The 1,114,616-nt window shown below is 40.9% G+C and overlaps 103 protein-coding genes, 3 long non-coding RNA genes and 5 other non-coding genes across 211 annotated transcripts in view; 52 read left to right on the forward strand and 59 right to left on the reverse strand.

Annotated features, from left to right (window-relative positions):
- Positions 1-15,500: 15,500 nt before the first annotated feature.
- LOC135938398 (cysteine-rich with EGF-like domain protein 2-B) lies at positions 15,501-18,557 on the reverse strand. The gene is given in 4 exon segments (XM_065482017.1): positions 15,501-15,754; positions 15,757-15,859; positions 16,333-16,587; positions 18,546-18,557. Coding segments are annotated over 4 exon segments (624 nt in total).
- Positions 18,558-23,330: 4,773 nt separating this feature from the next.
- Positions 23,331-33,316, reverse strand: LOC135940014 (cysteine-rich with EGF-like domain protein 2). Its single transcript, XM_065484653.1, has 3 exons — positions 32,817-33,316; positions 31,876-32,306; positions 23,331-24,012 (listed from the first exon to the last, which is right to left on the reverse strand). The coding sequence occupies exons 1-3, from the start codon at positions 33,165-33,167 to the stop codon at positions 23,718-23,720; spliced, it is 1,077 nt and encodes a 358-aa protein (XP_065340725.1). The 5' UTR covers positions 33,168-33,316; the 3' UTR covers positions 23,331-23,717.
- Positions 33,317-33,470: 154 nt separating this feature from the next.
- On the forward strand, positions 33,471-35,375 carry LOC135940015 (cytoplasmic dynein 2 light intermediate chain 1). Of its 2 annotated transcripts, none has more exons than XM_065484655.1 (8): positions 33,471-33,593; positions 33,870-34,002; positions 34,060-34,161; positions 34,219-34,479; positions 34,533-34,601; positions 34,652-34,809; positions 34,864-35,116; positions 35,171-35,375. In XM_065484655.1, exons 2-8 carry the CDS (start codon positions 33,874-33,876, stop codon positions 35,234-35,236), a joined length of 1,038 nt encoding a protein of 345 aa, XP_065340727.1. In that variant the 5' UTR covers positions 33,471-33,593; positions 33,870-33,873; the 3' UTR covers positions 35,237-35,375. The 2 variants fall into 2 exon arrangements, with proteins under 2 accessions (XP_065340727.1, XP_065340726.1); XM_065484654.1 differs by lacking the exon at positions 33,471-33,593 and adding an exon at positions 33,606-33,742.
- Positions 35,376-36,375: 1,000 nt separating this feature from the next.
- numb (NUMB endocytic adaptor protein) lies at positions 36,376-66,278 on the forward strand. Of its 9 annotated transcripts, XM_065487085.1 has the most exons (12): positions 36,376-36,589; positions 39,732-39,825; positions 58,351-58,512; positions 58,950-59,021; positions 59,080-59,157; positions 59,217-59,363; positions 59,700-59,889; positions 60,401-60,694; positions 61,161-61,247; positions 61,678-61,826; positions 61,887-61,950; positions 63,174-66,278. In XM_065487085.1, exons 3-12 carry the CDS (start codon positions 58,378-58,380, stop codon positions 63,734-63,736), a joined length of 1,779 nt encoding a protein of 592 aa, XP_065343157.1. In that variant the 5' UTR covers positions 36,376-36,589; positions 39,732-39,825; positions 58,351-58,377; the 3' UTR covers positions 63,737-66,278. The 9 variants fall into 9 exon arrangements, with proteins under 9 accessions (XP_065343157.1, XP_065343153.1, XP_065343150.1 ...); XM_065487081.1 differs by lacking the exons at positions 36,376-36,589; positions 39,732-39,825 and adding an exon at positions 40,706-41,092 and having other exon boundaries at positions 61,690-61,826; XM_065487078.1 differs by lacking the exons at positions 36,376-36,589; positions 39,732-39,825 and adding an exon at positions 40,707-41,092.
- A 16,584-nt stretch (positions 66,279-82,862) lies between these two features.
- Positions 82,863-280,669, forward strand: LOC135940092 (kinesin-like protein CG14535). 2 transcript variants are annotated; one of them, XM_065484827.1, is made up of 17 exons: positions 82,863-83,108; positions 101,957-102,184; positions 136,203-136,311; positions 153,323-153,609; positions 212,548-212,722; positions 261,156-261,401; positions 265,851-265,944; positions 268,415-268,609; positions 269,162-269,398; positions 269,912-270,050; positions 272,581-272,743; positions 272,805-273,188; positions 273,655-274,273; positions 275,361-275,518; positions 275,582-275,708; positions 276,083-276,684; positions 279,074-280,669. In XM_065484827.1, exons 2-17 carry the CDS (start codon positions 101,985-101,987, stop codon positions 279,638-279,640), a joined length of 4,302 nt encoding a protein of 1,433 aa, XP_065340899.1. In that variant the 5' UTR covers positions 82,863-83,108; positions 101,957-101,984; the 3' UTR covers positions 279,641-280,669. The 2 variants fall into 2 exon arrangements, with proteins under 2 accessions (XP_065340899.1, XP_065340900.1); XM_065484828.1 differs by lacking the exons at positions 82,863-83,108; positions 101,957-102,184; positions 136,203-136,311; positions 153,323-153,609 and adding an exon at positions 187,093-187,224.
- Positions 280,658-298,444, reverse strand: LOC135940091 (TOG array regulator of axonemal microtubules protein 1). Its single transcript, XM_065484826.1, has 21 exons — positions 298,013-298,444; positions 297,075-297,529; positions 296,380-297,022; positions 295,794-296,315; positions 293,701-294,156; positions 293,369-293,642; positions 293,052-293,208; positions 292,361-292,577; positions 289,379-289,463; positions 288,723-288,797; positions 288,485-288,646; positions 288,218-288,366; positions 288,062-288,156; positions 283,933-284,102; positions 283,484-283,875; positions 282,778-282,977; positions 282,278-282,442; positions 282,034-282,226; positions 281,830-281,978; positions 281,072-281,233; positions 280,658-281,015 (listed from the first exon to the last, which is right to left on the reverse strand). Exons 1-21 carry the CDS (start codon positions 298,145-298,147, stop codon positions 280,871-280,873), a joined length of 5,001 nt encoding a protein of 1,666 aa, XP_065340898.1. The 5' UTR covers positions 298,148-298,444; the 3' UTR covers positions 280,658-280,870.
- On the forward strand, positions 290,820-291,504 carry LOC135940099 (uncharacterized). Its single transcript, XR_010574820.1, has 3 exons — positions 290,820-290,981; positions 291,047-291,220; positions 291,281-291,504. It is a non-coding gene; the product is annotated as an uncharacterized LOC135940099 (long non-coding RNA).
- A 1,421-nt stretch (positions 298,445-299,865) lies between the features above and the next one.
- Positions 299,866-302,335, reverse strand: LOC135940094 (serine/threonine-protein phosphatase 2A regulatory subunit B'' subunit gamma-like). Of its 2 annotated transcripts, XM_065484835.1 has the most exons (10): positions 302,232-302,335; positions 301,933-302,171; positions 301,748-301,852; positions 301,571-301,683; positions 301,348-301,516; positions 301,099-301,287; positions 300,552-300,688; positions 300,285-300,498; positions 300,099-300,226; positions 299,866-300,044 (listed from the first exon to the last, which is right to left on the reverse strand). In XM_065484835.1, exons 2-10 carry the CDS (start codon positions 302,110-302,112, stop codon positions 299,936-299,938), a joined length of 1,344 nt encoding a protein of 447 aa, XP_065340907.1. In that variant the 5' UTR covers positions 302,113-302,171; positions 302,232-302,335; the 3' UTR covers positions 299,866-299,935. The 2 variants fall into 2 exon arrangements, with proteins under 2 accessions (XP_065340907.1, XP_065340904.1); XM_065484832.1 differs by having other exon boundaries at positions 301,933-302,260.
- Positions 302,336-302,463: 128 nt separating this feature from the next.
- Positions 302,464-307,381, forward strand: RanBPM (Ran-binding protein M). Of its 3 annotated transcripts, none has more exons than XM_065484829.1 (11): positions 302,464-302,660; positions 303,188-303,299; positions 303,362-303,414; positions 303,669-303,859; positions 303,911-304,095; positions 304,144-304,256; positions 304,315-304,487; positions 304,554-304,671; positions 304,712-304,834; positions 304,889-305,149; positions 306,329-307,381. In XM_065484829.1, the coding sequence occupies exons 1-11, from the start codon at positions 302,489-302,491 to the stop codon at positions 306,463-306,465; spliced, it is 1,638 nt and encodes a 545-aa protein (XP_065340901.1). In that variant the 5' UTR covers positions 302,464-302,488; the 3' UTR covers positions 306,466-307,381. The 3 variants fall into 3 exon arrangements, with proteins under 3 accessions (XP_065340901.1, XP_065340902.1, XP_065340903.1); XM_065484830.1 differs by having other exon boundaries at positions 304,724-304,834; XM_065484831.1 differs by lacking the exon at positions 302,464-302,660 and adding an exon at positions 303,007-303,124.
- A 381-nt stretch (positions 307,382-307,762) lies between these two features.
- Galphao (G protein alpha o subunit) lies at positions 307,763-342,857 on the forward strand. Its single transcript, XM_065484836.1, has 9 exons — positions 307,763-308,259; positions 314,928-314,970; positions 315,315-315,462; positions 321,023-321,183; positions 333,033-333,161; positions 334,887-335,016; positions 339,308-339,461; positions 339,526-339,731; positions 339,798-342,857. The coding sequence occupies exons 1-8, from the start codon at positions 308,142-308,144 to the stop codon at positions 339,711-339,713; spliced, it is 1,071 nt and encodes a 356-aa protein (XP_065340908.1). The 5' UTR covers positions 307,763-308,141; the 3' UTR covers positions 339,714-339,731; positions 339,798-342,857.
- On the reverse strand, positions 342,842-344,621 carry LOC135940096 (uncharacterized). The gene is made up of 5 exons (XM_065484837.1): positions 344,381-344,621; positions 344,171-344,298; positions 343,811-343,953; positions 343,286-343,342; positions 342,842-343,229 (listed from the first exon to the last, which is right to left on the reverse strand). Exons 1-5 carry the CDS (start codon positions 344,548-344,550, stop codon positions 342,924-342,926), a joined length of 804 nt encoding a protein of 267 aa, XP_065340909.1. The 5' UTR covers positions 344,551-344,621; the 3' UTR covers positions 342,842-342,923.
- A 2,276-nt stretch (positions 344,622-346,897) lies between these two features.
- Positions 346,898-367,083, forward strand: Rab23 (RAS oncogene family member Rab23). Of its 2 annotated transcripts, XM_065484838.1 has the most exons (7): positions 346,898-347,202; positions 357,800-357,946; positions 364,297-364,418; positions 365,255-365,417; positions 365,674-365,753; positions 366,344-366,516; positions 366,640-367,083. In XM_065484838.1, exons 2-7 carry the CDS (start codon positions 357,914-357,916, stop codon positions 366,792-366,794), a joined length of 726 nt encoding a protein of 241 aa, XP_065340910.1. In that variant the 5' UTR covers positions 346,898-347,202; positions 357,800-357,913; the 3' UTR covers positions 366,795-367,083. The 2 variants fall into 2 exon arrangements, with proteins under 2 accessions (XP_065340910.1, XP_065340911.1); XM_065484839.1 differs by lacking the exons at positions 346,898-347,202; positions 357,800-357,946 and adding an exon at positions 359,219-359,396.
- Positions 349,750-349,822, reverse strand: TRNAM-CAU (transfer RNA methionine (anticodon CAU)). The gene has a single exon. It is a non-coding gene; the product is annotated as a tRNA-Met (tRNA).
- A 77-nt stretch (positions 367,084-367,160) lies between the features above and the next one.
- On the reverse strand, positions 367,161-368,638 carry LOC135940098 (BAG family molecular chaperone regulator 2). Its single transcript, XM_065484840.1, has 3 exons — positions 368,167-368,638; positions 367,984-368,096; positions 367,161-367,812 (listed from the first exon to the last, which is right to left on the reverse strand). The coding sequence occupies exons 1-3, from the start codon at positions 368,471-368,473 to the stop codon at positions 367,546-367,548; spliced, it is 687 nt and encodes a 228-aa protein (XP_065340912.1). The 5' UTR covers positions 368,474-368,638; the 3' UTR covers positions 367,161-367,545.
- Positions 368,639-370,188: 1,550 nt separating this feature from the next.
- Positions 370,189-370,931, reverse strand: l(2)37Cg (RNA polymerases I and III subunit AC2 l(2)37Cg). Its single transcript, XM_065484137.1, has 4 exons — positions 370,788-370,931; positions 370,597-370,694; positions 370,386-370,542; positions 370,189-370,328 (listed from the first exon to the last, which is right to left on the reverse strand). The coding sequence occupies exons 1-4, from the start codon at positions 370,929-370,931 to the stop codon at positions 370,275-370,277; spliced, it is 453 nt and encodes a 150-aa protein (XP_065340209.1). The 3' UTR covers positions 370,189-370,274.
- A 146-nt stretch (positions 370,932-371,077) lies between these two features.
- shrb (charged multivesicular body protein shrub) lies at positions 371,078-372,511 on the forward strand. The gene is made up of 5 exons (XM_065484136.1): positions 371,078-371,258; positions 371,385-371,562; positions 371,619-371,733; positions 371,853-371,985; positions 372,040-372,511. Exons 1-5 carry the CDS (start codon positions 371,078-371,080, stop codon positions 372,093-372,095), a joined length of 663 nt encoding a protein of 220 aa, XP_065340208.1. The 3' UTR covers positions 372,096-372,511.
- Positions 372,487-376,312, reverse strand: Cdc10 (cyclin-dependent kinase 10). The gene is made up of 8 exons (XM_065484135.1): positions 376,171-376,312; positions 375,882-376,015; positions 375,751-375,823; positions 375,313-375,690; positions 373,282-373,464; positions 372,961-373,224; positions 372,804-372,907; positions 372,487-372,605 (listed from the first exon to the last, which is right to left on the reverse strand). The coding sequence occupies exons 1-8, from the start codon at positions 376,178-376,180 to the stop codon at positions 372,573-372,575; spliced, it is 1,179 nt and encodes a 392-aa protein (XP_065340207.1). The 5' UTR covers positions 376,181-376,312; the 3' UTR covers positions 372,487-372,572.
- Positions 376,313-378,341: 2,029 nt separating this feature from the next.
- Dhit (Double hit) lies at positions 378,342-422,573 on the forward strand. 3 transcript variants are annotated; one of them, XM_065486718.1, is made up of 6 exons: positions 378,342-379,153; positions 397,185-397,648; positions 415,992-416,078; positions 416,710-416,771; positions 417,173-417,339; positions 418,277-422,573. In XM_065486718.1, exons 1-6 carry the CDS (start codon positions 379,106-379,108, stop codon positions 418,547-418,549), a joined length of 1,101 nt encoding a protein of 366 aa, XP_065342790.1. In that variant the 5' UTR covers positions 378,342-379,105; the 3' UTR covers positions 418,550-422,573. The 3 variants fall into 3 exon arrangements, with proteins under 3 accessions (XP_065342790.1, XP_065342788.1, XP_065342789.1); XM_065486716.1 differs by lacking the exon at positions 378,342-379,153 and adding an exon at positions 395,616-395,738; XM_065486717.1 differs by lacking the exon at positions 378,342-379,153 and adding an exon at positions 395,752-395,772.
- On the reverse strand, positions 394,034-394,106 carry TRNAK-CUU (transfer RNA lysine (anticodon CUU)). Its single transcript has one exon. It is a non-coding gene; the product is annotated as a tRNA-Lys (tRNA).
- TRNAK-CUU (transfer RNA lysine (anticodon CUU)) lies at positions 399,295-399,367 on the forward strand. The gene has a single exon. It is a non-coding gene; the product is annotated as a tRNA-Lys (tRNA).
- A 68-nt stretch (positions 422,574-422,641) lies between the features above and the next one.
- On the reverse strand, positions 422,642-441,025 carry LOC135941330 (transmembrane protein 235). 2 transcript variants are annotated; one of them, XM_065486720.1, is made up of 7 exons: positions 440,805-441,025; positions 434,812-434,935; positions 426,615-426,725; positions 425,778-425,915; positions 425,363-425,460; positions 424,522-424,687; positions 422,642-423,295 (listed from the first exon to the last, which is right to left on the reverse strand). In XM_065486720.1, the coding sequence occupies exons 1-7, from the start codon at positions 440,928-440,930 to the stop codon at positions 423,201-423,203; spliced, it is 858 nt and encodes a 285-aa protein (XP_065342792.1). In that variant the 5' UTR covers positions 440,931-441,025; the 3' UTR covers positions 422,642-423,200. The 2 variants fall into 2 exon arrangements, with proteins under 2 accessions (XP_065342792.1, XP_065342791.1); XM_065486719.1 differs by lacking the exon at positions 424,522-424,687 and adding an exon at positions 424,343-424,508 and having other exon boundaries at positions 440,805-441,022.
- Positions 441,026-442,517: 1,492 nt separating this feature from the next.
- On the reverse strand, positions 442,518-445,520 carry LOC135939207 (nudC domain-containing protein 3). Its single transcript, XM_065483455.1, has 6 exons — positions 445,089-445,520; positions 444,898-445,017; positions 444,580-444,720; positions 443,998-444,105; positions 443,514-443,943; positions 442,518-443,455 (listed from the first exon to the last, which is right to left on the reverse strand). The coding sequence occupies exons 1-6, from the start codon at positions 445,184-445,186 to the stop codon at positions 443,363-443,365; spliced, it is 990 nt and encodes a 329-aa protein (XP_065339527.1). The 5' UTR covers positions 445,187-445,520; the 3' UTR covers positions 442,518-443,362.
- A 913-nt stretch (positions 445,521-446,433) lies between these two features.
- LOC135939208 (glutathione S-transferase 1-like) lies at positions 446,434-447,704 on the reverse strand. The gene is made up of 6 exons (XM_065483456.1): positions 447,550-447,704; positions 447,351-447,495; positions 447,242-447,300; positions 447,038-447,182; positions 446,864-446,978; positions 446,434-446,810 (listed from the first exon to the last, which is right to left on the reverse strand). Exons 2-6 carry the CDS (start codon positions 447,492-447,494, stop codon positions 446,572-446,574), a joined length of 702 nt encoding a protein of 233 aa, XP_065339528.1. The 5' UTR covers position 447,495; positions 447,550-447,704; the 3' UTR covers positions 446,434-446,571.
- A 156-nt stretch (positions 447,705-447,860) lies between these two features.
- Positions 447,861-463,679, reverse strand: LOC135939205 (uncharacterized). The gene is made up of 11 exons (XM_065483454.1): positions 463,522-463,679; positions 455,950-456,039; positions 453,349-453,522; positions 452,324-452,562; positions 452,038-452,153; positions 451,835-451,984; positions 451,388-451,496; positions 451,170-451,328; positions 450,993-451,115; positions 450,579-450,943; positions 447,861-450,398 (listed from the first exon to the last, which is right to left on the reverse strand). The coding sequence occupies exons 1-11, from the start codon at positions 463,523-463,525 to the stop codon at positions 448,373-448,375; spliced, it is 3,555 nt and encodes a 1,184-aa protein (XP_065339526.1). The 5' UTR covers positions 463,526-463,679; the 3' UTR covers positions 447,861-448,372.
- Positions 463,680-474,415: 10,736 nt separating this feature from the next.
- agt (O-6-alkylguanine-DNA alkyltransferase) lies at positions 474,416-475,767 on the forward strand. The gene is made up of 4 exons (XM_065485283.1): positions 474,416-474,667; positions 475,100-475,254; positions 475,411-475,509; positions 475,571-475,767. Exons 1-4 carry the CDS (start codon positions 474,525-474,527, stop codon positions 475,765-475,767), a joined length of 594 nt encoding a protein of 197 aa, XP_065341355.1. The 5' UTR covers positions 474,416-474,524.
- LOC135940408 (serine proteinase stubble-like) lies at positions 475,288-479,321 on the reverse strand. Of its 3 annotated transcripts, none has more exons than XM_065485280.1 (10): positions 479,217-479,321; positions 478,899-479,149; positions 478,664-478,838; positions 478,474-478,597; positions 477,312-478,192; positions 477,086-477,256; positions 476,889-477,010; positions 476,557-476,718; positions 476,345-476,498; positions 475,288-476,063 (listed from the first exon to the last, which is right to left on the reverse strand). In XM_065485280.1, exons 2-10 carry the CDS (start codon positions 479,142-479,144, stop codon positions 475,867-475,869), a joined length of 2,232 nt encoding a protein of 743 aa, XP_065341352.1. In that variant the 5' UTR covers positions 479,145-479,149; positions 479,217-479,321; the 3' UTR covers positions 475,288-475,866. The 3 variants fall into 3 exon arrangements, with proteins under 3 accessions (XP_065341352.1, XP_065341351.1, XP_065341353.1); XM_065485279.1 differs by having other exon boundaries at positions 478,893-479,149; XM_065485281.1 differs by lacking the exons at positions 475,288-476,063; positions 476,345-476,498; positions 476,557-476,718; ... (2 more) ...; positions 478,899-479,149; positions 479,217-479,321 and having other exon boundaries at positions 477,117-477,256.
- A 1,172-nt stretch (positions 479,322-480,493) lies between these two features.
- On the reverse strand, positions 480,494-483,827 carry LOC135940277 (serine protease gd-like). Of its 2 annotated transcripts, none has more exons than XM_065485094.1 (10): positions 483,667-483,827; positions 483,261-483,535; positions 483,028-483,202; positions 482,812-482,974; positions 482,582-482,679; positions 482,346-482,516; positions 482,126-482,244; positions 481,765-481,923; positions 481,546-481,702; positions 480,494-481,368 (listed from the first exon to the last, which is right to left on the reverse strand). In XM_065485094.1, the coding sequence occupies exons 2-10, from the start codon at positions 483,528-483,530 to the stop codon at positions 481,172-481,174; spliced, it is 1,509 nt and encodes a 502-aa protein (XP_065341166.1). In that variant the 5' UTR covers positions 483,531-483,535; positions 483,667-483,827; the 3' UTR covers positions 480,494-481,171. The 2 variants fall into 2 exon arrangements, with proteins under 2 accessions (XP_065341166.1, XP_065341165.1); XM_065485093.1 differs by having other exon boundaries at positions 483,028-483,205.
- A 1,229-nt stretch (positions 483,828-485,056) lies between these two features.
- On the reverse strand, positions 485,057-490,729 carry LOC135939635 (titin-like). Its single transcript, XM_065484116.1, has 5 exons — positions 490,496-490,729; positions 488,913-488,988; positions 488,386-488,471; positions 486,804-487,868; positions 485,057-486,539 (listed from the first exon to the last, which is right to left on the reverse strand). The coding sequence occupies exons 2-5, from the start codon at positions 488,947-488,949 to the stop codon at positions 485,193-485,195; spliced, it is 2,535 nt and encodes an 844-aa protein (XP_065340188.1). The 5' UTR covers positions 488,950-488,988; positions 490,496-490,729; the 3' UTR covers positions 485,057-485,192.
- Positions 490,730-494,985: 4,256 nt separating this feature from the next.
- Positions 494,986-497,953, reverse strand: bisc (biscotti). The gene is made up of 3 exons (XM_065482213.1): positions 497,681-497,953; positions 496,900-496,981; positions 494,986-495,815 (listed from the first exon to the last, which is right to left on the reverse strand). Exons 1-3 carry the CDS (start codon positions 497,856-497,858, stop codon positions 495,536-495,538), a joined length of 540 nt encoding a protein of 179 aa, XP_065338285.1. The 5' UTR covers positions 497,859-497,953; the 3' UTR covers positions 494,986-495,535.
- A 374-nt stretch (positions 497,954-498,327) lies between these two features.
- On the forward strand, positions 498,328-542,406 carry pnt (pointed). 7 transcript variants are annotated; one of them, XM_065482206.1, is made up of 13 exons: positions 498,328-498,493; positions 502,840-502,956; positions 509,584-509,734; positions 527,502-527,618; positions 531,027-531,227; positions 531,568-531,843; positions 537,817-537,963; positions 539,304-539,573; positions 539,685-539,720; positions 539,817-540,032; positions 541,236-541,295; positions 541,346-541,652; positions 541,885-542,406. In XM_065482206.1, exons 2-13 carry the CDS (start codon positions 502,846-502,848, stop codon positions 541,949-541,951), a joined length of 1,959 nt encoding a protein of 652 aa, XP_065338278.1. In that variant the 5' UTR covers positions 498,328-498,493; positions 502,840-502,845; the 3' UTR covers positions 541,952-542,406. The 7 variants fall into 7 exon arrangements, with proteins under 7 accessions (XP_065338278.1, XP_065338279.1, XP_065338280.1 ...); XM_065482207.1 differs by lacking the exon at positions 539,685-539,720 and having other exon boundaries at positions 498,333-498,493; XM_065482208.1 differs by lacking the exon at positions 541,236-541,295 and having other exon boundaries at positions 498,334-498,493.
- A 2,626-nt stretch (positions 542,407-545,032) lies between these two features.
- LOC135938510 (uncharacterized) lies at positions 545,033-549,624 on the forward strand. 2 transcript variants are annotated; one of them, XM_065482173.1, is made up of 8 exons: positions 545,033-545,373; positions 545,434-545,514; positions 545,657-545,827; positions 546,530-546,871; positions 546,985-547,338; positions 547,405-547,487; positions 547,585-547,742; positions 548,439-549,624. In XM_065482173.1, the coding sequence occupies exons 1-8, from the start codon at positions 545,298-545,300 to the stop codon at positions 548,737-548,739; spliced, it is 1,566 nt and encodes a 521-aa protein (XP_065338245.1). In that variant the 5' UTR covers positions 545,033-545,297; the 3' UTR covers positions 548,740-549,624. The 2 variants fall into 2 exon arrangements, with proteins under 2 accessions (XP_065338245.1, XP_065338246.1); XM_065482174.1 differs by having other exon boundaries at positions 545,037-545,373; positions 547,544-547,742.
- Positions 549,296-553,639, reverse strand: Arpc2 (Actin-related protein 2/3 complex, subunit 2). Its single transcript, XM_065482175.1, has 7 exons — positions 553,451-553,639; positions 552,929-553,022; positions 552,768-552,867; positions 552,524-552,710; positions 552,188-552,408; positions 551,927-552,128; positions 549,296-550,291 (listed from the first exon to the last, which is right to left on the reverse strand). Exons 1-7 carry the CDS (start codon positions 553,522-553,524, stop codon positions 550,264-550,266), a joined length of 906 nt encoding a protein of 301 aa, XP_065338247.1. The 5' UTR covers positions 553,525-553,639; the 3' UTR covers positions 549,296-550,263.
- Positions 553,640-554,009: 370 nt separating this feature from the next.
- Positions 554,010-559,951, forward strand: mtRNApol (mitochondrial RNA polymerase). Its single transcript, XM_065482171.1, has 23 exons — positions 554,010-554,247; positions 554,331-554,447; positions 554,506-554,752; positions 554,802-554,928; positions 554,987-555,121; positions 555,172-555,336; positions 555,398-555,562; positions 555,617-555,766; positions 555,822-555,992; positions 556,044-556,132; positions 556,211-556,373; positions 556,462-556,583; positions 556,642-556,857; positions 556,917-557,037; positions 557,096-557,320; positions 558,139-558,414; positions 558,470-558,715; positions 558,771-558,930; positions 558,984-559,090; positions 559,145-559,326; positions 559,388-559,559; positions 559,614-559,705; positions 559,764-559,951. Exons 1-23 carry the CDS (start codon positions 554,115-554,117, stop codon positions 559,876-559,878), a joined length of 3,696 nt encoding a protein of 1,231 aa, XP_065338243.1. The 5' UTR covers positions 554,010-554,114; the 3' UTR covers positions 559,879-559,951.
- Positions 559,952-560,366: 415 nt separating this feature from the next.
- dor (vacuolar protein sorting-associated protein 18 dor) lies at positions 560,367-565,588 on the forward strand. Its single transcript, XM_065486937.1, has 16 exons — positions 560,367-560,666; positions 560,730-560,913; positions 560,975-561,309; positions 561,362-561,560; positions 561,617-561,738; positions 561,791-561,994; positions 562,052-562,281; positions 562,332-562,443; positions 562,495-562,671; positions 562,724-562,868; positions 562,929-563,243; positions 564,357-564,575; positions 564,630-564,781; positions 564,838-565,104; positions 565,156-565,295; positions 565,347-565,588. Exons 1-16 carry the CDS (start codon positions 560,607-560,609, stop codon positions 565,408-565,410), a joined length of 2,925 nt encoding a protein of 974 aa, XP_065343009.1. The 5' UTR covers positions 560,367-560,606; the 3' UTR covers positions 565,411-565,588.
- Positions 565,589-567,113: 1,525 nt separating this feature from the next.
- LOC135941424 (uncharacterized) lies at positions 567,114-573,398 on the reverse strand. 2 transcript variants are annotated; one of them, XM_065486940.1, is made up of 12 exons: positions 573,297-573,398; positions 572,605-572,713; positions 572,209-572,296; positions 571,853-571,956; positions 570,402-570,707; positions 570,124-570,331; positions 569,835-570,046; positions 569,521-569,763; positions 568,859-568,897; positions 568,713-568,793; positions 568,414-568,546; positions 567,114-568,225 (listed from the first exon to the last, which is right to left on the reverse strand). In XM_065486940.1, the coding sequence occupies exons 1-8, from the start codon at positions 573,327-573,329 to the stop codon at positions 569,525-569,527; spliced, it is 1,299 nt and encodes a 432-aa protein (XP_065343012.1). In that variant the 5' UTR covers positions 573,330-573,398; the 3' UTR covers positions 567,114-568,225; positions 568,414-568,546; positions 568,713-568,793; positions 568,859-568,897; positions 569,521-569,524. The 2 variants fall into 2 exon arrangements, with proteins under 2 accessions (XP_065343012.1, XP_065343011.1); XM_065486939.1 differs by having other exon boundaries at positions 568,713-568,897.
- Positions 573,399-574,152: 754 nt separating this feature from the next.
- LOC135941425 (uncharacterized) lies at positions 574,153-584,208 on the reverse strand. The gene is made up of 9 exons (XM_065486941.1): positions 584,090-584,208; positions 577,733-577,798; positions 577,330-577,423; positions 577,022-577,110; positions 575,882-575,965; positions 575,350-575,501; positions 574,960-575,119; positions 574,668-574,798; positions 574,153-574,481 (listed from the first exon to the last, which is right to left on the reverse strand). Exons 2-6 carry the CDS (start codon positions 577,785-577,787, stop codon positions 575,359-575,361), a joined length of 465 nt encoding a protein of 154 aa, XP_065343013.1. The 5' UTR covers positions 577,788-577,798; positions 584,090-584,208; the 3' UTR covers positions 574,153-574,481; positions 574,668-574,798; positions 574,960-575,119; positions 575,350-575,358.
- A 169-nt stretch (positions 584,209-584,377) lies between these two features.
- LOC135941423 (uncharacterized) lies at positions 584,378-589,819 on the forward strand. Its single transcript, XM_065486938.1, has 8 exons — positions 584,378-584,527; positions 584,853-585,077; positions 585,135-585,561; positions 585,619-585,971; positions 586,764-586,936; positions 586,992-587,051; positions 588,331-588,558; positions 589,211-589,819. Coding segments are annotated over exons 1-8 (1,764 nt in total). The 5' UTR covers positions 584,378-584,525; the 3' UTR covers positions 589,507-589,819.
- Positions 589,820-590,218: 399 nt separating this feature from the next.
- On the reverse strand, positions 590,219-591,017 carry ATPsynD (ATP synthase, subunit D). The gene is made up of 3 exons (XM_065484637.1): positions 590,807-591,017; positions 590,578-590,746; positions 590,219-590,520 (listed from the first exon to the last, which is right to left on the reverse strand). Exons 1-3 carry the CDS (start codon positions 590,926-590,928, stop codon positions 590,302-590,304), a joined length of 510 nt encoding a protein of 169 aa, XP_065340709.1. The 5' UTR covers positions 590,929-591,017; the 3' UTR covers positions 590,219-590,301.
- Positions 591,018-591,823: 806 nt separating this feature from the next.
- slv (saliva) lies at positions 591,824-608,036 on the forward strand. Of its 3 annotated transcripts, none has more exons than XM_065484635.1 (7): positions 591,824-591,835; positions 606,824-606,916; positions 606,975-607,052; positions 607,104-607,227; positions 607,288-607,446; positions 607,497-607,616; positions 607,679-608,036. In XM_065484635.1, the coding sequence occupies exons 2-7, from the start codon at positions 606,840-606,842 to the stop codon at positions 607,781-607,783; spliced, it is 663 nt and encodes a 220-aa protein (XP_065340707.1). In that variant the 5' UTR covers positions 591,824-591,835; positions 606,824-606,839; the 3' UTR covers positions 607,784-608,036. The 3 variants fall into 3 exon arrangements, with proteins under 3 accessions (XP_065340707.1, XP_065340705.1, XP_065340706.1); XM_065484633.1 differs by lacking the exon at positions 591,824-591,835 and adding an exon at positions 606,284-606,365 and having other exon boundaries at positions 606,704-606,916; XM_065484634.1 differs by lacking the exon at positions 591,824-591,835 and adding an exon at positions 606,325-606,430 and having other exon boundaries at positions 606,704-606,916.
- Positions 593,624-603,432, forward strand: LOC135939489 (uncharacterized). The gene is made up of 13 exons (XM_065483898.1): positions 593,624-594,224; positions 596,477-596,602; positions 596,665-596,968; positions 597,278-597,552; positions 597,609-597,978; positions 598,206-598,677; positions 598,741-598,949; positions 599,265-599,412; positions 599,473-599,677; positions 599,736-600,088; positions 600,406-600,779; positions 600,837-601,202; positions 602,068-603,432. Exons 1-13 carry the CDS (start codon positions 594,013-594,015, stop codon positions 602,584-602,586), a joined length of 3,933 nt encoding a protein of 1,310 aa, XP_065339970.1. The 5' UTR covers positions 593,624-594,012; the 3' UTR covers positions 602,587-603,432.
- Positions 604,003-604,886, forward strand: LOC135940340 (transmembrane protein 107-like). Its single transcript, XM_065485187.1, has 4 exons — positions 604,003-604,304; positions 604,359-604,426; positions 604,485-604,585; positions 604,669-604,886. Exons 1-4 carry the CDS (start codon positions 604,212-604,214, stop codon positions 604,827-604,829), a joined length of 423 nt encoding a protein of 140 aa, XP_065341259.1. The 5' UTR covers positions 604,003-604,211; the 3' UTR covers positions 604,830-604,886.
- elm (calcineurin like EF-hand protein 1 elm) lies at positions 604,880-606,202 on the reverse strand. Its single transcript, XM_065485186.1, has 4 exons — positions 606,041-606,202; positions 605,590-605,856; positions 605,442-605,535; positions 604,880-605,303 (listed from the first exon to the last, which is right to left on the reverse strand). Exons 1-4 carry the CDS (start codon positions 606,105-606,107, stop codon positions 605,159-605,161), a joined length of 573 nt encoding a protein of 190 aa, XP_065341258.1. The 5' UTR covers positions 606,108-606,202; the 3' UTR covers positions 604,880-605,158.
- Positions 608,037-608,794: 758 nt separating the features above from the next.
- Positions 608,795-615,112, forward strand: Chro (chromator). The gene is made up of 10 exons (XM_065483879.1): positions 608,795-609,139; positions 609,195-609,340; positions 609,945-610,020; positions 610,507-610,631; positions 610,687-610,836; positions 610,895-611,004; positions 611,061-611,150; positions 611,207-611,271; positions 611,327-612,532; positions 612,994-615,112. Exons 1-10 carry the CDS (start codon positions 609,064-609,066, stop codon positions 613,107-613,109), a joined length of 2,160 nt encoding a protein of 719 aa, XP_065339951.1. The 5' UTR covers positions 608,795-609,063; the 3' UTR covers positions 613,110-615,112.
- Positions 613,141-615,101, reverse strand: LOC135939476 (inactive peptidyl-prolyl cis-trans isomerase FKBP6-like). The gene is made up of 8 exons (XM_065483880.1): positions 614,947-615,101; positions 614,629-614,878; positions 614,308-614,569; positions 614,075-614,255; positions 613,826-614,026; positions 613,659-613,770; positions 613,470-613,604; positions 613,141-613,415 (listed from the first exon to the last, which is right to left on the reverse strand). Exons 1-8 carry the CDS (start codon positions 615,099-615,101, stop codon positions 613,194-613,196), a joined length of 1,518 nt encoding a protein of 505 aa, XP_065339952.1. The 3' UTR covers positions 613,141-613,193.
- Positions 615,113-615,823: 711 nt separating the features above from the next.
- Positions 615,824-621,472, forward strand: LOC135939478 (uncharacterized). 2 transcript variants are annotated; one of them, XM_065483882.1, is made up of 7 exons: positions 615,824-615,959; positions 619,414-619,532; positions 619,601-619,934; positions 620,239-620,345; positions 620,403-620,520; positions 620,594-620,648; positions 621,109-621,472. In XM_065483882.1, exons 2-7 carry the CDS (start codon positions 619,423-619,425, stop codon positions 621,207-621,209), a joined length of 825 nt encoding a protein of 274 aa, XP_065339954.1. In that variant the 5' UTR covers positions 615,824-615,959; positions 619,414-619,422; the 3' UTR covers positions 621,210-621,472. The 2 variants fall into 2 exon arrangements, with proteins under 2 accessions (XP_065339954.1, XP_065339953.1); XM_065483881.1 differs by lacking the exon at positions 615,824-615,959 and adding an exon at positions 618,558-619,302.
- Positions 616,586-618,419, forward strand: Naa40 (N-alpha-acetyltransferase 40). The gene is made up of 6 exons (XM_065483883.1): positions 616,586-616,814; positions 617,094-617,192; positions 617,263-617,408; positions 617,469-617,630; positions 618,027-618,185; positions 618,244-618,419. The coding sequence occupies exons 1-6, from the start codon at positions 616,809-616,811 to the stop codon at positions 618,338-618,340; spliced, it is 669 nt and encodes a 222-aa protein (XP_065339955.1). The 5' UTR covers positions 616,586-616,808; the 3' UTR covers positions 618,341-618,419.
- Positions 621,473-621,958: 486 nt separating the features above from the next.
- On the forward strand, positions 621,959-623,506 carry LOC135940870 (uncharacterized). Its single transcript, XM_065485966.1, has 4 exons — positions 621,959-622,151; positions 622,217-622,581; positions 622,966-623,244; positions 623,299-623,506. Exons 2-4 carry the CDS (start codon positions 622,219-622,221, stop codon positions 623,446-623,448), a joined length of 792 nt encoding a protein of 263 aa, XP_065342038.1. The 5' UTR covers positions 621,959-622,151; positions 622,217-622,218; the 3' UTR covers positions 623,449-623,506.
- A 250-nt stretch (positions 623,507-623,756) lies between these two features.
- Positions 623,757-627,810, reverse strand: LOC135940871 (ras-related protein Rab-1A). Its single transcript, XM_065485968.1, has 6 exons — positions 627,649-627,810; positions 626,803-626,875; positions 626,700-626,747; positions 626,036-626,311; positions 625,763-625,974; positions 623,757-624,372 (listed from the first exon to the last, which is right to left on the reverse strand). Exons 1-5 carry the CDS (start codon positions 627,660-627,662, stop codon positions 625,777-625,779), a joined length of 609 nt encoding a protein of 202 aa, XP_065342040.1. The 5' UTR covers positions 627,663-627,810; the 3' UTR covers positions 623,757-624,372; positions 625,763-625,776.
- A 526-nt stretch (positions 627,811-628,336) lies between these two features.
- On the forward strand, positions 628,337-630,885 carry Uba3 (Ubiquitin-like activating enzyme 3). Its single transcript, XM_065485965.1, has 8 exons — positions 628,337-628,495; positions 628,604-628,666; positions 628,781-629,120; positions 629,176-629,265; positions 629,317-629,494; positions 629,553-629,730; positions 629,783-629,988; positions 630,523-630,885. The coding sequence occupies exons 2-8, from the start codon at positions 628,630-628,632 to the stop codon at positions 630,826-630,828; spliced, it is 1,335 nt and encodes a 444-aa protein (XP_065342037.1). The 5' UTR covers positions 628,337-628,495; positions 628,604-628,629; the 3' UTR covers positions 630,829-630,885.
- On the reverse strand, positions 630,863-636,681 carry PKD (serine/threonine-protein kinase D3). Of its 4 annotated transcripts, none has more exons than XM_065485956.1 (16): positions 636,611-636,681; positions 635,886-636,005; positions 635,713-635,832; positions 635,519-635,657; positions 635,176-635,462; positions 634,542-634,797; positions 634,358-634,479; positions 634,251-634,306; positions 634,067-634,193; positions 633,703-633,835; positions 633,459-633,650; positions 633,018-633,403; positions 632,778-632,961; positions 632,540-632,722; positions 632,399-632,484; positions 630,863-632,343 (listed from the first exon to the last, which is right to left on the reverse strand). In XM_065485956.1, the coding sequence occupies exons 3-16, from the start codon at positions 635,830-635,832 to the stop codon at positions 632,215-632,217; spliced, it is 2,400 nt and encodes a 799-aa protein (XP_065342028.1). In that variant the 5' UTR covers positions 635,886-636,005; positions 636,611-636,681; the 3' UTR covers positions 630,863-632,214. The 4 variants fall into 4 exon arrangements, with proteins under 4 accessions (XP_065342028.1, XP_065342030.1, XP_065342027.1 ...); XM_065485958.1 differs by having other exon boundaries at positions 633,465-633,650; positions 636,456-636,640; XM_065485955.1 differs by having other exon boundaries at positions 636,456-636,640.
- Positions 636,682-636,784: 103 nt separating this feature from the next.
- On the forward strand, positions 636,785-646,179 carry LOC135940868 (uncharacterized). The gene is made up of 6 exons (XM_065485964.1): positions 636,785-640,099; positions 642,155-642,331; positions 643,315-643,410; positions 643,720-643,862; positions 643,913-644,249; positions 644,303-646,179. The coding sequence occupies exons 3-6, from the start codon at positions 643,394-643,396 to the stop codon at positions 645,270-645,272; spliced, it is 1,467 nt and encodes a 488-aa protein (XP_065342036.1). The 5' UTR covers positions 636,785-640,099; positions 642,155-642,331; positions 643,315-643,393; the 3' UTR covers positions 645,273-646,179.
- An 828-nt stretch (positions 646,180-647,007) lies between these two features.
- On the forward strand, positions 647,008-650,770 carry LOC135940866 (uncharacterized). 5 transcript variants are annotated; one of them, XM_065485961.1, is made up of 5 exons: positions 647,008-647,025; positions 648,489-648,589; positions 648,904-649,046; positions 649,097-649,433; positions 649,489-650,770. In XM_065485961.1, the coding sequence occupies exons 2-5, from the start codon at positions 648,573-648,575 to the stop codon at positions 650,456-650,458; spliced, it is 1,467 nt and encodes a 488-aa protein (XP_065342033.1). In that variant the 5' UTR covers positions 647,008-647,025; positions 648,489-648,572; the 3' UTR covers positions 650,459-650,770. The 5 variants fall into 5 exon arrangements, with proteins under 5 accessions (XP_065342033.1, XP_065342035.1, XP_065342031.1 ...); XM_065485963.1 differs by lacking the exon at positions 647,008-647,025 and adding an exon at positions 647,046-647,061; XM_065485959.1 differs by lacking the exon at positions 647,008-647,025 and adding an exon at positions 647,068-647,263.
- Positions 650,771-651,537: 767 nt separating this feature from the next.
- On the forward strand, positions 651,538-656,286 carry eIF3d1 (eukaryotic translation initiation factor 3 subunit d1). 2 transcript variants are annotated; one of them, XM_065486647.1, is made up of 11 exons: positions 651,538-651,799; positions 651,862-651,907; positions 651,966-652,182; positions 652,305-652,499; positions 652,559-652,691; positions 653,310-653,457; positions 653,510-653,862; positions 653,917-654,059; positions 654,773-654,965; positions 655,025-655,100; positions 655,237-656,120. In XM_065486647.1, exons 1-11 carry the CDS (start codon positions 651,662-651,664, stop codon positions 655,269-655,271), a joined length of 1,677 nt encoding a protein of 558 aa, XP_065342719.1. In that variant the 5' UTR covers positions 651,538-651,661; the 3' UTR covers positions 655,272-656,120. The 2 variants fall into 2 exon arrangements, with proteins under 2 accessions (XP_065342719.1, XP_065342720.1); XM_065486648.1 differs by lacking the exon at positions 655,237-656,120 and adding an exon at positions 656,162-656,286 and having other exon boundaries at positions 651,539-651,799.
- Positions 656,287-656,323: 37 nt separating this feature from the next.
- On the reverse strand, positions 656,324-716,447 carry vn (vein). 6 transcript variants are annotated; one of them, XM_065486650.1, is made up of 8 exons: positions 715,443-716,447; positions 671,889-672,051; positions 669,081-669,274; positions 664,577-664,694; positions 663,410-663,471; positions 662,166-662,347; positions 659,393-659,655; positions 656,324-657,905 (listed from the first exon to the last, which is right to left on the reverse strand). In XM_065486650.1, exons 1-6 carry the CDS (start codon positions 716,035-716,037, stop codon positions 662,193-662,195), a joined length of 1,287 nt encoding a protein of 428 aa, XP_065342722.1. In that variant the 5' UTR covers positions 716,038-716,447; the 3' UTR covers positions 656,324-657,905; positions 659,393-659,655; positions 662,166-662,192. The 6 variants fall into 6 exon arrangements, with proteins under 6 accessions (XP_065342722.1, XP_065342721.1, XP_065342724.1 ...); XM_065486649.1 differs by having other exon boundaries at positions 659,393-660,565; positions 715,443-716,446; XM_065486652.1 differs by lacking the exon at positions 662,166-662,347 and having other exon boundaries at positions 715,443-716,443.
- A 17,553-nt stretch (positions 716,448-734,000) lies between these two features.
- Positions 734,001-737,686, forward strand: LOC135940858 (uncharacterized). The gene is made up of 2 exons (XR_010574922.1): positions 734,001-736,504; positions 736,679-737,686. It is a non-coding gene; the product is annotated as an uncharacterized LOC135940858 (long non-coding RNA).
- A 5,595-nt stretch (positions 737,687-743,281) lies between these two features.
- Mrm2 (Mitochondrial rRNA methyltransferase 2) lies at positions 743,282-744,376 on the reverse strand. Its single transcript, XM_065486499.1, has 4 exons — positions 744,071-744,376; positions 743,873-744,015; positions 743,671-743,811; positions 743,282-743,616 (listed from the first exon to the last, which is right to left on the reverse strand). The coding sequence occupies exons 1-4, from the start codon at positions 744,265-744,267 to the stop codon at positions 743,324-743,326; spliced, it is 774 nt and encodes a 257-aa protein (XP_065342571.1). The 5' UTR covers positions 744,268-744,376; the 3' UTR covers positions 743,282-743,323.
- A 354-nt stretch (positions 744,377-744,730) lies between these two features.
- On the forward strand, positions 744,731-750,070 carry SMC5 (structural maintenance of chromosomes 5). Its single transcript, XM_065486472.1, has 21 exons — positions 744,731-744,953; positions 745,016-745,077; positions 745,397-745,538; positions 745,641-745,808; positions 745,867-746,000; positions 746,053-746,172; positions 746,224-746,341; positions 746,397-746,525; positions 746,574-746,766; positions 746,821-746,955; positions 747,252-747,412; positions 747,474-747,679; positions 747,732-747,895; positions 747,951-748,083; positions 748,141-748,387; positions 748,438-748,614; positions 748,789-749,013; positions 749,072-749,299; positions 749,352-749,534; positions 749,594-749,689; positions 749,745-750,070. Exons 2-21 carry the CDS (start codon positions 745,037-745,039, stop codon positions 749,925-749,927), a joined length of 3,183 nt encoding a protein of 1,060 aa, XP_065342544.1. The 5' UTR covers positions 744,731-744,953; positions 745,016-745,036; the 3' UTR covers positions 749,928-750,070.
- Positions 750,071-750,140: 70 nt separating this feature from the next.
- On the reverse strand, positions 750,141-752,031 carry LOC135941173 (dehydrogenase/reductase SDR family member 7). The gene is made up of 7 exons (XM_065486497.1): positions 751,738-752,031; positions 751,528-751,677; positions 751,364-751,473; positions 751,065-751,313; positions 750,896-751,015; positions 750,671-750,837; positions 750,141-750,616 (listed from the first exon to the last, which is right to left on the reverse strand). The coding sequence occupies exons 1-7, from the start codon at positions 751,859-751,861 to the stop codon at positions 750,523-750,525; spliced, it is 1,014 nt and encodes a 337-aa protein (XP_065342569.1). The 5' UTR covers positions 751,862-752,031; the 3' UTR covers positions 750,141-750,522.
- A 52-nt stretch (positions 752,032-752,083) lies between these two features.
- On the forward strand, positions 752,084-754,285 carry LOC135941167 (AP-4 complex accessory subunit Tepsin-like). The gene is made up of 8 exons (XM_065486484.1): positions 752,084-752,276; positions 752,332-752,404; positions 752,841-752,932; positions 752,982-753,312; positions 753,373-753,582; positions 753,636-753,753; positions 753,804-753,905; positions 753,958-754,285. The coding sequence occupies exons 1-8, from the start codon at positions 752,220-752,222 to the stop codon at positions 754,235-754,237; spliced, it is 1,263 nt and encodes a 420-aa protein (XP_065342556.1). The 5' UTR covers positions 752,084-752,219; the 3' UTR covers positions 754,238-754,285.
- Positions 754,270-756,138, reverse strand: LOC135941169 (developmentally-regulated GTP-binding protein 2). The gene is made up of 7 exons (XM_065486487.1): positions 755,964-756,138; positions 755,725-755,882; positions 755,341-755,655; positions 755,165-755,272; positions 754,952-755,109; positions 754,443-754,644; positions 754,270-754,388 (listed from the first exon to the last, which is right to left on the reverse strand). Exons 1-7 carry the CDS (start codon positions 756,025-756,027, stop codon positions 754,302-754,304), a joined length of 1,092 nt encoding a protein of 363 aa, XP_065342559.1. The 5' UTR covers positions 756,028-756,138; the 3' UTR covers positions 754,270-754,301.
- Positions 756,139-756,252: 114 nt separating this feature from the next.
- maf-S lies at positions 756,253-758,120 on the forward strand. Its single transcript, XM_065486507.1, has 3 exons — positions 756,253-756,412; positions 756,502-756,665; positions 757,135-758,120. Exons 1-3 carry the CDS (start codon positions 756,275-756,277, stop codon positions 757,334-757,336), a joined length of 504 nt encoding a protein of 167 aa, XP_065342579.1. The 5' UTR covers positions 756,253-756,274; the 3' UTR covers positions 757,337-758,120.
- On the reverse strand, positions 758,114-759,890 carry Mt2 (methyltransferase 2). 3 transcript variants are annotated; one of them, XM_065486495.1, is made up of 6 exons: positions 759,817-759,890; positions 759,519-759,702; positions 759,264-759,450; positions 758,798-759,086; positions 758,576-758,731; positions 758,114-758,524 (listed from the first exon to the last, which is right to left on the reverse strand). In XM_065486495.1, exons 2-6 carry the CDS (start codon positions 759,589-759,591, stop codon positions 758,180-758,182), a joined length of 1,050 nt encoding a protein of 349 aa, XP_065342567.1. In that variant the 5' UTR covers positions 759,592-759,702; positions 759,817-759,890; the 3' UTR covers positions 758,114-758,179. The 3 variants fall into 3 exon arrangements, with proteins under 3 accessions (XP_065342567.1, XP_065342568.1, XP_065342565.1); XM_065486496.1 differs by having other exon boundaries at positions 759,754-759,855; XM_065486493.1 differs by having other exon boundaries at positions 759,519-759,846.
- Positions 759,891-760,060: 170 nt separating this feature from the next.
- LOC135941164 (uncharacterized) lies at positions 760,061-765,202 on the forward strand. Its single transcript, XM_065486473.1, has 10 exons — positions 760,061-760,278; positions 760,490-760,579; positions 760,634-760,762; positions 760,818-761,205; positions 761,258-761,553; positions 762,153-762,335; positions 762,393-762,509; positions 763,570-763,759; positions 763,815-764,036; positions 764,090-765,202. Exons 1-10 carry the CDS (start codon positions 760,147-760,149, stop codon positions 764,467-764,469), a joined length of 2,127 nt encoding a protein of 708 aa, XP_065342545.1. The 5' UTR covers positions 760,061-760,146; the 3' UTR covers positions 764,470-765,202.
- Positions 764,517-791,667, reverse strand: LOC135941174 (serine/threonine-protein phosphatase alpha-2 isoform-like). Its single transcript, XM_065486498.1, has 9 exons — positions 791,445-791,667; positions 786,624-786,835; positions 770,061-770,168; positions 769,918-770,006; positions 769,775-769,845; positions 769,268-769,345; positions 769,039-769,173; positions 765,369-765,491; positions 764,517-765,307 (listed from the first exon to the last, which is right to left on the reverse strand). The coding sequence occupies exons 1-9, from the start codon at positions 791,532-791,534 to the stop codon at positions 765,269-765,271; spliced, it is 945 nt and encodes a 314-aa protein (XP_065342570.1). The 5' UTR covers positions 791,535-791,667; the 3' UTR covers positions 764,517-765,268.
- LOC135939585 (uncharacterized) lies at positions 774,815-776,476 on the forward strand. Its single transcript, XR_010574761.1, has 2 exons — positions 774,815-775,895; positions 776,317-776,476. It is a non-coding gene; the product is annotated as an uncharacterized LOC135939585 (long non-coding RNA).
- Positions 791,668-793,607: 1,940 nt separating the features above from the next.
- bur (GMP synthase burgundy) lies at positions 793,608-800,049 on the reverse strand. Of its 4 annotated transcripts, none has more exons than XM_065486477.1 (13): positions 799,912-800,049; positions 798,264-798,469; positions 796,842-796,936; positions 796,669-796,786; positions 796,451-796,604; positions 796,249-796,392; positions 796,025-796,190; positions 795,818-795,969; positions 794,889-795,284; positions 794,711-794,836; positions 794,377-794,607; positions 794,129-794,317; positions 793,608-794,030 (listed from the first exon to the last, which is right to left on the reverse strand). In XM_065486477.1, the coding sequence occupies exons 2-13, from the start codon at positions 798,452-798,454 to the stop codon at positions 793,929-793,931; spliced, it is 2,064 nt and encodes a 687-aa protein (XP_065342549.1). In that variant the 5' UTR covers positions 798,455-798,469; positions 799,912-800,049; the 3' UTR covers positions 793,608-793,928. The 4 variants fall into 4 exon arrangements, with proteins under 4 accessions (XP_065342549.1, XP_065342550.1, XP_065342548.1 ...); XM_065486478.1 differs by having other exon boundaries at positions 798,264-798,472; positions 799,912-800,047; XM_065486476.1 differs by lacking the exon at positions 799,912-800,049 and adding an exon at positions 798,703-798,845.
- A 1,005-nt stretch (positions 800,050-801,054) lies between these two features.
- RpI135 (RNA polymerase I subunit Rpl135) lies at positions 801,055-806,661 on the reverse strand. Its single transcript, XM_065486471.1, has 17 exons — positions 806,482-806,661; positions 806,188-806,425; positions 805,886-806,080; positions 805,229-805,468; positions 805,004-805,176; positions 804,795-804,944; positions 804,482-804,741; positions 804,318-804,431; positions 804,134-804,262; positions 803,468-804,048; positions 803,106-803,282; positions 802,951-803,052; positions 802,791-802,900; positions 802,588-802,738; positions 802,376-802,532; positions 802,191-802,316; positions 801,055-801,604 (listed from the first exon to the last, which is right to left on the reverse strand). The coding sequence occupies exons 2-17, from the start codon at positions 806,404-806,406 to the stop codon at positions 801,111-801,113; spliced, it is 3,378 nt and encodes a 1,125-aa protein (XP_065342543.1). The 5' UTR covers positions 806,407-806,425; positions 806,482-806,661; the 3' UTR covers positions 801,055-801,110.
- A 153-nt stretch (positions 806,662-806,814) lies between these two features.
- Positions 806,815-808,005, forward strand: LOC135941179 (uncharacterized protein C1orf131). Of its 2 annotated transcripts, XM_065486505.1 has the most exons (4): positions 806,815-806,926; positions 807,224-807,529; positions 807,581-807,797; positions 807,851-808,005. In XM_065486505.1, exons 2-4 carry the CDS (start codon positions 807,225-807,227, stop codon positions 807,950-807,952), a joined length of 624 nt encoding a protein of 207 aa, XP_065342577.1. In that variant the 5' UTR covers positions 806,815-806,926; position 807,224; the 3' UTR covers positions 807,953-808,005. The 2 variants fall into 2 exon arrangements, with proteins under 2 accessions (XP_065342577.1, XP_065342576.1); XM_065486504.1 differs by lacking the exon at positions 806,815-806,926 and having other exon boundaries at positions 807,036-807,529.
- A 1,060-nt stretch (positions 808,006-809,065) lies between these two features.
- Positions 809,066-811,076, forward strand: SmB (small ribonucleoprotein particle protein SmB). The gene is made up of 5 exons (XM_065486503.1): positions 809,066-809,202; positions 809,270-809,636; positions 809,972-810,139; positions 810,769-810,834; positions 810,893-811,076. The coding sequence occupies exons 1-5, from the start codon at positions 809,200-809,202 to the stop codon at positions 810,910-810,912; spliced, it is 624 nt and encodes a 207-aa protein (XP_065342575.1). The 5' UTR covers positions 809,066-809,199; the 3' UTR covers positions 810,913-811,076.
- A 1,795-nt stretch (positions 811,077-812,871) lies between these two features.
- On the reverse strand, positions 812,872-818,600 carry LOC135939146 (Krueppel homolog 1-like). 2 transcript variants are annotated; one of them, XM_065483362.1, is made up of 4 exons: positions 818,389-818,600; positions 815,745-816,253; positions 815,338-815,679; positions 812,872-814,918 (listed from the first exon to the last, which is right to left on the reverse strand). In XM_065483362.1, exons 2-4 carry the CDS (start codon positions 816,225-816,227, stop codon positions 814,268-814,270), a joined length of 1,476 nt encoding a protein of 491 aa, XP_065339434.1. In that variant the 5' UTR covers positions 816,228-816,253; positions 818,389-818,600; the 3' UTR covers positions 812,872-814,267. The 2 variants fall into 2 exon arrangements, with proteins under 2 accessions (XP_065339434.1, XP_065339433.1); XM_065483361.1 differs by lacking the exon at positions 818,389-818,600 and adding an exon at positions 817,113-817,484.
- A 16,108-nt stretch (positions 818,601-834,708) lies between these two features.
- On the forward strand, positions 834,709-838,028 carry LOC135940271 (three-prime repair exonuclease 1-like). 2 transcript variants are annotated; one of them, XM_065485084.1, is made up of 5 exons: positions 834,709-834,902; positions 835,277-835,346; positions 835,898-836,317; positions 836,733-836,864; positions 836,923-838,028. In XM_065485084.1, the coding sequence occupies exons 1-5, from the start codon at positions 834,883-834,885 to the stop codon at positions 837,265-837,267; spliced, it is 987 nt and encodes a 328-aa protein (XP_065341156.1). In that variant the 5' UTR covers positions 834,709-834,882; the 3' UTR covers positions 837,268-838,028. The 2 variants fall into 2 exon arrangements, with proteins under 2 accessions (XP_065341156.1, XP_065341157.1); XM_065485085.1 differs by lacking the exon at positions 835,277-835,346 and having other exon boundaries at positions 834,743-834,902.
- A 579-nt stretch (positions 838,029-838,607) lies between these two features.
- On the forward strand, positions 838,608-842,039 carry LOC135940273 (three-prime repair exonuclease 1-like). 2 transcript variants are annotated; one of them, XM_065485086.1, is made up of 5 exons: positions 838,608-838,656; positions 840,303-840,719; positions 841,133-841,264; positions 841,331-841,662; positions 841,726-842,039. In XM_065485086.1, the coding sequence occupies exons 1-5, from the start codon at positions 838,618-838,620 to the stop codon at positions 841,742-841,744; spliced, it is 939 nt and encodes a 312-aa protein (XP_065341158.1). In that variant the 5' UTR covers positions 838,608-838,617; the 3' UTR covers positions 841,745-842,039. The 2 variants fall into 2 exon arrangements, with proteins under 2 accessions (XP_065341158.1, XP_065341159.1); XM_065485087.1 differs by lacking the exon at positions 838,608-838,656 and adding an exon at positions 838,990-839,591.
- A 1,083-nt stretch (positions 842,040-843,122) lies between these two features.
- LOC135939536 (uncharacterized) lies at positions 843,123-845,106 on the forward strand. Its single transcript, XM_065483998.1, has 4 exons — positions 843,123-843,150; positions 843,667-844,083; positions 844,513-844,647; positions 844,711-845,106. Exons 2-4 carry the CDS (start codon positions 843,676-843,678, stop codon positions 845,044-845,046), a joined length of 879 nt encoding a protein of 292 aa, XP_065340070.1. The 5' UTR covers positions 843,123-843,150; positions 843,667-843,675; the 3' UTR covers positions 845,047-845,106.
- Positions 845,107-853,486: 8,380 nt separating this feature from the next.
- LOC135941160 (puratrophin-1-like) lies at positions 853,487-893,808 on the reverse strand. 4 transcript variants are annotated; one of them, XM_065486468.1, is made up of 25 exons: positions 893,651-893,807; positions 892,838-892,933; positions 890,085-890,264; positions 882,408-882,771; positions 879,419-879,505; positions 878,004-878,118; positions 877,354-877,465; positions 877,002-877,097; positions 876,357-876,467; positions 876,060-876,181; positions 875,709-875,790; positions 872,329-872,448; positions 857,413-857,601; positions 857,197-857,361; positions 856,663-856,811; positions 856,454-856,597; positions 856,274-856,349; positions 856,045-856,218; positions 855,897-855,986; positions 855,627-855,842; positions 855,421-855,567; positions 855,052-855,265; positions 854,879-854,995; positions 853,876-854,049; positions 853,487-853,813 (listed from the first exon to the last, which is right to left on the reverse strand). In XM_065486468.1, the coding sequence occupies exons 1-25, from the start codon at positions 893,741-893,743 to the stop codon at positions 853,731-853,733; spliced, it is 3,516 nt and encodes a 1,171-aa protein (XP_065342540.1). In that variant the 5' UTR covers positions 893,744-893,807; the 3' UTR covers positions 853,487-853,730. The 4 variants fall into 4 exon arrangements, with proteins under 4 accessions (XP_065342540.1, XP_065342539.1, XP_065342542.1 ...); XM_065486467.1 differs by having other exon boundaries at positions 856,454-856,600; XM_065486469.1 differs by lacking the exons at positions 853,487-853,813; positions 853,876-854,049 and adding an exon at positions 854,140-854,532 and having other exon boundaries at positions 856,454-856,600; positions 893,651-893,808.
- Positions 893,809-894,951: 1,143 nt separating this feature from the next.
- LOC135941176 (U6 snRNA phosphodiesterase 1) lies at positions 894,952-897,021 on the reverse strand. 3 transcript variants are annotated; one of them, XM_065486501.1, is made up of 6 exons: positions 896,911-897,021; positions 896,540-896,773; positions 896,253-896,480; positions 895,881-896,197; positions 895,331-895,496; positions 894,952-895,272 (listed from the first exon to the last, which is right to left on the reverse strand). In XM_065486501.1, exons 2-4 carry the CDS (start codon positions 896,747-896,749, stop codon positions 895,883-895,885), a joined length of 753 nt encoding a protein of 250 aa, XP_065342573.1. In that variant the 5' UTR covers positions 896,750-896,773; positions 896,911-897,021; the 3' UTR covers positions 894,952-895,272; positions 895,331-895,496; positions 895,881-895,882. The 3 variants fall into 3 exon arrangements, with proteins under 3 accessions (XP_065342573.1, XP_065342572.1, XP_065342574.1); XM_065486500.1 differs by having other exon boundaries at positions 895,331-895,800; XM_065486502.1 differs by lacking the exon at positions 896,911-897,021 and adding an exon at positions 896,867-896,889 and having other exon boundaries at positions 895,331-895,800; positions 896,540-896,729.
- Positions 897,022-897,423: 402 nt separating this feature from the next.
- Positions 897,424-899,208, forward strand: LOC135941183 (uncharacterized). Its single transcript, XM_065486509.1, has 5 exons — positions 897,424-897,568; positions 897,614-897,741; positions 897,799-897,913; positions 898,170-898,284; positions 898,904-899,208. The coding sequence occupies exons 1-4, from the start codon at positions 897,560-897,562 to the stop codon at positions 898,281-898,283; spliced, it is 366 nt and encodes a 121-aa protein (XP_065342581.1). The 5' UTR covers positions 897,424-897,559; the 3' UTR covers position 898,284; positions 898,904-899,208.
- Positions 899,209-899,645: 437 nt separating this feature from the next.
- On the reverse strand, positions 899,646-910,765 carry LOC135941181 (uncharacterized). 17 transcript variants are annotated; one of them, XR_010574953.1, is made up of 12 exons: positions 910,338-910,765; positions 910,165-910,292; positions 909,819-909,933; positions 909,620-909,759; positions 908,926-909,040; positions 907,148-907,262; positions 905,665-905,779; positions 903,953-904,099; positions 902,401-902,517; positions 901,401-901,540; positions 901,020-901,181; positions 899,646-900,968 (listed from the first exon to the last, which is right to left on the reverse strand). XR_010574953.1 is itself a non-coding variant. In XM_065486508.1 (4 exons), exons 1-4 carry the CDS (start codon positions 910,344-910,346, stop codon positions 905,759-905,761), a joined length of 273 nt encoding a protein of 90 aa, XP_065342580.1. In that variant the 5' UTR covers positions 910,347-910,765; the 3' UTR covers positions 905,184-905,758. The 17 variants fall into 17 exon arrangements, 1 of the variants encoding a protein (XP_065342580.1); XR_010574954.1 differs by having other exon boundaries at positions 899,646-900,771; positions 900,853-900,968; positions 907,148-909,040; XR_010574955.1 differs by adding an exon at positions 902,836-903,138 and having other exon boundaries at positions 907,148-909,040.
- Positions 910,766-910,776: 11 nt separating this feature from the next.
- On the forward strand, positions 910,777-917,440 carry LOC135941168 (nuclear receptor coactivator 5-like). The gene is made up of 5 exons (XM_065486486.1): positions 910,777-910,938; positions 911,081-911,224; positions 911,310-911,747; positions 911,800-912,115; positions 912,403-917,440. The coding sequence occupies exons 2-5, from the start codon at positions 911,090-911,092 to the stop codon at positions 912,621-912,623; spliced, it is 1,110 nt and encodes a 369-aa protein (XP_065342558.1). The 5' UTR covers positions 910,777-910,938; positions 911,081-911,089; the 3' UTR covers positions 912,624-917,440.
- LOC135941170 (uncharacterized) lies at positions 912,685-918,224 on the reverse strand. Of its 5 annotated transcripts, none has more exons than XM_065486491.1 (9): positions 918,066-918,224; positions 917,119-917,250; positions 916,115-916,273; positions 915,969-916,047; positions 914,496-914,603; positions 913,447-913,598; positions 913,186-913,385; positions 913,042-913,128; positions 912,685-912,986 (listed from the first exon to the last, which is right to left on the reverse strand). In XM_065486491.1, the coding sequence occupies exons 1-8, from the start codon at positions 918,163-918,165 to the stop codon at positions 913,045-913,047; spliced, it is 1,014 nt and encodes a 337-aa protein (XP_065342563.1). In that variant the 5' UTR covers positions 918,166-918,224; the 3' UTR covers positions 912,685-912,986; positions 913,042-913,044. The 5 variants fall into 5 exon arrangements, with proteins under 5 accessions (XP_065342563.1, XP_065342561.1, XP_065342562.1 ...); XM_065486489.1 differs by having other exon boundaries at positions 913,447-913,640; XM_065486490.1 differs by having other exon boundaries at positions 915,969-916,050.
- Positions 918,225-918,281: 57 nt separating this feature from the next.
- On the reverse strand, positions 918,282-923,583 carry MESR6 (misexpression suppressor of ras 6). Of its 6 annotated transcripts, none has more exons than XM_065486479.1 (11): positions 923,431-923,581; positions 923,133-923,372; positions 921,577-921,749; positions 921,316-921,514; positions 921,156-921,263; positions 920,944-921,069; positions 920,475-920,885; positions 919,537-919,723; positions 919,304-919,484; positions 919,143-919,251; positions 918,282-918,693 (listed from the first exon to the last, which is right to left on the reverse strand). In XM_065486479.1, the coding sequence occupies exons 2-11, from the start codon at positions 923,253-923,255 to the stop codon at positions 918,412-918,414; spliced, it is 1,899 nt and encodes a 632-aa protein (XP_065342551.1). In that variant the 5' UTR covers positions 923,256-923,372; positions 923,431-923,581; the 3' UTR covers positions 918,282-918,411. The 6 variants fall into 6 exon arrangements, 5 of the variants coding, with proteins under 5 accessions (XP_065342551.1, XP_065342552.1, XP_065342553.1 ...); XM_065486480.1 differs by having other exon boundaries at positions 923,133-923,390; positions 923,455-923,563; XM_065486481.1 differs by lacking the exon at positions 923,431-923,581 and having other exon boundaries at positions 923,133-923,406.
- A 209-nt stretch (positions 923,584-923,792) lies between these two features.
- Positions 923,793-927,111, forward strand: LOC135938252 (gastrula zinc finger protein XlCGF49.1-like). Of its 4 annotated transcripts, none has more exons than XM_065481814.1 (5): positions 923,793-923,992; positions 924,145-924,248; positions 924,312-924,656; positions 924,771-925,058; positions 925,992-927,111. In XM_065481814.1, exons 2-5 carry the CDS (start codon positions 924,216-924,218, stop codon positions 926,229-926,231), a joined length of 906 nt encoding a protein of 301 aa, XP_065337886.1. In that variant the 5' UTR covers positions 923,793-923,992; positions 924,145-924,215; the 3' UTR covers positions 926,232-927,111. The 4 variants fall into 4 exon arrangements, with proteins under 4 accessions (XP_065337886.1, XP_065337888.1, XP_065337887.1 ...); XM_065481816.1 differs by having other exon boundaries at positions 924,312-924,608; XM_065481815.1 differs by having other exon boundaries at positions 924,148-924,248.
- On the reverse strand, positions 927,000-930,514 carry LOC135938250 (dynein intermediate chain 3, ciliary-like). Its single transcript, XM_065481809.1, has 9 exons — positions 930,241-930,514; positions 930,029-930,190; positions 929,327-929,591; positions 928,997-929,250; positions 928,716-928,875; positions 928,467-928,659; positions 928,134-928,416; positions 927,252-927,449; positions 927,000-927,193 (listed from the first exon to the last, which is right to left on the reverse strand). The coding sequence occupies exons 1-9, from the start codon at positions 930,433-930,435 to the stop codon at positions 927,131-927,133; spliced, it is 1,773 nt and encodes a 590-aa protein (XP_065337881.1). The 5' UTR covers positions 930,436-930,514; the 3' UTR covers positions 927,000-927,130.
- Positions 930,515-930,543: 29 nt separating this feature from the next.
- On the reverse strand, positions 930,544-939,824 carry SamDC (S-adenosylmethionine decarboxylase). Of its 2 annotated transcripts, XM_065481810.1 has the most exons (7): positions 939,616-939,824; positions 935,026-935,112; positions 932,735-932,964; positions 932,266-932,555; positions 932,162-932,182; positions 931,821-931,976; positions 930,544-931,474 (listed from the first exon to the last, which is right to left on the reverse strand). In XM_065481810.1, exons 1-7 carry the CDS (start codon positions 939,744-939,746, stop codon positions 931,337-931,339), a joined length of 1,053 nt encoding a protein of 350 aa, XP_065337882.1. In that variant the 5' UTR covers positions 939,747-939,824; the 3' UTR covers positions 930,544-931,336. The 2 variants fall into 2 exon arrangements, with proteins under 2 accessions (XP_065337882.1, XP_065337883.1); XM_065481811.1 differs by lacking the exon at positions 932,162-932,182 and having other exon boundaries at positions 939,616-939,823.
- Positions 939,825-941,725: 1,901 nt separating this feature from the next.
- On the forward strand, positions 941,726-944,080 carry LOC135938254 (dynein regulatory complex subunit 3-like). Its single transcript, XM_065481820.1, has 9 exons — positions 941,726-942,130; positions 942,189-942,472; positions 942,527-942,696; positions 942,754-942,960; positions 943,018-943,158; positions 943,218-943,422; positions 943,483-943,692; positions 943,740-943,879; positions 943,931-944,080. The coding sequence occupies exons 1-9, from the start codon at positions 942,004-942,006 to the stop codon at positions 944,049-944,051; spliced, it is 1,605 nt and encodes a 534-aa protein (XP_065337892.1). The 5' UTR covers positions 941,726-942,003; the 3' UTR covers positions 944,052-944,080.
- A 10-nt stretch (positions 944,081-944,090) lies between these two features.
- On the reverse strand, positions 944,091-947,092 carry LOC135938256 (enoyl-CoA delta isomerase 1, mitochondrial-like). 2 transcript variants are annotated; one of them, XM_065481822.1, is made up of 7 exons: positions 946,956-947,092; positions 946,450-946,567; positions 945,343-945,464; positions 945,166-945,293; positions 944,964-945,110; positions 944,394-944,691; positions 944,091-944,339 (listed from the first exon to the last, which is right to left on the reverse strand). In XM_065481822.1, exons 1-7 carry the CDS (start codon positions 947,014-947,016, stop codon positions 944,170-944,172), a joined length of 1,044 nt encoding a protein of 347 aa, XP_065337894.1. In that variant the 5' UTR covers positions 947,017-947,092; the 3' UTR covers positions 944,091-944,169. The 2 variants fall into 2 exon arrangements, with proteins under 2 accessions (XP_065337894.1, XP_065337895.1); XM_065481823.1 differs by lacking the exon at positions 946,956-947,092 and having other exon boundaries at positions 946,380-946,529.
- Positions 947,073-948,955, forward strand: TSG101 (tumor susceptibility gene 101). Its single transcript, XM_065481821.1, has 3 exons — positions 947,073-947,369; positions 947,544-948,221; positions 948,499-948,955. Exons 1-3 carry the CDS (start codon positions 947,073-947,075, stop codon positions 948,760-948,762), a joined length of 1,239 nt encoding a protein of 412 aa, XP_065337893.1. The 3' UTR covers positions 948,763-948,955.
- Tmf (TATA element modulatory factor) lies at positions 948,940-953,801 on the reverse strand. Of its 2 annotated transcripts, XM_065481818.1 has the most exons (13): positions 953,569-953,801; positions 953,294-953,509; positions 952,978-953,239; positions 952,561-952,801; positions 952,368-952,397; positions 952,084-952,313; positions 951,649-952,032; positions 951,446-951,593; positions 951,183-951,376; positions 950,568-950,780; positions 949,968-950,513; positions 949,710-949,914; positions 948,940-949,653 (listed from the first exon to the last, which is right to left on the reverse strand). In XM_065481818.1, the coding sequence occupies exons 1-13, from the start codon at positions 953,681-953,683 to the stop codon at positions 949,171-949,173; spliced, it is 3,267 nt and encodes a 1,088-aa protein (XP_065337890.1). In that variant the 5' UTR covers positions 953,684-953,801; the 3' UTR covers positions 948,940-949,170. The 2 variants fall into 2 exon arrangements, with proteins under 2 accessions (XP_065337890.1, XP_065337891.1); XM_065481819.1 differs by lacking the exon at positions 952,368-952,397.
- Positions 953,802-953,893: 92 nt separating this feature from the next.
- Positions 953,894-957,266, forward strand: Cdc23 (cell division cycle protein 23). Its single transcript, XM_065481824.1, has 10 exons — positions 953,894-954,081; positions 954,277-954,414; positions 954,470-954,585; positions 954,642-954,907; positions 954,961-955,138; positions 955,194-955,373; positions 955,435-955,599; positions 955,654-955,900; positions 956,608-956,833; positions 956,886-957,266. The coding sequence occupies exons 1-10, from the start codon at positions 953,978-953,980 to the stop codon at positions 957,183-957,185; spliced, it is 1,920 nt and encodes a 639-aa protein (XP_065337896.1). The 5' UTR covers positions 953,894-953,977; the 3' UTR covers positions 957,186-957,266.
- Positions 957,267-958,807: 1,541 nt separating this feature from the next.
- On the forward strand, positions 958,808-959,986 carry LOC135939390 (cuticle protein 7-like). The gene is made up of 2 exons (XM_065483725.1): positions 958,808-958,936; positions 959,290-959,986. Exons 1-2 carry the CDS (start codon positions 958,928-958,930, stop codon positions 959,836-959,838), a joined length of 558 nt encoding a protein of 185 aa, XP_065339797.1. The 5' UTR covers positions 958,808-958,927; the 3' UTR covers positions 959,839-959,986.
- Positions 959,987-961,636: 1,650 nt separating this feature from the next.
- LOC135939672 (cuticle protein 7-like) lies at positions 961,637-962,548 on the reverse strand. Its single transcript, XM_065484170.1, has 3 exons — positions 962,391-962,548; positions 962,233-962,322; positions 961,637-962,174 (listed from the first exon to the last, which is right to left on the reverse strand). The coding sequence occupies exons 1-3, from the start codon at positions 962,400-962,402 to the stop codon at positions 961,785-961,787; spliced, it is 492 nt and encodes a 163-aa protein (XP_065340242.1). The 5' UTR covers positions 962,403-962,548; the 3' UTR covers positions 961,637-961,784.
- Positions 962,549-967,555: 5,007 nt separating this feature from the next.
- On the reverse strand, positions 967,556-968,386 carry LOC135939673 (cuticle protein 7-like). Its single transcript, XM_065484172.1, has 3 exons — positions 968,335-968,386; positions 968,177-968,266; positions 967,556-968,106 (listed from the first exon to the last, which is right to left on the reverse strand). The coding sequence occupies exons 1-3, from the start codon at positions 968,344-968,346 to the stop codon at positions 967,720-967,722; spliced, it is 489 nt and encodes a 162-aa protein (XP_065340244.1). The 5' UTR covers positions 968,347-968,386; the 3' UTR covers positions 967,556-967,719.
- A 1,742-nt stretch (positions 968,387-970,128) lies between these two features.
- On the reverse strand, positions 970,129-974,667 carry LOC135939671 (cuticle protein 7-like). The gene is made up of 4 exons (XM_065484169.1): positions 974,658-974,667; positions 970,915-970,951; positions 970,766-970,849; positions 970,129-970,695 (listed from the first exon to the last, which is right to left on the reverse strand). Exons 2-4 carry the CDS (start codon positions 970,924-970,926, stop codon positions 970,291-970,293), a joined length of 501 nt encoding a protein of 166 aa, XP_065340241.1. The 5' UTR covers positions 970,927-970,951; positions 974,658-974,667; the 3' UTR covers positions 970,129-970,290.
- On the reverse strand, positions 973,808-977,370 carry LOC135939669 (cuticle protein 7-like). 3 transcript variants are annotated; one of them, XM_065484167.1, is made up of 3 exons: positions 977,237-977,287; positions 974,464-974,547; positions 973,808-974,393 (listed from the first exon to the last, which is right to left on the reverse strand). In XM_065484167.1, exons 1-3 carry the CDS (start codon positions 977,246-977,248, stop codon positions 973,971-973,973), a joined length of 519 nt encoding a protein of 172 aa, XP_065340239.1. In that variant the 5' UTR covers positions 977,249-977,287; the 3' UTR covers positions 973,808-973,970. The 3 variants fall into 3 exon arrangements, with proteins under 3 accessions (XP_065340239.1, XP_065340238.1, XP_065340237.1); XM_065484166.1 differs by lacking the exon at positions 977,237-977,287 and adding an exon at positions 974,616-974,666; XM_065484165.1 differs by lacking the exons at positions 973,808-974,393; positions 974,464-974,547 and adding exons at positions 976,437-977,015; positions 977,086-977,172 and having other exon boundaries at positions 977,237-977,370.
- Positions 977,371-979,642: 2,272 nt separating this feature from the next.
- Positions 979,643-980,590, reverse strand: LOC135939670 (cuticle protein 7-like). The gene is made up of 3 exons (XM_065484168.1): positions 980,437-980,590; positions 980,279-980,368; positions 979,643-980,208 (listed from the first exon to the last, which is right to left on the reverse strand). Exons 1-3 carry the CDS (start codon positions 980,446-980,448, stop codon positions 979,804-979,806), a joined length of 507 nt encoding a protein of 168 aa, XP_065340240.1. The 5' UTR covers positions 980,449-980,590; the 3' UTR covers positions 979,643-979,803.
- Positions 980,591-982,544: 1,954 nt separating this feature from the next.
- Positions 982,545-983,528, reverse strand: LOC135939668 (cuticle protein 8-like). The gene is made up of 2 exons (XM_065484164.1): positions 983,343-983,528; positions 982,545-983,244 (listed from the first exon to the last, which is right to left on the reverse strand). Exons 1-2 carry the CDS (start codon positions 983,511-983,513, stop codon positions 982,699-982,701), a joined length of 717 nt encoding a protein of 238 aa, XP_065340236.1. The 5' UTR covers positions 983,514-983,528; the 3' UTR covers positions 982,545-982,698.
- A 4,555-nt stretch (positions 983,529-988,083) lies between these two features.
- On the reverse strand, positions 988,084-988,155 carry TRNAE-CUC (transfer RNA glutamic acid (anticodon CUC)). The gene has a single exon. It is a non-coding gene; the product is annotated as a tRNA-Glu (tRNA).
- Positions 988,156-992,001: 3,846 nt separating this feature from the next.
- Positions 992,002-1,026,372, reverse strand: LOC135940366 (signal-induced proliferation-associated 1-like protein 1). Of its 5 annotated transcripts, none has more exons than XM_065485215.1 (20): positions 1,026,036-1,026,372; positions 1,025,256-1,025,294; positions 1,001,755-1,002,102; positions 1,001,335-1,001,613; positions 1,000,748-1,001,142; positions 1,000,419-1,000,687; positions 1,000,213-1,000,364; positions 1,000,037-1,000,152; positions 999,745-999,983; positions 999,586-999,689; positions 999,134-999,533; positions 998,821-999,073; positions 997,957-998,328; positions 997,753-997,896; positions 997,620-997,664; positions 996,540-996,993; positions 996,269-996,434; positions 994,317-994,881; positions 993,594-993,851; positions 992,002-992,693 (listed from the first exon to the last, which is right to left on the reverse strand). In XM_065485215.1, the coding sequence occupies exons 3-20, from the start codon at positions 1,002,076-1,002,078 to the stop codon at positions 992,474-992,476; spliced, it is 4,755 nt and encodes a 1,584-aa protein (XP_065341287.1). In that variant the 5' UTR covers positions 1,002,079-1,002,102; positions 1,025,256-1,025,294; positions 1,026,036-1,026,372; the 3' UTR covers positions 992,002-992,473. The 5 variants fall into 5 exon arrangements, 3 of the variants coding, with proteins under 3 accessions (XP_065341287.1, XP_065341285.1, XP_065341286.1); XR_010574844.1 differs by lacking the exons at positions 1,025,256-1,025,294; positions 1,026,036-1,026,372 and adding exons at positions 993,212-993,357; positions 1,009,753-1,010,268 and having other exon boundaries at positions 992,556-992,693; XR_010574843.1 differs by lacking the exons at positions 1,025,256-1,025,294; positions 1,026,036-1,026,372 and adding exons at positions 993,212-993,381; positions 1,009,753-1,010,268 and having other exon boundaries at positions 992,556-992,693.
- TRNAE-CUC (transfer RNA glutamic acid (anticodon CUC)) lies at positions 995,483-995,554 on the reverse strand. The gene has a single exon. It is a non-coding gene; the product is annotated as a tRNA-Glu (tRNA).
- A 376-nt stretch (positions 1,026,373-1,026,748) lies between the features above and the next one.
- Positions 1,026,749-1,030,283, forward strand: Dbp21E2 (putative ATP-dependent RNA helicase Dbp21E2). Of its 2 annotated transcripts, XM_065482220.1 has the most exons (12): positions 1,026,749-1,026,950; positions 1,027,008-1,027,139; positions 1,027,206-1,027,352; positions 1,027,410-1,027,520; positions 1,027,614-1,027,808; positions 1,027,858-1,028,115; positions 1,028,168-1,028,281; positions 1,028,334-1,028,491; positions 1,028,963-1,029,146; positions 1,029,197-1,029,349; positions 1,029,404-1,029,550; positions 1,029,596-1,030,283. In XM_065482220.1, exons 1-11 carry the CDS (start codon positions 1,026,852-1,026,854, stop codon positions 1,029,527-1,029,529), a joined length of 1,677 nt encoding a protein of 558 aa, XP_065338292.1. In that variant the 5' UTR covers positions 1,026,749-1,026,851; the 3' UTR covers positions 1,029,530-1,029,550; positions 1,029,596-1,030,283. The 2 variants fall into 2 exon arrangements, with proteins under 2 accessions (XP_065338292.1, XP_065338291.1); XM_065482219.1 differs by lacking the exon at positions 1,029,596-1,030,283 and having other exon boundaries at positions 1,029,404-1,029,555.
- On the reverse strand, positions 1,029,522-1,031,005 carry Ogg1 (8-oxoguanine DNA glycosylase). Its single transcript, XM_065482221.1, has 6 exons — positions 1,030,857-1,031,005; positions 1,030,684-1,030,792; positions 1,030,289-1,030,624; positions 1,029,954-1,030,231; positions 1,029,707-1,029,906; positions 1,029,522-1,029,656 (listed from the first exon to the last, which is right to left on the reverse strand). The coding sequence occupies exons 2-6, from the start codon at positions 1,030,755-1,030,757 to the stop codon at positions 1,029,558-1,029,560; spliced, it is 987 nt and encodes a 328-aa protein (XP_065338293.1). The 5' UTR covers positions 1,030,758-1,030,792; positions 1,030,857-1,031,005; the 3' UTR covers positions 1,029,522-1,029,557.
- A 100-nt stretch (positions 1,031,006-1,031,105) lies between these two features.
- LOC135938537 (snake venom 5'-nucleotidase) lies at positions 1,031,106-1,039,277 on the forward strand. 3 transcript variants are annotated; one of them, XM_065482215.1, is made up of 13 exons: positions 1,031,121-1,031,255; positions 1,034,119-1,034,314; positions 1,034,977-1,035,307; positions 1,035,367-1,035,515; positions 1,035,570-1,035,686; positions 1,035,738-1,035,860; positions 1,035,917-1,036,082; positions 1,036,136-1,036,399; positions 1,036,455-1,036,705; positions 1,036,769-1,036,896; positions 1,037,019-1,037,099; positions 1,037,648-1,037,852; positions 1,037,908-1,039,277. In XM_065482215.1, the coding sequence occupies exons 2-13, from the start codon at positions 1,034,189-1,034,191 to the stop codon at positions 1,038,010-1,038,012; spliced, it is 2,046 nt and encodes a 681-aa protein (XP_065338287.1). In that variant the 5' UTR covers positions 1,031,121-1,031,255; positions 1,034,119-1,034,188; the 3' UTR covers positions 1,038,013-1,039,277. The 3 variants fall into 3 exon arrangements, with proteins under 3 accessions (XP_065338290.1, XP_065338287.1, XP_065338288.1); XM_065482218.1 differs by lacking the exon at positions 1,034,119-1,034,314 and having other exon boundaries at positions 1,031,106-1,031,255; XM_065482216.1 differs by lacking the exon at positions 1,037,019-1,037,099.
- An 89-nt stretch (positions 1,039,278-1,039,366) lies between these two features.
- On the forward strand, positions 1,039,367-1,042,324 carry LOC135939592 (uncharacterized). Its single transcript, XM_065484061.1, has 8 exons — positions 1,039,367-1,039,722; positions 1,040,408-1,040,560; positions 1,040,611-1,040,777; positions 1,040,832-1,040,940; positions 1,041,000-1,041,214; positions 1,041,274-1,041,391; positions 1,041,889-1,042,041; positions 1,042,097-1,042,324. Exons 1-8 carry the CDS (start codon positions 1,039,437-1,039,439, stop codon positions 1,042,198-1,042,200), a joined length of 1,305 nt encoding a protein of 434 aa, XP_065340133.1. The 5' UTR covers positions 1,039,367-1,039,436; the 3' UTR covers positions 1,042,201-1,042,324.
- Positions 1,042,325-1,043,062: 738 nt separating this feature from the next.
- Tsp66E (Tetraspanin 66E) lies at positions 1,043,063-1,057,289 on the forward strand. The gene is made up of 8 exons (XM_065484432.1): positions 1,043,063-1,043,238; positions 1,044,220-1,044,321; positions 1,044,380-1,044,481; positions 1,044,991-1,045,119; positions 1,053,553-1,053,627; positions 1,053,683-1,053,790; positions 1,053,855-1,054,031; positions 1,056,158-1,057,289. Exons 2-8 carry the CDS (start codon positions 1,044,256-1,044,258, stop codon positions 1,056,290-1,056,292), a joined length of 792 nt encoding a protein of 263 aa, XP_065340504.1. The 5' UTR covers positions 1,043,063-1,043,238; positions 1,044,220-1,044,255; the 3' UTR covers positions 1,056,293-1,057,289.
- A 1,653-nt stretch (positions 1,057,290-1,058,942) lies between these two features.
- LOC135939534 (sphingomyelin phosphodiesterase-like) lies at positions 1,058,943-1,073,800 on the forward strand. The gene is made up of 12 exons (XM_065483995.1): positions 1,058,943-1,059,083; positions 1,062,453-1,062,575; positions 1,070,086-1,070,315; positions 1,070,466-1,070,690; positions 1,070,877-1,071,044; positions 1,071,109-1,071,360; positions 1,071,420-1,071,592; positions 1,072,106-1,072,303; positions 1,072,712-1,072,882; positions 1,072,942-1,073,146; positions 1,073,204-1,073,397; positions 1,073,455-1,073,800. The coding sequence occupies exons 2-12, from the start codon at positions 1,062,509-1,062,511 to the stop codon at positions 1,073,600-1,073,602; spliced, it is 2,031 nt and encodes a 676-aa protein (XP_065340067.1). The 5' UTR covers positions 1,058,943-1,059,083; positions 1,062,453-1,062,508; the 3' UTR covers positions 1,073,603-1,073,800.
- Positions 1,073,801-1,073,841: 41 nt separating this feature from the next.
- On the reverse strand, positions 1,073,842-1,074,631 carry SmF (small ribonucleoprotein particle protein SmF). The gene is made up of 3 exons (XM_065483996.1): positions 1,074,491-1,074,631; positions 1,074,117-1,074,242; positions 1,073,842-1,074,062 (listed from the first exon to the last, which is right to left on the reverse strand). Exons 1-3 carry the CDS (start codon positions 1,074,494-1,074,496, stop codon positions 1,073,931-1,073,933), a joined length of 264 nt encoding a protein of 87 aa, XP_065340068.1. The 5' UTR covers positions 1,074,497-1,074,631; the 3' UTR covers positions 1,073,842-1,073,930.
- A 225-nt stretch (positions 1,074,632-1,074,856) lies between these two features.
- On the forward strand, positions 1,074,857-1,079,899 carry vtd (RAD21 cohesin complex component verthandi). Its single transcript, XM_065484024.1, has 9 exons — positions 1,074,857-1,075,012; positions 1,075,375-1,075,528; positions 1,075,613-1,075,842; positions 1,075,896-1,076,115; positions 1,076,173-1,076,668; positions 1,077,131-1,077,453; positions 1,077,511-1,077,774; positions 1,078,511-1,079,107; positions 1,079,184-1,079,899. The coding sequence occupies exons 2-9, from the start codon at positions 1,075,385-1,075,387 to the stop codon at positions 1,079,310-1,079,312; spliced, it is 2,403 nt and encodes an 800-aa protein (XP_065340096.1). The 5' UTR covers positions 1,074,857-1,075,012; positions 1,075,375-1,075,384; the 3' UTR covers positions 1,079,313-1,079,899.
- Positions 1,079,900-1,080,534: 635 nt separating this feature from the next.
- On the forward strand, positions 1,080,535-1,081,847 carry Nf-YB (nuclear factor Y-box B). The gene is made up of 5 exons (XM_065484601.1): positions 1,080,535-1,080,790; positions 1,080,847-1,081,010; positions 1,081,078-1,081,275; positions 1,081,329-1,081,416; positions 1,081,658-1,081,847. The coding sequence occupies exons 1-5, from the start codon at positions 1,080,715-1,080,717 to the stop codon at positions 1,081,747-1,081,749; spliced, it is 618 nt and encodes a 205-aa protein (XP_065340673.1). The 5' UTR covers positions 1,080,535-1,080,714; the 3' UTR covers positions 1,081,750-1,081,847.
- Positions 1,081,848-1,081,857: 10 nt separating this feature from the next.
- noi (splicing factor 3a subunit 3 noi) lies at positions 1,081,858-1,084,467 on the reverse strand. Its single transcript, XM_065484600.1, has 11 exons — positions 1,084,217-1,084,467; positions 1,083,997-1,084,155; positions 1,083,868-1,083,940; positions 1,083,720-1,083,811; positions 1,083,442-1,083,663; positions 1,083,250-1,083,386; positions 1,082,858-1,083,016; positions 1,082,620-1,082,803; positions 1,082,249-1,082,359; positions 1,082,102-1,082,192; positions 1,081,858-1,082,048 (listed from the first exon to the last, which is right to left on the reverse strand). Exons 1-11 carry the CDS (start codon positions 1,084,358-1,084,360, stop codon positions 1,081,915-1,081,917), a joined length of 1,506 nt encoding a protein of 501 aa, XP_065340672.1. The 5' UTR covers positions 1,084,361-1,084,467; the 3' UTR covers positions 1,081,858-1,081,914.
- A 624-nt stretch (positions 1,084,468-1,085,091) lies between these two features.
- Positions 1,085,092-1,094,299, reverse strand: LOC135939747 (pancreatic triacylglycerol lipase-like). Of its 2 annotated transcripts, XM_065484296.1 has the most exons (12): positions 1,094,129-1,094,299; positions 1,093,530-1,093,625; positions 1,090,798-1,091,013; positions 1,090,359-1,090,513; positions 1,089,188-1,089,307; positions 1,088,548-1,088,803; positions 1,088,345-1,088,461; positions 1,088,040-1,088,284; positions 1,087,833-1,087,971; positions 1,086,366-1,086,492; positions 1,086,084-1,086,293; positions 1,085,092-1,085,881 (listed from the first exon to the last, which is right to left on the reverse strand). In XM_065484296.1, the coding sequence occupies exons 3-12, from the start codon at positions 1,090,982-1,090,984 to the stop codon at positions 1,085,770-1,085,772; spliced, it is 1,668 nt and encodes a 555-aa protein (XP_065340368.1). In that variant the 5' UTR covers positions 1,090,985-1,091,013; positions 1,093,530-1,093,625; positions 1,094,129-1,094,299; the 3' UTR covers positions 1,085,092-1,085,769. The 2 variants fall into 2 exon arrangements, with proteins under 2 accessions (XP_065340368.1, XP_065340367.1); XM_065484295.1 differs by lacking the exons at positions 1,093,530-1,093,625; positions 1,094,129-1,094,299 and adding an exon at positions 1,091,690-1,091,933.
- Positions 1,094,300-1,107,086: 12,787 nt separating this feature from the next.
- On the reverse strand, positions 1,107,087-1,112,316 carry LOC135940369 (pancreatic triacylglycerol lipase-like). The gene is made up of 10 exons (XM_065485219.1): positions 1,112,099-1,112,316; positions 1,111,567-1,111,712; positions 1,111,389-1,111,502; positions 1,110,590-1,110,736; positions 1,110,177-1,110,300; positions 1,108,786-1,109,022; positions 1,108,472-1,108,723; positions 1,108,286-1,108,418; positions 1,107,990-1,108,181; positions 1,107,087-1,107,658 (listed from the first exon to the last, which is right to left on the reverse strand). Exons 1-10 carry the CDS (start codon positions 1,112,310-1,112,312, stop codon positions 1,107,532-1,107,534), a joined length of 1,686 nt encoding a protein of 561 aa, XP_065341291.1. The 5' UTR covers positions 1,112,313-1,112,316; the 3' UTR covers positions 1,107,087-1,107,531.
- Positions 1,112,317-1,112,554: 238 nt separating this feature from the next.
- The window catches only part of Set (NAP domain-containing protein SET), a 2,264-nt gene continuing 202 nt past the window's right edge, over positions 1,112,555-1,114,616 (reverse strand). Inside the window, exons 1-4 of one of the 2 annotated variants that reach the window (XM_065485224.1) lie at positions 1,114,363-1,114,499; positions 1,113,324-1,113,753; positions 1,113,005-1,113,262; positions 1,112,555-1,112,951 (exon numbers count right to left, since the gene is read on the reverse strand). In XM_065485224.1, the coding sequence (XP_065341296.1) occupies positions 1,112,796-1,112,951; positions 1,113,005-1,113,262; positions 1,113,324-1,113,731 (822 nt within the window). In that variant the 5' untranslated portion in view covers positions 1,113,732-1,113,753; positions 1,114,363-1,114,499 and the 3' untranslated portion in view covers positions 1,112,555-1,112,795. Of the gene's footprint in view, positions 1,112,952-1,113,004; positions 1,113,263-1,113,323; positions 1,113,754-1,114,362; positions 1,114,500-1,114,616 lie in introns of those variants that run through there. The other variant, XM_065485223.1, reaches the window with a different exon arrangement.

Below are 1,114,616 nucleotides of genomic sequence, written 5' to 3' on the forward strand. Positions count from 1 at the left end.
ATATTCAACAGCGTTCTAATAACGACTGGAGGTGGAGGAAATAAATACAGCTTCCGAGGTAAATTAAAAATAAGTCTCTCATTTGCTCAAACAGTCGTAAGGTTTAATTAATGTGTCTTTCCAGCTTTGAGCACTCCTCTGCTATGGTAGTGCATTCTGCACTGCAAAATGCACATCTCTACCCTGAATGCACAAATAAGTGGAAAGCTTTACACATGCAACACTCTGTGCATCAATGAAATAATTTTTATCTTCAGTTGATGTACATGTAGCAATAATGTTTATTTCACGACTGCAACAAAGAGCACCATTCAAGCTATTATCACTTCTTATTAATCTTTAACTCGCTACTTGCACCTTTCCAGCATGCGTGATTTGGCTTCACGGGACGAATGTCTATAGTTTCAAAAAGTCCTTGGTGCGGAGGCAAGGGGCCCTTCAGTGGGCTGGGTCCCTGTGCGGCCTGGTGCGCCTATGTTATCCGTTCGCGGTGTTATTGCGACCCGGGTTTCAGCATTGGTGCTAGTGCAGTTTGCGTCTTTTCCGGTACTCAAACAGGGATTGAAAAGCAAGCAAAAATTAATAATAAAAAAATTAATTCAGTTGTCATATTAATTTGTCACTAATAAATAAATTGTTTGATTACATAACACATTTGACACAATATGCCTGACACAGTGCCTAATACTCCAGCTCCTGATCCTAATACTTCTAGCAACGTGCAAAGTAATAATGCCACTGCACCTGATTTACCTCCCAAAAAAGTTTTAAAAGAATGCAGTTCTGCTAAAAGCTTCTGCATTTAGCATGTTGTTTGCTATTAAATAATGCTTTATTTATATTATGTTTCTTCTGTTTTATTAGAAAAAATCGTTTCCCTCCCGAAAGCGATCTATATAGTCGCGAAAACTCGCGCGAATATGGGCGGTCGTCGTCGTTATAGTCGACAACGCCATCAGCATTGTCGTCGCTAAATGATGTTAAATTGACGCCGTCACACAAGTCGTAGGTTTGTTTTAAAATGTAAAACGAGGTGATATTGGCCGGTGCAACACGTGTTCGCATAGTTGTGCAACATATCGACAAAGTAAAATTTGTTTGGGTCTCTACGTTTCACTAACATCGTCGCGAAAGAATAAAATTGATGCACGAAACCACTGTCGAAAATTCCCAGTACAGAAATAGACTATTCTGCATTAATTGGTTGAAACGCTTTACACACTTGTCACATGAAATCACATATGCTGAGCATTGTTGGTTTGCGCGAGTTACGTGATAAGAATGATGAAGTCACTTTAATAATAAGAAGCCGGCTACCATGCGAGCGTTTTTGGTTGACGCGTAGGAAATAAATAAATTGTCCCGCTGCCCGCTGGGCATATCACTCTTCTTCAAAAATTTCCCCTTGAAAATGTCAATCATATATCACACTAATCACTCGTAAATCACTATAGCTGACATTTACAAAACGTTTGAGATATTTGCGGAGCAAAAAGGGAAAGATAATAAAAAGTGACGAAAAAGTCTTTTATTTTTTCACAATTTACGTGTATTTTCCTGACCGATTAAACTATTTACCTTATACCCGTTATAAGTTGAACTGAAAAATCTATTTCATAATGGCTATGAGATTGCAAATACTCGGGCTAAAGTCCATGCGGCTGATAGATAAGTAAATAAAAGAATAGCTCGCTGCAAATTAACTGTAGGATTCTCACACTCGCCTTTAGTGTAAATTGCCATGTAATGCGAGACTCTTATGAGCAAATTTAACTAAAAAAATTAGCTTAGGATCCCGTCTAAAAGAAGGGTAAATGATGCACGGAGAATTATTCATAGTTTATAGTTCTATCCAAGAATGGCTATTTCAAGGATGGTTAACAAAGCGCCGCGCCAGGTTGACTACCAAAGCTGTTTAGTGGTCTTTTCCCCACCTTCTTTCATTCATTCATGTGTAGAGTAGCTGTATCGGTAGTAGTTTCGTGACCGTGCATTTTTTAGCAAGCGTGTATGTTTTTTCAATAAGCGTCCGTGATATATTTTTCAGGAAACATGCAAAAAGCTGCAATTTGACCTTCTGTGCGCTCAAAAATTGCCTGTTGTGTAGGTGTAGTCTAGAGTGTAAGGGGTAGTTAGCATTTACGAAAGTAAAGAGAAATTTGGTGCGAGAGGAATGAGATGGGCTTCGTAGAGGCAAGCGCCAGAGAGAAAAAAGGGTATAAATAGCTTCAGCCCCTCCAAGGGCAAGGTGTCAACCGCTGGTCATAGGGGAGGGCTCCCTCGCTCAGGGTGTGGCTCGGAACCAGGCCTCCTTTTTGTAGCCTCGCTCAAGGTGTTGGAGAGCGGAGAAATTACACAGAAAATTAGAGTTTGAGTTCGGGGTGTACTGGAAGGACTGGCGAACAAGGGAGAGAAGAAAGCAACTCAACGTGTGTGTGTGTGTGTGTGTGTGTGTGTGTGTGTGTGTGTGTGTGTGTGTGTGTGTGTGTGTGTGTGTGTGTGTGTGTGTGTGTGTGTGTGTGTGTGTGTGTGTGTGTGTGTGTGTGTGTGTGTGTGTGTGTGTGTGTGTGTGTGTGTGTGTGTGTGTGTGTGTGTGTGACGAAAGCCGGCTCGGCTTGGCTCGGCGGTCGCTCGCCCAGCGCGTCAGCTTCTGCAGGCAAGGCTCGGGGGGTGCTAAACGGCACGGCTCTCCCTTTCTTCCTTGGTGCGGAGATCTGAACTCTCGCTACTCTCTCAGCGGGTGTCTTTAGAATATTTCTTTCTGATTCTGATAAGTCTCTTTTGCCAACTAACTTTCCTCGCCTGAATAGGAAAGCACCTTTGCGTTGATTTGGCCGTCCTGTGAGACTTCACCACTAGTTTTCCACGCATTAAATGGGAAAACACATTTACGTCAAACTTATCAATTTCTTTCAAAAGTTTGAGCAGAATGGATATATAACGGTGGGACAGAAACGAACGAATTTTGAGTTTACAAACTTTGGAAAAAATGGTTTATTTCACACAAACTATTCGAGCGATACAGCAATGTTTTAAGAATATGTAAAACTAGACAAATGTTACAATTATGGAAAGGTTACGAACAATTATTGAAATAAATATTGAAATAGGCACTTTGGAGTATTAATGTGTTTTAGTGTGATATTAACTCTCGGAACAAACGGAACTTAACGGAAAAATCAACGGAAACTGTTGAATTAATCAGAATACGCCGAGTATCTAAGGTTCGTGAATAGGTTTGACGCCTGTCTTGTTGGGTTGGAAACGAATTACGGTAAACGTGGGTAATGACGCGAATGTCTTGTCAGGGGAACTAATCGAGGTGTAAGTGTACTTACAAGAGAACAAGGAAGATAATGGGCTGCATGTGTGTGTCCCGGTTGTCAGCGAATTAGGGTGGAATGCAGCACTGAGGGGTGCTCAGTGCCCAAGTTGACTGGTGTTCGGTTTCTCGTAATGACAGGGTGATGTTACGGCCAATATACAAGTCACGGGGTGATGTAGAGAAACAACCTGCTGCCTCAAGTCCCGCCCGTGTGTATGCATGTCTGGACTCGGCGCCCCATAACTCAGGCGGGTTTTTGACATTTTTGGTCCATTTGCCGCTTGTTTTTGTCTATGATTGCGACACCCTCACTCTTTGTCGGGCCGTGTATAGGCCCTGTGTTTCTTCTTGGAGGGGGAACAACTGACATGATTAATGGGAGGTGACCCAATCAGCTTCGAAATGAGCCGCCCGTCATCTTGTCTGACAGCTACTATGGCGTCGAGAGAGGCCGTTGCCCTTGCTCTATGGCACGTGCACCGATGCACCTGTGTTAGCCGTGTCGCTCGCTCGGCCCTAGGCCTGGGTTGCAATCGCTCTTGTATCTACTCAGTTGTCTCGGCTCCGTGAGTGAGCGATCACAAGATTGATTTTAGTAATTCGCAAGTTGTATGGCTGGCAAAAGTGACGACACGCTATGAGCATGATTTTACTGGTATGAAAATGGACCTCTTACGGGCGTTCCGAGAAAGCACGCAAACAGGGGTCGGAGCAAAAGGGGGGCTGGTGCTTGCAAGAGCTGAAAGTGAATCATAAAATGTAGCTCATGCAGTGAGTCTACACTTTTAAATCAACCCAAGTTACAAAGTTGCAAAAATTGGCCAACTTGGCTGGCCACTTTTTTGCATCTCAGCACCGCGCACCAAACTTCTTTATCTGCTTTGCAACGTTAGATCTAAAGTTAAGACTTAATTTAAAAGTTTCATAACCATCAAAATAGGTTGAATAGGTTGAAAATTAAATGAATCAAACATGCAGCTATATTTTTGTATGAAAATTTTTTGTTCGAAGATATAGAGCCAAACAATATGATTTCTAGCCTATTTGAAAAATGGTTTTTGCATCTCACCGCGCGCATTAATCTGCGTGCAATAAGCAATAAGCGGAATCTGAGCGGAGTGGGGAAGCACGCCAGTGGTTTGAGCTCATCCTGTTTTACGCTAAGACACCGGCTGCGCTATCAACCTGTTGCTTTTCATTATTCAGAAGCGCACTGCACCCCGTGTGAAGTCACCGCTGTTTCCCTCCTGTCACCGTTCCCTTTCTGCATTCACCGCTGAAGCTGCAACCTGCACTCTTTGGCTAGTGTATTATCAACTGGACCCTACCCTACACGCATACCAACCTCCACCTTGGTCAGTTCGGTGCCCGTCTTTCTTCTCTGACCAAGACAGGCATTTCCACGGCTAATCGTCATTGAAGAGTACAATAATTGAACATAACACACCGCAGAGTTTTTGTGAAAAGCTATATTTGTATTACTTAATTTTTCTAATTTTATCTACGATATGATACAGCTTCACCGCAATTAATATTGGTATCAACTGTTCTTTGCTTGCAGAAAACATCTCACAGCTTCAAGATGGCAGATCCAGTACCTAACGATGCTCCAAATGAAAATGCACCAAACGCCGCGAACTCCTCAAATAGTACTCCAGATTTTCAAATATCATCTAAAAAAAACCCGCAAAAAAGTGACGAAAGAAAATACATCTGCAAAACAATTCCTGGATTCTATGGTAACATAATAATATACGGGTGCACATATCAACATAGAATTATACAAAAGCCAAATGTGGTTGGAATTAAAATTATTCCGCATTTTACAACGACCCCACAATTAAGAAAAACACTGTAAGCCTTTTGTGTACCCTACCTGTGAATGGTACATTTAACAAACTATTTTTAAGACTGAATTTGAAAATTAAGAATAAGCCCAAATTACAATATAACCCATAATCTACATGGGCCCATTCCAGCCAATGTTTCCCAGGACATTGTTGCGTAGTTTATTGTTCATAATACTCCTCTGCTGGTAGTGCATTCTGCACTGCAAAATGCGCATCTCTACCCTGAATGCACAAATAAGCACAAAAGAAATGTGTCTTCGGTGGGCACATTATGATCCGTCGTCGTTCTTTATTTCCGAGAATGCGCGTGTGTTTGTATTTGACCGGCGGAAAATACTTCGCAACTCGCAACTGCAACCGGCGGGGTCTCTATATTTTGCTGGCTCGTGTTTCGTGTATGCGAAACTCTCCCACAGCAAAGAATACAGGCATGATATATGCATACCGCCTGCCCGCTTATAATTGGCCTGTGTCGGCTGCAGCAAGACAGAAAAAACTCAACGCGCGTTGAAAGAAATCACTTTGCAGTTTCTTGCCCTGCTGCTTTGCCTGCAAAAATAATACAAACAGTTGAAAAGATAATTTTCGGATGGGATAATTTGCTATTAACGCATGAGGCAATACCTATTTGCGTGAAAAGATGGTCTTCAAAGTTTTCTCTTATTCTCAAACGATTTTTTTATTGAAATGTAAATAGTTAATTGCGTTTGAAGCTAATTGCTGGTTTACTAAAGATGGATAGATATCGAAATTGTGATTTGAAAAAAATTAATAATGCGCTCATCTTGTTCTGCGAATTGGCTTTTTCTGTTCTGTCGGCTCCAAAGTCCTCATCATTAGTAAAATTCTTTTCCTCCAACCTCCAACCCTCCAAAACAAAATTAAAACAAAATGCCCTTCTTGCAGAGTCGGCAATGGTTGAAAACATCGGACTTAACTCATTTGCTGAGCGACAATCGAAAAGAGGAAATGAGTGACGAAATCGTAGTAACACCATACCTAGCGAAAATTGCAACAGCGTCTATGACAACGGCAGCTCCATTACAATTCTTCGTCTGGCGCCCGCGCTCGAGCAGGAGCGAGCGCACCGCGTTGACATTTCGACGCTGAAATAAAACGGCGTGATTCTTAGGTAGCGGCCGGATTGGCCGCGCGCCGCGACTTGGGTCTGGAGGCGCGCGTTGGGGCAGTTCAGGCCGATAAGTAGTGTCACGACATAACACCATACCCAATCTGTAATTTTTCCTCGCTGTGTAGATCTTTTCTTAATTTTGAAATCATTGCCAACTTTTATTATTATAATGGGTCAACAGCAGAAAATTTTTTGTTCAACGCTCATATATGCGGAACGAGAAAGAAGAACATGTAATGTTAAAAATACTCTATGATATTAGTTTTATTGTTATGCAGTAAGTAAAAATAATGAAGATAAGTTAGAAATCTGGAATTTAAATTATTTTTAAGACTCACAATCAGCGTGAAATCATAAACTTATTACGAGTAAATATCATACTTGAATGAATATTTTCCCGTCAACTGTTTTATCCTGCTACCTGAACGAGCAAATGAAAATTAATTGGGTTAATTTGTGTTAATAATGTGAGCGTGTGCTCACAGTGGTGATCAGCACGTGTTTTTTCCCTGGTCTAGTATTTCCTTCTAATTTCAGCTTGTTATTCGGTCGCAGAGTTCTTTCTGCTTGCGGGAGAGACACACGATTCAGACCTTCGACTTGCAATCAATCGTCAACTCATTAAAAGAATTTTGCTTTGCGAATATGTTTGAAAAATTTTCTAGAGTGGTTATCAATTATTAGAAAATTGCTCTACATATATGATTGCGCGATTCAACTCTGTTGGTTCATTGATAATTGAAAACATTTTAAAAAGGATAAATATGGGAAAAAGATTGTCCAGGAGGACAATTACCGGGCCAATCCATTAGGAAATAGTTGAAATATCCATCGATCAGGAAGGATTCATTGCGTGTGTGTTTGTGTTTTTACATATAAAAGCTGTGCCATTTTTCTAAAGTTAGTGAGAGATTAATAAATATTGAAAATAAAAGTTACGCGCATCCAGTGGTGAGCGGCTCACCTGACGAGGTCAATCGAAAAATGCAAAAGTGGCGTGATTCCTTTAGTGACGCAAAGGAGTGCGCGCGAGGGAGAGGAGTGCGTGGAACATAACGACAAAAGAGTAACGCCTTTATATTAACATGGTACTTCACTGGCAAAATATTTTAAAATTGAAAAAAAACTCAAGGATTGGCGTCTTTTCAAATCCTACATCAAATCTTCAGACAAATCGATTTGTGTTTGAAAATCGCTCAGTTTGATTGATAATTCTGAAGTGGACTGCAACAAATCCTCAAGAAATTTACAAGCAATTAAAAATCAGTTTTTTAGAACTAATTAGTGATTGTAAAGAAGCTGAAGAGAACCAATTAATGACTCGAATCCCATAATACGGCCGGTTAAAAGTTAAAGTATAAATAATCCTTGTTTGCGGCGTTAGCGCTTTCGCATTCACACTTCCCCATGCATTACCCCCACTCTGCACTGCCAACATACGAGACGCGCGCGAGGGTTTAGTTTGTTTGTTTAAAGGATTTTAAACAACGGGAGTTGGAGTAAATGTTCTCCTTATTGTTAGTTTTGAGGCAGTAACAGCAATATAGTGTCGTATCACCTTAAGAGCAGTTTCAGCAGTACAAAGGTCAGTAATGGAATAGTTAATTATGTTGTTTCTAATAATTCTTGCTCTAGTCATATACAATAAAATGCGATAAGATACAATAAATTATCAGGTCATACACAGCAAGAAAGGGCAAAAAGTACTAGCGAAAAATTGCTAAAACGATCCATCACTGAGCCGCAAATTAATTAATTAAGCTGGCTGGTTGCATTTAGATACTTTTGTTTCCACGGTTAGCCGTTCCCCTGAGACAATGATAGATTGCCTAATTTGATCGATGAAACAAGTGCAAATTTAAATGATTCAAGACAAATATTGAATTGCCTCTCTTCTATCATAATTATAGTCACCGAACCTACTTCCAATGAACAATCTTAATGCTGTATTGACGAGAGAGCCAGACAAGTTTTCAAATTATAAATTATTGCAACTTTGAAATTTTGCGGTTCCAGGGTGTAATTCAGTCTGAATTTGATGTTGTGACTGATTGTAAGTGGTGCCATAAGTAATAGTTTTTTAACTATCAAGAAAAAGACCGTCGTGAGTTTACTTTTTTGTGAACCAAGGTTGCGGAGAGACTGCCAGCTGCAAATAGTGTGTCATGATACAGACTTCATTCATAGCTTTTGCATTCATTGGTTGTAGCAGTGTTTTCAGCCAGCGTGCTTTTTCCTTGGTACAACCGTTGAACGATCTGCCACCAGAGCTCAAGGACTGCACCGTAGCAGAATTTCCCACCCTTTGCAAAACGCACTAGTGGCAAGTGTATAGTGATAGTGATCGGTAGTAGCATAATTTTATTTGCGGCTCAGAGCGGCGTAATAATACTTTGTAATGCTGGATCGTTTTAGATTTATTTTGCTGGTACTGTTCGCTATTTCTTGCTTTTAAATTTTTATGTAATAATTTATACAGTTTCACATTTAATTTATTTACTGTATTGACCCTTGCAAGAATAAACAAGAATAACAATAAAAAACAAAACTGTCGCAAGTGATTCAGAAAAAGTATTTAGTGCTATAGAGTTGACCAAGAATTTAATTTTAAGGCGCATATTTATTAAACATGATTTTAAAAGTTGCGAAAAATTGTAGTTATTCATTTTTACGCACAAAATTATTTATAGAATGAAGACTAGGGTGGCAGCATTAATGTTCATGTTTATTAATGGGGAAATTAAATCTTTAATTTTTGTGTTTGATGTTCTAGAACTTTAATTTGTTAACCTTTTTCTCTGTATATCTGCTCCAGCGTTGCAAATTTGTGCGTAGCCATTCTCAACATTTCCAGCTTATTAGGGAGCTATAACACTCGCTCGAGAGACGATTATTTTGTTAACAACAAAGTGTTCCTACAGCGAATTAAAATGATTGTATATCTCACTATCAATTTTATGATTTAAACGAATATTTTTCTTGTAAATTTGTTATGTGACTTAGCTGATGGATCAGCGATATTATTGACTCATTTGAAGGATCCTTTGCAAATTTTGATCCAATAAAATAAAAGAACTCTGAATCTGAATCTGTTACCTCCCATGTGTCAGTGGCGGATTCTCGAAATCGTAAGATTTACATGCTAAATTTGCACAATAAACTTCCAGCGCAGATACGAGGTGAGCCGCAGTATGAAGAGTTCGAGAAAAAGTTAAAAACTCAGGTTTGTGTGCTAACAAATTTTATAATTAAGATGAGTTTCTTGATTACAGGGCTTCCGTGTAGTAAAAACATGCACACTTGCTTGTCACACAAACAATTTGATATTTATGCATTATATTTATTTTTCATCGATCCTTTAAATATGGCGTTTTACTATTTTGTAAATACGCGGATAGGAATGGAGGAGCTTAACTTCCTGTACCGTGTTGTATGAATGCAAATAAATTTAACTAAACTAAACTAATGCGGTGCCCGTCATTGGCGTCAATCATTGTGCCTTCGGTGGGCACATTATGATCCGTCGTCGTTCTTTATTTCCGAGAATACACGTGTGTTTGTCTTTGACCGGCGATGCTGCTGCATAGGAAAATATTTTGCGATTGCAAACGGTGGGGTCTCTATATTTTGCGGTTTGGCTTCTGATCTTTTGGCTCTTGTTTCGTGTGTGCGAGACGCATCCGACAGGAAAAAATATAGACATATATACTATAGCGAAAGCCCGATTATAATTGGTCTGTGTCGACAGCAGCAAGACAGGCAAAAACTCAACGCGCGGAAAGAAAACACTTGCGGATTCGTTTCTTGCCCTGCTACTTTGCGTGAAAAATAATGCTAACAGTTGGAAGGTTATTTTCTGATGGGATTTGCTATTAAAGCAAGAGGCAATTTATATTTACGTGAATTTTCTCTGATTCTCAAACGATTTTTTTTATTGAAATTCAAATTGTTAATTGCATTTGTAGCTATTTGCTGGTTTACTAAGGATGGATGGATATCGAAATACTGAGACCAAAAAATAAATGATACTGTACATCTGTTCTGTGAATTGGCTTTTTCGGTTCTATTGACTCCAAAGTCCTCATCATTAGTAAAATTCTTTTCCTCCAATTCCCCAAAACAAAATTCACTACTTCTTGCAGAGGATTCTGAGTGGGCAATGGTTGAAAACATATATCGGACTTAACTCATTATTCTGAGCAACAATCGAAAAGAGGAAATGAGTGACGAAATCGTTCTAACACCATACCCTATCTATAGCGAAAATTGCGATAGCGGCTATGACAACGGCAGCTCCATTACAATTCTTCGTCTGGCGCCCGCGCTCGAATTAAAAATCACCTCCAGGGGTGCGCGGCAATGTGCCGCTTCAGCCCGAGCCCGGAGCGCTCGGCTACCAGTCCGCTGAAGCTTGGCTCATAATTGGCGGTGTCCGTGTTTTCAAAAGAGAAAAACGGCGTATTTTTACGCTGAAAATTTTCAAAGTCTGAACCGTGTCCTCTCGCTAAAAATGGGGATTTTGGAAGAGCAAGGTGGCCCCATGCCTCCACGAGTCACTGCGGAGAACAGAGCGTTCGAATCGTGGCTGCCGGTCCATCAGCAAGAAGAGCCGGCGGCGGCCGTAATCCCTAACGAGACACCAGAACCACCACTCGTGCGCATCGCGCAAGGCAAGCCAGCACCGTCAACGAGCAAGCAAGGCAGCGCGAATCAACCACAGATGAGCACCGAATTTTCCCGGGAACAGCTGCGGAGGGAATTCGCAGTAATTCGGTCTCGCCTTTGTACATCGGCCAGAGGCGCAGGAGCGAGCGCGCCTCGTCGGCATTTCGACGCTGAAATAAAACAGCGTGGTTCTTGGGTGGCGGCCGGATCGGCCGCGCGCTGCGACTTGGGTCTGCAGGCGCGCGTTGGGGCAGTTCAGGCCGATAAGTTGCGTCACGACGTAACACCATACCCAATCTGTAATTTTTCCTCGCTGTGTAGATTTTTCTTAATCTTGAAATCATTGCCAACTTTTATTATTATAATGGGTCAATAGCAGAAACTTTTGTTCAACGCTCATATGCGGAACGAGAAAGAAGAACATGTAATGTTAAATACTCTATGATATTATTTTTTTATGCAGTAAGTAAGAATAATAAAGATAAATTAGAAATCTCGAATTTTAATTATTTTAAGAGAAAAAAATTTTAAGAATCACAATCAGCAAAAAATTGTGAACTTATAACAAGTTAATATCATACTTGAATGAATATTTTTCCGTCAACTGTTTTATCCTGTTACCTGAACGAGGAAATGAAAAATAATTGTGGTTATATGAATAGCTAATTGAATAAGAGAATATTACGTAGGCCAGCAGGAGCATTTGCTCATATTGTCAGTTGTGAGGGCTGGTCTCTTTGAAGGTGAATTGGCCACGAATGTCGTATTGTGGATTCAATTCAAGCGCGATTGAGATGATCGTAAACCTTGTCCATATTTAAATCTTAAACTGTCGGCAGTGTAAATGCCACCGTGATTCTACTTTAATTTTTTGTCGAGAATTTGGCTGTCTAGCACACCGACGAACGGATTTGCAAGAGACGTCGTGCGAGACACCGTTTGAAGATCTTCGTGTTGAATGTTTAATTGTATGAATTTGTAAATTATTTACTGTCTGCACAGTGTTATTTAAATCAGCTATGTTTGATTTTCTGTTCCAAAATTCAACGAATTTAATAAATCTATCATAATTGTAGTCGTTCTACCTCCTTTCAGTTAAAAATTTTACTGTATTGTATTCACGAGGAAGCAAGACAAGTTTCCAAAATGTTAAAATTGCAAAAATATCATTTAGAGTGAACTGAAAGAAGGCCAAGTGGGTCGAAAATAAGGGAAAGTCTTACATTTGGCCGCAGAAACCATAAAATAAGCTATCAAAAAACTATAAAATAAATAACACAAAGTAGTTTTTATGAACAAAGCATTAATTGTAATTAAATTATTGTTATTTCCATCAAATTTTGTGGTATTCTTGCTTTGCTTAGGAAATTATATTGTTGCTATAGTTGACCACAGACAACAATTAACCGACACTGTCGTGATCGGAACGCGTTTTTTTCCCTGGTCTAGTATTTTCTTCTAATTTCGGATTGCTTTTCGTTCGCAGCGTTCTTTTTTTTGCGGCAGACACACAATTCAGACCTTCGACTTGCAAATTATCGTCAACTCTTTAAAAGAATTTTGCTCTGCGAATATGTTTGGAAAATTTTCTAGAAGGATGTATGATTTAACTGAAAATTGAAAAAAAATCACATGAATCCAATGAGCGATTTACCCGACGAGGTAAATCGAAAAATAAGTAAGTGGCGTAATGCCTTTTGTGACGCATAGGAGAGCGCGAGGCAAGACTGACAGGAGACTCAGGAGAGGAGTGAGCGGCACGTAATGATGCAAGAGTAACGCCTATATAGCTATATTAACAATATACTTCACTGGCAAAATGTTTTTAGAAAAAACAAAGTTCTAATCCTACATCAAATCTTCGGACAAACAGATTTGTGAGTGATAATCACTCAGTTTGATTGAGACAGCTGAAGCGGATTGCAACAAATAATTATCCTGAAGAAAACTATTGAAATTGAGGTATTTATAATTAATTAGTGGTTCTAAAGAGGCTGAAGGGAGCCACTCGAATCATAAAATATCATTTTTTTATCATACTACGACCGATAAAAAAGATAAATAAATGGTCAAGCAAAAAATATCTTTTGTGAGAATACAAATTCACATTCACGCTCCTTCCCTAATGTGGGGTGCGTCATCCAGCGGATTTGAATATGCGAATTCCTTTGAGTAGTTGATTTATTGAAGTTAGGAAATTAGACGTTTAGACTGGAATATAAATTTACAACAATTACAATCATGCAAATAGCAAGTCATTAATAATAACAATAATTATCAAAGTTAGTTTAGTCTTACCCCGGTATAGTCTTCGGGTCTAACAATTACAATAAGGTATTTGCTTCTCGCTTGTGCGGCTCCTGGCCAGGGAGCGTGAGAGTAACACATGACCGGTTGCGAATAAGGGTGAGCGGTCAGTAATGAGAATCATACAGGGTAAAGGAGAAAAGCTTATCATAGTAACAGCGACATCTATAGGTCGAGATCGATACAAACTTAGTGACCGCGACACTTACATCTAATCCCCGCTCTCGCGCTGAGCGGTGAGCTGAGCGGCGAGCTGAGGGTCGCTGAGCGGCGAGCTGAGCGGCGAGCTGAGCAGCGAGCTGAGGGGCGCTGAGCGGCGAGTTGAGGGGTGCTGAGCGGAGAGTTGAGCGCACACGTGCAACATGCAAACTTCTTTTTGAGGCAGTGGCAGTATATATAGTGTCAGCGTCAGAAGTAGTTGGGTGCAGTGTCGCATCACTTTGAGAGCAGTCTATTACCGCGTTTTCAGCAGTACACAGGTAAGTGAAGGAAAAAGTGTACGTCGTTGTTGGCTTCATTTCGATATTTTTTGCTATAACGGTAAGCAGAGCCTCTGAGACAATAATAGATTGCCTAATTTCATCATTGAAATTAGTGAAAATTTAATTTTTTGAAGACAAATTGAAGTGCCTCTTCTATCTTAATAAGTCACCATGCATCTCCTTCCAATTAAAAGTTTTAATGCTGCATTGAGAAGAAAGCCAGAAAAGTTTTTAAATGTTAAAATTGCAATTTTGAAATATCATTCAGAGTGAACTGAAAGGCCCAATTGGTCGATAGGGGAGAAATAAAGGCGATTGCATTTGGCCGCTGCAATCGTTCCTTTACGCACTAAAAAAGCTATTGTATGTTTTAAATATTTTAAATTATTTCATTTTATGGGTGACTCTAGTGCAACTTCTGGGCCACTTCGTTCGTGCCGCGGAAGTTTGGTTAGAAGCCCGTAAGATTGCTCTACTTATTTATATGTCAGCGACGCGGTGCAGTGGCCGCCCACGTCAATCATCCCTGCCGGCGCGCCACTGATAAGTGGAGGAGTGGAGGCACCGGCGAGATCTCTAGTGCGAGCAGGTCGCGCGCTCGAGAGAGGAAGGCTCTTGCGGTGCCTTTATTGATACCTGCGTTTTTCCTCCGCTCACCCCTTTGGGCGCCCGAAAATTCACGTCATTAACACGACAATTATTAATGCAATCATAATCTCGTCAAGTAAAAATCCAGACATTATAATTTTCAACGAGAGCATATAGTTGCGCAATCAAACCTTTAAAATTTGGATGTGAGAAAGAATAGGATGAAAACGATACTTCTTCCACCTTCTACAAACGAGTTTGTCGCTTTTCTCAGGACTGGCGTTTCCTGCCAATTTCGGCTTGCTAATCGCTCGCAACGTTCTTTCTTCTTTCTGCTTGCGGCAGAGACAAAATCATTCAGACCTTCGACTTGCAATCCCTCATCATCTCTCTAAGAGAATTTTGTTTTGCGAATGCGTTTGGAACCTTTTCTAGAGGGACGTACAATTTATCAGAAAGTTGCTCTACGTAAATGTTTGTGCGATATAGCTCTGATAATTTGAAACATTTTCAAGAGCTCCTTTGTGCGTGAAGTTTTAAAGAAATTGATTTCTTCTCATACGCTTCTGACGGCGTCTCTGCTAGCGTAATTAATAGGAATAAATCATGAAAATGTTTTTAATATTTGCAGGAGACATTTGAAAATGGCAGAGCCAATTGGAGAGAGACCTCCCGGAGGACAAGAAGTTGTTCCAGTGAAACCAAAAAAAGTGGCCAAGATACATACGTCAGCAACTTGTTTCAATCATGGAACAAACTGAATCTACGGGTTCTATAAACTGTGTGGTTGTTCTGAGTGCCTAATTGTTGCGCCGCAGCGAAACATGTAATTTGCATTGATTTAAAATAAATATCATGGAAACCACAATGATTGTCTTTAACTCTTGCAGTTATTGCACCAGATGTTGGCATTTGCTTTTAAAACTATTTAAGCATAACTCTATTTTCTATATATTGATTAATATTGATCAGCGTGTGTAGGATAGAAAAAAATATGAAGCAAATAAAGTCAAATCGAGTTATTGTCACTATAAAAAATTCCACTCGTGTTTTATTGCAAGATGTATTAAGTACTAAATTTTTGGAGCTTAACCGTTTGATAGTTAAAAAATTCTAAAATTACCACCTTAAACCCTAATGAGGAAAAAAACTTACCCATCACACGAGCAGTCACATTCCAAGCAGGAGTAGGATCCTTCAGTGTTAACACAGAACTGATTTGCACCACAAGCACCGGTGAACTCGATGCACTCGTTCATGTCATGGCAGCCAAATTCGTCAGAAGATTCCCAGCCATCTTTGCACGCTCTGCAGCCCAGTGGGCCGGCACCAGAGCACGTGTCCTTGCAAGCGATGAAGCAAGGTGAGCAGATCAGATTTTTGCTGTCTCGAAATGACTCGTAGTGCCATCCCCGCTGCACTTGCCGTTACCACTGCAGGTGCCAGTGCCACCATGGTGCTCAGGACACGGTGAACAGGCTGGCCCAAAGTGACCTCTTGGACAGCATACCTGGAGGAAGAAAAACTTGGAATTTAGGAAAAGTATGGTGCTAGTAGTGGAAATAGTTTATTTTTAACTTTTGGATTAACACGAACAAAAATGAAATAAAATACTGATTGATAAATGATTTACATAGCATTCAAAAGGTTGAAAAGAGTGATTAAATTCACATATAAATTTTATCAGGGACGATAAATTCATTTGAAATTCAAATGAGGATGGGCAATCACATTTTGAATTCAACCTAAACCAAAAAGTATGTGCGATACATACTAACAAAGCAATTAATTATTCTTAAATTCCAAACATTTCAGCACAACTGAAAATTAAGACTATAATATATATGAATTTATTCCAGCCAAAGGTTAAAGCAATAATTTGATAATGAGTTCATATTATGCTTTACAAAAATGGCCACTGCTTCAACGATACGTCATACTTTTAATCTTTACAGCCTCCTTAATTTACATATATGTATTTACCTGGAGCTTGTCCTGACAGAGCCACTCAGAAAGGTCCAGCTGACGGTCAGAGGCCCACCACTGATCAACATGCGACCTGTGATTGAGGGCGCTGTCCTTGCACTGCTTCTCGCTGCGTCCGATGCCGTCGCATGTCCTCCGGTGCACCTCGTCCAGGTTGAGGCCACCGTCTGCACTCCTGGCCGTTGCGTCCACTCTTTTCAGGAATGCAGTCCCATACAGCTTGCACGACTCGTCGACCTTTTTGCTGGCGGCCTTTTGAGTGCACGGCAAGGGACAGATAAATTTACGTGTATGTTCCTCACCGATTTACCTTAAATCCGATATAAGCTCAACTGAATATTATTTTTCATAGTTGCAAATAAGCGCGCAGTCTATGCGGCAGATTAGTAAATAAAAGAAGAAATCTCGCTGCAAATTAACTGTACGATTCTCGCATTCGCGTTTAACATAGATTGCTATAAAAGACGAGAATCTTATAAGCAATTTTCAAATAAAAAATTTGCTTTAAGCAAATGATGCATGGAGAAATATTCAGTTTATGAGATTTTATTTTTGTTCACCCATAGTCTTTCAAGGATGGCTAACTCACCGCCGCGCCAGGTAGAGTGGTCTTTCCCCCCACCTTTTTTCTTTCATTCAGTGAGTAGAATAACAGTATCGGTAGTAATTTCCTGACTGAGCATTTTCAGCAAGGAAGTGTTTTTTTCAAAAAGCGTGTAAATGGTAAATTTTTTTCAGGAAACGTGCAAAAAGCTCCAATTTGACCTTCTGTGCGCAGCCTGAGCGCTAAAAAATTGCCTGATGTGTAGGCGAAGTCTAGAGTCTAGGGGTTACTTAGCATTTACGATAGTTTACTTGTGGCAGAAATTTTAGCGTGTTGTGAATTTGTTTTAGTATAGGCCTTGTCCGACTCGACTGTCTTTTGATTTGCCGACGTTTCAGCGACATGTTCGCTTTGTACAATAATTATGTGCCTTTTCAACTTTTTTATACTTCTGTTGACATCAGTGAAATAAATAAATAAATTAATAAATAGTAAAGATAAATACTGGCTACCCAATGTCAGAGATGGTAAAAAGGGGTTAGTTTAGTGACTCGAATTGCTCAAATTGCTCAACGGGCTGGGAGGCGTACCGGCGCTGACTCGCTACTTGCTGGTTTGCACCTTTCCAGCATGCGTGATTTGGCTTCACGGGACGAATGTCTAGCGTTTCAATGCAGTCCTCGGTGCGGAGGCAAGTGGCCCTTGAGTGGGCTGGGTCCCTGTGCGGCCTGGTGCGCCCATGTTATCCGTTCGTGGTTTTATTGGGACCCGAGTTTCAGCATTCGTGCTAGTGCAGTGCGCGCCCTTCCCGGTCCTCCGGTCCTCGGACAGGGATAAAAAGAGCAAAAAAAAAATGAAATGGGCTTCGTAGAGGCAAGCGCCTAAGGGAAAATAAGGTAATTCATAGCTTCAGCCCTCCAAGAAGGGCACAGTGCCAACCTCTGGTCACTGTGGTCACAGGCAACGTTAGACCTAAAGAAAAGACTTAATTTAAAAGCTACATACCGTCGAACCAGATTTAACAGGCAGAAAATTAAATTAATTAATTAAACAGCTACATTTTTGCAGGAAATTTTTTCGTTCGAAGATATTAGAAAATTGTGGAAAATACACGTGGCTGACAGTCTCACAATGGTCAGCTGCCAATTTGAAAAAGGGTTATTGCTTGACGCGTATTAATCTGCGATAAATAGTAGGGATGGGCTAGGGGTGCCAGACTAGACCAAAGCTAAAACCCGGAGATTTTGGACTCGAAACCCCGGAGATCCCTATACTCCCCGTGTTAAATTTTCAGTCCCAAACCCGGAGATCCCTATAATCCCGTGTTAAATTTTTCAGTCCCAACCCCGAGATCTCCGGTCGAAACCCGGAGAGTGGCAGCCCTAGGATGGGAGGAGTCTGGAAGCTGTGTGTGCAGCGGCGGTAGTTCTGTTGTTTATTCTCAGTTACGCAGAGACACTCCGCCTCCGCCACCGCGCTATCAACCTGTTGCTTCTCATTCAGAACCCTGTGCGAAGACGCCGCTGCTTCCCCCCTGTCACCATCCCCTTTCTGCATTCACCGCTGAAGCTGCAACCCACACTCTTTGGCTGGTAAAATCAACTGGACCCAACCGGCACACCAACCTCCGCCCTGGTCAGTTCAGTGCGCGCTTTTCGTCTCTGACCAAGACAGGCATTTCCACAGCTAATTAGAGCAGGGTACGAGTGTTACTTATTTCGACGCCGCTGCTTTTCTCCGTCGTCTACAACTCACAATCAGCTCCGCCGCCAGCTCCGCGGATTTTAAGTCAAAATTCCTCGACTCCACTGCCGACACAGAAACTTAGGACTTAAGCAAGTGGAAACCTTCACACGAGTTAACGGGTCCCCGATCAAGTGAGAATTGCCGTCTGTTGCATCTATAAGTGTACAATAATTAACAGGGTGAGTCCTCATTTTAACTTATTTTTTTAAGTTACGTATTATTTAAGAACGTATAATTTTACTCCAGACATTATTTGGTCCGGCAATATTTATAGTGGAACCAAGCAAAATGCAGGATGCGACTATAACGTTCGTGAATATTAAATGGGAAGAATTTTAATATTAAAATTTTCGCTTCAATTTTACAATCCCTAAAATAGAAACTACACAAGCTTTTCGTATTATAGTACTTAAACTTGTATATAGAGTCTTTATTTAGTATTCAAATAAATATCATGCAGCTAAAAATCCCATCTGGCTGTGCATTTCGAATTCATCACAATTAATCTACGCTGTTGTCCTTATATATGATATGAGCTACGATTGCTTTCAAAACGTGTATCGTGAAAAAGGAGGCCAGTTTCGAGACGGCATGCCGTTGACATTTCAGTTTCATTTTCGGTGAGGACGAGGAGCGACGCAGCCAGCACCTAGGTGCATGATGTCATCACCTCTTCTCTGGTTAGGGGAACCATAGAGTTGTCGATTTTTCACAACCCTCAGTTGTATTGATAATGAGTGCTTATTCGCTCTCTGACCCTCACGCGGTTAAAATTATTTTACTATTGAAATGATTAGTTTAAAACAAAGCGCAAGAGTGCTTAATTTTCAGGCCGTATATTAGATTTAATTCGGAAAACTACACACGTTGGGTGTTGTTGGGTCGAGTGAGAGTCTATCTAGACAAGATATTCAGTTGGACACAGGCAGGCTAAATAATATATTTATGGTAGGGAGAACGGGTGTCTCGACAATCTTCTTCTCGCTTTGTTTTTGTATTAATTTTAGCTTCTGTATACGTGAGATTTATTAACTGCCGCGCCACTTTGATAAAAGTGCGCCGCGCCGCGACGCGCGGCCGGCCGCCGGCTTGTTTTCTGCAGGAAATGATTTCTTCTCCCGATGTGTGTGCAAGCAAAACGTCACCGCTCGCAACGCTTATCCGAAATAATGAAATAATCACGAACAGACATGCTCACTCAATGTGCATAAATCTCAATCACGTTTAGGTAACCACGGAGTTGGTTTAATTTCGGAAAATTTCATTCATGCTGTAATGATCGCGCAGTGCTTGTCCCAATCTAAATAAAGATCCGTGGTGGGAAATTAGCAACCACTAATTGTGCGCAGTAATTAATAACTCTCTCATAATAATAGCGCTGCTGATGTGCTTCTCCTCTTAAGAGTGAGAAAAAGACACTTCTGATAACACAGCTTTTTGATTACGTGACTAAATAACGATTTTAGCCCTAGCAGCTTATTGAATTATTGCAAAAGCTTACCTTTCCTCCAGCCCCTTATCTCGCACCCTCAATTTCGTCTTTTAGCTTGCACGTGACACCTAAATTGTTGCACTTAAGGAATTCTCCCTTATCTTAAAAAGTAGCGCTTTTTGGCAGAACGCCGGTGTGATGAAAAACATTAACACGCCCAAGCGTGTGACTTTTCAAAAGTCGAACTTTTAAGCAAAAAGTGACTAATATGTGTACTATACGTTTTATTATCTCCCCTTATAGCCTTTATTATTGTTCTCTTAAATAATTTATCTTGCACACATGGAACGGGAAAAGGAGATGATGGAAATCTGTCAAGGTAAAATATACAAAAATTCATCCGTTTCACATTTGAAACACAAATCGGGGATTTTCCAATTTACTCTTGCATCAATTTTCTAGCATAATATGGAACAACCAACCTAGAGTGTTGAAATCTTAACGGAGATCATATTTTGTGTTTTACATTTGTGTGCGGAAATCCACCCTGCGAACTCAAGAAGCAGAGCTAACATTTTAACATGGATTAAACCATTCCTATCTAAAAGAAGCATTTTGCACCTCTGAAACTAAATAGACTCTCAGACGCGCATTTAAGCGGCATATTTATCCCTATGCGTATGAAATAAGGATAACATGCGTACTCTATCTTCTTGTGAACTGTTTTTGAGTGTATATTTAAATTTCTCATTAATCAAGACGACAATAGTCGCGTGCGCTAAAAGGCGCTCAAGACATTATTTCGATAATACTTTATACTTAAGTATTTGTATGTGCTTCGCAAAAGTAATTAGAATTGAATAACCCCCGACAAAGACTTTCAATCGTTGCAACATTTACACCCCAAAGCACTGAAGAGTACAATTTATTAAAGCGAAGTTTTTGTGAAAAGCTATAATTGTATTACTTAAATTTTGAATTTTAATTACGACACTATGATACAGCTTCAGCAATTAATATTGGTAACTGTTCTTTGCTTTCAGAACACCTCTTACAACTTCAAGATGGCAGATTCAGTACCTGACGATGCTCCAAATCAAAATGCAACAAACGCCGCACACTACTCAAATGCTACTGCAGATGATCAAACTTTACCATCTCCACAAAAACCTCGCAAAAAAGTGGCGAAAGAGAATACGTCTGCAAAACAATTCCAGGATTCTGTGGTAACACAGTAATATACGGGTGCACACAAATGTAGAACTAAACAAAAATCAAATGTAGTTGGAATTAAAATTGTTTTCGCGTTTTTAAAACGACCGATCAACGTACACATTTTTAACACAACACGAATTATGTAGAATATGAAGTTCAATAAAACATTGTTCACAAAAAAAAAAAAAAATTTTCACGAAATTTTTAAATTGCGAAAGGAAGACAGCTCTACCCGCAACACACAACACAGGAATTATGTATTATACTGCTGATTGCGTAGCGCCTGAGGCTAACCTTTTGCTGCATGTGTCGTGCGTGGTTCAGAAATTCTGCTTAAAAACAAGTAAGGCCAGTGACAGCTCACAATAATTGTTAATTTTCAACAACGGCAGTGCTAGGCTTCGCTCTGTGGTTCAGTGATATCATTGATATACAGATCAGTTGTTAAACGTCGGAAGAATCTCCAAAGATATTTTATTTTCATTTGTGCTATGAAGCCTATGAACCACGCTCTCTGCATTTTCTCACAGCCTATTAATTTCGGAAACCATCAAATGACTACGCCAAGAATATTCAGGTTGGGTTTCTTCGTAAGGACTAGATTAAGCGTAGTTGACTTCAAGGTAGGTGCATGGTAGCATGTCATCTCATCTGCATCCAATTTCGCTAAAGAATCTAACAGCAGAAGCGGAGAATCAGGTGCGTAATAAAATTAAAAAGAGTGATCCCAAATTAATTTAGAAATTTAAAAAATCACATTTAGAAAAATCGGAAAAATATAAGATTAAATTTCTGTAAATCTTATTGTTAAAGAATTTAGTTGATTGTTTTATGTTGAATAAGCGAGAATATGCAGAAGTCCATGGGTCCAGGATGGAACTCAGCAGGGGTGAAAGTAAAATTTACGTCATAAATCCGCTGATGGAGGATCGAGTGGACACTAGTCGGCTCAATGACGTTCCTCCCATTACTTTATGACGTCAGAAAATGTGTTAAATTTTGTACAAAATCTTAAAGATATCAACAAAAACTCTTGAAATTGAAATCTTACTATTAAAGAAGGCTTCATTAAGCACAAAAATAACCACAAAAATAATTTGTTTCATCGGCCTACATCGACCGAGTTTAAAGACAAATTTAAAATTTTGCGCTGCAAAGCTGAGCCGCTCTCTCCCTCTCTATCTCTCTCTCGCACGACGTTTATGTGCTCTTACGCGATGTGTAGAGCATATGATTTCTACCCCTTTCAATTTTTGTAGCTTTTAACAAGAATGAATGTAATGTTAGAACGGTTCAGTTAGAACGTGGAAATATAAAAACAACTTGAATGCCATTAAAATTTGGCTCGCTTTGATGAGGGAATGCGTATCGTGCACGTTGCAATGCGAGAATCAGAACGATGTTCGGGGTCGAGTTCAGGCTAGTTTTGCACCCACGTTTGGTTCCTTGAGTTGCAATGACGAATCAATTCAGATTTGGGATGCTTGCGAAATGTTTCTGACTTCCTACTTGTTATTGCTCCTTTCCAGCAAAGTGGATTAATTTCACGGGACGAATGTCTATAGCGTTTCAATAAAAGACCCCGCAGGAACAGGAGCTGGCACTTTCCTGGACTGGGCTTCCTCCAATGAGGCCCGGGAGCCCATTAGATGATATTGGAACGCGAAGTTATTCTCTATTAAAGGGTCGCCCATCTAAAGAGGTGAATCAATACAAAATCGACTTCATTGTTACAGGAAAATTGTGCTCCCATTCAACTACTTTATAGCGGCTAAGAAATCGATGGCGAATTAAAATCGGTAATGAAATTCAAAGAGAAAAGAGAGGAAACTTAATATTCTCAAGTCCAAATAGTCAGCAGCAGCTATCAAAAACAAGTTTTACAGAAATTATATAATATAAAAACAATTTATTTTTGGTTTGAAGATCCAAAATATCCTAATAAAAACCTGATTGGCAATCACATATGGCTCGGAAAGGAACAAAAATATTACTATTGCCAACAATTCATTCAAATTTTCTGCAGGCGGGTACTTAAAATAAAATATCTTATTTAGTTGTGATTGACAAAAATTGAGATTTTTAGTTTTATTCAGATGCGACTACACATGACTAGATTATTTTATCATCAAACTTTGACTAGACGACCTAATACACTTAAATTGCGCATATAAACAAAAGTGAAATTTAACATCCCAATTTAATTCAAAAATTAATACACGCTGACAAGAGAATGCTATAAAAATGGTACATTTTCAATGGTTGAACTTTGTTAGAAATTGGGAAACACACGACGACCTTTAATATTTCTCACCTGTGCTGTGCACCAATCCACAAAACCACTCAAATTCAAACCATAATTGCGAGCTTGATATATCAGTTTAAAACAGTTCATAAACAATTTTCGAAATAAATGCTTTCTTAATGCGGCTCGAACCAAATTATTCATTCCGAATTTTTGAGCATTTTCGCGAGAGAACCAAGGTCCCAATTTGTTTCGCCGTACATGTATTCAGCAACTGTTATGTAGACGGATACTGCTGCACCGACTACCATCGCGACCAGAGTATTTTTGTTGAAAATGATGAAAGTGGCCACACAAAGTCCTGCGTAGGTCACATATCGCGTAAAAGTCGCCTGCTCGGTCTGCTGTTGCTGGTTAACCTCAGCGCAAACACCCTGCGCGTCCTTGAAGCCCTCGGCGCACTTTTCGCACATGTCAGGACCATCGCCATTGCACCTGCAACAACATAACAGCACTTTATTAAAGGAGCGGAATAATTCCATTCAATAAATTGGTAAACTGCCGTCCGATATCTAATGTGACAAATATTTGAAAAGTATCTCGAAATATTCCTAACCAGCTACTTAAAGCGAATTTTCAATATATTTCTCTCTATATATAAACAATGAGGAATTTATACATTATGTATTTTTCATCGATCCTTTAAATATGGCGTTTTACTAGTTTGTAAATACGCGGATAGGAATGGAGGAACTTAACTTTCCGTACCGTGTTGTATGAATGCAAATAAATTTAACTAAACTAAACTAATGCAGTGCCCGTCATTATTTGGCAGAAAGGTAAAACTTCTTGCCGCTTATCGCCCTTTGAGTGCTCACAATCAACACCGGATCGCGATAAATAATGTGCCTTCGGTGGGCACATTATGATCCGTCGTCGTTCTTTATTTCCGAGAATGCGCGTGTGTTTGTCTCTAACCGGCGGTGCTGCTGCATAGGAAAATATTTCGCAACTGCAAACGGCGGAGTCTCTATATTTTGCTGGCTTGTGTTTCGTGAATGCGAGACTCTCCAACAGGAAAGAATACAGTCATAATAATATGTATAGCGCCTGCCCGATTATAATTGGCTTTGTCGGCAGCAGCAAGATAGAAAAAATCGACGCGCGCTGAAAACACTTGCAGTTTCTAGCCCTGCTGCTTTGCCTGCAAAAATAATACAAACAGTTGAAAAGATTATTTTCGGATGGGATAATTAAACTGACCTGTGATAACATGAATGTACTTTGACAAATTGTGAGAATAAACAGCTAATAATAATTTGCTATTAATGCATGAGGCAATTTATATTTACGTGAAAAGATGGTCTTCAAAGGCCAAGAAATTTTCTCTGATTCTCAAACGATTTTTTTTATTGAAATTTAAATCGTTAATTGCGTTTGAAGCTATTTGCTGGTTTACAAACAATAAGGATGGATAGATATCGAAATTCTGATTTGAAAAAATAATAATTAATACGCTCATCTTCTTCTGCGAATTGGCTTTTTCTGTCCTGTCGGCTGCAATCAGTAGTAAAATTATTTTCTTCCAAAACAAAAGTAAAACAAATTGAACTTCTTGCAGAGGATTCTGCGTCGGCAAAGATCGAAAACGTCGGACCTTACTCATTATGCTGAGCAGTAATCAAACAGAGGAAATGAGTTTCGAATGTTAACACCACCCAATCTGTAATTTTTCCTCGCTGGGCGATTTAGATGATCGTAAGCCACGTCAATATTTGAAACCTCGCCAGGCACCGTGATTCTACTTTAATTTGTTGTCGATACTACAGATTTTAGAATTTGGCTGTCTAAATATTCATCATTTGTCTAATTATTATTTATGCTCTTACGGACGGATTTGTAAGAGACGTGCGAGACACCGTTTGAAGATCTTCGTGTTGAATGTTGAATTGTATGAATTTGTTAATTATTTACTGTCTGCACAGCAGTGCTATTTAAATCAGCATGTTTGATTTTCTGTTCCAAAATTCATCGAAAGAAGGCCAAGTGGGTCGAAAATAAGGGCAAGTCTTACATTGGGCCGCAGCAACCATGAAATGAGCTATTAACAACCAACAAAATAAATAGCACAAAGTAGTTTTTATGAACGACGCATTAATTGTAATTAAATGATTGTCTCTATCAGATTTGTTGGTATTCTGGCGTTGATTAGGAAATTATTAATTGTTGTTAGTTGACCACAGAAAACATATAGGAATTAGCGACACAGTCGTGATCGGCTTGCGTTTTTTCTTTTTCCCCTGGTCTAGAGTTTTCTTCGGTTTGCTATTCGTTCGAAGCGTTCCTTCCGCTTGCGGCAGAGACACGCACCATTCAGAATTCAGATCTTCGACTTGAAATCTGTCGTCAACTCATTAAAAGAATTTTGGTTTGTGAATATGTTTGGTAAATTTTCTAGAGGGATTATCATTTATCAGAAAATTGCTTTACATAAATGATTGCGCGATTTAACTCTATTGGTTCATTGAAAATTTGAAACATTTTTAAAAGGATGAGAAAAAAGGACAATCATTATTACCGGACCAATCCATTAAGAAATAGTTGAAATATCCATCGATCAGGAAGGATACATCGTGTGTGTGTTTTAACATATAAAGCTTTGCCATGCATTTTTCTAAAATTAGTGAGAGGTTAATAAAAATTGGAAATACAAGTTACGCGCATCCAGTGGTGAGCGGTTCACCTGACGAGGTCAATGCAAAAGTGGCGTGATTCCTTTAGTGACTCAAAGGAGTGCGCACGGGGGAGAGGAGTGCGTGGCACATAACGATTAAAGAGTAACGCCTATATTAACAGGGTACTTCACTGGCAAAATGTTTTAAAATAGAAACAACAAGGATTGGTGTCTTTTCAAATCCTACGTCACATCTACAGACAAATAGATTTTGTGTATGATACTCGCTCAGTTTGATTGATAATAATTCTGAAGTGGATCGACTGCAATAAATGCTTGCGCTTGCTCACACCAGGAGCCTCTGTGCCTCTCGCGGTCGCGGCACTGGCGGCACGCGAGACTCAGCTATCTTTGAGAGTAAAAAACCAGCAGCACTGTGAAGCAGTTTACTACCGCGGTTCCAGCAGTTCAGAGGTAAAGTGTACATTGTTTCCAGTTAAGTTGGTTGCATTTCAATATTTGTTTCCACTGTTAGCAATCCCCTGAGACAATAATAGATTGCCTAATTTGATCGTTGAAACAAGTGCAAATTTAAATGTTTCGAGACAAATTGAATTGTCTCTCTTCCATCATAATAATTACAGTCACCAGTTACCGCCTCCTTCCTTTTAAAAGTTTTAATGCTGTATTGACGAGGAAGCCAGATAAGTTTTCAAATTTTAAAATAGCAATTTTGAAATGTATCATTTAGAGTGAACTGAAAGGCCCAGAGGGGCGATAGGGGACAAATGAGGGGAAGTCTTACATTTGGCCGCTGCAACGATGCTTTACGCATTAAAAAGCTATGAAAACTCAACAAAGAATTAACACAAGGTAGTTTTTTGTGAGCGACGCAATCATTGTAATTAAATTATTGTATCCATCGGTTTTTTGGTATTCTGCCTTTGCTTGTTAGGAAATGATTACTTATTGTGAGTAGGAAGGCTGACAATGAGCGGCACAGTTGTGATCGGAAAATTAGCACTCTGCATATTGACGACTGTTAAGACGTAAAAAAATATCTTTTTAATTATTGTTTCATTTTATAGGCGACTCGAATGCAACTCTTGGGCCATTTGTAAATAAATGTTCCAGTGCCTATGCATTCTTTCAAAGTCATATCTATCGTTTGTCGAACAATTTGTCGCCGAATTTCTTCTGTATGAATGAGAACTCAAGGGCAAACAAAAATTCATCGTCAGTCTTAACATGGTATTTTTTATCAACACTTATAACTGACTTTCTCTCTTTGTCCAAAAGATAATTGTTGATGTCTTTTTGACGTGGGATAACATCACTGCTGATCCGTATCCGCATAAGCAAATTTTTATCTAAATTAGACCGGTCTCGGACGGTAATTCCAATACCACTGCCTTAGTTGCCCACCGATTGCCCGCAGGGACGGATGTGAGATGTCGCAATAGCCAGACGATATAGCCAAACGCACGTTTAAAAGAAAACTTGGCACCTGTTTTATTCAGCGAATAAACATTGTTAAGTGAATAACCAATTCGTATCGTTGCTTTGTGCTTTAAAAATCCGAGTAAAAACCTACATGGGAAAAGCTGGAAGCTTTAGACGATCGCTGATTCAGAATCCTCTAAAGCTACATAATACTGCGGCTACGATTTTTTTAAGGTGAACCATACTGCTGATCCGAGGTATGGGGGGCCGAAACAGCTGCTGAACAGTATGAGAACCTGTTATTTGATTTATCTTCATGAAATTTTCACTAATAGGTGACCATCCAAATTGAATTTTCCAATTTGGAGCCATTTAGTTTCTTAAAATTTAAATTTTTTCGTTTACTTCCTCGTTGAGGAGCCTGATTATTACTAAACTTCATCACCTCTCTTCATCCACGGTTTTTTAACATTAATTTATTGTAATATGCCATGATGATTTTGGTTTCATTGCAGTTTTAGAGTTTTATATTGAGGGATGTCTCGTTAGATCTAATCTATAGTGACGCAATCAAACCCTTTTAAAAACTTGCATGTGATATAAAATAGAATGAAAACGAAAAAAGATGCACACACTTCCTCTTTGTACGCGTTTGTCACTTTTTCTCTGGACTGGCGCTTCCTGCCAAGTTCGGCTTGCTATTCGCTCGCAACATTCTTTCTTCTTTCTACTTGCGGCAGAGACAAAACCGTTCAGACTTTCGACTTGCAATTTCTCTTCATCTCTTTTAAAAGAATTTTGATTTGCGTTTGGAACATTTTCTAGAGGGACGTACAATTTATCAGAAAGTTGCTCTACAAAAATGTTTGCGCGATTTAACTCTGGTAGTTCATTGATAATTCGAAACATTTTAAAAAGGAAGGGAAAATGAATGTCCCGAAGGACAATTACCGGACCAATCCATTAGGAAATAGGTGAAATATCCATCGATCAGGAAGGTTGCATCGAGTGTGTGTTTTTACATTTAAAAGCTGTGCCATTTCTCTAAAATTAGTGAGAGGTTACTAATATTGAAAACACAAGTTACGCGCATCCAGTGGCGAGTGGTTCACCTGACGAGCCCAATCGAAAAATGCAAAACTAGTGTGATTCCTTTTGTGACGCAAAGGAGTGCGCGCGCGGGAGAGGAATGCGTGGCACATTACGGTGAAAGAGTATAACTTCTATATTAACAGGCTACTAGACTGGCAAAATGTTTTAAAATACAAACAACAAGGTTTAGTGTCTTTTTAAATAATCCTACATACATCAAATCTTCAGACAAACAGGTTTGTGAATGATAATCGCTCAGTTTGATTGAAAATGCTGAAGTGGACTGCAAGAAATAATTATCCTGAATAAAGCTATTTAAATTCAGGTTTTTAGAACTAATTTTTTTTGCTCATTTTATCCCTGTCCGAGGACCAGAGGACCGGGAAGGGCGCGCACTGCACTAGCACGAATGCTGAAACCCGGGTCCCAATAACACCGCGAACGGATAACATGGGCGCACCAGGCCGCACAGGGACCCAGCCCCCTTAAGGGCCACTTGCCTCCACACCGAGGACTGCATTGAAACGCTAGACATTCGTCCCGTGAAGCCAAATCACGCATGCTGGAAAGGTGCAAACCAGCAAGTAGCGAGTCGGCGTCGGTGCGCCTCCCAGCCCGTTGAGCAATTTGAGCATTTCAAGTCACTAAACTAACCACTTTTTGCCATCTCCGACATTGGGTAGCCAGTATTAGATCTCCGGCTCAAATACCTCCCATAGCTTTGACACTCCTGAGAGTGCCTTAACAATGCGAGCCAACGGGCACTAATTGGTGGTTATAGATAGGCTGAAGGGAGCCGTTCGAACCCTAAAATATTATTTGTCATACTACGGCCGATAAAAAAGACAAAGTCGCGTAAATATCCTTTTGTCGAATGCGATCCGCACTCACGCTCTTTCCCTACCACCTAATCTCCACTCTCCACTGTGTACGCGTCACCGCTTTATGCCTAATTGTGCGCGAGCGAGAAGCGAGAGCGAGCAGTCGTCGTGAGACGCACACGTGCATCTTGACTTTTTGAGGCAGTATAGTGTCAGCAGCGTCGGAAGAAGTGTGCAGTGGTAGTGTCGCTTCACTTTGAAAGCAGTCTACTACCGTGTTTTAAGCAGTACAGCGGTGAGCGAAGGAAAAGTGTTCGTCGTTTCCAATTAAGTTGGCTTCATATCGATATTTTTTGCTATCACGGTAAGCAGATCCCCCCGAGACAATAATAGACTGCCTAATTTGATCATTGAAACTAGTGCAAATTTAAATGTTTGAAGACAAATTAAATCATCTCTTCTATCATATTTGTAGTCACCACGCACCTCCTTCCAATTAAAAGTTATAATGCTGTATTGACAAGAAAGCCAGAAAAGTTTTCAAATGTTAAAATTGCAATTTTGAAATATCATTTAGAGTGAACTGAATGGTGGCTGATATATATTGTACAGCGGCGAGGAGTAGCAAATTATGGGTTTTGCGGTTCCTCCCGCTCTTGTCAGTTGCGACACAAATAGTCAAAATAATCACACTAAACTTTGATATATATATACACACATATATATATATGGTCCGGAAAATCTACTGAAACGGGTTGTTTTGATCCGTTTCGGTAGAAAAATACGACTTCCGGACCGTAATGGTCTAATAGTAGTAGTTGTCGCAACTTTTATATTCAGGTTGCCAAGGGAGGAGAGAGCGCCACCCCGTGGCGGCCACCATAGGCCTCCAATGGGTCGACAGAGGAGGGATAAGGTCAAGTTTTACATTTGGCCGCTGCAACCGTTTCTTTCCGAACCAAAAAAGCTCTTAAAACACAACAAAGAACTAACACAAGGTAGTTTTTTTTATGAATAAAGCCATATTTATAGTTATATTATTGTATTCATCGTTTTTTTGGTATTCTGGCTATGCTTAGGAAAAATGATTACTTTTATTGTGAGTAGGAAAGCTGAGCGTCACAGTCATTGTTGGGAAAAAAACCCGTAAATATGCTGTATGCTGACCGTTGAGACGAAAAAAATGTTTTTAATTGTTTAAGTTTATGGACGTGTATTTATTCGCCGCTGCAGTCGACTCTAGTGCAATTCCTGGGCCATTTCGTTCGTGCCGCGGAAGTTTGGTAAGAAGCCCGTAAGATCGCGCGCCACTTATTTATAATTTTCAACAAGAGCATCTAGTTGCGCAATCAAAACTTTAAAATTTCCATGTAAGAAAGAATAGGATGAAAACGATACTTCCTCCTTGTACAAACGAGTTTGTCGCTTTTTCTCTGGACTGCGTTTCCTGCCAATTTCGGCTTGCTAATCGCTCCAAACATTCTTTCTTCTTTCTGCTTGCGGCAGAGACAAAATCATTCAGACCTTCGACATGCAATCTCTCGTCATATCTTTAAGAGAATTTTGATTTATGTTTGGAAAATTGACTAAAGTGATGTATAAATTATCAGAAAATTGCTCTACATAAATGTTTGCGCAATTTAACTCTGGCAGTGTTCATTGATAATTTGAAACATTTTTTTGGTGTGCGTGAAATTTTAAAGAAATTGATTTTTTTCTCATACGCTTCTAGCGGCGTCTTTGCTATCGTAATTAAAAGGAATACATAATCATGAAAATGTTTTTAATATTTGCAGGAGGCATTTGAAAATGGCAGAGCCAATTGGAGAGAGACCTCCCGGAGGACAAGAAGTTGTTCCAGTGAAACCAAAAAAAGTGGCCAAGATACATACGTCAGCAACTTGTTTCAATCATGGAACAAACTGAATCTACAGATTCTAAAAAACTGTGTGTGGTTGTTCTGAGTGCCTAATTGCTGCGCCGCATCGAAGCATGTAATTTGCATTGATTTAAAATCAATATCATGGAAACCACAATGATTGTCTTTAACTCTTGCAGTTTTTGCACCAGATGTTGGCATTTGCTTTTAAAGCTATTTAAGAATAACTATATTTTCTATATATTGATTAATATTGATCAGCGTGTGTAGGATAGAAAAAAATATGAAGAAAATAAAGTCAAATCGAGTTTTAGTGTCACTATAAAAAATTCCACTCGTGTTTTAATGCAAGATGTAAGTACTAAATTTTTGGAGCTTAACCGTTTGATAGTTAAAAAATTCTAAAATTACCACCTTTAACCCTGATGAGAAAAAATGCTTGAACTTACCCGTCGCACGAGCGGTCACAATCCAAGCAGGAGTAGGATCCTTCAGTGTTGACACAGAACTGATTTGCACCACAAGCACCGGTGAACTCGATGCACTCGTTTATGTCATGGCAGCCAAATTCGTCAGAAGATTCCCAGCCATCTTTGCACGCTCTGCAGCCCAGTGGGCCGGCACCAGAGCACGTGTCCTTGCAAGCGATGAAGCAAGGTGAGCAGATCAGATTTTTGCTGTCTCGAAAGGACTCGTAGTATCCTTCAATGCATGTATCACACATCACACCTTTATAGCCTCTATCACAAATGCAGCTTCCGTCACCAGAACGAGTGCCATCCCCGCTGCACTTGCCGTTACCACTGCAGGTGCCAGTGCCACCATGGTGCTCAGGACACGGTGAACAGGATGGCCCAAAGTGACCTCTTGGACAGCATACCTGGAGGAAGAAAAACTTGGAATTTAGGAAAAGTATGGTGCTAGTAGTGGAAATAGTTTATTTTTAACTTTTGGATTAACACGAACAAAAATTAAAATATAAATACTGATTGATAAATGATTTACATAGCATTCAAAATTCAAAAGGTTGAAAAGGGTGATTAAATTCACATATAAATTTTAGCAGGAGCAAAAATTAATTTGCAATTCAAATGGGGATGGGCAATCACATTTTGAATTCAAAACCTAAACCAAAAAGTATGCGCGATACATACTAACAAAACAATTAGTCAATCTTAAATTCAAAACATTTCAGCACAATTGAAAAATATAAGACTATGTATAATATAAATTTATTTCAGCCGAAGGTTAAAGCAATAGTTTAGATAATTTGATAATGTTTGACCTATGAGTTCATATTATGCTTTACATAAAAGGCCACTGCTTCAACGATACGTCATACATACTTTTAATCTTTACAGCCTCCTTAATTTACATATATGTATTTTACCTGGAGCTTATCCTGACAGAGCCACTCAGAAAGGTCCAGCTGACGGTCAGAGGCCCACCACTGATCAACATGCGACCTGTGATTGAGGGCGCTGTCCTTGCACTGCTTCTCGCTGCGTCCGATGCCGTCGCATGTCCTCCGGTGCACCTCGTCCAGGTTGAGGCCACCGTCTGCACTCCTGGCCGTTGCATCCACTCTTTTCAGGAATGCAGTCACATACAGCTTGCACGACTCGCACGGTGGTAGCTTGGCCGCTCTGGCCGCCTCGTCGTCCTTTTTGCTGGCGGCCTCTGAGTGCACGGCGAGGGACAGCGCACAGATGGAAATGAAAGTTATTGTTTTAACGCACATTTCAGAGGTCAAATTCGGGCGAGATGAGCGATGAGGAACCTTGAAGAGCGAGATCAGCTGATTGATCAAACAGAAACAACCCCTAGCGCTGGCAAACTGCTTGAGTTCATTAACATCAGCCTCGACTTTGACTCGCGTCTTGCTACAGATAAGTTGCCTTGTGATTTTCAGAGCAAATTTTATCAGAATTAAGTTAATTAATTTTTGTTAGATTTTTTAATCTTATGTCATCTCTCAAAATTTGGCCGCCGGCCTCGGGCCACTTGCTTTTTTGTTGATGTTGTTAGGGCAGGGCTAGGGCCGCGCCCCCCTTAGCGTTCTGCGCTGTGATTGGTCAGCAACTTAAGTTCGTTCCTCCAGCTGTTTGTTTACATTTAACATTACCACTTAACACAATCACGAACGGCTTCTGTTTGTTTGTATTTTGTACGTACATACATACTTAAGTTCATTAATTGGGAATCATAGGATTCATGAGTACAGTCATGCAACTACAGTCCCGGATAATCTTTCGAGATTTGACTGAATCGGAATTTTCCGCAAAAATTCAAAATTCATTGTAAAAAGTATAAAATGTGAGGTTATTATATCATACATACGATATACATAGTCGCTATTGTTTTAAATTATTATAATATGTAGTGCACGTGCCGGTGTGAGTAAAATAAATTAACATAGATTTATCAATTAATCTGATTATAGAGAGATGGCAGCTAAGCCACTTTCGCCCGAGTTCCAAAGCTTGCTGGACATGGCCATCAGCTCATCAAAACAACGCTACACAGAGAAGGAGAGCGTTAAAAACACCGTGTTTTTCATCGGTAACAAAGGCGGGGTAAGTCTGGAGATTTTTCCAGCAGTATTTAAATAATGTCATTGTGCTAAATTACAGGGCAAATCAACTCTAATAAATCTTCTACTGGATCGAAATGAAAATACGAAGCCAACGCTAGCCATGGACTATTATTTTGGACGCAGATCGAGCCGCTCATTGGTAATACGGGGTTGATTTTTTTAAATTTAAATTGTAAAATAAAATTCCTAATTTAAGTGGAGCGACGTGTGCCACATATTTGAACTTGGAGGCGGCACAATGTACACGGACCTGCTTACTGCTCCGATCTCAACTGCTAGCGTTGAACATCTGACTATTTTCCTAATTCTGGATTTATCACAACCAAGTGAGATGTGGGACACTATAGAATGCGTGGCTAGTGACGTCCGGAAACTAGTAAAAACTGCAGCAAAGACGGAGTATAAAGTCAGTCAAATAAAAGAGGCTGCAAAAGCTAGGCTCGGACAAAACTTTGAAGTAAGAAAATGCCACATTTATTATAATGAGATGCTGGCAATTTGTTTCATCAGGGAGAGCCCTTTATTGAGCCATTTCCTGTTCCACTGGTCATCATTGGCACCAAATATGATGTGTTTGAGGTAATTCTTTTAAAGCTAATTTTGAACCAAAATAATGCTTTTGCTTATAGACATTTGACAGCGAGAAGAAAAATGTAATTTGCCGCTGCCTTCGATTTGCTGCTTTATCTCTTGGCGCTTCTCTTTACTTCAGCACGACCAAAGATGCAGCGGTTATGAAAAAAATCAGGGAGATGCTGGTGGTCCAATCATTTGAAACTCAATCACCGTGAGTATAATTGTATTAAATCAAAGCAACTATAGATATTAAAAATCCTCTCAGCAAGTACACTTGTCAAGACGTGAGCAAGCCACTGGCCATTCCTTGCGGTAAAGACTCCGTGCAGCTGATTGGAGGACCTGGCACCACGGTCAACTTCAAAAACTGTGTCACAGCTTTAACTCGTTGGAAGCAAACATGCATGGCCCTCTATCCAAATGATGAAAAAGCAGCTGTGGGCATTAACGTTGACCCAGCTAGAGATCCAAACTATTTTGAGCCGGAAATTGACAGCCTTCGAGAACAAAAGGATGTGGTATGTGTGTTGGATTCTCAATTTGCAGTGTATTCAGATTAAATTTTTTTATAGGAACTCGACAAATACAAGCAGCAAGTATTTTATAACAGAAGAAGAGACGGGAAAAAAGAGCCATAAATTTTGGCTTTAAAATTAAAGAAATTTCCGTCCAAACTTAAAAAATGTGACCTTAAAGCACCGTGTCTTGAAATGTATTTATCTGTCTGATGCATCAATTAAGTATGATTTCTTCTGATTTGGGGAAATAATGTCGGTTTTAAGACTATTATCAGATTGAAGAACATTATAATTATTTCTTTATGCCATCCAGTTGGTTTAATTGACAATTCATGACATGAAATAATAAAAAAAGAGCATAAATCGGAAAAAAACTGAATTTTTCTACAATTATTTCTCACACTTCTATTTCAAGAGTGTAATCGTAATCCGTCTAGGTAGCGCTTAGCTCAACAACCAAACGCAAATTTTGCAAAAAAGTTCGTTGATCAATGCACAATTTCAGCGCTACCACAACGAATTAGTTAGATAATATTATCTATCTGAATTGTGAATTCAATTATTGATCTGCCAAATTTGATTATAATTTTCATTTAAATAAAATAAATAATATTCAAATGAAAGAAAATAATTTTCAATTGTTGGAAGTTGCCCAATTTTACCGGAACCAGGACACGATATTATGTAGTTTATTGAGCCATTTTTATTTTGTGAAATTTAGCAGCAGTAACTGTTGTTAATTACTGTTATTTTATTTCTACAAAATGTGCAATAATCAAAATAAAGACCGAGGAACAGTTAAATTCAGATTTTGCAAAGTTCCCCGTTTTATTTAGCTTGATTTCGATCTCTCTCGTCGCGATCTTCTCAATGATGAGCGAATTTCAGGTTAATTTGAATTGTGAAATAAATCGTGGTCTTGCAGTAGAGGGACACACAAGTGCTTGATTTGCATATAATTATTATTATTTATGCAAAATTTTGAGCCGAATTTCTCACAAATTTAAACGGCAACACCTGGATTTTTAGCTTGTTCCTATTAATTAGCTTATTTAGAGAGTATTTTCAAGGAAAGGTAAGACTAATTTTTTTTTTTGACAAAAAAATTTCTCTCGAACTTATAATAATATCATACTTAAAATTCAATGTGAGAGGCGAACATGTGGTGTCAGCTCGGTCCGATAGATGGCGCGCAGAGCATCGTTGCTGCACGTCTTTGGCTTGGATCTTTTGCTCTTTCTCTTTTATTGCTCTGATTTTGCGCAGATTCGACGTTCGACGCTGCTCGCTGCTGTACCAAGGCGGAAAGTGTGTTGTATTGTAGCATTGCTTGGAGAACAACATCAGTGCGATTAACCTGTGCGTGGTGCCGAAATTTCGTTTGGATCGGCGCTCGGACTGTGCCAAAAGAAGGTGACACTCTTCCGATTCGCAGATCAACCTCCCACTTTCGAAGCACCTTTTACCGAACAGGTGAGTTTCCCAGACATCAAGTGAAAAGTCCAGGTGACAGGTGAGAGAGACGGTGCGCGTTAGGGGCTATTTAACTCGCTCGCCGTTCTCAGCAGTCTTTCTCGCGCAAATAAATTATTCAAATTAGCATTGGTTCGAGGGAAAAAGATGCCAGGCGTAGGGGCGGACTGGTCCTCTCCAGTTTGCCTGTTTGCAGACCCGCTGCGGCGGTCGCCAGACGCAGATTTCTCGCAACTCGCGGTGCATATAAGGCGTTTTTAATGAAAGGCAGGCCGATCATTAAAATGCACGAATTAGCCACTTTCACTTTGTATTCGCGGCTTTGGACATTTCGAATTTGGCGCTGCAACTCTCGCGTGTGGGGTGCGGGTTGTTTGGGCTCGTCGAGGATATTGATTTTCCGGGCGGGAAAGCAGCATGCTTGTGTAGTTTCCGAGTAGAAACAGAGGCGTCACGCTGAGGAAGGAAATCAAGAGTTCAAACATCCAGCTCTATTTTATTATTTCTGTTTAAATGGAATCTCAAAACTATTGAAATTCGTACAAATTTTCTTTTGTGCTGGAGGGGGTCGAAAATTAAATTATATTACTTTTTTAGGAAACCTCAATTTTTGCCCTGTTATCGATCGTTTGAAATTAGTTTGTAAAGGTCAACAACACACGCATACCAAACTTATTCTTAAACAGTAGATTTCGTGACCAGATTAATTCATAGAAATTCCAACCTCTTGATTTGCAATGAATAATTTTATTAAATACTTGCGCACTATTTGAATATTAGGTCGATATTACTGTAAATTTATGTTTAATGATGGTTAAAGTAACTCAGCAAAAGTTACTCATTATTTTAAACAAATAATTTATAGGTTAAAACTGCTTTCTTTTGGATTTTACTGCTATTTTTTGTTGATCTATTCTGGTATCTCAAGTTGAAATTATTCTGTTGGCATCAAATTCGTGAAATATCGTCTTGAATACTAAAGAGGATTGATACTGCAAAATCCTCGTTGCCAATGGATGAACTGAGCCCTTAGGATTCAGTTGAAGCCAAAATTGACAAAAGTATCGTATCACTGTATCAGTATAATTTATTTAGAAAAGTGGCTGCAAAGTTAGCATGCTTTTTAAACGGTGATGACTGTCTCCCTACTTAAAATCTGATTTTATTTCAAAACAAATCGTTTCTCCAAAAAGTGACATGCACTATTAAATAAATCTCGACGAGAGGAATCGAAATCTGCCAAAATATGTTGTCAAGCGCTGGAGAATATTTTAAATTTTGACTGTAGCAAGGTCCTTCTTTGACTGTTGCAAATTTTAGAACAAAGCTTATCGATCATCTGATTATTGCATCCAACAATTGAAATATTAAAGTAAAGTAGAGTTGCCTCGCCAATTCAGAGTCAAATTAAATTCAATCACGAAGCTGTTTTAAAAAAATTAATCCGCTCAAACTGATAGGAGCAAGAGTGGTACAATAATTATAAAAAATCGCTAATTTTGGAGGCTGAATCTCTATGTCTAATTGTTAAGCAAGGGCGTCAGGCACCTATATTACAAATAATTAGCACAGACTAGTTCTCGTACGCGCATTAATTCATGCTAACAGTAGTGACGAGTGGCCCCTGGAGACGGTGGCGCGAGTCTGTGTCTGTTCCACATGCTCATTTTATCAGCTCGGCTCTCGGCTCTGTCTGTTATTTCAAGCGGAGCAGTTTCGCTGGCGAAGCAGCCTTTGATGAAATAATTATTGCTCACCACCGATACCGAGATAAAACGTGCATGCATTATTATACATTATTTGCAAGTCGAGTGTTTTTGCAATAATTGCTGCCATTCAAGTCGTTTAAATGTGGTTTGCTCTGCTTTGTTTCATTGTTTTGATTGCTGTTTGAGATTTTTCCGACCACAAATCAAAATTTACTGCCATCCATGATGTGATGCTTTGCTCACAGTTGTTTGTGCAGCTAACAATTACAATCGCATGTTATGCATTATGCATGACATTGAAAGTTTTTGCACGATGTTTTTTGACGGTAGAACGGTAGAACATAATAATATTTGTTTCCAAACAAAGCGCTGCTTGTAAAACGAACGTCATTCCGTAGAGGAATGCTGGAAATAACATTTGATTCTAAAAAGAGCCCGAAAAACAATAAATATGAATTTTTAATTCTTATTCCCCTTTTCTATTTATTTTCAGATATCGAAATTCACGGAAATATATCGCAACAGAAAATATTTCAATTAAAGATAATGTTGCTCCTTTACGTCATAGGCGTTTCTTTTTCCACCTACTTTAACAGCATTGGCGTAGAATAACAAGAAATAAATAATACTACTTGTTAATTTTTACTGCATTGAAATTAACAGTTTTTCTGATAACTATGCCTTAAACTATATTTTAATCTAAAGACCGATTATCTAACAATAAGTGTTATTTTCCTTATTCGAATAGTTCTTAAATACATATAAAAGAGACACGAAATATTGAATTGATTATTGAAGCATTGATAGTATTTTTTTCAGCCTAAATATTTTTTTAATCCTTGCTAGTAGTTGGCAGTTGTTATGATTATTTAATTTTAATTTGTTGCACTCACAGAAAAATTTTTCACTGGTTACGATCAACTCTCTTTTCTTTTACAAAATTATTTAGATTTTGTTTCCGGGGTTTTCATAAATCTTTTGGACGTGCTTCGCGGTTTTGCTAGGAAAAAATGAAACAATGACTTGTCTTGGAGTTTATTGGTTAGATGGATTGCACGAAAGGACAGTGGTTGCCTTGTGCCTTGGTCGTTTTTCTAACAAACGACAGGAGCTTTTGTCTCGCCAATGTGAGCAGCAAACTCATTGAAATGAAACTGAGGAATGAGGTATATGGGCATCGGATACTGCACGATATGGTGACATGGCGGGAGCCAGGTCACAGACCCTGCTGGGTGCTCGAGTGTGTGCCGAGGTCGTCCGAGCACCAATATATCTCACTGCCCGAAGCTCTCCTCGCCTTTTGAGTCTTTCACATAACGCCAGCTTTGGTTTTATGAATAAACATGCGACAGAAATTACTTTGGAAAGTGAAACTACCAGAGTGCGAGGATGAGAACAAATAAGAACTGTTTCTTATATTAATAATTTTACAGGATGGGCGAAGGATGGTTGCTCAGATGCGCAGGGACACCCCTGAAATGAAGCGATAAATCAGCGTTTCTTTGGTAGAATCTTCCTGATATTTGTGTAAGTACTGTTTTCCATATTTCTTTTATCCGCTACGACTTATTGTTAGAGCTTGAGGATTTCAACCGTTGCAAAGGTCGAGAAGGCACCTGATTTTTTCTCTACCACCTGGATGGCTGTTCTCATCCAATTAGAATTATAACCGAAATCGGTGGCGAGGCAGGTGTCTGTGATTTCTTGAAAATCAAACCGTCACTCGCGTTTTCCTGCGGAATGAGGGCGAGGTTTTGAAAATCATGCTTTAGAAATATAAGTGTATATTATTTTCAAGCTGTATGATTGTAAAATTCTGAATCGCAGGTAGTCAAATATTTTTCCAATATTAAACTAATATATTAGTTTAATTTTTGATTTTGTTTTAGTTCACGGCTTCAATATTTTATTTATTTTATATTGGTGTTTATTGCTCATGATTTATGATTATGAAAAATACGTGAAGTGCCTGTAAAATTATTCAAATGCCTGCACTATAATACTAATTAAATACTACCATCAGTGACTGAATTAATTACAAACTAAACCAAACGCTTTAGTAATAAAAGTGCCACAAATTAACTGAAGACAAAGCTGTTCGACGAAGCAAAATAAATTCAGAGAAAAAGCTCGCGTTTTTCTCTGGTCAAAACAACAATCAGTCTCCAAAAGTGTTCTAAAGAAGTAGTTGATTGTCGATTTCACGTTACACCCAGGGTGGTGGTGGTTGTCGCATGCGTTTGTTTTGAAAACCGTTACCCCGCCTCTCCGTGTCTCTTCCATACGGATTGCGCCAGCATTAAAAATACACGGCGCACGCTAATACAATACGTTATAAAAGAGCTGGGAAAATTCTCATACCCCCCTATTTGCTGGCCTCCCCCCTCCCGGTGCTGGCCAAAGCAAGCAAACGGCTGCCGGGCAGGCTGCGTTGCTTGGAACTCACCTCGGCAGTTCGCGGTGCATGAGCCAAAGGTGAGCAAGCTCCACGCTCGCCGAGCCCTCCCTTAAATAGGCTCACTCCAGTCCGGTTTGGTCTACGACCTAGGACGACCCAAGGAACAAGGTGTCTTTACTTCGGAGGACTCACCAACCGGCGTTCAAGTCTCCGCAAAAGTGCCTGAGAAAGTGTTCGCGAGTGCCATGAGGTGTTGAGGAGCGCCGAAATCCGGGATTAATCGCGGAATTTTATTTTGGCAACATGGGTGCCGCCAACTCAGCCCCTCAACACGAGCCCTTGGGCCGCACCAGGTCCTTTGCCCACGGACGCAGCAGTTTTCGTAGCCCCAGCAAGGTATGTGACCGGATAGCCTTGAATTCTCTCTCTCATCTTCCCCTCCGCGGCGCGACGGACACTTTTACCTACCTATACCTGGTCTGGCGGCGGCTCCATTATGTTGTTTCCACACGATCACGAGAGCCAGCCAGTCAGCCAGCTTGCCTGCCTGCCTGCCTGCTTGGCTTTTTGTGTTGACGATCGTGTGGCCTTCGCTGAATTATTATTACGCATTCTGCTCGATCGCTGGCTCGTTCGATGCCCACGGAATTATTGTTTTATGGTCCCAGACAGACGCTGGGGTTTGCCGAGACGCGCAGATATTTATTATTCAAATTTAAATTGGCTCATTTGCTGTGAAAATGTTCCCATCAAATCGGTCCGGTTCGTCGAAGTGCATCAGGAAAAGCCTGAGTGCCAATTCAGGTGATTCATGCAAACAGGAATAAAATTGTCCGAAATGCAACGCCGAGTCATGCTACTCGATAGTTTGCGGAAAGCGAAATTAACTGCATGATATCACTGGCGTTTGAGCGGATGACGTCATCTAGCGTATAACTTAATTCAAATCCGCGCTTAGTTACCTATATAGCGAGCTGACGTCTTCACCCGCGGTGCACCCTTTTAAAGAATCGCGTGGTAGAAAAACAAACGGTTTGCCAAATCTCGTCTTTCTCAACTGCTCCGAAGGTGTGAAACGTTGAGCTGTCACAATCACTGCTCCTCCACCCTTTGTTGACTTCTGACCCTGTCAATCGCGAGGTGCACTCTCACGTTCGAGATGGTATCTCGCGTGGAAATGTGAAAATGGATCGTCTGATTTGCTTGCACACAAATTAGAACGTTCGTCTGGCGTGACGGAGATGAACGCCAATTTGAATTTAAATGGAAATGGACAGCAGCAGCTTTTGACGATCTCGTTGCTCTAAATTAATGTGAGAAAGAAGGAGTAGTGTTTCCGCTTGGAGCGTGAAGTCCGCAAATATTTTTCTAAATTAGGAATGTTTGAAAACAGGATGCCGCAGGTAAACACTGAAATTTGCCGTTTGCTAGATAAATATAGCAACGAGTTGAACGCACTTGACATTCCACTCGTGTCCGCCTCGGCGGGCGTATTCTCTTACCATGCGGTGATATTTTATATTCTGCAGCCGCTTTCTCTCTTCGATTGATAATGAAACGCATTCTCTGGCTCGTGTTGGAGGCCTTCCTTTCAGCGCCGCTGTACTAAACGCTATTCAAATGATGCAATTGGCCAAAAATGATTCCTGCTTTGTTTGATTACATAATAATGTAGGAAGAGTTTCGTCTCGACTTTGTCCTAATTGACCGACAAGGGAAGCAAGGAGGAAGAGCTGAACGGTCGGTTGGAACACGTGCCCAAAATTGTTTCCCTCCCACCCCCATCGTTCAAAAAGTTGCAGCTGCTTTTTATTCAGCACATGCTCATCTGCTCAACCTTGTGCGGCGCACGTCATTTCCGCCTGTGCTGCTGAGGGTTGTTATCCTATTTCTGCACAATGAAGGTATTCTTCACCCTCTGAACAATACGGAAAATTCAAAAAATCTGACAATCATGCTATGTTTTGTTTTCCTCAATTTCGAAAATATTTTTTTCGATACCAAGTTGGATAGAGAAAAGAGTAAATATTTACGGCCTATAACAATAGCATTTTATTAATGAGTTGATAACACTCAGACTTGTCAGTAAATCTAAAAATAAATCGTCGATTTAAACAGTTAAGAATTTTAATTTGTCGCGCTTCTAATGCACTGAATTATTAATTATGTAAGGCCACTGACGTTATATTTTTTATCTGTAATGTAATGTGTGTTTGTCTCTGTGGCAGAGGTGATAATGGCGCATTGTTTGACGCGAACCTGGGCTTAAGTGCACTTGCCGAGGCATTCTTCCTTAATACCGCTGCCGAGTGTCTTCAGTCCCAAGAGAAATATACAGGGTGCATGTTTATTTCGTTCTTTTATCGCACGTGTGCCGCACGGCCCCACAGAGACTACTTGAAATGCGAAGCCACTTTGGTGAACACTAAGTCACGGCATCTAACGCTACTCCAGAGCCGTGTACATCATTTTCAAATATATTGTATTTTACAAATTTCCGTATTTTGTATTTAGGCTCCTCCAAATACATCATTAAAAATAAACAATAATATAATACATTTTTTGCGAGGTGATTTGCTGTGTAATTTTATGCAAAAAGAATTATTTGGTAGAAAAGAAAATCTGTAAAATATGATTTTGTAAGTTTTTGAATGTAAAGGGAATACGTTAAGCGTTATATTGATTATTCTTGATTGTTATCAATGAGTTGTGGTAGATTATTTTGCAAATTGGATCACCGCTGCTTTTGTCAACAGAGTGGTTTTGACTGTTAAGCCTGGACAGGAGAATTAATTGCTATCAAATTAATTGCAAAAAATCATTCCCCATCCCCACTTTTTCTTTTACTAAGTGTTCAGGGAAATATTGTTCCAACTCATACAAATTTTAGATTGCAATGATTTTTATCCATTGAATTTCACCACAAGAACGTATCTTTTCCCCAGTCCAAAAAGTTTATTGGAATATGAAATAAGTTATTTATATTCATGTGCAGAATTTTGTTTTGCAGCAGTCCAAGTGACATGATTTAGCAATAAAAAAGGACGCGAAAAGTTTTAAAGAACACTTTCGAGATGGGGAAATAATGACATTGGACCTTCACCTAGTTTTTGCCAAGCGCTGCGGTTTCTGATATAATTAATAATCACCGCAGACATGGCGAAACGAGGAAACAAAATTTGGCGGCTGAAAAGGCAGAAGGTTTATTTTCTCTCGTGATCATGCGAAGTGATTAAACCATTTAGCTTGATGACGCATTTATATAGTGAGCCCGATAATTAAACAGCTGTGCTAAAGTGTCGCGTGTGCCAAATCCCGTGAAAAAATACGCGTCGTCATGTTGATTATTGCTATATCGAACGTGCTCATTGTGTGTCTCATCAGCTCTTAATCCTCAATTAGCCACTTCAAATAGATTTGCTACCGTCCAAAGTCCAAACCGGGCATGAAATGATACGCAATCACACAGTGTTCGCACAAACGGACACAGAGAATTTGAATGGGAACAAAGGAAGCAGCATCAAGTGCTTGTGGCCGGAACAATGCCGATATTATTTTCACACGCACTCCTCGGCGGGGTAGTCGGTGCATTTCTCGGCCGTGCATATAGGGGAGCGTGAGAATCGGCTGGCCCAACCCTCGAGTATCCCACGATCTACCCCATCCCCTTCGCCTTGGCTGGACTCGCTCACGATGTCAAATCCTCCGCGGCGGCTCCTTTCGCACGGCAAAAAATTCGAGTAACGAGGGAAGATGCATCCGAGTGCATTTTCACACGCAAGTTTTCTTTTTCCTTCCCTGCCTACCTATGATTTTGGATCGATTTTTTCATTCATGCATCAAACGCGACTGCTTTCTCTGAAAAGGGGAGAGTCAAAGAATTCTGACCATAATTTGAGTCTGCATAATATGTGATCTAGATAATGAACGTGAACTTCAGCGTATGAGGGGTAAAATATGTATAATATATATATTTATGAAAAGAAGAAAATTTATAAAAAGATTTTCTTAGAGTTGACACTCACAGAGGAGAATGCTGGCCGAGTCAAATATTAATCCTCCTTTATAACTCATGTATTTTTCAAACAACATGAAAGCATGCTATTGCTATATGCGAGCTTTTAAATGGAATTTACGAAGTGACCAAACAACCATGACTGGCCACAGAAAAAATTATTTCCTCTCTACCATTTATTTGTATGAAATTGCGGAAATTGCGATATTTTCATCCTGTAATCATTAAATTGCGTCAAGCTAGAAATGATTTTTCACAAAAAAGACGCAAATCCAATTCGACAATGACAGTTCCGATGCACACAGGCGGAATAGTAATCGGAACGAAACCTAATTCGCGAGGTTGTCTGATCTTTCAACTGGAATTTGAAATGTGGAGTGGAAATCGTGCGGTTTGCCGAGGAAAGCAAGTCGAGATACTGTTCTCGCATATCCGAATAATCATGCTGTGCATGCAGCCACCAGCCACTGAGCAGATGTATAGGAAAAGAGCAGATGTGCTTGCGAGAGAGCGGCGGGCGAATGTGGGGAACAACTTCTCGTACATACCTGCCCCCGCATTTAAAGGAGACACATTGAGAAGGAGGGCGGTAGAGGAAATGAAGCGCACAAAAAACGATGCCTTTCCTGAGATAAAATCGCCTCGCGCTTCTCAGGCCTCCAGTGCGTGGCTGCCGAGTAAAAGGCTTTTTTAAAGCTCTCTCTTTCTCTAATGGCAGAGAGATTGACTCTGAATTATGAAAATAGAGTCGTGGGACCAGCATCGCTGACAGCGTGGGGTCTTTAGTTAGTGACCAGCATAATTTTATGGCTTAGTTTAGTGGGCTCTCGCTGTGGTATTTAAAGGGAGAAACAGATGCTCTGTTTGACACTCGAATTTCAATCTTTTAATCCCAGACGCTGGCGATATTCAAATAGAAAGCTTCACCGAATTTGAGTTTGGATATACGGGCTGGGATATAATAACTGACTTGAGGTATAAATGGGACCAATCATCATAATCATATTCATTTGGAATCAAATATGATCACTCTTCTGGAAAGCATCAAAATGGCTTATTGCTCAACAAGTATTAAATTTGGAGGTGCACATATCCATATTATAACCAGCTGAGTAAACATGCAATAACTGTGTAGATATATAATGCGTTTTTTTGTCTTGCCTCTTAAACACCCTCAACGCCTCAACCAACTCAACATGATGGCTTTTATAAGCTTAAGTTAAAAGTGAGAGGGCGACGTCGTTCTAATCGTGACGCATGAAGCAGGTATTAATTTCGTGATGTCATGACGCGAAACGTCACCAGTGCAAGACGTGGTTTTTAAAGTCGTTTCATTCATAGCGTCTCTTGAGGCAACAGTGATAAAGATTTAAAATTTGATTATCCAGCCGATTTAAGCGAGTCACGTGCATCTGGGCAATTCTGATCAAGACAGTAAAAAAAGGAATTGACTTTGCTCTGTACTTTGTTATTGAATTATAACAAAATATCGAGAAAGTATTTTTCTTTTCGACAATTCTTCAAACTTAAATAACACTGATATGAAGAAATAATTATTTGTAAGTTGTTCATATCTGATCCCATGCTCACAAAGTACTTGCTATACATTTTTCCAGACATATTTTGTACAAAATATTCGGCTCAATTGTTACTTCCCTTTTTTAGTTTCTTGTGCGGCTCAGTGCGGCGTGATATTTCTTTGTAAAGGATCGTTTTAGCTTTATTTTGCTAGAACTGTTCGCCATTCCTTGCTTTTAAAATTTGTATTCAATGTATTTATTCTATTGACTATATTACAAGAATAAACAAGAATATAAAAAAATACTGTTAATTAATTTCACCGGCAGATGGGAAACCGCCCAACCTCAAACACGTATTCAGGAAATCGGTTATCTCGGGTGCCAATTCCCCCCACAAGAATTTGATCGTCCCATTCCGCACACCGTCCGGACCGGGCGCTTTACCATTTTTCATACCCTTTAATGCCAGCTCAATTTCATCAGTCAAAAATAGTTTAATGTTATCGCTCCTTGGAAAGTTGGACATCAGAGATTTTAGGTTTAAACTGCCTGTTTTCTAAATAGACATGTTTTCACCAGGCACGCCTGTCACGATTATCATTATGTTTACTGTACTAACAAGAAATATCATTGTAAGGCCGGTTTCGATTGCAAATGTGTATACTGTGATGAATATGTGAAGTTCTACCACTTTTTGGAATGCAAGAAGATCCCATTGACTCTCATGCGTGCTAGTGTACTGTAATATTTATGCATGTCTATATCTGTTGTACACCATTGGTGTTTCTTTAAATAAATATATAATTAATTTCACCGCAAGAAAGGAAATGAAATAATTTCACTAACGTAATTACGATATCGTCGTCAAGGTCACCTGCTAATTGCGGCCTCATTGTTTACCAGCTGACTTACTACGCTCTTTATAAACGTATTTCCCCCGCCCCACAATTTAGTAAGATATTTTGCCACGAACGTCGAGAAAAGTTGGCAGAATAGTCTTAAGTGACGATGATAGAGCATTCTACGCTTTTACTGCAAATAGATATATGTACCCAACAAAAATAAAAAAAAGCAACTGAAGCAGGAAAAGATCGTGTCGCCAACTTTGATACTCAAAACTTTTTCAGTGCACGCAGACACAAATTTCCTTTGACCTAACAAAGTTTCAATTTCCTCCTTTGAAAGCTTGCTCCCCTTTTTTAATCGCACTGTACCGACACAAATTTCGCTCGTAGACGAAATGTGATCCGCATTCTCGGTCCCTTGAGACTCCAGCCGCGGATCAGATTCGGCTTTGACGCTCTTGCCACGCATTCGAATTTGATCTGCTGCAATAATCGTGTTGGGTAGCTCCCTCGTGGCTATAAAAAACTTCATTAAAAGCCCAGTCGAAATTTGGGTGGCCGCAACACCGTACCTCATATCAAATCGCCAGCAAGGATTGAGACACAATATAAAATGTTGGTATCACAAAAGGCGGGTGCTCGCTTGGTTGCTTCCTTGTCGCGATATTGATTCCCGCCGGCTCAAATTTAAGGCTTCCGTGAGTGAGTTTGCGGGCAGGCACACATACAAGGTTTTCCAGCAGCCCATTTATGAGCTGATCCTACATATTCATAAGCTCTCAGCGTGGAAGTTTTCAGAGGGATAAACGGATGAAATCAGCTCAGTGGTGGGCGTTTATACAAATAATGCAGGTTTTCCTCTTGCCGGTAGAACGCATTTTGAAAGGTTTTGACGAGTAGCAAGCTGATTAATGGGATATTTATCCTCTGGAAATATACAAGCCTATTTTTGCTATGTTTGTAGGATATTATCCCCTGATTATAAACGGAAAATCTTTTCATGCTACTTTAATTTCCCAACAGGATTGAAAATAAAATTCAATCGATCGATTTATAAGGTGCATCCCAAATCCGAATTTGCAACGCAAGCCGAAAAACCAGTCTTTTGTTGCAAAGCGCAGGCTCGAGTTATCCGCGCGGCTGCTGATGCTGTTACAGACCTCGCTGGTTAGGCAACCGTAATAGTTCGCGAGTTGTGCGTGTCACGTAACTCTCGTGTCGTCTGCTCACTCATTCGATTCTCTTGTCTCGGTCGGCTGCTCGAGATGTGATAAACGCCCTCGCCGCTTTTGCCTCCTTTAGCTGTTCTGCGAGCCAACTTTTACAATTCCATCCTAGGATGGGGTTCAAAACGTCACATTTCAAAAAAAGCTGATTAAGCAGGGAAACAAAAGGTCAAGAGTTCAGCCAGAAGCCAAAAGAGGGGATACTCTCTCATGAATATTCATTGCGGGATGCGAATGGTCCTTCACAGGAACTAGAAACCGATTCAACTGGATTAAAACAGAAATCGCGTTTCCGGAGACTGAGCAATTTTCTACTCCGCGTTACCCGTGCTTGTTTCAACGGCTTTTTTGAAACAGAAAACACAATATTTTGAGTGTCAACTTCCCACGCCACATGGGATTCGATGTTATCGGCTCTAGGAGGTAGATAAGCCAGTCGGTAGTAGTGGCTGTGCTTTTTACAGTGCAGCGTGCTTTACCTGGTGCTTTGCTCCCACACATGCGTGTGCGTGAGCTTTCTATTTAAAGGGCCGCCCGTGGCATGGAAGGGTTGCCTGTGCCGGAGACACGGTCGACCGAGCAGAGCACCACCAGAAAAAAAAAGAGACGAGACCAGAAACTTGGATCTAACGAGTGAAGAGATCCACCGCACCGTAGCATCACCATTTCGTGTGAATAAAATGCCGCACAGGGATGGGATTTTAAAGGAACTTTTTACGGGAAACTGAGATTCCAAAGGTTTTTTTAAATTTAAAAACGTTAAATAACAATAATATTATTTTATCTTAGAGTTGAAACAATGATATTACAATCCAAGTACAGATTTTTTAGTGAGAAAAAATGTTTCCTTTTTAAGGAAATAATATCCCTGTTGAATACAGCGAGAATTCTGCCATTCCTTGTACGCGGGTACAAGGCCATTTCCAAGAAATTCCAAATTGAGCCCTTTGAGCAGAGCTTTGACTAAAATAACCTTGCCTTTTCTTTCCCACAATCACGTTCGATGAGAAGAAGCTGTTAAAATACATATATGTGAGCCCGCAGCTCAAAGAGGGATGAAAAGTCGTCGGGCCGCCATCCCCCAAAGGGACAAATTTATCAATAGAGATTTACGAGCACCATACGCCGACGTGATTCTGTGAGGTCTCGTTCGGAGCGTGTCAAATTAGTTTCAAATGAAATACGCCTTGTGTGGAGCAACAAGCTGTACATTTTTGATGATGATAATTATCATTTCCCCGTGCGCACCGTGAGTAATTACCACGCCCACGGTTGTCTGCTATTTTATGGTGATACACGTCTGATTGTTCTATTGTTCCGCCGGAAAGATCATAATTACAATTTAAACGCACGAAAAATTAAAGGCTTTTGTGTGTTAGACAGAAAGTCGTCTAATTGATTGACTCCATCATTTATTTTTCTCTCACTTGACCTTTCGCCCGTGGAGCATCAGACAGTGAACTCTGGAAAGGGCTCGGAGTGTAATTAAGTTAGCTGGCCTGGTGCTGCTGATGCTGAATCGACCATGTGAAACTTGACTTGTTCAGAAATCGAAGAGTAGACAGAAACTGCGGTGGGACATTAACCTAATTTATAAAATTAATTTTTTTTAAGTTTTCATGGTAAAATTTTTCATGAATTGAAAAACCGTCAAGTTTAATTTTTATTTATATTTATTTTAAATATTGATCAATATGGAAGCAAAGTGGGTATACTTAGGTTTCTTTATCCACTCCTGACATCAATTTTGTAAATAAACAATTTAATTTATCCTTTCATGCGCATAGTAAGCACTTAAAGCTCGTTGAAATATATTTAACCGAGTGTCTGTTGCTGACTGTGATAAAATCAACGTCAGGGAAATCCAATTAAAGCAACTGCGCCGCTCACTAACCCGTCGGGAGTTGATTGCATATTGAGGAATGACAAAGAGAGTGAAAAGCCGATTCGAAAGGATGCAAATACAATCAATCAGAGGCTCGATTAATCAGGTAACAGGTGGACGGTGCCCTTTGTTGAATTGCAGCCTGGGTGAACTTTGTTTCGCTGGATACGGCAGCGGAGAACGCAAACTGTTCGTTGTTTCTCTTATGCAAGTGAATTCTAAACTTAAGCACAATAGTCTGCGCAGTTTTAATTGAATGGCTTGGCGACTGCTGCTGATTAAGAGTCCATTAGGACACAATACCGATCGCTGCACTCAGGTCAAAATGTTAAAGAACGCTGTATAGATAAAATTTTAGTTGGAAATTGCTGATAAACTTTTTATTCCCTATTGTTAGATTGTATCGGTCAATCCGCATTGTTATTTATCTAATTAGAGATATATTTTTATCTTCCATATTTTTTCCCTCATATATTTTTATTTATTTGTGTAATAAAGCAAATCCCAATATGCTTGTGAGCCTTGGTCCATATTTCGTGAATTTTCTCTTTAAAACGGGATCAGTGCTGACTAATATATTTAAAACACTGATAATTTGAAGAGTTTAATCTTACTAGCTGGTTTTGGTTTTCTTTGACTAAGAGTTCTAGAAACATTTTGCTGCTCCTCTGGCGTGTCATTCTGTGCGGCGCAAATTTCGGTGAATATGTAACAGTAAATAAGTGAAGCTCTCAAGCCCTCATTATTGATCGATGCGAAAAATGTCGATAAAATATAAGGTCGAGTTATAAGAGAAACAATTGCATCATCGTTGGGTGGGCGGTTAACTCACAGCCTCAAATAGCGGTGTGCGTGCGTGCCAGAGTCTCACATCAGCGGCGGCGGCGAAAGTGCCGCTGCTCGGTCTGGAAATCGCGAGCGTGGGTGGCGAATCGATATGGGAGGAAATTCGAGCAGCGAAATGACGTTCTTGTTGGCAGCGGTGCGTCTTCGTCGAATGTGAAATTATTTTCCAGTACGCCGCCTGTTTGCATTCATGTTCTTGCCGCCTGTTCGCGAATATATTGCGCCGCCACTTCACCCGACTAATTGCAATGCATAAACGAGCTGTCGGGACTCTTTTTGTGCGTGTTACCAGGGCGGCAAAGGTTGAATGTCATGCTCGCATCACAACCGCGTTCTCCAAACGACTCGATAAGTGAATTTCCATTACCGTTTCCATTGTGACTGCTGGATTTCTGGATGCAGTGGAATTTGCGAGAGTCGGTTACTGCACTTTTGTTGGCAAGCTACGCGGCAGCCAAGAATAAATAATGCCAGTGGAGGCAAGGCACAATAAGTGCATGCTTTCTAGAGCAAATGGAAAAAGCTCGCAACGCAAAATAAGTAACCGTCTGGTTTGTGTTTGTTTGTTTTTCCATATTTGCTAACAGGGGCTTAAACAGATTTATTGACTGTAATTGGATCCGGCCAGCTTCCGTATAATTACTTTGTTGGTCACCTAGGAGCAACTTTATCCCAATTGAGCATGCACTGGAGATCCCAAGAGAAATGAATGCTTATTAGGGCCATCTATATTGCTATTTCACAGTCTCTTCCATATTTGTTTATCCGCCCACTTCTTGGAGAGGAAATTCGCTTATTCCGCTGTGATGAGAATCAATTTTATATAATATGGAGGAAATCGAAAATGTAATCTAATCAGCAAGAATCCGCAGAACCCAAATCCACAATGCAAACATATTACAGGCTTGATTTTTTTATTTTATTTTTTATGGCCTCGAGAGAGTAGGTAGACGCAATATTAATAATTGCTTTTAGTTTACTAAATAAAACAACCTCAAGCGATTAGAAAAAAAAGAAAGAGAAGCCACACGCAAAGAAAAAAAACACGACAGCACTCTGTCAGAAAACGTGGCACCTCACGCCAGGAGCACATGAACCGCTAGTAGGTGTTCGCCACACGTTTGCGCGGTCGTTCGCTCCGCCGTCGAAGGGGGAGGCGCGACCGCCAAGTTTTTTTCTTTGCATTGCAGGGAAACGAAGGTGGCAATGCGCGAGTAAGTGCGCAAAATTATTCAAAAGTTTTGCCCGGCGCTCATGATGCCAAAAGAGGTCGTCAAGAGAGTTGGTATTAAATTTTCACGCATGCTCAAAAATGGAGATTTTCACTGACTTGAATTTCCTTCCAGAAAAATGGAAAGTCCGGTAGCCTAATATGACGTTTAATATTTTTTTTATAATTGTGTCAAGTGCAAGTGCTGGTCTCGGGTTGATGGGGAAATACTAATGCTGCTATAGTACTTATAAAAATGAACTTAATGTCTCCTTCACTTGAACTGTCGAATAAATCTGGAAAGGCTGTTTCGTTTAAGCCACAAAACGACCGGTAATGTCAGAGAGAAATGTTTCCTTCCTCTATGATGACATATTCGCACAGCCTTCTTCTTTCAAGAGATAAATTGGAGTGTTTAAACAAACAAAATAGTTACATCCGAGGCCAGTTGTTCTATTCGGATCCTCGCTTGTTTCGCACAGTGATGTTCGCAAGGCCGCTCATCGCCAGAGCGGAAAACCAAACAAATCCTCGTGGTAAAACGACTCGCACGCGGCTTGCTCAGCCAGAGAAGAATTACAAATGCACCGGCCAGCTGACGTCAGAAGGGTTTTTACGCGCTCTGTACACTTTTGCAGCAGCCGTCGCGCGGTGTGCTATTTATTGTCTCATTGCAATGCATCTCACATTCAGGGAAGAAAAGAAGCGCCTTCTTTACCCTCACTCCGGTGCCGCGCGGGTTAAAAATAACAAAGCGCTATGCCAGTGAGATTTATCGATTGGCTCTTTGGGAAACACGCTTCGTGTGAGGTGATAAATAAGGAATCCGCCGTCTTCGTTGATTGCGCTGAAAAAGCTGAGTTTATTGACACGCATTGCAGATCGTGGCTCAACCACCCGTTTCATTTTTTGCCAAAAAACAGCATTTACGAAGTAAACACTTTGCTATTTCAAGCAAACAGTGAATCAACGTGTCGGTAGATACAGATTATTATTGCTGATTCCTGATACGCACGTGGTCAAAAATGCAAAATATACAAGGACAATCTAATAAATTACAATTAGAAGAAAGGCATAAAAAAGTAACAATCAAAATTATTTTCGCGGTTGCAATGCACTTTAATTCTGGTCCAAATTTTACGCCTTGTTTGACGAAACAAATATGCAAATATATCGTTGCGTTAGTCATGAGGCAACCCGTCCAAGCCTTCATTACAAGGATCCACTTTTACAAAACCATGTATTTTATTGCATAATAAATGACAATGCTCCCTAGCAACCACAACAATCACAACTGCTTTATAACCTTGTCAACCGGTCTGTCTAGGTCTGTCTTAACCAGAGAAAATAATATTTTCACGCAGCCTTCAATTTACGATCTCACTAAAACCAATTTTGGAAAGCTGTATGAAAATAAACTGCATGAGTCACTGACTGAAAGAAATAAACACACCAAAATTTATGCAATACGCTAAAAAGATGTTTATTTCTAGAAGAAAATCAAGCCGTCCAACGTCACTTTCTGCTTGCTCGTCTTCTTCGTCTCTTCCTCCTCCTCCGCCTGTCAATATTTCCTTCACCTTCTTCAGGTGGAGGATTGCGGACTTGATCCCGCAGCATGTCCACCTCAACGGCGTTTTCAGAAATATAGAGAGCCTCTCGCAGCCGCTCAACCTGCTCCCCGTTGAGGGTGATTTGCAGGGTCATTCCGTTTCTGGTCGCTGGGGCCCTTTGCGTGGACGTGGTCCCAGCAGTCCTCCTTGCAGACGTTCGTTTAGTCGGAGCCATTTCCTTAAAGATTTTTAAACGTTGCTTTTCAAATAATTAATTCAACAATGAGTAAATTCGAAAAGATCACCGCTTCTATATAACGTCCGACAACAATTAGCTTAAAACAAAGCCCTAAGAACATTTCAATAGTTTACATTAACTTCATTATATCCACTATACATGGATTCCCTTTTGGATAAAAACAGCAAGATTCTCGTCTCGTCATTTAGCTTGAGATGTAATTTGACGTTTGAAATTATTAAAAAATATATGTTTCACTTGTGTTATTTGGGCTGATTTCTAACTTACAATCTTATTCGATGCGCAAAAGATACATTAAGCACAATGCAGCTGGCGTGATTTCATTATAACTGAAAGCCTTCGTGCCAAACAGAGAAATCGGTCCATTAAACTCAAGCTTCTCTTAACATGACGAACACAGTTAACAATTCCCACTTAGACGTTCCCCTCGCTGTTTATAGTGTAAAAGAGGTTGATGCTCTTTCACTCTTATGATGGAAGGTCAGATTTTATGCTCACAAGAACCATCAATAATAAAATTGGAGAACTTTATGGTTTAATTAATAAAAAAATGTTTTTAGTGGCATCGTTAAAATGGCAACATCCAAACAGCGGTATTGAATTATTTATCTTTCGCCTTCCTTTTGTCAATATTAGCTGTTGGAGTTACCAGAGTTTTCTTTCCCCCCCACGGCCAAAGTTTGTTTCGCATTCAGCTCCAGCCCCTGCCATTTCTCAGCAAAAACGGCCATTTCATATTCATTTTTCGCACAAATTCCTAAGCTACAGCAGCGAATTTTGCTTGCGGATTTATCGTGAACGTTCGCATGCATCCCATGCGCTCGTTTGCTGGCTTTTCTATGCAAATTGCGATCGTTATTTGGTGCTTGTCGAGTAAAACGGTCTCTGATCTGGAGCAGTGGTCGGCGGAATTGGATCTCTCCGCCACCATAGGAACGTCCAATTACTCTCGTCCGACCATTTGCCACCGATAACAGCAGGGCCAGATGTTTTGAGTTAAATGTATGGGAATAATTATCATTCTAGGCCTCAGCACTCAATTCGGCCCCTTTCATTAGCTTTAAATTGTCATCAATGACTCCCATTGCTCCAGATTAAGATGTATGACTGCTGGACCTTTTTTTAGAGTAAAATTGTTAATGGAGTGAATGCTCTTTGACATTTTTGGTTAATAACCTCACTTCTAAAGTTTATTAAAACCACAGGCATTGTGGAATTTCCCATCACCGTCACTATCCTGGATTTGAAACTCATTGTCAGTGAAATAATAAGGAAAGCAACAAATTAGACTGAGCACCACTCAAAAGTGAGCATTAGTCATACCATGCTTCGAGCTAGAATAAGTCACCGTTTTGCTTATCTTATCAAAAAATGTCAAGCTTCCTTTTTCGGGTTAGCAAAATATCTAGAAGCGCCCTCAAACTTCGGAGAAGATGCAAAATGAAAATTTCTTGACCAAACTTCCTCATTGATCAATGACCGAAATTATTCACGCGTCCAAAGGTTTGAACCTTTGAGCCACGCAATCGGATAAAACCTATTTGCATATACGTTATGCAAGATATAGACTGAACCTCAATGGAAAGCCTTTCAGTGCGGCAGTGTAATTTGATTTGCGTCGGCACGCTATCTCTGCTATTACTGCAAAGCAGCGGACGACCAAGTTTGGTATTTGGAAACAAAGGCTCGTGCGAGCCGCTGCCTTATATTTATCTAGGGCGTGCAGAGTGAACGACACTGGCCAGTGCAGTGGAAATGAAAGCAGTGGGAAACAAGACAAGAAAGTAAATATTGTGCGCGACAATGAGACACAGTACTCAAGACGAATAGAACGGTTTATTATTGAGTCATTTCTTCCAGTTAGACGGCCTAAGATAAGAAAGTTCTTTAAAGCTAAAGGCTAATTTGCAGGGCATTGGGAGTAGAATGGATAATCTGCGTTCGAAATATTTAACCAAACAGGTTGTGTTGCTTCTACCAAGCAACTGATATTATTTTGATATATAAACTTTCCTCAACTTCGCTTATGAGGTTTTTTTTCAATTTAAAGCAACGCATCCCATGGTAAAGGTGGCATTTGGATTGTGATTATTTATCCTGTACACAAGATTCCCGTGAAGCAGATAATGTGCGGCGAGCCACTCCGGCCGTGGTTTTCGCTTGCAAGAAATGCAAAACGGAACGCGCTTTCCGTTTCTATGTCACCTGGTGCCAGAGAAAAAAACGTCTGGGTCTGGAGCCCAATTCACGCCACCGAGCGTGATAAGTGCAGCGATGCCTTTCGGTCTGCTAAGCTCGTCGACCATTCGCATCTATAAAAATACAGTATGAGAGGCGAAAAAGCTTATCACATTTAGTCTGCTTCCCCGGAGAGATAAAAGCGGAAAAAAAATAATAAACGCGACGTGGCAACGCTCGCTCACGGGGCCCCGCGCGGAATTCCAAGAGTCAGTCGAGCGCCGCTCGCCGAGCCGTGCGCACATCCAAGCCGCGTTCGCTCTCCGCTGGCCAAGGACAATTAGCATTTTTTGCCCGCAAAACATCATTCAAATCAGGTTGATGAACCTCGTGCAAATTGCCGGCAATTAGTCTCGCTCGCTGTCTGCCCTGAAGCCTGATACCTTGCTCGCTGTTGCGCAGTTGCCTTGAACCACGCAAACCATGAGCACCGGGGTGCTTTCCGCCCCTTACCCTGGGGCGCCGTTGAAGAAGTACGCCCCAACGCAACCTGCTCAGGCAGAGCCTTCCAAAGAGGTAAAATATCCTTTCCGATGCCAGGAAAGTAAATATTTTTTTACTGAAGAAAGTTACTAGAAATGTTGGAGCGGGAAAATGATTCCTCGTAGAGGATAATTAAATAGTTACCAGCGTATGTGGGACGATGTTTATGCTTCTAATGTGCACTAATGAATTCCAGCAAATGAGTCGGGTGGTTGGTTCACTAAGCAAACAGCCACGTTCTGCTTGTGTTTATTTTAAGTAGAATGGAATTGTCCTGGAGCTCGCTTGTTTCTGGGAATCACTTGTTCTGTACAAATTTGCAGTCAAGGCTGAGATGAGGCATTTAAATTCCGATGTAAAGATGTATAGGCAAGTGAATTCTAAAATAAGCATTTGTATGATGCAGCAGATGATATTGATTTTGTTTTTTGTGAATCGGCCTTGACCCCCGTTCAGATTAACAGTTTTTTGCTCTCTGTTTTACATAATGAATTGCTGATAAGGATTTTTTACTTCAAGTTCTGATGAGCTCCATTTAAATTCATGATATCAACATGCAATCTCAATTAAAATAAATTCTTTTTTTTTTTTGGCCAAGATAGAAGATAACCGCAAGAGAAATTTTAAAATTCTGTACTTAATTGTATGACCAAAGCCTATTGCCCGTGTCTTGGGCTTAATAAACACCGGAGGAAACCCTGAACTTCTCTAAACTGAGAAAGGGAAAGGGCGATACGACAAAACTATACTATATCTCATATAACTAATGGGATCCACGTTATGTGGAAAGTAAGCGCATTTTGCTACTTGCTTCGTGCAGATAAATGAAACAAAACTTGCAATGCGCGCAAGTGGCAGTTGATGCAAGCCGTACATGTTTCGCCCTGATCGATAGAGGTCTCCAGTGCAGATTCAATCACAGCGCAATTAAATTGGAGCACATTCTGCATATCATGCAAACGTACTTCATTCGTTCGATTCATCCCGAGTGACGGGAGACTTAAGCTTTTAGCGACCGCAAGATGAACTCGTTTGCACGGAGCGATTGTGATGAGTTGAAATCAAAGCACTCGGCTGTAATCCCACACGGTGCGTCTTTTTTACGCCAGCAGCATCAGCATCAGCAGCCGAGAAGTGCAAATGAAAAGTGATTCTCGCGGCGGGAGAGGCAATAAAAAGGCAGGCGTTGCGTGCAGCTAACCGCACCAAGTGCAAAATCATCTTGCCAAGCGTAAAAACCCTTTAATCCTCGAGAAAAATCATCACGCCACCTCGCGAAGACAAAATTGAGTGTTTAAAACAAGTTTCGTTAATGTTTAGGCCTCCAATAAACGGAATACAAAAAAATAGGATGCTCAAAAATGAACTAAAAACGGATTTTTTTAATTCTCTCTAAATCGTGGTCAAAAGATGCCGTAACTTTGATACAGCCTTTGATAAGAGGGAAGAATGAAAATGTTTATTTTTCCTCCGCTCTATCTTCTACTACACGACAATCTTGAAATGAATAACAAGATAAAGCGTTCAGGTGTCTCACTCAGCAACAATGATGATGAATTCTTATTGTGTTTCAGTCTGGCGGTGTCGGAGGCCCGCGAAGGATGGACCGTCTGAGGAGAAGCCTGCGTGACTCTTTTCGCCGCCGCAAGGACCATGTGCCCGAAAGTTCCAAGCCACACATGTGGCAGGCTGATGAGGCTGCCGTCAGGGCTGGTACCTGCAGCTTCAACGTCAAGGTACATTTGTACTCGATCTCCCCAGTATACCCACATTTCGATAAGTCGCAACCGTAAAAAAAACAAATATCCACAAGTTAAGCATTGATATTAGTTCGGTTATAGTTGAGGATGCCCATCGTGGTTTTAAAAAAATCACAGGTGACGTAAGTAGGGCAAGTTGTCAATCTGTGCTGTTATGTTCCTAACATTCTTGCTGATAGGCTGTGAAAAATCAAATCAGTTGAGTGATAAGATTTCTGTGTGCATATTCAAAGAGCTCGGCTGCTTTGCACATTGCCTCATGCAAGCTGTGGATTAAAGGAAACCACAATTTATTTTGGTAAAATAATTCAAGATGTAATAAAACAAGGAAATGGTTTGAAATTATTCGCAGCCCTGTATTGTTGTCCACACAAAGTGAAATACATTCTAAATTTATCTTTCTTTTTTTACAGTACATGGGCTGCGTGGAGGTGTTTGAATCTCGCGGAATGCAGGTCTGCGAAGAAGCACTAAAAGTGTTGAGGGTGAGAAAGCAAACACGCGCTTAATTAAAACGTGGGGCTGACGAAATGAATTTTGCAGGCGTCTCGGCGGCGGCCCATCAAGGCGATTCTTTACGTCTCTGGAGACGGACTGAGGGTGGTCGAAGACGAGACCAAGGTAATTAAAAACAAACAACTCCCTTGTTGCCTTGCCACCAACCACCGAAATCTGTCCAGGGTTTGATCGTGGACCAGACGATAGAAAAGGTGTCGTTCTGTGCACCGGACCGGAACCACGAAAAGGGCTTCTCTTACATCTGCAGGGATGGCACCACTAGAAGATGGATGTGCCACGGATTTTTGGCCATCAAGGAAACTGTAAGTGTAAGCATTCATTCGCCAACATCGGGCGTTTCTCTCAATCAATCTGTGTGACACAGGCCAAAGTTTGTAAGTTACCAAGCAGCAGACTTCTCCCAAAAAAGAAATCCTGCCTCTAGTAACTGTCATGCACCGAGCAATCCCCTCTGCACCTCCAAAAGAGAATGTAAAGCACTGGATTAGATCAGCTCTTTCGCAAAGCACTCTCCTCTTTGTCTTTATCGAAGTAGATTTGCGAGGTTATGGCATGTGCCTGTTGTCTCAAAATTTGGAACCATTCTAAGGAATTTTTCCAAAGTACTTGTGTGATCAGATTGTCTAATTTTAATTTCGTTGCAGGGTGAACGTTTGAGCCACGCAGTAGGCTGTGCGTTTGCCGCTTGTCTGGAGCGCAAACAAAAGAGGGACAAAGAATGCGGGGTCACCATGACGTTTGACGCCAAAAACTCTACGTTCACGAGGAGCGGCAGTTTCAGGCAAACCTCCATCACCGAAAGGCTGCAAGACCCTCAAGAGTGCAAACCGACTGGTAAACACGGATGCTCGCTTGCCACTTCGCTAATTAGATTTTGAGCAATACACTCTATTCCCATGGCTTCTTAAGTCTTTCTAATAATAAGCACAGCAAACATGATCTGTCCGACATGATGCCAAATGAACCGAGCTAATTTAAAAGCTTATGTTTCTCATTATTAGGCATCGTAATTTGCTGCTGCAAACTTTCTGTCTTTTTCTTGGTCATGTTGAAGGGTTTTTGGTGTAGTTAAATTACTATCTCTTCATAGGAATCAGTTTCACGCTTTTTTATTAACTACAAGTTTGATGTACATCGGTAAAATGGGTTCCAAATTGGAAATTCTGTGACTAATGGATAAATCTGGGGAACTGTCCTAAAAACCAGAGCCATATATTTAGCGCTAGAATTACTTCATATTAATCAGGAATGTACAAATGACTAATACCAGTTGTTGTTGTGTGTTTTGTTTCGCCTCTCCTCTGTCTGTCTATCTGTTTTTATTTCGTTTTTCTCCTCTATCCAGAAGTGGACCCCTTTGTTCCTATTTCTCCGCCACCCACATCCAAAGAACCTGATGTTACAGAACCACCCCCAGTAAAGCAAGTGCACAACCCCTTCGCGATTGAGCGGCCGCACGCCACCCCTTCGATGCTGGAGCGCCAGGGCTCGTTCCGAGGATTCAACACGCTCAGCAACGCATCACCCTTCAAAAGACAGCTCTCCCTCAGACTCAGCGACCTGCCGTCCAACCTTGAGAGGCAGCAGCGCTCCCTCAGCCTAGAGTCCTCAAATAACAGAGCACCGCCCCGACCCTCAGGTCAGTTTAATTGTGTCACTTTCTTTGTGCTAACATTTTACATCAATATTTTGGCTCAAATTCAACCATTTTTAAAATTTCCGAGCTAAGAATGATCCAAAAATAGTCGCCAAATTTACTGATTTGAAATTGAGCCTAATCAATCATTTCTAAATCCATCAGCTGCACCTCTAAAAGCTTTGGATTTGTCATCATCGAGCTAATTGTCTTCTGTCTAACCCAATAAATCTGTGGGCATGCTGTTAAATGTTCTCTTTTGTGCACACAATAATTGTTCTCTCTCTCTTCGGGCACGACTCAGATGAGATCCGCTTTATGGCAGGAGCTTACTCTAACGAATATAACACACAAAAAATAATGCAGCTTTTCCCACCTCGATACAAATTCTGGGGTTTCGCTCTTTCAATCGGTGGCCGGGTTGAGAAAATTATGGAGCGAGATTTTGAGCGTGTGCTGCCTTGCTTAGTTGCCGTTGGTGTGGCCTCCGCGAGTCCGCAACCTCCTCCCAGGACCCAGCGTAACCGGCTGCACTCTCTGCCGAACGCCATCAACAGTGAGTTACACACCTAATTGAACACAAAAACCGAATGCACACTTGCAGCTACTTAAAATCCATGGGCATGCACTTTTAGTTAGTACTAGCTAGCCTTTGCAACGTCCTTTTCAAAGCTTCCATAGTTCGGCTTGCAAGTCCTCTTTTTCGATCATGTGTTGTCCACCCTTATTTCAGAATTTCTCCCTTTCTTGGCGACTTTGGAGATGCAGAGGCGTAGTAATTCTTGAAAATTTGTTCCTCCAGGGAAGAAGCAGGACAAATGCGCTTCTCTAGAAATCAGTAGCAAAGAGTACTTCTTTTTAACCAGCCAGACTGATTTGCTTGCTTTGGAGAATTCTCGAGACCCAATATAAATTACCGCTCAGCGTCTGGCTAGTTTCCAGCGGTGTAATTTGCAGTAAACGCGTCGGTCTAATGTCCTATGCTGGTCTGTACGCAGTGAGCCCGATCCCCGAGGTGTCTCCCATGAGCGACAAGTCTGCTTCCATCGACCCCCTCAGCGCCCTTTGTCAGCAGGTTTCACAGGGTATGTCCTTGCTCACATCCGCGGACGATCCCTTCCCTAACCTTAACGAGGTAATGATTACTTAAAACGATGCACAACATAATTTTAATATTGGATTTTATTATTTTCAGTCATCTCAGATATCGACTAGCTTAGCAACAAAGCCACCACTGCACACACAAATATTTTCAAATGGTAAGCATTATTGACATCAATTTATTTGGGGATCTTTTGCACTGGGATTAAAAGGCTTTTATGTTGAGATGCTCAGAAAAAATCCAGAATGATGGGTTGTCTATACAGGGACTTATTGTGATGTTGTTAAACAAAATTAAAAGCAGCTTCCTTGGTGTTTAGTTTATTTTTCCTTATTTATAAAGATTGACCTGCTATATACTTTTTTGGAATGTGTCCCATTGTTAAGCTCACTGCCTAATATTTATAAATGATTTATTTATGAAAACATAATTTTTCTTATTCAAAGAAATATGTGTTTGATCTGAAGTTTACACAACTAAAAAGTCCTCTTCTGTTGCAAATTTTATAAATATTTCTGGTGCTTGCCCAACTATGATTTTTTTAATGAATATTAATGCAGTCGACAAGAATTTTAAGCTACAAATATCTAAAAGTTGATTTTCCCCAAATTTCCTGGAAAAATATGTAGTACTTATTGGAACATTTAAAAATCTAAAATCGTTATTTTCTCGAATTGTAGCAAGGCTATAACTATAAAATTTACTAAGATAAATCGTAAAATTACCCTATGAAAATTCACAATTTTTTTTTAATTGTTTCCTTGCATGGAAAAAAACTAGGTCATTTCAGATGCAGCACGTTGTCATGCATTGGAGAAGCATTCTTATCAGTCAATGCGATATTTGAGATTTTCGGTGATCTAAAAGCAAGAGTCCAAAGTCAGACATGGTGAATGCTGGTTAATTTAGTGACTAAGAAATGCTAAAACATCTTAACGGGTTAGTTTTCGCACTTACCTAGAGTGCGGGAAGGCGAAAATATGGCCACGATTGGGCCCAAGCTCCTCTGCGGCCTTCAGGCCCCATGTTATCCGCTTGTTGGTGTTATTGTTGAGACCCAGTGAGCTCATATCCCACGGGATGTGCTAAGCAGAGGTTAAAAACACACCTAACTACTGTGTTAAAATTTATTTGTGTCATTTCTCGCGCTGCTAAGATACGTGATATCGTTAAAACAAGGAAACCATGCTTCTTGTAATTGTTAACCTCGTCTATTAACATGTTAGTGAGGTTGTGAAGAACTCTTGACCAGTAAAATATTTTTTAAATTAAATCTTTTGGCAGTTACCGTTTTCTATAATTTCGTTACATAAGTGAGGAGCAGAGCAAAATGCAATTAGAATTCTTGGTAACTAACTAACTCCTCTCCATGATTTGCAGATCCAACCAAGCCGTACGTGGACCCAATCAAGCTGTACAACCCGTGGATGAACGACTCGCCGAAAAGCACTGCAAAAACATCAACTGCAGCCGTCACCACGTCCTCCTTGGTGGCTACCAACAACCTGAACAACAACCTTGGCTCGTCAACGACGTCCTGGAGCTCTGAAGTAGTTGTGGCCCCCACGATTCCCACCTCTTCCGAGGCCATCGACATTCCGCAGCCAGACGTGGTGCTCGAGGCAGCAGCCATAACGACGCCGGCCGTGTTAGAGGTTGCCGGACCCACCCTGACGGGCTCCCCCCTGCCCAAGCCCGACCAGTGGCTCACCAGTCTGACGGCCGCGCCCCCAAAGCGTCCACCGCCGCTGGCCAGCCTGCGGGCGCAGTCGCTGGGCACGGCCGAGTCGGCCATGATCGGGACACGCGCCGGTTGGAACCGCAGCGACCCGTTTGACGCCGAGTGGGCTGCCTCGGAGGCGCAACGCACGCAGCAGCAGCCCTCCTCCACCAACCCCTTTGCCCAGGCGGGCACCGTCAAAGCGTTCGAGGTTCACATGTAGCGCAAGCGAGTTTGTTGTGCACAAAATTTTGAAATTCGACGAGCGGCCGTGAAGATAGATTTATTCTTATTTATCAGTTGTTGACTCGTTTGTTGTTGTTGGCGCCAGGGAGTGAGTTTTATATTCCTTCTGATGGTTTGCGCGAAAGTCTGATTGGGCAGCAGCTGGTGACGGTCAGTAAGCTCTGAATGAGAGAAATTTACTTAAGAACCAGATTTTACTCTTTTGTGCTTTTTCAGTTTCATTTTCAAGAGCACCTACAAGTTTAAATCCTCTCAAATTTTATATTTACTATGTCTGACAAGGAATCGAGTTGGTTTTTGGCAAAATTATTATAATAGTTTAGTATCTAAAAAGTTTAAAGAGATATTCATTAGTGATTTTTAGTTTGATGCAATAATTGGCAAGTTATGAGTTGAAATTTTTATGGGATTAAACGAGTGAAATCATCCTCAATCGAATTTTGAAGCCAGTTTTCATTCAGTAGACTCTACTTGACAGGACAAATCGATCGGCGGGTCATTTTTGCAATAATTTTTGTCAAATACGACTCGCCAATCGATACGTCTCACTCAACAGAGTCTACAAATCAAATTTCGGTTAAATTGAATAAAAACTGTATAGTTTCAAACGATTTTGAAGTTTTGGGCCTTATCTAAATATCTCCAAAAATCACAAAAATTGTCAAATTAAAAAAATTTCATCACTGTTTATGTGGTTCAATCAAAAAATGCTACACGAATCTAATGTATTTGCCAAAAATTTAAACGTCAAAAACCTTGTGTGTCAATCTGACCGTATATAGGGGGTTGATGAGTTAATTGGTGCTGCTTGAAATGGAACTGTGAAAAGCTTTTAAGTCTTAAGCATGACTTTGTTCAAGTCTTCCTGTCAAAAAATGTTTTTAAACAATTTGATGATTTCATCTTTATCTGTCCTGTCCAAATTTTACTCCCTGGTTTTCAACCTTGTTGATGTGTACATAAAATGGCTTTAAATTGCTGAAATAGAAAGAGGCTCGTTCCAGACCCTCATTCTGGCGGATTGTAAATTTTGTTGATCAACAGAGAAGTACTTAACTATAATTAATGGTAACACAAGATCATTAATCGTGCACTGCTGTCTGTGTAAAATATATTCCACTGTGTAGCTGAAAAAGTAAAAATTTGAAAGTAGCAGAATAACCGACAAATAGCTGTCTTTAATGTTCCAACAACTACAAGCAATTAATTGACTTAATACCGACCATAAAACTGCATTCCACCCCTTTCGCCTCACAAAATTTATTTTTTTCTTGCATTCTTGAGTTTGTCTCGAATGATGAGAGGTGTTAGGGAACAAATTTGGAGTTATTTTTGTGTCCAGAGAGTTTTATAATGTTCAATTTTGGTGTGCCATTGCTTTAATTTCATGCTCATCGGTCATGTTGTGAACTAACTCTCCGCCGTCACACCTCTACTGCACAATTTTTTCAAATCCCACATGTGGCACACAATGCACCATGTTATAAATTATATATGAATGTTAAAAAAGCGGCTGATTTTCATGATGCACTCACTGATACAGATATAGAAAAGTAGTTGCAGAGACCAACTGCAGACGCGGCTGATTCTCCATCATTTGCATCACAGGCAAATTGTTTTTAGACAGCAGTACATTCAACGAAAGGTGTTCAAGTGCATTTGATGTGGAATCAGTCCGTTTAGCCAGAGTGCTGCTCCAGATGCGTTAGTCGAGGGCGAGAAAATATAACACTTAAATATACTCATGTAACTGATGTTGTTACTTGTTAGCAAAAGACTACACACACACACACACATGATGAGAGTAACCAAACTATTAAATCGCAGTGCAGAATAAAATAAAATAGTGCCTGAAAAAATATATTAACCAGTGGATTGAATGGAGGATTAATCACACTTTAGCGTAAAGAAATTGACAAACAACTGCTAGTTGCATGAATTATTTATAATTTTTTAAAAAGGCCTGTACTTAAAGAGATAACACAAAGTGGTGAAAATCAGCCTTGCAATTAGTTTCTACGCCGGGAGAGGCAGCTTTCATAGGCCTGCCTTTTGCCGGACTGGAAAATGAGGAAGACTGACTTTGAACACACTCTGGAGACGTGGATTTACTTCAGCGCACCTTACCTAGAATGTTGTTATGGATGTATTCATAGCTGAGAAACATATCATCGTTCAATTCGAATCTCTGATTACGAGCAACAATTTTATTTCAATCACTTCCATTTGACAAAACAGAAAATATCTTGCGGACTCTTTCACCTCTATTACTTAAAAAACCGTGTAAACTAATTAAGTTCCGAGACCAATGAGATGTGCAATAAGTGAAGAAAAATCAGATTTTTTAGTGAAATTGCAAATAAAATACTAATCTTAAAGTGGGTAATTGTGTATAAATTAATACAACCCATTCAGGTTCAAAATTTCGCAAAATGTGCTCCTGTATTGGTGTTTTATTTGCGATGAAGGTGCAAGAACGTTGGAAGAAATAAAAATATATTAAGTATTACACCATAAAAGTGCATTTTATTCTTTTTCGTCATTGAATTGGATGCCTTCAGCTAAATTTGAATTTTGCCAAAAAAAACGGGACTCGCGGGCCCTGCGCTGGGGCCCTTTGAGGCTTCAAACCGTTCAAACTCTAGATACGGATTCTACTAACCGAGACGAAACTAGTGGGGTGCGGGTATCCAAAATCAGGCCCATGCGCTCAGGACGAAGTTTGCCCATTTGATACCCTGAGTACCTTTCTTCGGGGCTGGCTCCGGCGGGGGTTGGACGAGAAACCTCAAATTAAATCAAACTGCAAAATTTGGTTGCGCATCTTTTGAGACCAATTACGGCCCGATTGGACAAACAAACTGAGATGAAATAGTTTTCAAAGATAAAAAAATGACCAAATTTAGAATTCACAGAGGAAATACATGTAATCTCGCTTTTTCTCGACTTCCAACTCCTAGTTTCGTTGGAAAAGGATGCAAAACCGAGTTTGAAATTACTCCAGCCCATACACGAATTACGGCGATTGTTTGAAATTTACGGCTTTTGGGCTGAAATTAGGGATTTTGGGGAAATTCTCTGTCTCATGCCGACGACAATGCACATGTTGAGAAACGCAACTTGCAACCGGCAATGCGTGCGTGTTGCTGGCAGCGAGCGGACGAGTGCGCACGGCCGCACGGCGCTGGACTGCGTGCAACCAGGATTGAACTGGGAGGCGACCTACGGCTACCAGGCCGCCACCGATCGAGGACCACAGCCGACCCGCGGCCGACGGCCACACCGACGGATGGACGAATTTTCGAGTGAGTACCTATTGTATTTTGGAGAGATGAGAATTCTCGGAAACCAGTTAATATTGTTAGATTGCCAAGATTTTTTCACATATTTTTGTTAATATTTCGCAAAACCCGCAAATCAGATTTGATGTTTTTCGGTTTCATTTTAACAACGCCAACTCGCCGGCTCGAAGGATCGAATTCACCATTGTAGCATTAGTTTTAATGGGATAGGTTAAGGATAGGTAAGCTGCAGATCAGATACAGGTCAGATGTAGGTGAATATTGGGTGCGATCGAACCTTTTCAGTTTTTGTGATTCACTCGATAACCACTTGACGGATTTAAATAATTTTTGTCTCATTTTGACCAGTTTGACTCAGTAAACATTGCGGCCGAACTAGCGGCTGAATTTCGGCCCGATGCGCTGCCGAATGGCGTTTTCATGCGTTTTGAGGCAAAAAATGCACACTGTGCCGCAATACCAAGGTCAGCGACAAAGGCTTTTTGGTTTTAATTTTGTATCAATTTGGTGTTGTTCTTGCGGCTTTTGCTCAAGACCCCCCCCCCCCTCTCTCTCTACACATCCAGATAGGAACTTTCAAGCGGCCCTACAGACAGCAAATTTTTGCTAAATATTGCCACCGGCGCAAATCAAAAAGTGAATTTTACCTGCAGCGTATTTTTATAATTCTCTTCCATTTAAATTTTTATCAAGAAATGGACTTTAGATGTTAATATGGCAATAAATGATTTGGAATGTAATAAATTGACACTCTGGGCAACGAAGAGATACAGTGTACGGAATTAAATTATAAAAATCTAAGAATTTTTTACAACTAATTTTATTTTCTGTGTTTTAAATGAAACAAATTTTCCGTTTAGATTATTTTTGATTGATTATATTTCGACAAATAAAGGTTCCATAATATACCTTATTGTGATCATGTTATCTTTTTTGATGCGAGAAAAATTAGGATAGCAGCAATTTTAGAAAAATGGGATTTTCAATGTTTCATTTTTTTTTTTGCTCTTTTAATCCCTGTCCGAGGACCGGAGGACCGGGAAGGGCGCGCACTGCACTAGCACGAATGCTGAAACCCGGGTCCCAATAACACCGCGAACGGATAACATGAGCGCACCAGGCCGCACAGGGACCCAGCCCACTCAAGGGCCACTTGCCTCCGCACCGAGGATTGCATTGAAACGCTAGACATTCGTCCCGTGAAGCCAAATCACGCATGCTGGAAAGGTGCAAACCAGCAAGTAGCGAGTCGGCGCCGGTGCGCCTCCCAGCCCGTTGAGCAATTTGAGCATTTCGAGTCACTAAACTAATCACTTTTTGCCATCTCTGACATTGGGTAGCCAGTATTAGAATGGCCCTTTTAGATTCCCTTTTGGAAAGATAAATGTTTTGTAGTAATTTTTGGCTCGTCACCGGCAAAGTTGCTTTAACCTCAAGTTATTGCCAGACCGAGCCATATTACTCGGCTTGATATATCAGTGGCAGAATACTAAAAAAACTTCATCCCTTCATGCATCGCAGCAACAAAGCGAGTGAGTGCAGACAACAACCAACACTAGCAAACCTTTAACAACATTCCATGCAGTGAACACGTTGTGCATACATGCGCGAAAGTGTTTAATGAATCAGTTAATGCGAAAGGAAGAGAGTGGAAAACAATGCACGCGCGGGCTGTGTTGTGTGCGTTGGCAATAAATAAATAACCCGGCCGTGCGGCAGTCGGGATGCGTGCGGGCGGCTCTCGACAACAAACTCTAATTACTCTCGCGGAGCACTCGGCGCGATAAAATATTTCATTGTTCGCCAACACACAGCAGAGCAGAAGCGCAGCAGCCCCGACCGACACCACACGAGAGAGGATTCACTGCGCGTGTGGGTTGTGCGGCACAACAGGGTGTTGAAAAATCCGGCCCTGCAAAACTCTCTCTCTCTCTCTCTCTCTCTCTCTCTCTCTCTCTCTCTCTCTCTCTCTCTCGCTAATCCATCCGCGGCAGTGTCTCAAACAGGGCAATTCCCTTGATTGCTCTGCCAATTGTCTGCTGCTTTCCTGTTACTTATTTTCAATCCTCCAGCTTATTTGATAATATGAGTGAAAGGGGTTTTTCCTGTGCGACGAGCAATTTCTGACGGCGCGAAGCAATTCCATATTTATGCCTCGTCCCCTGCAATTACGGCAATTATATTTTAATGAAGCCATTAATATTACATTTGTCTCGAGTAAAAACTCGATGGTGAGCTTTTTGCATGAGTAATTAAGGAATTGCATTATGTGTAGTCATTTTTCTGTAATTGATGTTAATTTTCCATGGTTTTATTACACCATTTAAAAGCTGAGAATTGTGCATCTTTGGCAAAATCTGTGCTGACGTGTAATATCAGGGTTCCCAAAAACTCGCATTCTCCCGGAAAAACCATTACATCGTCAAAAACATTTTTGCAGGGTTTTCCGCAATTTTGCACATTTTTCCGAAACTCACGTGCACATTATTTGAATTATACAAATTTACTGGTAGATGACCATATTTTTTTAAAACCATTTTCCATACTACCTGTTATAAGAATCAAAACTCGTAATTAAGTCGTACGCTGAAGGTGTCCATGTCCAACAAATAAATAATATTAAAAAAAACAATTCTAGTGCCACTCGAAGCCAATGCAAACCTCGGTTTGAATATTACAATTAACGAAAAAAATATGTTTACAAAATCATGAGTCTGAAAATAGAAAAAAACCTATTTAATTTTAGATGCCAAAATATTCTCTGGTGAAATTACCTAGAGTTTTAATATTTTAATTCAATGTTTTAACGATTCCATCGGTATTTACTCTCAAATTATGGTTCGTATTTACTAGGGAAGGCATTATTCCCTTGAAATTATTATTTTAACTTAAATATTCAAATTATACATGCTATAGCTTGATGTAAAATTAATTTTTGTCATTCAAATGTATTTTTGTAGATTTTTATAGGGACAAGAATACGATCCATCGATAAATTCTTATCTGTTTACGTAACTCATGTTCACTATGAAATATTAAGGGATGACGGGAAATCACGTTAATAACGATAAGCTGCTCTATCGCGGGGAAAGCCCATGACTATAAGGTAATCAAAACTACAAACATCTCTCGCCCCTTCACAGAATAAATCTGCTCACCGAAACTGACAAACTCGTTCTCGGAATTCCACCCCAAAAGCAATAAAAAAGTGAATTTCTCCCACGGAACACGAAGCGATGTTCACAGGAAGAGAAAAGCGAAGCAAAACAGGGGATATCAAGCAAACCATTTCTTTTTCTACCCCATTTCCCTTTGCAGGGCAAGAAAAGCGTCTGCGAAATTATTGAATCACTTAGAGGCGGCGGCGGGCAGCAAAAAATGGCCACAACCACCCTGTGTGCAAGATCCGTTTGTTCGCGCCGCTTTGGCTCTGCTCCAAATCTTGCTTCCAATTCTTTCGTCGACCGCCGGAGACTTTGCTTTTGGCGTGCGAAATGAAACCACCGACTGCTGTGTTGGTATTTCATTTTAACAACTCCGACCATGGCTCCGACGACTTTCTTTTCGGCCGCCACAAACAGCGTCCGGGTGATTTATTTTCTTTCGCACGCTGAATTTCAATTTCGCGCCCGCGCTCGCTGATTGACACATGTTCAGAGCTAAGTTTTTTCTCCGTTTCGGCATGGAAAATAAATAGCACATTTTTGGTTAGTTCAACAACCTTGCTAGAAGTGGGATCGTTTCCAGAATAAACAACTCATTCGCGAACTTTAAAAAACCTGTTCCAGAGACTCTCACGACTTTAAATTAAGATTTTTTTTAAATTGTTCAGAAAATAAATTTTAAAATTTAATTTACGTAGTCCTAAGTGAAAATTAATCTCCCTCGTCAGGTTCTCGGACACTTGGAAGCCTGACAAGTATGTTATCTCGTTGTAAATCACGAAAACCGCGTTACACAAAAGCAAGGGATTTGGCACGGAAAGCAGACGCTCATTAGACAGAGAATATAGTGAGCCTGCACGCAGCCCCCCATTTTTTTCCTCCTTGCTGACTTGTCACTCCTAATTTCGGCTGAGAAACCAGATAGGGTGGCTGTTTGGCTTTTCGGCTCGCCCGCCGACATGACTGACGAACCCTTTCTTGCGGCACATAACGAAAAGCATTACGTTCTTTTAAAGAGCCCCGTCGATTTAGTAGCTAATTTGCGAAACACAATACTCTTAAAGAGAACCCTCACTCTCGAGGCCCGACAGGAAGCGAAACGAATGTTTACATTGTGTAAATTGCAGCGTGTGCATGTTATGTGCTCTACCCTAAACGTAAGGGAAGCGTTTGACACTTGATCACATTTATTTGGCACCTCGAATAGTCACGATTAAAAAATGAGAATGTAAAAATACCCTTTTGTGAGAACGTGATTGTTTTTTAACTATTTATTTGGAGCAAAATTAAAGACGTGTTTTAGTGGTTTCTGATGGTTTAAGACGGTCTTATAACACAATCTGCAGGATAAATATGTTTTTACCCTTGGTTTCATTTTAGGAAAAATTAATTTTGGCATCATTAATAATTAAAAGGGTTTGTTGAAGAAAAACTGATTTTATACTGTTTTAGAATTGCATGATTCACGCTTTTTAATTATCTAAATGCCACTTGGAACTTAAATCTATTAAAATTGTAACAGGGGGTTGAAAGGGGTGGGGTAAGCACTCCCCTAAACCCTTCAGCTTGTCAGGGGAGGTCAAAATGAGTCTAACGGTGGATAGATTTTGCAATTTTGGTTGCTCGAACTTGAGATTTAGAGTTGGCAATATATTAGCAAAACACGAAAAAATCGAAAAACCTTGTTTTTCAAGTTTTGAAATGGAATTTTAGAAAACAAAAATACCAACCACTCTAAAAAATTTCACAATATAAAAAGTTTACATATGTCGAGGGAAAGCTTTTAAAGTTAAAAAATCTTGAACTCATTTCCAAAAATTTAATTAGAAACCAAAATTAATAAAATGATATTTGAACTTGACCTAGGACATCAATTTTGGTGTTAGTTCCATCGGGCTCGGCGAGAGGAATCCAAAGTAAACCTTATTTATTAATATTACACTGCGGTGAGGTCTCAAAGTTTTCCAAAATCCCTTAAAACCCTAAAAATGAATATGAAAAAACATATGGAACTGCCCGATTCTGACGATGAGTTGGTAAGAGAGAAATTTGAATCTCTATTTATACTTTAAGTTTTTTTAAATATATAGACTCTATGGATGCTTAACTTCAGACAAACAATAAGTGATACGAAATTCTGCATGCAAAAATATACAAAACAGGGTGTTTTAATTAGAAACTAAGCCTGCAGCCCGTGTAGACAAATAAATTAATTGGTCGGCGCGTAATATGCAAGTGCAATTAGCGCAGAGAGCAGAGTAACACTGGTGCGTACGCATGCATGCGACGGTTTTGTTTTAGGGGTGGCGCAAGGTGAGACACACGCGGGAACAAGAGGGAGGCCTGCCCGAACAACCCGGCGCTACGTAAGCAGAAAAAAGGTGCTCGGACGACGGGTTTTGTGCTTTCCATATACCGTAAATACTGTTTCTGAGCTCGCGAGATGGCGAAAAGCGAGCCGAGTCGCTGGCTGGCTGGCGCGTTGTCGCGAGGGCGAGTCGTGCAGCGAGGAAGGGTTGCTTAAGTGGCAAATACTACTCTTTTTACTCTTTTCAACCCCGGCGAGAGGGGGTGGCTCGAGAGGGTGCCGGGGAAGCCAAATGAGCCGGCAGGCACAAGCAAAATTTTCATTTTCTGCTGCGCCCACCGAACACAAAAATAATGCACGCGGATAATATGCCGAATTCATTTGCATCTTTCAAATCGAGAGATACACATACGGTGCGTAATTAAAATTAATTTATTTCGACGAGTCGCCTTTTTATTATGTTTGCGCGCGGCTTTGATCATCTCTCGAAATGAGGAGGGGGCCGCCGCCAGATTAATTATTTGGCGCGCAAATTCGGAGTGAGGTTCATTAAATCTTTGATTAATCAAAAGTTTCAACGCCCGCACTAACGAGAGATTAAGTAAGAAATGCAGTTCAAGTGTTTACGCAATTACTGCGACGAGTGCGAATTGCGAATTGTGAAATTCGCTCAATTTTGAAAATAAAAGGGAAGAAAGGTCTTCATTGCCATCAAAAGACAAAATTTTAATTTGACGGGTTCAACTCCCCCTCACCCCAAGTTGAATTAGATTTGAAAATCCATAATACGTCCCCACCGTTTTAATATCAAATCCCATCACGGATTGCTTGAATTTTAATTGCTTGGTGAATCTATAATGAGTAATGGAGCATCAAATAAATGGGTTTAAATTGAGAGGTTTAATTTTTGTTCACGAAATCCAAGATTTTTCTTAATTAATATTCATGAGCGTTAGATGATCTGCAATTTACTTAAAACGAAAATCTCAAAATGAAATTGTATTTATTGTGGATTTTCAATCCCATATACATCCTCACATTCAATAGAATTCAACAATATACAAATGAATAAATTTGAAATGGGAGAAACACTTCTCTCTTTAGTATTTTGAAGGAAAAAAACAAAAATCTTTGTTTGAACTTTGAAAACCTGCTCAAAGCGACTCTGTTGTGCATGACCCATTGAAAATGAAATCAAAGTTTTCACGACCAATTTTCTCAGGAACACTAAATTGAACCATTTGAGGTCAAGTACAATCGCCATGGTCCAACTCTAAGGTGACCATGAGGATCCTACAACATTGAGTTTGGTGTAACTTCAAAGTATTTTGACCTTTTGGAGTTTTTGATTTTTGTATTATTTATTAAAATAGTTTCAACCAAAACGTTGGCTCGCATTGTTAAGGCATTTTTCAGGCGTGTCAAAGCAATGGGAGGTATTTGAGCAGTTCAGAGATCTAATACTGGCTACCCAATGTCAGAGATGGCAAAAAGTGGTTAGTTTAGTGACTCGAAATGTTCAAATTGCTCAACGGGCTGGGAGGCGACTCGCTACTTGCTGCTTTGCACCTTTCCAGTATGCGTGATTTGGCTTGACGGGACGAATGTCTTGCGTTTCAATGCAGTCCTCGGTGCGGAGGCAAGTGGCCCTTGAGTGGGCTGGGTCCCTGTGCGGTCTGGTGCGCCCATGTTATCCGTTCGCGGTGTTATTGGGACCCGGGGTTTCAGCATTCGTGCCAGTGCAGTGCGCGCCCTTCCCGGTCCTCGGACAAGCATAAAAAGAGCAAAAAAGTGAAATAAAAAAATCAGCAACTGGAAAAACTGGTCCTTTTGTTTATACAAAAATTGGACATAAGTAACAGTTTTACTCTTATAAAATGAATTAGCAGCTGAATTTCATGAAGCTTGTTCCTGCTAAAAATCAAATTGGACACCAGAAAGTTTCTTCACGAGCGTCACTATTCTGAAACCAAAGACTACTTTTCTCAATCAATCTGTGCACCTCTTTCTCAATCTCATTGTCAGAATGAATGCATAGAATCTGCTTGAAAACCTCGTCTGACCTGACGAGTGGGCACTCGAGAAATAATTGCAAAACTAGTCAAGAGGTTCCCTTCTCAAATTTGAACCTTTTCATTTCAAGAAAAAGGGTGACGGAGATTTTTTCTGGCCGTGTGTGCGGTTGGCTGCTCCGGCACCCAGTACACATCGTTATGCAAAATCTGCAGTTGCGTGCGCTGGCTGGGCCGTGACACTCGCACAAACACACTCACACATACACGCTGTGTGGCCGCCTCTCGCTCTCTTTTGTGTCTCTCTTTCGCTCTCTCTGCCCAGGCATCTTTTTCTCCTGCTCAATATTATATGGGCGCCCCCGCTTTTGAACTTGCTTGCTTGCTTTCCTGCTGATGAAGATTTTGCACCTTGACACGCTTCTTTTTGTGCGGTTCACGAGCATTTTGCATCATCGGGCATTATATTTGTCTCCTGCGCGCGCTCGGGCTCTCGCTATCTCTCGCGGCGGGTACTTTCCGAAATTAAACGCGCTCGCTTTTCATCAGCACCATCATCATCAGATGCCGAACGTGATGTTTCCACGGCCAGGATTTATACATTTTTTAAGCATCGGCACACGCGCTTTTTCGCTCTGTGCACACACACTTTGGCACGCCTGCGAAAACGCGTTTGAGGATGCCCTCAAGAAAGATTATGACAATGCACGCGATGCCGAGACGAAAGGAACAAGTAGTAGTGCGTTCTCAAACACTCGCCGAAAACACGTTTTTCGCGCCTTCAAAGGATTAGAAATGATCAAAAGGATGGCATACTGAAACTTGGCTCTATTTCGTGTTTTACTGGTTTTAATGAACTATTCTATAAAAAGATGAAATCAGCCTTTTACGTTTAGAAACTAAATATTGAGGAAGCTATAATTTGTAATGTTCCTTGGGATGGAGCAACCTTTATGTGTTTAATTAATTAAACAATACAGGACAAAAATGAACAATACTTTTTATTTTTGGCTCTAGCAAGTTGTCCGTTTTAATCGATTGTTTGTGGAATTTAAAAATTAAAAAAAAATACGGCACGTGACGACGACGAATCAATTTTTTGCTTCGGGCGTTTATGCAGATACTGCTTGTCATTTTTTGCCATTGTTCATTAATTTCAATAATTTATGCAATAAAAAAGAGCAATAAATAGTAAAATTGTCAGGGTATTACCCCCAACTCTGACATACATAATAACAAATTAGGAACGAGTTACAAATGAAACCCAGTTTATTCATCCAAGAAAATAAAATCATGATTTTCAGTAGCGCTCGCTGCTTGATTAGCGTACAAACTAAAGCTGTGTTTCTCTAATATGCAACACATAAGCAGTAAGTAATATCTTGCTTTAATACGGCATAGTCTGTGAAGAGAAAGAAATAGAGAGGTGCATCGAATAAATTGAATAAAACTATATTTTAATATTCTTGTGTATTAGTAAAAGAATTTTTCTTGAAAACTGTCGTGCACAAATCCACTTAACCAATAGCAGCTTTTTTAATTTGTTACTGATAAAGGTTCCAACTAAGCATAATTATATAATATGTTTCTCAGCTGAAATCACGCTTTTAGCCCTAATGAAAAACAAGCATGGCTAAAATTAAAATCTTACAGTCGGAACGAGTGATGAGAGCTTATGATTTGTTGCCGGGAATTATGAATGCGCTACCCTCGCCTCTCCGCCAAGACACCGTTTTCCCCTGCGCGGTGCCGCGCGCCCATTGGAAAGACAAAGTGACGAAGACAAATGGGGACAAATCTGAGCTAGCAGAGCGACAAATGAGCCAGATGCGCGAGGAAACGAAGAAGCTCCCACACATTAAAAGTCCCGCGTCCGGATAAATGGGGCGTACTTTGAACTTTTAACGTCTTAACTCTTAAATTATATGTTTTTTTCGCATTTCGTGAGGCAGCGAAGAAGCAAAGTTCCGAAAAGTTTTCTTCCTCCTGGGGAAGCGGCGGGAAAACATTAACAAGCCGCTGAAATGTTTTGTTCTCGTGATGAGACCGAGGAACTCAATTAGACTTCAACGTCGGACCGTAGCATCAATTATTTGTGACCGCATTATTGTTTTGTCCCTCTTGGCTTTTGACGAACGACGTGATTAAAAAAAGCAGATTACGCACGCCTTTCTTCTCCGAGATTTTCTGTGATTGATTAAACCCGAGCTTCTTTTCGTAACAAGAAAGGCCTAGCTCCTAGCCGCCACGGCCACGGGCGACATGAAAGCAGAAAGGTTTGTGGTCACTGCTCAATACTCGATTTCCGTTTCTACTTAAAAGGCAATTCCAATTAGCTTCAAGGCTGCCCAGCCGCCGGTTTCGATAATTTTTTGCTCGCTGTAATCACACCGCATGCTCAAGAGTTTTGTGTTGCACATGTACGGACAACTTTGGTGTTTCCCTCGGTTATTCGAGAAATACAGGGACGACCCTCTTTAACCCTGAGAACTTTGCTGGTGAAGATGACACTTTTCTTGGTATATGCTCAGCGCCGCCCGCGCTTGTCGCCGTCGTAAAATAATATTCTCCCAAAATTCCGGGGCTGTTGCTGAAAAAGCGGTAAATTTCGTGTTTGTGGTCCAGCAGCTTCCCTTTCCTTCGTGCTGTCTGTCTGTGTGTACTTTACGAGTGCGTGTGTGTTGGTCGGCGGAGTAAATATTAACCATCAGGCCCACTGCTTTCAGTTGGATGCATCCCGCGCCAGAAAGAGTGCTGCTGCGGCGACGATGCCGGTGCATAATTTCTATTTTCGGGTGGGAAACTCGAGTCACAGATACGTTCAATAATACACGCAGGGCAGACGAAACTAAACGTGGAATTAAAAAAAAAATATATTTCTGCAAACTACAAAATTTATACATAATATTTTGTGACCTTTAAATTTATATAAATTTGGCAACACCTAGGGGAATTTTTCTAATTGGACAAAAATGGAAAACATACTTTGACTGAGAATGAGAATTTTATTACTAATTAATGAAGAACTTAATCTTTTTTCCGGTCTTTATTTTGACAGACCCACGCACGCATTCTTTATCGAATTTAGAAAAGCATTATTGAATAAAGTTAACAGCCCCGTTGATGTAGACATTGATGCTGCTTATTCTGGGCAATATTACACGGAGGCATTTGTACGTGGAGAGCGCACGATGATCTCGCGTTGGAATATCCCCTTTTAAATATTAGGCCAACGTGCACATGTGCCTCATAAAGAAGAGCAGATCAGAAAGTGCACATTACACGAGCGCGCAAGAACCGCCCCTTTGAGCCGCCAGTTTTGTTTATTATGCACAACGCGCGCCACCAAATGCATTTTCCGCCTTGATGGACAACATCAATCCTCGGGCGTGCGCTCCCCGAAAGTGCACTCCTTTGCGGGATACGGCGAATTTTCAGACCGTATTATTGCAGCTCCAAATGGTTTAAAAGCTCTCGCCTTTCAAAAATTTCTGTGGCCTGTTTAAAATACAAAATTTGGACTTGAAACTATTAACTGGCAGTGATTAAGTGAATTTTTTTCTTGCAATCAAAACAAGATAGATAGTGACCACAGCTCTGAACATGTTAAACCAATTTGTACACATTTTTAAACATGTTAAAACTGTAAAATGAACTTAAATTAAAGTATCAGTGACGGAAATGTCTCCTCCGTTTCGCGGTGAGGTGAAACCAATAGAAAATTGTCAAATTTTATGATTTTCAAGTACAATTAGGGGGTTGAAGGGTTGGTAACTCTAGATTACCTCGGCTATCTAGGGTAGGTTGGGAATAATCTTAGCGGTTTTTGGTAATCTGTCAATAAGAAGTTGATATTAGGGTTTGCAAACATTTAAAAAAACCAAACAGAACACCACATTTTTATTTTTGTATATTTAAATGAAGATCTGAGTCAAAACGCCATTCTAGATTTTGGTTCATGTTGCTTCCCCTAAAACACATTAATGGGAGAAATTTCGGGGTTTTCGCAGTGGCTTTTTCAGTCAAATTAAAAAAAAAGCTTCATGACCCCTGTATCGTTCATGGAATTTAATTTTTACTTTCCAACAATTCCAACACAAAATATATTTTTGATCCATTATTTATTTTACTAATGCAAAAAGGATCTTACATAATGCTATTCTCTGTGGAGTTCTAAGGATCGATGGCTCTTATATCACGACCAAAGAGAGAAAAGAAAGTGATGAAGTCTTATAAGACAAAGTCATTCTAAACTTTTTGCAGGCAATGCTGCAGCGTTAATTTTGTTAAACGGGTTAAGGGGCCGAGATGAAGGCGGTTCAATATTAGAGAGCGTGCCTCCCTTTCCAAATTTTCACTATCAGCCGTACAAATATATAGTATTTTTAAAATTGTTTTATTTTTGATCTGCTAGCATAATTCTTGAATGCTTTTTGCGTTTTTTAATCTAAAAAAATTTCAAATTAAAATAGCAACGTCAGAAATGTTATGCAGGACGTGGAATTTCCACCTTTTTATTCGTTAAAGCCAAGCACAAAATGTTAACACATAGAGAATACATTGTTTTCACAGAACAATTTTTTATAATTACAATGACAAAAGCAGTTATATATACAGAATGGAAAAAGCACGAAGGCTGCTGGTGGAAATTCTGCATGTGCCTGGTATTCAGTATAAAACACACCTCATTATAATTCAATCTGACACGCGGCGGCGTATGATAAATAAAATGAGAATGAATAGCACTCTGGCTGACTCTGCGCGCGTTGACAATAATTCCGGGCCTTGTGTGACTGCGTGAATGCAGCTGCTTGCCGTTCACGCGAGCGCGCGGCATTTTTGCGAGCTCTCTCGCGAAACATACTCGCCGCGAGTGCGCCGCGCCCCCTGAAATGTAATATAAATCCACGCGCAGGTCGATATTAATTTTACTTCTTGCTCATTTTCCCCGCACGCATGCTGTTGTTTTTGTCACTTGGAGTACGCATTTTTTCGCGCTCGGCGACTGTCGCTGAAAAGCTGCTCAGCGTGCCGACGGGATATCTTTCTTTCTTCTCTCGCACTGCTCGCGGATTAATGAGATTTCGTATTGATTTTCCATACATTTTCTGTTTGTTTTTCTCCTCTCGCGTGTGCAAATATTGGGGATAACGGCAGATTTCAAAAATTCGAAAGTACGTTTAACGGTAGACTTTTTGGTTAAACATGGTCGAAGACTAAATCATTTCAACAAAATAGACGAGCCATTTAAAAAAAACGTTTAAAGATCTTGTTAAGATTTGTAGCGAGATTTCAAATTAAATTTAATACTATATATAGAGAGAAATAAAACAAACAGAAAAGAAATGACATTTTGCTTTTAAAATATATGTCTTGTACAGAATTTTATCAATTTAATTTCGATAAAATTTTCTAATTCAACTAAAAATAAATTTTAATTCATATATTTTTGCAAATAAATTTTTTTTTTTAATATCAGTTGCTTATTTGATAATAAAAACTTACATATTTTAAAGCAAAATCAATTAATGCATTTTGAGTGTTTTTGAATAATTAATTTTTATTTTTATTAAAAAACCCTAGTCAGCATTTAATATATTTTAATAACACTAGATGTTACTCCGTCTCCAATGTAACTTTTAAGTTGCTCTAACACTAACACTAAGATAAATTAAAGAATTGAAGTATTCTGAATTGAATTTGACATTATCTTACACATTTATGCTGAAAAAAACTGAATATATATATTCATGTTGATAAACTTTCAGTATTTGAATATTTTGCAATTTGCCAGATCTAATTAAACAATTAATTAATGTATTAGAATTTCGTAAATGATTTCTTGGCTTTTGACTCTGAAGTGTAGAAGGAAAGGAATGGGCAGAAGAAGCTCGAATGGTAATTGCTTTTTTATTATGAGCCGGGACGTTTTGAAAGTCGCATAATTGCCAGGCTCACGATTCTTCGCTGCGCCAGCGACGCTCCTTTTTGGACCAAAAGAAAAAGGCACAGGAAAGGTAGCGAGCCCGAAGTGGAGGAGACAGCACAGATTAATGCATGAAGCAGAAGAGACGTCGTTGGAACTTTTGAATGGCCAATTAATGCAGAGATTAATTAACTCGAATTCTTGGCTGATTAACTTCAACGTACTGACACAGGAGTGGCGCGAATTTTGCCAACTTCCAACGAAAAATAAGCTGAAAGAGTGGAAATCGATGAACATATAAAAATAGAGATTGCAAAACTTTAACAAAGAGATTTTTTAATCAAGAGTCAAGAGACGAGGCCCGGAACTGCCGCTGCGTCGGTTTTTCCACTCGTGTACTCAGGCGGCCATTGAAAAGCAAAATGAAAATAAGAAAAAAACCGTGCTGGCAAGAGTTAATGGTGTTATCCAAACAAAGTATGTAAATGCTGTCCAGGCAGATAAAATCCGAAACCCAGCACGAAGTAACAACAAACGCGTAGCTGGCTGCAATGAATAGCAGAAGATGAGATAATGCCGTTTCAGAAGCATAAAGGTGAATGTATAGCTCGTGTCCAAGCACAAGCAACTTGTTGACATGCTGGCCGAGATGACAGGTGAAAGAAGAGTTATAATAAAAAAGCAACCTGAAAAGAAAATATAGCTCGCAGAAGCAATATCATGATGAATGGCCGCAAAGCGATTGTCTGACGGTAAGTGTCCAATCACCCGCCAAATGGATTTCTATGGGAAAGATTCGCTCGCATGAGCCGAGAGGTGATTGGACGACGAGCGCAGAATATACATAAGACCGCGCGGAGTCGCTGTCAGCAGGACGTCTGTCTGCAAACGCTGCTTCGAGTGATGGATCTGATTTTGCTCCACTTCGTGACAAGCACCAAAATAAATTTATGCCGGCTCAATGCGCGAACAGCAGCACTTTGCGCAGGTAAAGTGGTGTGGTTAAGTGTATGGGACAAATCATGACTTTACAATTAGAAACGACCCATAGGTGAATTTCGTGAATTTGTGTGTTTTTCGTAATGTGCGCAATAAAATGCGAGTTTTCCGAGTAAATTATTTAGGGGGTAGGCCAACAAGTAAGAATATTTTGCATACAAAGCCCATTCAATCACCAATTTGTACGAAGAGCAGAATCATAATAGTAATACGGCTCGCCACTTGCTGGTTTGTACCCTTCCAACATGCGTGAATAAAGTTCACAAAACGAATATCTATAGTGTTTTATTGAAAGACCCTGGCGCGGGGGCAGTAACATGAGGTGACCCATTTCTGGACTGGGCTTCCTCCAATGAGGCTTGTGAACCCTAACGATTTTTCCACAGATTTTGGTCATAAATGAGAGAAAAAACAATTTTTTTTGCATAGATATATCAATTTAAAAGCTCAATTTTCCTTAACAGAAGCAAAATAATTTATAAAATATGAATAATTGATTATTTTCTACAGTCTTTAGAGGGTATATGTTGTAAATTTAAATAGTAAATATTTGCGTACACGTAAAATGAGAAAATATCACCAATTTTACGAGTATATGTAGGTAAATATTTATTACTCAAATTAACAATACCTTGTTACACTATTATAATTTCGAGAGAGATTTTTGTTTGAAAAAAACCCATATATAAATATGAAATTTAACTTATGAGAAAGATGTTGGATTGTTTAAATTTTAATAAAGAATTTTGGGTTCCAAAATAACCTGACAAACATCATATTCTGAGGTTGTCGTATCTCCTCGTAATTATCAATGAACGCAGACTCAATGGGATGATCAAATTGGATGCTGCCTGATCAGATACTGAGCTTATTCATTACTAACAGTGGTTGCCGGACAGCAGGCTGAAAACCTCCAATAATCAATTCTAATTCAACATTCGAAAGTTGTAAAAAGTTGCTGCACAGGTTGCCGAATATTTTTGCGGGATGAAAAAATCGATCTCCCTCGCAAATTTCCCTGGAGGCAGCGGCGTAAAATTTGCTTGGCTCTACAGACACACGAGGTTCATTGTCTGTCCAGACGGAATTAATGAACGGCCCGAGAATTTGTCGTGGCAGCCGCTTACATTCAAGTGATGATTAAAGCATGGCCCGGCGATTATTACGCGTGTAACCCGCCGTTGATCATTACTCGCGGTGATTCTGCGTGCGTGGTGCGTGGTGCGTGGAGTGCCAAAGTGTTGTGTTTTAATGTAGCATTATGTATGCATGCATATATATAGGGAGCAAGCAGAGGCACGTCGGCGGCTGCTGCGAGAGCGCCCTGGGCCAGCTGCTTTTTCACTGGCGTTGATTTGTGAGAGGAGAGAATCAGTCTCTCGCGCACTGCCGAGTGGCGAGGTCGTTCGCGTCGTTCTCCGATCCCGCTCCGCGCGCGCCGTGTTGTGTTCCCAGTGTCTCTGATCGTTCTGTGCGTCAGTGCACGAACCCGCCACCTAAGACTGCGACTCTCGAATTTCGAGCCGATTTTCCGCGAACTTTTTACACCCCAAGCCCCTACGACCCCTGTTCTGCACGAATTCGGACTTAGCACGCCGCCGAATTGGCACAGTACTTTGGAAAGCTGTTTGCCCACAAGTAAGCACTCTTTTCAATTGGATTTTCTTTCGAAATCGAAGAATATGCACAAGAAACTTTTGTGTCGGAAGTCGGAAGAGAAGAAGTGATTATTATTTGCAGGTGCTTCAACTTTAGGAGCCAAATAGACTGGATTTATGATTACAGGACGAATAATTTTTACTGTTGAACATTTTACTCAATTCTCTATATAGGGTGCAATCCAAGTGACTCAGTATAAACATGATCCGAACCATAATCAAACTGACAAAATTTTTTGAAATTCTTTAGAGTTAATTTCCATGTCTTACACCCTGACAAGCCACTGCTTTCTGCAGCCCACGCACAATTGATTTTTGCACTAGGAGAAGAAGCAGATTGTCTTACCAGTCTGGTGCACCTTTCTCCTCCACGCACTTTGAAGAGCACGATCCTCCCCTCAGGGTCAGTTCCTTTTAGGCTTTTAAATTTTTCAAATGAAAGGTTGGATCGCAAGGAGGGTGAGTGGTGGTGTTTCACACAGGATTTCTCTTTTTGATTCTAGCTCAGCAGTAAATCGTTTTCAACGGCTGTTGTTCAGAATCGAGATAGCTGTTAATTCTGTTTTGTTATGCGCGCTGGGGAATAAAATACAGCTGAAGAGGCTTAAGGGGACAAAATAAGAGAACATTTTTTTATTGATTCAATGTTTCTTTTTCCCCGTTCTGATTTAAAAACATTTTTTTTGTTTTGTGTCTGTGCTCCCCCAATTTGGATTTCCTCGATTTCAACATACAAATTTAAATATTGAGCGGAATAAAATTTATTTTGTTTCTAAATCTTCATTAAATAGCATTAATTCTAATTCTAAGCAAATCATTTTAGTGATCAAATTGTGAGATATTCAGCCTGCGTACGTCTAGTATTTTAGGTTTATCATAGGCGACTTGAAGAGACTAACTATAGAGAAACCAGATTTTAATATTACTCTTAGAACCACTTCAAGACAAACCAATCAAATTTCCCACTCTATACGCTCCCGTTTCAACCGAAAGAATAGCCCTCCCAAAAGCGAGATTTGCCAACAACTGACTCTCCCCGTCTTTCCCGTCTCATCCATAAAAATCCGAGTGTCAATCACGGCCCCCCAAGTACGAATCTCATCGTGTAAAGTGTCTTATTTTGATAAAACTCAATAAAGGGTGTGTGTTTGCACAGCGAGTAATTGTACAGTACACACGCACATTCTCATCGCAACGCGCGCTGTGTAAATAATTCGGTGATATGCCGCGCTATATGCATTCCGAGCGTGGCGCCAGATTTCGATTTGTGGTGTCCATTGGACAAACAGGCTTTTAGTCGGCTTTGAAGTCCACCGCACTCCAGCTCATTCATTCCTTTTCCATATCTCACTAAGCATGCTTTTCACCACGTGATCATTGTTATTGCACTGGGAGACGTTTTCTAGAACACTGCTTTTTATCTAGGCATGCCGAGTCGAAAAATTTTAAGTGCTTTTGTTAATTGCGACTGCACAACCGTGTTGATAGCACTTAAATGCTTTGCAATTACATGTCTCACATTGTCTTTTTCATATATTGAAGTTTATAATTCTGATCATGTTCACCGGAGATATTTATTGTGATAGTCAATACCGAACATGTTTTCTTGGTAAAGATTCATTTTCCAAATTAATTTTCCGAGAAGATCGTTCGGAGCTTTTAGGGTTTCTTTTCGACGAAACATTCTAGCTCTCTTTAGTTGCAAAATGGCACGGATTTTGTCAAGCGCTTTGAGCAGCCTCTCATTTCGCTGCTGTTTTCATCTAAAAGCTTATGTCGTAGTCTTTCTGCGATCGACAACCGCCACCGTCTTTCTTTTTCCAAAGGATCTTACGCTTCAACTTTGTAACAAAAAGTAGAGCAACGACTGAGCAGTAGCACACAAAAGAGGCGAAAAATATCCTTGCGGATAAAAAATGCTTCTCTGGCTGTTGTGTGATGTCGATGTGCAAAACCACAGGCTCAGATATGTATCGAATATTGAAAATATCATGTTCTGCGCTCCGCGCGGAAAAAATCTGTTGATTCGGCAAAACAAAACCGCAAGTGATATCACTTGCACAAAAAATCGCTTTTTCGCATTCGCGCTTGCCAAACAAAGCAACGAGCGAATAATTTTTTTGCCAGCTTTCGCATTGGGACATTTCGCCTTGCCAAAATCGATAATTTCTCGATGCGTGGACGTCGACACCCAATCAGTTAAAAAAAGTTTGCTGGCATCAGGAAGCAGATCGGAGAAGTGGCCAACGAATAAAGCGGCTTGTTACTTTGTCTGCGCCGATGAAAAAGAATTTTTCAGCGCTGGCCGCGATTGTGGTTTTTTACGGCAAATTATCCTATTGTACTCATGCCGTGTTGAGGAAAATGCCTTTCTTATATTAACAAGAGAGAAAATTTCCTCGGCTGCATAACTTTAGTTTCGCAGAAAATGCAATAAAGTGCTTGTAATACCGAGGTTTATGCTCGTCAAATTAATTGCAATACATGCCCAAGTGCTTATAAATTCGCGGCTCACGCAGTAATTTCTGTACGGCTGCTTTGAAGTGGAGTCAAACTTTTTGACCTTATTTAATCCGAGACTTTTTGTTGCGAATTCATCGAAACCAGTTCGGGAGATTACGAGTTGCGAAAATGTCCGACTGGCACGACAGAGATTAAAAGAAGAAAGAACTTTATTCGCATCGTCTGGCTTTCCAGACAAAAATATGCTCTCTTCAGCAGCAGTTGCTGGATTGCTTCGCGCGGCATATGGGCGATGAGAAATGAAACTTTGCTCTCGTGTGTTCATTTTTCACATTTTTGTCTGTCCTAATTGCGACGGCTAATTGTTTCGCATTAATTCATCGTCGAATGACAAGCGAAATTTCTCAAAACAGGCATTAAATTTAATCGCTTCCAGGCGCATATGTTCGAAAAATCACCATTTCCAAGCAATAAATTAGCGCGCTGGTCATGCTGTTTTACGACTCGTTAGCAAATTCGTCTTCATTGAAGCCTATTTAAATTTTAATTCCTTTGTTGCGCGCATTAGGGCAGCTGGACTGTTTCATTCGAGGCAAGAAGGGGAGGTATAAAGGTGCGAGTGACAAATGAGACGAAGGCACGATCTGTGTTAATTTGGCCGCACACAAGACACGCTCAGTGGGCTGGGGTTGTGACAAGTGGTCAACTGCAACAACTAATTTTATTTCAAGAGATATGAACTTATAAAATAATTGCTAGTTTTTTCTTAAAATAAGGAAAAAATGTATTTCATGATGCGAAACTTGCTAATTACATTTAAGAAAATTTACCATGACGTGAAGTTAACAAATAAAATGGAAGAGCACCTCCGATCAGGGTCGTCGTATAATTGGATATTTGAAAATATTTTTCTTTGAGATTAATTGATAGTTGGGAAGCAACCTAATTAACAAAATGAAAAGCAATCTTTTTATAAAGTTTAAAAACTAAAAACCGTTTTTCACGTCCCTGTCTGGGTTAAACCACACACTGACTGTTTGCTGCTGGCTTAGAGTTGTAAATTGTGATTCGATGATGTCGGCTGATATGAAATTGCGGTCTAATTCTGCCGTTTCCGCTGTTAATTGGCCCACTCTGCTCTCATAGATCTGTCTTTGCCACAACACATTTTTCATTATCAATGAGCCTGACGTCACGCAGAAGGCGTTTTTACTCCAGACGTCCAGTTTAGCACTAATTGCCTAATTAAAAAGGCAAATCTGTTGCGAAATCCATTGAAAACGGTGTCTGGCCAAAATAACCGTTCACACCGCGCGTGCAATAACTTCCACTTTCAAATTACTGGCGTGGCGGCTTATATGCAAAAGTAAAATTTACAGACACCGTCGTTGCGCCATTCTTTAAAAGCAAAAGCTTGTATGTAGCGACATTTAACTCTCTTATAACGCATATTTTTACATCCGTGCGCTAGCTTTTTGAAAATTCAAATCGTGGCCTCAATTGGAGCTGGCGGACGGCAATTGAGCCTCAATAAATCACAACTCGCCACAGGATTAATGATGTTGCGACTCGCGCATAATAAATTACCAATCAAACCTCAACCCTTTATTTCAATTTGTTTCTCGCTCGGCCGACGGGAGAGCTGATCAAACGCGCTGTGTGTGCGTGCGTGTGTTTGCCTTTCCCACAAGCGTGCAAGCAAAACAATAAGCGCAAACATGCACACGAACAGACAGCAGCCGCCGATAAACGGGCCAATAAAACAACAAAATATTGTATTTGCCGCACGTGGTGTTTGCCGAATAATGAAATTTATCTGACGGGAAGCTCTGTGTGGATATTTTATCTGGCCCGCTCAATCAAATTGCAGCCGTCAGGTTTGTTTGCAGAGGCAAATCAGTTCGGACAGGCGGTCGCCACGTGGCACGTCAGTCTCACTCATTGTCAGCAAGTGCGATACAGTTTCGGTCAACCAACCAGAAAATTTTTAATTAGCAACCTTTGTGTGGTTATGTTACTAATCAGCTCCCGTTGACTGAGTTTGACTTGATTTTGATCTGATCAACATCATTGGGAAATTAGGATTTTATATTGGCTCATAAAAGAGTAAAGTTTTCATTTTTAAATATCTTCTTTGTTTTTCCTAGATTTATTTCTATTTGTAAAGGAAAGAAGGCACTGCCCAAAACTAAATTTTTTTAATTTAATATTTTAGAGGGTAAAAATTTGTTTAAATCAAGCCATCATAATAATTTTCAATTTAAAGAAAGATGTGTTTGTCGTCAAATTAAGACTTAGTATCTTATAAGTAAATTTTAGAGCCCAAATTTTTAGCCTCTATAATATGAAAATAATTAACAACCTGTTTGTATTTGTTATTTTCACATAAATTATAATGCTGGGTTTCAGCATTCGTGCTAGTGCAGTGCGCACCCTTCCCGGTCCTCGGACAGGGATAAAAAGAGCAAAAAAATTATGTATTAGACTTTAACACATTGTTTAAAATAATAAACTTATTATTTTTTCATCCTCGTTGATTTCAGAGTAATTTTATTTATATTTTTAGAGAAGCAGAAATTATAACAAAAACCCGCAAAGGAATTTATATTTATGTATATAATTGTATATTTTTGCTTCATTTTATAAACGTTACTCACTCTTAAAGATGATTTAAAATTTCTTCTAGTTATGGGGACAAGAATTAATAATGAAGGGCATGAAAAATACTGATTGGCTGGAGCAAAATTGCCTCTTATTGAGAAAAATCAATATTTTTCAATTCTGCAATCGTTTTTGTCTGAAATATAGATGAATTAACTCACAACAATTTTACAGCCTTCACTCTTAAAACAGAATTCTAAAATAATGAATTACCAAAAGTTTTTTTGTACGTGCAGAGCTTTTATCGAAATTCCCCATCCATACTCATTCTGCAGCTTTTTAGGAAAAATTTTTCGCTTAAAGCGATGGCCAACCTGTTCAAAACTCACTCATAAAACTGCTGTCGCCCTAATGGTGCGATTCATCCAAGCGTTCAAATTAAAGCCAAATTAAAAGTGCGTGCAGCAGAGCCGAGTTGCGCGCCTGCAAAATGCTTTGTAAATAATCCGAGGAGCTTAATTTATGCTAATATGGTGAGAGCGGTGTCGCAAATTTTGGAGGAAGAAAAACCACGAGCAGGAGCGAGGCACCCATGTTCCTTTACTCGATTTTAATCCGGCTGCACACAGCACTTTGAAGTCCAGAAAGCAGCCAGCATAGCGTGAATATGGCATTTTCTGCGAATAAACGTGACAAAGAGCATAAAACAGCAGCAGCACACGGTATAATTTTCAATGTTTGTGCACCTTTGGTGTCAAGTTGGGGCTGGGAAAAAAAACGACCGCCGCCTGTCTGTCTGCTGCAGTGGACGCGGACGGACGCCCGGCGAGGAAAAATATTGAGTTACGAAACTTTTTCATTTGTGTGGCCAGAGGTGTAGTCCGGCAAAGGGAATTTTTAACTCGCGGCCGACCTTTTTTGCTTGTGCCCAAGCAAATATTGGGTGTCCTGGGGAAGGGAGAGATCTTATTCTAATAATGAGATATGAAAATCCTTCTTAACATTGGTACGCTGACGGTGGACTCGCAGCGCAGGCTGCTTTCATTTGTGAGTAAGCCTGGGAATGAAAAAAAAAAGAAGAAGCAGAAGGCTGGTCCAGCTTGCCAGATGTGCGAGCAGATAAGATGATTTCGGATGAAAAAATTTATACAAATCGGGTTCGCTCTTTTAAAGGGTTATTAGATAAAAAATCATGATGTATCAGAAACACATGATCAAGTTGTTGAGCTTTAATTGCTGGCATTAAATTTTATTGCGATTTTACTATGCAAAGAGTGTGTAGTGTGTATACTGACATAAATCTTTTATTTTATTTTTTTAAATTTATTGTGCAGGTATCAAACCAATTAATTTTTAAAATTCTTCAAATACATATATGGTAGATAATAAAGTCGCATAAAATGTTTCAAACTGTCTGAAAAACAGCTGATGTCAAATCATATTAGTTTTGCGTGCGATTTCAATTCATAGCAAATATATGGATTTATGAATGAATTTATTATTAAACGCATATGCGTGTGACACTAATCCTACAATCAATTCTTACAACTCTTTGCTGCTTCTCTTAAACTATGTAATTCTTTTTGCTAAACATTTCAAAATATGATACTTTTCACACTGTTCACCACAAAATCTACATTTACAAATATCCTGAGGTTCATAATGATACATATAAATGGATTTACGGCAAGAACAAAGAACTGTGTTATGTAATACAAAAAATAAATTAAGAAGAAATTAAAATTAATAATATCAGACTGATGCCATATATCGCATCTCATATTAATTTAAACATGCTGTTTTTGCCTGACAAAAAGATAAAATTTTATTTACTTTTAAAAAGAGGCAGAAATAATAAAATAAAAATGTTTCCTGCCAAAAATCAATACATGAGATACATTCCTGTTGTTAGATCTCAACCAAGTTAAAGTAAAATTGGCAGTATATACGTTGTAACAAAAATATAAAATGAAACAAAGCTATCGAAAAATAAAAATATACAAAGTTGTTACGTTCGACATAAACGAGAATAATCGAAAATTTCCTTCATAGAGTCTTCGATCTCATTCAGGAACCTATGCAATCACATTGCGTGGATCCATTTCAAGAGCAGTTATGGCACTCATTGAAAGCATCTGTTTGTCATCTAGATGCCCTTAACGCTCAGTCAAATTCCTTTGTCCGGCCGCGCTTGCTTTAAACGTCCGAATACTCAAGCATGTATGGTTTATCCGTCTGAGCTAGTCGTAGATCATGAAAGTCAAGTGCCTGCTTTTAAAGAGATGCACGCACCAGAACTCAGCCACCCTCTTGTCGAGCAAGAAAGAAAGGAAGAGGCAGTGAATCATCCGGCTCACTCATTGTCAGATTAATTTTTCCCAAGCAACCTCGTCGTTATTGTGTGCACAATAATCCAAAAGTAGATATGGAAAAAAGCAGGGGTGCGTTGCGCATACACGAACAGTAGAAGACGCACGGACGAGAGTTGGTTTTTTTTTTGCCCTACATGCGATATCAGATTGCAACTCCTCTGTCTTTAAGCACCACTTTCTCACCCTCTGGGGGGTCGCTGGCGAGGGGTGGCGGCGGCGGCGGCGGCAACGGAGGCAGGGTCACTGCTATTCTTACTGACATTGGATACACGACAAAATTAATACACGCTATTACCAGTGTTTTGGCTTGAGCGCGACAGCTGCTATTCAAAAAAGGCTGAGTGAGTGACTAAACATACGGACAAATGAGACATGGCTCGGTTTCACCAGCATGGGCGCTTCTTGATTTCATGCCTGCTAAAAATGTGATCAACCTCGATTATTCCTGCCTATGTGACTTGGCGTAAAATTAGATGACATTCACTTTTGATGCCTCGTTTCGCCTTATTAATTACGCGCATATGTCGCGCTGGCTGATGTGTGTGGGATGCGGGATGGAGTTTTCATACTGTCGGCACATTATTTACGCACGCTGGTTGTCCTGATTTTAGAAATGTTTGATGTTAAGCAGTTAGTACCGTGAAAACAGTGAAAATGAGATGTTTTTATTAGTCTTAATTTTACGCTCAGTATTTTGATGTTAGACGGTCCTACGTGCAGACTAACTCTCAATACCAATTTATTCCTAGTAGTTTCTTTTTGCAAAACATTTGTTTCTTTGCTATAAATGAGCTACAATTTATATTTTTAAATAATAGCGCTGGCTTTGTAATAACGCGAAAACATTTTAATTCGACATTTGCGAAACAAACGGCGCCAGCGTATACTTTCGATTTTTAGACACGTCCGCTGCGATTTAAGACTCAATCAAACCTGCTGCCGTGCATTTAACCCCTAAATAGATCTCTTTTGATGTGCTTAGCACAACATAAATCATTTTAAGAGCAGAAGGCTCAGCAGCAGGATTGAATCCTAAATCGCAGCAAATTGTACCTTAAAATCGAAAGTAGCCGCTAGTGCCATCTATTTGTGGCTTCGAACATTAAGGGGCTTTTGCGACTGGTGAATTCAAATGGCCAATAAATAATAAAACGCAAACTCGATAAAAATTTCTCATTTTGTTTCTAAAATAATTTCAGTAGAGAAAACTAGTAATTTACAATGTTGACACGGAGACAGTTTTAGACGATTTTCAAGCTCGAATTCATTTGACAATTCATTAAATGTTCACGATAACGGTTGGAAGCTTAGAAAATAAACAAATAAATTGTATAGCTGTGCAATATTCCAGTGAATATAAATATTTATTTATTTATTAATGGTGTCCGTCTCCCTGATTGCATAGAACAGCTCTCATTTAATAGACAGCTCCAAAGCTTGACAATTGAAGCAGCTGACAACGCACCTATGAAATGACGTGGGAATAATAGATTTCAGACTATTTTCTAGTTCATTTCATTCAACCGCATTTTCATATCAACCGAATCGCACAGTCAGCCCGTCCATAATGGAAATTCAAATAAAACCGTGGCGATGGAACAAAAGTCACGTCTGCGGGCGTTTTCATAGAGAAGTGTGGCAAATATTGAAAAGTAGTCATTGTGCATCGCCTCTCTCACGGGGATCTGCGTGCATATAAAAAGCAGCGAGATAAATACACAGAGAGGCTCATTCATTTTTCGCTGGCACGAGTCATTGTACGCTTGTCGAGCGTCGAACACCACAATAGGTGAAACTCGTTCAACCCTTGGAGTGTTGCTGCATGGCTGGTTGAAAATGTGTATCAGCAGAAATGCACGCTGAATAGAAGGAGCTCGATGCCCCAGTGACTCAGTCAATGCGAACAAATCTCATTCATTGCACACCGCTGACTTTGTCGTAACTCTCGCTGAAATTTGCGTCTCTTTTGCAATGAACCAGCATGGAAATTAAATTTCACTTAAATTGTTACATAAAAATGAAAATGGCTAATGTTAATGTTGTTATTTTATTAACTCTTTAAATTGCACGTAAAATATTGTAGTTTATTACCTTATTTGCATATTAAAATATTGCATTTATTCCTTTTTCATTTTTACGATTCATAAAGCAATTAAAAATTCATGCCGATTGTTATCTGCAATTAATTTCACTCGAGCGCACAATAGGCGATTCGAGTGACCTTTTACATAATAATTACGCACGATAATCGCATGGTGCGGACGTGTAATAAAACCCACCCCGTTCGCAAATGCCCCTCTCATTATTCATTTGAAAATTCATAGTCGTTTACAGCGCGTGGTGCGTGCACGATATATAAAAATAAAGTTGCCGGTGGCGCGGGAAATGCTTGATTCGAGCTCTATGAAAATACTGCGGCCTGAAATAAATTTATGTGGCAGCCATCTGGTTCGGCAGCCTAAATGGACCGCCGACTGCTGTTGGTTGGTAGGGGTGCGTTACAGCAGGCCTAAAGCGCAGCACCTGTCCTTCAAAATTAGCGCGACGAGCACACGCCTTCTTCACTCGTAATTGCACGTTGAAATTTGACGCCCGAAAACGAGACAGCAGAGTCGGCTTGAAAAAGTAGCCGTGATCCTATTACGACTCAAGTGGAAAAAATGGTTGGTAACATAACGCAAGATTAGCAGCTCTTATAGCTAAATGGATTATTTACTGGGAGGTGGGTTGCTGCAGTGACTTATTTTAAGAAAAAATAAATCCAGTTTGCTCGAGGTTGTTTGCATTTTACCAGTGAAGTTTAAATGATTAAAATAGGAGTGTCTTGGTCTTAAAGATTTTTATACATGTTTGACTTGGGAAATTTTGTAATTAAAATGTAAATCTTTATAATTCTAAATAGTTTTCGGCTTTGCTTTTTGCATTACAAAAAAAGGCACAGGTCTTAAAAACAGGTTTAAATAAAAGTGCAATACACTGTCGCAGGGGAAGCGTAGAAGCACACGTACTATAGTTAAAAAAATTAAATGAGGATTAAGACTGTTCTTGGATAAAAAAAACCGATATTAAAATCTAATTTTCAATGGTTGCAAACAAAATTGTAAGCAATAATTGCTGTTTAATGCGTATTTACAGCTGATTTTTCGATTTGAAGCTTGACAGACCTAATCTGGCAAGTCTCCGATTTAATTTAAAATTTGGGGTGTCTGGCATATTAGGAGGAATGGTTTTGAGTATTTTTGGAAGAACCTTATATGGAGCATGAAAAGCGATTTTCGGTGTTAATAGACGAGCGGGTGAGTGTTTTGGGGAAGTAAGCACTTGTTCGTTAATATCGTGTATATGTGTGCTTTTGGAGAAAATTTATTGCCCTGTTCATGGCGGATGGAAGCAGCAGAAGAAGGTTTTAAAAAGTGCTTCCGAGAGTTGCCTTATGCCAGGGAAGCCATTTTAAATCACAAATACGAACCACATTTAGAGATGAAACAAAATTATTGTTGTTGTAAAATAAAAGATCAATTAAAAATTCTCAAATCCCTTGAATGCTTCAAAATACCTTTTTGTATATTTGATTGGTACAAATTCAACCCTCATTCGATCCCCAAACATCACTCGGGCTTTTAATATTTTTTTATTCACTCTAGTTTAGAATTTTGCTCCGTAAATTCAAACACAGCTGGATGCAATTATAAAACAACTTAACCTGAATGCATCAAGCGGATAATGAATGCAGTGCAACGCGATTCATAACTTTCCGCATGAAAACAGAGTCGTTCCGTGTGTTTTAATTAATTAAAAAAGGTGCAAACTCGTCGTTCCAAACACATATACATCGACGCAGCAGCAACACGGCTCTTCATCAACGCGGGTGTTCATCAGCAGCCAGCAGAGAGCAGCTGGAAAATAATGAAGAGCACCACCGACTCTCAACGTCAGCTCAGCGGCGAATATGAAAATGCACACGTACTTGAACGCCAGCCTCGGGCTGCACATTCTTTGGATACGGATCTGCCGGTCGCATGCATCACAATTACGATTACTCCCTGTCGCCACCCGCGACCCCCTTACGTTGTAAGAGTTGTCCCATTCCGTACACACCCCTCATTTGCCCATGCATGCATAACGAAGAAACAAGCAGCCAACGAATGTTTATCGCGCGACGTGAACATTTTTTTGCACCTGAGAGCCGGGTCGGGGGTGCTTGCTCTCTTTCTGGAGTGATACTAAGTGTGCCTTGAGCAGCATTTCCGTATTTCAATGCACGACAATTCACACCTTTTTGCTGAATTGATTTTTGCTGAGCTCCATTTTTTGCAGATCGATTGCTGCTGGAAGCTAAAATGTAGCAAAAATTGACATGCAGCTCATGTTCTCTTCAAACATCTTGAGGCCTTTTAAAACGCGAGGATGAGCAAAATGTATTGAAAAATAATCAACTTGGCATGCCTGGCACAGCTGCAAAATTAATGCAGCGAGAGAGTATATGAGAGAGATTCGAGATTCAGAGCCGGCCGACATTCTGAATAGCATTCAATACACACTGAAATAAAAGTGGCTTCATATAGGCAACCAGCCAGCCATCAATCGAGTCGGCACGGCGGTTCGGGGCACAAGCATCGTCGAGAGCGCAAGCGAGTGAGAGGCTTAAATTCGTAATACGCGCGCGTAATATGCATATTTGGGCCGCTGAATTATTGATGCGATCAAAACAGCGGAGAGGCAGGCACTGCTGCACTACATTTACATCCCACTAGTGTATGTGTATTGTATGTACACACACTCACAAAAGTCGCTCAAGAGACTAAGTGCACCATCTGGCTGATTACGATTACTCGAACAGCACATTACCGTGCACATTCAGACGGCCCGACGACGACGACGCCAATTGGATGGATATTAATCATAGCGTGCCTGTTAAATCTGACAACATAAATAGCTTGAAACGTTTCTGCTGTTGTTTGTTCCTGGTTTATGGATTTCTAGACGCATTAAGACTAATTTGACGTCGTTTAAAACATGGTTTCCACGTTCAGATGATATCAATTAAGTACTACTTGAGACGTCGAGGATAATAGTGGCGGAGTAAAAATCTTGCTGCAAAACAATTCTGTGAGTTGCAAAATAATTTTAATGCATTTTGTCCTGGAATTTCACCGAACAAATTTAAACAAAAAAATATTTCAGCTCATGTGACAGAGAACATGGGAATTGAAAATGTCGAGCAAGGTAAAAAGGCAGTTTTTGCAACAAAGTTTAACCCTCGTGCGGAAATCGCTACACGCATTGAGCGTACAATCAACTGCACACATCGCGGTATGTGCAATTTGCGATTAGCTGCTGGCGTGCTGCTTGTGTGGCGTATTATTACGAAGGGAGTCCCTCAAGAGGCTCGGTTGGTACAAGGGTCCCGGCGTGTCCTTTGTCTGAATTCCGCGCCACAGAGCGGGCGTTTCAAGAGACGTGGCGTTCAAATTCAAAACTTCCTCCGCACCACGTGAGACTTTTTAATAGAAAGGGAATCTCTTTCCGCGCCGCGACTCCTAGCTCTCGTGTTCCTCATATAATACGCTCATAATCCATGTTGCACGCTCGACTAAGTATAAATACACGCGAAAAGGGAAGATGACTGTGAGTAAGTAGCAGCAGCAGCAGCATCCGATTTTTATTGAAATGCGTGCCGGCTCAGCTGCAAGCGATTTTGCGCCACGATGAACAGTTTGAGTGTATTGAGCTAATTTGTGTTCAGTATGTGACTCACTCGTCGCGAGTGCTTGCTTGCCTTCATTGACGGCTGGTGCCGCGACATGTCAAATTAATACTTTTCCCCCGCCTACAATTTCAAGTCTAAGCCATTGTTATTAAACAAATGAAAACCAATCTACATCACGCCATTTTAAATATTTTAAAGTCCTGAATTAAACAGCTCTTTTAGAAAATTGTGCAACCTCCCATCAAAATATAAACAATTATTCTTCCATTCCATTCATCACCACTAAAAAAATTAAGCCTGTAATTTCAGGTATGCAATTTTTTCAATTTTCAAAATCGTTTAAATAACTGCACCTCTTATTATGTCAAATAAACGTAGCTTTTTTGATTAAATAATACATTTTAAACTTAACATCATGCAAATTTAAATAAATAGTTTGGTCTATAGAGCGTCTAGCTGTTCACGGATGCGTTTCGTTTGGTTTTTTGTACAAACAAACGCTCCTTGACCAAGTATATAAATATATAAAGGCTGCTTTTGCACACTGGACGTGCATTGCGTCGAGCGCTTGAATGGAGCCCATTTTATCGGAGACGCGGCTGTAGAAAAAACTCATTCTGCATGCCGAACTAGCTTTAGTCTCTTCTTTCTGCCTACCTACAGCAGAGCCGCGCGTCTGTCTCATACTCGCTTGTTTCTTTGTAAAGGGTCCATTCTGTGTGTTCGTTTGAGATCTGGTGTCCCTCATTCGCGTCCGCGTGTCAGCTCCAAACTAATATATTACGCATTCACCGGCAGTTTGTTTTTGTAGGCAGACTCGCAGGCAGCTTGTATAGAAAATACTGTGCCTGCTGTTCTTTGGTCTCGGCGCCTATTAGGCAAGAATTTGCTGAAAAGAAGCGAGAGGTGCTCTTGAGCGCATGTTTCTGCTCCGCAGCGTTGACCAGCGGCAGGGCTTGGTTTTTATCTAAACAATGCGCGTGTATGCTGCTGTTGAATAAATTTGATCACTGCCGCAGCTCCTTTTGTGTGAAATGAGGAAACTTTGCATTGCAAATTCATCGGCTTATTAAAAACTAATTTTGGCGTGTGTGCTGCCCTTGGGCGTATTCATCCTGCAGTGAATGTAATTCAAGTCTGCGTGGGCTGCTGAATTTACCTTTAAAGGACGGCACACCGTTCATGACACCTTTCAATCGCAAATCGACTGGTTAATGCACTTTACGTGCTCCATCAAACAATATCATATCTTGGGTAGTTGAAGCCTTTGATCATCAGAGCAGCTAAGGACTCCGCAAGCAAGTTAAATGCAGATTCAATTGGGGTGAGAAAATTGTGTTGATTTTAAACCATTTACTCTGTAATTGCGTACACCGATTTTACAAATTATACCAAATGAAATCGAAGATTGCGTTGTAAATGATCAAAGTTTGGTTTAAAGAAAATAAATTATATGAAAATTAGCCCAGGATTGCGGGAAGCGATCCTCCTATTGACCCAAAACAGCGGTCAAGTACCTTCCAAACAATATCTTAAACCATTATAACCAATTTTCACTATAATACGGGCTGGGTTTTCGGCTTAAAATCATTCAGCAGTCCGTAATCTCAATTAGGTTAGTCAGCAAGAAAAAATTTTCAAGAGCGATGACGTAAAAACTTCCTCTCCAGCAGCAGGCCCGGCAATCGGCTCTAGAATTAAGCGAATAAAAGCACCACCTCTTGAGACCTCTAGCTCATCCGAGTCTATAACAGAAGGATGACCAAATAAAACAGAAATAGGCTAGTCGAGTTTCGGCGGCGACGATATATATAAAAAAGACCTAAGTCAATATCATAAGGGTTGCTTGTTGAGCCAATAAAGCAGTAGATTTCAAGCGCGGGCAAACAGCGGAGTGTGTGTGTGTCTCTCTCCATCTTTAAATACATTTTGGCTTTGTCCTCGCGTTTGCTCAGCAATTATCAGCGGCGGGCACTTATTTGCTTAAGAAATTTAGACGGGCAAAAAATGATCTGGACGCAGGCTGCTCTTTTGTTTACAAGCATTGAATGCCGGAGTCATTTTTGCGATTGTTTTAGTTTTGCAAGAGATTAAAGCAACAAAACTGCCATTTATTTCGTATTCGATGGCGTCGTTTTTGTCAATTAAACAATGACTCTAAGTCGGAGCGATAAAAACACGTAATCGGCGTTTGTGTTATGCAGCATTCAGTCATTATTTGTCGTTGCCCCCCGTAGGCACGCGGAAATCAAGTTTGCAGATACACATCTGATTGGATTAAACGGCAGAGCGGCACGTTTAACTGCCGCCCGCGCGCAGCCAGCCACCCCCGAGCTAATTTTGCCCCTTTAGCCGATCCCGAATAGAAACAACTAGTGTGTGTCCCCCGACCGTGCAAATAAAAATCAGATTTCGCAAAAGCATTGTTCATTTTCGCAAAAGCGACCACGTGGCTGCTGCCGCCGCAGCGAGGGGCGCGAGGCACGCAGCCTCTCGACAGGGGGAGGAATTGTACCGCGGGGGTGCCCGCGTTTTACGAGGCGGCAGGCAGACGCTATGGTGTAGGAAATTTTCATCCCTCTGATACACGCGCGATGAGAGGAGAGCTGCGTTGGAAGAAAGCAAAAAAAAAATGCTTTTAGCCGCGCGCGATAATTATCTAAAAAGCGAGCTCTAGCGAACGAGCAGCTGAAAAAAGCAGAAGTCATTTCGGTTTCATTTGATCTAGAAATTAGATAAGTAGGCGTGAATTTTTAATTTGACCGCCGACACTTTTCTATAAACCCTAATTGCCCGCTCTTTCTATCTCGCCTGCTTGCGCAGCGACGCGTGTTTTCCCTGGTTTTATGCTATGAAGATGAAAGCCATGAATATTTCGTTAGATGCACCCCCGAGTACGCGCAACTATTTATCCGCACTCGTTGAAACGAAAGTGCATTTTATCGCCCATTTTACGACACAATAAAATGCTGCCGAGTCGCGCGTGGAATCGTAAAATTCTATTTATCATCCAAAACGCGTGTCACCACTCTCCTGCCTTGCCAAGATTAACATTGGTTGCGACAAACAACACTGGTCCCGCTTGAATAATTGCATTTCAGAAGAAATCTATTTTCATTAATTCGGTATCTTTCAAAAGAAATTTAATTTAGAATGTTAAAAAAGTGTATGTTCTTTCCACCGCTGGTTTGAACAGTGTTTTCATGAGCGATATTTGCAAGAGACGAAAGTTTTTACTGCAAAACAGAACACAAAAGCTGCTATTTTGATAAGATTGTAATTTTATTTCTTCTTTGAACAGGCTGCTATATCTAAATAATTTTTCTTTTACAATTTTAATCATTTTTCGTCTCTTTACCATCTATATTAAGACTGTTAGATAGAATGATTAAAAAACTCAAACCAAAAATTTCAGTGCGCTTTAAAACTGGTTAAATAATTTTTCTTTCTTTGTTTGCTTTACTGTATTTTAGAATCATTTCATGTTATTCAAAGTCATTTTTCAGTCTTTTTTAAAAAATCCTAATATAATCTGAGATTTTCATCCCCTGTGGATCCTTCTTAACTAACTTAAGAATTCCTTCGAATGGCACACTTCTCTCAAAAGACATCTATTAGCTTTATACATATTGAAACTGCTGTTTGTGAGTCACAATTTCTCACGAGAAAAATGTCAAAGCGAAAGGTGTTGCTCGAGAAAATCCATTAAATTTTTCACAAAAAGAGACGGCGCAGAAAAAATGCCTAGCGCGGCTGTTGATCATTTTGGGCACGCTGAAAGTTTTGTGAAAATTCTCGCAGCTGCTTTTAGCGTATGATTCAGGCCGATGCTTCTTCAATACCAACTCTCGGAGCACAATACGCGCATGGAGTAGATGAAAGAATGATATAAAAAGGATTTATCAAATGTGTGCGTGCGCGTGTGTATAAAGAAAGTGATCGAGAAAGCGCCGCTAACAATGGAGTGTACATGAAAATGGCGCGAGAAACATAAAGCAAGAGGAGTGCGAAAGAGCAGTGATGGATTTTTAATGTCTTTGCGCCCAGCACATGATCTTACACTTTTACGCACGCACCCATCAACGCGTATACAACATAAGTCGACTGCTTTCGTTGGCTTTTCCTCGCGTTTTTTTCTCTCTCTCGCTCAGTCAAAGATGTACGCACCCTCGCGTTATCTATATTCCTTTTTTTTTTTTTTGAACAATTCCACGTGATCCGCTGTAACAATGAGAGAAATTGAATAATGCACTGAGGGGTGATCCGATCAGGGCGGATTTGATCAGCTGAGCACCGAATCGATTTGCAAAATGACACTTCCAATCGAACCCAATCAAGCCGCTTAAAAAATGTTCATTTCACATAATTGAAGCTCTTCAAATCTCGTGCTCTCCCCTTCTGCTTTCAAAAATGTCGTGGCGCAAGTCACAATAAATGTCACATGGAGTTTTTGACGTAGTGGCGCACGCTCTTCTAAATCAAGAATGACAAAACAACATGACACATAGCATGAGGGTTCGTGGCTTATGCTGGACAACAGCATTTGCCCTACGACCACCATATTATTAAAGAGGAACAGAGATGCTCGACTCAGTTTGTGAACAGAAAAGCAACTGGGGGATTGAACAAATTTCAGTGGGATATTTTTAAAAAAGTAATTTGAGAAGAAAATTACATTTAATCCGAATTTTTAAATACATCATTCCAATGATATTCTCAAAAGCTATAAACAATGACATTTGTGAATTTTTCACAAAACTTTTACCTTAGAGCAAGCATAAAACATAAAAATTTGAGAGCTAATGAATAAAACGTTTTATTTTAAATAGTTAATGTTTCGACATGGGTTTAAATTGCGAACTTGTAGATGTCTTTTATGTTATTTTAAGGCACATTTCGCTTCGATTTCCCATTCACAATCCTGCTCAGTATGCAAAAACCCGCATTTTTCTGGAAAACCCAACTGTATTACAAAACACTTTTTTAGCGTGTTTTCCTGCAATTTTACGAATTTTTCCGAAACACATGCATTTTTATTGAAGATCCAAAATTCTGATGGATTACCAAAAATAGGAATTTTTACAAATTCAGGAACCCACTGTTTTTTTTTTTGCAATTGGATGTGTGTGACTCAGTTTTTTTGCTATATTGACATATATACATGCCAAATACCCCAATAAAGATAAATTAAATTATTAAACGAAATTTAATTCACCAAAATGCGGAAAAAACAAAGACTATTGTTTTTTCCAGCTGTGTTTTTCTTGCGCAAAAAACAGTAATGTATTTCTGCGCATTGCAAAACTGGTGAACCTTGATCCTGCTGCTGTGCATTCTACTTCTAGAATTATTTCTTTAGACGTGCTGAAAACAAAAATCAGTCCAGCTGATCGCTGTAGAAACGTCAGCAAAGAGGTTCTATTTTGAAAAATATTTTTTCACGTTTACGACAGCTGGCCAGACCGATTTTTTGTTAAGGACATGTACAGAAATAATTTTAATTTCAGAATCCCTGTGACATGATTGATTGTGAAATCGGAGCGGAATATTGCTTAAAATCGAAGGTAGCCGCTGGTGCTATCTATCAACAGCTTAATGCTTTCGCAACTGGTGATATGATACAAAAAATAGACTGGATCAGTGACCCATAATATACTAAATCTGATCTCCATATTTTTGCAGACATCGCGGCAACGGCCAAGTTGGCGAGATGGACTTGGTGGTGGCCACCCCGGGGCAGCGGGTGCTGCCGCAGGCGTCGGCCGGGCGCAAGGCGGGCCTGCTGGGACCGCCGGGATCGCGGGCCGGGCCCCAGCGGCGCCGCCACACGCCCATCCCGGTGCCGCCGCCGCGGATTCCGTCTCCGATGCCGCCCCCGGGCTCGTTCAACAAACACCCCCACCCGAACAGGTAAGCGAGCAATTAGCATTCAGGCGGAAATGTGTCTTTCAGCCTTCAGCCGGCGTCTCTTATATCCAGCGACTTTTCTGGATTTTAATTAAGAGTGCGTCGCTGCTTCTCACTCGGAAAAATAAGCGGGAATTTGTGTCGGTGCCCACTTGACGCGGAGCAACGACATCGCGCTCGAGGGTTACTACCCTACCAGCTCATCAAGAGGGCCTTTCAATAGGGTTTTTATGTGGGGCAGCAACAGCAAGCAACTCTCGCTCGCCTCTCGTTTTACCCCATTTTTCCACTGCTTCGTAGCGCATTTCTGCCAGAGCTGCCGTAAACGGTAAAAGAGCTTGCGACACTTTATTTTTTGCTGAAATTATTTTTACCGCGCATCATGTATCAGCGCGCGGATTTTATGACCTGGAAAATCTGGTTTCGGCAATTTTGGACATTCAGTACAGATTAATTTGCATCGGAATTTTATCACGTTTTTACTCTTTCGGGCACATTTTGCACATTCCCACGTAAAGTGGACGCATTATAGCTTTCCAAAATAGGGAAATATTCCAACGAGGAAGCTTTTAAAATGGACTTGTCTACTTTTTAACCAGAAATGCAGATAGTTTTGTATCCAAAAAACATTATTTAGGTTAGGCTTTTTGAGGCTACTCACATTCTCAGTGTGGGTAATTCATTCAATCCTAAGCGGAGAAACGTTTGAAGGAGGCATGTTTCGTGGAATTATTTAGCACAAAATGCAAATAATGCAAGATTGAATGGATGACATCAGGGATACCGCACCATTCAGCTTGCTTTCTATATACCTGACTTTTAAGAGAATTTTCGAAAGGATCAAGATTTTGAAGTTGCTGTACTGTCAGTATTTTTGTGTGATGCTAATGGCATATTATACGTGTCAGTAAAAGAGGATGCGGCACTATTTATTTCCACCAAATCCGTCGCACAATGGCCGAGGATTACCTTAAACCCAAGCATGTTCAAGGCGCAGATCACGCGCAATATATTCAATCCCAAAATGCTACTCTCAGCGTTGAAGAAGCTCGGAAAGGGTCGAGTGTTGCATAATTTTAATTAAAATCTCCCTCTTTGGTGAAAAACAATTTTGAATTTGTCTCGAGAAACTTCTTACTACGAGTTGTAGCTGGGCAAAGTCTCAGCCCTTTGACTTCGTCATGTCTCAATCCTTATAGTAGAATAATGAACAAGACTGTATGCAAGACAGACGGATTTTTTTTTCAAAACTGTATGCGAGACGTCGTTTTTGTGGAGGTTGTGGAGGAAGAAAATATGCGGCGCGGTGTGCATGTGCGTCTCTCGTGTGTTTATTTGCTCGAGAGCAAGATCGGAAAGGCTGAAACACGTGCCCTTCCTTGCTCTTTGGCTCGTACTTTCTGCGCTCACACAAGACCCACGCTCTCGCTGCTTTTATTCCGGGTATAAATACATGAAAGGGAACAAGATAAAAAGAGGATAAAACCCGACATTTTTATCGAGTGTTTGTTTGCTTGATGCGTCTCAGGCTGTTTTATAATTTCTCGACTCTCAACAGCGGAAATGCAGAGGAGTGGGCTATTGATTTTTGAAAATATGTATTTTCGGCTCAGCCAAAATGGAAACATGTGCTAACTCGGAATTTTATTTCACCCCTATCCAATCTCAATGTTTTTCATTTATTTTCCTTAACACGTAAGTGGTCGCTTTTCACGACTCTGATCAAATTAAAATATCAGATTAGCTGGTGATTAATGAAAAGAAACTTTGCATTTCCTTCCTCTTCTCCTTTTTTGTTCCTGCGTGGCTAACGAGATTGTGAAGTGCTCGGTAGCATGACTGGCATTTGGCAACATGCACATACGAGCAATAATTAGCGTTCATATAGCTGTCAACGCAAATTAAACGCGTGTGCACTCTCGACGTCAAAAGTGCGCGCGCGGACAAAGCATATTCCGTTTTATTAGCGTCCCCCAGTGGCAGTAGCCGAGTTGAAATCGAATCCAGCATGCGCGCATGTTTGTAAATTGAATATTGCCATAAATATTAATTGACTCCAATTACTTCAAATTAAAATCGCCGGTTTGTTCGTGCCCAGTGGAACATACGCCGGCATGCTGGTCTGCACGAGCACTTGAATGCAACCGGGCAGGCGCGGGCGAAGAAATTGAGAGTTTGTTCCAAGTTTGACTAATTAGAGCAGATTTGTGGGAGGTTCCGAGGGGTTGAGCAAACGATTCGTTAGTTTCAACTCAGCGATCACAAATGAAAATGAAAAAACCATTCGAGAATTGAATTTTATATTTCCAGAATAACAAAAATTATTAGCAACTCTCATCTCAGTGTATTCTCTCCGTCCAAACATAAATAGTGAATATGTATGAGAATTAATTATTACTGATCTGAGAGCTGTGAGTTCATCCTAATTAATTAAAGCTTCCCATTGGTAATTCATTAAATTAATTGAAGGACTGTGTTTTGTTGCGTGGTGAGGAGTGCATAGTTTATTGTGGAATAAACAACACAACAGGACTTTGTTAAACCTAATAATTTATTAAATTTAATACATATGCTTACAATAAATAATATATGGACGAAAAAATATAGACAGTAAAATTTATTTATATGACATTTTATGAAAACGCTCTATGATCTCATTTGTACGTGTAGTCGTTTGAAAGTGCAACCCTTGAAAAAAATCAAGCTCTATTCGACCTTTTGATCAAAGCAAGCGGCTTTTCAAATCGTCCAGCAGCTCATCAAAAACGAGGCTGGAGAATCACAGAGCAACAGCACCAGCATCAGCTTTGCTCTCACAACGAGACGGTCTGTTCTAATTTATTCCTACTGGACTTTGCTTGTTAAAAATAGCAGACGATGCGATGCTGCCCGTGTTTGTGTGTATATTATGCAGTGTGGTGTAGCAGTAGTTTTCCCATGTGCGTCTGCTTGTGTTTGCCCCTGTCCGCATTTAACATCGAATCGGACCTGCCTGATTTTCGACCTGACTCGGAATAAATTATATTCGACACGAGAGTTAGCCCATTTCTGTTATTCATCTCACGCGCCGCGCGCCGCATTTTTCATGCGGTCGAAGCGTAATGGAGTTTGACCAGCGCCGAGAGAATAAATGTATTTATCCGTGAGCGCGCGCGTTGTTTTCTTTTTTTTATTCGGCCAGCCACACCCTACTTAGTCTCGGCTAATTATTTAAATTGTCTCGGGAACTTGTTGAGCCTGTGCCAGATAGAGTCGGAAAGCGCGGGAGGTCCATTCGGCACCAGATCTCCGCGCGCTACTTAGGTGGTTTCTTCGGCACCGTTTGACTGACACTTTCAGCCATTTGTGTGATTGGCTGCTGGCAAATAAACTGCTACGGTTGTTTATCAACTCGCAGTGGGCCATTGGGATTCTAATTATGGGCTGTTAATGGCTTGGGATTGTATTCACTCGATTGTAAACACATTTGTTTTTCGCAAGATTGAAACAAAAACATCAAATCCTTTGAGTTCTATAAAAAAGCTGTTTTTTCAGATTGCTAAAATTACACCAAAACCCCAGATCTTTTACGTATGTTTGGACTGTATTCTGCTGTTTGATTATTTTGGTTGTGCATTTATGAATATTTATGGGAACATGATAAAAAATAAAGTCACACCAGTTGCGAAACTCCCTTAGTGTTAGATGGCGACAGCGGTTACTTTCAATTTTAAGGCACTTCCGTTGCGATTTAAGACTCAATCTACGCATTTTTCTCTTTAAATGCTTTATTGTGATGTGCTGAAAACCAAAATAAGTCCAGCCAATCACAAATGTAGGGTAAGTTATTTTATTTTTAAAAATTGTTTTTCATGTTTACTGGACAGATTTTGATTTTCAGCTCACCAAATGAAATCATTTAAAGGGCTGCATGCACAGCAGAAGAATTCAGTCTTATATTGCAACGGACGTGCATTAAAATTGGAAGTATTCGGTGATGCCATCTGTCGATGGCTTTCGCAAATAGTAAATTCTTTTTGATGAATAATTTTTTATCGACCGGGTGACCAGCCAAAAATTCATTGGAATGTTAGAACAAATGTTTAGTTTCTTAGTTTTCAAGTGGTTTTAAGAGGCAATATAAAAAACCTTTTATATCGTTTTGCATCATTTTCTTAGAAGGTATCGTAAGAATATAATCCAGGAAAAGGCAAAGATTTAATAGGAATTGTGTGTACTTAAACTTCTGTTGTTGAATCATACAAAGATATAAGATAAAACATCGTTTTTGTGATGTAACAGGTAAGTGCTCAAAATTCCAAAAATTCCAAACGAACCTGTTACATCATAGATCTCCTGGCTTACAATGAGATATAATACATGGTACGCGTTTTAACAAAGCTGATTTTTTTTTTTTTTTTTTTTTTTTTTTTTTGAAACGACGCAAGTATAACTACAACAAACCTATAGGGAATTCCAACATTCAATTGTAAACAAAGTTCCTGGAGTAAAAAGAATTTTATTTACATGGAGTTTTGCTCTTTTTAACAATTTTACTACACAAACAAGAATATTAAAAGCTGCTCGGCACAAATTGCACTGACCCCCGGGAGCTATAAACGCCGGAGCCATGAATTGCGGATAAAAATTTTAGCACACTAAGAAATTAATTTTTCATCTCCCCTATTAGAGCTCCGTATGTAAAGCACAGATTTTTGAAGAGCTCGCGCGCACAAGTCGAATTTCCGGCACGGCCGGCGGCTTCTCGAGAGGGCTCGTAAAGTTTTTACGCCGCGTGCTGCAGCATGTTTCAAACTCGCGCACACGTGATAATTTTTCGTCCGAAGAGACAGATGTCTGGACACGCGTTTATCTGCCTAACCCGCCGACGACGAGACACTTGAGAAATTATTGGCGCGGCGCGATTCGAAAGGGGCCAAGGCCGCTCACCGGCGAAAATACAAACTCTGTTTAACGGTCGTTTTCAATTTGCTCGGCAAATGTGTTCTTAACAGGAATATAATAATCGTGCGAACTAGCTGCTAATCACGGCGAAAGGCGTTTTTTTCTTCGCCGGCCTCTGACTGATTATTAAAGAATAAATTTAGAGGAGCCCTTTTTGTCTGTGTGATGTTGAGGGCGTGTTTTGTTTTCCGATCCGGCTGCTTGGCTGGAATATTCTGAAAGACAAAAGGCGTTTTTTTCGAGCCGAGGAGATGACGAGCTGCCGCGGGAGGAAACTCATCAACCCTCTGGTTGTTTATAAGTAGAGTGAAAAAGCAGGGTAGCCCCGTGATAATAACACGCTCTCTGCATGCCTGTGACTGCGAGACCACTTATTATCCCGGGGAGCGGAAAATTAGTCAAATCGATCAGAAAAATGAAGGCGCGAGAGCATGCGTGTTCTTTTTTTCCCGAAAATGGAGGAAATATGCACAGCGAGTCTTTAAACGACTCAGCGAGTGGAAAATAGAAATTTGATGAGACTTAATGACGTGCGAAATGGATTGGTTATCATATATTCCATTATCATAATTGCACAAAAAGGGTGATTTTTTCGCATCTTCTTCGGCAGTCTTTTCGCAAGTCTCAATAAATTGAGTTCGGTCAAATCAATACGGACAGAAAGCCACTAAAAACATATCTGCAGATGCAAATATAAAAAATACTCATTTGTGTTCATTATACATTAAAATTAAGCGGAGAGCTTGAACCCTAATTTGAATTTTTTAATGCAATGCTAGTTAAACGAAAAATTGTTTTAATTTTTCAGCGTAAATTCGGTTTGAAATTTTATAATTTTGCAACTTGATTTGATATTTAAGCACATTATTGTTTGTTAAACCGGTTAAACCTAAATCTAATTCCTCAAACTCATTTCTCTCAACCTTTTAACACGGAGCACATTGCTAGCTGGTCCTCCGTAAATCCGCTCTCACTCATCTGCCCCATTTGCTGAGCGAGTTTAAACAATATGTGTCAGGCCGTGATTATTTGTACGCGTGTCTAATCAAGCGTCCTGCAAGATTTACAGCAGCACGCTCCCGAGGGAGCACCCTTTCCTCTCCAGCAGTCCAGAGTTCTCGAAAGCTTTCCTCCAGTTTAGAGTTATAACCATTAATAAAATTTCCTTTGGTGCGGAGCAGCCAATTCTCGCAATTAACATAATTCAACGGTCAACGCGAGCAAGCTGAAATATGGTCGGCCGCTGATTTACATAAAACAGCAGCAGCAACCTCTCGAAATTACGTGCGGTGGTTAATCAGGAAAAAACAAGTTGGTGGCAGAGCGCGGAAACTAGCAGTCGTGTATCATGCCACCGTGGAACAAGCAGAAATTTGTTTACAACTCGAGAGAGTGACGAAAATTTATATGTAAATGTTGATTGCATTTTTATTGCCGGCGACATTAATTTAACGGCTAGCGAGTCGCGGAATGAATTCGATTTTTATGCAAAAGTTGTTTGCGCGCGTAATTTAATTTGTTTGCCCAGCCGTAAAATATTTATTGAAATTTAACAGCCCGCGGGAGCTTTTAAATTCGGCGCTGCAATTGAATATCTGGAAATCTGTCCGGCGAGTGCGGTGCAATTACACGACGTACAAAGTGTACTCATGCGGGAGGTTTTGAGCGCCAATGAATTATGAATTATTGTGCAGGCGTAGAAGCAGGCTCACCGGCCGTGAAGTAAGAGAGGCATTTCTCCAATCTGCGGTTCAACTCTGCGCTCTCGTGTTGCATAATTTAGAGGAGAACCATTAAGCGCCAGTTCTAACGCGCAGCGTGTTGGCATCGCACTCCATCAACATCCTAGCCGGCGTTCGCGAATTTGTAACTCTGCGTCGAATGGGCCATTCGTTCACCTTAAGGACTTCTTACCTGCAGTGAAATTTGGGTCAAAAAAGCCGAAGGTAAATAATATATTAAAAGTGGATAGAGGGACGTTTGGAATTTTATATGCTTGCTTATAATTTATTTAGTTTGAAGTGGTTTCTTTTGAAATGTTGGAAAGGTGGTTTTACTTCAGCAATTTTTACGGTCTCTCCTTTGCAAATATTTCTTAAACGAGCCTTTAAACATGGGGATGCATAAATTCACAACATGACACCTTCTTCTTGCAAGGTTGAAACTATTTGGAAATCAATTAGACCAACATTTCTAAATAGCGTTTCGACCAAAAGAATGAACGAGACACTCATTCGTAAAAAGTAGAGGCTGCTAATTAAAATGTCAAAAATATTTGCTTTTATGTTTATAATCGAAATGAATGGCTGAAATCTGTTTGTACACAATTAAAAAGAAAAATAATCTCGCACGTTCTTGAACTGGACATTGGGGACAATAAAAATAGCTATAAATAGCTGCTTCGGCTAAAGAAAATCCGTGCTTTTTTATAGAATTCTGAATCTCTGGAAAAGATTAATTGTACTCATTGTTGAATGAGAACGAGTAAAACAGCACCACTCCGTGAGCCTTTCTTGAAGGCTGCTGTAGCCCACTCAAGAGGATTCGTTGACTCAAAATAGTTCCTATGAAAATATTGTCTTGTTAGGGAATTTAAATTTGAAAATAAGCACAATTTTCTGTTCGCCTTTAATAATTCAGCCGTTTTCTCGCATTATGAATAAGGCAAATGGGAGAAATTTGAGCAAATTGGTGATCTATGTCAATGGTTAATTTAGTAACTTTGATATGCTCAAATGGTTCAACGGGCGCCACTTGCTGGCTTTCGCGCCTTTCCAGCGGTTTTACGAAAAAATGTCTGGCGTTTCAAGAAAAGACGTCCGTGAGGTGAGGCGAAAAGATGGTCTTACTCGGCCCAAGCTCCTTTGCGGCCACATGAGCCCCATGTTATCGACTAGGTGGTGTTATTATTGGGACCCGGTGACCTCATAGCCCACGGGACGTGCTGAGAAAAAAAGATGAATTAACGGTCCAAACTTCAATGGTTGTCTTCCTGACATTTCCACAGCCAATGAGCATAAATCCTGTTGACCGTCTGCGCGTCCTTTTGTTTCATGAGCAAATTTAGTCGTGTGTAATGAGCGCGGCAGATCCGAATCGCAGCTCAGTGACGATTACAATCGAAATGTTGCCCAATTACCAAGTGCTCTGCTCTAGCTGTCTCGCGGACACTCATGCGCCGGGGCAGTCGCGAATTCCGTGCATTTCTGCCAAGGCCTTAATTTGCATGCCGCGCCTGAAAATAAACGGCGCCATTATTTCTGCGCTCAGAGTAAGCAACGCACAGAGCGCTCGCGTTATTTTACGAGCAGTTGGCCAATTTGGCGAGAGCAGCAACAGCAAACAAGTGAGTCACTATCGAGAAATGCCGCTGCCGCTGCTGCAAAAGCGCCTTTGTGTTCTGCTTTTGTATGCACGCCTGTAAGGCCGAATTATCTAGAGATCCACTCCATGCCTGCACACTACACAGCCAGTGTATATTCAACCCAGACTAAATGACTGCAATGATGAGAGAGAGAAATTTGTTCCCGGAATAATGGAGTTGTGCTAATACAAATTGGTCTCTATAGAGCATTCTTTTCTAGTTTGTTGGAAATTGCCCTTTCTTTTGCAGGTATTTTTACGAGATTGGCTGCTACTATGGCTTAATAACAACTTGCCCAGAGCATTGTCGTAAATAGTACTGATGTTCTTTATAGAGCAAAAACAAAAAAGCCATTGTATCCAATAAATGTTGCATTCTTTTTTAAATTTAGAAATAGAAAACTAGTACTCTATATGATTACCAATTACTTTTTGTCTGTTTATGCCAGGTATGTGCAGTACACAATTATAGTTCCACATCGTTAAAAATGAATTCGGTTCGTTTTATCTAATCTATATCCACATGCAAATATACTTGAGAGGCTGAATGTGGGCGAAAGCATGGTGCCTAGAAATAAAGACTTTTTTATCGATTGCATTTCCGAATTAGGTCAAGCAATCAGAGGTATCAAATAAAAAATAAATGTATGATATTTGGTAATTATTCTTGGAGATGCGCCAATTAGTAAAGATTGTTAAAATAGTTTCAAACTGCAATTAATATTATAATTACCAGTTCTTACTGATGTTAATTGATCTATTCCCAATTCTTAAACTAATAAAAATATGCATTTTTCAGTTCATTAACTTCGAGCCACTCATGCCTTATTTTATTTGCTTTTCTTATCGGGGTGGCTATTTTTTTTTGCTCTTTTTATCCCTGTCCGAGGACCGGAGGACCGGGAAGGGCGCGCACTGCACTAGCACGAATGCTGAAACCCGGGTCCCAATAACACCGCGAACGGATAACCTGGGCGCACCAGGCCGCACAGGGACCCAGCCCACTCAAGGGCCACTTGCCTCCGCACCGAGGACTGCATTGAAACGCTAGAAATTCGTCCCGTGAAGCCAAATCACGCATGCTGGAAAGGTGCAAACCAGCAAGTGGCGAGTTGGCGCCGGTGCGCCTCCCAGCCCGTTGAGCAATTTGAGCAATTCGAGTCACTAAACTAACCACTTTTTGCCATTTCTGACATTGGGTAGCCAGTATTAGATCTCCGAACTGCTCAAATACCTCTCATTGCTGTGACACTCCTGAGAGTGCCTTAACAATGCGAGCCAATTTCATAATCTATTTTTAAATTAACTCGTTTAGTTTACTTGTAACGAAAGGAATTAATCTAAAATCCAACCAGTGTAACATGAACATTTAAATTCAATCAGCGCAATAAAATAAGAATAACGCAACCCACATCAATTATTAATGGGCTCCAGGCACTTGAGAAACCATTCCGAGATGACAAAAAGAAGCCGCCGCGCGTCCATCTCATCCGCTCAAATCTCGAATCATAGTAACGAGCGGCACGGCGTCGTTTGGTCGAGCAGCCGGCGTTGCCGTGCAAATACGGGTCCGATTAAAATGAATGGCTGGTGCAGAGAGAAGTGTCTGCACTCGCGCACACTACTACCTGCGAGTGACGGAGAAAGATAGACGTGCGCGACTAGAGAGCTGCAAATCATTTTCATTTGCGCCGTATAAGGAATAAAAATTACGATCGGCAGTGATAATGCTCAACACTTTCTTCTCTGACCCGCATTGGCCGCCTCGGGCACCTCGTAATAAAAAACACACATTACCCGGCCGGTGCCGCCGAGCAGATGAAGTAACAGCCAGCCGGGACAAATCGGTCACCACCTGGACCGAAAACGAGCCTGTTCTGGGCCCCGGAAGTCGCTCGGCGCCCGCGATTCAAATCCGGGACTCTGAGGGCCTGAAAGAAGCAGCAGGAGAAGTTTCAGGCCCTTCGGAGGACAGTTTGGGCCCCGTTTGCATTCGCTGGGCGTCGGGAGAGATATTTATGCAGCGACTGATTGAGCAGCTCACTATTTATTGGTGGCCCACGGCGGCCGCTGCTTTTAATTTACATTTGTTCTATTATCTCTCGGCAGCGATCACTGCCCAAGCAGGTTTGCTGTGCGGGTGACATAATTTTGTTAATGGCATTTTGTGTGTCTCCGGCTTATCAGGTTTTTTTGTCTGATTCACTTTCTACTCTGTGATAGCGCTTAAGCGCTAATGAGATTAACCGCTTTTGATTCTGTTGGCCCGGCACACACCACATTAATTGTGGAGCCGGTTGGCCTCAATTGCCAAGCTCTTTAACGAGGATAAAATAAGCCACTGAACATTTAAACAAAGTTTTTTTTCAAGCAAACACAGAGAGCAAAGAGTGTTTTATAATTTTAGAGAAAGTAGACAATTAATTATTATTAATTTATAAATTAAAACTTAATTAGCTAACCGAAATTTCTAATGAGCAAAAAATACGTGGTGAATTGTAGTATAGTTAAAATCAGATTTTGTACAAGGATCCAGGCACTGCCGAAAATCTCAACCCCTTTACGTTTCCCACCCTTCGTGCATGCTGCCCTCTGCTCTGATGTTGCTCTCCGCCGCTTTTAGTCGCAGGGACGAGGTGGCAGCACGCTGACAATATTTTCCCATCTCGTCTCTCCGCTCATATTTCTCTTCACCAAGCAATCCTCGATTTTATTTCTCTTTCCTGTGTGTCCCTGGCATGTTGAGAACACGTTACAATGCCAATTTTTTTGATTCAGTTAATTACAATCAAGCATTTTTTCATAAAAGGTTTAATCATTATTGTTTTGCATTTTTTTTATCCCGCGCTTAATCTTGCAAAAAATACACTACTGGTAAAATAATTAATTTATATTTTTTACGCAGAATAAACCTCATTAAGGCCAAAGAGGCATAAAAATTAGCATGTTACAGAGTGTTGGAAGCAGCTGCTTATGCTTCTGGGGACAGCCAAGTAGAGAGAGGGAAAAAAAGTAAAATATGAACCTCAACTTGTCAGATCAATAAATTTTCTGAGGCCGTTTCAATTTATTATATTCCAAGAAGCTAAGTGCTGGTTCAATTTTAGAGCGAGAGCAAAAAATAAACGCGATACGGTAAGAGAGATGATGGTGGTTTCTAACTCTCGAGCAGCAGCAGCAGCAGCGCAGAGCGAGGAACAGTCTCAATTAATGCAGAAGCCGAAATATCTTTTCATCGAGACAGGGAATACGCACGATAAATCTCCTTCAGCTCTGTGTGTCGATTTAAAACAGGCTCCTTGTTGCGTTTTTGCACTCTTGACAGGATATAAAATGGAACACTTCACTCCCCAAGCACATACGCTTCTTTGATTGAGAGTCACGGAATACAGAAGAGTAACTCGATCTGGACATCAACATGTAATTTACGTATGTAGAGTGGAATAATATGTTTGAGAGCAAAATATTCAGCGATTAATCAAAGATAACCGATGGGTTAAATTAAACATGCAGCGAAAATTAATATTAAATAATATAAATTTAAATAGAGGTCCTCCTTAAAGCTATGCGTTATATTTTTTCTTTTATCAATCATATGTCGCGTGCAATAAGATTTTTAACCAGAAATTCGTGTCTTTATTTAACTCGACAACTTGATCTTGGGATGACGAGCAAGAAACCGACGTTTCTTAGGGAAACATAGTCTTGCGATCGTTATTGTTTGATAATATTTGCCGACGAGCGAGCTGATATTGGGTGATGACGATGTTGTTTCCTCCCTTATTTGGTGTCTCTTCGGTGGTTTATCCCGCCGCTTGCTGGTGCTGTCTGCAGGTTTTATTGCTGTTTGTCCATAAAAGGCAATATAAAAAGCTCCAGCCAGGCGATGTCTATCTCTCTCGAAAAAGCAACGACAGACAGACACAGCGCTCTTTTTATTGTAATAATACCTCTTTTCCTATCTCACTTCATTTTTCTGCTTCTTCGTATTGGATTGTTTTATTCTGCACCTCTTTTCAGCCAAGCAGTAAAAGCACATTGCTATTTTCCTGGAAATTCTTATTCAGTATACCAATCAATAAATCAAGGATTCCGCACTTTATATCGCAATAATTATGTTAATTTCGTACGTGAAATAATAGTTACGCAAAAACAATACTTTCAAATAAAATCGCCAATGCTTTGCAGGAAAGAAAGTAATATGGGCAAAATCAATCAATAATTTTTTTAACTATTGAACTGTTTCTCTGCAATTTACATTTTTCTCAATGCGAACTCTCACTTGGTTGTAATTTAGCAGGTGGTAACTCAGTGTCAATGTCACGGAACTCGCACAGCACTAACTCGGAATGAAAAGTTGATAAACGTTCGGTGCGGAGGCAGCAGGACAGGCAGCAGCTAGCTCTCTCACGCACACAATGGCAAAATCAATCTTGCTGCTCGGCGTCAGTCAACAAAGTTGCATAAATTGGCGGCGATAAATTTCCTGATTGGCGCGCGGCCAAGCGACCCAGGCCGGTACTGGCCGTGGGCAACTGCAGCAGATAAGCAAGTGCGCATTTATTATATTGTGAGTGAGGTGAGTCGAGGTGTCGTCTGCCGGCCGGGATGAAAAATCTGCGCCGAGTGACGGGACGGGCCGTATCAAAAGTGCGGGCCCGGCTTTGGCTTTGGGGAACAATGCCCGGTGTGATTGGGCCCCTGCGCGCGCGATCCGGCGTGCGTGCACAAAAGCGCCACTCGCTCGGATCGAATCGCCAGGCGGCGAGATTTATTCCTTTGCACCTGACACCTCTTTCTCTATCTCATCTCGATGACAATAAACATGTGTACACAATGAGAAAGAAAATCCACTCGGCCGAGCGTAAATATTTTCGCCCAGCTGGCGCACTCGCGCAATAAAATATGTTTTATGTACTCTTATGCTGCTTTTTCTCTGTCTGTATCGCCGCGCGCTCTCATGAGTGCTGCCTGCGTATCTCTCCGCGTACGTTACATGGCGCATGTTTTACACGATTCTTCGTGCAGATAAACCATTGGAGAAAAGTGCATTTATTTTATTTATGTGGGCTGTGTCCCTCTCCAAGCCGGCTCTTTATGATGAATTGCGACGCAGATACTTTATATGCGCCGATTACGCTCTGGGAAAAATCTGCTTGGTTCTAATTTTCCTTTTGGAACGCTGGAGTGTTGAAAGTAGAGATCCACGCGGTCGCAGTGTGTTTTTACAGCGATGGACGCAGAAATAGCAAATGTTGAATTACTAAAAATATCGTCAGCAGGACCTTTTGAAATGTGCGTCAGTGGGGAAACGAATTTATGAGCAGGAACAGTCCTGTAATGAGTTTTGTACCCACACAGCACCACTATGAGAGGATAATTTGGATTTATTTAGTCTTACCAGTTTTAATTTTACTGCTCTGTAATTTTAAAAAAGAAAAGCTTTTTATTATTTTTCGTTAATTTGAGATAGCGAACAACTTGCGTAAACTCCGTGTCCCAGTGTAACATCTAATGGGCTCACGGGCCTCATTGGAGGAAGCATAGTTCATGTTTCTGCCCCCGCAGCACCTGGGGTCTTTTATTGAAACGCTCATTCGTCCCGTGAAATTAATCCACGCATACTGGAAAAGTGCAGAGCAGCAAGTTGCTAAAGCACTCCTCCCAAATCCGAATGGACTCTTCAAAATGCAAATCAAGAAGTGCTGGAAGTGAGGAAAGAATTAATCACACGAGAAATTAAATTTTATTCGAGATCTTCTGCTCACAACTGCAACTCACTGTTACATCATCTCTCCATACGCTGCACAACACGAGGGCTCGATCGAAACATAAATTCACAAGAAATTACGCTACTGGATGTGGTGGCTCGATGGTATCGCCGTCGATTTTAACGAACTTATCTCCATTAATCAGTTATGATGTGGTCTATAATTTAGCTCACACAAATATTATTAAATTATCATTGGTTCTGTTGGTGATGTGTACGTTGATAATTGTCCCAATTCGTCCCTATTTACCTGTACAACTTGATAATTTTATATTCAATTATATCAATGTCGCCTTTTGCTCGCTCTTGTTACTGAGTGGCCTTACAAAACTGCCTGTTTGACAGGAATCGCGTGAGTGTATCAGATACATCATCCTGATTAAATTATACACACACCATTTCAATAGCTCTTTCATTATTATCATAATTAATTTACTTGATGATTTAAATCAGTCTTGCAAATAATCTGGTTTTGTTGAGGCGAGAAGTAAGTTTGTGTCAAGAATCCAATCCAATGTTAACTGGCGATTTGAAGATTTGGCAACGGCTTGATCATTGAAGGCTTTAAAGAGTCATCATCATCACGACTTGATTACAACATTAACCAAAAAGCATTGTTCACTGATCAGCACGCAAATACAATATGTATTTGCGACTTAAGCCTCTCTCTCTCTCTCTCTCTCTCACCAAGGCATTTTAGCAATATGAATATTGGTCGAGGTAGCGCAACGATGGAGATTTGTGCTGGTCCATCGGCGTCATATTTGAGGCGTATAAATCAAACAGCGCTCGTTGCAGGTTCGTTTTGTCTCTTGACGTCGTTCAGCTCACAGGTGCAATTAATATTCATGAGCCGGTCGTCGCGTCGGTTTGGCAGCTTGGGAAAGTGGCGTGTGTGTGTGTGATGTCGGTTGTCCGAGTGGCCAGGTGCGGACACCCTATCCGCCTCTAGAGCTCGTTGGGCTAATTAATTAAGCATCCGCGCCGCCGTGCCAGTGAAAGCCAAATTAAAGTTGTGATTTGTAATTAGCAACGCCGTTTTAATTGGAATCGCGCGAATTTGCAATGCAGATTTGCTGCTCGACACTTAACCTTTAATTTGCTTCCAGCACTCTCTCGCCCGTTGCGTCAGCTCGCGCTGATACACCTCACCACGACGGTGAATGCCACTTTTAAGTGGATTGGCACTTAATAAATTTGAATAATATTACACGCTCGTGTCATCTAGTTTAATTTGGACCAGTATAAACACACGTGTAACAACACGAGCATCGCATACTAATTATTTCAGATTTAATATGGTTTAAATTTATACAAAAATATCATTCATTAAAGAATCTCTATTTAACTTGTACTTTTAATATCAATTGCTGGCTTTTAATTTAAGGAAAAACTGTGGAAATTTAAAAAGCATGCACCAATTAAAAAATTTGGCAGGTTCCTCATTTTTTCTCTAAAATGTACATTATGGAATAACACGTGTATAATAACTACTGTATTTTAACTGTCAAAGCTTGCGTTTTAACTTGCTGGGGAAAAGCTTGGAAACTGCTCTCTAGAAGTTTAACGCCTTCTTGGAGTGTAGCCCTCTCCAAGAGCACAATTGCCAAGTCTGTGCCACTCATATATGTGCGCAAGAGTGCTGAGAAAAAGTTTTACCAGCCAGTTGGCGAGATCTTTTGCTCACCAAAAGCTGATTCAATTCTCTGGTGGAAAACAAAAACAGCAAAAAGCCATCGAGTCGCTGTCAGGCGATTTGACATTATTCTCTAGACAGCGGTTTCACTGTCACTTTTCGAGATCCCGCTCCTGGCGCAGCAGTTGTATTATATGGAATAACCGGCGCGGGCCCGCTAATCCGACACGTCTCCAGACTAAATAGATCGGTCGAGGCCGATAATGAGGTAAATATTTTTATTAATGAACGTCAAAATATCCCTTTTAACAGCTCAAAGGATTTTCCAACTACTATTGCCGCTCGAATCTAGGCCACATACCAGCACAGCTACGTTTGTTCTTATTTACTTTTTTCGCTTCATTCAATTTGACGCATGAAATTAATGCCACTTTGTGATTAGGGCTAGTTTTGCTGCTGTAAGCTGAGCTTAATGTGTGTGTTTAAGAAGGCAATTTTGTCTGCTTTCATTCTTGAAATTGCTGCCGCGGGGGAAACTGTCATGTCCATCACGGTTTTGAAGTTGAAATCTCAACTCCTGTTATTTTAGGTCTACGCTCTGCTGGCCTTTCTCTTAATTAGAAAATTGGATTTTCGTTTATCAGCCGAAACTCACATCAGGCATAATTTGATAATATTCTCATTAGCTTGAAAAAACTCCTGGAGGATTAAAAATAAATCAGAGTTATTATTATTATCACTCTCCACATGATCAATTTTCCATCGAGATTAATTTTGCGTGACTGACACTGCTTTTTACGTGTCATCTCCCAATTATACCTTCCATTAGCGTTTCTAATGAATAGCAAAAAGGGACCCGCAGATTATAAGCTCAACGGAAAGTCAACTCTTCTTGGCTTTCAGTTAGTTATATAGTTGAATCACTCTCGAAAGCTGCGGAGCTGAAAAAAACTGCTTTGCATTCGCCAGAGCAAAATCCCCGGCACGGCAACTCTTTTTAATAATTAATCCACGCGCTTGAAACTCGCGGGCTTTTAGCATTTCGCCATGTATAAAATTTTCTAATCGAATTACACACCTGAATGAATTTTCAACATCAAACGAGGCATGCTCTTTCCGACCAGCGGAATCATTATTTTTTGCTCGCGCGCCGCGCATTCGCTTGCTGCCGGGTATTTGGATTTTTCCTTTACGCCCCAATGGCGTTCATCATCCACCTGCCGCCGCCACTGCTGCTGGGAAAAGGTGCGGCGCGTGAACGCACTCACAGAAAGTGAGACTTTTGATTTCGTAATAGGTGTCATCGTTCACACTTTGATTTCACGCACCAATGGCGCAATTGATCGCTTCAGAACGGGGCTCATCACTTTTTTTGCGTGCAGTGATACGCAAATGTGTGACGGCTCTTAATAGTTTAATTTTTGCCATTTTATATTTTTTATGTAATTTTTGAGAACCGTAATGCAGCTCCTTACTGGCTAAGTAAATTAACAAAGCTCATTTTGTGTGTTTATTATTATTGCCATTTATTAAAGGCAATGAAGTTAAAGTGAAGAGCCCTCTGTAAATTATACCAACCTTCGCTGTTTGGCTCTTGAATAACATGAAAAGCGGCGTACTTTTTTGGTTAGGGGCGAAGGAAGAGCGTGAAATCCGACACTTTTAATTGGGCGGGCTTTGATTCGCGTTGCTGATAATTTCGTTTAGTTATAGAAGTGAGTTTCACTAAACCGCGATCCCCAGCCCTTTAATTGGTACATGACGATTTTATCGCCGAAATTTTCGCTCCTTTGAAGCCGCGATCCATCGGGCCAATAGTTGTGTTTGCGATTTTACGATCACGTTTGCTTAACTCTTACGGTGACTTTATTGCTTGACCGCAGCGAATGATTGATCTCTTATTCGAATTATCAATCTGTGTGAAGATATATAAAAGAGAAAGAGCGACCGATGTCTCAATTGAAAACTGGTTGGCGTGTATGTACCATTGCGCAAATTCGATGAAAAATAAGTAATGTGATGCCAGCTGAAGTCATTGCAGTTTATGGGCCTGGTCACAAAAGGAATTTTTTTATTTATGCACTGTGTCAGTCGGCGCGAGCTGGAGGAATAAATTTTAATTTGCACCGTCGGAACAAATGAGCAAAGTTCACATGAGTCAGTTTCGCAAACAAAAAAGAAAGGCATCTGGGCGCCTATTCAGTTGTTTTTGTTGGCTGCAGGAAAATTAATTGCCTCGAATGACAGATTAGTGCGTCTGAATATTAAAAAAAGCCGCGTGGACACACCTTCGACGGTCCCCAATTCATAATAGTGGCATTACACATTGTGTACATTCTGGCGAGCGCCGAGCATGATTTAAGCCCGATTTGAACTTTCATTTCATCCGTAAAACACGTTTAATATGGGGATTAGTGCCGTGCACGAGGATAAATTTATATTTATTCACTCGCAGTTACAGAGGAATGCTCTTACATCGTGTCTTCTCGCTCAAGAGCCGTTCCTAATAACAACTTCTGAACAAGATTTCCGATTTGTGCGATAGCGATTTTTTTATCAAACGGTTATTTCGCATCCTACTTGAAACTTCTCGCACAAAATTCTTTGAATGCTAAAATGAAGGACTTTACAAGGCGGTCCTGACACTAAATTAAACGTTTCTCGCTATTTTAGTACTTTTTCTGATAATTGGGTCTCCCGCGGGAATGTATTTGTAGATAATATCTAATGTATGCCCAAAACGCTGAGGATTCTTTCGCTCAGCGTGACGTCTTTTTCTCTCCTCTCTTCAAAAAGGTCAATCGCCCTTCGTGTGCGCGTCTCCCTAGGTGAATTTAAAATCAAACTCCAATTAAAATGGAATACGTGGCAGATAATGGCACTCAGGAGAGCGTAATCATCCCCAAGCCGCGAGACAGATCCGAGAAAATTTGAAAACAGGCGGGGGCCAATTATTTTTTGTCTAATCTGATTGATATAAACACGAGCATGAGAATTTCCAAAGCATTGTTTTCACGCGCGGCTGAGGTGTATTTACATACGCGTGAGACACACGCGGCTTTACAGAATTATAAATTATTCATCCTCAGCCAACGTCATTAAGCTAATTGCAACGTGTTATTAGGCAGAATTACATGTGGATATACACTGCAGACCAGAAAGAGAGACAGATATACGAGAGCGCGTTATTAAGCAATTCAGAGTCAGTCTCATCCTTCCTTGAGAGATTATTTTAATTTAGTTTTGATTCGCTGTGTGGGAAGCAAACAACATACCGCAAGCTTAATCTTTGGAATTATGGTGTCGGAGAGTTAAAACTTCTTCTGCATGGCTTTCGATTTATCTTGAAACTCGGCAACTGCTGAGTTAACGCTGTCACCGCCGTTTAGCAGGTGAATATTTGATGTAACAGAACAGTTTTAAATATTACCTAGATGTAGTTAGGGTCAATTACATCCCCAAAAAATTCCTCTGTATGGATGTGAATTAAAATTAATTAAAAAGAGAAAATAATATTTGCAAAAGAAATCATATTTATTGCCTCTTTTCACAGACGATTCGTTAACCAATTAAATATAAATTCTTTTAAAGTGAGAGGTAATATCTCTTTCTCTCTCGCATCGTTTGTTTGTTTTACGAGACTTTTGGTGGCCCCACCAGCCGAAAAAGTGATAAATTTATTGCCTCGCGCTCACAATTAATTACGAGAGAAATGTTTGCATTTTTATGGTAATGAGATTTGCTTCTTGAAATATCCCTTTTGCACCGAAGGCTTGATTTTAATGCCTTCTCTCCTTCTTGTTTGTTTGCATTAAGAGACTTATTCAATATTTTTACCTCCCGAGTTTGTATAATTTCCCGTCTGCTGCTTCTTAAAACCACGCATTCGCTTTTTGCTCGAGAATTTGCATGGCTGTATAAGAAAAGAAGCATGCAATGGAAGTATTTACGGCCTGAGCAATTTAAATTTGCACCACAATGAGGCCGTAAAGAAGAATTATTATATCGGAGTGCTCTGCAATAAATAAGCCATATTTTTACTGATGTCAGGGCTTATTTTCACGACCAGGAGGCAGCTCAGCACAAAATGAAGCAATACAATAGAGAAACTCCGCAGCCGTGTAATTTAAATTGGTTTTAAAAGAAAATTAATATCTTTTAATAGCTACATATATATAGGAAATGAATTTCGAAAAAGTAATTAAATATTAAGGTTTCAACACCTATCTGCATAAATCTGAAAACGCAATCGCGAAACAAATTTGGTCCGTTTTTAATTGGATAATTACAAGGTTGCGATCCTTGGAATGATAATTTTCGTAATTTTTAGGTTAAAGACCAAAACCCGAAACAAACACGTACACATTCGTGGTCCATTTGGGAGAACCAGTAGCCAGGGGCAGCGGAGGTGGCACCCGTACGAAAAACGTTGCGGGGGCGGTTAATCACCGGGTTTCAGTCAGCTCGTGTAAATCAAAGTGTGCGCAAGACCGCCTCATTTGCATCATGCAAATGATACAACACACCGAGTTGGCCTGCTGCAAGAAAGACGAGTCCCACTTGATTCTGACCTTTTTAAATATCCAGGTGTTTTAATTCAATAAGGTTGAATGATGGGCGAGGATCGCTTTCTGTCAGCTTTGATCATGTTTGGGTGGCGTCACTTGGCTTGTATCAATTCGATTATTGTGCGCGGCATCTGCTAATGGGATTTCCAAACGCTCACTTCTTGATATATATGAAGTTGTCAAACACTAGTTGGCAAATTTTTATTGCCAAATTTATCTGGGCCATGCGAATAGAATCCTATTGCCCAGCCGCTGCGAAATATGTTAGTTTTTATTCTGTTTTATCGGGAAAATAAATTAAAACATCAACAATAGTAGGATCTTTTCTGCTCAGGGATAGAGAGTGTAATGAATAATGAACGTAATCGGATTTATGAGTTAGGATTGCTGGCGCTAGAAAATACTTTATTTATAATATTGGTTTTACAATAGCTAATCCCATTGGTGAACAAAGAGCCACATAGTAAAATCAATTTTATAAATTAGATCACCGCATGTTCTTTTATATTTTTTTCTTTTAAAAAATAATGAGAACAAAATATTTTATTAATTTAAACGCCTTTTACAGCAACAGAAAAAATTATTTCTCTCCAAGGATTAAAGGAGAGCTAACAATTTTGTGAAATTTAGCAACAGTTTATCTGTAAAATGTGCAATAATGAAATCAGGACTGAGGAACAATTCAGCTTTTGCCTAATTTCTGAAAGTTAAATTATTATTTCGTTTGATTTCGATCCCTCTCAATGCAATCTATCCAATGGTGAGCGAATTTGGTTGAAAAATTTCTGAAATTTTGAAATAAATCGTGGAGACAGTTGATGCCCGCCCCTTGATTAGCATGACAACTTTGGCGCCGATTTTCTCGAAAATTTTAAACAGCAACCTGAGAAGGTCTTAGCTTTTTCCTAATTTTTAGATAGTTTATCAAGTAAAGCTGATAAAGATTTTTCACAAATTTTCTGTAAAGCTCAACACGATGACGATGCATGCTAAATAGTTTGGTCTAGATTTAAAATGTACTCTTTGCTTCCTATTTAGTGTGGGAAGGGCGACCGAAATAGATTGCATCCCCGAAAAATACATCTGCTGTCCCAATTTCCTGACAAGGTTTCTGATAAACTAAACTGCTCTCGCCAGATTGTAAATTAATCGCACGGAACGAGAGTTTGTTGACACAAAGGGTTGAACGCCCTGGCGCTCTGCTCTGAGAGATATGTGCCGCACGCTATAAAGACTTCATCTAAGCAACAAGCCCATAAAGCGTGTAGTACGGCATTTTTTGTTTACACTCTCAACACCTTTCTTTCTTCTTCCCTGCGAGACGTGACCATTCCACGGCATAAATAACAGACGCGCGCTGAAAAATGATCCGCAGCTCCGCATCTAAGATTTCCTGCCCGCTTCTTTTATTGCCCTCTCAGCTGATCGTCGCGGCGCCGATTTTATCAGCGGGAAATTCATGGCTTGACCTTTTTTCATATTCGACCCTGTATAGGAATTTTCTGCTCTCGCATTGCAAATGATGGCTAATGTGCCGCTTATTGGACATGCCGTGCGGCACTGAATTCCGCGCGCGAGAGAAACGCGCGGCACGAGATTTACGCGTGACTCCATGTGCTCATTAATAATTTTGCCTGCATGGGCAGATCGCATTCCTGCAAGTAGATAGATATCTCAATGGTGATTTATTTTTTATGGCCGTTTTGAAATATTTGCGTTATGTATTTAAGGTGTCGAATTCATTGTCTCTGAGAAAAATTGTTGTAAGTAATAAGCAATTTAAATATTAAAAAAATCAAAATGTTTCATGTATCAAATTTAGTATACTCTTTTTTTAAGTCAAAATTAGCATTCTGCCATAAGAAAAATAGTGGTTCAAGATGAAGCACACAATTTGGGCTCACAAAATGACCCCTAGGTAATATTTACGGAATGGCTGGACAAATTTGAACCGGAAGTTTTCGTGAATAATACTCTGGGCGTACGAAATTGAACGAGTGAGATAGACGATTTAGAACATTTTAATCCATCCATTCATTTTTAAATGCAAAAAACGGCATTGTGGTTGGTGGGGTTAGTATATAACCCCTCGTTTTCTCTATAGGTATGGAAAAGAATTCAACATTATTCAAAAAGGTTGGTTAAAAATATCAAATATTTTCTGCAAAAAAAAAACAAGGATTTACGTTTAAAAAAGAATGTGGTAAAGAAAGCAGAAAAAATTTTAACGAGCAATATTATTCAAATTTAGTGATTGTGCGGTTAAGTCCATAGCCTTGCTCCTGCACATTTGGAAATATATACAACTTTTAAAAATAGATTACAACTGAGCTACGACTTGTACAAAAATTCATTTCTATTTTAAGAGAAGTCATGTTGAACTGTACAGTATAAGTCTTTTATCTGTTCCACTTTTGAATTTTTTTATATTCATTCCCTTTTTGTAGTTCGTGTATTTGACACGCAATAAAACGAATCCACTTAATTAATTAAACGTTTTAGCAGCTGGACCATGAACGTTGATGGATTATAAATCAAGTTGAAAGTGCAAGAGTTCCCGTGTGGCGCGACCATTTGGCTGCTTACTCAATGATACACTGCCTATTAAAAACCGATCAAAACAGGATTTATTTGCCGCAATATTGCACCATCGGAGTTTTCTCGAAAAATGCACTAACCCGGCGCACCTGGTGAGGACAATTTTCCATATTTGGCATCGATCTCGCCTCTCACTGTGCAACACACGCATAAATATAATGCGAAGTCTTGCCGATTAAGCATGTCAAGGTCTCGAAAAGTGCCACGCCGGCGAGAGTGTCGGATTAAAGTGTGCACATGGCTGCGAATGACGACTCCAGCCGGCGCCGAGCAGATGGATTGAAGCGCGTGCGATACACAATCAACTCTGCCGCGTGCATAAATTTGCCGCAAAAGTTTTGAAAAGTGCTGACATTGCACGACACGAACGATCCTTTTTTATTCGCTGCTCTACAGCAGGAAAGGGTAATAAAGAGATGAGAGGAGCGGGAGCGGATTGCTAAATCTAGAGGAGATTTATTAACCCGCGTCACGTCGCGAATAATAAAATGTAAAATATTCGGCCCCGAGGTGGATTTTGCGCTCGGAAGGCGTGGGCGAAGTTGTGCCTGAGTAATTGGAGCGCTAATTTATTTTGTTAGCACAACTGAATGGAGAAAGAGCAGAGAGAACAGTGTGAAATGTGTGGCGAAAAAGAAGTTTAAAGACTCTGCTTGAGCGGAAAATTCACCAGGGGAAAAGCAAGCCGTGAATGCAAATTTTGCGGTCGTCTGCCAAGGACGGGAGCGATAATTTTCACGTAAACTCAAGATCATAGATGAATAATTGAAACTCACACACTAGCCGAAAGGAGACAAAAACTTGTTCTTGGAGCAAAAAGCAATAATGTGATTTGGGCAGAAATACCAGTTTTTGTTGAGAACAACTCGAATAGTAAACGAAATTCTTTCTCAGCATTCTCCCTTGCTTTCAATTTCACGATAAAATCGCTTTAAAAGAGCAGCAAAGGCAGGTTGCCGGAATGAAAAGATAGCGAGAGGTGACTTTCGCATAACAGTATATCTAAGAGTCAATCTCTTTTGGAGCATTCATCAGTGCGCGGCGGTAGACGATCCCCATTCCATTATGCTGATAAAAAAATAAGGCTTGGGAGAATAAGCGCCAAGGATGACGTTCCAAAGGTACGAGCAGAATGTCCAAAACTCAGGTCTAATTTAACAGTAAATATCATGGTGTCTTAAGAAGAAAATTAATGTAGCCATTCTAGACTTCCGTTGTCAATTTTGTATCGCAGTGGCTTAACATAAATTTACTTTTAAAGGCCGAGATATTAAAGTCAGTAGTTGCATAACTTACAAAATACACGTAATTCTCTGGTCGATCGGCATGCAGGCGAGAGATCCGGAGATCAGATTCGAGATAAGTGCCGTGCATAATGTGCGCACATTGATTTTAGAAAGTTGAATTTCAGTTCGGGCTTCATAAATCATGGGCCGAACGGTATTTATAGTCCGGCAGATTAAAACAACAAAGTTACTCCCTCCTGCGCAGCTCGGCAACCTTCAAAATACAGTTCCCGAAAAGGATATTGATATTATTATACTTGTTTATTTTCATCTAAGTCAAAAATACATATACAATGTACAGGTCAATAATTACAGATGAAAAAAGGCTACAACGCTAGCGGAAAACCGATAAAACAGACCGTAGTCATCGCGATGCGCCGGTTCGAATTAACTATAAATTATTGCACTCGATTATTCCAATGAATATGTATTGTTTGGATTTCAATTTGTAAGGTTCGTTCTTTTTTAATTGTAGATCAAATGCGTCTGCGCTTGAGGTTTGTTCCTCTATACTAAAAGAAAATGCCATATTATTTCTGCGTCAAATTAGCGCCTTTATTGCACGGAAAAATAAATTATTAATCAATTAAAAATAATACGCAACGAACTAAAATTTTAAACTCATTTTAACTATTTCACGAATGGCTTCAGAAAACAGATTAAAAATTAGTTGCACCGAAGCTGCATTATTCCTCTTACATTTGGATCTAATTTTGTATTTTTTCTCCACTCGGAGTTTTGCTCTTTGTACGAATGGGCTAAGCAAGAGAAGACAAAAACAAACAGCATCATAAGCAGGCCCGGCTTACACTTGGGCTGGCGGCAAACAAATGCACCCAATTTAAATGCGGCTGCTGTGGGGCGAAGAGACGAAAGCAAAGGAGCCTGGTAGTCTCTCGCGCTGATTAATTATTCAAAAGGCCAGCCGCCGTCAGGCACCTTTTACCAAATAAAGAGACGGACCCAAACAAAAACAAAATGCAAATTCTCGTCAGACGCACGAGGAGCGTTGTAAAAATACAAACGAGTGCGTGTGTGTTGCTGCAAATTGATTGATCGCAATCTCGCACGGCAACGGCTGACAGGCCGCTGGAAAATACATAAAATTTAAAATCACGCCTTCCAATCTGATATAAAAATAATACTCGTGAAATTCCTCCTGTGCTCGGAAAACAATAAAAGCTGCCTGGGAATTGAATTGTCTGCTGATTTCGGACGAGCGATTAAATAACGCACACCGCCAATATTTAAGGCCGTTTTATCAGTTTGGAAGCTTTCGCGCTTGCCAACGCTCGAGACAGACGTGCATGGGAAAACGAGCGGAATGATTGTTTTGCGCTCGAGATGCAGTCGAGATTGCATCTTGGGCTTCAAGTGCTTGGTGTGAGTGTGAGTGTGTTTTCGTCTCGAGTTCAATGCCGACCACGGTTGGAATGAGAAATGCCCGCTGGAGAGAAAAATGAATCGGCGGCAACGCGGCAATTATATTGTCATGACGATGGTACTCACGTCTGGCCGAGATTGATTCGTTCCGACTGATAAAATTATTTATGCACGAAAGGAGATGTTTTTAGCGAGGTTTGTTTATTGATGAATTGGAATATGTACACGTCTTGTCATCTCTCCTGATGTTGATGGCGAATTCATATGTAAAGTTATTTTCTTTTTTAATTTGATATAAAGTAAATTGCTTTTTTTTTAAATCTGAGTGGTTAGTAAAAATTTGAAAACTAGTTCGGATTTTTTAGTGGGAATGGAAATATTTCTTAATTGCGTTTTCGATCAAATAATTTTCATTAAAATAATTTTAAATATCCTCAAACCGCTGCCGCAGATCTATGTTCGGTTCCTGGACGTATGCTCACATCTACTTTATAATAAAATTGGAATCGTTTGAATCTTTTAAGTTTCAATTGTATTGTCTATACAATACATGAAAGTACAGATTACAGAATTATTCACATAAACATCTACTTTATTATACAGTAAATTGGAATAAACGAATTTAGAACATACACCATGTAACATAAAATAAATTTGATAAAATAGAGTAACTATAATTCGTAAATTATATCAATTTAACCAGTATAATTGAATTCCCTGTGTTTATGAATACACAATGCCCCTGTTTTCAAAACAAATTGATCATTTTATCTTAACCGAATACCTATTCTTCTAGTTTGCTCTCAATAGAGTGTGCAATTTAATTATAATGAAACTTAATAACTTGAGAAACGAGCATTAGTGCGTTATTTGCGATCGTGACTCGTTATCCTCTGTGAGAGTTACTATGAAAGGAAATTTCACGACGACGCACGGATTTCATACAAATTGTAAGTGCGTCTGCGGGATTATCATCAAAATCATCATGCAAATAAGTGGGAAACGTGGCGCAAATTGCAGAGTCGCGCTTGTATTCAAAGCGAAGAGAAGTGCAAGCCGATCCTGATTAAAGAGAAGAAGTCTCAATTTCCATCACGGCAGCAAGCCTCTTACTAGTAGCCTGTACATGAAATTATAATTGGGAATAAAGGGGCGAATTTTTTCTTTGCACGAACAGAAAATAATTTGACAAAATTTATTGACTCGTTTTAAGGGATAGAAAATAATAGCTTGTCTTTTCTAAATAATTTTTATGACTTTAGAAAATTCGTGCCGTGAATAAAACGCTTTGAAACAAGAATTTGTACCGATTAATATCCTAAAATAATATTTTGGGAAATCTAAAACAGCTAAAAAGGCGTGCACACATTTTAGGCCAAGATAGTTCTGTTCGTCTCGCGTACATATCGAAGTTTCATCTCCGTTTTCGGCGAGTGTGCGATATTTCACTTTCAAATCTTTTAACCGCTCGAATAACTCAACAACCGCGGACATCGGGGTCACCGCGTGTTGGAACAGTACACCCATCAAGTTATATTACGGTCGCCGGGACAGGCCAGCGAGCGGGCAGGCGCGAAATTATTTAACACCTCAGCACCCACACCACATAATACACACACTGCTCAGGCCAAATGTGGCGACTGATGATGCAAATAAATGCCGCCCATTTGTTTGTTTCGCCAGCCAGCCAGCCCTCCAGTTGTGCTCTTTTTCAGATAAATTCGCTGCACCTTTGACCCCGCGGCGCGCTCGATTAAATAAATAAACACCTGAGAGAGGCGAGTGGCGAAATGAGATGCGGGCAAAAGCAAAACGAATTTGATGGGCTTCCTGCTACGTTTTTGCATCATGGGGGATGCGAAATAATATTATTGCACAAACAAATTTGAAAGGAGCATTTTTCAACTCTAAATTGGTCAATTTTCGAAAGTATTCAAATTTTATGAAATGAAAATTACTGAGCTTTCACAACACTTGACGTAATTATGCAAATTATTATATCTAATAATTGGTCGTGTCTCAACTCGTGCTTAACTCGACCATAGCATTAAAGGAGCAAATTAAAATAATAGTAAAACGCTGGTTCCATTGAATTTTAAAGTCCATTTAAATATTTTTTGCACGAAACAGGTTCAGAATAAATCCAGAGCAGGGCTCTAGAAGAATCCATTCCTACCACCATTGTTTTTCATTTCACTGGCAAGACTTCGACACAGATAACAGCAGTTCACACCTTTGGCGAATAATTAAAAATTCGTGTTTTCCATAACAGACCCGTCAACGTCGAATGTGTTCAGTTACAAGCAAATCGTGAGTTCCCGGTTTGGAATCCTCTCTCTTCCGAGGTGAAAAATATTGCTCACGAAAAAATTAAGTGCAACGGTGTTAAGCGACGATTATGTTGCTTTCTTCTCTCTGCGATCCTTATAAATTGTTGTTTAACAGGTTCAATTACATCGCAAGGGGCGTAATTTGCGGCCGTCTTCTTAATTTCTTTTCGAAATCGGCAAAGAGAGGCCGCGGTCAGCGCGCTAATAAGATAAGCGAGCAGCAGGCGCCTGGCATAATGGCACGGTGGGTTCTCCTGCAGCCTCAAGGCCGAACCGAATTATTCGCTCGCTCTCGGTGATTGATGTGTGTGCACCAATTACATGCAAAGCGTGTGAGAAACGGCCGCACTCGGTCATTATCTTCTATTAAGACGTGTTCGAAATTGTGTGCTTCTATTATTGCCTATATTTTCCACAGATTTGTGCAAATTGATGTAAATTGCCTCATTAGAAACGATTTGAAAATGAGGAAACAGAATGAAAACGTGATAACCTTAATTGATAGTGGATTGATGTCTAAAAATTAAATATAAATTTTTAAAAAAATTTTAGATCGTTGAAAATAATCTAAAAGAGATTGACAAGGTTCTTGATGATTGGCCTGATTGTATGCATCGATCGATTTGAAATTGTTTTTCAATTCAATTTAGAAAAGGATCGTGAAAAAAATCTAACGAGAAAATAATCTTTAAGCGTTATATCAATAAAAAGTATAACAGATAAAAGTTTAATAAGAAATTGCAATAAAGATTCTGAAATAATTTTACGTATTTTTAAATTTTTAAAGTAATTAAAATGACTGTAAAATTTGTTTATTGTTATTCAGTTTAGAATTTTAATAAAATATATAAAAAAGTTAATTTTGATGTGGCGATTTATAATCAGAATTAAAAAAAATCAATAAATTATAATTTTTTCGCAGTATCTGAGTTACATTCATCACTAGAGGGAACTAGCAAACCGATTGCACACATCGCAGTTGTCAGCACAAAATGAAATATTCGTGCTCATCGTTCTCTTTTGAAAATAAATTTCACGAGATCACGAAGTTCGTTACGAGTCAGGCGCAACACCTGCAAAGTCTTCGTCACAATACCCGTCATGCTCATTATTTTAACTAATTACCCGCAGAGAGCAGCTCGATCTGCAGCCAGCGTGATTTATACGCGTCGGGCCGAAAATCTGGAGCCGCGTCCAAAGCGAAATACCCTTTGTGAATTTATTAGGGTCATCGGCCGCTCTCGTTGCTGATCGTCCGCTGATTGTTGCGCCTGCAAATCCTCCTGACGCGATTTCCGCCCTCGATAAAATTTGCGATCGCCAGATTTCGAAACGACACATACGAGGAAGATGAGCAGTGCCGATTTATCTTCCATCTCGCTTTGGGAACTTTCTCTGCCAGAAAAATCGGCACCGCCAAACTCTGACGCGGACACATATGTTCCACGTCTGATGGGCTGCAGCTTCGCCAGTTCGATCGACTGCAAAGATCATCGCTGATTGCGCGTGTGATGCACAAGGGTCTCCATTCTTTTGAATTTTAGCCTTTAATAGATTTATCGTTGGTTTATACGGTATATTAGAAAAAACTATTTGGAACTTTTAATTTTTAACATTCATGTTATGTCATGAAAATAATTATCTGTCAATCAACTTAGGCAGCCAAAAATGTGTTACAGTAGAGAAATATCCAGAAAAGAGGACATCTCCTACAAAAAGGGGTTGTTCGTTATGCTCATTAGGCAATGTGCAGTTGCCCAAAGTGAAGCGAGTTGCCTATCTTTCATGTATTAGGTAATCAATTCTATTTTGATTTTGTTGCACTCCTTGCCCTAAATGTCTGATTCTCTTGCTTGAGAGTTCTAAATCCGATTATTGTTGCGAAATCAGATTTTCCGCTCGTTTCTTTTCCCTCCTCTCCATTCGCGCACACGTACGGACAAAGTGCATATTGTGTGTGTGTGCAGCGTCGCTTTTTCGATCTGTTTGGATGAATACATTACTGAGAAGTTCTCAATTTAACTTTTTACACGCACGCCTGATCCCCTCTCAATATTCGCGCTGACTGATTTATGAGGATTCGGGAAATCTTGTTAAAGACGGCGGCGCTCCTTGCAAGAGGGGATAATAAGAAAGAGTCGCTTTTGCTCGCTCCTTTGGCTGCGAATCGCGCCGCTGAGAGCTGGAATATAAAGAAAGCGCCACTACATGCGCGACCGTGGAGATAATCTAACGCTAATTTAGGAGCCAATTTTGCCACAGAGCGGTTGGAATTTTTAAATTGATCCCGCGCGCGCGGTAGCAATTGCCACACTGGACCAGAATGACAGTCTGGAAACAAACAATTCGGTGATAATCGAAGATAAACCAAAATTGACTCCCGTGTTGGAATTGACCTTGTTTCAGAGGCTTTATTTAGGGAAAGAGTGCTCGTTAGAAATTTAGGTTCTTTCACAAACATTGCCAAATTTCCAGATTGGACAACCATATTTGATAAACTTTTCTTCGGTTTTTGATATTTGAAAACAGGAAATGGAGAAATTACACATACATAAAAAATGGCTTATTTTCCTTTCGTTATTCAAGAATCAGATATTCCTGTAGTTGTAGATTTTGTTTTGCGCATTACATTTTTCTGTTTCATGAAAATTATCTCAGTTTTGGTAAAATTTAGCGGAAACTTCTCTTTTGCAGAGAAATAAATATTTTTTCATGTATCTCGTATCATTCAGGCGTGTTCCTTTAGTAGATATTTGAAGTAAAACGCTTTGCACGCACCGTGCACCTCGGACACCCTGCACGTTTGGTTTCGCTCGGTAAAGAGATCAAACTACCCCTCAACTTTTCGCATGCAGACGCGAGCCTCGAAATTTTTCCATAGTGCGGGTGAACACAGACATCACACACGCGCGCGCCTCGCGTCAGGGCCCGCAATATTTCCCAATATGGAAAAGTGTATAGTTGTAGTTGAGGCGACATTCCGTTTTATACCGGGCGACGTGAGCGGAATACCGCGCAGACATTCTTCATAAATGTTCAGCGGCGGCACATCTATTTATTGATCGGCGCCGGTGATTTGCATTTTGGCCCATTGCAAGTGGCGAGACAGAGCCGCGGATAATGCTCCATTTATCATGCGGAAAGTGTTCCAAAGCCACCTAGAGAGTATAATGACACCGACTTCTTGCCAGCAGCAGACGGCAATTTTTCAGACGGTAAGAAGTGCACCTCGCGGAATACACGTAATTCACCGCGCACTTGTCCCCGTCCCCCTGCTTGAACTCGGATGAGTGAGTTGCGGCACCGCGCGGAGCGAGTGGAAGATTTTCATACACACAAACGTTACACTTTATTTCACACAGGAGAGAGGAATGCCAATATTAGAGGAAAAGAAGTGCCGCCGCGCAATAATTTTATTTTGCATGCGACGAGCGTCTCAGCCGAGGAGAAAAAAAGAGGGAAATTCGCGCGTATATGCATACACGCGGGGAATTTCGTGCAGATGTAAATTAAATCTTGATTAAATGGAGTGCTCACAAGGGAAATGGAGCCGCGCCAAAAGTGTTTATTAAAAAGACGAAATTCGGCTTGCTTTACGCGCCTGCTTGGCGCGAATGAACGCAATGAAGGGAAAATCCTGCTTTCCGAACGAGAAAAACCGATTACAAAAGCAGATTGTATTGTGCTCTTTGTGCTCGCAGAGGGAGGGAGCCGTAATATAGCAAGCAACTCTTTGAAAAATCAACTTATCTCCGATTCTAAAAGCAATATTTGACAAAGCTTTTAGCCGCCCGTTAATGCCGCGGGTATTACTCTCAAGTGTCCGCGTGTGTGTGTCTGTCGGTGCACGAATTTTATGTGTTTGTATAAGCACTCTTAATTTATTGTCACCATAAAAAAGTATATATTCCCCTAGGCTCAGTGCGACTTATAGTTTATACCTTCAAATTGCCTCTGTCCACGCGAATGCCGGATTACCATACAACGAACACGTGTGTGTTCTCCATGCTACGCGCTTTATATACGGAATCAATATTTGGAGCCGCAGACGTATAAATTATTTATTACCGCCTGAATAGCCCTAAAATCATTCTGAACGAAGAGCACCTGCTTTCCGAGTCACGTTCAAATCGTTACTAGTAATGTGAAATAATTTCCGAAAGCGATGAAATTTGGTTTACTCTATTCAAGAAATTCACGTACGTCATTCAGTATATTTCCATGCATTAACAGAAGTCATAACAAGCTGTTTCAGGAGGATTGTTAAAGCTTTACAGGCCAACATTTAAGAACATATTTTGCATTCATTGAGTTTATCGTTTGTGAGATTTAGCAACGGTCTATCACTAAATTGTGCACTAATGAAATAAGGACCAATGAACATTTGAATTCCTAATTTTGTCAAATTTCTCGATGAATTAAACGGGTTTTCAATGATTTTTTGCTTGATTTTGTTCCCTATCGTCGCGATCCATTGGCGTGCGAATTTTGAGGAAATTGTGAAATAAAACGTGATCTTTCAGTAGGAATAAAATGCTTGTTTAGCATGCTAAAACGTTTGAGCTAATTTTTCCACAAATCAAACGGCAAACTTGGAAATTTTTAGCTTTTTCCTAATTTTTAGATAGTGTTTAGAGTGAAGATAAAAAAGATATTTCACAAGTTTTCTGTAAAGTTGTTCTTTAAATCCTACAATCTAAACAATTTTTTTCCTGGTTGGACATTCTCATAAAAAATCACATCCAATGCTAATCAGCAGGGCAAGTTTGCTCAGTTCCGAACAGAAAGGAACAAAATTAAAAAATGATTGGAAGTGTAGATGATGATGCAGTAAAATTAGATAATATATTTTCTTCTCATTTTTGAAGCTAAAAGGTTTGAGACAAAACATCATTCTATAGCCTGAGCCAAAAACTAAATTAGAAAAGCACCATTTGAAAACAGGCCAATTTAGCTTCAGGAGTAGCTGTTTTCGAAATCTGCGATCGGCGTGCGTGTTTTGATGTGTCGATAGGCGCGTCATAAATTTGCACACGCCATTCAAAAGGCGGGCTGCCGAGATGAGTCTGCTTTCAATATTCCAATCAACGAGTTGCCATTGTGGCGTCGATAAAAGCATCTCTTTGTGGGTAGCTGCGTCGAGGAGGTTTCCAACCTCTTAATCCCCAATTAATTTAGCACCGCCGCGACGATAGAATCTTTCGTTTACTGCTTTACACGTACTGCCAGCCAGCCAGCCAGCGTCCGACGAGCTCTTTAGTTCTCAGCGTCCCGGGACGGGAGTGGCGGTCGACCGGGTGAATTTATCTCGCGTCGTCTCAGTAGCAGCTGGCGATCATAAAGATACACTTTGTTTCTCTCGGTTCACCTTGAGGTCGGCTAATTGCGAACCGGCTCTTTCGACGCCGTAAAGTGGCCGCGAACTCTGCCACTCTTACTGACCTAACCCCATCATCCTACTTTATTCTGAACTTTTTACACTCGCGGGTTGCGTGTGCACCGTTTTCTCTGCTTTTCGAAAAATTATTTTAAAATAAGGAACAGTCATAGCCCTAATGAATTTTTTGCCCCAGCCAGACAGGAGCCACCAATCAAGAAACTATGTATTCATGTCCTATTGAATCGGCCGCGACACAATCATCAATTTGCTATCCATCCACCGTTCAATTATAATTAATTAAAGTTTGTATCATCGCTCGTCCGAGTTCCCCTCCAACGAGCGATGAGAGAAAAAACTAATTGATTTCTCGCTGATAGGCCAACGACCACGCGAAAGAGGTAACGAGCGTCAGGTCTGTCTGCTTTTCTCGGCTCTCTGATTTCGTGTGAAAATTATATTCCGCGTGGGAGGTGGAAATATGTACATGTTATAATTACTCTATCCACACAGGAGCTGCCTCTAATTGAACTCACCCGAGAGTGTTTTAACGCATGATTGGATCGCTGAGCTATTCGCTCGCGCACATACACACGTCTCTCTTTTCTAAACGCGTGCATCATTTTAATGAGACCTAGTTTGATTGATGGCGGTGTTACAGTCGACCGAGTGACAAATCTATGTTAATTCACTCGATTTGGTCTTTTCATTTGACATTTTTCTAATCGCATCGCTTTTGACGTTTACCTTTCCTTGTATGTTCCAGCCAACTCAACGTGAAGAACCAAGAGAACCACCATCACAGGAAAGACCAACACCAGAAATGCCACATGGACGAGAATGGGGTGTCTTGGATAAACCCACGCATCTATGGAGTGAGTATCGATTTTAACTAAAAATAATTAATTAAACAATATTTTGAAAGCAAATTAGCGTTTTTCAAATTTAAATTTTGTTTCTTTTAAATTTCCACATAGTATTATTTCTTTAAACGAAGTCACCTTTCAAAAAGTCCTGTGGGCTCTGTTTCATTTCTGCAGTGCAGCAGCCACAAATATTTATATCTTTTCTGAATAGATTTTTGAACAAGCCCTTTTGATAAATTATTATTAGTCTAAAATATTTTACAAAACTTTCAAAATAAAATAAATTTAGCACTTTGTGCATCGAAAAATCACTTAAAAATAATTAATAAAATCTATTCCAGCGAGTATCAAATAAAACTTTAAATTACAAAAGTTAAGTGATAAAATTTAATTAAAAACTTCGGTCTTGCAGATTTACGAATATAAACTAGATCAGTCGGTTCACTCCAGTAATGGGTTGATGAGCCGGTTGCACACAATCCGTCTAATTCAGTCTCGACATCAGCAGTGCACATTGGAAACAGGCGCCACGAAGTTGGCATTAGTTCCCTGCTGGTCTGGTCGGTGGATGCATGTCAGTCAGTAAGTCGGGAGCATGTTTCGCAACATCTCTCGGCTAATTAGTGCGTCCATTGTTCCTGTAATTGATGGAGAGGCGAACACGGAGCTGGAAGTAGCGACGAGCGGCTGCATTCCGCTTTTTATCCGCCAGCCAGCCGGAGCCCCGGAGAGCATGTTGTGTGCACCTCGCAATGCACCCGGCTCTATGTGCATTTCCACCTGAAACACACCTGGCCGGACTGATCCGTGCTCACGACGCGCACTTTGAACACAGTTTCCATGCGAGTGTAATTACTTCGAGGTGGAGCACTCGTGTGCGATATTGCATGTCGGAGGCGAGCTCTAATTGAATAATTAATTGGATTATTAACCTTTAGACGCGTCCGTGAAGTATGCATTCAGAGTCAGGGAATACTTCGGTTGCTGTCACTTTTTAAACTGAAAGGAATTGATAATTTAATATGTGTATCTAGCAATTTCAAAACAGCAGATTAAGTGCAAATCTTAACAAACTAATTGTAGCCAATTGGTATGCAAGAGTATTTATTTTTAATTTTGAAATTCAGCTAGCAAAATTTTATGTTTCGACTTATTCCAAAACCAAGATAATAAATTTTTCTGATTATAGAATAAAAAGAATTTTTAATCGAACTTTTGAATTTGTCCAAAAAGTCCAAAAACGTCGGTTTATTAATGATTACAATAGGTAAATTATTTATATAAAAGTATAATTTAAATTTCACGCATTTGCCAGAGAACAAGCACAAATAATTAGCATCAACCTTAAAACAACCTTAATAAAAAAACACATCCAGCAAGTGCGAAGATGATAAGAAAAAATATGAATTATTCATTCTCATACAGCATCCTCTGACTCTTGAATTGTTTTCCTTATCTAACGTGTTTATTTTACTGTACTCCCACAATCTTTATTGCCGCATAGCTAAAAATTTGATTAGCTGAGGTTCCCATCCCAAGAAATAATGAACACACAATTAAAACAAATTGCCCGCCCGCGCAAGCACCTTTGGCGTGATTTTCGCCTCCGCTGATGCGATGAGCCAGTTCAGGTAGCCGCTCGGAAAAAACAATTCGTGTGTGTTATTTGTCTCTGAGGATCATTAAACCATCATTGTGCTCGTCTTTGTATCCTCCTACAAGCGTGAGTTATTATCCCAGAGCAGTTCCTCCTATTGTCTCGCGTGCATTAGTTGATTAAGCTGCAGCCAAAAGAGCATGGTAATTAGGAGCCGGCCCTGATGACGGGCCATTGTCAACACGCGGCCTCTTTGGCTTTTGGACGGAAAGGGCGTGTGTGGACCCGATATAATTGAATCGCGCGCGCAGGATTATTTACGATTTTTGGGACCACTCCGGCGTGACTCACACAATTACCGAGAATACCGCCACACTCGACAGGGCTGCAGATTACATAGAGATGTTCGGGTGGGTCGGGCGGTCCGCGTGTGTTGCGCCAAATTGCAGAAAAAGTGCTGCACTAAATCTTCTGACTCATGCGGCGTTGGGAAATTCGTGGAAAACCCCCCTGAAAAAGAAGGCGTCCGGTATCATTTGCCAAAACGGCGTTGAAGTTTCCGTGAAAAAAGAAAGAAGATGGAAGGATACCACAAATGGAATGGAATAGATATTGATTAATAAATATCATTGAATGTGATGGTTATGAAAAGGAACGTGAATTTTAGAGGGTTTTTGCAGGAAATTGTAAACTTTTTTTTAGACTTCTGTCCGTGCAAATTAGACGGTATTTTGAGACATCATTTCAAAAATTACAAAAAACCTTTTTGTAGAAAAATTGCGAGTTTTTTGTATTTACCGTCTAACCTGATAAACAGTGTCAAATAAAACGAATGGTGATTTTCTATTTTGAGAATGAATGGAACCCTTTATGTTTGTCTGAAAAACTGATAAAAAACCTAAATTATGCGAGCAAAATTTCCAAGCGATTAATAAGCACCTTTTCTTGGCTTTTAGCCAATTTATAGTTTTGATAGTTTTAAATAATTGTGTGGATTAAATTGCAAGATTCGTGTTTATTTGCTGGTCCAGCGACAATTTGCAGCTCAGAAAAGTCTAAATTTCACAGCCTACTTAGATTTTATAGGAAAATATATTTTAAAAGAGAATTTAAAAGAAATTCTTACTACTTTAAAAATTAATTTACAGATTTAAACTAGAAAAGACTGGAAAAATGAGGGTTAACAATTTAAATTTAATTTGAACCGTAAAAGTAACAATTTTTAGCTGCAAAATATGTTTTTCTTAAATGTTGTGGCCAAATAGAGCTTTTTTATCAGGGGCTCCGTGGTTGCATTCCACTATCTGGACGACAAAGCAGATTTAGAATTTTCCGCAAGCCTCTACGGGAAGCTCCACACAGCTTTATTTCACGCAGACAACGAACCGCAGAAATTTAAGCGGCGTGTTTTTGTGTTTTTATCAAGCAGACACGATTGCGCCCCATTCCGCCCCGAGAAAGGGGTGCTCGCAAATTTCCTGTTGGTAAGCAAGCAGTGCTCTCTGTACCGACAACGAGCTGATAAACTGAGCACGGCTCTGTGTGTCTGGCCATAAAATATGTCGCTGGCAAATGAGTTCAAGTGCACGCCGACGCACTCCCTTGGCTGAGGAAACCGCGCTGATGACTGAAGGTATGCAAGCAGCAAGCAGGCAAGCGAGCCATACGTCTCGCAAACTGCGACAAATCACCCCCGAGCGATCGGCCGGGAATGGAAAATTTTATCTCTGGCGCGCGCCCTGCCCCTTATGACAATGAGCGAGCGAGCGGAGTGTCCCCTTCGCTCAATTTTGCATCAGCAGCGCCTACGGTCTTGTAATACTGCTCTCGCGCACAGATAAAATTTGTAGTTTACCTCGGAAAAGAAAGAAGAAAAGGATGATCATACCGAGTGAATTTACGTGCGGGCGCAGGACCGAACTCACCCCGTGGCAGTCTAACCCTCGCCCCCCTTCGCTTACACCCTTTAACTGCTTTTCGAGAGACGCGGAGGAGAAACACTGCTGCTTTCGGCTGCCAAGTTCAAGATTTTATTATTTGTCGGTAAATATCCCTGATATTTAAGCTGATTTAAACAAAGAAATTTATAGCAAACATTGAATTCCTCTGGCTCCGCAGCTCACGGTTTAATTTAATTTTAATGGCATTTTTTCTTTCGAATTTGTCCAACATTTTCCGTGTATTTTGCAGGATTGCTTCTGTCCAAACAAATGTTTAATTATTTTTCACCGCATGTTTTCATGTAGATATTTGATTGACAATGAATTTTCTTACTGTCAAATTGTGAGTAATGGTGTGACGTACGGACAGCAACCAACAGGAAGCTCGTATCTTACACCCTGGCACGTGCAGATGGGACTTTTGGCTCCCGATTCGAATAATTTAGTTGAAGAGGCACATCTGGCCACGTCATCCAGATTCTTTGTTTTTAATCATCAGGCCCGCAAGTCCAGCCGCGAAATACGTCCAGGGGGAAGTACAAAGCGAGATCGAGTGGGTTTGATAATTTTTACGACGTCCTGTACAAAAAGACATTATTTGACGGTGTGAATAACATTCTTTCCGCTCTCACTGGGATTGCAACGTTCAATCTTTGTTTCAATTGTTGCAATAGTCACCTTGCAGGACAAGATATTAAATTATTCCATCTTAAATAAAATCAGCTTAGAAAAGGCACATTTGGCACATCCGCATAATTAATTTACATTGAATTGGTCAATAAATTTCGCGCATACGATCAGTATTCCATCGACGCAGCACTGTGAAATGCGAATTTATAATCAGCTGCTATGGGTCATACACGGCTCCGCCTAACTGAATAATGCCATTCGGCAGTGTGTTTTATGACTTCGCACGCGGACGAGGCATCGCAAACCAACTGCCTATTAATATCGCAAAACCGCTGGAAGGATGATGCACGTGGGCACACGACAGTCAAAACTGTCATCGTGAATCACTTTTTGCCTTTTCGATACATACCAATTGGACATTGCTGACTGCAATAAAAATCCAAAGACGCTTTGTAAAACAACGTACAAAGAAATTTCATACGAAATATCATTGATTTAGGAGCAAGCTTCCTCGCTGCCTCCCAATTTATTTCTCCGACTTATTTGTGATTTATGTCAGCAATTTGACCAAAAGGGAGTGCATTTTGCCGGCATGAGTTCGCAACTTGTCTCGGAAGTCGCAGGGACGATCAAACAAAAATGACACTCGACTTCCCGCACGCGGAAACAAACCATCAGCAAACCAACCGACGCAGCCCTCGCCTTCCACCCACCCACTCTTTCAATTCCGATGTGTTACTCTCCGCGCGCGCGCTTATTGCTTTGCCCGGCGAGCTCTGAGATTCAGCAGCCGCTCTTTTGCACATTAGCGTGTGCAGGGGGAAAATATAAAAGAGTTTTCTCTGCGCTGCCACGGGTGGAAGTGGGAGTGTCGGTGCGTCTCTCTGATTTCCTGGTTCCTTCTCCGAAAGCCGCGCCGGTTCCTCTGATGTGAGCGTCAGGCGAAGACAATGGGAAAATGGATTACTTACAGTTTGTCTGCGCTGCAGATGACGATTGTTTTGCCAGAGTAGAGAGTGCACTGTTTCTTTTCGTTAGAATGGCAGTCACAATCAGGCAAAAACTCCTCTGAAGTAAAAAATAGCCTGTTGGCTCGTATTGTTAAGGCATTCTTCGGAGTATCACAGCAATAATGGGAGATATTAAATACTTTGTTGAGCATTTCTGGGATCTAATAATGGCTTCCGAATGTCAGAGGTGGCAAAAAGTGGTTAGTTTAATGATTTGAAATGCTCAACGAGCTCAACGGGCTGGTTGGAGGCGCCACTTGCTGGTTTTTGCACCTTTCCCGCGGATTATGGGACAAATATCTGGCGTTTCAAGATAGGACCCTGGTGCGTGTGAGCTCATAGCCCACGGGATGGGCTGACAATGAGCAGAGGCTCTAAAAAGTATTTTTTCCATGACAAAAAATAAGAACATACAATTAATTCCCGTCATTTCTATAGTTTACTGGATTTCTCATCTGTCCTCTTTCTGGTTATTTATAAAAACCAATTTTCTAGAAAGATATCTAATCGGTACACAATTAATCTTGGTAGGGATGTTTTTTCTGTAGACAACCCTTTCCCCAAACTCAATTTCCGCGTAGCCCCCTCACAAACATGGTGGAGATGGCAACTTTTTCACCAGACCGTCTCAATTTGCACACTTGGCTGCTTAGCTTAATTTCCCTGCTCGGGTCGATGCGGAGAGAAGCTTCCCAATTTGAGATAAACCGGCCCTGCGTGTGTTTTATCGCGGAAATTACGTATTTATGCAGCTGCTATTCCGAAAACGCCACTTCTTATACGTCATTAAGCATCACCATTTCATCTCGGGCCGCTCGCCCCCGCCAACAAAAGGAGTATAATGTGATTACAGAGCAGCTCACCGAAAGAGAGAGAGAGAGAGAAAAGGAAAAGCGAGAGGGGCTGCCGCGAAAATCACAACGCGCCGCATGCAAAGTGCAAAAAGCAGCGAAAAGAAGCCAGTCTACTTTTCGCAGTTGACACTACATTAATCTTGCTGGCACACTCGCTGCTTGTGTCTAAATTATTCCACCCTCATTTCTTTAAAACGCGCCAGACAGGGTATCCGTAATACAGGCGCAGCCACTTTCGGCGCAGCTTTTCATTTCTCACGTGAAGCTAAAGCGAATATGCAGTCGAACGGCTTTTTCATAACCCTCCCTTCACTCTCTTTTCTTCCTTTTTACTTCACGCTTAAACTTTCCAGTGCAGTTTGAATTTAAAATCGTGAGGAAATGAAAATAACATGAATATTTTCTTTTAAATTGAGATTTGACATTTTACGTTACAAGAATTTTCTTCAAATATCAAACTTTTGAAACTGTGCCTTACAATCAGAGAAAAATTTCCAATGGATAAATTTAAACATGACATTTAACGTGCCGATCACGTTCTCTCCCATTAAAATATTAAAAAAGCGCCTGTGCAGTGCAAGAAATGCTTTCGAAGCCGCCTCTATCAGCCGAAGAATCGTACACGCACATTCGATTAGCCTTGATGTGCGTGGAGAACAATAGGAATTACGAGGGGCATCCCATTATAGTTCGCGCCCATTCTTCCTGGGGCGAAAATGCTAATGACGCGAGAAAGAAGTAATTGATTTTATCCGACGAGTGCGTACACGGCATTATTTTTCAAAGTTGAAATGCTGCGACTGCAATAGAAAATGAGTAATTCATGACGGCAGCGATTTTTATTGTGGTCACGCAGTCGAGGGCCCAATAAAACTGTACAATGGCTACTTTATTTTTGATCGATGGCGAGGATGAGGCGATTTATTCCGGCCTAAGAGAAAGATGCATCCGCGCGGCCAAACGCTCAGCGCAGCTTTCCTCCCGGTTTATTCACTTATGAAAATTGAATGACTGAATACATGTCCCTCCCAAGTACATAATATACATTTATATACATGGTTGTGGGCCTATGTGTTTATTGACGCTGGCTGCGCGGCTCGGAAAATCAAAACAGTTTTTATCGCACGGTGATTAGTCACTTCAGCAGGTGGATAAATGCATAGAAAATTGAACGAGGATCTGTCTCTCTATCTCGCTTTCAAATTACTCATACTGTGCCACGAGAGTTCTTTGACCAACGGTCCATGGCGTGCAAGTCTGCTTATCCTATCGTATTGTAGTGGTGCGGCCACAAAATTGTCGACTCATAAGTAATTTACATAATTGTTTCCTACTCAGACTTCACGGATAAATGATTTTCTCTCTGTAACAATGAAACTTTTATATCGAAACTTAACTTTAATTCTTTATGGATAGACTTGGATTTTTAGTCAGCTTATTGGCTATCTCTTAATTTCTTTACTAGGCTAAAATAGGGATGAAAATATATTTTTTTTTTTTAAATTAGAGCTTTACATGACTAAAGTTAAGATTTTTTTGCATAGTTTACTATAGAAAGTGGTTCATGGAGACCATTTTTGTGGATTTCAGCAATAGTTTATCTCTACAACTTAAGTTAAACATTCAAAAATTAAATAAAACCCTTCATCCTCACATTGAACATCAAAGGGTTTCTTGCAGTGCATGTATTAATTTCAAATAATTAAGTGCAATCTGCATAGAATAAAAACACAAATAAAGCGATGGTCCGTATCATTTGCTTGTTTACGCAGTGAACAAAGACAATAGAGATGCTATCAGAATTAATCAGTTGCGCCAATTTCGCCGAAACGCAAAAGGGGAGGAGGGCTGAGCATGCTGATTAATTGGCGCGAGGATTGCCGAGCGTTGGTACGTTTTTCAATTAATTTGGTGAGAGAGACGCGCACGAATGTCTCCGTGCATAATTTCAGCGGAGGAGCTGTTTGAAAACAAACGGCGCAGTGCGCGCAAGGAGAAAACTCTTTCGGGCCGCGTCAAAGTCACCCCTGGCTGTTTTCATCTTTGCATCATCACCCTCCCCCGCCCGCACCCAAGTGCACGGCGTACGCATACCGAGGGTGCGAGTAATGATGTCCAATCTCGCTCTGGGGTGCATTGATGAAAGTATAACCAAAACATCTGGGGTAAGGTTAACGTGATAAAGCGCTGTGATTGTCGCGAATCGGATTAAATTTGCAGACGCAGACGCGATCTCTGCGGGGTTGGTTGGCCCACCCTGCGTGATTAATTACTCTGCAAATATAATATGCATATATAAGTAAAATGTTAAACGCGGGAATAAACAAAAACCCTTTTATTGTCAGGATGGATGACATTAGAGTAAAGCTTTAGAGAAAATTGGTGCAAAATCCTTTTTACCTTACATTTTACTTAGTAGTAGCAGATAAAAATATTGCTGAATTTCACAAACAATAAACTCAATAAACTACTTGTAATTGTCAGCAATGCAAAATTTTCTAAATTTTAGACCCGCAAAGCTGCACACTTTAAATTTAATTGTTTTATTACATAGCACCTATATTGTACAATACGAGATGAACAAAAGCAAATTGTTTTGTTTTTGTGTGCATACAAGCATTGAAAATACGGCACCTTACGATAGTAATTTCCACTCGTGTTAAGATCTCAATTGCCCCTATTTACATCTGTTTGGTGGTTATAAACACAGTTAGTTGTCCATATGAGGAGTGAAAACTCAATTTCCTTTAACACAGTCACGCGTGTTGACAAAGCGAGCGGTGAACGCGATACCCCTTGGCTGAAATCGAATCGCTCCAACACGTGCTTGCTGTTTCAAAAATGATGAGCGGTTTGTAATAATATTTTATCGGTCGTTAAATTAGCTTTCGTGTATACCTGGATATTAATTTCGACGCGAGGAAAGCATCGTCACTCTCGCGTGTGTCACTCGTGCTTCTTTATTTCGTATCCGTTCGTAAATTAATTTGCTGACTGAGAGCCGCGTGTGTGTATGCGTGAGTCGGCAATGCGATATGTGGGTTGTAATTTCATACTCGTCAAGAGGCTCATTAAGCGAGACTGCGTGCGTTTTGCAATGGAAATTTTATTTATACTTCAAAGTCGTAAAATGTGCAATGCGTCGACTTGTGTTTATTGGCGGCTGCCTTTTGCAGCATTGCCAGCGTACGCAAAGAGAGCACACAAGAGATGTTGAATTGCCACAGTACCTAGAAGTGATGTTAATAAGTTAATTGACCGTGACATTTCGTGACATGTGATTAATTCCGTTTCCAATGAAAACATGGTAATTTGGAGTCGTTTCTTACTTCCTACAGCTTCTACTTGGAATAAAATAACCGCCACTTCGCTCTCTTGTAATAGGTTTCTTTGCCGAGTTTATAAATGCATCTGAATTTAATTTCTGGAAAATAAATTTAAAGATCAAACTTTCAGCACATCAAATGACAGGGTAGATTTGCTGAAAAATAGAAGAAATTGATACAGGTGGTAAAATTAAAGTCCGGATGAAATAAAAATCAATTTATTTTTAAACCATCTCATGTGTTTAAAGTCAACCACAGACTCTTTTCTGATATCTGTTAAACATTATTGTCAGCAAGTAACAAATAGAAACATTTTTTTAATTGAAAGTCGAAATAATAATTAAAAAAGCTAGTCCCATCTCTCATCTCTTTTTTGTCTTATTGGAGATTTTCTTTGTACCTGCCTCCACTTTGGGTCCGCAATGATTTGCATCTGCATCGATAACTTAAGAGTACATATACAGACTGAACGCAGAGAGCAGAACAATGAGAAAACGTCGTGGATTGGCTTTAACATTCATGCATGTATATGTGTGAGGCAGTGTGCGACAAAACCGGCTTTTGAGAGGGCAAAGCCGAAAATAAGCCGAGCCGCGCAGCCAAGCAAGAACGGCGCTTATCTTCTTTTATCTGATGCACTCTGATAATTTATTCGCTTTTTAATTGCTCTGCGTAGTGGACTCTGTAATAAAATAAAGAAATCGTTTCGAGGAAACTGTTGATTATCGACACCGGCATCATGATTGTAATAATAATAATTATTACTTTGCCCTTTTGGAAGATTTCCATTCAAGCTAGTACTATAACTTTTCTTGAAAATATACGAGTCGGTTATAGTTTATGCCATAATGGAGGCTTGCGGAGGCGTATCAAAAGTCCACGGGATGCCAATCACGTGTCAAAAGTGACAATTAGAAGGGAATAACGGCGAACTCGTTTATGTGATATCCTTCTTTACTGTCTTCGTTTACTCCACAACAAAAGTGCAATTTTCCCCGGTCATGAAAGTATATACGCGCGCGCCGCTCGTCAGACCTCTTGATTGGCTCACAATGCCGTGCGTGGACATAAATTCACTTTAATCCCGCATTATATTGTCTGCATGCGCTGGTCATTTGCTCGTCCTTCTTCTTCTGCACCACAGCGGGAAAAATTGTGCGCAAGCTTAACTTGATTGTGGCCATTATTATTATTAGTCGACGTGCACGATGCAACGGGGGAGAGCTCTGCATTTCGCCAGATCAAATGAAGATTAATTGATTATCATTAGCCCCCTCTGGAACCCAAGATTTTTATTGTCTGCGTGTCGTCTGGGTGCTTTGTGTCCCCCGCGGATAAGCAGACTCACTAAACCAACCGACGAGTTGTGCATTGTGAAAATATTAACAGTGCGAGGAAAGTTAAGAGCGCGTCAAGAAACTCAATCGAAAGTTAAGGTTACTAAAATTCTGTTTTTGACAGAGATAAATTGCTCATTCATAATTTTTAAGAGGATTTTATTTCTTAAATGTGAAGCATTGTCAACGGATTATAAGACAGCAATCACGATTACACTTTTTTACTCAACACGATCTACTTCGCAAGAAACAAATTTAATTCGCAATCTCGCCATCAGGACATTCGGAATCGAATTTCCTGCGGTTGTAATGACAACAATAAATGGATTGTACCAGCTGATCCTGTCAACGGGCAAATGGCTTTTGTTGTAATGCGAGAGAGATCGATTATTTGACTTGCACGGGATCGAGGCAGCGCGGGTGTTTCGCACTTTTATCTGATAAGCCGGCCGACATGAGCAAAGGGAATTATTATCTGCAGACGGCGCCGATCTCTGCTTGTATTTGTTTCAGTTACGCCCTTTAGCTAATTCCGATCGATCGCGATGAAAAGTTGCACCTACAACTCTCTGGAACACAAGAGCGTGTAACACACTCAAGCTGCAATTACAACAGTTTAAGAGGCACACACACCGTATCAGCTGGAGGAAATGAAATGTTGCATAACGAACATTCCCGCAGCAATTAAAAGATAGCATCAAAGATTGTAATGTGGCCAGATTTCCTTTTTTTATTGCGCGTAGCCGACAGATTTGAATTGGTAATTTAATTATTGTTACACCTGCACAAGTTCACAAACGAATAGTAAAAGTGAAATGTCGGCCATGTTTTGGAGATTTTTTAACAACAAATGTTTGAAAAATCGTCATGAAATATTATTTGACTTCACTGTAACAGCGCATAAATTTAAATCCCTTCGACCAAATCTTCATTGTCGTCCTAACTCATGAGAAATTTATGTTATTTAGATGAAATTTATTTTACTCAGCATCCGATATACTTTTTGGCATCAAGTAAGAACGAAGTTTAGTTTCCAATGCGAAAATTTGGTCAGGAAATCACTACGTTAATTTCGATGGATTTTTTTATCAGAAAAATATGGTAGAGACACGCATGAATATTTTTTTTTAAGAAAATTCCAATGATCTTTTTGACTTACGCAGTTGGTTTTCAACCTAAACAGAGCTTGAAAAAATGTTTTAGGCTAATATTCAAGTTAAATAAAGAATTCTTTTTTAAATTGATCGAAGCTCTTCAATGGTACCATCTGAATTTGAAATTAATGTTTCATTTTTAGCCTGAAATATTGCAATCCCAGAAAATGCGAATATATTGGCAAGAAATCTCTGGGAAAAATTATTTCAAACCTAAAAAGACTTTTGGATATTTGCCCGTGTCATCGTTGAAAACGCAATATTTTCTGCTCCAACTGCGTTTCGAGGTGATTTTAATGAAAGAATCCAGCAGGGCCGTAGGAGAAATCGAAATGATCTGAACTTTTGGCGGCACAATAGAACGTACGACACCCCAGAGGCACCCCTGGCTGCTGATCAACAGGATCGGAGTCTTTCATTCGACCCGAGTGCAGTAATCATCGGATCGAGCAGAATTAGTGTTACACTCTCCTCTGCGCGCTGCCTGCGAGACAAAAATCATTAAAACGCGCCGATCCGTCGTGCCAGCCAGCCAGCCGGCGCTTCTGGCTGAGTGGATGCGCGCGCGAAGTGTCGCGCCTACTTTGCTTCGTTGTTTCGAAAACACATTTGGCGGATTACGCGCTGTTAAGATGGGAGAGAACTGGGATGATGGTGATTGAAAAGGTGCTCTCTCGACGCCTTTTCAATTTGATCAAAGGCAGCGTCGCCTCCCTTTCTCTTGCACCGCGCGCTTTCATCTGCCGCCGCTACAGCCACGCATAGCTGCGTGCGCGGATTATGATTATTTATCTGCCGCTGCGAGAAAGAAAAGCAAAAGATGCATTATTTGCACTAACAGCCAGGATATATCCACGCATGCACTGCTACGCTGCTCTCGCTCTGATTTATCTCATTGCAGCGTAAATGCGTGTTCGCACCACACTTTCGCTCTCCGGGGATAAGAAATGCAAAATATATCACGGAAACTTAAAAAAAGAGATTTTTATACATAAAATTTAATGAAATCCAGGCTGATGTATCATTGTGACCCTGTTTCAAGCTGCTATAAAATAAAAAAACATTGATATCCTTAAATTTATCTTATCTGTTGTACATTTTTAATGTTTAATAAATCTTTAATTAAAAAAGCAAGGCTAAAAGCATGCTTAAAATTCGATGGCAGTTAAAACAGAGCATTATTTTTATTATAGAGTTCTATCCTTGCCTTTGTTTCAGTTCACAAATGAGCTCGAGTGGCGAGCGATCTTTGCGATTTACTCAGTATCAATAATAGGAAAACGATATGATCAATGGCCTCATTAGTTGCTCGCTCTTAATACAATGAATGCTCCTTTAGCCATCGTCTCCAATTAGCGCAAGAAAAATAATCCGAGCCAAAGAAGGAGAGCAGCTTCTCATTTTCATACACAATCCCACTGCGCGGAAATTATCTCGAATCTGATCTGAATTATAAAACAGTATGCAAATAGAGTCAATTTTCCAAACTAATTATACAAGTTTGCCGAGAGTGGAGGATAAATAAATACGTCGTGTTGGCTGATTGAAATACGCCTGCAGATCTGCAGTTTGTGCAGCAAGCGCGATTAATGATTCAATTGAAATTAACAACTCGCCGCTGATTTTATATATAAATATATACACAAATATACCATAAACAAACAGAACACAGCACTGCCATTCCAGCTCGAGACATTCTCTCTGCTGGAAAATAATACGTCTTTTTGCCCCGGTGAAGTGTGCAAGAGTAAAAATCGTAACTCGCTTAGTGAGAGAACCACGTTTGTGCTCAACACACACAGCACACAGCTTGCGGTGCAATAAAGCTGGCGTAGCCTACTTCCTTTTGCTCTTGTTAAGTCTTTTTTGTTTTTGTGAACTGAAATTTACTCGACCCGTTGATTCGCTGCATCGCTGTATGTGAAGGGAACACCAACACATCACTTGCAGCGTTCAAGATCAAGTTGAAAGCCACTCAAATGGATCTAATATTAAAAAAAATTTAAATACATAATCTTTTATTGAAATTATTGGCTACTAGTTTAACATGACAGGCATCTCATCCAATTTGCACCCAAGCAAAAGCTGAAATAAGACTTTAAAAATAATTTACATAAATTAAGAAATTCAAGCCTGGAACAAAATGACGTATTGGTGGAGTTCCCTCACATGCATAACGCCAAGATTTATTCCGATGTTCGGAACGATTGGCAGAGCGGAAAACAATTAACCTGCTTGGTGTTATTGCGAGCAGAATAAATATGAACTGAGAGAAGAGGTGTGTGTGTCTCCAATAAGAGGTAAACAGTCTGTTGATGTCGATCGTAAACGACGAGACGACGCTAGCTCGCGGCTGCTTTCGCTCGTCGATGGAGATAATCGAAAATGAGATGCACCGCACACGCTATTTCGGGTTCGTTCAATCCCACGCTCGGATGCACGTGCTTTTTACCTTCGTCGTCGTCGTCCTCACAATTAAATTATACGCCGCACACTTGATTCTTTTCGAGTGTGTGCCTGTGTTTGCGCGCAGCAAAACAAGCAAATAAGTCAGCAGCCCACGACTGCTTTATTGGCTTCTCCGGTTTCGATTTGCAACAGTCGCGCGGCAAAAACTCGACTTTGGCGGCAAATGTCACTCTGCTCCTCTCTGTGGCTTTTAGACACTTATTATTACAGATGTGGACCACAAGCTCTTCTAAAAATGAAAATTAGTCTTAGGTGACACATATAAACACTTGCCGCAATTTAAAAAGGTGTTTTATTACATATTTTTTAGGTGCTCATAGTCAACAGTGGAGCAGTAAGATATTTAACGATAAAATGTTGTAAATTTGTTATGAGCAATCCGTAAAATTTTCACATTTTGTTTATTATATAGCCAAAGAGATGCGGAATTTGCGAAATTCTTTTAGCATTGCGTATCAGAAGCTATATTTTGCTGCGTATTTTTCTCGTTACCAATTAAGACAGCTTAGCCTTGACAAATTTTCTTGTCGAAATTAAGGAATGTCAAAATGGAGAATTTCGCCGGAAAAATACTTCAATTAATTATGGCTGAAAATTCTCTTAATTGTGTTCATTTCCAGCCGCTTAGACTCGAATAAAGCTCTTTTAATGCCTCTTCTCCTTCTGCGAATCTGCTGAAAAAGGCGTTTCATCAGGCGGAGATGAAAACACAAGTGTTCACGATTTTCTTTTCTAATTTGAGAGTTATTTCATCAGCTCCTTATACGCCTCGCATATAAAATGTTGAGCAGCGCACGAAGACGCAGAGAGCAGCGCAGGAATTATCAAAGCAAAAGGCAGCAGATGCACGCATGAAACGTTTCTCATCCTTTTGAGAGAACGCGCGCAGAATCTTCCTCTCGCTCCTTAGCTCATTGCCCGGCAATTTGCGGCGCTAATTAAAACGACGAGAGGCAGGCGAAATTAAACAAGCCCACGCAGCCTTGGAGTATATAGTGAAGAGAGAGCGCTGAAAAAACAATCCGGGAAGAGATAACGCGCGTACACACACTCACTTGATTTTATGAATCAAGAGTGTGTTCGCGACCGTCGTCGGCGCACCACATCGGTTATTTCTCGGAATTCGGCGTGCAGTGTTAATGGATTCACCACAGCCGGTTTTCGCGCCGATACAAACACACTTTTTATTATTTAATGCACAATCAAAAGGAGGTGTGCAAGATGAAATAGGGCCCGTAAACGTCACTCGAGCAGCCCTTTTCTTTCACCTGTTCTCGAGTCAATTAAGACGTCGCAGCGCAGACAGCACCTCTCTTTAATATACGCGTTTGCTTTTTGTTTCATTTATGCCCCAGTTCACCTTCGCGCGTTGACACATCTTCTTCACTTGGGCTTGTCTCGTGCTAATTTGTGCGAGTAGACACAGCACTTTCCTCCTTAAACAGCTCTCGCGCTAAGTCGTAATTTAGACTGGCGTTTAGATTTTTAAGTCGACCACGGCCTTTTTAGCCCTGCCCTGCCGCCAGTTTTAAAATCCTTGAATTCACGACTACCTTCAACCTTGTTCAACTATGTTTTCTAATACATAAAGAGAAATTTTCGTTTTGTTTTATTTCTTCTAAACAAATTTGAATTTCAATTAAATAAAAATACGATTATTTGCCTCCGTCATCGACTAGAGCGATTGTTTTTCAATGTATAAAGACGCAAAAATTGCTTTAAGTCGCTTTCAAAGTATTAATTTTAACCTGAAGCTTTCAATATTTTTGCTATAAGAGAATATGAGTATGTAAATTTAAGTTTTTTCTCCTCCCATGGTTGTCATTTCCTTTTATGTAAAGACAAACGATTCCATCTTGACATTTCTATCAATTGCGTATGCCAATTTTGCAATGAAGTCTGTATAGATATGTACCATTTGCTCAAGTGTAAAAATAGTACCTTTACCTTATTTCAAGCTGCTAAATATAAGAAAGTGTTTTCAAAATAATTTTGTTATACTCTATGTGTTGTGCACCGTTGGTGTCTAAAATACAATAATTATAATCAAATTTTTTCTCACCTTTAATAATTATTTCTGGCTCCTGAGAAGCTTCACATACAAAACAATTTATATTGAGTCGAATATATTAAAAAGAAAAAATGCACGTTCATATTTAGGGCTGATAATTTTAGACAGTTTAATTTATTATAAACAGTCGACTATTTCTAGACTGTTTTTTCGAGTTATATATGGTTTGTGCAGATTTAGATGGTTTAAAAATAAGAAAAATAGTATATTATAATAAAAATCACAGCTCTATTCATATAGTTTGCTGCATTTTTGTTTTCAATACATCATAAATATACCAACTCATATTTTTTACCTAAAAACAAATACTGCAGCCTATAAGGAGAGTAAAACTGCAGCCGAATCCATTTCAGTCCAATTTGTCAACAATTATTATTAATAAATATTTACTGTCCAAACAAACTGAATTATTTTCAACTATGTAGAAGAAAGAACATGATATTTGTCACAAATATTTTTTACGAATTTTCTGTTTACCTTTATTAAGTGACTTTGTTTATTCTTGTACTGATAGAAAATTGCTAAATGAAAATAATTTATATGTTAAAAATGTTTCCTTCCGATGATGGTTAGTGTGTTATAGTTCTGCATTCAAGGAACCAACATTTGTCTAATAAGTAACGAAATTTCAGGTGAGCCTGGGCCCTGAGCTGTCGCTGATGCAGCACCCGAAGGGCGGCCCGCGTGCCGCGGCGCTGGCATCGGCCATGAGGAGCGGCTCGAGTCTCAACAGCGGCCGAGGAGACTCCGGCTCAGTCGTGTTGGACCCGGCCTCGCTGCTCGCAGGCATGCACGCCTCGTCGTACAAGCTGGGCCGCTACCCGGAGCACCACCACCTCGCCTATGTGCCGCCGATGTGCAGCAACGGGCCGCAGGGGGCCGTCATGCAGGCCTCGGCCGCCGCCGCTTTTTTCGCAAGGTAGGTGCACGCCACAAAAAACGCATGCCCGTGTCTATTTGAATTTTCGGCGGAAACGAGAGCCGCACACGTGCAGTGCGATGGACTACCTGTGGATTTTGTTTTGCCCCCATGCAGCCCAACCGGAGGACGTTGTCTTTTTTGCCGGTGATTTAATGGCCGTTGTTCTCGCCGGGCGCTGTGTTTGACTTCTGGCAGGGAGCGCAGCCGCCAGTTGTGTGATTTTTGCGGTAGGCTTTCTCTGCTTCCGCCGTGTGAAATCAAACAATCGTAATGGCTGGTTTTCGCGAGAGGTAATGAGGAAGACGTATCAGATGAGATCCTGACGAAGTGAACGCTGGTTCCCACTGCATTATGTATTATGCAACAAGACAAAAAGCAATGCGTATTCCAATTAATTAAAGTATTTTAATCTTCCACTTGCGCTGTTTAAACCATTTTTATTTTAATAAAAAATTAGCAAACTATTTAAAACTTTAGAAGCATAACAAGCTTTAAATATTAAATTAATTTTATTTACTTAATTATTTAATTAATAATTTTGTAATCAAAGACGTAGTTTTTATTAAATTTAAAAAATATTAAATTTGTGTTTCCTTTTTTTGCGCCTAATAGATTTATATTATAAATACTGTGCTCAATTTCACTCCTTTTAATTAACTTTGAAAAAGTATATGAATCCTTCATCCTTGAATTTCATAAATCAATTTAAACTGATAAGCATATCATTCGATTATGCTTTATGCTGGCTCAAATAAATCGCACTTAATTGAATGTTAAATACCGTAAAAAATTTCTTGTTATAAGGCTATCAAGCTTCATCAGAAAGTGAGCATTATCTAATCAACCCTGCAATGTAAACCAGCATAAAAATAATTTGAAAATAATATGAGTTTATTGGATAGACAACTGGCAAATAGCAGAAGTATTTCGGAAAGCATTTTTAATGTCATATATGATTGTTTAATACAAGAGAAACCAAATCATAAATGAATATCTGCCAGTAATCTGCCCGTAAAAATACTTTCAATATTATTATTTTTTAAATTTTTTTAAATTAAAATGTTAAGTAACTAATGATTTGAATATCAATGAAACGCTTTTTCACATATGAAAAATAGTTATTATTCTTGTTTTGATGCATCTTTCCGGTGTTAATTTGGCAAGAGACGTGCCTGATTGGGTAGAAGAGAGGAACTGCGCTGGTGGCGTGCAATCAGTAGCAAGGAATACGCAGAAATAAAGGTGCGCAGGCCGTGCATCATGAGACGGTAAAGTGCGCTTCTTAACTGTCAGTGCGATCGTAATTTAAAATCCAGTCGGGCAGCCACCGAGCCGTGCGCTATCAAGCAGCATGGCACACACACACACACACACTCACTACTTGCTACTTCAAGTAGTATAGGAAACCAAAGTACTGCACCGCAAAAGTAAATAAAATCAGACCGCTTTTTCAGCGAGAGAGAGCACTCAGGCGCAATTATTTCGCCGCCACAACCACTTTTATTATGGTGTGTGTGTTATTGAATAAATGTATATATGTATGGATAAAAGCAGCACATCAATTGAGCGCTCGCATAAATTCTCAAACGCGGTAGCGTCCGCGACTGGTTCGCATAAATCGCAGCCATCCAGCTCGCTTTTCAAGAAAAACGAGCGGTTCGTCGTCTTATCGGTCTGCGGCCGCTCGTTGCTTTTTGTTGTTGATTAATTGAACCTTTTAATTGCGCGACGTTTTCCGATTTGTGCGGGACCGCCGCCGACGCCGACGCCACGTCAAGTGAGAACGTGACGCAGGCAAATGATGAAAATTTCCGAGTCGTTTCTCTCAAAAGCGCGCAGAGCAGAGAGCTTAGGAAGTTACTAACTTGAGGGGAGAGAGAGCCGACTGCGTGGGAGAGGGGTAGGCAACCCGCGCGTCGCTCCAGTCTAGCAAATAGCATACGTTGCTCCAAGACTATAGGGATGAGAACAAGAGCCGTCATTTTGGATGCTTTAATTTAAGAAAAGTTTGATAGTAAATATGTTTTATAAAAAAGTTAGCTGGATATGAAATATAATTTTTTTCTTCCTATTACTGTAAAAGAAATTAGCTGGTTAATCACGGTAATTGCAAAAAACACGAGTCCTCGCTTGAATTGACGTAACATGATGATAAAAATCCTCACATATTAAATAATTTAATATTAAAAAGAGTTTTCTTGCATTCTAATAATCCTTATAAGTTCAAAGAATTTTGAATTGAGCGGCAAGTTACTGTGTCACAAAAGTGCACCCTATTTCACGAGCAAATCATTTCTTCAGATAATATATCACTAGTAAAATGGATCAAAATGATAATATATTATAATAAATAAAAAATTCAAAGCCAAGAAAAATCAAATAAAGCTTTAAAATAAGTGGGAAAAGTCATATTTTTCCTTTTCCTGTAAACTATTTAAATTTATGAAAACATGTATGCTTGTAACGAAGGCACCCTAGCAATTTTGAGAGAGGATTAATTTTAAACCTGAATTAAATATCCTCTCAAGCAATTTGTCACTATTTAAAATTTTCATCAATAGATCTTTTCATGATTAATTAGCGGCGTTCAGGACCGTTTTGTAAACACTCGGTGCAAACAAATGGGAAATATCAAAGGCGAAAAATCCTGTTAGTCACTGGCGGGGAACGACTTTGTTTCGAGTGAATGCGCGCTTTGAATTCCTAGAAGCGAATTCGTGAGTCTATTGGGACTGGGAGAATGAAAAGGCTAACACAATGAAGTCAGCGGCTGACATTAAGAAGTCTGTCTTCATTTTTTACCGGCCGACCTTTGTGGCAGCTGTGTGTTTTGATCGGCTTTGTCAGAACGAATGTTGCACTATTTATTAGGCCGGCTCACTTTCTAATTGAAAAATGGACCGATTCAGCTGCCACTTTTATTTCACTGAATGGCGCTACTGAACGTTGTAACGCGGACAATACACGCTCACACACCACGCTTGTGGGTGTAAGTGAGCAGGCTTTGCAGTTGGCCCAACGTTATTATTGTTCAGGTGGGCTGACCTTCTCTGCAGACCTCACAATATGAGTGGCAGAGAAATAAAGAAAGAAAAAATGCTCCATTAAGCACGCATTTTTGCAACAGTACCCGGCTCAAGTGACTCACAAGCTGCTAGGCAATTTGTTTTTCTCGTATTTACATTACCGTCGAGAAATTCAAGTGCGAACAATTTTGCAACGCCAAACATCCTGTCCTCTTGAAAACCTTTTTATTAAAGGGGGGTCCTTTTAAAGTAAAAACATTGGAAAATTTTGGAAATAACATTTAAGTAGTTTTCCGGGAGACGAAATGTCAGTTAAAATTTTCCGAAACCCCAATTTGTGACTGAGTGTATCAGTTAATTATCAGATTTTGCCAACATTAAACGGTTTGCCAATGAATATTTCGCTTAACTTCGATCCCTCTAGTCGCGATCTATCCAATGGTCTGCGAATTTCAAGGAAAAATTCGCTAAATTGCGAAATAAATCGTGATTTTACAGTAGGGAGACAATGCTGATTAGCATGCTAACATTTGAGCCGATTTTCTCAAAAATTTAAGCGGCAACCAGGGAAAATATTAGCTCGTTCCCAATTTAAACTTAATGATTTTGTGCAAATCTGCTTTGAATTAGATTTAAAATACCAAACCCGACAATAATTACGCCGCCGGCAAAGCAAAAAACCAAATTGGCTTTTTGCAACGTGTGCCGACGCACCACCTTTTTGTTTTTCTTAAAGAGAGTCGAAAATTAATTAAGCCTCGCCCCTGCCTGCACTCTCACGTTTTTTGTTCTTGCCGAAGAAAATGGGTCACCCAGCCCCTTGCCCTTTGTTCCCCGCACTCGGCAGCAGGTGAATAAAACAAAAATCTTCGTCGGCCCGCGGCAATCCAATTCATTCACGTGTGTGTGTGCTGTGTCTCGCAAAGATTTCATCTCCCGCTGGAAAACGAACGACATTATTACATTTTTACATCTGGCAGCTAAATCTGCGCCACGCACTCGTAAAAAGAAAAAAAGAGAACTGGAGCTGCTCCCTGAAATTTGTTGCCTAACGACCGCGTGCCGAATTAATTTGCAAGCGCAGTAAAATATTTATTGTGCGCGTCTATTTCGGGAGGGGAATGTAATTTTTATGGGGCTGCACCAGAAGATGTAATTACAATAGTACGTCTCTGCTTTTTATTATTCATGCGCCGACGGAAAGCAATTTCGACGCTCGCTCTTCTCGCGTCGACATTAGCATGCTAATTGCCATATTATGCTAAATTAATTAGCGGCTGTCGCTTCTTCATAGACACCTGCCTTCAAATCCGGAATTATTTACGGACGCGAAGAAACCCGACTCTCTCTTTGCAGACGGCAGTCATTATTCACGCGAAGTTGCGAAGAACTTGAGTGCAAAGCCGCGGTTTTAGAAGTAATTACCTTAAGCGTGAAAGATGGATGGCAGCTTTGATTTGTTGTTTTTCATACTTTGTAAGAAGTTCCGCATACCTTGGAAAATTAAATGATTTTATCATTGTAGTCAAAGTGCAGCTGCTGAGTGAGGCATTATATAAAAATCTCACACGATTCTAATTATTTCGGAACACCCGTTCCCCGGCTGCTTCTCATATTCAGAAGTTATTATCGAAGAGGACAGTTGTAATAAAATACCTCAAAGAGCATACTTAAATGCCAATTCAGATGGCGTGATAAAAAAAAGTGGGCGCAGCACACTGCTTTATGCTCTGAATTATGCAAGATGAGATTCGCTCGGCGGGGAGTTTGGTTTTTTATACACGAGCCTCTGCAACTCGTTCTCTTGTCGACTGTGAGCAGATCCGATTTTAGCTCTGAGATACATATTTTTAGCCAACATAAACCAACTGACAGTCATTTTTGCAAATGAACTTGTCAACACTCTTTAGTTAAACAAAATTCGTTCATGGCAGCAGATAAATTAGATTAAAATCGCATTTTCCAGCCAATCGGTATGAGTTATGAATGAAGAAGATACATATGATCAAATAACAGTCAGCAGGTTATGCACAATATGTATTGCGATATATTTTGAACCGAGAAATTGAATTAAAATATCGCAGCAAGTGCTTCTCGTAATTGAGAGATCAACTTGCTCGCTAAGTGGATGCCTTGGCACAAAATTTCGCCACGAACGAAGCGCTCAATTAAGGCTAGATGTGGCCCGGAATGTTTGTTGCCGAATGACTTCATTAAAATATTTGCTTTTGATTTAGCGGGTCGTGACCAAGTGCGTCTCGAGGATTACAGAGAAGCAAGCACACAGCTGAGCGCCGGCGAGAGAAAGTACACAAAAAGAAGAAGTGTTGTTTAACTTGGGTCAGGTCGAGTGTAGCGTGTATGTGTGCGTTGCAGCTTTTTTACAGTCAACCAGCTGCCAGTTATAAAAAGGCAATAAGCGCTTATATAGCAAATAAAAGACTAGGTTTTTACCTGGCTCGTTGCGAAGCTGGTCTGAATGGTAAAATTTTTACAATGCAAGTGACATTATCTTTACGCTCGAAATGAATTATGTGTGAAAGGCTCTCGAAGCAGCTGGTGCACAATTATTTAGGTTAACACCATTTATATATTATGAAACTCTGGAGCATTGTCTTGGCACAGCTCGGCGAGGGCGGATCACCGCGTAGATAAAGCTCGGCGAAAAGAAAATCTGCGTGCCCGTTGAATTAAAAATAACAAAAAGACGAAGGCCGCGCGCTGACGCTGGCTCGCACACAACGCTGCTGCATACACACATTACACATCCTGATCTGCGGCCCTCGATAAGACGGCCCAGAGGAGATTTGCATAATGTAATTGTAATGATGCAATTTGGTACCAAGCAAACAATGAGAGCCGGCCGGTGAAATTTCGATTTCTCAAATTTCCCATTGTGCTGACGTTTGCTGCTCATGATGGTAGGAATGATTTGAATCGAATTGGTGCCTCGGGCCAAGATGGAAAGTAACAGTTTTGATCGCAAGTTCAATTTATTGGGTAATAAACATTCGATAAATAATTCATAGCTAGAGAGTAAAGAGAAATAAATTGATTGAATGAATTGCCATCGGTAACAGGCATTGTGCTGCGTTCTATTTTTTTTGGTCCATCAGTAATATTAAAAACATTATAGTTTCTAATTAATTAAAACTGTTGTTATAGTGTTTACAAAACAATGCCAACTTTATTTGAATTAAAGTTAACCATGTCTGCGGTACAGTGACGAAATATAAGAATTTGCGAATTTTGCACGCCTCCCTTATGATTTAATACCTGTGGAAATTTCAATAAGTGCCTTGCCCGCAATTTGGACCAGTTACATTAGCTTTTGCCCTCATTCCAGAAAATTATGCAAACCTATTTTCAAAGTAAGCGTCTCTATCGATATTGCTTTCTAAAAAGGCTTTGCAAAGAATTTTATCCTTTCAAACCGCTTTCTATCAATGCAAACAAGACGCGCGCGTGTCCAATAAATGGTTGATTTATGGGCTCGCAAAAGCGCAGACTTAAAATCATATCAATGCGCGGAATTTATTCGCACTAAAAGCTTAGACGACAGTGAACAAAAGCAGAAAGGCTAAATCAATAAGCTGCGGGGAGAGCGAGGCAGGCAGCGAGTGTGTGGCAAAAGCCATAAATCGACAAGTACCACCAGCGGAAAAGCCCACGTGAACACGAAGAGACGCGGGCGATCGGTTTCATTCAATATTCGGATTAAGTGCCATCACAAAGGGCGAGCCACGCCAAAATAAACGCATTAACTGAGATATTTTGTTTTATAAATCACACCTACCCGCAGTCGAAACGAAAGCTATCTCTCTTTCCTCCTTATTTACTTACAATACACACGCGAGTAAATGAGCGCTCGCTGCGGGGATGTGAAAGATAAAGATAATCGGATTACTATCATTTGGCCCATTTTTGTTTGAATGATTTGAATTGTCAAATAATAAATTGATTTTTTAGGTTAGTAAGATAAACATTAAAAAGTGTGAGAATATCTGGCTGATGTCCAGATTTGATTATTGGCGGTTGACTCAATTAAAAGAGCATGAAAAACACACCTCAATGAATTTAACTACCATATGTTTTTTAGCCCCCATTGAAGAATTTTATTGTTATGTACAAAATTCAGTGTTTTTTCGGCTGTGGACTCCAAGCTCAACGCCTGATGAACCTTTTTCACGGCCCCGGAATACGTCCCCCGCTTTCGTACTTGATTTACTCTCAGGCGCTGCGTTTTGTTTCTCTCTTTCCTGCTGCTCGGGCTGCGGCCAGCCGAAACAATTAGCCCGAGCTGGCCATTAAATCAGAAATACAGAGTGCTGCTGACGAGTTGTGGTTGCTTTTGAGATTTATTTTTATTGCCAGCGTTGAACGGCCACTGGAAAGGAAATCTCTTGAGAGACAGCGATTAATTCCACGGATAATAGACCGAGTTTCCACAAAAAGTCTCTCATCAAATCACTGGTCAGTATATTGGTTGCCCTCTCGTTAAAACGCGTTTATGCGTGGGACGCTCTTTGCGCAAAGAGGCAAAAAAGCTCAGCCGCGTATATAAATTCAAATGTCACGCGTTGAAGAGAAAAATTAGGCGCAATGAAGACTCTTTGTTGCCGCAAGTGGAAAAATCTGTACCACTCAGCCGTGCTTTTCGTGGTAAATGTTAATTTTATTCTAGAACGAAAATAAATTTTGAAACTCAACACGGGAGCTGGTCGAGCAATAAATAAGTTTTATTGTAGCAAAGCAGCTGACGGGAGAGGTTCCCAATAAGTCAGGCAGTCGTAAATTTTCCGATTCGGGTCCAGTGAATGCAGCTCGCCCTGCCGCCGTATGATGAAATGCACGTCTCGGTGGCCGACACTTTTCAATAAATCAAACAGACGGAGAAATAATAAACGAGACGCGACCTTTTATCGTGCGCCTATATATGTGCAAGTGTAGAGCATCGAGAGCCAGAGCCGCAGCGAGCAGCAGCTAGAGAATTGATTTATGCATTCCATCGCACACACGGCGGTTATCTGATCGTCAGCGAGAGAGAAAGAGAGAGAGACCGACGAGCGGCTCTAATTTAATTAAATCATCAGCCGAGAGAGAAAAGACGACGCCAAACGAGCCTCTGAGCTCTCGGCTAAGCGTTTTGATAGTAAAATGTACTTTCGCCGGCTGAGGCAGTTTTATTGCTGCTTGAGCCGCCACGCGGGCCGCCTTAAATAATGAAATAAAAGTGCCATTCAATAAAACAGCACACGCACTGATGCACGCCAATAAAAGCGCGTGGTGCAGAAAAAACTCGTCTTCGCGTGGACCTTTTATACCGCCGTTTTATGCTGAAATTTAAATAAAATTAACCAAAAAGCCAGGCTATTTGTGTTTTAGTAGGAATTTGCTGATTTTTAGGGACAGCTGAATCAGTTTGGACATTCGTGATCAGTTTTTAGAAGAATACTAGTTGCAAAGACTTCATGATTTTAATTAAATAAATTTTATGCCATTAAAAAGGGTTTTTCGAATAAGAAAATAAAGAAGACGCTCCTAAAAATCACTGTATAGCATCATGGGGAGTCGAAAAGCATGTAGTTTTTGCAACTATTAACAAATTGAATCTGGTTTTGGTGGTTCTTATTTCTCTTTATTTATTCAGCAGTCGAAGCAGTAGCGTGTGGGTTAACCAAATCAAGCTTGAATTTCATATATTGCACACACTGTTTGCCTCGTCTAATCGTTTACATTTTGAACGTTGTCGTATTATTTGTTCTACGACCAATCTGGACTGATTGATCTGAGATAACTTGGGTAATTTGGTGTTTTTTCAACTCTGTTGTCAAGTAAAAAAAAACTACTTACTAACATTTTAAGATCCCAAGACATCTGCCAGGGACTTTTGCTGTCATTACTAAATTTTTTTGAGGATTTGACGAGTATTAACTTAATATATAAAAAATGCACATATCTCTCAACAATAAAACTATATATAATTTTTTGATGAGATGAATTTAAAATTTCGTCCTAATTTCCAAAGTTTTGAACCAGCTGGGGAGCTGTCGTGAAGCAGCCTGGCGTCGACGCAAGTTTCAGCATTTGTCTTTCATGCTGATTGCAGCAGACAGTGCACGGATTCAGCAGTCGTATCTCTGTCCGAAATGCGAGTTGCGAGTGACGTATGCGTGCGTGTGTTTGCGCGCAAGTTAAACGTGGTAATTAATTTGATGCACTTGCTCTCAGTCGACCAACCCCAGGCGCAAGTGGAGCTTTTTCGTCGTGCGGCGGGCAGATTTATGCGCCACAAGAGAGACGCGCGCGCGGCGGCTGCACAACGGCTGAGGCTGATGGCATGCCAGATAAAATCGCACAAATGCAACAACTGGCAGATTGCTTAATTAAAAATTTACGCATGCCTTGATGACACTCGCGCCTGGTGCCGAGATTTATGCTGCGGAATAATGAGTCCGAGCAAGACACCCATAATTCATCGCTCGGTGGGCCCGGAATTAAAATTTGAGAGGAACAACTCTAACAACTCTCTCACTCTCTCTCCCGCTCAAAGTTTGCGGCCGCTTTCCACGCAGCTTTTTTCCGCCGCCGCGGCCTGCGTGACTTGTAATTACGTTTTGCGTCTTGCTCTTCAATTATTAATAAATATAAAATTACGCTCGTTTAAAATGCCACAGCGCGGGCTTGTCATGTTATACGTTGTACTCGGCGGCGCAGACACCGGATTCCGCCGTAAAATTGCGAATTAAAAAATGTATGCCCGCAACACAAACCAGTTTGATGCTAATTAATGGAGGCAGTGCTGGTTGTGTGTATGCTGCCTTGCTGCCGGGAATCACGGTCTCTGCAGCCTCACCGAGGAAGAAAATAAGGCACTTGTTCGCGTTGCAAAAACTTCGGCTGGCCATCTCCGCGAGAGACTAATTAATTTCATGAACGAACGTGCAGCATGCTGTTGTTGGAAAGCGAAAACTGGCTTTTTCACCTGCAATGCTTCATTGAGCAGACTGAACTTCTGACCTGCAAACCTAAATCATAAAATTGCTACTGTTGCTCGCTTCTTCATCACGACCACTTACAAAATTATATGTAAATTAAACAAAAAATGACGTTCATTTCACAAAGTGCAAAATTGAAGAGGATTTATTATCTACCTCGTGCTCAGAGTGGAGAGTATCGGTGTCGACACCGAAGAGTTGCTCCACCGCATCAGCAAAACAAAACAATGCAGTGGAATTTGGATTCATCAGCCATTGAGAACAATTGATTGCACTCTCTGCCTGGGTACCAGAATATGTATAGGAAGGCAATGGAATGTCGCCAATCATCCTGCCTAGCTGTGGCACAACTCCTCCTCACAAAATTTACATATTTTTAGTTTTTTTTAGTTTTAGCTTTTTATTTTGATTAAGTCAATATTTACAGGGGTGACTTATTAAAATACGTCAATTTTATCCTAACCTACATTACATACTAACATACTAATATTAACTATATTATAAAATCACAGGCAAAATATTCAGACATATCGTAGAATTGGTATTTCCATACAATGGCTTTTATGGCTTTAAGAAATGTTTGGTCTTCCTCAATCAGTTTTATCTCTACCGGTAAATTGTTAAAAATTCTAGGGATCATAATTGATGGACTCTGGTTTGAAATGTTTAGGGAGCACGCTTCTACATGTAAGTCACTGGGAGAGAGATTAGTAGCCGCACGCCTGGTACGTGGGCCAATGGGGGGTTGGTCTCGCGCCAGGGTGAATTTGTTCCTATATTTGACCAAATATTTCATGCACTCCAGAATATACAATGAATAAACAGTAAGAATTTCATATTTTGTAAAAAGTGGACGGCATGAGTCCAGTGCGGTGTTTTTCCGCCAGTATCTCATGCCAGCCATGGCTTGCACAACCCTTTTTTGCGCCACAAAGACATTTTTGAGAGATGGTGACCCGCCCCAAATAATGATCGAGTACAAGATGATTAAGAAGAAGATTAAATATTCATCTATTTTGCAGATGACAAAATCCTGCTTCCGCCTGCTCAAAGAAACTATTTTGAAATTGAATATATTTGTTGGCTTGAATTGCTACAGACATTCTTCACAATGCAATGAAATATATTTGAGCATTTATATGATCTAATACTGGTAGCCAATGTCAGAGATGGCAAAAGATGGTTAGTTAAGTGACTCGAAATGCTCAAATAGCTCAAGGGGCTGGTAGGAGGCGCCACTAGCTGGTTTTCGCACCTTTCCAGCGGCTTTAAGGACAAATTCCGGGCATTTGAATAAAAAACCTAGGTGCATGGAGGCGAAAAGATTGCAAAATTGGGCCTAAACTCCTCATAGCACACGGGTGCTGAGCAGAGGTTAAAAATATGCTATTTTTCTTTCAATTTCATTTCTATATCTGTTTCTTCCACCTTTTTCGTTTTTATTTTTTTTTCGTTCTAATACTTCCTCGCAGTGAGGATTAAAGATGTTATCCTTCCTCTCGTTTTGATTTTTGAACCTATTATCTGCTGGGAATATTGGAAACGGGCCCGAAGCGAGGTATGCTCGAAATCGATGCAACGGACGCGTTATCGTAATTACAATCGCCGCACGCGCGAACTAATAGGTGTACACGAGTCGTAAAGTTTTGCATAAAGCATACGTGACGAATCAGCAGCGCCTAAGTAACGAGTTGCGCTTGATTAAACGGCCGAATAAAGAGCTCAGCCAGGCTTGCGCGATGATCATAAAACTGAAAGTATGAAAACCTAGCTCCCTCTCGTCTCCGTTCCCCTTGAGCAACGGGAGCAGGGGGTGTAATAAATAATAATAGAGGCTGCCGCCGAGAAAATAAGCAAGGCGAGGGTATTTATGGCATATTGTCTCTGTTTTAGCACCCATAAAAATATTATTCATTACACCGTGTGCCGCGGGTAAACAAAGCAGGAGAGAACACGCGTGCTCGCAGTCAAAATTAGCTCGCTGAGAAAATTTGGCTCGTAAAATTTTTGATCGGTCTGCTACCAAATTGAATGGCTGCCGCCGCTCTCCGAGTCCAGATAGCATCGCATCTAATTTTTCTCAGTTTATTAATTGCACTTGGAGCGTGGTCACGCATGCAGCGATCGCCAGATTGGTGAACCTGTGTGCCATTCTTCATGGCCCCCCGGCCACGCTACTCTACTTTTTCTTGCACCGTTCGTGTGACCCCAGATGTTCAGACGCCGGTCATAAATCATGTTTGTGCGCAAGTACTTCATGCAGGCGTAAATTTTATTGGCCCCTCGCCTCCGAGGAAATTATTTTCCCGTTTATTCTTGCTGGCAGAGTGCTTTGATATACAAGTCAAGACAATTAAGCTCAAATGCAGACTTTAAATTTGATATAGACAAAGATATATGGTTGAACACAGAAATTAAGCAATTTACAGACCGAGGTATACATTTTTGCAAGACGCTTGTTTCAACGGAAATTTATCGAATATTTTTTACTAAAAAATATAGAGTAATAACGAATAATGAGCGTGGAAATGAAACCAGGATAATATTTCCAGGCCATTTTTGGTCGATTTCAGATTGTTGGCATCTGGGTGGTCTTAGACTGTTTATTTGTATCGTTTTGAAGCCAAATTCTATGCGTTTTTTTGCTTGGAACCTCTTACGTAAAAACTCTTTAGTTTTGTCATTGTTTTAAAATAGAGCTTAACAGGCCAAAAATTAATAACATTTTGAATTTTTGACTATAGTTAGTATAGTTTTTAGCTCTTTCCTAATTTTTAGAAAGAATTTCAAGTAAAGGTAAAAAAGATTATTCAGTCTTTCTGTTAAGCTTTACTTTAAGGAGCTTCATTGCACCAGAGAGGCACATATTGTTTAAAATGCAACACCCAAAACTGAATTTCGACAGTGAATCCGAATTTTTCTCTGCTTAATTGCAGATTGCAATTCTAGATAAACAAACTATGGTTTTCTTTCTCATTTGATTTAAATTCTAACTCTGTTTAAAATAATCGATAAAATTTCTTAACCATTTTGACAATTTGTTTTGCAATTGTGATTAAATAAAAAGATAAATAATCAAATTAAAAGAGTCAACCTTAGACAAAAGAGACTCTAAAAACAAGTAACACGCGAGACTCTCGTTGATTTAGACTATTTTCATGTGCTCTAAGTATTGAAAAATTGGCTAAAAATTACGAGACTCGTGGTTTTGGAACATGGTCCCATCTTGATCGTTAAAATTTCAGATTCGCCAAGATTCAAATTTATTTAAACTAATTACGCACATATTTTATTATGAACGTTTGTTCAAAGTAAATGTGTACTGTCACGATCATCTCCACTCTTTGTGTCTGTGTGTTTTGCTGAAAGGCTCAAGCTCCTTTCATGAAGTCAAGGCTTGTTAGTGAAACCAGCAAGTTCATTGCTGCACATAAATTACCATTTCATGAATTTCACCGATGCAACGATTTCACAGCACAAAATACAATGTATCGAAGAGCCAATTTTAGCCCTGAACCCCTCGTGCTGGTGTGCTGCACGCCTCATTTCAGTGGCGCATGCATTCCGCCTCTCAGGGGATCTCGCACAAGAAGCGCGAGCGGCCTGTGCTTCTTATTCCCAACTCGGATTTCTTTTCTCACATATGCACATAGTGAAAAGCGTTGCGCAAACAATACATATTTGCCGCTGCTGGGTCTCTCGGCGTCGCACACGAGAGAGTCATCTCGCGCACTGTCAAGTGAGGCTATACATCTCCCTGGCTCGGTTGCAGAGCAGGTGCAGCCTCTTCTCCTGCCAAATGCATATTATCGCAGGACGCCGCACAAGAGAAAAGAAAAGTGCAATAAATGCATGGCACACACACACACTGGGCTCGTCCCGCAGGAATACCAAACGCATATAAGCGGCGCAAAATGCTCGTGGAATACTTAAAATACGAATTTGCTTCTCAGAATTTCCACAGATTTGTTTTGAATGAAAATGCACTCGACAAACACTATCCATCTTTTGCATTTTTATGCATGATTGTTTTTCAATTTGAGTGCGCATGCAGTCATTGGGAATAACTGCTGAATAAATTGGCATAAAAAAGGTGTGTGTGTGCGCGCGCGTAAATAGAATATGCAAATGAAATTATAATCGCGCTCGCACTTGTTTCGCCTCGGCGTCTCTCCGCTTGCAAAATGAGTCTTGTGTGTCGAGGAAAATAAATTCTGTGAGTGGAAAACACGAGCCACTCTTAATAGAAACTTCACGTCAGGTTTATATTTGCATTTTATGCTGATTGTGGGTGCTCATGCCGCAGAAAAGGTGAACGCCGTCTTCCGTAAAATGAACAGGAACAGGTCCAACAAAAGCTGAGTGAAAATGAAATTTCATCGATCCGAATCAGAAACAAACCAATCATTTGTTTGAAAAGGTCTCTTGTCTACTCCATAATACTGCACGAAGCAAGGAAGATCATTATTTTCAAAACCGGTAATTTATGCAGCATGCAGATTAGCTGTTTCAGTGCAAAATGGGCACTTTGATCGAGGAGTCCCTCGTATTCTCGAACACAGGAATGCACCAAGCGAGCTTTGTTATCGTTGAGATGCTCGGTTGCACGTGTGTGCATGTTCAATTGCAAACCGATGCATATTATATTTGATGTTCAGTCTCCAAAGGGAGATAGACAGACTTACTCCCTTGTGGTCAATACATGTCGGATGAAATGTTTATGCAAATGCGAGTGGGAAGCGCACAAGAGTTGGACTTGGCCAACTGGAATTGCAGTCTGCACTAATGGCAAGTTGGAAATCAAAATGTTTGTACAATGATTTCCTCGGGCTTGAAAACAAATTTCAACGCTGATATACAATTATCCTGATCAAAAATAAACTTTAAATTAAATAAAAGATCAATTTAAACTCCCGAGATCTCATAAGACGCTTTTAAGTGTTTGTAATATTTCATAAAGTATTTTTTATTTTTTTTTTCCAAAATTAGATCTGAAATTGATAGTCTTTATAAATTCACGATTTACTGTTTAAATTTAAGAGCTGAAAATTCATAATGTGCGTGGCGCACGCACGGAGCTGCATAGTTCGTGGGAGTTCTCGCAGATCGCAGCACTGAAAGCGATACAAGCAAGAAGAGATAAAACCAACAGTAACGCAGCATCAGAGACTTCTCCCGCATCATCTCGCGCTGCAGCATTTACATTTTCTCTACGGGGAAAGAGTAAAGCAAAAACCTAATTACCGCACGTCCAATAAAAAAGAAATAATTTTTTATCGACTAGCTAATCGAGAACGACTATTCTGCTTATGAAGTTTTTTTTAATGCTCCCATGATTTTGAAGCGAGATAATTTGTAATGAGACAGAAAACTCTTATTGCTCCGCCAAGTGATTTATGCGAGCAATAAATATTCACCGCACATATATTAATAACGGGCAGGATGCAGAGACGTGAATCAAAGGCGTCTCTTTTGAAATAGCAGCACAGAGAGCGCAGGAGAGATTTGCCACACACGAGAGCGATATAATACACACTCCTTTTCAGGTGTAATTACGCATGCAAACGACCTGCATTGAAAAATAAACATCTCGACAGAAATGTAAGAGCTGTTAATTAATTATGAAACTCAATACCAAGGAGGAAGGCCGGGACCCTTTTCCCGCAGCAGCGCGTCATGCGGTAATGAGCGTGCGCGACAACAAGTTCTTATCCTATTTGCTACCGACACACTTTGTCATAATAATATTAACGCATAAAGATAATATTTTATGGATCAACTCTTCTGAAATATATACAGGCAAATCTGAGTTGCATAATATATCTGACTGAAAAAGAGAAAGAATGTTTGATAAGGAAATTTTTGTTACTTAATTTGAGCATCATTGTGAAGGATTGACTTGAACAGAGACATGACAAACTTTGAGGTTTATTATTTTTATCGATTTTTCTAGCAATTTGTAACAAAGCTTTTTAGCCGATTGAGAACGTATGATTTATTTTTGGGAAGTAAAACTCAAAGCAACCTGTTTGATATGCAGCACAAAAGAGTATATAGAGCATATTGTATATGTTATTTTAATTTGGCATTGAAATGCGCTCGATTTGGTGAAAAGTCGTGTCTCTAGGCGGTTCTGCGCGTCTCGCTTGTCATTTTACGTGCACAAAATGTCTCGCAGCCACTGTTGCGCGTCTTATTGGGGAAAAGTCGCAGATTTTGATGTGCGTATTATCATATGCGGTTGCCAAGCAACGATGCGATCTGCCCGTAAGTGTCGCAGCTCTCGGCGAGATCAGGCAAATGAGCACCACTGCTGGCGGCGCGTATGTATTTTTAAATCTTCTCTCTCCCGCATTGCCATGAAATGCTGACTTTTATCCCGCAAACAAAACGAAACGAGATTTATTCATTAAATGAATATATATCTGTCGCATGTGCTGAGCATCAAGGATGGCGTTGCGGAGCACCACAAATCAATATTCTAAAAGATTGTTATTAGAGTATACATTAATTATTTTCCAGCATCAAGCGGCTCTCTCCTTTTTTTTGTTTAAATTTTTTCCTCTGCTAAGCAAGCAAGGCAAAAGGGTTGCAATAATAGCGAAAAAAAGGAGCGTGCCGTTTGAAAGGTCATCAAAGAGAAAGACAAAAGGGGCAATTTGGAAAAAGAAAACTACCGTCCAGTTGGATGGTTCGTTTTCCGACTGTCAGGTCATCTCTTTGGGAAATTCGTCTCTTTCTCTCGGGCTAGCTTTTTCCTTATCTACTCATCAGCAGCCGAGGCAGCCGCCACGAGAGCGAAAAAGAGTGATCGATGCAAAGGAACGTGAGCATTGTGCAGATTAGATGTTGGTCGGTGGCTGCGAGAATGGCACACACATACTGACGAGCACCGGCACCGCACCCGGAGGAATAAAATGAGCGAAGATGTCGCCCGAGCGGCGAAATAAGGAGCGTGCAGCCGGGAGGAGCAAGAAATGCCGGGTCCGAGACACAAGCAGCCCTTTCTCTGCTTGTGCTCGTCAACTTTCCCGAGCGGAAAGAGTGGTGAACGCTGCTGCTGTGTGTCTTTTTTCCGTGGAAAGCCACGTTTTTACTGAAACCATTAATGATGCGGCTATTTGTTAGCAATCACGTTTTAACCGTAATAAATTAAATAACCGCGTGAAATTTTTAGACTAGAATTTTCAAAGTTACAAAACTTTCAAAAATTTCGAATGTATTGCCATTGCAGATATTTTTTAAAAAAAATCACATATCCTTATAATTATTTCAATGTGTATTTAAGGTATTTAAAGCACACGTATAATAACATCATATTGATATAAATACCTGTTTTTAGATTATTCCTTGATAAATAAATATATTTTCAATCTCTGCGACGACTATGCGATTGGCATGGGGTCAAGCAAACTCAACGAAATTGCTAGTAGATTGAGTCAAAAAATGTTTTAGACAAAAAATTCATTTTTACGGGGTTGCAGGACAATTAGAGAAAACTTTGAGACCGCATTATCTTAAAATTAAAAAGTTGTGCATTGGATTCCTCTCGCTGAGCACGATCGAACTGGAACCAAATTTTATGTCCTAGCTCAAGGTCAAAGGTCACAACTGGTAATTTTGGTTTCTAATTTAATTTTTGGAATTTTGAAAATGTGCTTAAAAGTTGTTCCAACACATGTGTGGACTTCTGCAAAAATTCCAGGTATTATATTTAGTTTTTCGATTTTTGTCGTGTTTTGAAAATGTTGCCAACTTTAAATCTCGGGTTCTAGCCATCCGAATTGGAAAAACTGAACACCATTTGACTCGTCTTGATATCTCCTGACCAGCCAAAGCATTTATAGGGTGTTTACCCTCCACCCTTTCAAACCCGTACTATCTTTTTAATAGCGAAAATGTCCCACTAAGCATGCGTCGATTTAAATATATTTAAAATTTACCTAAAACTCACTCTAAAGGACCACCACATATTGAATTAAGACAATTAAATATTGCATGTAAATCAATTAACAAATTATATATCAATATTGCCAAAATTTTGACTTACAATATATTCGCAGTCTCTACAAGCAACGTTATACAGCTATAAACCTTTTGTATGTATTGCACTAGCGTGAATGGTACAATGTATGATATTTATTGCACATAATGGCTCCTAAGCCGCGAGTCGTATTTTCGCAGCTATAGCTTTTATCCCGCCAGAGGCGAGATGAAAGAAAGAGGCTTCTGAGTAGCAAAATATCGGAGCTGAGGCCAGCTACTTTTAGCCCCTTTGACAAAGGCTGCTTCGCTCGCACTGACCAAAAGCAGGTTAATACATCCTGCTCGAGTGATACGCTTCATCCATTCGCACGCTGCGAGAAGAAACATCAAAAGCCAGATTATCTAGCGCAGCGCCGATGAGCCGGTGCGAAAACCCGCCTTTTTCCCTTACTTTTTCTATCCCCGGGAAAATAGACCAGCACACGCATACACTCGGAATGATACAGAAACACGTCAGCAGAAAAGGATTGTCTGTCTGCGCCCATCATTTCTAGAGGTGCTTTGCGAGAAAATAAGACTGCCAGCGAGCGCAAATGGTCCTTTTATTTGGAAATATGACCGACGGCGGGTCGTTTCCCAACAGCCATTGTTATGATGCGGTGGACAATCTGATCCTCTACGCGCATTTTATATCATTCTTAAGCCTCGGAAGGACTGCGGCGTTGCAAATAACGGCTGGATGCAAACATATTTCGTGATTTATTCAGTGAGTGCTATCTATTCAGTATTCAAAACGCGAAACTACAATATTAAACTAGGTTTTGCCACTTTTTTACTACCTGAGAAAACATACTTGATTGTTATTGATCTGATTTCCACGTAACCAGATATTTTTGAGTAAAATATATTTATTCAAGAATAAAGCAAACAGAAATTTACTGTGCGACTCAACATCTTCTCACAAAATTAAAAAAATATGCATTCTCCTTGAAAAAACAATTTGGTATTTGATTCCAAAACACATTCAGAAGAGTCATTTTAAATCTATAGTTAATTTAAATTCTTTTGCCTGAGAATCAGTAAATTTTTATTCCCCTCTTACATTTATTGTAAAAATGCAGTAAAATTACGCCCATGGAGAGTTACCATTGGGCATTGGCGGCCTATTACAAAGTGTTTGCCACGCCACGTGCATATTTTAGGCGAAACATAATAATTCATCAGGTACATGGCAAATTATCTGGCCGTCGTGACACTTCTATTTGATAATGCGCGTGCTGCATCTGTGCCGCCAGAGTAACAAATGGCCCGAGAGATAAATTATGTAGGAGGAAACACGCTCTTTCTCTCCATCCGCCGCCTCCACCTCTCGTGTGGGCGAAAAGAGAAAGAAGTCGGCCGGCTTGGGGGTTGCAAAGTAAAGAAGAAGAGATTTTCTTCTGAGAAGAGGAGCTTAAACAAGTTAGTTTTGCTGCCTCCTTAGGCTCAAATGCGCTGCTAACTTCATTATCTTAGTGAAAGGGCTGACTTAAGTTTCGCTCACGCAATTGTTTAAACTCGGCAAATTTGGGGCCTCCTATATCGTACACACTTAATTTGGAGGAATAAAGAGCGCTTGATTTGGAATCTTCAAAAGCGAAATTCTGGAAAAATCTAGCTCTTGCCAGTCTCATGGAGATTAATGGGGCCTGTCCTCAGAGGCAGAATTATGAGGATAATTTGTATTAATTGAACAAAAATTTTGTTTTATCTTTCCCTTTCCTATATTCACGTTTTTTTAGATTTTTTCCTTGAAATGATAGTACATTTTTTGGCCTCAAAATAAAAATTAATAAAATTAAAGTATTTTAGGCATATTCATATTAACTTGCCATTTTGAATTTTTCAATTGGGTAAATTTTTTGCCTGTGCGGTAGGACAAACCGAGCAGCTGTGGGTTTTGAACTTTAATTGCTGTCGCTATGAGCGGCGGTAATTTGCATCCGCGTCACATAATGGATTATCCTATTATCGCGTGCATTAATCAGCGTCAGCTTTTGCTGCGTTATTTTTCTCTCTGCACAGCGTGTGCGGCGGAGGCACAAATTGGAGTCTTTCTTCTCACGTGTCGTGCGTTTTGTGCGCGCATTTCACTCTAATGCCAGCAGGCAAAGGGCGCGTGGCACAAAACCGCATTGCCGGCGATTCGCTTCATTGCACCAACGAATGGAGGACCGAAAAATTCCATTTTTTTGTTTTTGCCTGCCGTGACTCTCTTGGCGAGCAAATGACTCGTGGCCTCCTCCCCCGTCCTCTCGCGACAAATGACTCGGAAATAAAGGGAAAGAGACGCAACATTGCTTCTCGCGCCTTTTACGGCGGATGGCACTCGCTAAGAGGCCAATTGCTAAATAACAAGACTTCATTGTTGACTGAAATATTGTCAGGCCAAATTAGCTCAAATGACGCGCAATTTAAAAGGATAATTTCCTTGAAAGTCGAGCTGAATCGAAATAGGCTTTAATATTTTAAGGGTGGGATTAAAAATAGGATGAGTTGCATCAGAGTGAATATATTGTTCAAATCAAGTTTCATACATTCATAAATTCTACATGATCCATCATGTTGCTAATTTTTTTTGCCGAGCAAACGTCTTGAAAGCTTTTGTCCATGTTACTCACCGATTCATCTGACAACCTCATATTTCCAACCGCAAACTGGTATGTGAGGAAACACGCAGATCAATAAATACGTCCAATTCAAGCCATATTCCTGTCGGGGGCTTGACCTTTTAAGGCGGCAAGCAGGCCTGAAACCGTTTAAGAGCGTGAAATCCGCTCATTTCGATAAGATCCGCAGCGCTAAAACCCAATTAACGTCGAATTCACGAGATGAGATGTCTGAAGTGGCATATCTCGCTAAGCGGGTTTTCAATTAGAAACGCACGGGATTTAAAATTCCTGACCAGATTATAGCAGTAAGCAAACGCACGAAGGAAAGGTTTCATCCGCGAGCAGCAGACGACAGATGATTGGTGCCTGCGATAAAATATATATGCGGCAGTTGCGACTCCTCCATTATTTACTCTCGCGCGCGCGGATTACAAAACGAGAGTCATCAAATAATGATATGCGCGTATTGAATGACAACTTGAATAAATGCACGGCACGCTCATTAAAATGCATCACCTCCACACAAGACAATATTTCCACTCTTTATATTTATGACGAGCGAGCTGAGTTGCTGGCGAATGCAGCAACATTATATTATATTGCGTCCAACACAGTAAAATAGTCAATTTGTCAGCGTGACAACCACATGCTAGTAATAACTGTATTTTAAAACATGATCTACCAACCGTATGACTCTTTCTTACAAAATTGGGCAAGTGTATAGTGCGTGAGTTAGATGCGTTCATAATAGTTCACTTAAATCAAAGATCCCACGGGATGCTGTAAAATTACAAATCATAATCAATGATCACTTGTTGCCCTTGAAGGTCTTTGCAAATATCTATCGATATATGATTTTTTCATTTTCTTCTTGCCCTTCACATGTTTTCCTGAACAATGTCAATGAATCGTTTTATGCTAATAACATTTTTCATTGTTTTGTTGCAGGTGAGTTTCTCTTCTCTGGTCTTGCCTCGATATAAGAAACCGCGTGTGCTTCTGTAGATGTTGTGTAATGGGTAAGTGAGAGAGGCAGCTAATTGTAATTCGTTTTTATTGCCACTTCAACGAGATCCAGGATATTGAGCGCCTGAACATGTGCAGTATTCACTGGAATGCGCAATCCCATAACTTTTATGTTTCTATTCATGATGGTTATGGCAATATTGCGACACTCAAGATAATGAAACGATGCTTCTCCATACAATTGAACAAGTAGTTTTTAATCTACAAATCAAATGCATTCCATTGAATCGAAAATAGGATATTTTAAGATTTCCCTCTATAGAAATCGAGATTTTCAAGCAGATTAATTACTTTTTAAATTTAATTATAATCACGAATAATTTAAATTTGAAAATTTTGTGCCAAACTATAGTAGTTTTGACATTTATTGTTAAGACATTGTCTGAGAATGCGGGACGATGAGCAAAACTATTTGTGTTGTTGGCTTTAAGCGAGTTAAGACCACTACTTGAAAGGAGTACCTGCTTCATTAGTTTCACTTTTACTCCCCCGTGCGCAGCTCTCGTTGTGCATATTTCGGCGGCTGCAAGATGGATTCTTTCGTCAAGGGGAGCAGACACGGTGCGCGCCGTTAATAGTTGTTATAGTGTTGCTTTTAAACGTCTCTTGGCACGGCGCGGGGGTGGATGGGATGAGTTGGTCTCCGCCGCTTCAAGTGCCACCCCACAACGCGCACTCCCTTTATTGCGAAAGTGCGCGCAAACACATTTAGAAAGACGGATGCTGCCGGCCGAAATGAGCAACCTCTTCAAATTCTGGTGGCGTTCCGGCCGTTAATTTGCATGAATGTGCGCCCCCCACACCCACACCCACGCTGGCCTAGAGTTCATTAGTTTTTATTGAAACTAATTGGATGACGCTTTCAGACAAATGCGGTTAACTGCAAATTAGAAAAGCTGTGGTGCTAACTTGATGAATCCAGCATTTCGAAGTGTTGGCAAAATTTAACGAGGTGAAACTAATTTTTGGGTCAGAAAACTGTGTGTTTTCTTTTGTAAAACTCGCAATTGAATCTATTGACAAAGCGCTTTCGCCAAATTCTCATATTTCAAATCCGTCTGCGCCGATCAATCACGGCGTGATGATTTCTGTGTCAGCGCTCGGGTCAACAGCTGTTTCGCCACCTCACGCCGCGGCCACCTGTCAATGATTCGAGGCCAATCAATTTGTCTCTCTTATTTATGGGCCAGCGCACACGCCCGGCCGTCGCTCTAGCAAAAACAAAAGCTCGATTTTTCACCGCCAGTTCACTTACATTGTACCACTTTTTTCATTGCTGTTTTGTTGCTCTCCGCCGAGCCGACCGACTTGGTCCCTGGCAAGTGTCGAAAAAAGGCAGCACCGAAGCGGGTTTCAGAACCCTGACCTGCCGTCACGCGAACATGATTGATCACCTGGCTCTGCCACTCTTCCACGCAGATAATCGGTCGCCGTGCGCAAACACACACCGTTTTTGTGACACTCTACACCGTTCCGTTTTCCTTCAGAATCACAGTTGGCAAGATTTAGTGCACGCGGCACGGAATGTGTCACAGTTAGGCCATTTTTTATTCAAATCACTCAACACAGAAAATAAAACTGCTCTGTTATTTCAGTTTAATTCGTTGTGTGAATTAAATAGGAAAGAAAAATAAAACTCCACGTTTAGAAAAAATAATTAATAAAATTTATTTTCCTTATATTTGATTTAAATATTCCTATAAATAATACATCCGGTCCAGAGTTGATTCCATAAGGTTCATTCGGCCCAAAATCCAGAAATAACGCTAAATATCCCTGCGCCCTCCAAAAATCCACTGTAGAGGAGCGAATATGGAGGTGATAAATCATCAATTATCCATTTGTCACAACAGACTTCTCTCATTCCTCTAAAAATAGTCTCACAAGCCGAAGAATCGATTTAATTATCTCCGCGTTTTCATGTATAAAAAATGGAGGAAAACGATGCATGTGGGTCAGGATTTTACGGTTTGTTTTGACTTGTCTTGATGAGCGAGTGACATTAATCAGCCGCGCGCACAACACCGATCAAATTTGATGGATAGAGGATGGAGTTGAGTATGTTTTTTCTTGGCCAACGGGTGCTCCATTCTCTCCACGGGCTCAATGAGTGCTTTGGACTATTTTTAAAAGTCCTAAAAAATGTAGGTTTGCCTCTCGAAAGAACGAGAGTGACTAATCAAAACTTTCGCACTCGTGATTCGTCGGAGAAAAAAAATGTTTTCTACAAGAACATGCAACGTGCTTTATTTTGAGCAGAGCTCCAGAGGGTGCATTTTATTTGCTGTGAGCCACCCCATCGCGCCCCACCAGCAGCAGTCTGGCCCGAGTGTGTCGTAATTCTTGGCTGCAATTGAGCCATCTGCAGAGGACCTGGCCTCTTTTCTGATGAAATTGCACTTCTTAATTGCCTCTAATTTATCTCCCCCGTCTGCAAACAAAAGGCTGCCGGGATTATCAAGCGCACAAAATCAATTATTTCATTTGGCTCAGAGTTACTGCCGCCATTGTGACGTTCTTATTTACCACTCACCGATTGCTCTCCACTGTGCTCAACAATGAGGTCTGCAATTTGCTTTGAGAGCCTAGAGGGGAAAATGGTTTTCACGTAAATTGATGTGCGTTTGAAAAATATTTCTCAAAATAAGCATATTAAAAATATAGGCGGTTCTTTTAAGGAACATTTATTAGACAGTAAAATTGAAATTTAATTTAAGCAATAAAAATCATCCATCCGTTTGTCAATTAAGTATTAATGAATTGACAGCATTTATTTAATGTCCTCAACAGACTGGGGTTAAGAGTCACGAAAATTTCAACTCTAGGTTGGCCGTTTATTTCGAGTGTTTATGACCTGCTGTGGGATTTGATTTTTTAAGCGATGGCCGTTAACAGTCAACACCTCGGAGACAAAAGGTGCGCGTGTGTGCCGTAATTTGAAAACACACAGTGCTGCAGTGCACGAGCGCCGGTGGTGTGGTAGTTACATTTTGGGCCCTTACACGATGAATGATGACACTCCTGGGAGAAAAATAGGGAGGGGCCAACCGGTAATATAGCAGCAAGCACTGCAGCTATTATACGCGGCGCGCGTGGCGTCGGGCTTTGCAGCAGCCGGAAAAGCTGTTCGGCCGAGCAGGTTGTGTGTTTTGCGAGCTAAAAGTCAGCCGCGTCGCCAATTTATCGCGCCCGGGCAGCGATAATTGATTGCCCTCTCCTCCTCTGTGCCATGTTTCGGCAATTTTTCGGACACCAGAGGTCTTGGAAATTGATAAATGTGGGCTAAAAGGGTCAGCGTATGAAAACTTAACGCTGTGTAACCTCACAAATTTCATCCAATCTTCTTTCCACACGTGATGTTTCTTGGGTGTAAAAAGACTGGGATGACCTTTCTCAATGTAATAGCAAGATTTATTTATATGTTTCTCCTGTACCTAAAAAGGAGAAAAGGTCCCTTCAGTATGTAGAAGTTGTAAACATAAAAATCAAATTAAATTAATCGTCAAAATATATTTAATCCCTCTTCAAAAGGGATACAGGGAAACTATTAAAGCTAGGAGAATAGAGAAACTATAAAATACATTATTTACTGTTTTTGAGACCGTTTAATTGAGGGATGAGAAGGAAAAGCACTGTTTTGCATCATAATATGTTCAATTTTGTCAAATTTGTAGTAAAAATTGTTATTCGAATAATTTACAAGTATCAAAGTCTTAAGTATCCTACCACAAATTAAAAATCAAAAAATTCTTGCGTTTCAAGCATTAAATTTTGTAATTTCATTTGGTGGACATTTCAATCCACTGTATTTTTGTTTAATATTAAAAAATATCAATAATTTATGAGATGACCAAATGGAAACTGTTCGAAAGTTATTATATTTTATAATTTCGCACCCTTCGCATAATACAGCGCGCAGCTTTATTTGAGCGACTGGGCCCCTGTCACGTATGCAACACGCGTGAGTGTACGCACTCAATATTACACGGCTGGATGGGGAGAGAGAAATAAAGTCGCCGGGTATAAATAATGGGCAGGCATCAAGTTTGACGGGTGCATTTCTTGTTTTTAAGCGAGAAAAAACGTGGACGCATTGAGAGCGACGGCTCCTCTGTTTTTGTTTCTATGGCAACTCCAATTCCACCAGGGTAATTTTTCATTTTCCAGATGTCTTCACTTGGGCCGTGCGATAGTAACCAACCATGGGATAAGCCTGGTTTTGAAATCTGGAAATTTGGAGATAGTACATAAACCAAGTACCTATACGGACTTGCAGCAATCAGCGCCGCTTCTTTATGGAAAATTCGTGAGAGGTGGAATGGAGGTTTTAAGTCAGTGACTCCTCAGACACCTCTCTAAATGCAAATTTCCTAATTAAAGAGCAGACTTACAGCAATTGGAAGTTTGGAGATGAGAAAAATGGGCAAGAGGTCCCGAAGGAGCGGCCGTTCCAGAAAAATGAAATGAATTGGCGAAATTGAATTACAAAAGATCCAGGCGCCTGAAAGTAAGCAGCTTATGCAACCGGCACAGCCGCCGGAGATTAGCGTTGTAGAGAGAGCGTTCTCCGCGTGTTTTAGTCCTCGGGAGAATGAGTTGCTGCTCTCTGCTGCCGTATCAAAGGATATATTTTGATTAAGCCACATATTCGTGCTTAATTATTTCGGCTGAGGCGTGTACAAAGAAAACAAAAAGAACGAGAGGCCTGCGCCGCGGCTGTGATCAAAAGAGCATGCCGAGAATTACCAAGAGCTGCTATTTTTCATATATATGTTGAATTATTTTCCTCTTTTTGGAGTTGGCATTAATGAAAGCTTTGCGAGTTCATAATTGCGAAAATAATAAATTAAAGCTAGAGGCGCCTCAAAATTTGTACGCTGCTTTTTTAGCTTCAAACGATCACGCCACACGGAACAATTTTTAATTAACTCTTTGCTGTTTTTAAAAAGCAAAGTTAGAAAAATCTAATTTAAAAAAAATATTTTACTTTTCTCTTGCCAGCTCAATTCAAATTTTGAGTTCGTAGCAATGACTAGACGCCACCCCTAAAAAGTCATATCTTTACTTTGAGATTTACATTTAGTGTCGTCATGAAAAATGCCTTGGAAAATTTTGCTCCTGCAGATTCCGCAGTGGCAGTGGTGAAATTTGATATATGTGGTGAGATTTATCGGAATTTTCCGTCGGATTTACCGGTTTTTCCGACCGCGGAAAGGATGGCGAGGCAGAACCTTAGCTGAGCTGCCGCGTGTTTAAGAGGCTGGCTGGAGGATCGCACTTTCGTCTTCGCAAACAGCACTTCTCGCGGGCAACATCTGGTGCCAACTGCCTCCGTCTGCCTCCGCTTCCCACCCCCGCCCCACCTCCAACCCTAATGGGCTGCCTCAAGCCGGCCGATATTGGCTCTTATACAAGCTTACAATGGCATTTTGCAGTGATTTTGTCCCGGAAGAAATTCTCCTGCGTTTTATTGAATTGTTTTGCCCAAAAACAACTACATTTTGTGCGTGCTTCCAAAAATAACGTTCAAACTAGCTGATAAAATCATTGCTTGAGGCTACAATACTTAGTATGGCCTCTTATTTTAAGAAGATAAAAATTTGTTTTCCTTTTTTCTCCCAAGAATAAATAAAGTATAAAATTTTCTTTCGGCACGTGCTACATTAATTAATTTTTTATGAAATTTCTATTCTTTGAAAAAACTCGGTAAAAAGAAACGCCTCTTGATAATAATGAAGTTAACTTAAGTGGTAGGTGGAAATTTAATAACAAGCCTGCTCGTTATGGAGACAGGGAGCTTTATATCTGAGCGACTTAAAAATCAAGCTTTTTTATGAGAGGATCTCATGCACCGCCCCCGGAGGCCACTCGTTTTAATTACCAAGCGCCTAGGAATGGCCTCATTAACTTCAAATTAAGTTGCTCTTTTTTCGTCGGAGGAAATTCTCCAGCTCTCGAGCGAGCGAGCAAGCAGTGCTTGCACACAATTCCTCCATTAAACAAGCCAGGGAGCAGAAGTTGCCCTCGGGCATTTCGCATTTCGTCATTCAGAGTCAAAGGTCAAGTTTGCAAAACGAAGTTACACTCTAACAATTAAAGGCGGAAAGAATCGGCCGAGAAACAGCGCAGACAAAGCGGAGCAGCGCGGCTTGACCCCGCGGCTGTTTTCCGCCGCTCGAACACAAAGGGCGTGCTGCCGCTGCTTAGTTTTCCGCCCCTTGGTTTTGGCCCAAGAGTGGTGACCATGCCGAGTGATATATTTGACCTAGCCCCTGCTTCACGTCTGGCCCCAACCCCTGGCCAGCCAGCCAGCCGGCAATATTTCTCCCACTTTGCTGAAACAATTGTCTGCCGAGGCCGACCGGCCGGACGCTGAGAGCATTTTTATGGACGCATTAATGGAAATTATCAATTTTTGTCATGATCCACGAGACGGCTCAATCTTCATCAAGCTGAAAATCCGCAGCAAATGCCCTGTGACGTTGTTATTAAATCCATATAGCCGCTGCGGGGGCTGAAACAGGGACTAACTTGGACTTAGGCCTTACATGCTGTATACGGTTATGTGTTTTATTTCAATGTAAAATAGAGGCGGAACGTATCATATCAGAATAAAAACTACAATTAATATCAGAATTGAAGGCCAATTTTTCGGACTCACCCATTCAAATTAAAAATGGTTCATAAAATCATTTTGAAGATAGACATGTATTTACTCGATTTGCATGCCATGGAATTCACTATTTGTTCTGTGCAACTCAGATGTACCATTATGAACCTCAGGAGATTTGTAAATGTAGATTTTGTGGAGAACAGTGTGAAAAATACCATATTTTGAAATGTGTAGTAAAAAGAATTAGTTTAAGAACAGCAGCGAAGACTTGTAAGAATTGATTGTATAGGATTAGCGTCGCACGCATATATGCGTTTAATAATAAATTCATTCATTCAAAATCATTTTGAATATGCTTTTGTTTTTAATTTGCTATTGTAACAAAATAAAAATAATTCAAGTTTTCAACAACTTCTGCAAAAAGCTTAAAACTCTCATAAATTCATTAAAAACGATATAATACACACCATTTTTATAGTTTTATACGTTTCCTACGATTAATTTTTATTAACAAATATTTCACAAAATTGTGTTTCCTAAGAAATAAGTTGAAATTCAAAATATTTTCTGCACTTTAAATTTTTGTGACTCAATGCAAAATTTCAAATCTATCTGATTTACACAAAATTAATAAGACGTAACAAATATAAGTTTAAGTTGAGTTAAAATATTTCAGATTTATTTAAATCATGTAGTCAAAATCACAATAGTGATTCATGGGGAGTATAGCATAATAATACATTTACTCACAAAGCCATACATATAACATTGATCCTTTGAAAAGAGATGGACCGAAAAATATTAATTACATTTATCCAGCTTCCAAGCTTGCCAATCAAAAAGAGATTAAAGCGAGAACAGCACGAAGCTGGTGCAATTTGCATTCGAGAGCGCATTTTGGTTGATGAATTTCTCCTCGGGAAGAATTAATAAAAGAACTACTGCGAGGGGAAGTTTTGTGCTGCACTTGGGGCGCGCGTAAGAAAAAGAAACGAGCCGGAGCGGGCAGAGAGGGTGGCTTTCGCCGACCGACCGGCCGGCCGGCCAAATGGGAGGAAGCACTTATCGCAATACATTTTATTTGCGAGCGTCCCTCATACAGGGATCGAGAATTAAGTGCGGAAAAGAGAGTAGAAAGTGGCCGGATTTTTTATTCGCCCCTCGCCTCCGCGCCTTGTTGGTTGGTCACAGTTAGTTAGCCGCACTTTTTTCATGCAATCAGGCAATGGGGCGGATTGAATTTATGGCCGACGACAAATTGAATTTATTACCCCCGCCAGTCTAATCGCGGAAATTCGAGCAAACAACGTTTCTTCTAAAGCGGCGCTGCGTTTAGTGGTGAGCAGCCGGCGTAATTAGTCAAAAACGTTCTCCGGCCGTGCTGTGGACCAGATCGTCGCGTCGGAAACTTTGTTTGCGCCTTTCTTTGATGGCCTTTTCCCAAATTAACTGTTTTAAAAATTTAGAGGAGTTGCTCAGCGTAAATATCTTTTTACCTTATTGGAGGAATATTCAGCAGTTCTCTCACCATTCAAAAATCCTCATCTTTGAAATTAAAAATATTTAAATTCAAACAATAATTTAACTTAAACATTATAGTTCAGCAAGCAAAATTAAAGCATAATTGTATATTATGGGATGATGCAAATACAGGGCGTGATGATTTATTAATTATATTAATAAAATATCTAACAAGAGCATGAAAGTAATCTGAAAGAGCAAAATTTTAAAATTTTAATTCTCGATGCACTTTTAAAATTGGAATCAAAATTTTGAAATTTTTTTTTTTTATTTTAACTGTCTGAAGATTCATTATCCACATTGAATTGAGACATCTGGTGTGATTTAGAAATATGTTTCTCTGCTCCTTGGCCTAGTTAAACTTTTGCAATACGCTCCTCATTAACCTAAAAATATTGCGACACGCGCATTCATTCAAAACGTGATTCGCAACTCTCGACTGCTCGCGTCAAAAGAGGAAATACCAAGTACCTCTGTAAGAAAGCAAACAGTCTTGGTGAGCTGAGGACAAAAGCACCCTCTTCGCATTTTTCCCGGTTTGTCCGTAATGCGGAATTAATTAAAAAAGAAAACAAGCTTAGAGCAGAATGAGGGCGTCTTAATTAAACGCCTTGCCAGAGTCAAGTGCTTTTTCTCCGGCAAGAATCGCTGCCTAGGTATTTGCGCTTGCTCTGATTGCGCTCTCAGAAATCGGCTCACCCCTTTTTGTCTGTCGTGGCCGACAGGGTGTGAGGGCTGAGAGAGATCAGAAATTCCTGTAGGGTCATTATTATTGCACCCTCGGAAGAGTGAGTGCCGCCCTTGTAGTCAACCACTCGCGTTTTTGCCAAAACAGTTCAATTGTCATTGAAATCTATTGGAAAAGTTATCTCATTAGTATGGAAATTCCTGAAATGCAAATCGAATTCACGGCCTCTGGAGCTGCGTGGCGAGCGGCACTTTTGAATAAGTCAAATGTCGACCACCCTGCAGGGGTGGCATAGCTGAAGGATTTGAAAAGCGCTGCCGTCCTCCTCGAAAACAGCTTCCAACTGCTCGCCTCCAATTGAGACCCGCAATCAAGATGTTGGAATTATTTAAGCCAAAAGCCGCCACCAACGAAGCGCCCTGATAAAATCCTCTCATCAAAAGCATGCGATCTACAGGTTTGCCGAAAGACGGAATTCGCCTTATTTGCATATTATCGCCCGCCAAAAGTGAGTTGCGCTAGGAGATGAAGAAAAAAAAATCAAGCCCAGATATTTGCACCATTTGCCCTGTGAAACCGACATTTCACGTTTGGTGGGGACATCAAAGTGGTGGTTTCGGCTTCTGACTAATTTGTGGGCCAAGACAAACAAAGCCGCTGATAGCCCCCGCCCTCCTTGAGAGTGTCCTTTTTGCGAAAGCCGCCCTTCAAAGGATTCTTGCGGCGCATTCAACGTTGAAATTGCAAAGTCGGCCCGGCGAATATGTGTGTGTGACAGCCATATCGGGGTGGGCGCATTAGCCAAATGCGTGCAGCCCGCCGCCGTCGCTGCCGCCGAGGGCCATGCGAACGAGGCAGCGGCCAAACAGAGTTTTATCTCTCGGACGGCTGCGGCCCTCATCATCATACTTGTCTAATATTGCGCGCCGGATTTTCGACCGTCACTCACGGCTGCAGTCGTTGTCTGCGGGCCCTTAAGTTTTGGGTTGTGGATATGAGCCTGGCAGCTAATATTTAAATTTTTATTGACAAAATAAAATTGTTTTAAAATAATTTTATAATATATATTTTACCACAAAGCAACATAATTTATTTATCTTGTCAAAATTTACTTTTTTATTCTTAAATATACGTAAGTTTTAATTAATATTTTAGTGTTTAGTTTATTATGGCCTGATTTTTACATTTTAGGAAATAATACATATAATCAAATTGTAGTATTATTGAACGTATGAATAATTGATGCCACTGAAATAATTGATGGAAATTTTATAAAAGAAAATAGGTTGCTATGTATTTGTAGATTTGCAATGGAGAATTAGCAGAGAAATGTAAATTATGAAAATGATTGATTTATTCACTTTTAAAACTCCGGCGGGAAACGACAAAATTGCTCAACGTGCATCCACTAACAGCTGCTCAAATTTCGGTACTACTAACGTTGGATTTAAAAAAAAAATAATGAATAATATGTAAATCAATCATTTTCATAATTTACATGTCTCCGCTAATTCTACAATACAATGTTACACTAACATAATGAAATGGATCGATACAGGGTGAAAATTAAAAATTATTTTGTTGAATGCAATAGCAGTTGGTGGATTAACAATTTGTTCTACAATTTACAATAATTAAAAAAGGACCTTCCTAACTGTTAAAATTAAAATTTTCTCCAAAATTTACAGCGCTTGAACACATTTTCTTGGCAAATTTCGATTCCTCTCGTCGAGATCTGTCCAACAGCGTATGAAACCTTTAAAGGAAAATCTTTGTTGTGAAATAAAATAAAATTTCAAGTTGGGAGACAGTTCTCACCATTTAAAGAGCATAATAACTTTGCAGCCACCTTTTTTTTTTAAAAAAATTACGGTACTGCTTATGTCAATTTTGGCTTCAACTGAATCCTAAGGGGTTCATGTATTGGCAACAACGATTTTGCAGAAACAATCCTCTTTAAATCAGCAATGCTCAAGAAGTACGAGCATCAAAATGGGCAAGAAGTGAGTGTGAGTGCATTTAAGATCAGTTGATAACGAATGTGTCGTGGCATTTTCAAAGAAATGCTGTGAATATATTTAAAAATGCCAATGCTAACACAACAACTGCAGAAAGTATTTTTTCTAGACGAAATGCGGTGTTTTTGCCTGGCTTTAATTCTTCACAAGATAGATGGAGATGATTATATTCCAGTACCCATGGCTGCACATCTTGAATAATTAACCCAGGAGCTGGATTGTTTTGCTGTATAATTACTGCGCAGCTCCTTTGACAGCGTGTAATTTGAGAGATGAACTCTTTGATTTTAATTATACAAGCACATGTTGTAAATGAGCCATAACTGTTCACTTAACTTTGTCAAGATCAAGTGAAATCTTGTCTTCAGATGAAACATCTGTTTCTACGGATTTGCCACATTAACCGCATCTCCCATCTAACTCGAAATAACACTGATAGTCATAGGTTTTTTGAATTGCTAAAATATTTTCTATTCTTGTGTTGCAGGTAAGACCGCATGGCAACCTTTTGTGTCTGGGGAAAAAATTCAACCAAGGTAGGGTTGAATAAAAACTCCGCATCCTTTGAAGTGAAAATAAGCTGTGAATAATTGCTTAATGAATACGTAAACTGAAACTCTGCTTCGTCGGAGCGCACGTATACTGCAAATAAACCTTTAAATAATTGATCACGCCCGAGCAGGCCGAGTGTATTGGCGAGCAATGCACACGACAATTCAATGCACGCGGGAAGGCTGGGGAAACCAATCAAAGAGCCGATTAATAATCGTCTTTGGCAGAGTGCATGCGGTGCCATTATACATGCTACAATTCGCAAGGTGCACTGCAGTCGGTGAATGTGTGGAGAGAGCGAGCGAGAAAACTAACTCATAAAGTTCACCATAACGGGGCGCGTGCTCCGCTCTGATCGATGATGGAGCGGGCGGGTTGGCGGGCGCGCGGCTCGCCGGCCGATCCCTCCGTTGGGTTCAGTATTCCTCAGTCAGGCCGCCGGTGCGGACACCCTCTCAGTGCTCCCTCCGACATGAACGCACCACGTGCCGTCTGATTATGGACATCAGGGAACCCCCGGACACGCCCACCAGGTAGGATGCGGGCTACCTTAATTATCAAGATTCGTAGTTATGTCTCGGTATTTTTTGCCATTATCATTTTTTAATATGTAAATTTAAATTAAATATTAAATATGTACATCATGTTCATTTGGTATTGGAAAGTGGTGTTAAAAATATTGTGAAAAATCCAAATGCATAATTAAAAACATTTTAATTTAAATTTTAATAACTTATACTGAATATTTATTATTTCTATTATTTTTTTCTAAACCCTATATATATTGTATGTTTTATAAATGTGTAAATTTTTGACGTTAAGATTATAGTAAATATTATTATTATTATTATTATAATGAAATTGGAAGGCCGGCTCTCATATGTAGGGTTAATATAACAGATTAAATAATCAACCCAATTCGAAATTAATCAAAAACCTACTCGCGCTGGAAATACGAATTTAGATAATAGTTCATGACTTTATTTAAAAACACTATTTAACAAAAATATTGTAAAAGATGTTTGGAATAGCGCGGCGTCAAAAAAAATAGGAATAGGGCTGTTGTAATAACTTTTTCCTTCCTTTCCTGTCTTTTTTTAATTTAAAAAAAAAATGATTGCCCACCCATTGAAATAATAACGAGCCGTATGGTGCTCTCTATTATCCAGTCAGAGTGGCGATAAGCGATCCGGAAACGAGCGATTTTCCGCACTGTGAGAGAAAAGAGTTTTACGAGGTCAAATTGGCGATTGTCTGTGCCGGTCGGTGGCAAGTTGTTATTTCGCGGTTGCGGCGCTGGAAATGCGAGAGCCGGGGCGGGGTTGGGCGCGTGCGGTGTCGGCGGTAATTAGCATACGGGAGCAGCCAGTTTTTGGCGCATTGGCAGCAGGGTCACGTCCTGGCAGGACGGGACGCGACCTGCGGCACCCCGACCGCCAAACAAACGTCAGCAGCGTGCCCGAGCGCTGCACGCAGCCAACGCCAAGTTTTAATTCAATCAAAACTCGCTCGCACTTCCCGCGGCTGCAATTGGCCCTTTTTAATCTCGCTGTCCGGCCGATGCGTCCCGAATTTTAATTTTTTTGCCCTGCGGCTGTTGCGATTTTTTGGGAAAAAACGGGATAAAAACTTTTTAATTGCATTACTATCAACTGGGTAAGTTTGGGGAATTCCCCTCTGCAAAGCATTGCGGCATGATTGCAGTGACAGATTTTTAAAAATTCAAGTAAATCCAGTTTCGTGTCGTTAATTTTTATTGCAAACTTTCAGCTTTTTGGGTTTTTACAAGAGTCAACTTCAACAAAAATTGTTTGACTCTCATACTAGAGTTGTTCGAGACTTTTTCTCCTTGAAAATTGCTCTTTATCATGATTCAGACGAATTACATTTGATAATTCCTTTTTGATTGTTTATTTAATCAAAAATTTGAGTATACAGTACAGTAAAAATATTAAAAAAACACGCACGTTTGGTGTTATTTTAAAAATGGACGTATTTTATGTTTAGATCTAAAATTTACCTTAAAATAGCGTTAATGAAAAGTGATGCAGAGAAAATATTGTTTTCGTTTATTTACAGATGAATTATCAACAGGGATAATTTTCAGATTTAGTTTCAAATGATCTTTATAATGGTTCTACAGGGCTATTTTGCCATTACATCCAGACAATAAAATTCAAATAGGAGCATAGTCCTTAAGGACAATAAGTGATACATAAGTTCAATATTTATTTAAAGATTAATTGATTAAGATTAATTTAAAATTTATTGATTAATTTTTACGGCTGTTAACCTGTTTTCAAGGCACGCACTGCAAATATTTGTACACAAAATAGAAACGTTTAATTTTCAAATCAATTATTGCTGTTCGATACTTAAAGCTGCCTACTCCATAAACAATTAATTTGTTTTCAAAGAAATTTACTCGAAACAGAATTAATGGTATTTTACAGACGCAGTATACGAGAGTCAAACAGGAAAGAGCAAGAATGAATTCATTAATTTTCCTAATGGCGCCTCCAGGCACAATCTAGGCATTTTTATCTTAAGAAATACTACTATACGCTCGAAATGCACAGCAGGATAGAAAGCACACACGTCAAACACATAGAGAGCTTTCAGGGAAAAATTTAAAGACGGTAATTAGCGCGTGAGAGGCGAGCGACTAGCACGATGTTTTGTTTTGTTTTTTCAGACGGTCGGTGCATTAATTTATTTTTAATTCGGGGTGTGGTGGCTTTGGACGCTCTCGGCGAACGAAAAGCTGTGCTCGAAACGAGATCAGTTCTCGTCCTCAAGCTGCAAGCGAATCTCGTCTCTGTTTGTGTGTGTTGTTGTGCAAAAGACTTAAACGCAGCAAGCGAGGCGGGCCTGGATTAGCCCCGAGTTCGTAAGAGCCGGCGAATGTTTAATCCGCGATGCGTGCCGTGTTTCGGTTTTTGCGCCGTGCGGCTCGTTTTCCTTCCGGTTGCTACGGGCAACCCTGATCCTTCTCAGGTCACCTGCCGGCAAACGCTCTCATATTTTCCTCCTCGATAAGGACATTTATTATTTATGCCCGGTGAACATCCATCTAGAGATGATTCGATCAAAACGGCCGACCAGAAAAAGGCCGTTACTTGGAAAACTGTTTTGGTCATTCTGTTTGGGATGATGAATTATTGTTATTACCCCTGCGCCGCCAACGCCGCCTCCAGACCACCTTGCGTTCTGTTTTTTCGTGAAATTGGTTCCATCTTGGACAGAAAGAAATACCTGTTAAAAGATAATAATTACAAAATTTTTGAATTTAAGATATTTAAAATTTTTAAATAAAAACTATGTAATATAATAGTTTTTTAGTTAACAATTAATTTAATTTGTACATAATATTAATGATAAAAATTATTAGTTTTCTTTTGTTGTAATCACGGAATGTATTTAAAATCCCATAGTTTTCAAATTTACTTGAATAGCTAAGTAGCAAAAACGATGAAATCGCTTTTGAAAGCCCCTTAGTGTTTGAAGCTACCAATATATTATGTTAATTATGTACTTACGATTTTAAAGCACCTCCGTTGAGATTTAGGACTCAGTCCTGCTGCTGTGCATGCAGCCTTTAATATTATTTATTTTGAAACTCTGGAAACAAAAATTGGTTCAGCCAATCGCCATAGAAACGGAATTTTTTTAAATAAAATGTTTTAGCTGACGTTCCCATCGCGATTAGCTGAACTAATTTTTGTTTCCAGTCCAACGAAATAAATTATTTCAAGCAAAGGATGAGCGCAGAATTGAGTCTTAAATCACAGCGGAAGTACATTAAAATCGGAAGCAAACCGCTGGCGCCATCAAGGCTATTGCAACGTTTTGTTTAAATTTGACGCGATTTGACGAAAAATATTGTTTTCAGTTTTTTTTTTCAAAGTTATTCTTTTAGAAATATTTATTATTTTTTCTTCCTTTTATAGCAGACGCAGATTAGCGTGGCATTTTAGAAGTCAAGAGTTGAGCTTGCAGTTTTTCCACGATCAATATGAAATTTTCCGCTCGATTTCCCACCGAAAAATCCTTTCTACGCGGGCTTGCAGAGTCACTCCTGCACATGATGCCTGCGCCAAAATGAGTAAAAAAATTAATCACCTGCCTGCACCCCTCGTATTTTCAGGCAGATTTTTGTTAGAAGTGATGCCGAGGAGGAAAACAAATTGCTCACTCATTTTGGTGGTTAAATATTAAGTTCGCCGCGTTTAATTTATAAAATGTTAGATTAGTGAAATTTTAATCTAAATTAATGATGAATAATTACTCATGAAAAGAGAGAAAGTCTTCGAGGAGAACTTTTAATTAGTGCGTGTGCGTGCAAAAAAATCTGGAGAGGGCCGAGATGAGATAAGGGAGCAAGTTTATTCTATTATTTTTAGCGCGCAGCTCGGTGGTAATTCAGTTTACGAGCACCTCCTTAATTATGCCTCTCGTCACTTTTTGTGCGTCGGTAGGTGGGCGTGCGAAAGTTGATTACCAACTACTCCCGCGCGCGTCCGCCGTCCGCCCCCTCGCCGGGAACACGGGGGTAAAGGATTTTTGGCGTGAAAAACGGGTCGTCGCTCGCTCTGGCCGCAATCGATTGATTGCCAATATATTTCATGGATGTTCGCATCCAATTTTACGTTATCTTGAGATTCAGGATGTGGCCCATCTGGCCGACGTGACTTGGGAATACAAAAGCGGCTCCGCACGCGTTTTGTGATGTATAATATTGCAATAGGGGGAAGCGAGCGGCGGCCGGAGCTGCAGCCGCAGAATTTCTTGCTCGCGCTGCTTTGTATGTACGCAGGTCGTTGGTGCGGATGCTGCGGTGCACCCTTACGGCTCAGCTTTCTTTCTTTCTTGCCATTGCACCATCACGACTGCGGCGAAAGGTGCTTGTGACCGGCACCAAACTTATGGCCCCAACTGCAGGAACAGTTCGTGTGGATAACTCTGGATCATTTGACCTGAGCACTCCAAGCACCCACGATATGTTGTTCCATCTTGACACAATTTAAATCTTTGAGAAAAGTGTAAAAATATATTAATGAAATTTGTTCAATCCCATTGCTAACTAAGTGAAAATTTAAAGAGAAAATAATTGAAGTAAATATTTATGTTCTCTTTTTAGGCTTGTGAATACTGAAAAAGGAGTTTTTTCACCAGGTAAATGAGTAAATCTTTATTTTCTGAACATTGCTTAACTCAGTTATTAAAATATCATAAAAAGTAGTCTCAGAAAAGAGATTTGTTAGTGTAATAATTTCAGACCTGTGCTTGTTTTGTTTTCAAGAAATTCGACTTCAAATTTTGGTAAAAATAAAAATAATTCCTTGTATTCTGAAGAGCAAATTTCAGCAGCTTTATTAATGCAAATCTCACACACTATTCGACTTTTCTCGACATTCCCTGCAATTTAAACTAGTTTATTTTTTAATTGTGGAAAAAATATTAGATTTTAAAAGCGACTCACTAAATTTTACTTACAGCAATGTTTAGGAGACAAATTAAGTATTTTAAATCCTTAGCAGTCTTTCAATACCTGCTGAAAGGTCGGAATTGCCTGCATTTGCCATTTTATCGAAGAGCTAGTTTGTCGATTGTAATCTATTGTTAATCGTGGTGTGTAACAAAAACAACAATGGTCATTGTGCGATGAGAGCATTTTGCGCCTCTGCTACCGCTGCGGAAGAGTGAGCGAGTTTATTTATATAATCTCCACCGGTTGATGGATCAATATAGGGGAGAGTCGAGCACATGCAGTTTTATTTAGTTGGGCAGTGCAAAGTGAGTGTACGAGCGATTTTTCCTGTTCCGCCGCGTACGGCCAACACCAGGACCGTCGTTCATACATGTGCGGTAGTGAGGGAGTTTGTTTTGTTCTGTTTTTTTGGCATCGAATAAAGCGAATAAAGAGCGCTTTTATTGCACGCGCGTTTTGTGGCGGTGAGCGAGTTTTATTGTGTGGCAAAATTTTCAGATGGGTGGGAAAAATGAGGTGCCACCGCGTAGGCAATCAGATTGTGGCGATTTTTAGCGGTTTCCGTTGGGAAATGAACGCTAATGACTTTATTTTATTTGAAATGCGGGAAATAATGCTGTTTGATTGAGCCGCTTGACGTTGAGCTCATAATCCTCGCGATTAGGACAGTTTGGGCTTTCCCGTTTTGACCATTCAACGGCTGGATTTTAGCCTAGATTATTTGTATTTCCGTACAACTACAGCTTTTAACTAAAAGCAGCTAGAATTAACTATTGTATTCCTTTCGAAATACTCCATATTATATGACATGTATTTTAAATTTTTTCGATTTTTAAAGTCACGGTTAAAAGATTAAGCCGCTTGAAAAAATATTTCACATAGTTTTAGACACCTGTAGGTCACCTAAATGGGTAACTTTCAGGTATTTCCTTTCAAGGGAGGCATGCACACGCCTCCAAATTTGTTTCATGTAGTTCATGGGCTTTTTCGCATTTTTTTTTTAAATCAATCATGTAGATACCCCTTTTTAGCGTCCGTTGTATCGGACAGGGCCCTTGATTGGCAGTGGCTTGATGCGCCAAACAAAGCAGTCCGTCGGTACTGGCTTGAAAAAATGCGGGCTCAAAAGTGAGAGCTGGCAGGCCGGGATCAAAAAGCGGCGCCGCTGATGATAAAGCCCGGCGCGCATAGAGTGAAATCGGGTGCGTATTTAATCAAATACCAGCGTTGGTTAGCCCACATTTGCGCCACAATCAATCAAGCGGATCGTTCGTTCGTTCGTTCGCAGCGATAGCACCTGCTTAGCGTGATCGAGTTATAAGGCTGCTCATTCTGCCGCGCGCTAAACTGCTTATTAAGCGGTGGTGCAATCTTTGAAGACTCCCCAGAGGAGGAGCAAGAAGAAGAAGAGGAAGCTCTCTAACTCATCTCAGCAATAAGGCGGCGATATTAAGCAAAGTGCCGTAATTAGGATCGCGTTATGCGCCTTTAATAATATCCTGGCTGCCTGGAAACGGCTTGCGGCCCCGTTTTAAATTAATTCTCCGCTCGCGGCTAAAAATGTATACACACGCACATACGCGCTGGCTGCTTTAATTTCACTTCTCTCTCTTTCTCATTCGAGTGCATTGCGGGCTCGGCTTTTTCTTGCGTATTTATTGCAACAGAGAAGCAGATGTGCCATAAGTTAGAAAGCTATGTGCTTTCCACTCTCATTTTTGCTGCAAAACAAACTTTGCATCTAACTCTTTCGCGTTTATTAAACGTTACGGCGCAAGCAGGCTGTTGCTTTTCACGCAATATGCGGAAACAAAGTTGTAAAAGCTACAATAGACAACGATTTCAAACCAAATGAAGTGTTGCTTTATAAATCGATGAAACAAATTGATAATTTCCTACTAGTTATGCAATTTGCCGAACACGTGTAAGGCGCGGTGCCTAATCTCAAAGGGGCTTTCACAGGCCAGCGTGAATAAGGCAAAAGGAGTCGGTCGGGTCTTTTAATTCGTCTATCCATTAATCATGGTAGAACAAATCGAGAAAAGAAAGAAGAAGGCAAAGTTCCAGCCGGTGTCCGTGATTAGGCCGTGCCACCGCCTTATTCTTCTCCGCGCCACGTACACGCTGCCTGGCTGAAATTCAAACAATCCGGGAAAGCTGCAGCGGCTCCAAATCACCTTCATTAAGGGGGCTGATACGCGTCTTTTTTCCCGTTCGCCGCCGGAATAATGTCATTGTTTGAGTTAGCAGCAGCTAACGAGCAGACGCGCTGAATAAATTTCTAAAGTTAGGCAGGCCAATTAAAGATTCACGCACCGCCGCCGCTGTTTCTTCCCGAACGTGTATGCCATGCCGTCTGTTATCAGGCCGAGACATCGGCGCCCCGCCGGCAATCGCACTAATCCCTGCGCGTGCATATGAGCAGCGCAAAGAGCAAGAGAGAGCAGCTATCACGGGCTGATCGGGGTGTTAATTATTATTCGCGGGCGTCTACATTGCGTGCGAGACGCACGTGCCACACGACCAGCCAGTTTGGCTAGTTTGTGTTTTGTTGTGGACACGCAGGAATTTGATGAAATGTGTGGAATTCAGTCGTTCTGGTAAACAGGATTAAGAAGGGCCTGTTGGCCTAGAATAACAATGAGAAGGAATTTCTGGGGGTGAGAGACTCCTTGACAATGCAGGTGTTATTTTATGCGATTAAAAATCACGACTTTTTAAAAATATTTTGTTTCTACATTTGATTAAAAAAGAGCATTAAAGGCCAACAATTAAGAATGTTTTGCATAGTTGATTAAGTTTTTGAGATGTGCAAATGATAAATTTGATTAAATTAATTTTATATATGTATTATTTCAAGTAAAGGTAAAGCGAGGATTTTTCACAAATTTTATGCTTAGCTTCACTGAGATTTTGCCCAATATTTTATTGGAAATTTTAATATTCAGTTGGTAAATGCGGACGATGGATAGACTCGGGAAATTTAGTCGATTAATTTCAATCCCATACTCTGTAGAAGGCAACTGATGACGTAATTAAATTTATTATAAACTTTGAAAATTAAAAAAGCGTCCTGAAATTTTATTTTCCAAAACTAAATCGATTTTATTGACAAATACAATACTCTATCGCTTGAATGTGGACAAACAATTATTTTTAATTTTCCCTCCAGCAATCATGATTTACGCTTGAGAAATTCATGAAAATTATTTAAAAAAAGGGTATGAAAAAAATATTAAAGCGGAAGAAATGCAATGCGAAAATCCTATATTAAAATGCTTCAATTTCCCATTGCAGTCCCCAATTTCCTCATGAAGGACGTTATAATGAGCAAAATCCTATTTACCCGGCCGCTACCCTAAGTCCCGTCTTCTTTTTGTTCCGACGGGCGGGCACACACTGGCCGCACGTCAGCTTTTTGATATAAATTTCATTTCGTTCTCCAACATTTGTCGAGAAGGCAGCAGCAGCAGCACACACACACACACACACAATAGACAGACAGATAGATGAGCCAGCGCCACCAGAACAAACAGACACTTTTTTCTCTCTATCCCTCCGCCTTGGCCGAAAAAAGGCATCCTTTTGATGTTTCCATCTGGCGGCATCCCTGCTTAGGCTCGTGTCTTTTCATATCTTATAAATTTTCCACCCAATTACATGTCAATATCCCATCAATGTAATACCGCAACGGCCGTTTTCTCCCTGCTCGCTCGCTCCGCACTCGGTTTCATTGTGTGCCAACAACACACAAAAGGGGAAAATCAATAATTTTGTAACAAAAGGAGCGCACACCACGACTCACTCAACCGGCGGCTCTGTGTGCGTATTATTCTGAATAATGCATCGCCGAGTGGTGAGTTGGTATTAAAATTTCAAGCCCTCTTCGTCCGGCACAGATCACTCTCTCAGCAGTCACACGCGCGCCGTAATTCACTCACTCGCGCGATAACATCAAAGACGTTGCAAAAAGCACTCGCGCCTTGCAGAAGCTTTCGCTGAAAACACATGTATGAGCGTGCAAAAAGTGTTTTGTATCGGTTTCCGATTTGAAGCTGAAAAGCGGCCGCCGCGGGAAATGCACTCTTCAGCCTTCAGTCGCCGCAAAGCGTTTTCCTTCCTCTCTTTCCCGCAATCGGCGAGTGCGCGAAAGGTGTCTGCACCCACTCGATCTGCATAAATTTGAGGCAAGTTTGCAAAGTGGACACGACTGAACGGGCGAAATGCGCTGTGACATTGGTTGGAAAGTGTGTAAAAGATGGTCTATTCTCACATTTACAGGTTTGTAGATTTGCAAATTATTTAAAATATAAATGTTAAAAATTTGTTTTTGCAATTTATAAAGTTTTAATCTTTTATAAAGATATTAATCATTTTAACTCTACAATCAATGATTTTTTTAATTTAATTCAAAAATTTCATTTTAAAGAAAAGAGTCGCTTTTTATAATACCAGTACAGAACTTAATTTTGTTTTAAAAAAATACATAAAATCACACCGCAGACACTAATAATATCAGAATAGTTACCTAGCTTGTCACCAATGTGAGGGGGGTTTTATTGAAATGGAGATATAATGCGTCTTAATTCCTTTCGTCTGTCATTTATTTTTGAGTGTAGAAATTAGAATAATTTGGACCCGTGTGTATCCGGGTCGAAAGTTATTAAAAATACATCGCAGTATATAGCTTCTGTTATACGCATGACATAATTTCCCGGCTGGAGAGCGAGTAAGCGACATGACCATTGCGTTCGGAGGTTGATCGGTCAGTAAAAGGTGGCAGGTTGAGAAGCGCTTATCATACAGTGATAGCGGCATCTCTAGGTTTGAGATTGATACAAACTAGTTTACGCCAGCATGTGCGGGAACCGCTACACCAGCATTTATGGAAATCACAGTTTCTACATCATCAATATCAGTGCCTAAAAATTATCAAAAATAAAAATTCAAAACAAACTTAATTTGGCAACTCTCTTGAGCTCTTGGGCCCTGATCCACAAGGGAAAGAAGACAACTCTCGCTTTAATTTCCAATGAACGTTCAAAAGCTCCGACCGAGGCATGCCTGCAGTAATTATCTATCCGTTGCCGTGTGCTTAATGCTACTATTCGGATGGCGTATTTCCCGGCCAGCAGCTGTACGCGCCAACTCCCTCGACATTTCAGGCCGGAATTGAGCGCGCGAGAGAGAAAGACAGAGTAGCAGAAGATACCCTAATAATGACAAATGATTGTCGAAATCTCTGCGCGCAGCAGCTCGCCCGGCAAAGACGGAACTAAATTGAATTAGCGGCAAAAACAATTTGACGAGCGCGCTGATTTACAAGTGAGTACGTGGCCTGCAAGCTAAAATACGCCGCCATTCGTGACTCTGGCGTCTTAATTAAGTTGTGCCGCCGTCACCGCGCTCGACGGCGCGGATACAAAGGGTTCCGCCGCGCCTGGCTATTTATTTTGCACACTGCTTCGCCGAATCGTTCGTTTTGCAATTTGTTCCGTCGAGGGAATGAACATTAATGAATCTGACTCTTAGTGGTTAACGAACGGCTTATTTTATTAACTTCAAACTAGATCACAAAAGAAGTAAATTTTAATGGTTGCAAATAAAAAATAAATAAAATGCAGCAAAATCTATCAGGCAAAAAAGATAAATCCAAATCAATGCAAATTTAAATACTCAATTTAATGGACTTACCGTCGAAATATTTTTAAATCCTGTGTTAAAAAACGATTATTTTAATTACTTCTTTAATTTTAAAAACATTTATATCTGTTTTTCCCAATGGGAAATTGTTTGTAACCATCAGAAATTTTGACTGAGCATAGAAAAATAGTGTTTGAAGCCGCCAATAGATGGTGCCAGCGGTTAATTTGGATTTAATTCACTTAATTCTGCTGCGATTTAAGACTCAATCATGCTTCTACGCATTCCACACACTTAAAATTATTATTTATTTTGACTCGCTGAAAACAAAAATTAGTCTAGCCAAGACCCGTAGAAATATCAGTATTTTTTATTTCTAAATATTGTTTTGTATGTTTCTACGGCGATTGGCGGAACTAATTTTGATTTTCAGAACATCAAAAGATATCATTTAAAGGGCTGAATGCACAGCAGCAGGATTGGGTGTTAAATTGCACCGGAAAGTGCCTTAAAATCTGATGTGTACGGTGTTGCCATCTTTTGGCGGCTTTCACAATTGGTGGATTTAATAAAATAATTGTTAATATATTTAAAAAAAATTCTTCACTTACTTTAGGGATGAAACCGACAGTGTACAAGTTCTCAGCAAGCGCTTGAAGAAACGAATTAACAGACACCGCTACACTACTCCCCCCCCCCTCCTTCTCAACCCTTTGCCGGCATTCTCCTTGACAGCGTGGCGCAGAAGTTGGCAATTTCACGAATGGCCAACAGACAGAAAAACTAACTCTTTGCCCTTCTAATTTCTCGTCGAGGTGTTTCCCGGAGCGGCAGCCGCTGCTATTGCTGCACCCTTTTTGCCAGAGATTCCGTCGGTGAATGCACCCCTGAAACCGCACCTCGCTGTTTACTTCATAAATCTTTGGTCGCGCGGAGGAGAAAAACCCTTGCCGCTTGCCGGCACTCCTTCCTTCTCATTTCTTGGCGCACGCGACACCTTTCACTGCAACTTTTTTGCCGCCAAAACACGAGAAACGAATCTCGTGCTTTTGTAAGAGGCTTGTATCCTTGTGTTTAAAGTTCTTAAGCACGAGAGTCGTTCCGTCTGCAAATGTTGTGAGTAAGATTAATGTTAATTTAGCCAAACTGCACCCAAGACGTGTGTACATGAAGAGTTCGTGCGCTAAAACAGTGGACCTAAATGGACTTTATGCAAAGAGGAGGCATTTCTTGCGGTACTTGCGAATGGAGTGCAAGCTCTAATTTTGAGAGTTAGTAATGTGACGACGGGTTAAAATAAATATATTTTTTTATCAATGAATTTCGGCAAAAAAAGAAGAATTTCTACAGTTTCACAAAAAGGTTTCCAGGAAATTTAATCAAGCTGCAAAGAATTTTGCTCTTTTTTACGATGGGCAGAAGTTCTCATTTTTTGCTCCCTTGTTGGGAATTACGCAAAAGTATAGATAAGACCCTGGGCGAAATTTTACGTGCAACATGAGAGATAAGAATGAGATGGCGAAAAAGAACTGAGAGCTCTGTCACGCATAAAAAGTGTCATAAATTTTTTAACTTTATATCAATCTCATGCCTCATTAATGTTGGCGAGTGGCTTGTCGGCTCGGCCGGGCGGAACAGGGGTGGATGCTGGTTTAGCTCGTGAAATTTTTACAGCCGGTAATCGATGGATGCAGCGGGCGCTGCAAGAAAAAGGAGCTGAATGCTCGTAAACTGTCCACTAATTAAGCCCGAGCCATGGCTGTTATTACTCGGCGGTTGTAATATAAAACGAGCCGTTTTATCATCGCCCGAGTTGTAAACCACGGGGCCCGATTCGCAGCCCCCCAAAGTGAAAATGGCCGCCGACCGGCGCTCGCCGCCTATTTTATACGAAATATACTGTGTGCGTAATGAGACTTTTGGAACTGCCAGATGAAAAGATTAAAAGGCGGTTTCGACGGGATTGCGCCCGAAAAATGAAAAAGCGGGTAAGAGGCTTTGCACGCAAGCTGCGTTTTCCTGGACCCATTTTACCGGAACTTATTTCGTCTGACTTTTTGGCAAAAGTTGCTCCTTTTTTGGAAGTCACAAATGAACCAGAAAAATTTTAAGAACCGGAAACTCGAAATAAAGATTACTCTATTGTAATTCAACAGTTGCGAAAGCCTTTTAATGCTTGAAACCGCAAATAGATGGCACCAGCGGTTACTTTCGATTTTAATGCACTTCCACTGCCATTCAAGATTAAATTCTGCTCTTTAAATGATTGCTTTTGATGTGCTGAAAATAAAAAAAAACAGTCCAGCCAGTCACCGTAAAAACGTCGGGAACGATTTTTTAATTTAAAATATTGCTATTCACGTTTCTACGGCAATAGGCTGAACCGATTTTGGTTTTTAGCACTTCAAAAGAAATCATTTTAAAGGCTGATTGCATAGCAGCAGGATTGGGTCCTAAATCGCAGCATAAGTGAATTCCATACTTCTGCACTCTCGGTGCCATAGGTGAAGGCTGTGAATTGATTTGTATCAATCAACTATTTTTTTGCCATTAATAAAAGAAAACCTCTGCTTTTCAACTTAAATAGCAATAAAAACAAAAACACAATAAAAATAGATCGCTCCGATTTCGGCTGCATTACATTCCCTCTCTTTGGCATCTCAACAGGTATACAAATAATTTTAAAGTGGACTAACCCACCACAAAGAAAATAAAATTTTATTAATAATGAATACATCGTTTGAACCGTCAAGACATAACAACTGCAAATTTGTGTGAAGATATAAACAAGTCTCATCCAAAGTTGCATCTCGATGCGACTTCTTCCTTGAATTACTAATAGGAAACAGGCTGCCGCGTTTGTAGCACACAAATCACTCGTGCTGGGCAAGGAGTCGATCTGACGTTTAAAAATGACGCGTGCCTCCAGAGTGGGCTGCTTTTTTGCTTTGCTCCCTGCGCGCTTACAGTCAGTGGCAACATCTGGAGGCGATGAAGTCACCTGTCTGACAGTATTAATACTTTGCACCCAACAGCTACACATTATAAATCACCAAGTCGCAAACAACAAACAAGGCGCGCGCAATCGTCGTGTCTGCTTGCCCTGGCTGCTGGCGCATGAAAAAAAGCGGAAAAATGCTGCCGGCCGCGGCTCTCGGCACGCGTTTTGACGGAAAATCGAAGCGGACACGGCTCGCAAAGCAAACACCCACATTTTGGCGGCAAAGGCTGCTTGCCGGCGAGGGCTTTATGCGGCGCTAATTGGCCGGCGATGGCGCACATACGCGCAGCGCGTGTAATTATTCTCTTTGCGCCGGCTGTCGGCACCGACGGGATCGCGGGTCGTTGTGCGCACTCAAGACTTCAAAGCACAAGTGCGTATGTTCGCTATTCTCTATAGTTGCAACTTTAAAATAATGATGTCCGCTCGCTCTTTCAGCGAATGCGAGCCGAAGTTGTTAAACGCTCTCTCGCAAAAGGTGAAAGTGAAGAGAGGCTTTCGTTGCTTTGATGGATTATTTTTTGGAGAGCACTCTCTCGCCCTACCTCTTTCACTCTCTGTCTCTGAAACTGCTTTTCAGCCTCCACTGTCGTCAACGAATATAATGCGATCAAGCAATGCCATACTCGTTCAACTGCACTTAAAGACGGTTTTGCAAAACAGTCCCAATTTACATGTGAATTTTCAAGAATGATCCTGTAGTAAAATTGCATTCATGTGGAGTTTATGATTCTTTTACCTTTGTTAAGATATAGATTTTGCAAAAATTCTTTCATTTTTTAAGCATATATGATATTCAATTTCATCAATTTGTCGATTTTTTGGCTTTGAATCATAAACTGGACGATTTTGATTTTATTTAGTTTCAATTCGGTTTTTTTAAATGTAACAAGTTCAAATTCCCCTTTTGAAGCCTATCCCATATTGACATTTGGGAGTATAATTTAACCCTGGGTATTTAAAAAATATTTATTTACTCTCGCGACTAAAAGGTACGAGTTAAAATGGGATGTTTTAGTTTACACTCAAAAATTCCATGCATATTTCGAACAAAGGAACTTTTTATATGTAACTAAATTGCAACAACTTCTAATTTAATTTCCTTTATTTGCATTACACAGCGGTACAAAAATCGAAGCTTCTCCATTTCTGTCCGCGCATTTACAAATGAGTCTTAAACAACAAAATAATTAATAACAATAAAGAAGAAACATAGTGTTAACATTTCGTTATGTTTGTGTAACAAGCGAGTGTGTGTGTTTTGCTAAATTTGATGCTCTGAAATTGAGATATTCATCATAAGTATAAAATTTGTTAGCATAAACAAAATTCTTTAACTGCTTTTCGTATTCGTCTAACTGCTGCTCGCCCCGAATCTGCTCAGGAAGTTTATTATACAAATTTAGCATGTAAATTTTTGGATTTCGAGAAGCCGCCGCTGACACCTGGGAGGGCACAAAATAATTATCTCTTGAGCGAGTGTTGTATCCGTGCACCTCCCTAACTAGCTGAAAATAGTGATGATGACGACGCACAAATTTGCAACATTGCAATAGAAATATGGAAAAGACAGGCAACAAATCAAACTTCTCGAACCATGGTTTCGCTGACTCAAGCGGCACAGGAGAGCGCCAATAACGAACTCCAGCCATCGCCCGAATGAGACGCTTCTGCGCAACAAACACTTCCTGACGTACTTTGGGGCATGAACCCCAAAAAATCACAGCATACTGGAGATGGGAGTACGCGAAAGCATAGTACACATTAAGCACTTGTTTGAAATCAACAATTTTTAAAAGCGAAGTCACCATAAACGTCGCTGAGTGCAGCTTTTCAACGACGTACTCTCCATGACGCTTCCAGGAAAAATCAACTAATATTATTGACAGCTATTTTACAAAATTTCACTACCCATTTCAATTGATACATGAAATTTTTTAAATTAACTAGATAAAATATCTGATTCGTCATTATCATGATTGTGTTGAACCTCGATCGTGACGATTAAATAGTCATTTTAATTTTATCTGATTTTAATAGCACTTCAGTTATGATCATTATTTCAGTCCTTCCATGCAGCGTCTCCCTTTTCCGCAGATTGTTTTTGTACGGCCTGCGGAGGCTGGAGGAACGGATAATAAAATCAATATCACCTCATTGTTCGCTTCCGCCCGTTTTTTTCACTCCTCCTGCCGAAAGGTGTAAACAATAGGAAGTGAGCAAGAAAAATAATAAGTCTCTTCACTCGCACACACTCACGCGAACAATGAGAAATACCCACACTCACACACGTTATTATTTTCGCACGCGTGGCAGATCCGCCCGTAATTGAGAGATTTATGTGGGGAGACGCCGCGGCTCCAAGGAGTGAAAAGAGCAAACTCTGCACGCATCGACAGCGCATAATGGAAATTATGTGGTGATAATTATTGCGAAAACGCGATTTTCCGATAAAATTTGCCGGCACAAAGAGCCTTTTGTGGCACGGGGGGAGCAGAGCAGCTTTTTGCAATTATGAAAATGGATTTTATTTGGAGCCGAGCAAAAGACAGCCTGTTTGAAGAGCCCTCCGCTCTCGCCATTTCAGCTTTATTTTACAACCAAATGTGCCTCAAATGAATTTGCCGCCCCGAAATGTGTCACGAAGGCAGGGAAGCGGATTCGCGAGAGCATGTGATTCGCAACGTCGTCCACGCACGCGGCAACCGACTAATTCCACCTGTTGGGGGCGGCGGCGAGGGGTGTGCGGGGGCGGCCTCTCCATGGCAACCCTTTAGGGTCGCGATCATTCCGCTGCATGACGCGAAAAACAGGATTGCTGGCTGGGCACGACTCCGACGGCCGGGACAAGGGTAACATTTTTTCTTGCTTCGAAAATGAGTCGAAAAACACTGGTGGATGAATTTTAATAAGGTTAATGGAGTGGGTTTAGCTTTTGAACCGTGTCTGGGCATCCATCACATCGCTCCCTTTTATTGTTTCCATAAATTGCGGATCCAATATGCCCAGGCGGCGCTGGCTTATATCCGGCCCGTCTTTGCATAATGGCGAATGCGACACTCTTCTTTATGGGGGAGGCGAGCGCATAAAAAAGAAGGAAGCAGGGTGCAAATCATAACCTAGAGTGGAGCATGAATAATTTGGCCGCCGTAAACCAGCAGATTTCCTCATTCAGCAAATGTCAGATTAAGAGCAGCAGCCGGCACACCTCTTGCGCGATTGAATATTTTTCGCATTTTTTCCCGGATCATCTTCGCCTTTATTCTCACTCTGTCGCTCGATCTAATTTATCCGCTACATTATTATTCGCAGCCACCGCTCTGTCGTTTGATGGAAAAAGTTTGCGGCGATAACTTTTGAGAAGAGGTTCGTTTGGGGGGCTTAGAGGACTTGTCCCGTCGCATGAAAATGAAGTTTAGCCGCTGGATGTTTATGGGGAAAATTTGCTTGATCTATTGATATCCTCTTGAAGGTATTCCAAGGGCAAACCAAGCTAGAGGAGCACTTGAATTAAAGGGGAGAGAGCTGTATTGTTTGTAAAATTTATTATTTGCGTTTGGAAGAACTGAATTTTCAATTTAATTTTTTTCGAAATTCAGACAGTTAAAAAATGCTGTATAAGTTAAGATTTTTAAATCCTAAAGATATTTAGAGCGGATAACATGGAACATGAGTGTCCGAAGAGGAGCTTGGGCCCAATGTGGTCATCTTTTCGCATCCCCACACCGTGGTCTTTGATTTAAATGCCAGACATTTGTCCCTAAAGCCGCTGGAAAGCTGCGAAAACCAGCTAGTGGCGCCTCTCCTACCAGGCCGTTGAGCTATTTTATAATTTAGAGTCATTTAACCTTTCACCTTTAGCAATCTCTGATATTGGGCAGCCAGAAATATATTCCTGATAAGCTGAAAAATCATCCATTGCATTGGCACCGTGATGAATGCCTTTAATGATAAGATAAAACTTGTACTTTTTATTATTCTGTTCTTTGAATTGCATTTAATGATGAAGTTTACTGGATGCACTGATATTTAACTGTGATCGCAATCTTTCTCTGGTTGCAAAGTGCAAAGCCCATTTTCCGTAAGTAGCTGTCAGAGAGACGTCATCGTTGCTTTGAAAATGATTATTAGCATCCTACTCCAGCAGGTGGAACATGGCACACTGAGCTTGCGAGTGAGCGAGCGAGCGAAGGAGTTTGCGAAACAAACAGCGCTTTGTTCTCTGCGAAAGACAAAGCTCCAATTTGCCTCGTCAAGTAACAACAAACGCGCCGGATTGCCTTGCATGCAGTAATTAGAGAGCATTGTAATTCGACGAACGCTGGAAATTGAGAGGAAAATCTCCCCGCAGCAACTTGCTTTCTTCCCTGCACGTATGTAAGCTGCTTTTGCGACGTGCGAGTGACATATATTCTTCCAATTTCGGTGGCTCAATCTTCTTACGTACGATTTCATTTGAATTTTGACATTTTAAGCCTGCTACGGAGAGACGGAGCTCTACGCTCCTTTTGTGAGGAGGGAAAATCGAATTCTTTGAATTACTTCAATATTTCCAGCGGGCTATTGTAATTTTATTAATCTTTAAACCGGTGGGGGCTCTTGCTCGCATACTGAAGAAATGATATGCAAACAAAAACTGTTTATTCAGCTGCAACGACAAACACAAATTCCACTAAACAACAACAAGCGCCTGGGCAAGCATCGTACAAAATACAAATATTTGCAGAGCGGAGCAGCGAGCAAAAACGTCTCCATATATGAAAAATGCAGGCACCAATGCAAATAAAAATTCCGAGACGAGGGTATGTAGGCCACGGCAGGAATTTTGGCAAAAATTCCTCATCTTTCTTGCCCGAAATTCACTCGTGGCTGCGGAAAGTCTTGCTGAGGCGGACACGCAAGGTGCAGAATGTTGATATTCCGCGCATATGGCGCTGGGATTATAGGTGCCCGTCGTAAGCCTTCTCCGTCGTCTCGGCGAGATACCTGGTCCTGTCGTCACACGAGAAAGTCTGCTGCTCATACATAGGGAATATGGGTCCTGAGCTGTCGGCACGCCATAAAGTCGCAGTGGAGGCTCCCTCGTCGGTGATAGCTTATGCGGCGCGCGGCCGACACATTCTGACCGAAAATGCGTTCACTTTAAACTCGTATAATAGCTTACTTATGGGCCATGAATTTTTTACGCCTTTTATATATTGATGGCTGCTCCCCGAGGAAACAAAAATAAAAAATATATACACGTATACAGGCAAAAGCAACGTGTTTTTATTTCCCGTGTCGCCGGCGCCACTACATCACTGCAGCGTAATTTCGGCAGAAGCCAATTTTTCGCTGTGGCAAGATTCAGTTCATGGAGCGGTGTGACATTATTGAAGCACATTTATGCTCATTTAAATTAAACTATATCACGAATCAACAAATTTAATTACGTGAGAGTAGATCTGAATTGTGTTATTTAGTACTAGTTATTCAAATGCTATTTAACTCATAGTTTTGTAGGTGTTAAAGAAGAGCATGGTTGCATACATGTTGCAGATATATGACAATTATTTAACCAATATTTTTGTTTATTCTCTCTCTACAAAGCACTTAAACATAATATATAAATCAAATTTTGTGAAAAAATTACACAGAGGAAAGGGCTGACAGACACGATAGATTTAGCATTTAACATTAATTTCAATCAATTTGTTTATTAAACACCTATTTGTGTACAACAGATTCTATTATATAACAAAAATGTCAGGTCAGTCATTTGGCTGGTAATTTTGCAGCCTGGGTCAGACTCATCTGGTTTTTGTCACAGCTTAAAAAGTGATAGAAATCCATGCTCTTATCACAAAGTTTACAAACACAGCCTGGAAGAGCTTCACTATGAAATTCTTTAATTTTACACAGAAGATAGTGAAAGCCGTGACAAGCATGCCGTGTTAGCGTGTGCCTGTGTGTGTAGCACACGGCTTTCCAACTCTGGTCAACCATCGCGGGCGTGTCGAAAAACCCCGGCTAAATCTGGAAAATCTTAAACCACTGGTTTTGAATGAATTTACTATAATTTGTGGTGTGAGGAAGAGCAAATCTATCAACTAAGTCATCTACATTAACATTAATTTGCTCAATTATTTTATTTCATTTAAATTTTTTTGCTCTTTTTATCCCTGTCTTCTCGGACCGGGAAAGCCGCGCACTGCACTAGCACGAATGCTGAAACCCGGGTCCCAATAACACCGCGAACGGATAACATGGGCGCACCAGGCAGCACATTTCAGGGACCCAGCCCACCGAAGGGCCACTTGCCTCCGCACCGAGGACTGCATTGAAACGCTAGACATTTGTCCCGTGAAGTCAAATCACGCATGCTGGAAAGGTGCAAACCAGCAAGTAGCGAGTCGGCGCCGGTGCGCCTCCTAGCCCGTTGAGCAATTTGAGCATTTCGAGTCACTAAACTAACCACTTTTTGCCATCTCTGACATTGGGTAGTCAGTATTAGATCTCCGAACTGCTCAAATACCTCCTGTAGTGCCTAAACACCATACTCCCATTGCTTCGACACTCCTGAGAGTGCCTTAACAATGCGAGCCAACGAGCTGGTGAACTTATTTGAATAAGCAATTTTAAAGCTGCATAAAAGAATATATCATACATCTGCATCCGACAATTAACTATTATTCTCTGCGGATGTCACTGTCAATCGTGGCATGTCTCCGATTTCGGCTCCCCCATTGAGGGGGAGCGTGTTCTGACCGGCGGTATTTATGTCTTGGAAATATTTATTTAGCCCTATGTGCTCGGCAATGGCACACAACAGCCGAGAGCGAGCGAACCCCAGGTGGAATCACGTGACAATATCTCAGCCGCCGAGCCCCTTTCTCGGCATGCAACCCTCGGTGCAATCCATCACTCGGTAATGATATTATCACCTCTCTCTCACCGCTAAGCCTTGCAGCACACAAACGGGGAGCGCCGAGCGCTCCGAATACACATACACACGCTCGCGTCGAGTGAAAAAGCAGCGGCACGGCCGCCCTCGAATTCCGGCCGACTCGGCGGAAAATCGAAGTTTGCCAATCGATACAATTAAAAGGGTGCGGATTTGCAATTTATTTACCCTCGGAATCGGCAGCTGCTGCAAATCTGCTCAGCTCTCGACGCATTTGTGCATCCGATTCAACTTTCCTGAGCACAGAACGAGTTTTAATCGCGAAAGCAAACAACTTTGTGCGAAATTAATGGAGACTGAAGCACGGATTGCGCCAACCGAGGATTTCCAGTGGTGTTTAATACTTGTCCGGCTCAGACTGAATTGTTTGCACGTGCAATACTTTACAGGATTGCTACAAGTCCTAAAAAAATTGCACCACCATCGAAATACAAATCTCGACGCTGCGGACGTATTGACAAGTAGTGGTAAATTCTGCCATGTCGCACATTCGACTGTTTGGCAGTCGAGTGTGAAAACGTGGGTACACGATTTCTCCATTTTAACCGGTTGAAATATTTATAAACCGGCCGCAGAAAGGGTTGTACACACGTCCAGCGCATTGACACATGCACACGCCGCTAGTCGTCGCATTTTTCCGTCATCACCTAGCTTTCCCGGCAGAGTGCGTCACTTAAGGCACTCACCCGTGAAATTGGAAAGCATAACTACAACGCAGCCGGCACTATTAACGCGACGGCAACGCCGGCGAGAGGCGCCATCAAATATGCAAATACAGACTGCTAGCTGCCGGAAAATAAAAAAGCAGGCTCGTTGGGAAAACGCGCGTGCCGACTCAATTCCGCCGCCGCCACCGCCAATCCTCGCTATTTAAAGTGACACTTGATACACTTGGAAAAAGCAGCTCGTCCAATTTGCCGCAGAAAAAGAGAGCGCAAATGTACAAAATTGATATTGGAAAGGCAGTCGGCGCGGTGGTTGGTTTGAAAGCCACTGCTGGTGAGGAGCTTAGCAGCAACTGTTGACTACGCAGTTGAGATTTATCTGCTTCAGATTTTGTATGTTCTTTGTTCTGGACGAGACGAAGAATAAAATTCTATGTTATCCAATAAGTATTAAACTACTGTTCTATCCTTCAGAGACAAGATGCATTATCGATTTTCTTTTATTAATCTATCCTTAATGCAAGTCAAAATCTGTTTTTATTTTGTTTATCTTTTTCTTTCTAAGCTGGTGTTTGATTGCACAAAGTCTTTTAGAAACTGGATCACTGATAAGGTTAATTATAGTCATGGAAGCAACCACTCGTATTTCATTAGATTAGGAAATGGTAAAATATGTTGTATTTTATTGCACGGAGTATAATACTGTGTTATGCTATATTAAATTTTTAAAATAGATCCATATAGAATAAAAAATCCAAATATTAACATCAATGAGATTAGCCAATTTTAAATTCCAGAAACTTTTGACTTTAAATTTAAAAAAATGAATATTTCATTAGGAGGAAATTAGTCATTAAATTGATTTCAAAATGGCTACTCCCATAGTCAATTGAGAGGGAATAGAAGTTCAAAAAGGCGAAAAATTGTAAAAAGATAAATAAAATCACACGCTCCTGTGCTCTTTCGGCCCCGCATGCCTCGGATCAGCTGAGTGCTTTACCTCCAAAACAAAATTCATAACCAGCAGAGGATTCTGAATTTGAAATTAATTTCATCTCGAGAGCTGCAAATAATGTTTCATATCCGTTTTCTAGCTCTGCTCATTGTGCGAGATCCTAGCAGGCTAGGAACCAAAATTTAATACACACACACACACCTTATCACACGCGCAAAATATTAACATCCTATACAATTACGTCGCGGTGGAAAGCCACATCAAACACATGGCTAGGATATTAATTCCGCAAGGAGTCCTCTTTCAAAGACATGCGGGCCTCTCTCTCTCTCTCTCTCTCTCTCTCTCTCTCTCTCGACAATGAGGCCGAGAAACAAAGCCGTACATAAGGAATGCAAATTCCAGAGGTCTCCGGCCGGCGGAGCCGAGAGATGACCCGCTGCAAGAGACAATTGATGCATAATGCATGACTTGGTGCGTAATTCGGGCGTCACTACTGTGTGTACGCTCGGTGCACACACGAAACAGACGCATACCTTGGCAGCTAGGGGCTGGATTCGCTTGGTGCGCGGCTGTTATTGCCACCCCCGGAGGCGACGACACGGAAAGGGAGGGTTTTCGGTGTACTTTCACGGCTGTTTGGCGATATACGCCCGCGCGGCGAGAGAAAGGGGAGGCAATTTTACTGCATCAAAATCTTCCGCCGCTCGCACTATCTGCCGCGCGCCGCGCGACGTGTATAATATGTAAATTTTTATTTCCAACACGGATTCACCGCCCGATTTCCCCCATTTTCGGATCCGATGCCTTTTCCGCGACATTAAAAGCGCATCGATAAACAGAGACGCCAGGGTTTATCAGAAAATAGAGTTGCGGTGCTTTGATTTTATGCGCCCCACTACGCCCGCCTTGGCGGACCTTGCCTGCCTGCCTGCTCCACTCGATGAATTTCAAAGCAGAAGACGACAAAAATACCGAAAATAAAGGCAATAGCCGTCGATCTGAATGCACTTTCGTTTGAGTGCAGGCGAGGAATTATGGTATATACCGCCCTAAAAAGTGAGCTGCGGGATTTTCGCGGATAAAAACGGCAATTGCACTGTGTTGAGTAATTTCTCGATAAAGATATCGATTATTTTGGGGAAGAGAGGGAATAAATTTGCGATGCTGGTGCGCGGCGTCAAGCAGGTGCATCCTAGATCAAAGTTGCACCATTTTAGCATATTATTGGTGCCGGAAATTCCCGTTCCACTGCGGAGGACAATTTTAAAATTCCACCAGTCTGATAATAACAAACGAGAGCTGCTTTCGGAAGCTGGTGGGATGGATGGATGGCTTGGCTCGCTAGGTAGATTGCGTTCTAGCGCCGCGGGCCTTTTCCAAAAGAGATGATGGCATGCCGAGGAACTGCCGGATGGGGAGAGCGAGTGAGTGAGCAGAGCCGTGTGCAGCTATGCAACCCCATAAGCAAACCACCAGCCGTACGTACGACGACGGCTCTCTCTGTTGATTCGATTTGGGTCGCAGAGGAAGCCCTCAATTTCGAGTATACACTCGAGGTCCTTTTGTGCACCAGTTATTAAATACGTAAAATGTTCACCTGTGCGGTATATGATTTAAAATGGATATTTCCGGGCATTCCGAGGTATTATGTTACTAAAATTTTACTGCAAATACCCTCTAAAATTAGTATAGCAAAGCCGGTGTTGAAAGTAATTTGAAAAAAAGACACTCCAAAATCTGGTGTTTCGAAAATTGCACCAATTTTTAAAGTCTTCGTTAATAATATTCATTGTTTGTATTGCTGAAAGCTCTCGGGTTGCACACAACATGCAAGCTCAAAATCAACACTTTTTTCATTAAAGCCAAATTATTTTCACTCGAGTGGCCGCAAGACTCAATCTTCGAGAGGCGGTGTTCGCCCTACGATTCGGACGGCCGTTGCTCGGAAATGGGTGAATAAAGTTAATTACCTTAGGCCGGAGAGCCGCCCAAATTGGTTACAAATTGGCGTCCGCCATTATTACTTAAGAATGTGGTGGCTTTTCCCGACGGCCGCCTTCCTTCCCTCCTAGCTTCTTTTGTGTGGCCGTAATGCTGGAGAAATGCACTCCAGTTAAGGAACAGAAGATGAAGTAGAGGAAAAGTATGTCGGGTAGTTTTCCAGCAGCTTCCCGTCCAACACGTGCGCCGCCAAACTTGCGGTTTCCATAGTAACCCTTACATTCCTTTTCTTTCGCTGCGGCCAGGAATGTAACAGACACGAATTCTACCCCGCTAGATTAAGAACTAGGCCGGCGACTCGCACAGAATGAAAAATCACCTATTAAAAGTTGGCTACCTGCAGAATTCGACCGGGAAAACAATTTGAAATGGTTTATTTTGTAACAAAAATAATGAAAACAAGGGATTTGATCCGCTCCGATAATTATTAAAACGGGGAAAGTATTTGGCCTATCGGGTTACTCGCGTTTAATGAAGAGGTAATTTTACGTAAAACGACTGCAGAGTGAGCCAACAAAAAAGCCGTTTCAATCTTTATTTCCCCAACGCCTGGCGAGTCGTGGAGCTATGCAATTCGCCGGTGCCGTCTGCCGTGCACGTTGCATACCTGCTTGCGTGGGCCGCGCCGTAATTGAATCGAGCACGCAATCTCCGCATTACGGCAGCTCGTTTGGATGGCTTTAAAGTGCTTTTAAACTATTTTTAAGCTGCTGTCGGCCGTAAAGAGGGCCGCCGAACCGCCGATAAATCACCTTCGCAGTGAGTTATGCGTCGCGTCGGCTTTCCTTTAATTGTAATACATGATTTCAAAGCTATGGTTCTAAGCGTATTATTTGTAATACAGACAACGCTGAGTGAAATTCCCTACATATTTAAAAGATAAGTTTAAACATACTCTTAAAATTTATTTTCAAATAATTGAAAACTTGAAATTGAAATTAAATCTAGGTTGGGTGTTGTGGTTTTACATCAAAATCTTTTTTTAATATACTACAGTATTTACAATTTAAGTAAAGCTTTTCAACTAGTATCATCAATCCCTGAAGGTGTCATTTTTTTATCATCATCATTTCGTATGGAATTTGTACAATCAAATGAATTTAAACACAAATTTTATCAACAGAAATTTATCGAATTTGTTGAATTTGTTTCAGAGCGGCCCAAAAGCTGAATTTGTCGTCACCACACCGGCGCAAGCGACACTCGTCAGGCGAAGATGAAGCGTATTTCCGCACCGACTTCAGCGGCGCCTTGCAGCGATCGCCGCCGTCGGTGCCGCCGGCGCTGCTGCGTCGCATCGGCGTGCGTGAAGTGTCGACGGTTGGCAAGGTAGGAATTTCTCGTTCGTACACATGCATCTTCGGAATAAATTTGCACGAGGCGCTCACGTAAAGTAAACAAAGCACCGCTACGCCAAAAGATAATCTGATTACGTTTTCAAAAGTTTGCGCCACGAGGCGGGTGGGCGGGCGGGTGGATGGATGACAAGAAGACGACGTCTCGCAACTCTCATTCTTATTCATTTCGCCGCCCGCACTGCTGTCATAAACACACGCCGTTCCGCATGCCGTAATTTCGAAAATGGAATTGAATTTATGATTGTCTCCAAGCGCTGTTTTCTCCATAACTTGATTCTAAACGTATTTTTTTAGCTAAAATAAAATTATGTTAGTTTTCCTAAGCAAATTCCATGAAAATGCGAATATAACGTTATTGATCGTCTAATTAGGCATCTTCTTGCATAAGTTCGATATTCTAGCATCATTTGAACCCGAGATATTCTCAATTTTTTTTAATTTCTGATCGAGAGGCTGATTTTCACTTTTTACCCTGATATACCGGGAAAGCAGCTTCTCATTTTTATCAAATCTTTCGTGGAAACATCCAAACAAATAAATGTTCATAAAAGATTGACTTCACAGCCATTTGTTGGTTTTTCAGTCAATGTTGGAATTTCTGTTCCTCTTAGACTTGGAGATCAAAGAACAAGTCGCTTTGCGTCTCAATTAAGTAGAAAACCTTTGCATTCGCCGGCGCCGCAGTCGCTTTCTGATGCAATCGTCGACGTTGCGCTGATTCCAACAACACATTCGAGCTGCATGCATACTGGGGAAGTTAAAAGGGACAAAAATAAAGCATGTTGTGTACCATTCGAATGCAAATGCGTGATGCTGGTTGGTTGGCTGGCTGGTGTCAATTGCTGGTGCATTCGCACAGCAATGCTTTTCATTCGTTTTTTCAGCGAGCTTTATGCGACCGGCCGCGTGTTTTATATCCTCAAAGCGGCCGTAAAAAGTGTCACACAAACTATGCTTTTTATGGCGTCACTGAGTGAGTGCGCGCGCCATGCAAATAAAAGCCTGCAGGTATTATAATACGAAAATGCTCGCGAGCCGAGCGAGCGGCGGCGAGTCGGCGTGCCGGCTGTTAAAAGTGGCTTTAATAACTCGCAAGAGATGTTTTAATCATACTTCATTATGGTGTGTGTGGCCAACCGGACTCAACTTTTATTATTCCAGCGCGGTTTCTTGTCTGCCCCCGGAAAACGGCGTCACACATTGCGGGGGTTGTGAATTTTAGACTCTTCATTTAGCGTTATGGCGGAATTATTTTATACTGCTGTCGTTATGAAATGCAAATTTTACTGCCTCGGTACCAATATATTTGAGCACTTGTATTCACATTTAAATGAGCGTCTCAATAAACAAGTGAACTGAAGCTACTATAAATTCAATTTTAATAATTTATTTCCCAAAATACTCGGGTTTGTTTGATTCAGAAAGTGGGGGAAATTTCATGCTTCTCTGAGGAAAAAAACAAATCGTTTAAAATTGAAAACCCCCTTTACAAGCGGTTTCACACGGCGGCCGGGGACTTTGCATCCAAATAGCTCTTTTCAGTCATAAAAATAACCCTTTTGCAGTAAAATTCTTTTTGATGTTTGCCGTTGCGCACATAAATTCCATCACTGCAAATTTAATACTCTTCTGCATGCGCAAAAAAAAATGTGGCAACCCGAGTGACTGACTGACGTCTTTTTGCCCGGCCGAAAAAAAGGGGCAAACAAACATTGTGTGTGTGCCGGCGAACAAAACGCAGCAGCGGCTTTTTTCTTCTCTCTCTCGGTCGGCCTGCCAAAACAGCCTCCAGTTAGTGCGGAAAATTGCCCCTTTTACACAAAACGCTAGCCGCTTTTTTGCACAACTGAGTTAAAATATTAAATAAAAGCTCTCTCTTTCTCTCTCGCTCGCTGGCTCGCTCGCATGAGGCAGACTCACTCTCGTCCTTTCGTGCTGGATAAATAAATTTGTCCCTTGTGGATGAAATATGTCATTATGAAGATCAGATTGCGCTGAATTTTGTCTGCAGACTGCGGGGTTTCATCTAATGATGTTAGAGAAGAGTGAGCATTGATCATGCCCTGGCTGCTAATGAGTTTGCTCAAAGGTTGCTTTGTTTCCGAATCGAGGTCAGTCTCGCATGTGCATTTCGGAAATGAAAATTTCCACGAGTGCAAATTACTTTGGAAGGCTGGAATAACTCATTCGGAAAAAAGCAGCGCGTTGAAAGCATTTAGCGGCGGCAGCAATTTACTCATGCACACGACCGATTTATTTGCTGCAAAATCCGATATTTAGCGTGGCACGCGCGCGCCGTTTGATAAAATTATTATTATACGCTGGCTCATGCCAGCAGGCAGCGACTCGTTTTATTATGATTTCACGCTCGGTCGCTCCCTTTCGAGCACCTTGATTTGGCGATGGCGTGCGAAAATTCAGCTCGAATCTCGCGTGTGCCGTTTCTGCAGAGAGGGAAAAATACACACACAAACAAATAAGCAGGGGGAAAACGCTACGGATTCCGACGAGAGCGAGCGAACAAAAGCGCGGAAACGGATTAAGCCTTGCGCGCTTTTAATGAATTTTTAATCTTCTTTCGAGCAGCAGCATCATTTGGCGCGGAAAATGAGAAAAGTTGGCAATATCGGTTTCGAATTGGGCGCTCTCACGATGTAACTAACTAACTAACAAGGGAAGCATTAAAACAACAGCACGCACAACAACTGGCGCCTAAGCTAGCTTCTCGGACGGAAAAGTTTGCTCCACGCATTGCCGGGGATTAGAAAAGGGCCTTCGCAGGCGTCTTTAATCGGCTCAATCCTCATGAGGTCAAGCAGGATATTGGCCATCTGTGTCCACATTAGTGGAACTAGCCCGTCCTTTTTTTGTCTGCGCTTTTGTCGCACACCGATGTGAAAAGGGCTCCGCTGGGAGAGGGGACGCGCGTCCGATTCGATTCTGCTAATGTCGCACCATTGCGTGCAGAGTGAAAAACAAAATTGTATTTCGGCGAAAGCTGAAAGGATGGGCATTACTTGATTGGCAACAACCATGCCAAGCGCGCCAAAATCGTTTTCACCGACGTCAGAAATTTGCATTCCACGGGAATGTTTGCTTTCCCTCGTTTTTCGCCCCCTAATTGATTAATTAGATAGCGGCCGGCGTATCCGTATCCTCTCCGCGCGCGTCGTGTGCCTCTGCGAAAATCTGATGATGGAGTGTAAAAATAGCGTGCGGTGTTGGCCAGAGGAACAATTCATTGAGCAACACAACATGCTAATACAATTAGTGAGGAGCAGCATTCCGCCGCGCGCGCGCGGGGGTGAACATGTATATGTGGGCCCGCTCTCGACTGCACACCCTCTCGCCGCACACATAACTCTATGGTGCTATCCGCACGCACACGCACGCAGCCAGTCTCTTTTGACGGTGAAATCGAGCTTGGGGTGACGACGGGGCGGCAATTGCATTAAGGGCGGGCGACAAATTTGAATTTGCACCATCACAAATAACGTACGACGAGTGAAAAAAGCCATTTCCCCATTCGCACCATCGGCCTGGCTGGCTGGCTGAGCTCACGTGTGTGTTCGGATCTTGTTTCCCTTTCAACACTTTAGCGAGTAAACGCAATTTTCGTCTCCAGCGGCAAACTTTTAAATTACACCAAGATGAAACAGCACTTCTGGATATTGAGAGCAGGCGTGCTGCTTCAGCTTCTACTTCGGAAAAACCCGCTGTTGCCGACCGCACAAGTGTGCTGGGCGCCAAATTGGACTTTTTACAACTTTTGGCCCCAATTAGACGTCTATCGAAAAAAAAACCCGACCAATTGTTTGTCTAACTCGACTGAAATTTAGATCATAATTACTGGAAAGTGAAGTGGAAACGTCCCCTTTGGTTGCTGGCCGAAAGCCACCCGCATCGAATTTTTTCATTCGATATCATACTGACAGCAATTTCCAAATTAATTTTTGCCATCAAAAAAGTAGCCAGTGGAAGGGTGGCAGTCCCCCGTCGTATTGAAAAACACGCTCGCTTGCATGGCACCAGAGGGTGGAAGAGCAAAAGCTCATCTCCCGACGTGTGTGGGTGTGTGTGTTAGCGTGCGTGTGCGGTTATCACACTGTTTCGCTCTCGCCGTGATCATTATGTGGCGCAAGAGAGCAGCCGATGGAATTTATTGGCGCCACCAATGCGAATAAAATGCACCCGACTGCTGGTGCCGCGCTGTGTGCAAAAATCCTGGGGCAATCTCTCTCTCACACACACACACACACTCACTCGAGCCCCTATACCCCTCCCCCCAACCCCCATCTGATAATAAAAAGGCGGGAGCGCGGCGGTGCTCGCATTTTTACACGATTATTATCATTTCAACCTTTAAAGTGGAGCGGGTATTATCGTTAAATTTTACGATCGCTCTCACACCGGCGCGAATATGAAAATAAGCCACCGCCACCACCGGCACACTGGATTCCGCCTATATTACACACACGACAGTACGCGGGAATTACACCTGTTCTTGTTTCGAGCGCGAGATACGCGATTTGATGGCTTGTCTCTTGTTGTAAATCTCGATTTAATTGCCAAATTATCGTGTTTATGTCAAGCGCAATTTGTAATTCAATGCCAAGATAGAAAGAGATAAATAAGTGTAAATTTTTAATTTCATATATGAAATTCTTTTTAAATTAGAAGATCCTTGTATGTTTAAAAAATGAGAAAATACAAAGAAATCAAATTTTATTAATTGAAACAACGACGAGATTTTTCTTGCATTTCAATGTGTTAATTTTTTCTAAAATCAGTGGGTAAAGATGGAAACCTTTGGATTAGTACGATTAGTAAATCAACAGTCATGTATTTAAAATTTTCTTCCTGACGTGAGTTAAGCTCAAGAATATTTTAAAATAATTGCTGGAGATCTTAAAGTAGAGCTTTGCAGACCAAGAATTTAGAGCATTTTGCATTATTGACAGTAGCAAGTATATCGTTGCGTTTATTGTACTTTAATTCTTTAATAACTACATATTCCCATAAATAGTCCTGATTTTGGTTATAAAAATAAAACTTTATGCGATGATGCTATTGGAGGCTGTAGTAAAACTCGAGTTGAATCAGCAAGTTGTCTACCAGGAAAGGATGAGCAGGGAATTAAATTTTTTGCTCCACGTTTTCCGCTCGTTGCGCTGAAAAAGCCGATCAATCCATCCATCAACTTGTGTCTTCTTGAGCAAAGCAAACGCGAGGAGAGCTGCTGGTAGTTGTTTGTAAAGCTCGGGCTTGTATAAAGAAAGAAAGCAAGTGCATTGGCCTCGACCGCGCGGCATCAGAGCAAGAGGGAATCAGCAGCGACCATAGGATGTCACCAGGCCGGCCGCCGATCTATCTCTCTCTACTTGAAAGAACGACGCTGGCGACGGCAAATAATCAATCAGTCCTCTCCCGGCTCTCAAATTGAGTGCTGCTGCTTTCCTCACGAAAAAAAATAAAACTCCCAACAGACTGGGCTACAGCTATTATTAAATAAAACGCTCGCTGCAGCCTCCCTATTATTATTATTTTCCTCGGCGGCAATTTGCAGTCCATAAAGTGGCGTCGGCGGCAATTTCATTCGCATCCCCGCCCTCGAGATTTGTCCTCCATTTCGGCCGGCTTAATATCCAACTGCCCTCTGGCCCGGCAATAAAAATAATCATAATTCTGCGACGCGGCGATATCAAAATTATTAATTAAATTACGCCTCCCCCTGCTGGATCTGCGCGGTAATCTTGCCCTGCCAGTCACCCACTGTCCAGCTAGCCAGCCAGTCAGTCAGTCGGTTGCGTAATCCTGGCCAGCCCGAGGATTATGGTCAGCTCGGTTTGTGGAATGAAAATGAGACGCACGTTCTATGTATTTGCCGCTGCCCTCCTCCCCCCCTCCTCAAGCGTATGCCTTTGTTGCCAGGTGATTGTTGATATTGGGTCAATAAAAATAATTAAAAGAAAGGCGCGATGCAGGTTTTTTTCACGCAGATATTAAATTTTTTGTAACTTCTTGCGCAATAAACAAGATTAAATGCAATTTTTTGGTAAAGAAATTTGGTAATTTTCCGGATGCGCAATAATATCCTTTACTTTAAACTCAAAATTCTACTATCAAAAGGATCAGCAACTTTACACCATAAACTCTTTTATACAAAAGACAAAAATACAACAAAACGAACGGGATAAAAAATGTAAATTCGTTCATTTTGGTATACTGAACTAATTATTAATTTTTTTTAAACTCATTTATTTTAGTTTTCCTTCCCTATGTGTATAACGTCAGGATAAAATGTGATTTTAACAATTAAAAATGAAGCCTTCCAAGTTGATTAGCAACGAAGAGAGGAAAAAGGACGGCACTGCTGTTTCACAGTTTAGCGAGTGGCACGTCCAGAGGATGCACCTGCAGTAATTTGTCCGGTGCGGTGCAACCCTCGCCTTTCTCCTTCATTAGGTCGCCTAATTAGCGCGGCAGTGCAAGCTGCATTCTTCCCTAACACTAGCAGCGGCTCTCTGGGGGCGCGTGCACGGTGTTTTCCAGCCGTCCGTGGCGAAAAGTCAAAATTTTAGCATCATGCGCATAAATAAATCAGCTGCCAAGAGGGCAAAAAACCTTTAGAGCGAAGTATTATACACAAAAGAATGCTAATTTGGCCGGCTGGTATTATTAAATTTAACTGCGTGCACTTTGAGAGTTGCAAAACGGAGGCTCTGCGGCTTTTTTGAAATTTCAACGGCATTTTCTGCTCTCTTATTTCGCGGCAGCATATAGTATATTTCGCGGCAGCTAAGCAAGCGTGAAATAATCATATCCTGCGGCCGGAGCGCCGGTTTTTTTTTTTGCGAGCACACACGCAGCGCGCACATGCAAATAAAAGATAATGGGATTTACCGCTGGGAAAACAATTTTCCCTCCTCGGCAGCACGCGTTTTGACAAAATGTTTTCGTCGTCGGATGAATTGCCGCGGCAAACAATGCGCGAATTTGCGCGTGCATGTGCGCGTTCATCTTTCCGCTCGAATTTCGCCGAACAATGCTATCAAAGTGTTTTATGCGCGTGATTTTCGTTTGATGTCGCGCGCCCGCTTTCAGACGAGTGATAGACGCGGCGCAGGCTTCGCAGATTTCGCGTCAATCGTTTAGGCTGAGTACGCAGAACTGAATTTTTAAAAAGGGAATTTGATGGAAATATATTCATTTTCTCTTTTGTTCTCCAACAAAAGCAAAATTTCTCTTGAAATCCGAGTTTTTTTAATTGCACGCCAAACGCCAGACAAAAGAAGTTATGACGTTTTTGAAATTCAGACGTGAGATTGCAAATATTTTTAACGCCTTGCAAGTAAATTCAAAAGGAGCTATATAAGAGCTTAAATTTCAATTTATGCACATGAGCTCAATCAAATTTGAGCTAAATCACAAAATAGCTTAAATGATCTTAAAAATTGCACAGAATAATTAATAGTCCGCGTTTGAGTTCATAGTTAATAATGCTAAGAAACAAAAGTGTACATTTAAATTTACATAAAAGAGGATTTGTTGGCCAAAGATTCCTCTCGAAAACAGATTTGTCTTTGATATCGCTCATTGAAAGGCAAATGATTTGATGGACAGTTATAGTTGCGAGAGGAGTCGACCATGCATGCGTCTGCTTTATTATTTTATTTATGGAGTTGTCACTGTGGTTGCTTTCGGCTCTAGTGGCAATTTGACAGAATATCGACGCCAGCCGTGATACACGACATGACATTGATTTTCACTTCATAATTCATGGTGCAAAAAGGGAGTGCGAGGGCACACAAATCCGCCGCCACCAAACCCGGCAGCGAGCGGCAATCGCCACTGCGCTCCGCAAACGCGATACATTTATTCAAATCTACATTTTCCAATTTGACGAGTTTCCGCAAATGAATGAGTGAGTGCTGACTTTTCATTGTGGGAATTGTGTCTGTCTAAATGATGATTTCATAAGCACATAAAACGATCAAATATCAAGTCCCTAGACAACAATTCATGCTGGATATTTCACAAATAAATCGACCAAGTCTTCCAAAATCTGACAGCATGCAAAGATGTCTTTAAAAATATTGCGTAACTTTGAATAAAACAGAGAAATGGCTTGGGACATTGACGACAGATGTGTTCAGAGAAGTGTGCCCTCCTCTGCACGCTCAAGTGCAGAAGAACAACGGCCGAGAGTGAGAGTGTCTCCCGCGTGATTTAGCCTGTGCTCAGATATCAATAAACACACTCGCAAATCGGCACGTGACCCTTTGATCTCGTTGATGATCGCGAAAAATTAGCAAATTACTTCTTCCAAACGTCAGGAGACGTGCGTTTCTGAATCGATATCGGCAGCGAGTGAAAGCGACAGAGATGAGATGACACCCTTGTGCTTTTTCGCACTTCAAAGACGAGCCGCGTGCGTGGCACATTGATTAAAACGCCGTTTTAATCTTTGCCCCGGCCCGCGAATTCCTTTGTGTCGGCCCAAATTACTCCGCGATTAATCAGGGGCGCAACCGGCAGCTTTCCCGCGCCACCAGGGGTCCATGCGGGGTCGCAAAACATCATCGCGAATTCCTCATGCCGCTTCCAGGGGATATTAATTTTCTTTTCGGGCCTCTCGTCGGATTGAGACGACAAACGCTGCACCCAAATGCTGACAGCTAAAAAGCTTTCAAGAAGATCAACAAAAAGCTGTTCATTTTTAAATAATGATTTTCGTTCTATGCTGCACACGTAAATTTATTCAAAAATGGGATGGAGGACACAGTTTACCTTAAAAATTCTCTTCAGATTTGAAAGGATTTGTACATTAATTTCATGTTTTAATTATATTAAACTCTAAAAAATCTTCGTACCCTGGCGTCAGGGCAGCCCCTGAGCGATCGATATTATTAATTCACAGGTGTATAGCCACTTTAACGATGCCTTTATTGGTTTGATCTGCAAGATCTGCTCACCACCCCAACGACTGAGTCGAGAGCTTTCATAATTTTTTCAATCCAACTCTTTGGAAGCCATCAGGGCGCTCAGGAAACAAACTGACATGATCATAATCACGTTCATGGTTACCTTTTTTAACTTGACCAGTTTTGGTGAATCCAGTCTGCCCTATTACAAGACCAAATAAAGAGAGGCCAAATAAAACATAACGCATATCTGTTGAAACAAGCTATTTTGTCCAAAATTTAATATTCCGAGCATTGCACAGTCTAGCCGGTGCTCTAGCTCTGAACTCAAGTATGTGCTCACTTTGGCCAAAGCGATAATAGTGCGCCGCGGGCCATAAATAAACGGTATTTTACGCAGCCACAAATGGTCGTGGACGTCGCTCCAGACAGCCCCAGAGTAGGTAAAACAACCAGGCTTTCGGGCTCAAAACTGATCTAATTATGATCGTTTGTTATCTGGCGCGCGGCATCTCTGGTGATCAATGGCCGTCCCAGTGCAGCAGTTAAACTAACGCAAACGGCCGGCAGATAAAATATTCAGCCGGTTCACGCCGAATCATGCGGCCACCATACCACCACCGCGCGCGCGTATGTGCGCGCACATGTTTGTACGTGCTGTAATAATTATTATATTATCTCGTATCATCATTAGCATGGAGCTGTAGCGTCATTAGGCCGACTCATTAGCCGCAATAAATAAAACACGGGAACGTGTTGAATATTTTGCGCAGTGTTGTGTACACTGTACGTACCTGTGTGCTGTGCATAAACGATATATTTCGAACGCAAAGCAACCCTTTCCTGCATTGGATTAACGAAGCGACGCCTCGAGGGAGGAGAAACATCTTCTTGCTCCAAACTGCCGCCAAAAACAATTCTGCGCTCAGTTAATTTAATAATTTGTAAGCAGGTATTTCTGCTTCATAATTAGCAGGCGCGAAAGGGGAGCTGTGCGCACATTCCTTGAAGTGTAGGTTGCTATTTTCTCTATTAAGGAGAAGCACGACACTTTGTGACACGAAATATTGTGACAGACGAGAGGAAAATTATTATCTTTTAGATTACAAAAGGGGCTAATATCATACCGGTGTGTGCTTTTAATTGTGTGTGCTTAAATGGTTAGCCCAACTGTTAATTTATGTACATTTTTCTATTATCTACATCTTATGAAAAATTAAAACAAAGTGTCAAAGACGATTTTTTCTTTAAAACTCTTAAATAAGTGATGTATAAAAATGTAAATCATAAGCCAACTAATAATAATAATATATATTAATGAGGGGAACGTCAACGATTTGTTAAACATACTTTCCACGAAACAGGTTTCTCATAAAACTGCGGTAAAGATAAATTCGTTTTAAGCCAGTTCTTGAAACGGCGGGCAATCCGCGGCGTTGTTTTGTGTGGTTTGGAATAAATTTCAACGCGTGTGCCGGTGTGCACGCAGACGTTTCGCCAGCAGAAATGACATTTCTAGCTTGACGTTTTAATAGAATTTATTAACCCCCATATATCTGTGTGGCGCGCACAAAAGTTTGGATTGCGCGAACTGTGGGCGGAGGGAACAAATGCAGATATAGGCGCGGCGGCCGGGAAATCGATCGCAACACGACGGCTCGTGCGAGAGTGTCTAAATTTAGTGCATGCGATTCACGACCACGAGACTGCCGTGCCGCCGGAGTTGCATCTCGCGCTGGCAATCAGCGCGCTAGCACCTTTAACGAGCTCTTTAACCGGCAAGTCAGAGAAAGAGAGTAAATACAAAAGTGGAAAGGAGCGAGATAAAAGTTTTATCTGCTTGTGTCTCTTGAAATATTCAAAGTGAACTTTGTTTCAAACAAACACACAAAGAGGAGAGAGCGAACACAAGAGCCGGCGAGATGATGCAATTCAGTGGCAGCAGGCACTACTTTTGCCATCAGCCTCTCTGTGATTTCTTTGCCCACTCGCTCTCGTACATATCAAATCAAAGTCTTTGTCAACTGTCTTGCCCAATCTGGGCGCGTATAAATCAAGCCATCTCGGTCAAGCTTTCCTTCTTGTTCAACGTCTCTTTCTTCTCTTCTCTGCTGGTGAGCAAACAAACGCGAGTCGCAAACTCGAAACTACTGCTGCTCCAAAGAAAAAGCAGGCCCTTCCACGTTCCGTCCGCCGTCCTTGCTTCCTTCCTCTCGCAGAGAGCGCCTAATGAACTAGAATTTTGCGCCGAGTCGGCACATCAATGAATTTTAATGTCTCCCTGCCCGGCCGCTTTATTAAAAGAGAGAGCCTCGAACGAGCCGGTAGTAAAAAATAACGTCGCTCTATTCTGATTATGACCGCCATCAGGGCGTTCCGTTTACACCCATTGCGATCAATTCAGACCGCAAATGGACTTTATGAACGGGCCAAGCCGCACTCGCGCTCGCCCGCCCGCCACCAGAAATGGGGATTAAATTTTTCCTGCCACCCTTGCAGAAATAAATGCACGCCTATTGCTAATGTAAACTACATCTAATGAGAGAAACGCTGCAGCTTGATGAACTCGAATTGAGGTTAAGCGGCGTTTCTGCATATCCTCTCTTAATGGCAGCACATTTTGAGGCGGTCTTGGGCTTTTAATTTAGAGTTTCATAACCAAGAAGCTAAGCCTTGACTCGTGTAAATTGTTCGATTTATTTACTACAGCTGAACTCAGTTAAGAAAAGAGTTTACAAATTGGCGTATATAATCGCGGTTTTCATAATAAACAATTAAAATCATTTAGCTACTAAAAAAACGAAAAATTGTTAAGAAAAAAAATAATATCTCACGTTGCTATCAAACCTTGCTTACTTTCAAAACTTCAATAAAACAGTGACGGAACTTTGTTAATCCCCACAACACTCCTTCTTAAAAAATCCCAATCTCGATTTTCCATCTATTAATTAAAAGCTTTTTCATGTAGATAAATGGTCTACTTAATTTTAATTACTTTAATTTTTGAGGAAGAAAAACATTCAAATTGTAATATTTTCTAACATGCGGCGAGTAACATGTTGTGTAGCGATTGTAGCAAAGCACAAGTGCCGACAGACGCTGAAATACATTTTTCCTCCGAGAGCCATCCAGACAAGTTCCATTACTCACAATCAATGAAACCGCGCGCTCCGCCAGCCGAGGAGGCAACAGCAGCAAGGTGCGAAAAAAAGCAAAGTGGGAGCCGGTGCCGTGTACACGGAAATGATATTCACGGCCTAGCAAGAATCCATCTGTGCGCGCGCGTTTTATTCGCCCCCCGAAAAAAATGATGGATGCTCAAGTGGATGGAGAACTCCCTCGTTGCCACCGCGCGCGCCGCAAACTTTTGGCCCTCTCGCAGGAGTTTGCTCTCTCTCGGCAATCTTTTTAAAGCAGTTTCCATCGCCGCGAGGGGAATTATCACTTGAACTTTTGTGCTCTGAGGCCTGCTGGACGCCTTTTAAAACGCACCCGCAACTTCAATCAAGCGCACACCGCGCGCGCCGTCGTTGAAATAAATGATCTCGAGAAAGAAATTTTTGGCTCTTTGAACTCTGCCAGTAGCTGCCAAACACTCGAGAGGCTTCGGTTTCCATTGCATTTTCCAACGAAAGCACACTGGAAAAATTAATCGTCTCGAAAAAGGGTTGCATAATTTAATTATGGAGCACAGAGAGCGGATCGGTCGTAAATAATCCGAACCCCTCGCGCTGCAAAGGTAAATACTGCTTAATTCCCTGATCCGTGAGCGATTTCGCCGCCTCCGCGGGGGCAGTTTTCGGGGCAATTACGGAAGTGCAGAGGCGTTATCAAAACGACTATTCATAAGGGGACACCTGCCTAAATGGAAAGCGATGGAGTGCACAGCGCACAGCACACGCGGTAAATAGCGGTGCACGCTATTCGATAGCGCCACCGATGGTATTATATTATTCCTCGGTATAAATACAATGACTCGCAGAGCAGGCACCCCACTTTTTTAAAACAATATTTGTAGGCTAGCGTGACTGGAAACGACGCATGCGGACGGCCGAATTAAAATCCGTGTTCCCAGATAAGCGCCATTTGCATAAAAAGCATTCCTGGCCGATTCCTCCAGCGCATTGTTGTACATGTTTTTACGGATAATGAGCGGCGTTCCTCGCATTCCGTGAATTGAATAACTAGCTGCATGATAGAGTTGTCAAATAAATGTTCGTTTGAAATTAAAACAAATTTAACAGTTTGTTTAAACTGTCGTTGAAAAGGTAAAACTTTGGGGGGAGCTTGAATTGTTTTATTTGATTTAACGTCAGTAATGAGAACGAATTTAAACATTATTGAGCAGGGAGATCATTTATAGAGTAGATCTCGAATCGAGTTGTTATTGTAATATCATTAGAACATTTTTAGTTTTTATATAAGAAATAAAATTTTATATTTAAATTTATTATTTTTTTCTTAATTATATTGTACTTGTTATTAATTTTTATAGTAGAAATATTAATTATTAATTAATAATAAAAAGTCAATTTTATGTGGTAATATTGTATAATAATAAATTTTATTTCTATCTCAAATACAAATAAATAACATTACAATAACCAGTTTTTTTTAATTTTTTATAGATTATGCACGCTCACGTTTAATTCAATATGAAATAAAATATTCTCCATTGCTCTTCCTTTAGATTTGTCACCATGATAACAATAATCATGATTAAGTGATTCTTTTTACATTGATCTGAAAACATATTCAGCATTAGAACACAGGAGTAATGCATCCTCTCAATGAAATTGTGATTTCCCACACCGTCCAGGTCTCATGCTTATTCTATTTCATTTCGAACCAAACCTTAAAATTCATTTGAGTAGAAATTGGATAAAAGTACAAAAAACAGACTCTTCCTGTCTCGCAGGTAAGCAGAGGCAAAAAATATTGTTTAGCAATGGAGCACCAGTTCTCCATCACACCCAGGAGCAATCTCACATAGAGATATAAATTTTCCAAAAATCAGGACGCAACAGAATGAAAGCGGAGAGAAAAAAGGTATACTTCGGAAAAGGCGGCGCGCGTACAATTTGGCGCGGTGCTGAATAAATAACGCGGCGGCGAAATTGCGTTAGTGCACTCGCCAACTCATTTTTCCGGTTGTGCGCCAAAACGCGCGCGCCCGCGTTCTCCCATGGGCCTCGAACCTGGGCCGTTTTAATTAACAGACTCATCTGCATTAGAGCAAGTGCGAGGCTGCTGCTTTTGTTTCGCCGCTGCAGCAGCGGCGGCAGCGCCTGTGTGTCGGCTGGTTTGCTTGGCTCATCCTTTTCCACATGCAATAATTATAACTCCAACCCCTTCTTTTCTCTCCCGCTCTCATCCCCGCGCGCGGCGCGGCCCGAAAAGAAAGAGCCGAGTGACTTTTGCCTGACTGCGCCCGCGAGCCAAAGAAAGGCACGCTGCGAAAGTGAAAACTCAAGGCCGGGCAGGTGATTCATTATTCAACACACTCCATTGGCAAAGCTGAGCTGCTTTTGGAAAATTACTGCCGGAGCATCGGATAAGGGGCTTTAAATTTTCAGACGCGCGCACGCACACGCCTCTTTTGTCGCTTTTAAAGAGCCGTATTGTACTGATTTTTAAAGCCAGCGCATGCCACACAAAGTTGTTGTAAACTTTCTACTCTCTCTCATCCCTTTGCTGTCGGTAATTAGTCTCTACCAAGCAGCATTTTTGACTTGTAAATGAGGCGGGCGAGCTTTCAAGATCTTTTAGAATACGGAATGACAGGAACTATTAAGTCATTTTATCGAAATCCATCTTCGTCTTTGGCTTTTTTTATTCAAAAATATTGCTCATCGGAATTTTTATTGGCTGGGGTGACGAGAGCCACACAATCAAAATTGAATCGTTGGGTTTAAGTAATGGATGATGATGAGCGGGAGCGAGAAAACTGGGTTTGCGCACTTAAGTCGTCTCCTTCCAATCCCTTCTTCTCCTTCTTTAAGTGCCCCAATGTCAATATTCGAATAAATCATCGTCATCTGCGCGCGCGAGAAAGAGAGTGTTAAAAATGAGAGGGTGCCTCCCCGGCCGGCAGCAGCCAATTCATTCATACTTGCTATCCATCGCCAGCTTTTCTCTCACTCGCACTTTCCGCACGCGCTGAAGATCAAATTGACGGTGGAATATATTTGACTGCCGAAATCCTCAATTTCACTGATTGCATTTGTGCGCATGCCCTGCAGGAATTCGAATTTTGCATAGACTGACAGCCCCAAAGGAAATTTGCATATTTTCGCGCAGAGCTGCCAGTTTTCGATTATTCCCAAATCTACTGCTCCGTTTTTATCTGGCGAAAAGATCTGCTCGGACCTGAAAGGAATCAGATTCTATCAATATCTAGCATTCCTCCGTGCTTTTGTCAAGGGCGAAATTGAGAAGAGCCGCCACTTTGCAGCCGCTTCGCTAAAAGAGAGATATGCCAAAAGATTCTTGTGCGCTGCCTCTTTAAAGCTTTCTTTTCTTTCTCTCCACTTATTCTCTCTCTCTCTCTCTCTCTCTCTCTCTCTCTCTCTCTCTCTCTCTCTCTCTCTCTCTCTCTCTCTCTCTCTCTCTCTCTCTCACTCTCGTGTGTATGTGACATCGGTGCGCGCCAGATGAGCTCAAAAAATGTTTAAGAAAGGAGGCAGGCAAGCAGGAGGAAGAGAGAAAATTTTGCCCGCGTCGTCGAGCAGCAAGCAGCTCCTTGCTGGGTTCCCATGAGTGTTGCTCTCCTCTTATTCTGCATCATCTCCAGCTTATGAATAGTAAGTAAGTGGAGAATGATAAAGTATCGTTTTATGACCTTATAATCTCAGCCGCTGCTGAATATATTTACATGCCGAAATGGAAATGGCAAACGAGGAAGCCCAACAGAATACACCGCGCGCGCAGCCAGCCGACCTATTTATACGTTTAACGCTTCCACGCTGCAGCCGCCGAGATTAATGAATTCAAAACGCAAAAAGGGTTTCCGTCGAGTTAAAAACAGATTTCTGCGCGTTATAATCTCGTCGAGCAGACAAAAGAGATGGGCGCGAAACGTGTAGCTTGTTTGAGAGCATGCAAACTAACAGTGCGGAAAAGAAATTTAATTGCTGCATTCAAGATAAGGTTTATTGAGGGAGGTAACTATACATATAATTACCTTTTTGCTGCTTTAGAATTTGCCGGCTGGAGAATCAATAAATGCAAATTGTCCTTCCTTGGCATCGCACAGCAATGTCCACGAGTGGAAACACAATTTAGCTCCTCGAAAATGCCATTGTTTGAGGAGAATCCAATGTCTAGAGTGCTGCGTCCTTTTTTTTATTTTAAATCTGGCCACGCTCATTTCCCCTTTCGCTTTTCCCTGCTCGGCAAAGGCGTCTTCTCCCTGGAAAAACGTAATGGCATTCTTTCTCTCTTCGTTGGACCTTCCGAATATCATTCGTCTTTGAAAGACGTTAAACTTATTCATGAGATAGGACCACGTGACTGGAATGAGCTCCTATCATTGATATCAATTTTGGAGCTGCCTCCTTTTTCGGCGGCGGCGGCGGCGGAGGAGTCGATTTTCATGCTCCACTTGAGCATGCTATTGTGTGTGAGGGCCGAGCGAGGAGTGTAATACAGTCGCTTAAAATCCCCGGCAGCGTCGTCCTTTCTTCTGCGAATGACCTCGCCAAAATCGCAATCAATTTGCTCGAGTCGGAATCGGAAATCGGCAAAAGTTTCCGGACGATTTGCATCCGAAAAGGTCATCGCACTTGTAAAAAGACGGTCCGCGCGCGCGGCCCTCTCGTCTTTATTTGCTCTGGTTTATGGGTCGTAAATCTTCTTTCATAATATTGCTTGCTGAGGCGAGGCGATGTGTGTCTGTTATTATTCGGATGGACGCTCGCTGCATTGTTCAATTGAAATTCGCCTGGACAAGTCGCAGATGTTTGTTATGAACACGCGCAGCAGAATTGTGTGCCGCCACCGCCTCCCGGATTTTATTCCTTTTATTTCTTCCTCTCTGATGGGATGATGCATGATGAAAAACCATCCCTCGGTACTTTTCCGCCAGCCGCAACTTTTCCCGATCGGAAAATATGTATTTTCTCCGACGGGACGGGGGAGCTGAAAATAAAAAGGAGCCGCTCGCCGCTCTCGTACAATGTGCACATCATTTCTGCGCTCGTGCCATCTCCAATGCGACGCGCGAGTCAGATTTGCTCTTCGAGAAAACGATGAATTGGCATAGACCAAATTCGTTCCACCGGCAAGTTTTGGCTCATTACGTCCACTTGTGGCTCTCGGCGAGACGGAGCAGAGTTGCAATAATTGTCAAATTTTGCACTCGAACAACTTGAGAAGAGAGATTTCGCACTCGCGCAGTCCGCCAATCACGGAACTAGTTTTTGCGCGTTGTTTGTTTGCCTTTGTTGTGTTCGAGAAGGAGCAAGTTGCGCTTGTTCTGTGCAAACGCCTCGACTTTTTCCGCACAGTCAGCACACACATTCCTTCGCGAGTTACAAACGCTCGCTCACTTGAGGGAAAACAAGCAGCACAAACTGTCACGTTAATGAGATTACAACGCAAACTTTTCTCTCGTGCCAAAGCCGCAACGCGCGCGCAGTTACTTGATACTCTGCCCTACCATGAGTTTTACTCGTTCGCTTGACGTGCATGCCTAAATACACATCAACTGCAACCCCTCTCTCTCTCTTGTAAGAGTCGACGCGCCAACGTCGGCTGGGTGGCGTAATTAGCGCCCGCCCCGATTTATAATTCAAAACACTCGAGGAAACTGCCGCTTGACAGGCGACATTTCCAGCCTGCAAACGCAAAATATGCGGCCCTCGCGAGAGCAAGTGATTTAATATGTATTGAATTTGCGCTGCCACCGCCGTTGCCTTTGCCGTCTTCCAGCGAGGCCATGACAAATTACGCGGATTTGCTTCTTTCTTACCGTCAACGCTGCCTGCTTTTTTTTATTTTGGCCCCGACCCTATCAAGAAGCAAACATCATTAATTCCTCATCACTCACTCGCGCAGCATCCATTCGGACCTTTGGCCGTGTTTGTCTCGGCCCCTCGTTAATCATCTCCCTATAGCTGCCCGAAATGCACTCCCGCGCATATGCACTGACCGATGTCCAGACAGCATTATTCTGCCTATGCAACTATGTGCACCCATAGATTTGCATGCAGCGGGGGGAACTGATTTTGTTTGACATGCAGGCGCTCGTTTGATGTGAAATGAAAAGGGAGCTTGATCGATTGAAACTGGAATTTATTTATAACCCTGCGTTATGCGGAAGAATTTACTTGCAAAATAGCTTTTTAACGGCATAAAAAAATGAATGTTCATCACAAAACAAAATCGATTTGCATATTCCTGCGCTTCTGCTCAATATCGTGCTAGGAGCGGCTGTGTTATTTCTTTTATGGGGGAAGAACAAAAGAGGCAAATTTAATATTTTCATATATATAATCCGCACCATTTCTGCCCCGAGCTGCTGCTCTTTCTCGGCGTCGCTCTCGCTACCTTTCTCGTTAGAAAGGTCGGCGGCATAACACAACCTCCGTTGAAGCGGAGACGATTCATTCACGAGTTTTCGGGCCAAGTCAAACAAGACCGGCTGAAACTCAAACAGCAGCCAGGCACAAGTAAGTTGCCTCTCAAAAGAGCAGTGAGACGCAGTGCACGCTCGAAAAAAGCAGATCGATCTTTGCAGTCGGCGAAAGTGAGTGACGTGTGGCTGCCGCCTGCCTGCTCTTCTTTACTTTTCTCCTTTTTCTCTCTCTCTCTCTCTCTCTCTCTCTCTCTCTCTCTCTCTCTCTCTCTCTCTCTCTCTCTCAAGACGAACCACCGCCGCCGCCGCCACATCTTCGCGCAGCAATCATATAAATGAATTAGCCCTGAAAGTTGCGCTCAGACCTAAACGGCCCTTTTCCTGGCACTTTCCGCCATTAATTGCTTGTGAGGCTTGCGGCTCCTAATTTTAGTGATTGAGAGAAATATGATGTGACGGGCAAAAAATGAAGATGGATGAGATTTACACTCTCGGTAATGTGCGAGATGTGACTGAACGGTTCCAAAAGCAATCAGACAGATGGGTTTTCAGGTGAACAGATAATTCAAATTGTTCAGGTTATGGGAACAATTAACAAAATTTTCCGCTTCTTAAATATTTTTTTAAATTTTTTAAGCCGTAAATAAAGTAAATTGATAGAGAGAATCAATTGAAAATTTTATAATTTTCGGCTGCAAAAATAATAAAAAGAAGAACTTCTTACAGTTAAATTCCAAATTTTGCTAATTTTCTACAAAATTTACACCCCTTTAGCATATTTACTTGGCAGATTTCGATTCCTCTCGTCAAGGTCTACCCAAAATTTTGGGGACACTCTATGGTGTAAAATAAAACCAGATTTAAAGTAGGGAAACAGTATAACAATAACCAGGGTAACAATATAAAAATAAAAATATATCAATTTTAACTCCAATTGGATCCTTAGGGATAAGTTTATTTATTGGCAGTAAGAATTTTCCAAGAATTCAACATAAATCCTCATGAATAATTTTAGAAGTATCCTGCATAAACAATTTTTTTAATCAAATTCAATTCTAATCTTTCAAATTTGCTATTCTTGCCAACGAGCAAATGAAACGTAGCTGGTTTTTGTAAAGACAATGAGAGAAGAAAAGTTTGAATAATTAATTCCGGGGCAAGAGGCGTAGCGGCTTAATTGCCAGGAAAAGAAGTGGGCGAGTGAATAAAACGGCGAGCCGTTTTAATATTCTCCCAAAGTTTATCCGCACCGAGTCAGGCAGCCAGCCCCGTCTGACTCGCCGGTTTAATCCGTGAGATTATCCTTAAAGTCAGGTTTGCACTTTGTGTTTATTTCGGGGGCGTCGTTTGCATCGCACCAACACGGACGGCACACCGAGTCGGAGAGGCAGAGGGAGAATCTCCCAAGTGGCCGTTCAAATTATGGCTCGCCCGTAAAACTTCATCAGCTCTATTATTCTCTCTCACTCCCCACCTAAAATAATAATTGCCGCCGAGCGAGTGAGCGAGCTGCCAGCATATTTCCATAGGCAAACACGCGTGCACTTGAGATTAAAGCCCAAAATGTACACGGCCAAAGCCTGCCTGCAGTCACTTTTACTCTGATGCCGAGGCTTTAGGGAGAGATCCAGCTGCTTGTGCTCTGTGTGTGAGAGAGAGAGAGTGCGCGCACACGCTATGTGCTCGGTACTCGCCAAAAGTTTCAATTATTATTACTAGCCTGGGACCTGACTGTTTATCTAATACGGGCCATTGCTCTCTGACGACACAAAACAATTAAATTTTGATTAAACACCAGCTAACGGACACGGATATCCATTCCATGAAAATACAAACGCAGAAATTGCACGCATTTCAATTTGCAGAACGATAAAGAACTGCTCTTACAATGTTGGATTTGAGTATCAAACCCGAAATTGGACAGTTTTCTCAATCCATTTAGTCAAGCTATTGTTACAATCAATTGCAAGTTGAAGAAATGGCAAAATTGGCTATCACGAAAATGTTGTAGAATAATTAATTTATTTTTGTTTTTGTATAAAATCGTGGAAAGCTGACTACCGTGGGAAGAGTCAAGCTACCGACTTTACACAAAAACAAATTAATTATTTTAAACAATTACGTGTAAGCCAATTTTGACATTCCTTCAACTTACAATTATTGTATCAATATTTCCAATAGTGTGTTGCTCATGAGGGACAGCCATATATTAATCACGATTTCAGTGTTTTCCTTCCCACTTGAAAATAATTTGGAGAGTTTTCCTGTGATTATTTTACCTTTTTCTTCCCTTTTATAATATTATTGCAAGTAAAGGCTTGCGGTACCATGAAGGAAGTAGTTTGATCAACGCTTCTTCGGTGCTCACATGAAATTAGTTTTGACTTATCTCTGCTCAAGTGGCAGCAAGTTAATTTTACGACTCGTCCAACACGGCCCCATAAGCGGGGTGGTTGGCTCATTTAGCATGCACAATTCCTTGATGTGGTGTTAAACGAGGCCAGCCAAGTGTTTTATGAGGCAGGTAAGGAGTGTTTATGGGCTTGTCTCACCATCAGAGAGCGACTCTAAAAACGAACCGCACGCCGAATTTATTTGCTCGTCACAAGATTATCTCTCACGACGACGCGACTCCGGCATGATATGCAGATAATAAAACACTCACACTGCGACATTTTTATCGTCGCGACGCCAGGAACACGCGAGAGACGCGCGCTCTGCGGCCGCGGGAGCAAAGTGAATGCGTAATTAACCCTTTGAGCGTGCATACTCATAATATCCCCGTTTGGTGGATTATGCTGCGGCTTTACGCTCCGTAGGAATATTCAACAGAGGTGCAAGGATTTGTTTCCAAAAATATTACAATTTTTAAAATGAGACAGATGCTCTAATTTTAATTTTAAAATGTTTACAAAGCACTGAGAGAAGAACGTGTGATTTAGAGCATGAAAAATAATTCAAATTTAAGATTTTAAAGAAAGCATTCAAGATGATATGAGTCTAATTTATTGATATGTTCAAAGGAAAAAAAGATTTGCCTGAAGGATCAAGTCACTGGAGTGAAAATATATTAAATTTGATTGACGAAGTTGAGATGAAACTCATTTGGAAATATCCACATTTTTATCATTATTTATCGCCACTTTTTCCACGAGCAATAAATAAATTGCCTTTTTTAGCATCCAAAATAACAAGGTCCCCCAAAATATCATCCCGGGCTGAAGGTTTTATCAGCAAGCACAGAGCCGACGCTTTGATCTGCATTTTAAAATCGAAAAGTCGAGCTTCCTCTCGATTTCGGCGCATAAGCCGCGTTTATCGGCTGTTTCCCTAGCCAGACCTCTTGCTGCTAGAACGGGCAATTTACCAGATTAGGCAACCGGCGCGTCACCTCTGTCCAGCGGGTTGCGCGACCCTGCCCCGCCAAGGGGCCCTTTGCCGAGATAATCGAAATTTATTCGCCGGCCGGATAAAGTACGGCGCCGGGCGAGTGCGCGCGCGCCCTAATTGCGCCGAAATTATTAATTTCCCTGCTAGATGCGAAATATAATTCATTAATACATAACGCGCAAGCCACTAAGCCGCGCGTAATTCCCTTTGTTGCCGTTTGTTTGGGGAGAGCTAGCTAGCTCCGAGGCACGGCCGGATATTTACTGCCTTGTCCCCGCGAGTGCGCGGGCAATAAAATAATTAGTTGCACGCTCGCTCGCTCGCTGGCTCTCTCGACCGAAATCGAGGTGTCTAGCCTAGGAAAAAAGACCTAGCGGGAAACGCCCTTATTTTGGCGGAGAAAAGTGTCTCTCTGCCCCGGGCGGGTGAAATTTAATAAAACGAAAGGCGACGGACACGACCCTGTGTGGTGCTAAATTATTGCTTGTCTGTCTGCCCCGCCGGGATATGATTTAGGGCATGGCCGCTGGCCGAGAGGGAATTTCTGTGTATTGCGCGCCTATTTTCGCTTCTAATTGCCTCCACCCTTTTGTTGCAGGTATGTACTTGACTTCCACTCGCCGATTTACCCTTGGATATTTGTTTCACGGTTAATTTCCAAATGTCTACAATAAGGTAAAACAATACAAAAAAATCATTATGGGACAACATTAATTATTTCAGATATTCCAAATCATGTCTCAATTCGAGATGTAGAGGAGTTTGAGAGAAAGCTCAATGATTTGTGTACTCCAAAAGGTTTTTACAACATGTATAAATTCCTCAATTTAAGTTGTAATGATGTATCTAATACATATGTAGTCTTTTGACATGTTTGCAAACTGTTCAAACGGCACAGGAGATATGACGACGATGTACCGAATATTTACGCAAATAAATTTCAATGAATTCCAATTCCGAATTCTAACTAGAAACATAATATAAGGATTCAGGGAAGCTTCGAAGAGGAAAAATTCTCACTCAACAAAGAGATTTTCAATATGAATTAAAGTCAGTTTTTATTCGGCAATGACGATGTTTGATATGATTTATTCATGAGATAAATTCAGTGATCATCAAATATCTGGTAATTCCCTAGATTTTTTTTGTTTTTGTCTGAGAAAATCATGGATAATATAGCTCTTTAAAGTTTCAAGATGATCGTTCCAAGTTCTATAAGCTCCATTATCCACGTTGGAAAATTTCTTAATTTTTAAACTAACTAGAAGTTTTCTCATTTGTATTTAAATTTACACAAATTTTGATGACGGTAATATTTAAGAAAATTTTAATCAACCTGGAAAAAATTGGTAACTACTTCAGCTTGCAAAATATAAGCCGTTTTTGCTCTGGAATATTTTTTTTTAATTGTGGAGCCCATGACATAAGATCAGTTCTTACAATAAATGTGAGACTTTTCAGAATGTAAAAAAATTGTCTATTGATTGATTCATTCTCATCAAAATTTATCTTAAAACACCTAAAACTGTTTTTAATCAATTTAAAAATGTATTGCCATTTTTTAAAAGTGCCGACAAATCGAAAAATTGCGCCTTCTGGACTTTTTATAACACGAGTCTATTATGAAACTGTTTGTAAGTAGAATTTAAAAAAGTCACGATATAAATCACAAAAGGTCGGAACTTTTTAACGCAGGGAATAGTACAGGATATTTTTAGTAATCGCCATCGCTTCCTTGGTCCAGAGGGTCTCGAATTTTCCCCTGTAGTTATCAAAATATCCGGATGCTGCTATTTTTTTGTATATTCTATCCACTAAGGATTTAAGAGTCTAGGTCTTCTCTTATTCTTATCTTGGCCGCCGCTCGTGACCCCCAGGGGAGATAAACATGCCGGTCCATCTCTTCTTGTGAGCACCGCTTGCTCGCAGCATGCAGCAGCAGCAGCAGCAACCACTCCAGCAGCCCTGCTGTCTTTTTCCTTTGGAAAGAGAAACACATGTCAAATCTCCTCTTTGGCTCTGCAAAGAAAATAGAGAGATACGCACGCTGGCTCCTTTTTGGGCTCTCTTTCATGTAGAATTCGGGATGAGCGAGGGATGCACGGTGCTGCATAAATATCTACTGGGACTTAATCCGTATGCATAAAGGAATGGCACCGAGTGAGCGAGCGAGCGACACGAGAGATGATTTGATTACTGCCAAGGTGGAGACACCGTTGCCACCGCCGCTATGCTACTGCTGCAGTGGCTTTTATCCCCGGCCTGTCTCTCATCTCTCAGGGGCCGTTATACAATTTACATTCATACCGAGAGCAAAACCAACATTATTTGAAAGCGAGAGCTGCATTGAGCGGGATGGAATGAAAGATGGCCGCTAGCTCGCACCGCACACGCACGCCGCACGCTGGAGCCGAATTAAGCCACGGGCTGTCTCTGCGGAAATGCAAGGTGGCACTGAATTCATTTCGCCCGAGCGGAAACTAATGCTTTCCCGTGATTAAAAGTGCGAGCCCGGTTCCCACTCATCTTTGGAATGGAGCCATACTTTCCTCTCAATTTCGTGTGGTGTGAATATTATATTCACTAATAACCAACCAACCAACCTAAAGTCCCCTATATTGTAACACGAGTGACGCGTGAAAATCTACTGCTCATTCTGCTGTTGTATACTCCATCCGAAATTGGGGGAATCGAAAGGGAACGGTAGGCTCAACAATGGTATTACACGAATACCTTTCATCAAACGTGATTCAATTTAGAGGGAGCATCGATTTGGGACCTTCAGAGGTTAGCAGACTTTCAAAATCACATATAAACAAAAAGAGCTAATAATCAATCAGATGAATTTTTAAAATAATTTGTTGACTCTGAATTTGACGCGCTGTTAAAAATTATTTTAAAATCAAAACTTGCACACACATATTTTTCAAATATTGAAGCTGATAATGTTATTTTGTCATCTACAATGCATTAGGTGAACAAAGCAAGCGGATTAGATGGGGTGCGTATGCATCATGCCTGAGATATGCATTCTGTTTGATCGCGCGGGGGCTCAGCAAGTCGATGCAGGCGCGTCAAATCATTTGCACCAGCTCGCCAGCCGAGAGAGCATTGTGTAACGAAGGGCCGGAGAGAGTGCATTAAAGCAGACCGTGTCCCCGAGTGGTCAAACGCGAAACATTTCTCTCTCGGTGGGGGATGGCCGCCCCGCGTGCGCGGTCAAGGGTTGATCAAGTGGTGCATGGCTATTGCTTTGTGGTGTCGTTAGCCGCTATGGGCTTCAGGCACGCATATCAAACCGGCCACTCTGCGATAATCACGTAATAATGCAGTCGCCTAGCGGCGAGCGGGCCAAGAAAATTTCACGCCCAAAACGGTGCCCAAATTATCACACCGTTCACCCTGCGCGGACAAACCTAATTTTTAACGGAGATGTAAGAGTAGAAGCATGGAAATGCAATCGTCATTAGAATAAAGCCTACGTTGCCACGCTTTTCCCCTTGACAAAGGTGGCGTAAATGGGAAGAAAAATTGCGCAGAAACTTTTAAGTGCGCGTCTTCTGAGTAGGCAAGGAGGAAAAGTTGCGTCACGTGGAGCTGAAGTGTCTGAGGAGCGCAGCAGAAATTACGAGATCATCGCCGTGTGTCGCTCTCTCGCTCCTGCAATCAAGGCGGCTCATTAGCCATTAGCCTGGAAATAAAAAGACTGTCAGCACAAAAAGCTCTTCTTTTCTTTCTTTCTTTTAACACACACGTTCTCTCGTGAGCCAGCCTGCATAATATATGAAATCTGTTTAATTTTAAAACTTTTTATGCAAATGAATGTTCGCCTTGGGGCCTCGCTCTTAAGAGAAAGAGAGCGCACGCGAAACGAGTCTGGGCCACTTGCCTTGCTCGCTTCCTTCCATTTGGAATTCTCTCTCTGATTACCTTTTTATTTTGCATCTGCCGCGCTCGATGAGATTTTTATCTTTGGGGCGCGCGTTGGGGTGGCGATCGTCGCCCCGCTGCAGGTGCGTAATTTGAATATGTCGTCCCTCGCCTGATGAGCGCAGATAATGAGCCGAAATCACTCGAGGGCCTTTCAGAACATTTCGCGGAAAGGGAAATTTTCGTGTTTCCAACAACCTGCTCCTTAGACTCCAGATTTCGTCAGCTCGTGAATAGATTTCTTGCTGAACTAGATTTGAAATCATGAATTTGGTGCCGATTTTTACATATTGAGATACTTGACGGAATATGCTTGTTGAATTCCAAACAACAAAATTTCTAAATTGCTTAAAATCTGAAATCAGCATAAATTTATATTAAAATCGATTTTAAAAATGATGTTTTGCAGCAATTTAATTTCATCTCTTTGGTGGTTTTTCCTTCTAAAGTCTTTTGCAAAGCATGCAAATGTCAAAACAGAGCCTGTTGGCAACTTGCAGCCCAAACATGGTTTTCTCGTGCGCCAAAACGCTTTTAAAAGCGCTATTGGGGAGGCCCAGAATTAAAATTCATGATTGCAGAGAGCGAGCGTCGAGTGCATAAAAGGGTCGGCGAGTCCACAGACACACACATTCAGAATGCAGATGATTCCAGCTGTGGAGATGAGAGTGCGGCAATTTGGATGTATGTGTGCTTAAAAGCTCGCCGCGCCGAAAGCCACAATGTCACATTGAGCAGAATTCGCCCACGCAGGAAAGCACTAAATCAAAAGAGAGCCAGCCGCCGGAGGAAAACTCATTTAGAGAGCGACTCGCCAGGCGTAATAAATCAATTTTAATTCGGCACAACGCTGCCGAAAGAGAGGAGAAAGAACGAGAGAAAGAAAGAAGTCCATTCGAGACACGAGAGCCCCTTGACGTGCTCCGCCGCCAGCCTTTCATTTGGACGATAAAAGCAGGGAAACGCCGCGCTTTTGTTCTATTTCCGAGGCATCATTTATCTTTTGCTTGTTTGTTTATAAATAAATATCACTCCTCGGTGAGAAAAGCCGCACGCTGGAATTCAGGCTGACCCGCTGACCCCATGCCACAGAGCTCCACCGCCGTAAGGTTCATTAGTAGTTTGAACTTCAACACAGCTCTCTGCTGCTTTTCTATTTTAGAGTTAACTAACTCACTGATTCGTTTAAACTGCAATCAGGTGAGCTTAATCTCCGCCACTGAAATTGAAAAATTTCATAAAAACAGTAATTGATTAAATTCTCGACTCAACAGCCCTCTTTCACCCAAAGTAATAAAAAAAGTTTCACTTTCAACTCGCTGTTTGAATCCTCAAACAAAATATATATGTACCCCTCCTTTGGCCCACGGTTGCAAAGTCAGAAATTCCCTTTGAAGGAGCCGTAAGTAGCAAGTTGGTGTATATCTTTCTCTCACCGAGCGAGTCAGTCACTCAGCTAGAAGTGAGCACGGCACAGGTAGACGTAAGCTCGCTTATTTGCTCCGTTCCCTCTCGCTGTTTAATTAAATCAGCAGAGATGATGTTGTTTTGTCGACTTGACGCCGTCTTATCTCTTCCGTCTGCTGTCACTCGCGCAAGACGCTCTGCTTCCTCCTAACGCTAATTGCACTTTGATTTGCAGTTAACTTGCAATATTTTCATGCACTATATATTACGTGAGCCAGACAGTCTTGAGTGGTAAACTATGAAATTTCATTAGCCAACACAATTTTCCCGCTTTAATAACAGTCAGTCAACTTCCTGACTTGACGTGTACTACATGAACGCACTCATGACTTGATCTAATCTGTGACCTGTTTTCCCTCCTTGTTATAAAAACACCTGTTAATTGCTATAAATTGTTTTTCTGCTAGGTCTTCTCTTCTTTTGATATTTGATGGAGAATATTATAGCTAGCACGGCTTGAAATTAAAAGGCTCATTTTCGCAGCTCTTGATATAATTGAATAGAGGGTATATTTCAAACAAAACACACTTGATAATGAAAAACACGCAATAAATATATCACTTGTCACATGCTAACCACGCACATATTATAAATCTACTTGAAATTCGCATTCGCCGTGTTCAGAACGAATTATATTCTGATTACCAACACGCACCTGACCCTCATGCCGATTTAGAGCAGCAGTAGCATACTCTCGCGTTTCACTCCTTTGATTTGAAAATGCACACGCCCAGCTGCTGGAATTGCAGGCGCGGAATGTGGCTGTTTTCGATTGATTGGCACTTGAAGTGCTGCAAGTGCAGCTGGCATAGGGGCGAGTGTGTGAGTGAGTGCGGATCCGGTGGACAGGTGAAACAAACAAAACACGAATTCGAGAGTGTGCGAGATCAGCCAGTTAGCAATTTCCAAGGCAAATATTTGCGCACGCCAGTGAGAGAGAGAACAGCGGCGCTTTTGCCTGTTTGGCTGGCGAAAATTTCTCCTCGTACGCGCGGTGTGTGCTCAATCAATAATGACCGTGTGCTTTCAGCAACTATATGCACTAACCGACCTCTCTCGCGTTGTCATTAGCTAGGAGAAAGGTGCATGCTTTAGCAGGGTATGGTGTATAATGTTCTAGGGTGGTTGTAATCACAATTTTATTGCCCCCGCACGAACACGGCAGATTAAAACGCTCAGAGAGAGAGAGAGAGAGAGAGAGAGAGAGAGAGAGAGAGAGAGAGAGAGAGAGAGAGAGAGAGAGAGAGAGAGAGAGAGAGAGAGAGAGAGAGAGAGAGAGAGAGAGAGAGAGAGAGAGCTGCATTTGGAATTCAAGAACTATTGCCCCGCCAGTTTTATTAATAACAATTTCTGGGAACTCGCCGCCCTGGGCAATAAAACAGCACATATCACACCCCGCAATAAAATTTAATTTCTCTTTGGAAAGTGATGCCCGACCGATAAGGCTGGCTGGCCTGAAATTTCGCGAATTTTCTTATCAGAAAACGACGGGCTCGAATCTATACCGTGAAATTGCTGAACTTGAGGAGTGCTGTAAAATTTTACAGCTATAGCCGCATTACTTCTTTGCAGGGTAGAGTTTCTAATCCTTTTTCTCTCAGCGTCGCGGAACGTTCCCATTTTTATCTCTTGCTTCGACCGTCCAAGTTGCAAATTAGGATAAATGAATATTTCTCGTAATGCAATTTTTTAAGAAATAATTTACTACTCCCACAAAAACGTGGCTTTCGTTTTATTTCCCGATGTGTCTGCACCCTAGAGCTATAATATTTTCAATTACACTTCCCCCCGTGCAGAAACCCCCATATATTTACTAAAATAATTACACACCGGAAACATAAATGACATGGTGGGGCGGTCATAAAAGTAGGTTGCTGCTGCAAACATTTCTCCTTTGCAACACAATGGCGATTCACCGAGATGCACTGCTTCTTTTACGAAGCAACAGTAGAAACATAATCTTTTTATGTGTACCAACCAAGGCGGGCCCGTGTGCGTTTGTTTTGTTTGTTCGGCGGCGAGTAGAGACGTATAAATGAGAGGCGGGCGCCCCCCTTGGTTACTCGGCTGGCCTGAAATCGCAGGCAAAAGCTCAAATGTCGCACCGACCGTTCATTCATCACTGCAGAGTACACCTGCCTGCCTTTCTCTTTGTGTGTCGCGCGGCACAGCATCAGCAGGGTCATTCAAATCAAGCCCTCTTTTGGCAGGACCAAACAAAGCAGAGAGGAGGCCCGACCGATCGTTTTTGCTTGCCAGCCGCTCGGTTTGATTGGCGAACTCTCTTTTTGGTGCTTGCTGCCTGGACCGAATTTGCAACTCTAGCTGTGTTAGGATGATTGAAACGCGGCGCGTAATGTGGATGTGTCAATTTCGTTTGAAATCGGTCGAGTGTCCAGCATCGGCGTTCGAAAGGGAAAGGTCGTCATTTGGAAGGACGCGCTTGAATGACTAATAAGCACACAAGGACGATCAATACATTTTATTTAGGTACACTCTGACCTTTTTAGCACGCAAATAAGCAAACTTTTAAAACGAAGAAACGCTTGATAAATGAATTGAATTAAAATTTTAATAAATATTTAAACAAACTGAAATAAAAGGAGATTGTAAGGGATTTTATTATTACATATTAAAATGAAAGAATTTCATTTCTCATTGCAATGAATTTAAATGATAAATGTTTATTGGGCAGTTGCACCGAGAAAAGTTGGAATGCAGTGTACAAAGCTTAGAATGCAATTTTCATAAAGTTGTCTGCTCATTCGGCGCGCGAGATTAGCCCCGTTTTATTACGTGAGTCGATAAGAAAGGGAGTAACACACTATGCACTCTCGTTTCCTGTGCTGCATTCAGCTACGGCCTTTTCTCATTTCTCATCCGAGCTACAAGCAGCTGAGGAAGGAGGCCATAAAATCGGTGTTCATCCGAGCTCATGTATACTAAGTGGCAGTAAATAGCGTGCAGCACAAAGGCAGCTCAGGATTTTGATCAGTTCCATCAACATAAAAAATAAAGCCCGCATGCCGAGCCTGCTGCCTCTGCTGTGTATGCCACACATGAAACGCAATACGCACCGAGGCACAGCTAGAAAATTCCTTTTTACTACTGCAGCACATGCGAGGGTGGAAGAAAGAGAAAATCTGCTCATGGGACACACACACGCCTACGCAGATTTGAATTGGAACATTTAGAGAGGAAAGAGCAGCGTGGAGGAGGGACTTTGCTCATTGTTGCCAGTGCGTACTGGAATGAGAAAAATCGGCAAAAGAGCAAATTAAATTGAGAACTGGGAAATCACATACCTTTCAGCAGCCTCTCTTGCATAGCGATTACACTTTTTGAATTTTTCTTGTAGAAAAATGCATCAAATAAAATGCATTCCGGCTCCCCGTGAAACTTCTTTTATTTCCTTTTTCTCCCGTCTTTTGCGTGAGCAGGGTTTTTTCCGCCCCGTAAAATCTCTGCCGTCGTTTTTTACGAGCGCTGTATGGTTATTATTATGGCATAGGTGCAGTCCTGAATGAATGAAGAAGCGGTCGGAACAATAAACATGGTGCATTTGCATGAAGAAGCCGGGGCCAGCTTTTCTCTCCGCCGGAGCAGCATCTATTATTTTATGTGCGCGCGAGGAAAATCAGTTTCCAGCAATAAAAGGCGGGCGGAATATAATTGAAATGGAATTGCAGCAACACACGGGCGGAGGAAAAAAGAGAACAAGTCCCTCGCGATTCGCGGCAATCATTGCAGACGAGAGTAATATGCAAATAAACGGGCAGAAGTAAAAGGTTCAATTTTATAGAAATTGCACAGCGAATAATAGAGGCGAGGAGGAAAGGATTGCTCTTTGCACACATACACCCACTTCCTCTCTCGTCTGCAGATTCAATAAAATGTCGTAAATTGCATTTCCCAGCGCTGGTGCTCGCGTTCAGCTCTATTTTTATCCGGCATTCCGTTGCGGAAACAATTTTTCTGCGAGCGGCGACGTTGTGGAAGAGGAAATTTCCTAAAACACACCCTCGCGCGACGTGCCCCTTGCCTGAACGTGCATGTCTTGAGAGTGTAAGCGCGGGGGGCGAGATTTCTCATAACTCGGGGATACTAAATTATTACTCGGGCGCGCACACTTAACTCGATTTTAAAAAGTTTTCGCCTCAGGCTCCTTCCCGTTCTGCCGGCTCACTTTTAGCTCGCAACTCAAAGGGCATAAATTGCTGATAACGACTCAAATCGCATTACACTGCGCTACGCCACTTGTGAAGAAACACCAACGCAAACTCCTGTACGCCTCCAAAGAAGATAATCTGAATCATTTGCGATCTCTAAAAACAATAGTTTCCTCGCGGAGAAGGGAAAAGTTTTAACTGTGAGTAATGGGACAAACAATGTCGCTGCATTCTAATCTGGTAGATTGGTATTCGCCAAATTCAAGTAACCATCCTTGAATTCCAAACTGAAAATTTCCCTCTGTGAATGTAGCTTATTAGATGCCAGTCTCTTTAAAACAACTCAATTTTAGAATTTACAAGGCTTTGGAAGTTAAATTTAAGACAAAAGAGCTGAGAAATTTTGTGTCTTCATTAAAATAAATTTAGTGAGACTTTAGTTATCTGCCGCGATAAATTTGAGGAGATAAACTTTTACGTGTATAAGTAAATTGGTGTTAATTTTTTTGTTTGGTAAAACTGCTTAAATTGTTTAGCCTCTGATCAGCCCGTGGGCTATGAACTTACACCGCCGAGCGGGTAACTTGAGGCTCAAGTGGCCGTAGAGGATCTTGGGCCCTATGTGAACATCATCTTTTCGCTTCCCCGCACCGACGTCCTTTATTGAAACGCCAGACATTCGATCCTGAAGCCGCTGGAAAGGTGCGAAAACCAGCCAGCTGAGCTATTTGAGCATTTCATGTTGAAATAAATTTGTCTCTTTTCTAAAATAGAATGTTCACACACAAACACGATAAAACCACTTTTAATTTGAGTTTTCCATGCGTCGCTCTTGTTGGTATTTGATTTTAAATTAAGAATTTTGAAGGCCTATAATATCAATCTTCAATTAAATCCACAGTTCTTCATTCGATCCGTTGAAATAAATATTATGTAAAATTCACAAAGTTAAAATTGCATTATAAATTGAAGAATATTGGTTGAGAATGAATAAGCATCTGCAATTTTTGTTTCACTTGTGATCAATAAATTTTGGAGCATTCGGTGCGGAGATGGTGTCCAACGTGAGGAGCGGGGTCACAAGGGGCGGCCAAGGTGGCGCTGCGAAAAAAGCAGAGGCGACGAAAGGCGTCCTAATTGGCTCTGCAGCATTTCGCCCACCGTTTCCTGTCTGCTTTTGCTGCTGTATCGCCGGCCAACTTTTCTTCCTCGGCGAACGCTACGTGAGCTGCTTCTTGAAAAGCGCTACCAGCAATAAGCAAAAGCAGCAGCGCAAGTTTTTCAATAACTCGGAAGCGAGAGCGTGCCTCCCAATTTATGCTAAGCGAAATTGAAAATGTAGCCAAAAGCAAGAGAATGCCGTGGCGGCTGCAGGCGGCAGCCACACGCCTCGCCGACGGCAATCAGGGCCCGAAGGTGTCGAAGCCGCCCCCAAGATTTATGGTCTTTTGGGGGTGAAACCCCTGCCAAGCAAGGCAGCCGGCCGCGAGAAACAAGCAGCATTACACGTCCAGTACTGTACAATCGGTTTTTAACAGATATTTCGGTCAGATATATTTCCCCTGTTGACGCCCTTCGCAAACCTGAAACCTATGTGTGATCTACCCAACAAAACCTTTTCATTAGTAATTTTTTAGTATTTCTAAACAAAACAAAACGAAATTCCGCTTTCTAAAGACATTGTAATTGAATTTGATATTCTCTTTATCAAATTAAAGGGAGAAAAATTATTAATTTACTTCAAACACAGAGCAGGGCTATTTCTATACTTCTTTAAGTTTAATTTTATTCCCTTCTATGCTTTTCATTTCTCCATTTTCTCTTTTAAAAAATAAAAAAATGTTCGTTTGCAGTCAAAACGCAAAATTTGCAGCTATTTTTTATGAGTAATTTACTCTGCAATTATTATTCTGACAACAGCCAGCACACAATTCGAGTTTAATTTCAATTCAAATTTTAAAACCAAATAAAAACATCAATTTTGAGTGCCTTTGACAGGCTGAAAGCGTAATCCGTAGCGTGCCGGTGAAAGCACAAACAAACGAGGCTTGACGAAAAAACTGCTGGCGCCGTCTAAACTGTCCCAATTTGCTCGCCAAATTTATTTTGCACGTGGCGGCAACTAAAGTGATTTATGTGGGGCGGCAAATTAAATATCACGCTCATTATTATTTCGCCGCGAGGGCGGAAAAAACACACAGGGTGCATTGTGGAAAAAGCGGCGGGCAGACAGGTGCCGCGCGCAGCGCAGCTATTTTTATCGCTGGCCGTAAATAAAATTAATTTCCTGCCCGTCGTGGATGACCGTCGCGGCGGCCGACGAAATAGGCACATACATAATCGCCGCCAACCTAATTACAACTTCTGAAAGAGCAAAAGTTGCTCCTTTAAAACTGCGCGCTTCTTCTTTCTTTCCATCCCTCCCCCGCGCTTTGTTGTGTGTTTTCGGTTTAAATTGCTCATTATTTTTATGGCATCTCTCGTCTCCTTATCAGCAGGGAGAAAAGCACTTTGTCCGCGCTCGAATTTAAGGAGTCGCACACTACAGAACACGTTAGGTGCATTCCGCGGATCATTAGCCCCGAGTCCTAAATTTAATCAGATAAGCGTCCCAGATAAATTAACTTTTTTCTCTGCTGCTTGCCTTTTCTTCTTGGCTGCGTTGCTCGCTCGTTTGAATTTGGTTGCAAATAACAAGGGGTTGCATCTTGACAAGAGTAAATTGCACGGCGGCGGCGTCGTCAGTGGCGGCGGCGGCGGTTTCAGCCGGCTTCTCGTTATTTGCTTCGCCGAGGGAAAGAAAGCGGCGAGCGTATAATAAAAGGCAGGCTGCCTGGTGGGTGGGTGAGCGCCTCAGATTGGGCTTCTCGCTGTCAGACGCACTCGGCGGCCGCGTAATTGGCTCACAAGCAAACTGGAGAACGCACTCGGGGACCAACTTGAGAGAGTGCGAACGCGCGACTTCTTAATTTGTGAGAATGGCTTTTGAATTAATGGCCCCACGAGTGAACATTTGGACCCTTTGTGACGATGGATGAGAGCCCGTGCGTGGCACTGATGAACTTTCATTAGCCACTTGAAACCACGCAGGGACGCGCCTCGACTCTTGCATCGCACCTGGATGGAATTTGCAAATTAAAACCCAACAATTGGATTTTAGTTTCGACAACAAGCCTTTGTTAAACTTTTTGATGCTGTAAATAACGACAGTGGCACGGGTTGGAGGACAAAATTGGCAAACTTAACGAAATTAACACCGGAAATCAGTCTTTACTATAGTAGATTGTTTGTATCATTCAAATACTTCGTCAATAAATATATTTTTATGGGTTTTACGGGACAATTTTCTCATCTCCCCGTGGTGCAATTTCATAAATAAGGTGTGCTTCGGATTCCTCTCGCCGAGCTCAATCAAACCAATACTCAATTTCATGTTCTAGATCAAGATCAAAGGTAAAAAATTTTAACTTTTGTTTCTAAATTAATGCTCAGTAATTTGGATTTTCAAAAATGTGCTTAAAATTTGTCCCATGACATGTGGGAAATTGTGTGAAATTTTTAGAAAGGGGTTATTTTTGTGTACGAGATGTTCCACTTTAAAACTCAAAATATCATGAATTTTTCTACTGTTTCGTCTTTTTACAAATATTGCCAACTTCAAATCTCTGGCAAAATCTGCACACCGTTAGAATCGTCTCGACCTCCCCTGACCAGCTGAAGTCGAATTATTTTTAAAAGGTGGTTCTGTATACAGAAACTAAACAACACTCCGTAAGCAATAAAACCTTGCATTTCACCTGTTAAAAATGTACCTACCGCTCAAGCACCTTCAAGCAGGGAATAATTAGCGCGATTCGGATCTTGCAAAGGCTCCGCTTTGAGCAGAGAAACTCGTCAGCCGCAGCGCGCGTTCCGCACGACGATGAACGCGGGCGGCTTGGTCATAATAATTCTGCGCGGCAGATGTTGCGGCTGCTGGCGTTGTTTTGTGCATTGCAAGGGTGCTATGTTCATATATGTATCTTTGGCTGCTGATCACTATTCCGGACAGGCCCGCCATAAACTAACTTGGCGGAGGCAACAACTGCACCGCTGCCTCGGCGAATTTCCACGCAAAGGCCTGTTTTCGGCCGATGAAAGGAGGAAGTGAAAGCAGGGAGAGGCGGAGGAAAGAGAAACAGACGAAGAAGTGCCGGCTAATAATATTTGATGATCAGCACACCGAGAAATATTATTTGAGCAATGGATGGGGAGATGCGGTTGCCAGAGTGGTACAAGGAATCTGTTGGCCGCAGCCACAGCTTCCCGCTTCCAGCGGATTGCCGTATTGATTTTGTAGCCAATATGTATTAATTTTGTTTGTCAAATATAAATTTTTTTAATTTAAAATAATCCGTCATAAAAACCATTCAAAAAAGCCTACAATTCTCTCGGCGTTACTTTTGCTGCAGGGATCAACCCGAAATGATTGCCATCGCCGACGTCAAAGCCTAATTACCCGTATGATCGTTTTAACAAGGCTTCGTTTGGTGTAAACCCGCGTTTGATAAATCACTTTGTGCGTACGCGTGTCCATTACACTAGCATTTATGCTATGGGAGGCGCACTGCTTTCAAAGCAGGCGTTGGAAAATTCAAATTTATGCTGTGCAAACAAGAAGCAACAACCTCAAAAGCTCACCAGCCAGTTTCCCAAATTAATCTGCGCGCGCGCGCCTAACTAAATGCCGACAAAGCCAAAACAGCCTCGCCACGCTTTCACAAAACTGCATGATATTCAGCAGCGGCGGCGGCGGCGGCGGTGGCAGACTTAATTTATACAAATTAATATCAAAGCATAGAAACATGATAATCCCTTTCACATGCACGCCTACCCGCTCTCTTCTCTGCATAATTCCATTCGCAAGATTATAACAACGCTGAGAGACAAATCCCTTTCCATCCTCGTGCGTGCAGTCGGTCCGTTGTATTTGTCTCTGACATGTTGCAAATTGTTGTAATGCGTGCTGCGGATTGGGATACCTGCCCGCTGGCCGCAACTCCATATCGCGTCAGTGCCTTTTTAACTTTGCGAATAATCCAGAATTAATCACATGCGTGCTTGGGTTGCCACCGAGTTTCACTCTATTAGCGAATAATGTGCGTTTTGTGTGCATGGCTGCTGACGGAGAATATTTGCGGCTGGATTTATGACCTGCAGACGGACGGAGATATGTGTTCCCGGTGAATTCTCATCTTGCAAAATTGGCGAAATTCCTGACACACCGCAGCAATTACGTGCTCTGGATATGATCGAAATTGTTACCTTTATTTTGCTGGAAATTTATTACACTTCTCTCATTTTTGTGGTTGCAACAAATTACCTGCTATATTATTTATGAAATTTGTTGTAGTAAAAATATCGTAATTTATTGCTTTTTCCTCACAAAATATTTAATTTTCAAGCTTTTCTTCTAATTTGGAATTGTATGTCAATTATTTTCCATGAATTTAAAAAATATATTATTAAAATTTGCAAACGTTAGTCATCGGCATACTGTCAATTTTTAAATCATTATAATATTGTTGTAACAATACACATACTGATAGTTTGTCCTAGCATAAGAAAAATCTCCGGTTGAAGTTGATGCTCAATCTAAATAATTAAACAGGAATCGCTCCAAGCACAATCACAATCATGCTATTTCTAGTGACAGATTTCTGAAAGCTATTCCCTCTCGGGTCGGGCGTCGCACAGCTCCAAAGCAGTTGATTGGGCTGTGGCCGCCTGCGGGTCCAAATCAAAATTTGCTCAAGTGAGTGTGCTGGGCTCAATTATTACCTCAACCTGAACATTGCACACTTGTGTACACACAGGGCTTGTTCTCCATACCATAGAGGCGGGTTAATGATTATTGGCGTTTGGGTCAGTGGTGCACATTTCACGGCCGGCTTGTATTCACACACACACACACGACACACACAATATGGCATGACGACGATGACAAGCAAATATGGTGCCGGCCAGAGTAAATTGATTTGGGATCATGTCACAGTTGCCGCGCCCGACTCAAATTGTCCGTCGGCCGCCTGGCCGGCTCTTGATTTATGAAGGGCCAATTTAAATTGCTGATTTAATTTTCGGCCTGGCGTGGCATCTCCCGAGATGGAAAAATGCCCGTTTCGCGCCCAGAGCGCTTAACGAATTGCCTGCAATACAGCGCACAATAAAAAGTTTGCCCATTACCAGCGCGCGTCGGCGGGGCTGTGGAAGAAGAAGTTTTTCGCATTTGTCCGTTAACTTGCCCCGAGTGCGTATACTAGAAATCAATAATACACATTCGGTACACGGCGTCTCTCGGAGAAAATTGCCGGCAATTTAGCACGGCGGAAAAAAATTGCCGCCGAGGAAGCGCAGGTCCGGCGCAGTAAACACGGTGGTTGCGCCAAAATAGCCTAATTTGCGGAACTGCCGGAATGGAAAGATTTGTAGCCAGCATTGTTTTTGGCTGGGGCCTTCGAGGGAGAGTCACTTTTTATCGCAACCTGGAATGCACGTGTGCTCCACCGTCTGTTCGCAGCTATCGCGATGGACCGTAAATTCTTCTAAAGTAAATCGCTCCTGCTGTCACGGCTTAACATTCGCAGATAACTTCCGAGAGTGAAATTTGAATTTCAGCATGCGTTTATGACGGAAAAGAGCTCAAGATAAAAGTAGTTGTAGTGTTTTTCTTCAACAACAAGAAATTTATACATATTTTTGCTTGAAAATGTGGCAGTTAACTCCCAACGTGCCGGACACTCGTTCATTTATCTCCACCTTACGGGAATATCTTCCCTTTTTCCCCGTTTCCTAATTTTCCTTTGATATTTTTTAGGTAATTAGTTCATCCCACGATTTATTTGTTTTGTTACTAACAATAAATCAAATTCAGATTTTGCTCTAATTGAGCCAAAATACGAAACGATCATCCATACCTTAAATATGATTTCCTGCTAATCCAATTTTAATTAAATATCTCCTTTCTCTCCAAGAAAGTTAAAATATTTAACTAAAATGCGCTATAAATTTAACATTCCAGGAGGTCTAGGGCAAAAAACGTCGAGAGGTTTGCACAGCAATAGTAATAATTTCTCATCCAAGCCAGAGTGTCACTCATAAATTTGCAACTTCAGGCCATTACCCTTCTTTCCGCGTGCACCGCAAAAACCGATGCGTATAAAAACAAACGATAAAAGCAAACGGCCGTCGTTAAATATTACGAGGCAATTTCGAATTAAAATTTCAATTAGCTGGGCCATCAACGTGCATCCCCTGCCAGTGGGAAAAGGATAGACAACTACTCGCAACTTTCCACTCACATATCAGCAAAGTGCACTTTGAATGGGGGAAGACAGAACGCACGTGTCAGAGAGTGCGAGAGCGGCAAACGCTGTTTGGTCATTTGACGGCCGAGGATTTCGCAGCCGCATTATTTCTCAAAGCTCCCCATTTGAAAAGACGCCCCTCGGCCCGGGTGGCGCGGTGCGAAAAGCGGGCCTCCGCGGACAGCCGCAGGTGGGGTCGCTCGCACTTTCCAACCGAGGGCCCGATGCTAATGGAGGCCGACAGCTGACAGTCGCTGGAAATATTGACTGCCTGGCAGCCGATTGTTGTGATGTCTTTTTTTCCTCCATGAAATATTAATCAAGAGCACGGTCGGGGGTGCGAAACGTTCGCTTTTCGTTTCAAAGGATATGCCATCAATGTGATAAATGGATTGGCACTTCTTATGACATTTCAATTCAAATTTTAAGGTTTTCTCCAATTATAAGCTACAAAAATAGACAAAAAATCAAAAGTGAAACTGTATTTACATCTGATTGTAAAACTTTATTTGAAATACTATGTAAAAATTTACCTAAATTGTTTTTAAAATTTGTGAGAAAATCGGCTCAAAGGTTTGAATGCTATTGTCTCCCTACTGTAAAACCAAGATTTATTTCACAATTAAGGATTTTTTCCCTCAAAATTCACACACCATTGGATAGATTGCGACGAGAGCGGTCGATATTAAGCGAAAAAATCGTTAAATTCGGCAAAATGTGAAATTTTACTGCTTCTCGGTCCTTATTTGCTGTAGTTAAAGGTTTATTTCCTGGAAATTTTATAACATTAGGGAAAGGCGTTTGAAACTTTATACTTTCATTTTAAGTGATAACCCTGCAGAAACGTAGATTCCCTTTGGTCTTAACAAACAAATCACGCCGTTGCAAAGTACTAATTACTCAACAAACACACACAGCGCTGCTTTGCACCTTTGTGTCGGCTCCAGGGGCAGCAGACGGCAGCCCGCGCGACCTACTCGTTCTGCGGGTTGCGTACCCACATTTCTGTGAAATGCTAATTCGTCGCCGCCGATGGTGAAAATAAAGTCGTGTTTCATAATTTATTTAAAAAAGCAGCTGGGCACGGCAAGCAAGCAAGGTCTTGCCATGCCGGCATTTATCATATGGCGTGTTTGCACACAGCCCTCTGTTCGTTTGTGTTAATTAATGTGGTCGTGTCGTAATGAATCTACTCTCATTCCGCCGCCGCTGCCGCCACTCCCATCGCACGCCCGCCCACCCGCCTGCCGCGCGTTAAAGGGCTCGTCCGGGGCTCTTTCGCCCTGCGCTCTCTACCCACGGCACACAGAAATTGGATACTCTCTCATTGGCGGCTTAATTAGCATCCATTGTCTTGCAATCTGGCGAATCTGCCGATTCCTTAAACGACGCCTAATTGCACCACCAAGAGGGTCCCTCTGCTTGACTGAAACTGGATTGCTCCAAACAGAAGCGGTGTCATCTCAATCTTGTGGATATATAGCAATGTACTCTTTATTTTTATAAAACTAGAAATATTTATTGCTTTTTAAGACTTTTTGTAAGGATTTTTTTTTGAATACTTGAAATTTATTATTATTTCCCAGTCAGAAAAATTTAGTTCCAACGGAACCGAAACGCTTCCACAAGTGCCGAAGAAGAGGATTGGAATCGAAATATGGCGTTCGTAAGCGACTTTGGTTCCCGACTTGGGGTTAGAAGTGGGTGTCGCGAGTTCAGGAAGCGTTTGCTTTTCCTCATAGAAGCGTTTTACTTTGTTTGGAACCGTTCGCTTCCCCACAGAGTTGATGTGGGAGTGAATAGTTCCAAGCAGAGGCGATCCTGGTTTCATTTTCGCTTCCAGCCTGAATCGATCTTTGGTGTGTCAACACCAAAGATCATGTTCGAAATTCCAATTTTCATTTAGATTGCAAAGGCCGAAGATTAATTTAAAAAAATAGATTTATGTTGATTAAAATCAAATTTTGATGAAGTCTCTTCTTCTTTCATATTATAATTAATTATATAATTAATTAATATAATTATTTTTGGTAATTTCTTTTGTACTTTTAGTCTTGCTTTTGAGATATATTGAAAACGGACTACCAAATGAAAACTAAAAAATCCCTTTTTTACATGCATTAACAAAAACTCAAATTGAAAAATTCGTGTGTTTGCCTATGATTTGATTTAAATTCGATGTCATCCGCAATTTGCAATAAAATCTTCAATATTCAGTGAGCATTCTTTTTAAGAAACAAACTTGACGTACATGATTGGATTGTAATTCAATCTTTTGGCACATTTTCATTACAAAAAGTACAACTATTTCATCATTTTGAAATCCTCAATTTTGGTGCCCATAGCACACCCAGCAGTATTTTTTTGCTGTTGGCAAGAAGTCGAGAATTTTACGAGACCAATCTTAGGGTTCTTCTGCTTGACCTTCCCGAGCCGCTATTGTGTTTTAAAGGGCAGGTGAAATTACAAGTGAAAAGCTGCTCATCTCTCTGCCGAGACCAATAAAGTTCAACGGAGCGTACCGCAGCGCCGAAGTAATGGGCCCTCGTCTTATTATTGCCGGCCCTCCCTCTAATTTCGGTGCAAACAGAACAACAGCATGGGCGCTTGCAGCAAAACTTTTCAACGTTTTCGCACACGAGAAAGCGGAACAAACAACAAAAGAGATTTTATTTTAAACAATAAAGATTATAGTGTAAAAATTATTCTAAAGTCGCAGCATAAATGCACGCCTCTCGTGACTTGTTGTTTTATCTCGCCCGAAGACACTTAACTTTTTCAACAAAGAGGCAGAAAAGTGGAGCACACACACACACACACACACACACACACACACACACACACACACACACACACACACACACACACACACACACACACACACACACACACACACACACACACACACACACACACACACACACACACACACACACACACACACACACACACACACACACACACACACACACACACACACACACACACACACACACACACACACACACACACACACACACACACACACACACACACTGTTCAAGGCGTTGCATGTTCTAACAAACGACAAAGTGAAGAATCCCAGCTGCCTAGCATTTACGGCCGAGAAAGGAACGTGGCGTATTATCATTCCTCTGGCGGCAGCGGCATTTTATTTATAAAATAGTGGCTCGCCGTGCTTCCTAATGGAACATAAACATTCCATTGCGAGCAACAATAATCGTCAAAGGAAGCCAGCTCATCTTCATATATGGGGACAAGTCGTCGAATTTCTGCACGCGCAGCACAAAATGTGTGAGATGCTCTCCTCGAGAAAACTGCGAGCGCGCGGGTGGGAGGAATCTCGGCCGGGTCTATTATTGCAGGCTTCATTTTGATGGCCATTAGACAAGAAGTGGCCCACCCAAACTGTGGCGTGCAGCTTTATGGAACAAGTTCGCGGATTTCAAGACGATTTCGGTCCCCTCTCTCCAAGATGCAACTCGCACACTCGACAAACTACTCGTCTCTCGCACACTTTGTCAAAGTTTGCTTGATTCGGCAATTTTGCGTTTGCCAAATTAGATTTGCGGAGCGGTAAGTAGTGGCGCTGCCGGCGAATAAGTTTCAAGTGCTGGCGCCCGTAACTTGCGACGACGACAATAAAACTGAATTTGGAGTACACACGCATTTGTACGAACTGCCCTAATTTAATTACTAGATTTTTCCAGCCAGAATCGGGAATCACACCCAAACGGCATTTCAAATGAATAGAGTGAAAATTCTGGCCCCCTATATGCGCAAAACACATCCATCAACTACAGTAGCAGCGTAATCCAGATGTTAACAGCAGACAATGGCCTCATTAACATTTCCAAAACAGCAGCATCACAAGGTGTGCTCGGTCATAATAATAACAGTAAAATCTGGCGCAACGAGCACAAATAAAAGCGCCGCCGTGGAATATCAGCGAGTGCACTTATTTTTAATAAGCTACTCTGCATGCTCTCACAGAAAGGGTGAGTGCTAATTTTGTAACGCAGCAACGCAAATTGTTTCTTTATGATCAATCTTTCTGTCTTTTTAATGAAAAAATGAAATTTTTTTGCTTCCTGATGTTAGCGGTATAAATATTATTGAAATTCAAATTTTCGAATGGCTTTTTAGCTCTTCTCTGATTTACTAAGGATGAATAGTTAGCGAAATTTTGAAAAGAAAAATTAAATAACACGCTTTCGTAATGTACAGCAACTATTTCGACCCCGCAGGCCTAATCAGCAGTACTTACCCTCCAAAACTTTATATATTAGATTAGTACCACAGTATTAGCCACAAAGAATTATCAATCAGCGATCGTAAAAGCTTGCTCTTCCTCACAACAATCACACGCTTAAATTTCATTAAATTGCCTGATTATGTATTTATTTCTTTTTCTGGTTTTTATATATAACATTTATTGGTCCCAAACAGCTCAATGCAGCAAAATAAATCGATCAGACGTCTGACTCTGAGACAAGGGTGTGTTGTGCGGTATCGAGTCTGGTTGAATTTCAATCGAACAAAAAAGAGCAGACGCTCGCCGAATCGACCGGCACAGCAAAAAGCAGAGCCAGGTTCGTTTCATCACAATACGCATCCTTTCACGAAACAAGCTGGCAAAGAGTACACACATAGGTTGTTTCGGTGTGTTGCAGCAGTAAACGCTTTGCCACCCCCGGCCGGGGGCGGCAAAACCACCCCCTCGGCAGCCACCACCACTTAGTTGCTCGGCTAGACCAGATTTTACGAGCACTTCTCTCAAGCTGCTGTGTGTGTGATCATAAAGTTGGTCTTTCTCTCCTTTACTTTTACTCGTCGCTGCATGAGCGGCCGTAAACCCCGAGAGTCACTCGCTCTACGTACGCTGCCGCTTTCTGTGCATAATGGCAGCTCGGAATTCGCGCAGACCTTCATTCCTGCATTCGTTATCGCAGCGACAAACAGCATGTTGGCACGGGGAACGCCTCCGGATTAATGAAATCCGCCCGGATTTCTTGGGTCGATGCCGTGCATTTTCTGACGGTAGAACTTTGAAACGTTTTATTCAATCCTCCTCAAATTGGCTCATTTTTGTAAGTATTATTATTATTATTTTGCAAATTGCAGCAAGAGCCAAAATTTAATCTAATTTTGGTCAAATTTTGCTACTCAAGTTTTATTTTTTAGCCTGATTTAAGATATTGTATAGTTCATAACTTACACATATCTTAAACGGAAGAGTGATGATTGGTTTGCAGTTTTCAAATTAAATTGGAAGGTATGTTATTTAAAATTTTAAATTAGGCAGGATTGTATGCTCTTTAAGCTATTTGAGTTCAGTGCAGCGAAAGCTTACTTATATTAACTATCAATTGTTTCTGCATTTTTTTCTAACTAATCTAATCAGTTTTCCAAAGCTTGTGATTTTAGCTATTTATTTATTTTTGCTGTATTTACTATTAACAAAGATCAACAGTAGTATAAAAATAAATTTAAAATATCATGCTCGTTTTTTAAAAACTAATATAAACACCCTTTAAAATTAAAAAAAAAAATCACTCGTACCATTATTAATTGTACAAATTTCCAAAGACCGCAATAAGTTCGATTCTAAAAATCACAAGGTCTCCATAGTATTCTAAACATATGTATTTATTTGTGGTTTTTCTGACGAGACGAAAAGAGCAAGCCAACAACTGACTGTGACAATTTTTCGATTCCACAAGGCTCAAGTTCAACAATCCCATTATAGTAGGATTGGCCTACGTTCCGCGTGTCGATATAAATGCGCCGGAATTGCGTTGAGAACCCGGCTTTATACGTGTTGATGCAAAACGCAATCGATTATTTGATCTCGTCGAGATTTGCCGCGCGTTGAAAGAGAGCGAATCCCACCAAAAGTGCGGGGCAGGGGGAGCCGGCGAGAGAAAGAAAGGAAGAAAAAGAAAAAAAGCCGTCCCAGAACACACTCTCACTCTTTAATCTAGAAAAAATACAATGCAGAAGGAGAGAAAGGAGCAGCAACGGTGGCAGCAGGGACTTGAATTTGGAAATACGGCATTCGGGGAGGAAGAAATTGAGAGGTTTATAAAAATTGCCTTGGAAAAGCAGCGACAGAGACTGTTAGCGCTATTAATCTTATTCTCTGCTAAAAAGAGAACAGAGAGCTGCTGGCGAACGAGCGAGAGCGACACATTTGCATATCTTTGATCCATTTACTCTGAATAAAAAAGGCTGGCTGCTGCTTTAAAATGCTGCCCTTGGAAAATAAATTCATCCAGCCTGGAGGAAAGAGAGGTTTATTTAAGAAATCCACCACTCTCTCTGCGAAAAAGATAAATTAGCCGGCACTCGTGAGAAACAAAGACGCACAAATCTCTCTGTGTGTTTTATTTGGAAAGCGAGAGGAAGGAAGAAAAAATCCCAGCTGCTCTGCGTCATTGCCGTAAAGCAGAATTATTTGACAAAATAAGACTCTGGTTGTGTAGTCATTAAAAACAGTTTTCGCTATTTATGTGACGAACAATTTTTAACTCGGATATCATTTAGGTTTAATGGTTTTCATACCAAGGTGTTTTCCTATAAATTTAAGAACGGAGCATTGCGTTCGTTGAACGTACGAAGATGCAATTAATTTAGAATTGCCAGAAAATATTCTCAATTTCTCAACGTTCCACTCCAAAGAGCGTCGAGCAGCAGGGCAAACTTTTGCAGCAATTTGAATGAGACTCAGGTATCTGGGCGTGCTTATCAGTCGACAACAAAGAGATTAAGGAAGTTCGCTCGCTCCGCCTGCCAAACTCGACGAAGAGCTCTCGCTCCATTACCGAAAAGGGGCAGGCCACCTTAATCCCCTGGTCACCTGCCTCTTTAAACTCTGTGCCGGCACGCTATCAGGCCAGTTTATCTAAATTTCGAGCGAGTCTATCAATACTACTTCAGCCAGGCGAGTAATATGCATTGCAGTAAAAGGAGCCGGCCGCTTGTGACGAAAAGCATAGGCACCGTGTGCTCGGGGATAAGTTGAGAACCTTTCAACCCCATCCGGAATAAGTCGTGGAGCACGTAGCGACTGCAGCGGTGTGTGCGCGCCCACCCGCCAACCCGCCCGCCCGCCGATAGATGTTACGTTTGCAGACTTCTTTTTTCCCCGTCCGAATGCCGCTTTAAACAGGGGCGTGTGCAGCTCCGAAACTTCTGACTCAAGCGTTCAGTATGCGATCAATCGAACTGTAAAGCTGGCTCATGGAGTTTTCGAGCAGAGTTGAAAAGTCTCGTTTTGGCAGCAGTCAGGATGCAAAGTAATTACGAAAACCTGAGCAGCCAGTATTGGCACGGTTACTATTTGCTTCATTGAAGAATGTTCTCCATTAATTTAACTTGTCTCTTGTACACTCACAAATATAAATTCATTAAAAACTTAAAAAATAACATGATGAAAGAAGCGCTGTTTGACACCGGCCCAATCATCACATTTTTCAGGTATATTAATTAAATTGACAATATATTCAGGAGACTAAGCATCCCCTAAACCATTCAGCTGGTCAAGGAGGGTTGAGACGAGTCTAACTGTGGGAAGTTTATGTAATTCTGATTGTTAGAATCCGAAATTTGGAGTTGGCAATATTTGCTAAATACGCTAAATAAATTTAAAAAATTGGTGTTTTATTAGAGTGCAATTTTTCGAAAACTGAAGGAAATAATTCTCTGAAATTTTCACACAAGTTAAAAATATCATGGACAACTTTAAAGTACATTTTAAAAATTCCAAAATCCAGAGATTTTCAAACATTATATTAAAACAAAATTAACGTTTGATCTTGACCTAAAACGTCAAATTTGGTATCAGTTCGATCGGTTTTGGCGAGAGGAATCCAAAGCACACCCTATTTTGGAAAATGCACCACGGAGAGATGAAATACGGAGGTCTCAAAGTGTTTCAAAATAGTCTCACGTAACAATTAATATTTTTAAGAGGCAAATCTGTTAGTAAAGACCGATTTCTAATTAACATTTTGTGGAGTTTGCTTGACCTCTCGCCAATTTTGCCCTCCGACCTGTGATATTTCATCTCTCATGACAAAAATACTGGCATGGTCTGAAAATGTGTTAAAGTCATGAATCATAAACTCTGTCAAAATTGCATAGTCCTTACACGCATTAAAATCCAAATGCAATGAAAGTAATTAAACCAACCACCAACAAACAACCACATTTCTTTGTCCCTTATTCCAGTGATTCGGAGATAGACACAGAACACAAACCAAGATTAATGAAACCGAGATTTGCCAAAAATATTCAGCATTAATCACCTGCTGATTATTCTCACTGAGACGAATCTCAGTCGGCGAAGCCGCGACGCTTGCCAAGTTGCTTGTTCTGCCCCTGGCTTCGGTGGAGGTAAAAACCCGAGCGGCGTGGAATACAAAAAACTAACTACATCTCCAACGAAACCATTACTCTTTGGCCCGGCATTATATTCGGGCGCTGTGTGCAGTGTGCGTCGCTCCCGGTGGAGAAAAAATTCGAGCGAACGAGTGCGCGCGGAGATGGCTGGCAGATAACACGCGCGCGCCCTTAAAATGCACGTTGCCGGCAGCGGGATTACATTTGGAAGGAGCGGAGCGGCGTGCGACGAGCACTCGGGGGTGCAGGCAATTAGAGAATGGGAATTTCATGCTGGAATTGTTGCCACTCGAACCGTGCAGATTAAGAATTAAGCAAGTAAACGCGCGCGCACGCCCACTGGCAGGCGGGCGGGCGGCGATTTTTGCAGCCAAAATTATTATCCGCCGCCACCGTAATTATATCCCTCGCAAGTTTCAAGTATTTCCGTTGAGAAGGCACGAGCAGAAAAAGCTGATCCCGGGCCAATATTGTGTCGCGCTCCATGGACTGGAAAAAACAAGAGCTCTCCGCTGAGCAAACGGCGAAGGGGTTAACGATTCTTCTCTGTTGGAAAATGCGAGTTTCGCGCGTGCCAGGGGATTTGACGCTTATGGCGAGTAAAGAAAGCTCTGCTTATATAGGAAACTTTTTTATCATACTAATTTGCCTCTTCTTTTTTAGACATTACAAATATGTGAGTCTCTATTTGCCATATATTTTTTTAAATCAAATTTTGCTGGAAGTTAAAATGTTTTTAAATGATTTACACTATATTTGAATTAAAAAATCGCTAATAGTTCGTATATTATTAAACATATTTTGATTTCATTTATTTATTAAAGATATGCACATCCAATTTGATGTGTTCAATTTTTACGAACTTTTTTTATTTGTTGTAGCGCATTTTATGATATCAAAGTACTATAAAAAAATCCTAGGGATTATCCTCTTTACAGCCGGCAGAAGAATTAGGGGTTCTTTTGTCATTTGTATAATTTACAAAAATGAATAATATAAAGGTGCTAACAACAATAATTTTCAGTACATTTTTGAATATAATATTGAAAATTTTTATGATTTCATTGAAAAGGATCTGTTTTCACGGACAATCACATTGTAGCATTTCATAGAGGAACAAAATCAACGTTTTAATGCATTCATCAAGACAACTCTGACATTATGACTTTATTAACGTGTTGCATTAATTATGTTTCAGGTGAAAGTAATGCTGAGGGTGGCGAGTGCGGCAGTGGCCTCGGACGCGTGTGCAGCGTCCGGAGCGTCCAACGTGGCCGCGTCGTCGTCTTCCTTCTTCAACGTCGACACGCGCAGGAAGCAAGTAACGTTGTTCGACCCTGCCACCTGCGGAGGCGCTTCCACGGCCCCTGAGGATCGTAGAGTAGGGGTTGCTGCACCCAAAATGTTCGCCTTCGACGCCATTTTCACCGCGGATGACTCACAGGTAACGACCAATTCATGTTTTTCTTTTCTTTCAACGATTTAAGCAGATATTTTTGTTATTTGTGTGATTGTTTTTTTTAATGAAATGCATAACATGTATGAAAAGCTTTGTTTTATTTTAATCTTGCTAGCTGCAGAGATAGGCGATCAATCATCATGAGTGTCTCATTAAATCTACGAATTCATCGAATTTATTATAATTTTCTGTCTCAAGTCATGAAAATTTGTGATAAGCTAAAACAAATGCAAGTATCGATTTAATATAGTTACAGGTAAAGCGCTTGTTTATATAGGCTCAGTAAGTTTACCTTTTTACCGACGTGGCACGGATTGCTGCCTATATGTAAATTTGGATTTGAAATTTGATTGACGGTTTGAATTCATTGCTTCGGCAGGTGGGTGATTAAAATGGAGGAGACGGGGAGGGCGTGATGCGCCGTCTCTTAACAAAACTAATAATTCGCACCCCTGCTTCTGCAATAATGAGGAAACGCGTGCTAAAAGCCGACGAGCAGCCGGTTCGTTATGATCGCGCGATTTTTGGCCGCTCACTCTCTCCGCCGCTGCCGGCACTCTTTCCGCATGATCCGAAAAGTTGCCCAAAATCGCCTCTCGCTGGCTGCCAGCATCTTTACGACTGGCGCAGCGACAAAGTTTTAAATATAAATCCGCTCAAAGTTTATAATGCGCGCCGGGATCAAGTTTAAAACAAAAACACTTATTTGAGAAGTCGCTACATTCGCGAAATATATAAAGTGAGTGGCTCTTGCTCCGGCGTCGGGGGAAATCCGGCGCCCCGATCTTTTAAAAGCCGCTCCGTGTTCGTCTCTACATGCGCTTCGCAGGGCAAAACAAGAATGTTACATCACGGCAAGCATTGATCCCGTGTGCTGAGCAGACGAGAGCACCCACCACAACCACTCGAGACTACTTATTTAGCGGCAAACTTCATCATCATCCGCTTAACGAGGCCTCATTCAAGCCAAAATCGAAGCCGTCGTATATCCGAATACGTGCGTGCGTCGTCTCTCCGACTTTTTGTTATTCATACCAAATGTTTACCAACTCGTTCCTCGAAAGGGACGCATTGCCATTTAATGCATAGAAATTTCAGTTTTTTAAGGCATGTAAAATAAATTAAAAACTATACAAATATTTTACTACCTCTAAATCAACCCCGAATAAATTTCCTCGTATTTTAACTGTTATTATATGTTTGTTCATGGCTTGAATGGTTCCAAATGAAGAACATTAATAGCAATGAAGCATTAATGACACTCGTCAACTTTTCCAATTTGGTAAATTGTTAACGCTTGGACGATTAGCAAACAAATTTCAAAACATTAATATCATTCTGGTATTGTTTCGAGGGTTTAAAATTATTTGAGACTATCTTAATCCCCTGAACTAGTTGAAAATGTGTTTTTGTGGTATGTTAGGAAAAAACGCACATATATACTAATTTAAATCCATCTTGTATTGGTCTAAGTCTTCATATTGTAGGTGTGAGAAAAAGGGATGATTGCACAGATTATATTGAACATGAAAACAACCTCGAGTGGTCGCATTTTTCAAATATATTTGAGCAGTTTGAAATAGTTTACACGGTTAACTAGTCGCTTCAATTGCCTCCAACCTGCAAAATTCTCATTTTTTTCAGTTTTGGAGAGGTCCTGGGAAAAGGGTTGATGGTTGGGGTGGCACCCTCACGCTAATTCGGCATCTATGGGATGTCATTACGAGTCGAACAGTGTGAAGTTTTTGTAAATCTTATGCTTAGAAGCAGAGATTTGGCGAAAAACGACTTTTTTCTTCAAGAGAGAGGCAATCAAAATAAAAAAATCTCGGGTTCTAAGGGTCGAATTTACAAAAACTGCATACCGTTAAAACTTGGCTTCACGTCCCATGATAACCTGAAGTGATTTTAACTGCAGAATTTCAACTCTAAAATTTGTCTTGTGTCAACAAATTTAATAATACTACCCGCTTCCATGTGTGTTTGACGTGAATCAACTCTCTCAGCCCTGAAAGCAGTCGACGCAAATCGCCAGTAATTCCACCAAAACGTTCAGCCGTTAAAATTGTTTAGTCAACGGATTAGGATTACAGATCCCCTGATTAGATCCGAATGCAGATTGATGGACGGCAGGAGCACTTTGGTAAAGAGAAAACGCCATCTCGCTCGCCTGGCAATGCAAAACCGAAGTTGGTCTCTGCGGGCATTGGCTCTCTCTAATCATCTCAATCAGTCAACGTTCGCTCGCTCGTTCGCTCGTCGGCCTTTATTTCCAGCAGCACACAATGAAAGACTGTTGGGGATTACTGAACGCGGTGTGTGTTTATACGGTGCTTCGATTCTGCTGCTGCTGCAGCAGCAGTACGCGTGATTGCTAATAATTAGCAGTCGGCAGGCTTTCCGCGGCGGACAATGCCTAGAACGCGCAGCCATCAGCAATAAAACGCTGCTTTTTGCATTCGCTGAAATGTTGAAAGCGCTGTGGTGGGTGGATTTGCAAGCTAGCGGAGAGAAAATAAATAATACACCAGCTATAGCGGAAAATTTTTATTTTTATCCTTTCAACCGAACACTTATGAAACAGGCAGAGGTAGAAACCATTTCTATCTCCTGATGCTCTAGAATTTCTATGCAGAATTATCGGAATTGTGAAAGATATCACACTGTGTTTTGCTGTTTTTGCGCAACAAAGTCATTCACATTTTATAAAAACCATTCATCGTTATAAAGTATAAAACCGCCGCCATTGTTAGAGTTTTTCCATGTGCAAAAAATCTCCTCTAGCGTTATGTAAAAAATGGTTGTGGGAGAACAACGAACAACAGGTCTTTTTCCTGTCTCTAGACATTTCCATCTGAATCAGAAATAATGGTGCTCGCGCAGCACAGAGGCATTTAATTTGCCGCTTCCGCGAAACCGCTGGGAGACGACGAACAGCAACAATAATCCCACTTTGCGCAATATTATTCTCCGCGCGCGTATATATGTATTTAATGCTTTCGTCTCACAGAAACACACACAGACGGAAAAGCTGATCCATTAAATTGGCGCGATCGTAAAACTGGCAGACTAAACATTCAGATGTAAAGCCCCCGATTTGCATAAATAAGTTTATTCAAATCGCATCGCTCCATAAATTCATCCCGTGTGTGTGCGTGGTGCTTCTGCATTGGCGCGCGCGGACACGTAAAGCGGCGGGCGTCACACAGGCAGACTGCTGTGCATAAATATCGCTCTGTCTGGCCTGCGAATTGCCGTCGTCGGCGAGTGATTGCACATTATTCGGCCGACTCGCGTGTGCCTGCATTGTTTTAATTATTTCAGTCGCACCGACTGCCAGTCGAGTTAGCGAAATCGGTCGATTTGAGCTCACGTGCCTAATCAAATCATTGCAAATAATCCAGGTTTGCGAATTTGAATCAATGGCTAAAATTTGGAAGTATAAACGTAACATTTCTGGAAACGCTATCAATGGTGTGATTGATTGTAAGAGCAAGAGCAAATTAATTTGTGAACAAACAGTGTACAGCAGAAAGTTTTTTATATTATTTGCGGGTGGAAACAAACTTTTTATTTCATTGCAGTTCAGAAACAGTAGACATTAAATTTGTTTGAAAGCGTATTTACAAAGACACTAGAGTGATGTGTATAACATATTTCAATTATTAAATTATTTAAAGAAAATTACATTGATAAGCACGTTTTTTTCAATTCTCATTAACCATTAGCAGAAATTTTGTGGGCTAATTTTAGATGACGTTAGATGCGGATAGCAAGAACCTATAAATAAAAGTCAATAAAATTTTGCGAATTCTCTCGGTACATAATAATAACATTTCCATGAAAAAATAATTGTATGTATTATTTCACTAAATTTTTTAAATATAACAAGCCTAAAATCTGTAGCCCAGCAGAATTAGATGTTTTCGTCTAACATGTATTGTAGTTTTGTTGAGCAATTCAGCACGCAAACAGCGGATGAAGTCGTTTAATGCTAATAGGCGGCAACATTTTACGGCTCTAGCTGGACCCTATAATCAGAGGTGAACAGGGTCTCGTTGCTAATATTGTTTTATGCTTAAATAACACACACGGATTCAAGTAATTCGGTGGTTTGGCTCAAATTTTACGACCCTCGTAAAAGTGACGACCAGTCTTGGACATAAAATGATAATAAAGCGATTGATTTTTTCCGCCGATGTTTAATGACTGCATTGAATATTTCGTCCAACAGGCTGAACTTTTCTATATTTTGGTGGCTTTTTGACAAATTGAAAATACCAATCTGCTTAATTACTACTTCATCCGAGCAAAATGTAGCGAGAATTTATTAATATTTTTATTTCCAGTGGTGCACATTTCAACTTGTCAAATGCAAAGCTCGACTGCCTTTTTCAACGTGTAATTAATCCTGACGTGTGCGTTTGTTTGCAGAGCGAAGTGTGTTCGAGTGCTCTCACTGACGTCATCCACGCGGTCATCAACGGCTCGGACGGCTGTCTCTTTTGCTTCGGCCACGCTCGACTGGGTAAGCAAAAAACAACACAATTACCACTACATTACCTCGTTCATGCACTCGCCGCTTAATTAAAAACGACGCCTGGCGTGCGTAATTAAAGAAATACGCGTGTGTGCTGCAAATTAAAAAACGACGGCAGCAGCCGCGGGTGCGACTAGACCGAATTAGAGTTTTTTGCGTCGTGCGTATTGCTCATTACCGGCTGCATAATTAGGAAGTGCTTGTTGTTCTCACTCGCGCTCTTGTCACCGCGCCGACTGACGAGTCTAATATCGCATCAGGCGCAAGGGGGTGCGTTTTTATGTCTCGCGGTCATTAATAATATGCAAAAGCCGCCGCGTCTGTACGCGTTATAATGAAAGCAAGTACCCCAGCTCTCGACGCGCGCGATTTAATTGAACGAGATCGCGCCTGCTGATTGCTCTGCCGCACTTGTCGCGGCCACTAACTCAAATATTTATCTCCGACACCTTCAGCCACCCCCATCTATTCATTGGTATGTGCTTGCGTTCTCTGACTTCATAGTGTGAAAGTTACCCTGAAAGCTACCATTTTTTCTCATTAGAGCAATGAGCTTAAGATGTTTTTTTTCTGGAAAATAATTAGTACATACACATCTAATATTATTCGACGGTTTTTCGGAGCAAATATGCGCTAATATAGTCTACGCTGATATTGTTGATTAATTTTTAGCATATAATTTGAGGTATTAACTAAGAGAAATTAGATGCTTTCATTATGTATATTTTTACGATAACAACTATTTTTTGTGTGTCATAGTTTTAAGTAAAGCATAGTAGTAATTTATTTTGAAATTTAATGTGAGTCTATTCAGACCTATATCAATTTTTTTTAAATTTCCTTGATTAAGATAAATTTATTTCAAGTGCATACCTGTTGTCTTTACCCTCTTTGAAAGAAAATAGCTTTGAATTAAAAAATTATTTTAGGTCTTTTTAATTTTTTTGTGGATTTTTCGGCCCCGTAGGTCTTGTGAGAAGTATTTTACCTCCAAAACAAAGTTCTCTGCAGCTAATATGTGGCTGAATTACGTTACGAGAGCGTGTGATATTTATTTAACAATTTTATGACTTGTTATAGCCTTCCATGGCTGATTTTTATTGTGAAAGAAGCCATTGTAAAATCAGAAGAATTAAATTCTCCCACATGGTCTCTATCTTTTTAATTAGATTGGATTTCTTGGAAAGATCGCTCTCAGAATTTAAGTAAAATAATTTTTAGTTTTGAAGGGGCAGATAATATATATCCAGAAAAGAAGAGGTTGAATTAGGGGATGGAATATTTCACTCTTGATTCTTGCGAGAGATTTAGTTTTGGTCTGTTCCCCGCCAGCACAGAAGAGTGGGGATCGCGCAATTTACTAAGTGTGTTTTGGAATAACAAAGAAATTAGAAAGTCGAGATTGAAATAAATGAGCTGCTCCTCCTAATCGCACTTTGAGATTTTTGACAAAAACGAGAGGGGGACTAAGTGAATAAGCAAGCATCTCCCTAATTTACCAGATTAATCCGTCCAAATTAAACGATTAGAGGAGAAGGAGGAAAGGGAAAGGGTAAACACTGTCATACTGAAGTCATGCATAAAGACAAGCATATTTTACCAAAGAGGGAAAAATGGAGAAAACTTTTACCGCAGTAAAAATGCTGGAAAAGTTCCAAACATTTTCTCATTAGAATAAAAACGAGCCGTTTGCCTTCTGGGAATAAAACTGCGGTTTGCAAACTGTAAAAGATTTAGAGCCGATTTCTCGACCACAAATCATGAAATCGGCGCCAAGATTTGTGCCCCCCACGACGCATAGGAATAATTAAAAATGATAAATAGCCGCGACAAAGTTTCTGCGGCAAGGTGTGCATTTGGCTGTAAATCACGCGCGTGCCCACGGCCCCTGCAGAACAATATGCTGGCTAAACGATTGCTTTCAATTTGGCTTTACTACAAAGGATACGCCCACAAAAGTGCCTGCGAAAGGATGTTGCTCCCAAGGGAGACATCCACCATTGATTGACCCGCCGCCTGCAGTGGACCCATGTGTGCACCCTCATTGCCCACGCACCCTCCGAAAGTACCCCTGAACCTCTCCACGGGCCGGCCGGCTTCTTTTTCACTTTATGTCGACCGTGCAGAAACACGAGGAAAACAAACCGGAGAAAAATATTTTTATATTGATTTAAACGAGCTGGAAAAAATGATCTAGTCTTAAAACTATTATTATTATTATTATTTAACTTTTTAATTTGAGGTTCATGTGGGACCCGTTGGTCCATCATTTTTTATTTTAGGCTAAAATATGAATAATGTGCAATCATTACACAGAAATTGATATAAAAATATTCATCAGAATAAAATGTTTATTAAACGCCTATGATATTTTAAAAATCTACAATGTCGCGAATATCCTCGTAGCATTCTTAAAGAATTACCAAATTTTAAACCTCTTGCAATTTATCGATTTCAGGTAAATCACACACCATGTTGGGCAATGGCGACTCACAGGCCCTCGGAGTTATCCCGTGCGCCATTTCCTGGCTCTTCAGGGGCATCAACGAGCAGAAACAGAAGACTGGCGCCCGGTTTTCGGTGCGGGTGTCCGCGGTGGAGGTTGCTGGACAGTCTCAACACCTGCGTGACCTGCTGGCCGGCTACGCAAACGGTGAGTGAATTCATTCAGAGTGAAGAGTTTCGCTTTCGTGTGCGTTTGTGTCGTCGCCGCGCGAGTTATTGCTTCAACGCCGTGTGGCGCGTTTCGTGAGCAAACGAAATGGGTGTAAATCAATCCAACAGTTGATTTAGCGCGCCCCAATCTCATAAATCGGCAATAGAGGGGCTGTGTTAGCTGTACTTATCACGGCGACGACCACGCTTCTTATCACAGCCGACCGGATAATTTAGGTTGACAATGAGAGGCCTTAACAGTGCTCAGCGGCCGTTGTCGTAAATTTTGTTGCATTCTTACTTAGTGGCGTTTCATTTCGTTCATATCCGAATGCAACTCTTTGTGACATTTTAAAAATATCTTACAGTTTTTGCCTAATAGAAATTGGAAATATTTATTTTAAAACAAAAAAAAAACAGGCTTTTCACCTTTTGCTGACACAATTTTATTGCCAAAAATCTAATTGAACATATTTGTTGAGCAAAAGTCAGTCTAAAAATTAATTTTGTACATATAAATAAATAAACACCAACAATTTCATATTTCCAGATTGTGAACAGAGTCCTGGCGTGTACCTCCGAGACGACCCTCTGTTAGGAGCTCAGTTGCAGCACAACAGTGAGCTGAGGGTGCCGACGGCCGAAAAGGCGGCCTTCTATCTGGACGCGGCCGTGGCCGCCCGGACGAGGGTCTCCAACGTGCCTGGCGAGGAGCCGAGGGACTCTCACCTTCTCTACACCCTCCACGTGTACCAGTATAGCGTAGACAAGAGTGGCAAGGGCGGAGGTGAGCCAACTGCGATCAAATTCCCCCAGAACGCAATAATATTCACCTTTTATATATTATAAAAATTTAATCTCGGAGAACAAGCCGCTCGCCCCTTTTATATAGCGCCCTCTGCCCTTATCTCGTTTTGTAATAACGCGCGCGCACCTTTGGCAGAGTGCAGCACACTTGCTTGCGTGCTTATTTATTTACTCCTCCCGCCGACAGGGCCATTTAAAGCCCGAGAAAAGCCAAAAGTCGGTTTCCAAAGGTCCCCATTGTCTCTTAAAGAGAGAGGGAGCCGAAGGAAATGAGAGTCATAACTCTTGAAAATAATAGCGCCCGCCTGTTGGCAGGTGGTATTACACACACTGTTTCGCTTCTCTCCCTGTGCGCCTAAACCTAAATATAAATGCGGCAGCCAAGGGTGCATTACAAACATAATATTCAGAGGCTTTTCATTCATTCATTCATTCCTCCTTGTCAGCGCGTCGTGGGTGCGTGAAATAACTCTTTGTGCTCGTGATGTTACAGTCGCTGGAGGCAGGAGTAGACTACATTTGCTGGACCTGGGCAGTTGCGAGCGCGGCAGGACGTCTGGTGGCATCCCACTCTCAGGGGTAGCCAACGTTTTGCTCGCAATCTTCAACGGACAGAAGCACCTTCCATACAGGTAAAATTTACATTTCCTTTCAGGGGGATACATTCGAGTCAAAATTGCGGTGAAAAAATTAATTATTTAATATTTTCATAAGTGCGCCTGGTGCGCCCATGTTATCCGTTTGCGGTGTTATTGGGACCCAGGTTTCAGCATTCGTGCTAGTGCAGTGCGCGCCCTTCCCGGTCCTCGGATAAAAAGAGCAAAAAAAAAGTTGTGATAATATAAAGTTAGAAGAAAAAAGTTTAATAATCTTGGACACATCAAATGAGCTCGAATCATGCCGTCTTAAGCTGAATGTGCCATATTTCAAACCTTCTGAAACTGTCGTCACGGCGCTGCCTGAGATCATTTTAGAAAACCTTCTAAATTTGCTGGAAATCAAATGATTTTTTTTGAAGCCCAAAAAATTCAAGGACCTATATATACATATTTGACTAGGTTCTTTAGTAATTTCATTAATTACTATTTTACAGTACCTCGCGATATTAGTTCGTTATCCTTTAAAGGTGCATGGTCAGAAACCGAAAAGAAAATTCTTTTAATATTGCTATTTCAAACATTGAATTTGTGCAAATTAGGTTTAAAACGATGTTGAAAAATCAAAGAAAAGTCAACAATTAAAAATTTAACAGAGTTAATTTTAGTGCTATCAATAACTTAACATAATTAAGAACATCAAATTAAATTTCGATTTTGAGGATGTGCAACCAGACTATGTTCCTATTGATGTGTTTAAAACCCGTCAATAAACTACTCCTGTGTTCTCTGTGGGCAAATCTTGCACACACATACGCACTCGACATGTGTTTGAGTTGTTTAAGTGGCGCGAATTTCTCAACTCCCGCAGAGGCACGCGGGCTGCACCTCAAAATTCAAGCGGGCCTTTGTTGTGGCAGCTTTTTGTGCAACCTGATATACGCGAGTGACGCCGGAGCGAGAGTGGTGGGCCCCCAGCTCCGTTTGGCAGAGGCAGCAGGCGACCCACGCGGCCGCCGCATTAGTCATGGCCCAGTGCGGAAAAGCGGCGCGTTTAATCGCCGAATTAAGAGAGAATTTAATTTCGGCTCATTTGAATTTTACGGCTCGCGTTTTATTTTGCAATTTGCACGCGACTGTAAAATTGGCCTGATGCATTAGGCCCGAAAAGTGAAGAATGCCTCGGATAGATAAAGGCGGAAAGCGAAGGGCGACGGCGGCGGCGGGCTGTAAAAAAAGAGTGCGCGCACTTGTTTTTACGACAAGTGGGTGCTAACTTATTGAGGTTGCTTTATTGCCGGGCCCGAGTGCAGACGTGTGCCCTGCTTCGTTTAGCGGCCCTTTAACTCGCTCCTAATGCTTTCTGCTCTTTTACGAGCCCCGGTCCTGCCTCGATTATTGCACAATCAGGGTTCGATCCCCGCCGGGGGGCCAGGGTGACAGCTGCCAGGGGTGTATAACTTTTGGCAAACTCCTCCGCCCCCATGCACGCAGCCAGGGTGGTTTCGCTGCTTTTACGACCTTCCCTCATTGCTGCTCGTCTCGCGTATAATTCCTGATGACGGGCGGTGGCGCGTTCATATTTTATGAGCTGGAAAATTAGACGGCTGCCGCTGGATTTATAAATAATTAAGCAGCCTGTGATTAAAATTCATCATCGAAAGTGAGGCCCTTATAATAAAAGTCACTCCTGTCAGCCGTTCATTTATAAATGAGATTAATTAAAAATTCATTTTTTCGGCGTTTAACTACCATTGCACTTGATAGTATTTAATGAGTAAAAAAAGTGTTGGGAGGGATGTGAAATTACATGTAATTACTATTTTAATGACATATGTTAAAATCGAGTTTTACGGCCACGTGAAATTCTGGTTTCAATTTAGAAATATCATTTAAATTCCCAAAATGAGATATAATGATTTAAATCAGTTATTTTATGGCATATATCATACACAAAAGTAGAATTATCTGTTATCTCTCTGGCAACAGTTCTCTCGTGGTTCTGCTCTGCTCACGTTGGCGCAGAAATGAACTTGTTAAAGGTTGCTTAATTAAGCAGCGCGTATACATTGGCGCGGGGTGCGGATTACACCGCCCCGTAACCACCCTAGCCGCCGAGCTCATTGTTTGCTCTGTGTGCAGCACTGGATGTGTACACACACACATACATGCTACGAGCGTGTATGAAATTTCTTGTTTGGCAATTAAAACTGACAAAGTGAAAGCGGAGCGCGGCACACGCCGCAGCGAGCGTCGAGCGTGCGGGGCACACAAAAATCGGAACTCGTTTGATCTTTGCAAAGAACGCTCGCGTTTGCGGCACTTGAGCTCACCTGTTCGTTCGCTGGGAGCAGAAAACTCGTCGTGATAAGCTCGCGACGGTGATGATTAGACCCTTTCCTTGTACTCCGAGAGCTGCAGCGCAGTCTTGTTTACTCAGCCTAATAGCATTGGCGTGTTTTCATGCTGTTAGCGGTGTCAAGCACAATTCCCAACTTTGGCTGCCTGCGAAATTATTTTATGCAGCTCGCAACTATTACTAAATGGAAATAATTGCTCGTTCCAGAGAACACAAACTGACGCAGCTTCTGAAAGAGTGCCTGGGTTCGCTGACCTGCCACGTGGCGATGATAGCCCACGTGTCACCTCTCGCCCAAAACTATATGGAAACGTTGTCCACCGTCCAACTAGCCGCCAGGATACACAGAATGAGGAGAAGGCGGATAAAGGTATAAATCACATTTATTTGCGCTTGAACCGATTTAATCGAACTTCTTTCCGTCCAATCAGTTTGGTTGTGGAGCAGCCGGCTCTGGTGGCAGTTCCGGCGAAGATTCTCGTCTTCCAGGCACCAGCAGCAGCGACGTCGATCCGTCCAGTTCGGAGCAGTCGGCAGACACGGTCATCTACGTCGGCCCCTCGGACGACGCGACGGATGGCGAGCACCCGCCGGTGTACATCCCCAGCCTCAACTCGGGCGACAACCGATGTGCCATGGGCAAGGTGCTCAGGGGCTCGAGTGCGGAAAGGCAGCCTTCCTCGCTCAGAGGATCGCCAGCCAAGGCGAAACTGCCCTCGTCGTCGGAAGGCAGCCCCGCCAAGTCAGCCAAATCGTCCAAAATTCCAGTCCGGCCGTCTGGAGCGACGCCCAAGTCGCCACAAGTCAGTAGACAGGTAAGAACAAATTTCCACGCGAAATATTGAAAATTTAATTAAAAAATAGACAGTTAAAAACTTGGGAATTACAACAAAGCTTTACTCTACGTGGACTTGACTTTGGAATATGACACAATTTAAATTTAACGTTTTTTTATTGCAGAGATGAGCCATTTCGGAATTTCTAATCTTTTATGAAGTTTTAATAAAAGTAAAATCTTCAAATAGGAATCTTCTTCCCGTAAAATTATCTTTTTTATTGGTATGTGCCCTTTTAGGCAGTGCACACAATGACTCTTCATTTTATCTTGGTTTAAAATTACTGCTTATTTTTTCCTGAGGAGCTGAAACATTGGCTTGCTGTCCAGTACGAGAACGTGCAATTTTTTTTAATTTTTCCTGTTTCCCATCCTTTTAATTCCACAGGATTTTTTTAAATACCTTTTAGTTTGATAGTCTCAACACGAATTCATATTTTTTCCAGACGAAAACGAAGACGCCGGGGGGAAAAAGCGATGAACAGTGGATTGACGGGCCTCGTATTTCGCGTTCGAAAGTGGCCGAAGCGCGGAGTCTGCTCAAAGAAAGCCACAAACGCGAGACCTGGGTGGACGGACCTCAAGCCCCGGGGGCTCCTGCCGCCGCTGTCGTCGCCGTCGTCGCCACCGCTGTTGGCACGACTGCCGCTCCTGCCGCCGCCACGGCTGCAACCGCCACCGCCGGCACCACCGCGATTCCGGCCACCCAAGGTTACGGCTACATGGACAATCACAAGAAGTGCATGATCCAACGCTGGGTTGAGAACCAGACCGTGCAGATCCAGCAGAAGCTGATGAAGTCTCAAGTCGTTGGTCAGCCCGAGTACAAGGAGATGACGCAGTTCAAGACCTGCGAGGACAGCGAGACCAGCCCCGACGCCGAGGAGAGTCCCGAACTGCCCCCGCCGCAGCAGCCGGTTGCAAACCCCGCGGAGGAGCCGAAAGAGCAGACTGTGCTACCTCCGGAGGTGGCAGAGGAGGAAGAGGACGACGAAGACTGCGTCAGCGAGCTGCCGCCGCCTCTGCCTCTACTTCACCAGCAGCACAAACAGGAAGCAAGCAAAGGTGAGAAATTTTGGGGTATGCAACCTGCTTGCCTTGGCTGTCGAGCGGAAACTCTACCACCAATGGAATGATGCTTTTTTCGTATTGTGTGTGGCAGACCAAATTACTACTGGCGATCCAAAAGTTGCGATTGCAATATTCAATCAATACACCGTTTCCCGGTAGTAAAAGCAAATTTTACATTTTGAGCCCGTGACCAACAGGTAAACACGCACAAAAACCCGGCGGCGGCCACACACCGCTTCATAAATATTTCCTGAAAGCGCGCGCACGAGATGAAATTGTTTCTGTTTTCCGCCGATATCAAAGCAGTTATCGCCTTGGGCTACGTTCCGCTCGTTCGACCTGAAATTTTCCGCCACAGTCTCACGCAAACAGCGGCCGAGCCAGTTCCTTTCAGATCCGAAATCAAATCATTTTCCTGTCAGCGAGCGTGGAGCAATATAATTAATTTGACAAAAACACCACTCGCGTAAAGCATTATTTTTCTTCACGGTGATTAATGACTTGGGCTTCTCGCCTCCATTAGACCAATCTGACAGTGATAACTGACACGAAATGCTGTTTGTCTCATTAGAACTGCGTACATTTCCAATTCGCACACACACCGCCGTACGTACTGTGATTTATTGTTTCGCCGCCATAGTTTCGGCTCGCGATAAAATTTAATGTAAAAAACGTGTTACTTTTATGCCGTGTTCTCGCTCGCTATCGTAATATTAGATTTGCCGAGCCGGCCTGCCGGACACATAAAACCGACGCGGAGAGAAGGAATCGTGTTGACCGTGCAATGCGAACGAACGAACGGCGCGCACACACCCTGCGAGTAAAATATTGCGCGCCGTTTGTTATGAGGGGGACCACCGGGGCGCGTTTCGGAAAGCGGCCATGCCTGCCTAAGAAGTATTTGTCTCTGATTTTATCACACTGCCCACTTCTCTGCTGCAATCCAGACATTGCGATCGAGCAGAGCTTTACGTCAAGTCTTGAGCACCGAGAGGAAAAATAAAAAAGAATTGCGGAGGGCTAGATTTTTGTGATATCAGCATTATTAGTTTTAAACAAGTTCGACATGGTTCTTTTGCAGACGCGTCCGTGAACAACTACGAACTCAAGCTGCAAATTTTGGAAGAGAGGAGACGCACCATGGGTGCTGACGCAGACGTCGGCGGAGTCGACGACATTGAGATTATTGAGGTTGAAGAGCCACTGGAGCCCGTGCCAATGCAAGACTGCTGCCTTCAGGTATATCACATTTCTAAAATTCCCTTATCTGCAGGGTAATAAATTTTGATTAAATATTTTTAGGTGACTGAAGAAGACATAGCGCTTTGTATGGGAGAGTTTTATATGCCGGAGAGCGAAACTGAAGGCGATGAACATCCACTTAGGGTCCTAAGCCAAGAAAATCTTACAGTAGTTTCAACATTTACAGGTAAATATACTTTTTTTGAGCGCACACATCCAAATCCGGAGAGGGAATGCGAGTATTAAGAAAGGAACCCGTTGCCTGGTGCGCCCCTCCCTTAAAAATTTAACATTCGCCTTTTGGTGCTTCCTAGTCGGTTTCCCCCACAGCCGGTTTTGAAGAAAAATGAATTGTTCCTAACACCGAAAAATTCTAAGTGGGAAAATACAAATTTGGTATAAAATTTTCCAATATTCAAGAACATGAATATTTTTGGTGCAATTCAAAACCACTATTTTCTTAGCTATTATATATTTTAAATAAATGGAGCGTGAAGATTAAAATTAAAATTTTTGTATATTGCGCAAAATATATGCTAAAATTAATTATCATTTCTACAGATTCATTATCCGTCACGACCGACCTGGACCGCGGCATCCCAGGCAGCCACTCACTCCTCTCCGAAGAGCTGCTGACCTCAAGCTCCACGGACAAAATCATGTTCCCACGCAAACTAGACCCCATATCGAAGCTGCACGAGTTGTACAAGAACCCAGGCGGTCTGGACACAAGCAAAGGTCCGTCGCGGTGCCAAGCCATCACCATCAACGACATGCTGTACGGGTCGACGACTGCGGCGCCTTCGGCAGCCACCACGACCGCGCCCGACGCCAAAATGTGCCTGGCCTGCAGACAGGTGATGAGCCGGGGGCTTTGGTACCCGTCGCTGGCCGTCGAGGGCTCCCACCTCTGCTCCCAGCACCTGCAGGAACACCAGAGCAAGTCTTGGTACAACTCTGGCGTCGAACCGACCGTACCTGAGGCAGATCAGCCCCTCAAGCTGCCCAAGGGAATTGCTAACAGCAGCATCGCGTCGCTCAGACACCCAGACGGAGCGTCCAACCCTAATTTGGACAAGCAGGAGGAGCAAGTCATCCGCTCGAGGTTTCCTGGCAACGGAGCTGCATCCGATCACGATGACGAACCAGTTGAATCTCACGAGGTAATAATTTTAAAAATAATTAGGCTCTTCTAGCTGAAGATTTTCTCTTAATTATTGCAAATTTCTGTTTGCACCTGATTTATTTTATAAATTTTCCGAGTTTATCGGGTTTGATGTGAATAGATAATTTTTTAAGAACTATTCAAATTAAAAATTTTAAATCAGCTCTGACGGGAGTTTTAGACAAAGCAAAAAAATTTACGTATTTTCACTGGCATTTAGCCTTCATTGTAATTGTAAGCAGGTAGGAAAATTCGACTTGAGGAGAAGCAAATTCATTAATTTATTAATTTCAGTTAAAAAATAGTGCTTATATTTGCTTTATTTCCTGATAAAAATTGTGCCCAGGAAGAACGAATCCCTTTTTCAATTATGCGAGCGTTGGAAATGACAGGATATTACGCCAACCCAGAAAAGTATCAATAGGGCTGTGAATTTTAGACTATCAGCTATATTTTTTGGGCTTCCAACCGTCATGAAATGATCGATTGAGCCTTTAACACCGCATTTAAGGCCGTCTGAACACTGAAAAAACTGTCCAATCCCGTCTAAATGGGCTAGGAGTCAGAGGAAAAGATATTTTAAGTATTTCACATCAAAAATTTTACTGAAAATAATTTTCGGTGAATCTTTTTAATGATTTTTTTAGAACGGTTTTCTAGTTTTCAAATATTTTTTTCTCGCGCGTAAACCGGTTCCGTTGCTTTTCTTTTACATTTAATTAATTATTATTTATCGGTGGGCAACTCGGGGGGTAAGGACGGCTACGCCATTGATCAAACGTTGTATTGTCGTTACAAAAAATATAAATTAATACCAAAAACTCAATCCTAAAAGTCGATAACGTTAGTCACACGGCACATTGTGCATTTTGCAAAAAAAAAACTCAAAATCGCTACTTTCAGCCATTCGGCGAGTCGTTGGTTCGGCCACGACGTTAACTGAGTCATATTGGTCAAAATGAGACAAAAATCATCTAAATCCATCAAGTAGTTCTCGAGAAAAATGAAAAAAGTCCGATCGCACCCAATATTCACCTTCATTTGACCTGTATCTGACTTGCATCTCACCTATCATTAACCTATCCCATTAAAACTAATGCTCAAATGGCGAATTCGATCCGTCGGGCCGGCAAGTCGGCCACATTTCGACCGCGTCGGCGTTGTTAGAATGAGACCGAAAACCCTCAAATCTGATTAACGGTTCGCTAAATATTAACGAAATAAAAGAATTATTGGCCGGAAGCGAACAATTATTACTCTGGTTTCCAAGAACTCTCAACCTCCCAAAATATTGTACTCACTCGGAAATTCGGCCATCCGTCGGTCAGGCCGGCAGGTCGCTCAATCCCGCCCTCAGTCAGTTCAACGCCGTGCGCGCTCGTCCGCTTGCTGCCAGCAACACGTACGCATAATGCCGATTGCCGGTTATGCATGTTGCATTACTCAACATGTTCATTCTCGCAGACAGCCAGCAGGCAAAGAACGAAAGAATTCCCCCAGAACCCTGAATTTCGGCACAAAACTGATCCCAAATTGATGGCCGCGCTCTTGTGTGTCTAAAAAGCTTTTAATTTAAAAAATCCATCGAAACTTTTCTAATTCGCGAGCGAAAAACTGACTCGAAAGAATTTCCTATTTGCCTAGCACGCACTCCCATATGAGCGCATGTAAAACTGGTCAAGTGGCCAGCATTTTAGAATAGCACGCCGGTGGGCCCTGAAGTCAGGAGACGCGACTTGCCGAGGTCAGCTCCCCGCAATGTGTCAAGGTGGGGTCAAGAAGGCCTGCCTTGTGGCCAGAGACCAGAAACGCGCAATAGCAGTGTGCAAATCTCCCATAAGGTTTACATGGGGGAGTTACGACGGACCTTTTAATCATGTTTTTTCAACATAAAAAAATTAATACCTCGGCCTCTATCATTCCGAAAGGGTCTAACTGGCGTTAGAAATGTTTCTCATGAAATTCGCGTCGATTGGGCACCATTACCGCCCCCCTTCCACCCTCTCCAGGCCTCAACACGCCTTCAAAAAGCGCAACATTGGTTATATTTTTTTCTAATTTTTCTATGGGACGAAACGAACCGAAACCTTCGCGATACCGTTTGTCTCGTCATCCTCTATCGATATCTATGTTTCAATTTAGAAGTTTAAAGAAAAATAATATTATTTAACAAGAGAGGTAATAAATAAACAAAAAATTAAAAGAGTCAGATTTGTTTGGAAAGAGCCATTTTAATTGATTAACGTGTAGATTTGTCTAAAATTATAAGTCATTCACAACCGTCTAAAATTCACAGCTGTAATAATTATGATTTCTTCCATCAAAAACTAAAATCTCCATTATCATGATAAAATTAAAAAAATAACACTGAAATTTTCTCGTTCCAGGAGCGAACTGTGACTGGAAAATCGGACGACGATGAAAGCACCGTGATCACCAGCAGTCTACCCAGCTCAAACCCCATAGCGGCGAACACGGGCAGCAAAACACCACGGCTGACGCGCCTGTTCGCCGGCGCCAGACGCAGTCCTGGAAAGTCGCCGCAGAAGTCGCAAGGCAGCAAAAAGCAAAAGACAAATCGAGCTCCCAGCAGCGAAGGCTACGACAGCGGCCTGGACTCTGTGATCGTGGTGACGAGGACGTCAAAGTCTCCGTCACACCAGGTGTCCGGGGCGTCCGGGGGCTGCAAGAGGGGCGCCTCCTCGACGGTCCACTGCGAGAGCTCGGGCTACGAGAGCGTCCAGCGAGACTCGGAGTGCTCCAGCCTGGCGTCCAGTCACGAGTCCAACGAGGGGGTGGAGGCCACCCCGCCACCACCCCCTGCGCAAGAGCAGCCGCCGGCGCCGAACAGCAAAAAAGCCACTGCCTCGACCAACACGGGGCCGACCGGCTGGTGGAGGCTGTTCCCCAGCTGCGCCAGGAACAAAATGCGGACCCCTTCGGTCGATTGGTAGTAGCGCGGCTGAATTATTCTTGCTGTCGCAAAATCGTTTTATGTTATTTATACACGTGGATGTGCTGGGTTGGTGTGCGAGCTGGAGAAACCGTCTTTGATTTTTGTTTTCACAGCAGCATTTTTTCTTATCAGCCCAATCTTGTTCTTAAATAATTTAATTTTATATCTTAATAGTTTCTATTCGTTGCTGCTGCTGATGCCTCTGTCAATTTGTTTTACAACTTTCTCTATTTTGCTGCACAAACGCAGACCTAGAAAAAATGCCAATTTTGATATTCAACACAATACCCTCCAAAATGTAGATTATAGCCATTATCAGAATGTATATCAATATAGTCAGTATGGAAACTCAAATATCCTCTACCCTTCGAAAAGCGAAAAAAAAACAATTTGTATGAAAATATCTCTTTCACGTTTGTGGCAAAGGCTGCTTATCAAGTCAAAATCAGAAACACATTCATTCCACAACATAAATTTGATGTTTCAAGAATAAAACTCACCATCTGATTTTCCCCTAAAAAAACTCACAGACTGCATTTTGCTACTTGAGTGTTTGAATATGATCTTAGCTCTTACTTTTATACATACAAATATGTAAGAATGCTAAAAATTGCCTTTTGACATGAACAATACACTCGCGCCTATTTTGATTAATCTGCATAGTTGTTTAGCCTCTAATGTTTTTTACATCCCCATCAAAACAAAAGAGAGCTTACACCGCATCAGGAAAATCGAAAGTTTCTACTTTTTTACATTTTCAAGGGAAATTCTTAAAAAATGCGCAAAACTAGAAAACAAATTACCGTATCTCAAAATTCTACCTGCTGAGAAGAGTGTTTGAACAACATTCACTCGTAAATGTAAATTTTGTATGTTATTAGTCATGATATAACTTATTTACTGTACAGCAATTGTAACAATTTGTTAAGATATTGAATGGTGTACATCTGTTAATTATGATCGCTATACCTATGTTCAAAGTGTAATTATTGTAAATAAAAGTGTTTCTCATAAGTATCAGAATCAATTATCATTAGTTTTATTTTTCTCATCACATTTTTCCTAAAGGTTATAATCATAAAAATCTTATCAGTTAAATATTTAAATCGACGCATAAAATAAGTTTCAACAAAATTCTACTGTGCACTACACCATTTCAGTAGTTAAATATATATTTAAGCATATGAATCAACCACTAGACCCATTATTGAATGTACCTTCATCATTTTCACTTTTTCATCGGCATTTTGCCCTTGAGTACCTTCAGCGTCTTGTCGATTGTCCTGAGGATGTTGGGGGAAACCGCCTGCTCCAAATAGGCTTCAAACAAGTCGTGTGAAACCAAGACTTGCATAGTTTTCTTGGCCCAATCTCTGCAGAGAAAATAATAATTAGTAAGTGCAAAAGGGAGCACACCCCCAAAAGTTACCTTGTCTCTTGACTGCCTTCAGTCAGAAAGTTTGCAGTTGTTCTGAGCAGTTTGACGCGCACATCTTTGCTGAGGTAAGTCATCACCTTGTCTGCTCCCATCCGCTGAACCTGTTCGGCCAAAAGTCTTGCTGCTGTAGTCCTAACAACGGCATTTTTGTGGCTGCAACATGTTTAATTTGAGTCAGCTTAGTTAAATTGCGCGAGAAAAACAGAAAAATTGATTTATATTTACTGAGTAACGTAATGCTTTAATTTAAATTATTTTTAACAATAAACAAACTGCTGTTATATCGATTTGTTTCCAAATGCTTTCTGTCAAGATGTACTGAAACTGGAAAGGTAACAAAACACTAAACTAACTGACATTGAGAAGTATTCTGGAAATTTTTAACTAATTTTTTCCTCAATATTTTAATTAATGTTTTTGAAATACAGTTTTTTAACCTCTGTTCAGCACATCCCGTGGGCTATAAGCTCACCGGGTCCCAATAACACCGCCGAGCGGATAACATGGGGCCTGATTGGCTGCTGGAAAGGAGAAAAAACCAGATAGTGGCGCCTCCTACCAGCCCGTCGAGCTATTTGAGCATTTCAAGTCACTAAACTAACCACCTTTTGCCATCTCTGGCGTTGGGCAGCCAGTACCAGATGCCCGACCTGCTAGAATATCTCCCATTGCTTTGAAACTCCTGAGAATGCGAACCAACTGATCTAATCTAATCTCTTACTGGAGACATCAACGTGCGAATTTCTCACCTTGAGCCTTGAGAGATGACAGCCGCGAGGGTCTTCATTGGTGCGATGTTTTGCATGATCTTGTCCAGAGCCTCATTGCAGTCCTTGCGGTGGAACTTGGTAGTGTCTGCTGAACGGTGCAACAGAGGTGCCACCAGGTCTTCAACCTCCTGCAATACCCAATTTGTTAATATTTTATGGTTGCAATGCACACTCAAAGCTTACAATCTCAAGAGCTTTTTTCAGGAAGATGGCCATGTTGCCCGCAACAAGGCAGGCGTTTCTGGACACCTGGGACCGAAGGTTCTTGATCTGAGTCACGACCAAGGTGACAATGGTGTGCAGCTCCGAGGTGACGACGTCTGGGTGGTGCTCCACCAGGTAGTTCAGGGTCTTCAATGCCTTGATGATGGTTGTCCTGAAAATTTGAATAGGATAAGTTGTTCAAGAATCGCAAGGCCAAATTTACCATTCAGGGCTATCCAACTGCATCTTGCACTGGCTGAGAACGTCGTGGGGCTTTCTAAAAGGAATTGGAGGCATGTCATCCATCAGGGATGAACTGGAGCTGTGAGCCGAGCTGTTTCGCACGCCACGGTTCAAAGAGTTACTCTTCAATGGGCGGCGAGGAATGCTGGAACGGTGGGAAAAATTTTTATTAGTTAAACATTTTTCACTAGAGGTTGTTTAATAAAAGCGAACTTCGTCCGCATTGCTTTATACTGCCTTATGAAAGTTTCAACTGTCTTACCACAGGGTGATTGTTACAAATTTCTTGCATGAGAGATGAAAAAAAAAAATTTTTTAAATAGCAACATTTCAGGTGAAACATTTCTGCTACTTTTCCTACCCTAAAATCTGTGTCTCAAGTTCAGTACATGGGTAAATAACATGAACCTTTAATAAAAAGAATGACTAATAATGGTAAAATTAAAAAAGTGTTTTTTCCTTCCTGAGTGGTAAACTTACTGTGAGGCTGTGCTTCTGGCCGGCCTGGCCTTGGGCATCATGGGAACAGTGAAGGCAGTGGGGGCTGGGGGCTGCTCAGATGGCTCGACTGGCAAGGGCAGAGGCCGCTCCATTGGATTTGGTAACTCAGGTTCAGGGAGCTGGTGATTTGAAGGACCCGCCTTCTGTTGCTGCATCTGCTGGAGGGGTATCGGAGAAGACTGAAATTGATGGATTTGATGTAATTAGCACCACTGTTTTTAGCGCACTTAGAAATACTAGAAAATAAATTTCAATATGTTACAGCAGTGTTAAGTTACAACTCAAAGAAAATGATTTCTTTGCAGCCTATTTGAACTGTTAAGTCAAAATCATTGGATGGAATAACAATTTTCTGTACAACGCCTACAATGACAGTTAAGGAGTAAAAACATTTTTTTTTGTGCAGCAAAATAATGTGGTTTGAATTTTGTTTTGATGGTCAAATGCTGCTGATAAGGCCTGCGGAGTCAAAACAGCTACTACAAAAACGTATTATTTGTTTTTAAAATGATACTATCCTCATTAGGTTGGTAAATTTGATTTAAATTAGTCTTCATGAATTTTGTTAGTTTAATTCATATCACATCAGCATATTCATAATTGGCATATTTTCACTTTTAGGTTTTTCTCAATTCCTAAATTACACCAAAACTGTGTGAAAACGACAATTTCCAAAATAACTCACGGTTTGTGGTCTGATTGGAGGGGAGTTGGACCTCTCTGGAGAGGGAGCAAGCGACCTGCGAGGACTGCTGTGCACACTGTTGTTCAGCGGCGCTGGGCTAATGGCTGGCGGCGTGGGCTGGGGGGCCTCTGGGAGTGTTTGAGGCTGTCTGCGAGTTGGGGACCCTGGAGAGCCACTCAACACTCCGTCATTGATGAAGAACGGCCCACTCACGCTTTTAGTCCTGTACGGGAGAGGAGTCTCGAAAGGGTCAAAGTAGTGCATGTTGCTGTGCTGGCCGACTGTGGGTAGGGTTTGGTTCGAGCCGATGGACCCTATGGCCGAGTCTCCAGAACGAGTAGCCGAGGAGTGGGCCGAGGAGCGGCGCGACTCTGCTTTGTTATCGGATGGAGCTGTTAAAGACCGCTCATTAATGAACATTTCGTGGCATACAACTGGTAAAAGCACACCAGTTTCGTTTATGAATGATTCAGAGTCATATTGAACAGCGCCAGGGGCAGACTGGATTTGCAGTTGACTGTTGTTAATGATGTTGTTGTTGTTGTTTGGTGTCCTTTTGCTGCTGGCAGATCCTTGAGAGGAAGTCGAGTTGAGGGCATTTCTCTGAGGACTCTCAGCTCTTAAACAGCGAGAAAATGAACATTAGGATCTCAAATCTACCTAATTCTCTCTCTTGCACAGATAATTATCATAAATATTCAATCAGAACCAGTTTTTCAAAATGCGCTAAATAGTTCTTGAATTTTTGTCACCCCTGCAATGGATTTAGAACTGGAATTCAGCCTTGTTCACAAACAAACAAACATGCATGCCATGCCTCCCACTTTTTAATTTGTAAAAACAAACAACTGTGACGAAAAGTTGTGTTTTTACCAACTGTGATTAATTGCCTTATGCATTATGCCATTTTTTTAAATAATACTGTATAGCCGCCATTGTGAAATTATGAACGTGTCTGCTTTTATTGTTCTTTGATATGTATGTGGTTCACTCTCGTGTTTGGTAAATTATTCATTCAAATCTACCAAATTGTACTTAAAGTAATTTTGTTCGCAGCAAAAGTAGGGTATTTAATATTCAATTATTTCCTTTTGATGTTTATGCGTTATTTCATAGCTTAAAATTATAACTAATTATTTATCAAAGCGGCTCAGTCAGTCCAATGAATTTATTAAATTTTAAAATATTTTAACTTTTCACGTCCGCCTGCAACTCCTGTTAGGCTGAAATCTAACAGCAAGGCTATAAAAATTCATGACACATAATATTTATAACCACGAAACTCTCAAGTGCGTCATATTTTTGCAGGAAACATAATTCTAAAACAAACCATCAAGATAAAAAAATGCGTTAACGTAATAGACGGGTTGAGAATTTCAACGCACGGATTCCGCACTTTTGTCGTTAGTTGGTTTCCTATATCTACCAATTACAGTCACAAACAAATAACCAAGGATGTTGGATAGAGTTTTGTTCCTGCATTCCAGCTGCAAATAATACAGATTACGGGGAAAATAACAGAATTCTTTCTTCCGCTAGAGTTCAGGGAATTTTAAGGTCAAAAGAAAAACTTGGTGACATTGGCTGGAGAGCACACAAAGCGCTAAAATGACTTGAATGAATATGCATGGAATTTAAAATTTTTTCATTTTGAACTGGAAGTGTCCCAATAATATTATTCGAAATATATAATATTTATATTACCTATTGCCTTTTAATTTTATTTTGCTTTAAATTTAATGGAACAACCACAAACTCGTTAGTGAATTTTTCCTGATAAATGGATAAACAAATCATATTTAACAATCCATTTCTATCTAACAAAGAAAAAATACCCGAAATGCTTTTTAATTTGCTAGAGAATATTTAAGGTTTCTTTTTCTAAACGATAAAGCAAAAATACAGCTACGAAATAGTAATTACCTTTCAAAGTTGCTACTCAGTAATGTCGAATTAAACTGGGGATTAAATGGGCTGAACACTGCCGTCTCGTCTAATTCCAGCATTTTGCACCAGAGTAAAGAGACAATAAAAAAACTTCTTCGGTTTCTTTCACCTGCGACTTAACTGAAGGCGGTACGGGATAGTAATGCTTGTGAGAATTGAACCTCTATTCCCATTCCCATAGTCTTGTTTTGCCTTTTGAGGAAGCGAACGGAGGGGAATCTCGTATTTGATACGCTGGGATTTAAATTGCAACTCGTCTGCACGTGACCATGCTCTCCGTGTATGTTTCGTAGATATAAATTTGTAATGTATCTTTCTGGTAACACAGATTAAGCCAGTTGATTATTCTCAGGCTGCAACGGACACTGCACTTGAAATTAAATCGCACTCTGCTCTTTGAATGCGCTCAAGTGGCAAAATTTTAATTGGACGAGTCGACGGCCGCCTGAGCTGTTTGGATGAACTTGTGCTTAATTTGATCTGACTACTGTGCCTCGTGTTTGCAATGCAGAAACTATAGTCTCACGATTTGTTAACTCCATTTTGTTCTGTTGGGCTGTATGAATAATAAAAATGAAACTTCTTTCTTTTTTTTCTTTTTTTTTAATAGGCGCGGAGAGTAAAATTTAGTTAAATCTGCATTACCCCATGTATATTCTATGATTGATTTTTATGAAAAATTATTTTTTAAATGAATAAAAAATGAAATATAATTAAAACTTTGATTTGTTTGCAGTAAAAAAGTTGATTCGAAGCGGTGGCCAGCAAGAAATAACAATGCAGCCTAGATTTTGTAGCTCTGTATCGCCTACTTTGCAAAAATAATTCCTCAATGTCCGGAAGCTCATCACTAGGGAAATATAGCAGTCAGCAGGGGGTGTGTAATGGATTTTCCCAGTTGGTGGTGAAGTAATTAATCAACCTTCATGAAAATGCAAGTTTGATTTCGGTCAACGCCCAGGCAATCTTTCCGGCTTTCAATTTAATTTCTGATAAGGATTCGTACGTGGCCAAAAATTAATCACTAAATAAATCACGTCCATCGTAGATTGAAATAATAGCTGTAATCCGAATAAAAATGCTATGAATATAGCGACCCAATTTCCAAGACAAGGCGTCAAATTGTGTAAATAAATACAGGAGAGAGAGGGTTAATAATCTAGACTACTGCGGTCAGTCTATTGAAGCCAACGAGGCATGAACTAAGCTAAGAAAGAGCGGCTTTGCACGCAAAATGCTCACATATGAATAAATTACAACACTCCAAATACAAAAACACGCTTAGCAAAGTATAATGAACAGACCAAACGAGTGCAACGCCTGATAAAATTGCGCTGAGGCCTGGGTCAACCTGGAAATGACCCCAATCTCAGAATGAATTGATCACAACAATTGTTGTCACAGTTAGAGGTGCGTAATATGGCCGAAAGTTCAATGGTAACAAAAAATAATGAACATTTTAATTAAATCGTTAACTCGTTCAATTAAGAATCATTCGAGTTAGAGACATTTAAAAGTTCGCTTGTAAAACACATTAAAATAACGACGCTGTTAAAAGTTTTAATTCGTTTCGCCGCTTCATTCAAGTTAATGCCACCTGCTTCTTCTCACCTTGAAAATGACGCGAGTTGGGAGAGAAAGAAAAAGCTTTTAATGTGCCTCTGCTGGGCGCGACCCTTTTACATCCGAAATGGCATCGATTATACACTCGGAAGGCACTAAAATTGTGCCGCCAGACATTCTCGATTTTAATCTTTTGGAAGCGGGACAGAGATTACAAAGTAATGATGAAAGGACGACACGGTTCCATGACTGCAAAACAGATCGATACGTATCCTTTGTGTGGTATTTCTTTGTGGGTGACCGCTTTCAATATTTTATAATCAACACATTATTTTATAACGAACTACCATCCAAGCACGCAACGGAACGACTTATTTGTTGGAAATTCAACACTTGTGCGCGATACTTTGCCTATATCAAAGCAAAATTTTTACGAAACAAATAAAAAAAACTTTCAACAGAACGTCAAAATTTCTTTTAACTTTCAATCTTTTTCAACTATATTCACAAAACAGGCTCTTTTAAGAGTTTGGGTTCAGAAAATGTCTACTCAACCATCAAACTGAAAATTAAATCCTAATATTATACCCTTTCAGGTTTAATTTCAGGCCAATTTTTACCTTTCAGGTTGGAAGAGGCACTGAAGTAAAAACATCTTGCTTTCTCGACGAGGCACTCTAAATTCTGTGACTCTCGTTGAGGTCTTTGACACTTGGCACCCCATTCCGTAAATATTCGGGAAATTCCCTGCGCACCTCACACCGCTCTGTGCAGGTTCATTTCGTGGCCGTTGGAGTGTGACGCGCACAATTCACCAAACAGAACTAACTAGCTGGCCGCGTACAAAAACCACGAGGGCGCCGTCGCTTTATTTTCATGCAGCGCACGGACCAAATAAGAAAGTCACGCACATTGATTATTCCCCTCCCCTTGCAAAACCAACCCCCTCGCGCACCTGCATATTTCTAGTAGATACTATCGCAAATTGCATATAATATAATTTATATTAAGCACTATCTGATTTTTTAAAAAGTTCCTAAATTTCAAATCGGTCTAAATTAGACTCACCTTCTGTTAGCACTATTGAAGCCTGGATCAGTCATATTTCTCTCCCTTGATTCGTTTCTTCTCCCTCTTTTTGATTCATGTCTGCGGTAAGGACTCTAAAACCAAATAATTCATACTCATTTAATGAAACTGGGAAACAGAAAATATTTTATGTACCCCATATCCATTATCTGAGCTGCTTGCTGTTGATGGCGGACTGCCAATTTGCTCTCGATTTAGGGGAGACATTCTGTGCCGATCTCTGGATAGGTTGCTGACTGAAACCCTGGTTGGCGAAATATGCTCCTCTGGGCGCTCCACATTGCCTGTGGAAAGGTTTATTTGAATGTTAGACTCTGGATCCAGCAAATTATTTTATAATTCAAAAATTTGGACACATGGATTAATTAATGAAAATGTGAAATAAAACGGCTTTTTACTCACCCCTGTTTTCAAAGACGCGCTCTTGAGTTTGTGCTGTCTTTCTATTGAATGCAGGGGAAGGAGGCTCATGGTTGGAGGGTTTATTTTGAGAGGATGCTACATCTGCCGTAGATCTGCTACCAAGAGCAGAGGCTAGCTGTTTACTCGGAAGCAATACGTAGCCTGCAAATAAATTATGCATATTTAATTTTAAAATGCCTGTTCTATTTCTCAATGCAGTGAAATAAGTACTACATACCTCGCTCTTTGTCGAGATTGACGAGTTGCTCAGGTTGTCGGCGCAAAAGACGAAGATACATCGGTCGGTTTTGGCCTAAAGAAGAATAATTCAGACATTTAGGAATTTTTTTCTCGCCTTTTTCATTCATTTCGAAAAATCGCTATTTAACTCTGAATATGGTGATGTGCCATAAATATGCGTGTAAATCTATTTGATGTGAATACGAGAATCCGCATTAACAAAAAGCAGATCAACAGTGCAATTTTATTACACTGTTGCAGGCAATGCCATCAATTATGAAATTGTTATGGTAGTCATGTTTTAGCTTTTTCAACAATAAGCCTAAATTTTGTAATAAGATTATTTCCGTTTCATGTTTGTTGGTATGTATCTAAAAAATTGTTTCTTTATGAGAGTTGCTGTTGCTAACAATAAATTGGATGCGAAAGTAATGTGCAAAATAATTTGAATCTTATTATTATTTACTTTAAATAAAGTTATAAATTTACGGTCGGCCAGACATGTGTAAAACTAATGAGCCACCAATATACTGCGTAAAAATAGATCACAAAATAATCAATTTTTGCAAATAAGCAGTGTTACTAATAATATTTTCTTGCAATAAGTCGGATATTAAAATAGATAAGATTACTAAAATATTAAAATTTTTTTACCATCAGGAGGCTGATTTGGGTCGGTAGCGAGTTCTGCAGTCCAAAGGGGCCCCTCAGTGGGCAAGCGTGAGTTGTTTTGGTCATCCTGAAACAAACAATAATTGCCGGTATTGCGACTTATTCAATTGTATCATTATTGTCGCAGTAGAATGATAGATGTTGTGCAGTATATCTCTCAACCACCTTATAAAGAGCAAAATAGAGATCAATAGAAATATTACGTTACGCCGCTGCGGTTAAACACCGGCACGTGAGTCAGACGATATCGTCAATGTACCCTTCCACGACTTTCCAAGCATAAAGCATTTTTAGAGTAGATAAAGTACAAAAGTAAAATTTCCTATCTACGAGTTAAATACCCCTAATCTGAATTAACACGCGAAGCCCTTAAAAATAAAAATAAACGAGACTGAGCGCTCCATTGGTTCCCGCGGTTCAGTTGGTCGATCAAGCGCCCTTAATTATAACTATAGACTTGATGAAATATTGGATATTGATTACTAAAGTGAATATGAAATATCAGCTGTGTCATTTGCATTATATCTTAAACTGCATTGCGCCGATTGGCGATCGCCCTTATGATAAAAAATAGAGCGCATTAAGAACAAAAACATGTGGAAAATAATTTTACCTGGCAGAGAAGTGGCTGTTGCAGCGCTTTGAAAGAGACAATTCTGCACAGGAGCATTTTGCAGCTGTTCGGCATCAACCCACCACCCCCAGCGCACCAGTTCCACCCTCAGGCCACCACTCAAAACTATAAAAAGTCACCCAACTGCCGGATTTCCGTCCAGTTACTAAGATAAAAGAGCGAGTCACAAGAAAACGTGGTGTGTGACTTTCCAAACTGAAGGGTGCAACTGAAAGTTTCTTTCGAAAAAGTCGATAAGAGGGAGCGACTTGGTGCTCGTCACGAATCCACCCTCCCGCCGTCCTTCCACCCCTCTCATGCACGACACGCTATTTTATTATTATATTCCGTGCATGTGCTTTAATAGTCACCTAGCGGTAGCGGCGATTGCTATTTCCAGTGGTCACGACTGGAGGGTGCTGCTACTGGATTCATTTTTTGGAATTAATCTTTTATGAGGATTTTTTAATGCAATATTGCAAAAGCTCCTCAAAATACGCCTCTACTGGGGCCTTGAAGACTATTTCGCTACGTTGCGGGGTTGCATAGTGCGTGGTACGAAGGACGCAGGAATATGTTGGTGATAACAAATTCATAGGCAGTAAAATGAATCTATTTTTAATGAGGCTCCTTATATTAAAAAACGTGTCATCGAAGCAAAAATTCATTTTATGAAAATTTAACATGTCAATTTAATTTGTCCCCAATGTAACATATTATTATGTGTGGATCCTTTACGAACTTTACACTTTGGATGTTACATGCAGTTTGTCGTTTAAACGAGATAAAGTCTTTATTTAAGAGGAAATGGCCCACTCTCGCGATAACTCTTTTGCTGATTTAATTCGTGAGATGAAGCAGAACTGCTTTAGCTTTTGACTTCTGCTGTGAAGATCAGTTCATTATGAAGCTGTGTATATTATTCATTATTTTTTCCTGCATTGCTATTATCACTGCTTTGCCTGCATCTAAGTAAGTTTACATAAAATCAAAGCTTTTTGTGATAGCTGTCTTTAACTATATTAATTTTTCATCAGCAAGGAACCATTTGTGTGTACTAAGGAGTGTCTGAACGGCGGTGAATGTGTAGGCCCGGACACGTGCTTTTGCAGATATGCAAACTTTGAAGGGCCCCAATGCGAGCTACCAGTAAACCGCTGCAATTCCTCGGGTCCTTCAAAAAACCTAAAATCATTTACCTGCACTCTATCGTAATTTCATGTTTTATTTTTTTAGTTTCACTCGTTATGATGTGTTATATATTTTTGCAGACGTTGCGAACTTGAGTGCAAGCCTGGCTATGTATTTCCTCCGCTTGGGAAGTCAGAGATCAGTTTATTCTGTCGCACAGACGTGTGGGTTCAAGAAGGAGCAAACACCACAAGCACTGACCATCCTATTTGCCAACCGAAATAAAACAGATCAATCACACCAACAATTTTATTGCTATGGAAATAAGTCCAAAATAAATCGATAGTTTGCTCTGTATTGTATAGTACTCCTGTTTTATTTGAAGAAGAAAAAATAATAAAACCATATATTTCTCTTAAAGTTGTGTACAGCGTAACATAGTTTTGTGTTTATTTGACTTTGGTAAAGCAATTTTAAGGAATCGTGCAAGCTCTAGAAAACCCAAGCGCCTCCTATCACTTTTTGGCAAAAATGCGCAGTAGAATTATGCTTACGTACGAGTCTTGACATCTATGCGCCAAATGCGATATTTTTTCCTACTATCTTCAACGTTTTATTGCTTTGTTTTTCAAGTGGAAAGGAATCAGATTGGCTGAAATGTTCAATTTGATAAATTTATCTAAATACATCACCATAGCCTTATTTTGCTCGCAAGATCACAGTGGTCACGCGGAAGTAATTTCCAGCAGTCTGACCCTTTGACCCATAAAATAAGCGAAAAATGTCGTGTGTGAAAAGAGGCAAAATTACATACTACTTTGCTTGTAATTCTTGGACATTAAAATAACCAATATTGATTTCTGTATAGGCGAGAGCGTGATTGTGCTGCATATTCATTTTTTATCATGTCGTTTCAGCCCTGAGAAGTGGACCTCATGCATCTTTGCATATATTACAGTTTCGCTGTGCGCCTTATGAATAATTACCCCCTTTTGAGGTTATAAGCCTCAACCATGGCTGTAAATCATGAATGAAGCGCAGATTAGCTGACTGGCAACCATACTTCTTCGTGAAAGATTTTCATCAGCTTGCACTATTTCTAAAGTGGTTCATTACATGAGATGTTTACGTAATGAGAGGCTAAGAGTTTCTTTCCTCAAGCCTATCTTTTAATCTAAATCAATAAAATTTTAAATAGAGCGAGAATTAGCTGGGCTTACTTGAATTGCAGATACTGGAACCAGCTCCCAGGTGTCATCAGGAACGTCATTGTTGTCTATTTCATCCCTGATTTCCTCTTGAGGAGGTGGTTGAGGGGTTGCTGGGATCTCTTCCGTTTGAAATGAGCGGTACTCTTGAATCAGAGAGCTTTGGAAATCTTTTTCTGATGAGCTTGTATCCTTAACCACTCGTTTCCGGGGACTTCTAGGTCCTTTGCTGCGCATCGAATTAAATATTTAATTAATACGGTATTGCGAAATGGAGAAATCCAAAAGTAGCGTTTAAATTCTTGTTTCTGCGTGCGCAAAACGATCATTAAATAATTTTCAGTCCAACCTACAATCTCGACAATTTAACGACGCCAGAAAAAAAGAACTCGATTTCCAGAAGCACTCGCATGCTGCTAGCCCCTTTTTCTAATTTGATATCAAATAAATAAATCAGCATGCTAGGTGTAAGTTATCAGCTCAATCGGTAAGATCTAGAACCTGCGATTAAATGCGCACACAAACGCGCAAAGCCATTTCTGCGAAGAAAGTAAAAGCAGAGGCCCCTTAAATTAAGCACAATGGCAAACACCTTTACGTCAGATAGCGTGGGATGGTGTGTGCGTTTCTTTTGTGTTGACATGACATTGATTGCAAAGGGAGCATTGTACGGCCTTGACAAAGGCAGGACAACAATACATACCTTGATTTTAGTCTGTTCGAGGAAATGGGCCTGGTGTCTTCCGGCAACGAGTCCTCACTGCTGTTTCTGCGCGCGGCTGAAAAGAGCTGACCTCTTGACCTGGCAGAACCAGCGCTGGTTGAGCCACTTCCAGCCAAAATCCATTCCACGTCAGCTCCTAGAAATTCCAATGAATGGTTCATAACTGTAATGAACGAGAGGGGCGCAAAAATCAAAACTTAAGAAAAAAATAAATATAACTGAATAATTTATTCAAATCGTCATGCCTCTTTTCAATCAAATGTTTAAAACCAAATCTAATAAATATTAAAGATTACCGAAAGGGGATCCTGAAAGTCCTCGAGCTGCAGCGTTGGAAACCTGCACGCTGTAAAGTATGAGTCCCTCAGAGGAAAGGACAGGCAATATTTTCCTGGAGAGGCGTCCGCTCACCGCTGCATGCAACGCGTCTATTGATTGTTTGGATCGCAATTTTTCAGTGGCCAAATGGATGGGCAGTGCAGAAACGTGTATGAATTGTCCCAAGACAGCTGTGCACTCCAAAGCGGCCTGCCGAACACGTCGCTTGCTGTCAGTCAATGAGGGTATGACCTAAATTCATAAGCACATAATGAACAAACTGAATCGGTGATCATATCGATATGCAAACCCTTTTGGCGATTTCAACAGCGTCAAAATCAGAGCTGGGAAAAGTGAGGAGACCCAAGATAACGAGCTGGAGAGCTGCTTCTCTGTGCCGGTGGTTGCGGGCTTTGACATTGTCAGCAAAGGCCTCCATCACCACCTGAGGCCCGAGGGCCTGCATGAGGGCCTTGGAGGCGTGGGCCGCTTCCATCTTGACTTCGGCCCTGGACGAAGCTGCGGGTCTGCAAAGGGCGCCGCAGATGTGGCGGACGTGGGGTGCCAGTTTGGTGCCGAGAGCCTCCGAGAGGCGAGCAAAGGTGCCCAACGTTGCACTAATAACCAGCGGGCTGTGATCTTCCAACATCGAGTCCAGGAAGGTGAGAAACTCCGGCAAATGAGCTCTGAGGCGCTCCACCGCTCCTGAGTTGCGAAGGGCTGCTTTCAGCTGTTGCGCTCCTCTCACTCTAGCCCTCCAATCATCCTGAAATATTTAAAAATAAATTTAAATGAAATAACAATACCACGATAAAGTTTTAAAATGGTTTTTGTGCAACATTAATTGGTCAAAAGAGCTAAAAAAAGCGTTTTACTTGGAATTTGTAATTGTTAATATTTCCTGATATTGGAGACAAGAATACAAACAGCCCATTGCCTCGCATTGTGAAGGCAGTGTCAAGGCAATAGAGGGATTTATGAGCATTACTGACAAAAGTTGGTCATTTTAGTGACATGAAATGCTCAAATAGATAAACGGGCTAGTTTCCGCACCTTTTCAGCGGATTTAGGGACATTTCAATCAAAGACCTTAGTGCATGAAGGCGAAAATATGGTAGCAAATGTTAAAAACCAGCAGTAATATGTGGAAATTTTAAAATTATCCTCATGCAGTATTAAATTTTGGAATTCATAATTTTTAAAACCTTTCTGATGTTAAGACAAGCAAATTCTAATTTTAAATTAAATTATGAAACAATAAATTTAATAGTACCATGCATGCGCTTCACATTAATTCATTGCAGTCAGGCGATTATTCCCGGCTTTATCTCTGAATATTCAAATTTAGGTGATTTCATGCTGAAAGCTAGACCGCGCAATTGCATCACGTTCCGTCGTGCTTGATGCTCACAATCAGGTCCTTGACAAAGGCCATAGACGATGATTAAGGTAGGCAACACGCTCGACATTCGTGTGAAACGATTTGCATATCCAGTGCGCACAAAGGCAAATTATAATTTACGAGCGCGGGGGCGGAATATGCATGCTGCGAAAGCGCCTAATTCTCTAGTCCAAATTACACGCAGTCTCGAATTTTGTGCAGTCGCGCGGGCATTATTATTACTGTAAGCGGCGAGACGGACTAGTGATTGAGGAGCCGCGCGCTGTTTGCATTACCGTAAATGCCGATTTGCATATGGTGGCGTGCAGGAGAGGGCGCCGAACGAGGTCACTCGGAAAAGTGACCACTGGGGAGAATGGATTTTGTGTTGTATTATTAGTGGCGGCGACGGCGGCTGTTGGGGCGGAATGTGTAACACTTTCACGAATGAAATTTTCGGTTATGCTTTATTATACCGCATATTACGCAGAACATGTGTAAAAAGATTATCCTCGCATAATGTAAATTTCAGTGGTCCTCTAACTGGCACTCTGACCGTTGTTTATCTCACCATTTTAATAGGATTATTTGTTTATCAGCAAAACAAATTCAGCGGAATTTCAGAATATATTCTTTTGCTGAAACTAATGAATATAAATGCATATTTCCTATATTTCAATTGATGAGGCGTTTGAATCGAATTCTAAATTATGGATTCGCAGAAATGTACAGGGTGCGATTCAAGAGCTAAGTCACGCAATGTTCCAAGCCTGTGGATCTTTCCTATCCGTATCCACCCCCTACTGTTTTGTCCAATCCACATTCAACTTCCGCTGCTCTATGAATTTGGAATGAAATGGACCTTGAACTAGCTTCAGATTAATTGCTTCCTTTGCACCGGTAGTGCGATTTGAATTCCCCTTGATCACAATGCCCTTGACTTCAAAAATTGGGACATGCATAAATTTCAAGATGTTATCAGATTGCACAGTTGTGTGGGTCAATGAGAAAAATGCACTTACCCTGTCCCTCAGGTCCTCCATCACAGACTTGTCGACTATGCTGAGCTCTTCCCAGCTAGTGTTCTCCGCTGCTTTCTTTTCAATGTCTTCTAAAGTTGCAAGTGCAGAGGCCACCCTGGGCGCATCTTCTACTTCAGTGGGCAACGTCTTCGCTCTGGCCGCCTCCTCTCTATCGTAGTCTGACGAGCTTCCAGTAAGAGACTCGCCACCGTCAAAAGTAGGGATGGGCGATTCTCTATTTCTCGTTGCAGCCCGCTTTTTCTTAGGCGTGGACTTTTTAGGGGATGGTGGTTTTTTGGGAGGTGAATTCTGAGGAGAGTTCAGGACCGCAGAGGGCACAGGTGGTGAAGGTAGTGGGAGGGCTGCTAGGGGTGCAAGCGGGGATTTCACGGTCACTTCATTTTGGGTCGGTGAGGAAACACGAATTTCCGGTTTAGGCACTTCCATTTGGTTTTCAAAAACACTGTTTCTTGCTGTGAGTGGCTGCTCTTGAGATCTGGATTTAGGGCGTGAAGGAGCAACCTAAGAACAGTAAATGGTAAATATTTTCACATGAATTGAGCTATTAGTATTTGAAAAAACTTACATTTTCTCTATTGATGTAGGTATCTGATTTAATCCGAACAGGTATGTGGCTGACGGGCCTGTCCGCTTCCACCATGCTTTTTCTTTGCACTGGGTTGGTGTTCTCTTTCACTGCGTCGTCATCATTCAAAACCACAATCGGCGATGGAGTTTTCAACTCGCTTTCGCCCCCGAAACGAACGCGTCGTCCAGTTCCGATTCTCGACCTTTGCGAGCCACCAGATTTTCCTCTGATAAACATGCCATCATCTTCATAGTCGGAACTTGGCTGGCTGAAACTGCTGCTCGCACCACTCCCAGAACTCGACTTGTTGGGATTGTCCATGGAACTTGAGCGTCCCGAAATCGGTCTCTTGGCAGGTTGTCGTGTAGGACTGGGAGAAGAGGCCCTTTGCGGTTGGTTCCATGTTGATCCACTAGGCCCAGGAGCGTTTTCATCGGAGCTGATGTTAAATTCTTGCAATTGAACGTCGTCCGACAAAAATCCAAGTGGCTGCGAAAGATCCAAGGGACTGGACGTGTAGTCTGTAACCTCATACACTTGACACAAGATGCTGAAATCTTGCAGACATTGAGGATTGCATTTCGCCAAGATGTGGTTGAAATCCCGCTCTCCTATATTCTGGCGAATTTTCACTAGAGACCTAAAACACCCAAATTTAGTAAATTTAATCGCATTTATTTTTTGAATGTCACCTCAGAGCGTGTTCTTGAAATGAAATTTGAATGAGCTTTTTCGCAATAGTGCCAATCATGATGGACATGGTTTGCATCGACACTCTGTCATCCAGCAGCACTGGTAAGTGGATGACCACACCCAAGGCGACGTTTCTGTCATCGCTGTTCGCCCGAGCGATTATTGTCCGCAATACTCCGTCTGGGGAATCAGACTCCCTGATGCACGTCCTGAGAGTGTTGGATGCACCCTTCCGAACAGCGGCAGAAGGGTGGCCCAAGTTGGTGATGAGTTCAGACAACACTGACGGCAAACACATTTCCAGACGCTGGTGCCCAAGAACAGGCACGATGTCTGTGAGCACTCGGAGGGCATGTTGGCGCACTTCCCACTCGCCATGACGCAACCTGGCGCTGATTTCACAAAATACCAGGCTGACGTCTGTGTCTGGAGGGATGTGACCAGTGCGGGTGACCTAAAAATTTAATTTATGCGAAAATGAAAATTATATAATACGTTTATTCATATCATAATCATTTTGCGGCAAAGGCGTAAAGCCAAAATATATATTTTGATGGGTTTTGGTCTGGCTACCGTTAAAGAATGATAAAGATATTGGTGCCTTGTAAATGAATTTAAAATTTGTGAAATAAATTCAGACACATAAATTTTAATTTACATTTAGTAGTGAAATCATTATTTTATTTATACACAGAACCGAAATGATTTGTTTTAGATAATTTTATATATCTATAAAAAGACCCAATTTCTTGGGGAACTTTATAACAGTTACTAAAAGGAATAGATCAATAGATCTGTGAGATTTTTAAGAATAACGAACAGCAATCAAAGCGCTTTCTTATACAAAATTTAAGGCAAATTTACACATCATGAAGTTTTTAAGTATAGCTAATACTATCAACTATTAAAAAGAAAATATTAAATACTCAAAACTAACCTGCTCCCACAGAGGAGTTAGTCCAACACCTTGCACCGGCTTGCTATTGTGTCCGCCTGGAGCACTTTTTTCCTGCTGCTGTGCCGAGCTATCGGCTTTTTCGCCGGCAGTATTGCTTTTTGAGACTGTCTTCATGTTTGTCACATGTCGTGTGTCGGTTCACGACTACGCGAGAACTGAGCGCTTCGCACTTCTCGGGGGCTGATTCGCGCCGCTCAGGCGCAATGATTCAGGTCACAAGTGAATGTATTTAAGAGAACAGCCGGCCAGCACGCCGCCCCAGCCGCACACGAGATCTAACCCTTTGATAGCGGACACGACACACACAGTTTTCTTATATTAGATGACCAACATAGAAAAAGAACGTCTCAAAATGCAGGCCACCGCGATAAAGACCTACAGCAGGGCAGCTAATATTCGTATTTTACTTGAAATTTTTAATACGGTCAGACGCTCAATCGCTTGTGTTTACGGCATTAAGGAACAATTTAGCCTGTTTGGCACTTTTGATCGTCGAATAAAAAGTCAGGCGAGGTTTATTTCTTAAAGAGTGTACTCAAAATAAAAATACAATGTGTGTAAGAATGGTCTTTGTAATATTTCTTAAATATTGCAAGACTACTATATGCGCAAATCGAGCTCTGAAGTAATGGCAAATTTGACCTTGGATAACAAGAGCCAAATTCTGCTAATCTAAAGTGTATGTACTTTCCGGCACTTTTCCAATTATGCATTAATTAGATAAGAGAGCAAAAGGCGCCGTGCTTGGTCGATCAATCGCCTTTTGCCCATCAGACCATCTGACTTGTTCCCTCTGCCAGCACAAAAGACTCTCTTCATCGATTCGTTAATAAATAAAACGTGTGTATGAAGTTCCATTGTGCTGCTCTCGCTCTCCTTCGCTAAAAAAGAACATTACGCAGTAGCGGTGAGTTTGGTGTTGGTTGGTTGTGTGTGACTCAGCTTTTCGACTTTGCTGGCGAGCCGAGCACACGATATCTTGAAATGCACCCCGTTGACCCAAATGTTTATGGAAAATAAGCTAGCCAACACCACCACCCCACTTTCATACTTTCTGTGCTGACCACGCGGAACACTCTTGCTTTCATTCAAATCGCATTAAAGAAAAACCAGGACGAAAATGTAATTTCCGCGTTCAATTATGACAAGCATATTTATTAGCACATTGGCATAAAAACGCAGCACGCCAAAATATGATTATCCCAGCAGTGGCTAATGAAAAGTTCTTGAGAATTGAGATTGAAAAAAATTTATTTTATTCTCTAATCAATTGCGTGATTAAAGCGAATGATATTAAACTCTATCATTTGAACACTGGTAATTTTTTATAATTAATAAAATAATAATAATCCTGGCCCTTGAGTGGGCTGGGTCCCTGTGCGGCCTGGTGCGCCCATGTTATCCGTTCGCGGTGTTATTGGGACCCGGGTTTCAGCATTCGTGCTAGTGCAGTGCGCGTCCTTCCTGGTCATCGGACAGGAATAAAAAGAGCAAAAAAAAAAACGCTAAAAATATGCATCTGACGTTTTAGAAATGGAAACCCAAACTAAAACTAACTCTCAATTCCCTAACAAATGTATTAAGGTGTTTATTCCAGAGAAGCATTATTAAAAAAATATGTGATTGAATTGGATGCTTTCCAGCTGCAGTTATTAATATAGATTTTTATTCTTAAGTTAATTTCATTAAAAGAAGTGAAGTGTTTCTAACGATATAAATGTTTGTACTTTTTGCTATCGCTTTCTAGTTAAGAAGGAAATAACTTGTAAAAATTATTTTATGCTAGATCGTGATCTAAGGAACATTAAAATAAAAATAAGTGTTTTGGCAAAGTATTAAGGTCAGTGTAATATACATATTAGTCAGTTTTCTACAAATAATAAATAGAACGTCACGTCAAATTCAAGCTTCAATGGTTTCGTTTGATTCAGCAGCCATAGCCTCTCTATTTTCATATGTCCAGAAGCCATTTAGATCAGTCAAAATGCTGATCATGGTATCACCATGACCACTGAAACGAATTCATCACAGATGGAGGAGAGTCAGAATGATAAAAACGTCCTACCATTTTAGAAGGTCTTGCAGGGTTATTTTCAGTGAGTCCTTTGGGCGCACCATGTCAAATATCTCATCTTTGACATCTTCAAAGGATACCGGTTCCTGGCCATGCAGTCTCAACTGTTGCTGAATCGCCTGTAGAGAATAGCAATTTTCTATGTATCCGTTTTACACAATTTGTTCGAGTAATTACCCTGAAGAAATAGTTCAGGCTGAACACATCTAGATAGCCTTTTCCCTGCACATCTAGAATCCTGAACAAGTAGTGCAGAGCTTGGGGCTCCGCCCTATTTTCCAAGGCGAGGACAAAATCCAGATAGGTTTTGTAGTCCATTTCACCATCATAAGTGAGGCATTCTTGGAAAACTCTCTCCAGAAAGACTGTTGTCAAAGTACCAGTGCCGTAACTAAAATATAATTAATTAGACATTTTTCTGGGAGTACGTTCACATGAGGTTACCCTCCAAGCTCTTCTTGGCTCAGCATACCATTGTGGTCTCTGTCCAAGTTTAAATACTGTCCATACACTCGGAGAGCAGAAGGTGCAGAAAACCAATTCGCATCTTGCAAATCCTTGGGCAGTTCTTCATCTCTTAACTGATACAAATTATGAATTAACAAAGATATGTAATAAGGATTGTAATAATTATTTAGCTGAAGTTAGTACCATCCACAGTCCACAAACCACAATTTTAACATGAAATTAGAACATCCACATTTATTTCAAATATACAACTCTAAAAATATTCAAAAAGTCGCAAAAAACGTTCCTGAGGATGCATCAACAAAACATTGGATGAATCCAAAAAACTGTGGACGCATTCATCAATTTGAATAATGCTAAAAATCGTTTCTATGTATATTTAAGCGCGCCAAAAAGCTGTGGTGCACCCAAAAACTTTAAAAAAGTTAAAAATCGTGAAAAAATAGGTTGTTCCTTATTTCAGTGTTAATGGTGAATTGTGGATGTTGCTAAACTTCAGCACGGTTTGTGATTTAATACTCACTTCAAGCAAATCGTCGAGAAACGAGCAAGCCAACACATCTTGGATTCTGATGCGTCCTGTTCGCAATGGATCCAGGAAGAAGAAAAATTTCCTCACCGCTGTGCACACGTAAAAAGAATGGAAAGATTTCTCAAGGCCATCAAGCTGTGGAAGAGTTGGCAGCAATTCCAGAATATAGTTTTCCAGATCCTTAAATTTTTTATTTATAATTAACAATAATTTTTACTCAAAAAATAAATATATTCGTACTGATTCCCGGAGGTATCCTTGGCCAGTAATGTCATACAAGGAAAGCCCTATTCTGGTTTGTTGCAGCCAAACCTTTCTCATCACGTAGTTGAATAAAGCCATAATAGACACTCTGCCATATGGATCTTTTGTCTGCAGCTTGGCGAAAACTGAGGGTTTGAAGTAAGCACTAATTTTTCCTAACTTAGTAAATTTTCTAAATTATTAGAAGCAAAAATCGTACCTGCTTTTTGGACCTACTAGCTCAGCCACTGTGAGGAAGTCTTTGTAGTTTATCATCTGTTCATCTCCAACAAGGGGTGGCGTGTGGTGTTTGTCTAATAGCACCCATAGCGCCTGGACAGTTTGTTTCAATTCAAGATTATTCATCATAAAATCCTATTAAAAATAATTTACACACCTTAAGCTCATTATTATCTAGTAACTGACGACTTTTCCTCTGCAAAAACATTGCACGTGATTCCTCACGTAATTTTTGAGCAATCAAGGAATCATCCTGAGGGAGCTGTGGAAAGACAAATTATTGAATTTTGTTACTTAAATTGTCAAAATAAAATTATATACGTATCATATTATGATACATACTTTGCAATAAAATTGTGGAATGCTTAGATAGGACGAATCGACTGGACTGTTACTGCTCTCCAACATTTGTAAGAAAAGTTTGTTCTCGTGTTTCAAAAAATTGGAGTCCTGCTGACCAAGAAGCTCCTTTTTCTTGCGCAGTCTTCTCAAGTTTTGCTTCAGAAGTTCTTTTAAATCCATCTCTCAGACAGCTCCTGGACAGCACTTTTCTCTAAATTATTAATCTGACAATTTGTGACCTGTGACAATATTTTGACTGGACAATTAATGCCGAAAGTTGATGATTTGAAATGACCTACAGCTCCCGGCGGTGCTAAATAATCTTACTGGTTCCGAGTGTTTTGATTTCGTCTGTTTCGTTTGTTTACATGAATTTCAGTGTAGCCAACATTTCCACATCATACTTTAGCGCCGTTTGCTACAAAAATTCACCCCAAATCCTCATTGGCTGATTTTACTCGGATAGAACAAAATACCATCATCCGATTGGTTGCAACTCGTGGTTTTTGTGACGCATGGGACATACGTCACAACTTTCCCAGATCTGTCGTACAAGATGGCTTCACCAAATAACACAGGACAGGCCTCGGAGCCTGCAATGGATCGTCTGAAACAGCTTTACCCGATGGTAAATGAAGAAGAGACACCCCTGCCACGTTGCTGGAGTCCCAAAGATAAATATAACTACATCGGACTGTCGCAAAACAACCTCAGGGTCCACTACAAGGGTGAGTTGCGAGCAACCTCATTTCAATGACTCTTGCTTTTTCACTCCATTCGTCGCATTTTAGTCATAGTTTACGCACATTCCAGCTTAGACAAAATTTGACTCTGATCCAAATCTATCCCTAGAATTCCTCCCTATGCCATTTTTCTTTATTTCGATGCCCGTCAGCGATAAGATAATCGTGGAGCGATATTTCCAATGACTCCAGTTCTCGTGTTGCTAAGGCAGGGTGGTTGATTGTTTCCATTGCGCAAATGTTTATTTTTATCTCTTGATTGAGCCTAGGCATTTAATATATTGCTCGAGAAGAGTGGAAAATGTAACGCAGAAGAGCATAGCTTAATGCGTCGCGTTTATTTAATTTCTTTTGGAAAATCTAAATTGTTTGAGGGAAGATTTTAAGACGCATATCAGCTGATGTGTGTGACGTCATTGGTGTCATTGGCATCAGGACAGAAACACTGGGTGCTGCAGTTTTACGATGCAGTTTTGAAACACAATGCTAATTATTGCAATATCTTGTTGCAGGTCATGGAAAGACACACAAAGATGCCGCAAGTGTCAGAGCCACTCACCCAATACCTGCTGCCTGTGGCCTCTATTACTTTGAGGTGAAGATTGTGAGCAAAGGCAGGGATGGGTGAGCTATTTTCTTTTTATTATAATTAATTGTAAGCTCGTGTTTATTTTATTAATTTGCAGTTACATGGGAATTGGACTGTCCGCGGAAAATGTGAATATGAACAGACTGCCAGGTACGGTGTAGTGATTGTGAATTTAAATTAGAATTCAAGTTTGTTTAAAGAACCTCGAGCTGGATAAAATTAATGTTAAATTTCTGGCGCAGCTGAATTCTTTGAAATAACCACTTTCACTCAATCAAGTGAACGCTGTTAAAATGGCCTCTGCCTAGAAGTCTGTTCTTGACTCTTGGCTGCGGTTCAATTAAATGAAACGGCCCTTGAATCTCGAATTATTTGCAGTTCCAACATAAATATTATGCTTTCAGGCTGGGATAAACATTCATACGGATATCACGGTGATGATGGGCATTCCTTTTGCTCCTCTGGCACTGGCCAACCATACGGTCCCACGTTCACAACTGGCGATGTTGTTGGGTGTGGAATCAACCTGATTGACGGCGTTTGCTTCTACACCAAGAACGGCCACAATCTTGGAACAGCTTTCACAGACCTGCCTGTAATACGACGTGATTTTGCTGCTCAAAACAGTTCTAATTTTCTCTTTTAGCAAAAATTATACCCCACTGTTGGTTTGCAAACTCCAGGAGAGGTTGTCGATGCCAATTTTGGGCAGCAGCCTTTTGTCTTTGACATTGATGATGAAATGAAAGCTCTGCGAGCGAGAACGCGCGCCACCATCCAAAACTACACAATACCAGGTCCCCCTGGACAGTGGACCAACACTTTGCAAAAGTATGCGTAATTTAATGAAAAGTTGATTTCAATAAATGAGTTTGGTAGTGTTGTGTGTTCATATCTGGTGCATCATGGCTACTGCTCAACTGCCGAGGCCTTTGCCAAGTCCACTGGTCAACAGTTCAACGAAGACGTTACCTCAATAAGGAACAGGCAAAGTAGGTGTTATCTTTCTTTGTATAATAATTCATTATGCTCATGGAAATTTGATTTTAGGAATATTAAGACTAGTGCTGGCAGGGAAAATAGGGGAAGCTATATCTGAAACGCAGCGTCTTTACCCAGGGTTGCTTGAGTCTGATCACAAGCTCATGTTTCTTTTAAAATGCAGGCAGTTTATTGAAATGGTTAGCGGAGTCGACATACCTGAGTCTTCATCGTCGTTATCGGTACTAAAATTGGCCCTAAAATTCACCTAAACCCTTCCTAAACACGGAATATATTTCTAATTGCAGTCGCCACCGAGAATAAGCACGCCACAGCAGCAGTCCGTGATTCAATCGACGAAGAGTTACAAGAAGCCCCGCTCGAATCTCGCAGCAAACTTTTCCTCTCCTGTTTCGGACATGAATGGTAATTCAAAAGAGCGCTGATTTTGCATTAATTGAAGTAGATGACGCAACAGGTTCAGAGGAAAACTCCAACAACACAAACTCGCTAAATGGTGAGAGCGACGTTGACATGGAGGCAAACAACCACAATAATGGCTGCCATCAAGACGGGCACGAGGACATGGGTATGTTCTTGGCTTGGATTTAAAAATTGTGTTGGCTTGAATGAAATCTTACAGAGATCGACTCGAACAACGCAAATCAAGCCAAGTCAGGCCTTTGTGGTGGGTCGAAAGCTGCCCTGGAGAGAATCTTATCCTTTGGTCAGGAGCTGAACGCTCTGAGTATGGAAGTGAACCGAGATCCACAGAGCACTCAGATGCTTCAAGATGCCTTCTCCCTCTTGGCTTACTCGGATCCATGGAAGTCGCCAGTAGGCTGGCAACTCGACCCTCAGCAAAGAGAGCCTGTCTGTGCTGCCCTTAACTCTGCCATCTTGCGTAAGGAATCCATTATTCAGCAATGCGATTGTGTTGCTCCCCCCTGGCTAAAGTACAATTATCATGATTTTAAAGTAATTTGGAAATGACCAATATAATGACTGATATAAATTCATATTGGGGCCAAAATAAAAAATTGACTCGCACGATTTGTTTGAATAACAGCTGTTTAAGCCTCTGAAGCCTCATCAGCTGTATGTTACTTTCAAAAAGCTGATAGAATGCATATTTATGTTGCTTTTAAAGAAACTCAAAGAATTCAACGTTTTGGTTTTCATAGAAATAATTGAAATTGTTAACTCTCCAAAGATTAAAGAGATAGTCCTATACAAAATATTTGACAGATATAGCGAGTTACGGTGCTCTGTATGGGATTTAATATTTTGTAATCATTCAAAAGCGAATAGAGTAGCCAGTTTTTATTCAATTATGAGTATATTTTAAAGGTAGACTTTTTGACTGGACAAATCGTTTCCTAGACTTTTGCTGGGAAGTTGGTTAATAACTAATATCGGTTCAAGATAAAGTTTCCAAAATTTCTGAGCTGACTAAGATAATAAAAATCGTATTCTTCATTTTTACTTTAACAATCAACAATATATTTTTGGAAATAAAAAATAATGCATTTTAAAATATCAAATTTCAACATCTTTCAGGATTTGACGGGGTTTTTTTTGCTCTTCAATTAACCATTTATGACCTACAAAGCAAGTTATATTCTCAAACAATCGCTGAAATCGTCAAATCAAAAAATTTCCGCAACTGTTTGTGGTTAATGTTAGAAAAAGCTTCACGAATTTGATAAGTTTGTCTAAAGATAAAACGTCAAAACCTGAGTTTCCTTGTTAGCATAGTCAAATAAACGAATTGAATGCCAAAATCTTGTGAAACCACACCACTACACCTCGAATACGTATTTTTTCTCTCTGTTAGTCATAAATTATGAAATAGTGGATTTCTATCGAGCGGAGTAAAATTTGTACTGCTCAAACCACAATTTTTCTATCGTTTTATTTTAACCAAGAGTATACTTTTCCATTAGATATAGAAATGACATTTTATGAGCTTTTAATTTCGAAAAAATCCTCACGCCACATAAAAATTAATTATACCCTTGGTGTAATCACAATAAATCAGTTTATTCTGCTCTGAAATAAAATTTCACTATTCATTTTCCAGAATCAAAATCTCTACCAAGGAGACCTCCACTGGAGATAGCTCGAGCTCACGCGCAGGAACTAGTTGCGCTGATGTCCCGGTCGGGACTCGGTTCGTGTGCCTTCGCCAATCTGGACGAGTTGCTCTCTATTCCCTGACCCTGGTGCTGACAGTACACCATCACTGCTGGCGGCGATCTCCTCGACACCCTAGTAAGTACCTCGCCCTCTGCTAGCTCGGAGGATCTGGAAGAGCTCTAGAGGCGGCACCACCTCTCCACATCATTTGTTATACAGCTTAAATAATTTCAAGTTTCCGCCCAGACCTGTTCAGTGGACAAGTCTTCTTCAGGCACTATTTAAGGCTTCAATCAGCTAATTTTACGAGATTATTTTTACGATCACACATGATTTTGCCGATTGTGCTGCACCTCGTTGACAGAAAAAAACATGCCTTGAGAGATCTTCTTGGACGGTTTTTGTTTGTCAAATCAAGATCTCGTTAATGCTGAAAAAGCTCAGCTCGTAGGCAGAAGAATTCTTAGCACCGAGTGTAATTATTGTTGCCAAAGCTTTTTTACCGCAGTCCTTAACATGTTTGGTCGCGCTAGAGCCCTTTCTCGTGTATTTGTCGAGTTTTTGTCAAATCTACTGTTTATTGTGAATAGCTGTACAGTTTATATTACGAAATAATTAAGCTAACAAACTCAAGATTGTATTTACGATAGGCTAACGTGTATAAAATAATAAAAACTCCTGTAAACGGTGCAGTGATAGAGATCAAGCAAACCATCTCTGGTGTTTGTACCTTTTGCGAATAATGAATGAGTGCAACCTTCCACTTCCACCACTCTGTGTAATAACATGCAGGAAGAAACCATTTTTATTCAAGCCAGGAGTTTTGTATCTTGAAAACAAGACTAACCATTTGGCAGAAAATTTGTGAATGAAATGATTGTGGATGAAATTAGTTGCAAGAGTATTTGTACAATTCGCCCGTGGCAAAATTAAGTTTGATGTTTTCTGTGATGATAAGTATAATCAGATGCAAATAGAATTTTACTTACAGAAACAAGCATTTTCCTTTAGAATTCCAAAACTCCACATTACATTATTATTATTTGCCTTGCGCATGTTTTAACGAATTTTTGACAAAAAGGTTACAGTTTTGTTTCCTTTCGCTATCTCACTTAAAATTTAGAAATAGCTTTGTGCAGAAGCATCGTATAGGTTCCACTAGTGAGGCGGTGTCTGGGTCGGAGGGTTCGTGGCGCCCCTCACAGATGGTTCTGCCGCGCACCCCTGCGAATTTCCTAAAAAGTCAATGAATTGCCCGTGACGTCACGGAGCACCCCGAGGCCGGCGTCGCGCTTTTTGCTCGGCGGCCGCGGCACGACCGAGATAGGCGAGAGAGACGTGAGCCTGCACCGGCGGGGCGCGCAAAGCGGCCGTCAACAGATGGTGCTGGAGTCACTTGTCAAAGGCAGAGCAACTGGAGGAACTACTCTCGGCGGTCGGTCGGCTTTCCGACATTTGTATTCACTGCTGGTGCCTCTGGTTGCGCTGAAATGGACCTGCTTTTTGTATTAAACCGGGCGTAATTAGTGCGAGGAAGGGTTAGTGGCCGAGAAGTAGTGGTTGAGCAGCCTTTGGGGGCTCCGACGAGTGCAGTTCGACTGGCAGGGTGTGTGCCTTCGGCCCCGATCGACCGTCGACCCACTGAAGCGCCGAGGGATGAAAAATCGGCGATAGCGCCGAACCAGGGACCTGTGCCGACGATTTATTTGTGACCTGTGGTGAACTGTACAGCAGCAAACATTAACACGATCAGAAAAATGGGGTGTGCTTTGAGTGCGGAGGAGAGGGCGGCCCTTGCCCGCAGCAAACAGATCGAGAAAAACCTCAAAGAGGACGGCATTCAGGCAGCCAAAGACATTAAATTGCTCTTGCTTGGTGAGTTTTGCAACCCCCGCGTGTGCAGCTGCAGCCTCGCGCGGCCCGGCGCCCCGAGCTGGCCCACGGGCCCGTCTCGGGGGTGCTTTTTCTGGCCGCGCCGCGCTGCTCGCTGCCGATTACACTATGTCTGGTAGACAACACGCCCTTTTCGCCGTGTGCGCCCGCTGCATGCTTCATTGCAACCCCTTCACCATATTCGGTTTCGGTCTGATGCTTATTTCGGAATTAGTTTTTATATTTTTCAAAATGGGGATATTTTGACAAATATGTACCGACCTTTTTTACTCGAGCCCAATCAATAATCTCCCTAAAGTTGCAGATATGTAAATTGCTTTTTAATGGCCTCTTATTCTTGCGTCATTTTAATAGATAATAGTTAAAAATTTTCTCAGTCCATTCCTCTGATTTCATTAGGAAATATTTAACGTGTCCTTTTAAAAACAGAGTTTTTAAGTATTTTGACTCCTCTTTATTATTTGGTCAGGTTGTCGTGTGTAACATAATATTATATTGTGCTTGAAGTCATTTGGCATGCGTATTCCGGAAGAGCATGTCTACAAGAACTGATTGCACACTCCTTTTTTTTACTTTGACCGCAAGGGAGGAAGAAAAGCTGACAGCAAACAAAGGACGTCTGGTCCCTGAGGGCGAGCGAATCAGACTAGCATAAAATTGCCTCGGTCCCAATACGAAGGTGACCCAAATTATCCCTCCGTTCAGGAAGGGTGAAACCTCAGAAAATTTATTTGAAAAAGCTGCACACTACGCACACCAACCATAGGCAATTAAGCTAATGAGATAATCCTGTCTAGTTTTTGCACAGTGTGCTCTCTAATGAAGCCGCAATATTTTAATCTGGTCCAGAGCACTTTTTCCATTACAAAACAAAGTGTCGTGATGAGTTCTAATGAGAGTGCAGCAATAAAAATGCTTGCGCTCCAAATGAACGAGTCGCAATAAAAAAAATGAATAAATGCAATTTTTCCAATCACTGTGATAGTATTTTTTACTGCTGTGCAATGAAAATCAATGATCCAGCGCTTTATTTTCTACGATTCGCAAATATTTCATTTCAAAAATGACTCCGTAAAATTTAAGGTCATATTCCTGAAGAAAGTGAATATAAGAGGCAAAAACACTTTCACAAACAAACAGCGGAACACGACAACACGAACTGCACTCTTCAGGCCGATCAGATTGCCAGTGAAACCGAAACTGGAGCCCAAGAGTCTAAGCCGATCGATTGGTTTGCCTCCCGAAAAACGCCGGTTTTCGGTTGTTGTCGGTGTGTGTTCTCGCGGATGGCATGGGCAATGTGTGTCAGCCGCGGCTCGGTTGCGCGCGTTATAAATTTAGCCAGCAGCAGTTTGGTGCGCGCGTGTGGGAGTTGTCCGTAATGTGTGCGGCGTGTTCCACCGTCCCTCGTCCCTATGCATGCACACGAACGGCGAGAGAGACCCCCGTCCGTCCGGCCGGCCGTCCCGTGACATAAACATCAGCCGCCCTATTGATTGGCCGCCGCGCCGCTGACTTTCGTTCGTGCCCCTTTGCATTCGTTTATCAAAACCGCAGCCGACGCCGACCCAGCCGTTGTGCGCTGACGCCGGCGTTTTATCTTCCGTTTTTTATTTCCGTTGATTTTAGTCTTTCCGGAAAATCCGTGTAAGAGGTTTTCAACCTTTTTGAGTAGATTGAAACATTCGTGGCAAAAACAAAAACTTTTGGTCCAACACTTGGTTTTAAATAAAGTGGTCACCCGTTTCCTTTACATTAAAAATGATAAATCGTTTAAAATATAATATATTTCCGTTTTATATGCTGGAATAATCAAACTATGCATTTTGATAAGAAGACAGCTATTTTCAGCATTCCACTTAGGTCATTAGCATTTCCTCTGTGTCGTGTTTTTACAATAAATCAGACGCTGACCGCGATTGATTGTGGAAAAATCCGTTATCAGAAAAGGGAAAATTATACAGCTCCCGGTTAAATTTAGCGTGCTGAGACCTTTTGACTGCTGCTGGCTTTCTTTTTGCATGAGTGATTGCGGTGGTTATACCGGCGTCACTCGACGAGAACCCTGATGTGAATAAATTGTGTGCTGCAACTGAAAGAGAAATGAGTTTTGAAAAACGGTGATTTTGATAAATTGTAGCAAAGGAGTTAGTCCTTATCACTTTGAAAAGGTTGTGTTGCGTATTGATCTTTCTTCTCTTCTAGCCGCTGGGAAGAAAATTGGGCAGTAAAAACACGTCTGGCGAAGTTGATTGCGTTGTTTGTTTTCAAGTAAATGGGTATTTATTAGCATCCACCTTGCCTTCGAGTGATTGTTCAACCCATTAATACACTATCTCAATTCGTGAAATAAAAAGAAACTGCCAACTGCCTGAAATCATTTTGTTTTTATGATAGCTGCGGATAGCAGGTAATAATTTTACTTTAGAAACCTCTTTTAAAAACACACCACGTCCAGGCTTAACAAGTTAAAATCACATACAGTGTTTTATTTCATAGCATGTTTGATTTTCGTCGATGAGAAAGCCCTGCTATACCCGGCAGTATTAGCTCGCTGCGCAAACTATTCAATTTTACATTTGTAGCCGCCGTGCACAAAGCGGAACATCACCGCGAATCTGTCCCTGTGGGCCAAAAATGAGCCAGCGTGTGTCTCTGCCGAACGAACCAACGACGGCGCCCTGTGTACACGGCTCGAGTTTCGAATTATTGCACGAGCCTCTAGCTAGGCAAACACAGATGAAGAGCAAACGAGCCGTGCAAATGAAATACGCGGAAAAGGGCAAAAATTGAGTGCGCGTTTCATGTAAATTTCCAGCGGCGCACAATCTAGCCCCTCGCGCGAGTTCAGTACACGTTGCATGTACAGGGCCCTTTATTTTTTCATGCACGCCACGATATATACATCATTTAATGGCGCCAGTCGCTGGTTTTTTTCTCGTTCTGCTCGGCACTCGCTCCCTTCCTCTTTTTCTCGCCGTCGAAATTGTATAATAAGGGCGTTATTTATTTTGCAGGCGCGAAGTAGACAACATTTCTTAACACTCGTGGCAAGATGACAGATTTCTCGCGGCCGATCGAACTAGTATTTACTCCGCGGCTCAAGTGTGCAATTATTATTGTTAATGCATCGGATTTTGCTGAGTAAGCGACGATGGGCGAGGCCACGCCGTGCATGTTCACGCCTGCTGCGAGAAAAATTGAAGCAGTGCCGCTTTGATGCCCTTTTTGAACTCTATTTATTTATCTTCGTAGCATGCTTTGGGAAATAATAATTGCCATCGTCTGCAGATTCGTGAATTGTGGCTGGGAAAATCGCCGAATTCGGGGGAGTGGCTCTGACATGGAAGTAATTCTTCAATGCGGTGTAAATCATCGTTGAAAAGTGTGGGAAACGTAGGTGATTGCGGGTTTTATTATTAAATTTACGATCTTATTAGATGTTCTTTCTAACAAAAAAAAATACCTCGAATGCAAATAAAATTTTGTATATTTCATTTTTCTGCTCTCTTACCAATTAGTGTAACAAACCATAAGGATTTTTGACTTGAGTAAAAATTTAGATCGCATGAAATCAACTCCGATTTGCTCTTTGCAGCATGAGTGATTGAATCAAACCAAGGGGTCTATTGTTATTACAACTCAATTGAGCTGGACTCTCACACATGTTGGTACCGTGGTTAGACTTGATTGCACAGAGCCTCAAGGGTTAACAGGATGGATTGAAGAGTTCACGAATTTGACGTTAGCAGAACTGTCTTCTTGGCATCCAATCAGGACCAAAAAAGCTGAAATTCATTCATGATTTTAATTTTATTTTTGCAGCTTAGTAATTTAACGTTTATTAATACATTTTAAGTACGCCTGCGGTGCTCGCACACGCATCTGATGCAGATTGAACGCCCAACGACGTGTAATTTTCGCCTCATGTTTCCAGGGGCAATTTCGCCGACAAGCCCAGTCACCCATTATTAGATTCTAATTATAATCGATCGTAACTTTAGAGAACATCTCGCTCGTTCCATCCGCCATGATTGATGACAGAGTAAATCGAGCACTGATTGTGCGGAGACTAATTGCGATCTGCGAATTAAATTGGAGAACATTTCACAATTAAAAGTCAGTGTAAAACATTAATGCCGCGTATTTCTGAATAGAAGCGTATTTCTGAAATAGAAGTCACGGAAGCACGATTAAACCCGGCTGATCTAGATTGCGTCAAACGTTTTAATTGGAACTCAGTAAAACTTTTGATTAAGAAAATGTTCCGGAACAAAGTGTAAAAAAACACAATAAATCTCGGCTTTGAACTTGAAGCATTAATATTTGCCGCCGTGGGAAAGAAATTTAAAAGCAGCTTTGTACCAACTTGGCACGTGCAGCCAATAGTGTGTGTTGCTCCTGCTCTCTCAATCAATATTTAAACCGTAACAGCAACAGATTCAGCCTCTCGCGCACCGGGCCGAAGGTCAAAATGCAAATTACTCTACTGCGAGTGCAAATAATCTCGTGACGCTTCTCCGCCAAGCCGAAAATAATCGTTCTTGGCGTTTTTATTAATGAGTATAAAAGAAACGCGTTTTCCCTCTTGCTCTACAGTCTGCCGATGAAAAATAATGAATGAGTCAAGCCTGGCTTTTAATTTTTTCGCATTCAAAGGCCTGTTCAGCCTTTTTTGTTCGCTTGGCAATATGGTTTGTTGAAGAGGCTCATCTTATTTGCCTCAAGTGTCATCCTTTAGGCTCTGTATATTTTTGAAGTTGACGTTGGTGCGTGTGACTTACGTATAGGAAAGGCAGCTGGCCGACATAGACAGCGAGCAGTCCGATGTGAAATTGCGAAATTTTGTGTCAAGACCTACGCAATGGAAAAGCCTTAAATTTGGAAACTCTGCGTTTTTTCTCTACCACACAAGGAGCTCTAAAAAAAAATTAAACAAGCTTTGATTCACGCAAAATAAACATTTTTCTCACAATGCTCGTGTAAAGGTCGGCGTAAAATTGTAATTCGGACGAAATGTTGATGTTTCCTCGAAAAGTAATTATTCCCTTTAGTTTTATTGCCGCCCTCTATTTCACATTTCCCCAAATTCTGTTTTCACACACAAAGGGCCGGCAGAGTGTCCATTTAGTCGTGCCATTCTTACTGCCCATTTTCATTTCACTTCAAGTGCGGACAGTAATGGACAACATCGCAGCAGCTTTTTCGGCGGCACGTGGAGCAATTTCCGAAATGTCATTCGGAGGCACAGTTGCCAAAATTAAATGTGGGCGACCGTAAAAGAGGCGACTCTTTATTATTTCTGTGCGAGCAGACGAGAGAAAAGCCGAGAGAAAATGTTTACTCGACGAGCTAGTAGCCGCAGCTTTTGCTCCCGCCGCGGAGACGCGCATTTAGCTGCTGTTGGAATCTTTTGCAAAACAAATATTTTTGCGGAATGAAACCTTGGAAGTCCATTATTTGCCGTGGGAATTGCGCCACTTTCGACCTGTTCCTTTAAGGATGAATTATCCTCCCTTTCTTTCGCAATAAAACGTCTGGTCCAGACATGCCGCAGAATTTTCAACACAACATTTTTATTTTCACATAATTCATCTATCACACTCAGTCTTACTCGTCGCTTTTCTGTTGTTGATAAACAGCTTGAGCAATTCTGTCTTGTAGCAAACCAAGGTGGCCGGTTAATAATTCATTTGGCTGGGTAACACAAGCCGACGTGCCCAATTTAATTACACCGCGGCGAGTCGGCAAAACCCGCGCTGCTTGGCTGGGGGCTCGTTTTTCGCTTGTTTCCGTGCCGCTTTCTGAGTTATGAAGACAAATGGGCCGACAGCATATTTCGTGCTCGTGCGTACACAACGCTCTACAGCCTTTTTTCTTTCCATCGCATTTTTACCGAGCCTGTCTCCAGTTTCATCGCGGTTTGATCGAGCAAATATTTAACTCTGGCGTGCGTGTGATGGAGTTTGGAAGATCGAAATTAATTTCCAGGCCCACATCTCCTGAATTTCACCTGCCCGCTCTCTCTTTTGGCCTTTGAACTGATTTAAATTTTAATTATCGTTTACTCGCATGAACGAGAACGAGCGTGCATGCACTCGATGAGCGTTTTTATGACTTTGTTTTATCAAGTGCGTGAAACCAACGGAAATCCGCATGGTTTTGAGAGACTACTTAGCTGATGCATTAATACATTGGCCGACAGGCGTATTCATATCGTTCTCAGAACACACATTTCATCACATCATGCCGTATAATATTGTAGATTGAAAATTAATAAGCTACCATTCTTAGGAATTCACTTCGTGATGAAGACACTCATTGAGAGAAAAGGGGTTTACGAAATATAAAAAGAACATCAAATAAAACAGTCCCATTATTCTCCTTGTACAATCACAATTTTTTGTCCCAGGGACAACAAAATCGACGATTTTTCCTTAAAAATGTCAGTTAATTTCATTTCAACCTTTCCATGGACTTTATTTTAGCAAAATTACTCGTGCTGCATGCTTTGGGAAATCCCATTCCGCCCTTTTGCTATTTTACCCCTCGTGGAAACGCTTCATAAAATTGTTGCGCCATGTTTTTTCCCTCCTTGGGTCTGTTTGCGTCAAAGTGATAATTAACTCGGTTACATCCTTTGTTCACAGGAGCTGGAGAGTCTGGCAAGAGCACAATAGTCAAACAAATGAAGTAAGTTGATATTTGCTCTACACGGCGCGTGCACACACGCAAACTTTGTTATGCGTGAACAGAACTCGCTGCGACGGCACTCGCTGGTTCATTCTGATGGCGAATTATTATTCAACACGTCTGCCGGGTGAAATTATTGCCTCTGTTGCCGAAACAAATTTGCATCCATGGCTGCTGCTTTTGAGCAGCACGCGAACTCTGACCTTTTTCGCCGGCGGCGTGTTTGAATCATCATATTGTTGCCATCGATCGCAACTTTTGTCGCGCGTGAATTCCATCTGCCTAGTTTATTATTAGCGGCAGGCAATAGTATGTAGATGCTGATGCGTTTGTTTGCTTTGCAGGATCATTCACGAGAGTGGCTTCACCTCGGAAGACTTCAAACAATACAGACCGGTGGTTTACTCCAACACCATCCAGTCTCTGGTGGCTATTCTGCGTGCCATGCCAAACCCAAACCTTGCTATACCGTTTGCTAATCATGAGAGAGAGGTGAGTCATTCTGCAGTTCTACACTTTTTATTCTTTCCGATGACTGCTGAAAATTACTTTTTAATTATTTGTTTAAGACTTGCTAAAATTTGCACAGCGGCAGCAATAGTTTTTCTTTCAATTAAACTGTTAACTGGAAAGTCACACACATCAGGCTATATTTCACCAAGTCCACCACACCTCAAACGGCCTGAATGCCAAACAAAGCATTCTGCGGGCAGCCTGGTCTAGTTTCTCATAAAACGCGATCCGACAGAATATATATATATATATATTTCTCGGTTTTATATGTATAGGTGTAGGGTTTACAACAAGAGCGGGCTGGTGGCAGCCGACTCTCGGCTATTGTGCGTGTGTGTTTGTGTGACGTAAATACGCGTCGCCCTATGCTGCAGGATATGACTTTATATATATGCCGCTCTGAGTGTGTGGATACGAGAGAAACCCTTTTGCTTCTCGCGTCTCCATCCACTGCACTGCACCGGCAACAGGAGACATCAAAGTTGTGCCACATTCCATCACGCGTCCGTTCATCCTGGGAACGATTTTGCTTGGCGGGAAAAAAGGGTGATTAGCGCCTCGTGTGTCATTAAAATGGGAACAAAAGATGGAGGAAAGAAATTACTTGATGGACCAGGCAGGGGTGCCGCGGATGTATCAATCCGGCTTTGTTGTGGATTGATTGGCACAGCCAATGTATCCATGAATCTTGGCTGAATAACGTCTTAGAAATTTCAATAATTTTTCATTTGCATTTTTATCTTTCTGTCGTTTGAAATTAATAAATCTTTATGATTATACTGTTCATTTTCCTTGAGTTCAATCTTCCGGAATAAATTTATAATGGCCATTGAGTATATTTGCCAGCGTTGTTGAAACACGCAAAATATATTCCTGAAAAAAAATCATGCGAGCGAAAATATTATTTTAGGTCTAAAACTCATCCACTTTCTAAGCCCAATAAGGGAACCCCGAATTCATCGTGAAAGGATTCTCCTTCCAATAATCATCACAAACTTGCACCGGTTTCCTCTGCTTAGGCTACGCAAATCCGTTGGAAAGCTCTCGGAATAATTGTTCCACAAGCACAATGAGCGCTTTCTTTCGAAACCGGGAAAGAACTTGAGTCGAAAATAGCCGTGGAAAAGACGAAGAAGAATCTTCTCTAGAGCAGCGTGTGCGCGAGATTAAAGGGAATTAAGGCTCGTCTCGGAAGCAAATTTGTATTAAAGGAGGCGTCGTTTTTACAGCCGGGCGCATTATTAAATCCTCCGCCTTTGTGAATGTTTTGCAAGGCACATCATTTGGCTGGTCGCGGCCATTGTTCACCGCCTGTGTAGGTACAGAAAGCAGGTGCCACTTGCGATTTTATTTCACCTTTGGCCGGTGTGACACCCAATTTCTCCCTCGATTTATAATTTGCTCAAAGAGAGTTAGGAGTGAGATTACTGAATCGGCACATTCTCTCTTCACGCCCTCTCGCCACCCCCGTCTGCTGGCGCACAATGCACGTGTATGTATAAATATGGTTTGAAGAGAATGGTTGGGTGCCGGGAGTGCCTCTTGGCGGGCTGAGAATGGACCAGCTCTCGATCCATAATATGTGCATCACTCGCGCTTGCCGCCGCGGACGAATCCATCCCATCTGCAAAACCGGGTCAAGAGACAATCAGCGACAAGCCGAGAGTCTGTCTTTGTGCTTTTAATTTGTTAGTCCTTCGTAATTATAAAATGGGAAATGGCTAATGCAAATATTGATTGGATATCGGGTTCCCTTTCCAATGAAATGATTTGATAGAAACTTGATCTGTCAAATTTTCGTGTAGCCATAAATCTAGTCCCTATTGCGTTGTGTTAAACATGAAGCGGCTCTTTTGGCTTTCAAAGTTTCGACTCTTTTCTCTAGATGTTTCCGAAAAATACAGTGTGAAGAGGAATGATCCTATCAAGCCAAAAATATGAAATGAAGAGATAAAAATATTGCATTAAAATTTTAAATATTCTAATCGCACGCCATTTTTACCTGACGCAAGTAGCTCCTTTGTCACAAAATCTTTACATTCCTCCGCATTTTCATAAAAAGTACCGCTCTAATTTCCCACGAGAATTAAACGTAAGCTCTCTGTTTATGCGAACAAACACGCGCGAAAATTAGCGGATCTACAGCGTGGTGTGATGTTATGACGTGCGTAGATATGTGCGCGCGCTTCTGTCTCTTTTATTCGTCGCTCCTCCTATTTGATGAGGGATCAAGCAGAGATTACTCACCTGAGGGGCTTTGTTTCGAGATTGAAACTCATCTACACTGCTGCTCCTTTTTTAATTGAGTCCCGTGTTTCTATTTACTTTTGCGTCGTCAACGCAACGTGATTGGATTGCAATTGAAAATGAGAAATGTTTATTGTTTCCAGCTGAAAATATATACAACACGTTAAATTTATCGAGACTTCATCAGATCTTGTTACAAAATAATTTTTGCTTTTACTATAATTAATTTCCCTTTTCAATTAACGCCGTGTCCAAAGTTTCTTGGAAACTAGCATTAACTGGGCTTCTTCGTTAGTTGAGCAAAAATGCCAGTTGCAACTTTTAATTGGATGCTACTATATTCGCGCACAAATTGCAACAAAGCGGCATCTTTGAAAGCTCGGGCGCGCGAGACGATTCATCTCGTTCGGCCGTTCATCGGAGCTGCTGTTTATTCAGAAGCTTTTTGCCCAATTAGCACGACGGTGGCTCCTTCCACTCTCGGCATACTATTAGCAGAAAAACAAATCCTCGAAATCTGCTTTCGCCCGCGCGCCTATTTATACGCGGGTTTGTTTGAAACAAGGAGATAAAAATAGATAGCGTGTCGCCAAAATCAATTCCAAGGATTCCGCTCCCACCCACACCCTCTCGGAAGCATGAAGCACCTCGCCGGCCGCTGGCACACACCACGGCCAGCTAGCACTCGGTGTGCAAACAAACACACGACCAACTGATAATAGATAAACTGTCGAAATGACAAGTGAGAGCAGAGAGTGTGTGACGTCACGCTAACGGGGTGCCCCAGACGCCTCGCCAGCTCAAGTAAGCGGGCCTGCAGGGATGTGAAAAACAGGCGAGTTTCAAATCGTTTCACAGTTTAAAATCCCCCTGAAAGATGCGTCTCACTGCAACTTTCCAGCTTGCGTGCCAACCAGATATTTTTTCTCGTTTGCCGAATTGAGTAATCGATTCATACGACATGATTAAAAAAGCTTCATTTATAGGGATCACCCGTATAATTGGCAATCGTCACATCACAGAACGTGTGATGAAAATAAATTTAACGCAGGAAAATAAAACATTGTTTGACAGCTTAAACCTACATGCTTTCACCAGTAAATCGACATGTTAAAAAAACGAATAGAAGGTTAGAAATGGATTAATTATCTTTTAAGTGAAACTAGTAAGATAACAAAAGGTATCGGAATGTTATAAATCGTTTTTATGGTGATTTTGAGAATAAAAAGTGGAACATAATCCTGCACGCGTCATAACATTTTTCCAATTTCAGCCGTGTTCTTCTAAAGTAAAGCTATACAAAAAGTATTGAGAACAATCCTTGTTACTTTTACTAGAGATTATCTACAAACGAGGAACAAAACGAATAAATTTTCCCGTTTGTTGTCGTTTAAATTTTGGATTGTGTTTGCATGCTAATCAAGCGGTGAGTATGGATTGTCTCCTTGTTGGAAATCATGAATTATTTCGTCAGTAGAAAAATTTGGCTCAAAATTCGCACACCATTGGATAGATCGCGTCGATGGGGATCGAAATCAAACCGTTTGATTTTTTAATAAATGAGGCAAAAACTGAAATTTAAGTTTCCTCGGTCCTAATTTCACTATTTGCACATTTTATAGATGAACTATCGCTAAATTTCACAGCGAACAAACTCAATGAACCACTTACTACAGTCATAAATGCAAAATATCCTTAATTTTAAAGCTCTAGTTTAAGTAGTGAAACGTTTTAAATTATGAGATGCAAAGCCACAAACAGAAATTATTAAAATTGAAGCGATGAGCGAGTTTTGTTTGTTAATCCAATGCAAAGTGTTCATCTTTCACGACCCCAAGTGTAAGAGAGCATTCCTCCCAACTCCCAACCGACTGTGCCGTGTGGTTGCTGCCAACGTTGCTAATTCATCAATCGTGAGAGACACGTGTCTTGGTTGCTCCTTGGTCTTGTTTGCGTCGCATCCGCGATGGGGTCGGTCCTCGTCGCGGTGTGCGTCACACAAACCCCGCACGGAATTGCCATTCGCTGTTTTGCGGATGCATTGTTGGCGGCGAGAGGGTGCAGGAAGAGCTAGAGGGGTGGTGGCGGGGTTTCCTCACGATTTTTGCTTAGTTGGCTCGTGGAATGCGACACAATGAAGCAGCTAACTAACCATTTCTGCCTCAATGGGCCGGGTCGTGATCCAGAACAATGAAAATGCTGGCAATGGTGTCGGGTTTTCTGATTTGCAGATTCTCTCTTGGTGTTCCCCACGCCGTGCGTGTTGAGGCAGGCGAAAGACACTACTTTTAGCATCGTAAAATAAAAAAATTGTGTGCTCTGTAATAAAGACGTTAAATCGAATCTGAATCGCTTGCAAACATGAAGATATGATGAAATATGCACACAGAAGGCAAATGAACCCCAACCAGTCACTGTGAGCATTCCAAATCAATGAGAATCTATGTCACGCGCGAGTGAACACCAAAAGCACAACATTTAGGCCGCGAGGCGAGTCTCTTTGTAGGAAAAACCGCCACGCCACGTAGTTTTTGCTATATTGATCCTCGCCCGCAGCAACTGTGTGTGATGTTGTGCTCACATTAATTACATTTTCGCACACACTTACGCAGCTGTGACACACATACATGCATACACACTCTCTTTTGTGCGCGAGCGATAAGATGCCGAGTGCGCGAAAGTGTCTCGCAACCAGCGAAACAGATAAATCAATGTAATCTTATTCTGGCAAGCAACATGCGAGGGCGGGAAATAGTAGCATCTCAGCCAAGAAAGTTAACAAATTGCCGAGACTGATTTAATTAATTCGGGAATGGGACAAAGCAGGTCCGTCGGCGCCTTTTTGCGTCATTTATGCGCTCGTAAAACTTAATGAAGTCGTCATTGCAAGCGAGTCTGATTTTAGATTATTTGCTGAATAAATAATTGGCTGCCTGCTGTATTGCATATATGCGAACTTTGTTCAATTCAATCATTCAATTTGTTGGGTTTGACGCGTTATTCTCTTCTCTCGTTGCTGGCGGCGCGAATCGATTCGTTTATTATTAATTATTTCTGGCGCATATGTGACGTTTGCTGAAATTCGGGAAAATAAATTAACTAGCAAGCCATTTGTTCGTTTGAATATACGTTTTATTATTTTCCACCACACCACGAAACTCATTAATTTCGCAGCTAATTATTCGTTGAATTGTTTATATCACAATCAGTTTCAATTAAAACTTTGAACAGCTTTAAAATAAACTAAATTTCCAGGTTGGCATTTACGTTAAACGCTTTCTTGTGATTTCAGAGTGACGCGAAGATGGTGTTTGATGTTATTCAGCGCATGGAGGACACAGAACCTTTCTCGGAAGAGCTACTGGCAGCAATGAAGAGGCTGTGGGCTGACGCGGGAGTGCAGGAATGCTTCGGCCGCTCGAACGAATACCAACTCAACGACTCAGCCAAATAGTGAGTGTCATTTCTGGCCGCTTCCATTGTGCTTGGCGGGTTGGAAACGCCGCCTCACAGCAATTACTCCGCAAATGGCCCCCGCCCGAATTGTAGGTATGCACCTGGCGTGACCGCGCCGTCGGGCAGGTTGCATACTTCCGAAACGACAACTTGATTGGATTTTGGCAGTGACGTAAAACGGAAAGCCGACCGCGGCCGGTGGTGACGTCCGCGTTTTAAAGGTTTATTGCCGGCTAAAAATGGATTCAATTGGTCAGCTGAGAATTAGGGCAAAGTTGTCCTCCCGTGATATTCAAACTCGAGGCATGATTTGTTTATTCACTGAGTTCTTCTATTGCCAAGCGTTTTCTTGGAAATGATATTATTTGCACGTGTACACATCGTTGCAAACAAATCATCTCTGTAGGTGGAAACAGCGCACAAGGAAACTGAACTTTACTTCTGCGAATGCCGCCAAAATAGCGGCCATCTTTGCTGGCGCCAACAATGTGACAAACGGGCGGACAGAATGGCGACGCTCGAGGACTCCCACGCGCCAAGCGAACCAAAGTATTGATGCTACAGCGGAGATTACGGAAAAATCAGCACGAGCCATTTCCGAAGCGCCAATGAAGCGCTCCTCTAGATAATTACTGCACTTTCCGATTACGGTTATTTCTGGTGGCGCCGCGACTGCGCTGGAAAAGTAAATCTGGATCTTTTATGTCACATGAGACTATGAGTATTATCCCTCCAAAGAACCCTCCTCTCGCCCCATGTGGGCTGCTGGTTGTACTGCATGAAAAGATGCGCCTACGCGAGGGCCCCTTTTGATCCGTATCTCAATGCATATTTTCACATAATGATGCTTTCAAAGCAGAAACGGGCACACGCGTATTTGACCCAAATTAAAAAAGAAAATCCTTATTTGCGGTATTTTTTTGTAGAAACAGTTGGTCTAATGCTGTTTGAGTCGGGTCGGAACGAACAAGTCCTGAGAGCGCAATCCCCATGTCAAAGAGAGTCCTAACAAAGGAGCATGATATCAAAGAAAGCTGCATGGGTGGGTTGGAATTAACGTGGTATGCGCGAGCGAGACTTACCTTGCGCGAGTTAATTAGGAGCCAAATTCACCGGCGACACAGCAAAAGTGCGGCGCGCGATTTCGCGGCGCTTTAAGTTAAACTCAGCTACTCGGTGGCGCACGTCGGTTGGTATTATGGCAGCAGGCCACTCTGGGCGTGATCGATATTTTGAAGCCCGCGCTGCCTGCCAGTCTGCCTGGCTCGCTTAGCATCCTCGCCTCGCCAGCCAGCCGTCCGTCGAGCAGAGCCGCGCCCATTAAGGCCCGAATTCAGGAAATTGCTCTCTATTTTTCTCAGCGGCTCAACAGCTGGCCGGCAATTAATGACTTTTGTCCTTGCCGCGCGAGTCTCATTTGTGTTTTTGCCGGAACGCAGAAGGCACAAAAGCGGCGTCGCGACGATGGCGTTTTGATTCGGCGTGCCGGAGAAATGGAGCTTCTTTGCGCAGAAAGCGCTCCTCCGCCGGCAGATGGGTTTATACACAAATTGCGATCGTTTTCGGCGCTCGTTATCTCGCTGAAAGCAAGCGAGCAGCGTTGTGGACCCGAGCAAAAACAAATTCAGCCCGAGATGAATGTGATACTCTCGTTACGCACTGCGTCGTTAAGGAGCGGAAATAGATGTGTGTGGCGATGCAATAACACCATGTATCGTGCTATAATTGATACGGTTGGCCGAAAAAAGATGAGACGGAAATATTCAGTCTGCTGATGAGGAAAAGACGCCTTCAATTCTTTTGCCTTTTGGCACAAAAAGTTTTTTTCTTCTGGGAAACATCAGATTAAAGAAATTTAAATATCTGTTTGCCTTAGCTTAAATTCACAATATTTGGTAAAATATTTGCAACATTTATCGCAATTTACGGGCTGCACGCAGACCGTTTGCTCGGAGAAATAGTATCTGACGTGCCCTTTTGAAATCGTTTTCCTTTTGGCAGCATTCACCGGCAGGCACCGTCAAGGAATCATTAATGAGCTCGTTTGTGCCTCTTTTCGTTCCTTTCTTGCTGAGTGTGAGCTAATCCAACCTCGCGTAACCCTGCTGCGTGGCTGGCTCAATCAATAAAAGCGGTGTCGTGCATGCACGCTGATAAGACGCGCCGCAGCGTCGAATGGACAATCGTGTGTGTGTGAGAGTGTGTTCACTTTCTTTCGTTTCAAAATGTCGCACGGTAACGATAGTCGATTGCTCCCAGGTTAGTCGCATCCACGAGTGCTTTTAGGGCAAAAAATCTGATAGTATGCAAATAGACCACGGGTCGAAGTGCGTGCAGTAAATAATTAATGCCGGTGTATTGCGTGATTCTGAGCATAACAATGGCGGTTTCGTGAGGTAAAAACAATCTTTAAGAGAAGCTGAAATTACTAAAACAGCGAACCTGGATTTTAGTACCTTTGGGGCTCGCTCAGCTCTAGTTTCGCCCCCGAACCTGAAATTAAGAAAGCCTAATTAACACGCGGTGCCCTAAGCTTGTTAGCTAGTTGCGTGGCTGATTAATTAAGTAATTGCCACCGAATTACGGTGCAATAAAGGCCAGATTTCGTGAGCAGCGGTGCGCAAAATGCTTTATGAATGCTCCGGAACAGGTGGCTTGGAGTTGACGTGCAATTTACGGCCTTCGGCACCTCTCTGACATTCGCTCGGCGCCTTTTGTGCCGGGCAATTCATTCCGCATGCACGCAAAGCCCAGCTATTAAATCGGTGGTGCAGCCAGGCGGAAAATTGGCCGAGTGAATATTGCTTTGGCGTCTTGTGAAAAATTGCACGTCCCGTGTGTACTGCGCACACAGGCATTGCGAAAATAAATAAAGCGAGTTTCAATGGAGTGCGTATACAATCTTCTGTTGTGCGCTATATTTTTCCCAGCGAGCGGTTGATTTATGCCGCACTATTCCTGGTATATCTATCGAGACAATCGGATTTTCTAAAGCAGCAACAACATTACATGTATATAAAGGAGTCACAATGGGAGGATGTTAAGGAAATGCGAGGTTTTATTGTAATGGTTTTCTGGGAATGAAAGAATATCTGCAAAAAGGCTTTGAGAAAATCTGTCTCTCTGACCTAAAAATACTTCCATTGGAACATTGGATTCAACTGTTCACTATTTCATAGAAAATTGCTATCATTAAAAACTTTGTATCTTTTGATACTTGATAACTTAGTGAACAATATTTGTTGCTAATTAAATGCTAAATCGTTTCATGAACCCTCTGAAAATAATTATTTTTTAATATCAAATTTCGAGCACCATCTTTTCACTGATCAAGAGGTCCATTCACAACTGCTGTAATTCTCGTAGCATTTCCACCCTTTTGCCCTTTGTCAGCATCCACAAAAAAGAGCATATATCGGCAAGCGGGGTTTGGCCCAATTACAGCAGCGTAAGAAACGACCCGTTCTTTCATTCGCAGACTCATTTCAGTCAGGGAGTCGGATTCGCCTCAGCTTTTTCCACGTCCGCGTCGCTGCCAGGCACGTAGTTTGGCCCAAAATGCCAAGAAAGAATCGAGCAATGCCTCGTCCGCTTGCACACTTGGCATGAACCATGAACATGCAAGGAGCGACTTTTGCGCTCAAACACATACGCACTTGACGCTGATGGTCCTCGTCATCAACTCGTTCATCTCCCATTACTATTTCTGCACGCTTTGCCTTTCTTTCATCCGCACTGAAAAGAAAGCCAAGGTGTGTGTGTGTGAGAGCCGCGCAGCGGAAAACTGTTTGGAGAAACGCGCGCGTGCATGAAAGGGAACCCGATGAACGGAGGCTGTGTGCAAGTATCCCTTTATGTGCTGTGTCCTTTACCTGCTGTTGCACAGCGTGGGTGGGAAGGGCGTGTTCGATGAGCAAATGCGTCGCGTGTTGCACTCTTGCTGCTGGAAGTGCTGTGAGCTTCTAGAAAACTAGCGAGTGGAAAAGTGAGAGAATGGTCATGGCTGAGGTTGCAAACACTAATGATGTGACGGAGAGAAAAAACCGTCTTGGAAAATATTTTTTACTCATTTCGCGCTTTGAATTTAACCCTGAGACAAGGATAATAAGGTTTTCCTGTTTAATTTATATGCTTAGAAATTTTGAAGAAATTTTCACATGGATGACATGTTTTTCACTTTCCGCCCTACCGACGCAACACCTTTCCAGTACAGACATATATGTACAATTCGATAGGAGCCTCTCTTTCAAGAAGACTCTCACCGCGGTACACTCGGGTCGATAATAGGTATCTCACCCGAAGAGTCAGCTTCTAACTACCTGTTGTCCGCAACATAGACTCGCTCGTTGGGCCTCGACTGGTAACTGCCCTCTTTGCATTCAGCACCGACTGCCATTTTGAAGGCCACGCCTGGGGATGGGATTAACTGAAGCTTTGACATTTGACAACGTTTGACACGCGCTCAGCAACTACACTCAACTGGAATTTCATATGCTTATTTTGCTACAGAGTCACTTTGCTCAGCGAGAGTTGCCTTTTTGAGCGGGGGCGCCCTTAAATATTCATTTCGCATCGTGCATTGCTAATTCATGCAGCCAACCTCTTTTAGCCTGCGTGCATATATTCGCTTAGCGGCGTGCGAAAACAGCGCACCATATGTGTGCTTACCTGGTGCTTTTGCTTTTTTATTCTCATTCACCCGCTCTGTGCCATGGGGTGCGCCCATTAACAATTCAAGCGCACAGGGATTTTCAATTCAAGGTCTTCAGCGGTGTATGCAAATTGGGTTGAGTGCGGCAACCAGCCTGCGAGCGGCGGTTTTGAGTCGAGAAAACCGCCGGCATGGGTCCCCTTTACCACGGAAATTGGGCTGATCTACTCTTACATGCAGATTTGGCGGTCAGGGGCTCGTATTTGTTCATAGTCGCTTTTACGGAAGCGGTGCCTAATCTGCAAGATTGAAAAACGGCTCAAACGAACCAGTGATTTAAGCTCAAACTACTGCAGAGCATCCGCCCTCAAACGAATCAATCAACACGTCCAATGCAAATGAACATCCGGCAATCAAATGCCACTTTAGAGCCTGACTAGTGTGCTAATTAACGAGCGCTCCCATTTCGGGCCAGTCGAAATGTAAATTATTTGGCGTCGAGTTAGTTGCACCTGCAACCCCTCGAAAGCGATCCAGGTTGTTTGCTTTGGCGTCTCCGATCTTGTTAATTAGCTGTGCCATTATTCGCGAGCGGTCCCCTAATTAGTCCGTGAGACAACGAGTCGCCGCGCGCGTGCAGAACAAACACACGCCTCTGCAAGTGTACACCGCACACACAGTGTAGGTGCGAGTGTCGAGTTTTATTGATTGCCACCTCACCGCTCCGTCTCCGCAGAAGGGCGGACGTGCGTAGCCTAAATTCCGCTTTGTCGGCGCAGACAGTCGCGCCCGTTGCGAACAATATCGCCCCGACAAAGAAGAAATCTGTCTTGTTTTGTCTCGCCGGTGCCAAATTTTTTCGCCCCAGATTGAGTGACGCATGCTTTAACTTACTCCTTGTTCTTTTTCTCTGTCCTGCTAACTGTAGCAACAGACTCGCGAGTTCTAAAAGAAAGACTTACTGTATAGCGGACCATTTTTCAAAATTTCTGCATTGTATCACTCGGAAAAAAATCCTCTCTGTCAAAGTATTTTCGTCCCTGCAATTTCCTTGAACAAATTAAACCAGATCCCTCCCTCCAACTCACGCAGGAAATTTAATCTCCTCTGCCCTTTTCCTGTATATTAAACAGTTCCATGAATTTGTAATCTCGCGAACAATGGCACAATTGCGAGCTGGTTCCGCGAGCGAACTTTTCAATTCGCGTGGTGCTCGTTTCTGAGCCGCGGTGACAACGTAGCTGTGCTATATTAAACGAGATGAAAAAGAATAGTGTTTTGGTCTCTTTGACATCAGAGCCTGGGTCGAACCGGTCAACGCGATGCGCCCAAATTGAAATTCCGTACTCGTTGGGCATCAAATTGTCGCATGATTACCTACTCGAGCTTTTTTCACCTAGCTTTCGAGTTGGCAATTAGAGCTGCTCGCGTTGCAGCGACAGATGTGCGACGGAAACGCAATGCTTTCTCTGGTACCTCAAAAACCGACTCATTATGCTGTTGAATTAGGGAGGAAAGGGCAGACTGACGCACGGCAACGGAAAAAGAGATGTTAATAAAAGCTGCTTCGATGCCAAACAAAGCAGGCGAGCTTTGTCACACAGAGAAAATTTCGCCTTTGCCGTTGTTTGTTCAGCCACTGGAGTGAAAAACTCATTAACTCTGCCACCATTCAGTTGTATTTGTAGTTTTCTTGTGAGCAGTGGATAACTAGCTAAAGTTTACTCGTCTTTGAACAATACTGTTTCTACGTCAAAAGGCAATCCACTCAAATTAAAATTGAGCAAAGGGACAAAGAACGAAAATTCCAATCGACTGAACAGGGAAGGGAGCAAGCACCTACAATAATGCTAAAAACTTCTTGGCGTTTCGTGTTAATTAAATAAAGTTTATTTTTTTCGGACGGCATAGCGTTTCCGTCAACTTGCACGCAACGGGTCGAAAGGTTGGCCTTTTGTTACGGCTGCGTTCTGTGTTGCATGAGCCGAAAATATAAACACATCAAATTAGTTCAAAATTCCCCATCGGCGCAATCCAACAAATGAATTTCCCTGACATGCGAGCGTCGAAAAAATTCATGCCAATGAGTGCCGCAAAAGTAGATTCGAGATAAAACGCTCACATAAATGGCACTGTAGTGTTTTAGCAGCAATTTCATGTGCTGCCCGGATACGAAATAAACAGAACAGAGGAGCAGTGGAAAAATTCTGCTGGTCGAGTCCATTCGAACGGTACTGTAAATGTTTTGGTTGGTTTGTGCGTCTACTGTTTGGGTGTTTATCTTGATATTGATTTTCATCTTCCATATTTTAGCTGTGGGAAAGTTTATGGCTTGAATTTCACTTGACAATATTATTGCAGAAATTTAGTTTGTATCGTGGCCACAAAAATCACAAACTATAAATCAAATCAGAAAGCACTGATCTGCTTTGCATGAGAAGGAAATGAGTCAATTAAAAATCACAAAACGGCCGTTAACCTTTTCGCCGGCTCCTTAAGAAAAGTGAATAGTAATAAATTATTCCACCCCATTTTATCCAACTCCGTTTAGCCGTCGGAAAGGCCCAATACGATCGATGCCGACGCTTGCGTGTGCAGGAATCGCAAAACGCGAACCGAAAACGCAATCTCCGGCCGTTAAGTTTATAATAACCGGAGTTATCAGGCAGCGGTCGCGGCTCGCACAGCCGAAAAGCCGGTGACTGGCTGCGTGGCTGCTCTTACTTACACACATTCTTTATTGACTTGGCACGGCAATCAATGGGGGCGACGCGCGCGCTTGGACCGGCTCCAAGACTTCTTTCCTCCCTTGCCGCGCCAATTTGTCTCGTGAATTATTCAGAAAATGCACGCCGATCGCGCGCCGCCTAATTGATCGAGCTCCTTTTCTAACCACGATCTGCTGCTGGCTGATCAAGAAGACAATCAACGAACGGAGCCGTGATTTGTTGTGACTACTAGCTGAAGGCTTGTTTGTCACATTAAAACGGTCGTTCGCTCGGCGCAAACCCCGACGACTTGATATGTCCTTGAGCGGAGATCGTTGCAACGAAGGGGAATCTCTCTTTCTTCTTCAACCTTGGAATTTAAATAATGTGCACGCTGCATTCCGCTTCTTTGACAGCAGTGAGCACCGAGGGTTGTTTTTTGCACAAAATGTATTCACGATGTACACGAAGAAAATAGTAAATCCTTTTATGATCACGGAATAATTAAAGCCATTCAAATGGTACCAAAAAATTTTATTTTTCATGTTTTTCGAATCATAATTTAGCCCTTTAAAATACCTTTAAATTAAAGTATGTAATTTTGGATTAGGGAATTTTTGTGAGGCAGAGATTAGTCACAGGGTGAGCGAGTTGGCAAGACTTTTCATCACTCGTTTGTGCTGAGAAATAAGTGCAGCTGATTCAGAAGTATCAATTTTGTTTTGCTGACGAAACTGCCGCTGTACAAACAGCACGAGAACGTTTTCCTTCCCTCCACCATCCATTAGCAGAGCAGAGCCATAACGTAGTATCTTGACTTTCATTCGATTCCCCTGCGTGTGTATTTATTTCAATTTCCTTTCAATTCAAATAGATCTAATTAACTTTGTCTATTTGTGAGCAAGGATATTATTCGAAGCGACAGAATCAATAGAAACCTGCTTGGAAATGCAATTGACGCAACTCATTACCAGAAACAGCTGCCTCAACCACTCGCTTAGTTCGCCCATTCAGCTAGGATGATTCGCAACTCGCGAAGCATCCCAATACCATTAGTCGCTCGTAATAACGACAGTATATATATATCTCAAGCCGCCAATCCAATTACAACAGTTGCGTGGAACTTATAATCAGACACGATTCCAGGCAGAAACGTGCGAAATGCGATCCGCCGAGAAGAAGCTAGCCAATCCTCCGTTGGTGTATACAAGAGAAAGGCGTCGCACTCACGGTGGGCAATATAATAAAACTGTAATCGATCCCTCGTTTAGACTGAACAAATATCGCTGTGTGCGGCACGGATTTTTCCATGCCGCCGCCGCCGCTGCCGACGCCGCCTCCCGCAATCCTCACTGCACGCAGACACAAAAACCGATGGCAGACTGCTTCCTCAGAGGCATGACGCCATCTCAACCAGTCAAACTTACTAACTAACCCACTCCTCTCAGTGCAATAATACAAACTGGCACTGCTGCTGCCGTCCGAGTAATTTCCGCGCGCAGCAGGCTGCATTTCAAGAGGCTCCAGTCGACGTCCTGACGTAATTAAAATCGCAAGAGAGCAGCTTGCAAACGCTGAGTGTCAAAAGGGTTTAATGAAATCTGGTCCAAGTCTTGCGGTCGAGCAACTTACTTAGCTCAAGTGCGGGAAATAGTTGTGTTGTGTTGTCATTCTGCACCAGCAATTAAATTTGATGCGGGACATGCTCCGTGCTAAGTGCAAGAACTTGAGACTAGAATGTTAAAAGCCTAGTTTTGAAATGCTTTCCGTGTCACAGAAGAATTTTTCCTGGAATCACAAAGTCTCAGTATTTTGCTCCCGTTTCAAAGAAAATCCGTTGACGCATGAATTCAGGGAAAGTATGTGCACATTCAGCAGGCTTTGAATGAAAGCTTTGTGAGCAGCAAAACTGCTGATGCCGCACCGCACAGTGTATGCTATAAAGATGCGCTGAACGCGATATACTGTAAATGAAAAACTCGGTTGAGAAATGCCAAACATAGCAGGAGCTGGACACACATGCGAGGGCAATGAACTGTTTACAGACTAGCTCATGATGATGTTTCTGAAGAGGATATAATCACACACATTTCAATAGCTTTTTAGATTATAATATTTATTAGACACTTACGGTGTACAACAACATGAAATTTACCATATTACAACACTTCTCTTATATTTAGCAGCCTGGATTAACGGAATGCCACTTTGAATAGCTTTTCAAACCCAGATTGACTAACCTAATCGGGTTTCAAAAGACATGTTTTCATTTCTATTTGTTCAGATGTTAAATGGAAATATGGACAGCTCCTACTAGTTTGAGCATTCTGAAGCTAAACAAAGATACGTGTGGACATTTTATGGTTTTTAAAATTTCCACACATTTTCAGCGAGCGCGGAAATGATCGTAAAATGTATAATTTTCTGTAAGCACCCTTACTAAGACAGTCTGGATATTTTAATATTCCTATATTATTTTGTATTAGTTTTTATTACGTTAGAATGCCTTTCCAAGTAAAAGTGAAAATTTAACATTTATTTTTTATTATTATGACAGGGAGGTGATACGGTTCCGTAAAAATAATATTTAACTATCTCAACTGCATGCATCATTATACAGTTTTTTCAATGAAATATTTAATTATTTTTGGCCGCTGGTTTCCTTTAAAGTGGATCAATACCAGTTGGAAAAAATTGAATTGTTAGATGTAGTAAGCAGTTGATCGATAAACAATTTATTCTGCAATTTGAAATATTAAAAACGGACCTTAATTGCACAATTAAAATTAAAATTTTGGCAATTTTCTAAAAAATTTACAGCATTTTCTTGGCAGGTTTCGATTCCTCTCTTCGAGACCTGTCCAACAGCGTACGAAACCCTTTATGAAAACTCTTTGTTGTGAAATAAAACAGGATTTTAAGTAAGGAGACAGTCCTCACCATTTGAAAAGCATGCTAACTTTGCAGCCACTTTTCTCAAAAACTAACGCTGCTCCTTAGGTCAATTTTGGCTGCAACTGAATCCTAAGGGATGAGTTCATGCATTGGCAATAAGGATTTTCCGGGATTTTGCAGTACCAATCCACTTTAACTGTCTCAAAAATGATTTAACCTTCCGCTGAGCTGCTGCTAACGAAATGGTTACAGACCATCAACTTGTCATTCCCTCTAGCTCTCGTCAAACACAATAACGGAGGGCACTGAGGCGTGCTAGCCCTGCCGCTTCTTTTTTAATTATACCACTCTGACTGAAGAGTCCAAAAGTGACGCCGCCTGATTGCCAACAAAAAAGGGGGCCTTTCAAATTCATCATTCTGTCTGCAGAGCGAGTGGACACAGTTCGCGAGTATGTACGTGCGAGCCCGGCGCAAAAGTTGCGTGCTCGGCTTCAATTCCCCGATCGACGCCGGCGACGCTGTTTCGGTATCAAAGATCGCGAGTAAAGGCTTGTTTTCAGGCCGATCTGTGCTTGCTGACGCTCTGGGAAAAAAGGAGCGCGAGCAAACGCTGAAAAATAAAAAAAGAAGCGGCTCGGACGTGCAATCGGAGCACTTTATTGATGAGTTTGCTGTTTTTTCGTCGGCGCCTCTCGTGTACGCTCTGCCACATTTTTCCATCCATTATCGGGCCTGGGGAAAATGTTGTTCGGTGGCGAACACGTTATCAGTATCGACTTTGCATCCGAGCCTGTCGAGTGCCGGCGAAACAGCTGATAAAGGGAGAAAATTCGCTCGTCACTTAGCGATAAAGAAGCCGGCGACCGACACGCGAAATTGCTGGCAAAATGTGCCTCCCTAGCGTGGTTAATTAATTTTTGATGGGCTCGAGCATTAGCACCATTCTTCTGATTTTTGTGAGATCGTTATCCACTTTGACCAGCAGTTTTAACAGACAGTCGATGAATTTGAGATTTATATTAAGAGCCCTTATAATAACTATAGGCATTAAATATTGAGAATGCTCACTTTATAGAGATTAATTTGTCTTCACCGGCTAAAAATTAAGTTTTAAAAAGTTCAATTTCTTGACAAGCGTGTTCTGCTTTTTTATAATTTAGAGACAGACGAGAATTACTACTCAGATGCCCAAAAATACATCTCAGATAGCTCATGCAAATGTCTGAAACCAAAGCAAAACCGGTAAAAATAGAAAAACTCCCATCCAAAAATGTGTGAGATTTTAACAGCTACAATATCAGGACGCTGTTACTGTAAACGTAATTTTAGCCCGACCATGAACCAGCCCACAATGCCCGGGGCTGCGTTTCTCCACAAAAATCACTATCACCATAGCCGGCGGAACGACAAACCAATTTATTTGCATGCGACGTTTGTTTTACTAGCGAGTCGTGCGAGCAAGCGCAGGCAATTCTGCCTCCGGATATTTAGCGGCATCGTAATTCGCTCTCTTGTACCGTTTGCATTTCTCAGCACCACCTTTTAATTGTTATCGCATTTTCTCTAATGGTTTTTGCATCTGCGTTTCAGTTTCCTGGATGACTTGGACAGGCTTGGCGCCAAAGACTATCAACCCACCGAGCAGGACATTTTAAGAACTCGAGTCAAGACCACGGGTATCGTCGAAGTCCATTTCTCCTTCAAAAATCTTAACTTCAAGTGAGTATACCTGCACTTATGTACATAAGACATCGTCAACCGTTCAGATTGCAAACAGATTCAAGATTTTGGTTGCTCGACAATCTACCTCCACGAATGATTGATTAACCAAAAAAATGAGATCGGAGTTCCTTTCTCTATTTTTCCTTTAAAAAACTGATCTGCTATCATATTTGAATAAGAATCATTTCTTCATCTCTATGTAATAATATTTTATCTAGCTGAATAGCCTAGAATAAATCCAAACTGGGCAATCCAATTTCGCAGATATCCAAAAGAGTAACTTTAGTCCAAATTGAGTGTGAATAAAATAGAGTGCAATCTTTTGTTAAGAATTCCATAAAACGCAGACGCCATCCGAGGCAAACGACCGTCTTCCTTCCCACTCCACCTAGACAAACTGCAACCCCCATCTGGCAAACTTTCCCATCACTCCCACTCGAGCTATCAATTCTGCAGAAGTCGTTGCGAAAGAAGAGACAAAATTTTCATCCCGACGTGCCAAAGCTGTCGAATCGATTCCAATTTGGCCATAGAAAATTCGCGCATCAATCGTTTTATTTTGTGTAAAAGTTTACCGGCCCGAATGTGTCCCGGTTTGCAAGCCTAGCCCATTACCTCCTTTCAGCCCTTTATTTCTCATGAAATATTCACCGCGCAGCAAGTTTCTGGCCCAAGTAATTTTATATTGTGCTGCCAGCGAGGCAGCAGCAGCCATCGAAGCGAAAACATTGTGCAACTAGCTCCATAATTCATCGGCAACTCTCTTTCCGCCGAGAATAAATTGACAATCACCGAGCACACAATACCCTCCATTGCGCCGCTAGCTTAATTTGACAAACGTCAATTACGCGGCGTGTGTAGGAAAGTTGCCGCGGGCAAGATCCTCCACACAGCCAAGTAACCTGTCTGTAAAAAGCCTGAAAAGTTTTCACTCGGCGCCCTCGGAAATTATCATTAACTTGCCCGGCCCGAGTTTTTTGAGTTTCCTGCGAAGGTGAAATATTTGTGCAGCAACGGTCAAAGGAGTCCCTGGGAAAGTTTTTTTAACGAATTTGCATGAAAAGACTGTTTGGCAAAAGAAATTTCCCTCCTAGTGCCTAGTCACTAGTTGAAAGGAGAGGAGATGAGAGTCACGAAGTTTCTTTTCAAACTCCATGTACTGTATTAACCATCGTGAAATGCTGCAGATTTTTTTTTTGCGCAGCAGGTTGCATAATTTGATTTGGAAAAAAGGAAGTTGATCGCGTCACTGATTTCTTTTCAATCATAAAATGCAAGGAAACTTTGCCCAACGCAAAGCAAATGATTTATTTCTGTCCCATAAACCCTATAACAAGATAATTTTGCTACAGCAGAACGTTATACACACTCGCGGCGTATCAATTAATAATTCACTAAATCCAGAGTTAATACGATGGCAGATTATCACATGAGCAACGCGATAAGATTTGTTATGGTGGCAAACAAACATTGAAGCTGCGATAAACACGGTGCAACATTGATTCAGAATCTTTGAACGTATGCAATCTGAACTTATGGATTTTGCCCGAGCTAGACGGCAGAAGAAAAGCAATTTCCAGCCTGTCGCCGCTGTGCGATTTTCTCGATTATCGAGTGCCTGCGGGGCGACAAAGACGGCTGGCTGTCAAATCGCAGTGCTGCGTCTAAATCCAGTTGCGTTGCGCGTGAAATTGAATGCCCTTTTGTATTGTCTCTTTGCAGGTTGTTCGACGTGGGAGGCCAGAGGTCAGAGCGCAAAAAGTGGATTCACTGTTTCGAAGATGTCACAGCCATCATTTTCTGCGTAGCCATGTCTGAATACGACCAAGTTCTCCACGAGGACGAAACTACGGTATTTATTACCCGCAAAAGAATAATGGCACAGCAGCAAAAATATTGGTCCGCTACTTTCTTTTTGCTGGCGCGGTCAGCAAGTTTTTTGTTAGTCGCACAAGGGAGCTCAGAGGGAAAGAGATGCGATCAACAACGAAGATTTATCAACTTTCTGTCCATCCTATTCCCGTCTTGGGAGGAAAAGTATAATTCATGATTCAGATAAGATTTTGTTAATTGATGTTATGTGCCTCAAGGACACGATTTATCAACTTTATATACATTTTTTCAACGCACATTTTATGGTAAAGCTGTACAGTAAAGAAGCCAACATCCTTTTAACCTTTACCTGATATAATCCACCCTATAAAAATTTGGAAAAAGCTAAAAATTGTAGAGTTAACTGTTTATATTTGCGAGAAAATCGGCGAGCAAAATCACCTTTTTGAAAATCATGATTTATTATGCTAGAAGGGAGATTTAGCTCATAATTTGCACACCATCGGATAGATCGCGAATAGAGGGATCAAAATCAAGCTAAAAATTATTGACAAATCGATTAATTTTGGCCAAATCTCGGTCTTGATTTCATTGTAGAGATAAACTGTTGCTAAATACCACAAAAAAAAGGACTCAAAGAACCACTTTTTGCTAAAGCCAACAATGCAAAATGTTCTTAATTGTTGGCCTGTAAAGCTCTAATTTGAGACGTTTCATAAATCTTTGCCTCATTCGCGGTAAAATCAATTTAATGTCTCCCTTTATGCAAATGCAAAGCACACAATCGTAAAAAAGTTCTCAGTCCATTCGGAATGATATGCATCGATGAAGACGTGCGGAATGCCGTGAGTGAAAGGTCGACGCCCACCTGTTCTGATGCACGGCACTGATTGCGCCGAAATTCCAATTGTGGGTCGAGAGCGAGTTGGCGCCCGTGAGGATGCGGGATGAATATTTGATGCTTGTGGTTCGCAGCGGCCAGGGGTCTCGGCCGGGGTGGCTAATGGTGCTCGGCGGATTTGCCAATTGGCCGGACGAAAGCGCGCTGCAGCTGCCGCAAATGATTATCGAATGCGTATGCGGATGTCTTGAATGCTGATACATTCGCTGTCATAGTTTTCAGTTGCGTCTGTGTAAAATTGGAACGGCCTTCCCGTGAATTTCAGCGGAATCTCTTGGCCGAGAATATTCCTTGAAAATTGTTAGGATTGGTCTAAGATTTTTTTTATACTCATTCTATTTAAATGAAGAATAATCACTCTGATGACAGTCAGCAGCTTGCTGCACTCTTTCCATTATTTTCTTTCTAGATATTTGATGAAAGAAGGAGCTCTTAATGTGATTGAATTTTTTTCGATCATTAGGCGGGTGTCTGCACCGTTTGGGGTTTGGGCAGCCAGCCCTTTCGTAGACCCTATTCAAAGGGCGTCTGGGAGGCAGAGGAGGGACAGCCGGTCGAATATATTTGTGTGTGTGTGTGTGTGTGTGTGTGCTCGACGCACCGTTTCCAAAGTGCTGGCTGGCATTGAGTCGCTCCCCATGCATCTCGACACAATAAAGCCCTCAATGCAAATCCGCTCTTCCTTTTCCCATCAAAACTCTGTGCGCGCCAATCAATAACCCAGCGGGTCCGCGTTCTCAGTGCGAAACTCGCCAATTTCGACTCCTTTCCCGACTGGGCGAAACACACACACATGAAAATGTGGAGCAGGAATCGGAAAGGAGCAGGCGGTGGCGGCATCCATCCCACTTTATTGTGACCTAGGCCGCGCGCGGGGACGAAAAGGGGGCAACTCGGTCGGGCGGAGAGGGTGTGGTTTGAATGGGGCGGTCGGTCGGTCGGCCCACAGCCATCATTGCAGGAAGCGTGCAGCGAGCGCCTCCATTTCGGCGAGGAAGCGCCGACAGCGCCGTCGCCGATCGATTTTAGCTGGGGTCCGCTTAGAGAGCCTTTCGCCCTCCCACCCCCGCGCCCACCCGCCTGCCCGCACCCGCCGCGCGTTTCCACGGGCAACCACCACTGCATCGGCCTCTTACAGGTGACATCTATGGGGCGCAACAGTTTCCTCCACAATCCACGCACCCCTGAACTGCTGCACTTTCCCTCTCGACGACGCCCCCAGGGGGCACCTCTAGTGAAATTGTTTTATTTATCTAACTCAGCCCCAAAGGAATTGATTAAAATTACCCCAATCAAGTGAGAGCAATTGGGAGTTTTAAGCATTTTTTTATTCGTGTATCTGCATAACTCCTGACCGTACAAGCATATTTCCAGTTCCAACTTAGAAATTATAATGTCGATTTTTTAAGAGTTTAAAAGTTTATCTCAAATGGAAACTGTTAAAAATGAAAAGTTTCGACAAACAATGACCGGTCTCATTGAAAATTCACGAAATATTGAAAATTAAGTAATAATTACGAGTTTATTTAATGTACTTCACGTTTGAAGACAATATATTGAACACTGGACAAATCAATCATTAATCATTATAGACGTTTTTGGAAAATTCGATAATTTCTGGTTCTTGAGAACAAATTTTCCATTGAGGTTGGTTGCATTCTTGAGAGGTAAATTTTAATAACAAGACTCCATCTTCGTTGATTTCAGAGCCATTTCATTAAACTCAACAAGTTTCGGCAAATCCAGTCCGCCCTATTTCACGAAAAAAATATTTCCCCTGTAGGGGTTTCCTGTAACTTAATCGTATTGCAAAAATCAGCATACTCTAAGAGCTTTCTTTTTTTTCTTGTTGATCTAAATTTTCATGCAAATCTTGAATCAAAGTATGTTGATTTCTTTACGACATGAAAATTGACCATGGTTTCCTATTTGTAAGCTCATGAAATCTGGAGCAATCAGTCAACAAGCGATCCGGATTTTTCATCGCTAAAATACTAAATATCGAGTCCATAACATGATAAATCAAACCATTTCGTCCCATTAAATGGATTACCCTCTGAAAAAAATCATGGTTGCACAAAAACTGGCTCCAAATCCGTTAATCAATGAAAGATTATATTATTTTAGAGCTCCATGACTTAATTAAACCATCAAATTAAAAATTTACACTTCACACTGTCGAGAAATTCACATAGCATCCTAGAATTTCCTTGTCATTAAAATATCTAAGAGGATATTTGTTTTTAATGGTACTGGAGCCTCTGCCAGAATGTGCGTGTTTACATAACAGCACCCTTAAAATTCACTCCCTAGAAATAATGGACAGAGAGATTAAGCCGCTCCTAATGCTCTGCTCGACGCAAACGATAAATTTCTTGCCAGCTTTCTGCCAGGCCTGGCTAGAATATTATCCTCATGAAGCTAAATTACAAAAGATTATGAACAGCACCACCAGAGCTATTAAATGGAAACACACTTGCTTTTGTTATAAAAAAATAAAATATCATATTCCTTTCCCACCATTAGAATTGTATTTAGGGTTTACTCGCTTGCGTCACACACTTTTCGTGCGGTTTTTTGCCAAAAGAGGAGACGTGCCCTTTTATTCAGCAGCGGGGTGACTTAAGCGGGAGAGACGCACGCGAAGGGACTTGCTCACACTTGGCTTGGTCGGCTAATTTCGCAGCTTTCGTACATAGTGAGGGAGCAAATGAAGCCTCGGGGCCAGCAGCAGTCTTTGTATTCGGCGTTGGCGGCGCCGGCCCTGCCCTGCGCGCCGGGAGTAATTAAAATAAATGGAATTTCAGCGGCATGCAGTGCAAATTTCGTGCCGCGAGCGCTGTTCGCGCAACTATACCATGATACCATCCCGAGAATGCTTTTCTTTTTCGCTCTCGTTGCTGCCCACAGGATATGTTTAATTTGATGAAAGAACCAACCGCGTTCCGTGCAAATTAAAATGGAACTCCTTAAATTTGTTTGCTCACTCTCGAGCACCTGCAAACTCTTCATTATGCATAACAAGGTTTTTATGAACTCGAGAGTATGTTTATGAAATTGGTGTGTAGTTCGTATCATTGGGTTCCATCGAAAATTGGTTTATTTTCTTTACAATTATGAAGATTTGGTAGTTCCCACGATGTACTGGTTTATTTTACGAGGAAAATGAACCTATTAATCAGAAAAATGTGGTGTTTTCGCTACAATTCGATAGTGTTTGATTAAATATGGCAATTTTCAAAAAGAATAGCTGAATCCACGCCTATTGAAGAAAGTATATTAGGAAATTTCAAATTCCCATTATTTCTTGAACAATAATCGGAAATTTGACCAAATTCGGACCAATATATTTGAATGCTGCTTCCGTCTCCAGAATTCTCGCATTGAACACGTATTTCTTCTATTCCAGAACCGTATGCAAGAGAGTTTAAAGCTGTTTGACTCAATCTGCAATAATAAGTGGTTCACTGATACTTCGATCATCCTGTTCCTGAACAAGAAGGACTTGTTTGAAGAGAAAATCCGCAAATCTCCTCTCACCATTTGCTTCCCTGAGTACACAGGTATTTTGTTGGAGTGATTTCCCGGCTTGCCCAGTTCTGGAACCACGTCTTTTAATATTCGCAGGGGCCCAGGAATACGGGGAAGCTGCTGCCTACATTCAGGCGCAATTTGAAGCCAAGAACAAGTCAACCACGAAGGAGATCTACTGCCATATGACGTGTGCTACCGATACCAACAACATTCAGTTTGTGTTTGATGCTGTCACTGATGTCATCATAGCCAATAATCTACGTGGCTGTGGTCTTTACTAAAGGCCGCCATTTTTAAGGGTAAGGGTTGCTCTCTGAGCGCAGCACGTTGAGCCAACTTCTAATTGAATTTCCTCGTGATTGCAGGAAGCTGAATGTACACACATCAACCAATTTATAACTCGTCGAAGCCTCAAAATATCAGGAAGATTGCGTCAACATAAAAGTTTGCTTGCCTTGTTCCACGGCCCAAATTCATCGTATTCACTCACTGGCTTTAAAATCTTGGATTTGGCGCTCACAAATCGTGCCAAAATTTTAGGCTATATTAGAACAATAATTAAAATTATGTATGACAAGTTTGTGAGTCGAAATCAGTGAGTCGCTGACAGCAGCAGCAGCAGAAGTGGGCGCCGGACTGGGAAAATTGGTCTCTGGCGCCTCCCGTAGCATTTTGCAAGCAACTTTTCATCTTTTTGTTGTTTTAAAACGGAACAAAAACTTTCATTAGCCAGTAGCAGGCCTTTGGATTGGAAAATTTTCAGAATCTCGTGAAAAAACAGGCACCACACCAATTCATGACATGAGAAAAATTCACTTCTGACATTTTTGCTTGGAATCACGCTGTTTCTCAGATTAAATCATCTTCCTTCTTGAGTACAAAATTGCTATTCAAAAGAGTCTCTCGTGCTTTGTTGATTTTTCTCTTGCAACTCTCTAAGTCTTATTGGGCACAATTATTTATATAAATAATGATCTTCACCGACCGCCGAGCCGAGAACCTTGTCGCACAATTTTACGCTCTTGACCTCCGACAATGTTGTTGTGGTTTGCACAAGGCTGTTGCACAAAAACAAACAAGCACAAAAAAGATCTCGGCGGCCGGCGCTTTTTTTCTGACTTTTTATGTTCCAAAGCGTGTTGTTGGTTTAAGTCAATGACAATTGTTATCTAATTATAAAAGTGGAAAGTACCAATGAATGAGCCATGAATCTGATTATCATGAGATCTAGTCAGTCACGCATGATTTCTGATGTAACGCAACATTTTTAACAAAATTTCTATTCTGTAACAAAATCGATAGACACAAACGTTTGTAAACTGTATATTACTCATCTAGAACACACACAAAACACAAACATGCATTTCACAAACAGACAAACACACAGCTAAGCAAAAAAAGTTTGAATCCCAAGCAAGAAAAGAACATTGTTCCAAACTGATGGAAGTAACCAAAAATTAAGTGTGTTGTGGCTTTTTTCTCCTGATGGAATTGTTGAAAAAAAATATTTATTGAATATTTGGACGAGGTGTGCAGCAAGAAGTTTCGAGGTGTTTTTGTGGTGCAAGACGAAGAAGAAGAAAGGAAGAACAGAACAGTGCTTGACGCGCTCGTGGTGATAAACACAGAGATTTTAATAGGGTTTACTTATGCCATTTGTAATGCATGCTTCACGTAGGCTACAAAACAAAAATGCGGCATGATGCTAGAGGAATTGAAATTGCCACTCATATCTTCGCAAAATCTATCTACCTGAGTATGAGCAGAAGAAGAAACACACACCCCCATTTCACAGAAAGATGTTGATTTCGTTTTCTCGGAAGCATGTATAAAATGTATTTTCTTGTAATCTGTGTCTTGGGACCTTTAATTTAGCCATCGGTCACGCAAAACGATTCTCTTAACCCCACCCCACACACGCAAAAATCTGGACCAGTGTTTTCAGCATCATTTCGTCACACATGTACAGAACCCGGTAGGAGATAATATATGGAATCTTTCGAAATTATAAATACGAAGATGAGTGTGGCTTATATAGTGTACGATAAATTATTGTTTCCTAATTTGCGTTACGTTCTCCTAGACTTACAGTTTAAGAAACTAGACCACTGCTTTAACGAAAAGAAAAGAAAAAAATGATCAGGTGGGACCCGATTCTCTCTCTCTCTCTCGTTGGTAATAACTGCTAAAAATGTCTCTTGTTATAATTTATTGCTGATAACAACTTAAGGGATAATATCAAACTCTGCTTTGGGTCAGTTCTAAAAAGTCTAGAGAAACTTTGTAGTAATAAAATTCATAAAGTGCGAGTGTGCGTGGAATTTAGTGCGAGTGGTGTAATTCGTCGAACAATATTTTTATGTCTCTTTGCAGAAACCAAGAACATACATAGTGTTGTGTTTGCAAAATAAAGAAACAAGTTGAGAAGAGATGTAAAAGTCAATGCCTGTTGTAAAAGAGCGTGTCTGAGTAAAAAAGAACACGCTGCGAAAATTACACAAAACTAATTCCTCACAGGTATGTAGTCCAAAATGGACAAAAATGCACTTACTTAGCTACAATTACGGACATTAAACTTAGCGCACAATTGGCTTGAGCAAGAAACAACGGACAAATGTAATTGTAATTCAAACTCACAAACAAACCAACCACTCTTTCACACAATCATGCATTTATTTTGAGGTGGCATTTTAATGTCCAAAATCTGCATTTACTCTCGGTAACTAATAGCTTCGATTTCGTACCTTCCATCCAATCACCAAGTCGACAAGAGGTTGGTGTTGTCATTTTTGCATATAACACGAACAAAGAGTTGATTTGTACACGTGAGATAGTGGATCATTAACTGTACATGAGTCACCGCGCCCGCCCTCGGGCCATCCGACATTGATTAGATCAAAAAAGAGAAAAGTCACTCATCGCAAATCGAAGAAAAGAGTTTCAATAGCGAGTAGCCGAGTCACTGATGCTTAATTATTACTCTGTATGACTATTATTATTACTGATGTAGATTATTATTGAAAGTGGGAATAACTGATTGAGTGGATTCAGCGCAAGGATCGCAACTTTAATATTGATTGTCATGGATATAATTATGAGATAATATTAAAAAGATGATTACTACCGCAACATGAATGCCATATTGCTAAAAAGAATAATAACTGTGTCGTCTGTGTATTGAAAAAGAGAACAAGATGAAGAATAACACGATGATTAAGAAAAAAAGCTATTATGTATTTACGCAAGAAAAAGAAAAACCGTTAAAAGTACTACCAAGAAATCGCCCTTTGGAAAAATGCAAATTCAAATTTTCCTTATAATCCCACCTCTGTAATTATTATTATATAAATTAAAATAAAAAGTCATTTTGTGTCATCTAGTATATAATATAAAATAAATGCAAGCCATGTTCTATGTAAAAAATACGTGTCGCTTGTTTTATTTCTAAACTTAATTAACATCCGATAAAGCTTAATACAGGCTAAAACTCCTTAATCAGAATTGTCAGAGACGCTGAAGGCGCGGTTTCCCAGCGAGTCCTGCAGCACCCTGATGCACACGTGCACCGTCCTGTGGGGGTCCACGTTGGGGAAAGCGAGCTCTCCAGTCTTTTCGTCCTTGATGTCTTTATACTCGATCTCCTTGACTTTTTCCATGTTGCAACGGAAGGCGGTGATTTGCGACGCCACGGAGGTGAAAACCGTCTTCGTCACTTTGATTCCCAGGGTCCAGCACATCTGGAAGCGGGCCTTCAGCAGGGCCTCACCCAATTTCCGGCCGCGATGCTCTTTGTGCACCTAATTAAGGGTATATACAGAGTAAAAAAACATTAAGCGGTAAACAAAGTACTTACAGATAAGCCAGCTGCATCCATATAGACATCAACTCCGTATTCTTTGAAACAGTCAACCTAAGTATTCAGTATTATTATCTGTTTCAGAAACAATATTATTTTGCCTGCGCTTTCAAAGTGCATTTTTTGCAATTGATATGATTATCTGGAGATTTTCGGGGAAGATATAATATATTTATCTCACTATTTAGTTAACCCCTTGCATTTCTTGAGTATATGCAATGTGCATTGCTAATGGGACAACCGGGTTGTCTATATGTTCACACAACAAAACTTTTCCTAAACTTATACTATTATTCCTTCTCTTCACGTAACCAAAGAAACAGAAAATTCAAAATATCAGTGAATATTTTTTTAAATTTTTGAGTTCGATGAAAATAAAATTGACTTCAAACTTTTCAATTCACCTGATTTGACAGTTTTCAGCAATTTTGTACTTTTTTATATAATTCAATAGTTTTATTACATATAATTATTGAAAATTCATTATCAGACTCTAGATCAAATCAATAAAAAAATTAATACCTGAGCTGAGATTTTTGCATAAGGCGCTAGTGCTCTGATGATGTTTTTCCCGGTGAATTGGTCTTCGATTTTAACTTTTGGCTCATCTTTTACTCCCAGCATCAGCACGTTGACTCCAGCAAGGGGAATTCGCGGCTCGCTGACTGCAAACGAGTTAAGTTGTTTCATTTGGAGGGTCACATTCAAATATCTCAATCGCCGCGCGAGGAGAGAATGGTAGGAGATGCTCTCGTAATTTATTTTATTCAACACATTCCCAAGGTTACTCTGATGCCGCGGCTATCACGTAGTACGCTGCGATTGAAATTTTGCACTCCGGTGAGGTCAAAATGTCAAATAGAGTATAAAGAGGATACTCACTAGGCTTGCAATCAGCGCCCTGTGATTTTTCTGGCAGGGCAATCAGAGTCAGGTTCTGTTTGATCAAATCTCTCCACCACTCGGAAATTTCCTCCATGGAAACGGGGTCTTTTGATACTTCACTGTTACTGCAAAGTTTCATTTAAAATATTACAAACACAATTGGAAAAAAAATAATTCTTGGATTAAAAATTTTCATTTTGAACCAACCTGCAAAAAGGTTCTTCATTGATAAAATAGGTGGTCATGTGGTAAACGACAGATTCGACGAGGTCCGGACTGCAGTTCCTGATGATGTAGCCCGGCACCTGCTTCCACACCTGAGGGTTGGTGCCCAGGTCCTCGAGCGGGATGCGCAACTTGGGAGCGTCCACCACCATAGCTGCTTATTTAGTCGACGGAGCGAAATACACTAAAGAGACTCCTGACTGGCGGCTCCGATATCTCTTCTCTCTCTCTCTCTCTCTCTCTCTCTCTCTCTCTCTCTCTCTCTCTCTCTCTCTCTCTCTCTCTCTCTCTCTCTCTCTCTCTCTCTCTCTCTCTCTCTCTCTCTCTCTCTCTCTCTCTCTCGTCCGCACGTGATTTCGTCACGATAGGATGTGCGTCCTCTCAGTCCACAATTCGGACGGACAATCAAATCGAAAGTCCACTCTGCTGCTATTATTGTAACTCGGCTTGCTGCGCATGTAGACAGCGTGTGAGCACTGTGAGCAGACAATTAAGGAGGAGAATTCAATTTGAAGCCTGCGCGATTAGCGAGAGTGAGCGATTTTTTGTACGTCTCATCGCACAGTCATGCATCTGACGCGCGAAGAAGACCTTGAAACCTGATTATAATGGCTCAATGTCACTGGGCTGCTCCCCGCTCCCAGTTTTCGAACGAACTAAAATTATTAGCGATCCGTTTCTTTCAGGCTTGATATCAAATAACCATGTCGTATAAGAAAAACGTTGGTTTTTTTAACCTCTAATTGCTGCGATTAAAGCAGACAACATAGAGTGTGGTTCAAGTACCATGATAACAACAACTTTTTGCACGTGTGGATAAAATAATATTATAAGCTTTTTATCCGCATGCCTTTTACCCGTGTATCTGCGTTGTTTTCATAATAAATTATGTGTGTGCGATGCAATATAAGATACATCGATATTTAATTACCGCATGCCGCAACTTCTGTCGTATTGACTTCTTAGAAAACTATATTTATTTACGTAAAGCTTGGTATTTTAGTTGCGTGTTGTTGCAATATTATTTTATTTTATAGCTGAATTTCGAAATTGAAGGCAATTTTTTTGTAAAAATTTAACCCTTTTCCTTTGTTTCAGGCCTCACAGTTGCAGAAAATACCATCTAAAAATCAGGAAATTTTATATCCCTGGTTGCCTTTTAAATTTTGGAGAAAATCGGCTAATCTGTCTCCTGATTGGAAATCATGACTTATTTCGCTAGAAGGGAAATTTACCTCATAGTAAAATTAAATAATAGTAAAATTAAAGAATTTTTCGAGAAATTTTGCAAAATCTACAATTTAATTGTCCCTCAGTCCTGATTTTATAGAGAGATACTGTTGCTAAATTTCACAACCAATGAACTCAAGCTATATAGTCAACAATGCACATTAAAAATGTTCAGAATTCTTGGTCTGTAAATCTCTACTTTAATCTCCCGCCGGAGTAAAGTGCAAAAATTTACACTCCCTCTATTCCCAAATAATCTAAGTTTACCAGCGAAATCTTACATTCTTATCTACATTTTTCTAGACCATATTGATCCCTGGTAAACGTGTCATCTGCTGAAATCCTGGTGTGCGTGTGCGTTGTCAATCGTTTGGTCCTCGTGCGCGCGGTGATGCAATATCTCTTTGGGCGCGTATTGATGAAAAATGGACCATTAGTGATAACAAGCACGTAGTCGTGTGATGGTCGCACGTTCTAAAGTCCCTTGGGGCTCCCAAGGATCGCAGCCGTGAGCGATTTTTGCCAATTGGAAAAGAGCTCACCCACGCAATCTATTTTCTCTGCCGTTTTTATTTTTATTATTTTATTAAACACTCCTTCAGTTGACCTTGAGTGCGTGAGTTCACACACGCGCCTATAAATCTATTTATGTCTTCCAATATTGATTACTTATTTACTCTCCTGCTGTGAAAATTACGTATTTTCATGATCAAAAGCTTAAAAATTCTTTTTGAAATTAATTTTTTTCGCATCATTTGCTTAAAGCACTGCAGTAAGTTTTGATAAACGGTATAATATAGTAAATTATTTCGCAGAAACAGCTTGTTTTTATACAAAAAAAAACTTTTGTGAAAAATATTAAATGATAAGTCGATTTTACTCTTTCCGAACTTTGCAAAAATTTCCAAAACGTTTCTGCGAGTGCCAAAACATGTTTTAACGATTTTCCCACGTTGATACAACAAATTCAAACGAACCACTTGCTTCCTACGCGTGAGCTATCGAGATAATTGCGTGCAGTCGCGTGAAATTTCTCCAAAATGCGCAGAGGGAGCCGCAATCGGAAGGGCCCGTATGCCAAAGCAGCACCTGACGCGGCTCACCTGCGAGTTTTAGTAAAGGTGAGTCTTCAAAGATGGCATGCAACAGGTGGTTTCCTGCTGCTTCATTATCTGCTCTCTCCACTGACTTGCTTTAAAGCCGCGCGCGTCTCGCTGTCGTCGGATAGCCTTGGAATAATTTTATTATGAGAACGCGTTGCCCCGTACCTGAGGAAGGAAGGGGAAAGCAGGCTGCGAAGGAGCGAAAAGAGAGAGAGAGAAAAAAGACGACGGATGGACTGTGTCGTGTTCGAGAGTTGATCGTGAGTGCTGCGGCTCCTTAAGACCCTCCAGTCGCGCGTTTCCTTTTCGCGTGCAGTGATCCCGGTCGAGTTTCGCGGAATTAGGGTTTGCAAGCAGGTCGCGGATTCAGCAAGGGTTGCGTTGTGGGGCGCGGCTGCTGAGACAGGTGCTTCCAACGACGACATGGGGAGCCAAACGGCTGTAAACAAAAATGGAGAACGCACCCAGCAGGTATTTATGCGAGATTATTACCATTTTATAGCTAACAGCATTAATTTGAGGGAAAATTATGGATTTTGACACGATCACGTCTACAAAAATCCTGTTAATTTCATAATGCAGTCATGCTATTCAAAAATTTCATATTTTCACTATATATTTGAGAGTATAACGAGGAGTTGTTAATTTGGAGAGTGGATATTAACACACGTAATTGGAAAATTTGTGAATTTTACATTATTTTATTTAAGAATTATTCCTCACGTTTTCCAACTATGCGTATGTACCAAAATGCACTCTCCAAATTAAAAACTCCTCGTTATAAGAGTTTTCGCACTTAAAAACCAGTATTTAAAAGAGGGCATTAGAAATTTCATAGATTAATTCAGCGATTTTATGAGGTGGATTCGAGTTTCACCGAAACCAGGTATTATTAACGTTGACAAATTGTAACTCAAAAATAGAAGATACTGGTCTATCCACTGTGACAGGAGTTGAGCACCTTTGGCTAGAAACCACGAATTATCATGTAAACGAGTTGATAGACGAGGTACAGTTAGAGCGAAACTTGTTCTCTCCGATTTATTTATCTAGATCCTGCAGAGATAAATTTCTGACGAAAAGGGGAGATCAGATTCAGAAGTAACTGTTGACTCGCGGCATCTTCAGTGAAACATCTTGGAAAACACAATAGTTACTTGCACATAACTTAATTGGGCTTGTGTCAGCGACTCAACAGGAGGTGATTCTGTGAGCAAAATAATCATATGCAAAAAAATAAGGATTTTGTTTTTGAAAAACTGCGGAAACCTGTTTTCGAATGAAGCCGCACAAACGCGTTGAAAGAAAAGATCAAGTCGCTGGTGGGCTTTCTCGTGCACTCATTTTCCGCTGCTAATCGACGCGATGTCAAAATATATCATTCCTGCCGCCTTTAGTTGACACTTGTAGCAATTTATCAACGCGTAAACAAACGCACAGCAGCCACTCTCAGACTTTCAGAGCTGCATCGGCTCGTTCAATCATAATTCCGTAATTGCCCTATCATTAAACGAGGCTGCGCGTTCAATTAAAAAAAAATTGAGAATGCATACTAATGGTGCGGCGATTATGCAGCCGGCTCGAGCTGAAAAATCACGCAGGCAGGGATTTGCCGAGGGGGTGAACAACCTGGAGCAAGTGCATTCGAGACGCTGACCTTGGCACATCCATCCATCTTCACCTAGCACTCTTGGTCCGATTGATCCGTCGCTAGAAATTATAACTCTCCGTCTCTCTGGGGGTTTCACTTAATTGCTAGGCGCGGTAGTCGCTATCAGCTTAATTGCAGGGAAATATTTTCCATTTTATTGCCACTCGGAGAATATCGTCTGGGTTGAAAAAACAAATCCTGCAACTATGTCTTAGGAATCGCCTAAGGTTCAAAACAAAAACTCTGAGAGGCCACAAAAATGCGAAACTGGATTAGAATATAAATTTCCAGGTCATTTTGATTGTGCTATAAAATTGATTCCACAATGGCTACTCCAATGGGTAATTAACGAGGAATGGAGGTCTAAAAAAAATAAAAATTGTAACAAGAACAACAAATCACACGGTCAGCAGTTTGTTCGGCCCCGCAGGCCTCGGATCAGAAGAACTACTTTGCCTCCAAAACAAAATTCATACCAAAGATTTAGCGGTAGAGAATTTAATGAGCGATCGTTGAAAACGTCCGTCTGCACTCAATTCTGAGTGCAAACGAAAAAAGAAACGTCAGCAACGAAAGTCTTGACAACCCTACAGCTTCCTGCGACAGAAATTCAACTAACAGCACGAAGTGAAAATTAATAAAATTTTCGTATTCACTTTCGTAATGCACTCAAAAATTGTTCTTTTTTTCACACCTCGTCTTTGGATTTGCAAAATAATTTAAGAAAAAACCTTCAGTGGTTTTATTTTATTTTATTTCTGTTGTTTTTGTTTTGCTATTACAACGCGATTTTCATGCTCTTTGTGTGGTGGTTTTGGACTGACGAAACAAGACTGTGAGACGTTAAATATTTCCTTCTCACTTGGAGAAGTGATGCGAAACTTTGTTTACCGATTAAATGGAGCCGATTGCTGCCCTTTTTTCTCTCGCTGTGGCCGTTGATAATCAGACAAACAAAGCGCAAACAGGCTCTCTTTTGCATCCGCGGCTGAATAATGCGTGATGCAAGATAATTGTAATTGCGGTTAACGTGTAAAATTTTGATTTTCCGATTTAATCGAAGGAGAGAGTGCGCCAAAAATTCTTGAGAATTCTGGCCGTGACCAACTTTTAATTAATAATGATTGTGATTAAATATGATTCGTAAGTTTTTTAACATAAAGTTTTTAAAGCCGGTGGGCACAAATGAGGTTAATTAAGCGCATTCATTATTTAAAAAAGAGTCACTGAACAAATAATAGCATTATAAATTATGTGAGAACCATTTCTCCCAGCTGAATGCATGAATTTGGGTCATTCACAAGGAATTCGTTAAAAAACCTCACAGTCTTCAAACTCAAAAAGTGATCGATGATGAGCAAAAAGCATGCCCCGGGTGAGGATCGAACTCACGACCTTAAGATTATGAGACTTACGCGCTGCCTACTGCGCTACCGAGGCTTGCTGGCAGGGTATAGGAAAAAAGCGAGTATTTATAGACCGAGTTTGTTCCTGAGCTAAGGTGGATCAATACTAACTGCGGACGGGGCAAATGAAATAAAATATATAATATGCTAAACTCTCTGATAATATTATTTGCGATTGCGAGTGCAGCTCATTCATAAGAAAATATGAAAAGTTTAATTTTCTTTAATTTTATGCGGTTTGAAATATGATTTAAAAAATTAAGGGTTCATTTTCTCAAAATAATTATAAACATAATAGTTACAGCAATTTTGTAATCATTGCCGCGTAACTTTCCTCATATCTAATCGTTTCCTTAATTTTACTTTCTCTCCAATTAAGAAATGAACCAACACAAAATCGTTTCCGCTGAATGAAATATTGACTTGCCTCTTGCCTGTGTCCTGTGTCATGTAAGCGACGTGCACATTTTCTGATAATTTACACGGTTTTCTCTTTCTTTAATAACTAACCAGAGAAATTTATAAAAAGTAATAGGATCCGAATGATGCGAACCCTTGTTGGTATGGGTCTTCAGATACCTTGATGAAATTTTGTGGAGGTGCTGCTCTAGTTGGATCCTACAATATTAGGGATTTTTAGAAAAATCAAGTTTTCAAACGGTCGTAACTTGGCTTCTGGTTCAGATAAGCTTAAATTCTTGATGTCTAACATTAGTCCATAACATGGTAAACAATTTGTGATCATTGACGAACTTGGAGGTCAAAGGTCAAGGTCACAGAACCTAATTGTAAAAATAAGAAAATTCACCGCATGTTGAAGGATGCAATTTTTCAAGTTTTAAGCGCCAAAATGTGGTCCATTTAATGGAGAATAACATATCAATAAATGGTGTGTGGCATGTTTTTTTCTTTTTCAATATATTCAGATTAAGAAGTAGAACGGGTTTTTTTGGGGGAGGGGAATTTGCACACAGAAACATGAGGTATCCTGAAATTTGCTTCATTTTGGCCAGATTTCGAGCAAGTTTGATGTTAGCATGATTAATCATGACTAATTAAATTTCTGAGAGGCAGGAGGTTGGGGGTTGAAACTTATCCCCTGCCTCCAGGGGTGGCTTTTTGGGCTTTAACTTTACTTTGCTTGAAACATGAAGTTCTTGGTGTCAATTCACATTTGTTTCGCCATCACGAATTCAAATCTGGACTGTATTTTGCTGTATTTTAGACCGTGTCTTTCACCAAAGCAAAAATGTTCAACTTTGTTCGGGTTCCCCTAAGCACGAAAATTAGAGAAATAAATTTGCTTCGGTAGTAAACCGTGCTATAGTAGTTGTAGCAAAAATATTTCCAGATGATTATATTACATAATATAAAAAATTTAAATATTGACTCGTTGGCTTTATGCTAAACATCAAACCACTAGCAATGAAAGAGATGAATTTTCATGCAAATCATCGGTGCCCTTTTGACTTTGCTGAAAAATAGAGGGGCAACGAATAATAACAAAGGCCGAGAATTCCTGGGATTGCATCCATCCGACAAGATGACAGAACACTTTCCAGCAGTTCACGCCGAGCAGCCATGAAGCTTGTCATTAAACACCTCTTTTGCGCTTTTTGTATTATGAGCACACAGCACACACCTCCTCGGCGCCGCGACGAGATTTGAGTTTTATCAAAAGGGAAACACGCAGCCAGCCGCCCAGAGCGGAGTGAGAAAATTGAGTCATTGGGGTCACGGCAATTTTATACTTGGCGCCAGTTTTTTCCTCTCTTCCTGAAAAACTCATGACCTCCCGAAGGGCATTATTAGTCCAGTGAATTAGCACACGGCGCGTGCGTGGATTTATGCAAATAACGCGCAGAGTCACGACTCAAGAAGTGCGATGCCAGAAAACCGCGCACAACCAGAGCCAAAGTTGCTTTTGTTTTTAGGCTTTTGATCGCCGGCGTTACGAAATTTATCCCGGAATAACGATCGCGCCAGATGAGGCCGCTTCAACCCGCACATTTTGCCCAGGCTTGTGACGGCGACAGTGTAAATGAAATTTATTGAGCGCCCAAGTGGTTAATATATTCTGAATCGCTTCATGTTGCTCCGCGCACGCCGTTAAAAGTGCTCGCAATGTTTGGCTTTTCAACAAAAATATTTTTCCCACATGTTCAGTTATGGACACTGCTGGGCGGAACCTGATTAGTGGGCCCATAATTCTTATTTAACTTGTGATTTTCAATAACATGGATTAAACAAGTTTGGACGAAGGGATACTCCTTTTTGAGCACCGTATACAACTTGACCACACAAGTGTAGCGTAATAATATTACCAAAGAAATATTAAAATTTGAAAAATATTCATATTCTTCAAGCACAAATATTTGGAAACGAGCACGTCCAGCACCAAATCAATCTCAGGCCAGAAAAAATTGTTCTCTAATTTTAAATTCAACCCACCACAACAAGTTTAGTGCTTTGAACACAAGTCACACCTCAAAGAGTTCTGGATTTTGCTAGGGTTAAAAAATACATATTACTTAACAAAGATTTAAATATATTTTTGTAATGACAATCAATAGGGCTAAAAAATGCACCTTCTGAAACAGATTGAATTACATAATTTATTTGTAGACCAAAATTTCCTTGCAGGTTTTTGCTATATTCGATAAAAGTAGATCGTTTAATTTTATATTTAAAGAAATGGGTTTAAATCACAGAACGAAAGGGATGGAAAGTACCTCATATATATCGATTCTACTTGTTAAATAGGATTTAAATGAATATTTTCACGAGTCATGATTAAACAAAAGCTGACATCACAATCCCAAATTTCAATTTTAAATTCCAGAAGGAATGGGAGCGTGTACTTTTCCAAAATGGAGATTCAGAATTTGTACAGGAACTGTATATTCAAAAGAAATTAATCTGAATCGAAATTCATCTGAACATATTTAGTAATGGATGGAATAACTGTTGCATAATATTTAATCATTTTAAACATAACAATTCGCTCTTCAGCAAGCCGGTCATGCAGAGCTGCTCCGAAATTTCGAACAAATTCCCTTACGAAAATACAATATTGAATAAATTCTGGCCAGAGAAATTCCAGTTTTTCGGGCAATAAGCAAATTCTGAATCACCCATTTCAAACAAAGAATATTATCACCCGGATTTTATTCCTTTGGAGCTCCATAGCTCGCTGTGAAATTAAAATTTTCACCCGATAGTCGCTGAAAAGTGCACAAACTCGATGAAAAATCAAAATCTTAAAAATTCAAAGGCTATGCATTGAAGTTAAGTTTTCAATGTGCAGATGATAGCAGTTAAGCTGTTTAAAAATACCTTTTATGTTGCGGCTTTGGGTTTCGGCAGGAAGTTTTGCGGCACCTGCCCATTAATTGTGGTGCCGGTGGCTGTTGCTTGGGGTTAGTTAGCCTTTAGCCCTTAATTAAAAATTTAACGCACTAATAGATTTTCCGGTGCTAATTTACCGTTCCAAAGTTACGAAGGCTGCTCGCTCGCTTGCTTGCTGCCACAGTTAACGCAATTATTATTACCAGCGGTGCAAGTGGAAAAAATTGGCTCGTGACCGTTTTCGCGCCTTGTGTCTGCGGGAGGGACGAGGAAAAAATATAATTTGTAACGATCCAACTTTTGCATGCATATATCGCACGTCGCCTCGTTCAGGTGAGAACGTCTCTGGGGAGATCACGATCGGCGCTTTTAAATATGCATGCCGCATTGTCTTGCGCGCCTTGCCTGCGTGCACTGAGCTTTTTTTATGTTCGAGTCTCTAGAGCGCCGAGAGCGAAAAGTGTGTGTGTATGCGCGAACATAATTTCGAACAGTTTCGACCCGAGATGCGTGTGGGTTCTATATATTGTGTTGGCAGTTAAAGTGTTCACACACACACACAAAACCTTCTTTCGCTCGCCATTCATCGGTGACCTTTATTGCCGCTGCTCTGCTTTCATTTGCATGCTCAATTTATTTTATGAACTCGCGTGTGCGCGTTGAATTGTATACAAAAGTGTGAATTCATGGCGCGTTTTCGCGGCTCTGCACCGTCTGGCGAAACGAGCACATATAAGGCCAGATTTGCAAACAAAACATTTTTACAGTAAATTTTCATAAACATATATTATATCTACATTAGGGAGGAAAAAAATTTGAAATTGAGATTAAGAAATGAGCTCAACCTCTAATTGCGGTAATATTTCTGTTTGAATAATAGATCGAGTTTTAGATTCGATCCACTTGAACCATTCAAAGCGTGTTCGTTCTATTTATTGAATGCTATATTAATGGAAAAGATTGATATCAAAGTAATTAAATTGCTATTACCGCAGCAGCGCACTGCGATAGTCGTAAAACGCAAATAACAGGACCTGCGTGACACATTGAAGTGGCCGGTGGTCGTATTGAAATTGTTATTATGCAAAAGTGCAGTTGAAGATCTCAGGAATCGAGGTCTGTGCTCATTTAAACAGCCAGCAGCTAGTGTCCCATAAATAAGTCGGTCCTGCGCGAGGCAATTAAGTGGACTTTATCGTCTTGGAAGTACGGTACACGCTGATTTTCTGCTGACATGTCATCTTCATTACCGGCTGCCGCGCCGCCGAGAGCAGCGAGTTGCATTGAAAAGCACTGCACAGGCCGGCGCGATGAATAAAGTAGTCTGACACGGCTGTGCGTCGTCGGGAGGAAAAGCACAGCCTTTCACAAGAGTACCAACCTGGTGACGTGATAAATTCATTTAATCTTAAACCGCTGCTGAATGATGAATGCGCGAGCTGAAACCGCGTGTTAATTGAAAAGAGCTGCTATGTAGTAGAAGGACTCGAGTCGTGGAGATAAAATTAGTAATTTTACTCCATTGGGAAAGGTGCAGGAGATTACGACTGCAAAATGCGCGAGCAGCCACGCAGGTGGAAATTATTTTTATGGAACACTTCTCGCGTGAAAAATTGCTGTGCGCAGCGCACTTGAGTATGCAAAGTTGGTTGATGACATGAACAGCTGAATTTATGGCCTGTGTGCGTCTGTGAAACATGAAGCTTACTTAGAACTCCGATGCCCGCTTCTGGGTATTTCACGGCAGGAAATGAAAAATGATGCTGGGAGATGTCTTAAATGAGCACACAATCCTTCTTTTGTTGTTTCTGGATGAGATGCTCGTTACTAAGGTTTTAAATTTTTTAAAGAATGCGGGTTAAATTTTGTCAGTCACAGCAAATTTCCTGGACTCTGCAGAAAAAAAAACAATGATGCATTTACACCGTTTTAACTCCGCGAGGCTTTTGAATGCTATGTTTCACAACGCACGCGGTCACGATGTTGCACAGAAATGTTTATTAGCACCAAAATAAAGAGCAAAAATAAAGCATTTTCCATGAGAACGGAACAATAATAATTATTTCACGCCACCGATAGTCCCAAAGCGTCAAGACAAAATGTGCCAAAATCATAAAACTCTCTACAGCTTAAAGGCCGGTTTAATGCCGATGCCACTCCAATTATAGGCGGCTCCACTCATTAAACGTGCAATGTGCACATGGAAAGTGCAAAACAAACAAGTTTCGCTCTGCCTAAGTAAGTACTCGGTGATCGTAAAATAAGAGCTCAAAATATTATCGCAAGAGATTTATCAGGCGGACAACATATAAGAGTTTATGGTGGCGAGTGCTGATGAGATATGCAATAAAAGTTTGTCCGGTGATTGCACGGCGCTTGTTTTAATGCGATTTTAATAATTAGTGCAATGAGAGAGATGCTTCTTAAATTCTAGGGGAAATTATACTGTCGGGGCTGTAAAAGTAATCCCAGCTGAGTAAGAGATGTTGTCCGGTTTGTTGTGAGCATGAAAGTTGCATCATTACTCGAGGCGCTCGATTTGCTGCAGCACAGAGAGGCCAACAAACCACAAACCTTGATTTCCTGCTTCTTTACTTGGTATTTAATATCATGCCTGCATCTCGCGCGTCCAGCAGGTGATCAAAATAGCATTTTCTGTATCGATGGCAGCTCTCCTCCTTCATATTTTCCGAGAAGTCAGCCATGCGCATGCAGAACTCTGTTGCAAAAAATCCACTCCGATTAGTGATTTGTAGCCTCGTGTTTAACATCATAGGAGCTTGGGCTGATTGTGGTCATCTTTTTGCCTCCCCTCACCGAGGTCTTGATTTAAACGCCATGCAGACATTTCGGCATTTGTCCCTAAAAAGCAGCTGGTAAAACAGCTATAAGTGCAGTGCCTCCTACCCGCGCGCCCATTGATCTATTTCAGCATTTCGAGTCATTGAACTAACCACCTTTTGCCATCTTTGACTTTGGGATCCCAGAAATGCTCAAATATTTCCCATTTCCTTGAAAATGCCTTGGAAACGGGCTTGTCTTTGGGAAATAACAGTATCACCCTTCTCTTTACCTGCACTGAATTTTTCTGTGCACTTTTTACCGACAACAATGAGTTTAAGAGCTAAAAATATTTTATTATTAATTATTAACTTTGGAGCGAGAAGCAAGGCATGAAAGTCGCAAATCATGAAAAAAACCTTTGCGTGAGCCGTTTTGTGCAAATGAATTACGTCTGGCCGTACTAAATTTCCACTGCACTGATTTTAATCTAGAAAAATGATGCTAATCTCCAGTCGGTGAGCACAAACGAGCGAACGAGCGAGCGAGAAATTCAATAAAAGCAGGCAACTAACTGCCGAATCGGAGAGGTGCAACGCACGATTCATTAATGGAAAAGAAGACGCGCGCGTGATTGTATTTTTGTGTGCCATTTCTCACAGACGCCTGCCTCTCTTCTATTGTAAAATAATATTATTTATAATATCGTTCTGCAGCATGTGCTTATTTGTACCTGGCTGTGAGTGAGAGGCGCATTTATTTATAATTTCGACTGTGCGGCGCCGATCGGAGATTTGTATGCGCAATTCCCTTTTATTGGCCTGTCAAAAGCGCGCAGCACACATGTGTATCCAAGAAGATAAAATTGTGCGCACGTATGCCAGCCACCTTGCCAATAATTACGTGCCGGCTTGTGCGAAATGAAACGACCTGGCGCCGTAAGGAGCGCGTCAAAAATTAAATGTTCGATAATAAGCGAACGTCAATATAAAACACAACAAAAGTCGTGATTGCAGCCATATACAGAAGATAAAAATCTCTCATCGTTCTTTAATAGTGCAATTCATCCTTCCCACAAGCAATAACATTACGTTTTAAAAATAATCAAACCATGCTGGGTTCTCAAGAAACTTATTCCAGTAAGATAGAGAATGATTAATTGCTTGCTGCTTCAGAAATTTATTTTAAATTTAAATTCAACCATTAATTTTTTTCAAAAACATTTTGTATTAGTGCAGGCATTTGAGAAGATACTCCCGGGTTCACAAATGAATTAAACCAGAGTGACTAAATGATATTTAAAACTCCTGTTTTGACCTTTCAGGTCTCATCAGCGGCACTTTTAAGTAAAAAACCAATCATTGCTGATTGTGAGCAAATTTTGTAATGAAAGCAAAAGTGACAAAATACTTATGGTGCGACGAAATTCCCTATAGTAAAAATTTCTTAATATCTGTTACAAGGTGAGAAAAAGCTACTTAAAATCCACAGAGCCATTGAAAATACTGTTTGTTTAAATTTGCAAAATTTATTGGTGAAGGTTTGGTGAAGGTCAGTCCAAGGCAGACAAAACTTACAAACGTGTTCGTTTAGAGGTTTAATCGTTTAATTTTCAACTCATAAATACCACGAAATATGGCTATGGTGGGTGAAAGCAAGCTATATATTACGTTCTACTCATCAAACAAATTTTGAGATCTAAAATTCGTTTTATAACTGTTCTCAAATTAGGCCCTATTTCGAACATTGATTATTTGTACGCCTGCGAAAGAGCGTGCTCGTTGTAACGGCATTTATTGCAGCCGCCCGGTCCGTTTGTGTAAAATAATGATCACCATGCAGAGGTAGTTATATTATATTCTCGATTTTTGCTTTTTTGCAGACACCGCCTGCGTCATCGGCTTGAGCCTGTTCGTCCGATTCATCAGTAGTCCGCAAGCAAAGCCACCTGTGGCCGCACTGAATCCAGAGGAAAAGAAAAAACTAATCGTATATAATGTACGAGGAGGAGTTGGAAGTCGCCATCAAGGTTCGTAATTTATGACCACCCTATTCTCTCGCCGGCTGTTAAAATAGGCCCAATTTGACTGCCGAGCGCGAAAATAAAGGCTAGAATATTCGTTCGACGCCATTAAAATTTGATGCGCCCAGAAAATCAGCGTGCGGCTCTTGATCTTTGAAAAGAAATTGTATCTTTCGACTATGCGTGGCAGTTTTTTTGCCGAGTCAAGGCTTACATAGGCTCTTTTCTTCCTCACGTGCTTTGGGCAGAAGAAAAGAATTCAATTAAATCTCATTCCTGCCACGAGAGCAGTCAAGAAGTCTCCTTGGCGCATTTTTCAAATGAAATGCCTCGGAAATTTCTCTTTTGTTGCGACGTATATAATATGTTTGAAATTGCTCCGACAATAACTTGAATGAAATGGAATCCAAAGGTGTACAATTGCGCGTCGATTATAGAGACTACTTTTTGTACCGCACACCAACTTAACCTTATACGTGCAATGAGATTTATTGTTTTTAAAAACAGTTTCAAAGTCACTTTCCCTTTAAAGAATTTCCAACTTGTGTTAGAAAATGAACTTCAGAATTTTTATTCAAATAATATTCCTTTTACTTCGTTCTAGACGCATCTTGTTACGTTAAAAGTAATAACGTTTAACTAGCCCGGAGTTAGCTCACAAAGAGCCATTTTAAAAATAGCGATAGAAACTTTTGATGTTATCCTAAGTCGGCCCCTTTAGCCACGCGATTGAGCAGGAACGACAAAAGGAGCATAATAAAATGATAACTTAATTTGAAAGTTATGTTTCAAGCCGTCCAGCACCAACGTCATTTACTCAGCAGACCAATTAAGGCATGTTAATATTTGAAAAACAGGTATAATTTGCAATACTGCCAAGCTCGAGTCGCAAATTTGCATCGCCAAACATTTCGGCTTGGGACACTTCAAAATTAATGAATCCCGCAGACCAGATGGGTGTATAATAAATGCACGGGCGGAGAGTGAATAACGAGGAGGGCCTCTTTATATATCAAAACACATCTTGAGGTGACAGTCAGAAAGTATATGAGATAATTTAAGTCCGTGCGTCACTACACGTTATTTCATGCTTCAAGCAATCAACGACCCACTTGCACTTTTGCAAGTCCACTTTCCGTTAAGTGCTCAACTTTTCAATTACAAAATTCTGCTTAAAACCTTGACTTAAATTTTTTAAGATTCCTGCAAAATCATCTCGACTTCGGTTGAGAAATTGCTGGCAAATTTTTTGATATTTTCAACGCTACATGGCTGCTGGTTGCACGGTCCGCCACTCACTCTGATAAGCCTCAGCTGCCGTGCGGCGATTATGATATTCTTCAAGTGCGTAGCTGCAGAGGACGCGAAGAATAATGCCTCGAGCGAGAATTTTGATCTTTTAGCGTCATATAAGAAATAGCAAGCCTGCTGCTTACTTCATGCTTCAATCCCCAGCGTGAGTACTTTTTGGGTTTAATTAAAAGAATACATAAGTTGGCTGGCTTGCGGTGAAGGATAAATGAAAAGTACAAGAATCACCGTGATTCCGACTCCCAAGAATTGCGCGGTTGGCGTTAAAAAGTCATTATCCAGCTTTTTGTTTAGATTCAAAGGTTTAGCTAAAATGACGCATTAGGATTAAGAATTTTGACCATGTCATGGACGCCACGACGCCAGGCAGCTCAATTTGTAAGATTTTTTAGAGTTGAAAATGTCTAGATTTAAATCGAATTAGAGCCATATGTCCAGGAATATTGCAATATTTTACTTTTTTTGGGTGGACAATGGGGGTTGCAGGGTTGGCACCAAAAGACTATTTTGGCTATCTAGGGGAGGTTAAGACTTAGTCTAGCAGTGTGCGGTTTTTAAAAATCTGAGCTTTAGAGGCCGAGATTTGGGCGAGCAAATATTTTTTGAAAGCCCGCAGAAAAGCATTAATTTTATGTAGTTTTTATTTTTCAATAAAAATCAAGGTAATTTAAATTCCATTTCAAATTTAGACCCATTTATCCCACAATTTGTACGCTCTACAAGTTGGCTATATCAAAATTAATAAATTCATTTTCAAAGTTGAGTTCAATTTCAAAAATTCGATTTTAGTGACCTCGACTTTTGACCTACCAATTTGAGGTCAACAGAAAAGTTTTACACTTGATGAGACAAGTGAAACGAAGACCGATTTTGTTGTTCTATACAATCAAGTAAACTGATTTGGAGGAACCATAGAAGAACTCTCCATAAATCGGAAGTAAAAGTCTATTCATTTTTTATTACAAACCAAAATGCTGCTGTAAAATATAAATTGCATGTTTTACACGGTATGACAAATAAATGCATACGCTGAACCATCAATTATTCAGGCGTACAGGTTTAAAAGTCGAGGTAAAAAATTCAAAGAATCGAAACCAAGACACAACCTGGAAAGACCGCCTGAAGGAACTACAGCTTGTTCTCTTCATGTGTGGCTGGAACAAATTAAATACCTTTTGAAACAACAATGCTCCCCTACAGCTTGCGTCCGGCCGAGTAATTATTTTCGAGTAATGAGCGCAAAGCAAGCCCAGCACACAACACGCTATTTGTTCCAATGACATAAATTGAAGAGAAGAGAATTTCTTTCAGCGCAGCGCAGTAATTTTCTTCAGAGCCCTTTTAACGATTCTCCCGCGTTGATGCTACATGTGTGTCGCGCCTCACAATGAAGTTTGTTGCTTCTTGGAAGGCGGCCAGCAGAAGGCGAGATTCTTTCATTATATTTGTGTTGCGACAAAGGCATTTTCTTTTTAACAAAGATGTGGCGTGCAACTTAAAGGGCTGTAATGGCCTCATTCTCTTCACCGACCCCTTGATGATACCTTTTTAGCTGCACTTCATAAATAAACGAAGGAGAAAAAATCCCTGTTGAGATATATTTTGCTTTATTGTTTATTGATACACGAAGCCTGTTAAATAATTATTTATTCAAATTAATTGTTCCTCCGTTTTAGAATAAATTATACCTTCAAATCTACAGCATAACTGTTTGCATGTCATTATGAATAATTTACATTTTTGCGTGTTCGAGTCTATCGTGGGTTAACGGAGGGTGACGACGCTGGCGGAAGAGTGAATTCGGTTGCCTCTCTGCAGACCGAGGCGCGTAATCGTCCTCCACGTTTGAATAATCTCTTCGCACATTCAACCCAAACAGCTGAATTCGGCCATAAATGTTGCAGTTTAATGGACCGTGCAAATTAAGACTGCGGCAGACAGACATGTTCGGGGTTAAACGACTCTTGCTCTTGCGCAAAAAGAAACGGAAACCCGCGGCGTTGCCTGTTTGATGGATTTGCGAAAATGGTTGCTGTCGTAAAAGATTTACAGCTTTCAGTAAGCTTGAATACTCATAAATTCAGGGGGATTGTGGCAAAAAAAAAATGAAAACACGTAATTTCAATTAACTTTTTTATTGTTAAAATTCGTGCTCAGTAAAAAAACACTAATCACGCTTTCCGTGAAAGCAAAATTAAGATCCCTGATATATTTTGAAATTACGAAATGCAAAATGTGTGTATGCTAATATATCTCTGCTTCATTTAAGTCTGGGGCGTTTTTATTTCTAATTTGGAGTCGCAGCTAAGCTTTTTGCATAATTTCACTGCGGGCCTGCTGTTCACTACGCACACAGCGAAGCGGCTATGCAAATTTCGCTACATGAAGGAAGCGAAATGCACCTAATAAAAACTTGCGCAAATTCCCTGCTGTTGAATATTTCATGGCACGCCCAATTAATTAACTCTCCCCGCCCAAGAAATTCGTTCTGTCGACTTTCCTGTCCTTGTAGAACATTTTTTCTTGCTTAACTCGGGTAAAATAAAAATGACACCAAATTTCCTGTGACAAAATGTGCATTTCAATTATAAAAAACGTAGCTTGCCCACAAAAAATTTAAAACGCACCTAGAGTAAGATTCGATAAAGTTCAGAAGCATCCAGTTAACATTTTTTGAAGCGCCAATGAAGATGCTCAATAAATTTATTATTTAAGTGTGGCGTCAATACGAAAAATTCCACTGGGGCAATTCGTGTTCCAGCAAAGTCGCATATATGAATACGTGTTCGTAGTAAAAGGCGGGGGCCGTGCTTGTGTTCAATACGTTTTCTCTTCGTCCCACCTGCGGCGGTCATGTGCGCTCTGCTACAAAGAATATTATATCCGCCGCAGCAGCCAGCAGCAATTACTTATTGCTCATGCACAAGAACAACCTTTTATTATTCTGTGTGCATCGCCAACTTGGACCGTGCAACATTCTCTAACATTTTGTGCAGGCAGACGAGTGTTCCTTTTATGTTCGTCGCGCTGCGTTCCGACGCTTCATGCGGGCAAAAATATATTTATTGCCTTTAGGGCCATCATTATGGTATAAATGCGAGAGATTCACCGATAGTTTTAGGGGGGACAATCAAATGGGTCAGAACAAAAATACATGACAGTCTGCGCAGCTTCCGCTTCGGGAGGTAGACAACTTTTGCAGGAATTAGGCGGGAACGTCAAAGAAGCGGTTCGACAAGCCTCGAGTTCGATTTTGTCCGGATGTGAAACTCGGAGAGAAATTGGGAGTAGCAGCCCAGAAACTCTATTTTCCTCTGTCAGTGTGAGAACTGCGTTTGCCATTAATTTTGATTTGATGAGAGCTTTCTAATTATAACACATTCGCTTTTCTATATGTTGGGTGGTATCCTTACTTTGTGCGCTTACGTGCTTAATCAACCGCAAATTAAATAAAAATAGAGAGCCGAACAAAAGAAACAAAAATATTTCTCAAGCGATGAAATATCCTGCATTCTAACATTTTCCGTTTTACAGCCAGGTATAAAAATGTCTGAAATTGATAGCTTTTCCAAGGTTCTCCTTCACGCTAAAATTCACAAATGAACGATATTTTTTCTGATAAAAGATCTTAATTATCGCGAGTGTCCAGAAAGTTTTGTGATCAGCGGTCGATTTCTCAGCAAGGTCTTTGTCTCCTCTCGGAAAACCAGTCTTTTTCTTGTCCAAAAAGAGGAGGCAAGTCTAGAGAGGAGGTAAAAACACGACGTATATGTTTCAGCATTCCAACGCCGGCTGCCTTTTAATTGTTATCACGGCGAGTAATAACGCGTTTGTGGACTGAAACTAAAGACAATTTGTGGAGGAGCGGAGGTCCGTTCCGACTCAATGGCGCTTTCCATACAATTTCAGCCGCAACTCGCTGCACGAACAGAAAAGCACTTTTGTATTAGGTACAACTGCCGCTAATAACAGCTGCCCGCTCTGTTATTTTCAATTATGAGCACCAGACTCAAGATCATCCGAGAAGTGTGTAAAAGTGCCCAAATCGTTTTTGCTCCTCAGCCTGCTTTATCTTTTGAACCTTGCATCTTCTTCTCGTCATGATGAAAATTTCTCTTACAAAATAGGTTTTTGCCAAAGAAGCTCTACGCCTTTGCTTAATGAGAAAAGCTTTCGCTATTTTATGAGAGACGAGATCCAATCAAACCGTGAACGGCGTTTTTAATAAAGAAAAAGATTAATTTATTCTTTTTTACACGCCATTGAAGATTTTCAAGGCGTTAAATTAGATTAAAAATGGAAAAAAATGTTTTTGATTTTATTAAGTGCGGATTAATTCAGTGTAGCAGTTGAAAACGCCAATTTCCTCCAAAATTTACAGCACTTAACGGTGTGTATGACACTTTTCAGGGAAACTCTTTGTTGTGTGAAATAAAATATGATTTTAAGTCCTCACCATTTCCTAACTGTATATGTACAGCTAGCCACTTTTCTCAATCAATTTTGACTTCAACTGAATCGTTAGGGATTTTTTTCATGCAATGGCAAGAAGGAATTTTCGGGGATTTGCGCAGAGAATCAGTTAGCAACGTGTAATAATGTTATTTTGGATGATTTCATCCTTTTTCTGCCTTTTTGAACACTTATCTCGAGCGGCAAAGTAAATTTAGAGGGAATTATAGTTTTCGAGGCAGCAAACGCTGTATCTTTTTTGTACCTTCACTTTTCGTCTGGATTATTGCGCGTTCAATCTGGCTCCCAAGGAGAGTGAAAATTAATGCGCGGAACCGAGTCAGCAAAATTCGCATGGAGCCGTGCAGACGGGTCGCTGAGTTTGTACATAAAATAGCCTGCTCATTTCGCTGCTGTGTACACATGTACCTAGCTGTGTTTATAAAGCGCATTATGTCATCAGTGACGTTATTTGCACAAGACTTTTCGGACGAATGCACTTAAAAGTGATGCCTCTCGCTCGTTTCATTGCCCGAATTCCGCTCACTCAATTTTTTGCTCATTATTTGACGTTTTATTCTGTGTCCCCGCAGGTGGTGATTGTCGGCAACGGAGCCGTCGGCAAGTCGAGCATGATCCAGAGGTACTGCAAAGGCATCTTCACGCGCGACTACAAAAAGACCATAGGTGTCGACTTTTTGGAGCGCCAGATCTCGTGAGTACCGTGTTTATTCTGCACCAGCAGTGTGTGCCAATTAATATTTTTTTTCCACCGCTTGACTGGAGTATGCACGGTGTGTAAAAGTCTCTCACATTTTGTGATTCGGCACAAAATCGTTTTTAAAATCTCTTTCCTGCTTGTCAGCACTTTTATAATCGCGCGCGACTTACGTATGTGAGCAGAAATTGAAAAGTCATCACAAAAAATCGATAAAATTGAATTTAAAATTGCTCACAAGTTGTTGAGCAGAAAATGCTGCTTGTTGAAGCTATATTGGAAACTTTGAGTAACGACATTGTTGAAATTGTGCAGCGAGATTCAAATTGTGAGAGAAGTTTGTCAAGAAATGATGATCGCCGCTTTAGGTATCATTCTGACGCGTTTTATATGCGCAGCCAGTCCATGTATGGAGCAGTTAAAATGTCCATAAAGCTTGAGGCACTGACCTTTAGAAGATGCAATAAAAGTGAATTTATATTGCTGATATTAAAACTCGCTCCGACTATTCTTCGCTTGAAAAATCTTCTAATATCTGCAAAACCAGCATTTGATGAAAAATAACGGAGCATTAAAACTTTTAAGACTCAGAAAACATACTAATTGGCAAAAAATATAGATTTGGAATTAAATATTTTAAACTCTTTTAGACTTTTTGGCAGTTTAAATTGCATGATTTGAGCTCATCTGATGGTCACGCAACGCTTGGAAGCTCAGAAAAAATAGTCAACCGTCTAACTTTATAAATAATTTTTGTATTTTAATTTAACTATTAATTTTCTGTTATTAATTTAAAAAAAATGTTTTAAATTGTAATAATTGATGTTGTGCAGACTTGGTGGCGAGGAAGTGCGACTGATGGTTTGGGACACGGCCGGCCAAGAAGAGTTTGACGCTATCACCAGAGCGTACTACCGCGGCGCTCAAGCCTGCGTGCTCGCGTTCTCCACGACGGACCGCGACTCCTTCGAAGCCGTCCGCTCCTGGAAGAAAAAGGCAAGTAGTATTAGTTTGTGTCGGCCTTTTTGCTGCCAAGCTGTTTTCAATTGCATGTCTGCTATGAGAGTGCTGAGCAACCCGAGATGGGACGAGTCAGACACATTGCAGCTAATATAAAGAATCTTTTTCTCTTTTGTTCGTGTACTCTTTTATTTTCTGCATCGCTGAGAGCGTGGGAGGACTTTGGTTCGTGTTCCCATTGCGGCGTCCGCCAAGATTTTACCAACTGATAAAAGAATAATTAAATTTGCAGGTGGAAGACGAGTGTGGTGAGATACCGACGGTTCTTGTCCAAAACAAAATCGATCTCGCTGACCATAGCGTTGTGGAACCGTAAGTTTATTATTCTAAATTGTAATTTAATTTAGATTTGGCAATGAATTATATTTTTAAAAAAAGTTGGAAATACATGAATTAATTTTATTTCTTAGATTTTCCAGGTCAATTAAAATTTAATTTAAAGTACATAGAGCTTACAGGCCAACAATTAAGAACATTTTGCATTGTTGACTATTGCAAGAAGTTCATTCAGTTTATTGTGTGTGAAATTTAGCACCAGTTTATCTCTACCATGTGCAATAATGAAATCAAGACCGAGCTACAGTTACATTTCTGAAGTTTCTCGTTTTATTTCGCTTGTTTTCGAGACCTTCTCGCCGCAATCTATCCAACGTTGTGCGAATTTGGAGGAAAAATCCCTAAATTGTGAAATAAATCATAATTTTACAAAAAGGAGTATTTTTTTCTGCACGGCCGCTTAGAAGATTTTCATTTTTAAAAATGATTTATTCAGGGAAAAAATATTTCTTAATAAGTACTTACCTATTTTCTGAAAGTTTTGCTTTTTCAGAAATTGAAAATTTATTTCAGCAGCTTTTTATAAAGAAAAGGTGATGTGCACTGAAATTTTTATGGATTTCCAGAGAGGAAGCAGAAATGTTGGCCCGTTCGCTGGGCTGTCGACTATTTCGAGTGTCTGTGAAGGAAGACGTCAACGTGGGTCCTGTTTTCCGTCACTTGGCGGCATGCTGCCTTGAAGAAATGCACGCAGAGGAAGAGGCCATGGGAATGGGTGGATACCAGCCACCGGCGATTAGTAAGGCCAATTAATTCCGCTTTACATCGTTAAAATTCTCGGCAAAAACATTAAAAGTGGTTTAATAATGTTAAATATGAAAATTACGTTCCGGCGGAATGCTAATTATTTTTTTTGTTTCAGGTGCTTTCAGCCTGCCTGTGTCACCGCTGCACAAAGGCAGCAAACACCATCACCACCATCACGGCGCAATAGCAATTAAGTCGAGAGGCCGGAGAATTTTCCGAACCCACCACGCTGGCAAGAATATGCTTCGAGGCGCGTGTTCAATTATCTGAAGTGAATTAACTTTCATCAAAATAACTTTGTGACAAACGTTTAAGTGTAGCAAGACGATCGATGACATTCTCTGTCAAGTGAGCATTAAATAGTCTCAGTCTCAGTGCCGATTGTGAAAGACTCTAGTGTGCGGTGGGCGAGGACCGTCGGCTTTTATTCGTCCAGCTAGTGCTCATTTTGTAAATGTGTTGAAATAATTTGAATCTGCACCTTGCATTTCCTACTCTTAAAACGACTAACTTTTAGCAAGCATTGAAATATATTTCATGGATATTTTTGGATTTTAAACACCCCTCTTTTATTTTGTTTACGATACAATAAAATCGCAATCAACTCGAATTGATAGACAGTTACAATAATTTGCGTTTTAATTTAAACCAGTTTTGGTAATTTTCACAATCAAAACGAACAAGGAATGAATTATGTTTCACTGTTCAATGCAATGCCTACCATAAAATTTTAATTCGAATGACAATAGTTATAGTCAGTACTTTTCTCAGTTCAAAGCGTGCATTTTGCATCTCGATACAGCTTTAGTGATGTAAAATTGAACGTCCGGCTTAGCGGATTTCAACAGTAGAATGAGTGTTGACACGATAAGAAGCAGCAAAGAAAGGCATTTTTAGGTTTAAACTTAACAACAGCAGCCTTCAGTCCTTGACCTGAACAATCAGCTCACTGCCAGTTCTGCATTTAAGCTCAATAAATAATGTTCAGGTTGAAATCAAATTTCCAGTCTTAGGGAGCACGCTACTCATTCTGAGGGCTGATGATGTATGAGAGCAGGCCCCGCAGGCGCCGCTTCACAAGCTTTTGGTCATCAAGCGTGCAGCCCAGCAGCGCACTCTCGAAGCCCTTGTCCACGTGCATGGGCTGAAGTTTAGAAGCGATGGAGACCAGAATTTCATTGTCATCTTCGCAGCGGCAAAAAGACCTGAGATAGGCCAGGCAGCGACCCCGTGTGCCCATGGGATCCAACCTCAGATTGAGGACCATGGAGTCAATCAGTGAGTTGACCTGGAGGTAAAAATAAAGACGATTGACAAAACTAATCGGTGTTTTCATTTCCCGAATGACAATTTGAAAACAATTTAAAAGTATTCAATAATAATAGTGTAATATTTATGATATAGCTTATTTTCTATCATTTATGAATGCTCATAATTTATAAAAATTATTGACACTTACAGAGTGCAGAGATTCTTCTTGTTGCTGATCCCTCACAGTGTCGACTTTAATCTGTACAGTGCGGCACCGAGAAGTAATTGTTTCGATGTACTCCTCGATTTCCTTCTTTTCAGCTGTAAATAAAACTCACATGTAAATACCCGAAGCCATGCAACACATCGCCTTAAATTTCTCATTAATTACCATCACTGATGGTCTCCAGGGCATGCGACTGGCGTATGAGATCCAGGCTGCCGAGCAGGGTCTCCCTTTTGTCCTCCAGGTCCATGGCGTTTTTTCTCAAGCGCTCGACATCGCTGTCCAAGTTGTCGAGCATCTTCAGCAACAGGCCGCGAGGTTCTTTCGACTTATTGCTGGCCTCATTGCCGCCATCCTCCTGAACTTCCAACTCGCTGACCATTTCAACGATCTCGACGGCGCTGGCAAAGGGAAACGTTGTCTTGAACTCCTCACAATGGAAGGTGCTCGTTTCCATTTTTTTCTCGGCCATCTGTATTAAGTCAGTCTGTGACCTTTGAAGAAGACAAACGGGGCTAGAAGAATTGGCTATTGGCACTGAACAATGGCAGTCAATGGTGCAATTCTTAAGATTCTGAACTTCGGCACAAGTGACTCACTATCGCCCAAAGGATTAGCAGACAGAGTCGGGTCAATCAACAGAGAGCCGAACACAATTGCATACTGCATAGAACGTTGTAGAAGGATCGCGAGTAAGGAAAATAAATGCCCGCGAACTACAAAAGCGCCCATACTGAGCGTACCATTTAAAATTCGCGGGCTTGACATGCGCCGCTCGCACATGATTCGTTCTTCATTCATCGATTTTGATTCAGCGGATAGATTTTACTCGAGTTTTCTGGATCTGCGGTGTTATTAGCGTGGCAGAAGCAGTAAATTGCTGTATTAAAGAGAATTAAATTTTTCTACAATCAAAATTAAGTGAATTAAAATTAATTGAAAATATTTGGAGTATAATATATTTAATTTTGCAAAACGGGCAAATCGAGAAAAATTTGAACTCGCCACTCAATAAACTGGCAAATATGTACAAAAATTAATGGAAAAAATTCTTTAATTTTGTTAGCTACAATGTTTAAATAATGTTTAAAACAGAAGTAGAGTGTATTTCAAGACCAAATTTTTGTATTGTCTGGAACTTTTCTTGACGAAACTGGTATTGTTCCGGTATTGTTTCTAAAAGGAATATTTAAAATGTTCTTGTCTTGTATTGTATTTCAATCCTTCTTGTTTTGGTATTGCTTTTCTGACAAAAAAATCTTGTTTCGGTATTGTTGTTTTTGGAAAAAATTCTTGTTTTTGGGATTTTTTAAGTTTTATATTATCAAATCTTATTTTGGCATTTTAATAAAATTGTCATTTTGCTTGATTAAATATATTTTAAAATTGAAACTAGAGAGGGGACCAGGGACAGAGATTACAGGATTCCCGTCCCGTCCCTGAGGGACGCGGGTAGAATTTTTTATTTCAAGACAGGTATGGGACGGGACAGGGACAATCTTCAGCGGGACGAGGGACAGTTTTATCGGCAGCAATGGCAAAGTGCAGCATTAAAAGCCTAAAGATTCTTACTTTGTCAACTCGAGGAGGAAAGAAAGCAATCGGGGTTCGCCAATTTTGCAATACGCAAAAATGCGACAGCAACACTGGTTTTTTACGCAAAAATTAACAGCTGGAAAACACCTAGTTGTGGTTTTGTCCGCATTTTTCCGAATTTTACCCCGAAAGAGTCATATACATATTTCGTGCCAAAATAATCAGAAATTTTGGAATATTGCGATGAGAGATAAAATTTTCGGTCTCTTGGTACAACCAGTGCAGGGTTCGCAAAAACACGCATTTTTTCGGACAAAAACAACTGCATTGCAAAAACTTTTTTGCGGATGTTTCTGCAATTTTTATTGAAAATAAAAAATTTGCACGACCAAAAATAGGGATTTTTAAAAATTAGGAGAATTTTTCTATGAAAATTTTTCTACCATCATAAAGAATTGAGGAAAAAACAATATTCTTGTATTGCCTTTTCCAGTATTGTTTGGTATTGTTCTGGTATTGAATTTAGAAAAAAATCCGGCAAAACAAGAACAATACCGGAATTCCGGTATTTTTTTTCGGTCTTGTTCTTGAAATACACTCTAAACAGAAGTTAACATTTAGGTACGGAAAGAAGTGAGAAAAAAGCTTAGCTTTGTAGTGACATATAATTTTTATTATTTACATGGAAAGTTGCTTTAAATTGATAAAAAATTAATAAAGTTGTAAAAAATGAATAGCTATCCCATCTCCATTGCCTCACCATTGGATTGTTTGAATTCTGTGACTCGTTCCTGAATTAAATAGGCGAATTAGTTAAGAAATCCACGTCATTTACCGCAGTGTCATACCGTGAATGTTTTTTTCACGTGGTCACAAACTTGAGAGAGGTCCGTCAAAGCCCTCTTCAGGATGTCCAACGCGGGCGTCTGGAAAGCCTGAATCCTCAAATTCATTTTTGCCTCTGCGGGGTGAGGTACCGTGTAGCCGCAGAACAAAACATCAGGGCTAAATATGCAAGCTCCGTTAAACCAGTTTAAATTTCGATTAAAAATAGCTTACTATCGAGCAATTATGCTCCTGAGGGCATTGCCCAGAGTGTGGCCCTCGTTTGTAAACACGAAAGTCCTGTCAGTCTCATTGTCTTCATCTCCTGTGAGCTGGAAGTCAAAGCAATCGAAATCGCAAGTTAGAGGCATAACCCTTTCATATTTCATATCTGACAGGAATAACTGATTAAATTTGCGAATTACCGTCACAATTAAGGGTTCTGCCGGGGTCGAGTCAGCGGGTACTGCACGTGTGGTAGCCATCTTTAAAACTACCGCCTTCGAAACATGTGACGATCGATAAACAAAGGGAAGGGAAAGGGAAAGCGTGCCAGCTGAGCCTGACATTTTGAGCTACGCAAACTGATTAGTCGATTACGACCGTCTGATTCATCGAGCTATGAAAATATTGTTCCCGTGCGATTGATTACTAGTACACCGACATATTCGTGAGCAACATTTCTTGCCGCTTGCGTTGATTGTAACGGAAGAAGATGAGTTTTTTGGGGAAAATCTTCGGTGGGAAAAAGGGCGACAAGACCCCGACCACCGGAGAAGCAATTCAGAAGCTGCGGGAGACTGAGGAGATGTTGATGAAAAAACAAGATTTCCTCGAAAAGAAGATTGTCCAAGAAGTCGATATTGCCAAGAAGAACGGAACCAAAAATAAAAGAGGTAAGAATATGTATAAGTTTTTTTCAATTCAGGTAAGATTTTGGGAGATCCGCAATTCACAAGACAATTAAAGATGACTCATACTGCCTGGTCACTCGATTGTAATCAAATTTTCCTCCTGTGCAGCTGCTATCCAAGCATTGAAAAGGAAGAAGCGCTATGAGAAACAACTGCAGCAAATCGATGGCACCTTGTCAACGATCGAAATGCAGAGGGAGGCTTTGGAAGGCGCCAACACAAACACTGCAGTTCTGCAGACAATGAAAAGTGCTGCTGAGGCGCTCAAACACGCGCACCAACACATGTACGAAAATCTTGAGGGTGCAGCAATAATTTCTAATCATTTAATTATTTCTCCAGGGACGTTGATCAAGTTCACGACATGATGGATGACATTGCCGAACAACAAGACGTCGCTAGAGAAATTTCTGATGCCATCTCCAATCCAGTCGCCTTTGGACAAGATGTAGATGAGGTTCGATACAGTATTTTTTATTTCAATGTAAAGTTTATCAGGAACAAACACCGTCTGCTTGTTTTGAACATCATACTTATTTACCCAATGCAGTTCAATAAAAACAACTTATTTTGCAGGAGGAATTAGAAAGAGAGCTTGAAGCACTGGAACAAGAAGAGCTGGATGAGGCGCTGCTTAATACTGGACCAGCCCCAGAACTCCCGAACGTGCCTATGGCAGAGCCGGTCGCGGCACCAAAAGCGAAGCCAAGTATGACTAGCTTAATACTAAATCAAGAAATTCTAAGTGATTTGTATGTTTCAGGAGCCAAAGTTGAGGACGATGATGACTTAAAGGAGTTGGAATCGTGGGCAGCGTAAATTACTCGAAGACCTATGTTAGGCATCATTCGCCTTATCACCAAAAAAATAACAATGGATGCATAATTTATCTCGTTGCATAATATTTTAAATTGAAAACAAAGCTACCTTGTAAATACAATTAAACTACAAGTATTTGTCTGCGAAAATTATTTGCTTGGAACGGTGAACCTTCTTTAATATTTCAGCCAGGGAAAAATATAATCGAAGGAAGTTCCCATTTTGTGATAGATTATGTACCAGCTTTGATTTAATTAACTGTACTTGGTGGATTTATGTTGGTGCATCAACAAGACGTGTGCACGCTTAATCAAACCTCTGTAAAAATAGAAACTAAATGCCATTTGCGCTTATTATGTTAAAATAATTAAAGCTTTTCAATAAAACAAAATTTTCTAAGCACACTTATATCACTACTACACTAGTTTATTACAAAAAATTGCATCAATTTAAGTGTTTACAAGTTATTATTGCGCTTCACATTCTCTTTTTCTTGGCGAGGCTCCCCAACTAAAACAAATCACGTTAAAATTTTAATTGTTGGTATATAAGCCTTCGGTGTATTACTTTATTTTTTCCTTATTTCTAAAGAACCTTTCTAATAGTTTCAGTAGAAATATGGAAAAATAAAAATCTCACTTATACACCAGGGAAGCTGCTTCTGATTTCGTTTAGAAATTTAAATTTTTATCGGTAATATCCTCTCACCAAATCTGATAAATTTGAAGCCTGTTGGCTACTGCTTTCCTGAGTTGGTTGAGTTCTCATATTCCGATGCTGGGGGAACGTAGGCATCATCGAGGGCGAGCACGCTGAAGTAAAAGAGTTAAGTTTCAATGCGTCAAGTGGTGCAATTGTCTCTTACGTAATGGTGCAGCTTTGAAGTAGGAGCTCTGCAAACATTCCTCTGCCGTTGCTCTCTTCTTTGGGTCGAACATGAAGAGGAAATTCAGCAGTCGCAGGCCGGGTGCGGAAAGATCTGAAAACTTCTGCTTCAGGTTGTTGAACGGCTGGTGTTTCAGGGTGAAACTCTGCACTGCCGGAAGGGAGGAATATTCGGGCCATATGTTGTCGTTTGGCGTGCCCAGCAAATCCACAATTAGGTCCAACTGCTGTATCTCCGTCTTGCCTGGTATTCGTTTGAATGCAAATCAATAAAATCAGCCACTGATTTGCGATTTTCAACCTGGCAAGAGGGGCTTGTTGCTGAGGAGTTCACCAAGAATGCAACCGGCAGCCCACATATCAAGCGCGGGCGTTTGTAGCGGCGCCTGGAGAAGGAGCTCCGGCGCTCTGTACCACAGGGTAACCACGGTCGGGGTCATCGGCCTTCCGGGCAATCCATAAAACCTGGCTAGGCCAAAGTCAGCTGGAATGGGAACGAAAATTTTAGTGTTTTTACCAGAATGAAGTTGATGAGATAAATTTAAATTAAAATACAGACGCAAATTTGTCCGATGGAACACTGCACGCGTCTTTTAACTGATTAAAATAAAGCTTAACAGAAAATTTGTGACCAATTTATCCTTGTTACCTTTACCTAAAATACTATCTAAAAATTAGGAAAAGCGTAAGATTTCCCAGGTTGACTACCTACTGTAAAATCACGATTTATTTCACAATTTAGGAAATTATTCCTCAAAATTAGCACCCCATTGGATAGATCGCCACGAGAGAGATTGAAATCAAGTGTAAAATCATTTAATTTTTCGAAAAATAGGGCAAATTCTGAAATTTTACAATATTTTGGTCCTGATTTAATTTTTGCACAATGTAGAGATAAACTGTTGCTAAATTTAACAGAAAATAAACTCAATGAACTACTTGCTATAGTCAACAACGGAAAATTTTCTTAAAATCCATATTATCATGGAAATTTAAAGAGGAATGATACTGCAAAAGCCTGGAAAATGCTTGTTGCCAATGCATAAACTCGTCCCTTAATGCCAAGAAAATATGTTCAAGCATTGTAAATTTTGGAGAATCGGCAAAATTTGAATTTTTTACTGTAGGAAGGTCCTTTATTGCAAATTGTTGAACAAATTGTTTATTGATCAATTGCTTATGGCCTCCAAAAATTCAAATAATTTGCAACTGTTGCCCTGTATCATCCCACTTTAAAAAAAAAAAAAGTGAAAGTCTTTGATCAATATGTACAATTTTAGGTAAAATATATAAAATATTTGTACTTCAAGTGGAAGAGCTGGCTCACTTTTCTGAAGTAGCTTTGACCCCATATATGTTTCACATTTCACAAGCAATAATACTATATATCTTGTGAAACAGATTTGGTGTTAACGTCAATACTGACAAGGAAACTCTTCTTAGGTTTTAGGTTTCAACGCTTTTTTTAGTTTTTGGCGGATAGCGAAACCATTGAATTCGCGTTGCCTTTCATGATTCACCGATATTAGCGTTTTTTTTAGATTGTAAAAAAACGACAGATTTTGTTCAATTTTCCTGAATTTTAATTTATACAGTCTAATGGATAATTTTTAATGTTTCGAAAAAAATCAAAAGTTTCCCACAAGGGTTGGTTCAAAGCTTTGCTAGGCTTTATCGGTAAATCGTAGAGCAAAAAAACATAACATGTTCTGAAAGCTGATCAAATTTGCTTTTTTCATAAGTGCTGGACCAATTCTTTCTTCTTTAAATTTCAATTTCTAAAAATAAAAAAATGTAGAAATAAAGTATTATTAAGAATTTATTTAGATTATTTTCTTACTGAAAATATGGAGCTACATAACGTGGTAGTCAGCTCAGAAATTTTTAAAACGTTTTTGAGCCATTGATCAATTTCCCGACAGGTGTCTAAAAATTAGGGACTCTTCCGCAGAATAAAAGATAACCTATCAATTGATTCATTTTATTAAATGGTCTTCCTATTATAAATATATAAACACGATCAAATAAAATATGGCTTCAAATTTGATTTTTAATTATTTCCCATGTTAAATTAAATCCATTAAGCATTAATAATCTCCGGAGCTCCATAACTCGCAAATTCCGCTTCCCCCTTGGTCTACACCTTAACTTATTGGATGCTACACGTTTTAATATAATTTTTTCCAAAAACTTTAACGTCAAATCCTAAGAGTTTTTCCTTGAGAAAAAAACTAATTCCGTGGAATATTTCAGGTCTGACAGGGCCAGGAGATTACGGGCTTCATTTTTTGTTTATCAAATTTTCTTGATGTTATTGAAAAATTCTACTCACCGATCTTGACAATGCCCTTGTCAGTCATTAAGAGGTTAGAAACCTTGAGATCTCTGTGAATGATGAAGTTTCCATGTAAAAACTGGAGTCCTCGTAGAACTTGCAGCATGATGCACTTGACTTGCGACTCTGTGAATGCTTTTGGCATATTGTCGAGTAAATTAGCCAAGTCTTGTTCGCAGTATTCCATGGATAGGAAGATGCTTTCTAGACTCCGCCCAACGACCACTTCTTTCAAATCGACAATGTTTTCATGCTTGCACTGCATCAGAACAGAAATTTCCCGCAGACCACTGATCGGTATTCCATGCTTCTCATTTTCCATTCGCACTTTCTTTAATGCCACGATTTTACCATTTGTTGTGTCTCGGGCTCGGTCTGCAAGTTGATAAAATAATTAAATACATCTGAGCGAAATCGTTCTCAACGCAAACTTACAGACGACACCATAAGTGCCTTCTCCAATTCGATTGAGTTTCTCAAACTCTGAGACAAAGCGGCATTTTCCTAGCTAAAATAAATATTCAATGAGAGACGTGATTTAATATCAAACATTTTAGATTGCATACCACATCTTTAGCGGGTATTGGCATTGGCGCAGAGGTCAAGAGAGAAGTTAAAATCCCTTTCCTTGAAACTGGCGCACTTGGGTCTGGGCGGATGTGTCCATTGCTCCCATTCTCCGCCCCTCGCTTGCCAGGGGCTGAAATTAAAGCAAACCATATTGATTTTACAATTATTTATGTTTGAGAATCAAAATGATTACATAAAGAATTATTTTTTTAGGAAATTTTCTGTGCTTCTTAATTTTAATGAAAGATACAATAAATCGTGAATAAATTATTGATTTTCCTATACCTCTTGACATGGTTGCGGATATGTGTCAGTTAGTTTTCTTTTAAATTCAATATTCCGTCGATTAAGCCGATTCCACTTGATTGTTTACGTCCTACGTCAGGCTCATCCCTCGTCGGCACTTTGTTATGGGAGAGCATCCAGCGCCACTGTTTTGCAGGGCTGCCACCTGAACAAAATAATCAGACCCATGAGCGCCTCCTTTATCCCTTTTTTATTCCTTGGTAATGATGAAAATTAGCCTAGCACCACATATCATTTTTTTGTCTAGTAAAAATTGCCTTCCTCCTTTCACAGTGGTACGGTCTGTGGTGGACAAAAGACTGAATGGTCAGTCAGCCCGACATTAATAATCAAAAAGAGAGGTAGACGGCGCGGCGCGATATAGCGCCTGCAGGAGTCTAAAGTATGCAACACGTCCGTCACATGAAATGCACCAGTTGCATCAGACGAGACTGCAGGCGCAACGAGGCCCGTCATTGTCTGTGCTGCAGATTGCGACGGAAGGCCAGAATGGAAATTGATTCTTCTGGAACACATTATGTGAAAGAAGCAGACGGTGCTCCAGTTTTTGCTCTATTCTCTCCGAACAAAAAGAAAGCAGGATGAGCCGGCAGAAACACAGGGGCGGTTCATCCTTGCAAAATAATTTGTTTGTGCCAGCCGAGCAGACAAGTTTCTTGCGATTCGAGTGTTGCATAAATCACCTGCAAAAGAGTGCTATCGGAAGTCTGACTCTCGTGGCTGATATTTATTTATATTTTCTTTCATTCAGGCGGCGAGTAAACCGGGCGTACTCGCTTTCATTCAACGGGTGCCGCGGCGCGAATGAAAAGTCATTTCATTCTCATAAAAGTAAACAGTTTATTTGGGTGCAGGCTGCGACAAAGGGGACCAATTTTTGATAATTGTCCCATTGGCTGCGGCGGTGCAGACAGCGGCGGGGCGGCGAAAGTGAGGGGCACCCCCCGAGAGTACACGGGCCAAAATGGAGACTCTCATTCAGCAGCGTGAAAGGGCTGGCCGGCACATGCACCCGCAGGGGACCCCCGAGGGGCAGGGGGCGGCCGGCCAGCCGGCCGGTCGGTCGGAGGAGGTGGGCGATTGCGAAAAAGCGGCAGGCAGAAATTTATTTGAAGGAGAAATAATTTAAGCGGGCCGTGTGAAATGATGGGCGTAATAATTCAGCCGCCACTGCGTTGTGTTGTGCACACAGGGACGTGGGTGGCGGAATATTGAAGGAGGAGGTGGTGGAGGCGGCTGCGAGGGTCGCGGGACGGACGGGAGGCAGGGAGGGAGGGAGGGAAATCTGCTGGGAACAGCGGAGCAGTTCACACACATACACGGAGCACCCCCTATCGATTTCTTGATAGCCCTTTTTGCGCATAGCAGCCATATTGGTATCCTTTCCTTCCTGCTGCTGTGGCTGGTGCTCGTGCAGTGCACGGGGTGGTGGTGGTGGTGGTTACTTCACCCACGCAGCCGCCGCTGCTGCGCGTCCCCCGCGCCTCCTCCCAGAGATGCAGTCCTAAACATGGATTTTAGTGTTTCTAGTCCGGCCCTTATCAATTACTGTTGCGCCCCCTCTTGCTCGTGCGAGTGAGTGAGTGAGTGAATGTGTTCCACGCTCGCTCTCCAGCCCGGCAATAATGATAATAAAAAGAAATGCCGTGCCACCCTCTCGACCAGCGAGCGGCTGACTGATTTAGGACGTACCATTTTGCGCGGGCTGCACTTGACCCGCACTCGAACGCGCTGGCGGTGCACTTTTATAATTACTTTGTCACGCGCGCTCGGCTGATAAATTCGCACTCCTTTTCCGCGTCGTTGTCGTTACGGTTCAATTAACGACGCGACTCCAGATGGAATTACTCCCTGAAATAAAATCCGCCATTTCGTATCAAAAATTTAGGTCGGTTTTATTCGCCGGCTGAAATTGAATTTCGAGCTCGGCGTCGCGCTAGCTCGCACGCACGCACGCTGCATAGACATAAATTCCGGCGTGGTTATCAGCAGTGGAAAAATCGTGTTCGTAAAAATAATATCTTAGGGTAAATGGGGTGCTGCGAGGAAAGTTTACCAGCGGCGGCGGCAACGGCGGCGGCGGCAGCAGCAGCGGCAGCAACAGCAGTAGATTTTCTCTTAAAAAGGTTTGCGCGCGCGCATTATGGTTTTCTCCTCTGCTTGTTCTCATTCTAGCCAGTGATGGTTGATTTCGCAGCGGAATATAAGGATCCACCTATGGAAAGTTGGAAAGCAGCCCGTTTGCACTGGCAAAATGTGATAAACGGCACGAGTTTGGACTGAGTTAGCGCGCCATTTGTGTCGTTCGCTTAGTTGTAGACGGCCTGGACTGCGATTCTTTGCGCCAGCGGCGAACCATCGCTATTGTGTAAAGGGAGTATGTTGTTGTGTGAGAGAAGAGGAATCATCGATTTGCAAATTCTGGGCCTGAGCGGCACAAGCTCGGAGAGATGGATCTGCTGCGCGGTCACCCGTTGCAACCCCGATGGATTATAAAGTCGGTGTGAATTTGTAGGAAAAATCGGCTGCTCGCTCGGTGCCCCGGCCTGGCCTGTTGTGCTGCTGACGAATCGGCCCGTGATGGTGTGAATCGCCCGCCGCTCGCTAACTCTCTCTCTCTCTCTATCTGTGTGTGTGTGTGAGTGTCTCTCTCTCTCTCTTCCGCCCCCCAGGAAAACAGGCACCCCCGCTGCGTTGGTTGCTCTCGCGATTGGCCGAACAGTCGAAATTGCACCGCCGCCGAACCGAAAACCCCTGGTGACCAGTGATTTCTGTGCTTTTTCCTCGCGCGGACGTGTGAGCCTCGTCGCCAGCAGCCGCGCCAGCTCCGACGGACTGATTTCCGGACCGGAGAGTACTATTGATGAAATCAGTGGACCATTAATCTCAACCATGAGCTGTACACTCGGACAAAATGGCACCTTTACTGTTCAGCGAATCTCAGCTAGAAAGTCCTCCAAAGGTGGGTACTTTTTAACTATGTCCATATTTTTCGCCGAACCGGAAGTAGGAGGCGGGCGGGCGGGCGGCGCGGCGCCCGGCTTGCCATTCATGTGAATTCTCTCAATGGACCCCAGCCCTGAAAAACAATTGAAGAACAAGCAGTGTGTGTTGCGTCCGATTAGCAGTATGCAGCCAGTTTTCGGGCCTCGCCCGCCGCGCATCCGAGATCCAGCAGCACTCGGGCTAAAAATATTCCGAACCGATCTCTTCCGTGTCATTGTGCCGCGCAACCCTGGTTAAACCGCCCAAACTCTCCGCTAATGGCTGGCTGTTGATTCTTTTGATGCTGTTTTAAAGCAAGCCCGAAGCGAATACCTTGGAAGCTGCTTGCACACATCCATTCTTTTATCTCGACTTCTCAACAGCCGCCGCGATGTTCTTTGTTTGGTTTTTATTTTAAATTAGGTCAAGAGATATAATACTTCTGTTGCTGCTGCTCCTGCTGCTACATGTCTTTTCATTTGATTCTTGTGTCGGTCGGTCGAGCGCCTTGCTTCTCTCTGCCTCTCTCTCTCTCTCTCTCTCTCTCTCTCTCTCTCTCTCTCTCTCTCTCTCTCTCTCTCTCGCTGCTCGGTGCATGTGTCGAAACAATAACCCCTCCACGAACTCAGCTTTTGTGCATGCAAATATTTGCACCGTGCAATTTTATTAGCCAAGAGCCGTCGTGTGCCAGGGCAAAAGACGTGCGCACCCGCGACTTGTGGAAATAAAAGGCTAGTGCCGCGAGCATGAAACGTAATGTGACCGCGCGCTCTTCTGCTAATGAACTGCAAAAGTGCCGATGCACTTGCCCGCAGCATTTTGAATTTTTCTTTTATCGCGTGCTATGCAAATGCCGCGCACTACTTCCCAGCCTGCCTCGCCTCGTCTGCTGCGCCAGCCAATTTTTATTTCCCTAATGCAAATGCCACTCTGGAAGATTTGTTATTTCAATGTGCATTGGCGCAAAGCCATTCGGAGAAGCGTGTGCCAGTGATTCAGGTATCGAACCATGGGAGTGTTTATTTTACATTGAAGTTGCAAACATGAAACACTTGCAATCACATTAAATCTTTATTTGGCTTGTTTATGTAGGGAGCTGCAAAACACAGCAATATAAATCAAATTTGGCCTATTTGTAAGTGGTACACGGCGTTTCTAATTAATGTAGTTAATAAAAAATATTTACGAGCCAGTGGCAATGGCTACGTAGTTAATTTGAATGATATTTCCATGACAGTCAGCAACAATTTAAAAAAAATCATTTTTATTCACTTAACACAAGAACAAAATTGAAACTTGACGCACTAAATCTCCATCTGATGGAGTATAGAAGGGAATGATTGTTTTACAGTCTTAAGTCTTCCGACTAAATCAAAATTAAAATATTGATCATTTAGCATGATATAAACATAATTTTTTTATACGTTTAGGAAATTTTAATTAGCTGCAGGACTTTCAAAGTAAAACATCTATGTGCTACCTGCTGCCCCTCACAAATAAATAAATAAATTCACATTGTCCAAAGAGGCTCCATATTTTTTACAGTCATGACTACTGATTCATGAAAAAAGGCTCGTAAACACCAATAATTTACTGTTCGTGTGATTAATGTGAAATGTGAAAAATGTTGTCCCCCACTGGGAATTATTCTAAACCAATTCCTTTCGGCAGTGGTCAAAAGAGCCAAAAAGATGAGCAGAAAAACAAAGCAATCTTAGCAGCCTCAAAGTCCCAATATCTCTCCGCGGAGAAAAGCAGAAAATAAGCCTTGGCGAGAGGGAAAGAGAGTTAATAAAAAAATTGTGCTGCGGCCCTAGAAACAATAAATTTAAATGCGGCACTCACAAACAGGCGCTCGCACAAGCAGGCAGAGGCAGCCAGCAGAAACAACCCGGAGAGGACCTTGATTTTATTATGACAGTGGAAGGGTGGTATCAGACAAACAAACATAACCCACATTTGGCTGCAGGCCCACTCGTACAGACCAATAATGCATGAGTGCACACGTGCTACTCAAGGCGGGACATATTTATTTATATTGCGCCGGCCTTGCTGTGACTTGCCTAATCGGCGGTGCGTGTCACGCTTCAACTCTGACTCGCGAATATCAATCCAACCTGCCAATGTCCAAAGGAGGCAGATAATAGTGTTTGTTATAGCGCAATGCGATAAATCATGCTTTTTGAGAGCTATGCCATCAAAACTTGAAAACTTTAAAAATTTGAAACAGGCAAAGTAGAGCACATTAGGTTAAAATTTAAACTGTGCCAACATTTTTAATACATTTCAGATGTACATATTTTGACGCTACAACGGAACTATGAAGACCTCCAAGCACTAGTTCCAACTTTGTTCTCCTTGTTCTTTCTGCTCACACCAAATTATTTTCAAATTGCTCGTTGTGCAAACCACAGCTTATAGCTTTTGGCTGGCCCTCAGCTCAGCCCGCTTGCGGGCGCCTTTTACGCTCTTCTTTCTTTTGATCAGCTAATTATAAAAAGCGGTTTTGGAATTCCACTCTTCTGTGTGCCAGATCCGAGTTGATGAGGCATCAGCATGAAATGATCACGTCACACGGTCGTTTAGTCAATAATTCCTGCGTCTATTCTCGTCTCTGAAACACGCACAGAAACACTTATTTTCTTATTAGCACAGGATCAAACGAGTGAAAGTTAAATGCCTCTTTTACGGTCAGTGGCAGAGCAATTTTCTTCTATTCGACACGAGTGCGTTTAGCGATTGAAATCAGGCCGCTTTACGTGTCGTTATGATAAAATTTGTTTGCGTCAGAGACAATTTCATTGATTTTTACGCGACGACGCAGCGCTCGTGCCAGGAAAATCGGGTCTATGCTATGCAACCTGCGAAGCATGACAGCAAGGCGTATTGCCTAGTCAGGATTCGGTAGGAGACGAGCTATTCATTGGCGGGCGGGATGTCAAATGATAAATTATCATAAAGTTGTCGACTTTTATTCTCCTAAACCCCCTGAAGAGCGTCGAGTTAGTCATCACTTTTCGACAGTAATGACGCCGACATTGTTAAACGTTGAAAAGTATGCGACATCCAGTTTGGACCGGTGCCATCAGTGCGCCGCCCATTCATCAAACTTTTGGCGAGACGTTGGAATGTGGGTTAAAAATCGCGACCAGACGAGATTCGTTTGTACTAATCAAAGACGAATCTTAAAAACGATTATTTAAAAATTTCTTAGCTTAAAAGCACATTGACGTGATTATTTTATGCTTTTATCTCTTTCCTGACAGCGAAAACCAATAACATCCAATGGGCTCACAGGCCCAGTTCAGAAAAGGACCAGCTCGTGTTCCTGCCCCCGCACTGGGGTCTTTATTTGAAACGTTTGTCCCATGAAATTAATTTACGCATGCTGGAAAGGTGCAAAGCAGCAAGTAGCGAGAAGGGAAGCTTTTGCAATTCTCCCAACTCCAAATGGCTCGTCATTGCAATGCTACAGAGTAGAGTGTCAAATGAAGGCGCAAATCAGACCGTACTTGAACCCCAAACATCGCTTGGATTACTACTGCACGCAAACAATGGAGTTTATGTGACGTTGAAAATGTTATATGAGAGTTGACTCATTAAAACAAATTCTAAAATAGCAAAAGAGAGCGATAAAATAAAAGCCGTCGCCTTGATTAAATCAAACGTGGAACTAAAAAAGGAAACTTTGCATATCACGAGTCTAAAATCAGTCAAAAAGCATGCTATAGGTGGCTGCTTATTGCTTGTGTATGTTTCGGCATGAGCAAGCAAGCACATACACACACGCACGAGTAGAGCAGCTCGGGTGCTTGTTGCTCGGCAGTCGTCAAACTAGCCAGGCATCACGATTTGTAGCCCTGTGTGAAGAAATCGATAAGTATTTTGCCACCAAGGTGCACGCCGCACGCTCGCCCAAGGCTCAACAATATATCTCTCGCGCGCGCTCTTTTCTCTGGCCTTTTTTATCAGCCTCTTTCTTCGGCGGCGGCGGCGGCAGCGGCGGCAGCAGCAGCGGCAGCCTCTCTAAAAGTGTATTGTAGGCGTTTTGTGTTGATAAACGCCCATATACATTGCGGCAATCATTACTGCGGCTCGGGCCTAGCCTGCAGACTCGCTCACTCGCCTGCTCCCGCTTGTTCGTTCGCCTTCTCGCTTGATGAGTGGGTCGCTCGCTTGTTTGAAACGCCGAGCAGCGCTTCTCTCTCTCTCTCTCTCTCTTTCTCTCTCTCTCTCTCTCTCTCTCTCTCTCTCACACACACACTCTCTCGCTGGCTGCCTTGCAACACCCCACACGGCTGCACGCAAGCAAGCAAGCAAGCGCGCCGAAAGAGTTGGAAATGGGGATGGCACATACATATATCTACCCTCTCTCGCAGGTGCAACGTAAAACTCGTCACGCGTCGAAACCTGTTGGGCTGTAGAGATGAAATGATGATGGCTTCATTTTAAGCTTCTATTAATTTATATCTGCAGGGGAGTTTTCAAAGTTTTGAGGTTTATTGTAATGCCGTGGCATGAAAATTTATTTATAACACAGAAAAAGAAAGAAGTGGTGATATTAAATAACACGTTCTCGTACTGTACAGCAGCTGTTTCGGCCCCGTAGGCCTCGAATCAGCAGTTCTTTACCTTCAAAACAAAACTTACCACTGTATTAGCCCCCGAGAATTCTGAAAATGTCCAGTTTTACTCATGGCCGAGCAAAATCTAAAAGGAGGTTGTCAACCCCACCACTCTCTGTGATTTAACCTTCACTCACAAAAATTCACAAGCTCAAAATTTATTGGAAAGCTAATTTTAAAGAATTAAATTCTGCTTTTTCTACTACAAGAATTCATAAAGGAAAAATTCCCTGAGAAACGAACAATTTATTGATTTCAATTTCATTTCCGGCCATGCGGAAATACGAGGAAAACTCAGTGAATCCATTAAGCAAGATGCCAAAATGTTCTGTGTAATAATATTAGAGTTTGCTATACATTAGGAAATGAAGTATCAAAAATTCGGCTTACAGTTAGCTGCAAATAATTGATAACCTGTGCGATTTAAAATTATATTTATTTTATATTTAGACGCAATTAATTTGAAATTTAATCTTTAAAATATTTTTAATTGTTAATTGTTTACATGACTATGTGACAACTTTAATTAAACAATCCTGAAGATTTCACCTCTTCTAACACGTAATTTTTTAAAAATATATTTTAAAATCAAGTTATAGCTGAATTAACAATGGATGAACTTATTAATCGATAACAGACTTGTTTTTTGATAGATGCCAATGGCACGAGGTCATCATAATTTCAACCAAAAAAATGTCGATCGTATAAATGTTTTCAAAGGGAAAATCCCATCACCGGATTTTTAGTCAAAAACAAATGCAAACAAACTTTATTCGATTTTGAAAAAAAACGTTTCTGCTCAATTTAAGACCTAAAATTTGAAAATTATGATATCTTCTTTGTTTTGCTCCCAATTTAAGAATATTTTGCACTCTCTTCCAAACATTTGTGCATATTGTATATGGCTCAAAAAATTTAATTTAAATTTTATTTAACTTAAATGCCCCACGCTGATTTTGCGTGCTTGAACAGAACAAGAAACAAGGCCAATTAGCGCGGGCGACAGCAGTAAACGATCCAGAAAATTAACATTCGCGCGAGGAACAAATTGTGTCGGAGGCGTGCACGACAATCAACAGTTCGTCATTGATTCTGTCGATTGTTCGGTCGCCTGGCAGGCCGAGCCAGGCCAGGCCAGCAGGCCAGGCAAAGGCAGGTGAGATCGAGGCAGCCCCACTTGACGAGGCGGACGCGGACTGAGAAGTCGGTAGTTGGCGCCCGCCCGCCCGCCTCCAAAGGATTGGAAGCCGCATTTTAAAAAAGACCGCACGAGTCGCAATTGAGCGGCCCTAAAAGCAAAGCCGCCATAAAATGGCATAATATTCGCAAATTCCACTCGATCGATTGGCCTTTGAGAGGTGGCAGGCGAGCGGGCGGGCGGGCGGCCGACGGGAGAGCAGAGCAAAGAGAGCCAGAGTGGCTCTGTGTGCTGGCTGCTCTGCTGGCGCGGCGTAAAAATATGCAGCAGACAGGCCGGGCCCGACCAACGACGCGCCTATCTATTTGCTATTACCTTCGAGATAATCGCTGTTCATTAACACGCACAATTTTTGTACTCAACGTGGAAATTAACCCTGCCCTGGCAAAAGGCCAATGGAGATGAGAACTAGACCAATGTTTAAAAATGCCCTCTAGGTTTTTACAATGAATGAAGAAGAATTCAAAATGGCCTACCTGCAGATTAGAGAGCAAACGCTTGATTTTAATTTAGTGCTCACTCTTTTTTTAAAGATCATCAATATTAAACAAATTTTCAGTACATGAATCTCTCACTACGATAATAGCAGTTTTCGATAAATAAATTGAAAAGAAAACATATAATAGATTTTAGTTTCCCCTGTGAATAAATTTCCAGCTATTACGGTTTCATGATTGACGTATGAGATGGGATTTTAACTGAGCGTGATCTTAAATTGAAGTTCCGAGGTTTCCAGTAATATTCCAATGCTATAAGTTTCCTCTCTAGGCTGATTGTTTGAATTTTGAAGTTGTATAAGCATATTACTAGACTAAATAAATGTAGATTTTGAGCCGTGATAAAATTGATTTTTTTTAATGAAAGTTTGAAATTATTTTAAGAGAGTGTTTTGTTCTCATTCGATGCTCCCGTAAAAAACGGAAATTCAGAATAAAAAATTTGAATCACTTGACCCTAAAAATTAACAGAGGCGGCATTCAAGGATATATTGACAGAGGGATGACTTTAGGAGAAATGTAAACGAATTCAATTAATTTGAAAATTTATTTTTTATCTCAAAAACACCTCTTTATTTTATCTAAGTATCAGATGAAATATAGTCCCAAGTATAATGTAGCATTCCTATAAATATTTGAGATACTGATAGTCAAAGGATAAAAATGGGCGTTTTGGAGTTTAGGAAAATAGTGAGATCGAGATCACCTCAAGGCTGAGTTGGGTCACCCTTGAGGTCAGATAAGACCACCAAAACTGGTAAAAAATTAACCCTGGCCTCAGGGTAGCCCTCGAGCCATCGTTAGAAATAAATTGAATTTAAATATAAATAGATTTCCTTGTCAAGCCACTTAGCCGAAACTGACGGGTTCTGCATTGGTTCGATCTGCAAGTTCTGCACACCGTTACATCGGCCAAGTTAGGAGCTTTCTGAATATGTTCAACACGACCCTTTGGAATTCATCAGAGTGCCGATGAACAAGATTATGGGCACATCGGGGCATTTCCTGAGCATCCTGGTGCTCAACAAAAAGTATTATAACTGCAGACGATGTCAAATAATCTTACGTGGAAACACTAGAGGTCTCAGACAGGCGGCAAATTTTGGGTCACGTGGGCAGCCGCCAGCCGCCGTGAATCTGGCCAAGCTGCGCCAGCCACGCCAGCCGATGGTGAAAAAGGGTCAAAAATTAAAAAGTGCAGGAGAGAAAAAAGTCTTCCGGCTCTTCGGGCCGTTACGCACGATCAAACTTCACGTTTAAATTATTGTCAACCGCGCCAGCCGCCAGCTTGAATCTCGCGGGCTGAGACCTCTATTTTTTACCCATGAAATACAGTTTTCCTCCTTCAAGGGCACACGCGCGGAACATTAGCAAGCAGACAGCAGACGCATAAAAAGCAAAGTCTATTTATCAGTGCTCCATTTGAAAGGCATTGCACTATTTTCGCTTATTGTCAGCGGACAAATTTATCGAGAGGCAAGGAATTCCTGGGAGCGAAATTGTGACCCGATAAACGCGCGCGGCACAGACATTTGCAAGCGCAAACTGCTTCCTCGGCTGTGCGTCGGCGATAGCGCGCGCGTTATGGCATCGTCGCGCAATCTGCCTGCTCTCTATCGCGATGGAGTGACGCGCGAGAGCGACTCGGCGCGCGCTTGTTTCAAACCCATTAGATATGCTAATGGAGTATGAATACATGGCGCAAAACATTTCAACGCCGCGCCGGCATCAATTTGGAAGGCGAGACGCGCCGTGCGAGCAACTCTTGCCTTGCCCAACCGCCACACCAGCCTGAAAACTGCAATCTTTGAACCATAAAACGACTTACGATTGTCGACTGAGTTTCTTCTCGGAGCATATTTTCAAAAGTGTGTTGACTCAAAATTATGTGTGCCATTTTAATCGCAAGAGTATTATTTATTATTTATGATACTGTAAGAGAAAGTTCTCTTACATATACTTTGACATGTTTTTAATTTAGGGATGACACAGGAGAGAGTACAAAGTCTTTCCAAATACATACCCAAATAAAGTCATATTCCCCATTTTAAATAGATAAACATCACTTTGGAATGACTTGTATTTTATTTAGACAAATAAATTTGATACTAGAAATTGTACTGTTTTGCTTGAAGAATTCATTTAAGTTTATCATTTGTTTAAACACATATATTTGTGTTCAACAGATTGGTTGGGTCACTATTTCGGCTCTGCAGTCTATGAAGCTTGCGACAAACTAGCTTTCATTCTTATCACTGAATTCCAAAGAAAAAAACTTTCGTCAAGTCGAAGGTTACGTTTGCTAAGCGAGCACTTATAATGCGAGAATTCGAGCAGATTGTGGAGGTTGATTCCATCTTTTGACTAAATTTGGCCAATATATTCAGTTTTATAAAGCATGAGAAAGCACTCAGGCTCTGTACTTACTCGTCGACATCTTTTTAACGTGTGAAAGATGGGACTCCGGCGGTCCTTTCCCCATTAAAAAAATAACACTCTCACCATTAACAAAAGTCATTCTGACCAACTCTCTTGGGTAGTTAACTTCATTGCAGGCAGCTTGGGATAATGTTAAAGGTTATTTGATACAGTCGAGTAAATGATACATGCTAGTAAGCGAAGAATCACAATAGATACATTTACAAGTTGCAGTAACTTCAAGATGAAAACATTTATAAGAACATATGAGGAAATGATAGAAAGGAATATCATGTTAACAGCCCTATCTTTACAATTTGTATTAGTCCAATCAAATTTAGACAAAGCGGGGGTTGCATAAAATTTAGGGTCAATGGATTGTCTTTTATGGTCTTTGATACCATATATGAAGCTACAGGAGAAATTACCAGATTAAAAAGCTTTTTTGCAGTGGTATTAGATGATTTTTTATGTGTATGTGGGTTTTTTTTGAAGTAGCAAAGGTAGAAAGCTTTGACTCACTTATCAATATGATTTGGAGTTAAAACACTGCTGGATAATATTAATTTCTGAAACATTAAATCCCAAAAATTACTCAGCCGATCAAGCACAAAACCGGGTGCAACAATAATTAAAAGTGAAAGGGTTCAAATTGCGCGACCCCTGGATGGCGGCAAGCCAGGCCCATGCAAGATTGATGCATGCGCGTGTGTTCCGCCGCCACTGCTTCCCTGCCGCCGCGTTTGCATGGGCCCTGTGAACTGTGTTTTTAATTGTTTAATTATGCTGTTGCCGACAGTGCCGAGTGCCATTTAGAGACGTCGGGCGGCACAAAGAGGCCCGCCCGCCCTTCCGCCACCCGTGAACAGCAGCCAGCTAGCACTTTCTCGTTTTGCCACTAATGGGCTGCAGCCCGCTAGCGAATGCATATTTTATTTTCGCTCCGCTGCCGGTACGCGCAGACCATAATTTTTAAGAGCTTTTACTCGCGGACGCTGCACACTCGCACGCCGCATGAAACGGACTGCAAAATGCAAATTTCCAGCGCCTACCGTTTTGCCCTCCTAATCTCACGATTTTTACGCGTGTTCATGCAAATGGACTGTTTGTATTTTCAGAACTAACACAGTGGAACACATTTTTACATATACCATGCAGGAAATAAGAGTGCTCTGGAGATTGAATGAATTAAAAATGGAAAATATGACTAAATTTTACAACAGAGGTGCAACAGAGTGAAAATTTAAATAAAGATAATTATATTTCCAGCACGTTCTAGTATATATTGAAAGGACAACAGCTGTTTCGGAATCTCAGATAACCAGTTTTAAGTTAAGCTTTGCAGAATATTTGTGATAAATCCTTTTGCCCTTTGGAAATACGAGGAAGAGGCTTAAAATTCCCATGTTAATTGCCGTTTAAATTTTGAGAAGATGTGCTCAAAAGGTTGCACTGTCTCACTACTGTACAACCATGATTTATTTCACAATTTAGGCAATTTTTTCTCAAAATTCACACACCATTGAATCGATCGCGACGAGAAGGATCGCAATCAAGCACTAAATCATTGACAAACCGTTAAATTTTTCGATAAATTTGGTGAAATCTGGAATTTTTGCTACATACATGATTCAGTCGACAATGCAAAATGTTCTTAATTTTTGACCTGGAGAACTCTTCTTTAAACTACACAAAATATATACATATAGCCCCTCAAAATATACTGCTGTCCTCTACAATTTGGTTTACTTAAAATTACCTGTTAATAGTTTTTAAACTATTAATATAATATTTTATTAACCTTTTTGCGATTTACCTCTTTGAGTAGAATTCAAAGTAACTGTTATTCAAGCTTCCAGGGCGTTGCTCAAAATTTAATAGATGGAGAATAATCAAAAGAGCTTACGGCACTGCATTAAACGTAAACATTTGTGGCCTACTGTTATCGATCCCCTTTTCTGTATGAAAAAAAATATCTAATAAAGCTGACAAAAGAAATGGGTCCGTTTCGAGCCATAAAAGAAATGAAAGTGAATCGAGCTAATAATCCTTATTCCTGAAGCAAACAAACAATTTCGTAAGCCTCCCCTGCTCGCCCAGCAATCCATCTCTGCTGGGAAGACCCAGAAAACGCATTCGGCGCCAACGGGAGATGCTATGCACCGCGCCAAAGGGGAGACGCAGGCAGCATCCCGTGCCGAGAGCCGAGCGAGCACTAGCCCCGCGGAGAGTAAAATGCAACGGGCGCGCGCAGAAACAGGCCAACACACAAGAGACGCACCCAACTTGACCTATTTTCGGGGGTGCACGCGGTCGGTCGCCACCTCTTCTCGGAAGAGGAAGGAAAATATGGATCTGGTCCGCTCAATTCGATCCGAAACGACTTAACTAACGCGTCGCCAGAAAACGGGGCTGCCAGATGCCACTATACACTTTTACATGTTAGGTACACTTTCAAAGTCTGATTTTCTCGCCTCATTTAAGGAGATTATGTATACTTTCAACACTTAAAACAAAGTTCTATTTGCACAGTTTAGCAAATTTTCCTCTTCGTGGATTTTTATCTGGGCTCGGTTCCCCTGAGGAGGTCATGTTTTTTCCGCTCACGAAAAGTGCCGAAACTGTTTCCGTCCGCGAACAGGCAAAAACTAGTGATCTTTAGGAAGGAGGACGCAAGAGAGAGAGAGAGAACACGAGCGAGGCAGAGCTTTCAGTTTGCTCTCACTGGTGCGAGAGTTCCTCGGTAGGCTCAATCGATATGTATGCTGCTGGTACCGTGGCGAGCACCATTAGTGGAGCACCAGGCCCCTCTCTCTCTCTCTCTCTCTCTCTCTCTCTCTCTCTCTCTCTCTCTCTCTCTCTCTCTCTCTCTCGCTCACTTCTCGCTCCATGATTGATCTCATTCCAAGCTCTATTATCACATCATTGGCAATGCAACCTTCTTCTTCCCTCTGTCCTCGCGCGCCTCGGCGCGGTCTGCTCGTGTGGCGTGCCTCTCTACTTGCTTCTGCACAAATTATGCGAAAACAAGCACATGCACGGAGACCTTCTCGCTCTCTCTCGCACACCAGACTTTCATCACTCCACTCCTCATAATGAAATTCCGCGGAACTGTTGAAATTGCATTATTCCAGCGCATCCGCCTGTGCTCCAATCTTTTCTGCATGTGTGCATCATTCTCTGGCTTAAGCAAGAACGCCGTGCCGTTTTAAGAAAATAAATCCATGTTTAAACTGGAGAATTCCAATACAAAAAAAACAATTATTTTGCTTTGTTAATCGTCAATAAGTTAATACACGAGCTTATATAGTGCAGCGACAAGTAGATATATCCTTCCATTTTGAAGTAATTGCCTTTCTAAAAAGTTACGTTTTTGTTATTATTATGTCTAAATCATCGGTAGGTTGTTGGTGTAGGAATTGTTCGGCTGCGTGAGATATACAAACACCACAACAAATTTTCTCTATATGCGTATTTTTATTGTATTGAATAGAAGTTGAACTGTAATCTATTAAATATTTCAAATTGTATAAATTGCAATCATAACATTTTTATATTCAATTAAATAATAAAATTTCAAGGAAAAAATAATAAAAAACAAATTGACATACAACAATTTTACCAAAACAATATTGAATTTCAATTAAAATGCGCTCACCCCGAGTCCGGACTCAAATTGTTATCAATTTTCACACGCTCTTAAGGCGCCCTCGGCCAACAGTCTGACGAAACACGGGAGTTGCGAGAGCTGGAAGGACACATAATTATGCATCGCACTTATACAATTTTATTCCAGCACACAAAGTTACAAATCACTACAATTTTATTAAAATACCTCAGGCGTGAGATCGCTTTGCGTATTAGTTCAGACACTCGTGAATTCTCGGTAGCTGCAGAGCAAGTGAGTATTGCAATCGCTGTTGCGACGGGAGGGGAGCAAAGTGACCTGCCGTGCAGGTTGCATACGCTGACAGGCGGTCCCCATAAGGCAATCGCTTTTATTGGGAAATATTTTATGTTACAAAATCTTTATAAACTGAATGATAAAATTCCAAACAAGAATATGTTGTAAAAATAAATCAATCTTATTTTTTTCACAGCTGTTACAAACCATTTTTTAATCTACATTTATTAGAGGGGGTTGTCATTCGTTCCTAAATGTTTTCTTTTGTTCGTGATTTAAAAATTACAGTCATAAATTTTGTTTGGATGAGGCTTGCGAAGCCGAACATCTAGTTGTACATTGCGAAAGCCTGTTGATATAATTTTTCCTCTTTAATATTCACCATGACGCTCATCCTCATTTTCAAGAATCGATTTATTAAAGCCAATGGTTTGAGCTAATGTAACGTAAATATATAGAAAACACAGCAGTTTTGAGTAATTCTTGCACAGTATTTCAACAAAGCCCAAATCGTGGATATAAATTGAAAAATAAGTAAGAAATTGTATAAATTTGTGCTGAGGGAATGAGGCATCTGGCCATGCACACACATGAATGTATTTATAGGCACAACAAGCCGCCAAGTGTGCAAGTAGCTGATGCAAAGTGAAGAGCGAGGCAAAAGGCGGCGGAATGCGCAATTTGCTTCGAAGCAACTACTCGTTGTCGGAGCACGTGCGGATTTTGCATCGAGAGCATCTGCGGCCGCAGCGAACACGGCAGCGGCAGAGGCCCTTAAGTAGCAAAAAGTTGTAAATTTGAAGTGGGCATTCAAAAATCAAGTATTAAAGCACACAAGTGATTTCAATGGCGAGGAGCAGAGCCAGCGAGCACGAGCAGGCACGCCGCGTGCATTCACTCTCTCGAGGAGCGGACGAGTGTGATAGAACAGAGAGTGCGAGAGAGAGAGAGAGAGAGAGAGAGAGAGAGAGAGAGAGAGAGAGGCGCAAGGCAGCGAGATGGAGTTCACTGAAATATTGATCCGGCGTCTTATTTATGTTCTCATTTGACTGACACGTGTGGCTGGCTGGGCGAAAGAGCAGCTGAGAAAATCCAGCCGAACACCTCAGGCACCCTTGCTGTTTGCTTTATCACTCGCGAAAACACGCGCCTATCGATAAACACTCAGAAACTTCGACTTTCCCTTTATACCAGCTGAAACCTCCTAACTTAGGAAATCCATATCTTTCGATTATTGCCTTTGTGGGTTCGACGAGCCGTGACAGAAATGCGTCTTTTCTCATTGTAGTAATTCGTATTTATTTAAGTCTCGTGGTTTGAAGTAAGATTAAGACTCAAGATCAGGAATCAAGATGAAGACTGTGAAATTACTTAGATAATTAAAATCACAATAATAAAATAAATAATAACTATACCAATGGAAATATCACATTCGAATATAAAAAATTATTACAGATTTCCCCGTAGTGTGGGTCTGATAAGAAATAGTTCTAGCCGGAAAGAGAACATTTGTTTCGACTGCTGTTGTGCGAGATTGAAAGATGCCGTGTGGGTGAAGGTGCAGTAAGGGTACACTGCCAATCGCACACCTTTACACTGCCACCTGGCAATGTGAGTTTAATGCAAACTAGTTGCCAGGACAGTAGTGGCGGAAAGGCGCCACACCTTGATTCAGATTAAACTTTGATTTTTCAAATATAAATGAAACCAAACCTACGTACAAAACGTGACATGCAAATGACGAAGGGAAAGTAGCATTAGCAATGGAAATGTGCCACGTATCAACATTCAAATTTCTTCTGCCGATATAATGTCGTCTGATAAGGACGGTGAAGTTCTGTGCGTGACCCCGTGACCTTATAAGAGCAGTTTTTGGTTCGCGGAGAGAGACCTCTCTCTCTCTCTCGCTCGCTCGCTCTCGGTGCGTTTGATAATTCTTTTGCCTTTTTATATTGCGGTCTGCCTCAAACGAGGAAAGGGAGCTGCCAGCGAACGCGTGTCAGTAAAGGCTCCGGCTGTTGCCTGCTAACAAGATTCGATTGAACTTGACTTGGTTCATATATTCATTGAATGACCTGAGCAAGGAAAAACTCTGTCCAGTGTTGGCTGCCAATCCAATGGGTGGGTACTTGACTTGGTGCAAGAAACTGATTGGAATTTTATCGATCTTACAGTTGCATTTTTATGTTAAAAAGATTTTGTTGGTAAAAAGATCCGCCCAACGTGGGGCTCGAACCCACGACCCTGAGATTAAGAGTCTCATGCTCTACCGACTGAGCTAGCCGGGCTTGTTTTGCAAGTAAAGATCTCAGAATTCCAACCCACAGAGTTTAAAGTGTTATTTTTGGATGTTTTCTAGCACCATCACATTCAAGGCTTTAGAAATACATCACACGTTTGTTACTAATTTTTTTAATTTAATTTATACCTTTTTTTCTTTGTGTATTCAATTTTTTTTTGTCTTTCTGCGCGGTAGAATTGCATTGGCCTATTTGTAAATAATCATATGGTGATGAAGTAACTTCAATAACTGCTGTAATGATGTATAAATATAATCTAATTAAAAGATAGTAACTCTAGCAAAGAATAAAAAAATTGCGGGTTTTAGTTATTAGTCATAAGACGGCCGCGGGTTATAGGGTCCCCGTCAGCCAAATGCTTAGCACCTAAGCTAATAAAAACACAATTCTTTCTCTCGGCCATGGGCCACGTGAAAAATTAATTTTGCGGCGTCTAAGTGGTTTTTGGGGCGCGTGCAGAGCAGGAGGCCTCAATTTCTCGCTCTCCACCGCGCCGAGCAGGGCACAAAGAACAAACGTGGACGGATTAATGATGCCATGTGACAACACGCTCGCTCGCGATGGAAAAGATAATTAAATACATAAAACCCAAGTGGTTTCGGGCGCCGCCGCCGCCGCCAGCGTCTTTCGCCAAGAACTGGTGCACCAACAGCTAGCCGACGGAAACTGAGTGAGTGCGGTTTCCTTCTAGATAAAATAATAATAACTTGATTATGTCGAGCGCCACCATAAAGTTTGATTAGAAAGCAACTCTCGCATGTGCTGATTATTATGCTCCCCTAATTAATTTCAGACCTCCCCTCGCATATTGTTCGGTATCTTTGTTCCCTAACGCTGTTATTGTGTGTCAATTATGCAACATTTGTCAAACATTTCAACTTATATTAAATTAGATTCAGTGCTAAATCACTGATAACATAAAATTTGAATTTAAACTATATACGAACACAATGAAGGTAATCCTGTCAGAATCAAATATTAGATCAATTTTTAAATTTCTGAGATTTTTAAAGGAATTGAATTGAAATTTATTTATTTTTTCATAAAGAAAAACAAGAGATATTTTCCTGTGAGGAAAAGTAACTGTACATAACAGTTATAAAAATTTAAATTAATTATATTGGCAAGCAAAATTAAGAATAAAATTAATTTTAATTTTTGAGCTGTTTAAAGTTAAGAGATTTATCTTTTTTAGTTTTCTATATACTTATAAATGTTTTGATTAAATCTCTCCATTATCTTAAAATATGTTTCCCCTAAAGATTTATATTTATTTTTAGCAATTTTAATGTGCGTAATTCACTTAGGGTTTCCTTCCAGTCGATATGAGAGCGAGTGTGCAGTGTTGGGGCGCGTCACATCCGTGTGAACCCTGGCTTTTTTGTACGCCAACCCGCTCCAGTTGAGCAGGGCGTGGGGAGGCGAATTAACGCACGCACTCGGTGTGTCGTCGGTCGGTCGGTCGGTGTGTGTGTGTGTTTTTTTTTAAAACGGCTGTCACTGCGGCTGCCGAGGCCAGTGTTGAGGATGAGCGTGCTGAGGCGAGTGTCGGCGCCGCCCGCCGCCGCCGCCGCCGCTGGTGCAATGACTTACAATGCAGCCCTCGAACACCTGCTGCAGGTACTTTTATTTGATACGCGCACTCGAAATGCTGGTTGGTATATATATGCACCTCAATAGCCTTTTGCCGCGCGCGCGGCTCTTGAACCCTTTGACACTGAACGGCCCAGTTGGCTGCCTGACACCCGAGGCTGTGCTGATCGCTTTGTTATTATTGCTAATCTACCTTCGATTGATCCGATCGGTGCTAAATTTCTAGCTTGCTTTTCACCATTTCCTTTGAACATCCGATGTAGGTTAATCATTGAATTAACATGATTTGCATTTGTATCCCTGCAGCACAAATGAATGTTTTGATTTTTGCGAATGTCAAAGTAGGTTTCATATTTCTTTAAGCTTGAAAACTTTGAGACTTTTTGGCGGCACTAAATTTTTATCTTTTTAAGATAAGTAACCACTAAGAAACCACATCCTTCAGAGTTCCATTAACTGCATTGTAGATTGCTCAGAATACATTCTTATCATCTCTAAAATATTCAATATACAATAAATTTTTCTGCAATTTTTTCCTTACAACAATTGTCTGCCACATAGTTTTACATCCGTTTTTTAATTCTTGGATGCATTTTATAATCTTTTATAAACATCTGAACTATATTTTTAGATGAATCTAACAGAAAAATAAAACTCCCCTCTTCTACTCTAAAAAATCATTTTTGTGCCAAATTTTGATTTGTTATATTAACTTGATTTAAAAATCTATAGGTTTCCGAGCCATTTGGAGGGTTCAATTCATCATTGAGGGCCGTATTTGGTCGTTGGAAAAAATACCTGCGTAAGGGAGAACAATGACTGATGTATATTCACTTCTTTTTAAAACTACATTTTGAATTATATTTGACATTTTATTGTAATAATTTTTCTCCCCTTATCTTGAAGACGAAGTCGTTTTCTTGATCAAAAAAGTAGGATAGATCACATATCAAGTCGCATGATTTTTTTTTTAAATTAATGATTTTTTTAAATGTTGTCAGTTAACATTTACAGAGCTTGAAGCCGGGTCAAAATAATAAAATTGTCACTATAAACGGAAATTATTTTTAACACCAAAACCCCAAGCGCCTGACTTGCTGGTGCAGATTAGTCAAATTCACGGAGGCTGGCCACGTGACCTAAAATTTCCTGGCTGGCGCGGCGCAGTGCGGCTGGCTGAGAACTCTGCGGCTATATATGATTGAAATATTTGAAAAGAATAATCAAAGCCGTTACCATATAGTACAGTTCACTGTTTCAGCCACGCGCCACGCGGTATTTTTACCTCCTAAACTACTTTCTGACAGCTGCAACTACTGCCCTGATCTAAAAAAATCTCAGACGAAGCAGTGCCTTAAAAATCATTTCCAATAAGAAAATTTAGTTTAAAAAAGAAAAAAAAATTGGAAGTCTAGCACGCCAGACCACAAAAATTCTGATCAATAATTAACATTGGTGTCGTTTTGCCCGTAGATGTCCAGCGTGAAGACTGAGCAAGTGTACATCTCGCCAGTGGCTCAGCAGGCAGCGCCGTCGGCGGCCATCGGCAGCAGCGGCGGCCAGCTCTCGGTCAGCAGCAAGTGCCCAGCGGCGGCGGCGACAGCGCCCGAGGCCGAGGCGGCGGGCCCGCCGGGCGACAGCCGAGTTTTCGTGACGGTGACCACGACGGTGGTGCAGCGCGAGCAGCAGGCCGAGGAGCGCGCCTCCTTGTTCGTCCTCGCCAACAACGAGGGCTGCCGGCTGCGGACGACCACCACCACGTCCACCACGATCGCCACCACCTCCCCGTCCAACAACAAGGGTGCCAACAACGCGGCCGCCGGCGTCGACGCGGCGCCGCAAGCCAACAACAACGCCATGGCCGCCGTCGTCGCCGTTCCTAGGACTAACAACAAACCCTGCTGTTTTTGTTGGTGCTGTTGTTGTACCTGCTCATGGTAAGTAGTACTCCGTCCGCTTTTTCACCCTCTCCCCTAGCTGTTAGAAATGTGTTTGTCGCAGACGCAAGTGTTTTTTCTTAATTGCCAGATGTGTGTCGCAAAAGCAAAGGTTGCTGAATGATTTACATTTAAGAGTGTTGACGTTTCCTACCAAACATATTTTTTGTTTAAATTCGCACCATTAGAGAAAGCTGTTTGTGTTTGAAGCCACCAATAGATGGCGCCACCGTATACTTCTGATTTTAAGGCACCTCCGTTGCGATTTGAAACTCATTCCTGCTGCTGTTTGTAACAATTAATTGTATATTGTTCAATATGAAATTAGCATAGAAACGTAAATTATGAAACGATTTAGGAAATAATTTTCTTGTGAAAATTATTTCCAAATACTCGTTACAGTTTAACCAAAAACGGTTTAGGCAATCGCCGTAGAAACGTGCATTTCTTTAGTAAAAATTCTTTCCCAACGTTCCTACGACGATTGGCTGGACTGATTTTTGTTTTCAGCACATCAAAAGAGATAATTTAAAGAGCAGAATGCACAGCAGCAGGATTTTGAGTCTTAAATCAAAACAGGAGTGCATTAAAATCGACAGTAACCGATGGCGCCATCTATTGCTGACTTCAAACACTAAGGGGATTTCTTCACCAAAAAGGTTTCATAATTTGAGAAAAAAAATAAGCTTATTAGGAAATTTTATCTCTCAATTATACCGTTCAACGGCAAGGCCGACTTTGCTCAATAATATTAGTAATCGAATATATTATTATTTAAATTACTAAAGACTGGTTTATTTTAGTTTTTCTGGCTAAAGTGTCATTCCTAAAGATAAGACAGGTTTTATTTAAATTTGTGAAGCATATTTGGGATATTAATAATCAACGAATGCACGAATATTAATTTAAGATGGTCAGCTAAGTGAAAATATCCGCGCAGAGTTTAGCCATTTGTTCGTTTTATTTTTTTTGTAATAATGAAGAGGTCTTAGCAATTTCCATGAGCGAGTATTTAGATAGCAGTTTTGTTTGGAGAGATGTATCTTTCCTAATATTTTTTGAGGCTTCTTTTAAATTAATATTGGGAATGTAAAATGTCTGTTGCCGTCGACAGAGCTTAAAAAGTCACTCTACTAGAAGTCCAAGATCTACAAATACTATCCGACTTTGTATAGCTAAGAATACAACTTAAAATGCTGATTCAACTAAGCAAGTGACCTATTTCTAATCATATATAATTTAAATCTTAAAAGTTTTGAGAAGGTTTTCTCTTTTGGTGAGCAGAGGTTGGTGGCCGCCACCGCCCCTACCGGTGTTTTTCCGTGAAGCGCGCACACATTTGGCATTAAGTGAACTGTAATCCCTAATGCACGCAGTTGTATGTACCTTTCCTTTTTGCACATGCCCCTTCAATATAGCGGGACTTTTCTGGCAAACAAAGCGTCCTCGCACTCTTCATGATCCATCATTGGGGGGCTAAGCTTCCCTCTGCACCAAGGGGAGGATACGGCGATGGGCGCGAGTGCGAAATAAAATCTGCTAAATTAACGCTAGTGAATTTATTCTTGACTTTTTTATTTTGAATAATACCCTTAAGGCGCCTTGTTTTTCGGTTAAGTTTGGTTAGTTCAACCACCCCTCACTATGCCCGGCTAGCTCAGTCGGTAGAGCATGAGACTCTTAATCTCAGGGTCGTGGGTTCGAGCCCCACGTTGGGCGAACTTTTTGTTTTTCGAATTTGCTTACTACCTTTTTAAAGTTTTACAGTTATTACTAATCACCAATTTTCCGAGAAAATTTAAATTTAAATTTTTCAAAAACCAGTAAAAAAATTAATTACTTCGCTTCTTTTTAACGTGTCTCAAAAAGTTAGATGCAGCGTTTTAGTGAAAAGTGCTTGTCATACACGCCATTAAAAAAACCGCTCGTGACTAATCCCGCAGCCCGGATCAGCGAGCGATTATTAAATTTGCTTACTAACTCTTTCTCTTCTGTTTCCTGCTGACTGCAGGAAAAAATGGTGAGTACCGCTTCTCCTTCTCTCTGCGTTCCTATATGTTCGCCCTTGCTTTTTATTCCATTCATCGTGCGATGCTTGTGTGTTTGGGCGAGTGAGTGTGCTGTGCGTTCGGGGCTTCGTACTTGCTGATGCTGTCGAACCGAAGCAGCAAAGAGCACCCCTACGAGCAGAGCCTGCTGGCGGCGGCGGCGGCGGCTGCTGCCTCCAGAGCCAGTCTGCTGAAAACCCAGAGTTTTTGCGGCCGGGCGAAACTCTTTTCCGCATGCACATGGCGAGCTTGACGTCATTTTGCAGCATCATCATTATTCTGCCGCTCCATGAATGGGATTCGTGTAATTACACTGCTATCAGCGGCATCCACAATGTCGAGCGTGGGCGGGAAAACGTTTAATAGCCCCCGCCGACTACAGCTTCTTCGTTCGGCTGCGCGACAACGCCAGAAACCCGAGCCTAATTGTTTTTAGAATGAAACGCGCTGCTTCCTGAATGTGATACAGCGTGTGTGTGTATGTGTGTGTGTGTGTGTGTGTGTATCTTCAGAAGGGGAGGGGGCGCGCGGACAGGTATGCAAAGTGCGCAACACGACGGCCCCACTGGTTGCATAGCCGGGCCCGCTGCAGGCGCCGAGCGAACAAAGCAGCCGCGCTGTAATTGAATATAACTGGCTCGCCGCGCCGGATTAAAAGAGGGCCAAATCGGAGCACGCTCTCGCTCTCTCTTTCGTGTTGGATAAAAGGGCGGTCAAGTGGTGCGAAATGCCGCGCGGCGATTATTTAACGTCTTTGCCTGCAGCTGCTCGTTGGCTCGTTGAGTTTGGTCCTTGGTCGGCCTCTACAAGTATATTTTAGAGAAAAATATACATGATGAATGAATCGAGTGTGAATTCTGTTAAGGTATTTTAATTAAGAAATTATAAACGTATTTTAACATGGCCAGAAATTTTGAATTTAACAGAGAGTTTCAATCACAGAAAAAATTTTCTGAAAAAGTCTCCTTGTTGTAAAACCACTATTTATTTCACAAATTAAGGATTTTTTCATCAATATTTGTGACAAAATGAATTGAAATCAAGTAAAATATAATTTAATTTTTTCAAAAAATTTGGCAAAATCTGTAATTTAACTGTTCCTCGGTTCTGATTCCATTATTTTTTTGCTCTTTTTATCCATGTTCGAGGACCGGAGGACCGGGAAGGGCGCGCACTGCACTAGCACGAATGCTGAAACCCGGGTCCCATGAATCGGGCTGGATTATTTTACATTAATGAAATAAACTTTTGTTAAATTTCTCAATCTACTATTATTTGCTATAGTCAACAATGCAAAATCTTTATTCATTAACAAAATATCATCAAATATTTGTGAGTGAAGAAATGTGCGATAGTGGAAACCGCTGGGCAATAAATCGGTGTCGTTTCGTGGCGAACGAAAATGATTTGTCTCGTGCTGCGTTGACACGCTTATCGCTTGAATTTCGCACGCACTTGCTCTCAAAGCTCGGCAGCCGCGCGAACACACAATTCTGGGCGATGTTGGGAGCTGGCTGAGAAATAATGTCAGATAAGACCGTCGCCGGGCTTTTTCGCGTGCTGCTGCTGGTCGATTTTCCAGCGGCGGCCGCTCGCTATTCTGACGGTAAAGCCATCTCTGGAAAGAGGCCTCAACCTCGCCGTTCTCAGTCGGGTTTAATTATTGGTTGGGTGGTGGTGCTATCAGTACCTCGTCGAGTGACAGCAGCCAACGTCTCTCTCTCTTTCTCTCTTTCACTGCCGCAGCCTCCAACTTTTCTCTCAATCTCTCGGAATGAGGACGCAAAAGCAAGCAAAATATGTGAGATACACGCACAATGCGTCCTTCACCCGCTCCCTCGTGACAAACTCACTCACTTTTTGCAAGCGCAAAAAAGTGCCTTCCCGTTTTACCCGTCAGGATGCGCGCGTCCCAAAAACTTGTGCCGTGCAGCAAGATTTCGAGAGCGAAATTCTCTGCTTTTTTTGTCGGTGCTCGCGGTTGCTCTCTGCTGTCAACAGGAAAAGTCGCTGTTTTGCTCTATATGTATACAGCAGGGACTACCAGCTTGCGGTTGTGCTTTTTGTCTAATTAAGCGCGGCGCGAGCCGCTTTTCAGAAGCACAGGTCGTCTGCCGTTGCCGAAGAAGGGCCGTTTTGTCATAGTGCGCACATCTCCGAAAGACGGAGGAGGAAATATATTAAGTAAACATTTTGATATTATTGCTGACCTATTTTTTCCACTTATAATTTCAGAGGGCCGACACTGCTATATTTAAATATACATTTTAAATCACAAAATTGTTAGTTACATTCATGATAAGACTTGGAAGACACAATTTGAAACGTTTTCATGAATTTTAAATGTTTAAAATGAAATTTCCTCAAAGATGCAACATATTTTTTTATAAATCAAGATTTTGAAATGATGAAGCAGTAGAAAATTTGGTCTTTCCCTCATCCTAATTTTTCTTCTATTTAATTTCAAAAAAGAAAATTGAACATCTTTGGGTAGCATATTATTTTTAAATAGCTTTGTTTTTTAACGGCCGCAGGCATCTACCACTTCTTCAAAATGAAACAAAACATGATTTAATTCAATAATTATAGCAAATTCCATGGGTATGTGCCAAGAAGCAATAATAAATCTCGTTTTGAAATGTTTTGTATGCTGCTATGGTAAAAGAGAACTGACAATGAGAAACGGACTCCTTTATAAATCGGCTCGGTTCCAATGAATAAAATGCTAATTTTATTACAAAATTCAAACACTGCAGGCGCATCACATGAATTGCTAAGAGCATATTATTCAGGTTTATGTTTATTTCACATAGCTCGACTATTGACAAAACGTGCGAGTGCTCTGCCAATTCTCCTCCCTTTTTTCGCATGCTCGCAATAAAAGCGGCCGCGGTCGCGGAGCGTTCCTCCGCAGTCATAATACACTTCCAACCCTTTCCGTCCCGAATCACTGCTTGGTGTATGCTTGGTGTCTACATATTCCCACCCAAACGTCTCATGCATGCGTGCATTCTCTATTCCTATATACATACTGACGGGTTCTTGGCCACACGCGCGGCGCATTCGCTCTCTCCTGGTGCAGAGTTCGCTCGCTCTGTCTCTTTGTTGACTTTTCATCTTGGGTGTAAATACCTCGCGGCGCTGAACTACTGCTCGCAATGACTGCCCTCCTCTTTTGATCATGCGTGTTTGTTTTGCGACAAGCCAAATTTGGTGATTTATTAGCACTTGTGGTCGAAAGGGCGGGCGGATCGACCCCCGGGGCAAAATCGACACCACCAGAGCAAATCACCCAAAACCAGGCTCCAGGCTCCAGCTCTGGCACTGATTTGTTAACAATCAATCTTCGAGGGGAAAGCATCACCGCCATTTGAGGAGAATTGTGTTTCTCAATTCAGTATCTGGAGATTGTAGCAAATTAAAAAATTTAGTAATTATAATTACCAAGAAACACGCTTTCTAGACGAGTCAAGGTAGGCAACAAAAGAGAGCCACGTTTTCCAGGAAATCCTGTTCGAATGGAAAACTATTAATTGAATTGAAAAGGCTTCGGGGAAAGATTCGATCAAGAGTTTTGCGCTCCTTCTCTGCAGACGGGAGGCATAGTCGGCTTTCTCGTGTGTGGGCTGGTTGGCTGGATGGATGGCTGGATGGATGGATTGGCACATAAAAGTTGGAGCTTGGGAGGCAGTGACGTAACTGGGCCCATCTGAACCGATCCCGGCGCGGGGTGGGTTATTAGAGAGAGAGAGAGAGAGAGAGAGAGCGCCATGGCGCTGACGTCACGCCTGTATACCAACAAACTTGAAGGGTTCATGACATTATAACGCGTCTGTGAATGAAAATTTTCCCTCCTTCGCCGGCGGTGAATAACGCGTTCGCCTCGGCATGCCGATGAATGTTCTACATACTGATCCGACGAGTGCAGCTAGCAGAGAGAGAGAGGGGGGGGAGACGCGTCAGACCCTCGCACTCTTAGGATTCTATACGTTTTAGTTTGTGGTGAATTTTTTGCATTTGTTTAGTCTGATCTGATGTAAACCAAGTTTCGTGGTAAAAATTTCAATAACGGAGGCGGGATCTAAGCTAGGTGGGTCCGCTGTTGGAAAGGGTCTCAGATTTTGATGAAATTTGATGGAGATGTTGCTCTAGTGGACCTCAGGTCAACCCTAAAATTTGACTACTTTGCAATTTTAAATAATTTTTTTTTCATGGAATTATAATTATAGTTAGAGTAAAGATAAATTGATAAATAAGGTATTTAAAATGATCCAAATTCAACGCCCAACAATCAGCCACGTTGACAATAAACTTTGTAGGTCAAAGGTCAATAAAGTTTGAACTAGATTTTAAGTAACTCCTGCATATTGAAGGGTAATTTTATTTTTGAGATTGCCGAAATGTGCTTCATTTAATAAGAAAATCCTTTGAAAGATAGTTTTCCGTATTTTTGAGAATTTCGAATTTAAATTAAAAAAAACCTTTTTCCCCTAAATAGACTTTAATTGCAATGACACAAGTTTCACACATTTTTCGGGAAGATTTGGTAACTAAGTGATTCCTCTTGTAAAGTTATGAGTTTTTGAGATGGTTTATTGAAATCAACCCTCACTCTCAGGGGGTGAGTTATTGTTAATTATTAAATTTCGCTTAATTTGACCGTCATTGGTGTCGTTCCCTATGTTTTTTATTTGACGTTTAACTTGCTTCCTTCCGCTCTGCGTGACCTATTGAAGCGTTTGGAGCACTTCGGGCTGCATTCGGCATGACTTTTGTGTCCACTAACAGGAAATATGCTTCATAAGAACTAAAAGAAATCGATCAAAATAAAAATTTCCCCTACTGTTTAAATTCTACAAACAAAATCGCATCTTAAGAGTTAATTCCTTGTTAGACTGAACTGACTTGAATTTGGTAGAAATGATCTTAACCTAAATTAAAAACATGTTTTTCTCTCGACCTCGTTTGTTCAGTATAAACATAATTGCAGCTGTCCACTCCTGCGGTTTGCAGCAATTACGCGACCATTTGCCACGAGTTAACTTCCTTTCGGTGCACAGCAAACAAACGGCATATATTTATGTGCCAGTGTGTGCGCATTTTCCACTTAAACACCGCACTTATTATCGCGCATGGGGCACACAATGAATGTTGCATGAGGCCGCGCGCAGCAAGTTTAAAGTCACTCAGCTAAGCATGCAAATCAGCGGCCCAAATACGACCGACTCGGGTGCATCAAGGCCACCCCGGCCGTGCACCCGGCCGTCGCTGAGGATGCAATTTGCACAGTCCCCGGCCCCGGAGAACCTTTTGAAGTTGTAACCCTTTCCCCCAGCGAATGTAGATATTTATGCCGGCCATGTACTTTTCCGGCCGCGCATAATGTGCGGCAATTCGCGGATAATGCAATCCGGTGACCCGACACCACATCAAACGTGATGCAAAATTCATGGGAATTTTCCCGACGGGCCGCAGATATGGGAAAACAATTAATCCAAACAAGCGCACGTGTGGTGTGGCCCGCTGCGAGTTTCGTTGGTTTAGTCGTCAGCGAAATGTGCTGGCTGGTTGTTGTTTCAACTTGAGCTAACAACGCTTTGGCCAGGCACGGTAAATTTGAAACCCGCGTTGGTTGCAGCCAGAAATATGTCGAAACGCGGCCAAAATCGTGTGTGAATTTTGAAAAACATTCCTGCCTAGTTATTCATAAACATATTATCTCGTTTGGCGACGTGAGCCAGCATCTAAATATGCCAAAAAAGATTTTTATTTTGCTCTGGCAAAGTTTGCCTGTTTAGACTTGAAGAAAAATTATGCTAATTTCGTAAAATTGAGCCAGTTTTACGCTCAGCTTCTACAGAAGAGAAGAAGGGAATCCGTGAAATGAAATATATTTCTAAAAAGAGGTTGGAAATTTACAAACTTTTACAGGTCCGTGTGTTTGTGCAAAAAGCTTTACGGAAAATTTTTGAAAAATCCCTTTCACCTTTCCCAGTTGAAAAAAGCTAACAATTTCTCAGGTCGCCTTTTAAATTTTTTGAGAAAAGCGGCAAGCACTGTATCCTTATTGGAAATCATGGTTAATTTCGCTAGAAGGGAGGTTTACCTCATAATTCGCACATCATAGGATAGATCACGACGAGAGGGATCGAAATCCAGCAAAAAAATCATGCACAAACCGAGAAAATTGGCAAAATCTAATATTTAACTGTTCCTCCTTGGTCTTGATTTGATTATTGAACATAAACTGTTGCTAAATTTCACAAACAATAAACCGCTTAGTGCAAAATGTTCTTAATTGCTGGCCTGTAAAGCTCAACTGGAACAAAATTTTCCCTGTGGAGGAAAGTCAGTAAAATTGTTCAAGCTCTTCCGTGTTACGCTTAAGGGTTTAGCCTAGAGATATTTTCCTTTCCCTTTTCCTTATTTCCTGCCTCGTGGAGAGTAAACTGAGAAAAAAATGAGGAAAGGGGCTCTAGAAAATTAGCATGAAGTCGCTCAAAGATCGTTCCAACAAGGAAAGAATTAGCATATAACACACGAACAACTTTAAAATTTACATGTTTTTCGCAAAGAGTTTTAACCTTTTAATTTTGTTCATCCAACAGAAAAAATCATCATCGTGAGTACAATCGAAAGTCTAGAACTGTCTTTGATGCAAATGCTCGAGACACAAATCAGTTTATAAAATAAAGTTTTGCATTTCAAGAGTCTAAAAATAGCGTTGGCAAGTTGTTGGTTTGATATTCTTAAATAAGAGGCCAACATGAAATATTGTTTTTAGGCTGCTCTCTGTTGTAAAGCAGCGAGCCAGTTGGTTGTTTCTCTCGACGAACAATTCGTGTCATTTCGGTCCAAAAACAGAGAGCGAGTAGTAAAAAAAATAAGCGTGGTGAGTGTCGCGAGTAAAAACTCAAAGCAACCATGAAGGTTATCGGCGCGTAAAACAAAAAGCCGCTGCGGCAATAAACATGCCATTGATTGCCAAAATAGCTCTCGCTCGCGCTGCAAATCTCTCTCGAGCGCTCTCATTCATATTGTATAAACAAATAGCGAACGCATTATATTTTATTTATTAGTACTGGCGCGAGCAAGGCGAAGCTGGCGGGCGGGCGGGCGGGCGGCGGGCGCGAGTGAGAAGGGCGAAAGGGCGCTTGCGTACTCGGCCGCATACCCGTGCGGCAAAGAAACTAAACCAAAAGTGAATCGGCAGCCTCTGGAAGCGGACGCCCTCTCAGTGGTCGAAATGTGCCGTCGGCGACGCTTGTGCCGACAATGAGCAGCAAGCTTCGGCCGAAAGGATGCTGCCAGAGCCCGTGGTCAGATCGCAATTAGCCGAAATGAGCGGCAAATGGAAGGGCGTCGTGCAGCGCATCCGAAAAAGGTATCACTTTCTTCCCTCTCGCGCCGCTTGCTTGCTTGCTTGCGCTCTCTTTGGGCCAAAAATATTCGAATTTATTTGCCAACGGGACGCGTATAACTCTCGGAATTCCGCCGCTGGAAACATTCAAATCTGCTTTGTGTAGCGTTAAACGATTTACGACCTCTTGCTTGTCACACTAAAAAATAGTAGTAGCGCACTGGCCTCTCGTCGCGCGTTTTTCATTCGCAAAGGGACCTTTTTTCCTATGTCCTTTCAAAAGCTGCGTACTCGAAAAACCAAGTTTTTATCAAGAATCGCTACGTGCAAGTGGAAAATAACAAATGTCGCAAAATTCCCGCTATCGCAACGCATTTCCGGCTAGATTTCTAGGTTATCGCTTAGCGTTAGGAATTATCTTAGCCGGACAATTGCAAACATGTTTGTGCTTTCAGTCACAGCATTTTTACTTCGAAATTGTTTCAAAATAGGAGCGTGCTTATTCAATGTTAAGCAATGGCAAAGTTGAGGAATTCAACATCCTTCTTTTAAAGGTTATTTGAAGAAAATTTTAAGCTTTAAGGTTAAAATTGATTGGCATCTGTTACAACTGATAAGCATTTGGCAGCTGGTTCTAAAGACTAACGTTTCCGTTTTCGAACATTCTGTTTCAGTAAAAATCAGTTAAATTGTGATTTAATCTAGACTCTATTATTCTAAATTTTGTTGACTATCACAACATAAACATTTTTCTGCTGAATTATGGTATAATCTCAAAGAAATGCAAATAATTAAAATATCGTAATGAATGCCGGTGCAAACCTAAATTAAATTCTGATCCACGCGTTTTGATCGATTTTGCCTCCCGTAGAGAATACAAATAACAGAATTCCAGCAAGAAATATTTCCGAACTTTGCCCTTGATTGTGCCTGGCTAGCGTATCAATCACTATTTCCTGGCGTGATAAGGCAGGGCAAAAACTTGAAAAGGTTGTATTCGACTTTGCTCCCTAATTCCTGGCAGAAAGTGCAAGAATCATAAATCAAAGCTGAACGCATGACAGACTTCTTTGCTGCCAAAAAGTACACATTCGCTTTTTTCACGCGCGCCGGATATCAGAGCGAACAGAACTTTTCATAGGGCAGACTTGCAGAAGTGTGTTGCCTGCCTGAAGGCGCCCTGCACGACACAACAAGCTGAAAAATTACAAGAAAGCGTTTCAATAGCTCTTGTGTGTAGTAAAAAAAGTGCACGAGCACATAGAGACCCGCTCAAAATACACTGCTCGCAAGGGCGCGGAGAAAAGAATCGGCTCGCGTTGTTGCATATTTCATGGAAACTTTACGGCCGCTCGAGTTTTGGTTGTGTGTCACGTTCCGGCAATAACTCGCGTGGCCGGAGCACTGTTTTACGGGCCAAGTAATTGATTTCGAATTTTACCAAATTACCGCAGACGGACGGATCGAAGCGGCTGCGAAATAAAACATTGCAATATGCCCGGCCGCGGTTGCAAACAACGGCCCACTTTGGCGTGCACACAAAAACTACGTACGAAGCGGTATAAAATGGAGCCGCGCGCTCTCTCTCTCTCTCTCTCTCTCTCATATATTTTTAAACTCCCTTTCTGCGTCCGTTTCGGTATGGTGGAATAGACATCATCCGCCTTCCATGCTGCGCCGGTGGTGACTTTTGCCCTATGATAAAATGCGGCGCCACTCAATGGCCCATCATACTGTCTCTTTTTGAAAGAACGTCGTGTTTGCGTCTCGCTTCAATCGCAACTTCTTCCTGGGCTGCGAAGAGCGCTAGATTGGAACAGCTCAAGGATCTCGTCAAGTTTTAAATTTTTATTTCTTTGTTTGCGTGCGAGAAGTCTCTGTACCTTCGATTTTTTCCTTGTTGATTTTCCATTAATATCTATAGAAATGCGAGAACACTGCTATGGTTTTTCTCTGATTCAGAATCACTCCCTGAAACGCCCATAGCAGCAGAAGCAACATGAGATGCATTTCAAAGTTAAAAAAAATAAATCTGAAAAAATTCGCTGAATCCATTTTTTTCTCGTAAGAACCCTTCGTTAAATGCCTCTGGTAGATCGATTGCCGTTTATGCTTCAAATGAGCGAAAACCGACTTTTAGGTGCCTATACAATTGCAGCTAAAGAGTTGTTCTAATGATTTACAATCACAGAAACAATTTAAAGGTTGATTTTAACTGCGAGTGAAAAAAACCCAAAATCGAAGACAGCAGCAAAAAAGGCTAAGCTCAAATATCAAAATTTCCTGGACGCTGATTGACTAACGCAACGCGCATGTCAGCAGCTTCCCCGCAATTTAAAACACGTGTGAGCTGCATTGCTGATGTTAAGGAGCTGCTGACATGCGCGTTGCGTCAACCAATCAGCGTTTTTGCCGTCTTCTTTGATTTACGTGACTTCATTCGCAGTTAAATTGATTCATACCAACTTTTAATATCTTTCTGCGATAAAAAGCTCTTTAGCTCCAAGGAGACACCAAACCATCGGTTTTCCATTCATCGATCGGTTGCAGAATGGTGAGCGATATACAAGAGGCGTTTAACATAGGGTTCTTAATGGACATAAAATGCGTTTAGGGATTTTTTGGGGACGCGTATCTCTCTTTAAGATCTCTACTCTGCACCTTTGTTTTCCTGTGAACTAATTTTAAAAAGGTTTTTGCCACACAATTTATTTGTGAGTGTTTTATATTCAATAAAATTAATTGTATTGAAACCACGTGCTAATTAATGTACTAAAATTCTCTTCTTAAACACCTGCAAACTCGTTTATTTTTAAATTAATTGGAAGTTTTCCAATTTTAACACTCTAGATTTTTTATAATAAATGTATCATATAAAAATTTATTTGCCCTAATAAAAAGCAGCTTAAATATTCTCAAGAAGAAGAAAATTAGGTTGCCCTTGACAAACTAATCTTAACTCAGAATCAGTAAATATGGCTGAATTTTTAGTATATTAATTCCTTTCTTAAAGAAGTAAAACGGTGCGGGCGATGCTGCGAAATCAGCATTTCCGCTGAAAAGCAGCACACCCACAAACTATAGACATATCAGCCGTAATCCTTGCCAGGGCGGTGAACCGCACGCAGAGCCCTCTGCGCGTATTTTCCGCTGCGCTGGCTGGTAAGAAGAATGTATCTTTTGTGGGGCCAGCAAACAGCATAATATTTATCCAGCAGCCATTTGGCCAGGCAGCCAGGCGGCTGGTTGGTCGGTCGGTCGGTCGGGGTGACTCACTTGAAGAGCAGTCCGTCTGTGCTGCCATCGCGGCGTCGCGATAATTTTCGCGCACACCTCGGAATAGCTCGCTGCGCTGCGTGCATGTTTGCTTTCTGATAAATAGGTTTGATTGATTATTAACGAGCAATAATCGCTCGTGACGCAAGCCCCGGCAAGCCAGCTGGAGCACAATTTTCATGCTAGACCTGCTGATTGCGAAAAGGATTAGCTCCTTTGTCGGGGAAATTACTCTCGCACTGCTTTCATTTCAAGCTCTCGCCGACCCCAACTCATTGTTGCTGCAAAGTTGATTGCCCAGCCCCGCGGGAAATGAGCACTATTATCTAATTGACTCGCCTTTGAGTTTCCGTGATCTTTAATTTTAGTTCCGCATACTTGAATCTATTTCATTCATCCCTGACATTAATGTCGCTGAAATAAATTTCGTTGGTAAAAGCAGAATACCTAAAAAATAAACTCTTTCGGAATGATCTTTACAGTCACAAAGATTGACCCTTTATAGCAACAGAAATATTCAAATTTAGGAAACCTACAAGCCATTTGTGTGTGTATTTACAAATAGATGGCGATTTCATTGTACGGAAGTGTAACTTGCTCCTGTTCTTTGTATTGACCATGCTATAAAGTAAATAAAATTAATTGAATTGAATCAATTAACCTTTGCAAATCAACTAATTGATTTATTTAATTACAATGTTGTGGATATATGAGTTTTTGTGTGAATCAATCTTTGACAATTATAAACGTCTAAATCCGAATTTACGGCAAATATTTCCCGAAAAGGAAATTCAAAATCCCTTTTTGACGTCAAAAAATTAAATTTATGATATAAAACATGGCAGCAAACAGGTAAACTTTTGTATTCTATCCCGGAAATATCAGCCAAAAATTGTTTTGCATCACCATCATATATTCTTGTTTATTCTTGCAATGGTCAATACATCAATGAACACTAAAAACATATTTTCCCCAAAAGTCCAAAATAATCAAACTTTGTTTAGTTTCATCATTTTATGCCTCAGTTGTTCTGCCTGTGTCATGTGTAACAATTCACAAATCTAACTGTTAAAGTTTTAATTCTCCTAAACTAACTAAACTCAACTCAGTTTGGATTACCATATGCGACGCAATTTTCCGTAGCTACAGTCTCTCCCCTTTCTCGCAGCACCACGAATAAACTCCTCTACGTCAAGTAGCTCTATTGTGAGGCGACGTCAAAGTTTGTGTTTGTACATAATAAATGCCAAATTAAGGGTAGGACGCACGAGTTAACTTGGAGGGCGCCGAGATAAAAAATTCAATGGTGAAAAGAGTCGGAGAGGTGCTTTATTTGGGTATCGATTCGCAGCCACATGTCAGCAATTTCCAAGTGTGTGCCGCCGCCGAATCCTGCTTCATCAGCGACTTTTATTTTCTAAAGGCTAGCTCTACATAAGCTCTCTTTTCTCTCACTCATTGCGTGGCGGAGAGGATGGCGCACGCATTTTCTATTGCCTCTTGAGCGAGCGGCAAACTGCAAAGGCGATAAGATTTTTATAAACCGTGAGCACGGCGCACACAATTAATCGCAGCCCGATATCTCGTCGTCGCGGCGTGAAATAAAAAAACGTCGGTGCATGCAGCATGTGCGCCCCAGATATTCAATATTATGTTTCAAAATGGCCATTTGTATAATTGCAATACAAAGTATTAAATTTATAAATTATTTTTTTTCTGAGTCAACTACTTTTATTTTTTTATTATGTTTGATTTTTAACTGAGTGTCAAAAGCGAAGCCAATAAATATCATTAATATACTGATGATAAATTAATTAGGGTGTTTCCACAAGGTTTTTGAGATACAGAGGGTCAAAGGTTTAAAAATGGGTTCAGGTTAATTGTAATAAAATAAAAATTTCACGATCGGAATAATTTTTTCCCTCGGCACAATGCTTGGTGCCACTTCTGAGGTCAGACAAGGCCACTAGAACAGGTTAGATATCGAATCCTGGCGTCAGGGTTCCCCTTAAACGATCAATATCATTAAATTCACATGTGTGGTTACTTTACCGACACCTGACGGGTTCTGTATTGGTTTGATCTGCAATATCTACACACCGTTGGAACGGCCAAGTCGAGAGCTTTCAGAATATGTTTAATTCGACCATCAGGAACGAGATTATGAGCACATTCATGATAATATATCGCCTATTTTTTTAAAGTTTCAATCACGTCGAATTTTTAACAAAAAACTTGTTATCGGGAAAGGAAGTTAAATTTACCGCAGAGATGGAATAATTCGGAAGGCTGTTTTTGTAGAAACGCGTAGAAACTGACACAACATCAGTTGAAAAATATTAGTATATCGTGCTTAATTACCTCCAACAAACAACTGCCGTCAATGCAAAACTTTTGATTGAGAGAGAACGAGTTAGCACGTATTCATTCCATTCAACAACTCTCCTGCTCACAAACATCTGAATATAATTGTATAAATACGCGGAATTATTGCGCCAAAGAGTGGGGAGGAGCTAATTAATTTAATGCGACGCTTAATTTGCAGCGACACTCAATGGCAACTTGATACACACACACACACACACACACACTTTCCAGCTTGTTTACGCAGAGAATATTTATTTCGCTTTGAAAATGCGTCATCGCTCACGCCGGGCGCAAACACGTGCACCGCTGCCGCACATATATGGTGCGCGCGGGTTGGTTGCTTGTCGTCGGCTTGGTTGACAGCTTGATTGCAATCAAATGGAATTGTGTCTCTGCGCTGAATGCTGCCGGGAATCGTATGCTGCATGCAATTTAATTGGGTCATGCCGCGCGCCTTTCATTTTCTGCCCTGCACGTTCGCTCGTGGATTAGAGTGCACCGCGCTGAATACAACTATTTCTCTGAATTTCATTCATTCCGTGACTCTCTGCCATGCACCAGATAAATTTTCAATTATGCTCGAGTGCTGCTCGGTCATCCAGCCAGTTGCTTTGTTGTGCATATTTTAAGAGCTCTTAATAATTTCTGGATAGTATTCTGGCATTTTTATTTGGTTTCTAGATATTTGTTGCCTACATAATGATTTTGAACTTCGTGAAACGCTTAAGATATTGAAGTAAAATCTCTTCCGGGGTTGTATGTATTTTTAGGGATAAATAGATAAGCAGGTTTCATCTTAAAATTCTTATCTAATGAAAGCCTTATTTTGATTTAAATTTCTATGAAACGTTAAAAACCTGTTGCTAGTGGAATTGTATCAAAGTTTTTCTCGCTAATTTATAGCTTTTATTTTTTCTGTAACTAACAAAGGGGTAGGAGTAAATCAAATAATTGAAATTGGGGATTAGTTATCAATTATAAAAGTATTTTTTCATCCTAAAAACCTTTGGTTCTTTTTGACCATGATATCACCACAGTATCAATAAGCTTTATAACTAAAAATTTTGTTTTCTCTTATTCCTCTATAAAGCTCTGTTAGGATAAGAGGACTTGCACTTCATGAAACGCTTATCTTCTTTAACTTGATTTAATTTGGTATTTATGTTTCCAAGTATTTACCCACTTGTGATTTATCTGCGGTCTACTGTGCACTTTTGTTCAGTCAGAAAACTGGCTGTCGGGAAAAAGCGATAAAAACGCCGATTCGAGTGATAAACAGAAAGAGCTATTAACCACAAGCGATTTTATGGGGAGATTAATCCCAAAAAGCAAGTGCTTCAAGAATTTAGGTCAGTCAACAAGGCAGTGAATTTTTGCACCGATTCAATGTTCACCCGGGGTGGCTTTTTGATTTGCAAGACTGCACAGCTGCATAACGAAAAACAGCTGAATCGATTCTCTGGCAGGAGTGAGTGAGCGAGAGAGAGAGAGAGAGAGAGAGAGAGAGAGAGAGAGAGAGAGCCGTTAAAAATGTAGGTATGCAGCCGGCTCGGTTTGTTTGCTCGGCCGGTTGCATACTTGTGCAAAAGTCAGGCTGTGAAAACACACGTTCAAGGTTTACAACTAATAAATGAGCACGTGTCGAGTAATTGCAAACAAGCGGCGGTTTATTTCTCTGTGCTGGCTGTGCCGGTGAAGAAATCCATTTCAAGGATGACGAGCGGCAGACAGCGAGGAGCGCTTCTTTGCTCGCGCGCTCGCAGAAAGCGAAGAGGAAATTGTTGGTTTTATTGCCTTTCGGCAGAAAGTGACAAGCAAATTGCCAGCTCATTCCGCCTTGTTCTTGCCAATCTGGGTCACAGACACCACCAACAATAAGACTCTTTTCCGCCAGCCAGTGCGAGGCACACACACAGGCTTTTATCACAACAACAAGCCGATAATAATCCTACATCCCGCTCCGTCGGCTGCGCGAATTTGGCAAAAAATCTCATCTTCCTTCCGAATGCCTCAATGCATCTTGCTCAGTTGTAAAATGTTTTTATTACCCGTGTGTGATTCAATCGGGCCGAGCGAGTGTTGTTAGTCTCAGCCAGCGAGCAAGTCAATCTTCTTTTGTGCAAGCGAACCTTCCTCTCTTCTAATAATAATCATTCGCTTTTCCGGAAAATGTTCATTTATTATCATTTTGGTCAGTTTACTTTCAAGAAATTTGCATTAAGTCGAAATTATTAGCCCGTTGTTTAGCATTGCAAATTCAAAGCAATGAGATACATATATTTGAGCATTTTTGGCGGTGTATTTCTGGCTGCCCAATGTCAGGGATTGCAAAAGGTGGTTAATTAAGTGACTCTAAATGCTCAAATAGCTCAACAGGCTGGTAGGAGGCGCCACTAGCTGGTTTTCGCACCTTTCCAGCGGGCTCTAGGGAGAAATGTCTGACATTCCAATAAAAATGATTCGGTGCGGGGAGGCGAAAAGATGGCCACATTGGGTCCAAAAGCTCCTCTGCAGCCACTCGGGCCCCTTTTTTATCCGCTCCGCAATGTTATTTGGACCTGGTGAGCTCATGGTCCACGGGATGTGCTGAATAAATGTTATAGGAAAATGATTTTATGTAGACATTTTAATTTAACTCCACCAGAATGTTAACATAAGGCTAAATATAAATTTTTGATCCTTTTTAAAAAGAAGAATATGACAAGAAAAAGTCTTGGACTGACCAAAAAAGATCAAAAGGCAAGAAACTGGAAAAATAGGATTACCCAACAAAAACCATAATAAACATTCCAAGCTAAAACTACTCCGTTGTAAACACGTGAAATTTCGTGTTATTTTGACTCAAGTGAAAAGCGACTTGGCGGAGCACATAACAAGTGGTGTGGGACGTGTTGTTGGCCTGGCCAGCATGATCAGTAGCACGCTCTGGAGATCTCTCTTGGTGGCGAGTTGTAAAATTAGCTCGCCGATATTTCAACAACTCGCCGAGTGTTTGCAACATTATTTCGCGAAAATGTTGCGTGGCGCCGTCCTTAAAGGCTCGTGCCCAATGACATTTTGCTGTTAAAAGCGCATGCCACCGCACTTAGTCCCGCGAGTGATGCAATTTTAACGCAGCTAGCGCCGCGTCCGATTTACGACTTGGCTGCTTCCCTCAATCGGACCGTTTTTACGGTCGTGTCGATTGTGTGCGAGAGCGAGAGAGTGATTGGAATGTAGCAGTGACCTGATTTGCCGGATGTTTTGTCTCCGCTTCCAACGCATTTGGCTGATTTCCCCTTTTTTGTTGCAGTCTGGCTGTCAAGTCCAGCGATGAGCTCAACACAAAAAATAAAGAGGCCAACTATTTGGACTCGCTAACCTGTGATGGAGAACCTCCGTAAGTATTTGCACTTTATTCCTTCTGGCGCCAAATCAATGTCCATTTTTGAAGGTTTCTCTTAACTATCACCAAACAGCAGAAATTTTTCAACAACCAATAAGAATTCTAAATAATGATGATGATGATGAGCATTGATTAAAACTATAATTTCCTTAAATGACACAGCATTTTATCTTTTTTTAGAATATTTAAAAAAACTAGAAGGAATCTTGTTGATTTCTGCCATTTTATTCCTATTTTTTACTGCAACAGTTATTTATTTCCTACAATACAACCAGAGATGTGTTGTCTTAATTAATTAATTATGTGGTTTAAAATATAATATTAATTATGTAACTGCAGAAGACACATTCTGAGAATTTAAATTTCAAACTTGGAATTTCCCAGACTCACTTAAAACCCAACACATTTTGCAACCTTTCAAATTGAGAAAATAACTTCATCATTTCTTTTAATAGAGATCCAAGTAGAAGTAATTTTTAAAGTGTACCAGCGGGTTTTAATTTTTTGTTAATCTTGTCACAAACGCCAATTAGTACGAATTCTGCCTGAGAAAATACTGTGAAAAGGTTCACAATTAGCAGCCAGCCTCTCAAGCGTGCCCTCAAGCAAGAAATTTCTGTTGCAGGCCTACCCTTGAGGATATCAGAAGCTGGGGCCATTCTTTCGACAAGCTTATGAAAAGTGCAGGTACGAAAATCAATATCCAGAAATATCTCTTTGGCCAGCCACCAGCCGCGTGTTTGTAATTTAAATCGCATTGAATATTCAATCAGCAAGGTCGAATCGTGTAATTTTGCTCGAATGCTATTCTAGATCTCGCGATACTATTTTTCCGCCGAATTCGCCAACCTGTGCTGTGCGTATACGGTATATAAAGGCGTGGCGCGTGTGCCGCATGAAATGTGTTCCTTTCGGGGTGTGGATTGTTAATGCACATGTAGCGTGATGAAATATTCGTGCGTTCGAGCGGGTCCCGAGAGCAGAGCTTCCGTCTTGCCTGCCTGCTAAACACGCGAAAAATAAACTGGAAAACAAGCGTGGCAATTCGATAATTTTGATCCAAAGCTAACGCCGAATTTTCGTTTCAGCTGGTCGCAAGGTGTTCCGTGACTTTTTGAAGTGTGAATACAGTGAAGAAAATATTTTATTCTGGCTGGCCTGTGAGGAACTGAAGAAGGAATCCAATCCTGAAGTTGTTGAAGAAAAGGCAAGATTTATTTACGAAGATTACATCTCAATACTCTCTCCAAAAGAGGTAACTTATCTGTACATTTTTGCTATGATAATTTTAGCTTGAAATTAAAAAAGGAATTTACACAATATTTTAGTAAAAAATAATGCCTATTTAATTTCTTAAGATGGAAAATAACTGCAATGCAATTTAAAACTAAAGTGCTCTTTGACTGGTCGCAGTTGCTGACTTCTAAGGCTGTAATTTTAGACGTTGGTTTTCGGAAAAAAGTAGGCGATTTTTTAATATATTTTGGTATAAATCATATGGTTTTGACAATTTAGCCAAGTTTTTAAGCATCATATTTTTGGCTTAAATTGATAAAAGGTCCAACTAGGAAAAGATTTATATTAAAAATGATTTAAATATACGGTTTTACGGATTAGACACTCTTGGCAGTTTTAGAAAATTTAAAATATGATCGAAATTGCAAAGTTTGAATTCATTTAATGGTTCTGATCTGACGGTTGGAAGCTCAAGAAAATAGTTGACACTCTAATTTTACCAGCTGCACTAAACATCTTACATGACCCATTGAGAAGTGTATCAGCTAAATTGTACAAAAACTGTAATGTTAAATAAGTTTTACACATTAAGGCCATTTTTCTTCAAATTAAAAAACATATCGTTGAACCAGAATGTTCTTTGGTTCACATCAGACATCAGGCTATAAGTTTGCCAAAAACCAAAAATGTCAAATCCTAAGAGTTTCCTCGTAAGTGTGCGAGTGGCTTAAGTCATGGAATTTTTCAATTTCTCCTTCTTTTGATTGCGCACACAGTCAATTGTTTTCTTAAATTCTGCTGATAAGGCTTTCGGGGCTGACATTTTATTTTTTCTGCAAAACATTACCGGAATTGTCCTGAGGGTTAAAATTTTAAACGGGGTTGAAATGATTTTTAACGTGATGGATGATTTTGTCTGTTTGGCTTGATAACTAAATTTGTCTTTCGGTCCACAGGTTAGCTTAGATTCTAGAGTGAGAGAAATAGTGAACAAGAACATGGTGGACCCGACGCCGCACACGTTCGACGAGGCCCAGCTTCAGATCTACACGCTCATGCATAGAGACTCGTACCCACGATTTGTTAATTCGCACATATTCAAAAGATTAGCTCAGCTCAACAACAACTCAACAATAACGTGCAGTGGACCAGGAGGTGCGGGGGGCGCAGGCTCGTCCAACTCGCCGCCCCCGGCGGGCAGCAGCTCGCGGAAGGAGAGCTTCGCGTAATGCGCCCCTTCCGCCGCGGCTTCAGTCACAGTGGATGATGATCCCCCGTAACAAAACGTTTATGGATTCGCATGTTCGACAGAGACACGGACACTTGCGTTCAGCCAAAGTGCCGCGAACGACACACCCTCTGTGCACACCACCCCCACCACCATCAACTTAATTAATCTTCTAGTCTTGACGCCCGTTGACAATTAGCGAGACCAATAAAGAGCGTGAACAAAAAATGGAATAAACGGAGAACGAAGCGTCCTGCAGCGGGATTTCGGTGTTGGTCGCGCCGGAAGTGCCAGCTGGTTTGATTGGAATTTTATATTTCTCGTCGTAGCCCCTAAACTCAGCTTTACTCTCGACCCGACGACGATTTGTGTTGAGGTCAAACCAACTGCTTCCGGTTCGCACACCTGCGCGCGAATATTACAAGTATATTATGCATGTTGTATAGAAACTTTGAAGCAGGGGTCGCACGACGCAAGCCAAAGCAACTGAGAAATGAGATGATAGACGTTAACAAACAAAACAAAAACCGCAAAAAGCATGAAGAAGGGAGTCATTGCGAACTACACCAATGACTTTGTTAAAGCTTTAATTAAAATAGTGTCTATAATCCAAATAAAACAAAAAACTGAGTGTGTAGTGAAAATGCAGCAGCAGACGCGTGCGTGGAATAATGTCACGCAGTTCGATGTTGTGCAAGTACTTACAATATAATACCACCACGCAATTGATATCTCTTGTCAAACTACTAAAGAAGCGGCGTAAATACACGCTCGAAATTAATTCTCCTCGATCCAGTTAACTCAGAAACCGATTCATTCTTGAATGTGTTTGCTGTTCTACTGCTGTATGAGAAAAATATGAGAACGTAACAAAACTCTGGTCCTTATTATTACGGATAATGCCACTAGTCTCTCGCCACACACGACGTAAGCATTTATAATGATGTGTATGACAAAAACAGCAAAAAAGGTATTTATGTAGCCATTAAATTCATTTCGATTCGCAGCGAGCGTTCTAATAATAATACTGGAAGTAAATAAATTAATAATTGCCAACTGCAGCGAGCGAGAGTGAACACAAACATGAAAAAACCCAAGACGCCACTCTCATTCAAGACAAATTGTTGAAAGCATTTGAGGAAACGTTTACACACACGTCTCGGCATAAGTAATTTTAACAAACCGCAGGTGGCTAAATGAAAGGTTACACCTTAGGCAGTAATTGATTTTGACTTAACGATGAGATATATCCCAAGCAACGAGTTCTACAAAATCACCTAATTTTATCTCTAAATTATACAAACCATGTTAAGAAGTATTGTGGAATTGGAAATCTAAAAAGTGATATCAGACATGATATTGGCCTATAGTCGAATTCTCTTGTTAGACCCAGACCGTCTCATTAGAGCCGCAATTGGAGAGTGCCAAATTCCCGGCGGAAATATAACAAAAAACAGAAATCACACTGCGCTGCGGTCCTAATTTTTCTCGCGATCCTCCAGGGCCTATTTGTTATTCGTAAACCTTCGCGAGTGATATCACTTTTTAGCAATTAAGAGGTCTCAAACGCACAAAAGATTAGTCTCAATTAATGTTTCAATGTCGATTGCCTAATTTAGTTGTTTGCAACAATTCGCGAGCGGAGTCAACGAAAAGTATACATTGCAAACGCAAGAAATGCTTCATCTTCACTACCGAAAACATTTTCTAAAATCACGGGTTAATTTTATTTAGTTAAGTTAAGCGAGCTCAACTAAAATTTTCGCTGCAGATTCACAACACGTTTGCTTTGATGATATCACATACTCACGCGTGATTTCGCTACTTTCTGTTTCCTGTCTCAAGCAGATGAATGATCACACATAATTTTACGATCTATACAAAACATATGAAGCTGGTAAAATTAAAATCATTATTGTGTGGTGTTTGGAAAGAAGTTTGTTTCAACAGTGACACACATGTGATTGCAAACTAGCTCTTACTTATGTAAATTCGGTGTTTCGTGTTGATTTAAATGAGTGAGCATGTTCAACACACAAAACACCACACACACACACACTCTCTCTCTCTCTCTTTTATCTTTTCCTCTCTGGGTGGATGATTTTGCTGATTGACTCAATGTGATGATCTAAAAACTAAATGTGTGATCGCAGGGGTGAAAAAACAATACAATTAAATACCTAACCCACTGGGAGAAATTAAGGTTGACACATGTCGTGCACGCAGGTTTCATCGGGTTAGGGCGGTGCGAAACCAAAATGTTACCATTACGCGCGCTGATTGTTGAACACCGCGGTTGACTGTTTATTTTACTGGTCGTCTATTTTGTAAATCCGCGAGTTGTGTATAAAAATCGACGTGTTTAAAGATTTTACTATGTAGCTAATCATGAAAATCGAGTGAGTGTGTGCGCTGCAAAATGATACGTATGTGTTTGTTGACATAAAGACGATTTTCTTCATAGGGTTGATGGAACTTTTATTGCCACGAACGATGAGAACGGTGCCGGAGCATCCAATCTGCCAGATTTAAAAGCACGTGCGAAATTCCCCACCCCCTCAGAGTTTCTCACGCGCTTTTGCAGTGGAAGGCAGGTTGGATCCGGCATAGCCGTTCCTTATTTCTTCAACCCCTAAAATATCATCATGTCGTTCAATTTTAACCGATATCAATACCGAAATGGACCACACACGAAACAAATGATTAATATTTATGAATACACACGCGAGAAAATTGGTTGTTGTTGATTTTTGCAGTGCAGAATCGAACAATCCACTGTGAAAAAACTGGTTTAATTTTGATCGAACGCATTTGTACCAATCGCAAAAACTGTAAATTAGACAAAATGATTAATCGACCGAATAGCTGCAAATTTAATCTTTGAACGGTTCAAATCTACCTGCTACTTTAAAATAGAAAACGAATAAAATTGTTATAAGGAGATCCAATTATCGCTGTTGAAAAGCTGCTTAATTTTGTATAAGCGCAAGAAAACTCACGATTCATCTTCGTAGCTGTTGAAACGATGAATTTTCTTCCCAAGGCAATCACTCACACTGTGTACCAACCACGAATCAACTCCAATAACAATAAAACAAAAAAGTTACACTTGAATTGAGATCGATATACATGCAATTGCGTAATGAGTTCTCGTTTAGGCGACACGTTTGTTGAGATTGCATGCGAGTGGAATGCGCGAAACCCCTCACTAACTAGGCGATAATGTGTAAGATATAATATTCTGTATTGATTGTTAGCATTCCTACGTATAAATATGCAAATATGCACACTTACAGACGGTGTTGTTGTGGAAAAACAGAAAATAAAAAACACGAGATAGTTGAGAACAAAAAAATACGCGCAGCACAAAATTAACAATAAAATATATATATGAAAAATTTTACGTGGGCAAATAAAGATAGTTTACAAGCACACTTTTAGTACGACGGACAAAACCGATTCCCATTTCTGTCTCTCTTAAGTAAAAGTGTGTCTTTTGTAAGGAAAAATACTACTTTTTTGAGGTAAATTATAGGGTCGAACAAACGTTTATTCTGTGAATTCGCCTGACACAAGAAAATAAACTCTGTTGCATTGTTAAGTGAACTTTGTTATTGGTGTACTAAGCGCGAAAAAAGAATTCATTACTTAATTACTATGCAGGCAGACATTGTGTAAATTCACAGAGGTTGGTGTGTGGATTCTAATACATAGCCATTCAGTTGTTCAATGAATTTATTGCTGTTAAAGTCTATATGATGATTCTACACACAAACTCAGAGAATAATGAAATAAAATTTGGAAAATCCACTTGCGCGCTAAACGACACTACAGGTTACAAATAACATGATTGTGACATTTTACTTAAGGTATAAATAATTATTAATTGAGCTGTTATGTTGGAGCATATACAAGTATATCGATCAAATATATATAAGTAACAAAAATAGAACCATAATTAAGGAATAAAGAAAATGGAATGATGTGTATGTATGAGAATAAAATATTATATAAAATCCAGAAAATCCTCATGTTTCAGTTTCGGCTCTTAAACTTTTAATTCAGGATAGTAAAATAAATAAAACACCAACACTTTTATTTCCGTAATTTCATACTTTTGTAATAAATTTTATTTTAACGTTTGTACACTTTATTTGATAAGACATCAAACAGAAGCGTTTGGCAAACTTAAGTTGATAATTATCCGCTATCACTGGTCTATGTACACGTTGTGTTCTTCCATTGTTTTTATATTCACTTTAAATTACTTGAAAAATATTATTTTCTTTATTTAAGTCATGTTTTTGTTCCTCTGATGTTTCGATAAAATGGCAATCAGCTTAAAATACGAGAGCGGAATTGATGTTGTTCAATTAAAAAGGCCACTTTCTCCACTTACATTTCTAGAGCACTGCTTACATTAAAAAAAACAGGCTTCAAAATAAGCCTCGCCTCTTACAGTAAAATCGAAGAGATATTCCGATGTGAATATTTTGCTTTCTGCGACGGAATACTCGACTTTTACAAGAGTTGTGGGAGTTGTCATAAATATGAAACACATTCACTCGCATTGTCCCAGTCACCCATCATCAAGCAGAAGGCATGCTCTCGTTTTTGTGTTGGTCTTCTTTTTTTCTCTCTTCCCTTCCTGATCAGTACTGAGCGTAAGGGCCGTACGCGGCTCCGTGGTAGTAAGGTCCTGGGTAGGCGTATCCGTAAGCATACGGCTGCTGTTTCTGAGGGTAAACTGAAATGCGAAATTTCACCATTAGGCTTTCCCTTTTATACAAACGCTTGTTTTTAAAAGCAATAAGACTATGCATGCATGGCGAGTGGTGTGATGATACTAAATTAATGTGAATTCAATATACTGTTTAAGAAATATATTTCAGGCACAAATTTTGTCATGCTCCAAATCCTACAAAGTATCAGGCAAAATTTTTGAAAATATTAATAGTTCCAGATGACGATATGCCACGGGTTGGGGGACAAAATTGGCAACGAAATTTACACCATAATTCAGTCTTTACTGGAAGATTGCACCATAAATTCGTATTCATTTTGGTAAACTGTATAAGACTTAATCTTATCTATCCGTGCCGTGCAATTTTAAAAAACCAGATTTTGGAATTTGTTTTGTTTTGGATTTTAGAATTTTGAAAATGTGCTTAAAAGTAACATTTGTGAGCTTGTGTGAAAATTTGAAGGCTCGGTTCTCTCGTTTTTCAAGAAATAAAGATTCTAAACTAAAAAAAACGAATTTTTAACTTTTTTGTTTTTTATGTTTTGTCAACTCCAAATCTCTCATCAGAATTGTTAAAACTAACCACCGTTAAACTCGTCTCTACCTCCCCTGACCAGCTAAAAGGTTAAGGGGGGGTGCTAAAGACTCAAATTTTTCCAAAATTGTCGCGTAAAACCCGCAAAAAAATATTTATTTGTCTACAAAAATTTTTGGTGTGAATGTCGTTGAGTTTGCTCGACTCCATGCCAATTTTGTCCTCCGACAAGTGACATTTCGTCAGATATGTCTTAATCGCAGAGGTGTACAAAAGGAAAATAAGCAAACACATATTTTTCCGCCAGTGTTTGCAAATAACCCAGGAAAATGTGTGTGATAATGAAAGTAAAAAATCAAGGAATAAAAACAAAGTTTCGCAAATGATAGAATTTAATTGGTCTCACAAGCGAAACTCAGCTCATTCCTTGCTAATTTACACAGCTTAGAGGAAAGAAGCAGGGTGCCCGTTTCACCGGGGCAGCCCTGCGTGAAGGTACAGCAGGCCCTGCTTACCAGGCATGAGGTAATGCATATTGGCAGCCTCTTCCCGGTCGCGCTCGGAGCGCAAACAGATGGCCGCCCCCGAGAAGAGGATGGCCGAGATCAGAGCCCAGCCCACACCCAGCCAAGCGAGTATAAAGGACCAGTCATAGGAAATGTCAGTGTTGTCTCTCAGGGCCTAGAACACGAACCTTGCATCATGTACTGAATGCTCTTGTCCTGCTCGGCCTGGCGCTCTGAGCGCAGGCAGCAAGTCGCCCCGAACAACAGCACCGAAGACATGAACGAGAAACCCACGCTCAGCCACGCCAGAACCATCGACCAGTCGTAGCTAACCTTGGTTTGTTCTTGCAAAATCTAAAACCCCCCAAAAGGTTAATAATCGAATATTGGCAAAATTAAATTGGTGCTGTAGTCAAGGAATATACTAGAATTTAATTTTAAAATAATATATATGTCTATTATGCATTGTAAGATAATTTTTTACTTTGGTAATTCGATTTAAATCAAGTGATTGCCTAAGAAAAATCACCAGTTGCGAAATCTGCCCAGTGTTTGCAGGGAAAGCCATCAACAGATGGCACCAGCGGTTAGTTTTTTATTTTAATTCACGATTTAATAAGATTCAATTATCCTGCTACTGTGCAATCTGCTTTTTAAATTATTTCTTTTGACGAGACACTGGTTTTTGTTTTCAGCTCGTCAAAAAAATATCATTTTAAGGGCTAAATTAACAGGAGCAGGATTTAATCTTAAAACGCCTTAAATCGTAAGTATACAGTGGCGCCAAATGTTAGCGGCTTTGAACACTAAGGGCTTTTGAAAGTGCTGATTTATTATTTACTTTAATAATGAACGATTTAATTCTTTGTAGATATCTCGAGGTCGTCATAGTTTATCAGTTGAAATTAGAGGAAGTCTTCTTGGTATTCCACATTTCTACAGAACTCAACTATTCGGACATTTCTTAAATTTCAACTGAATAAATTAATAATTTGCATTGGACGTCACTAATTCTAAAACATCTCTTACATTGCTCCACTGCTGGTAGTATTCTTCGCCGACAACCTTTTCCTTCTCAAAATATTCCTCTCCGTGCCACAGTCCCATCGCTCCTGCACTCAAGAGACCTGAAAAATGTTTTGATTTAAAATTCTGAACCTGAATTAGAGTTTGCAGCTGACTCAATTGCATTTAATTTAATATCACCGCAGTCAGCAAATAGTTGGCAGTGTAATAATGTTGCAATTGGCCAAGAGGCGCAACAATAACAATAACTCAACACTGGCCTTGGTTTGCCGCGCGTAAATACTGAATAAGCAGTGCATTCGGTCAGATTTTCCCACACTATTGCAATGCACGACCACCTCCAAAGCATGACTTGAGATAAGTTATGAGCGGTCCACTTTTCTGCATGAACAACAATAACACAGGGAATGCAACTCACTTGCAAGAAGCATCAGGATCGCAGTGCTGGTGATATTGGCAGGGGAGCGTCTCCAGCAGCCAGCGACGCCGGTCCAGAATGCGATGAAGACGACAAAGAATGAGACGATGAACAGGGCAATCGCAGCTCGGCCCATATCTGCAAAAGATGAGAATGTCACAACGGTGGTCTCCAAGTAAAAGACAGACTTTAAGTCGTGTAATAAACAATAAGCATACAAATCGAAAAGAAAAATAGGAAAATTGAATCAAAAATTGAAGGCTTGGATGCTGAAAAGGATCTACCTCTATGAGATTGGTTTTTGCTCGCCTTAAATGAGTTAAAAATGAAAAGTTGTTTAGTTTTAGTTGATTAATGAAACAATTATGTGCTCTGATTGCCATTTTCAAGGAATATTAACGGCTGAATTATTTTAAATGTTCATTACTTTTCTTCTCAAATTGTTGACTTATAGAGCCACCAAATAAATTCCCAAAGTGTTTAATAATATCACCTTTCCCAAAAGGTTTTATAACAGGACACAAGACTTATGGAGCAGATCAATTAAGTTGCATTTGAATTCGCCATCTTCCTAAAATGGTCTTTGGAGAAACCCAAACGTGGAATGCGAAGCAAAAGGAAGCAAACGCGTTTGTGTCAGATTGAATTAGAATTCATTAGCTCGGCGGTGTGGAAGAAGCCGAAAAAATTCACGCGTGGAGATGTGGCGGCCATTCAGATTAGTGTCGTTGACTTTGCGCGGGCCTCGGGCTATAACACTACAACGTACACGGGGCATCACGCAGCATTTACGAAGTAGAGAATGAGCAGAAACCGGCCGCGGCCGAAGCCACTTACGTAGGCGAGTCATAGCCTCCTCGGAGAAGTTCTTGGTCACGTTGTCGGTGTCGGGAATGAAGTAGTCGATGTTCATGCAGTGCGTCTCCACGGGGCTGAGGTACGTCTCAACTGCAACAAAGAAAACAACAGAGGTCACCACACATGAAATAACGAATGTGGAACACGATAATCACGCTCGAAACAAGAAATACCTTCTGGGAACCGCTGGCTTTTGTTCGTTTAATCAATTATAAAAGGAGTATTTTTGTCGAAAGAAGAGTAAAAGCAGTGAGTTTAATATTTCTCTTGGTTGGGAGCTCTACAAATCATCTTTTTACTCTCAGCATCAATCATAATTCGACAGAGACGAGGCTCATTTTCCGCGCAAAATTGTTTGTGTGATTGCTCGACTCTGGTATATACAGAAACATAAATTGCTCCGACTATCATCATTCCTCTCGGCGCGGACACGAGAGATCAAGGAAACCTTCAATTTTGTATTGAGTCATAGCCTTTTAAATACGTCGATTCGCAATTCGTTCTCTCCGCATGTGTCACGCCGCGCCGCCTGTTACTGTGGTGTGTGCTTTGTGACGAATTATGAATTCTGCCCGCGACACTTGGCGCTCAACCCAAAGAGAAACAATGGACGCGCCGTAAAGCAATATGGAAACCTTCGAAGAACGTCCACGCATTTCCTATCAATCCCCTTTCTCGATTAGGCAACAAGCAGTGCGCTCGGCCGGCTGCAAATGGCTTTGCGGCCAAAATGCAGAGGCGGAGACTTCAATGACTGCATTCTCCACGCAGCAGGCAGTATCGGATTCGTAGCAGCGGATGTTTGCCTGCCTAAACAGTGTATCAGGGAAGAATAACAACGAAAACCATAAATCGCGATGAAAAACAGTGATTTTTTTGTTTCGCAGAGGCTGCATTGTTTCGACCGCGGGAATGTGCATCTTTGATTAATATTAATTCGGAAAATCCGACTGAGAGCGAAATTTGTGGTCTGTATGATGTGTTGGGCCTTTTGAGAGACCGCTGGCATCTTGAGAAATTTTCCCAGGAGAACAAAGAAGTGGCACTTATTGGGCAGGCATTTTAGGGTTCGGAGAGACGGCCGCTTATCTTGCTTTTTAATTTGGGAATTTGGCCGCATTTCTCATAAAAGTGAAAAGAATTTTAAACACACGATTACATGCATGAAAGCGAGCAGCGAACTGATTTCGTATTCAGAGAGAGGGAATTAACCTCTAAAAGGAAAAATAGAAACTGCAGCTGAAAGTGTAATTAATCGCACCTTCTTTAATTAAACTTTAATGCAGAAATCAATGAGGATAATTAAAAAAAGAAATTTACAAAGAAATAGTCTAGGCTCACATCGGATTTTCCTTCTTTACAGTGGCTTTCTCACTCTCACATGATTTGATTTTCACTTTGAATGTGGTACATTCATGTTTTTATGACTGACTTTGAAATAAACACACATTTAATTTATTTAATTAAAATTAAATTTTTTAACTGCTTTAATTTCATGTTATGATAAAAAAACTCGATTTCCTGCGTTTAACTCAAAAGAACCAGAATTCCGCTTTGTGAACCTAAAATTGAGATGCGTCTTTCATCAGTGAGAGAGCATTAAACTCTTAGCGTCGAGAGCTTGAGTGACACTATCGCCCTCGAATAATAAAAGCTGATACATTTCACGCTGATTCTTTCAGCGAGACTCAAAGTCGAGGAGCGCACAATGAATTAATTCGAAGCGATTTTGCACGCCTTATCTCACGAGGCTCTCGCGAGAAGATCTTTTCCAGCCGACGTGCATGCTGAATGGAACTAAATCACAATCAAGGGGGATTAGAGCTACTTTTAAAAGATAATTTTAACATGGTCTACGCAAAATTTGACAGCTGAATGGAAATAACGCATCGTCCAGTATAAAATATTCTGCATGCTCTCGTCCTCCAGAACGAAATTAGATGCATGTTAAAAAAAAGGAAAGAAAGCAGCGAGCAGATGTGAGACGAGAGCATCTCATCCAATTTCATATGCTTTCTATTTCACTCTTATTCTAATCATCTCTGCTGTCCACGAGCCGAGCCAAGAGTGAGTGGCTGTTGGACGCGATCCACGCATGCATGCCGAGCGGGCAGGCGCGGTGTCTCGTCTGGCTAACTAACTAAGGAAGAGAATCCTCATTGCCGGCTGCAAAACACACACACCGAGCTTTCACCCTGCGGTTCTAATGAGATCCACCACACCAGGCTCGCGTGACGTCACTCGACGTACGAGTTTGAATTGCAAATGCGCTGAGCGTACCACCGCAAATCCGACTTGCAATAAAACTCGCACTCAAGCGAGATGTGTACACTTGTACCAAGTAGTGCTCTCACTATTTTATATTTGATTACCCAGAGCCATGAGTTACGTGCCGAGAATTAAAGCCAATTAGCGGCCGCCTGAATGTAAATATGAGAGCTATTGAGCAACATGACTAAATTAAGACTTTCGGCATCCTGCGCCTTCTACACTTGCGCAAGAGATGAGATGCAGCATCTGTTGATTATAGATTGAAAGGATCCCCAATTAAGATACAAGACTCAACGGATAGAGGAATTTCCAAATTCTAAAAAGAGCGAATAAATCAAACTAGGCTTCATTAGTGTTGCTTCCAAGCAGATAATATTAACTTGTAGGTAAAAATAATTCAAGTCTTCTTTGAAAAATTACGGGAAATAGTGATTTGTTAAATCTGCGAATAATTCAAAGAAAAAATTGTATGTTACAATTTTCATTCAAAATTAGTTCGAAAGCTAAATTTCCCCTTAAATTTCAAAGAATATTGCCTAAAATATTTTTCAAATGGCAAACTAAAACTCGTGATTGATTTTTCACGAAAAGGAGAATTGCCCTCACATTGGATTGATGAGAGTCAAAGCGCAAAAATGCCGTGAATGCTTTCTCAGCCCGATTCAACTGGTGCGAATTTTTAGTTTAATTTAATCAAATCATTGATTCAACCGACCACTTTTTTTCTTCTGACAACAATGCCAAACGCGGTTCTTTACAATTCCTCCTTAAAAGTCAACGACTAAAATTTCTCGCTTTAAACAAAGTCCGGCAAGGCTTTATTATTTAGTCTAATTCTAGGAAGAGGTCGTAAAAAACACTCAATTATATTGTTTTAGAAACGTGTACTGCGTAAATAATAAGACGTCCGGGCAAAAGTACAAAAAATAAAGGAACTGCTGCACTTACAATGAGATGCAGTGAAGCGTGCTCGTATATTCGTTCTGTCCGACGCAAGCAGAGCAGCAGCAGCATAATTCATTAATTTACTTTGCTAAACGCGCACCGCGTGGCGAGTGTCGACAGAAAAGGCTGCAGAGTGCGCGCGATGGACGCTTTTTGGTGCTTATCAGACGGTGAAGTGCAATAAACTGCTCAAGCTCACTCGCGAGCGAAGCAACAGCTTCGCACAGCACTCGTCATCGCGGTTTTCTCACTGCTCTGCCAGCAACTGTATATTTAATTGTGGAGTCCTTCTATTCTGCGTTTATTCACACTTTTCCCATTGACATACACCTTGAAGCGGGGCAACTCAATTTTTCTCCCCGGGTCACGCGCTCTGCCATCATTCAATGGGGTGAACTCATTTTCCTGATTTGCATTTGGGTTTGTTTACAAAATATATAATGCATCCCATCGCACGCGTTTGAATAAATAACATCAAAGTGCGGCCTTGACCAATCTGCTGGCGCATAATGTATAATTTTAATGCTGATTGAGAAATTTCCGCTTAGCATAACACATATTTGCTGTCTGCAAGCGAGCAGCTATAAAAAGATACCGTTTTTTGCAGAGCCCACGTAACACGCTGTGCGTGCGTGCATTCTCGTGCCTCACCTCCAAGTGTGCAGTGCACGCGTGAAATTATGCTCAAACGCATGAAAAACAAAGCCAAAGTTCATTATTTCTAAGGTCTCACCTTCGACGCAATTATTCACGTCATTCATATTTGCTTTTCAAATGTCATTACCGTGTCCAAGAGCAAACAATCCGACTTCTTTTGGGAAGAGGCGAGCTATAAAAAAGCAGAAGGAAACGGTTAATTAGGGGTGACCCCTAATTTCCAAACCAAATATTGCCGAGGCTGTTGTTTACTGTCGGATGTCACTCTCATGAATAAAAAAAACAATTTTCTCGCGAAGCAGTCACCTCAATTAGAAACCAGAAGCAGTTAAAAGGCTTTTACAATCCCGCTGGGATATTGAACTTGCTGGCTGTAAACCAATTACTAGATTAGCTCTCAAATACAGCTATATTTGCAGATTCTTTCGTGCACATGTTTGAACTTTGCGAGCATTTTCATAACTGCGAATTTCTCCACTTCACATTTTTCCTGAATTGACTGGAATTTTTTCTCAAATAAAGATGTTTCCGCCTACGCATTAACAAGTAAGCCACACAAGCAAACAATGAAAAGGATTTGCATTTTTTTCTTTATCACTCTGATCACTGGTGTTTGAGCGAGTGCTGCTGTAGTCATGCTGGTTGAACACCGCTTTTTACAAACAGTGCAGCAGGAGTTTCTATACATTCAGATGTCTCAAGGTTGGACTGCGGTGATGAAAAAATGCATCACTCTTCTCAACTCGCTCCTTTATTGACGTCTCACGTCCAAGCATTACCGCACTCTAAAAATTTATCGCCCCAAGAGACACGGTGTTTATTATTATGGCTCTCAGAAAAAGCGACCCTTTCTGGCGCAGGTAGAAATAAAAATCAAAGGGGGCTGGAAACGGATGAGTAATTTGTGAGGCGTAATCCTCCCCTGAGCCTCTAATGACGCAACCTGTCTGCCCCGAATGAATGGCCATGCAGGGTTGTAAAGTTCCATTTTTCAAAGAGAAATCGCGATGGCCGTAGTAAAACGTGCGTCTCCATAGATAAAAACACTGACTTGCAATAAAAGTGATTTCTACACTGGTGTGTTTTGGTACAAATACACTCTCTCACGTCTATCTTCCCCACGGAGCACAATAGTCGCCGCCTGTGTTGCCTGCGACAAGAAAGAAACCTTTTGTGGGACGTGCGCAGCGCTTCATCTTGCCAAGCCAAGCGAAAGACAAGACGACAGCGGAAAACGTACACATTCATAATCAAAAATCAGTCCACGAATTTCCCTGCATCACAGTGAGAGGCCAAAAACTTTATCACAGCGAGACCGCCCGCATTTTTCCCTCTCTCACCATCATCATCATCATTTTCACGTGAAACACGTGAAAGTAAAACTAGGATTTCGCCTGCTCTCAAATTATATTAATGGAGCGTTTAATCTCACTCTGCACACCAGTGAACACGGCTGACGAATAGAGAGAACCTACGAACGAATATATTCAAGCACCAACAAGAACAAGAGCTTTCTCACGGGGTTTCCCAACAGTGGCTTGCCACTCGATTCCAAGAGCAAATTAACGCACCAACAATGATTCAAACGAACGATTTTTTGCGCCGACCGCGTTGGTGCAGATGCAGACAAAGAGAAAGGACAAAATTTTGATTTCTCATTGATCAATCACTCGTCCTTTCATAATTTGGACGCAGGAACGAGAAGAGGCACCTCCTCATTGTCAGACACGCCAAAAAAATCGGATCGCCCCATTGTCAATCGCATTCCCCTTTTGGAAATGAGGCTCACTGCACGCGGCCCACTCTTGTGTCGCAATTTAGCACGTGTGTGTGTGCCGTTCACTCAATGGCCGAGTGTGACTGCACAAAAACGTAATCAACCTGTCTCGTGCGTGTGTCTCGCATGCTGGTATCGGGCAAATGTTTGCTTATTTGCTTGCTTCTTTCGAGTGAATGGAATGAGGGAGTGGCCCATGTGCCACAAACCCAAGGGTCATGCAGGTCCATCACGAGCGCGCGTTCCAAACGCCGAATCGCCGCTGCTGCCGGCACTCGAAATGGAGAAATAAGAGGCAGAAATTGCGGCGCCGGCACAATCGTTTAATCAGCTCCACATTTTTCGCCGTTTGATTTCGGCCATCTTGCCAGCCAGTCGTTATTTATTGCGGACAATAATAATAATCATCGGACGCTGCTCCTCTCACCGAGCCAGCTTTACTTTCACTGCACCAGTTGTGAATGAAATGTAATATGAGCAGTCCAAAACAAAGGAGAGAAATAAATCGATTAAACGCACGAGTCTGCTGGAAACTGGAAACTCATCGACATTTAAATTTCACCTTCGCCAATTACTGGGCGAAAATGGAATAATTAGCGTGGCTGTAGGTGCCGGCTTTTATTGTGTTAGCTGAGAGAGACAATTTTCCAATAAAAAGCAGAAGCGCTGGTCGAGGATGATTGGAATAATTATTGCGCTGCTCTCTCGCGCGCACCGAGATTTGTCCTACTGACACATGCATCCGATTTCTATTACTCAGCTTCCTTCTCTGCTTTTTCTGTGCTTTTGCGTTTGGTTCCCAGAAAAGTGCATGCATAAGGCAAACGGTGCCATCTGAGCGAGCTGCCTAGCTGCTGCTCTCTCCTCAAAACCAAAACCTTTCTGCAAGAAGAGTTTGGTCGCTCGCTTGCTCGCTGCTGCTGCTGCTTCTGCTCGTCTTCTTCGGTGAAGTACAAAACAGGTTTCCAGCCGCGGCGGCGTCGGTTCTCAAGGCCAGGTTAATTACACGCAGCCGTGCATTTGGGAGCTTTTTTAATAATGACCGTCATATCTGAAAACGCTGCCGAGATGATGCTTAAAATTTAAAGAGCTCTTGATTATCCGGGGAAAGATGAGCTACTAATTTGAACCAATGTGAATGACTCATTTATAATATGGGAGAAAATTTGGCAAGAGGCTGCGCTTAGGTTTCTATTTTATTTAATTACAAAACTCGTTTTCTTTATCACAATAAAGATCACCACACGATAAAATTCGAACATTTCGGGGATCTAATTAAAGAACTGGTTTTAAAATACTTTTGTTGAAGTTAAAAATATTTCTGTTGCTTCAAATGCCAAACAAATAAGAGGCAGCAAATTAATGCTTTGTGAAGCAACCGCAGCGAGCGGGGCACCCCACACTGTGCGAACGCTTCTTCTGCTAAAATATACATTATCCAAGCGATGAGGCATGCATCTGACGAAGCCGTAACGGGAATTAATACCCGAGAGCCACATTCTTCCACTGTGTGCGGGTCAAACTCGTCATGAGTAATAAAATCGGAGCCAAATCCGCACGGATTTCTATTGCATAAGAAACGAACCGCCACAGCCGCAAAACGCTATTATTTTGAGCACGATTGATAACCTTTCCTAGCACTAAAATTATGTAACTGCGGCGCACAATAATCTCGATCAGTCCTATATAGCAAGAAAAGCATGACTTTGGCTGATAGCATACTGCGAATTTACACATCCTTCGAGTCGGGGGTTAGGCAATACCTAAGTATATACTTTCTTTCCTCCTGCTTTAATTTTAATTACGACTGGCTCGCGTACGCATTGTCTTGAAAACTGAATTTCACGCCACATTAATTTTCGCAACCTTTTCCATGGCGAATGCGCACAATATTAATAAACATGGCGTTCAGCAATCGCCGCTATAGCCTTGACAATTATTTGAGTTACATATTGTTTAGATAGTTTTAACTTCGGCCAAAAAATTTATCGACTGGATATTTTGTCAGATTTTTATAAACTGATTAACTTGGTCATGCTGCTGAAATTTCAGATGCAGATAACTTGGAATTAATTTGAAATTTCAGCGCAGGCTAACTCTCTCCGAATATTTAAGAGAAATTAAATTAGCGGCTGCTGACAGAAAGCAGTAGTTAGTTTCGCCTAGTGCTTTATTATTTGTTCAATTCTTTAATAAGCAACTTCTCCTCTGATCTAGATTGCGAGCAGATTGATGATGTACTTTTCCTACAATATCTCAGGTGAAATGTGTGCTATTACTGCACGCAGCGATGCCTCTCCTTTTTAAATTAGTCAAACAGTCGTGAATTCGTGGCCGGCTGGCTGACCACAGTTGAAAAGTGCGAATCGAGGCCGTCGCGGTCAATAACAGAGCATCGGCAATCAGGCGCTCGAGGACGTGCTCCGCCAAGAGCGTAATTATTTTTGGTGTCCTTGACCGTTAAGCTATACAGGAAATGCACCGCTGGTGACAAAATAGTTGTTGTCCTCCGCCCCGGTTACTCACCAGTGGGAGGGCGTTCCTTCGGGTAGCAGATGCGGAATAGGCCCTTGGTGCGCGTGTAGTAGTAGTACTGCGTGTTCATGCTGTTCACCAGGGCACCCTGTTCGCCCTTCTCGGACGCATATTTCTGCAACAAATGAAATAAACTCTGCATCAGAAACTGTTAAGGAATTTGTGGCTGTGCTAAGTTCAACGAGGCCATTTCTGTGACACTTAGAGAGAGAGAGGAAAGGAAACTGTTCATTCACAGCATCAGCGGAAATTGTGTGAAATCGCACAACGCAAAAAATGTCTTCTTGTCAAAGAGAAAATAAGTTCGGAAAAAGATAACGAACAAAGGAAGGGTTGACAGTGCTGTTTGCCGGAGGTAAAACTCTGCTATAGGGCGTGGGAATGGCATTTGCGATGTTCGCATGTTTTCAAAACAAAAAGCGTCGTTTGTGTCTCTCGAAACGCTCGGATGCAATTGATCTAATTGTAAAAATCGAGCAGCAATCACATCATCGTGGTCAGCTGTTGCTCAGTGACTTTGTTTATTTTCGGTCAAGCATGATTACGAGGCGCAGCAAAAAGTGACACGTCAGATTATCCGCAAAGTTGCACACAGGCGGACCTGAGAAGGCAAAAATTAAGGAAGCGGTGTTGGCGTAGTTTTTAGTTCAATTTACTATGCTTGGAAAAAGGTGCAAAATTATGCAATGCGTACTTTCTAAAGGCAAATTTATAACATTTTCCCATTTAACTATTTTCATTGAGAAAGCTTTCGTGCACTCATAAAAGTGTAATCGCTAATTAAACGTAACACGGCTTTCCTGCATGATGAGCCGACCGGGAGTTGATTGTTTTTTAACGCGTATGCAAATCCTCCGAAGATAGAGGTCGCGAATTTTGGCGCGTCGGACGCTCTCCGCATGCAAAATGAGCAGCTCGACGAAGATTCATGCATGCTCTGGCACACATGCATTCGAAATGAGCCCGAGAAAAATTACACCGCTCATTACGCGGCGATATGTCCTTAATTCCTTTCCGGCGAATTGCACGGGCAGCAAATCAGCTGCAGAAGTGGCACTTGGGAGAATGCTATGCCTATACAATTAAGTTCAATTTCTTGCTGTGTAAAGTAGGTGTCCGCAAGATTTCCCTCGGCGCGTGGAATCGAGTCGCGCGCAGCCACACTTAATCGGTGAATCCGTGCGTGTGCCTGTTTTTTCGCACAAACGTGTGTCTTTCTCACTTGCTTCGTGGTCTCACTTTCTTTCTTCATGCAATCTCGAGCGAATCAAAAATACTTCTACGGTCCAAGAAAGTGAATTCGTTTCGCCCACACGAGTAAGATAAAGGAAAATGCGTGTTCTTGACATTTATGTTCTCCATACAAAATTTATGTGATCATTTTCAGACCAAGGTTGGCTCGCTTTTTCGTATGGGATGTTATTATTATTTTCTTCGAAGGTAACGAAAGGTGGGCTTTTGAAAATTGCCGCGGGAGCCACCAAATGGGCATGGTTTATTTATTCGCGTGTGTTGGCAAAAGGCGTGTGTATGTCAAACTTCTTGTAAAACAAAAGCAGTTACAATAAAGGAGCTAACTCGGTGCGTCACAGTTAGGCCACCTACGCGTCGCATGAGAAGAAGTTCCCAACAGGATCTCACGGGCATGGTTAGCGTTAATTTGCAAATTTCAGATGGGTCAGATAAAGCAGAAATTCTGCAACCTAATGTAAAGACAAATTATAGTCCTCGTGAGTTTACCGTTTAGTGGAATAAATGATTAAAAAATATTTTAATTGCTAAAAACAAAATGGCTAAGCAAGTCTGTTAGTTAAAGGTGATGCAACAACACATCGATGTGGTTCACTTCAAAGACCGTAATATTATTATTTTATAGTGCCGCAATCGCCTCGCTGGATAATAGAAAAGAAATTAGACCGGAGCAATTCCAGCGCCAGACTCCACGGCCAATTTCGAATCTCCAGCATCTGTGTGGCGACGAATCACAAAAAGCGCAGAGGAATGCATTTATTTCGGCTGCCTGCCTGGGAAACCACTCGAGTATGGTTTCTGGCTCTCCGTCAGAAATAGCATCCAAAACACAGTTACTTTTCTCGCCTCAGCTGGTCCCGCGTGGAAATCCACTCGAAATAATACAAATTACGCAAGTGCGTTAGTTTTAGCGAATTTTTCCCAAGAATTCGCTGCGAACGAAATCGAAACCGCACTTTTCTGCCCACGAATTTCGAATTAGGACGCGTCAGTCATGCTCAGTAAATATTTAAATTGCTGGCGCTGCGTTAAAAAGTGAAATGCTGGTTTGGCTCTATATCATTACCAACGCAGGTACATGCACTGGCGGATTTGCCGCAATTAGCATACAATCCGAATGCCAACAAGAGTAGAAATCAACGAATTAGTATTGCGACCAGAATGGTTCCGCGTTTCGGAATTTTGGCACCGGCAAGTGGCGACGGAGACGAGTTTCATTTTTTCTTCTTTTGCATCACACCTTACCGAGCCAGAGTGCGTGAGTTGAGAGCAAATTTACGTAATGTAATGGAAATCGTGGCCCGCAAGGCACGCTGATTCGAGTTTTATCTCGCAGAGAGGTGCAAAAAGATTTACCATAAAAATACCTAAATTCTACGTACTCTGAAGACGAGAATTTATTTCTTATTGTTGAAGCTCACGCGAGGTTATTGAATCAAAGTATGTTTTGAAAACTTGAGAATAATTGCCAATTTAAATCCTTTGATAGCAAAAAAACGAAAGAGAATTGTTCTCGGTTTTTATTTCTTTTAGATTGGAATTTTGCAAGCTTACAGTGAGATTTTTTAATAATATTTATTTTCATTTTCACTCGTGAGTTCATAATATAAAGCGCTCTATCAACAATGAAATGCTCCAACATTAGCGCCAGTGCAGATGAGATGTTGATTAGGGAAATATTTCATTGGGAGACGGCCTGTGATTGATGATCATAAAATTACTAGTTCTCCATCGCGAGTCGTCGACTCTTTTTGCTTTTATCAGCGCTCGAGGATCTGCGTAATCATTGTTCTGCCGAAAAAATGTCTAACCTTGAACGCTTCAAGTGGCCGGCCATAAATAATGCGCCTCTGGGGCGTAAATTTAAAAATGCTAATCCATGCGGCATGCTTTAAATTTGAGGGCCAATTTGCTGCTACTGGGATTGCGTAAAATCACCGGGAGGACGCTGCTTCGCACGCGAATCCTGAGGAATTTATAATGGCAGGAAAAGAGGGTGCAGTCCTATTGTATGATCTGAACTGTCATTCTTGACAATAATTATTAGCTCATGTTGTTGGTTTGTCCTGCATATGAATGAGGATTATTTTTATCCTTGCAGCTGCCAGCTTTGATGACATCTTAACTTGATGTTGTCCAGCACCAACTTTAGGTATTTTGTTTTACCAATTCAATTTAATCAGCTAAAATTCATAAATACTCAATTTAGAAATGAATAAATATCGTGAAGTTGATTATAAATTTAAATCAAACTCCCATTGAAGTAATTTAAAAAAAAAAACTTAACTCGCTTTGTCAAGGCAATGGGAGATATATTGGAGAGTTTTGGAGATCTATTGCTGGTGGTTAAGGGAAAAAGGTGGTTAACTAATTGACTCTAAATTCTCAAATAGCTGGACGAGCTGACAAGAGGCGCCACTATAGCTGGTTTTTACACCTTTTCCAGCGGCTTTAGGGGCGAATTTCTAACGTTTTAATAAAATCACTCGGTGCGGGGAGGCTCCTCTGCGACCACTAATTGTCAGGCCCCATGTGTTATGGAGGTGTTATTGGAACCCGGTGAGCTCATAGCCCATAGCAAATATGTGCTGAGCAGAGGCTAAAAAAATGACAGTTGAATTAAATTTACGATAAACATGAACATCCCCAAGGACATGTATTGTCAATCGAATTTTATGAATATCTCCAGTGACGACATGCAACCAAATTTTTTCATTCCGTCTGCAAACCAGAATTTCCGCACTCTCGGTGAAGTTGTTGCGAAAGAACTCCATCAGACGACAGAAATAAATCACTGGTGTCTGCCTTCCGCGCCGAATAGGCCGACAAACATGGCCAACCGTTGGAGAACCTGTTTATTAATCACCACGCATGCATACTGATGATTATGTCACGAGGCTCATTGCGAGTCATGCGTGTCAACTTGCGCCTCGGCAGTACACTACACACGCTGCATGAATGCACCCAAAGCGAGCCAACGAGCCCGTTTTAGCAGCCACGCCGCGAGACCTGAATTACTTGACTAGCCGAAGAATGACTGGCTAATTGTGCTTGCAAATCCAACCCGGATGCACTTTTGGACTAATAACATTACACACACGCGCGCACTCTAGCGCGTACGCACAACTATGGGAGTGATTAACGGGACAAATACATGGTGACTGCTGCGCGCGATTTAACCCAGCAAAAAGCATTGTTGTGTGCTCCCTAGTCTGATTATCTCGTGTTGAAAAACTCGAATTGAAAACATCCGCTTACAGAAAAGTTTTGCGTGCATGAATATGTAATCCTTTTTAACTTTACTTGAAATTCTATCTAAAAATGAAGAAATGCTAAAAATTTCCCAGGTTGCCTTTAAAATTTTTGAGGAAAATCGACTAAAAAGTTTGCATGCTAATCAAGCGGCGAGCACTCTGTCAATGAAAATTAGGATTTATTTCACCAAGAGGGAATAGCTCATAATTCGCACACAATGAGATAGATGGAGATGAGAGGGATCGAAATTTTCAAGATAAAACTTTTTGTGAATTTCACAAACAATAAACTCAATGAACTATGTACTTGTTATTGCCAATAATGCAAATTATTCTGAATTCTAGTATAGCTTTACTTGAATTGGACGCGTTTTTTTTAATAGTCAGTTTCAGCATTTCTAGCATAAATGTTTCAAGTTGAAACAAATGTTAACAACAATGATTTCGATTGGCGTATCAAAAGAAATCCCCTCGTGTTATTTTTCCCTTGTTTTCGATGATGGAGGATTTGTTCGGCCATCCTGTTGAGGCGACGAGGTATCCGATTTCTTGGAACTGACCTCACTCAGAAATCTGGTTTCCCTCTGTCGCCGTGAGCGCAGAGGAAATTAAGCTCCATAAGTTTGGCAGCTTGAAAAATGTACACATATCCAAAATTTATCAATGCTCGCCGCTGTAACAGGATTGTGGTTTACTTTTGAAGCCGCGTGGAAGGAAGACGCGCGTTGCCGGTGTACGAAGCTAATTATTCAATTATTGTGATTGCTTCGCCAAGCGGCTAATCGTGCCGATTTGCAGTTGATTGGACTGTTAAACCTTATTACGTCATAATATAGGTGTCAACCTGGTTCCAAAATCTGTTGACTTCTCTCAAGTTGTGCTGCGCAATTGGAAGAATTTGGATCATCATCACTGCTAATTGCAAGAAAGGAATTTTGCGAATTGTTTGACCCACATTCATTGAATTAAATTTCATTTCGCCGTTACGAATGAATAAATGTTCACGCTGAAGATTATGGCATGCATGGATGTTTCTATAAATTTCTAAATCGCAAAATGTTTTTTTTTTAACAAGTCTGATTTCAGATTATAAATTAACTGCTGGCGAATACTTCATATTTTAACGTGTCATTCGATCTTAATTTTTCCCTAAAAATGCTGACTGTGAGCAAACCCAATTTAACATAAAAATAAGGCTCAGCAAGTATAGTATTGCTGCACCTGACGTCTGCTGTTCTCCTCCCAGCACTAACGTTACATTATTCACATCGACACCCGCCCCTCGATTAAAACTCCAACAAGGCAAATTCCCGCACACCGAGTATCAAGCGTATCTCCGGAGTCACCTTGCATTCGAAATTAAAAAATAAAATTTCGCAGGAAAGAAGAGATACGAGTGAGTGCGTTTTACGAGCCACTGCCGGCTGATTTGTGCGAGAGCGAGAGAGGCGTAATCGAAGTCAGCGATGGCGGACTCACCAAGATGCTGGACCGCTTGACCTCGTAGAAGAGCCAGTTATCCGTGGAAAAGGCGATGGCCAGCATGGCCACGGACACTATCGCCGTGATGGTGGCCAGGGACAGGGTTATCGCGGAGCACGGCATGCTTTTCCGCAATCCGACGCACTATAGATGCAAATATTTCCCGACTGCTGGATCGCTGCTCCTGCCGACTGCCTCACTACTCGAGCACTGAAAGGCTTTTCGCGTGCCTTGCCTTGCTGTCTTGCCTTCCGCAGGCCTCTCTCCTCTCCCTACCTGCGGCTGCGGCGGCGTCGTGACTCGGATTCCTTCCACCTGAGCGCTGCGTTAAAGAGCCTCGGCTTACCTGTCCGCCTATTGTACGCCCTGCTTTTGACTATTGTGCGCCCAGTATATAATATTACGCCCTGCTATATTGTGTGTTTGCTCTGGGGATTTCAGTGCAGCTGCTAACGGAATGGAGCAGAGTTTTTTAGGAGGGTGGGTTCTCCTTCGATGCCATAAAGGATCTTACGTAAAATATAATTGATGATTAGGGCTGTGAAATTTTGACGATCGACAATTTTTTCTGAGCTTCCCATCGTTGCGGGAACATCCAATGAGCACGAATCATGCAATTTTAAGCCATTTGAACGATTTAAAACCATCTAAAGCTTCTAAATTGACTCAATATCTGTAGATAAGTGCATGATTTTGCTTCGCTGGTTTTTATTTCTAAAAGGAACTTTTTCATGCAATGAGAATAAAAATGATGCTCTCTCTCTCTCTGTCACCGTTTTCAGTGGGTAGGATGGGTCCCAATTCAAACGTCCCTTCAATCCTCCCCCTAACCACCTGTGATAAACCAATCACTGAAAAACCCTATGTGAGCTATCCCAAATGTAGCTTCCTCGATAACTCGGGGGAATAGATAAGCACATCGGAAAAATGCAAAATTGTGGCCGAACAACATTCAATTGGGTCTTATGAAAACCGCGTCCAAATCGGCTCAAAACCGTCTAATTTGCACCAAACAACAGTCTAAAATTAGTCTTATTCTCACAGCCCTGTAGCAATAATATAATTATTCGGCAGAAGAATTTTTTCTAAATCAACTTTAAATAAGATTGTGTAAATACTGTAGAATTATAGCAATTTTTAACTCTCAATTCTCTCATTGTTTAATTAATTGACTCGTTCAATCATGCTTCATAATTTAAGAAATATGTTTAATTAACTCATCTGCGTATATTTTGTATGTTATTTTAGGACTTACGAGGACTGCTTTCTTTGTTAGTCAGCTCAGACAGTTTAAAAGCATCGTCGTCTCTATACGCGTTAAGGAGCCATTGGCCAATTTCTAGTCTAAAAATTAGAAACTTTTCCCGACAATAGGAACCATTGACATCATGTCAAATATAGTCTGCGCACATCAAATATCGTGAATTTGAATTTATAAATTCGATTTTGAAACATTTTCGATCACAAATAAAGGATTTATAACTTTCGGAGCTTCATAACTTTCCCATGGGGATATCTCTTAACACGTGTGTTGTTGGAAACTACATGATTTTAATAATGTCACCAAACCTAAAACGTTAAATCCTTAGAGTTTCCTAGAGGGGCATTTCTCAGAATTTCATATTTGAATAATAATTATAGTGTACTCGTCTAAATTATTTTATTTAATATGGGATCAATAAAAGTTGGGGCTTGTTGGCCTAGATTCATTCATTTTGTGCACCAATAATGAGAGTAATTTATTTTCAAAAATTTCTATAGCATAATAATATCCCAAAGCACGCACACGTTAATATCGATGAAATTTCTCCAGAGCCCTGTTTCTTTGCCTCTGGCAAAGTCGTTTTTTATTCAATGTCAATAGCAATGACTTGTTAGTCATTAGGAGAATAATCTTGAGGTAGACACCTTTATTATGATGGAGATACCGCTTTCTTTTTATAATTTCTTTGCACCATATACAATAATTACGGAATCGATCAATATTCAATTCAAAAGCAGAAAATTAAATAATGCTAGGATAGAGTAGAAATTCGCTTGTAAGTAACGGAAACAATTTTGCATGCGGAACACAAAATGCAGGTGCTGTGCAGCAGGTGATGCAGATAATTACTCAGCGTTGCAAAAAATTCAAATCAGATTGATGACCTTGGGCGGGGAAATAACGCACAGAAACTGCCGACTGTTATATAATCAAACTCTCATCAAATTTGGTATGAATCCCTGATTCAAAGGCTGGCGTTAAAAATCGATTTCTCTCTGCATTTCATAATCTCAAATTCATTAAAGTTTCGTCGAACCAATTTTAGAGCAGCGCAAGTTGAAAAAATAAGAGATTTGTTTCTGCAGACAAGGGCAGCGATTTTATTTCACAAGACAATAATTATTACAATTACATTCTGCAGACTTTCGCTTCCAAGCATTTCAATGAACACCAAACTCTAATTAGTATTGAAAACTCGGACTAAACATATTAATTGCATACTTTTGAATGTTATCATGTGAAAGGAATAAAAGGAATTCTGAAATTAGGTCCAAGAATCAAACAAGAGCCTTCATGCTTGGAAATTTATCTTGCTAGGATCATACGGTGTGCCTTTGAAAGGAGATCCATCAGCGTCCCAAGCTGTTTTGAGCATTTCAACTGCCTGAAACCAGAATTAAAATTGTTTAAGTTAATAGTGCATATTTTTCTCAGTTGCATACCTTAGGTTCGTGATTTGCAGTCTTTCTCTCCTGGTGCAACATCATTTCCCTGATACTCATTTCGTCCGACTCAGAATAGTCGTACAGGGACCGGGCATTGTCGATTTGGCGCACATCAATTTTTCCATCAGTGGTTAGCAGGGCGTCCCACCACCTCTCTTCACACTTTTCAAAATGCAACTGGACACACTTGCCGGGCACCAAGCTCCAGATTGTTTCTTCGCATTTTACCCGTTTCGTGAGTTCGCCATCTAGCAAGCAATCATCGCCAGCCACAACCTTGACCGAACGGTTTGTCGTCTCCACCTTGATTTGCTTCCCTTTGACGACGTGTTTTGGCACTTCAACGGATATGTCCACGTCTGCAATTGTCTGACTCCAGCTGTAGCCATCGCAAGCTGCTCCATTGTGACTTTCCGACTCGTCAGGGCTGCAAATTTCTTTCATTTTCAGTACTGCCTCGCTGATAAACATGGCACTTTACCCTTTGGCTAATGCTGACGCTTTTTCTAGCGGACCGACAGGCAAATCATCGTTGCTTATAACTTCAACTTCTGCATCTGCTGCAGGGGCAATGCCGTCGCCTTTTAATCTGGAGAGAAAGAAAACAAATTAATCATAAAAATTGTAAAAATTTTGACAGTTAAAGTAGAGCTTTACAATTAAGATTGTTTGCTTTAGTAAGTAAATTGAGTTTACTTTTTGTGAAATTTAGCAACAGTTCGCATGTGCAATTGTGAAATCAGGACCTATAAACAATTTAATTCTAGACTTTGCCAAATTTCTTGAAAAATCAATTATTTTTTCACTTGATTTAGATCCCTCTCGTCGCGATCTATCCAATAGGGTGCGACTTTTGAGGAAAATTCCCTATATTGTGAAATAAATTGTGGATTTACGGTAATTAATTAGCATGCAAACCTTTGAGCAGATTTTCTCTAAAATTTTAACTGCAATCTGGAAAAGTTAAGCTTTTTCCCCATTTTATTTAGAATTTCAAGTAAAAAAGGCATCATCACAAATTTTCTGTAAGGCTTTTTGCCTTTAAATTTGGATCATAACATACCTTTCCATTTTTGCCAGCCTCTGCGAGTATTCTTCCAAATCTTGATACTGCTTGAAAATTTTGAGGACCAAATTCAAAGCTTCACCCGGCATGAATCCAACGGGATCGTCCACTTTATTTTTTGCTTTGAAAAAATCCGTCCTGAAAACAGTGAAAATAAACACTAAATTTTTATTTTAGGGTGGATAACTTCGCAAACTTTCAGCGTTTTTAAGATTTTAAAAGGCTGCTGGAGAGATAAAACTTAACGCTGAAAAACAGAGAAACTTTAAGAGAATTTCGCATTAAAAATAAGAAAATACACAATAATGTACTAACCGACGGTATAGAAATCCAAATACTGAATTCAGATAGTTCACGATTGTTGGGTTCTCATCCATGAGAATTTTGTGAATCGCTTCATCTTGCGCCTCTATTTGTTCCATTTTTCCCTTCAAACTTAACACTCAAAATATGTAATTGTTTGCCCGTTTTTTTTGCTCTGTTTAGCTCCGGAATACCGGGAATACCTCTGAGATTCCTGGCTGAAATTTTGTAAACAAACAACACGGTCTGACGCGGTCTGACGGTAATACGCAAGATACATGTGCGCCAGCAGTAATGCCATCTTGTGTCGCCACTGCTAAACTAAAATTCCATTGCTAATAATTTATTGCATAAGAACATGAAAGTTTAATTATTAATTATATGTAGTTCAATGAATTCGCGTAGATTTAAAGTGGAATGATACTGGGCAACAATTGAAAATTATTTAAATGGTTGGATGCCTTAAACAATTGACCAATAAACAATTTGTTCAACAATTTGCAATAATAAAAAATGGACCTTCCTACAATAAAAATTCAAATTTTGCCAATTTTCTCCAAAATGTACAGTGCTTGAACATATTTTCTTGGCATATTTCGATTCCTCTCGTCGAGATCTGTCCAACGGTGTATGCCACTTATTGGGGAAACTCTTGGTTTTGAAATTAAATCGCATTTCAAGTAAGGAGACATCCATTACCGTTTGAAAAGCACGCTAACTTTCCAGCCAATTTTCTAAAAAAATTACAGTGCTTCTTAGGTCAATTTAGGCTTTAACTGAATCCTAAGGGACGAGTTTATGCATTGGCAACAAGCATTTTCCAGGCTTTTCCAGTATCATTCCTCTTTAAGTAGAGCAGCTTTACATGCCAACAATTAAGAACGTTTTGAATTGTTGACTGTAGCAACATAATGGTTCATTGAGTTATAATTATTTGTGAAATTTAGCAACATTTTATCTCTTTAATTAATCAGGAACGAGCGGAACAGTTTAATTTTATATTTTTCAAAATTTCATGTAAAATTATATGAATTACATTCGCTTGATTTCGATTCCTCTTGTTGCTATCTATCCAATGGTGTGCGAATGGTGAGCTAAATTTCCTTTTTGGCGTAGTGAATCATGATTTACAATGGGAGTTTGTGCTCGCCTCTTTGATAAGCGCATGGAAACTTTGCAGCCGATTCATTCAAAAATTTTAACGGTATCCTGGGGAAATTTTTCCAAATTTTTAGAAAGTATTAAAAGTAACAAGGTAAAATGGATTTTTCACAAATTTTCTGAAAAAGCTGAAAAAGAGAGTGAAGGACACGATTATTACCATGTTCATTCTGTCCGATTATTTATATAATTACACCCCCACTAGTTTTAACCAACTCATAAGCAGCTTGGATAGGTAAAGGAATTTTATTTTCAATTATTATGTATTGACTCGAATTTCTCACTAGCATGACTATTAAAATTAATTGAAGAATAGGAGCTATTATTGGTAGTTATTTTTATAATAATTAAAATTTTTCTAAAAATACTATGAGAGAAAAAAAATAATTGATTTGATAAACTGAAACCTTTATTTGTTGTTAGTATAAAAACGAACGATTATTAAACAATTAAAATATTACATATATTCTCATGATTTTTGCTAACAACAAAACGGAAATTGTGTACATATGGCCATTAATATGATCACTGCTGGAAGCTGAGATTCTTTTTTTTCTCGAGCTCGGCGATTGCATCCTTGTTTGGAGGATTTTGTAAGAAATGATGCAAGTCATCGCGACAGACCTTCAAATCCTCCCACGCTGGACGGTTTTTGCATGCCCCATACCACTTGGCGATGCGCGGGTATGGCGAAAAGTTAAATTCTGCTGCCTCCAAGCAAAGCGCGGCTGCCAGCAATCCAATGTCGGCAATTGTGAACTCATCTAATTTTTTTTCAAATTTTAAATCAAATTTAAAATTTAACTCTCTTAAATACCTCCAGCTGCAAATTTCGTGTCTTGATCTTTTAAAATCGTCTCAAGAACAAGGAGGGACCTCTCTGCCTTAGATTTCAGTGCTGCTGCGTTTGGAATGCCAAACACATCTCCAAACTAAAAACAAAAATTATTAATTTTGAGAAGCTTCGCTTGAAATAAAATTAATTCGTAACTGTGTAAGTGGAAATATTCGGGTAGAAATTACAAAGGTTGAAAGCCAAACGTTGGTTGACGATGCCTCTGCGTTTTGGATCTGCGGGGAACAGATCCGGGTAGCTCTTTCCGTACGCATCAGCGAGGTATTGCAAAATCGCAATGCTTAAATAGTCACGAGATTGATAAATAAATAATGAATGAATCGGCGTTTTAGGATTTACCTTTCACAGAGAATGTAGTCGCCGTCTTTGATGACAGGCACTTCTTTCTGCGGGTTCCGCTAAAATGATATTTAATTTGCTGTTTGTAATTTGAGTTTTGTATAATTACTTTAGCGTGCTCCTCTTTCAAATGGTCCCCATCAAAAAATGACAGTTCGGTTGCTTTGTACGGAGTTTTTATCTCCTTTAACAGAGCCAAAACGGCATAGCTGGGAGGGCTTCCCTTCATCATAAAAACCTCCAAAACCGGCATTCTACAGAGATTTTAAAACAACTAATAGTTAATATTTTGGAAGCAAAGTACTCGCCTGGATCCGTTCGCTATCAATGCAAAGCTGCAACTGTGAATAAGGAAGAAGCCACTCTCTATATTAATTTATTTTTTGCTCGTCCCCACCTCTGGACCTACCAAAAAGCAAATCAAGCGCCCCGCTGGTTGTTTCTTTATTTGCAGTCAAGGTTGAAAACTGACTACTCCTTAGTGTGAGGCAGCAGTTATCTGCGTTTCGATAAGATTCGTATCACTGCCTATTTTGCTTTAAGTGCTCGCTCTCAAGCACATATATGACCAATTCAAATATTTTGTACACACTCGCACAGGTGTAAGAATTAAAGAGAATTGTTTTGCTATAAAATTTATTAAACAGTTGATTGATATAGCTACATTTTTTATAAATACAATTGGTAACATTGTCATGGTTATAGTTATATTCGCATGTCAAAAGCAAATTGAAATCAATCACAAAACTTTGGAAGGTGATGAAATTTTGAAGTAAATTACGTTTACGAGTTAGTATGTTGGATGGTGTTTATACAGTAACATTGGTTGTTAGTGCTTTTGTGCTTCTGACTGAGCAAAAATCTCACAAAAGGAAAAAATTACATGCTAATAAGTTGGGTTGTGTGGTCTTCTTAAAAACGCATGGCACGTTTTTTCGGCCTTAAATCTAAACAAATATACGCACTTAACTGGCAACAATACACCCATTCTTTTATAGTTCATAGACGCTTAGATTATTCATATATAAACAAAATGATTCAGATTGTACAGTGGCATTCAACGCTCATACGCCTATAAAGAATATAACATGTGTTTAACAATTTATGATGAACTGCTTTGAAGAGTAGCATTTATGAATGAAGTATCAGTTGGTTTGACGTACACCCCGGGCCATTAATAGGCCAGTTGCAAGCCGTAGCCTTAGGGTCGTATGACAGTCGCACAGGACAGTCAAACACACGAATGTTGTACTTGACTGCGGTTTCTTCGTAGAAACATTCGTAAAACTTGTTGCAATCGTGCGGGTGTCTGAACAGACCCTTACGTTGGCAAATCTCGGGCCCGAGAGTGTCGTTTGAAGCCATTTTTCCGCCCTCATCGTCGATATTTAGATTTCGAGCAAAGTGCATGTTGTTTGCGGCTTGCAGTTTTTCAACCAAAGGAATTTTGTTTGCGTGGTTTGGTCTCATGATCAGAGAAATGGGTTTCGCCTCGGCACTGAAGACTCTTGGCCTGATAATAGTTGAGCTACCTGCCGAGTCGTATTCTTCAGAGTAAACATCCTGGTTCACGCTCTGTGATCCTTGCAGGTCGGCAACATTGATCGGACGCTGAACTAATCCGGCTCCAGCAAAACTAGAGGCAGAGCTTGAGCTGCTGGCCGAGCTGGACGCGGAAGCGCTGGCGGACGCGACGGCCGAGGCTGTGGTTGTCTCCGGTCTGAACTGTCCGTTGTTGAAAACGCCGACGGTTTGGTTTCTGGCGGAAGAAGCGGCACTAGCACTAGCTGCTGCTGCTGAGCTCGAGCTGCTGCTTGAACTGCTCGAGAATTGACTCGTGACAGCCGGAGCAACTGGCTGCCGTTGTTGTTGTTGCTGCTGTTGCTGTTGTTGTTGTTGTTGCTGTTGTTGTGTCTGGCAACTGTTCGTGGCTGCACATTGTTGTTGTTGCTCCCGCTGTTGGTCTGCCAGTTGTTGCTCCCGCTGTTGCTGCAGTTGTTGCCTGAGGATGTCTTGGAATTGTGCCGTACCTGTAGGCCTCTCGGTTGTCGTCGTCGTGGTGGCGGCCGCGGCGCTTGCTGCACCGGAGCCGGCAGTCTGCGAGTTCATGTCCTTTTGAATCATCTGCTGTATTTGGTTGTTGACGCCGAGCAGCCCACTGATCATATTGTTGAAAGAGCTGACAAGATTCTGCATTGCAGACGTAGTCGAAGTTTCCATCGACGCGTCAGATGAATCCTCTACGGCAGGTTTGGCTGTGATCACAAAGTCCGAAACACTTGGTCGGCCAGGGACAGTCGGACGAACACTGAATCCGGGTCGCGCTGTGGTGCTCGCAACTCCGCCAACGGCAGCGGCGTTGAAGGCATTTTCATTGTTTTCAGAAATAATAGTCACTGATGGCCTCAGAGGGATGCGGTCTCCGAAAACAAGCTGAGGAGTCACAGGAACGGGTTGTGGAGTGACGAAGAAGACTTCATTAGGGAGTAAAAGCGGGTTAGCCGGCACGTCATAGTTGTAGCCACCGTCGTGGACAATGGTTGGCACGGGAACTATGGGAGCCGCTGCAACGGGGACAGTGGTCAAAATAGTTGCCGGGGTTGGGCCGAAGGTCGGGCCATTGACAGGAATGGGAATGTTAAAAGTTGGCGGAGGAGGTGCTTTCAGACCGTTGTTGACGAACTGGGGAGAAATAATTGCAGCCGGTGGCGTTGGGAGGGGCGCGAACGTCGACGGCCTGAACGTGGAAGTGGGTCTCGTGGTCGTTGGATTCAACTGATCAAAGTTTCCGTTGTCCAGACTGTTGCCGCACGCATTGACCAGCCACGACCAGTTGCACATCTGGCTGCGTTCGTCAAAGCCGAGACCGAATGGACACCTAAATTCGTAAGGGGTGATTCTCGATCCACCACTTCCGTGATCCATGCAGGCAAAGAACCAGCGGCAGTTTTCAGGGTCGGCATAGAAACCAGTGCCGGGGCAGATGAACTTCGCTCGAGGAACTGGACGAATTTCACTGGAGCCATCGCAAGCGTTGGTTTGACCTGGCCAAACGCAAACCTCCAGCCGCTCGTCAAAAGCTAATCCGGGTGGGCAGTCGTACTCAAACACTTCAAAGTCGTCACTCGTCTGATCGAATTTCACGCAGCGATAAAACCTGAAAGTCAAACAAAACGCCCGTTACGTCGAATGTATGCAATCCGCTTCACAGCTAAGTTGAGCGAGTTGCATAACTCACTCAATAATGTCAGTTTTTTGGTTTCTTCAATTGTTTATTTAAATAAAATAATTTATAAAATGAAATGTATATTTTAATAAAATAAATTTTATTGCTAACCTGTCACATCCTTGAGGGTGTCTGAAGTATCCCTGCCTGGAGCATTCAAACTGCGTTTGGACGCCTCGCCGAATGACCTGCACAGCACCTGCTCGGTCAAGCACGCGAACAATCCTGAAGGGAGAAACGGTGACAGGCTGTAGCGTCTGAGCGGAGGTCTGCAGTTGAGGGCCATTTGCGGCTTCCAGGGGATCGATTAGGCTTTGCAGGACGGCGCTACGCGGCTTCCTGGACAGGTTCATCAGGGTGGCGTGCAGAGTCCTCGTCAGGGCGTTTGTACCCTTGCCGCACTCGCCTTTAAGGTCGTCATTGTCAATCGGGTAAATCGCAACACCGGCGACATCGCGGAGCAGAGCATATTTTCCCTGTAATGTACACCTGTTAGAAATGTTAATTAATTTTTTTCAGTTTTACTTTTATTTCTGCGCTCGTTGCATCATCAAATGCCATCCAAGAATGATTTCTGAACGCGTAGGGTGCTGTAAGGTCTTCGTCTCGCTCCACTGTCCAACCTCCTTCTTTAATCGCACCGCAGACCTGAAAATTATCATTGGTAATTAACGGGCAAAAGTGAATTTCGTACAAAATTACCTGTTGATACGAAATTAAATATGGTGGCCAGTGGGCTGGAGAGCGAGGTTTGTTTCTGGAGGCAGTTCGCAGATTAAAGTAAAGGCCAGTGGCGGGAACTGTGATGATCAATTTGTACATCGGCGCTCCCATCCCAGTGAGCAAATCCAGAACGGTATCCTAGTTAGAAAATATTTGATAAGTATCCTGATTTAATTTTCATGAAGAAAAATTAGTACCGTATTGAGCAAATCAGATAGACCCATGAGTCGACTGTGATGGAAGGTGAGACCCGTCTCTGATGCGTCGATCAAGGTGTCGGTAGGAACAGTGAAAAATGAAACGTACCTGAAAAGGGTTGAAAATCTTAAAATAACAGCAAAACACTCGCGTTGGACAAAGCCCGTCATGCAACGGTGTATTAATACGTTAAAGCAGGCGCTTAAAGTAGGTGAATTGTTTTTGTCTTTCTCAGAAAGTATCGAGTTAGTATTCGTTGGCTGGCATGCTCTTACTGTACATAGTTTGTGTGGATGATCCGTGGGGTGTTTGAGGGGTGTATGAAATGAAATTTACACATTACGCTCCTTCCTACTCGCTGTAATTGATGAAGATGAGAGTGAAGTAATGATCATGATAAGAGTGCCAAGTGCGCACGCGGAGGGCCCGGTTCAGCCGGTACATACTTAGACAGCGGCTTCAGGTCGAACATCTTGCCCAGGGTCGAGGAGCTAGTTGGCACCTGCAGAATGAGTACCACACGGTCCTCGATTTGCACCCTCGTCTCGCTGGCCGACGTCTCAGGGCCAACTGCCGAGCTGTTGTACCTCACATAGCTGAAGTTTTGGAGAATATTAGTTTTATTAAATGCATGGAATTATTTAATTACCGATCTGATCTCCAACTCGGAGAGGGGATGTCATCTGCAACCTCCTCGTGAACGGAATAGCTGCGGCGAGAGCGCCTCGGATAACCAGAAACAATTGACAAGGCTCCACGAAGGCCCTGACGGAAAAATTTGGTGAGCCAAATAAATAAAAAAGATCATTTTTTTATTAAATATAAGACAAAACAAAATTAAATGTTGCGTCAAAACAACCAATTAAGTCTCAAGCTTTATAAATGGAACTGAATAAACGTTATAACTGGACAGTTGATATAAATGAACCAAATACCTTGACAAAAGCTGTGAGTCTCTGCTTTCCGTGAGCCCCCCCAGCCATCTTTGAGCCTTCCCATTCTAAAGCAACTTCGATTCCGTGCAAGCCGTATCGCTTGACCATCATCGCGACGTTGGCTGCCACTTCTGTGCCTTTGCCGGACAAGAGTGCCGTCCTCGCGTTTCCGCTAATCCTGCCGATGACCTTCAGGTCGGGGTTGCGTTCCTTCAGGTAGCGAGCAGCCCGCACAAGACCTACGCAGAGCGGGCGATCGAATTAACCGCAATTATACGCAACAGTGACATTAAGTAGATGAATGTAGTTTCTAAAAGATAGCATGTGGGAAGCTGGATGCTGGATAATGAGAGATTGTGTTCGAAATGCCGCGAGCAGCACATGCCGTGTATCAGTGCGATTGATCTCGAGAAAGATTATGTTCTATTATATGAAGTCGTCGGATATTTATTGGCGTTTTAAGAAACATACTTTCTACTGCTGTTGCCAGCATTGCATGAATTTAAGCAAATTTTTAACTTTTGAGTAAAATAAAATTTTAAAATTAAGTTAGCGAGCATTTCCCAATGAAATGGATCGTGTTTGAGAACTAATATTTAAATTAGGTTTCTAATAGATAAGCGCAATGCTGCATAATTAGAAGGTTTAGTAACTTTACGTCAAACTGGTTGTGTTTTTCAATAAATTTTACGATCCAAACAAAAATTCGTGTGTCATTTCTCATTTCGCTTTCATTATTAAATTAGAAGTCACGCTTAGTAATGCAAATTTCACCATGCCAGCGATGAATTTTCTCAGCCTCCCACAAAATATGGACCACTGTTTCTTCCTGTACGTAAAGCGGCGCGCGACCAGCGGCCGCTCATGAGTGCCCTCGGCGACGGATGCGAATGCAACACAACTCTTACTTCCATGCGAACAAAAAGTTTAAGACCGTACACACAAATTGAATTTCCCTCGTCTCTCGCGAAAGCAATCGTCACACCTGCAGGAAGAAAGTAAGCAAAGTAGCGATGCTTTCGTACCTGGGTGAAGGGTCATTGGAGCAACCGGCGTCTTCTGAGATGACACCTTGGGGAAACGAGCGGCGTGGGTGAGCACCAAATGCGAACAAAGGCATGGCTCCAGATCCAGCACGGAGGCACGACCTTCGTAGTAGCAAAAGACTGGCTTTGTCAGCGACGGCCGGCCTGGACAACCTGAAAAAGCAAATTTTTTAACGTTCAAGAAGATAATTTTTAATACGAAATATTTAAATTTTCTCATCACTGTCCAAAATAGATTTGAGTTATCTTTAAGAGGTTCAATTACCTTTGCTTTTTATGGCAATGTATAAAAATGATGCTTTGGACACCGCATAAAAAATGAGAAACTGTCTAAAAGCGACGTTCATCGTCGCGGGTCGCGCGGAGAGGCAGAGCAGTGAAAGTGTAACGACTTTTGGACGCGGCGTGTTATGTGATTGGAGAAGTGTATCATTGACTCCTGAATAACACAATGAACCGACCAGCGGCCCACACATTAAATCGACGGCCGTTTATTTATTTGTTTAGACAGCCTAATGTTCCGGAATCGAGACGCGGACTGCTATTTTATTCCGTTCCTGCATTTAATGTAGAAGCAGTTTTGCTTTCTATTTGACGAACGAACTGCCACATAGCAAATGATAAATCTATCCTGGCGTATATTTAGTGGGAGTAAGTTATGCATACTTTTATTTGATGTTTTATTACTCGCTGTGCATTGCTGAAACGCTATACTGGTCAATAAAAGTCAGTGCGAAATCATATAAAAAGCGAACTAAATTTGAACGTTTGCCCTATGTGGTTCGCTAAACAGGTTTGTAATTTGATACAAATTAAATTCCTTGGCCATTCTAAAATGGAGCAATTTCGATCGCAATCGCTGTTGGAAAATAGCACGTAATACCAACTCGCTCTGCTAGTCGGATCGACTTGAAAAAAGGAAAGAATAATGTGTCTCCGCGATTGCTGACACTTTAGCTAGACATTATTTCATACTCGCAAGTGCAAAGAGCGCAATGAACAGAGAAAGCAGACACATACGTATCTCTAAACGCTTCCCTATACTCCACCCAATCACAGTCTGGTCCGCGGAGTCATAAATAATCGAGTGCAAGTGAAAAATGGCTGTAAATTTATTGCAAGTGTGATTATCTCGCTCCGACACATGTTGAATTGGTGCTGCGATTTAAAAAATATGTGTTCGTTTGTTTGCAGCGGCCGGAGAATAAAATGAAGTGCAAAAATGTGTTAAAGCGTCGTAATCACATACATCTCGCTTCAGCATTGTTTAATACATTTCGTATTGCCCACTGCAACCGAGTGTCGATTTTAAATTTTATGGTACAACTTTCGAAGAACAAGAAATGATAATGTTTCGCGTTAATAAACTATTGATATACACGGCACACAGGATTAATTTCGTGCGCAAAATTCAATTCCGTTGAAAGTATATGGTTCTATAAAATTTAAGAGTAATCTTTATAAAGGAAGAAGGGAAACGTTGCTGACCTTTCTTAATCTTTGCCATATATCCCTGCTTTAACACACATAAAATTAATTTATTCGGTTACTTATTCTAGCTCAAAATGTTATCAGGGGGCATCAGAGCTCCAACAATGAAGACACGCAAGTAAACGCTGAAATTTTTAATAAGCAATGTGATTTGCAACAGATTTTCCCACACAATATTTTTCAAACAATCAGTTTCGGCTTTGAAAATTTGCAAATGCACAAAATTAAATACGCTGACAAGTGCATAAAAACCGTGTTGTCAAATACAAGGAACTATATAAATCGTTAGGTCATTATTTGAAGCGAAATCGACGCAGAAGTTGCAAAATAAATGGCAGGCACGTCAAAGATTTTTGCGGGTCAGTGCGTGTGAATCTGAAACTTCCGCAGCGAAACAAATTTCGCAGCTTAACCCAGAGGGAGAGATCGTGACTTCGCGTAAAAATGCACGGGGAATGAAAAAGGAAACGGCTGGAAAGTTGGCTAGTAGATAAATCACAGTGGTAGCAATTGAGATTTTGTACTATTATAGCTTTTGTTGGGCAACGAGCTGCTTTTATTTGTGATCGTAAATCACGTGGTAATTGTAAGTGGCTGGAAATAGTTTTCCCGTCTTTAGAACACACACGTACGTTTCTCGCGGCTCAACCTTTGCTTCAGAATCGATAAAAATGCTCTTTATTGCTCATATTAACGTCCAGCATGTTAAAGTAAACATCGGATTTTACTGCATTTTGCTTTATTGTTGCTCACTGCGAGTCAATATGTCAGGGTTTGCAATTGAAGTCATGGAGTTTTTACTTTTCTCGCACTCTGAAACTAATTAATGACATTTCAGTTACGCTTTGATTTAAACACAGTTATTTTCTTGCCTCACAATAATTTATTTTCTGGTGATTGCGTTTACAAAGCGGCTTTACCATAGTAAGAAAAATATTTGTAGTCAATATAATAATCTCTTTGGATTTAGTTTTTATTTTAAGCTAATATCATACCCAAACTTTTGCATTAAAATAAGAGTGAGGTGGACCTAAACCTAAATCTAAATAGCGTGTGTTAAATTAAGATAAATATTCTGCGATTTCTTACCTTGTTCGGTGATGTTGACGTGAAACTCAGGCCTATAGGCGAGCGCGGTGCCGACAAGCGCCAGCAGAAGCATCCACCTCATCGCAGGACCTGCACACAAAGAATGACTCGGTTGAGTGGCTGCGCAAATTGCCAGTCAGAGGGCAGCCGATCATGCATTTACTCGCGATCGGTTCCACTAACAAACTATTCGCAGGAAAAAAACTCATTTGTGTGTACGACGTTGGAGTGAGAGTGCCATCGCTCCACTCATTGAACAAAGTGTGCGCCGGCAGAGGTTGTTTATTGCCAATTCATCCGGCCTCTCGGCGCTACACGATCAATCGTGTTGCTCGTCGCTGATCTAATAATGCATCGCGCCCAGCTATTTCCAAAATTTTGTAATCACCTCCAGCTCTCCCAGGCTCTGCTCTTGAGTAATACGCTTTAATAAAGAATTCACGGCAGATTTATGGCTTGGTGCTGCGTCAATTGAGTAGTTCATTTGTTTCCGCGCGTTGCGTGATGGTCCAGTTATTTTTGTGATCGTTTCAATAGGCTGATGCATGTTCTGTTAAATCACTTGGAGCCATTAGAAAAGGTCTAACACAATTATCACGGTATTTGGTTTATTAGATGGCTATATAAATATTCAATACATTATTCTTCTTAGCGAAGCACAAAAGACAAAAAAGTCAGTCTCAAAACCGCATCCGACAACTCAACCATTGGACCAATTGCTAGCAATCTGGCTATATTTTGAATCTTAAAGATTGTTAAAAATTGGAATCAGTATACAATGTAGAGTTTTTAAATGGCACTTCTTTTTGTCTAAATTCAAATCTATGTAATAGCTGACTCGAGCTTCTTCTTTGACGATGATCGCAGAAAAATATGTTTTTTTTTATCGCCGAGTGGCCGCAGAGGAGCTTAGGCCCGATTTGGCAATCTTTTCGCCTCCCCGCACCGAGGTATTTGATTGAAACGACAGAAATTTGTCCCTAAAGCCGCTAGAAAGGTGCGAAAACCAGCCCGTTGAGACTTTTAAGCATTTCATGGCGCTTAATTAGCAACTTTTTGCCATCATTACCCACTTTTTGAACTGTGATAAAATTACTGAAACTTTATTTGTGAAGCTATGCCAATGTGATAATTGTTTACGTCTGCTTTTATTATGTTTACTACATACTCACGTGTTTAATCAAATCATTAATTAGAATATTCAAAATAAAATAAAGGCCTGACAAAAATCATTCAAGGATTTTTAAAAAAGAAACGCCATTCCAAAACCTTGAGGAGCATTTTCCCCGCGAAGTTTTCGGTCAGCAGTTTACTTTAAATTATTGATCTTCGGCCTCAAACGATCAGCACGCGTTACTCGACAGAAAACAGGTTGTGCTTTTATATGTTGCAGATTGAGAGGCGATAATCACGATTGTAAGCAATTAAGTTGATAAAATAATACGATTATTCCTGCACTGACAGAATATGCACCACTGCCAACACTTGTAAGAAAGAACGAGGTGCGATTTGTAGCTACCGATTGAGCACAAAACCTTGGATTTATGCACAAAAGCAGCACGAAATATGCAGAATTTTTATTGTAGCCATTAGCCTTGATTTATGAACTTCGGCTGGAGCCTTAAAAAGCAGATCTTTTTTTATTTTTGTCCTGCTCCTGCGGCGGTGAGGTGAGTCAACAATGCAGCCATAACTCACTAATCTACATTTAAGAGCCGCCCCGCCCAGCGTGTCTTGTGCGCGCGCGGTCGAGGTGGTATTGCGAGTGTTTTGTATATGTATGCTTACATGTTAAAGCATATTGCACACTTTTATAGTGGTGCGTGTAGAGTTTAATCCAACCGATTCCTTTCACTCGAGACCAAACCATTTGTCACTTGGTGACAAAAATCACTCCTTAGCGGAAACGTATTGTTTAAAGTTTAACTAATTTTTTTATTGCAACCGTTCTAACCAAAAGTTTCCATCTGATTAAATTTAACGAGATCCGAAGGTGCTAATTACTGTTTATAGACAAACTGTAGATGGAATCACACGATAGCTTGTGAGCTTTAACTCTCTTACACACGCAATTAGACTTGTGATTAACTGTTGGGATCTTGTAATCTCAAATCGCCCTATAAAAATACACTCTAGTGAAATGAGGAAAGTCTTTTAATTCCCTAGCAGGCACATCTCGAATATTAAACTGATTTTTTTCCAATCCAGATGGTACTATTACTAAAAGGGAGAGGCGGTCGTTTCTGAAATGATTCATCGATCCGATTAGAAAATAGTTAAATAACAAGACGTGATCTGAGTGGCTTGAAATTTCCGGCGTTGAAGTCGCTACCTCAGCCAAGGTGTATTTCGCCGTTACGGTTACTTAGGCTGTCATTGGTTTGAAGCCAATGATTTCACGGCCTTTCCCTGCGTCTCTAAATTTATTTGTTTTCTAACTCTGCGTCATGGAGGCAAAATGAGCAAATCACGCAGCTTTCGCGTAAGTTGGGGAAACAAAGGAAATTATTAATTTGTGCCCAATCTTTGCTTTCCGTTCTTTCGTGTTATTTTTACTGAGGAAAAAGAGGTTAAAAGAAGAGTTATAAATGCTAAAATCGATTCATTGGAATCATTTATTTCAAGAATATAAAAGGCGTGACAGACATTTGAGTTTTTTAATTATTAATTTAAATTAAGAAAGTTGAACGGTTACCAGAAAGTTCAAATGAACCACACCTCTCTTTGTCTCATCAGTATAATATCGCAATAAAATTATGCCAGACTTCTAATTTCGCAAATATGTTACATCCATCAAGACGAACTGAGTACCAAAATTAATTCCCTTTGCTAGGAAAAAAGAGCAATAATGACAGAGAAAACCGGCAATTTGCAGTACAAGCGTGTTTGATAATTCCAGTGTGCGAGCTGTTCATAATTACTAACTTATCACCAGCTGGAAAGAATATTGACGATTTAGTATTGTATATGAGGGGCTCTTGAACGTCTCGAACCCGGTCACAAGGAGCCAGAGGCGGCTTTAAAACATAATTATTGTTTGTGATGATAATAAAAAACAAACATTCCATCTTGGGGATAATTTAAATTTCATTACCAAGTGATAATGGCGGAGCAACACGAATTGATATGGAAATGCGTGTGGTCCTTACGCAATAATTACACGTCTCATGCTCCATCACTCAGCAAATTATCATTATTTACGATCCGCCACGTGCATTAGCGAGCGCAACTTTTATTTATTTATGGATCTTTAATTGCTTCAGATTCGATGCATTCAGGTATAATAATTACGTATTGTCGGCTTGTGTTGTATCACAATTGCTGCTCTTACACGTAACACGGCAAAGTGATCCACTTTCGGTTTCGATCATTCCTTGTGATTTCCATAATCGCGAAACACGTCTCGGCTCTTAAGAGACTGCTGTGTGTGTTACGAAAAAGCAGAGCTGCTGACATTCTTGTACATAATATTATTCAACCGCTCCGAGTGATTTTGTGCCTCACGACACCCACGCCCAGTTCGTTTTCACACATTCACAATTAAAACTGTCAGAGAAATTCTGCTACACTTATTCTCACGTGTGTGTGTGTGTGTGTGTGTGTGTATTTTTGTTTTCGAAAGTTTTAAATAGTCTATTAATTATCGAACGCATACATCGATGACACTTTCGTGATGGAGCTGTTGCAAAGTTTCTGCCAGAATTTGTGCGGCTTCTCCATTATTACTGTGGGAACTTTGCACGCCTGAAGTGACGCAGGAAGCCAAAATTCACAGCAAGCGAGGCATATAACATATATTTGTCTCTCGAGGCGGTCACACGACTGCTCGTGAACTTTGTGGCAGAATTCAGGAAAATTGTAACCTCAGGCCAAACAAGGCGTTCATTAATTACAAAATTGGCTGTAAATATAGTCATCAACAAGCTTGTTGCGAAACGCTAATTGCCTAGATGATGCACAGATGAGTGATTTACCGACGGGTAATGCGCGAAACCTCAAAGGTCCTTGGCGAAAAGTGGCCGGTCCAGTCGGTCGACGCTTATTTCTATCATGCGTGGCCACAGATACGCCCTAAACGCCCTCATTTGCAAGTGAAATGAATATATATCTGTACCTGACCCTTTCTTATCGGTCAGTCAGGATAAAAAATTAAAATGAGAATAAGTGATATCTTTCCATCAAGAGAGACAGGATTTGACAAGCGAGAAAGAATCAACCTGTACGCGAAATACAGTAGCCATCAGGCAAACGCAATAAATTTCCCAATTTAAAAACTACATGAGTGCAGCACACCTTTCTTGCGCAATTAGCATCTCTTGAGCTGGTAAAAAGTAATCAGGGTCCAAAAAGTGACCCGGCCTGAGCCACGCCTCCTGTCCAGATCAAGTTTTTCAGATCAGCAGGCGCCAGCAGTGATTAATATGTTTCGAATGCGAGTATAAATTACCCCACAATGAGTAATTAGTATTGGGTATCATTACAGTCTGAAGCCTCGGTCCAGACATTTCGAGATAAGTTGAAAAGTTGAAAAGTGAATAGCAAAATGGCGAAAATATATAATAAATAAAGTGAAGTGACCGTTCCATTTAAAAGCTGCCTTTGCATGTATCGCCAGCGGCTGCCTTTCTTCGGCCGATTTACACACTGCGCTGATGCATCCGTAATTGAAAGAATAAAAAATCGGTTCCGCGGGCGGCAAGCACAGTGACTCTCGTCCAGCAGCCGCTGTGCAATTGTGCATTCTATCGTTTATGCTGCAGAAAGATCTGGCAATAGTGATCATACGTGTTTGGAATTTAAAGGGGAAGAGAGTATTCATAACATCTAATTTAGTTTCAGTCACGCTTAATTGAAATCACCGGGCTGCTGGTGCTCTGGTGCTCATTAGAAATCCTAATTTGAATGAGTTGCTCCTTGTACGGTCGAGCGTCTTTTTTATTTCTATTGGGTCGTGCCATCACGGTGTGATATTCTCTTTTTGTTTTGCCTTATCGAACAGAGCATGACTCCTCAGACGCGTTTTTGCTCATTTAAATTCAGCACGAAAACTTGTAAAATTTAGGTCTCGACAGAAGATTACAGCTGACATAACATGCTAATTTGTCGCGTTTTGAGCAAGGTCTGGGTTATAGATTTCATGCAGGATCACGCACTTAGTTTTCAAGGAATTCTCTGCTTCGATTGCACAATTTGAAAGTTAGCAACTCTTGCAAATAAATAAATAGATTTTGGCTTCTTCGAAATTAAATATTGTGCCACGTAACAATTTCACAAGCGTGCATGGCAATTAGTTCCATTAGAGACGTCCCTTATCACTTTTCATTTATCTTCTCATTCCGCAAGGAATAAATCACGCTTTCAATGCAGTTGGAGATTGGCGTGCTTCCTCTCTTTTGTGTAATAAGCCGCAACATGTGCCGAAAATGAGTGCCTAAACAGCGCTTTTATTGTGCAAACACGCGTTCGTTCAATACAATACTATAAAAGCCGGGCACGGCCGTAACAAGCAGATAAGATAAATTGTAGTCCGGTAGTCGGTCGTTTTAACGCCGACCTGCCACACCACACCGCACTGACGCTGCACTGACTGAGTAATAATCGGCTCGGGCACACAATTGCAATGGGCAAGCAGAGCCGAGCACCGCCCTTTTGCAGATAGACAGATTCACTTTAAGTGGATGATAATTCTTCATCTTAACGCTCTAGTGGGCATTGCTCTCCGGTGTCGGCGGGGGTCTGACATAACCTGCTCCGGCAGTCTGGCTTATGCGCAAGCGAATATGGGTCAGCGTAATGTATCTAACAAGAAAAGTAAGAGTGAACGTGTGCGTTTCGATCATTCCAGTCCCACTGACTGACTGACTGCTGAAAGATTAATTTTGGTCCGAATCAAGTGCAGTGAGTCTGCGTGAATCATTCTCGCGCGCACATAATGGAAACATTGTGTTCTGGTACATCGCAAATTTGCCAATTTATTGAGTGTTACGTTGTGTCCTGCTGGTTACACAATATACGGTAGCTGTGCTGCAATCGTGAATGTGCTCAATATTGCTCATCTTGTGAATTATCCTATCAAATATGCTCCATTGTTTCAATGATTTGCATGAGAGTGCGAATCTTGATCAAACAAATTTATTCCTCGCCGAGCAATAATAGCTCGAATACCTTTGAATGAGTGACCTGAGAATATAATGATAGTAGCTCTTCCGTGTTGAACTTTAATTTGAGCCTCTCGAGGAAAAACTAAAAGTTACAGAATTCTATCTGACCACCCCAGTTGGCTCATCCGAAATTACTTTCAAATGCAGATTTCTCGTCGGAATAAAAGGAACAAAGGAGCTGTCCGTGCAAGCAGCAATTACCATTAGAAGGGTCATTGCAGGCTCGCGTTCCTGATCACGAAAAAAGCAGCCAGAGAAAGTGATGGGAATAATCATCACGGATTCGTCTTCCAATGGCAGGTTGCAATCAAGCTCAATAATATTTTCCCTTTTTTTTATTAAATTATAATGAGTCATCGCAATTAACAAAGCGCGAAAATCAAATCGTGGGGCCGGTCAGAACTAGGCGCTCTCGTTTAATTGCGGGTGCGATGAATTGAAACCAGTTTAGAAATAACCTTCAGACCTTCACTACGGTTCTTTCGGAAAAATGCTCAAAATTGACCGAGATGTGGAGGATTTAGCCTGGTCAAGGTGTACCTTACGCCAAGTGCAAAAAAATCGGTCCCAAGGAATTCCGCTCGACCGGCTGCTCGGGCGCCAAGCCAACGGTAATCATCGTAATTCTGTCCACACACGTTTCAACGCGCGTATTTGATCTCAGCGTGTGAATTTACATAAACTGCTGGACGCCACAGCATGATAAAAAAACGCGGCAGGTTCAATGGCTGCTAATTAAATAATTAATATTTGCTATTAACTTGTTAGATAGCGAATTAAATAAATGATTTTATTAGCTCCGTGTTAGGTGACGTTTTTAGGATGCTTCGATTTAAGGATAAGAGCGATAAAAGACAAAAACAACGCAACTGATGGCTGAGTGATAGGGAACAACGAAATGTTGCGGTTAACCTGAGCCGCATTTTTATTAAAATGAATTGAAAGCCGGCTCAACCGCAAATGGCTTTATCCAATTCCCATTCGATCAGCAAAGGTCGATTTTTTATAAAGCTGCTTCCTGGACCTTGCGTAATTTGCAGCTTTGGTGCAAAAAGATGTTCCGTTAATTCTTGGATGAAACACAATATAATAATTTAGTTATTGTTTAGTGAGAAATGCCAAGGAAAGAAGTGCCTCCAGCCTAGTTAATTGGTACAAATTGACAGCTGGAATGATAATTATCCTGCCGTGTTCTCAGAAATTATATTCAGCATCGCTCAAACTACATCAAGGAGGATTTTTTTAAAAATAACTTCATGATCAAAATAATTTTGACGGAAAATTAAAAGAACTGCCAATTTAAGAAAAATTTGGCTGATAAAAAGAACAAACAATCGCATTCTAATCTGTGTAATTTATCAATTCTCATGCAAGGAACAATGAGAAAAGTAATTAGCTGTCTCGGGCTTACCCATTAAGAGCACGTTTGGTCTGCAAGCAAGCGGGAAGCGGCGGCGGCGGTGGAGCACTTCTTCAGCACCGAGCGATAACACCACAAGACATTGGAAACGAAGTGCAGGAGGAAGGTTTGCAGAGTGAGCCGACAAAAGTCTAGGTGCTTAGGTATTATGCGGCGCGGCGTGCGGCAGGGGGGAGGGGGTCCAGGTGAAAATCTGAGAGAGCGAGTGCGCGCCGAGCAGTGGCGGTGGTCCTTCTCGCGGTCCCCACCCACCCACCCACCCACCCTCTTAAATCACGCGCGTTATCATTTATACAATTCTTCCTTCACGTATCACGCGCCGGCTCTGCTATATTTATTTTTCAGACTTTCACCTGCCATAAAGCACTTCCCAATTCATCCTTCTCCTCTTTGTTAATTGGATTAACGGAGCAGACACGATTAGAAATGGAAAAAGCTGACCTCGTGGCTCAAGGGAGGGACTCGCGCGTTTCGCTAGTTTATTATTCATGTACATCTCGGTGGCAGTTGTTCCCACGTTGTCAGAATTTTGGATTTCGCTTCATGATCTTCTTTCTAAGTTTTATAGTGGATTGGTGCTGCAAAATCGTGAAAAATCTTTCCTATCTTTGCCTGAAATACTTTTTCAAAGATTAGAAAAAGCTTAAGTGTTGTTTAAATTTCGGAGAAAATCGGCCAAAATTTTTGCACGCTTATCATGCAACGAGCAGCAATTATTGTCTCCTTATTGAAAACCATGATTTATTTCGTCTGAATGTAAATTTAGCTCATAATTCGCACACTGTTGGATAGATTGTCACGAGAAGAATCGAAATCAAGCGAAGAATCAGTCGAGATATTTGATAAATTCTAAAATTTAGTCAACCTATTCTAATTAATTTCAAATGTTTCCTAAACCCACCCTAAAACACGCGTAGCTAAAAAAATAAATGAACAAAAAGCATGCTATATATAAGAAAGTTAAAGTTTGAAATTTGCCTCACTTATTTATGCTGATCTTCAAAATATGCTAAACACATTGTAAAAAATTACAGCCAATTTTCGTTCGGTCAGACGGAGACCACGAGGGCGGAACTGTCTGCGTGCTTTACGAGGTACCTTTGACCCCTTTGTTCGATATGAATTCAAGCGTCTTCCAGTTGTGCAATTAACGAGGCTGCTGCCGCCGAATCAAGAGCTGCAATCTCTGCAGCCGGCGTGATTTGCCACTTTGTGCAAGGAGCATTTGGCCAGCTGATTTATGTTGTTGCTCCCGTCGCACTACATTTGAATTCAATTTCCATGCAATAAATCTCAATTAAAATCGATAATTTTGGCAAATTATGCTAAGCAATTTCGTTTGCATCTCTCGCGCCTTTGATATATTGAGCATCATCCATCATGCCGCCCAATGCTCTCTGTTGGTTTCACATTTTCGCTGCCAAAATTGAGAGTGCATGGTTAAACACTTTTAATAAAATCAAACCAATTTTTGTACGATTTTTTGACTTGTCTAACATATATGGTAAAAAGGCGAAATCCTGAATATAATGGGCTATGACGGACAAACATCTGCTCCCATCGAGATAGGCACTTGGTTCTTTTATGCAAATTCTGCGGATCTCAATGCCAGTAATTACGAGGGAAGCATGTGCATGGAATCAAAATTTTTTGTGTGAAAAGAAGATTAACGGCATGACGTCTGTGTGTTTTTAAACTTTTTCTGATTTCACTTCCGTCAAGAGACGAGTTGAAGACAAGTACAGAAAATTGCCATTTCTTTGAAACACACTGCTGACACAAGTGATAGTCACGAACATCACTACCTTTGTTTCTGCGTTCAATGCTAAAAGAATGAATATTCAAACAAATTTTTATATCTAATGTATAATTATCCTAGACAGGTCCTACGCAATTCTGCGTGCTGTGGGAAATTTTCCTTTTCGTTTTCGCTTTTTATCAGCTGCTTGTGCTGATGTGCGTATAAATCTCAAATTCCTGAAAATTACCAACCGAGCAGAAACCGGAATCGGCGTTTTAATCGCTTTTCGCTGCCGGATGATTAAGAGGCTCCAAAAAACCTACCAGACTACGGTCATTATTTCTCTGCGGAGCCAATGACACCATCTCCTTTAAGAGTTATGCTAATGACGAGCCACGTGCGTCTGCTCGATACAAGCTCCACGACTTGTTCTTTTCGCAGCAGATCTTACTGATCTTCCCGATAAGGTTTAGGTGATTCAATAAAATTGAGGCAAATTAGCGGTTCTCTTACCACTGTAATGAACCCCTCTAATCATTATAATTTGCTGTTGCATCGCAATTTATGGCTTCATTTAAAAGCAACAAAAGCAACATTACAAGCTAAGAAAGTTGTTCTTTGGTTTGGTGGGTGTTTTTTATCAGGGGCAGGTTTACATGCATATTAAAATTTCGAGAAATAAAGCTGCACAAAACTTTGTTTCCTCCAATGCTGTTGAGAAGGCATAAATTTTATATTTTGTTAATTATGTGTCAACAACACTTGCATTATATCTCTTAAATTAAAACATTCAAATTTCGGTTTGAAAAAGAGAGATCAAAATTTATCGGTACATATCTGCTATCTTTTTAATACATATTAAAACCTGTAACCTGTTTCATTTGCTGCAATACCCCATTCGATTAAAATATATCACGTCACACCAACACTAAAAGACGAGATGACAATCCAGAAAAGGGCCAAGGCTCTTTCCTTCCGTTAATACTGATCGAGAGTACTTGTCTTTCGCAAACACTTGGCGAATGATACAAAAAGCTTGCATATGTTCCGAGCAAGTTATCAATAATTAAAAACATTTCACAAATGCTTGAAGAAACGTTAATGCACAAAAAGCAGTTAATGCAGTGCCCAACGAGAAAAACATTGCGTAAGTGTTCCGAGTGCGAAAGCTGTTTGTCTACTTTTGTCTTTGATTACAATGCAATGATGTTTCAAGAATCGCCTTGCCAATCAACGCACAGAGCATGTTTCTTTCACTTTTGTACTACGAGAGAACTAAAAGACGCCTATTCAAATTTGTTTGACAGTTGTAGAGCAGGCTAATCATTTGTAACGTTAGCAATATTTTTAAATTTGTATGCATCTTTTGTCATTATTTAATTTATTCTGGACTGACGAAAAATGATGCTCTTTTCCGTATTTCTCAACTCTTTTAAGCCAACAAAATTATAATAGATTCCTGTTACTAATTTTTATTAGACATTCACGACAGTGTACTGCTCTTGTGCTGCTCACTGCCAGCGGTATTCTGGAACCAGTGGATTGTCTAATTCAGCAAGATGCACGCTTCCAGCTTGCCGGTAGCGCATCCATTCACATCGATTCTACACAAATATTTTAATTGCTGCAAAGTGAAAAATGTTTAGAGCATATAAATAAAATCATTTCGGTTCATGTTGATTGGGTTGGCGGCTTTAATTAAAATATACAAAGAAAGTAGCACTACTCCCAGTATTATTACGTGCGATCTCAAACAGATAATAAAGTTTAATTGCAACACTTTTCAAAAGTTTATTTTTACTTTCTCCGCGCTGTCACTATATGTTCACGCCTTCCCCGATTCACAAATCGATTTACAATCAAATTTGCGGCCAATCGTTTTAATTAGCAATCTCTTTGCCGTGTGCTGACCGCTGGTTAATTATTGCCACTAATCGGGCGGAATCAGATTCGGATCGGATCAGTAAATCAAAACACATATAATACTGCTTCGCTATAAGCAGCAGCAGCAACGTTTCGCTCTCGCATTTAATATAACACAACTCAATTCCGATAATGATCCGTGTGCGCCGGCGTTTAATTACGTGAAGGTCTCTGCATCAGCTTGCATAATTCCCCAGCTGCACGTTATAAAATGTGCAGCAGGAAGACATTCTCGAGAAGGTTTTTAATTTGTTTTGAGTAGCATCCTTACCGCCACTTTTCCTGCATTTCTCTAATAGCACACTAAAGAAACAACTTTAAAGTAGAACTTAACAGGCCAGCAACTAAGAACATTTTGCATTGAGCTATATTGTTTGTGAAATTTAACAACAGTTAAAGTGCAAAATTGAAATCAGGACTGGAAAACAATAAAAAAATTTGTCAAATTTATCAAAAAACTAAATGGTTTTACGCTTGATTTCGATCCCTGTCATCGCGATGTACCCAATGGTGTGCGAATTATGAGGAAAAATCCCTAAATTGCGAAATAAATCGTGATTTCCAAGAAGAAGAAGAAGAAGAAGGCAGTGCTGGCCGTTTGATTTGCACGCAAACATTGTGCCGATTTTCACAAAAATTTAAGCAGAGACACATGAAAATTTTAAGCATTTTCCTCATTTTTAGATATTCATATTATTTCAAGTAAAAAAGGTTAAAAGGATTTTTCACAAATTTTCCTTAAAGCTCAACAGGAAACAATAAAAAAACACGCCAAAATATAGACGCATTCGTGTATAGACTGGATTCCAGGCAAATTAAGCATTAGAGCAAGTGCGTGGGAAGGAAAGTGCGAGTCTAAATAAGCAGGCTAATAACGAAAGAAAAGTTTGCGTCAGGCAGTGGCTGTCCGTCGCGCTTCGTGATGTCGTCTCGTGAAGTAAAAGCTGAGATGCAAATTCGCGCGCGGACCAAGTTCGGAGTGGCCGCCGGCCTCTCGTTAATACGAAATGCTTGGTCGAAATTTTGTTATTTCATCTTATAAAACGTTATCATTGCTTCATTTTATGCGTCATCGATTCGCATCAATGCCGCCGACTGAGACGCGCGGATACCTATGCCGGTTTCTCAATATTTCGCTCTTAATTGGTCAGAAAGGAGCAAATGCTAGGAGAGCTAAAAAGAATAATAAATGCAGTAGATTTTTAAAAATTACTATTAGTGAAAATTTGAAGACTATGGTTTGATACTGCAAGAGCCTGGAAAATGCTTGTTGCCAATGCATTAACTCATCCCTTAAGATCAAAATTGACCTAAGTAGCGCTGTAAATTTTTGAAATCCTATTTTATTTTACAACAAAGCGTTTCCCTAAAAGTTTTAATACGCTGTTGGACGGATTTCGACGAGAGGAATCGAAATATGCCAAGAAAATGTGGTCAAGCGCTGTAAGTTTTGGAGAATATTATAATTTTTTACTGTAGCAAGAAGGTCCTTTTTTGATTAGAACAAATTCTGTCCAAATTGCATGCAACAATTCAAATAATTTTCAACTGTCGCCCTGTATCGTACCACTTTACGTGAAACTTGTTTTTGATTTCGTGACATCCAGGACTTTTTCTCAGCCGAATCCATGGTCAAAAGTGAATGGACATTCGTGTGATAAATACATCTCACGTGCGTTGTGTGTTAATTTCGCTGGGTCGGATCGGACACAAAAGCTCGCGCCCGCCTTAATTCATCATAATCCGAGAGCGGTGATTCGCGTGCACCGCATTTCATAATAGTTTAATCAGGTCTGAAGTGAGCAAGGAGCAACACCCACTCTGCGGCCACTTGCACACCGCAGCCAGGATAAAATATGTATTTATTTATGCACCGCGGACAGCACCGGCGTAATCTGCCGAGTCTGAATCTGGAAACCCACCTTGTTCACCGTGAGCCGTTCGATTTAGTTCCTTTCCTTTTCCACTATCGCGACGGAATAATAAATTCGGAGCAATTTGGTCTCGCGCGCTGATCTTTGTCTAGATACACCGACAATGACGGATGAAATAATTACAAAACGCACCTTTTCTGCATTATGCAACACGCGCAAGTCGGATCTCGCCCTCGAGAAAATTTGCTCATCGAAATTTTACTCCTGTTCATGCAGAGCGTTTCGCCCGCCAGGCCCAGCATCTCTCGCACCGTATTCCGCGTCATGATGGCCCGGATGATCGTTGCGCCGGCGGGAAATTTTATGGCTCTAAATTGTAACACCTCTCGCCTTAACGGTCCCAGGTTTTTCACTCGCGAGTGAGTTGCAAAATCGTGGATTCAGCTAAATATTTACGTCAAATGTTGTACACGATGTTTTGATGTGTGCAACAGCTATAAAAATGATTGTTGAGTAACTGATTTGTCCAGACAAAGCTATCATTCAAGATCGCGTTCGTTCAATTTGCGGAGATACACACAGACGGGAATTGAAATGACGAAAACTTGACCATTAAACCACAGATTTTTTTCTTTCTAAATAATCTAAGAGTTCAAGCAAACTTAACGAAATAACACCAGAAATCATAGCCTCTATCATTATACCGCATCGTAAAAATTGTTTGCCTGTATGAACATTCATTTTTGTTGGTTTTACTGCAATTTGGTAAATCTTTTAGACCTTAGTATCCTATCTTATTACCGTGGTGTAATTTTAAATTTAAGGTGTGTTTTGGATTCCTCTTACCAAGCCCAATCGAACTGACACCAAATTTGATGTCCTAGGTCAAGATCAAAGGTGCTAATTTTGTTTTTTAATTAAAATTTTGGAAAGGAGATCGGAATTTCGGAATTTATAAAATGAGCATAACATGCGTGAACTTTTGTGAAAAAAACTTGATTTTTTAGAATTTTTACGCGTTTTGCAATTATTGCCAACTCTAAATCTCGGGTTCTAAAAACTAGAACCGCAAAAACTAAACACCATGAAACTCGTATCAACCTTCCCTGACCAGCTGATAGACTAAGGGTACTAACTGCTTATCCTGCACCCTTCAATTTATATTTTAACTCCCTTGAAAGAGTAAAGACATTTTAAACGCTCGAATTAGTTATTCTTTCGCGTTTAATTGAAATATATTATGTTTTTAAATTGAAAAGAAATATGGTGTGGTGATTTAGATTGAGTTTTTGGATAATTCTAAATGTAATGAAGCCCTGAGGAATTGTGCTATTGTTTCAAAGTACAAAAGCTAAATTTTTAACACTGTGAATAGGGTTGTCTGCGCATTCTTCGTTTAATATAACAATCTAATCATCAATTGACACGGGTGTGAAGGTGAAGAGCATGAATAAGAGATCAAATTAAGAAAATATTGTGGCATGTATCATAAAGAAAGATTTTTAGTGCAGAGGACGTGAGGAAACTCGCATCAACTTTGTGATTTTGTCGTATTTCTCTAGGCTTCATTAAATAAAAGCCAACTGGCAGCAGTAAATGTAGCTCTACTTCCGTGCATACCTATGCATGCACAAAGGTCATAGGCAAAACACAAACACGCGCACAATCTCCCATTTAATTCGGAGCTACGATTGTTATCTGTCCGGTAGCATCTCACGTATGAAGACGTCAAGTAGGTTCAAGTTCAATGCACGCGGCGTGATTTATATGAACATGCATTCATTCGTTTGCTAAGGTCGCTTTCACCTATTGCACGGCACGACCCCCGACCTCAGACTAAAGCATTTCTGCGAGATCGGCCACAGGAGCACTTTGCCCGCCCACATTATTTAGTGCGGCTTGTGGAGTAATGGACACGCTCTCGCGAGATGCAGAAAACCGCATAAAAGCAGCCTGATTGCCGTGATTGCGAGTGCCGCCGCCGTTGGAAAACAAAATATTTGACTTGGAGCCAATTCGCATTATCTGATCATCAGACACACAAAGGCGGCAAAATGCGGTTTGGTTCTTTTCATGCCAAGGTCGAGTAATTGTAGGTGGAGAAAAACCAAATGATCTATGTGCTCTACGGTGAGAGGCGTCAGCTAATTATCCGCAGGAAAAGTGGAACTAATTTGCTTTTTGTGCTCTGCGCGCGTATAATGAATGTGGATTTATTCAGATCAAAAGACATGAGCTTAGATTGTGGAACACTTATACTCATGCCCAGCGCACACCAGCGAGTTGTTTTCAAGGCAATGATGCCAAAAGTGTTTTCTTCTCTCGTTATTTATATTTTTACGTGGTGCAGTCACACCAAAAAACGAATTGCTCGGCCTCTCGACAATTTAAACGTGCCGTCCACTTTAATTGAAAGTTCTCTAAAGGGTTTACAGGCGAAATTCTGGGCGGTCTGGAATCCAGTTGTTTTTGTTGATGGGCCTTCCAGAATCGCTTGTACAACTGTGGCCGGCCAGGTCGAGCACTACAGGGATGTAAAGAAAGTAAGCGAAATAGTCTTGAAAGGTCAGCATTTGAGTTTCTCTTTAAAGAACGTGTTTTAAATATAAACTAAAGGAAATAAAAAAATAATCCATCTTTCCATTCCACCCATCATAAAGTCTTTCATATTTTTTGCGCGAGTAAATCCCATACATTTTTATTGGCATGTGATTTTGTTACGCGTTTGAAATAGTAGTCCGACTAAACTGGTTCAAATCCATGTTGAGTTGTAACCGCGTCTGGGCGATGCGGGCACACTGCACTCGTTATTTACAACTCGTTCCATGGAAAGGAAAAATTGGCAGCGTGGTTGTAAGACTGGTGAATTCGCAAATTCATAAATTCTCTGCCTTTCAAGTGTGTCGAAATTTTATTTCATGGCATAACTCCGTACAGTTTTGCAGCCGCCTGCGTTTAGAGGAGAGAAAAAATGTGTGGATAATTTTTCACATTTATTAGTTTAATTTCGAGCCAGCCAATAAATTTCTGGAACATTTGGCGAGGGCTTTAATATATAGTGAAAATTGCAGATCTTGATTATAGGGATTATAGTAAAGCTTTACAGAAGAAAATTTGTAATAAATTAATCCTTTTTACCTTTACTTGAAATATTAAAAATCAGGAAAATGCTTAAAATTTCCAGGTTAAGTCGTTTTAAATTTAGATTTTGCATGCTATTCATTGTGTGCCGTCTCCTTACTGTAAAATAACGATTTATTTCAAAATGTAGGCAGCTTTGCCTCAAAATTCGCACAACGTTGGATAGAACGCAATGAGATTGTCTGAGACGGATTTCTCATTGTAGCTTCAAGTGCTGTCATTCTGGATTCCATTGGAAATGATTGCAGAGGAGCATGGCTGTGCTTGGTGATTTTTGCTTTTTGGCACTTCAAACACGAACGGGCCCAATTTGAGCAGTCTTTCTTTAATCCTGGGAAACATAATAAGACTGACTGTGAGAGGAATCGAAATCAAGCGAGAAATTTGCAAAAATCTGAAATTTAACTTTTCCTCGGTCCTGATTTTATTATTGCACGTTGTATAGATAAACTTTTGCTAAATTTCACAAACAATAAAATCAATGAACTTCTTGCTACAGTCAGCAATGCAAAATGTTCTTAATTGTTAGCATGTTAAGCTCTACTTTAAGGATTCCTTTCATTTTGTCATGCTAATAATCTCTCCTTTCGATTTTGTGTCTGCAAATTTGCAGGAAAAAAAACAGTTGTTGACACGTGCGTGAGCGGAATGTTATGAAAACGCGCGATTTGTCGAGCAAATTTAAAGGGAGAAAGTTCAGTGAATGCGAGAGCTGCTCGAGTTCCTTTTCACGATTCTGGAGAGACGAACGAGATGCACCCGCGGCGAGCAGGAATCGTTTACATGTACATAAATTAAATGGCTCATTAATTTATCCCTCTCGGATTTTCAGTTTCGTTTTGCGGAACAAAGACGGTTTGTTACAATTGTGCCACCGACCTTTCACCGCCTGTGCAGACTAGTTTTTGTTTTTTGTCAACTCGGCGGGGACCACGCCTTTGCCACAGCAACTAGACCTCTAACAATAAAAACAAATCGAGCCGGTTTCGGGCGCCGAGCGGGCCTAGGTCAAGGGCCACAAAAGTGCGGCCTATCAGGAATCGAATAAGTTGGCCAACGCGCAATTACACCGCTCGCGTCCAGTACTCTAATAAACAGTGCTATTTTACTTACAGCGAGATATTAACCTGGCGGTATATACACGCCAAATTTTCGTTTGGATCTGTGTTTTGAAAGTGAACACGCCTAGTCCACTCTCGCGCACCACACACTAAAATTGGCCTATGTAGATTGAACAGAAAAAAATAACGCACAATACCCTTCTTATTTAAGGCTAACTGGGCACATTATCTGACGGCGGCATTCGGCGGCAAGTGTGCCAATCATTTCTTTCAAATCCAATTGCTTTTGACTTTTGGCGTCGTTAATTATTACACAACGTGATCGTTAGTCTTGTCTTCATCTCTCATTGGCTTTAAGTTTTTCAGACTATGCGTGCTGATCAAATTTAACGTTGAGAGTTCAACCCATTTTAATTGCCTTCGCTCCACGCAGAAATTTTGCAATAAATAATGTTTTTAATCGCATGAAGTTTAAAATGCTGGTACTTGTTACCGCAATATATGTTCAAGTGGCAATATTAATACGATTTTAATTGGAATTCTTTTGGACTCCTCGCGTTCATTATGATGAGCTGCAATCAAAGTCAAAAAGTGAAAAACCTCATTATTGTAGAGTAAATAAATTTTGCATAAAATTAATCCAATTGAATATATATATATATATGGTTTTTGCCAAAATTTCATGCATAAAATCGATTATTTACTATTTTTTTTTTAAAAAAATATATATTGTCTTACTCCGGTTTCATCAGATAAAATACTTGCCAAAATTTTAGAACTTTTTATGCCAAAATTATATACATATCTTCTCAGATCTCAAACAGTGTCATTTAAAAATTATGACAATTATTTTAAAAATTAATTAATTATTTTGTTTTTAATTGCGATAATAATGATTAATAATAACACTAATCTGCCTTAAAAATGAAATAGTGCAATATACTTGAAAAAGGAGCGAGAGAAACGATCTTTTCCAGACTCACTTAAGAGTTACAGAACGGGGATGCCGCGGACTGTAGGTGATACTCTTTAATTTTTGATCTTGCAAGTTCAGTGCCATCTATACACGATACGTGAAACTACTTTGCCGTTGAACAAGTCCAGGGTCCAGCTCCAGCTTAGTCACTCAGTCAGCTGTCAAAACGCGCGCATTAAAAGAGGGGCCTGTGTGTTTTTAATAATCCCATCCCCTGGCCTTTTCTCCACCATCACATCAGTTTTATTTGGTTTTCTTGAGTTGGCAGCAAGAAGAAGATGAAGAAGTGCGCAAATAAGGTAACCCAAATAGTTGTCACCTCTCCAATTGGCAACATTTTGGTCGAGTTTTGCACCTTCGGTTTGCATTCCGTGAACCAGGACCCAGAAATCAACGATAGAAATTTCCAACCAGATTCTCGGTACGTGCACGATTGTTTATGATTAGGATGATTATATAGTATGGGCTATTTTTCATTCACAAAAAAGCGAGAGTTGCATTTTTTATACTAAATGTTATTATATATGTATTTTTCAATTATTGTGTATATGATATATAATTTAAAACTAATCTTTGAACTGCTACTGATTACATATAAAAATGCAAATTGTCTTAAAAACGCACAAAAACGTAAAAATAACTTAAGTAGAACGATATTACTTATTTAGAATATGATCATGAATGAGAAAGTTCAAGACTTGGTCATTATAGACCTCACATTATTTTCATGCTAATTGATTAAACTAACAAGTTAGTGCTAATTTTGTATGGGATGTATGGCCTCCGCAAACACCTGCACCCCTATGTATTTGTATTATTTATCGTGATGTACCGTTTTGTTTCATATCTATAGACGGAAAGTAGAAATCTTGGATACTTCTTTCTCCCTAAAAAACAACCAAAACGCTCAGAACTGCGTGAATTGGCTGGACACGTACTTCCACAATTCAAAGGCATTAACTGGAGTCAATGAACAACAGCTCTTTTGCACCATTGAACAAACAACAGGTGGGCTTTGATTAAATTTACAAACAACCCCGATTTGATTATGATTAATTTTATTGAAAATACAAATGAAACTTTTGTGTCTATTTATATTGACAATTTTACTTGCTACAGCCGCTTAAAATAATTTTTAAAAAAATATACAATTCAACATTTCAGATGCACCTTTCTATGACAGAGTGTATGTTGCACTTCTAAAAGTTCCCTTTGGAGAGACTGTTAGTTACAAAGAGCTAGCAACGCTCGCAGGCAATCCAAGTAATATAAAACAACACAAGTCTCTAAGTGTTTAAACTAAAAAACGATTGAAAATTCGCAGAAGCAACTAGGGCAGCTGGATCTGCAATGGCAAACAACCCTTTTCAGTTAATGGTACCGTGCCACCGTGTGCTACCATCGCCCTCCACCTCAGGAAAACAGAGGGTTGGAAACTACTCAAGCGGCAAGAAAGTGTCAGTGAAAGAGTGGCTTTTGATGCACGAGGGACATGGTTTAAAGAATGGACACCTTGTTTGATGAGATTTGTTAATTATATAACAATTAAAAAATTTCAATGTTTCAATTAACTTGCAAACATATCGCGATATCGCGGCTGTCCAACAAAAACTACAGCTTCTACTGTTGAATCATTTTCTTGATCCAGTCCAGAAGCTTGCTTACGTCAGTGAATGTGACATAGTTTTTTAGGTCGCATGATTGCTTTTCATGATCCAACAGGGCTTGGCTTATAATCCCTCTGATGGACCACTTTCTCGTTTCCTGATCCCAAAGGTAAAGCCCTCCGCCGCTGTCACCCTTGCAAGGACCAGAACCTGTAATTTGCTCTCCATTAAAATTTTGTTTAATTTTGTTCGGTCTTGTTTTTAGGCTCAATCATGGTAATTTCGAAAATTTCAAACATTAGAACTAAATCTTAATTTTCATAAATCAAGAATTTACTTAAATTTTTGCCAGGCTTGAATGTTGTTCAAATTTAAAAACAAAATACATTAACGAAAAACTACATCCATAATTTCAACAAAAAATTTTTTTTTAATGGATTGAAGTGTGCTTTTAATGTGAAAATAAAGTGTTGAACGAAATTTCCATTTACCATTTCTAAATCCAGCACAAAATGTTGTGTCAGAAGTTATTTTGGCGAAATTAGGATCAGCTTTGATGCATTGCTCATTGCTAACAATCGGCATGTCAACTTGCTTTGGTGCTTTGGAAGGCCTGCCATACTCGTCACGTCCCCAGCCAACAACCTTGGTGAATTAGGACCAATAAAATTAAACGTCTACCTTTTGGAGAAAAAAATGTTACTTTTCCTGTTTTCGCATACTGTTTGGTTGAATCCCATAAACAGACGGGTTTAATGTACGGTCCAAACGTTGTTGGGCTTTTGAACGTGAGAATCGCTAAGTCGATGCCGGCGTACTCGAATAATCGTCCTGTATACTTCGGGTGGATGGTAATTCCTGAAATCTAAATATCGTCGGGTATTGTATTTGCCAGTTTTTATCAGAACAAGTTTTTTGACGCCAAAGTGATATTTAAATTATTGTAAAATTCCGTGTAGTTTTCAGAAATTATTTTGCTTTGGAAGATTTTAATTTTTAGCACTTTTTTATATATATTAATTACGCAATACATACTTCTTTCGACTTGGAATCTTGCTCAATTATGTTCAAAATGTTGTATTTTCCCAGAAAGATAAGAATCTTTTCTGGTTGCATCAAATCAGCTTTTCCTTGGGTAACAAGCACGCAATGCGCAGCTGAAAGATTTACTCACATGAATTCCAATTACTGCTATTGAAAGAAAAGACCGTAGGTCTGATCTATAATCATACCTGTAACAACGTGTCTTTTTGTAACCAAAGTTCCTCCGCAAATGAAAGTAAAACATGTCTCTTCTACTTTGTAAATAGCGCTGAGCCAAGGCCAAGCTCCTTTAGCTACGGTATCACCATTTATGATCAAATTCGTCACTTCATGAGACACGCCGCACGAGTCGAATCTATCTATATTTTTACCATTATTTTTAGTGAAAAAGCGTTAATTGCATTTTGACAATACCTGTATCAGACGGCGCTTCAATAGTGTTTGGCTGTTTTGTTGAAATGGGATAGGCTCTGGAACTTTTCCAGGTTGCTTCAGTGGTCCGTTGCGTTGTTGCACTTTTCCAGGTTGAAAGAGTTGCTCTTTGAGTTTGACTTTTCCAGGTAATAGTAGACCTGTACCACGGTGTTGTTGAAATTTTCTTGGGGGTTGTTGTCGTAGACTGCCACGGGGTTCGAGTGGTCGATTGTGTTGTTTGACTTTTCCAAGAGGACGTTGAACCTTTCCAGAGAGTAGTCGTACTTCTCCAGGAGGTTGTTTTTTTCGTGCTCTGCTTCCATTGTGCTGTCTGACTTTTCCAGGAGGTTGGGGTTGTCCTTTGTGTGGTCACACTTTTCCAAGGGGTTGTGGTTGTCCATTTTGTGGTCACTCTTTTCCAAGGGGTTGTGGTTGTCCATTTTGTGGTCGCACTTTTCCAAGGGGTTGTGGTTGTCCATTTTGTGGTCACTCTTTTCCAAGGGGTTGTGGTTGACCATTTTGTGGTCGCACTTTTCCAAGGGGTTGTGGTTGTCCTTTGAGTTGCCCCACTTGTCCAGGGGGTTGGAGTTGTCCTTTTTGTGGTCGCACTTTTCCAAGGGGTTGAGGTTGTCCTTTTTGTTGTTGAACGTTTCCAAGGGGTTGTAATTGTCCTTTGTGTGGTCACACTTTTCCAAGGGGTTGTAATTGTCCATTTTGTGGTCGCACTTTTCCAAGGGGTTGTGTTTTTCCATGAGTTAGTGGTTTTTTGTGTTGCTTTCCAGGTGGATGATGTTTGGCTTTTCCAAGAGGTAGATGGATTTTTCCAGGAGTTTGCCTGTCTTTTGTGGAGGTTTGAGAAATTCTTTTGTGCTGTCAGAAGTCTGCAATCACATTATTTGAAACCTTCTTACAATGTTAGTACAATTTATTGTGATGAGTTACGTGCATGCCAAAAGTCAAATAAAGATTATTATATTATCCCATACTTTTTACTTGCAAGTGCGCATGGCAGAATTAGCTACATTATCATTTCTGCCATGCAAATCTTTTGTGTAATCTTTTTAAATCAAAAGTAATATAATGATGAGATACACACGGTCACAAATAAACGTCAGCCAGTAACTATTCAGTAATAAAGACTTAATTTATACGTTTAGCTTACGGTTTTTGTCCAGTGGAATCTACACCATTATCAGGACGACTGTTTGAAGAAAGATCAGTAATTAGATATGGTGAAACTATTTCGTGCTTTAAAGCCAGTTCTGTTTGGTAGTCGTTTGGTATTCCTAAAACATAAATAACTAGTAAATAAAAAATGTGTGTGTGTGTGTTATTTTAGATTTTGTATGCACCTGTGTGGTTCTGGCAAATTGACTGACGATTTACTATAATGCTTGTTAGTTGTGGGGTTGCATTTTGGGCTGGGAAAATAATGTTGTAAACAACAGGATTGAAATTTCCCTCTTTCAACTGCTGAAAAATCTTGCCCTTATCTTCGGTTGGTTCAATGGAACCAGAAAAAGTATTCTGCAGAGAGAAAAATTATTTTAATTTAATAAAAATCAAACCGTATTATCATACTCCCACATCACCGTTCACACGAAGTCGTAAATCCACTGTTATCACTGAACTATTTTGAGGTGGAGGTATAGACAACCTTCCACGCAATTCTTTGGTCATTGGATCAATTTCGAGTTTTAAATATTCTGGACATGGTGAACTTGGCTGCATTGAATTGATGCGATCAGTTGGAAGCTGCAGTTGAACTGCGGGCTGTATCGATTGCGTAACGCACACTATAGCGCAAATGGCTCGAAGAATAGGGCTCCTCATTTTAGCTGCAGAGAAATTCGTTACACATACACGATATAATAAATATTTTTATTAAATGCTTTACATGCTCACCAGTGAATGATACGACTGCGTTGGGATTCCAGTTTTCGGCCGGGGCTCTTTAGTTGCGCACCATCTCGCCAACCATCGCCAAACCATACTGACGGGAATTTATAAACCTGCCTACTTGATGCTCTAGAAGTGACATAAAGCTAAATTTGGTGAACATCAAGGCAGTACACAAGTGTATCTTCTTTAATGTCAAATGTGCTCCATCCAATTCCTAAAGAGACAAACTCAAACGGACGTGAGATGCGCCCCTATGTGAATTATCCTGATTATCGTTCACATGTTGCAATAATCTATGCTTTATTGGCGCTGGTGATACTGGCTCAGATGGATACACAATTATTTTAATATTTTCGTGTATTGCAATTTTTGCTACATTGCTGATCACAAATTGGATCTTTGATTCATTAAGAGAATATTAATTTTGATTTTATTTAATAATGGCTTCTCAAAAGTGTTTTACTTAATTTCCCACAACTCTCACAATGACTTTATCGTTGAGTTGAAAAGATTTAACTATGATATACATCTTCATTTCTGAGTTAAGTTCCCCCTTCCCCCCTATACGACCCACATGATGAGTTTAATTCGAGAGAATTTGAAAGGAGCTTAAATCCCACGACAGTTAGTGTAATGAGAATTATATAGGGCCTTGGTTAAAGCATCTTTCTAGGGCATCATATATTTTCCGCATAAACAAATGACCATCATCCATATTTACAAACTCGAAATTTATAGCGGAAAATTTTCAGATATGACCATCAGAACAGTTAAAAAATCGAACCCTGGCGTCAGGGTAGCTTTCGAGCTATCGAATAGTTTCTCATGTGTAGCCACTTTAATTACGCCTCAAGGACTCTGTATTGGTTTGATCTACACACCGTTGGAACGACCAAGTTGTGAGCTTTTAGAATATGTGCAATTTGACCCTTTGGAATTCATTAAGGGACTTCATTTTGGGTTTTTTGTAAAAGAGGAAAAATAAAACACGAATTTATTAATAAGTTAATTTTTTATTAAAGGGAAAAGATCTAATTGTAAATTACGAAAGCAGAAAATGTTTTTTTTAGTTGAGTACAAATATAGTAAATAATTTACTTAATTGCCTTCACTTTCTTCACAATCTACCTCTGGCCATTACAGATGTAACCTTTGAGAAAGCTGAAATATAAACTTCCTAGATTCGCCTCCCCCCGCAGCATGATATATAAAAATATTCAAATCTAAAAACGAAAGTCATCATTTCTTTTCATGCAGGGTCCTTGATTTAAAGTGCCCAGTGAAGATCAAGGAAAAACATTGATTTATTTTGATATTGTTACACATTATAAAAACATAATTTAACTGGTCTTGTTGATGTCTTTTATGGCTAAAAACCTTCAACTTTATTAACAATGAGCAGAGGTTGAAGTTTATTTTGCTGTTAATTTGCATTTAAAACATGCATCCAACAACAGCTTGCTGTAGAAGAAAAAAGTGCCACCGAACAAATATTTTAATTTACGCACTGTTTAATTTTCAAATGCCCGCCACGCCAAATAGGGTGCCTATAATTGTTTTAAGAAAATATAATATGAATTACTTTAGTGGGTAAGTGTTTCAAGTTTAAAACGCAGAAAACGATCTTCAAATGAGTAAATAAACTACTGTATGCCAAAAGACTTGACACGAGGAATGAAAGAAAGTGACAGCACAGAGTTAGCTTTTGCACCTCATGCTAATATTGATTTTAAAATTTTAAATCCTCATCTTTTGTGTCTTCTCCTCATATGTTAAATTTGATGCTTTTTCGCGCTTTTCTTGTCAATTATCATGATTTTTGTGTCATAGATTTGCCTCAGCAATGATTTTAGCATTTTAAGTTTTTAATAAGGTTAATAGGAAAATTATTAAATATGTAGGGCATTGGCGCCGCAACTGTACAAAAACAGGATCGGTGTAACTACTCGTTTCCATTCCTACTGTCGAATCTCCTGTTTAATCCAGTCGAGAAGCTTGCTTATGTCAGTGAACGTGACATAATTTTTGAGGTCGCATGAACGTTTTTCTGGATCCCACAGGGACTGGCTCACTACACCTCTGATTGCCCATCTCCTCGAATTCTCGTCCCAAACGTAGAGTCCTCCGCCGCTATCACCCTTACAAGGACCGGAATCTGTAATTTTTCGGGTTTTTTTTAGCAGATTTTGAAAAAAATATAAGCTGGAGTTTTAGCTCTATGCCTCAAAGAATGATAAATCGAACAGGACTCCTTAGATTTAATTAAGTATGTATTTTGAGCTGCAAAAATCTTTTTTTTTACAAATAAAATAATTTTTCTCAATTAAATTACCATCTCTGTTGCCAGCACAAAAAGTCGTCTCTGAAGTTATCTGGATGTAATCTGGATTAGCTCTGAGGCACTGTTCATTGGTAACAATCGGCATGTCAACTTGCTTCGGTGTTTTAGAGATAACATTGCCGTATTCGTCCTTTCCCCAGCCGACCACCTTAAATAAAACAGGATGAATTAATCAATGGGAATTTGTTGAGCATCAAATAAAATAATCACTTTTCCAGTTTGCGGATACTTCTTGGTCGAATCCCACAAGCAGACGGGCCTGATGAAAGGTCCAAACGATGCTGGAACCTTGAATGTGAGAATTGCCAGGTCGATGCCGGCGTACTCGAGTTCGCCTGTGTACTCTGGGTGGGCGGCTATGTCTGAAATCTAAACTCGCACTTTAGTTTCAAGCTCTAGCTGTACTCAAATTTCAAATGAAAAGTGGATTATTAAGTTATAAATTATTTTCACTAGAAATAATGTCAGCGAATTTTGTGATATTTTTCTCCAATTCTTTTTATAGCTTTTTTCCTCAAAATCCGCAGTTTTTTAAAATTAATTTTCCCATCGGGCCAAAAAGGATGCATACTTCTGTGGCAGTGCTTTGTTCAGCGAAGTTGATAACATTGTACTTTCCCAAGTAAACCATCACATTTTCTGGTTGTTTCAACGTTGCGCTTCCTTGGGTCGTGACCATACAATGCGCAGCTGCAAAATTGGCAATTATGCAATCGATATTAAATTCATCTTTCAGCAGATAAACATGAAAAATTCGTTCCGCAAAAAGATATAAAATTTGATGTACCCACCAGTAATAACGTGTCTTTTAGTAACAAGAGATCCTCCGCAGATGAATGATAAACCTGTATTAGTGATGTCATAAATTGCGCTGAGCCAGGGCCACGCTCCCTTTGCCACGGTCTCGCCGTTCACAACCAAATTCGCCACTTGCGGAGACACTCCACATGTGCTGTATTTCTCTAAAAAATTTCAGGACGTTTAAAGTGTAGGTAATTATCTTAGCATCTGCTTATATATACAATACCTGTATCGACGGGTGCTTTAGTAGTTGGTGCCTGTGTCGGCGGAGGCGGTGGACGGGGGGTTGCTGTGGTCCTTTGTGTTGTCCATGTTGTCGTTGATCTGCAATCAGATTTAAGTTTTCGTACCTTTAACCTTTTCATTAACTTGATTATTTATTAGCTGTTTTAAAACATGAATATAGTGTAGATAGTTTGTTGAGTGTCTGCCATGCATGATGAAAAATAGACTTACATTATTTGCTGTGGAGCCTGTGGAACTGGAGCTAGGGCCGAGACTTGATTGATATCTACCCCATTATTATTACCAGGGTAGCTGTTCGAGGCAAAAATTATAGGGTATGGAGAAATCAATTCATGATTTAAGGTCACGTCTGTGTAGTAACCGTTGGATGTTCCTGCATGAAAAAATAAATATTAAACAACATTGTCCTTTGTTTCTAAATCATACCTGGGTGACTGGAGCATATTGATTGACGATTCACTACGATGCTTGTTAGCACTGGGATTGGATTTTGAGTGGGGAAAACCACTTTGTAAGTAACGGGATTTCGGTTTCCTTGTCTCAATCGGCTGATAACGTTGTCTTTGTGTTCGGTCAGATCAAGAGAGCCGGTGAAACTACCCTGCTAAGAAAAAATATCAATGAATATTTTAAATTAAAAAGATTCACTCGAAACGCACTCCCAGTCTGGCATTGATGCGAAATCCTAAATTCACGGTAACTCTTGTGCTATCTTGAGGTGGGGGTATGGCCAAAACACCTCGTAATTCACCGCTCCATGTATCCGCTTGATATTGAAAATATTCCGGACACGGGGATCTCGGCGCTGATTGTGAGAAAGATGTTTGCCTTGAGCTGACGCGATGATTAGGAAGCTGCTGTTGAACCGCGGGTCGGATCGACTGCGAAACGCACGCTATAGCGCAAATGCCTCGAAGAATAAGACTCATATTTGCTGTAGAGAGAAAGTTACCCAAATATTACATCGTGTTAATCTCAAAATTTCATATTATTATCATCTATTTGCCAATGCTAATTAAACGTGAGTAAAACATATTTTAAATAAAATAAGTTAGTAACTCTCACCAGAAAATCAAGCAGCTGCTGCTCTGAAACTCAAGTTGCCATATCGTTCCGAGCTCAAAAGACGCGCACCATCTCTCCAGCTCGCAAATAAAACGACTGCTTGAGGAAAACCTGCTTTCGTCGTCATGACCTCAGTTTTGTGAATGTCTTTCGTTGCCACCACCTCTTGAACCTGTGCGAGATTATTCGCAAGCTAGATGCTGGACCTGCAATTTGCTTGACACCTAACAGATGACTTTGCCTTCGGAGCAAAAAGCCTTGGAATTTGTTCACTTTTTCCTGGTGAAGAATTTTTAAACGAAATAAGCAACAGAAATCATTTCTAAATCGTGATATTTTTGCTTCATTTTTAATTGAAATGGATTAAAAACTTGAACTTCTTGTTAAGAATTGAAAGAAATTTTTAATTAGTGTATTGCCTCTTTTTGTCTAATTTTTAGTTTTATAATTGTAATTTTTTTTTTGCTTTTTATCCCTGAGCGAGGACCGGGAAGGGCGTGCACTGTACTAGCACGAATGCTGAAACAATAATAGCAATAACACCGTGAACGGATTACATGGGCGCATCGTATGCCGCACAGGGACCCAGCCCACTGAAAAGCCACTTGCCTCGTCCGCACCGAGGACCTCTTTGAAACGCTAGACATTCGTCCCGTTGTAACAAGCTATTGTTAATTGGAGTAATGAGATGCCAAATCACGCATGCTGGAAAGGTGCGAACCAGCAAGTAGCGAGTTTGCCTATAAAGCAATGCAGCCGGAGACTTTATTTACTTGTATTCATATACAACGTACGGTACATTAATTGAAGCTTCCCTCACTTCCTACTACCACAAAATTAAATGAAACAAAGAAGATTAAGAAACATGCAGTGTATACCTTTAAACTGCTTGTGTCGCAATTGAAGAGTACATTATTATGTTTTGCTACATAGCTGGATGGGCGGTCACCCATCCAGCTAGTGGCTGCAACGTATGCTGCTTAACTTTGATGATCTAACGAGAACCTTTGCTTAAGCAGAAATTTACAATGACCGTATGCGAGGAATTCGGATGAAAGTTCGGTGAAACAAAGTTCTATATGTCTTGTTACCAGATTGGTACTAAATAATGGTACTTATTTCCAATGATTATAAAATTATTTAAAAATATCACACACTGTTGCGTTTGCGAGAGCTTGCCACCACTTAGAACTTTAAATTATGCAACCTTTGCAACACAAATGCCTCACAGGTTGCCTATATTGTTAAAAAGAAGTTAGCGGTTGCCTTTGCCTTCTAGGGGCTTAGCAATCATTGCCTGTGAACAAAATTTATTCAATTTATCTCAAATTAACCGTTTTTGCAAAGAACTTAAATAACTTTAATGACAATTAAAACATCTTTGATCGTGTATTTATTTTATGACTTATTATTTATTGCATGTTACAAACTAGGAAATAAATACCTTAAAAATAATTACAAATAATTCATTTTTACATTGGTTTTTAAGTTAAACTAGTATTATCTACAGCAGCATAATCGTTGAGTTATTCTCCGTGAGGTGGGGCTGGTTTCGACGCGAACGCAGGGAAGAAGGCCTCAATAGGCAGAATCGGGTCCTCGGTGGCCATGGTGAATCGCAACTGCGAAGGGTGGACTCCGTTGGCGGGCACCGCGCTGAAGAAACTCAGAGGTTTGAACGCGGTGGCCGAAGACGTGAGATCCGTCACCCTGCTCGCGTACGATAAGTACTCGGGAGTGGTGGAGCTGACCGGCATGATAGTGGTCATCTCCTCCATTTCTTGCGTCGTGCTTTCCATATCCTTGTCCTCATCCTCCTCGTGTGGGACAACAATTTCTTCTGTGGTCGTGAGTGGCGCCTCAGTGGTGGTTCTCGTCCTCAGCAGTGGCCTTCTCTCTTTGTTGTACAGGCTTGGGATGGCCCTCCTTGCGGCGGCGGGGGTTGTGGTCAAGACGTCTGGTGCCTCAGTGGTAGTGGCGGTAGGGTTGCGATACCGACTGGACAACGGTGGCCGGGTGTATCTGTTCATTGAAGGTCTGAAAGTTTGTCTCTCTACTGGCGCCTCAGAGGTTGTCGTTGGTAGCGTACCGACCTGGAACCTTCCAGGTCTGGTTGCCTCAGTGGTCACCTGTTCCTCCTTGTTTTCCGATTGTTCCTGCTGCTGACGCAACCTCTCCTTGATGTTGTTCAGGCTGAAACGAGGCCTGGATCCGTTGAGTTTTGCTCTCAGTCTGCTGCTGATGGAGGCGGTGGTGGTCAGGGGCGCGGCAGTCGTGGTCGTGACTACTGGAGCCGGAGCTGCGGTGCTCTCGAACACCTCTGGGCGTTTCCGCTTTGGTGGGATGGAGAACAAACCTTCCGTGGAAGAAACCTGATTTGGCTCCTGGGGATTGGGTTCCTCAGGAACGGGCTGTGATTCGAAAGCCTCAACACTGCTCGGGAAAGTTTCCTCCACGGTCTCCTCAGACGGGGAGTCTTCGGGGATGATTTCTTCCTTTTGCTGTTGGTGCTGCAGAGGGAACACTGAAGGGTAGTTTTCCTGTTCCACTTCAGGTTGTTGCTCCTGAACCGACTCCTCGGTCACCGCCGGCTTGGTCGGCCAGCTTGGAATAGGCCTCCTGTGCACATTTCTGTCCTCCTCAATTTCAGGCTGTGGCTGTTGTTGCTCCTCTTCTTCGACAACAATCACTGGCTGCGGTCTGGGCTTGGGGCGACGACGTCTTTTTCCCTCAACTGGGGGACGGGGCCGGCGCCTCTTCAGGGGCCTCTCTTCCTCTTGCAGTGGCCTCGCGGGGCTGACCTCTTCTTCGAGGTCTTCTTGAACCACTGGTGCAGTTGCGGGGTGAGGTCTCCTGATACGAGGCCTTTCCTCCTGAAAAACATTTAAAGAAAGTTGAAAAAATTTTGTCTTTTGGGCGTTGTGTTAAGAAAAAATTATGTTAATGCCGAGGCGTGGGAATATTTTACTTTCTGAATTGCTATATAGCCATTTTAAAAACCGCTTGTTCCCATATGCATGAAAATGAACACGTGCAACCAAATTTCCCACGAAGTGTGACACTAACATGTATTTCACACGCTTCTATTTTTTTTGTTAATTTTAATTTAACTTCTGGTATTGAACGATTTTACTTACTTGATGTGTGTTCTCCTCGGCTGTTAGGGTGACGATTGGTTTTCTGGGTCTCATTTTGAAAACAGGCACTTCCATGTCGTCATCAAGTTGCTCTTGAACTGGCGCAGGGGGCCTGAAGGGTCTCCTTGGTCTCACTGGCTCCTGCTCCTCTTCCTCAACGTGCACCTCAGGTTGAGGCCTTCTGTGGATCACAGGGGCCTCCGTGGTCCAAACGGGGACCTCGTGAATTTCAGTGCCTCTGTGCATATCAGGGTCGATCGGCGTGGCCTGAGTAGCGGGGCGGGGCTTTTGCTTTCTTCTCCTCACAGGTGGCGGTGACGAGGGGGTGTCAATCTGATACTGGGGTGGTGCATTTACCGCCAGGTGGTGCACTCCTTGGATAACCTCGTTTTCGTACACGGACGGCTCAATGAAAGTGTTATCCTGAGGGCGTCTGATGGAGGAGGATCCTAAATCGAAGAAGGCCGGGTTGCCAAAGACCTGCTGAGTGCTGACCACTTGCTGTTGCTGCTCCGGCTGATGGTGCAATTTCTGCTGCTGGTGGACTTGCTGTTGGTGGTGCTGCTGATGGTGCACTTGTTGCTGCTGGTGCTGCTGCTGGTGCTCCTGATGGCTTTGAGAGGCGATGGCCAGTTGCAGCGGACCCTCATTGTATTGCTGCGGCGTGAAAAAGCCAACCGTCGGTTCAGTGGGCTCCACCCAAAGATTTTCCGGAGCTGGAGGAGATGGTTTGAAACGCACTTGCTGCTGGGCGCTCTCTTGGGCAATATACGGTCTCAAGTGTCCTGCACCAGGTCGGTTCCTGCGAATCGGGCGTCTCTTACTCTTCGCTTCTTGCTCTCCTGGAAAGCGGACAGGGCTGGCAGCGAATGACGGAGTCGAATATGAAGACGCCGCGGCTTGGGCAACCCGTTTTTTCGCTCCTTTTGCAGCGATTCTTCTCGGGGGAGGAACGAGGTCCGTATCGCCATCGTAGCCTGTTGGTGCGACCGCCACTTGATCCAAACTTGGTCTGCCGCTTTCTACTACAGGACGCCAACCACCAGTGTCGAGTGCCTCGTGCGGCTGTAAAAACAGTTTTTTTAGAGATATAAATTCTAAATTCACTACTGCGCCAAATAATAATGAGGTTACTTACTCCTCACTTTAATAGAATAAAATTGTTTCAAGTCGCAAGAAGGGAAAACAATAAATTGAATTTGAGGGAGAAATTAGAAATTTCGTGAAAACGAATCGCAATCTCACAAAAATGCAGTCGCGACTTCACTGCAGATAAACACGTCAAACGTGTGTTAATTACACCGTGCGCGAACTTCAGCGTGCCGGCTCTCATCTAGATAAGAAAGTGCACGCTCTCATGCGACGTGTCTGTACGTGCACTATCGGCACGGCAGACGCCTCACTTAATTTGTTCTAGATTCTTTCTGTTATATTCAGAAAGGTAAAAGTCAAGATATTAATGCTATTTGTGTTTTGTTAAAAATCAATTCGTGCATGATCGGGCGCAGAATTTAAAATGCGATGCACTTCTGGGTCATTTGTTCCATTTCCGCGCTACTTAATTGAGGTACGAAGCACCTACCGCGGCGACGTCATGCCTATGGGAGATCCTCCTGGCTTGGCTGCAAGTGGCCAGCAGGATGCAGCAAGCGGCCAGGGTCAAGACACCTGCGAACATGAGTAAAATTGATTGTCTGCGCTTGCACAGTATTGAGGGCAGCAGAAGGTGAAATTTGCCTCTAATCTCGATGCTCCCGCAGTGGCGAGTTGGCATTACACGTTTGCTCTTTTATATTCATTTTTATAGAACATATGGCGCGACACGATTCGGAAAATGATCAAGCGGAGAGACTAATTTTTAGAAAGTGCACATCATCCGTCCTGATGGCCGATTTTCTCGATTAAAAGCAAACTCGCACCGTTCGTCAAAGTCTGTTAGGAGATTTCAACGCCAGGCCACCGCATTATTTTTCACTTTTCAAATCAAACACACATTAGAAACCACTTTCGTCGGTCGTGTGATTGGAGCTCTTTTGAGCGATGGACCGACCGGTTGGTTGGTTGGCGACCGCATAATATGTATATATAAAAACGCAAATATTTAATCACCTGAATTTGCTGGGGCAGAGCTAGACGATTTCTTCATGGCTGCGCTTTGTGTCCCTCTTGCGCGAACAGACAGGCACTGTGGACAGGTGTAAATGTTCTCATTAATTAGTCAGTCTCGATTGACGTTAATTGGGTTAGTTCACTAATTCACTACAATTATCGAGCTTAAAATAGCGATTTCCGGCGCGAGCCGAGAGGAGTCGGGTCTTTCACTTTTAAAAAGGCGGCATGCACTCAAGCAGAAGAACAAGGCCAAGCTAGGAAGTGGAGTATTTAACCTGTTTTGATATAATAATAATCGTAATATCATTCATTTCCTTTGCTCTCGCGGCTACTACTTTTATCATCGTCCGGCGGCGTTGCGTATAGTACTAGTAATCCGCGGCGAGCATCTGTGCTCCGCTGACAGTTGCTGCTCTCTGGCCAAGTTTCTCTCATTAAAGACGAAAAAGTGCTGAACGGAGAGAAAAGAAAATCGGTGAAAAGGGATTTTGCGTGAAGAGAGGAGCGCTTCTTTGAGGTTCTAAAACGCACCTCGCGGCGATAATCATCCTGATCAGCACGCGTCAAATTAGGCGCTTTTCATCAACACTGCGCTAATACGCCACTGTTGGGCGAAACAACGAATTTATGCGTTTCTAATAGCTGTGGAGTAGCAAAAGTTGTTAGGCTATTATTTTCATGAACCAATTTCACACTTTTTGACCACAGAAATTTGTGAAACTATCAATGAAGGAGAGCTATCTGATTTGATTATTTTGTCTTTGCAATAGGAAGTGGCTTCATTTCTAAATTTAATATTAATTTTGCCTCAATCGACAGTAACTTATTGCACTGGAAATTTAAAAAATCTGAATTATTTTTTTAAATAAATATGGAATAATTTGCATAAGCTTTATATATCTTCAATTTGAGTAGATATTATTTTTTACTGATAAAAGACGTAATTTAAATTGTGCATTTTTCTGATTGAAGCCCACAAATTAGCCAAAAGGATTTTCCTTGAAATTAGTATTGCGAATAAATAACTGAGCTGTTATTCTTATCTACTCATTAAGGACGGAAGACAATCAATGGATTTGGATGCTAGTGTTGCTCGCTATTTACAAAAAAATATCAAAGTAACCAGGACACTATGTGTCGAACATCCTCACTTCTAAGGGAGATTTCATTGCTTTGTTTTTGCTGCTACGTTCATATAGTCTTAATTTGAGGCTGGATACTTATTTCAATTTTAGCAGAATAAAATAATGAAATTATTTAAGAAAGCTATCCATTGCTTTTAAAATAGCACTACGTACAATCGTATGTATGACAATAAAAATTAACAAAATTCCTCAGAACTTCATATGTAGACAAAAGAAGAATAACATCATTTATTTCTGGTTAACCTAAAAAATTCTAGTTAACTAAGTAATGCATTAAGAAAAAGCCATTGTGTGCACCAACTTAATTACGCACCGCAAAAACAAAAGCACTGGAGTGTGCGACACTTTTTCTGTCAAAAAAGAGAAACTCCGCGTGTATCGCGCATTTCTAGTAAGTAAATAAAGATTTGAATTTTAAACAGTGATAGGACTGACCTCATGTGCCCTGGGACGCAGAGTGCAGTCCTGTGCGGTGTAGCTGTCCTTTGGCACACGCGCGGCAGCTAGCTGTCAGACGGGCGGACGGACGGACGAGCGAGCGAGTGTCTGCGGAGCGACTGACCGAGTGGGTTAGAAGAAGAGTCTTCTTTCTTTCTGCAGGCCATCCCGGCTGGCGAAGAAAGTAGGGCCCGTCCGCCGGCGCGGAGTAGAAGGGGTTTCTCGCAAAGCGACGAGAAACCAACAGCTCATCCAACTCACTTGTGCTCTTCTCTCGTCTGTTCGCGTTCGCAGCCGCTGTACCATTACATAATTGGATCTCGCGTGCTTTGGGGAGCACAGCATCTCTCGCTATCCCTCGCAGCAAAATCGTTCGTTGCCTCTAATCGCATGTTAGAAGATGCTCTAAGAGAGAGAGAGAGAGACATGCAAACGCGCGGGCGCCTGTAAGCTGTCGTTCTCCTGGTTTCCGCGTGCTTCGGGCTAATTTTTAATTTGCCTGCTTCTGGGAGAGCTCTAACTGATTTTAAACACGTCCAAAACCTAACATGATCTCGTTCCAGCTTCCGTTTTAATGGTCCTGCGGTGAAAGTTTTATTTCTGGAATTTTTGCACTCGCGAAAAGTTTTATTGGCATTGGAGTTCTAAACGAATCAAACTTTTCGATATTTTTTTCTGAAAGAAAAGATTAGCAAAAATACTTTATGCCTTTACTTGAAATTCTATTTAAAAATTAGGATTCATATTGCCGTTTAAATTTTTGAGAACAACGGCTCAAAAGTTTGCTTGCCAACTAAGCATTGTCTCCTTATTGTAAAACCACGATTTATTTTATAATTTAGGGATTTTTTCCTAAAAATTCGCACACCATTGGATAGATTGCGACGAGAGGGATCGACATTAAGCAAAAAATCCTTTAATAATTGTTCTATAAATTTGGCAAAATCTGAAATTGAACTGTTCCTCGGTGCTGATTTCATTATTGCACTTTGTAGAGATAAACTTTTCATAAATTTCACTAACAAATAACTCAATAATGAACTTCTTGCTTCAGTCGACAATGCAAAATGTTCTTAACTTTTGGCCTGGAGAGCTCTACTTTAAATGATCGTAATTTTATCAAAGGGTACATACACCGTTGACACAAACCAAACCCAAATTATGTCATGTCGGTGTCCTCAATGCAAGGAAATTACTAATTATGAACCATATGAAATACATTTGCTAAAAGCGAACAAAACTAATAAACCAAAATAATCTACTCGCGGCCATACTTTCCAAAATGAAAGTGCTTTAATTTAGATTTGTTTTATTTAATCATTGTGAAACATCTATTTCCTCGCAGGTCAAGAGTCTCGAACTGTTAACAAACCAATTAGTGTAGTTAGTACTGGTATCTCGCAAACCTTGTTGGTTTATTAATTTCATCATGAATAATTTTCTCCTTTCACGCATCATAAAACGATCAAAACAAAACGTTATAGCATCATGAGGTAACTCTCAGCAGGTACATAATAAACCCACTCTATTTTCGTAAAAACTAATTTTCAGAAAACTTCGCCTGTCCAATCTAGAGTTTGGTTTCAAGTTAAAAAGTGAAAGAAACTAGCAATCAGTTTAGCATCTTAGGACGATAACCTTTCTCGGCTTTTGGAGCCATAATTACGCTTTTTACTTTCCTCTTGACTGGCAAATCTGAGAGGAAGTTATAATTTATCTCTCTACACACATGTGGGCACCGTAATTTTTGCTTAATTAAGTTTTATGAGGTGGTTCTGCGTTCCGCCTCAAAGCCAGTGATCAACAGCGAAATTCGCCAACAGCCATTCTATTTTCCGACCTGCACCAGAGATAAAATCGGAAGCTGTTTTTAATTTATACACGGCTCACATCTCAGGCGTCTGTCTGTAGAAACCAACCTTGCAGCAAAAAGAAATAAAAAAAATTGAGCTGGTTTTCACTTGGCTGCACTAAACTCTCACAAAAACGTAAACAGACGAGACATTTGCATCTCGACCGCCGAAAAGCGTGCAGAAAAGCAAAGCCGCGGGAAAAATCTTATAATGGAGAAAAATTGCCAACTGAAATTCGTGACAAACGAAAATCTTGTCGTGCTTTTTCGAAAGAAAGCAGATCTTCTATCCCATCTTATGGGGCCTTGAAAACAATGCACACACAGCAGCTTTCCTGCTGTGGCAGTGGCGACGTATCGCGTGCCGTGCGCTTTGTGGCTTTGACTTCACAGACGCGACGAGCGTCTTTCTCACACAAAAAAAACACAAACACCTGCTGCTCGATCTAATAATCCATTTGCATGCGCTGGTGACTACTGACAATTAGCACGTCTGCTCCACGTCGGACGAAGATGTTCTTTCCGCAGAGCATATTTCCAGGTTTGTTTATATGAGTGGATGAGTAATGCCGTTATCAGCTCGGGAAATCGCCATGTAAGTACTGCAAAGCCGAGTATGTCTTAAAAAATAAAAAATTGAAAAATAATTACGTGAATTATTTAACAATGAGATTTTTATTTCCTGAGAAGTGTTACAGTGAATTACTCGCAAAAATGTTTAAAAAATTAGGTTCATTTGTAATGGATTTTAAAAAAGAACATGTAACTTCAAAATATAAAAAAATATGGCTAGTCTCTTTTAGACTGAATTTTTATTCCGGTGTTCCTAAAATAAGTGACATAACCTGGATAATATGATGTACAAAATTATTCCAATTTACCTTCAATAAAAAACTGGCTACCTGAATCGAATTTATTTATTTATTGATTTGGTAAGAAGGGCACTTCCTTAAATTACTCGTTATGTGCCGGTGCGGCAGTGTCGTAAATGATTCTCGGCCTGCTCCCTGATCCTGTTTTTGCCGCCCAGCCTAAAGAAGGTCGAAAATCGTGCCAAGAAGAGCGTCCGAGTGAAATGGCAGTGCTAGAATCAATGTTACCCTGGTTTGCTTGGCGGAAGACCGAATTCTGCTCACATTCTCGCACCTATTCGTGGCGAGCACGTCGCCAACGGTGTGACCAGTGCAGCATTTCAATGACAAACGCATAATAGGGGTCAGCCAGGTGAAATTCTCCTCGCCGGTGCGATTACTTTCCAAAGCAAACACATGCGAGGCACAAGTGAGATTCACTGTGTTTAATTCGAGCACCAGTTTCCTCCTTACCTCAATGACCGGCCATGATAATAGTATAGTATGCGTATATAGCGGCGCGCGCGTTATGAATTCCTCTTATGGCTGCTCCAATATATGCAGCACGCGAGGTTTCCTTTCCATGCATTTATTTGATTGATGATAGACCACAGCCCTAAATCGTTTGATTGACTCGTTATCTCTTTCTCTGCACCGATTTCACATGTGTTATGGCCGTAAATAGTGAATAGCTGTGCTCTTAAATTTGTTTTGCATAGCAAAAATCTGTTTTAATTATTATTTTTTAGAAGTTTACCCTAATCTCATAAAATTTCATTTTGGTGCAGCTTGCTTTTTCGAGCTTTATGCAAGAATAACTTTTATACTGATTTTTTGAAATTAAAATTGCAAAAAAGATCAGAATCAAATATGTTGTTAAACAGCATTTTTAAATTTTAGACCTGATAAAAAGCAGGGCATCAATATACTGATTTTAATTTTGTTAATAATTTTTTAGTTCTGAAATCGCAGTAAAATGCATCTTATGCTAAACTGTTGTCAAAAAACGGTTAATTTTTCGATAAATTTGGCAATATGTGGGATTTTAAAGGCATTTTGATTTCTGATACTGCGAAATCGTGGAAAATCCTTGTTGTTGCATGAAGCCAAAATTGACCTAAGTAGCAGTGTAATTCTTTGAGAAAAGTGGCTGCAAAGACAGCATGCTGTTCCAATAGTGAGGATCGTCTCCTCACTTGAAATCCTATTTTATTTCACAATAAAGAGGTTTCCTAAAAGGTTTCATACGTTGTTGGACAGATCTCGACGAGAGGAATCAAAATCTGGCAAGAAAATGTGGCCAATCGCTGTAAATTTGAATTTTTACTGTGGCAAAGTTCTACTTATCATTGTAAATTGTAGAAAAATTATTTATCGATCAACTGTTTATTGCATCTGACAAAATTCAAAAATTTTAAATTGTCGCTTTACAACGATCCACATTAATTTGATTGTCTCTAGTTCGATCAAAGTTTAGAAATGGTTTCATTTTTTGTTTCAAACCCATCAAAAGAAAGATAAGGTTTATCCGTGTTGGATTTTTGCCAGCATTAGGTCAGACTTGGAAAGTGTGATGGTTTGCAAATAGTGCTCGCGCGTGCAGTGATTCAAGAGGCACGACGAGGAAGTGGCCAGTAGATCACCACGAGTGAGCACGCATAATGCAATTCAATTGCAAGGTCAGTGCCGCTTTCTCTCGGCTAGACCCACTTAATGCCAAAATGCATGCCATGAATTGTTCCGTTGGCGCTGACCTGCGCGCTGGAAAGGAAGGAAACGCGCCATTCTTCTGTACAGTGATCAGTTTTTATTTCTACTCACAATTTTTATACAAAAGCGATAAAAATATAAAAGGCAGCAAATAATTTATTGTGCCGCAATGCAGTCAATTATAATGCTGTATGCAAGAACAAAACGGAAGCCTCTTTGTTTTAAAGAAGATGAAGCAGCGCTCAGAAAATGTTATTCGTGCAGTGTGCCGTTTGAATCGCGATCCCAATTTTTCCAGGGATCTCAAAAGTTAGTAAATTATTGTTAAAATGGACGTGTGAGCCAAACACCAAGTTGCCAATGCTACAGTTCACATTCATTGCTTTACACAGAGATGGACACATATTAGGAAGCTTTCTCTATAACCGAAAAAGCGTAATACGGACCGGCAGACGGCTTGCACGTTGGAAAAGATTCGAAAAAAGCGCGGATCATGGGTGAATTTGAATGAATCTTGCATAAAATTTGATTTATTGTGCTGAGAAACACGATCTCTGCCATAAAATTTACAAAGAGCAGCTCTCCGAACTTAAAACTAGCAGTGCATCCAGCGATTCTCTGCACTTAGGGCCAGTCTTCTTGGGGCAGTTTGAACGTGCTGTTGTCGACTCGAATGGAGATCACTTTGGGCCCAAAATAGGGCATTACGTAGGCCGATCCATCAGCTGGGCCCACGGCCTGCGTGGCGATTAGCAGCACGTCGACCAGCTGACCGAGAAAGAGAAAGCCCAGCGTGCTTAACTTGAGCAAGCCCAGCGCGGGGTAGCCGAGGTAGAAGCGGTCCGCGCCGAACATCCCCAGGAACACTGACAGCAGCAACGCGGTTTCGAACGAGTACCCATTTCTGTGGAAATTGATGGCACAGAGGTTAATTTTTTGGATTGTAATGCTAAAAATAGAACTGCAGGAAAATTGAAAATTAAATAAGCAACCCCTAAAACCAGAAAAATCAAAAGTAGAATTTATTTTGCATTAATTCACGCCTTTGATTTGCAAAAATTTAATTTTTTAACTATACTTTGTATAAAAAAGTAATTTAAATTAGTCTCAATCTTAAACCATAGAAGACGGCAGTAACAAATCTGCTATTTTTAAATTTTTGTGCCCTCCTGTTTTTAAGGTATGTTGTTGTATAGAGGCGTCGAAGTAACAAAGTTTGCCAGGAAAATTTATGCGCTTTTTCCCGGAACATTAGAATGAAATCTGAAGTTAAAAAAATTAGAATATCTCGAGTTCTAATAGTGCTAAAACATTGAACTTTGTGCCAAAAGATGCCCACTTAGACAATCTTTAAACTGGAACCATATTATCTGGAATCTGTTCAATTTGTATTTTTTTACTTTTTTAATATCTCAAATATGGCTTGTTAGATTTTTGTCTAGGCATGGGATAAAATTCTGCACCAAGTGTGTTTAACATGCCTAGACATATTCATGATGGTGTTCCTTTAGTATTCGAAATTCAGAGGCTCAAAGGTCGAAAAAGGATACTATTTAGCTCAAGTGAATTTTGAAAAATTCAAAATTGCTCGATAGTTTGATTTTAACCCTCAGAACATGCTGGGGGTCACCCCTCACCCCTCAGGTCAGAAAAGATCATCAGAACAGGTACTGAACCAAATCCTGACGTCAGGGTAGCCCTCGAACGTTCTACTTCATTCAATTATCATGAGTGGCCACTATAACGACGCCTGACGGGCTCTGTATTGGTTCGATCTACAAGATCTACACACCGTTTGAACGGTCAAGTCTAGAGCTTCCAGAATATGCGCAATTCAACCCTTTAGACGCTTTCAGGGAACTCAGGAAACGCCCCGATATGCCTAATATTTCGCTTCTATCCTAGGCGCAGTAAAAAGGCAGCAAGTATAAAGAGCACTACTAAACGTAATAGTACAGGGCAAAAAATATTTTATATTATATACTCACGTCCACTCGCATGGTATGTCGCGCATGAAAATCGAGCTATTTGTTTCTCTGCATAATATGCCAGGCGCCGCCCTGCAGTGAACTGAAAAGAGATGAACGCTCGTGAATATTTCATAAAGGTCGGGGTGCCCTTTAAAAAGGATACGCTAAAAAAGGTTAATATGGAGGATCATAGAGTAATTTTGCGATAGACAGAGATAGAAGGAAAATTCGAAACGTGGAGGAAAGGAAACTTAAGTGGCGTTTCTAAAAATATTAAATTTAATTTATTAAAGACTTTACATTTTGATTTGCTGTGACAAAAACACAATCGTAGTTATTATATCTTTTAATAGTATAATTACGTATTTAAATGCCTCAAATTAAGGTTGAGCCTGATAAACAAAGCTTTTCCGTTGTATTTCGATTTTAACGACCTGATTTTATATGATAATATACGTCGTGTTTTTATTTCCATTCGTGAAAGTTATCTTTTGGCTAGAGAGTGCAAACACAATAATGTTATAGGGCAATGAAGAACAAACTGTTGCCTCGTTTATCGGAATCACAGCGGCTATTTGCTTGGCAAGCATTATTATGCGGAGCACGCTTCAGAATGACAAATAATACACACAGGACATTTGGCAGAAATTTGCAACCAATAAACTAGACGGCCGCAGAGTAGACACATTATTTTATTTGCGTTTGACGCATTTTGTCCCGCATGCGAATCGATTCGTTTTAGCGTGTCTTCTTATGCTATAATTGCTTGGAAACGCCGGAAAGTCGTGTCAGAACGTACCAAGGGCTTTGTTTTCCGGGGTGCAGTTGCGGGGCTGTTGAGTCTGTGGATCGATGTGGTCGATGGCAGGATCGGGACACAGGTACTGGCCCATCCGAAGGGTGCCGCAGTCCACCTCATAGTCCTCGCCCAGGGCCAGACTCAACCCGAGGCACAACACCAGGGCTGTCCTCCGCATACCCCCGTGTTTTCCGGAAAAGCAGACTCGAAAATTAGGCTTTGCCGTCTGCAGCTCTTAATGTTATGCTAAGACTGCACAGTTGCCAACCTGACTGCTGCTGCATCAGCTGTGAAACTCCATAAATATCAATAATTATTAAGACTTTTAAAGAATTTTTTCAACAAAACATAAATTTTTGTTCATTCTAAATTTGATTTCGGTAAAAATCATAGATTGGAAACAAATTTTTTGCTCGTTCATCCCATTAGATTGTATTTCTGTTGGTACTAATTCCATCAAATGCCATCGACCGCCATCTCTACTCATGTGCAGGCACTGCGACTGCCGCGGGATTTTCCTCCGGTTCTGAATTTCGTCGGCAGATCTCCCTTTGCTTTGGGCCAAATAACCCACGCCGAAGAATACAACCTTCAGAGGGCTCGTGATAGGTGGCGTCTTTGTCGATGGCTGATAAATTTTAGTAAGAAAAATCACAGCATTGGCCGAAGAGGGACCTGCTTGGGAGAAGTAAAAAAGCAACGCTGATAATTGGAGGCAATTAAATATTAAGCAAATTGCTAGCCCAATTTCAGTCCGCAAGCAGGCGAGGAGGTGCCAGCTAAGGGTGAAGCTGGCCAGTCAAGACAACACACGTGAGTTTCATAGACTGCTTCTTTTGTTAGGCATCATTATTTGGCCTTTTGTTCGCATTCATCACCTGTTGATGCACTTGATTATTGATGGTATGGCTCGCTCAGGTTCAGCATGCTCTTTTGATTTTTTTGACTGAAAATAATTCGCACGAGGCGTGACCAAATATCTTGTTGCTTCGCAAATAAATTTGGCACTTCGTCAGAAGGACGTACCAATCAAAATAGACCGCAGTCCGCGTCAATTATTTTCAAAAAGTTGCGAAATGGGTCCAACGGCGAAGCACGAGGCTCGCATCGCATGCATTAGTGTGTAGATCTATTCTCTGGCTGCTGCATGCAAATCGAGGCGCGCATGCATTCAAATTGAAATTAATTCATTACATCAGAGAGCGCGCGGACTTTGCTCTAAGCGGGGTCCCTTGGGCTGGATCCCTCGTCACTTCACTACTCGTAGTTATTTGTACGCTTGGCAACGCCGCCATCATTTATGAATGGCTTTTTTATTCCCAGAGTATGATCTCTGGTGAGAATGTCCTTGAAAAGAGCACATGGGGGTGGACCGAAATAATAAAATAAGCAGCAGAGAGCGAGGGTCTTGCTCTCTCGCCGTCGGAGAGAGAGAGAGGGGGAGCAGATCTCCGAAATGCACTCTGCAGGCAACCTTAAAATAAAAACCCTTGTTAAGACCATATATGAAACCATATGAATCTCTTCAGCGGCAAAAAAGCTGCTCCAGAAGGAAAATAGCAGCAGCGGCAGTGTTAATAATAAATCAACTGCCGCAGCCTGGCTGACTACAAGCAGGCATCCCCTTCGCCTCATGTGCGCCGAGCGAGCACACACGGCTTATTTTTTTAATTAAAATGTTTCCAAATGCACCACCCGGCCCATCCAGCAGCAGCCACTGTTTGTTAACGTGACAAAGTCAGCCAGTAATTCCCAGCAGCCCGACTTCTAGGGGGGAAACATTTTTCTGGTTTTTTGAATGTTGGAGCAGCAGGGGTGCAAGGCAAAATCTCACTTTCCCAAGAAATCTCCACGCTGCCATTCGTTCCATATTTTCCTGGTTTAGACTTTATTAGCGTGAAATGTTAATCTTATCCGTTGAACTCTAATCTTTTGATAAAATCTTCACAGATTGCGATGGTCCCAATCAATCTTTTTTCTCGTAACCTTCAAATTTCTTGAAATTAAAAGTTTCTTCGCTTTATCTTATAATAATTATCTAAGCTGTAAGCGATCATCTTTTGCGTCACCATTTGAAATTTTTTTAACGGTATTACCTGCATAATTGATTGAATTAGAGGAAAATGACTCAATCAAAACAAACAATTTGGTGAACAGATTTTTAAAAAAAGGCTGTGAATTTAAGATGTTTGTCTTTTGCGAAATAGGCGAACACTTTCAGACTCATTCCCGTACAAATCATACGTTTATTCTAGACATCATTTTAGCCCAAATAAAACTAGTTGGGTGAAAAAATCGATCTGTGGGAAAAATTCCCCAGCGAGAAGCATATTATGCCCAATTCCTTGGTCTTTAGCCAATGTAGGCGTTGTAAGACAGTTTTAAGTGTGGTTCAAATGGCAAAAAATTGTATGATTCGTGCTGATTTTATTGAAAGCTAAGGAGAAAATGGTTCAACGACTCTATTTCACAGCCTAATTCATTATATAAAGACTTTAAATAAGGAGTAGAGGTCTCAGCCGCGAGATTTAAGTCGGCGGCTGGCCAGAGTTTTTGCCCGGTGGCGGCTGGTGCGGATGACAAATTTTTAAACGTGAAGTTTGATAGTACTAAACTGCCTGAAGGGCCGAAAGACATTTTTTTCTCCTGCACTTTTTAATTTTTGATCCATTTTCACCGGTGGCTGGCGCAGCTTAGCCATATTCACGGTGGCTGGCGGCTTCCCACGTGACCCAAAATTTGCCGGCTGTCGCGGAGCAGAACGGCTGGCCGAGACCTCTAATAAGGAGAATTGAGCAAAATTAAAGTTTTTAAATCCCCTCCAAAATACAAATATACTCGAAACAGCTATTTTCCCAATAATTTCCAATTAAAAACTTCAAAGGCACGAGCAAGAGTTTTTAAAAATACACCACACTCATTTTATTCGCGTGTAAAGTGTAATCTTTCTCTCTGGCGCGCGCGAGCTTGTTTGCGTTGGCCGTCGTAAAAATCGGCGTCGAACAAAGCGGGCCGATTATGCATTCGGAACAAGTGCGGCGCATTGAATGCTGTTCGAAAAACGGCCGTTCGCCATATTCGGTGGAGGTCAATCGCCGTCGTCGCGCGCGCGATCGGCTGGCCGGCATTTTCCCAGAAGCAGCGGCTCTTCCGAAGATGAACCCGCGTGCAGCATCCATATTGGTGGTTGGATGAGTGCGTGAAGACAGCTGGCAAACAGAGCAGGTCAGCCGCACCTGTCAGACCTTGCTCTCGCCCCCCATCCTATTCACCGCCCATACTATAACACTGAGCTATTTTGGGACACTGAGATGCTGGGAAAAAAACCTTCCCCCGAAACCATAATGCTTCACTGAGGGGATGAAATCAATTTAACTCAGCTACAGCCCGATTGCTGTTTGTTTGCGCTGATATCTCCCAGCCTCCCGCCTGCACTCTGATTTCGGACCATTTGTTCCCATACTTTATCGGAAAACGTGTTCAATCATTGCTGTGTGACCTTCCGTATTGTTCGTCCATATGAACTATTTGAATGTCGTATCTCTTCGAAAAAGACCGTCTTTGACGAAGCTTTTGAGTACACCAATCGATTCTTGAGAGTTGAATTAGGTAAAGTGGATATTTTTTCCGACTAAAAAGTCCAGCGCGACGTGCGAATTTTTTCCCCGCCAAAACAATATGAATGCAAGAACTGCGCATGCGTTAGAGCTCGTTTGAGTACTTGCAGAGAGACCGCCTGTACGAATGACTTCTTTGTCAGATCCAGCCAGCTCTTACGCATGCGCAGCTCTCGCATTCATATTGTTTTGGCGGTAAAAAAAGTTCTACTTGTGCTACACACGTCGCGCTGGACTTTTTGGTCGGAAAAAATATCCACTTTACCTAATTTGACCCTCAAGAACCGATTAGGGTACTCGGAAACTTCGTCAAAGACGGTCTTTAAATTTACTGAATAAATGCCATCAAATAATGGCAAATTATTGTTATCTAACGGAACGCAAAAGCATGGCAAATGTGTCACCGGCTCTTGACTCCCCAAAAAAATTACTTTTGCTTGAATGACGTGCTGGAATGCCGTGTGCCGTATTTATGCTCCTTAAAAATGTATGACCGTTGACCCACCTTCCACCTGAAATGCTTCACGCTCAGTCAGTATAAGAGCATAAAGGTCCATTCATCTCACGTTCGTACCAGTTGGGGGTGCGATATTGTAGTGGTGGAACAAAACTTCTTACTGTATGCATCAGGAAGACCATAAAATAAGAAGGCAAATTGCCAGCACCCTAAGGTAACCTGACAAAAGAGAACATTATAGTTGATAATGGGTGGTTTCTATTCTGTATGCATTTCAAATGACTCATTCCCTTTATGCCAGCAATGAATGGATAAACCGAAGTTTCCGTCCGATATTATTCAACACAAAAAAAAAAATTGTTTGAACATGTTTTTGCAAACATAATCCTCGAGAAACTAAAGCTTGATTTGAATAATAAAAAACGTTTTTATATTGTTATTTGTTCCGGTCGTGATTCAAATCGTTATAGTACAAAATATCAATGAAATCACATGAACAAATAAATGCAAAAATGAGGAACAGAAACTGCATTATAGATAATTGAATGAAAACTGGCTTAATAATTCGATTTTGAATAATGTCCCATGTTATAATTCCATAAGTATCCCCATGAAACGCAAACTCTGACGAATAAAAATTGTACAACGCATTTTCAATAATATCACCTGAAACTAAATCGTAGAAACCTAAGTAAGAGTATACTTGTAATAACATCCGGACAACTCTTTAAAAATTGCACTTTTACAACTGCTCACATAAGAACGGGGGGAAATTTTAATGCGTAGTATTCTTTAAAAATCGAAGGCAGTTTTATTTGTTTGATTCAATTTTGAAAACTTTTGTTTTCTCTGCATTTTGGTACGAAAAAATCATGAATAAATCAAAAACTAAAGAAATATAATTTTTAACATCTAATTTCTCCAGTGTTGTTGCTTGTCCATCAACAGTTTTCACGTAAATTTTAAGACATTTTCAAATAACAGTTGCGAGTGCATGTGCAAAATTTAGCCCCTCGTTGTATATTTGTCATGACCAGAATCCTTACATGCGCAAGAAGTTTTAATTTTCTCTTGTATGACCGCAGGTGACAATGCCGCAAAACCTATGTCCCGACATCAATGACTATTTATACATGACGGACCATGGCGATTTCTACTCATTCGCCAGCATTTACAAGCACGAGAAGAAGAAGAAGCATTTGGTGAGTAATTGCATGATTTTGCCTGATATGTCGAGCGAGAAAGCGTTCGCTGAAAAAAGCGAACCAGCAGCATTTGGACCATGGAGCCGTGTGGGAACCACCCCGATTTGACACTTGAGATGGGCACACCTGACGACCGCTTCCTCTGAAACTTGAGCTCAGGGTGCAGCAAGGGGAATGGGTTCGGTTGCGTGGTTGCCAGCCATGAGGCAGCCAGCAGAAAAAGGCCCGCTTTTTGTCAGCGGGCGCATATTGCTCTCGGGGAGAGTATTATAGGTCTCTGCGTGTGGGAAATGTGCTCAAACCGAGTGGAAAATGAAGACGTGCTGCAGATTTCTGTATCTGCCTGCCGGCGGCGAGCTAATAAAATTCGCCGTTGGCTTGGGTGAAAGGTCCACGCGCGCGCCAAAGATGCTGCAGAAACCTGTTACGCCGCTGCTGCTGCTGCTGTGTAACTGTGGACTATTTTTTGCCACTTTTTGATAGCTTTTGCTTCGCTGTTATCAAAAGTAGGCCTCGGTACTGCAATTTCTTTATGACGGACCGGACCAGTTTAAAAGTGTATGACGTTATTCAAAACCGTAATATCTTTTACATTTTTAATATTTCATTTTTGTACTTGAACACTTTTCGGACATAAATATTTTCTCCGCGATCGAAACTGAATCTCTGACATTTTAATTCGCCAACAAGATGATCTAAAATTTTTTTTTTCGGTTATTTAATTCCAAAAAGTATAATTAAGAAATTTTTGCATTGTTGACTATGTACAGAAATTAATTAATGAAGTCTATTGTTTGTGAAATATAGCAAAATGGTATCTCTATAATTTGCAATAGAGAAACCAGGACCAAGAAACAATTTAAATTTCAGAGTTTGCCAAATTTATCGAAAAATTAAATTATTTTCGCTTTATTTCGAATCCTCTCATCGCGATCTATTCAATGGTCTGCGAATTACGAGTTAAATTACGCTAAATTTTGAAATAAATGCACGTGATTAGCATGCATTCGTTTGAGCCGAATTTCTCAAAAATTTAAAGGAAAAACGTGGGAAATCTTTTTTTCAAATTTTTAAATAATATTTCAATTAGAGGCAAAAAATCACAAACGTTTCCTAAAGCTTTACTTTAACTATTCGTTGCTCAAGGAAATTTTTTTAATCAAGAGAGTCACATCCTGAATTCTGCTAATTCAGTGTTGCACTTCTAAAAAAATAAAATTTAAGGGTTTGGCTTTGGTAGTGATTCATGCTTTGATGCAAAAAATTGTTTTCGTAACATTTCTCTCTCGACAGAATTAATGTTTTAAAAATCTCTCGGCACTTGTCTGCTTCTGTTCGAGCGACGACAAAAAAGTCGAGTGTGGAAGTTCAAAAGGCTGCAGACGCTTAAATCTCAGCCCCTAGATTTTCAGCGCGAGGAGCACATTCGGTGCTTCGACGAGCATCCATTCATTTTTAGCTATCCACACAAAAGTCATTAGTTTGTCTCAACATTCCTAACAGCTTTTAATTTGTACCAAACAGCTTTTTACCCGCGTGCGCGAGACGTAGCAAGCTCTCGGCTGCTGCTACTGCTGCTGCTTCTTCTTCGGAGAAGCAGCGGAGTCGCGCTCGAGACGCTAGTAATTTTTTATGCTGCTTTTTTCCTCAAAGCATCTCTAATTGAGAACGACTGAGCTACCAAAATAGCGATTACACTGCTCTCTGCCTTGGATGGCCGCGAGTGAAAGAGAGAGAAATGGGCGGCAGACGAGTACAACTCTCTCGCGCTGCGCCATCAATGGGAGCAGACTCAATTTTGGAGATGAATGAATGAATGGGTGAATTGAACATAATGGTAGCCGATTGTAAAATAAAACCGGACCGCTCTGTGTATCTGTAATGTCAATTGTCGTGCAGTTCGCTGAGTGGAAAGGTCAGAGGCCGTCTATATTTATATTGTTTCGGGTTTCTCTTTCGTCTTGGCTCAAAGCAACCCTTTTCTAAATCGGAGCATTCTAAAAGCAAGTGTTTTTTAACGAATTTTTCTGTAATAGTGCCAAAAAGAAAGACATTGTGTAAGAAAAAACTATTGCTGGGCTATTTTTGATGTAATATCCCCGCTTAGGGGTGGAAACTCGAACGCTTTGAAGTACCGCCTGAAATTTATTTAGATATCAACAGCGGTGGTAGGAAGAACAAAGCAACCCCGAAAATAGAAAAGCATCCCCTTATGTATATTCATTACACACTCCATCTGACTTGGAAATTTCCAATCAGCAAGTAACGAGTTGCCGCGGCTCCGGTCTCGCGACTCGCATATGTATGCAACCCCATAGAGATAAAAATTAATGCAAGTGGAGCTGGGGGATCAGAGTAATTGGGATTATTATTTTTTTGAAGAGAGCGAGTGAGCGAGCGAGTCAGTTGGAGCAGGAGGGGGTCTTTGTCTGTCATCTGGAGTGGTGTGGGAGTAGGCTTGGCAACAAGGCGGTGCTATTTCCATTCATAAGTCGCTTGCCAGTGTCTGCCGCTGTGCCCCGCATACTAACGCACACTCACACACACGCTCTCGGCACTCACTGGCAGCAAGCGAACGAGCGAGCGAGCGGCGCGGAGCGGCTTCATCTCCCCTAGCAAGCCATCCAGCTAGACCTGTTGCTGCCTCCGCCTGCAACCGACCGACCGGCCAACCTTTCCTCCGCTCTTGCCGAGATGTCCCCGCGATAGCAGCCTGCGAAGCCCCGAGTGATTAGTATTCGCCCTCAGTGAGTGTTTCTGAATTCGCGCTGCTGCCCCTTTCGGACGGACGAGTCCAGCAGTGGCACCAGTTCGCAGTGTTTGTCACAAGCACCAGCAGCATCATGAATGACAAGAAAAGGAAACGCCGCTTGGTAATTACTCTGCTCCTTTGCCTTTTCGCTCTCGGCGGCCTTTTCGCGTGAAAATCGGTTAGTTGCTGCTCTCATGAAAGCGAAATTTACTGCACTCTTCCTCTTCTAATTGCGGCCGGGGCTGTTTTCACACACAAACATGCACGCTGCCCGGCAGGCAGAGATGCTGGCTCTGTCTCTCTGGTAATTTAGAGCAATAAAATAATTCGCCAGCAGGACAATGTATTGTTTATAATTTGCCGCCCGCAGGCTCGTTGCTACTGACTGAGGTGGAGAATTTTTATTGTTATTGGTAGGCAGGCCGAGTTGAGAATCACTTTGCTTTTGTTATTGTTGGTGCTTTCTGAGTCACTTGTCTGTACTCGCTAATATGTAGTGTGAGATCTGTACTGATTTTTATCAAGTTTCACAGAACTTAAGAGTGACACACGCCATTCAACACAGACTTATCCAAAGAAAGTTATCTGATAACCTAATACGGGTCTGAATTTGTTTTAGCTCTATCGCTAAAATATTCCGACAGTCATTTTCTATAAATAGTTCTTTCGCCATGCTGATCTCAAATATTCAAGAAACAAAATCATAATTTTTTTTCAAATTTAAATTAGCTTTATTCTGCTGTACTAACGTAATGAAATTGATTTAAATTTATGAAAATTGTTATAATAGGTAATTCACTTTCTGTTTCTATCAAGAAATTGACTTTCAAATTCTAATAATATTTCTCCACGTGTATAATAGAGACAATTCTTTCAAAGGTCACGTAGAGAGTGCTATTGAAATTGTCATTACGTTTTTTTTTTTATTTAAAAAGTGCGTCTAGTTATAACTTACGTACCTGTTAAACGTCATTAATCAATTGAATTTGGCTCCGTTGATTTGTCATAGACTGTCTTTGCCATTGCGTTATCTCTTAAAGCGACATTAACACACATTTTTAATGAGATGAGTGCTCCCATTGAATAAATTTCAAAGCTTGCAGCGGATGATCCTACAGAATGAAAATTACGTTCAGTTGCAGACAGTGCTAGCGATAATTTACACGGTCCTGAGAGCGTGGGAGCACATCTTGTGTTTACAAGTGAAAATATTTGAAATTAAATCATTTTTTGCGCTTCGCCTTACGTGGTCTTGATTGTGGCTATCGTGTTGTTGCCAAAACCATATAGGATAATAATTAATTCACTCATCTTAATAGCCTATTGATAAAATTTAGAGTCGCAAAACAGAGAAGATGTGAGCAGCTGCTTTGTTTTAGAAAATTTAAACACTCATTTTGTTTTGAACAGTGATCGTTGAGGCCACATCTGGGGATGGATGCATGGTATTGAGTATCTGACTGACTCGCTCGCTCTTATGGCACTAATTCCTCAAATTCTTGCGAGCCACATCTGAAAAGTAATTTTAGAGGCGCATATTGAGTTTCAAGCGAAAGAAGGCGAGAAAAACCAGCTTAGGAGAGCTCTCTCTCTCTCTCTCTCCTTAGAACTGTGAGATATCTGTCAAATGTCTCGCCATTTTAATGGACCCGAGTGAACAAATATTAATATGCGACGACCTTTTCTTTGAAATGAAGTATCTCGTCCGTTCATTGTTTACGCACACAACGAGAGAAAGAGAGAGAGAGAGAGAGAGAGGCCATCAAATATTGAATTTACTAGACAAATATAGGGATTGTCATTTGAGTGACAGACCTGCTTGCTTTTTCGTGTCCACAAGTGATCTGTTTCGATTGCTTTAAAGTGCTAACATTTGAACTGTTGAAGTTATCTTTTAGAATGCTTTATTCATGAAATAAATCGATTAGTTTGTGATTTTACTGAATAAATCACAAGCAAAATTCTGCTTTTTATAATGCTGTTCAAATTATTCGGAAAAGGTAAAAATAAAAACAACACAAAAACCCTTTTTCACGTTGAAGCTCTTTTTAAAAAAATATTTATTCAATTTAAATATAAAAATGAGATGATGTTGCTTTGAAATATCATGTATTTTGGACAGCTAAAACTGTCTGGGAAGAAACACCAAGCAGACTAGACCGTCCGTTGAAAAATTTCGTTTCCATATCCGAGACGGCTCTTTTTTCATTTCTTGCACGCCGTTTGCTTTTCTTGTTCTCGCCAGTCCGTTTACCACCGTTTACCTTCGTGTTCGTTTTCCCTTTCCTCACACGAAGCGAGTTCATATTTTTTCGCACGAAACCGAATCCAGTGTGCTCGAGTGTATTATTTCACGGTGAGCAGAAAAGAATGGGGATTGTGTCGTGGTGAAAACGCTGAATGGACAAGCCGCCACCGGCGAGAAACAAAACGCAGCAAATTCGCGCATCGCCACCTTTTTCCGGATTGAATAGCGCTCACCAGAAATCGTTGCTAAGGGTACAACTCAATTATTTCCGCCTGCGAACCGTAAAACGTTAATTGGGGTGGATCTTGTCAAATAAACGCATGAGAAGAGGAAAATAATAAACGGAAGGAAGGAGCACACCGGTGAGACAGATAGCACACCAAAAATATGAGCGAACTCGGGGGGAAGAGTGGGAGGGACAGTTTTGACAACGAGTTTTTTCCTTGGCTGGACGTCACGCAGGACACGTTGTCGTTGTGTTTGATTGAATTGTATATATTTAGATTCTCAACCGCACGAACGTATGAGGAATGTGGACGCTGAATAATAAAGGGAAATACGTTTTCGACGTCCTCAATGATTTTCCTCCTCGAATCCAGTGTTTTGTACGTTTTACTCCCTGGAGCTCAACGTCACTTTTTATTTCCAAGTTATTGCAAACCAACGTTCTGATAAGCAGAGTTGGGATGCTTAAAAATTGAGCCTCTCATGCACCTGTTGACGCCTGATTCAATTTTTTTTTAGGAATATAACACAGTTCATAATTAAACATTACATTTGATTCTCTCATACTTTGCAATGACAAGTCCGTTCGGATTTGGGAGGATTATGGATGTTTTCTGACTCGCTACTTGCTGGTTTGCACCTTTCCAACATGCGAGAATGAATTTAACGGGACGAATGTCTTTCGTTTCAATAAAAGACGACGAAACACGAGCTGCCGGTCCTTTTCTGGACTGGGCATTTCCTCCAATTAGCCCCTTGAGCCCATTAGTTGTTATTGGGACGCGGAGTTTGCGTAAGTTGTGCGCTATCAGGAGATCGCCCATCAACCAAAAAAAAAACTATTCTTTTCCTGTAATCTTCGATTTTTAATCTAAACCTGTGAAAATGACATTTTTTGCTTGTAACCGAAAGTCTCTTCATTTTTGTCTGTCTACTTTCCCAAACAACAACAAGACTACATTTGTACACAATTTTCCACGGATTTTCAATGAAACTCATTCATTCATTTTGCCACAAAGCTGGGACGTGTGGCAAATAATAGATTCGGTCCTCTCCTCAAACTTTGTCATACATATTTATGGTGGTTCATCCGTCGGGTGGTTGGGCAAGGCGCGGTCGCGTCGTCAGCCATCAGCTAAGCGCTGCGAATTCGCCAGCCAGCCAGCACAGCGTGAATAAATAAATAGGCCTTTGGCCGATTGGTAATCCGTCGGCATCAACTTGGACGCTGCTGCCCGCGGTCCGAAACAATAAGCCAGGGCCACGCGAGGGCTTGAATGCCAAATTTTAATCAGCAAGCCCGCTTGACTACGTAATTTATTGTTGATAACAATAATAAAATTCGACGAGCGTTGAAATTCGCAGCACGTTTCACATCAGGGAAATTTTCTGTCCGCAGCGTTTCCAGTTGCCGCCTAATCACAGGGGGTCGGACTCCCCGACCCACAGCATAAAAATGGAACCCGAAGATGAGGCCTGCGTGCCCGCGGAAAAGTCCATGCAGAAGGTGCCCTCGCTCAGTGACCTCAGCGACCAAGAGAGCTCCCTCGGTAAGTACTCCCAAGTTTTATCTTACAAAAAATTGCTGGTGAAAATTTGGCTAGTATAATCTGTTGCTGTGTCAAAGTTCGCAACTTATTTAACTCTTTGATGGAGATTTAGGATAAAAAATTTTAGGCAATAATTTTGCAATAAAATTAATTATTTAATTTAAATTCTTTCTTTGCTGTCATTGCTATTTTTATTTTACAAATAACGTGCAGCTGCAATTTTCTGCTAACTACGCGCAATCCGAGCGAAGAGATTGCGACTCTTCGATTCCAACGGCTCCTCTCATTTTTTGTCAACCGATGTTGCCCTCTCGCGCTCGCAAAGTCGCAAACCCGTCTCCTTTAGCCCAGCGAGCGGAGCAAGTAACAAACCACTCCACTACTTTGTATCATCTTCAGCGAGAAACGCGCCGGCGGTTGCTGCCGCCGCGTCTTTCGTCCGTTCGTTTCGTTGTAAATTTAATCTCGATTGGCCGCAATCAAGTGTAACAATGAATGGAGCCCATTCACCGAACACGAGTTCGCTCCTCGACCGTGAGGAGCGCTGCTGACTCACTCCTGCGACTGCTGCTTTCCGAGTCGCTCGCCAGGTGGTGTTGGCGGTTTGCTCGGAGGGCGCGAGGCCGCGTTTTCTCACGATGCAATTAGTCGGACCGGTCGGGTTTCCTGCTCTTTATACGCGATGAGTTAAATTAACTGCCGCACACACACTCACACAGCATTATTATTATTATTTTTTTTTCAATATTTGATTCATTATTATTGAAATTAGGAGGGCTTGAAGGAGAATGGAAGACGTGCCCCGAAAGTGGAGTGTGTATAATACTTTTACGAAAGGCGTAATCTGCATCAAGACCGTTGGGTTTTACTTGCTGCTGCTTTTTTTACGATGCCTCTAGAGCTATTTGCAAAAGGGCCTTTTAAAATTAGAACGCGTCGAGCGCATAACGGTCGATTAATCCGTACCTGTCTACCAGGTTTTCCATTACATTTTATTTTACTCAAGGCGCTCCTGCTACTGCTTCAAATCGAATTCATGAAATTATAGATGTAGAGCCGTACGAGAGAAAAGCTTGAATCATTCTCGCGGCTCTCTGCTCATTGAAAGTCTGCCTAAAGTTCATATTATGATAGATCTTCTTGGGAGATCTCAAAAGCTTGTTTCAATTATTCTCAACATTATATTTGTTTTTTTAAATATTTCCTATTGTTTCTCAAAATATTTAGTCACTATTAATGTTGCTTAGTTTAAAATTTTTGAAAATACCTTTTCACCATTGCTTGAAATATACTGTTATCTAAAAATAAGGAAATCACTAAAAATTTCCCAGGTTTTTGTTTAAATTGTTGAGAAAATCTTATTGTAAAGTCACGATTTATTTAACAACTTAGGGAATTTTCCTCGAAATATGCACACCATGATAGATCGTGACGAGAGGGATTGCAATCAAGCGAAAAAAATATTTTACTTTTTCTAGAAATTGGGAAAAAATTGGAAATTCTACTTTTCTTCGGTCCTGATTTCAATGTTGTAGCTAAATTTCACAATGAATTTCACTCAATGAAATACTTGCTATTGTCAACAATGCAAAATATTCTTAATTTTTGGCCTGTAAAGAAAGCTCTACATATTTTAATTAATGGTTTTTGCTTTTTTAATCAAACTACAAGAGGCTTAACGTAAAATCAGGTTCGGAGGCTAAATTGAAACTGTTTCGGCCCCTCGGGCCTCATCAGCGGCATGTTCCTTGCCAAATAAAATCCATCCTGAGGAACAATTTTATTAATTGGCCGTTAAAAACTCTGCTCAAATCACATCAACATTTTCGGTGTCAACCACCTGATAGCTATGTGCCTAAATCACAAGAGTTGTGCTAATTGCAATGACATGTTCAAAACTCCTTTTGCTTTCGACACCGCCGACACATGAGCCTCGAGCGTAATGAGTGCTTATCTAAATCGCAACTTTGAGCGAGCGAGCACAGCCGCTCCTCTGCCATCAGTCGGTGCGGCGCGCACAAAAGCAATTACTCTCGGCGAAACGAAAATTGCGCAAAAACGCGCGACGAGCATGTATGACTTTGTGCGCACATTTTTTCCCGACAAGCGATGCGAATAAATGAGACGACGAGCAGTACTCGCGGGTGGCGCATTTTTAATGCGCGCCTGACGCGATTGTTTCCCGGCCGAGCGCTTTTAATATCCGCACCTGCTATTGTCGCCGCCACCGCTTCAAAGCGAAATGCCAACGAGCGAGCGTAGCTGGTTGCAGGTGAGCGAGTTAATTGCGATCCAGCGAGTGAATTATGACGGACGACGGCTCCCACGGTCGCCCGACTCGCGTTCACCCCTTGCGCCGCCCGCTGGAAAAAATATTTACTCCGGTGGCGCTATTTTGGTATTCAAATTAGTCAAAATAACCACCCAAGTGATGAAATTCACGCGATATAATTAGATTGCGTGCTGCTGCAGACGGAATTTGTGTTTCGCATGAGTGGCACAAAAATATTTTCATAATCATGTCAACACAAATTAAAACTAAAAATTACATGGATCTAGTTTTGTAAGTCTTAATCGTAATAAATGGTGTTGTAATTTATTTTACTCATGGAATATTGTGAAATTAGGGCTGCTGAAATTTAAATATTTCGAAATGTAATTTTCATCCAAAAATGGCCATTGTTATAATTTCATGAAGACAATTCAAAGGAAATTTACGATAGGAAGAAGAAAGGGAAAACGGAAGAGAGGAAATTTATCAAAGGATTAGCTAACGGTGGAGATAAATTATAAGTTCACACATTTCGACGTACTAGGAAATCAGTCGCAAATTTTTAATTTTTATTCGTAGAATAATATCAATAGATCAATGATTCGTAATATTCGTTAGTTTCAAATAGGTTGACTCGATGTCAAAATAGGGAGGAGACATTTGATGGCGTGCGTTGGCCCAATTAAAAGTTAAAAGCACCTGCTGGCCCGGAGAGGCAATATATCGGCAAGGCGTCGTGGAAATCGTGGAATTTCGCAAAACTTTTGAAACTCGGTCTCGTCGGCGGCCGCACACGACTGCGAGACACAGGAGATTGAGTTAAAAGACGCACAAGGAGCGTCGTAAATCAATTTCCGCTTTGGGCCCGTGCACGAAATTGAGTTAATTAAACGGCAGTGGCGGCACTTAGTGCGCGCCGACAAACAAGCGGCACAAACACAGTGCGGCGCTGATTGCGGCGCGGCGCCGCTCTTTCTTTGGTCGTGCGATATGACGCGCTTATCTTTTGCTCTCTGGAGAAAGAAAGAGAGAAAGAGAAGTGACCGCAGGCCACTTCCAGGGGCGGGGGCGGCCGCTGCGTCCTGTTTGCCGCCAGCGACAGTGCGAGGCCGTCCAGGGTGCAGGCAGTGGCAGCCGCCTGCGGGTCATGCTCAAGGTAAGCAACGGTCGTTTTCGACCACCTGCCGCCCCCCTGACGCAGTTTCTTGCCTTGCCTTTCTCTTCCTTCCGTTTTCCACCTGCACCTGTTGTCGTCCTGAAATTCAAATTGGCCGCTGCGTGTACAACCCTCGGCGTGAAATTCTGTTGCCGCGCCGAAACGACTTTCTCACATAGCCTGATAAATAATTCAAGCGTAACAAAGCTAAGCACCGTGGTGCCATTGTCAGGCAAATTTTTCGCTTTTTAAATAGCTATCCGTCGGACCATTGTTTGTTTTAATAAGAGCAATTGTAATTCGGCTCGGCCCAATCACTCGCCCTGCCGCTTTGTCACTTTTCGCAATGCAGTTGCGCTTTTTCGCTGAACAAATTTCCATTTAACTTAAAAGGACTCACGGCTTGAAGCATGTTTTTCGGTTTATTGATAAGCCCAAAACCGCACAAAATATCAAACAAAATACAAGGTTTTTTTAACCAAACCACTAGATTCATAAACCACTTGCTTTGCTGTTGGAATACCAACGATAAACAGAATTTACCATGTCTAAAAATGCCTTTATTAAATTCAAAAACTTGTATTTTTATTTCTGTAGACAATTTATAATAATTTATGGCGTTGAAATCACGAAAAAATATTTTCTAGTTGCGCTAAAATAAATAATAGTTTTATCCGCTAACACTAAGTCCAAAAGCTAATAAATATTTTATCATTTTCAAATGTTTCAAATAAAATCAATGAGATGAATATTTATTTTTGCATTTTAAAAGAAAATATAACTGAGCTCTGTGTTTTACTTACCTCCCTTTCCCGTCGGGGGTGAGAGCAACCAAATATAAAACAGTTGTTTGACTTAATTTTTGCTAGATCACCCTGCTTTTTAAATCTACTTCTTATTTTTGTTTGCTTAGTTCTTCCAGTTTAGTGTCATTCTGTCATTTTATTTTTTTTTTTAATTTTTCCTCGCTCAGCGGCTAGAGGCCGGTTTTGCCTGGCGTGTGTTTTACGACGGATTTTCCCACGAGTTGTCGCACAGCTTATGAATTAGGACTGAAACTAGTTGAGCAGAACAGTTCTCTAAAAATGTGGCTAAGTAAACAGCTTGCTATAGACCGAGGAAACTGCTTTTAATTTCAACTGATAAAATAATAATACGCGATTATACAAATACATAAACAGTAAAAATACATTCACTCTACCGATCTCATGGAAAAACACAACTGGTTCCAACAACAGAATAAACAGAAATATATTTTTTCACAATAATATATTTATTTTGTGCGATTGGACTATTCCTCCTTAACATCACAAGATATTTTCGCATACTCCGCTAAGTAGGTTGCCTTGAGCGTCGAATGATAAAATATTATTTGGCATTTTCAATATTTGGCCTTTCACCTTCCTTGGGGGCTAAACTTGACAATGGTTTCACGCGATCATCCAACAGACGAACGTGTATAGGCAATTTGCTTGTCTCTGGAGTAGCCGCGAGTTGCCTAACCTACCGCATCGCCCGCTTTGTGCTGCCTATCTCTCTCATCAGCGCAGCCAGAGAGAAGAGAGGCCACTCATGTATAGTATGTTGAACGTCGTTAATTTGATCCTGTGCTCTTTTCACGAGCGAAATCCGATCCAGCCGGGCAAAGCGAGCGCGCCTACACTTAGTTGGATGTTTGTCGCCAGCATTGTAACTTAATTACTTTCATTGTCCGCTGCCGCCACCGCCGTTGCTGCTGCTGCTGGCAGTGTGGTTAAAATCAAAAGCAGCTAAAAGAAAAAGCAGCCCCCGCTCGCACTCGCCTCCGCCGAGTTAATTATTTCTCGGAGCAAACAAGCCCCTCAGATGGCAATTTAACTCAATCACGAGCCAATAAAAGCAGGCCTTCTAACAGGTTGCTCCCCAGCCAGAGAACGCACAAAGCCCTCTCGTCGGAATATATAAATAAATTCATTCCCCCCGCACGCACTGCACATACGTACGTGGAACTTGCTATGTGCGTTAAATAAAATCGCTCTTCCCAGCAACCTCTACCGTGCTGCGTATTTGAATACGCTCCTGCTCGCTTAACTCAATCACTATTGACTAGACTCTCCTTTGAACTTTGTGCTGTGCTGATTGCAAACCGCCGATGTCAAAATTTGCGTGCGGAACGATATCGCCGAGTGGCCGCCAGGTGGCTGCAGAGGAGTGCTGTTTTATTCGCTTGTTGGTCACGAATTCAATTTTGATTATTTTCAAATATAATTTCATTTACTTCCTACAACACTTAAAATTTATTTTTCCGGCGGCCAACGCTTGTATTTAAAAATAATTGGAATTCAAAAATAAAATTAAAACTTTATCCTTGGTTTTTTAATACAGCTTGTATATCCATCAGCTCCCTGGCGTTTTTTTTTGCCTCGATTTTAATTTTGACCACACTTCCCTGGCGCTGTAAATATTTATTCCTCTGGCTCACACGAATGCATCATTTTACAAAACCGCTTCTGTGAACCCTCGCGCTGGACTGTTGCAATAACGGCCGAGAAAATGTCACCTTTGTTTAGCCGTGGTGGCAGTTTATAAACGCCGAGACCGCGTGCAAGCTAAGAAAGAAAACAAACAGCTGCGAAGGAGAAGGACAAATTGTCTACTCTGCCGCGAACATAATGGTGGGCAGACGCAGCGAAAATCGGCCGTTTTCGAGCAGGAGACCTCTCACTTTTCGGCCGCGGACAATGGCAGCGAGCGAACGATCGAGAGAGCGAGAGAGAGAGAGAGAGGCAGAGGCGGGCCTAACAGCGCGGCGAGCACCGACCGGCCCTCGGCTGCGTGCGGCGGCGGCGGCACCGGCGGACCTTCCGAAGTCAATCTCTCTGGCCGGAAGTGGCTCTGGGCGGGGGCGCGCGTGACGTCAGCCCAAGTCGCTGGAGCGCAGATCCGCTGCTTGTCTCTCTGTTTTAAATGGCCCCTTTATGGCTGTAGCACCTGCAACGAACAATAACCCTCCTCTGATGGAATGCCCCGCTCGCTCCCTTCTGCCTCCCCGGACCGGAAACTCAGAGCCGATGGTGCCGCGCACGAAGGGTCTGTAAAGGGTCGGTTCTTCAGAGCCACCACCTGCCTGTCCTCCGGTCCGAACGCTCTACGTCAGCGTGCAAAGTGACGAGGTTGTGCTTTGTTCTTCAGCTTGAGCATTCATTAATGAGAGCTGATAGTATTGTTTGCTTAAAAAATTCTCATTCCTTTTTGCATCGTGCAGTGAAAAATCTATAAATTAATATATTGTGTTATTTTATCTCATATTTTGATGTTAACGGAAGCCTCAAAATGATTTATCGAAAAATAATCTAACAATAAGGATTTGATAAAACTATTTCTAGAACAGGAAGGGAGCAATGCTGAAATATGAATTTTGTTTGTCACTAATCCATTCGTTTAAAGAAATACAAGCGGAGCAAAATTTTTAATTTTAATAAACGAAAACCATTGTGTTTATGCACACAAGTTACTAAACAAGCTTTCACTTGCTTTTTAAATGCTTATTAATTTGTCCCTACGATGAACAATTCCAATTTTTCGCCCAAAAAAGAGGTTCCCTGTATCTGATTTATGTGGGCCAGTAGTAAGCAGTGTATTATTTCTTAAGTGTTTTGATTCGGCAATTGCGGTTTGATCGTACCTGGTATCCCGTTCCAATTTGATTGCTCAGGATGGCCGAGTTAATTATCCAGTTGTAAAACTGTGACACTCTTGTTGTACGTGCCTACATATACAGATTCTCACGCTAAAGGAGACATTATATTTATTTTAGGTGCTCATTACCAGGTCAAACACAAAACCTGAAAGTACCTCGCCGTCGGGGTCAGTCATAAATTAAAACGCTCATTCGGCCGCTGCCCTGGTTGAGCCATGTGAGAGCCGATTTTAATCTCGCGCGCTGCTTTAATATTTTTTTCTACTTCTCGCGTATTTAACCCGTCAGGTGAGTCATTTTGATGGTGATGCACGCATTCAAAAGTTAGTCATCCGAACGCATAGTATTCTGCCTGCTTTTCGGAACCTTGAAAACGCGAGCCGCGGCGCAGTACTATTTAGTCGGCGACGAATCGAGCAGCACAAGTAGTTGATTACTCGAAATTATATGCACACACGAAAGAGCTGCGAGAGCGAGGGGGAGGGCGGCCGAAGCTGCATCGGCCTGTCACACACACACACACACACACACACACGAGCGCGGAACCTTGAAAATTTTTAACTGTGGTACCTGGAACAGCGAACGCACCGATAAAGACTTGAAGCCAGCGCAGCCATTGTTGTGCGGCGCTGAAATTCTGTGGGTTTTATGGTCGCAAACGCACACACTCTCTCGTAATGGGCTGCGAAAAATCACAATAAAATTAATGAGCCGCCGCCGCCGCGATCTCTGTGCTGCCAACAGACGCGGCGGCGGTGGCAAATTTTCCAGGATGTTGTAAACATAATTGCTTCCTGACGACTTTTATTGGAAATGGATTCTTCGCCTGCAATCGACGTTCAGTGTGTGTGTGTGTGTCTTCTCTCGTTCGTGAGTGTGTGAGAAAACGCACTGCACAACAGCGTCGGTCTTGTTTCTCGACAAACAAGCTTTGACCATTAGTGCGCTGCGAGCTGCTTGTTTTATATGTATTTTCAGCGCGCATATCATTTAATGCTCGTTGGAGCTGCGATAAATCTCATCAAATGATACTCTTTTCAACCTTTAATTGCCGCTCCGTGTGATAATCCGTATGAAATTGCGGCGGCCAACGGTATCGTTCGCCATGTCTGCCATGGCCCACGAAATTTGATTTTTATCGCGTGAGAGCAGATCAGTGGACAGGAGAATTGAATTCAATTAGGACAGCTGCTTATTTGCTTTTCCATACTGAGGTATTAACAAAACCGTTTTATTAAGTTCAAGTCATTGCTCAAAATTAGACAAAAATTACCTAATTAATTGTAAGCTATTCTTTGAAAAAAAATCACTATCACTATTGTGTAATATTTGGTAAAAAAATAACATGTTTGTAGATGGCAATGGAGGCAGAAGAACAAGAATTAGTCATAATTTTTCCGTGGAAATTGATTCTGGTCAAAAACATGTTGAGTGATTATATTGACACATTACTTGTCGTTGAAATGTTTTTATATGTACGATTGCAATTATTTGGAAATCTCTCGTTTTGTAAAGCATTGATGACGATTAATTTGATTTCAGGCGTATAAAACTGAATCAGACTTTTGCGGTGGAAAAAAACTTGAGTCGCAAAATTATGTCGCAAAAATTTCGACATCACTAAGCCACTTCCTCATGTTTTTCATTATCAGATCAATTTACCATTTCTTGATCTCTCCTCAACTCTTCCCAGGTCCTAATAATACCGCCAAGTGGATAACATGGGGCCCGAGTGGCCAGGGTTGCATTTTGCTTATCACCCTTTTTTCATCACTGATTTTTAGTGGTTGTTACCACTCAAAATATTTACCAATTTCTTGCGCAAGAAATGAATTTTCCCATTTTTATCCTGTGAAAATCTAAAATTTACGGTGGGCGTGGTCAAAATTTCCTCTACTGTGCAGATTTTTTCGTTTAAATTGCCATTTTCTGCCTCAATTTCTCAAAAAACTTATCTCTGACCGTTTTTCAAGTCGAGGTCATTGGCAAATAGTAAGAAAATTATTGAAAACTGTAGTGCAAACATGGCATGCAAGGAACTGGTTAAAACGCGTTTTACCACTATTCTCTGCGTTTTTTTTAAATGCGGGTTTTTGCAACCCTGCGAGTGGCCGAAAAAGAGCTTGGGCCCAATGTGGACATCATCTTTTCCCTTCCCCGCACCGAGGTCCTTTATTTAAACGCCAGACATTTGTCCCTCCCTAAAGCCACTGGAAAGGTGCGAAAACAAGCACATTGAGCTTTTTGAGCATTTCTAGACACTTAATTAACCACCTTTTGCCATAAAACATATCCGAAAATGCTCAAATATCGTACACTGCAGTTAAATTAAATTTATAATGAAGAAAAAACAGGCGCTGCATATAGGAGCATAGACCTACGAAAAAGGTTCCACAGTCTAACCTCTCAAAAACATATTTGTTTTGCTTTTTTCCTGTTCATTTCTATCACACTTGAAGTAACGAGATCCCGACTTCCTAAGGGAATGAATGGGCTGCACGGACAAAGGCTGTCAGCACGCGCGTTCTGCTCGTCTGGACCACAACTTCCTGATCAATTTACGGCCGGTCCATTGAAGCGGGGGCAAAAACCCCCCGAGTGCGTGCCCCGGCACATGCCCCGAGCGGCCAAGAGGGCGGGTCAGTCTGCACACAGGCGCAATATTGTGTTGCAGTTGGTAGTATACGCTTGCATGATGCGGCACTATCTATTGTATGGTAATCCCCGTGCCATTACTCGTCGCAATCAGATTGGATGTGGTGAGGCGCGGAGGTCGGCGGGTCAATCAGAGCGTGAGCTTCCGCTTCTCCACCCTCCTGGCGAGCGAGCACTTTTTGTTTTTGCCTCGCTGCCGCACGCGTCTTCTCTTCCTCGTCGGGTCCAACGCCGTGTAGAAAAAACCCTTTCTGAACGGCTCAGCCTTTTACGAGATGATATACCTGAGTTTTTTGTTTGCCCCGTCTGCCCGGCCACTTAATTGACTACTGTGCGGCGGCGAGGCTTTTAGCATGTGCGCTTATGCGATGGAAAGAAAATAAGGTGAATGGAAGAAGAAATCAGGGCACGTGGGGAGGCGGCAGGAAGTGGAATCTATAGGAAATTTACGATCTGATAAAAGCAGGCGCGGTCTAATTTTGTCTTTTTACCCTCCTCCTTTGTGAGCGCGAATTTGTGAACGCTAAGGAGCTATTTTATGGAGGTCAAGAGGTTTTCACCTTTTTTATTGGTTGTAAGACAACACCAACATCATCCTCAATCCGTTTTCAGAGATCTGCTTCATTATTTCAAGGGCCCTGATTCAAATCAAAACTAGATGAACTTCACCGCAAACTATCTAATTTACAATTGCGTGTCTAACCATAAAGCACCTTGCCGATTAAGTGTGCGTTTGCCTCCGAAAAGCCGTGCGGATTCACACGCTGCGAGTGAGAACGAGATTTCTATCAACTGACTTTAAATTGAGGAAGGTTATTTCTGCAACTCGAGAAGTCTCGCGAAGGGTCAAAGCGAATCCACGCAGTCAAAAAACTTGTTGCTCATTAAATTGCCGATCTAAAAAAAATCTCATGATCGATTAGGTGGCCGCTCTCCCACGTTACTTTTAGCACAAATCCGCTCGGCGAAATCTCGGGTGTACATTTTCCCATCGTCTCGATCTCGCGCGGTCCATTTAAATGCTGGTGTGCGTAGTAGCGGTAGTGGCCGGCCGACTGGCGTCACCTGATTTGCCCTGTTTTAAGTAAGTGAAATGATAAAACGGCGGCCGCATCTTCAGCGAGCCTCCTCCCGAGAGAGAGACCGGTTGCAGCAGCCGCAGGCGCTTCTCACGGCCCACCGCTCCATTCATAACGAGTTCAAGCACATAAAAAACAGCCCAGGAAGTTATTATTATCATCAGGTGCTCGCAGATCCAATAAATATCCTCGCCAATAATTAAAAATAGCACTTTCTTTCTTTCTTTCTTTCTCATCTGATTTTGCTCGGCGCGGCGCACACCCTCGGAACGATGATGCGATAAGGGCGGCTGATTTCCTGACAGCCACTTCCGCCCCTTGGACGTGTCACCGATTTTATTTGAGGCCTGGTGTGCAGCCTCTGCGCGAGTGTGTGCGCGCGTGTGACGTCACAGGAAGAGGCTGCACTCATCTTTTACTACTACATATGTGAAACCCGAGACTTCTTCTCCAGCGGCACCAACCAGCGTGTTCCTTGGCTTCATTCATTCATTCCAGCTCCTCTTTAGCCGTGCTTTCTCACGCGCCAGGCAGAAAAATATATATCTGAACGAGTCGAATTCGTTCTCCGTTTTGGCCGGGACGCCAAATCTCGCGAAGGAAATAATTAGCACTTTATTACCGCCGCCACCGCCGCGCGACGTCCATAAATAATTTTATTTATGCTCGCGTGCAACGCATACGTGGTATAAATCGGCCTGTCAATTATTTGGCAGTGCGGGGAAACTGTGATTCGGGGAGGAAGTTGGTCGTTTGCCGAATGAATGAAATGGAGTTTTAGGTGTGCAAAAGAAGCGATCGTAAAAATCGGTACTGTTAGAGAGAATAGGAGGCTTTGTCCCAAGATGAGCCACTTCCTTTCAGTCTTGACAGTATGCAGTGTGGAACCATGCTATCACGTTTAAAATATCAAAAAAAAGGAAAAGTTTTTAATTGCAGCACGTTCGACATTTTACTGATAAATTTAATGAAAATTTAAAACCACCAAAGCTGTGATTAATTCTGTTAACTCTGAATTTCAAATTACCCTTTGTTCAAAATCAACAGCTCTATTACACACCTTAAAAAAGCAAAACAAAAAAGTGCAATTTGCAATTTTCTCTGTTTACTTAATCAAGATTAAAAGCTATCTCTTGCGGGTCCAGTTACGATTCAGCGGCGGGGAAAAGTAGCCTGGCTAAGTGTTTTAATTAAAGAGCAAAAGCGCTCACACGTCAAAAATTAATTTCGACGCGGCGGCGAAAAAGTTACTTTCGTGAAGCAGAGCGGCCGCGGCCGGCTGTTTACATTAAATCTTTATTTACATGGAGGACGCGCTGCTCTGGTCTGAAAGGGTCGTCTTCTTGGTCGATTTGTTTTGGTCCTGCGGGTCACTGCTCGGGAGGAGTGGGGCTCGTTCGTTTGGTTCGTTCATTCATGGCAGCGTGGAGGGGGCGCGGGTGGCGCAGGTCCTCGTCGCGCTTCAACATCAGTCGAGTCTTGGAAGCGGTGCTAGAGCGAGCGATGAAGTAAGTGATGCTCGTCGAATGCTGGGAGCCCGCTATGGGAATTAAAGTCATGAAGGGCCTGATGCAGAAAAGAGGTGAGTTTCCACTGAAACAAAAGGGCGAGGCCGGCGACTACAAAGCGCGCCTGGCTCGCCTCTTGTTTGCTTTTTCCGCGCCTTTGCTTTGACACCTGGAGTGACACTTTATTCTCTCGTCGACGCTCTTTTCTCCCGGGGCCACCGCGCAGTCAGCCGAGGTCACCTTTTTATTTTAATTACGGCCCAACACAGACGTATTCGTTTATGACCACGTCTGCCCCGAAACGTCAAATTACCGGCCACTCGCTCAGCGCTCAGTTTGGTTTTCGCAACAGCGTAAATCGTTTGTTGCTTAGTTATTTTTCTAATTGTTTCCAAACTGTTTTCTTCACTTTTATGTTATCCATTTCACATTGTGCCGTAATTTGAATTAGAAAATGTTTTAATGCATATTACATACTAACATGCGCCTTCAATTCTCTCAATATTTCTCAATTTGTTTACTATGGAATTAGAATTTCACAGTTAATTTGTTAAATTGAAACCTAATTTTTTTACTTTTCATATGATCTTGAATACAAATTTTAACAAATCGGGGGGTTCCCTTTCAATTATGGCTTTTACACGGTTTTCGGACTCCAACACTTAATCATCCACCAATCAAACGCCACATCCGGCTTATTATATTAAAATACTCGCCGCTTTATAATTGCGCTTATTTTTTCCACTGGAAAACGGTGGGAAAGTACTATTGAAGCGCACAGACAGGACTCGCACTTGTTTTGAGTTGAATTATGACGCGCAGGTGTGCAGTCTGGTGAAAAATAACGATTAAAATCAGTCGCTTCAAACTTCATGCGACGGGCAATGCTGTAAAATTTGACTTTTTCAGCGCACACACAAAAAGCATAATCATTTCACACTTTTTTGCTCGATTGCTGTTGCGTGCTCGGTGCGAAAAATGTTGGCCGAAATGGCCATAGCGTTATTGCCGCGCGCAGACAGAACGAGTTGAGAATCAACAAGTAAGTGCGCGGCCGAGACATGCGATGGGCCTTCGGCTCGCCGCGCGGAGTGTGGCTCATGTTTGCCGAATGAATGAAGAAAAACGAGTCGAAAGCCGCCTTTTACGGTTGTCTCAACTAACAATAAGCCAGCAAATTGCCGGCCGGTCCCCGTGCAGAAATATTTGCCAGGCGTGTGTGTTGCAAAACAATTTTTTCTGCGCCGTGTATCGTCTCTATTTGCTCGGCTGCCTTTCCCCGCCCATTCTCCATGCTGGTGCTGAATGAATCGCCGATCGTACAGCCTAATAAGGGTGAAAATTCGGTCGCTGAATTTTTATTCATTGACATTTCCTGCTGAGAGGAAGAGAAGTCGGCGACGTGTCGCGCATATCGATCCGCCAAGGTGTGTGTGTACCCTGAGCGCAGGTGCCGCTGCCGCCGCCGCGCTGGCCATCTGACCCCCGAGTCGGTTGAATCAGGTGGCCCAACCGTCGCTTCCAAACACCCGTACTAGTGCACCCCTATTCTCACATAATTCCTCGCTAATTAAGCTGCTTTCAGGCTGGCAATTGAGGTGAGACGTTTAAAGTCCAACGGACGTTTTAGCCGAATTCAAAGAATTAATAATTGTTGTTTGTAGAAATACAACACAATTCAAGAGAATAGATAAGAACAGCAACAAAAAAGGCTGAAAATATTTTATTTGGTGAAAAGTTGCTTAAAAAACTAATAAACAATTATTTGGATATTTAAAAACAAATTAGGTATTGGATTAATTTTTAATTTTTGGTAATTTAAATTCATATTTTCCTCTTTGACGAATTTTCTCCAGTCTCATGATAAATTTTCTCCCACATAAAACATTTAAATAGATACGCATAAGCACTGTTTGTTTTCTTCCCTTTAACTTGTGATTTTCCTGTTTCCTTTTCCTTTGGAATGCCGTTCATCCGGCAGATCACCTGTTCTACCCGCTCTCGCCATCAGCTACTTCCAGTTCCTCTTGGTCACTGGTGTGTGTGTGTGTGTGTGTGTGTGTGTGTGTGTGTGTGTGTGTGTTTATATACTAAATCGACTTTGTTCGACTAGATTTTTACGCACATTTTATTTGAATAGAACGCGTTCAACTCCCGCTGAGTTGTTATCTGCGGACAACACTCGCTCGGAGTGGGCGCAAATTAAGTGCTCGTTAGGCTAATCGCTGGTGCCCAGCCAGCTTGCTTAACAACCAATGCTGATTTGCTTTTGGTTGGATGTTCCTCACTCATATTTCAACACTGTTTGTCGCTTTCCTCCTTTTAACAAGCCAAAAACCTCGTCATGTTTGAGGCGATAAGTGTCGAGAAATGCAAAACCGCATCAACCAAAATGCCGCGCGTCTTATCGCTCCTAACCAAACGTGTTTTTTTCCACGATTTCAATTGTGCGCCTGCATATTGGTTGATAAAGTCTTTCGATTCCGAACTCTGCGTTTTGCCTTATCCAATATTGTTATTTTAGGAGATTTATATTATCAAGCAAACAACAACCGATTCGTGTTCGAGAGTTTTAGTCCGTTGTTGAACGGTGTTTCGGAACCAAGCAGCGTCTGTAATAATAAGCTAAGACTTCGATGGCGTTTTGTTCTTGCGAGAGGTCCACCCAAGTGCGAGGAAGTTGATAAAGCCGCGGCCAGATAAGGCTTCCTGTGGCGAGGCGTGTTTTCTGAGTTCTGCCTCGCTAATCACGCCGCCCCTTTCAGTGCACTCGCGCTGTTCGACTCTATTGGCTCTGTCGTCTTGTGTACAGAACATTTACATAGGCGATCAATCGGTTGGAAAAATAAGACAGAGAGTAGAGGAGCTACCGAGCGAGCGAGCGAGTGATTCATTCGGCTTTGAATAGGAATCGAGAGCCAATGAAACGAAAGAGTAGGGAGAGCTGGAATTATTGTGTGACGAACGACACCGCTCTCAACTCTTTTAACATGACAGAATTTTAAAATATCTGTCTCTACAATTCTTGAGTTGACTTTGGAAATTACATATGAGAGACTTGAATGAGCGTTGGGAGTGCATCGAGAGAAAAATGCCTGGAGTTTTTAATTTCCAGTTTACTCCATTCATTCAAGAAACTTCAAAGGTGATTTATTTTTCTTTTTGCAGCAATTTGTACTGATGTGAATGATGTAATTGAATTTAACTGATCGGGCAAAAAACTCGTTCTGCAACCGCACCGCCAACGAACGACTGCAATTACCGAGAAGCATGCGTTCCGCCGCAATTATGCACTGCGCATTTTGCCAATTATAAAGTGCTCTTCATTTCTGTGTTTTTATTTTGCGCCAGGCACAATGCGTGGCGCGTTAATAAAACTCTAAATAAAAAAACACGCATTACAGCCCTCACTGAGCCGTTAAGTGGTGTCTCTGCGTTTCATTTCACCAGCGGCCGAAGTTCGTTAAATAATTACACGAATGCAGAGCAAAAGCTAGGCGCAGGTGGTTTTTTCTTCTGAGACTCCAAGCCGCCGAAGCAAACTGCCGCGAAACGTTTAGAAATTAAAGAAAAATTCGCCAGTGTTGAGCAATCAGGGTTGAAAATCCCCTCTCTTCCGGGCCCGAAACCGCGAAGGGGCCCAGTGGAGGCCCACGGGGCCCGTCGGGAGCGGGAAGGCAGCAGGCAGGCGAGACCGCGCGCCATGTGTGGGGCAGGTGAGGCGAGCCACCTGCGCCTCGCGCGCTCTCACAGTTTCGCTCGTGCCGTGCTCCCGCTCGTGTCTCTCGCCGCAATGCTCCACCAAATGGGCCCCCAAGGGCCCCTCTAGTCGGAACCCCGTGCATATTTTTCGGCATGAGAATCTGCGGATAAACTGCAAGGCCCTTCGAAAGAGGCAAGTCTCCATATTAATTCTGGCATTCATTCTGGCATCCAAATTTTGTCTCTGGTAAATGCGTGTACATATCACTACTTGATTCAAACTGTTTGCAATTTTTATATTTTCTCAGAACAACTGAATGACGAGCAAAGTACTATATCGTTGTGCTATATTCCAAATATTCACTCAGATATTTCATGAATGTGTTAGTGCGGCGTGTGAAATAAATTAGTCAGTCAATATTTAGTTAAATTCTTATTTGTAGACAGATATTTTATTATTATTGCTTAACAATTAATATAAAATATTACATCAATCATAATCTCATAGATCAGTTTACTTTGAAATTTGATTCAAGCTTTTTGATTATCAATATTTACAGTTTTTGGATTATGTACAGAATCAAACTTGAATGTCTTCTGTATTACAAAACTATATGAAATTGAGTTATAAGAGCCACTTGTTAGCTAAGATGTAATATGATTGAAAGATCGATACAAATACCAAGGCTCTTTTATTCACTGTTTGTTTTGAAGAGTTTTCGACATTATTTTTATCTTTTAAACCCTCACGAGAGATAAATGTGTTCAAAACAAAAATCAAAATGCATGTGAAGGTAATCCTTTCAATTTTTTACCTCTCTATATAGACAAAGCTGTCTCCACTTTACACTCTAACTTTTGCATCTGTTTCTTTGCAAAGCGAATTCAAACAATCAAATTAATGGCCGCATTTTATCGCTCTGCAAACTTGCCGGCTGATCGTATACGCGGCCAACAGCTTGCTCCTAATATGCAAATCGACTTTGGCACGTGAGGGTTCGATGTTATACTGATGAGCCAAATTGTGATATTTCTCTCTTGGTTTTGTAGAATTAAAATTCGTTTTTATTCGCGAGCAAAATTTAATTGTCTCCTGTTACTCAACATCTTATCAATGCAATTTTTCGTCCTTTAACTCGATTGTAGGCTGTGACAGCAGGCGCTTTGAAGCTGAAGTTTCGGTCTCATGTTATCACGTAAGAGGACACGCACGCCTTTTTCGGATATTATACATTATGATGGGTGCATCATGCTCCTGTTGACTTCTTGTGCCACCACATATGCGCCCCATCTGCGTCTCACTCAGCCCATATGCATTATACGCTACTCCTGACGCATACCTTCCCCTGACCTAATAGTCTGTCTGCGCGCACGTATTAAAACGAGAACATATGCTCAAGATTATACACGCACGCTGCCAGCACAAGATCTTTCAATGCAGCGCCACACGTGTCGTGCATTTACCCGGAAAATTTGTTATATTTTTTATTATCGCTCGACGAAACCTACCATATTAGTTCGGCTGATAACACTCGACGTTGGTCATTTTATCAAATGAATAATTAAAACCAACGCTATACTGGCTCACTAAACGAACTTTTTTGCTGAATGCCAAGGTTCGGGTCTCTGCCCTTTGCGATAACTTTTATTTATTGCCTTGAATTGTTTTTATCACTCACACACGGTATTTGATTTTCTTTTCTCTGCGTGTTTCAGACATCCCAACTCAGGTGCCCCCGTTGACACCGGGCACCAACAAAAAGATGACAGAGGCCCTGAAGGCGTCGTTCGCTTCTTGGGAAAAGGAGCAGGTCCACTTGATGATTCCAAAGGGTACGTGTTCGAAAAAATTTCCATTTTTCTTAGCAAATCACACTACAGAGGAGCTTGGGCTACCTTTCCGCCTCCCCACATTAATGTCTTTGATTGAAACGCCAGACATTTTTTTAGAACCTCTGCACAGCACTTCCCGTGGGCTATGAGCTCACTGGGTCCCAGGCCCCAATAAGACCGCGAGCGGATAACATGGTCCCTGAGTGGCCCGAGTGGCCGCAAAGGAGCTTGGGCCCAATTTGGCCATCTTTTCGCCTCCACGCACCGAGGTCTTTTATTTGAAACCCCAGACATTTATCCATAAAGCCGCTGGAAAGGTGCGCAAACCAGCAATTGGCGAGTCGGCGCCGGTGCGCCTCCCAGCCCGTTGAGCTATATTTGAGTCACTAAACTAACCACTTTTTGCCATCTCTGACATTGGGTAGCCAGTATTAGATCTCGGAACTGCTCAAATACCTCCCATCGCTTTGACACTCCTGAGAATGTCTTAACAACGGATTTGTCCCTAGAGCCGCTGGAAATGTGTGAAAACCAGCTAGTGGCGCCTCCTACCAGCCTGTAATTTTACCATCTCTGACATCAGGCAGCTAGTAATAGGTCCCCTACCTTGACACTGCTAGCAATGTCTTTTAGAAATTGAAACCATTTAGTATACTGGTTAATCCCGGAAAATTAGCAAACTGATTGTGAGTTTCCTTTAACGTATCTCTAGCTAGTTTCTCTCTAGCAGACTTGGGAATGAAGTCAAAATCAATTAATTTATCGATTTAAATACCTTACCAAATTTATATTATTTCAAATTTAATCTCGTTGGTCGGATTTATTCATCTATTCGTCAGGTTGTCTCCCAACTGACGATTTGCTAATTACGAGGACAAGTCCGTTAAATTTCCCCTCCTCGCGTGAAAACTCTTGAACGGAATTATTAAATTTTCAAGCCACTTGTTGCATACACATTGTGTGTTTATCGCTTGAGCGTATATGCATATATGCAGAGTGCTACGGCGCGCTAACAGGTTGGCGTCGGTGCGATGGAAACAACGGCAGCGGGGGGTTGGGGTTCCGAAGGGGAGCGCGCTAGATTAATCAAAGTCAAGTGCAATTAATTGCTCTCTGGAATTGGATTCAATTTACGGGCAAGTACGCAGTAGCTCAACTGTACTTCGTGGTGGATATAGATTCAATTCGCAATTTGGGGAGGAAGAAAGAGGAAGCAGTGCGTTTTGCATATTAGTCATTTCGGACGCGCCGTCGAAATGCCTTTTGTGCGCGCGGGCGCGAGCTGACTGTCTGAGCGAGAGCTCAATATGAAATATTATACATTTCCTATAATATGTGACATCCATTAATTAATGCAGACCCTGATGTCATGCGAGGGGACGCGTCGTGCATGCCTAAAGTCGCGCCGACTAACTGCTGAATGCATTGAACGAGAGAGAGAAAGAGAGACGCGCCGTCGCACGTAACGCCGGGCAACCGTCAGCGATGCACTCGAAATGTACAATTAATATCGGAACGCTGTAAATTTAGCAACATTAATGTGCCGCTTATGCATAAAATATACTTCGAGTTTCGCAACACTTCAAACAAAGTAAAAAGTTAAAAATATGTGTTTGCCGCCGTGGTTACACCCAAAAACTGGCTTTCATAATTTAAATGTCAGAGTAAGAGAGAGAGAGAGAGAGAGAGGAAAACAAACGGTGCGTTTTCAAGGTATATACACCATATTATTTGCCCTGTCGCAATCTCGCGTCTGGCGGTTGATAAATTCCCGCGAGTCATCTTTGTCGCAACTCGGCCGCCGCACAATGCTCTCCGCGCGGCGGTATTAGCAATTCGCTGCGTGGTGATGGCCGCGTCGGCGGCTTTGTGTGCCGTGAGCTGAGCACCAAAGCAAGGCCTGCTCTGGACCGCGCGTGGTTCGGCGCGAAAGGGTTGGGCGGCGCGCGTTCGGAGCCAATGCGCACAGGCCCCGCCTCCGGCGAGGTCAAGGGTCCAGCCGTGGGAAGACGCGCCTGACCCCCGCGCGCGATGCTCGCTCGCTGCACTGCACTTCTTCGCTCGCTGCTCGAAACAAAGAGAAGAGAAAGAAGCGAGCGCGCGCGATTTATTCATGATGGCAGTTTTAATGTTGGCCGTGCGCCGCCGAGCGGAACAGTAATGATACTAGGCAAGGACAAGACGTGCGAGCCGTCTGCCTGCCTGCCTGCTTTTTCCTTGAGACTCTTCGCCGAAATTAGCAATCAAGAACAGTCCTGACACGTGGTCGTTAATTGTAATTTGTTGCTCGGCGCAAGAAAGCGGATTTTGCAACATGCGCACCCACCATTTGGATTTTTCCTCTGACGTCGAATTGCAAATTGATTTGGAGAATAGGCGCGGTTCAAGTTATTTATTCGGAAATAAACCAATTGTTTGTTAGTTTCCGCTGACGAGGAAGTTTTATTGTTATGGGAAATTTCTCCATCTTACTATTAGAAACGGCGATTTTTTTATTGTTCTTCGCCGTAAATAAATAATTTTCTTTCCTGCCAATTCAGCATCGAAAGTAGATTTTATCTTCAAAAAATATTATCTTTCCTTTGCGGATTGAGGTCGCTGAAAGACGCAAATCAATTAACGTCTTTTTATTTCCCTCTGTTCTTGGAAAGCACGTAAACTGCTATCAAAGGTGTGTGTTTAAAGCTATGGTTGAAAACACAAATCCATTTTATGACAAGTAAACGCCCTGCTTGAATAAACAGTAATGAGAAAGCCGCTAGAATGGTTGAAATTTTTTGGAATGAATATATTGCACACTCGTACTCGTGCGGTTTGGTACTCGTGAACCCAATTGAGCATGCATTGCTATGCAGTCCCGTTATGGAAAAATTGGCATTTTCTTCTATAAAGAAAGGCCAATCATAACGAAAAATCAGCAGCCGCTCTCCATTCGAAAAACAACATTAGGCACTTGAATTTTTGCTGAGAAAACATATCGCGGCGTGATCGAGTTTGAAAAATGCATCGCATCTAATGGGCCTCTCAGCGTCGGTTTTTCCCCGTCCGACCCTTTGTTGGCGGAACACGTGTTGTGATATCTCGATCCTCTTGATGTCCCTTTCTCTCAAAACGAAAACCAGCATCGAGCGCACAATGTTGGATTGAAGGGGCTAGTTGATTGTTGCAACTACCCCAGCAGCGTTACGGGGCGGGACAGGCTTCTGGCAGAGACCCATTGATCTCGGCAGGGCCTGAATAGACCACTCGTCACATCAAGCACTCACTACATCATGTTATGGTATGCGTCCCCCATTCATGCGCGCCAGCCAAGAGGAGAGAGCGATGATCATATTGCCTCCATTATGCATCCAAACCTACAGCGTTTTTATAAACTAACGAGTTTCTTTTATTCCTTTTTGATTGCAGATCCGCGGCTGTGGACCGAAGCCCAAGTGTCCCAGTGGCTGCACTGGGCCACCAGAGAGTTCTCCCTCGAAGGCATGGGCTTGCAGCAGTTTAACATGCGTGGCCGCGACATTTGCAGCATGGGCAAAGAGGCGTTTCTCGGTCGGGCGCCACCTTTCATGGGTGATATCCTTTGGGAACACTTGGAGATTCTCCAAAAAGGTATATAAGTTTTTCTCTATTAACTGTTGTTAAATCGGATATGAAATCACGAAGCCGCACCAGTTAGTCACCCTTTCCGCTGGAGTCCCCCCGTCAATTGACTCGGAACGACGCGTCTTCACAATAAATTCTCAATTCCCCCAATCCATTCATTTTGACACCCAGAATTTACTTACACCGGATTTACTCCCGGAGCGCGCTCTGTTGCTTGTAAACATTAAATTGACCCTCGACCATGGGGGCCATAAAGTCACACTCATCTCGCCCACATGGTCTCCCCCAGGCGCAGCTTAATCGCTTTTTAATTCACGCCCCGACTTGCTTTTATTCTTTTCCGCAGATGTCGAAAGGGACCGAATCATCTCGATGGAGCCCACTTTCGAGTCCTGCGTGCCTGATCTCACAGACATACTCCCCCAATACACTTCCTTGGGTCATGAGCCCCTCAAGGCCATCCACATAATGGGGAGCGCTCCGTCGGCGCCCTCGGGCTCCGTCGGCGGCGGCACCCCACCGCCCCACCCCACGCCCAACGGCCCCATGAGCGCGGCTTCCTCGTCCGGCTCTGGAAGAGGCCTCCACAGTTCACCCTCCTCGTACCTGGCCTCAGAAACAGGTGAGTTTCGAATTTTTCCTTAAATTGCGGTTCCGTATATTCTATTTTTGTTATCTTATTTTTCGTTTTCTTGAGGAAACCTCTTCTGGGAATCCCTTAGGAAATCCCACTGCACGCAATCAAAACGAGAAAACAAAATTAATGGACGCGTTGGCTCAACGCTGCGCGCAGAGCAACAAGTTGTTGAAATTTACTTTTAGCTGTACATTAGTGAATACATGCAAGCCGACTCCTCCATTTACTAGCTCGCGCGCCGCATTTGACGGACGAGTCCTGCTCCTCGGCTGGAAACAATGCCCTGAAATCCCTGCGACCAGTGAGCGACTCTCTCGACCTCTACCTGAATAATTGAGCACAAAATGGCGCCGCGCGGGGGAGGGAGCACCAAGCGTGGCGGCCTCGGCACCAGTGACGGTGCTCGCAGCTAGCCGGCCGTGACCAAAGCCTTTCCATTTTGTGCAGTAATTAAAACTAACGCGCGCACTGCTTCTTTTCGAAACTAAAAATAAAAATAAAATACCGCCGACAAATTATGCTTTTCGGGTAAGCGGTACATTTTTTGGGAAAGGACGGAAAAGGAAACAAGCTGCCTCGCGGAGGAAGTGCATTCAAATCACCGCTACTGCGCTATCTATGACACTTTGGTGCGAAACAGAAATCTACACAGAAGCTGATTATTGCACTGCAAAGACAAGGAGGAAAATCTTTTGTCTTTTATTGTGTGAGCTGGATTTCGGCTTTAATCGCGGCGAGACACGCGAAATTTCACGCGAGCTGATTTATATTACTCACACTCTCGGATTTACAAGCTGCTTACATCATTCGCCGCTCTCAAAATCTCCTGAATATTTATGAAAATAATTTACAACCCTCTCCGCAGGGTGAATGCCTGAAATTCCTCGAATTATGAACGCAATAAACTTTCAGTTTGATTCCAAATAATCCTCAGAAGTTGCGCACGTTCTGCTTTTTAAGTTGACGTAGACATATTTCTATTAAATTTGTTTTTCCTTGTTTAATCCTGCGCATTTGTTCCACTCTTGTGGCTGATTGTTGTGAGTCATGATGACAGATTTTCTTGGCCTTTTGCGGATATTCGGAGCTGTCTCCTTGAGTCATAATTTATTATCTCGTTATCACTGCGGGTTGCATCGCAGCTAGAGACGCTCGAGCGCGAAACAGAAACAATCGTCAAGCTGCAGTTCCATTTATTCGGCTGCTATCTCTCGAGCAGGAAGTTCTGAGACACAAAGATAATTCGTCGGCACCACTCAATAAATTTTCAGCGCGCGTGATTGTGACGAGAGCTGCGGCTGCTTCGCGTGCGCCAGCGAAACCAAAAGTCGTGTGTGTGTGTGTATTATGTTGGCTCGTTACAGCATCACACACACAAAGAGACAAAAAGAGGCATTATTACATTTATTATACCCAGCGCGTTTAGGAGCATTATGTTGGTCCACATTATATGTATTTGTTTCAACTCGAGTGTGTCCGAACGCGCCTATTATTCTAACAATCCTCCGCGCCGCGAGTAGTGGGATGAGCCAGGCTGCTCCCTTTCTATCGGATTTCGGCGTCTTTAGTGTATCCTCCGCAGAGCCGCCAAGCAGCCGCAGCCGCATCGCAGCAGTACCTGGCACAAAGTTCTCGGTAGCGAGCGGCTCGGCTCTTTTGCGCGTAATTGCGGGGCAGTAAAAAGAGCGCCGCCGTGGTCCAATTTACGCGTGCCGATTTTGGCGGCCGCTGGATGCTGTGGAAAGGTGAGAGATACACATACACTTTTAATTCTCCTCGCGTGTCTCATTACGATAATTTATCGCCTATTACTTAGAATAATATTTATTGCTCGGCGCACGAAAGCAAAGTGTGTGTGTGTGTGTATGTGTGCACTGGTTGCGGCCGCGGCTAGCTCCTCGGGCGATTTTGTGCACCGCGCGCGCTTGAAAGACGAGCCGAACCACAGGAAGCGGGAGACAAAAGAGTGAAAAGAGGAGCTTCCTGACACGTGCGGCTGTGCCACCTGAGGAATGGTCGTCACATCCGCCGCGCGCACGTAGGGCAGGTCGGTGCGGGGGTAGCTTCGCGGCTCATTATTATTTCAGCACGCTTAGCACCGAAGCGAGCGATTATTTTGGATTTTTGTCATCTGGCGGCGCGCATATCGTGTTTCAAAAGTGCGTTTTCTAAGGGGGTGGGGTTTTTTCTTTCGCTTTTGCATTTTCTTCAAAATAACTGTGCAAGCAAGAAAGTATTGTTCACCTTCCTGGGGGCCGTGTCTCGTTTCAATTTTGCTCTGTTCACTCCAACAACAGAAATAAAAAATACAAAATTGAGAAATAGCGATTAAAGATGCATTAGACGCAGTATACGGAGAAATTTCATGTAAATTTATCTCGTGTGTATACAATTAATTTACCATTTCGCGGATGAGTGAAACTGCTGCTCAGGAGCACTTACTTTCAAAAGTGTGATTTGCATTTTGGCACATCCACATGGCCAGCTATCGACGCATATAAACACGCGGCATCGCGACGGCTGTTCATTGTTTGCATATTGCATCGGCTGAGCTGCTTTTTTTATCGCGGCAGCGTGAATATTTATATCGCATTGTCAGGAACAGAAGTGGAGCGATCCAAAGAACTTCCCGTTCACTTCCCCCGCGCGATCAAAAGAAAACAATTCAGCCTTTCTTTCTTTCTTTTTTTTATGTATTTGAACGCATCTGACCCTTTCTTGAAGACAAGTCCAGGTGCGCGTCATGTCTCTTTCACTTGAGGGGTGGAGCCGCCCCTCGGCAGACAGGGAGGGAGCATTTTTAAGCGCACGAGACAAAACGCGCGCTTTGATTCGTTTTGATTGGCACACGCGATGAAAGGCCTAAACAAATATTTGGCTCGCGGCCTGTTAACATTTTTCTCCGTGTTAGCACGCATCATCGAGTTCATTGGGGGATGACCAGGCGGGTGGAAGTGCTCAAGTGGCTCCTTCCTCTATTATTTGATCGCGAGAACAGGGAGAAAATATTGGTTTTATTGCTACTGACACGACATTGCTGATAAAGAGTTTAGATCGTGTTTTTTTAACTGTAAAGATTTTTTGTGTCACTATTTACCCTCAAGAGTGGCTGTGAAATGTAAACGGCTTTTCATTTGGAAAATGGCCGACTTTTTAGGTCAATATAGTCATTTTTAGATGGATGTTTTAGTTGATTTTTCCTTGAAAACTTTCCATGCTGCTGTTGAAGGGAGTTCTTTTTATTTTAAAGCAACAAATTAAGTAACTATGTGTCAATAAACTATTTTATAAAACATTACTAGAAATCCCCCTCCAAGAAAAGCTTAAAACCCCTAAAAATTGCTATACTTAAAAAAACCATTAGGGCTTTTGTAAACTAACTAAAGATTTTGTCTACTGAGAGCCTGTTAAAAAAACATATTTGAAACAATTTTTCGATTTTTTTGTTTAAATGGCTCCGATTCGTGCTCATTTGGTGCTATCATGAAGTTTGAAAGGTCAGACAAGTTATCAGCCGTCTAAATTTCGCATCCCTGTTGCAAATTAGCTCCCTCGAACTCTCCGCAAAGTCTCCCCCGGTGCGAGCGAAAGAACAAAAGTCGGCCGCGTGCAATATAAAACGCGCAACTTGTTTGCCAAAGCGCAAAGGGTTGCCGATTTCGCGCACCCCCGACCCGTTCGATGGCTTCAAAAGGCGCGCGCGGATCAAAGGATTATTACGCGCGGCGCTCACTTAATTAATTTGAGCGCGTGTATTGTTCCTCGGGTCACGCTTTCTCGCGGCGGCGGCACCGCATGCAGCAGCAGCAGCTCTTTCGGCTGACGTAACGATTGTGCCTGCCCGCCGGGTGTGTCCCCCCGCCGCCACCGCGCCGCAGGAAGTGCCGTGCGTGGCAGCTTCCGAGCCTCTGCCGATTTTCCACCGCGCCAGTGTAGTCTCCCATGGACCATGTACATTGACTACCTCGACTATTTCTTGCCCTTTTCCCGCGATGCAGGTAATTTAACGGGGCAATTATTGTTGAATGAACGGGGGTGGACGCTAACCTTTTTCCTCTCGTCACACACGCGTGGTTTGTTTCGTTTCTCCCCAGGAGTGTTTTTGTTCGCTCGCAGGAGGAAACGGAAAGTGCTTTCCTGATTGATTTCTACGCACTCTTTGTTGAATAACAGGACAATGAGTTGTCTGTCATGACCCAGTGCCGCGGTTTTCCTACATGAATCATAGGCAATTTATCAAACCCAATGAGATTAATTTGATTTGAAGTTAAAAGCAGCTTCGGTGTGTGATTTTTTTGCGTTTTGATGCTGATTTTTGTTTCATTCGTCGATAAATAAGAGCTAATGCACCTTTTTCTATTTCATTTGCTAAACCGAATGATATTTAAAAGTATTCCAAACACTTGTAAGATAAAATAACAGCTAACAATTTCAATTGGAAAAAATATGGTGAAAATATTGACTAGTTTGATGCAAAAATAATAATTTCACATCGTTTACTGCCTGATTTTTTACCTATAAATCGGGTTTTTAGCATTTAGAAATAAATTTAACAAGTCAAGTGATTTTTTTTTTATCTGCTAAATTAATCTCCATTATTTTATAAACTAGCCGCATTCGATTTCAAATTCGAATTTAACCATCAGCGATTCGCAACGAGGCGGCAGTTAATAAATTTCAATCCTCTTGGCAGTCACTTCCCGCAGAATTAAAATCATAGAGCGCAGTTTGAGCGACGTTCGTTTTAATGTTGTCCATGTGCAGACTCGCAATCTCGATTCTGCAGCGAGTGTCCTGATTTGAAAAATGATTTTTACAGTCCCTCCCGTGTGTCAGTCAGTGTATATCACATGCAGCCGCGTCGTAGGTGCTTGATATTGACCGGAAATAAGAGACAGCAGCCGAGAGTTCATTTTCGTGCTTTGTGTGTGCGAAGCGCATCCGGTCTGCGGCTCGCTCGCTCACAACTCGAAAACGCTCCGCTCGCGCACGCTGTGCGCGGCATTGTTTTTCAGCATAAAAATGTGTCTCTCTGATACACATCGCGCTCTCGACCAGAAATTTTCAATTGTTCAGCCTCGTAAAAAAAATCAGGCAACCCAATTTGAAAAGTAGTCCGCGTCACGCAATAGATTTGAGAAATTTCGCTTTCATATTGCTTCATAATTTTCTTTAAGTTAATATGAAATTAAAGTTTTATCGGTTCGCCTCTTTTGAGATGGGCTATTCTTTTTAAATTGAAAGTACAGAAAATTTGTGTAATTCATCTTTACTTAAAATATTATCTAGCGATTAAGGAAATGTTAAGTAAAATTTAAATATTTGAGAAAATCTGCTCAAAAGTGTGCATGCTAATCAAGGACTGTCTCCCCACTGCAAAGCCACGATTTATTTTACAATTTAGGAAATTTTTCCTCATAATTCGCACACCTTTGGATAGATAGCCTCGAAAGGGATCGAAATCAAGCGAAAAATAATTAATTTTTCGTGAAATTTAGCAAAAATTGAAATTCAACTGTTGCTTAATCCTGATTTTAGAGATTTACAATTAACACAAAGAATTCTGTTGTTGCTATAGTCAAGAATAAAAATGCTCTTAAATGTTGTTCTGCATAAAGATCTACTTTAACTCACTTCAAAGAGGATTCCTTTTTTTTCGGTGGACGCTTTTCACTTAAAATCATTGCATGACTGAAAACACCAAAGCCGGCATTAATTTGTTGCGCCACGCTATGCCTTGCCTCCTTTCTGCAGAGGTGTCTGAACAAACGAGACGGCGAAACGAATGCAAATCAATTCGCACCCGACGCAATAAAATTCGGCGAAAAGCCGGCGTGATTTTTTTTATTGTAGTCGCGCCCCGAAGGCGACACCTTGGTCGGTCCCTTTTAGCAGGGCAATCAAACATTTTACTTTTTACGACAGGGTGATTTACGATATTTTCTCTATCCTTCGCAGGTGGTTACGGCGGTCTCCTCAGGTCGCCGGCGCAGATGCGAGCGGAGCAGGACGCCTCGAGTCCTCCACCGCCGAGCGGGGCGCCGCCTCCGCCGTCGTCTCAGCCGTACCTCCACCTCAGGAACACCCTGTACCACATGAAAGAAGGTGAGTCTGAGTCGCGGATCACGCAAATCCCTTCAATGATGCTCGCCCGTTGCGTGCCACCTGTGAAACAGAAGCCGCCGCCGCGTCTCTCTTTCATCACGTAAATTTCAAACTTTGAAACTGCCACGGCCGAGGAGTTATTTCACGATCGAGCTTTATTTGTCAGGCTGTGCTGAACTAGTAACAAATTAATAATTAATTTAGATTCAAATGCTTGCAGCAGATTTTTTTTTGTTCGGTAGTATATTTCTTCTGATGTTTTGCATTCCATTAAAACATCTCTATTAATTGCGGTGCGTCGTGTGCGGTTTCTAATGGAGCCCAATCATGATCCATTTTATATTTTTATTGCACTCGAAAAGTGAGAATGACGTAGATCGTAGTACGCTTCTAAGAAGGCCGTTTTTTTTTTTTTTTATTCTTTAATTGGCTTTTCGTAAATCAAAACGCGCGCTGGCTCGCTTTTCCTTGAAATTACACATTCGCCGCGATTAGCTATCAGCCCTTGGGGCCCAGCTGCCGTGATTTTTCTCCTTCTGGCTCCTGCGGTCGAAAGATAAAGAACAGAAAATGTGGTTCTCTAGTGACCGCGCGCGACCTTAGGCCCCGTGCTATCAACTGACACTTTTATCGCGTTTTAATAGTATTTGTCACTCGTGCTTTATTTTGCACAGCTCAATTTCCGGACCGTAAGAAAATATTTTGCGTTCCCTTGTTGTTTCCCGAGTTTATCGCCCTTGCCTGGTTTTTCCTTCTCCCATATCTGCGCTGCATAATTTGTTTTCTGTATTTTATTATAAATTAATGATAACTGTCAACGGAGATTTAAAATATTTTTTTAATATTCATATTTTGTGTTTTTAAAACCATCTGCGAAAAAATTGTACAAACGCCTTGAAACTTTGTTTTTGTCTTTAATTTTTTTCTATAAGAGTCGAACGAAGGAAATTTCATCAGCATTCAGAATATTTTCGGTTTTTAGCTGTACATTAATCAATAAAAGGCTTGGTGGAAAATTTATATTTTTTCTCAGAGCGTCAAAAACGAACCACCAATCGATTTGTCTCATTTAACTAAGTCTACAAACCAAAATTCAGTTAAATTTAGCAAAAAGTGCATTTTTAAATTAATTTTAATATTTGTGTCCACTTTCTTAAAATCTCCAAAAATGCTAAAATTGAAAAATATGTTTGCACGTGGTTTGATTTTGGCTAAAACCAAATCGTTGAACACTCCTTGAAAGACTTAAAAAATTAGCAACTCAACGAATTTTCCAGAAGAAAAAATTCGCTAAAAGGCTTGGACAATTTTAATAATTATTTCCATTTTTTTCTGTGCAGAGACGGACCGTGAGGGAAGCTACACAAGCTCTCAGCTGGAGGCCCTTCCGTCGCCGCAGCACCTGGCTGACCTGGGCGCCGGCCACGAGGAGGGCTACGTGCCCCAGTACCACGACACAGACGCCGAGTACCACCCGATGGAGCACCCTGTTCAACACACCGCCTTCCACCACCCAATAGACAACTCGCCAGAGTTCTACCCAAGCGCGCAACCGCCGGCTCTGCTCGAGCAGAAGTTTTCTCAGCCGTTCAAGTCCTACAGCCGCACAAGTGAGTGTCTTTACTGTTTTTTCTAGGAAAGCAAATTCAAACACTTGAAAAAAATGTAACAATCCCGATTATTTTCTCTCCAAACTCACCATTGGACAAACAAAATTTCAGTTCTGAATTTGACGACCTTTGATCTCAGTTTCTCAGGTAAAACGCGTGTGGTTTTCAAGATTTTCTCTCACGAGTTTGCCAATGCACATTCAGCAAGTGAGCTTTTTGACTGACGTTTTGCCCAATTTTCAGGCCGATACGGTCCCGTGCACGACCAGTACGCTGCTGAGGCCTACTCCAGCCAGTACGACAACGGCTCTCAATTCCACACGGTGCCCGGCAGCGAGCACTGGTCTCAGCAGGAGGCGCACTCGCCATTCATGATGCACCACCCCCCACCCCTAGGGGTGGAGAACAAGCCGCCGCCTGCGCTCCAGATGATGTCGCAGCACATCACGGCCACACCAGGTACGCCCTTTCTTTCTAAAACATTGATGTGCTGTTGTTTCGGCCTCTCTGCCAACATAATAACAGGAAAAAACATACGACGTGTTGTGCAAAATTCTGAGAAATGACGATTTTACAGCAAATTAATTTTCATCTAAACAAAATGATTGAAAGCTTCATATAATAATTTTTTACTGTTAAATTTTTTGAGTAGTTGTCATGGATTGGAGGACAAAATTGGCAAGAGGTCAAGCAAACTCTACGAAATTTACAACAGAATTCAGTCCTGATATGGTTACAAATATTATTCACCAACAGGAATTTGATATCAAACGTGACTTCTGTAAATTTTAGTTTCAAATTGACATTTTGGAGAGTTTTCCCATGACTTGTGTGAATATTCCAGGATGGAAAATATTTTGATTAAGAGAAATTCCACTTCAAAACTCGATGAAACACAGAATTTTCGACTTTTTTGTTTTTTGCATTTATTTGCAACTCCAAATCTCAGGTTCTAACCATGAGAATTGCAAAAATTACCCACCGTTAAACTCGTATCAACCTCCCCTGACCAGCTGAAATTTTTTAGGGGAGCCCTCCCTTCTCCCTCAATCTGCTACACATTTCAACCCCCAAGTTAAAATAATTATACTTTTGCTTTTAATTTAAATGTAAAGTGTAGCGGTTCCCACCACTCTCTAGTTTGTATAATTCTCGCTCTGATAGATGTCATTATTTACTGTATCATAAGCGCTGGTTAGAACCTGAGATTTGGAGTTGGCTATATTTGCAAAAACATAAGACAGTCAAAATAATCATGTTTCTTGATATTTTAAGTGCAATTCACCGAGAACCAAAGAAAACACCACTCTGGAATTGTCACAAAAGTTCACACATGTCATTTGAAAGCTTCTAAGCCCATTTTAAAAATACCAAAATCCTGGAATCGTTTTTAAAATTTTAATTAGAAACTAAAATTAGCATTAATAACTAACCTTTGGCCTAGGACCTAGGTGTCAGTTCGATCGTGCTCAACTAGAGGAATCCAAAGCACACCTTATTTGTTTAAATCGCTCCAGGAGATGAGATACAAAAATTGTCCCTCTGGAAAACTTGAAAATTTTATAACGCAATCTCCTTGTAAAGAATGATTTCTGGTGTGAATTTCGTGGAGTCTGCTTGACCAGTAGCATTTTTTCCCACTCAACTTGATAAAATTTTCAGTTAAATATCTTCTTGAAACCGAGTCAAAAAAGAAATGCATGCCACTCGCACGCGAGACGCGTGAGTAGATTCGGTAGCAAACCAAGCCTCAATTGCGTGATTTTCTGCAGGTGCTAACGGACCAGGACCCTGTTTCACTGGCTCAGGACCAATTCAACTGTGGCAATTCCTGCTTGAGCTGTTGACGGACAAAAACTGCCAGGCCTTCATTTCGTGGACAGGCGACGGCTGGGAGTTCAAGCTGACCGACCCAGACGAGGTGGCCCGGCGGTGGGGCGTGCGCAAGAACAAACCAAAAATGAACTATGAGAAGCTGAGCCGTGGCCTCCGCTACTACTATGACAAAAACATCATACACAAGACTGCCGGCAAGCGCTACGTCTACCGATTTGTTTGCGATCTCCAGAACTTGTTGGGGTGAGTTGTCAACCACGCCGACCTCATGTCTACTCCTAATTATGACAATAAAATGCACTGTAGAAAGATATATTTTTATCAAATATATATTTTTTATTTATTTTCAAACGTCTCACTACCACAATAGAGATTCGTTCACCTTGCGCTGTTTGTTCACAAATCTAGGATCGCTTGCGTTTTCAAACAGACGATATATCGCGTCTTTAAAATGTTTTTCCCATTTTGGTTTTAGGTACACACCAGAAGAGCTTCACCAAATGGTGGATGTCAAACCGTCTGACAAGGATAAAGACGACTAAGATACGCGGAAAGTGTGTGTGACAGTGCCTTTGTGTACATAATAATTATTTAAAAAAGCGGAAGCTGCAGAAAAAAAGAATAATATGCTGTCTGCAATCAGCGAGCCCTTTCTCTGTCTCTCTACAAGATTAAAAACTTTTGTGATCAAGGGACAGCTTTTGTTACAACTTAAATCTTCAATCCAAGAGAAGCAAACTTTTAAATAGTCCTCGTTGTAAAGAAATCGTATTGAAATCTGCGAGCATATTGAGACGGCGTGCGTGTTGAGCGTTCCAAAATTAATTCTACCTGACGATGAACAACAGTTGAGAAGAAGAAAAATCAGTGTGCTGCAGAGCTTGTGAATACAAATGGAATTTGTTAATTTTTTATGTTTTAGTGAGTAACTCTTGACGCTCGAATTTTTGGAGTTCGAGAAAATAAATATTTGAATAAAATAACTATGAAAAAAGAACTTGCAATGTGATTTACCTTCCCCCTTTTCTTAAATATGTTGCTGAACAGAGATCAAGGATTCATGAAAAGTCTTTGTGTTAAATCTAATCTAATCCAACGTGCAATTATTATTCATCGCGCTATTTTAGTCTTCAACCAGTTAATTACATCAGCATTGAATTTTTTGGTCCTTGTTTGCATGCGACAAAACCTTTATGATTGAGACCTTTAAATGAATTAAATGAGAAGGCTGAAGAATGACACTTTTATTTACAAAAATAAATTATTCTATTTGGAATATTTTACGAGTCTAATCCAATCTCAGAAAAATAAACCAATACAACGTAACACTACACTATAATATATATTAAGAACCAAAAATAAATCAGTAAAGCTTGTTGAATTTCTTATATTTATAAAGCTGGAGCATTTGGCTAAATCAAGTAAAGTGATAGTTAAAAATCCACAATCACGGATATCCATCTTAAATTCAGAGATTCCTGCTTCTACAACAATAATATGAAAAATTTCTACGTTTCTATTAGTGAAAAGAGTAATAAAGCTCACCAAATCTTCTGCAAAATGTTCCATTTTTCTTTGGTTGTCTATAAAATGAGAAAGAATCCAGCTGTATAAAGCTCCGAAATGTTCGATAGAATGGGAATTTTTTCATAGCTATAGAAAATGACAATATTACGATTTTCATAGAAGAAAAATTACAACACAAACCATTTCACAAGGATAATGTGTGATTGCGGCGATTAATAATTACTCAATAATTATGTGCATAGCAACAAACAACTTGAAAAAAGCACTTAAAAATAAAAACCTATAAATACGATGTGCATAAATATTATTAATCTACAACCTTACCGGATTTTAACCGTCTCTTTGGAAACCTTTAATAAATATTTTATTGTGAAATCATTACCAACAAATTATATTTTTTATAAACAAACATAATGGTTTTATAAGTTGAAATTAGAAATTAAAGGCAGTTTCATTATGTAGTGTATATTTTAGATATAGTTTTGGTCACTCACGGGTTTGACCCAAATTCATTTAGCGGAGCAGCTGTATATTTCTTTCGTGATGGATACGTTTCACGTTTGCTCAAAAAGTTTTAACCATGCATTTCTTCTTTTTGTCCTTTTTTGGCCTATTAATCAAAGTATTTTCTTTTTGAACCTTTCTTGCTCTGTGGCTTGAAATATAAATTTTTCATGCGTTAATCTGGCGGTCATGCTTTCTTTGTCTCTCTCCCCTCTCGTAGCTGGGTTATTGTGCTTTCTTCCTGGGTGGTCGCGTCCCTTAAAACATTTTCCCACACCCTTTTCTGATTTTTCCCAGTTGTAATTTATTTACACTGGGCTGGTAACCTCTGGAATAACAAAATGAAACTAAATATGACATTTCATCTGTTGCTATAATCGTTTCAGTTGGTTTTATTTGAGCTGTGTAGAAGGCACCGCTATAATTGATAAGTTTAGCCAAAATCGCCGAGTGTGTGTACATTTTACATACAAAATGATACACGTCATTATTTTGTTGAAAAAACCTAGTTGCGGGGTGTTTCCACGATTCGCGAGTTTGACAATATGCTATTTCTGGAGAAACGAGCCTCTCAAAACGTTAAAAAATGAGAATATCTCGAGTTCTATAATGCTAGAACATTGAACGTAGTGATGAAATATGCCCATTTCACAACTTTTAAACTCAAATCATTTTAGCTTTGAGTAATATTTTAGTTCATTTTTTAACGTTCCATAGGAATAATTAGCTTTTGATGAAATGGACACGTAAACTATTCAAACAGACGAGAGGTAATTAATTTTAATTTTTGTAATTTTCCGTTGAAAATTACGCAACACATTTTCTTAAGTTGGTCAAAATTTTAAATCCAGTTCAGGAAAACGTGGAAGCAGCCAAAAAGAAAAACGCGCATTATTATAATTTAATAAGACGTTATAATTTTTAATAACGCAAAAAGAGTAATTTTTATTTGTTTACAAAGTTTGGGACGAAATGTTGCCCCTAATGTGTGTAACATATAATAATATGCTTCGAAAAGTTCAAGACTATGAAATATTTATTTTGTGACATGCGGAGGCTCAGAGGTGGAAAACTCGGTATTTTTTAGCTTCGGTGAACATTAAGAAAAAATAAAAAATGCACGATTTTTGCCGGTACACCCCTGAGGTAAGAAAAGACCATTAGACAGGTAGAAAATTAAGCCCTCGAGGGATCGATATAATTAAATTTACCTGTGCTTAGCCACTTTAACGACGCCTGAAAAGCTCTGTGTATGGATACGAACTGCACACCGTTTAAACGACCAAGTCAAGATAGAGCTTTCAGAATATTGTGCAATTCGACCCTTTGGAAATAATCAAGGCACTCAGGATACAGGACACGCTCAATTAATCTAGTTCCTGAGCACCCTTAGGTCGACGCATACGCACCGGACTTTTAATTCGGTAATTAAAAAATTCAGGCTGTTAAAAATACAATTATTGATAAGAAAAAGATGTAATTTATTTGGGCAGTAAAAGAATTGATTGAGAGGAACCTTCCATAGGCAAATAGAGGTGGCATTGCAATAGCTATCGTGAGAGGAGTGAAAGTTAATGAGCTCAAAAGCAATACGGCCTCTTCTTCCCTGCTCTTCTTCGAGCGAAAACACAAAAGAATAGGAGCCTGGCGGAAAAGACGAGGGAATTACGCCGCAAACCGCGCCGTCGATTTATCGCCAGCCGGCCCACCTTTTAATTGCTCCGAGACTGGTTCTCCAAGTCCAAGGAACAAAACGAAGAGCGCGTGATGTGTGCAGCAGCAGCAGCAGCATTGCCAGTACATTCAGTCGGCTTTCGACAGCGCAGCAGAAGAATGCACTGACTGCTGAGGAAAGAGATGAACTCAGCCACATTGAGAAATGTCGCGATCATCTCCACGATCATTTTCTTCTTTTCGGTTGGCGTCGAATACGGTATTCTCAAAAAAATTCTTTTCTCCTTTTTAATAAGCAGTTTTTTACCTCTCATATCAGGCGCCTTCCTTCCTAACGTGATTGAGCATTTCCACAACATTGGAATCCAAAACGAAGCCCTACTTGGCATCGTTTTAGCATGTGAGTTTCAACGTGCTCTTAATTTTTGTCAAAATATTTTATGAAATATGATAGGGTAGTTATATATATGATTAAAAATAAATCATGTTGTTTGTTTAGTAAACTTTTAATCACAGCAATTACAATGAATATCTGATTACAGGCTACTGGTTCGGCTGTTGCATTTCGAGCAATGTTTTGCTCTTGTTGATCGACACCAATTATCCGTTGCGACCGCTGCTGTTGGTGTGCTGCGTGCTTTACATTGCCAGCGGGCTCCTATACCTGTTTGCGCCTTCCCTCTGGGCGGTCGTCTTCAGCAAATTTTTTGCAGGTTTCTCACACTATTCAAATTAAATTATTTATTTTTATTCTTTAAACGGGGACACATGGAGCAAAAAAATAACAACCAATTTTTTTCGTCACCTTTTTTAGTTAATTTATTAGAGAGAGATCAATGTTCACCACTCATATTTGCTTGAGACAGAGTTAATTTTGTCTTATCACAGTGTCTAGGAATTGGTAAGACTTAACTGGTTTATTCACGTCCTTTATTTACTAATCAAATAGTGTAACCCGTGACAAACGAGTAGTCTCGTGAACAAAAAAATGGTTCCCGATTTTAGTTGAACACAGTGGCGGTGTTGAAATACTCTGGTTCGATTTCAGAGGCCTTAGTCATGAATTTTTAAATGCGTCAGCCTCTACCAGTGAAACATTTTTAGATATTTTTTAATTCCTCTACTCTAATACAAAATGAGTAGTGTATAATATGCAACCTGTGCAGCGCCCAAGTTACGAAATTGCCTGCATTGAACATGTGTGTAGCTATACATAATGTGCCAAAAAATATCCCAAATTTTTGTGAGTTAGCCAACTTCTTAAGTCAAAAGTGGTTAATTTTGATAGATATCTCTTTCCTATAAAATCTCCACGTTTTATTTTATATTATTAAAACGTGGTGATAAATAATAATATAATTTTATATTTAACATGGTTTGAACGATTTATTTTAATTTATGAATATTTTTTCAAGGTTTGGGCGCTGGTTCGGTGCTCGCCATAGAAAAAGACCTTTCCGCCAGTACTAGCGCTGAGGAATTCGCCGCGCTGAGGCTGCGTCTGCACGTCAGCTTGGCCTGTGGCTGGCTGCTGTCGCCCATCTTCAGCGTGCTTGGCTTATTGGTTTCGCCGTCTTTGGCGTCCAGTGAGGTGGTCTCGAGTTCATTCTTCGTGCTCTGTGCCATTCTTACTGTGCTCGGCTTCACGCACCTCGCGCGCAATCTGCGTCTCTGCCGCCTCAGGGACACCCTGGCGCTCGCGTATCAAAAGAGATCGTCGATGAACAAGAGCTACGGTGCTTTCAGTGTCAGCTATGGTACAAAATTTAATTTTTTATATTACTGATGTTCGGAGTGACATTTTTTTAATTTTGAAAGAAAAATAAAAATAAATGCGGCAGGTTAGAGTTATGTTTTAAATATATTTCAGATTCCCCTGATTTGGGAGAGGAAAGGTTTGATCAAACGTCTGAAAGTTGCTCCCTGATAATTGCCAAGGACTTCTCGACGCCGCTCAAGATCAGTGACGATGTCAGTTCGCAAAACAAGCTCAATCGACAAAAGTCGGAGAAGCATGGCAGCCGAGACCCCATGCTGACCAACTCGGACGAAATTCTCGAAACTGCCGAGTTCTTCATGGGCCCCCAAGCGCGGATGCCGCAGGAAATAATGCCCCCTGACGTCACCCACAATTGCACAGACTTTTCGTCCACTCCGCCCTCCCCTAGCGAGCCACCGTTCGACGCGACTTGCTACCCCTCGTCAGCTCTCAATTTTAGCAGAAGTACATATATATATATATATATAATATTATAACTAAATTTTCATAAACTTCTGCTTATTTTTGTAGGTGCGACTGCTGTGTGTCAGAAATATCGCACTAATTGGTTGTGCCCCCAGTTCCTGTCCGCGTTTCTCTTTGGCAGCTTGCAAGTGAGCAATAATTTGAGGCCTGTTCAGGGATTTTATTATTTCATTAAAATTCGCAGGCCATGCTGACCCCTCTGACTGAATATTACTTCCTATTTAGCACAATGGAAAACTCTGCAGCTCAAATTCTGGTTTCCATGTTCGGTTTGCTGCCATTGCTGGTCTTCTCAAACAACTCAAATTATCTGAGAATTCTCGTTGCGGTGGGCTGCTTCCTGGGTGTGATATCAACCACAGGACTCGTAGTCATAGGCCCTGGTAAGCCACACGCGAAAAATAATAACAAAGTTCAGTCTCGATACAGAACAACAAATTTCATCTACACAATTAACACTTCATTTAATAAATACAATACTGAATAATTAAGGCAATAAAAATTGGCAAAATTAAACTTTCATGTCGCCCATCTTTAATAAACTTTTAAATTATGTGAAACTGTAAAATTAAATAGAATGAAAAACAGCAAATGAAGAATTCCAGACTTTCCCACATTTGCGGGTTTTACGGGCACTTGAATTTTGATTTTTCTCCTATTCAATTTGGTCGTCGAACAATATTTTGGACACCGTTCAACTCGGCTTGTGAAGTGGAACAACTTTTCTGTTGTCTTCAAAGTGGCGCAGGTCAAATAAAACCAAATTTTCAAAATGGAACTCGATGTTGATTTTTTTTAATTTTAAGACTGCCATATTGCAAAGCGCAATAATTAAGTTGGTCAGGTCACAATCGTTCTTCACACCACTGCACCTTTGCTAGATTAATTTTGTTAATAGTTTCTCTTATCCTACATTAAAATATTTTAATTATTTTTAAATTTTGGCCATATATTATTTTGGAAAAATGTCTTATTCCATCTTAAAAAATTCGGTAACGACCAGATTATTCCCTTGCAAATATTATTTATTTTAATATTCTTTAATAACTGTATGGATTTATCTCTTAATTTACTTTCAGGCTCAAAGGACAACATGGCCCTATTTTCCAGTTTCTTGCTAGGAATGGCAGTGTCCTGCGGCACGCTTTTCGCCCTCTCAGGGCCCAAACTGAAGGAGGAGTGCCACCTGAGCGACAGAGAACTGAAATGGCTTTGGTGCGCGGGACTGGTGCTTGGTCCCCTGTGGACGAGCAGCACAGTCGGCCAGCCCAAGGTTATGCACTACGGACACTTGACGGTTTTGCTTTTCGGTCTGCTGAACTGCTTATTCATCTAGTGAGAATTTCGAAATGGCCAAACACGGTTGTTGTGTTTAATTAAATTTTAATTGTATTATATAAAAAACATAATTTATAGAAATTCCTCCTGTCTTTAATTTTACTTCTTCCGGCGCAATCGAGGTTGCAAGAACCAAGTCCAGAGCTCACCGCCAGTTGATTTCGTAACAGATTCGAGGACTAACCACCGAGGCGGGCTCTGGGCCGGTTCGCCTCGCATAAAGAGCAGGAATCAACAACATTAACAAGCATAATAATCGTAACCAAGAAGCTTTAAAATTGGACAGTAGTTAGCAGTAGTAATACAGTAGAAATCAGTTAATGTGATTCTCATGTGTGTCGTCGCACACACACACACGCGTTTCTCTTATCAAATTGGAAGAGATCATCAGCATCAAATTTACACACATGCTTTTCGGGAATGTGAAGAGAGCGATTAAATATAATGACAAAATCAGAAATTGACAACACTTGAGACGGGTTTCGAGTGGTTGGTTGGCTACAGACAAAGACTAGATGTTTGCTGAAAACGATGTAGCACAGGGTTTGGGAGGGGGTTTGCTCGACAAGGCAAGAGCAGCACACAAGTTTGCTGGAAATTGATTGCTGATGACACCAGGTAATTTATTTCAATTTGTGCAGTAACTTATTACAAAACGTCGTTAATTCAGTAGAAAATCAGTTAAAGAAAAACAAACAGTGATAGTTGCGGTATGTAGTGTATAAATTTTAGTATCTCTGGAGATTCCATTCTCAACATGGTTATCTCGCGGGAACAGGTAGGGAAAATCATGTGTTCGCTTCTAACTGTTTCACGCGGTCACAAATGAACAAAATGACTCTCTTCCCTTCATTATGGTCTAACTCACTCGCCACTCTTTCTTCACACTCGCATTCAAAATTCCTGTACACCAAACATCCTCTTTTTTTTAAAACACTCGATTTTTTGTCGCATTAAATTTTAATTCCCTAACTCCCTCTAGTATTTTTGTTTTCTCGTTTTTTGCAGTAATAATTGAATGGCTCGCATTGTCTGCTGAAATCTTGCTACAGATTACAGTAGTGGAAGTTTGCCTCTTTTTTTCTCGTTAAAACTCGATTTCTATGTAGGTCTTCATTCTTCATATTGCACACACTTTCGAGCCCAATGTTTGTAAGAGGTAGTGGCTTTTGAATATATTAGCAAAAAGTATATCCAGGCTCCACTACGCAAACTCAACAACTCACAAGCAAATATTGCGTTTTTTATATACTTCTCCGTCTAGGATTCTACATGATCACAGGGAGATTAATTACAGTATTCACAAAAACAATGCTTGAACAACCTGATTGCTAAGCCCCGCCCAATTATGCGTGTTGCCAATGTATAGACTTGACCGCGGCCCTTGTTCGGAGCCGAAGTGATTCATTTTCCTTTCTTACCTAGACTTTGACACAATGAAGACAGAATTCGGATCATTCATAGAGTTCGTATTTTTTTCTAGTGGTGTGTGCTTGATTGAGGAGGGGCAAGGGACTCAGGCACTGAAGCTTGAGCCATTTTTTCTGCAGTTATTGAATGCTATCATTATTCCCGCCTGATGAAGGTCCGGCCCCTGAAACAAGAGGGAAAGAGTCAATGTGTGGCCACCTTAGTCGGAATTGGGAAAATTGGATTCTAATTAGAGGTCTCAGCCAGCCGCGCTGCACCGCGCCAGCCGGCAATATTTGGGTCATGTGGGCAGCCGCCGTGAATCTGATTTAGCTGCGCCAGCCGCCAGAAAAAAGGGTGAGAATAAAAAAAAATGTCTTGCGGGTCTTCGAGCTGTTAAGCACTATCAAACTTCACGTTTAAAACATTGTCAGCCGCGCCAGCCGCCGGTGAAATGGCCAGCCGCCACCAGGCTAAGCCGGCCCCAACAGCCGCCGCCTCAAATTTCGCGGCTGAGACCTCTAATTCTTAACTGAAGAGTGAAATTTTACATACAACAAGTTAAAAAGTTCTACAATGCGTGTCACACAACAAGTCAATCGCACAATTGAAATCTTTTCTAAATGAATTTTATTTTAAATGGACAATTTTATCATATATCTAGAGTACGAGGATCACAGATTTGCTACAAAAAAAGAGACAGACTATTTTGAAACACTTATTGACTTGGTTTAGATTAAGTTCTTGAGACGATTTGGAGCTAAAGGAATCAGCCAAACTGTGCCGCCAGCCACGACAGCCGCTGATCAAAAATTGGCCCCCAAATTCCACTTTTCATTATAATCAATCACCGGTAGAAAAAAAGAGACTGAAGCCGCCGCCTAAAATTAAGCGGCTGAGACCTCAATTAAAACTTTTTTACTCGCATTTCAGAGCCATTTCTTAAACAACAAAATCACGTCTATAGAGGTTAATTCAAAACTTTTTAGGTTTTTGCTTGAATAGGAGCTTGAAGATCAAAACCGGGTGATTCCCTTGAGGAAATCTCATGAAAAAATTAGTTCTGTTGCAAAACTATAATAATCTCTGGTTAACTTGAATTCATAGCCCCAGAAGAGCAACCAAATCTAGATGTCTCAGCTAGCTAATTATAGGTAATGTGGTCAGCAACCAGCCACCGTGACTCTGGCTAATTAAGCAGCGCCAACCACCAGTCAAAATACAGCCATGCCGGTTCAGCCAGCCGCCGCCTCAAAATTGTGCGGCTGAGATCTGCTTATATTGATTTAACTCTATATATTTAACTCTTTCTGGAGAAATAGAGAAAAACACAAATCATGTTAGACTAAAATGAGAAGATTGTGATTAAGCTCTTCTGATTTTAGTGTGACTCATATTGAAAACTTAAGAGTTAGTTACCTTTCTAATCTACTAAGATTTAAAAAATTGGACTATCTGATAACGTTGTTTTTTGGGTGCGGTTCTTTAAATTGAAATAATAACATGTGTATTTTGGAGGTCTTGCATGCGACTGAAGTGGTTATTGGTGGTTTTGGATAAAAAAAAGGGGGGGGCTATATGGACAGATTTAAGTGTAGCTGTACTTTCCAGCGGCTTTAGGGACAAATGTATAGCGTTTCATTGAAAGACCTAGTTGCGGGGAGGCAAAAAGACTGCTCTCTGGTACCATGTTAACTGCTGGGCACTGTTATTGGGCTCATTGCCCACGAGAGGTTAGAAAAAAATTTGCAGCAGACTATCAAAGTGCAAAACTTAATTTTCAGCACCTAGTTACGACCAAATTTAAGACGACACTTACGACATAGTTTTCTTTTCAACCGTCTTTGGTTCAGGCCTGGCCCGGTTGAGCACTTTTAGGAAGTCGGACGCCTTGGCCCTCATCCTAGAATGGATGTACGCTTTTGAGCACTTGATGTGGTAGTGCAGGTAGTCCCTGAACATGTGAATCAAGTTGATGGTGTTTTCTCTAGTTTCTCTGTTCGTGTGACGAGGGAATAGAACTGCAAGAGAGATAAATTATGCATTTGGTTCGGGGGCAGGCCGAGGCTGGTGCTCGTACCAAAGGTTATATAGCCAATATTTTCTCCAACTCTAGCGTCAGTGTTTTGGAGTTCTAACGGCGGTTCTCTGTGACTAAAGAGAACTTGTGGTGCAGTGTGGCTAGCTCGGCGACCTTCCTTCAGTTCTTGCATGAACACTTTGCCGATAATGACGTCGTCTTCATCTTTGAAAATCGTCGAGAAGACTACTGTGACTCGGTCCGCTTTAGCCTCGACGTACCTGAAAAATTAAATCCAGCGTCAGTCTGAATCTAGCTGTTGCGCTGCAGACAACAACAAGTTGGGGGAAGTGCAACATGTCATGCTCGCGTCATGTTGATTTGAGGGGAACTTACAAGGTTTCATCATTGCGGTAGTTGATTACTGCTCTCTTGTGGCCCTCCTCTCCCCGCTCTTGGAAGTCAAAATATTTTTCAAAAACGGATGCGAAACAGTGTCGTTTCAGCAAGCCGACTTTCTTTGCTACCTCCTCCCAATTGGATGGAACATTTTCTAGGTCGATTAACACTGAAACATTAAAGCCTGCGACGAGAGACAAGTGTTAGAGCAATTTCGTGAGTAACCAACGAGCGCGTTTACCATCCTCGGGGTTGATCAGCAGGGATCCATACTCTCTTTTCAAAAGTTCGTCTGCACCATGCTGCTGGAGCTCTTTGTAAAACTTCAGGGAAATGCTAACCTGAAATAATATTTGCAGGATTAAAAAAAATGATTTAACTCTTAAAATTCCGCAAACTCACAATAATTTTCGTTTTGTCATTCTTCTGATTGGAAATATGAAATAAGACGCCGTCAAAGTCAGCTACTGTGATATCTATTGACTCAGGCTTGTTGCTGGAAAATAACTTTGATCAGTTATTTATATTTTTATATATATATCCTTGATAAATATTTTCAACTTCCTTGAATACTCGAATGAACGACATTTAACGTGTTTATTTAAACCAAACGCCTTGCCGAGACGCTTATCAGGAAAAGCAGTTCCTTCTGATGATAAGAATTTAGAGCGTGAGCTTTCCTTCGTCAACCCTAGGGCCCAGCCCACATTGATTGCAAAATATGCCGAACAACACGATTTCACCCTTGAAAGGGTCAATTTAGCAAGGGAGTGGTTATTCCTTATTGGTATTTGCAACGGGAGGATGAGTCACGAGCAAAAAAGGGAGTGTAATTGAGACAGCAGCGGTTATTGTCTCATATGATGATCCGCCCTACTCTCGCCGGTCGATGCACTTTATGCCTGTAAACCACCGTAAACTTACCCTGCAAGCGCGTTTTTGAACTTTAACACTAGGGTCTCTTCCACTATCCTGTTGTGTATCTCAAGCAAGATCATTTTCTTGAGATAGAAACGTCCTAATTTCACAAAAACATAAATAAAAATGACACTGTCACTGCTTCGTTCGCTGTAGGTGGGATGCGGCTGGACCGGAAGTGGAAGTCAAGACTCCAATATGGCGGCAAAGTCACTCGTCGTTGGCCAGGCAAGGGACTAGCAGCAGTGACGTCATTTATGTAGTGCCATCTAGGAATGAAATTTTGAAATAAAAAATTTATTAATTTGTAATGAAAAGGGGAACGCTAAATAAATATAACAACCATCTCAATTAATTAGATCTTGTATTTCAGCTAAAAATGAACGTAACTTGATATTAAATAGCCTAAAATTTAATTCGTAAAAGAGATTTTGGCTGCGAACAATTCCCATTCATTTCACCTTGACGTCATTGGCGCACAAGACCAAAAACAGGGTTTTGCGCAGTTTCACAGACCCAACATGTGTTGTGTTCTGCTCGCAGCTTGCGCTGGCAGCCGGCTGATTTGTTTTGAAAAGAAACATGGCAGTGGTCACCTAAGCGGGATGCACTTACTATTTCTATTTTATAACAGTTTACCGGCCTTGGACTGACACTTAACGGCATAACGATGTTTCGCTTGTTGAAAATAAGCAGTTTCAATTATTCAAGACTTAAAACGTTAGAATCGTACGTACAAAATAGTGTGAGAAGTAGACTGTGCTCGCATTGCAACGCTGTTCACGTGCATTCGCAATTTTCTTGTAAGTTGCACAACTTGATTAATTAGATAATATTTATGTAATTTACATTTTACCTTTATTCACGATATATTTCAATAAATTAGATCGCTTCGTCCATACTAATGCAGTTGACAAGCCGCCGACAGGAGCAAAAAATATTAAGGCGCACGTGGTAGTGAAAAAGAAGAGAGTTAGAAGAACAAATGCTGAAATGCTAGCTGGTAATTTTTAAATATTGACTTTCGAACTTACTTTCTAATAAAGATTTATTTTATCTAGCTGGTGGCTTTAGCAGCAATCAGATTAAAAAAGAAGCCTTGAATAAAGGAGCTCATCTGGCAACCAAAAATAATCCCGCTTCTCTAAAGAAACCCAAATCCAAGTTAACCGCATCGCAAACCAACTTGGAAGCACTGCATGAGATCCCTGATGACCCTGATCTATTATTAGAACATGATATACAGTATGCAAACTCGGGACTAGAGACAGGATTGGAGTCAAGTTCGTTGGGAGCTGAATCTGAGAAGTATAGTATTGTAAAAATCGTAATGCCATTATTAACAAAGTTCGTGCAGAAAAATGAGCAGAAGAGTCCTTAGTGAGGAACTGAAAAAGCAACAGGAAGCATTGATTGAGCAGCAGGAAATCGCTAGAAGAACTGAAACTGTGACTAAAAATCTATTGTGCTACTTGGACGTTTGTGTAAGTGCAGAAGATTAAGAAAATTCAACGGAATTGAATTTTTACCATCTCGTTACAGGTTTCGTGTGGATTTATGAACAAAGGCTTTGCGGTGTTGATGCACTACACATCCAAACAGAACAAGCATCACAAAATAGGGAAGCTAACAAATGTTGCACTGTACAATACTCTCATCCATGGCTATGCAGCAATGGTACTTGGTTTTTATAATTTAGGCCTGAGTTAAAAATAAATTTTCCTTAGGGAAATATTCGTCAAGTTAGTGAACTGATGGACATTATGAAGTACAGTGATGTTACCCCCAATACTGCAAGCTTTGCTGGATGCTTTGAATGCGCAGGAAGGGTTGGCAAAACCTTCCAGAGTGAAATCCAACTGAAAGAGTGGTCGCGTCTGATGTCCAAAAATGTTAGTATTATTTCTCTTTTTGAATTAGGCCAACAACGATTGATGGTTCAAAATTTTCCAGAATATATCTATGCAATCACTGTTCAGCTCAATGAAGTTGCTTAGGGAACAAAAAGAAATGATATTAAAGGCGTGTTTGATGATTGATCCAAGATTTGAACCTCAGACTCCGGACGTAAAGTATGATTATCAGTGTTCACTTATCAAGACCTTGAACCCTTTTGAGGTATATCATTAGCATTAGTTCTTTTTTCCATTTATTTCATACTCTCATTTTTAGCTGGCAAACACCAAGCGTGTTGAGCAAGTTATGGACGCTGCAGAGCTACAGGAAAAGGCAACTAAACAACTCCAGTTGGAAAAGGCTGGAAGTGTGATTGTGAGAAGTGTCGAGATAAGCAGTCAGCCTCCGGAAGCTACAAACTTCTATGTAAGGTGGCAGCTAATATTAACTTCATCTTTCTCATCTTTTTTTATTCATCTAGAGGGCAAAGCTAACTGATTTGCAATCCAAGTGGAAGGAAGTCTTGGAAAAGTCTTTCTTTCGGAACTTACAAGCTCTGAAACATGTGCATTACAATAACTCCAAGGGAATGACGGCGTACCCCTTCTTAAAAGCACTGAACCCAGATGAATACGTTAATATTATGTTTAAGGTATGATTTTAATCTACGTAGTTGCTAGAAACTCATGCTTTAAATTTACAGGAAGTCCGGAAACTTGCTGAGGGTTCGGAGACATTCAGCCCCTCAATGCACTTGCTTTTTAAATCTATAGGGGAGCAAGTTCTATCCAGGTACCAATTTGTCCAATTTTTTCTTGCAAAATAACGTCATTGGTGCTAAAATTATATTTTTTTTCTTGTGGTTTCCAGGTATCAGGTGCACACTAAATTGAAAACTGGCGTTGTAGAAAATACAGAAAAAGTCTACAACAAGTACTGTGAATGGTTTGCTGACAATGAGTCTGCGCAAGTCAGCAATACGAGAATTAAGTGGCAACAGCTTCTTGCTGAACACGAAGACGGCTCTAGTGTGGTATGTGCATTGAAACTAGCCATTGGATTAACAATTATTAGAAAACTCATTTTGTACACGTTAAATTAAATTATTGATTTTTTAATAGCATGTCGCGGACAAAACATGGTCGCAGCCCATTTTGATAGACATTGGCAAGTTTCTATACAACATCATCATGCAAGATATTCTATTAGATGTGCACCTTCTCAACGAATCCTCTAAACAGGGGTATGACAATAAAAAAACCAGGTGTCCTCTTCTCTATTTGTTTCTCATTTTGTTTCAGGCAAGAAATTCCTGCATTTTACTCGTGTTTCCGATTTTCGGGGAAAATTATCAGGGAAGAAATAAAGCCACATCCGGTCCTCGCAAAACTGTTCAGATTGGCAGCACTGGAAACTTTGGAATTCCCCACCTCATTAGTTCCCATGGTGAGCCCACCTTTACCCTGGACGTCAATTCAGCATGGAGGTCATTTAATCACTAGCACAGAGCTCGTTAGGTAACAGACTAATTAAGTCTTCTCATGCATTGCATTCTGAAACATCTTAAAATTGACAGGTTGCCGCACCAAGCCGTGACGCAATGGGAACGAATGGAAGCTTCTCCTGTCCATCAACTCTATCCTTCCTTTGATGCGTTGAACCAACTCGGTTCTATCCCATGGAAAATCAATGAACCGGTTGGTTTTTTGCCCTTCATGTGCTATGGTGAAGCTAATTTTCTTTATTTTCTGCAAGATGCTGGACTTAGTCACAGAGGTTTTTGTTTCTGGAGGCTCAGCTGAGCTGGACATCCCTCAAAGCCCTCCTGTGGATGGAGGCACTTCCGATCCTCTCCCCAGTGGCCAAGCCAAGGAAGAAAGAATGGATACCTTCAAGCAAAGACTCGCTCTGCGCCGGCATAGGGCTGAGCAGTACAGCATGTGGTGTGATACGCTCTACAGACTGTCATTAGCCAATCATGTAAGTGATAAGGGCATCAAATTTAGAAGCTTTACAATAATTCTAAATTCTTTTTTAATTATTAAAATGATTTAACTATGGCTACAAGAAGGAAAGGAAGGCTTAAAAGTTGAAAAATTGTACAAAGAAAAATGTAGAGTTCTCACAATCAGCCGTGAGAATTAAAGCAGCGGCTGGCGGAACCGGCGTTGCCAAATTTTTGCCCTGGCCATTTTCGCTGGCGGCTGGCGCGGCTGACAATATCTTTAACGTGAAGTTTGATAGTGCTTAACATGGAAGACATTTTTTCTCCTACACTTTTTAAAATTTGACCCTTTTTAACTGGAAACTGAAAAAGGGTCACGGCGGCTGCCCACGTGACCCAAAATTTGCCGGCTGGCGCAGTGCAGTGACTGACACCTCTATTTTAAATTCTAGAAATTGTTCAAAGAAAAGTGATATCAGATCAGCTGTTTAGGCTCCTTAGGCCTCGAAACAGCAGTATTTTACCTCCAAAACCAAATTCAGATCCACGGTATTAGCTGCAGAGAATTTTAAATCAGCGATTGTTGAAATCGTCCCACCGAAAGAGAACCTGGCAAGGAACTCGCTTAGAAATTCCTCTTCCAAAATTCAACTCAGCCAAAATATCCATCTTTTCTTAAGAAAAATTGCTCCTAACATAACTCAAATTTTGTGTACCTTCCTGAAAAGCTACCCAATCATTAGGATTTAAATTGCAAATTACAATGAAATAAATTTTTTCTCTTTTTAATCTCAAACACAAGCAATTTTGAAATTTCATATTTTAAATGTTGCTCTTCAACATTTGTTTTCAGTATCGCAAAGAAGTCTTTTGGCTTCCGCACAACATGGACTTTCGCGGTCGAGTGTATCCATGCCCTCCACATCTGAGTCACCTGGGCAATGACATGGCTCGCAGCATCTTGTGCTTCGCCAAAGGAGAGCCGCTGGGGAAAAAAGGCTTGGACTGGCTAAAAATCCACGTCATCAATTTGACTGGTCTGAAAAAGAGGGACGCAGTTGCTGATCGACTGCGATACGCCGATGAAATCATGTCCGATATCTTGGATTCAGCTGACAATCCCCTCAATGTAAAACTCTTGACCTAAAACCCTTGACTAAAAAGACTAATTCTCGATAATTCAGGGAAGAAAATGGTGGGTTAAGTCTGATGAACCCTGGCAAACGTTGGCAGGTTGCAAGGAAATTGCTAATGCCATCCGCTCTCCAAACCCAGAGGAATACGTCTGCTACATGCCAATCCATCAAGATGGTTCGTGTAATGGACTTCAGCACTATGCAGCTCTCGGACGGGATGCTGCCGGAGCGTTGAGTGTCAATTTGGCTCCTGCCGAGACACCTCAGGATGTGTATAGCTGCGTTGTTACTTTGGTAAATTTATCTTGATTGGCAGTGTTGGCTGAGATTTCTAAATGTTGCCAATTAGGTGGAGAACTGCCGGGCGAGAGATGCAGAAAACGGATTGAAAATTGCGCAGGTGTTGGATGGATTTATCAAGCGGAAAGTTATTAAGCAGACTGTGATGACCACTGTCTACGGTGTAACAAGATTTGGTGCTCGACTTCAAATTGCCAAACAGCTCAAAGGTCAGTTTTTTTTTCCAATTAGCAAAATGTATCTAATACCCATGAAATTTTAGACATTGACGGATTTCCTAAGGACTTGGTATTTCAAGCTTCCCAGTATCTGGTTGCCAAGACTTTTGAGAGTTTAGGTGAAATGTTCACGTCCACCAAAGAAATCCAAGTATGTTTCTAGATTTAACCTAAGTGCTTTAATTAACTTTTTTTAATTTTGAAGGACTGGCTAACGGACAGTGCTCGAATGATTTCCCATATCAGAGGCAAAAAAGTTGAATGGGTTACTCCACTTGGTCTTCCTGTTGTCCAGCCATACATTAGAGACAACGTGACAACTATAGTAAATCCTAAGGCGACAAATCTCAAATACATCCAACCAAAGCAAGCCATGGATAGTCATGGGTAAGGACGCATCGCATATTTATATTATTTAATTAAAAATTACTAATTAAATTAATCCTAGCCGGCCCAATGTGATGAAGCAAAAGAATGCATTCCCTCCCAATTTCATCCACTCACTGGATTCATCTCACATGATGCTCACCTCATTGCACTGCGAGCAAAAGGGAATTTCTTTTGTGTCAGTGCACGATTGCTTCTGGACTCACCCAAGCACAGTGGACGCTATGAACTTGGTTCGTACTCAGATTCATTTCTCTCTTTGACCTTAAAATAATTTGTGGAAACAGATATGCAGACAGCAATTCGTGGCTCTTCACAGCCAGCCAATTCTTGAAGACCTCTCGAAGTCGCTGCTGAAGAGTTTCAGCTATGACGACATGTAAGAATGATTTTTTTTATGTTGTTAAGTTTTGTGTATTGATTTTTTCTTTTATCAGTGGATGGGCTTTGCCAGAAGATAATGAGAAGTTGAACAGCCTTCTGAGAAGTGTGCCTTCAAAAGGGGAATTTGACCTTTCAAAGGTGCTGGAATCCATTTACTTCTTCAGTTGATCAAGTAGCAGATGGAATCGTTCTCTTATATGTGCCCTTGCAATAAACTAAGTCTAGTCAGTTTAGAACATTTTAGCTATATTTTTTAATTTACCAACAACTTAAATTGACGTCACTTTTAAAAGTTCAAATTAAAATCTCATTAATATATATGACCATGTGTGCCTTATTCGTAGTTCAATTTCAACTAAAGGAAATTTTGGCCAGATTATCCATATTAAATTTCCCAACCTGTAAGTATTTTGACCCAAGCAAATTCGTTAAAAATTAAAATTTGATTGCATTTGGAAGTAGCCGATTCGCACCTTTCCACCGGATTTGGGGACGAATGTATAGCGTGTTAATCAAAGACATCAGTGCGGGGAGGCGAAAAGACGGGCCACATTGGGTTGTCATTTTATTTGTTATTTTCTCACGGCTGCTACTGCGTGGACCTGGTCATCGATGTTTTTTCGTTGTTTTTGTTGACATTGCCACACCCCCTCTCTGCTCGTGCAGCTGTCTGAGCTGTCAGTTTACGCCCAACAATATTTTTACGTTCTGTACAGTTTAACATCAGTTAAAATTCTCATTAAAACCTGCAGAGAAGATTAGGCTGCCTTTTCAATTTTGATACGTTTGATACGCAGAGCCAATCAATTTTTTTCATGCTTCTACAGAATAGAAGACCGGAACGGTTCAATTATTACATCATAAGTCTTTAAAGAAACGCCTTCGAAATTTCGACAATGTCTAGTTTGCTTGCCCAATACGAGCAAGAAGCTCAGCAAATCCAAAGATCAGGAATGGTATGTAAATAATTACCAGGCTACTGTGACAAACTACAATATATTCACTTCAAAACTTTTCAGGGCACAACTGGTTTTATCAATATCCTGATGGAAGAGGAGCCAGCTATGTTCAGTAAATTAAGAGTTAACATTCCATCAAGAGCACCGGTTCAGCGACTGGTTGCCAGCAATGACATTGCTCTGATTGCTCTGACTGATAATACAATTTACCGCATTAATCAAAAATATCCTGATAAATTTGAGGGTGAGCTTTAATTTTATTAATTTTGAGAAATGTGTAATGCAATATGTTTTCGAAACGTCAGAACTTGATCTAGGCAAACCTATGACGGTGCCGATGAGGATTGTAGGAATATTTCTCGATCCTTGGGGTCAGCATGCGTTAGTCAGTGTGGCCTCCAAACATGGAGACGCTCAGCCTGAGCTGCTCTTCTTATCTGGCAAGTCGACCAAGTTCCGTCTAAGCAGCCGAGCGAGGGGCTGCGAAATAACAGCTGTAGGCTGGAACCACATCAACAACACACCTGCCACGACAGGTCCCATACTCGCAGGTTCCTCCAAAGGGCTCCTGTTTGAGTGTGAGTTTTTGGCTGAAACAGACAGGATGTTCCTAATGAGCTGGGAAAAATGTTGGAAAGAGGCAAGCATTCAGATTATTCTCAAGATTAATTAATTATTAATTTTTAACGCAGGCTTATGACATCGGGAAAGGCTCCATCATGCCAATCCTCGGTTTGGAGTTTCACAAGGCTTTAGCTGTCTCAGATCGCTATTACGTTCTGGCGATCACTGCCAACCGCATCTATCAGTTCGCTGGCAGCACGAGCGGACCAGATGACAAACCAATTCTGCTACAGATATTCAACAGCAACCTCAACTCTAGCATTCCAGGTATTTGAACCTTGTAGTTTATTATAATTTAATTATATTCAAAAAAAATTCTCCAGAACAATATTTGGAAATTTCGCCGCCACTAAAGAACTCGAGGCTCCAATTCTACTTCAACCAAATCAAAGAAGCGCCGAAAACATATGGCTGGCTGAATTCCAAAGGCTTGTTCCATTCTGATGTACGGACTGAGTTTTTGCCAGAGAAATGCAGAATAACGTTGAAGTTTCCAGGTTGACAGCACAAGCCTCCCAGGACAAAATAGATTTGCAGCTTGCAAGGTGGTTAAGTTCGGTTCGGCAGATGGAGTAGCGCCTGATTTGCCAACTTCCTTCACCCTGACGCAATTCCACGCCGTTTTTCTTTACCCAGACAGAATTGAGGCTGTTTGTTTGCTCAATGAAGAGAAAATATTTGAAGATCAATTTCAGACTGAAGTGAGTTTTTAATTTTTCAATGACATTTTCTGATTAACTACAGCTGAAATCAAACAGTTGTCTGGAAAGCTGCTAGGAATATCAAAAGATTCGCTTAAAGGATACATCTGGGTGTATTCTGAGAAGTCAGTTTTCAAATACAAGGTGACCCAAGAGAACAGAAACATGTGGAAAGTATTTCTCGACGCTGGTGACTTTGAACGGGCCCTTGATTTCTCTAAAGACAATGTGAAGCACATGGAAACTGTTTTGGTTAGGAAAGCAGAGACGCTGTTCCAAAAGGAGAAGTAGGGCAATTAAATAAGGTTTCGGCCTTTTTAGTAATGTTTTCGGTTAGGTACTTGGAGAGCGCTCATGCCTTTGCTGAAACGCAGAGCTCATTTGAGGAAATCGCTCTGAAGTTTTTACAAAAATGGGAGATCGAAGCACTGAAGACCTTCCTGCGCTTGGTAGTCTAGTTTAATTTTAAAAACCGCAACAAATTTACGTTTAATTTGCAGAAACTAGAAAAAATCAAACCGCAAGACAAAACCCAAATTACCATGTTGTGCATTTGGGTAATAGAGCTGTTCATGAATCAGCTTGGTGAGCTTAGAGACAGTGGGAAATCTGATTCTGCAGAGTACGCATTACTTCAAAATCATTTTGACAGCTTTATGAGCCATCGTCTTGTGCAGGTAAAACAAAGGCTGCAATTATTACTGCGAGCTATTAATTTAATTTATTTAGGAATGCGCGAGGAACAATTGTGACACAATTTACGATCTGATGGCCAGCCATGGCGACAAAGACAATCTGGACAAATTCACCCTACTCAATAAAGACTACGAACGCGTGATTGCCCAGAACATTCAGAAGAATTGCTTCGACGAAGGTGACAAATTCACAATTCCATATTGTGCACAAATACTCATGTTTGACCTCTCTCAATCAGCACTGAACGTTCTTAGGGAGCACGGGAGAAAGGACAGCTTCTATCAGTTCGCTCCAGCACTCATGCAGGCCATTCCCAAAAGAATGGTTCAAGCCCTGATAGGCCAGGGCAGGAGTTTGTCGCCAGCCAAACTAATCCCAGCACTGGTGTTGTGTGATAAGGGCTCCAGCGACTTGCAGGCGTGGGAAACAATCCGCTACCTGAAACATTGTGTTGAAGACCTGCAGTGCAAGGACCAGGCCATTCACAACTACTTACTTGCCCTCTACGCCAGGCTAGATCCAGGAAAACTCATGGACTACCTATCTAGGCAAGGTAATAATGAAAATTGTTGGTTTATACGAGATATTTATTATACCAGGGCTGTCAGTAACATTTCTTGAGTACCCTGAAGACATCTAAAGTCTAAAGGGTCAAATTGCACTACTTATTCTTAAAGATCTCAATTTGGACGTTCCAAAAGTGTGCAGATCTTGCAAATTTAACCAATACAAAGTCCATAGGTGTCGGTTAATTTGCTACAGATTGGAATTGAATGGTGTCAATTGATCTAGGGCTACCCTGATGCCAGGGTTCAATTTAATACCTTTTTTGATGGTCTTGTTGGACTTCAGACATTATCCGAGTCTAAAAATCAACTGGTAGTTCAATTTTTATTTTTTCTCGATTCACCTGAACTCTAAAACACCATTTTTCAACCTTTTGACCCTTTGTTTCTTGAAAACTGCTTGTTTTCTCATTCTTGGGGCAACATTTCAACCCATATTTATAAAAAATATTACAAATTTAACTCAAAAGACCGTCTATCTGGGCCTCTTTTGGCACATAGTTCTAGCATGATTAGAACTAGAGATATTCTCAAATTTGTTAACGCTGAGAGGCCAGTTGCTCCAGACTTAAATCTGATTTCCCAGGAAAATTTTTCTGGCCAACTTATTTTGTTATCTTTATGCCACCCTAACAATATACCAAAAATTCAGGTTGCTGCTTGAATAGAAACGTAAAAATTGCAGAAATCTCGTCGAAATACCCTAAATTATAATTAAATAAGCTCCATCAGTGTCAAACTGCAGAGCCAAAATTCTTAGCTGGATTTTGTAATTTTTTACTTTCGGTTTTTTGACTAAAGTGATATCCACAAGTCATTTGGCCTTAAAATCAATTAAAGAACTGGACAATAAAGCTATCAGTCAATTTTAAAGCTCTGGGACCCTAAAACCTTTTATGATAATTTGGATTGTTAAACATTGGTTTTTGAAACAATGAAAATAAGTTAATTACAGGATAATTTTAGGCTCATTCTAATGTTTTAAAATCTAGTCCTTGCTTTGAATCTTCTTGATCTCAATTAAATCTCTATGTGCAATTTTGTCTCTCCACTATTCTTTCAAATCTCATTTAAGTATATTTTCTACTGTGTCTCAACAGGAACCGAAATTTCGCTAGTCAATTACGATCCTCACTATGCGCTGAGAATATGTCAAGAGAGGGAAATAAAGGAAGCGTGCGTCCAATTGTCCTGTCTGCTGGGTCTGTGGGAGTCTGCTGTGGACTTGGCGTTGCTGGTCAATCTTGAATTGGCGAAACAAACTGCGTCCCAAACGCCTGACGACAATGAGCTCAGAAAAAGGCTTTGGCTCAAAATCGGTAAACATCCTTGATTTGAAGTCTAATTTTCACTGTAACCTTTTGGAAATCTAGCCCGTCATGTTGTGGAAGAAACCAAAGACGTGAAGCAAGCCATGGCGTTCATGGAGCAGTGCGAGTTGATCAAAATCGAAGACATTCTGCCATTCTTTTCTGATTTCGAGAAAATCGACCACTTTAAAGAATCTATTTGCAAGTCTCTGCAAGTAAATTTATAAAATTAAATAAACTAAGCACTTTTGTTTACTTAAAACTGTTCTAGGAATACAATCAACACATCCAAGAACTGAAGGAAGAAATGGAGGAGGCGACAAAGTCTGCCGAAGTCATTAGAGAGGAGATAAACGCGTTTAAAAACAAGTCCGCCTTTGTGTCTGGTTACGACACTTGTCATTTGTGTGACCAGCAGCTGATGAGCAGAGCTTTCTTCCTTTTCCCCTGCTCGCACAGATTCCACATGGACTGCTTGCAAACGCAAGTTATCCCGATGCTATCAAGCAAACAGCTGGCACGATTGAAAGAATTGCAGGTTAGGGAATGACTAGACTTTACAAGCCTTTCTTTAACATTTTCATTCCAGCTTAAACTGGCCTCTATGACTGTCAAAGAGGATGCAGCTTCAATCGGCTCCTCTGCAATCAGCACCAGAGAGCAAGTTCGGTCAGAGGTTGATTCGTTGGTTGCGGGAGAATGCATTTACTGTGGTGAAAACATGATTAGGTATTTTTTAACTGAAGTTTTCATATAGACTCATAAAAATCCTCAATTCAGGTCTATCGATCGTCCATTCATCGATGAGGCTGATCATGATGATATAATGAAGGATTGGGAATAGCTGCCAATATATTTGTGATGAAAAATCTTTTTTTCTGTAAACTATAAAGCAGAGTTTTCGTCCTATCAGCGTCAATATTTATATTCCATGCCTAGCGTTGTTTGACAAATTTATCTCATCTTGTGTTCTGAAAATTTCTGAAAAATATCCTAAAATAAAAAATCATTTTTTTTCTTAATGAATTTTTCTCATTGTTGCTATTACAAAAGGATGCTGTTTTGAGGTCTCAGCCGCAATATTTAAGGCGGCGGTTGGCGGGACCGGCTTAGCAAAGTTTTTTGCCCAGCGGCGGCAGCTGGCACGGCTGAATAGATTTTAAACGTGAATTTTGATAGTGCATTACAGCCGGAAGACATTTTTTCCTTCTGAACTTTTAAAATTTTAAACCTTTTCACCGGTGGCTGGCAAAAATTTGCTGGCTGGCTGCGACCTCTAATGCTGTGTTTGACTTCTCTAAATTAATTTTTTTAGTCGATTAAAGTCTAGACAGCTCAAAAATCCAATAATATTATTAATAAAAATTTATTTAAATTCAAGAAGCATTTCACTTTTGTCACGCAATGATTTTTTGGAGAGTAGAACTGATTTAGCATCGTAAGTGTCTATTGGCTGAAAGGAGATTGAAATTGGAGGAAATTTTGGCCAGATTTTCGCAGCGCTTAAACTTTTTTGGATATAGTCCGCTAAATTTGGCACTGGGTCTGCTTTATCTCTTGGTTTAACTTGGTTGTTCAATTTTCTTGGTCTTAGAGAGCTCTCGGAAACATCAACACTTACTAGATTATTGAATATTCGTTCAGTGGCCGGAACGTTCACGGCGATTTTAGAGACCTGAAATAATTTTGAATAAAATGAGATGACGGAGTTGTTAAGATGTCAATGTCGCACCTTTTGGATAATATCTTCTTGGCAAATTTCAAAGTCTTTGTTTTTGGAGGCAGCCGTTTGAAGCGTCATTTCAGATATGGTTTTCATTCTTCTGGCTGTGTCCAAGTTGCTGTTCATGGTTGGAATCGTTTGAGGTAGTCTATCAACTGGCAGAGAAGACAAAACTCTTGTCGACTGTCTATTATTGAATTCATTGCTATGCTCGGAGCTTTCAGTTGGCTTTGTTATGCGCGCATTTTCAACTGGACGGTCACAGTTTCTAACAAGAGATTTCTTGGCTTTCCGATGTCCAGTTAGAGAGGGTAATTTAGGAGGGTTGCAATTTTTGGATGAGGCGGCTGGAACCATGACTGAGTCTCCATCTGAGCGTGTAGCAGTCGATTTCAGAGATGAAGGTTTGCGAGGGGGATCATTTTTCTTCTTAATAGGCTCTCCTTTTCTTTCAAAAGTGACTCGCTTGCTGGATGCTTCACTCATTATTGCTATGTCCGTTCCTGTACACCTGTAAAAACAATGATTTGAATACAATGAATTATATAGTAATAAACACTCGCTTCTGATCGTTACTAAAAATATTATTTAAGACAAGAACAAAAAGCATTGGGAAACATCCTGAGGAGACAAAACATGCATAATAATCATCCAGGTAATATAACGATACAAACCACAAAAAGCAGCAACCTATAAGCCAGCAAATTAGATCTGATTCTTTGGTTGCTTTGTCGCTGTTTTGATTACTTTGGTTGTTGCCGCAGCTGTTGGCTGCGTTGCTCTTGCTTTTCTGGTCCTTTTTTATTTAGCGCTTCTTTGCGGTTTGGTACAGTTTTTTAGTGCTGGAATTTGTGATCAACAAGACGCCATCTGTTGTTTTTCATATGAACATTAAGACTTCTTCATCTCTAATCCAATTAGAGTAGAGAGCTAAAATTGGCGCCGACTTGTGGAATTAATTTTGTTTCTTTTGAAGGAATGTCGATCAATGAGAATTTTGCGTGATTATTTATTGTCATTGATAAATGGCAGATATTTTCAGTAAAAATATTTAATTTAAATATATCCCTCCTATTTTAATTGGTAAATTAGAATCTAGTTTATTATAAATCACTATTTTTATTTTTTATCACAAAAATTTTAACTATTAAGCTAATATATGAAAGAGTTAAGAAATTCCTCTAAATTATTTAAAAGGCCGATATAATCTTACTTTCTATCTGAAGTAGTTGAAGACAATGTTGCGAAGTAAGTTCATTTAGAGATAATGACTTCGTTTGGATCATATCAGTGAATTTCCCAGCTATTATATTATAATCAATTTTTTAGCATCAGAAAAAAATTATTGAAAAAATAATCTCTGCTGATAAACCAATATTGATTTGTTTAATTCCAATAATTTACTAAAATATTTAATTGCAATGAAGGGAAAGTGGCCCCTCAGTGGGCTGGGCCCTGTGCGGCATATGGTGTTATCCGTTCGCTGTGTTATTGGGACCCGCGTGTCAGCATTCTTGCTATAGTGCAGTGCGCGCCCTTCCCAGTCCTCAGACAGGGATTAAAAAGAGCAAAAAAAGGTTGTAAATTAAATCACTTAATTGTTCACATTTAAACATTAAAATATAAGTGTGATATATAATTAAAATGAAGTATACAATGTATACAAATGTACATTAAAATATATATATAGGTATAATATAAAACATTTGAAAATTTGTTGACAAAAATTGCTTTTTTCTATATACAGCAGTTACCGGGGAAAAAATCCTCGTCTCTATTTACAACTTCTAATTTGAGTACACGGATTATGTTGCAGCAGGTATATAGTGCTGGACTTCAACTCTGCTGGCTGCTGTCAAATCCGTGCTCTTGCTGTACCGCATCACACAAATGAACACCATAGCTTCCATTGTATTCCTCCATCGTCTGCCCTAACCTAAACACGTGCCAAAATAAAAACTTTTCAACTTGTATAAACAGTGTACCGCGTGAAGTGTTTTTTTCGATTCAAACAGTTGCATGCATATTAATTTAAGAGACTATAATATAATAGAATAATTCCCGTAGTATCTCATTAAGACCTGATCGATTAATCAAGCCAGTAAAACATTCCCTTAAAATTACCTTTGCTTCCCGCCAATGAGCTCATGTGTGAAGAAGCTCGATAAACGCGCACCGGCTCCTCTCAGTCGTTATTGGCAGTTTTCCTTGTCCTCCGTCAAATCCAAAGTTCTCAACACTGAGATTAAAACCGGATCTAAAAATAGGTAAACTGTTAAAATAAAGATGCTCATGACCATAATAAACTTTTCTGGGTTTAAAAAAAGAGAAACCAGCAAAAATTTTTAATCTTTGGATATGGTATGCCTAGATAATTTACAATTTATTATATACAAATTTTGGTTTAGCTAGAAATCGCTCACCTTTTTTAGTTGCAGTTGCTGCGTGAGGACAGATAAATTTAAGGCTTGGCTTACAATTAGCCGATCGTCCGTCGTGTGTCACTGTGGGTTCAGTAAATAATGCGTATAAATTGAATTCATTTGTTTGGGCCCCTTTTTCGTCTGACCTGCTTGGTCATTTCTCGTTCTTGATCTCCGCCTCAGCGCTGAGAATAAAAATTATATTATTTGATTTTGCTAGCAGAGAGGACGCTTGCAGATTGATATAGGAAAGGTGGAAATATCACTGAAAGAGCAGATGAAAAATTGTCAGTTATATAGCATTATTTATAATTAATTGTTAAGGGATGTGATTTTCAGATGGATTTGTGAGCTAAGACATTTCTACCTGCCTTTAGGTTTGGACAGGGAAAATTTTTGATCAAATAAAGCACGTGCCATAAATACTGGAAAAGTCAGTTCCGCGTTGAACACGCAAATAAACACAATTCACTACAAAAATTTCCTTTTCAAGACATGGCAATCATAAAATATATTAAGGCGTTTCTCAGGAGTGTAAAAAATGGACGGGGTAGTATTTTAGAATTTAGGAGATTTGAAATAATGCTAAATTAAAAACTCAACAAGCCGGAATGAGACGCCAATTCCTGGGTTTCGCACCTTTCCAGCAGCTTAAGGGTCAAATTAGGAGGCGAAAATATGGCCTCATATTTGGCCCAATCTCCTTTGCGACCACTTGGGCCGCGCATATATATTAATCCGCTCTGCGGCGGTGAGCTCATAGCCAAGTGGCACTTTATTGAAATGTTCCTTTCAGAAATTTAATTACCTAATTAGCTGCTTGGGCGGCACTGAGGGTGAAAGGCTTGAGGCACTTGAGGGTGAACGCCTTCCACCATTATGGCGTTCTGAAGCCGCCACTCCTCAGCATCTTGGTCGAAGGTTTGATCAAACTCCTCGAAGCAGCCGCCGCACTTCTCCGGTTCTTCTGCCCTCGCGGGCAAGGTAGGCAACTCCTCTTTCTCCTCCTCCGCCACCTCTGTTTCAGTGGGCTGCACACGCACAGTAATCGCTGTGGAAAAAACAAAGGGTTGGTCAAATGATAACAGAACGTCAAGAATTATAAGGCGGGGTATTACTTACCAAATGTTTGTTCCCCGCCACACCATTCCTCTCGTTTGGCGAACCACCCACGACTGAAGGCGTTCTCTTTGAGTCGCCGGTTCTCGAGGAAGTGGGCGTCAAGGTGGAGTGCGTACTCCTTCTTCTGAGCCGCAGTGAACCTAATGGTGCAGTTGCTGCATGCTTTACCATGGTGCAAATCACGGATGGCCCATTTGGTGCAAGTGGAGCGCCTGCAAAAAAAAAAAAATAGGAGACTTGCAAAGCTTTCGCGATTTAAAATTTTATCACAAATTTGCGCTTAATTTACACTTTAAGAAATCTGCGGTCTAGAGTGGCACTCCCAGGCACAGAAGCTGATGACGAGGATGCCAGCTGGGCGGCAGACGAAGCAGCAGATGAGGGAGCCGCTTGTGCAGATCGGACGGCAGTTGATGCCGACGAGGAAGCTGCCTGTGAAGCCCGGGCCGTATTTTTGCGACGACGACGTTTGGCAACTCCTGCCTGCGCCAATGAGCCTATTAGAAAATGCGAGCATATAAGATTAATAATAATTCGATAGCATAATATTTGAGCGGTGCTGCTTGCCATGATTTTGACGAGGCTGCCGAGGAGGGTGACTGCGCCTGGCTCCCATTCCGGACTCAATTATCGGCTTGTGGACAGTTGGGGGCCGGGATGGGCACTCAACAGGTGGCTTCACGCCGCTGGGGCCAGGAGACCGGTAGTCTGCTCTTGTCGTGTAGTATGACGGCACTGGACTTGCCGTCTGCTGACCCGATGGCTGGGGATAAAAGTCACCTTGGAAGTGGTGTGGCGCCTGACCAGAAAAAGATGGCTGGCCACTAAGCGCAATACGTTGGGACCACCAGGAACAAGCTGGAGGTGCCGTATCTGAAATTAGTTTAAGTGCAACATTGCTTTAAAATTTTAACTTTATTCAGATTTACACATCAAACCATATATTAACTGATTTGTAATATATATTATATTACTGTCAATTTATTTTCGATTCAAAATAAGTGCAGAAAATTTCAATGCTTTTACATTTTACATACAAGCCAGCGAATTCGGATTAAAAGGCAGTTAGAATTTTTCATTCACATTTTTTGCAACTTTCAAACAAAAATAAAGCACGCATGGCCTATATCAGAACAATTGAAAATTCATCTCAAAATTCACTTCAGTTTATTCTATTCAAAGAATTAACCTGCAGATCGTAAACTGCTACGGGGAAAACTTAAAATAATATTTTCCTTTGAGAAAAACTATATAATTTTAAATAGTACATTCATCAATTTCACAACAAATAAGCTAATTGTTAATTTTCAACCTGTGAATTAATTTCAACCTGTGAGCTATGAGCTCACTTGAGTAGATTATTATTAACATGTCGTGAGAGAGCGCAGAGGAGCGTTGGCCCAAATGTGGCCATCGTTTCGCCTCCCCCGCACCGAGGTTTTATTTTATTTAAAACACCATCCCTAAAGCCGCTGGAACGGTGCGCAAACCAGAAAGTGGCGAGTCGGCGCCGGTTGCGCCTCCCAGCCCATTGGCCGTTTCGAACTACTAAAATTAACCACCTTTTGCCATCCTAGACATAGGGCAGCTAGCCCGGAGCAATATTTAATCTCTGAACTGATTAAATGTATCTCTTTGTTTTTAAAATCCTGAAAACTATCTTAATGATCTTAATATTGCGTGTCAACGAGTTAGCTTTCCTATTAAATGCAAATTATAAGCTAATAATACACCATGCAGTTGCATGCTACTTTGACCGGTGTTTATAAAACAATATCCAGTGAGAAAATTATTAAAGATTTCATTTTTTGGTTATCTGACTTGTGGTAATAAAGGTTGAGCTTCCGCCTCAGTTAAAAATGATATGGCAGACACAGAATAAAAATATTATCCACATTGAAACGCGCTTTAAGTTTTTATTTTTGTAATTAGCAAAATAATTGACAGAGCTGCAATAAAAAATAATAATTTAAACACTAGCACGACCTGGGCATGACTCAAAAAATAAAAGGTTTTACCTCTGTAGTGATACCGCGAGGATTGCAGCTCCTCCGCATTTAGCACCGCAGGAAGGACACCCTGCAATCGCCGTGCGGCGCTGCGCTGCTGTGCATCTCGAAGGCTGTTGAACCAAATAAAAATTTGAGTCATAATACATCGGCACAGGGCATCTTGTATCCAAACACTTATTTTATCACACAGAAAAATGAGACTAAAATAAATACAAATTTGCTTAGGGAAACTCTTAAACAACCATATGTGATAAATTCATTTTGTTGAATAAAAACTTAACTTCAAGAGAAACTTTTGCACAGACTCTTGCAATGAAATTTAAAATAAGGGTTGAGAATTTGGGCTTTTTTACACTACTTACTTGTCCACGTTGCAACCATTAACTCTCCTGCTTTCACCAGCCGCCCCTGGGTTTTGCTGGCGTTGAAGAGCCATGAACTGGTTTTGTGCTGCAATAATAGTTTAGATATATTATTTAAACCTATGTCTTGCTTTGATTGCTTGAAATTTGTTTAATGTCAAAACAAATAATCTGATGTACACAACTTGTGTTTAAATAAATTGATAGAAAGAAAATTAATAAACATCATATGATGAAAATTTAAGCTTTTTATGTTTTCAGAGAAATTCTGTTTAGCAAAAGCAACTCTTTAAAACCATAGATGAGTTGAATGAGTTTTAAAAATTTATCTTAAATGAATTATTGTTGTTTTGATTCAATCCCAATTCCTTTTGATGGAAAAAAATTAGTAATTACCAGCGTTCACACATGGTCCTGCTCTTCCTGGGAAAGGAGGGCGTAGAGCAGCCATATTGGCGTATTGTCCCTGTACAATACGCGGATCCCTAACTGCTGGGGACGAGCCCTAAAATCATGACATTGTTTGTAGCTGTAAGTTTTATGATTAGAAATTAGTTAAAAAAAAAAGGGAAAAAGGAAAAGAGCTGACAAATTACAAAAACGACAAAAATTAAAAAAAAAACGAACGCCTGACTCTTGATATAAATTTTGCTAGCTTTGTTAAATAGCCATAATTGTGAAATTCGAGCAATAAAAAATCAGTGCAAGAGGATTTTTTCAAGGCAGAAATAAAATTTGAGTGGCAACTCATGAAGGAGAGTTCAAGCTTGCCATTTAACTATATTTATTTTAATTTAAAATGCAATATTTCCTGCGAATTTGAGTCACTTTCACCGTCCCTAAGTCGAGATAGAAAAATTCGAGTAAAACCCGGATTAAATTCCAAAGCGCAGCAGTGCTGATTCACGCTGTGTTGCGTGTTTTAGTGTTTGCACTCAATGTTGTGTCATTGACCTACCACAGCCCATTCATAATTGAGGCAGAGAAAATGGCGCATATTGAAGGCCGAACCTAAATCACAAATATTTTACAACATTTGAATGAATGAGAGGAAAAATATGGAAGTAATGCAAGCAACAATACCATACCTTGAAGTTTTGCTGCATACCTCGTCCAAACATTTTAGAAATTTCCTAAAAATGTACCAGCAAAACAGAACCAATTAAACGCGACACTCAACAGGTGCGCACAAACGAGAACGAATGGGAAATGTGAAGTTAGCCACTCTCAAAAGATATCCGCTTTTTTAGCAATGCTGCCAACCTAAATTTTCAAATGCAAATAGGGGGGTTTGACTCAAGGGACGTGGGTGATTCAGTTCATGGCCATGGCAAAATAATATGAAATGCATCTCTTAGAGAACAAATTAAAATTTCAGCATAATAAAGGATTAAATTAACCAACAGCTTCACCTTTAAAAGTTCAAATTAAAATCTCATATATTTTATTTATTTATCTTGGGTTTTATTTATATCACAAAAATTTAGAACTATCAAGCTAATGTAAGAGTTTAGAAATTCCTCTAAATTATTGACTAGGATAATCTTATTTTCTATCCGAAGTAGTTGAAGACAATGTTGCGAAGTAAGTTCATTTAGAGATAATGACTTCGTTTGGATCATATCAGTGAATTTCCCAGCTATTATATTAGAATCAATTTTTTAGCATCAGAAAAAAATTATTGAAAAAACAATCTCTGCTGATAAACCAATATTGATTTGTTTAATTCCAATAATTTACTAAAATATTTAATTGCAATGAAGGGAAAGTGGCCCCTCAGTGGGCTGGGTCCCTGTGCGGCATATGGTGTTATCCGTTCGCTGTGTTATTGGGACCCGCGTGTCAGCATTCTTGCTATAGTGCAGTGCGCGCCCTTCCCAGTCCTCAGACAGGGATTAAAAAGAGCAAAAAAAGGTTGTAAATTAAATCACTTAATTGTTCACATTTAAACATTAAAATATAAGTGTGATATATAATTAAAATGAAGTATACAATGTATACAAATGTACATTAAAATATATATATAGGTATAATATAAAACATTTGAAAATTTGTTGACAAATATTGCTTTTTTCTATATACAGCAGTTACCGGGGAAAAAATCCTCGTCTCTATTTACAACTTCTAATTTGAGTACACGGATTATGTTGCAGCAGGTATATAGTGCTGGACTTCAACTCTGCTGGCTGCTGTCAAATCCGTGCTCTTGCTGTACCGCATCACACAAATGAACACCATAGCTTCCATTGTATTCCTCCATCGTCTGCCCTAACCTAAACACGTGCCAAAATAAAAACTTTTCAACTTGTATAAACAGTGTACCGCGTGAAGTGTTTTTTTCGATTCAAACAGTTGTATGCATATTAATTTAAGAGACTATAATAATAGAATAATTCCCGTAGTATCTCATAAAGACCTGATCGATTAATCAAGCCAGTAAAACATTCCCTTAAAATTACCTTTGCTTCCCGCCAATGAGCTCATGTGTGAAGAAGCTCGATAAAAGCGCACCGGCTCCTCAGTCGTTATTGGCAGTTTTCCTTGTCCTCCGTCAAATCCAAAGTTCTCAACACTGAGACCCAAACTGGATCTAAAAATAGGTAAAATGTTAATCTAAAAATGTTCATGACCATAAAAAAATTTATGGGTTTTCAAAAACGTGCAGCCAGCAAAGTTTTTTTTTTAATTTTCGGATTTGGTCTGCCTATAGAGATAATTTAAAAAATTTGTTACCAGTCAGAAATCTCTCACCTTTTTTAGTTGTAGTTCCTGCGTGAGGACAGAGAAATGAAGTCTTTGTTAGCCGCTCGTCTGTCGTGTGTCACTGTGTGCTCAGTAACAATGCATTTATTTTCCTTGGGCGTTTTTTGTCTGCTGGACCTGCTTGGTCACTCGTCTCTTTCCATCTCATCTAGCGTTGAGAATTAAAATTAAATTATTTAATTTTGCTGGCAGAGGATGCATGCAGATTTTAGTATTGATTGAAAATGTGAATATCCCAGAAAGGGCTAATGACAAAGTGTCATATATATAACATTATTTATAATTAATTGTTAAGGGATGTAATTTTCAGATGGATTTGTGATTTTTACCTGCCTTTCCCTTCATTTCAAAATTTAGCACAAATTTGCACCGATTTACCTTTCCAGACTACTGCGGTCTAGACTCGGAGGTTAATGAAGCCAACAACTGTTTCCACTGTTCGTGTTGGGTAGAGGAAACAGTTGAGGAAGCCGCCTGGCCCACATTTGGCTGCTCCGCGCTGTGCCGTTTGGCATCTCTTGACGAGTCTCCTTGAAAATACAAGCACAAGAAAATTTTATTTGAAAATTGTCTAGTGGATGATTAAAATTTATTCTTGCTGGACAAGAGGACCTTTTTGCTTTGGTACTAAAAGTTGAAATTTTACTTTTCTTCAAAATGTAATAAATATTAGAGCTCTAATCATATTTAATAAGACAGATTTAGATTTTTGGCATTGAGATTTATCAAATAAAATGTCATTTTTATGAAAAACCTTTCAGAAAAAAATTGTAAATTTACAGCTTTACACCTTAAAAGTAGATAAATCATTTAAGACATTTGAATGATTTATTGAAATATATACAACAGAGTAGACTCATGAATAATAGTAATGTGAACGGTCATAATGATAATAATTATGTTTACATACTTTTCGAGCGCTTCCTCTTGCCCCGGTGCTGCTGAGGGGGGTCACTGCTGGGGCCAGGAGACCCCTCAGCATGAGGCGCCGTATCTGAAATTAGTTTAAGTCCAACATTGCTTTAAAATTTTAACTTTATTCATAAATACACATCAAACCACCAGATTTATAATGTGATACTGACAATTCTTATGAAATTTTCAATTAAAAAAGGGTGCAGAAAATTTCAATGCTTTAATGTAAAAGTCAGCGAATTCGGATTAAAAGGCAATTAGATTAAAAAATCATGATTTTACATGATGTTTTTTCGTTTGGGTAAATCCAATTTAAATAGTACAACCATCAATTCAACACCAAATAAGCTAATAGTTTATTTTTTATTACAACCTCTGCTCAGCATTATCCTGTTGGCTATGAGCTCAACGGGAGGATAAGCACGTGGCCCAAGTTGCCGCAGAGGAGCTTGGGTCCAATTTGAAAATCTCGCCTTCCCGCACTGATTTCTCTGATTCCAACGTGAGACATTTGTCCCTAAAGCAGCTGGAAAGGTGCGCCAAGCAGCAAGTGGTGCGCCTCCCAACCCGTTGAGTATGTATTCCAGCATTTCGAGTCAACATAGGAAACCACCTTTTGCCATATAAGACATTGGGCAGACCGCAGTAATATAGATCCAAGAACCGCTCGAATATCTCTCATTGCTTTTAAATTCCTGACAAATGCCTTAATAGTGCAAGTCAACGGGTTTGGTTTTGGTTCTAATTAAATAAAAATTAAAAATTAACATGCAGCTGCGAGCAGCTATATATGACCGATGTTTTTACTATCGATCAGTGTCTAACAAGCCAGGGTAAAATCCTAATTATTTCAGTCTTTTTTATTATATTCGGCCCCAATCTAGCTCATGGCAAAGGTTGAGCTCATCCTGCCAGTTTTAAATAATATGGCAGAGAGAGAATAAAAATAAAATCAACAAAGTATCGCATTTAAAAAATTTATTTTTTTGTAAATTTGGTAAAATAAATATGAACTATTTTAGAATCCAATTCCTTGACAAAGCTAAATTGAAAATATCTTAAGAAATTAATAATAATAATAATATAAGCATGAGGCACGACTAGGACCAACATTCTTAAAATTTATAAGTATTACCTCTGCTGTGGCGCTTCTCCTCTGCTGGTTTTACCCGTTGCAAGTTAGCAAGGGCAGCTCTCAGATTTAAATTTCGAGATCTATTTATTCTGTGGGACAAAATAAATATATAAGTAATAATACATCAAAGCAAACAGTTTTAGTACACAGGAAAATGAGACTAAAATAAATAAAATTTTTATTTCGTTATTTTTGGGGAATTTTAAGCCACGACCTTGCCATTTTGTTGAATAAAAACTAATCTTTTACAGACTGCTGCAATGAAAATGAAACATAAAAGAGCTGAGAATTTAGGCTTTTTTACTTACTTTCTCGAGATGGTCTCCGCAGCGTTCTGCGGGCTTTGAGCGAGCTGAGGTGGGGCACGATGAGGCATTGGCTGGGAAGCACTGCTGCTGCTTGCTAAAATAATATTTTTGATCTATTAACTTTATTAATATATTATACTTTATTCATCTAAGTCCAAGAGAAAAATACATACATATAATGTACAGATTATCTCTTAATTTTTAGACTTCAAAAAATTTAAGCATTTCACCTATCCGATATGGTTTCATAGAAATTAAGTTTTGAGGTCTTTTTTAAGAAAAACAACTCTTTAAATACAATAAAAAGAGAGCAGACAGAGTTTGTAAAATGATCTTGAATGAATTATAATTGTCTAGATTTAAGCCGCATTCCTTTTTGACGAAAAATTAGTAATTGGCTTACCAGCGTTTCCATTATTCCTTGACTGCCCTGGCGGGCGACTTCCCATGTTGTCCATTACGCGGATTGCTACAAAAAAATGGTTTATACATTTTAAAAATACAATTATAACTGCAAGATGAGATGGTTAGAAATCGGTTAAATATAGGAAAGAGGAAAATTAAAAAAAATGAAATGTTACAAAAAATACAAAAATATTAAAAAAAAAAAACACCAGAAAATTTTTATTTAAAGATTTTTTTTGTGAATCATTCTTCAAGTTTCACGGTAAAAGTCCAAATATATATTATCTCAAATATTTTCTAATTGCTAATTTATTTTCAAAATATTTCAGCATAAACAACTAAACCATAATTCAAGAAATACCCAATAGAGATAAAAAAGTAAAAAGAAATATAGAGTGTAATAAGATGTAAAACGTAGAAAAGTGTTAGAGAGCAAGAAAAAATGAAAAGCAAAAAAACAGCAACGATTATAACTAGAGTGTATTTCAAGAACAAGACCGAAAAATAATACCGGATTTCCGGTATTGTTCTTGTTTTGCCGGATTTTTTTCTAAATTCAATACTAGAACAATAACAAACAATACTGGAAAATGCAATACAAGAATAATGTTTTTTCCTGAATTCTTTATGGTGGTAGAGAAATTTTCATAGAAAAATTCATCTAATTTTTAGAAATCCCTATTTTTGGTCGTGTAAATTTGGGTTTCATTGGTGCCAAAAAATCGGCAAAAAAATCTAGTTTATTTTGGTTTAGTTATCTTGCTACCGATTTCGGCAAAAAACAAGTCCATACAAAAATTTGGTCTTGAAATACACTCTAATTATAACTCCTAGAAAAGTAAGAAACAGTAGAGATTTTCATAGGGGGATTTTAATTGACTCTTGGTTTCCTCTCCTAGGAATAGTCCTGGATTTTTTTATTTGCTTTTCATCCCTGTCAGAGGGCCGTGAAGGGCGCGCACTGTGATAGCATGAATGCTGATACCCGGTCGGGTCACAATAACACCGCCAAAATAACATATGGGCGCACCAGGCCGCACAATCGGAGGTTAATGCTCGTGTCGGATTTGTACGAAGATGAGATTTTAACTCCATTGAAGATCGTCGATTGAAGACCGATTTGTATATTTGTTGAGTATGATTCTAAATGACTAACCATGGAACTGAGATTTATAATTTAGGTGCCACTTGTCATTTAGAATTAAATCTGACGGTTTTTAATTGATTTTAAACAAAATAATCAACTTATTTCACCTCTCGCCTCAATTAAACTATTCGTGACATGGCTCCCCGGCGGGGATTCGAACCCCAATCTCCCGCTAGAGAGGCGGGGATAATACCACTATACTACCGAGGATTTAATACACTGTCACGAATAGAAGTTTCATTGGGGCGAGAGGAGAAATAAATTGATTATTTTGTTTAAAATCAATTCAAAACCGTCCGATTTAATTCTATGTGACGAGTGGCAATTAAGTTATAAATTTCAGTTTCATGGTTAGTCATTTACAATTATACTCAACAAATATACAAATTGGTCTTCAATCGACGATCTTCAATGGAGTTAATCTCATCGTCGTACAAATCCGAAACGAGCATAAACCTCCAATTGGTTCGTCTTTCAGTTAAAAGTTTAGTAGCTGGTCCGTATCCACACTACAGCCTCTCGGCCAGGTTGCCTTTATAAACATACATTTCGCCATAGTAAATATACAAAGTCTCACAGGAATAACGATGATTTGGAAACAAATTCACAATAAGAAAATACACCCAAAAAATTGTTTTGAACATTAGTTCAAATCGAAAAGTACGCAGCTTCGCATCGAAGCGTGCCAGGCTTGAGCATACGCTCTTGCCAGGCTCACAAATATTCTCAATAGTGAATATTCCAAATATATCTCTTATAGATGGCGAAACACAACAGTCACAAAAGAAATTTAACGAGTGATACAATTACTCCCCGCATAAAAAAATAAAACCCAGGAATATCCTGATTAATCCTAGATTAATCTAAATTTATCTGAAAAAATTAATCCAAAAAAATGTTCCAGGATTAATCCTGGATTAATCAAGATTAACCTAAGATAGTTTAAGATCAATCTAGAGATCAATCTACAGGAAATATCCTCTGATTATTCTTTGGATCTATCTAAGATTAATCCAAAAAATTAATTTCTGGAATGTTCCTGGAATGAATCCTGATTAACCTTAAAATGTTCTTAAGTCAATCTAGAGATTAATCTACAAGAATATCCCTAGAATAATCCCAAAGTGGAAATTTGAATATAGCTAAAAGATTATCCCCAGATTATTCTATGGATCATTCTGAGATTAATCCAAAAATATTTTTTTAATGTTCCTGGAATATTCGTTAAAAAACCCTAAAAGAGAAGAACTTAGATATTTTTCTTACAATTTAAAACACAAAATTAAATATGAAACATAATTTAAACAAGAAAATTAACTGCCATACTGTTAAATATTTTGAAATCGTTATCACAAAAAAAAATTTTTCTCGCAAATATTTTTTTAATTAATGCAATGGATTAAATTTTTATATTAAAACCTAACAAATTTTTCATTATCTCAACAAAAAATATGATGCCTTTATTTTTCAAAGAATCTGCTCAGATTAAAAAGGGTAAAAATCATTAATTCGATTAAATAAATTAATTTCTTAATACAAAGAGTCTTAAATTAATGCTACCGACAAACGGGCAAATTTGAAAATAAAGGTCAGAAGGACAAAAAGGGTTAAAAGGGCGATTTTAGTGTGCGCGTGGTAGCGGCGGCTGCACATGCATGCACGCACTTGCATGGAATGCCTGCTGCCTGCCTGCTTCTGTTGTGGAGTGGGGGAGGGGCGACGGGCGCTGGCAGCAGGACTGGCGAGCAGCAGCAGCAAGAGACAAAATCCTGCCTCGCTCTCTTTGTCTAACGCGTCAACGGTCAACCAATGTTCAAAGTTAAAGTTATTAACGGACGCAGGACGCCGGACGCCGCCAGTATGGGACATCACGGACGTCCCGCGGACTCCGACGGATGGCCTGGATCTTGCGGTTAACAGGGTATGTCTCATTTTATAGATTAGCGTCCAAAGAAATTAGTAAAGATCGCGCAACTTTCAAATCCAACGGTTTTATGGTAAAATTTAACTTTTTGCTGCTACTTACGCAGTTTTCGCCACCAATATTTTGATGTGGGATTCTCGCAAGTCCTTAAGTTATTAATTAGAACCCCATAAATAAGTTTGGGTGGCGGAAACTGTAAGTCGGTGATGAAAAATGTGTAATTTTTCTATGTAAATCGCGGTGGCATTTCTGGATCTGTTCTTGTCATGCTGCCTTTGCCTGAACCAAATCATTTTGTTGCACAGCCTGTCCTTCATTCTTGTTCTTATTGACATGAACTGTATGATTAATTTGTCAAAAGCAGTATTTTGATTTGTGTTTAATCTTAAATACTGATATTTGTGTAGTGCCCAAAATATTTGGATGTATATATATGCACTCTGTCATTGTGAAACCATAATTATTATGCTCTACTGCCTGTATGTGAAATGAAAAATAAAATAATTATTCTTGGAATAAATATATATGTTTAATTATTGTGTAAACCCCAATTAAAATTTAAGACAATAATAAATTAAATTTTATTAAAATAAAGAGCCAAGGAATAATTTTTTTCACGTTTGAAATTGATCCTGGATTAATTTGAGGAAGTTCCTAAGAAAGACCGAAGAATGTTCCAGGAATATTCTTAGGAGGAACGCAAGAGTTTTCTGACATCCCCCTAAGAACATCCCTGGGACATTCTAGGATTATCTTTTTGGGATAATCCTCGGATTAATCTAAAAACACGAAAAAGCGTCACCAATATCAGCCCAGAATTGTTCCTGAGGATTGATCCTCGACCAAAGAGGTATATTCCTAGAACAATCCTGGACTAAATTTTTCTACGCGGGTCGTTACAATGCATGCAAGATCCTGATAAATCTGCTTTAATTAATTCTTCAGTTATTAATCGGTATTTGTCTCGATTAGTCAGAAACACCAGAGAATACCTTTTAATTTTTACAGGTATTTCATTAATCACAATATTAATCACCTTGCTAAAAAGAAACATTACAAAGTGGCAGTGAAAAAAACCATATAAGCCATAAATGGTATAGAACAACCTCCCAACCAAATTTTAAAGCAAAAACAGTATAATATAATTTTAGTTTTGTTCAATATTTTAAAAGTAAAAGTTATTCAATTGGCAGTCAATGCTCTTTATTCAAGATCCAAGACTTTGTATAAACACACAAATTTTATTATTTATTATTATTTTACATATCTCCCTTACTATTGCAAAATTTGAAAGGTTTGGAAAAATAACAAAAGAAATGTAACAATAATTTAACTGTCATAGTTTTTTTCGAACAAATATGTCATTTTCTGGATTTTTTTAGCAAATTTCGACAGTGAAGGGATAGATTTTCTAATGCTCATCATGCTCTAAAAATAAAATATTCAAGTAATGAAAAAATTAGCTACCTACTAAGTCTATCGAGACCAAAGTTATTTAACGTAATTGTTGACTATTTTGCGTCATTTTTCAAGCAGTAACTTATACGCGCCATCAAAAGAGGCGTTGGCTGCAAAATAAAAATTAAGTTTATTTAAAAATCGGTAATCACTACAAATTTGATCTTTTTAAACTGTGGGTACGTGGAGCCGTGACAGAAATGCGTCTTTTAGTATGTAAGTCTTTTATTCATGTCTCGTGGTTGAAGTGTTAGTAATCAAGACTGTGAAATTTCATAAATAATCAAAATCACATTTAAAATAAATGATTATTATACTTGTTTATTTTCATCTAAGTCAAAAATACATATATAATGTACAGGTCAATATTTACAGATGAAAAAAGGCTACAACGCTAGCGGAAAACCGATAAAACAGACCGTAGTCATCGCGATGCGCCGGTTCGAATTAACTATGTATTGTACTATTAGACGATCACAGACACTTTAAAACTTACTACACAACTGTTGCTTGATTATAACAATAAAAACATAACATTCGAATAAAAACAATTATGACACTTCCCCGTAGTGCGGGTCTAATAAGAAATAGTTTTTATGAAATTTTCTCGCATCAAGTAGTCTCATCCTAGCCAGAGAGAGAATATTGTGTTGCGACTGCTGTCGTGCGAGGCTTAAGGAGCAGTGGGGGAGAAGGTGCAGTAAGGCCGGCGAGCGAGTCATTGTTTTTTTTTTCACGGCCTCGCTTCCTCCCCTTCTCATTCAACCCTGGCAGAACACGTGTGCTCTGCCTCAATGCCTCAATTTTCCAAGGTCAGCTCCCTGATAAATAAACAGGCGATTTCTCCTAAACGACAACTGCGCCCCCTAGGTTTTTTTTTCTGTTTTGACTCAAATAAATACAAGGTATGACTGGAATTTGTGCAGCAGTAAACCCCAAAATGCAGCTCAGGTTGCTTTAAGTTCAATACTATTTGTTGCACCCCAATTAATGAATCGAAAATACAAGGAAATCAACAGAGAGAATTATCAATTTTAAGAACATGCTTTGAAAATTGTAAAAAACAGTCCTAACAAAGGGCATCTGGCATGTTAATTGAATAAAGTTTTAAGTGAGAAATTGAGAAAATTAACCAAAAAACCGCAAAAAAACATTGAAAATAATTTTAGTATGAGCAGAAAAGAATAGGCCTTAACAAAAGATTTGATTTTATTAGTTAACACAAACCCTTTTTTTGTTTGATCCTCAGCCCTTGAAATCTAATTTAAAAATCGAGCGTGATCTTTGGCGGCGAGCAAAATCACTCTTAGAGGGACCGATAAATTGGATAATTTTAATCCCAAGTCACGGACTGAATTCCCGTTTGAACACCATATATTTCGGTCTGAAAATGGTCCGACCTGGTCCTCTGGCACTTTATGGACAGCTTTCGTCGATTAGACCGATTTTTTTCGGCAGGGATGTTCATTAGCGAATTGTCAACCAGCTAATTGTAAGATGAGAGTGTCGTAACCTACCCCAAAGTAAATAATATTGACCACCAAATATCAAATTTTATTTAATTTCTAGTACATAATACAGCATTGAAAATTGAATTGGTTAGAGAATTTATGCCAATTAAAAGTTAACTAATTTATTTATTTCCGAGCCGCAGAACAGACTGGTAGCTGGCAGCTATCTTAATAAAAATATTTATCGAAATAATGCAGCTGTGTTGTTGGCAGTAGATGATATTTTTACGACCAATTATATAATCAGGGTTATCTTACAATAAATGACAGAAGGAGAGGGAAAAAATTAAAAGAATGAAAATTTATCATATTTACCCTCACGTTTAGCAGCTCATTGTGTCGAAAAATTACTGTACTGTGGCAAAAACTTTACTACATTCACAAACAAGATTATCACTAACGTCTGAGCTACCTGCGTCCATTCCTCTAACAACACCCACGCCAAGCCAGGAAGCCAGACGCCAAACGCCACTACTTGTCTTGCCACTTATAAGTTTCGCTGTTGCGCGCAGGGTAGCGCTGCCAGCGCTAGTATCCAGTCACATCCTTACACATATCCTTCTTGTGAAAAGAGAGGGCGTTCGCGTTTGTTGTTTGTTCCAACAGTGTCTTCTGCCTTCTGCGCAGTTGCTATCACGTGATATGCTCAACGTCACTTCCTGTCTCTCTTTCTCTCTCCTTCATCCGAGCTCCGACATTTTGGAATCTGTTCTTGTTGAATTGCGTGTATTTTACTTGGATAATAGGAACCATGTAAGTACTTTCCACGTTGTTTTCCCTTATCTTGTTTTTCTTTCATACAAACTCATTGCATTTATGTCGAGTAAAAATCCAATTAAAATATCTGACAAGGCTAGGAAACAATTTATAATTTTTTTTGTCCTATGACGCCAATACGGCCAACATGGCTTGTAGCGACAAATGGTGCCGAAAGTGGCACGTTGCAATTATTAACCAGGAAATGTTATCAAATTTATTAATTTTGGAACAAGTTTGAAACCATTTCTCTTGGTTTTCAGCAATCAATTCGCTATGGTTGACTTGAACTCTTCTAAAAAACCAAATTTTGTTCACTTAGGTCATTCCGCGACAGAGATAGGAGCCGGGGTAGATTTTCTGGTGGTGGCGGACGCGATGACCGCCGTGGAGGCGGTGGAGGCGGCTTTGGGAGAAGTTTCGGAGGCGGCGGTGGAAACAAAAACAAACAGCCCGGAGAGCGGCTCAGGAAGCCACGTTGGGACCTTGAAACCCTGATGCCTTTCAGGAAGGACTTCTACGCACCTCATCCCAACGTTCTAAATAGGTCAGTCTCGCTCCGCTAATCAATATTATTCAGCTTAATTTTGTTTTACATTTTTAGAACTTCTTATGACGTCGAACAATACCGAAATACCAAGGAAGTTACCGTGAAAGGTCGCGCTGTGCCCTTCCCCAACATGTATTTTGAAGAGGGCAACTTCCCTGATTACGTCCTGGACGAGGTGAGGAGGCAGGGATTCACTGAGCCCACTTCCATCCAGGCCCAAGGTTGGCCGATCGCCATGAGCGGCCGGGACATGGTTGGCATCGCCCAAACTGGCTCTGGAAAAACCCTGGCCTACATTCTCCCTGCAATCGTCCACATCAACAACCAGCCCCGTCTGGCCAGGGGAGATGGACCCATAGCCCTTGTCCTCGCGCCCACCAGAGAATTGGCCCAGCAAATCCAGCAAGTGGCACACGAATTCGGAACAACCTCTCGCGTTCGCAACACGTGCGTTTTTGGAGGAGCTCCTAAGGGACCTCAGGTAAAGACAATAATTTAATTTATTATGGTAACAACAGTTATTATTTATTCCTAACAGGCTCGAGATTTGGAAAGGGGAGTGGAAATTGTAATTGCCACCCCGGGTCGTCTGATCGATTTCCTGGAGTGCGGCAAGACCAACCTGCGCCGCTGCACATACCTTGTATTGGATGAAGCTGACAGGATGCTTGACATGGGCTTTGAGCCGCAGATTCGCAAAATCGTTGAGCAAATCCGGCCCGACCGCCAGACCCTCATGTGGTCGGCAACGTGGCCCAAGGAAGTGAGGACCCTCGCTGAGGAGTTCCTCAAGGATTACATCCAGGTCAACATTGGCTCATTGCAGTTGTCTGCCAACCACAACATTTTGCAGATTATTGACGTTTGCCAGGAGTTCGAAAAGCAGAGGAAGTAAGTCTCGTATTGCTGGTTAAAAGCATAGGGTTGCACAAGAGGCCCGGCCACGAGGTTTTGGGAAGCCGCTGGCGGAATCAGCTTTGCCGAATTTTTTGCCCGTCGGCGGCTTGCCATTTTTACTGGCGTTTGCCGCGTTTGACAAAATTCTTGAAATGTGAAGTTTAATAGTGCTTGACGTCTCTTTCTCCTGCACTTTATAATTTTCAGTGTTTTAAAAACAGTTTTGGCCAAGCCGGTTTTTAGCTGGCTAAATTGGCACAAATTTGTTGAAAATAGTTTTTCTTTAATTGAACTATTATGTAGTTGTAAGAATAAAACGGCTATCATGATTTTTAAGCTACATTAAAATTTTCAACACTTTGCTTTAGATTAATGGCCTTCTTAATTCGAACTCGTTTTATGCCTTAGTATTCAACTAATTTAGAAAATGCTGATGTTAGCTTGGCAAAAATTGATTGGTTTTATCCAGTTTTAGCTTGTTAATTTTTTACCCTTTCCACTGGCGCACCTTCACCTGATTTGTGACAGCTGCCCAGATGAATGACATTTTGCTGGCTGGCACTTCGCAGAAAGTTTTCACCCCCAAAACCTAGCGTGTCTCTGCAATATTTTACCAGGATACATTTGGTTTTTGCGGGAATATTAATTAAAAATAGGGAACTTATGCCTTCGGAGTTCAGGCAATTCAGCTTGACAACCTCCTAATTGTTCCCAACAAGCCAGCTTTAGCATTAAAATTTGATTTAAATTTTACTATCAATTCTGACATTTAATTTAATCTTTCAGGTTGTTGCAACTTCTCTCTGAAATTGGGGCTGAGAAGGAAAACAAAACCATTGTGTTTGTGGAGACAAAACGCAAAGTAGATGAGATCACCCGCAGCATTCAGCGTGACGGCTGGAACGCGAGTGGCATTCACGGAGACAAGTCTCAAAACGAGCGAGATTGGGTTCTTGCAGGTTAGTTAGCACCCTGTTTAAATTGGTTAGTGCCATTCATTTCTTGAATTTGCAGATTTCCGTTCTGGTAAAATCAACATATTGATAGCAACTGACGTTGCTGCCCGTGGGCTTGGTAAGTACCGAGCGCGAACCCGTTGAGCAAAAGCAGAAACAAATATGTTATAAAAAGCACCACAAATTAGCGGGTTATTACCGACTGGTCTGCTGTGAGTTTGGTCCCAGGCAGGCTGCGTGGTCTCTTCGCCAGACTGGATTTCAGGAACCACACAAGCTATCCCAACAATAGTTATACAGACTTGCATCTTTCACTCCTCACGCGCGCATGTCTTGTCCCCCTGTTACCTCTGAAGCAAACGACTTGGGGGCTTCGGGAGGGTTGGAGGCCCTTAATCAATTGTAGTGTGGTTTATATTAACTAGCGCATGAACAGGCACTGTCTAACCCAGTCTGGTATTTTGTCTTCTCTCTTTCAGAGGCACTAGCGAGCTAATAAGCAGCTCGAGCGACTCTTGACCCGTCCGTCGAGGGTCATTTTCTGTCTGTGCCTCTGAGTGGTGGTGATGATGCCGGGCCTGCCTCACAAGGAGGACCGGGCCTTTCGTTGATTCACCGGCGCTTTTCGAGAGAAGCGTTTGCGGAAGGTGCAACTCAGCCAAGGAAACGCGTTCGCATTTCGTTCCTTGGAGGAAGTTGCACCCCGTCTGCCGGCCGGCCTCTGCCCGTACGAGGTCAGCTGGAAGCCAACCACGTGGCCACTGCAGGGCCGTGAAGGGGTGGGCGCGAAACACACACAGCCCTGCAGGCCTGGGGGAACGGATTGACCTGACCGGAGCGAGCGGCTTTCAGGAGCAACCGACTCACTCTCGCTCGCAAGGTCCCAGGAGGTAACTATGAAATCCAACCAACTTGCCTTTAGCAGTACCTTCTCAATCGGACAGACCTTGCCCCTCGTTCTCAAGGTCGGGTGACTTGCTAATCAAGACGTCGTCGGATCACAGACTCACTCACACACTCTCACTTTGCCAACCATTGGAGCATGCTGGATTGGCTGGTCTGATTGTGTGATACGCCAAAACGCTTACAATTAGTGGATTTCATTAATTTTTTTTACTTATTTATCATTGCTCATGCAGTAGAATTTCAAAATCTGTGCCTTCTGTGTCTTTCTCTATTTTATTTTTCATTAATTGGCTTTTGGTTTTCACAAAGAATTTTTTTAATTAAATTATTACCATAGGAATTGCATTTTTTTTAATGATCTGTTCGAGAAATTCACTGATTTTTGCATGACAAAGAAAGAAGTTCTACTGTGGTAACGCATCGCCGGCATTTCCCCCGTCTAGTTGCAGGCCCAAATTTTTAACACGCATCCCTTTTTTTCATGCGAACAGACGTGGAAGACGTGAAGTTTGTTATCAATTACGACTTCCCCAACTGCTCTGAAGATTACATCCATCGAATCGGGCGTACTGGTCGCTCGGACAAAACAGGCACAGCATACGCCTTTTTCACACCCAACAACTCAAAGCAAGCCAACGATCTGATTTCCGTCCTCAGGGAAGCAAACCAAGTCATCAACCCAAAGCTCTATGAGATGGCCAGTATGAGCAAAGGAATGGGTAAGATAATTTTTAAATTAATTCAATTCCGGACCAAAAAACAGCTGGCCCTAACATATATTTTTGGCACCAAAAGGGCACATTTTTTATTGTTATGGTGTTTCTGTCAATTCTAGCATCGTTATTGAGTTATGGACTGGGCAAATATTTAAGGATAAAGCTATAAATAAATTTTAATTCAATCACGATGATTTTTAGTACATTCTTCTTTAAAGGACAAATCGTTTGGTGAATCATTTTCCCCCAGAAAAAGTACTTCATTATTTGTACATTGAGGCCACTACGAGCCAATTAAAAGTTTAAAAAAATTAAACATTGAACCCATAATGTTCCAAAAACTAATAAATTTATTCATTTTCCTTATCCAGTTTTTATTTTTAAATTTTAGTCCAATTGTGCCACTCTTTAACTCTTGAAAAATTGCTACAATAGGCTATTTCGCAAATAATTCAATCTGTTTGCTAAAGTCACCAGCCTTTAACCAATAAAACTTAAAATAAGATATTGGGATCGATTCAAGATTACAAGAATAACACAATTTCTGTATTTATTTGTTCAAACGCCATTTAAATTTTCCTCACCAGTCATTACATTTAAGAGTTATTCTTCACTTGTTGCCCTTCTGACCTGCCTATTTCTTTTATTTTCTCAGGTCGCAGTCGATGGGGTGGCGGCGGTGGCCGTGGCGGAGACCGCTCTGGTCGTGGCAGGGGCGGCGGCGGAGGTGGTCGCTGGAGGGACAGCTCACGCGACCGTAACATGAACCGCGGCGGTGACAGAGGCAGGCCCAACGGATCGTCCGGCATGGGCTCGAGGAGCGGTCCAGGAGGCCCTCCTCCTCTGATGCCGCAGGCCAACGGCAACAGCGGCACATCCAACGGAGGCAGCAGTAGTTATTACAACGGCACATCGTACTCGGCTCGCAACGGATTCAATGATGGATATTAAGAGGTGTAATTTACTTTCGATGATCAAGGAAATTGTCACAGTTCAAACAGAGAAACAAACACTATATTTAAATGATGTACGGTATTTTTTAGTCGTCATCCTCTTTCTCTCTCTATCATTCCCATCTGTGTTTACTAATATATTGCGTGTGCTGCAAGATTAGTGCGTTCTCTCGGAAGTTCATCATAATCGTACATAATGAGATGTTTGGCCGTCACGTTGGTTGGTTGGCTCCTTTTTAGCCTTTGTCTTTATTTAAAATGCACAAAATTACTTACTGGAAAATAAAACGTCTAGTATATCACCAAATTAATTCTTGATTTTGTCTTAACTCCCTTTCACAGGTTAACTAAAGGTTTGGCGAAATTATTATGAAGTATATAGAGCGCCAAGGATTATAAATAATCCTTTTGAAATATAACATGGGGCAATAGTTTAAAATCAAATTTGAAGCCATTTTTTACTCTATCGTATAAAATGATGTGTTGTAGGTAGACTATATCACAAGACAAATCAAACCAAGTTTTTCCTCTCCGGAGAAGACACTGATTTTTAGACCTTTGCCAGAAAACTGGCTAGTGACTCGTTATCAAAGATGTTATTAACTAAATTTATTACAACAAGTCTAAAAATACTTGTCAGTTGAAAACAAATTATTTGATGATTTAATTAGTTGGTGATAAGGATTAATCTATAAAAAATAATTTGATCATTCAGTTTGGCATAAATTTATTTTCCAACATGTCAAACGGAACTAACAAATTCTCTGTACAACCATTCATTCTAGCAATCAGTTTAATGGTGCTCAACATTCTCGGCCGCCTTCTGGTCCTCTGGAGTGTGTGGCCAGGCAGTGGGGTTGGTGGAGCTGATGGAAAGCTCGGGATGGGCATCGGCGAATTCTTCCATGGTCATCTCGCTGTACGGCAGCATTGCGTTGATTTTGGCCACCTCGGCCTGGGCAGCTGCGATGCGGCCGTTCGAGGCCTTGACAAAATCTTGGACAGCAGCCATCTGGAGAAGAACGTTTGGTTAAGAAAGGTCTTTAAATTGACCAACTCGATTGCGTACTCCTTTCTGGGCTTGGGCTTCGACTTGGCTGGTGTAGTTATCAGCTGGGTAGGGAATCTTAAGCGCCTCGTACTGCTTCTGGAAGTTGTCCACCATTCCGGCGACGGCGACGCGGCTCTTGTAGAATGACCAGTCAATCTTCGGAGGGCTCTCGGGGTTAGCAAGCACCCTGAGATAATTGAAAATATTATTTGAATGAAAACAGAAAAATAAATTGAATTTTTCCAACCTTCGAAGGTAGTTGTCGGACTTGGTCTTAAATGCTGTCAGCATAGCCTTCTGTCCCGCCGGAACCCTCTCGGCCAGAGAGGTCCAGTTAACAGCCGACTGGGCAATTCTTTTCGATGCCATTTTTACCGAAAAGATTCCTTATGCCGACAGAACAATTTTCTTCGCTAAATCGAATATGGCCGTCGAAAGAAGGACGTCCCACGCAATGCTGACAACTTTATAGAGTTCATTTGAAATTTGAAAGCTACCAACTTATCCAGTTGGCGTAAACCTCAATAAATATCTTTTTATGAGTTCGTACAAAAAATTTAATAACGCCTATAAAAATTAATAGTTTTTCTTATTTAGCGAAGGAAAAAAATCATTCATTTTCATTTGTATCTTTTCTGGGGATTAATTTATTTTTTGATCACATTTGGACAGTTAAACTTAACGGAACTAAAAATGTAGTGCAACACACACAGATTAAATATGTGTAAGACATAAATTATTAATTTGCCGGCCGATAAATTAATCTGCATTTTATAATAGAATGAAGGTTTTATTTTGATATTGTCCGGATAAGCTCAGAACCGCTCAGAACTTCGAAGATCTTTATTTTCCTCAGCAAAATTAAGTCTTACATGAAAGAAGCACAAAAGAAACCCTAACGAGTTGTTAAAAAACTGCGACAAATTTTGGAGATTCCTTGAAATAATTCGAATATTTAAAACTAAATACAAGTAACACATAAAGTTCAATACTCGCGCGTCTCGAGATGATGTTCATGCGACGCGTAACAATATATTTAATTAGATTTCTGGCTTGCGCAGCTGCCACGCATTTGAAGAGCTCTCTCTAAACGGAGAGCTCTTCGATGCAAATCAATAATCAACATGTCTGTCTGCTGAGCTTAAATTACTGCAGCTCCTATGCCATATAAAATTTAAAAGCTACACAATTTGAAATGTGCCTGTTACTCCTGATTAAATCTCATGGCAAAATATAGCAAAATAAAGGAATCCTTGTGCAATGAACTATTTGATAAATCGTGTTAAAACTCATGTATACAAAAACTAGTTTTCAGCATTTAGAGTGCGCGCTTATTTGTTGTGTTCTGATATTGGATTTCATTGAGCTATCATCTTCAATACCTGTTGCGATTCTGCACAACTGGATTAAAGGGAACTTCCGGCATGGATGTTTTTAAAGAGAGCCATCTGCTATCTGCTTATTTCCCGGCGTCGAGAAGCGCGAGAAAACAGCAAAAACAGGAGTATTTTCTTTATAGTTTAATTCTTTCTAATTAACAAAGTATCCAGATCAAAATGTTTATTTTTTGCCTCTGTAGTTTAGTAATTTAAACCTTCGACTTCAATATTTTTTGTAGTATTCAATTTTTGTGCTTCGCTATATGTAATAGTCTGTAATTTTTACGGCGGAGTTCCAAGGAAATAAGCACTCTTTAATAAAAATTGTAACACATTATCACTGCTCAAAAACAAGCAGCGAACGGTATGATATCCATATTTATCTTGTTTACTGTATATTCTTTTAATGTTTAATAAAGCTTTTTTCATTCATGACAATAATTTGTAATTTTTGTGACACTTCTAGTGCGCTTGTTTGTTAAATTTTTCGATTATTACATTATATTTAAAATATCCTTAATATGGCTTCAAGCTTAAAATGTATGACAAAGGTGGAGTGATCTTTCACCAGTTGCACTGTTTAAGGGTGAAATTATTTCAACCTTCTTTTTGCACCATCAAAAACGGAATATTTTTACTTTTTTTATTTGTTTGCGCCTCATTGTGCAACGGGGTTGAGTAAACCTGAAAACACCTTCAGATATTCATGATGAGGCGTGGAGTGGAGTCGAGCGGTACGCAGTTTTTGTATTTGTTATAAATTCCTCACTTTGTTACGATGCGCGGCCTAAAAAAATACGTTTATTCACCAAGTCTTCGGCTTCTATATAAGCGTCAGATTTACAGAAACTGCAAGCCGTTTTAGATAGCTGAAGCAGTCAAAGGGTTTCAACCCCTTTTCAACCCCATCAAAATTGGAAAATGTATTTTTCGCAGGTTAGTAGTAAACGAAGCGACTATATTTGCGCGTGTAAACAACTAACAATAGCTCCTATAAATCATCATCATAAAAATGTTAGTGTTTATACCTGCCAAATTTTGGTCGTTAATAAGAAAATTACTGTTTTCAACAATTTTACACATTTTTAACTTTAACGGAAGGTTGAATATCATCAAAAAATGACCAAAATCGCCGGAGCCCAGAAGAATTTTATTATTTTTCAGAGATGTTAAAAAATAAATCTTTCCCAGAATGATTGCTTTTTGGTTTCTACGGCTCTTGTGTGTCTATTTGAGTCTTGATTGCTTTTTTTCGCAGTGTTTCAGCGCAGAAAAAATATTTGACCTGAAGCAAGAACGAAAACAAATAAACGCGTGTGGGTGACAGTCTGGCTATGCAGCGGCTTGAATTAAACACTGCTGTGTGTGTTCAGAGAGAGCCGAATCGCGTGCAGCATCACGAGATCGCATTGCCGGCTGCTTAAAGGGGTTGTTTTCGAGAGTTGTTAAAGTTTCTCACAGAGCAAAGCGGGCGGGCGGGCGGGCGCTCTTTAAAGATAATAGAATATTAAAGCGGCTGTGGCAAATGAAATGAGAGCGCGCGTGTATGCGGCCGGGCTGATCCCGAGTGAGTGAGTGAGTGAGTGGACAGTGAGCGGCACGGGGTGCGTGCACGCGCGCGGCAATGCCGTCTTATATGTTAGCGGGCAGACAGCGATGAGCGCGTGTTCCCCTAACTGCGAAGCGTGCACGTTTCTCGGCCGTAAATAGACGGCAGCTTTCGGCGCGGTGCGCGCTCCCGAATTCGATCAGTGGAGAGATGGCAGGGCATCCATGTTGGTGTTGCGGCGCCGAGAGAGCTGCTGGCTGCACGGGTCGATTTGCTGACGAGGGAGGGGCCGCCCCGAGAGAGCAGGCTTCGGCGCCGTGCCTTGCCCTGCCCGTGTGCCAGCCTGCCCGCACCCCCGAATAGCAGAGAGACGAGTGAGCGAGCAATAAAGACGATAGCGCGTTCCAGCAGTGTCAGCATCAGCATCAGCATCAGCGCAGACGATGACGATGACGACGACGGCGGCGGGCGTCCGGCGGCTGGCCGGCCTTGAAGAGGAACTGCTGCTCGGCTGAGCGATGCGCGATGCCGCGCAAGCAGCAGCCGAGCGAGGCCCGGACGCTGTCCGCCGGAGCCGGACAGGCCGGCAGGGACACTAAGCGTCTCGTCAAGAGTATCTACGTCGGCGCCAGCAACGCGCTCAGGTGGAGCAGCCTCAAGCGGCGCCTTCGCTACGCCAGCGACATTGAGCTCGTGCAGCACCTGCTCGACCTCGCCGAGTCCACCCACGACAAAAGGTCAGTCGCTGCTGTTGCTGCTGCTGCTGCTTTAAACAGCGCCCCTCTATCGACCCATATTTTTTGTTTTATTTCACAACCTTTCCGAAACGAGGGACACGTTTTACGAGCGACAAAATTTATTCTGCCTTTTTTGTACGAAAAAGCAGCATTCGCAGCCAAGCCCTTGACCTTGTGAGTGCATACCAGAGTCTTAAAGCGTTTGCCGGATCGCACGCCATTCCCCCGACACCGATCTGAATTTTCCCTTTAAGCACAGCTGACCTACAAGTCAAAATACTCGCGCACGTTGTGTCCGTGTGTTTTTATTCAACTTGCCGAGGTTTCTGTCAGACAGCGGTTTTTTAATTAATTCGTTTGATCGTGCCGTGCGCGAGAGGGTGCCTCCAGATGTGGGATGTGAATCATACACCCACTTTCGCTTGCTTGCTCGCTCGCACTCGCGCTCCATCCCTAGCAACTCGCTCATGCAGACTCTCCTCTCTCTGTCTCATTAAAAACGCGATCAATAATGGCTTTCGCGCCATATTCCCATTTATGCCACCGACCTCGTGCCGTGCTTATTGTTCGCTGCGGCTGATGAGAGATCAAATCCGTTGAGATATGCAGCCGCAATATATCGATCAAAATTTCGCCATGAAAATTGCACGGAGAAGACATCGCAAAAGTGTGCAGCACTCACAATGAGGGGTTCTTTCTTTTCAACGCAAAGCCTGCTATATTTATTACCATGCAAAAATTCCTGCGGGAAAAATTAGTTTCCCAGAGCAAACGTCAATTCAAAGATACCAAAATTTTCATTTTTAAAATATTTATTGATTACAATTTAATTTTTGTGGAATACATTAAAAATAAGAGAGTTTTAGGCTGCAATAAGCAGTTGATCAAACTGCAGTTCAATTCAAATATTGCCCATTTTTTCCAATTTTTACAGCGCTTGACCATATTATTTTCTTGGCAGATTTTGGTTGCTCTTGTCGAGATCCATCCTACGGCGTACATCACATATTGGGGAAACTCTTTGTTGGGAAATAAAATAAAATTTCAAGTAGGGAGACAGTTTTCCCCATTTGAAGAGCATGCTAACTCTGAAGCGACTTTAATCGAAAATGTACGGTGCAAACCAGGTCAATTTTTGCTATAAATGCTCCTGAGGGATTAGTTTATGCATTGGCAAGAAGAATTTTCCAGTTTTTTCAGTATCAATTCTCTTTAAGAGTGAATTTTGAGGGTAAAAATTATATCGCGCGTCCTCGCACAGGAAACAGCTCACTGTTTCAGCCCCCGAGGCCTTATCAATAGTCATCTGTACAAATAAATTCGATGCCGCAATATATGGTGCAGGGAATTTCCGAAAGACCAGCAACGTTTGACACTTTTGACAAAAAAAAAACGCGATCAAATAGACACACAAGTAACAAAATTTGTGTGAAATCATAATTGTTGGACGCGAAAAACACTAAAAAGAGAAATCCCTGTACCTTAATTCTAATTAAACGGGTATTTATTTAGTGCCTTCAAATATTTTCGCATTTGAGAATGAATTTTAAATCTGCAAAAAATAATAGCAAAAAAATACACACAGAGGAAAAAACACTAAATTATATGCTCGTCATGCGGAAATTGACGTCGGCGAATCAAGATTTAGTCAACAGACAGACACATAACACGTTAAAATTATTCCCGCAGCTGATTTTTTGAGTTCTGACAGAAAATATCCATTTGGCTGGTCTTGAGGCTTCAAGGGGCTGGGCCCAATTATTTCCGTGAAGGAATACGCTCACTGTCCAAAAGGGTTCTGACCGGGGGCGGCAGCAGGCGCCCTTCTCCCCCCTGAATCACGTACTCGCATCGAAATCAGTCATGACACTGCTGAACTTCGTGAAAAACAGCAAGTCGTTGTTTTGAAGTTGCATCTCGACTGGCAGATATGATTAATTATATTAAAATAAAATGTAAATACCCTTGCACATCCTCATGCTTTCCACGAAGAGGATAAAGCCATTTCTACTTTTACTGGCGTAGGTTGTTTTTCATTTTTTTTTTTGCAATTATTGGAAAGAAATCTTCGTTCACATTTTTGTGAACAATCGGAAATATCTTTTACTGCAGCTGGTCGCAGTTCAAATTCGTGAGCTTAATTAATTTCCTCGATTTTTCCCAAAAGATTTATCCTAGGGATTGTGATTTAAGAATACATTGTGCAAGAATAAATATAAAAACAACCCCTTTCCCTTTTATCTGTGTGGCAGTATCAAACCCCAAGCTGAGAATGAGCCAGAAGCAAACGGCACAGCGGATGATGAAGAGGAGGCCGTAATCGAGGAGCCGCCGCAGATCGAAAAGAGGGACGACCCCGACGGCAGTCATGATCGCACGTATGTTGCACGAAAACGGGTCTATTTTCGAGTCGAAATAATCGCTTTTCAAAAAACAAAAGGGAAGAGAACGAAGAGAGCTCGCAGCCTTTGGTGCCGGGTTCGCCGCAAGTGGAGGAACACAAAGAGCTCGAAAGTAGGAAGAGTGGTAAATCGCACACAGGCAAAAAGGCGCACAAGCACCACAGAAAGAGGAAACATCACCGCAGCGGCGGAGAGAAAGTCTCGAAAGAGCAGACGGATGCTGGCGGCGGCGGCGGCGGAGGAGGCGATCAAGAGAACGGCGACGCGCCCCCAGAAGCGAGCAAGCCCGCCGAGCACCACGAGTGGAAAGACAATCACAAACACCACCACGAAAAAAAGAAGGTAAAAATTTTAATTTTAATTTGGTAGTTTTAAAATCAGCCAGTTGGTTTTCATATTTTTAATATATTCTTCACAGTTTCAATGCAATAGGAGCATTTCTGAAATCTATTCCTGAAAAAGGTGGTTAATATCGTGACTGGACATGCTCCAATAGCTAAACTTGGCTGGTTTTCGTACCTTTCCAGCAGCTTTGGGGAAAAATGTCTTGTATTTCAATCAAAGCACTCGGTTCGGGGAGGCGGAAAGATGGCCTCATTGAGCCCAAACACCTTTCTGTCCTCTCAGGAATTCATTCAATTTGTTTTGTAGAACTCAAGCTCTTCACGCGGAAAGAAAAAGCGGAAGCATCGAGACCGGAGTAGTGGTGAGGACAGACTTTCGAGACAGCACCACCAAAACGCCGATGCAGCAAACTCGACGGACACAGTGTTAGAAAACGAAAAAACTCACGAGATAGAGACTGCACTTGATCAAAAATTTTCTTCCCCAAAAACAAGCAACGGTTTTGTAGAGTTAGAATCTTCTAGTCCAAAAGTACCTGAGGCCAGACACAAACGCAAGCACAAAAAGAAATACAAAAAGCGGTAAAGTCATAAATTCCCTTATCATCACCCTTAATGCGCGTGTAATATTTTCCCAGGTGTGAAATCGACAGCCGAAAGGCTCCTGCGGACGGCGTTGCGGAGCCGGCTAAAGCGTCGACGCCCAAAAGCAGCCCAGAGCCAGAGCAGTGCACCGTGATCGAAGAGGAGGCTCCCGCGCCCGCGCCCGCGCCGGTCTCAGTTTGTCCTCCCGAAATCCAGCGCTTCCCGCAGCCGATCCCAGCTCTGCCCCCGGCTCCGCCAGCTCCAATGATTAAGTGCGCTGATCTCGAACCCGACCTTCCACCACTGGTCGCCCCAGCCAACCCATTTGTTGAGTCCAAGTTGGCCATCAAACTCAAGCTGTGCACCGAATGCGGCACGCGACACTTCCAGGATTGCTGTCCCTTGCACAATCCAGACATTGAGGTAAAAATTAAGTCAAATTAATGCATCCTGAATGTCTCGAGATATTTGGATTTCGACCAGCTTTCATCTTTCAAAATTAAACTGCGAATTTTTGTCTGGTGGCGGCTGACATTATTTTAAACGTGGAGTTAGATAGTGCTTCCATATTTTTCCTCTACAGTTTTTAATTTTTGACCCTTTTTCACCGGCGACTCATTATTAATTTTTATTCTGCAATTTGTTCCCAGGTGAATGATGACATCACCCTCTCAGAGTGGGTTTCCCTGCCTGAGAGTAATCGGAGGAGTTTTGCAGAGGAGTCCCTGCCGGTGGATCTGTTGAAGCTGGAGGAGCGAGACGCGACGCACGGACAGAGCGTTGTGGCAAAAGTGGTCATCAAACGGCTTACGCAGTTCGGACCGTTGCACGGTGAACGCATTCGCGAGATGGACATTGCGGACGACTTCAACATGCGCCACATTTGGGAAGTGTGCAGCGAGAACGACAAGTTCTATCTGAACACAGTCTCCAAGGACCATTCCAACTGGCTTCGGTTTGTGCGGCCGGCGCCGATCAAGGAGAAGAGGAACGTCGCAGCCATCGTGCGAAACGGCAAACTGTACTTTGTCACCCTAAACAACATCCTCCCGGGAACCGAGCTGCTCTTTTGGCTGGAAAGCGCCGCCTCCGGCTGGTCCAAAAAGAAGATGGAGAGGACGAGTAAGAATTTTCAATTGTGCTCGTTGTGTTCGTATATTATGTTATTTATTAATTCGTACGCAGATTGCGGTGGCTGCAACCTGAAATTCAGCAACTCGCTCTACTACAGGATACACTGCTCCGTGTTCCACGACCCTAATTTCAGTCTGACAATTCGTAAATACCACTGCAAAGTGTGCGGCCTCTCCGTCTTGGGCAAAGAAAACATAATGAAGCACGCGGCGGAGCAGCACGGCGGAAAGGGTGCCTATCAGTGCCAATTTTGTAAAAAGGTATGTTCATTGCATGCAGGGCCAAACTGGCTTATCGGGTGAGGCCCGTGCTCCTTCCAAATTTGCCCTTTTGTGCCTGCAAACCCTTTAAACAAGTTAAATTCAACTTTTTGCGCGTTAAATTAATGCCTTTTTGCAAGTAAAATAGTGTTCTTACACATCAAAAAGCTGTCCTCCTTGGGTCTCTTTCATTTCCGCGCCTGCAGAATTCGCTGCATATGCAACCTGTTTGTCACGTGTGCCGAGCACGTTGCATATTGACGCCACTTCGCAGGCGCCCCCACATTGAAAAGCATTATTTTCGAATGTTTTCAGTTCTTTTTGCGCCTCAATTATCTGGAAATGCATCGTACTTATGGCTGTGCGGCGAATCCACAACGAACTCGACCCCTCTGTGATTTCTGCGGCAGAAAATTCTGCCAACCACAAAAACTAAAGGTGCACATAAAAAGGATGCACAGTGGTAAGAATTCATCTTTTAGTTTTAATTCGAATTTAGTATAATTACCATTTTATTTCGCAGATTTAGCTGATGTTCTCAAAGAGTTCCAATGCAAGATGTGCCACAAACTGTTAGGCTCAAGAGCTGCGTTGCAAAGACACTTGAAGGAAGTGCACCACAAAGACATGATCGGCGCCTGCACCTGCGACCGCTGCGGCAAAATGTTTCAAAACAAGTCCAACTTGAAAATTCACATGCTGACGCATTCAGGGGTCAAACCCTTCAAGTGAGTCATTTTTTCTTCGTGGTCGAGACAAATTTAAATAAATATTGGATTATTACAGGTGCAAGGAAGGCAGCTGCTCTGCCGCGTTCACGACCAAACAGTGTCTGCAATTCCACTACAAAAAGGTGCACAGCTACACGGACGACAACATGCCAAAGATCGAGCGCTGCGTCGCCTACACCTTCGACGCGTACGCAGGTGGGCAAAACAGTTCAAACGAGGCGCAAGAACCGGAAGAGACCATCAGCCCGCCCTTCACACCAACCTGCACTGAAGACTCGCAACCTCCTTCGCCCAGTCTACCATCTTTGGAGGATGATGAGAACAGCGGAACCTCCAATTTGGCCATTGTGAATGAGACCAATTCCGTCGTGCTCGAGTCAAACCTCGGCAGCGTTCAGCCAGACTCAGGTATGGAAGTTGTTTTGAATTTAATTATTTAATTGGTTTTACAATGGCTGCACCCATAGTTATGGTTAATAAGGAATGGAAGGCTAATTAAGTCGTTAAAAACGCGTTCACCCTGAAAGAGAAATAAACGATAAGCAACCAAATCGACGAACCAAAATTCCTCTTGAAAATAATCCACCAAGCCAAACATTCCATCCTTTCTTTTGAGAGCTAATTTCAAATAGACATTTCAATCTACTATTCCTTGCCTCAAAATTAAAAGAAAAATTATTTATTTCATCGATATAATACTCACAATTTTTAATTTTACTTTTTAGTGATCTCAAATAGTTCTTCGCCTCCAATAATCGTGAGTCCGACCAACTCCCCGATGCTTTCGACCGATCTTTTGCCTCGGACGGGCGCCATTCTCAGTAAAGCCAGCAAAAAATGGATGGGCGACATCATCGCGCCCTCGACGCAAATCCCGCCGCCCGTTGAGGGGATGCAGCACGAAAAAAGGTGGCACGGCGACATTCTGCAGTCGGAGCAGGTTGCTGTGGAAGGGCCCGACCTGATCATGGAGAAGAACAGGTGGGGCGAGGAGGTGAACCAGCTGCGGAACGAGATCTCCTCAATCACCAGACGGAGCGACCTCTCAGGATACTCGAGGATTCTGCGACCTGGCGAAATCTCCGATATGCCTGATCCAGTGAGCATCGGAAATTATACAACAAAATTTCAAATCTCACAAAAAAATAACTTCCAGTTGAGGAGAAGCCCCAACTCCCTTGCGTCAGACTTCGGCACCTTGAGACGCCCTGACGCGGACGACTTCGGACCCTTGCGGAGGCAAGAGCCGAGCGCGAGCCTGCTAGTCGAGGCGGCCCTGGACGCCGCCGAAAGAGATCTCACTGTAAAACTGGCCGAACTGAAAACCATTCCAATGGACCCGTCGATTCTCCCTACGTCGGTTCCTTGCTCTTCCAACAGCTTCCTCTCCAGACTGAACGGAATGCACTCAAACGAAATTCCGCCCGAGGCCGATTACGGGAACATGGTCATCAACAGCAAGGCTAACCGTATTCCTGAGACGGGACTCGACATGAGCTACAAACAGTACGAGCCAGAAATGGTTTGTATTTAATTCTATTCGGTAGTACATTCAAAACTTGACTTTTTATTGCGTTTACAAATAACATTATCAACACCGAATCTTGAATATTGACCATCAGAAAATCAGAATTGCATGCAGAATTGTTTCCTTATTTCAAGGGGGTTTAAATGTAGAGCATTTTGAGGTTGGAGTGTAATAAGCACTCCCTACACCCTTTATTTGGTCAGGGGAGGTCATGACGAGTCTAACGGTGGGTAGTTTATGCAATTCTAATGGTTAGAACCGGAGATTTAGAGTTTACTCGAAAAAGTAAAAATCTTCGTGAGTTTTCGAGTTTAAAAGTGGATATTTTTTTTTAAATAAATACGAACACCACTATAAATTTTTTCATGTCATGGGAAAAAACTTGTCATGAGTTTTAAGAATATTTCCGATATTCCAAAACCATGAATCATTTCAAAATTGTAAATTAGAAACCAAAATTAACAACAATGACCTTTGACCTATGACATGCATTTGGTGTCACTTCGATTGGGCTTGGTGAATGGAATCTAAAGCACACCTTATTTTTTAAATGTCACCACGGGGAGATGAGATACTGAGAACTCAAAAACCTTTCCAAATTTCACCCGTACAAAGAAATATAATGTCAAAACATTTGTATGGCGCAACATAATTGTAAAAAAAATCTGAGGTCGTAGGGTATGCTTGACTTCATGCAAAATATTGTTTTTAAAACAATAATGTGTCCAAATTTTTGGAGAATTTAGCGGCCAAAATAAAATATTTAAAAAGAGCACTCTAGTTAAGAAATGCAACCGAAAATAAAAAATAATTTAAAATGAAAATTACGACAATTTTTTTAATTGGATCGGAATTTCAGGTCGTGACTTCAGAAATATCAGGCGGCGGCGATTACCGCGTGATGCGCAGCCCAGATCTGGTGTTCGAGCCGCAGGAGCAGGGTCTGGACATGTCGCGGAGCTCGGCCTTCCCGTCGGCGGGATCGCCGTACGCGCGCTACCCTGAGCTGCTGCCGTCGCACCTGCACCCGCACCACCGAGCAGCGGTGGCCGCGGCCGGGCTCATGTACGAAATGGAGCCGGTGCGGTGCCAGTCGCCGGTGGCGGTGCCGCCGTCGCCGCCTCCGCCGTCGTACCAGACGGCCGAGCTGCTGCGCCACCACTGGCACCACCTGCCGCCCACGGCCCACCACACCCTCGACCTGAGCACGGCCCGCGGCGTGCAGGTGTCCCCCGAGCAGAGCATCTCGCCCCCGCCGACCGTGTACCAGAACTACCCCCCCTCGCCGGCGGCGGCGGCATATCACGCGTCTACCTCGCAGCCGAGGGCACCCACCCCCAACTACCACCAACACTCAGGATACTACTACTCATTCTAGCAGTCAGCGGGTCGTTTTATCCATTTTGATTAGTTATAGTTATCGAGACTATCAGACTTTGCAGAACACACGTAAAATATACAGCGCAATTCTGGTGAGTGGTACGTGCCAAAACTGGACTCGCGAAATATACTCATTTAATTGTACACACACACACACACACACTGTCGTATTTAATACTGAAAACAATGCTGCGGTCCATTCCTCTCATAAAGTGAGAACCGGTTTCCCTCTTGACACAAATTAAATCCTGAAATTTACAGTGTTTTAAAATGACCACGATAGTAAAAGGCGTTTTGGGACCAAACGAGCAAAACTTTTACAAAGTTAATAACCGCTACTCAGTTTTGTCTCTTTTCCACTAACGAGAGAGCATTTCCAAATCCATTCTTAATATCCAGAATCTAGTTGCAGTATTAAGTGAAAAGTAACTGGAATGCCAATTATTTCAAAACAGCAGCAGTCGCAAATACAAATGGTGTAATTCCTGCATTTATAAAGAGATGAATTGGATTCAGGAGAGCGTATACTATAAACCCAACTTGGTAAATTATGATATAATTAAATGTTGATATTCGTTTATTGAAATGGAAATAGTATAAACGGTAGATATTTCATTTGATAATTTACGTTAAAAGTGATACAATGCTCGGAAACATTATTATTTTAGTACATGGATGGCATAAAATGTTGATCAACATTAAATATGTATAAAACCCTCCCCACCATGAATATAGCACCTCTTTGCAAGTAAACGACCTGTACATTGGAAATGGGCGAAGCGATGTTGGAAATGTCTGCAAATTATGGTTATTATTATGTACTATTTAAAAATATATACAAATTAAAAAATGCTTTCGTTTTATTTTAATTCAGTAATGCTAGGTCTGAAAATTTTTTAATTTTATCGGAGCACCAACCTGATTCTTGGTATGTTTATAGGGTTATAAAAAGGCGTCAAAACCCCCAATTTAATGCAGTTTTCCCGGAAACAGGCCTCTCAATGTCTCAACGTTCACAAAAATTAGAATATCATCTCACGTTCTAATGATGCTATAAGACTTTGAAATTTGTGGCAAAAGGATATGTACGATTCAACCCTTTGTAGGCCATCAATAAGGCGCTCAAGAACGCCCAAATGTGTCCAATATTCGTTCCTGAGCAGCCTTTCAGCGCGTGGAGGGTCAAATTACTGTAAATAAATATGCACGTATTCTGAAGGTTCAGGACGCTGTAAAGTGTGAACGCCGAGATGCCTTTTCCTCCAAATTAATTATCAAACCTTATGGAATCACTCTTCTTGTTGAATGAGAATGAATTATTCATTTTTAACCTCCATATTCTCAGTGGTAGGAAATAATTTAATATCACGCAGTCCAGGTGCACCTGTCCGCACGCATGAGTTGAGCGGGGGTGAGTGTCACAGGAGGGGAGAATTTTGCGTGACTCACGAGACTGGCCGCAGCGGAAATACCTTCGTGAGTTTCACCAATCCGAGGGCAGAATGGAATCAAATGTGAGGCGCCAAGTCTAGGACTGTTCTCAATTTATTGGTTTGAAGCGATTCGAAAATGCCAAAGAGTGACTCCACATTTTGAGCGAATTTTCAAAAAATCAGTTCAAATATGACCATCCTGGCTGACGGAGGACTGATTCCCACTCGCTTCCTCACACTTCTCGCCCACCTCGTTGTTTTGATCATCTTAATATGGAGCAGGGTAGGACTTGAATGGCCCGCTTTTCAAAAACTATTACTTCCGCTTTTTCCGCAGGAGGAGAATGTGCACGCTTGCATGCCGTTAGAGTATTCGATAGAAGATTTCAAAACTAAAGACACTCGGTAATCAAACGGGATAGCTTTAAAATAAATTAGTATCAATCGAAACTATTAATTGCAGCCTATTAATCGGACTGTGCACGGCCGTGGCACTGATTGTGGTGGAACTCTTTGGATTCTTATCAGGCTTGTCAATGTTCATCACGTCAGTTTCTGCTGTCTGTATCCTTTTCTCAACTAGCTGATAGAAAATGTTCGCAATCATTGTAATTTTAATCAGAACGCCTTAACAAATAAACTAACAGCCTCTTTTTGCCACGGATTGGGCTCGATTTTGCTCTCGATGGCAGTGGTGGACAGTTGGGACTGCAACATGTTTTGGTGGGTGTTCGCAGCCACCAGCATAACTCCAGCGATAGTCGAAATTATCGCAACATGCATGCTGGTTATTTTGCACAACGCATGAGATTTAATTACAAGACTCGCAATATTTTTATTTTTACAAATAAAAACTGATTTTTAGAAGATAAATACATAGTTGAGGGTTTTATTTATACCTGTTCAAATCATAATATGATCATTATCACAAACTTCTTTTAACAATCAAGTCTCATTTCAATCTGTCACCAGGACTCTTTTCTCTACTGTTTATTAAAAATAAAATTATAGAAAATGTAACAATCACTATGCTTTGGGTATAGACTGGATCTAACTCTGGTAATCGTATATATTACTACTCTCTTCTAACTAGGCAAAAGTATCGATGCAACTTGGGAAAAAGATAAGCACACCTAATTAATTCAGGAATCGAATCGACATTTTCTGTTCCACATCAGTACGTTCCAAGGCGTTGCAAAATTCAGCAAACGAAATCATTTGATCGCCGTCCTGATCAGCCTCAAAAATTGTTCGTTCCGCTATGCTGGTGAGTTGTTCCTCACTAAAAAAAATAAAAATAATTTAGGTTGTTTTCTTAGATGGCTAAGATAGTAAATATTATATATGCCCCGTATTTCAATGCTCTCATTAATGTGCTCACCAAAGCTTCATACTAATTATAATAGTCTATCATTCGTACCTGATGTTGGATCCAACCATCATTTGCAAAATTGCCAGCAGCTCGTCTCTGGATATTTTGCCATCGCTATCAAGATCGTACATCTTAAAGGCAACTGCAAAGCGAATTTTTACCATCTATTTCAACTAATTAGTTCTAAAGAATTTACATTTCAGTTTTTGCTCTCGGGAGTTGAGCTTCAGGTCTTTGTTTTTCTTGATTGGCCTGAAGTGGGCCAAGACCTGCATGAACTGAAGGAAATTGATAGAGGAATCTCCAGTGCCCTCCTGGAAAAATGCATGGACGATCCTGTCGCCCAGGGGGTTGATCGCCAGCTCAGGAATCCGCAGCAGGTCCTCCCTACTCAGTGTTCCGCAATTTCCACGGTCCAAGCTGGTGAACCTGCTGTACAGACGCTCAATTTGGTTTGGCGTGACTGCAAAGTGAAAATAATTCAGTTTCAACGGCCGAAAACACGCACAAAGACAAAATCAAATTAGTCAATATGTAACGGCTGAATAATTAATGCATGTTAATGGTGGAAAACAGGGAAAACGGTGTGTTTGTGGTGCAACCTTGGCCCCTTTCAAAACACGAAACGACGTAATTATTACACTTACATCCAGTTTTCTCCTGGATTTGGGCAATTTCGTCCTCCCTCAGGAGCAACGAAGAAGTGTTTCCCATTTTGCAGAAATAAGTCGCAGTTCAGAGTCTGCAAAATCCCTTATCTTTATCGTTTTCGAATGGAGTTTATCCGATCACAACATACACTCTCCACTTTGGCCACAAAAGCGGAGACAGAACGACACAACTGCCACTCCTCCCTCCCCCTCTACTTATAAAGGGGGCGTGCTGCGTCTAGTGCACTGCACAGTGCACACTGAAAATTTGTTTTGTTGACGTTTCCACACCTGATAGAGTATAAAAAACCAGCCAAATTAGGCGAGTATAAACACAAATTAACTACGTGGGAACGGATAAATTAGGCTACTGTAATAAACATTATGGTAAATTTTGTTTGCTGTCATATTTGATTCACAAGTAAAACAGTAAATTTAATAATAAAAATTTTTGTTCTGTTTTCTATTTTGACAAATAATTACCCTTGAAGTTTTTCTTATCAGATTTTATTGTGTATATTTATATATTCTCTAATTACTGAACGTGTCTTTTTATGGTTTTCAAAGTTAAAACAACATTTTTTAAACGATAATGTGTATGTATTAGGCGAGAGCGATAAAAATGCTATCTCTAAAACTTTAAAAAAATGTTATTTCCAGTTATCATTGTTAAAAGGAGGGTTGAAATATTAAGTGAGGCTCCTTCCCGTCAACGGGAAACCAACATGGGATAACGTTAATTACTACATACATAGATACGTCAGAATTATTTGATAAGTCATCAAGATAATTCGTTATGAGCTTGACGGACTACAAGGAACCCTTGGCTGCAATTGCCGCTTTTTGTACAATTTTGCAGTTTCTTGCTGGAGTGTATGTTCAGTCATCACTGTGTTAAGCCCGATTTAATTAATTAATCTGATTTTATTAGGCCGGTATGCAGGAAGTTTTTCAAATCAGGAACAGTGGGCGACACCTCAGCTTTCCCTTTCATCGCAGGATTTTTGTCGTAAGCTTATTTTGTTTGGCGTGAATTTGTGTCACTAAAAAATAAAAACAGTTGCAGCCTGTGGCTCCGATATGGATATCTTCTTGGTGATAAGTCCGTCATTGTAACCAACGTTGTTGGAGCGTTCCTGCAATTTTCCTATGTGATATGCTACACTGCGTACAGCTCGAGAAAAGTAAGAATTGCTGATATGGTGAAGAAAATTAGAAAAACAAATTTATTTGCATATTTGCAGACCTCTGTGCTGCGACTGTTTCTTGTGATTTGCCTAGTGCTTCTCCTCGTCATCACCTATATGCAGTACATGCCAGATAATGAAACTGCAAAGACACACCTGGGTTTCATATGTTGTTGTGTGACTATCGTGTTTTTCGCCGCACCTTTTGCCAACCTGGTAATTCATATCTACAAATTTTTCCCAACGCGTTACAAAGTGATTTTCAGGCCCATGTAATCAAAGTAAAAAGTGCTGAGAGTCTTCCCTTTGCTATGATAGTGGCCAATTTAATTGTGTCTGCCGAATGGATGACGTACGGGATAATAATTGATGACGCCTATGTCGAGGTGAGACTATTTTTTCTTTTTAATGGTAAGCGATTGTTAAAATCTACTTTTTACTTTTTCAGATCACTAACGCTCTTGGTTGCATTTTGTCTGGAATACAGCTCTCCTTGTTTTTGAAGTATCCTTCAACACCATCCAAAAGTTCAAAAAACATTGGCATAATTTAGAATTAAATGAACTCGAAACAATGTCAAGATTTGGTTTTGGATTTGTTTACAAACACTTTGGTAAATATTGTTACAATATTGTAAATGTGTGATTAAGTGCATAAAATGTCCATAAGTTTAATATCAAATCAACTTTATTTTTACAATTATCACGCAGTATATCACTAAAGGAAAAGCGGAAAAAGTTTGAAAATATTGACTTTGACGCAGATTTATAAGCGTTTATGATTGCAAATTAAAATTTTGCTAAACACTTTTCATTGTTTGAATTAGAACATTGAGGAAATAATGTGATGATCGCGATGGTAATTGAACGCTTGGAGGCACAAGAGTTTCTCCAAAGCCTGATGTAAAAAATTTCATCCTTTCGTTTTGCATTTCAAATTGTTTCAACTAGCTTGAATGTGGCGGCTGTTAGTTGCTGGAATCCTACTGGATATAATTTTGTGGATAGATAAAATAATAACCTAGCTGGTGCTGTATTATTAAAAAATTTCTCATTCAAAAATTAATTGTCAACAGCAGCTGTCTTGTTCAGTACAGAGCGTAAGTTTAAATCAAAGAAAGAAATACACACACACGCACACAGGTTTAAGCTTTAATTTTAAGAAAACTGAATGACCCTACTTTTGATGTGGTCAGTTTTTCTCAAGTTGAAACATGGTTAAATCGTTCTTGGCGCTTTTTAAAATTATATCTTGAGGTTTAAGCGCTCTTTTTTAAACAAGACAGCAATGAAACAAAATTTAACCAATCCGAACGGAGTTGTGGCGTAAGCAAAGCAGTAATTTAACCGACATTGCTCACTCATGTAATACCGGTTTACCGATATCGATTGACTTGACTGAAAGTAAAAGAACACATTTCGCACGCCGTTCATTCAGTCGGCTCATTTAAAAAAGGAGTTTATAATTAACTTTGACATAGAAATTTTGAAGAGTTGGATGATTAGTCAGGATTAGTCGCAGATTTTGAATCTAATTGGTTGTTTTTGCCAGGTTTTGCAGCCTGTTAAAATACCGGTATGGCGTTATTTTCATGACAAACGACATAATGAAGCCAAGGAACCAGTGACCGCTTCAACCAACTCCCTCCATCTGGGTTTGTTTACAACTTATAAATATTCCTGGCTGTTCTGCTAATGAAATCTGCGGTTATTCTACATTTCCATTTCTCAATTAAACTTGATTTATTCCAATTCAGAAGTTAGTCAAAACTAAATTCTCTAATATTCGCGGAGATTTCACGAAATCCGGCATTCAGCGGCATATTTGGTGAAAATGCCGCTGACAAGAATAACCAAAGCGACTGCCGACAAAGTCGGCGAGGCTTGTAGCGACAGTTCTTTAGTAAAAGGTTTGTAATGTCAATATATGGCATGATTTTGTGTACTGAAATGACGATTTTCCAGCCGCCAAGTTCCACATGAAACCACTCAATGGACTAGATATTCTTGTGTGTGGAAGGTGCCTTCAAGTTTTTCACGCAATACCAGAATTGCAGAAGCACAAACAGAAGGGACAGTGTGCTCAACCAGAATCAGACCCTTCAAAATTTGTATGATATATTTTTAAATTTATCCCAGCAAATACATATATAAAAATTAAATCACTAATCACTACTGCATCTATTCTGTTAAGAACCATCTAAAAATTTGCTGCAGTAATTTGCTAGAACTGTGTATGTATACACACTTATGTATCATAACTATCAAAACTTATGCAACTGTGAATTGAAAGTTAATTCAAATTTCAAATTATATCTTTGATTTTACTTGTGGTTTTTATAAGGGAAATTGCAGGGGGGGGGGGGGGCGAGTGGCGGTTTCGACCAGATTTCGTCTCTTTTCGATTTGGCTCAGCAATGAGTAAAGCTGGACGATTTTAGAAATATCTATAGCCAGTACTGTTGCGAATTTTGTTTTGGATGTAAAGCACTGCTGATCCGAGGCTTGCTGGTCCGAAACAGCCGCTGTACATGAAAAGAATGTGTTATTGATTTTTTCCTCAAAATTTAATTATTAGCTGATCATCCTGAATTAATTTCCACGCAGAGCTTAGCCATTTGCTAATTTTTGAATTTAATAATATGTTAACAACATTTAATATAGTTCATAATTCCACTGATGAAGCCATCTAATTAGTTGTTTTGTTTGTTTCAGAATCCCTCTTCTAATATTTGGGCATTCATGCTGTGGAAAAATTCTCCCGCGTGCAAGAAAATGAAACTTAGAAATGGTATGATGAGTGTTGGATTATTATTATTATGTTATTATCTTCCCCTTTTTTTAATCGTGAAAAATTTGGATTTAGATTGAAAGCAAACAACTATCTGAAAATGAAGTCACAAAATTAATAATCATTTAAAGTGTGGAACGGAAAGACAGTTGGTATTTTAAGGAATTCCTTTTGCATGGTGGCGATTTGAATTTTTAAATATATTGTACTGCAAAATGAAATTTAAAAATAACTGGGAATGTTTAATTTAAGTTCACGGCACAAATAGCTACTACTTTCTGAAAGCGATATCATCTCAATTTGCATTTCTATGGCCGAAATTTACCTCTTGAAGAAATGAAATTTTATGTAGTTGACTGTCCACTTGAGTTCCAACTTAAATGGAACAACTCTCACAATTCTGCTTATCATTGTCAAAATCTTGCAGACTCCTCCGTAGTATTTTGGGAAATATAACAATTAATTGGTCAATGCATGTATTTCCAGCTGGGGACAACTCAGTTTGGTATAAAAAATGGCAAGAAGTTTCCCTTGAAGAGAGAGAAGCGTGGACTCTTGCTGGAAAAATCCTCTTTGAAATGAACAGCATACACAAGTCAAGTGACCCTGAGGTGAGTAATGATCCTAGAAACTGGTTATGTTAATTCTGATCTTGTGTGTTTAAAGGAAGCGGACACAAACTTCCTAGAAAACTTTTCCCAGCAAATTTCCGACCTAGTTGAAAGTGATTCTGATGAAAATGCAGAACACGAAGAGTCAAGTCCACTTACAGAATTAAAGACACCAAAAAAGGTTTACGTCAGGAAAATTCTAGAGGTATTGGCTAATCCCAAAATTTATGAATTGGATTTTACAGCAATTTTCATTATTTCAGTCTAAGGACCTTGTTGAAATGGACATCACTCCTAGAAGAGTGATAAACAAGAAAACCGACAAGAAGAACAACTCTATAAAATACATGGTGCAGTGGGAAGGTCAATCTGAGTAAGTATACATATGAGACAACTCGAATGGAATTGTCTCATATTTTCCTTCAACAGTTCCAAGACGTCGTGGCTGCCGGAGAAGAGTCTTTCAAATCACAGAGACTTGATTGATCAGTTTGAAGAGAGAATATCCAGTACAAGCCGGTAATGTCATATATTGGAGTTTTTGTGTAACCTGTGCTGACATTGAATTCATGCAGGCCGTGCCGAAGTAGTAAAGCAAAAGCCCTGCACAAAGTGAAGGCGTGGGCTCTTAAAAAATATGGTAAAGTAGTTCAAAATTATCTTTCAAATTCAGTTTCTTACAACTTGGCATTTAGACGAAAATGATGATGAATTAGATGAAGAGGAGGAGCAATCAGAGGTCGAGGAGGAAGAGGAAGAAGGAGAACTTTCAGATGACGAGTTTAAACCTGAAGAACACAACAGCACCGAAGAAGAAAAGTCGGAGACAACAGAAGACCTAGAGGGCTCTGATTCAGTGGAATCCAAGTCACCGCCAAGGGGAATAAAAAGAAAGATTATCCAACGAGGCAGGAGGCCAAAGCAAGTGAAGAAGATGTGCAAATTTGAGGAAATCCTTCACGTCAGCAATTGCCACCGGTCGATTCAAGTGAATGCAAAAACCATGCCAAAGGTGAAGCCTGGCATTCAGCTAATAAAGAACAGTCCTTCACTTCTCCTCCTGGCACCAATGCTCTGCAAAAACAAACCAAAGGAAGAACCGTCTGGCCTTGTGGTTCTCACAAACAACATCTTGCGAAACAGACCTGGAATTCGAAAGAGGCAAGGGCTGAAACTCTTTGAGGATAGCGCGCCCAAGTTTTTCTCCCAAGAGCTTCCGTCCAGATCGAGACAGAAGCCGAAACCTAAACGGAAACAAACCACAAGCATCATCAAAATATTGAGTTCTCCATCGGAACCTCCTGTGCCGACAAAGAAGGTGTACGTCCCGGCCAAAGTCAACAACAAACCAACACAAAACAAGATCTACACCACTTTTCTGCCTCCCGCTGACCCTCGTAAGACAAGCAAAGCACCAAGCTACGCAAGCATTTCCTCAACAATCAAGCCAACCGCTAAAGTGCAATCCAGAACCACCACTAATGTGACGAGAACGCCAAGGGTCATCAAAGCACCTTTGGGCTACTCGGGACCACGACCCAACAATCCAGTGACCACTTCCCCAATGAAACGCGTCCCTTCGGCTCCATCAGTGCGTTCCACTCAACCGACCATATCAATACAGGCGTCTGGAGACACCGCTGCTGGACCCCAGCACGTGGAAATCCCGCAGGGTGTCGATCCAGGCGCTTTGGAGGTGCCGGCTGGAATGCAGCTCATGGTGTCCGACAACGGAGAGTACTACTTGCTACCCCAGCAGCCGGTAGGCAGCACAGTTGCCCTGGCGCACGATCCCGAGTCGGGCACGGTCCAGGTTGTGGCCATTCCTGAACAGCCAGATTCTGGTCTAGCCCCTATTAATGTGGAAGTCAACCACCCCACCACAGGAATTATTACTCATGGTAAGTGGTTTTGTGAAATATTGAAAAGTAATCTAGTCCATGTTTTTTATCAACCTTATGGCGAAAAATCTTCTGACCTAGCCATACTTAAAGACATTGTGTTATGAAATGCAGGGTTGCATTTGCCTGCCACCTGTTTCTTTTCCCCCCACTCAATTTTCATCAAGTTCTTATACAAGAAATGAATTTTCTCCCTAGGAAAATCTATTATTTGCAGTTAAGAGTGGTCAAAATTTCCTCTACTGTGCAGATTTTTCTCTTTTAAATTTCAATTTGCTGCCTGTTTCTCATAAAATGTATCTCTCAATTTTCCAAGTTGAGGTCATTAGGAAATTTACATAATAGTTGAAAACAGATGCAAACATAGCCTGGTGATTGATAAAAAGTTTTAACCACTGCACTGGATTTTTCTTGTACTCTGAAAGAAAATGATCGTTTAATCCAGAGTATTTTTGTTCCAGACGCGGCAGACACGCAGATCAATGCCGCCGACGCAGGAAGATTTGTACTGGTGATGACAAAGGAAGGCGAACTAATGCTGATTCAAACGGACCAAAACAGTGCAGTGGAGAGTTAGACTTAAATAAAATGCTGCCAACAGCTTGGAGTTTGACGTAGGATTAAGATTTTAATAGCTTGTACAATATATACTAAACGTTACTCATTTACTGCCTTCTTTCACTGCATGATCCAATTTGGAAATGGTGAAAATGTTCTGTCCAGTGATGCTGAAACCGAGATTCCTTTCATGAGCCAATTTCTGAAGTTTATCCACATCACTGTCGTTCAGTACAAGTGGCAAGTGGATCTGTCTGGCTCTCTTGTCAGCGACGAATTTATCCAGACGAAGACTCATTGATTTCGTCACTGGATCAAAATCCTCCTTTAAAAAGAATAAATATGTATCTATATGATAGAAATAATGCTTCAGCCATACTTTCTCAGCAACCAATAGCTTCTTGTGGAAGCCACAATGATCCTCAGTCTCAGCTTTTTTTCCAGTTGAACCTTGGAACATGAACTTCGCCATATCCTTTTCCTTCTGCTTGGCAAGTTCTTTCTTTTCTTGCACCTTTATTAACTCAACAGTATTTAATTGTCTACCACTATTAATTGGTCCATTCACCTTCTTCAGCTCAAGGTTGATAGTCTCGTCGCAAGGATTCTTCCATTTAGCTTTCGTCAATCTTCGAGTCGCACCCTCAAAATCACCAAGAGTGGCGAGTGCTCTTCCATAGCTTAAAATGATAATCTTAAATTAAATGATCCTAGAAATTAAATAATAAAGTTCACTGGAAATTTGCTTTGGAGTTCTGAGGTTCAATCTTCAACGCTTCTTGGCACATACTGCACGCCTTCTCAGGTTCACCCAAGGAATTGTGGCAAATAGCCAGGTTCACGAAGAGTGTTTGAAGTTTTTTCATCTGCTCTTCAGAGTCCTGTTTGTTCTTAATCTTGGTGAAGTTCTCAAGGCGGCGCACAGCTCGCTTGAAACTTACGGCAACAACGAAAATAAGGTTTTAAGTTAATTTTCAATATTACCAGCCAATCGCAGATATGTAAGACTGGTTCTTAAAGAACTGAATGCCTTCTGCGTGCTCTCGGTTAACTGCTTTCAAAAGGACCTTGAAGTCGGCTGTTGACTGATTTTGGTCCTCCATCATGCTGGCAACTTCTCCTTCAATGACGTCCTCCAGGGTAATTTCATACATCAAATGAGCATCTTAAAAGAGTGAATTAGCCCAGGGGAACAACAGTTTACAGAAATAAGCTACTTGCAGGGATTCTGGGGGGACAGCCGTTTGCCCCGTACATCAAGTCTGGATGCAGAAGAAACTGGGACCTCTCATTCTGCTTCATGGACATCAGAGCTTCTTTCAAACCAGTCAGAATGCCATCCTCCAATCGAACCTTCCATGGATGTCTCCGCAGCAAAGTGGAATCAAACGATGCATCTTCATTGTCTCTGTATGCATTGTAGTGGAATGACACAAATGCATTCTCTGGCACCAACTCGCCACAACCCTCCAGGAGAACCTAAAATCGATTAGTATTTTTTTTATTCTCTGCTGCCCTTTAAATTGTTAACTACCAACCCTTTTCATAATTTTCCCATCATCTCTGATTGGATGCATTTTCTTGACGAGTTCATCAAAGCTAGGAATGAATTCTTGAGGTTTGGGAAACAGCTTTTTCGCCGACTGTCGCCTCTGCTCGTTAGAATGGCGGGGCACTTCATCTTCATCAAACGAACCATTTCCTTCATCTTCACTGCTACTGTCAAACTCCTTGCTCACGGTTTCAAACACAACGTGACCATTGTTCTCTGCTGCAGCTTGTAGTTCACTGCGTCGACAAAAATATTAATAATCAATATCATAAATATATTAATTAATAAATCAAACATAATTTACCAGAGCTTAATCCCATTCTTCTCCACGTTCAAAGCAAAAAAGTCGTCCAGTTCTTGCTGCTCAACTTTCACTTCAACGTTCACCAATGGATCAAATGCAGATAGATCCATTAGATCACACTTGTTGCCATTTTCTTTTTCTTTATCTGAGGACATCGTTCACAACCTGAAATAATTAAATTGTATAAAAATGATCAGTGCAGATCGAAGCATTAAATATATTTTTTATAAATCCATATCTGTTAGAAAACCTTTTATCGTATAGATACAATAACTTTAACTCTATATTACGTGTAGATATAATAATATATTATAATATGAATAAAAAATGTAATTAAAATAGTATGTATGTATGTATTACAAATTATGAAATTAATATATTTTTGGTGTAAAAGATATTGCGATTTTGATACATACATTATTTATTATCATACTATGTATGTAAATTTTCCAGACTACAAACACCAAACACTGGAAGAAAAAATAAAACAAAAAACAAAGGAAATGGAGGATCACAATGAATGGAAAAGTAGAGTTTGAGCAACAAACCAAAAGAAAAAGATAACGCAAAACACAAGCACGAGCTGAAGTCTGTCTGGGCGGAAAGCAAGAGAAAAGGCTAATTTTGCTCAATTGCTGTGGCCGATGCGAAGAACTACATAATATAATATCTAAAGTATATTATTTGTACTCTATAGCTGATTGATATTAAATTTGTACCACCTGTACCTTGTAGCTAGTAGCACGAGCAAAGCAAAAGCAGGAGCGTCAGAAACCGGACTCGTACTATAGACTACTGCGATTGTATAGATGTGAGATGGGAGTGGGATAATGATTGCCGCTGCAGCCTGCAGACTGGATTTCAAATTTCAACCGGAGGATAATGTAGCAGGCTCAGCAAAAGCTAAACTAAATCAGACAAGAAAGCGACAAAAGGACTGGGTGGGATGGAACTTGACATGGACGTGAAAAAATCACGCAGGCTGGGGCAGCAGAAAGGACCACGATCACAAAGTGAGTACAAGTGAGTGTTGTATGTAAAAATCGCCAAAATGCCTCTTTTGGAATTTAGATTGGGCATTTTAGGGTTAAGGGCGGGGGGGATTTAAGTTCTGGCTCATTTTTTGTCATATCTTCTCTAGCTGTCTAGCTGCTAATATTTTTATATTTTTAATGCTTATGTATAAATGTATGTATAAATCACATTAAAAATCTCATAATGTGGCTGTTGTGCAATGTAAGCTGCATGTTCATGAGAAAAATGCGAACCTTAAACCCTGTGAAGACGAATGATTGGCTCAAATTACATACATTACGTAACTCTGCAGAATTGCAGACCAGAATTTATGCTAGATATGTAATTATAGAACCAAAAGAAAATCACTGCCACACTATGTAATGATGTTATTATTTATTATGCGCGTCTACGAATTTTCGAAATGTTGAATTATGTTTTCAATTAGTTTTATATTGAAAAGATTTTCCATCTCATTTTAAGAGCATTATTCCCACAAATTCCTTTTAGATTCCCATCTTCAGCGATCAGTGCGATCTTCTTTACTTTAGGCGCTAATATTTCAATCCAATTGTGGGTACTTCTGATTGGCGGAGAGAATAAAACGCGGGCAAACTGGTAAACAAAGAGCAAACGCGACAGCAGCATGCAGAAAGGCATCCATCCTCCAACCTTGCGAGTGTCTGCGTTTGAGCTAGTTTGAGACTTTTCTTCGTTTCGATTTTACAGTTCTTAAACTAGAACGCGATATATGAAAATATCGTGTTTACTTCGAGACTCTCTTGAACTCACGAAAGCGTTCTTTGAAAGTGATTTGAGTTACGTGTCTTGATTTGTGCGACTGAGAAATGGGGGTAAGTTATTGTACAATTTTATTCTTTCTTCCAAAAGAATTTTGTCAAAATCTCTGGACATACATTATTTTTTGTTTCGTTATGGAAAAACGAGATTTTTGCATATTGAGACGATTGAGACGGATATTTGTATTCCTTAGAATGTTCTGATTCGCTTGACGACACGTTTCTCTCTACATTCAAAGAGATCATCCGATGTAAAATTTAAAATCTAAATCTTAAATAAGGTATTCAATCTTCAATGAAAATTGTACTAATATATATCTATTTTACTTATAGAAGAGCAGTAAAAAATGGAAAGAAAACCGTATGCAGAGGAAGGAGGAAATTGCCAGGATTGCAAAAGCACAAGCACTTGTCAATGCAGCCAAAAAGCAGGTTCGTTTGAATTTGATCATCCTCTGTTAATCAGCAATGTTAAACTCATTTATTTGCCTGTTCATTTTAGGATAATCCCCTCGACAAACTGTCGGCTTTCCAAAAATTCAGCAAGGATGGCTTGGAAGTGACAATTTCTTTCTGCAAGGCCCCTGACATGAATGATAAATTGAAGACAGAAGTGATGGATCTGATGCGTACAAATATGAAAGAAACGTTAGTACAAAAGCAAAATATTTAAAATTAGTTTATCGAGCCTTTTGTTCTCCATGATAGGTATGCTCAATCCGACTGGGGTTGGAAAGAAAAAGAAAAATCTGAAGAACTCTTCGATGAAGATGCTTGGTATCTCTTGGCTAATGATGACAAAAATGGATCAATGGTTGCTTTTTCACACTTCCGTTTTGACATGGATGAAGGCAGACCGGTCCTATATTGGTAAACTTACATAAAATTTATTTATATTCATTTATATCACTGATATCAACATACTTATACTAAAAAGTGAAAAAAGGCCATGTACAAAGCGTGGTTCATTAATTTTAAACCCAATTCTAGCCTGTTTCGTTTTAAAATAAGTGTAAAGTTACAGAGTATAATACTCCATGACTTCTCTGATTAAAAAAATGTAATGAATTATGCCAGGGAATACGTTTTCAACATCTATTAAATTCAAACAATTTATCCAATAGAGATTGACGCAATTAATACAGCAAGTTAGAGTTAGATTTGAAAATCTCAACATTTTTTGTAATTCTCGATAGTTAATGGTAATTCACACTTACGAGTAGTCTGCGTGTGTGTTCTTTTTCACATTAAAACAATTGATTTCAGTTACGAGCTGCAGCTAAATGAAAGCACCAGACGGAAAGGCCTTGGTAGGCGAATGATGCAGGTTTTGGAAATGTTCTCGTGGCAAGCAAACATGGAGAAGATAGTGCTTACCATCCTGAAGAATAATCCAGATGCTAAAGCATTCTTTTCAGCTATGAAGTATGTTCAAAAATTACTTTTTGTGCTATTTGATTTTTGTAATGTTCTATTTTCAAAGGTACGAGTTGGACGAGACAAGCCCAGAAGATGAATTTGATGAAACATATTGCTATGAAATTCTCAGTAAGGAAAGGAAGATTAAAACTCCGCAATAGCTGTCTCTGTATGGAATCTCGAAAACAACATCGTGTTTTTCTTACTAAAATAAAATTCCATTTGTTTCGTAGAACCTGATGTGCATTGAATCGTCTATTTCTCATCTACGTAAAGTAGATTTTCTAGAACAGTGTGACTGTGAAACCAGTTTTCATTCAATCTAGATTAACTCTACCGAATCAATATGGTTTGTTTTAATCCTTTGGAAGTTCATACCTACCGGGATATTTGGACAAAATAGTCATAAAAAATGTCCGTAATTTTATTGTAGTAAAAAGTTTTTTGGAAAAAAATTAAATTATGAATTAACAAATTTTTACGTAATACAAATATTAGAATTTTTCAGAATATGATCGAATATATATGTATAACCATTAAAAGCTTACAAAAGTTTTAAACTTTTTTCTGTGCGAAGTTAATTTTTTTTTTTTTTTTTTTTTGAACGTCGAAAATGATCAAAGAATTTTTATTATCGAACATTTATGTTATCTAGGTTGAGCACAAGCAATGTATTTTAAAATCAATTTTGGACCCTTTAAATATTAAAATAATTATTGTCAAATCGAAATCTTGCATCGCTGTACTTAGTTAAATATCGGAAAAATTGCTTCACGAATTGAATGGTTTTCCCAAAAACTATAAAACGACGAGTTTCTTCAAAACGGTTGAAAGGATTTTGGAGGTTATTTTGCCTGGCTTCTGCCAGATTCGCGCCCACTTCATCACCAATAATTTCCTGTCGTCTGAGTGAGCTACGCCAATGGCGAAGCATTCCTTTCCCTCCATTTTCTCCTTTCTGCCTTGTGTGCTTTGCTTGTCGACTGACGCTGACTCTTCTCGCTTCTAACCGGAGACTACCTCAACACCTGAACTTTTAAGCAAGATCAAGGCGGCTTTGAGAGCTAAGAGCTAGCGAGCATCTTTTGGAGGTCCTTTTACCACTGATTAGACACTTAAAATGGTATTATTATTTATATCTTTATGGAAGATTCAAAACATGTTCATTCTGTATGTTTGTTGTTACTCATACACTGCTTTTTGCACAAATATGTAACATGTAGTTGCATTGCAGTTGCAGGATATGGATCCAAGATGGGCCCGATGGGCCGAATTTCACCAAAAATTTAAGCCGTTATGTTTGGTTTGTAGGAAAAACAAACCGCGAGAAGACCCGATCAGAAGGACGAACAGGTATGTATTGATTTTAAATTTGTTAACGCTCGACAAGAAGAATTGTTCAAAACCTGCTCCTCTTAAAGGGAAGTGAGGGCCATCTGCAATTACCCCCCGCCTGGCATCGAGGTGGTGCCGGACCTTGATGATGCGGATAAGTTGCACACCTTCATCACGTGCACGGATAACACTTCGATATACTTGATTATCCGCCTCCCAAAAAACTACCCAAATGAGGGGCCAAGGGTCACGTGTATGACCGACGCCAGCTGCACTGCGGTCTTCGAACCCTACGGCAAGAAGGTGCTTCTCAGCATGCTTGGCACAGAGGAACCGTTCGACTGGAGCCCAGACGAAAGCCTGGAAAGCGTGCTCATCTCAATCCAGCGCTTCCTGAACAATGAAGCAGAGCTCGTCAAGGTATTTTGGATAAAGAAAATAATTTTTGTCTGGCAGCTGGTTAAAAAGGACTGATTTTCCCCAAAATCCGCTAATTATTACCATAAAATAGTTATTAAACAGCTCTGCAAGGAACCATAATCTGTCCTAGTTGATCACAATATAAATTTTATTCCATTTTTCAATTGGAAATGAGTCGTCTTTGGCCATTTAATTATGAATGGATTTAAGTATAAATTTATGAAATTTATTCTATTTATCTACCAAATAAACGCTGTGATTCACACTTTTAACCTTTTTTCGCAACGCATTTCCTTGTGAACAGGTCCTATCCGACCTGCAGGGTCAAGCCACCGCAGCACCTATCCAAGCAACACGGAAGTGGCACCAGTCGATCACTCCAGATTTACGAAATCGCCTAGTTTTTAAAACGTGAGTAGAGAATAATTTATTGTTGATTCAGTCAATTCAAACTGATGATTTTTACAGATTTCGAGGAATATATCCTACTCGGGATGTCCAAGCATTGACGCACAAAAATATTAATAAATTAATCGAATACGCCAGAAAAGTCGAAGGTGATTTGTATCAAAAATCGACATCAAAAGTGAGTTCTTTTAGATTTTTAAATTAGGAACGAGAAGCAGTTAATTCTGATCGTGTTTTTGTTTGGTTTTCAGTATGAATATTATCTTTTACTACATAAGATAACCCTTGAGGTCGAAGATAAACGTGGTGAGTACAAACTAGTAATATTGGATGTGGATAAAGATGCATTCCTTTTTAAAAGGCTTTAGTTAATCAAAATTAGGAATTCAACAGGAAATATTATAATAGTCCTTCAAATATTATTTGAAGTGTTAAGTAGGATGCACTAATTTTAGTTAGCAGGTATTCCTGCGAGGCATAAACTTCTTGAAAGCTGAAAACTATGAAGATAGTGTTTTGGAATTTGTAAAGATAAACAAAATAATACTCATTTGGATCAAACTCAATCAAACCTAATGATTAACATTATTAAGTGCTTCCAACTGCTAAGAATTGAAGAGAGTTAACATTTCCTAATTCTACCTTCAAAAATAGTTAGTGAAAGGATTTAAATTCTTCATCTGTTCACAAATCTGTTTCATTTATTTGAATTAAGGTAATTATTTTCGCTAATTTGGATGTGCATTTTCTCTTTTTCACTAAACAGAGAAGATTTGGCAGCGGGACCTCAAAGAGCTCAAGCAGCTGCGGCAGAATCTGCTGTCGGTGATGCATAGTTACGTGATCCCGAGACAAGAGACAAGCTAGAAGAAGCTGAATAAGCATCAGCAGCCCATGATGGACATGGGAATAATTATGACTTTTATGTCTTCCAACTAGCAGCAACCATATTGATCAATTTGTATACAATACCTGAGCCTATATCAAAACTTGTTTAAACGCGATGACACATCACAAATGTTTTTTTAAGAAGAGGTTTTCCATTTAAAGGATTTAAAGCATATTTTCTGCAGTCATTATCTAAATGAGCATTCGAGGATTTAGTAATAAACCTTGAAATATGCAAGTTTATCAGAACGTATTTTTCCAAATCCCTTGATATCTATATTATATATATTCTCAGAATAATTCACGCATGCAGCCTATGAGAGATTATTTACCTCTCGCTATTGGTTAGGTAAAGATGATGAAAAAAGGTTGATTATAAAATTTTAACCTTTAAAATAGAACTACTGCGTGATTTTTTTTGCTCTTTTTGTAAGTATTTCAAATCAGCTTTTATTTAAATAAAATAATTTACAGACGAAAGACCAACTGCACAATTATTCATTTTTTCATTGCATTTTAAAATTATTATTTATTACAATAATTTTTTTTGGACCCATACCACGGGTCTAACGTAACGCGTTCACATTCTCACAATCGCGGTTGGAATCCTTAAAACTATAAAATTCGCGCCCACCTCTTGCCAGTCCTATCAATGTCGATGCGCGGTTCATTTTTCGAATGATTCTGACATTGCTGTGGCTGCCACCTGTCGATGTAACTGTTAAGCAAGGTCAATAACAAACAAACCACCAGAAGAGGCGCATAATGTGTATCTTTTGACCGATGAGATTCAATCGACCGTATTGAACAACTTAGCAATGGTACTTTGCTTTGAATTATGTCGCTAGAACTGCTGTAATATTCTCTCACAGTCAGCATAAATAGATTTGAAATTCAGAGTGCTCAATCATAAGGCCTCAGGCAAGTCAAAAGCATCAATTTATTTTAAAAATTTGTTCATTCGAATTTAAAAACCTTTCCTCTAGACATGAGTTCAGCATCTCTGGAAACTGATTGGGAGGGATGGTGCGGCAACCTGATGATCACCAAGAAGATCGTGATGAAAGGCCCTTGGGGTGACAGTGCGATGCCGCTGGGCGCCGAGTGCTGTATTCGTGTCAGCGACTCGCAAGGGTTTCTTGAAGATGGCTCGACAACCCTGACCACAGGAGAGGCAGACACCGCAGAGTTGCGGGCGCTTGAGAAAGTGCTGATGACTATGACAATGGGAGAAAAGAGCCAAATAATATTGTTCATCGATGGGGTGGAAAGGGGGAGGGCGACTGTTGAGCTCAAGGAGTTGATAAACGCCGGACCTGTGTACAAATGGACAGAGGAAAAAATCCTAGAGGTAAATTGAACACAGTTTTGGGACACATTTTATTGCTTTTTTCAATTCGACACTGAAAATTTATTTCCAAATTAAATTAATTTGTATAATTAAATATTATCTATAGTAGCTGAAACTTCATCTTTGTTCTGACAAGGAAATTATAGGGGTTGACGTTTTAATTAGTGGCAAAACCATTGAATTCGTGTAGTCTTTCTGATGGGAATCTTCACTCACTGATTTATAGTCTTGAAATCGTGTACATATTCAAATAATGCATTTCCGGAATTTTGGCTTTTTATTTTAAGATAATATGTACATACTCATTGTTGTGCAAGGTTGCAGTTCAGGAACAAGTTAGTTATAAAATTGATGTTAAATTGAGGTATTTATTTTGCATTTTAGATGGCAGCCGGTTTGAAAGAAAAAGCAGTGGATCTGTTCAAGGTTGGAAGGACAGAGGACTCTTTTTATCTGTTTTCCAAAGCTCATTCAATCCTGGTCATTGGAGAGGCGAAAGACAGCGATGAGCTGAAAGCTACGTTATGCTCTAACATGGCAGCTTGTCAACTTAAGAAGAAAAATGTCGAAAATGCCAGAGACCTCTCACTCATGGCTTTGGAGTTAAGTCCAGAAATGCCGAAGGCACTCTACAGATTAGCTGACTCTTCCATTCAGTTAAAGGTTTGATTAAATGCCAAGTTATTCGGCAATTATATTAACGTTTTGTGATTCCAGGAATATGAAGTAGCAGAATCCAGTTTGAAAAGCCTACTGAAAATTGAGCCAAGTAATAAGGACGCGCTCAAACTATTAGCAGCGCTGAAAGACTTGACAAAGGAATCGGATTCACAATATAAGGATATGGTCCAAAAAATGTTTTCGTGATGTAATTTATGATAATTATATATTTCTAATATAAATAAAAGATTGTGAATTTTTTCAATACACTTTGTTTAGCTACGTACAAAATTCATTAAGCAACACAATCAGAATATCACTATTCATTAGTTAAAGGGAATAAGCTCAACAAAGCATCCAACCTTTGAACATGAAAAGCTTCACAATTATTCAATTTACACTCTTTCAAAAGTGCCAAGGTGACTATGACTATTCATAGAAAATAATGCTTGTTCTACATGAGGATTGCCATTTTTCTTTTGTTCCTGACAGAACACAAAAATAACATCAGCTGCTCCAGTTTAGTTAACATTTATTGTGGAGTAACAAACTACAAAATGTGTAATAACCATATTTCCCTAAATTAAAAATGGAATGATGGGTTTTGGCCAAAAAATAAGTCTGCATGAGGAGTAATTAGCACCTTATAAAAGCGTGCAGAAAATTTATTGAAATTATATATTATATTATATCCAAACGGGCAACAAAGAGAGGATAGAAATTCATTTAAATTAATGATAATGCGCCTTATCTAACTTGTATTACTAGTCAGTGACATATTCATAAATTTATACACACATTGCATTGAAGGGGTGTCATAAAAAGATCCAATGATTTTTTTCTGCATTTTCCCAAAAAGAGTCCCAACAAGCGATACACTAAACGGACAGGTGTCCCTCCCAAGCAGCCCTACGGAAAGAACAGGGGTGTTTGAGAGGGGCTCGAGTGGAGGAGAAAGTGGTGGTGGTGGTGGTGGTAAGTTGTTTACTTCGAAGGTGATGATCGGTCGGTCGTTTGGAGGCAGACACGAATAACAGTTCTATAATCACAGTCCCACTCGGCCACTTTTTGCAATACAGGAGAAGCAGCAGCAGCTAATTTGGTCTGGCATCGCTTGCAGTAGCCCCCTTCCTGCGACAAAACCACAAACAAGCGTTACCACAAAGCACCACATGATTCAATGAGTTCAGAATTTTATTGAAAAAAATCCCACTGCTTCTCAATTTCCTGTTATTACTGAACTGCTATATTGATAATAATATGGTATAATTTTAAAGGTCTCAGCCAGCCGCGCTAGCAAAAAAGGGTCAAAAATTAAAAAGTGCAGGAGAAACAATGCTAAAGCAATTTCAATCTTCACGGTTAAAATATTGTAAGCCACCGGTGAAAATGGCAAGCCACCGCCGGGCAATATATTTGGCAAAGCCTTAAAATTTCGCGACTGAGACCTCTTGTTATGTTTCAAACAGGAATAATTGCGAATTTCCTCACAAAATGATTTAGTCAACATACCTAAGGATCATCTGTAGAAATAAAAAATACACGGGTAGCATTGTAAATTTTCGAGGAAATCGGCCTCAAATATTGCATTGTTTGAAAGAGAGAATTCTCAAATGAATTTTGCGAACGCGATTTTCACTGAATTTCCGCATTCCCTCAAAGAAAGACCCACACTGTCAGAGAGATCTAAATGAGAGGATTCCAAATCTTGTGTCAACTTTGGAGAAAACTGGCAAAAACAAACTGATTGGTCAGCGTCTTTCCTGCTGTCACTTCTCGCATTCTTATAGAAGGCGGCCGGCGCGTTGGTTAATTTAACTTATTTGTCATTTTTTATTAAGTTTTTATCATCGGAATAATTTGAAAATTTTGAACATAATATGCAATGAATCAGTCTTTGTAAATCAATAAAATTTTCTTTGAGTACAGCGAAGTCTCTGATAGCCATACATCATAGAATTGTTTAAATAATTTTTTTTCAGAGATGATTCCTGAATAAAATTACTTCATTTTGGGAATTTTTATTTTTTTCACAAAAATTTTTAATGGTTCTCTCACGGCCAATTGAAAATTTCAGAAGAATTTTGTGCGAAAATAGCAAGTTGGAGAAAAATTTGCTCTGAAGGAAAAATACTGGAAATTTAATCAGCTAGCTGATTATAGTCAGTTTTTTGCGAATTTAAAAGAGGCCAAACACAGACCCCTTTTGAAAATCTGCAATTTTTGAAAAAACAAAATAATAAATTTCAAGACTTAAATTTATCTTTTCATTTATAAATGTTCATACTTTTTCTCAACCTGAAAGCAATTCATTTCCTCTGCCTGTTGGATTTTCGGGCTCTTTAGGTCAGAAGTATATGAAAAAATTGGTCGGTTAGGATTTACTTTTCATGTAATATCATTTTTTAAAGCAAAAAAAACACTATCATTCCACTTTAAATGGAGAGAAATTAAAAATCCATATTTTCAGCACTGATTAGCTTAGTTCATTTAATTTTGAACACCGTATAAAGTGCAGTACCTTCATAATTAACTTCAGCAGCAGCCAGACTTGTTGCTCTCAATAGGCCTGCCTTGGTCGATTTTGACCTTGTTCGCTGTATCTGCTGCGGATGATGGGGGTCCCACTCGGTTTTTGATTTCAGCAGCCATTGTCATGAAAGCCTGCTCGACGTTGGTTGCGTTCTTTGCCGAGGTTTCCAAGAAAGGAATGCCTAGTTGATCCGCATACTCCTGCCAAAGATAATTTCAATTTAAATTCACTATCCACGTTACGAGGGACAAGTTTGCGAACCTTGGCTGTGGTGTAGTCGACCACTTTCTTGGTGCTTAGGTCGGATTTGTTGCCAACAAGCAGTTTGTTGACATTATCGCAAGCGTAGCGGTCGATTTCTTCAAGCCACTGCTTCACATTGTTGAAAGATTCCTGATCAGTGCAGTCGTACACGACAATGATACCATGGGCTCCACGGTAATAACTTGATGTAATGGTACGGAATCGCTCTTGCCCGGCTGTATCCCAGATCTGGAGTTTGATGGACTTGCCATCCAGCTCTATGGTCCTTATTTTCTGAAATAATAGAAAAACCATGACACTTTGAGACCAATTTGTATTTTAATTATCAAAGTCGAAGAAACATTTATCTGAATAATTACAATATCAAGAAGTTGTTGCCTCTAATAATATTTAACAATATTTTCTATGGCTGTTTTGGCAACAAAAACAAAAGAAATATTGACACTGAATGTTGTGGCGTGTCATGAACAGTTATTGAGGCATAATAACCCATGCTCACAGACCCATTATTGTTCCATCAATTACTGCTAGAAACTCTAAAATGCCTTACAGAAAATTCACTCAAAGTTAAGAAAAAACTTAATGATCTTCCAGATGATAACACAACAGATTAACTATTTATTCATGTTTGTTTTAGATGTCCAAACAAGAAATTACTTACAAAGTCAACTCCGATTGTGCTAATGTAGGACTCGGTGTAGGAATCATCCTGGAAACAACGCAAAAGATCAGATTCAAGGAAAACAAAGTACTCCAATACTTACTGCAAACCTTAGCAGCAGACATGATTTTCCAACACCACTGTCGCCAATGAGCAGAAGTTTAAACAAATAGTCACTGTAAATGAAATTTACAATTAGTTCCTTTGCACAAACGTCGCATTTTGTATTATTTATTTGTTTAGTATGTGTCAAACGCAAATGAGGCTACTGAGTCACAACCGTGATGCGTAGTTAATCAAAAATGACAGGGAAAACAAGTTTTAAAATCAATCAGTTGTTTTCAAACTGGAATTATTAAAGAGTTAAAAACACATACGCGTGTCTGAAATAATATTGAAACTGTCAAAACTATTGAGAAATCCGCCCATCCAGAGGAATATTATCTATTGCTGCTTTCTCTCCACTCCAGCGGATCCCACGTATGACTGTGTAGTCTTCCAAACGTCAGTGTCAGCTGACTTGAGCAACCATAGCATCTCTGACAAAAACTAATGCAAGCCCAACGATCCCTGCTGGCTGCTAAATTGAAGGCAGAGCAGTTTTCAAATCATCGACCTCTGCACAGAGGTGGAGAATCTCATGAGTCACGCGCCCACAGCCCTGAACGATGACCAACAGGGAACCTATATGCTAAGATCCGATTTTTGAAGGGAATCACAGCGGACACTCGAGTTGTGATGAACTCGCGATGTTTTCCCGGCAGATCGTGGTCAATGTGTTCTCGCAACGTGACTTTTAAGCTGTGCCCAATGTGCGCAATTCGTGGAGACAATTTAAACTGCTGGCACTTGATTGTTATGACGGAACGGGTGCGGAAATTTGCTCACGGAAACGGACTCGCGAAAGAGGCTTGAAAGCGAAGGGTTCGACCTCAAATATTCTACTTACTATTCGGGGTTCATTGCTGACTTATTCTGAATTCTCTCACGGAACAGATGGGGTGCACGTCCTGGTTTGGGCGAGATTTAGTTAATTCTAGGTGAAAAATGGCTGCTCGCTCTGTTCTGTTATCGGAGTCGCCTCAGTCAACTGTATTGACGTCATCGAGGGTGACACCACAGCGCTGTTGCCGGCTTGCCACAAGCCCTAGAATTTAAATGCCTTGGAAACGCCCTCTGTCAGTATTTATCAAACTTTCGCCTGAGAAGAATATAAGAATAACACTGATACAACAGCTAGTGAAGATAAATATTACCCAAAAATTGACAAAATATTTATCCAACAATGTTATGGACGGCACAAATTTTGAACCAGATTTGAACAGCTGTCCTCTATCTTTTCTTAACTATAACTAATGTTACTGAAAATCAACAATCGACAACACTGCAGTGCATATTATGGCGGGAACATTTTGAATCCACGACTTATATGATCGTGTCAAAATTATTTTACTGAAACAAAAAGTAATGAGTTAAATAATTGTCCAAGAGGTGGGAGAAATTTTTTTGATTGTATTTTATAATTTGATCCAAGGCTTTAATTCAGCTCGTTGCTATAAATAGAACAACAACCTGTAAAAATTGTTTAAGTATTGACCCGTTGATACAGCTCTTTTCTGTGCACTCCTAATCCTTCATCCATATCAACACAGGCAGTCGGGCATCACACCGCCATAGGGCTACTACTTTCAGGCATCTACTATTTTGTTTACATTACAGTTCTTGTGATTACTTCTTGAAGATTCGTGCTTTTGCCCTTGATACTTGACATTATTTACATCAGCTCAATTGATAGAGTATGTAAAAATACGTATATATGTAGCTGTAATTTTACATTAATATCATGGATTTTTGTGCATTAACGTTAACGGTAGATACATAATTAACATTGTTTTTTCTTTAAGGTTGGAGTGTTTCTAGATTTCAAGTTATGTCGGGGAGCGTTGAAATGGAAGTTCAGTCAGATGGTAAATAAATTTTTCAAAATTATTTTCAAATTTAAACTTTGTTAAAATTTTCTATAACCTTTTGTTACAATATTGAAGGTGTTGTAAAACTGTCGTTTTTATTTATGTTAAAAGATTCGCCAATGCCGGCTGCTCCAAAATCCTGGATGCGCAATGCAATGGAGAGAAGTGGCCCATTTTGCTTGCCAGACTTTGACCACAGACCCGGAGCTCTCCACAGTGTCCTGGGACAGATCCAGGTGTTAGTTGTTGGCGCAGGAGGTCTTGGTTGCGAGCTGTTGAAAGACCTGGCGCTCATGGGCTTTTCTCAGCTGCATGTTATTGACATGGATACAATTGATCTGTCCAACTTAAACAGACAGTTCCTGTTTCGAAGAAACGACATCGGCAGATCTAAAGCTGAGGTTGCTGCCAACTTCATTAACAAACGAATTCCAGGAGTGAATGTCACACCGTATGTTTGATAACCGTCGCACAGATGAAGCGTTCTAATAATTATTTTAATTTAGGCACTTTTGTAAAATTCAAGATAAAGACGAGGATTTTTATCGGCAGTTCCATGTGGTTGTCTGTGGCCTTGACTCTGTTCCTGCCAGAAGGTTGGTGCATTATTGGTGCCACCATTTTTATCACCATTGACTTTTAATTAGGTGGATGAATGGAATGCTCCACTCTTTGATAGAATACGATGATGATAACACCCCTATTGCGGGCACAAACATCCCTCTTGTGGACGGGGGCACGGAGGGTCTGAAAGGAAACGCGAGAGTGATTTTGACTGGCATAAGTGCTTGCATCGAGTGCACATTAGGGCTGTACCCTCCACAGGTTTAATTTGCCAACTTTCTCCCTGAGCAGTTAATAACCTTTATGTATTTTAAATCAGGTAACTTATCCCCTTTGCACAATTGCAAACACGCCTCGTCTTCCTGAGCACTGCATCGAGTATGTGAAGATAATACAGTGGCCCAAGGAGAATCCCTACCAGTGCGAGATTGACGGCGATGATCCTGCTCATTTGTGTTGGATTCATGAGAAGTCTGTCGAAAGGGCGTCTCATTTTGGTAACCCTGACTTGTGTGTCCCTCTATTGTGCTAAAGGTGACAATATTATAGGCATCACTGGAGTTGATTACAAGTTGGTGCAGGGTGTAGTGAAGAACATTATTCCTGCTGTGGCTTCTACAAACGCTTCAATCGCGGCCGTCTGCGCCAATGAGGTCTTCAAACTTGCCACTGGTGTATGCAAACCCCTCAACGATTACGTGGTCCTAAACCAATCAGATGGCGTGTATACCTTTGCTTTTGCCAATGAAAAACGGGTGAGTGAAGCCACAAGAGGTTCATAAAAATCTCAAGCTCAGAACTAACCTTTGTGGAAATTTTAATTCTTACCGGAACGTTAAAAAGGAACCACCGATCAATTTGTCTCATTTAACATTGTCTGCAAACCAAATTTCAGTTAAATTGAAAAACTGCGTTTTTAAATTTCTTTACATACTAAAGATTTGTAAAATCGTCATATCAAATAATATCCACCACTGCGTAGTTCACATAAAGAAAGGCAACTCAAATTTGAGAACTTCTCCAAAATCTAAGTTTTTTAGAGGTCTCAGCAGCGAGATTTAATGCTGCAGGTGACCATTATCATTGGCGGCTGGCACGGCTGACAATATTTTTGTACGTGAAGTTAGATAGAGTGTTTAACGGCTGGAAGCGCCAGGAGACATTTTTTTCTCCTGCACTTTTAAGTTTTGACCCTTTTTCACTGGCGGCTGCCCTCGTGACCCAAAATTTGCCGGCTGGCGCGGCTGGCTGAGATCTCTAGAAACTAATTAAATTGCCTTCTTATTCAGGAGGACTGTTTGGTATGTGGAAGGAAAGCAAACATATTGAATATCAAAGAAGACGCAAAACTAGAGGAGCTCATCAGCAAACTGTGCCAAGATGACGGAGCCAGAATGAAAAACCCAGGACTGACGACCAATGTGAATGGAAAGCAAATGACACTCTACATAGCCACTGTGCCAAGCATCGAGAGGCAAACCAGGCCAAATCTGAAGAAGACGCTCACTGAGCTTGGATTGGTCAATGGAGCCGAAATTGTTGTTGCAGATGAGACCTCCCCCATGTCCATGACTTTCAAGCTTAATTTTAACTAGGCAATTTGCCGTACTGTTGGTTAATTAAAACGAATTTCGTAAGAATATCAACAATTACGATATTATTTTTATTACAGTTTATATAATTTGTCACATTGCATGTGCGAACCAATTCCAAAAATGCGTAATGAGTATTTGCACACAGACTGAACTGAGCTGAAGGATTAGGCCGCAGAAAAGATCTTGGAAGACTCACTTAGTGTGTGCTTAGCGAAATACATGTCGTGATGATCAACCTGCATAAACAAAGGCACGGCAATCATCAAAAGAAATGCTTTAACGGAACACCCACGTCACAGTTAAAATACCACAGAGACGAATCAATTTTATAATAGTATTTGAGTAGCGCATACACTTTAAAATTCGTTGACAACGTAGCTGCACCCATGCTTAACAGTTCTCAAAACTACATGTATAACCTTATGTATAAGAAACCGTGTTAATTCATTGGATTACGTTCTTCACTATACATTGCAAGTTTAATATTGAGTGCTCATAGGTAGGACTATTTAATCATCCTTAGAGGCCTGTCTACCCTATACACGACATTTCTAACAAGTAGGCAGTAAGAATGCCGGAATGAAATTAATTGTATAATTATTTGCTTAATATTTGCTTACTTCATAACATCAATAATATAACTTCATTTCAACTATCATAAATATCCATAAAACTTAAATACTAGTGAAATAATTAACCTTCAAGCAATAACGTAATTTACGCAGCGGAAAGACTAATTTAGCCACTTTTCCAAAATTTGTTGATTGGCCACAGCAAGTTTTTTTTTTTTTTTTTGTTAATCCGACATCAAACTATCAAAGTTAAAGCCATTTTTGATCTAGATATTATAAAAGAAAAAATATATTTTTTTTAAAAAAAAAATCCCTCTAGACTAGTCTCAATTTAATAGAACCAATCACATACAATTTAGAACATTATTTTCATTAATAAAAACCTGAGTTTAGCCAGTGAACAAATATTGAAAATTTAGCTTTGCAACTTTTTTGAATAAAACTAATGAGTAAAAACCCATTACCATGCAAGCTTATCACAACTAAAACCGATTAAATTTTAGTGCTTATCTCATTTTCAAGAATTCACATATTTAAGTAAAAGTTTCATTGAGCAGTTTCAATTGTAAAGATTGGCCAGTTGAGAAATGAGTCGTTTTGTAAATATCCAACTTGCATGTCCGATTAACCGCAGCAGGTAGGCAGCAGGGCATTAAAATTGGAAAATATAAATGCAGTAGAATCAAGACAGATTTCAAGCTGAGAAGGCACTTGAATCTTACTGCTTGATGTAAGACGACAGCTGCAAGCTGGCATGGTTCTTCGTCACGGGTCTACCACCCTTGACCCAGCGCAACCAACCCCACGATGAATGTCAGAGAACCTCTCTGCTGGCCACGTCTTGTCGATAGCATTCCCAGCGCGCATCATCGCTTTCGTGGGTCAAGTATCGCGTGCCCAGCTGACCCTCCAACTTCCGCAGGTCACACCAGGTCTGGTAGTCCTAAAAATTTATCCCATCAAGAGTTTGAGCTACTTCCAGTACCTTTCAAACGCACCTGCAGCCAAATGTGGGAAAGTGATTTGTCCACTGTCAGTCTCTTTCGTTGTTTTACTTGCAATAGGTTGTTGATCAGATCGATAGCTGAGAATGAACACCATAAAATGACATTCAACAGAATTCATCTTTGGCATTTTACCATCAGATGAAATTTCCTTCCAGGGATTAGGAGGGTACATAAAAGCTGCATTCTGGATTTGATCGTTGATGTCCTCGTCCTCATTGAAGGGGAACGTGCCGCTGAGGCTGACGTAGACAATAACACCAACACTCCACATGTCGAGTGACCGGTTGTAGCATTTGTTCCTCAACACCTCAGGAGCTGTACAAGGAAATATTTGAAACAATAAAATTTCAGCACAGCACCAAACTCAAACCTAGATACGCTGGCGTGCCTACTACAGACTTCCTGAACGATTTTTCCCCTATGATTTTAGCATAGCCAAAATCACACAGCTTCACTTGAGGAAAATCCACATTTGTGGACAACAACACATTTTCCGGCTTCAGGTCGCAGTGAACGACATTTTTGCTGTGCAGGTGTTTCAGGGCAACCAAGATCTGAAAAATTATTAAACAGTAAAGAAAATTCTTTAAAAGTTCTGAGAAAATCAGACCTGTGTGATGAGAAATTTGGTAATACGCTCAGAGAGACGGCCTTTCTCGCTGGATAAAATCATTTCCAGCATGTCGCCCCGCAATTTCTCCATGACGACAAAGATCCTTTCGGGACACTCGAACGTTCTTTCCAAATTGACGATGCCCAGGTGAGCTATATCCTGTAGAATTTCCACCTCGTTTTTCAGTTCAGCCTCTTGCTTGGTGGGGAATCGCAGCTTGTCTATCACTTTGATAGCAACAGGCCTGTTTGTCTTGCGGTAAACGCCACCATAGACAATGCCGAATTGTCCTGAGCCCAGCACTTCGTCAGGGAAGATCTGGTAAATTTGGTGAATATCCATTATGTTCTCCTCCTTTTCACTGCCGCTGCTGCTTTCACTTGCTGCAATGAGTTCCAAATTAGAATTAGTTTCATGGCTAGATGAATAATTTCGGACAATTACGATTGCTCGCTTGCGAAGTGACTGGCATCAACGCCTGTCTGATGGTCGTCTCCCAGCTTTTGGCCAGGTGCGCGCCGATTCCACTGTCTGCTGGAGGCATTGTCGTGCCGGGAGCATTGAAAAGCAGGTCTTCTCCAACAAAGTAATCCACGTTTGCTGTGCGCAGCTCAAAGCAGTGCATGAATTCTGAAATGAATCAATAATTAAATGATTTTTAACAATTATTATCCTTAATTACCTCCATGCATCGTTTTCGCAGTCTCGATGGCTAAAATCTCGGGAAGAGGAATTTCTTTGTAATACTTGCTGCCAGTGTCGTTTTGAAATAACGTGATAGTTTTCGTGTCCAGACGCCAGTAATGCCGTTTACGCTGAAAGAATTTAGTGCATGATACTTAAGCTGCTTCAGACGTTTTTTATGCCTGCTTTAAGATGCTTTAAGACAGTTTGTGCAGTTTTAAGTATACTTCAAATGGGTTTAAATTTAAATTGCATACTAAAAAAGATCCTTTGATGGTCCCGTAACGATTGGAAGCTCAGAAAAAAATTACAGCCCTAACTTGTTTATTAATTTCTTAAATGAAATATAAGTTCTATATTACGTTTTTATCTTTGTTTGTGAAGTGCACCATCCATCCCTCTTTGACGACTTTGGATCCTCCTCTCTTCTTTGTGTGTTTGACAGACTGGACTATTCTCATAAGAGGTATGTTATTGCTGGGCGTGGAGCTGAAAAATAAATGCAAGCATTGAAAACGCTGATAGGCACTAAAATTCGCAGTATACCTCATGGGTCGGTTTTTAACAAGGTCGTTTGGGCTGTTTACGGGCGGCATAATATCCTGCAGAAAGAGAATGGTTTTCAAACATCCTCGCTAATTGACAAGACCTACATAATAATTGCCGTTTGAACACTGACTAGGTCCTGGCGAGCCTTGTGATCTTCGGTTTCCTGTCGGAGATTCGCCTCCGTCGCTCTCTTCGTCGTTTCTGTTCTCCTTTTCCGCCATGGTCTCTGCACAAAGACAATAAAGCATATGTAACAAAAAAACTTTGCCCAAAGCAAGACTGGGTCACCATTCAGCTCTCGGACGCTCTCTTCGCCAGTGCAGTCTTTTGGTACCAGGTCGACGCATTTCTTGTGGGCGTTGTAATGACAATCCTTGCACTGCAACCCTTGTTTGAAAATGCCTTTCAGCAGCTTTTTGCAAACACGACACACTGTTGGTAGCGCGTAAGTATGCAATGCAAATGTGTGTGGAATCTTGATGGCCACACGGCCTCCCAGGGAAGGAGAACGGGCCTTTGGTGGCGAGGTCACAGGCACAGACAACTGCAGCAACAATCCACACTGATTTTCACCATTTTTTATAGGGAAATGTTTGAAATAAATTTGAAAAACACTCATTGTTCTCAAGCAGCGTAAAACATTTTACATCTTAACCTAAGCAATTCAATTGTTCAAGCAGTGCAAACATACCACAAGCATAGAATGAAATAATAACATATCAGTTAGAGTTGAAAAAAATTAAGTGCATAGTTTGATACAGAAAAAGCAGAGCAACCACCCCATAAAAAGCTGAAAAAACTTAATTATGAGGGGTTGCAGAAACAAACATAACATAACTATTCTCACTAATTATAAGACATCGCACAGGAAATTCAGTCAGGACTTTTTGAATTGCCACTTAGGGAGTTTGAATTGACTTGCCAGGTTGTTGCTGCTGTCGTCGGAAATAAGGGAGGTCTGCGAGCCCGAGGGACTTGTTCCCATGGGGTGCGATGCGGATTTCCTGCGTTCCATGTTGTTGATGCAGTTGTTTGGAACCTTGACCACGCATCGTTTGTGGTAGTTGAGTCCGCAGCCCTCGCACTTGACGCCCTGTCTCACCAGACCAAACAGCATTTCGCCGCAGAAATCACAGAAGGTGGGCGTCTTGTACGAGTGCACGGCCAGGGCGTGAGGACACACAGTCGCTTCGTCCTTTGGTTGTTGTCCTGAAAACACGCAACTATAGCATCAATTTAAAAGAGTCGAAATTCGCGGAATTTACCTGAGACGACTACTTCGATGAGAGAGCCTTCGACAACCTCTGTCGAGGGTCCGATTCTTTGTAAAATATTTGGCGAGTTGTAGTCGTGCAGGAAAAGGAGAACTCTATCCGCAGGAATGGTGAATCCGTGGTCAGGGAACTAGCACAAATATTATACCGCATACATTCAGGTTGAATCATTTTCTCGCACTAACCTTTGCATTCAAAAAATCTGCAGCTAATTCCTTGAGAACAGGCAGGCTAGGGTTGGAGCAGGTCACTGCATCCCTTGTCAGGCCCATTTGCATTAAAAAAGTTTGCTCTGGATTCTCCATCTATGCACGAGTCATAGATTTAATTTAATTACCACCAAAAAGGGCGTGTTTACTTTTCAAGTGCAATGCAGTGCAGGCGACTATGAAAGCTAACACATTCAGGGTCAGGCCAGCAGGGCATGAGAGGTTTCCAAGAAACTCTCACTACCAACGATGACAGTCACATTGGACAACTAGGGCAGAGGGAAAATATATTATAGTAAGTGAAACAATGACACGACTGCAAGGTTATTCCTTGAGGTCAAAATCAATACAGATTTATTGGCATGCTCCTTTACACTTCAAGGGTTTTGAATTAATTTGAACAGTACTGCGATCAATTTTTTCGGCAAAAAAATAAGCTAAATTTAGGTGAAATGGTAAGAAAATAAACTCAAACGCTGACAAAAATTGAACCAAATTTTGACGTGAGGCGAGTTTTTTGGAGGCTAGATTTTTGGATTCACCATGGGAAGCCACAGTTTTGTTGCTCCATTGACGCAATCACAAGCAAGCAGAAGTGTTCTGCGTGTTCTCTAGAAATAACGGTACCACTCCCACGTCAAAACACCAAACAGAACAACAAAGGTTCACGTCGTTTGGCTACTAAAATAAACAGTGTGAGCTTGATCCAAAAGGCTTACTAAATTAGTATTGAGACAATAAAATCGAGATTCTTGCAGGTAATGGCCACTGTGGTCAGGGAGAAGACAGGTGGGTGCCGGTGGCCACAATTTCGAGATGGAAGTTGCAGCAGGACTTGGCAGGTGGCAAAAGAAGGAAGGCAACCGACTACAACCTTTTGTAGGATGGGTGAGTGAGCACCAGTACCGACAGCGAGCGCCGTGAGCGGCGAGTGGCGAATGGCGAACGATGAGATCACAGCAGCAGGCTGCAGAGGGCCAAGAGTTGAATGAGAGGAGAGTGTGCAAGAGAGTTCGTTTGTACACTGCACACTCATATGGATAGGTAGAGTTTTTGTTACCATCAGGGGCATCAGGTCTGAGCCCTGATCCAGCCCCAACCAATATCCGGCGCGGCGGTATTTTCTCTCAATTTAGAGCTTTTTTTCTCTCACTTCGCCAAAAATTCCAGTTAAATATATATGAGAATGTTTTTTTTTTTAAATCAGTCGCCCCGCTTTTCAAGGTTATAATGATATGTAATATTAAATTCCAACTCAAGCCTTTTGTTCCAGTTCCCAAGGAAATTCGCGTTTGGTTGCTGAAAGTTGCGCAATTTTTACGCTACCACGAAATTAATGTTATTACTTAGGTCTCGGGCTTCTGGTTGCTCCGTTTTACACTTTTGATGCGACCAATGCACTCGAATTTTGGAAAACGTGATCGCTCAACTGCATCACCGTATTATTACTAGGGCTACCACTCTCCGGGTTTCGACCGGAGATCTCCGGGTTTGGGACTGAAAACTTTAACACGGGGAGTAAAGGGATCTCCGGGTTTGGGACTGCAAATTTAACACGGGGAGTATAGGGATCTCCGGGTTTTCGAGTCCAAAATCTCCGGGTTTTAGCTTTGGAAGTCTGGCACTCCTAATTATTACTCAGAAAATTGTGCCTGTAGACTAAAAACATTCTTGTATTATTTTGTGCTTTACTTTTACGTCTGCATTTCACCATCCGTTTTTAAGAAACTTGTGTGCGTTTTTTTTAAAGAGTGAGACAACCTACACCATGAAAGATATAACCTGTCAATATATGTCTGTATGTAAATGAGGGGAGTAGGGGACAAGCGTATAAATAAAGCGCGCCTGCTCATATTCTTTATCATTCTGATTCTGAGTTTGCTACCTGGCCGCTCTAGTTAGCCGGCCAGAGCAGGAGCGATACAGCTCAGTTAGTTAGTGTTTTATTCCTCAAGCCCTAAAACCTAACTCGCTATCGGCAAGGGAGAAACCGACCTGCGGTTTCCCCTGTACAGCCCGGCTGTTAGTCATACCGTTCTTCCGGTTGACGCTGATTGCGAGTGAAGTCCCTGCTTACTTTAATCCGCGCGACCGGTCGACTTTCCCAAGTCGTCGTCGGAGTGCTCGTCACGTTAGCTTTATTTTAGTATTTTGAACCTAAATTCCCCTAGACTAACCGGTAGGCCGCTTCAAGAGGCGCGACGAAGAAGGGTCTCAGTGAGCAAAAAAGCGCGTTTTGAGATAAACGAGCCTTTTGTACAGCCAAAGCGTTGGTGGTTTCTTAGTATTTCAAACCTGCTGATCATGCAGGTTAAAAATGCAACCGGATCGGGGAGCTTTTTTCACTACTCTAATTTCTCATCACACTCATATTTATAGACATCTCAGCCAGCCGAGGCAGAGAGCGCAGCCGGCTCACAATCAGCCGATTCTTTTCTCGAGCCGAAATTTTTTACCGGTTCATCAGCCATTCCCAGCCAGAAATTGGATATCCTTCAGGTTATTCAAAAGATATCCATGGATATCCGGATAATATATACCATATTTCATTTGGGCCGCGCCAGCCAGTCAGCCACCCATAATTTTTTTCTGTATCATTTTTTAATTTTCACGTGCCCTAAATTAAATTTTTTCGTGCCGTTCTATTTCATGACTATTTTTCTGAAGTAGTTCGATTACGGTGTTTTTCGTGTTAGTTAGATAAGTTTTTTTTCTGAGTCGATATATATTTATAGTGTTGACTGTTGACTCATTAAAATATGTCAAATTAATCTAATTACAGCTACGAGTATATATGCTTATTTATATACTACTCTTGTACAAAATCACAGAAAAAAATCTGCTAATTGTAAGCCATTAAATTGGTACTTCATCACAAGTCTTTTGGATAATTTTTAGAAATACTTCGTCGTTTTCTATCGTTTTTATTTCCACCGGTATAAGGCGTTGAAAAGTCTCGGGATCATTACAGCTGGACTTTGGGTAACGAGTGCAAAGAGCACGTCGCCACAAAAAGATCATTGGGGGTCTGCGGTGTTTAACTGTATGACGCGTATTGGGCCCTTTTTTGGGCTTATCCCTGCCAAGGTAAATTTTGTTCTACTTTTGACCAGATATTTCATATCCATTCTAGTATGCAAAATAATGAATAGACCGTCATAATCTCGAATTTCTTGAATGATGGTCGGCATGAGTCGAGGGCGGCGTTTTTCCTCCAGTATCTCACACCGGCCATTAATACCCTACATTTCCTTTTAGTGCAACAAATACATGCTTTAAGAATGGTGATCCACCCCATATGACTATCGAGTAAAGTATATGACTCTATGGGCATAGGCGAAATACTTGCCGTAGCACGTCTGTCGTTATACTTTGTCTCGTAGAATAATAAATATTTATGTTACGCTTCGCAACTTTTGTTATTCGCTTCGCCACTTTTGTTACGATGCTTCGTTCCAAAGTTTGTAACTTTATAATATGTAACACATACACCGACGGAATTTTGCCAGCCAGCCGTCGACGTCTGTATTCATGACGGTTTAGAGCCGGAAAGTCAGCAAAATGTGGGTGGCTCAGATGTCTACACTCATTGGATTCCATTGCAAAGACGCATTCAACGTATTTTCAGCATCATTTGCTTTCTGCTCATTGTCAGATTTATTCCGTTAAGATTGTTGAGTATTTTAAATGTGGTACATTGTTAGCTAATTACCCGCAAAATAAAAAATAATTGCAAACAGCACAGTTATTCTTATATTTCTTTTTAAGTTTAAAAAACAAACAAATATAAGCTAAACTTCATGAATTAATAATTTTATCAATCGCAATGATGCGTGCAACATTATGCCTACAACAAGGATTTTCCAAGCTTTTGCAGTATCAACCCTCTTTAAAAAAATAATAATATTAATTTCATCAGTAAAATAGCGCTCCATATCTCTAGCTTCTCAGTTTGTCTTGTAAATTTCGCAATGCATGCAACCAGCAGTGTTGAATTGCCACGTGTCTTGTGCGCATCGAGCATTGTTTTGCGAGTTGCAGCAGAGCTCACAATTTTTCAACTCGCGCGGAATGAAGAAAAACGCAGTGATCATTAGCATGAACACACTGCCCAGATCTGCGTGTGTTTATTTAAGCAAGTACGAATCACTCTCGCTTTTTCCAGCTCATCGTCTCTTTTATGATGACCTTCTGAGAGAGAAAGAGAGGGATTGACAGATGACACGTGCGCTCAACGCCGTTGTTGTATGTTGTTTCTTACACTCTGCGCAACAAACAGGCTGGATGGCTTGGCTCTGGGCTGGTGTCTCATTGCCGAAAGTTTGCGAAGATAGCAGCTGGGAAAGGAAACGCATAGCTGCATGTAATAATAATAATTTTTTATTTGTCTTTTGGCGTGTACATAATTTAACACAGTAAATGCTCCAAACTACATACATCAAATTGCAAATCAAACATTCAGTTACATTCATTCAAAAAGAAAAGATAATAGAAGTTGCTACAACTTCTGTACACCATAAAAATACTCTTCAGCACTATAAAACTGTTTTTTTTATGAACGAATTCACGCAGCATAGCAAACAAACTCCTTATAACGCGGCTCAAGAGGAAGAGACTAGAGTGTATTTCAAGAACAAGACCAAAAAACAATACCGGATTTCCGGTATTGTTCTTGTTTTGCCGGATTTTTTTCAAAATTCAATACCAGAACAATACTGTAAAAGGCAATACAAGAATACTGTTTTTTCCTGAACTCTTTATGGTGGTAGAAAAATTTTAATTGAAAAATTCTTTTGATTTTTTAAAAATCTCTATTTTTTGTCGTGTGAATTTTTATTTTCAAAAAGTTTTTGCAATGCAGTGTGGTTTTTTCAGAAAAAATGCGTGTTTTGGCAAAGCCTGCACTCGTTTACCAAGAGACCAAAAATTTTAACTCATCGCAATGTTCCAAAATTTCTGACTATTTTGGCACGAAATATATGAATCGTTCGGGGTAAAGTTCCGAAAAATGCTGATAAAACCAAATTTTTCCAGCTGTTTTTCCGCAAATTTTGCTTATTGCAAAATTGGTAAACCCCCTGATTGATTCCTTCCCTCCACGAACTGACAAACTGAGAATCTTTAGGCTTTAAATGCTGCACTTTGCCATTGCTGCCGATAAAACTGTCCCTCGTCCCGCTGAAGATTGTCCCTATCTTGAAATAAAAAATTCGACCCATCCCTCAGGGACGGGACAGGAATCCCGTAATCCCTGTCCCTGGTCCCCTCTCTAGTTTCAATTTAAAAATATATTTAATCAAGCAAAATGACAATTTTATTAAAATGCCAAAACAAGATTTTATAATATAAAACTTGAAAAAGTCTTTCAGAATAAAAATACCAAAAGCCATCATTTTTTCAAAAAACAATACTGAAACAAGATTTTTTATCAGAAAAACAATACAAGACAAGAAAATTTAAAATAATCCTTTTACAAACAATACCAGAACAATACCAGTTCCGTCAAGAAAAGTTCCAGACAATACAAAAGTTTGGTATTGAAATACACTCTACCTTAAAACGCAGATGAAATCGAGATTTTTGAACGATAAATTTAAATTTGATTTTTTTAAAATTATATTTGCTGTGTATAACCATTTATATACATATATACCGTTTATTATTTTAATTGTTTGTATTAATTTTTACAAATATTTGCTGCTTTCTCTCTTGTTCTTTTTGTTGATCAAAGCTAAACTTAATGCACTCCATTTTATTGAGTTGTACAAATTCATTTCCAGCAACATTTCATAAAATTTCAAAAAGAAATATCGAATTATAGTAAATTTACGTTTGGAAAGTCACACGAATATATTTTTAAATTTAAGAAAAACTGAAAATGGCTTTTCTGTGTGGAAAATTTAATCTGGATATTGCTAGTTTTTTTTTTGAGAAATTTTCAGATGGCATGTTATCGTAATGACACTGTCTTGAACATGTCATTTTATTTTTCCTCATAAAATTGTACACTGCAGCCATCCGGATTTAAATTTTCACACAGAGTAAAACCATTCAGTTTTTCTTAAAATTTAAGATTAAAGTCGGATCGAACAATTCTTTTTGTTTTAAAATCATACATAAATCAATCATAAAATTTTAATGTCTCTTTTTAGCAAGGTGATTAATTTGGTGATTAATAAAATACCTGTTCAAATTAAAAGGTATTATCCTCTGGTGTTCTTGAGTAATCGAGACTTTTACCGATTATTAATTAAAGCAGATTAACGATCATGCAGGATGAATATAGGTTTAAGTTGACGTGTATTATATGTACAAATCAAATATTCTCAATATTAGTGCATTATGATTAACAAATTAATATCGTACCCACACCAGTATAAGTCTACACCAATATGATTATTGTCCTTATAATCTGCAGAACCCTCTTTTACTGGTGCGTGCTGCGTGGGCCAATGGGACCTACCCCCTCCCCCCTTGGTGGGTGGCGTGACTCTTATATAGAATGGAGACTTCGCGTTCGCACGCTTGAAGCAGAGTTAACACTACACAGCAGAAAGTGGACTGGATATGGACGAGGGCTGACGCACTGAGGCAGGTGGTTGAAACACACACATTTGGATAGTTTTGGAGTTATTTTGTTTATGTTGTCATGTTTTGTTTGATTTGTCATTCTCTCCCATGGTTGCTACAAACAGTCTTGCTTGCTTCTTTCCACCCTATAAGCTGAAGTTGGTAGGCCACTAGGCCACTTCCTTTAAAGTTTGATTTGACCGGCGGATATAACTATAAAGTAAAAAACAAAGCGTTTGTCTAGATTGGATTGCTCCTTGCTGAGCTTACTGATACCTTTCGCACACAGGTAAAGGAAATAAAAACACGACAACAAAATATTATTACTTCAATTACCGTAAATTACATAAAGGCTGAAACACAAAAATTAGTTGGCCAATAATAGGTCACGGCACACAACTATACAAAATTTTGCCGATTTTGGTACTATTCTAGGTGCTGTAGGGTTGAAAAACTTTTAAAATTTGCATCTACTAGTTGTGGTGTCATCCACAAAAAGGAATTTTTGTACAGTCACAAAAACATATTTGACTTAATTTAAAGTATGGAATGTTAGTCTTTTTATTTAAAATTTAGAGAGCTATACAACATATGTTTTCTAACATGATTGGGAATGCTCTGATCGAGATCAATCGGAAAGTGTGAGTCTTTCTTTGGGGAGATGCGGAATTTCAGTTAAAATTGCGATTGCAAAATTCCTTTGAGAAAATCTTAATTTAAAATATTGCTAACTTTGAGGTCAATTTTCTCGAAAATGTAAAGTGCTTCGTATGCAATGTTTTTGATCCATAAGACTTAATCTGTATGCGTGTTAAAGGACTTTTTGGGGAAATCCACTATGATTCCTCTTTAGTTATGTGCAAAAATATCCGCTGGCTGGACTTTCCTAACATGCGAAAAAGTCTAGATCCGCCTATTTTCCACTACATGAACGATATATCAAAACTTATCCTTCATATTGATTTACGAAGATACGCGTTTGGCTAAATCTTGTAAATTTTGATTCAGGAAAATTAAAAATGTTTGACCAGTCTGAGAGTGAGCGATATCCTAACACTGACGACTGAAGTGCAGATAAAGCCTCAACATGGTCCTGACCAGCACGTAAGAAATAAAAAATATCTTCTCTAACGAGGCAAACCCTTATATTGCACAAAATTCAAGTGGATTGCTTTCCTAAATTAAAAAACCAAATTGACTCTACGTGTATCCCGTCTTGTGTCCCGAAAAGTTGCAATTTTATCATTGAGTGACACCAGTTGTAAAAAGGGAGCGTTGGATTCTAACTACATGCAGTGGTGTCCGAATAGAGCATTATATGCGTCTGTTATGATTCTAATAAATATTTGTAACAAAAAATAATTTCAAATCACTTGATTCCTTTGGTCTTTACTATAATGTCTTAAATTTCAGGTTCAGAATTGTGCAGCAAAGAAGGCGAAGACAGCTAGGACCAATCTCTTTGAGAGACCAGTGCATCCGAATCGTTCTGAACAATAAAGCCTTCTATGTCAACTATCACATTACAAATGGCATCAACCCTTTTGCAGAATTACGTATGCTAAACAATATTGCAACCATAATTTCTATACAATCGCATTTCTAGCTGACTGTTTGATAAATGAACTTCGAGAAAAAGAAATCGGAAACATCTACACTTCTGAATATGAACTGCAGCATCTCTTCATCAATCCTAGAATGAAAAGTATAGAGATAGCTTCGAAGCTTGACTCTCCCAGCTTCAAAAAGATATGGGATGCATTAAATGATAATAAACCACCTTTGGAAATCTTCATTTGGGAGCGATGGCCCATTCTGTTTGACCAACGTGTAACCTTTGATGCTGTGATGTCGTATGGAGGTCTCAAAATCCTTTCGCTAACCCAATATCCACAGAACGATGGTCATTTAGAAGAAATTGCATCAAAGCTAAAGTCTCTAAGGTTTGCATTGGATGAATTTATTAATTTAAAATAAGCAAATATGATTATTGCAGGGTTCTCAAAATAGGACTAGAAGAGAGAAATGTCACCATGAGAGGTCTGACGGCGCTTTCAAAACTTGAAAATCTGCAAGATTTTCAGTTCAATGAATACGATCGTGAGCCAAATGATCATCCAGTGTACCAAGAGATCTTCAACCAGTGCCTGCATCTGATGCCAAAACTTCACACCATTGGTACTTCTGTATTCATTGCCATAAATCATGTTCTAGGTTACCCCATTGACCGACCCATCAGCTCAATTCTTGAATTGAACCTGAAGCAAATATTGCTGAAAAACTGTGGCACAATCCCTCCAAACATTCGCTTGCCACAATTGAAGGAACTGTATCTCATGCACCCGATTGAGAACATAAATGCTGATGAGCGATTCTCAAACGTAACTGTGCTTGGAATGTACAAGATCAGCCTTAGATCTATGTTTCGGGCTATACAATTGATTGGAAAAAATATTGAAAAGCTCGTCATCTCTCATATTGTGGAGAGTATTAATTTGGGTGAGGTGTTCCGATCGTGTCCAAATCTGAAGGAATTTGAAATGCCTGAGAGCCCTGCGAAGTTTATCATGACGGGCCCGTTTCTTCCTTTTGTTCAACAATTAGAAAACTTGAGCATCGATTTGGTAAGTCCCCACAAATCTAGTTTTCCTAAAGGCATGTTGGCCTACCTGCTGAAAGCCCCAGCCCTGAAAAAAGTTGCGTTTAACTGCTTGTATGTGACGCAAGAAGAGACAAACTCGATTGTCAAAGGTTTGGAACGTGGAACCATGCTGCAAAACCTTGAGTCTTTTCAGTACTTCAATTACACTGCTTGTGACAATGATGATCCAAGCAACTTAACTGCTGCTGAGAATGTTTCTGACGAAGAATTTTTCAATCCGGTTTTGAGAGGCCGATTTGATGTGTTGTTTAAAAAACTAGCTTTGCACTGCCCGGAATTCGTGAATCTAGTTGAAAACAACTAATAGGTCTTTTAAGCGATGTAATTTTATACTTAATGGGCTTCATCAGAGTTTTGTCCAAAAGTTAGCAAACTGACTGAAACTACTAAAATAACTGGTGAACATATCGAACATATAATACTTGGACAACAGGTATATTATATAGGTCTCCCTCTCGAAATCTACTATTGTAATATATTTTATGGTCCTTATTTTAATGCATATAATTAAGAGGTCTCAAAGAGCCGATCATACAGATAAAAATAATTAATTATTTTAAAAAATTTCCTCACAATGTAATTGTTAAAGATATAGTTCATCTCTAAAGACAAAGCAGCTTTTAGTTTTGCACCACCAACATGATCTAGACGATTTTTGTCTGATTATGCGATAGTTTTGTATGTGATTTATGTTTTTCACCTTAAAAAGGTATTTATACTTAACGTATCTTATAAGAGCCTACCTTTGTCAATATTCCACTTAACAAATAAAATAAAGGAATATCTGAATTGTCATATTGGTGTAATATAAAAAATAATATATTGCCTCGCAAAGTTACGTTCGAATATAAATATGCCTAAAATAACAGGTAATAAATGCAAATTTTTTACTAGACAAGTTCTTAATTTAACTCAACAACATGTATCCAGCAAATTGATATATATGTTACTGAATTGGTTTGACAAATTTGGGTTCATCATTTCAAAGCATTTTTGCTTTACATTGAAAATCAGGGCAATTTTTTTTTTAATTTTTATTAAAATGCATAAATATTATACTATATATGAGTGAACTTTTCTGCATTATCTTTAATGTTTTTTTTTACTTTTTGTGTTATGATTTGACTGATTTGTAAATTGCCAGATTGTGATAAAGGAACTTTAATTTCTGTTTACTGATGTACAAAACAAAAATAAATAATTTAATCTAATCTGGTGGTCTACACAAATAAAATTCTGTTATATCCCAAATATCTACTCAGGTATTTCATGAATGTGAGCACGCAGAGAGTGCAAAGTATGAAATAAATTAGTCTATCTCTAGCAGTCAAACTGAGCAGTTCTTTCCTTTCTCCTTCCCGGCCACCCCGCAACAACATACATTTCAAATTCCACTACTCTCGTTCATTCTTGTTAGAACTAAAGCTGTTTGTTTGGTTTATTAATCACTTTTACTCAATCAATCTGATAAATAGATCAATATATAATAGTATCTAAAAAATGAATAAATATATTATTCGTTATCTCATTATCATACATACATCAGAGCAATATCTCATTAACTTCTGCATCTTCAACTCAGCCGGAATAGCTAAAAACATCATTTTTTATGTCCTGGTGCCGGTAAAATTGCGGGTATTTAGCTTAACAAAACTAACGTCATTTAATTTAAATATACATATCGAAGTAAAAACTTAATTTTAATGAACCTTACTGCAGTTTCCTCGGTGTGTAGCATATTTACCCGTCATTCTACAGTAAAATTGTCCTAATCTACTGGAAGAGCCCTATTTCAGTTGCGTGTGGGTGTGGGGCAGTGTGGGGTGGGCCCTTGCCCCTGGCAGTCCTGGCAATATCTCTGTTTACTGTTTATGTATCCCCTTCCCCGGATGAGAACATCTGCGCGGTGCGCCGGCCGGCTAGCGGAGAACAGAGAGTTCACTAGTTCACATCACAGCAGCATGCAGTGGTATACTCGCTATAAACTCTCTGGTAAATGCTGTAGAGGGCCAAAAGTGGGATGGGCGAGGGGGCTGAGGCGGCTGAAGCAGTTGTTGGTCGGTATCAGTTTTTATACACTCACATTTGGATAGGTGGAGTTATTGTTTATGTTGTCACCCTCCCCCACGGGTGCTACACACTGTCTTGTCTGCTTTCTGTTTGCTTCGTTCCACCCTTGACCCTTGGTCGAAGTTCGCTTCTTCCTGGAAAGCTTGATTTTACCGGATTTCAATAATAAAATACAAGTTTGTCTGGATTGGATTGCTGCTTGAGCTAGTTACGTTTCGCTGACAGGTAAAGGAAATAAAAACAAATTGAGTGGCACCACAACACCAAAACACATTAATACATATTCGTACTTAAATTACATGGGTGCAAATAGGGGCCGAAACACGTTTACATTGGTTGCGAATAGGTCACGGTAGACACAAGCACACCATTTTTTGCCGATTTTGGTACTACATTATCGGGGGCTGCAATGTTTTCTCTTAATCCACTCTTCACCAAAATTCGGTATACCTTTAAATACGTTTATATATAACTAAGAAATTTTTTTAGCGAGGAGCTGTTTCAAAGACAAACCACGCGATGACTGCTCGTGTTTGCATTGCATTATTATGAAATTTATTGTAACCAAAAAGTTGCCAGTCTGGAATTAGAAATAAAGGAACAAAATTAATTAGCTCGGCTAAACACTTTATGTATCAACTGCTCATCCACATTATTTTCCTGCTCAAGGGACTGGGATTAAATTTTATAAATACTTTAGAAAAGTTTTTATTGAATACAAACTATAAACTATGCATGCGCACCTAATTTCAGTGCGTGACCGTGTCACACTCGTACCTAATTTAAGGTGAGCTATGCTGCCCCATTTCAGGCCATAATTTACGTTCGTATTGTGAGTTCTAAAAAATGCTAGTTGGCAGCCAACAACATTAATTTTATTAATTTTTAAATAATGTCGTTTATGCCATGCGAAATGGCCGCATTTTGAGGAATGTCGATTTAGACTTTTTCGCCAACGGCTTGGCCACCGTGCAATTTTAAAAGGCCAAAAAACTTACTATAACGTTTCTATGCATGAATCTACATATTATGGACGTATATCTATCTACAATTTTTTACAATGGTAAAACATCGTTTCTGTCGATTTTTGGACGCATCCATTTTTAAAAACATTTTGAAATTTGAGAATGCGTTTACTAGTTGTGGTGTCATCCACAACATTTTTGCGAGTTTTTAAGTCTTTAAAAATATCGTGGATATTGGTAATTTCATTGAAAATGTGGATTATGGATTGTGGATGTTGCTAAGCTTCAGCATCATTTAAGAAAGGCCCATCATGACAAATCTGTAAATAATTTAACTATTGGCAAAAGGGTCCGTTGGCTGGACTTTCCTTTTATGTGACAAAGTCTAATTCCGCCAATTTGCCACTTCATAAACGATATCAAACCTCGTCCCTCATATTTATTTACTAAGAAACGTTCGGCTAATCTTTTGAATTTTGTCTTAGGAAATGAATGTTAGACCAGTCTGAGCGATTAGATCAGATCAGATGTCCTAACACTGACAACTGAAGAGCAGAAGTAGCCTCAACATGGTCCTGAGCAGCACGTAAGCAAAAAATAAGCTTCTCTAACGAGACACAAAACCGTATATTAAACCCCACCAAAATCAAGAGGATTGCTTTCCTAAATTAAAAAGCCACATTGAGTCTACGTGTGCCACGTTTTGCACGTGTCCCGAAAAGTTGCAATTTCATTATTGAGTAACACCATCGTTGTAAAAAGGGAGTGTTGGATTCTAACCACATGCAGCGTCCAACTGGAGCATGTTTGTTCTGTTCTGATTCTAAAAAATATGTATAACAAAAATTCATTTCAAATCACTGATTTTTCTCTTCATTTCTATAATGTCTTAAATTTCAGGTTCAGAATTGTGCAGCAAAGAAGGCGAAGACAGCTAGGACCAATCTCTTTGAGAGACCAGTGCATCCGAATCGTTCTGAACAATAAAGCCTTCTATGTCAACTATCACATTACAAATGGCATCAACCCTTTTGCAGAATTACGTATGCTAAACAATATTGCAACCATAATTTCTATACAATCGCATTTCTAGCTGACTTTTTGATAAATGAACTTCGAGAAAAAGAAATCGGAAACATCTACACTTCTGAATATGAACTGCAGCATCTCTTCATCAATCCTAGAATGAAAAGTATAGAGATAGCTTCGAAGCTTGACTCTCCCAGCTTCAAAAAGATATGGGATGCATTAAATGATAATAAACCACCTTTGGAAACCTTCATTTGGGAGCGATGGCCCATTCTGTTTGACCAACGTGTAACCTTTGATGCTGTGATGTCGTATGGAGGTCTCAAAATCCTTTCGCTAACCCAATTTCCACAGAACGATGGTCATTTAGAAGAAATTGCATCAAAGCTAAAGTCTCTAAGGTTTGCATTGGATGAATTTTTTTTAATTTAAAGTAAGCAAATATGATTATTGCAGGGTTCTCAAAATAGGACTAGAAGAGAGAAATGTCACCTTGAGAGGTCTGACGGCGCTTTCAAAACTTGAAAATCTGCAAGATTTTCAGTTCAATGAATACGATCGTGAGCCAAATGATCATCCAGTGTACCAAGAGATCTTCAACCAGTGCCTGCATCTGATGCCAAAACTTCACACCATTGGTACTTCTGTATTCATTGCCATAAATCATGTTCTAGGTTACCCCATTGACCGACCCATCAGCTCAATTCTTGAATTGAACCTGAAGCAAATATTGCTGAAAAACTGTGGCACAATCCCTCCAAACATTCGCTTGCCACAATTGAAGGAACTGTATCTCATGCACCCGATTGAGAACATAAATGCTGATGAGCGATTCTCAAACGTAACTGTGCTTGGAATGTACAAGATCAGCCTTAGATCTATGTTTCGGGCTATACAATTGATTGGAAAAAATATTGAAAAGCTCGTCATCTCTCATATTGTGGAGAATATTAATTTGGGTGAGGTGTTCCGATTGTGTCCAAATCTGAAGGAATTTGAAATGCCTGAGAGCCCTGAGCAGTTTATCATGACGGGCCCGTTTCTTCCTTTTGTTCAACAATTAGAAAACTTGAGCATCGATTTGGTAAGTCCCCACAATTCTAGTTTCCCTGATGGCATGCTGGCGCACTTGCTGAAAGCTCCAGCCCTAAAAAAAGTTGCGTTTAACTGCTTGTATGTGACGCAAGAAGAGACAAACTCGATTGTCAAAGGTGTGGAAGAAGGAACCATGCTGCAAAACCTCGAGTCTTTTCAGTACTTCAATTACACTGCTTGTGACAATGATGATCCAAGCAACTTAGCTGCCGCTGAGAATGTTTCTGACGAAGAATTTTTCAATCCGATTTTGAGAGGCCGCTTTGATGTGTTGTTTAAAAAATTGGCTCTGCACTGTCCGAAGTTCGTGAATTTAGTTGAAAACAACTAAGATGCCTTTCTACCTTGTAATTTTAGGCTGAATTTTGGCCCAAAAGTTAGCAAGCTGGCTGAGAATTCCAAAACATCTTATTGATTTTTTTTTTTATGTATGGTCCTATCTTAGTTGTAATGCATTAATTATTAAGAGGCCTTATAAAGTGCCGATCATAAATATTTATTTTGTAAGCTTTTTCTGACAATATAATTGTTATAAAGAAATAAACGGTGCTGTAATTTAGTAAATTAAAACTATTGCCTCGCAATGTTACGTGTTCAAGTGTATGCCTTAACTGTTAATAAATGCAAACTTTATTCTAGACAATTTCTCATTTAACTCATCATAATTTATTCAGGAAGATTCAGATATCGTGTATGTACTGAATGATAGAACAAAATTTTGGTTCACATAGATTCAAAAGCTTTATGTTACACTTTTAATAATTCATTTAAGATCGTTTAAGATGACATTTTTAAAATTTTAATGCATTTTAAATTATTAAGGAAGTGTTCTAGATATCTAGCGAGGATCTACTAAAATATGGTTCCTTTATATTAATTTTATTTTATTGTTTCGTTCGTAAAATCCAAACTTAAAAGTATTACTTATATTCAAAGCTCATTGTGATTTCCAACAATTTCGCAGAGAGCTTATTTAAACAATCACGGGAAATTGCTCAATTTTCATGCAGTTGGTTTTATTTTACAATACATATTTAATTTCAATTATTTTAACGAAATCTGTCAATTAAATCGATATTATTTATGTTATTTATATAAAAAATTGAAAAAATTAGAAATTATGCAATACATATACATACAAAATGTAAAGGTCAGGTTATACAGATGATAAAGGGTTACAAAGCTATCGAAAAATCGATAAAAACAGACCGTAGACATCGCGAACTTCTATGAAAATGATCACTTTTTTACGTTATTTTATCTCATTTCCAAAAAATTTTATGGTTACATCGGTTACATCATTATTTCAGTGCCTTTGGGTTTGGGTTGCTCCCTGTGATTTTGGCGCTTATAATCTTTGAAAAGAATAAAGATGGCAGCACCAAATAACAAAGTAGAGCTGTGCTTGCCGTGCTGCCGCCGACGCCCCTGCCATTTCCGGCAACTCACGAAAACGTGTCTGCTTACCGACTGACCGATTGTGAGTTACAAAGTTGACCGTGTTTCCGTGAAAGTTAGGAATTTGTGGGGCAAGATGAGCTCCGACGAAATGCCCAAGTTCAATTCCCCCGTCATCCAGGACAACCCCACCGGCTGGGGTCCTTGCGAGATGCCTGACCAGTTCAGGAACATGCCCTATCAGCCTTTTTCCAAGGGTGACCGGTTGGGAAAGGTGAAATTATTTGTTTACGGGTCTTGTCGGATCGGGGTCTAATGTCGGTCTATTTATTCCAGATTTCTGACTGGACTGGTGCCGCATTCCAAGACAAAAAGTACACAAGTGAGTGAAATCTAAAAGCGTAATTCGTGAAATAAAACACCGCGAATGGTGTTTCCAGACAAGTATGCCTCGCAGTTTGGTGCAGGGAGTCAATACGCGTATTATCATGAGGAAGACGAGAGTACTTTTCATTTGGTGGACACCGCGCGGGTGCAGAAACCTCCTTACCAGAGGGGCAGGTTCCGGCAGATGAGAGGAATGCGCGGACGGGCGCAACAGCAGCGGCAGCAGTCCCAAATGCAATCTCTTCGCGGCGGCGCCAAGCTTAGGGACAGGTGAGTTCACTAAATGAATGGACTTTCAAGCTGGATAATGCTGCAAAATTTCAATTTGACAGCGGTTTTTGTAGTTCAGTTACGTCCCCTTCAATTTTTATAATTTGAATTTATTTTATCAGGGAACGTCAACGACAGACAAATAAGAACAAGGGCTGGCAGCGCCACATGGGCAACAGAAACATGAAAAACATGCCTCCTGTCAAGAATAGGGATGCGTCAGTTACGGTGAAGCCTGATTGGATCACCATTGAAGAGATGGACTTCCCACGGCTCGCCAAACTGTCTCTTCCCAATATCGAGGATGGAGACGACATGTTAGTGTTTTTACCAGAATGCTCAGCTTGTTTTTACTAAAAAACGTCATTTGATATAGTAAATGCTGTGGTCAGCTGGAGTTCTATGACAAGACTTACGACCGCGTCAACTGCAAAAATGAAAAGCCGCTGCAGCGAGTCAATCGCATTTTCCATACTGTCACCACTACTGATGACCCTGTCATCAGAAAGGTGAGATATTTAATTTGTTTCTCTTTTTAGAATAAAAATCTTTTAAATCCACCGTTTGCGAAAGGCATAAAGAAAATATCTGCATAGTAGAGGTAATTTTGATCATTTCGACCCCTAATTGTAGATTTTCAAAGGATAAAAATGGAAAAATTAATTTATTGCGCAAGAAATCGGTAAACACTGAGTGTTAAGCAAAAATTGCAACCCTGAAAGAAAGTATTTAAAGAGCAGAAAGCACAGATTGAGTCTAAAATCCGAACGGAAGGGCATTAAAACCTAATGTAACCGCTGGTGCTATGGATTGATGACTTTTAACACTTAAGGGCTTTTGCAACTGGATAATTTTAATAAGCTTTTAACTTACTTTACTCGTGAACGAGCTTCTATTAAATCCGTCCTGTCTACGGACGAAACATTTGCCGGAACCTTCTGTTGAAACCATCAAGAAGGTCGGAAAACAGAGGTTAATTTCGCAGTGGCGTCTTTCAAAGGGATCTTCCTGCGCCTGCGGATCCTTATATTTGTCAATCAAGTGCTTCACTGATTGCAAATTTTAAACAAATCATTTATTAAGCAGGACCCTATCTAAATCTCAACATGGATGCAACTTCGTTTCAGTTGTCCAAGACTGAGGGCAATGTGTACGCCACCGACGCGATTCTTGCGACCCTGATGTGTTGCACCCGTTCCAATTACTCGTGGGACATCGTCATTGACAAAATCGGAGACAAGTTATTCTTTGACAAGCGCGACAACACCGAGTTTGGTAACTTTGCATTTGAATTTTCTTAGCAAACAAAACAATGAACTTGATTCAGATCTTCTGACTGTGAACGAAACCTCCGTGGAGCCGCCGGTGGAGGACAGCAGTGTGGCTAACTCGCCCAACTCTCCGAGGAATCTCGCCCTTGAAGCCACCATGATCAACCACAATTTCTCGCAGCAGGTTTTGAAAACGGGCGAAGCTCCGTTCAAGTTTGACGAGCCGAATCCGTTCGTGAGCGAAGAGGAGAATGTGCAAGTGGCGTCAGTGGCGTACCGCTACCGCAAGTGGGACCTGGACAACGGCGTTGTTTTGGTCTGCAGATGCGAGCACGACGCTGTCATGACCGGACCCAATGGCGAGAACCAGTACCTCAGCATCAAAGCGCTGAATGAGTGGGACTCCAAGGTGAGACACGAAGCATGCCGGTGAAATTGTCAAATTCATCTTCGATTTGCCTAGCTTTCTGGAAACGTGGAGTGGCGTCAGAAGCTGGACATCCAGAGAGGTGCTGTCCTTGCCAATGAGCTGCGCAACAACGCTTGCAAGCTGGCCAAATGGACCGTGCAGGCCCTCTTGGCCGGATCCGACCAAATTAAGTTTGGGTAAGCTGGATTTAACTCATTTTTTTACAAGGGAATACAATTTTGTGATTTTTCCCTAAAAGTGCTCTGAAATGTCGAAATTGTGGTAGTTAAAGTTATTTGTCTTAAAATCAGGATTTATTGTGGTCATTTTAAACTTTTTTGAGTCCTGGTAAGTTGGGATCAACTTTTCAAATGGCTTCAATGGGAAATTAGGCATAGGAAAATATTTATTAAAAGCATATATATCAGCTCTCCCAAGTTGAAAATATTTGTAATCTAGCACTAGTAGCTTCCAGTTTTCCTTTGGCACACGTTCATCTTATTTTAACCTCTGTTTGATGGTAATAAGAAAGAATAACCATTTTACAATTTCTAGAAATGCCTGCTTTCATAAAATAAATACAGCTAAGCCGGTTTTCACTGGTTTTTTGCCGGCAAAATTGGCTTCAATTGGGATCTTTAACAAAATAAAATAATTTGAGTATAGAAAAACAGTTCGCCACCTTGAATCTAAGACTTTTCAAATTAACATTATTAATTCAAAATCAAAACTAAAATCTGAATAGCGTTTTTCTTGAAGCCATTGATTCCAACCAATTTATAAAAACCCAAAAAATTGCCTGGTTTTAACCACCCTGGCTGGTAAAAATTCGAAAAATTCCTTTTTTCGTATCAATAAGTGTCTTTTTGCTAATATTGAATTTTATTAATTCCCTTTTCTCTTTCTTCAGATACGTGTCAAGGGCTCATGTGCGTGATGCTTCAAAGCACGTAATTCTCGGCACTCAGCAGTACAAGCCGACCGAGTTTGCCACCCAAATCAACCTGAACATGGACAACGCTTGGGGCATCCTCCGCTGCATCATCGACATTTGCAAGGCGCAACCTGATGGCAAATACCTCATCATGAAGGACCCCAACAAGGTAAAAGAAACGGGAGAGGTTTGAAAGCTTGCTTGACTGTTAAAAATGAACCGTTGCAGCCCATGATTCGGCTCTACAGCGTGCCAGACAATGCATTTGAGTCTGAGAATGAAGATTTGGACGAAGATGATGGAGGTAAATAATCGGAGCGTCTAGCTCTTATTGTTTTAAAAGTGAAATACTCCTCTCGTACTTGAGAAATCTTCTCTGGCATCTATCTGTGTAGTTAAAAGACTACTAGAATCACACTCTCTGTGCCTCTGATCCACAGTTTTGAGAGAAAGTGAAGCTTTTCAGCCCCTTTAACAACTTGACTTGAGAGTAAACTTTTGTAAGTTAGACTAACTTCATGGAATGACAAGGACTATCAGTAGAACCTTTATTTTATTAGTGCATGATTCCTCATTAGATCATTTTTGGTACACATCACGATTCACAGCCTTCCAGCAAGGCTGCGTGCATGATTTATTTTAATTTACTTCACATAGATAGCGTCATCTGTATCTGTACACTGTGCATTTATGAACTGAGCATTTCCACGTGAGATTTGACGGGTTGGAAATTTATTCTGAACGTTCTAAATGAGTAGTGAAAAAATTCGGTGGCTTTTTTTAATATGAGTGTGCAAACTGAAAAGAGCAACTTAATTTGAGTGCAAGTTGAGATATCAACGTGAAACGTTCACCCTCCACCCTAACTTTTCATGTTGAAGAACCAACTAAAACCTTTCAAGGTCATCTTTTTCAAAATCCGAGTTGCTGGGCCAAAAATGTGTCCTGTGAAATTCACCAAGTTCCGTTGGTTCACTTCCGTTTAGAAATATGGCTTTGAGCGTAAACTTTGTTCCTGAAAGTACGCTTAATGTCGATGAATTTGATTTATTTTTGTTTGATTTACTATGGCACATCAACAAGACCTAAATGACACCTGTTAAGTTCAGGCAAACCCTTCAGGGCTTGACCCTGACGACCCTCAGGTTCAAAATATCTATTTTTTCCCAATTTAACAAAATCATTAACATTTTTAACCCCAATTTAGTGAATTAAAATCATTTCAACAAATTACGTTCCCACTCAATGGCTTCAAATGTCATTTTTTTCCAAACTGCAGTATTTTTTATATCACGTGGAATTGCTCCCACATGTTCTTATTGTTCACTTTGCCTAAAATCACGCTAATAATGGTGAAACTTTCAGATGATGAGGAGGAGCAGTAGACGCGCACGATTTACGCATATTCGTTTTGATAAGTACCTTCTTTTGGTATTGTCAGTTGACTCTTTTTGTTTTATTGGGAATTAAAGACACCTCACTCTACAAAAGGTTTTTCATTCGGAAAGAAGATGAAACACGTTAGTGTATGTTACAAGCTATTATAATTTATTTCTTTTCTATTTGCATATTTACATCAAACATTTAACAATAGACACTTCCTCCATGTCTAAATTTAGCAGCTAAGATTCAAAAGCTTTGACAATAGTGAGAAAACAGTAAAACCATGGATATTTCATCATGTGGTTCGCAAGTACATTCTGAATTAAAGAGACAAGGAACTTTTCCATGAAAAAATAAAAGTGAAAACAAAGTACAAATCAACCACGAATATAAATTTTTCGAGTTGGATCAAACAATACACTTGTCATTCTTCAGTTTAGATACAAATCACTTCTATTTTATTTTCATAAATGCAAAAATCAATATTATATTTTATTGTGGTGATAGTTCGCTTTCCTTCCGTTAAATACAGCTCTATGTTTCTGATGGAGCAACAAGAAAAGACACGAGCTACTTCAAAGCCTGCCTAAGTTTTGATCAAGCACACAAAAAGCAGCCATTTAAGTTTCACAAAACCAGGAACAGACTGCAGAGATGGTTTCTTTCTTTTTTTTAATAAAAAATTTATCCCTTTCAAGGCAACTCTGTGATTGACTCAATTACAGTTTACAATTTTAACAAGAAGTAATGCCAATCTTTCACACAGTCCGCCCCTCACAAAGAAATTACCATCTTGAGTTAACAATTACGATTTTTCTTTGAGAATGTTTGGAATTATTACTGGTCTAAACAGACAGATAAGTAATATATGAGACTACTTCTAACAGAGTGACTGCAACATTTCCTCAATTAGCTCGCTAATCAACAGCTCGTAGACCCTAGCAAGCTGGAACAACTAGTCTCTGGTGTCAACAGTTAAATATATTTGGTCTTTGAAACTCAAAAAACAATCGCTACGGAGTAATGAATTTGGGAGAGTATTTAATTTATTAGTTCAGCGCCAGCTTGTTCAACATTAGTCAATAACCTATAACTTTTTTTTGATCTCGGTACCTGTGATGTCGTTTCGGCTTGCAACTTTGTGGTTGTTTTTTTCGCGTTTTCCATTGGATAATCGATATAGATAGTCGATTCATTGTTTTCCATCAGGTCTCTTTCTCTTTAAATATTTCCTACTTTGTCATTACTTCGTATATCACTTTGACTTCTCTCACTGCAATTTCACTTTTCCACAAGTATATTAATATATAATTTATTGTACACAAATACCATCATTTTAAAATTATCACTCGTCATGGCACATTCGAATACTTCATTTTTTTCTCTTAGTTACTCTCAGCATCTCAACAATGTCCACATTTTATACATAATTTATAATACACGATTATTAAGTCTTTGGTATGCTTACAGATTTCATACTGAATTCCTTCTCGTTCGCATCAACAATTTCCAACAATTTTTCATAATCTCTTGCCTCACTGCGGCCCCACTTCCAGGGTCTTCTCTCATTTTTTCACATTGGTAAACAATCCATCGGTTGAAGTGGCGCTCGTTTCCTTTATTCGTGTCAACTGAAGAGAACCTCAAAGGGGCCTTTTCCTCTTAAGATTTCATTTGTTCGTGGGGACAGCTGAAATGATTTCGCCCGGCAGCTACATTGAACTTCCTGCAAAACGAAATGGACGGAATTTAAATTTTAGACCAATTGCGGTGTCCTTTGTCCTGAGATTTTTTCTATTTCCCTCCGTGTGTTCTAGGCAAATTAAGATTCTTTTTATTTAAATTATATTTCAAACAAATGTATAAAGTTGTGTGTAGAAGAAGAAAATAAGCAGTGCATTGAAGGTTAAAAAATTACGCTTTCAAGCAGTTTCATGTGAATTAGGACGCAAAATTTAGTGACACTTGATTTTCCTTCAAGCACGTGCTAAGCGGTAGGGGGATATTCCAAGTTTAATGTTCCCTTTTTTGGCTATCTCAAAAAATCCCGAAAATGGAAACTGGTGTATTTTTTATTGAGTTGAGATATCATTTTCAACTTTTCGCCATCCAACCTACTTTTTAATCCTGAACAATGTCGCCTTGCGCAATCTTTTTAAGGTAATTCGATTTATCAATGAGATTCTTTTTAATTTTCAGGCCCAAAATGTAGCCTGTGAAATTCTGCACAAGTGCATCAGGTGTCAATTTTAGCCCGAAGCAGCACTGCCGTGCATGAAAATGTGCCTAACGTTAGTGACATCAAATTTTCGTATCCAATTTACTGAAAAAGGTAACTAAATTGAACAATTTGAGGTCTAGTTCCAATCCTGAGTGTAAAAAAAACGAAAAAATTCCTAAATCATCGAGGTGTGTGTCATTTCATAGGTTTTCGATCCTGTGGAGTTCTAATTTAGTCCCAGGAATACGAATAAAAAATTCTAGACACCGAATTTTGTTTCAAACTTATATTGGTAAATTAATATTAAATTTTCGAGTTCAAATTTAAACTCCCCGGGGTCGAAAACCAATGAAATAACACCAAACTTGTTTGATTTATGATAATATTTCGTGTTTTGACACGTCAGGGTTGGAATTAGACCTCAAATGGTTCAATTTGGTCACCCTTTGTGTGCTTCTTTAAATTTAGTGCCACTTAACGTTTTCAATTTAAGGGTCACGCACGGGCGAGCGGCTTTGAGCCAGTTTTTAAACTTGCCACAATGAACTTAAGTGCAGATTTTCGCAGGCTACATATTGGCTATGAAAACCTTAGAAAAAATCAAAAAGGGGACTATTATCCTGAAAAGGTCGCGGAATGTGTCCTTGTCCTTTGACCTGCGACCTTTTTCGCAAAATGAAAAGTTTTTCAGGGTCAAAAAGTAGGTTGGATGGCGGAAATTTCAACATGACGCCTCAAATAAATAAAAAAGTACACCCCAGCTTTAATTTTCAAAGGTGTTTGAGACATCTTTGTATTTCCCCACCTCTTAGCAAGTATTTAATGTGAAATAAAAGTCACCCTAGGCCAAAAATCACCTGGAAGTGCTCTAAAAATGTTGCTGGTTGAACCAAATTGGTAAGTTTCAAGTGTATATTATTAAATTTTTCATTCAGAAGCAAAGAAGCTTTCGGCACCAACAACCGAAATTAGTTGAAATTTTGGTCCCTTGCCTGTATTATTCACATTGCGCCGGGCTACTTTGGGGGTGCGAAAGCGTGGCGAGGGCCTTGGACCCCGGTCGGGGACTCTCCGAGGCGAGGTTCTGCAGAGAAAATCCTTTGGAACGGTTCGTAGAGGCGAGACAATCGAACACTCTGCGGTGCGGCGCGGCGCGGCGCAGGGGTGGCCGCGCTCTAAGGGCGGCGGCCTGTTGCTGCTGCGACTGCTGCTGCTGCTGGCTATTGTCGCCTCCGAAAAAACGTCCTTCTTCTTTCTGTCGAGTCATCAAGGGCGTTCATTCGATTGGGGAAGTGGAAGAGTGGGATGATAGAGATTTAACAGGCGGAATTGTTTATTTTTTTTGTGATAATTAATTTGATAAACTGCGTCAATAAGTTGAGAGTTAAGGGTTTCGTAAAATCTGAAACAGCCCCTTCTTGGCGAAAGACACAAAAATGCAAGTTAAATTAATATCAATTAGGTTAATGTGAAGTTAATAATGCCTGCAGCCCAAAATTAATTCCAAAAAGATGACAATTATGGATAACTATAAACCAAATGTGTGAAGTTCTTTATTTATTAAAAGGAGGGATGGCTTTCGAAAGCAGCAGCAGTAGCTCCCATACCAGTCAGAAGCTCGATTGTGTTTTCCTAGATAACTTTTCTCATTCTCCACCCATAGAGTTCAAAGACAGTTTTCCAGCACCATTTTCTTTTTAAACACGAGAATACACATTGAGAGAGAAAGAGAGAGAAGAGTATTAAGAGCAAAAACACAGAGTGTGCGCGAGCTAAGTTATTTGGCTGACAAGTTATTAGTGAGACTATTAATTTGCTGGACAAACACACCTACGTTTGTTAATTACTAAATCACTAAATGTGCGCTTTTACCAGGGAGTCGAGTCCCTTACACTTAGAGATTAGAGGTTAGAGATATAGACAGAGAGAGAGAGAGTGAGAGAGCAGGGGGAGTGAGAGCGAAAAGAGAAACAGCAGGCAATAAAAGGCTTTCGGTTAGCGTCTCAGCGAGAGGAAATCAACGGATCTGGGAATGCAGGATCAGGGGGTTGAGATCATAAAAGTCGATGGATGGATGGATTGGCGGAGGGTTTTGTGTGTGTTTAGTGGTTGCTTTCCTTGGTTATCGCTTTGGGGCATTGATTAGATGGCTTGCCGCGAGTTAACTGCAAAAAAGGACAAAGAGAGAAAACACAGTTAGTTCAGCAAGGAATTCACTCTTTCAAAAAAACAAAAACAAAAAATCTTATTTTTAGAATGTGTGTTCGTGTGTCTACAGCACATCCGACTATGCTCTTGACTGCATCACAAGATATGGTTAGTTTCCAGAATGAAAATAGGAGCATGCCATTGCGAATTTACATGATGTGGACATTTCGTTCAAATAAAAGGAAAGTAGTGTTGTGCGTGGTGCACGAAATAATTCCGAGTAATTTTGTGGGGGAAGAGTGCAGAAACACTGATCTGTTTTTTTCTTATCTTATGTTTTAATACTAAAAAACACCACTGTTTTCTAATCGAAAACGGAGTTTGTCTGTAACTTATATCTTTTGGTTTTGGAATTTTAGACTTTATTAAAAAATAGGACCAATTTGTATAGGTTATTTAGACTTTTCCCATTTGTTGGCAAGGAAACTCTTAAGATTCGACGTTTTTGTGATTTTTTTTATTTGACCGCATGAGTTTGCTGTCTATGGAGTTCCAAAGTTTAAAATTTAGAGGTCTCAGCCAGCCACGCTGCGCCGCACCAGCACGTTGGTAGCTGCTCCAGCCGCCGGCGAAAAAATGACAAAAATTAAAAAAGTGCAGGAGACAAAAATGTCTTCCAGCCCTTCAGGCCGATAAGCACTCTCAAACTTCACGTTTAAAATATTATCAGCCGCGCCAGTCGCCGGTAAAAATGGCCAGCCACCGCCTTAAATCCCGCGGCTTTGATGTCTATTAAAAATCCTCATGGGAAATGTTTCAAATCGAGTTGAAAATCCAATTTAAATTCCATTTCGGTGATATTTTGTAGGTGCACTGTAATTGACAAGACAAATCGATCTTCTTTTCGGAAACGCCCCTAGATTTTAGTCTTGCAGGGAAATTGGAAAATAGGAAAGTTGGAAAAAGATAAAGTTTTCAAATTTTCTGAGATGACTACCGTGTCATTTACCAGAGAACGAACTGTTTTTTCAAGTTGCTTATTTTTACATTTTTAACTAAGTTAAATAAAAAATGATATAAAAATATTTTGATCCACATTTAAAAATCGGCCAGCTTAAAAGAAGTCAACACGTTGAACGAAATCAACAAGAAAAACGAGTCTTAAACGAGCACTACAAACAGTTAACAATAAACACGTAATCATAATTTCCGGATTAAAGCAAAAAAATTAAATTTTTTAATTATTAAAACCTAAAATCCTAAACTAAAACTTTTTCCTATTCTTAAACGGAAAAATCTAAAATCAAACTTGTAAGTTCTGGAAAGGTTAAAAATTACTGCTCCGAAAAGTTTAATTTTGAATACTTTGTGCACTTTACAGGTGTTTAAAAGGCTTCTCAAGCGATTCAGACGGTTTTGGGTTCCTTTTAAGTCATAAATTTTGCTCATTTGGAGGCAACAATTAAATCAAACAGTCGGTCGTCTTAAATTCCCAAACCGGAAGAAGCAAAACAAAGGGTTGAAGCTAGAAATTATCCGAGTGGTGTGTATATAAATTTAAAAAAACAATTAAACAGATCGTGGTTTGGAGCAGGGTGCTTAAAAAGTGCGACCTACGAGACTGCGTGTAGGGGTTGTGCACGTCTAAACAACGGCAGCATCACACACGGAAGCGTGATTAAAGGTAGAGAAGGAGAGGTGGGCCGCGCCCAAGCCGTGCAGAACGCCACCGGAGGGCCCCGCCAATCTGCCGACGCTACGTTCTCGGGCCCCGCGCAGCAGGGTCCCCGCACCTCGACCTGGACAGACGGGGCGCGAGATCAGCATGAGGGGGTGGCACGTCGTGGCGTGAGTTCGTGAGCCAGCCCTCCGCCGAGGGCCAACTCTTGCCAATTTCTTTAATATATATGCAAAAATGGTGGTGGAATACACGTGGTTTTTAGTGGATTACGGCACACGAACGCACACGCACACAAACACAGCATGCATTTCTGGGAAAGGAGCCGCGGGCGGAGTGCAGAGCGGGCAACTCTGCTCCGCGAGAGGCTGTGAGATCAAGATTCAGTGGAAGGAACGAGATTCGCACAAAGGACGCGAAGTGCGTTCCGAATTTTTCCAGTGCAAAAAGCAAGATGCAAAAGATCTCAGAACAAAGGACTGTCATGAGTCAATCAAACAAGAACAGGAGAAACGTATAATTAACAGAGTCAGGATAATATGTATAGCAAAGTCAGTAAACAAGCACGGATAATTTAGAAAATGGAAGTTGTCGTCTGCCGATTGATTTTGAAAAATAATTCAGCCCCAATTTTGAAAACACGCTGTCTGCTTTCAACTCGCCTCCCTCCTTTTCTAAAGAAACCATCAGCACTTTGGGAAGATTTACCTTCGGTATTTATTTTTCAGCGATTCATCCTCAAGTTGGACATTTGATTGTCTCCTAATTTGGGTTGACTAGTAAAGCAAGCAACTTTCGGTGCCGGAACAAAGTTAGAAAACACGAGTTCCGTCTTCCCAGTGATGTTTCCAAAAAAGGAGGTGGGTGACTTGAAAATTGATGATGATGACAAAGGCGAATGTAATTCTTCTCCATGATATACGCTCGAGAACGGGAAGGAAAAAGAGAGTGTGTGTGTGTGTGCACATAAATAGTTTCCATCCCTCTTTTGGTCTGTTGCGTTTTTGATAAATTATTATAAAAAGTAGTCCTGAGTCATTTTCTTTTTTAATAAATATGTATGTAAGAGCGAGAGTGGCAAAAAAATTGGCGTATGTGTGCGCGCTCCTCCCCGTCTAGCAGTAAAAAGACGAGGAATAGCCTAGCTTGCAGCTGAAAGGCCGCATTTTTTTCTGATACATACTACTGCCTCGGTTGTAAAAATCCTTGTTTTCGCAACGCTTTCCTTTGTACCCTTCAGCACACCTGAAACACAAATAAACAAGTTCAGATTAATATCAGCATCTCCACAAAAATAATAATGTAAACAGAATAGGGTTCCCACGAAAGATTTTTTAATTTTTTTATTTTTTGATATGTTGTCGAAATAACCAGTTTTGATGGTAAAATGTGAGGCTGTTTCCCGGAAAATCAGGGGGAAATCTGGACCATTCGACTTCTCGGAGCTCACAAAATAAAGATCATCTTGAGTTCTTTAAGCTAGAACATCAAATTTTGCGTCAGAAGATGCCTATTTATACGTCAAACAACGTTTATAAATTTTTGAAATTTTAATTATTGTTTTTTTTTTGTTAATTTGCGAATATCTCGAATATCTAAAAAACGGCCTCAATAATATTTGACGTAAGTATGGGGTAAAATTTAACCTTAAGTGTATGTAGCATGTCTAGAAATTTTTAGGAAGGTGAATAAACCTTTGGTTTTCGAGATATGGAGGGTCAAAGGTTGAAAAAAATATGTTTGTGAATTCAGGTGAATTTTGAGAACACCAAATATTAATTAATACCCCTGAAACATGCTTGGGGTTACTCCTGAGGTCAGAAGATACCATTAAAACAGGTAAGAAATCGAACCCTGGCGTCAGGGTAACCCTCGAGCGAGCCATATTATCAATGCAGCCTCTTTAACGGGCTCTGTTTTAATTCGATTTGCAACGTGTACATTTTTTGACCCTTTTAGAAGCCATCAGGATGCACAGAAAACACCCTGATTCCGTTTCCGAATCTCATAAATAACGCAATTAGAGGCGGTAAAAGCTTCTGAGCTGAGTGAGAGTGAAAAATGGGTCTGTGGTCGCGGCTCAGAATAATGAATGATTCTTTCTGACGCAAAATGTGTCTGCGGCGACACAGAGCGTAGGTTTTTTCGAGCTATTCGCACCATTCACATACACACAGGTGCCCGCTGGCTGGCTGGCCACGAGCTAGCGCGAGAAAACCTCTGACGCTGTAAACATTCGACATTCTTGCGTTGTGAAAATAACTCTAGAGGCGCCGTTTTCGACCATTCCAGTCGCAATTTTTAGTGTCGGGGGCGTCTATCGCGTTATTTATATGAGAGAGTAACTTACTTGCACACTAGCTCTCCCACAACTTCGTAAAAGAGACACGTTCCTCCATTTAAACAATACGAGTCCACCGGGCACAGCGATGACTCGTACGGATTGTGAGATGGGTTTAGCGTCGTATCTGAAACAAAGATCCAAAATTAATTAGACTTTTTATTCTAGATGCGAATTATTTTTTTGTTATGTTACAGTTTTATTTCGCTCCCTCTCGTCGCAATCTATCCAATGGTGTGTGAATTACAAGGAAAATTGCCTAAATTTTGAAATAAATCGCGGAGAGACAGTGCTTTTGAGCCAATTTTCTCGCAAATTTACACGTGGTTGCTATACCTAATCGAATTTTATCATTTAATATATCCAAGAAAAATCTGGTTCAAAGTAAAATATATATTTTTTTTGAAATGTCGACTTTTTCGAAATTTTGGACGAAAAAAATTGTAGTAATTCAAAAAATGGTCTGATTTTGGAAAACAGGATGCTCCTCACCAAGGGGCATCGATCGGTGCCAGAGTCATTACCCTCCGACCCATAGGGCCCCGGCTTGGCCCCGAAAGCCCCAATTTTGAAATGTCATGAATCACGTTTGTTTGACTAAAAATTAATTACTCGGTTCCTATGGGTCGTAGAGTGAAACACTAGAGTTTTTCAGACTTCCCGTAAAATTTGGCGTCTTTTAAGTCCTTTCACAGCCCCCGCCCACCCCCACCGCCGCCGATGCCCCCAAAATCTGCTCGAATTTGAAGATTTTGGTTTGATTTTATTTTTGAAATTCACCTATGGGCCGGATGGCGATTGTGACTGCATTTTACTTCGTTTCGCATTGAAAGGCGTCGATTGCTCAGGTTTAGCGGCAAAATTCTCGGTTTTCAAGATTATTTTTCATACGGTAAGCGATTTTATCGAGGAGCTCAAATGAAAAAAGCTTCGAGTTAGGTTTTTAGATTGGTGTCTAGAAGAGAACGAGCGTCGAAGGAACCGAAAGTGGCCATGGACCGCATATTAGTATAATAAGGAAATAACTGTTCCAGGTCCCAGGTCATTTTTAATCGCTCTTTAGTTGATTTATTTACTTTACTGCGATTGTGCATGATATAATTTGGAGTCCACATTAATTTAACAGCCAAAGTGATGCTCGAGGAGGCGTAGGCTACCTCCTTGCTGCGTAGGCAACCGGGAGGACAGACGCGCGTCTCCGGTTGCATAAGCACGTCTGCAGGCAGGGGTTTTCCACCGAGTGTCCTGCAGACTGGGCCGGCTGGCTGTCTCGCTCGTCAGGGGCGATGATGAATTTGAGAAGAGAAGCTGCGCACACGGAGAGTGAAAAAGGCCAACGACGAGGCCCCTGTCACGCTTCAAATGTTGTATAATAGCTCATTAAGGTGAAGAGCCAGAAAAGAGCGGCACTCGGTTTATTAATAGCGGGTCGAATGAGGAGGAGGCGACGGCCGCGAGCACACCGGCCGCACTTCTTCATATAAAGCGGGCGGACGCATAAATCGCGCGCGCGGAAACGCACTGCTAATTGCGCGCCGTTTTTTCGCCTTTCCGCCGGCCAGACGACCCTGACCCTCTGCCTCGATTTACCCCGCCGGTGTGTCGCGCCGCACACGCGGTTTATGGCGCACTTTGCGTCACGAGGCGTCAAAGTAAATATAAACCCGCGCGCGCGCGCGCGCGCGCGGCTCGGCACAAAGAAAGAAAGGGAGCAAAAAACGGCCAAGATCTCAGTACTAAAAAGACTTCCTTGACGTCTTGACGCGCCGACTCTTTAAGGTGGATGCGTGAATTGGAAATTATATAGTCCGCCGCCGCCGCCGGACCGCGGCCGAGGCTGCGTGTGACGCGATTGGCTAACGAGCCTCCAAAAGCACTTCGTCTAGAGGCCCAACTCACGTTACGCGCCGCGCCGGATGAAAGGTTCATTATTCGGCCGAAACTGGGACACACAAGAAAAAGCCAATGGACTTTAGTATAATGGAGAATCCTTCGGAAACTTGAAAGCTCTGGAAACTTTTGATCCTGATGACGCTCTCTCAAGGAAAATTCAGACTTTTTACGTATATTAAATTTTAAGGTTGCAAATTTTGCACCGTGAGGCAGAGTTTTATCATTTTATGTGGCGCTCTTCAGAATTCAGACAGTTGTCCAAATCACCTTTCAGTGCACTACTGTCAATTGAATCTAACAAGGAAACTTTAAGAATTTTGAATCATCAAGGGGAAATTTTCAATTCAAAGGAGATTGTGAGCTCCAAAAGCAATTATTAAATTATTATTATTATTACTAGGCTTATCCCCGTAGTTAAGGTAGATTTGGGGGAGCCAATCATAGGCCTCCGCCAATTGGTCCTTCCAGTCGGCTGGAATAGCGAGAAAAGCGGAGAGTCAGCTTTTTTACTGTGCCGCTGGGAGTGGAGGGGGACGAGAGCGTATTATTTCACTTCCCCCTCCACTGCCCGCTTTGCCACGAACCCCTACTTTTCCAAGACAAACGACTAGTCACAGAATTCACGGTCTTCCAATCACTGTCATGTCTGAGCGGATGTTTCTCATGTACTGCGCTTGAACTAATGAAATTTCAAAATTATTAACTAATTTAATTTCTCCTGATCAACATGAATGAAAAGGAAATATCTTCTATGACATTTCATGAAACTGAATTAAATTAATTTCTAAATCTAATTTTGAAATCTTCTTAAATCGGTAATACTAACGAGTAGGAAAATTCCAAAGTGGAAAAATTCAAATTGAAAATTTACGTAGGTCAATTTCGGTATCAATTGAATCCTAAGGAACGAGTTTATGCATTGGCAACAAGAATTTTCCAGCCTTTTGCAGTATCAATCCTCTTTTAACTTGGTTGACAACACGACAAGCTACATGAATTCAATGAGATCGATACCTGTACAACTCACAACGTAGATTATTCAGTTTCCTTGTCACTAATCCTTGGTCAACGCAGATCTCACACCGAGGGACATGCTTTTAATACTTTTTCCAGATAAAATCTGTCCATGGCGATGTAAAAAAGCTGCCTTGATATTTTATACGGCCGAGAAAGACAAAAGATCTGTTCAGATGGTGCTGGCGAGAGTTGGCTAGCAGGGCTGAAGTACTAATTTCCGCTGGGCAGCACACATTCAAAAGCAGTAAATCGAGAGCAGGACGGCTAGGTGACTAATTAGTGTCAAGATCAGAATTAGCAGGCGCTGAGTCGTCATGAATCACTGCATCGGCTGCGTTCCGAAATTAGCCACAATGAATCAATTGCACAGGCCCGTGGCAGCCGGCAGAATTTCATTGGAGCGACGATCAGAGCAAGAAAAGTTGAAGGTACGCGTGTGTGTGTGTGTGTGTGTGTGTGTGTGTGTGTGTGTGTGTGTGTCTGCTGATGCTGACCTATTGAGGGTCTGCCAAAGTGATTTTGAGCGAATTTAGCAGCAAGAGGCGCAGCGTTTCTCGGAATAATCGAGTGAATCATGCGCGGCTCGCAGCAATTTATTGGATTCATGTGTTGCGCAAATGTAACACAGTGTGTGCCGACGACAGCCAGCGCGTCTCGCGCTCGCTCTCGAAAATATGTGACTCGAAAACGCTGGCCGCGCGGATTAGATTCGCGGATTTTTCACTGCGGCCGGTCGCTGGAGTAATTTAGACTCGAGGCTTCTTTGGCACCACTTTGAAATGAAAAGCAGTCGACTTTTCCCACTTTGCGCCGCGCGGTGATTCATAATCGCGAACGTGCTGTTGAAAAGCCGCTCCACCTGCTCGGACCGTTTCGCGGCAATAAAAATGTAACATGTCATTAAGTCACAACAATCATTTTTCACGGTGTTTTTTGCCAACGAGGCTCACTCGGGACGCGGCGCGAATGATCGCGGCATTTTTTTTTATTGTATTACACACGGCGGAGGTAAATTGCCGCACACGCAGTGTTATTAAAATTTCTCGCATTATTTCCACGTGAAAATCAACTTCAAAGAAAGTTGGCTAGCGGAATGCTCACGATATTTTTCATAATCGTCCCTTGTCGGCCTTCGTAGACGCGGAATTTCTATGGATAAATTGGCGGTCTGAATGGATTTGGAATTTTTGAATATGATTAACATTCTTTCAGGCAGTTGCGAGGCATGCATATTCATGATCCAAGTAATTAGCGGGCGCTTTCGTTATCCTAAGCCTCCTAGAGTACCGAGAATCTCATTTCGTTTAAGGAAGACAAAAATTTCGACTCGTCTGAAAGATGAAAAACGATGGACATTACGAAATGACTGTTTAAATTGAATGTACGAAACGTGCGTCTCTCTCTCTCTCAACTCTGCAGAGCAATCGCTTTGGTGGATCTCGCGCGCGGCGTGACTCACTGGGTGCGCGAGAGGGATGGCGGCACGCAATCTGCCGCTGCCGGGATGCTTAGCCCGTGATTTGCAGCCGGTGACGAGATTGCGCGCCCGCCGAGATCGAGCCAAAAGGAACAATACACTCAACAGCCGCGACGCCATACTTACTTTCGCCGAATCGCGTTGGTGGTTGAAAAGTGGGTGGTTTGAATTTCGGTGGTGGAAACACCGGTCCGTGCTCATTATTGACTGTAACATGAGCGGACGCACACGCTATGACCTCAGTAACCGACACCGCCTTGCACTCATACCAGCCGGCGTCTTTGTCGGACACTCGCGCGATCGTCAGCACCGACCGCCGCCTGAAACACAAAATCAACACGTCAAATGACAATTTACAAAATTATCCGGTCATTATTTTTCACATTTTCAATTTTTTTTCTAAAAATTATTGGTCTGACAAGGCGTCTTGTCTGTCCGTACCATTTTTGACAACGCCAAAGGGCCAAAAAATTGATAGATTATGGTTTCTTTTTATGACCTTCACGACCTTCATAAAAAATAAATATTGAGAGTAATTGATTTACCGTCTTAAGGGTAATCCAGGTCATCGCTGAGTATTCATTAGTTGGATAGGCGGAAAATGTATTAGAGTTCCAATTTTTCTATCTCAAAATAAAATTAAAAATTTTTAAATTTCCTCCCTTTTAAGTAAATGCATTAAAGAAAATTTGTGCAAAAATCATTTTACCAAAAATGAGGAAAAATGAATATTTTCCCAGGTTGCCAATTTAGTTTTGGAGAAAATCGGTGCAAAATTTCACATGCTAATCAATTGTCTCCCTACTGTAAAACTTCGATTTATTTCACCAATTAGGAAATTTTCCTTTAAAATTCGCACACCATTGCATTCACGACGAAAGGGATCGAAATCAAGCGAAAAAAATCGATAATTTTGGAAAAATCTGAAACTGTTCCTCAGTCCAGATTTAATGTATGGACATTTTAAAGATATACACATACTCTTGCTAAATTTCACAAACAATAGACTCAACGAACTACTTGCGAAATCCAAGAAAGCAAAATGTTCTTCATTGTTGGCCTGTAAAGCCCTAGAAAATTTATAAATAAAATAATAATTTTTAGGTAAAACTCTTATAAGGATTGGTTTAAGCTATTGCAAGAAGAGGCAGTTTATTTCTGGATTTCACAGCATCAATCCTGTTTTTATATATTAAAAGCAGGTAATTCTGATTAAATCGACAAATTCTTGTTTCCTGAGTGCGTGAGTTCTCGAAAATATTTAACTTCTAGCAGATTAACACAGCGTGCTAAAAAGTGGTCCTGCTGGCTCTCCCACACCACGGGCACCGTTTCAACGAGAGCAGATTTGGCACCCGTCTGGCGATTAATTAATTAAAGGTTGGAGCCGACGAGTGAGTGAATCACGGCGAGCATAGAGTGCCAAACGAACGTATTTATCCAGTCGGCCGGCCTCTTTCCGACTGGCTCTCTGGCTCTCGGTGGGCCCCGTTTTCTGGCAAAGACATCGAACACCCTTGAGGATTCATGCGAGCGAGAAAGATGAGACGGCCGGGCGGCCCAGGTGCTAGACATCAAGTCAGACATCTCGCGCGCACACGACAGCTTATTTCCAGCCTCGACCGACTCCTGGCCGCCGCCGTTCTCGCTCCGCCGCTTTTCCGCTAATTGCGAGCCCCTAAGATGTATTGTGAGAGCGAAAGCCGCGTGTGTCCAAGGCCCGTTTCTTTAATTGCATGCACTGACAAAAGACTCGCTCTGAATGAAAAATAGCAAAGAGGACAGAACAATATTTTCCTGGCTCCTTCAAATGATTCCGACCAAACAAACTATGTACATATTGCATTAATTTCAGTCCAGGAGTACCTCATAGTTCTTACTGCCAGCGGCAATTTCATTGTAATATGTCATGTCAGCAGATGAATTTATCTATCGAGTTGCCAGAAATCTGTTGGTGATTGATATGCCCACGGCTGGAGGGCGGCCCGGAGAAAGACTTTCCTCGATCGGCGGCGGCAGCGGCGACGGCGACGCCAGAGAACAGAGTTGAGCTGGCTGCCTGGCGAGAGAAGAGAAAAAACAAGCGCGCGTTGGCTCTCTTTCTCATTTTCGTGTTCGCCGGCTCTGCTGTGGTTTATTTCTGGGCCAGACTAGGAGGGGGTTCCTCAAGGGTTGCCACCATCACCCGCGAGATCGCTCGTCACCACCGCCGCTATCACTCTCCAAAACAACAATAACAATAAAGAAAGCTGGGCTTCACTCGGAGATCCGTTCCGATCGCAAATCAAATGAGCGGAAATTCGCTCTTCGTTCGTTGGCCGATCTCCACGATTTGTTTGTGTAGTAGCCACCCAATTGTTTCACCAGGCTTATCCATCAGTGAAATGAACAACTTTTGATTGATTGCTAGATTTGGCAACTTGGTTTTAGTGACTGTTAGCCGCTTTTAGCAAGTTAAGGACTACAATTCAGATTGAAGCTTGAAAAGATTTCATGTGATGCCTGGGAACCAAAATCGTGATAGAAATGTTGACAGAGAATCAGAGTTGAAGTGTCCTGAACGAAGCAGATGCCCTCAAACACTTGATGTGCTAAAAAAACGCCCATACAACTGCAAAGGTTCAAATCTAGAGGTCTCAGCCAGCCGCGCCAGCCGGCAAATTTTGGGTCACGATGGCAGCCGCCAGCCACCGGTGAAAGAGGGTCACGATGGCAGCCGCCAGGCACCGGTGAAAGAGGGTCAAAAATTAAGAAGTGCAGGAGAAAAAATGTCTTAAAGCACCAACAAACTTAACGTGTAAAATATTGTCAGCCACCGGTAAAAATGTCCAGCCGCCGCAGGAAAAAAAATCGGCTAAGCTGGCGCCTTAAATCTCGCGGCTGAGAACTCGTTTAAAATCCTGTGGGTTTGGAATAAGAAAAACTGATACTCACTTTCTATTTACAATTTTGGTCCTTTTCGTGGGCTCAATCCGCCTTCCCCGCTTGTACCACTCGATCAGGGGCAGCGGGTTGCCGTCGTAGTGGCAGGTGAGTTTCAGCTTGAGCTTGGTCCCGACTGTGACATTCTGCAGTGTGACCGTCGGATACTTGATTTCTGCAACAAATGCGGAAAAGCATGTGATTAGCAACGAGAAGGAGCATTGATTTTTTTCCCTTTCACATAGTGCACGCACGCACACACGCATACACAGTGGTAGCACGTGCCTGCTTCCTTGTGGAGCCAACACAAATATTTATCCGACACCATCAGCACCTCTGAAGGGAGAAAAATGCCGAACCGTTCAACTGGTTAGGCCAGCGGCGGTCAAATGAAAAGATTCCCAGGATGATGGTGCACATCGCGCAGCACAATCGAGAAATCAGCCACGCCGAATTTCTGAAGTGTTGATGGTGATTGCTCTATTGAACGGCCCTCTCTGGTATAAATATGTGTGTGTGTGTGTGTGTGTGTGTGTGTGTGTGTGTGTGTGTGTGTGTGTGTGTGTGTGTGTTGCGTGCCGCGGCTATTAATAACAAGCGAGCAAAGCAGACCTGTCTCTTTTATCGCGTTTGTCTCGCTTCGGTGGGAATTAAAAAACGGCCTGTTTGGCAAAAGCAGCAGGTCGAACGAACGCGCCTGTGTGTGGTAATAGGCAGGCGATCGTCGAGGGCAAATTATATTAAAATGAGATTGTAAACATCTACTTTTTTATTTTGGTAATTTTTTATGTGTGTGTGTGGAACGTTCTAGAAGCTCGGAGAGCGCACGTACGCATTATTTTAAATATTTTTGAGAGACTCTTGTGACACAGTTTCTTCCAGAAAGCCAATCAACTTGATGCCTTAAAATAGCACAGGGCACCGAATTAACCCCCGAAAAACAACGCGGCTGTCACCTACAAGCCCAATTACGCGCCCTTTACCGCTCGGTTTAATGAGCAAACATCTCAAAGAGGCGGGCGGGCGAGCAGGCGGGCGCTGAAAATTGATTTTTATTTTTAAACTGATATATCACTTGACGAGGAGCTGCTGCTGCTGCTGCCGCTACTTTAGCAGCAGATAAAAAAGGCCGAGAGGAGTAAATAAAAGACGAGCGTGCGAGTGTTTAAGTAGAGAGATTTAGAGAGAAAGAAGTGAGCGAAGACATCCATATCATGTTAGACAAGGACACTCCATCTCAAAATACACACAGACACTGCCCCTTTCCCTCTTTAAGCCCACAGCGAGCGCGAGTGAGCGTTTGTCAAGTGCCGCCGCTGAAGCTTTTATGCGCCGTCTTCGTCCACTCCAGACAATAGTCGCTAATTTACTACCGCGCACCAAGTGAGAGGAAACAAATTATGTGCAAACAACTTGCGATCCAGCCGAAAGCCTACTCGTCTATCAAGAGACGTTTTATATCAACTGTAGTAACGCGAAGAAGGAGTAGTTTGCTCTTTAAGATGTTTATAGAAACTGAAAATGGACTTGTATTTGTCAAATTGTTTTTCTTCTTTTAAATTAAATTAAAAAAGGCTCAATGGTTCTACAGATGTGCGGATTTACAACCATCAGGATAGCCAGTTTAGAGTCAAAAATATTGAGGACAAAAATTATTTTTTATTTTATAGGCTCCTTTACCACATCAGCAGCAAACAAATCCAAAATACAGAGGATAATAAATTTCAAATTATTCTAAAAAAATCGTGAATATTTTTTATTGCAGTTTATTGCAATAAACCTCAATTTGGTAAAACATCAAAAACATGTTTGTGAAATTTTAGCAACGGAGCAGTTTCATTTAAGATTTAGCAAAAAATTACACCTTTTTTCGATTAATTTCGATCCCTCTCGTCGCGATCTATCCAATGGCGTGCGAATTACGAGGAAAAATTGTCTAATTTTATTACAGTAAGGAGCCACTGCTTGATCAGCGAAACTTTAACACCTTTTTTCCTTATTTTTAGATAATAAGGATTTTTCGAAAATTTTATGTTAAGCTCTGCTTCTTTAAAAAGATTCAACTTTGAGCAATAACTAAAAAGATAAAACTAATTAAGACTTCTTGAGAGTAAAAAACACATGTTTTATGCTCTGTGTATAATTAAAAAGAATGTTTGAGTACGTCCATCAAAGCTGGGTACAAAACCACAGTTATACAACACTCTATGTGTAGAATTACCGCTTAATTTACTCGGCTGATTGCCTGAAAATTGTCCCGCGAGCCCGGGCGGAGAGAAACACACACACCACACACGCGGCGTGCCTTGGCAATATCGCCAAAAGGCGCGCGACTTGTTAGTTAGAAAGCACTGCGCAGCGTTTATTATGCAGAAAGAAATTTAATTACAGAGCATAGAGTACCGCTGTGTAAATAATATTATGGTAATTTGACCTGATTATTTTCAGTACGCGCACACACAAAGAGGCGGCCGGCGAGCGAGCGGGAGAGAGACACAGCTCGGGGCCAGCGAGAGAGAGAGAGAGAGAGAGAGAGAGAGAGAGAGAGAGAGAGAGAGAGAGAGAGAGAGAGAGAGAGAGAGAGAGAGAAAGGCCGTGCCGCCGAGTAGCCATGCAGTCTAGCCGATGGGAAAAGACCGGCCGACCGACCGACCATCAGGCGGAGGATGGCGTGACCGACACATCCATATACATTTTTTTTTTTTTGTATAATTCCGACCGAACGACCGGCCGCCGTCTCCGGCCGCCCCTCCGCCGCCGATTTTGCAATCGCTTGCCAAAATCATTTTCGCCGGGCCGATCTGGAGAGGAGAGAAAGAAGACTGTTTTTGTTGACACACCGGCGCGGCCTCTCTCGCGGACAACAACAATCGCCGCCCGTGTGTGTGCCACCTGTTATGTGAGTGCTCTGCCTGAGAGCACGGAGGAATATTCGGTGCTGAGAAAATTCTGCCCGCCGCCGTCGCAGATATTATATATTTTATACATACATACTCACACAGACACACCGGCCGCGTTTTTGCATACTCGAATAGGGTTGTGGAAATTAGACACCGAGCAACAAAGAAATCATAATTCGCTGTGCCACTGGCGATTATGCCGGGAACTTCTGACGAAAGGTTGAAAGTGGATCGATACAGGGCGCCAAGTGAAAATTGTTTGAATTGTTGGATGCAATTAAGCAGTTGATCGATTAAAAATTTGTTAAAACCAATAAAAAGAACCTTGGTACAGTAAAAATTCAAACTTTCTTAAAATTTTCCAGCGCTTGACCACATTTTTTGGTAGATTCCGATTCCTCTCGTCGAGATCTGTCCAACAGCGTATGAAACCTTTCAGGGAAATTCTTTGTTGCGAAATAAAATCAGATTTCAAGGAGACAGTCCTCGCCATTTGAAAAGCATGCTAACTTTGCAGCCACTTTTCTAAAAAATTTACAGGGCTACTTAGCTCAATTTTGGCTTCAACTGAATTCTAAGGGATGAGCAACAAGTATTTTCAAGGCAATTGCAACAATAGGATCCTATCCTATGTGTCGACCTTCCTTGCGGGTATCTAAAACAAGTTTCCCAACGACAGAGATGACAAAAAGGTGGTTAATCTAGTGACTATAAATGCTAAAATAACTCAACGGGCTGCTAGGAGGCGCCACTAGCTGGTTTTCGCACCTTCCCAGCGGCTCTGGCGTTTCAATTAATGAGCACGGTGCATGGAAACCATGTTTTCCGCACGGCGGCGGTTTTATTGGGACCACGGGAGGTCAACAAAATCAACACGCCGGAAACAGTAAACTGCGAAGTATGTAATAATCAGAATTTTTCAACTGGAATGAATATTCGCGATTCCTGGAGTCGCTGATATTAAGTCCTGCAATTACCAACATAGTTTGCTTCATCACGCAAACAAATTAACCCCTTACGCAGAGTTTAATAAGACACGCGTCCGTTTTTATGCTCGCAGGTGATGCAATTGTCCGAAATAATTTTGCATGCCGCCGCGAGAAGTAGTGTTCCTCGAATCGCGCACCATTAAAATTTGAATCTCTGCTGAATATTCAAAAGACTAGAATCGCGCGCCCGTCGCTTGCTCGGTCGATTCCAGCGAAAATCTCAAAGTGCGGTCGGCTGCGATTGCTCTCGCCGCTCTCGCTCTTGTCCGTCGGCGAGCAGGTAGTTAGTGGGAGGTCCAAAAAATCCTTTCTGCAGGCGGCTTTTTGCAGATTTTTTTCCTGCCACCGAGGACCACCTCTATATAGAAGAAAGGCAGACGTGATATTTATATTAAGAGTGTAGCTGCTTGCCGGTTTCCCTCTGTGTACACGCATCAGGTATGAGCAAAAGCACACACACACACACTCTCTGCAACAGCAACAGCAGCAGCAGCAATAATGAGTTATGCTAATTTCATCATTTGGACGGCGATCTTTTTCTGCGCTGCCTTTTCCAGACTCGCGCGGCCCTGAGATCCGAAATTAGCGAATTTTAATTCCGCAGAGCATTTTTAGAGCGAATTAGCATTATTTGCTTGGGTGGTATTCACGTTCGTTATTAATGTTTTCGGCGGAAAATGCAAAGTAGAAAAACGTCATCCACTCGAGCACATGTTGGCTCCCACGAGGGGCGACCGACCACTCCATTACGGGCGTTAATTAGTATGCCGTACCCTCAAAAAGGGTCGAATCGTTTCTGCTGATCTGTCCGTTTATTAACACACACAGATCCGTCTTCTAATTGTCAATTATGCGCGTTGCTCACTTGCTCGAGTCTCCAGAGCTGAATTGGGACTAAAAAATATTGTAGAGTAACTTTTGACTTCAAATCAAATTGTGAAGCCGGTTTTCTACTTGACAAGACAAATCGATCGATTGATTTTTTTTCTTTCCGGAATATTCCATAGATTTTAGACTTGTGCCAGGAATGATTTAAAAATTTCTGAGCTTACTGCCATGTCATAAAGCTCCACTTTTATCTAAAAGAAAAATTGTTTTTGTTAAGTGAACTTGATTTTAAAATTTCAATCTTTATTTTCTCTTGTGGAAAATTTTTAATTCTGATTGATTTAGTAAAATGTTCTGAAATTTTGCTCAAATGGAAAAAACTTAACGGTTTTCACGAATTCAATGGTTTATTTACCAAAAATTAAAACATCGAATCCTAAGAGTTTCCTTGTCATTATAAATTTCATTATTTAGATAAAAAAATTGAAAAAAATTGTTTAGTTTTATCAAAAAATTAATAATGATTTGGAAATTTACCGTTTTTCTATTTTTTTCTTTAGCCTACCATTCTGACAAAAATATACAAAGTATAGACCCATAATGCCTATTTATTTTCATCTTCAGTTTAAGAAAAATGTTGTCCATCATAAAGAAATAGAGTTCGTAAAGAACGTGATGCATGAATGTCTGGACAGGTTGCAAATTAATTACAAAGGCAATCAAGCTGGCCGCAGTCGATAAGTCGGCAGATTTCCATTTCACCGGGAAAGTGGCTGGCGTTTTTACTCTCTCACACACACACACACTCACTCACACGGTGCAGAAAGTGGGCTGCCGCAGCGGCGAATAAGATATCACGCAGCGATAAAGCGGGCCGGACATTTAATAAATGTTGATTGCAACTGGTGCTGAATATAAAGTTGCTAATTTGTATACCGCATATGGCGGATGGGAGGCGAATGAAGACATTACGCGGCGGCGTCGGTCGAGATTCGAAATAGATAAAATCCTTTTAAAGCAGATAAATCGCGCGCGCACATAAAATATAATGGGACACGCGGCGCGCGAAATCGAGTTTTTAACAAGCTGCGAAGGCGCTAACAGAGTCGCGATAATTCCGTCGGCCCGAGTAATTAATATAGGGGCGCGAGTGAGATGATAAAACCAGGCGAAATCGCCTGTATGCGCGTCGCAACAATAAATAACTGCTGTTTCATGTCTCCTTTGATCTGCTACTTGCGGCTCCAAAGGGAACAGCCACAGCGGCTCTCGGAGCCTTGAGACGCGCCATATCGCGTAATATTTCGCATCACATATGCCTCGATATGCAGGGAGATTCGAAAATCAGGGAAATTTTAAAATGATTTTGGCTAAATCAACGAAATTCCTCACCAGTTAAGATAATCACCGCAAAAGTTTTAATTTTTATTGCGGCCGGTGCAACGTCTAAAGCAGATGGAGGCGTACCACCGCTAATCTCGAAAACTAAACACAATTGCACCGGGAATTTTTCACAGAACTTACTTAAGTAGCTTGATAGCAAGAATAAAAAGATATAAATCAAAGGGGATCTTCTTTGAATTTTAAATTAATTAAATTTTTAGTTATAATTAATTTAATTTTCGACGTTCTAAGTTGTATAGGACATTAAGACATTTTTTTCGGTCGAAATCACATCTCTCTAGCTTCCATAGAACCGAATTTAATGTATATATTCGGTTAAAATTTTCAAAACTCGAAATCTCTGAATTTAAAAATGATATTGGGTCGAAATTCTGGTGCATTGCAGAACATATTTTAATTTAAAAACTATACCACTACGCAAATTTGTTCAGGCCAATTCACAATTTTTAATTCAAGAAATAATCCTGCTGCTGTGTATTCTGCCCTTAAAAAAGTTTATTTTGAAGTGCTGAAAATGTCGCGATATATTTCTTATTTGAAATAAAATGTTTTTCACGTTTCGGTGGCGATTTCCTGAACCGATATAGGTTTTAGCATATCAAAATAAATAAATTTAAGGGCTGCTGAGCAAATGAAAAATATTGTTCCCATTTATTGCGATAAATTTCATTGCACTTCCTCATACTCGAAATTCTCGCGAGTGCAATTTGTAATTGTTCCAACTTGTAGAAGTTCCCCGCGGAGAGAGACCATTTAAATGTGTATTTATACGCGGCCCGACACGAATAAGGAATTTAAAACGACAATCAGCTCTCGGCGAGGAAACCGCCGCTCGTGTTTTACTTTATAATCCTGGCAGTGTGTATAGCAACGAGTGTCTTATCATTATTTAGCACCAGCAGGCGCACCACTCACTCTCACACTCGCTGCTTCTAACAAGAAGAGGAAGAAGTGAGGCAAAAAGCAGTCAAGCATATCGAATAACTGACCTGGCGCAATGTCTACTTACATACTGCACACACACACAACAAGCAGCGCAGAGGATAGAGGGAACAATGAGCGTTTGCCGCTGCTTGCTGACCACCGTTTGGTCGCGGCTAACATGAGCACCGAGCAAAACATTTCTCTTTATTTTGACAAGATACATTTTCGCTCCGCTGATTCTCTGTTGCTACCGCCTGAACTTTGCATCTGGATTCTGCGAATTCTGCTAATGTGGGAAAATGTGTACAAAATGCGTCTCTCTTTGTCTCGGCTCCTGTTTAAATTTCTCACGCAGCTGGATGGTCAGAGTTTACGTCCTCGATTGTCCGGAATTTTCTTTAAAGAAATGCTTTACAGAAAATTTAAGGCAAAATCCTTTTTATCTTTACTCGAAATAGTAAATGCTATCTAAAAATTAGGAAAAAGCCAAATAAACTTGAGAAAGCGGCAAGCCATTAATTTTAAAACCACGATTTATTTCTCAATTTATGGAATTTTTCCTCCAATGGATAGACCGCGATGAGAGGGATCGAAATCAAGCTAAAATATCGTTGATAAAACTGTCTAATTTTGGTTGAATCTGAAATCTAACTGTTTCTTGGTCCTGATTTAATTGTAAAAATAAACTGTTGCTAAATTTCACAAATAATAGACTCAAAAATGAATAACTTACTAGTTGTAATAGTTGGTGCGGAAATCTCGAATGCCTATTAATTTCGGAATTGCGACCTTCAAAATTATTTGACTGCGACTTGGGGTCAACGACCTTTCAAAGAAATCCAGAGGCACGAGTGTTTAATATATATTTCCATTGGTCTGGCGGAGTTTCAAAATAAAAATATGAGCGGTGTGGCGTGGCCCGGTAGTGATTACTGTTGTTGTTTGGGAGAAAACTACACGCACCACAACAAAGTTTCCGTGCGACCAACGGCACAGCACGTCCGCCACGACAGTCCCGTAGTTCATTACGCGGAATTCGGACAGAATTCCTCAAAAAGGGAATAGAAAAAGAAAACACGTCCAATTATTAATGAGACGCCGGGCCACGCGATCCGATTCCGAGAAATCGGGCAGCGATTTCCATAATAGTCTATCCATTTTATTAGACAAAAAAAGCGGCGCAGGCATTCGCCATCGGGTGTCATGAAAATTAAGTAACAAGGTGGTTCGCCCCTTTTTTTTCACTTGCTGTCTCAATATATGTGGAACACTGGCTGGCTGGCTGGCCGCACTCGCGAAGGATAGATAGATCTGTGCTCGCACCCGTCCGTCCGCCCGCCCGCCATGGTGGGGGAGCAAGAATAAATATTTGAGCATAAAAAGATCAAAGCAACACGTGCAGCAAAAAACATAAATACGTGATGATGGTATTAGAGAGCCAGCCAGAGCTTCGTATTTTTTGTCGGCCGAGAGAGCAGCTCCTTTTTCGCGCGCCGCCGACGCCAAGGCTAAATATTTTGCATGCTTGTCGAGAATAATTAGTTTTGTGAATATTGGCTACCTCGATCGAGCAATTCATTAATTGACACGTTCTACGTTGACTTCGAAATAAAATTATATAATTATTAAGATTTTATAGGAAGTTTCCACAAAGGGATGTGTTATTATTTTAATTATATTTATCGAGATTTGTTCGAAGCCGCCAACAGATGGCGCCACTGTATAATTTCGATTATAAGGCACTTGCGCTGCGGTTTCAGACTCAATCCGGCCACTGTGGGTTCTTCACTTAATATGTTTTCTTTTGACGTGCTGAAAATCTAAATCGGTTATGCCAATCGCCGAAGAATCGTGAAAACCACTAATTTTTTAAATAAAAAATCTCTTCCGACGTTTCTACGGAGAATGGCTGGACTGATTTTTGTTTTCAGCACGTTAAGAAAAATAATCCTAGAAGCAGAATGCACAGCAGCAGAATTGAGTCTTGAATCGCAATCGAAAGAAACCACTGGCTCCATCTATTGGTGGGTTTGAACACTCTCGGGGCTTAAACAACTGGGGAATTAAATGAAAAACATCTATATAATAAACTGTATTATGATGACAAGGAAAAGGCATGTGGGGTTTCATTGTAAGAACTCTCAAAATCGATTCGAATAATTAAAAAATCCATAATTACAGATTAAAAACGATAATTACTTTTAGTTGATGGGGTCACCATGCCCAATTAGGAAATTTTTATAATTATAATCAAGCAAAACCTTTTCGACTCGATTTTCTTCATAATAACAACGAAAAATAGGGTAAAACCCAACAGGTTAATGAGCCAAAGTTGATGAGAGTTGAGTCATTTAGCTAAAGAAGCGATTAGCGTCTCCGATTGTGCGAAGAGGCTTGCGAGAGAGGCTAAATTGAAATGCTGAGAATCTTAGCGGAGCAATAAATAAGCTAAGTGAATGCTGTGTAATAACATGCGGTATGCGTGTATTGTTTAAAGCAGCAGCAGCAGCGGGTAAGAAGTGGCACACACACACACACACACACACACACATATGCACAATAATGCCAGAGCGTACGCTCGGCGTGTATAAGTACGTGCGCATAAAAATCTTGTTGAACAGGAATTAAAAATAAAGCGCGCGCACTGGATGAATTCAGAAAAAGTTTTATAACAAACCAGCGCTGCGCGGAGGTCTAATATTTCGTCAACTTGTCTGAATAATATTCCTGGAATCCACGGTTAACTCTTTTTAAATTCAATTTAACGCGCCGCGATCGCCTTCTCTCTGTCCGGCGGCGGCACCAGCTCTCAAGACACACAAAACATGTACTGAAAAAGAAATTTTTGCTCTCTCGGCAGCAAGGTGGTCCCGTTGGCATTCGCGATTTCGTCGCCGCACACTTTTTAAATTGAGCAATTATTCGAATCGTTCACTCACACACACTTCAAACATTGTAAACACATACTCGGTATGGGAATTCGGCAACTCTCTCAAAGCTGCATTCACAAATTTGTGAGTGTGAAAAGTCAATAAAGATTATTATTATTATTATTTTAGCTGTTTTCGGTCTGGAGATCCACCAAGAGGATGCGCATGGTATTTTTGAAACTGCCGATATTTCAAGCCTAATTTGTTTGTTAAAAGACGACGTACAATACAATTCTAAACTTGTACTAGTTTTCCTTAGAACGTGAAAATGTTTTTGAGTTTGTTTCTTATTACATAAAAAACTATGCTTGGCAGTTGCATTTCGTGGACATCGTGTCCTTTGTAAAATCCCTCCATTTTACCTTAACGGCTTAACGGGAGCAACTGGTTCAAGTTCAGAATTAATTTGAATTTTTGGCTTCAACAAGCATTCGACCACGTTAGCTGTGGGCTGTGGCAGTGCATCGCATCACACGACAGGACAGAGCTGCGCTCTCCACCAATCAGAGCGCGGCGTGGGTTCGCACGCATTCAGAGTCGAGTTGGACGTCCGTATCGCTAGCTCCCGGTTTGTGAGCGATCAGGGCGGCCATGGTGACCTGTGGAGGTCCGCAGGAACCCTGAGTGACTATGACTAAGTGTAAGTACGTGATATTGTTGTTTAGAATGTACGAGCGAGGCGATTCGAGCGAGAAAGGGCACGCAGAGCCAAGCGGTGACTCGTCTTGGCCCCTGAGAATTTGGCAATTTTTTAGCGTTAATTTCTTTGCGTTTTGCACGTTCCCCTCTGGTGGAAGTATAGCGGTTCGGCAAACGTGGACGTTTTCCCTTGTAATCAGTTTAGTGTTTAAGACCTAAACACATAAAATCAAAATAAAATAAATTAAGTAAAATTTCATCTTTTGGATTGGTATTTTTTGCTTGTGTTTCGGCGTTGCAAAGGGGTTGTTTGGAGGTGGTACCCCTCATGAGAATTATACTGAAAGGTGATATTGACTCATTGGAACTAAATTCATGTGTCCTTAGTAGGTGAAAAATCGAAAATTCCCATTTTATAGGGGTGGGAAATCGTAGAGGGTAAGTTAGGGTTGGATTACTATTGCACTTTAATTAACAGATACCCTCATACACAGTAGGTAAATTTTACCGAGACTTTACTCCCTTGGATGAGTTAATTCATTTTTCGGGTTTTGCAGCCATATCTCTTTAAAAATCAGGATTTGTGGAGGAATCTTAACTAGTGGAAGTTTATTTTAATCGTTAATCTCATTTCCAATGCTTCATAGCTGTGTTAAAAAGTTCTGATACGTGTGGTGGGAAAAATTAATTATGTAACAATTTGGTTTAAATAAAGCAGAAAATCATAAGCAGCCAGCGGTCAAATTCTAAACAAACATTCCCATGACTTAAAAGCCAATTGGCTGCCAAATCCCGGCTGAAATTGTCACTTGAGCAGCAAAGGGCGCGAACTCGGCGAAAATTGATCGCGGATCGGGCGGGCAGACGCACTCAACAGCCGGGCAACCGAAAATTGGCCTTTATTGACAGCTAAGCCATTCCCAGAGTGCACTTGACCTTCAGGGGTCACGCGTCCAGATGGCCGGCCGAATTAAAATTTATTAGAGGCTGCAATCGCGCGCGCAGAGCAGAGCAGGCCGAGAGTAGAGTGACGTGTCCCGCGGTCTGAGCCGCTTTTTGCGTCGAAAAGCGAGCGAGACGGACGGGACGAGAGCGGCGGACGGACTCGGACGCGCGTCTCGATGGGTTCGGCGTGGCAGCGCGCCAGCCGCCGCCCCGTCAACCCCCTTTTGCCTACCGTCCGTCCGACCGCCCGTCCGCCCTCCCGCCCGCAAGGCATATCAGACTGCTCTCGCAACTGACTCACGCCGTCTAGCACCTGCTAAACCCTATTCATCTCCCCCGAGCCTGTTCAATGATCCAACCTGCCTTCGCCGCCGCCGCCGCGCAGATTGTCTTCTTTCCCGGCGCGCGCGAGCCAGCCTTTTTCTCTTTCTCTCTTCTGTGTGTCCCGCACCGTCGCGCGTAATTAATCACGCGGAAACCAGCTATGGATGCGCGAATGCGAATTCGAGGCCTGCCGCCGGATAATTCTGCATTCCACTGAGCCAGATTCGAAATTTCAGGGGAGGGAGAGGCACTGCCAGGGAGTTCCAACTTCGGAGGAGGATTTTTTACTTAAAAAATGGTTAATGTAGAAAAGACCCTGGAAATCCTTGTTGCCAAAATTGAACCAAGTAGCGCTGGAAATTTTTTAGAAAAGTTGCTGCAAAGTTAGCATGGTTTTAAAATAGTGAGGACTGTCTCCTTACTTGAAATCCTATTTCATTTCACAAAAGAAGAGTTTTCCTAAAAGGTTTTATACAGTGCTGGACAGATCTCGACGAGAGGAATCGAAATCTGCCAAGAAAATTTGGTCAAGTGCTGGTAATTTTTGAGTAAATTGCCAAAATTTTAATTTAAGTTGAAGAAACTATTTGATATTTGCTTGATGCAGCGAACAATTCGAATTATTTTAAATTGTCAACCCAAATTAATCAACTTCAAAAATATAGAAGAGCTTTCCTGGCAGTTGAAATCCATCAATCGAAACCATAATAAAAATGTTGCGAATGATGCAATTGAAGGGGGACAAAAACCTGTTCAAAATCATAATATCAACTGAAAACTTATTGATCAAACCCGGCATAGCCTTTAGTTCCGATTACAAAATAAACAAAGGTGAAAAATGTGACTATCAAGCATCGAGAAAATTTAATAGAATCCGCTTAAAAGATTTAAGATCAAAATTAAATTGACTTTTTCCCTGTATAAAGCCAACAGGTTTCAAATAGCCACCTATAAAATCTAAATGGAACGCCAATAAATGCAATTGAGTGATTCAGACATTTATTTTTGAATTCCAGATGGATTAGGGCTCCAATGATGGTGTTTGTGTGTCTTCAAACTGCATGAGTTGTGTTTTAAAAATAAATCAGACCTAAAGAAAAAAGTCTATTGTCTTAAATCCGTAACCCTGGAATGAAAAAATCGTATTTCCTCCTCGCCTTACTTTTTTATGCAAGGAAAGACGAAGGTAATGGATAAATCAAATCAATCAAGATAACCACACGTTTCACTTGAGCATAAAATGCATAGTATTAGTAAACACGTTCATTTAGAGGCGTTAAGCGCGTAAAAATAGCCGAGTTTCACGATGAAATCTATTTTAAAAATATATAGACAGCGAGAGAAGCTTCGACCGGCTAGAGTGGAGAAGCAGAACACACACCTAAGGGTCTAAACACACTAATATATTTTTAAAATCGACCAGCTAAGCTGCGTGTGCATTATTTGTGTGAGTGGTGTGTGTGTGTGTGTGCGTCTGTGTTTCTCGGAAACTTCAGTTCGTATAGTTAAAAGTAGAGCATTTTTATCTAAACGTGTGCCACGGCCGGCGTTTGGATGCTGCGGCTGACGAAAAGCGAATTGCCGACCGGCCGCCCCGGCTTATTTCTGCGTCGGAGCGGCCGCAGCACGCAGGAGAGAGGCGCCGGCCGAGCTGCTGAAAACCTTTAACGCGAATTTTCGAGAGTAAACCGCGCGATTTTCCTCATTCCCCGCATTTTACGAGCGACAGTTAATTGCCGCGCGATTTATCGGGTCTCCGAGGCGAGTTGCGCATTATTATTGTAACTGCGATGACAATTAATCTTTCCATTAGTGGGATCGAGTGAATTATGTAACAATAGAGAGCCACATTCAATTGTAAACAATATAAATTAAGTCTGGCAGGCAACACCGCTCTCTCTCTCTCTCTCGCACGCGCGAATAAGCGGAGCGGACAGCGAACAGAACAGAAGGTTGGTTAATTTAACGTTTAGCGCGAGCGAGTGCATCTAGTGTGAGCGTTGGATAATTGCGTTTGTGAAATATATTACATCTCGCTGCATAAATGTAAACAAACCCACGCACCCAGCGCTCAACACAGCCATTCATCATTCCGGGGAAAAAGTAACAAATGCACTCGTGCTGCGCGCTGCATTGGGCATTGAGCGTATCGGATGCACCATCTCGGCCTATTCCAGCATAGCCTCCAGAATATTATGAAGAATGAGATTCGCGCGAAAGGAGTAGATTTCTCGGAAATGTTGCGTTGCAAGTTTCGCACGAACTGGAATGGGAACAGAATGAGATAAGAATCGATTGAGCAACTTGTCGTGACAACATGAAATTAATACAACCCTCGAATTTCATTTTTAATTTTTCAGACTTAAAGTAAGGCTTTGTGAAAAAACTTTATCGACTTTACTCTATCAAAGAATGAGGAAAAAGGTAAAAATCTCCAGGTTGCCATTTTTAAATTTCGAGAACATTGGCTCAAATGTTTGCATGCCAATCAAGTATTGTCTCCCTACTGTAAAATCCCGACGGATTTTTCGGAATTTTCCCTCAAAATTCGCCCTCCATTGGATGGATCGCAACAAGAGGGATCGAAATAATTGAAACCTCTTTCAATATTTTGAGAAATTTGACAAAATTTGAAATTTAACTGTTCCTCGGTCCTAATTTTAAAGATAAATACATACATGCTAAATTTCTCAAATGAACTACTTGCTGTACCCAACAATGCAAAATAATCTTAATTGTTGGCTTGTATAGCTATATTTTAAAAATAGATTGTCCGGAAAGGAAAAAAGATGGTCTGTCGAATTTATTTTAAAATTTCGCAGGAAAATTCGTAGGAAAGGGGAAACTTGCTATACTGCATAAATATATACCAGTCTTAGGAGTAACTCACTTATTGACTCTTTTTTTGTAATCGTTTCATCTTCTCTTTCCCTCTACGATAAATTTTATCACCTATTCGTCTCGCAATTTTAAGACTGGAAATTTATTTTTGAATGAAGCCGGCGCCTTCCGAGCTGGAGCGTGTGCCAATAAATAAGTTGCAAAATATCCGATCTTCTCCTGCGCCGAGAATACTTATTAGCCTCACAGCGCGCGTTTTATATACATATGGCAAGCTAATACACTGAGCAGCAGCCTTTCTGGCTGCAGTTCAGCGCTGGTGCAGAGAGTCAGTGGCATCTTAGCCGCCGCGCAAGAGCACTAACTTGGCATGCGATAATGCACCGCGCGCTCTGTGTACCACTCGCTAGCTATATATAGAAAGGTTACAAGACCAGAAGCTTACTCAAATAAACCACTCAACGTGAGAGCGAGAGACCTAACTAGCTCTCGCAGCTCTGCGAGTGCCGACAAATTAAAAAACGCTGACATTTTGTAGTAAATTTGATCGCCGGTCGAGCGCAAAAGTAGTGCGGAACGCCGATTAGGGATTTTCGGGAGAGGTGAAAAACCTGGCCTTCTAAGTAAGGGCCTGCGAGAGAGCCGATTTCGAGTGTTTTGCTCTCGTATTTACATTTTTCGCTCGTAAAAATAGTTAACAAGAGCGTAAAGAATTTGTTCAATGGCGAAAAGCTGTTCTTATTTTCCAAATTCTGCGAAACTGGATCTGGTCGAGAGCGACAAGAAGTGTCACGCGTGCAGGCATTGCTTTTTAACTGGGGACAAATAGGAAGTAGATCGGCGTTTACACTCGCGGATGGATGGATGTCATGAGAAAGAAAAGTGTATATAAAACTCTCTCAACTCATTGTCAGTTTGATCGGCGGGTCATTGTCCTGCGAATGCAGAAAGAGCAGCCACCAACAACAACACCGTGAGTTCAACACAAAGAAATCGACAAGCAGCCAAAGATGGAGCGAAAAGGGCAGTGCTAAAATAATTGCAGCGAAAACAAGAACGAGGAATTAAACATCAGACATTCCAAAGAATAAGGTCATCTATATTTTGCCAACTGGTTTAAACCATCCTTTGCAACTCAATTCCATGTAAAGGAGAGAGAAATAAACTCTTGATATGACAGATTAAATCTTTTTCATCAAGTTTCTTCAGCGGTTTTTTGGTCAGAACCTCAACAACGCCAGCGATCAATCAGAAAAGGAAGTGGCTCTGCTCTCTGCGTCAACCTGCATTTTTGGTTGCGCTGGCTGTACTGTGGCGCTGCTTTCTCGATCTCGACAATCAGATCACCGCGGTGTTCTCGTGGCTAGATTCAAACAAAAAACCACCAAAGTTACGGTTTTTACGTTTCCGCAAATCCTGTCGAATTGTCGACCGAGTGATTCGGCTGGCTTACCTCTGATGCGACTCTGAGGAATCGATTGGCATTGGCACTGTCACAAATGAAATGAATTCTGCCTCACATCAACTATCACACAGAATCTGAGGCTCCCATTGAAATCGAAAAGGAGATCCATTTTTCTGTCTCACAGAGGAGCCTGCCGTACGCAGCGTCTGGGCCGAACAATAACGCGTATTGAAATTTAATGCCTTCCCTGCGATAAATGCATAATTCAGCGACTCTCAAATGTTTGTGCCATGATTAATGATGCGTCTGTCGAGCCGTGTGCGCGTCTGCAGCCGCCAAACAACAGTCCTTTCGGCGCAGTGGCGTGCTTTCAAAGCGCCGATCGAGCTGCTTTTATTAGCGATTTGCATGAAAAAAGCAGCCGAGAGCCACACACACACACACACACACACACACACACACACACACACACACACACACACACACACACACACACACACACACACACACACACACACACACACACACACACACACACACACACACACACACACACACACACACACACACACACACACACACACACACACACACACACACACACACACACACACACACACACACACACACACACACACACACACACACACACACACACACACACACACACACACACACACACACACACACACACACACACACACACACACACACACACACACACACACACACACACACACACACACACACACACACACACACACACACACACACACACACACACACACACACACACACACACACACACACACACACACACACACACACACACACACACACACACACACACACACACACACACACACACACACACACACACACACACACACACACACACACACACACACACACACACACACACACACACACACACACACACACACACACACACACACACACACACACACACACACACACACACACACACACACACACACACACACACACACACACACACACACACACACACACACACACACACACACACACACACACACACACACACACACACACACACACACACACACACACACACACACACACACACACACACACACACACACACACACACACACACACACACACACACACACACACACACACACACACACACACACACACACACACACACACACACACACACACACACACACACACACACACACACACACACACACACACACACACACACACACACACACACACACACACACACACACACACACACACACACACACACACACACACACACACACACACACCCACACACACACACACACACACACACACACACACACACACACACACACACACACACACACACACACACACACACACACACACACACACACACACACACACACACACACACACACACACACACACACACACACACACACACACACACACACACACACACACACACACACACACACACACACACACACACACACACACACACACACACACACACACACACACACACACACACACACACACACACACACACACACACACACACACACACACACACACACACACACACACACACACACACACACACACACACACACACACACACACACACACACACACACACACACACACACACACACACACACACACACACACACACACACACACTGCTGCAGTGCCGCGCGTTTCATTACTTTCCATTTCACGGAATTCTTTGGGGCAACCGCTCTCGTTTCTCGTTTATGAATATTATGATGGAAATGCTTATACCACGCGCGCGCGACAGCTTTCGATTCGGTTTAGCCACACATGCGATACATTTCGGGGGAACCGGCAAACTACCAAGAATCCAGTCAGTTAATCAGTTCTCTACATAATTGATTTAATTGGGCGTGAAACCAAGTTACAAAACTTGACTTTTACTCAATAAATAGGAGAACAATTGTAAATGGAACACCCTGTTCAATTTTGCCAGGTTCCCCAATAAAATTAGAGTAGATCTTCGATTTGAATAGCATACAAATTTGACAGAAAAAAAGGAATGGTAACGAAAATTTTCCAAACTAAACCAATAAAGTCTAAAAGCACTTTTGCAGAGTGTCAATTCATCAGTTTTTGTGCACATTCGCAACTTTTCACCCGACGTCCAAAAAAAGGAGTTGCCAAATGGAAAGGCTTTGTTGAGCATTTTCGCGTAAAATCGCAACAATAATAAGGCAAATTGAGGCGCGTGTGCAAAAGTGTCTGGCTGGCAGTGCATTTTGCACAATCGAATATTGGCCGGGCGTACGCGGCTCTCGCAGACGGACAAAAAGCTAATGGGTCTGCCCGCGTCGATGGCGTGGCGGCACTTTGCACACCGAGCGCAGAGCAGCGTATACTATAATATACTACGTCCGTACTCCACACTCACGAACACGCGCGCACTTGAGTAAATAAATAAGATTCGTCCGCAGATAAATGTGTGTTTACCAAACAGCATGGCTTTTTTCCCGCCGCCATAAAAGTAGTCGTCGTGTGCAAATCATAACAAAAGAAGTTGCCAAGCCTGCCGAGTGCGTATCATAGTAGCGTGTGTGTGTGTGTGTATACGTACAATCTTGCGTACACGAGTGCAAACGCTGCTCCATCGCAGCGAGATTTTCGCAAGGTTGCCGAAAAGTTTGCTTTTTTGCTCGCGTTTCGGATATACGTCGAGCGTCGAGGCATAAAAGTTATCAAAGTTGATGGCACCCGGGTATTTATCATTCTTTTTTGCTGCCTGACCGAAGAAATCGCGCGAGCCAGCAGCCAGCCAGCCAAGCCGACGCAGGGAGGAAGTATATTGTTCGGTATTATTGCCCCGCCGTGCGTGGCTGCTTTCTCGCAGCGACCATTACCCGCGTCTGATGGGCTCCGTTTGCCCTTCGAGACTCGAGGGCACATTAGCCTGCCGCCTCACAGTCTAGCGGGTGGAATCAGTCAGGCTTATCTGTCGCTGCTCCAGCCACCAGCCACTCGTCGCAAATCATGGGGTGCCGATTTCTATCTCACTCGATATGAATCATAGCAGTTAATAGAGCTTTACAGGTCAACAATTAAGAAATTTTTAGTTTATTGAGTTAATATTTTGTGAAATTGAGCAATAATGAAATCAGGACCTAGAAACAGTTGTTAAATTTCAGATTTTGCCCAATTTCTCGATAAATTGATGATTTTTTTACTTAATTTCGATCCTTCTAGTCGCGATCTATCCAATGGTGTGCGAATTTATTACGGTAAAGGTAAAAAAGATTTTGCACAAATTTTCAGCAAAGCTAAATCCAGAAACGACACATTTGTATCTTGAAAATGATCTCCTATATTTTAGAGGCAGAGTTCACCACTTTGAAAAGATTTAAAGGATGAAATTTAGGCCAGTTAAAATTTTCCTGAGGGAGGCGTTGTGTCACAAGATTTCTCCCCTTCCGAATGAGCTCAGCAATTAGTGCAGCCAATTCGTGACTCAGAATTATCTGCAATCAAATTAGTTTTGCTGCTGAAAAATAACAAAATTAATATTAACGCCGAATTTGCGCTACTCTGCGTAGGTGGCTAGGAGAATTAACTGAATAGAAAAATACCATCGCACGTTAATTAACAAGTATTCTCGTACTGCACTACAGCCATTTAAGTCCCTTCTATAGGCCTCATCAGATAAATTAATTTTTTTACTAGCCGCTCTTCACAATTTACTCTAAATTATTCCAGAACATGTAGGAAATTTTTGTTCACGTGTAAATTGTATTTAAAGAAATTGTTTGCGTGCCGGGCCGTGGGCCCCGTCGGCGAGCGCGGCGCTTCCGCATCTGTTTGCCATTGTTGCGAAATTTGTGTGTTCTGCCCGCGCTACGGATGCTTTATGCTTCGACGAAAGTTTGAGCATCTCTCTCAGTGGCGAACGGCCCTCTTGCGAGAAGAGCCAGCCAGTCCAATAAATATTTGCGGCGATAAATTATTCCGGCGAAAAACAAATAAATGCTGGGTGGTCAGACGGTCCGGTCGGTCGGTGCGTTCTTTTCGGCGGGCGGCGAGTGGAAAAGAGGAACGCGGCGCGCGGCTGCGATTTAATTTAATGGATCGGTCGGCTAATATGGCACGCACGCACAAAAAAGTTTTAATAAGGCCGCGCGCGTCACAATGTAGTGTACACAGAGAGCATAGAGTGGCGAGTTAGTAGTGCGAGTGTGATTCCGAGAAATAAAGACTCGGCTGTCATTACACTAACAAGGAGCACTAGCCAACAAAGTGGGGGAAGGCCATCTTAACTTGAGGCCGCGAGGATCATGTTGGTTGATCTCTCTCTCTCTCTCTCTCTCTCTCTCTCTCTCTCGCTGCTCTCTGCAGACGCCGTCCGTGCATTCCGAGAAAGTCCAGCAGCGGCACGGCGGACGCACGGCCAGGTATGCAGCCCAGGCAGTGAGTGACCACTCGATCCGCAACGAGGTGGTTCACATCACACCGCACAGGCTCAATCGGCTTACGGCTGACCAGTCCGGATTATCGGGAAAACGGCCATTCCGGTTGCAGTCTTTAGTAAAAAAATAAACACCCTTGAAAAGTAGATTTTAGGCAATCTCTCTTCATACGTGTCGCGCAGGTTGCATAGCCCTCTAAAATATATTTTTTTATTGCGGTCTCTGAAATTCCTTTTCTGAGCATTTTCCTTCAGATTGCTGGGAATCGGGTTGAATCCAAAGAGCACTACGTGACCGCAGGCTGGAAACTCCGCAACCTTTAGCCATCTGCGCGTAAAAAGGTACGAGAGGCAGGTCTCACGATCCGAGCTGTCAAAACAGCGATCGAGCAGCGGAGAGCAGAGTTCGTTCGTTCGTTCATACACGCATTAATTATGCTAATTGCTCACTTAAAATAGATGAAATTGAGAGGGAAATTTCAATGCTTGCACACAGCAGCACTCGGTGGCCGGTGCTGCGGGAAAAAATGCAAATTAGGAGCAATAAAATACACGCGGCCGCCAGCAGCGCAAGCCGGCCAGCCAGCCAGCCAGCAAGCAAGCAAGCATACCGCGCACGCTGTTTACAAATAAGAACTTTCTACTCCTCTACATATTTGGATAAGAGTAACTCTGCGAGCAGCAGCAGCTCTGTTAATTACTCCAGTAGCAGCTTGTCTTGTCAACTCGGTACACGCACGAGCGATTCCAATCGAATTTCTTCTTTTTTGCACACGGATGAGCGGCGGGGTGCGGGCAGGGGGTGTAGTAGAGGGTGAGTAAACGCGCGCCGGGCGAGACGCGAGTCTGCAAAAGTCGGGAGTACGAGAGGCTGGCTGGCTGCGAGCAAAAACGGCGATTGTTTACAAACAATAACGCGCGCTGGGCTCTCAACTTGGTTTTCTCTGGCTGACATTGATTGCGTCTGAGGAGGCTGGTGCGACGACGCCACTCGCAGACTTTTCCGACATCAATCTTTGCGATATGCTCTTTTACTCTTTTTCGGCTCGCGCACAAGAGAGATAACGTAGCCAAGTCCCGAAAGCAAAAAACTGATGGAGAATAATCGAAGTTGTCGGTTGAAACAGCACTTTTAAAAGCGCCGGCAGACAAACTTTCCTCTCGTGCAAAAACAATTATTGTCTGCGCGACTTTTCCACTTGGGTTTGCTTTTGCGTAACTCTTCTTTTGACTCGCGTTCAATTTCGATAGCGCAAAATTGCCCTTATTTTGAACCTCTACTTTGAAGCTTAAATCGAGTGCCGCGCTACCGCGCCGCGGCAGCAAAAACATGCACATTTGGTACGTGTCGGTAAATAATATGCTTGATTTATGGAGGCTAAAAATAAAACGCGAGCAGTGCAATTAACTGCGGAGCACACTCTTTGAAATAGGAATTGTAAATAAATAAACAGAGAGCCGCGTGTTGAACGGGCGCGCGATCAGAAGATTCGCCTTGATAACTTTTGACCAAAATGCATGCGTCACGACGCTTGTTGCTGAACGGAACACTGTTTAACACCTTGTTTTGTTGTTGCCTGCAGATCAAACGCGCGGCCTTCTCGGTAAAATGCTCCCAGCTGTCCCGTCCAGTACAATTTAAATCAATTAGCTTACATAAACGCGTGCGTTTAAAGCGAATATAACAATTCTTACAACTAGAATAATTTAAAATCATAGCTTCCGAGAGCTACGAGACTTTCAATTAAAAGCCACCGGCCGACTTGCCTTTTCGACGAAAAGTCTAATTAAATCGCGGAGACAGGTCCGGCGTTTCGTGCCGTCGGCATGACGTCACACGCGGGCATTAAAAGAAGAGCGGACAGGAATATTATTATTGTATCTGGAGGCAGGAAAAGAGCGTTATTATACTGCGAAGCATAAAATTTGCTCTCGGGGGCAGCTCCGATGGCGGTTCGCGATGCGCGCGGCGGTGGTGGCGGCGGCGGCGGAGGTCCACTTCTCTCGGCTATTCTCTCCGGCTCTCAATTTGCTCCTTATTACGTTGCGCTGCACGCAGAGCGAGCGAGCGAGCGCTTTGTAAGGCTGCCCCAGCATTAGCATTTTATACCATAGTACTATACACTACACATTCTCAAATACCGTACGCTATTTAACCACTTTTTTGCCGGGGAAAAATGCTCATACACGTACGTAATAAAAGACATCAGCGGCGGCAATTTCGTGGCGATCTATACACAGCACGCATTCCCATTTTATTTGCTCGTAATTTATGTGCCACTTTATTTTCATGAGTTAATAAAGACGTACGTACCCACATTAGCTTTCAAATGTCAGCACATTGTTCTCCGACGCTCTGATGGAGAAATAAAAAGAGATGGCCCCGGCAGTGACCGCGATTTTGGCGCACTTTCCAAGGACACCCAAAAGCAATCAACTTTGGATACAGAGTGGCCCATTCAGGGGCTTGGAAGATCGAAATTTCCACGCTCATCACAACGCTGGGTGCAGGAAACAAGAGAGCTATTTGTTGTAAAGACAAAAATTACCATGCACATTTTTTATGTTAAATATATATAGCTGCTGATTAAGCAGCTGAGCGAGCACCAGCTTACAATAATTCGTCCTGAATTGGCTGGAAAATTTAAAAACAAAAAGTTGTGTCTCTGGAGTTTGTTTTTTTTAAATTATTCAGGTTAATAAAGGAGACACGAATGTGAGTTCAAAAAAAAAACATCTCTAGATTCGCTGTAAAAGTATATTTTGAACCTCTGCCCAAGAAACATCAGCTTATTAATTTTTATGAACGTCCTTTGAAGATCTCATTCAAGGTGCTTGACGTGAAAACCAGTTAAGATTTCAACGCGTTCGAAATGGCCGCTCATTATGCGAGTTTGATTGCATGGGAGCAAAATCCGTAGTAAAAATGTCAAACAAGCACTCGCGAGCGCATTGAAATAATAATTGCATCAAAGAGGCGATAATCAGCTTCTTGGGTGGTACGACAACGAGTATAACAGCATCATCACTAGATGTTGCACTCACTCGCCGTGTGCGCGCATCAGGAGAGTGAGCGAGCGAGCGAGAGAGAGAGAGAGAGAAGTGCATCTCGGATTGCCGCTACTCTCAAGTTTCCATGCATCCAAGCCGATCCGTTGGTAATTACGGCTCGCGAGCAGCCGGAGCATTTAATCTCATTGCGCAGCGAGTAAGAAGTCGTCAGTATTGATGACCTCCCGCACCGTTACCATTAGCAGCAGCAGCAGCAGATCGAGCAATGGATTCGTTTCTTTCTCGCCGATACAGTTTTTGCTTATTTTTCTTATTAAATTAGAGAATGCCGATGGAGCAGCAGCAGCAGCAGGCTGCAGCATCTGTGTCATCGACTCTGCTCTTTGTTCCTCAAAGACGTGAGGAATTTGATGATGAATTAGCAAGATCGAAATACAGGTGACCTGCATAGACAGGTTGCCATCGAATCCGGCATAATCGGTTTCAGATGCCACATTTTCACCGAAGGAGGAGAGAAATAGAAATCGGAGTGCTTGAGCAAATTGACGCGTGGACCCGCCTCTTTTTCTCACGTCTCTCTGCGCGGCGTGCATGCAAAGCGCATGATGATTTTAAGTGGAATAATAATCTGCTCTTTGCTCTCTCGCGTTGTGATGTCATAATTCTGGGGAGTGTATTTATAACAGCCGTGCCTGCTTCATGAGCAGCGACACCGAAACCATTAAACAGCACCCGCCGCTGCATTCGACGCCTGCCTGTCAGACTCAAGACCTTGGGCTACATTCACAACAAAGTGTCTTTTTTAATAGCTTGCACTAAATACTTAATTTAAGGCACACACTATAGGCTTAATTAACCAAAAAATGTTTAATTTAATCAGATTCAGTAAAATTCTGAATGAGAGCAACTTCTAAATTTGGATTCGCGACGCACTAATCACGCTTTCCTCGAAAGCCGTGTATTTGCTTCTCTAGCGAGTGTCGAGAGAGAGAAAAAGGATGAAAGCGAAACCGCTTTTCGCAAAAAGCCTTTTTGAAAGCGTCGCTGAAAGAGAAAGATGACTGATGTCCGCTTGGCAAAATGCAAGCTCCGCTCTCGTACGTCATCCCCCGCTCGCCACACAAACCACGGCGATTTTCCTCATGAGTGTGTTTTCCGCGAGTGTCACGCTCCCTTTCAAGCTCAGCATCGGATGATCAGGAAAGAGGCCGATATTTATGTTGATTTTCACGCCACCATCTCATCCGAGCAAAAATAGCTACCAATTTGAATTGAATCATTCTATTTGTCTGAAAACTTTTAGTCAGCAGGTTCACTGTGCTAAAATTAAGTGTTTTTACCGAATAAATGTTCGAATTACCGTGAACAGTCCATAACAATGGTGTTTCGCAATGCAGCGCGGGGTAATTAAATTTGCTCTCGAGACTCCAGCGGGCGCAATAAAATAGAAATCAACCGCAATAAATTATGATTGTGGTCCCTGCACCAAAAAGGCCGCCGACGACAGCTAAATGGCGCTTATGCAAGAGAAAAGAGCACATAATAAATACTAAAAGGCGAGCTGCTGCTGCTGCTGGCCGAGCGAGCGAGCGGGCAATAAATAAATCCGCCGACAGACGGAATCAATAAATCGTCTCCAGCAGCAGCTACTTGGTTTGTTGTGCGAGGCGGGCAGAAAAATCGCAAGTTTATGTGTGGAAAAATATAAGAAAAATACATATAAAACGCGCGCGGCGGCGGCGGCGAGATAAGAGCCGCTATAGCTTTTACCCTCTCTGCCCCCACCCGTCCGCTGGAGGGTTGATGTTACACACGCCGAGGTCGTTGCCTTCTTCCCTCTCTCCCTCCGATCGGGGCTCGGAGAACAGGAGAGCATGCTGCCCTCGTCTCTGCCGCCTCTCTCTTGTGAAAACACCGCAAAAGAAATCACAGACTCATTTGTCTAGCTGCGTTGATGTGTCTGGAACTGGACTGGAATAGGATGACGGAGCGCTTTTGCCCAGCACTTTGTTTTTCTTCCGAAATGCGTCTCCGCGGCTAATGGAGCTTGCAAACTGCATACATTGTGGACACAATAAAGTCTTTTTTCGCATTTTAATTGTGGATTTTGTCATCTGTTTTGTCATCATCGAGCCCCTACCAAGACCTCAAAACTTCAAAATAATCCCTTCAAAATAAATTGATCCTAATTAAAAATTCTCGATTATCAGGATTTATTTAAAACCATATATTTATTTATTTAATTTGAGGATTGTTTCATCGTAGATTTTTCCCCTTCCCCTTTTCCTAATGCAAGACAGCCAAAATAGTTAACGAAAAAAATTAAATTTTCCAACCATCTTTTCGCGACCAATTTCTCTGAAAATGCAGAGTTGTCTGGCAAGAGAGCAATCAGAAGCTGGACGGCGAGCAGGAGCCCATTCACTGTCGGTCGGGTGCCGGCAAAAAGCGCTTTAAGCGCGGCGCGGCTCCTTAACACATATTAGCATTCCTACGCGCTGGGTGAATGCCTAGCTACTAGCTGCTTACACTACTTTTTGCACGCGCTGCTGCAAAGACAATAAAATAAAACAGCACGAAAAAACGAAACGGTGGCTCGCGAGACGCAAAATATTTTGGAAATGCGAATGGCACGCGGGACCCACGGCGAAGACGACAAGTCAGAGAGCCAGTTTCGGCCGGGCAGACTCGGCATGAAAAAAAACTCGCGAGCTGGTTTGATGTTCGCCCCCCGCAAGTCTGCGCATTTTTTCGCCTCATTACCAAGGGTGTAAAACACATAGTGACTCAATTTTCGGATTCCTATTCGCACTTCTTCATCCAGATGCGAATCGAAAAGCTAATTAAGGAGCAAAAACAGTTGCGGAGAATGCTCCAATTGATACCATCTAATTCAGGTAATTTTTTTTTCTTAGAATTAAGTTGAAGCCAAAAGAAAAATCGTCACCAAACATTTTGTGCTTTCCAAACGCATGATTAAGAGAATCATAATTTCTTTCGCCAAAAGGAGACGCTATAAAAGCCATATTTAACGTTGGATAGGTTTTGACGCAAGCAATTAAAAGAGCAAACTCTTAATTAAAAATTATTCTTGTAGTCCTTATTTATTTTTTTGTGGTTTTGATTCATTGCACGAGCAATCCACTAATTAGACCACTTTCTGAAGTAAATTGTTATTTTTCAACCAATATTAAACCGAATTTCATGGCATTCCCAGTGGAATTTATGTTTCGAGGACTGCGGCAGAGGAAGGAAGAAATTTGCAGACGATTGTCACGCGGCGGCACAGTTCAAAGGGAAGCGGCGAATAAAGAAAGTGTTCACTTCTAGGCCTTTTGTTATGCAAATTGGTCCGCTTTTTGCGCGCGGTGCGGAGAGCAGGCGAGCGACGCCAAACGCGAATAGGTTTGCCGATGCACCATTTGACCCGAGTTGCAGGTGTCGGTCGCATATTTTGAATGTCAATCGGGAAGCGAAGAAGCGGGTCTGCCTCTGCCGGGCGGGCGGGCGAGTCGCACTCGATCTCGATCGGCCAGCCGGCCGGCCAGCAGCAGGCCGGCCGGCAACTTTATTAAAAGTCTGATTACGTGGGGAGGCAAAATTTTCCCACGATTCGAAAAAGTGGTACACAACAGCAGTTTGTATTTGGTTACTTCCATATAAAATGTGAATAAAATAAGAAGAGAGGCAGGCTGGACAGTGGAGCAGCAGCCTGCTTTTTATTCGACGCGAGCAACGGGGAGGATAAAATAAAGCAGAAAAATAATATGTGTGTGTGTGTGCAAGAAAAAGCAAGTCGCGGAGTCGCAATCAGATGTGTATCTTTCTCATCTCTCTGTCTGCTGGTGCTGCTAAATATTATGAGAGACGCGCGCGATTTCGTACAATGAAAATATGGCACGGGTCATTGGCCGCGAGATTTTCTTTCTCGTGAAAACTGACTGAGGCCACCTCGAAGTCGCGAAGAAGAAATTTCATTTAGGCGATTGTGTAAGAGCAGCTTTTGCCCGTGTATTTTCGGCGGCGAATTTGTATGCGACGCATGTCGCTTAATTTATGAGGAGACGACCACGACGTCGTGCAGCCAGCCAGCCTCCCGCCGCAGTCTGCCTGCCTGCTCCAGCATCTCCGCCACTCATGACTGCTTGTTTCGCACAAATTCGCTGCTGCTGCTTTATCAAATTCCGTATTAATTAGCGGCCGCTTGCGTTGCACCACAACGTTGCCCCGCTTTTTCGCCTCTTAATGGGCCGGCTCGAAAAACACGCGCGCTTTTGCACGTCGCCGCGCTAAATCGCGGTTCGCCGGCCACTTTCAATTAACTTTCTTGTGTGTGCCAGTGATTTATTTAAATGCAAATGGCCAAAAACGGCGGCTGGTTTTTAGATGGAAGCCCCTTCTATTTGGAGATGAAAAGGCGGCCGATGCTTTGTGTGCAGCCTGTCAACAATGTGATTTGCAATTCTATGCGGCGTGCAATTATAGCTCCTTGCCAAATAAAGTCATTCGATGCCGAAAGACCGGTGAAAATCGCACCGCTGCTGGAAAACACGACATTATTTCCCACGCACTCGAGCCGCGCGGCTAATTGGGCCCGTGCGCGCGTTGCCAAAATTTTGGTGACATTTTCACTCGTCCGTGTATTTTCTAACCATTAGCCGGGGCCGAGGTGTGCCAGATACATAGCAAGATTCCAGAATGCTAATCGAGATAACAGTCTTAATTAAGCTGCATCTCGAGACGAAATTAGCACCTGCCCAAAGCCTGAACGCGCCGCGATAAAATTATCGAGCCACCCACGCCTTTTTCGGTTTGAGTGGAAAAGAAAAGAGGGGCGCAGATGCGAAATCGGACTCGGGACATAATAAGCGGGTATTGTTTAGTCGTGCCGAGAGGGACAGACTGCTATTTGGAATTGAGGTAGTTGTAGCGCCGCGCGCACGGCAGTGGGCTTGTTACGCCTCGTTACGGCGCATTATAACTTTGTTACGGCGATGAGAGATCCATCTCTTTTCTTGCACCTCCGCGCCTTAAAAAAAGGAGAATCCCACGCGGCCAACTGCACATTAACAAAGAGACGCGTTGCTGCTGCTGCTGCTTCGCAATTGATTCTCGCACGCCGCCTGATTTTGGATTCCGCCAGCAAACTAGAGGCGCGTCCTAGAAAAGGCCGCGCACCGGCCCGTTATCGGATTAGCAACAAGTTTTGAGTATTCCACGCAGCCCCTTGATCTAAATATGGCGCGGTTGTGCGTCAATGAAATGCGTCAATTTCGCTGGAATCCTGTGGACGTGCGGTATTAAAATTCATGTCATATTCTAATGCGAGAGCCGCTACATGCGCGCTGCACTGGGGTTGCCAGCTTTTCCTGAACATTCGCGCGGCCCTGCTGGGAGTCACAATTTAGAAAGGCGTCGGATGAATAAACTGCTTCTCTTATTCTCTAGTATAGAGTAAGTCATAGATTTGGATTGCAAATCAGGCCAAAATGTTTCAAATTATTTAAAACCTGCTGAGACGTGGAGAAAAATAAAAATGCTTGACAAGAACTCTTAAATATCTGAGTGCTTTTGAATTCAATGAACAAGCTCTGGACAAAGAAAGAATGACGTCATTGCTATGAAGATCAGGACAATGACACTTCTATGGCCCTGATTGTTGGTCCTTGCCGGTTGTTTCGTTTTTGAGTATTTAACATAGAAAACAACGAAAAATAAAAAAACCTCTGTAGCAGTTGTCTGCCACCTTAAGCAATAAAAATATCACTTTGTTTTCATGGTTCAGAGCAATAAGTACAGCTTTACAGGAAATTTTCATAAAATCATATTTACCTTTACTAAAAATTTTGGAAAAAGCATATAAAAGTTTCCTAGGTAGCCGATTAAATTGTTGAGAAAAGTTTGCATGCTAATCAAGCATTGTCTCCCACTCCCAACTGTAAAACTACCATTTATTTCACAATTTAGGGATATTTTCCTTAAAATTCGCACACCGTTGGATCAATCGCGACGAGAAGAATCGAAATCAAGCGAAAATATTAGATAATATTTTGATAAATTTTGCAAAATCTAAAATTAAACTGTTCCTCTCTCCTGATTTTAGATACAAATGTTGCTAAATTCCACCAACTTTAAACTAATTGCAAAATATTCTTAATTTTTGGCCAGTAAAGCTCTTCTTAAGTAATTTAAATTTGGACGGATCTCGTGAGCAGAGCAGACATCTGGCAACCCTAGCCATTTCAAAAAGCTGGGAATTGTTTGCCGTGTGTCGCACTTTTTGGCGTCGGCCGCAGCCTCTGTGTGACTCCGTTTCGCTGGTTGGATGCACGAAAGAAAGACCCTTCCTTCATCTGCGTGCCTCGATACATTTATATGTCGCACAGCGCGCGTTTTACATAATTACGCCGCCTCGTCGCTCTCGAATTATTAGAGAGGAATGCAAATAATCATAATAATAATGGCATTCGGCCTGTCATCACGCCGAGAAAACTACGTTTCTCTCTCTCTCTCTCTCTCTCTCTCTCTCTCTCTCTCTCTCTCTCTCTCTCTCTCTCTCTCTCTCTCTCTCTCTCTCTCTCTCTCTTCCTTTCATTCCCTCTCTCTTGGCGCGCAGGGCGGTGCTGCTCTTTCGAATGACAAACTGCCATCGGGATAATGAACTTTGCAATCGAGAGCACTATGGCATTGGGAGCTGCTCCTTCTCTAAACTTTCGCGAACGGGATTTCCAAAAGAATCGCTCCATTTGAATAATGATGCACGAGACAATCCAACACGACAACTCACGAGGCATCAATTTAAATATTTTTCAGCTCGCACAAAGCGCTCACGTGGTATATTCGTTGGTTAAAAAGGTCTTAATAAATTATTGCAATGGACCTGACTCAAATCTTCTCATTTTTTTAATATTAAAACTGTCAGGGTGCATGAAATTCGAATTTTGCTCTGAACATATTCAATGAGCATTTAATTAGGGGTTTCACGCCGGCCAGCCTACGCTGCTGCTCGGCCGACAGAAGCTTAAATCTGTCGCTGCGCCTTTGATATCTGCAGAACAGCGCTACATTGTTGAGATTTATATAAATTGAAGGCCATTACCGGAATTGCCGCACAAGAAACTCCAGTCAGTGGTACATGCGTGTGCGAGGAGGGTACATAACGAATGTCTGGTCTGCGCAGACAGAGTTCCGCTATTATTAATGCAGGTGTCGAAAATTTTGGACTAAATCCATTTAGAATCCCACACACGAGACGAGAGTGTAAATTGTGTGCAGCGCACTTTGCATATTACCGCGCGAGAGCAGAGAGAGCAGGCGTAAAACGAAAAAAGCAGCAGGGTTACTCAACTTTGTAGCTACAAAGTGCCACTTGCATTAAATGAGGCGTGTGTTGCTATTACACATTACCACTCTTGAATATTGGGGGCTATTTATCTGCAATGAACGCCTCCTACGCGTACTCGCCGCTGCTGGAATAAATTTTGCTCGAGCTTCCCTTTGAGTCGAGCGTGTCCGCCGTTTCAAGCCAGTTGCCGCCTAAACGTCCAAGTCAAATTTCTTAAATTAAAGTTGTTAATCAACGTGTCTGATTTTTGGCATCGCTTCTCTGCTCTTGTAACCCTTTTAACTCGATTTTACGCTACTATTCCAGAGCTGGAAAGTTTCATTTGCAGCACAACTCATTCTCACGCGCCGCCGGGCATGCATTGCACAAATTGAACAGTGGCAAAAGCCATTTTCGTGCAATAAATTCGATTTGGCCGGTGTCCAGCAATATCAGCCAGTCCGCGAGCACACGTGCGCCTTTTTCAGCAACACTGTCACACTCGCACACATACCAACTTTTGTCTGATAAGTTTGCAAACAATGTGCAATTACGAAAAATCGCCGCTGGCTGCCCGAGCCAATCGAATAAAAGGACGTCCATAGCCCATGCAGCGAAGTGTCTCCAGCAGCCGCGGTGGCTATTTCTCATATACGTGAAAAGTGTAAGAACAGGATGATGTCATTGCTAAGGAGGTCACGACCTGCATGCGAGCGGAGCAGCGCATTCACGAAGGGCGACATTCCTGGTGACAGCCAGGGACTGCCTTGCCTGGCCGCGCACAGACACATCTTCAGCCTACACACAATCCGATCAATCTGGACGCGCGTTGTTTCATACTTGCACCGCCAGCATAGGATATAGGGCGTTTCTTTCCTACTGACGGCGTATGCAACCTCCAACGCGTGATGGTAAATGTCAAAAAAGCTCTTGGAGGCTAAAGGACCGAAAGCAGGGTTGGGACAGAAACCAAATGCATTGAAAAAAAAACTGTTTTTCTGCAATTTTGCGCATTTTTCCGAGACACGTGTATTTTTATTGAAGATCAAAAGTGCTAATGATGGATGACCAAAAATATGAATTTAAAAAAAAAAATCAGTATAAAAGCCACTGGTTTCACCAAGAGACCGAAAACTTAAACTCTCAACGTAATTTTCATAAATTTCTGACTTTTTATGGCACAAAATGTGAACTTTTTGGGGTTAAATTCTGAAAAACCCAAAACAGGAGGTTTTTCCAGCTGGTTTTTAGAGAGAAAAAAACTGTGATGCATTGCAAAATCGGCGAAACCTGGCTGGAAGGGAGTCTTAGAAAAATAAATAAATTGAATAATTTCTTGATTGCGTCGTGAATGAAAAAAAAATTAATATTGCGCTGGGAATTGAGGTCGTATAAGGTGACCATACCTTCAAAAAGTTTAAAATGAATTATTTCTAAAGTTGGAATTAATAATATTTAGTCCTAAGCTCACTTTAAACACGTCGGCCAGATGAGCTGGAAAACCCTGGCAGCCACCATATTATCTGACTGATCTGCCTTTGAAATAAATGTTTCGAATATGAGCCGAGGTGCAGAAGCAGAACCTAGCTTGTCTCTATTGGACGAACTCTGAAGTGACTGTGAGGGAACCCTAAAATAGACGCCAAATTTCGATGGCGGCCACAGAAACGAGACATTTGGCTGCTTGTCGGATCATTGAAAGAGTTTTCAATTTAAAAAAGACGGGACTCAAATTGCACATAAAAGCCACCATTGGCAGTCGGGTGCCAAAAGAAACACGGCGTGCTGCACTGAAGCCGTTTGCTAACAACAATGTTAGCAATTGCGCTTGTTTTCGACTTGGCCGCCGCGTCTGCCGGCTATAAATTTCTAATGCACGGCGCTTACGTGTAATTAGAGCGCGGACTGTTTTTAACCCACATTTTATTAGCAAAAAATAATTAATTCAGGTAGTTGGACGATTTTGGTTGATATAGTTAATTCTAACGGGCTGATAACGACTTTTGAGAATTAGGCCATCGCGTCTCCTAATGCGCGGCTACAATTAGCCGAGACAGGAAAACACGCATCAGCTCCGCACTCAATGAGCAGTTATCAAAAGGCTAAAGGGGCGTCTCTCGCCAGCCAGCCAGCCGGACGGCGTAGAGCAGGGAAAGAGGGAGACTCGCGCACTTTTTATTGCCCTGTCGTCTTGCCAACATCATCTTTTGCAGCAGCAGTGAGCCAGAGAGCAAACTAGCGCTAGAGTCTGGTTCTTTATGCGAATTCGCCATTTAGCTACGACCTAATGCAATTATCCGGCGAAAATAAAAAAAAATGTCCAGCAGCGCTTCGGGGCGACAACTTTACGATTGTTTACCGCAGAGCAGCTAGGCGCAGCGATGCAGCCCACCCAGCCTTTTTTGTTGTCAGCGCTAAAAAAGGGGCAAATTTACGTCGGATTTTTATTTTTCTGCTTGCTTGAGCAAATGCAGACGGTTTCGTCTCGGCCGGCAGTCGCGCTCAGTTAAAGTGCAGCCACGACGACGACTTGGCACGAGAAATTTTCTGCTCTCACTTGGCCTCACGTCGGTGCAACAACTCGCCCGCCGCCGCCGGCAACAGCCAGTGGCGCAAGAGGGTGCATCCGTCCAATATTTAGCGAGTTATGTAAAAATATTGTGTGTGTGACCCACTCGCTCGCTATATTCGCCACCAAAATAAAAGCGAGCGCCTTGCGAAATTTCTCTCCGCGGGTTAAATGACAATAATGCGCGCCGCCGAGGATATATAATTGCAGACCGTCTGCATGAATGCATGATCACGATTCTAGTTTTAGCTGGGCTCGGAGGTTTCACATTTTCGCAATTTCCCGCCTCCGTTGCTCAATTTCGGAGACATTTTGAGTCAACAAACGAGTTTCTTCAAGATAAAATAGGATTCTCAACCAAAACCAAACCAAGGTAATAATTTTTCAAAAAAAGGAAGGAAATTGGAGAGACCCAAGGGTGGACAGGACAGAGCCACATCTTTGGTGAGGAGTTTAAATTGGCCATCGCACACAATTGGGCAGGATTCGCAGCTGCGGAACATGAGTATAGCACACAGTCGTGTGTGGTTTGGCAGGGAGAGACAAGCCGACAAAAAGCTGCGACTGATGTCGAGTCGGAAGCAGCTCGGAAAAATCTGACGGCGGCGGCTCTGGAAATAGATTAACCGATGATGGAAAACCGAGTTAGAAAAGGACAAAAAGCTTTGATGACGAGCTTGGGGGCGTCATGGTGACGCCAGAGGAAATCAGAGAAAGAGCCTGGCGGTGCTCCATGCGAGTGCCATCGCAGACTGACACACACGCGCACTTTTTGACCAGAAGGCTGTGTTGTGCGTTGTGCGCGCGGATGAAATAAAATAATGCAAGGACATCAGTTGCACATCTCTGAACGCATGTCCACTCGAGTTATTACCGTAATTACCGCTCATTAAAAACAATTAGCCGCCGTCTAACGACCTTTGATGTCTTTACGATTGTTTTTGCGACGACGAAAATTATGTATATATGCAGTATTCGTTTGCACCGGCCACGCTCTCGGCGCTCGGCAGCGAGGCCTTTACGCCTGCCGAAATGCCACCAGACTGAAGGCTTGACTAATCAAGTGTGCACTTTATGCCCGCACGTCTCGTGTGCATTTCGCCACTTTATTTGTTCTGCCGGCCGGCGTCTGCGAAAAGACAGAATGAATACGCGCTCGGCAAACTGTGAAATTCATGCAGACGGACTCCTGCTTTTCTCACCACCCATTCATTCACCTGACACGCCAGCCAATCGGCTCTCTCGTTTCTCTCAAATATAAATAAAATATGTGATGGTGAGAGCCACACTGAAAATAAGAGTTTCTCTGGCTATAGAAGGAGTTGAAGGAGTTAGATATGAAAACAAAAGAATTGAGACTATAGGGCTTAAACTTGAGGTCTCAGCCAGCCGCCGTTGGCCAGCCGCCGCCGCTAAGCTTAAAATTCTCGGTCCCGCCAGCCGCCGCCTTAAATCTCGCGGCTGAGACTTCGAAATCACACCTATCTTTTGATTTTCTTGATTTGAAGTAGACAAACTACAGATTTGGTCTGGATGAAAAGCAGCAATTCTCTTGAAACGTCTCCCATTGGTGCTTGACACGAAAGAATCTGATTTGTTTAGGCATCAATCGATGGTGCTGTTCAATCGGAATCGGAACACTTTCTCCGCATGTGCTGAAAAGAAACGCAATTTCCCTTCTCATGAATGAACGAACACTGTCCTTCTCAAGGCCATGCGTCGAGTGACAACAATCGTAAAGAGTGATTGTTGTCGTTCTGTTGGGCTGTTAATCACGTTGCTTTATTAATGGAAGCCCATCAGCATCAGCTCGCAGCTTTAATTGTCTCGCACGCTGCGATTGGATCGGTGGACATTATGTGTATATGTAAAAAGAGATGCACACACACTCAGTCGCAGTGCACACGAGGCGACGCAGCAGTATAAATACATCTCTTTATTATCTGTTCTCGCCGCGACGGACGTCGTGTTGAGTGCGGCAATAAAAAGAGCGAACGCGTTGCATTTATTAAGTGAAACTGCATTATAACAATAATTTATCACATTATACGCACTCATAATACCCAATTGCTTACGGCCGGCGTCGTATCGTCAATTGTAAACGACGTTTAGTGGTTGTTCAACATTTTTCCAGCAGCTTATCTTTCCTCCTGCATAGTTTTATGGTCTGTTTCTCTATTCTGCGGCTGCAGGCGTGGAATAATTACCGCGCCGATTGACATTCGCGCGGCGTGTCGGATAAACTTGACCTCGATCAATTGATTTATTCACTCACTCGCTCATTTCTTCAATTCAACCGCCTACTCATTTCACCCGAGAACTGCGCACAAATTGCTCCGCTCACGAGAGCATTTTCGCCGAGAGAGAGAGAGAGAGAGAGAGAGAGAGAGAGAGAGAGAGAGAGAGAGAGAGAGAGAGAGAGAGAGAGAGAGAGAGAGAGAGAGAGAGAGAGAGAGAGAGAGAGAGAGAGGAGAAAAATGGCGATTTTCCAAGCGTTTATTATTTATTTATTTTTTCGCTAAAATAATCGGGCGTTGAAACAATGCAATCATCAGCCTGTCTACTCAACTCACAATGATAAATATTATGTGCTTGAATAATAATGCAACATTGTTGCTCGCTGCGCGCTGCAGGGAAATGAATGCTCGCCACTTATCGTTATTATTTCTCCGATTCTCGTATATAACCCATGTCGAATGAAAGCAACGCAGAGAATAAATTAACAGGCGAAGCTGTCTCACTCGCTCATGTCATGCCTCTGCATTATAAGTTGATAAGTTGCACATTGTTTATGCGTTAAGGGATGCACCTATGCTGCGGCCGGGTGCTCCGTCCGTCTTTCTTTCCTCCGCATCCTTGAGAGAGTTCATCAAACCCGAGGTTTCTCTCTTATCAAGCAAAGCGAGTGATTTAAATATCCAGATTTGCGATTTGCGAAGGCCACTCGAGTTTTCCCGACGGTTTGTTTGTTAAAAACCATCTGCCGCGGTTTGTAACACAAACAAGCCGCAAATTATCTGAAAGAGTGGCCCACATTCTGGAAGGAAGTGCGAAACATTTGTCAGTGCTCTTGTGCGGCCTTTTACAGCAGCAATAAACACTTTTCAGCCAGTAGGTTCTCATGTGTCTATGCGGTGAAAAGGCGGCTGATTAATTAAAAACTCACGCGCGCCGATCGGCGGTCAAGTTTAAGAGAGAGCAGCGCCTGATGGGTGCGCGAGGAGCAGAAAAAGGCACAAAAGCGTGCAGGTCAGAGGTGAAAATTTCAACCGACACAGTCGTTTTCCTATGCGCATGTGAGTGTGTTCGTATTATGGGCAAAGGAGCCATAAAAGGTGAGAGGTGAGTCAATTAAAGAGATGCATGCAACAGCAGCAGCAACGTTTTCAATATGGCACGCCGACGCCGACGCCGCCGACCGACACAAATAATCGCGCACTGGCAGTGAATAATATATGGATGTGCACGCCGTTAGAGCAGCCAAGGAGCCACAGTGCGAAAAGCAAGATTAAGTCACAATCATTAGTGGCGTTGGTTTCCCTGCTCCCCAGCGCCGCTTTTACACTCGAGTTCTTTGACCTAGCTGAGGACGTGCCCTTAATCTGGCATCTCCAAATTTAAAACTAGATTTTCAGAGAAATAGGAACCAGGAAACTTTTTTGTACAAATGGAGTTTAATAATGGACAAACTAGTATATTTGTATAAAAATATGGGTTCTAACCACTTTTAGTCCTTAACAAAAATAACACAAATTTCTGGAATCCAAAAAGGAAAGAGCCAACAAAATTCATTCTATTAGTTAATGAACATTATTTTGCATAGTTTCCAGGAAGATCTGTATGTTTGGTTTTTTTACAGAAAATTCGTGAACAATATTTTTTACCTTTGAAATAATCATCTAAAAAAATTGGAAAAAGCTTCCCAGGTTATGCCGTTTGAATTTTGAGAAAATTGGTTCAAAAGTGTTCATTATAATCAAGCGGCATGCACAATTGTCTCCCAACTGTAAGACTACGATTTATTTCACAATTAAGGGAACTTTGCTCATGATTCGCCCACCATCGGATAGATCGCGACGATAGGGATCGAAATCAAGCGAAAAATCATTAATTTTTCGAGAAATTTGGCAAAATCTGAAATTTAACTGTTCCTCGATCCTGATTTGATTATTGCACACTTAAGAGTTTGTGTTGCTAAATTCCACAACTACTAGCTATAGTCAACAGTTGTTGGCATGAAAAGCTCTACTAATGAATTTTCTCTACTTCCTGACAAATATATTTGAACCCAAGTGAAATTTTCACTGTGGTCTTGAACCAAGATGGGGTCGAATGTGGATAATAATTCCAAGATTGATAATGCAAAAACGCAGAGCGATGAAAACGACCGCGCGCGTCTCATTATCTTGTTAATAAAAGGGTTTCAGCGCACGGAGGTACTCCTCTTCGGCATAAATATCAGGTCGTTGTCCCGCTTTGTCTGCGCTCAGGTTAAAACGCACAATTATTCTCTCATTACCCCGTGTGCTCGGCGCAAAAATTCCGATGTTTTATGAAGCACTTAATATTGGGACAGTCTGCAATTTCCAATGTCGTCGGCTCGGCTTCAAAAAGGACGACGTAAAGCATCGTTTTATGATTATTTATACGCGCGCAAGCATATTTTATCGATGTTTTTATTGTCTCCTCGCTGCACTCGCCGCACCGAGAGCGAGTGTGCCGCAATCGCCTCTCCTGAATCCTCTCGGCCTTTTCTCTCTCTTTGCACCATGCAAAAAATATGTATAAAGGAGAAAAACGGAAAATAGAGCTCGTATTTTTCTATTAACACGGTCAGGGAGCTCATCAGTTGCAAAATACCAAAAAAATATGGATGCACGTTTCACTGCTGCACTTTGCTAAATTTAGAACTGTGCAGGAAAACCATAAATATTTTTTGCAAGCAGTTCATTGAGTTTATTGTTTGTGAAATTAATTAAATCAGGACCGAGAAATAGTAAAATAGTAAAATAAAATTGTAAATGCCAAATTTCTCGATTGATTTCGCTTCCTCTCGTCGCGATCTATCCAACGGTGTGCGAATTATGAGGAAACATTCCCTAAATAAATCGTGGTTTTACAGTAGGGAGACAGTGCTTTATTTGCATGCAAACTTTTGAGCCTATTTTATCAGGGTTTTCCTATTTTTAGACAGCAATTTAAGTAAAGGTAAAGCGGAGTATACACAAATTTTATGTAAAGCTTTACTTAGCTCATTCGGTAAGTGACGTTTGGTTTGAAACATGCTTTTCTATACCAAGCAAACCAGAAGCGTTTTACACGAAGTAATTGTTTTTTTAATTTGTTTTAAATTTTCCTCTTTCATTTTAAAGTAAATATTTAGTCTCCTAGTGTTGAATAGGTATAAATTGGAAATAATTTTGAAAATAAACAAATGCCCCAAGATTTGGATTGGGTGTGAAAGTTTGGCAACACTTGGACTCGTCAAAATCTAAACTCGATGTCGGCGCAGAGCGAGTCGATGGGCGTCAAAATCTTCTTTCACCCAGCCGACGTGTTTGCCAAAATAAAAGGCCGCGCGGAGAGCGTGAGGTATTTGATGATGATGACGTTCGCGCGATAAGGTGTGCGAAGCTAGTTAGTTATCATCGCGAGCGGCAGCGAAGAATAGAGACGCCAGACCCAATCAAAAATAATGCTGTTTATAAGTGGGTGGGTGGGTGGATTAGTTTTACACGCTCGCTTTATTACGCTTCAGCTCGCTCTGCATCGGAAAGCAGCGCCGGCAGAACGAGAGAAAAGGTCGCCGCGTCTGTCTGCCGCCGCCGCCGCCACAGCCACCGCCGCCGCGCGCGCCTTTCAATGTGCACAAATGAGGGCTATTCATAAACTTGCCAAAGTGTAATATATGCTGCTGGCGAGAAAAGCACCTTTACGACGAGACGAGACAGCCCGACAAATAGATCACAGAATTTTATTTGAGCGCAAAAAAGGACATACAATTCCTTGGACTTTCTTACAAGGAAACTTTTACGACTTCAAACAGTCTACGACAAAAATTTCAAACGATTGTTGACAAATACGATACGGGTTTCTTTGTCAAGAGCGGTTTTCACCTTTGCTCACTTAATTTCCAACAAAGCCGCTGATAATTACCAAGCGACTAATTTGCTGTGACAGCCATCAATCCTTGAGAAAAATCGATGACGGGCCGCGATATCAGCGGGTGGCGAGGCGCCAGGCGAGATAAATAAATTCGCTAATACTGCGGGGCTTTGATTAACGCCGCCAGTCGCGCGTTTCCTGTCCGATGCGGTCGCGGTATCGGTGGCAAAATTCGCGAAAATGGTTGCGACCCAATTTCCAGCGCGCGGCGGTGTCAAAACGGCGGCCCCGCACCGACGTAAACAACAATAGAGATGATCAGAGAAAGGTGGGATCGATCAGGAAGTGAGATTGGGCGTCGCTCTCGATCGTTTTATTGAATCGCCCGCCGCCGCGCTCTCTCGTGAGCTGTAAAATACATTTAGCGCAACGGCTCTCCACTCACCGCGCGCAATCTGCACGCAAATCGCCGGCCCTAGACCGATTTTCAAGCAATATAAGGGCGGCGTTGATAAGACATGACGTTTAAAATATTCGATCCCACTCATCCAGCTTTAATTCAAAATAAGCTCTATGTTGAAACACCCTTCTGCGAGCCAAAAGTCATCTCACTGTTTTAAAATCAATGAAAATCTTCCCTTTAATATACTACCCTTTTATCTTCTTTTGAGAGTAGAAAAGCTATAAGTTAAATTCTTGACTTATTTTCATTATTCCATTCTTTTACCGCACCCCCAATCCCTCCAGCTGATCAGGGTAGGTTGTGTCGATTCTATAGGTGTGCAGTTTTTGTGCTTCTGATTATTAGAACCCAAGATTTGGCGGTGGAAATACTAGCAAAAATGCAAACCCCGTGTTTTTTAGTTTTGGCATTCAAAATCTCGTGAACTAATATTGATCCTACCTTTTTCTACTCGCCGTTTCGTTCTAAATCTTTTGGGGCTTCAATTTTTATATTGACTTAAATAAAAAATTTAAAAAATGCAACAATTTGAGAATTATTGTTTTAGTTACAAAATTATTTACATTAGCATTAAAGACACAAAGAAAAGCTGTTCCCCGTCAAAACTTCGGGTAGGCAGCGAAGAAATCACCTCGAATTTGGAGCTCAGACAAAATAAAATCCAAATTTCTTCGGGTGCCGGTTTCCTGAAGAGCTAATTGAGCTAATTTCAGGGAATATATTTTTCATCTCTTGATCACCACATATTATGCAAATCAGAATGGGCGCGTTACTTTTAAAACTACCCTCAATCCTATAAAAAACCATACTCGGTTTTTAGGTATTTTTCCAGGTTGAGCAGCAGCTGCAATGTTCTCCTAAGTTTCTAAGACGATATAAAACAGAAAAATAAAACCGTTCCCATTCGAAATTTCCAAAACTGAAGCAAAAAACGCTCTCTGCACAACTTAAGCAAAAAACTGTCGTAATATCGTAGAAAATTATAAAATTTTAATTTTAAACGAGATTTGATGAAAACAGATGCAGTTTATGTAATGATACAAAAACAAGCGGTGATGCATTTAATTTAAGCTGGAGTCGGATTTGATTAACTTGTCGTATGGATGTAAAAATGCTTGTTACAGCGAGGAGAATCGGATTTTTAGCCATTTCGTTCAGCCTGTAAGACATTCGCGTGCGTCGCCTGCTGCAGCAGAGGAAGAAATTCGAAATTGTCGGCGTTTTTTGAGCGGCACTTTTGTTTCAAGTGTGTCTGTACTTTCAACAAGTATCCATTTTGGGGAAATGAAGATGCATTCCGCAAATTTATCTAGCTGTAAGCAGCGATCGTGTTGAAATCTCGAACCGGGACGCTCGCTTCTTCCTAGAATCCGCAATTTTATTGGTCGTAAAGTGCCCCGCAACCCCGAAATCGCAACAATCCGCATTCTCCACGGTTTCGAATTAATTAATCTGTCGACTATAACATGCATATTCACGACGCGCGCGCACCGACAGAATTCCACGCTCGAACTTCCAGCCGCGAGATGCATAAATGAGTAATTCGCAGGCGCACATAAAAAAGTCGTAAAACGATGATTAAGATGTAGAAATTAATCCTTTTTATCGTACAAATAGTAGCGAGAGAAAGAGGAAAGGAGGCTCCACACACACACACACACACACACACACACACACACACACACACACTCGAGAAATGCAGGTAATGAGGTGGAGAGGGGATCATGATCGGTTTAAAAGAAGCAGTTAGCGCGCGTTCGCCTCCTTTGTAACTCAACCCTATGCCTTTTTTACACACACACATTATATGCGCGCAACTGAATAAAGACGGAGGCTATTGAAAGCTAAATCACACACACACACACACAGACACACAGGAGAAAACATTCATCTTGCTGACAAAAGGGTTGGAAAGGCAGGCTCGAGAGCGCAAAGGAGATGATCAGCAGCTGAAGAAGGTGAAATTATTATTACACTTAATACCACACACGATGTGCTCTCTCTCTCTCTCTCTCTCTCTCGCGGTGTACGAGAAGGAGGACTCTGCTCACATGTTGTGTGTGTTATTATGATTGCATACGGACAGCTTTATGATCATTTGTCATACCAGGGTGTGGTGTCATTTCCACCACACACCTTCACAATTTATAATCCGCTGCTTGCTTTTTCAGCGAACACGCCGCGCGACCTCTTTTATTACGGCTGTGCCATACACACGCGAAATTGATTTAGGCTGGCCGCGCGCATATACATATCGCCGAGGCTGAATAAGTGGATTATTAAGTCATACTTTAAAAATAAAAATGTCCTGCGGCTCGTTGCAGGAGAGCAAGAGAGAGAAAAATAAATGAATAAGGATATGCAACGGTTTTTACAAATAAACTTGTTTTTATTTCCTCAAGAAAAACAGGAAACAAAATAATAATAATATTGAATACTTCCAATAAAGAATAATAAACTTGCAATATAATAAATATGTATTATGTACAAATATTATGTGTCAATCGAGAATGCGAATTGCTTCAAAATCTCCCGACTTTCATTCCTGCGCTGAGAATTATTGATGGAATAATTGGCCATTCGCGAAATATACATTTACGATGGTCGTAATTGCCCTTTCCACTTAGCTGCCGTATCAATTTGAGATAGATTTATTTGAAATTTCGCCAGCGCGCGTAATTGTTCCAGCGTTCGTGTTTTTCAGCAGACTTTTGCCACCGAATGGGTTTATTGCCGCATCACGTCGTTAAAAAACGGTGATTGCCCGTTCAAAAGTGCCGGCGAAATAATTAAAATGCCGTCGCGAATTTTTGTAAAAAGTAGAATATCCGCTTATGAAGCACACAGGCAGTATTTCATTTTACAGCCGAGAGAAATTCGGATGAAATCTTATCTCGTAGGCGGCACACATGGTACAATAAAAGAGGCGCGACGCCGGCTCTTCCATTTTCCGGCTAATTAAGTGTTTAGCGTCAATTAACACCTTGTTTAAGAAGCAAAGTGGCCGGCAATTAAGAAAATAGTAATTAAAAAAGCGCAGCACCTCCATGCCCGAAACGAGTTTGGACCTTAATAAGGTGGAATGTCAGGTATTGAGGGAAAACTTTATTAAATCATTATCGAGCCGAGTGATAAAAACGACACCGCTTCATAGGCGCCGCCGCGGCCGCAGCCGCCGCTGTTTTGGCAGCAAATTTCAATTGCAAAAATGATTGATAATAACATTTCATTGTCTGATACGCGATGTGTGTGGCACGTAAATAAGATTGCCCGCACGATATCTCGAAGGAGGAAATTTTTGCCGTGTTGTTCTGTTCACCAAGATTGAATTATTGGCGTCGATGTTAAGCCTAATTAATTCGACGAACACTAGAAAATTGTTCTCCTTCGGCGAACGCGGTGCACCAAAGCGAGAAGAGGCAAATTCAATAACTGAGATTAGAAGCGATAAGACAATGGAAATATGTACATATATTATGTTTTTGGTACTCACTGAATGTGGGACCGAGGAGCCCTTCGACCGCGTCCTCGTGGCGCTTGGTGGCCAGCAGCGGCGGCGCCAGCGGCCTGAACTGGTGCTGCGAGGCGCGTTCGGCGAACACGAGGTACGTGGCGTTGACATCGAGCGCGGCGACAACGCCTTGCCGGCAGGCGACGCCGGAGTTGGACGAGGTCGGCGTCTCGAACTGGAGGCGCCGCCGCCGCTTCTTGGGCTGCGGGTGCGTGAAGCCCTTGAGCGGCTTGAGGATGAGGAAGGAGGCCTCGTAGAGGCCGTGCGCGTCGACCGGCGTGCGCGACTTGACGTAACCCTTGAAGACGACCGGCGACAGGTAGGCCTTGGCGCCGACGTCCTCGAACTGCTGCACGCGGAGCTGCTTCGGCGAGCAGCTGGCCGCCGCCGAGTCCACCGTCAACATGAGTAGCACAAGTAACAAGAACAACAACCACCAACAACTGCGGCAGCACAAACTTCTGTGCCTCGACACTGTTTCCGTCCTGGTGCGACTGTCGTCCGCAGCCTGCTTCATCTCTGACGCTGCTGCTTCTTGTCTTATCACCGGCCGCTCAGTGCAGCCGCTCAGTGCCATCCGACGACGACCGGCGACTCGCAGCCGACCGCTAGTCTTGGACCACCTGGCCTGAGGACGACGTTCACCGGGAGACTCGCGGCTAACAACTGCTGCTTCTGGCCAGCTGCACGAGGCGGCTTCTCCACTGCGGCCCCGGCACCGACCGTAGTCATGCTTGGAGACTAACAGCGTGGCCCACTCTGCTTCTGTCCTGCTGTCTCGGCGGGCGGAAAAAAACTCTTGCTCCTTTTCCACTCAATTTCTCTTTCTATCTTTGTCAGCCCTCGCTTCACTCTCGGTTCGTCGACTGCGCACACAGCACGCTGCGATCACGCCGGAGTTCGAGCTACTACTAATACTATACTATAAAATACACACACCACCACTCCTCTGCTCTTTCTCTAGCAGCAGCAGCAGCATCAGCAGCAGCAGCAGGCGGCCCGGCCCCTCTTTTTCACGCATAGAGGGATCGCTCCACCACTCTCGTGCACTGATTCTGCCTCTGGTTGGTGGTGGCGATGGTGGTGGTAGCACCAGCTCTCGCGACCCGCCGGCCGGCCGGCGAAGAAATAAACCATCCATAACACGCGCTATTCGCCTCGGTCTAGACGTGCTGACACGCCGACTCGCTTTTCGTTTTAGACTCATCTCCTTTCCAATTTCGTGCAATGCGCCTGATTCCGGGTGGCGCAACGCATAAATTACACACCCTCTCAGCCTTGATTGAAATTCGCTGCTCTCGGAAACGAGACTAAAAGCTCCAAATTTTCTGCATCTCGGCTTGTCACAGAGTTTTGCAATCTTCACTCCGTTTTACAGCAAAATCCTTTCCAACCCTTTCTTTCCAATCTGTCCAACAATTACGCCAAAACGCAGCGCAAGCTCAAGGACATTTTCGCGATACCCGATGTACTCGAAAAAATAATTCCTAACGCTTCAACAAAGATTATGATTACCAGCCCAATTAAAATTCACAGTCAAAGATAAGAATGAGGTGTGAAAATTTCCGGCACGGACGTCCGCCGGCTTCGCTCGACGGTGGGGCGGGTTGCATACATTGCTCAGCGCGGAGAAGTGACAGCAAATTCTTCTCGCTGCGCAAAAGACAATGAGCGATCATTATGAGAGTGGATGGAAACCGTGTATCCCGTTGGAGCAGCTCTTGCCAAAAGCCAGCGTTTCCAAATGCCAACGCAAAACAAAACATTCCGAATGATATTTTGCTTTGCATTTTGGAGTATACTGTTATTATGGAGCTGTATGGGCGACAGATCTTCGGTCCCGTGCGTGCGACTCTTTTTTTAATGACATATTGTTTTGCCGGCGAAAGAGGTCGAAAATAATGGGCAGGCTGACAATGGCCGAAAATCCATGGGCGTGTTGTGGAAAATATTCAAATGTGACTCACGATAATACTTCTGACCCGAAATGCTATCGTTATATATTAGCGAGAAAATCAGCATCTGCGCCGAGCGAACAAGATGCGTGGTATTTTGGAAAAGCTTTTTGTTGCAACCTGTGATATCTGTAACACAGCTTTATCATAATTTTCAGCTTCTTAAGTCATGTGCCATTATGTTTTACTGAGAATTTTGCGAGATAACTTGCACTGGCTGGCTCATGCAAAATAATAATTAGATAATTAATTATCAACTTGCTGTGTGATTCCAAATATCACAAATAGAAAGTTTGTTTTCTTAAAATGTGAAGTAAATAAATTAATGGAAATAATATTTTTTGTGTACGGAAGTTGTGTGTAGCAACTACTGTTTTTCTTTTTGAATGAATGTATAGCTGTGTGTTTGTTATTTGCAATTGCATTTATTTTGTTGAATTATGTTTATGCCAAAAGACAAATAAATTTTTTTTATATATATAAAATGAGGTGTGGTTCCAAAATATCACAAACATAATGTTTATTTTCTTAAAATGAGAAGTAAATGAATGAAATGGAAATAATATTGTTTGTGTACGGAAGTTGTTGCAACTCTTCCTGGTCCCGATAAAATTGCGCAACGTTCAACAAACACCCAAATTTTCATTGTCGAATTGATTGTTGACCTTTTCTTGCAACAAGGAAATTCGCGTTTGGCTGTTGAAAGTTGCGCAATTTTACCGGGACCAGGACGAACTACTGTTTTTCTTTTAGAATTAATATAGCTGTGTGTTTGTTAATTGCAATTGGATGTGTGTTATTTGGTACATTTATTGTGTTCAATTATATTCATGCCAAAAGACAAATAAATTTTTATTATTATCTGAATAATTGTTTTATGCTAATCTAATACAATAGAATGTTTTAAAAATTTAAAAATGAAAAGGCAGTTAGCTACCTTTAAAGCATGATTTTCATCTAGAGCAATGTACATATAATCTTTTATCATTTGGAATTTCCCTCTTGAAGGCCGTGACAAGGCAACTAAAACTAGATTATTGGATTTTATAGGCAAGCGCGTGTAGGTCATCATGCACAACAATAGAAATCGATTTGTTGACTAAAATAGCAATTTTAACAAAATGTTATTTACTTAGCCCTCTACATAATCAAACCGGATCTAATGTAACAGTTAAATTTAATAATATTTTTAAAATTAAAGTTTATTTATTTCTTTTATTTGAGCCAAAAAGGTGCCACTTATTAAATTAAGTCAAGCTTATTCTAAATATAAAACCTAGAGAGACTATTAATTACAGCTAAAATACAAAAAGTCATATGAAAGGAAATCCGCCATGCCGTAAAACTGATACAATACTTTTGACAGCTTTTAGAAATTCCTGGTCTTCTTCAATTAATTTGTTTTTCACATTTTCAATTATTTTTATCACTTGATATCTATACATTTCTCTTCTGGCGAAATAAATCCTGATTTTCAATGAGAAGACAATAATTTTGCTCATGATCTAATTGATTTTTTGCATTCTAATTTAGGAGCAGATCGTCCCAAAAATTTAAACGGCAACCTGGGAAAATTTTTAGAGCTTTCTCAATTTCCAGGACACACATATTAATAATATTCTTGTTTATTCTCATCATGTCATAATACAAATACACTACAAATATAGTACACGTCAAAGTCAAAAATTATCGATGAGTGAAAGGCAACAAACCCAATGTTAAAGGTAAAGATAGAAATTAATTTTCTAGTATTTTCCAAGTCCTTATACCTACTTAAATTGCTAGTATTCAATATAAACGCACTCTTTTCAAATAACCGAAATGAAAAATCTGCTTTATTCTAAACGAAGCCAGTTTTCTACTTTCTGTGTGTCCTTAAAAAGTTGTTTGTTTCAAAATTAATAAGTAATTAACGGCACAAAAAGCCATTTTTATTGCAGACTGTTTTTGCAAGGCAAGGCGCGAGCACTGCCGGATAAAAACGTCTGGCCAATTTGGCGAACACTTGAACTTGACAAAAAAAATTAGCATGAGCAAAAAGGTCATTGCTTTGCAGTGTATAACCAAAGAAAAAAATAAACACATGCCAGGCTGTGCAAGAGAGCTGTGTGATCTAAAAAGTTTGGCCTGTCAGCCATAAATTCAATAACAATAGGCGAGATTTTTAATACGCGGGCTGATTTGCTCGCGAGCAGCAGAGAGTGTAGGTGCTCTCGCGCTTTATGTGCATAGGTGACGGTGCCGAACGAAACGAACGAAAGCCAAATGAATAATATCATCATCACTCGCGGTGTCGGCCGGCGCGCGCGACGCATTCAATCTACGCCCATGGACACGTTGCGGCGCGGTTCATTCTGATTTGGATGGATGCTGCGCGCCGAGAGCTCCGTCATTCACATTTTAACACAATGATGCTGCGTGCGTGAGTGTGTGTGAGTGTGATGGTGGTGCCATTATGAACCAATGTTGATGACCTCGAATTGCCGTGATTAGGCCTATTATTGGAAGGTGGGTATGTAGATCTGTATTGTCCTCCGCGCGACTAGGAGCAGCCGCGACTTAAGTCCATTGAAACGCGCGTTTCATCCAATTAATTTGAAATACCGCGCCGATTAATTGGCATCGTCGTCTCGGAAATTGATACACTGCACGCAGCATAAGGCCGCAATAAACGCGATGTAAAATACTCACTCGCGCGACAATTTCAATTTCAAATGAAGGCAGAAGCTCGAGTGGAATGCTGGAATCCTCGCGCATTTACATACAAACGTGCGGGCAAGGCGGGCAAAAAACCGTTCACAAAGTATTGTGTGTGATACAAACATATACAACTCGTGCACCACACAGTTTACCACATTGCTATTCTACAAATAGCTAGCTGGCACATGCATTCGATGATGGGTGAAACAGTAAAAAGCTAGTAGCGATATAAATAACATTTTTCCTCACTTGATTTGTCATTTTATTTAAAATTTAAAATTTAGAAGCATTAAAGAGGATTCATACTGCAAAATCCTTCTTGACAATGCATCAATTGAACCCTAAGGATTCGGTTCAAGCCAAAATTGACCTTGGCAGCGATGTAAATTGAATGCTTTTAAAATAGTAAGGGTTTTCCCCAGGCTTAAATTATTATTTTATTCCTCTGCTTTCCTTCAAAGACCGTCTTTGACGAAGTTTCTGAGCACACCAATCGATCCTTGAGGGTCGAATTAGGTAAAGAGGATATTTATTCCGACCAAAAAGTCTAGCGCTACGTGCAACCTTTTTCCCCGTCAAAACAATATGGTTTTGCGAGAAGTGCGCATGCGTCAGAGCTGAAATGAGCACTTGCAGAGAGACCGCCTGTACAAATGACTTCTTTGTCAGATCCAGCCAGCTCTGGCGCATGCGCAGTTCTCGCATTCATATTGTTTTGGCGGGAAAAAAGTTGTACGTGTGCTACGCACGTTAGGCTGAACTTTTTGGTCGGAAAAATATCCACTTTACCTAATTCGACCCTCAGGAATCGATTTGTGTGCTCAGAAACTTCTTCAAAGACGGTCTTTAAATGTTTCATACACCCCATTGGACTGATCTCAACGAGAGGAATCGAAATCTGCCAAGAAAATGTGGTCAAGCGCTGGAAATTTTGGAGAAAATTTAAACAATTTGAATATTTGCTGCAGCAAGGTCCTTTTTTGATGGTTGCAAAGTGTAAAACAAATTGCTTATCGATCAATTGCTTATTGCATCCAACAATTCAATTTAAATGATAAGTTCCCTTAATTCACTCAATAATTTCAGTGGTAATTATGGGATTAAAAATATATTTTGTTAGCATTTTTGCTAAAAAAATGCTCTTTTATTATTTCAGGAAATTCTTTCCTGAGTGTCGGTTAAATGCCTTGAATTAGAAGTTGCTTTCCCAGGAGAAATGAATATTTAATCTCATGCTGAAGAAGCAGCTCGAAGAATCGTCTAATTGAAGAGTCCTTAAGAGGGAAGGAATTTTTAGAGATCCGCGACCGAGAGAACAAAACTAATTGAAATGGGTGCGAGCGTAGCGATAATATTTATCTGAGCGAGCTGTGGAATGCGCTGGCGATGCCAAAACGCGGCGAGCCGAGTTCATTGCGAATGCACCGCGCACTTTGGCGGAGAAAAAGCAGTGTGTTTCAACGGACGGACACCTGCTGCCTCTCTCTCTCTCTCTCGCTCACTCTCATCGGTTCAAATCATAAAAACCGACGCGGAGATGCTGCTGCCGCTGGCCTGTTGCATTATTTATTTATCGGTCGCACAGGTGCATTATTATTGTTACAACTCCTTTCGTCAGGTCCGTAAAACTTCCGAAAGTTGAATTTCAATCGGCGCGCACACGAAAGACAATGGCTGGCACGCACTTGCGGGTAATTATTTAGAGGCGGACGAGCACACGCCACGCACCCGTTTTTGCCTGGTCGGTGACAGAAATTCGACAGATCTGCACCTGCTGCAGCCTCGCCGCTGCTTTTTGTTGCGCACTCAGAAATCTTGACGACTCGCGACTGCTTTATGATTGTCATCTGCAGCCGCTGCAACAAAGTAAAGATCGTTTTTCATGCCAATATATTAGAGCAGATCAAATGAGACCAAGAAGGCATGACAAAACTATCGAGCCCGTTTTGGCAGAGGCCTGAGCTGGGGATCTTGATCAAATTTCTTACGTAAACTTGATCCCTTTTTCACAGAAAATCATGATATTTCCACATTATTTGCGGTTTTACAGGCACTTGAATTTTGATTTTGTCCGAATCAGTTCAATTTGGTCGTAGAACAAAAATTCGGACACCGTTGAACTTGTCTTGTCAAGGGGAACAACTTTTCTGTTTACCTCAACGTGGTAGGTCAAAAGTGAAGGTTACTGAAATCTGATTTTCGATAAGAAAACTCGAATGTGAAAGGAAACATAATTAATTTTTTAAATTTAGATTGCCGTCTTTTAGAGCACAATATGTAAATTCTTGAATGATGTTTTAAAGTACCAAATTTGCGCTTTTTCGGGGTTTCAAAAATCCTCAGCTTCTAACTATCAGACTTTCAAAAACCGAACACCGCCCCTAGATAGCCAAACATATTTAAGGGTTGCAATAACCCTTCAACCCACTTAAAGAACCCTAAAAATCGTAAAATTTTACAATATTCCGTTGTTTACTCCTCACTACAGAACACAGTTGCATGTTTGTCACCTCGAAACTGCCTCAGTACATCATGGGACGTGAAAACGTGTCGAGCGGTGTGCAATTTTCGTAAATGCAACTCACGATCAATCGTGTATACAAAAGGTGAGATTTTCACAAGTGAAATAGCATTTTAATGCGTGAAAATAGGAATTTTATTGTGGACCAAATAAAGAAAAATTCATTCCTGGATGGTTATATTGAATAAGAAAATGACACAAAGATGTTTAGAAATACACGCAGCTGTTTGTCACACATGCACTTAATCTCCCATTGATTTGGGAATGTGGTGAGACGAGGGAAACTGTTGTTGTGGCGCAGAAGCGTGCAGTCAGGGCTCTGGCGGGTGAGCAGCATATTTGCCAGGGCTAACACCTCTATGAATGGTTTACACTATTTCCTGTATTTTTCATTTAGTTTTCTGAAGTGTGCAAATTTGTTAAAAAATACCCTGCGTATTTAAAAAAAGATTAAGCCAGAGGTATTCAACTCACTCCTCCTTGAGCCTAGACCAAAACAATTTTCCAATGCTCTGCGTACCTTTCTGTATGAAAAACGGACAGCTTCGCGTCTGTGCAGAATTTATAATTTAATTTCTTTTAATTTATGTTTATGTTATGTTTTTGCAATTGGATATGGCATATAATTTGATGTAGATCGAGATGTATCATTTTGTGAGCATGCCAAGGAGAAAAAACAAAGTTTTTTTAGTTTATCTTTTTCTTTGTGCGCGTTGTTGACCGTTAATTCGCGTCCTCTCAGATTAAATTGAGATGCCTCCTGTCCATTGAAAAAAATAGTGTCTTCACACATTTAGTGTTGTTGCCAAACTATCTAAATTTCGCTCTTCTATATAAACAGCACCGCGCCAGGGTGGTGGATCCAAATTTCAAATTGTGAGGGTGCTTCATTTCTTCAACTATATTAATAATTTATTTAAATTATAAATCAAAAATTAGGAAAAGGCCAAATATTTCCAGGTTTCCGATTAAATTTTCGATTAAATTAGCTCCATGCTAATCAAGCACCGTCTCCCTACTGTAAAACCACGATTTATTTCGTAATTTAAGGAAATTTTCCTTAAAATTTCCACACCGTTGGATAGATCGCGACGAGAGGGATCGGATTCAAGTGAAAAATCTTTTAATTTTGTGCAAAATCTAATATATTACGGTTCCTCACTCAGTCCTAATTATAGAGATAAACTATTGCTAAATTTCACATAAAATGAATTACTCGCTTTACTCAACAATGCAAAATGTTCTTAACTGTTGGTCTGTATACTCTACTTTAATTTGCCATCGCAAACACTTAGAAATTGATGTTTATCATTTTTCTATCACATTTCCTCCTATTTCATACAAAATATGTATTAAAGTCGAAGCAGTTGGAGAAAATCCTCATACGATTTAACGTGGATTAAACTAATTTAAAAAATCTTTGTCTCTTTCAAGTCTCCACACAATAGGGAACGAACAAATAGACAGAAAGGGGTTCTACGGCTTGCCTGTGTGTCCTTCGCAAATCGAATTTCGCTGATTAGAATCACCCAACCTGTATTGTGAGAGGGCCACCTACAAATAACGCCGAACCGCGTGTGTGCCGGCCGGCGAAGGAGCGAGCAAAGCACGTATTTAATAAAGAGAGTCCTTCCAACTCCATCATCGTCATCGTGCGGTCGTATTGCTGCTCGCCGCTCAGAAAGATACGCGACTAGTTATAATTCCCTCTATTCAAAAGCGATTTCGCCGATGAAAGACGATACGTGCCGGCCGGAATATTTTATAGTGTGCTGCCTGCTGATGCTGACCATCCTGCCCTTGTTGTTACGGGGCTCCCTTTGATGCTTTTCGAACCTGAGCCAGTCGGCAACAGCAGGCGTGGGAACGCCGCACACGCTAATATTTAGCCAAATGGCAAACACACAACACACGCACCACCTCCACACAAACGTCTTGACACGTTTGGGCAGTGCAAAAAGGCTCAATTTTCTGCTAGACTGGCTTTTTCGCAGCGTAAATCAAGCTCTAAATGCGGTGCTACTATTGAAATCTTTGGAATTATTCTGTAAATAAAAATTGTGATATTTTTGGCATCAACTTTTTATGTCAAAACTTAAATTCGACCTGTTATCGAAGAAATTCATAGATATTTATTAAAAATTCTGAATATTCAAAGAGACTGATTATATTTTCTTAGTCAGTAAAACAAAAAAAGCCGGAAATGAGAATTTTTTTAAATATCTCGATTTTTTTATTTTCAAGTAAGTTTCTCGGCAAAAGTAAATACCCAGTTATTTCGAAGATTTGAATAAATATCCAAAAAAGATTTACAGCCTGTCAGATATCGGAGCTATTTTTTTTATTATTATTTTCTAGTTTGCACCTTCATTTATGTTAGAATGAGTTTAAACTCACTGTCTATGGCAATACACGCCAGTTAATTCTGCAAGTTAGCATAAAAAGCTGGTGTTAAGTGTGTATTTTGTGCCGTCGGCCGTCCAGACGAACAACAATAAAATGTGCGCGCGTGCTTTTTGTTCTTTTATTGCGATGCTGCTGCTGTTCTCGGACGATCGAAATGAGCCGAGGCTATTATAATCGCGCTCAGACACATAAAAATGCGATATAAATAACGCTCTGCTGTGTGCAACACTGGCCGTAAATCGTGCGATAATATTATTACCCAAGAAAGAGCTACTTGGCCGGCCGTCCAATGGCCAGAGCCGGCCAGCTATTTGTGCGAAGTCGCTGTTTCGATAATAAAGACATTAAATACAACAGGCAGTTGTTTTTTGTGCGCACGGCCATCAATTCATAAGCAGCGGGTGGGTGGGCTATTATTGCAATCACTTAACTCGCTGGAGATCAAGCCGCGCAACTAAGACTTAATGCTCTTTTCGACGTTCGTCCATCTCCTTTGCGCGCTGTGTACGTTTATATCAGTCCGTTCTTGCTCTTTTTCACGCCGCTCGGGTCGTCCATTGTAAACCTCAATCAAATTTTTATCAAAATTTCAGATATTTATGATGATTTATAAAAGCAAAGCTATTTTTTCAAGATTAAAATGGTGTTAAAATGGCAATTCCCCTCCCCCCCGCAGAGGAAACATTTTGTTCTTTCGGAGACCGGCATAATCAAAAACGTCAAAAACAGCAGACAGTCGGATTCCGAGGGACGCATTTATTTACAAAAACTAAATACGCCTGGTGGATTTTCAGGGTGATAAACACTAAATTTTGTCGTGCAGTGAGGTGTGTAAACAACAAAAACACGAACAAAATTTACGTTTTTAAGGGTGCAAAAAAGGGATTGAAGGGTTGATATCCTTAGACTACTTCGGCTTTCTAGGGGAGATCGAGACTAGTCTAGCGGTGTGTGGTTTTTGAAAATCTGATAATCAGAAGCTGAGATTTGGACGTGTAAACATTTTTGGAAAACTAGAAAATGCACCAAAATTGTAGTTTTTATAATATTTAAAAAAATAACAAGACAAAAAACCATTCTAGATTGTGACTCATCTAACCTTATTTTTTATGCTCTACATGATGACGATGTCAAAATTAAAAAAAAAATACATTCATTTTCAAATTTGAGTTTGATTTCAAAAATTGTTTCACTAAGCTTGTCCAGACGAGTTCAACTAGTCCCAAAAATTTTGTTCTCCAACCAATTTTAATTTTAAACAAAAAAATGTTATGGGGAAATCTCACAAACCATGCATAGTTTTGATTGTAAAATTTGCAAATGTGTTTTTTATGACACTTGGCCATCGCCTAAAATCGGCAACCCTATTGTTGCTCGCACCATCAACGAGAGAGCGAGAGAGAGAGAGCATGCGCATTTTCAATAGATCACGCTGGCTGGCTGACTGGCTAGACCAGCCAAGGAGAAAAGAGAACAGCGTCTCTGCTTTATTGGCGTGCATTTTTATTAGCAAGCATATGGCTGGCATTCAAACTCAGCCGTGTGTATGTATAGTTTGGCCCAACAGCAAGCATCACACTTACACGTGCCGTTTTCACCCATCTACTCTGTTCCCAAGAGGCACGGTTTTTAGGCACTCTAAAATCTGAAAGGAGTGCGGATGCTGTAAAATTTGAGTCTAACGGGAAAAAACGAAAAGTAAAATGGATAAAAAAATTAAAATTTTGTACGAGCTCAAAGAATGTTGTAAAATGTCACATTTCATTCATTTTATATCGGGGGAAAAGACCTTTTATCGCCAATTTGGGATATCCAAAGTTAATTTTTGCAATAAGATGGTAATTTAGAGTGAATTTTTAATAGTTTAAAATATTTTTAAGCTCTTTGAGGAATCATTTTTATTTGCAGTAGCAAAATTGTGTTATTTAAATCAGAGCAGGGGGGTTGAAAAGGGTGAGAGTGAGCACCCCTAAGTCCTTTGGCTTATCAGGGGAGGTCATGAAGAGTCTAACGATGGATAGTTTTTGCAATTCTGATGGTGAGAATCCGAGATTTGGATGCGGCAAAATATTTTTTTTTAGTTTTGAAGCGTAATTTCCCAAAAACGCAAAAGACACTTCTTAAATGCCACGGGACAACTTTTAAGCTCATATGGCTCGTATTAAAAACACTTAAATCCTGAAATATTTTCCAAAATTTGTTAGAAACTAAAATTAACATTATTGACCTCTGAACTTGACCTAGGATATCGAATTTAGTGTTAGTTCGATTGGACTGTGTGAGAGGAATCCAAATCACACGTTAGTTTTGAAATTGCACCTAGCGGAGATATTGTCCTCCCGAACCGTGTCATTTCGTCAGTGCGAATCAGATGATCAGCAACAAAGTTTGCATTCATTTTCCCGTTTTTGCCGAGTGGAGATATCATTAATTTATCAAAAGCGACAAGCAAAACCGATTCACCTATAAATTATGACGTCCGCAGAGCGGCCTTGTCTCGTTAATAAATGCGCGTAAAAGCAAAAATCAGAGCTTGCGGACTGCTAGGGGAAATAATAAAGATGCTTTCACAAGAGAGGAAACGAAACGCGCGCGGCACTGCCGTCGACACACATAAATTACTTCTCAAGCAGGGTGGTAAAATTACGTCGGTCGGTTCGGTCGGTCGGCCAGTCCAGCTTTAGTTGTGGTTGTCGGCGCCCGCGGCTGCGAAATACGACGGGCCAGATTATCTGCCGCCCGCCAGCCCAAATGCACTGATTGCCGAGTGTGTGTGTGTGTGTGTGTGTGGCGGCTGGCTCCAGAGCATGGTTATGATCAAAATCTCGCAAGCCCATCATCACCCGCCTCGCGCAAACACACGCACACTATATATACATATTTGTATGCGTACTTTTTGTTTGTTTGGCAATCCATGTACAAAATTAAGCAAATAAACACGCAGAGGAAATAGTTCGAGCGGGGAATCTCACATTTTAAGACATGGCACTTTTAGAGGTGGTCGCATTTTTTCTACGCAGCAATAGCTTAAATCTGTGTAATTTTTATAATACTTATATATAAAAACTTATTAGGGTTCAGTGAAGTTACAACATTTTTATCATTTTTATATGCTACGCAGTCTAAAATTGGATTAGAAACATAATTATTTTGTTAATTTTTTAGAATAAAATAAGATAGAAGGGATTTTTTACCGTCTGATGCGAGATGATAGCACATCAGAGCATTTCCTGAGCGACCTGGTGGCTTCCTAAGGTCGAGTTGAATATATTTTGAAAGATCTCAACCTGGCCGTTCCAACGATGTGCAAATCAAGCAACTTGAACTAATAAAGAGCCCGTCTGGCATCGTTTAAGTGGCCTGCACACATGATATTGAATGAATAGATCGTTCTAGGGCCACCCTGACGCCAGGGTTCGATTTCTCACCTGTTCTGATGGTATTGCCTTGACCTCGCGGGGTGCCCCCTAGCATGTTCCGCTGGTCAAAAACAACAGATTGTGTAATATTTAATTTTTCCCGCGTTTCTCGCCTGAACTAAAAATACCCTTTTTCGACCATTTAGACCTTGTCTCACAAAATAAAAATTGCATCACCCCGAAATTTTCTACACATGTAGCATAAACTTGGAGCAACGTTTTATTCCATATGCAGAGAAAACATAATAATAAAATAAATATTATACTTAATTTAAAAATAAACTCAAAATTAAATTACTATAATTTGCAACATTTCAAATTTAAAAGTTAAAAACTGCAGACCATATCAAATCTCTCGTGGAAACAAACATTACCATTTTTTTCCAAATTTTCACAATAAATACAAACTCTTTAAAAAAAAGATTTTCCATTGCTATCAATATAGTATTACCGCTTAAGATTCTCAAAATTGTTTTTTCCTCTTGGAAATTATTTGCAGCAAATTAAAATATGCGAGTACCCTATGAATACTAAAAATCACATTATATTCTCTACAAACCACCAATTTCTTTGCCGAAATTTCAATGTCAGAGCGTCTACATATTTTTAGATCTATTTGGGGCTTAAAAAACAGAAATAGAGTCTTCATGCAAATTAGTTTAAACATTTTTTAATTTGATGTTCAACCCAAAAAAATGGAATCACGTGCATTTAATCGTATTTTATTGCTGTTCTTGATAGTTTGTTTAAACTAGGTTAAATATGGCAATTCCTTAAACTGAGTCAAGTATGTTTGACTCAGACCGTGCCAAATTTGAGAAAAAGCCGAGCAGGTGGTAGGCAATTGAGGAATTGAGCAATGATTTCACGGTTGAGAGAGAAGGAGCGAGTGCGCGCTAAGGCAAAGAGGGCGATAATTGGCAGGTTAAACAAACAGCAGCCGCGCGGTGCCTTGGTACGCGAATATGAGAGGGATTACCTACCTTGTTGGCGGCGGCCGCGCACGCCGCAAAACTAGTGATTATGGTATAGTATACAGTCTCTCATTCGCTGCCATGTCCTGGATTTAATTTCAAACCAGCCCGGCGGTTTGTTTTTATTATAAGCGATGGACAACGAAAAATGCCTTTTGCTCTAATACCACGCCGGCCAACGAGCTGGATTACAGCCGCGACGCTTTAATTTGATACATTATGTCTCGCGGAAAGATTATAATGCGGCGGCGCGCTGAAATTCGGTTCGCAGCTCGATAATTGCAAGTAGTGGAGTTAGAAACTCAGCGAGTCGAATACTTGCGCTCTGAACACGCCACTTAAATTGAAGGCTAATTTTATGCTCTTTTGTGTCGGCTAGGGAAATTAACAGCGATTAAGATTTTTCTGTGAAAAAACTCTTTCTGCATATAAACGTTAATCATGCTCCATCGGCCTTTTGATCATCACTTTTGGAAAATATTTTAATTTTTAAAAAATGTTATGAATTCTGATTTGAGTAGAAAAACGAAGTCACGTAAACCTTCTTACCATTTGGCTGGCTGTATACCTGATTTGAATTTTAACCGCCGCATTTTCGGCATTTTTGCCCGGCGGGTAGAAATTATCATTCGGCAAGTAACGCAATAAGTCACATTCTCTTTTATTCGAAATATTTGCGCACGAATTCCTACCGAAAAAGAGTGGAATAATATTATATTAAATTTTGTTGCATGATGTTGTTCACTTGCTGGCAAAAAAATGCAAATTTATTTTGAGTAAACATTTTCGGTCGGGTACGCGCGGTTCTCCATAAAGAGCCCGCTTCCGAGAACTGCCTACCCTGACAACCTCACGCGACCTTCATAGAAATTTGATTATGAAGTCAAATGCCGACGGCCAGAATGTTAAGCACCATTAAATCGAATTTTTATGCGAAAAACACATAGTTCGCTGGAAAGAGTCAATTAGGTCGAGAGGAATGCATCAAATTCTCGCGCGCCGCCGCTTTTCGCAAATGTCACCGCGGCGGGCAGGTGAAAAAATGCCGCTTTCCTCGTGTGCGCCTCGCGACAATTTATCATAAATCAGTACGCGAGTATCACCATTCTATAAAGAGCAGGCACGCGAGGAATGCGGGTGCTCGCGTGTATCAGCGGCACAGTCTCTCACTTTTTTATACGCTGCGTGTTGCAGCCTTTCGCTCATCACCTCCCGCGAGCCAGCGGCACAGCATATTCGCCAGGGGCACTGCTTGCCAAATCCGATAGAGATGCACGAGCGGCAATATTAACTTACTGCTCCCAATTGCCTCACGGTGTGTGCTGTGCAGACAAACAATCCGCGTGTATTACAACCGACTCAAGGTTGGAAACCGCATGTCTTTCAAAAGTTCTAGTTGATCCGTGGTTCTCTAATGAGCAAATAAATAAACCACTTTTATTAAACACAATTCGTGTACAGCTATCTTGTTATTACTTGTTTACATAAGTAGAATTTGCAGACTTTGCTGCTTGCGTCAGACTATTCTAGTTATTACACAGCTTAAAAAGTGGAAGAATTTCATATTTTTATCACCAAGATTGCAAACGCAAGTTGGCTTAGCCTCACAATGGTATTCTTTGGTTTTACATTACTAATGAGCAAAAAGGCTTTTGTAAATTAATTACGAGCAGAGTAAAGTTTAAAATAAAATTTAAAATGTAATCCACATTAAAGATAATTACCTAAAAATACTTATAAAAATCAGCAAAGAAGAAGGAAAAAGGAATAAGTATTCTAAAATTCGTTACAAAGATAATAAAGAGGATAAAAATGTGGAAAAAGGTGAAACGCATGCAAAAATATTTACATTTAATGAAAAACCGCAGACGAATCAGCTCTGGTTCACTGAAATTGTGTGATTCATTTCCCGCTGTTTCCAAATAATGTGACTCGACCACACCACTAAATCCTAATTTTCTTCGCAACAAAAGAAAAATACATTAAATATATAAATTTCCTACTTAGAAGCACTACTATTACTACCGCCATATTCAAGGCAAAGATTCATATGGAATTATTTACTAGGCAATCATGCAATTTCAACAATTTGATCCTGCACTCTTCCTTAAAACCGAATAAAAATTGTCTTTTTAATCTCGTTTCAAAATTTGCAGCTGATTTCTCCTAAAAATATGCTGTTCAAACTGGGAAAATGAGTGTCACTCGAGATTTGTAGCAACCTTCTTTTATTTTTATAAAAAAAACTCCTTTAAACAGGATAAATGATTAGAACTAATCATCAAGTTAAATCGAGTCTAGTTTTAGATTTATAAAAGGCACAAAATATCGAGCTCTTTATTTTTAATTTATTGAAAAATTTTATTTCTTCAAAATAATCTTATTTAGTTATTAAATTAGGAATGATACAGCGAAACGCAGATAAATCCTTGTTCCGTAAGCAAGCATTTAAAATTAAGTTTGAGTAAAATATACAGTTTAAAAATAAGTTGTTGTAAATCTGAATAAAATTGTCAAGCAAAGCAAACACCTGCTTGACAGATTTTGCAAACTTTTATTTTAATTGCAGCACAAATTCCACATTTAATGTAAGAAATTAGGAAGTTATGTGAAATGCACTGATGCAACGCCTAGTTTTAGAGACCGCGCGCGTTAGTTCAAATTCAAATGCGTCCTTGCTCCGGTTGGCGTAAGTACAAAGTAATGCGTGGATCCTAAAATCTCAAGTGGATACTCAGAGACAGAGCTACATTAGATCCCATTACTTACAATTAGTAACCCAAACCACAAATAATGCGATATGTTTGGTGATGCAACACAGCATTAAGCAGCGTAATTGAACGTACTTGACTCAAGGAATCATCTTTCAACAAAAGGTCTAAGTGCACAAGGATCAAATCAGATTTTATGCAAATCGAAACGAGCTTTATAGATCATAACTAAATAAAAAAAATGATTTCGTTTGTACTTGCAGCCTTCAGGAAAATACACGAAATTTGTTTTTTGGTGATGCTATACAGGGGCAAACTTTCATTAAAGGGATGATTATTTTGGCTTGGTTGAATTTTGTAAAAGGAATTTATTTCTATCGCAGGGAGATTCGAGTTGCGGAGTTTTCAGTTTCGTTGCTCGATTTACTTTCGTTTCAGTGCAGGCTAGCGTTTTAAAATTTCTCTCTGTTTTAGAGGTTAAGTCCTTCTTATCCGAGAAACATCTGCCGAGCGTGCCATTTTATGTTTCTTTTTTCAATTTTACGACTTTTTAACCGTCCACTGCATATCAATTGCTATTGTAACAATTTATAATTAAAAAAGATAAAACCCGTGATCTAGACATTTTTATCTAATAAAAAAACTCAGTGATTAACCCCCTGTTTCGAAGGAAATAATTTATTTTATTAATGAATTCCGCCTAAAATTGAGCGCGTGTGAGTCGATTGTGGTGCAGATTTGCCTGTGTACATATTATTTTGAGGCAGAAAGTGTGAAAGAGGCAAGGCTGCTGCAACAGGCAGTGCGCGTTTCGTTTTCGTCAATCACCACTACCGGCCTCATGCACTTCAGCTGCGGCGCGCGGCGTACTTTGCGATTGAAAATATACACGGCAGGCGCGCTCATTTAGCCGCTTCTGGAGCGAATGCAGCGCTTGCTTTTCTCTATTCATAATACACGCCGGTTTGTGTTTATCCTGATGGGCGCCTCCGCGCGCAGGGAACACCTATCGCGCGCATAAGACGTACCGACGGGAACCCTCAGCACAGCTGTTATTGTAGTTGTGCGCGGCACTCAATCAGTTCTCAGAAAAAAACCTCCTCTCCAAAGTGAGCAAACGAAAACGCGGCTGCTCGAAATATGACTGACCGCATGTGCATAGGAAAATTTATTTTTATCCTTTAGCCTGCAGTTCCCACACTGTTTCAGAATGTAATGCGGATCGAGTAGCGCGCCTGGCTTTTTACAAAAATTTACAAAAAAAAGTTGATTTTTTAAATTATTTTCGTAGTTTATCTAAAACTGGCTAAATTAAACTCATTAAAAATTCTCTTAGAGAGTTAAACATTGTGAGTTTTTGTAAATTTGATGGTGAAAAACTAAATCTCAGCAGATTCTAAGAGCTGCATTTATTCCGCACATTTTATTTACAATGACTACATGCCCCTCGACTCGTATTCATGTCCCATGATGTGTTGGAGTAGTTTCAGGGTGGGAAACACTAAATTCTGTTGCGCAGTGAGGTTCAAATTCGAAAACAAATTGTTAAGTTTGAATGTTCTCCAGCTCAAATCTCAGCTTCTATAGTTGTCGGATTTTCAAAAAACCGCATACACCACTAGACTAGTCTCAATCTCCCTAAGATACCCGAAGTAGTTTAAGGGTTCCAACCCTTCAACCCCCTTTTTGTATCCTTAAAAACATTAACTGTGTTTATGACATTAGTCATCAATAATTAGTCGAAACTTGTTTGTTATTCCATTTTATAATTAAATTCTACTTTATCCACGAAATAGAAATAGGGCTCTAATGTGACACCGAAACTTGTCGGAATGAAATATTAAAGCAACCAGGACGTAGCCCGTTTTAATTATGTGATGGAAAATAGATGATAACCATTTATTTATACTCTGCTTCATGTATGTTGGTTTGCGTGTTCTTTTTTTTATCACTCTTCTACTCCATTTGACAGAAGCATGACCCTCTCTCAAACAGGCCAAATAGAAACAAAAATATTTAATCGGCTGATCTCACAGACGGCTTCTTATTGCTGCCTTCATCGCGGAGCTGGTGATTTGGTCTTTTTCGCTGAACCGGCCATTAGGGCGGCCGCGCGTTGTGCGTGCGGCATTCCGCTCTTTTTCGGTTTGGCCAGCGATCCAGTCCAAGCACTAATAAAGCAATTATCTTGTTACAATAAAAAATAATTTAATTAGAGCTTTCGTCGTCATGGCTGCGGCGGCGGCGGCAGCGGCCGGCTACCTCCGTGTTCGGCGGGCACAAAATAATAATAACAGAAGCAGCAGCAGCAGCAGAGGCCTATCGGAATAACCCGGGCTGCGCTTGCAAGCAACAGGACGGGAATTTTTTCCTCGGCGCGCTCGCGGATACCCAATTATGGAAGTTTAGCAGAGGAAAGAACAACGAGAGAGAAGAAAAGAATTTTCGCTTGTCAATGTTGGTGGTCGCGCGGATAATTTTTGCGTCCCAGCGCGCCGCGCCGCGCGCACTCTCGCATTATATATGTACACACCACACACACGCACCCTGCTATTTTTTATTTAAAGGCGCATTTTACAAACTATACACGGTAAAACATGGTGTCCGTTTAAACCCGTCGCTCGCTACCGACGATACGTATTTTGTACATTTGCCATTAAGTGTACTCTCTTTTTTGGCATAATTAAGGGGTTTAATTGCGGCAAGACCGCTAGATATTTTTCAACTCTATTTTCTGCGCGGCTATCTTGATCCCAAGCTTTAAAGAAAATTTGAGTTTCTACGTAACACTTTTCAAATTACTTAAAAATATGCAGTCTTTATGACGTGTAATTTTGGTTTCCGCGAAAGTCAGGCACTATGATCCCGACGAGATAACAAAATTTGCTCAAAAGAAAAAAAATAGGTAAAGGTATTATAGTTGTAGTCGGCCTCTGAATTCATTAATTAACTGCCAAGGATCGCGGAAAATTCATGTATTGTGCTTGGAAAGGGAAGCTTCTGCGAAATTAAAAGCTAAGTTTAGACGCGATCGACATTTTTTCTCTCAGCCTTGAAGAGTAACGAATCATGCAGTTCGAAGACAACCACCAGAAACTGCCGAAAACGTCTTAAACTTGATAAATCTGGTTAAATCACAGTGTAAACCCGCATATTTTGTTCCAGTTTATTGTATCTTGTCCGTGTTTAGGATTTTGTAGCTCTTCTAACATATATTTTTTAACGTAAAAATCGTTATTTAGCTGTTTTTTTTGTTTGGACCTGGCAAAAAGAGCTCCAAGAACGCCAACGGCCAATCAGAGAAGGCGGGCTAGTAGGCAAGATCGAGACAGCAGCGCCCCTGCGACAGCCAGCGCAATCAAGCGACAAGGTTGGTTCATTGGTTGCTGGCAGTCACTGTGATTCTGCCTGATGCTCTTACGACACTTTTTGCTAGGCTTTCTGACCAAAAAACCGGCGAAGTAACTGGTTTTACGCTTCTGCCAATTTTCGGCACGTCGTAGCGGATAGTCTGACCTAATTCAACCCTCAGGAATCGATTGGCATTGGCAAAAATGAAATTCCAGAGACAGGGCTATTTTAAAATGGAAGAAAAACGCCGAAAAAGTTAGTTGCAGGAAGTGTAAAATGTTTTTAAAATAACTTGCCCTCTCAGGAATAACAAAAAATCACAAATAAAATAAGGACGGTTTCTCTATAATTTTTCTTAGAAAAATATTGTCTATTATAGTTTTATTAACTCCGGAAACGATTCAAAAACATTTCATTCAAATAAATATATATTTTGCTACGGGAAATTGTTGACGGTATCATTAAAAAGTGAAATTTTCAGTTATGCAACTCAAATTCATCGGTAACAAACAGTTTGCATAATATTTATTCCAGATGATCGAAGTTATCCCACTTTATTTAAAAAGCATCTTTTTTGCCTCTTTATATTTAGTTGAAGCTAGAAAAAAGTAATGAGAGTAGATTATTTTCGTTTCATTCAGGAAACGAGGTGCTCGTCTCTTTTATTTTCAGCAAATCTTTTCTTTAACTCCAGATGCTCATCATTTAAAATGATTGCATAAGAGGTTGTCCATTATTTGCAAGTTGCACCTCTGCGCGAGTCAGTGCAAACAATGATGGAAGCCGCGGAGTGGAGGAGCAGCAGGCAGGCAGCGCACTCGGTGGCACCTGTGGCCGCCGCGATTTACTCGAAACACATCACATCATCGTGGCGGTGCCGCGCGCGGTTGCTGTGGGACGAGCGGCGCGCGCGAGAGGCCGCGAGACGGACCATTGTCCAGCATGCAAAAACCTCTGCGATGGCGGTAGATAGCATGTTAAAAGAGCACCGCGGGCAGCCTTATATGGTGCGTATAAGGCCATACCGCCTGCCTATTTACTCTCTCTTTTCGCAGCATCCGCTGCTGGCGCGCGCTCTGTTGCCAGCTTGTTATTTCGCTGTTAAAAAATAATTATTAATCGGTCTCGAAATTGCTTTTGCGCGCGCGTTCATGTGCTCAATTTTAATTGCCACTGGTCAGTCTGAGACTTGCGACCGACCGACCGACCGACCGACCGACCTGGACCTGCCGAGCGATTCCCACCGACTGCGGAGACTGGAGACTGGAGTTGGCCCGCTCGCTGCCGCTGCTTGCGTCTCGCGCGTCCACACCGTGGGAATTTCGCCTCTCCGCTCCTGCTGCTGGCTGCAGGCGGCAAAAACACCAACGACCACCGCTCTCGGTACTCTGTTGTGCCTGCGTGCGAATAATGCGGCATTTCACTGCCACCGAGCTGCACACAGTTTTTCAATAAAAATCAACCTTTCCAAGCCGGCTCGATATTTTTAATGAGACTTGAAAATCTGACTGTCCTTTTTGTTATACCAATCCCCCGGAATGCGGCTGGAAATCTCCCATATTGCACGCGAGAAGAAAAATTGCGCAAAAGAGAGCCACTATAGGGTTTCGTGCTCTCACCGCTTTAACATTTTGTCCATTAAATTATTGATCTTATAACAGGAAATTATTGCTCCAAATTTGATAAAATTTGGTGGAGAACAATTTTCAACAGAATATTACATACATACAAATCATTTTTGGCGTGTTTCCCACGGTTTTTGCGTCGATTTTTTAAAAAAAAAATTGCAGCAGGTGTTTTTTTCTTGTATATTTAGAGATTTTCAAGCGGTCGTCAAATTTAGTCGATTTTTTACACATCGCACGTAGATAACTTGTATTCTTAAGGTTAATCACATTTAAGGAGGTACTAATAAAAATTGGGATTTAAATTATGAAAGACAAACAACACCCTAAATTAAACTGTCTATGAACTTCAATTGAATTGATTTTAATTTTTTTTCTGCCTTTGTCATTAATAAATCGACCGTCTAAATTTCACAGTTAAAATGTCCTGATTTCAAGTCCAAATATATTTACAATCCTGAACCAACGTTATTATTAAAAAAGATTAGACAATAATATTATGCAACACGCCACTTCATTCTTGGTGCCTTGCTGACTACGATAGATCCGTTATGAAATGAAACGTGAAATCCATCGTCACAATGAATAAAAGTAAAAAATCATTGATGAAATTATGGGGAAAAACGTTTCTTGGCACAAACAAGGTGTTCCATTGTAACCCTCGTGACTGAATAAAAACACACAAAAAATTGAGTGTCTGCGCGTTTACAGAAATACCCAACATTTTTTTGCGTTTTTTATTTAAATGCAAACCATTTTGGTCAAACTCGAACCACGAGAGAATGTAGTTAATTTGAAGCATAATTAAAAAAAGGTGATGTTATGCTAGTTGCAGCGTCAGCTCGAGCTGCTCAATATGCTTGTAAATCAGCAGCAGCCGTGACGGCAGTGCAGAGAGACGACTTTATTACCGCCGTGTTAGGCAGGCGTGCATCTCTGAAATCTCTGGCGTGACTCACGAACGCGAAACCGACTTTAATGAAAGAAAAATTTTCCCTTTGATTCTGTGACAAAGCAGTTTTTATATACCTCTTCGATTGACACAATCATTAGCAAATAACACGAATACAAACATTTTTTAGCGATGGATGAAATCTGAAATCCGCTCGAGTTCTCTTGCATTTTCAGGGCAATTACGTGGCTGCTGTTTAATTTAAAACGAACTAGTTTAACGAATAAAATCAGTTAGTTTTGCTACGACTGCTTTCTCGGAGAGCACGAGCCAAATTAGCTGTTCGGGGCAATTAAATTTCATAAGCTTGGCAGTTGCACAAATGGCTCGATAAATTTGAAGAAATACCTTTTTTGAGAGGGCGGGCGCGATTAATTGGTGCAGCGCGTGCACGGGAAACTTGACACCGGCGATTGCGAGTGAGCAGACGTGGACAATAAATATTTCCATACGAGAGAGCTCTCGCCTGCGTTTTGGCGGGGGACACCGTCTCTGCCAAAGCCAAAGCCGACCGAGGGGCTTAACCTTGCCTTCTCATGCTCTCGGGTCAGCTATTTTTGTTGCCTTGTTATGAGGGTGGAACTTAAGGGGTACACACGCACCTATCACACACACACGCTGCTCCAACAACATGCTTCGCAGCAGAGAACTGCGACCGCCTAGACCACGCAGGAGAGTGGATTCTGAATCATTTCAGTCAGGACATTTCTCGTTTTTATGATTTTTCCTTCAGTTTGGTTTAAAAAATGAATATATATTTATCGGGGAAACTTCTAGCTTGGAAAATACAAAATAGGAGATAGGTGAACGATGCAACAAGCCATAAAATGCAATTTCAATTTAATTAACGAATGGCTAAAAATGAATTCAGGATGGATAGGGGGATTTTTTTGTGTCAGAAAAAATAGAAATTCTCTCGTTTTGAATTACGCGTTTCATTAAAAAGAATATTATTTTTGTTATTTTTTTGCCAACCTTTTCTGCAAACTGAGACTATTATCTCCGCAGATGTATATAAATATTATTAATTGTAAACTAAATGCAACCGACGAAATGTCACGGGTTGGAGGACTAGTTTGGCATGATGTCGAGCAAACTCGACGAAATTTACATCAGATAATAGTCTTTATTAACTATGCGTCATTATAAATATTTCTTGTCAAAATATTTATTTTTACGGGTTATACAGGATATTTCTGGAAAACTTTAGGACTTCTCAGAATCTTGTTTTACCGTAGTGCACTGTCGTAAATAAGATGGGCCTTTTGTATTTCTCTCGAGCAAACACAAAATTTGATGTTAAAGGTCTAAAGTCCAAACTGTTAATTTTGGTTTCTAATTTAAAATTTGGAATTTTTACGCGCTTAAAACTTGTCCCATGCGGAATGTGCGTGAACTAAAATGGAAGTTTCAGTGTCCACTCTGTTTCAAAACTCGATTAGGAAGAATCCATATTAAGTGAACCCCTGTTTGGCAAGTGGTCTTCAGATCTTGATGAAATTCGGTGAAGATGATGCCCTAGGGAACCTAAGTTAAACCCTAAAATATTAGGTCAAAATTCCAAAAATTGTTCATTTTACAGGGGTTCAAAGTTTGAGATTTTTGAAAAAGGTGATGTTTTCGGCGATTTGTAACTTGGACTCTGTTTATAGTAAACACAAAAATTAGGTATCCAAAATATTTTACGTTTGATGCGAAACAACTTTCCCACGATGACCAACTTCGTAGGTCAAAGGTCAAGGTCACTAAATTGGGGTCAAACTTTTCAAAAAAATCCCACATACCCAAGTACATAAAATTTGGGAAATTCAAAATAGCCAAAATGTGCCTCATATCCATGGTAACAACATATAAAAAAATGGCGATACTTTTTTTTTTCGTTTTCGAGATATTTCGAATTGATTGTTAAAATCAATGTTTTCCGGGTCTTCTGATCATAAGTAAAAACACGTTTTCCGCTTAATCTCAGCTTCTATGGGTCCGATTAACAAAAACCGCACACCGTTTGATACGTAATGACCTCCCCTAGGTAATGCAAGTGATCATAAGGGTGCCCACCCCCTTCAAACCCTTAACCACCCCCTGGAAATCCGAAAAAATTATTTTTTCATATTTTTAACCTCTATCTCGACAAATTAAGCGTGACACCAATCAAGTATGTCCCAAAATAGTTACAATAATAAATATTATTATTTTCTTTGTAGAGGAAACCTTCAAAAAAATAAAATTGCTAATATGAAGATGGTAAAAAAAATTTTAGGTTTATTTTAAAAATAGCATTAAATCGGGTTTTAGTTTATTCAAAATAACTTGATTAACCTTTATTTATTAATATTTTAACAAAAAATTATTAAATGCAACCAATTCAAATATCTGAAATTGCACACAATATGCACCAAATAATGATGGTTGCACATAAATTATTGGTTGCATTTATTTATAATAATAAAAGAACAGTGTGAAATATTAAATTTATTTTTAAAATATTAATAAATAAAGATTAATCAAGTTATTTTGAATAAACTAAAACCCGATTTAATGCTATTTTTAAAATAAACCTAAAATTTTTTTTACCATCTTCATATTAGCAATTTTATTTTTTTGAAGGTTTCCTCTACAAAGAAAATAATAATATTTATTATTGTAACTATTTTGGGACATACTTGATTGGTGTCACGCTTAATTTGTCGAGATAGAGGTTAAAAATATGAAAAAATAATTTTTTCGGATTTCCAGGGGGTGGTTAAGGGTTTGAAGGGGGTGGGCACCCTTATGATCACTTGCATTACCTAGGGGAGGTCATTACGTATCAAACGGTGTGCGGTTTTTGTTAATCGGACCCATAGAAGCTGAGATTAAGCGGAAAACGTGTTTTTACTTATGATCAGAAGACCCGGAAAACATTGATTTTAACAATCAATTCGAAATATCTCGAAAACGAAAAAAAAACGTATCGCAATTTTTTTATATGTTGTTACCATGGATATGAGGCACATTTTGGCTATTTTGAATTTCCCAAATTTTATGTACTTGGGTATGTGGGATTTTTTTGAAAAGTTTGACCCCAATTTAGTGACCTTGACCTTTGACCTACGAAGTTGGTCATCGTGGGAAAGTTGTTTGGCATCAAACGTAAAATATTTTGGATACCTAATTTTTGTGTTTACTATAAACAGAGTCCAAGTTACAAATCGCCGAAAACATCACCTTTTTCAAAAATCTCAAACTTTGAACCCCTGTAAAATGAACAATTTTTGGAATTTTGACCTAATATTTTAGGGTTTAACTTAGGTTCCCTAGGGCATCATCTTCACCGAATTTCATCAAGATCTGAAGACCACTTGCCAAACAGGGGTTCACTTAATATGGATCCTTCCATTACAAGTTTTTCGTGTTTTGCATTTCTTTGCTACCCCAAGTCTCGGGTTCTAACCATCACAGTTGCAAGTACTACCCACTGTAAGATTCGTCTCGACCTCCCGTGACCAGTAAAAGGGGTTGCTTACCCTCCACCCCCTAATTAATATATATCAACCCCAGTGAATAAGGTGAACGGCCAGAATTTTTTATTATTTTTTTCCATTTAATTTAAATGAATAATATATTATTCTGTTTTAATCTTTATATTAATCATGGTGTATGAATTTAGATTGAATTTGGGATAATTTACAATATTTTGAAGCCCTTGATGAATCATGCTCATTGTCAGTGGTACAGTTTTGCTGCTAAAAATTGCAGCAGGATGAGTGTGGAACAAGCTCCCCCCAAATCCTTTTAGGTTTGTCAAGGGAGGTCAAGACTAGTCTAATGGTGGGTAATTTTAATAATTCTGATGGTTAGAACCCAAAATTAGGTAAAAAAAACATTTTTTCGACTTTTATGAAGCTTTTCTCGAAAGCGAAGAAGAACAACAACACGTAATTAATTTCTTAACTCTATATTTTACCAAAAATACTATCTCATAAAAATAAAGGCACTCCAGCGGACTACTTATTTGCTAAAAGAGACAATTTATAAAACTGTCCAAAATCAATTACGCTTAGAATCCACAGCCCTCTCACGTCAGTTGAGTCACTTTTTTACCTCGAGAGACGCGACAATGACAAGAGGGAGCAGGAGCGCACCAAAAATATTCTCATCCATCCTCACTGAAAGCAGTGGAGTTCGCGAGAGCCCAACAAAGTGTATAAAAGCAGAACACGGGCGGCCAGAGGGCCCCCTATATAAGACAGAGCCAAAAAATGATATAATGCACGCGCACTCGCTTACACACACGTGTCTCAGCTCTAGCTATAACCGCGCAAGTTACACGCTCCATTAACGAGAGGGTTGGAAAGTGTTTACCTTAATTATACACACAGCCTCTTGCTGGATTTATTGCCGCGAGAGCACTCCCAAAATTAACGCAATTCAACTACTTTTGCTCTCGCTCTCCCACCATATGTTTTCTCGACTTTTGTAATAAAAAGTGCTCTTCAGTTTTTTAGTTTAAGAATATATTGCAATGCTCGTCGCTTGATTAGCCGATTTTCTTAAAAATTTAAAACTTGGGAAATAATTAGCATGTTCCGAATTTTAGATCTATTGAAGGTTAAATTAAGAATGTGCACAATTTTTCTGTAAAGCTGCACTTTAAAATGTATTGTTAAGACGACTGATTTTTAGACAATAATGATTTGTCTGAAATTATTCTAAATAGTACAGATTTTGTAAATGTAAAAATTTATTCTTTTTGCACTGAAAAGAAACTCGAAACCACTCTATCTTCTGGCGCTAGGTGCCCCGCCTCAATTATTAGAAAAGGGCACCAGAGCGGATTTGGTCTGTGATAGATTGCGTCTGGTAAGTTTGTAGCTGATCAATAAATTTTGCTGATGTCACGATAACTTGGCTTGTTTTTCAGATTTCTCTCTGTGCTAGTCACTGGCTTTTACAATGCATTTACTTTTTATCTTGCTCCTTCCTTTATCTCGCCGTAATACGTTTACTTTTCTTTGCCTGGATGTTTGCTAAGCCAAGGAATAATGTATAGATCGTGAAATTTATGGCAAATTACTCTGCACTAACCAGTGCTGCCTGATAAATTGGACTCTTGAAATGCTGTGCCAAAACTACTTCTAGTCTCTCCCCATCATTTTCACAAATCACATGGTAAAAAAACCTTGCTCCGACAAAGGGAAGAGTTCAAGATAATAAAAATTCAATCGTACAAACCGAGGCTTTTGCAGATTTTATTTCAATCAAAGTTTTCATGCTTTTAAACCCTTAAAGTCACGAGCTAACAAAAATACCTCTGCGCTATCTGATCTACTAGATTTAGGCTTGACTACTTGGACACGACCATAGTAACGCTTTAAATCGTCTTCCATTTTTTGCCTTAAACGTCCGTCCCATATTTTGGTCAGAAATGTTCCTCCGATTTTGCTAGTTTTCAGACTGAATCGTAGTGCCGTGTAGGACAATTTTACGATGTTCTCGTGATCCATTTCCTGGAATCCACTCGGAGAAGGGGCCATATCACTGACAACGGCATCAACTCCATCTGTATTTTTAATTTACCATAATATGTGCATTTTTGTATCTAAGGAAAACACACCTGTAGATTGCAAAAGATTTAAGACAGCGTCCTGAGTTTCCTTTGCGGTGATATCGCTCTTTGGTAAAATATGAGCGCCTTCAACTGGCAAAAAATCTTGAATGTCCAATGAAATTATGGTTCCTGCTGGTTGGCTCGGATCTATAAAGATTAAATGATTCTAAGAAGTAATTTAGCTAGTCTAAAATGACTGCTTAAACACCATTATTTATCGCTGGGTTGCATCGTTTAACTAGTACTTGGGTCCAGCTTCCTGGAGCTGCACCGCAGTCGACGACGTTCATGCCAGGTGACAAAATCTTGTGCTTGTCGTCAATCTCCAATAATTTAAAAGCGCTTCTGCATCTGCAATTCATAGTGAGATAATTTACAAATTGTTACGTGGCATTTATAATAGAACCTGTACTGCTCCACCCTGGCCCACTTAACATAAGGATCATTTAGCTGCCTCTGAAGCCACTCGTGAGACGACTTTTTCCTCTTTGTCGACTTCAAAAACAAACTGTTTGATTTTCCATTCATTCGAATTTGGCTAGTACTGATTCCCCTTGAGCCTCGAAGCGCAACATCCAAATAAGTGGTTCCTAGCTTCTGCATTTCAAGACAGCACCCCAAAATGAGAGTTCAATGAGGTTTTTTAACAAGTTAAAAAATTAATTCAGAGTTTGTGTAAACACCGGGTCCAATGTGCTTGTGGCGCCTGTGCTTTTGCTCTTCAGTGCTCCAGCTGTGTCGACAATGCTGCCAACAAACTAAAATAGTAATTTGTGCTTAATTGTTTCGTGTTTTTTTTATAATGAAAGATGCACAAAAGATATGCTATGCACAAATATTATAAGTGAAAAATGATATTAAATTTCAAAAACTCAATCTGTTTCACAGTAAGTTAATCATAAGAGCGAGAGAGATGAAGCGTGTTTATGGTGGCAAACGTTGCAGAGGCTCCTTGCAGCAAATTTTCAACAAGGTTCATTTTCCTACTGCGATTGCTTATATTTTGAGCCTTATTCTTGTGGAGGCTTCGCCAGTCAAAACATGCTTTAAACGTTTTAACACGTTTACTCGGCATGGCCTCTGGAGCATTCCCGCGCGATTCGCTTCTAGTAGACTTGTGCTATAATCTTTGCAGTCTTCATCTTCATTGTTATGAATAAGACTTGACAAAGAAGTGAAGATTCAGGGGAGTGCGAGTATAGTGCAGAGCATTAATTTCAGGTTCAGGGACTCTGCACCACTGTCCAACAAAAGGCGAGCGACCAAAGTTGACAGATAACCTTTCAAGCGTACGTTTTCATGCAACCACTGTTATGTACCATTGAAAATTGCTCTTGGAAACGCTCTACAGTTTGAATCGAAATCATTCACCATGAAGGGAAAGATCAGGAAAATCACCCTTACAAATTTCATGTAAGTATCATACCTTTTTTGATAAATACATACATATTATGCAATTATATATTATCATTTACATACATATAATGTGTAACATTGTGTGTGTTTCCAATGTTTAATTCAATTTTCTGGCATGGTTACGTATTATATATTATGTTCATACGTAGTGTATGATATTTCGGCTACTTTTCTTCAGTTTTCCTGAATTTAAAAGGCTGCGATAACGCATTATGTATGTATGTATGTGAAAAATTAAATGCATGTCGTATGTTTTAATATGTAATCTAGTTTTAATACATTTACCCTTTAACCTGAAAACATTTTCTGTACATAGCACATACGAACACCTAGAGCTCATTCCAGGACAAAACATGAATCTGATTATTGGACCGAACGGCTCTGGAAAATCGTCTATTCTGTGTGGAATGTGTCTAGGACTTGCAGGAAAGCCTAGCTCAATTGGACGCGTTACAAAGGTAAAACTACACTAACATCATCACCATCACATTTTAAACTTAAATTTTTTTAATGTCACAATGAATAAAACCAAGTCATTTAAATAAAAATTTGCTCTGCAGCTGTCTGATTATATCAAAGTTGGGTGCAACGCTGCCACAATTGAAATTGAACTGCTTGGCACCAAAGGGGCAGCTATCATTACTAGAATCATCAACAAAGGTGGATCTGATTCATCTGGCGGGACCTCAAATTTTGCTATCAATGGCAAAACGGCCAATCAGAAAGAGGTATGTATGCGCATTCAATAGGGCTCATGAACATTGATGAAGAATAACATTCTTCAAGGTGAATGAATTTGTCAAGTCCATGAACATCCAGATGGACAATTTGTGCCAGTTCCTTTCCCAAGAGAGAGTGCAAGACTTCACCAAAATGAACGCTAAAGAACTTCTGATCAACACTGAAAAGACAGTTGGCAAGTGACATTACATTATTTGTTCCGTTCCTTTTCATAATTTCTGCAATAGGAAGCAGTGAAATGTATGAAAACCATCAAAGGCTGATCACTCTCTGCAAGAGTGGAGGGGGCCAAGAAAAGTCGGTGAGCAACATGGAGGAAGGTTTGATCAGAGAGAAGAGCCGGCTGGAACAGTAAATGCTTTCAATTTAATTACAACCCGAATCTCACATTTTGTATAAAAGGCTAGAGGTACGCATGCAGGGTATGAGAGAAAGGGTTGAGCTTGTCAAGAAATTGACCCACGTGAAGGCCAAAATTCCATGGGTTGAGTACAATGATCAAGTAGAGAGCATGAAGGAGGTATGGAGGTGGCGCACTGGGTTCCAACTTGATATTAATGTGAGGTTGTTTGTAGATCAAGGGAGACAGGTCAAAGGCGAAAGAAAAGGTCACTGCAATGGAAAAAGCGCTCAAGCCCCTGGAGAAAGCTACCAATGAACTGAATGAGAGACTGAAACTTCTGAAAGCTGAAGCAAGGAAAAAGGTCTGGACTAGTGAGAAGCAGCTTTTCTTGTTAACGTTTTTTCGTTAGACCTCAGGTCCAGCTGGTGGGATCAAAAAGTACATTGAGGACGAGGACAAGGTCCAAAGAGAAATCCAGAGGAAGGTAGGAGACCTGCGTGAGATTGAAAAGCAGAAGGAAAAGTTCCAGAGCGAGCTTGCTCTTCTCGAGTCAAAAATCGCCAGCAACCAAGAAAAGTTGGAAGAGCTAGAATCCTCGTTTGGTAACTCGCCTAGTCTGTGAGAAATGTTTTAATCTTGTTTGATTTACAATTAAGATCCTGCTGAAAACAAAAAGGAATTGGAGAAGTTGAACACCAAAACTCGGGAACTCTCTCGCTCAATCGAATCTGAGCAAGTGAAGTTGAGCACAATCAAACGTCGGATCACTGATGCAAACTCTGCTATCAGAGGTATAGTAACTCGCATTCCGCAAAACTCCACTGCATAGAGGTCTCAGCCAGCCACGGCAGCCGGCAATTTTAGGGTCATGTGTTATGTGGGCAGCTGGTGACTCTGGCTAAGCTCCTGCCACGCAAAATCTCGCGGCTGAGACCCCTACCATTGCGAAAAAAAATTTTGTATTAGTGCCCTTTTCAAGCAGAACATAAATCCTTTCACTATCATTTAAACGTTAATGTCAGTCCCGTCATTGGTTATTGAATAAATCGTTGGATATGATAATTATTTCAAAAATTGTTTTTTCTAGACATTGACTATGATATCAAAGATCAGACCAATTTGTCCACGAAGAGGGTCAGTGAGTTGATTCGCCTGGACAAGCTGGCTTATGATGCGACGATTTACCTCAAGAGAGAACTCGTCAATTACAATTTTGTAGGAGAAGTCTATCCTTCCATTGTCCTGGAGGTAGATGAAGTTCTCTGTGTTTGATGTGCATGTTTTAGTAATATAAAAATTAATATCACAGATCAACACCAAGGACAAGAGGGCTAACAAGTACATGAACTTAATGGTCAGCAGGAGGGACAAAGTTGCCTTTTTGTGTGAGAAGAGCGATGATTTCAACTTCCTTTTCATGCATCTCAAAACCAAGTTTGGCAAAGGAGTCAACATGCTTTGTCAAGATAAGGAAAATCTTGACCTCCAACATCCAATGGAAGTCAGTCAGCTCAAGTAATTCCAAATTTTTTGAAGCCATCTTCGTTTGCTGAAAGATGCATTTCAGGAACTTGGGATTTGACGATTACCTCTCCAACCTTGTGAATTGCCCCCAAGGGATCTTCAACTTCCTGTGCAAATCGTACAGGCTGCACTGCATTCCTGTTGCGTTCAAAGATGGTCAAGTCAAACCAGATGAAGCTTCTAAATACTTCAACTCTTACTTCATTGGTAAATCAAATGCAGATTGACTGTGGTGCATTCAGAACCAGTAACCTGCTCTTAGGTGACACACACTACAAGATCTCCACCTCGAGATACACAAATGAAAAGTCCTCGCGCACAACTCCCATTCATGCCAAGACAAGTTTGCTTGACATCAATGTTGATCACGGCCTCGTTAGCAGTCTCAAAAAAAAGTAAATTGATTTTATTCCATTTTAAGTAACAAATCTCAAGCTATATTCTAATACCAGGAGAGAACAGAAGGTTCTGGAGATAGAGGAATTGAAGAGTGAGCTGCAGCAAGCACAGTCTGCGATTGAGTGTCTGGAAAGAGAGCAGGAGCCTATTAGAAAGAACATCAAGGATCTCCGCATTCAGGAAACACAAATCAATGATCTGAAGAAACAATTGAACAGAAATATGTCTTCTAAGAATGCTAAACTGGAGCAGCAAGGAAATTTTGATAGCAACAAAGAGAAATTGCTGCAGGGCAACAAAGTATTTGAAGACTAAAAAAATTGTGCCAAAATATTACACACGTGTTTTAGGTTCTGTTCAAAAATGTGATGCAGAGACTTGGCGACTTCAAGAAGCATCTGAAGAAGTGCTACGAGTATGACATTGAGAGCGACTTTGCAAACATGGAAGTCAAGGCACTCTCTCGCAAACACCAGTCAAAATTTGAGGAGTTGGATGAGAGGAAGAAGGAATACATGGATTTCCTAGTAAGTATTAAAATCCGTAGGCCCTGCTGAAAGAAAATAAGCTATAAATTTTCAATGTGTGTGTGTTTGACTTGTTGACTTCAATTGGTTTTATTCCCTACTCTAAATTTGACAAAATGAGACAGGAGGAAGGTACTCTCACATTATTTGCTGATGAGGTTTAAATACTTTTAGAGAACTGTTAAAAATCTTGAGGCTGTGTACCAAAGAAAGAAGCAGGAGAGTGAAGATCTGAGGAAAGCTGCTGAAGAAGCGATTGGCTGCAAACCAAACGACCCCAAATTCAAAAAGTTCCAGGAAATATTTTCCAAACTGCCAAGCACGTTGATTGAGCTTGATGATATGAAGACAGAAATGGAGAGCCGTCTTGAATTCATGGACAATTCTGCTGACGGCAATGTAGGCTAAGCAACTTTTAGATATTTTGCTTTGTGCTTAACTTGATGATCATGATTAGGTGGCAGAACTTCTTGACGTGCAAAAGACAAAGGTGGCTAAAATTGAGAAGGACTTGGTTGCCTTGAGGAAAGAGGTAGCAAGCCGCAAAGCTGAAATGGACAAGCTGAAAGCAACTTGGGTGCCTGCCCTTCGCGAGCTTGCAGACAGGATCTGCGTCAAGTTTGAGAGACTCTTCAACTACATGAATTGTGAAGGAACAGTAAAGCTAATTGAAGGCAATCCTGAGGTTAGTCCAGTATTTCTTTTTAGTTTTTTGTCAATTATATTATTTCTGACAGGTGCCTGATGATTACGAAAACTTTGGTTTGAGCATCCAAGTCAGTTTCCGAGCTGGAGAGAGCATGCAGGAGCTTGGAGGAACTCAGAGTGGAGGGGAGCGGTCTGTGTCCACTGCAATCTACTTGCTTGCCTTACAGGAACTTACAGAAGTACCGTTCCGTTGCTTGGATGAAATCAATCAAGTACAATAAGCAATTTTTAATTCTGTACTTTCATATTAATGAATATTTATACAATCCAGGGTATGGATGCTACAAACGAACGCCGCATCATGGAGTTGATGATGAAGATGTCTGGAGGCAAAGACAGCTGCCAGTATTTCCTTGTCTCACCAAAGGTGGGAAATCAAAATTGTAAAGGTTCAATTTGATTTTGTCTCTCTTTGATTTCAGCTCCTTGCCAATTTGGAGTATGTCAACTCCTGCCGAGTGCTATGCGTTCAACAGCCAATGCGAATGGACACAACCAAGTGGTCAATGCACAAGTTCATTCTAGACAAGCAGATTGCAGCTGGTGAGAAAAAGCAGAAGTTGGATAGAAATCATCCTCAAGATAATGAAGAGGATAGTGAGTGAATCAGTGCTTGGACCCTTCAAATAGTAAGCAAGCTCTTTTGTACTCAGTTGAAGCTCTCATTCGCGCTATGGGACCTGAATCTCTAAGATAGCTCAGTTTTTTACTTATTCACTCAAATAAAAATGTTATTTTCAAAAGGAAACACATTTGATTGCCATGATTGCATCCAAGCAATTAGTTGTCAAAATCGTGAATGATAAGACTTTACAGACTTAATTATTTAATTTCTGCAACAGTTTAATTTTATTAAGATATATCTCACAAACACATTAAACAAGGAAGAAATTATTAATCTTGAGCAAACCGCTAGTTAATTGCTCATTTCAATATTTTTGAAAAAATGTTTATTTGGAAAATTTTACAAGTCTAGCAAATTCAGAATGAATTATTGGCTAGTTCTTGCTCAGCTGCTACATCAGCAGCATTTAACAAAAAAATAATGTGCATGGTATTGACATTGACAAGTATTTTGCGGGAAGGCACACACCTTTTTATTTTAATGAAGATTGATAATCTTCTTGATCAGAATATCAATGGTAACCATTTAATTATATCCTTTTATGGCATCATTTGAATATCTCAGACAGTTGTTAATTACGAGACTGGGTCACTGGATTTTGACATTTCCACGGTTGTCTTCGAATCCCGAAGTTTTTGCAGCTGACGCGGACCGATGAATTTAAAAATACTGAAACAAAAGCTTGATAATATTAAAATATCAATTCATGAAACAGTAACGTACATGCGGCCCATATTAGGGAAATATGTCATCAAGTAGACAACTGGCAGAATGGGGAAAAGGGCCATCCAGCCCTCGTACAGTTCGTTGGCAATGGCGATTGCACACAATTCGCCACACCGCTCAGGGGTCATTCTCTTGTCCGTTTCTTGAACTGTCTGATTGAATTTCTACGGAAAGGATGAATAATGTCGATTAAACACTCTTCAAAAATGTAAAATAACAAACTTCTCCGGGCACTCCTGTGAAACTCTCTGCCAAAAACGCGGTGTGCACTGGCCCAGGGCAAAGGAGCGTGATTTTCAAATTGGTGCCAAGCTTTTCGCTCCTCAAGCTTTCGAAATAACCCTGAAATCATCTCTGTTGACGAGTTCTGCACGTGATATTAAACTATTACGTGAATTGCGTGTTTGGAGCCTGTGTACGATGGGGAAAATGGTGCCCCGAGGAGCCCAGCAATGCTCGACGTCACTGCGATGTGTCCATCGAGAGTTGGGCTGCGTTGAGCAAAGTAGCTGACCACCACCCTGGACAGCGACACTATGGAGAATACGTTGAGTTCAAACAATTGCCTGTCCACGACGGTGTCAACGGTCTCCCACGCCGCTCTTTGTGATCTTCCAGCGTTGTTTACCAAAACATCCAGCTGAAAAATTCAGATTAAAATCATGGTCACTCCTTGTAAGTGCGTATTACAGTTCCAAAGTGTCGCAGCACTTCGTTCAACTGGAATCTGTGGTTGTCCACTTGAAGCAAATCCATGGGGAGAATAAAAATATCTTGGTGCTGAAGCGAAGGGTTTGCAGCTGCAATTATTTTCGGCATTTTTAAATTAAATCGAAGGATGGCGAATTTGTCACCTAGGCAAGCCGCTTTGACCCTTTCCAGCTCATCTCGCCGTCGAGCAGAAAGCACTAGCTTGGCGCCACCCTTCGCCAAATGAACGGCCAATTGTTCTCCAATGCCCGATGACGCCCCCACAATCCAGATAACCTTGCCTCGGACAGCAGCTAGAGAAAATTTTTGATTTAATAATTAAAAAATCTTGCCAGAATTGAATGACATCTTACCAATTTTCTTTCCCACCATCTCTGCAACCTTTAACCTCAAGTCGCAGTCAAGGAATGCCAGCAGCACAATGTACGCCAATGTGTAAAGAAAGGTAAAGGCGCCGAGAAAAGCGAAAAACCCCATTTTCGGCGGTTAATCTGCTATGACACGCTGTTAATTAATTCGTGTTAGTTGAAATGCGAAAAATACTCCTGATTGAAAAAATGTCTCCAGCTCCTTAAAAGGAAGGAATGTGCTGAGCGGTGCTGATTGTGAGAGTGAAGTGCCGCTTGTTTGCGCTTCTCTCAATCTCAATATAGATTCAAGGGCGTCAAGTTGAGTAGCAAGCAGCAGCTGGTCAGGAGGAGGAGTGTCATAAACAAGAACGTATAGTATCATAATAATATAGTATAGGAAGTAAACCACTTCAGTGATTCGAGTTGGTGCTACCAGTGAAGAAACACTCACCTTTTAACCGTTTTGAGGATTTGATTGAAAAGGAATGGCTGCCTCTTCCGCAATGCCTACTATTGTAGAGAAGATTACATTTGCGACCTACGTAAGCAGAAAAGTTTGGGAAGCAAAAAAGCAATGACTGTTAATTTTTGTTATAGCTGCCTCTTCTCTCAAATGCTACGTCAGATTCTACTGAGTCCACCCCAGGATACATTCTACAAGAAATAGAGAGTAAATAGAAAAAAACAGTCAGGATCTAAGCTAGGTTGGGCCGCAGTTGGCAAGGGTCTCGGATTTTGATGAAATTTGGTGGTGCAGCCCTAGTGGACCTATAAGGTCAATTTTAGGTCGAAACTACAAGCCAGTAGGCACTATAAAACTTTACGTTTAAAATATTGTCAGCCGCCGGTCAAAATAGTCAGCCGCCTGGCAAAAAATTCGACTATGCCGGACCCGCCAGCCGCCGCCTTAAATCTCAAAGCTGAGATCTCTCATTGAGACCCTTGCCAACAGCGGACTTATTTACATACATTAATTATTTATATAAGTACATAATATTTTTTATAAATAATTTTGTTTACACATAATATTATTTATATAAATAATCCTACTATTCTCATCATTAAAAATTTTACTCAACCAATAAAACATATTTCATCCTTTCCAGAACTTAGCTATGACTATCCCCACCACTGCAAGGAACTCGCCAGCTACCTGTCGCGAAGGCTGGAGAAACCATCTCTACAAACTAAACTCAAAGTAAAATTAATAGTTGAGTCCCACAGTAAAATAATACTGACTTCAAAAGGCGCTAAAAATTTTGGAGCATCTGGTGTACAATGGACACGTCAATGTCAGGGCAGCATTGCGGAAAAACGACTCGGCTGTGAAGGCGGCTGTGATGTGCAGTGGAATGGCTGATCCGTTGACCGGGACGGTTGTCCTCGAGAGCATCAGGAAAATGGCCAAGTCCCTCTTGGACACTCTTTACGCGACTGGTAGGATAAAGGAGGACGAGGAGCTTATTTCGCAAAATAAAGATGTCAGACCCCAGAGACCTTTCCTTGGAGCCATGGGAGCAAGTAATTTGACTGACACAAAATATCAAGGCTTTGGCAACAGCCCGAATACTAAAGAAGGTAAACCCTTTTCATAAACGTGTCTTTTCAGTTTAGTAACGAGAGATTTTCGTTTTGTAGCAAACGTTGTAGATAAAGTTTGGAGCTACTTTGATAAATTGTCCACACCAAGTGATACTAATTCGAAAATCATCAAGGATGCTATTGCCAGTGAAACTGGTGATTATGAAGCTGTGCAAATTCCGCAGCAATTCGCGCAATTCCGACGCCCAGAGCCCTTATCCAGGCGCATGCCTGACCTGCCGCGGACCGTTAAAGTTGCCGTGAAACGTAATATTGAGGGCTCAAATCCCATTTTCTTCAGACTGATTGTTAAATTCCAGATCATGTGCCTGGGAAGGCAGGAGGAGGATGGGAGGATTCAGATGAAGAGCAAGAAAAGGAGCAAAATTCTGCAATAAGTGAACACAGAAGTTTAGCTTCCATCGATTTGTTAGAAGAGTGAGGCGTCTAAATCATCCTTTGAATTTTTTACCATAATTTGAATATAGGAGTATGAACGATAACTCAGAGGAGTGCACAATTATTAGGCAGTATGCGGCAAAGAACGATTTCCCGGTGTCGTGGAATGAGGTTTCAGACTTATGTGCTGAGTAAGCTTGCAGAAATATTTTAGAGATTTGATTTTTACCAAATTAAATGCAGGTGCATGAAGCTGAGCATCACTGATATCTTAGCATCCGTGGGAAACGAGCTGGCAGAATCAAGCGGCAATCAGAGTCTCCGACTGATGGTGCTTTTAGAAACGCTGCTGCAGACCGAGGCTTTTGCCAGTGTTAGGACCGTAGAACAAGCAAAAATTATACTGGAACCTAAACTTCTGGGTATTGCCAACAACATTGGCGCTTCCGAAAATGTTGTCACCAAATCAAAGAAAATTATTTTTATAATCAATGCTAGAGCGGGCCCAAGTTCAAGCGGCTAGAGCTTTTTGGATTCTTATTGATTAAAGAGTAATTAAATTTGAAAGTAATTGTTTATTTTGGTGATCATTTCTTTACAACTTGAATCACATCCTCGTCTGCCATCACATGATGGATGCCAACGCGCTGAGGTGAATATTTTGTGCTGGTTCCCTGTAAATTCAATTTTTGCAATTTGTGACACAATCGGCCTGATTTTCAACTCACCCAAACCAATCCATATTTAAAGGCAGCAGCCAGGGTCCGGTGAATTCCGTGGCACACGTGTTCAACGGTGACTCCTTTTCTCAAAATCAGTCCATCGTCAAAATCGGGGGGTTCACCAGGCTTTTTGGTGTACACTCGGATTAGAGCCAAATACTCCCAGAGGGTGTCCAGGAGGTAGTCCAAATTCAGTTTCATGTTGCAACTGCAATTAGGGAATAATCACTATTAGAAATTTCTTAAAACATGTGAGTCAGCTTAATTCATTACAAACAAAAAATGCCACTTATCGTTGCATTATTTGTAATTTTTGCCAATGGTAAAATTGGTCTGTTTCTTGTTATCATCAGTAGGTGGGTGTGTCAGAAGCACGTATGTATGTATGAAAAAGAAAAATAATTGTCGGAAATCACCGACTGACCAATTAAACAGTTGGCAAAAATTATTTACAAATGCGACGATAAGAGACTTGCCATAAATCCGCGGCACGAACGATTTCAATTATTGTTTACCTGACGACAACACTGTGTGGTTGACGAGCAATGCGATCCACTTCCTCGATGGAAATCTGATCGACTTTGTTGTAGACGTAAAGACAAGGCATGTACACGCGATTGGCGGAAATCACATCAATGAGCTCATCAGCTGTGCAATCTTCCCTGAACAAGACCTGAAATCACTAGTTATTGCAGAAGCCCAGCAATATTTGTCCTAGAAGACCATACCTCAGCATTGAAAATTTTGTATTCATGAAGAATCATTTGCACCATCTTCTCGTCTATTCTAGTCAGGTTGCAAGTAGAATTGAAAGAGAGGCCACCTCCCTTCTTAATCTGAATCACATAAAATATAACATTATTTAAGGGTCGTTTTAGCATAATTAAAATATGTGTCAAATCACCTTAAAGTAAATATTAGGCTTTCTCTTGTTCAGCCTAATGCCGACCGACTCGAGTTCTTTCTCCAGCAGATCTCTCTGCACATCTTGCTTAGTTGCGTCCAGCATCATGAGCACGAGATCGGCAGTGCGGGCCACAGCAATGACCTGACGACCTCTGCCCTTACCCTGAGCTGCCCCTTCGATGATTCCTGGCAAGTCGAGCAGTTGAATGTTGGCACCCTTGTACTCGATGACACCAGGAATGCATGTGAGCGTTGTGAATTCGTAAGAGGCGCACTCGCTTGCAGTGGAAGTCAAAGTACTCAGCAAAGTAGACTGAAATTGTTTGATATCATGAAAATATTGTTCTGAACAGGCCAACAGGGGAGATCTATCCAGTCTAACCTTTCCCACCGAAGGGAATCCAATGAGCGCAACCCTAGCATCGCCTGATTTTAGTACATCAAAGCCTTCGCCCTTTTCAGACTTTTTTGAAGGTTCCAAGAGCTGCGACCTGTACTTGGCAAGCTTGGCTTTTAACAGTCCCAAGTGGTACTCGGTAGCTGAAAATGTATCATAAACCAAAAATGGCAAAAAAACGTGATGATATAAATTTTTAATTACATACATATTTACTAACTCACCTTTATTTTTTTGAGTCCTTGCAATTTCCTTTTCAATTTCTGAAATCTTCTCCAAGATACCCATTCTGGCGGATTAGATTTCGTACGTTCACAAGTTAAAAACACGCAAAAAATTGAAAAATTTCTTGAGAATGCATGCCGTGTCTTCTTTCTCCCATCAAATGAGTGAAGGGGGCGTTGCTGTGTTGGCAAACATCCGCAAGAGGCAGCACCGCTTTCAGCTGAAAAGTTGACCAATCAAAAACTCAGCCGTGTTGAAGGGGCACCAATCGTGCGTGTTTACAAACGCGAACGCCAGCGTGAGGAATGCAATGCGCAAGTTCTTTTTCACAGAGCGACGGGCTTTGAAAGCACACAGGCTAGTGCGTCGGAGTTTTTCCTCAAGTTTTTCCTCGCGGAAAATGCCCAATGACAATAAGCGGCAAGACAGGAGACATCAAATGAATCACGTAAGTTTCAAAATTTAGATTTTCATTCACCACACACCCTGTGAATGGACGACAGAGCGGTCGAATTAATGCTTTGGTCATGATGACAGGCACCTTTATCACCGTGCTCCCTTGACATCAGTGACGATGAACTTGTCTCCATATCAGTCAGAGACCTCAATCGGCAGCTGAAAATGCGTGGACTGTCCCGCGACGAAATCGTCCGGATGAAGCAAAGACGGCGGACGCTGAAGAATCGAGGCTACGCCGCCAGGTATGCCAGTACAGTATAGATGGACCCCAGACAATGACTCAGCAAAAATGTTTCCCCCTTTTACATAATATCCAGCCTCGATTTTTTATACACCATCTCCCAAACAATGCCGAATGTTATTTCTTAACTGTGTACGATGTTGCCATTGCCATTGCTCGAGGCATTGAGGTGCGCTGTGCGTACACCATCTCAACCATCTGCCACTGAGGCATGTTTTTTGTCAGATTTTGCGTCACGGTGCGAAATTGGTACACGCAGAGCCATGTGTGTGCAGCTCAGCGTGTTCACTGCATCGCCAAATGATACACCTTAAATCAGATTAGCAGAGTCACTGCATGAAAGTTGCGACCTTAATTCATTATGATAAAACCACTGGCATTAATATAAGATTCTTTGATTTTCTTGGTATAACTTATTCTGGCAACGCTTTATAATAATATATTTTTTAATTTTTGTAATAAATTTTCAGCTGTCGGATTAAGAGGATAGAGCAAAAGGACGAGTTGGAGACAGAGAAGACCCAGGAGTACAGAGACCTGGAGTTGATGGCTGAAAATAATAATAAAATGCGCGAAGAAATCGACTCCCTCCACAACAAGTACCTTGCTCTAAAAAAGTTTGCAGCAGAAAAGGGCATACCATTACCGCCCGAACTCGAGGCTTTTCCATGATTTGCACTTTCACCCAAAGCAACAGTGGCATCTCTTCCATTTGGAGAAATCTACTTTTCCATTTCCTCATTTTGCATTTATAAATCATGCATTAAATTATTCTGATTCCTTCGCTACGCTTTAAGCTTGCCTGCCAAATCGAAGCTATGCCACTGCCACCTCCACCATGTACCTTTTGCATTACGATTGTAGCAGTATTTTCCTGTACAGTGTGATTTTATCCTTGTGGTTGATTGTAAATGTCTACAAGAGCAGGATTTTTTCTACAAAGAACGTGCCATAGTTGTGAGCACATTAATTTTTTTGCGTGTTTCTTACCTGGTACAGATAGGTGAGGTTATCATTTTGTTTCATTTTGGAAATGCTCAATTTGTTCTTCCTGAATTGAATGCCAAATGTGTGTGAATTAAGTGGTGTAATTGATGCTTAGCAGGGTTCGCAAGTTTGGTATTTACCAGCATGGTATTTAACGGTAAATACCACCAAGTTTTTACCAGGTATTCTGGTATTTACCAGGAAAGGCCCGCAGACAAAAAATTGCTGGTAAATACCATTATTTACCACTGGTAATTACCGCCTGGTATGGTAAAAATATGATATTCTGGTAAATTCCGAAGCCTGATGCTTAAGCTACTTCCAAATGTGATAACGCACACATTTATTTCACTACATAGGCAAAACTGCAGTTTGTTCCTTTCCTCGCCAACATTTAATGATAACAAGAAAGACGCATTTTTCTTGAGACGAAAGGCTAAGCAGACACAATAAATTTGCATATTCTGTATAGTAGTTGCAGTTTTTATTTTTGTACTAATAAATATATTGGTTTTTAAAAGACGATTTTCACATGACAAGCAGTCCTATTAAGAGAGCGACGACGTGCACGTTGATGCTGTTGCCCAAAACGGCGGCAGCCTGCTTGCTGCTCACGTCTGTTGGGAAAGTGTACCACTCTGGAAAGCACATGAGCCGCAAAATCTCTCGCGAAGTGAAAAACCTGGGCTTCAAAGTCTCTGATAACTTTGCCTGGTAGTTGGCTGTTGACGTGTCCACTTCTTTCAATCTGTCAAAGTTTTCTAAGAATATCGAGCCAGTCCCGAGAAAGTACCGTTTGTACGACTTCGTGAAGCAGCCAGAGAGCCGGGATTCACGGCCAACCAAGTCGAATTCCATGAAGAACTTCAAGTCCTTCATAGAGATTAACATAAGAATTTGTGATTTCAAAAGGCTAAACCATACTTTTTCTGCCAATGAACTGTTCTCTGTAGAATCCTCTTCTAGTATTTTCCCAATTTTGAAGCAACTGCTCGGATCATCGCATTTCTCAACTACTTTTTGGTGAACTTCTGCTAAAAATCCTCCCTCTTTGATCAAGTCCTCGGGAAATTGGGTTTGCTGCAAATTATATAAAAAAAAACTCACTGCATTAATACTAAAAAAAAGGAAACAGAAAATACCTACCAAGCTTTGTGCTGAAAGAAATCTAAAATCTGAATTACGTTTCGCAAGCATGTAATAGCGAGGTCTCTTGTTCGGAATGTTGAACTGAGAAGGACAGAGATGGAACTCTTGGATACAGAAGCCAATTTTCTTCAAAACGTCTGTTAGCTGATTCCGTGCATCAGACTTTTCAAAGCCAACAACATTTTCTAACAAAATAAACTCGATACGAGGCAGATCAGGTACTATTTTCATCAAGTGCAGCAGGGGCAAACATCTTTTGTCTCCAACGTCTTGTTTGAGGCCAGATCTGCAAAATAAATAAATATTAGATAGGGCTGCCACTCTCCGGGTTTTGACCGGAGATCTCCGGGTTTGGGACTCAAAAATTTAACACGGGGAGTATAGGGGATCTCCGGATTTTAGCTTTGGAAATCTGGCACCCCTAATAAATATTGCAATTCATAAAAATGAATAAATATAATACCTAGTGAAAGGCTGACAAGGTGGACTCATTAAAATCATATTTGGGTCAAACTTGGCAATTTGTTTTGCAGTGATGCCCTCAATATTTTTCTGCAGCAAATTCGAGGAGGGGAAATTATGTCTGTAGATCCTGTTGGCCATGTCATTAATCTCCACCGCAGCCACAACCTCATACTCAATTCCTAGCTCTGCGGATTAAGATATTTTTTATTTTTCATAAATTATGTTTTTTGTTAATTTGTTTCGTTTATTTTACCATTTAATGCTAGATGCATTCCTCCAATTCCGCTGAACAATTCCAAAACTCTAATTTTGCCACTGGTGGACATAGTCAGTCAGTTATAATTTTTTTAAGGTTTTCCTCCTTCGCTCTAGTTGAAGTTGGTCGTGCTTGTGCCGAGATGTTCCACGCTCTATGTAGTTCTGCCGTACGACTTTTTCTGTTGTACATATTTAAGATTTTTTTATTAATTAATTCAGTTCTTTTTAACTGGCTTGATGACGACTGGCTGATGCTTTAACCCGTGCGTGCTTCAATTCAATATTTTGTTTACTTTTCATGTGTGCTCTCTGCTCTGCTCTGCTCAGCACTCAACGCACTCAACTCTCCTTACACTCAACTAGTCAACTGCTCAACTCAAGCCATGCTATGCTGTTTGTGTTTTTTGTGTTTGTAATCATTGTTTGTTGTAGTTTAATCAACCACATACAGATGGCGCGTCGTAATATTGTTGTTGAAGTGCCGTAGCCGACTGCTGATTGGCTGGCCGCCGGCAGTCGTGCAACTATTTCATCCATATCATCTGTTCAGAAAATGTTAGCCAGCAGTGCCAGCACGTGTGCCCCTTTTCCTTTTATTAAGTTTTTCCAACATATCCAATAATATGTTGACCATGGACAACCTGCAAAAAACAGAGAAAACCTCACGACAAAAGAAGGAATACCGTATGCTAAACAAGAAAAGGAAGCTTGAGGCGTTTTTCAACATTGCTTTGGCAAACGACAAGCAAAGAAGGGTATCAAACGTCAATAACATAATTTTAAATTACCATAGAGTTTAATTAACGTTTTCAAAATGAGGCATGTCTCCAGCCCCCATTCGCACCTAATTTAGGTGCCACCCATTATGTATTTGACATTTTGAAGAAAGAAATTATAAAAACCATAGCTTACAATCATATTTTTGACCATGCATTTTGATTGTCTTAATTTGCTTTAATTTTGCAGGCAAAGGAAGAACCAATAATTTGTAGTGAAGAACCTCCTAAAAAAATGAGGAAAGGTACCCAACGGGGAGACATAAGTGTTTTCAAAAAAGTCCGTATGAAACCTTTTTTAAATCAACTTGTAGTAACTGTCCATTAAATAAAGGAACGAGTGGAATACATGGAGTCAGAAAAGAAGAAAAATGGAATAATATCTGAGAGGAAAAAAAGGCTCTCCGAAGAGGAGTATCAAGAGTTGAAGAAAACTTTAAAGGAGCGGAAAAAGTTTCTTAAGGTATAACGTTAATCATTGAAGCCTAGTAAGTATTAAATATTGAATTGCACCAAAGGATCAACCAAGATTTTGGCTGAGAGAAAATGGCAAGAAGGCCACCCTGGAACTTTCTCCTGCCCAACGAATTCCTCTTCTCATGGGCGACGTGCAGCAGCTGGTCCTCTTCGGCCTGGTGGGCAACCACATTTTCCAGGACCACAACAGATGGTGCCATTTGGACCACCATGGGAAGGTCAGCCAAGTCATGGTGATGATTCTGGAAGGAGTTGGCTACGGAGATCTGACTGCACCAATTCCTGGAAAACCCAAACGCTGCAGTCTCTTTGAAAGCACGTTCCCCAACCAAATCGAGCTGATTGGGTCCGACACCTACGACAGAAACATCGTGGACGACTTTTCCCTTGTGCCGCTTTCAGCAAAGTCGTGTCGAGCCCTGTTTTTGAGTAAGCCTGTTATTTATTTTAGATTCTAATCTAATCTTTTCCCTTTTTCCAGAATACGGCAACAAAGAGGCAGAGTTGAAGTCCAAAATTTTCAGAACTGCCTTTCCCGTTGGAGTAGTAAAATCCGTAGTGTCTGTCGAGGTTGCTGATAATGAAACAAAGGAGGCGAAGGAAAGTAAGGTGGATGTGCCAGCGCCTCTTCCGGCACTGCCCCCGACAGACCGATTTTCGCGAGTGCATCTCATCCTGTCTCCCTCTCAATTGCTTGAGGAGCGGTATCCGCTTCCATTGGGAGAGTTGGCCACCCAGTACGGCAACTTTGTCATGACAAAGGACAGATACGCTGAGGTAAAACTTGCTCTGCTGATGTTCATCTGGTATGGACTTTGTTAGAATTGTCTTTGGTTTTTATGAGAGAGGAAAATTGTTTATTTTTTTGTCAACCTATTTATTTGTAGGTATTAATTTTTTAAAGAAATCATTCTCTGCATCAGTAGACAGATTATTTGATTAAAATGGATTTTTTACTTCTAAGTCAATTTTAACGTTTCTTGCCAAATTTATAAGCAATTTTAGAGTTCTGGATTCTTAACAAAATACGACTGAGATAAAAGTTGTGTTTTCAATTACAAATATTAAATTAAACGGAGTACAATAAAATTACCAACAGTTTGAGATAATTAAAATAATATCCTAATACAAATTTTTAGAATTTTTTAAAATTATGCGAGGAAAATATGTTCCAAGGTAATTTTTTATTAAAAAAAACATTCCGGTCAGGAATTTTTAGTATGAATATTGTCAGTTTAAAAAAGGGAATCAGCTCTAGGATTTAATATTTTTTCCTCTTGTGTTGTCCAACCAGAGTGCTATTAAGTTTCTTCATAAATTAGAATCCATTTTTCAGCAGGTGAAATCCTTTTAGTAAAATAAGAACTTGATTCCAGGTGACTGCTCATTCACCTATGTTTGGTCTCGATTGCGAAATGTGTTTGACCACTGCTTGGAAGAATGAGCTGACCCGCGTGTCGATCGTCAACGAGAATCACGAACTGGTGTATGAATCTCTTGTAATGCCCTACAACAGAATCACCAACTACTTGACCCAGTACTCGGGAATTACGAGAAAGGTAATGTGTGGACAATATTTGCTCACTATTCAAATGATTTTTAATGGCTTAATTTAGATGATGAATGGTGTCAAAACGAGACTGAAAGATGTGCAGAGAGACATCAGAAATCTGCTGCCGCCAGACGCCATTCTTGTGGGCCAATCGCTGAACGGGGATTTAAAAGCTCTGGAGGTTAGATAAATTTTTATTTGTCAGTAAAACTACTGGAGGAAATTTAAAAAACTAAAAATATTACAATCGATTTTCTTCAACGATTTTAGTATTCAGTATTTAAGTGAAAGTGGCCAAATGTAGGTAATTAAATTCTGTGAAATGATCATTAGGACGGTTTAAATTGCGAAAACAACGCATCTCAACACAAAAAAATGACGGAGAGCATGATTTATGTAACCAATTTTTTTTAAACACTTGTCAAGCTCGTAAGTTATTTTATTTTTAATTATTTATGTGTATTTAAATTTGGCTATTTCCAGAAAAGTGTCTCTTGACAGATTTTTAGTGAAAAATTGAGGTAAATGTCACTATAGTAAATTTAAAAAAATTAACTCTACTCAAAAATCGATGAAAACACAATTCTGAGCTTGAGTTTTTTTTAAATTTATTATTCAAGCGTAATTAACGACCGACAAGGTCAACAATAAAAAAATGGCAAGTTCAAAAATGACCAAAAACAGAGTTTAAACTCGTGCTCTTGTCCGATTTTGAGTTGGAAATTGTGCTTTTCGACTTTCTAGAGCGATTTTAATTCAGATTTTAAGTGATCATTGGCCAAGTTAGCTTTATCTCACCCTGCAGAGTTATTTTTTTCAACCAAAACATGACGGAGAGCGTGATTTTCTGCTCCAAAAATGTTTTAGAACATTTTCAAGCTCGTTAATCATTTTTTAATTTAAATTATCTAAGCTTACTGGCAAAAAGCGCTCAACTGACTGATTTCTAGTGAAAAATAGATTTAATATCGCTTTAGAAAATTTAAAGCGACTAATTCTGACACTTTTAAAGCTTATACTTTGTTTTTTTTTTATTAATTATTACAGTGTGATCAACCTTGTTTTGCACTTGATTTTGTTAAAAAATTTTAAAAACTTTAAAATGCTTTTCCTGAGTCAATTAATTAATTACTTAAATTAAAATTGAAGTTGGTTCATTACTTTCTTTCACGTCAAATATGTTTATTGTCTACTGGATGTTTGATGACACTACGATAAATTGATTTCCAAACCGTCTTCAGATGTTCCATCCATACTGCATTGATACCAGTGTGATCTTCAACATTAATGGCGAGCGGAAGAAGAAAACCAAGCTGAAAACGCTCTACAAGATGTTCATCGGAGGCAATATTCAAGAAGGAAAACAAGGTCACGACTCTGTTGAAGACGCTGCTGCAGCATTGAAACTCGCTCAGTTCAAGCTCACAAAATGTATGTCTTTGAATTAAATCAATTCAAGCGTAGCATTTAAAACCTCTAAATTCAGCCCCTGATTACGGAGATGCTGTGCTGGGCTTTGACTTGGCGAAATACAACGCGCAGCACGGCGAAGGAGGAAATAAAGAGAAGCTGGACGCAATCCTGGAGGAGGAAGAGCCAGCTGACCAAACTAATTACAAAACTGTGGACATCGACGTGCCCCAGCCAGAGGTTCTCAAGGTCATGGAAGCATCGAGCGTGTTCACAATCGCAGCCAAGAAGAAGAAAGGTAAGGCTTTGTTGAGCCGCAGACTGCAGAACTCGACAGATTTATTTTTGCAGTTGGCGTTTTCGCGACAGCGGATGTAATGGAGTTTTATTCCAAATACCTGGAATATCCGCACGATAGCATTCAGGACGTGATCAAACCCGGCTCTCACGGATACGTGATGGAAACAAATTACAAAGTCGTGAAGAGCGTGTGCCACGAGCTGCCGAAATTCGACTTTGTCATCACCCACATGAAGGCGGAGGCTGGCTCCGAGAAAGACAGAGCTCGAGTTTTGAACTCATGTCTCAAAGTGTCGGAGAGCTTGAAAGATAATTCTTTGATGGTTGTGATCGCTGGCGGTGGAAAGGTGCCAGAAGGCGTGGAGCCGCAGCCAGAATCAAGACCAGGATGCTTCATTGGCGTCAAAGTGGCTCCCTTTGTCAAATTATAAATTTTGAGCATATTGGAAATAGGGTAGAAATATTAAAATTTAGACTCTTAATAAGTTCAAGATTTAAATTTCATTCAAATTTTCCAAAATTCATACATTTTTCTAACAGTTTAAGTGTGCACATTCGGTTTAAGTACTGCTATTTTCACAATACATAGTTTTTAATGCATATATAATGGTGTTATGTTTTCTCCTGTGGATTCCATTATTATTTGTCCTGTACTTTCTCCCCCTCAAGTGGGAAGGACGTGAAAATGGATTCCCTTGATTATTTTTCTGGAATGTAACTAATCACAGTTACGGTTCTAAGACACTGTGGACTCTAAAATAATACACAGCAAGCAAGTATGTATTACAAAAATGCCATGTCACAGGTGGTCAAATCAGTTTACATCATTCAGGAGTGGAGGTTTGCTATGTAATTCGCCAATAAGACACAACATTAACCCTAGCTGGCAGCAATAAAAGTGAAAATTATATATAATATTGAAAGCACTCATTCCTAATATTTTTTTATCACATTATCTCGATCTAAATGAACAAATTGAAAGTTTGTCATTCCTAAAGACGTAAAGTACAATTCCAAGTGCGTCTAAGCGTGCTAGACAATTTGGCACGAAATTGACGTCAAAGAGTATATTCACTCAAAAACATGGTCTTTGGTTTAATTAAATTAAAATTAAAAATGACATGAATTTAGTGAGAGTTTGCTCCATAGTTTCGTGTAAAAACAGCTTCATAGTAAAACAAAAATAATGTTGGTGCGCAAGTCGTAAATTCCGATGCAGTTTCCGAACATTTATTTGTAGTATTTGATGAAAACCTTCTTCTTGTCAGGCTGAAACAATCGAATAAGCCATCAGAGTATAGTACGTACAGAGAGGGTCGTCTTTTATTACCGGTAGCACGCTGAACCAACAAGTGAGATCTTCAGAAACGCCCATCACGGCGCCGGCATTGTCAAACTCTCCGCAATAATTTGGGGCGGAGAACAGCGTCACCAGCGAGCGTTGTTGGAAAAACTGAAAATCCAATTAATTGATTTTAAAATATTGTACTAAAAAACGTTAGTTCAATTTTAAACATGAAAAAGTCGACTTGAAGAAGTTTTGGTCATTTATTATTCTAAAAGCAAATTTCATATATAAGGCAAATTTTATTTTAATTTTAAAAATAAACCAAAGAGTCGCTTTTTAGGGATGTGCGGAGGCCGTGGGGGCGGCAATGGTGCCCAATCGACGTGAAAAAAAAACACCGGTTGGCCCGATCAGAATAAATAGAAGCAGATGAGTTATTAATTTTTTAAGTCGAAAAATATCACGACTTGGACGTTAATTAATTTTTTCGCATACCCGATGCGCGGCCCCAATGGGCCCAGTGGCCCACCGCTTACTATCGAATGAAATCCTATAGAATAAAATACATTTCCATTGCTGGTGCAGATTTTTCGCATTTGTAAATCCGGAGATATGGTAAAGTTACAGTTTCTGCCGGGTTACAAATCTCGCCAGTTCTTATGACAATCCCACGTTAAAGTAGGGGTGGCGAAAACTGTAACTCGGCGGCGAAAACTGTGACTTTTCCATATTCAGGGTTTAAGGGATAATCAGGTCGAAATAACTCGAAAGCCTTATTTCGACGGATTTTCGAAAATCGAAGCTTTTCAGACACAGGAGAACGCGGGTGTCAGTTTGAGACTGGATATTTGGTTTTTGGGAACATTCTTATCCTGCTGGCGCTTCCGGCAACATTGCATGCGAGACAGGAGATTGCGAATAGTGGAAGTGTGTGTGTATGTTGCTGGCAGCGAGCGGACGAACGCGCGCACTGCTGCACTGCCGGCGGGATTTATTGTTAGCGACTTTGGATTGGGGGAGGCGTCCTGCGGTCACCAAACTGCCACCGAGGACCTCAGCCGACCCACGGCCGACGGACACACCGACGGATGGCCGAATTTCCGCATTTTGGTGAGTACAATACTTATTTTGGAGGACTTGAGAAACCAGCAGCGTGAATTGTTAGCTTCCACCGGCCAAGAATTGTTTTACATTTATGTATTTTTCGAAAATGTCTCGCGAATCTCTTTTCCGATTGTTTCGGTCTCATGTCCGACTCGCCGGCCGACGGGTCGAATTCGCCGTTTTAGCATGAGTTTTAATGGAATAGGTTGAGGAAAGGTGAGATGCAGGTCAGATACAGGTCAGATGTAGGTGAATAATTGGAAAAGCTACAGATCTCGCCGACTTTACCGTTTACACGCATCAAATCTGTTGTCCCTATACTAATAACATTGAAAGGTGAAAACTGTAACTTGGTGAGAACTGTAACTTTTCCATAATATGTATAAGGTGCGATTGGACTTTTTAAACGTTTTTGCGATTAGCTCGTGGTCCTTCAGTGGGCTGTGTTCCTGTGAGCCCATGTTTTCCGTTCGCGGTGTTATTGGGTTTCAGCATTCGTGCTAGTGCAGTGCTCGCCCTTCCCGGTCCGAGAGGACAGGGATAAAAAGAGCAAAAAATATCACTTGATGGATTTGGTCCCATATTGACCAGTTCTACTCGGCCGACATAGTCGCTGAATTCGGCCCGACGGCTTGCCGAATGGCCAAAAATGGCATTTTCCCGCGTTTTATTTGAGGCAAAAATGCAAACTGTGCCGCAATATGAAGGTCATCGACACTCAACATTGTGTTTTGGTTTTAATTTCGTATCAATTCAACCGTTCTTACGATTTTTGCTCTTTCGACGCGTCCAGTTGACGTACTTTTAAGTGGCCGACTCTGCCGGCCGAATTCGGCCCAACGGCCGGCCGACGGATCAAATTCGCAATTTTAGCTTTATTTTCAATGGGACAAGATGAATATTTGGTGTGATAGAAACTTTTTTCGATTAATTCGGGAGCCACTCGACGGATTTTGGTGATTTTTTTCGTCTCATTTTGATCAGTTCGACTCTGGCCGACGCGTGCTATTTAAGGCATAAAATGCTTACTTTTTTTTTACAGTCGGATTTAAGTTCATATTTTGCCTATGACAAAAATTATTGCTGAACTTTTTAAAGAAGACATTATAATTTTTATTTCTTAAATTTTACTGCAAAATTGATTTTTGTCGTGAATATAAGGAAGCAGTTTGAGCTGAAATATGTTAAGAAAAATGTAATCTTAATTTTCCAACAAGTAGGGCAACTCCGATTATTTCATTACCAAAAATAACTCTTCATTGTTAAACGTTATGTTTCCCTGGTTAAATTAATAAACAGTAAAAAAGTTAACGGAACCATCAGAATTAAACCTTTAAAATATTTCTCTTAAAGCCGGAAATATCGTAAAAATATCTCGATACACATTACTTTGCAAAACTGTCGCCTATTTTGTAAAAGCTGTCTCTAGAAACAATGAAATAAAAATTTCCACAGCAAATCAAGATAAATATCATATTATTTTTAATTTGAAAATCACATTAGATTAAAACAGAAAATAGCTGGAGCCTAATACTAAAATCTCAAGGGTCACTGACCGTTGAAATCTGCCTTGACTAGCCTCACTCTAGAGAAAATATAATTTTTTAATGTTGTGCTGCACTCCGTGTAAAATATTTTCTTTTCCCTTGTTTAATGGCTTTGGTTGTAATCAACAAAAGTTGACAGTAAAAAAATTATTTAAATTTCCTTTACGTCAGTAGAAAATCAACCTTCATAGATTTTTCAATTTAGCTTTCCCCACAAGTCTATTTATGGAAAACCGCTCACAATCAGTGAGAACCTTTACAGCCGCAAATAACAAAGTTTGAGGCATGCAAATGAATTAATACGTCAGTGGTGCAGTTCGCAGTTCGCCTGCTGAAACGGTTCGATGCAACACGCTCGTCAATTACGGCGAGCAATTTGCCTATATGGCCACGAATGCATTGCGCGTCAGTTGAGGGAAATTCGTGCGACTGAAAGGCAGTTTGCGCTAAACGCCCTTGAAAATTGGAATCAATTTACGACAAATGCAAACCGCGTAGTCGAGCGACGCGTGACCAACTGCATATGGCGGCCGGGATATATAATTGCGTTTGCGGTGAATAATTATCTTCTGCCCAGCGGTGGTTTTCTATGCAGTTATTGTTCTCGAAGCAACTAACGAAGGTCGCGCGGCAGCTCAACACAAAAGCGGTTTGGCGCAAAACGGCCCCACCGCGCCACCAGCAACAACACATGAAAAGTGACAATGAAAGTGTCAATGTGCAAGGCAGCAAGAAACGTTGCTTTGTGAGCTCAATTAAGCGCTTTTCCCATCACGGCTTTTGTTTCGTAGAAGTATTATACCAAAAGATAAGCTATATCGACTGCAATATTATCTGAATTGAGAGCCATGAAGTCATACGCCGTTATATCTTCAATTTAAAATTGACGGAATAATTAAATATTGAGAATAATTTAAATCCATTTTGTAGGCCAATAAATAAATAAATATGATTTTATTAAAAACATAAATTCAGAATTCTGAAATTCAGCAAATGACTATCTGAATGCCCCATTAATATGAAAACTTTGACTCTTTTAAACAAAACTGGAAAATGCGTACCTGATATCCATCCTCGACCACTTGGTGCGCTCTGACGATGAGGCTAAGATCGTGTTGCTGAAGGAAATTGCGCACCACCTCGCCTCCGAAAACGTAGCTCACCCCCCTGTCATTAGGAGCCCAGCCAGACACGCGCTGCGGCGGCAGACGAAAAGTCAATTACGACGTGGGTAATGAGCAAATGCCAGCGCGTGTAACCACACGCAATGCCAATTTTAGCCAAACTCACCTCGTCAGGGTCGGACCACAGGAGATCACATAAGAGGCCACTGTCGGGCACGTTGACTGGCCTTGTGATCGCTCTTATCTGTCAAAATAAACACGAGTTTTATATTTTTTTGCTACTTTTCAATTTTATGACTGCAAGCAATTGCTGAATTCGGAGGGTTTTAAATTAAATAAATTTTTAGTAACATTTTTACTATTTAAAAAATAATATATGACCCATAATTTCTCTGGAAGCAGCAAAAAGGGGACCTAGGCATATATGGCGAATTTCTATAAGATTTATTAAATTTAATGAAATAAAAGTGATATCTATCTATCTATCGATATGGGGTAATTATTGACTGATGACGATATAATTAAATAAATGTCTATTTTGGAAAATAGATTAAGCACACGCACATATACAAGAAAAGTTATCACAGCAGTCTTAAAAGATTAAACTCCTAAAAAAATTAAATGAATGAAATATTTAAAATGCTATTTTGTGTATCACGAATTATTTTGTTACCTGTTTTAAGTCTGTTAGTTCCGGCGACAAGCCTCCGTGCATGCAGAAAATTGTTCCCTCAATGATGGCAGCTGCGAAATTGAAGTGAAAGATTGTATACACATATTTTCCGCGGCGGGAGTAATATTTTATTGGCCCATTACCTATTGGTAGGCAGTTGAAGAGGTCGGTGAAGGTCTTCCACAGCTTCACCGAGTACCTGCGCTTGCATTCGTCGTAAAAGCCGTAAATCCTGCCAGAAAGGGTTTTATGTACATAAATGTAAAACACGCTTCTTCTCCCTTACCTGTTAATGCTGGCACACTCGTGGTTTCCGCGCAGCAGGAAGAAATTCTTGGGGTATTTTATCTTGTAGGCCATAAGCAAGCAGATCGTTTCCAGCGAGTACTTCCCTCTGAAAAAGTGGCGGTAAAAAAGGTTTGAGAAAAAGTTGTGTCGCGCACTTCAGATATTTGTAGTCTCTGCTAAATTGAAGCAAATAGCGAGGCGACGTTGTGCAATATTTACTAGCGTAAGAAGGGTGCTCTTCTCAATTTAACGCTCGTGAACCCGATCAGTGCGCGCGACTCTTTACTTTGCTCGCAAGCGCTGCTGATGCTGACCCAGATATATATCCCGGCGCGTCCCACAGTTTTATTGGGCTGTTGGCTCGACATTCGGTCGGCGACTCGACCAGCGCACATAGCCTCGACTTGATTGATTAAATGTTGTACTCTTTTAGAGACCCTCCTGTCTCAAAACTATTCGTGAGGCAACCATTGCGGTGCCTTGCTTCCAGAGCGTGTTGAAACACCAAAAAAATGTTCAAATTTATTTAGCTGTTTCAATTTCAAGGTAAAATGATGAATTGAATCGTTAAAAACCTGCATTCATTCATTCATTCAGTGCCTCTCTAGGCAAAAATACAAAAAAAACTGGCCTTTATTTTTAAATTAAAATTTTTAGCCGAATTTTTTGCACGGTGGCGACTGGCCATTTTCACCGGCAGCTGGCGCTGCTGACAATATTTCAAACGCGAAGTTTGGGAGTGCTTAACGGCCCGAAGGGCTGAAAGAAATTTTTGCTCCTGCACTTTTTAATTTTTGACCCTTTTTCACCGGCGGCTGGCGCAGCGCGGCTGGCTATGAGACCTTTCAAAAATTCAAATGCCTCTGCTTTGTTACGTGTAAATTTATTCTGCTTGTGCTAATTTACATTTACCGCCGACCAGAGGCTCGTAACTTCGTAAGTTGAGTGGAGTGAAAACGATCCGAAGGAGGGTGTGAAGTTTAAAACTCGAACAAACCGTTTACCAAAGTTAGCTTTTGCGAGTATCTCTCCGCGTCCTTATATCCTCTCTTGGGCACAAAAAACGGATATATCCGCGGTCGGTTGTAGTGGTGCGAGAGAGATAGAAAGAGATAGAGCAACTCAAATCGATCGATATCTTCTGCAGAACGGGCCGCAGCTTCATCACGTGGCCGCGCGCGTTTATTTAGCAAATGTTGCGAATTCCGTTCGGCTATGCGGCGGGGCTGTAAAAGATATCGTTGAGATGAGCGGCAGCATCACTTCTCTCTCGTGTGTGCGCATTCTATGCACGTGCTCAGTCGGATCAATCGGATTTGTGTTGGAATTCAGCGTCCAATCGCATTCTCTGGCCTCGAGTGGCACATTCTGCGTGTCTGTTAAAGAGCAATTTGCCGCTTTAATTTGGCAAAGCATCCCTTTTTGTAGAATTCAACCCTTGTGCCGACCCTCTCCATTCATCGCAGCCCTGCGCAAAATAAGAGGCCAAAATTTCCGCTGCAGAGAGATTCCAGAGGCACTTTTATTTCGCGCCGGCTGCGCGTCTCAAAAGACGCTAATAACAACATTGAGGAAAGTGGCCGGGCTTTCCACAGAGAAGAGGGAAAAGAAAAGTCTTTTGGCCCCCTCTTTACGCACTTGACAAATTACGGCGGCGAATGAGCAGATATGACAACCCCTAAATCGTAAATTGTGATAACAAGGGCGCGACGCGTGCGAAAATTAATGCGACTCGCAAAGGGTGCACTCCGCCAGCGAAATGCCAAAGTTGAGAGTCGACTGCGCACCAAAACAAGCGTGCCAATGCCAAAGCAGACAATTGTGCAGCTTTCTGCCAAACAACTTGAAAACGTTTTTACGAAATGAAATGCCATAATTGAGGTCACATTTTACAGCTTTTCAGGGAAACTCTGAATATGAAATGTTTACATGCCCTTCATTAAAAAAACGTAAGCTTTTCTTCAGTATTTTGTGACTTTATTTCGCAATGCTAATGCGCAAAAGCTCTTTATGTACTAGAAACACGGGTTTTTATGTTTTATTTTACGCGTTAATTGAAGAATGGTACTATGGAGTGACTAGGTTTTCTAAATTTCTTCCTTTGAAGGCAAAGTCTTTATGCTTCTCTTGAGTGGTGTTTATTTAAAATGTCTAATTTTGAAGTTGAACTGTTTACAGTTTCTAATCGTACCCCAACTTGGTTGGTTTGGGTCTTTAAACTGTAGCGGTACAACAACGCGGTCCTGCTTTTTGTTGGAAGCCAACAATTGTCGGCGGTTTGAATTATTGTAATTTTGCATTATTGTTTAACAGCAGAAAGATGATTTTAAAATAAGAATTCAGTTTTCGTCCGTCAGCCACACGGTGCTGACGTGATTCGTTTAATTGTGCAGAACCCGATTCAAAGGGGTGAGTCCAACCGTCAGTTAGCAAAAGAATTTATCACTTATTATTGTAAACCATTTCAGTTCTTGTATTTGATTAAGCATCCGATCGGATTTCCAACTGTAACCAATCCACGAACAAAATTCTTTATCTGAATTCATCGGTCTTCATCATTCCAAGCCCCTCTTCATTACCCCCAAAAAACTATTTCTTTTGAAGTCTATTTTAAATTTTAGGATTAAAAGATATATTAAAATTGGTGATTGTCTTTTTTGATGAATTCTTACATTTGAAGATTGAAAATTGTGTTTAAGCAGCTCCACAAGAGCAATTGGATGGGTTTATTTTGAAATTGTAACAACTGTAACCAAATTTTCCTGAAAGTTCAAAGTGATAGATGATGGGAGTCGAGACTTAAATTTGCTGTCAGTCCATTGCAGTGAAGATTTAAATAATTTAATTTGCGAAATCTAATAACGACTTGTCATTTAGTTAATTTGTCACCAAATTTTAGTTTCCCCCAGTGTCGGGAACGTCTAAATCATCAGCCAATCAGCGTCGAGGATTTTTCATGCAGAGCCTTTGCTGCTGTCTCCAATTTGGTTGATTTCACTCGCAGTTAAATCGGTTTAAATCAACTTTAAATGTGTTCCTGCGATTGTATTATCAATAGATCAACTCTTTCTCTGAAAGAAGACACAAAAAACACATCGGTAGAAGGACAACGGCATTTAACATGGGGTTCTTATGGGAGGAAAAATGCTTTCGGCGACTTTTCTGAGGGCGCTTTCCTCTGTTTTAAGTTCATAAGGGAACAGCAGGACAAATTTCCTCGCATTCAAGGGGAAATCAACAAGACACTGGGAAAAAATGAATCATTTTTAAAATTTTCCTTTTTTGAAGTTTCATTTTTCCAGCTATAAGCTTAAAAATTGACCGCAGCAGCGCGGAACGTTTTCCAATTTGAATATATTCGCGATATGCAGGGTAAAGGATGGAGCAATTAAGAAATTCAATATCCTTTCGTGCTGACAATTGGCAACTTGAACTTGCAGACCGTTCTTGGCATTGCGCGCTGATTATTGCCGACTTGTTTGTTCAAGGATTTGCCGGCAACAGAGTGGAAAAGCGCGCGCACCAAATTAACGTTCATCATTCCGATTCACCGGAGTCGGCGGGGGTTCAAGGCTGCAGCTTAATTGCAGGTGAATCTAAAGTTGGCGAACAGCAAAAAGCTTTCGTGCTGCGAATTAGATTTTGCTTATTTCCATAATTGCGAGCTCAGTAAAGCCAGGCACATGCGAGTGGAATCGTCGGCTCTACTCAGGTGGCAGGCAGTTCCCGACGCCACGCGACTGCCACCGTCGAGTCCTCGAACAGAGCGCTAGTCACTTTTTTTGAACTCCTCAAACAGCAACAGAGCATGCATGACACGTAAAAAGGGTAAAGTTGCTGTGAAAGCCTTTTCGCTGCATGCGGAGTAATATGTATTACGAGTTCAACCTTGCAGTGGAAGGGAAAATGCTGGTTGTTGTGCGATTGGTTGGGCAAACAAGACGAGTTTGTTGTGGTGGAGTGAGGGAAAATGGAGCATTTTAAGAATAGAGTGGAAGGGCAGATGGAATTGATCTATGTTGCGGAATCTAATTATTTTGTGTGACAACAATTATTAACGTCCATCGGGGTCACTTCAAATCGCACAAAAATGAATTTTTACTGGCACCTAAGCGGTACCAATCGAATCGTTTATGGAATTGACGAAAAAATTCCTTTTTCTTCTTCTATTAATTAAACTACACGCTTTGACAAGTAGCGAACTCAGTGAATTCATTCCATTTTCAACGATATGCGAGAACACCAGATGAAAAAATTAGTTGGATGATGGGTAAATAATTTAATTTCGGAGGTGAATTTATTTTCAGGAAATATTCGCCCGATTTAGAATGCTTTCTTTGAAAATTAGATGGGGTTTGGAGCTGATTTAGATGAGTTTTGAGGCATAATTTTATACGATTTTATCTAAATATATGAAGATAATTGACATTTTTAATGACGAAACATTTCCAAATGCGAAACTTTAAAAATTATAATACACTATAAAATAATTTTTTTCTAAACTATAGTAACAATTAAAGAATACAAAGGGCAATTTTCTTGTTCGTTTGGAATTGATTTAACATTTCATATTTTTCTTGCATTCCCAGCAAAAATTGCATGACTCGTATTCATTTGATAGTCCCGAATCGAAAAAAACAGGAAAAATAAAAAAGCTCGTCTATATTTCTCAGCCATAAAAATCAATTTTAGAAGCCAATTTTTGTTTAATCACAACCATGATGATTTCTGATAACATAACTCTTCCCGCATAAAAAAATATAACCCAGGAATATCCGGAATAATCTTAGATTAATCAAAATTTACCCGAAAAAATTAATCCAAAAAAATGATCCAGGATGAATACTGTATTAATCGAGATTAATCTATGAAGGTTTAAGATCAATCTAGAGATTAATCTAAAAATATATCCTCAGATTATTCTTTGGATCATTCTGAGATTAATCCAAAAAAATAATTTTTGGAATTTTCTTAGAATGAATCTAGATTAACCTTAAAATGTTTTAAAGTTAATCTAGAGATTAAATTACAAGAATATCCCTAGAATAATCCCAAAGGGGAAATTTGAATATAGTTAATAGAATATCCCCAGATTATTCTATGGATCATTCTGAGATGAATTCTCAATATTTTTTTAATGTTCCTAGAATATTCTTTAAAAAACCCCTAAAAGAGAAGAACTTAGATATTTTTCTTACAATTAAAAACATAAAAATAAGTATGAAACATAATTTAATCAAGAAAATGAACTGCCATACTGTTAAATATTTTGAAATCGTTATCACAAAAATTATTTTTTCTCGCAAATATTTTTTAATTAATGCGATGGATTCAATTTTTATATTAAAACCTAACAAATTTTTCATTATCTTAACACAAAATTATGATGCCTTTATTTTTCAAAGTATCTGCCCAGATTAAAAAGGGTAAACATCATAAATGCGATTGAATAAATTAATTTCTTAACACAAGGAGTCTTAATTAATGCTACCGACAAACGGGCCAATTTGAATAAAAAATCAGAAGGACAAAAAAGGGTTAAAAGGGCGATTTTAGTGTGCGCGTGGTAGCGGCGGCTGCACATGCATGCACGCACTTGCATGGAATGCCTGCTGCCTGCCTCTGTTGTGGAGCGGGGGAGGGGCGACGGGCGGTGGCAGCAGCAAGAGACTTACAAAATCCTGCTTCGCTCTCTTTGTCTAACGCGTCAACGGTCAACCGCCGTTCAAATCGAAGTTATTAACGGACGCAGGACGCCGGACGCCGCCAATAAGGGACATCACGGACGTCCCGCGGACTCGGACGGATGGCCTGGGATCTTACGGTTAACAGGGTAAGTCTCATTTTATAGATTAGCGTCCAAAGAAATAAGAACAGATCGCGCAACTTTCAAATCCAACGGATTTATGGTAAAATTACACTTTTCGCCGCTACTTGTACGGTTTTCGCCACCAATATTTTGATATGGGATCCTCTCCAGTCCCAAATGTTCTTAATTAGAACCCTATAAATAAGTTTGGGTGGCGGAAACTGTAAATCGGTGATGAAAAATATAATTTTTCCATGTAAATCGCGGTCGCTTTTTTTGTACGCTTACGAGAATTTGTATTACACATTCTGATTCAATTGGCTTCGCATGGAAAATGGAAAAATATTTTGCATGAACTTTACATACTTCTACCTTCCATTTTCCAAGCAAAGCTGATTGAAAAAAGCTTTTATTTTTTTTTCTACGAGTCGCTCCCTTTTTTTAGCTTCAAGCCGTCCGCAGATGTTTTGCACGACGGGAAAAGATACAATCGTTTAAGTTCTGCAGTTTGGGCTTCAAGATTGGCGGTGCTGGCATCGAATGAGAGAAAATTTTGTACCTGATATGATGAAAAACCAATAAATTTTAAAAATTTAACTAAATAAGTTTGTAATTATTTAAGTAATTCCCAATTAAATCGCAGTTATAACATATTTTGAAATATTCTAGGAACAATCTGAAGTAATTTTAAAAATAACTTAGGGATAATATTTGTCACACTTAATATTGACCTTAAAATAATATTAGATTAACCAAAGAATGTTCCAGGATGATCAAAAAAGAATAATCCTATGTAAAGATTTGATACGCTAAATATGAATCCCAGATCAATCCAAAGATTAATCCATAAGTATATTCTGAGAATGTTCTAGGATCATTCTTTAGAGCTTTTTGAAACAAACCCCGGCAGAATAATCCTGGAACATTCTAAGGATATTCTCTTAAATTAATCTACAGATTAATCCAGTATCACGAAAAACCGTATCATAAGTTCATATATAATTAATTTTTTAGATTAATCCTGGGCGAAATCGGTATATTCTTAGAACATTCTCAGGTGATATTTTTTTATGCGGGTTATTTTACGAGGTGAGTCTATAATTGTGTCATATTTTTTATTCAGAAAATTCCCTTGAATTTAGATTTTGGCCAGGCCTCGTTTTTATAGCCACGAAAAGAATAAAAAATATAAATCAATAACCGTTTTTTTTTAAATTTCACACAAATTGAATATGTTTTGAAATCAAAATGAGAAAAGAATTGTGTTTACCAAAGGAGCAGTTTTTTGTCATTAACAAGTTCAAGAGCCCAAATCAAACCTCTCAGAGATTTTTTACTTTTGCATAGTGTTTATTTAGTGGACTACTTGCGCGAGCGGAAACTTTTCTTTGTACGAAAATAAAAAAATAAACACAGGCTAAATACATTTTTTAGAAGCAGAACTTTCGGAAGTAGTTATCTTGTGATATATTGTTTTTAAACTTTCTGGTGTAGGCTTTTTATAGCACTTTCGTTGCTCTATTTTTAAGCAGCAGAAATTTTATTGCTTCCGCACACGGTTTCCTGCAAAAACATACATATGCAACACGCTCGTCAGTTGCGACGAGCAATTTGCCTACCAATGCTTCCCGTTTTCTTGACTTGATTATGTAATCAACCAACCGCAGAATTGATCAAAAAATGTACTTAACCAACTTTTAAGTGAAAAGCAGAGCGAATGCCGCATTTATGTAATAGCCCTCTCACATTATTCCAACGTCCGCTTCACACACACACACCCAAAAAGATAACTCGGCTGTGTGTTATTATTTACATAGGAATTAAATAAAACGGCTGCTGTGCGCTGCGTGGCATGGAATGGCAGGGCGGTTGCCATAATACGCCGGCAACAACAACAACATTGTAATAATGAGCGCTGAAATAATGTGCCCACCATGAAGCACACGGAATGTTTCCCCAGCCGCTCGCTGCCATGATAGGGTGTGTGTGTTGTGACTATTTTGAGTAATGCTGCTGGCGCGTGCTTTATTATTCAAATTGTTTTGAGCAAAAAACGGCCCGTTAGACAAGTCGGGCTGCGCATAAAATGCGCGTCGGGCGTGCACACACTGCCGCAGCAAACTGAATTGATGGGTGTCTTTTCCGAAGGGACGCTTGCGAAATTGGCCCCCGCCCGGGGAAATGGCGTTTTCCAGGCCAACTCACACAAGACGAATGCACGCATTTCGCGCTGTGAGCTGCGAGGGCCATCCTCGGGTTGAGGAGTTTTCTGCGAAGAGTTTCCGTGCATTTGCTCTTATTGAAATGTCGCTGCCTGCGTGATGGGAAAGAGTCACGTGAAACGCAATAATGAAGACCTCACGTGTGTCATGTGTGCATCAACATATTTCATGAGTGGAAACTTTTATGCCCAACGGGACAACAAAACTAGTGGAATATGGGAGTTTTTGTGTGCTATCACCAAATGTTTCCAATTGTATTATTTAAATTGTTTTTATGGAGATGGGGAAGCATTTCATATTATGAGTTGTAGAGTGAAATATATAAAGTCATAGTTCCCAAGTCTTTTTTATGAATTTAGTTTATTTTTAGATTAAAAATAAGATTGATTTTTCGGCTGGATGTTATCACAGGAGATTTGACGTGGTCTGATATTTTTTAATGTTTTTTAGATCACCATTTTGATTTTACTAAGTTATGAATGTGCTCTGGAGGTTTCAAACACCCAAGTTTGACGGGAAAATGTGAAGCCGTTTTTCCGGGAAATTAGGGTTGAATCTGGGAAAATGAGCCTCTCAGAGCATACAAAATTGAGAATATCCAGAGTTCTAATGAAGCATTAAAATCAAACTTTGTGCTGAAAGAAGCTCATTTAAACAGTCTGCAACTTTTAGATTTTAACCTAAAATTTTTATAATTTTTAAGATTTGAATAATTTTTGAGTTTTTAATTCTTACCGAGGCTAAAATGTTGTCCTTGAGTGTATTTAACATGCCTAAAAATTTTTAGGACGGTAACACTTTTAGTTTTTGAGATACGGAGGGTCAAATGTTAACATAGGGTATTTTTGCGTTCAGGTGAATTTTGAAAAAAAATACATGTTTGACTGATTTTTAGATCGATAACATTAAATTCCCATTCATGGCCACTTTAACTATGCGTGACGGTTTTATTTGCAAGATCTGCACACCGTTGGAACGGCCAAGTCGAGGTCTCTTCAGAATATATGCAATTTGAACCTTTGAAAGCAGTTAGGGCACTCAGGTAACGCCCTGATATGCCCAAAATATGTTTTAATTGGTTTAGATGCTAACTTTTAAATAGTATGATTCTCAAAGATATACATATGTCGCTATTATTTATCTCCAGAGCTTGAGCAATATTGTCATTTGGTAAGTTCCCAAGTCTAAAAGTTATTTCATTTTGTTGGATTAAACCCATTTAATTGAGAAATTTCTCCCGCATTGCAGATTAATATTTAAAATTCAAATAAGAATATGGTGTGCCTATGTATTATTGCTTCAATCGTTCTTGCTATCTTTTGATGTGCCGCAGTTATTTCCATATTTCACCATAAATTACAGCGTTAATAGTGCGCTATTCTTGGCCTCTTTCGAGCGTTCATTCACCACGAGCCTTCACATCTCCGCAGGAAGGCAAAACGCGTCCCAGAAATAGGTCGTGCGCGGATGCTGAGAATTAACAAAGCATGCAAATTTCCTGCGTTAATTACAATCGCAGGGGCCATTTCCAGCACTGACCCAAATTCCGTAATGGCGTTCGCTTTTGCACACATTAACGCATCACACGCGGCTGAGGCTAAAATCCCTCAGTCGCATGCACACACGTACACGAATGTTGTGCGCCGTAAAAATATTTAATTAAACCACGCTCGCGTTCTCGCTTGCTCCCTCCGCACCCGTGAAAGCACACAGAAAAGTTAACGAGCGGGTCGTTGCCGAGCGTAGACTTTAATATCAATTTCGTTGGCTCTCGGGAGGTGCGAGGTGAGAGCTCCTAAATTGGGGATGTGATCAACAGTAATTGAGAACATCTTTTGCGTTTAATTCAATTTAAATTTTTAATTATATTCCTCTACTCTAAGCGAAAATCAGTCCAAGGCGGGTTTTTTAATACTTTTGACGTGCGGATTTCATAAAAATAATTGAAATTATTGCACAGAAATATCTCAAAAACGAAACATATTACCGTCACGGTAAATTTTGAAGTTAATTTATTTGGCATTAAAAATGCTTTTACATTTCAAATTTTGATTGAAAAATGACATTGTGAATGACGCCAAATACAAAGTGATAATTTTGGGTATTCCACAGACTGATTCAGATTGGTTTTTGCAATGTTAGAGGACCTTAAATATGATTCAAATATGGTTCAAATGACATGATCATTCGACGATTCCATCGTCATGGAATAATTTATTCGAGCGTTTAAACAAACAATGTTTTAGACGAAAATTAGAAATATACGCACACAGGAAAATAATTGAAATAGATGAAATTCAAAAATAGCTTAAATATGCTTGGAATGATTGACGACAAAATTTTTTTCCATATATTGTATTGACTCATTTCTGTCCGAATTTTAACTGTGTATCAATTTACACGACTAGAATTCTTCTTTCAGTCATACATTATGACATCATCATCTTTGGGAAAAGTCGTGAGGAGAAGCAGATGTTTTCTATTTTTCACAGCCCCTAGCGCAAAGTGCATGGGCCGACATGTGTGTGTGTGGCCGTTTAGGCGGACGACGAGCGAGGGTCGCCGAATTGGCCCTGCTGGCGAGTGAGAGAGACGCGCCACAATGGCCCTTTAAATGGCACACATGCGACCCGTCCGCTCGGGGAGTGGCGGACTCTAATGCGACACTCGCTTTGGGCACGACCCTTGGGACTGGAAATGAGGCAGGTCCGGCACAAAAACATCTCAATGCGGCCGACGCGCTTTATTCACATTTCACGCCGGACACCCCTTTGATAAATGGCTCGCAGGAAGCTGCTGACAAGCGGTATTGTTTACCCTTCCTTTGCTGCACTTCATGAGCTATAATTTTATATTTTATTGGTGTCATCCCTTTCGGATTAAGCGATTGATTGCAGGGTGTGAGTATTGAATTAAAGATTTCATTTGCAGTTAAAAATGTCGCAAAAATAAGTCGCAAAACAAAATTTATTAAAAAATTATCTCTTTTATTATTATTGTCTTATTCAGGTTCAAACAAGGTGCCGAAATAAAAATATTTTAAGTTTAAAAAACGGAAAGTTTGCAAGGTTTTATATGTTTAATATTTGAAAAGTGCGACCACTCGAGGTTGTTATCATGTTGAATATAATTAAAACCAGGCTTCATCCTCGTTGTCAATTAAAGAGAAATTCGTCTTCTTTATTTCTCGACCTCAAGTGCCTCATGAATAGGTGGGTGTTTTTTAAGAATTGTATGGAATTTATATGATTTTAGATGTGACATTATTGCATTGTTTGTATTTGATTGTAATTGTAACTCATGATTAGGACGTACTTGATGACGTCGAAACTGGTCGAGAAATAAAGAAGACGAATTTCTCTTTAATTGACAACGAGGATGAAGCCTGGTTTTAATTATATTCAACATTTTATATTTTTGTGCTTCACTGCGCAACGGAATTTAGTGTTTATCACCCTGAAATCTCTTCAGTGCATCATGGGACGTGAAGATGAGTAAAATAGTAGGCGGTTTTTGTAAATTTGATGGTTGGAAGATATTAAGATTGGGAGAAAAACGTGTTTTTTCTCTTGGAGGCTGGCATAGTCATTAAAACAGTGTGACAACTTTAATATCAGATATTCCATAAGAGTTCACATTTAAAAAAACTGAATACCTCACTGGACTTATTTTCACGTCCCGTTATGAGCTTAATAAGTTCTTATAGGGTGGTCCGTTGAGTAGTGAGGTGCAAACAACAACAAAAATGTAATATTTTATGTTTTTAGGAAGAAATAAAGGGGTTGAAGGGGTGGAACCCTTAGAATACTTTGGCTATCTAGGATAGGTTGAGACTAATCTCTTGGTGTGAGGTTTTTTTAATATCTGACCATTATAGAAGCTGATATTTGGGTGTGTAAACATTTTTTGAAAACCCACGAATACGCAGAAATTTAATTTTTTTCTTTTTAGTAAAAGATTTATGCAAAACACCATTCTAGATTTCGACTTATCTAGCCTAATATATTTGGCCCTACAAGATGGTAATTTCAATATTAAAAATTTAAATATATTCACTTCCATTTCGTAAATTCAATTTTAGTGTCCTTTACCATTTTGAGGGGAACAGGAAAGTTATTACTCTTGACGAGTCGAGTTCAATGGTGTCAAATATTTTGTTCTACGATCATTTCGAACTGATTTGGAGAAATCTCTAAATTCAAGTGCCAGTAAAACCCGAAAACCCGTGGAAAAGTCGGGGGTTCTCAGTGACAAAGTGCTTATTTTCGGTAAGAAATTTCATCAAAATCCTCGCCATGTTTAATCTGAAAATATTTGTTGCATTTAAAGTCTCAGGAAACCTCTCTTTAAGTTCAAATGTATTAATTGTTGCACCATCAATCATGACAACCCTGCCCTTAAAGAGTTTGCAAAATTAATTTGAGCGAATCTTTAAGAAACAACATGTTCGTGATATCATCAATTTTCATTTTCATCGCTAACAAGGGCTTACAAAGCAGAGAGTCAAAAATAACCGTATAATTGCCCTCCAGACTTGCACGCGTTCAAAGCAAACGCTGGCACACGTCACATCACACGCCAAAAGCTTTTAATTGCATGTTGCATACAGCGAACTGATGCGCACGAAACATTAACAATCGGCGGGCGTTTTTGCGCAATTTATTTTGGCTAGTGACGCGCGAGATAGATTTTTATTTTCGTACATTTAGGCTCTGGAAATAGCAGCCGCAGCAGCAGCCAAGGTGCGGGGTGGCTTTTGGGAGGGAGAATGTGATTGTGGGTGTGAGAGGGTGGTTACCAGCGCTCCCCGCGGCCGATCGAAATTTTCATGCACCCCGCAGCCTGCTGCAGGCCCAACAAACCCGCGCAACCCGCTGTTTGACCGACTCCCTCGCTCAATTCGCGCGTCTTCATTGGGAATTTAAATTTTTGTTTCGAGAATAGTGCTATGCAGAGATCAATACCCAGAGAAAAGAGGTCAACAAACGGATCTCTTTCTTTCTTCGGACTTGAGACAAAAGTAGATATGAATAAGTGCTTGAAATATGAAGGGTGCGAGATATTCGAAACATTAAAGACGTTGCGGTCTTGCGGCGACCTTTTGCAGAGCAGAGCGATTCAATTTGTCATAAAACAAACCGGTCGTAAACCTTTTTTCTCAGCTTTTTGGCTCGAGCTCAAGAATAATAACAACTTTTTATTGTGTGTAACTGCTTAATTCCAGAAGTACGCGCGGCTTCTCGAAAACTCAGACAGGCCATGAGCATTTGCTCAATGGCCAGAACCCAGAACTGCGTGGTCTGTTCACACACAACACCCATTCAATTCTCACATTCTATCTGCGCGTTCAGCCAAAAGTCTGGCTGAGATAGGGATTTGCTTCATCGATTTCACAAATCATTGGGCATGCAGCAATAAAAAGGAGCTTGTTTGCTCAGCCACATTAGCATTTGAGGGCCTGCCTTGAGTTTACATACAGCACGCGCACACACCCAATCCATCAGTCGGAGCTCTCTCACTCGCAAATATTTTGCTACGCGTGGGCAAGGTTGCAAGAGCGAAAACACTTTGATTTTATTGACGTGAAAATGGTTCAAACGACTTAAAAGGGTGATAAAATAAAAAGTGGTGGCGTCGTGGCTTTGAAAAATCGATTTCAGACACAAATTTATATAGTAAAAGTAGATAAAATTGGTGCCAAAAATAAAAAAATTGAGAACATTTTGCAATGTGGACTACAGCAAGAAGTTAATTTGTGGAGTGAGGAAACAATGAATTATGAGGAAAATTCCCTAAATTGTAAAATAAATCGTAATTTCAGAGAAGGAGACAATGCTAGATTATCATGATGCATTACTTTATTTTGGAGCCGATTTTCTCGTAAATTTAAATGGCAACCTGGGAAGTATTTGGCTTTTTCCCAATTATCAGAGAAAAGGTAAAAAGGATCTTTTATTCCTTATCTGCAAAGCTATAAAACGTTAAAACGGTTCAACCTTCTATAGATGACCACAATCACGGTGGTAAGATTTCCTATCAAGCAGGTCGTATGAAAACCGCAAATAATAGCTTTTCAGGAGAGTACACTACCATTTGCACTACAGGCTAAATAGAGCGTCACACGGCGAAATGAGGCCACAGAGCGTTGGTTGTTCCGCGATCTGAATAATTAATCTAAATAGGAAGGATGGAAATTTCAGACTGATTTCCCAGATGACTTTCGCGTGTGTGTTTGTGTATTATTTGGTGCATCGCATGAAAACGCACTTTGTAATAAGGTTACCAGCGGGAAACACTATACACCTCAAATATTATCCCCAAAGCACAAAATAAAAAAGAATCACTAGCTCCGATTGCTTTTACACGGGAGAATTTTCCTCATGTTATGCATAACCTTTCGACTATACTTAAAAAATCGAAAAATTCCGGTAGATGAGAAAGTGCGCCAAAAGTAAAAATTGTTATAAGTGTACATTTAATCTAAAACTTGAACTGAAAATGCCAATCATTTCGTGAATAAATTTAAAAGCATGGAAAAAAGCTCTTTATTACTAAATTTTTTAGAGTTTACCGACATTAACTTTAATAAATTTGTACAATTTTTATAAACACGTGTATGTGTGTCACTTTCCTTTGTATTTCAAACTTATACTGCGTGTTAAACTTTGCAAAATTTTACATAAAGAAGTTTTGTATCCTGTTGGAACTTTAAATATAAACTTCATTTAAGATTCAAGACTCGCTATACACACCGCGCCCGTACTTGGCCTCTGAACTCTCGCATTGTAAATATACGCGGCGCCGGAGCAACAATAGGCGACGAGTACGGAAAGGATTCAATTCACTCCGTTTATTTAGATGGCCGTGGGTGCTGGCTGCACTGTCAAAATTCGCGTACAAAAAGATGTGCGAAAACGGCCGGCAGACATGCAAATGAATTGTTATTGATGACGTCACTGCTGGATGGGAAAATCGGTCGGCATTATATGGAAAGGCAAGCAAGCACGCTTTTGATTTGCGGTGTTTAGAGAAGCCAAAGCGTCTGCAGCACGCAACCACTCACTCGTCCTGCTGTGGCTCGACACGAATTTAGTGACGTCATTTCTTCCCTCTGTCACTGATTTGAATATTCACGCGAGCGTTCAACTAACCTCTGATGCGTCACTACGTGTGTTGGTTATTCAGCTCAATAATTGATCTTGTATTTTTCGGCGGCTAAAAGAGTCTCATTGCCCGTCGGAATAATTCCACGAAAAGTCGTGCAATAAACGTATCTTAACTTATGCTTGTGCTATATTGGAGTGCTTTCGGATGCGCAATATCGTGTATGCCTGCGCTTAAAAGAACTGTGACACGCCACATTTCTTAAGCTGATTGCATATTACATTGTTAGCAGAGTTTAGTAAATTGAAGTGACCCCTTGACGACGATTGCGGTTTGCTTTTACACAATTTGATTGCTGTACAGATTTATTTGTATCTATGGCTCAGTAAAAAACATACGACTTGAACTATAAGATGATCGAATTTTCTATGCCTTGTCGATACAGGGAAATATTTGGAAAGTATTTTAATTGTTTGCTATACAATAAGGGTTGCTAGTTTTGTTCTAAAATGTGCATAATCAAAAGATGTCCTCCAAAATTCACAAGTGCTTATTGATTATGTTTTCTTGGCACATGTTGATTTGTGGTCGCATTCGCCAATTTGAAAAATATTAAAAACCATTCCTACTCAATTTTTTATTGTCAAAAATTGTCTTCAAATTGCAATGTCGTTGGAAAGTAAAATTTCAATTTAAAGTGAAATCGTTTTGTTGATTAGCTAAATATATTTCAAGTTTTTGTTTCACGGGTTTTTAATCAAAACTAGGTTTATGTAGCCGGATTTTATTGATACATTCGGAAAGAAGAATTGTTTTAACTATTTTAAGTAGCAGAAACCCTGCGAGAAAAATGGACTGGCTGGGGAGAGTACGCCTTGAGTACAATTTACAATTTTCATCCTTGAAAATATTAATTTAATGACCGAGAATTTGTTTTGAAGAATGAGTAAAGAGGTCTGTCTAGATCCATCAAAATTGGCTTTTGAACTCGTCTTAAAACGTCCGAAATTCCCACCCGTGCAATTAAACACAATTTATAATTTAACTAGAAACGAAATCCTTAAATTGCAACCTTATTAGGGCACAATTTTCGAAAATTCTGACAATCACTCTCTGTGATGTTTGGTTTTGCCTCTTATTTTTCCGACATAAATCTAAATTCAAAAAACATTATTGTTTATTGCTGGAATACAGAGCGTGGAACCTTGCTTGCCTACATGCACGCCATAAAAGGAAATAAACATTGTTGAATGGCATCGCTGATAAATGAAGCTATTCAGTCAGGGGCAAAATAATCTCACGGCAGTCGCTTTCGTGAATTGTTCCAATGAAATGGCGAAGGTCGCGCTATTATTTCCATTATTTCAGTTCGTTGGCAGCATGCGAGCATCTCTGGTGGGAAAAAACAATTGGAATTCATTCATACCTGTCGACGTAGTCGCCGAGGAAGAGGTAGTTGGAGTTGGGAGGGTAGCCGAGCTTGTCGAAATGGCGCAGCAGGTCGATGTACTGCCCGTGGATGTCGCCGACGATGTGGACGGGGGCCTCGAGCTCCAGAAGCACCGGCTGTTCCATGGTCACCTCGCGACACGCGGCGATCAGCTGCCGGATGGTGCTCTCGCTCAGACGCGCCGACAGCTGCGGACACCGAGACACAAATTGGGTCAAACTCGGGCGGCACTAACTTTGCCCTAATCGCACTCTGTTGGTTGGTTGTTCAAAACTTTGCTCTCTGTTCCGGGAGAAAGTTGCTGGCCTTTAACGGCTTATCCCACATGCTGGCTTACAACAAGCGAAAGTCGTCAATTTTATTATCTTTCTTGGTTTGAAGAGAGCCAACTTTTGATCTATTAAAGTAATATGGTTCCTCATAATTTGTGATAGGGTCGCCGTAAATGGCCCGAACGCACTCTAACGGAATTTCCCCGAAGAAATGGCCCTGAAAGCAATTTGCCCGATTTCTATCTACTTTTTCCTGGATGAAATCGATCAAACAGATTGAGAAAAATACCTGATCTGGCAATTTTCGATCTCGTTTGATCAACTTCCCGTCAAGTTGGTCCGGGCCAAATAAATTCGGGCTTCTGTGTGATCACATATTAAAGGATCTCTACTTGTAGATACATTTTTCATACTTCTAATTCCACTTTTATAGAAGAAAATATTATCATATTAAATTTATAGCTGAAAACTGTCATAAAGCGAAAACGTCTGAAATGGGTGTGAAATCCTGAAGTGTTATATACCAATAAAACTGCTAAAAACTACTTTTTCTGGTTCAATGGGCACTTAAATTTTGATTTAAGCAACTAGAAGAAAATTAATTATAAAATTATTTATTTATTGGGACCGCCTTCTATATGTTATAAACCAATGCGAGTGGAAAAACAATCAATCAATACAAATAATACTGAACAATGAGTCCGTTTTATGCGGGGTTCACCAATTTTGCAATGCGCAAAGATTAATTTTTTTTCGCACAAAAAAGCTGGAAAAACCACCAGTTTTGGAATTTCCGCATTTTCCCGATTTGAACCCCGAAAAAGTTACATTTCGCGTCAAAAAGAGTAAGAAATTGTGGAAAATTACGATGAGTTTTAACATTTCCGGCCTTTTGGAGAAACCAGTGGTTTTTATACTGATTTTGTACGTATCCAAATTTGTAGTCATCCATCGTGGGAATTTTTGATCTTCAATAAAAATGTATGCTTTTCGGAAAAATGCGCAATATTGCAGAAAAAGCCCGCAAATAGCCAGTTTTTTTTGCAATGCAGTTATCGACAAAAATGCGGGTTTTTGCGAAACCTGGTTCTATGTGTTAATTAATTTTCCTCAATTCATATTTAATTTAAAAATAATTGATGTGGATTTAAAATGGCAAAGCTTAAAAAATCATATTAAAATAAATTAGAAGAGTTTCACCACGCAAAGTTAACAGGAAAAGTTTTTGTGCAACCAGTTCTAGCAGAAACTGGCAATCAGGTGAAGCTAATTTAAAACTTTCAAGTTCCCTGGTACCAAGGGCAAATTAACGACCTCTCTGAAGGTCGCACAGCTTGAACATAATATTAAACAAAAACAATTACAGCATGAGGTGTGGTATACGTGGGACTGAAAACACATGGTGCGCAGCACAAGGACAACACACATGAATTATTGCAACTAATCATGATGCACATCGCAGCATAACGCTCATCGCGCTCGCATTAGCATGCATTAAAGCACGAGTTGGGGCGCAAATAATGCTGGCAGGGCAGCTATAGGCAAGGGCAAAATCCAATTAGAGTTTTGCGCAGCGTGAAACCCAGCGTGATTGCATGTCTTTTAATTAGTTGGATTTAAACGGTCGTGTGTCCGAAAAGCGGTGGGCTGCGCATTAACACGCGAGTTTCGCGGGAAGAGAGGAAGGCAGGAAAACTGGCTCTTGACTCGGTTCGCGTTCGCACTGCCGAGAAGGGGGCTCGATCTGATCTCGAGGGGCAAACAGTCAGTCAAGTCAGTCGATCGGGCAGCGAGTGGAGAGAAAGAATGAAAACACTGCACTTCACAACGACTGATAAGGCGCGCGCGAGAGAATAAAGAGGAGCAAGGATAGAGAAGGCTCGTTCGGAGTAGGTCATTGGAAATGAAAATTTCTTTCTCGTCTGGCCAGCAGGAAGCCGGCCCCAAGGACGACGGAGTGGAACTTCTATAGATTTTCTCTGTCAAACCGTGTCTGATTTATCAGATATTACCCCCGACCCTTGTCCTCTCGCTGATGACTAGGAGTGAGAAAGGCTGTTTGCAGCTGCGTTCCGCGAATACCTTTTCTGCTCTCGTTCGACGCAATCACTAAATTCTCTTTTTCGGCTTCTCTGAGCTCAACAAATTATCTAGATCAGGCGAAAAACTGCATGTTAAAGCGACAAACCGCTTTGAAAATTTTTAGTAATTTAACTCTAATTGACAGCCCGTTTGATCGAATTTTAAGACATTCTTACCAATTTCAAAGCAATGGGAGATATTTGAGTATTTCTGAGATGTCAGAGATCGCAAAAAGGTGGTAAATTTCAGTGAATCAACGGGTAATAGCTGGTTTTTGCACCTTTCCCGTGGCTTTCTGGCGTTTAAATCAAAGACCTCAGTACGGGAGGCGAAAAGATTGGGCCCAAGCTACTCTGCCAGCCTTTTGTTATCCGCTCGGTGGTGTTATTGGGACCCCCGATGAGCTCATAGCCCACGGGATGTGCTGAGCAGAGGTTAAAAATGTAAAAAAATAAAACTAATTGGCTGCTCTATCTCGCACAGCTTCTCATAACTCACTATAACGTCGTAAAATTAAACTCATTTCCCTTGGTGAATATAGCGCTGGAGTAAAACAAACTCACCACAGACTAAAACTTTGCATCGAAGCAGTTTCCTTGTAACTTGTAATGAAAAATTAAACTGCGCACTAATTAAAAATGTATTATCCATTTGCTCTTTGTCGCTGGAAAGCATGTACAACTTGCAACAAAACATAGTTGGAAATTTCCTTTTTGCTGCAAAACAATATGAAAGAGACTAGCAAAGTAGCAAGTAGCCTCCTTATAACAAAGACTCTGCCTCAAAGCGAGGCTCATCTCGTTAAAAAAAAGTCGTTAGGTCGGAGCAATAAACCGCAAGAGAGCCATTTAAATTTTAGGACATTTGGTCGAAATGCCGTTACAAACGTACGCGATCTAATTGCAAAGTGTAATAAAACTGGCGAATAAAGAAGGCGGGCGCCTTGCAAGAAAATCCGTCCTTGCGGTGTCAGCGGCCTGTTCGCTTGCTACAAGTGCGCAAGGCGACGGCATTAATAAATTGCTGTCTTCCTCCCCGAAGGTTTGGTGAAAAAACTACATCATTCTTTCGGCCAGATGAGAGCCGAGGCTTTTTCAGCACAAATTTCTTCGCAGCGCAGCCAGGCTGTTTTCCAGAGGGACCTTCACAAACTCTGAGTGTGTTCCATTCGCGTAATCACGGGAGTCACGCATCATTTCGGAGCGAGTGCGTTCGTAAGAGGAAAATACGCGTACGAATTGAAGTAATGATTGAGTTCCTTTGATGACGTCATGATTTTGCATGAATCCATGAGAATGCTAGTTATTTTCAAGAAGCTAAAATGCAGACGAGAGTCTATTGGTATTCAGATCGCTGACAGTTTGATAAATATTGGAAATCCCACATACAGAATGGTTTGGCAGACAGTTTTTTTCAGGATTTAACGATGGATGGAATTAAAAGGTCAAAATATTTTCAAAAGTCTCCCAAAGCAGAAATAAGATGTTTACTTACTATCTCTTATGGTCGAAGTGCAAAACAACGAATTGAATGACATAAATGTATTATTATTTTATTTTATTATTCAATTCAATTCATTTTATCTGTCTCTTAGCATGGTAATACATTCAGGTGAGGATTATCTTATTTAACTATTTAACGTGTTTTCGGTTAGCAAACAAATTTAAAAGATAATTCAACTGTCAGAGACTCACTATAGGGTGGTTTTAGGTTGTATTGGTTCTAAAATTGTACTGGAAACCGATCTATGACATTGACCTTCGAGGGCGCCAGAAAAGTTGTTTGCCGAGTTCAACGGTGTCCGAAAACCAGCAAAAATGTGAAATTCGGAGGTTTTCCCACGGCACTTCCAAAAGGCTGAAAATTGCACCAAAAATCCTCAAAATCGCCGGACCCCTAAGGCAAACGCTCTTATAATTTCGGAGACTTTCAGATAATACCGCAATTTAAGTTCTGAAAATAAGGGGAGAATTTTTATTTTCTTTCCTTTTCGTTAAACTCGTTAAACAGAGTCTGATTGTGAGAGCCCCTGCAGTTATAAGAATTATGCTTTTTGCTCGGCAATAATGTTCGGCGTGTTGCATACATAACTCGATTGCTCACGCGGATTTCTGTGAATGACAGCTATATTATGTAAGCTGCATTATTTGCAACTTGCAAAATTAGTAATAATAGTACAGTAATGTCCTTATAGTGGCGATTGAGCAACGAAATCGTACAACGGTAGATTATTTTCTGCTTTGCGACAAAAAAGTGAGGCTGTGTCGTGTTATTTGGCTGAAATTACGTGAGAAAATAAATCAAGCGATATATTTAGAATGTCAGTGAAAATTAATTCAAGCCAAATTATAGCGTTGATATAAAGCCCTCTACATAACAGCAATTTTATTTTACTTTTTAAATATGCATCCAGAAAAAAGCACAGATTAAAACATATTCGTACCTCTTTAGTCGACGACGGATTTTTCTCATACTTCTTCTTAGCGTTGAGAAGTTGATCTATAACCTTGTCGACCTCCAATTTGCTCTTCATTACTCTCGGCGATGAATTACAGTCGGCTACAACTCCTGATTTTGCTGCAGCTGGTCCGCGGCGTGTTTCGCCGGTGGAGGGAGCAGGCCGAGTGAGTGAGGACGGGAGGCCGAAAGCGACGACGTAGTGGTAGTGGTGGCGGGCGGGCGGGTGGATTCGCTTGGCCGCCCCGCCGCCTGCACGACACTCCCTCTCGCTCTAGTCCCCTTATTAGGAGGGCTGGCTAGGAGAGAGTAAGACGGTGGGTGCATCAAATATTTAATACATTGTACTATATGGGGCAGGCAAGAAAACTTGCTTTGAAGATCCGCGCTCCTTTCAATTTCCGTCTTGGCATTCTACCGACACTGGGTTTTTTCATACTTAATGGAGCACTATGCGGCTTTGAGTTGTTTGTATGCAGAGAAACCCTTTTTCTCCACTAATGCAATTGTTCTGACAACACATATTTTTTTGTTTAAAGCAGGCTTTGCATTGCATAAATCTTTTTAAAATGTTTAAATTAAAAAATTAAAAAAAACGACGAAAAGTTATTTTCACATAATATTTTGATGATAAAGACGCTTTGATTTAAATAATATAGAGCTAAAAATAAAATTTTGAGTATGTCCTGGAATTTTTCGAAAATTTTAAATGCAGGACATCTTGGTCAGGATGAAATTTTTGCCACTCTCTATAGTAAGATTTACGCTTAGCAACCCTCTTTAAGGATTTATCTTTGAAGGCCAAAGATCAAGGTCAAAATTTTAAACTATAAATGTACAAAAAAGCTCGAACAACAGCAAAAGCATGATAGTATACTTCTTACTACTGCAGCCTAGATAGCTTTCATATCGTTATGAAATTTTCAGGGGATATGTATGAGGACGTATTAATTAAAGTGTCAACGCTAATTTTACCCCTACGATTTTTCCACTCCCTAAAATGTGAATTTCCGATATTTCGGCTTCTTGGGAAACGTGATTATAGTTCATTCGAGTCAAAAAGACCTAATTTTCATCAAGGGTTGTTCCAATTCCGGCCACACCACCTCAAAACAACCCCTACACAACCTCAAAACCCAAGTAAATTCGAAACCAGGCAGAGATTCAACTTGCTCACGTCAATTTCTTGTGTGTCTGGGTTGTAAACACAAAGCTGATTAAATCCCTGACTGCAGTAACCCCCTCACCCCCTTTAACTCCTGTGTTCATAATTGTAAATATTAAAATGTCCATATTTTCGTAATATAAGAAACAATAAAATTGGAAAACTTTGAAGTAACTTGTTTAGAGATTTTATAAAAGTTTCTAAGCGCTCAATGAAAACATTATTGTTTAACACATTCTTTTATTTTGATGCAGCTATATCTAATTGTTTTATACTCTGGTCATTATTCCGTTCATTTCCACCCATGTGTTTACGTATTATAGCAGATAGCCGATAATAATCACACGATAGTCAAAAGGCCTTGTAGTTAAAAGGTAAACAAGCGTGAAACACGCATACTTACCAAAGCTGCAACCTATCAAGCAAGTGATCTGCGTGTTGGGAACGCTTAAATTCCATTGCACGCCTGGGAAATGAGTTTTTGAGCCCGCAGTTTGTCTACAGTTAAGGTTAAGGTGGATCCTCAAAATCCTACTCAATTTTTAATCGATTTTGTTCTGTCATGTGAATTTTAAAATTTACCATCGCATTCCTTTTTATAAAATTGATGGTCAGACAGAGAGCATAATAAGTATATTTAGCCCGCCGAATTTTTTTAAGTATTCTTGGTAACCAAAAAAAGGCATCAAACTTAAAAAATCAGAAATGAATGTTCATCAAGAATTGTGTAATTCACAGAATTTTATTATATGCTAAAGCGATGCTTAAAATTTAAGTTCACAGATAAAACATTTTGTTCCATTTGATCATCAGATAAATATTTACGTCCAACCCGTCACGTCATTCTTACCATGGAAATGCCCAACAGGTTCCTGACCAAGCAGAAGCAACACCAATTTGTGGCACTATCGGATTACCAGAAAACCCATATTTATTCTCAGAAAACGCGAAAGTGGGAAAAAAACTAGAGTCAAAAATGTCAAGTTCATGCCAAATAATAAACTGTATTTTAAAAAGTAACTAAGAGTATCATCAATCAAGATGCTGGAGAGAAAAAGTATTACCAGACAATCATCCAACCGAGGTCAATGTATCGCAAAAAATTGCAACCGATTTATAACAGAAGTAGTATTTTGATGCGGTTTGATGAAAAATTTGTAGTCATTTACTTATGGTCCTGTGGCGGCGTTGCTTTTTTTTAACATATCACCAAAACGAAGTTGAACAACACTCGAGAGTCACATCGTCGAGGCACACAACAATAAGCAAACAACAAAGAGTGTGTTGCGGTCACTGACTCCTCACTCACTCCCATTCCGTGGTGCCGGGTGGCTTTGAGGTTAGGTCGTAGAGCACACGCGAAATGCCAGGTACAGCCAGTACGTCGTTGGCCATTCTCATCACCACCTGAACATCGATTTCAGAGTTAAAAAAAAGTAAAAAAATGGGTGGGGGAAGCACTGATCAGATGGAGGAAAAATTTTTCCAGAAAAATTCTTAGTTACCTCTTCAGGAATTTCCTTTCCAGGAGTGGCCGGCATACCAGTCATAAAGTCTTGAGTCAAAAATGGTCGCAGTACAATAGAGTGTTGGCAAGACGGGATTCGTCCAATCGAGTCTCGGTCAAAGTGGATGGGGATTAGCACCACTGGCATTTGACTCACTCGGCTGTAGAAGTCTGAGCTTATCAGCACCTGTCAATGATAAAAAAAATCGATTTTTCATTGAGTCTAAGCTTAGAATTAGAAATTACCTGGTTGGCAATATGGTCTGCTTGTCTGATGGTGCTAATGATGCTTGTTGTGAGATAGGTGGGGGTCACATCTTGCACGGGGTCTCGCACCATCTTGCCGAAAATGTAGCAGACACGGTTGATGTTGTGACAGATCCTAGGGATAATTCTGGCGAGGAACATGAGGTCCTCCCAAACAGGGGGACCGTCACACGAAATTCCCACTACGTAACTATAGCTGCGACTATCACCCTGCAAACAGAACAATTTTATTTGAGACGATGCTGAGTGAGAAAGTGCTTGGGGTCGATGTGACTGTTTAATTTTGAACCAACTTAAAATGAAGTAGCTTTACCTGAACGCCGACACTTCGGATAGGCAAAAGGATAGCTGCCAGCTGTAGCTTGCTCGAGATGAGAAGCAGTTGCTTCCTCTCTTCCTCAGTCGTCGCATTTTCGATTCTGTTTAGAAGAGCGTGTTTCTGCAATCGGATTGAGTCACATTTGGAAAATGAAAGCCACGCAAAGTCGCACCTTCTGCAGCATCTGGTTGTATTCGACAATAATTTTGACAACAACTTGTGACTCTGAAAAGTCTTTTTCAATGTACGGTTCCTCGGCACACAGGACACGCATGGCCAAGCCCGGCCCTGGGAAGGGGTGCCGCATGACCATGTCGTTGGGCAGTCCGAGGTCGCGACCCAAATTTCGCACCTCGTCTTTGTGAAAGTCTTTGAGCGGCTCGACAACACGGCCAGCACTTCTCAGCTGCCGCACGAGTTCAGTGTCGTTGTGGTGGGTCTTGATCACGTCGGCTTTCGAGCTGGCCAGAATGGACGCCGACTCGATGAGGTCAGGTCTCAGGGTGCCTTGCCCGAGGAATACGTCTTCCGGACGCAGATTCAACTCCTGGATAATTTCGTTGGCAAGCTGTCGGCACAAGAGTTAGTTTTTGAGATACAGAGTCTCTTAGGTTTCTAGAGGTCCCATCCGTGAGATTTAAGGCGGAAGCTGGCAGTACCGGATTAGCCGAATTTTTTTCCCTGGCGGCTGGCTATTTTCACCGGCGGCTGACAATATTTTAAACGGGAAGTTTGATAGTGCTTGATGACCCGAGGGGCAGCAAGATATTTTTTCTCGTGCACTTTTAATTTAAGACCTTTTTCCCTGATGGCTGGCGCAGCGCAGCGCGGCTGGCTGAGACCTCTTGTTTTTGCGTTCACGTGAATAGTGAAAAAAAAATCAAAATTGCACGATCAGCGAAATATGCCCTCCTGAGGTCAGACTAGACCAGCAGAATTTAATTCCCAAGCGTGGGCACTTAAACGACTTCTGACGGGCTCTGTATTGGTTCAATCTGCAAGATCTACACGCTGCTAGAACGGCCAAATCAAGATCTTTCAGAATATGTTCAATTGGACCCTTTTGAAACCATCTTAAGAGTGAATTTGGGTGAAACTCACATGGACAAACATATCTCCAATGATTTTTCTCTTCTCTTCCGGAGAGATAGTGGCATTTAGCGTTTTAGTAACGTGTGCCCTTGAGGTAGGATCCCTTTTATCTGCTGGAATGACTGTTGAACCATACGCAAACTTCTGAGCTGCGTTTACGGCTGGAAAGGAAGCAAACATTAAGAATGGGCGACTTTTAAAAAATAAGATACCCACTTCTCAATTTTAGACCCAGGTTGCTGAGCGACTCTTCCACCTTTTGGCTCTCCTGCTTCCTCATGAAGCCGTTGTCTATGTGCACAGCGATAACTTGATCGTCTCTCAGAGCTTTGTGCAACAGTGCCGCACACACCGTCGAGTCAACTCCGCCACTACATAACAACTGTCACCAAGCAGCCACTGTTACGCATCTCGTCAAAAGTTTCTTTTCGCGAGCTTACCAAAACTTTGTGGTTTCCAACGGTGTCTTTTACGTACTTGATGCATTGCTCCTCTCTGCTCTGCAGGGTGAAGTTGCCAGTCAGACCGGCAATGTCCATGAGGAAATTCTTCATCATGGCCTGGCCGTTCGGGGTCAAGTCCACCTAGTGGCACACACACAGAATTAGGGCCACCTCTCCAAGACAGAGCACTCAAACATGCCTCTGGATGGAACTGGACACCATACAGTCTCATCTTGTCGTTGCAAATCCCTGCTACTATGGATCCAGACATGGAAATCACTCTGAAGTGTTCCGCCACCTTGTCAATGCTGTCTCCGTGAGTTAGCAACACTTGCTGTTCCTTTTGGAGGCCCCTGCAGTGAAGTGTTATGTTTAAATTTGACAAAATAGGAAATAAGAGGCGAAAATGAGACGTACTTGAAGAGCAGGCACTTTTCGTCCACGTCAATGCTGAACTGACCATCTTCTCTGACCTCTTTGCGCACCACTTGGCCGCCAAACTCTTTGTTAAGCATCTGCATGCCATAGCAAATTCCTGCAAGCAAAGGCATGTTTAGAAATTTAATAGGGATACTGCGGGCAGGGTTTACCTAAGACGGGCACTCCTATCCTGAAGATGTCAGCATCGTACCTAGGCGCATCCTCGGCATAGACCGAGTTCGGCCCACCAGAAATGATGACGGCCCTGAAATGAATGAGGGTTTTTATTATTTGTTTACAGTCAGTTCTAATTCAAAAGGTTTAATGGGTGCAGGAATGTTTGATAGAATGTAGCCTTGAACTTATTCTTTATTGTCAAGGGTGTTCTCTATCAATTTTTCTGTAGGAGGTTTGTATCAACCATCAGTCAAGTCTATTGTCATGACAGCTTTCTTGACCTCCATGTAAGGTGTAAGTAGATCTAAATATCAAATTGAATTCAACGAACTTTGAAACAATAAAGATTGTCGACACCCTTCAGAATTGGACGAAATTTGCCATTGGTATTAAGACCAAAGGGAGCGAGATACGATGTGATAAGTCCAGAATTTAGATTCTCGTGGTGGAAAACACATGGAACGATATTAAGAACGCTCAGTTCTGACTAATTTAATATTTAACACGAAAATTCCATCCCCCAGGGAGCAGGGGATGGGTCTTAGCCCCAAACATCACCTCGAAGAAACAAAATTAATTATTTATTTGGGCAAAGCCGGTCGATATCTACACAAAAAATTACTTTATTTAAAAAAAATCATTTTCAGGGTGCACAAAGCCACGTTTTATCACTTTGACTCGTACTTTCAAAAAAAAAAAAGGTGTTAAAAGCATTGATACAAAGTGTATAGGCCACAATTTGTCTATCTGGGATTTTTGAAATTTTATTTAGTGGGGTATGCCAGAGTTTTTAAACATTTGACTTGATTTTTGTGACTTTGACTTGCTGCCTTAGTCAAATTAAGGACGTTTTTCTCACTAATTTTTTGACCTAACTAGCTCAAACCAGGAAATAATTATCAGGCAAACCGCAATTTTTGGCTTTGACCTGATGTTTTAGGGTACTAGGGTTTCGCCTACAGCAAATTTCATGCCAACAGGGTTTCGACACTGTTAATTTGATACCAATAATAATTAAAATAAATTTTAGGAAGTTCGTTTAAAGAGAAATCGGGCACAGATACTTTTTCTTGAACCTAACTGCTCAGCACTTCCCGTGGGCTCCAATAACACAGGCTGGGCCCAACTTGGCCACCTTTACGCCACCCAGCACCTAGATCTTTGATTTAAATCCAAGACATTTGTTCCTAAAACCACTGTAAAGGTGGGAAAACCAGCCCGTTGTGGTATCTGAGAATTTCTATACAGTAACACTAAACTAACAACCTTTTGCCATCTCTGACATAGGGCAGCCAGTAATGAATCGCACGAATGCTAAAAAAATCTCACACTGTGTCGAAACTGCTCATGCTTAACAATGCGAGCCATTGCGTTTCGACCCCGGGCGAGCGAGAAATTTGCTTTGCTATACTCACTTGTATCCCTTCTCCTTGATGGTGAAGGCGGGAGTGTCGAGCGGCAGCAACTCGCTCTCGACCTGCAGCTCGCGCACCTTCCTGTCGATGACCTTGCCGTACTGCGCCCCCGCGTCCAGAATGGCCACCCTCTCGCTGACCCCGCTGGCCAGGGCTCCATTGGTTCGCGTTTCGGGACTCGTGTTGTGCATGCTTGGAAAACAGCACTGCTGAAACAGCGAAGTGAGAACAGCGGCCAACATGAGTGCAATATTAATGTTATTGCAATGTGAAATGGGTGGAAATTTTCCGAATGGCACAACAAACAAACAAAGTCCTACGGAATGAGGGATGAGATGACGGCGGTGTCAAGAAGCGACTAACTTGTGAGTACACAGGCCGCAAGCAGAGGCGCGACGAGATCGAATAATTGTACTTATTCAGATCGAGAGCCACTTACCCAGGCCATTAATTAGCCAGCAGCAGTCTATTGGCAGCCAAAACAGAGCAGAATGTATTTCCACTTCACTTTGGCCACACTGAAATTTCGACGCGAGCCAAGAGTAATGACAAAGCAAAGAAGCCTTGACTCAACAGGACCGAAATAAATTTTCGCATTCTCAGCTGAGCGCAGTAAACATTTCAGAACAACAACTTGAGCAGTTGCACTTGGCCCTTGAAATTTATTTTCGATTTCATTCATGTTTTTCCTTCGACGTGAGGACATTATCGTGATGACACCGACATTCCGAAGATAATGAAACAATAATTATCACGCTCGATTAGGATAAAGACACCGCATGAATAAATTACTGTTCTTTTAAGGTCAAGTTTTAATCTTCAGCTTGAGTGAGACAAGACAGGACAAACACCTTTCATCGTTTAAAGTGGTTTCAGATCATTCATTTGAAATCAAGCTCTACTTTGCGGCGCGGCCTGTCCCTGCTCTACCCTCGGTGTCATTTTTATAAGCGAGTTAGCCGCTTATGCTTGGCACGCTCGAGTTATTTAGATCAAACGTCTCACATTTCAAATCAAGTATGTAGACAGGCGGTGTTGCAACTGGAACGCAGCGCAGAATATTGAGGAATGCATAAATTTAATATTATTTTGGGAAAAAGTGTGTTTTGGGAGTGGGCGGACCGCGCTCGCTGCTCACCGCAATCTGCACGTGGTTGTTCCATCAGAGGGATGCCAAGCCCCTTTCCTGCAAATAGACTGGTTCGATCGAAAACTCAACTAAATCTCGCAGAAATCAGATTGAAATTTAAGAAAGAAAAAATTATTAGTCAAGGTGTGGTGGCACAACTCAGATACCTTATCGAGGTCAATTTTCGTCGCCCCCAAGGGCTGTCCGAAACTGTCTAGCTGACGTCCACTCGAACAATTAAGTTTTATTTCCATTGGATCGTAATGGCCGAACCGCAAGGTTCACAGCACGCAACTTATGAAGGAATAAAATTGCCGAAAACACGAAACGAAAGGGTTTGTTTTGATGCCGCACGGCGTGCCCACCACATACAAAATACGCAGCTCATTGGCCCAGATCACGAATCGCAGTAATCGCACTACGACTGTAAATTCGACACTAATCCGGCATCGCGCTCGTTGATACCGCTAAACAAAAGCACTGCTGCAGAGAGAATGAAAAATCAGGGAGTTCACCCACCTGTTTCCAAATCACCGACGATTATTCAGGGCGTCGATAGGAAAACTCAAGTGACCACTCGGCAATTTTCCACTAAACTTTGAGCACGGCACTGTGACAACTGCTGTTGCTTTCCATCGCTACGTGGCGCGCAAGTACAAAACAGACGACGACTAACCGCGCTCTAGCTTGCAAAGTTTGAAAATTATTCAATCCTATCACTATCAATCTCTATTATGATTTGAAATTAAACGTGTGACTGTGGTATTTTTTTTATCGTTTTGACCCTTCAGGTGAGAATTACTTTCTAGCTTCCTGCTAGGTTGGTACCTAGTAAAATAAAAAGCCGAAAGAACTTATTGGCTGTCAAATATTGGGATTTTAAAATATATTATTTTTAGTTTTCAAATGCTCTGGAAATAAGGAAAAGGCAAAAATTTTACCCACGTTGTTGTTTAATTTTTCTGACATAATGTTCTACAAAGTTTGCATAATATGCTCATCAAGTGGCTGACGCACTTGCTCGTTACTAAAAATTATGATTTATTTCGCCAGAAGATATATATTGTATTAAGCTCTTATTTTGCACACACTATCGTAAAGACTCTGTGACGAGAGGAATCGAAATCAAGCAAAATCCTGCGACATACTGTTTAACATCTCGAGAAATTTGGCAAATTCCGAAATTTAACGAAGAATGTTATTTAATCCTCGTTTGACTATCGTATTTTATTAATCTTCTGAAAAATTTTAATTGATGCGATACAATTTTCAAAATATTGGGTTAGTCAAAATTTGATCTCTACAATATGCAATTATAAATAAGGACATTTTGCTTAAGTTAAAATTCAAATTTTCAAATTTACTCCAAAATTTCCAGCGTTTGACCACATTCTCTTGGCAGGATTTCAATTCTACTCGTCAAGACCTATCCAACAGCGCATAAAACCTTTTAGGGAAACTTTTTGTTGTGAAATAAAAAAGGATTTAAAATAAGGAGACAATGCTCGCCATTTGAAAAGCATTCTTAATTCTGCAACCATTTTTCTCAAAAATGTCAGTGCTACTTATTGTGAATCCTAAGATATGAGTTAACGCATTAGCAACATAGGGATTTTCCAGGCCTATTATTTAATTAAAAAATATTCTCTCAAGGAAAATAGGTCTTTGTAAATTTTAAATTTATTGAAAATCAAACAAAAATTAGTCAAACAAATTATTTATCTAGTAAGTCCAAATTTGAGGCCAATGTTGACAGAGGCAAGTTGTGCTGCCAAGTAGCGCAGAGAATGTGGCAGCTCGACGTTGCGGATATCACTCTCGGGCCCGCACACCATGCACTGCAGAGACTCGGGCACTCCTTCCTTGCTCGGCAGCAAGCAGACGCTGAGGATGCTGCCGCACTGCACGCAACAAGTGGTCTGACTGCGGTCCGAGCAATGGTACAGACGGTCCTGCAGCAGGAAGGCGGCGCCGTGCGAGATGATCGAGTCGCGTTCCATCTCTCCGAAACGGACACCACCTCCTCTCCGACGGCCCTTGACCGGTTGCCGCATCACGGGGTCGACAGCACCCACTGAACGCACCTGCCACTTGTCAGACACCATGTGCCGCAGTCGCTGGTAGTAACATACTCCAAAGAAGATGGAAGCCTGCATCTCCTGCCCAGTTACTCCACTGTACATTCGTTCTGTGCCGTAATAGCTGTATCCAGCTGAAAAATTATTAATACAAGTTGTAATGTTTTCATTCAAATAATACAAATTTAAGTAGAGTTTTACAGAAAATTTGTTTATCTAAATATTGGGCATGATTATCAAGCAGCGACCATCAATTTTGTCTCTTCTAGTAAAAACACGATTTATATCACACTTAAGGGAATTTTACCAAACTTTGCAAAAAAACTGGATAAAATTTGACGAGAGGGACCGACATAAAGCGAAAAAATGACAAAAACAGTTTAATTTTTCAAGAAAAAAATTAATTGAACAATGCGCCATGAGAAAAATTAAATTCGCTTACGCATTAAACGCCAAGCCTTAAAGAGGAAATACAATTTTTGAATTATTGGACAGATTTGAGAGCAAAAATTTTAATTGAAGTCTTGTAAATTACAGTTATTTAAATTCGTGAAAATTCAAATCAGGGTTCTATTTTGAAAAACCGCAAATAGGCGGACGCGCCTCACCGAAGGGCGTCGATTGGTACCATAAGTGGTGCCGTCCGGCCCATAGGGCCACCAAAAACCAAAGTTTGAAATGTCACGTCAAATATCGCGTTATTTTTTTTTTACTTCATACCTTCGACAAGCATCTTGCCAAAATAATCAATAGCCGTATCCTCCTCTGAAAATCGGAAAGGTGTTGCATCATGAACCCTTCCATGCACAGCAGCTGACTTTCCAGCCATCAGCTCAATCATCATAGCTGCAAGCGAAAATTTGTGTCACACAGTTTCCTTCAACTAAAAAATAATAAGGCCGTACCAATTGTCATTCGAGATGGGAAACCGTGGGGGTTGAAAACAATGTCTGGCGTGAGACCTGACTCGGTGAAGGGAAGATCCTCCGTGGGCCACTTCCTACTGCAGATGCCCTTTTGACCTGCCCTGCTGGCGAATTTATCGCCGACAGTTGGGTTACGCTATTAAGAAGAACATTGTAACAAAAGTGTGGTTGGTTAATTTTGGTATGCATACAGGCACTCTAAGAGTGATGCACACTCGAGATGTTGGAGGAACTCGTGTTGAAGTTTGAGGAGTTCCACACAGGCGGACATTGTCGACCAAGACGTCTTCTTTACTGTGGTGGCGGTGAACTCTGAAGGCACCAGTAGCAGAATCATATGTGCTACAGATTACCAATTAGTTTTAATTTTGGTCCATTATGGAATGAAACTTACCAAGCAATAGGGTCACCTTCCTGAAGGTGGCAGCCGACAAAAGGAAGACCATCAGAGTCGAGAAATTCGCACAAATCTTTGTTGCTAGGATCGATTGCGAACACATTGTTCTAGAAAGGAAATTAGTTTTGGTAAATAACAAAGAAAGCTCAAAACATACAGGTGGGCAGTCGATGAACTCTGATTTATAGATGGTGCCATGTCCTAGGCCTCGCTCGTAGGAGGATTTGTTGATGATCATTGCGTCTTCCATGTCATAACCCTGAATGATAAGTCAATTAATGTATTGCTCAGTGCTGACAAACATTAACTCACCGTGTAAGAAATTACGGCTACGATGGCATTCAAACCCATAGCGTTGTTGTCCAGATTCACAGCGTCATAGTGAGCGGTGCGGAAAAGGGGTGCCGACGGTGTCAACAGCCTGTACAATTTGGTTTCCGACTGTAGGTGCCACGTGTGCGTTGGATTGCCCATGGATTGCTTACCCATCTGCAAAACAATAAAATTTACAGTCAATATTATGCAAGAAGTAGCTAAAAGCTGTTCTCCCAAAAATTCGCCCCTACTATATAGGTCATTTTGAAGCCTAAAGTCTGCAACCAAAATTTCAGACAAACCTGCGGACCCCTGACGATTCAGTAATTATTAGTGCTTTGAATTTTGAAATGACTGACCTGACACTGGTACATGTTTCGGGGACTCTGGTTGCAGTCAGGCATTGGGATCAAATTGGCGAGAGTGCTGAGGAAGGCTGTGGGTGAAAGTTCAAGGTGCGTAGCTTTGCTGTCCATCACCTCCGTGGGCCTGACGGCCACCTGCAGCCGCACCTGCTCCAGGGAGCCCAACAACTCAACGCGGCGAGTCGGGATGTGCAGCACTTTGCGCACAAATCGGGCAGCATTGGAAAAGATGTACAAGCCAGGATATTGCCCGCGAACGCCCTCTTCCTCCTCGATGAAACAGATCTCGAGACCCTGGCCCAATCTGGCCCCTGCAATCTTGAGCAGGCGCAATGTATTCACCATCTTGGCAGCTTTCTCGCGCTTCACAACGCCAACAACGCGGCCGTCAACATGTACAAAGTAATGCTTGTTGGCGACAGGATGTCTTTCAATCGCGTCCAAGCCTAGGGAAGAGAGGATTTCAGGCAGCTCGTGGATCTCCTCAGGACGGGTAGAGATGCGACAATATTTGGACAAGTGGTTCAGCAATCCGCAAGGAGTTCCGTCAGGAGTGTGAACAGGACAGATGAAACCTGAACAGGAAACACGTTGCATGTAGTAAAATCTAAGACACTATTTTATATAGAAATAAATCCAAAATAATGAGAGAGAACTGACCCCAAGCATCTGGAAGCAACTGTCGTGCGTCTGTCGTTCTCATCTCTTGGAAGAAGGAGCCTCTGTGAATGGCCCGAAAATGAGACATGTACCTCATTCGGTTAATATTTTCAGCAACAATTGTGAGCCCTTTAAGAGATAATTAGATATTAAATCTGTGTAACTCTATCAACTCGTTGTGTACCTTTATCCTGCATGAGTCCCAATCCCGAGTTGGATGTGATGTTCCCTGTGGCCAAAAAATTCGAAAGCGCATTTTCAAATGTACCACATCTTCTGATGCACTGGTCAAGTTCATCTAGAAAAAATCATTACAAAAAAACGACTAGATTACAAGGGACAACATACCGGTGGTGAACGCGTACAGTGAACCTTTAATTTTAGACCTTTTTGTGATGTTTGACTTAAGAGAAATCAACCACCTCTCTAGTTTGTCAGCCAAGACTTGCATGTACAAATGCCCGCCTAGGAGGGCTTCCTGCATCATCACTGTGTCCACTGATTCAGCTTTGATGCGGTTTTGCACAAAAGCGTACAGCTTGCGCACCATTTCACAGACGCACTCAAACTTGTCCTCGTACTTGTCAACGTGGATGCAAATGCATTGCCTAGGGTGAACAGAACATTAAACAAGTAAAAAAAGAAGCCAGAGAGTACTAACTCTATGATGTAGCGGCCAATTTCCACGTCAGTGTACCACGTAGGGAGCCGTCTCAGCTTTTCTCGGAAATTTTGACCTAAGAACGCCAATGCTTCCTCCTTTGTGTGCACATTTTCACTGTGGGCCTCGCGTAAATTTGTCCTTATACAACTATAATGAGTTGAAGTCTATTAATAATCTGAGAAAAAATATTTAAATTGGCATTATACCCCTGATAGTATTGATCCCCTTCAGCTCCATGAAGCAGATTGCTGTAAATTTCAACATCGGTGCGCTCTGTGGTAGCTCTCATGATGATGCTGACAGGAGCAAAGAAGAGTGTTTTCTCATGCGAAAACATGAATTTGCACGAGCCATCCAGGATGAAATGAGCCACGTTGTTCTGAGAAAGATTTTAGTGCTCTGTTTTTTGGCGATCGAATGAGGAATCATACCACTGATCTCAGATCCTCAGACACTGAACGCATCAACACACCCTGATCTGAAAATAAAGGGCCTCTGTTGCGCCAGGTACCACGCTTCAAGGCAATGGGGAAATTGCGCCTTGTACTGATAAGCATTCGAACAAGGCGCTCATGGCCTTTGACAATGAAGTAGCCTCCCCAGCAGTCCTCCTCTTCGCCTACTTTCACCAACTCACGGGGACTCATATCACTTAGATGACAAGCTTGAGACTGAAAGTTTGAAATGGGTTTATTCAACGCATTATAATTATATCAGAATTTAGTGTTCAAAGCCGCCAACATATTACCGATTTCAAGGCACTTCCGCTGCGATTTAGGATTCAATCCTGCTAGTGTAAATTCAGCCCTCAACATGGTTTCTTTAGATGTGTTGCAAACGAAAATCAGTCAAACCAATCGATAGAATCGTCAAAAAAAAAGGTTTTTCACGTTTCTATGGCAATTAGCTGGACTGATTTTTGTTTCAAATACATAAAAAGAAAATAATTTTAAGAGCAGAAAGCACACCAGCAGGATTGAGTCTTAAATCGCAGCGGAAGTGCATTAAAATGCAAAGTAACCGCTGGCGCAAACAACACTAAAAGGCTTTGGCAAGTGGCGAATTTAATATAATTTATTTCAATTTACCTTGAGCATGACAGGAACTTCCCCAAGATTTAGTTGAACTGACTGTCGTGGCTCTCCATCCAGCAAACAATGCAGTTTAGCTGTCAGCAACCCTTTGTAGGTTTCGCCTCTTTGCCGGCATTCGCTGGGTAGGATTTTTGTGCTCTTGATGGGCAACACCGAGTTGTAAATGGCAGGTCGGCTGATATTAAGGTCCTAAAGGGCGGCGGAACATTGGCATTAATAAAAGCAATTTACATAACCCTAAAAATCTGAGTGAACAATCTGATATAGATGAAAATTAAAAATAAAAAGATTATTACTGTAACAGTGAATGAAAGGCGTCCATGTCCATTGGGCAGCTCCATCTGCTGAGGCTTCAGGTGTTTAACAATTAAACCCAGGCCTTCACTCAGCATCCAGTTAAAAGAGTCAACATGAGGAGTGCCAAGGGCCTCCAAAACTGGATTGGCTTCCTCCGGAGGTGGCCCAAACGTCGCTGAAGTTAGATGCCGGAGAGTTGGCTCCACGTGATCTTCCATTGTGCGTCTTTAACTAATCCTAAAAATGCGAAAGAGTCAATTAGTCAAAGAATCAATGTTTTCTTGAGCTCAAACCTCAAACAAAATATTAAACAACAAGAGAGCACAAGCACATGGTCAGCAAAACACCATTCTTTTCGAATGGAAATGGGAAGGGAACCAACCAAATTAAATATAATTCTTGTTAGTAATTGGTATAAATCATCAATCTTGATTCTTTTAGTTTTCTTGTAAATTTAGTAAAGCTCACTAGCTTGATTTCATTTAAATAACTACACAAAATCCGTGAAAATTAGTATTTAGTTGTTCCTTTTCTTGATACATAGTTATGGTGGTAGCCCTGCATAAACAAAACTTTTCAGCTGCATGCCGCATGACACACTGCACCGGCTGCACCGCATGTTTTTTCTCCGACAAAGCTGATTGGAACTGGGTCCTGGGTCCAGATCAGTCCAGATTCAACTGTCGATTTCTAATCTTTTGTTTATTAGACCTCATATTTATCTTAATAATTCAAAAGGCAAGGAAAAAATTTGTTGTATGGAAAAGTTACAGTTCTCGCCAAGTTATAGTTTTCGCCTTTATAGGGACAACAGATTTGATGCGTGTATACGGTAAAGTCGGCGAGAACTGTAGCTTTTCCATATCTTCATAGATTTAGATGTAACTTTTGCATAACGTGTTATTTTAATGTTCAGGGAAAAATTAATTCCGTACCTATTTAAGTCGTGTGTTAATTAAGAGAAAAGTGCCCAATAATTTTGAAATTTAACGACTGATTGGCCATTAAAATTGCATTTTACATCAAAATTTTCAGAATGACGTCTAGAGTGGTAACAAAAGCAGCAGCACTGCGTTTGAATGAAGTACCTCCAGTGGAGGTGGTTGTGTTCAACGACCGGCGACCTAAAGGAACGAAGGAAACCGAAGACGGGGCACTCACTGAGGAATCACTAAATTCGCTCAAGGGAGCAAGTAGCGACTTCAATCTCAAAAAAGCCAGATTTGAGGTAACAAAACTAGCGATGTCGTCTTTGAAATCTACTTCGAAAATGAAGGCCAAGGAGGCCCTGGCTATTAGTCTAGGGGCGCGGCCTGGGAAACGGAGAGGCGTTAACTACAGGTAAAAGACGAGAAGTATTTTCCTAACAGCAGAATTAATTCCATTGTGTAGGGATTTGAAGACGCAAAGAGAAGCTGAAAAAGAAGCTGAGGAGCATGACGAGAAAATGAGATCCCTAGGAAAGATACTAAAAAAAACTGGTCGAAAAACAGCCACTGGGAGAACTATGGGCAGTGCAGCAACTCCTAACAAGAGTCAGAAAGGAACGCCAAAGGCTCCGACCAAGCTGAAGTCAGGCATTTTGGGCAAATATGGAAAAGTAGACAAGGTAAGGCGAACTAAAACGTTAGCGTTTATGAAAAACTGTAATTTAATTTCCAGGCAAAACTCAACAAGTATCTCAAGACTCAAACAGCTGCCTCTTTAAGCACAGGGAAACCCGGGAAACCTAAAAATAAGAAATTCCAAAAATCAAAAAGATAGCTCCGCTCTCTTTGTTTGTAGTGAGTAACGAAATAAAATATTTTGGACACATATCGTACACAACTATTAATGTCAAATTTTTACCTTTGATAAAGGGGTGTTCAACCAGGGGAATCATTCAAAATCATTTATTAGTCTGCTATGTAAATTTTCCAACTGTAAAATTTTAAAACGGCATAATTTGCTCTATTAATTCATTAAATTGCAGTGGTGTCTATGAGTTGAACTAATTTAAATTCATAGAATTAATTTGATAATTGCTGTATATAGTTCACTTTTTCTAAATTCAAAGTGAAAATTTAATTTTAACAGTACTCCTATAATTGCGTCAAATATTCTGCGCTATTTTTTAAAACTGAAAATCTTGTGATATCTTTCCGTTTATTATTGACACGATCCAATTAGTATAATATAGATAAAAAATTAATAAATAAGTTAGTTTGAAGTAAGCACAATTAAAAAAACCATCCTGAGTTGGAGTGAGCTGAAGGTGGAAATAATTTAATTTATATTTATACAGTCAGAAATTGACATTTACAAAAGTTAAAATATTTCTGCAAAAGAAAAAAGGAAATGAATAAAATTTAAATGTAGTTTTAGTAGAAATTATTAATTAAAAAAATATCAAAATATTTATGACAAAAGAAACTAAATTCCTCGAAATTTGACGAGACATTGAACAGATCAATAATGGCGAAAATTACTACGCCTAGGGCTGCTAAATAGCCCAAGAAAAAAGCTGGAGGTTTCCCCCACCACTCACACAAGCCCAGGTATTTTTGGGCCAAAAAACTTGAGATCTGAGATATCTAGACCTCCCATGTACAATTTTCAAAAACAAACCGGGAGAAAATCCCAAAAACCCAAATTTATCAAGTTAAAAATCCGGAATATGGCAGCCTTTATTCAGTTTAATAAATTTAATAATGGTGTCAGCACGTCTTGTTCATTTTATTAAAAAAATTCATGTCATCAAATGCTCCAAACCCTTCGAAAAAAGGGATTTAATAGCGTTGGGCTGAACGAAACAGAGCAATCTGTCTATATATATTATTTTATACGTTCTTGAAAAATTAGCGAACGCGTTTGGCGGGCAGGTGGGCGTTGCTGCTTCGGCGCAGGCGCATTTCCACGCTTTCCTGCGCTTGGCGCTGGGGTTCTGTTGTTGTTGTGTTGTTTGACATTCAGACGCCGGCTCAACCCGGCGAATTTTTCATCTTGAATCATCAGATCAACCAGCGTCCAAAATGGTAATCTATCTATTGATTTTAATAGCAAAATTATTAATATAACCTATTTTCTTAATCATTTGACTAGACGATCGGTAAAAACAACAAAATGCTGGCGCATATAAACTACCGAGTCCGGGTGATCCTCCAGGACTCGCGCACATTTATCGGCACCTTCAAAGCGTTCGACAAGCATATGAACCTGATTCTTGGAGACTGCGAAGAATTCCGCAGAGTCAAGTCCAAGGTGGCCCGTGGCGTTGACAAAGAGGAGAAGCGGGTACTCGGCTTTGTGCTGCTGCGCGGCGAGAACATCGTTTCCCTCACCGTTGAAGGGCCGCCACCACCAGAGGAGGGCCTTCCCAGGGTCCCCATCCCAGGTGCCGCGCCTGGCCCAGGAATGGGACGTGCTGCTGGACGTGGAGTTCCAGTCGGCGCAGCAACTGTTCCTGCAGGTGGGGAAAAACAATAATACTATTTCTGCTGTACTAAAATTACTTAAGACTTGTGATCCCAATAAGCGAAAGATATGTATGTGTAGTTCCGAAGCATTAGAACTGCTATTAAGGTCCCTAAGTCTTCCATGAGCATTGAAATTAAAATTTGTGTACTTCAATTGATCGATTTAAGAGGTTTTTGTAGTTATTGAAGGAAAATTGTACTCAAAAAACCTCTGATTTGTAATTTCTGATTTATTATTGACCGAATCATTTGTGAAAAAATAATATAGTTGTTTTTGTCTTGGCTCGTCTCTTCAGGCAATATTTCTAATAATTTATGCTCCTATTAGGTCTGCAAGGTCCGGTTCGAGGAGTTGGTGGACCATCACCCCAAGTTATGGCGCCAGGTGGTGGACGAGGCGCAATGCCACCAATGGGTGGACCACCCAGGCCTCCAATGAGCAGAATGCCTCCAGGACCACCTCCAGGCATGATGGGCCCGCCTCCAGGAATGATGGGTAATTTCAATTGATTTATTTAATAATAATTGAAGTAAGAACAGAGCGTTGTCTCCGTTAAATTATTGGACCGAAACTTCTTGCATTAAGTCATTTTCTTAAAGCTCCGCATTTATATTAATTCACTCGACGTAGAATATAGTTAAGGTAGGCTTTATAGAAATTTAAATAACAATTTTTGACTATTTGAAATTCCTTCTAAAATAATAATAATAATACATTTATTTGAACTTTGGGCATGTACACAAAACGATAAAAAATCTATAATTTACCCAGGGTGCCGTTGATTTTTTTTTAATTTGGCTCAAAAGGTTGCATGCTAATAATTTGTCTCCTCACTGTAAAATCACGATTTATTTCACAAATTCGGGAATTTTTCCTAAATATTAGCTCACTATTTGACAGATTGCATTGGGAATCATCAAATTCAAACAAAAAATCGTTTAATTTAATGATTAATTGGGAAAAATATTATATATAACTGTTCCCTGGTACTGATTTCATTATTGCACATTGTGGAGAGAAACTACTACATGCTATGGTTCGCAATGCAATATTATCTTAAATTTTTGCCTGTAAATATCTACTGAAATTCAATGAAACAAATTTAATGCTGACTCGCATTTCAGGAATGCCTCCAGGCGTGATGGGAAGAGGAATTCCTCCTCCTGGAATGAGAGGCCCTCCTCCGCCAGGTATAAAGACATTTTGTAAAAGTACTTTATAGAAACTAATGATTGATTTTGATTTCAGGACCACCAAGGCCATTCTAAGCATTATTCTCAGTTTGGATGATTGGATGAGTGCAAGTGCAAGTTGGAGTTCAACTCTGCTTGCAACCGATGAAATCCAGCAAGATTGCTGTGCTGTACATACTTTTTTACTATAGCTATTAAACGCGTGGAAATAAATGGTTAGTCGCGTATGAATGTGGAAAGGAGATTCTTATTTAATCGTATGTAATGCACATTGAGCACAAGAATGCTAGTGGCGTTGAAAGAAATTAAATTCTTCAGTTGCTTGCGGGATAGGTGGAGTGGATTTTTGAAATATAATAACAGTAAATTGTTTTATCATGCTTCTGAGGAGACAACAGTACTTGTTAGAATCAAATTATATTCAAGACATGAGGATGAAGTCAGTTTTTTTGCACCAAAGTAAAAATCTATTTCAAAACGCACATATTAGAGCAATACACAAAGTAGCGTGACTGATGTGCAACCATAGCTGTCTTAAGTAAACCAATAGTGCACAGGCTTAAATAAAAAATTATATTTTACCATTTAATAACTCATTAATGAAAAAATAATTGCTATATCTTAATTTAATTTCTGAGAGACCTGAGGTACTAATTATAATTATAAATTTCACCTCAGGATATCTTCAACATCACTCATCAATGAAAAATGTTATTTTGGATTTGCGCTTGGCAATGTCACAAACTGAGGTTCGAGTTAAGTCTTATTAAAATTGTGGGTTATAGTAGGGAGGGCATCAGGAGTTGCGATGGGATGTTGCCACCCCAAGACGTAAATTGTAACTCACATGAGATCATAATCACGTCTCATCATTTGCCCTTCGGTCAGTAGTTTTCCTACGTATAACCAAAGCTTAGATAATGTTGAAAATAGACCAGTGCTGGAATCTGAAAGACTTTCTCATCGCATAGATTTATTTCGATTGTTGCTTGTTTCACTCTCTCACAACCTTTGACAAAGAAAAGAACTGTAACATTTTAAAAGCTAATGATTTAAGATTTTAATATTTGAGTTTTTGATATTAAAGACAGTTAAATATTAGTTTAAATTAAAATTGATATGAAGTTTGTGGTACTTATTGAGCGCCATCTGTTGCTGTAAAGAAGAACTTACAAATAATAGTGCTATTATGTTTAGGTTGGTATTGACAATGAGTCACATGGTATTGGGCACCTGCAACCTTCACGTGTATATTTACCTCCAGATCGAAAATCTTTTTAATTTTAAGGATTTTTAATGCCTAATAAATGTTTTATTTCGACTTTTTAAAATATTACATCTTTTTTAGGCCACAAATTTAATTTTAGATAATATGGTGATTTTACTTTAATATTTATTTTAAATAATAAAGGAGAAGAAAACGTTAGATGGGGTAAAATAATTTAGAATATATAAAAAACTGAAAAATGTTGATATCTTAAATTGTTCGGTGCACAACAAAATTCCCTTTCGCAAATATCTCTATTAGAAAGCGAATAATAGTTGCGAATTGCGATAAAACGATCAATTGCGAAGAATGTATTACAAAATAATTGAAAGTAGCACGTAGTACACATAAAAGCAGCGTCGGTTTGGCGAATGATAGATCAACGCAGCGAGTTTTGCGACCTGCCAGTCTGCAAGGTCGGTGTATTGGTGGTAGGGGGGCCCCTCTTCTCGCTCTTTCCAACCGATGTAATTGGCACAGCGCACACTTTTCGCAACTGACCCGCGGAAGGCGCGCACAGTTGCCTAGGCTACCTAGTCGCTAGGAAAAAAGAAATGCGCTACGCAAATTATATCTGCTCGAGCAAACAGAGCGTATTAGGGTCGCGACTACTTTCGCTTTTGCAAACGCAAGCAGGACAGCGCGAGCGCGCCGCTTTGCACTTTGCACGGCGCGCTGTCATCCTCTTTTCGCGACCCACCGCACTGTCTTTCTATATTGAGGAGGCTGCGCCGACGCCGAAAGGATTGAAAATTAAATGCAATGAGTTCGGTAAATAATGTTTTGAACTTTAATTCTTGTGTTCTGTTGCGGTACATTCGTCCTATTTACACGTTTATTATAGAGACACACTTTCTTCCGTGTCTCTTTTTGCCGCTTTACCGGTCTTTGTGGCTAACAAATTTTTAGTACTTTTGACAAAACAGCACAAGTGTTCACAAGTGTTTATGGGAACAAACAATAGATAATAATCTTTCTCACTGCATCTATCAACACGAATCGATCTTGGGGCAAAAGGTAATTAAAAAGAGACAATAACCGTTTCTAAGAGCTGCTTTCAGAGCTTTTAGAAAAATTCCTATTATTCTCTCGACGCACATACATTTTGCTCGTCTGGTGATTTATGTTTTCCGTACATTTGCGATTGTCGCGTTTTCGTTTTTAATAGGTGTTTGGAAAGGGCTCTGAGCTTTCAGTTTTGAGCTCGCAACAATCGAGAGATGCGGCTGCGAATCGAAACCCGCGCTTTTTTGCTTATAATCAGTCCGTTTAGGAACCAAAACGTTGGATTTCTTTCCCTGAAGTCAAGTCATCGAAAATATGGAGAATAAACGCAGTCTTGTTTGCCAGCAGTTAATTCAGATACACACGTTTCGATTCGCTTAGTGCCGCTCAATGCAGTCTTAAATTAGTACATATACACTTATTTAGGTTTGCCCCGTAAAATTCTTTTAGAAATTAAAAAATCCACCACAGTCAAAAGTCACACAAAAATCTCATTTTTACAGCATCGTTTGGAAACTCCTTAGAGGGTTTGCTCAAAAACTAGAAGAGGCGACTAAAGAAAAATATTATTATCAGATTATTCTATATAATAATATTAATACATAATGCTCACTTAATATATCATAACGTTGGTTTTTCAAACACTAAATTCACGAGAGTTAGACTCCTGGAAATCAATCACTTTCTAACAATAAATTAAGTAAAACATGAAAGAACGAAACAAGTGACAATATCAAAACCAATCAAAACGGTGTGATTACTTTTTCCGCAGCGGCTCGCTTCACCTCTCAGGATCCGCTTCAAGTATAAATATATCGCTGTTCTCATTTTGAATGATATTCAGCAAGACTTCTTGTGAGTTAAGACTTTCGTATTTTTTCCTTCCATTCTTCGTTACATCCACGATATAGAGTTACTTTACCATAACGCTTAAAAGGTAATTTTACTTCACGAGGAAATTCTTGAATGCATCCCGCAAGCAGCGCAGAGATGTCGTCTTCAGAGCACCGAGGCGGCGCCCAAGGTATGTATATAATTTCCTATATGCATGTGTAAACTGTTGTCAGACAACGCGGCGCGAAAATGCTGCTCCTTCCTCTCAGGGGTCCTGCGGCGGCGGCGGCGTCGACGCCGATAGCTTTGGAATGGCGAGGTAGTTCAGTGGGCGTGACGCTGTGCGAATCGGATGACAGACGAGCTGCGCACCGGCGTGGTCGACTCCTGCATGTAGCGCTGCAGAATCATCTTGGAGCGTTTGCGCGGGGCCGCGGCGCCGTCATCCGCGCCGGGGTCCGGCGAGGATGCCGGCGACGGTGACTCGGGGTTCGAGTTGGGCGGCGTGGGCGGCACGGACGCGCCCCGCTTGCGCCGCTCGAGCAGGAGGTAGTTGGGTGGCATGGCGCCACCCGAGAGGTAGTCTGTCTGCGCGGCCGGCAGCATGGACCGCGGGTCGGGGCATAGCCGCACGGTCGGCTCGATCGGCGTCGCCGCCTCCTCGTCCACGTGCAGCGGTGGTGTCGCCGACGACGATCGTGAGTCGTCCTCGTCGTCGTGGCGCCGACCGGTGGAAACGTTGCCGCCCTCGCGGAGGTCGATCGCCGTCAGCAGCGCCGGGTCAATCGATACGCGCTCAGCGCGCGGCGCCGCCGGCTGACCAAACGGAGACTCGTCGAGCGGCGACGGCGCCGACACCATCGCTTGCGCTCCCGCCTGCATCGCTTCCGCGTTGCTACCAGAGTGAGTCTTGATGTGCGCTTCCATCGCCTTTTTCGAGCTGAATGTCATGTGACACAATGTGCATTTGTACACCTGCGAACACAAGCAGAAAAATTTAGGTTAGTCCATAATGAATTTACTAAAACACAAAATCAAATTTAAATTGATAGTTTGAATTTATAACCAGCATAAATTGGCTTTTTCACTACATTAACGCTTTTTTTTAAATTGAATTAATTTAATTCAAAAGTCTAAAAAATAATTTAATTAATGCAAGTTGAATTAATTCCTCAATTAAGAATCGAAACAGTTAATGACAGTTGATATTTTAATAAGCAAAAATAAGGGGTTCAAGTGGCAAAAATAAACATTTTTTATTTTCAAAACTTAAAAAAAAAATTGACAACCCTAATTTTTTAAATGTTTTAATGGTTTTTGATTCGCTGCCAAAGAATCCTGACTAAAAAACCACCCCGCAACTACCAACCGACACTTTAAAAATAAATATTCACCTTTTGGCCAAAGTGGGCGACCTGGTGGAGCTTGAGGACGTGGTTGTAGCCAAAAGCCTTGCCGCAGATGTCACACGCGTACGGTTTTTCCCCTGTGTGCGTGCGGGAGTGCACCTTGAGCTGCTTGGAGCAGGTGAAGCCCTTGTGGCAGACCTGGCAAACGTAGGGCTTTTCTCCTGTGTGCGTGCGCGTGTGGATGACCAGTTGACCTGACTGAATGAAAGTCTTGCCGCACACGTTGCACCGGTGCGGTCGCTCGCCAGTGTGGATGCGCATGTGTCGGTGCAGTTTCCCTGAGTGTTCGAAAGCACGCGCGCAAACGTCGCATTTGTACGGTCGCTCCTGAGGACAGAAAGAGAGACAACAAGTGAGATTTCTGCAGGGAAAATGTCACCTGGACAACCAACCTTTGTGTGAATGCGACGGTGCACGCTGAGGTTTTCCTTGACAGAGAAGGACTTGTGGCAGTACTCGCACTCGTACGGCTTTTCGCCCGTGTGCGTGCGGAAGTGGCGCGTGAGACGCGCTGGCACCGCAAACGTCTTGCCGCAGATGGTGCAAGGGTAGGGGTCTTCACCGGCGGTGGCGCCGTTGCTGCTCGGCGCTGTCGACGTGCTGACCTCGCCAGGCGGTTGGACTGAAGCTGTGGCAGGTGGCAGCACGACCGTCGATGCTGTGGGCGCTGCGTGCGAACGCATGTGATTCTGGTACGTGTTCTTCTGCGCAAAACTCTTGTGGCACAACGCACACTGGTATTGCGCCGATGCGAACACCTCTAGGTCGGGACTGCAGACAACGCTGTTGACGCTGGATTGCGCGGGCGCCGCCTCTGGCTTGGCGCCGCTGCTGTTACTTGTGCTGCCCTCTGCTGCGTGTAGATACCCTACCATCTCCGACACCTTACTCCAAAGGGACTCTGCGGGAGACAAAAATTGGCTTGATTAATCAAAGAGTCGCATTTTTTTCTTTAATTGAACTTCGAGGGAAGAGGAATGAAGGAAAGGAAATGGAAGAAACCGACAAGATAAAGAATTGATTGCAGTAAGCTCGCCCAAGAAAACAGAACTACTACTGCTCGTTTAAGTTCCGGAGGAACAGGAATATTCGTGAACCCGATCATACAAGTCACTACAATAATTGCACTTCTAGCAGAAATATAGCAGCGAAATTCATAAAGTAGAGCTCTACAGGCAGACAATGAAGAACATTTTTTTCATTTTTGACTCGAAGAGTAATTTGCTTGTGAAATTTAGCGACAGTTTATCTCTAAAATGTGCAATAATGAAATCGGGGCCGAGGTTAGATTTTCGATTTTTCCCAATTTTTCGCCAAATTAATGCCCGATTTCGATCTCTCTCCGATAGAATGCGAATTTGCAAGAAAAGTTCCCAAAAGTGTGAAAAAAATCGTGATTTCACAGAAAGGACACAATTTAAGCTCACAAACCTTCGAGCAGATTTTCTCAAAAAGTTAAAAGGCAACCTGAGAAAGTTTTAGCGTTTTTCTCATTTTTAGAACGCAGTATTTACAAGTAAAGGTAAAAAGGTTTTTTCACAAATTTTATGTTCAGCTTTATTTAAAAAAATACATGTACCGAGAAAATTGTTCATAAATTTAATTCGGAGGTGCTCTAATTTTTCCTTTGATTTTTTTCAATCAAATCTGGTCTAAATTACTTTGACTCTAATTGATAAATGTCCTATTTTTAGATAAATGACCGAATTGCATTTAATTTTCCTCATATTTAAGAGATAAAAATTGATCTGCAATCCTACCATCGAGCCAGAGAAGCTTCTTCACTTGCTCCGGGTTGCGCGGCGGCTGCGGCGGCCCTTTGGACCACGAAGGAGAGGGTTGCGCCATTGGCCTGCGAGCCGCGGAGTAAGAGAGAGATAGAGGTCCTAACGCACCGAAATACGGAATGCAACTGCAGCGGGCGCTAGCGGGCCGAGTGCATTTAACTCCCGAATTTGGCGCAGCCGACTGCGTCCGGAGAAAGTCGAGGACCCCTCCAGTTGCGCCAGGTCAGTGCCTCGACCCTCCTGATGGCCGCGCGTGGCACGGCGCAAGCGTCCCGCGGCGGCCCCCTCGCATCGACCCCCGGCTGCCGAGGCGAGCAAGCCGGCGCCTCAGCCGGGGATTCTAAGCGGAGCGGCGAATTAATACGTTAATACCGCATTGTTCGAGCGCGCCGCGTTAGGAGCCTCCACGTGGAGCACTGAATCGGTCTTTACCCGCGGCCTCGCTCGCTCGCCCGCTGCCTGCGCGCTTCGCTGCCGCCGCCGCCGACGACCTAACCCATTCCTTCCGCCCCCCGAAACACACACACTATGACACCATCCCCGACTCGTTGCGCTGGCTGGCGGGCTTGCACGGCAGACACCACCCCCCTCGATTTGGAAACCCCGAAAAACAAAGTGCGCGATTTACATGACCTCCCTCACTGACGTAACCTTGACTCAGGAGCTACGAAAATTATTTCGTCGGAAATGCAAGTTAATAATAAATAATGCGTTCCTCGACTTCCATCACTGGGGTGCACGCGATTTATTTATTCCTGCCGTGGGAAAGGAAGGTTTTAAGGCTTTTTCGGTTGCGCCTGCAAAAGTCACGCGCGCAACTTTCGAGAGCGAGAGGCAGGAAATGCGCGAATTGTTGGCAAAGGTGACCCCGATTGCAGACGCAGGTTCGAATCTAGGCTAGGTCAGTTTCTCCCGCTGGCTGCACAAAAGAGAAACTGCACGTTGCAAGAAACACGAGTGCTCGAGTGCAACCTACTTGCAGAAACCGTTTCTGCATCGTGCAATAATTTTCTCTCTTTCGCGCTAGCTCGCGCGCTCGTGCCCTTCACTCGCGGAATTATTTTCGCAATAAATTTTTCTAGTGATCTTTGAGACAAAGCAAACGGTTGTTCGTCAAAACAGTGACAGAATTAGCACGCGAAAAGGCGGTGCGCGCGGTGAGCGAATTATGTATTATTTTCGGAACTCGAGGAGAGATAAGGAGGAAGTGTGGCTATGTACATATAATGTAATGCGAATTTCGGCTTACCTGGTCAGCGTTGGCTGCCGTTCATTGTGCTATGATTGTTGAATTGGACTTGCTCCTCTCAGGTCTTCGTTCAACGAAGGGTGCGAGAAAAGTGGCGAAAACGTAGAACGTCTAGACAATCAAAAGCAGAGCTTGACCAACCCTACGTTGTCGCGCAGAGTGCCTCAGAAAAGCAGCCTCAACTCTGTGTTTACGCGCTCCCCTCCCCACCTGCCCCTCCAGCCTTCGCGGAATAAAATCTCGCTATCTGCCTCTCGCTCTAAAAGTACGTCCCTCTCGCTTTAAACACCCAATGGATTGATAGCAGAATTACCACACCAGGTTGCCAACCTAACAAAAGGAGCGTACGCCGCTTCCAAGTCCCCGCCCCGAGATCCATTGACGAAAATACCCGTCGGATCGGGATTTTCACCACTCGAATCTTTTTCCAGGTGTTTCTAGACGAAAATTCCGGCGAATTTGTACAAATTTCCGAAATTCTGGAGCCCCTGGAGGTTGGCTTCGTACTACGTCATCGCTAGCTGAACGACCTACAGTTTACTAACGTAGGAGGGGGGAACGCGAGGGCAACGGGCTTGGAAAAGAGGCACGTGGAGGCTCCTAGCCGGGGATTCTCGTCTTTGTTTGGTGCGAATGCCGCGCGTGTAGCCAATAATTTCACACTACGCGCAGATAGGTCGTCGTGCGGCCGCGGCATCCAATCTGCGGGCGGAATTAACACACGAGAGACGAGAGAAGAGGCCACACGCGCCGAGCCGAGCCAACCTGCCAAGGTCCACAAACGAGATCGCGATGGAGCAGCCTGTTTTGCTCCGCGGCGCGCAGACCATCTTTCCAAAAATGCTTTTAATCGCTCGCGCCTGCCTCAAAATTGCGCACTCGGCGGCGCGGCTGCGGCGGATTGCGAAAGCGGAAAGCGTGGCCGATTCCATGAACTCGAGCCCTCCACGCGCTCGTCATGTTTGGCCGCTGCCACCGCGGCGGCAAGCAGAGGCCAGTGTCAGGAGGAACCACGATCGATATCGAGAATATGCGCATTAGATCCGAATTCACCTACCTCAACTCGATATCTATTATTATTATTTTGCTGCAGCGCGACCAAAAACATTTCGTCTAATCTCGGCTCAGCTTCTATTTGTTTCGTATTTTCGCAACAATTTTTATATGGGTTCGCCGGCGCTGCCGCGCAATTCGCAAAGGCAAACGCAAAGGAGGAATGATATGGGGAATCTTTAGCCTTGGAATTTTTGCTGGGCGGGCGGGCGGGCAAGCGGCAGGCCGGGCGGGCGGGCGGGGTGCACGGAGGTTTGACTTTTCGCGAATTCGGGCGCTGGGGGGAGGAAGAGAGACACAAGTTGCTGGTGTTGCAGAGCTATTTGACCGCTAACCAGAGTTTCGCTCGCTCGCTCTCTCGCTCTACTCTACACGTGGAGCAGCAATATAGCCTTGTGCAAAATGCGAGGCTCTTGCCCCCTCGCTAGCTCGCACGCGCGCACTCTCGCTCGCTCGCTCGCTATATAGCCTGGCTGTTTGCTGAATTTTCGCCGCCGCGCGCCTCCCGCTCCTCCTCTCCTCTCCAGCCCAGCATTAAAATTAGCAAGAAGCAGCGCAAAAAGTGTTAGGCTAGGTATTTGTCACACACGTGCACTCGCGGCTCGGCAATAACAAAGCTCTCTCGCTTTAACCGCCGCCGCCGCCGCTGCCGCGACTATTTTCGCTGCCTAGATCAGCTCTATTCGCATTCGCGCCCCGACTCTTTTAAGTGATTCGCGTTTCGGTGCGGCCTCTGCAACATTGTAAGCCTTAATGGATGTTGTAAATATAAATTTAAGCAGGCAGCAGGCGTTGTTGACGTTACTTTCGGCAGTTGCTTGAGTGTTGCCGATTTTACCTCCAGGGTCACACACGAGCCACACTTTTTTCACCATCTCGCCTCATCGCAAATAGATTCTATTTCAACAAAATCGTTTCCGCGTTTGCAAAAACCTGATTCGATCCCGGAAAAGAACCCAAAACGCCTCGCAAATTTCCGCACTTTTCCGAAATTACTATAAATTCAGTCAAAATGAAACTTAATTTAATAAAATCGCAGAATTTGTGCAATTCTGATAAATTTGATTTTTTCCATTAAAATTCGCAGATTTAATTGAGTGTGGATGTTATGTAATGTGAAGTAATAAAGTTCCCCTATTACACGAAATTATGTAATGTTTACAGAGTTTGGATATTTTCGTCTAATTTCACAATGAAGAATTTTTCTGTATAAATTGGAACTACACGCAGCAACAAAGCGGATAATTGCTGTTTTTGCACATTTGAAAAATTGGCAAACCCTTTAAAACTTTTTCCCCGACTGTGGATTCATCTAGATTTGTTTAGAAAAATAAGGTTTTCAAGGTTTATAAGGTTTTCGCTACCTTTGAGTATACTTAAACTCAAACAAGAATCATACTGATGATTACAGTTTTGGCAGGTTATTCGGTCTTAAATCTGCGACTTTCACGGTACTTTCGTGCTGGAATGAAACCAGATTCTTTAAATACTCCACGAATACTTGAAGCCAAAGGAGTGTGCCTTTTGCTTGAAGCTGCGGGTATTTTGAAACCTCCTGCGCACTTTGCGGGATTGTTATATAAAACATATTGGGAAGTTTTTAGAGCTATTTAGGCTTTATTATTAGAAGTTGTGTGCCATTATTAGCAATATAAAATTTGTTAGATTAATTTTTAAATTTTCGAAAGAGGGATACTTCTTACACCAGATTTTAGTGCACTCCCCTGTTGTTGTGCATTCTGCACTTAAAATAATTTCATTTAATGTGCTGAAAACAAAATTAGTCAAGCCAACCGCCGCACAAACGTCAATGAAGATTATTCATTTAAAAAAATAATTGGATTTCACGTTCTCTTAACCATCATAATTGCAAAAACTGCAACGTTAGACTCGTATTCACCTCCCCTGACCAGCTGTAGGGTTTTGAACCCCCTACTACAAGTTTAACTTCTAAATATTTCGCTTAAAGTCTTAAAAATATAAAAATTCACTCAAAATATCCATCCCATTCCTTATTTCAAAATAAAAAAAATTCTATTTAAATTAGTAAAAAACGACATTTTGAATTTTTCAAGTGAGTTTCAACATAACAATTTAAAGGTGGAGGGTAAGCACCCCTAAACCCTTCAGCTTGTCAGGAGAGGTCAAGACAAGACGGTGGGTAGTTTTTGCCATTCTGATTGATAGCACCCGAGATATGGAGTTGACGAAATTTGCAAAACACGAAAAAGTGGAAAAAATGCTTTTTTTCTAGGTTTGAAGTGGAAGTTCTCGAAAACAAAAAATAACACCACTCTGAAACATGCAATTTCAAAATTCCAAAATTTAAATTAGAAACCAAAAGGCCTTAGGATATCAAATTTGGAGTTAGTTTGATCAAACTCGGCTAGAGGAATCCAAAGGCACGCCTTAATTTGTAGATTGCAACACGGGGAAGATGAGATCCTGAGTTCTGAGATCTCAAAGTTTTTGCAAAATTGAGACATGTAAAAATAAATAGCATTTGAGTTTTTCCAATTATTCTGCGACTGCTCTGACCAAGCTTTTCCGAGATTTTTCAGCACGAAATACTCTTGCAGCGTCCGTGTCCGCGTTCACGGAGGCAATGTGTTATTATTAAATTTGCTGTAACAACAAAAGACGCTACTCTTCTGCGAGCAAGCGGGTGAGCGAGCGAGCGAGCGTTTGTTTCGGAGTACACGTGCGGCCGGTTAGAGCTATTGCTAGGATGGGACGCGCTTGGCCGCGGTGCCCTTGAGCGAGTCACATAACCTTCTGCGCTGGCAATCGTTGGCCTTGGCTTCTACTTTTCTGCCGCTTTTCGCGATAACAGCTCAACACCGAAGCTGTAGTGCAGTCGTCCCCGCCTTCGCCGCGTCCGCCGCCTCCTCGCCTCTGCCTCTCTACGCGTCTAGCGTTGGCCTAGGCTGCATTCGCCAATCTTGAGCACCGCCGACCGACGCCGCCGCCGCCGTCGCGGCTCTGCTAACAAAAAAAACTGAAACCTAGGCGCCCATCTCGCGAATTAATCTATCGAAGGGAGTCGGCCGGGCCTTTGCCTGCGCATTCGCGTTCGCATACCCACCAACATCGTTTGTTTTTTTTTATCGAACACGTGCCACACTTTCAAGCAGTTTGTTTTGTTTATATTGGCTGGCAGGAAATTATGCAGGGTCGTTATCACAGGTTTTTTTAAATTTTAATTCTATTTTTGAAAAGTTTCCTTTACTATTTCCTGTTTAAATATTATCAGTTTCTATTTTCACGATTGCAAATCACTATTATATTAAAATAGTGTTTTACACAGTAAGTAGTAAAACCAACCACCTGAATGAAAAAATGTGTTACAAACATAGCAAATCCAGGTAAAGGTGAGTGTTTCCACGAGAGGTTTGATACCATTTTAAAATTTTCACCTCTTTGAAGAGCACCATTTTAATTCTTTTCGAAATAACCTATTTTGCCGTTTTCCCGGAATACCAGGGTGAAATCTGAGAATATTTTATTCGCTAAACAACGTTTGCATTCGCATAAAAATAAAAATTTCCAAATTCGAGTAATTTTTGAGTTCATTGCGAACACTTAAAAAAGGCCTCTTTAATTTTCAACGTTAAGTATGCGGCAAAATTTTGCCCCAAGTGTATGTACCGTGTCTAGAAATTTTCAGGATGGGGAAATCTTTAGTTTTCGACATACATAATAGGGTCTAAGATTGAGAAAAAGTTATTTTTGAGTTCAGGGGAATAGCCATAAAATCAAAATAAGTTGATTTTTACCCTTTGAACATGCTGGGAGGCACAGTCCGGAGGTCAGATAAGATTACCAGAACAGGTAAGAAAACGAACCCTGGCGTCAGGGTAGCCTTCCAGAGATCGATATTGTTAATTCTCATTTGTAGCCACTTAAACGACGCCTGACGGGCTCTGTATTGGTTCGATCTGCGGAATCTACACACCGTTGGAACTGCCTGGTTGAGATCTTTCAGAATATGTGTAATTTAACCTTTTGGAAGGCATCAAGGTGCTCAGGAAACAACCCAAATCTCGTTCCTAAGCTGAAAAGGGCATTTTAATTTTTTCAACTGGAATTTTTGTCCTTTTTCATCAGCGATTAAAACTTGTGTTTTGAAAAGCATAAAACTGTGGGTTTCAGCTCAATATCATCAATGAAATTTGTAAAAGAAATTTATTTAACTATCAGATTTAAATAATATTTTCTTCACGGATGGATTAGGATTCGAAATTATTTAAATGTTAATGCACCACGTGTTCGATTCGAAAAGAGTGAACACAAAATAAAATAACTAATTTTGATAAGGCGCCTCTTGATACTGTCGAAATCACACAGACGATTGATTATGCACGAATATCGTGCTCTAAATCAGCTCCTCAACACTCGACTGACTATTTTGCTGCGTTGCAACGCGAGTGAGAGAGGCCAATGACGCCACGAGTTATTGTCAACAAAATTTTCCCACCGAGCAAAAAGATAACAAAAAAACAACGCCCAACGCCCGCTTCCAACGCCAGAGTGCGGCTCCGACCACAACATTTTAAGTCGTTCAATTTCAATAAGAATCATTACTTTACCTAATTGTGTCGTTTTTGTGATTAAAGATTGAAATAATTATAAAGTTTTACATATTAGCTTGAAACACAAGAGAATTTTGTATTATTATTTATTATTAACAAATAAAATTCCTATGAGAATTATACGACTGTTATTGAGTAAATTGGATCGAGACCGTGGAGACCAAAATGAGTACACACTCCCAATGCTCTTGCAGCGACAAATTTAAATAGGAATTGGATCGTTGTTTTTCCTCCAATTTCTTCTTTTGAGTGTATTACATAACGTTAACTAGTTTTACTCTAAATTTAACGTTCTCAAATCTTGGTTTTTGTTTATTTGCTTCCATTATCTATATTACATGCATTTTCCTTGGTGAATGAAACATAGATTATCGTCCACTGGTTATCAATATTGAACTTTGATATCGGTTTCAAAATCTGACAAGTGGAACCTGGTGTCCATTAATTCTCCACGACCGTTCAATGGCTTCTGTTCGTTTGACCTTATCAAATCAGCCTCTTTAATAGGACAACGGTTTTCGGACGTGCCCCCTTGACAATATTTGTATAACAGAAATGTTTTCCAAAATGAAATGGTGCGATCCACCTTTTCTTGAATTGCCAAACGTTAACCAAGAGCAGGAGGAATTCGCTCATATTTTTTTTGCTGGTGGGATATGGGATGCGACAAAATATCGAACGCATGAGGGCTTGGTGCGTTACGGGACGGGAGCAGTGGCAAAAGGAGCCATATAGAGTGCGTTGGAAAGCCTTTTTCTTGGCTCCGGGCGGCAGGCACCACACGTGTCGGAGGCGTTTCCACGTGCGGCGGTCGTCGACCCAGGCACAGCTCTGACCTATTTATCCCGGTTTCACTTTCCCTTCCTTTGCTTTCTGTTGGTGGAAATTCCCAGGCTTCCGAAACACGTGTGGCAGCGAGAAACGCGAAAGGATTTTGGAGGCCAAGCAACACTCCAACATACACTCGCCTCGGCGCAGGGAATAAAACATCTCGCATTTTCCTGCTCCGACCTTTTTTTAGGAATTGTGTGTGTGTGTGTGTGTGTGTGTGTGTTGGCTTTATGCGCGGCAATTGTACATATATCTGCTATTACACAGACAAAAAATCCAGTTTGCGCTCATCGGCCAAGCCCATTTCTACACCACATCTGCTCCTTACGCTTTGTCGTTTCTGAGCAAAAAATAATAAGTGCTCGCTCTCACAAAGCGAACAGAAAAGGCAACTTGCTTTGTATAAGAAATCGGCATGATCGATTTTTATTTGTCTTTGCCAGGCGATCCGACTTTCAAAATATTTTTTAATAAATACAACAAAAAACAAAAACATCCTGCGTATATCTTTCTTTCCGTAATTATATTTTTTTTATTATTTCCAAAATGCCCTGCAAACCTCAAAAACAGCGAGGTTGAGGTTGAGAAACCTGAAATGGCTGCCGCGCCTTAGCATTTTGGTTTGCGCAAAGCGAAATGGCTGCGTGGAAAAGGTGCATGCGAAAGGGAATTGAGCATAGGCCGCTCTCCGCACCGCTCCAACCCAACAGGGGACAAGGCGAATTTGCTGCGCGCGCGCTCCTGGTGCGGTGCGGTGTGTGCGAGGCTGCTGCTGCTCAAATAGAGATTGTGCGTGCGTGCCGACCTGCTTGAGGGTCGCCGACCCCGCGCACCCGACACGTGTCAACCGAAAATCGCGCTCCGAACAACCGCGAGCGAGCTCCACGCGCACAAATTCTGGGCTCGTTTCTGGCGAACTGGGAAAGGGTTGGATGCGCTATGCGGAACGGAGCTCAGTGAACCGCTTTCACATTGTGGTCTTAATATTTCAAGATTCAGCCATCATAGGCTGTTTTGCTTCATTTAGGACTTAAAGATTTAAACTAGGTTATAGCTTTGCATTTATTTTACTCATTGAGACGTTCAGAAAAATGGGAATTTGAATTTCTGCACAATCTCGCAGAGTATATCTCAGCCAGCATTTTTTTCTCTGAGATGGTCAAAATATTTAAACAAACGCAAAGCTATAATCAAAACACATATGAAACGTCTATCGAATGTTTGTGAGTATTCAACAAAAAATCTTGAACAAAGCCAAGCGTTAAGATGCAATGTACCAAATTTAGCCCGTTTTATTTGGAAACCACGTGGGAGTTTGCATTTTTGCAATTTTTTAGGCTGTCCTGACAAAAACTCTTTGGTACTAGCAAATTTCTGACGAAACTGCAGCTGGAAGATTTCAAAATGAAGCCTACTTTGAGGAGGATTCTATAGTAAATTAACAAAACGTGCGTTCAAGTGATTTCTTGCAGTAAAAGCTAGAGAAAACCCAATCATCATTGTTTATTTAGACATGATCAGACGTCAAACTTGAACGTTTTGTTTATATTGCCAATAATTGTCTTGGTCTTCCTTATATATTCGTGTACGCTCTAAATAAAGTCAGAGATAATTGCAGTTGTTGCCAAACACGATTAGGTTGCGAAAGTCGCGAAGCTGGAAGCATCAGAATCCGAGTGTGCAACTGCAGGGCCAGCATGCAACACAGGCAGCGTTGTCCTAAACGCGAAAACATTTCTCCTTTCGCTCCGGTTGCAACAATCGAGACGGAATCAGGCAAACTCTGGGTTTCGTTCGTTTGAGTTGCGGCGAAAACTCTCTCGAAAAAGTGCATCAACGCGAACTGCAGAATGCATGCTAATGCTAACCTCTCCTTCTCACGAGCAGGCAGGGGAGCAGTATAAAAAAACCAGAAAGAGAGCTAGCGATGAGAACTTTCTTTTGATATTGTGTACTACGCAGTGCAATCGAGGTCGTTGCCCTGCGTGTCGACACGTGTCCTCCGCGGATCGATTTTCGCTTCTTCTCCATGACTCACGCAAACATACACCCCAGCCCCAAAACAACCCCATGCTTCTTCGTCTTTCCCTTCTAATTCCCTCGAGTTCAGAAGGAATCTTGACGCTTTCCCTCTTCTTTTTCCGACGAGATGCACAAACTTGATATGAGTGTTCAGCGTTATCCTGACAGAAAGAAACTACGCAAGCAGGAATAATTTCTTTTGGTTAATTTGGAAATTGCAAAATAAGGTTTACTGTTCAAAAACACTGGAAAACTTCTCTAGAGTTCAATTTAGGTGCTGTTCAAGGCAATCTCGGACGGTGACCTATAATAATAATGAGCACCATAAAAATGTTCTCACTTTCCTTTTGATTTACTTGACGTTGTAGAGCCTTTTAAATGTCAAAATAGTGTTCTTTAATCCAAAATAAAGGATTCTTCATAGTACAAATCCTCCACCACACAAATTCTACTACGGATCCAGGCTGCTGAAAGAGGATTTTTTCGTTCCAAAAACTCTTTTTCACTGCCTGACAAAGTAGGTCTTTGAAAATCCGTGTGCCAATCGGCTTTTGATTAAACAATGCATGCGTCGGTCGTCGTGATGGTTATTTTTTTTTTATATAAGTGCTCCCCTAATATTTGATCATAGCTAAAACTGGCTCATTTCCATTCGAAACTTGCTGTTGCTAGGCATGAGGGGGGCTCTAGGGGGTCAAGAGAAGCCGCGGTGTCGCTGAAAGCAAGGGGCCCCTCCTCAACCAGCTTCGCTGGCACCCCACGTGTGTGCCGCGCGCAGGCCTTCCCCACAGTGTTCCTCGCTATTCGCCCCTCTCTGCTCCGAACCCGTGGTGTCGTCGACCGCAAACTCACTTTCTCCGAATAACCCGATCAAAACAGGAGCCCCCTGTGCCCCCTGGGGGGCGCGTGACGCCGAAAGACCCTGCGATTCGACGGGTGCGGCTCGGAACCGTGGCTCAGGGTGGTCGCCGGAGCCCGCGCGTTGCTCCGAAGGGTGGGAAAGGGTTGTGACGTCACTTGGTTGGTGAAAGCAGCAAGTTTGCAGGCACGTGTCGCTGCAAAGGAGGTCGTTGAACGCACTCGTTCGCTGCCGACCTCGGCCATTCGTTTCACGAACCCCGCACACATATACTGCGCCGCAAAACACAAGACATCGGGGGTTTGCTTGCATAAGTACTCTTCGCTCGGCGTGCACGATAAATGGCTTTGCCCCCAAATTGCTTTCTCCCTTCTGAAAAGAAATTTCCTCATCCCCATCGAAATAATGCTTCATGCCCTCTTTCATAGAACAGCATAAAAGGATCTAGATTTTGAAAGCATTATTCCCCATCATTTTCCTTTCTTTCATTACGAACGAAGCTACGTTGCATCTATCTATTTGCGCTATTACTCACATTTGGTGAATTTGCTTGAAGATAAGATTAATTGAAAACAGAGAAAAATTGATAAAACAAGGAGTTTTTATCGGATCCGTCTGAAAGCATAGCTGCAATTTCAAATTAAATCAATGCGGTTGATAAAATATATAATTTATTTGAAATAATTACTTACATTGTTTTTTTGCCTTTTTATCACGATTTAACTTTTAGGAATTGGCTGACGTTGAAATGTTTTAATTAATCTATGATTCTTTTTTTCAACCGTCAAAACCAAATATCTTTTGCTGTTATGAGTTTAAAATCCTTTGAGTCGATAAATGGAAGGTGAGAAAATTTATGCCATCCAAACATAAGTGGCGAATTGTATTAAGGTTTACTTACACAACTAGTACAGTGGAAAAAATCAAAATCATTAAATTGACCAGCTATTTCATAATACACATATATGTAAAGAATAAAAACCTTTATTACATCAAAGGATTTAGACATTTATGTAATAACATCACAAGATTATAATTTGTTTGTCTTTGGAATTACTTCCAAGGAATTTAATTTCTCTTTTTGTGATTCATCAAGCATATAGAATTTTTTCCTTGGTTCGTTCCGCCGCGTGTGGAAGAGAGTTGAGTTGACGAAAAAGTGCATCGGTCCCGGCCAGCTCTATTCTCTTTCTCAAGGCGAATTAGTGCCTCGGATGCGTTTGCGTTCGTTGACTTTTCGTTCGCTTTCTCGGGTTCATCGGACGAAGGCGCAGAATTTCCTCGGGATTGACCACACCGCCAATGCAACCGAGCCAGAGCGATGCGCTGCTGTATTTTGGGCGATTCTCTGATGCGTTGACCCCATAAAAGTATCCTTTGGCCGCGCCTCTGGCAGCTGACACTGCGCTGCGCCTAAATTTGACTAGAGTGCAGCCAGAATAGAATACTGGCATTTGAGAAGTTCAATTTTATCACTTTTATCAGGCAGTGCGGTTGTTCTTTTCTTTTACTAATGGTTTAGTGTGCGTTCTATCGACGAAACAAAAAATTGTAATAAAATGGCGGAAATTGAGGCAGCATTTTGGAACTGTTAAAAAGATTTGATGGAAAGAGTAATTAATTTGTTTTTCCTCGTCCTCACTCACGCAGGTCGAGTGATAAATAATCGTTATCATGCAAAAATAAATTAATGAAGAATGGAAACAAGGAAAGGTGAGAAAATTTGTCTGAAAAGCAATAGATTTTCCCAGACATTTCCCAGTTTTTCAATCGAATCAGGAATTTCCAATTTAAAAATGATCGTGTGGACGAAAAATAGTGCTTTTTCTCAGGGCCCGTGCTCAGGAAACCCCGAAACGTCCTGATAGTTTCCAAAGAATCCATTTGCACATATTCTGAAAGCTCATCTCGCCTTGTCCGTTCCAACGAAGTGCAGGTATTACAGATCTAATCAATACAGGGCCCGTCAGGTGTCATTAATGTGTCTACTAACATACGAACTAACAATTGTATCGATCTCTCAAGGGCTACCGTGAAGCCAGGGTTCGATTTCTCAACTGTTATGATGGTTTTTTATGACCACAGGGGTGATCCTAGCATGTTCCGACGGTAAAATTAACCGATAGTGCAATTTTGATTTTCTTGTTGTTTACATGATCTAAAAAACAACTGTTTTTCAACCTTTATGACCCACTCTATATCCTATATCTCAAAAAATAAAATTTCAAAGCATGTTACATACACTTTAACAACATTTTATCCCAGGAATCTTAGTAAAAAATTAAAAAAACCGTTTTTGAGATTGAAAAAGAAACTAAAAATATTTACTTGAATTTGATGAATTAAAAACACGTAAATTTAGAAGTTGTTGAACGTCTAAAGAGACATCTTTTGGCACAAAAGCTCTTGTAAGCTCAAAGAGGCTGATTTTCCCGGATTGCATTGATTTTCGGGGAAAATAGTCTCACATTTTCTCGTCATACTTGGATATTTTGACACCTCTATTAACCAAGTGAATAAATCAACCTTTGCGGCTCGTCTTTTTCTGACAGTAAAAATTATTTTTAGAAAAAAAGTTTTTCGTGATTTTGTAGCCGTTTGCTATTTGCAACTATAGATTTTATTTCTTGTATTGTATAATTAACGCACCCTAAAAGTAATCGTGTAAATATTTAACTTGTTTGGAACAAGATTAAACGGAATGAAAGAAAACAGAAACGATTATTTTGGTCTCGCAAGTACCGAAATTCTAATTTAGTTCCATATACGCAACTCTCCAAAAGTCAAGTAAAAACGCAAAAATAAAAACTCGCAGCCAGAGTATTTGACCACTTTTCGAGAGTGCTTTTGACGTTCTTGAATATTAATTTCAACGCATCTTTATCCCCTTAAGCTGTTTACACAGCACATTTTAATATGAATAATTTCCCCGAATCATTTGTGTGTTGCGCCTATTCAAAATTTTCACGTGAGCACAAATCTCACGCAGCTGAACCAGTTTTTTTTAAATAAACTCTTTTATGCGCGTGCATTTCGGTGCAGCTGCAGATGGATGCGTGCATGTGTCATTATCAATTCTAGCCGATGGGCGTCGCCGGCTAGCTCGCTCCTCCGTTAAAAAACACTGCAGCGCAGCAACAAACTGAGTGTTTGGCCGACCTGAATTTTGGCGGTGATGCAACCGCACGCAGCTCTAATAGCAAACGAGCGGCGTGAGGGCAACGACCTGCAGTCGCAGTGCATTCGGGGCCCCCGCGCGTGAACATGCGTTGCCGAAAAGCGAGCGAGCGAGCGAACGCAGCTTTTTAGAGTTGCCGCGTGCTGCATGCATGCCCACAGCCGGCTCGTTGGCTCTGCTCGGCTCTGCTCGAAAATCCAAGGGGACCCGCGTTGTGCTGACAGCCAGGCGAAACTAATTTGCGCAACACGAATCCGATTACTGACTCCGCAACATTTTGTTTACGAAAAGTTCGATGACGAGTTTCTATGATTTCCAAACAATGCGTGGCAATGGTTTTTGGCCTTCAACTCCTTTCTTTGACATTTTGGTGGATTTGTCATATATATTGCCAATTGAGGTTTGTCCCCATTCATGAGAGTTTAGGCATTTCGGAGAGTTGCCTGAGCACCCTGATTGCTTCCAAAGGCTCAAATTGAACATATTATATTGAAAGCTCTTGACATTGCCGTTGCAACGGTGTGCAGTTATTACACTTCGAACCAATACAGAGCCCGTCAGGCGTCGTTGAAGTAGCCGCATGAATGGGAACTTAATAACATCGATCTCTCAAGGGCTAACCTGACGCCTTTGCCTGTTTTGGTGGTCTTTTCTGGCCACAGCATGTTCCGAGGATTAAAAAATATGGTTTTCGTTTGAAAGTCGTGTAGTCACTCTAAAGAGGCATCTTTTAGCACAAAATTTGATGTTCTAGCTATTAGAACTCGAGACTCGAGGTACTCTCATTTTTGTGAACGCCAAGAGGCCCGTTTATTCAGATTTCCCCCTTTTTTAACTCTTTACCACCCTAAAAACAAACCATAAAATCATAGCACGGTGCTCGGACAGTAATTAAAAAAATCATAATCTTTTATTTTGTTAGCTATTTTACACTGCTTGTTCAACTATTAAATTAAATTAAATTAAATTTAAATAAATCTAAAGCTGTAACAATATCTGTTGAAATTTGCTTTTATGCTAATTAAAAGGAAATAATCACGAGCATGCGTTGATTTATATCTGATTGTGGGCGAGCGCGTGGGAAAATTCACTCTCGCACTCAGATTTAATAAGTAGTATAATATCTGTTCGGAATTTGAAATCCCTACTCTCGCTTCTCTCTGGTTCGCGCACCTTTCCAACATTCGTTATTGGGCGGCTGAATCATGGGACTAAAGCTCAACACAAGTCTTCACTGTGCAGAAGTAACGGCGGTCTTTTTATAAACTAGGGTTTTCGTTCGCCAAGTTCTCGTAGCAGTTTATATTTTTTTTGTCTTTGCACCTCTGGGGGAAGCTCAAGAGAGAGATACAAACTGATAAGGGATAATTGTTTTGTTTCTTTGGAGATATGGTGTGAGGGTAATAAAAAATTTAACTTTTAAGATAAAACGTTTACGCTCCCCGGTTATTGGACTCATAAATATATGCTTTGAAATATACTTTACCACGATGACAATATTCTTCTAGAGGTTTGATATGATTATAATTTCCCCTGTAGGTTTATTTTTTTTACAATTTAACCAAAATTCCAATGATAGGAAAATTCTGCTAATAGCTTGGACGACCTAAGACGTAGGAAAATTAAAAAAAAATTGCTAAGGAGTTCTTTGTTTTAAGATTTTTTGTTAATTGTGTAAAAATCAGAAGAGGGCTTGTTGCTACAGTTAATGCAGTTACAATTCAAAATTTGCAAATTTTCTCAAAAATTTACAGCACGCCCATATTTCCTTGGCAGGTTTCAATTTTTCCAACGGTGTATCCCTCTTTTGGGGAACTTCCTTGTTGTGAAATAAAACAAGATTTCAAGAAGGGAGAGAATCCTCACCATTTGAAAAGCAAGTTAACTTTGCAGACACCTTTCTAAAACTTCCAGGTTTTGGTTTAAAGTATTTCTCGGAGTTTTGCCGTACCCTTATGTTGGAATTGAACTGATAGGAAGCATTTTTAAGTGCAATTATTTTGTTAGTTTTAAAACAGCAATAAAATCGATTTTTGCATCAAAAAATTGACAATATTGCAATTCACGACAATTTGTATGTGGTGGAATGGAACAATCTAATATAATTTTTTAGCATTCCGTTTTTTATAATAGCAGGATGGGCGGCAACAATAAAAATTCAATCATTTTCTGCAGTTTTCTCACCGTATATAGCTTCATTATTTCTAGTTTTATCAAGCAGAGGAGGTTGAATTCTGCAAGCTATAATTTTTACAGTTTTCCTTCTACATTTCAATAATAGCATAATACTCTCATGTTGCTATTTTTACATCTATCTTTCGCCTTGCTAGATTAAAAAAACGATCAGAAGGCAGGTGAAGCAGAGGCAACGACGCCAAGAGGGATTATTAAGTATCGTGTGCGCTCGAACAATTTCCATTCCATCGCTTGCTTGTGTGACCTCGGTGGTTGCAGGGAAAAGTCGACGACCCATAGAAAAAGAGGCGATATCCAAGCAACTTTCTCCTTTTCCTGTTGCTGCTCGCAATGGCCATCAACCTTTCTTTTCTTCTTCTATCTACTTCCCTGCGTTCGTCACGGCAACGACACAGAGAAGAGCGCACGCATACAAAGAAGAGCCAAGGCCGCGCGCGCGCGGCTCCAATTATCACTCATTTCCTCGTGTGTAACAACAGCTGCACACAGCTTTCTCCATTTCCAGCGCGTGTCATTAGCACAGGCTAATTGAGCGGGGTTGTTTTTGCCACGGACGTGCGTGTGTTTGCGCGAAAAGGGTTGCTTTGTTGCACGGGTCGCGAGAGAGGTGGTCAGTGATTCCGTCAACAACACATGCACCGACGCCGCTGCGAATGACACGCCAAATTCGCAGGCGAGCCGACCGCCTGCCGAGGTAGGCAACACGCTGGCGCCTCCCGACCGACGGCGCTGCCTAATTCAAGAATCTGCAGGCGCTTGTTTGCCCTGCGATAATAATAATATCTGCTGCGGATAATTGATGATTTTTCTTCCACTATTTATTATTATTAAACACCGTTTGTGCTTGATGCATGCAAAGAAATTATCGAGCTATTTTTATCTTTGAAGCGAACACAAGCTGCACTGCATCCTTGAAATCTAGGTATATAATATGCTAGAGATTTTCTTTAGTGTTTTTCTGAAGAAAAAAAGTCGTGTCTGTGAGAAAATCTGGCAGGATGTTTGATTGATTTGGATTATTATTATTATTTAAAACAGACCAGCTAAAGAGTGAAGCCCTTCGGCATTGTGAATATTTAATAAACAATGCCCGCTTTTTATGTCACATTAAATAATTTAAATGTTTGATTTAATGGTTTTTATTTCGGTTGGCCCATTTGTTCCTTAAATATGTCCGGGTTGTGGAGATAAATTAAAGTAATACCATATATTTTGATTGTTTTCCACTTCTCAAAAATGATCATTATCACAAAATAACATTAAAAACGGCAAAAACATTGCTATTTTTATAATTTAAGAAAGGGAAGATTGCATTTGTAAACCTTGTGATAAGAAGAAAGAGGTTCGTCCTAAGAAGAAGTTTTTTTGGTCAAATTTTTAATATTCTGTATCATTTTGGTAATTTTTCGTTCTTCTAAGGTTTATAATAAATACAAAGATTTTTTTAAAGTCTAAGAATAAAATCCACAAAAAAACGATTACCCTCTCTACTACTCCAATCCTATTAAAAACGAGTTTCAGTGAGCAGATAGAAGTCTCGGATACCGCGTGAAAGTCCATCTAGCGGCTAGGCGGAGAACGATAATGTCGTTCAGTTGGTACGACTGATTGTTGTTTATGTCATAGACTATCGCAATCCTCTCTTCATTGACTCTTTGTAAACATTATGTTGTTTGATACAACGTAATATTGGGGTTTTAAATTTTAATTTAAAAGACTCCCTGTGTTTCTATGTTTGTTCAAAGTGTCCGAAATGCATTGAAATGCTCAGTAAGTGGAAAATGTAAGTAATTTATTTTTATAAAAGCTTATGTAATTTCAGAAATTAACAAAGTACATAAGCCTCAGCGATTATCCCTTTTCAAATTTGAAGTGAACAGATATTATAAATGTTTATTCTACCGTCAAAGTAATAATTTAATTGCTGGTATTTCAAGCTCAGATGAAGATAACGTATTAGTGTCATTCTTGTTAAAATTTATTTACATTTTATTTAATTGGGACACAACTAAAAATTATGAATTTCAACTTACACTGTATTCCACGGAAAACGAGTTAAACATTAAGATGATGCTCTACTTGATGTGCTTTTAATTGGCTTTCAGTTAATCCTTTAATTGCGGTCCTTCAATATTTTTATCCGAGTTTTACTTTTAGATTACAACAAGCGAAACTTAAATCATCCCATACTAAATGCGGCTTTCAGTTTCGCTTCTTAACGTGCCAGGTAAAAATACTTTTTTATACATCCGAATGGATTTTATTAGGTTTTGTCCTTTGTCCTCCTAAGCAGATTCCTAAAGTGTGTGCGAACATAATGTTGTTTTCTCACTCTCGCAAAATTAAACGAAGTATACATTAAATTATTTAAAAAATAGACACACGTACAGACGATATTTTTTTTTAATTTCATGCTTCAAATAACTCAATAGTATATTTTTGCATTGAACGTGTACAATTTTGAATTTGGTGATGTTAAAATAAACCACCAGTCATGATTTTTCTATCTATTATTGTTTTCGATTTACGGGCTAGATTAGATGTAAAAAAATGTCTTACAAGCTCCGCTTGAAATTGCAACACATACGTATTATTATTACACTTATTTAAAAATTCGACTATTTCCCAATTGAAGTGTCGGAATAAACAGTCCCCAACACAATTCATTTTACGGCCACCATAATAAGCCAGTGTTTAAACTGCCCAAGAAAGCGTAGGTTATTGCGCTTCAAAATCAGTTATCTGTTATCTAAAGCTAAAATTGTGTTGTGCCTGCAGCTAGGAGCAATAATGGACACATCGCACATTGAACAGCAAGGCGAGGGCGTGCGCACCCTCGCCTTCTTCGACCTGGAGACGACCGGCCTGCCGCACGAGCAGCCCAGGGTGCGTGTCACCGAGCTGTCCGTCGTCGCGGTCACGGTCGCCGACCTGAGAGCTGCGTCGCCGCGTTTGCCGCGCATTCTGCACAAGCTTACTATGTGCATGAATCCCTGTTCGCCTGTCCACCCAATCGCCAGCCAGGTGTCTGGCCTGGACAACTTCATGCTTGAAGGCCACCCGACTTTCAAGACTGCAACTTGTGATACCCTGGAATCCTTCCTCCAAAGGTTGCCGCCACCTGTCTGTCTGGTAGCGCATAACGGCCACCGATTCGACTTTCCGCTTTTGGCCAAAGAATTTCTCTACGCTAAAAGGGTGAGATTTTGGAGTTAATTTAAAAAAAAAACTGCAAACCAAATCATCTAAAATTGACCGTCGAAAATTAAGTAAATCAGCTAAGAATCCACTTCAAAACGCTTTGGTCAGATGTTGAAACGTGATTTCAACTAGAAAAAAATAATAAACGAATAAAAATACCTCTCTTCTAGTTTGTGAGGACGCGGGAGGGTAATGGATAAAATAAAGAAATTAAACACTTGACTTTTTGTTTAACTTTTTTACTGCAAAAAACTAGTGAAAGAATTTGTATACCATTATTTCACAAGAAAAACACCCTCCTAAATAGATTAAAATAATCTTTTTAATGCATCGAATCCAAAAATATTTCAACAAATTTATATTTTTATTCTATAAACTGTATACCGTATTAACCCATTTAAATTCATTCCAGGAAATTCCAAATAACATTTTGTGCGCTGACACTCTGCCCTGCTTTCGTGAATTGCTAAGTCCAGAAAAAGTTGCCAAGCAAGTAATTCCCAGGCGCCGGCTAAACTTTGGTGCAACCAAGCAAACAAGCTCCGTAAGTCAATTTGAATGTTCCTTCACTGTCATGTCACAGAATAAAATTATTTTTCCAGCAAAACTCTTATGAATTCGACTCGCCGGAACTGGAGGCCGAAATGGTCGCCGTTGCAGAGGCAGTAGAGCGAGAGTACATGCTCAAGTCCCAGCAAACCCCTGTAACGCCACCAGTGACCCCTACACAACTGGCGAGAATCCAGGAAAGCACTCCTGAACGCAAAAAACCCAAATCTTTTCGTCTGGGCGACCTGGTGCAGCAGTTAGCGCCCGAATTCAGGGTGGACGCCCTTCACTCAGCCGAGGGAGACGTAATGGCCCTGCTGCACTGCGCCTCTGCCCTTGTTGACCAGTTTGTTCCCTGGATTAACAAACATGCGAAAATTTTTCCTGTGCAAAGTTAATTTGTACCCCAAAATTATATTTTTTCTGTATTATACATATTTTTAGTGTATGCCATGTGAAATATACAATTTGAACTTTTTAAAACATTTTTAATTAATTACATTTTTTGCACATGTATATCATTAACTGAGAATTAAAGAGCGCGAGGTGCTCATTGATGTTTTTCGTTTCTCAATTACATACTGAGAGAGTCATTTACTTTTGCAAAAGACAATATTATATAATTTTGCGAAACATTTTATAAAGTAAGCTAATTCCGAGAAGAAGTATTCAGTGCATAATAAATAGAGGTCTCAGCCAGCAGCGTATATGTTTTATATTCAATTCAATTAGATCATTTTATAATTAATTTAATTAATAGATATTATGTCTGTTGTACACCTTTTGGTGTTTAATAAATATTTCATTCATAATTAATTTAATATTTCATTAAAAAGTTTTGAACACGACAATATGATAAAAGTGATATTAAGTAGGATTAGTGGGGGGAGTACAAAATTGTGATACCCTTGAACGGAAAAAATACCATCTGTGAGAAAATCTGGCAGGATTCTTGATTGATTTTGATAATTATTAACAAAAACAGAACACCGCAAAAGGGCGAAGCCCTCAAGCATTCGGAATATTTAGTTAACATTTTCCGCTTTTTATGTCACATGAAATAATTTAAATGTTTGATTTAATGGTTTACCTCGGTTGGCCCATTTGTTCCTGAGGAATGTTATTGTGTGATGGAGATAAATTATAATATTATTAATAATACCATATTTAGTTTGTTTCCCACTATTCAAAAATGATATCGTAATATAACAACATTTAAAATGAAAAACATTATTATTTTATAAATTTAGAAACAGAAGATTGCATTGGTCAACTTTGTGATTAGAAGAGTTACATCGAGTTACATATTATTAATTATTATAAGCCTTTTCTAGAATTAACACACGATCAAAATAATAATAAAAAAACTGCGCATTTAAGAAGTGTTTTATTTAGTCAAATTTTATTTTCTTTATCATTTTAGTAATTTTTCGTTCGTACAAGTATTTGAATAGATATAAAGATTTTTTTTTAAATATTTATAGAAGGATAAAAACCACAAAAAGAGCAAAGCGATTACCCTCTATATAATGCTCCAATCCTAAAAAACGAGTTTCAGTGAACAGAAGTCTCAGAAGTGCTCGGATATGTCGTAGACTATGGCAATTGGCAATCCTCTCTTCATAGACTCATTTTTTTTAAAAACATTATGTTTTTTGACAGAACCACGTAATTTTGGGGTTTTTAAACGAAGTAATTTTAATTTAAACAACTCAGTGACTTCTTGTGTTTCTTTATGTTTGTTAAAAATGTCCAAAATGCATTGGAATGCTCAGCAAGTGGAAAATGTAAGTCAATTTAAAAAAGTCTGATTTCAGAACCTAACTAAATAAGCCTCAGCGATGTCCCTTTTCAAATTTGAAGCGAACAGATATTATAACATGTTTATTCTACCATCACAGTAATAATTTAATTGCTGGTACTTCAAGCCTATAGTTGAAGATAAAAAAACAGTACTAAAGAAATTTTATTTACTTTTTTGTTCATTGGGACACAACTAAAAAATTCAATTTCAACTTATACTCTATTTTATGGAAAATGAGTTAAAAATGAAGATGATGTTCTATTTCTTGACGTGCTTTTAACTTTCGGATGTTAACATGAAACACCAGTCAAAATTTTTCTATCTAGCATTGTTTTCGATCTACTGTCTAGATAAAATGTGTTTTGGATAGCCTAAATATCGAATAAAAATCCAAAATTTGTTCAACAATGATGATTTTAGGTTTAAAGATATCTCTTAACGTGCACGATTTCCGCTTAAATGTTGGCTTCACTCTGTCCAGATTTCTAATTAGCAGTTGTTGATTTTTATGACCAAATAAGCTTCACAAAAGCTCCACTAGAAATTGCAACACAATTTCCCGATTCGCACAATGTGTCACATTAAATTTAGGAAATTTAGTAAACGTGTGTAACAGTAGTCCCCAACACAATTGATTTAAGGCCAGAATATTCAGCGCATGAATAATTGTTCTGTGCCGATATGGTAACGACGTGAATTTTCAGGCGCCCACAGGGGAGAGCGGAGGGAGAAACTCATTGTCAGGTATCAATAAAAGCACCGCAATTTGCTGAGATCCTTCCTATCTCGAGCGCGCGACTTGCTCGCACACACACACACACATTCGCTCTCCTGACCACACGCGAGCTAGAGGCTAATTCTCTCGCTCCTCCCTCTGGGTAGCCAAGCTGTACGTTCGCCGCTATCATCAATAAACTGGTATGGTATGGTGTAACCAGGTAGTCTTCCTTCTCGGACGCTTTTGTCCACCCCGCACCCCTTTAACGTAAATTATGCCGTCCTCGGGCTGACGTTTTTTCTGCAGTTTGTGTTAAGAATTATTATTAGAGTAAAATTGCCCCCATAAATATTGTTATATTTTTCATTCTCGCAAAATTAAATGAACTTAAAATTAAATATTGCATTTAAATTAAATAATATTGCATTTAAAATAAAAAATTACGCACACTCAGGATGTTCATTGAAATTTTAAGCTTCAAATAACTCAAATATACGAGCATGTATTTTGTTCTTGTATTGAACATGCACAATTTTGAATTTTGTGATGTTAAGAAAACCTAAAAAATTATTATAAATCCAAACTTTGTTCAACAAACGATGATTTTTGGTATAAAGATTCCTCTTGATGTTCACGATTTCCGTTTAAATATTGGCTTCACTCTGACCCGATTTTCTTATTTGAAATTAATTTTTATTTTTTTAGTTTTTTTATACCAAAATCGCATTACAAAAGCTCCGCTAGAAATTGCAACACAATTTGATGATTTAAATGCCACAATAAACTTAGTAAACGTCTGTCGAACAATAATCCCCAACACAATTGATTCAAGGCCCCATATTCGGCCAGCAGTATGTTTCAAATTTCCCAAATCGGGTGTCTAAAGCTATAATATTGTGTTGTGCCTGCAGCTAGGAGCAATGGACGCACCGCAAATTGAACAGCAAGGCAAGGGCGTGCGCACCCTCGCCTTCTTCGACCTGGAGACGACCGGCCTGCAGCACGAGCAGCCCAGGATGCGTGTCACCGAGCTGTCCATCGTCGCGGTCACGGTCGCCGACCTGAGAGCCGCGTCGCCGCGTTTGCCGCGCATTCTGCACAAGCTTACAATGTGCATGAACCCCTGTTCGCCTGTCCACCCAATCGCCAGCCAGGTGTCTGGCCTGGACAACTTCATGCTTGAAGGCCACCCGACTTTCAAGACTGCAACTTGTGATACCCTGGAATCCTTCCTCCAAAGGTTGCCGCCACCTGTCTGTCTGGTAGCGCATGATGGCCACCGATTCTACTTTTCGCTTTTGACCAGAGAATTTCTCTACGCTAAAAGGGTGAGATTTTGGAGTTAATTAAAAAAAAAACTGCAACCTAAATCATCTTAAATTGACCGTCGAAAATTAAGTAAATCAGCTAAGAATCCACTTAAAAACGCTTTGTTCAGATGTTGAAACGTGATTTCAACTTGAAAAATAATTTAAACGAATAAAAATACCTCTTTTCTTTTTTGTGAGGACGCGGGAGGGTAATGGATAAAATAAAGAAATCAAACACCTGACTTTTTGTTTAGATTTTTTCTGCAAAAAAAACTAGGGAAAGAATTTGTATACCAACATTTCACAAGAAAAACAGCCTGCAAAATAGATCAAAATACTTTTTAATGGATAAAATCCAAAAATATTTCGACAAATTTATATAATTTTTGCTACAACTTTATCCCGGATTAACCCACCCGAATTTTTTCCAGGCATTTCCAAATAACATTTTGTGCGCTGACACTCTGCCCTGCTTCCGTGAATTGCTAAATCCGGAAAAAGTTCCCAAGCAAGTAATTCCCAGGCGCCGGCGAAACTTTGGTGCAACTCAGCAATCATGCTCGGTGAGTAAATTTGAATGACCTTCATTGCCAACAACTGCCATGTCACAAAATAAAATATTTTTCCAGCAAAACTGTCACAAACTCGACTCGTCGGAACTGGAGGCCAAAACGGTCGGCGTTGCAGAGGCAGCGGAGCGAGAGCCCCAGCAGACCCCTGAAATGCCGCCAGTGACAATCCAGGAAAGCACTCCTAATAAACGCAAAAAACCCAAATCGTTTCGTGAGGACGACCTGGTGCAGCAGTTAGCGCCCGAATTCAAGGCAGACACCCTTCAGTCGGTCGAGGGAGACGTAATGGCCCTGCTGCACTGCGCCTCTGCCCGTGTTGACCAGTTTGTTCCCTGGATTAACGAACATGCAGAAGTGTTTCCAGTGCTTAAAGCGTCGAAAATATTTAGGTAATAAAATTGGCAATAATCCCGTCCCTATACAATATTAATGCACCCTTTTGCAATACGCAGCCAACGTCGCCATATATAAGATGTCGTGCCAAGAAGACGCGGATGAATTTCAAGACGGACTTAACAACATCGATATTTGGTCAGCTGGGGTCTGCACACGGACATCGTGCGGGCGAAAGCGGCGCAGCTTTGCACGAGGGTGCTCGCCGCGAGTAATAAGAATCGCGTCTCTGACTATCGTTCAACTAGTATTCACCTATATCTTAAGACGATTATTTGTAATCACAATTATTATTAATCTTTTATTGCTTTATCGACATGTATTTTATTTTAATCGTTATATTTTATTTAATAATAATATTTCTACACTTTAATCGTTCGATGTTTAATTTGTCCGCACACACCAGCAACATATTAACTCATTTGAAGGGTCGATTCCACGAGCTGAGATGAAATTAAATTTTAGTCCTGAGTTACAGTCGAATTTTCGTTAGTTTTTAATAATAACGACTTTTGTATTGTTGGAAAAATAGTTTTTACCACAAAATGTTTTTTTAGCTCTATATGCCACAAATGTTTAACTTTATTTTTAACTTTGATTTGTCAAAATTACATAATTCGCTGTCTTATACATGCGTATCATTAACGCAGAATTAAGGAGCACGCGGTGCAGTTTGTTTTCGTTTCTCATTATTACACAACGTCATTTACTTTTGCAAAAATAAAAATATTTTATATTATATTTTACACGAAACATTTAAAGCATACTCCTAGAAGAAGTGTCCAGTGCCTAATAAATAAAAACTGTGATCTAGACACAGTTTTCCTGCCTTCGTTATCTCACGAGTTCTGAGTTTGCACTGATTGATTGACTGAGTGGTTCTCTTGATGATAGACACTTCCTTCGTTTCTGCAACGCGATTATACAAATTATTTCGATTTAAATTGACTTCCGATATCAATCAAGTCAGCTGAACTAAAGCTTTCCGAGCTTTCGAGATCTGTTGGGATCTTTATTTTTTTCCCTTCATAATTTTTCGGGGATTAATGAGATCTTTAGGGTTGAGAGTTGAAGTCACCCCGTCATCAGGCAGCAAGCCAAGCCAGAACATATATATTAGAAATGTTTAATCTACCATCACAGTAACAATTTAATTGGTACTTAAAGCCCAGTTGAAGATTAAAACAATAAAGTGCATGTCGCATTCCTGTTAAAATTTATTTACAATTTATTTCATTGGGACACAACTAAAAATTATTAATTTCAACTTATATACTGTATTTTACGGAAAATGAGTTATAAATTAAATTAAGATAATATGCTCTACTTGACGTGCTTGGCTTTCGGTTAATCAAGATTAATTTAAATTGCGTCCCTGTTCCTTTTATCTTCTTATCTGTGGTACTTTTAGATAACAACAAATAATGAAACCTAAATCATCCCATACTATATGCGGCTATCAGTTTCGCTTCTTGACGTGTCAGGTAAAAACACTTTTTTTACGTCCGAATGGATTTTATCCGGTTTTGTCCTCCTAAACAGGTTCCTGAAGTGTGAGCAAATAGCCAATATCCTAAAATTATTTTATTTTTTTTCCGCAGTTATAGGGTTTAGAATTATTATTAGAGCAAAAGTACCTCCATAAATAAAATATTTTTCACTCTCTCAAAATTAAAATAACTTTAAATTAAATTGCATTTAAAAAAAAAATACGCGAAATGAAAATATTTATTGAAATTTTAAGCTTCAAGCACCCAGCATGTATTTTGTTTTTGTATTAAACGTGCAAAATTTTGAATTTTATTTTTTACAAGCTCCTCTAGAAATTGCAACACAATTTACCGATTAAAGTGTCACCATAAATTTAGTAAACGTCTGTCTAACAGTAGTCCCCAAGACAATTCATTTAAGGCCACCATATTCGGCGAGCAGTATTTTAACTGCTCAAGGTTTTGCTTCCAAATCAGGTATCTAAAGCTAAAATTGTGTTGTGCCTGCAGCTAGGAGCAATGGACACATCGCACATTAAACAGCAAGGCGAGGGCGTGCGCACCCTCGCCTTCTTCGACCTGGAGACGACCGGCCTGCCGCACGAGCAGCCCAGGGTGCGTGTCACCGAGTTGTCCGTCGTCGCGGTCACGGTCGCCGACCTGAGAGCCGCGTCGCCGCGTTTGCCGCGCATTCTGCACAAGCTTACAATGTGCATGAACCCCTGTTCGCCCGTCTACCCAATGGCAAGCCAGGTGTCTGGCCTGGACAACTTCATGCTTGACAACCACCCGACCTTCAAGACTGTTACGTGCGATACCCTGGAATCCTTCCTCCAAAGATTGCCGCCACCAGTGTGTTTGGTAGCGCACAATGGCCACCGATTCGACTTTCCGCTTTTGGCCAAAGAGTTCCTCTACGCTAAAAGAGTGAGATGTTGGAATTTACTAAAAAAAGAAAACTGTAACCCAAATCGTCTTAATTTGACTGCCAATAATTAACTAAATCACAAAATCTGTTTAAAAACGCTTTGGTCAGAAGTTGATTTAAATAACTTGTGATAAACTTAAAAAAATACCTATCTCTACTCTTTTTTCTTGTGGAATGCGGGTGTGAGATGAAAATTAGTTGACTCTTTGGTTTTGAAATTTTTCTGCAAAAAAAAACTAATATATTTTTCTTACCCTTATTCTCAAAAGAAGAAGCCTCAAAAATGGATAGAAAAAACCTTTTAAGGGATGAAAACTTAGAAAACAAAACAAAAAATATTTTGAAAGATTTTTATTTTTCTATTTTATATGATTATCATAATTATTGCTACAATTATATCCCAAATTAACCCATTTGATTTTTTCCAGGCATTTCCAAATAACATTTTGTGCGCTGACACTCTGCCCTGCTTTCGTGAATTGCTCAGGACGGAACGAGTTCCCAAGCAAGTAATTCCCAAGCGCCGCCGGCTTGACTTTGACGCCACTCAACAAATAAACTCGGTGAGTCAATTTGAATGTTCCCTCACTGTCATGTCACAAAATAATAATAATAATAAATTCCAGCAAAACTCTCACGAATTCGACTCACCGATACTGGAGGCTGAAATGGTCAGCGCTGCAGAGGCAGTGGAGCAAGAGTCCCAGCAGACCTCTGTAACGCCGCCAGTGACCCCTACACAAATGGCGAGAATCCAGGAAAGCACTCCTAATAAACGCAAAAAACCCAAATCGTTTCGTCTGGGCGACCTGGTGCAGCAGTTAGCGCCCGAATTTAGGGCGGACGCCCTTCACTCAGCCGAGGGAGACGTAATGGCCCTTCTGCACTGCGCTTCTGTCCTTGTTGACCAGTTTGTTCCCTGGATTAATGAGCATGCGAAAATGTTTCCTGTGCAAGGTTAATTTGTACCCCAAATTGATTTTTTATCTTTCGCAAAATAAACATATTATATTTTACGAAAAGTTTTAAAATCCACTTAAATTAGCATATTCCCAGAATAGGTATTCAGCGTGCATAATAAATAATAACTAATGATCTAGAAACTTCGCGCCATAGGCCTTCAGCGGAGTAAGGCTTTGCATTCTTTTTCAGATCATCATAACTGATAATTTTGGAAATTTTTGTAGCCAAACAATTAAAATTAGAGTAACAGTTTTAAAATTTTAAATCCATTCTCACTTATAACGCCTACCCCCTCTCATCTTATTCTTCCTAACTCTAAACGCCTTCGCCCCATCCCCTATTTGCACGACTTTGAAAAGGTTTCGAAATTTTCTTGACGGGCAAAAGTGGAGGTCGAATGCGGAAAATGTTTTTGTTCGATATTTTAAAGATTCAATTGATTTTGATTCAAAGTTTATTAATTAGACAGAGATTTGAAAATTAATAAAGACGGCGAGAAACTCGGGATGTAACGGCTATCTCGCGGATAGAACAGTCAAACTGTTATAAATACCAAAAATTAAAAAAATTCAAGGCGTTAAAAAGCAATACATGAAATTTAGAAAAAAGGCATTTTTATTTATCAAAATTTGCCTTTCTAGCGCACATGAAGCTTGATAAATTACTAAAGTTTTTCGTTTGATTTTTCGCTCTTATTGATGTTCGAAATTAAATTTTGTTTCTGACATAAATGGTATAAAAATCTACTAATTAAAGAGTAAAGATGGAAAGACCAAATAAGAAGTAAAATAGAACAACCATGTTAATTTTTTTTTAATTTTTAAAAAAATATATTGCATTACAGTTGTTGTAATTATGTACCCCCTAACCATTGTCAGCGGGCGTCCAGTTCGTCGTCGGAAACGGTCTGGCTGATGTTGGTCTAACGATGAACTTCATGCCAGAAGACGTGTAACGTTTGCACTGATCGAATGGCTGAGTGGTGCTCCTGATGATAGACACCTTCTTCGTTTCTGCAACGCAATTTTACAAATTATTTCAACTTTAAATAGACTTCTAACGTCAATCAAGTCGGCTGAACTACATAATGCTTTCTGAGCCTTCGAGATCTGGTGGTCTTTATTTTTCCCCTTGATAAATTTTTCGGGGATAAATGAGATTTTTAGGGTGAGAGTTAAAGTCACCCGCGAGTTCATGAAAGTTCCGTACCCAGCCGACCAAAAACAAAGGATTTCACGCCTATGACTGATTGGCCAGGAGTCTCTGTTTTTACATCTCCGCCGTCATGTTAAAAGCAGCATGCGTGGAGGCGGGACCAATTCCGATGACGTTATGCTTGTGCGCTGAATTTTTGCCTCAATATAAAAACGCGCGAAAACCAACAACAATTTCGGCCATTCGGCGGGCAGTCGGCCACAACGTAGGCCGAGTCGAACTGGTCAATGAGACAAAATAAAAAAATCCGTCCAGTCGTTCTCGTGCAGTAGGCGGCATACCCGAACCTACCTCAAATCACGCGACTGACAATGAATGGTTTTTCAATGCCCTTGTGGCGAACATTATTCACTGCGCCCTCAAATTATGGTATTTTATATTCACCAAAATGCGGGGATTCAGCCAACCGTTGGTGTTGCCGTGGGTCGTGGGTCGGCCGTGGTCCTCGATGGCCGTCTGGCGTTCGCAGGTCGCCTTCCTGTCCGCTCATTTCAGGTTAGAGGGTATAACAGAGCAGCAGCACCGCGCTCGTTCGCTCCGGCAACGCGATCGTAATTTCGATTACGGTTTACTATTCACACCTCACAATTAACCGGTTCACTTATCATCACAATTAGCAGGTTTGCATTGCTCTGCGTGTGTTTTGTAACCGGTCAAGTCAGCTGACGGAGAATCCTCCCACAACCACGAATTTCGAACCAAACCCGGTCTCTAACAATAAGGGACGGTCACCACCCAGCTATAGTCAAATTATTACCCATTTTAAGGTAAAATTTCAGATTTTGCAAATTAGTTCTCGAAAAATGAATGCGTTTATTATCAATGATATTTTTGCTTGATATCAATAATTGATCGATCAAACGGTGTGTGCGAATTATGAGCTCAATTTTTCTTCTTTAGAAATGAATATCCACTTTTAGACCACATAAAAAGTTAATAATATATGCCAGTTTCTTTAGGCATGGTTTTGCATATCGGTATATGTAGATCTCTGTCAGCGAGTGAGCGCGGTAATATCAAAGGAAGTTGTGTGTGACGCTGCGCACAGCTCAAAGAATAATAATCAACAAATGGAAAACATGACACAGATAAGGTGAAAAATCTTGCAGAAGGTTAGATGAATTTGGCAATATTATTTGGTCCGTATTGAAGCAGTATGGCAAGCAGCAGCGGAACGGAACCAGAATCCAGTGAGTCAGAGGGTGTGCCATCGACTTAGGCGTCGTGACGGTCATGGTCTTGACCTCGGCACCGCGGTTGAGGCAGGCGGTGTGGACTGGACAACTGGTGGACAATGGGCACGGTATGGGACGGCGCCGGATGCAGAATGTGTGCGGTGCTTCCGGTGTGCGGCACGTTCCAGCCGACGTTGCTCACGTTGCCGGGACCTCCGCCGACGGCTTCGTGGTACACGACGGGGATGCGTTAGGTGGCTGTATTTTCCCTTCGAACGGGGGCAGACGGCTCGCCAACCTGACGAGACCAGTCGATAGAAGGTGCTTTGACGGCCGACCTTTACTTCTTGAGAAATAAATCCTGATTTCCAACCAGCCTTTTGGCTCGCATTGTTAAGGCATTATCGGGAGTGTCAAAGCAAGTAGATATTTGAGAAGTTCGAGGATCTAATACTGCGGCTGCCCAATGTTAGAGAAGGCAAAAGGTGGTTGCTGAACAATAATTATGTGACTCGGATCGAAATGCTCAAATAACTCAACAGGCTGGGAGGCGCACCGGCACCGACTTGCCACTTGCTGGTTTTCGCACTTTTCCAGCGGCTTTTTAGGGGCAAATGCCTCGGTGCGGGGAGGCGAAAAGATGGCCACGATTGGGCCCTAGCTCCTCTGCGGCCACTCGGGCCCCATGTCATGTTATCCGCTCGGCGGTGTTATTGGGACCTACTGGGACCTGGTGAGCTCAAAGCTCACGAGATGTGCTGAGCAGAGGTTAAATCAAATTCTCGGTATCAGAGCCTAATCAATCAGCATCAGCTGTTCTTTTATCTTTTTCCAGCCAATTTTACTCATTTAACGAAAACGACACGACACAGATATCAGCAAGAAGAGGGGGGGGGGGGGTTGCCGCGGTCAGCCCTCGCAGCCACTGAAACCTACTTTTAGCAATGCAAATGCAGCGAGCAAATTTTCTCGGAAATTTAAACTGCATAACCTGGGTAAATTTTAGATCTTTTCAAATTTTCATAGCATATTATATTCAAGGTAAAAGGAATAAATTATTTTTCACAACTTTTCAACACGCTGATCCACTTTGAAGATCGAATTATTTTAAACCAAACGTGTGTATTATGTACCCACTGTGCGGGATGTATGTAAATCGCAGATAATTATAGGTAAACTGTCGAACAAAATGTTGGCCATAACTCAAAAGACAACCGCAATCTGCAACGCCGGGAATAAACAAACACGAATTCGCATGAGAGCTGCATTACCTAATTTACCTTCTACATTAATGCCCTCCTCGATTTGGATGCTACTGATTCGCCGAACAACGATTACCCTGTGCATATCTCACAATTAGAGCCAGATTTTGATTTAATATTATGGTTTTGTCAGGCTTGAACAACTTCCTCTTACAATTAGAGCACCAGCCGACATGTGGGATAGCCAAAGTGCTGCAGGATATTAACACTGCGGGATGATTTTCCGATTTTCCAATCTTGGCCGCTAACTTCTGCTTTGCAAAACATATATGTCTTAATACATTTAGGCATTTTGTATGAAACAATTTTAATTATCAACCAATATGAACCTGTGCAAATGTGTCATTTGTATTACACTGCATGTAATAAATCGTTACCTGTTCAAGAGTTTGAATCCCTGAATAGTAACACACACATAGAATGCAGAAATTGCAGGACTTATAGTTTTTACATCTGACATGCAATAATATAGGATATGAACAATTAACAAATAGTGGCTACCTCTCCCTGGGAACAATCCGTTAATTTTTAAAATCCGTGATTTTTTTAAATTTCGACTTAACCGAAAAAATGGCAGAAAAAATTTAAAAAAGGACAAATTTGAAAAATTGCACACGGACAGACATTCTCCATAGAGTGGCATAGATTAGGTCTGGAATAGGCACCGTCCGGCCCATAGGGCTCCGAAAACAAAAGTTTGAATTGAAATAATCGCGTTTTTTGGACTTAAAAAATAAAAAAAAAACAGCGGCTGTAACATGGGTAAGTAAAAACCAAAATTAATTAGCCTCGCCGTAAAATTCTACACCTCTTAGGCCCCTTTGCTGCCCTCGTCCGCCCCTGCGATGTTTTAAGGTTTTTGTTTTTTTTCTTTTAAATTCACCTGAGGGTCGCTCGGTTACCGCCTTATTCCTTCGTCAAAACGTGTCGATTGTTCGGGGTTTGCACCAAAATGCGCAACTTTGCCGATTTTATTTTTATTCGATTGTAAATTTTTATTGCGGATAATCAGCATCAGCAGAGCAACTTACCTATGTATACCTTTGCCCCATTCTACATCCCCGCATTCAGAACAACCAAATTACCATTTTTAGGTAACAGAAGGAAAATTATGTACACCGAAAATCGCACAAATTTTCGGCCGGTGTTATCCTGTATGTATTTTAAGTAGGGAACATGCCGACATTGCCGACTCACCTATTTTGTTCGTAAAAATGTAAAAATTCAGCTAATGAGATTTCCAAATAATATGAGAAAATATTTCAAATACATATTTGTGCACAAAAAGAACCAGTCGATTCTTTTTGGGTGTTATTTTGGAGAACATACATAGATTATATGTACATGCATGTAGCTGCTTGTTGGTTCTCGAGTTATTAATCGCAAAAACTGGAAAAAGTTAGATCACACCTAATATTCACCTACATCTGACCTGCATCTCACCTATCCTTAATCCATATCCCATTGAAACTAATGCTAAAACGGAGAATTCCATCCGCCGGCCAACCTTCGGACCGAATCGGCCACTTCGTCGGCCACACTGACATAAACAAAATGATAACGAAAAACCTCCAATCGAATAAACGGTTCGCGAGTTATTACCGAAAATGTAAAAACATTATTGGCCGGACGAAGCTAACAATTCGCGCCACTGCGAATTCTCGACTCCCCCAAAATTTAGTTGTACTCACCAAACATGCGGTAACTCCGTAACTCGGTCATCCACCGGTGTGGCCTTTCGGCTGCGGGTCGCCCATCGGCCGTGGTCCTGGTGGCCGCCTGGTATAGTCGCTATGGTACATAATCTCCTCCCGCTCAATCCCGATTTCAGTCCTCTCGGTTCAGCATCGTGCACGCTAAGGAGAGTAGAGTCTCTACTCTCCTTAGTGCACGCTGTCACCTGCACCTGTCACTCACGCAATGCCGATTGCCGCTGCTATGGAGAGCTTTTCGTTCGTGCCGCGGAAATTTGATCGAAACCTCTACGTCGCCGCTGGACACTTTGATTGACAGTCAAAATTTCCAATGGAAAATTTGACTGATCCCTATGGTAGCAAATTTTACAGGGGCAACAAAAAATTGATTTTCATGGACCTCATTGGTGAAAAGGAACAAATTAAACCAAAATATATCACCTTTAGGCATTTCCAACAATTAATAGTGTGTTTCTTCATTTTATAATAACCGCATGTTGTCTTTCGATTGCAGATTCTAGTCAGTTTCAAGTATTTACTTTGCAACTTTGCTCAGAATGGTCCTAAAACAAAAATTAAAAATCCAACTAACTCCTCTCAACAAGGCAAAAAACTTTTATGTTGACCTCAAAGTGGTAGGTCAAAGGTCAAGGTCATAAAAATTGATTTTTGAAATTTAAACTCAAATTTGAAAATGAACATATCGGAATTTTTTATTTTTACTATAGCCATTTTGTAGAGCATAAAAAATAAAGTAAAAAACATTTAAATTTGGAATGGAGTTTTTCCTTATTCTGTAATAAAAAATGAAAAACTTCGAAAATCCTTGTTTTTCGAGGTTGGTGAAAAACGACGATCGACTAAATCTCGGCTTCTAATCATCAAATTTTAATAAACCACATGCCGTTAGACTTGTCTCGACGTCCTCAAGTGTACTAGAGGGGTAAGAAACCCACCAACCCCCAAACCCCTTTTAACCCCCTCAATAACGTGAATTTATAATTTTTTCGTCCGTTTCAACCCATTGGCACGACGTTGACGAGTAATTGTCTTCTTCAAACCAATTCAGTTACTTAGTTCACTCAAAGATGAGTCTATCAGTACTTATTTTTTTGTAAATAGGACCCCCACAACCCAAGATTCGGGTGCACAAAGTTTTTTTATCGAGATAGATGCAGTAAAATAAATTAATTTCCCGTTATTGAGGGGGTTAAAAGGGAGTAGGGGGTTGGTGGCTCTCATACCCCTTTAATGTACTTGAGGATGTCAAGATGAGTCTAACGGTATTCGGTTTTTCAAAATCTGATGATTATTAGAAGCCGAGATTTAGTCGATCGTCGTTTTTCACCAACCTCGAAGAACAAGGATTTTCGAAGTTTTCATTTTTTATTACAGAATAAGGAAAAACTCCATTCATAATTTAAATGTTTTTCACTTTATTTTTTATGCTCTACAAAATGGCAATGAAAAAAATAAAAAAATTCCGATATGTTCATTTTCAAATTTGAGTTTAAAATTAAAAATTTTTTATGACCTTGACCTTTGACCTACCACTTAAGAGGTCAACATTAAAGTTGTTTGCCTTGTTGAGAGGAGTTAGTTAGTTGTTTTTTAATTTTTGTTTAAGGACCGCACCCTTAGCAAAGTTGCAAAGTACTCAAAATTCCCAGATTTTGAAATTTTAACGCCCGGAAAACCCGCAAATATTGGGGAATCGTAGTTTTCTCTACTGTTTTGTCGGTAAATTAGGGCAAAGTTGACTAAAAAAAACTTTCGTCAAAATCCATCGACCCCTGGACAACAATTTGTTGCTTTCAGAGATTTTTGCTCAAAAACTTAATACCCTGAAAGTAATGTGATTTTAAAATTTATCTGCTGGCACATTTAAAAACCAAAATAGAACTTTACTGTATTCAAAACGGCTTAAAACTATGATTTTAGTAGCTTGCTGTTGGTTTCTCTTCATTCGCATGCGATGTTGCGACGCGATACGCAGTGCGCATGCTCCTTGCCATGGCGGAACAGCATCAAGCAGGAGTCGAGTCTTTAATTTTTGGTGTTTTTAAATATTTCACGGCACTATATGGAACTAACTGTGATGTCAGCTGATCGATAGGCGTGTCTTAAGTAAGTGGCTGAAATAAAAAAAGTTATGTCGGAAATAGGGATCAGTCAAATTTTCCATTGGAAATTTTGACTATCAATCAAAGTGTCCAGCGGCGACGTAGAGGTTTCGATCAAATTTCCGCGGCACGAACGTTTTACTCTTAACTCTCCTTCCTTGGCCTAAGGAGAGTAAAGAGTCTCTACTCTCCTTACCTTGGCCGCTGCATTACTCGGCGTGTGGCGTGTGCATTATTGTCGTCATCAACAGCCAGCAGACGGAGAATTCTCTCAAAACCCCGAATTTCGGACCAAAACCGGTCTCAATATAAACTCATCACAATAAGTAATCAATGATAAAATAGTGTACCCAAGTTCAAGGTTAAATTTCGGAATTTGAAATTTTTCTAGAAAATTAATGTGTCAGTAATATTTTTGCTTGTTGATATCGCCGATTAATCGATCGAACGGTGTGCGAATTATGAGAGGTTAGAGAAATTCAATTTCCACGCCGCTTATAATTTGCATTCAAACTTAAGTGCCGATTTCCTCAGAAATTAAACTGGGTTAATTTTAACTCTTCTCAAATTATTGAAAATATCGAAGAAAAATCAATTAAGGAAGAATAAATTTCTGCCAGTATTAAATCTTCCGCCAGTTGAACACGCGTCATCAAGTCTCCTCCATTGAGACCAGATTGAGACCTGGTGCAGCTAGCTATTATACTGGTCTTTGGTTGTAGTACATATGAGGATGCTCCTCATCTGCCAACGGGGATGCGACAGCTCTTCTCTGCTGTTGTCAACGAGTTCATTCCTTGGTGGGCCAGTGAACGAGCACTGTGTTTCCCAGAGTGAAAGGTTTTTAACCCTTTGAATACGATTTTTTCTTACATTCCTTCATTAGACTGGGAAAGTTGCGTGGAAGACATTCAGGAGTAAATCATACACATCTAAAACTAAACTATTATCAATGAAAGCCTTAAAGAAGTTCACATTTCAACTTAATTTTATTTGTGAAGTTAAAATACATTCACACTCTGTCAGCGAAATTTACAAATATAAATAAAAAGTACGACTCGACTTCTGTTTTACTCACAAGTAAAATAGAACTATCAATTTTGGTCATAAAAATACACCCTTTAGCCTAAGTTAGAAGAGTTGGCTTGTTATTTGATTGGACTTAAGTTTGGTAAAACGACTGGGTTTGACTGGGGTGTCGCGGCGGTAAAAGGTCACTGTGTGGCGGCAGCTGTCGGCGATTCGGCAGACCACGATTCCTCCAGACTAGCGCTCAAATCCGAAATAATGCCGCTCTCTGCTTGAGACAAGAAAATAATTCGTTAAGCCACTTGGCACGCTTGAATAATGTATCATTACCAAGGGAAGAATGGCTGTTCAGTGTGTTTGAGCGCAGCGTCGAGTGTTCTGCTGATCCATAGTTTGAGCCTGCAGAGGACGAGGATGACGAGGACACGGAGACAACTGAGTGCGGCCTCCGTGGCCTTCTCTCAGCAGAGCTGATCGCAACTGAGCTTCGAAATCGCGCACCAGCTGCAAAAAATGGTCAAATTAGAGACAATTTAAGAACAATTAATTAAAATAATCCTGTTTGAAGCATTTTTTTAAATTTTATCCACCAGGAGAAGAATTCTTTGAGTTGACTGGTTAAAATTGGTGAGATACAAATTTAATCTTTAATAAAAGGCTGCGAAAACAAGACGGGGATGTTTTTTTCGGAAATAGAATAATTTTAGACTGGGGCAAAAAAGACATTTATTGAAACATAATTTTTGCCCCATCGAAAGTTTTATGCTAAAATATAGCATTTTTCCGATTTTCTTGCTTAAACGTTATCATTAAACGTCATTTTCTTGACAAGCAGAATGCTCCAAGAGCACAAAAAATGATAAAAACTCACGATTAGAAATAGACATTGTTGAGTAAAATTATACAGTGTACCATTTATCCTTTGCTGGGAGAGACTCAAGCCAAAAGTTATTCCAATTGTTCCCTCAATCAACCCTTTAACCCCTCCTATGAATAAAAAACAAAATGAAAAAATCAAAGTGCAGAAGATTGCAAAAAAGATGAAAAATTCAGGATAGTATAAGGAAATATTTTAAAATGCAGCAAATATTTTTATTTTTCAGTTAAATTTGGGAATAGTGTTGAAGGGGTGGTTAGGGGGACGGTTAAAGGGACATCTGAATTGGGATCCACCCAACGGTAAAAAATTTCCTTGAAAATTAAAACTGTGGCCAAAATTTCTACTAGCGACACAAAATCATGCTCGCATCTACAGTTTTTAGACTAAATTTCACAGGACACTTCCTTCATACTCCTTGAAACGAGAAATATTTAAAATATTCAGAAAACAAACCTTTGGAGAGCTGCGAGAGGCCGATAGATCTGTCAGAAATCTGGTCCTGACTTGGTCTGATGTCCAGGCAAGGCTTGTTCCCAATCCCCATGCTGGACATTTCTGCCAAGCGCACCTCTGGAAACAAAATCAAAATGTTACCATCCTGTTGCAAACTGAACCAGAATGCTCACCTCTGTTTTTGAGCGCCTGTTGCCAGAGCAGATTTGAAATTTCTTTGGTCCACGCAGCCTTGACGTCAGAAGAGGCGGTGTACAAGGTGAAAGTGTCGTTGGGCTTTCGTTTGCGGAACCAAATCTCAAATTTGTTAGGCGAGTCAGCCACCAGCGCTGTCAGCCCGATATCCGTCATTTTTATGCTGTTCTTGTACACAAACAAATCCAAATTCTGCGGAACAAATAACAATCATAATTATTAATCTACAGTGTTAGGTCAATTTTGGCTTTAACTGAAACCCAAGGGATGCATTGGGAACAAGACTTTTTCAGGATGTTACCCCTTTTTAAGGGGCGGGGGGGGGGGGAAATTGTGAATTGACAAACCTTTCGATCTGGGAATTTGCGTGCTTTGCTGAAGAGAATGAGTTCTTCGAAAAGGAAAACGTGGCGAACGCATTTCCTTCCTCTCGGACCCTGGCTCACGATGAACTCGTTTTGGCGCAAAAGCCGACCCTGCTCTTTTAAATTGACCTGGAAAATTACGCCTCCTTCAAATCTAGCTCATAATTTTAAAGGCACGGTTAGCTTACGTCACAGTTGGTGAGCGAATCCATGGCCAAGAGGTCGTTGCCGTGGCGGAGCTGAAACCGGACCATGGCCTCGGCGGTGATCAAATCGGCCGCCTGCCCGCCAGCCGCGTGTTTGAGCATTTGCTGCAGGAGAAGGGCGTACTTGCCCATTCGCTGGACGGGCTTCAGCAGGTAACTTGCAAGGTCCATCTTGTCGCCCAGCTCAGCTTGCTTTGTCTGGAATACAAAAATTTAATCAAGGGAAAGAAAGGAAAGATGGTAAATACGCACTCTGAAGAAGGCAGCGCCATAATCAGCGAGCAATGCATCTGACTTGGGTTTATTCTTGTTGTACAAGGCGTACAGGTAAAATCTGTCCTCCTGGAAATTGAAAAATGTGAATCAGTTTCGAGTTTCCAAACATTTTCAAGGGTCGTACATATTTGAGAAAGATGTTGGCGACTGCGAGCGGTCGCTTCTCGCACTTTTCCAGCTCTAGAAGGAAAAAGTGGCGGTGAAACTCGCAGATTTTTTCGATGTTGCCGAAAACCACATTCCGTTGTCCACGCAACGCTTGCGGAATGTCATCTCGCAGTAGCTCTGGCACATAATGCTGCAAAATAAAATTGATTTTAGTTTGCGAATTCATAAAAAAAAATTGAAATTACCTCAATTACATATTCAAGCGCTCTGACGTAGTCTCGTTCAGTCTGGATCATTTCTCTCAGTATCAAAAGTAATGTTCTGAAAAGAATTGACAGAAATTATATTGGGGCTGTATAGACGATATTTATTATAATTAAATTGCTATTATTTTTGCGGAAATTAACTAAAGCATGAAAAATCACCTCTGTGTTTTAAGGACGTTTGGGTCTGCTGTAGGGTCAGCAGCTTCCAAGGGTGGGGTCTGCAGCTGCTCAAGGTGCGCGTTTGGGGTCAACGGACCCTTCTCCACCGCCGCTGCGTCCGCCTCTTCCTCTTTTGTACACTCACTGCTGCAATAAAACCCACGTTTGCGTTACACACACCTCGGCCTGATTTGCGAAACTGGACTCGCCTCTTTTGGTCGTCGGAGGCCACGGACGCCACGCTGCTGCTGCCCTCCTCGTCGGGCCACGACTGGGCTCTTGGGTCCGGCCAGCAGGTGCAACTTGAGAGGCGGTTTCGCACCGACTCCATCGCAGTAATGCAGCGCGTCTCAGTCTCCTGAAAATCGAAAGTTGCAATTTAAAAGAGGTTAAAAAACTTTTCTACAGACTGGGTAATTGGCTAATATTTTTATTAGTTCTAAGATTAACTTACAAAGCCTGGAAATTTTTTTATTTTATTCCACGTCAAAAATTAATCAAATTTCATCCAAATTGCGCAAAAACTGTACTTTTAAATAAATTAACAGCAGGTAATTTTCTTAAAAATTAAAAAAATGCTAAAATCGTCAAATCGAAAATTTTCACCGCTGTACGTGGTTCACTACACGAATTTGATGTCTTGCAGAAAAAAAATAAAAGAGTTTCCTCGCAAGTAAAATAAGTCAGCGGAATATAATTTTAGAAGGAGATAAATTTGTCGTGGTTTAATTATTTTCAGTCACCTGGCAATGCTCTGCGAGCTTTTGGTTGCGCAGCTTCCTTGCGAGTTGAGACATTTCTGCTAGGTGCGAGGCGCAAGGTGCTGGATGTGCCATCACATGCAGACGAAGCGCTTTCTCGTCCGCCTCACGCAGCCTGCAGTCTGCTTCACTTGCCCATTCTTCAGCCTGATATTCCGCATTTAATTTTATTGAAAATATTAAACAAATTATTTCTACCTTTGCGACAAGTGCGAGACAACGGTGTGCGTCCTCGAAGCGCTCTCGTGCCTCCTCCAGGCGACCACCGAACCCTCTCAAATGTTGCTTCAGTGATCGTGCCAGCGTCGAGAGAGTGCCGCCTCCGGAGGACTCGCATCCAGCCCCGGCTGCCTCCTCTGCCAGGTTGGATGCACGCTCCATGTGACGCTGAAACAAAAAATAGTGCATGTTCTCAATAACTGCTAAAAAAGATTATTAAGCTTAAGAACGTTTTTTTAAATCCAAAGTCTCATCCCTCGTGCAAATATTTTGACATCTAAGCAAATTCTTATGGATCAGATGATGGATAAATAAATAAAAAATTTACTCAAAAATTCTGGTTATGAAAAAAAAGGAAAAGGAACCATGTTTCTTATTTCCTTTGAAATTCATTCAGTTTGAGCTACCCATTTGTTTTTGTTTTTCTATTGGATGAAGGTCATTGTAAAATAATATCTATTTGGAGTATGTAGACAAATTTGTGAAATTTGGCAACAGTTTTTATGGTGGGCGAATTTTGAGGAAATATTCCCGAAATTGTGAAATATTTCGTGATTTTATAGTAGGGAGACAGTGCTTGATTAGAATGCAAACGTTCGAGCTGATTTTCTCAAAATTTAATTAGCTACCTGGGAAATTGTTAGCTTTTCCTAATTTTTAGATATTATTTCAAGCAAAGGTTAGAAGGGTTTTTCAATCTTTTTCTCCAAAGATTTATTTTTAAAACTTATATATATGAAGCTTTTCTGCCAAACAAAATTTGCATTAACTAAACAAAATGAGATTTAGAAATGCAAGCAGTACATACGTCGTCGGTGTTAGCTGATACATATTAATTGCAAGTGTAAGAAGTGTCGGATATTGTTTTGACAGTATCAAAATAAAGGAAGTCGGTAGTTGAGAAAAAGCGATTTTCATTGTTCACGCTCAGCGAGACGGAAGCGGATCGAGAGCATGCAGCGGCGGCGGGCGATAAGCCGCGAGAGCCGTCTTCCGTGGTGCTAAGTGGAGTGCGAATGACATAATGCGCGCATTAATTGATTAATTAATCGATCAAAGTGGCGCGAAGAAAACGAACGGCCCAGAAAGCAGATTGAGCGCGACTCCTGCTTCTGCCTCGATTTGAATGCTGCTGCGCTTCCGCCCGCCCGCCCGCCCGCCCGCGACCCAACAAAGAGCGAATAAAAAAGAGAAACCATTTTGCAAGCAGTCAGCAACAATCGGGACCGCGGGGTGGCCCGCAACACGACACGAATCGCGATCGGCCCGGCAGCTGAACACACGCACCGTGGGTGTTGCTATCGTGTCGACGCGAAGATCATAATGAGCACGAAACGCACCTGCTTTCTAGTTGCGCGCGTTCAAATCGCGAAATTTGCACACGCTTTGTGATTTAATTAAGTGTGACCCACTCTGTACAAATTTGTCACTCTCCTAATACTGTTTGCATTTTGAAGGTCAAAATTTGAATAAGTTCAATTTCTCCTTTTCCAATATATTGCATGCATTTCTAATTCGTAGTAGAAACTAGAGACCTTCAAGAGAGATAAGCTGAGTACAAAATGTCTCCGCGAACGTCATTTTGCTCCCATTACATTTTAAGTTAATTTAAACAGATTTAATTGCAAAAAACACACATAATCATAGTCTTTGCTGCTGTTTCTAATTATGCGTGTTTTTATTCGGTTTAAATCTACTTTTATTGTGTTTCTACGGTTGTAAATCGATAGAGCAACTCTTTAGATGCAAGTTTACACAAAACAATCGGTTGCACGCATCAGAAGCAGAATAAAGAGCAATTCACAGCGAGTAAAAACAGGGTTCGCCAATTTTGCAATGAGAAAAAATGCACCACTGGTTTTTAGCGCAAAACCGGCAAGAAAAAACTACCGCAGTTTTGGGTTTTCCGCATTTATCCGAATTTAACCCCGTTAAGTTCACATTTCGCGCCAAAAAAAGGCAGAAAATTTGGAAAATTACGATGAGAGTGTTACAATTTTTGGTCTTTTGGTGCAACCAGTGGCTTATATACTGATTTTCATTTTTATTTTTTAATTAATTTTTTATCTTTAATAAAAATGCATGGGTTTCGGAAAAATTAAAGCAAAAAACATTTTTTTTTATGCAGTGGGTTCTTCCGGTAAAATACGGATTTTTGCGACCTCTGAGCAAAAAGGTGTTCAGTGCTTTTTTTTATCTCTTTTTAAGTCACATTTAAGATTTATTAAGAAAATCTTTAGCGAAAGAAATCAATTCCTTGAAAAATTTCTAAATTCATTACAACATCTGTCAGCTGTAATGAGATTCCGAGATTTTTCGATGCTTTGCAATAAAATTATAGTAATGAAAACCTTAAAGAAGTGATATTCCTATTTGATGTTGGAAAATAGAGCTTCGAATATCTATACCCAAACGCAACAATATAGCTATTTTGCTGACCAAGATGCGAGTGTGCTGTAAAAAATAAAAGCCACGTACCAATTCCAATTAGGCAAAAAACGGATTTAATAATAGAGGAAAGCATTCTTGACGCCATTAGTCCAAATTGAATCCACGTCCGCGTCAAACCACAAATTGGCATTGTTTTGTTTTGCCGAAGAAATTGATTTGCGGTCACACATCGTAGAGATGATTCAGCAGTAAAACACACGTACGCTGATGCACGGCGTGCATTTATGTAAACAAAAACGCGCGGAAAAAGACCCTCGATGCGCGCATTTACTCTCCCTCGGACGCGGAGCAAGCACCTTTCCTTTTCCGCCACTCCACAATGCCAATTATTCCATTTTCGGCTCTCGATGTGGGGTGTTGCAACAATAATAATAAATAAAATCAAAGCAACGGCAGCTGCCGGCGAGCATTCCGCCGATTGGATTAAATGGTGCATTTTTCCCTCCCGTTGCGCGGACAATAAATAAAAGTACTGCAAACACAAACATGTGTGCCGAATGGTCGAGGGCGTGGGTTGAATTGCCGGCTGCCCCTGCTACGGTGTAAGTGAACGCTTTTAGGCCCGAATTCCACTTTCACTTCTCCCTCTGCCAGCGCTCTGTCCAGCGCGGCGCGAGTGTGAGCGACCTTTTCGACGCCTGCCTGGCGACGGGATGCAGCAAGCAGCGCCGTAACAAAATATAAAACAACAAATTTCCTCGCGCGGCACCGGCAGCTATTTTCGGGTGCAGGAATGCACCTGCTCTCTTTTCTCTCCAGCGGCCCAAGAGTCGATGCACTTTCCACCCGAAATCAAAATATACATTATAAACACGGCTGTAAAATGTGCCACCACGAGACCGAGACCGACCGACGGCTGGCCGGGTCATTAGCGGCGTTAATCGATTCGGAAAATGCTTGGCAACCGGCATTTTTGGCAAATCACCATCTCTGGGAGCATAAAGTAGAAGCTTTTTTTAAATAAAATAATAAATCTTTACAAAATTCTTACACGGATGTGCCCAAAATCTCATTCCTGACCGCCCTGATACTTTCCGAAGGGTCAAATTGCACATATTCTTAAAGCTCTCGACTTGACCGTTGCAACGGTGTGCAAATCTTGCAGATCGAATCAATACAGAGCCCGTCAGCATCGGATAAGGGGGTACACCAAGGTATTTAATTATATCGTTAGCTCGAGAGCTACCCTGACGCCTGTTCTATGGTCTCGTCTGACCTTAGGGGTGATCTCAAGCACGATTTGAAGGCAACAATCAACTCATTGTGCAATTTTGATTCAGCTAGAACTAAAAAAAAATACCCATTTTCAACTTTTAATCCTCTGAAGTTTGAAAACTGATTTTCACCATCGTGAAATTTTCTAGGCGTGTTACCCACATTCATGGAAAATTTTATTCTACACTCAGAAAAATATAATCATTTTGAGATCTTCAAAAATAACAAATAAACTAAAAATGACTCAAATTTAGACAATTCCAAAAAATATGATTTGAATTTGAAAGCTTTACAAAGTTTAACTCGAGATACTGTCACTTTTGCGAACGCAAAGAGGCCCGTTTCTCCAAATTTCCCCCCGATTTGGCGGAAATATGTGCATTGCAAACTTAGTTATTCCGAAAATTCTTTATCGACCTAACAACAAATAATCAGGATGAGATGCTCAAACAAACATTAAAAAAATTCCAATTCTCTTTGAAACACGCAGCAATCTTAACTTTGATTATTTTAAAAGTGAATCGAAAGGATAAATATTGATATCTAGGTAAATCCCTTTAATTGCGATTGCTTCTGTGTACAATGCATTACCATTATTAATTATTATTAGTTTATGTGTTTTTCTTTGAATGTGTCTATATGAATTGTATGAGTGTATTACAAATGAATGTGTTGTATTGAATGAATATACTAAGTATTGTTCCTTGATGTAGTGCAGGTCATAAAGTAATAAAGATTAATAATAATGGATCTTGTCTTAGTTTCAGATTAAAACCTGTATGTGTATGCAACATCTCCATTTTTGCTGTTTTTAATAAAAATCTTTTAATCGCAAAGATATTAATAGAATACTCAAGAGTTGCATTATATTATTACTCATAAGCCAAGAACCAGAAAAAGCACGTGGGAACACTGAAGGTTTCCCTAACTGGGAGGCCTTCGAATAAACGCCCATTTTCCAGGATCCCATAAAAGACTGCCATCAATTTTGAAATCGACGCCTATGTATCACGCGTTCAAGTATAAATGATGGTTATATGTATTTTTAGGCCAGAACTTTCAGCCTCCGAAAACCCAGTTTAGCACGTAGCAGACGCGACGAGCTGCTTTTCCTGCCAGGAATTTTTAATTGTTAATTTTATCAGGCAAACGCCGGCTAACAAGACACGTTCGAGTTTCTAACGAATGTGGCCCAGCCTTCGTCGTCTCTCGCTTAAATACTCAGCGAGTAAGATGATGAGATATGAATTTCAAAGAGGCCATTCAGACCGGCCGATTGTAAAGCAGACGCGAGACGGGAATCGTAATCGCCTCGCAGCGCATTCCGGAAGGTCGCTGCTTTTGGGTCTTTTCCCTCCGAAATTGAATCGTTCCCGCGGCAATAAACCTGCAGCCGAGAAGGATGATAAGGGAAGATAACCATCCGAGTGCACACACACGAAAAATAAAACTATAACGCGTGCGAGCAAATGTGGCACACGCTCTCGGAATGAACAGTTACATAAAGTAAGCAGAGGAGCTGGCTGGCTGGCTTGCTGCAAAAATAATGAAAAGCTGTTTGCCGCGGCCTGCGTTGGCCGCGATCCAGCCCGCTTTTCAACGTGGGTGCACCAAAGTGACGTGCTCGCGATAATGCCGCCTCACTCTACCTGTAATAAGGACAAATTCCGCATTTTATAAACACCTCTCTCTTTTGCATAACCTCCAGCAACAAGACAAGTGCTCCTTCGATCGTGCTGCAAGTGCAACAATAGTTTATCAGTCGAGTAATGAACACACAATCGCTTTTTTGGTTGGTTGCATAGTGTTCACAGTCTTAAAATTCAATAAGAACGCGAGGAATCCGACATTTCTCTCGGATTATAACAAAGATTTTCCCTTTCCCTTTGTTCACGATTCAATTAGCCAGTATTTCTGCCAATTTTATTTTTTGTTAACTCACTGAGATTGCAAAAGTAGACTACTTATTAGAAAATACGCAACACATGTTCAAGTAAAGATTTTCTGCACTTGCAAGGCTACTCCTTTATTGGCTTTTGTTTATCTTTTATTCCAGCTCAGCCGAGAACCATTGAACGAGAGGCTTTAATTTAAAATCAAGCTGGAATGACTCCTTCAGTATATTTCACGGTGAAACTGATATGGAACTGAAAGCTGCCTTGCAGGAATTTCAAACCGACTTAAAAGGAGTAGAGCGATTGAGATCAAGCAGTACATCAAAGCTTTCTTGAATTTGTGTGGAGTGGATCGATACAGGGCGACAATTGAAAATTATTTGCCCCTTTTTTCATAAATGTACACTGCTACTAGGTCAATTTTGGCTTCAACTCAATCCTTCATGCATTGGCAAAGAGCACTTTCCAGGATCGTCTTTAAGTTGTCACTCAAAGTTTTAAATTTTTCAGTAATTTAAATCAGTATGCGAAAAAATCATGACACCAATTTTTAAATTCCCTTTTATTGAAGCTTTTTATTGAATGTCAAATTAGGAAATCTCAAAAGGTTTAGACCTTGATGCGTTGCAATCATCCGAAATTGATCAAGATTGTCCGAAACGATTCTCACATGGCGAAATCCCAAAGCTGCAATTTTTCGTTTATTAACTAACACTCCTCAAAGCATGCGTGCGGTCTGAATTACGCCACTAATCATTCCATCGTGCTGATTGTGAGAGATGAATTTTAACGAGAGCATGTGTTTTCCTAGTATTTCGGGGACGCCGGGGGCACGCAGCTGGTAGCGCACACACACCAAAAATAATGACCCATTGCGTCAGTCGCACGTTGACCATATTTGCCATTCGTGACCCAGAATCGGATTCCAATGCCGCTCGGCGCCAGGTGAGAGGGCAAAAAAAACAGATGATCGGCGATTTTGACCTCGTCCGAACTGACAAATTCCACGGTGTCATTTTGCATTGAACGAAAAAGGAAAAGCAAAATCCCTCTCCAAAGTCTTGAGCTTGTCATTGGAGAATAATCACTGGTTGAAAGTAAAACACAATTTAGAGGGAGAGATAATCAGCATTAAATTAGAAATCGGTGAAAAAAGGAGCAATTATTTTGTGGTGCACAAAAAAGCGGGTCACCTTTATCAAATTTAACTGTAAACTGCACATCTTGCTCTGAAAAAGAGTTGAAATAAAAAAATCAGATGAAATTAGAAATTTTCAATTCTGGCTGATTCCTATTTCCTATGATTTACCATCTTAAAACAGTAGTATTGGTTATTAATTAATTTCTTAAATACTTGTTACGGGTAAAATTGGATTTGATTTTAAATTTTCACTTAAAAATAAAATCAATAAGACTTATCTGAACTCTACCCTTCCAGTTTTTTTAATTGAAAAAATCTTTTCAAATCAGTTTGTTTAGCTTCTCCTTAGTGTAATTTAGCCGCGTGTATTCATTTTAATTTTTACCATTTATATTAAGAATTTCTACTTCAAACACGACGTTTCAGACCATGCGGTGAGAGCTACAGATTAGTGTTGATCCTCTGAGAACCAACTTTCAAGTAAATTAACAGCGATGGTATAGACTTATCCTTGCAAATCCATTTCCAACCGAAGCAATAATAAATAAAAGCCTGACCCTTGAGATTTCCAATCGGTCATCACAGAGAAACGCGCGGCACATAATCCTCTGTCAATTTTGCAATTTGTCATTATCTCGAGCTGCCTCTCTTTCTAATTAGCTGCCTTGTTTTGACAGCCAATGCTGAGCGAAAACCAACAATGTGTCAACTTTTTCATTCATGACTTTCGGTTTTGGCCCGGCGGCCAAAAAAGCTGCAGTTTAATTGCGATTATACAGACGTGCGCGCTCGTCTTTTAATTATCCAAGGTGAAACCGCTGGAGAAAATGAATAATTGGAGCGCCCAACGAGCCGGCGATCATCTCTAGTCTGCTCGAGAGTGAAACTCCTTACGACTGCAGCTGGAACTCGTCTTTCGGCTCCGAATCGGCCGCCGCCGGCTAGTTGAAAATAATAAAAACGGACTGCCGGCGTCGAAATAATAAAGCATCCACGTAAGATGCTTAGAAAGTGATGGCGATGACGGACCGCGTCGCTTTTATTTTCGTTTTTGCGCCGTCGGCCGCGCAGATTTGCATGGATCTGCACTTGGTTTCACTCAAAAACAAACCTCAGCATGGTAATTAAAGGGTTGAGCGGAAATTTGGATCGATTGCCCCAGATCGAACCTAATAATCATCATATATAGATTTTGCCGATTTTGTCGCTCTAAGGTCTAAGATCACTTTCCTATCTGGATTAAATTTGCAAATCACTCAATTAAATAATTTGAAAGTAGTCCTGGCGAAATGAATTATTCCATCGTGTCACTTGTTCATTAACTAGGTCAAAATAATTATTGCAAATTAGTTCTCGTAATTTAATTTTTTTATTTTTTCACCTAGAAAAATGAAATTAAGTGAAAAGGGGGAACGCACCGATTCATCCCAACAAGTCAATTGTGCTTTTTATAAAATAGTACAATTTACCTAAGGTATTCACTTAATCCACGCCAAAGTCAAAATTTACAAAAAAAAATACATTATTTCTTGAAAAGTGGTTGGATTTTAATAATATTTGACATGCTTGGAGCTTGGAATCTACTCAGCGAAGAAATATATTTTTTGGAATGGTTGGTGATTTTTTCTCAATTTCTGACGGAAAAGTGCTCTGGGAAAATCGAATGCAGAAATTTTCATAAAATAAAAGGTTTTTTTGCGTTTTTTCCGGGAAATTGGGCAGAGGAAAATATATATATGCAAAAAATGGCACATTTTACCAGCTTTCCGGATTAGAAAAAACCCTAATGTAATTCATCAATTTATTATTTTAATTTTTTTAATCTAAATAGTTTTGTCAATTCAAATAAAGCAGGATTTTCAGTAAAATTACCTTCTTTTACATCCGTAGAAAGTTTTACTTTGGCGTATTAAAAACTAATTTTAAACCTGTATTGTATAAATGGTTTTTTCTCATTATTTATTTGGATCAATAGGTGTGTTATTTCTCTTTGTAAGAAGTGACGTAGATCTACACGATAGCATTGAGACTAATTTTTCGACTGCTGTTTAATGGCCCCCCGCGACACATAGAGGCATAATAGCATTTTTTATATTTCCCCGATCCCTTTCGCCAGGAATCCGATATGCGAGTGAAAACAGATCCCAGAGTGGCAGCGAATTTCTCCGCAATTGGAATTCCTCCTGTCCGTCCCCCATCTCCTGAAGGCAACCCGACACTCGTGCTGGATGCAAATAATAAATATTGTCACAAAGAGCAGCGCAGGGCCTCACGATTCGCCGCATGCACACGTGCTTTTTTCATTCAATCGACGCAGGAAGTCGTCGATTGAAAAGCAAAAAATAAAAATAAGAGGCGGTCTGAAAGCTCAAAGCACCCCAGCTGCAAGCAAATGCACCCTTTGCCGGCGAAATTGCGACGCAACCTTTTAGTAATTTTTCAATCCGGGTGAGAGGACAAAGAGAAAGCGAAAATTATTTGTTATTCAATTGCGTGTCCGTCGCAGCCGGCCGAATTAAAATTCAGTTCGATTGTCAGCTGTTTACTTCCTGGTCGGAAAGACGACGGAAAATTATGTTTCACCGCCGCGGCTAATGAACGAGCACTTTATTTACTTACACACACTCTCGGCGGCTGAGGACGAGAGCAAATAGGTAATTTCAAAGTGCATCCGCCTCGGAATGGGGACGAATAATTAGTTAATCGTTTTACTCCGCGCATAGTAAATATTATCGTCTCGCGCACGCGCTTCCGATGCAATTATAAAAGCAAGGAAAGACAAGAAAGAAAAGTGACTGGAAAAAAGATGATGATTTTATTAAAACACGAATGTTCCGTTATGGAAGAGGGGGAAGGCGTGACTCACGCGACTGTATCATTTTAATTAATTTTTGGTCAGCGGTTCTACAATAAATTCTGTAAATAATTATGGGTCTTTAATTCATCATTTAACAACCTGCTGGATAGAGTAATGACAGTAGAGAATATTAAATCAGTTAATAAATCGTGAAATCTTGGAAGAACTGAAAACTGTTAATTAATTTTTTTCTTTTAACTGTGTTTATCCTATACTGTGCACCTGTTAAACCAATAAAGTATGCATTTTACGATTGATTGCGTTTGCAAGTGTTTTTAAGAAATTAAATTCTGTTTAAAAATGTTAATCATGTTAATCAAAATTCTTACCACCTCGGAAACTTTTTGGATTGGACGTTTTGTTTTTGGCGAAATTATTGAAATGCTGCAAGAATTCTTGTCGGCATGTAAAATAGGAAATTTCATCAGCTTAATTTACAATAATTAACCATTTAAAACTTGCAAAGCTCTTAACTAACCCTTGGGGACATAAACCAAATTCCAGCTAAATGGAGCAACAACTGAATTTTAAATCAATTTTGAAATTTTAGGCTATTTTCTTAAAATCTCCACTCATTAGAAGGAGGCGTTTTAATTAAATTTAATCGTATTGGTGTCAACTACACTTAGGGTTTTGAGTTTGAGCATTGTCAGAAAGGTGAGGTCTTGCGTGACAAAGTGCAATGGAATGCCAAACACGGTCAGCATAGTATCTACACGAATACGAACATTGATACTCAGTGGGCAGAGAGAGCGGTGAAGTGAAGACACACTCTTTATCACACAATTAATTCTGAACAATGGGCTGTGTGGACAAACAGACGGAAAAGGCCAAAAAAGAGGGCACCGCCGCGGCGAAATCCTATTCGGCACGTCCGATTTTCCTCCCGATTTGGATGCAGGGCGCGCCAGCAAGGCAGAGGCGAAAACGCGATTCGCATGTCAATCGAGTGCGTCAGCCACGCGATGGAATGACACTTTTCGACCGACTGACGACTAACTGTTCGCGCCAGCCGCCTGCCAATGATTGCATATCCTCGAAAAGTAATATTTTCTCTGCAAATTCGAGCGGCGGAAACGAGCCCAGGCGCGCGGATAAATTATTCAGATTCCCACGCGACGACGACGAGCAAACCTTCCTTTTTTGCACTCGCCGCCCCGACAACCTTGAAGTTTAATATTTTCGGATCGGAGGCTCGACCAGTTTGGTCAGCCCTAAACGAGAAAATCACGATTGCTGGTCGGTCCGCGTCCGCGGAATGATATACACCGCAGTGTCTGCGTACACTTTCGTTTGTTTTACTCCGACTTCCTTGTACCTTTTTATCAGTCTCGGCTCGATCAAGAATGCAGGCAACGCAGAAGGTGGGGGTTGAAATACTGAACCAGTTTCTGCCTTGCAAATCTTGTGCAAAAACCTGATTATTTTGTAACTGCGCAGCATAAAAATTGAAAATGTATATTTTTCTCCGCGTGCGTGCAGACTTTTTATAATGCGCAATATTGCGTTAAATTAAAAATATGGAATTTTAAAAGGATAAAAAACCAATCTTATCTATCTTCGCATCCCTTAAAAACTTCAATAGAATGAAAACTCGTTGAAGATTAAAGCATTTATTTTTTGTTAATTTAGGAAGCCTAGTTTACACGTTTGTACGAGCAATTATCAAAATAACGATGTGCAACTTACGAAAAATTAATTAATTTTTAATCTTTATTGCACTCACAAGGAAACCCTCAGGGTTATTCGCAAATTCTACGCATATTTAGACCAAGTGAAGTGGTTTAATTTTTTATTTATCAAAATACCAGTTGTCACATAGTGATTAAAGCCACCAATAGATGGCGCCAGCGGTAACCTTCTATTTAAGACTCAATCTGTGCATTCTGCTATTTAAATGATTTCTTTTGGTGTGCTGAAAAAAAATCATTCAAACCAATTACCTTACAAACGTCGGGAAGTATTTTTTTTATTTCAAAAAATTGTTTTCACGTTTCTACTGGACCAAACTTGGTTTTCAGCACATGACAATATGATATTCTGAGGACTGTAAGCACAACAGCCAACAGCCACAATAAGTCTGACTTAAAAGAGGAAGAGTGCTTCAAAATCGTAAGTATATGGTAACGCCATCTGTTTGTGGCTTCATACAATAAGGGAAAATTTAGCAAAATTTATTTTAAACTCTTTCTAATTTATGCAGAATTTGGTTAGTGGACAGTGTTTGATGGGATGATTGTCTTGGAGGTTGATTGTAGACATTTCAAATAAAAAATCCAAATTTTATGGCATCTGTTAGTTAATTTCACGTAAATTTAGAGCAAAACAATGCACATATTTTGCACAATTCATCCAGTTCATTCGCAATTTACCTGGCCAAAAACACTAGGAACGAAAATGTTGACTTGTCTCGTCAAAAAAACCAGTTTTGCAATTCGAAATTGAAAAAAGCCAGTGTTAAATCACAGAAGGTCATGAAATTAAAAATATTGGCTTCAATTAAAATCCCCACCTTTTCAAGCGCACTAAGTAGAACAATTTTCTTGTCAGATTGAAATTGTTTTATAGGCGTAGCGTTTTTGTCACGACAACGGTTCAAAAGGAGAATTAAATATACAGTTTTGGTGAAGCCTAAAAAGCATAATTTTTTTTACCTGATGAGTTCTGGAATGAGCTGACAGTGCCCTTCGGGGGCGGTGGGGGTACGTGGGGGCGGGGGTGGCAGCGCGGAGACGGCCTCGTGCCAGGGGTGTGACGCGCACGAGGCGGCACCCCGGCGCCTCGCCTTCCTCGGCGGCCACGTCCATGCCTCAGCCGAATTTCATGGTGCTCTCCGCCAAAAAAACAGGTAATCCGCGAGCGAGAGCGAGTAGTTTTTCGATTCCCGCAGCAACGAGAGCACTGTGAACGGACGGACAACTCGACGGTCCGCAGAAGACTGCGGCCGCGGAGGAAAGCGGCCCGCGAGCACGCGAGGCAGCAGCTGCGCGCGCACTTTCTCCCTTGCTCCAAGAGAAATAAACACACGCACGTTCAAATCACCTTGCTGCCTTTATTATTCTAATTTTTGTGAGAAACATTGCAGGCCGAAACGGTACTAGTTTAAAATTTGTCTGCATTGCGGACAAAATTACGGGAATTCATTAGACCTGCTGGGAATGGTGTTTATGTCATCCTCGAAAACTGTTTTCCAAAGAAAAACTTTAATTTTTCTAAATTACCAATTGCTAAAGGAATAACAAAAGGAGAACCCACTTTGTTTTCTATATAGTAACACGTTTCATTATGAACCTAATTACGATTGTAAATGTAATTTCTGTGGCGAGACATGTGAAAAATATCATATTTAAAAGTGTACGGCAAAAGAATTGACTTTGAGAGAAGCTTAAAAAATATGTACAAATTGACAAGATTTAGTGATGCACGCATATATTCGTTTAATAAAATTATTATAAAAGGAGAACCCCACTTATTGGTCTGAAAGATGATTTGTTTCTAATGACCATCATACAAATTTAAAAATAAAATATAAAAATATGCCAAAGGAAATCTTTCCGCTTTTGCCATTTTCGAGCTATTGATATCTCGAATTTTTAAAACTTTCTAAGATTGAAATAGTTGTTCGGTTGAAAAATTGTTATCTAGATTTTTTTAATTGAAAATACATTGACGAATGCGCCCGCCCGCACCGATCTTGGAAAAAGTGTGTTTGATTATCGCGTAGTGAAAATGTGGAACTATATGCAACCCGCGCTCAAAGAATGTCCGGCGGCGCAGTTTCCTTCCTTTTGTAAGGGGGATGTGATGGCGAAATTTTAACGTGTATTGTGATGCCATTTTAATATTATTTCCTAGTCTGGGCTCACTTTGGCTGTGCTATTCTATTTACTTGTTTAAAGGTTTTAAATGACGAAAATGAAGCTTGATTTTTTTTATGAAAACGGTAACTCTAATAACACTCTGCATTCCATTTTCCCAGAGCAGAACTTTAGGGAAAAGCATAATTATAAACCACAAAAAAATATAAAAAATGCTTAAATAGTGTCGCAGGCCTCTTAAAATTGCCACCAGCATGTGACTATTTAGGTAATCTGCCCTAAAGAAAACTTTCAAACACATTTTGCCCATTTTAGTTACAAACCAATTAATTAATCTTGACAAACCCCTGCTTTGCAAGGCAAAAAGATAAATGGAAAGTTTTGAGCTGGCAATCTTTGTGTCTGGCAGCGGCGGAAACGCTCGCTTAAAGGTCTTTCATTCGCGCGAGTTTTACTAATTATAACATCGCCAGGGACCAGTTTTCTTTCGCAACTTTCAGCTCGTAAAATGCCAAATTCGCGTTTGCGCCTCACCAACTTTCATCCCGAAACTGTCAATAGAGCGAGGCAAAGCCCAGAAGCACATTAGGTACAAAATTGGTTACAAAAGAGCTGGAAGCACGGTGGCAGGTGTGCTACACCGAGAACCTGTTTCTTGCTTTAATCCCAGTGCCCGCGCAACGAGAGTTGAGTTATTCAATTAAAGTGCAGCGATCCCATTTCACGGCGCTAATAGAATGTGGAACTGCATTGCGCAACAACAGTTTAGATCAAAAGACGCATTTCTAACCAACCGAAATAATAAAATCGTCCTCATTTCTTTTAACAGCCGTTCTTTTGTTTGCTTTTTGTCTATCTCACGAAAAAAAGAAAACGGCAAAGTAAGAAAAATTAGTAAATTGGCTTGCGCCGATTTTTAGCCGTCACGACCTTCTCATGGTTTTCTTCATTTATTTTGGCGACCACCGAACGGGTGATTCAGTCACGAACTCAAGCACGCGCGGTCAAAACTGGAAACTGGAACGCACTTTTTCATTTTAACGGATTCCCTAAAAAATTATAGTGCATTTTATTATTTTACAATATGTTAAATAATTAATTCTGTAATAAAATTAAATTAAATTTTCTTTAATTGCGAAATAATATATTTGCATGGAGACGGGGGAGGGAAAAATGCTGACTCTAGATTAAAAAGAGCTCGCATAGAAGGTGGTAAAGGAGAGAATTATGCGGCGTGTAACTATAAACTCAAATCTGCAGAGACGAGTATGTCTCCCATTTCTCTAAGTATTCATTTTCCATTCTTTGGAATGTGTGCAACTGGACACTTATTTTTCCCGACTGGAGGCATGTGCAGTAACAGAAAACACGACTATGCAGCCATGTAGCGGAGAAAGACATTAATTTCTGGGTTAGTTAGAATTCGGACGGTGTGACGGCAGGTGGCAGCACCTGATTCTATCGCCCTGAGCTCAGGGCGTGCGAGCACTCTGCCGGACGAATTTAAAAGGTACTCACCACAGCTTCGAGGTACAGAGGATGGAACCTGCTGCCTCCGAGAGGGTCTGGCGGCCCTTCTGCCACGGCTAAGATGTCTGCCAGAGCTCGCTCTCCTTCATGCTCAAACCATCTTATTTCCTGGAATAATTCCATATATTTATTTTTTTTAAATTAAAATTTCTTTCAGCAAAGCAAGTAAATTCAACAAAACATTAAAGGTCCCTGATCCGGAATTGAGAGTTATTTGTCTGAAGACATGAATATTGAGGGAAGAAACGGGAGTTGAAGGGGGTGAGGGGGATTTAATTCAGCTAGTCGGGGATATAATTAGTTTGGAGTTTAAGGCCCAAACACACAAAAAACAGACGTGAGAAAGTTGAATTTCTACTTGGTTTGAAATTTGCTAGGGTTTGGGGCTTGCAAAAGGGTTGTTAGGAGGTGGTGTGATCGGAATAAGAACAACCCCTGTTGGAGACTAAATTGGAACTCAATTTTCACTCAAATGAACAAATATCATTTTTCCCAAGAGTGTAAAACACCGAAAATTCACATTTCAGGGATTGAAAAATCGTAAGGGGTGAGTTAGGGGTTATGTTAGTGTTGTAATTTAATTAACACAACCTCATACACAACCCCTGAAAATTTCATAACGATGTGACAACTTTTTAGGATGTAGTGAGAAAGCAACCAAATGTGCCTTGCATGCACGCGTTCCGACCTTTGCAGCCAATTTTCTCAAAAAAGACACAATTTTCGGGTTGAAATTAAATCGTATCTTTATCTCTTTAATCCGAGTAGTCAAGAGAAATCATAACTTTTGTTTTCAATAATCCAAGCTTCCGCTCACGTGTCTAAAAAAGTTTATTATCACTTAGATGTTTTAATGGTTAAAAAACCCATCCTTTTATCTCTCTCTCTTGTGTTTGTTGGCGCTGGCATGCAGTCTTTTCATTTCCAGCGAGCAGCTTGGTGCATTCATATCTTTCGGTGAGTGCATCCAAAATAAAAATGCACTCGATTGTTTATTTTTACGGCAGCCCGTCTGTTTTCCGTTCGCGGCTGTCCTAATTTGTCGGGTTTTACACGCATCCACCGACCACCAGCCTCTTAAAACCAGTAAAAAACAGATGGCTCCTTGTTTAAAATTATTATTTTCGCCGTCGCAGACGGTTTGATGATTGATTGACGGATCCGTGGAAAGGACAATAAGTCGATTGGCTTTTTTAGTCGAAGAAATGTTTTGGTTCTCTCTTTAGCCGCGAGCGAGCACCGCGACGATTCGCCGTTGAAAGTGAAAAGAATGCAAATTAATCAAACTAATTGGTCCAAAATATAATTAAACTGGCATCGCTTTCATTCATTCTCCTTTCTTTATCTGCACCACGGACTTAAATCGATTTCGAGAATAAAGCAGAGAGTTTCGTGCTAATGACCTTTTTGGATTAATATCTTTCTCTTTAAATACCAAAGAATCTCATTCTTATTAAGAGAACTGCGTCAGCCTCCGTCAAGTTTTTAATTCAACAATGCGTCTAGGATTTTAATTCGAGTGGAATGAAGAAATTTATACCTAAAAAGCGCTTATTAATTTTAGGAAATTCCACTTTAAAATTCCAAAATAAAAAAAGATTTTCTCTACTTTTACCAACTATTGCTCCACACCTCGGGTTCTAACCATCTGAATTGAAAAATTACCAACCGTTAGACCGTCTTGACAAGCTGAGGAGTTTAGGGGTGCACTTACCTTCCACCTCCAAATTTCTACATTTCCACCCTCTTAAAAAAACGAAAAAGCTTATATGATGCTGGAATTTTTCATTATTGTATTTAATTTAAATTATTTATGGTGGTAATTTAGAATGAGTTTTGGATAATTTTAAGTATTTTTACACCTTGAAATTGCAATTTTTTGCTATTAAAATTGTAGCAGGGGGTTGAAAGGGGTGAGGGTAAGCACCTCTTATAAACCCTTCAGTTTGCCGCGGGAGGTCAAGACGATTACAATGTTGAGTAATTTTTGCAATTCTGATCGTTAGAATCCGAGATTTAGAGTTGGCAATTTTTGAAAAACAAAAAAAAATCGAAAAAATCGTGTTTTTCAGTTATGAAGAGCAATTTCTCGAAATAAAAGGGAACCTTTCTGCAATTTTCACACAAGAGTAAAAAACAACTTTTGAACACATTTTAAAAATTCCAAAATATGATGTTCATTCAACAATTATTAATACTGAGGTTTTAAAGTTTCCTAAAATTGTCCCATGAAACCCGAAAAATATTTTTATGACGCAAAATCTACCAGTAAATAATTATTTCTGAGTTGCTTGACCTCACGCCAATTTGTTCTTTGGACCGTGAAATTTTGCTCACCGTAAATATTTTAAGGAAAAAAGAAGTCATAGTTCATACCTTTTATTTTATAATATTTCTTTGGAATCGTGTTTCTGAAAAAAAATGTCTTGACCAAAGAATATATCATTAGTGTCGCTTTAACACAAAGGAGCTATAAATTGCTTGGCTATAATCAAAATTTCCTTCACATACGGATTTCTACGAACTGCTCAAAACAAATATATCTCAACAATGCGATTCACTTAATTCGTATTCACCGAGCACGTCTTGTAAATCTCCCTTCTGCACTTCACATGCGTGTTCAAATAGACAAATAAATGAATCGCTTGGCGAGTATTATTATTATTTTCCTCGGGAGAGAAAAAAACGTTCAACTTCCTCCGTCATAAAACAAACACACACAATAATTTTATAATAAATTCATCTCTCAGTCAGAGTGTGCGTGCGTCGACTCCTTTTTTGCTGCTCGCGGGAAAAAAGCGAGTTTATTGCGCCCGTAAAACTACTTCTCCGTGCTGCCTTTGAAAGGGAATAAAAATTCCTCGCCACCGACGTCGTAAATTTATTTCAGTTTTCTCCTTCACACCTTTTTCCGATTTTCGCGCTGTTCGTTCCATGTTTTCGAAAACGAAAGTGGTGAAGGAAATTGTCCTAGGGTTACATTCCAGGAAGAAACCGACAATTACGGCTCGCCTCAACAATGATAATTGCCTCAAAGGTCGGAGAAAAACAGTCTCAAGGACTCCAAACCCCCACACTTTTTGTTTTCAAGACGTCTGTCTCGTTGAAGTTTTAGCGGCAAGAAAAAACTACGACAGATAAAATAGAGGAGCAATATTTTAAAGGTTCAACGACACGGTGGTGTTGTAACTCATGGAAATTTATTCTAAATAATGCCATATTCACCAGCTCGGCTCTTTTATCCCACAGATAATTTCATAAACAGAAACTTGGATGATGAAAATATTTTAATTAAAATAATAACAAACGCGGGCAATCATATGGAAATTCATGGCATGCTCAAATAGAGACCAAAGTGTGAAACCGACCTGTTGGATGAGCGACTTGGCCGCTGGTTCGGTGCTCTCTGCAAGGGCGGCCACGGCTGCTGCCGCTCTGTCGAGGCAAACCCTGGGAAAGGAGAGGAAAAGGTGAGCTCTCGAGAACAACAGCAGACTACTTTGTCTGTCAAGAGTCGAGTCGAGACTGCTGGAGCAAAGGAGAGGAAGTGGGAAATAAAAAGCAAACGCGGCAGCTGCTGCCGCCGCTGCCACAGCTTTAATTGTTGAGATGCACTTGATCTTGAGCAACAATCGCAACAAGTGCACACGTGCACTCAGCCGGCCCTCGTGCTCGCTCAGTCTGACAAATCAATTGGAAATTTCAATTTGGATAATTACCTCAAATACGGACAGGTTTCGTTTTGAGCCCTCAATTGCAATTGCGACGATCGCAGTTGAAGGTCGGGCAATGCTTGCAGACGGTCTGATCCTGAGCAAGCTGCCTCTAACTCCTCCGCATCCTGAAATGTAAACAAATTTAAGGAACAAAAGACTTTAGATTATCCCCTTGCTTTTAATCTTTTAGTGCAGCCATAAACTTTTTATGGTTTAGCAGCAAGCACAACTCAAAGGATGTTTCTTTCATGAAATACATATTTACTGTCAGATAAAATAAAAAAAACACGCGATATTCACCTGCAGCAGTTGGGCCCTCAGGTGGGGGCGCTCAGGGTTGGCGGGGGATGGAAGTGAGCCGTCGCAAAAGAAACGGCGCAGTGCTGAACTGTCTCCACCAACTACATGCAACTGCAGATTTAAAATTAAATTAGAAAAATTGCAGACACATACAATAAATTCCAATTTTTCTTTTAAGTAAAGCTTTTCGCCTTTACCTGATAAACTCTCTGAAAATTAGGGAAAAACTAAAAACTTTCTAAGTTGACGTTTAAACTTTTGAGAAAATCCGCTTATCAACACTGTTCCATATTGTTAAATCCCGATTTATTTCACAATCTAAGGAATTTTTCCTCTAAATTGGGATAGATCGCAACGAGAGAGAAAGAAATCAAACGAAAACATCATATAATATTTCGAGAACTTTGGCAACATCTGAGGTTTAACTGTTCCTCGGTCCTCATTTTAGAAAAAAGCTGTTGTGAAATTTCCCAAGTAATGAACTACTAATTATTTGCTATAGCCAGAAATGCAAAATGTTCTTAATTGCTGTTCTGTAAAGCTCTACTACTTAAAAAAACATGCAAAAACTCCATTTCCAAAAGGAAGAGTGGGAAGAAGCCTAGACTCATTTAAAAAAATTACTACATAATTGATTTGTTTTACCTTGACTTTACTAATTGGCAGAATCCGCCTCAATTTGGCTGGTGTCCCTCCAGGCTGTCTGCGTACAATAACTCTTCCGACCTGCGTGCCAAGTGTCTGCAAGCATGGTATGCATTTTCTAAAAAACTGCGTTGCCTTTTTTCAGTAAAAAGGGAAAGTTGAGATTAGAATGCGTGGCCACTGGTCACAAATTACGGCTCATTAAAAATAGATGCGCCTTGCCCTAGGGGCGAAAAACCAAAATTCCGATCTACTCTCTGTGAAAGATCGTTATCGGTGCATAAATTACGAGCTCAAAGTCGCCCTTCGTGTCCATAAATGAGGCAGCGACCTTTTGTGAGTATTCACTTACCTGGGCAGCGAACAGAGATCGGTCAATCAGGTCAAGTGCGGCAGTAGACTCCAGTCTGGGCACAAACAGGGTGAGTCGCGGGCAACTCTCTCTTCCCTCGTGCTCACACCGCCTTAGAAAGAAATATTGGATTTAGATCAAAATAATACAAATAAAGGGGCGGAGGTAAACCCCCCTTAAACACTTCAGCTGGTCGGGGGAGATCAAGACGAGTCTAATGGTGGGTAGTTTTTGGAATTCTGATAGTTAGAACCCGAGATTTGGGGTTGCAAAAATACAAAAAAAGTCGATAAATCAGTGTCTTTTTCGTTTTATTTTTTATTTTTAAGTGAAATAATTTTTGAAAACCAAAAAGAAAACAACCCTGAAATTTTCACGCAAGTTCACACATGTTATGTGACAACTTTTTAAAACATTTTCAAAATTCAAAATCCCAAAAATTTAATTAGAAAGCATGCGTGAGGCGTGAATAAAGTTAGTAAGGAGTGGGTCAGCAAGCAAAGTGCCTGTGTTTGATTGCTTCTCCTACACCTACAATTTAGTACAGTTACAATTACAAATATTAGAACTACAAGTACGACTACAATTCTGCTAACTAATTCTGCTAACTAACTAGGTAACATCTTATTAGAAATAAAATAACAATCCACCTTTCCACGAGAAGAGCCAGATACGCCAGTAGTTGTCCAGCACATCGGGGGGTGGTGAAGGGTTCTTTGGGGCTGTTGGCCACGATCACGGCAGCACCCTCACAGTCTTCCGAGTCTGCAAAGCCAAAAGTGTGATTCAAAGGAGAAATCAGGTGTCCCCGTGACCCTGAGTGGCCCAGCGCGTGCCCCGGACGCATTCGCCACGCCAATTTGCCATTATCGACGCTTTTCAATCGAACTCGAATCGAAGAAAAGGCAGGGAATCGAAAGAAAAGAAACGAAAGTCTTTTTCCTTTCTTCCGAATGACGTCGCAGCGGCATCTGACAAATTAAGGACGCGCTTTCCTTGCGCAGGCGACCGCGCGGAAAAGACACAAATAATAAAAAATGCAAAGCAGTGCGCCAGCGAGCGAGCAAGCGAGGGGAGACGCGTATATTAATGTAGACACAGTCAGTGGCGACAAACAACGCCACGGCAACCCCCTTCGCGTTAATAGCGTGGTCTTTTATTACTCATCTAAAAACAATGGGAAGGGGTGCATGCTATTAAAACTGCGATTCAATTCTCTGCGGTGGTCAAATCACGTGCTGAAAACCAAACTGTAGATAAAGCAGAAGAAAAAATAAAGTTATCTCGGTCATTCAAGAATTTTAGTGCTTTGATAAAAAAAATTGAATGGTTAACTTTCCGATAAAATGCATGCTACGCATGATCAATTTTATTTTTAAATATTATTCGTGGCTTGAAATATTACCAGTTTAATTATTTGAAATGCATGAATTCAAGCGCAGGAATTATTGCATAGCCGCGCAAATAAAATTATCAAAACGTTAAATAGATGAATATTTAGAATCTTGCTTTCAATTTAATATTGAGTTCAGAACTAGGGTACCGATTAAAGAAATTGTCTGAGTTGAAGGTAAAATATTTTTCTGTATTTCTACGGAAACTTGTTGCTCAAATAAAGAGAAATAAACAGCTGCATTTAATTTTACCTGAAAAATAATGTGCTAACAATTTTCAAAACAGTTGATAAGCTCGTGGGAAAAAATAATAAAACTTTCGACTCGTCTTCATCTCTATAATGATTGGGAGCTTTAAATAAAAATCGGGCGTTTTTGCGGCTGGCTTTAGCTGTAAAATGAATTTATGCGTAACGGAAATGCCCTAAATGTTAAATTGATTCTGACATTATTTAAGCATAAGAGCGCTATTAAAATTCATCTACATCCCACTAATACTAAATCAATAGAAATGAAAAGTTTGCTCTCGCTAATTGACATTATTACTTCTTATTTCATTCCCACGCGAGTGAAAGTTCGCACAATCAAAGAAAAAAGTCGGCAGATATGTATAACAGCCTTGCAGATTCCATACACAGAAGCTAGTTCAGCCGTGATTTATTAATTCATACCTGCGAGGGCGAAAAGTCCGGAGGCGAGCAGACCCGGGGGCAGCTGCGAGGCGGTCGTGGGGGCGGCAGGGGCCGGCTCCTCGTCGCCTGCGAACACAAAGGGGTCCAGATCCAGACAAGGTCACTATTATGTGTGTATGTGCACACGCATTCACAAAGGGCATGCCGCTGCGCGTTTGTCACTTTCGCATATACACACGCGTGCGTGAGTCAGTCAAAGTTTTTTCTTTCGTGTAAGCAAGCACCCACGCAGGGATCGCGGCCAAAAAGCAGCCGGGCGAACAACAAGCAGAGGAAGTAGCTAGAGAGAATAACAATCAATCTGTGCGAATCGCTCGATTATCGCACGGAGGAAACTTTAACGCTCGACTCGTTATCTGCACATCGCACCAGCGGACATGTCTTGTTGACAACGCGTTGGACAATCTCATCAGCCATTCAGCAGCGGAAATACAATTTTAAGACAATATCGCGAGAATATTCGTTTTTTACACTAAATCATGCAGAGATGGATGTTGCAGCAAGGAAAAACCATCAGAATACCTGCATCCCTAGGTTTTCTCTGATTTTACCATTATGTATACATTGAAGTTTTATCATCTACCTAAAGGACCAAATTTGACATCGAGTATTTTGAGAGTTAATTTTATAAATTCACTTCGAAAATATTTAAGCCTCTAACCACAAACTACACGTCTTTTTGACGGTATTATGCTCTGAAAAGATTTATTTATTGAGTTGTAGTAAAACCCACAAAAATTGGAATATTCTTTCTAAGGAACTAAAGGGTTAAAGATCGTGTCTTGTATCTATTGCACTGCACTTTTAGTAAAATAAAAAGAAAATGATGGCAATCTTAAAATTAATACTCTCTAGCAATTGTTTGAGATGACTTAAATTACGAAAAACAATAAGTCTAGCCGGAAATCTTTAAATAAAATATTCAAAATCCACACAGAAACTTGCAGCCTCATGCATTTTTTAACCACAATGTGGTTTCGTCGAACCCTAGCTGTTGTTTTTTTTAAAAAAATCCATTGACTTCTCAAGAGCGATAAGGCAAAGTAAGGCCTGAATAAAAGCTGATAAGTAGAGTGGAAACCTATCATTCAAAACTACCAACACGCCAGACATAATCAGATCCAATGACAGTTTACTTTTTGGTTTTTATTCTCGAACCCAAACCGATCATCCCGAAAAAGCGCCCCAACTCGATCAGTGGGGCGTTTTCCCCCGGCGTCTACATCCGTCCCGTATCGTTCACACCCCCCAGTGAGAGGGATGTTTCTGCTTCGCAGCAGTCGGCTGTCTGGCCAGGAAGGGCGGCTCCCGAATTTTAAACACCCGGCCAGCGCGGTGTGCCAGAAGGGAAAAGAGATAAAATTCGTGTGGAAATTCGTCAAATCACGATTGGACTTCCTTCGCTGCGGCGGCTGGCTCTCATGAATAATTGATGGAAACAATTTCTAAATTCAGGAGGTGCGCGCGCTCGCCTTTTTTCCCAGAAGAGCGCCCAAGTGTGTTTTTCCATCTGCGTGATTTTGCGGCAAATTGAATCTGCGGGGCCAATTAACCGAGTTAATTTCCAGCGGCGCGAAATTCGATCTGCCTGGGAGTCGAGCGGCGGCCAATTAATCACGAAAAGAAGAGTTAGCTCGATCCTTCGCCGAGCGCATTCTTCTCTTTCGCGTCTTTCTTCTGCACAATACAGGGCCTCTCATTTGGAGAGAGAAATCGAGCTGCGAGCTGCGCTGCATCGGCCGCTCGTTTTCATTTCTCCATAGTTACACACTGTACACATTATCGCGCGCGAGATTTTGCTCTTTGAATTCCTACGAACGCACGCACGATTGTATTCAAATGCAGCCAGGTGCGATTCTTTCATGCATTTTTGTGTCGGATGAAAGGAAAAATGGCCTGGTCGCCGTCGCTTCAAAGAAGCCATTTTGATAGTGCGCAGAGAAATTAGCTCTGGCTGCGTTTTACAATTGCGGTGATGAAATGGAGAGCATAGCGGCGAAAATTGTGTTATCAAGGGGAAATTTGGCAAATCATAGACTAGAATAGGAAGAAGTAAAAGTCTCAAATGCAGTTTCGCAACCGCAAATTGTCGAGTTTATTAAACTAGAAGATAGCTGGGAATCCTATAAATAAATGGTATAAGTGGCTGATGGCTGATCCGGATGAAAATTATGCACATTATTTCGCAAATTTCCCTGCAATTTCTAGAAATATATAATTTATTTCAAGACAGGCACTGGAATTTAATTTTTGACAGTGCCAAATAGATCACTTGGTCGAAAATTCGACACAAGGTGCCGTAAAAACCGTTTTTTGACAGTTTTTGGTCTTTAAAGTGCGACAAGTGACAAGATCACCGGCGACCAATCAAATAAGGGATTGCGGTTCTATGATTCGACGTGGAGCTGAGACAGCAGCTCCACAGCGACTACCAGCGGAAGCAACAAGGCTAGCTGCTGGATGATTTGTCTTGTAACTCAACTCCTCGGTTGTGCTAGCTATCGCTGTGGCGCTGCTGTCTCGATCTGGCCAATCACTTCCTTTTTTGATTGGTCACTGGCGTTCTTTTGAAACTTTTTGCTAGGTTTCAGAGTAAAAACCGCAAAATTAACGGTTTTTACGTCAATTCAAATTTTTTGACCAAGGAATCGATTGGTACTGACGAAAATGAAATTCCAGAGCTGCATTAAATCTCCTTCGCGTTATATTCTAACGCAGATTGGGCAGAAATTATAAAGAGGGCAAAATAAAATTTTTCCTCCTAGATTTGTATGGAGCAAATTTACGGTGGAATTTTGAGCTTGTGAATTGTTTGGTTGGTTTCACACGATCTTACTTTTCTTGTGAGTATGCAGACGATCGTTTTCAACATCCAACAATTCAAAATTCCCTGTTCAGAAAAAGGAATTCCTCAAATCCATGCACCTATTTTTTTAATAAAATGATATTCAACAAAAATTGTACATACCAGTGATAAGAGGAGGCGGGGGCGGCGTGTGTGGAGGTGGCTCGTCGTCATCAGAATCAATATGTGGAATACGCTCGAGCAGGTGCAGAGGTGCCTGCCGCAAGGGGACCGCAGAGTCCCCATTGACGGCGACGAGCACCGCCGCTGTCTCGCCAGGGGCCGTCATTGGGGCGTGGGGGCCGGCGAGCCGCCTCCTCAGCTGCCCGTGCGGCCCCCGCCACGAGATGGCCGCCTCCACGCCCTCAAGCGCGGGACGGATGCAGCAGTGGAGGGTGCGGGGGCCGACGGCCCCGGCTGACGCTTCGCCAAAGTGCACCACGACGACAGCCGCTTCACCAAGGTGTCCTTCAAGAGGTGCCAACCACTGGAAAACAAAGGGAGGCGGCGATCAGACACGCTTTTCTCGGAAGATAATTGTTAGCATCGTCAACGGCCAATTATCTGCTCGCCAGACAATGATTCGGTCGTTTTATCATATTTGTCACACGGCAACATTTTCCTCGTAGAGAAAATTAATGCTCCAGGTGTTTTATTAATATATAAGTCAAGGCATGGTAAATTAATTTTAACGCCATTGAGATGATCTTGAACTAAAAGAGGTTTATTACATTCTTCATAGTAATTGAAAAAAATAATTACAATCAGACTTTCGCCCTATAGTTGATTTAATCAAATAAAAATTCTTACGTGAAGAATCTGAGTTCATTTAGTTGATTGATACAGGGCGGCTATTTAAAATTGAATTTTTTCATGAAATAAGCAGTTGATCGATTTGTTTACAATTTGCATTGTTCAAACACAGCAAAAATTCAAATTTTCACCAAAATTTCCAGCGCTTGACCACATTTTCTTGACAGGTTTCGATTCCTCTCGTCGGGATCTGTCCTGAAACCTTTCAGGGAAACTCCTTGTTGTGAAATAAAATAGGATTTCAAGTAAGGAGACAGTCCTCACGATTTAAAAAGCATATTAACTTTGCAGCCACTTTTCTAAAAAAAATTACACTGCTACTTTGGTCAATTTTGGCTTCAACTGAATCCTAAGGGATGAGTTTATGCATTGGCAACAAGCATTTTCCAGGATTTTGCAGCATCAATCCTCTCTAAAGTGATACTGAAACTCTAAAACTCTTAACCGCAAACCATTGTTCAGAATTTAATTAACGTATCGCATAGCACGTTATATTTCCTCAAAGCAAATTGATTAAGCTGAATGAAATTGGATCCGATCTGAGGGTTAGTTGCAAAAAAATCGTGTAAAAAGTTCTGAATTGGACAGAAGCAGCTGATCAAACAGAATCCACACAAAGAGCGGACTGAATGAAAAGAAAGCCTGTCTCACGTGCGGGGGCGGCTCTTCACGAGCATCTGTTTACTTTTTGTCAGACGCAGCAGCTCACTCACTCAGATTTTAATTCCATCGGGAAAAGCAAGCCAAAGTAGATTAAACAAAAGGCAAATCTCTCCACAATAAAACAAAACTTGTTCTCGGTCGCGTGCTTTCTTCGATCGTTCTCCGGCGAAAAAAAACTGGCGGATAATTTATTCCAAATCGAGTGAATGGACAAAGAACGACTGACCAGCACAAGAGAAAACAAATAAATCTCCTAGCAGAGCCGATCGAAAGTTTTGAATGAGATTTTATTTAAATCATCAAGACTTCAGTTTACACAATATCGCATTGCCTGCATAATTAAAGTTGCAGTAAATACGCAAACTAACACATTTTCAAATAAATTTCAACAGTCAGCTCAAGAGATATACTGCAAACAGGAAAATGCGCAGATGAAATAAATAAAATCAAATGTGGTTCAATTAATATTACCTTTGGTCCCCCTTTCTAAAAACAATGGCTGGCTTTTGAAGGGAGCCATTAACGTTTAAATTTTATATTGCGTTTGTTTTCGAAGCACGAATTTCTGCTTGTTCTGAGATTTTCCAGGAGTTCGGTCGTTCAACTCCTCCGCAAGTATATGGTGCTGTGCGTGCAATAAAAATCGCGTCAGCGATTACCAAGGGGAGCTGAAGACTGAAGAGGTTCCAGCAGTGGCAGTAAAAATCAGCTCAATTTTCGCTCGGCTGACTTTTATTGACTGCAAACATAAACAACGCGCATTTGACCAGAAAAAACCGGGCCTTGTTACACCATCACACATCTCAAATAGAGATATCTCTTCCTTATCGACTTTTACAACAGAGCCGACCACTTCGGGCAAACAAATGCTTCACAAACGACCTAATTTCAGAAATAAACCGCAGCAGAAGAGTGCATTTTCGGTTTCTCGCGAGTTGACGGCTCGCAGCTGGGGCGAATTTGAGAGTTTGTGAGAAGCAGAGACACTGCAGCCGAGTCAAAAGTGCATCTCCTAGCGGCTTTTTTTGCTTCCGGCCAGATGCGTGTGCACGAATTTTCTTAAAACACAAAACGCACGCCAAGGGAAGAATCCAAAATTTCGTCACTTCTTAAGAGCAGTTATTTATATTCCACTGCGCTTCGGTCCTTTTGGTTATTTCGATTATTTATTGATAAATTTTCTCTGGCCTAGATCCGAATGAAAATGCATTGTAAACAATCATCTAGTAAGCTATCACGCAGAAATAGCATCCGTGGATTCTAAATATTAATAGAGGTTTGTTTGGCGGACTACCTGATCTCATGAGAGTTTCGTTTTCTTTAGAGTCAATATAATTATCGTGCCCATTCGCTCATCAGCGACGAATATTTATTTGATTGACTACAGAGAATACGTGATGAGATGGGATTTTTTTAATAAAAGGATGGCTACATTTTAAAGTGAATTGGTGAAAAACTTTACTCGAATAAATGAGGGAAAAGTCTATGTTTTTCAGAAAATCGGCTCAAATGTTTGCATGCCGTCTCCATATACTGTACAATCACTATTTTTTTCACAATTTAGGAAATTTTTCTCACAATTTGTACACCGTTGGATAGATCGCGAGGAGAGGAATCCAAATCAAGCGAAAACCCGATTTATTTTTCGAGAAATTTGGAATAATCTGAAATTCCTTGGTCCTGATCTGGTTATTGCATATATCGTAGAGATAATAAACCGTTGTTAAATTTCACGAACTAATAACTCAATAAAACTACTTGTTATAATTAACAATGCAAAATCTTCTTAATTATTGCCTTGTAAAGCTCTATATTTTAAAAATTGGTAGCAGAGGGAATACAAAAAATTATCCAACTTTTTTATTCTATGCAGGACATATAAAATTAAAAGAGGCTAGAGAGGGAATGAATGAATGAGACATCTCAGAGCAATTTTATGCTAATAAACGTGCCGGATTATTTGCTAAGGGGCAAGCTATGAATGCAAACAATAATTAACAAAGATTAAGCAGTGCGGTAGATTTTAGGGACGAATGCTGATATCAATAGATATCTGCCGCGTTTGAAAAGCCCATTAAGCAATCACTGAATCAATAAATCATACAACGGCGGCGGAAACAGGATGCGCGGCTCTTTCATAAATATGTCTGCGAATTGACCCGCGCCTCCCGATTCGATTTTCCCTCGTTTCGTGGCCAATTAACCTGGGCAGCCGAGCTCGAAGTTTGGCTCTGCGTTTTACAGCACCGCACCAATTCGAAATCAAGCTTTGTAGCGAAATAATCCGAAAAAATGCTTCGCCTACGCCAGCCAAGCACAAAGAAATAATTATTGCAGCAATGATCTCATGCGACGACATAAAACAATGGACCTCTAATTGCCGCGCATGCAAATGAGACCTGCGCCGGTGACATAATGAGTCGACGGCGCGCGCGATTGTTCGATTGGAAAAGAGGACGTCTCGCTTGGCAGGAGCGGAAAAATTCGCGTGGGTTCTTCGAAGAAACCGAAATTCCCGCGCACCTGAATGAGAAGAAACCCGAGTGAGCCGCCGATGCCTGTATTCTCCAGCAGCTCTCGCGCGTTTTATGTGTTATTATATATTATGCGTTCTCTCGCTAGCAACGAAAGGGTACTGTTACTTTTGTGTTGCCGCTCGCTAGCTGCGCACTCGATCCACGGCAGCAGCGTTATTTTTTTTATTTCCATTTTCCCGGAGCGCACCTGGGAATAAATCAAATCGTTTAATTAATCGCCGACTGCGTTACCTTAACGAGTTCTTAGCTGTAACACTACACTGCCTGAGAATAATTCAAGGTACCCAATAGACGATTGAAAGTGTCAAAACACCCAAAACACGAGCCGATTGAAAACACTCTAATGCACTATTATTGCGGTAAAAAACCTTCTTGGCGTAAAAAATATCTAGGAATTGATTTTAATTATATAATTGAGCGGTTTAGAAGTTTCACAATCGAAGTTCTTTTATTGTATCTAAGCTGCAGCAAACAAACAAACCACAGGCATTTTCTCAGAAATTAATTATCGACATATAATCGGTCGCTCGCGAAACGGTTCCCAATATAATCGTCGGTCCATTAGCGAAATAGCAGCAGTTGCCCCAAACAATGAACCTTTCCATCAATTTATCAATTTAACAACATAAGCAACCAAAGTATTTCTTACCCCCGATTTCTCTCAGCAGCCGGACTTCTAATAACACGAGTCACTTGTGGGGTTTGTCGGTCCAAGGGTTAAATCCATGACAGCACGTTTTGCTTACGATCAAACAGAGCACGGCCGCGAGGTCTATGTTTTGGCCGCCGGCCGACAACTGTCTGGCCACCAGCACCACTTGCGCCGCCGACCCCTCTCCTCGCGCGCTCCCCTCCCTTTGAATTCCTCTCTGGTTCATTCACAACAAGGAGCCACGTTTGTTTCCAATAAAAAACCCAAGTTTTTTTGGTTGACGAGGATTAAATCTGGAAATAGCTAAAAATGTTACAAGTGAGTCAACTCTCCGCTGAGGCTTGGCAAAAATTTGCTGTTAACTTTAGACAGTTCCAACAGCTTTAAAAAAATGAAATTTAATAGCTTGAAATTCATCAAGCGTGAAGACACGCTAATTTGTTGATTCCTTTGCATCGGAGCCATATTTTATAATTTCAGCAGAGTTCCTTTAACCAAATTTAATGAAATGTTTGATATATTCAGCTAAATTTAAGGTTCTCACAGTGGCTAATATAAAATTCAAGAAGTTTGACTTTCACTATCCTTCAGGAGTAACAAAGGGTATTGGAATTTGATCCTCCCTCGCTTCAAAGCGGCGACCCGGTCGATTTTGTTTTTATCTCACCTCCTTAGAGTCTCTCCTCCAATGTTCTATTCCCTTTGATTGGCCGCTCACACAATTAATTTAATTGACAAGCCGTCGTCGCGGTGGAAAAAGAAAACACAAATCATCGCTCAATTAACATTTTCCCTCACGGAAGATGCTGGACCAAAGAGAAAATATTATCAAAAGGCAGCTCCACAGGCGCACCATCAATCTCACACGCCCCAAAATCGAAATTTATCAACAGGGAGAATCTTTAATATATTAAAAAATTCTCCTCCTTGAAGAAGACGAGTTGTTCCTCTGCACCGTGGATTCTAAATTAGATAAAAGCCAGCAATCTGCGTCTGAATAAATGTTCTGTTTTCGGGGGGTGAGGGCTCGATTGCAGGTTGTAAATCTCACCCCTGATCCCCTGATGTACACAAGGCACCCTTTTATTTGGAAAGAGCTTGATTGGGCACGCTCCATTGTTGACATCTGCAATACTTTATGAAAGCGGCGAAATTGCTAATGAAAAGGCGCACGCTGAGACCTGCAATTATCGCAGACAAAGCGGCAATTACACGCGGGGCTGATCAGGGAGAGGGGAAAATAATTGTCCAATTTTCAGAGCAGCCTCTCCACCTGCCGATTGCAGATATCCGAAAAAAGCTTGACCAGGAATGATCACAAACATGTCTGCGATCCAAGCAAAAAGGCAAACTTGAGATTTATTGATATGCAAATGCGATTGGTCGTTAGGGGGTTGTTTGCGGTACCCCTCCCACTGTCTAACGCATTGCGGAAAAATTTATGGCCTTCATAAGCAGAAATAAACAACGGAGCGTGTGTTTAATCAAACACATTTTTTTTAATATATCGGCCGAACCTCACGTTTAGCCAGTGTTTATCAAATTATCCGTACGGGTAACCTTGTAAAGTAAGAAGGCTTCAATTGCACCAACGAGACTGCCGCGTGTGAGAAAAAATTTATGCGTCGGGGGTGGGCCTGCTGGTTAAGAAAGGGGGCTCAAATTGGGGTCGATGAGGGCGTTTCAAAGTGCATGCGGGCGGAAAGAGTGATTCGTTTCACTTGGCGCGGCAGACAAGACGCTTGTTGCATCGCACAAGACCCGCACTTTTTGCCGAATCGCAAATATACAGTGGGAAAATTGGGAAGAAAATAAAAAAAATAACGGTGCGGACGCAGCCATTGATTAGAGATGCGAGTGAGCACTCCAGGAGAGGAAACAATTAAAGGCTTTGGTCGTTAATTTTCATCTAGACGGGACAGATTTATGCGCGTGCTCAATTTGAATAAATTTTGGGCCGGACGAGTAGCCGCGCGCGCTTAAAAAAGACAGACGTAAACTAGAACCAATGTGACAGCGCTTCAACGATGTGAGAAAAAGAAGTGTCGGTCAACACGTTATTATTTGATGGAATTTCAGCGTTTTTAAAGTAGATCTCAGCACTGAAAATAGAGAAAGAGTCCAAATTCACTCAAGTTTTACCGTTTTAATTTCTGAGAAAGTCGGCTAAAAATTTCAAGCGCAGTCTCCTTATCGAAAACCATGATTTATTTCGCCTGAAGGTAAATTGGCACACTGTTGGATAGATCGCGAAGAGCGAGGGATCAAAATCGAGCGATAAATAATTGACAAACCGTTGAACTGCTATAATACTAGATCCTAATTTAATTATTTTACATAGTTTTAAATTATTTTAGTTAACAATTTAAATCAATTTTAATTATTTTCCTGTATCAATCCACTTTAATATGAATCAATAAAATTTTTATTTAAATCTAGCAAACATACCATACCAGGTGAAATCATGGGAATTTTATTTGTTTAGTTGACGACTTTTAGAAAATCTACTTATTCGAAAGGCGGACGAACAAATAAATAAATAGACGACAAGATCGAATCTGGAGACAAGAATTACAAGCAAAAGAGACAGACCACCGGAGCAGAGTGAAAACGGGTTGAGCTAGGCTGGACGCGGAAGAAAGAAAGAAAACACGAGATTCTTGAATGAATTAAAAAGCCGTAAAATTTAACATTCTTGCGCTCTCTCAGGGTGTGCAGCAATGGAATAGAAAAATTTATTTGTTTATCAAACACAAGAGCCGCGCGCACAGCATGTTTGACGAGAACTCTTTTTATATTCTCTTGTCGCTGCTTTTATAACACGCAGCTAGCTGAGCATAGGGCTTTTAATTTTGTTTAGCCTGTGCAGGCAGGCGAACGCATATGCAGGACAAACAAAAAGCGAAAACGCCCCCAAAGCAAACCGACAGACAGGCCGAGACGAGAAGTACAAGTGCTATCTTCTTCTCAATACAGAGAACCCTTTATTTCCTCGAGCCTTTTGATTCCCAAGACTGGCGGCGGCTGGCATTCATTAATGCGAGCAATAAAATGAATGCGAAATTCGAAACTTTGAGAGATTCATAGAAAATGTGTTTGGCCTAAATTTTACGTTCTCCGAAGGGAAAAACCTACCTGCGGTTTATCTGCGAGCAGAAGGGCGGTCGGGCGCAGGAAGTTTGCTTCGAAGGCACTCAAATCGCTCCCGAAGTGGCTCTTGAACACAATCAACGCCTCCGCCTCGAGGACACCACGCAGCTCTTGAAACGAGACGAAGAAGGGCGACAAATATCTCTCCACCAGCTCAGCCAACCCCTGAAAACAATAAATAAAATAATTTGATTCTAAACAAGCATGCAAGTGTTTAGACCAATCAAAGATTGGTTGGTTCTTAACCAAAAATTACAGTTTTCAGCAAAAATCAAATAATTTTACGCATTTCCAGAAGGTCAAGATCATTTTAGCATAATTCTACACCATCTAACATAAAATCTATGTCATTTAATTACAATTTAAATCAGTTTAACCTCCAAAAAAGCATTCGTTCCATTGTTTATGAGGTTGAAAAGGGGTTTACACCCTTTTGATGCTTCGGCTATCTGAGGGAGGTCATGACGAGTCAAATGGGGAGCAAGTTTTTTACAGATCTGAGATGCTCATAGAAGCCGAGATTTGATGAAAAATGTATTTTTCTTTCAGGCACCGTAATAAAAAATATGTTACTTAAATCTAGAGTTTTAATGATGACAAAGACAAAAACTGCACTCCGTTCGGCTCGTCTTCACATCTAATGATGCGCTGAAGTGGTTAAAAACTCAACTCCGTTGTGCAGTTAAGTGCAAAAAATTAGGGTACAAAAAGGGGGCTGAAAGGTTAGTTAAGACTACTTTGGCTACCTATAGGGGAAGTTGAGACTATTCAATTGGTACTCGGTTTTTGATAATCTAACCATTTGAATCTGATATATAAGCGTGAGAACATTTTTCAAAAATCCGAAAAATAATAATTTTCGTGATTTTTATTTAAAAAAATAATAATTTTAAAAACTCACCAATCCAGTTTTTAACGTTAACAATTTTTTTTTTGCAAAATGGCAATGTAAAAACGGTAAAAACTCACCAATTGTGCAGACTTGATTTTAAAATTTGATGTCAATTCGAAAAACTGACTTTAGTGACCTAGACCTTTGGCCTACCACTGTGAGGTCAATAGAAAAGTTGTTTGTATTGACGCGATGGGTTCAATGGTGTCTGAATTTTGGTTCTACAAACAACCTGAACAAAGTTATGTCATACTCAAAATTCCGAAATTTTTACAGCAAATAAACGAGGATTTTTCAACGGTTTCTGCTGCTATCAGAGAAATTAGCTCAATGATTAAACGAAATATATTGGTTCAGGAAACATTATTGCAAGAGAAAAGGAATAACGAGTTCTTCAGGCCATTAATAACAAACAGAATACTTGGTGCGTACTAATTTTTAAAAGGAATTTATTGTGTGCGTTATCGAAATCGGAAGCATTGATTTCTGTGCTAAAAGCGGGAAATGAAAGATATAAATCAAAATATGTATGTATTAATGTGCTAAAAGGGGCACGTGATATGAGAGGGAATCAACAATGGGGGGATTTTAGCATATGCAGCGCAGACAAGGGGCGGAAGAGATAAAACGCAATTTTCATTCATTGTTCAGTGCTTACGAAATCTCTCTTCTCAGCATCAATAAAGTAGATTTAGTTAAATCGATTGCAATCTATCCGCATCCACTTGAGACACGACTTTTGCGCTTTTCGGTCTGCAGTTTCGCGTATTCCTACCATGCACTGCATGATAAACATAACAATATATGCGAAAGATAATCTCGGCGGAGAGGATAAATTATCCAAGCAGATGGCGCGTGAAATTGATTCGAATATTGGTCGCCAGCATGCATCGCTCGGACAAAATATGAAAAATAATCGCTCGTTGCGGAACCGTCGCCGAAATAAACTGAGATCACGACTTGAGCGAGAAGAAGTGGCGATTCATCTGCATGATCGGTTTCACATTTCGATCGGGCCGAGATAAAAGCAAGGAGAGTTTGCTGCTTTCTCTGCGTGTCGCTCCCACACTCTCCTTTTGTTCTTCTCAGCAAACAAAGAGCGGCCGCGCGGCGGCGAAAAATCATAATCAAATCGCACATGCACAAAATGTAAAGCCTTCCGCAAATTCATTACCATTTTTCGATTTCATAATTACCGGTGTGCGCCGAGAGCTTGCATGCTTTCTAGCCAATTAACATGTGTGCGCGCTTGTCCATGTTTTTATTTCATTTTTTTATTTTATAGTAAACAAATAAATTGATCAGCTCATTACCGGCAATTAACGTTAAAGGCTGCGCGTGTTTCAACAAGACGTGCACAGTTATAATCGAGATAATAATGAAAAAGTGTTCACGAGATACGGATCTCGTGTGTGCAACTTGGATAATGATTTAAATATAATTACCTAAATCCCAACCTAAGGACACACAACGCTTGCGATGAAAGTGCGGCTGGGTATTTATTTCATAAAGCGATGCGTGTGGAACCATGTGAAAGGAAAAACGATTGTTAGCACGTCTATAGGAAAAGTTTCAGGGGTTGGTGTTGCCAATTAATTAGATAAGCTGTTTTTTAATTTGGTAGTATCCAAGTAATTCTAGAAATCTCTTACCATCGCACAAATAAAACAGGCAGTAGTCCAGGTATGCAATGGTTGATAATTGCGTAGTAATATTGTTATCAGTATACTAAACCAATATCATGTTTTGTATTTGTGAAATACCATGGTATGACATTGACAATAACAAGCACTTCCCAATTTTCAAACTTCATCAATGAAAAAAACAAAAATAAAAAGTCGTTTACCTTTTCCAGGGCCGAGAATTCCGACTTTTCCAGTGGTGTTGTCGTAAGTGCAGGAAGCGCACGATTTCGTCCCCGTTCCATTTCCATCAAACATGCCTACAACAGAGAGACAAATCATTTCCTTTTGTATTCCAAATTGTAACAGTCCACCTTTAAGACCCAAATTTTGGAAACGCGGTGCCCCAGCAATCGAAGCACAATGGAGATCTGCCGCGAGTGTTGCAGTGCTCTGACGTCAAGTACAGAGATAAAATTGTTTGCGCGCGCGGCGGCGCCTCAAAAATAATTTACAACAACCCTTTGCTTTATTTGCGTTCCCAGTCGTGATAAAAGGTACCTCAGTCAACCGAAAACTTTTCGGCTCCGAGGAATATGGCAGATTCAACAACGCCGCGGCGTTAATTAAAGAGATAAATCAAGAGGCGCTCTTTTTATTGCGTTTCCGGCGAATCGCTCTTGAAGCCTCTCGATTGTCACTCGGTCAAGAGAGTGTTTGTTTGGAGGGGCGACACGTGTGTAGCCAGCGCGCACGTGCACCCTCTCCTCCACCACCCCCTGGCCACCGCAACAAAACCAGTGAAATGAATGGTCATAAATTTTATTCATTTTTTGGCGAGCAATAAAATTGCGTAATAGACGTAAATCACTGTGTATTAATAACATGAGTGTGCGCTAAAATAAGACCCCTATATCGATGCCCATAAATTCAATTCTAGCTATAATCATCAGCCCTTCTAAATGTTCTTGCGCATTTGTAGGCATTTTCATCTGCTTAACATTTATAAAAAAAAATTAAAACAGCTCTCGACTTACTATTTGAGCAATTTGAATTCCACTCTTGAGCAGCTGGCGCATTTTGCCGCACTTCTTGTTAAATACGCGCCACGCGAAAACACGACAAGACATTTTACCGCAGAGAGAAGAAGAGACTGGTTTGGCTCGTGTCAGCTGCGGCCTTTTGCCAACTACCATATAATTGAACTAACGCATTTTCTCTCCTACCGGCAGGTGCCAAGGACCATGTCAAACCAAAAACTAATATTTGCTCGTATCAGATCTGCTCTCGCTCAGTGCGATAATTAAATATTTTTCTCATGTCGCACGAGCAGCATATTGGCAATTGTATATAAAGAGGCAACGAAGTTCGACTCGTGCCCTCAGATCAGAAAAAATTAAAAGAAATTTAAAATTTATAAAAATATATTCGTGCACCAGGTGATCCTTCGAAATAGGGTTTGGTTTACACTTGGTATTGTGACCAAAGGGTTGAATGAATATGATGAAATCGAGTTCAGATTTGATTTTCTCATGGCGAAAAACATATGAAACGACATTAAGAACGCTCAGTCTGACCGCAAGTTATTTTAATACAAAATTACACCCTTCGAAGGGATCAGGGGCAGGGTAAGGGTTCCAGCCCCCAACCATGAGATCATTTCAAGTCTAAATAAATTATTTTCCGTTAAATTTGGGGCATAATCCACTCGAAATCTCTCCCGGCTATAAAAAAATCGCGATTTTCAGGGTATAAAAACGATAAAAACTCGTATTTTTACTATTCAATTTTCATAAAAAAAACCTGCCTCCTAATTTTGACATGATTTTGAACGTGTATTTACTGCATTTTGGATTTTCAAAATTTTATGTATTAGGGCCCAATGCCATTTTTTTTTTAAATCAATTTGATATTTTTTAACCTTGCGACCTTGGATGTTCACCAAGGGCAACTTGTTGAAGTCAAATAGAATATTTATACACCAACCTTCTTAATCTCTACCTCAATCCAGGCAAAATGTATTATTCTCTGAAAATACCCTTTAAAAACGCTAATATTAAGCCCTTATAAATTAAGCAATTTTTTAATTTTGACCCAACAATTTACAGTGTTCCATTGAACTGCTAAGGCAACCCCTCCAGTACTTTTGTCTATATTCGAGCACCCATGCCAACAAAGTTACAACAATGATAACTCAATTCGACTTTAAGCTAAATTTAGAAGCTAGCTGCATATTTTTTCATTTTTTATTTAAATAAATATCTGAAGGTTCGAAGTTAATTGTCAAAAATAAATGTCATTAAATTAGCAAAATTAGTAATTAAAACAAAAATTGAACTAATTTGATCAATAATAAGTATTTTATTCTTAATTCTAAGTTCACAGCAAATATACAATCATCTTTCTCATTCTGTGATTAAGTGGCAGCAGGAAGGGCATTGGCCGTCTCCACGAAGGCCTGAGCAGGTTGCAGGCAACTAAGTCCTCCTTTGTTGCTCTTGAGGCAGTTGGTGAGCTCAGACAGCTGCGGCGGCAGCGCTGATTCAGCATCTCGCGACAGCCGACGCTTGAGAGGCGACAACGCCGCCTCCAACTGAGCGGCTGGGTCACCCTGAGGGTCGAAACTGCTCTTAGGCGAAGCCACAGGAGGAGGAATGGCCTGTCAGTTTGGGAACACATCAGTCGGTTACTGAAAAAATGCTTAAAAAATTGCTTACCTCCTGTGGTGTGGCTTCAGGGACTGCGACGGCCACAGATAGGTCATTCTCCATGCTCAGGGTGCGAGGGCGCACGTTTGAGTTGCCCATTTTAGGAGAAAAGGCCCACTTGAAGGGCTTTGTTGGTCGCGGTGTTTTTGAAAGATGGTCAGAACCAGCTCGTCAGCTGCAGCGGAGGGGCGTGTCTCGTTTTAAAACGCGCGAGCGCGAAACCGTTCTTATTTTTCTACTCATTCATTTTTCTTTGATTTGGATTCACTTAAAATAAATATTTCTAGATATGATTAAAAACTCTTTTTACCTAATCGATTGTTCATCGTTCAGCGGACTGAGTATCAAAATTTGCAAAACAACCCTCCCATTTATAAATCTGATTCTGTAACGAAATAGAGTAGAAAACTAAATTATTTATATATAATCTATCAGGCACTTTGTGTTAGTTTTCTTTTAGTTTGGCTTTAGTCTGACATCTGGGTAATCGGAAAAAAATACAAAAAATTCAGCCATCAGTAAATTTCAGTTATGTTATTTGCAATTTTTGCAATCTCACCTCTAAACCCTTTGAAGAGGCACTTGGTGAATCTGATGACCAGTCTTGAGCTGAAGTTGGGTAACGGGAAATGAGGCTGGAGGTGGAGAGGGCTGTTGTGTCAGGGCGGTCTTCAAACGCGTCTCCTGGTCCCCGAGAGCCCAGCCAATGCTGACGTGAAAATGCCGACTTTCGTAGTACGGTGGGAGCCGATATTCAGCTCCAGCTGCTTCTGCCAGAGAGCAAGCCGCCTCCAAACCGCCTCCGATAGCCTCCACACTGATAAAAGTCCTAGTTTGCTCGTCATTCACAAACACTGCCACACCTCCAAACATAATCTGAAAATCATAAACAAATAATAAGAGAAATTGATTTTAAATATATTTTTACTACCTCAAATTGTTTTAGTTGCGCCGCACGCTTTCTAAGGTCAGCAAGAAGAGGAGCAATCCAAATGTGTCTCAACTGAAGCGGCCGACTGAGACTCACATGAAGTGGAGGAGTGCATCGATTCACACCTTCCAAGCTGTCAAGCAAACGAGTCCACCCGCTGATCGGTTGTCCAATCTCTATGCTCACCAATCCTGCCCACATTCCTCTCTCATGGGCGAAACTTCTCACCTAACAAATAAATAAATACGAATTTCACAGTGTTTTTCAATGAATGAATATTTATATACCCGGCCTTGATGCATCGATGGATCATCCTGATGAGCATTCTCATCATTGCCAGGAAATAACGCGATGATGCTTGACGGAACTTCAAGTTTAACAAACTTGACAGGCTCTACTTTCAGTGGCGTCCCATCTTCAGATTCTGATCCTGAGCTCGACTCGTAACATTTTAGGAGGTCCATCTTTTTCGGTTTGCTGTATGTAGATATGTACATACGTTAGATGATAAACTGCATCTTCTGCAACCGTGATTAATTGGAAGTCAAATCATATTTCAACAGTGTTTTGTGTACTTCTAATTATGTAAGATCATCGCATGCATGCGAATTTACATGACAATAACCACATTCACTGAATAAGGGCAGCCAAAACATACCTTAACAGAACTCGCAGCAAGATGAGTAATCGGCCAGGCGATGCTAGAATGCACAGAGCCACAGAGTGCGTGCACTCCGCGCTCATGTGTCGTTGTTGATGTTGAGAAAAGGGCGTTGACTCGCTGAGGAACCAATCAGAGTTCGTCTTTTGCATCATTGACTTGCTCTAACCAAAACGGAAATAGATATATATACAACAAAGTTGTATATACAACAATGTATATCCTATATATACAACAATGTTGTATACCTACAACAATGAATAACCTATATATACAACAATGTTGTATACCTACAACAACGGTATATCCTATATATACAACAATGTTGTATACCTACAACAACGGTATATCCTATATATACAACAATTGTTGTATACCTACAACAACGGTATATCCTATATATACAACAATTGTTGTATACCTACAACAACGGTATGTCCTATACCTACAACAATAGCAATCTGGCAACATCGCAGAATGGGCGGCAACGACAAGCACTGAAAATGAAAAGCCCGTGGACGACACCGACTGCCGGCGCCGGCTCACGGTCGTCGCCGCCATCTTGCCAAGCGGAGAGCGGAGCGCGGACCGGAGCGGAACTGTGAAAATTCCGGAAAACGAAGCCACGAGCACCAGAAAACAGGAAATGCTAGTGGTAAGCGAACAAAGAAAGCGGTCGCCAACTTTGCAAATCACACAGGAAGATTCGCCGTATTGTTCACAGGGACAAACGACCTGGGGACGACCCTGCGCGTCCAAGTCTGGACGGTGCCGATTCCCGCGTGGCATGGACACGACCCGAGGAAGGAAGGATTTGGCCTTGTTGAGGTGAGTTTTAGCAGTGAAATTAGCACTGTGGGCTAATAATAAACCTGCCTTGTCTAGGTTGAGCAGCAGGCCCAGCAAATGTCGTCCGCAGTGGCGACGAAATGCAAAACAGGACACCTGGACGGTGCCGATTTTTGTTCGGTCGAGGAAGGAAGGGTTAGGCCTTGTTGAGGTGAGATTTAGCAGTGAAATTAGCACTGTGGGCTAATAATAAACCTGCCTTGTCTAGGTTGAGCAGCAGGCCCAGCAAATGTCGTCCGCAGTGGCGACGAAATGCAAAACAGGACACCTGGATGGTGCCGATTTTTGTTCGGTCGAGGAAGGAAGATTTTTGTGCGGTCGAGGAAGGAAGGGTTAGGCCTTGTTGAGGTGAGTATTTTAGCAGTGAAATTAGCACTGTGGGCTAATAATAAACCTGCCTTGTCTAGGTTGAGCAGCAGGCCCAGCAAATGTCGTCCGCAGTGGCGTTCAAATGCAAAACAGGACACCTGGACGGTGCCGATTTTTGTGCGGTCGAGGAAGGAAGGGTTAGGCCTTGTTGAGGTGAGTATTTTAGCAGTGAAATTAGCACTGTGGGCTAATAATAAACCTGCCTTGTCTAGGTTGAGCAGCAGGCCCAGCAAATGTCGTCCGCAGTGGCGTTCAAATGCAAAACATGACACCTGGACGGTGCAGATTTTTGTGCGGTCGAGGAAGGAAGGGTTAGGCCTTGTTGAGGTGAGTTTTAGCAGTGAAATTAGCACTGTGGGCTAATAATGCTTCTTTCTACACATACCTCAAATTGACAGTCATCCTTGCAAATGTTTATTCGCCATTCATTTTAGCATGAATCTTATGATCTCCCAATCCAAAATATTGGTAAAGGGGGGGTATGTCAGTTTTTTGGAGAAAATATAATTAAATTACAGTTACCGTGAATTCAATTGTACCTAGTTTACTGTAAAAATTTTTATTATATTATGGATGATGGGTGCACTGGACGTTGGTTGAATTAGAGGTGGATTTTGGATTGGGTGATCCATTAGATTTATGCTAAAATGAGTGGTGAGTAAACATTTTTCACGGATGACTGTCAATCACTTGAACCATCAATTTGAGGAATGTGTAGAAAGAAGCAGTGAAATTGGAATTTGCAAAAATTATTCTGTTCCTGCTGTTACAGCACTTAGGACGAGCTGCGGCTGCTGTTCTGAAGAGCGAGCATTGGCCTTAAACAGAGCTACGACCGCACGAGATTTCGTCCTGTGACAAGTATTTTTAAGAGCTACGACAGCTCTTAAAAGTTTTTCAGTGTAGCATTACATATTTTGCTATACCTGGAATTTATTGTTACATAAGCAAACCTGTAATTCAATTCTCTTAAATTTAACGGTACCTACTATGATTTGCATTATTGTTACACAGGCAGTCAAATTTTATAACTTGCATTGGAACCATTATCAATAAATTTTATCTCCCGCTGATGAATTCCTGCTTTGAATTTTTCATCACACCCAAGATCTTATACACATTTTGAACTACCCATAGTCCGAGAAATGGAATATAAATACTTATTACTCATTTTTGACCACTTCGATATCTTGACTCTCAGACGTGTTTGTAGAGTACACAAGTGGATTTTCATTGCTGGGGGCCCTGATTGGAAGTCAAAATTTTGTACCCACTTAATTTTATTAATCCCTCGGTTCGGACCACCCCTTTGTTGGCTGGGGGTCCTGGTTTAGCCAGGAAATTCAGGAGGTAAAGCCGCCAGAGGTTGTGATTATATCCATTCCCGTATTTAAGATTTCATACGTCAAGATGTATATCGCTTGCACTGTAAATCTTAGCATCATGGAATCGACTGTACATGTAAGTAGCAGAGAACTCCAATGTTTATGAAATTCATAATAAATGTTCTGGTGTCGATGGGAAAACACAATCAGTGTTTTATTAATACAATTTTTTACAATAACTTTTTTGTGAATCTGCGGCAGCTAGATTGGCTACAAATACATAAACATCATTCTCCAAACAAAAAGAGGTGACAGCACAGTATTATTATTGCATCTTCACTTGCAATCAGGGAATGGAACTTTGAGAGTGTAAGAGGGGGAACAGCAGGCAAACAGAACATGTTTCAACACTGCTCAAATTCAATTAGATCTGCAGCTCTGGGTACTCTTTGCTTGTGCTCCTGCTCTTTAGTCTGTATGTGATCTGTGATTCAAGCGGTTTTGTAAAATGGCACAAACACTGTCAATCACAAATGGCAAGACCTTCAAAAGTTTTAGTGATCTTTCAGAGGCAATTAAGGCATTGGAACAAGAAACCTTCATTGTGTATACATGCCTAAGCAGCAACTACATAAAAATCTCTGACAAGGTGGTTGATGCAGCGGCCAGGGCCAAATTGGAGACAAAGAAGAACAAATTGGTCATTAGATCTGCCAAATATGCATGTATCCATTATGGAGATCCCGTTGATGGTCGTTCGACAGGGCAGCGCCCCAATCAGAAGTAAATATACATTACATATTTTCCAACATGTGCATTCAGTTATGAGGGATTTTGAGCAATTGGAAACATGAGAATAATTTGCACTACAATGTGCCCTTAATTTGAAAATTGTGATTATTTGTAATACATTAATACAAAAACTTCACATATCCTTAATGCTAAGCACATATTATTTTGATTTTTGTATGCAATACATATTATCCAAATTTTTTCTTTCAATATTGCATATCATTAGCTACATTGTTATAAGGAACAATAATTTTTCAGATCCTACAAACTTGGCTGTGGTGCCTATTTCAAGGTGGGCACTCGTAATGAAATGCTATACATCTACGACTGTCACGTGACCACAGACGTACATGAAAAGGTGCACAAACCATGTCCGGCTGATTTTGCACAATACCCTAAGCAGCGTAGATTGAACAACACAGAGAAGGAGCGTCTGCAGCAGCTTGACGACCTTGGAGTGAATCCAACCAAGATAAGAGAGGTTATCATGAAGGAGACGGGGAAAGCAGTCCTACCCAAGGATCTGGACAATGAGAAGTAATATATCAATATAACACATAAAAATCTGGCTACAAAATTTTCTATTGATTATAAAATGGTATACTTTCACATGTAAATATTCTAAAGATGGTTATATGATTAAAATCGAGTCTCTCAAGTAGTGAACTCTCGATGACAGCACATTTTGATTTCATTAGGTATTATCTTGTCTCCATGCACCTTTAGTTCTCGTTTCAGAGGGTTTGAATATTATTTATGACATTCGCATACCAGCTTATTTTTTTGCCAATGGAGATCCACCATCCGGAATCTGAAAAAATAGGAGCTCACAAAGTACACATTTATCAACTTGTTATGTTTCACTTATCTGACACCAGGCTTTCTCAATCCTTTAGACCCCAAGTCCTGAACCATATCATGCCAATAGATTGCCTGAAAAAAAATAAACAAATTTAGAATTTACTTGAAACAGGTTTATATTCATCTTTTTATCACAGACAAAGGAAGAAGAGGGAAGAAACCGAAAAATATGCAAATTTTGAGCCACATGAGAGGGAATTGATGCTTGCAGCAGAAACTATGAGGGATTTGTTTGAAAAGGACTCTGAAGGTATCCAGTGTTTATGAAAATGTCAGCTAAATTGAGCTTACCATTGCATATTATGTTTGTAATTAGGATCATACACAATCATCACTGGTCCGGAGGGCAACTTCTCATGTCTTTTCATCGCAACCTCAGAGATGAAGAAGAATTACGCAAAATTTCCAGAGCTGCTCCTGTTTGATTCAACCTACAACAAAAATGCATATCGGTTACCAATCACATGCTTCATGGTGGTCGATGGAAATAGAGCAGGGAGAGTGGTTGGTTATAGTGTTTTGGCTGACGAGAGGGCTTCAACAGTGACATCTGCCCTGCAAGCACTGCAAGAAGCACACAAGAATTACACTGGGGAGCTTAAGACTGTCTTTATCGATAAGGACATGTCAGAATTCGCAGCCATTCAAGCTGTTTTCCCACATGCTCAAGTTGACTACTGTCTGTTCCATAGCAGCAAGCACTTGCGAAATGAAGCTAGAACAGCAGCACCACCAGAAGTCAAAGAAGAAATTCAGGCCATTGTCGAGAAACTAATGTTCGAAGCACGAACAGAAGCTGTATACATGGAACTCTACAACAAACTGTGCCAACTGATTCCGGATAGCAAGCAGAAGTTCAGGGCCTACTATGACAAGAATTGGCACAGTTGCAAAGAAATGTGGACTGCTTTTGGCAGGTCCATGTCAGAGAACTTCGGAATCCGGACGACAAATCATTGTGAATCGCACAATAAAGCCTTATCCATGGTTCTTAAACGGAATGGATCCCTAGTGTTTACTATCAAAAAGCTCATCATGCTCCAATATGACAAAACCGTAAGCCTTGAATACAAGAAGCACTGCTACACAACAAAGGTTAGCACATACAGGCCACAACAGGGAGCAGAGGTCTCGGAGGCACGAAAAGCTCTCAAAGATTATACCGAGTACTGCATCACTCTGCTCGAAAAGCAAGAAAAATATGTGCCTTTGTGCAAGAGGGAATACTTCACTACTTACAAAACTACAGAGCTAAACTGTCAATGCCCTTTCTATAAGGGCATTAAATTACCTTGCTACCACATCATGGCTCTGAGGAAGGAAATTGGGCTTCCCATGATCGATGCTGTGGAAATCCCAATGCGCTGGACCATTCAATACCAAACTTGTGAGCAGCAGCTGCCTCCTTCTGAAACAAATGATGAGGTATGTGGTACAATATTGAACTTTGGTTTAGTATTTTTAATTAAAATGTATTTCAGAGTCAGCTAGTGCAAATTCCGAGAAGGGCTACCAAAGCACAGAGCCGAGAACAAAAATACAACAGAGCTCTGGCCATCTGCAAGCAAATTGCTGATTCTGCATCACACCTTGGCACAAAGCAATTTGACGATAGTCTATTGAACCTGCAGCAGATTAAGCAATTAATTGACACTGAAGGAGCTTTCTTTGTAGCTGGAAAAAATTGTAATTTTACATAATAATATGATTTGTACTAGAAATTTACATTAATTCACATTTATAGCTGGCAGAAATGCGAATGTGTTGCGTCCAGTGGAAGACGTAGGAGTTTTTGACGTTGAAGAAGTCTGCTCTGTCTCTTGCGAAGATGATGGAAATAATGTTGAGGCACAGGCAAACTATTCTGTGCAAGCTGAGGAGTCACAGGGTCGGGAAATTGGCTCTGCGGAAGACGGATTGGCGCTGGTTGAAGTGTCAGAAGTTGAATCTGCTGGGCAAGAGGCAGGCAAGGATTTCGAGGAGGATAAAGATGGCTCGGTGGAAATTGCAGTGGCTCATGAAGAAGAATCTGCAATTGAGGAATTTGGCTCTAGGGGTCAAGACGCTGGCAAGGATTTAGAGAATGAGAAAGATAGCTCTGGGGAAGTCGAGGTTTATGAGAAGAGCGATGATGTGAAAGAGGCCAAAGCTGGACCACCACTAATTAGCAGCACGCCTAAAAAAGTGATAGAAATTGATCTTACAATAGGTAAAAACTCCGTTCCCTAAGAGTATTTTATCCACTAACAATCAATGTTACAAGATGAATCTGATGAAATGATAAATGCAACAACAAGCGTTACCAAAAGTGAGAAAGCAGAGGTTGATGCTGTTGAACAGGATGATGGTATTTTTAGTTTACAGCAACAATATCTTGTATAATGTTGATAAAAACTATCTCCCGTAGCTCTCGATGACGAGGCGCTGAGACAAATTTCACAAATAGAAGACATTGCTCTTTCTCAGAGAGAGAGGCAGGAGCAGAGCAAACTGAGTGGTACTGAGATGATTGTAAAGTATGAAATTATTAATTTTTCTTTTTTCTGCGTTCAGATGAAATCAGCGAGTATGGTTTACAACAGATAAGCCAGGCTGAGATTTCAGCTCTCAGCACTGGAATCAATTCTGGCTTGGACAGCAAGCAATCAGAAGGTGGTATGTGTGTAAGACAAATGTAAATTTTTCACCAAAACAATGTATTCGATTTCAGAGAACAATGCAGGCAGAAATGAGGCAAGTAAGAGCAGAGATATTGCAACTGAGCCTGGATTTGATACAATCAGAATTACTTCAGGTACAAAAATCATGATTAATAAATTATGAGCATACTAATTATAACTCACTTCTTCCAGCATCAGAGTTTTTGAGAAACATCACTTCTCAGCAGAAGATTGGTTTTCCACTAAAACCAAAGGTCCGTGGTCGACCAAAAGGGACAAGTAACGAGCACCGGGACAAGCTGAAGAAGCACGCGCAGAGCAAGAATCCAGCTGGAAATGATGATGGTATATTGTAAAAAAATTACAATTTGCAATTATATTATGAAGCATATATAATGATCAAATGAGTTACGTTAATGAAATTTGCAAAATTTCTTAATATTATAGAAAAACTGAAGGAGCTACTCATGGAAAAAACATCTTTTAGTGTGAAACTGATTGAAGAATTTTTCGACAACAACATTGAGGTGCCTGATGACTTTGTGGCCATGTTTATTGAGAAGCTGGACAAAGAAGAAAAATATCAAGGACTTCAGTCACCTGCACTGGTGCAATTGCAAGTAGACTGTTACCAAGCTTGTCTTAAAAAAGAATACGTGCAGATTTTGCACACCCTTGCGCATTGGATTACCGTTAGGTTTGATGGAAAGGAATTTTTCTACTACGATTCAAAGCGAAATAGGCCAATTGCAGATTCTACAGAAATTCAGTTTGCTCATATCGCCAAAGATTGTGACTTAAATGAGTTGAAAATTAACAAGATGGTCTGTCAATATCAAAAGAAGGATGCTAACAATTGTGGACTGTTTGCTATTGCAAATGCAACAGAGATTGCTATGTATGGCCATGTTGATCCCAACAAGCATTTTGTAACAAATTTGATGAAGCGCCATTTGGCCTATTTACTTGTGACTGACAAACTGATTGCTTTCCCTTCGAAGGCAAAGCCTGGTCCCAAGAACACAACTTCTGTCCGAGAAGTCATTACTGTCCCCCTCTACTGCATTTGCAAAATGCCCCAATCGTTTGACAAACGCACAATGCAGTGTCCTGTTTGTGAAAATTGGCTACATCCAAGGTGTATTGGACACCCTAGAGCAGAAATTGAGGGTGACCTGAATTTATCATTCAAGGAAATTGCCAACTGGAAATGTGGTCTATGTGGTGACAAAAATTTGAGTGCAACAGTCACTATCAGGCAGACGCCAATCAAAGAGTTTGGCCTAAATGACTCAGACAGTGCTAGTTCAACTTGTGAAGATTCGCAAGTAAATGATTGACATTAGAGAGCAAGTTGTGAACATGTAAAACAATATGAATTTCTGTTCATGTGTGTCAGTTCAATAGGTTCACATTTGATTGTAAACAATTATTTATTACAAATACTTGTCAATAAAAGCAAAATTTAATAAAATTTCCATTCATTAACACTCAGCGTTTAATTCTTAAAAATTTAAAAATACTGGTAGATACTCGCCGCGAACATTAGTTTTCATTCATAAAACAAGCAGATCTACAATTTATTTTAAACAAAATCCTTTTCCAAATAAAATGTGAATTAATTTTTGACTATGATGATTAAATGCAAATTCTTAACATCGCAGTTCTACCAGTTACTCTTGTGTCTTTGAAGGTCACACTCTCATTGCCATTCAGTCGCATATTATTGATAGAAATTATATTCACTTCCATTAATATCGCATATTACGGAAATGTTTTAAAAAATCCTCAATATTTATTAATGGAAACAATGTTAATTAAATTGCATTATAAATGCTTCCATATACCAATACTTTTAATTGCTGCTGTCAATGCAACTCTGAAATTTTAATTACCATGGATATCCAATCAAGTCCAAGGAGATTATGACAGCTCCCTCCATATCCATGGTTACTTGCACTGAATCTTAATCGCCACTGCGGACGGCATTCACCTGGCCTGCTGCTCAACCTAGACAAGGCAGGTTTATTATTAGCCCAGTGCTTATTGCAATATTTTTCATGAAAATATTATCCATTTTGGAAATATAAATTCATATATTAAGGAAATTGATATATAAGGTCAAATTCAAATACATTAGAATTTTGGTAAAGGAAGGAAAAAGAATATGCACGACAGAAGAAGGATTTGAAAAATATAAAACAAGGATCTCAGATGCTTTCAAAAAACAAGGTTATGACGAGTCATTAATTAAAAAGCAAATTAAAAGAACGATATATCACAAAAAATCTAAAAATAATAGGGAAAATACCATACCTCCGCTAGTACTCCCTTATCAACCCAGCTTACAAAAAATGCGCAAAGTAATAAATTTAGCCTCCAACATCCTTACTTCGTCAAAAGTCACAAAAGATATCTTTAAAGAGCCAGCGACTCTCGCATTCTCAAGGAGCGCCAATTTAGCAAACATTATTGCAAAAAACCCACAACGGAAAATCTAAACCCGGCGCCACCAAAAGGCCCACAAGGCTCATACCCTTGCAAACAATTCAAAACCCAAGCCACAAGAGGCCCGCCGTGTAAAACATGCCAAATCCACAAACCAGCAAAGTCTGTGACAGCCCCAAACACAGGCAAAAATTACCTTATTTCAGGCCATAACACCTGCACAACTGAAAAATTAGTTTGCTTCCTTCAATGCAAATTTTGCGACGCCCATTATATTGGCAAAACAATAAATACCCTGAGATCACGAATGAATGGCCACAGACAAACGGTACGGCGTGAAGCAGATGTTCCGGTAGCTGAACATGCGCTCTCTCACAATAAAAGAGAATTAGAAAAATGTTTCACAGTAAAAATAATTAGATCACTCCCAAAAAAATCAACCCCCGGCGACCTACGTAGATTAGAACAGGCCTTTATTTACGATTTCCAATCTCAAACCGTCCCTGGCATAAATAGATACATTTAAATAAATTCAGAGCAAGACTTAACCATGTAAATAAAAAGTAAAAAAATAGAAATTTTAAGATCAAGCAATATATCACACAACCACCTCCACCAACTACCCTTCCCCCCTCCACAAACCCTGACCATAACGTGTGTACTCCTACATCATCACCGCTCTCATCTCATTCTACCTACGCGAGCTGACGAAGGCACTCACACATGCAGTGCCGAAAATTTCTCCAAACAAACTATCTCCTCATCTTTTGTGTGTTCGTAACATCAACAAGTAAGTACACAAGACTCCTATCAAACACTCCTTTCCCACGTCTTGCGTGATATATTACCAAAATTCTAATGTACTTGAATTTGACCTTATATATAAATTTCCTTAATAAATGAATTGCTAATTTCACTGCTAAAACTCACCTCAACAAGGCCTAACCCTTCCTTCCTCGACCGCACAAAAATCGGCACCGTCCAGGTGTCCTGTTTTGCATTTGAACGCCACTGCGGACGACATTTGCTGGGCCTGCTGCTCAACCTAGACAAGGCAGGTTTTAATGCGCTAAAAGTTATGGTACATATATTTGCATGTATACATTCTCTGTTTGCATTTTGATAATATTTTACATATGGCGGAGACACAATTCTGGGCCATTCCACACTTCTGGGCCACTTCCATTTAAATAGCATTGTTTTCATTGTTGATGGGTCCCCACGTGATTTTAAATTGAACCAATTGGTTCAATTTTGGTCATTTGGTTCAAAGATTGCACTTTTTTGAACCAATTGATGCAATTATCCTATTAATAGAACCAATTTTGGTTCAAAATCAAATCAATGAACCAAGTTGGTTCAATTTTTTGTTTTAATGAAGCAACATACAGAAGTTTTGGTTCAATTTTTTAAAATAAAGAATCAAATCATGTCTGTAACAGAGTTTTGGTTCTTTATTTCTAAAAAATAGAAGCAAAGTTTGTTTAAGAGTATCTATTGGTTCAATAATTTGCAACAAAGAATCAAAACTTCAAGCATTCGTATGTATTTTTGACTCAGAATAATGTAAATATTTTGGTTAATATTTAGGAAAAAACGAATAAAAACTTTGGATTTTTTCCATATGAACATCTTAAAAATTATGTTATGATCCGATTAAATTTTAACTCCTTTCATTAATTAAACAATCACTATGCACAAGAAAACAGGGAATTTGGTTCATATTTTTTAGGTTTCAATATAGAATAACATTTTAAGTATTGATGGGGTGGAATGTATAATTTTGCTACATTGCTGTTTTCATTCAGAGAACCAAAAACTTCATATGTTTCAGTACCACAAAATTAAAAATTTCTAAATTTTTTTCAGTTTATTAACTCATTATTTGCCAACATCAAATGGTGTGTGCAATCATTTTTTAATTTCTTGCAAATAACCAAATGCCAAAAAACAAACCTTTTATAAAAATTTGAAAATTTTATTGGTACATAACCCCGGAAATCTTTATTAATAAGTTTTTGTAGGTATATTTAATGTTGCAACTGGCCCAATGAGAGTAGAATATAAGTTAAATCAGGACGTTTTCTCACATAATGGCTGATTAGTCACTAAAAGCAGGCGCATCTTCCACGGTTTTTTCCTATTTGATATATATACGTCAAATTTTTAAAACATATACCGTTACGCGAGTGGTGCAGAGGGTAGAGGATGTGCTCATAAATCACAAGGTTCGAATCCAGGTAAGAACTAATTAAGTTATGTGTTTTCAGCCAATTAAATTACAAGACTTAATCAGTCTATTCATCCTTAGGTGCGAAAAGTGCAAATTGCATCTAAATTTAAAATATATTTAAAATTTTGAAAATTTATTCATTAAACCAATTGGTTCTTTATTTGAAATCATTGCATTAAGGATTTGGTTCAATTTTTGTCCCCCTTTGAACCAAAAAACTTTGAACCAATTGGTTCAATTTAAAATCACGTGGGTCACAACAATAAAATCCATAAAATCAATGCTTTTCTTATGGAAGTGGCCCAGAAGTGTGGACTGGCCCAGAATTGTGTCTCCGCCATACATATTATATGCAATCTGTTTATGTATGATTATTATGAATAGAAAATCAAGTTCCACCAAAGAAAATCGAGAAATAATGGCCCAAAATACAGATCCAAATCAGCCCAGTGCTAATTTCACTGTTAAAACTCACCTCAACAAGACCTAACCCTTCCTTCCTCGACCGAACAAAAATCGGCACCGTCCAGGTGACCTGTTTTGCATTTCGTCGCCACTGCGGACGACATTTGCTGGGCCTGCTGCTCAACCTAGACAAGGCAGGTTTATTATTAGCCTACAGTGCTAATTTCACTGCTAAATCTCACCTCAACAAGGCCTAACCCTTCCTTCCTCGACTGAACAAAAATCGGCACCATCCAGGTGTCCTGTTTTGCATTTGAACGCCACTGCGGACGACATTTGCTGGGCCTGCTGCTCAACCTAGACAAGGCAGGTTTATTATTAGCCCACAGTGCTAATTTCACTGCTAAAATACTCACCTCAACAAGGCCTAACCCTTCCTTCCTCGACCGCACAAAAATCTGCACCGTCCAGGTGTCATGTTTTGCATTTGAACGCCACTGCGGACGACATTTGCTGGGCCTGCTGCTCAACCTAGACAAGGCAGGTTTATTATTAGCCCACAGTGCTAATTTCACTGCTAAAATACTCACCTCAACAAGGCCTAACCCTTCCTTCCTCGACCGCACAAAAATCTGCACCGTCCAGGTGTCATGTTTTGCATTTGAACGCCACTGCGGACGACATTTGCTGGGCCTGCTGCTCAACCTAGACAAGGCAGGTTTATTATTAGCCCACAGTGCTAATTTCACTGCTAAAATACTCACCTCAACAAGGCCTAACCCTTCCTTCCTCGACCGCACAAAAATCTTCCTTCCTCGACCGAACAAAAATCGGCACCATCCAGGTGTCCTGTTTTGCATTTCGTCGCCACTGCGGACGACATTTGCTGGGCCTGCTGCTCAACCTAGACAAGGCAGGTTTATTATTAGCCCACAGTGCTAATTTCACTGCTAAAATACTCACCTCAACAAGGCCAAATCCTTCCTTCCTCGACCGCACAAAAATCTGCACCGTCCAGGTGTCCTGTTTTGCATTTGAACGCCACTGCGGACGACATTTGCTGGGCCTGCTGCTCAACCTAGACAAGGCAGGTTTATTATTAGCCCACAGTGCTAATTTCACTGCTAAAATACTCACCTCAACAAGGCCTAACCCTTCCTTCCTCGACCGCACAAAAATCTGCACCGTCCAGGTGTCATGTTTTGCATTTGAACGCCACTGCGGACGACATTTGCTGGGCCTGCTGCTCAACCTAGACAAGGCAGGTTTATTATTAGCCCACAGTGCTAATTTCACTGCTAAAACTCACCTCAACAAGGCCAAATCCTTCCTTCCTCGGGTCGTGTCCATGCCACGCGGGAATCGGCACCGTCCAGACTTGGACGCGCAGGGTCGTCCCCAGGTCGTTTGTCCCTGTGAACAATACGGCGAATCTTCCTGTGTGATTTGCAAAGTTGGCGACCGCTTTCTTTGTTCGCTTACCACTAGCATTTCCTGTTTTCTGGTGCTCGTGGCTTCGTTTTCCGGAATTTTCACAGTTCCGCTCCGGTCCGCGCTCCGCTCTCCGCTTGGCAAGATGGCGGCGACGACCGTGAGCCGGCGCCGGCAGTCGGTGTCGTCCACGGGCTTTTCAGTGCTTGTCGTTGCCGCCCATTCTGCGATGTTGCCAGATTGCTATTGTTGTAGGTATAGGACATACCGTTGTTGTAGGTATACAACAATTGTTGTATATATAGGATATACCGTTGTTGTAGGTATACAACAATTGTTGTATATATAGGATATACCGTTGTTGTAGGTATACAACATTGTTGTATATATAGGATATACCGTTGTTGTAGGTATACAACATTGTTGTATATATAGGTTATTCATTGTTGTATATACAACTTTGTTGTATATATATCTATACCCAACCAAAACACAAACAAACACATTCTCGACATTCTCATTGAAAAGTTTGACTAATTTCTAGCCAGATTCAATCTCTCCTCGCTTTCAAAAAAATAGAGACTGCAGTTGCAATTTGCGTGTGAATAACGGGAGCAATCGGAAATTCTTAACAAAATAACACTGCATTAGAGTAAGAATTTTCATTGAATTTATCATGCCATTTTCATGCAATATGTAATGTAGATATCTTATAATGTACATATCATAATTATGTATTAATTTATGTAGCTACACATAATATCATTGATAAGTCTCTCTCTCTCTCATTTCAGTTAACGAAAATGGGTGACACCGGCCAGCACGTTTCGGTTTTGTTTGATCCGAAAATGGCACCATCTCGAATTTTCGTCAAACATTTACCAAAGACCGGTCTGACGCGTCTTGAACTTCATGAACATTTTTCTAAGCATGGAAAGGTAAAAAAACTAGCTTATTTGGACTTCACTAAAATTGCTCTTGGTTTGAATTATATACCTATTCTTATTGGCAATTCTGAAATAGATTCTGGGCATCAACTACCAAGCCGATTACGCTTTCATTCAGTATGACTCCAATGCACAAGCTGATGCAGCTGTCCAGGCAGAGACCTTTACATATTACAAAGGGAACATGATTAAGGTGTTCAAAGCCCGTGTACCAAGCGATCGAATGGAATCAAACAAGTTTAGAGAAGATCCTCCCTACTATTACTCACCAGAACCACCACCACCAAGACCGCAGCCCGTTGGACCACCTCCTGTTGCATGCAGTGAAGATGAACGCGCTCACGATTGTGAAATCATTGTCCACGATAAAAGTCAAAGAGCCTACGCAGAAATGATCGAGAGGAACCTGGTAAAAATGGGTCTGAAAGTGAATATTATCTTTCCAAGCGAAACTATACCAGTTCTGACTCTTCTGAACCACAGCTCGACCAGAGGCACGCTCTATGCCATTACTGTAAGTTCAGGTTCATTCATTTGCAAAACAGAAAAAAGCGTGATTTTTACAGATAAGTCCTCAACACGAGCTGAAGGCGAGTATGACCGTCAACATCCTGCATGGAGAAAATCCAGAGGAGCACAGAAACATGCCAATCAACAAAGCAGTGGTGCTGCTGGCGCAAAACTTCGAGCGCTACCTTGCTTCAGGTGGCAATCGGCAGGGCGATTCCACTTCCTCGGCGGATCTTCCAGAAGGCATTGAGAACATGTTGAATCTTTTATCTCAGAGCAAGCCGCTCACCGTAATGCAGTATGAAGCGCTGACCAAGTTTTTAATACGGAAGAGAGAACTGCAAGTTAAACTTGAGCTTGGAAACACTCAAAGTAAGTTTCAAAAATTATTTGGAAGCTTTAATAGTAGATATTTAAAGTGGCGGCTGGCAGTACTGGCTTAGCAGAATTTTTTGCCCGGCAACTGGCCATTTTTACCGGTGGCTGGCGCGTTTTACAATATTTTAAACGTGAAGTTTAATAGTGCTTAATGGTCCGAAGGGCCTGAAGACAATTTTTCTCCTGTATTTTTTATTTTTTGACCCTTTTCACGCACGGCTGGCTGAGACCTCCATATAAATACCATTTTAAATTTATTTATTCTGATCATTTTGTTTTAGCTGACAATGAGATGGACACAACTCCATCCTCCTTGTTAGCAGCCACGCCCACGGTTACGGCAACACCTGCCGAGTCTCAAGCAGAGCAGCTTCAAAAGAGAATCTTGAGCATCATGAATAAGAAAATTGCTGTACCAGAGCCTCCAAAGCCAACCCCAATTCTCCAGGATCCGAAAGTACAATTGGCTCTTTCTAGCCTCTTCTCTGACAACTTTTTTTAGATTAAAGGAGTATTTTAAATCCTCAGAATTTAGGTAATCATTAATCATAATCCGTGTCGAGTTTCTTATAATTTTGTGCAGAAAATTCTGTTTATTTTCCAAGTGCAGAAAATACAGTAAGTTCATAATATAGGGAATTTCGGAAATCAAAATAAGCTAGTTTTTTCATTTAATTCCTGATATTTGGACACAGATTTTTATCATAAGTATGTAGTTGAACTAATGCGATAATTACAGCCACAAATAAGTTTTTAAACACAAATATGCGCAGGGAATGCAGCTTGTTTACAACTTTTTTTTATATGTTATGGTTTCAGTTTTTGTTATGGTTATTTATGCTTCACAGCAAAATGGGTATTCCGCCTGGAAAAAAATCAGATCTCGATTATAAAAATAAAAGCGTTGAATGGTCACGTACCTCTTAAAGCATTAATCGTCGGTAAATTGGGACATTTTGCTCGTTTTGGTCCTCGCCCAGCATCTGAGCCAGAGAATATACATCTCCCTAAGGATTTTGGAATTAATTTTAATTAATAATAACTCAAAGACAGGACGGTAATACCTGTGAAACTGGCGACCTCTTCGCTACCACGAAGCGCTTGCGTTGCGGAGCAAACGCGCCCCACCTGCCATTAGCAGTAACATCATCTAGATTGGCACTACGCTTGCGGTAGCTACTAGGTAGGATGGGCAGCAGGCCTCCTGGCGAGCGTCGCATTACCGTGAAACGCTCGGGGACCACGTAGTCAGGATCGGTCCAAGCTTGCAAAGCAGCAAAGTTTTAATGGGCATGTATATTCGAATTAACGATGCCGACACTCACTGCTGTACCGGGGATAGGCTTCCTCCTCAGGCAACACGATTTCTGGCTCCTCAGCTGCCTCTTGGGGACCAAGCTCGAAATTCTCGTAAGGCTGTCCGACCTCGGCATTGTAGAAGTGTTGCGGGTAGGCCTCCTTGAGGCTGTTCAGAAGGCTGGCAAATTTATACATTCCGTTGTGGTTCAGAGGCTCTTGGCTGAACACACAATCTGACATTTTTATAAGGGAAAGAAGTGCAACTTTCTAAACCCTAATGGTAGCACGGAAATTAGCTAAAAACTATTTGTATTTATTTTTGAGGGTAGGATCCAAATAACGGAGCGAACCACATATCGAAGGACAAATAATGTGCCTCATTGAATGGAGAATACGATGTCAAAAAAAAGATGTGCTGTTCTTTTTTAGACTTAAACTTGAAAAACGTGAGGTTTTTATTTTGCGCCCTGAAATTTGTAGAATTTTACCAAGATTTCGTGCAGAATTGATAAATATATGTGAGATGTAGCGGTTGTGGGTTGGAACTCGTATCTGCCTCCGAGGGTGACTTTTTGGTGCTTAATTTATTTTGTTCAAAACGTGATGATCCTGGTGTCGATTCATAATTGCCACCGCAAGATAAAAAAAATTGTCCTTCAATCTGTGGTGTATTTTAACTTTAACAATCACATTTTGTGACCTTGACCTCAAACCTCAAAGTTTGTCAATGTTAAAAAATTGTTACATACATCATAAACTAAATTTAGACAGCAAGAATTTGAATTTATCTCAACCAGAGCCAAAAAACAACCGTTTAAAAATTAAAAAAATTCTTAAAAATCACAAACTGTGAGCCCCTGTAGATTAGGTGATTCTACGAATTTTGACCTAATTCCTAGGGTTTCCGGGTCCTCCCTCAAACGAAACCTATATCCATTTTGGTTGCTTAAATATCCCTAAATTTTCAATTTTGGTTTACATTAGAGCCAATTTAAAAAAGAAAAATATATATTTCCATTTTTTATCGATTCGATGAGGAATAAGTTATTTTCAACTCAGATAAAAATTGCGTCACCTGAGATCATCGCGATTTGCAGCGGAGGCCCAGAGGGCGAGCAGGGCAAGGGCGTCGTCATCGGCGCTGGACTCTCTTTTATTTCGAGGGATGAGCGTGCGCATTGGGCTGGAATAGAGCGAATTATATTTTATTTGCCCAGTGACAAAAGGGTCGCCAGAGATGAAAATGGGAGATATTGGGCGCAACGAAACAAACGGCACTCGGGAATGCCCAAATTGCGAGCGCGCAGAGTGCAAAACGTGCCGCTTTGGTCTCGGCAGTTTAGTTGCCTGGCAACCCACGGACGCAAAAAGGAGCAGGAAAAATATACACGAAGCGAGTTTTATCATGCAGCATTCAATCTCTTTGGCGACATGTTTATAAACCGCATGGTTTAATCCCCCCTGGCTTTTATTGCACTCTTTTGTGTTGAAAAGAATCAAGCCGGGGCCATTTGGAGTGTGTCGTAGTTATGGACAATAAATGACGGTTCAAAGTTTCCGAATACCAAAATTTTAGCACGGTCCGAAACCGAATGAAATGGCCAGATGAGCGTTAAAATTTGGGTAACTTTTAGAGCGAGCGTGTGAATAAATTCATAAAATATAGATTATATCACTATATATAATCGCGTATATTAATACATTTTTTATTCAGCGCCATACTCCAGCCGACGCCACATTTGCGCGTCGTGCGAATCTGGGCCTCAATGAAAAACATTATTTTACTGCAAAATATTTTTTTAACAACAACCAAGTCCCATCATAAAATAAATTTTAATCTAATTTTTTAAAGTCCCCCAGAGATTCCATTTTAAGCAATAAAAGCGCGTAACGAGCAACCTGCCAGTCATTGCTGTCGTGCGGGTTGCATGTCAGGCATGTGGAAGGCGCTTTCAATTAGTCAGGAGAGCGATAAGTCAATTACCGGTCTCATCAACGAAGGGGACAGGAACGGGAAAATACGCTCATCGTGCAAAATATTCGCCATGCAGCGATGCCGGGGAGCCCGTGAGAACGGAACGGCAGCAACAGGTCCGATCAATAGGACGCTTTGCCAGTGCCCCTGGCCACTCGATATGTATGTATAAGCGCATTTTGCCTTCAATAACACACACGGCGGCGGAACGATGATGCTATCGGCTTTTTATCAAATTAATGTTGCGCGCATGTTAAGGCCATAATTCAGACCAATTTGCCTTTCCAGACAGACGGAGTAGAAAAAGAAGTGCGCAATAAGCGGCTTTGGGCGCGGTCTTTAATTTCCTCCATTGCGGCGCGCCAGAGGATTATATGTTTGCAAATAATTATTACGCTTCAAATTGTATAAAAATTATTTGAGGCGGCCCGGGGGATTTTGTGTGGTATTAAATCCGCTGAATGGGCGAGACATGGCAAAGCAAATTAGCCACTGATTGTGAGCAGCTCAAAGCGCATGATACGGCTATTAATTATATCCGACAGTGGAACAAACAAAGGACAAAGGGCCAACCTTCTCTTCACTGGTGCACGCACGAAGCGGTCGTTTGACCTTCTGTCGCCAGCCCAATAGTAAGGCATTTCAGCGCCGGCTGCTAACAAACGAATCCAATTAATCAGACTCACCGGCTCGCTCGTCACCCCTGAAAATTGAATTACGCGGCTCCGAGTATAGCTGCTCCATATATCCGGACCTCTTGCGCACCAGTGAACCGTGCAATGGCTGCTGGTGGTGACTGCTGATCGGACCATTGTTGGCTTTGGCGGAGACTGGGGTCACCGCTGGAGCTGGGGTGGTGCTTGTAGCTTCGCTCGCTCCTGTGTGCCGATTTATTTAAAGTAAAAAGATTTGTGAAAAATCCTTTTAACCTGAACTTAAAATACTATCTCAAAATGAGGGAAAAAGCTAATAATTTCCTAAAAGTTTGCATGCTACTCAAGCATTTTCTCCCTACTGTATCTCGATTTATTTCACAGTTTAGAGAAATTTCCATTAAATTCGCACACCATTGGATAGATCGCGGTGAGAGGGATCGAAATCAAGTAAAAAAATCATTTAATTTTACGAGCAATTTGGCAAAATCTGAAATTGAATTTTTTTTCTCGGTCCTGATTTTAGAGATAAAATGCTGTTGCTAAATTTCTCAATGAATAGACAACAATTAATGCAAAATGTTTTGTAAAGCTCTAATCCAATGGGGCAACACCGAATGAGTGCCTCTTTCGATAAATTAAATATTAAATTGAGCAACTTTACGATATCCTACTTTGTTAACATCCCCGAATAAACCCATCTCGGGGAAACGAGGAAAAGAAACTGATCTCCTTTTCTGCGTTGACGTGCTCGGCGTAGCCATTAGAACCGTGCATTTTTTACAAAAGCACTGTGTACGTGAGTTTCTCAAAGGAAGTGGGACGGGGGCATTGAGAAGCGTACGTGTGCAATTATCTGTATACACTAGTGAGCTTGAGGAAAAGAAAGAAAGAAGAGCGTCTCGACGGAAGAAGGTGAGTTATTGCGGGTTTCCATAGCAACAAAGTGGTGAGAAGTAGCGAGGCATAATATGAGGAAAAATAAAATCGGATCTGCATGCTCTGCCGAAATCCCCAAAGCCATATAAAACGGGACCGCCACGCTTAAGGAAAAAGGAAATGGAATTTACCCTTCGGTTCCGTTGTGCTTCTTGCCGCTTTTTCTTGGGCCGCCTGGTTGGAGGTAGGACTGGCGGAGGCTGTGACCAAGATAACCAGGATCACCACGGCGTTCGAAGGTCCCATTTTTATTGCTCTGCGCACTGAAATTAAAAAAAAGAAAGAAAACGATCAATGAAACCGCAGTTAATATTTGATTTTTGTGCATTTATTGTTATCAGTATTTTGTTGTTTGAGAATCATTTGTGAATGCGCGGACAAATGGAGAAGCTTCGATTTTTGTACCGCTGTGTAATACAAATTAAGGAAATTAAATTTAAAAAAAAAACATTATTTCCATGCTCAGTCAATTGAACCACATATTTTTTGTAGTTATGCAACCGGCATGTCAAACAAGTCGAGCACAATGCCTAACATGTACAGCGTTATCTTTTTCAGATTAGAAACATGATTGTGCTAGAGAGAATTAATCAATTATTTTCATTTAGCCATTATGTCAACCTCTGAAGAGGTAATATTTGAGTTGCTAGGGAAGCGTGCAAATCTTTGCTTTGCCCTCCGGCACTGTTAATTGCGCGCAACACATCTGTGAACAATGGCTCGCAGGTCAAGGTCGTATGAGCCCAGAAGGGCTTTCATTGTCCCATGCACGCGATGAAGAAATCTAATACAGCCAAAATAGGGATTCTTTTCATTTCCATAAGTGCAAACATGAAAATTTCAAAATACTTGTTAACAGACTTGAAAATGATAAAAACAATAATTAAAATCTTACTTTGCGTGTCTGCACAATGACCAAACAAAAATTATTTCTATACATGCAAGCCATGCGTTGGAATCTTTAACTGTCAAGTTGAATTAAGTTTTAAGAACTAATAAGTACTTGTTTTAACTGCGTTTAGTATTTGTGGCTTCGTGCAGCACAATTATTGAGGCCGAGAGAGCGAACAACCCTTACCTGCCTGCCAGGAGAACAGGTTATCTCCGTCTATCTTGTTGCAGCGCTCGTCTCCGCTCTTACAGGTGATCAATGGTTTACCCAGCAGGCGAGGGCGCATGACTGCTCAAAACACCTACGCATCTCTGCCCCTATGATGCGGCGCCGCTCTCGCCGGGCTCAAGTGCTTATTTGCGTCATTTCGCCATCCTCAGCAATTTCTATTCAAACACGATATTTGATCCTCGAGTTGATATACATCTTTATTTATTTTAGGTACACTTGAAATTTGTTCGTAAAAGCCATGTCTTTGTTACACACGCATATAAATATCTATAAATTAATTAGAAAAGTGTTTGGAGTTAAATCACAGCGTAGTTTCGTTGTTCTTGCTCAGTTGGGCTAAATACTTGACAATACTGGCGTCACAGCCATGCAGGCCCAAATCTGAGAGGCAGTGCTGACCAGCTAGTCTGCAGAGAGACACTTTCTGGTCGATTTCGCACAGCACGGCGTGAAGCATTAAAATCAGACTCTGGTCGCTTTTGTGGAGGGCAACGGCGCTCGGTGAGAGGGTGCTCAGCAGTGAACCAGAGTAGGCTGGTCCCAGCAGCTGCTTTGATATCAGATCCAAAATTGTCACTCTGTTCTGAAAAGTTTAATATGAGAAATAAAGCATTATAACGAGGATTTGTTGATTTAGGGAATGAATATTGGTAAAATACACGTCATTGGAAAACTTGAAATGAATTTTTCATTATTTGTTTATAGGAGTTCCAGTGGAAATTTTGGGAGAATACAATTATTCCAGCAGCGAACTAGAAGTTATAGTTCGGCGGCAAGCGAGATACAAATTGTCATTCGCAGAAGTCAAATTAAAGCGAGAAGACGCTGATTTTTGGAAGAGCGCGCATGGATTTTTTTTTAATTCTGCGCGAGTTTGGTTCATGGCAAACCAACATCAGTGTGCAGGGTTTGAGCCGCAGTTTCTGCGTAATATCAAGTCAGCGCAATTCAATGAGTGTTTTAAAAAAATTAATAAATTAAATCATAATTTTTCTAATTTACGTGTCTCTGCTAATATCACATCACACTTACTTTGTCTAAACTGTTGATCAGTTCATGGACTGTCAATCTCTCTGGCACGCAGAGCCCTACTAGTTTATAATGGTCCAGATGAAATGAGACCAAAATCCCTTGGTGCCATCTAAGGAAAAATTCAATTAAGCTCTTAAACAAATTATTAACATGTAACTAACTCGAGCACACTCTTTGGATCTCTATTAGGAATTAAAGGAGTTAAAGCTGAAATCATATCAACAGCTTTTTCTCGTAAGTTCTTTGGTCCTGCTAATACGACAGTTCTCCCAATCAGAATTGAATATATCAAGTGACGAGCAGCAGATGAATATTCAGAAAAGAATTCCAATATACGGTGGCCTAAAAAGACATTTTTAAAAATATTAATCACTACATTTAATAAATATCTAACCTGGTTTTCCGTGAAGAGAGATTTCACTCCACAAACAATCTGACCAGGTATTTCCTACGTTTTCATTTAACGCCCAATCAGATAAAGGTTTTTCCAGATCACCAAAACTGTCTGTTGAGGAACTTTGCAAGGAAGGCTTTGCTGAGTGGAAGCTGCAGTTGCTTTCACTGCTGCTGTAATCTTTCAGCTGCAATCCAACAGAAGATAATTCAAATCTTATGGGTAATTCTATGATTTATGATATCGTCTGCGATTTTTCAACTTTGCGCACCAGTATGTTTTTGGGGGCTTATAGAAATGCTTAGATTAACGGGAAAATACAATGCTGTTTTCACAGTAAATCAGCCGTTTGGAGCTTACAAAATTAAGATAATCTCAAGTTCTAATGAAGCAAGAACCAAAAGATGCCAAATTAGATAGCCAAGAATTTTTAGAATGGTGAAAACCATAAGTTTTTGAGACATATAGGGTCAAAGGTTTAAGTACGGGTATGTTTTTAGTTCAGAGAAAATAAAAATTGTAAGATCGGTTGATTTTTACCCCCAGAACATGCTGGGAGGCACTCCTGAGGTCAGATATTATGACCATCAGAACAGATAAGAAATCGAGCCCTGGTGTCAAGGTAGCCCTCAAGCGATCGGTAGCCACTTTAACGACACCTGACGGGCTCTGTATGGGTTCAATTTTCAAGATCTCTACGTTATTGGAACGGCAAAGTCGAGAGCTCTCAGAATAAGTGCAATTTGACTTGGCCGTTGCAACAATGTGAAGATCTTGCAATCTGAACCAATATATAGATCCCGGCAGGTGTCGTTAAAGGGTCGCTTGAGGGTCCCTGACGCCAGGGTTCGATTTCCTGCCCGTTCTGAAGGTCAACACTACAACAAAAATTCACAGATGATATCAAATCTCTAGTGGAAACACCCTGATGAGATTACATTGTCCATGATCAAGCTATTCTCCCTTTTCCACTCCTTGGGGTCTGTGAGGTTGTTCAAAATTCTTAGAAAATCGGCGTTTTCAAGGGCGTGCGTCATTTCTCTGAAATACAACCCTTGTCCAGGGAAAGCTTGGTGATAGCTGGTTTGGACCAGGTTCAGATCGACGCTGAGAGAGCACTTGGCGAAATACTTCTGGAGATCCATCAGTTTCCACATGGCGGCTGAAAAGCCCCACGGACTGATGGAGACGACAGGACGGATGTAGCGCGACTTCCTCGAGCCGCTCATGTTCATCAATCTTGGTGTGTGGCCTTCTACATTTTGTATGATGCGTTTTACTTCAGGCAGATTTGAGTTTTTGATCAGGCAGGACCAGTCTTTTAGTTCCTCTAATTCAGCCTCTTTGGCCTTTAACGGAGAAAAATTAAAACTAATTCGTTTTCTTTTTTAAATTAGACAGGTTTACCAGGGACGGTTCGACAGTGTGGAATAAATTTTTGAGCTCAGCATATTGATTGACTAGCTGTTCAATATCAATGGAGTTCAGAAACTCCTTAGATTCATCGGTGAGAGCTTGGTGCTCATCCTCCAACTGAAATTTTAAAAATAATCACTTTGATATCGTGCCAAGTAGCGCATCGTCATCCATTTTAATGAGCAACAGTCAAACAAACTCACTTTTCTCAGTTTAAAGTACTGTTCTTGGGTCGACCGCAAGCATTGCAAAGCGTGCTTAATGTCTTCTAAGAAACCCTGCCTGTTGTCCAACTTAATATACTCGGTCACCTGAAATCTCCAGAATAATAATAAAAATAAAATAATCCAGCTGGAGGCTCACCCTTAGGAAACTTTCTCTGAGCTGAAGAAACGATTTCTCGAGTTTGTTTTTGTCCCTGGTAACAAAGGCAAGGCACATCGGTCTAACGAATCCTCTGGCATGCAGGTCGTGTAGAGTGAAATAATGGACGTAGGCGTGGACGCCTGGAATCACCAGCGTGTGCAGCACTTGCGCGTCCTCTGCCAAAATAAACTGGCCACTGTTTAAGCCCAATTTAGAATCTTTTGTTTTCCAAGCGGGCGTTAAAAAAGAGAGGCTGACCTTGGATTCGCTTGATAGTCGACGGACATTATTTTGAGGATGAAATTGTTCATGTCAATCTCAGTTTCGTCATGAATGTGTGGCGGAACGGTGAGCAAGGGATAGGGGCCGACCACTTCAGAAAACTCGGAAAAAACAATAAAGTCTTCTTCAGAACAAAAACTGCAAGGGTCCTGAAACAAAATTCGTAACGACTCTGAGTTTTCAAGTCTTTTAATAAGCAGTGTACAGGAAAATTACCTAAAATAAATAATCAGTATTGAAAAAAATGCAACGAAAATTGACAGGGTAATCAAGGACATGGCTTCAGTACAGTTTGATTATTTAGCACGACACTTCGTATTCCTTCTTGATCTCAATGTCTGGTATAACCTCCGCCAGTCTCGCCAGCACCGTTTCTTGAATCATTTCGACGGCCTCTGGAGGGCAGTAGTCGTCCTCGCTCGACCTGGCCACGGTGACGATTGTCGGCAGGGACGGCAACGCTTTTAAAATCGCCAGTAACGACCTTTCCGCCATAATTTCAATTTGCTTTTCGGAGGAGACGTGATGGGGCAGGTCCTGTCCGTTGTCCAGGGTGCAACCAGCGTCGTGGACGATCTCCCAGTCCAGAGACAGTCTCTCCTCGTCCAGAGGGTAAGCGGCGTGGACGCTGTTCATCAGCTCTTTGATGGATTTGACGCGGGCAGAGTCCGGCAGGCCTTCGACCGAGCCTCTTTGGTTCACGTGCCTGAAAATGGTGGACAGCTCCTCCAGCTGCGCCTCTCGCTTGCGGGACAGTTCGACGACCTCGGCAGTCGACGAGTCTGGCTTTGAAGGCGTGTACGCGTACAAAGGTTCGAGCCGCTTGTACAGCTCAGCCCTCGGAAACATGTCCACGAATGGGTTCTTTGTACTGAAAAAGTCCAGATCGATGTCCAAGACGAAATATTGTCCCAGGTCATCCGCAGGGATGGTGTCCTGAAGGTGTCTGCTGAGCGTCATCAAGTCGTCATCCGCGTCAGGGTCCAGGACGTAGGCGCCAAAAGTCAGGGTGATCAGCTGCACTTCTTTCGGATTTTCCAATTCTTCCAAAGGCGCGAACATGGCCGATCCCAAGAAGTATTGCTCGGGAGACGTGACCTTTATCTCGCCGGACACCTTGTGCTTGCCGACCTGGAACTTGATAGCGCCCTCGGAAAACTGCTTCGCCCACGGAGGCCTGAGCCAAAGGATGTTCTTGAAGTGTCCCGCGTAGCAGGCGGGCAGCAGCCACGACTCGATGCTGATGTGACTGAAAAGTTCCTCCTTCTCGAACACCGTGTCTGCAGGCATGTTCGGGGGAACCCCCAGATCGGGGTGCGAGTCCAGGTGCACGATGGTGTTGCCCTCGAGGGGCAGGTGCCTGGAGCCCATGGCCCTGTAAAGGTGCGGCACGACCTCGTTGTGGTTCTCGACGACCACAACAGGCACTTGAGAGTACTTTCGGCGCGGCTGCTCGTCCATGTTGTCGACCAAGAGACACGCGAATGAGAAACTCTATCCGTTAATGCGAGAAAGGGGGACCAGATACGCACCTTGGGGTTAAGGAGCAGAGGCGCTTGCGTCGCCGCGGGGCTATTTTGGGGCTGCGACTCCGCCTCGACCACCTCCTCGGCGTCGTCCACGAACAGAGCCGCCTCCGTGTAGGTGCTGGCCATCGTTAGCGTAGATTAAACGCACCGAATTAACCACTAATTAATCCGTTCTCGGTTCTTGTCCCAGACTTGATGGGCTCTGCACAACTGGGGCGCCTTGTCGCGTTGTGCAACAGCTTTCTAAAACACACACGACGTCTGTAAAAGAGACATAGAGGTAATGCAATGCTGAACCAACCCTCGTTTAGAAATAATAATATACCCTTTCCGCGTTTGAGTTTTGATGAGTCATAAATTGTAATCTCCCTGTTATTGTTTATTTTGATTTCCTGTCAGTCAGGAAAATCACGTGTATTCAAGCAGAGCCTCCAAAAAGTTTTGCCAACCTTACAAAATTCAAGACTCTGCACGATTTAAGTAGAACGTCATGATGTAGGGTTGTAAATCAACCTAAACTGAAAATTAAACATTTTATTTGGAAAATATTAAAATGAAATCTCCTAAATAAAAGCCTAGGATATTTTTTATTGTCTGTTTGGAATTATTAGTACCCAAAGAATTCTGCAATGTTGGTACTCTCTATGACACAGACATGCGCATGAAAAAATAAGACAGGTGAATGGTAAATAATTTTGAAGGACACAACTTGCTTTGATTCGCTTTTACTTTTTACTTTCGTTCGTGTTTTGTAACTGACCCAAAGTGTTCACCGCGTACTGTCTTTGATTTCTATTGAATCTGCCAAAGGTGTCTGTGGCAAAAATGTCTTGGAGGGAAAGTTTTTCTGCGAGCTAAAACGGGTGTGTATGTCGTTATATGTACACAAATAAACCACTATGTAATATGATTTTTAGGCTAGTGCCAAAGATCAGAAATCGAGCTATTTTTTTCCCTATATAATTTAAAATAAAAAATACATAATGTACTTATGAAGAGATATTGACTGTTTCAGCAGGAGCTTTTTATTCCTGAAGAGAGGTGCATGATAACATGGTGAACAAGAAGAAGTTTAAATTGTAGTCAATGAGCGCCCCTACGTATACGGAGCTCCACCAGGTTTGTTCTACATTCCCGTTGAAACTGATTACATGTTATTTATTTAAAATTTTGTATTCGCAGTATAGTGGGGAGCAGCCTAACAATGACTTCACCCAAATTGTGATAAAGGAAGAACCATACGATATTTGGCCCCAAGAAATCAAACACGAACACGACCATCCTGATATTCCTGGTCTGGTGACCAGTGATGAGGACCAAACCATGTACCAGCAGGATGTAACTGTCCTGTCACAAGAGCCACTTATGTTCGCTGCCGCCATTTACTCTCCTCTCGAGTCCTCGCAGCAGGATCTCAGCTGCAGCAGTGACAGTCAAGACGTTCAGGTTAATCCTGTCGAGAGACCCTTCGAGTGCAAGGTTTGTGGAAAGAGATTCATGAGAAAGTGCCACCTGCAAGTGCACCAGGTTAATAACATTGATCATTATTAGATTTATTTTCGGTTTTTGTTTGGTTTTCACGTTTTTCTCATAAATCAGCATTATTGGCAATCCTCTAACTTGATCGTTCTTGATTTTCAGGTTAACCACTCAGGTGAGAAGCCGTTTTCCTGCTCCATTTGCCAGCGCAGCTTTTCGCAAAAGTCAACGCTGTTTTCGCACTCTCTCACCCACACTGGAATCAAACCTTTTGAGTGTTCCGTGTGCCACAAAGCCTTTGCCCAGAAATGCAACCTGCAAACGCACATGCTGGTGCACACCGGGCAGAAGCCGTTCAACTGCAAAGTCTGTGGCAAGTGCTTCTCGCAGAAGTGCAACCTGCAGATCCACGAACGGATTCACACTGGCGAACGTCCGTATTCGTGCAAGGTAATTTTTGCCACAAGAGATTTGTTTCTGCAATTTTTAAATTGTTGTTTGAGCACCATTCTGATTGTTTGATATGTTGAACAGGTGTCAAAATAACCAAATTTGCTTGAAAATCATGGTCAATGAATAACGGACCTCTTAGCGTTCACTAAAATGATAATATCTCAAGTTGTAATGGTGCTAAAACATCAAAATTGGTGCCAAATGAAGCAAATTTAATCCAGGGTTGCAAAAACTCTGATTTCAAAATATGCAGTGCAGTGGTAAAAACGGACTTTTTCTCACTTTTACCTGTATCTTTCAGGCTAAGTTTGCACCTCAGTTTTAAACAATTTTCTTATTATTTTCTCATGACTAACATGAAAATTTTTAGGAGAAATTAAGGCAGGAAATAGCAATTAAAAAAAAGTTGCACAGGAAAGGAAATTTTGACCACTCCGACCACAAAATTTAGATTTTCACTGGGGAAATATTCATATATTGTTAATGCGTAAGAAATTGGTAAAAATTTAGTGATGAAAACCAGTGGTGACAAAAACCGGGTGGTAAGCACATGCAACCCTGATTTAATCATCATGTAACTTTTAAATTAATCTATTTTTTTTTTAAAAAAGTAATTTTTGAGTCCATTTTTAGTTTTTGAGTATCTCAAATAGAGTATTTTTCTGTCTGTGTATGGGATAAATAAATAAACTTCTAGATACCGAGGGTAAAATGTTAAAAAAAAATGTTTTTGAGTTTAAAAAATCAAAATTGCTCGTTTGGCTGATTTTAACCCTCAGAGTATCATTAAGATCACTCCTCAGTTCAGAAAAGACCATCAGCGAACGTTAGAAATCGAACTGTGGCGTCAGGGTAGCCCTTGAACGATCGATATTTTTAATTTTGCATGCGTGGCCACTTTAACGAGTAAAAAATTTGTTTTTTCCTCAGGTGTGTGGTAAGCGTTTCACGAGGTCTGGAACCTTGATGGTGCACAACAGGGTACACACGAAGGAGAAGCCGCACGTGTGCAAAATTTGCGGAAAACGATTCTCACAAAGCAGCAACCTGATGAACCATAGTCTGACCCACACGGCCAACCGACCCTTCCAGTGCCAGGAGTGCGGCCAGTCGTTCAACAATAGCGGCAACTTGAGTCATCACATGCGCAAAAACCATCCACCCTCATGAGTATGCCTGCCTCCTTTTTCCTTTTTTCCGTTTCTATTTTACCGACAATCAAAACTCCACTCGAGCGGAATGAATTTGATTGTGAGCAGCGTAAAATGTGTGCCATCACCTTTGAAATTACAAAAGTAATTGGAAGTTCAATGAAAATCGGTACAAATATTTTTAAAGAGCAATCGAAATTGAATTTTGTTTTTTCGAATATGATCTCTTTCTTGGAATTTGCTTTTTTTGAATGTCTTCCAAGGCAACTATTTTGAGCCACGACCCTTCCTTTGGTTACAAACGTGTGTGGCATAATATAATTATAGAAAATATTATATTGAAGCAAATTGTTCCTTTATATAAATGATAATTAAGTTATTTCTAACCCTCGGTGAGAATCTGTTGATATTTTCCCTGCCATATTTACAGAAGAGAAAGGGTGCTTAATACATGGAGTAGGAAACGATGTGCATATAAAGTTTGTAGCTGCCTTATACAAATAACATGACAAACCTTAGCATTTAGCACCTGGAGAATTGTTATTAGCGCAAAAGCAAAATAATCACGATGAATGAACAAGTTTCGACTTTAAAATAATCGATTGGTATGTTTGAAACTAAAATCTCAATTGATTTTATATACATATTAGAGAATTATGTTGTATTTGCTGATAATAACACGTCGATAACTTGATAACAATAATAGCTGTAACACTTTAGCGCAGTTGATTAACAATAATAGAAGTCCCTCTTTTCATGGTAGCGGTGAGGGTGTTTAACATTCCTCTCTTTTTTAGTCACCCTGGTGATTTTTTTCTATTCCAACATATCTCGGTGTACAACTGTCTCTGTGATTATTAGCCATACAAATTAATCTTGAATAAAACCGTTGAAACTGAGCCTATCGTGCGTTTTCGTTCACTTGCTCGCCTCTTCGCTGCTCTCCTCGGGGGCCGCGGCCGCAGCTTTTTTCTGCTCCTCCTGAATTTCAACAAAGCGCAATTTTCTCATGAGGTACAAGTTAATAATTTTACTGTACCGATTGGACCGCTTCCAAAAAGTGCCTCTCAGCCTCGCATATCTGCGCGTCCTCCTTGATTTCCTCAAATGTGAGCGTCTCTTGAGCTTTGGCCTGACTGCCATGTCGATTCTCATCCCCTTTGACCTTTCCTTTGACCCGCTTTTCTCTCTTTCGCGCTTCCACAATTTTCTCCCTCCGCGTCTCTCTGTCGAGCATCTGAAAAACAAAACAAAAATTGAAGTAGAACTGTCAGACCAACGAGTAAGTTCATTTTTTTAAATTTAGAAACGTTTCTGTTTATCTCTACAATGTGCAATATAATAAAATCAGGACCAAGGAACAGTTAATTTCATTTTAGAACAATTGAATAGTGATTTCGATCCCTCTAGTTGAGATTGAAGGGGCCTGTGTACGGATAGGAAATCGGCGGTGTCCTTCCTGCAAGATCTATTCAATTGTAAGCCAATTATGAGGAAAAATTCCCTAAATTTTGAAATAATCGAGTCTCTTACTGTAGCTTTGATTAGCATGCAAATTTTTGAGCTGATTTTCTCAAACGTATAAACGGCAACCTGCATATCACACTTGAAACCCCATTCTCTCACATTTTATGCGCCTGCACAGCATCATAATCTTCGCAAAATGCGTCAAAATGGTCAGCGCTGCGTTGGAAAAATCGTGAAAAGATGCTCTGGGACCGATCTCAGGGTGCGGTTCCCTGACAAAGGTCGTCAGGATAATTCAGGTGAAAGTATTCGCCAATACCTTTCATTTAAGACTTCCCGACTTAAACTACAGTAGCTTGATTTGCATGCAAACTTTTGAATTTATTTTTAGATATTTCAATTAAGTAGAATAAAAAGGGTTTTTCTTTAAAGCTTTACCCCGAATTATAATTACCTCTGTGAACATGGGTTTGTCGTTCTTCTGAGGAACAACCAACTGGTCAGACACCTGGTACAAGTAGGTGGTGCCATTGTCGCCTCCAATGGCAACCATTTGGCCCTGCTCCTGCATTCGGATGGACCTGAGCGGCACGTCGCACACCTTGACGTTCAGCACCGACTTGTGCCTCTGTTGCAGAAGGTCCCACGCGTCCAAACACCCGTCCTCTCTGGTCGTGTAAAACACGGAAAACTTTGTTGGGCTCCAGCATCCATCCGTCAGCTGCCATGGACCGTAACTTATTCTCAAAATTTATAATGTGACGTGATTTTTGGTTTTTGTCCTTACCCCGTGCTGATGATGCAAGATTCCCTCACGTCCTCTGACCAAATTTTCGCGCTCCAATCTCCGATCGAGAGAAAGTTTTTGACGAATGCTGGGTTTCGTTGGAGCGCATTTACAGATCCCAAATGCGCGTTGTACTGGCACACTATTTTTTCAGGTGGAGTTTTCCCTTTTCTGTTGCAATTGAAAACGACACCTGTACAAATTAATCTTTTATTGGTGCGATAGTTGTTGATTTAATATGCCAAGTACCCATTTCTGTTCCGACCATGAATCTGGTTGGTATTGTATGCTCATACTCTAGACTGATGGCGCCTAAGGCTCTGTTCAGGCTCTGTTCTTGACCTTTTATTGGGTCCAAAATCAAAACCTCACTTGGCTCGGAGAGCTTTCTGGTATCCCACCACATTATCTGTAAAAGAAAAATATTTTTCTGTGCTGTTAATGAAATTTTATGAGGACAAAATTGTCATTCTCAACTAAATTCACTTTTGCCATACAACCAAGACATTTATTTTCTCCCTCATTTTTACTTGTCCATCACTGCTCGCGGAGAAAAACTCTGTGCCCGTTTTTGAATTCATCCAAAGGGTCCTGTGCACTGGGTCGCGGTGGCTGGGTTCCAAAGGACTCATTTCCACAGGTTCCGGGCCTTTCCTGGTGTCCCAACAGGCAACCCGTCCGTCGTAGAACCCACTGATCAGTATGTTTGGATCTTTTTGATTGTACTCTAAGCACACTATCGGCGAGGGTGGCCTCAATGTTAAATCAGGGTTATTAGGTTTCTCTGCAACATTTTTGTAATAGTTAAAAATTTAATAATTAGGAAATATTTCGAATTTCTTTTTTCCTCCTGATAATACCTATATGCCAAATGTAGGTTTGGCTGCTCAAGTCAACTTGAGTTGCTTGTTGAAAGATTAAACTGCAATGAGAAACTGCTATGCGAGTTCCTCCATCTGGCGCCCACGAAATGTGATGAACCGGACGCTTGAGCTGACAAGGGTCTTGAAATACATTGAGCCCTTTTGCCGACAGCGGCTCAGCTTGCATGCAGCTGTCGTCAGGTTCAAAATAGGTTTCATAAATGTCCAGCGCGTTGTTTTGAAGAATGCAGTGCTCTACTGCCTAGAATTACAAAGTAGGCGTTGAAATTTGGTTCATATATACTTACAAGGACACCCCGCATATTATTTCTTCAGGCGTGTAGCCTTTCATGATATTAGAGGAACGTTTCTATCAGTTTAGCTAATTCAGGCAAATCTTTGATGTTAATTTTTTTGATGTAATCATTAGTTTTTAATACGTTACGTCTCTTCAAAGGGAATCTATATATATATAATATACCAAATATCTTTGCAATTGAACAAAAACGTGATGTTTAAATCGTTTTTTAAAATTTTTCCAAAACATTCGTCCATTCCGTAACTTGAAAGCAATGCTAGATCTAAATGGTTTGACTGCGAGTTCATGTTAGCATCACAAAAGTGAAAAAATATATGTTAAGAGGTGGTTGGACCGCGGCGGGGTTTCCTTGTTAGTTTTGTAGCTTTAAATTAATATACATGCGATAGTTGGAGAATGGTGTGAATGTATTTCTCATCTTTTTCTATTTTCTTCCTGAATCTAAGTGTTTGTTCGGGATCAGCTGCGTTCAGGTCTTTGGGCCAACCACCTTCAAAGTGGTTCATTCCTCTTTCTTCAAACTCTGGACGAGCCGTGTTAACCTATACACAGCACCATAAAATAATCTAATTTGATTGCGCTAGTTTCTCACCTGATCACATTCCGAATAATCACCGCCCATCGTTTGAGTTTCCGTGTCCACTGGATTCGTTAAGATGTAGTGGCTCCTGAAGTATTCTGGATTGGCAGGAATTGACACCAGGAGTGACGTTTTGTTCCTTTTGAAGCAACATTTTTTGCCAAATTCTTTCCGCCTTTTCGAGTAGATATATTGCAACTGGTCCATGAATGCGAACTGCGGTTGAAAATCTAGTTCACCATGTTATATTTATCATCGTTTCCATGGCGACGTTCAAAATGATTTGCGTGATTAAATAATAAAACACGTTCATAATTCTTTTGGATGATTAAATTGTTTATTTGCCCATCTACGACTACATAGAATTAACAGACGAGGGGAAGGTAAATGAAAGGCATCCTCCCACTCAACTCTTGTGAAACCCACTGGTGCAACCAAACATGTCACAATCAAATTAAATTTAAATGCAATAAATTTACGAGACAAAGAAATATTGCGTATTTTTACCGGTCAGACTGTGCAATTAATGCAATATTCTGCCGTGATACACCATAACCATTGCAATAAACAGGTAAAATAGTTACACATACATAACGTATAGATACCAAATGGAACGAACACAGGTTGGCTTTCAAGTGAAAGCACCATTAAAATGTAAACAATCGATAAATCGGCCGCGAGTTGCGAGCCGCGCTTTTGGTTTGAGGGCTTCGGATCGTGTGTTTGTTTTTGTAAGTGTGTATGCGCGTTTGCAGGATCCGGCCCGAGACATGCTGGCTGAGCTCAGCCAGCGTCTGACAGACCAAAAACGAAAAGGATGAGACCAGTACTGATGTCACCCGAGTTGTGGTGGCCGACCGGAAGCAGTTGGCCATCATTGCTGATGTATGTGTCATTCAAATGGCTGCGGAGGCGGCGATCATGAAATTTTGTTGCGCCACCAAGAAAATAGAAGGCTCGGACTGGGGTCGGGGGCTGAACAGAACGAGGTGTCGAAAGAATTGAGGGCAAGGCTAAGAAGGAATGGGCAGCAAACATATGGGGAGGGCCCCGAGAGGCCGCACAGTATCAAGATCGACACTGGCGGACAATGGGCCTCCGCAGACCCTCAGCTCGGGAATTTGCTGTACAGAGCGTAGGTCAGATCGTAGCTTTTGAAGCGGCAGTAGTGAACGTCATGCCGCAGCCAATCCCCGAACGACGCTTCCTTCTCCAGCTCCCGAGGCGCCTTCGCTGCCACAGATGTCTGCAAAAATATGTTTTGTTTCGTTAGTAATTATCGTTGGAAATGCTGGGGGGGGGGGGAAATCAGGAAACAAGAATTCTTGCTGGAATTCCGGCAGGACAAATAAATATATTTGAAGAACAGCACAAGATAGAAATTTTTCGGCACCTAATTTTTTAGCCTAAAAAGTGTTTACGTCTACAATTTTTCTCAAAAAATGTATTTTAAAATCATAACTATTTAAAATTGATAAGACTGTATTGTTATATGGATTTAATTAATAAAAAAGCAGGAATATAGCTGAGAGAAAAGAAAAGAACAGGACAAGAAAATCCAATTTTTGAACAGGAATCTCTAAAACACGCACCTTGTTGGCAAACACGGCGAGGACAAACTTTCCAGGTCGGAAGGTCTTCACCACGCGCATGATCACTTCCTTGTAGGATTCCAGCGGCACGTTGCTCTCAAAGCTGACGTAGGAGAACTCGGGTTCAGGTGTGATGTGGATCGTCATGTAGCAACCCTGTAGGAGGAAAGTTAAATTTAGCAACATAGTTTATAAATAAGTGACAATTTCAAGACAATGGGCATCACCAGATACTGCGAAATTCGCTCTCTTTTATTGTCCATATCATAGATATGAGTATAGAAACAAAAGTTAAGTTTTACGGGTGTTGTCGTGCCTCAAAAAGATATTTTAATACTCACAGAGGCCAGCTTTGGCCCTTCCTAATTTAGATAAACAGAAAAGAGCGTGATCAAAAAACAACTATTGCTAAACGTTAAATATTATAGGCGGATTTTATACCCACCTCGGTTTTAGATATTCCGTTCATGGAATAGCCACACGGTTCAAACAAGTAGTCGTCAATGATCATGTCCGGGAGGAGCTTGTCGATGCCAGATCGAAGAGTGGCTTCAGCTGCAGAGGAGCACTCCTCGCGAGTGAAAATGCTCATGATTTTCGGGTCGAGGTCAGTCATCATAATTTCCAGGGTCTGGTCCGGTTCGGTAGTTCCACGGCGAGGTCCACGCAGAGGGTGCAGGGTGTACAGGTACCAACAGTCTCTGTTCACCGATCCCAAGCAGTAAGCGGCTCCATCTTCAAAAGAAAAGGTTGCAGATTAGAGAGAGCGTTTCATTGATGAATTCAACAGAAAAGCATGATAAAGAAGATCTCTTTGTCTTGGTTTAGCAAATTTTCGATTACAACCAATGTGCAAAGAAAAAGCTTTATCGTACCTTAGATAAATTAAACCAGTTTCTCAATCCTCTAAGTACCTTTGAAGAAGGAGTCCAAAACGGCGACTTCCTGTTCGAAATTGCAGTGCGGCGATTGCTGGAGTTCTGGGCGTTTGTAGTTCTTGCGAGAGTAGTAGACGTCTTCGACAGCGTCAAAACCGGCGTACTTGGTGACCAGCAGCAACAGCGGCTCCAGACATTGCAGGGGGGTCGTCGTGCCACAAGTTTTCAGGATGAAGCGGCGCTGCGACACGAACATGCTGCTCTCACTGCAAATTGACGCAAAATATTTATAATTTCGTTTTCCAGCAGCATTTAAAATGAAAAGTTCCAGTTATTCGACATGCTCGGCTGGTTAGCACCGCAGGTTAAAATTAAAACTGATGCTCATCAAAGGCCGAGTGCTTAATTAACTAAGATACACACTGCCAAAATGCGGAATCGCACGATTAATCTCGCGTCGCCGGCCAAGTTTGATCCGCGGGGGCTGCAAACCGCAAAACTGGACCATTTCCCTTTCGCGTGGGATGCGGGTCAAGGCCAGCATTTGGCAAATCGGCGGGAATTCAGGCAGGGGGTCGTGCGGGGTGCCGGCTGCTCTGCAGTCTGCAGTGAGGGGAGTGGCGCCACCGCAGTGCCCAGGATCAATTCTCTGCTCTGGCAACTCAACTGTGTGTGTACGCGGGCCAAGGTGCAATCGATACTCGAGGGTGGGCTGTAAATCGTGCGGGCGGGCGAGGCGAGACACTCATTTCCCAGCGGCTCGGGAAAAATGTTTGCACAAATAATTCAAATGCGCGTGTTCCACCCCTCAAGGTTGCGCAGATTCGAAAACTTTTTACACGCCATTTCGATTCTTGGGCGTGGAAAATGATGCGACATCAGGAAAAACATGCAAACAAGTGCGAAAATAAATTAAAGAGGATACAGGGGACCAAGATTTCACGGATTGCAGAAACCCCGCATTTTATTAAAAACCATTTATTATTAGTCAATTTACACCTGTCCTATTTTTTGAGGACTAGACACAGATAATATTAAATTAGTGCAATTTTTCTTCCATTCCAATTTTGAAAATCATTTTAATTGACTGTGAAACTTAAAATAATGTTAAAATACGATTGAGGAAATTAGATGCAGAAAAACTGCATTTTATCAAGCGACATGACATAATATTGAAGTACTTTTGACACTTAAACCGCGTCGAGGGCACTAGGTTTTTCTTGATTAAGCTTAACTATCACTGATTATCATCTTTTAAATTACTTTGGAGCTATCAAATTGGCCCAGCAGAGGTTAAAAGCCCTTGACTCGTTCTCATTCAACGTCTGACGCTTCTCAAAATGTAAAATAAAAATTTCGAACCGTTTGTGCAGTGTGTTGTAATGGCCGCCGAGATCGAAAATGCCATGCGACATGATAATTAGACCTGCAGTGAGAGTGCCGAGATCAATAACATCCACACTATTATTATCCCGAGTCAAGATCGAATTTAGAGTCGGCACGAAAGTGAGAGGAAGACGAAAGCGACAACAAAAGCGGCGTTTCGCCAGGAATAGTGGCGCGATGGCACGGGCGAATCATCGATTTTGCATCGTGGACTCGAGCCAAAGCTTAAGTCTTGCCCACGCACCAGGCGAATACAACGAGAATGAAACACGGGGGGATTTAATTACTCCGGATGAACAATGTAACAAAAGGTGTGACGATTTGTTCCTCTCATCGCTTACACAATACTAAAATATAATTATACCAGTGGGCTTACCCTGAATGGCTTTCGGGCACCAAAACTGAGTTTGGGGCTGTGTAACACGCCTCTGAAATTTTAAATTAAGGTGAAGGGCGGCTCAAAAAAACACAATCAGTTAAAGAGTGTGCAATTCATTCGCTTAACAAGGCCGTGGATATTTGGATTAGTCAAGAGACCAGAGACACGGACCGTGAAATGTGGAGCAAACTTGTACCGCGCGATTGCTCTGCTAAAAGAGGTGCAGACCCAAGGATCGTTCAACCCCCAGCACGTGTGAGTGTATAGAGTGAAGCAAATCACCAAAAGGCAGAAGTCATCATGCTGAAAAGACGGAAATGCTGCATTTTGAGTGTCAGCACGGAGACGGAGAGGAGTGGACTTGGCATGGGACAAGAATCCGTCACACGAGCAAAGCAGCAGCAGCTTAATTTTAGCAAGCGCACGCCGACTCATTAAAATTTGCCCGGCCATGTGCCTTTTTCTTTGCGATGGCCGGGCCAGCTCGAGTTGCCCTTGTTGCAAACGAAGAGTAGTAACAGCACAGACATGTGTCGCATTTGTGTACGCTCTAAAAACAAACCTGAGCACGTAGGAGTCCAGCTGGTCGTTCTGCACGGAGCTGATGATTTCGCAACGCACGATTTTCAGCAAGCTCACCAACTGGTGCCTGAGATCAAAAGAAGAAATAGATTAAGATTAGTAAAGTTGTCAATTTCAAGATTAATAATTATATCATAAATTATTTAAAAATTCAGTAACAAACCATTTTATTTTAACACAATGATATATGTTTAATTTTCTTGCGACCTCGCAAAGCTTTATTTAAACGATTAAAAGGTATGCATGTCTCCCTACTGTAAAGCCACGGTTTATTTCACAATTTAATGGATTTTACCTCAAAATTCGGAAACTGTTGGACAGATCACGACGAGAGAGGGATTAAAATCAAGCAAAAAATTATAATAATTTGAGAAAATCTGGAAATTAACTATTCCTCAGTCCCGAATTCATTGCTTGACGTTTTTAGTTCTTCTCTATGGCAATAATACCGATTGACCCTGTAATAGCAAGTAATATCGTTGCCATCACTACGGTAGATCAAAATCTAAGAAGCTTGTGACGCGTAAAACCAAAGCACAATATAGCCTTGGCGACTCAGCTTCGAGCATTGCCAAGTTCCGATTATATAACCCCCAGTAGTGTAAACTGTGGAAGCCATATATTTGCACCGCAAACATAACGGTAGAAATGCAAGTAGGTTGCATAGAACAAATAGAGAAAAGCGCATAAGCTCTCTTATTTCCGACGCTTTCGAAACTCCAGTCACACGCTACACCGACGAGAGAGGCATTTTTTGTGTAACCGTTGAAAAATTTATATTTTAATGAATCAATATTCTTTTCTGCAAGCGAAGGATTAAATTATGAAAAATGTTGGCTAGATGTTGGCGACATTATGTTGCACATAGAGTTATAATAAGAATGGTGATAGCGTTTTTTTTTTGTTGTGCGGTTACAACAGCTGAAGCGTCACGAGCAACGTCAACAAGCGCAACGTGTCGATATTTGCCAGTTTAAGCTTCTTATCAAATCACGCTATCAAGCAAAATTAATTATCTTTGAATCTGACTATTACTAAAGTCGTCATTCACCAATTTAATTGAAAACTATTTTTCATTCCACTTGCAATGTGGCCAATGTGCAATCACGTGTTCCGAGTGTGCGTGTGCAATTGTAACAACGCCCTGCACTTGTTAAAAAGAAAGAGAAACGCAGTCGTGTAGTGCAAGTTTATGCTGAGAGCGAATTGAAATGCAAAACGGCCAGTGCTCGGCTCAATTATTGCAGTACGAGAGAGCAGCCAGACGCTCCTATCACTTGGATCTTGGATTGAATCGAGCAGAGCGCACCAACCGCAATTCTTGGAATCGAACGTCATGCTAGGGATTTTTTTTATAATTGAATAAAGGCGAAAAAAGGTTATCTAATTTGTTGGATTATATCATTGCGTTGTTTTTTAAATTATTTATATTATTGAATTAGAAGGGATGTTTCTACATTATTTTATGATGTTATTTTGTTGAATGTGACTCGATTCAGGCACTTTTCGAGACTTAAAGCGGTGAAATTAGCAAGAGTGTTTCAATTATTTCCAAAGGAATTCAGCCATTCCAGTAAATACTACGAAAATCAGATTTTCCCTATAAATGTTAATAGTTACTTAGGTCGTTTTGCCTAACAGGATGCAAATTGTGTTTTTTCCAAGTACGTGGCGTAGGGAAACTCCAAAAACATCGCAAGAGTGGTGAAGAAGCTTCTAAAAAATATATTATGCTACAATTCAGAATTATAACGAACGAAACTGTCGGGATTACAGCACTAGAATTGTTAGAGTAATATTTTTTAGTTTTTGAACCTCTGCTCATTGTCAGCACATTCCGTGGGCAATGAGCTTACCGGGGTTTTAATAACACAGCTTGGGCCCAATGTGGCCATCTTTTCGCCTCCCCGCACCGGAATCTTGTCTATAAAAGCCGCTAGAAAGGTGCGAAAACCAGCTAGTGGCGCCGTTGAGCTACCTGAGCATTTCGAGTCACCAAATGAACCACCTTTTGCCATCTCTGTATTGAAAAAAGCCTTAATAAAACGATAGGTACCGAAATACCGTATTTTCTTCCCCAGAAAACATTCGAAAAAAAAATGACGGACTAAAAGATATTATCATCATTGCAGAGTTATTTTTGGCGCTTCGATTGTGAGCCGTGCGTGGTGTAGGGGTATACGGCGAAGGTGTGGGGTTGGTTCGGTCAAGTACCGGGCCGGCTGGGCTTGGGCTGGTTCCATGCGATGCACGCGGTATTGATTCGCACCACCAGGACAGGGCGAATAGAGGGCAAGAAGAGCGACAGGCGCGATCTTGCATTTACGTCGGCTTGCTCTCGCTTGCCGCGTTTCAATTTTTGGTTTATTCGAGTTGAAATACGATTACGTAATTAATTTCTGAAGAACTTTCCGTCTCCTCTACAAGATTATGTAAGGGTGGCGTAACGAAATGTGATTGCAGCGTGATTGGATATCTGAATCTGATGATAAACCTAAAATGCTGACTGTAGATTTGGATAAGATTTCCTGATCTGTTCTGTTACGGTGCTAATTGATGACGTTTTCACGATAAGATCAATGGCATTCACACGTGCGCGATGAAACTTTCTCGTTACTTAACCACAAACAATTTTTTTAACGTTTTGACTATTTGCCAATCGTTTTCCCGGAATGGAACGTCTAGTAATCCAGTATATTTTTCCTACTCTCACATTCATGCATCGGTGGCCGCTCTCAAGATGGCAATTAGTGTACCAGAAAACGCCTAAAGGCGGACTTTTACCGTTTCGCCTGTAGCAATTATCAGAGCAGGCATTGAGATTGTCCATTTCGCCACTTCAGCAACGGACGACCTCTAGTGGAGAGCGTTTTCTCAGCACCTTGTTCAACAATAGAGAAGAAAAGCGCACTTCTTGGTGCTTTTGTGCAGCAGTTGGCATAATGTGAAAGGTCGGCAGCACCTGGCAAACCGACAGCCTAGCAGAAATGCAATTTGCAATGGCGCCATTGTGATATTGTTAACACACTACTTACAAGACTACAATAATATTTTCTTGCCAGAGTTGTTGTTTTCACAACACACCTGGCCTCAAGCTGAATGTTTTCGTGAATGAGGGTAAAGCAAAGCAACGTGTTGTTATTGAAAATAATGAAATTCCTCGCCGATTGCGGGAATGTCTGTTGAGTAGAAGTGGGTCGTGGGTCGAATCAGCTCAGAATTCCACGCTTTATTAAAATAAAACTAGATATTACTGGCAGCCACATGTCTGTCGCGTGTCATTGGACTACAAGACAACGGAAAAATTTTAATCGAGGCTCTTGAAGCAAAGAGGCCAGAGGCCAAAGTGGCTCTTCTCCGAGTTGGACTCTTAGAATCAAGGTCAAGTTGAATTAGAGCTTTACAGGCCAACAATTAAGAACATTTTGCGTTGTTGACTATAGCAATTTGTGAAATATAGCAATAGTTTATCTCTAAATCTCTAAAATGTGTAAAAATATGAAATCAGGACTAAGGAACTTAAATTTCAGATTTAAAGATAAATTAAATGATTTTCTTGCTACATTTCAATCCCTCTCGTCACAAATTATGAGGAAAGTTCCCTAAATTGTGAAATAAATCGTGGTTTTAGAATAGGGAGCTTGATAATAATGTTAACTTGTGAACCGAACCTCTAAAAAATTTTAACGATAACTTGGGTAATTTATAGCTTTTTCCAAAAATATTATGTAAGCTTTTTACCCATCAACTGACAAAAAATGTTTTCCACACGTTGAAGAATGCTGACTAAACTGTTAGTTGCACACATAATTAATTGCTTCTAACTCTGCTAACTCTGAAGTAATACCACTGGAGACTTTCCTGATTATAAAACAAAAAATTCTAGATAGCGGACAGTTAATTTATGAATCACGTCTCAGCTACACGTCATTTCATTAAATTTCCACAGGAAACGTTGCATTCACATTCTTTTTAAGGCCACAACCGCATTATAAATATTTTCCCATTAAACCATCACGGCAGCAGACACAAAAACTCCTGAGTGAGCACCCTGATTTGGTCATGCGGAAAAAACGTCTGCGACCGTAGCGAGAGCAGGTTCTGTGGCAAAAAAAAGTACCTTGCTCTGCACGCGCATGAAAAAGGAGACCCAGCAGAAGCAGGCTGGCTGGTTAGCAACCAAACTCTAGAGCAGGCGGTCGCTCTCCATCAATTTCATGACGTCACAGGAGAGTCTGCGATTCGAAGGAATGGGCATCGCGAGCGGTATTTAACTCCGAATAATTATCATACGATACGTGGCAGTCTCACCCTGACTGCCAAGGCGAGGAATAAAAAAGAACACGCGGGGTGAAAGTCGCCAATTCTATTTCAAGTCTGCGCGAAAGCCGGCTGCTAGCCTTGGCCGAACATATTTGTGCCGCGGTGTGCGGTCAGGGCCGAAACGTGGTCGAGCCGGAAGAGAGCCAAAAGGCAGGCTGCGTGGCTGCAGACAGACCTTTCTGGAAGGTTGCTTTGGGGGGTCACGCCGGCCGGCTCGCCGGAGAAAAAAATTTTGCAATTTACGAACCTGGGAATTTTGCGCAAGTTGCAGTTGTCGATTCGGCCGTCTTCCCGTGTGAACCACACCTCGAGCAGCTTCTCGACACCCTCGAAGAACTGGGGTTCCTCGCCGGCCAGTATCACCTCGTGTTCAGCCATCCTCTCGAGTCAAGACTTCGGAGCGAAATGATCTGCTTTCGTGCTTTGCACTGCACTTGTGTAGACACGAACAAGCAAGCAGCAAGCAGCTCGGGTATACCCGGCCAGCGATTGAGGGGAAGCCGGTGTCGCATGCACGGGGTGAGGGGAGCCGGTGTCGATCGTCAACTTTTTCAGCGCGAATAAAATCAATCCTTTTGTCACGAAAACTTGTCTTTAATTTCCCAATGGCAAAAGAAAATGAAAAACATCATGCATAAACTGTTAGGAATTGAGACACATGTTTTTAGAGAAGCTTTGGTCTTTATTTGTTTTTGTAAAATATAGGAAAAATAATATTAATTCGATTCATTCTGATAAAATATAAATATATGCAATTATGCGTGCTATTTTGGTCGTAACCATAGCAACGCATCGGCCTTGAAAGGAGCAGGCAGCACAAACAGGTACAAAATTTCTATCAATTTCCATAATTTTTTTACTCCCCGTGAAATCATTGTAATAACAGCATTTTATAAAGAAGATAAAGGAATAGAAAATTCAATAAGTTACAAGTGTAGGGCTGTGAGTTTCTCGTAATATTCTTGAATATTTTAAGATTGTTACTATCCGTATGTCCGGACAACATGATTTTAGACGGGTTTTCGAAACTTTCCAATTAACGCGTAGCAATACGTATTTGTCGAAATATTCGTCTTTTTTAAGAAGTGTCTACCAAATTCATAACATTAAAACAACACTCAAATATTAGTTTTTAAATTTTCCCTCTATACTAAAAAAAATAAGATGTTAACAGAAGAATGTAATGCTATTTCAGAAAAGATTAAACATTTTTTCAAAAAATGATGAAGGGAGTAAAATCTGGAATACCAGTAGCAAGCTGAACTGCAATGATAAATTATCCTGGGCGACTTTGACAGTTTAAAAGAAATTCCAGAAATTCATTTTTCTTAGTATTACATGAAAGGACCACCGCGAAAAAGGCGGTCACCCACTGCATGACCTCAAAAGATGCGCTTCCCTTAAGGAGATTATTTATTTTGTATGACCGCAGAATATACAATAATACAATTCCCAAGGGAACACCATTAGCAGAATATCAGAGGCAACTGACAGAATAAACCAGAAAAGACCGATTCGACATGCACGTGCGTTTGCTTTTAGAAAATAATAGATTAAATAATAATAATATTGACAGGACGCTGGAATGCGGTAGAGTGTGTAGGCGACATTCATTATAGTGTGTGAGCCAAGGAATGAATCTCAACGCACGACTCAACGCAAGGTTATTTTATTCCCACCAAAACCAATTTCGAGAATTTGTTCATTTTTTATGTGGCATATGATTCCAGCAGAATTGACTTCTTGGGTTCAGGGTAAAAGGTCTCAGCCGCGAGATTTAAGGCTGCGGCTGCCGGGACCGGCTTAGCTGATTTTTTTGCCCGGCGACTAGCGTGGCTGAGAAGATTTTAAACGGGAAGTTTGATAGTACTTAACGGCCTGAATAGCCACAAGACTTTTTTTTACTTTTTGTCCCTTTTTCACCGACGGCTGGCGTGGCCCAATTACGACTGATTCGGGTGCAGTGTCCTATTCTCTTTTGCGCGTCCACAAACCATTCTTGCTTAACATTGCTTAACTTTTGGGTAATGTGGGAAATAAATTACTCTTTGTTATCTTTAACACTATTATGAATGTCCTACTCTCTACCGCATTTACAGCATCCTGTCAAAAAAGGTCGTGCACCCAACGTGGTCATAAATCTAAATTTGAGTTTGTATTATTTTCTAAGAAAACACAGTGCATGTCGAATCGGCGTGCCTGATTGTGTTCCATGAGGGAACTTCGCATTATTGTGTTAGCCTGGTCGTACATAACAAACAGTCTACTTAAAGGAACGCAGTGAATGACCTTTTTTTATCACGGTCCATTCATTTATATACTGAGGAGAAATTTCTTTGAGCTGTCAAAGACGTGTATTTTATCCTTGGGGTCGCCCAGGATGATTTTTATCATTGCACAAAGTATTGGGTTTCGTTTAATATTGGTTGTCCAAATTTTACTCCCTTAATCATTGCGAAAAAATATTTTATACTTGCTGAAAAATAGCATGAGTACATTACAAGAGGCATATTTTTATAGAACCGTTTAGTTTGATCAAACAATTATTTCCAATTTAGTTATAAATTCATTTCCCTTTTTGAAACATCTAAAAAAACTGTTGTGTTTTCACGTACACTCGTCAAAGGGGGTGAAAATGAGTACCGTCCGAGTGATAGAAGAGCAAGTACCTTGTGTCATTGACCAGTTATTAATTGAGAAACAGGCAACTCAGAAGAATGTCAATGCAAGAAGTTTACAGGCACTAGATCTCCATTCCTCAAGTGAGTGCGTTGTTTTATTTTCGTTTCAAATTTTCAAATTAAAAAATTCCTTCCCCAGAAATTTTTATCATAGAAAACTTGTGGCAGTTGGAGAGTTTGACCGTGCTGAAATTAAACGACAATTGTATAGAGAAAATCGAAAATCTGGACGCCCTGGTGAATTTGCACGATCTGAACTTGTCGTTCAACAAAATCTCCAAAATTGATAATCTGCATATGCTGGTGAAATTAGAGCGATTAATGCTTCATTCAAACAGAATTGGAGTGTTGGAAAATATGGACAAATTGCAAAATTTGCAACTTCTTACAGTTAGCAAAAATTGCATCGAAAGCATAGAAAATGTGAGCCGCAGATAAATATAGTTGATATGATTGATATATAAATATTGTGGACAGATTATTTACCTAAGAAAACTCAAAAACCTGAGAGTGCTGTCACTTGACGGAAATCCAATATGCAGCGAGGAAAACTTCATGGAACATATTTTGGTGTTTCTGCCAAACTTAAGATATTACGAATATAATTTGATTTTGAAAAGGGATATCCAAAAGTCTCCAAAAATCAAGTAACTTAATTTGTGCTAATTATTCACTGTAATTGTAAATGTGCATATCTACTCAAGGCAAATTTTAGCAAAGGTTGAGGAAGAGGAGGCGGAACTAGAAGAAAAGTTGAAACTTGAGAAAGAAAATTTATCCAAAAAGCGAGTTTTGGAAAAGGCATTTGTAGACACTATTGAGCCAAACACACTTCTGGAGCCTTTGGAAAGTGCTGGCTGGAAAATTATACTGAAAATAGGAGCTGCTGCACTAATCACATTACAAAATGAGTTAAAAATAAAATAAAAAACCTTGTATAAATAAACGATAAATTTTGTGACACGTAGGCATAAAGAGCAGGTTCAGAAAGTGTGTGAGGAGCTGCAAAATATTGCAGAGTTGCAAATGGGAAAACGCGAGGAAGAAATTCAGCATTTCATCACCTGCGCTGATAGCGCTCGATTGAAAAATCAGCAAGAAGGTCGAAGGTAAAGCGAGGCTAATTAAAATAACATTTGCTTTCGTAGTACCCTTTTTAATCTTTTAGGATAGTAGAAGAATATTTGCAACCAAAAGAGGAGAGTTGTGAACATTTGCGAAGATTGCTCGCTTTGGCTGAGCGGAAAAAGATGGCTGAAGAATCTCCAGAAATGGATCAAGTGAGAAATTTAGCTAATCAACTAATAACTGACAGCGAAGAGCTAAAAGCAGAACTGCTGACGATGGAAATTGAGCTTCAAGAGCAAATCTCGGTAAATAACTGTTTTACTAGTTACAAAACATGAGGTTGCTAAATATTATTATTTTTAAAGGCTGCAATCGATGAGTTTAGCTCAAACATGGAAGACCTAATTTCAGCTTTTCGTCACGAGGCCAAACAAAAGCTGCTTCAACTTCGCGAGCTGGAACAGCATTTTCACCAAAGTCTGATAGAGCCTTGCAGTGCCAGAGCAGCAAATATGTACTTGTTGAAGTGGAAGGACACGCACAACTGCCCAGTGGCATCCAATGATTTAATCGAAGTAACTATGCCCTATTTTCAATGCTTAGAAGAAATTATTTTTGTTAGCTGGCTAAAGACCCAACGCTCTTGATGGAAAAACTGATAGAAAATCATGAGGTTCGACTTCAAATAATCTGGAGAGAAGAGATAAAATTAGGGAACTGCTGCCAGACGTGGCTTGAAAAATTGATTGAGGAAAAGAGAAAGTAGTCTTTATATTTAAGAATAAATCCATTATCTTAAAATCTTACGTTCAGGTCAGAATTCAAACGCGGCAGAGAACGAGCCATGGAAATAGTGCAGTTTGTTGATTTGCAACAGCAAGAAATGATGGATTTGCAACCAGGCTCTTCACTTCCATCTTTGGGACTTTTGTAAATAAATTTGGGGCAAAAGTTGTGCAATAAAATACATAAATCCATAAAAAATTATAAATATTCTATTTTGAATATAATTTACAACAAAAACAAGATACACCTTTTAACACCAGGTGAGATTACTTTGCTTGCTTAGCCTTCAGTCCTTCCAAATACTTTTCCAGGCTCTTCTGCACAATGGGCTGGCCAACAAAGCTGATGAAGATGTTTAAATCCAATTCTTTGTTTTCCTGCATCCATTCAAGAGCACTGTGGCGCAAGTTCAATTTAGTCAGCTTGCGAGCGATTGCTGGAAAACAACATTCTTTCAATAACGTTCTAAAAAATTTAAGTTGCGACTTACGGTGGATTTTGGCGAATTGGGAAAGGAATTTTTCCGATTTAGCAATGGCATCAGCCTTGTCGGAGGCGACTTCGTCAATCAGTCCAATTTTCAAAGCCTCGTCAGTGGAGAACATGCGGCCACTTGTCAAGGCAAGTTCAGCCTCGCGGTAGGGAATGGCTCCCAACATCGAAGACATGAACCACTTGGGGGCGACGATGCCCAGTTTGGTCTCGTTCAACCCAATGCTATAATTCGGGCACATTATTCTGTACTCGCAGCACAGGGAGAGCAGACATCCACCTGCAGGGCTGTGTCCCTATTAAAACACAGAACTAAATATTCTTGCAAGAAAACTTAATAGTTTTTGGTGAAATTATCTAACCAAGGAGTTTAGACAAGATTTCACCTGGGAAATTTTTTGTGTTTGATGGAGTTTATGAAGCTTATTATGGGAAAGACTTTTTCGAGAAATTAATTTTAAAAATCTCAACAAAATTGACAAATAAAAAATGTCCACCTTTGTATATCGATCGCACAAATTCAATGTTTTCTCCAAAAACTAAAACGACAAATTCCAATAAAAATTACATTAATAGCAGCCACGGTGGGAAACGAGGAGCCATAGAGAGCCAACCAAACATCCTGCAAGGTGGTCCAGAATGCCTTGACCCGGTCAGGTTTCGGCTTGTACATTTCCATAATGTCAAGGCCGGCAGAAAACACAGTAGGCGAGCTCTGTTGGGACATAAGATGTGATTAAAGCAAAAGCAAAGAAGTTTTCTGCGCATACAGATGTCAGAATCATGCCTCTGCACTTCCTGTCATCCTCTAAAGCTTCAAAGGCCTTCAGCAAACCCTGCAGCAGTTCGAGGTTCAGACTGTTTACCGGCGGACGATTCATGGTGACGGTGGCAATTCCTTTAAAACTCAGTTAGATTTTTAATTGGAGGGATTGATAAAATCAAACCTGTTTTTTCGTTCATGGTGAGCTCCACCAACTTCGAGTCCGCGGACATGGCGCGCATTGCTGTTGGCATCAGCGCCTTCGCGAGGCTGGGTCTTAACTGACGAGTGATGTTCATCATTTTTCTGAAATTAAAATCAATTCATAAATAATGAATTTAAAATAGCAGCAAATAGTGAGGAAGCGTATTTAAGGTTTCATGATTAAGAGAGGACTTTCATAAATTATTAAAAATGATGAAAATACTTTTAAAATAACAGACAGCATTGGCATTAATTTGTCATGCAAATTTTCTCACCAATACTTAGGATTTTTACTAATTATTTATTAATCAAGCCTTTTTATGCTTTTTGTTGTTAAAAAAACTGTGATAATTATGCGAGATATGATACAAATCTAAAATAGAATCGAGAGTAATATAATGACTCGATATTATTTTTTCAGCTGCGTCTTCACCTTTAAACTGAAGCCTTACGTATTATCTAATAATTATCTTTCTCACAAGAGAAACAAATCACATTGTATAATTGAATTTGATTTGAGAACACCTATTTAATATTTTAGTCATTGGAAAGGCTTGTTAAAGGGCCTAAATTAAAATAAAAATAAATTAAATTAAAAGCAGACATAATATTAAAAATCCTTCATCTCGCATTAAAATTTCGCTTGGAAAAAATGTGTTATAGTTTGACATCCTTTATTGAAGCAGGGTATCTAACTATTTTAAAGTTTAAGTTTCACCCACATTAGTTTCACCTTCTGGGCTAGGCTAATAACCAATACCAAGATAAACCCTCATCTATATAATGATTCTGATTCAATAAATATTGCCCTGCTGTTTAATGACTTAAAAGTAACCACTTCTCATTACCTCTTAAATTCGGTGGAAAAATCTTAATGAAACCGAATGAAACCTTTGTGGTCATATCTACATAATACATAACTTCTCACTGAGTGAGAATCATCGCCATACAAAACGCAATACATAATTGAGAAATAAATGACTTCAATGAGGACAGCTAAAATGACGTGCGACTTACCTTAAAGCTTGATTGGTGAGGAATGAAGGAATTCAAAGTTCAAAAATTCTCATGCAGATTATGTACTCACGCGTAGCTTACAGAGTCCAAAAAGTTAACCTTTATCCTATAGATTGGAAGGAGGAGGAGGAGGCGTAACACGAGCCCAGCTGTGTCAATCACAAACATCATGATAGGCAACTTGACACCTAAAATAGATTAGAAAAATTATCTCAATAAAAATATCGTGTGTAAAGAGTTTGGTTACATTATTTTTAGCTAAGATAATCAAAACAACATTATCTCATAGCCAATTTGCATAATATTATCCAATAACCAGTGCGAAACACGGAAAACATGGAAAACAAGGTACGTCAAGACAGTACATGTTAATATAAAGTTGGCACAACTGAGTTGTTAATGTATGTACTGTGGAGCCCTAATCAGGAAAAGGTGTCATTTGATGTTAATAGATTGAATTGAGCCTCACTGTGGACACATTCAGGTAAAGTCGTGAATATTGTTGTTCTTATTTTCCGCACCGTGCAACGAATTATTTCATACCAAAGAGAATGTTCGCCTCTGCGTATTACTGACCGTCATTTCCGTTCCTCCAATTTCGCAGATTGCTTGACAAGTCTGTTTGGCGCAGGGGCATGAGTCAGCTTCGGCTACGGTTCGCTTGAATTTCAGTCCATCCCTCGATACCAAGCCATGGGTGAAGTTGCGAAAATAAAAAAGTTCCTGGTTGAAGCCAGGTACCACCAGCAGGATGCCTCCAGCATCGACATGATCAATTTGATGAAGCAATATAAAGGACTGGTGTCTAACCTCGAGCCTTACGTCTTCAACGACGGCTCCTGCCGCAAGTTGATCAACCTTGGAGGAACCATTCCTGTCCGCTACAAAGGCAACACGTACAACATACCTGTTAAGATCTGGCTAATGGACACGCACCCTTTCAACTCGCCAATATGCTATGTCACACCCACGGCGGATATGTGCATCAAAGTATGTTGAATACATTATGTTATACAAAAGTAAATTTAATAACACCTATTTCATGGCATGAGGTCATCAATCGTATTTTTAATATTAAACTGATAAGGGATTTTCGCTAAAGTTTCACAAAATGGTGCTAGGGTCGTAAAATATTTTATTATCTAAATGTTTATTATTTTACAGGTTTCTAAGTTTGTCGACCACAATGGAAAAGTTTACCTGCCTTACCTCCACGAATGGGACGCCTCAAAATCTAATTTGCTTGGCTTGGTGCAAGTGATGATTGTCGTTTTTGGGGAGCAGCCGCCGGTTTACACAAAGGCAAAGGCTCCGTACCCAACTCAGCAGCCGATGGCAGGGTCAAACCCGCCATACCCTGTCTTTTCGTCGAACAACCCTCTGCCGTATCCGTCAATGCCTCAGCCAGCGATGCCTCAAGCGAGTGGCTATCCTTGCGGGCCAACCCCTTACCCGCCAGTCTCCTCCGACACGGGCTACCCCCCTGCCTATCCCTCCTCTGCAAACTCTGGGTACCCGCCACCTTATCCACCCATGCAGTCGCAGCCCTCGCCGATGACGAGCTCACCATCTGGCTACCCGCCGTCCACCAGTAGCGGCACCATCACTGAGGAACACATCAGGGCCTCGCTGCTCTCAGCCGTCGAGGACAAACTGAGACGGCGGCTCCGAGAGCAGTTTTCGCAGGGCACCGCCGAACTGGAGACGCTGAGGCGCACCAACATGGAGCTCATTCAGGGCAAGAGCAAGCTGGAGGGGCTTGTCGGTCGCTTGGAGAAAGACTGCTCTGAGCTGGAAAAGGCGATTTCGGTTCTTGAGGAAAAGGAGGCTGAAATGGACAAGGTAGGATTGAGTGACAATGTTTTTAAAACTTGCTTCCAATCTCTCTGACACTAAATTCATTAAATTCGAATTATTAACAAAAGATTCGCAGTCAAAACCTTTTTTGTTTTTAAAAATATATTGATTTTGAAGCCTTGCAGTTAATTTTTAAATTATTGATAATATTTTTATTATTTAGCCTAACCAAAATAATTTTAAATAAATCTACGGCAATCTCTAAGTTACAATATAGTTTTCCCCTTCTAATGAAGAGCTAAAAATTGTTAATCTCCAACAGGGTTTGGGAAAACTATCGGCTGAAGAGCCACTGGACATTGACGAAGCGGTCACAACCACCGCGCCGCTTTACAGACAGCTACTGAACGCGTTCGCAGAAGAATCTGCCATTGAAGATGTCATTTATTATCTGGGCGAAGCTCTGCGAAGAGGACGCATCGACTTGGAATCATTTCTCAAACAAGTGCGAGCTTTGTCTCGAAAGCAATTCATGCTTCGCGCGTTGATGAATCGGTGCCGACAAAAGGCTGGACTTGCTGGTTAATTTACTGGGTTATTGCTATCAGCTTTTTATCAATTTAATTTAACGATTATGTATTTAAAAAGTCAAGCATCCGCTATACAAAAACCTATCATTGATTATGGTTCTCATATTAGGATATACTGTACATATATTTTGTAAGCAAAAATAAACCTAGATGCCATTACGAAAACGCCAATGTTCTCTTTGAGTTAAATTATTGTGCATTTTATTTTTAAAAACAAGTAGGAGCAAACATCATCTGGAACACAAATACAACATAACAGTTTGAATGTCAAATATCTCTTAAAAACTTAATAGTTCTGGCCAATTGAATTAAAGTACACAATACGTAAAACTGTCTCAAGATAACTTCATCACAAGCCAAATCAGTCAAGCACTCCTTATTAGCATCAATCGACTAGCTCAATCTCAGGAAGGAGTGTTTGCCTGGTTGCTGACCAGCGCTTCGATCTGAATTTTGAACATGTCTTTCACATCAATCAAGTCCATTCGCAGCTCCTGGTTGACCTCTATTTGCTCGCCATACATCTGCAACAGGGCGTCGTACTTCCTTTCCAACTCGACAAATCTCTCCAGCTCGGAGGATTGCGTCTCTGCCTTGGCGGTCAGGTCGGCCACCTGCTTGGAGAGATCGGTCCTCTCCGCCTCCAGTCGACGGGTCCGCAAACGCATCTGCGCTATTTCTCCTTCCCTCCACTTCAGCTGCGATTGGAGGTTTTCAAGCAGGGCAGACGAAGGGCCTGCGTGGTCACTCATGAGGCTAACTGATGGAACGCCGTTGAGGATGTCGTCCTGCATCCAGCTCGCACTCATCACGCTTTCAGTCAGAGAAGGTGCCGGCGACGACCGTGGAGGAGTGCTGGAAGTCATTGCTTGCGAACCTATCGTCACCTGAAATTTGATTTTTTTTTTTTATTTTAATTACAGAGGTTGTCAAATATGCTCACAGTAAGAGGAGTCTGTTCCATAAGTTGAGTTCGAGCTATTTCAGCTTGTTTCAACTTGAATTCTAGGGCCGTCGTATGCCGTTTCTCAGCTTCTGTTGCAGCCTGCTGAATTGATAACTGGTCTTTCAAGGATGAAACTTCAGCCCTAAGACTTCGAACGTCTTCTGCAGTGGTCCTCTCCAAATTTGACAGGCAATCAGACAATCTAAACCATATTTTTAAGCATTGTGTATATTTTCTTGGTTTTAAATTACCCACCTTTCATTCTCCTTCAGCAGAACCTTATTTTGACTCTGCAGCTCTCTATTAGTGGCGCTCAAAGTAGTAATTTCAGCTTGCAAAGCACCGATTTGAGCGGAAAGTCCAGTCTTGAGCTCCCGACTCACTCGTTCCTGCTCCGTGACAGCTGCTAACTTAGCCTGCAACTCTGCAATTTTGTCGCACAGCTGGCGCTCTGTTCTTTCAGCCAGTTGCTGTTGAGAGGATGCACTGGACTGCAGTGCTTCCAGCTGTCTCAAAAGAGGCTTTGTCGAGTCGGACGTGCACTGCGCCAATTCCTCCGCCCTAGTTTCGGCCAACTGCAACTTTTTCAAGAGTCCGGTGTATTCTTTCCTTAGCTGTTCTTCCCTTTGCGAGCCTGATGCCGAGTTTGCGATGAATTCCCTGCGCAGTTCTTCAAGCTCTCTTTGGTGCGTGATCTGCAGCTTGTTGATCTCTCGCTGCTTTTCCTCCAGCTGGTGAGATAAGATCTGCCGCTGGGCAAGCTCCGAGCTCAGCTGTGATGAACGTAACTCAGTCATTTCTCTGCGGATAATAGACAATCAGACGGCTGTCAATGCAAATGAGCACAAGACTGACTTATTAGTCGATTCCAGTGTAGTTTGCAGCCTATCTTTTTCCTCTTTGGAATCGTTCAACTGGATCTGCAGTGCGCTCAGCTCCCGGTCCTGCCGTTTCACTTGAGCTGTGAGCCGATTGACAGCTTCGATTTGGCTTCGTTCAACCTCCTCTTTCGCGGAAAGGGATTTTTTCAATCTTTCCGCCTCTTGATTAAGATCAGACAAATGTTGCCTGAAAAAATAAATTAATACACTTTACAAAATGCATTTTAATGTAGCAGATGAAAACTGTGAGTTGAGACTAACTAATTATTTAAATGATTTAACAAAAGCTAGTCCCATTAAAAAGGCAAAAAATGTAGCAGGAAAAAATGTCACACGTTCTCGTACTGCAGAGAATTATGAATCCGCAATCGTTGAAAACATTTCTGAAAAGAGAAACAAGCAACGAAATTGCCAACTCCGCAACTCGTATCTTCCTGCGATAGAAATTCCTTCAAATTAAGCCAAAAATTCCCAGCTATTTTTAAGTACTGAAAAATATCTCATAACAGCACGAACAAATTCTAGAGGGAAAAATAGAAATTAAATTCACATATGGATTTTTTCATTTTTTTTTTAACTCAAAACTTACTTGTTAGTTTTAGCAGCAGCCTCCAGATCCTTTTCCTTGGCCCTCAGCTTCTTGACCAAGGTGGACAACTGCAGCTGCTGCTTGGAAAGCTTTTCACCCTCCTCTCTCAGCTCCTTAATCTCCTCGTCCTTCTCGCTAACAATCGCCTGAAGCTCTGACGCGGCCACTTTTGACGAGGCTTCCTGCTTCACGCTCTGTAACAGGAACATGGTGCTCAGCTCCAGAATGCCAGCGCGACTCTCGCTCCACAGCATGCTACTTACGTCTAACTGCTTTTTCACCGCCTCTTTATCTCTTATAGCCTGCTGGAAACGCCGCTCCAGCGCGGACAGGCGCTGCGTAAACTCCTCTGTTATTTGACCAACGTCTTGCGTGTTTGCAGCTTGATTTTGTAAGCCCATCTCCAGTTGTCTTGAATGACGAAAGTCAGTATTTTCTTTTAACAAATGAAGCTAAATTATCTTACCTGTGCAATTCTACGTTGTTCTCTTGCAGCTCTACATTTATTTTACCCAGCTCGAAAAGCTTAGTTTCCCGCGCGTCTAGAATGGTTTGCAGTTCGTTTATTCTCTTCAGCATCTCCTCACTTGGCGCTTTAGGGTCGATTCCTGGGTATCTGTGGGAAGTACGGTCCGAGTTGGTGGAGTCAGGCGATCCGCTGCTGGGCAGTTCGCCCCTAACAGCAGTAACTAAAGGATGAAGCTTGGTAGGACTCTGTCTGGAATGTGTGCTACTGCCGTCCCCATTGGGACTTGATATAATCTCAATGTCGGATGAAGTTGTTGTCTCAAGCTCATCGCCCGACGTTTGTCCACTCAGCTGGCCACACTCAATTTTTATGGGCTCAGACCTACACAATTAGTTGTTTACAGCCCCGTTTGTTTTGACAATACAAACTTACGTCAGAGACGACACTGGAGAGTGCTGATCTCTTCCTGCAGTTTGCGAACTTTTCTCAGATGAGTTAGAACTGGCCTGTTCTTCCATCGCTTCTGCAAGCATCGTTCTCATGTGAACGCTGGCCGTGAGATCAGGCACTCTAGGTTCCATCACAGTCGTGGTCGTTGTGCTTGAGGCTGAGGTGGAGCTGTCGTCAGCCAAGCTCGCCTCTGACTCTTCCTCATTTATCACCTTTAAAACCAGACAAATTTAATTTCTACTGGCTATCGGATTAAGAAAACTTACAAGCTCTGAATTCTTGAACTCAGGAATGAACTTAAAATTTAAAATAAATTAACACAAACAAAAGGAAAATATAAAAATTAAAAAAGTTTTAAAGGTCTCAGCCACGAGATTTAAGGAAGGCTGGACATTTTCATCAGCGGCTGGCGTGGCTGGCTGAGAACTCTAATATTTTTAACTCATAATTTAAATTTACCTCTACACTTTCGGGGGTTAAGATGTCGCTCACTGGGCTCTGCAGGGAGGACTGCGGACGCGGCTGGAGTGGAAACAAACCAATCGGTCGTATTGGCGCTGCTATTGGCGAGCAAGGGGATTCCGCTTCACTCCATCCAATGACCTCTACGGAACTGGGAGAAGTGAGCTCGCTGATGTCGCTACTGCTTCCTCCAGCAATCACACCAACAGACTCTGGAGAACTTTGCTCAACGTGTTGGCTGCAATTAAATTTTACAAATTAGACTTGTGTTGCAGTGAACAATGCTTGTTTGAATATATACCTGAACAAATATTTAATGCTGAAAATATGTTTTGAAATCATAAAAAGGCAAAATAGTCCAATTATAATATGAATATACCTTTATCTTTGAATGAAAATAGATAAAATGCTCACCATGCTTCTGCGGTTTCAGGCGAGAGACTGCTCTCGCTGGTGGAGCCCAAAACCCCAACACTTTCGCTGCCACATCCATCGTCTGGACTTCCAGTACTTGAAGATATCACAGAAAGCCTGTTGGTGTTGGCAGCCACTCTTCTTCCCTGAATCGCTTGCCGAGTCACACTCAGAGTGGCTGGAGGCTTAATCGAATCTTTTGGTTTTTCTACAGCACCCGAAACTTTCTTGGGTTGTATAGAAACCGGCTCTGAGGCATCTTCTATTGAAACAAATTTTATTAGTTAATTTCCAGCACAGTAATTACGCTCATTACCCGCCGTTGTTGTCTTTGACGACTCTGCTTCAAAAAATGAGCCTGTAAATGATCCCCAAATATTACCGGTGTTGGCAGATGAAGGAGTCGGCTCTTCCTGGACGGCGGAGTCCACTGTACTCTTGGTGGAATGCACGGCAGTAGTCCCACTGGTTGGACTTTTGATGCCCCAACTCGAGAAAAAGCCATCAGTTTCATCTTCTGTCGACGTAGTGGCTGCAATTAACGCAAGCAGGTTTTGACTGTGTAAAAATTAAAAATTATTAGATAGATACGTTTTGAGGGAACTTCATCATCTTTGATATCCAGCGCTTTGTCGATCGTTCTTTGGGCCTCTTTCAATGCATTTTTCGCCAAACTGGCGATGCCAGTAGTGTCGAACCAACTCATTTCGCCTCGTCCATTCTTCCTACGACTAATCACGGAGAGATAATATTCACAATTTGCGAAATTGTCTTAAACAGTGTTTGGAGTGGTTTCCAGCAATAAGTACACATATAAACATTGACAAAGTGTCACGCAGCACAGCTGACTACGTCCTTTCCTCATACGTCGTTCGGTTTTCTGGCGCCTACCGGGCAGAACGTGTCCACTCCCCTCCCTTCCCTTCAAATTTTGTAAACAAAACAATCTAATACCGGCAATTTCATCGGCGCACGACTGAAGATCTGTTTTTAGAAGAAAATGTTGGAAGAAATGAAGAAACTGGACTTGCGTGAGGTTAAGAAGGACCTCATTCGAGGCTACAACGAATGCTTAGGCCGAGGTTTATCGGAGACAGCCAAATGGTAAGACTGAAAGCAGACGAAGGGTATCTATAATAAAGAGAGTACGGACGTAAACCTCTACTCTCCTTAACGAAGAGCTTTACGGGCTTGACTAAAGAATTACTTCATTGCGTTTCCTTTATTGAGGTTATGATTGTTTGAGAAATTTAACAACATTTTATAGCTTTTCTATATAGCGCGATTTTATTTTTGTAGGCTCTCTGAATTACGAATTTCGTTGTCCTCAATTCAAGTAAATCCTTCAGAAGTGGAAGCTGAGCCCGCAGTGCCAGCGGAAGAAATAGACTTTTATGATCTGGCAAGAACACTTCTTGAGCTACGAGAATATGACAGGTTCGTTGGTTAATTTTTTAATATAATCAAAATCTCTACCCATGATTTTCCTTAGGTGCGCTCACTTTATTTCCTCATCAGAGCACCCAAAACTTGTATTCCTGCGCAACTGGGCTCAATTCCTTGCTTCAGAAAAGAGGCACATCGACAACATGACGGAAGCTAGTGCAAGTGAGTTCCTGTTCAAAATTAAAAAAAACTTGGACTCAAATAAGAAATGTTCACAGGTTCTCAACATTCTCCTTGCTTGCAAGAGCTGAGAGACCTTCTGAGCAGTTTGAACCTTCTGATCAATGGCACCGGCTCGATTCTTGGAAGCAAATCTTCAGTTCAGTCCAGGGATGGGTACTTGCTCTACCTGCACGGAATCGTTTTGAAGAAGCTCAAAGTGCGACAGCAGGCTGTCGAGAGTTTAGTCAAGGCCATCAATATTTCTCCTCTCAACTGGGGAGCCTGGCTGGAACTGTCACAGTTAGTGACAGACCGATGCATGGTAATTTTACAGTTTACATCCAGCGAACTGCTTTGACTTGATTTTAATTACAGCTTTCCAACCTGAAACTGCCAAACCACTGGATCAAATACTTTTTCATCGGGCACATGTATCTTGAGTTGCAAATGAATGAAGAGGCGCTTGAAATTTACATGTTTTTGAAAGAGAGCGGCTTTGAGAAATGCAGCTATCTGAACGCTCAAATTGCCCTTGCGTACCACAACAAAAGAGGTAGGCTTAAGAAAATACCAAAAATTGTCTTTATCCTGGTTTAATTATGTTCCAGACGTTGAAATTGCTGTTGAAATGTTCAGAAAACTGTTGGATTATGATCCTTACCGACTAGAGAACATGGATACATACAGCAATTTATTATATGTTAAAGAGATGAGAGCGGAATTGGCTCACCTCGCTCACTCAGTCAGCGAAGTGGACAAGTACCGAGCAGAAACATGCGTGGTGATAGGTGAGATATTAATACTGCCTTGCATATTATAACAAAAGTAACTCATGAATGTCGGAAATAGGCAACTTCTACAGTTTACGAAATGAGCACTCGAAAGCCGTCCAGAGTTTCCAGAGAGCTTTGAGACTGAAGCCCAACTTTTTATCAGCGTGGACTCTGATGGGCCACGAGTTCATGGAGTTGAAGAACATCAATGCTGCTATGAAAAGCTACAGACAGGCGATAGGTATTATCATTTACTGCCGATTTTTTATCCCTTTACTAAATTCTCGCAACGCAGAGGTCAATTGGCTTGACTACAGAGCTTGGTACGGCCTGGGGCAGACATATGAAATTCTCAAAATGCCCCAATTCAGCCAGTACCACTATAAAAAAGCCCAGGCACTGAGGCCGAACGACAGCCGGATGCTCATCGCGTTGGGAGAGGCGAATGAGAAGGTTGAAAAATTCAAAGATGCCATGAAGTGCTACTATAAAGCCAGGAATGTCGGAGACATTGAGCGAACTGCCCTCCTCAAATTGGCCAAGTACGTAATTATTTCGACACCTCTCTACCATAGAGTCGAGCGGATGAGCGGACCGACGCGCATTAAATTTGTCCTGCGCAGATCCACTATTCCCAAGTTAAATGGGTTTCAGTTAGCGGCTCTGTGTCAAAATTGCTGAAGCTATCTGCGTCTCAATTGCTGTCAAGTGAAAGCGTACAAGTTGATCTACAACATAGGTCAAAAGCATGACAGCGGAAAATAAATCAACCGAGAAATCCGCGTTCGAAAAGTGTCCTTTTCGTCTGGGAAGAAAGCTACAGCTGGAGCAGGCGACAGTAGCGACATCTGCGCATAACCCAGCAAGAGCAGTGAAGCACACGAAGTTCGAGCAGACACGTGACTCAATCCCGCCATCACATTGGCCAAGAGCAGGCACGCAATTTACTGCGAGACGCACTGCTTGGAGGGAGTGAAAAGGAAAAGCCAATGCGAATATCTCGGATGTTTTATTTCCCGCGGTCATGATTTTTACTTGTATTGTAAATCAATTTGTGCGCTTTCGTTTAATAACACTTGAGATGCGGAGGGCTTCAGTAATTTTAACACAGCCGCTAACGAAAACTCATTTAACATGCGCGTTGGTCCGCTAATCCGCGCGACTCTGATTATAAGGACTCTACTCTACCACCCAAACAACATAGCTGATAAAAGAGCTATTTTAATTTGTTGATTTTTAAATTTGACAGGCTACACGACACGATGGGCCACAAAGACAACGCAGCAGAGCTGTACCTGGAGTATGCAGCCGAGAGCCAGCGAATGTTGTCTATTGAAGGAAATAGCGGCATGGCAGGTGGTTCGGACAGGGTCGAGTTAGCGCGGGCCTATAAGTACCTGGCGAACCATTTCCTCATCCAAGGAGACATCGAGCAAGCCTGCATGTACTGCAACAAATGCCTTGAATTTGAAGAGGTAGATTGAATTATTTTCTCATTTTTCCATTGTTAATTTGCGCAACTTTCAGACGAAAGAGGAAGGCAAGGCTTTGTTGAGAAGCATCGCTGAGAAGCGGCAAAAGGAAGAAACGGCCAACATGCTGATTGACATGCCTGTCACTGAGGAATCAACGCCTGCCGAGGGGCAAGCAGTGAGCATCCACTCGGCAGTGCCCGTGAGGCTGCAGATGTCGGGCTTGTCCAGCCTCGAGTCGCCGAACGTCAGCGTCCAATCAAACGTGGCAACACCAGGCCCTGCAGACGTGACCAACAGAAGTGACATGTCGTTGACTGACAGTGATGATACACCAATGGTGCTATCGCCGTGAAAAGGTTGGCCACCATGTCGATAGTGCTCTCCTTGGTTGAACTCTGGATGATGTCTTCAATAAATTGTGGTTTTTATACGAGCTCTCGAGTTTATCTACAGATATAGAGACAGATTATAATTCATCCTTGGATTGGTAAGTAATTTATCTAACCAAAAAATGAACAACAAAACTCATGAATAATAAAAAATAGAGGCGTTCAAAATTTCACACAAAGCTACAGTTTTTTTATTGCAGATCAAGAAATGGTGAAATGCAAGCGGAAAATCACAGTTAATACAAAATACAACTATTCGTCACAAATTAAAATAAAGACATAATTAATTAAATAAATGTTCAAATATTTTTTCCGACAGCGATAATTGAAATTAGATTAGAGCCTGAATTTTAATTTTCAAATATTTTTCTCTCAAAGTTCCTAACGTGTCGGGCAAATTAATTTATGATCCGCCCGTGCACTTATTTGATTTTAAACGATCATGCGAGCTCGTTATTGACGGTAAGGGTTTTAGAGGAAAAGCACGAGCTCCAATTAGTGGAATGATACACCAGAACCGTTCAATTATAACTCTTATTACTCAGGAAAAAGTGATCGGTTGACCAGTGTCGAAAGGTATTATTTTATTGCCTCAAAAACTTGCTGCTGCTGCCAGGGCACGCACTCTCTATTTGGCTTGTCGACACAAGAAACAACTAACGTGATTTTACTGCACGCACCTGTCGCGGATTTTGTGCTCATTAACAAAATTCTCTGGAGGCGATGTTGACCCATAGGTTCTTGAATAATTTCTTAATAATGAGTTTAGTACATGTGTGGGGCTTTCAAATGATACATCTTTTATAAAATATAATTTAAATCCACACATTTAATAGAATTAAATTAAAAGTGTTGGAAAGCATCCACTATAAACCATTTGGCTGATCAGAGGAGGTTAAAATGAGTCTAATGGTTGGGTAGTTCGTGCAATTCTGATGGTTAGAACCCGAAATCTGGAGTCGTCAAAATTTGAAAAAACACGGAAAATTAGTTTTTTCCAGCTTTGAAGCGTAATTTATTGGAGACGAAAAGGAACACCGCTCTGAAATTGGACAGCTTTTAAGCTCATTTTCGAAAATCAAAAATCCTGAGCTCCCTTGACCCTAGGCAATAAATTTGGTTATTTCGATCGGGCTTGGTGAGAGTAATGCAAAGCACACCTTGATTTTTAAATTGCACCACGGGGAGATAAATGACACAAGAGTCTCAAAGCTTTCCAAAATTTTCCGTGAATCCCGTAAAAATGAATTTTATCACGCAAATTAATTAGTCAAATCGATTTCGTTGAGTTTTCTTGAATATACATGCCAATTTTGTCCTCCGATCCGTGAAATTTCATCTGTAGGGTTTAAATGCGGTTAGCAATGAAGCATAAAAATACCCGAGATAGTTCTCTTAATTGATAAAACCACCGAATTTCTCACGCCGTTGAACAAACGCGTGTGAGAGCATGAAGTCGCTTTTGTTGAATGTCCTCGCACATTTTACTCTGCACATAAGAATGAATGCGCGCTGCTTTCCCTGGGCACGCGATAGCCGCAAGAGCACCCGATGCGGATTGTCTTACTCACTCATTCACTTGCAATGGAAAACCACCGTTGCACCTTCACCCCGCGGTGATTTAAGTTTCCGACACCATGAAGCCAGTATAAAAGCTCCGGAGGCGTTTCAGAGGGCACATTCGCAACAAGCCCGCACAACCAACATGAACAAGGTGAGTAGCGCGTCTTCAGCGAAACCAAACTTGACCAATACTTTCTATTAGGATAACCACAGTTTTTTTATAACGGTTTTTTTACAGATTTCTTTTATATTTTTAACTTAAATCATATTAACTGAACAGTTGAGAATCCTTGTGCTGGCTGATTTAGGCTCACCAGCAATGTCCATCCGACTCGCTGCTCGTTTTGCATTTTTCCAGCATGCGCGAATTAATTTTACGGGACGATTGACTATCATTTCAATTAAAACACCGAGTTGTTCGCTATCAGGGGGTCTCACCCATCTCGAAAGAACGAAAAGTAGCCTCTATTATCTCAAATGATTTGGATTTTTTTGCACCCACAGTTGCTCGTTTCCTTCGCCCTGGTTGCCGCGGCCGGCGCCTTTGCCCAGGAGTACCAGCCGGTGTACCACGCCGTGCTGGCCGAGGAGCAGCTGGCCCCTCCGAGGTACGCCTTTGAGTACTCGGTGCACGACGAGGAGAGCAAGGACATCCACTCGCACAAGGAGTCCCGCGACGGCGACAAGACCGAGGGCGAGTACAGCCTGGTGGAGCCCGACGGCGGCGTACGCACCGTCAAGTACCACGTGGACGGCAACAGCGGCTTCATCGCCGAGGTGATCCGCTCCGGACAGGTGGCCGTGCCCGTGCCCATCAAGCCCCTGGTGGTGGCCAAGCCGGTGTACATCAAGCCCGCGGTGGTGCAGCACGTCTACCAGCCGCAGTACGTGCAGGTGCCCACTCCGGCCTCGTACGTCAACTCGCGCGCCTTCGAGGCCCGCTCCTTCAACGCCGCGCCCCTGTACAACCAGAGGAACGTGGAGGAGGCCGCCCTGCCCACCACCACCGAGATGTACCAGGAGAGCTCCACCGACGAGCCCGCCAGAGCCTGAGAGCCGCGCGCCCTTTGTTCTAGCTTTGCGTGCCGTTGAGTAGTTGTTGTTATAGAATTCTGCTACTTGTCACCTTTCCGAATGACTTTATTTTTTTACCCTGTTTTGTATAGTTAATAAAATTGCACCAAAGGTAGACACTGTTAAATATTGAGTTTTTTTCCTTTTCTGTGTCCGGGAGTTATTTGAGCAGTTCCCTTGGGATCCTCGTTGCCCAATGTCAAAGGTGGAATTTTAAGTGACTTGAAATGCTCAAACAAATTAATGGGCTGATTGTGAGAGGAAGCGGCACTTCTTGCCGGTTTATCGCACCTTTCTTGCGAATTTAGGAATGAATGTCTGGCGCTTCAATAAAAATATCAGTGCGGGCGGCAGGTGAAAATATGAAGACGGAATGTGCTAAGCAGAGGTTTAAAAAAAAGAATTTATTTAGCTACATAGCAATTTTTACAATTATATTATTGCATTACCTGGCACGGTTAAAGAAAATATTACAGATCACAAATAAAATACAAAATTTACGATGGGCAGAAAAGTTAACGGAAACTATAGAAGTTTGCCTCTGTAAAGATAATCGAAATTGTGCTATCCTATTAACGCCGCAATAAGCCATAAACAAACAAAATAAAACAGCTGAAATTAAACCGCTGGCTTACTGTGAAGATAACCATTTTTTCCATAAATTCCTTAGTAAATTGTTTGAAAAATAATAATACATAATGAAAAAGATTAAGCTGGGGAGGGAGCAAGACTGACTGCCGTCTATTGTTGGCCAGGATACCCTGTGGGCAAAACGTTTGTTTTGCTTTCGCTATTGAAAGCTTTCAAAAAAGTTATTGCACTCACTGGCAATCTTTAGTGACCAAGGAAGCAAACAAAAACAGAGGCGAATGATTTCGATCAAAATTACTTATTTTCTGAATCAATCTGTTTTATTTAAAAAAATAGCGTTGGTTGAATGTCTCGATAATATTATATAGCTCTATATAAAGTCACCGCCAAGCAACCAGATCGAAGCATTTGTTTTATAAATTTTTCTGTTCAAGAATAAATAAAATACGTAAAAGTAAAAATAGGTAAGTCCCGCTTGCAATTGGTTATTTTAGGATTTAAAAATACATTGGAATGAATTTAATGAACCAGTCGTCGCGTGCAGAAGTGATGGATACCTCACTCTTTAGGGCGCGCATGCACACGTGAATTTGTAAGAAATCATGTAAGCAAAGCCAAAAAAAGTGGTCCAGTTTCTGGATCAATTGTTTTTCATACTAACGGGAGGCTGCAAAATCCAACTTTAATGGAAATTAGCAAATATCGAGAATTTATAACAAGCCTAAAATAAGGCGAATGTTGAAATTCTACACCGACAACTTTCATTAATTTCACCCGCTTCGATTTTCATCAGGCCTATATTCAATCAGCTTGACAGTTTTTTCGTACCTTTGAAGTTAACGCACCGTCACCATCAATCTGCGTTCAGATAAAAACCACTTTTACTACGCCGAAATTAATTAGTGGGCGCTCGTTAACACCTCCTTAAATCAAATCACCGGCTATATTTCCAGTTATTGCAAACCACATTCACTACTTCCGCACTGCCATTCTTTTACAAATCTAAAAAGAGACAGCAAAATACAGAGAGAGCCGCACGTTCGCAATAATCCGTGCTTCATGATGTGTAAGCTGATATGCATCAATTATTAGTCTCGTCGTGTCTTTTCCTTCCAAGCAAAGTGAATGGCACAGGTGCTTTTTATATGACAAGATTTGAGCCATTGTTTGAAAATAAAAGCAAATGTTTTTCTTATATAAAAAGTTTTATTTTAGGTGATGATGGATGATGAAGAACAAATTGCAACAAGGTGAAACATGCAACTATCACAATAAAGTCGTCGGACAACTCCGAAGGGTCCGACCAGAAAAAAGTTTTTAAGTTTTTTAACAATTTAGTAGTGGTTGACTCCGTGGTTGAAGTGTCCGTTCTGCACGTAGCTGGTGGCGGCGGGATGCGCGGCAACGATGGGCTTGTAGGCGGCCACCACGGGCTTGTAAGTGGCGACAATGGGCTTGTAGGTGGCGACAACGGGCTTGTAGGCGACGACGGGCTTGGCGACGACGGCAGGGGCGTGGACGGCGTGTCCGGAGCGGATGACCTCAGCGATGAAGCCGCTCTTTCCGTCGACGTGGTACTTGACGGTGCGGATGGTGCCGTCGGGCTCCACCAGGCTGTACTCTCCCTCGGTGCGGTCGCCCTTGCGGGACTCCTTGTGCGAGTGGATGTCCTTGGTGTGGTCATCGTGCACGGCGTACTCGAAAGCGTAATGCGGCTCGTGCAACTGAAATTTCGAGTGTTAAAATTACCGGTCGGAAAAAGGAAGGAAACGCGGGACTTACGTATTGCTCGACCTGCTGTCCGTGTCCGTACTGTCCGTACTGCTGGGCCAAGACCATGGGGCAGGCGGCGAGGGCGAGGAGGGCGAGAACCTGCGGAAATTTGATTGAATAATTTAGTCAAAGAGCAAATTTTAAATTTTGAGGAAAGACCGCAGTACCTTGAAGGCCATTGTGGTAGTGGTTTGGTTGGTTGGGTTGGCTTGGGTGGTTGAGTGAGTTGTGATGCTGGGTGGACACCAAGTGGCCCTTATATTGATCGGAACAAGCGCGTGGTGGGGCTGTGCTGGCGCGCGATCCAATCTATTCGCCTTTCGGAACTGCCGCTTGGGCGACTATTTTTTCCAGCTGTTTATTTCCTCGATTGGCACTGCCCTTTTAAAGTGATTTCAGCGTTGGCGCATTTTAGTAAAACACATGCACGCACTTACTTAGTATATGTCTTTTTATTTTCGAGACAAACCAGTCCTGGGCCTTTTTTTGCAGCCGGCGCGAAAGTTATGTCATGGAGGAAGTGAACAAGTGAACCTGGCATAGCACGATTAAAACTGGGTGACTCTTGATTGCGCATACAATTTATTTTTAGCTCGTCGCCAGTGTTTAATCTAGATTTCAGCAACGCTAAACTGTATTTTTATTAACAAATATTGAGAAACATGACGTTCAAGTTTAAAGCGGGGTATAAATAGGTTATTTGTTTTAAAACTACATCAAGTATCTAAAATAATATTATTAATTTCACTAATTTTATCTGACTCAGACAAAGTTGATCTGGTTGGTCAGTGTCCGTTCTGCTGTACCAAAAATTAGTTTTTATCCATCTACCGTATTTTTAAAAGAAAAAGCTCCATTAAAATTGAAGTTGCCATTTAACAATTAAAGTAGAGATTTACACAGACTAACAATTGCATTGTTGACTCCATTGGGGAGTTTATTGTTTGTGAAATTGAGCAAGGAACAGTTAAATCTCTCATTTTGCTAAATTTTTCGAAAAATTAACTGATTTTTTAGCTTTATATCGATCCCTCTTGTCGCGATATATCCAACGACGTGTGAATTTTGATGAATAGTTCCCTAAATTATGAAATAAATCGTGATTTTACAGTAGGGAGACAGTTGATTAGCATGCAAATTTTTGAGCCGATTTTATTATATCTGTTTCAATATTCATATTATTTTTAAAACGGCATCTTCGGAAATTATTAGCTTTTTCCTCAGTTCTAGATAATATTTCAAGTAAAAGATAAGAGCTATTTTTTCTCTTTTCCTCTTAAGTTTAAATTCAATTCAATTGTCACAGAACCACCAAATGAGCTTGAACCATGCATGCTAAAACCATCAAATTAGCTTGTGTGAGAAAAATCTTCAATTATTAAAAATGTCCAGTCCAAATATGTTTTTGGCCCATTTACCAGTTCTAATTTTTTTCGCATAATGATTAGAATGAAATGCCGGCCCATATTATGCGTCTTCCTGAGAGAATATATTGCACTCCTTATCTATGATCCAAAAAAACACTCCGCAGTTGTCTTTTTATGAGTTTATTATAGGTGTCGGTGGGGCAAACACACATTTACAAACTTAATTTACAATCATGGCCATTAATTGGTGGTACATAGTTTCAAACGACGAGAGAGTGACCCTGCGCGCGAATTGCAAAAGGCTTAATCGCATGCACGGACCGGCCTCCTTTTCAAACGAAATATGGGCCAATCATTTGAATGGAATTAGTCAGACGCAGCATGCGACTGCCGATCGCTTTGACCGATTCGAGAAATAGTCATCGGAGCAATTAGAACGCGATGTAAACAGCTGTCAGCCAGAGTAGAGAACCTTTGCGTGTATTGTTTCGCGCCGCGACCGCAGCTGTATAATTAATACACAACATCCTTGCTCTAATGGAACAAGCTCGCGGATTGAGTTTCAATCATCAGCGGTGGATGTAATTTTATTTGAATTTGCGACACAAAGAAAGTAAAAGGCATTTCCCTTGCGTCAAGTGGAATATTATCAACGCCTCCAACTGACCTTTGTATTTTATTTCTAGGATGGGATTTATCGTTACACATTTCCATAATCTCTCTGGACCTTGACAGCAAAACACAATAATGTAATAATTCATTTTTTATAAATACATATCGATCGTGAGAACAGTTACCAAACTTTTAGCAGATAATTAATCGGCGCCTTGAAAATCTGCTCTGTCCATTATTTTATATTGTAGTATTGTCGCGTGGGAATCGCCGCGGCGCCTTTCATTGTTGTGTCCGGCCCGGCGACCTTTCACCCCTCCCGCAGGCGACAGTTTCGCGATTGTGTCTCGTTGGGAAACGAATAACTCGCTCATTAGTTTGATGTGCGGCGCACTTTTACTTTCCTCTCTTGCTTTGAATATTCAGTACGTTTCCATTTTGTAGGTCAGTAGGGGAAGCAGGATTTGGTCATTTTTTTCTGATCCGAGCGAATTTTACAATCAAAAACTCGTTTTTCGGCCGGCCAAGCACTTTACTACATTTTTACAGTTTTGACACAATATGAGCGCATAGAAAGTGACCGCTGCGCGTATAATGTATCACTTTCTTCCGTTATATCAACTCTGGTTAAGGGGTTAATTTATTGCTGGCACTCGGTATGTGTCTCCCGATGCATTACTGCGAGCCATAATGCACGCGAATATGCTATAAAACCTGTTCTCTGCGAGACGTGTACGGGATAATTGCTCTCGTTTTCAATGCTCGACTGAAGCTGCCGTCAGCAGGAAGTGGACGGTTAAAATAGTTGTGGCGATCCGACGATCTGTGGAATCCAGTAATGGGACTAATTATATTAATCATATGGATCGATGAAATGATTGCATACAATATTAGATCATATCGCGCATACCTTAAGGTGAGAGTGGAGAGTTATTTCAATTCCGTTTATTTCTCCAAAACAAAAGTCATCACTATTTATTAACATTCAATTCGTTTTTAGACGTCATTTTTCTTGTTTCTTTACAAACGAAGTCCAAGACCAACTTATTTGTTAAAATGACAAAATTTCACGGGTTAAAGGACAAAATAGGCATGAGGTCAAGCAATCTCTACAAAATTTACAGCAAAAATCAGCCTCTATACAGGTAGATTTTACGGGTCAATTTTGGACCTTAGGTTTTCATCTCCCCGAATTGCGATTTCAAAATTAAGGTGTGCTTTAGATTCCTCTTACCAAGCCCAATCGAACAGACACCAAATCGGATGTCCTAGAATAAGGTCAAAGGTCATTACTGTTAATTTTTGTTTCTAATTAACATTTTGAAAATTAAGTTAAAAATTTTGAAAATTTGTAAATGTGCTTGAAAGATGTCTTAGGTTATGGGTGAACTTATGTGAAAATTTCAGAGTGACGCTATCTTTTGGTTTTCGAGAAATCGCACTTCAAATCTAAAAAACATGAATTTTTCAACTTTCTTGTGTTTCAGAATTATTGTAAACTCCAAATCTCGGGTTCTAACCATCAGAATTGCAAAAGTTGCACACCATTAGACTCGTCTAGACCTCCCCTGTCAAGCTGAAGGGTTTAATCCCACCCCTTTCAACCAACCTGCTCTTATATTTAAAAATAGCAAATTAGGAGTCTTCTGAAATCTAATTTTGGAGAAATCTCTGGGGTGAACCTGCTTTGCACTTCGATGGCCGTGGCCCGGATATAATTATGTCAATTTCCTCGCTGCCCTCTCATAATTGCATTACCCGGCGCGAAGATAAAAAACGCGTGACTCGAGGCGCTTTAATGACTTCATAATTGCAAGATATTTGCGAGACGCTAATTGTCTTTGCCCCCTTGTTATAAGTGCACCGCTGACTTAATGACTGCGAATTGGACCGGCGGCCACAGCACCTTTACTTTATTTATTCATTGACTAAAAATAACTCGACGCTTGCTTTCGTAACGGCTCTGATGGCGATAGAGCAACACACATGTGTGGCAACTGGAAGCACAGTGTGGAAGCAGGATCTTGTATTGAATAAATGTTTCACTCCATTTCTTTAGAGAGTATAGAAAATTAATTGAGTTGTTTATTTACATTCAAAAAAGGAAACCTGGGTTAAGTGAGATAACCAACAGCTTTGCGTCGCAAGGAAAAATCATTGTACTACATTGTAAGTCTAAATAAAGTATGCAATAAATAAAATAGGAAAAAATGGGATTTTTTAGTTTGAAATTGTCTTTTTAAGCTTACAGAGGTGGTAAATTTACTATCATTTGAAGCTGTAAATGTGAAAGCCGAATCAAAACAATTCTACATATTAGAATGAAACAAGGTGCAATTTTTAAAAATAATAAAAAAGAGGACCTTTATTAACGTGGTATCACATTAACTTCTGGCTGGCTTAATTCAAATCGTTTTTTGTCCTGGTCCGTTTTCTGAGCAACTTAAGGGCAACTGAATCACGTTTGCAATTGTTATTTTATATTGACGTTCATTACTAATTATATGTGATACAAATCATGGTCGGATCATTTAGTGAATATGAAAAAAGACATACAATAACAATTGAGCAGAAACTGCATGCAAAAAATTGATTCAGTGGTGTCATTGTGCCTTCTAATTAGTTTCCATTTTACGCCGACGATTTCGTAAACGGATCTCCATTATTTATGATACAGTTTAAGTCCTTTGAGAATTGTAAAATCAACCAAATTTTTTTCGGAGCCCTGAATAGATCTAGACTTGACAAAGACCAATCTTTATAAACTGACCGTGTATGCAAACCGTTTTGAACATATCTATCGTGTGAAAAAGATTTTAAAATTGATATAATCCCCAGAAACATGGAAGGGGAAATTTCCCATTTGGTAGTACGTTCAGGACGAGAAGTTTATAAGAATTGTGGAAGGAGATCCATCACAGAATCAATCGATCAAGGTAAAATTCCATAACCTCCCGCGCGAACGGGCAAAATTAGAATTTTATCATCGATTCCTCATATTTATCGTATCTGATTTAAATTACAAGTGTTTGAGACTGTTTAAAACAGTTCACAACTTCTTATTTCAGATGAATTAAATCCACGTGGTTCATATTAACTAAAATTAATGAGATTTATGCTCATTTGGTGTGTGAAAAAATATAAATAATGATACTTAAAAAAGAAAAGTCTGTTATGAACAATTCAAACCAAGATAAATCCTTTTTTAAATTTCTTGCATCTTTGGCAGATCCAACTTTACAATTGAGATATTTAATTTTTTTATTCTAAAAGTAATTTAAGTCCGGGCAGCTTGCAGTTTAGCATTCTTTCAATGAAGAAAAAAGGATGTAAGTTTAAGCAAAAAATTGAAGTTCATTTGTAAGCAGTTTTATTTCACGCAATTTTCAGCTTTTTCATATAAAAAAGTATTGTGTTGTGATGATGTGAATGGACAACAATGATGAGTGGGGGTGAAATGCTATATCACAATGGGACTTAGGGGCTTTGGGCAGCGGCCCTGCTGGACCAAAAAAACTTAGTAGTGACGGTTGTACTGGCTGTTGTGTCCGTTCTGCACGTAGCTGGTGGCGGCGGGGGCGGCTTGGTAGGCGGGGGCGGCGTGCTGGTAGACGGGGGCGGCGGCCACGATGGGCTTGTAAGCAGCGACGACGGGCTTGTAGGCGACGACGGGCTTGGCGACGACGGCAGGGGCGTGGACAGCGTGTCCGGAACGGATGACCTCAGCGATGAAGCCGCTCTTGCCGTCGACGTGGTACTTGACGGTGCGGATGGTGCCGTCGGGCTCCACCAGGCTGTACTCTCCCTCGGTGCGGTCACCCTTGCGGGACTCCTTTTGCGAGTGGATGTCCTTGGTGTGCTCGTCGTGCACTGCGTACTCGTAAGCGTAGTGCGGCTCGCTCACCTGTAAATTATATAGAAATTTCTAGTGTTAAAATTACCGGTCGGAAAAAGGAAGGAAACGCGGGACTTACGTATTGCTCGACCTGCTGTCCGTGTCCGTACTGTCCGTACTGCTGGGCCAAGACCATGGGGCAGGCGGCGAGGGCGAGGAGGGCGAGAACCTGCGGAAATTTGATTGAATAATTTAGTCAAAGAGCAAATTTTTAATTTTGAGGAAAGACCGCAGTACCTTGAATGCCATTGTGGTAGTGGGTTTGGTTGGTTGGGTTGGCTTGGGTGGTTGAGTGAGTGTGATGCTGGGTGGACACCAAGTGGCCCTTATATTGATCGGAAACAGCGCGTGGTGGGGCTGTGCTCGCGCGCGCTATCCAATCTATTCGCCCGTATAGGAACTGGCGCTGTTTATTTCCTCGATTGGCACAGCCCTTTTGAATTGTTTTTAGCGTCGGTATATACATATTGGATTTAAATATATGCACCGCCTCTGCTAGTCATTTTCCCCCTTTGTCCCAAATAAGTCGAGAACGACTGAATAGATCAGAAAACTTGCTTTAAATGTTGTTTCATTAATTCAAGATATGACCCAATTTAATTTGTAGCGATCATACTTAGCTAAATATTAAATATTGATGGAGTTGTTTAAAGATTCGATAAAAAAACGGGCTGTTTGAAATGTTCCGCAAAACTTGAGTGAATTTATTGAAACTATTTTTTAACTTTAAACTCTAAATTTCCAAAAGGTTTCTAGAGTATCTTCTAGTGTCTATTGCCTTCTTCATGTCTATGCCATGCGAAATCGCAAAAGACTGCAAAATGTCATTCCTTTTTCAGCTGAAAGTACTAGTTTATTCACTGTTATTATGTACAAAATTTAATACATCACACCGTGTTCAAAAGGCGCGTTTTGTTGGTTAATGTAAGGTAAATTATTATTTTTAGACGGTTTTGAAGGATCTGCGTGCTTCTTCCCCCAGTCCCATCCTTACCGCCATGGTATAATCGTTCTGGACTCATTATCAGTCGAGTCAACGCCGCGCGTGCCCGATCGTTGTGCGGGAACAACTACAGTTTCAAAGCTTTCGCATTATTCGTGCTCGTTTGATGCCTGGATCGCACGTAAAAAAGTTTATCGGAATTATTTGTAAGCTAAAAGTTACTTAAAATGTTAGGTCTTAAGCCGCGTAATTTACGACGGTCGCTGGCTGCTGACAATGATTTAATGTGAAGTTTGGTATTAGTTTAATTTACTACATTGAGAGAAAAATTGGGTTTCTTGTATAGGTTTGTATGTTCTCCATTAAGTTAGCATTACCTTTCTTGATTGTTGCGAATGAAAGGCAGAAGCACGCAAGGTATGGTCTTAATTATCAGAATAATTAAATGCAGCTTTCTCGGTGCGTATAGCGAGCTGTTTATTTTCCATACTTCTACAGAAAGGATCTGCTTTATGTACTCGTTTCGGTTACTGCTGGATGCAGCCCTAATTCTTGAGCTTCCTGTCCCGTCTGGGGGGCTAACGATATCCTCATTTATGTAATGCCTTCGAATTTAGTAGAATTATTATTACCCTTTCATTGAACCGTTTAACTAAAATAAGAACAAAGTATTCCGCCTTGATAACCCCTGTAGTAGTGTCAAGACTGTGAAACCAGTTTCCTCGCAAAATAGAAGTGAAAAATTTCTTAAGTTTACAATAGTTAAAAAAATACCGTAGCTTAATTGTCATAAATATGACATAATTACAAAGATAACGCCAACAGAGCATGCAATTCGATTATTGATCTAAATTGATAAAAAAGATTCTTGAAATAGATTTGTAAAAAGTTTAATTTTGGATCTGATTTTTTCATCTCTTGTAAGAAGCTTTGAGGAAAAAAATTGATGTAGTAATTCCTGCTCGTTAGCTTGAAGTTTTGCACATTTTTACGTGTCATCATAATAAAAGAAGAGAAGTAAAAGAAATATCTTTAAAAAAGTGGAATTTTCACGGAAGGATGTTGTTAACAATCAAAGATAATTGTGATTCTCTTTTACAAACTTTTATTTCACGCAATTTTCAGCATTTTCATATAAAAAGTATTGTGTTGTGATGATGTGAATGGACAACAATGATGAGTGGGGGTGCAATGCTATATCACAATATGGGACTTAGGGGGCTTTGGGCTGCAGCCCTGGACTAAAAAACTTAGTAGTGACGGTTGTACTGGCTGTTGTGTCCGTTCTGCACGTAGCTGGTGGCGGCGGGGGCGGCGTGGTAGGCGGGGGCGGCGTGCTGGTAGACGGGGGCAGCGTGGTAGACAGGGGCAGCGGCCACGATGGGCTTGTAAGCAGCGACGATGGGCTTGTAAGCGACGACGGGCTTGGCGACGACGGCAGGGGCGTGGACGGCGTGTCCGGAGCGGATGACCTCAGCGATGAAGCCGCTCTTTCCGTCGACGTGGTACTTGACGGTGCGGATGGTGCCGTCGGGCTCCACCAGGCTGTACTCTCCCTCGGTCTTGTCACCCTTGCGGGACTCCTTGTGCGAGTGGATGTCCTTGGTGTGCTCGTCTTTCACGGCGTACTCGTAAGCGTAGTGCGGCTCGCTCACCTGTAAATTATAAAGAAATTTCGTGCGTTAAAATTACCGGTCGGAAAAAGGAAGGAAACGCGGGACTCACGTATTGCTCGACCTGCTGTCCGTGTCCTTGTCCGTACTGGGCCAAGACCATGGGGCAGGCGGCGAGGGCGAGGAGGGCGAGAACCTGCGGAAATTTGATTGAATAATTTAGTCAAAGAGCAAATTTTTAATTTTGAGTAAAAGCAGTACCTTGAAGGCCATTGTGGTAGTGGTTTGGTTGGTTGGGTTGGCTTGGGTGGTTGAGTGAGTTGTGATGCTGGGTGGACACCAAGTGGCCCTTATATTGATCGGAAACAGCGCGTGGTGGGGCTCTGCTCGCGCGCGCTATCCAATCTATTGGCCTGTATTGTATAGGAACTTGCGCTGTTTATTTCCTCTATTGGCACAGCCCTTTTGAAGCGATATCAGCGTCAGTACATATTGTGTATTGAATATGTGCACCGTCTACCGCTTACCAGTCATTTTCCCCCTTGTCCCATACAAGTCGAGGAAAACTTAATAGGATCTCAGAATAAACCTGCTCTCATTAATTAAAAAAAATAACCCAATTCAATTTGTAGCGATCATATTTAACTAAATCATTGATATCTAATTAAATATCAATGGAATTGTTTGAACATGTGACAAAAAAATGGGCAGTTCGAAATTTGCCGCAAAACTTGTGTGAATTCGTTTGAGACTATTTGAGATTTTAATTAACTCTAAATTTCCAAAATGTTTCAACACCACCTTCTATATTTATGCTTTGCTAAAACATAAATTAACTAATAATTTTGTAAACGCAATATGCGTGCAACACTTAAATCTAGAATTTTTTTCTCCATATAATTCAATTTTCTTGCTGCACAATTTTAAATATATTTTTTACAGGTCTCACCACAGAAATTACATCTAAAATCATTATTGGGTTCATAACGAAATGTTGTATTACTACAGAAAATGTGTAGTGATAGCCATGACAAGCAAATCTTATAAAAATATGTCTATCAGGAAAATCAGGGCCACGCCAGTTCTCATTAATCATAGTTTCCGTCTCGAAGAATTTAGCACAAATTAAAAGTCGATTTATTTTTCTTTGATTCATAAAACACATCAGTCTCTGGTATGTTAATTTATTTTTTAAGTCTGTTTCATACAAATTGGAGTTTCTCGCAATCATTTCATACATGACGTATCTTTTACTTAGAAATTCCAAGCACTTTTTCTCAAAACAGCGAGTCTCTTTCTGGGGTTTCTATTCAGAATTATTTAGATGTGGTCAGATAATTTCAACTCCATACTAGGTCGTTGGTGAGATTTTTAGGTCAAAGAGTTTAACCGCAGTGTCAATAGAAAGCCTATTCAAATTTTTAGTAAAGTAAGTAGCCAGTAAAGCTGCTCGCACTTTTTTCTATAAATGTTTTGCAAACGACGTACCCGAGGTTACGTACTCACCGAACGTGTTCAAAAGGTGCGTTTTGTTGGTTAATGTAAAGTGGTAAACTACATTTTTAGACGGTTTTAATCAATCAGTCATCACAGTATATTAAAATTGCATTTTTCGTGCTCGTTTCGTGACTGGAACGCTCGTTAAAATGTTTATCAAGATTATTTGTGAGCTAAATTACTTAAATTTTAGGTCTCAGCCGAGTAATTTTAGGCGGTGGCTGAACAAGCTGCAGCCGAATTTTCGTCCAGCTGCGGCTGACAAATTTTTTAATTAGAAGTTTGATTATTATGTAGAGGAAAATTTGTTATCTCTTATAGATTTGTTTGTTCTCCAATGAGATAAACATTATGCATTTCTTGATAGTTGCGAATGAAGGCAGAAAGTACGCAAGGTGGTAATAATTTTCAGAAGAATTAAATGCAGCTTCCTTGGTGCAAGCTGTTTATTTTCTAAATTTTTACAGAGAGGACCTCTGCTCTATACTTATTTCGGTTACTGGTTGCAGCCCTCATTCTTGAGCTTCCTGTCCCGCATTTTCTTTTTTTTTTTGGGGGGGGGAGGGAGGGGGACTGAAGATATCCTCATTTATTTAATGCACTTAATTTTAGTAGATATATTAACCCTATATCATTAGTTTAGTCAAGTTTAATTTATTAGTGTTCACACAACGGTACAGAAAGTGAAGCTACTCCATTCCTATCCGCATATTTACAAATTAATCACAAAAACAAAATGCAAATCAACAGTAAAACAGAAGTAGAGTATTTATACATTTAAAAATGTTGAACCGTTTAAGGCAAATTAAGAAGAAAGTGTTCCTTGACAACACCTATAATAATGCCAAGACTGTGGAACCAGTTTCCCCGCGAATAAAAATATGTCAATGACAAAAAAGCACTGTAAAATTTTTAAAGTTTACAATATCAAATAAATATGTCATGAAATAAATAATAACAAAGATAACAAATGAACTGTTAAGTTCAAAATAGTTGAAAATTTGTTATCTGTTAGAAAATAAATCACTCAAATTAGTCTCTATCATTAAAAATCTTTTGTAACCGAAGAGTTGCCCTTGAGTGGGCTGGGTCCCTGTGCGGCCTGGTGCGCCCATGTTATCCGTTCGCGGTGTTATTGGGACCCGGGTTTCAGCATTCGTGCTAGTGCAGTGCGCGCCCTTCCCGGTCCTCCGGTCCTCGGACAGGGATAAAAAGAGCAAAAAAAAGATTCATTTCTATCCTCGTCTGTACCATCCCTTTAAGTTTTAATCAGATTTGATGTATCCTCAAAATTTTATCTTCTATATAAGTTAAATAGAAAAAAAGGAACAGTCGATAATCCTCTCCTGAATTGGATGTTTTCACGCAAAGATAAGCATGCATTCTATTGTTCATCTAATTGATCAAATAGCTTCTTTAAATCAATTTCAAAAAATTAATACCGTTTATATTTTTGCAGATCTAATTTTTTAACTTCTTGTAAGAAGCCTTTAGAAAAAAAATTGGTGTATAGCGATTCCTGCTCGTTAGATTGAAATTTTGCACTACTTGGTATCTGCCATCTTAAAGGGAGAGAAGATAAAATAAATGATATAAAACTTATAGGATATGTGGAATTTTCACAGAAGGATGTTGAAAAAAAGCAAAGATGTTGTAATTCTTTTTTACAAAGTTTTATTTCACGCAATTTTCAGCATTTTCATATAAAAAGTATTGTGTTGTGATGATGTGAATGGACAACAATGATGAGTGGGGGTGAAATGCTATATCACAATGGGACTTAGGGGCTTTGGGCAGCGGCCCTGCTGGACTAAAAAAACTTAGTAGTGACGGTTGTACTGGCTGTTGTGTCCGTTCTGCACGTAGCTGGTGGCGGCGGGGGCGGCGTGGTAGGCGGGGGCGGCGTGGTAGGCGGGGGCGGCGTGCTGGTAGACGGGGGCAGCGTGGTAGACGGGGGCAGCGGCCACGATGGGCTTGTAAGCGGCGACGACGGGCTTGTAGGCAACGACGGGCTTGGCGACGACGGCAGGGGCGTGGACGGCGTGTCCGGAACGGATGACCTCAGCGATGAAGCCGCTCTTTCCGTCGACGTGGTACTTGACGGTGCGGATGGTGCCGTCGGGCTCCACCAGGCTGTACTCTCCCTCGGTCTTGTCACCCTTGCGGGACTCCTTGTGCGAGTGGATGTCCTTGGTGTGCTCGTCTTTCACGGCGTACTCGTAAGCGTAGTGCGGCTCGCTCACCTGTAAATTATATAGAAATTTCGTGCGTTAAAATTACCGGTCGGAAAAAGGAAGGAAACGCGGTACTCACGTATTGCTCGACCTGCTGTCCGTGTCCTTGTCCGTACTGGGCCAAGACCATGGGGCTGGCGGCGAGGGCGAGGAGGGCGAGAACCTGCGGAAATTTGATTGAATAATTTAGCTAAAGAGCAAATTTTAAATTTTGAGGAAAGACCGCAGTACCTTGAAGGCCATTGTGGTAGTGGGTTTGTTGGTTGGCTTGGCTTGGGTGGTTGAGTGAGTTGTGATGCTGGGTGGACACCAAGTGGCCCTTATATTGATCGGAAACAGCGCGTGGTGGGGCTGTGCTCGCGCGCGTTATCCAATCTATTGGCCTGTATTGTATAGGAACTTGCGCTGTTTATTTCCTCGATTGGCACAGCCCTTTTGAAGTGTTTTTAGCGTCGTTATAATATTGGATTTAAATATATATATGCACCGCCTCTGCGAGTCATTTTCTCCCCTTGTCCCAAATAAGTCGAGAACGACTGAATAGATCAGAAAACTTGCTTTAAATGTTGTTTCATTAATTCAAGATATGACCCAATTTAATTTGTAGCGATCATACTTAGCTAAATATTAAATATTGATGGAGTTGTTTAAAGATTCGATAAAAAAACGGGCTGTTTGAAATGTTCCGCAAAACTTGAGTGAATTTATTGAAACTATTTTTTAACTTTAAACTCTAAATTTCCAAAAGGTTTCTAGGGTATCTTCTAGTGTCTATTGCCTTCTTCATGTCTATGCCATGCGAAATCGCAAAATACTGCAAAATGTCATTCCTTTTTCAGCTGAAAGTACTAGTTTATTCACTGTTATTATGTACAAAATTTAATACATCACACCGTGTTCAAAAGGCGCGTTTTGTTGGTTAATGTAAGGTAAATTATTATTTTTAGACGGTTTTGAAGGATCTGCGTGCTTCTTCCCCCAGTCCCATCCTTACCGCCATGGTATAATCGTTCTGGACTCATTATCAGTCGAGTCAACGCCGCGCGTGCCTGATCGTTGTGCGGGAACAACTACAGTTTCAAAGCTTTCGCATTATTCGTGCTCGTTTGATGCCTGGATCGCACGTAAAAAAGTTTATCGGAATTATTTGTAAGCTAAAAGTTACTTAAAATGTTAGGTCTTAAGCCGCGTAATTTACGACGGTCGCTGGCTGCTGACAATGATTTAATGTGAAGTTTGGTATTAGTTTAATTTACTACATTGAGAGAAAAATTGGGTTTCTTGTATAGGTTTGTATGTTCTCCATTAAGTTAGCATTACCTTTCTTGATTGTTGCGAATGAAAGGCAGAAGCACGCAAGGTATGGTCTTAATTATCAGAATAATTAAATGCAGCTTTCTCGGTGCGTATAGCGAGCTGTTTATTTTCCATACTTCTACAGAAAGGATCTGCTTTATGTACTCGTTTCGGTTACTGCTGGATGCAGCCCTAATTCTTGAGCTTCCTGTCCCGTCTGGGGGGCTAACGATATCCTCATTTATGTAATGCCTTCGAATTTAGTAGAATTATTATTACCCTTTCATTGAACCGTTTAACTAAAATAAGAACAAAGTATTCCGCCTTGATAACCCCTGTAGTAGTGTCAAGACTGTGAAACCAGTTTCCTCGCAAACTGAAAAATGTCAATGACAAAATAGAAGTGAAAAATTTCTTAAGTTTACAATAGTTAAAAAAATACCGTAGCTTAATTGTCATAAATATGACATAATTACAAAGATAACGCCAACAGAGCATGCAATTCGATTATTGATTTAAATTGATAAAAAAGATTCTTGAAATAGATTTGTAAAAAGTTTAATTTTGGATCTGATTTTTTCATCTCTTGTAAGAAGCTTTGAGGAAAAAAATTGATGTAGTAATTCCTGCTCGTTAGCTTGAAGTTTTGCACATTTTTACCTGTCATCATAATAAAAGAAGAGAAGTAAAAGAAATATCTTTAAAAAAGTGGAATTTTCACGGAAGGATGTTGTTAACAATCAAAGATAATTGTGATTCTCTTTTACAAACTTTTATTTCACGCAATTTTCAGCATTTTCATATAAAATTATTGTGTTGTGATGATGTGAATGGACAACAATGATGAGTGGGGGTGCAATGCTATATCACAATGGGACTTAGGGGGCTTTGGGCTGCAGCCCTGGACTAAAAAACTTAGTAGTGACGGTTGTACTGGCTGTTGTGTCCGTTCTGCACGTAGCTGGTGGCGGCGGGGGCGGCGTGGTAAACGGGGGCGGCGTGCTGGTAGAGGGGGGCAGCGTGGTAGACGGGGGCAGCGGCCACGATGGGCTTGTAAGCGGCGACGACGGGCTTGTAGGCGACGACGGGCTTGGCGACGACGGGCTTGGCGACGACGGCAGGGGCGTGGACGGCGTGTCCGGAGCGGATGACCTCAGCGATGAAGCCGCTCTTTCCGTCGACGTGGTACTTGACGGTGCGGATGGTGCCGTCGGGCTCCACCAGGCTGTACTCTCCCTCGGTCTTGTCACCCTTGCGGGACTCCTTGTGCGAGTGGATGTCCTTGGTGTGCTCGTCTTTCACGGCGTACTCGTAAGCGTAGTGCGGCTCGCTCACCTGTAAATTATAAAGAAATTTCGAGCGTTAAAATTACCGGTCGGAAAAAGGAAGGAAACGCGGGACTCACGTATTGTTCGACCTGCTGTCCGTGTCCGTACTGTCCGTACTGGGCCAAGACCATGGGGCTGGCGGCGAGGGCGAGGAGGGCGAGAACCTGCGGAAATTTGAATAATTTAGTAAAACAGACAATATTGAATTCCGAAGAAAGACCGCAGTACCTTGAAGGCCATTGTGGTAGTGGTTTGGTTGGTTGGGTTGGCTTGGGTGGTTGAGTGAGTTGTGATGCTGGGTGGACACCAAGTGGCCCTTATATTGATCGGAACAAGCGCGTGGTGGGGCTGTGCTCGCGCGCGTTATCCAATCTATTGGCCTGTATTGTATAGGAACTTGCGCTGTTTATTTCCTCGATTGGCACAGCCCTTTTGAAGTGATTTTAGCGTCAGTACATATTGGATTTAAATATATGCACCGCCTACTAGTAATTTCCCCTTGCTCCATATTAGTCGAGTCTAACTTAATAGGATCCAAAAACCTGCTTTAAATGTTGTTTCTCTTGTTCAATTTAATTTGTTGCGATCATTATTGACTAAATAATTGATGTCTAATTAAATATCGTAGGAATTGTTAAAAGATGTGCGATAAAAAACGGGAAGTTTGAAATTTGCCGCATAATTAGTATGAATTCGTTTGAGACTTTTTGAGGTTTAAATTTTCTACATTGGAAAATTGTTTCAAGATCATCATCTATACAATATATGTTATACTAAATCGTAAATGAATTAATAATCTATTAAACGAAATATGCTTGCAACACTTAAATCTTTTCTTTATTTTACATATTTTTGCTGCTTCTTTCAAAGTCTATTTTCTTGCTGCACAGTTTTGAATATATTTTTCACGAGTCTCGCCACAGAAATTACATCTACAATCGTTATTGGGTTCATAATGAAACGTTGTACAGAAAATAAATTGATAGCCATGACAAGCAAATCTTGTAAAAATATGTCTATCAGGAAAATCTGGGCCACGCCAGTTCTCAATTCGGTACAAATTAATAACAGTCTATTTTATATCTTTGATTCATAAAACTTTTTATGCACATCAGTCTCTGGTTTAAGGCAAATTTATTTTTTAAGTCAGTTACATACAAATTGGAGTCTTTCGCAATCATTTCATTCATGACGTATCGAGATCTATTACTTTGTTAGAAATTCCTGAAATTTCAAGCACTTTCTTAAAAAAGCGAGTCTCTTTCTAGGTTTTCTAAGTTGAATTAGTTAGAAGTGGCCATGCGATTCAACTACATGCGTAGCCGTTGGCGAGATTTTTAGGTCAAAGAGTTTAACCGCAGTGTCAATAGAAAGCCTATTCAAATTTTTAATGCTGTAAGTAGCAATTAAAGCTGCTCGCACCTTTTTCTATACATCATGTCTTGCAAAGGACGTACCTAAGGTTTGGGACACAGCACCCAAAATCGTATATGATTGCAAAATTTAATTTCATATTCAGCTGAACGTATTAGTTTACTCGCTGATATTATGTAGAACATTTTTATGCGTATTCGCCGTGTTTAAAAGGCGTGTTTTGTTGGTTAATGTAAGGTGGGTTTTTTCAGTTTTAGACGGTTTCGATCGATCAGTCTCAGTCTATTAAATTTGCATTATTCGTGCTCGTTTCGTGACTGGAACGCAAGACAAGTAATATTTATCATCAGAATTATTTGTGAGCTAAAAATTACTTAAAATTTTAGGTCTCATGCATCCGAGTAATTTTAAGGCGGCGGCTGGCTGACCAAGCTGTAGCAAAATTTTCACCCAGCTGCGGCTAACAAATTTTTTAATTATAAATTTGATAGGATGGCATACTATTGAGAGGACGATTTGTTTTCTCTTATAGATTTTTAAGTTCTCCATTGAGATAAACACTTCTTGATGGTTGCGAATGAAGGCAGAAAACACTCAAGGTGGTAATAATTTTCAGAAGAATTAAATGCAAGGTGTTTATTTTCCATATTTTTACAGAAAGGACCTGCTCTACTTATTTCGGTTACTGGTTGCAGCCCTAATTCTTTTAGCTTCCTGTCTCGACTGGAGGGCTGACGATATCCTCATTTAATTCATGCACTCGATTTTAGTAGATTTATTTACCCTATCATTAGTTTAGTGTAATTTATTTGTGTTCATACAACGGTACAGAAAGGGAAAGTTTCTCCATTCCTATCCTCGCCTGCTCCATCTCTTTAAAATTTTATCGGATTTGATATATCCTTAAAATTTGATCTTCTATATGTTAAACAAAAAAAAAAAAAGAAGCGGCAGATAATCTTCTCCTGAACTGCAAAGATCTCTCAGCACGTTTTTATAATATGCATTTTCTATAGTTGATCTAATCGATCAAACTGCTTCTTGAAATCAATTTCTAAAATCGATTGCCGTTTAAATTTTTCCAGATCTCAATTTTCAACCTCTTGTAGGAAACCTTGAGAAAAAAAGGATTAAGTAATTCCTAAAGTTTTGCACTTTTTTATCTGTCATATCTTAAACAGACTAAAGAAAAAAAAATTTAACTCGTAAGAAATGTGGATTTTTCACGGAAGGTTTTGTTAAAAAGCAAAGATGTTGTGATTTTCTTTTACAAGTTTTATTTCACGCAATTTTCAGCATTTTCATATAAAATTATTGTGTTGTGATGATGTGAATGGACAACAATGATGAGTGGGGGTGAAATGCTATATCACAAAGGGACTTAGGGGCTTTGGGCAGCGGCCCTGCTGGACTAAAAAAACTTAGTAGTGACGGTTGTACTGGCTGTTGTGTCCGTTCTGCACGTAGCTGGTGGCGGCGGGGGCGGCGTGGTAGGCGGGGGCGGCGTGCTGATAGACGGGGGCAGCGTGGTAGACGGGGGCAGCGGCCACGATGGGTTTGTAAGCAGCGACGACGGGCTTGTAGGCGACGACGGGCTTGGCGACGACGGCAGGGGCGTGGACGGCGTGTCCGGAGCGGATGACCTCAGCGATGAAGCCGCTCTTTCCGTCGACGTGGTACTTGACGGTGCGGATGGTGCCGTCGGGCTCCACCAGGCTGTACTCTCCCTCGGTGCGGTCACCCTTGCGGGACTCCTTGTGCGAGTGGATGTCCTTGGTGTGCTCGTCGTGCACTGCGTACTCGTAAGCGTAGTGCGGCTCGCTCACCTGTAAATTATATAGAAATTTCGAGTGTTAAAATTACCGGTCGGAAAAAGGAAGGAAACGCGGGACTCACGTATTGCTCGACCTGCTGTCCGTGTCCGTACTGTCCGTACTGCTGGGCCAAGACCATGGGGCAGGCGGCGAGGGCGAGGAGGGCGAGAACCTGCGGAAATTTGATTGAATAATTTTGTCAAAGAGCAAATTTTAAATTTTGAGGAAAGACCGCAGTACCTTGAAGGCCATTGTAGTAGTGGTTTGGTTGGTTGGGTTGGCTTGGGTGGTTGAGTGAGTTGTGATGCTGGGTGGACACCAAGTGGCCCTTATATTGATCGGAACAAGCGCGTGGTGGGGCTGTGCTGGCGCGCGATCCAATCTAATTCGCCTCTCGGAACTGCCGCTCGGGCGACTATTTTATCCACCTGTTTATTTCCTCGATTGGCGCTGCCCTTTTTAAGTGATTTCAGCGTTGGCATTATAGTAAAACACACACATACTTGCCAGTCATCTTTCTCCATGACCTATGTGAGTCGATTGGATCGTAAAAACCTGTTTCAAATATAATGTCTCTTTAATGCAATCGAATGTCGATTTTATTGACTCAATTAAAATCCATCCTATATTTCTGATTACAAATAAAAGGCTACCAAAATACTGGGAGATCTTAATTCAAAATTTATGTGAACTATGATCATTAAAAAATATTGATTTAAACTTAATGTTTAATTAATTGTTTCCATTTGCCAATGCTTTTCAAATCACGTAGAACAAAAATTATGTCTGATAGAGAAAGAAAATTCTGGTGGGAAAATTTTCAATGCACCTGAAATACGTAGATCAGTTTTATCGTCATACGTAAAGAGTGTTTTTTATTATTGTTAATGAAATAGAATATTTACTCTGCCCCTTTCCGATCCACAATCAAATCGTTGTTCAATTCAGAATTTTTAGAACATCAGATCTAAGATTTTCCTTTTAAATGTAATTAAATTATTATCACTGTTCATACTACATAAGTTCAGCGACAGATTTATTCACAGCTGGTAGTGAGACACTTTTCAAACGGCGCCAGAAGTCGGAACTGGTCCTTGCCTTAAAAAATTGACATCATATATGCATGGTTGAGGCAAATAATTGGGGCAATTACTGTATAAAAAAATCTTACGGGTGTTAGAGTTAATTCAGGTAATTTTCTTCTGTCGGCAATATTTAAAAAATGGCACTTCTTGCTCAACATAATGCCAGTTTTCACCTCTGTGTTTGACGTCATGTATTATCTCATGAAAACTTTCTGTTAATTCAGCTGTAATTAAAATTAGATGATTAACTTTATTTTTACATTTTTAAAATTTTCAAAATTCACGACACTTTTTGGAGGAACTTTGGCAATTCCATTTCTGATATTTATCTTTTTACCAGCTCTTTGTCCTACTCTCTACCGCGTCGCACGTCTGTCAAAAAGGGTCGCTCACCCTCACTTCGGTCTGAATTTCTCCAAAAAATATAAAACGAGCGTTTCCGGGTGAAATCACTAAAGTATTGGGCGTACAAAATAAATATTCCTTAAGGGATGCAAACTTTGAAATCGTTATTAAGCGACATTTGCTAACGGTCTTTTCAGCAAATTATCAAGAGCAAAATTATTTTCTTTTAGCTGTCAAAACTGTGTTTTTCTTATTCCTAGATGCAAATGATGCTTATATCTATGATTGTACATAACATTCCACTATTTATTTAATTTCAATAATTTTACTAAACAAAAATACGTGTACAAATAACGTTATTTGTCCTTTAATAAATCACTTAATTAAATGAAAAAAAATTGCTTGTCACTACTCAGGTTGTGCCTCTCTAACAATAAGTACATGAAATCTAGATTGACTTACACAAACTGGCCGACATCTTTGTCAAGGATCTAATGTCTAGATTTTAGCTGCCTGAAGACTCCAATTTATAGTAAATTCATTTGATATCAATTTTCAATTTCTCCCAGTTAGAGCCGGAATTTTACGACAGCGCTCGCTATGGCCAACCAGAGCTGGAAGGCAGCTTGTTGCGCGAACAGAAAATTCTTGCGCATAATAGCTCAACGCGAATTTTCTCAATCAATCGAACAATTAAAAATTGCGTGTTTATTGAGCAATGCGCAATTTTTTTACGCTAACTGGTATAATATATTACGCGTTTAATTTATTAATGAGAGGTTGTAGAGATGTTTGAGTTGTAAATTTACATTCTCTATGGTGAATCCTGTGCAGACAGTATACCCATTTGTATTGGTAGAATTCACATCTTGTGGACATTTTCTCGAAAGGATGGGAGTTAAAGCAAAGAGGTTGCAGTTCTTTTTTATAAAGTTTTATTCACGTGGTTTTCAGCGTTTTCATATAAAAAAGTATTGAGTTGTGATGATGTGAAATGGACAACAATGATGAGTGGGGGTGCGATGCTATATCACATAGGGACTGGGGGAATTAGGGCTGCTACTAAAAAAACTTAGTAGTGACGGTTGTACTGGCTGTTGTATCCGTTCTGGACGTAGCTGGTGGCGGCGGGGGCGGCGTGCTGGTAGGCGGGGGCGGCTTGGTAGACGGGGGCAGCAGCCACGATGGGCTTGTAGGTGGCAACAACGGGCTTGTAAGCAGCAACAACGGGCTTGTAGGCGGCGACGACGGGCTTGTAGGCAACGACGGGCTTGGCGATGACGGCGGGGGCGTGGACGGCGTGTCCGGAGCGGATGACCTCAGCGACGAAGCCGCTCTTGCCGTCGACGTAGTACTTGACGGTGCGGATGGTGCCGTCGGGCTCGACCAGGCTGTATTCTCCGTCGGTGCGGTCACCCTTGCGGGACTCCTTGTGCGAGTGGATGTCCTTGGTGTGGTCATCGTGCACGGCGTACTCGAAAGCGTACTCGGCAGGTCCCCAGTGGGCGTCGTCGTTGTAGCCGGCGACGGCCAGGGCGGGCGCGGCGGCCACGGCGCGGTAGCCTCCGTACTGGGCCATGCTCAGGGGAGCGGCGACCAGCAGAAGGGCGGAAACGAGCTGCGGAGACGAATAATAAATTTTAATTAATTACAATGAAATGCGAAAAACGAAGAATTATTATATATATATTTTTTTAATTTTGTCGCGAAACTCACCTTGAAGGCCATGGTGGTTGTGTTTGCTTGGAAGGCTGGGTTGGTTGTGATGCCAGTTGGGAGGCTCGGCACCCTTTTATAGGCGTGCAGATAGTGGGGCGTCCGGGCGGGCGGGAAGGTGTGTGTAAGTCGAGCAGGCCGGTGTCGGTCGGAAGGCAAGGCAAAGATCATTCGGTGTTTTATTTCCTAACCCACCGCGGCTTCTTAATAATGGGCTGCAGGCCTACATTCGCTGGCTGTGAGTGCGGCGTCATGTCAACCTGAGCCGGCAAGCAAAGGTGAAAGTTACGTAAGAGCCGGAAGGGTCAGTTTCGTTCAGGAGCGTAAGACGAGTTTATTAGGTCAGCCCGCCAATTCGGGTTTATTGCATGCATGGGAGCAATGCGCGCCGCGTCAATTATTTTTCGTGCTTTATTGCGGAGGAACCAAGACCGATCGCTTATTTTTTGCCTGAAACGAGCCCGGCCTGCGTTGCGAGTTGCGACAACTAACCGCACCATTTGCATTTCACGCGAGCCTCATTTACTCAACATCTGTTTGACCATCGTCAAGGATAATTGAGGCTCTTTTGATTTTTGCAAAACCGTCAATTAGCAATGATTTAATGACGACAAATTGTGGTTAACTAGGCTAAATGATGACATCTCTTTCGGTGCTACAGATGGTTTTTCTCGGTAGGAACAAACAATTTGATAAATAACAAGCTGGTTGAGTAATCTGAATGATTGATGAAAATTTATTGTTTTGCGGTTGATGCAAATGAAAGCAGAGAGAATATAGGTCATGATTTGTATAAAATGGATTGGTGCAGGGTGATAATTTAAAATTGTTGGACGCAATAAGCAGTTGATCGAAATACAATCTATTATTCTAATTCAAAAAGGACCTTGATACAGTAAATATTCAATTTTCTCCCAAATTTATAGCGCTTGACCACATTTTCATGGCAAATTTCGATTCCTCTCGTCGAGATCTGTCCAACAGCGTATGAAACCTGTTAGGGAAACACTTTGTTGCGAAATAAAATAGGATTTCAAGTATTAAGGAGACAGTCCTCACCATTATTTGAAAAGCATGTTAGACACTTTTCTAAAAAAATTACACTGCTACTTAGGTCAATTTTGGCTTCAACTGAATCCTAAGGGATGAGTTCCTGCATTGGCTACAAGGATTTTCCAGGATTTTGCAGGATCAATCCTCTTTAAATTAATTCACGTCTGCTGGAAAGGTGCAAAGCAGCAAGTAGCCAGTCGGAAAGATTTCGCAACCCTTCTAAATCCGAAAGGACTCGTCATTGCAATGCGAGAGAATCAAATTTAGACGATAATCAACCTGCACTCAACCACAAACATTGATCAGATGCATGCGAGTCAACACGACTTGATTTTTAATGAACGTTTTGATTTTTGTTTTTGGGATGTGAGGTAGCATAATATATAATTATAGTTTTCTTCCTTCAACAGAATTTTTAGCATCCAATAAATAATAACTCCTTCAAAACCTCCATTTCGGCTTACGTCGTGCTCACATGCAATTTGTACAACTAGTCCAACGCTCTGATTTATGATCTCTGATGTGAGACTTTGCGGCGAGTAAAAAATTGAAAAGGAAATGCCAGCATGGCGGCGGCACTCTATTCACTGCCGCACACATTTCGCAAGGCGGCTTAATTGCAATTAATTTCGGCTCATTTCGCACTTGATCTGCGCCCTGACGACCAACATTGTTCACCGCAAAACCAAGATTAATAGATTGGAGGTGCAATTTTCTTGCGTGGGTTCATTTTGAGGAAAGAATGGCGCGCAATTACCGGGCGGACGCTCGGAATGTCGGAATCCCGCTGCGCTTTGCGAACAAAATTGATCCTAAACAATCGCGCGGTCCAGCACCTCTCGCCGCGCTAAATGAGTCTCTATATAAATATCATGAATAAATTATTGACAAATAACTTTTCCCGCCTGTAAGAGAGGAAGAAAGGCCTGGTTTGTTTGTTTTCACCAGACGGCGGCGCTCGGTGTGTGTATAATTACTCCCTTTACTAAGAATCTGCGCCTAATTTCGCTCGCCTGGTGTTAGTAATTATAGGGCTTGTCGAATCTCGTTTTAATAGATTCTCCTCTAGCTGGCGACAAATTTAAGGCGGAGCTTATATGGTTAACGAAACAGATTATTATTAGATTCATTATGTCTCGCGTGACAATTTTCGAGCTTCGTAAAATGATTATGTTCCATTTTAGCAAAGGAATCTATTTCTAAGCTTTATTGAAAACTTGTGAATAATCCTTTTTGCGTTTAATTGAAAAAGTTGAAAATTTCCCAGGTTGCATTTTAAATTTTTGAGAATATCGGCTCAAAAGTTAGCATTGTCTCCCTATTGTAAAGGGAATTTTCCTCTAAATTAGCATACCTTTGGATGGATTGCGACGAGATGGATCAAAATCAAGCCAAAAAAAACCATTAAATTTTACGATAAATTAGCCAAAAGATGAAATTTAACAACGGTTCCTCGATCCTGATTTCATTATTGCACATTGAAGAGATAAAATCTTGCTAAATAACTCGAAAAACATGGATTTTCCAGGTTTTCCAGATTTTTTCACCGCAAAAACTTGGGTTCTAGCCATCAGAATTGCGAAAACTTCACACCTTTAGACTTGTCTCGACCTCTCCTAAGGAAAAGAATGGTTTGGGGAGTATTGCTATATTCAACTATGCTTATTAACTAAAAAAAACTTTAACCCTCGCTGTAAAAAAAAAATGAATAATGGAAGTGTGAAGATATAGGTTATTCGGCTATCAATAATTTGATTTACGTAACATTTCTCCATATAGAAAAAAAGGAAAAGGGGGTAGTTTTTGGGGCGTTTTTTAGCTTGCAAGTGCCAGAATAAAAAAGAAAATATCTCTGATTTAGTATCATGAATTAAACGCTATTCTGTTAAAATTACACTTGGCCTTTTTTATATGCTACTTGCATCACTATCAAATAAATTTTTACCATAATTTAGTTTTTTCAACGAATGAAATAAACAACAAACACTTCCTTTCGTGGCAATTTACCCACGTCGAAATTAAATTGTTCAACCAAAGCAATTAAATTTCTATTTTTTTTTTCAAAAGGTCTAAAGAGTTGTATGTATGAAATAAAAAACGTATTATTTAACCCCAAAAAATCCGAAAGTCCCAATAAACTGAAGCTGTGAGAAATATTTCCTAGCAGAAAGCAAAAAGAAGTACTTTTCCGATTCAAACGAATTCAAATTGCATGATTCTCGTGTTCAGTTGATGGTTTCGCAACTTCCACTTAGAAAAAATTCAACCGTCTAAATTTCACTGCCCTCTCTGCCCTAGTTACAATTATAAAAATCAATCAATCTGTACCAAGAAGAAATAAACATGGAGATAAAAAAATTAAAATGGCAAACTTCCTCTTCCTGGTGTAACATTTTATTCAAAATAATAGTGACACCGAAAATTAAGATAGGCGAGAAGTTGAAGCGCAATAACAAATCGTGCCAGATGTTTGGTGCGGATAATAATAATTTGGACCGTGGGTGTGTCATCTACGTTCACTCTCGTTCCCTCTGCCAATGGCTGGCGAAAATCCAGTCGGTAAATTTGTCCTTAAGAGTCATCTGTGTGTCAGATCTCGGTTACATCGCAAGTGCGGTTTGATAAGCATTGAACTAAAAAGAAAAAAATACGACGCACGCAGCGGAGAGAAAGGTCTCGCGCCGACAGTGTGTTTTATATAATACAAGATTGGAGGTCAGCTGGAAGAAAGTCACAGGAAACAACTTCTGGTCATTTTTTGTCGGCTGCCACGCCAGGTATTATTCAATAGGCGTGCGTATCCGTCGCTGCGCTGCACCAGCATCCGAAATCTCTCATTCTGGGTCACTGTCTACGTCTACACGCCAATCAATCTACGCGCTTGCTGCTTATGCTTGCACAAGAAATTGCTCGACTTTTCCACATACTACAAACCAATGTCAATCGTTTGCGTGCCGCCAGAAAAGTGAAATTATAATAAGAAGCTGAATGCAGAGATGAATTAATTCCCTGGCGCCGGGTCAAGGAAGAAATATGGTCTAAAATTTTTATTTTTTAGTCGCTGGGAACATTGGCTGCCAACTCTTTTTCTCGATGAGATAAATCGATTTGTGCGTCATTTATTACTTTCTGAAAACCACCTAATTTTATTCTAATTTCATAAAAGTCCACGTGTCTGATGGAAAAAACTTTTAATTTGGTTCGATACGTTTTTCTTGTATATTGTCACACAAACGAATGACTACATAAGTGGTCCCTTTTTGCACTTCATCGTTCATTTTTTTAAATAATATTTATTTGGAAATTACATTACAAGTCCAGCCCGGTTGGTGCCCGCTCAGCTACTGCGTCGTAGCAGCTATTTTTTAACAAACAAACATGCATAGTCATTTTTGTCTTTACAAAAATACAGTGTGCGAAAAGAATTACAAATAATTAGTCACACGATAACAGCCAATTCTTCACTTTTTCTTCACTTCGTTTTCATCTCTCAGGTCTTTCAATTTGCGCGGCTGTAGGTTCCACAGTCTCGATAACAGTTCGAGCAGAAATATTTACCAAAAATAATTGGTTCAATAAATAAATCTCCACATGCAATATCTAATTTGTTCTTAAACCAGACAAAAGAGTTTATTATTTATTTGTTTAATTATTTACAAGAAATTTCAAATGGAAAAAATAAAAAAGATTCCGGTACCGGGAATCGAACCCGAGCCTCCTGGGTGAGAGCCAGGTATCCTAGCCACTAGACCATACCGGATCATGTAAGAAGGGTGGAAAAATTTGCTTGATGTACCTACACAAACTTAAGGGGTGAATAGGAACCAGAAGGATCTCGTTAACCCAATATTTTCCCTAATTAATTATTATTTAAAAGTAAAATCTTATTATGAAAAATTAATCATGTTCGTTTCAATTTTTTAAGTCAGTCTGATTCAAATAAATTTGTATATTTTGTTAATGCGCGCTCTTTTGCAGCGCAGAATGTAGAATTTTGTAATTTTAAAAAGATTATTATTAAGCTTAACAGGCCAACAATTGATAACATTTTACATTGTTGACTATAACAAGAAGTTCATTGAGTTGAAGTTTATCTTTAAAATCAGGCCTGAGGAACAGTTAAATTTCAGATTTTGTCAAATGCCTTGCAATGGTGTGCGAATTTTGAGGAAATTGTGAAATAAATCGTGATTTTACAAGGAGACAGTGCAATCTTTGAGCTGATTTTCTCAACGGCAACCTGGAATATAGCTTTTCCCAATTTCCAGATTTGAATGAGGTGAAAAGGAACTAGAATTTTTTGTTCATTAATCTTGGGTGCTATATTTGTCAATTTGGAGGTTCAAGCAACATTCGAATGAATTTAATTATAGCGGGTCACGTGCAGGGCCAACAAGAAATGCCATTCGCCAATCTCTATGGGGGCGCGCCACGTTTATTTTTAGATTTATCTGCTAGAAATCACGTAGGCTGCCCGTATTACCAAAGCGTGGTCCAGTTTCTAGATTAATTGCTGCTGATACTGTCGTTGCCTCGGAACGACATGTTTAACACTGGGAAGGAACGGTTTCCTAAACAGATATAATATAATAATTCGCCGTAAATATCAGGCGCAAGAAATCGGAAGCCGCGAAAACCAATTACCGAAAAAATATCTCTTAATGTTATCAGCAATATTATATTATCAATCAAAAAACGAATCAAATTCAGGAAAACACTCCGGGAATCAATTTTCTTTTACCTTTTGGCTTTTCACTAAATTTCATTTTTCCGAACGTGTAATATTTGATTTTTTAACATTTTTTATGTGCATTATATTGCGTCAAAAATAGTTTATCCCTTCGATGTCTGCCGCTGATTAAAATAATTCGGCTAAATTTTAGTGACTTACGACCTATACCCTTATTGCCAATTTGTTGCGCTTTCAAATGCCGGTGAGTTTGTTTAATCTGGAAGCCGAGATAATCGAATTTGAATCAAGTGTTGGTGCTTTTCAAAACCCGTAAGTTCGGCAATTTTTGTTTGATATTATATTTATTTAAGAAAAACCACAGGTAAATTAATTCATGTAATATATTGAAATTAATTTTATTTTTCTTGATGCCGCCTAAAGGAAATATAAATTACAGGACGGAATTTGTAATAAAAAACGTTGATTGGTTGAGCAAAAAGGTGTGTTGCAAAACATTCCGACGCAGCGCCGGTCTAGCTTTATTTTATTACAAAACTGTGATGAAAACCGAAAAAACAGTCACCAAACGATATCCACTCAATGTGTGTATTTACTTTCAGATTTCAGATAAATTGGTGGCACAACATTTTTTCAAGTTGTGACTGGAGGCATCACAGCGATTGTTGTGACTCTGTCGGTGGCACACATCTCGCGAATGAATTCACCTGCCGTTGTGTTAACAATGGCCCAGAATGGTATTACGTACGTGGCCGCGGCTAATCAAGCCATATTCCTGCATTGTCATTTCCTACACATTGTAAATCTCACACACACACACTCAATAAAAGGCCGCTTTTATCTGCCCGGCGTTCACTCTTACTATCGGAATTCCTCGGGCGAAATTTCAGGCACGCGGCGCAAATTGAAACTTTGTCTTATTGCAAAAGGTGCGTTTTATTTGCATGGAGGAAAGGAGCGAGAGCAAATTCTGCGTGGGCAATCGCTGTGAAATGTGATCGATTCATTAAAAAATTATTATGCGCAGTGCACTTTCAGATCCACGTTTCCTTTTAATGGAGTTGGCAGCCGCTCAATAAAAAATGACATGAATTATCGCGGCCGTCTCGCGCGCGTGAAAAGTTTCCGCGAATAAATGGCCGCGTCACAGCTAATTAATGCCAATAAAACGGACAAAGTTATGTCAACAAGTCGTGTTGTAAAAAATACCTCACATGGGAACCATTCATCAAAAGACGGAAAGATTTAAAAAAAATAGAAATACAAAATTAGAACTTGATTATTTGGAAACTTTTTGAAACCTCATTATCTCATCTGCCCATTGTGCAATTTAAAAAATAAAGTGTGTTTTGGATTCCTCTCGTTCAGCCCGATCGAACCGACACTAATATTGATGTCCTAGGACAAGGGCAAAGGCCACTACTCTTAATTTTTGTTTCTAATTTAAATTTTGGAAATAGGTTCAAGATTTTGGAATTTTGAAAATGTGTCTTTAAGTTTTCCCATGACATTTGTGAACTTTTGTGAAATTCTTAATCTTTATCCTTTTTCTAGAAATTAGTTTCAAAACTCTTAAAAACATGAATTTTTTGACATTTTCGTGATTTTCAAGTATTTTTCAACTCCAAATCTCGGGTATTAACCACCAGAATTGCAAAAACTACCTACCATTAGAATCATCTCAATCTCCCCTGACGAGCTGAAGGGTTTAGGGGTTCTTACCCCCATCTTTTCTACCCCCATGCTTAAATTTCAATAGCAAAAAAATAAGTTTTTACTGCAGAGCTCTAAATTTACAACTTATACGTTTTATTTCAAAATATTTACATTAAAATACAATAAAGGTTTAAATAAAAGTTTCTACTTTTTTAAGCAGAGTTTTAGCAATAATTTAATTTTCCCTTCATTGACCCGTGAAATTACGTCTTTACCATTTAGATCTCATAAAGTCTCCTTATTTAAATATTATGTTACAACAATGAAACTATCAGTGGGAGATCTTATATTCCCATGCCTGTATTAAGAAAGCAATTAAAGTCCAAGAATCCTGAGATAAAAAGTGTTATATCCTTTCAGGACACATGATTTGTTTTTTCATCGGCTGCACGTGTATATTTTCAGCTAAACTAACAATAGTGTAAGCTTACATTGGCAAAAAACAGCCGATATTTCGCCATTAACTGATCTCGTAGTTTGCATGGCAGCACTTATTATACACAAAACTTGTTACCACAGCAGCTGAACACTTTATATCTCGAAAAAATATCTTGATGCAACCTGCTCTCGATGGTCGAGTGCCCGGTGGCGGCGTCTGTTAGTTTATTAGCTGCTCTCACGACGTCAATCATTATTGATTCGCAGAATTCGCTAATTAGCAAAATATGTGTGCTCTTGTTGCCCGTTTCCCTTTTAAACCGGTCTCTTTTGTAACCGGAATATCAGTTCCGATGCTCTTTCTCATCATTGATACGAGGATGTCAAAAACACTAGATAATTTTAAATAATTTGCTGTCCACAAATTAAGGCAGAATATTATTGTGCTTTAAGGGAAAGACGAAAATATCACGCAAAGAGCCTCGCCTAAAATATTCTCTCCCTAAAAAAAGGGAACTCTAAATAGGATTCAACGTTGTGGTTTCCAGCGTGGCCACTGAAATTTCAAACATTTTCCAAGCGATGAATTCTTTAACGCATGTAAATTTTCATTTTTAAAGCCAAAATAGAGCTTTTTAGCATCAACATTACGTTAGTTTTGTATGCATAATCATCTGTCAGCCTTTGAAGTATGAAAAATATCCGCTAAAACAGCTAAATACCAGCTCCTGTTCCTCCCCATCACAATTTCTCTCTGGTGAAATAAATATCAACGAATTCTACAAATGATTTCAAGGCGAGATGTAAATAAAAACGCACACATTGAAACTGATGATTGTCATTTTTTTATTCAATAGTTATCATGTCGCGAAAGTCCACGATAAAACGGCTTGGTCTGAACAAATACTCATAGTCAAATATAATGCAAGCAAATTGCACTTAACCGATAATTTTATATACATTTAAATATTTCGCTTACGCTACGGACTGATTAAATATGTTACAATAGATTGGTTTGTTTAAAAAATAAATACACACGTGTTTGTATACAAAGAAATATATAGATTTAACAGTTTAAAGCAGCATATTTGGTCCACTAGCTTTTCTTTTTCATTCTTGTGCTTGTACGAATGCGAAACGTTGACGGATTTCGGATTGAAGGTCGCCAATCACACTAAAGAGCGAGGAGCAAGGGAGAGAGTCACAGGAGGGGGGGGGGGGGGGGTAAGGCGTTTCGACCACTTTGCTCGTCTCGAAAGGCACAATTGTAATAATTGTCACGGGTGGGTCGTGGTCAGTGCTTGTCGAGCGTCTTGAAAAACCACTCGGTGAAGCGTCGCAGCTGCTGGGCGGCCGCCTGCGACTCCTCGTGCAGCCGCCGGTTTTCGTCGCGCAGCCGCCGCACTTCGTCCTCCAGGGTGAGTCGGCGGTGCGTTTCCAAAACCACTCGGTTCTCCAGGGTGTTCAGCCCGGTGGATGAAGAATTCTGCTGCTGCTGCTGTCTTCGCTGACCACTGAAATTACAATCACAATTCACACATTAAAAACTGAACTCAGTAACCAAAATATGTATTCGTATAATCAAGAGTGCTAAAAGTAAAAATTATCTCGAAATTCACACCATTGATTAGATTTAACTCAAAGAGCGACCAATTTTCCCGTTTTTGCGGGTTTAATGGGCCGTTTTTTGGGAATACAAAAACTCATTTTGAAAGTTATTGTAAGCTATGACCTCCTCTCATCAAGCCCGATTAAATGAAAACAAAATTTGAAGTCATCGGTCAAGGTCAAAGGTAACCAAGGGTCATGTACGAAGATTTTTAGGGATTTTGAAAATTTTAAATATACAACACGCCTTGCAAAAGTGGGTTCAGGATACGTGAGAACTAGTGTAAAAATTTCAAGGCGGTGTTCGGCTTCGTTTTAAAGGAATTAAATTTGAATTTCAAAACACAAATTTTTCAATTTACATATTAATGATGTGAGCGCTAAATCTCGGGTTTAAAGGGTCAGAAATGCAAAAACAGCACACCGTTAGACTTGGCTTGACTTCCCCTGGTGAGCTGGATAGTTTTGGGTTGCTCACCCTTCATCCCTCAACCCCTATAGGCATCTAATTCATCCCCCGAGTTGAAAAGTGAATATTTAAAATCGTCGCGATTTTTTGGTCTGTAATACCTGGAATTTGAAAATATACTTCTCCTGTTTTGCAGTTTTTGCACACAGGATGATTTTAAATTTTTTTGTTGAATGCATTATTATTTATATTAAAAAAATAATCGGTAGAACAGGAGTTTGTTATTGGTAAAGTTAATTCAAAAGATTAAATTTAAGAAAATTAATGGAAATATCTCAGCAATATCATCAGATCTCGCAGAATTTTTTAAAGTAAAATTTAGGACTAAGCAATTTACCTGTTTGGAGATGTGTCTAAGCCGAGTCTCTCCGCAACGTCATTGACCCAGTGTCCGAGCCGTTCGCCATTTCTTGCAGCTTCAGGAATCGAGTCAGCGACTGCCTCTCCGTCGGGGCCGGGCTCGTCGGGCAGAAGGTTAGCGTCCTCGGCTTGCATGGCCCTGGCCGCAGTGTCAACCAGGCTGTGCCAGTTCATTTCTCGCGCGTCAGGAAGGGGCAACTTTGGTGGAGTCAGTTTCGCCACTCTGGGAGATAACCTGCAACAGTGAATGAAATTCATCAATGAAATGAATGACCACGCAAACAGTTTCCGGTTTAAAAAAATCAGCAAAGTTGCGAATTTTGACGCAAACCACGAGCAATCGACGCGTTTTGTGGTGGAGTAGCGTATTTTCCAGTTGGAAGCCAAACTCGGACCTTAGGTGAATTAAATAAAAACTTTAAAATTGCGCAGATTTTAGGGCGTTGGCGCGCCCATAGCAAAATTAAAATTTATTTTTCGATATTTTCTCTTTGCAAAGGCAAATGTTGTATAAATTAATATTTCGCTGCTCGTTGGATCATCGACCACAACCCCTCATCAGACAGGTGTTTGATTGGAATCTTACGTGGGATACCCAAAGAACCTTTTTCAGGGTGCCCCAACTTGAGATCCGCTCTGAAGCTGGTTTATAATGTTTTTTTAAATTTAAAAACAAAGGGGAAAACAAATTGCCACTGACCGCTCCTCTTTGGTGAGTTTCTGCTCACTGGGGGAGGGACTGGAGGCGGTGGAGGTGTTCGAGATGACAGTGGCGGGCCGGGCGGTGGTGAAAATAACCTCGCTGGGCTGGGCCGCCTTGTCCGCGGGGCCGACAGGCTGCTCGGGCTGCGCCAGCATGGACAGCGGCGTGCCCATGACCAGGTTCTCCCTGGAGCGCGAGCGGCTGACGTTCCTGCTCGGCTCGGCGGGCATTAGCTTGCCGCTGCTGCCGCCGGGCAGCTTGGCCTCGTCCTTGCTGGGCTTCTCGTCGATGGTGTAGTCAGGGTTGATCAGCCGCATCAGGTCCTCCTGCAGAGAGCTCGTGTTCAGGCTGGCGCTGTTGCGGTTCGAGCCGCTGCGTCCGGCCGCGTTGACCCTCAGCCGCGGCTCTCCGTTGTCGCTGCGGCCCCCAGGGGTCGTCGAGCCCACCGTCCGGGGACTCTGGTTCCTCGACGAGCCGCTCGAAGCCGTCAGGGGCGCCTCGCCGCGCTTGCCACGCCGCAGCCGGGGTGACATGTTGCTCACACTGCCTGCAGAGAGTTCGTCTGCAAAATTTAATTCAAAGTTTAAATCGAGATGTACGACTTACTTGCAATTTTGTTTCTTATAACAAGCAGCTTGGGAACAGACGCGGAAATGATAGCCATGAAAGGAATATCTTGTTGACATAGCCCTATCTTTACAGTTTGTATCAGACCAATCCAATTTAGACATATAACAGATAGCAGGGGTTCATAAATTTTGTATCAATGGATTGTCGTTTATAAGTCATATTTCATATTTTTTTTTTTAAAGCTAGCGAGAGTTTAAAAACACCAGAGAGAGGTGTGTCCGAATTGCTTTGATACCATCATCTGATTCATATGAAGCTAATGAAGAAATTTATTACCACTCGCTATTTTTGGATATTTTATTTTTCTGTATTTACTATGTAGTTTAATGCTTTCCTTTTGTTATTTATAAACCTATTCGCAAATTTATCTTACAATTACAATAAACAAGTTTAATAATGACAAGAAGTGTTAAAACATCATTCGTCATGTTTTAAGCACAAAATATTCTTCAAAAAGTAAGAATAAATCCAAATCAATTAGAATTTACCGAATTTACTATAAAGAAACTCCAAATGAAAAAAGTCAAAAAGGATTCCGGTACCGGGAATCGAACCCGAGCCTCCTGGGTGAGAGCCAGGTATCCTAGCCACTAGACCATACCGGATCTTATTGAACAATTGTGAGCGAGCTCAAGTCAATTCAAGCGGCCTTCATATTACGCAAGCGCAGATGAGCGAGAAAGAAACACCCTGCTATATGTGCACGTATTAATCGTATTTTTCGTTCATTGACATCAGCTACGTAGTACGTACGCTAACAAGGAAACGCACAACATATCAATCGGTAAAATATTTAATATGGTATGTATTCATTTCCGCGACAATTTAATAGTATTTGATCCAAGATGACAATAATTTACCTAAGGAATAGTATCAATCGCTCAATCTATAATTTCTTGAAAAGTGGTCACGGATTAAAAAAACCGGGACATATTATTTGAAATCTACTCGGCGATATTTATGCACGATTTGGTGATTTTTTTCCTAAATGTTTGATAGAAAAGTTCTCTGGGAAAATCGAATGCAGAAATTTAACAGCTTTTTTGTAGTAGTTTTAATTTTTTCTAAATTATTTATTATTTGTCATAAAATATCAAGCTTAATCTTGGCCATTCCGTGAAATAAGGCAAAGGAAAATATGCAAAAAATTGCAAATTTCACTAGCTTTCCGAATTTGAAAATATTTTTGATCCAGCATATAATGCCCAACTCGTAACACTATGTTAGCTCCGTTCATTATTCAAATAATTTAAATATTTTCACAAAAGCACGAGGAACCACATTTGATGGAAATGAATAAATCCGTAAATCTGTCCTACCTTCACTGCGAGCTCCAAGGAGTCTGTCTGACGGCGAACTCGTCCCATTGGAATGGGTATCACTGTGGCTGCCCATGCCTCTGACGATATCACTCCTGACTGCCATCTCAGGCGGAAGACTAGTGCTTTTCAAAAGGTGCTCCGTCGGTTGGGCGAAATCGGACATCTAAAAACGCATCAACATTTTTTTAAGTCACAATCAAAATATATTACAAATGTATGTATTATTACAAATGAACTATCATTTTTTTTTAATAATCATTCAACCAACCTTTGGTGCCCTGGTGAGGTACTCCATAGCCTTTTCGGACCTGCTCTTGGCACCTCGGACGGCGTCTTGCTGCTTCTCGAGGGCGGCGGGCGCGTCAAACTCGACGTAGGGCGTGGGGAAGGCCTGCACTGGGCCGACTGGGTACGTGGCGGACGACGAGAGGTATGTCTGCTCCTGCGGCCGCCCGGCCGCTTTAACCTGGTGGAAGGCGCTGATGCCGTTGGCGCCCAGCCTGATGGGCAGCGGCGGCGGCGTGTCTCCGTTCTCCGACACCTCCATCATCTCGTACCACCGGTCACGCTCGTCGCCCGAGTGGCCGCTCGACGAGCTGGTCATCGTGCCCTCGGGGTTGGCAGCGAAACGCGTCTCTCTGGCTTTGAACGACTTGCTGCTGCTGCCGGTGCCGTAGCCGGAGCTGTTGCTCGAGCGGGGCGGCGACAGGCTGCGCTCATACCTGCGGCACAAAATTCGAAATTGAGCACATGCGTGTCAAGATCAGGACGGAAATGCTACGTTAGTTTGGAACCAGTTAAAGTAAAGCTTTACAGACAATTTGTGAACTGCTTTGAAAAATGAGGAAATAGCTAAAAATTTCCCAGGTTGCCGTTAAACTTTTTGAGAAATTTGGCTCATATGTTTGCATTGTCTCCCTAATGTAAAACCACGATTTATTTAATAATTCAGGGAATTTCCCTCCAAATCCGTACACCACCAGATAGATCGCTACAAGAGATATCAAAATCAAGCGAAAAAATCATTAATAAATTTTGCAAACTGTTCCACATGTGGGGGGGGGGGCATCAAGCCAAATAGATGATAATGCGTCCAAATAAATTCTTAATTTTCTTTTATTGATAAATGTTTTTAGATTAACAGAAACTAGTTTTAAACCAAGGAGTGTGGGAACCGTTACACTCGGTCCCGATTTCATAGAAGAGATTAGCTGTTGCTAAATTTCACAAATGAACTTCTTTCTACAGTCAACAATACAAAGATAATTTTTTTAATTGTGGGCCTGTAAAGCTCTACTTCAAAAGAGGATAGCGTACAGAAGGAGTAGTGTAAGGAACGGTTAATAACCTCTTTATGTTTTGTGTATTTCCTTGCTTGTATTTTAATTTGGCACTGTAAACAACAAACGAACACAAGTTTTAGTAAAAAGTACGGTGTTTAGTGATTTTTAGACAAAAGGTATTCACATCCAGAGACTGACCTCTTCTTGTGGTTGGCCGCAGCCTGCTGAAATGCCTGCTTGCTGTGACTTTTCCCATTGACCATGTCATCGTGTCCATTCACATTCTCATAGTCGCCCTCGTAATTGCTCAGAGTATATTTGCAGTTGGGCAAATTGCAGCCCCTGAGATAAAATAAAAATAAATCTCTAAAAAAAAAACACCAAAGGTAACAAGTTTCCCACCTTCTCGTCACTCCATCCACTTGGGGTGGTATCACAGTGACGGTGACCATGATGGACGTCTTGAGGAGGTCGACCATTTGGTCGTGCGACAGCGTCGACACGGCGACTTTGCAGATCTCGACCAGCCGAGCACCCTGTCGCAAACCCGCCTGCCACGCCAGGTTAGCCGGCTCTACCTGAGTGACCACTCCGTCCGGCTGCACGTGGAAACCGAGTTGGCCCGCGCCGTTCCTGCGCAGGGCCATCTCTTGCACTGGACAGCCAGGGCTGACGGTCCTGAGGCGTACGACCAGCTCCATCAGCTCGTCTCGCTCGCTGTCCTGACTAACGTGGACAGTGATGCACTCGCCTTGGTGGTAATAAATGCGCAGGCTGCCAAACCAAAAAATTAAGTCTCAATTAGTTCCAAATTTTATCAGGGTGGTTAAAACCAGGCAATTTTAGAGGGAATAAATTGGCTTTTTTTAATTGGTTGGAATTTATGGCTGAAATAGGTTGTTAACTACGGAAACAGTATTAAGATTTTAAATTTTTATTTTAAAAATTGTTTCAAGTTGTTTAAGCAACTTTTACTTGTTTGAAATTTTAAAATTCAAGGTGGGGATCTTTATAAACACGAATTATTTTATTTTTGTTAATTTAGCTGGCTAAAAGCCGACATTTTCGGAACAGGATTAAGCCTATTTTTAATTTCTTAAATTGTTGAGTTGTTGTCATTTTGTATCCATTTTTATTTTATCTCTAATCTGGTTTGCAATTTAAAGATCGCATTACATCAAACCACAATTTAATCAAAATTTCTAGTTCCTGATTTTTAATAAAGAGATTTCCTACTTGGTTTTTAATAAGTTATTAATAAATTACCTGCTACCACTTGCAGACCATCCCAAAATCGACCTGCACGGCGTCACAAAGATGATGTCCCGCGAGCTCTCCTCGATCAAGACAAGAGTTTCAAACGAGATTCCCAAAAGACAATCGACCTTGCTGGAGAGGCCGCTGTCGTCCAGCACGACCTGCCAAACCACCGCTCCCCTTTGCTGAAACGACTCAGCCACTGATCTCCTCTGGGTGCAGTTGGATTTGTCCTTCTTTTTACTGCTGAACGACAGCATTGCTGCAAATGCGGAGAAAATTTAATCCATAGTACTTTCATTCAACATTTAAATAAACATACAGAATTTCTGACTGGTCTCGATGGCCGTGGAGGTGCTGTGGTTGGCGACCAGGTCCTTGAGGTACTCCTGCCTCGTCCTGGTGGCCATCGTCACGAATTTCTCCGACCGGTGCGCCGCGTTCTCAGCATTGATCACTTTGGCCAAGAGGAAGTCGGCGAAATCCTTCGACCGGGGGAAGGAGGCATTTTCAGGCAGCGGAGGACCGAAGATCGGCACGTCCTTGGACCTGCTCACCGCGACTTTGTAGTGAGCGCTCTCCGTGCACGGGCTGATGGCCTGCACCACGATGAAAACGTGCTGGAACTGCGAGCGAATGTTCTTTGGTGTGAAGGGAAGAGCACCAGGCTCTTGGAAGACGACTGTGACGATATCGTTGCCGATGTGCCTCTTGCGCAGCAGCTGGGAAGGCACAGTTTAGTTGGAATTCAAATGCAGCAAAACTGGAGCCTACCTGTTGCCTGTTGTTGGGTGTGAAAGGTAGAAGGGTGGAGACGTGGAACATGACCTCACATTCCTGGTACTGCGAGTACACAGAGTACAGGCCTGTCGAGTCAGCTGAACGCACAAAAATTTGATTAGATTTGCAGACAAAATATTGACACTGGCTTACTCTTATTGTCAAGGCCGGCTTTGTACTTGTCAAAGCCCCTGAGCCTGACTCTTTGGCCGATGGTTTCGAGGAACTCGCTGAACGCAGGCCCAGCCTCCTCGTTGTTGTACATTTCCTCCTCGGTGCCCTGTCCAGCCCTGCAGTACATCACTCCTACTTTGTAGTGGTTGCTTAGGCCCTGCTCGTCCAGCTTCGCGAGTTGCTCTTCAGTCGCAGTAGCAGACACGCCAAGCCGCAAACTGATCAAAACAATTCAAGTTAACACGCCTTGACCGCATATTTCCATTCTTACCACTGGTGTTGGATTTCTGGCGCCACATATTCCAATAGATCCTTCATGCTGGCCCCTTTATTCGCCTTGCTGCTAGGTATAGCATCTTCAAGAATAGCACCTCTCAGGGTCAGCAGCTGCGGATATTGGATGATTGGTTTATTCGAGGAAATTGGTTAAAATATGCAGCAACTCACCTCACTAGTTCTAACGATAATCCTGTACTGATACAAAGTCGACCCTATACTGTCCATTTGCGTCGAGTGCTGACTATCATCAACCTTTTCTCTTTTAATGCTGATGGCGACTGGCCCCAAATTCTCGTCCAGACCAAACCAATTTTGGTGCTCTGCAAAATTAGGAAATACTGAATAAAAAACATAACCAGAAGCTAGAACCGTACCTTGTCCTAAGAAATGTTTTCTGTAGTAAAGCGCTCCTTGGTCAGTGCTCTCGATGGGACGGTTTGGCTTCTGGTAGGGACAAGCCGCGCTCCTCCACAGGCACTCGCTAGGCGTCGACTCAAGAACGGAAATTCCGTAGGCGAGCGGTGGACGGTGCATGATCGGCGGGACAGGTGTTTGCTGAGCCCTTCGCTGGGGGGTGGCGATTTTGGTCAAGCCAGCCTCCCTCTCCTCCTCGCCGCCGATTTCGTTTCTGAAGAATGGGCAGCTGGGAGAAAAGAGACAGTTATAAGCATGAATTAATTTACAGAGGCAGAAATCAAGCTACCTGTCCAGCAGCTCGTTTTGCCTGCCGTCGCCAGAGTCCTCGTCGAGGTGCTCGCAGCTGGAGCTGTTTCCGTTCGAGAGCGGGGCGTCTGGCGTCGAGGACCGCATGGACGCGGCCGACGCGCCGGTCGCCGTATTCCTCCGCCGCAGCAGCAGCAGGTTCTTCAGTCTGGAAGCGGCCAAAGGCAGGTTGGCGGTCAGACTCTGACAGTCGTAGTGGGCAAACGCCCGCCGCCGCTGCCTCTCTTTTTCGTCATCAGTGGCCACTGCGGACGAGCCGTCTACTCCGTCCTCAGTCTGCGCTTTTCCTCGCAGCTTTTTGAAAATGCTCGGCGGCTGCTCCGCCTCCTTCTTCACCGACTTCTCACCCCAGAATTTATGCAGCTTGGTTTTCATCTGAAAAATTGAAATCGTCAAATCTAAAAAGGTCTAAGACGTTTTAGCTCAACATGTTGCAGCTAACTAAAAAAGTGGAATGTAGTTACAGAAGATGATGTAATGGAAACAAAACGCTAGTTTGTAGTCTTCATGTTTTTTTTTTTTTTTTTAATCAAACCCCTGTGCTCATGTAGTGGAAAATTAACAAACCTTTGGACTAGCAGCATCGTGCTCATTCTCCAAACCAGACGCAACGCCACCATTGGATGACTGAGCGGAGGCTACTGGATCTAGCTGGAGCTGATCAACCTTGCCCCTGAGAACGTCAACAATTCTGGCGGGTCCAGGACTGCGCTGATCCGGCGGCGCCTTGTGTTTGAAGTCCTGCAGCAGGGCAAAAAAGCTGCCCTGGCCGGGACTGGGCCCGTCACCGAGCATGTCGATGGAGCCGTGGCTGCCGTATTCCCTGCGCAATGGACCAGGCGAAACCTGTGGCGAGAATTATGTGTAAAATTGGAAGATAACTAAAATTAGCACAATTCTATCTGTTTTATCTTCAACCAAAAAGATCAGAAGCACCCACGCACATAATCTCAGGCAGATAAGATAACAGTTTCCACGAAAACTCACCTCTTCCGGTTCCAGCTCGAGACTGGAGTTGCTTCGGTAGACGAGCTCCCTGACGGGGGCGGCGGCCAGCGGGGGTGGGTGGTGGTGCTGGTGGCTGGGCTGGTATCTGGAGGCGAGGCGCTCGTTGTAGGAGGCCCGCACGCCACCCAGACGGCCCCGCGCGCTGGCCGCCGTCCCGGAGGCCGGCGCGGCGACGCGGTTCCTCACAACCTCGCGGTGTGGCGAGTGTTGCGACAGCATACTGGAAGAGTAGTAGTCGGCCGGGGGGCGGCCGCCCGCACTGGAGGCCAGCGGAGCGGCGGCCACGGTGCCCGCACTGCTCATCCTGTTGTTCGGGAACTCCCACGCCTGAAACGAAATAGTAAATATTGTTAGACACGGATTTTGGACATTTAAATTCCGAGAAATATTTGTCACGCCTACATTAGTAATAATCGTGATTCATAACGTGAACTTGGCACTTTGTCAAGAATGCTCAAGCGTTTCGTAAAAAGAGGAAGCGGCCGGAAAATCGCCGTCCTTTGTCACCAGCGGCGGGGAGGACAATGCTCAATTTGGTGGCGACAAGCCGAGTCGGAGGAAGGAAGCGGCAGTCACGCACCGCTGCCCTCAACTCTGGAAACTCGACACCAGGCCCTGAGTATGTGCGAGCTGCGCGAGCAACAACAAAAAGTGCCACTTAACCTCAGGCAATAAATGCAATCATCTTCGTTTAGTGTGTTACAAGTGCAAGCCAATTAAACTCGAGGCACTTCTCTTGCAACATCGATCCAGAAAAAAACCGTTTTGAAGGCTTAAGTGTTGTCGCGTTTCCGAATTTCCGATGCCGGGGGAAAGTAATAAGTATAGTGGCTCATTAGTGAGTGGGATCAGAAATATTCCGTTTCTGATTGAAATTCCAACTGTCGTGGAGTGGAAAACTACGCGCAATTCATTTGAATAAAAGGTCGCACGTCACAAGCCGCGCAGCAGCACTCACTCCTTTCAATACCTGAGCAGCAGGTACTACGTACACTTATCTCGCGCAGCAGATGACGACATTCCAGTCGATATGACTAACACGGATTCAGCTCTGATCGTAGCCAGCTCAACATTTTATTGCACCACGCTAAGAAACTAAAAAAAATCTAAAGGAAAAGCGCTTTTAGCGCCGGAAAGAAAAAAATATTCGCCCTATTTTAATAGGCTCCCAGAACACTTCATAAATTTTCCTCCCATTCATGTTGCTTCCTGACAAAAACAGCCGCCAGCAGTTTTCTAAACCCATAGAATCGGAATTGTCCAGTGCCATTGTTACCTCAGAGAGGCTGCTTTGTGTTTGATCAAGGAGAATTCCAAAAATGCGGTTCTTAAGATCCCATTCAGCGAGGGAGATAAATTATAGGAGGGGTGGAAATATTTTTCCTGTGGATCTGACGTGACCACAATACGCATCGAGCGAAAATCTCAAGCTACGAAGCCGTACAATATTGTTCCTTGGCGCCTAGGGGCAGGTTTGAGGAAGCCGTTTAAATTGCTTAATCCTTCCTCCGAAATTTCCGTTGCGGCTTTGCTTTTACTGCCGGCTTAATCGAGGTCCAATTTATCACACCTGACTGTCCGCACCTGAAGGCTCGCACCCTTTCTTAGGATCGCATTCCTGGCTGCGACGGGGGAAGCAGGCACCTCATTAGCATCATCGGCCGTAAATTTGGATTTGGGCGTGCGCGTTGAGCCGCCTCAAAACAAACTGCTGCGGGCGGCCGACGGACGCGGCGCCGCTTTTTACTCTGTTTACACCTAAGGAGTGAAACCCTAATTTTACGCTCGATTTTCCACATCCCGGAATGGAAGGTTTTCTGAGAGAGAAATAAATAAAACTCGATTTCAATCACGAGAGCGTGTTTTTTTATCATTACATTTTCATTCCAATTTTCTTATGAATCGGGCAGGCAGCTGTTGGTCAACAAAAGACGCGCAACAAAGGATGGAAGCGCCTCCCCTCTGGCCGTGAGACAATCCGCGCGTCCAGTCAATGGATAAAAAGTCGCTGGCTGCTGATTTATAAAGAAGACGCGCAGCGCAGCCAAGGGAGGAGGCGCGCGTTTTGTATTTTGTGCACACCGCCGCGTGTGTGATAAATATACGAAATCCTCTACCTGGCGCGGAGCGAGGAGGAGAGGCAGCAGCCAGCCTCTCGAGGCGGCGTACAAAATAAAATGAGAGAGAGAAAGAAATGAATCCCCTCCGCTGGTCTAGTATTTGTAGCCTTGAACTCGCGGTGCAGGCCGCGAGAAGACGGTTGCTCGCAAAAAACAGCCGCCGCGCTTTTTGCTCGTAATATAATCACGCGAAATCGGTCCAAAATTATTTCGACTTGCAGATTTGCCTTCGGGCCTGCCGACGCGGCTCTGCAGTGGGAGGCTGCATCTCGAATCTCGAATCCAGAACGCCGCGCGCGTCGAGGGCAACGAACGCGTGTAATACACTTATCCTACACGCTACACGTAATGTAATATTATCCTGGCCGGCCGAGAGAATGTCACACTCGAAAAAGCTCAAGTCACGCTTGCCAATGAAGCGGTCGGATCAAAAAATTGAATCCGCAAAAGGGGAAGAGGAGATTTAGGAGATGCCAGCCAGTTTTTTCTCCACAAGTGCTGCACGATAAGCAGCGAGATAAAATTCGATTAAGAATGCGCCGAGTTGAATGAGTTTACTTTGGTGATGTCGATGAGTGGGTGAGCGGTCTTGCCGCACGCGTACTCTATAAAAGCCAGCAGCTCCCTGTGATATGCTTTAATTTAACGGTACCGCACCCGTTTCTCTCTCTTTCTCCCATTTACTTGCCGACTGCGATTTTTACACACTTGGGTATAAATCAAAACCAGGTCAGAGCCGAGCATATGGGCACCATGCAGCTCGCAGCTGGAAATGTCAACCGGCGACAGGCTACAAATAAATTAAACTTGGCAAAGCGGATTTTCACGTTAATATTCTCCATATTTCCTGCTCCAATTAAACACCAGCGCAATCTCCGGTTTGTGTAAGCGACCCGTTAGGCTCACATTTCATTCAAAATAGGAAAAATACGCATCTGTAATAAATTTTCAGTAATCTGAACCGATAAAAACAAACACCCAGCGAGTCAATGCGCGAAAATTGGCATTCCGACCCGCTAAGCGACCAAAATCTGTCAGTTTTAACGAGCTCGTCCCACGTTTCGGGATAAGAAACGGCGTGTTTTGCTAAATCTGGACGTGCACCCACCGTGTTACACGCCTGCCGCTCGACACCCACTCGGCCTCGATGTGAATGAGGTGTCAGCGCAGATAACATTTGAGAGGGAAACAATCGGCGTGGAGCCTAATCTATTCAGATTCCACGGAGAAACGGGCGGCGCGGGCGAACATTTTTGCCCGGCGTTTCCTTTCCGGGCCAGTGCGCATGCAAATTAGGCAGATTAATAAGACAGATCGAGTCTGCGGAAGAAACAAAACAAACAAAGCAAGTTTCGCGCGTGTAGCTTCACGCCTCGTGCTCCTTTGTCTACAAAATTCCCCATTGTTCCATTCAAAATGGACAAAAAAGTCGAAATTCGGCCGAGCTCAACGGTCAGATATAATGTGGGGCACAAAAAGGAATCCCTTCTGTTTCTGTCTGTATCATCTGATAATAAATAACGAGACCCGACTCCTGCGGGAGGCCTATAATTTTTTTATCAGTCATCCGCCGCCGCCGCCGCCGCCGCTGCGAAGGAATTTGGTTTTGTATAATACACGTTATTTGTTTCCTCTTGAGTCAAGCGAGAGTCATTCTCGACACTATTATTTATACGTATTACTACTGCCTTCACTGACCCTGACAAGCGAGTTGCATTAACGACTGCTGACCAGCTAGACCACTTGATATGTACATATTCGAACGACGCGAGGTGTGATGATATATATTTTTTTGCCTCGTCCATTAGGGGATTAGTCGCTCGAGCGTGTCTGCTTCGCGTCTGAGGAATTTCCATTAGACACTCGTTCGACAGACGACATTTTTATTTTTTGCACACTCTCGAGCCTTTGACGAATATGTGATTCGGTGGCACACTTTTTCATTGCGGTTTGCACGAATCACGATGCGTCTATTAGGAAATCAATCAGCGCGCCGACTATATAACATTTCCAAGATGCACGTATACGGCAGTTGACCGCAGAATGAAATGCAGTGCACACTGTCAGAAAGCAAATCGATCGCTAAAATTACATCTGCTGGTTGTTTGTGAAATCGGTTAGCAACGCATCTGCTGTCTACATGTGAGACTAAATTACAGAGTAATCTAACTCGAAAACTAAAAAAAATGTATATGAAGATTCGCTTCCTTTAAGCGCAGGAGATTCATTAAAGAACAAGATCTAAAGACAAACATGAATACTTCTGATTGTGAGATAAAGTGGAATGTATTGCTACATTCTGCGCGGCAAAATAGGTCAAGAAAATACAATTTATTCACAATAAAAGTGTTTTCCAGCACGTGTCGTGTGATAATTCTGTTCAGCGCCTTGAGCCTTCATCGTGACGATAATAGTTCAATCAACGCAATTATAGCACGTGCTAAGAGCTTCTGTTTCGGTTAATTTTTTCAGTTGATGCGGTAGTAAAAGTATACACACTAATGTACGATAGAGAGAGGGTTACGTTTCTGTTTTGAATCAGAGGAAGAAAAAGCATACACACAAAATAAATGTGCGTTGGCTGCTTTTAGAGCTCTCAAGTTGCCTTCCTTGTCAGCGTTTGCGTCGCCGAGATTATTTTTTTTACGCGCGGCGCCATCCTAGTTTTTATTTTCTCTTCTCGCGCTGGGAGGCCGCGCGTATGCCGAGCGAGCACATTTCCAGCCATGCTCACCAGCACTTTGCATAAACACAAGCTGGGTGAGGAGAGAAAAAGAGATAGCGGCGGCAGAAACTTGTGGATTTCAAGTTTTCAACGGATGCCTTCGCAGCATCTCATTTCGTGTAATGCCTGCGTGCAACAAAGTCACTGCATCAGATGAAATTAGATGTTACCGAAACCGGATTAATGATGGGTTGAAATAAAAAAAAGAAGGCCGTTTCACTGGATTTGAGTCTAAACATTTTCCGTTAATTTCTGTGAAGCAAATAAAAAATTTATATTTTGTAACGGAAAAAAATTGAATGTAATTAATCCGCCTCTCGAGTTGGATTTCATTTTTAGTACTGCTTCTTACACAGTTTACATAAAAAATATAGAATTTGCAGTCGTATTCATTCGTCTATTTCAGTCGCTCAGCAGCGAGGACAGACACGTATCAACGGCCGTGCTAGGATCAATATTTTGTTATTTGGAGCAATAAAGATAAAGGCTCGAGCATGAATGACGATGTCAGCGATAAAACCCTTCAAACCTAGTCGCTCCACAAGTGTTGGTTTTGGCGAGATAAAGCCTGGCGGCCACTCACGCCTCTTTCGAAAACACAAAACGCTGGCATTTTGTACAGAAACACTCCCCATTTCCGCGTGGTGAAATAAAAGAGTCCTTTGTCTCTGGAATGCCATCCAGATTGGACTTTCTTTCCTGCAGATCTTGCACAAGGAGATGTGAGTCAGCGCGGCAATTACCCCGTAATTGCGTCCCATGCAAAACCAGAGCGAGCGCGGGTGGTGCGAACCAATCTCCGCATTGTTAACGAACTTCTCTCAGGCTTTCACTCGACTCATTAGACAAATTTCGATGTCTACGAAGATTAGAAAAGAGAAAAGGGTCCAAATGTAGACTAATTTGCCTGTGATTTTTTTTTACTAGTCTCGTCCCGATCCCGAGGCGAGATCTGCGCGCACGCTGAGAAATTTGTCTCTCTCAACGCTCCTGTGTGATATTCACTGGCCTCGAATGGGCTGAAGGAGTAGCTGCGTGAGCGATTTTACAATTTGTTTGAATTTCCTCTCAGGGCTTTTGCATTCCTCATTCGCACACAATTAGCCGGCACCTGGAAATAAGGTGCAAATGGCCGACGACACAAGTAACAAAAAATGATTTAGGTTTAAAACGCGTCGGTTCTTTGTGTATTCATACAGCCACTGCACTGACCTTGAGGGACTTAGGCAACCCTATACTTCATACGTCGAGAGTGCCGCTGGAACGGACATTCCGGGGCGCGCGCATTCCATGTGGGAACCACCGGGCGTCTGCATGCAAATTCTCAATTGTTATACATACATTATCCAAGAGTCGATTATGAAAAAAATGTTCGCCGCAGGAAACGAGCCCCTGGTGCTGCTGGTTTTTCCGCTTTGCAAGCTGGCCAGGCAGCCAGCCGCACGGCCTTCTCGTGCGATTTGCCGCTCACTACTTTCATTGAGCATTATTACTGACTCTTGTCGAGAGGGTACTGAACGGTGACTTTTCAATAGCCATTATAATGCGCGCGGCACTTGCAAGAGCTCTATTGACACAAACACACAACATCAACATTTCAGCAGCGTTTTAACCGTTTTCCTTTTCACGAGCCCTCGAGGAACGAAGTACCGGTGCTCGGCGTAAAGATTCGTGCGAAAATTCGCTCTCGCGCCGACTAGAATTTCCTCAATTGAATATGTATATCAGTGAGTGTTCCAGCCGACAACAAATTGGTACAAATAATTGAGAATCGGTGGATGCGCTTTCTAAAATGCAAATCGCACCGACCCCGAGTTGAGTCGTGAAGAAAACGGAGGCCAAAAAAGTGTGCGGGCACGGCAGCGAAGGGTTGCGTTTTACTTTTCACTTCCCCTTTCGCTGCGGTCTCACGTTTTTATACTTTTTCGTGGTTGGAGCCACATTTAACGGGCGGAATTATTTTGATTCGACGCACGCACACTCTTGTTTTTGCAGCAATTCAGGGTGGAAAACGACTTAACCCCTGGTACGAACAATGTGCGTGAATCACAGCGTGCAATTTCGCGGCTACCGAACACCAAACAAAGCGCGGTTGAGTCACGCTGAGCTCGCACGTGTTCCAAAGCAAAGCTGCCTCTGAACAAATAATACACCTTTTCCACTCTGTGTGTAAATAAACACCCGCACGTCCGTCTTTTCTTATTTTAGCACTCGCGTCGAGCCGATCGATTGATCGAATTCGATTCGCGGCTGGCGCACGAAAGCCGGCTCAGTCAGCACGTCATACTGCCAGTCGATACATAATTAAGCAGCAGCAGGTAAATTCAGTCACTTCCAGCTCACATGCCAGACGGAAAAAAGCCTGCTGAAGGGCTTCACGCGATGCAGAGGGGAATCCATAAAACCTATAAATAAATGAGACAAAAAGAGTCTCAGTCGGAGACTCTTATTTGAATCGACGCTCCAGTGCTAGACAACAGAGCTGCGCCTACGTTTCTGCATCAGATAAACAAATATGATGTGCCGGCCGGCGCCTCCGCTCCGCATTCCGCACGTCGCGTGCGCCGCTCGCCCTCTAAACCGTGCCCTTTGACATTTACTCCGAAATTCACAGGGCTCACGTGACTGCAATCCATTATTCAGATTTCTGTTGTGAATGGCAGCGGATCAGTGCATGCCCTTTTGAATGACAAAAAGCAGCAGCAGCAGCGAATTACGTGCCAATTAAACCGATTTCTGGGTCGATGCAGCAGCACGCAATCAAATACACAGGATCGTTTCTACGAAATTACACACGATCGAACCGAAATTAAAAGCTATGATTATTACATGCTATGAACGGTTCTTTTGGTTTGATTGATAATGTTGCTTAAATAGTCATATGTTTTCCTTTTTCTTGACTCGGCTTCTTGTTATGAAAACTTGAAAACAAGCTGTGTGATAATATTTTTAGTTAAACCTCCTAATTTAAAATAGGAAGTGTATTTTCCATGTAATCGGATTGCAAAACCATCCAAACTCTGACTGACTAATTCAGCCCCTCCAAAAAACATCAATCCAAAAAAACATGACACTTCCTCCCTTATTGCACACGTGCGTCCTCCGAAACAAAGAGGCTCGCGAGAAACAAACCTTCCGGCCCGCATCCTTGGTAGCGGCGTGCACGCACGACGTCGACCTGGCGAACCTGGCCGATGGCGTGTCCCTGTGGAAGCTGCCTCCGAGCAGGTTCCTCTTGAGCATCAGGCTGCGCGAGGAGGCGCGGATGTCGGCGACGTAGCGCTCGATCAGGGGGTCCTCGTCGGGCAACAGGTCAGGAGCCCCCATGGGCAAGGAGGGCGCCACGGCCACCGCCTGGCCCATCATCGGCTGCGACCGAATCGCATGCTGTCGCAGCTCACACTGAACCAAACTGCTCGAGGGCAGGTGCAGAGAGGGGTGCCCCTCAAGCCGTCCTCGGATAGGGGTGCCACCCCTCGCCAAGACGTGCGTGCTGCAGCAGCTGCCCGCCAAGAAATCATTGCCTTTGTCGCGCCAACAATGCGAGCCATTCTTGTAAATAACGTCGTTGCCTGCCGCTGACGTCATGCCACTCTTGTTTGATCTTGTTTCACTGGGTCGCCGCACTTTGTCGGAATTTTTCGATGGAGTTGTGAGTTGTTATCGGGCTTGAAACGGGAGACGAACGATAAACCGCGCCAGTTTAATGCAACACGTTTCCTCACATTTCCAAACACTATTTAAAAAGGAGAAAATTCGTGTAATGGTCGAATGAGGATGTATGTTCTTTGCCTTTCTAAAGATATGCGGCAGTCACTTCCAGCTGGCGCGGTAATGGATTTGGGAAAATGTTGACCGTAGCAACTACATAAAAAACATGTGTACTTCTCTAATATTTACACTTCAAATTTGTCAATAGCAGTTCGACCATTTCTGAAAATATTTTGAGTAGGAGGTCTCAGCCATTTGCGCTTTCAAGTATCACGTTGAAAATATCGTCAGCTGTGCCAGCCGCCGGTGAAAATGGCCAGCCACCGCCGGGCAAAAAAAGTTCCCGCCAGCCGCCGCCTCAAATCTCGCGGCTGAGACCTCTCTCTAATTTTGAGCAAATTGTGGCTCCCCCTTTTTATTATTATTGTGTGTGATGATGATTATTCTCATGCTGCTGTGTTTCTTTTCCTCAATGGGCGCTGCTGTGTGCGCATTTAAACTAGCATTCACTCGCGCCGCCGTGCACGCGAGTGCTCAAAGGCTTCTTTCTTAAGCCATGAGCAGCAGCCTCCGGTTTTCTTTCACTCTGTTTTTATTCACTGCGGCCGCCTTTTGTTTCGGCCAAAGATTTTTCCGCTCCGCGGCCGAGCGGTGAAAAGACCGTCGATTCAAATTGCTCGGAAAGTTGCTGCGGCTATAACGAGTGTGTTGGCCGGTGCGAATCTTTGATTATTTGTACTTTGTGCACAAATATAATGTCGGGGAAGAAATTCAAAAGAAGTGCAAATAGCGTTCTCTTCATTTCCCCTGCTGAAGGAAGCTTATGTCATTGATCCTTTTGAAAAATCTTTTCACGCCGGATCTTTTGGAGATGGTGATTTCATCGCTGTTAGTCATCGACTCGAAACATTCGAATTTCTGCATGCAAAATATAACAGGATATGAAATATAATTCTTTCTATAATAAGAATTAAAAAATTCTGAATCAAACGACGCACTCATTACCAACAAATGGTTCTGAGTCAGTAGATTTACAGTTTGGACGTGTTAGTTTTAAACATAACAATTCGCAACGCCTTTCGCATTTAATTTACTCCTGTTTGCAGCCCTTGGTGCAAGACCGGCCGGCACATTAGCGATCATTCTTATTATTTGCCTAAAACGAAAGTCATCCTTATGGCTCCGAAGAATCAACAATAGGCATGCTAGTCTACTTGCTCAGGCGGCAATTGAATCCATTTAATCCGTGCCGCTCTCGATAAAGCGCGTCAAATGCCAAGAATATAAAGGAATCAGCTTCTTTTCCGGTGAACGATTCTGGCTCGTCACTTTGTGCAAGACACACTTTGGTCAGCTCCAGCACTGCTCATCTGTGAATAATATTCCAATTCGGCCGCAGTCCGTTAGCAGCACGACTCTCACAAAATTAATTCACACACACAGTGCCATTTTTTGCCGCTACAAAATACAGAAAAGATAGCTGCCGGCTGTGTGACGCCAAGACGAGATTTATGCACCAGTTGTCGCACGAAATTTTATTTACTGACCTAGTAGTTCAATTTTTGGTCACGCCTAAAACGCTGTGCTAGTGACTCTCCTTATTTCTAGAACTCCGCAAACTCGTTTTTGCAGAACAGCATTGGCGAATCATTTAAAAACATTAAAAATTAATAATGTTCCAGTTGTGCAATTCAGACTTATTGGCACTCTTCAAGTTGCATCATCACTTATGTGAATTTTCTATTTGCGCGGTAGCTGAATAAGAACAAAAGCCTTCGACGATTATCATCGTACTAGTGAGATAATTTTTTGCCTTGGCGGGGGCCGGGAGAAGGTGTTAATTAATAAATTGCACAATATCAGGCAGCACGGACCATTTCCCACGACCCTTTTGCGAAATTTCAGTCATTGCAAGGTACGACGCGAAAACAATGTGTTTAATGGACGTGAGGCGTGAATGTCAATGAGGAGAGGTACTTTTTGTGTTTAAATAATGAGCGGATGCAGCCGGCAGCTCCATACTTTTCGAGTTTGTTTGGAGTTGTGCCACAGAAGGGACGCGGTTGAGTGACCTGCTCGCTGTTCGTTGGGCGCTCAACATCGGTGCGCGATGTTTTTAGTTAAAATTTTGTAATGTCTCTTTTAGCAAGGTGAATCTTACGGTGATTAATAAAATACCTGTAGAAATTTAAAGGTGACGATCGCTTTAGATTGCTAGACTCTCTACCACCAAGCCCAGAGTCTTGTCATAACTGTCACTCACCCTCACATATGGTCATTAATTTACATTGGTGTTATTGTTATTTATACAAACAATTAGCTGTGCGGGTAGAATTTGGGTTCCTTTTTAGATTTACAGGCAGACAGTTTCCTTATTTATCTTTCAACAATTTAAATGAGGAAAACTCCGCTTGTCCCAAAATAATAAACCTTTCCCAGAGGATATTTGCTGAGAAACTGGGGTTTAACCCTTTCTCACGGTTTTCATTTAACAAAATAAATGATTTTCTTCTGGTTGACCATTTTGTTATTTTATCTGGTCACCATTATGGATATTCATTAATCATTTGACAAGTATTGAGTTTGGCATCTAATTATTACCTTCATATCAACTTAATTCCCTTGTTAATTGCGAAAAAAATGCTGAAATAGCATAGAGATATTACAATTTTTTAAATAAATTTCTTTGATTCGCTGCACAAACGAGTGGGTGCAGAGCTGCAGATTGAATCACGCTGGCCTGCTGTGCGCGACAATAATAAAATAATATACCACAACAAGTGAAACAGAAGCAGTTTGGATTGTTTTAACGCTTTATGCACACATGATGTTGCGGAATTCGATCGCGCAGTGTGTCTGTGCAATCAAACGTATTTCTTGGAATTCAGACGTCTCCATTTTCGACAGCACAATAGCACATTTCGGCATTGTCCGCCCTCGATACTGCCCGTCAGTTTCCTCGTTCCCAAATAGACAGCCCATTTGTTCTCGGCGCTAATTAATCTGACAGCCATAAATTAGACCGTCATCCTCCCCCGCTCTCGATCGTTTTCCTCTCAGCCAAGCACAGATCGCTATTAGAGCTCCCCCGCAGCTCCGAAGAAAAGCAAATTCCGGCGGAACGCAAAAAATATACAATGCAGTGATGAGAATTGGCTCCCTCGAGAGACGCTCCGGCCACTCGCATGATTAGCTCGAAATGAAAAATTAATTCGGCGAATAGAGTCATGCATGCGTTGCACGGCATGTTAATTCGTAATTGCGCGCTTGAATTCGGCGCCACACCCTCGCAGCGAGTGACCAGCACGAAACAGGAGCGGATGTTACGAAAATTTCACGCTGCAGCAGCGACCCGCGCACAGGATGTGCAGAGGTGGTTGCGGTTTCGGCCCTATGATGAGTTGCAATTCAAAGGCTTCATCATGTATCCGTCCATCCATCCTTCCACTCTGTACTGGCTCAATGAATAATTTCTCAAAGTGGGAAAATAGTGATTTCAGTGATTTCTAAATTTTTCCTGGCCTTTTTATTATTCTTATTTAAAGTACAACAAACAAAGAGTGAAAAATCCTTACCTTTGCTATAAAAATTAGGAAAAAGCAAAATGTTTCCCAGGTTGCCGTTTGAATTTTTGAGAAAATCGGCTCCAAAATTTGCATGGTATTCAAGCATTGTCTCCCTACTGAAAAATCGCGAATTTTTCACAATTTAGGGAATTTTTCCTCAAAATTCACACACCGTTGGATAGATTGCAACGAGAGGGATCGAAATCAAGCAAAAAGATCGATAAATTTCCCAAAATATTAGATTTAACTGTTCGTCAGTCATGATTTCGCTATCGCACATTTTAGAGATAAACTACTACTGAATTTCACAAACAACATTCGCAATCATCTACTTGCTAAAGCCAACAATCTTATTGTTACTAATTGCTGTAAAGCACAGAAGATAATTTTGTTGCGAACAACAATTTTGCATTTCCCCTCTAAGTGTTAAAATTTTTTAATTCTCTTCGTGGGGAAAGTGACAATAATGTTACAAGGAGAAAACTGTGCAATGTCATTTTCTGTTTTGATTTCCTCCGCCTCTGCAGCGGAAATGGCAGATTTCTTTTCTCAGCATAGTAGCAAGAGGAAAAGAGTTTCAGCAATGAGACACATCCGAGACGAATCACAGCGTTATTATTACTACCAACCAACGCGTCCATCGCACACCCCTTCTCTAGTCTGAGAGGCAGTTAGCACGTGTCGTGTCAAAATGCAGGATGTCGGTGTTTTTTTTTAGTTTCATTTTCCGCCATTCACATGACACACTCGTCGAGATCTGCATCTCCGGGTGTAATTATAACCGCACTCGGCATCGTCAGCAGATTTGCCCGCGCCCGAAACACAAAAACAAAAAACTGTGCTGCTCGCGTGCGCCTCTGTTGCAAAGTGTCGTCGCGTGCTTTCGCAGGAGGCCTATTTCGCAAGCGGCGGAAAAGTGACGGAATCGCCGAGTGAGCCGGTTTCGCAGTCCTTGTCACTTGTTTAAATGTACGAGCAGAACTAGTATATTATGACGAGTCGAGGCAACACAATAGGGTGCTCAGGCGCATGCAAGGCGTGCAAAGCGTTCCCACACTACCTGTTATCATATGGCGAATACAATTACGCGCGTCGATTGCGTTTACTTTTCTAAATATGAGAAAAACTCTCATAAAATAACAAACCGCGCGGCAACGTGCTTCAATGTGGATCAAGGGGGACCGTATAAATAATATTTCTTATCCCCCGGCCTGCTCCCACGAAATAAAATTTGCCTTACGTAAAATTCAACTTCTGCTCAGAGCCAGTGACGCAAAACCGAGGTCTAGGAGTGAGTCTTTGAACTCGCGATAGGCGTGAAGACAGGAACTAGGGTTTTATCTGTGTGGAGGAGGCCTGGCCAATCGAGATTTTCTGCCGCCGCGCGCTGCGTTTGATCCGGTGCTTCAAAGGAAGAGATGCCAAAATCTTTTTAGAAGCAAATTTCGGTTTTTGGTGAGAATGTGACTAAACGGATTTTCCCCATTGCCGAGTCCTGACAATTGACATCGATACGTCCATTCGGATGATTTTCATGCCAATGAGCCGTAAAGAACAAGCGCTAAGGTCGCGACGGTTTCAAGAACGAAAGAGGTCCTCGGTGCTGGAAGACCGCAGAAATATGAGATATGTTTGTTGGGTAGTATTTCATCAAAACACGCGCAGATTACCATACTTATCCAATCGCACACAAAAGTAATTTATACATCTATCAGTTTTAGAAAGCCGAACGGGTTGAGTCACGCGTCGGCGGGGAGAAAAATCCTTCTGCATCTCGAACAATGCGATTCGTCTCTATGTTTAACGACCCTCATTAAAATTTTATGGATCAATTTGGAGCAAGAGAGGACGAGGCACAACAAACGCAGATTTTGTCGTGTCAATTATATTCTACATGCCGTAAAATCGCCGTCATCCTGTATCTATCCGCACGCAAACAATTCCTGTGTGAAAACAAAAATTGTACCGCATGGAAAGGTTTTCGTTGCTTGGCCTCAATTGATTTCATCGTGTTAACCTCGTTTACGGTAATTTAAATTAACTTCTTCAAGGGTGTGAATTTAAATACGCTATTAGCTGCTTTTTGAGATGAGCGGCATATTAATACTCGATGGCGGCTGGAGCGGAAACGGCCCTCATGTGGGCAGACTATGTGTGTTTTTCGCATGCTAATACGCCGGGCATACCTGCGTTAATAAACACACAATAGCCGCCCACTATCCATTCGTGCCGCACTGATTTGGACTCCGCGTATGAAAATCTAGCATCCTGCCGACTTCAAACGAGCACCTGCGCGCCATCCGCTTTTAGCAAAACGTATATGTGTGTAATGCCGCTAATGATGACATTTTGATAGCCCCCAAGAGCCCAGAGAAGTGAATTACGCATCAAAATGAGCTTGCTTCATTTTCTATGTTGGGAAATCCTTTCACTCGGCGGGATGTGTGATAATGAAAACGTGCTCGTCTCGTGGCTAATTAGCGCACACAATTAGTGGCCTGCTTCTAACTCATCTGCCTCCGAGTTACCCGCTGAAGGAATCCTGTGAAAGTGACACCTGCGGCCGCGGGTCAAACCAGTCGAAATCGGAGCAATTTTCGGTTTTGAGAGAAAACGTGTGGTGTTTGGTGCGTAAGCAAAGAGATGGATGACGTGTGTCTCCTGATTTAGACCGTGACCTGTTCGTGCAGCTCATGATCTGGACAATTCGATGTGTAAACGCAAAAGAACTTGAAAAATTCGCTTCAGCTAATCAAAAAAGTAGCTGCTGATGTTAATTAAGCAATTCCGTATCCAAATACAGAGGCCGCTTCTATAAAATTAATACAGAGAGCCATAAATGTTTCGACAGAGACTTCATGGAAAGGCAACGTCAGACGAATTAAACGAGAATTCTCGGATCCAGCAGGTGCTGACGCCAAGATCGAGGAAAAATTGTTCATAAAATTCTCTCCGACCTTGTCAAATTCTTCATTGGTCTTTTAATTCCCATTTTTTTCTTAGACGTTAGGCAGCTGTTCGCCCGCCCGCCACCGTGCAGCCGCAAGCAAGGGACGGATGCACGAGCACCAGCCAATCTCTGTGTCTGGAAGCGGGAAGATGCAGCTGCGCTCGTGTGCATGCACTCATAAAGCAGTGAAAGTCATCTCGAGCAATCATTTCCAGCAGAAGTGATTAATTAATTAATCAATTACCTCATGGAAATTCGTGATTTCGAAAGCAAGCGCAATTTCGGCGCAAATCGCCGAGTTTAACGACCTATTAAATTTTTCTGAAAGTGGAATGCGTTAGTTTTACAACTAACTGCCGCGGCATCCGAGAGCAAATAAGGCGTGTATTTTTCTCGACGACCAACATGCGCGCGGAGAGGACACCACACTCCACACGCCATTGGCCAATGCCGAAAAAACTGGTTTCGTCCCGAAGCGAGGGTTCATTGCTACCGCGCTTTTGCACGGCGAAAAAATTCCCCTGCTGTGTTTGAATCTTGAACAACATTGCGCGCGCGGAGAGCATCCTCTCTTTCCTATCTCTCGCCTGCTAATTAAAACGAGATCTTTCGTGTTTCGAGCACATCGACGGCTCGTAATTGCCGCTCTCACGAGGCGCACTCTCGAAACCCGATACGAATTTACGACGCAAAATTCAAGTACCGCCACAGCGCCAGCTGATGCATGGCATTTGAACGACGCTCTAATTGAATACAGCAGTTCACTCTGTTGAGCCCAAAATTCAGAATCCCAAATGAGCGTTGCTGCTGACGGGCGTGATTTGAAATTCAGATTCGACTGCGAGACAATGACCATCCGAATGTTATGGCGCTTTATTTGAGGATGAGAGAAAATTGGAGCTTGTGTGCTAATTATATTCAGCCTTGAGCGATTGTTACACAGCTATTTTGAATATATTCTTTGTAATTCTCGATACGAATTTTGCAAAGCGTACTGACTTCCCCACAAATGGTTAAATTCAAAGTTCCTTTCTTTTGTTAGCTTTTTTCAAAGAGTGAAAATTGCTTTTAACAAAAATAAAAAATGCAGAGGGGAAAATTTAAATTTCGATTTCTTCCTGAGGCTGCTACCGTCTAAACAAGAGGATTTTAATGGGAAAGTGACATAGTATGCTAAAAATTCCCAGGTTGCCGTTTAAATGTTTGAGAAAATCGGTTTGAAAGTTTGCATGCTAAAATTAAGCATTGTCTCCCAACTGTAAAATCACGATTTATTTCACAATTTAGGGAATTTTTCCTCATAATTCATCACACCATTGGATTGATTGCAACGAGACGGATCGAAATGAAGCGAAAAATTCGATAAATTTGGCAAAATCTGAAATTTAACTGTTTTCATTGGTCTTGATTTTAGAGAGAAACATTTGCACTAAATTTCACAAACAATGAACTATATTTGCTAAAGCCAACAATGCACCATTTTCTACTTTATTAACAGCTTCTAAAAAACCCAGAGTGCCTTTATCAAGTGTGAATATGATCTGGAAACTGCAAAGGTGATCGAGCAACAATGGTGCCTGTCGATCTCGACGTAACGCACACAAGGAAGTGCAGAGAGCATTTTTTTCAATGCTAACAAAACGAACGTCGAGTCACGCCGGCAAATCGATCTCGCAACTGCACGCGTTGAAATCGCCAGCCCGCCCGCCCGTCCGCCTTTGTGAGCCAGTTGATGGACCCAAAACATACCGAATAATAAAAGTTATACGTGTACAGTTATGCACGCGCTCCATTGTGCCCTTACTCACATTTCCCCGGCAGATGAAAAGATTTGCCCGAGTATATATAAATAGTGGGTGTTGCTTGCCGCGGCAGCTGCTCCACGAGAGAGCCATATATAAGAGATCATCACCTGGCCCTGGACCAAGGTCCTGAAGCCTGCAGCCGGGCGGTTAGGGAAGCGATAAAAAATCCCTGAGCCGCGATATCCACTTACTTTTAGAGCTTGGTGGGCTCCTTTATTATTGTGTTCATTTGCGCTGAGCATACTTGGGGGGAGAAGACGGATATTTGAGACCGCTCTCAAAAGGAATTATTGCTACTTCAAGGAATGGGTCTGGAATGCAGACATTTAAAAATTCCGATCTCTGAGATTCTCTGCTTATTTCTGGTAAATTGTTTATTTTTGTCAGTTCTCTTATAAGAGTGTTATTGTTTACCTCTTATGGATGCGCGTAAGTGTAAATCACGTTATTTAAAAGAAAAATTCTTTATTATGCTCACTATATATATATATATATATATCTAATTCGAAATTTTTAGTATTTTTTAAACGTGAAATTGATATTTTTTATAGAAATATATCTCAGAGAAATATTTAATTCACAACAAACTTTACCTCGCAGAATTCAGTGAAAATATCTCGGTTTTAGAACGTTATTATTAATTTTTTTAATTAAAATTGTTGCGAAATCATACTTCATTCAAGGAGAGATTAAAAAGGAAACGTGCATAGGAGTGTGAAAAGAACACCAAACAACTTTCAAACACAGCTCCAACATACACAGTTAAAAAAAGAGAATGCCAAAAACAAAGACGTGCTTTACTTGTACTTTTCAATCGAAACGAACAAAGCAGAGCCATAAAGCACATATGGCCGCTCCACGTTCCGCTCTGTTATCTCGACAAATGACATTTACATTTAGCACAGGCACCAAGCGTGCAAAATATCCATACACGCATTGTATGGTAACGCTTTGGCCCGATAAGAGTCGAAATAGGTGGCAGACGGACGGTAATTGAGGGGAAGATCTGCATATTATGCATTTAATGCCGCGGCGTGAAATGAGAGGTCTCAGACATGGTGTGTGCAGAAATAATAGAAACGAGCGTTGCTCACAGGATGAGAAGGGTGAAAGTGTTGCGAGTGCATGCATGTGCGCCGATGTTTATCTCGATGGGTGAGCACCGACAAGGCGAAGGCGCCGCATAATTAATCGCATTACACAATAAGTAGAGCGGCGAGAGAGAAACGCCGTCCGATTAGTGCGTGCTTTATCAATCTCATTGAAATTTGTGCACAGCAATGTGTCCAGAACGAGGAAAGATTGCGTGCGCAGTTTCTCCTTTTAAAATTCTAGGAAGTTGATCGCAGTTTTGGAGTGAACTAAACGCCACTTACTGCCAGCCTTGAAGAAGTAATAATTGAAACAATAATGTCCAAGTGGTGCGCAGTTTGTTGTTGAGTGAGAATTTTTATCTCTGCTTGTATATGTATTCAATGCAAATGCCAGGCGTGCATTTTCCACAGTTTTTGAAATCGTGAAGCGCAACGCACGCTTCAAACATATGGCAGTGCGGGATTCCACTCTTCCACTGGTTTGCCGGCTAGTATACATCCAAGCTGGCCCCGAGGGTGCCGCGTGTTGTTGTTGTCGGCAGGAAGTGTGTGTGTATATGTTGCTGGTCTGGAGGGCCGCAATCGGAAACGCCAAAGGTATCGGATGCTGGCGTGAAAAGCGGCGGAAATGTCGAGGCTCTCACAACTTGCTTTTATGGGAAAACGATATTCAATACGTTTTCGTTTACGAATGCCCCTCCACGTGATCGTCTAGCTCGTTCATTTAGCCTAAATCCATTCAAATCGTTTTCGAGCCCCGGCTGACGCTGGCTGGCAAAAGAGCCTTCTGGGAAAATTCATTAAAGCGGCTTCCGCAGGCAATTATACTGCGCTGATGAGACCCGGCCGCCTGTCAACCCCTTTGTTCATTCAAACCGACGGATCAATCTAGGGCTTTGATTGTTTCCAGCCGCGCAAAGGAATCCATTCAAAAACTGGCTCGATTATTTCGTCGATAAAATTTCGGCGGGCCTGGCCAATTAGGAGATCAAAGGAATGCTCTGAGTCTGAGAGTGCTGTGTGAAAAATGATTATCATCGCCGCAAAGTTGAGCGGAACAACACTGCTTGTGTGGTGTTCCGTCTGCGCGCAAGCTATTTGTGTGCGAGAGCAGAGACTTCTTTTGCAATTTCTATTTTTAGGTCCGAAGCGTGCGAGTTGCCATGTGAATTTGAAACAACAGAGAGTAGTCGCCAATGCGCGGATTTTGGAGCGGCCGTCTCGCACAGTTGGCATTGGAAATAGTTATTTATTTGGTCAAATCTCCTGTATCGTCCGAAAATTTGCCAAAATATCACACAGAATTTAGAAATTCGTGAATGTTGTACAACTTGTTGGAGTACACAAATAATATAAAAGCGTTCTCTCAAACTCCTCTCGCTGTTCTACTTTCCGATTTGAGAAAGGAATTTTGTTTTACAAATTTAGCCCCTGATGACACATGTGTGCGGGAACGAAGTAAAATTTCTTGAGCGAGCAGTAGGTTCAATTTTTCAAATCATGGTCTTGCGGACTCTAGTGGAGCTTGTGATCTCCATTGGCAAAATCCTGTCATTGCCCTTTAACTATAGCCTCTTTTGTGCGATGAAAGCCTCTTCTTTCATTTGGTCACAGGGCGCCCAGAACCAGAACGGCATTTTGCATGTTTGAATAAGCAAATGCGTAATAAACATTCAGCACTTGCTTTTTTTTAACCTCTGCTCAGCAAATTCCGTGGGCTACGAGCTCGCCGGGTCTCATTAACACCGTCGATCTGATAACATGGAGCTTGGGTCATCTTTTCGCCTCCCCGCACGCCAGACATTTGTCCCAAAAGCCGCTGGGAAGGTATCAAAACGAGCAAGTGGCGCCTCCACCCAGCCTGGAGCATTTCAAGTCGCCTAATTAACCCAAAATTTTCTGTAAAGCCGTAACCAGTGTCTCCATGTTTTTTCCAGGAAAGATTATCCATGAATCTTACTCCAAGAAATTACTTTGTAAGATTTCTGAGATTCAGCCAGGGAAAAGATGTTGATTCAGTCCCACCACAGGAAAGGAGACATGTGTGCGCACGCGGGCGAGGAAAACGTCGAGCGAGGGTGAACAAGCACGAGCGAGTAAAAACAACAAAAAGCAGCCACGACGCGAGAGGTTTCACTCACGGGGCTGCGAAAACACTGCTCACGCATGACTCCGCAGCAAATTTCGAGCCCAGCGCGTCGCGACAATGAGGACCGGCCTCTTGAATGCACGCGGAGGGCGTCAAGGGTGGAAATAAAAAACGCGCACGCACCCCGTCGACCCCGGTCTCTTTGTGCTGCAAGATGCGAGGAAGGATGTGGCGGCAGAACAAGGGAGCAGATGTATTTACGCCGCTGGCACAAATAAAGGGAAAGCTCCCAAATGAATGCACACGCAGGAAAATCAAATTAAGAATGAGGATTAAATCGGAAAAAGAGTTCCTGTGACAGCGGGCAGATTAAAGAGGATTGATACTGCAAAAGCCTGGAAAATGTTTGTTTCCGATGCATAAAATTATCCCTTAGGATTCAGTTGAAGCCAAAATTGACCTAAGGAGCACTGCAATTTTTTTTAGTTAAATGGTGAGAACGGTCTCCTTACTAGAAATCTTATTTTATTTCACACGCTTTTGGACAGATCTCGACGAAAGGAATCGAAATCTGCCAAGAAAATGTGGTCAAGCGCCGGAAATTTTAGAGAAAATTTGAATTTTTACTGCGGTAAACAAATTTTTAATCGATCAAATGCATCTAACAATTCAAATAATTTTCAACTGTCGCCTTGTATCAATCCACTTTAAATCGAAACTCCTCCTTGCTTTGCTGGCGAGAAACACTTTGTTATTTTTATTGAAATTCAGCAAGAGCCGCGCCAATTGTCTGTTGGGCCTGCCATATTTATTTCAGTGGTCAAACGAGTCTGTCGCACGAAATTATACAGAAACACACGCGCAGCCAGACGCGAGTAAACTCGGTAAGGAATGAATGTCACGAGCAGCCCATATGCAACTACTGTTGTTGACTGACAACAAACTTTGATTTCAACAGTATCCACATGGTAGAGCGAGACCATTTTGATGCTGCAAACACATATCTTCGAACCTCTTTGTTTCAGCTCTCAAGGTGACCGGCTATTCGCGCGTTTTTTGCTCATTTCGCCTTGATCTTGGAAACTAAATCTCGCTTTATGAAAAGCGCTAGTGGAGAGCAGACGAGAACGATTACATGTTCTTACAGAATACCAAATTTGGCGTTGAAAGCTGATATTGCGTTTGCGTTTAACTGCGACCAAATGTAATAACAAAACAAGAATCGGAAAGTGTCCCAAGAGACGTGCACAACAGCTTTGCGTTTGAGAAATTTCTCAATAGATATATAGGAACTTTTTTCATTAGCATGAAATATCAAGAAGTAGTTTAAATTTTCCAACGAATAAAATACATTTTTTCTCGGTTAAGAAACCTCTCTAAATAACAAAGTTTGCCGGAAAAAAACCTATAAAATTTGTTCAGATCATCAGGGGAAATTTGAAGAAACATGCCTTTTGGCGTTCACGAAAATGATAATATCTCGGGTTCTAATGATGTTACAAAATTTGACTTTGTGCAAAGAGATGCCCATACTGTCTACTACTTTTAAATTAGAACCAAATTTTTTAATTAATTAAATTTGAGAAATTTTTTACTTCACTAATATTTTTTTAATATCTCTAAAAATTATGTTGCCCAAAGTGTATGTTTAAAAATTTCCAGGAAGATAAAACTTGTTCTCTTTTAGAAACAAAGGGTCAAAGGTCCAGAAAGGATGTTTTTGAGTTTGGGTGACAAGTGAATAAATAAAAATTGCTTGATCGGTATATTTTTACCCTCAGAACAGATGAGAAATCTAACCCTGGCGTCAGGGTAACCATCAAGCGATCGATATAATTAAACTCACATAACGTGTATCCACTTTACGCGGGCTCTGCATGGGTTAAATGCAAAAATTTAAAAACTGCATATTATATAATCAAAACTCTCGTGCAAAAACCCCTAAATAAAACCTTTAAAACTGACGTATAATTTATAAATTTAAATTCACGCTAAATCAAATGCAAATTATCCAGCTGACGATAAAATTTAAAAAAATATAATATAAATCAGGCTGTCGAATGCGAGATTCCACATTGAAAGGCGATGAGAAGCGAAGAAGGGCACGCACTCGCGGGAGTCATCTGGCACACGCACGCTTTTTTATAATTTCCATTTAATTGGACCTCCGAAAGCCGAAAGAGAGACGAGGCGCACCACCCATTTTTTAATGTGCGTCCCCTTTTCTGCGTTTGCGGAGCAAAAGTTGTGCGTGAGTGCGAGTTGGTGTAAGCTTGGCCAGAGGAGAAGACAACGCTGCTCAACATTGCGGTGTTTCCTCGCTCAGGGCCACGGAAGATAAGCGAACGGTATTATAATCGAGCGAGAGAGAGAGAGAGAAGAGATGCAGCATCAAAAGCCAGGTCACACTCCTTCTTCTTCTCTTTCTCCACGGCTCGGTCGACGCGTTGTTGTTATTATTGCTATTATTATTATTTGAGCATTGCGTGAGGAGTTTCTGCAGTCAGCCAGCAGTGTATTATTGAACTAGAGGCGACAAACTGTGCTGCCGAGTGCACTTTGTTCCCACACTGCTCTTGAGAATCGGCAGGAAACAATCACGCCTTTCCTTGCACGCAGGGCAGGAACAATAAAATTATTGAAGGCCACTAAGCAAAGTAATTGTTATTTAATTAATTTGTGACCAAATGGCTCTTCCTGAATTTCCTGATTCAGACCAAAAACAATGAGGAAAAAGCATTCTGTCTGAATGAAATCTTGGCTAATTGTTTTATTTTTAAATTTAAGGTTAACTGACGTTGACACGCGGATTAAAATAAAACTGTCTACTCTTGCTTCTCAATGTCTCCAACTTTTTCAAGATTGGTGTGACATTTAAACGAATCAAAAAACCGCTTCCACGCCAAACTGGCTGAGAAGGAATGCGATCAGGACAAAAAAGCGAGAAACACGATCAGAGAGAGAGAGAGTGCCTGCGTGACTCACAGGAGCGGCACGACGCAAAAGGCAATGTAGGGGTGGAAGGGAAAATTACCCTTCTTAAAAAGCCAAACGAGATTGTTTGCAGAGGTAATAATAAAACATTTCGTAATATTACATAAGTTAACGATTTAAAACCTTTTAATGCAACAAGCTTCTATAAATTTGTAACATTGTTTTCGGCTTCTCCTTCATGAATTACTTAAGAAGACAATCCTAGCATTTAAGGTTAGGGGTTGGTTTATGAGTTACCTTCTTGCTTTCTGATAATAATTGGGTCACAGGTATTATTCAATTATTTTAACGCAATAAGAGAGCAATTAATTTCATAATATTATGTTGCTTCATTCAAAATAAAATGTCAAAATAAAAAAAAAAATGGTGTGCACTTATTGGAAACAGCATAATTTAACTGTTGAAAATGAATTAAAGTGTACTTACCACAACATGTCACAAAGCTTCACCACAGGACTGAAGAGCCTAAAATAAATTAAATCGGTATAAGGACTAAGAAAACCAGAACAACTAATAATAATTGTAAAAATTCATAATTAAAATTAAAAAATTATGCGAACAGGATAAAAAGTACCTCGACGCAGCCCCTAAATTCACGCCTATTTCTATAATGATCTAAAGATGAAAATTGTCAAAATTAGGCGTGTCTGCCGTGACCTCCAGGCCAAATATTCGCACCTAATTTACTGATAGAGCAAACCCAATCAATTAAAAAACCTAAATTATCATTAAATTAATGTTATTTGTGTGTGAAGTGACTTAAATCCCTTAAATCAATCACAAGGAAGCGTCTATGTTAACAGGAAATAAATAAATTTTCATTTTTAAAGCTTTTTTCATTGTTCACAACTGCTGAGAAAATTATTTTTTTCTTAAATAGATTTGATCTAGCTTTTTAATTTGTAAAACAACTAATAAAAATATCATACACACAAAATCATAATGTTGGTAATTAAAATTAAACAGGCAGAGCTCCGGACGAATAAAATTAAGATAAAGTTGCCTTGAAAATTGAGCGAAAAAAGTCAAAGCGAGAAAAAACAATCACTGCTGGGCCACACCGGAAGGCAGAGTCACCTTCGCAAAAGTCACACGCAGTCAAAACATGCGATCGCGATCGTGAGGGACGATTTTTGCAGTCTACAGCACGGTGTGTGGCACCTTGTCATTATCTGCCAGATTAAATACGCAAAAAAGTGTCCTTACTCGAATTTCCTCGTTTCGCGGCGAACCTAGTTGGCAACCCCCGCAAGACGGTACACAAATGCGAAGTGAATGGGGTGAGGGATAACGCACTTTTGGGGCAAAACAAAGCACTGATTAGCTGACAATGAGAGACGCTCGCTTCCTCCTGACGCACACCACGCGGCACCGACTAATCCTGACTCTGTGCTCGTCGCTGCTTCACGAACTTATTGTTGCCTGCCTCGTTTTTAAAAGCTCGTCACGTGACCAACCTCACATTTTTGTTTGGATTACGCTTTTCACCTGTAGCGTCATCTTCAGTTTCCAGTCGGCAGACACGTTTCACATTTTTTGGTACCTTTGGCGCGCGTATCACTCATGCTACGGCCCTTCAAGTCTCGCTCAGCATAGCTCGGCATAGCTCTGCCGGTGCAGGTTTATAAATGTTTTGAAATGTTGGCACCAGATGGCACTACGCATGTGCTAAAGAGTGTGGGTGAAAAACACCGGTGAAACAGTTATTTTATCTGACAATGATTTCGGTGACTTTTTCCAAATTATGGTGATTTTTGTTCTTATTTCAAAAATCTAAGGTCAATTTTAACCAGCAGAATGATTCTTTAATCGTGTTACGTCGTGATTCAAATTATAGTACCGATAAGTGTGGTGCCAGTATTAAAAATACCGGTTATTATTAATGAAAGTAAATAAACCGTGATGAAACCATGTGTGTTTGTCCTCAACAAATTCTACTAATTTTTAAAAGTTTCGATCATTGTCTGCGACGCTCAGCAAATTTGAATAATAATCGAAACTATAATATACATATGTAATTATATGGTCATGATGTTGGCATTGAGCTGTCGTAGATTCATACAAAATGCAAGGACCCTTCAAGTGTGGATTTGTGATTACCAAACAACCAGGCCTATGTCTGTATGTGTTCAATTTCCCTAAAATATAAATACAATTCTAATTTTTCTTGGATTTCAGTGGTATGTTCTAAATAATTTGCGAGATTCTTCTTCCATTGCTCCAAGGACAATCCGGAAAACAAAAAAGAGCCCCAAACCACGCAAACAAAAAACGGAAAATAATTTAGCTCATCCTCAGTGGAATACAAAAGTAGGAAAAATTCGAAAAATTAGTATTTTTTTCACTCAAGTGTCACAATTAATATCTATATCTTAGGACTGGTTAATCGAGTGCAAAAGACCTGAATACAATTTCCCAAAGGGTGCCGATGGAAAGGTTGGTGAAGAAACTAAGTTAGCCAGCCATGCTTGGTTTAACCGGCATTCCAATGGTGATTACTTCACAATTCATCCTACAGAAAAGGTCATACAATTTTTCATCCTTAACCCTGCCCAAATGAAACTTTTCATTTTCAAACAGCCAAGTGATGTACAAAGTTTCGTAAGCGAAGGATTCGACAAGCTTGGCCTTCGCCCTGAAATTGTTTCGGCGGTCAATGACGCAGGATTTCAGCACCCCACCCTAGTCCAAGTAATTTAGCATTCATTGTTCAGGGTTATTATTTCTAATAATTATTATTATTTCTAATAATAATCTTATATTTTCTAATAATAAAATTTCCAGTGCAAAAGTGTTCAACCCTTGTTGGCCGGAAGGAACACAGTGATTGCTGCTGAGACTGGATGTGGCAAAACCTTGGCTTACCTTTTACCTGTAATGCAGCAAGTGCTCGAATGGAAGCAACACTTCCCTAACAACATAAACACACCCTTGGCGTTGATACTGACTCCAAACAGAGAATTAGTGCACCAAACATATGTAATATGACCAGTATTAACGCGTATTTAAAAACTAATTCATTCTGAAGGGCGTAGCAAAGCGTCTGGCTGAAAATCTTTCTCTGACTCCGTTCAAGATGACTGGTGGGAAAACTAAAAGGATGATCCAAGCTGCTAAATTTGACCCAATGGATATCTTGATTGCTACTCCGTCGGTTGTCAACAAGCTCACTGCAACTAAAATCTTGGATCTCACTAATGTGCGTCATGTCGTGATGGATGAGGCTGACACGCTGTTGGACGACAGCTTCAACTGGTACATCAAGGCGTTCTTGAGGAAAATCTCAGTAAGAAGTGAATATTACATCTTGGAATTAATTGCAAGTGAGTTTCTTGCAGATTTACTTCCAAAGTGTGCGTAAGCCTGGGAGTGAACCAGAAGGCGCCCAACTCACTTTGGCCAGTGCTACGATGCCTCAGGATGTAGCACCCATTTTGTCTGATTTTCTCGAGGTAACTACCCAAAATTGATTATTTTGATCAGCCCTTGAACCTCATCTTGCAGGAGGACTCTTTTGAAATGGTCGTCACTCCTGGTTTGCACAAGTTAATGCCTCAAGTAAAGCAAACCTTTATGCGAATGGGAAAAATTCACAAAGCGGAACAGTTGCTGAAAACAGTCAAGCAGTTGCAGGCCAGCAAAACTCCCACTTTAATTTTTAGGTATGATCGTGAGCAGGGGTCTCAGCCGCAAGATGTAAGGCGGCGGCTGGCGATTCTGACAATATTTTAAACGTGAAGTTTGATAGTGCTTCACGCTTCAAAGAGCCGCAAGATATTTTTTTCTCCTGCACTTTTTAAAGAACCACTAAAACCACGTGTTTTTATATTCCAATCGATTCCGGAGGGTCAAAATTCGGGGAGTAAACAGTTCTCCCTATCGAAAAATTGTTTGTGAGGTGCGAGCATAGGCGCAAAGCAAATCGCATGTTGCTTTGCACCTTTGCTCTCACGTCGAAATAAATTTATTGATAGAAATAATAATCGACCCCACCTATTTCAACCTTCAGGAATCGATTGGATCATACGAAAATGTGGCTTCTATGGCTAGCGGCTGCCCACGTGACCCAAAACTTAGCGAGGCTAGCTGAGTTTTCTGAAATAATTATTTTGATTGATTGGTCACGTTTTTAGTAACAAGACGGCGACAAGCAGATTCATCACGCTCTTTCTGAAGGAACACAACGTAGACGCACCTTGTTTCTTTGCTGATATGCGTGCTGAATTCAGACAAGAAACTTTTAACAAGTTTCAATCTGGACAGTCTACTTTTCTGTCGACAACAGATATTGCCTCCAGAGGACTAGATACGTTAAAGGTGACAATCTCAGTTTCTTGTTGTACTTTGAATAACATGTAATGTCGCAGGCGCAAGTTATTCTGAACTACGACTTCCCTGTGTACATGGCCGACTACCTCCATAGATGTGGCAGAGTTGGCAGAATCGGAAGTGACGTCGATGGAAGAGTCATCAGTTTCGTAAACGGCCCAGCGGAAATTAAAAACGTTCAAGCTATTGAGGTTGGAAGTACCAACGTGTGAATTAATACAATTTTTAACTCTTCCTCAACGCAGAGATCAACACGGACTAAGGAGCCTTTGCCAAATGTCAACGGTAACATCAAAAAGCTGATTCAAAGATTTGAAGATGCAATGGATGAAAAGGAGATCAATGAAGAAATTAGACGGATGGCTTATTAAAATAACTATTATTTATAAAAGGTTAATGCTATTTCTTTGCTTTTCGCTTCACAGCCTTTTTCTTAGGAGATGGACCGTTAGTAGCTTTTGTCTCTTGGAACATCTTCAGGTCAGCGCAGAAAAGAACCTAAAAGAAAGCGTTCAAGTGAAGGAAAGTGGTTGTTAGGTTCAATTTACAGTGTGGGCCCAGCCTGCTAGTGGTCCATAAAGCTTTTGAAAGTGGCCAGTGATTTCATCGTACACTTTGCCTGTCACGGTCTTGTTCTTCTTCAAGTGAGGCAGGTACCAGTTGGCGGCAATTTGAAACACGTGCGTGTCAACCGGAACAGCTTGGAGGTGGCCAAGCGACATCAGGCAAATGCAGTCTGCAACCTTGAATGGGAGTCGATAAAAAAATTAAATTCTCGCGCCTGAAAATACCTTAGACCAATTCCTGGCAGAGTGATCAGTTCTTGCTTCGCTTCAGGGTAGTCCATCTTGGTCAGGCTAAAAAGCCACTCCTCACCGCCGTTGGCAACAATCTTTTCAGCGGATTTTTGAATGAATGGTGCTCGATAGCCGAATCCATTTGCTCGAAGCTTGCTCTCGACGCCTGGCTGAGCCAAGCGTTCAACTTTAGGGAAACTGTAATAATCTTGGCCTTCAACTTGGCATATTTTGTCGCCGTAAAACTTGCATAGATTTTCAACCATGCTGCTGATTCTGGAAATAAATTATTTTAATAAATGGACTCATCATTCGTTTTTAAAAAAAACTTGCCTGCTGATGTTATTGTTGGATGAACAGATGAAAGAGAAAACGTTTTCCCTTGGATGCTGCTTCAATATTCTCACACCCTTGAAATTTTCATTCCCAACAACCTTCTTGAAATGCTCGTCATTCTTGGCCCACAACTTGTACAAGGGGTCCAGCGCGACATCCAACCGGAGGTACTCGATCAGTTTCTTCGACAATTGCACTTCATCAGGAGCTTGCTCTTTCACTCCTCCATGCACCCTAAATTCCAACTGGTCCTCGATGGCAGGGCTCCATCTGATTTGCCACACCAAGTCATCAATTACGCCAATAAATGTTCCTGGCTCACATTCTTTCCACCTGGAAAAAAATGATTTGTTACATAATTTCCTACAAATTGTTGCATAAATTAAAACTACCTGAAGCACTGCCCTCCGCTTAGGACAAGTTTTAAATTTAAATCGGCTTTCCTGCAAACTGTTTTGAGCCACATCGAGATTTATGAGGCTCTGAAGCGGGTTTTTTTGACTGAAACATCGAAGAGTGACACGCTTAAATATAAGCCGGCCTAAATAACTATTGGTTGGCTCACAATTGCGTTCGCGTGTTGAACAAAACTTGTCCAAAAAGCAAAAGTAAAAGCTGTCAAGGTCTCAGACACGAAGAACTGAGCGCAGCTTGTACACCAACACACGCGTCGTGTTTTGTTCTTTGTTCAATGAACAGATGTTTTTCCCGCCACTCGTCGATCGGCGAATGGTGAAAAACGGCGCCCGGGGAAAGGGCCAATGAGGGAGGGGTTGACCTCTTGACATTCACATCATCTGTTTCACTCCCACCCCTGGCAGTCCTTTAAAGGGAACACTGCAGTGCGGAACTCGGCTTGGTGTGTGCGAGCCTCTCTTGTATTCAGACCGAATGCTGGAGAGATGATCGCTTTCGGTTATTCATTCGAGTCGGCTAGCAGCTCCGCCTGAATTCGCGCAAGTCGGTAAGCCGCCAAGAATTTCGGACCGCAGGGCCTCTTTCGCAAAAATTCTCGCTTGCCCAATTGACCCAATTATTGGTCCTCCCCGTGCCAGGGATCGCGAGAGGACTCTATTCCTATTTGTCACTGACCTAGCCAACGCTTTGTCCGAGAACAATATTATTTATTTCTTTCTTTTTTCTTTTTAACTGTCACCCCGACCTCGCGTCTGTCTTTTTATGTGTCTTCGATCTCAAGAGCCTTTTGTGCTGTGCGAAACCCTTTGTCTGTGTGGCGTTTTTAGTTGACAGTTCTCGTGCCGTTTGACATTTGTGCTTTCAGGGTGTCTTAGTTACATGTGATTGTTCGTTTGTGTTCTTGATTTCGTTTTAATGATTTTCATGAATTATTGTAATTTATTATGCAATCAATGCCGAACCCATGACATTTGGATTGGGCCTCATCCTCGTCATGGATATAGTTTTGAACTTGGACTCCTTCCTTTTTGCGTCACACAACTATTACAATCAATTTCGCTGTCCAAACACAGCGCTCCCTTGGGCCGCCGACGATAAGCCGCAGCAGCAGCGGCTATTATCCCCCCTTGTCCAATTTTGGCGACCACTTTTCGCAAGGTCAATACCAATCTTATCATAGCAAAAAGGAAATTCGTAGAACTGCGTAACATGTTTCCATTTCCTCCTCACCTTTGATTTCTTTGCCTAAACACAAGCGTACAAAACCGCAGTGTTCCGTGAACTTATTTTTTTCTTTAATCTCGGTCAGAGAGATAATAATGAATGTGCATTGTATCATAAAACGTTTTTTAGTGCATTCAAAAAGTGATAAGCTCGAATGTACCAAAGTGGAATTCAATGAAACCCATTTATAACTGTTTAATACTAAAAAACGGATAAAATGCATTTAAAAATTTACTTTATTGGAACATAAAAGTGCTTGAACGATTTAGGTTGAGTGTTTCTTCGGGCCCAAAAGATGTGTGTCAAGGAAAATGCATTTGCTCTGGAGAGTTGTGGATAACGAAGTTTGGTGCTTAACCGCGATCGAAACAGCTTTTTCCACAGACTTGTTCGATTCAATTATTAGTGAGGTCATTTTATTTTAATAAATTGCCTATTACTGTGCTAAATGCCAAGTCTATGATCTCTGATTAAGTTTTCTGCACACTTCCTGACAGTAAACAATCGCAAATCAAGATAGTTTTGATAAAATCATGTTCCTGGGCTTGGTGTTTCCGCTTTAATCCAAGACTTATTTTGTTATCAGCAATGATTTGCATTCGTTGGCAACGATAACAATTTAATTATATCAAGTGCCTTATTGATTTTATTAGAGTGTTTCGGGAAAAACCAATTTTTTGGTTTATCTGCAATTTCTGCCTTTTTGAAATTTCTTCTCAAAATAAAGTAGAGCTTTTGCAGGCCAACAATTAAGTTCAATTTCATTTAGTTTATTGTTTGTGAGATTTAGCTCTAAAATCAGGACCGAGGACCAGTGAATTTTTCGAAAAATTGAATGATTTTACGCTTGATTTCAATTTGTCCCGTCGCGGATGAATTTTGAAGAAATTGTGGAATAAATCGTGATTTTACAAATGTTGCTCGCCGCTTGCTAACTTTTGAGCCGGATTTCTCAAAAATTTAAACGGCAACCTGGGAAATTTTTAGTCTTTTCCACAGTTTTATTTGAATTCAACGTAAAAAGTATTTTTTTTTTACAAATTTTCTGTAAAGTTTAACTTTGATTACGTCAATTACTCCACGATCGAGAAACGAGAAACTTGCACATTGTTGTAATAGGTCAATTAAAAAAACTGCTGCCTCATTTCAGTAAAAATAAAATGAGATAAGTTTCTGATACATTATTATAATGATCACGATGAGATCAAACATCAGCGCAGATGCCAAAAGGAACAAAAGAAACGTGATAAACAAGGCGCACAAGAGCAAAGTATAAGAGTGCATTCTCCTAACAACTATTGTGCAAATCCTGTTTGAACGCACTTATCGACGACTTTCGCATCCTCTTGCAAAACATCGACGATTCATGCAGTTTGTCTCATTAGAAAACACCGCGTTTGAATGACGAGATTTGCACGTGCGAATCAAACAACCGCACCGTTGCGAGAAAGCCATTGGAAAAAAACTGAAATTGGCGGCGACCGTGACCTGCCTAGTAAGCAATCGCGCCTGGATGAACTAAAATCAAAAGCAAGAAGTGTGCGCCATTCAATCGCTGTACAACATCAAACAAGCAGCGCGCGTACAAACACAGTCTGTTCTACTTAATTGAACGTTACACGCGCGCGCGTTTTTTATTATTTTATATACAGCTGCGATGCAAATTTACGATATGTGCGAGAAAGCTCGCTGATTTGTTTGAATATCAAACAATCTACATTATTCTGTTTACTGACCTCAAGCGCTTAACAATACAAGTTTTTTCTTCTCGTGATTCGTGCCCTTTTGCTCTACTAGATAAACTTTCACGCGTAAGTAAAACAATTCTGTGTGGAGGATTTGGACACTGTTTAATTTCGTCACATTCTAAACTTTTTGTTACATTTTCTTTATTTTTGCTCTACTTATATTTAATAATCACACACCTAACTGCTATTCTGACTCAAGTAGTTTTCCTAAATTTAGATCAGCTTCCCGTAATCTGGCAAACACTCGTATGAATATATGATGGTGCGGTAAAATTAGGCTCTTCTTGCATCATTTGAGATATCAGGTGTCCCGAAATCACTCGGCGACACAAATACCTACATGATATTCCATGAATGAACTTTTTCCCGTCCACTCGTCACTTTCTCTCATTACTGCTGACTAACCCATAACCCACTGATTGCTCTCGGCCGATCAAGAATGGCGATTTAAGTCCGGCGGCGGCTGCCGGAGGATCGAACGAATGTGCATGCGCCCGCCTCACTAACAATGGCCGGTTTCGCTGCTCAAGCGGCCCTCAGGTCGAAATGGACCGACCTGGTCGATACCTCGGCGTTTGAGGTGCCCGAGGAGGTGACCACCGGCGTCAAGAGTGTTGTGGGCTGGCTCAAACAGGTTAACCTGAAAAATCTTTTCCTGCATCTCATGCACCTGTGTTCTTGCTGTATGCTGTTTGCTTTTACAGGCTTTCCAGTCGCAAGGAATGGTTTATAGTGCACTGCATTATTTGGAAATAATTACTGCACAGAATTTTGATTGGTGTTTTTATTAATTATAGGTTTTTTAATTTCATTCTTATTTTTATGGTTTATTTTCAGTTTATTGCTCAGCCAGAAAATGCTTCTATTTTCACAATTGCAATTATCTTAAAAAGATTCGAAATAATCTGAGCTTAAGCAAGTTGAAAGAGCTTTTTGAAACGCTGGTTAGGGTTTCAGTTTTATCAAAAAGAGCCAAAACTGTGAGGAAAGTGTTTAGAGTGCACAGGTTAGTAACTTCCTTTGGCTGGCGATTAAAAAAGAGAGGTCAAAATAATGCTGATAAATGGAGATAAAAAAAGCTCGGGCCATTAAAGGAAGCCCCTTTTTCCTATAAAATGTTGTCTCGTTTAGTTTTACATCACGTTGCTGTAGTGTAACACTATAATTATAATTTATTGTTAGACCGCTGTAACCGTAGGATTAAAAAATCGTAAAGAGAAAAATGTACATTGTTGATCTTTTAAATATTCATCCAGAATTTTCTTTGTAATTAACTCGATATTTTCTCTGCTGTAGGCAACTCACGAAGTGCGTCAGGCAGGCCTGCGTACCCTGACCAACTTTTCCGACATCCACACCATGGGTTCCAACGCACCAGTTTCCTCCATCACCATCCTGCACTTCAACGACGTTTACAACGTCGAGCCGGCAGACCAGGAGCCGGTTGGTGGCGCCGCTCGGTTCGTCAGCGCCATACAGTCTTTCGAACACCTCAACCCGCTTATCTTGTTCAGCGGTGATGCAATCGCCCCCAGCATGCTCAGCACCTTCACCAAGGGCGAGCAGATGATTCCCGTTTTAAACGAGTGCAACGTCCACTGCGCAGTCTTCGGCAACCACGAATTCGGTTATTCCCTCCCTATAACGAAAATAATATTAAATAATCTGTCTTTATTAATTCCACAGATTTTGGTTTGGATGTGCTGCTTGACTGGGCTGCCAGAACGAATTTCCCGTGGCTGATGAGCAATGTAATTGACAACGAAACCGGCCGGCCCTTAGCTGATGGGAAAATCACCCACGTTGTCCAGTGGGGAGGGCACAAAATTGGCTTGGTACGCAGTTCATCTGATGATTTGAGCATGCCCTTAACACCCTCTGGATTTTAGATTGGGTTGGTCGAAAGAGAGTGGTTGGACACACTTGCCAGCATAAACACTGATGAGGTCACCTTCATCGACTTTGTGGAAGCAGGCACAAAGTTGGCTCAGCAGCTGAAACAAGAGGTTGAACGATTCGAATTTAAAATTATGCAAAATAATTCAAATGTAATGCAGGGTTGTGAGTATGTGATTGCTCTCACTCACATGAGGACGCCCAACGACATTCTGCTCATGGAAGGTGTATCTGAGATTGATCTTTTCCTTGGAGGCCATGACCACGATTATGACGTTCAAATGGTGCGACACAATTATTATGCTGGCTAGTTCAAACACAGTCCTGTCCTCTCTGATAGGTGGATGGACGTTATTTGGTCAAAAGTGGAACAGATTTCCGCCAAATGTCCAAAATTACATTGACATTTACCGGCAAGAAAGTGGAAGTGAATGTAGAAGAAATTAATATAACTTCAAAGTACCCAGAACATGAGATGCTGAAACAAGAACTCATGAAGTACCAAGGTATTAGTTTCAATAAAAATACGTGACTGTTTAATCCACTCTACTCTTTGCAGACATAATTTCTGAGAAAATGGACGAAGTGTTAGGCACATTTGCCGTTCCTCTTGACGGTCGTTTCGCAAGCATCCGAACGTCCGAGACCAATTTGGGCAACTGGGTGTGCGACGTCATACTGGCAGCTACAGGCGCCGACTTTGTCCTTCTAAACTCAGGCACCCTTCGGTCAGACAGGCAGCACCCTGCTGGAGAGTTCACCCTGAAAGACTTGATGAACGTGCTGCCCATGATGGACAGCCTCACCGTGCTGTCAGTCACTGGTAATCATTCAACAAAAAAAAATATTTCATCTTGATTGCCGCATTTTCTCCTCAGGTTCGCAGGTATTGAAAATGCTGGAGAACAGTGTGTCGCAGTACCCTCGGTTGGAGGGCCGATTTCCTCAAGTGTCTGGAATTTCTTTTGGGTTTGACCCGAACGCACCAGCGGGCCAGAGAGTCGACCCTCAGTTCGTGAGGATTGGCGACGAGTACCTTGGTCTCGAACAAAGATACAAACTGGCCACTAAGAAGTACGTTGCTTTAGGCAAGGATGGCTACGACATACTGCGCGAATCAAAGATTTTGGTGCGTGCCGAGTTTTAATTATTATTTTTTTATTTTGCGTTCAATTACACCATGTCATTTCAGGTGGATGCAGAGAACTGCACTGAGCTGAGAACGGCGATTCAGAACCACTTTCAAGCCATCAAAATGAGGCAGGGCTGTACAAAGCGCCACACTAAGCATCGTCAAAGTTTGGTTACAATTTCCAGAAGGTATGCCTTTGGCTGTACCCTTACTTTGACTGTTTTAGCAACGCTTTTTTCTTCTCTGTTGCACTCTTTGCTGCGCCCTGATTTTAACCTTTTGTGCATGGTGTGCTTTTTTATCCACACAGCGACCTAATCCCCATCAGCGGTGATGCGAAAGCTCACGAAAAATCCTGGACTGACTCACTGCCCGTCTCTTCTGGGTTTAAGTAATTTTTATTTTCCTTAATACCGTGATAGCTCCTCGAAACTAGCTTTAAAGAGGATTGATACTGCAAAATCCTGGAAATTCGTTATTGCCCTTGGGATTCAGTCGAAGCCAAAATTGACCATAAAAGTTGCAGTGTAATTTTTAGTTAACATGCTTTTCAAATGGTGAGGACTGTTTCCCTACTTGAAATCCCATTTTATTTCACAACATAGAGTTAGCCTAAAAGGTTTCATGCGCTGTTGGACAGATTTCAACAAGAGGAATCAAAATCTGCCAAGAAAATGTAGAAATTTTGAATTTTTAGTGTTGCAAGGTCCTCTTTTGATAAGAACAAAATTGCTAATTGCATCCAACAATTCAAATATTTGTTAATTTTAGCCCTTTATCAATCCACTTTAAAGATCTAGCTTGTAGTACGTTTGATTTTGCTGAGCCTGTGCTAACGTTTTTCTACTTAGTTGCAACTTGCTTCATTTTTCTGTAGATAGTTGCAAAAAATAACGCAATTTACACATTTGACATTGTTTGATACACGTGTGGAAATAGGCACAGTCTTGTGAAAATGCTTGAAACGCCAGAGAACAGTGACGCACCGCCGCCCCTGCGTCGCTCAAGCACCATCGACTTGGAAGGGGGCCCGCCGCCCCTGCGCAACAAACTCACTCGCAGGGCAAGCATTGACGACTTAGAGCAGGAAACATGCGAACTGTGTCCCAAGGTGGAGGGCAGGATTGTCCAACTGACGCCAGAGGTAAAGCTCAACTCACAAAAGCGTTAGACGAAACTGACGTAATGTGAAATTCCAGACGCGCCGAGAGCTAGCTTTGGAAAGGCAACGAATTGAGGCTGACTCAGTGATTCCTGAGGCCGATGAGTCTGTTTCTCCTAGAGGAAGTTTCGACAAGTCATAAGCAAACAAGAGGAAAGCGATATTTTTTATTCGAGATTGAGGGTGTAGGTGCGTGATTGCTTTGAAGGAAGGCCTACGCTGTTTATAAATAATTACTAACGTCATGTTCATGAGCACTATACTCAAACTTGAACACACCAAAAATCTTTGTTGATGTGAAATATCGATGTAGTCGTTAGAACGCTGTCAAATTCATTCCCCCATTGAGTGAGGAGGTGACTAATTGAAACAAAAGTATTACTCGGATGTGATATCTCCATCTCGATTGTAATGTGGCAAATGGTTCCACTCAAATATCCAAATATTGTAAGTGTTATTGCTTTGTTTGTTTGTTTTCCGACAGTTTAGTGATGCCGACAAGAAGCAAGCCTGTTTGAGTAGTGGAAATTAAAATGTTTTCACTGATAGTTATGCAGTGCAATACTTGATTTGTAAAGACCCACAAACTTAATTGTCAGCCACGTCCCTGTACAAATCAACAAATGATAATAACTAAATTTAAAAGCTATACCCATTCACAATAAAAGGATCAATGCTAGCTGCTTCAATGTAGGTGGGTGCTCTGCATTCGCGTGCTCTTATCGCAAAGGAATCTGGAAATATTTTGCACAAATTTTAATAAATTTTGACGCACCCCCCGTAATGTTAGGACTGCCGCTTGATAAATAAGCTGAGAATCACATTAAAGTAAGTACGTATGCGACTAGAAAGCGAGTATTTTGAAATGTTATAATTAAAACAAAAAGTATTGGAGACGCGGTTGGTTTGTATTTTTCCAAAGAGTGTATATTTAATGCTTTTTTACATTTTTCTTTTGAGGCTATATTTTTACGAATGTTTTGTTGTGACTTACATTGTTCATTGTGTCAACGAAAAAAATGGATCTACGATCACTTTGCAACCTTTGATCTACTCTCATCTGTGTAACGACCTTAACTAATTGTGTTCATTGCACTTCCAAAATTCAAAAGCACTTTTGATCCATTTAACTGTACATTTTTAAAAACGACGCAATCGGTACAAAGACGAAAACAAAGTATTCTTAGCAAACCAAATTATATACTTATTTAAACCTTACATATTTTGAAGAGTTTCCTTTTATTGCGCCCGATTAATCTCAGCATGGCTGTTCTATGAGTATAGTTTCTTATATTATACATTGTATCTCCACATTTTATCGAATTTATATATTTTTCTGAGCTGGTCTCGACTTTCTCCTTGCGTTACAGGAAAATAAAGTTTTAAATGATTTGAATAAGCCCACGACTCTTTTGATCGTTTCATTTCCTCTCATCCAAATTGCTCGAAATTTCTGATCCCTAAAAATGCGTGCGTCGCTGCACTCGCTCGGCCTGAATCAGAGCGCGTCCTCGGCGCGAGCATCTCGTTCCGCGCCGCGCAAAAAAATGTCATTCTGCCTGAGGCATGCGAGCTGTGACAATCGTCGTCTTGGGACTTCTTCTGGTGGTCGAGACCTGGGGCCGCGGCCGGTGGGACCGGAGGGGCCGTTCCCACGATGGAGGAGCCTGGAGGCGGCTGAACTCGCAGACGATGAGAAAGGACACCAACGACCTCCTCTACGGACTCACCGAACCCGGCGTGCTCAAGTTGCGGAGGGACAACGACTTGTCCTTGGAGGACGAGTCGTTTGGCACCAACGCAGTCACCACCACGTTCCTCAACGAGGCGAAGGACGAAGAATTGGCTAGATGTGAGTTTTTGGGGCGAAATTTTTCTTTAATTCCTCACTGTGTGATTTCGGAGAGAAAACTTTTGCGTCATTTCGCTTTTAGCAAATTCACTTTTCAAGAGTGAAAATGAGGCACGCGTGCTCACGCCTTTGTCAGCCAAGTGAGACGGACACCGCTCGAGAGTGCAAAGTCACAAGGAAAAGTGTAGTCTTGAAAGCACACGCACGACGAAAATTAGAAATCATTTATGGGTGGTCTCAGCAATACTTTAAATAAAATTGGCCTATAATTTTCAGAAGTTTCGCCGTCTATCATACTTTTCATATTATGTAGGTGGTGTTGACTCAAAAGCATATTCAGTAAAATATTTTAATACTTTCTCGGATTTTTTTGTAAGTGGACAGCACGACCTATTCATGCACAGCAATTTTGTAAGAGCTCTTGAGTTAGGGGTTGATGAGAGAAGGGTTTTTAATATAGTTTTTGAGGTGATTCAAAACATTCAGGGTTCAAAAAACGCAGGAAAATGAATTAATTTCTTTTAAGACGAGGAGGGAAGAATACAAATTATTCATTAGGTTAACACCAACAACATCCAGGCGGGGATATGACGGGAAAATTTAGGTAAATTTATTTACAAAAAAAATTGCTTTGACCACCCATATAAAAACTAGAAACGAAAATCGCGTTTGAATTTGGTTGCAGTTTTGAATCTGCTCACTTTGGTGCGATTTGCGAATTCCGAATGCCAGTCAACTGAAGGTTTAATTGGATCTTGCTACCCTGACAATGAGTGCGTTGGCCTTGGCGGCCTCATTGGGGGCACTTGCGCCAATGGATTTGGAGTTTGCTGCGTTTGTAAGTGGAATTTTCAATTGAAAAAATAATACGTTGATAAATAATAATAGTTATTGGAACGTGTGGTGATCGACTGCAAGCAAACGGCAGCTACTTTCAAAGCCCGAATTTCCCTGACTTAATGCCTACGTCTAATCAGCCGCAGTCTTGCTACTTTGAGATCCTAAAAACCAACCCTTGGGTCACGCAGATTAGGTTGGACTTTGACTTTTTCGAGGTGATTAAATTTTTCCTTCTATTTCATAGAAATAAAATTTTTATTTTAAATTAGCTTGCGAATCCGACCGGCGGTGAGTGCCAGAATGACAGATTGATCATCAGTGGCCAGGCTACAGGAAGTCCGGTGCCAGCTATGTGTGGAATTAACACAGGACAACATGGTACAGATTTTATTTTTATTATTTTGCATAGTTGCGAACATGATAAATGTGCCCTTTAGTTTACTTTGACCTGCAAAACAAGAGAACGCCAGTACGATTCACGGTCGTCACCCTGAGCAACAGCAGCGTGAGAGCGAATAGAAGGTGGCGGATCAGGCTGACCCAGCTCAATCCCCGGGATGTGCCCCTCGCCGCCCCCAGCCACTGTCTTCAGTACTACACGACACCTTCAGGAGTGGTCCAGAGCTTCAATTACGTGGGCGGCGCTTACACTGTTTGTTTTTTCCAATTGGTCCCTATTTTGAATTTTTATTTTTGTTTTATTTCGAGTAGAATAACCTCAACTACGTGATTTGCTTCAAGAAGATGAGTGGAGCTTGCAGCATCACTTACCGAAACGTCAATTCTACTGGGCAGGAATCACGATTTCAGATTGTCAACGTGGAATCGAGTGAGTTAATTAATTTTCATTTATAGCTTTTCTTAAAATGAATTTATTTAATTTTACTCTCAGCATGTTTCAAACGCAATATTCATATTATTTAAAGAGGATTGGTACTGCAAAATCCATGTTTTCAATGCATGCCTTGGGATTCAGTTGAAGCAAAAATGACCTAATTTAATGTAATTTTTGTTTGTTAAAATGCTTTTCAAATGGTGAGGACTGTCTCCTTACTTGAAATCTTATTTTATTTCCCAACAAAGAGTTTCCTTAAAAGGTTTTGGCGAGAAGAGTCGAAACTGCCATGAAAATATGTTCAAGCGCTGTAAATTTTGGAGAAACTTCGAAAAATTCATATTTTTACTGGAGCAAGGTCCTTTTTTGATTATTGCAAACTGTAGAACGAATTTTTCATCGATCAACTGCTTATTGCACCCAAAAATTCAAAATGTTTTAAATTATCGCTTTGTATCGATCCATTTTAACCTACAAATTTTGTGTTTTAGACGGACAGAGCATAGTGCCTATAAATCAAGCGGGTGCAGGCGTTTTCAACTGTCCGGATGACTACATTGTGGTCAGCGGGGTGCGGCTTTGTGGTGAAAAGCTAAACGATGCCACCACCAATATTGATTTTACTGTCAATTCACCAGTGACAGGTATAACCTATGAAACGGAATGCAAACAAATATTTAATTTTATATTTATTTTTAGACACGACTTCTGGCCCGTTCATCCTGCCTTTCCGAACAAATGCTGGATCTGTGGGTAGAGGATTTAGCTTGGTCTACAATCAAATTACGTGCGCACTTTCATAGAAAATAAGTTTGAAGATGCAAAGACTTGAATAATCAAAATGGAGAGAAGTGTACGTCTGTTCGAAATTTATTTCTCAAGGACTTTATTGTAGTAATTTATTGAATAACATGTATTATTTTCACCATTATTCAAATAAATTAATTTATAAATCAATAAATTTCAATCTTATCTGAAGACATTTTAACTCTTAAATAAAAATTATCACCATTATAGTTTTTTCGGTAGGTCAATTTTGAGCCCTTCTTGCCAGAAAATTTACAAAATTATTTAATAGCTCAGTTAATTGTACAAGAGATCCAAAATTCATGAGCTGATTACCGGTCATGTATAGCTTCTTTTCTATTTAGTTATTAAAAAAGAAATTTAAACTTTTTTTAATTTTTTCAATTTTAATTTGTAATTTTTCTGGACCGTCAAAAATGGCCCACCAATTAATTTATCTCATCAAACAAAGTCTAACAACCAATATTCAGCTTAATTGAACAAAATCTTTGATTTAAAAATCAATTTTGAAATTTCTGGCCACTTTCTTAAACGTTCAAACCGTCGAATCGACCAATTTCCATCACTGTATGTGATTTACATCATATCAGGAAAGACTAATAGTTTCCGCCACTCCAAGACAAGGTGAATAAAATAATCTGACAAGTCCAAGTCGCCTGCCGTCGAGCGAAACGCAACCCGCTTGACATAGAAACACGGCGGCCGGCGCACCATTCAGGCTGGCTTGTCTTTCGGAGCGCTTCAAAGCGTTCCGCTTGTGAAAAGGGGGGAGGGATGAACGCGAGAGCGCATGGATTATGGAAGGGAGTGGCGTGCGGAGGGAGACTCGGAATGCAAGCCGTCGTACTACTCACTGACAGTCGTGCTGATACCTTGCCTGCTGGTTTGTTTTGATTCGACTCGAGAGACGACAACGCAACGCATGTTTTTCGCAAACACAGATTTTCGCCAAGAATGTGACTTGTGGACCGACTGACAGCCTTTTCTTGAGAGAGATTGTAATATTCTCGACGGCGAATCACTACATCATCGAGGTGAACTTATTTTCCAGTCATTTTTGCACGTTTTGATGCTGCATGTAGATATGTATGGATGTATTCGATCGAAAAGATGCCAAGCCTCTAGTGCGCACTTAAATAGGAACGTGTTTCCAAGTTTGCAGCTTCCCTGGAATGCGTAGGTTGACGTCAGTAACTCCATCGGTGTTGAATTTTTAAGAGATATATTTTTTATCGGAAACAAAATAAATGGAATTTTGTTTTCACAATACATTATTATTTGACTTTATTCATTTTGTAACAAATTTGTTTTGAACAATACATATTTTGTCAATAATTTTAAAAGTAAAGCTTTGCATAATATTTATGTAAAATCCTGTGTCTAAAAATTAGGAAAAAGCTTAAAATTTCCCAGGTTGCGCCATTTAATTGTTTGAGAAAATCGGCTTCAAAGTTTGCATGCTAATCAAGTGTCTCACTGATGTAAAACCATGATTTATTTCACAATTTAGAACATTTTTCCTCAAAATTCGCACATCATTGGATAGATCGCGAGGGATCGAAATCAAGCGAAAAAACCGAGAAATTTGGATAAATCAGAAATTTAACTTTTCCTTGGTCCTAATTTTAGAGATAAACTGTTGTTAAACTGCTCAATGAATAGACAGTAATGAAAAATGTCCTTAATTGTGGGCTGTACAGCTTTAATTTGAATTAACTACCATTTTGCCCTATGAAAATTTCAAGAATACATGCTCAGTTTTTTCTATTGATGCAATAACAATATTATTTGTTTTTATATTTAGTACGTAATATCCCCCAGCCCAACGACAACAAGATTTAAGAAATAAATATTTTATCAGAGCTCAATTTGACAAAGTAAATTTGCTTTCGAAAGTCAACACAAAGCGGAAACGCATATTCATTTCTCCGGAGAGGCGCATTATATCTCTTTATCACTGCTCGTAATCATTTTCACTCGGTCTAACGAGAGCATTCGTGACTTATATTTGGCAGAGGAAGCAAGCCCGAGAAGCTTTTCTTTCATCCAGGATGGCGGCCGATTGTGGAATCGTAGTGGCTAAATACTGCCTCAAATTGTTCAACTTTCTCTTCTTCGTAAGTGCGAGATGATACATTATTCTCGCCTTCCTCTCTTAATCAAATTCTTTTGCAGATTGCTGGCGCTATCTTGCTCAGCGTCGGCTTCTGGTTGGCCATCGACAAGAACTCGTTTGTCCGACTGCTGACCAAAATTTCGCAGGACACGACCTTGCACGTAAGTTTGTTTTTAATTAATTCAACGCAAGGAATGTTAATACACGAGGAACGTACCTTTTAATACGTAAAAATTGTTGTGTTTCGCTACAATTCGATAGATGATGATTTTTCAAAAAATTCTTTCCGTTAATTCTGGTGTAAAAATTTTAAAAGAATTCAAATTGCCATCATTTCGTTAAATCTACTCAGCGAGACGAATCGACTGATATATTTTGGAAAAGTTTGACTTTTTTCTTGAGTTTTTGCCCTGGGAAAACTTAATGCAGAAATGTAGCCGCTTTGTGGTAGAGTTTTAATTTATTTCTACGCTAATTGTCCTAAATCAAGCTTGAATTTGGCTATTTTAATTTTTTTTTGCGTCCTGGTAAGTTTGAATTAACTTTTCAAGCGGCTTTGTGCTGTGAAAAATAAGCTAAAAATTGCCCATTTAATCCACTTTCCGAATTTGAGAAGATTTTTATCCTTGTTACATTCCCAGAATAATTATTTGTTCTTTGTCTGCTTCAGCAATTCTCTCAGCCGACTGTGATAGAGCAGGCATCTTGGATTCTGATCGCAGCCGGCGGATTTGTATTCGTTCTCAGCTGCCTGGGATATTGCGGCGCCTACCAGGAGTCGCCTTTCATGCTCGGCACTGTGAGTAAAAGTGGCAAATCTTGCCGGATTTCTGGAATTTATCTTCTGTCCTTCCCATATCTCGCATTCTTAGATAGAGAGAACGGGATTTGTAATTTTCTTCAGCGCCGAGAAGAGAAAAAATTCCAATTCCAGCGAGCGTATATAATAAAGGCGGGCGATGTACAAAAAAATTGGGCTTGCAGCAGATAGCCGCGTATATAACCAACTAAATTAGTAAGGAATGCTCGGCACGGTGAAGCATCTTCACGCGCGGCCTTGAAAGCGGAGACGATGGAAGGGTTCAACGCTGGAAAACTTGATACCGCCATATGAAATTAAGCGCTAAGTTTCTGCTCTGCTCCAATCAATGGGCTATCCCTGGCCTAATTTGTGCGGCGCAATGAGTGCATCCATTGTTTTGCTGTTGCTATGAATACGCATTTGGTGCACCTGTGACCAAAAAGAGCCGCTAGCCGTGACCCATTTCGCTGACGGTCAATACGTGCGTTTGTCTGACCAAACGATTCCTCTTTAACCGAGCTAAATGGTGTCAGATCCGGCTAATCGATTGCTCGGAAGCAAAGAGTCAAGCACCCCCGCGCCGAAAAGACGCGACAGACGCGAGGGCTAATCAAATAATTGACGTCGTGAATGTCACGGACGAGGCCGCCATTCAAGCGTCGCGCTTTGTTCGCTTTTCTATTCTCGCACCGCAACGCGTGCACAGGTGTGACTTCACCTTTCTTCGCACCTTGAAGGACGCCACGCACAAGAAAGAAAGAAAGGTGTGGTTGGAAAATTTGCCGCACTACTTTGCCAAATGAAATGTCACCGAATTTGAATTTATCACGTGACAAATTGCAAGGCCGTACACACTCGAAAAAATTGATTCATTTTATGGTGAATCTTAGTTGTTTGTTATTTTTCAAACATTTAGAGGAAGAAAAACATGAAAATCGATCAATTTCACAATATTTTTTCTTGGTCATCGTTTCAACATTTTCAGCGTAAATAAAAACATGATTGTACAGGAAAGAATTCTAAAAGCAAAAATAATTGGATCATATTTTACGAAACATGAGCCTGCTTTTCCAATGACTCTCTGTTTTATTTTGATAAAAAATAAACGCCTCGCCTTTTCAATCTACATACTTTTGCAGCGGCACTAATCTAACCCTAGACAGCCATGTTACTCTTTTTTCGAACCATGTAATATTAAATGAGCATTGGTCCTAGGTACATACATGCCAATTTTCATCTCAAACGTGTAGACTTACATAAAATTAGAAGGAACCAATGAAAAGTTCCAGTTAGGTTTTTATTTCTTTAATTCGGCAATTTTGTCCAATCATTGTGAAATTCGGTATCCTTGACTGCTTGACTCTCATTTACAAGACGTAATGATCGTTATGTAATTTTGAATTTTTCTCGATTTGTGTATAAATTATTACGTAATTTTTAATTTTGTTTGCTCAGTAAAAAGCAGGCGATTTGCCAACGGACTGAAATATTTAAAACAAAAAACTGTGGTTGTAGTAATTTTTTAGAGACAGGAAATATTTCAACACCAGGGTTGTTGCATTTGCTTACCATCCGGTTTTTTCAGCACTGGTTATTACCACCAAATTTTTACCAATTTCTTGCGCAAGAAATGAAATTTTCCATTTTCCCCTGCAAAAATCTTACATTTGCGGTCGATGTGGTCTAAATTTCCTTTCCTGTGCGGATTTTTCTTAAAAATTGCCATCTAATTGCTTCCTGAATTTACCAAAAAATGTGTCTGACAATTTTCCAAATCGAGGTCATGAGCAAATAATTAGAAAATTATAGAAAACTCAGACGCAAACATTGACTGCAAGAAACTAGTAAAAATTAAAATGAACCACTGCATTTTTTAAAATAAATGCGATTTTTTTCGCAACCCTACTAAAAACAAAAAAGTGAACAACAGACAGATAAAATATTGAAATCTACATTCACTTCGTGTTTGCTTCTATGCGCTTCAGAGAAAGGTTGATTTTTTTTGCCACAGTCGAGAAAATGTTGATACGGGGGTTGAGGCCTTAAAGAGTTGCTTATACTCATGTATTTATTAAATGCATCCCTGTCTGGAACTGTAAATCATATATTATGCATTCAATATTTTAGAAATCATCCAAGAAATTGAATTTTTATTTTTACCTAAATTTAAGAGCCCCTGCTTCAAACACGTGCGGGAAAAACTTCTTTGTTCAGCATCTTTATATCACGTGCGTCGTAAATTTCAGTGTGTTTGCAGAGTCAGGCCTGCGGTGAAATGGAATACTCGAATTGAAACCAGAAACCGTGCTTTCCCCGGCTTGACGGACTTCTCCTGGTTTCTAGAGTGACATTATTTATTTGCTCTCTGCACTCAATAACACCATAAGGGCGAAAAACGTGTCAAGCCGCCGACACAGGCTGCACCGCCAATGCACCGAATGCACGCATAAGGGACTTTTTCTTCAATCAAACATCATTTCGACGAATTGGCGATTCTTTAAAAAAGCCATTAACCTCGTTCTCCTGAATGTGACATTGAAATTGTGAGTCACGCACAATTGATGCATTATTCTTTTACCATTTGGCCGTGCATCCGATCCATTCTTTCATCAAAAAATGGTCACGACGTTGCGAAAGAACAACGAGAACTTGTTTGCAAACGAAAATCTCGTTACTCTCGCTCTCGCTGTTAGAAAGTACTGGACAGGTTGATTGAACTGCGCGGATTAACATACGCCGTTCACCTGCTGCTGCTGCAGCTCCTGCTCTCACCGGCGATATATTTTTGATCGCGAGAAGAATTTTGCCACTGCCGAAATTTAGGTAAAACCGGCGCCAACAACAAATAATGCAGATTGCAATCAAGGCAACCGACCGGAAAGTTTCCGGAAGTGGCAATACATACAACACGCAGGGTGGGGGAGGCAAGGGGTGCATTTTAATGCTTATTACCGGAATTGCGTGCTGGTCACTTGCTGTGAAGGGGAATGCCATTAATTGTGCCTTCATTCGTGTTTCGCGTGATTTTCGGATTTTTCGTCTGTTGACACAACGGAAGTAAAACGTGTTGCCTCTGAATTGCTGAAAGAAAAATATTTTTATGTGGATATTTACTGTCAGAGGATACATTTATCGACTTGGGAATTGGGAAAGTAAATTTTACGTATTTTTAAAAAAAGTATTTCTGCAAATTTAAATCATTAAAGATTGTATTTCAATTAAAGGTTAAAAAGGATTTTTCCGCAAATTTCCTATGAAGCTTGACCTAAAAGCTGTCTAAAATTTTTGTTAAAGTCACTCTTATTGTTAGCCTGTACAAAAGAACAGTAAAATATTTTGCGTAGTCGCACTTCTTATTCATTCATTAACAACGCAGTCCCTTCACTCTTCGCACGGCGTGTGAAATGATTTCAGCAATTCACGCCAGCTAATAATTCGTCAGAATGGCAAGTTAAGAAAGTAAGTAATAATAGCGAATGCACTTTCGGAGGAATAAATTTCACAGTTGTTTGCCCGCGCCGTTTTCTCTTCATTTTGCGCGCATCGCGAATATACATAAACTAAACTCTGGGAATCGAGGTCGTGCACTATCATTTTCCTTCTTCGCGTGACAATGAAATAAAATCACCAGTTTCCGACTTACGACCAGCATAAGAGTCAGTGAACCGTGAAAGCGAATTTTTAATAAAAAAAAAGGTATAGCTGCGGCACACCTCTGCCTTTGGACGAACTGATCCATTTGTGGCGCTTTTTACTCTTCGAATCTCTCTTCTGCTTTCACCTTTTTCTTGCCTCGCCTCGCTCGTGCCGCTGGTGTTTAACCACAAAAGCACACTCGTCGAGCCACTTGTGCTTTGAAATCGAGAGTGCTCTCGAGTCTGTTTTTAGCCTTCTGTATAAAATGCTGCTGGGCAATTATGGCAGGACTAGTGCATTGAAAGCGATATTTTTCGGCTCGTTGTGCAAGCTTTGTGTCGATCCAATTTGGACGCTAATAAGAAGGACGCGTTTGGTCGCTGGCTTTCCTTCACGGCTCAATCGACAATGCATTGCAAGCTGTTTCATTGGACATAATGATTGAGCCTTGCACAAGAGAATAGAATAGTAATGCTATGGGGAAACAATTAATACCTACTATTCATTGTAGATTTGAATTTAAAACTGCGCACTTAAGAAGTGGATCGATACAGGGTGACAATTAAAAATTATTTCAATTGTTGGATGCAATAAAAATTTATTCTACAATTTTTTCTAATCACAAAAGGACATTTTGCTACAGTAAAAATTTAAATTTTTCTGATTTTCTCCTAAATTTCAAGCACTTGACCACATTTTCTTGGCAGATTTCGATTTCTCTCGTCGGGATCTGTCCAACAACGAATGAACCTTGTAAGGAAACTCTTTGTTGGGAAATAACATAGGATTTCAAATAAGGAGACAGTTTTCACCATTTGAAAAGCATGCTAACTTTGTAGCCAATTTTCTCAAAAATTGACACTGCTTAGGTCAACTGAATCTTAAGGGAACAAGCATTTTCCAGTGTCAACCCTCTTTAAAATATACTTTTTCTCAAGACAATCTTTTTTGATAATTTATTTGAGGAAAGGCTTATGATAACTGCTAAATTATGACCGCAACCTTAACATGGTTGTCAAAATTTCAGAGAACATTAATATGGTGAAAAACTCATAATTCAGAAAAACAGGAATATTCAGGACGAAAAAAACACATAATCAAGTATCAGTGACCGTGTTGGAATGTGATATATCTGATATCCGAAGGTTAAATTTCGCGTCTCTCAGTAGTGTATGCGTCAGTGCTGCGTCGAATGTGTCATCGTTCGCTTGGAAAAATTGCTCTCGTAAACATTTGGCCCGAATTCAAGCACCACACCTCTCGTTCGCAGAACCACGTGAAATTAAGCAGAACTCACGAACGCACATTACTGTTCGCTATACGCATTCAAAATGGGCTTTTATTGTTCAGCGAGGGGTCACCTCGATGTCTATTGACCGCTTTTCTTTGATGGGCCCAAAGGAGACCAGAATATATTTCCCCCCCCCCCTAAAATACAACGAGCATATTTATCTATTTGATATAAAATGTCTCCTTCCAAAATGTTAATATTAAATTTATTTGTAATTAATACTTAAAGAAGAGCTTTACAGGCCAACAATTAAAATAATTGTGCATTTTTGACTATGGAAAATAGTTCATTGAGATATAATTGTTTGTGAATTTTAGCGACAATTTATCGCTTCAACCAAGGAACAGTTAAATTTCAGATTTTGCCAAATTTCTTGAATAATTAAACGGGTTTTCAATGTTACTTCGCTTAATTACAGTTCTCTAAATTGTTAAATCAATCGTTGTTTTATAGTAGGGAGACAATTGACAATACAAACTTTTGAGCTGATTTTTCAAAAAATTATACGGCAACCTAGCAAATTGTTAGCTTATTCCTAATTTTTAGATAGTTCTTCCAGTAAATATAAAAAGGATTTCTCACGAATTTTCTGTTGAACTTTTACTTAAAAAAAAAACTAATTGAAAGGAAAAAGAAATGTTTTTCTATCTCGCTCATGCATAGAACATAAATATTATTTCCATCTTGCTGATTTCCCTTTCCATCCTCTTGCTCTAGCTTTCATAATTTAACATTTGGGCCAAGTGTATACAGTCATTTATTCCGTGCAACAAGCACGAACTTTAACCCTGGGTTGTTCGTTGGTTGCGACGAGGGCGTCTCGGGTGATTGGGCCGCAACACGGCTAATGCGTGCGACTCATTGAATATTTAATCAGCCGAGCTAGCGCTCGTTATGCACTCGGTGTGTATTCCGAATGGCCCCCTCGCAGCACTACACTTTTAATAAAAGCCATGTATACTTCCTTTGCTTGCGTCGTCGCGTGAATGACTCTCGTTGTTGGCGAGTCCGCCCTCGCCCGACGACACAAAACCTGACACGAACACAAGAGGCGACGGCTATTCCAAATATTCCGACCTGGCGGATTGCTCACGAATTAGTGCAAGGCGTGATCTGCATAATTAGTGTGCGAACTACACGAGAACATGCCATTCGCAATTTTAATTAATCCTGGCTGGTCATGCAGTTGCACGTAAGCTCACGACTTGGGCTTACGCGTCTCTCACTTATTTACATTTTAATGGTGGGAAAGTACAATTTTTAGAGTTCCGTGTGGATTTTTCACTCAGAATTCAAGGCTAAGCATAATTTCAACAAAGCGGTGTGCAAAATTAAGAATTTAGGAACGATTTTTAACTCTTTAAAAACAGGACACATGAGAAAGGATAGAATTTTCGCATAATTTGAGGAAATTTGCGAGCTTTTAATTTCGTTGTTTGTCTCTCTTTTTTATTGTGCTCAGATATGGTTGCAGGCGTACGTTTTTCAACGAAATTTTCTACGAATTTTGTTTTGGAGGAAAAAAAACTGCTGATCCAAAATCCGCTTCGTTTTTAAAATATTTCCGACTTTTTTAGCCTTTAATTCGCCTATGGGGGTAGGCAGTGTTAAGTGTAAAATCAATTTAATATGTAATAAAATCAAATATTCCAGTATTAAAACAAACATAAATAAAATCAAACGAGTCTCTTTAGCAAATAGTCGAATGAGTATTTTCAGGTATATTTCTCACAAAATCCTGAAGTCCGTACATCAGCCGCGAACAAATCGTGGGAACTAAAAACGCCGCGCGCGATTCTTTCTTCTCTCTATCTGGACCTTGTTCTTCTCCGCCTTTGTTTACGTTTTCTCACGAGTTTTTGAGCAGCGCCGAAAACACAAAAATAACGCGTCCCGCGACTGCACAGACTTGGAAGCCCCACGAAAATTATTTATAGGGATAAAATATCAATGCATGCATCTATGCGCGCGCTCGGCCTGTACAATTTAGAAAATCTGCTGCTATTATTTGTGCCTCTCACCCGACGTTCACCATTAATCAGAGGTCAACTAAGGTCAAACGCGGTCGCATATCATGTCACAAAAAGAGCACGGCCACGATAACGGATAATCAGCGTAAATCTTCCTTGCGATTATTTATCCCCAGAATGCGCTGCAAGTAAGAAAGCTGACACGGTTTCGATGTGTGTTTTCAATTCACGACTGCAATTTTATTTGAAAATGTGTCGTGTGTCGAATGAATGAATGAACGATGTAAACCAGGAACCTAGAAACGCATTAGTATTTATTGTACAAACCGCTGAATTTATTTTTTAAAAGTAAATTTTTAATTCTGAAAATGCTAGAGTCGAAGGACAAAATTAGCATCTACGAAATTTGCACTTGATGAAATAATATAATTAATTTTTTGCCGGTTTTACGCGACAATTTTTGTAAACTGAGACTTCAGTATCTCATCTTCCCGTGGTGCATTTAAAAAAATAAACTGAGCTTTGAATTACTCTCGCCGAGCCCAATTAGGTCAGAGGTCACTGCTGGGAATTTTGGTTTCTAATCAAGCGCTCAGGATTTTGGAATTTTAAAATTGTGCTTTAAAGTTGTTAGGTAACATTGTGTGAATTTCAGAGTGAAGTTATTTTTGTTTTCGAGAAATTAAACTTAAAAAACTCTAATTATCGCGAATAACCATCAGAATTACTAAAACTGCACACTCGTTTCAACCTCCCTTGACCAGCTGAAGGGTTAATTTCTACCCTGAGGCAAGAAAATTTAATACGCGTAATTTTGTTAAAGGCTGGTGATTTTGGGGAGGCGATCTGAATTTTAAATTTTTTAGAAGTTCCAAAGCGTATCAACCTAAAATTTAACTATGCTCAAAGTTGTCCTTCCTTAATTTAAAATGGCTTTCCTTAAAAATTAATCAGCTGTTAAAACCTTGGAACATTTTTCATTGATTTAATTATGTCTGGTACAGTCCTTTCACAACACACGCTTGAACGAACAGATTTCTCAAGTCGATCATTAGCTTGAAATTTGAAAGGTCCAAATTAAAATTACACAACTTGATTGATCTAAATGCATCACTTCAGGAGATGAAGAGTTGGGTTAGAAACTTTCATTGCGCCGTGATGAATTTTTCACACTTGAAAATCCCGCATGGGGGAAAACGCAAATTGCTTCTTTGAAGCTGCTAGATTTAAAAAATTCGCATGCGGGTCGAGCGACAGTTTTTTTTAAGATATCGCCTTTCCTTTTTCGCTACTTCAACGAATCCTCGCGTCACTCGATATATTATGCAGCTCACAAACTGCGTCACGCTCACCCCTTTTTACAGATCATTAAAAACTCTTTGAGTCGCAAACAATTTCATGCTTTACTTGGCAAAAGCCGAGATTGGATTCTTGTGTAAGGTTTCTGCTGTCTGCGTTTTTTTTCTCTCTTTCCTTGTAGAAGAGAATAGCGTCATCCTAAATTTTTAACATTTTTATCATTTTATTTTGCAGTACTCCATTCTGGTTGTCGCGATCCTGGCTCTGGAAATCACTGCTGCTGGACTGGCCATCAACTACAAAACTGAAGTAAAATTAAACCTCAAAAAATAAAAATTGGCTCTAAATTTTAATACTTGTTCAGGCTGACACGAACACGCGAGAGTTCCTGAAGTCGACCATCACCAAGTACTACGCCACCGCAGACAAGGCTGACGCAGTTACCCTGATGTGGAATTACTTGATGGCTCAGGTAACGCCTCCGTTTTCACCGCCCTCACTCGCATTTCCATGCTGACTCTGCGTCGCTCTTTCAGTTCAAATGCTGCGGAGTAGAGAACTACAGAGACTTCAGCTTGTCGGAAAAGTGGCAGCAGAGCAACAAAGTCGTGCCAAACGCCTGCTGCGTCCTAGAAGGCGATATTCAGCTCTTCAAACCAAAGGACCCCTCTTGTCCTGACAGACCCTCAGAGTCCAATTCGTACTACAACAAGGTATGATCTGAATCAAAACTAATAAATCATCTTTTTTTATTTTTAGAAGGTAAAACATTATCGCTTGTGGGTTTGTTAGTAAAAATCTTCTTTTTTAAATATTAATGATAAATTACTGAACTAGTTGCAGCGTTAAAGAAGACAAAACAAAGCAATCAAATAATTTAAAACAAATTTTCATCTGCAACTGATCCACAAATGAGGTACGAATATCTTAAAAGTTGAAACAATCGCTAAAGTAAAAATAATATCGCATTTTTGTACTGTGCAGTGGCTGTTTTGTTCTCTGGCAGGGGACTGAGGATCTTGACGAGTTTTTTTTACTCAAACTAGGCTTATAATTGACAGAAAACCCCGACTTTCCCACTTATACGAGATTCACACGCAGGCACTTTGAATTTTGAGTTTTCTATGAATTGGTCCTAATTGGAATTAGAACAAAAGTTAACACACCACTGAATTCGTCTCTTCCAGTGAAACAACTTTTCTGTTGATCTCAAAGTGATAGGTTGCTGGTCAAGGACACAAAAATTGAATTTTCGAAATGGAACTCAAATTTGAAAATGATTAAATTGAAATTTTTTATTTTTGAAATTGCTATAGTTATTGTAGAGCGCAAAAAATAGGATTTAGGAAAATCAAAATCTTTAAAGTGCCTTATAATATAATGTTTTAATGAAAAAATAAAAACTGCATAGTTGGCGCTTTCTTGGGTTGTTAAGAAATGTTCACACGCCTAAATCTCAGCTTCTGACTGTCTGATATTCAAAAACCGCTTGCCACTAGACTAATCTTAACCTCACCTAAAAAGCTGAAGCAGTCTAAGGGTGCCAACCATTCAAAATATGTAAAATTAAACAATTTTTTGCATGCGCACTTCAATGCGCAACGGAATTCAGTTTTTATCACCCTGAAACTACTTCAGTACATCATGAAACGTGAAGACGAGTAAACTGATATGCATTTTTTAAATATTTGTTTCTTGTAACCCTAGATTTAGTTGATACAGTTTATTATTATGCTGGTCCCCAAAAGAAACTCGTTTTTCACCCAATCCTGTAACATCAGATTTACAGAAACTACACACCGTTTAACTCTTCATGACCTCCCCTAAAATTAAATATTTTGTGAAAACGACGACCGATTTAAATGCCAAAGGTTTTTCGTTGGAAATTGTCCATTAAGACATACTGGGTGATTTAACTTGCCAGTTTGTTATGAATATTGGATATATTTAGTATCAAAAACACATTATTTTCTAAAAGCTGACAGTATAAAAAATTTGATGTTTTGTCACAAAACATTTTTACTGTTTTACTCCAGCAATTGAGAATAGAACTGAAACAATACATATTGACAGCTCTGTTTAATTTTACTACTAAATGTAGCTGCCGTCTTAAAAGTGCATATTTTACCATATTGATTTTGGTATTTCTCATTGCCACATGCGAAAAATTTATCAGCAAAAAGCTATAAGAATTAGAGACAGCACAGAAGTTTCAAATTGATTTTCTTCTAAATTTATCTGAATAAAAATTAACGCAAAAACATACGTCAAGAAATGTAATTATTTTCTAAATTAATTGAACGAATAATTGTCTGCTTGATTATTTTCCTGCCTGAAAATGGTATACTTTTTATTTATTATCCTCATGAAAAAATTGCACATAAATTGATGCCACAAAGGCGTGAGAAATGAGAGTGTGCCATTTTTGCTTTTTGTTAGCCGCTGACTTGAGAAATGTTTCGCTTTTCTATTCCTAAATTTTTACTTTAAACCAAACAGATTTTATGAGGTTTAGGCAATTTTAGACTTGAATTCAGCCATCATGTACTTCTGATTTCGAGTCACTTATTATCCATTGCTTTCGGTGAACAAGACCACAATCTGTCCTGCAAACAATTTTTAAAACAAAAATATTTTCTGGCTGGACTGATTTTTGGTTTCAGCTCGTCAAAAGAAATCATTTTGAAATTAGAATGCACAGCAGCAAGATTGAGTGCCCTAAAATCGAATCTATTGGCTGCTTCAATTGGTGAAAAAGTATTTTTACGATGTAGAATATCCTTTAAAAATCCTTAATGAAGTTTAAGCAGCTAATTAATATAAAATTATTGTGTTGCAGGGTTGTTACCAAGCTCTGTATAGCTGGGTGAAGACAAACCTGGACTTGGTGATCGCCGTGTGTTTGTCGCTGGCCTCGATCCAAGTTCTGGGCATCATTTTCGCCTGTTGCCTGTGCCACAAGCTGGGTGGATAGCGTCCGGACCTGCTTGGGAGCCGCTTCATCAGAGTGACCCCTGAGCGCAGAGAGAGCTACTAACTCAGCTGTGAAAGTGACAAACTGAAAAGTGCTAAAAACTCAAGGAGAATTAATTCTTCTGCTGGAATCCTGTCTCTGTCTTTGATGTGTGTCAAAATTTCTATTGGAAAAAACTAGAGGTCTCAGCTGCGAGATTTGAGGCGGCGGCTGGTGCAGCTGACAGTATTTTAAACATTAAGTTTGATAGTGCTTAACCGCTCGAAGAGCCGGAAGACATTTTTTTCTCATACACTTTTTGATTTTCGACCCCTTTTTTCTGGCGGCTGGCGACTGTCCAAGAGACCCAAAATTTGCCGGCTGGCACGGCGCAGTGCGGCTGGCTGAGACCTCTAGAAAAAACGCCTTGTGTAGCACCAACATCATGTCAAGCAAACAACATTTTTTACTTTTATAAAACTCATTTGCATCTTTGAATTTTCAGCGTGAAGAAAAGCTTTTTCAAAACAAAGCCAAATTTAAATTGTTTTCTAAAAGATATTCAGTGTGATGACAATATATGAGAATGTATAAATAAAGGCAACCTTTTCTCTCAGCTTCTCAGGGTTTTAACCCGTCATGCACTTGTAATAAAATAATGTGAAGGTGTGAAGGTAAACAGTCCTGTCAAATTATGAACGCAAATGTTTGACTTCTCTATTGACTTTGTGATTATTCAAATTAAGCATGATTACACTCATTAACGATATTTTTATGCGAATGAGTGTGCCTTATGTTTGCTGTCACTAAAAGACTGTATTTTCGCTACACTATCTGAAACAAACTGGAACTAATTCTCGAAATTGTATGCTGTCACGTTTTTTAATAGCACTTCAACACTGACAATGCTAATGTACACCTCTGCAGGGGAAATTCTCTAAATTCTAATGAAAAATAAAATATGTATAGCTTGAAAGATGAGTATGTATATTCAAATAAACTGTATGTACTAATTTAACCGACCAGATTTTAGCAAACAAACCCACAAAGAGGTGTTTATTTAGATAGCCTAGAAATCCAAATAATTTTGCAATGAAAATAATAATTTCTGATATTGCAGTGTAATGGGGTCGATTCCAGTGAAATTCAAACACATACGTTCGATAAAAATTGGTCTGGCTGAATCCCAAACATATTTATCGTGAGCATGCGGGATACAAAAGCTATAAAATTATTACTCAACAATATTTTTCTGCGGTCATGCTTCAAGCACGACGTACATCTCGCAATGACGAATTGAATTTCAACGAAAAATATCACAAGGATGATTTTTGAGACTAAATTGAAGGTCACATAAATAAAGAATCGTATAAACATATTTTATCATTTTTAGCTAATAAAATACATTTATTCTAAAATTGCAGACAATAAGTCTAACCCCTACAATCCTTTCATGATGACCTTCTAGTTAATCAACGAAATCTAGATGGATGAAGGAGATCCAACTCAATCGCAGAATGAATGATGAAATATAATGTATGACATCATTTGGTGTAATGAGATCTTTTGATTTAAAAAATAGGTAGTGCTTTCAGAACCAAGAAGACTTTAAAACTTTAAAAGTAAAATTTGGTGCTCACGCAGGAACGAGATTATGAGCACATCAAGGTTTTTCCTCAGCGACCTGAGGGTATTCAAAGGGTAAAATTGCACATATTCTGAAAGATCTCAACTTGGCCGTTGCAACGGTGTGCAGATATTTTAGATCGAACCAATACAGAGCCTGTCAGGCGTCGGTAAAGTGGCCACGAAAGGGAATTTTTAGATTACGATCGCTCGAGAGCTACCCTGACGCCAGCAGGGTTTGATTTCTCACTAATTCTGCTGGACTTATTTCATTTCAGAGATGACCCCCGAAGGTAAAAATCAACCGATAGTGCAATTTTGATTTTCTCATTTTTCACCTGAACTCAAAAATACTCGTTTTTGAAACTCTGTGACTCAAAAACTAAGAGGATAACATCATCTTGAAAGCTTCTCGGCATGTACTACACTCACTTTAAAGTAAAGCGTATACGTTTTTTAGAAATTAAAAATTCTAATTTTAGTACACAATTACACAAATTTGGAAATATCCAAAATATATGGTTTAAATTTAAAAGTTTTTAGGCTGATCCTTTGGCACAAAGTTTAGTGTTTTAGCATTATTGGAACTCGGGGTATTCTCATTTTTGTGAACGTTTATTCAGATTTCACTCAATTTTTCCGGAAAATGGCATTAATTTTTTCCGTCAAACTTGGTTTTTTCGACACATATATAATGTCTGCTATTTTTAAATTTGATATTTTGGTTTGTTGTTAGAATAGTGACATTTATCTTATTCTCATATCTGGTGGAAACATCCAGCACCGAAATGAATTTTGGCATCAATTTGCAAACTCAAAACAAAAACTCGACATTTCTAATTCTAATTATATTGACACGCGCTCCACGACTGTTTTTTTTTTAATCATCGCGTGCTATAAATCATCCTCAATATTGGCAATAACAATTACTGAAGATAAGCAGGATGACGCGAGCGTGTGCGCTGTGCCAAGGTGGGAAGACCCTGGTTGATGGAGCATATAGCGCTCTCAGGTCGGTGCCGCCACCACACCACTGCCGCCTGCATTTATTTGCGCCGCACGCCGGCAGCCGTGTTTTGTTCGCTCGACGCGGTTCGCACTGTCAGTCGACCAAGAGTGAAAGTCTGTGCAGGACGAGACGCTGGTGCCCAGGTGCTTCCTCAGGAACAACCTGACTCACTCGCAGGTAAGCCGCGGAGCCGTCGCGCTTGATATTTAAAATATAAATTGGTTGCAACCATAGACTTGTGTTTGACACGGATCGTGCCGCGTGCGCTTCCTGGATCTTGGGCTACGTATATAGTTTCAATTTCTATTATACTCGTTGTTACTTTCATGAAACAAAAAGGTTTTTTTGCAACTCCGGCTGGTAAATTAATTGACTTTTTTGACAAGGAATCTTCAACCTCGATGATTTTCGGTTTATAGTGATTCTTCTTGATGAGACAAATAAATTTTTGACTTTCTGAAAAACCACTTTATTTTTAAATTCAGGTAACATTGGACCAATAAAACGTGATAAATATTAATAGTTACACTAACACAAATTAAAACCAAGAAAAATTGCAAATTTTATTTTGACAAAAGTCTCTTATGTAATTGCGGCTCATCCTCATGAAAGGTCAATGATTTATCAAGCGTATCTTCAACATTGGCCCAATGTGGTCGATTGAAAGAAAAAAGTCGGCGTCATTGGGATATATGAGGTGATAATTATATTCTTTATGGACCCATAAATTAATCTGACAAAGCCATAAAAATAAAATATGATATTGACTTTTACTTCCATGCGCAGCCTCCGATCTTCGACCTACGCATTTTTGTGCGGTTTCGGCAAAGGTCGGAGCACAAGAGACAGGAAACAAAAACACAAGGATGATTAATTCCATTGCCAAATGTCCAAGCGACCAGAAATAGTTAATTAATCAATCGTTTGCGTGGATTGTCCAATGTAATGGCTGTATAAAAGTCTTTCTAAAAATGTCTTAACCTAAAATATTACGATTTATTTATAATTTCCACTCTAAAGGTGATAAAACACCAGAAAATTTACTTAAGAATGCCTTAAGAATTTAAAAATAACTATATTTTAAGACAGGTCGAATGATGTTAGTGGTTTCTTCCAAATAATAAATAATTGTACTATCAAGTTTTAGATATTCCAATGAAAAGTCCTTTTCTCGTGTCCACGAAATTCATCAGAGCATTTTTCATTCAAAATGATTATGCAAATTTCCAGAAAATGACCTCAAATCAAAACAAATGCCACAAATATTTATTCCACTCACATTTAGTGTGTCATGATTAGCAATAATTTTTAGTTGAGCTACCTGTTTACGGTCCTATCCGGTGCAAGTACCGTTACCCTTGAGTGAAAACAAAATCGACCTTAACCCTGAAAATCGCGAGAGGCAGTCCCCGCATTTCTGCCAATCATTTCATAAAACAAAAGTGACGAAAAAAGCTAATTTTTCATCCGTCGCGATTTGGAAATAAGCGTGCGTGAGGTGAAAACCAGAAGTTAGATAACTCTCTTGCATAATTTTTTTTGTCTCTGACAAAACCATAATGTGCTCTTTGTGCACCCATTAATTATGTTTTATCAGACGCGCGTGTGTTTGTGAAACGCCTCTCTCAGATCCGACTGGCTGAATGATGTGTGTCAAATTGCAAAACAATCAACTAACCGCACTCGAACACACACACACTGCGCGCACCAAGCTAGAGACGTCGTGTTTCTACTCGAAACCGCGAAATTGTTGCCATCGGGATTTAATACAGCCATTAAACGAGTGTGTATGTGTGAGCGCATAAGGTGCAAGTATACGACTTTGAACTTTTACTTTCTGCACAAATGCATCGGAACAACAATTTTCTCCTCGCCATATGATGAGAGCTTGGAAAAGATCAACTTTTCGGCGCAGATTTGTGGAGCTGTTATCGAAAATATTGTTGTTTTGACGGTTTTTTGTCACCTTGGGAGCACGCGCGTCCAGTTCCAATCAATTTTTGCTTAATTATAATCGGCCTTCTAGTTTTTCCATATGAATCATTCAGAAATTCCCGCAGCGATCCGCGGAATCAGAGTCCATTAATTGCGACTAGATACAGTTCTGACCGTATCTGCAGATGGTACGCTGAAGAATGCGCATCATGGGTTGAAATTTGTAACGCAATATGCGACAAGAAATCACAATTCTTCTCGTTCACAACGCAGAGGCAAGGTCAGGTGTACCTGATTGAGAACTGATTTTTTCCATTGGCAAAAGGAAAATCATCTCTCATTTTTCCTTGTTTGCTATATCACGCACGAAGGGATCTCTTAAATCGTCTACTTGAATAATAACAGGAAAAATTCAGATTTAACCATCCTTGGCGCAAAGAGCAAAATGTTTCAAAATTTTTAACAAAAGTGATGAGCTCTTTGAAATCAATTAAAGTGGATTGGTACAGGGCGAAAATTGAAAATTATTTGAATTGTCGGATGCAATATGCAGTTTATGGGTCAACAACAACCATAAATTGTACTTACGTTAAAAATGATAAAATATTCTCGCAACATTTCCTACTAAATATTCAGTGGAATCCTAGGATGCATTTTTAGAATTTATGGCATTAAATTTCAACTCCAAACTCGATGATTTGGAAATATTATTCGTGTTTTGACACTCGGAGAACGGCCATGAACGATTTACAAACCACAAATGGTTCAATTAGTAGAAAATTGGACACACGCGAGAGTTAAACAACATTTTCAATTTAATGATCATTAAACTTGGTTTTTACTTGTGCAGAATTTTACGGGCTAGATTTTAAAAATCGAATACCTGCTACTTTTTTTGTAAACCAAAGAGTAGGTTCGATGATTAAATTTTAAGATGATATCGACTCTATCAAAAATTACACTTCATATTTAATTTTTGGAGATTTTTTAGATAACCAGCATGAATTGTTTACAACAGGTGGATGATTCAGAGACCCTATGTGGTCATGAATTTAGTTTTTGATGAGGTATGGGGAGCCGAAACATCAAATTTATTGAAGACACGCGAAATAAAACCATTATTTAGTTTATTAAAAATAGTAAAACGCAGGCAGTTGGTAATTATAAATGCGCGATGACTTGTTTTGATAAATGAACCTAATCGAAGTTATTAATTTTAATTGATGAACAGCCATCCGAAACAACGATCTTAATTTTGTATTCAATGAATCTCCGTGTGAATAACAATTAAGACTTCCAACACTACGCATGAATGATAATTGCGTAATGAGCTAGAGTTGTGCTTTACAGGGAATTTTGCAACGACCTCAAGACAGAAAGAATTAGTTCTCATTTGTTAATTGTTTGTGGGAATGAGAGGACAATTATGCACGTAAAATTGCGCGCACTCGTTGAATAATTCCCACCGCGGGTATTACAGCCGACTGTGATAATCTGCTCAAAGAAAGCGAGAGGATTATTCTCTTTCATTACGACATTTTTTGTAAACACGAATTTCCCCGTTTGCAATGCCCTGAGTCCATGAGACAGACTCTTACTTACCTGTTGCAGAAAATGCTGTGATTGGAGAGCACTTGGCCTCTTTTTGAACAACACTGACGATCAACATGCGTACCTGGGTGCTGCTCCTGGTGCTGCTGCAGTCGACGATTCTGCTGGCTCAGCAACCGAACGGTGAGTGTTCAAGGCTGATACCTTGTCTTTTATTTCTTTCGGTGTTCGTCAAGATCATTTTTTTTTGCGAACGAATTTGGTGAATATTTTCCAAAGCCAATATAAGAGAGAGTAAGAGCGACGGACTTCCTCCTTGAACTTTGCCTGGAAGCGAAAAAAATTTAAAGAGCCAGGAAAGTGCGAAAAGTGCCGTTTCACAGTTCATTGTCTGCTCCTTGCGGTCGGCACGTACGTCGAACGAATCGGACGGATAAGACCGGCGGCTACTGAATTATATAATTTCATGCTGACTCGGCTGCAGTCGCGGCGGGGCAGCGTTTGCCTTACAATGCACCAGGAGAGCGTGCATAATAATTTAATAATAGCCGCGACACATTTACGGGGCACCTGGTCATCTTTGGAAGTGTAGAAAGTTAATTTATTCGCGGCTGACAAATAGTCAGTGGCGCGCGGTGGATGCATGCGCTGCGCTGCAAGTCATGACTCCGCGCGCGCACTCTAGAAAAAGCATACGCGCCGCATTTCCGCGTTCACTTGAGAGCTCATTAAGCGTATATATGCATATCGCAGCTAGTGCTGGAAAAGCGCAATTTTCACTTCTTCCCTCCTACCCGCTGGTTGCTGCAAAGTCAGCTACGCCCACGTTGATTGCTTCCCGTACTAGCTATCTTTATAAATAGAGAAAAATCACATCGAAATTCCTCCTGATCATCCAGATTGCGCATTTACTCTGTTGTTGTGACGGGAATGAAAATGTTTTTTTGCAATTTCAAAAATGTATTTCCTTAAATTAAGAGCTGGGAGTTTTTACGAGGGATTTGATTTGGTCTGCAATTTTTGAATTTTTGTTAGAAGAAACGGTCTCTTGGCGTTCACAAAAATGAGTTTTAAGATGCTATAGAACAATAAACTGTGTTTTTTACCAAATCTGGGGTAAAATGTTGCCCCAAGTGAGTTTATCATGCCTAGAATTTTTCATGAAGGTATAACCTTTGGTTTTTGAGTAACAGAAAGTCAAAGGTTAAAAAAGAATGTTTTTTCGTTCGGGTGAAAAGTGATAAAAAAAAAATTGCACGATAACTCGATTTTGACCTACGGAACATTCTGGGGGTCACCCATGACGACAAAAAAGACCACCAGAACATGTGATAATATTGAACCCTGGCGCCAGGGTAGTCCTCAATCATCAATTCGAGTTTGAAGCCTCTTTAACGACGCCTGACGGCCTGACGAGCACTGTAAATGGTTCGATTTGCAAGATTTGCACACCGTTGCAACGGCAAAGACGAGATCTTTCAGAAAATGTGCAATCTGACCCTTTGAAAGTCATCAGGTCTCTCAGGAAATACCCATAATCTCGTTCCTGTGCTCCTTGTCAGTTTGACAAGCAATTAAAGTGCATTCATCCTCTTTAATATTTCGGAGCTTTTGAGTTAATCTCAATCTTGAAATAAGCAGCGATCGAATTATTTTCTTCGTAAACAATGAGTTTTGCTATAACTAATCACGAAAGCCACAAATTATAATTATTAACAAAGTGATAATAAAAAATTTCATCATCATCACCAGTGGCCTCAATCAAATTTACTGGTCTTTTTTATCGTGATTGGGATAAACTATGCAATACACCTGACAAAGGCGTTGTTAATTTTCGTCAGAGGTTTTGACCACACAAGGAAAGAGGCAATGTATTCTTCTACGAATAAATCTGACAGTAGATTGGAAAATTTCCCCGCCAGCCTTGAGCGATTACCAAACGTTTCTGTCAAATTTGAAGGAAAAAAGCATTTAAAAATAAACATGTTTGAGCAATTTATCAGAGGCCAAAGACCTTTATCGCTTCGAAAAGGATTATTTGGCACTAAAAACCTCTGGAGATGCTTTGAGGTTTATTGACCTAGATTTTCGGTACGAATTATCAATTCACACGCGACATGTCTGCTGCGCCCGAGGCCCAAATGATTTAAAACATAAAATGAGAGGAAATACGCCATACATACTTTCCATCCTGGCTATTTTGCAACCAGCGGCGCTTCTCGTTTTTTCGAATCCGCTTTTCGCGCAGACGTCGGCGGGCATCGAGATTGAAAGTGATTTGAGTGCGTAATGAGAGAGTCGACGCGCGGCGTTAATTATCTCGATAATACATCAAATCTATACCTCTCGATCGTGGGGATAAAAATAACGCATGTGTCGCTTCTGGCCACGGCGGGGAAATTGAAAAGGCAGAAAATTGCACACGCAGATAAACTCGTGCTCATTACGCGTGGTGGAAGGGCTGATTCGCATCACGATCTGCTAGACTGCATTTGACGCAACCGCCTAGCTGCATTTAAATTACACGTATGCGTGCACTTCCTCTAAAGTTGCGAAACGCTGCCGGGGATCCTGCATTCGAGAGGTTTGGACCAAATGTTGGTCACCACACACCAACCAACCAGTTCGCAATTATGTTGCTCCACACACCACCTGCGGGGCTTCCTGTTGTACTTTGGTTTTACCATGGTGTGAAATTGATATGGGAACAGAATCTTACTATCATTTTTTCTATAAAAATTTGCAACACTGGAATGAGAAAGAGAATATATCTTTTGAGAAATATTCATTAGTTTGAAAAAATAGGGTCAGGATTTACACTCAACTGCTTCTTATTGTTATTGCTCTTTCAATAGAAACTGTGTGAGATCGTTAGATTTCATTTTTTCACGCGCATGCCAAGAATTTCAGAGTGATTTACTCCATAATTGGTTTGTTTGTTTCTTCAAAATCAATTTAAACAAAAACAGTACTTAATAGAATTCAATAAACTCTCCAACCCTGAGAAAAGCATATTATATCCTTTCACCGCAAAGCAAACGCTAATTAACCTCTATTATATCCCGTTAAATAAGAAGCTACATACTTTTGCTACTTTTGAATCCCTAACCATCACCGTTTTCCATTTCTGTTCTTCCGCGCTCATTCTAGAAAAGAAAAAAAGGAGGAGTCGCTTGACCTTTGCGGTCGTCCGCATTTTTGCGAGAAGAAACCAGGAACCTGACGATGGGTCCACTCCACTGGTCTGTGAAAATCTGAAAACCGCAGAATTCGTTGGAAATAACACACACGGGGCACGGGCAGAAAGACCATTCTTTATTCTCGTTGGAGAAGCGCTTGAACAATATTTTTTGCGAGCCACTCTGCCCAGTTCGGACAAAAAAGTAGCAACCTTGACTGTTGATCCAGGCGATATCACGTGCACAATGACTGTTTGAAACAACATTTATTTACAAAGAGGCATATACATGCAATTACCGCGCGTCCTTCGCAAAGCCAGCAATTGCATTTTTTTCTACTCATCAGTGTTTGTTTTAGAATTTCTCGTAATTGAGTAATTTTAATTTTTTATGCTGGTACCTTCATGATGAGATTTATCTTTTATTTCGCTTTATTTTACGGAGATGGATTTCGTGGAGGCCAATTGCATTTTTGCACGAAACTAATTATTTAACACTTTTGCTTCTGATTCCGTGACGAAATAAAGAGAGCTTTATCTCTCAAGGCGGTTTTGAAATGTCACACTTTGGCACGATTGTGCTCGCACAGTGCTCTTTGCCTTGCTGAAAATTCCGGTGAGCAATATTTGACCAGCTGCTTTTAGCGTCTTTGATATGGCCTAGAAAAAATGGACCTCCAGCTCGAGAAAGAGGTCAACGTTTGATGCAAATTTCATAGAAACTCGTTAAGCGGCCAAGAATCGTTTTTTGTCAGTCTGCTTTATTTTTGGTAGTGCCCTGCAATTATTTCCTTTTTTTTATAATTTGTGATCAATCCATTTTACATTTATTTGAAATAAATTATCTAAAATGAAGAAAAAGCTAAAATTTGTTCTAAATTGTCGTTTATATTTTTGAGAAAATCGGCTCAAAGGTTTGCATGTTAATCAAGCAGCGTTAAATCACAATTTAGGGAATTTTTCCTCAAAATTCGCACACCGTTAGATTTATTGCAAAGAGAGGAATCGAAATCAAGAGAAAAAATCAATAAATTTTGCAAAATGTGAAATTTTACTGCTCCTCAGTCCGGATTTCAGTGATAAACTGTTGCTAAATTTTACAAACTACTTACTGCAGTCAAAAATGCAAATTGTTCTTAACTGTCGGCCTGTAAAGCTCTACTTAAATTTATTGCAGTGAATTTGTCAAGTGTAATCAAATGACACTATTTTCCTATGTTAATTTTCGCTCACTACATATGATGCAAGATGATCCGATATTAATGCTCCAAATCGCTGAGTGTGTCGCTCATTTGGAGCACTTTCACTGCTGTGTGTGTGCGTAGGCTGAAAAAGGATGCGCGTTGAGCAAACGCAATGAGAGGATGTGTGTGTTGTTGCCGAAAATTGAGCTTCAAACACATATACGTGCTCGCTCATTCAAATCGCCTCTGCTTTGCACCGCGTTTAATTGCACCACACACTGAATTCGAAAGAACCGTCTGGGAGCTCTTTCATGAGTTTGCCGAATTTCAGTAAAAGGACGCAATTGTGCGCACTTTTCACCTGCGGATAGAGACGGAGACACACAAGCTGCTTTCGTTGCGCTCATTTTGCTTTCACTGCTTCGACGGAACCAATCGTGAAAGATGTGTAAAAGGAGCTAATTTTTTCCCACATAAAAAAATGGCAATAAGACGCAAACAACATGCACTCAATTGCTCTTCCTTCGAGCACAAAATTTGATGTGAGAGTGAATTCTCAGGCTTCTGCTTCACGCGTGTTCAACCACACCATTGTATAATAAAGCCAACATTCAGGTTTTGAATTTAAATGCCAAAAGCATGATGATGTTCAGGCGAAATTACGTCAAATTTAGTGACTCTGCCAGAGAAAGTGCAGTATGGCGTGCGGAAAATTTTACCAGAGGTGGAAGGAATTTAAATTCTAAAAGCGATTAGTCATTACACACATGCAGCCCTGACTTTCGATATGCAATAACACTTATCACCGCCGGTATAATTGAGTTAGCGCTGCTGCACAAGGCGCACTTGGCCCTTATTCGATGTCAAACGGCCCTTTGTCACAATTGCAAACAGCCGCGCGCATCAAAACATCCGAGCCGCACGTTTTTGCTCTCGGTTTGATGACCGTGAGGCGCGCGGCAATAGTTATTAATTTTCGCTGAGATCATTTTATCCACACACACACACACACACACACACACACACACACACACACACACACACACATGGCTGAAAAGACGCAGGAGCGAAATGACTGTGCATCTGCACACGCGAGGCGAAGGACATATATTGTGGCCATGTGCGCCACGAGCCGACGAAACAGAAAACACACACACATATTTGTCTGTTCATTATCGTCAATGTCGAATTTTCGGGGGCAGTTGAGGACATTAGGTGTTGAGGAAACTCCACACCGGACTCTAGATGACTAACTCGGATTACGGCAGCATTGAAATAAACCGCTCCTCCTAAAAAATAAAATTCTCCAAGCCCCTCTCTCTTCGTTTCGCGGTTATTGCTCCACACTAAGCCACCGATCCTGAGAGGTTATTCGTTTTATCCGCGCATATGACATGATTATGAAAATAGAAACCAGCTTCATTTCCATTCATATCTCTTCAAACATTTGAAATAATCATCATTCGCTGCAATTTGTAATGTAATTTATGTGTAGTTTTCACTGCTCTGGCATTGACCTCACCAGCACCACTCGACTGTGAAACAAAGCAGCACAACAATAACAGATACACGCTATACTCCTATGTATTTATTTATTGGTGGCCGCTGAATCGACACAGATCTCTCGCAGATAAAAGTTCTTTTTGTCCCATCAGGGGCAGTGCCAGTGCGCCTGTTCATTTCGTCATTGTACTATATTAAATGAATTTTCGCCCTGGCACAACAAAGCATCATTGTATAAATCTGTTTATCTCATTTATCGCCTGATCATATATGTTGATTTCTTCCTGGTGCAATCCTTTGGCTGGCCAATAGTCAAGTCATGCTTTTGCAATATAATTTGCTGGAAGCGTACACACACACACACAAGATCTTGAAAAATGCGGCAGCTGAGGCAATATAATAAACGTTGTAGGAAGCGATTAAACCTTATTAACATTCGATTCTTCTTTCATTTATATTGGATTCGGTTAAGTAAGACAGATTTCTGTTGAAACATACACAAGGGGACATTGTTTTGCCTGCAATTGAAATCATTTAGTAACGAAAAGTCTGAGAGCTGCGGTGAAAGCACTCGGAGATCTATTTTTTTTAATTAAATTTTGTGATTCACCTCAAAAGGTACTTTCTTCACAGGCCGCACTAATTGAACGAGTGCGCTAGGTGTTAGTTATTCAATGAGGCGTTGTGCTGCCGCAAACAATGAGAATGAAATTGAAAACGCTGGCAAGTCATATTGCTTTCAAAAGAAAGTGCAGCGGCTGAAAGGTGAAGTGCATCGTGCGTTCTGATATAATTACAAGCCTGAAATTGCGTCGGCGGCGGCGGCGACAGTGTGCGCAGATTGAAATCGGCTTTGTCACCTTTCCAATAAAAGAAATTCGCTCGATCGATCTAAATGCTGGAAATGAAAGCCAAAGTCGTGCGATATGCGCGCGTTTGCTTTAATTTGTATGTAGAGCAGTGTGTGCGTGTGCTGTCAATAAAATGTCCTTTCGATCGGACCTCGCGCACTTTCACTCATGAGGACATCCTCCGAAAATCGTCTTCGCACAATGCGCATTTTCAGCGCGTGGAAGAGAAAATGTCAATATGTGACTTGCACATCACCTCGTGGGAACAATGTTGGTGCGCGGATAATTGCCAAGCAAACACAAAATAACAAATTCACATCGGATCGTGAGCACGTATTATGCAAACGTCTGACAAGGCAGGTTTTGACCTATTCTTTAAATCGGCGCGGTGACCTTTGACCAAAATGGCTGAATAACAAGTTTAGTGTTGCTTTTAACAGCCGCCAAGAGCCGGCGAAGTGCATGGCAAACGAAGAAGTTACTTTGTTTGTCAATACACACGCTGCCGCGCGTGTTCGAGACACTTTCATATCTTGCGTAACGTTTGCCCCAAGTGCAGCGCGAGTTAAAACGCGAGTGCAAGTCCAATTACAACTATTACTCGTTTATTATTGGCAGATCGCATTCTTGTGCTTGATTCAAGAAAAAGAGTTGCAATGCCCGAGTCGGTCAGTGAGCTGAAATATGAAAGAAAAAGTTCCCAAGGTCGTCTGGTGAGGCGATTTTTAACATTTGTGACCGGCTGCAGTGTATAAATCCTAGACTGCAGCCGGCCGCACGTGAGCCGCGTGGGAATGAGGCAAGAGCCGCAGTCTCGGAGCAGTCTGCGAAAATTTCGCAGCACCCAGACCCAAAAGTGACGAAATGACATTTCATTAATTAATCCGCAAGACAAGTGTGTCTCGCATTTCGATTTTTCTCGGTACTCGTAAAAGGTCCAGTTTCATAAGTGACATTTTTGTTAATGTCTGTTGCAGTGGTCCAGCAATCGGCGGAGGATGCCGGCATTCTTAGCTGGCCGGCGCGAATCATGAGTTCGATGCGGTCGCTGCTCGCGAACGTCATGTACACTTTCACGGGCGGCACCACGGAGAAGCCGTCCTCGTTTGACCCCCTCGACCGGCAGAGCAGAAACCTCCCCAAAGCAGACGAAAAGCCGCAAGCCGAAGCCCTTGTCCAACACTCGGACGCTGTCAAACAGGTTGAGGTGAAACTGCATTTAATTTGTGCTTTATTTTAATTGTCGTCATAACTCCATCAGACTGATGCCTTTGAGGTGGAAATTGTTGAGAACGCGGTCAATTTTATTTTTAAATTTTAGTGTGAATATTAAAACTATTTTTCTTTGTGTGTATAGACAAACGAAATTGAGTCGAGTGAGGTGTCTCACGCGCCCTACAGAAACAACCTGATCATCGACAACTTCAGCTGTTTCGGCTGCAGGGCGGCCATCAACACGTTGATCACCCTGGCCAGGTCGCGGCCGTCGCACGCCACGGTCCACAACGCCCTCACCCTGCTCTGTTCCACCCTGAGAATCCAGTCGGGCAAAGTGTGCTCCGCCGCCATGGAGCAGTATATCGTACGTACTCGTTTAAAAAATCAATATAAAATAAAATAATCCATCTCTTGTTTAAATTAAAATTTTCAGGGGGTATGAACTATTAAATGAACGAACTCACAAACACGTTGGTAACAATATTGCCGTGCCAATGAACTTGCTGTGCGACCGTGAATTCGATTTCAACGATTGATATCTATTTTCCAGCCCGAGTTCTACTACATCCTGAGCACCGGCGAGGTCGACGCCACTCGCTTCTGCTCCATCATACTTCAGGGCTTCCCGTGCAACGCGCCCGACCTCCGCCTCCAATGGAGCGTCTCCCTGCCCACGCCGCCTCCGAAGAGCTCCAACCGCGTTGCGCGTCGGCCGATGGTATTATATTAATTCCCCCATCAGCAACTCCAATTTTTCTTTACACATTTATGATCTATTTCAGGCGCTGCCCACGCCCGTCAAGTTCCTACACCTCACCGATATCCATTTCGACCCTGAGTATCGCGAAGGGACCAGCATCGACTGCGGGGAGCCCCTGTGCTGCCGACCTGAGAGCAGGTACCTCCCTGAGCACCAGCGGGACCAGAAACTGACCGAGCTGGACAAGGCGGGCTACTGGGGCGAGTACAAGGGGTGCGACATGCCGTGGAGGACGATCGAGGCCACCTTGGACCACATTGCCGAGACGCACAAGGTTATTTCAATGCTGACACGAGAAACGATTAAAATCATAATTGTTACAAAAATTACCAGGACGCTTCGTACATCATAATGACAGGTGATTTGCCGCCTCACGCGATTTGGGACTCGAGCAACGAAGAAAATACGATGATAATGAAGGAGCTGAACAAGGCACTGGCCAAACGGTTTCCTGACATCAAAATCTACCCCACCATTGGCAACCATGAAGCTCATCCATTGAACAGGTTTGAAAAATTTTATTAACAAGGGTTAGATATTATTTACGAATGGGAACAGTTTTCAGTTGGATTAAAATTCAATTTATCAAATTTTGTATGTAGGGCTTTACAGGACAACAATTTATAACATAGTGCATTGTTGATTAAAGCAAGTAGTGGTTCATTGAGGTGTTATTGTTTGTGAAATTTAGCACCAGTCTATCTCTAAAAAATCAGGAACAGATAAATTTCAGATTTTTTTCGCTTGATGTCGATCTCTGTCATTGCGATCTATCCTATGGTACAAATTATGAGCTAAATATCCCTAAATTATGAAATAAATCGTGATTTTAGAGTAGGGAGACAATGCAACCTTTTAAACCAAATTTCTCAAAATTTTAAACAGCAACCTGGGAAAATATTTAGATTGCGCCATCTTAAACGAAATTTGACGGTATTTTCGCGTTCAGTTGGTGCCCTAGAAGATAAAGAGTCCTTTGAAAGTCCCGTCCCTTAATTTGCCAATATATTTTTTTACAGTTTTGGCCCACTGAAACCGGTTGGACCTACAAACATGACCACCCAGTGGCTTTTCGACGCTGCCGCCGAGGCTTGGTCGCAATGGCTACCAGCTGAAGCCCTGGAAACCGTCCGTCAGGGTGGATTTTACTCAGTGGAAGTGCAACCTGGCTTCAGAATCATCGCAATCAACTCGAATTTGTGTTATGTCCTGAATTGGTAAGTTGTAAAAGCTGTGTTTGTTTGTGAAATTTAGCAACAGTTTATTTGTGCAAAGAGGAATAATCAAATCATGTCCAAGGACGAGTTAAATTTCAGATTTTGAACATTTTCTAAAAAATTAAAAGGTTTGACTGTGATTTTGGCTCGATTTTGATCACTCTTGTCGCGATCTAACCAATGGTGCGCGAATTGTAAGGGAAGTTCCCCTAAATTGTGAAGCAAATCGTGATGACAACGGTTGATTAGCATGAAAACTTTTAAACCGATTTTTTGACAAATTTAAACGGCAACCTGGCAAATTTTTTGCTCTCATTGACAGTACATCAGGTAAAGGCAACAAGGATTTTTCACAAATTTCTCTGAAAAGCTTAATTTAAGTAAAAACTTATAATAATCTCGCTATAGGTGGCAGATTTACGAGTACAAAGATCCTTATGGGATGCTGAGTTGGTTAGTGGAGGAATTGACAAAGGCGGAGGAGAAACAAGAAAAGGTGCACATTGTTGGGCACCTCCCACCAGGGTCAGTCGAATGCTGGGGTCTCTGGTCTAAGCAGCTTGATAGGATTATCAACAGGTTAACTATAAATATGATAACAATTCCGCAAGACGACTGAAAATAAATTAAAATTTCAGGTTCCAGCGTACGATCACAGCCCAGTTTTACGGTCACACGCATTTTGAAGAGTTCAAAGTGGTTTTCGCGCCAAGATCAAGGAAGCGGCCCCTCGCAAAGCCGATCAGCACCTCGTACATCGGCGGTAGCGTGTCTACCTACACCGACCTGAACCCCAACTACAAAATCTACTATTCAGATGGAGGCTACAAAGGTGCAAGCTGGGTAAGCACCAGAGGAGTTCCCGAAGCACCAGCCAAAGACTGACATTTTGAATTACAGGACATCACCGACCACGAAACTTGGATATTCAACCTGACTGAAGCCAACCAGGCTGGTCCAGACGTTCCACCGAGATGGTTCCGGCTTTACTCAGCCCGACAAGACTTGCAGTTGGCAGACCTTTCTCCCGCCGAGCTTTACAAAGCTGCCCTTCGAATGGTCCACGACGATAAGCTATTTGAAACTTTTTACGGGTACGACTTGATGCGGTTTTTAAAATTAAAATCAAAGACTAATTTTTGGTCTTTCAGGATTACTGTGAAAAGGGGAGACACGTCGATGAAAAAGGGCTGCGATTTCAGGTGTAAGGAAGAGATCCTGTGCAACTTGGTGACCTCCGACTATGGTGACCAGAGCCACTGCCAAGAAATTAAAAGAAGAATGCTGGCCAGGAGATGATGTGCTTTAAGTTATGTCCCTATTTCTTTATCTGACGCACAGTGCAAAGCAAAGTGAACGGACACTAGTTGCAACACAAAAATTAAAGACTGAGAAGCAACTCAAATACTTTGTGTGCCTTCTGTGAAATTTCTGCACCCTCAAGAAATCTGTTTGTAAATAATTTTAATGAGCTAATAAAGAATTAACGTTTTTAAATGTTGTGTCATTCCTTCACAAGTAAATCAAACTGCTTCAAAGACATTTACACTCTCATTTAATGCCTGAGAAAGAAAAATAAACTCACTTGCATAATTTTCGCACTCACACAGTGTAAAATCACATTCAACTATTCTCTCATTTCGCCATCTTCATCCTCCTCATCCATGCCTCGGATGTACAGGACGTTGTTACACCTGACCAAAACTTCTCCCAAGTTGCCGGTGCAAATGTGGTCAATGTACTCTTCAGTGTTGGCCAACTGCGAAATGGATCAAAGCCAGTTTAAGCCAATTGAAATTTTAGACAATTTTACCTGCAAATTCATGTATCCATCCACAGACACCAAGTATCCTTTGTACTCATGGCCCCATTTGAGTTTCACCATCACCGGCTTGCCAGTGAGGCTGTTGAGGAAGGGTTTGGGGTTCATCGGCATTGTCTGGAAATAACATATATGATTGAAGAATGACGTGATATAAAGGCTTCATTAAATATCATATTCTTGCCATTGAATTTAAGTTAGTCAGGTAAAGTTATACAAAGAATCATTAATAAATGGCAACACCTGCAGAGAAACCCATAGCAAGTCGATGAAATGACAAGGGAACTTTTAAGCTTGAAATCATTGCAAATTATCACCCTTTTGAATGTGAAATGCTAACTAATAAGAATAAGTTGAGTAATTACCGCCATTTTGCTGGATTAGTAGTTTAATTTGGTGCAGAATGAAGAAGAAAATCGCCGGTGTTTTCAACAGCGACACGAGGGAAAAAGGATTGTTTTCAATACAGCGAGAAACTACTTCCTCAAAATAACAGCGTTGTTTGGATTGGCTATTCATGTTGTTTACCGGCAATGTAACCAGCCAAATAAAATTATACATCATCATATTTAATGCTAATTTTTGGAAATTTTGCTTCTATTTAAAAAAATACTATGTAAATAGTATAAATAATATGCTTTAAATTTATTTTTTGAAGTTATTGGCATGAAATCCACTTTTTTATTTTAAGTTTTATTACTGTAATGTTGGCGTCTTTTTTCTGGGAGTGTTCAGCAGCCATCTTGTGTGCGTCACTATCGACGGTCGAAGGCAACAGACAACAGACGGAGGCGTCTGCTAGAAATGCCATAGAACGAAAATCATTTAAATTGGTGTCAATATTCAAAGGAAGTTTCTCTATTCCACGGAGAATTTGTCAATTAGCAGTATGTCAAACAATTTATTTGTTTTCAAACGCTGGAATTTGCAAAACGCTCTTTATTTTTGAGAGTTAATTTGGAGGCGTTAACCTTCCTATGTTACAATGTATTACAACGGTTCTCTCTTTTCTCTCGGCCTTACTTTCATTAGTTTTAAAAAAGACACAGCTAATATTTTGGATTACCAGTTTGAGGGTTTTTACTTGTGTTTGAATTTCTAAACAGTTGATTCGCATGGCGATACTGCTCGATTTTTTTACTATCTAGATCACTTTGGCGCCAAAATTGTATGGACCTCTTTGTTTAGCATTTCGTTTCATCCTTGTTGATAAATTGCGCTCATAATTAACTGAAACTCCTATTTACAGGCGTTAAGCGATGTTTTACGCTCACTTCGTGCTGGCCAAAAAGGGCCCTTTGGCCCGTATTTGGCTTGCTGCTCACTGGGATAAAAAGCTGACCAAAGCGCATGTTTTTGAGACGAATATCGAGAAGTCTGTTGACGGCATTCTGCAACCTAAGGTATTAAGAAACACATTTGAAACTCTGATTTTCAAATATGTATCATTGAGTTTGATTATGATTGAAACTGAAATTTAATTTCAGGTCAAAATGGCTCTGAGAACGTCGGGTCATCTTTTGTTGGGCGTGGTGCGAATTTACTCTCGCAAAGCCAAGTACCTGCTTGCTGACTGCAATGAAGCTTTTGTCAAAATTAAGATGGCCTTCCGCCCAGGCATGGTAGACTTGCCTGAAGACAATCGTGAAGCTAACGTTAACACCATCACCTTGCCTGAAGTCTTCCATGATTTCGACACAACAATTCCCGAGTTAAAGTATGTCAACAAAGCTAAAATTAGCAAAATCAAGGCTAAATCATGCTCTCTAGTGATGTGGACATCCAGGCCCAGTTCAGCTTGAACCAATCAAGAGCAGAGGAAATCACTATGAGGGAGGACTATGGTTCCATGGCTCTGGCAACCACAAGCAATGCCCCAGGAGCTGAGAACCTTGGAGTGGATGATGAAGGTTTTGGTGACATGTTGAGCTTTGACCGCAATGAGTCTGGGCCAGCTGACCTGCTGAGGGACGCCTCTGCTGCTGACCAGGTATGAGTTTTGCACCTGCTAATTAACGGCCCTACTTAACAGATTATTTCTCTCCAGGGTAACTTGCTGTTCAGCGACCACAACGTCACCGACCACCGGGCTGACAGGAGCGTGAGGCCTTCAACTTCAGCAGCGCCCCAGCCAATGGACATCGACATTCCAATCAGGGACGACGGCTTTGGTGGCAACCTCGGCCAGGACATCATCGGAACTGGCCTCTTCGAAGGCGGTCTCTTCGACGACGCCCCGCTTGATGCGCCTGGCCTTCCTCCTGAGGGCTCAAGCGTGCAGGAGGAAGCGGCCAGAGCGGCCGCAGCAGCTGCTGCTCTCGTCGGGGTGTCCAAGGGAGATCTCGGAAGAGCCGCGCATTCTGATGATTCAGATGACGACGGAATGGACTTTGGAGGCGCACCATCGCCCATGGGAGGCCACAGTGATGACGACGACAACAGCAGACCTGGATCTGTCCTTCTCAGCGCTGGTTTGGGAATCGCAGCTGGAACCGCTGGCTTGCCTGGCGTTCCTGACATAGGACACCTCGGTCTTCCTCCAGGTGGGTTTTCTCTTCTCGATTGAGCATTTTTCTAATTGGTTGAGTTTATTTCAAATTATTTAAAAAACCGCAAGAAGTGATTTAAATTTAAAATGTCGGCCAATTATTTAAATCGTGTAGCCTTTCAAAACGAGAACTACATTAAGTGGTGGAAATTTGACGATTCATTGATCATAGCAAAATCTGGAGACAAAGACAATAGTCCAAAATTTCTAAATTGTTTGAAAAATACAGTTTTTGCTCAATTTACCTGAATTTTTGTTTCTAGACTCAGTAAATTGAGTAAAATCAATCAGTGGTTCATTTTTGACGTACCAAAAAATAATAAAAATGTCCCTCAAGGGTTTGTTTCAAGCTTCATAAGTTTTAATGTTTAATTAAATCTAAAAATACTTTGTAAGCTTATGAAATTTCAATGTAACAATTCAGAATGTATAAATTGACAATCTGTCTCATTTTTAGATATTGGTGGTGATGCTGACCGAGCTGCAGATCAGACTACCCTGATTCACAACGAGGAGGAGAGCTTTGCTCTGGCACCTGTAGATACAGCGACTGTTAAGGGCTTGTCAAAGGCAAAGAGGAAGCGAAAGCTCATTGTCGACGAGGTCAAAAATATATCTGGAGAAGAGATGAAAGCTCAGCTGTCAGACACGTCTGATATTGTCACCACCCTGGACTTGGCGCCGCCGACAAAACGACTCATGCATTGGAAGGAGAGTGGCGGCGTGGAGAAGTTGTTCGCGCTGCCTGGAAGACCCATTCCTGCCAGACAATTGTTCAAGGTACTTCGAATTGTCTTAAAATTTGAATGATATAACCGTATTTGTTTGATGTTTTAGTGTTACTTGAGGCATCTTACATCCAAACCGTCAGAAAACGAAGACTTTGGTACCTACGGCGACTTGGACAGAGAGCTGGTTTTGGAGCAGGTGCGAGGGGCGCCTGACACATCTGTACTTGGTCAAATAGCTGACCTGGCAGCTTCGGGATTGGCGGAAGTTGATCAGCCGCATTCCATGCTGATGCCGCCTGCAACTCCTGCCACACCTCAGAAGGGCAAGCCTGGTCGCAAACGCAAACACCCTGAAGAGGAACACCCACCGGTAAGAGTAACATTAATATGGTTAAGTGGCTTCCGCACCTTGGATAAAGCCTGTGTTACGGTGAAATTTTTTATTGGCTTTTTCGAAAAATTGGCCGTATGAAATCGTTGAAGTTTGGAAAAGGGGTCCAATTTTGGAAAATCGCTCACAGGTGGACATTCCCTACTGAGGGGGCATCAATTGATTCCGGAATAGGTATCGCCCAGTCCATAGGACCCCGCCTGGGCCCTAAAAGGAAAACAAAATTTTGAAATGTGACTTATCTCCTTTTTTTGGGCTTTAAAATTTATTAACTTGGCTGCTATGGGTCATACAGTGAAAACCAAAGTTTATCAGACTTGCCATAAAATTCTACATCTCTTTGGTCCGTTTGCCGCCCTCACCGTCGACGGCCCCAAAATCTAGAAGCTCTTTTTAAGTGTTTGGTCTTATTATTGTTTTTAATTCACCTACAGGCTGAATTTGGTTTCTGACTTGCTAAGGTAGATTATAATTTTTGGCCGTTGCTTTATTGCATTAAGTGTTTAGAAAATCTCCAAAAAGACCCCATAATGTACCAACGTTTCATTTTCTCTTTTAATTTCATGGGACGAAAAATTACTCAAAATTCTTGTCGGTATGATGGTTTTACTTGTAGTAAGACAATAAGAATGAGCATGAAATGAAATCGTCTAGATACCTTTCTCCACGTCCAGATGCGTATTTCTGTTTATAAACCTAGCGATATTTTTTCCAGTTGATCTTGGAATCGCCACAGACCCCTTTGATGCCGCCGGTCCTGCCTCCAGACATGTCAAACCTGTCCAATCTCCTTCCTCCCGAGCACCCAATGCCAACGCCAGACCACCTAGGTGCGTCTGTGCTTGGCAACCAGCTGCACTCGACCCCCGCGCCCTTGATGCACCACGACCAGAGTCTGGCTGACCCGAGCCTGCTGTTGAACGCGACCCCGCACGCACTCAGCGACCAGAGTCTGTTGCACTCGATCCAACAGCAGCAGCAGCAGATGCCGGCCATGGAGAACCTCGGCTATGACCAGAGTCAGGCGCCGCTGATGGCCAACATGGGCTACGACGATCAACTGCCGCCCGCGGTCACACCCGGCGGCCACGGCCCCACCACCCCGTGGCACGACCTTGACAACGAAGAGTTCCCGCACAGCGTCGGACCGCCCGAGGAGCAGCAAACAGACGAAACGTATGAACAGTACGAGGAGAGAGTGCTGAACAAGAGAGCAGCGCACATGTATCAAATTCTGAAGAGCAGAATTGACGCTTCGTCCCAGAAGCCCATGTTTTTCTCGGAGATGACTCACCGCAACAGCCGCAAGCAGGTAATGTTCGATTCTACAGCTTCCCAAATTGAGAATGACGTGTTACGAATTGTGCTAACTCCTTTTTATTTTGCAGGTGGCTCAAAAGTTCTACACCCTCTTGGTACTGAAGAAGTTTGAAGCCGTCGAGTTGCACCAGGATAAGTCTTATGCAGATATTGGTATCACTCCTGGACCAAAGTTTGACAACAACAGTAGTCTTTAAAAAAAATGAGGCGTGTGTAAGTTAAGCTAGCAGGACTGTCATATCAACGGTCTCATTTTTATGACGTAGTCAGTTCAGTTTGGAAAGATGCTAATGCTGTAAATGCTGCAGAGTCCCCCCTAATGGATGTTAACATTTTATTGTATATTAATCGCATATATACACACAAGAGTAAAGAAAAAGATGCTCTTTTAAACTTTACGAACTGTATAATTGTACATTAAATATGAAGAAGTCGCATCCAAAAGGAAGAGAAATGAATAGATTAAGATCGACTTTTACCATTACATATATTGTTGGGCTGTTGGAAGTTCTGGACATTGTTTTGATTGCGTAAATGACGATTCCAAAGGTTAGTTGAAGCACTCGGCCAAGCAGTTGTGATCCAAATCACTGTTAGTCAAGACCTCCCCAAGTTGTGCCTGATACTGTATCAATTTTTAAATATTCTACAATTAATATGCTATGGCTTTGTGTACCAAACCACATTCTGTTTTCTGAATGAATGGTTTGCATTGAAACATATTAATAGAGCACGGTGAATGTAAGGAAATAGAATGAATGATCAATAAATTGCTGAGAAGAAACTTCTCTTATAATATTATTCCTGACCTTCCCGTAAAAAATATTAATTTTTAATGTTCAAATTTATATTTTCTGAGTTCTGATTTTATTTTAGTCTTTGAAAGAGGATCAATCAAATTTTTTTCTGAGCTAATCGTTGCGGGATCATCCAATGAATCATTCAATTTTAACCTATTTGAATCATACTTACAATTAATATGAAGTCTAAAACTGACTAAATTGACTCAAAATCTGTTGAAGTATGCATGACTTTGCTTCGCTAGTAGAAATTTTCGCCACAGATTTAATTTAAAATGAAATTTTTCACGCAAAGAAATACATACAAATTATGTAAAAATACTTTTCATTGTCACTTGATTGAGTGAACAATAATTATTATTGGAATACGTACATAAAACTTTTGACCTGAGTCCCTAATCCCAGTAATGAGAGGATAATGATAAAGGGTAGTCGGTTCGCGGGGTTAATTTCCTTATTATGCTTATTATGAGAAAACTGGAAAATAGCCCTACAATCAATAAAGAGATGGCATTACCAGGCATCATTGTGAAAAAAGCGCGTGCGTGCGCAGCTTTGTGCCGCCGCCGCTTCCATGGCCTCATCTGCTCATCTCATGCCGATGCCGCCATTCGAACAGCCAATACCGAACGACGCCGCATACCAAGTTTTGTAAACATTGGAGGCGACTGGACTGGACAACTTATTGATAGCCTTGCCCTCTGCGAATTCGGATTGCGGTGACCGCTTGCTGCAATCAAAGCACCGCCAAAAAAGAGATTGACCAAAGCCAGTAAAACGAGTAAAACAAACTCAAGAAATGGACAACAGTGAAAGTGGAGACGATGTGGCTGCGTTCATGCAGACTGCGGAGGGCACGTACATTACTGCTGATGGTAAAAATTGAAGGTTATGATAATATTTTGAAGTTTGTATAAATTGTGTGTTTTAGATGATGGCGAACACGTTCTTGCTGAGAACTCGGACGATTCGGGCCAAGATGATACAGATGACATGAACAAAGGACCTGGACAGCCTCTCCGTGAGCAAGACAGATTTCTGCCAATCGCCAATGTAGCAAAGATCATGAAGAAAGCGATCCCTGAATCTGGAAAGGTATGTATGGCTTATTTTTGTAAAAGTAAATTATAATTTCAACCCTAAAATTGCTGCGCTGTTTCAGATCGCAAAGGATGCAAGAGAATGTGTTCAGGAATGCGTGTCCGAATTTATCAGCTTCATCACTAGTGAGGCCAGTGATCGTTGTCACATGGAGAAAAGAAAAACCATCAATGGTGAAGACATTCTCTTTGCAATGACAAACCTTGGCTTTGACAACTATGTTGAGCCGCTCAAATTGTACCTGCAGAAATACAGAGAGGTCTTATTTTCAATCACGTGACGGCTCAAGTTTAACCCCCCTTATTTTTGCAGACTACAAAAGGCAATGACAAAAGCATTCCTGGCGCAGAAACCGCCCCCATGTATGAAGAGGTTACTGCCAGCGTCGATGAAGGATTTGGTAATCGCTTACTCTCAAGTCTTGTGCCTTTTGTTTTTCCGAATACCTCTGGCTCTGTTAACAATTTTTCCGCTGCAGACTTTGATTTTGACTTGGGTTGTCTCGACAACCTCCGCTGACTTTGCATGACTGTGTACCTTGCATCTTTTTCTTCTTTTCTCGCTTGTTGCATTAATAAAAGCTAGTGCATGACCTTACATTCCACTTTTGATTGAGGAATTTACAATTGACCCTCTTTCAGCTGCTCACATCACCGGCTTGGCAGGCGAAGGACCAAGCACAGGCGAAAGCAGCGTTATATACGCCTACACCGACCAACTGCAGTTCAACTGACTGAAGAAGCGCCAGCGAGAATGCAACCTTGTTTTATTTGGTAAAAAGAAATTTGTATTTATTTGTACTCGTATTAATGATTTATTTTATCAAAGAAATATGTGTGTCTTAATTTTGGGTTACCACGCTTTAATTTATCCATGACAAAAAAATCATAAAAACAGACTACAGCAGACCCTGCCTCTTCAAGTCCTCGTAGGTTTTCTTATTCACGACGTTTCCAAGGGAGTCTTCGTACTCTTCCTCAGCCTCCGGCTGCCAACGCTCCATGTGTTTCTGCAGTTTCAAGCGCTCCCACACTGCAAGCGAATGATTGTTAGAAGAGATGGCGCAACAGAAATTAACTACTTACATTGCAACGCGTCCTCAATCTGCGTGACGTTGGCAAAGTGGGCCGTGTTAGGAATTCCCAAACATCTCATGCCGTGAGCATGACGCCATTCCTAAATTCACGCCTGTTAGTTGGACAAGTTTGGAATAATAGAATAATAAAACTCACAGCAAAGTGCCTCTGGAATGCCTTGGGTCCCTTGTAAACAAAGTTTCCGCATATTTCGCAGTTGTAGCTGATGTTGAGGCCGTGTAGCTTGTACAACCAGTAAGGAATCGGCTGAAATTATTATAACATTGAGAAATTATCACTCTTTTCTAGAGGTCTCAGATTAAAGGCGGCGGGCGGCAGGACCGGCTTAGCCGAATTTTTTGCCTGGCGGTGGCTGGCGTGCCTGACAATATTTTTAATGTTAAGTTTGATCGTGCTTAACGGTCTAAACGGCCGGATGACATTTTTTCCCCTCCACTTTTTAATTTTTGACCCATTCTCGCTGGCGGCTGGCTGAGATCTATACTCTTTTAAAATCAGACACCCACCTTGCCATCCCAGCCAAGAGGGAGGTTCTTGGGGTTGTAGGGCACGTCATCGTTATCTTCGTCCTCTGACGCAGAGGCGCTCTCCTCTTCATCCGACTCCTCTCGTTCTCCTTCTGTGCGTGCCTGCTTTCGCTGAACGTTTTCTTTGGTGTTACTCCTCTGCTCGGAGAGGATCTCAGCAAATCTAATGCGGCCTTTTAGTCAAGAGTACTGAAAATTAATACAATAAGAGAAGTACCTGTACACCTGCGCCTCGAGGTGGGCGATTTCTCTCTGTCGCTCGACCAGCTTGGCATTGGCAGCTTTATTCCCTTTCTTGGTCTTGGCCATCAGAGATGGATCCAAGTCTTTCTTCCCTTTGGTGCTGAACAATCTCTGTGCCCTCTCCTCCAAAGTGCTACAAAATCGAATTCAAGCGTGGTTTAATTTTATTGTTTTAAATATAGAAGGGAGTTGATATGGAAATGAGAATATCTCCCAATTCATTGTTACAAATGAAAAACTTAGAAAGCCCGGGTTTTACTATCTGGTTTAACCAGGTCGGTTTTAACCGGGTCGATAAAACTCTGACCCTGCATGACTTGCAAATTTCGCGAATTTAATGATATTATTTTCAATAAAATGTCATACCCTCCACATTTGAGGTTCAACGCCATCAGGGCCGATTTGAGTCGATCAAGCCCGAGCGAAGCCAGTTCTTCCCAGGAGGAAAAAGCAGATAAATCCAAGTGTGCACCTACGTTGGTCAATGCACTGCCAGCCTCTTTCTGCACAGAAAATTAGTGTTAAACCCCTTTTAAACAAAAATCACGAGGCACGCACCGGCCATCCAGGGAAGGTTCCGCTTTCCCACTGCTGTTCAAACTCTTTGACCACGCTATCCATCTCACTTGGGATGGAAAGCAGAGGCTTAACTCTTTGAGAGTAATCATCAAGATATTCCAGCAGCTTCAAAAGGTAGTTTTGATACTCCATGTTCTTCCTCTCTTTGGGAATGTCAAACAGGTGGTCGAAAGTCGTCAGGTAAGTGATGTAATCCACTTTCTGTGATTATTAAATTGGTTTCAAATAGAACAAGAAGGGTTAGAGATCGATCTTACCTCAATACCCTTTAAATTGATAAACATGGTGTACATTTCATGCAAATCGAGGTATTTTCCGTAGCCTTCTTCATCAGTAAACTCGACCAAGTCTAAAATGAAATAATTTATAAATGATAAATCTTAACTTGAAAGATCTGCTACTTACTGGCTGCCTCATCGCTAGGGTTCTCCCTCATTTTTGTGATATTCTCAAACTCCACAGACATGGGAACACTGATCTGGATTGGTTGGAGAAACATGATTAAAAGCGTCAAATTTTATAAAAATGAATTACCTCATTGGGGTGCTTCCTGTAGAACTCTTTGATCCCTCGAAGTCTGGTGTAGAATTCGCCAAACTCATTCGGTCCTGACAAAAGGGAGACTTCCTCTTTCCTGAGTCCGTCCTTGTCTTCGTAGAGCTCCTTCAAATGAGACGTGCTCTCCGAATAATGCTGAAATGAGCCAAGTTTTGAATGAATTTGATGAATGCGATTTTTATTTGTTGATTCTTACATCCAGGAGCATCTTCAATCGGTGGTCCGAGTTGATAATCTCTCGGTTGCCCAGTTTTTTGTGCAGCATCTCTTTTACCATTGCGTCCATCAGCCTTTCTCGCTCCTCGTGGTAGCGCCGCTGCTGCTCCAAAATCGACTCCATCCTGACAGAGATCTATTCACCTTTTAAAAGGTGAACCGGGTTACCTCGTTCCGCCTTGTGAATAGTCTGAACTTTTTGTTTCTATTTTGATGCGAATCAACACAGGCATCCAAACCAAAACATACACGAATTACAAACGCGACCGCAGCGCCAGCACCGGCGGCCGGCCCCCTTTCACTTTTTGAACTAACTGCATACGAATACGAAACTCTTCCTGCTTCCAGCGTTCCAGCGCGTATTTTTTACCCTGCGCGTGTTTAATTGAAGTTGTTCGTTGCATTGCATTACGACATTACTAAAGTGACGGGCATTTTTTGGCGAAAGAATAAATGTGTCATAATATGATTTTGCTGTTTTAATGAATTCAATAGGTGCAAAAGAATGCTTCGATTTTGGGTAAAATTCTTTGAACTTTCTTTGAAAAGGCGTCTTGATTATATTCATTGAAAAAGAGAGCTTTGCCTAAAATTAAAAAATAAAAATCGAACAAATATTTTATTAAAATGATATCAATTGGAGATAGTTGATTTTACTACTATTTCTACGATTTACGGATTGATAAAGTAAAGTTTTTTTTATTAAAAATTTTAATCAAACTTCTATAATATAGAACATTTTTTTGCACAAGTGGACAAAGGAAGGGATGAATTCGTAAAGAACAATAGGTGTATATTTAAATTTTAAAATTTCTAGGATTTCCAGGGATAATTCAGATATTGAAACGCTTAGCCTTTTAAATAGGACAAACAATCGCGGTTTTTATTGACTTTATTGAAACACGGAAATGCATTTTTAAACGATTAAAAATATTACATTCAAATAATTATACTAGGAAAAACCTTAATTAAGTCACTAGTCTGCTGCCATACATCACAAAATTAATGTATGGAAGTAGTTTTAATTTGCAAGGTTCAATTATTTATTATTAATCGTCGAAGAGCGCTCAAAATTAAGCTTATTCAATACATTACACCGTGCATGTTTTTAATTGTAAAAGCCACACCTTTGCGTGAGATGTGGATAAATGAACACTTTTTTTAATTCAAAATGCACGTTTACTTTCACCGAGTTTACAATAAACTTCATCAACCAGCGGCAATAGCGAAAAAAACAAATATCTTATTAACAAAAAGAAAAAGACTAGTTCAGTAGTAATAAAAATAAATGATCGATCAAAAATAATTATATAAAATAATAGGGCAAACTGGATTGGTCGCTATCGAAAAACGAACAACCTTAGACATAACCTCAGCTTTTTATAATCTCACTAATGGATTTCAAATTTCATGTCAATCGCTTTGAAATGTTTTACGCCGTACACGATATATTACAAACTAAATGATTGTACACGAATAAGATGGACACAGAGTTTAAATTATCGAATGTTTTTGTATGAAACCAGACGCGTGCTAACAATTGTTGTAGAATGTCGCCGACGTCCTCGACGCGATGTCTGTGTAGCTTCTGCTGCCGTGGCTGCACAGCTCGACCACATTTGTGTCTTCAGAATCGTCGCGTTTTCTGAAAATTCAAACGATTATTTAATTAATTTTTAGATAGTATTACAAGTAAAGGTAAAATAGATTTAACACAAAATTTCTGTACAGCTCTACGTTAAAGCCAATTAACTGATCAGACATTACATTTTTAGAGATTTTTTATTATTGTCTTGTGGGTGACCGCACGCGCATTTTCCGGCTGATTAGAGTTGTAAATTCCTTACCCTCTCGAGTCTTGGCTCACGTCCATTTCCATGACTTGGATCCTGGACACGTACAGGTGGTCGTTGCACCAGAAAAAGCAAAGAGATCGCGGCTGCAACACGTCCATGTCGTATTCCCAGTAGAAATCGATCTTCTTAATCGGCCCCAGCTCGGCGGGATGCGAGACCACAAACGTGCGTGAGTGGCCGTGCTGCAGTTTCACGTAGCCGCTAATTCGACAAATCACACAAATGTCAGAATTGCTTTTGCAAATATAGAATAAAATTATTTCCGAGCCTTACGTTGGCGTCAGATCGATGTTCCGCGCCATGGCGTCGTCGCTGTGCAAGGAGATCCGCATGAAACCCTGCACCCAGTCTTCAGCCCGCGGCGGTCTAGCTAGCTCCAGGGTTACTTTGTAGTGTTTTCCTGCAAATAATTCGATTCGAAAATTTACAAAAGGAATAAAGCAAGCAAAATTTGGGTAATGAAAGTGGGTAGCTTGGGAATAAATTTTCTCTTAAGGATAATATTTAAGTTTTATTAAAGTCTTTTATGTCCAGGAAGGGTACAGGAGTCTGAGGGTTAAAAAATTTGATAGAAAACGCCATAGAGAAAATTCCGGCTTTTCTGCATTTTCTTCTTCCAAATCGATTCAAATCGGTCGTAGAACAAAAATTTCGACCCCGTTGAAATTGTCACGTCATAAGGAACAAGTTTCCTGCTAACCTCAAATTGGTGAGTCAAAGGTGAATGTAACCAAAATTTTCAAAATCAAAATCAAATTTGAATATTATTTTAATGAATTTTTTAAATTTTGTAGAGCACAATAAATTAGGGTTGATAAGTTTTATATAAAAAAAATAAAAACTACAAAATTGATGCAATTTTCAGGTTTTTAAACAGGTTTAAACGCCCAAATCTTGGCTTCTAATTATCGGATTTTCAAAAACCGCACACCACTAGACTATTCTCAACCTCCCCTAGATAGCCGAAGTAATTTAAGTGTGCTAAACCCGTCAACCCCCTATTCGCGCCCTAAAAAACATACAATTTTACAATTTTGTTGTTGTTTGCGCCTCACTGCGCGACGGAGTTTAGTGTTCATCGCCTTGAAACTATTTCATTACATCATGAAACGCGAGGAAAATTCAAGCAATAAACAGTTTTTGTAATTGCGACTCTTGGAACTCAAGATTTAGTTGATATACTCTGTTTTTGCTATGCCGATCTCCGAAAGAAAAATATTTTTCACCAAATCGTAGCGTCTAACCACAAGTTTTACAAAAACTGCCAATTAATCGACTCGCGGCATTATTTCCCCTAGATAGCTAAAAAAATCAAAGGGTGCCTATCCCATTTTTAATTATATTTCAATAAATAATGATATATTGTTTTACTCACTGCTGTACGCGTCGAAGAGTTTTAAAAATTAATATTCTGGAAGTTAATATCATTTTAAATTTCTAGGAACAATGAAGACAATATTAGCAAAAAATATTCTAATTTTCAAAACACGATTTATATCCGAATAAACGATTTAAACCCAGCTATTTTCTGTTCAAAATTAACAGATATACCCAGAGTCAAACCATCGTCAAATGAAAGCAATTTTATTTTTTGTTTTTAATTAAAAAATAGTTATTGCTTCCTTGAATTTTGAATCCAATCTAAAAATAATATTCAAGTGTTTTGGAGGTAAATTTTAAAAGTCATCTCTGCACATAAAAATACAATTTCAAATGTGATCTTTCCAAAAAAATACTTACTGCAGAAGGGATATTCCTTTCCCGTCGTGGTATAGAGCTTCATGCCCGTGGTTTTGGGTAGGCTGAGGGCATAATCCTCCGCTTGCAGACCCATCACCATGCACTGCGTCGAGTTTTCCTTGCAGGCGTAGCATCGACCCTGCGGGCACGACACACGCGTTCGTTTTGTTATATGGGTTTTAATCACGAGGATGAATTAAATTATACCTGCATGTAGTGATCGAACGAGTCGCACTGGTGAGCCATGTACTGGCATTTCGAGTTGATCGAGTCGATGAAATATTTGATGGCGCGCACGTGGTTGCACGCCACCAGCACCCTGCTCGCCTCCTCGAGCCCCTCCTTCACCAGGGTCAGGGGGATGGGGTTCTCGGCGATGTCGCAGCCGGGCTGCTCTTTGCCGTTGTTGGGGTAGAAGTCCACGTGGCCGCACGGCTGGCTCATGCCGTAACCTGCACACCCGATTATTATATGTAGACGAAAATCGAAGCAAAATCGAGAGAGATAATCACCTAGGAGGAAGATTGACTTTCCGTCCGTGTGGATCACGTCCACGAACTTTGCGTCTGTAGGGTCGAGCCGCACGTAGTACGGCATTCCTTGGAAGTAGGGCTCGGCTGGATCGAGGCCTAGAAAAACATTGTTTTTTTTTATCATAAACCGGTTAGCCTTTTTAATTATTATAAATTCTATAAATAATCATCAGGTGCAATACCTGTGATGCGGCCAATGCCAGGCACCCTTTCGCCCGCGTAGCCAGCTGTGTGCGCGCCCAAGCTGTGTCCGATCATGTGAACGTCCGCGGGGTCGAGGCCGAAGTGGCTGATGAGGTGGTTGAGGAAGTAGGCCAGCTCCATGCCGACCAGTCTCGTGTTGGCCGTGGCCTGGGTGTACAGAGGCAATGAGCCCCCAGCCCAGTCAACCGTGATTATGTTCCAATCGCCTTTCTTTAGCAGCTCGCGCCGCATTTCCTGATTTATCCGAAAAAAATAAAACAAGTTAGCCCCAAACCACGAGACCGAGGACTCGATATAAATTTTTATTGCATAAACAAGAAAAGGTCGAGATAAAATCTGCTTGCATGACTTTCCCACATGACAATTTACCGCTTTACATTCTCGTCAGAAAATTAGCTGTGAAAATTAGTCTTATACCCTTATGTTGGAAAAAGATACGCTTCTTTTTCAAGGCAGACACTTCAATTGCGTCATGTAAGCACTTTTCTCTGACATTATTCTCACGGACATCGTGCAAAAAGGATTTTATAAGCCTTTTTTACGATTACACCGCATTAATTTGTTTGTGAAAACAAATAAACACTGTTAGAAAGTGATATGTACGGGGTTCTCACTCACCTTGACCCAATTGCTGAGAGGAGTATCGATGAATCCGTGAATGATAATCTTCGTCGGCTTCTTTACGTCAAAATCTGACTTTCTTATTGTTTTATCGTTCTCGGCGTTGAGAACTTGACCCTACAATCAAAGCAGACAAGGCCTTCTTATTATCTGCTTTGCCAAAAATATTCTCTTCATTGTTATTCTCTAAATGAAATGCGTAAATCAAAGGAACATACGTTTAAATTTTAATAGGTGCAGAAGAACTTTCCAAAACTCAATGGTTTATGACTATTTTAGGGAATCTGCATATTTATATTATGTGACCTAGAACTTGAAACCGTCAAGATCTTTTGAACTTTCTGAACGTGGCCCCTGGAGTGGTTTAACGAAAGAGAAGACGATCGAGCTAGAGACTTTTGACGCGAGCCAAGCAGTTTGTGCATTGTGCCCGCGTACACCGCGCGGCCAAAGAATGGAAGAGAGCTTTCTAATGAACGCGCGACGTAGGCGCGTAAGTAAAATCGTGATCTGTTGTCCAGGCACTAACTCCGCTGGCCGAGGGAGAAACTCGTCGCGACTTCTGCCTGTCAACTAACTCAAACCGTCAAATAATCCATTTTTTTTACTATTGTCTTCTTTCTAATTTACAAATAAAGGCATCCTAGCCTCGAAAGTAACCGGAATGTTTCGGTAGAAAAAAACAAGCAGTTGGCGTAATAGCTTTTTCATTCTGAAAAGATTAAAAAAAAGGAAAATCCTTTATCCAGTATCACCATTTGGATAATTTGCTTGGCAATAATATTCCTGATTGTGCCGTTAAATGAGAGTTGATGTAATTGAATTGAAAAGTCGCGTGCCACGATGAATAATTCATAAGCACTCTGGTGTGCAAATCCTGTCCGAGGACATTACTGTTTCGATCGTCCGACTAAAGAACTGCGAAGCTTTTCGCTTATATAAATAAATTATTATTTTCTCTCTTCTTCTATGATTGCTTCTCTAAAGAGAAACTGAACGCACGGGAGCTCTCAGTTTCGCAAAATCACTCTTCGCGCGAGCTATTATTTATTCAAACGATCATTTACCGAGAGAGAAAGAAACCTGCCACCCATTAGCTAGTTGTGCGTCGATAAGGTCGGTAATTTGACAGTTGTGATGACTAGATGAAAATCGAGTCTGTACTCACCTCAGTCGGGTTTCTTCTTGTGTGCAGAATGAATCTCGTGTTGATCATCTCGCGAGAGAGTGGGAACACATTGAATGGCCTATAAATTAAGTGGTACCACCCTTTGGTCAGGGTCATGCACCCTAGGTCATCGTAGCACCGTGTCTCGTTGTCACCTGAAAGCAGACAATTCAATCAGGATTCGATTTTTCCGATTTCTGATAAATAATACGTCAGGTTTTTATTCAATTCTACTGTCTGCAAGCTAAACAACTCACTGCTGCTGCGTGTTTTTCTCTTGTTTTGCAGTGGCATATCACTGACCCAGTTCAACAATGCCTGGATAATTTGTAGCCCTGCTGAAACACAATAAACTCCCTAGTTGCTGTCTAGAATCTACTTTTCCCCTTATCCAGGCATTGTTTTTGCCCTCTACGAGATTTAATTGAACTTTACTCACTCGGCACCCAAGGAATGCCTGCGCCCAGCTCAGTGGCCGCGGTGGCCTGTCGGCCGGTGCGGACGTTCAGATAGTCGAGGATGCCTCCCTGGACCACGTGGCCGAGCACGGCGGCCACCAAGGCGATCCGGCTCAACTGGGCCAGTGGGGAGGGTTGCAGAAGTTGCGCACCAGGTCGGGGTGCCATGCTGCCATCACCAGGGGGCCACCACACGCCTGAAACAGTCAAAAAATTTGATGAGCAAAAGGGAAAGTTATTTTACAATCGGGGTGCGAGCCTCTTTTCAGTTTGTTTAGATTTTCAAGAAAAGGAAAGTACGGGCCGGCAGCAAAATAAAAGCCGAGATGAAACTCTCCAGATACTCGGACGGCGAGTGCAATAATTTTTAATGGGACATGCTGCTCTAGAAAAATGTGCAATAAATCTTCAGCGCCGCGGAGATGCAGCTGCAAATTAGATTTTCCTGCAAAGTTATCTGATGGGTGCTGAAGATTCTTTCTGAGAAACGACTGCGTCTCAGGAAAGAAAGTTGCGTTTTATTAAAAGTGCGACCAGTCGGTGTCGGTGCCTAATTGCTGATCCGATGACCGGAGGGGCGCCTACATACCTCCCCAGATGCGGAGTGAACGGTTTGGTCGGCCGAACGTAGAATTATTATGATTTGAAAAGTAAATAAAGTACGATGCAAGCCCACTTGTTGGCACAGCGCGCGCAGGGACGAAGAGGAAAGTAATTTACATTTAAAATTAGAAGGCGTTATTCTGTAGCGCACTGCTTTTTGAGAAACGAGGAAAGCATTCGCAACAAATCGAAAAGTAATTTCACCTCTGCCAGGTGTGGCTATATATCATTTTCTCCAGATTATTGGGCCTCAAGGGTTGCAAAATTTACCTAATCCCGAGTATTCAGGCAGTGGCCCCAACGCGTCGAACTCATCAAAATCCTCAGCCAAGTGCGCGTTCTCAAAATCGTATTTGTTTTCTTCTGCGTGAGGTTTTTTACTGAAGTCAATTATCTCAACGCCAAAATCCTCAGTCTCCTCTTTAGAGGGCTCAGAAAAACAAAAGTTGCACCTCGAAATGGTGATAAAAATCACCAGTATTGAACGCGCACGTTTCATTTCTGGTCCACAACTGCGCTGCTGAAATTAAACCCATGCAGTGACAGCAGCCAGTCCATCATCACTTCCTGTGACAGGTTTGCAACGAACGTGTTTTGGCTTCCCTGTTCCACTGGACCGCTTATATGTGTATGATTTTGATTCTCATTTAAAGTGGACCGATGCCAGGGGAAAATTAAAACTTATTTGAACAGTTGGATACAATGGCAGTGGTTCGATAAAAAAATTTGTTCTAATCAAAAAAGGACCCTGCTACAGAAAAAATTCAAATTTTCTCCTAAATTTCCAGCACTTGACCACATTTTCTTTGCAGATTTCGATTCCTCTCGTCGAGATCTGTCCGGCAGCGTATGAAACCTTTTAGGAAAGCTCTGTGTTTTGAAATAAAATAGGATTGCAAGTAAGGAGACAGTGCTAACTTTTCAGCCACTTTTCTAAAAAATTCACAGTGCTATACTTCAATCAATTTTTGGCTCAACTGATGAGTTCACGCATTGGCAACAAGCATTTTCCAGGATTTTCCTCTATCAATCCTCATTAAGTCTAGGAATTGAGGCCGTGCCGCAAGAAGTGCAACCTGCAACAATCGGCGATGTGTTAAGAGCGGCGCGCGCGGTACGCCACGCGAAAACGGTGTTCCAGCAGCCGCAACGCGAGTAGCTGCTGCTGAAGAGCTGTCACGCAGACTGGGAGGAGTAGTGGTACCTGCCCTGCAGGAAACGTGAGACCATTGTGCGCCGAGTAGCAACTACCTCCTGCCGCAGCATGAGTGCCTGGTAGAAAATCAGATCAACAGGCAACTCACTGACGTCATTTTCTTTCTCACACTCGAGTCTGCCAGAGAGATGCAGAGAGCGAGCGAGAGGCGCGGCCGGGTGCGGCCGTGCAGAAAGAGCCGCCGAAAGAAAGAAGCGGCCGCTGCCACGAGCACTGCCAGGTCGCGGCGGCAGCTTGTGTGCCAAGGCGGCGTATGCACGTCCAATTAAAAGTTTCATGTTTGTAATTGTATAAAGGGTAACGAGGTTGCTTGGCCAATCGTCCTTGAGGATGTGCCTATGCAAATTTCAGCCTGACCGAATTATGTTTGCAATTGTTTTCATTTCCTTAATAAACAAATAATTCAGGTTTTAGCACGCTGGCCCCCATTAATAAAAAAACTGATATTATTGTTCAACTGCTCACCCCACATCTCAAAATTTATATGACGGCCTGCGCGTAACTGGTTTTTCTCAGCCTTTATTACATCAAATAGGCAACATTTCTAACTGAAGAAAAATTTATTTTTCCGCTTAAATCTAGACTGGTTTTACATAAATCTAGTTTATCATTACTTTGTAACTTGATATCGCTCTTTCAAGAGAAAAATAACGCTCTATAATTATTGTTAATATATAATCTGTGAAGTTATTTATTACCTAATGGAGTAATAAAATTAACGGTAAATTTTCTATTATCGCCGTGATCAATAGCCTAGAAAGAAGACCGAAAAGAGAGCGTTAAGAAACCAGCGATATTAACATACAGTGTGCGTAGTACCCTTGCCCTCCAAACAAGGTCTCCATAGCACGAGTTAGCGGATCCTATACCAAACTATATTCAAAAGTTTCTTACCTGGAAGCGAAAAGATTGTAGATCGAATTTTCAGACTGCTGTTTTCTTCCTAGTGAATCCTCCTTCTTCTCTCTTTCTGCCTCGGAACAGGTAAATCTGAGAAAATAAAAACAAAATACAGGGTTTAGTTATAAATTTACAAATATCATTCACTTTCTTAACATTCATACTAGACTAAACATTTTAGAAATGTTTTGACTACATTAGGAGATTTCAACGCCGGCATTTCCGCGACTTGCTATCTAGTGCGCTCAGCGAATAATTACATATACTTTTTCTGCTCACCGTGCGCGCAGAGTGCATGCATGCGGAGCTTCTAATTCGAGTCAAGTTGCTCAATAACACACTCTAGCATTTTCCAGCGAGCGAGCGAGTGGTTTTCTTAAGCTGGCAAAAACAAAGCGCGCTCGCTCACTTTTCAGTCTGCGAAAAAAATCGCACACTCGAGACGACGGGACAAATATTTGCATAAGGCGACGCTTGCAGTTCATCTCGGCGGCTGCTTCCTGGCCACGAGGCGAAAATTTGATCTAACTCATTCACTCGCGTCGCTCTCAAAGTGCACACCCTAAAATCAGGCATAAATTTTCCTTAGCTACCTTTTGTCGAGTTTTCTTCGCTGATCAGAAGTTTTTCAATCAGCCACGAGTGTTTCTGTTATTTAGGAGCACACGCGAGAGCACACACGCACCTAGATGGCAAACAGGAGCAAGCACCACCGCGCACTTTCACCGTTCAGCGCTGACTGACTGAGACTCAATTGCTCGCCGAGGAAAACACGCCGCCGTTCACAATAAACACACACACACATTTACTACTATGGCCCAAATCCCTTCCACACACCTGTCCTGCCGGCCGCTTCGCCGTCGCGCGGGGATTCGATTAAATTGCCGTCGTGCCAGTCCTGCAACGATTCAACCCCTCTACTCTTTGTACACTTAAAAAAATCATTGCTGCATTCTTGCCGCAATAGTGGTGTCATATGTCGAGCTAAGTCATTAACAATGGGAATGTACTTCTATAAATTTCCGAATATGTGTGTCAGGAGCTGCATCTCGTAATTATATGCACGCCGAATGCTCTAGAGAGCCTGCAGGGTTTGTGTGTGTGTGTGTGTGTGTGTGTGTGTGTGTGTGTGTGTGTGTGTGTGTGTGTGTGTGTGTGTGTGTGTGTGTGTGTGTGTGTGTGTGTGTGTGTGTGTGTGTGTGTGTGTGTGTGTGTGTGCTAATAGAAATTAATTATAAGTCTCTGCCAGATTTGATTTCGATTCTCTTCATTTTTGTAGATTTCTTTTTCCTGTTGCAATATTTTTACAATTTAATAAAATGAAGACTGAAAATGAGTAGGTAAAAAATAAACGATAATTAAGGACATAAAATTTTTGAATTTAAATCAGAATTATCTTGAAATTTAACAGAATTTCAGGTAAACATTAACGTCAAAATCATATGCGTGGGTTGAAAAGCGTTTTTCTTCCAGTTTAAGAAAAACTAAATTTAAAATATTTAAAATTATAAACTAATAATTCTCATCACTTGCAAAATTAAATAGATATATTAGAGTGTTGCACAGACAAAAATCGTTTGTTTGTCAAAGTCTGAAACAGAAAAAATCTGCCCGCAATTCGCTCAGTATTATTAAATTTTTTATATATCAGGCACTTTTTTGTTTACTTTTTTGATTTAAATTAATTGACAAATAACTTATATAAGCCTAGCAAAAGAAGTCATGTTGTTGTTTACAAGGCTGTTTTGAAATTTGTAGAAGTTCCTTCTAGACGGTGTTAAGAAACACACTAAATTGCTTATTTTGCTGTCAGGTTTTGACTGCTCAAAGCGGATTGCAAATGAACGCGGAACATTCTAGATGGACTCTGTCCTTCCATTCCGATTTGCGAAGAGAGGGCTTGGTATTTGTAGATTCAGGTTAATTTGCACTTGATCAATGCCTATAATCGCGTTGCTAAATTTGGGACAAAAGGGTCGTATATTATGTGACCGGGAAGAATTTTTTATTACAGCAGGTCGCGCGTCGATGGAAAAAATCATTCTGCTGTATGCTCGTGCCCAATTATGTAACCGGCCATGCGAGACTGAAGTTAGGCAACCCACAGTTTAGTGCGTCGCTCCAACACGCTGCCGCTTCAACGCGCGCTCCTCTGACTGACAATTACGAGAAGTAAAAAAGTCCTTTACAAAACTTGAGGCGCCTGCGGGCCGTGAAATACCGTCTACGGACGACGACCGGGTCCCAAGCCAAATGCGGCGTAAAGGAATTTTGTAATTTGGTCGCAGTGAAACCCGCCTGAGCCCAAAACAAGTGCTTTTCTGCTTCCTGAATGCAATTGAAATTCTGACGACGTTTATGAATGAAAATAAATTTCCTTCCATTAAGGATTAATTTCAACTATCACAACTTCCTAAAATGTAAAAACTTTCGTGCAATAATTTGTCAGCTTTTCTCTTTTCACGCGTTACGCAAATTTGAAACTGACTATTGAAGCGTGAATATGTATAGTTGTTACTTTAATTGAAGTGAATTGCTCCACCAGAACGGGCAGATCAAAATAAAGCAGTGCCAAGTGAACCGTGCAGGGCAGAGCCTCTCTCATCTTTCACTTTCGATTTGCATTGTGTTAATTGACTTCTCGCGCGGCTCATCGACCTTTGTTTCCAGATCACCGCGCTAAAATGCATTTCTTTCTTTTTTACGTCTCGATGATTCGGCGTTTGGAGATAATGAACTTGAGGGGGACGATCGCGTACGCTAATTAAGCCGATGATACACTTTCTTGTGCCTACGTCGCGTCTCCGTAAGTGCAATCGACTGTGACCCTCTCAGAGAAATTCTATTGTGTTGCCGAGCTGTGCAAACATTCAAGCCAGAATGAGAAAATGATTTTCGTCTCGAGACCAAATTAAATATTTTCATAGGCTGCGCGCGTAAGAAAGTTGTCTCTTCACAGGCCGCATGCTCGAGTGCAAAAGGAATGAAAACTCGCACAAAAGAGTTGACCATTTATTTATAGAAACGGTTTCACTTTCTTTCAATTAGAATAATGACCGAAGACGAGGAGCAAATAAACGCTTCAGTTGCCCCCGCAGAGCGGCGGCGACGGAGGGGAATGCCCCTGCGTACTTTCGTTGCCAAACATGCATTTCATTTTATTTATTTGAGTTTGAAATTGGAGGCATCTACTCACGAGACGACCATTGTGAATTATTCAACGCGAGATCGAGCGTTCACGTACAATTAAGAACAAAAAATGGGTAAAGTAAACGTGACGAGAGATCTGCGTGCGTAACCGGTGGAATGCAGCTCAAAAATCTTCCTCAGGGCGAACTCTGTTTTAAAAATAACTTCCTGCTCGCGCGACCTAGATCCATCCTCATTTACCCGCACTCGCCGGAGCAACAATAAACCGCGCGCCGGCTCGTTTATAATTGACTGAATTTCGCATTTACGTCAATTTTAATGAAGCTTGGGAAATTATTGCGTAGAATCTTGCATTGCGATATTTTCGTAATAGTGAATGCGTGTCATTTTTTGTTTCTTTTTTTGGCAGGATGTACAGTTTCCAAATACTTATGCTGGTGTGTTTTTAAAATAGGGGCTTTTTATGATCAAAATCGCTCTCTGCTTACCAACTCTCACTTCGATATTGACAAAGAGAATAACATAAATTTATCCTACTCCCTGTCCTAAACAACAACTTCCTTTCTCTTTGTTCCAAAACAAAAGTCATGTGAAGACATGAGAAAATAATCACCTTATTTTTCATCTAATTGTAAAAACAGTTTTTTACGCCCTGTAGTTTAGAATGCTTGTTAAAGTAGAGCTTTACAGACCAAAACAATTAAGAAAATGTTGCGTCGTTGACTTTAGCAAGTTTATTTTATATCTGAGGAATTTTTAGCACCTGTTTATCTATAAAATCAGGAACGAGTAACAGTTAAATTTCAGATTTAGCCAAATTTATCGAAAATTTTATTGATTTTTCGCTTGATTTCGCTCCCTCTCGTCGCGATCTATCTAGAGGTGTCCAAATTTTTAGGAAAAATTCCCAAAATAGTGAAATAAATCGTGATTTTACAGTAGGGAGACAGTGCTTGATTAGCAGCTGATTTTCTCAAGAATTTAAAAGCTAGTTCAAGGATTCTTCACAACTTTTCTGTAAATCTTTACTTTAATCCTTTCTAAAATGTCATTGATCTATTTAGAAAAACTAATGCGATTTAATTGTGGGTGTAATTAGAATACAGTCGTATACAGTTAATCATTATGTAAAGGTTGCTTAAGTAAATGAAGTACATTTCTTGCTGGCACTAAGTCGCGGAGAGACAGTCGAGTCGAGGAAATGGACTGGAATTGCCACAGGTTGCAGCTCCTTCAAAGGAGATCTGTCTCTTTCTCACTCGTGCTGCTGATGTAATGATGCAACTCGTCTCTCGTGCGCGCAATGTACTGACCGACAGCCGAGTAAAATTAAATGCACTTCCTACACCATTTGTTCACTCTTTGCACTCTAATCGAACTCCTCTATTGGCTGCTAAACGTGTTTAACGCCAGACTGGAAATTATTGTGTGTGTGTATGTGTGTATTGCAAAAATTAGCGGAAATCTGACGCCGCGGAGAAGTGATTTACTTGAATTAAATCTGTCGATTTATTGCAAAATTTGATGATTTTGTACTGCAAAAGCCTGGGAAGTCTTTGTTGACAATTCATGAAGAGAAAATTGATTGTAAATTTGTGAGTAAAGTGGCTAAAAAAATTAGCATGCTTTTCAAATGGTGAGGACTGTCTCCTTACTTGAAATCCTATTTTATTTCACAATAAACAGTTTCTCTAAAAGGTTTCAGGACAGATCTTGACGAGAGGAATCGAAATCTGCCTAGAAAATGTGGTAAACCGCTGTAAATTTTGAAGAAAATTGGACAAATTTGATTTTGTACTGTTAGCAAGGTTATTTTTTTATTATTTGAAATTGTAGAACAAATTGTTTATTGTGCCTCCGCATCGCTTTTTTTTATCGAAATGCTTGACGTTCGTCCCGTGAATTAAATCACGCATGATGGAAAAGTTCGAACCAGAAAGTAGCGAATTGGAAAGCTTTCGCAATCCTTCCAAATCCGAATGGAATGCAAAAATTCAAACGTCAGCTTGCACTCAACCCTGAAACATCCCATTGGTGCATTAAATCAAGAGAAAAGCGAGTAAGCTCTGATTTTCTAGACCAATATTACTATATTATCTGCACTTTCTTTTGTAATTCGTGTATAATTGAATTTTAGTTTGCTCATTATGCAGTTAGCTCACGGTCAGCGGCGGTCGTAAATTGGCCACTTGTCTTGCTGCGATGCGCCAAGGAAGAGCGATAAGAGTACCGAGGCGACAATTAGCCGGTACAATTTCCCACACTTTCCAATGTCAAAGCACGTAATTTTAATTTTTGCACTTGAGCGCAGGAGGAATAATTTTAAGAAAGCGTACCGTCGCATCTGGCAGTAAATAAGTCAGCGCTAAGGTCGGCGTAAAAGCAAGCGTTGGCGCCTGTCTCGCGAAAAAATGATCAGGTGCTGCGTTGCTCGCGGGGACCCTGACCTACGTCACTGCTTTCTTCCGCACTCGCGGATCGGTCCGTCGGTCGGCACTCACTCGGCACAATTTATTAGTTGGCCGCTCCTTTCTCCCATCGCAGGTGCTTTCCTTTCTGATTCCTCTTTTTTACGCGAGCAGCACACAAATGTTATTACGGCATTTACATACAAGATACATATCAGCGGCTCATTTTACGCGCCAAAGAAAGCTGCTGCGCCGCCCGGCTAATTGGAAAAGGACGAACTTTGAGCCTGGCCTGGGTGCTGCTATTCAGCCACTTGAAAGTGCAGAAATAACACTTTGGTTTTTTGCTTGGCACGGTGTTGACAGGAAAACGCTGCGCCGCGTTCTGATATATACGTGGCCCGAAAATTGTTGCTGATGAAAGAAAAGAAAATTTAAAAAAGGGTATTGATACAGGGCAACAATTGAAAATTATTTAAATTGTTGGATGCAATAAACAATTTGTTTTAAATTAGCAATAATCAAAAATGGACCTTGCTAAAGTAAAAATTCAAATTTTTTAAATTTTCTCCAAAATTTCCAGCGCTTGACCACATTTTCTTGGCAGATTTCGATTCCTCTCGTTGAGATCTGTCCAACAGCGTTTTTAAGGGAAACTCGTTCTTGCGAAATAAATTAAGATTTCAAGTAAGGAGACAGTCCTCGCCATTTGAAAATCATGCTAACTTTAATTGCAGCCACTTTTCTCGAAAATGTACACTGCTACCTCAGGAATTTAACCCTCAGGAATGAGTTCATGCATTGGCTACAAGGATTTTACAGGATCAATCCTCATTAAGTTTGGACAGCACCTCTCAAATTAAATAAAGTGCTTTGAACTCATGATTTCATGGCCAGTTGTACTACGTAAATTCCTATTTGGCTATTTTGCTACGCAGGAAAAACCGCGAAACTGGATGGGAAGGTCACAAATCTCGGTCAGTTGCAAAACTCCTCTTAAGTAGGCTCGATTTTCACAATATTGGATTCTATACACTGCTTGAAATGAGGTGCATGGAATATTCCTACGTACGTGTGTGTTATTTTGTAACCCCCGAGCTGGAGTGCGCGGCGCATAATTTAACTGAAAGTGGGCCTGGCAGCAGTAAAACGAGTGGCGTACGTGTTATTTAATCTGCAAAATAAAATCTGCACGGAAAAAACAAGGGCGAAATTTCTCCATGCCGGCATAGACGTTTTAGCGCGGAATTATTGATCATTACACAAACCCGAATTGCTGCCGAGTGTGTCGTAATTCGAACCTGTTCTATAATTCATCCCAGGCGAAAATTCGCGCACTGCTCGCGCGACAAGTCAGTCAGGTGTGCGAAATTTCGTCGAATCAAGGTTACTCACACTCGGGACGCAAAAACGCTCTCGTGAAAATCGCCATCCGTGAACGGAATGAATTAATTTTTCTGGATTGCCGCGCACACACAGCGGAGAAATTTCGTGGATGACGCCGCGCAAATCCACATTGTGCCAATTCTTCACACCTCTCTAAATCACTGCTAACTGCCAAGGTTGGGAGCGCTTCAAAATTTTAATGCGCCAAAATTGAGCAACGATGTTTTCATTATTTGGATTATTGTTGGTGTGCGCTCACCGCATCTGGATAGTGAGTTCAATGTGTAAAATTTGTACTTTTGCAATATTCTATTGTAATTTGTGAATTTACCTTTCAACGAATCAATCATTGTTGTTTTATGTCTAAAATTCAAGAGTGTGGAAGGGGCGAAATTTCTAGTAAACCAAGATCCAGGAAAACACAGCGGGCGTGAGCCCGGAATCTAAATTGGACATTTCCTCGTTGAGCGAAGGTCGCGGGCTATATTGTTTGAATATCGTTGTGGCTCAGTGCATACAGCGCAAAAAATATTTTAGGCAGGCAGTAAAAATGTCTTCCATTTAACAAGGAAATATATTATATGGTTTGAATTCCATCCAATTGTAGTTATTTATTCAAATAAAAATAATAATTATTATTAAGAGATGGCGTAAACTGAGATATTTGCAATTTTATTTCAGAACTATTCCGAAACTTGCTTTTCAATAAATTTACAAGATGGATTGAAATAAACACCGCCGAAACGTTTTTGGAAGGGTCCTCTAAATCGCATCCTAAAGTTGCCTATTATACGCAGGGTGATTTTTTTGCAGAGAATAATATTTCTAGCCTGCTGGAGTAAGGTATATGCCAAAATGTTTTACATTTTTGTTGCCAAACAAATTTCCCTTTGGGACTTGGGAATCAACTTCGTTGGTAAACAAGGTACATAATATTTATAAAATTCCGGAAATCCAAAAAAAAAATGTGGCCCATACACGTGACAATATAACGTATCAAAAATTATTAGCATGCTTTATTCAATCTTTTTTTTTTGGAAAATTAAAATTGAAGTTGAAAAAATGTGTTTTTTGCATGCTTGAAAATTGAGATTATTTTTAAATAGGGCATTTGATTGGAATTTGTTTGAAAATGATTTATTTTGAGTTTTCGAAGTCTTGTTTGTATCAATCCACTTAAAAGATCTATTTCCTTTGGGATTTACGTGGAAGTTAATCTATAAATTAGTGAGAAGGTTAGTGAGAATCCTATCGCTCTCAGCTCGTCTAAATGCAAACATAATCATCTCGAACCGAAGCGCATTTTTTATAATCACGGTGTGTACTTTCACTATATAGCGCCGCCAATTTTCAACTCGAGCGCATGTCAAGCGGCCTTCCCCGGAGCAATCGTGTTTCGCAGAGACCAAAATTTAATCACACGCTCTCGTCTTGTGGTTCAAAACAGAGCGCGTCGGCGCCACCGCGCTCATGTAAAGTCTGATTATCCGCCAGATTGACGTGTAAACACGGAAAATAAAAAAAGAGAGAAGAAAGAGAAAACTTGCACCGAGGATTTGATCGTGTGTGCATTTCAATGTCCGTAATAAAACGTTCAAATTACAGAGTGCGCGCTGGTCACAATAAAGCATCGCATTTTTGGAAGAGTGAAAGGAAGCTGGCCCCGTGCCGACGCAAATTTCGATCTCTTTTAAGCGCCACTTAATTGCACGGCCGCGCGGCCGTCCTTCCTTGCAATTTGCATATTGGCAGCTGCTTTCGTGCTGAATTCCCGGCCCGCGGGACATAAATTTCACGGCGCCACGATCACTCAAAATCCGATTTGATTTACACGCTCGGCGTGCATTTTGATGAAGCAAAAAACGTGTTTGGCGACCCCCAGGCCGGGAATGAAGATCAAATCCGGGTCTCGCGATCGTCTTTTACGTCAGCGAGCAAGTTGTGGTCTAGCCACCCCTTCACCATCAGTGTTTTGCTCGCGAGCGAGCGAGCGAGCGAATATAACAACAACACACACACGCACGCGGGTCATAAGGTCCAGTCAAGCAAGGTCTCATCTCTGGAGATGATCCCTTGGGGTCGGGCCAACAAGGAGACAATGATACAAAGAATAAAAAGAGGCGTAAATTCTGATAAATGCGCCTCGCTAATGAGTGATACGTAAAATGTTCTTTTTTACTCTGACACAATGTTATCACTCACGGCATTATAAGGACTTACAAAAAAAAAACTTGTTCCGCACCGCATTATTGTTGCGTAATATTTTTTCTCCAATAGGCTTTCTATTAACACCGCGGTTGAACTCTTTGACTCAAAAATCTCGCCAACGAAATTATCTGGCCGTATCTAACTAATTCTGACTTAGAAAACCTTGAAAGAGTTAAAACTTGTAATTTTAAGAAAATAAGTGCTTTGAATTTCAAAGTAAAATAGATCTCGTTACATTTATGAAATGATTGCAAAAAACTCCAATTTGTATGAAACGACTGACTTAAAAAATAAGAAAATAAATAGACTATTCATTTCTGCCGAATTATTTGCGACAAACTATATATGATTAATGAGCACTGGCGTGGCCCAGATTTTCCTGATAGACATATTTTTACAAGATTTGCTTGTCATAGCTATCACTATATTCTCTGTAGTAATACAACGTTTCATTATAATTGTAGATGTGATTTCTGTGGCGAGACTTGTGAAAAATATCATATTCGAAAGTTTACAGCAAGAATATTGACTTTGAAAGATGCAGTAAAATATGTAAAAAATCGATACATTATAGATTGCACGCATATTACGTTTAATAAATCATTGAATTGAATATTTTTTCTGTTTTAAATGAAATCTCGTCTACAAAATTCATGTTTAAAACCCTACATAAAAATTCACGTAAATGATTTTGCTGTGACTGCAACGATTTTTTCCATTTCTAGGTGACACAAAGTTGCTATGTTGATTACCTCCAAAAAGGCGATCAAACAAAAGTATTTCATATTTACAACCCTTAGCGAGTCTCCGGGGGTGGTTTGTAGTCTTTATAGATTACATATTAGCCGAAAATTGCGTTTTTGGTGTCGCAGTTTTCTATTATTTTACCCCATCAGCAGAACAATCATTTAATCGACACCGCAAGAACGGTAATTTAGTCATAATTTACCCTTAGTTTCCGCTGTGAAAAGAAAAAAGAAACTTTGTGTTAAACTTTGAAATCAAACTCTAATAACATTCAAAATTTATTTCCTATTCTAATGGAAAAAAATCTCTGTAAAATATTTCTTGAAACAAAAAGGCAGCAAATTCATCATAAAACAACCTGAGAGAGTTTATTGTTATAGTAATTTGGACGTTTATTAATTAGACCTTCTATATATTTCTGCTTTGATTGTTAATTGCGTGGTGGCCTTCTTTCACGGATGATGAGATCTCATTGCATTGCATTTCAAGCCTAATGATGTTTGTTCACCTGCTTTTTGTGCTTGGCTAGAATGCAGTCATTAATATTTTTCAAACGCGATCATTACGGTAGAAAGGTATGCTGGCGGGATAATTTTCTAAGAAAAAGTACGCATTTTCTGCTTGCTTGCAGACGCCACACGCGAGATTATATAATAATCTCGTCTGTTGATTGACGTAATGAAAACAAGCTGCTGTTTAATGGCTCAATTTGATGCGGCGGCGGCTCGCGAGAAAATTGTCGCCCTTGTGTCTGAAGTACCCCCGCACACGTTAGAGGCTGTTTTATCTCTGTGTTTAAGTGAAAGTTGAGACTGTTGCAATATAAATCAATTGGTGTATTTATTGCATCAAAAGAAGTATGTGCATGCACTTCCAGTATAGCCGACTCGAAGATTTTCCTCATTGCCATGCATGTACTTCGGGAAAAAGCTCCAGCCATGAGTCATAGGTTATATATGCTGTGTGCGTTTTGATCTTTGGCCTCGTACATAGGAAATGTCAACGGTCTTGTGCCTTCATATTTCACATTAAAATGATACGGCAGAATAAGAAAATTGAATTTTAATTCAGCTGGAAAAGTTGTATATTGTGAAAGGGGAGATTCTAGAATGAGATAAAAGCCTTTTTAGCAGTCGAGACCTTCAATCAGAAGATCCAGAAAGGATTTGGTCGGGAGCAAACTTCACAATTACCTTTTTGCCCTTCACTTCGTGCAATTATTCTTATGTCTGTGACAAGTACTCTCAGGTAACTCACATTTTTTATTCGTGTGGTCGTGGACAATCGAATTGCCTTGAAAGTAAACAGCCGCAAACATTCACAAAATAGTAATAAAAAATCACTTGACACCTATGGCAATCGACAGAATTGAATTTATTTAAATTTCTCTAAAATTCCAGCTCGTGCGGTGTGGCATTGACACGCGTTCTATTGCATATAGGACGCGGCAGCCCTTGTATATCTCGCGTAAAATCTGCGAACGTGGAGTGAATGAATAAGTGCATGCACGAGAGAAGCCTCCAAGCACATATTCGCTCCACATTATTAATATTAATCACTCAGTCAGCGTACCCTGCAGATGAGAATCTAATTTCATTCGCCGAGTGCATAGAAAAATATTACATAATACGAGCAGCTTGTTGCACAATTATTGCGGCTTGCCTGCGGTCGCGCGCACTAAAACAATGCACCAGCGCGGAGATCATCTTTCCTGCTCCTCCAGGTGCATTTCCGCTATTTCTGCTCTGCTTCCAGACGAAGAAAAAATTTAAACCCAAATTGTGGGATCGGGATCTTTGTGGGAGTTGTTTTTTGGAGCTTCAGAATAAACGAAATGTCACGGGTCGTCGGAGGGAAAGTCAAGCAAACTCAGTATTTACTTGTAGATTTGTGTCATAAAAGTTTGTTGACAATATTACGAGTTTTACGGGACAATTTTTGACAACTTTGAGACCTCAGTATCTCATCTCCTCGAGGCGCAATTTCAAAATAAGAATTTGCATTTATTTGCAACTCCACATCTCGGTTTCTAACCACCAGAATTACAAACACTGCACACCGTTAGACTCGTCTCAACCTCCACTAGATAGCTGATGGTTTTTGGGAGTGTTTACCCTCTACCCCATGCTACGATATATTTAAACCCCTTTAAAAAAAACTAAAAACTGGAATTTTTTACACTTTCGCATTGAATTTAAATGTTAACTGTTTTAATTTCTGTGTAAGGTATGGGCTGCAAATTAAGAGTTATTTTTGAAGCATAATTTAAAATATTTGAAGCCCTGTGAGGAAGCATTTGAAATTGTAGCAGGGGGTTTAATTGAAAGGGATGGTGTCTAAACCATCTGAAAAAATCTTGTAACAAACAACTGATGTCACCAAAAATCTTCTCACACGCTCTTTGTTTTTGTTATCGAACGCTACAAAAGAATTCAAGAATCATTTTACGCAATCTGAAGATGAATGACGTGCACGTTAACGTAATTATTATGTGATGCGCGTCTTTGATCAAAATTTTGATTGCGATTCTCCGTCTCGCGTGTGCCGTGATAAAACGAGCTTTCTCTGCTCTAACCCTTGCTGCAAACTGTTGTTCGTCCTTGACAGATAAATCTATTACATAACGCGAGCGCGTTTTGCGCCAAAATAAAAGCTGGCGAGTGTGTGTATGGTGCAGTGTGTGCCACGACCCACGACGTTAGCTGCTCTCTCTCGCCGCTTAATGCGTATTATCCCCCTTTGATGCTGAATCACACACTCGCTCGCGCACTCACTATATTCAATTAAAGTGTGCGAGTTTCCTGCCTCCGTGGACCTTTCAGCGCCGCGATACTCTACACTTATCCGAAATTGGCTCAAAGTGCTTCTTGCTGCGGCCCCAACTTGTTTTGGCAAAGTTATTGCGGTGTAAACAAGAGTGGTCCGGTCGGTCAGTCTTTGCCTAAAATAGTACCTGCATCTTTGGAAGGCACCTTTCTCTCCGTAGCACAACTAACAACTTGCCCGTTCAATATCAAGTTTAACCCAAATTGGCCGTGCAATGCCGAATAGGGACAATGGCGGAACTTTCCTCGACAAAATAATATCTCGTGAAAAAATTATTTGTCAGCACTCTATAGCAGGAAACCACAGCAATTCTGCCGTTGCCCCAGGCAGTCCACTTCTTTTCATGCCAATTTGAAATTTTAGCGAGCGCAGCAATTAAACTTCGTGTACTCCAAAAAGTTCGGGTTTCTGATCCTGTGGAATTTATATGTGACCCCAATTGTTTATAATGCGTAGTTCTTGTTTGCTTAAATATTTTTATCACTGGGATGTTTACCGCATTTAAATCTGGTAGTTTAAAGTCGATTTGAGCAAACATTTGATATCTAGAATTATCAAATTAATGCGATTGATTCAGTTCGTAGTGATAATTTATTTCGTGATTGTAAAGGAAATGGTAATTCATGTTAAGATCACAAATAGAGCCACTAGCATCATTTTTTAAGAACCTCTACCACTACACACACGACTTTACAACCATAATAGGTTTCAAATTAATATTTAAATTCCAAAAATACTGGTTGAAATTTCGGTTCAAAACGAATTCCTTAAAAAAATTGATATTCAAAATACCTGAAGTGTTGCGTAAAATACAGAAAGACGTAGATTAAATAATAAGATGAATGTTTATTGAAATATATATGTTATTTTCATACAGATACTATTATTTCAAAGTTTTAAAGTTTACAAGCGTTTTCACATGATAATGTATGTATATATTATTAGGTTTTGGTTGATGCACATACTAATTAAACATATTATAAATATCTTAAAGAGCAACCTTATTAGCCATCGAAAAATGAGAAATAATTTAATTCGCACTCTCAGCGCCGACCGTGTAATTAGATGAATCAGCTTTTTCACGCGCAATCATCAGTCAGTCGCTCATGCCCGGCACTCGAGGAATGCAACAATGCGCTGGCCGGCCCCATTGTTGTCCCCCTTGAAGCACTTTCACCGTGCACTTTCTCTGAGTCACGTAGGCGCGCGCGCTCTCAGTAATCCCAATCCCCGCCAGGTGTCAACACTCGCAAACGTTTACTTTTTGGCATTCAATGGTGAATGTTGGACGCGGGTATCACATTGTTGGAATCGCCATGGCACAAGTGCGTTCCAACCGGAAAGGTGCGCGGGTCCCATGACTTGAAGGGCTCGTCTCCACCGGGGCAAATACGCAGTCTGAAAAAAGAATGAAAATGGTTTAAATTAGTCTCAATGAATATGATTTTAATATGTAATTTCTAAAAATAAATAAGCTTTAGGAAGTTTGAAAAGAGAACAAATAAATTTGCCTCAAGGCCTGCAACAAAAGATTTTTTTTAATCAGTGGCCTTTTGCTTTGAATGTAGAGATAAACTCAACCCATTTGTAATTCTAGATCTAGTTTCGCTCTGATCATAGTCCTGCTATCTGAACAAAACAATGAGATTAAAATAAACCCACACATCATCAGCACAAAGTTCCTGGCTCCTGACGCTACTCACAATCAGTGTGGATTATTTTATTTTACCTTTCGCCCGTTTCCAAAACGGTGATAGTCACTTCATCGAGGAAAATCATGGCTTCGCCATAGACACGCCACGACAGCGGATTCCAGTACGTGTGCTGGTAGTCCCACTCGAGTTTGATTTCTCTCAAAGCTCCAACCCCTGCCGCGGGCACCACTTTTTGCCACGACGCGCCGGGCGCGAAGTATTGAGCTCTGTAATAAGTAAAAATATTAATAAGCTCCTGGGCGTTATGCATCCTGCTGAGGCTTGGGTGCACAGCAGATTGCATACGTGCATAATTTTGGTTTTTACTCACGATTCTTGCAGTTTGATCCTGCGGGTGACACCAGAGGTTCCGTTCAACTGCAGATAAAACGCTCCAACTTCGCCTCCATGCGCTTGGCTGCTGGATGAGTTGGAAATTTGCAGTTCAACCAAATACTGGTGCTCTGAAAGCCGAAATTTATATATTTCGCACTTTGTGTAGAAGAAAATCGCTTACGGCAGAAAGGCGTTTTATCAGCTGTGCTTAGGTACATCTGTACCAAACTTCTGTGCGGGATGGGCCTGGCGTGGAATCCCATCCTGGCACAAGCCCTGCTTCCTCCCAATTCTTTGCAGCCGAAGCACAAACCGTTTTCGTATCTTTCGAAAGATTCGCACTCGGCCCCGGTAAATTCACATTTTGAGTTGACTGACTCTGTGAAGTACTCGTAGCTTCTGATGTGGTTGCAGCCAAGAGCCTTCCTGAATCCTAATAAAACATCATAAGTTTGAGACTTATCGCTATATGAATTTTAACAAATAATATTCTACCTGACATGAATCCCCTGTTATCCGCTAAAGAGTCAAAGACGGCGTTTTCACAGCCGGGCATTCCTTCACCGCCGTTGGGGTAGAAGTCGACGTGTCCAACGGGCTGCTTAATCCCAAAGCCACCACTGATGAATGGTGCGGCGTCTGTGTGAATCACGTCCACGAATTCAGCATCGGTGGGATCAAGTCGAACCTCAGGATCAGTCTTCTCAAAGTGTGGCTCCGCAGGATCTAATCCTGCAAATGGAAAAACCATTAGTTTTTTGTAACCATTAATAACAAATAATTTTTCATTTCATAAAAATTTAAGCCAAATCAGAGGCCATTCTAAATTTGTTTTTAGTGGTTTAAAATCTCTAACCATCTTCGGCGTTCATTTCGACACTCAAACGCCGCGCACAAAATTTTAAATACGCAGAAAATGAACAGCGCAATAATTTTCTAGAATACTGACTTTTATTGCATGTTCATTTTAACTGTGACTAAACACGTTACATAACTTGTAAACAAGAAAAACGAGTCTAATTGTCATGATAAAACTTAGCAAGCTGCAGATCGTGGGGTTAATTGAAAAACTGCGAAGCACGCACTTTGTTCAGAGAACGCGCATGCATGCCGGAATATTGCACAACGTGGCAATTATCAATCTCCTAGTTCCGCGACGCTGGACTCTTTAATTTTTCTCTCAAACAGTCAGTCAATGAACAAGATAAACTAGATAATGCTTTATAATCTGTACAGAAAACTTTGTCCTCGGGAATTGCGGGTCAAGAGTCGCCAGTTGACGTACGCAGTGGGTCAAGGATTGCTTCTTCCACTTCTTTGAACACGCCGAACGTGCAATTATTACCGTTTTTCCTCGCATGCACGACAAAATTCAGAGCAGAAAATTACGGAAAAATAATTTTACAAGTACCGCACTCTCGTTTTTATTGCAACTTCCTCGCTTTAAAGGGGTTTTCGCATATTTTCTTTTAGCAAAAAATGTGAAAATTGCAGACGGGGCACAGGATCTCATGAAAGTCAATAAACTCTTTGACTAAACCGTCTGAGCGGGTACTCGGAGGAGACGGCCTCACAGCTGCTCTATCTGCAGCGAGTGAAATACAAAGTGTGATATATTTCTCATGACCCTGCGCGTAAATAACCGAATTGATAAAATATCAAGCCTCTTTTCGTTGGAGTAATTAATTTAGGCCAATCGGATCTTGGAAACGACTCAAAGTTCGGTTTCCCCAACTTTGTTCATCGAAAGCTGCCCAGCGACGACGACTCTGACGTCCGCAATTAAAATACAATATCACATAAGACCTCGCCAACCCTTTCTTGTGCGACCGGTTCAAAGTACGACGAACCCGGCGGTAAACAATCGATGATGAGACATTACTTGCCTGAGATTCTGCCGAGTTTCACGTGCCAACCCTGCCTGATCGCGGTGCCTGCGTAGCCGGCGGTGTGGGCCCCCAGCGAGTGGCCAATGATGTGCGTCCTCAGCGGCCGCAAGCCAAGCTCTTCCTGAAACATTGCACATTTTCTATTAAAGATCGTATCGGGCTTAGGACATATATTGGGATCGCATCAATTTGCGCCTAAATTTGACTCTCGCTTGCTTCACAATGACTTCCTTAACCGATTCAAAAATAAAATTCGCTGATTATTTTAAATTGCGCCGAAAGAGTTCATGACTGTTCGCGACACAAGTTATATAATTATTTCCGGCATTATATAACAATGATATGGTAATCGGGAAAACTGAATGACGAGACTGATTAAGTGGTTCATCCTCTCTCGCGTGTAAAGTTACCTTGAGCTTGATGATCATGATTGCAACTGCTCTGCCGACGAGTCGAATGTTGGCCACAGCCTGGGCGTATGGGGGTCCAGAACCCCCGTTCCAGTCAACGACGATCACATTGGCATCGTGCGATTTCAGAAGCTCACCCGTCAGTTTCTGTCAAAAATAATATTGTTTTGGGATCAATTTAAAATCCTGGAGGATTTGTTATATTTTAATTCAATAATTTAATTTATAAATTTAACAATTTAATTTAAAAGTTATTGATATATTTCTGACTAGCGGTTGATGTTTTTATCATGACTTAGAGGAGAATAAACAATTAAATAATAAATAGCTCCTGATATTTTTTACAACCGCGGTAAAAAATGAGCTTTGTTCGCTCCTATTATGACCATTTTCTGGGGAGGGATTTTATAGCTGCAGGCAGGTAGTTTTTTTTATAAGCATCTCACAAAAGTTGTTACCCCCGAAAGTGGGGGAAACGTGTGGCGTGATCATTCAGAGCAACAAAAGGCTTCCTGCTAAGAACGCTCTGGGAGATATTAATTTTCTTCACAGGGATGAACTCGTAAAAATAGTTCCCCCAGCGAGTAAATCTCTCAGCCCAAGTGCCTTTTTCTTTTGAGAGGCATTTTTAAGAGTTTGTGACTTAAATTGACTTAAATAACTATTCCACGCCACGTGACGTGGAATTATAAACTTTTCTGACTTTATAATGTACAAATAAATCATGAGCAATAAACACCAATAAATTGACCGTTTATTTTTATAGCATCAAATTAAAAAAATGTGGCCAAATAAATACCTTTATCCAAGTCTTGTTGCCTGTTTCGAGGTAGCCGTGAATGATGAAGAACGTCTGGCGGTCTTCTTTAAAGAACGACTTGAAGAACGTTGAAGTGTCATTTGCCCGCAGCGGCTGCAAGGAGAAAAATGCGCATTGCAGGCAGTGTGCCAACGGGGTTTAAAAATTGCCAACTTACATGGCCTTTCTCTCGATTGTACCGCGTGAACAGGCAGAAATTTGGGTTTATTTTATCCGGGTGTTCTGGGAATAAATTAACTGGTCGATTATGTGGCCACGGAGAGTCGATAGAAAAGCAGCCATAGCCGTACTGCCGATAGCATTCTGAAAATTAGAAAAATATAATAATTTGAGGGATTTATTATTGCCAATCATTGTAGAGCTTCTCAGCTTTCGCCAATCAATGAAAATATGCTAATTAACTTTAACCAGGTCTTGGCCTTGATTTTTTTTCTCTGAATGGGGTTCGCGCCGGTCGCGGGAACAGAAACGTCGCATCGTATGACACTCCGCCGCATAATATAATATAGGGTTTCTCACAAATGATTGCACTAGGAATAAAATTTAAGAACGCGGGTTGATTTTAAAATATTTTTTAAATAAAATAACTGCAAATTAACGGAGTAAAAACAAAAACATTTCAGGGTAGTTTTTTTGCTCGCAATTATAATTATTTTCCGTTTTGATTGGGAAAATATTTTAATACTCACTTGTGTCAGATTTTCCTTTTATCACAATGGGGAAGAAGTCGGTGGAGTGGTTTGCTTCGAAGTTGATTAAACTCGGTGGTGGATTTTGTATGCCACCCAAATTGAAAACCGAAACAAGCGTCTGGAGGATCAGGTTAGTGCTGTTAACCATAGCCATGACTGCACTTTTTTGAGGGACGATCCACGCTGCACTGACAGTGAGCCGCTCTTTCATCCACACGTCTTTTCATTCTTCGCCCTCCCTTCCCCTCCCCGGTATATTCTCCCGCCTCTCTTCGTCAACACAAGAAAAAAATGCGAGCGATGAGTATTGATAAATAAATGTATGATTGGTTTAGTTTGAAGACGTCAGCAAATCCAATGGGTTCAATTTAAATTTCATTTACGTTCGGTCAAGTTGCGGCTGATGGAGATGGTCAGGGAAGACACTCAAAGAAAATAAAACAAACTCATAAGTATGAATGTTAAAAGTACCATTTATTAATAGCCTAAATTGTTGAACCAATAGATTTAGCTTCGCAATCAATGGGAAAATGGTTTATAACTCTTGAATCATATTCACACCGATTTATTGGAAACAAGTTTAATTTTGTTCAGAACATTTGCATCATTATAGCTAAATAGTTTAAATAATAAAAATAATGTCCTGGCTGCTAATAGTGATTGATACAGATGTTAGATGGAGCAGCGCCAGGAATTATCCCCCCGACTTTTCAGCCTCCTCTTCTGAAGCGTAGGCTTCCTCATCACCTTCGCCCACATCCTCATCCTCGATGAGTTCCTCCTCATCATTGGCTTCTTCGTCCTCCTCCTGTTCCTCCATGATGACGATGTCTTCCTCTGCGTCCTCATCCTGCCCAAGAAGAAATTAACTTTGATTTTAAAAAATGCGTCTTTTTGTCATACCTCTCCACCGTCCAACTCCATCAAATAGTACTGAAGGGGGTTTGGCCAGATGTCATCCTTGATCACCTCTGCGATCTCATCGCTGCAGGGATCGTCATTGTTGAGGAACCAAGAGAAGAATCCCCCCATTTCATGAGGCCTCTTGCGGCCTTTGGCGTTGCCATTTTTCTTAGTCAGGTCCTGCCCTTCCTTCCAATTGATGGGGGTGCTGCTGGAGAGTGGGTCGGACAAACCCAAGTGGAACTCCTTCGAGATCACCTGAAATTAAGTTTTTTTTTTCATTAAAAAACCATCCTTTAACAGAGAGAACGAAAAAAACCTCATTTTTCAAGAAGGGATTCTCCTCGAAATGGAAGTTAATTTTGTATCCAGACTTGATGTCTTCAAACTCTTCAACCTCTAGCTTCTTAAGATGTGTTAGGCAGTCCTCCTCGGACTCGTCTAACTGGATCTGCGGGTGGTTGACGAAAGCGGTCACCCAGAAGTTGGGTATCCTCATGATGATTTCATTGCGCTTCTCAAAGAAGGGCTTGCGCAGTTTGTTGTACTTCTGTTCGACCAGCAGAATCTCCTCGCTGGCCTTCTCGTTGAGCGCGTCGATCTCGTTCTGACAAGAGTCGATGTCCACCAGCGCCTTCTGTGTTTCCATATCTGTGGCCGACTGGTCGTCGCCGTTGCTGCCCGAGGGCTTCGCCATTTTCCGCGGTGAGGGACCGTCGCTCGACATCTTCCTCACTTATAATTTGCACCTGGGCACAAAAATTAAATTTTAAATAAAATTGTTAAAGAGTTTGTATTATTGTAGATAGTATTTAATTGTGGTGTTGGAATAAATTCATTTTCTGTCACAAAAGCGTCATTATTTGTTGATTTAAAAAAAAAACATATTTTCGTATTGGTTCAATAACACGCTATATTAGGGTGCCATCATATGCTCTATCCTCCATTTTTCCGTCTATTTAAACGTTAAAATCTCGAATATTTCGTACTTAATGGACAAAACATTCAGAAACACTTCGAAAAAGAAGCGATAACGACTTAAAACGCGGCGAATCGACCATGTTGCGCTCGCTCACCAAGCTTGAGTTTGGTTGTTTACATCGCTACAGTGTTGTAACATGAATGAGTACGTGTATGCAACCCGCGCTGACACGCATTACCGGCGTTCACGGAAATGCGCCCAACTAATGCACAAAATGAGCAATTAACCCTATAGTGGAGGCCCGGAAAATTTAAATTAACTCCCGGCAGACCTGGATGAAATAACTCAGTGACGTTTTTAGCGGAAATTGGGCAGATGCCGACCGCGAATATGAAAATCAGGAGCCATTTCTCATCATTGTGCAGCCATTACATACCGCGAGAGATGCCTCATCAATCGAGCCGCGATCCACGGAGCATGCGATCTGATCCACAAAATGCCGACCCTGCGGCTTTCTGACTGGCCGAATCGTGTGGAAGGTCGAGAAATGCGGATCGCCGAACTCGCGAGAGGCTCGATTATTGTAGCGAGGCGCTAAATGCTCGGCTGTGTTTACTACTGACGGCAAGCGCACAGCGAACCGAGGCCGACGCAACTCGAGACTTTCCCGCGCGAATATCTGCCGACGGC

The sequence above is a fragment of the Cloeon dipterum genome, chromosome 3, assembly GCF_949628265.1.
Source record: "Cloeon dipterum chromosome 3, ieCloDipt1.1, whole genome shotgun sequence".
Lineage (NCBI taxonomy): Eukaryota > Metazoa > Arthropoda > Insecta > Ephemeroptera > Baetidae > Cloeon > Cloeon dipterum.

Excerpts from the sequence above, each read along its gene's own strand:
- vn (XM_065486650.1), bottom strand. The coding sequence starts at position 716,037 with ATGGCACTGAGCGGCTGCACTGAGCGGCCGGTGATAAGACAAGAAGCA. Across the intron at positions 663,472-664,576 it reads GTGGGAGAGCTAGTGTGCAA|GTGTGCTGAAGGGTACAAAG; the intron begins GTAAGTTACTCT and ends TTTGTGTTTCAG. Across the intron at positions 662,348-663,409 it reads TTTTTACAACCGAGGCAGTA|GTCGAGGTGCGGGGACCCTG; the intron begins GTATGTATCAGA and ends CCGTCTGTCCAG.
- LOC135940366 (XM_065485213.1), bottom strand. The coding sequence starts at position 1,010,208 with ATGACGTCAGCGGCAGGCAACGACGTTATTTACAAGAATGGCTCGCAT. Across the intron at positions 1,000,688-1,000,747 it reads CAAAACGAGCTGCTGGACAG|CTGCCCATTCTTCAGAAACG; the intron begins GTAGCTTGATTT and ends CTTTTCTCCCAG. Across the intron at positions 999,074-999,133 it reads CGAGACCAGTCAGAAATTCT|CAATGCTGTCGTTCAGCAGT; the intron begins GTATGTTTATTT and ends CCGCATTTGCAG.
- eIF3d1 (XM_065486647.1), top strand. The coding sequence starts at position 651,662 with ATGAGCTCCGACGAAATGCCCAAGTTCAATTCCCCCGTCATCCAGGAC. Across the intron at positions 653,458-653,509 it reads GCGCGACAACACCGAGTTTG|ATCTTCTGACTGTGAACGAA; the intron begins GTAACTTTGCAT and ends AACTTGATTCAG. Across the intron at positions 654,966-655,024 it reads TCATGAAGGACCCCAACAAG|CCCATGATTCGGCTCTACAG; the intron begins GTAAAAGAAACG and ends GAACCGTTGCAG.
- PKD (XM_065485956.1), bottom strand. The coding sequence starts at position 635,832 with ATGGAGAATCCAGAGCAAACTTTTTTAATGCAAATGGGCCTGACAAGG. Across the intron at positions 633,404-633,458 it reads GCAAGCGAGCAATCGTAATT|CAAGTGAAAGCAGCAGCGGC; the intron begins GTCCGAAATTAT and ends AACTCATTGCAG. Across the intron at positions 632,485-632,539 it reads GAAGGAAATTTCATCTGATG|CTATCGATCTGATCAACAAC; the intron begins GTAAAATGCCAA and ends GTTCATTCTCAG.
- LOC135938250 (XM_065481809.1), bottom strand. The coding sequence starts at position 930,435 with ATGGACCAGTTGCAATATATCTACTCGAAAAGGCGGAAAGAATTTGGC. Across the intron at positions 928,660-928,715 it reads CATGGTCGGAACAGAAATGG|GTGTCGTTTTCAATTGCAAC; the intron begins GTACTTGGCATA and ends TAATTTGTACAG. Across the intron at positions 927,450-928,133 it reads ACAAACCCATGTTCACAGAG|ATGCTCGACAGAGAGACGCG; the intron begins GTAATTATAATT and ends TTTGTTTTTCAG.
- LOC135939670 (XM_065484168.1), bottom strand. Across the intron at positions 980,209-980,278 it reads GACAGCAGGTCGAGCAATAC|GTGAGCGAGCCGCACTACGC; the intron begins GTGAGTCCCGCG and ends TATAATTTACAG.
- Tmf (XM_065481818.1), bottom strand. The coding sequence starts at position 953,683 with ATGAGTTGGTTCGACACTACTGGCATCGCCAGTTTGGCGAAAAATGCA. Across the intron at positions 951,594-951,648 it reads AACAACGTAGAATTGCACAG|ACAACTGGAGATGGGCTTAC; the intron begins GTAAGATAATTT and ends TCGTCATTCAAG. Across the intron at positions 949,915-949,967 it reads CTGCTGAAGGAGAATGAAAG|ATTGTCTGATTGCCTGTCAA; the intron begins GTGGGTAATTTA and ends AATATGGTTTAG.
- Rab23 (XM_065484838.1), top strand. The coding sequence starts at position 357,914 with ATGTACGAGGAGGAGTTGGAAGTCGCCATCAAG. Across the intron at positions 364,419-365,254 it reads TTTTTGGAGCGCCAGATCTC|ACTTGGTGGCGAGGAAGTGC; the intron begins GTGAGTACCGTG and ends GATGTTGTGCAG. Across the intron at positions 365,418-365,673 it reads TCCGCTCCTGGAAGAAAAAG|GTGGAAGACGAGTGTGGTGA; the intron begins GCAAGTAGTATT and ends TTAAATTTGCAG.
- LOC135939534 (XM_065483995.1), top strand. The coding sequence starts at position 1,062,509 with ATGCGTACCTGGGTGCTGCTCCTGGTGCTGCTGCAGTCGACGATTCTG. Across the intron at positions 1,070,316-1,070,465 it reads ACGCTGTCAAACAGGTTGAG|ACAAACGAAATTGAGTCGAG; the intron begins GTGAAACTGCAT and ends TTGTGTGTATAG. Across the intron at positions 1,070,691-1,070,876 it reads CCGCCATGGAGCAGTATATC|CCCGAGTTCTACTACATCCT; the intron begins GTACGTACTCGT and ends TCTATTTTCCAG.
- Mt2 (XM_065486495.1), bottom strand. The coding sequence starts at position 759,591 with ATGTCCACCAGTGGCAAAATTAGAGTTTTGGAATTGTTCAGCGGAATT. Across the intron at positions 759,451-759,518 it reads AATGCATCTAGCATTAAATG|AGCTAGGAATTGAGTATGAG; the intron begins GTAAAATAAACG and ends CTTAATCCGCAG. Across the intron at positions 758,525-758,575 it reads ACAGTTCATTGGCAGAAAAA|GACTTGAAGTTCTTCATGGA; the intron begins GTATGGTTTAGC and ends ATCTCTATGAAG.
- LOC135941181 (XM_065486508.1), bottom strand. Across the intron at positions 909,934-910,164 it reads AAGGATTTGGCCTTGTTGAG|GTTGAGCAGCAGGCCCAGCA; the intron begins GTGAGTTTTAGC and ends TGCCTTGTCTAG. Across the intron at positions 905,780-909,818 it reads AAGGATTTGGCCTTGTTGAG|GTTGAGCAGCAGGCCAGGTG; the intron begins GTGAGTATTTTA and ends TGCCTTGTCTAG.
- slv (XM_065484635.1), top strand. The coding sequence starts at position 606,840 with ATGAGCTTGACGGACTACAAGGAACCCTTGGCTGCAATTGCCGCTTTT. Across the intron at positions 606,917-606,974 it reads TTGCAGTTTCTTGCTGGAGT|GCCGGTATGCAGGAAGTTTT; the intron begins GTATGTTCAGTC and ends TGATTTTATTAG. Across the intron at positions 607,053-607,103 it reads TTCATCGCAGGATTTTTGTC|TTGCAGCCTGTGGCTCCGAT; the intron begins GTAAGCTTATTT and ends AAATAAAAACAG.
- LOC135939208 (XM_065483456.1), bottom strand. The coding sequence starts at position 447,494 with ATGCCGGTTTTGGAGGTTTTTATGATGAAGGGAAGCCCTCCCAGCTAT. Across the intron at positions 446,979-447,037 it reads CGAATATTTCCACTTACACA|TTTGGAGATGTGTTTGGCAT; the intron begins GTTACGAATTAA and ends TTTTGTTTTTAG. Across the intron at positions 446,811-446,863 it reads CACGAAATTTGCAGCTGGAG|ATGAGTTCACAATTGCCGAC; the intron begins GTATTTAAGAGA and ends AAAAAAAATTAG.
- LOC135940340 (XM_065485187.1), top strand. The coding sequence starts at position 604,212 with ATGACCATCCTGGCTGACGGAGGACTGATTCCCACTCGCTTCCTCACA. Across the intron at positions 604,305-604,358 it reads TCATCTTAATATGGAGCAGG|GAGGAGAATGTGCACGCTTG; the intron begins GTAGGACTTGAA and ends CTTTTTCCGCAG. Across the intron at positions 604,427-604,484 it reads TTCAAAACTAAAGACACTCG|CCTATTAATCGGACTGTGCA; the intron begins GTAATCAAACGG and ends TATTAATTGCAG.
- LOC135941174 (XM_065486498.1), bottom strand. The coding sequence starts at position 791,534 with ATGAAGAGCAAATTGGAGGTCGACAAGGTTATAGATCAACTTCTCAAC. Across the intron at positions 770,007-770,060 it reads GAGTGTGCCAGCATTAACAG|GATTTACGGCTTTTACGACG; the intron begins GTAAGGGAGAAG and ends CCTTTCTGGCAG. Across the intron at positions 769,846-769,917 it reads CTTCAACTGCCTACCAATAG|CTGCCATCATTGAGGGAACA; the intron begins GTAATGGGCCAA and ends TCAATTTCGCAG.
- dor (XM_065486937.1), top strand. The coding sequence starts at position 560,607 with ATGTCTAGTTTGCTTGCCCAATACGAGCAAGAAGCTCAGCAAATCCAA. Across the intron at positions 560,667-560,729 it reads AAATCCAAAGATCAGGAATG|GGCACAACTGGTTTTATCAA; the intron begins GTATGTAAATAA and ends AAAACTTTTCAG. Across the intron at positions 561,995-562,051 it reads AAGATCAATTTCAGACTGAA|TTGTCTGGAAAGCTGCTAGG; the intron begins GTGAGTTTTTAA and ends GAAATCAAACAG.
- LOC135941424 (XM_065486940.1), bottom strand. The coding sequence starts at position 573,329 with ATGTTTGGACGAGGTATGCAGCAAAACTTCAAG. Across the intron at positions 572,297-572,604 it reads AGGACCATGTGTGAACGCTG|CACAAAACCAGTTCATGGCT; the intron begins GTAATTACTAAT and ends CTATTATTGCAG. Across the intron at positions 570,708-571,852 it reads CTCGCGGTATCACTACAGAG|ATACGGCACCTCCAGCTTGT; the intron begins GTAAAACCTTTT and ends AACTAATTTCAG.
- pnt (XM_065482206.1), top strand. The coding sequence starts at position 502,846 with ATGCCGCAAAACCTATGTCCCGACATCAATGACTATTTATACATGACG. Across the intron at positions 541,296-541,345 it reads GCCACTCGCACGCGAGACGC|GTGCTAACGGACCAGGACCC; the intron begins GTGAGTAGATTC and ends GATTTTCTGCAG. Across the intron at positions 541,653-541,884 it reads GATCTCCAGAACTTGTTGGG|GTACACACCAGAAGAGCTTC; the intron begins GTGAGTTGTCAA and ends TTTTGGTTTTAG.
- LOC135941167 (XM_065486484.1), top strand. The coding sequence starts at position 752,220 with ATGGCTGCCTCTTCCGCAATGCCTACTATTGTAGAGAAGATTACATTT. Across the intron at positions 752,933-752,981 it reads CTCTACAAACTAAACTCAAA|GCGCTAAAAATTTTGGAGCA; the intron begins GTAAAATTAATA and ends TGACTTCAAAAG. Across the intron at positions 753,583-753,635 it reads CGTTAAAGTTGCCGTGAAAC|ATCATGTGCCTGGGAAGGCA; the intron begins GTAATATTGAGG and ends GTTAAATTCCAG.
- SMC5 (XM_065486472.1), top strand. The coding sequence starts at position 745,037 with ATGAAGGGAAAGATCAGGAAAATCACCCTTACAAATTTCAT. Across the intron at positions 747,413-747,473 it reads ATCCTTCCATTGTCCTGGAG|ATCAACACCAAGGACAAGAG; the intron begins GTAGATGAAGTT and ends TTAATATCACAG. Across the intron at positions 748,084-748,140 it reads GTTAGCAGTCTCAAAAAAAA|GAGAGAACAGAAGGTTCTGG; the intron begins GTAAATTGATTT and ends TTCTAATACCAG.
- Nf-YB (XM_065484601.1), top strand. The coding sequence starts at position 1,080,715 with ATGGACAACAGTGAAAGTGGAGACGATGTGGCTGCGTTCATGCAGACT. Across the intron at positions 1,080,791-1,080,846 it reads CACGTACATTACTGCTGATG|ATGATGGCGAACACGTTCTT; the intron begins GTAAAAATTGAA and ends TGTGTGTTTTAG. Across the intron at positions 1,081,417-1,081,657 it reads CAGCGTCGATGAAGGATTTG|CTGCTCACATCACCGGCTTG; the intron begins GTAATCGCTTAC and ends ACCCTCTTTCAG.
- MESR6 (XM_065486479.1), bottom strand. The coding sequence starts at position 923,255 with ATGGCCAGCACCTACACGGAGGCGGCTCTGTTCGTGGACGACGCCGAG. Across the intron at positions 921,070-921,155 it reads AGTACTTTAAACTGAGAAAA|TTGGAGGATGAGCACCAAGC; the intron begins GTGAGTTTGTTT and ends TTAAAATTTCAG. Across the intron at positions 918,694-919,142 it reads TGATCAACAGTTTAGACAAA|AACAGAGTGACAATTTTGGA; the intron begins GTAAGTGTGATG and ends TAAACTTTTCAG.
- Dhit (XM_065486716.1), top strand. The coding sequence starts at position 395,646 with ATGAGCGTGCTGAGGCGAGTGTCGGCGCCGCCCGCCGCCGCCGCCGCC. Across the intron at positions 395,739-397,184 it reads CCCTCGAACACCTGCTGCAG|ATGTCCAGCGTGAAGACTGA; the intron begins GTACTTTTATTT and ends TTTTGCCCGTAG. Across the intron at positions 416,772-417,172 it reads CAAGCTTATGAAAAGTGCAG|CTGGTCGCAAGGTGTTCCGT; the intron begins GTACGAAAATCA and ends TTTTCGTTTCAG.
- vtd (XM_065484024.1), top strand. The coding sequence starts at position 1,075,385 with ATGTTTTACGCTCACTTCGTGCTGGCCAAAAAGGGCCCTTTGGCCCGT. Across the intron at positions 1,075,529-1,075,612 it reads ACGGCATTCTGCAACCTAAG|GTCAAAATGGCTCTGAGAAC; the intron begins GTATTAAGAAAC and ends ATTTAATTTCAG. Across the intron at positions 1,079,108-1,079,183 it reads ACCGCAACAGCCGCAAGCAG|GTGGCTCAAAAGTTCTACAC; the intron begins GTAATGTTCGAT and ends TTTATTTTGCAG.
- LOC135939536 (XM_065483998.1), top strand. The coding sequence starts at position 843,676 with ATGGACACATCGCACATTAAACAGCAAGGCGAGGGCGTGCGCACCCTC. Across the intron at positions 844,084-844,512 it reads AGTTCCTCTACGCTAAAAGA|GCATTTCCAAATAACATTTT; the intron begins GTGAGATGTTGG and ends GATTTTTTCCAG. Across the intron at positions 844,648-844,710 it reads CCACTCAACAAATAAACTCG|CAAAACTCTCACGAATTCGA; the intron begins GTGAGTCAATTT and ends AATAAATTCCAG.
- Mrm2 (XM_065486499.1), bottom strand. The coding sequence starts at position 744,267 with ATGCAGAAGCTAGGAACCACTTATTTGGATGTTGCGCTTCGAGGCTCA. Across the intron at positions 743,812-743,872 it reads CAACCCAGCGATAAATAATG|ATCCGAGCCAACCAGCAGGA; the intron begins GTGTTTAAGCAG and ends TAATCTTTATAG. Across the intron at positions 743,617-743,670 it reads AAATCTTTTGCAATCTACAG|ATGGAGTTGATGCCGTTGTC; the intron begins GTGTGTTTTCCT and ends TTAAAAATACAG.
- mtRNApol (XM_065482171.1), top strand. The coding sequence starts at position 554,115 with ATGTTTCGCTTGTTGAAAATAAGCAGTTTCAATTATTCAAGACTTAAA. Across the intron at positions 556,133-556,210 it reads GGGGAGCAAGTTCTATCCAG|GTATCAGGTGCACACTAAAT; the intron begins GTACCAATTTGT and ends TGTGGTTTCCAG. Across the intron at positions 556,858-556,916 it reads ACTAGCACAGAGCTCGTTAG|GTTGCCGCACCAAGCCGTGA; the intron begins GTAACAGACTAA and ends TAAAATTGACAG.
- bur (XM_065486474.1), bottom strand. Across the intron at positions 796,787-796,841 it reads GATAGGAGTGCCCGTCTTAG|GAATTTGCTATGGCATGCAG; the intron begins GTAAACCCTGCC and ends CTTTGCTTGCAG. Across the intron at positions 796,605-796,668 it reads GAAAAGTGCCTGCTCTTCAA|GGGCCTCCAAAAGGAACAGC; the intron begins GTACGTCTCATT and ends ACTTCACTGCAG.
- LOC135940092 (XM_065484827.1), top strand. The coding sequence starts at position 101,985 with ATGGACTTGGTGGTGGCCACCCCGGGGCAGCGGGTGCTGCCGCAGGCG. Across the intron at positions 212,723-261,155 it reads AAGTGTCGACGGTTGGCAAG|GTGAAAGTAATGCTGAGGGT; the intron begins GTAGGAATTTCT and ends ATTATGTTTCAG. Across the intron at positions 274,274-275,360 it reads CAAACAGGAAGCAAGCAAAG|ACGCGTCCGTGAACAACTAC; the intron begins GTGAGAAATTTT and ends GTTCTTTTGCAG.
- LOC135941173 (XM_065486497.1), bottom strand. The coding sequence starts at position 751,861 with ATGGGGTTTTTCGCTTTTCTCGGCGCCTTTACCTTTCTTTACACATTG. Across the intron at positions 751,016-751,064 it reads GCTCCAAACACGCAATTCAC|GGTTATTTCGAAAGCTTGAG; the intron begins GTAATAGTTTAA and ends AGATGATTTCAG. Across the intron at positions 750,617-750,670 it reads TTCCCTAATATGGGCCGCAT|TATTTTTAAATTCATCGGTC; the intron begins GTACGTTACTGT and ends CTTTTGTTTCAG.
- LOC135941168 (XM_065486486.1), top strand. The coding sequence starts at position 911,090 with ATGGGTGACACCGGCCAGCACGTTTCGGTTTTGTTTGATCCGAAAATG. Across the intron at positions 911,225-911,309 it reads ATTTTTCTAAGCATGGAAAG|ATTCTGGGCATCAACTACCA; the intron begins GTAAAAAAACTA and ends ATTCTGAAATAG. Across the intron at positions 911,748-911,799 it reads GCACGCTCTATGCCATTACT|ATAAGTCCTCAACACGAGCT; the intron begins GTAAGTTCAGGT and ends TGATTTTTACAG.
- LOC135941176 (XM_065486501.1), bottom strand. The coding sequence starts at position 896,749 with ATGTACATATCTACATACAGCAAACCGAAAAAGATGGACCTCCTAAAA. Across the intron at positions 896,481-896,539 it reads CATCGATGCATCAAGGCCGG|GTGAGAAGTTTCGCCCATGA; the intron begins GTATATAAATAT and ends TTTATTTGTTAG. Across the intron at positions 896,198-896,252 it reads CGCAACTAAAACAATTTGAG|ATTATGTTTGGAGGTGTGGC; the intron begins GTAGTAAAAATA and ends TATGATTTTCAG.
- LOC135941423 (XM_065486938.1), top strand. Across the intron at positions 585,972-586,763 it reads GAGTTCGAAAAGCAGAGGAA|GTTGTTGCAACTTCTCTCTG; the intron begins GTAAGTCTCGTA and ends TTAATCTTTCAG. Across the intron at positions 588,559-589,210 it reads CAGTATGAGCAAAGGAATGG|GTCGCAGTCGATGGGGTGGC; the intron begins GTAAGATAATTT and ends TTATTTTCTCAG.
- Arpc2 (XM_065482175.1), bottom strand. The coding sequence starts at position 553,524 with ATGATCTTGCTTGAGATACACAACAGGATAGTGGAAGAGACCCTAGTG. Across the intron at positions 553,023-553,450 it reads TTCAAAAACGCGCTTGCAGG|CAACAAGCCTGAGTCAATAG; the intron begins GTAAGTTTACGG and ends GTTATTTTCCAG. Across the intron at positions 552,129-552,187 it reads TATTGGCTATATAACCTTTG|TTCTATTCCCTCGTCACACG; the intron begins GTACGAGCACCA and ends TCTCTCTTGCAG.
- LOC135939672 (XM_065484170.1), bottom strand. Across the intron at positions 962,175-962,232 it reads GACAGCAGGTCGAGCAATAC|TTGCACGAGCCGCATTACGC; the intron begins GTAAGTCCCGCG and ends TCGAAATTTCAG.
- numb (XM_065487078.1), top strand. The coding sequence starts at position 41,000 with ATGGGTGCCGCCAACTCAGCCCCTCAACACGAGCCCTTGGGCCGCACC. Across the intron at positions 41,093-58,350 it reads GTTTTCGTAGCCCCAGCAAG|TCTGGCGGTGTCGGAGGCCC; the intron begins GTATGTGACCGG and ends ATTGTGTTTCAG. Across the intron at positions 59,890-60,400 it reads TCAAGAGTGCAAACCGACTG|AAGTGGACCCCTTTGTTCCT; the intron begins GTAAACACGGAT and ends TCCTCTATCCAG.
- SmB (XM_065486503.1), top strand. Across the intron at positions 809,637-809,971 it reads CGCAGCAACTGTTCCTGCAG|GTCTGCAAGGTCCGGTTCGA; the intron begins GTGGGGAAAAAC and ends TGCTCCTATTAG. Across the intron at positions 810,140-810,768 it reads CCCGCCTCCAGGAATGATGG|GAATGCCTCCAGGCGTGATG; the intron begins GTAATTTCAATT and ends CTCGCATTTCAG.
- LOC135940273 (XM_065485086.1), top strand. The coding sequence starts at position 838,618 with ATGTCCAAAATGCATTGGAATGCTCAGCAAGTGGAAAAT. Across the intron at positions 840,720-841,132 it reads AATTTCTCTACGCTAAAAGG|GCATTTCCAAATAACATTTT; the intron begins GTGAGATTTTGG and ends AATTTTTTCCAG. Across the intron at positions 841,265-841,330 it reads CAACTCAGCAATCATGCTCG|CAAAACTGTCACAAACTCGA; the intron begins GTGAGTAAATTT and ends ATATTTTTCCAG.
- LOC135941164 (XM_065486473.1), top strand. The coding sequence starts at position 760,147 with ATGTTGACCATGGACAACCTGCAAAAAACAGAGAAAACCTCACGACAA. Across the intron at positions 760,580-760,633 it reads ACATAAGTGTTTTCAAAAAA|GAACGAGTGGAATACATGGA; the intron begins GTCCGTATGAAA and ends CATTAAATAAAG. Across the intron at positions 761,206-761,257 it reads GTGTCGAGCCCTGTTTTTGA|AATACGGCAACAAAGAGGCA; the intron begins GTAAGCCTGTTA and ends CCCTTTTTCCAG.
- LOC135939673 (XM_065484172.1), bottom strand. Across the intron at positions 968,107-968,176 it reads GACAGCAGGTCGAGCAATAC|GTGAGCGAGCCGCACTACGC; the intron begins GTAAGTCCCGCG and ends TATAATTTACAG.
- LOC135939592 (XM_065484061.1), top strand. The coding sequence starts at position 1,039,437 with ATGCGAGCTGTGACAATCGTCGTCTTGGGACTTCTTCTGGTGGTCGAG. Across the intron at positions 1,040,778-1,040,831 it reads TGGACTTTGACTTTTTCGAG|CTTGCGAATCCGACCGGCGG; the intron begins GTGATTAAATTT and ends ATTTTAAATTAG. Across the intron at positions 1,041,392-1,041,888 it reads GATTGTCAACGTGGAATCGA|ACGGACAGAGCATAGTGCCT; the intron begins GTGAGTTAATTA and ends TTTGTGTTTTAG.
- LOC135938510 (XM_065482173.1), top strand. The coding sequence starts at position 545,298 with ATGAACTCAGCCACATTGAGAAATGTCGCGATCATCTCCACGATCATT. Across the intron at positions 545,515-545,656 it reads ACTTGGCATCGTTTTAGCAT|GCTACTGGTTCGGCTGTTGC; the intron begins GTGAGTTTCAAC and ends ATCTGATTACAG. Across the intron at positions 545,828-546,529 it reads CTTCAGCAAATTTTTTGCAG|GTTTGGGCGCTGGTTCGGTG; the intron begins GTTTCTCACACT and ends TATTTTTTCAAG.
- LOC135940871 (XM_065485968.1), bottom strand. Across the intron at positions 626,748-626,802 it reads GTCTGCTGCTAAGGTTTGCA|GATGATTCCTACACCGAGTC; the intron begins GTAAGTATTGGA and ends CGTTGTTTCCAG. Across the intron at positions 625,975-626,035 it reads TCGACTACACCACAGCCAAG|GAGTATGCGGATCAACTAGG; the intron begins GTTCGCAAACTT and ends TATCTTTGGCAG.
- LOC135941169 (XM_065486487.1), bottom strand. The coding sequence starts at position 756,027 with ATGGGTATCTTGGAGAAGATTTCAGAAATTGAAAAGGAAATTGCAAGG. Across the intron at positions 755,656-755,724 it reads GATTCCCTTCGGTGGGAAAG|TCTACTTTGCTGAGTACTTT; the intron begins GTTAGACTGGAT and ends AAACAATTTCAG. Across the intron at positions 755,110-755,164 it reads ACAAAATTTTCAATGCTGAG|GTCTTGTTCAGGGAAGATTG; the intron begins GTATGGTCTTCT and ends TAGTGATTTCAG.
- LOC135940015 (XM_065484655.1), top strand. The coding sequence starts at position 33,874 with ATGGCAGCTAAGCCACTTTCGCCCGAGTTCCAAAGCTTGCTGGACATG. Across the intron at positions 34,003-34,059 it reads TCATCGGTAACAAAGGCGGG|GGCAAATCAACTCTAATAAA; the intron begins GTAAGTCTGGAG and ends GCTAAATTACAG. Across the intron at positions 34,480-34,532 it reads GGCTCGGACAAAACTTTGAA|GGAGAGCCCTTTATTGAGCC; the intron begins GTAAGAAAATGC and ends TTGTTTCATCAG.
- Chro (XM_065483879.1), top strand. The coding sequence starts at position 609,064 with ATGCCGCTGACAAGAATAACCAAAGCGACTGCCGACAAAGTCGGCGAG. Across the intron at positions 610,837-610,894 it reads ACGTCAGGAAAATTCTAGAG|TCTAAGGACCTTGTTGAAAT; the intron begins GTATTGGCTAAT and ends TCATTATTTCAG. Across the intron at positions 611,272-611,326 it reads GTGGGCTCTTAAAAAATATG|ACGAAAATGATGATGAATTA; the intron begins GTAAAGTAGTTC and ends CTTGGCATTTAG.
- LOC135940277 (XM_065485093.1), bottom strand. The coding sequence starts at position 483,530 with ATGAGTCTTATTCTTCGAGGCATTTGCGCTATAGCGTGCGTTTCGCAG. Across the intron at positions 482,975-483,027 it reads AATATGCTCCAGTCACCCAG|GAACATCCAACGGTTACTAC; the intron begins GTATGATTTAGA and ends TTTTTCATGCAG. Across the intron at positions 482,245-482,345 it reads TAAAAGACACGTTATTACTG|CTGCGCATTGTATGGTCACG; the intron begins GTGGGTACATCA and ends CCAATTTTGCAG.
- LOC135939635 (XM_065484116.1), bottom strand. The coding sequence starts at position 488,949 with ATGAAGAAATCGTCTAGCTCTGCCCCAGCAAATTCAG. Across the intron at positions 488,472-488,912 it reads CTCTGCCCCAGCAAATTCAG|GTGTCTTGACCCTGGCCGCT; the intron begins GTGATTAAATAT and ends TCATGTTCGCAG. Across the intron at positions 487,869-488,385 it reads ATAGGCATGACGTCGCCGCG|CCGCACGAGGCACTCGACAC; the intron begins GTAGGTGCTTCG and ends CTGTTTTTACAG.
- Naa40 (XM_065483883.1), top strand. Across the intron at positions 617,193-617,262 it reads TCAATGCAGCCAAAAAGCAG|GATAATCCCCTCGACAAACT; the intron begins GTTCGTTTGAAT and ends TGTTCATTTTAG. Across the intron at positions 618,186-618,243 it reads GCATTCTTTTCAGCTATGAA|GTACGAGTTGGACGAGACAA; the intron begins GTATGTTCAAAA and ends CTATTTTCAAAG.
- LOC135940091 (XM_065484826.1), bottom strand. The coding sequence starts at position 298,147 with ATGAAGACAGTCTCAAAAAGCAATACTGCCGGCGAAAAAGCCGATAGC. Across the intron at positions 292,578-293,051 it reads TCGAACAGACTAAAATCAAG|CAAAGGACCTAGAAGTCCCC; the intron begins GTATGTATTGTT and ends TTCGATGCGCAG. Across the intron at positions 289,464-292,360 it reads TTCCAGTATCTGCAATTCAA|GATGACCAAAACAACTCACG; the intron begins GTAAGCCCAGCT and ends TGTTTGTTTCAG.
- LOC135939669 (XM_065484167.1), bottom strand. Across the intron at positions 974,394-974,463 it reads GACAGCAGGTCGAGCAATAC|GTGAGCGAGCCGCACTACGC; the intron begins GTGAGTACCGCG and ends TATAATTTACAG.
- Cdc10 (XM_065484135.1), bottom strand. Across the intron at positions 373,225-373,281 it reads CAACAAGCCCCTCTTGCCAG|GCAAGACGGAGATACAGCAG; the intron begins GTTGAAAATCGC and ends AACGAATACCAG. Across the intron at positions 372,606-372,803 it reads CTTCAAATTTATCAGATTTG|TTGGGGAGCCTCGCCAAGAA; the intron begins GTGAGAGGATAT and ends GATTTGTTTTAG.
- Galphao (XM_065484836.1), top strand. The coding sequence starts at position 308,142 with ATGGGGTGTGCTTTGAGTGCGGAGGAGAGGGCGGCCCTTGCCCGCAGC. Across the intron at positions 315,463-321,022 it reads TTGCTAATCATGAGAGAGAG|AGTGACGCGAAGATGGTGTT; the intron begins GTGAGTCATTCT and ends TTGTGATTTCAG. Across the intron at positions 321,184-333,032 it reads CTCAACGACTCAGCCAAATA|TTTCCTGGATGACTTGGACA; the intron begins GTGAGTGTCATT and ends TCTGCGTTTCAG.
- LOC135941170 (XM_065486488.1), bottom strand. The coding sequence starts at position 918,165 with ATGCGCCCTCGCCTGCTGGGTAAACCATTGATCACCTGTAAGAGCGGA. Across the intron at positions 917,251-918,065 it reads CCTGTTCTCCTGGCAGGCAG|TGCGCAGAGCAATAAAAATG; the intron begins GTAAGGGTTGTT and ends TTTTAATTTCAG. Across the intron at positions 913,641-914,495 it reads GCAAATCGCGATGATCTCAG|CCAAGAGCCTCTGAACCACA; the intron begins GTGACGCAATTT and ends TTGTGTGTTCAG.
- LOC135939668 (XM_065484164.1), bottom strand. The coding sequence starts at position 983,513 with ATGATCTTTGCCTTGCCTTCCGACCGACACCGGCCTGCTCGACTTACA. Across the intron at positions 983,245-983,342 it reads CAACCACCATGGCCTTCAAG|CTCGTTTCCGCCCTTCTGCT; the intron begins GTGAGTTTCGCG and ends TCGTCTCCGCAG.
- LOC135940866 (XM_065485961.1), top strand. Across the intron at positions 649,047-649,096 it reads CAACCCTTTTGCAGAATTAC|CTGACTTTTTGATAAATGAA; the intron begins GTATGCTAAACA and ends TCGCATTTCTAG. Across the intron at positions 649,434-649,488 it reads TCAAAGCTAAAGTCTCTAAG|GGTTCTCAAAATAGGACTAG; the intron begins GTTTGCATTGGA and ends TGATTATTGCAG.
- noi (XM_065484600.1), bottom strand. The coding sequence starts at position 1,084,360 with ATGGAGTCGATTTTGGAGCAGCAGCGGCGCTACCACGAGGAGCGAGAA. Across the intron at positions 1,084,156-1,084,216 it reads GATTGAAGATGCTCCTGGAT|CATTATTCGGAGAGCACGTC; the intron begins GTAAGAATCAAC and ends GGCTCATTTCAG. Across the intron at positions 1,083,387-1,083,441 it reads GAACCTTCCCTGGATGGCCG|AAAGAGGCTGGCAGTGCATT; the intron begins GTGCGTGCCTCG and ends TTTTCTGTGCAG.
- LOC135941179 (XM_065486505.1), top strand. The coding sequence starts at position 807,225 with ATGACGTCTAGAGTGGTAACAAAAGCAGCAGCACTGCGTTTGAATGAA. Across the intron at positions 807,530-807,580 it reads CGGAGAGGCGTTAACTACAG|GGATTTGAAGACGCAAAGAG; the intron begins GTAAAAGACGAG and ends TCCATTGTGTAG. Across the intron at positions 807,798-807,850 it reads AATATGGAAAAGTAGACAAG|GCAAAACTCAACAAGTATCT; the intron begins GTAAGGCGAACT and ends TTTAATTTCCAG.
- RpI135 (XM_065486471.1), bottom strand. The coding sequence starts at position 806,406 with ATGGAAGATCACGTGGAGCCAACTCTCCGGCATCTAACTTCAGCGACG. Across the intron at positions 804,432-804,481 it reads ACTGTACGCGTTCACCACCG|ATGAACTTGACCAGTGCATC; the intron begins GTATGTTGTCCC and ends GATTTTTTCTAG. Across the intron at positions 802,317-802,375 it reads CCCATCTCGAATGACAATTG|CTATGATGATTGAGCTGATG; the intron begins GTACGGCCTTAT and ends TTTCGCTTGCAG.
- Tsp66E (XM_065484432.1), top strand. The coding sequence starts at position 1,044,256 with ATGGCGGCCGATTGTGGAATCGTAGTGGCTAAATACTGCCTCAAATTG. Across the intron at positions 1,044,322-1,044,379 it reads TGTTCAACTTTCTCTTCTTC|ATTGCTGGCGCTATCTTGCT; the intron begins GTAAGTGCGAGA and ends ATTCTTTTGCAG. Across the intron at positions 1,045,120-1,053,552 it reads CGCCTTTCATGCTCGGCACT|TACTCCATTCTGGTTGTCGC; the intron begins GTGAGTAAAAGT and ends TTTATTTTGCAG.
- LOC135939747 (XM_065484295.1), bottom strand. The coding sequence starts at position 1,091,918 with ATGAAACGTGCGCGTTCAATACTGGTGATTTTTATCACCATTTCGAGG. Across the intron at positions 1,089,308-1,090,358 it reads CAAGAAGAAACCCGACTGAG|GGTCAAGTTCTCAACGCCGA; the intron begins GTGAGTACAGAC and ends CTTTGATTGTAG. Across the intron at positions 1,087,972-1,088,039 it reads CGTTCGATCACTACATGCAG|GGTCGATGCTACGCCTGCAA; the intron begins GTATAATTTAAT and ends TCGTGCCCGCAG.
- TSG101 (XM_065481821.1), top strand. The coding sequence starts at position 947,073 with ATGGGTGAAGTTGCGAAAATAAAAAAGTTCCTGGTTGAAGCCAGGTAC. Across the intron at positions 947,370-947,543 it reads CGGCGGATATGTGCATCAAA|GTTTCTAAGTTTGTCGACCA; the intron begins GTATGTTGAATA and ends ATTATTTTACAG. Across the intron at positions 948,222-948,498 it reads AGGAGGCTGAAATGGACAAG|GGTTTGGGAAAACTATCGGC; the intron begins GTAGGATTGAGT and ends AATCTCCAACAG.
- RanBPM (XM_065484829.1), top strand. The coding sequence starts at position 302,489 with ATGGCTTCACCAAATAACACAGGACAGGCCTCGGAGCCTGCAATGGAT. Across the intron at positions 303,415-303,668 it reads GAATATGAACAGACTGCCAG|GCTGGGATAAACATTCATAC; the intron begins GTACGGTGTAGT and ends TTATGCTTTCAG. Across the intron at positions 304,096-304,143 it reads TGGACCAACACTTTGCAAAA|TGTTGTGTGTTCATATCTGG; the intron begins GTATGCGTAATT and ends TGAGTTTGGTAG.
- LOC135939146 (XM_065483361.1), bottom strand. The coding sequence starts at position 817,200 with ATGGCGCAACCCTCTCCTTCGTGGTCCAAAGGGCCGCCGCAGCCGCCG. Across the intron at positions 816,254-817,112 it reads GAAGCTTCTCTGGCTCGATG|AGTCCCTTTGGAGTAAGGTG; the intron begins GTAGGATTGCAG and ends TGTCTCCCGCAG. Across the intron at positions 815,680-815,744 it reads ACCGTCGCATTCACACAAAG|GAGCGACCGTACAAATGCGA; the intron begins GTTGGTTGTCCA and ends TTCTGTCCTCAG.
- LOC135940271 (XM_065485084.1), top strand. The coding sequence starts at position 834,883 with ATGCTCAGTAAGTGGAAAAT. Across the intron at positions 835,347-835,897 it reads TTCGCTTCTTAACGTGCCAG|CTAGGAGCAATAATGGACAC; the intron begins GTAAAAATACTT and ends TTGTGCCTGCAG. Across the intron at positions 836,318-836,732 it reads AATTTCTCTACGCTAAAAGG|GAAATTCCAAATAACATTTT; the intron begins GTGAGATTTTGG and ends AATTCATTCCAG.
- LOC135940098 (XM_065484840.1), bottom strand. The coding sequence starts at position 368,473 with ATGGCCGAGAAAAAAATGGAAACGAGCACCTTCCATTGTGAGGAGTTC. Across the intron at positions 368,097-368,166 it reads CCTGGAGACCATCAGTGATG|CTGAAAAGAAGGAAATCGAG; the intron begins GTAATTAATGAG and ends TTTTATTTACAG. Across the intron at positions 367,813-367,983 it reads AAGAAGAATCTCTGCACTCT|GTCAACTCACTGATTGACTC; the intron begins GTAAGTGTCAAT and ends TTTTACCTCCAG.
- SmF (XM_065483996.1), bottom strand. Across the intron at positions 1,074,063-1,074,116 it reads ATGGATACATGAATTTGCAG|TTGGCCAACACTGAAGAGTA; the intron begins GTAAAATTGTCT and ends TCCATTTCGCAG.
- LOC135939478 (XM_065483881.1), top strand. Across the intron at positions 619,935-620,238 it reads ATGAAGCAGAGCTCGTCAAG|GTCCTATCCGACCTGCAGGG; the intron begins GTATTTTGGATA and ends CCTTGTGAACAG. Across the intron at positions 620,346-620,402 it reads AATCGCCTAGTTTTTAAAAC|ATTTCGAGGAATATATCCTA; the intron begins GTGAGTAGAGAA and ends TGATTTTTACAG.
- LOC135938252 (XM_065481814.1), top strand. The coding sequence starts at position 924,216 with ATGAGCGCCCCTACGTATACGGAGCTCCACCAG. Across the intron at positions 924,249-924,311 it reads CGTATACGGAGCTCCACCAG|TATAGTGGGGAGCAGCCTAA; the intron begins GTTTGTTCTACA and ends TTGTATTCGCAG. Across the intron at positions 925,059-925,991 it reads AACGTCCGTATTCGTGCAAG|GTGTGTGGTAAGCGTTTCAC; the intron begins GTAATTTTTGCC and ends TTTTTTCCTCAG.
- LOC135940094 (XM_065484835.1), bottom strand. The coding sequence starts at position 302,112 with ATGGATTTAAAAGAACTTCTGAAGCAAAACTTGAGAAGACTGCGCAAG. Across the intron at positions 301,853-301,932 it reads TTCCACAATTTTATTGCAAA|CTCCCTCAGGATGATTCCTT; the intron begins GTATGTATCATA and ends GTCTTTCCACAG. Across the intron at positions 301,684-301,747 it reads TAGATAATAATGAGCTTAAG|GCGCTATGGGTGCTATTAGA; the intron begins GTGTGTAAATTA and ends CAAACTGTCCAG.
- maf-S (XM_065486507.1), top strand. The coding sequence starts at position 756,275 with ATGCGCAAGTTCTTTTTCACAGAGCGACGGGCTTTGAAAGCACACAGG. Across the intron at positions 756,413-756,501 it reads GGAGACATCAAATGAATCAC|GCACCTTTATCACCGTGCTC; the intron begins GTAAGTTTCAAA and ends TCATGATGACAG. Across the intron at positions 756,666-757,134 it reads AATCGAGGCTACGCCGCCAG|CTGTCGGATTAAGAGGATAG; the intron begins GTATGCCAGTAC and ends ATAAATTTTCAG.
- LOC135940870 (XM_065485966.1), top strand. The coding sequence starts at position 622,219 with ATGAGTTCAGCATCTCTGGAAACTGATTGGGAGGGATGGTGCGGCAAC. Across the intron at positions 622,582-622,965 it reads CAGAGGAAAAAATCCTAGAG|ATGGCAGCCGGTTTGAAAGA; the intron begins GTAAATTGAACA and ends TTTGCATTTTAG. Across the intron at positions 623,245-623,298 it reads ACTCTTCCATTCAGTTAAAG|GAATATGAAGTAGCAGAATC; the intron begins GTTTGATTAAAT and ends TTGTGATTCCAG.
- Ogg1 (XM_065482221.1), bottom strand. The coding sequence starts at position 1,030,757 with ATGTGGCTCAAAACAGTTTGCAGGAAAGCCGATTTAAATTTAAAACTT. Across the intron at positions 1,029,907-1,029,953 it reads CACTCTGCCAGGAATTGGTC|TCAAGGTTGCAGACTGCATT; the intron begins TAAGGTATTTTC and ends ATCGACTCCCAT. Across the intron at positions 1,029,657-1,029,706 it reads TAGCAGGCTGGGCCCACACT|GTTCTTTTCTGCGCTGACCT; the intron begins GTAAATTGAACC and ends GCTTTCTTTTAG.
- LOC135941330 (XM_065486720.1), bottom strand. The coding sequence starts at position 440,930 with ATGCCGTGCTCCGCGATAACCCTGTCCCTGGCCACCATCACGGCGATA. Across the intron at positions 426,726-434,811 it reads GAAGGAACGCCCTCCCACTG|TTGAGACGTACCTCAGCCCC; the intron begins GTGAGTAACCGG and ends TCTTTGTTGCAG. Across the intron at positions 423,296-424,521 it reads CATTCAGTACATGATGCAAG|TTTACCCTCAGAAACAGCAG; the intron begins GTTCGTGTTCTA and ends TTCGCATTTCAG.
- LOC135938254 (XM_065481820.1), top strand. The coding sequence starts at position 942,004 with ATGAGTACCGTCCGAGTGATAGAAGAGCAAGTACCTTGTGTCATTGAC. Across the intron at positions 942,697-942,753 it reads CAAAAGTCTCCAAAAATCAA|GCAAATTTTAGCAAAGGTTG; the intron begins GTAACTTAATTT and ends TATCTACTCAAG. Across the intron at positions 942,961-943,017 it reads CTAATCACATTACAAAATGA|GCATAAAGAGCAGGTTCAGA; the intron begins GTTAAAAATAAA and ends TGTGACACGTAG.
- Cdc23 (XM_065481824.1), top strand. The coding sequence starts at position 953,978 with ATGTTGGAAGAAATGAAGAAACTGGACTTGCGTGAGGTTAAGAAGGAC. Across the intron at positions 954,415-954,469 it reads GAGCTACGAGAATATGACAG|GTGCGCTCACTTTATTTCCT; the intron begins GTTCGTTGGTTA and ends GATTTTCCTTAG. Across the intron at positions 955,374-955,434 it reads AGAAACATGCGTGGTGATAG|GCAACTTCTACAGTTTACGA; the intron begins GTGAGATATTAA and ends TGTCGGAAATAG.
- LOC135939476 (XM_065483880.1), bottom strand. The coding sequence starts at position 615,101 with ATGTCCTCAGATAAAGAAAAAGAAAATGGCAACAAGTGTGATCTAATG. Across the intron at positions 614,256-614,307 it reads TCCCCCCAGAATCCCTGCAA|ATGCTCATTTGATGTATGAA; the intron begins GTAGCTTATTTC and ends CACTCTTTTAAG. Across the intron at positions 614,027-614,074 it reads TACATATCTGCGATTGGCTG|TTTCAAGCGAGCTGTGCGCC; the intron begins GTAATATTGAAA and ends TGTTGCCGTAAG.
- SamDC (XM_065481810.1), bottom strand. The coding sequence starts at position 939,746 with ATGGCTGAACACGAGGTGATACTGGCCGGCGAGGAACCCCAGTTCTTC. Across the intron at positions 932,965-935,025 it reads CTGGACTCCTACGTGCTCAG|TGAGAGCAGCATGTTCGTGT; the intron begins GTTTGTTTTTAG and ends GTCAATTTGCAG. Across the intron at positions 932,556-932,734 it reads TTTGGACTCCTTCTTCAAAG|ATGGAGCCGCTTACTGCTTG; the intron begins GTACTTAGAGGA and ends TTTCTTTTGAAG.
- Uba3 (XM_065485965.1), top strand. The coding sequence starts at position 628,630 with ATGTCGGGGAGCGTTGAAATGGAAGTTCAGTCAGATG. Across the intron at positions 628,667-628,780 it reads AATGGAAGTTCAGTCAGATG|ATTCGCCAATGCCGGCTGCT; the intron begins GTAAATAAATTT and ends TTATGTTAAAAG. Across the intron at positions 629,731-629,782 it reads CGAAAGGGCGTCTCATTTTG|GCATCACTGGAGTTGATTAC; the intron begins GTAACCCTGACT and ends ACAATATTATAG.
- LOC135938537 (XM_065482215.1), top strand. The coding sequence starts at position 1,034,189 with ATGGCCGGTTTCGCTGCTCAAGCGGCCCTCAGGTCGAAATGGACCGAC. Across the intron at positions 1,035,516-1,035,569 it reads GAGGGCACAAAATTGGCTTG|ATTGGGTTGGTCGAAAGAGA; the intron begins GTACGCAGTTCA and ends TCTGGATTTTAG. Across the intron at positions 1,036,897-1,037,018 it reads TTGGTTACAATTTCCAGAAG|CGACCTAATCCCCATCAGCG; the intron begins GTATGCCTTTGG and ends TTATCCACACAG.
- LOC135940096 (XM_065484837.1), bottom strand. The coding sequence starts at position 344,550 with ATGGTGGTGGACGCTCCCAAGTTGCGCATCCCGCTCGAGGACCTGGGC. Across the intron at positions 344,299-344,380 it reads AATGAAGAACCTTTTTGCAG|TAACAGTGAAGTATCAAAAG; the intron begins GTTGGTTCAAAA and ends GAAACTTTGCAG. Across the intron at positions 343,230-343,285 it reads TGGATGCAGCTGGCTTATCT|GTGCACAAAGAGCATCGCGG; the intron begins GTAAGTACTTTG and ends ACCCTTAATTAG.
- ATPsynD (XM_065484637.1), bottom strand. The coding sequence starts at position 590,928 with ATGGCATCGAAAAGAATTGCCCAGTCGGCTGTTAACTGGACCTCTCTG. Across the intron at positions 590,747-590,806 it reads TCCGACAACTACCTTCGAAG|GGTGCTTGCTAACCCCGAGA; the intron begins GTTGGAAAAATT and ends CAATTATCTCAG. Across the intron at positions 590,521-590,577 it reads AAGCCCAAGCCCAGAAAGGA|ATGGCTGCTGTCCAAGATTT; the intron begins GTACGCAATCGA and ends GTTCTTCTCCAG.
- bisc (XM_065482213.1), bottom strand. The coding sequence starts at position 497,858 with ATGCGGAGGACAGCCCTGGTGTTGTGCCTCGGGTTGAGTCTGGCCCTG. Across the intron at positions 496,982-497,680 it reads CCCGGAAAACAAAGCCCTTG|TTCACTGCAGGGCGGCGCCT; the intron begins GTACGTTCTGAC and ends ATCTCTTTTCAG. Across the intron at positions 495,816-496,899 it reads GACATACCATGCGAGTGGAC|AAATGGGTACTCGTTCGAAA; the intron begins GTGAGTATATAA and ends CAATTTCCACAG.
- LOC135940868 (XM_065485964.1), top strand. Across the intron at positions 643,863-643,912 it reads CAACCCTTTTGCAGAATTAC|CTGACTGTTTGATAAATGAA; the intron begins GTATGCTAAACA and ends TCGCATTTCTAG. Across the intron at positions 644,250-644,302 it reads TCAAAGCTAAAGTCTCTAAG|GGTTCTCAAAATAGGACTAG; the intron begins GTTTGCATTGGA and ends TGATTATTGCAG.
- LOC135940014 (XM_065484653.1), bottom strand. The coding sequence starts at position 33,167 with ATGTGCGTTAAAACAATAACTTTCATTTCCATCTGTGCGCTGTCCCTC. Across the intron at positions 32,307-32,816 it reads TCTGTCAGGATAAGCTCCAG|GTATGCTGTCCAAGAGGTCA; the intron begins GTAAAATACATA and ends TTCTTCCTCCAG. Across the intron at positions 24,013-31,875 it reads TGTGACCGCTCGTGCGACGG|GTGCAATGGCGATGGTCCTG; the intron begins GTAAGTTCAAGC and ends ATGTTGTTGCAG.
- LOC135941183 (XM_065486509.1), top strand. Across the intron at positions 897,742-897,798 it reads AAGGATTTGGCCTTGTTGAG|GTTGAGCAGCAGGCCCAGCA; the intron begins GTGAGTTTTAGC and ends TGCCTTGTCTAG. Across the intron at positions 897,914-898,169 it reads AAGGGTTAGGCCTTGTTGAG|GTTGAGCAGCAGGCCCAGCA; the intron begins GTGAGATTTAGC and ends TGCCTTGTCTAG.
- LOC135940369 (XM_065485219.1), bottom strand. The coding sequence starts at position 1,112,312 with ATGAAAGAGCGGCTCACTGTCAGTGCAGCGTGGATCGTCCCTCAAAAA. Across the intron at positions 1,108,724-1,108,785 it reads TAACAGGGGATTCATGTCAG|GATTCAGGAAGGCTCTTGGC; the intron begins GTAGAATATTAT and ends ATGTTTTATTAG. Across the intron at positions 1,108,182-1,108,285 it reads AGGATCAAACTGCAAGAATC|AGCTCAATACTTCGCGCCCG; the intron begins GTGAGTAAAAAC and ends TACTTATTACAG.
- LOC135941425 (XM_065486941.1), bottom strand. The coding sequence starts at position 577,787 with ATGGACAACATGGGAAGTCGCCCGCCAGGGCAGTCAAGGAATAATGGA. Across the intron at positions 575,966-577,021 it reads GGAGAAGCGCCACAGCAGAG|ATACGGCGCCTCATGCTGAG; the intron begins GTAATACTTATA and ends AACTAATTTCAG. Across the intron at positions 575,502-575,881 it reads CAAGAGGAAGCGCTCGAAAA|GAGACTCGTCAAGAGATGCC; the intron begins GTATGTAAACAT and ends TGTATTTTCAAG.
- LOC135941160 (XM_065486467.1), bottom strand. The coding sequence starts at position 893,743 with ATGTCTTGTCGTGTTTTCGCGTGGCGCGTATTTAACAAGAAGTGCGGC. Across the intron at positions 855,266-855,420 it reads GCAAATTCCCAGATCGAAAG|AATTTGGATTTGTTTGTGTA; the intron begins GTTTGTCAATTC and ends TTTGTTCCGCAG. Across the intron at positions 854,050-854,878 it reads CCTCTCGCAGCTCTCCAAAG|CTGGTGCGCGATTTCGAAGC; the intron begins GTTTGTTTTCTG and ends CATTTTTTGCAG.
- Dbp21E2 (XM_065482220.1), top strand. The coding sequence starts at position 1,026,852 with ATGGTCATGATGTTGGCATTGAGCTGTCGTAGATTCATACAAAATGCA. Across the intron at positions 1,027,521-1,027,613 it reads AGCACCCCACCCTAGTCCAA|TGCAAAAGTGTTCAACCCTT; the intron begins GTAATTTAGCAT and ends TAAAATTTCCAG. Across the intron at positions 1,029,350-1,029,403 it reads AAAACGTTCAAGCTATTGAG|AGATCAACACGGACTAAGGA; the intron begins GTTGGAAGTACC and ends TCCTCAACGCAG.
- LOC135939489 (XM_065483898.1), top strand. The coding sequence starts at position 594,013 with ATGCCGCGCAAGCAGCAGCCGAGCGAGGCCCGGACGCTGTCCGCCGGA. Across the intron at positions 599,413-599,472 it reads CATAAAAAGGATGCACAGTG|ATTTAGCTGATGTTCTCAAA; the intron begins GTAAGAATTCAT and ends TTTATTTCGCAG. Across the intron at positions 599,678-599,735 it reads TCAGGGGTCAAACCCTTCAA|GTGCAAGGAAGGCAGCTGCT; the intron begins GTGAGTCATTTT and ends GGATTATTACAG.
- LOC135939205 (XM_065483454.1), bottom strand. Across the intron at positions 451,985-452,037 it reads CCGAGTTGGAGATCAGATCG|CTATGTGAGGTACAACAGCT; the intron begins GTAATTAAATAA and ends CCAAAACTTCAG. Across the intron at positions 450,944-450,992 it reads CAACGAGCGCAGAAATAAAA|GGAAAATATGCTCTGCTCCG; the intron begins GTAAAACTGAAA and ends TGTACATTACAG.
- elm (XM_065485186.1), bottom strand. The coding sequence starts at position 606,107 with ATGGGAAACACTTCTTCGTTGCTCCTGAGGGAGGACGAAATTGCCCAA. Across the intron at positions 605,536-605,589 it reads CCGAGAGCAAAAACTGAAAT|TTGCCTTTAAGATGTACGAT; the intron begins GTAAATTCTTTA and ends TTCGCTTTGCAG. Across the intron at positions 605,304-605,441 it reads ATGGTTGGATCCAACATCAG|TGAGGAACAACTCACCAGCA; the intron begins GTACGAATGATA and ends TATTTTTTTTAG.
- LOC135940408 (XM_065485279.1), bottom strand. The coding sequence starts at position 479,144 with ATGAGGAGCCCTATTCTTCGAGCCATTTGCGCTATAGTGTGCGTTACG. Across the intron at positions 477,011-477,085 it reads AAAAAGACACGTTGTTACAG|CTGCGCATTGCGTGCTTGTT; the intron begins GTATGATTATAG and ends TAAATCTTTCAG. Across the intron at positions 476,499-476,556 it reads AGTATGCGAAAACAGGAAAA|GTTGTTGGCTGGGGACGTGA; the intron begins GTAACATTTTTT and ends TAATTCACCAAG.
- shrb (XM_065484136.1), top strand. The coding sequence starts at position 371,078 with ATGAGTTTTTTGGGGAAAATCTTCGGTGGGAAAAAGGGCGACAAGACC. Across the intron at positions 371,563-371,618 it reads AAACACGCGCACCAACACAT|GGACGTTGATCAAGTTCACG; the intron begins GTACGAAAATCT and ends TTATTTCTCCAG. Across the intron at positions 371,734-371,852 it reads TTGGACAAGATGTAGATGAG|GAGGAATTAGAAAGAGAGCT; the intron begins GTTCGATACAGT and ends CTTATTTTGCAG.
- LOC135939671 (XM_065484169.1), bottom strand. Across the intron at positions 970,696-970,765 it reads GACAGCAGGTCGAGCAATAC|GTGAGCGAGCCGCACTACGC; the intron begins GTGAGTCCCGCG and ends TATAATTTACAG.
- LOC135939207 (XM_065483455.1), bottom strand. The coding sequence starts at position 445,186 with ATGGCATTACTGCTGGCGCACATGTATCTTGCGTATTACCGTCAGACC. Across the intron at positions 443,944-443,997 it reads GCGTCAGCATTAGCCAAAGG|CCCTGACGAGTCGGAAAGTC; the intron begins GTAAAGTGCCAT and ends AGAAATTTGCAG. Across the intron at positions 443,456-443,513 it reads CTGCAAATCACGAACCTAAG|GCAGTTGAAATGCTCAAAAC; the intron begins GTATGCAACTGA and ends TTCTGGTTTCAG.
- agt (XM_065485283.1), top strand. The coding sequence starts at position 474,525 with ATGAAGAAGTGCGCAAATAAGGTAACCCAAATAGTTGTCACCTCTCCA. Across the intron at positions 475,255-475,410 it reads CACCATTGAACAAACAACAG|ATGCACCTTTCTATGACAGA; the intron begins GTGGGCTTTGAT and ends TCAACATTTCAG. Across the intron at positions 475,510-475,570 it reads AACGCTCGCAGGCAATCCAA|AAGCAACTAGGGCAGCTGGA; the intron begins GTAATATAAAAC and ends GAAAATTCGCAG.
- LOC135938256 (XM_065481822.1), bottom strand. The coding sequence starts at position 947,016 with ATGCCCCTGCGCCAAACAGACTTGTCAAGCAATCTGCGAAATTGGAGG. Across the intron at positions 945,294-945,342 it reads CACCATGAACGAAAAAACAG|GAATTGCCACCGTCACCATG; the intron begins GTTTGATTTTAT and ends TGAGTTTTAAAG. Across the intron at positions 944,692-944,963 it reads CCACCGTGGCTGCTATTAAT|GGACACAGCCCTGCAGGTGG; the intron begins GTAATTTTTATT and ends GTGTTTTAATAG.